The 1,075,867-nt window shown below is 44.9% G+C and overlaps 5 protein-coding genes across 15 annotated transcripts; 2 read left to right on the forward strand and 3 right to left on the reverse strand.

The window, feature by feature from the left end:
* The first annotated feature begins 59,305 nt into the window (after positions 1–59,305).
* Positions 59,306–317,524, forward strand: VPS4A (vacuolar protein sorting 4 homolog A). 3 transcript variants are annotated; one of them, XM_069216769.1, is made up of 11 exons: positions 59,306–59,445; positions 88,966–89,077; positions 98,352–98,496; positions 98,622–98,683; positions 134,795–134,914; positions 135,786–135,942; positions 138,568–138,716; positions 140,564–140,645; positions 148,720–148,939; positions 224,746–224,886; positions 317,181–317,524. In XM_069216769.1, the coding sequence occupies exons 1-11, from the start codon at positions 59,425–59,427 to the stop codon at positions 317,325–317,327; spliced, it is 1,356 nt and encodes a 451-aa protein (XP_069072870.1). In that variant the 5' UTR covers positions 59,306–59,424; the 3' UTR covers positions 317,328–317,524. The 3 variants fall into 3 exon arrangements, with proteins under 3 accessions (XP_069072870.1, XP_069072871.1, XP_069072872.1); XM_069216770.1 differs by lacking the exon at positions 317,181–317,524 and adding an exon at positions 289,724–290,043; XM_069216771.1 differs by lacking the exon at positions 317,181–317,524 and adding an exon at positions 245,727–247,635.
* Positions 266,895–471,295, reverse strand: COG8 (component of oligomeric golgi complex 8). Of its 4 annotated transcripts, none has more exons than XM_069216768.1 (5): positions 470,499–470,905; positions 455,257–455,464; positions 452,126–452,953; positions 445,010–445,178; positions 266,895–267,365 (listed from the first exon to the last, which is right to left on the reverse strand). In XM_069216768.1, the coding sequence occupies exons 1-5, from the start codon at positions 470,825–470,827 to the stop codon at positions 267,208–267,210; spliced, it is 1,692 nt and encodes a 563-aa protein (XP_069072869.1). In that variant the 5' UTR covers positions 470,828–470,905; the 3' UTR covers positions 266,895–267,207. The 4 variants fall into 4 exon arrangements, with proteins under 4 accessions (XP_069072869.1, XP_069072867.1, XP_069072868.1 ...); XM_069216766.1 differs by lacking the exons at positions 266,895–267,365; positions 470,499–470,905 and adding exons at positions 415,819–417,397; positions 471,250–471,295 and having other exon boundaries at positions 455,257–455,532; XM_069216767.1 differs by lacking the exon at positions 266,895–267,365 and adding an exon at positions 415,819–417,397 and having other exon boundaries at positions 470,499–470,899.
* A 59-nt stretch (positions 471,296–471,354) lies between these two features.
* On the forward strand, positions 471,355–494,263 carry NIP7 (nucleolar pre-rRNA processing protein NIP7). The gene is made up of 5 exons (XM_069216772.1): positions 471,355–471,518; positions 490,748–490,834; positions 491,447–491,585; positions 492,101–492,241; positions 493,443–494,263. The coding sequence occupies exons 1-5, from the start codon at positions 471,463–471,465 to the stop codon at positions 493,560–493,562; spliced, it is 543 nt and encodes a 180-aa protein (XP_069072873.1). The 5' UTR covers positions 471,355–471,462; the 3' UTR covers positions 493,563–494,263.
* Positions 494,264–495,926: 1,663 nt separating this feature from the next.
* Positions 495,927–578,197, reverse strand: TMED6 (transmembrane p24 trafficking protein 6). The gene is made up of 4 exons (XM_069217036.1): positions 577,916–578,197; positions 526,148–526,274; positions 524,265–524,416; positions 495,927–496,414 (listed from the first exon to the last, which is right to left on the reverse strand). The coding sequence occupies exons 1-4, from the start codon at positions 578,129–578,131 to the stop codon at positions 496,181–496,183; spliced, it is 729 nt and encodes a 242-aa protein (XP_069073137.1). The 5' UTR covers positions 578,132–578,197; the 3' UTR covers positions 495,927–496,180.
* A 47,895-nt stretch (positions 578,198–626,092) lies between these two features.
* Positions 626,093–897,778, reverse strand: TERF2 (telomeric repeat binding factor 2). 6 transcript variants are annotated; one of them, XM_069216854.1, is made up of 11 exons: positions 897,538–897,778; positions 886,978–887,073; positions 861,644–861,774; positions 837,743–837,829; positions 807,194–807,340; positions 764,250–764,341; positions 704,287–704,673; positions 650,220–650,305; positions 639,842–640,062; positions 628,799–628,854; positions 626,093–628,704 (listed from the first exon to the last, which is right to left on the reverse strand). In XM_069216854.1, exons 1-11 carry the CDS (start codon positions 897,692–897,694, stop codon positions 628,674–628,676), a joined length of 1,491 nt encoding a protein of 496 aa, XP_069072955.1. In that variant the 5' UTR covers positions 897,695–897,778; the 3' UTR covers positions 626,093–628,673. The 6 variants fall into 6 exon arrangements, with proteins under 6 accessions (XP_069072955.1, XP_069072954.1, XP_069072956.1 ...); XM_069216853.1 differs by having other exon boundaries at positions 628,799–628,857; XM_069216855.1 differs by lacking the exon at positions 837,743–837,829 and having other exon boundaries at positions 628,799–628,857.
* Between the last annotated feature and the right edge of the window lie 178,089 nt (positions 897,779–1,075,867).

Here is a 1,075,867-nt window from a genome sequence, read left to right on the forward strand (position 1 = left end):
CTGTGTCACCACTCCAACTAAAATGTACAACTGCCATGAGATGTTCCAACCCACTATCAACACTTACCACACATCTCCTCTCTATCCTTTGCAGCTGACCAAGGGTGCGGCATACAGCCATGGGTGATGACCCCATTTGCCAATCCCACAATGGTGGAACAGCGGGACTACAACGAGGGACACAGGAAAACTCGCGAAGTGATGGTGCCTGGCCCTGACAGGAGGAAGCCTCTTGTATGCTCCACCACGTGTTTGCAAGATCATCCTGGCATGTGTAATCCTGCACAATATTTGTGTCCAGCCAAATATCCCCTGGGATGAACAGGATGATGTACCCAGCAAGGACGAGGCTGACGATGGAGCAGATAATGTGGATAATTTCTACACATAATCACTATACTGTAAACATCACATTGTAAATACCACTAATAAATCACTTTGCACCTGAATCACCTTGGTCTACTCATTCTCGGCTACATACACCATTGGAATGTGACTCAAACCTCAGTGGCAGGTAGGTAACACAAAGGTGACCAGTATGGTAGGAACAACATTTGTGACTTAAGTGGGTCTACTGCCACCATGTCAAATATTAGTGACACACAATTTGCGGGCATGTGACTCCTGAAGGTCTAGATCCATGCACCACCACATATATTGACGCATCAAGTGGGCAAGGTGCTAATACCAGCCCATCCATCACAACAACAGCATGCATTACAGGATGAATGCAAGGGGGGCACACATGAGGTAGGGTCTGTCAACAAATGGATTTCAAGTTATGTAGGAACAGAACGCCGTCACAACTCATGGTGACAGTAGCATTGCCTGCATGGTACATGTGTGACAAGGGTGGAACACCATTGTGAACTGTGGTCCATCAGTAAGGGCCAGATGTATCAAAGGGTTTTACCCAATCTGTGTCTATAGGGAAATGTGTTCGTCCATATGGCCCTAGATGCCCAGGGATTGTAACTAATGTCCGAAGCTGACCCTGGACAGTGTATCCATGGGTTTGTGTCCAAGCACCGCCAATGTGCACAACCTTGGCACATGGTGGACTGTACCTCTGTAGAGTGCGCAATGGGTTGCCTTGACTACATAATCATCTGTGTGCAGAATCACTATCAAACACATGACCCATAGTCACTATCCATGGATTTTTTGGGACAATGCACCACCACATATTCAACTGGGTTGAATGTAGGCAGAGTTGCAAATATTCACTATGTACATAAGGTGCACACTTGATACACAAATCTGCTGTCTTGACACGTGGCTACAGCAAATCTAGGCAAACATGTGCAGACTGATGTATGGGTGTATGTTCTAGGCAGCAACAGGTTTGCCAGGATCAACAATGCTTGAAGTGTCAGCATGTATATCCAGTATGTTGTGTACAACTACATCACACAGCACAAAGCAAAACACACCACTCATTGTCACCCACATGACAGAACAAGTGCATGATAGCAACATTTACAAATAGTCCCATAAATGTTGTGGCCTCCAACATCGCAATCAGATGTCAGATGTGCTACTCTGTCCAGCATTGTTGAAATATGTCTGAGACACAACGCCAAACTGAGTGGTAATAGACCTATCCATATATGTTGCAACTGGCAAATGAACTCTCCAGCGCTGTGATGATGTGACACCTCAATATCAGTCAGTCATAATAAAAGTTACATAGGTTGTGCCATGCTGGAAGAATTGCAAACACGTGTACAATGGTCGTTCTGGATGGACTGCTTCCAGACACCCACAGATACTTGCAAATATAACACGGGAGGTGAAATGGAGACAACACAAGTGGTGTGGCAGGAGTGATGTTATGTGTGTGGAACTCATGACAACTCATGAATACCGTCAATGGAACCGTACCCATCAAGTAGGCAGGAGCAGGAGATGTAAACATCTTCCATGTACACAAGTCACGTTGCATTATGTCAATGTATGAATAGACAATGTTGCAGTAGAAGATATGCACAAAGTGCAAACAGACTAAACAATGGGGGCAATGTAGGTGACAATACATGCCTCACCAGTAGTGCAGGAATACATGGAGAAGGGAAACACATAGACCAATACTGACTGTACAACACATCAATGTCTACATGTCAACATTTCACACATGTACAGAGAGGGTGGCCAGGTCAGTACATCACCCAGTCATGTTGGCCACTAGCATACTATGGTATTTGCCCAGCCACCATGACAGGAGGCTGTGACAGACAACACCATCTGTACCCTGGCACTTTTCCAACATTGAAGTCACAACAGAGATACAAGCCCAAAAAGATGCCCAAGGAAACTGCTAAGGACATCAAACCATGTCGCATGTACCAAATGTGCAGGACCTGAGTGTTTTACATGAGAGGGGAAAGCTGCCATCAAGTACGGCAGAGGTAAATATTAGATCCTGGACTGTATGACCACAATTGTGCATGTGTCTGTCTGCTGGGGAGTGTGCATAGTACTGCTGAGTAGCAAACATGAAGCGGCTAGGTCCCTGCTGAATGAACCCACACACCACTGCTCTAGCCACATGAACCTTTCACATTGTCAGGGGCCTGATGAATGTGCACAGGGGGGGTGATTAAACTGGGGCTCCATTGACTTTCCCCTCCACATGCAACCATGGGTTTGTGTTGCTATAGAAACTCACACTGTTGTGATGATGAGTAGGCTGGCAGCTACACTGTAACACAATGGCATGCCTTTGCTTGTGACAGTCAATACAAACATGATGTGGACAAATATGGGTGCCTAGTTGATGGCATGCACACATATGCCACAAGTCAGCAAACATGTACCACTGTATTGGCTCAGGAATGGAAATGTGTAAGGATTGAGAGCACAAGGCAACCTTGCACAAAAGTAAGGGCATAGGTATCACTAGATTAGTGACTGTCCGAAATGAGCTTCACATGTGTTCTGACATACGGAAACATAGGTGGCACTGATGTGACAACACATACATTTGTCAAATGGCAACATGTGTCCATGCAGGAAGATAGTAATGTGAGGTTTCACATCCCATGAACACACCACTGTCATCATATGTGACAGAAATCACAAAACACATGTCCATACACACACACACGGCAGATACCAATCTTCCCCAACATGTGTACATTACATCTCCTGCACCTACGGTGCATGGGGACACAAATTGCACATGTGTAACAGAGCAACATGAAGGGAAATCCAACGACACACCACAGTGGACACACAGGCAAATTGGCAGGGTTAACTTGATGTCAATCCAGTACAAGTCCACTGAATGTGGTGTGTAGGAACTTTCATGACTGTCACATGCATTACCATGTGTTGGACATAGGCCACAAAACATGTTTGGTGTTGTAGGTATGTGTACATCTGTATCTCAGACATAACAATGTAGTCCATCCCCAAATTAGTTTACGTACACATATATACACACATAGCACACATGTGCCAACATGTCTGTGGGTGGACACAGTGTAGCTACACATGCACAAGTGCATTAGGTATTGAGTAATCGCATGCAGCAGACTCATAAACAAACCCATAGGTCCAACATAACCATTGCCACGTAAAGACAGTACTGGACATTCACCCACATGTTGCCATTCCACATATACACCATTGTTGCACACCCCATGTAACGTGAAGTCACTCAGGGTTCACTCAAAGCACACAATGCAAAAATCCACAAAATGTTGTCACGCGTGAAAAGAATTTCACGCTTTGGCATATGCCTTACAATACCCCTAAGCTAGACGCATAGCCCCTGTGCGTCTATAGCACATCGACAGGCCTTTTCACGCTAATGGTGAGAAAATACAATGCATAACCGTCATGCGTAAAAAAAAACCAAAAGAAGCATGACTGAAAAACGTGATTCATGCGCCCAGAAAGTGATGTACCAGGACATCTTGCCTGCAAACATGTTATAGTGAGTGTAGTTTCACTTTCACTTCACAGTCTGTTTCTCTGTGACTGTGTGAGGTCGTGTGGTTTAGGTGCTGGTGGATTTGTGGAGTGTTTGTAGTGTTCATTGTGCTGTGTCCTGTGTTTTTTGTATGTGAATTGTCTTATAACTTGTATTTTGTATAGTAAGTGTACTGTTTTTGTCTCTTTATTGTGGGGTGTTTGTCTGAGGCAGTTTAGTTGTTGGGGTAGTTTGTGTAATTGGGATAGGTGTAAGGGATTACGTTTTATTTGTTTTTTGGGTGAACTCCATTTACCACAGGTAATGTCTGGCAAAGGGAGGATGGCCCATAGTCTTCAGATGAGCTGGGGGGGTTCATCTGGCTTGTGGCACACTACCGGCCCATGATGCTGCAAAAGGGTGGCTGGGTGATACTTGGCTACCCCACTGAAGCAAGACGGCTGCGGTGGGGCAAGGTGCTCCACCACCTTACCCGGATATTTGCTACCGGAAGGAACAACCACCAAATAAAGCATCACTGGGCAGATCTGGTGTCAAGGGAGCAGGATCTGCTCAACCATTTGGGAATTCAGATTGGTGGAACAGTTGGTAAGTCTCCCATTGTCATACAATCTCCTTTTTTTTTTTGCATGTGCATGACAGTTGCAGATAAGTTTGAGTGCTGCATGCAATGGTTGTGGACATGTCGTATGCGACCTGTATGAAGAGTCCCTGCGCCACATTAGGGCTGCATTTCAAATGTACAACAATGAAGCAAATGCAGGACAGATGTATCATTTACCCTGCATAACCATCACAAAGTGTTGAGATGCATGCATAATATAACTTGGTAATGAGCAGATACAAATGAGGCCTGCGCCATGCAACATGCATGAAAGGGGGTCCCAAAACATTGTTGGGATCCCAAAGTATTATCCTCGGAGTCAAAAGATAATTCCCTATGTATAATTTTCAAGCACTCAGAACGGCTGCTGAGAGAAGGTCTGATATGTGGGCATATGAATGTATGAGAAGGGCCCCCATGTGCTCAGCAGAAGTTGTGATGATCTGTTGCATCTCCTGCTGAGTGCATCATTGACCTTCACATGAATAGATGATGTTGGACCATGCATCATGCTGTGACCTATTTTTGACTACGCACACACATGGTGGTGGGTAACGGGTGCACAGAGGGCCACAAGGACAGTATAGATGCAATTGGTGCTGCACCACTGTAGTTCTGTCGGCCCCTTTGTGTCATTAGCCAAGGCCATATAAGGGTGCTTGATCATGCACTGGTCCAGACTACTTGCAGCTTCATGTTCCAGATCATTGTGTATCACAGACAGCTTATTCAATGTCTATAACCAGACACGTGCAGAGTCAGTTTCACAGGCCTGCCGCTTCTCAATGACAGTATGGGGCTGCCCTGCATCAGCTCTGTCAGCATCAGAGGCAAATCACTTACTAACCTGCACCACCAGATGCATCCTTTGACCATTGAACAAGTGTGTCTGTGTTGAGCTGTAATTCTATGCCCATGTACTTATCCCTCACTGGACTAACAATGGTATACCATGGCAACAATAGCAGGCCATACACTACTGGCACTACATCCATGATTTAATTCAGTCAATGTGCAGGTAGGTACACCAGCTTCATATGAGTACACTTCCATAGCAATTTTGAAAGCCTGTGTGCCTTGTGATTCCACACACATATTACTTACTTCACTGAAGGATGTGTAATGCCATTCCTCAACACCATGTAATACCCACACAACCCCAGGGTAGTAGTTTGTCAATTTGTTGTGACAATTATGTAGATGTATACAACATCTGATGCAGGCTGAAATGCTATAGTTGTTACAATGGGCCAGGCACTGCAACAACCATTGCATGCCCTTCAGATGGAATATACATTATCAAGCAGTCCCATGTGGTCATGGAGGTATTGCGTTAACAGACAGCTACATGACAATGCCATGTATAAATGGTGCAGTGAGAAGCACCAGAGGAGCGTCCAGGACAGTGATGGTTTGTAGGTGCATGGGTCTACCTTATCTGAGAGTATGTGTGATTGAGTGATCATAGATGTTTGTCATGTACTTTGATCTACCACTAGGATGACTTCCTCACTCAGCCTAACAAGTTTACACTAAACAATGTTGTCCATTTACTGAAACTTAGCATTTACACTAAGCATTCATGTCTTGCAGGTGGACCAACACCCAACACCACAGGAGAGGTGGCGCATTTTCAAGACCCTGATGCATCCAGTAAGTGTCATATTGTGCGTCCTGTGAGCAAATCCAGGGTTTGGTGAGTCAGTCAGAAGTGTGGAATGCAATGACAAAAGGTTTTGCCTGACCAATGATCTGATGTCATAGGAGGATGGATGGTGACATCATGTATGTTGTAATGTTGTACAATGAGAATGGCTTGCATGTAGTTCAAGGGCTAACGTGCTGGCATGGAATTGTGTGCAATAGGAATAGTAATGGCTGACCACATATTCATTGCTGTCTACCATTATAGGTCACAGGGCAACTGTATATGTACATAGAATGCCTGCTGACAACCACTATGTCATAGCACCATTGTCAGCACTGTGTGCCACACATAGCATACACTTATTGAAAAGTTGGTACAGATGTGGGTTCTATCTGCAGAAGTCTCTAGGAGGATTATGTAAGAGAGACACACACACCACGGGTGCCTTAGTGACCTTCAGATATGAGTTAATAGTACTGCAAGGAGCCATAGTGTGCTCCACAACAGTCAGTAGTGTACACAGTTTGTGGACAACTCCACTACAGATGGTTGTGAGAAAAACCTATGATTCTCCCACACCAGATGTCTGCAATTTTCACAGCATAGTCCTGCCACCATGATAATTGTGACTGATGTAGGCTACATCACATATGCATATGATGTGAATTGTGTGTGTGTGTACCTAGTACTTTGATGATGTCTGAGATGCATGTGCTAATGATGTAACACGTTTCAGGATACAGTTGCAGCACCCAGTGCAGTTCACTGTGGGCTTAAGGGCATCCATACAGCCACCATGTGTGTGCTGTTTAACACATGTAGGACTACATAGCACAGGGTAGGGTGCTTCAGTTGTGTATTGTGTTGACAACTGTGGTTTGCAGCTCAGGCTTTGCCCAACCTTTCTTCTGCCAACATTGCACCAGTTGTACATGTGGGCACATCATGGGAAATGGCATGGCCCCTTGTAAGATATGCTCAGGCTAGGTCCTACATCAGGACACATGAATGTAGATTTACCGAACCTTATATAGCAGGTTGGTAGTTAGAAGCGCCACTATCATATGGGCCACACCTTGACACCTTGCAGAGGCACGTGATCCTCACAAGTTAGATTACATAAATGTTGATCAGGTTTTATTTGTTCCTATCAGCTCTGGGCCCTTTTGATTAACAATGGATTGCCGTTATCCCACTGACGTACATTATACTGGTGATGTCTGGTTTCAAATAGACATAGATGAGGAGGAAGTCATTGTTTAGGAATGTGTGTTGGACTGTATGAGGGCAGAGGACAGAACGTTACCGGCACATCCTTGAGGTGGAAGTGGGATACCGCAGGATGGGCTGGCGATTCCGTCATGAGAAAGCTTCAGGGGAATGGCATGCCTTTGCACATGGGGGACCGAGCAAGCAGGCACCAAAGGACACAGAAGCAAGCTTCTCAGGGATGCAGGGGGTCACAGCTGGATGGTCACCATACAGCCATAGGTACTGCCACCACAGCCGATGTTCCTGCACAACTTGAGCTAGACCTCAGAAGGGACCTAAATAACATCCACAACAGACTTGACAAATTGGGGTAGGAATCAGCAGACAACAGGAGGATGTTGAAGTACATTAAGAAAAATCAAAAAGCAGAAGAAATGGACAATTAAACTTGTGGACTACCTCCCAGTGCCTTCCCCTCCCTTTTAAAGTTTTAGTAAGTTTTAGGTTGGGTTTTAGATAGTTAGTCTTAGGTTAGTGTAGGGTAGGCATGTTGTGTAGCCATTTTAGTTATAGCTACATGCACATTATTTTAGCAGACTGGGCCTGCCACTGTGCACTTCACCCTAGGTGTATTTTATTCAGCTTCGCTTATTATTTTAACAATAACCCCATTTACAGTCTTGTTTTATTTCTCTCTATCTAGCTGTTCTTTGCCTAGGCCAGCACTGCGTTCTTAAGACATTTCATTCACTCTGTGCTTCTTTTAAGGCTGCAGTAAGATAGGTTGCCTGTAAACATGGTAACGCTTTGTCTCTGGTATTCATAGAAACATACACATCCTTACGTAGGGACACTGTCTTAGAACATCTGCTGTTTTATTATAAAAACACTTTTCTGTCCCATACACGTTAGAGGGAGATTCCAGCCAGATGACCACGACTGTATGCTGATTGCTAAATGCTTTGCTACAGCTGCTTATGCAGATTTCAGGCCTCTTGCTCAGGTTTGAGGGATGATGTCTTCCCATGGGATCCTGAAGGGCAGAACTAGAGCTTAACATGCTGTGCTCTAATATAGCCTAGGTAGGAATTAGTCTATTGACTCTAGTGACAATATGGTAGCGTTATTTCTATGCTTCACTCTCCTTGTCACTATTTTAATCCTGTCATGCTTTATCGTCCTGGGTATTGCAGTACATGCTTTATTATCTAAGATGCAGTTGCTTCATTAAAACCTTATTGAAACATTTACTGCCTCTGCTTGTCCTTGTACATGTGAGACTAATGTAACTGAGAGAAACTGATGCGATCTGAGTGACCATGATTTCCCTGAGGAGTCAATTGTGTCATGCGCTCGGCTGCCCAGTCATACAGCATCCATTTTAAGGCATCCTCATTCCTCACTCCTCATCCCTACTTCTCATCCCTGCTTCTCATCCATCATCCCTACTTCTCATCCATCATACATCATCCCTACTTCTCAACCATCATCCGTGCTTCTTTTCCATCATCCCTACTTCTCATCCATCATCTCTACTTCTCATCCATCATCCTTACTTCTCTTCCATCCTACATCATCCCTACTTCTCATCCATCATTCCTACTTCTCATCCATCATACTTTATCCTTACTTCTCATCCATCATCCCTACTTCTCATCCATCATACATCATCCCTATTTCTCATCCATCATCCTTACTTCTCACCCATCATCCCTACTTCTCTTCTATCATTCCTACTTCTCATCCATCGTACATCATCCCTACTTCTCATCCATCATACATCATCCCTACTTCTCATCCATCATACCTACTTCTCATCCCTCATCCCTGCTTTTCAGCCATCATCCCTACTTCTCATCCATCAGATATCATCCCTACTTCTCATCCATCAGATATCATCCCTACTTCTCATCCCTCATCCCTGCTTCTCATTCCTACTTCTCATCTATCTTCCATCATTCCTACTTCTCATGTCCCAGCCGTCATCCCTACTCCTTATCCATCCCTACTCCTCATTCCTCATCCCTCAGTCATACCAACACATTTTCAGTTTTGCGAAACACACCTTTGGTTGGCAACAGCCAATCAGAGTTATAAGAGAGGCCTGCATTCTATGTCACTGAAAAACAGCCTTCTCATTGCATGTGCTGGGTGAAGAGGGAGGACGGGAAATGAAACTATGTGTTTGTTTCCAGAGAATTCAAGGCTGTACAACATTTCATTTTATTTAACTGTTTTTCTGTTTACAGAGGCCTCTGGAGAAAGCTCTGCTGGTTTGGGAAATAGAAGGAGCCCACAGCTTGGGCCATATATCAGCTCTTGGAGAAAGTGGTACACATTTCATGTACAGTTCAACCGAAAACCAGTTTCAGTTTCATATGTAGAAAGAAAATGTTTAAAATGAACTCTGGTGACAGTGCAATCCAATTCATCCAAACCTTTTCTGGTTTCATTTTTATTTGTAACAAATAAAATGTTGAAATCTGAGGCTACTTTTATCTCTGAGAGATATTTTTTTCCTTTTCTGAAACCAGAAAGTTTTTAATTGAACTGTAGATGAACTGTATAACCCTTTCTACAAGAGCTGATTTATGGCCCAAGCTGTGGGTTCCTTGTATTTCCCAAATCAGCAGAACGTTCTGCAGAGGCCTGTATAAACAGAAAAACAGTTAAATAAAATGAAAAGTTGTACAACCTTGAATTCACTGGAAACAAACACACAGTTGTATTTCCTCTCCTTCGTCTTCACCCGGCACATGCAATAAGAAGGCTGTTTTTCAGTGAAATAGAATGCAGGCCTCTCCCATAACTCTGATTGGCTGTTGCCAGCCAATCAGTGTCAAGATGTGTTTCACTAAACTGAAACTGTATTGGTATGAATGAGGAGTAGGGATGATGGAAGAGATGCAGGGTTGATGAATGAGAAGTAGGGATGATGTACGATAGATAAGAAGCAGGGATGATAGAGGAGAAGTAGGGATGATGGATGAGAAGTAGGGCTGAGACACAGGGATGAGAAGCAGGGATGATGGATGAGAAGCAGGGAAGATGGAGGAGAAGTAGGGATGATGGATAAGAAGTAGGGATGATGGATGAGAAACAGGGATGAGAAGTAGGGATGATGGATGAGAAGTAGGGATGATGGAAGTGAAGCAAGGAATGTTGAATGAGAAGTAGGGATGATGTATGATGGATGAGAAGTAGGGATGAAGAGTGAAGAATGAGGATGTCCTAAAATGGATGCTGTACAATCATCCCTGCTCCTGGGTAAAGATGAGGCACTTCTAGTTAGCTGGAACAAGAAACCCGGATTAGCTGGAACAAGAAACCCGGATTAGGGCGACAGGTGTCACCTGTAGTGGGTTCAGACTCAGTCCCCCACACTGCAGGCGATTCTGCTGCTCAAATCCAGTAGTCTCATTAGAATAATGAGAGCCTACGCGACATGGCGCTGCCAATGTTTGGTCAGGCTCTAATTTTCAGGTCCTCCTGAGTATCTCTGTCTCACTACATACAAAGACACCTCAGTACTATATACGGAGATGTCCGTGGTATTGAGGACTTCCTCCTCTGCTAAGTATGGAGTACCTAACTAACGCTGTAGGTTGTTCAAGTTTAAAATCTAAAAGGATAATCCCCATTTGGTGTACTTATCTCTGAACAAAAAGTTACCATTCATTATGGCGAATCCACAACAGGTAGCAATTACAGTCAATATGCGACCACCGCTTACTGTACATTTACTGGCACATGGCCTAATGGCCCCGGGGGATCCAGTCACATTTGTTGTTGAGGCTCACCCAGCCTACAGAACATTTTTTTTAAATTCTTGGGTCACATTGCAAGCAGTTGATGGGAACACCCATTCATTTCATCACTAAGAACCTGCAAACGTACCTGCACAATACAGAGCATATGCATATCTATAATTACCTCTATCTTATCAAGAACATAATAATTGGCTTGATGGCGCCCTACCCCACACAATTTTACACATTGGGTTAGGTCCTCTAAATAATGATGGTCCTACCTGGCCTTTATTGGCCACTTATACACCTTACTCTGCTGCAGCGAACCTAACGGTAGCAGAAGTCCGTTGCTTATATGTTGATCTGACGGAAATATACAGACGATTAGTACAGTTTGTAATGCAAACATTAAATACAAACCCAGCATGTCCTGCTCCGGCGCATCCACATGCAGTAACGCCAGGCATTAATCCTGCGACTATACATTCAATCATGGGTTAAGTACCCACCAAATGAGAAGAAATTCCATTTTGGTCAGCTCAAAAAAATAAACGCACTGGAAGCAGTCTTTCCCCATACGGGACCTCAGGATAAACACAGGATATTAACTATGTGCTTGCCATTTGGGATGGTTCCCATTATAGATAACTGTAGTACATGGGTCATGGTATTTGCCACGCTCTATACTACCGCACACGGTACGCCGACACTTGCCAATTTACCAGAAGTGTTTAAACAAATTCAAGATGAATACGGGGTTGCCCCGGCCCTGGACTTGGGGATGCAACTAATGGGCAACTTTGCCACAGTATCCTCAATTATATTAAGTAACCTTAAAGGGGAAGCGGTCGCACTAGCAGTGTGCATGCAGCTACGGGATGTTCCTCCACAGGCTCAAGAACGTGAGCTCCCAGAGATTATCACAGAGACCTACTCTAGTATTGGTCGAGATAGTCTGGAGGCCAGACCTACAAAAACACAATTCCAGTGTAAATCTAATACAGATTCTACCAAGCAAGCTCCTGAGGGTACTAAGAAACGCTGGGATAAAAAACAACAAACACCTAAAAAGAAAGGGGGGAATTTCCGCATACGGAGACCCCACAAAATAGATATAAGCTCAGAAATAGAGATAATATAAAAACGCCTGTCAGATATCAATATACTGAAACACGCCAATCTCGTTCCATTCAGGACGCACCGGAAAACCACAGTGAGAGAGGTGGCCAGTCAGAGCGAAGAACTGAGTATGTGAAATTGTGACAGGAATCACAACGCTCAACAGACATTTCTGTTAATAAAGAAGAGAAACTTTCCCAACAAAAAACACAATTAAAAAAGAAAAAGGTGGCAGCAGCTGCAGTCCGACATGTCACTCAAGAAGAGGGCACTATTGAAGAATAAGAAGTGGGCATTAGCGCTATTAGACAGTGCGGCGGAGGTCACAATAGTTCGCCGGAATCTTCTAGAGCATCTGGAGGTGGAAGCAATTGATGACTTCCTACAAGTAGAAACTGCGGACATGCATGTCTCCATGCCTGATAGGGTGTACACAGTAACGCAATCTTTTGGGACCGCGTCATAAACATCTATGATATTTTACTGGCCGAAAGGGATTAGTCGCCTGAATTTGTCTGTACCTGCCCATATTGGGAAGATGTTTTCAAACCTTCTTTCTCGCCTCTTGTTCCAGAGGAGCTTGTAGAATCCTATGCCATTGATTGGGCATTGGCTTAGGCACCCATGTTGTATCGCAACCACGTAGGGTGGGATAAAGATTCCCCCTATCATGTAATCCCTATTAAAAATCAACCCCAACCAAAACCCCAATATCCAATAAAACACAATGCTAAAGCACCCGTGAGGGAAATCCTCACACAACTGGAGTACCAGGGCGTAATCGAACCCTGTATCTCACCCATGAATAATCCATTATTCCCAGTAGCTAAACCGGACCATTTGTACAGAATAGTCTTAGACTACAGACGTTTAAACCGTCATACACGCACATATGCTATACAAAACTCACATAGCACAGCACTCATGAACAACACAGTGTGCGCAAAAAATACAAAACAACACTGGACATTTCCAATGGTTTCTTCTGCCAAAATATAGCGCCTGAGAGTAGAGACTTAACAAGTTTCAGCGCACTAGGCTCTCAGAAAAAATTCTGTTGTTTACCCCAGGGTTACAAGAACAGTCCAGGACTGTTTGTGGCTCGTGTGACCTCAATATTGCACGACATTGACCCTGAAGCATTGTCCTATGTAGATGATATTCACCTCATGGATGATGAATTACTGCAACATTTAAGACGGTTAGCCTGCATTGTTGTGGGATTTGCTTAGTTCGGCTACAAATTCAATAAAAAAAATAAAAAACACAAAAATAGCCTTCCTTAGCGTCCTGTTTCTGGGATATGAGCTATCCAGAGAAGGAAAGAGCCTACCGCCACAATTCTTGGGAAAATGAGCACAGTTACAACCTCCAAATACAATAAAAAAAACCTCCAATCCCTTTTGGGTTTCCTGAATTTTGGCAGAACATACATTCCTGATTATGCATCACGCATAAAACCTTTATATGACTTAATACGTCCTGACTTTTCAAGTAAATTTTGGACAGTCTAACACACACGCATTCTCAGAGCTTTGCAAACAGACATGCTTGCAGCACAACATTTACATACAGGGGGCAACATAAAACATCTGGTCATCAGAGTAATTGCTGGTGCCATTGGTTTCACCTATGTAACTTTCAATGAGGGTGAGACAGTCCTGATTGCATACAAATCACATTTGTATTCAGCAGCAGAACAACGCTTTGCTCCCACTGAGAAAATTCTCACTGCTGTTCAGATGGCCGTCATTAAAGAAAGACCACTAGCCCAGGGGAAACGCATTATTATTGTCTCTCCAAATCCAGCCCTTGAGGCTGTTTCCAAAGCCAGAGTTCCTAACACTAAAACATTACATCCATGTTGGATTTAATGGGCAATGTCTTTGACAGCCACTGATGTAGACTACATATTTGACCCAAAATTACAAACTCAAGAATTTTTGCAATATGAGCTAGAATACCCAGCTCCAGCTAATACAATGCCTATTGATCAATATCAGAGTCATGTACACCGATGGCTCAGCACAACCTGCAATTGGTACAAAACATCAATACTCCGCTGCTTGCACAGTCGTAAGTGGCCATATGGAGGATAATACATTTTGGCCCCAACATACATACATGCAAACCCTAGGGGATTGCACAGCACAATTAGCAAAGCTAAAGGCTCTGATGATGGCACTGGAACACACGGATCCTGCACAGCTAAGTCTTAATTGTTTGTGATTCGTACTACTGTGTCCAGTCCTTTAATGAATACCTGCATTACTGGCGCCAGAATGGATTCAGATATTCTAAAGGCAACACCATTAAACACAGACTTCTGTGGGGGAAAATAGCAGATCTAAAGGAAAGGCCACCAAATGTCCATGTTGTACATACACTTGGACACCAGCGAGTTGGAATACACATTACTGGAAATATACTGGCTGATAAAGGTGCCAAATCAGCAGGAGCTACTGCTGCTGTTGCTGCAGTAACCCGCTCAGGATCGAAACTGGACAATGACATATGAGCTGCTATGAAAGCCAAGGCTGAAGGCACGCCCTATCTAAAAGCATTTCCTGCTAAATATTCCTACCGAATAGGAGGCTGCCTAGACCCCAAAGTATAAATACCAGGCGTAGGGGTTCAAGTAATTCCCATCAAAGATATAAGATCAGAGTTGATTAAAGCAGTGCATGAGGGGGTAGCATCTGCCCAGGCTGGTGTGGCGGCTGCAATATCATTGGTGCAAGCATATTATTGGTGGCCAGGTCTATACAAAAAGGCCAAGCAGTAGGTCCTTTGTTGTGACATCTGCCAACAAATTAAGGGTTCCACCGTCAAACACCCACCGCAGACACCCCTCCTAATTGCCAACAGACCATTACAATGTGTGTACTTGGACCATTGTGGTCCCCTAACACCGGATAGTGCATACAAATACATTTTAGTCGCTGTTGACTCTTGTTCCAGATTTCTATGGGTGTGGCCACAACGCTCGGCTGATGCGCGGACTGTTATTAAAGATTTGCAAGTTTTTATTGGTACATATGCAGTTGCGGCTTTCCACTTGGCCAAGGGCCCTGCTATTGCCTTAGGGGCATTCAGGGACGCCATGGCTTTGTTAGGGGGCCATCCCACGGGAAATAGTGTTGTGGAGCGACAAAACCGTGATTTAGAGCAGTCCTTAACAGTCAGAGTCATAGGTATGGGTCGTAGTTGGCTTAACCACCTGTATGGAGTCCAGAGAGAACTTAACAATCGGCCTAGAGGGTCCCTGAGGGGTTGTACTTCATACGAGTGCCTTTTCGGAACTCAAATGTATGTTCGGATCTTGATGGCCCTGGCGTGGAGGTGGCAGAAACACCTTTTGACATAAATGAACGTGTCACTGTCTTGCAGGAATTACAACAGTTCAGTGATGGCAACGCTTCTGCCAATGCTGCCTCCAGAGGAATTAAGGATGCACCAATAACACCCACCGGATGGATTCCTAAGGTTGGGGATCTAGTACGTGAAAAGGTTGCTGTGAAAAAGGAGTTTGGTCCTTCCTATCGTGCACCGGTCCCAGTCTTGGGAATACACGGTACCAGAAATGACATTCTACCACCGTTGGCTGGTGCTAAAGAAAACCACTTTGTATCTGTTGACAATGTTAAGTTACACCATGTGGCCGATCCTGCACGGGAAACATCCTGAACAACTAGGTATAAACCACTACTTGCCTGAACCACTACTGCTAAACTACTAAAAAGTCTCTACAACTAAGTACTGAACAACTACTGTCTAAACAACAATTGTGCATGAATAACAATTGCCTGAACAACTAATTTTAAGGTAAGGTTTTATTTTTTGGTTTTTATGGTTTATTAGTTGTTTAGAATATATATATATATATATATATATATATATATATATATATATATATATATATATATATATATATATTAGTAGTTCAGGCAATTGTTATTCAGGCACAATTGTTGTTTAGACAGTAGTTGTTCAGTACTTAGTTGTAGAGACTTTTTATTTGCTTAGCAGTAGTGGTTTAGGCTTTAGTTGTTTAGGACCTAGTTGTTCTGTCACATATTCATCCTGCACAGCAGACCAAGAGGAACAGCCAGTAGTTCCCGAATCCCTCTCACTACTGGTTAAGAAGTCCCGCTAAAAGTTTTAAGCAGCGACCCTGACACCTCTCCGTGCTTGGGGAGGGTGGAAAATGATCTTGCGTTAGTTCCACTAACATCTGTTACAACAAACAATACTGAAAGTACTGATCGATTTGACACAACTTCAACACAGACGGATGGTGTCATTTACTATGAACCCCTGCGGGAGACCCCTACCAGTTCTCCTCCTACAAATATGGCTCCAGCTTTTGCACAAACTGCTTCTGGATACTTCACAGACACCTTTTCAGACTAATTTGCCTCTTCTACATTTGAACTGCCAAAAACACATAAGCAGATAAACTGGCTCAAAACAAATTACTTTATTTTCCCATGGAACTATCTGTGGCTTTCCTTGACTGTATTAGCTTTCCTCCTGTGGATTGGCTTTGTCATAACATTTTTCCTATTAATACATGGTCATTTTCTTCCTGAAAGATCAACAGTTGAACTGGTGGATGAGGTCCTAAAACCCCAATTTTCTTCTCACAAGGTCCGCAGGGACTTGTCTTTCATGAACATTTTCGCTAAACCAATTACTGATGGGATTGTTTGGGATAAAGTAATATTTGATATATATGGTCCGACAGAGGTCATTCAAATACCATATGTGTTTAAACTTTCAATGAATGATGTAATAATACCAGGCGTTGTTTCGGATGACTGGGATGTGAAAACAGTTGATTCCCTGATGACTGAATTGCAGTATTGTACTGTATTTGAAAGTGATGATGTTTACCAGTCTAAAGAGAATTATGGTGATATGTTTTGCTATAATTATTATGGGCCCCATTTCATTCACAGAGCAAGTACCCCAAAGACTATTTTTAATTACACACAATGGGAACATTGTCCAACTCCACAAGGGAGTTTTAAAACATATTCTGAAAAGTTTGCATATTTTTCTGGGCACAGTGTTAGAAATGCTGAGTCATATTATTTTAAATTGCCATCAACGGAAAATGTAAACATATTATTAACAGATACGAAATTCATTTATTGGATTCCTTTGTTTCCCAGTTGGCTATTGAAGGCTAAGAATATTGGTTGAAGTCCATTGACTTAAAAAGTGTGTGGGGAACTAGAAATTGGCAAATAAGGGGGAATGATGCTTGATTCAGAGCATGCCTGATACCTGTTCAAATGATATTTTAAAATGAAACTGTACAACAAACTAGTTGTTTAGGCTTAGCAAACATTAAGGATTTGAATGCGCCCAGTATTCCTGTACCTGCAAAGTTTTACAAATGGCAAAAGTATATAAATGTAACAAAAGATAAGCTCGATGAATGGGTCCAGAATGGCACGTTTAATGCTTCACTGTCACGTCCTGGCGGGTTCTTATTGTGGCCAATAGATAAAAATGGGTATCATAAATGTTTTATAAACTCCACTGGGGTTTTAGAAGTAGTAGGCCGGTCCCTCACTATGTGTCATCCGTACATGCGGGTACAGTAACAACATACAGTGTAGGGAAACTATGCCAGCAATGGTTGAAGAGTTCCTCATTAGATGCCGTTAGAGAACACTTCAGTCTCCTGTCTAATAACACTGATTTACAGGACTTCCTGTTAGGTCCCAGAAAAGAATGCAGAAAGTGCTTCTTATAAGCAGTCTATAATTAAATTTGGAAGCTTTCCCAACAAGAGGCTGCTACCCGGTTAAGGCAAATAGATCAGGAAAGCTTACAGAAGGCATTAGCTGTTGTAGATAATGGGATGTATACCCTGTCCGACAGGGTATACACCTTAAACAACATTGTTTCCTCTGCAATAGACATAATACAAAGTGATATGGCTTCTCTACACCATGGACAGAGTCAACTAAGGTCCATCATGCAGTTGGGTTGGACACTTCAAACACTGAAAGCAGGTCTCATTCCCTGGCAACACGTTAGCGCAAGGGACATATTTTCTACATTTCATTTAATGTGATAACAAATAACAGTACAACAGTGGGTGGGTGAAGAGAGCACATTTCCAACTGTCACAACACTGGCATGATCTTAAGCCCAGAACTAAGTAGAAATTGTCCATGTGACAAAGACTGGTGCTACCAGGTACGTTTTCTACTGAAAGTTATTTCTTCCACATCTTCATTCTCTGATGTGTGTGGTGCCTCCTGTGCCATTGGTGGTGCTGTTGTAAAGGTAGAGGGGGCCACACACACTTCAGGGGACAAAGATGTGGAGTCCAAGTTCCCAGAAGCTGCCATTTGTGGTAAGACAGAAGGCATCACTGCAGCAAGGAGGAACTGCTGATTTTTCAATATAGCTGCAACATCACAGTGGTAGGCAGCCATGTCTTCCCTGAGGGAGGCCACTTCCTGCTGAATGGACTCCAGGCTGTTGTCTGCTATGCTGCTGCCAGTTTGCGAGGGCAATTGTTGTGCCTCTCCCTCATGACAGCAGCTATGTCTGCCAGGGACTCCTGGAGTCCATGCAGTGGGGGGGGGCGTGGGTGTGCCTCAGATGGCAGCTGTGTGTTCATTAGGTGTAATGAGGCACATCCACACTCTCTCAAGGCTTCCTGCCATGGTCTCCATCCCCACCTGCACCTGCTTGGCCAGCTCCCGCTGGACTCCTACCACTGTCCTCTGAAAGCTGGTCTCTGGGTCCTCGGAGTACAGGGCTATGTCAGTACTGGCAGATGGTATATTTTGGTTGTAGGTTGGTTCATGTGAAGACCCCGCAATGTGGTCTGTCCTCCTTGCAACTGGAGGTGGTGTTTCGAGGGATCTTAGGACATCTTAGAGAGTCGGTTCATTGATGGCTGTCAGGTCATCAGTGAAATCCAGGACAGGTAGGTCAGCAGGAGGAAAGCCATCATCCTCTGCAATGAGATAGTGTAAAATCAATCTTAGATTGTTGCGGCAGTTGGCATGGCACATCATTTATTTGGTAGTGGAGGCTCAGTGACAAGTTAAAGGCCCAAGGTTGTTACTGTATATTATGGGGCATATTTTTGAGCCCCTAGTGCCACCATAGTGTCACACAAAGGGACGTTCCGGGTGGTGCTATGGCATTAAGCGACTTATTGTGGCTTGACACCACCTAGTAAATACAGCCCCTTCCCATGCAGCACTTTGCGTGAAAGGGGCATGCAATGGCTGTTGCTGTGGTGGGCCATACCAACACCCATTGCATTTTGATGCTGCCCCAGATTTAATTGTTTTGCCAATATCTAACACCACTCCAGGGGTGGCAATAACAAGGCACAATTATGACGTATACTTTAATTCCTCCTCATGTTTTCCTTTGTATATGTGTGCTGCATTCCACAGCACACATGGACCAAGCAGATTGCCATTTCAGTTTATTGTGCAGGAAGGTGCTCCTTCCTACTCAACAATAATCACCCGCTCAATGTAGCCATCCTTGCACTATTGTGGAAAGGATGCGGCGTTGGGGCTCGACAGCTAATTTACCACTGGCACAGGGGTGGACACAGGGATGGCCTGTATGCTTATCATTTTTGGTCACAACTGCGTTTTGTAAATGATAGTGTGTGATCCAGCCCAATTTGGTACAGAGGCACCCACCTTCATTTCCATTTTGATCAGGGCCTCTATCTTGTTTGATGGTGAGATTGCAGCTACTTGTACAACTGCACACATGGGCCCTCATTACGAGACTGGTGGTCCTATGACCTCCAGACTTGCAGTGGCGATCAGACCACTGCCAACAGCTGCGGTCCAACCGGCACATTTGGACCATGGTGAAAGTGCCACGGTCCAGTAGCCTGGTAGTGCCAGGTTGCCGCCATGCGACAGGCTTGGAGTGCTGCCAGTTTTAATCCACCAGGCCAGCACTGCAAGCAGTGCTGCCCTCCAGATTATGATCCCACTTTCCTACCAGCCTTTGCATGGCGGTCCGACCGCCATGCAAAGGCTGGTGATAATGGGGTGTGGAGTGCCCCTAGGTGCCCCTGCATTGCCCATGCACTTGGCATGGGCAGTGCATGGGCCCCCATGGGCAGCCTCTTTGCGCTTACCACTGCCCAATTTAGGGGCAGTGAAAAGCGTACACCCAACATTGGCGCTGGCTATATTACGAGTCAGCGTCAATGTTGTGGTGAGTTTCCACAGAGCTGGCAGGTGGAAACACAGTTTCCACCCACTGTCCCTTGGGGGAAACTCATAATGCCTACTTCGGAGGGAAGACCACACTGGCAGTCTTTCCAACGCAGGACTTTGGTGGCATTATGGGCACCATAATGTTCACAGACATACATCATGTGTTGTATTTGTTTTATTGTTTGCCCATTCCCATGAGGGTAATATGTTTGTGTCTGAGTTGTTGTGGGTTCACCCTGTGTGTGTTGTGTTCCACATGCAAGGTTTAATGAAGACTTTGTCTTGTGGCACGGTTCAGGTCAGCACCAATATGTGTAGCTCAACACTGCAACAGGTTAGTTACGCAGGGAAGTGCCATGTTTTCTGGGATATGGGACATCCCTGCAATTCTCCTTGCGGCTGCGCAGCTTTGTTCTCCCTGCACTGAGACAGGCATTGTCACAGCATAATGAAGTGGCTGCCTTGAGGGGATGAATTGTTTATGTGCAGGGTGGTGTCCCTTCCTGCACATATACAAGTCATGTTAGCTAAGGTGGCATTTCAATGTGTGCTGCAAGATGAAGCACACATGTGTAACGGCAATGCAAGAAGGAGGTAGGGGAGCTTTTTTGCCAGATACACCACCCTGACCCCACTCAATGGTATTGACTTCCGTCCTAGTGTCAGATGTCTAAGTTGTGTAGGTACAGGAACTTTGACAATATGCAAGGGTTGTTGTGATGACACAGGCACAGTAATTACACCTCCCTCCCAGCCAATGTGCTGCATATTTACATGGTGGAGTATAGCCCTCGTGATAGGTATATGTCCACGTTGTGTAGATGTTGGAGTGCATAGCACAACCAAACGTGTGTACATGTGTTGCTTGTGTGGGGATGGGGCATCTTGATTCATGGCCAATGTGTCCCCATGCAATCCTTTAGCATCATTGAGTGTGTCCTAGCTACGTCCCCCTTCTGGCATTTGTAAGATTCCAGTTATTTTCGCTCATGCAACTTACCCTGTATTTGTGGTGGTGGTTGGAAGTCTGCGCTATCCTGTCCTTGGATTCCTGTGACCAGCTCTTCCGGGATGACCGCTGCAACCATCTCCTCCAGCTCATCCTGGTGCAGGACTTCCACCTCAAGTCTGCAGTGCTGCCTTTCTGTTCCTGGCCAATTTCTCCTTAGTTCTGCACTTGTAATCATGCCAGCGCTTCTTGCACTCAGTGACAGTTCTCTTCACCTCTCCCACACTGTTGATTTTGTCCACTATTTGCTGCCATATAGCCTCTATCTTACCAATTGACAATTTGGAGGTGATGAAGAGCTGGTGTTGGTGCTCCGTCACCTCTCTGACAAGGATGTTGTGCTCCTCCTCACTAAAGCGACACTTGAGCTTTTTCTTCTCCTTCTCCAGGGATTTCTGTGGATCTTCCTGACTGTTGTTTGGGCGATTGGGGTATGTCGGGGGTCTCTCCTGGCCTGATGATTCCATCTTCTCTTGCAATTGCACTCTTTCCTGCTTGTGCATTTAAATTTGACGCTAATGCGGGGTAAAAATGGCACTGACGCTTTGGTAACATATTTATGTGCCGCAAAACGGTCTTGCACCACTTTTGCAACATTAACGTCATTTTTCCTTACGACATGGAGCAGTGGTTACCGTCATTTTTTTAATGCTCACCACTCCTTAGTGCCATCGTGCGTCATACCATAAATATGACGCACAGCTGGCGCAATGGAATGGCACTAGCTTGCGCTAAATAAAATGACACAAAACAGCGTTAGCGCAGTTTTGCATCATTTAGTATAAATATGGGCCTAAATTGTTCAATGTAGTTGTTTTGTTGAATATGGACACATTTCTCAAGGAGCTTTGCCAGGGCTGTAATATTAGAGATTGAGAGGAAGTTGTTTAAGTCTGCAAGATGCGCCGTGGGTTTTTTCAAAATAGGGGTAACCTGCCCAGTTATACGGCAGTCCGGGATCGATCCTTGAAGTAATGAGGGATTAACTGTCTTGGTCCACAGAGGGAGTACGGATATTTTGATCTCACTGAAGACTTTCACTGGTAGGGGGTCGCTTTAGTGGTCTGAGGATTTTAGTGCTGTTAGGATTTTGAGAACTGCGGTTTCATCAAAGGTTTTGAATATGTGGCAAGAAACATTCTTTTTAAGGTTGTGAGCAACGAGACATGGAGGCTTAACAATCTGTGGTGCTAGTATTAAGTGTGAAAGGAAGGTGCTCCATAGTTCTCAGCAGGTCACATTAGATCTTTCTTGTTTGTTCTGTGAAGAAGGAGGCAAAATCCTTGCAGTTTTCAGTGAATTAGAACTTGTAGGGGACGGGTTGGGTTGCTTATTGGATAGTAGCTTGACAAGTTCGAACAGCTTTTTTAGATGATTTCAACCTTTGTCTAATTGGTTTCTAAAGAAATTTGCTTGTGAGCTTCTGATACTTTTGTTGTAAATGCTCCTCACTGATCTCAGGTATTTAAGGTGTTCAAGGAACTGTGAGAATCTCCACGATCATTCAGCTAGTCTAAGCTTATGTGTTTCTGCATTTAGGCTGCCACTGAACCATGGTTTGGATTCTTTGATGGACAATCTTTTTAGCTGTATGGGTGCAGTATAGTCTAGAATGTTCAGCACGGTCTTCTTGTTGTAGTGATCTGTGAGATCATGAACATCTTCCATATCTACGCGAGGTGGCAAGATGTTATTGCTGATGGATGTCAGATCATTCAAGTTTACAGTTTGCGTGCTCCTTTTCCATTGTTTGGGTTTCTTAGGTGAGACTTTTTATCCTTTAGGATTCTGTGATGAGGAAAGTGAGGTGGTGGTGATCTGTCCAGTCACAAGGGATAGATTCCATTTGGATGGTATTACTCTTGGCAATGATAAGGTCCTAGGTCGCACCTAAAGGTATGGGCAGGACTGTCACAGAATTGAGTTAGGTTGAGGTCAGCTAGAAAGGATTTAAGGCTGTTGACTGCTGGGTCATTAGGGTAATTCCAGTGGAGGTTGAAATCTCAGAGGAAAATCTGGGTGCAGTGTTGTCCTACATTGGTTAGGATGATTTCCATAATTTGGTATATAAATGTGATGTTATCGCCTAGTGGGTGGTAGATTGTGGGCAATTTGCACAATGGAGTGTTCTTGCTCGAAATATCAGTGCATAAGTATTTGCATGAGGATAGGGCAATGTTATGAGACTGTTCCACTGAGAGATTGTTTCGGGTATGCAGGCAATACCTCCGCCAGGTCTGCTGGGTCAATCTAATCTAATCTAATGATGTTGTGCTTAGGGGGAACTAGTAAGTCCAGAGTAGGTGTGGAGGCGTCATTAAGCCATCTTTCGGTCAGGATTAGTATGTCCAGCTTTTGTGCAAGGATGAGGTCCGCGATGTCAGCTGCATGTTTCACTGCCGATCTGCTGCTGAGTAGCATGCATTTCAGATGTAGTTTGGTGTCAGCAAAGGTTGACTGAGTGATGAGCACTTGCTTAAGGTTAGACTTGTTCTCGGGTCTGTGATTGAGCCTTGGTTCTCTATGTGGGTTTGTAAGAATTGTTTGGATTTGGTCTGAGGTAACTGTCACTGAGGTAAGCGGAATTATATGAGAGGAAGAGGGAGTGAATGCCACTATCGGAAAGAGGATCATTCAGTCTGATGGGCTAAGTGTAGGTGTTGGGGGTAGGGTATTGTTCTCCATCTCAGGTGGGGCGAAGCCAAGACAGTTAAGGTCTCTTTGGCTATGTGGTGTCATGGTGGTCTAGTGAGGTAATTGATGTCTAGGGTGTGGGTGTTTTTGTTCTTCACTGGAGTTTTGTTGTTTCATATAATGTTCGGCAACTCTGAGGTGATGCTTATTAGGTTTTGTAGATCTGCCCTGAGTAGTTGTAGGTTATGTGTAATCTTGCTAAATCTGGATTATGGTGATGTGTGAGGGCAGGTGATGGAGGTTTGGGTCAATAAGCCAGGAGATGGGGGTGCTTAAAGCTGTGTTGTTAGGGTGCTACTGGCCTGGGAGAACCAGTGGGGAGGGGGTCAGGTTGTAGATAGAGTGGGAAATGGGGAGAGGAGGTTGTCAGCTGGTTAGATAAGTGCACTTCGGTCTTATGGTGTATTATATTGTTTGGATTTGGGTCTTCAGGTGTCACGAAAGACTTGTTTGGGCCAAATGGAGTGCCTTGATCGCACTTGATGTATCCACAAAGGTGTGTTCAGCAGTCAGGGGGATAATCAAGGTGATATGGATATTTTTGTGGCTGTGCATCTCCAAGATCGCTATTTTAGAGGTGTAGTCTAGATTGGTGATTCATGGGTAGGGACTCAGATTCCACGTGTGCTGGTGGAGAGTTGGTGGTGTGTGGACGCTCCTTCTACCTGGCCACTACCGCCTGGAATGCCTACCCATCCACATCAGACGAACCACCTCCCTCCCCAGCTTCACGAAGGAACTGAAGACATGGCTTTTTTAATCCACTTCCGGTACACGCTACACCCCCCTAGCGCCTTGAGACCCTAACGGGTGAGTAGCTGTGCTTTATAAACTCTGATTGAATGATTGTGTGTTTTGCACACCATGGGAGGAAAAGGGTGGAACACTTAATGCAGTTAGGGTATGAGAGGACAATACTAGGGGTTCCTGAGAGACAACTGAAGAATCAGGACAACTTTGGAAGAGGGCATATTCAGTACTAGTTATAGAGTTTTTGATGATAGAGAAAGTTTCATCACAAATTTCTAGGTTGCAGTCTGAGGATTGGATGAGGATAATCCCGCTATTGTACAGGGAGATGGTTGAGTCAGCTCTGCAAGTCAGTGGGGGAGTGTGACGGGCTTGACTGGGTCAGCCCGCACAATTCCCCTAATGGTGCTGGCGCTTCCCATGATGATCCGGAAGTCATCGGAAATCCCACCAATCCGGGCGCCGTACGTAGGTCACGGCAGGAAGACGGAAGTTCAAGAAGCCCGGCATCTGGCTGTCAGAGGAGGGAGGCGAACAAGGAGAAAAATGGAGGAGCGGACGAGGACGTGAGCGGAAGAATCGGAGAGACCAAGGAGCAGTACGTCCCAATCGGGGACGGGAAAACTGCGGAAACCAAGGAGCCGTACGTTCCAATCGGGGACGAGAGGAGTGGAGAGAACAGGACGTCGGTTATCCCAATCGGGGACAGAAGGACCAGACTCCGGGAAGCGGAATGCGGCAGCCCGCCACGCTTCTGGAGAAGCGTGGCGTATTCAGGTGCGTGGAAGTAGCCTGGGCAGGGGTAGGGAGGACGGGTGGGGACCAATAAAAAGGGATTGACAGGGAATGCACTAAGAGTGGAAAAGACACGGGGAAGGTGAGGGGACTACAAGAAAGGGGTGTGTATGGTAACAAGAATTGCAGTAACGAATGGAAAAGGATAACGAGGAGTAACTAAACAAATAATTTGAGCTAGAAAGACAAAGGAGAGAACACTAAGGTGTAAAGAAAAGACAAGAAGACAGAGAGACAAAGTAAAGGCAACCTCCTAACAGAGAGGGAAAGGACAGGAGAGGTGTACACAGAGAGAGAGAGAAAGAAAAACAAGAGACAAGAAAGAGGCAACAGCTGAAAAGGGAAAGCCAGAAACAGTGAATCAAGGGGAAAAGCGTAAGCACTATTCTTCTTCTCGCCACATGTGCTTCCCGAGAGACCTGAAGGAACAGAAAGAAACAAGGAAAAGACTGTGAACCACTGCCTGGACAATACACACGGATACTGAAAGAACAACAACAAGAAAGCCATCCATTACAAACTAACACTATATTCAACCAATAAAATAACCCTTACCTGTGTACCAGACACTTCTTGCGTAGTTATTCGCGCCAACCCAGCAAGATGCAGAGATCTGGAGCAGAGAAAAAAGGCTTTCATACATTGTGCTTTTCTTTTAGTATAGAATATAGAATCACTTATTATAGCTCCTTTTTGGAGCAGAATAAGGGACAGAAATTGGCGTTTCTGGGAGAGATTTGAGAAATCTGTGTTTTAAGCTCTTTGATGCATTTTAAATTAGATTAGGATGATATATAAGTCTAAAAGAATTGCAGCCTACCTGCTCCAATATATTGTCGGGTGCTCTAAGGGGGTTAGTGTCCATGTCTGAGTGAACAGATTAAAAATCAACTAAATAGCAGGCATCAGTTGGGACAGACTTATAAATGTCAATATTGGCCTCTTTTGCTTTCCATAAGACTAAGAAGAGTCCACTTGATTAAGGGGTTCATAATGATTCAATGTCTACCTTGCCGCATCTAACTACTCTTGGTGGGGAAGATGCAGTAGCCATCCAAATACAATGCTGAGTTCTATGAGCAGATCTCATTTAAAACACTGCACAGTAGGATTATAAACATATGGGGGTAGATTTCCAGGCACAACAGTGTTGTTCCATGGCACATGCTCGCTTAACCACACAAAGAAGTGCAGGAACACCTTTTACAAGGAGAAAAGGAAGGCCAAGAGGGAATCTAAAAGCAAGATCATAGGCAGTAGTAGCCCATCATCAACACCCACAAAACCAGAATAACATCCCTTCCAGACAGTCACTACAGTGCAGTGGTGTAGGTGATGCTAACATGGGGTGGACTGGAATGTGATGTGTGTGTACAGTGCTGGCAGTACATTGGGCATATTGTGGTACTGTGTGCATGTTGCCAAGGTGCTTTTAAGAATCAGGACGTGCTGCACCGCTGTTGTATACATCCTATTTAGCCGGATCCATCAGACTGATTCTCCTGCCCTTGCTTCAAAATAATGTTACACACAAGGACACATCTTGGAAGAAAAATTTGAACTCAACATTGATCTGGTAATGACCAAAATACCACATGCACAGATGAGGAAATGAAACATCAGCACAGGCAAAACATTTACCTGGGTAATCACTGCTAAGGTTGGTTTCTGCTTCCCAGATGTGACTTGAATACTCACATGTAGAACTGGTAAGCCCCACAGCCAGGATGCATGCACCCACAAGTGGAAATCCCACAATGACATGCTAGTAAAGAAAAAACACAAACATGCTCTGTACTGGCACCATCTACAATGCCCTTAAGAAACAACAACTCTGCAAACTTGCTCAACCTAAGGTTTACTTAGAAGCTTCGGAAAATATTATGAGAACAGTACCATCATATGGAATGATAAAGAATGTGCATCACTTTGATGGTCTAGCAAACCATCATATATAGCTGTATCACCTATAAACCAGAGAAACAGCACACCTCGCTACCTAGATGAAGAATGTACAACCTTCAGAGGCCATGCCAATGTGAGAAGCTGAGGCATCGGCAAGCTTGAAATGAAGAAGTGGGAAAAAAAGAAAAGAACAAGACACAAGCCTTCAAAATCTATGTGCCATAAACTTTGAACATGATCTCTCTGCATATCAGGCTTGCGCCACACCCCTTACAATTCAGGGCAGCTAAAGACCCAACTCTTCAAGGAACATCTCCTACATCAAAGGTAAAGGGCTCCCACTGCCAAACTTAGCCCCACTGTAATGAAACCCATCCCCAAGCCTCACAATTATTGCATACAGTCTCTAATTGTCTCATAACTACTCTGCTGCGCTCCACTGCTCTCTAGCTAGGTTTGGACCTCACACATATCAATGTGCACACACATACATGCAGAGCTGAGTAAGCCACAAACGATGCTGCAAAGACAAGGAATCCTTCTTTGCTTTTCCTTTTTATACAGCTTTAGGACTGACTGCCTTTGGCTGGCTACTGTTCTGAGAAAAATGTAAGTTCACCATGTTGTATTGGGCACCCTTTAAACATATACCAAGAGGCATATGCCACCTGGCAGTGGTTTTCAGTAAGCTGAAGAGTAATACTAGGTTCTATTAATCTTACCTTTTGTAACACCTGCACTACTGGAGATCACCGCTGTACACCTGGTAATACAGTAGGGGTTATGGCTAACAGTCACACATGAACAACCTACGACTTAACAGCAGGCCCCTTCTCCTCCAGAGCAATGCTCCTTGGTGTTTTCAGGTCAATAGCAGATGATTCCTGTTGGAAATGGCCCTTTTTGCAGGGTTATCCCCAAACTTTTTGCCTTCTTCCTCCTATTTTTTTAGGTCTGTTTTTGCTGGTTTATTGTCTCTGCGCACTTTACCAGTGCTAAAGTGCAAGTGCTCCCTATAGAAATTGTACTTTGATTGGTTTATCCATGATTGGCATATTTGATTTACTAGTAAAGTGCACTAGAGGTGCCCAGGGCCTGTAAATCAAATGCTACTAGTGGGCCTGCAGCACTGGTTATGCCACCCACATTAGTAACCCTGTAAACATGGCTCAGACATGCCACTGCAGTGTCTGTGTGTGCAGTTTTAAGCTGCCAATTCGACTTGCCAAGTGTACCCACTTGCCAGGCCTCAACCTTCCCTTTTACTACATGTAAGGCCCCCCTACGTTAGGTCCTAGGTAGCCCCATGGGCAGGGTGCAGTGTATGTTTAAGGTAGGACATATACTAGTGTGTTTTATATGTCCTAACAGTGAAATACTGCCAAATTTGGTTTTCACTGTGCAAGGCCTATCTCTCTCAAGGGTTAACATGGGGGCTGCCTTTAAATATCCTTAAAGCGCAGATTTGATTTGAGAGCAGATAAAAATTTGGGGTTTAGGGTCTCTGAACTCACAATTTAAAAATACATATTTTAGTGAAGTTGGTTTTTAAATTGTCTGTTTGAAAATGCCACTTTTAGAAAGTATGCATTTTCTTGCTTATACCATTCTGTGACTCTGCCTGTTTGTGGATTGTCTGTCTGGGTCAGTTTGACAGTTGGGCTGTTCACACCTCTCCTCTAGACAGTGACACAAAGGGGGCTGGGGTGTAGCCTGCATATCTTGATTAGCCATCTGTGCTGGAGGGTAGGGGAGTAGTGGTCACTCACACCTGAAAGGTCTGTGCCTGCCCTCACAAAATGCTGTCTCCGACCCGCTGGTGAGTGTCTGGGGCCTGGCCTGGAGAAGGAAGGATCTTGCAAACACTTGAGACTTTGCTTTGATGTTTGCCAACTTCAAAGGCAGAACTGGGTGTAAGAAGAAGACCCCAAACCCCAGACTTTTAGAATCTTTATGGAATCAAGAGGAACCTCTGCTCAGGAGAAGAGCTGAAGAGCTGAAGGAGGAGTATTGTCCCTTTGCTTTGTTGCTTTGCTGGACTGGCCTGCATTTGCTGCTTCTGCCTGAAATGAGTGCAAAGGGTGAACTTTGCTGTGTGTCCTGCTTAGGAAAATTCTCCAAGGGTTTGGAGTAGAGCTTGCCTCCTGTTGGAAGTCTCAGGGACACCAAAGAATTCAGTTTCCTCGACTTGCAGAACTGGGAACTGCATGTTTTGTGCTGTTCAAGAGGAGAAACCACTGCGACTCTGCCAACGACGCCGCTGGCCTGCACCGTCACCTGCCGACACCACACGGAGTCGCATTGCCCCGCTTCGCACCGTGACCCTGGTCTCACCGACGCCGTCATCAGAGGACTTCACCGAGCTGCTGCTCGCACCCCGACCTGTGGGCCCCGCACTCTGGCATCGCCTGCTCACACCGCAGCCTGGGAATCCCCGACGACGGCGCTTCTGCTGACCGCGGCGCCACTGCCTGCACCGTGGCCTATGGACACCGCTTATGAGGGTCACGATGCACTGTCCCGTCCCGCAGAGCTGGCTTGGGCCTACTTACGGCAGCGCTTCAGCAACGACGTTGCCGCTGCCTGCACGTTCATGTGGACACCCCACGTCGCATCGCCCTGCTTCACACCGCAGCCCTAGTCTCAACAACACCGCCACCGAGCCTCTGCCTGCACCGTGACCTGTGGTCACCGCACGTTGCATCGTCCTGCTTCGCACCGCAGCCCCAATTCCATCCACGCCAGCGCACCTGACTTCATCAGCCTGGAGTTCGATCTGCAACGCATGTGACCTCAAGGGCCCGACGACTCCTGCACCAACTCCGGAACCGACACCGCGACGTCAGTGACACCGCTCTCCGGAGCTCACTGCAAGGATCACGATGCCCTGCAAATCCAAGGTACTGTTTGCGGGTCTTCCCGATACCGTAGCTGGCCCGCAACACTGCAGCCGGCCTGAACTGTTGGTTTTGTTGATCACAACGCCGTGATAGCCCCAGGAGGAGCTATCGACTTCAAGAAACCGTTGTTTTGAATACATCTTGCAGAATTCATATTTTTCTTACTGTATGTTGTATTTTTATCGACTTTGGTCTTGTTTTATATAGATAAATATTGGCTATTTTTCTAAAACTGGTTTGGAGTCCTTTTGTAGTGTTTTCACTTATTACTGTGTGTTATGTGCAAATGCTTTTCTGAGATAAGCCTGACTGCTCGTGCCAAGCTACCAAGTGGGTGAGCAGGGGTTATCTGAGCGGGTATCTCCCTCATCCTGACTAGAGTGAGGGTGCCTACTTGGGCAGGGTGCAAACCGACTGCCAACTAGAGACCCCATTTCTAACAATTCCCAAGTATGATCCTCAAGCCCACTCAAAGCCCATTCCAGTCCCAATCTACCAAGTAGTGCAGCAGACCCATTCTAAAAGTTTGGATAGGTTAAGTTCTTCATTTTGTTGTACCTGAAGGAGAGCTGGCTTCAACAGGACAGATATATTTTTTATCAAGGCCAACCCTTTTATGGCATTGAGGAGTGGGAAAATGTTGGGACAGTGTCAATCTTCTTAAAATTGAGGCAGAACAAGACCAATAAATTAAAGCTTAATTTTTCTGCAACCTTTATGTAACGAAGTCTTTTTGATAGGCAATCAAAGATGACCGCTATGCAAGTACACAGGCAAAGGTCTTCTATGTTGGTCTGAAGATGTCTTCATATGGGCATTGGCTTTAAGCATACTCAAATTAAGATGCATTACACAATCTGCATATGTCTGACTTGTGTAGCAGGCCTCTAGACTAGAGGCAATTCTTGTTTAACAGCATAGAGTGCATCCATATTAAACACTACTCACAAATTCTCAAACTTTCTTTCCTATTTTCATGCCCCGACCAGGACAATTGAGTGGTCCCAAAAATGATACCCTCTGGTTTTGAAATGTTGAGTTGAAAACAAATTAGCAGGCAGCCAAGCTTTTATGCCACTCAAGACCTCCAAACCTCTATGAGGGGATGGATCTGTACAGACTGATAAGAGGGCAGAAGTTGTGACATTACAAAAGGCCACAGACAGAGATAGTGGGGATCCATAGGGCACGCCATACCCAAGTAGTGCAATTTGTGAAGTATGACAAAAAAGCCTAACTTGGTGTTACTTGTGCCCTCTGAAACCCATGCTTTGGTGGCCAAGTACTCTATCAAGATGTGATTGCTTTACTAAATGCTGAGCATGGAGGCTGCACCCTTGTTAATAAACGTCTTGGCTTCATTCCAAAATCCAGCAGTGCTTTTTTGTGATCATGTGATGTATCTGTATGCCAGAATAGACCGGAGACAAAAGTCACTGGGGGTTCAAGAAAATACTACAATGGTTAGATTTTTTTACCCAAATGTTTGCCAAGACTGAAATGGGCTGAAAGGTGGCTGGATCACAGAGAGAGAGTTGCTTCTGTACTAATAGGAGTGACCCACAATTATTTTAAAGTATTTGCAACAGATGCATCTCCTAATGGAGAGATTCTTTCGGTTGAGAACAATGGAAGTGTAAAGGGTAGTTTATTGTCTAAGGAGCCAGCATGGCTCAGGGCCCTAAATGAGTATGCGGGTTTGAGATTATTGAGTAAATTCAAAAACTCTGTGCATTTGTGTCTGAACATTTCCATTCTATTAAAGACATCCAGAATACTGAAGTACGAAATATGTAATCCGATATGCAAATTTTGCCACTTCATGCTCCTAAAATGCTGACACAATGTTAACGCCTCCTTTCTTTGCTGTGAGGTAAAGTTAACAATTTCCCACTTGATCCACTTTTATACCATTCCAGGAGAAGTTCCACAATTCACAATCATGTGTGGGTAACAATATACCAATATGACCACTGTAAGTTCAACATCATTCACTAACACCACATTATTCGCTCAGTATCCAAATTACAATTAGGGTTGGAATAATCCTCACCTTTGTGTCCTTGATAGAACTAAAACTTTCAGATGCCAAAGGTAGGGAGTTTTCCATTCTACAACAGGACCAGAGGCAAGGATTGTGCTAGTTTAAAGATCTGATACCACCTGGAATGCCACTGAAGAAACTGGTTTGAATACAACTTCTTGAAACTTTTGGCCAGTCAGCCGCTTTCATTATCACATCCAAACTTCCTTCTGATAAAAACTGATTGATAGGAGCAGAAAACCTGTCAAAGTCAGTTTCCACTTGGGCCATTACCAACTTCACCCAACACACCAGGGTTCATTTTTGCTGTGGCAAAACGTGTTTCACATACAATTCAGAAGTTGCTTAGCACTCCTAGTTCTCCATTCACATATCCTGTCCTCATATTCTTTTAGACATGTGCAATACATAATTTTGAGTTGTATGGAAAGGCAGAGTATGAAACACACCTGGTTGTAGTTCTCTTTCCCTGAACCACAATAAAAGTCACCCCCTCTTGTGTGTAATGTCTGTGTTCCAAATATAACAACTTCACATCTGAGATCCTTTGAAATGGTAGTAAACAGAGAAGCATAGCCAATTTCACTGAACATTATTTGTGAGATAAGTCTGAGTTGGTTAGTCAGTTCCGGAAAAAATCTAGGGAACTGCGTGCTACCAAAATGTCCCTCTCCGCAAATGTGTTAAAAAAATGTTATATTATAGAAAGATTATTTTCAAGGTTCACTAGTTTCTGAGATGTAGTGCTCCGTAACTTTTTGAAGTTTCTTCCTGCTGATATTTTGTCCATCATCAGAAGCACACAGCACATTTATGTGTATGGATGCCAACAGTCTCAGAGACAAAGAATTACACTCAGTTCTTTATTTATATGTTTTTTTTATCGTTGGACTTGGAAGTAAAATAGTAACTGACTGGAAGTCTATCTGAAACCCTAAGAATTCCAATTGTTGACTGGGTGTTGGAAAGCAGTCTCTTTCTAGCTTGGTTACCCTCACTTTTTGGCCTGTTTGTCAGTGTGTTTGACTGTGTTCACTGGGATTCTGCTAACCAGAACCCCTCTGACTGTGCTCTCTCCTCTAAATTTCGTTGCTGGTAACTTTTTCTTCCCACACTTGGCATACTGGTCCCCCCATGTAAGTCCCTAGTATATGGTACCTAGGTACCCAGGGCATTGGGGTTCAAGGAGATCCCTAGGGGCTGCAGCAGTTACTCCACCACCCATAGGGATCCCATGCAAAGGGTTCTGCAGGCCTGCCATTGCAGCCAGCATGCAACGGGTACATGCACCTGTTTTCACACCAGGTCACTATAAGTTACCCCTATGGTAGTCTCTCTCAGCCCAGAGGGTGGGTTGCAGGTACCTCTGTGTGAGGTCACCCCAGCACTAGCAGAGGTGCCCCCACAAACTCCAGATACATTTTCCTGGCCTTTGTGAGTGCGGGGATGCCATTTTATGTGTGTACTGGATATAGGGCACTACCTATGTCCAACTACATAATGGTAACTCCAAACCTGGGCATGTTCGGTATCAAACATGTCGGAATCATACCCCAATACTCTTGCACGTATTGGAAGAATGGTTCCATGCACTCTGGGGGCTTCTTAGAGGACCCCCAGCATTGCTACCACCAGTCTTAGAGGGTTTTCCGGGCAGCCCAGCTGCTGCCACCCTCAGACAGGTGTCTGCCCTCTTGCTGCTTGATCTGATTAAGCCCAGGAAGGCAGAACAAAGGATTTCCTTTGGGATAGGGAGGTAACACCCTCTCCCTTTGGAAATAGGTGTGACTGGCTTGGGAGGGGTAGCCTTCCCAAGCCACTGCTTTGCTTTGAAGGGCACATTTGGTGCCCTCCATGCATTAACCAGTACACACCAGTTCAGGTATCCCCAGTCCCTGCTCTGGCGTGAAACTGGACAATGGAAAAGGGAGTGAACACTCCCCTGTCCATCAGCACTGCAGGGGCGGTGCCCAGAGCTCCTCCAGAGGCTCCCTGGGTTCTGCCATCTTGTTTCAAAGGTTGCCAGGGAACTCTAGGAGCATCTGAGTGGCCAGGCCAGGCAGGTGACGTCAGATCCCACACCTGATAGGTTCTTACCTGGTTAGGAGACCAATCCCTCTTTCAGGGCTATTTAGGGTCTCTCTCTTGGGTGGGGCCTCAGATTTGGCTTGCAAGATTTCCAGCAGGTCTCCTCTGCAACCTCTGCTTCGACTTCTGGCCTCCGGAACTGCGACTGGAACCTCCTGGACCCGACAAGCTGCCTCCAAGAAGAAATGACTCTTCAGCAACATTGTTTCAAGGGCTCCTGCCAGCTTTACAACATTCCCCTCGCCGCGCATCCTCAGAAGATTGCAACTATTCAGCCTTCACAAGAAAAAGAAGGAATCTCCCTTGGAGTGAAGGAGTCACTTCACTACAACCGCAGGCACCTACAACAAGCGACTACCGGCTGCGTAGATCCCCTCTCCTGCTGAGCTGCATGGATCCTGCATCACCAGTGGTGGTCGGAGGTAGTCTTCTTGGTCCTCTCTGCCAGCGGTCAAACTTTTGTGGAGGTAAGCCTTCGCCTTCTCACGCAGGACAGTACCCCCATGCCCTCTCTCTCTTGCAGCTGCCAAGACTTGTTTGCATCTCCATCCTGTAAAGCACAGCCTCCTGCGTGGTTCTCCTGCAGTGTGGGATCCCCTTTTGTAGTGCTGCATGGGCTTCTTCTGCGACTCCTGTGTCCCCATCCTGTGGGTGCTGCCTCTGCTCCTGTGGTCTCTCTGCAACACAAAGGGTCCCCTGTGACTCCCCCTTCTGGGTTGAGTCCTGCTCGGCCTTGCTGGTCCCTGGCAGCACCACTTTTCCACTAACCGCAAATTTGCCTTTGCTAAGGCTTGTTGGTGGAGTTCCTGCACAGGCACCCGTCTGCAATCTTCCTTCCAGCGTGGGGCTTCATCTGCATCCATCAGGAACTCTTCTCTGGCTCTAGGGCTGCAGTGCTGACCTGTTCTTCATCACGGTCGACCAACTTCTGCATCCTCAGCTGGGTGGGTAGTAGCTCCTGCTCCTCCTGGACTCCTCTGTGACTCTTGGACTTGGTCCTCTCTCTTTCCACAGGTCTTTGTTCTTCAGGAATCCACCACTGGTTTTCTTGCAGTCTTGTCTGTGTGTCTTATTTTTCTTCTTTTCCTCCTTTTGTGTGGTTTGGTGAAAATCCAGTGTTTTACTCCTGCATTCCTGGTCGCTGGGGGTACTGTGTTACTTACCTCTGTGGTTTTCTGATACCCCCAGCTCCCCTCTACACATTTTACATACTTAGGTGTGGGTACCTTGTCCGTATTCCATTTGTTAGTATATGGTTTGTGCTCCCCCTAGGGTCACTATTGGTTATTGCTATTTGCACTGTTTTTTAACCTTTTCTATGCCTATTTCTGAGTACTAATGTATATATTTAGTGTATTACTTACCTCCTAAGGGTGGGTCACCTTTTCTAGAATTTTGTGGTGATTGTTCCAAAAATAAAATACCTTTATTTTTGTACAACTGAGTATTTTCTTTCATGTGTGTAAGTGCTGTGTGACAACAGTGGTATTTCATGAGCTTTGCATGTCTCCTAGATAAGCCTTGGCTGCTCATCCACAGCTACCTCTGGAGAGCCTGGCTTCTAGACACTGCCTACACTTCACTAAGAGGGTATACCTGGACCTGGTATAAAGTGTAAGTACCTTAGGTACCACCACACACCAGGCCAGCTTCCTACATTGGTGGTGCAGCGGTGGGATAAGCACTTGCAATTGCCTTACCACTCTGTCACTTGGTACATTCCACAGGAAAGACCACTTACTAGCTAGGGATATACACATACACCTAGTTTCAGGACATAGGCCCTCATTATGGCATTGGTGGTAAATTCCACTTACCGCCACGCTGACTTCTGCCAACTTACCGCGGCGGTTATCTGTTCACCATATTATGACACACACATGACACACCAATCTGTCAGTATTCAGCCACATACACAAATCCCCCAGACCAAAGGTCAGTGATAAACTGGCGGTATCAAAACCCACACAGTTACGCCAACAGAACAACGCCCACCACATTATGACCCACGAATCACCACGGCGGACATTCACCGACGGTAAACCATTGGTGGTACATCCTGCCGCGCTCACAATGGACACCTACATACAAAACACCACCACATTGGACAATTCAAACAACACACACCTGACACCCATACACACACCACACCACTATAAAGCACACACCCACATTACCCACAACCCTTTACAATTACAAACCATTGCCAGCAGAGAGATACCAAGACCACTGACACAACTAGAGCCACACACTATTCACACCTATACACCACTCATGCACCCAAGATCACACACCCCAACACATTACCCAAATACCCTCACCAACACATGTTGCACAACACCCATGGCACCACAAAAACATCCCCGTTTCACAGAGGAGGAGTTAAGGGTCATGGTGTAGGAAATCGTCAGGGTAGAGCCACAGCTATTTGGAGCACAGGTGCAGCAGATATCCATAGCTAGGAAGATAAATAATTAACTATCCCACCATACACTAACATACACAAGTGAAAGCTGGCAGGCCAAATCCAACCACAGAGGGGAAGCCACAGATGTACAATATGTCAGACACAGAAACCATAACAAAACATTTACATCCCCACAGGTACCCCAGCCAATGTCAGCGGAGAGGAGGTGCCAGCACTATCCAGTCCCCCAACTGAAGAGGCCCACAGTGATGACAGCAGCTGTGGTCTTCAGGATCTGGATGACCTCCGTGGCCCATCAGGGACCACTGGACAGACGGTTACCCAGGCCCAGTCAAACACCACCACAGAGCCTTCCCCATCTGTATACACCACCACAGCACCCACCCAGCGTACCCATACCTCTGTCCCCAGGACACGTCAATCAGCAGTGTGTCCACCTCTACAGGGACCTCAGGGCACACCTCGCACACAAGACAATCAGGGACCTGGGGTCAGTGGCAGTGGCCACACGGTTCAGGGACAGAGGCACAAGCCAACAGCGACACTGGGAGGGACTGCTGTGCGCCAGGGGGAGGAGAGGACCAAGTAACCGACTCTCTAGGAGGCACTCACTGAGATCCTGGTAGCCTATCAACATCCCCAGGACACGATGGGACAGATCCTGGACAATGTGCAGGAGAACAGGCGGCTGCAGGAGGGACAGTACCAGGGGATCAGGGAGGACTTGCAGGCCATTAACAACACCTTGATCTCCATTGCAGGGGTGCTGGCAGACATGGCCATTATTATGAGGGAGGCAGTCTCACACCAGTGGGCCCCTGCCACTAGCCAGACATCTGAACAGCCTTCCACCTCTGCTGCCGCTAGTGGTCAGGTGGCCATGCCACAGGACCCACAGGCCACCAGCACCCCTCCCCCTGCAGAAGGTGAACCACCTCGCAAACGTTCCCTGCGAACCAGACAGAACCCAGAGACAATTGCCAAGACCCCGCCAGGAAATGATACTCTCCTGATTGTCACCCTTTTGTCCCACTCTGTCACCCTGTCCACCTTGAACTGCCATTGCTCCCCTTCCTACGTCCCCTTGGACAATGCACCCGTGCTACAAATAGACTGGAACAATACCCCGGACTTTCCTCCATCATCACCCCATCCCATTGCACTTGCCCCCCTATATATTAGCACTTAAATAAACATCCTTGAAAAAAAACATTTGCACGATGTCATGTATATCACATATGTATTCTTTGAAACAGGTACAAACATTGCAAATCAACTGTACATAGAATGAGCATAGTCACCAACATCTGCAAAATGAATTGCTAGAGGGAACAGTAAGTGGGCCTAGAAGTGGAAAATATCAGCATGCCATTGCCACAAAAATTACAACCAAAGTAATTGAAATGTAAAGTAACACTGTCCTACCTATGTGTCATTGGAAGTATTGTCGGATCTCATATGTTTTGTTGTCGTCATCCTCTGCCTCCTCATCCGCACTGTTCACAGGGTCTACTGCTGGCACACGGGCATCTCCAGCCTCCTCCTCCTGCAGGAATGGGACATGGTGTCTGAGGGCCAGGTTATGCAGCATGCAGCATGCCACCACTATCTGGCAGACCTTCTTTGGTGAGTAGCACAGGGATCCACCTGTTAGATGGAGGCACCGGAAACTGGCCTTCAGGAGGCCAAAGGTCCTTTCAATTATCCTTCTGGTTCGCCCATGTGCCTCGTTATAACGTTATTCTGCCCTTGTCCTGGCATTCCTCACAGGGTTCAGCAGCCACGATAGGTTTGGGTAACTAGAGTCACCTGCAAATATTGAGGGACAACATTTAGCCACACACTATCCGATATGGCCCACACCATACCCATACACCAACATCTGCTGGGTGGGAACCACGGCTCACCTATTAGCCACACCCTGTGCCCCTGTAGTTGGGACATCACATTTGGGATGCTGCTATTCCTTATGACAAAGGCATCATGCACCGACCCAGGATACTTAACACTGATGTGGGAGATATACTGGTCCACCAAACACACCATCTGAACATTCATGGAGTGGAAACTCTTACAATTCTTGAACACCTGTTCATTCTGCCGTGGGGGGACGAATGTAATATGTGTACCATCAATTGCCCCAATTATGTTGGGGATATGTCCCATTGCATAAAAGTCGGCCTTCACTGTGGCCAAATCCTTAACCTTGGGGAAAATAATGTAGCTGCACATGTGTTTTATCAGGGCAGACAACACTCTTGTCAGCACTATTGAGAACATTGGCTGTGATATTCCTGCTGCCAAACCCACTGTCACTTGGAACGAACCAGTTGCCAGGAAATGGAGTACTGATAGCACTTGCACAAGAGGGGGGAATCCCAGTTGGATGACGGATAGCAGATATCAGGTCAGGTTCCAACTGGGCACACAGCTCTGTGATTGTGGCCCTGTCAGGTCTGTAGGTGAGGGTAATGTGCCTGTCCTCCAGTGTTGCCAAGTCCACCAGGGGTCTGTACACAGGGGTATGTCTCCATCTCCTATTCATCCACAGTGGTAGGAATCTAGGGGACAAAAGAGTGAGGAGCCAGTCACAAACTGAGCAATGGAGCTACAAAAGTAGTTTGCATCCTGTAAACATGTAATGGGTCATTGTGATTTGTCCAGTATGTGCTAATATCTCCTGTGACGCAGCTTTATTCCAGGGCCTGCTCCCCCTTCCCTTCCTGAAATGGCGTCCACCTGTCCTGTGTGGAGGTGAGGTAATTCCGCTGACGTGTGCCGTCGCAGAAGGCGGTCAGGAACCGCCGTGCAACTCCTCATTGGTTAACATTGGGCCCTATGAGGTACAGTGGCCAATGGTGATCTATGCCGGCGGTGACTGCCGTGGACGTGACCGCCATTTTCTGTTCGATTCCTCACTTGCTACCTGACCTTCTGTAGGAGAGGACCTACACTGCATGTGCTGCTGTGACCTGTGTCTGGAACATACCATGGCCCGTGTGACCGGGGAAAGGGCCCCAGCCTTCACTTCGGAGGAGCTGGAGAGACTGGTGGATGGGGTCCCACCCCAGTATGGCCAGACCAACAGGTGAGTACACCGTGAGCATGATGCATGTGGCATGAATGCATGTAGTTGTGTGTGTGAAGGCCTTGTGTAAGGGGGGTGGGTGGATGTCCTCTTGGCGGCGTACAGGTTGTGTGCTGGGTCATTTGTGTGGCAATGGTGATGGGAACGGGTATGGTGGGTCATATGTGTAACAGGCAGGACAGTTTGTCTAATGGTATTTTCCTGTGTGTATTGCCTCTGCAGGTCAGCGCCCATCAAAAGAAGGGTATATGGCATGCCATCGCAAAGGAGATGCGGACCCTGGGGGTCTATGGCAGGCAGAGCACCTACTGTTGCAAACGGCAGGAGGACCTGAGACTCTGGGCACAGAAGACGGCGGAGGCCCAGCTGGGGATGGCCTCCCAACGAGGAAGGGGTGCCCGTCAAACCCTGACCCCCCCAATGGCCCGCATACTGGTGGTGGCCTATCCAGAGCTGGAAGGGCACTTGAGGGCATCACAGCAGCCACAAGGGGGTGAGTACAGTGCCCATCATTACAACTTACGCATGGTAGGGTGGTATCCGGGTGGGGGATGTGTGTCAGTGGGTGTCCTTAGGCCAGGCCTGACATTGCAGCGTAGGTCCCCTGGTGGCAAGGGTTCTGAAGGGATAATCCTGCTACCTAGCTCATAAGCATCCACTACTGGTCAGAGCTGGGTGGGTCCCATGTGTGCTGCAGTTGGCGGTGTGTGCCCCTCCCCATGCCTTGGTGGCAAGCTATTTCTCTGGAAGAGCAATGCATAGTGGGTAGGGCTGTTCCCTGTGTGTGAGTGTGCTGTGTACACCAACGGTGGTGTTGGTGCAGCCATTGACCCAGTGTATCCTTTGTTCCCCCCACCCTTTTTTTGTTTTGTCATCCTGTCCTTATGTGCATTAGCATCATCTGGCGGAGGAGCAGAGGCACCGGTGACGGAGGGAGCTGCATCCCACATGACCCAGGAGGCAGAATCCACCAACGGTGAGAGAACCAGTGGGACAGAGGGCAAGGGGAGCACCACGGCGGAGACTGGAGGGGATAGTTCAGGCACAGATACGTCCTCCGATGGAAGCTCCCTGATGGTGGTGGACACTTCTGTGTCCACACCAGCTACAGGTACAAACGCCATCCCCCGTACCAGCACCGCCCTCCCAGAAGCCCCTCATTGAGTTGCCTGTGCCCGCTCACCCAGGAGGGTGGGCATTTCCTTCGCCCCAGGCACCTCAGGCCCTGTCCCAGTAAGCCTTGCTGCCATCAGTGAGGAGGCTATTGACCTCTTGAGATCCATCTCTGTAGGGCAGTCAACCATTGTGAATGCCATCCAGGGGCTGGCAGCCCAGATGCAACAATCTAATGCATTCCTGGAGGGCATTCAGACTAGATTGGCGTCCCAACAGAGATCGAGCCAGGCGCTGGCCTCCTCTCTGATGGTAGCCATTGTCCCTGTTTCTACCGTCCACCCTCCAACTTCCACTGCCCAGTCCCATTCCCCTCAACCCCAACCTATTCCACCACACACCAGGCCAGCTTCCTACACTGGGCAAGAGAGATAATGAAACCCAAACTCTTCCGAAGATATATATATATAGTGAATGACACTTGGTATCAAGGGTCACATGTGTCCTGAGAAATCAGGATCATGTAGCCCAAGTATTTAATGAGGCAAATCCCTGTGCTCTGAGGGTTTCAACAACTGGTGTCATTACCTTGATACTACCAACAAGAGAGAAAAGAGGAGAATTGTGTACTTGTACAGGAGAAACCTCAATTAGAAAGGCACATATCTGCAGTGGGATGGAAAAATAGGCATGGCCATATAAACACCCTTGAGATCTAGACAGACCATCCTGTCCCCTTATCTCAGGATGTCTCTTAAGAGGTGAATACCCTCCATCTTGAAGTTCCCTCAAGTATATCACTAGTTGGAATCCTTTGTATTTTTTCTCAAACAGAAAGCTATTGTTGATAAATCCATTTGGCCATCGGTATCTCTGCAGTCACCAGCGTCCAGAAAAAAGTACGAATATTTGCTTCTTTTAAAGAGCCAGTCAAGACAAAAAATGGTCAGAGCAATTGGAATTTGGGGCTGCTGAACTTCAACTGGAACCCTAAAACTGCCTGGTGTACCACAGCATCCAATGTCAATTCTGACCAAAAATGAAAGAATCGTCGTTTAGCCTACTAAGGTGACCTCTTCCACTGAGATAAGACTCAACTGTAGAGCCTGGCTTGTAAAAGGGGGGGTCCTCCGTTGCTGCCTCTGGCAATACCCTACTCATGTGAGATCTTGAAGGGAAGACATTCAAGAACCTGCTCTGGTTCCTGCTCTAACATCTCCTGCCAGATGGCAGGCATTGAGGACCATATTGCTGTAAACCACATCTGACTGAGCATCCTCTGCCCAGACTGACCCCGCCGAAAAGGCTCTGAATAAATATTTTATTGAGAGAGCTTTGTGCTTTGTTTAAAGCAGAAAAGGTGGTGCCAAATCTTGTAAGCTCCTCAACAAGGAGTGTGCCAAATAGCATGCCTTCCGCTACTGGTCCTTCATTTAAAGATGCCAAATCACCTAACCGAATCAACATGATTCAGCACCTTTCTACCAAGATTGCGCAATTCACATTGCCCCTCATGTTGACAGGCCACTTGGCCCACACAGTACGAATGCCAGGGTCTACCACTGATAGATTGTCCTTAGCAGTGAGCACCAAATAAAAAATCATAGTAGGCCAGACATACCTACAACTTATTCTGACATCAATGTAAGGCAGGGTCTAGCCCCTTTTCACAATCCTTTGAGGACAAAAGGTGAGCATTTTATGGCAATCTCTGGCATCATGACCACTTTCCTGTCAAGGTAGCTCACAAGCATTCTGGCCATGGGTGATTGTGACTCTTTATGAGGCGGGGCAACATTGTATGGGGCCCAGCAGGAAGATCTCAGATGCACTTTTTCCATTAGGGAAGAACATTTCCTTAAGCTTACTTTTCAAAGTATCTGGATCAGTGGTAGACTGGTCCCTGGAAATATCCAGGCTGTTATCTCATTTCTTTTTTCCTCTAGAGTATGCAAAAAATCTTTGCTCTCCTCTTGTGAGTCATGAGATTCCTTGGAGATGATGTCTGACTCCTCATCATTTTGGTGATTAAATATCCTTTCATACCAGAGAAACCACATCATCCGTTTGTGGAAGGTCATCTAGGGAAAAGAATAAATTGCATGCCTTCATGTGTATTTCCTGAAGCTTGACTAAAAACACATCTTTAACTTTGCCCAGTGCCTCATGAACAGCGTTCCTAGTCTTCCTGCTGGGGACCCTTCTTTGGTAGACATGGACATGAACTGTTTTCTGGTCATGGCATTTATCACAGTCTTCCAATGGTGGGATCTTTGAGAGTATCTTTAGCTGCGATTACAGTAATTGAAGAACCCATCATCTCTCTCCATACCCTCTGAAACAATTACATAGGACAGATTACCTCCAAGTATAAATGTTGCTACTGCCTCATTGATAGAAGGAACTGCCCAATGTCTAGCTGCCATTTAGAGATACTAGGCAGATCTCTGAATAAAATTTGACTTTTTGCCTGGACAGGAGACAGCTTTAACCTTGAACAAACAACACCGCCGTAGGTGATGATAGGGTTTCACAGCCTTGCTTGCTGGGATTGAGCAGGGATAGCAGCTGTAGGTGCTGGTTAATATGAAAACATATACTCAAATTGTACAACCCCATGACGGGCACCAGCAATATGTGTTGCACACTCAGGCCCAAGGGTGTGATTCACCTTCGCTTGGAGCTTACAAGTGTAGCCACCACCAAGGACAAAGACATGGAGAGTGCTCCAGAGAGTGAAAGACAGCAGTGGCGGACACTGGGCTCGAAAGGTGAACTGCAGCACATGTATACACTCAAGGGACCCACATAGACCTCTCCTGGCAGAGCTTGGGCACTGGAAGAGGAATGTATCACTACTGAGCCAAAGCCCCACACTTATTTAAACCAGTCAAATCAATTTTTATAAGCTTCACAACTGATAGAGAATGAGAAACTTATCTGAGCTGCCAATCAACAAAATAGGAAGTGGTGACAACATGTTGCATTTAATGGCCATGGAGTGACAGGATGGATGTCATGTTTTCTAAATCAATGTTCATGATGTAGTTTTTTACTGTATTGTGGTACTGAGCTGCTGTATTAATAAAAGCATAATCTTCTCCTCCAGTCCTGTCATAGAATGAAAATGTATTCCAGAGCTGTCAACTCACCCATACATTTCAGGTGGCACCCACATTCAACACTGAACACCCAAAAATGTCTTGTTCAAACACATTTGTATGAGAATACCAGTAGGCTATTCATGTGCAGGGAGTGATTTAGCATGAGCATACTCCTGTTTTGGTGGAGTATTCACTAGATCTGTAGTAAAGGTATGATGGGGGGAAGCAGCAAAAGTGGCCATCCTTACAGCGTGTCGATCCAGAATGAGCACTGGTGGCAGGGTCAGGTGGCCATACACTCCAAGTGCTAAGCTGTTGCTCCCTGGCACCTGGTGCAGGCTGCGACCCCCCCCGTTCTCTGAGGTGAATCAGCACTACTACGCTAACAATGTAATTGCCTCCCTATTATTAGCAACATTTTCAGACACTATCATCATATGGAAATCATACACCATCACCAATGTGGGATGCTAAGACAACAGAGAGAGGAAGGCATGGAGCTGCTAGGGAAAGTGGAACTGGGCATTGAAAGAAGGAATGGGGGTGAACAGATTTGAGATGATGCAAAGAGGAGCTCTTCGTGGAGGAAAGAACAGTGAACATGAAGGCGAGCAAGGGTAGACTGTGAAGACATGAGTGGAGCTTAATTGGAGCTAAAGTAGTGAAAGAACAGAAATGGTAAAGAAGGGAGAGGGAATTTGTGGTGAAACAGGCAGAGGTGCATTCAAAGGAAGGCAATTACTGGGTGAGGAGTCAGAAGATCACACGGGGAGGAAGGGAGAGGTGAATTGGGATGCAGGAGGGAGAAGGGAGCAAAGGCAGAATGATGGTAAGAGCAGCTGGGAGCTGGAGTGATGGATGGAGAGTGTAATGGCTGCTTTTTTGGGTCTGTAGAGGGGAAAAGGCTTGGGTGTAGGAACACAAGAGCTGGCAGTGTTTTGGCAAAATAACCTTGGGCTCTAATGCAAGCGTAGAGCATGAGACTCCATGTCCATAGCCAAGTAGTAAAAAAAACAGCCATAATTAGGCTGCTGTGGAAATACGTGGGAGAGTCAATATTGATAACTGCCTTAGATGGTGTGGCCAAGAAGGCACTTTTCTATACGCTATGAAGCTGTCCTATGCTCCAGTCCCTTGACAGAGCACATATACGCTGCTATTAAAAATGACACAATCTAACTTTGTCCCAACAGAGAAGTTATGCATGCTGGGAATCAGGGAGATATATATTTGCCCTGGTACAAACCAATATTGTGAAATGTGGGCCTTATGGTGACAAGGACAAATGTGGTAAGGTAATGAGGAGCAATTGAACCACCACAGCTGAGAGGAGATTTGAGAGGCCTCTCCTGCCTTCCGCTGCCTTCACCTGCCTTCACCTGCATTGGGTGGCCAACACACACTACACAGGTTTGTCCTGCAATCGGGGCTCCTGTCCTGTTGTCTGCAGCGAAGTACTGTGAGACACCCATTGTCCTGCATTATGATGCCTCAACCCTTTTCACACTCTCAAACTTCAAACAATTCTCACTCTTTCAGCTTTTTATGAGCTGTAAAAGAGGTGCTCGTAGGTTTCTGGTAGTGAGAAGCTGCAGAGCAGGAGAATTTCTGCACAAAGCAGCATTAGAAGCACATTCAGGTTATGAGATGCAAACATCCTTGAATGTGTGAAAGAAAATCGAGCTGAAGCCATGCACTGGGAGTGTGGCCTTGGTGCCTATTTCCCCCATAAAGCCTAGTTCATAGTGCTGACAAATTGTAAGATCAATAGACAGAGGCATAGGGGGAGTTTATTTGCCCAGGATCAAGCAGTTTGTTAAATTAGTAGACCCGAAACTGCAGCACACTGTTACTTGCTGCCTGCAGAGGCTACACATTTACCACTGTACTGCATTTTAGTTACTATGCTATGTGAGTACTTCTCCCCTCTTACTGGTATAATGCAGTCCATTTTTTATCCTCGTGCTTACCAGGCACTTTTACAGTGAATCTAAATATTCCCATTCATGCCAAAATGGAAGTAGAGCAATAAGGTCAAATAAGTAATTGCCCAAGAGCACACCAATTGGCCAAATGATAGGATGGAATTAAAGAACTTGTCTCCTGGTTCCACACTTCAACCTAATCCATTAGATCACAAGTAGAGTGACAGTGATTCTGGTGGGAAGGGCAAGAGGCTGCCATTCTGAGGGAAAGGTCACTGAGCTGTGGGCCCTGTCTAGCTTTAGCAAACAGTGTTTACTTCCATTATATTTAGGTGAAGTGGTATAGCTGTGGTTAGATGTCAAATATCCTAGTTCAGTGGCTAAAATGTATCCAGTGGAGCAGGTCCTGTGGCACTGGATAGTTACTGGGCAGAATGTCTGGTAGATACTGATAAATGTACCACTGGTGTTTCAAAGCATAAGGCTATTTCGTTCCATTTGGATACCACTGTTGTTCATTTTCCAAACGTGTCTCTCAAACTTTGCAATAGTGAGAAGTAAAAGCTTACTCCAGGAGGTGGTAAAGGGATTAGAACCCAAATGCAGAGTGATTTGTAATCATTTTCGAAAAACGTAATCTCCACGAGTTATGTTTCAAGAAGGACCGATTTAGAGGAGTGGGATTTAGAATGAAACCCCCAAAAATATGTTATGTGAATCTTAGTCGACCTGCTCCCCAACATCTTCCTATGTGTCCACACTTACACTGTGTCTCCACACCTACAAAGTGTCCTGTAAAGTGATAATGGAATGTTGGCCACCCTACCTGGGCCGCGCAGTGCTAGACTTGGTGCTTAATTTGTACTTGTTGTTTCCGATGAGGGGCACTGGCACTTATTTTTGAGGGCCGGTACTTATTTTTCTGCCTCAAGCATTTACTGTGCGCAAAAGAGACACATATGGAAAGCCGGAGGAAGAGAAAAACGAAAAAGCGTCACAATGGGAGAAGGCAGAAAGCTGCAAGAGTGAGATGAAGGGGCAGGGAGTGGCTGTAAATGGACTAAAGAGGCCCGGGATAGCTCCAGGATTACGCTGCCTCAGTTTTCAGTTCTTGCACATTTAATTGCAGCAGACGCATGTTTAAGAGGAGGACTTTGGGCACCAGCATGTTTTTATTTACAAATTAGCACTGGCTAGACTATAACAGCAAGGTCCAAAGCCCGCTCCCATGGCTTTTCAGCACTGAGGCCCAAGCGATGGGACCACCTTCCCCTGGCCTCGAAGTGCTAGAACATGGCTGGGGGACACAGTGGAGGGGACACATGGATGTGGTGCCCCTCCCCTTAGCACTGCAGCGCTAGATCATAGATGTGAAGCCTAGGGGAAGCACCCCTTCCCTGCCTGCCCTGGGTCTTACAGCTCTAGATCACTGTGGTGAGGCCTAGGGAAAGAGACTCTTATCCCTTAGGGTTGCAATACTATAATACTGCTGTGAGGCCAACGGAAGAGGGCTCTCTACTCTGGGCCTCCTTCCCTTAGACTTTGCAGCACTAGACCCTGATTGCAAGGACTAGAGGAGTGGGGTCCTACACTAGGTCTCGTAGCACTGGAATAGCGCTACAAGGCCTGAAGGGTGGGGAGAGAAGGGTCCCCCCCCCCCAGGCACATTTGCAACTACCTCAGTGCTGTACCATAATTATATGCATGGGTCCATCTCAGGGGCATAATCATCAGTAGTACAGTAGATGCATGGCTCAGATGTCAGGGACCTAATGCACACAAATAATGGCTGGCAGCATAATTTGCTTGCCTCCAAGGCTATGACACTACTAGTAGGCCACTGGCTCCCTCTTCAGGGGTCATAGCAGACATGATCCAGAGCTGCAAGGCCCAAGGAAAGGACTCACCTCCCCTCCCATCGCAGCACTGGCCTTGGTTGCAAGGCTAGCAAGAGGAACGTAGCTGTCGATAGTGCAGCAGAACTTTGGTCATGTAGGTTATGGACCCAATGCACCAATATTATGGCTGTATTTATGAAGAGGAGAGGTGAGGAACATTTTACCATGCTTGCATGGGGCCCACTGCATGATTAATGTGCCAGTCACTCCTCTCTCCTGTACCTCATAGCTATGGTCCTCCACTGTGAGGCCTAAAGAAGTGGAATCCCTTTCCTGGGCCTCACAAGAGAAGGCCATGGCTGTGAGGCCCATGTAATGAGGCCCCTCACAGGTGTTGTAGCTATTAATAGCACAGGAGGTGCAGTGGCACTGGGGCCCAAGGGACCTAGGGGCCCAATGTGCCCATACTATGACTGTATGTTACAAGACCAAGGCTGCGTGGCCCAGGTAACGAGGGTCCACTCAGAAGCACAGCTATCAATTGTGCAGCAGGTGCAGTGGTACTGGCGCCCAGGGCTGATTCACATATGGTTGATCCGTGTCTGAAGCACACTAGACAAAACATAGATAGTCTGGAATGCTTACTACCATAATTACAAGGGCTGAAATTAGTTCAAACATCCTACCCTTCACCTTTTAATTAATTTCAGTGAAACTCCCTAAGTTCAATAGGGATATCCAGATGTTGGCTCTTTAATTCAGTGGGCCTTAGGACGCAAGCTGTTCCTCACTGTGGAAGCTTAACAAGGCTGAGACCAGTCTGCACTGGTTTGTGTTTCCATTAAGAAGTTATGTGACATAATATTGGTGGAATGTTCCTTTCTGAACATAACCAAGACTGATTTGCATAAGGATGGTCTCTGAACATAATAACACAGTGAACATAAAAGATGGACTGGAATTCTGCCCAAGTAATGAACAATATCTAGTTGAATTCAAACAATCCTCCATTCTTTTTTGTTTTTTTCTCAGCAGAGCAAAATTCCCCACAGAACTCCTTGGGTTTTAAGAATATAGAACAAAAAAATCCTTGGTTCTCAGATGAATTAAAAACTCTCAAATTGGAGGTGTGCAAAGTATAAAGACAATGGTGAAGAGACTACGGTACAAATCATTAGAAACATGTATATTGATTAATATTTATGAGGTTACCAGATGTTGCCATCTCATCAGCTACATTTTCCAGTTATTGCCTTTTATTTTAACAACCTAATGCATTCTGGGAATTGTAGTCCTGGTTCTATGGCTGCTTAAATTATGTTGAATTAGGGTACTCATTTAAACAATAACCCATGTCAGCTCATAAATCATATTTAAAATGACATTATGCTGTATAAATTAAAACTACAAAAATCTAGCCTCAAAACAAATATGACCTTTGTTGTTCCCAGAAAGAGAATATCGCACATTTGTAGATTCACTCGCTTAGATATGTTTACCCACTGAACTGAGAACCCCCAAAAGGAAAAACAAAACGAATACCTAGACCAACCAAAACATTTATGACCAGCAAATATGAAACACAAAAAAGGACTATTTTGAAAGTGATATAAGTGCATTCATTTGGATCTGAATTCTATATGAAATGTGTCCATCTAGCGATGGTATTTATATCACCTTCTGTGGTATCTCCACAGCTTATCTTTGCTGGGTTATCAAATAAACTAAAAAGCAAGAAACATGTCTGATGTTGTAGCTCTCTTTGCCTTTCTTCAAGACTATTGCCACAACTAGAATGGTAGGAATGGTTGGAGGGGGGGGGGGAGGCAAAAAATAAAATCTGTGCTTGGCATTCAGTGGCTGTCCCATCACTTCTTTGTCACAGAGACAGCTTAATTAATGGTGCACAGCAGGGTGAAAAACGCACTGGTTTGCACAATCAATCACATCAAAAAGCATTTGTACAGCACAGCACTATCACCCCTATGGGTATCTGGGAGCTGAGGGTGTGATGACTCGACTCAGTCAAAAAAAACATATCATGAGGTTATTTCTGAACTCCTGCAGGGAGGGTGCTGTTCGGAGATGAAGGGGCAGGTCATTTCAGGTCTTGGTGATGATGTAGGAGAAGGAACGCTATGAGTATAACGTAGTTTACTCTCCATTAACATAGCAAACATAGGAATGGAAATCTTAAATTCAAATATACAACATACAATATATTTCAATTTAGATATTTATTATAGCTAATTAAACATTCAGTTCGCACATAATATAATCAACATAGAATCAACCAAAAAAAAATATAATACAACCCCCTACCCTAAATGAAACATACATATATGAAAACATAAATAACATAACAGTAAATACGCAAAAATAAACAAATAACACAGAACCAACAAAATCACAAAATAGTATACATACAAAATTACAACCGCCTCATACATGAGAGGATATTTAAACAGCACAATAAAGTTACTGCTTTGATGCTACAATTATGCGTTGTAGTTTGGATTGTATAAAATTCAACATAACAGACAATTCTAGGTTATAATTTCCTGATTCAAATTCTCGTGTTACAGGCCTGATGGTAGCCAATCCTGGTCAGGGCTTCAAATTTGCCAATTTCAAACACTTCATGCCAATGTTCAAGACATGCCAATTTACAAGCCAGGCCTGATGGTAGCCAATCCTGGTCAGGGCTTCAAATTTGCCAATTTCAAACACTTCATGCCAATGTTCAAGACATGCCAATTTACAAGCCGACGCACGTTTCGGTGAGTGAAGAAAAATATAAATACACCTTCATCAGGACTTTATGATTCAGTATAATTGGCATACGTACATCTTGTAACCTGCCTATCAAAGAAACATCAAAATTATTCATTACAATTCTTTGCATAGGGGGAAGGCTCGAATCATGTCAGATTTGCAACCAGACCAACTCAAGTGACTTAATTAAGAAAAAACACCGATAAAGTGCCCAAGATCAAAGTCTATAAAACCAATGCTTAATAAAGGTAAATAAATCTAAAGATCCAAGGAAAGCACCATTAGTGTCCAGCAAAATACTAGATAAAGTGCAGAAATAGAATCACCTATAGCATAAAAGTGTTGGATTACCACCGAGAGAATCTAGTCAAGAATAGTAATAGACTAGTTTGTTTATATTAAAATAAGATAAAATACCTTAGATATGAAAGAACTTAGATATCCCTTACAGGCTGGATTAAACACTCTCCAACTTCAAATTTGTAGTCCAAAATGAAGGACTAACACATGGATATAGCTAAATGAAGCTATGCTTTCTCACTCTAAAAGAAAACATAATGAAATCATTAGCTTGCACAGGGCAGGAAAGTCCACAGGATAGAAAAGAAAAAATCTGCTCATATGTACAATCGCTAACTACAGACTTACCTACAAGTTCACATGGTTTAAAAAACGTAATCCACAGGGGAAATCCACAAGGATACCAAACTGGTAGGGAACAACTTGCTAACTGCAAGGGAACAGGGGGGAGTCCTGAGCCAGATAGAAATGACACAATCCAGACGGTATAAAATAATTCAATCCACAAAGGTTCAGCAAAGCTAGCCTACCAGTATCAGCAGGATCCAGGACATATGACCAGCACGATGATCTCTCGAGGAGCAATAACCCGTACTTCCCCAGCTGCCTCCTATTTAAACCAAATCACCACAGGTGATGCGATGAACATAGAAACAGGCCCGTAGGGGCCATCTAAGGAAATGGTCAAACATGCGCCATCTTAGAACCGTCAAAACAGCATGAAATATGCCAAAATCTACAGAGAATAAGAGGTACAATCAAACTGTAGAGTCATAGCCATATAGTAGTGGCAAAAGGAAATAACCAAAAATAAAAAATAATAAAAAATAATGGCCAATTCTAAATCAAACCAAAGAGTAGATATCACTTACCAGCACGCCCAAAACAGTGGGCGCCATCTTGGAACGTCAAAGTACAGGGTACTCAATGTCCCAAGGGTAGGCACAAAATGGGTTAGTAAAATACAATACGTATCGTGTAAATAATACAAATCGATAACATAAGGTTTTATAAGAAGGAACCGAAAACGGTTTTATCGTATAAAGTGAAGAATTCACTTCAAAGTAAGATAAAGGGCCACCACAGGAGAGCACAAAGCAACCCTGTGGTAGGCACCTGGAAAATTATTGACCCCTCAGGCAATCCTGTACATAAGTACTCAGATGGCATTGCTCCAAGGGAGATCTTCGTTCAGGCCATTCTCATATGTGTTTAAAGAAAAAATCCAAAACACTTCTTTCTTTTTCCTTTGTTTTTCAGGGTCCACATCGTTTCTTGTCAGTACTTTCTCAAGAATAATCCACCTGATATCTACCTCCTTGTGGTTTAAAGATAACCAATGAGCAACTAGGGGGGCGTTGATCTTTTGTGTCCTAATCGCAGATTTATGTTCCGATAGCCTAGTTCTAAATTCCCTGGAGGTCTCACCTATATATTCCAGGCTGCAGGGGCAAATAATCAAGTAAATTACATTTTTAGATCTACAATTAGTCATGTCCATAAATGGGATAGTCTTGTCATTGAATGTAAACTCTTTGGCAACAATGGCTGAGTCACAGGCGTGGCATTGGCCACATTTGTAATTGCACGTAACTGGATTAGATCCTGTTAGTGACTTTTGGCCAAAAGTAGATACAAAATTGGTAGCTGATTTCACCAAATGGTTCCGTAGGTTTTTGTTCCTCATGAAAGCGAACAATGGTTTTTCAAGTTTATCCGCTTCAGTATTGGAATTCAAAATGTGCCATTCTTTGTTAATAATACCCCTGATTTGATTATTCAGGGTAGAATGGTGAATCACACAGGCTAGCCGGTCACTGGTCTTGCATCATTGTTTTGAAAACAGGGCCTCACGGTTGTAAAACTTGGCTCTTTTTAAGGAATCTTTGATGGTTCTAATCGGATAACCTCTCTGCTCAAATTTGCACGTAAGATCTGCGGCATGTTTCAAAAAGTCTGCCATGCTGGTGCAATTTCTCCTGAGTCTCAGGAATTGTGAAAAAGGAATAGACTGCTTCTGGTTACGGGGATGGAAACTATCAAAGTGAAGCAGCGTATTCCTAGCCGTGGGTTTAGTGTATAGGGTCATAAGCAAGTGCCCTTGATAGTGTTTGATATACACATCCAGGAATTCAACCAAATGATGGTCGTATTTAATCGTAAATCTGAGGTTGCTGTCACACAGATTGAGCCAACTGTAAAATTCTAGTAGTTGGTCTTCACTGCCTTTCCAAATGAAGAAAACATCATCAATAAATCTACTCCAGGCCTGCACATTCTCATACAAAGGGGCCATTTCGTTGTAAATGAACTTGTCCTCGAATGCTCCCACATATAGGTTCGCCACACTAGGTGCACAGGCAGCACCCATACTGACTCCTTTGATTTGGTGATACATTTTGCCATTAAAATCAAAGTAGTTATTAAATAGTACAGTTTCCAAACATTTCAGAATGAAACTCAATGCTGGATCATCTCCCCGTCTGTTTAGATATAGTGCTACAACATCAATGGCTTCTTGCTGGGGTATATTCGTATATAAAGACTCAAGGTCCATGGTCACCAGATATTCCCCATCAGGTCTATATTGCAGGCCCTCGATCTTAGAAATGAAGTGGCCTGTGTCTCTGATGTAAGATGGTAAAAGGGCTACCATCGGTTTCAGAAAGGTATCAACGTACTTTGACAATGGCTCAATGGCCGAGCCTATGGTGGATACAATCGGACGCATAGGTGGATTACTGGCGTCCTTGTGAATCTTAGGTAGACCATAGATAATCGGGATTCTAGTATGGACTTGAGTCAAAAAATCAAATTCTTTCTTACAAATAACGCCCGCTTCTAATGCTTCTAGATTCGTAGTTTTGATTGATCTCTTCAATTTGATTTCTGGGTGGCCTGGTATAGATTTATAAAAAACCGGACACTGCAAAATGTTTTCCATATTGTCCATATACAAATTGGTGTCTAGAATAGCTATACCACCCCCTTTATCACATGGTTTAACAGTGATAGTCCTGGTATTTTTAAGACTTTTTAGGGCCATGCTTTCATCTTTGCTAAGATTGTACCTGGATCTTGGGGCATGTAGAAGCATTTTCTTAATTTTACTAGTCACTGTCCTCTCAAATATAGCTATTTCAGGACCCAAAGCTTCTAACGGGGGAGTAAACGTAGATGGCAATTTGAGTCCTGATCTGCTAACAGTGGTAGTAGGGGGAGACGATGAAAAAAACCTTTTTAGTCTCACTCGTCTGAAGAATGCCTGAAGGTTTCTCATCAATTCAAATTTATTTATGTCTGAATTCGGTACAAAGGACAAGCCTTTCGATAACAAGCTGATGCAATGGTCATCCAAGGTAATTTGACTAGGAGAAGGAACGGCCACCGCTGCAGCTGAGGCGGATATGGGGGGGGTCAGCGCACGTGCTAGCTGGGCGGAGTGTTGGTGTCTTGTGGGGCAATGGAAATTTTGTTGATGGTTGATGTAGGCCGATCCCAAGTTGTGTAGGGCTTTGAAGGCGTGAGTGAGGATCTTGAACTCGCATCTCTTCTGGATGGGGAGCCAGTGTAGGTGTCTGAGGTGGGGGGTGAAGTGGTTCCTTTTAGGAAGGTCGAAGATGAGTCTGGCTGCCGCATTCTGCATGATTTGGAGTTGTCTGAGGAGCTGGGTGGAGATGACAGTGTAGAGAGTGTTGTTGTAGTTGATGTGGCTGGTGAAGGTTTTCCTGGTGTTGGTTGGAATCCATCAGAAGATTCTGTGGAGAGTGCAGAGGGTGTAGAAGCCGGCGGAGGCGACTGATTTGATTTGCTGTTTCATGGTCAGTTGGCTGTCCAGGATGATACCTTGGTTGCATGCCTGGTCTGTTGGTGTGGATGTGGATGTGAGTCCGAGTTCAGTCGGCCACCCGCTGTGGTCCCATATGGAAGTGATCTTCCTGAAAATTAGTACTTCAGTCTTGTTGAGTTTAAGGCATTTGTCCCTCATCCAGTTGGCTATGTTGGTCATGACATTGCAGAAGTTGGTTCTGGTTGTGGACAGCGAGAGGATGAGTTGAGTGTAATCTTCGTATGTGATTATGTTGAGGCAGTGGGATCTGATGATGTCTGCGATAGGGGTCATGTAGCTGTTGACCAAGGTGGTGCTGAGGGATGATCCTTGGGGTATGCCACATATAATGTCCCTGGGTTCAGAGGTGAAGGGTGGCAGCCTAATACTCTGAGTGCAACCTGTCAGGAAGGAGACAATCCACTTGAGGGCATTGTGTTGCATGCTAATGCTGCAGAGTCTGTTGACGAGGTTGTGGAGGGACAAGGTGTTGAACGCTGCCGAGAGGTTGAGGAGGGTCAGGGCTGCAGTCTCTGCAGTCAAAGAGGATTCTGATGTCACCTGTAGCGGCGATCAGAGCGGTCTTGGTGTAATGGTTTGCACGGAATGCTGATTGGGAGGAATCCAGCAGGTGATTTTGTTCCAGGTATTCGGTGAGCTGTTTGTTGATGGCTTTCCCGGGTAGGGGAGCTGAGGGATAGGACAAGAAACAAGCACTGGTGTAGCCAACAAGTTTTGCCTATGCAAGAGCTATTGGCTTTGCCAATGTCTTTTGTACAGCAGCATGGAGTGGCATGTTATAGAGTTGTGTGGAGTGGAGTGGCACAGAGTGTGGAGTGCCCTAGAATGAAGTGGTGTATAGTGGAATGGCATAGCGTGAAGTGGCGCAGGGTGGTGTGGCATACAGTGGAATGGTGTAGAGTGGAGTGGCATACTGTAGCGTACAGTGGAATGGCGTGGAGTGGGATAGAGTGGAGTGGCATAGAGTAGAGTGTCATGGAGTACCAGTGTATGATTGAGTAGAGTAGAGTAGAGTGGAGTGGCATGGCATGGCGTAGAATGGTGTGGCGTAAAGTAGCATAGAGAAACGTTTCACAGAGAAGAGTAAAGTGGTTTGGCGTGACGTACAGTGGAGTGGGAATAGAGTGGCACTGTGTGGAGTCAAGCGGCATCAGAAGGAGTGGGGTAGCACAGAAGTGTGGCGCTGAGTAGAATGGACTAGTGTAGAATACAGTAGCACAGAGTGGTGCTGAGTACAGTACAGTGGTGTCAAGTGCAGAATGGAATGGTGCAAAGTAGAGAAGAGTGGCATAGAGTGCATTGGAATAGAGTAGAGTGGTGCAGAGCAGGCTAGTATAGAGTGCAGTGGGGTAGAGTAAAGTAGTGCAGAGTATAGTAGAGTGTTTAAATTGCATAGAGTAGAGTGGTGCAAAGTAGAGTGCAGTTTTGTAAAGTAGTGTAGAGTAAAGTACAGTGCAGTGCATAGTGTAAAGTAGTGCAGAGTAGAGCGTAATGGCATAAAGTGCAGTGGTGTAGATTTGTGCATAGTATAGTAGATTTGTGTAAAGTGCAGTGGCATAGAGTTGAGTGGTATAGAGAAGAGTAGAGCAACAGAGTGCAGTGATTTAGAGTACAGTGGTGCAGAGTAGAATGGTGTAAAGTGCAGTAGTGTAGAGTGGTGCAGAGAAGAGTGCAGTGGCATAGAGTGGTACAGAGTAGGAGTGCAGTAGCACAGAGTGGTGTAGAGTGGCATAGAGTGCAGTGCAGTGGTACAGAGTAGAGTGGCGATAGAGTACTGTGGAGTGGAGTGGTGAAGAGTAGAGTGTAGTAGCGTACAGAACAGTGGTAAAAAGTAGAGTGCAGTGGCGTAGAGAAGATTGGTGTGCAGTAGCGTAGGGTTCAGTGGAACAGAATTCAGGGAACAGGGGTGTCAGAGGGAAGAGAAGCCTCAGGGGAAGGGGCAGGTGGGAAGAAATAGAAGCTGCCTGTGCAGGGACGGACTGAAAACACAAGCATTCATATTTGCCTTAACCCCCCCAAAAAAACAGCTCCAAAAACAGGAGCAATGGATGTGTTATGCATTTTACATTTTGTTAATAGGATTGCAGCACTACCGAGTGTGGGAGACTGAGTGCAACCCACGCCACTTGGTAGCTGTTGGCCTAACTCCAGGCTACCTCACAATGCCTCACCCTGACCACAAAACCGGTTGGGTTAACAAGAGATTACAGCAACCTCAACATGACACTGACTTATCTGGAAAGTCGTGGAAACAGATCGTACCCCTTTAGCTCAGTTAATCATGCACACAAAGGTGAAATACAAGAAGTGAGATGGATTTAAACGTATTTATTGAAGTAACCACATTTGAGTAGAAAAAGCATGTGCTGTGATAATTGGGCAGATGAAACAGAGCACAGTAACCAACATGACAGCAAGAGTGAAGGAGATAAACAACTCCACCATATTGCCTGTTTCTAGCGAGTCAAGATGTTCCTACCAAAACCACATGTCTAAATCTGAGAGCATACTCGTTGTACCCCTCTGCCTGACCTGATTCAAAACATTAGCTGAGATATCAGCGCCAGCGAAGCTGTTAGTCAAAAGGAAAACATCCCAGAATGGTCATGATCCCAATGCCCTCTACACCCTTTGGGCCTAAGTGTAGTTTACATAATGACCCTGCCTCATTTCGGCAGCAGCTCTGATGTAATGCTGAGTCTCAGAGACAGAATCTGGCTCCTAGGCTGGCAGGTACAAAATAGCATATCATTTCTTGTGCATCCCAGCCTAGAACAAGGAATACAGAATATATGTAGTACAAGGCAGATTAAACGGTCAGCATAAACCCTGCCTTCCTGGAAGAAGAATCTAATAAAATACATAAAAGCAAATGCTAAAAGCAGGCTTGCTAAAATATGAATAAAAATGTGTATAAAGGTAACAATAAGCCGTGAAACTAAGCTAGGATAGGGGTGCAAACATGGGAGCAAAATGGATTTAAACAGATGATCCATATGCTAACAGGGGAGGGCCAAACAAAGAAGAGGACATGGCACCTGCATGCCTTCACAAACTGTAGCGAAGCAAATGAGTAAAACCAAAGCTAAGAAATGGTAAGATATGGCCGGCGGTATGGCCACTGTATGTACATAAAAGTCTCACAGAAACAGCACATGCGCTAACTAGGCAAAACCTACAAAAGTAAACTCTCCCTGAGGTGTTTATTTTTTCTTTATCTGATTTCGTTTTCTTTTACATACTTTGTGGTGCACACAGCCAATTGATAGCATGTTTAAAAAATGAAAACGCCAAGGGGGAGACAGTTTCTTTTTGCATGATTAGGTGGAAATTGCAGGCATTGCAAGCCTTTAACTATTTTGTTCCTAATTAGCAATTCAAGCAATTGCTAAAGCTGGAGGGTCTGCATGGCCCCAGTCCAGCTCCATTAGGAAATAGCTTACTACCTACCTCATTAAAGAAGGCTACATCATAATTCAGTAACAACCTATCATGTTTGCTGTGTCTTATTTTGACTCTATAGCTCTCTGCTGATTTGAGCTAGGTTCGTCCTACTTAAATACACCACATATATACACAGGAGCTAAACTAATTTAGAAACAATGTGTTAACGTTGAATTCAACATAGACTTTTTGGCGATACCTATGCCAAACGTTCCACTAATTTCAGAGTTTATCATCACCGAATACTACATTGTGAGGCTCTTCATTAAAGAAATACAAGATATTAATTTTGGGAGAAAGCCATTTTATAATCATAAGGTGGAAATCAGAAGAGGCACGCAAAATAAAGGGGCTGGCAAACGTGTACTATCATAAAACTAAGTTTGAAATCCATAGAAAGCCAAAATTTGAAGACACCCACTTTTGACAGAAGAGCTGCCATCTCTCAACATCTCATCTGTTACCTATATAACCTCATCTATAATCTCATCTGTTATCTATATAACCTATAAAACCCCATATGACTTTCTCTGTGCCGTCATCCCTGAGTTTGTAATCCGTAAATTTCATCACCCCAGGCGCCGTCTTTGTCTCAGTGAAGCAGAACCGCTCAGGCATCATTCTCAGCTATGTCGTGCTGCACTGCCCCTCACCCAAGATGGCGCCAGTAGCCTCCTTCTGCCAAATCAGTTGCACTCTAGTTCTCGCTAGTCCCCGTGCTCGGCCCTGTTTTCGCGTATCCCGTCTGCGGCTGTTGCTGCTGCTGTTGTTGCTGCAGCTGCTTCCGGTTCCGGCCCGCTTGTTCGGTGTTTGACACTGGAGGAAGGCTGTAGAGTACGGCGGGGGAAGCTCCGATCGTTGTCCAGGGGATGAGATGACAACGTCAACCCTGCAGGTGAGTTTGCCTTAGTTGGGGAAAGCAATGCTGCACGAATTAAAGTAAAACAATTCAAGAGGCGAGGAGACTCATAGGGTAGGGATGAATTTGGTAAAAGACCCGAATTAGAGTGGATATTAGAGGGTAGAAAGACGGGGAAGAGAAGAGGGAGGGTTTCAAATAATGGCCGATGACGAGTATCTATATGGGCATACCTTTTGACACCAAAGAGGCATAAGTCAGATGTTTGTAGCGTATGGCCCCAACTGAAGTCCTTGGAAGTTAACGTTTTTTTTGGGCGGGGAAGATCTGCAACTCGGGTGACCTCCATTAAAATCTTTGAGATGAATTGGGCTTGTTGAGTTGGAGCTAGACAGAGATTCAAGGAGGAAGTGTATCATATTAATGTATCGTTGTACTATACTGTCTTGTAGTATGTGGCAACCTGCTGAATTAATTCCTTTGGAATTATTTCATGTCACATTTTTGTAGTGTTAGTCAATCCATTACTGATAGTTATTTATGGGGTGTGTTAGATGGACCTGGTTGCCCAGGAATATTCAGGCAACTCACAATGATGCCAGGCATGGTGGTGCAGTCTAGCTAAAATGAATGGCCCATGTACGTGCATATTGTGTGTATTTGATGCTCTTTACCCATCCTAAATCCACAGACTGACAGATCCCTCAGCATATACTCTTGCACCTGCATGGTGAATGGTTGTGTTCTAGTTTTATTTGTAAAGCACAATGGGTCGAGGCTCTGAAATTTTATTTATAAAATATTTACTCTTCCAAAGGACTGGAAGCATCAGATATCTACTTGTCCTGTTAAAACTTCACGTGTACCTTTTGGTGCCCTTCAGCAAGGTGACAAATTACGGCGGAGTTCTCGTTATATCAGAGCCCTGTTAATAATCTCTCTGATTATTCCAGTACTCCTATTATGTTAGGGTTTGGATTCTTATAGTTGTGATTTTGCCACCTTTCCACAGAATACTTTTGGGGTTTGGAAGTAGACAGGCAACAGTAGTTCCAACACTGGAATGCCCTGTGAGTGCGTGCACAGTGCAAACTTACACGTTTAGGAGCATGTATCATTCCTTTTCAATCTTTTCCTACGTTGGGAAATGTTGATAATTTACTTCAGACGAGGGCAGGATCAAACATTTTCCCGAAGTGAAGGAAAAGGGAGGTGTAACAGTGAATTTGCACCAGGTTTTAGCATTAGCACAGGTGTCTTCAACCAGTCGATCATGAGCTACCAGTAGCTCCCAGACACCTTCAGAATAGCTCACAGCCTTGAATTGAGTTAAGGGAAGGATTTGTTTATTTTGCATTATTATTATCAGGCAGCAGATAGCCGAGCCTGCTAAAGAGCAGTGCTCTGTCAGATTTATGACCCAGGCTGAGGCTGGGGCTGGGATATAGAGGAGAACAACTGGAGCACTGAGGCATTTAGCTCTTGAACAAAAGTCCTTGTCAACTCAATATTAGAACTGTGAACAAAATTATTTTTCTGAATACTTTTAAATAGGAGAAAATTCAAATGAAAGGTTACTTTAATGACTGAGTTAACTCATCATTTTAATTTTCTCCCATTTCAAAGTTTTACAAATCACAGGCCTCTTGCTCCTAAACGGCAGTAGACACTGTGCCGTAACTATAACTGAAAATACAACCATTAAGTGCAGGAAAATGTTCCATATAATGAATATTATTTGCAGAATATATTTCTGCATTTTAAATTTCTCCCATTTAAAAACATGATTGTATGTCTGTGTTATACATGTAACTGTGCCATGTATGGTGAAAGGTATGCCCTGCGCTACAACTACATACGATGCAGGCTCTCAGTCATCCATGCAAATAAATTCCATTCATACACGCACATGGTCATCCATCCCCAAAGACCACACTCTCACTAACACACATGGCAGCCCTGTCATAGTGCCCTAAGTCAAAGTATTTTATTCAGACCATAGTATTTGACTATTTGGACATTATTAAGCTTATAGTCAGGTGAAGCTGGGAGTGGGAGTGTCTGGTAACTATGCACAAGTAGTTTAGCCTTCAGTAGCTCAGAATGATTTCCACTGATCAGAAGTTTCTCTTACAACAGAAAAAGGTAGGAGACCCCGGCATTAGCAAATGTACACATGTATATGTGCACATGTGAAAATGAAACTCGCAAACCTTTGCAAGGAGTACATTTTCTAAGCCTATGTATGTATATTCATCATTTCCTGAAAATCATAAATCTTCAATGCAAGGACATACACATGACGTTAAGAATTGAACCCCCAATTTATTTTCATGTTGCCCATAATAGGTTTATACAAATTCCCCATTGTTTATTTTTTTATTCATTCTTTACTACATGATGCCTTAGAGAAATGGTATTTGAAGCTAAACAATAGTTTATCGTATTTAATAAAACAGATTTGTTGCTTTTCCTTTTTGTGCATTTTATTTTCAAAGCAACCATTAATCTTCCTTTCATGCTTTTACATGTATCTGCATATAGTCAGGCAGCATTTTGGAAACACTATAAGTAGCCTTAAATTCTTAAACGCATACATGTGTTTATACTAAAACCACTGTCAATAATGCAACCTGAACTCACTTCTTACTGCTTTTCCATAGAGCACTAATCATAATATTAAAAACTTTAGCATTAATCTATATACAGGCTTGAATTCAAATGTTTCCTTTAGTGCCTGGCAATGCTGTTTGAAAAATGCACACACAATACATGTAAGCTAACAGCCAAAGGGCTTGTGCTGAAGGGAGTTGGGTCTACTTGCCCAGTGAACAAAATAAACATCGAAACCTGTTGTCCTTGGCCCCAAACAATATGTCCTAGGTGTCGGGTATAGGAATGCTACAGCCCTCAATATACACAACCAGGATTGTTTGTGCAATAGGGAGGTCAAATAATATAACAATAAAGCCTACTTTTGTGTGCACGAGCATGGCATGTTGCACGTTATGCTCACACTCATGCGCACGTGTTTACATTTGTATTGTGTCATGTTGTAAATGAAATAGTCACGAGCGGAACATGCTTATGTAACGCTCGTGCCTATTTCATATGATGCCTTCCTTGAAATGAATGAACTTAGTCTTGCGAAGTAGGTGTTTATTTGAAAGGCGATGGAGAGAATATATATGTGGGAGAAGCAGGGAGTAGGACACAGTTGCTTTTCTTATGGGCTTCCAAGTATGTTGTCATGCAATAAATGCTGTACTTAAGAATGGAGTCTTTACTTAGCCTGTAGTCTTATTCTGTTTGTGTGCCTCAGTGTTACTATTTATTACGTTGATGGTGAGCAGGCACAAATTTCACAGATAAAATACTTCCTTGTTTGCTGTGCAAAGCAGCCATGATTGTATATTCTTGGATATTTCTTTGACTCTGAATCCTCCAATTAGCGTTTGGAGGAAGGAACTTTGGTATTGGTATTTGTACAACCTACCGATTGGAATGGGAAGACATTGGATTTTTAGGGGGTGAGGAGGGGGTTGTCCCATGACTAAAGGCCAAGCGCTAGAGGGAAAAGAAGGGTACTGAATGTCTGGAGTTGTTAAAAGCACTTCAGTGTATAAGGTTTCATCTTCAAAAAGTTACTTTCAGTCCTGGATCTGATTATGTATAAGCCTTCTGTGGATTGGTGAAGAGTACCTATATTAAACAATATTTTAAATTTAGTAGTAGAATTATGTTGGAAGCTGAACATTAGCTAGATGTTGTCTGTGTATGTATAGAACCACAATCACACATGCTGTAATAGAGAGGGGAAAGGCTGCACATGAATGCTAGATTTGCTCCTGTACTTTGTTTATGGTGAAGTCTATAAAAGTTTCCCTACACTCCCAAACACGGGTGAAGATTGAGACGGATATGGCAGTAGTGGCTATTCTTGACCATTTCATCTAAATTCAGTGTTTTCTGCTCCCAACAGAAGAACCTGGATTACAGCAAAGGAAGTTTACACTGTCAAGAAAATTGACTTAGACTAGATGCTCATTCCTCCAAAATTGAACACTCTGAAATTGAGAAAGTATTCATGATTTTCAGCATTGGCAAGAAAACAAAGTATCACTCATATCCCAATTGTAGAGCTATGTCCTGAAACTGGATTATACATATTCTTAGATCTGTGAGGCTTATTAATGTGATTGCTGCGTTTGTGGTGCCTTGATGAAAATCCACTCCTAGGCGTATTGTGTCTGTGCACCTGGAAGATGTGTTAGAATTTACAGCCCACCACAGTGAATTGAAAGCGAAAGAACAAGATCTTGTGGCCAAGTTGGGAGAGGCAATCTCTTAATTTGCAGTATGTCAGAAAAGGCGCAGCCAGTTAATTTTGTAGTGGGTACCTTTGCATCAGACTGGAATACATTGTGCAGAAATTCCAGTTGCTGTCCAAAGTCATCGTCTGTGTGGCTGCAAATAGGGTTGTCTTTACAGTGACAAACCATTGTTTTGCAGCCTATGGTATCCCAAACAGGTGCATTCTGTTTCATATCTGCTGTAAAGTGAAAACCAAACAAAGCAGCTGGTGGCTGTTAACATCAAGGGAGGTTAAGGGTACAGTAGTTGGTTTCACCACATTGTTTCCATGAAAAATATCAGAATCAGTAGGAGCTTCCCGACCAGTTAGTTAGTAAAAGGAACATGTGAGTCCATAATAGATGACTTGTTGAATGAGTTACATGGTGCAGAACAGTTCCCCAACCAGACCTGAGTGTGGAAGACTATCATCTACACCTCCAAAAGAAGTTGCAATTATCTTTACTTTTAGTTTTTATGTAGGTGTGCAGAGACGCAACAGACTGACTTTTAGGAGGGCTTTCTCAGTGTTGAGATAAACGTCCTCTGGGTGGCTTGAAAAACCTCTTCTGTCCTGTCCATGGTTTTTGCTGTGCCCTAAAATTTTGATCCAACAATTTTAATAAGTGAGCACAATAGGAGGAGCTCCATAATGTTATGATGTGTTAGGTGGCCCCACAAAACACACACAGGCAGTGTAAATACTACACTCAAGCTATGAAGTGACTGGCAGTGATGAAAGCTCGTGACTTTTAGCCTTAACCCATCTAGTGAGGCTGAAATCATGGATGTCAGATTATCTGCAACTAGAAAGAAAGCAAGCCACCTGTGTGATTTGTTCATATGAGAACAATTTACCAGGGTAATATAGGTTGGTCGATAAGTCGGTCAATGAAATATAACATAATTTGCCTGTGTATCCTTTACAACCTTTTACAAGTACTGTGCATTTGCAAACCATTAAGAGGATGACATAAGTTGTATTTTGAGACCACACTTAAATGGGATATTCAAACGTGTCCGGATGCAGTGTAGTAGTGTAGTGAAGTTAATAAATGTTTTTTTAATTGTATTTTATCTAGTTTAATTAGTTATCTGACATTAGCCGAAGATGGCTCAAGTAAGGTCATCTTACTAGTGGTTTTGCAGTATTCATTAATCTTTGCTTTTTGATTTGTAGTATGTGTTAAGATTTTATTTTAACTAGTGTGATTGTTGCAACAGCCATACTTTGATTAATGTTGTCAGTTTTTTGTTTAGAATTTCTAATTGATAGGGTGGCTGGTGCCCTGCCTCACTTTGTCATGATATTAAATAATCACTCAATAAAGATACTTGTACTTGACTTCTTATAGGCGGGCCCTGGTAAAAGCCTTTCCACTCCCCACATCTGGTGTCGCTTGCCTATCATGATGAGTTTTACATTTTTTGTGTTTTATGTGTTGTAACCATGTGCAAAGTGACCAATTGGGAAGCTGCTTAAAGCACAAGTTGGTAGTTACCTTACAGGTTGTCTTTTGTCACTGTACTCTGAATCCCTTGCCAGAAAATGGTAAGGGGGTGGGGTGGAGGCGAGGTTGCTGTCTGGCTATGGTTTATAAAGGTTCCATTGCAACAGCAAGCTCTTTTCTCTCCCCCATCCCCTGTTGCTGTATGTAAAATATCAATAAAGGCTTTTTCCTGGGCTCCTGCTTGGTCATTCTAAACTGGTCTGACTTTGGACAACCTGTTCCAAGAGCAAGCAAAAATAAGATTCAGAGAAGGAAGATGTACTTCTCCTTAAATGTGAAAATAACTTGGAAGTTTAACAAAGCAGATCTTCATTGGAATGAGAGCACTCAATTGAGAGCATTGCTTGAGAAACCTCAGAGTAGCTTTGCCACCTACAAGGAGAAGTGCATATTTCTAAACCCTATCTTGATGTTTTTTGGGTACGTATTCACAGCTGGTGTGGTGACAGCTGATCCAAAGAAGGTGCAGGATATTGGTTCAGCTCCACCACTATGGGACAACTCAGAGGGGAGGAACTTATGAAGCACCGTAACATTTTGCTGGAAATTCGTCCCAAACTCTGACCTTCAAGAGACTGTTAATGACGTGAAACACCACAGAGTGGAGTTGGGGGAGATTTGTAAATGAAAGCCTTTAAATCCACAAGCGATTCTATTCTTGTGGACACAACCAGGTCCTACTTTGCACCAGGGCAGCAAACAAGTGGTCATGTACACCTATCCTTGTGATCTATGAGCAGTGCTATTGAAAAAGGGTCAACAAGATTGATTGTTAACAATTCTGCAAGGTAATCCGTGTGTCATAGCAGTGATGCTCCCAAGGAGTGAGGAACATAATTATGATTCTCTGGATGCCAGAATGTACTTCAAAGTTTGCATATACAGATATCTATTTTCTGGTGCTACGTTTCCACTGGTCATCATTGCACCAGTTTAATGTTGTATTCACCCTAGTTGTATTGGGGTCACACATGGTCGAGCACATTGGCCCCAAAACAAGGTGCACCCTTTTCAGACAAAGGAGGATCATTTTTCACTATTTTCCTATAACTCATGTTTATCAGAATGATCATTATAATAACAAACAGTGCACTAGATAATATGTGGATCAGGGTGCATATTAAATATGCCCTGACCATGTTTTAGAACACATCCCTAGCCTGATGGTCCTTTTTCTGTCATGAGTGCACTAACAGCCACCCAGTCGACAAGACTATATTAGTTTGTTAAACCTAAAATATGCAAAGCTGTGTATAGTTTCCCTGCATACCATCATGTTATCATTGAGTTAAGCAGTATGAATTTGATGCTTCAGCATCTTTGCTCAGCAACCAGATTGTTTTTTTCTTTTTCAACGACATTTTTATTGGTTTACAACACTGGATAAGTATTTTTCCACTCGTGTATGTCACAATTATTTGCCGGTAACTGTTTCCACTGAAACCAGTTTGTGTGTTTAACCCCATTCCTCACTTGTATCTTATGTACGTTTTATCACTAATGATGTCTTATGGATTGAGGGGGGGCACTTGTGCTAGGCATTGGTTTTGTTACTAAGATGTGGAAACAATGCCACTTTAAAGACCCGTTTGGAAGCTAATAATACTTTCCAGGTTTTCCTTCTAGAGAGATCTCTACAAAGTGGTCATCTCTTGCAGTCATGATTATAATATGCTCCAGAGAAGTGGGAAGTTTTTTTTCCTCTATCCTGTTAGGTTGAACAGTGCCAGAGGACATGGAGTTTCTAAGCTGAAAACATCAGAGATGGCGATCAAGTACACATCCTTTAGTATTACCTTTCAAACAGTGGTCTCGGCTCTGCACATATTCCCTAATATTAAATGCAGTCATGTTTACATGCTATCAGGCCTGTCTTGCTTGTATTATGGATTATTCTCAAACGAAAACCCTGCCACATATGAACCGTGCATGACTGAAGCTTCGATTGCTGCTATGTCTGCTATACCCTTTTTCTTTGTGTGCGCTTGTCTTGCACTGTTGCATATAATAGTGTGTGTGAGCTTGTGTTAACGCTGAAGTGCTGTACCGATGTTTTTGAAAAGGAAAATATCTGCTGGTGCTCTCTGTGTTGTACTTTAGTGTGTGAGGAAAGCTTGCACTACTGCTGCCTGCAATGCACCTGTTCTGTTGGTGAGAGAATGCTACTGTCTGCGTGGTGCTTTTTTTCAATGTGTTGCTTGCATTTGTGCATCTTTGCTGTAGTGTGTGTGTAATATGTTTGCACTTTGACCACCTTGCTTTTTATGGCTTACTGCTGAAATAAAGTTGAGATAGAGAGAATGTGAATTACTTCAGTGGACGAGTGAAGTTTGCATTAATACTGGGATTTCTGGGCCTGTTATATGTGCAAGATTATGCTTCTGCAGAACTTTTTATAATTGTCCTTTGTGAGTAAGGCCAGCTAGCACATTCATAGCCTGTATGTGTATTGGGCAGACTACAGTGCTAATATTTCCATTAGAAGAATAACAATACTCCTGAGAAGTGCTGATAGCTGCTCACACTCATCAGTAATGTGGATAACCCCTTCTTAGATGTGTGAGATTGAATAGAAACTCGACGGCTAATACATCCCTTCCTCATCTGCTAAGATTATTATCAAGTACCTTAATCTTTTTTCTAGAAGCACTATAACTAAGTAGTAAGTAAACCACATTTTCCTGTTGTACACAACAATGCTTTTTACTTCGAATAAGAGAGACATGTTGGCTACACCAATGCTTATTTTTTTATTTCTTTGTAAGCAGCATACATAGAAGAGTATGGGGCCAAAAATGTGTTCTGAAGGTACCAGTGTTCAAAACATCAAGGCTGAGTTTGAAGGCAAAAGCCACTTTATGTTAAGAAGTTGTCAGGGAACAAATGCCTTGATAGTAAAGTGTGGTGTTCATTTCGTGTAAGTTTCAAAGAGTCATGGAATTGAATCAGACTTATTTTAATCTTTGCAGGGATTTACTTTTACTGTGCCCCTCAGAAAGCAGCCCTTGGCCTAATGCCTTCTTTTGACATATTGTGCGCTGAATATGTTCATTTTTCGATTTGATTTGAATAGCAACATATACAAACTTATACGAACTTTGGTTACAGCAACTCCCCAGAGCCCCTCCATTTTCCCAAGTGTTCCTCCTCTTATGTCTCTAGGCAGGTCTCTTCTTAGGTCAGTAAGCCACTCTGTGAAAAGAATCATGGCTTAAGTGCACCTCAGTTCAGTTTAGTAGGACATGTGCTTAGTTTTGGGGGCGCAAGGGAGCTGGTAAGCAAGAAGGCCACAGGGATGTGAGGCTCCCACAGTCTGGGGCATAAGTCTGTCAAGATCCTGCCCCAGAAGCTTCCAACATGCATCCACCCCTAACTGCGTGGGACTTGGACACTGCAGGATGACATTTTCTCCTGCACACCGATCTACTAGTGATATGGAACTCACATGCCCAAGACAACAGCCCTGATGGGACCCAGGAGGCCCAGGGCTCGTGATGGCAGACTTGATGGAGAGCAGCCCGGTGCTTGATCCGCCAGGCACAGTGAACGACTGCCCCAGGAGCTGCACTGAATTAACCCAACTGAAAGCGGGGTTTTGCCTGGGGGCCTCCCTGTTGAGAGGAGGAACAACTGGAGGTTAGGACCCTGCATAGGTGAGGAGAGCATGTGTTGGTCGGCGAGGAGCAATGTGTGGCCTTTGAGATTTTCAACGTGGCAGAAACCTTGTTGCTGAACGCAGAGCAAATGTAACAAGAACATGATTTAAAGGCATCTTTTTCGCTTTCTGTCTGAGCATAACATCTGTTTTATGTCAACTTGCTAGAAGGGGCGAGTAGGTCCTAAAAATAACTCAACTTAATAAAAAAATGACTCACCATAGCGAGTGGTCTGCACCTTATTTCGAGACACCACAGACAAATAATGGGTGTTTGCAACATTTTATGCTAATCTGTACACCTCGACTAGAAGACAAGAGGTGGACATAGATGCCTATTGAGAAGACGTCGCACTGGGGTGGTTGAGTGATGAGCATAGAGAGTTTTTGGTACCTGATATTGAGGATAATGAGATAAGGGAGGCCATAATGCAGCTGCAATCATGTAAAGCACTGAGGCCGGACGGATTACCAGCGGATGTTTAAAAAACTTAAATCAGCGTTCTCATACCGACGCTGAAGGCAAATTACAATGGAGTAAAACAAGATGGTCTCCTCCTGCCCTCCATGAGGGAAGCCGTGCTTATCACCTTACTCAAACCTAAAAAAACTGGTGGATGCATTTGACTCGTATAGGCCCCTGTCCCACATCAACTGCGATGCCAAAATACTGGTGAAAGAGTTTGCAAATCTCGTTAGTCTCTTGATGACATTCATGGTCAGATTGGATCAATCTGGGTTTATCCCTGGGAGGGTTACTTCCCATAACCTGTGAACACTGTTTGCCTTGCTACAAAGCATTGATCCGGATCTATCTGCAGTTGCAGTCTTTCTTGGTGACCCTAAGACTTTTGAATAGTTGGAGTGGGACTACCTGATGGTTGTGCTCTGGCAGATGGGCTTCTCAAGGGCATTTCTGTTGTGGATTGCCCTCCTTCATTCTAACCCCACTACTCGAGTTAAAGTTAGTGGATTTGTGCTTGCTGCTTTTCAATATCGTTCGGGGCACACAACAGGGGTCCCTCTTATTGCCCCTGTTGTTTGCGCTTGCGATTGAGCCACTAGCTTCTGAGCTTCAACAGCGTCAATGACCATATGCAATCAGAACTCCTACCAGATACCTATTAGTATTGCTTTACGTGGATGATATCACACTCTACCTCCGGGACTCCAGGCACCCCTAAATGCAGTGCTATGCAAATTTGTTCACTTTGGTGGACTGTCAGGCATTCAGATCAGTTGGGAGAAATCTAATATTTCCCCCTTAACCACAGCCCCTCAAAGATTTCAGTCAGACTTCCTGCTGAAGTGGTGCGACTCAAGCCTCATATACTTGGGAATTGAGGTGTCCAGAGGTAGAGAGGAATTGATGCGCACAAACTATGGCACGCCAAAACAAATCTTTTGAAGAGATACTGAAAGGAGAAACAAGGTTTTAGGGTCGGAGGAATCACATTACCGATCTCAGTGGTCTATACGTAATTTTTGACCCAAATGATGTGCAGACATGATTATTGGCTTATTGGAGAACGACTGAAGTCAACTATGAATAACTACGAATAAGAATCAAATTGAAAGAAAATCTCACTGAAAAATAATTCGATTAGGGGGTACTATATATACATATAAAGACTATCAGTCCTGAGGATGACCCATTATCGATTTTGTTTTTATATGTTGGGTCGAAATGTTGACATAATCTGATGTGGATTAATGCTGAGACAAAAGGTGACTTCTAGACACCTGGATTGAAGGAGTCTTTTTGAAGATCACTGATATTTTTAACCACACCTTTGTATTTATTGTATATAACACTTTGGCCCTTTAAATAGCACACTATTCACTTACACTGCGCCATCACTGTAGGAACACCTAAATCTGTTTTTAATTGGTAATCAATGTGAAACTGTTAATTGAATAAAAGATATAAATTACTTAAAAACCTAATTTATGCAAAAAAGTATGTGTGTGTGTGTGTGTGTGTGTATATATATATATATTTTTTTTTTTTAATTACTTGAACTGCAGTAGAAGTCATGGCATACACTTCCCCCTTGGGGGACAATTTTTTCTTTTTTTTCTGCTTTATCTTGGGACCTAAGGCATACTCCGCAGCTCCTCCAGACTCCACCATTGTCTGCACAAATGCAGCGTGGGGTCAACTGACAAAAAGGGCTAGAAAGCCGCTAATGTACTTGCCTACCATTCCACTTCACTATCAAGCTGCCATACCAGCTACATGCGAGACAGAGTGCTGAAATATCCTGACGGGCGAGAGTCAACACTTGTGGGGACCTCTATAGAGACAGCTAGTTTGCTGATCATGACACACTGCTTGCTGCTGAGGCAGACACCGCTTGATGCCTTCCTATGCATCAGGTTGCGGTAGGACATAAAAACTGCCACCCCTGAATTCTCCCAGCCCCCTCCCCCCTCAATACACTACATATACATGCTCAATTTGGAAGGACCTCACCACCTGGTGTCTATCCTACACCATGTGGCACCACAAAAACAGACATATGCGGGGCCGAAAAGCCCGGAAGGGTTGAGACCTAGAATTATTCACCCCTCTCACTGATGCATAGTGGATTTATTGCTGTCAGCAGGCGGGGCGCATTGCTTCGAGTAGCAGACTGTACTTCATCCATTATAAACTCCTTCACAGGATGTATTACACGCCAGTAAGATTACACAAATATAATCTTCGCCTAGATGACAGATGTGCTAAATGCGGGGCAGAAGGGGCAGATTTCCTCCATTTTGCCTGATTATGTCCCCAAATTATGAGTTACTGGAGGAAGAGCGAGATTGCCCCCTCACGCATGGTTACTCAACCAATCACCCTCACGCCATTGGCGGCAATCTTGGGACACACTGGGGACATTGAGGCGGGATTCCTGAAGTATGTTTCACTCAGCCTTCTACTTGCTAAGAGACAAGTTGTGTACAAATGGGGCAGAGGCCAAGCGCTGAAATTTAAAGACAGGTTGCAGGAGTTGGTATATTGTAGGGATCAGCTCACTGTTTATGCTAAACTGCTGCCACCCAGCTCTAGACCCAGGGATATATGGGGGCAACTGGAGGTGTATCTTCTCACCCAGCCTTCCTATGCTGTGACGGATGCCAACTAATCTTCAGATATTGGATGCTTGCCAAAAAGTGGTAGATACAGATGCGCTGCATTAGTCATCTCTGTCCGGAGCGATATTCTCATTTTGAGGCCCATAATTGTCATTGAGGAATGAACACTTATAACACTTAATAACACTGACTGAACACCTGCCATTGACGAAATGGGCCCTCCACTTGATCTGAGCTTCCTAGGCATACCTGCTGATGTAATCTGCTCGCAGGGTGATTCCAGAGTGAGGTTTGGTTTGGCTAGCCAGTACTTGCGATGCACACTATAGTATAATATGATCATTCACAGGAATGTTACTGTTGTTGATTGTTATGCTTGTTTTTTCTGTATGGGATACCTGAATCCTCTCTAGGTTACATTAAGGACGTGTGCTTAGTTCAAAGCAGTCTCATTTTAGACAGACTTACCACATACATGTCTCTGTGTGTTGTCCACTGGCTGGAATCTGGCAAAACGTGTCTCCAATCTCACCAGGTATACAGTAGGATGGGGCAGCAGATGCTGCTGCCTGGAGGCCGTTGGCATCGGTAGGTAGTGAATAAACAGGAGCTCTTGACAGACATCGGACCTGCTTGAAGTTCTCTCTACAATGGACTGAAGGTGGAACACAATGCAGGCAGTGGGTCACAGCGCCATGGCAATGATGGTGACAACCACCACATGTATAGTTTTTGATTCTATTGACATTGTGCACTGCAGGCACATCTCTGGTTTTCATTGGTGATGTCCACCATGGGCACAAGTCCTAATGTAAGTGGCGTGAACAGCTGCAAGGTCAGCTGCTGATCTGTGATTTGTGCTCGGAACGTCACCCCTGGAGTGATTTCACCCACGCTCCTAAGGCTCACAGATTGCTCTCTGCTGGGGTCCTTGGCTTTACATGCCCAAAGTACGAGGATTTGGCTGCTTCTCACACTCCCTGGACATACACACCTCCTGCAGGTTTGGGAGGCTCCATCCTTCTCACACTAGGTAGGTTGGTATCTAGGCAGCTTCAGGTCATGTATGTAGTTCTTCAGCAAGGCAAGACTCCACATTATACCCCCTTACCTTTGGGAAGCTAGCTATCAGGTAGACACCAGCTCTGGTTGCACGGAAGTCATCGGAGTACAATACCAAGCACTAACTTCCTTGTCAAAGAGAACTTGGACCTCAAACATCAAGTGGATTAGAGGCTCCCACTGTTATACAGTTAAACCAGGCAGGAAATGTAGATTCTGTCTGCATTTTCAGAACCGATTTAGGGTGGTTCTTCTTTCCAGTGTCCTCTCCAGGCAACCCTCCTTATACATTCTTTGTGTAGAGTGTTTTTTTCTCATTCTCTAGCCTGGAACATTCACAACTAAGGCACAAAAATGTGTGCGCTATCTGCACCTAACTATCAACATCCACAATGAAGAGTGATCAGGGAAGAGGCACACAGATGGCTTCACCTAAATGGGTGCCTTTCACCTTAACAGCTGAGACTCCCGTCCCACACTTCTCCCTCACCATCTGCCGTATAGCAGTGCAACAGGAAGACTAAGCAGCTCCTCTCAACTAAATGTCTAATTGATTTTCTAAAGGAAACTCCGTCCACACTTTAGTGTCTATGTCCTTTCCCTCCAGCTTTAGTAAAGTCAGCAATCCACTTATAATGTCTCGGAAAATTACTTAATCTCCTTCTTGTGCATAGTAACAGGCCAGAGGCTTTCAAAATGGAACCCGCAGGCCTTCATTACTCTGATTAACCCATGTACACAATACACATACAACAAACACTCATAACACACACTTGGAATGTTAGTGCTAAGATCTGGGTTAGCACATGAAATTGGAACTTAAAATGAGTGGGCCAATAGGCCTCCACTCGAGAGATACCAATAAAAAAGGTTGAGAGTCACAAAGCAAGGTATGCTGACGCCACTACCCTGTATTCTAAATCCATGACCGGGGCCATAGTTCATAATCAAAAAAATGAGAGCATACTTGGTGTAGCACATGAGATTGCAGGGACGGTCAAGCTCCTCACTCATGTCAAAAGAGACAGGCCAAGGCCTCTGTGTGCTCACTAGATATGTGTGGGACTACGATCAAAATCAAAAACGAGGACACCACAAACTAGCTGTTGCGCACTTAGGGCATTGCAGCACGACTCCACATCATACAGGGGACGTTCCTTTTCCAACACCAGTGGTACACAAAGTGCCCCTCTTTTCCTCCAAACTAAATGTTTGTTTAAGTTATACCCTGCACACAGGAAGACATGCATGTATTTTTCTGAAAATAGTTGCTTTTTTTTTTTTTACTCCAAAGTCTTCCTTCATGATACACATGCTTTTTCTTGGCTTATACAGACTAATCCTCTCTTTTTCCTTATTCTCCCTCCCCTCACCATTTACCCCTAACGTCCATCAAGATTCATATCCTTTTTCTTCCTTAGCAGGGAAGGAACTTAGCTTATTTTTTATAGCAATAAAGAAACACTAATAAGCATAAGTATTTTGGGAACGAGGCACAGATACAGTCCACCCGGGCTCCAGCATGGTATCTAAAAAGGGGTAAGTTCACCACTGTAATATTGCAGGTAGATTTGCTCCTCTTGGCTTTATTCATACCACCCTTCTGGTCATGATTTACTTTAAATATGCACTAAATGTCCAAAAAATAGTACACATGGAGATGTCCAACGTGGGCATGCAGGTCATCTTGCACAAAGCATGTGAGCCAGAAGACAGTGGTAAATGCATTTCATGTGATAATGGTTGCACGCAGACACTGCTGGTGCTCATGCAACAAGTTTCACTAGGTAGTCATTCATAGTAACAACACAGACTCAACAGCAAACATGCACAAATGGCGTGCACACGGTAAGCTCAGTCACATGCTTCAGGTGATAGCTGAGGGAGGCACATAATGAGTCCAGGTGGCACAGACTGCTAATGGCATAAAGCAACTAGAGAGAAACAACAGCGTATTAGTGACCACTTAGCCTGATTGCAAGTACAGTTGAAGCTTAAGCAAGGAGATGGTGTGTGTTTCACTGATAGTTGCTGCAAGAGTGGTCATCCACCTGTCAAAAAGCCATCAGACTCAAAGCCTGACCTAATTTCTACAACACCATTCCCTCACGTCAATAGCTACCCCAAAGTTCCTCCAAGCAGTTCTTGGGCTTTTGTGCAGTTATTATAATGAACACCATCTTACAAATTCTACAAAACTGAGAATTTCTGACTCTGACCCTGAATGATTGTAGAGACTAGCCTACTCTCTTGGTTGTCATTGACCAATATAGTTCCAAGACTATAACAAGAAATGCTTACCCTACACATAGCCCCTAGCTGTTTGTAGAGTGGCTGCCCATGGTTCTCCTTTGGTTCTTGATCCTTGAAGTTTTCAATATAAAGCAGTTTAGTGAGCAACATGGATGTCTTAGTAGAAATAGCTTACGCTGCATCCTATTCTCTAGATATGCAGCATTCCATTTCTGCACCAGGAAGCCGTTGATTAAAACTGACATTAGCTTCAATACAGTTTGAGAGGACACCCATCTAACATATGCAGATTTCAGAATCCTGCGCTGAGGTGGCTTCACAGGACTCTTTAGCAATCTGTAGTAACTTAGAAGAAAGTTTTTGTTAAGGTTATCAAAGTTAACAAAATTAATCTCACACGTTTTGACCTTTTATGAACAAACGTCTTTTATTAGGATACTGTATAAAAGTCACAATCTGATTATACAGATTGTGATATTAATACTACGAGGTGGGTGGAAGGTAATGAAATCTAAGTTTTGGGCCAGAAGCAAAGGGTAAAATGGACGTCTAACCGTAAAAAGGTCCTTTCCCAATCTGCTTTATGTGAAATATGATTTGATCTTGTCAACCCTTCATTGAATTCTTATTTGTGTATTTTACTTTCTTTATGCTGATTTGCTCAACAATATAAACAGCAAACTCCAACAGTGCAAGCAGTTTATCTTGTTAAATAATTATATTTCATGTTTAAGCCTAAAAATAATAAGTCATCTTCTGAAATGAAAAAGGTGCTAACCTGCTGGCTGTCACTAGTGATCAGCAAGACCATCTGTTTTACTTAATATACAAATTACAGGCGGCAAAGAAATCAGATTTTTTTTCTTTATGTTCTTAAAGTCCTTGGTGATGCTACTTTTGATGTCCCAGGTAAAACAAAGCCCAGTCTGTTTCCTGCAGGCACGCTTGTATGTGTATACGATCACTGTTGAAGTGCAAAGCTAGATCGACAAGAACAAATGCATCAAGAGCAGGAGGATGTCATACTATAAAGAGAATTGTGCTCTTTGTTTTCCAGCAAAGAATCCAAGACGACAGTTCAGGGTTTGTTCATAACCTTTTTGAGGTATGATCTAATTTTCAACATGTCACTTAGTGTAAGAGCCTTTTGACATAAAGCTGCAGTTGAGCTAGGTTCCTGTTGTATTCATATTTGGGTTAGCCTGCGATCCTTCAGGTCTAGTCCCCTACTAACATAGTGTTTCTCTTCACATCTGCTTCCCTACCACTGTCTCTCCATATAACGAGTTGGACTCAGAGACACAACTGTGCACAGCTAGATATTAGGTGGATTGTGCATTGATAACAGTAGAGGTAATTTTTAGACTTCGTCATCCCCAAAGAGGGGAACATAAGCTTGTAAGGTTTCTGCCTTTAGGTTTCCTTGGAATTATTCAGGTGTAGAACTGTTTGCCCCCTCCTCATATCATTTAAACTTAATTACATTTTATGGAAATTGATTTTGTTGAGTTCTGTAGCTTCTCATAATATTCTTGTACTTCATTGCAGAGTTGAGTTGTTTCCTTCATGGTTGATTTTAGTCCTTCTGGTGGTTACCTTTTTGTTGACTAAAGAAGACAGAAAAGGGAACTACTGTGGATATCATTTATGCCATCAAGATAAGTGAGCTGCATTTACTCCCTTTTATTTAGTGAATAACATTGCGGTACTTGGCATCCTTGTGCCCTTTTGTTTTTCTGAGGTTTTGACTGGTTTCCATGTGTAACGGGCAGTTTTTCTTCCTTCCTATTTTGTAAAATAGCTCTTCCTTAACCACCTCCCCCCCAAATACCAGACTGGCATAAAGGCGGGAAATAACACTTTGCTATTTTGTAACTCTCTCCTTCGAACCACATATGATTACATATGAAACCTTAATGATTGAAGGAGACTCCAGTTCTGCCTGGATGCTCCTAGTTCCAGCAGTGATTATCTGCTCCTGATGGTATGGAGTTGCACCTAATAGGTATCTGGAGTTTTCCACCATAAAGTTGTCTTGATCATTATTTAGAATGTAGCCTCCTTTGTTGGCTGATCCTTGTACTTTGTCGATCTTAGGTTTTAATGGCTATCTGCTATTGATCAGGTGTTCAATTTAGCCAGGACCTATTGAGGAATATCTTTGTAATTGTGTGTCCTGCAGCTGCCTCTTCCTTGATACAAATAAGGGTTTTCGTAAAGCCGTTGAATAGAGAACTGGGTATAAGAGTACGTTTTGTTTTCCCAGATTCCATTATTTCACAGTCCTATCCTTCCTAAACACCAAGATCTTAGTCTTCTCTGTTCTTCAAAATTAGCCCCTTGTGAAAACTATTGGACTCTAGCATGTTTGTTTTGCTCTGTAATCCGATTGGTGTATAATCCAGAAAGGCAAAATACTATTTAAGAGATATCCTTTTTTTTCCCCCTCCAACAATTTTCTTTATTAATTTTGGTACTTTCAAGTTGATATACTTAACAACACCACGACAATTAACCATACTTATTGGGAAAACTCCTTAAGCTCAATGGCCCCATGATGTATCCAGGTCCTAAACAGATCTTAAAGCTTGTGGGCAGATCTACTCTCATTACCTCCTGACTTCACACATATTAGCTGTCAGGTGTTAGTGTTTGGAGTTGTGAGCTAATACTGCTGAGGTGTTATCCTGTATGGGTGTAGACTGTTGTGTGTTCCCCATCTAAACACCCTCTATATCCCCCCCCATCATGTACCCCTCCCCACGCCTTGTCAAATACGGTTAGCAACCCCTTCCCCAGTCTGCGCTGATGCCTCGCCCAACCCTCATGGCAGGATGATCTGGTGTGCCGCTTGTTTTGATCAATAATCGTCTCTGGTCCATTGGTGGCCTGTGCCCTGTCAATCAATGTATGTATGGGCTCATTCTATTTCTTCTGTTGGTATGGGGTCCGTCTCCTCCGGCATCTTAGCTAGAAGACGATCCCATGCCTCCTTCAATTCAGGGGACCGCTCCCACTCATCCTGAAGTCTGTGAATATGGCCATGCCCTCACACTCCGACCACCTTTGAAGTGCCCTCCTCCAACCAGAAAGGCGGGGTCCAGCCTCGCTCTTCCAGTTCTTTGTCAATTCCCGTTTGGCCAATATGAGTGCTAGATCTTGGAACCTACTAGTTGCCTGGTTCTTTGGGGTATGAGGGAACCAATGCAACAAGCAGTGCATGGCGTCGACAGGGATCTCTCGGTCAGTGACCGCTGCTACTTCATTCACCACTGAGCTCCAGTATGTCCCCAGCTTGGGGCAAGCCCAGAGCATATGGAAGAATTCAGCTGCCTCTACACCGCAGCGAGGACACTTCGCATCCAGGATCTGAAAGTGATCTCTGAGTCTTCGCGAGGTGAGATATGCTCTGTGTATGATGTAAAATTAGATGAGCTGAAACCGTGAATTTTTAGATATCTTCGGGACCCTCCCCAATACCCGCTCCCAGTCATCGTCTGCGATCTGGGTCTCAAGGTCGGCCTCCCATTTTTGCTTCAATTTCATTAGTGGCCCCTGCGTCCCAGCAGCGATTGTTCTATATAGAGTGGTAATCGCTCTGCATGTGCCATCTGATGTTATAATGTAGGTGCTCGGGCGAAGGAGATCTGGCTCGTTCGCTCCCATCTGCCAATACGCTCAAACCCCTTGAATGATCGCCCGATGTAATAAGAACTGGCCCTGCGATAATCCGTGCTCTTGTCGAAAGTCTTCAAAGGGCAATAGGGTGCCTTCTCTATAGAGGTCCCCCATCACCAGGGCTCCCGCCTCCTCCCATGCCAGTAGTCCTCTCCAGTCCCCAGCCTTAGGTAGCCAGCGAAGCCAGGCCATTGGAATCTCCAGCGCATATGGCACCGCCAGTCTGGAACGCTGGAGGCAGCGTCTCCAGCAGCGAGCCAGCACTTCGGCCTCAGGGGAGAGTCCAAGTCTCAGAGTAGTGTGACCCAAAAACATCCCCGCCACGAGGATTCAGGAGGCGCAAAGGTATCCCCTCCTCCCTCTTCCGTCCGTCTCACTGCTATCCATCGGGTCAGCCATTGCAGCTGAGCAGCCAGGTAATAGGATTCAAAACCTGGTACCGCCAAACCTCCTTCATCTCGAGATCGCTTAAGCTTAGCCAGCGACACCCTGCGTCTCCCCCTTCCCCAGATAAATGCCGAAAGCATGGAATCCAACTCCCTAAACATTGCCACGGGGATCCAGACCGGCAAAGACGCAAAATAATAGAGCAGGCGAGGAAGTGCCACCATCTTATGTGCAGCCACTCTCCCAGTTACAGAGATTGGGAGTGTGCTCCAGAAAGTCATGCTGGATCTCAAGGTCCTTATGGTAGTGCCGATGTTACCCTCCAAAAGATCAGATCTGGAGTGGTATATTTTAACACCCCAGGTATGCCATACATCGAGGCTCCCACGGCACGCTTCCCAGCCCTTCCGGTGGGTCATCTCCTGCAGTTAAGGGGAACAGGAATGATTTCTGCCAGTTGAATTTTAGTCCTGTCAATCGTCCAAATTATGTCAAATGGGACTGGGCTCCCTTCAATTCTCTACCGGCGTTCTGTAGGAAGAGCAATAGATCATCGGCATATAGTGCAATAGTATGTCTCCTTGTGCCCTGCTGCAGTCCTTGATACCAGGCCACAGTCCTAGCCTTGGCCGCCAGTGGCTCCATCGCCAACGCAAATAACAGCGGTGAGAGGGGACATCCCTGCCTAGTGCCCCTCTCCACTGGATATTGCTCCGATATAGTAGCCCCCGTTTTGACTCTCGCCTTTGGGTTGGTGTATAGTAGCCTCCTCCAGCGGGCAAAGCCCTCGCCCAGCCCCATGCAGATAAGAACCACATATAGGTAATCCCATTCAAGACTATCAAATGCCTTCTCAGTGTCCACTGTTAATACAGCAGACTCCGCCATTAGCAGGGCAATAGTATCCATAATAATGTGTATTACTCTCCTGATGTTTTGGGCTGTGTTTCTGGAAGGAATAAATCCCGCCTGATCCGGATGTACTATGCGGGTCATGTATGGTAGTAGTCTGGCCGCCAGAATTTTACTCAATATCTTGTAATCAGTGTTTAACATAGATAGGGGTCTATAGGCCCTGCTGTCAGTAGGGGCCTTACCGGGTTTGAGCAGCGGGACTATCAGGGCCTCGCCAGTAGACTGTGGGAAATACTTTGCTGCCCTCGCAGCCCTAAACAGTCGCTCCAGTCTGGGAGTCAGTTCTCGTTCATATGTGGCATAGAACCCAGCCGATAGGCCGTCTGTCCCGGGCGTTAAGGCCTCGCTGATTTCCAGGGCCTTTATTTCACCCCCCAGCACCCCTCTCTCTTCCTTGCTAACAGTTGGACACGGGAGCGCATCCAGAAAGGTCTCCAATTCCTCCCCCTCTCCTCTCAGAGTGCTAATATACAAAGAAGTATAGTACTCAAGGAAGTGATGGTTAATATTGTCTTGTCGATAAAGCCTAGTATCTCCCTGGGCGCTGATTTCAGTGATAAGGGATCCCCGCAGAGTCGGATTAGTTAACCACGCCAACAGAGCTCCTGCTTTGTCTCTTTCCGCATGGGCCCTGGCCATGTATCATTTATAATCGAAGCAGCGAAGCTTCTCCTAGTTCTCAGCTACCAACTCTCTAGTTACCCGGAGTTCGTTCCATATCCAGGGGGGCCCCGGGAACCTGCTTTTCCAACTTGTGTAGTTCGTCCTCAGCCCTCTCTACCTCCCTCAGTAGGGTTTTCCTAACCCCCATGGACTCAGCTATGCAACGCCCTCGTATCACTACCTTGAATGCCTCCCAAAGCGTGTGAGTTGATGGTGCCATTAATTCATTATTCTCAAAATATTGCGTGATGTGTTCTTTTATTTGTTCACGGTATGCCGGGTCTTCGAGTGAGTCTGGTTTAAGTCGCCAAGTTGGAATACTAGAGGTGGCCAGTGCCCATGTTATGTGCATCAGCGCAGGGCTATGGTCTGAGAGGGTCCTTCCCAGGTACTCTATGCTATGTATCTGAGCGTGTTTTTCTGGTGTACATAGTAAGGTGTCGAGTCTTACATGTAGGTTGGGTACTGCAGAGTAATAGGAGTATTCCCAGGACCGTGGGTGGAGGGTCCTCCAAGAATCTAATAACTGCCACCTTGTCTGCCACTCAGAGAACCTCTTAGCCAGAGTATTCACCAAAGAGTCCCTCAGCGGGGGTGCGATCTGTCCAGATCCAGAGCAGCTATACAATTAAAATCCCCCCTATCAGCACTGAGCCAGTCAAGTGAGGGGCCAAGGTGTTCGATAGCTGATCCAGAAAGACGCCATGTTCCACATTAGGTGCATATACATTTATCAGGGTAATATTGCGCCCTCCCAGCCTACCAGTGACCAATACATAGCGCCGGTCCGGGTCTACCAGTGTGCAAGTCCTCTGAAATTGAATTCCTGCATGTACCCAAATAAGTGTACCCCTGGCAAATGCCGAGTAGGCTGTGTAGTAAGTTTGGCCTCTCCACCGTTTCTGCAATGCCGCCACCTCCACAGCTGTAAGGTGAGTCTCCAGCAGGAGTGCTATGTGAGTCCCTCTTCTACATAAGTATGAATGAACTTTGTAATGTTTGGCCATAGTGTGCATGCCCCTCACATTCCATGAGATTATTCTATATTCTTGATGGTCACCCATTATGATATTGTCCAAGCAAACTGTCTCTGCGCCCTCTCCAGGGATGCTGAAGTGGCAAGGCAACAACGGGTAGGGGAGTGCTTGCTCTCATCGTTGGGCGCAGGGCAAAATCCCGAAACTCTAAATAAAACAAAAACTTCCCCAACCCCAGGACAGGTATCCAAACAGTCTCCTATCCAAACCTGGTCAAACCAAAAAAGTCAATGCCTGTGGGGTGGCTTTTCGAAAAGTACAAAGATTTCCACCGATTAAAGCCACCGATCCCGCGGGTTCCCAGTCTGATGTTATTCATGTTACCAGTTAATGTCTTGGCAGGTCACGATAGTTCTGTCTCCCCAGAGCCTTTATTCGTGTTCTTGTGGTAAAGCCCTGAGGTTGATTCATATGATGTCCTCAGAGGTACCTGGCGTCACCACTGGTAATTCAATGCTCGGGGCCGTCGAGCTTTCGGACCCTGCGTCAGTGTCAGACCCTTGGTCCTCTCTGCGTGGTCCCAAGGGTTCTTGGAGTTGCTTCCCCCCGCTCAGAGTCCCGACTGCCACTGTTGCGCACTGCCTTTCTGCTCTGATCTTGTGTGCTGTGGGAGCCGCTTTCCGTCTCCGCGATCTCCTCATCCGGTGCCGCTCAGTTCTGGACCGCGCATCCTAGGAGGCCACATCTCGTGCAGGGCCCCCTCGTACATCCAGCCAATCTCTGGCTTCCTGGGGCGTCTGAAAGAATCTGGTTCCTCCGTCCACCATCACTCGGAGCGTGGATGGAAATAGTATTGCGTACTGAATATTTTCGTAATTGTTTCTTGATTTCCAAGTATGATGCCCTTTGGTGCTGGACCTCACGTGAGAAATCCTGGAAGATTCGGACCAGGGCATTCTCTATTCTCAGTTCTCCAATTGTCCTGGCCTGCGCCAATATATGATCGCAGTCTTCAAAATGTAATAGTCTGGCCACTATCCGCCTCGGTGGTGCCCCTGGAGGGGGTCTCCTCGCCGGCACTCTGTGAGCCTTTTCAAATGTGTTTTGAATCGTGTGAGGCCTTCAGGGGCCACCTCCTCCCGAATCCATTTTTCCAGGTATTCTGGTAAATTCTGTTGTTCGAGTGTTTCGGTGTGGCCAATTATCCGGATATTGTTTCTCCGGGACCTGTTTTCAGCATCCTCAGCGCTGGCCATTAGGGTGCCCACTTGTTTCTCAAGGGTCGTCACCCGGTCATCAGACAACTTCATCTCAGGCTTCAGTTCTGCGACATTCTTTTCCATCGTTGTTACCTGTTCAGCAAGGCGGCGCTGCTTCTCCCGAAGCAAGCCCAGGTCCAGTGCAAGAGTATCTATTTGGAGTTCCAGGCTTTCCCTAGATAGCCTGCATTATGTCCCCGAGGGACGGGTCCTCTGCGTCTCCCACTGACCCTGTGGTCCTGTGAGCAGGAGCTGGATCCCCAGAGCGGTCTCCGACATCCTGGGCCATTTCTCTCCGCTTGGTGGATTTGCCCATCGCCCCCGGACCAGCCATAGGCCCTCCTGCTACCGCAGTCAGTCCGCCCCCTCCCCTCCCTCCCCCCCCCCCCCCCCCGGCCCGGATAAACATCAGGTTCAGGCCGTCTCTCCCGTGTTTCCAATCAGCCCAAGTAGTCCTCTGTCTCCTCCTCGCCCGTCCCCCTCACCCCCAGCGTCTAAGAGAGGAGGGAGCGGGCTGAAAGCGATGCCCAGCAGGTCCGCCGCGCCAGGCCCCTCAGCTCGCTCCGGTCAAGGGTCCCATTACAAGGAAGAGCGAGGGGCCCTATCGAGCTGGCCCACGTCAGGTTATGTATGTGGTCTCAGGTAGTTGCAGTGCAATGCCTTCCTCTAGACACTCCTCTCCTAGGCACAAGTTCAGTCTGGCGATCAGGGCGCCTCCCCCCCCAGCCCGCTTTATTCTCAGGACGCCCTAATTTCCTGGGCTTCAGTCACAAGTGCGACTGCCATTTTAGGGTCAGGCAGGCCCTACGATGTTCACCTCGAAGTCGGTTTCGCGGAGGCCTCGGAGCGGGTGTTGTGAGGAGGGTCGCCTCCCTCTGCGCTTTCCGGCTGCTCTGTACTCTTGGGCTCCTCTTGGCTGCCATTTTGGGGATAGGCAGTTCCGATCTGGTGCTCCCGGTAATCAGCCCTGTGTCTCCAGGTTGGCCCCCCCCCCGGTCTCAGTCAGGTGGCCCCCGGGCTCTCAACCCCTAGTCCAGGGGGAGAGGTCGGGGGGAGTCGATCTAACCCATCAGGATCATGAATTTCGGGGGCCCCGGGTCGGAGCTCTTCCTCGGCGCAGCTCACTCCATGAGCTCGTAGCCTATTTAAGAGAGATCCTATATGCTGATTCTCCACATTAGGTTAAAATAAGTGTGCATGTTAGTACAACAACTAAATCAGCATGGGATAGGGTGAACAAGGTCTGTTCTGGGACAGCCATGCGGAAGTCTTGAGTCCAGTTCCTTGGGAGGAGGAGTTGAAATTTGCAAGAAATCCACAAGCATCTTTCTTCATTTTAGCTTCTTAGACATAATGAAATGATCCAAGGTGTTGAGGATTGTGTAGAAGTCGACAAAACAATAATGCTGATGTCCTGCTTGCGCCAATGACCTCTGTGCCAAATTCTGTAAGGCGAATCATTGGTCAGGAGTCGTATGTCCTTGGCAGAAACCTCTGTTTATAAGTGATAATGTTACTCTTTTCAGCTTTTAACTTTGCCCAACATAGTAGCAACGTTATTGGTAAAGCTAGCTAACAGAAACATTACCTTGTAGGGGAGAACTTATTTAAAAAAAAAAAAAAAATCTTTTAACGCTGGGTTTCCAAATGTCTCCCCACCTAGAATCCGGGATGGAACCCATTTGTATAATCAGCTGAAAATGAAGTCCTGGAAGCACAAGTTGCACATTATAGTGTACCATGTGCTCTTCAATTTAGTATATTTTGTGTTCTTGGTCCTTTAGTTACCCTACACCCAGGAAGCCTACTCACCACTGCCGTAGCTATCCATTAGGCAGATACCAAGCGAGAATGACCTGAGGTTTAGGGGATTGGCAGGTGGAACTGAGGTATAGCCATTAATGTGAAGTTGACTCGATTATTTCATATTTTTATGTCCCGCAAAAACATTTCTCCTTCCCTCAGGTCAGGAAATCCCAACAATTTGGAGGTATGAGGTATAGGGACCTAAAGTAAAATAAGCACAATGGAGAAATACCTTGAATCTTTCCTAGTGTATTTCCCTGTTAAGCTTTTTGTAAAAGTAGGAAAAAATAGAATTGTCAATAATAAAGCCATTTATATGTGCCTTGAACTTAGTCTCTGAGCATAGTGTCCCTTCTGTACGTAATGTTAAAATAGTTTGTACAGTGTTTCTTGAAAATGCTAACAGCCCTACAGTAGGCAAGCTTTAATACTAAGCTTTTTGTTTAGAATGTTTGTGTTTTTCAAACACCCCTAGATGCACAGCCACTTATCTTCAGAATCTAATATTGCTCTCCTTACAAGGTTATGGGATTAAATAAATTAGGTTTTTGAAAACAATTTGCTGTACACTTTTAAGACTACAGTTAAACATGAGAAAACAGAGCACATCAGTCAGTTATGATATTCCCACCTGTAATCATATCACAGTTTTAAATAAAGGTATTGGCATTATTTCAGTTGCATTCTTCATTTAGCTATCTAAAACAGAATGGTTTGTTCAAAACATTGCTAAATCCAGATTATAGAGGCAATTTGTGAAGGAAACTACAGAATTTGCAATAGTTCTTTATTTAATATGCTTGACAGCAGAGTTAAAAAACAAACAACAACAAAAAAAACAAACTACATGTCCCACAGAACATTGGGCCATGATGTCATAATGTCTCTGCTTTCTACCAATCAGGAGAGACTATCCTATCTTAAGTTTGGTTCACTGGTCCATCTGGCTCTTTTTGTGTTATCCTGATGCCACTGTATAATGAAGAGATCAGTGAAGGTAATCAACTTGAATAGAACTGAATTCACCTAGTGAAGAACGTGCTTGTACAATGAAGAAATGGCCGTCCAGATGCGTCAGCCAAAACGTGCTGAAGGACAAAAGCTAGAGGTACTCATAGGCATGAACGTCGGGTTCTAGGTTACCCAGTTGACCATATTTGAACCAGAATTCAAGCTGATGGTACTCAACAGAGTTGATATTATGTAGTGAGGCACAAGAATTACATGGTCCTTTAATAAAAGTGATTGTTTTGTAGACAAGACCAGGTGTTATGTAAAACAGTAGTTTGGTGTTCTAGTACCACGCCATATGTGGGATATTCAATGTTCTATACTTGTTTATAGTTTTCAATTTACAGATTTGAAATAGGTAAAACAAACTTCACTTGCCAAATGGTATCCAAAGTTGAAAAATCAAATGCATATGTTTCATAAGCCAACCAACACGTAGCTAAAGTGAAAGCGGAAATCAAGAGATGAGACTTTAAAAACAATATTTTAAGATAGTACAATGCATAATATTTCAATTAGTCTACATAAGTTTTTGGAAGTAAAGGTCACCGGAATAAGTTAACTGGAAGAAAATCTGTCATAACCTTGTTAGAATTCACAATACTCAATTCTGGATTGAATCACTTTTTAATAATGAATGATGTAGGAAGCTGATTTTGTTCTGATACTGCTATTTGTTTTCTTATATCTTTTGTCCGAGGGGACATTTTGTGTGCTTTGGTCACCTGCAAATTCTGGTAGCTAAAAGTAAGCTTGTTCTTAAAAATGCATCACAAACTCCAATTCTTATACCACCTAATGCTCAACTGTGCTGTCTGCTTGCTGAGGGGGCATGAAAACCCTGTACGTCAAGTAGAATCCCTAGCACCCAGAGTTGCGGATAAGGATTTGTGAAGTTTTGTGAAGTACCAAAGGTCCAAGAGGGTCTAAACAGAAGGATAAAGAACGTATGTTTTTTTCTTTTTACGTAAAATGGTGGTAATTCTGCAGACATTGAAAACGTTTTCATTATAGAAAGGGCTTACCACAATGTAATTTTTTGAACCACTTGGTGGCCACATTTACTAGGCCTTTAATGTTCTCTTTTGCTTACTAGCACACTGGAAAGTAGTTCCCAGAAAAGGTGACAGGTAGCAGAAATCCTTTTTCCCATGTACTTAGAAGGACATGGACATAAACATGTACTTCACCTCTTGATGTCTGTGGTTTCCAAATACTTTTGAAACATCTACAATGTAAATAGAAATGTATTTAAAAAACAAATTCCTGTTCAGTATTGACTTCGGAGCCGCTGCTGTTGATCATTTGTATTCTCCGAAGACCATCTACTATCCTATCAAGACTTACTTTTTCAGATTGAGATTGACAGTTAATGTAGTGTTTTGATATTTATTGTGTTTTCACTTTCATAAAACTAATTAATTTTTTACCCCACTAAAATTCAGTGTAATTGACTTTGATTTCGCTCACACCTTCTGGGGCCTGCAAACAGCTATTTGCTGTGATGGAACACAACTCAGTGGGTCTCGTCATTCATAGACTATTCTAAATGCATTGTTAATTTTGATTAAGATGATAAACTAACACAATCTGTGCATAACCATCCTCAGTCATACAGCCCAGAGTTAAGTGTCCTCTAGTTGGAGTTTTGGGTGGTTTTCGAGCGTTTTTTTAAATAGTTGTTCCTCTGAGTACCTTTATAGTATGCAACTATAAATAAAAATCACGTATGATAATGTATAAAATCTGTTCATGTTCTAGCACCCTATTTTCTTGGAAGGAAATAAGACTGTAGCTCTTTTCTGATAGATTTTTCTTTGAGCTTGAGGGGAAATTTAGGGGGCACAAATGGATGTTACTCCCAAGCGTTTTGTAGTTTTCCCATCTAAATAGATATTTTCAGAATAATCTCTGTGTTTTTTACCAAGCTGCAACATTTATCAAGTCGATTTCATCTATCCCAGTGTCATCTACTGAAACATTTACCATGAAAATAACAGTCCCTAGGCTCCAGTCGTAGCATTGTACCGTCTATAACTTTAAACATATGGCACCTTATATTTTAATTAAAGATTTAATTTATTTTTACTAACAAAAGTAGAAAACACTGACGTTTTCAGAGTGCTGTTATAAAAACGATTCTCTGCTTACATTTAGAAATGCCTTAAAAGTAGTATCCATTTTGTTCTTTTATAACACACTAAAAGTAGGGTTAATTTCATTAAAGTTACAATAATAATCGTAAGTGTTGCTTTTTAGAGACATGCAGTTTTAATTATTTGCATATTTTATGGTGATAACTTGTTTTAATATAATACTGTATACTCCGTTTTTGAAATTTCTAAACACTGTAGATAAAAGAAGCTACTGCTCCTACTCCTACTATCACTGTGTTTAATGGTGCTCCTTAAATCAGTGTTAGAATGATGAAATACTGAGCTGGTCTTAAAAAGCTGTGAACCTCTACCTGGCACTTAGGGCCTGATTCTAACTTTGGAGGACGGTGTTAAACCGTCCCAAAAGTGGCGGATATACCACCTACCGTATTACGAGTCCATTATATCCTATGGAACTCGTAATACGGTAGGTGGTATATTAGCCACTTTTGGGACGGTTTAACACTGTCCTCCAAAGTTAGAATCAGGCCCTTAATGCCAAATGTCAGCTGCAAGTTTTTTGACTTAGCCATCATGCCAGCTATAAAAGTCAGTAAATCTAGCCATTGATTTATATAAATAAATTTACTGGCGAAAAACATAGTTTTAATCTTTCATATTTCTCATTTTTTGGAAGCCAAAAGGTGATTTGCTGAGGAGGTGGTGTGGTTGTGAATGTAGTAGTACAAGTGTATGACAACAGCTGATGTGTTTTAAGTGTATGAATTGACAGGTGTTGAGTGTGATTGCTTTAATAACACCCACCCTCTCTTTTTGTGTGTGCAGAAAGCCATTGATCTGGTAACGAAGGCCACAGAGGAGGACAAGGCCAAGAACTATGAGGAGGCACTCAGGCTGTATCAGCATGCTGTGGAATACTTTCTCCATGCCATAAAATGTGAGTACTGCAGTATATCTTCTGCCAGATGGATGCTTTTTCAGACAAATCGTACATTTTGGATCAGTGGCGTCTGGCCTTTTGAATGAAATAGTGAGTGTAGGAGGCTGACCTGGCTTGTAGTGGGTACCTTAGGTACTTACACCTTATACCAGGTCCAGTTTTCCCTTATTAGTGAAATGTAGTAGTAGTAGTAGTGTAGTGTTCTAGCAGCATAGGCTGTTGGAGCTAGCTGTAGCAGAGCAGCTTAGGCTGAACTAGGAGTCATGCAAAGCTCCTGCAATACCACTATAGTTACACAGTACTTATACACAATAAAAGACAATACTCAGTGTAACCAAAAATAAAGGTACTTCATTTTAGTGACACAAGGCCAAAAATATTTTAGAGGCAATACTCCTTCTGGAGGTAAGTATTATACACAATAAATACACTAGAGACCAAAATTAGGTAAGTAACTAGTCACAGAATAGCGCAAACAGTAGAAATTACGATAGAATGCAATAGGAAGAAATAGGCCTAGGGGCAACATAAACCATATACTAAGAAAGTGGAATGCAAATCACAAATTCCCCCTTAGGCAAGTGTAGTGTATATAGGGGCGCTGGGAGTGTCAGAAAACCACAAAGGTGAGTAAAATACCCCACCCCAGAGCCCAGAACTGTAAGTGTAAAGTACTGCAAGTTTCCTCAGGACACACTACAAGTCGTGATTAGAGTTATTGCAAGAACCAAGCAAGACTGCAAACAACAAATGGTGGATTCCTGGACCTGAAGCGCTGTAAAGAGAGGAGACCAAGTCCAGAAGTCGCAGAAGATTCCAGAAGGACAGGAGCCCTTGCCAACCTAGAAGATGGTGCAAAAGGGGATTCTCCAGTTGGAAGAAGTCCGCAGAAGAGCACCAAATAAGATGGCTACGGGTTCCTGCGTGATGCAAAGGCTGTCCCAAGCCTTGTTCAAGCAATGTCGTGGATTGCGTCCAAATGGCGTTGCCTGGACCCAGGGGAGACCTGGGGGCCTCAACTCAGACTGAGGAGGCAGAGGGGGCTCATAACACTGGAGGGAACCACAGGTGACCAGGCAGCATCCATGGAGGTCCCAGGACACTGGGACAAAGGAGGTGCAAATTGCGGTTGCTGCAGCACTACAAAAGAAGGTCCCACGCTGCCAGAGAACAACTCAGCGAGTTGAGCGTCGCAGGATAGACTGTTGGGGACCTGGGCCAGGCTGTGCACTAAGGATTCTTGCAAATAGCGCATAGAGGCCCCAGGAGGTAGAGATGAAGGGGTGCGCAGGGGTACTGTCGCAAACGGGTAAGGCAAGCTCTTACCTCTGCCAAATTTGGACATCTGGGTCGTAGGACAGTCTGTGTCGAAGGGGTCCACCACCCGTGTTCCAGGGAGCACGCTTGTCACCAGGAGAGGAGTCACAGAGAACCTGTTGTCGAGTTGGAAGGTGCCTGCTGGAGCAGGGAAGTGACTCCGTCACGCCACAGGAGCTTTTTTCGGTCCTTCTGGTGCAGGGGGAAGACAGGGAGTCCCCAGAGTGTGCACACCTTGGAAACTGTTGCAGTTGCTGGCTGCAGCTGAAGTTGCAGGGTCACAGTAGCCTTTCTGGATACTTTGTTGCAGTTACAGAGGTTCCTGGAGCAGCCTGCGGTTGATCCGAAGGTCAGAGGATGAAGCAGGAGTTGCAGAGGATAAAAAATTTCTAGCATTCGCGTTAAGAATTTTTCAGTTCTATTAAGGACACGGAGGCGAGGATTATGCTTCTCTTTCCATGCTTTATTTTTAACTGCAGCCAATGAAAATCATGGAAAAACAAAAACTACAAATCCCAACACTAGTAATGTCACGTGATGACCATAGAGGAGGAAGCCTATAAAGTGTTGCCTCACACCCAGCCACTCCTCTTTCTTTGTCCAAACTCGCAACAGATAAGTCAAAGTCTTAACTTGAAACTTGAAAACGAAATCCTGAAAAACAGAAGAACTGGAAGCCAACTTGACTGGAATTTGAACAATACCAGAATGGGCCGAAACTAGTTCTCGTCATTTCCTAGGAAAAAAGGAAAATTCAGGCCATAAAAACTGAATACCATAAAGTGATACTTATATCTACTACTAAACAGGGTGGGTTAGCACTGAAATACAGAAATTTGTACATGAACTTCAAGAAATAAAATGTACCACAATAAACTTATACAACAGTGCGGCGGGATAATCCTCGCCTCCGTGTCCTTAATAGAATTGAAAAATTCTTAACGCGAATGCTAGAATTTTTTGGATTCTATGTCCGGACCGGAGGCTCAGATTATGCTTGTTCAAAGCTGATTCACAACCACTGATGCAATATCCACAATAGGTTTACAATAGAAGGTTTTAAAAGTCGAAGGAGAAGACCAGTCTGCTGCCCTTAAAATGTCCTCTAAACGAGAACCCAAAGCCAAAGACTTTGAAGCCATGGCTCCTCTGGAAGAATGAGCACCAAATCTAGAAATCTCAATGGCTGCTTCATTCAGCAACCATCGCATCCATCTAGCGAGGGTGGCTGAAGAAACAGGATGATAAGGCTTAACTAAAGAAATTAGTAATTGACCCCCCATATCAGAACGAAACTCTTCTGTACTCACCTCGTAAGCTCTAAGGCACTGCACCACACATAGTTAGGGGTTGTCCACAAAACAGGGATAAGACACTTCCTTCAGATTGCATTTAGTTCTATGCGAAATAAAAAATGAAACCCCCTCTGGGGAAAAAACTCTCCCAGCCAAATCCAGAGCTCTAACATCCGAAACTCTCTTACAGGAAATTAAACATAACAACATAGAGAGTTTAGCTGACAGCTGTTTCCTAGACAAAATCTATTGGAAGGCCAAGATTCTAAAAAACGAAGGACAATATTCACATCCCAAAGGGAAGAATAGCGAGGACGAGGGGGATTGGCCAATCTGAGACCCCTCATAATCTTACAAACAACTGGAGATTCCCCAATGGGTATACCCTCCACTGGTAAATGCCCTGCCGAAATAGCAGACCGATAATTATTGATAGAGCGATAAGCTAGACATGATGCCGCTAAGGAGGAAAGGAAATTTAGGACCAGACAGCAATCTGCTGAAGAAGGATCCGCACTCCTAGAACTACACCAAGCACTCCTAGAACTACACCAAGCACTCCATCGCTTCCAAGCCGAAGCGTATCTCTTGTGAGTGCTGGAGGACCATGAACCTGCAATCAATTCGGAAGACTCTTGCGAAAGTCCTGGGATGCTCCATCTTTCCCTGAAAGACGCCAAGCCATCAGGGATAGCTGACCCGACAAGATTAATGGATGTAAAAGACCCAGAGGGTCCTGGAGAAGATTCTCCCTGAAGGGAAGAAGGGTCGGATGATCGCAACTCAACTCCATTGCCAACGGGAACCATGCCTGAGATCTCCAAAGAGGAGTCACCAGGACCAAGTCCGCTTGCTGCCGTCTGATCTGAACCAAAACCCTGGGAAACATGAGGAAGGGGGGAAAGGCGTAGCTCCGTTCCTGAGACCAGTTCTGAAGAAAGGCATCCGTCTTCGATGCTTCCGGATCTGGTCTCCAACTGAAGAAACTTTTGATATGTCTGTTGAGGCGAGACGCAAAAGGTCTATTGAAAAAGGGGCCCCACCGAGCAGAAAGAACTCTGAAGACTCTGGGATGTAACCTCCAATCGCTGAAGTCTCTCAGGTGGCGAGAGTTCCAGTCCACCACCCAGTTGCTGGTCCCAGGAAGGTATTCCGCAACAACTGAAATCCTGTGCTGAAGGCAAAAATGCCAGAACTCCTTGGCTATCTCCGCTAAGATGCAGGAACGAGTTCCCCCCCCCCCTCCCCCCCCCCCCCCCCAACTTGTTGACATATCTCACCGCCGAGATACTGTCTATGCGAAGTAGAACACAACAGTTCGCCCTGACAGGAGAGAGACTCTTTATAGCGAATGAGCCGACTAGGAGTTCCAAACAATTGATGTGTAGGTTCAACTCCGTGCAGGACCATCTGCCCCCCGTGGACACTGATCCGCACCGGGCTCCCCAGCCCCAACGGATATCTTCAAGCGTTGAAGGGCTCGGTAATGTAAAGGGTCCGGAAATATCGCCTGAATCGAAGAAGAAAGCAGGCCCACCATGCAGGCAATCGCCCTCAATGATACAGTCTGTTTGGATAATAGAGATCTCAACTCTCTCTTGACCGAATGAATCTTCCCGGGGGGAAGAATCAATTGAGACTGTATCGAGTCAATCTGGAAACCCAGAAAATCTATCCGTTGAGATGGGACCAGAATGGATTTCTGGGCATTGATTATAAAGCCCAGACTCTGAAGTAGAGACACTGAGCATCCCAGATGAGACAGCAGAAGGTCTCGATCCTGGGACATGATCAGAATGTTGTCTAGATAAATTATTAACCGGACCCCTTGGAAGCGAAGGAACTCCACGACCGGACGCATTACCTTCGTGAAACACCAGGGGGTGGAAGACAGACCAAAGGGGAGAACTTTGTATTCGTAATACTCGGTCTCCCAATGGAACTGGAGAAATCTCCGATGAGGAGGAAAAATAGGAATAGTCAGATAAGCGTCCTTTAGATCTAAGCGGACCAACCAGTCTCCCTCTTGGAGAACATCTCTCAGCAAATGGATGCCCTCCATTTTGAAATGACGATATAGTAAAAAAAAGTTGAAGTCTTTTAAGTATAGCACCAGACGGGAACCGCCACCTTTGTTGCCCACTAGAAACACTGGACTGACAAAACCTGAAGGGTGACGAGGAACCCTGACAATGGTGCCCTTCTTTACTAGAGCTGAAATTTCTGCGGAAATGAGATTGTGTTCTTGAAGGGAAAAATATATTGGCCTGGGAAGACCCTGTTGAGAAGGGACTCGTAAAAATCTAGCTTGAACCCCTGCACGGTCTCTAAGACCCACGCATCCGAAGAAATCAGTCGCCAAGTATCTAGAAAGCTCTGAGTTCTGCCCCCCAACATTACATCTGAACTTACAATCAAGCTCACCCGTGCCTCCCGACTCCTGGGAGAAAGATTGATGGCCTTTGGATAGATGTAGCGAGGTCTGCCAATTTGGGGTCTAGCTTCATCAACACCGATCTGCGACGTTCAGAAGATATGGCGCAATTGGCATTGCCCAAGAAGCAAAGAGCTCTCTGAGCCCAACCTGCTAGAATGTCCGGGTTGATAGGCTCACCGACTCCTTGGCCTGAAAGGCCAACTCTAAAATCTTAGATAAAGGACCGGAAACATCCAAAAGTTTATCCTGGCATCCGCGCCAGGCACGATCTATACCCTTCTTTGGGTCCTTCGCAGATTTTCTTTAGAAAAGTGACCAGGGTAGGATCTAATTCGGGGGTCTCTGTAGCCTTGGAGGGAAAATCTGGCCTGGGGCACTCAGACCTCAGCCTAGAGCGAATATCCTTATCGAAGCTGTGCCTAATGTGGGATTCCACATAATCCGCCACCTCAGGGGGTGGTAGCCAAAGCGAAGATCTGGGGTGCACGATGTCCTCTGGTTCGAATGTCAGACCCTTAGGGGTAGGTACTTCCTGATGATGAGCTTTTTTCTTGCACTTACGAGGGGGATCATCTCCCTGTTCGGAGGAGTGCTCAGAAGAAGAGGAATTCGGGTCACTAACTGCTTTCTTTTGTGATCCCACATTATAGTCATGCTCCCTGGCCATATTTCTTAGAAGGGTTTCAAAGTCCGCAGCATGCGGGTTAGTATTCAGCTTAGAAGCCTGCGTGCTCGTTGAAAGGGAAGATTCCCCAATGGGTTGGGCGTCTGTTGGGGCTACCCAGCCCTGTTGTTCCACCAAACCCAAGATGTGGTGTTTGATGGGTTGCATGGCTTGAACTAAAGTCTGATTAACCGAGTGACGCACTCCTGTGTCGAGAGCATATACCAAATCTTGGTCAAAAGAACCAGCCGGTTCATCCAGATAATACAAATCCTCGGCTTGGTCTTCGTAGCCAGCCATACTGTTAAAACAGCGGAAGGGCTCCAAAGGAGCAAGAATAACAATTGGAGGAAGCAGGGAAGAAGAACAAATCAATTGGGGTGTGGAGGGAGCTGCCCTGTGAGGAGTTTAATATATTCTTGCAAACAGGCCCAGCCTGAATAATAATTTATTTCAACCCCAGTGTACAAGCACTGGAGTGTAGGTGGGGAGCTGAGCCGGTGAGACTGAGGCAAAATAACAGAGGCATAGCCTTTTTTAGCTGATACTGTTCAAAAGAACAAGAAATTGCCCAAAAAGGGCTTAAAAGTTAATTATGTCAAGCTCCAGCAAGAGCGCTACAGTCAGGGACCCCCTGGGGCAAAGATAACAAATCAACTCGGCCCAGCTCACAAAGCGCTCGGGGCTTGAGTAGTTAACAGGCCCCCCGGGGCAAAGCAAACAACTCGCGGCAGAGCGCGAGTAAAACCTGTAATTATCTGGCCTCCCGGGGCAGAATAAACAACTCGCGGCTGGGAGCGAACGAGCCTGCAATTATCAGGTCTCCCGGGGCAGAAGGAACAACTCGCGTCTCAGCGCGAACACTTCACAATGAAGCTCCGGAGTGAGGCGTGCACATGGGCTGCACGGCTCCGGATAACGCAGAGCGCGCGCCATAAAATATATATAATAAAATAAATACAACACCAGCTATAAGAGAGGACTGCGCTAATGCGTGAGTTCTCGCTCCCCTGCTCCCACTCCACAAATAGCAAAGCGATCCAAACGGACGCTTTAAAGGGAGGGAAAACCGCTCCCAAACACAATTAAAATCACATACAATTTATCAGTAGAAAAGGGAAAAACCACTTAACTGGCTGCGAAGCAGCAAAGAAAGAGGAGTGGCTGGGTGTGAGGCAACACTTTATAGGCTTCCTCCTCTATGGTCATCACGTGACATTACTAGTGTTGGGATTTGTAGTTTTTGTTTTTCCATGATTTTCATTGGCTGCTGTTAAAAAATAAAGCATGGAAAGAGAAGCATAATCTGAGCCTCTGGTCCTGACATAGAATTCCTGGTGGAAACTTGCAAGCTGAATCTGAAGAGGTGCCCACAGGAGAGACCCTAAATAGGCCGGAGAGGGGGATTGGCTACCCAACCAGGTATGCACCTATCAGGAGGGGTCTATGACATCACCTGCTGGCACTGGCAACCCAGAGATCTCCAGAGTGTCCCCACACCTTGGAAAACAAGATGGCTAACGCCAGGGACACACTGGAGGAGCTCTGGGCACCACCCCTGGGGTGTTGATGGACAGGGGAGTGGTCACCCCCTTTCATTTGTCCAGTTTCGTGCCAGAGCAGGGACTGGGGTTCCCTGAACCGGTGTAGACTGGCTTATGCAAGGAGGGCACCATCTGTGCCCCTCAACGCATTTCCAAAGGCTCTGGTAGGCTACCCCTCCCAAGCCTGTAATACCTATTTCCAAAGGGAGAGGGGGTAACACCCTCCTCCCAAAGGAAATGCTTTGTTCTGCCTTCCTGGGACTGAGCTGCTCAGACCCCAGGAAGGCAGAACCCTGTCTGTGAGGTGGCAGCAGCTGTAGCTGCGGTCCAAGCCTCAGAGAGCTGGTTTAGCAGTACTATGAATCCACGGTGGGGCCCCCAGGATGTATGGGATTGCCCCCAATACCAGATTTGGAATGAGGAGACAATCCATGATCTTAGACACCTTACATGGCCATATTCGGAGTTACCATTCTGAATCTATATACAGGTATTGACCTATATTTAGTGCACATGTGTAATGGTGTCCCCGCACTCATGAAGTCTGGGGATTTGGCCCTGGACAGCGTGGGGGCACCTTTGCTAGTGCAAGGGTGCCCTCACACTTAGTAACTTTGCACCTAGCCTTCAGTAAATGAAGGTTATACATATAGGTGACTTATAAGTTGTGAAATAGCTGTGAAATAGTGTAGTGTCAGTCCTGTGAAAGTGTTTGTGTGAGCTCCTTATGGGTAGCAAAAGAAATGCTACAGCCCATAAGGATCTCCTGGAACCCCAATGCCCTGGGTACCTAGGTACCATATACTAGTGACTTATAAGTGGGGTCCAGTGTGACAATTGGAATTGGTAAATGAAGTCACTAAAATATAGTGACTAATTTGGAAGCAGAGCGAGCATAAACACTGAAGTTCTGGTTAGCAGAACTACAGTGACACAGTTAAGCACTACTGTCAACACACACATTAGGCCACAGACTATGAGCACCGGGGTCCTGGCTAGCAGGATCCCAGTGAAATAGGCAAAACACACTGACAAATAGGGTTTTCACTATGAGTACTGGGGTCCTGGCTAGCAGGATCCCAGTGAGACAGTAAAAACACACTGACACACACTCAGAAACAGGCCAAACGTGGGGATAACCATGCTAGAAAGATGCTACTTTCTCACAGTGAGTAATGTAACTCTGACTGGCTCGGTCATCCACATCCTAAATTCCTCCAGAAGGTAAGGTAAATTAGTTCACTCACACGCTGCTGGCTTTTCGTTGACCTGTGGCAGTATGCTCTTTGTAAAGTGCTATGAGACCGGATGGACATTTCTAACAGCACAGGTTTCTCTGCACCTATTATCTACAAAGAGTTGTTGCTACTTAGATATAACAGCGGCATAGCTTTGATTTGCTCTAAGAGAGCCAGATGGTTGTGTTAGCCTCGGGAGTGTCTGAGATATTCTTGATTAGTTAGAACATGGAATATTGAGGCCGTTTGTGGTACATGATGGTTGCATGGAACGTGGGTTGATGTTATGTGAGGCTTTAATCATTTTGTATACACTGCAAGTGCTCAGGTTTGTTTAATTTTTAGGAAGGCATGTGAAAACATTGGCATACGAACACATTTGCAGTACGTAGGCCTGTGTTTTAATCCACTATAAAATACTTATCCCAGATATGCTATGACTGGAATTAGAACATTAAAATATTACAAACCTGAAAATGTGAAAAGAGACCTTGCCCATATTTAGAAATTAAGTAAAGGTTGATATTATTTGTAAGGAAGTATTCGTGTAGGGTTGAGATTTTGGAAGTCAGTATTTGTGCAGTCTGTTTTCACAAATCTTCTTATCTTGTTTCCTAATTATTATTAGATAAGTTGTAGAATGGAAACCTTTGTTGTTTTTTTGTGCGTGGACACTTGAACAGGACTTTGTACATGACAGGGCTGAAATTATTGGTGCTAGAGCGAGATGGAAGGTATCCTGAAATATTGCCTTTGTTTTTCTGGGACTTTTACAGATGAAGCGCACAGTGACAAGGCGAAAGAAAGCATTCGTGGAAAGTGTGTGCAATATCTGGACCGTGCTGAGAAGCTGAAAGATTATTTAAAGAATAAAGATAAGCAGAGCAAAAAGCCAGTTAAAGAATCTCAGAATGATAAAGGGTAAGTGAGGGTGGTTTGAACACTGTTTTCCTTGATTTTTAAATTCTGTGGGCTGATGATCAAACATTGCACTTAATCTACACAGTGTAATTTGTTTCTTAGATTCCTGTGTTGTTGTTCCACAGGAGTGACAGTGACAGTGAAGGAGAAAATCCAGAGAGGAAGAAGTTGCAGGATCAGCTGATGGGTAAGTGTTTACACACCTGACCACAATCTGATTGCATTGTAGTGATCGTGTATGAAGTTTATTTGTGAAAAGATGCAGCCCTGGACAGTCAGATCATTTACCAAGTACTCTTTCACAGACCTATTTTTGTTATTTCTTACCTCACCACTATACTGGTCTTTCCAAATAGGGCCAAACCGTCTCCATAGAGTCATTGCAGTCTTGTCAACAATGTTGATGCCCATTCCCCGTCTCAGGAATCTATTTTTATCACTAAGTCTTCCATAGTTCTTGCAGTCTCTGCTTTTTCACCAAACCTTCCCCAAATACTCTCAGCTCTGCTTCATCACCAATAGTCTCCAGTACATGCTTCATCACCACATCTTCCGAAATCCTAACCATCTGTGCTTCATAACTAAATTTGTCCCAGGTTACAGCCCAGTTCATCACATAATCTCCCTAATTCCTTGTAATGCCTGCTTATGTCATCACCAAACATTTCCGAATTCCATGTAGACTCTGCTTCATCACCAAATCCTCACAACCAGATCTTCATTACAGAATCATCCCCTACTGCATTCAGCCTCTGTTTCATTACTAAATTGATCTAGATTCCTTGAAGACACTGCTTCATCACCAAAACCTCTCCATTTCCCTCCAGCCTCTGCATCATCAGTAAACCTTTTGGAGTTTGCTCAAGTTAATGCAGTTCATTAACAAATCTTCTGTTACTTAAAGTTGTGGCTTTATCATTTTTGTACTTACTCAGTTCTTTACTGTCCTTACTTAATCACAAACCTTCATCCAGTCAGTTGGGGGGGGGGGGGTGTTTAGGGTGTGAAATGTGAACAACCCACCTCCCCCCCACCCCTCCCAATATGTGTAGTTCGGTCCAGGTTTCTCTTTTCGGTCTAGTAGTGTCTGTGGCCAGGTTTCCACTCAGATTAGCAGCCCTCATAGCACACATAAACCACCTCCCCTCACCTTGGCAGTGGTGGTTGGGAAATCTGTTTCACACACCCCCGAATCAAACAGACTAAGCTACGTCCCTACATCCAGTCCCTGCCTACTCAGTGGACATGCTTCCCTTTTCTGCATTTTTTTTCTACATTTGCCGCCACCCCCTGCCGTTTCACAACTGTTCTTTTTCATTTCGTTCTCATTCATGTAGAACTCTTGCTCCTGCTGTCTCGGTTGCATTATGTGGTGTTTTGGTGTGCCTAGTGGAACAGGCTATTTAGCGAGGTCACAATTAGGATTCCTTGAGACTTGCTTATTGGTGGCCATGTCGTCGCAAGCCATGGTCACAGTAACTAGAAAGCAGTGGTGGAACACAGTGACAGTGGAGCAGCTGGGGCAAATGAAGTGTCAGGTGGAGGCCCAGTTGCTGTTGAGTGTGACTGTGAGACACACAGTGCCTGGACAAATGACGCGTGGGACATAGGGAAAGAGATGGTGAGGGGTGAAAACATTAGTGGGAATTGAATTAACATGGTAATAGATGATGAGTAGAGTTAGTGATAGGAAGCAAGTAAGATGCAGTAATTGAAAGGGGGTAGCAGGACATAGTAATCAGGAATAGACTGGCAGCAGGAAGAGTGTTTGGACAGAGAATGAGGATCAGGACAGTGTCGGGACGCAGTGGAAAGCATGCAGGGTAGTGGTTGAGCTCTTTGCACAGGTATGAGAAGGATTTATTGAGGGTCTTGCACACCTTGGTTTGTGTGAGTCAAGATTGATGATCAAACAGGTAAGGTAGAAAAAGACTCTAAAACTTTGAGCTACAGTTTTGGGATTAGTTTAGTTCTTGTGTAGTCCTTAGTACAATGCTTTTGAGGTTTCCTCCTTTAAGTCTATGCCCAGGGCTGCTAAAATATGAGAGAAGATGGTAGGAGTGAGCAGAGGACCGCTGGGAATGTGAATTCTTACAAAATCGGATTAAAAAGGTGTGTGAATGATTTTGGGCATCTCTGTAAAGTATTCCAGAGACTAGCACCACCTATTCTACACTCCTTCTTGTGAATGTCTATTGATAGATATAATCTAACTTGTCTTTAAGCTGTCATTTTCCTTATGGAGATGTGGCCAGAAGAGCTTAACATAGTATTTTATGTGAGGTCTTAGTATTGTGTCTTTAATTCAATACAGTATAACTTATTTTGAGTTTGTTAGATTCCCTGTACCAGATCTGCCAACCTGAAAATAAAATGTGTAAGAAGGTGGTATGACTGTGGAGGGGGCGGGGCTTTGTGCTGAGCTACCTTTGACGCCCGTCTTCCCCCATGCCTTGCCCCCATTGACCTCCTTCTCCCTCCTATGAAAAAACAAAAACACGAAGGTTGCTGGGGTGCAGTTGATGTCCTGGGGTATTTTCGCACCTCTTAACGGACAACAGCTGTTTACAGCCTTCAAAAAGGAGCTTGAAATCTATGCTTTTCAGTGGTTTCCAGCTCCTCTTGGCTGCCACTGTGTGATTTCGCCTCTTCACTGGGTGACTGTGTGAAGACAGCCGAGATCGTGTGACACACAGTGGCACTGTGAGAGTTGGCATGTCTGCTTTACTCAAGATACTGTACACTCTTCCCTATTGTCATACCATTATTTTCTTTGTTGATGTCATCTGTTACAATAACTCTTTAATCTCTCTTGGTGGTAGCCTCAGTACTTTACTATTTCACCCATAATATAACACATTATTTTGCCTTTCAAAGCACATTACTCTGTAAACGGTGAAGTTAAATATGTGCTTCCCCCGGCCTATCATCCAGCTTTTTTTATGACTTTATTTTTACTCAAATATGTCTCATTGTGACATAAACTGTTCGGAATCATCCTAGATACCCAGTGATTTATAAAAAGACACATTTTGATATTTTTGCCAGAAATATACTTTGCTCTTCATGTAGTTCTCTAGTTGCACTCTACATTGTTCTGAAAGTTGGAGTGGAGAAGACAAATGACCTTCATTACCCAGGGCCTGTAGAAATCACCATTATTCACTGCTCCCCTCCCCCCCCCCCCCCCCCCCCCCAAAAAAAACTATTTAATGTTACCTATGCTCCCATTAATTTCAGTGAGGGTTGGAAGTCGGGGATTAAGGGGATTGTTGTTTTTGGGGGAGTAAAAGTCAGAGATTGGACCTGCTGTGCAGATTTCTGCATGTTCTTCCCTGCTATCCACCAAGAAACATTGCCTGCTTGAAGCAGATAAGATCTCCAGGTGGAAAACCACTAACCAGTATTATGTTCTGGTGCACCCATGTTTCACATGGGCCATTTGTTATCAGGCACTTGCATAGTGTGGCTATATATGTCCCCTCCACCTTCAAGAAGATAGGGTGCCTGCCAACATCCCAGCCATGCTTCCTCTGGGCGATTGGACTTTCATTCAGTGGGTATTTTAAACTAAGGATGGCTAATTGGGCAAAAGGAGGGGTTGGAACTTGAGGTTTGGGGTCAACTAAAGCAGACAGGAGATGGGAATGGAAAAAAGGAGGAGGGAAGACCTCAGTGACAGTAGAGTTGTTCCTTGAGGATTGGTTCATTAATGTTTTGAAGTCTGTCCACGTTTTCAGTGGAAAGAAGCAATAGGGCTCCAGGCCAGGCCCCAGATTGGGGATGCATCAAGGGCTATCATTGCTACTGTGTTTAATTGACATTGACTGTGATGCAATACTCCAACGTCCAAGTAAAACAGTGCAGCAAAAGGAATGAACTTTGATGATCTTAGTGGATTATAGGCAAATTGTGCAGAAGCAGAGAAAACAATCTGAAGCATGTTAAATACAAGCTTGGAAAATGCCTGATCAAGAACATGCTCCTCTTTGGAGCAAAACTAAAGATGATTAAACAGAGCAAAACACTTTTTCATCTCACTCTAGGCATAATGGAAGTGGCTTCACACATTGGAAAAATACACAGAACAGGCAAACGTGTGGAGTAGAAGAATGGATCACAGACAAGACCCTGACAAATGCCTAGTACGCACAGTTCAGTTGGAGTTGAAGAAGGTTGGGTTCATCGTTTGAAGTGGATAGGGCACTGATAACAAAAGACTGAGCTGAGATGAAGAAATGCCTGAATGACAAGGAGCATTTGGTGATTTACTAAAGGGTGTAGGGATTTGGTTGATGTGCAGAGGGGTTGACAGGTTTGGTAAATGCTTGGTCCCTTTTCTCCTCCTCCTAGTAAACTCTGTTTTTGTCGGGGGCTGTGCTAGAATTGTCTCGCTATCCTTTGGTGAAGGCAGGCAGATAGATCAAAGACTAATGACTCCCTACTTAGAAATATTTTTCTTATTGTTCAATCTTTGTTTTTGCTGGTGTTAGGGCTCTATTATGAGCTGAAAATCAGTGAGAACGTCTAGTAGAGCGGGTATGGCTTGTGCGATTAATGGACGAAGATTGCTAGTGTTTGTACTCTGCTTAGGTAGTATTAGTTGTTCACTATTACTTGGTGCAGTGGGGTTCTAGGAGTGTGCTGGGAACCAAGCAGAGTGTGCATCATAACTTTATGGTAACATGCATGGTCTATTTTGGATATATTTAATAATTTGCGTGTTAAGGTGGTATAATCGCCACTGTATTGAATTGCTGTGGCAAAATACTACAACGCCCATGTAAAGTAGTGCAAAAGAAGGAAGGATCGTTGATGGTGGTCTTACTGGACTATAGGTGAATTGTGCACAAGCAGACGAGATAATTTGAAGCAGTAAAATGCAAGCTTGAAAAATGCCAGGTGAGGTGCACACTGCTGTTTTCATTATAACTAAAGATGATTAAAGACATCAGTACACACTTTTTCATCTCATCAGGGACATCATGGAACTGGCTTGAAGGATCGGAAAAAAATGCAAAGGACTGGCATACTTGTGAAGAAGAATGGATCACATGAGAATACCCTCATTGAACTATATGGTGTGTGCAGTTCAGCTGATTTTTGGAGAAGGAGGAGGATATCCAATGAGGGCATCCTTTTGAGGTGGATGGGACCTTGATACAAGAGAATGAGCACAGAGATGACTAGACATGGAACATGTGGTAATTAGCTGAGGGGCCTAGAGATTAGGTTGATGTACAGATGGGGTGATGGGTTGGGTGACTGCTTGATCCCCCTTTCTCCCTCTCTTATTAAACTCCTTAGTTTTTGTTGGAGGCTATGCTAGACCTGTGTGTCTGTCCTCTGTTGGAGGCAAGCAAATTGGTCGAGGTCTAATGACTTTCTACTACTGTATAATTTTCTTATGGTTTAATCTTTGTTTTTATTAATGTTGGGATTGAGTAATGAGCTGAAATTCTGTGAGAAGTTCTAGTAGATAGAGTATGCAGTTAATGGGTGAAGATTTCTACTGTTTGCACTGTGTCTAGTTAGCATTAGATATGCACTATGGTATGGGGTAGAGCGGCTCTGTTAGTTGCCCCGCTGCAAAGACAAAGCAAAGTGTGCTTCACAACTATATGGGAGCATGAATGGTGCCTTTTCAATATATTTAATAACTTTCAGTGTGACAGGACTTAAAAACTGCCCAAAAATACTGGGTGTACTCACGAATGAAAAGATATGGGGTGCGAGTGACGCTCTTCCAGGAGACATGTCTGGATGTGGATGATATTGTGGGACTGACAAAATGATGGAGAGACAGTTTTACACATCTCCCATATTCCACATGTGCATGGGAGTGGTGATATCGATGGTCCTGAGGTATCCTTTCGGCCATATAAGCTAGGGAAAGTTTAGAAGGATAAGTATATGTTTGTAGCAGGTGTGGCTGTAGATACACATGCTGTGCATACTACTGTGCTCTAGAGTTGGACTTTGACATTACAAGTTATTTTTCTTTTTAAAAGCTTTGAGTCACAGGATGCTATGTGATTCCGCAGTTAGTACACAATGAACTTGAACACCATCTCCATCGTTAGATTTTTTTATTTTTATTTTTCTGACATCAGGTTTGAACATGTTTAGCTGTGACTCTGAGGCTGACACGTTTTCCCATAGCGACGTCTGGCCCACCTTCAGTTGATTAGTTCTGAAAAAAAGAGAACAATCAGGTTTTTCTACCTAAACTTCAACACAGAAGAATGGTTTGATGACCGGTTCCATGGTGCCTGGTTATATCTCTTTTTTTGAGTAATGAGGACTTGGCCTTAGCTAATGCTAGCAGATGGAGCACACTCCTTTCCAATTCTGCCCAGATTGTATTGCGACGTATCCACGGGCCAATCATCATGATGTCTGTACTTTTTGTCTCTCTCCTGAGCACGGGGAGTAGACTTGCAATTTCCGTCTCACCTTTCAGTGCAAAAGGATATTGTACTAGCGGGAAAAACATTGCACATGCCTAAAGATATAGCATGGGTTATTATTGTACACTCTAGACGTTTCTGGAGAACAGGACCCCCTTGAATTAGGGGAAGAGGAGTGAGGACCGTCCGGTGCACTTGCAGCCCAACACACAGCAAGCCCTAAGACAGTGTCTTTGAGCACCTCCGAGGAAGAAGAGGTACACCCGTCGGCATCGGTGGGAGCATGCACCAAGAAAACCCGCGCTGTGTGAGTAAAGACTCACCTTCATAAACAGCCTTACCCTCAGGAAGAGCACTGCTCTAGAAAGAGCCTGGCATTGAACCCAGAACCCGTCAAGAAAAAAGGTTCTAGTCCGCTGCTGCCTTTGGTCTCTGGTCAGCACCAAAATAAAGCTTCAGTGTCAAGCCAGCTACCATGGTGCATAGAGCCATGCCCCACCCCAGCAACCTTTAGGTCCAAAGAGACTGAGCTTATGCATTCAAAGCTGGCATCCGAGATTGGTCTCAAAGCCGAAACCCCTCTCGGCACCAACCTCCAAGGCTCCAGTCCCAGAGAACCACAACAGCAAGCCAGTTGCAAATATACCAGCGACAGCAGTTGTGTTTTCGTGACCTCCAGTCTAGTAAGGGATACTAGAGAGGGAGTTACAGAAGCAGCACTGGCAAAGGTGTGAGTAGAGCTGGCTCCAGAAAAGGAGCCTCCACCCCCAGTCACTTACTCGCCCACATTTTGCTCCAATCACACAACACCAGTTTGGGTGGGGCAGGGAGGATTAAAATTGAATTTCACACCACAGTGCTTCACATACCAGCACATCAGCATGCTCGCAGCCAGCAGAACCTTGTTTTCTTACATTTGTCAGTTCAAGCACTCCTTCAAAAGGGATACAGCCAGTGCCCACACACCAGTAGAAGAAGGAATTTTATTCAAGGTACTTTCTTATCCCAAAGAAGGATAGAACCTTACCAACCATTTTGAATCTCATGCCCCTCAATCCATTCATCCTGTTGAAGCACTTTTATATAGCAATCTTGCATGAAGTATTCCTGTTGCTTTGATTGGGAGACTTTGTGACGGCGTTAGGACATCTGCTTCCACAAACCCATTTGTCCTGCTATCTCCAGTACCGCAGGTTTGTGGTACGGGACTGTACTGCCAGTTCAGAGTAGTGCTCTTCAGGGTCACTTCCTTATCTCGACGACTTGCTGGTCAAGAGCAGCAACAATTCATAGCAGAGTGCTCTAACCCTTTGTAGGAAGCCTGGCTTTTCGCAGGTTGTCCTCCCACGTTTTGCCCCCATTTGAACTGGATGCTGATTTTCGACTTTGACAGTGCGCTCGGTCCCTGCTAACCAGGTTCCAGTGCCAATGTTCTTTTTCCTAAAAGAGTAAAGTGGTCTGATTGTGTACATTTGGCACACACCTTAGTACTCCTCTACTTCCCTTGTAAATGGTAGCCCTGGTACCTAGGTATGGGTACTAAAGAGGGTCCCTAAGGGCTGCAGCATGTATTTTGCCACCATAGGGGACCCCATACTAACAGCATGCAGACTGCCATCACAGGCTGCTTGACATGGTGCAAACACCACATGGCACACTCACTGTGTGCCATTCCCAAGTCATTGCATATAATGGATGTGAGTCACCCCTACAGCAGGACTTATAGCCCTAAGGCAGGGTGCATTATATTATATGTGAGCAGATATGCCCCTGTACTGTCTAGTTCAATTACTAGATGGTACAAGTGAAGAGGGAAGCCATCTTACGTATATGTCCTGCGCACTGGTCATTACAAGTCCCCCAGCTACATGATGGCTTTACTGAAACCTGTGGTGTTTAGTATCAAACATCTCCTCTTAATAAATCCATACTGATGCCAGTATTGGATTTATTAGGACATGCACCCCTAAGGCACCTTCGAGATGCCCCCTGAAACCTGCTAGTCGGATCTGGACCAGCCTGCAGCCACAGACTACTTTCAGACCCCTTGCAGGTGACAACCAGCACTCTCTGATGTCAAGAAATGGTGCCTAACTCAGATAAGGTGTTATCACCTCCTCCAGCAGGATGGCTAGTGAATTTGCATACCAAGGCCAGGGGCTTCAAAGCCCTTGTCATCTTTGAAATGCGACCCATGTTTCAGCCAGTTCTGGAGAATGCCACCCCTTGCCCTCAGACCATTTGGCACCAGGGCAGGCGGGAAATTAGCTATGCAGTAGGTGTGTTGTACTTCCATGCTTGTCACCCCCTTAAGGTGGGTTGTCTGGTGTGCTCCATGAAAAAAAAGGGTTCCACCATCTTGGTATTGGTGGAACTATGCCCATTCCCCACAGGGCGTTGTCATCTGGGGCGTGTAGTAAATCCAGGGGTAAGTAGCCCATGGGCTATTACCCTACAATCCCCACAACACTCCTAAATTCAGTATTTAGGTGGCCCCTCTAATACCATTAACTTAGATTTGCATGATTACAAAAAGGAGGACAAAGAAGAGCTGAAGAAGCAAGAACTGTGGACTAGCTGTAGACTTGGCACAAAGCCCTGCCTGCCCATATCCCAACAATTGCAAAGACCCGACTCATCCTGCAGTTGTGCATCCGCCCAGAGCCTTGAAGGACTGCCAGAAATTCTCTCAGCAGCCAGCATCTCCCTTGGAGTGGAGGAGCCATGTAGGAAGCTGGCTCTGTATATACTATATCAAAGTGAGATATAGTGTGCACAGAGTTCAGGGGTTCCCCAGAGGCTTGACAGAGGCAAACATATATAATACTATTGCTCTATTTGTGGTAGTGTGGTCGAGCAATTAGGCTTATCAGAGGGTAGTGTTAAGCATTTGTTGTACACACACACAAGCAATAGAAGAAAAACACACTCAGTGACTTAACTCCAGACCAATAGGATTTTACATCAAAAAGTATCTTTAGTTAATTTATGTCTAGAACCACATGATTCAGTTTGCAGGTAAGTATATTAAATGAAAGGTACTTTGCTTAGGTAAGTTCAGGACTTTGAATCAAATCAACAGTACATACAGTTTTCTTTAAAATGGCAAAAAGCTATTTTATAAGTCGACACAGTGCAATTTTCAACAGTTCCTGGGGGAGGAAAATAAAGTACAGTTTTTGAGGTAAGTAACAAACTTACAGATCTAGTCTCCGGGGCATAGGTAGCCCACTGTTGATGGCTCAAGGTAACCCCAAACACCCAGCACCAGCAACACAGGGCTGGTTAGGTGCAGATGTCGAACAGGAGCCAAAAAGACGTGCGCCCTATGGAGACAGGGGGTACTCTGGTTCCGGTCTGCTTGCAGGTAAGTACCCGCATTGTCAGACGGCAGTCCAGGGGGGTTTTGAGGAGCACTGGCGGGGCACCAATCCCACACCCTCAGCGGCACAGGGGCGGCTGGGGGCAAGGTGCAAACAGGGTGGTGGGTTTCCAATGAAACTCTATGAGGTCACTTACGCTCTGCAGGCAAGGCACAGGGGGGCTCCTCGGGCAAGCACCAACTGGATAGAGAGGAGGTCCGCCTGCTGGTCTTTGCTGCACCGGTAGTTGGTTTCTCTCGAGTCTGGGGGCTGCGGGTGCAGTGCTTCTCCAGGCGTTGGATATCTTTGTCTCGGGCAGTCGCGGTCAGGGGGGTCCTCGGGATTCCCTCTGCAAGCGTCGTCGTGGAGGGGTGGAGAGGTCAGCCTAAGGTGGATACTCGGGCGGAATCGCCTGGGGATCCTCTCTAGATAGTTGGCCCACCTGGACACGGGCCATGGGGGTCAGGTGCAGAGTGGTTAGGACTCACATTTGGAGTAAGATGGAAGTCCTTAGAAGCAGAGTCCTCTGTTCTTCTTTTTTAAACAATGCCGCTGTCTTTGGGAGTTCTTTGTCCTTCTAGGTGCAAGGCAGTCCTCTGTATTCAGACAGGGGCTGCTGGTCCTGCTGGATGCGTCGCTGTTGGTTTGCAGGTTCTCTGAAGCAGGAGACAGGCCGGCAGGGTTGGGGCCAAAGCAGTTTTCGTCTCCTTTTCTTCTCTGCTGGGGTTTCAGCTTAGCAGTCCTTCTTCTTGTAGGTCGGCAGGAATCTGGTGAGCTGGGTTTAGGGAGGCCCTTAAATCCTAGATTTAGGGACGTGTTAGGGGTCAGAGGGCAGTAGCCAATGGCTACTGTCCCTGAGGGTGGCTACACCCTCCTGTGCCCACTCCCTTTGGGAAGGGGGACACAGTCCTGTCCCTATCCTTCAAAACAAGATGCAGGATTCTGTGTGTGTGGGGGGGGGGGGGGGGAGAGGGAAATCACCTCAGCTCTGAACACCTTAGGCGTGGTCCTGGCTGGGGTGGTCACTCCTCTTTGTTTTCCTTAATTTTCCTGCCGGACTTGCTGCCAAAAGTGGGGCTTTGTCCGGGGGACATTGTAACCCGAGGCTTGAGCCATTGAAGGCTCACTGCCAGGTGTTACAGTTCCTGCAGGGGGAGGGGTGAAGCACCTCCACCCAGGACAGGCTTTGTTTCTGACCACAGATTGCACAAAGGCACTCACCCCATGTGGTCAAACTCATCTGAAAGTGGCAGGCTGGCACAGACCGGTCAGTCCTACACTAGCAGTTGGGCTAACATACAGGGGGCATCTCTAAGGTGCTGTCTGTGCGCATTTTTCACTAAATCTCACACTGGCATCAGTGTGGGTTTATTGTGCTGAGAAGTTTGATACCAAACTTCCCAGTATTCAGTGAAGCCATTATGGTGCTGTGGAGTTCGTAATGACAAACTCCCAGACCATATACTCAATATGGCTACACTGCACTTACAGTGTCTAAGAATGGACTTAGACACTGTAGGGGCATATTGCTCATGCAGCTATGCACTTACCTATGGTATAGTGCACCCTGCCTTAGGGCTGTAAGGCCTGCTAGAGGGGTGACTTACCTATGTCACAGGCAGTGGTTTGTGTGCATGGCACCCTGATAGGGGTGCCATATCTCCTTTGTCTTTTTCTCCCCATCAGCACACACAAGCTGCCAGGCAGAGTGTATGTACTGAGTGAGAGGTCCCCTAGGGTGGCACAATATTTGCTGCAGCCCTTAGAAACCTTAACTGGCCACAGGGTCCTTAGTACCATGGGTACCTTTTACATGGGACTTAATCTGTGTGCTAGGGCTGTGCCAATTGTGGAAGCAAAGGTACAGTTTTAGGGAAAGAACACTGGTGCTGGGGCCTGGTTAGCAGGGTCCCAGCACACTTTCAATCAAAGTTGGCATCAGCACTAGGCAAAAAGTGTGTGGGGGGTAACCATGCCAACAGTGGCTCTTTCCTACAAGCCACTTCCCTGCACCAGCAGGCACCAACCATGACTGCCTGGTTCCCCTTTTTGCTGACCATCGGGTCCACCGAGGGAGCAACTCACCAGGAAAGAGGATCCCGAGTGTCCAGGAGTGCATCGTCGTTGACCCATCCTGTCTTTGAGAAGCTGAGCCTGCTTGGAGCCTCCCTACACCAATACCGGGGGCACCACAGCCAGCTGCAGGCACCAAGGCTTGTTTATGCTCAGCCGGAACACTATTGCTGCCACAACTTATCTGCACGTCGAGGGACTTCGAGAGAGGCCAGCTCCACACTGGAAGTCGCCTTGCTGTGTTTCTTTTCCCTCTGCAGGTGCACCAAGAACCGTGAGAGCCTGTAACTCTCTGACCCTGCGTGTAGGAAGTTGGCTCTGTATACACTATTTCAAAGTAAGGAATAGTATGCACAGAGTCCAAGGGTTCCCCTTAGAGGTAAGATAGTGGCAAAAAGAGATAATTCTAATGCTCTATTTTGTGGTAGTGTGGTCGAGCAGTAGGCTTATCAAAGGAGTAGTGTTAAGCATTTGTTGTACACACACAGGCAATAAATGAGGAACACACACTCGGAGACAATTCCAGGCCAATAGGTTTTTGTAAAGAAAAATATATTTTCTTAGTTTATTTTAAGAACCACAGGTTCAAGATTTACATGTAATACTTCAAATGAAAGGTATTGCAGGTAGGTACTTTAGGAATTTTGAATTAGCAAAATAGCATATACAGTTTTCACATAAATCACATATAGCTATTTTAAAACTAGACACTTTTTCAACAGTTCCTGGGGGGAGTAAGAGTTTGTTAGTTTTTGCAGGTAAGTAAACCACCTACGGGGTTCAAGTTTGGGTCCAAGGTAGCCCACCGTTGGGGGTTCAGAGCAACCCCAAAGTTACCACACCAGCAGCTCAGGGCCGGTCATGTGCAGAGGTCAAAGTGGTGCCCAAAACGCATAGGCTTCAATGGAGAAGGGGGTGCCCCGGTTCCAGTCTGCCAGCAGGTAAGTACCCGCGTCTTCGGAGGGCAGACCAGGGGGGTTTTGTAGGGCACCGGGGGGGACACAAGTCCACACAGAAAGTACACCCTCAGCAGCACAGGGGCAGCCGGGTGCAGTGTGCAAACACGGGTCGGGTTTTCAATAGGTTTCAATGGGAGACCAAGGGGTCTCTTCAGCGATGCAGGCAAGGGGGGGCTCCTCGGGGTAGCCACCACCTGGGCAAGGGAGAGGGCCACCTGGGGGTCACTCCTGCACTGGAGTTCGGATCCTTCCGGGCCTGGGGGCTGCGGGTGCAGAGTCTTTACCAGGCGCCGGATTTTAGAAGCTGGCAGTCGCGGTCAGGGGGAGCCTCGGGATTCCCTCTGCAGGTGTCGCTGTGGGGGTACAGGGGGGGCAACTCTGGCTACTCACGGTCTCGCAGTCGACGGGGAGTCCTCCCTGAAGTGATTGTTCTCCACAAGTCGAGCTGGGGGCGTCGGGTGCAGAGTGTCAAGTCTCACGCTTCCGGCGGGAAACGCAAGTTGTTTCAAAGTTGCTTCTTTGTTTCAAAGTTGCAGTCTTTGGTGAACAGGGCCGCTGTCCTCGGGAGTTCTTGGTCCTTCTAGATGCAGGGCAGTCCTCTGAGGATTCAGAGGTCGCTGGTCCCTGGGGAGAGCGTCGCTGGAGCAGTGTCTTTAGAAGTGGGGAGACAGGCCGGTAGAGCTGGGGCCAAAGCAGTTGGTGTCTCCGTCTTCTCTGCAGGGTTTTTCAGCTTAGCAGTCCTCTTCTTCTTAGGTTGCAGGAATCTGAGTTCCTAGGTTCTGGGGAGCCCTTAAATACTAAATTTAAGGGCGTGTTTAGGTCTGGGGGGTTAGTAGCCAATGGCTACTAGCCCTGAGGGTGGCAACACCCTCTTTGTGCCTCCTCCCTGAGGGGAGGGGGGCACATCCCTAATCCTATTGGGGGAATCCTCCATCTGCAAGATGGAGGATTTCTAAAAGTCAGAGTCACCTCAGCTCAGGACACCTTAGGGGCTGTCCTGACTGGCCAGTGACTCCTCCTTGTTTTTCTCATTATCTCCTCCCGCCTTGCCACCAAAAGTGGGGCTGTGGCCGGAGGGGGCGGGCAACTCCACTAGCTGGAGTGCCCTGGGGTGCTGTAACAAAGGGGGTGAGCCTTTGAGGCTCACCGCCAGGTGTTACAGTTCCTGCAGGGGGAGGTGTGAAGCACCTCCACCCAGTACAGGCTTTGTTACTAGCCATAGAGTGACAAAGGCACTCTCCCCATGTGGCCAGCAACATGTCTGGTGTGTGGCAGGCTGCTAAAACTAGTCAGCCTACACGGATAGTCGGTTAAGGTTTCAGGGGGCACCTCTAAGATGCCCTCTGGGGTGTATGTTACAATAAAATGTACACTGGCATCAGTGTGCATTTATTGTGCTGAGAAGTTTGATACCAAACTTCCCAGTTTTCAGTGTAGCTATTATGGTGCTGTGGAGTTCGTGCATGACAGACTCCCAGACCATATACTCTTATGGCTACCCTGCACTTACAATGTCTAAGGTTTTGCTTAGACACTGTAGGGGCATAGTGCTCATGCACTTATGCCCTCACCTATGGTATAGTGCACCCTGCCTTAGGGCTGTAAGGCCTGCTAGAGGGGTGACTTATCTATACTTCATAGGCAGTGTGAGGTTGGCATGGCACTTTGAGGGGAGTGCCATGTCGACTTAGTCTTTTTATCCCCACTAGCACACACAAGCTGGCAAGCAGTGTGTCTGTGCTGAGTGGGGGGTCCCCAGGGTGGCATAAGATATGCTTCAGCCCTTAGAGACCTTCCCTGGCATTAGGGCCCTTGGTACCAGTTACAAGGGACTTACCTGGATGCCAGGGTGTGCCAATTGTGGAAACAAAAGTACAGGTTAGGGAAAGAACACTGATGCTGGGGCCTGGTTAGCAGGCCTCAGCACACTTTCAAATCAAAACTTAGCATCAGCAAAGGCAAAAAGTCAGGGGGTAACCATGCCAAGGAGGCATTTCCTTACACCCCCCCCCCCCCCCCCAAACGAAAGAGGATGAGACTAGCCTTTCCCAAGAGAGTCTTCATTTTCTAAGTGGAAGCACCTGGAAAGGCCATCTGCATTGGCATGGGCAGTCCCAGGTCTGTGTTCCACTATAAAGTCCATTCCCTGTAGGGAGATGGACCACCTCAACAGTTTTGGATTTTCACCTTTCATTTGCATCAGCCATCTGAGAGGTTTGTGGTCAGTTTGAACTACAAAGTGAGTACCAAAGAGGTATGGTCTCAGCTTCTTCAGGGACCAAACCACAGCAAAGGCCTCCCTCTCAATGGCACTCCAACGCTGCTCCCTGGGGAGTAACCTCCTGCTAATGAAAGCAACAGGCTGGTCAAGGCCATCATCATTTGTTTGGGACAAAACTGCCCCTATCCCATGTTCAGAGGCATCTGTCTGCACAATGAACTGCTTGGAGTAATCTGGAGCTTTTAGAACTGGTGCTGTGCACATTGCCTGTTTCAGGGTGTAAAGGCCTGTTGGCATTCTACAGTCCAGTTTACTTTCTTGGGCATTTTCTTGGAGGTAAGTTCTGTGAGGGCTGTCACTATGGATCCATATCCCTTCACAAACCTCCTGTAGTACCCAGTCAAGCCAAGGAATGCCCTGACTTGAGTCTGGGTTTTTGGAGCTGCCCAGTCCAGAATAGTCTGGATCTTAGGCTGGTGTGGCTGAACTTGGCCTCCACCTACAAGGTGACCCAAGTAAACCACAGTTCCCTGCCCTATCTGGCATTTGGATGCCTTGATAGAGAGGCCTGCTGACTGCAGAGCCTTCAAAACCTTCTTCAGGTGGACCAGGTGATCCTGCCAGCTGGAGCTAAAGACAGCAATATCGTCAAGATAAGCTGCACTAAAGGACTCCAAGCCAGCAAGGACTTGATTCACCAACCTCTGGAAGGTGGCAGGGGCATTCTTCAAACCAAAGGGCATAACAGTAAACTGATAATGCCCATCAGGTGTGGAGAATGCTGTCTTTTCTTTTGCTCCTGGTGCCATTTTGATTTGCCAGTACCCTGCTGTTAAGTCAAAGGTACTTAAGAATTTGGCAGCACCTAATTTGTCAATCAGTTCATCAGCCCTTGGAATGGGATGGGCATCTGTCTTGGTGACAGAATTAAGTCCTCTGTAGTCCACACAGAACCTCATCTCTCTCTTTCCATCTTTGGTGTGAGGTTTGGGGACTAAGACCACTGGGCTAGCCCAGGGGCTGTCAGAGTGCTCAATGACTCCCAATTCCAGCATCTTGTGGACTTCCACTTTGATGCTTTCCTTAACTTGATCAGACTGTCTGAATATTTTGTTTTTGACAGGCATGCTGTCTCCTGTGTTCACATCATGGGTACACAGGTGTGTCTGACCAGGGGTTAGGGAAAAGAGCTCAGCAAACTGTTGCAGGACCTTCCTACAGTCAGATTGCTGTTGGCCAGAGAGGGTGTCTGAATAGATCACTCCATCTACTGAAGCATCTTTAGGGTCTGTGGAGAGGAGATCAGGGAGAGGTTCACTCTCAGCTTCCTGGTCCTCATCTGTTACCATCAACAGATTCACATCAGCCCTGTCATGGAAGAGCTTAAGGCGGTTCACATGGATCACCCTCTTGGGGGTCCTGCTAGTGCCTAGGTCCACCAGGTAGGTGACCTGACTCTTCTTTTCTAGTACTGGGTAAGGGCCACTCCATCTGTCCTGAAGTGCCCTGGGAGCCACAGGCTCCAAAACCCAGACTTTCTGCCCTGGTTGAAATTCAACCATTGCAGCCTTTTGGTCATACAAAAACTTCTGGAGCTGTTGGCTGGCCTCAAGGTTTTTGCTTGCCTTTTCCATGTACTCTGCCATCCTTGAACGTAGGCCAAGTACATAGTCCACTATATCTTGCTTAGGCTCATGAAGAGGTCTCTCCCAGCCTTCTTTCACAAGGGCTAGTGGTCCCCTTACAGGATGGCCAAACAGAAGTTCAAAGGGTGAAAACCCTACTCCCTTCTGAGGCACCTCTCTGTAAGCGAAAAGCAGACATGGCAAGAGGACATCCCATCTCCTTTTGAGTTTTTCAGGGAGCCCCATGATCATGCCTTTCAATGTTTTGTTGAATCTCTCAACAAGACCATTGGTTTGTGGATGGTATGGTGTGGTGAATTTGTAAATCACCCCACACTCATTCCACATGTGTTTGAGGTATGCTGACATAAAGTTGGTACCTCTGTCAGACATCACCTCCTTAGGAAAACCCACTCTGGTAAAAATACCAATGAGTGCTTTGGCTACTGCAGGGGCAGTAGTCGACCTAAGGGGAATTGCTTCAGGGTATCTAGTAGCATGATCCACTACTACTAGTATGTATAGGTTCCCTGAGGCTGTGGGAGTTTCAAGTGGACCCACTATGTCCACACCCACTCTTTCAAAGGGGACCCCCACCACTGGAAGTGGAATGAGGGGGGCCCTTGGGTGTCCACCTGTCTTACCACTGGCTTGACAGGTGGCACAGGAGACACAAAACTCCTTGACCTTCTGGGACATGTTGGGCCAATAGAAGTGGTTGACTAGTCTCTCCCACGTCTTGGTCTGTCCCAAATGCCCAGCAAGAGGAATATCATGGGCTAAGGTCAGTATGAACTCCCTAAACTCCTGAGGCACTACCACTCTCCTAGTGTCACCAGGTTAGGGATCTCATGCCTCAGTGTAAAGGAGTCCATCTTCCCAATAGACCCTATGTGTTCCTGTTTTCTTTCCATTGGACTCTTCAGCAGCTTGCTGCCTAAGGCCTTCAAGAGAGGGACAGGTTTTTTGTCCCTTACAGAACTGTTCCCTTGAGGGTCCCCCTGGGCCTAGGAGCTCAACCTGATAAGGTCCTAACTCCATAGGCTCAGTTCCCTCAGAGGGTAGAACTTCTTCCTGAGAAGAGAGGTTCTCTTTTTCTTGTTGTGTTGCAACTGGTTCCCCAGTTGTCTTTCCTTTTCTCTTGGTAGGTTGGGCCCTTCTTCCAGGCTCCAACACTACTTTTTCACCCTGAGCCTTGCACTGTGCCCTTGTCTTGACACACACCAGTTCAGGGATACCCAGCATGGCTGCATGGGTTTTCAGTTCTACCTCAGCCCATGCTGAGGACTCCAGGTCATTTCCAAGCAAACAGTCTACAGGGATATTTGAGGAGACCACCACCTGTTTCAGGCCATTGACCCCTCCCCACTCTAAAGTTACCATAGCCATGGGATGTACTTTAGTCTGATTGTCAGCGTTGGTGACTGGATAAGTTTGTCCAGCCAGGTATTGACCAGGGGAAACCAGTTTCTCTGTCACCATGGTGACACTGGCACCTGTATCCCTCAGGCCTTCTACACTTGTCCCATTAATTAAGAGCTGCTGCCTGTATTTTTGCATGTCAGGGGGCCAGGCAGCCAGTGTGGCTAAATCCACCCCACCCTCAGAGACTAATGTAGCTTCAGTGTGACACCTGATTTGCTCTGGGCACACTGTTGATCCCACTTGGAGACTAGCCATTCCAGTGTTAGCTGGAGTAGAGTTAGAAGTGGAACCTTTCTTGGGACAGGCCTTGTCTCCAGTTTGGTGTCCAGGCTGATTACAGCTACGACACCAGGCCTTTTTGGGATCAAAGTTTTTACCCTTGTACCCAAAATGGGATTGTGAAGAGGTTCTGGGCCCACCCACCTGTGCAGGTTTTTGGGGGCCTGTAGAAGACTCTTTACTATTTCTCCCTTTGGATGTCTCAACACTCTTCCCCTGGGGAGGCTTTGTGACCCCTTTCTTTTGGTCACCCCCTGTGGAAGTCTTGGTCACCCTAGTCTTGACCCAATGGTCCGCCTTCTTTCCCAATTCTTGGGGAGAAATTGGCCCTAGGTCTACCAGATGCTGATGCAGTTTATCATTTGAACAATTACTTAATAGGTGTTCTTTCACAAATAAATTGTACAGCCCATCATAATCATTTACACCACTGCCTTGAATCCAACCATCCAGTGTTTTCACTGAGTAGTCCATAAAATCAACCCAGGTCTGGCTCGAGGATTTTTGAGCCCCCCTGAACCTAATTCTATACTCCTCAGTGGAGAATCCAAAGCCCTCAATCAGGGTAGCCTTCATGAGGTCATAGGATTCTGCATCTTTTCCAGAGAGTGTGAGGAGTCTATCCCTACACTTTCCAGCGAACATTTCCCAAAGGAGAGCACCCCAGTGAGATCTGTTTACTTTTCTGGTTGCACAAGCCCTCTCAAAAGCTGTGAACCATTTGGTGATGTCATCACCATCTTCATATTTAGTTACAGTCCCTTTAGGGATTTTCAACATGTCAGGAGAATCTCTGACCCTATTTATGTTGCTGCCACCATGGATGGGACCAAAACCCATCTCTTGTCTTTCCCTTTCTATGGCTAGGAGCTGTCTCTCTAAAGCCAATCTTTTGGCCATCCTGGCTAGCAGGAGGTCATCTTCACTGAGGCTATCCTCAGTGATTACAGAGGTGCTGGACCCTCCTATGAGGGAAGCAGCATCTCTGACTATCACATTTGGAGACAGGGCTTGAGGGGCCCTGATCTCCCTAATTAGGACTGGAGGGGGGGAATTCTCCTCCAAGTCACTAGCTTCATCCTCTGGGAGGTCATCCTCAGAGGGGTTGGCTTTGGCAAACTCTGCCAGCAGCTCCTGGAGCTGTACTTTGGAAGGGTTTATGCCAGCTTTGATATTTTTTAATTTGCAGAGAGACCTTAGCTGCCTCATCCTAAGATGGAGGTAAGGCGTGAGGTCGAGTTCCATCACTCTCTCTTCTGCACTAGACATTATGTTTCTAAAAGTTGGAATACTTTTTAAGAATCTAAAACTATCTCTAGAACTTAATTCAAACTTTCACAAAACTTTTAAACTCTAAAAGAAATGCTAACAGGGACTAACACAAGGCCCTAGCAGGACTTTTAAAAATTTAGAAAAATAGCTCAAATTGCAAAAATCAGTTTCTAATGACAATTTTTGGAATTTAGTTGTGTGATCAGGTATTGGCTGAGTAGTCCAGCAAATGCAAAGTCTTGTACCCCACCGCTGATCCACCAATGAAGGAAGTTGGCTCTGTATGCACTATTTCAAAGTAAGGAATAGTATGCAGAGTCCAAGGGTTCCCCTTAGAGGTAAGATAGTGGCAAAAAGAGATAATACTAATGCTCTATTTTGTGGTAGTGTGGTCGAGCAGTAGGCTTATCAAAGGAGTAGTGTTAAGCATTTGTTGTACACACACAGGCAATAAATGAGGAACACACACTCAGAGACAATTCCAGGCCAATAGGTTTTTGTAAAGAAAAATATATTTTCTTAGTTTATTTTAAGAACCACAGGTTCAAGATTTACATGTAATACTTCAAATGAAAGGTATTGCAGGTAGGTACTTTAGGAATTTTGAATTAGCAAAATAGCATATACAGTTTTCACATAAATCACATATAGCTATTTTAAAACTAGACACTTTTTCAACAGTTCCTGGGGGGAGTAAGAGTTTGTTAGTTTTTGCAGGTAAGTAAACCACCTACGGGGTTCAAGTTTGGGTCCAAGGTAGCCCACCGTTGGGGGTTCAGAGCAACCCCAAAGTTACCACACCAGCAGCTCAGGACCGGTCAGGTGCAGAGGTCAAAGTGGTGCCCAAAACGCATAGGCTTCAATGGAGAAGGAGGTGCCCCGGTTCCAGTCTGCCAGCAGGTAAGTACCCACGTCTTCGGAGGGCAGACCAGGGGGTTTTTGTAGGGCACCGGGGGGGACACAAGTCCACACAGAAAGTACACCCTCAGCAGCACGGGGGCGGCCGGGTGCAGTGTGCAAACACGGGTCGGGTTTTCAATAGGTTTCAATGGGAGACCAAGGGGTCTCTTCAGCGATGCAGGCAAGGGGGGGGGGGGCTCCTCGGGGTAGCCACCACCTGGGCAAGGGAGAGGGCCTCCTGGGGGTCACTCCTGCACTGGAGTTCCGATCCTTCAGGTCCTGGGGGCTGCGGGTGCAGAGTCTTTTCCAGGCGTCGGGATCTGGGAGTCAGGCAGTCGCGGTCAGGGGGAGCCTCGGGATTCCCTCTGCAGGCGTCGCTGTGGGGGCTCGGAGGGGGCAACTCTGGCTACTCAGTCTCGTAGTCGCCGGGGAGTCCTCCCTGAAGTGTTGTTTCTCCACAAGTCGAGCCGGGGGCGTCGGGTGCAGAGTAGCAAGTCTCACGCTTCCGGCGGGAAACGCAGTTGTCTTGAAGTTGCTTCTTTGAAACAAAGTTGCAGTCTTGGGTGAACAGAGCCGCTGTCCTCTGGAGTTTCTTTGTCCTTCTAGAGCAGGGCAGTCCTCTGAGGATTCAGAGGTCGCTGGTCCTGGGGAAAGCGTCACTGGAGCAGTGTCTTTAGAAGTGGGGAGACAGGCCGGTAGAGCTGGGGCCAAAGCAGTTGGTGTCTCCGTCTTCTCTGCAGGGTTTTTCAGCTTAGCAGTCCTCTTCCTTTTAGGTTGCAGGAATCTGAGTTCCTAGGTTCTGTGGAGCCCTTAAATACTAAATTTAAGGGCGTGTTTAGGTCTGGCGGGTAAGTAGCCAATGGCTTCCTGAGGGGAGGGGGCACATCCATAATCCTATTGGGGGAATCCTCCATCTGCAAGATGGAGGATTTCTAAAAGTTAGTGTCACCTCAGCTCGGGACACCTTAGGGGCTGTCCTGACTGCCCAGTGACTCCTCCTTGTTTTTCTCATTATCTCCTCCGGCCTTGCCGCCAAAAGTGGGGCTGTGGCCGGAGGGGGCGGGCAACTCCACTAGCTGGAGTGCCCTGGGGTGCTGTAACAAAGGGGGTGAGCCTTTGAGGCTCACCGCCAGGTGTTACAGTTCCTGCAGGGGGAGGTGTGAAGCAGCTCCACCCAGTACAGGCTTTGTTACTAGCCACAGAGTGACAAAGGCACTCTCCCCATGTGGCCAGCAACATGTCTGGTGTGTGGCAGGCTGCTAAAACTAGTCAGCCTCTGGGGTGTATGTTACAATAAAATATACACTGGCAACAGTGTGCATTTATTGTGCTGAGAGATTTGATACCAAACTTCCCAGTTTTCAGTGTAGCCATCATGGTGCTGTGGAGTTCGTGCATGACAGACTCCCAGACCATATACTCTTATGGCTACCCTGCACTTACAATGTCTAAGGTTTTGCTTAGACACTGTAGGGGCATAGTGCTCATGCACTTATGCCCTCACCTATGGTATTGTGCACCCTGCCTTAGGGCTGTAAGGCCTGCTAGAGGGGTGACTTATCTATACTTCATAGGCAGTGTGAGGTTGGCATGGACCCTGAGGGGAGTGCCATGTCGACTTAGTCTTTTTATCCCCACTAGCACACACAAGCTGGCAAGCAGTGTGTCTGTGCTGAGTGAGGGGTCCCCAGGGTGGCATAAGATATGCTGCAGCCCTTAGAGACCTTCCCTGGCATCAGGGCCCTTGGTATCAGGGGTACCAGTTACAAGGGACTTACCTGGATGCCAGGGTGTGCCAATTGTGAAAACAAAAGTACAGGTTAGGGAAAGAACACTGGTGCTGGGGCCTGATTAGCAGGCCTCAGCACACTTTCAAATCAAAACTTAGCACCAGCAAAGGCAAAAAGTCAGGGGGTAACCATGCCAAGGAGGCATTTCCTTACACTGCGGAACAAAACACCTCTGCACCCGAGCTCCCCAGCCTGGGCTCAAGTAAATCAATGGTGTGTCTGTGGTTCTGAGACCCTCATTAGCCGAGCCCCCCCTTTGGGTTCTGGCAGATTAGACCCTCAGTCCCCACCTGTAGCCTCTTTCGTACACAGTTTTTCCCATTGACTTTAGCTTGAAGCGTCCGAGGTTATCACCGCTGGAAGGACCTCTGCACCTGGACACACCAGGGTAGATAAACCTGAACTGTAGATGGATTCTAGGACCTTGTCCCCTACTTACCTCAAGTGCAGATGAACAGTCTTATAAGTCGTTTGCAGGAGACCCCATGCAGTGTATGTTTCTCACGTAGGATAACATACCTGTGTTCGAGGCTCGTGCCTCTAATCTGACAGTTGTATTTTCTGTATTTCTAAAAATCGCTAACTCAAAAAGTACTTACCTGATCCTGAAGATTTTGGCGTAAAAAATATTATAAAAATGTTATTTTTGTAAATTGGTGTTAGATTTCCTTATTGAGTGTGTCTCAACTATTGGCTTTGTGAGTTCAGCAAATGCCCAACACTCCCCTCCGATAAGCCAAAGGTTGCTCAACCACACTACCACAAATAGAGCACCTTGAGATTGTTAAAGCAAGCCAGCATCTCTCTTGGAGTGGAGGAGCCACTTCCCCGCACCAACTGCAACTGTACGGTTCTCCTTTTTTCTGACCATCCGGTCCACTGAGGGAGCAACTCAACAGGAAAAGGATCACAAGTGTCATTGAGTGTAGCCCCAGCGACCTGTCTTGTCTTTGAGATGCTGAGCTTGCCCAGAGCCTTCCTGCACCAATTCCAGAGTACCACCCCCAGTTGCAAGCACCAAAGCTTGCTTGTGTTCATTTGGAACACCACAGCTGCCAAAATTAACCTGCACATCGAGGGACCTCGAGAGAGGCCAGCTCCATGCCAGAAGTCATCTTTCTGTGTTTCTTCTGCAGGTGCACCAAGAGTGCGAGCCTCTAACTCATCGACCTCGCAGGACAAAACACCTCTGCACCTGAGCTCCCCAGCCCGGGCCCAAGTAAATAGACAATGTCTCTGTGGTCCTAAGATCCTCAAGAGCTGAGCCCCCTTTTACTACTGTCTGGCTGGTCACCCAGTACCCACTGGCAGCTTCTTTCCTACAGGTACTTTTCCATATTAGCTTTCTCATGTAGAGTCTGAGACTACCATCACTGGAAACACCTCTACACCGTGACACATCAGGGCAGGTAAACCTGAACTGTTGGTGCTATTTAGGACCTTGGTCCCTACTTACCTCAAGTCCAAAATAACAGTCCTGTAAGTCATTTGCAAGTGACCCTGTGGAGTGTATGTTCTCACCAAAGGATAACATTACTGAGCTCGACGCTCATGCTTCAGAATTAACAATTATAGTTTCTATACCATGAAAAATTGCTAACTTGAAAAGTGTTTATCTGTTCCTGAAAGTTTGGTGTCTAAAATAATTTAAAAAATCTGTGTTATTTTTCTAAATTGGTGCCTGACTTCTTTGAGTGTGTGTCTCACTTAACGATTGGGTTCGGTAAATGCCCAACACTCCCCTCTGATAAGCCTAAGGCTGCTCGACCACACTACCACAAATAGAGCACCTTGGAATTGTTAAAGCAAGTCCGGTCCACTGATTTGGGTATAACTGGACTCTCTGCACAGTGCACCGCATTTTGGTACACTATAAAGAGCCAGCTTCCCGCACCCTTCTACACTGTTTACTGTAAACTCAAATAAATCCAGCCTACAGCTTTAGCAGATCCAACCATTCATAGGATCAATGCTAAACCCTGTCCAGGGAAAGCATACTCTGATCAGTATAGGGTAATGGAATTTCAACAGCTGCAGCCACTTTTTCAACCTACTCGCCTATTTAGCTATAAGAACTGCAATGAAGTTGCTCAGTATGATGGCATCTTGCATAGCAATTGAGTCTCAGTGGTCAAAAGTGGAGGGTTAGTGGAAAGATCTAGTTTTGATAAAGGTCAGCATTCTGAGCTCTCCCTACCAACACCACCAATCTGTTGCTACACTGGCCTATCTTGCACCATCAGCTGCAGATGACCATCACCACTGACTTGTCACTCAGGTTGGAGTGCACATCTTGACAACATGACTGTCCATGGCACTTGGACACTTCTTCAGCAGGAAAGGCGCATTCGCTACCTCGAGTTACTAGCTATTCACCTAGCACTCAAAGGGTTATATTCACTTTCTCTTGGCAAGGTAGTCTTTATGAAGACTGACAACATGACAGCGATGTATTTCATAGAAAAGCAAGGGGGCAGCCATTTCCCTCCGCTGTCTGCCCTAGCACAATGAATGTTGAATGAGCTATTCACCACAACATCCAGCTTCTGGCAGACACCTTACAAGGATATACAATAACTTTGTTGACCTGTTAAGCTTGGATACTTTTTTTTGGTCCAGTGAAGACCTGGCCTAGCAGTTCAGACTGGACCGTTCTCATGGAGAACAGAGTTAAGACTGATTTGCATATGGTTGGGTCCAAACTGGGGTGGCTTGGTGATGAATAATGGATTAAATCCAGATCTGTGACTAGGGATGAGTGTTTGAAAAGTTTCAGCACTCCGTCAATCATCCTATTATGTTGCTAAAGCTGGATGTGTCAACAAGCCCATGAGGTGGAACTCCAAATCCTACCACTGTACTTCCAGCGATGTGGGACCAATTTTTTCCATTACTTCATCTCAAAGCAACTAAACTCTTTCAGGGTTAGGATGCAGGACATAATTTTCCTCCTTTTACATCTCCATTTGGCAGGTCTAGTATACACTTTAAAACTACTTTAGTTAGCACTCATAGCCGCATATACATGCAGAACCGAGAACACTCATCTCTTTTTAGGATTCCCGTAGTAAAGGTCTTCATGGAGCGGCTACCACCAAGTGAACCTTCAACACCAGTCTAGAACCTTAATGTTGTACCAGATTTATGTGATGAGATACTCAGAGGTAGGTGCTGAGGGTGTTTGGCTTTTAGAACAATCTCAAAGGCTCAGATTCCAGCTCAGAATGCAGAAGCTTGGTGCCTTTAGGCCTAGAGGGCAGCAAAGTAGAGCGTGGCTCTATGCTTCTTGGTGGTTGGTGGCTTGCTCTGAAGCTTTGTTTTGGTGCTGGTCGGAGCTTAAAAGGCAGATGTGGGCCAGAAACCTTTTTCTTAACCAGTTGTGGGCTGTTTGCCAGACTTTCTCTGGAGCGGTGCTCTTCCTCGTTGTAAGGCCATTTATGAGGGTGGGCCTTTACCCCGGGCTGGTGTTAGTCACCAGCTGTGGGTTTTCTTGGTGCGTGGTCCTACTGATGTCAACAGGTGTACCTCTTCTTCCTCTGAGGTGCTCGAAGACGCTCTCTCAGGACTGGGTGTGTGTTGGGCTACCAGAGTGTTGCGTCTCCTCTTCTTCGAAATCGAGATCATGTTGTTCTCTGAAAATATCTGGAGTGTCCGATAACAACCCAAGCTAAATTTTTAAGCACGCCCAGCATCTTTCCCTCCAGTACCACCACCTCTTCTTTCACTGGAAGGTGAGACACAAATTGCACATAGGCTGCTCGTGCAGAGGATGGAGACAGAGATTACAGACATTATGGTGATCGGCCCATGAATACTTTGCATAACAGCGTAGGCAGAACCGGAAAGGAGTGCACTCCATCTGCTGACCTTTACTAAGGCCAAGTGCTCAGTACTCAAAAAGAGAGAGGACCAGGCACTGTGTAACCGGTCGTCAAAGTTTAAATAGCAAAACCTGATTGTTCTCTTTGGTGGATTTATGGGATCACATTTAGAACCTCTCTATTCCTGTGAAATACAGTTCCTTTCATGGAAGGCGGGTCCTTTTGTAGCTATAACTTCTCTCACATGCATAAGCGAGTCACAGACACTGACTATTCAGGGAATAGCCATTGGAGGGAAACATTGTTTACAACGATGCACTTACCATGAATATGCCTTTACCACGCATGGATTTACTATGAATATACCTTTACAACGAATTTCGTTCTAAAGGCATGAATGTGAAATGTATATGCATTGTAAAGATCTTAAAGGTAAGTATTACTTTTTTAATTTATTTTGTAAAGGCATGAATGATTAAGGTGAATGCGTGGTAAAGGTTTTGCAGGTAAGTACAGGTAAGCATTAAGTTGTTTAAATATATATATATATATATATGTTCGATGGCATGTGTAGCTGCAGATACACATGCTGTGCACAGTCCGCCGTCTGGTGTTGGGCTCGGAGTGTTACAAGTTGTTTTTCTTCGAAGAAGCCTTTTCGAGTCACGAGACCGAGGGACTCCTCCCACTTCGATTCCATTGCGCATGGGCGTCGACTCCATCTTAGATTGTTTTTTTTCCGCCATCGGGTTCGGACGTGTTCCTTTTCGCTCCGTGTTTCGGGTCGGAAAGTTAGTTAGAATCTCGGGAAAAAAACGTCGGTATTGTTTGCGTTCGGTATCGGGTTAGTTAGAACAAATCGACACCGAATTTTGAAGAGCTCCGGTGGCCCTTCGGGGTTTTTTCGATCCCCCGTCGGGGCATGGTCGGCCCGGCCACGTGCGACTTCAAGGCTCATGGAACGGACCCCATTCCGTTTCTGCCCAAAATGCCATCACAAGTATCCGTATACGGATCACCATCTGGTCTGTAACTTGTGCTTGTCCCCCGAGCACAAGGAGGATACTTGTGAAGCCTGTCGAGCGTTTCGGTCGAGGAAGACGCTGAGAGACCGAAGAGCCAGGAGACTACAAATGGCGTCCACGCCGACAGGTCAAGATCGTTTCGAGGAGGAAGAAGAAGCTTTCTCCGTCCGCGAGTCGGATTCGGAAGAACTCGACGCCGAAGAAACAACCAAAACCGTGAGTAAGACGTCGAAAATCAAGACTCATGAGAAGTCTACAAAAGCCCAGGGGACGCCACCGCCAACAGGCCATGGCTTAACCCGAAAAATAGGTGCCCCATCCAAGGCACCGAAAAAGGGCATGCTGTTGTCGAAGTCATCCGACTCCGGTCGAGATACCGCCACACAGCAATTTCGGCACAGAGACAGCAGCACCGAAGAATTTCGGCACCAAGACACGCCGAAAACAAAGAAGGTTTCTTCGGAGCCTAAAAAGACTTCCGAAAAGGTTTCGGTTCCGAAACAGCCAGCCTCGGAGCCGAAAACTAGTTCCTATACAGAGGAACAAGGACTAACCTCCCAATTACATCGATTTGGAGAGGAGCTTCAATCTGCAGAGCCTGACTACACACAAAGAAGGCTTCATATTCATGAGGACACAGGGAAGATAACCACTCTTCCCCCAATCAGAATAAAAATGAAACTTGCCTTTCAACAAAAGGACAAGCAACCACAGGCAAAGGTGGCAAAGACAACAACCCCACCACCGTCTCCACCACCATCAATACATGCATCACCAGCAACAACTCCACCACTGATGAACTCACCAGCTCATCCCACAATGAGTCAGGATGATCCCGATGCATGGGACCTCTACGATGCTCCAGTGTCTGACAATAGCCCAGACTCTTATCCTACAAAGCCGTCACCACCTGAGGACAGTACATCCTATACACAGGTGGTCGCAAGGGCAGCCGAGTTTCACAATGTGTCCTTACATTCAGAACCAATCGAGGATGACTTTCTCTTTAACACCCTTTCCTCCACCCATAGCCAATATCAAAGCCTTCCCATGCTCCCAGGAATGCTAAGACATTCAAAACAAATATTTCAGGATCCAGTTAAAGGCAGAGCCGTAACTCCAAGGGTGGAGAAAAAATATAAGCCACCGCCCACTGATCCAATATATATTACAACACAACTAACACCAGACTCAGTAGTTGTGGGGGCAGCTCGTAAGAGAGCCAACTCTCATACCTCAGCGACGCACCACCTCCAGACAAGGAGAGCCGCAAATTTGATGCTGCGGGAAAAAGGGTTGCAGCACAAGCAGCAAATCAGTGGCGTATCGCCAATTCACAAGCACTTTTGGCAAGATATGACAGGGCTCATTGGGATGAAATGCAACATTTCATCGAACACTTACCCAGGGAGTTCCAAAAAAGAGCGCAACAGGTGGTGGAGGAAGGACAAAGTATCTCAAATAATCAGATACGGTCTTACATGGATGCAGCAGATACAGCTGCAAGGACAATAAACACTGCAGTCACAATACGAAGGCACGCATGGCTGCGCACTTCTGGGTTCAAACCGGAAATCCAGCAGGCTGTGCTCAATATGCCGTTTAATGAACAGCAATTGTTTGGGCCGGAGGTAGACACTGCCATCGAAAAACTCAAGAAGGACACCGATACAGCCAAAGCCATGGGCACACTCTACTCCCCGCAGAGCAGAGGCACATTTCGGAAAACACCTTTTAGGGGAGGGTTTCGAGGTCAACCCACAGAAACCACAACCTCACAAACAAGACCTACCTACCAGGGTCAATATCAGAGGGGAGGTTTTCGGGGGCAGTTTCGAGGGGGCCAATTCCCAAAAAATCGAGGAAAATTCCAAGGCCCCAAAATCCCCTCAAAATAAGCAGTGACTCACAAGTCACACACCCCCATCACATAACGCCTGTGGGGGGAAGACTAAGCCAATTTTACAAACTTTGGGAGGAAATAACAACAGACACTTGGGTCTTAGCAATTATCCAGCATGGTTATTGCATAGAATTTCACCAATTCCCTCCAAACGTCCCACCGAAAACACACAATATGTCAAAACAACATATAGATCTTCTAGGACTAGAAGTTCAAGCATTACTACAAAAGGACGCAATAGAATTAGTACCAACTCAACAAAAAAACACAGGAGTTTACTCACTGTACTTTCTAATACCCAAAAAGGACAAAACTCTGAGACCAATACTAGATCTCAGAACACTAAATACCTACATAAAATCAGACCACTTTCACATGGTCACGTTACAAGACGTAATACCACTGCTCAAACAGCAAGACTACATGACAACATTAGATCTAAAAGATGAGTATTTCCATATACCAATACATCCTTCACACAGGAAATACCTAAGGTTCGTATTCCAAGGAATACATTACCAATTCAAAGTGTTGCCATTCGGAATAACAACTGCGCCAAGAGTTTTTACAAAATGCCTGGCAGTAGTAGCTGCACATATCAGAAGGCAGCAAATACATGTGTTCCCGTACTTAGACGACTGGCTAATCAAAACCAACACGCTAAAACAGTGTTCACAGCACACAAAATATGTCATACAAACCCTTCACAGGCTAGGTTTCTCCATCAACTACGCGAAGTCACACCTTCTGCCGTGTCAAACGCAGCAATACTTAGGAGCGACAATGAACACAGCAAAAGGGATTGCCACTCCAAGTCCACAACGGGTTCAAACATTTCACAAAGTAATACAGGCCATGTATCCAACACAAAAGATACAAGTCAGAATGGTAATGAAACTACTAGGCATGATGTCTTCATGCATAGCCATTGTCCCAAACGCAAGGTTGCACATGCGGCCCTTACAACAGTGCCTAGCATCACAATGGTCACAAGCACAGGGTCAACTTCTAGATCTGGTGTTGATAGACCGCCAAACATACATCTCGCTTCTATGGTGGAACAGTACAAATTTAAACCGAGGGCGGCCTTTCCAAGACCCAGTGCCACAATACGTCATAACAACAGATGCTTCCATGACAGGGTGGGGAGCACACCTCAATCGACACAGCATCCAAGGACAATGGGACATACATCAGATCAAATCAAATCAAATCAAATCAAATCATTAACATTTATAAAGCGCGCTACTCACCCGTGCGGGTCTCAAGGCGCTAGAGGGGAAAGGGGGGGTTATCGCTGCTCGAACAGCCAAGTCTTTAGGAGTCTCCGGAAAGCGGAGTGGTCCTGGGTGGTCCTGAGGCTGGTGGGGAGGGAGTTCCAAGTCTTGGCCGCCAGGAAGGAGAAGGATCTCCCACCCGCCGTGGAGCGGCGGGTGCGAGGGACGGCAGCAAGTGCGAGGCCAGCGGAGCGGAGGGGGCGGGTGGGGACGTAGAAGCTGAGGCGTCTGTTGAGGTATTCCGGTCCCTTGTTGTGGAGGGCTTTGTGTGCGTGGGTGAGAAGACGGAAGGTGATCCTTTTGCTGACTGGGAGCCAATGCAGGTGTCTCAGGTGTGCGGAGATGTGGCTGTTGCGGGGTACGTCGAGGATGAGGCGGGCCGAGGCGTTTTGGATGCGTTGCAGGCGGTTTTGGAGTTTGGCGGTGGTCCCGGCGTAGAGGGTGTTGCCGTAGTCCAGGCGACTTGTGACAAGGGCGTGGGTCACGGTTTTTCTGGTGTCGGCGGGGATCCAGCGGAAGATCTTGCGGAGCATGCGGAGAGTGAGGAAGCAGGCGGAGGACACGGCGTTGACTTGCTTGGTCATGGTGAGAAGAGGGTCCAAGATGAAGCCGAGGTTGCGGGCGTGGTCTGCGGGGGTCGGTGCGGTGCCGAGGGCCGTGGGCCACCAGGAGTCGTCCCAGGCGGACGGGGTGTTGCCGAGGATGAGGACTTCCGTTTTTTCAGAGTTCAGCTTTAGGCGGCTGAGCCTCATCCAATCTGCGACGTCCTTCATACCCTCTTGTAGGTTGGTCTTGGCGCTGGCGGGGTCCTTGGTGAGGGAGAGTACAAGTTGGGTGTCGTCGGCGTAGGAGGTGATGATGATGTCGTGCTTGCGTACGATGTCGGCGAGGGGGCTCATGTAGACATTGAAGAGTGTCGGGCTGAGCGATGAGCCTTGAGGTACGCCGCAGATGATCTTGGTGGGTTCTGAGCGAAACGGAGGGAGGTAAACTCTTTGGGAGCGGTTAGCGAGGAAGGAGGCGATCCAGTCCAGGGCCTGGCCTTGGATCCCGGTGGAGCGTAGGCGGGTGATTAGGGTGCGGTGACAGACGGTGTCAAAGGCAGCCGAGAGGTCGAGGAGAATGAGGGCGACTGTTTCACCGTTGTCCATCAGGGTTCTGATGTCGTCTGTGACTGAGATGAGGGCGGTTTCCGTGCTGTGGTTGGTTCGGAATCCGGTTTGTGAAGGGTCGAGCAGGTTGTTGTCTTCCAGGAAGGTGGTCAGCTGTTTGTTGACGGTCTTTTCTATTACCTTGGCTGGGAAAGGTAGAAGAGAGATGGGGCGGAAGTTTTTCAGGTCGCTTGGGTCAGCCGTAGGTTTCTTTAGTAGGGCGTTGACTTCAGCGTGCTTCCAGCATTCGGGGAAGGTAGCAGAAGAAAAAGAAGAGTTGATGACGGTCTGGAGGTGCGGGGCGATGATGTCGTCGGCTTTGTTAAAGATGAAGTGCGGGCAGGGGTCCGAAGGGGCGCCGGAGTGGATAGAGTTCATGATGGATTTGGTTTCTTCCGTGTTGATGTGGGTCCAGTTGTTGAGGGTGATGTCCGGGGAAGCGGGTTCAGTGGTGTATGGTTGGGTCTGGTGTCCGAAGCTGTCGTGGAGGTCGCTGATCTTGCGATGGAAGAAAGTGGCGAGGGATTCGCACAAATCCTGTGAGGGCGTGACGGCGTTGGCGCTGGCGCTGGGGTTGGAGAACTCTTTGACGATGCTGAAGAGTTCTCTGCTGTTGTGGCTGTTTTTGTCTAGTCTGTCGGTGAAAAAGTTCCTTTTGGCAGTGCGGATCAGGTGGTGGTGTTCGCGTGTAGCGTTCTTGAGGGCGGTCATGTTGTCAGCGGTGTGGTCCTTGCGCCAGGCCTTCTCAAGGGCACGACAAGTTTTCTTTGATTCTTTGAGGGTGTCAGAGAACCAGAGAGGTTTTTTGGTGTTGGCCTGTCGATGCGTGCGTTTGAGGGGAGCAAGGTTGTCAGCGCAGTTGGAGATCCAGTTTGTGAGGTTGAGAGCTGCGTCGTTGGGGTCGGTGGTGAGGGTTGGTTGGTTGGCGGCGAGAGCGGAGAAGAGTTGCTCTTCAGGGATCTTGTTCCACTGTCGATGAGGGATGGGTTGAGTGCGGAGGTGGGAGGTCTCGCGTCGGAATGTGAAGTGGACGCAGCTGTGGTCGGTCCAGTGTAGGGCAGAGGTGTGGCTGAAGAAGACGTGTTTGCTGGCGGAGAAGATAGGGTCGAGCGTGTGTCCGGCGATGTGGGTGGCGGTGTTCACCAGTTGTTTGAGGCCGAGGTTGGCGAGGTTGTCGAGCAGGGTGGTGGTGTTGGGGTCGTTGTTTTGTTCCAGATGGAAGTTGAGGTCGCCTAGGAGGATGTAGTCCGGTGAGGCGAGGGCGTGCGGGGAGATGAAGTCGGCGATGGCGTCGCTGAAAGAGGCGCGAGGTCCGGGAGGACGGTAGACGAGGGATCCTCTGAGGGTGGTCCTTGGGTCGGTGCATCAGAGACAGTTTCACATAAATCACTTGGAAATGTTAGCAGTATTTCTAGCGCTCAAAGCATTTCAACCCATAATAACCCAAAAATACATTCTTGTCAAAACAGACAACATGACAACAATGTATTATCTAAACAAACAAGGAGGGACACACTCGACACAGTTGTGTCTCCTAACACAGAAAATATGGCATTGGGCGATTCACAACCACATTCGCCTAATAGCACAATTTATTCCAGGGATTCAGAACCAGTTGGCAGACAATCTCTCTCGAGATCACCAACAAACCCACGAATGGGAAATTCACCCCCAAATACTACACAATTACTTTCAAATTTGGGGAACGCCTCAAATAGATCTATTTGCAACAAAGGAAAACTCAAAATGCCAAAACTTCGCATCCAGGTACCCACAAGATCAATCCCAAGGCAATGCTCTATGGATGAACTGGTCAGGGATCTTTGCATACGCTTTTCCCCCTCTCCCTCTCCTTCCATATGTAGTAAACAGGTTGAGTCAAAACAAACTCAAACTCATACTAATAGCACCAACATGGGCAAGGCAACCTTGGTACACAACACTACTAGACCTGTCAGCAGTACCTCATGTCAAACTACCCAACAAACAGATCTGTTAACACAACACAAACAATCCTGTGAGTGCCTCATCCTTAACCTGAGTGTTAAATTGGCAGAAAAAATAAAATATATATAGATATATAGATATGTGTGTGTATAGGGTTTTTATGTTGGATATGGGTTTTGGGGTGGTAAGGGTATTTTTAGGGTGGGTATGGGATTTAGGGTGGTAAGGGTATTTTTAGGGTTTAGGATGGGTATGGGTTTTGGGGTCATAAGGACATTTTTAGGTTTTAGGATGGGTATGGGTTTTGGGGTGGTAAGGGTATTTTTAGAGTTTATGTTGGGTATAGGTTTTGGGGTGGTAAGGGCATTTTTAGGTTTTAGGGTGGGTATGGTTTTTGGGGTGTTAAGGGCATGTGTAGGTGTGTATATGTTATACTTACCATTTTATTTTCTACCACGCATATTTCTTTACCAACCATGCCTTTACCACCAAATTCTTGTGGTAAAGGCATTTTTGTGGTAAAAAACATTCATAGTAAGTGCATTTGTTGTTTTAACGGATGTGTTGTAATAATCTCGTAAAGGCAGTTGTGGTAATTGCATTCGTGGCTCTGTCATACAACCGTCATTCGAGTACACAAGGACAGGTTAACCATTCAGTCCAGCCCCAAATCCTTACCAATGGTAGTCTTGTCTTTCTATTTGACTCAGACTATTGAGATGCCTATTTTTTTTTTTCTTCAGACAACCGGATTCTGTTGTGGAGAGAGCGTTACACAGGCTATGTGTTATACTGACCCTCGTGCTATATTGATGTGACTAAGCCTTTCTGTGAGACTTAACAACTTTGTATTGCATGTGCTAAACCACACAAGGTTCAGCCAATTTCTGAAGGTCATATTGCAAAGTGAATTGTGAACTGTATTAATAATTTTTTACGCTATTATGAAACAAGTGCTTTCTGTACCTCTTGGACCCACACACACACGCATGTAAAAATGGGGGTCACCATGGTTTTCTTAGCTAAAAGTCTATTAGCTGATATCTGCATACAGCAACTTGGTCAACACCACACACGTTCACAAAGCATTACTGTGTGGACATATTAGCTCATCAACAACCTGTAGTTGGCAAAACTGTTAAGATCTTTGTTTCAAACATCTGCCTCGTCTGTCCAATAGCCCACCTCTGGAGGGAAACTGCTTTACAGTTGATGCAAAGCATATTTATTTGCAGTGACACTTGGTACGGACAGAAAACCATACCCTATAAACATCTGTTCATAACATGTAGTGCTGTAGGTTCACATACACCTTTCTTCTTCCCCTGAAGCTGGCAGTGATTGCACATTTTCTTTTTATTCAACATAAATTTACAAATTACAGTGTATGGGGCAAATATAATTACTCTTACTATACACACCGCTTTCACCTTTCTCCCACTGTGTGAAAAACAATCTAACGGTGGAGGCAGTACCCATGTGCATTGTGGTCTAAGGGAGCAGTCAGTGTATCCCGTGACTTGGAGTTTCTTGAAGGAAACTATGTAATTTCCGAGCCCAATACTAGATGGCAGAAGTATGCAAAGCAAATAAGTCTAGTGCGCAACATGCTACGTGTAAATGCTTACAGAGTAAGTAACATTTTCCTTTGGTCTGTGGCTTTTAGACAGACAGTTTTGATTCCTAAATGTATATGCATCTACTGTGTTGGGGATCCGTAGTTTCCTCTGGAGTTCCGGATGCGATTCACCTGTATGTAACACCATGACCCATTTAGCGAGGGGACTTTAATTGTTGTGCTAAATCCTAATTTACAGGGGAAAATGCCATTTGGTACCATTTGAGGTGCAAATAAAGGGATGTCACTCAGGAACTTTATTACTTCTGTGGCTGCTCTTAGGACCTTGTGACTAATGTCCATCTTGCTAAAAAGATGGATGCTGATATGGGCCCCTGTCCATGTTGGTGGGAAATAAGAGGGCCCGATCACTGTCAGTGGGAGATAGGAGTGCCTGTTTCTGTTTCTGTTTACCACACACAGTTACTCAGTTTGGAGACTTACAGGCTTATGCCAGTATTCTAATGCTCCCTGCCTTCAGTGGGTCCCTAAGGTGTCCTTGTCATTTGTGTGTGCTCAACTGATTCGTAGGCCTCTTCTATCATGTTCACTGAAGGTCTCGTAATCAGGATTTCTCATTTTTCCACTTTTGATGGGAACCTCAACATGTTTTTGCCTGTTTTATTTGTTGCCTCCAGTTAGTTTGCTTTCTCTTAGTTTTGTGCAACCTCACTAGTTCTCTCTAATATGTTTGGCACATGTCATCTTCCCTACTTGGTGTTGCGGGATCAGACCTCTACCAGTAACTTTTCAAGTTTTTGTCACCCTCATCTACTCCAGCTTTACAGGCCAGACTTTGGTGCAATGCTTCTTATTTACAGTTCTGATCAATGGACCTCTAACAAACGCACAGAAAGAGAGCAACTGCCAGGTTTAGCATCTGGCAATACCTCAATTTTCTAGCTTTTGTTAGTCATTCTATGTTTATATTTCATCACTAGCATTTACTTTAGTCAAGATTGAATGATGTGTACAGGTTGGCATGCCATCCGTTTCTTGCCTTCCTCACTAACACAAATAAATTGGAGAAAAGACCTTGTTTGATTCTTGCTGCTCTTTGCTCCTCGCTCTTGTCGTCAGAGAACATTCCATTGATTAAAATGCTTCAGTTTGCCATTGCCACCCATGATCTGCCTTAATCATGTGTGTGAATTATTGCTAACATATACTGAATCTTGTTGTGTATACCCTAGACGTAAGTCAGTCCCATGTCTACATGATGATTTTCATCTTGTCCTAGGTGCGGTAGTAATGGAGAAGCCCAATGTGCGCTGGAATGATGTAGCCGGCCTCGAGGGAGCGAAGGAGGCACTGAAAGAAGCAGTTATCCTGCCAATTAAATTTCCTCACCTTTTTACAGGTCAACACTCTGTGGTTATAGCAAAATACTGGGTGGAAACAGGTGTTCACAAAGGGAAGAACCTGGCTATTTAGATCAGTCCAGAAGAATGTGTGTGTTTAGTCCACCCGGTAAAGAGAAATCTGAGTTTTAAGCCAAATAGGGAAAAGACTGAATAGTCCCTTCACAAAAGAGGAAGGAGGGTGGATATTTATACTCCCAAACAATGAGAAGCTGGTGGTTATTTTGCATAAAATGTTTGCCCTTGGGTATCTAAAGTGTAAGATATGCAATAGACATCCAGAGTGTGGGATAGATCTAGAATAGCTAACGTAAACTGTGCCTAATGCATATAAGGTGCACGACTGGCTGGAAACATCCAACGTGTTAAAAATGACTACAACCCTAGCAGTGTTTGCAGCAAAATTACCAAGGTTTGAGTTCACAAACCGATTCAGTAAGAATGCTACCACTAACTTGTTGCTATAGACCACTGCATGTGGTTTAGCTTGCTCCATCTTATTGTTCCCTCGATAATATTCACATTCTTCTCCACATGTTATTGTGCCTTAGTCTCCATCATGTTATTTCATGTAGTGCCTGCATTGAGGTGTGTTCTCTTCAGTGTCCTTACTTGTTCTATTCACTCATTTGGGTTTTTGTGCCTATAACCACTGCTGATAATCTGTGTTTACCACATCATCCTAAGAGCTCCGTTTTCATCCTTGGTGTGTTTTAACGTGTGAGATGTCAGCTGGAGTTATTTGGTGGCATGCATGTTTTTGGAAATATGCAGACACATTCTGCCTACATTTATGAAACGTCTTGGTCTTTGTATTGCTTCTAACGTTCCTTTCAATGTGATATTCACAGTACACAATTTGTATTTCAGGTAAGCGCACCCCTTGGCGAGGGATTCTACTCTTTGGGCCTCCAGGTACTGGGAAATCATACCTGGCTAAGGCAGTGGCAACAGAGGCCAACAACTCGACATTTTTTGCGGTCTCATCCTCTGACCTGATGTCCAAGTGGCTGGGGGAAAGTGAGAAGTAAGTAACATAGGGTAGGAAGAGTTTGGGGGGGGTAAAAGGAAGTACAGTGGGAGTTGGAAGTGACTTGTGTGTTTTGATTGAAAGCTACGAGCAGGTGATCATGTTTTTTGTGGCCTGCCCATAGTTGTGTCTGTGCTTCTGTGGTGCCATATGAGTCATTGGGTGATTGATCACAGAGGCTGTGAAGGATGTGCACAATATCTGAAAAAGTTTCTTTTGTAATAAGCAAATGGAACATTAGCTTGGTATTGGGTAATAATGTGGGCCTTGTTTGTTTTGGCTGGTGTGAGCTTGCATATATTGACTTGTTAATTAGTCTGCTAATTATAGTTCCAATTGTGTGTTCCTACAGATGAAGTGCAGGGACTGAGTTGGGCCAGCTTAGGCACCAGGTGAATAAGGGGCGGGTGTGCGATCCGTTTTTACAAACCACAGATGTGCAAATTGCACAATGTGAGTGGTTTGCAAAGGGATGTAAATTGCGATGCAGCTTATGCACAAACAGTGTGCACTGCAAATTGCCCACATGCAGAGGGTCACAAAAAAACCTGCCTAATGAATATTAATTTGGCAGGCTGCATTTTGTTATCCCAGTGAGTGTCTGAAATTGCAGAAGTGGTGAGCTTCAAGGGGCAGCAAACCACAATTTCTAGAATTGCTTTCCAAAACGGGAAAACGTTTTGTTAAAGTATTTCTGGTCCATCAAAGAGAAAGGTGCAGCTTAAAAAAAAAAAAAACAAAAAAAAAAAAATATTCCCATTCGGAGCACATTGAGGGCGCAGGCAGTGATGGCAATGAGTCACAGCAGCAAGGCTCAACATGAATGGCATGAGGCCTGGCACATGAATGGCATGAGGTCTGGCATTGTGTGATTTCTTTTTGTTGGTTGTTCGTGGCTGCACAAATATAAGTGGCTGTGTACTAATCAGGGGGTTGGAATTCCTGTAGCCCAACGCCCAGGACATATTGTTTCAGGTCAAGGGCAACCATTTTTCATATCTATTTTGTCCTTGGGACAAGTAGTCCCAAACCTCTGCAGCACAAACCCTTTGGCTGCCAGTTAACAGTACATTATGGATCAGTGAAGGGCATTGTCTGCTGTTAAGGTAATGTTTGTTTTCGTATGTTGATGCTATTCGAACTTGTATTTATGGTTCAGTAATGCAAAGCCTTTATTATTAGTGTGTGTGCTCTAAGGAAACATAGTAAGCCTCAAACTGCACTAATGACAGTGGTTCCTGTATAAAAATGTATGCATGCTTTTCCAAAGTTTAACAATATGAGGCTATGTATAATCCTCCCATAATGTTTTCTGATTAGATGCATATATTTGCAGAATCTTGAAAGCAAGATTGATGATTCTTTGCTTTCAAATAAATTAATTGTTCACAAAAAATGCAGCTAGGAACAAAATGTTATGCTAAACCACTTTACAATTTTCTATACCATTACTTTGAAGCATCTTCTAGTGAAATATGTTGATGCATGATAGTATTTCCAAAAGATATTCATAATGGAAAATCAGGGTAAGAAGTTTTAACAGGATCATGGAAAACATGAAAATAAACAAGCAATGGCAAAACTAAAAGGTCTGACATTGGTGGTCAGCCTTTTGGTTTTGTCAATGCGTGTCTTGTTTTGACATGGTTTTTGTACAACTTTATAGGTGTGGTAGCTTTTGGGCCCTAAAAAAAAATAGTGAACATGATCAACAATAAAAAATACTTTTGTTCTCAAAAAGCACACATTGCCACAATGTTCCTGGCACTGAATACAACTACTTTGTGTGCTGATAAGCTTTTTGTGAAAGAGCAAAATGCTGTCTCTCACAGTGAAGCCAGTCAATAGATAGAAATAGAGAAGGAGATAGAATTTCAATAAAAACAAAAGGTCGTGGTGAACGACAGACCTAATTAGGGGTCCAATTCTTAAAGAAAGTCACAAAAGTGCACTCATGTTATGTTTTTGCATTAGTGCAGATTTACAGCTTTCATGAATTCACAAGAATTTACAGAAGTAGGCCGGGAGATCTTACTCTTCAAAATATTTGTGAATTGCATTTTAGCACTGCAAATTTGCATGTGTAGATTTGCTCATGCGAAACTCTGTTGAGCTTTTACAAGTTAATTTTCCTTACAACCACTATTTCCCCCAGCCATGGAAGAAATTTTACTTCTGCCCTTGTCAGGAGTAAATTTCCAACCTTTCGCAGCATGGTAAAAAAAATTAGAGAAGAGCTGATGAAAACCCCTAAAACATGCAGGTTAGCTAGACTCAAAAAGGCATTCCAACTATGGAACTATTAGTTACTGCTACCCCCAGCCCCTGTGTGTAGATCTGCAGGAAGGTAGCAATATAAGGGAACTGCTAGTATTCAAATCCTATTATATTATGAGTCCGGGCATTATCCAAGAGGCTATAATCAGGGCTCTTATATAATGACATTTTCTTCCATAATTTGTTGTCGCATTGGATGGCGCCAACCGGACAAGTGGATTTTTTTTTTTTAACTACAGGGCAAGTAGATTTATGAAGCAACCTTTATGAAGCAACCTGTCCCATGGACAGGTAGATATGTTATTAAATTCCACACCCCTGACTAATGCTGGTCTTGTACCCCAGGCTTGTGAAGAATCTTTTTGAACTGGCGAGGCAGCATAAGCCCTCCATCATTTTCATTGATGAGGTAGATTCACTCTGTGGTTCTCGGAATGAGAATGAAAGCGAGGCAGCCCGTCGGATTAAAACAGAATTCCTGGTACAAATGCAAGGTAAGATGACACATTTCTCTATTGTGGGTTGTTTTGCTTTTTTGTTATGGATTGGGTTTAGAGTAATATGTTTTGTCTCTGAGACCGTGCCAGTACATTCCTTGGGTATGCCCATCTTCTTATAGTGCCTTTGCCCAGTTGAGGGCCACATTTACCAAAGGGCTTGTGCCAGAGATGCTTCTGCCAGAGAGCTACAGATGTATTTCTTTCCGCTATTACGTTGATGCATTTGACCTACATCTCACTTTTGCTTAATTGCTGAAGGTGACGAGTGTCAGCATGCTTAGAAAAACATAATGATAATGGATGGTGTGCTTGATAAGTCCAAACATAGCTGAAACTAGTTTGAGGTTGTTTGTTCCTATTCAGCAGTATTGTGCCTTGCAATGCAGTTTGAAGTGTTCCCTTTTCCTGGTGCCAATTTATAGAATATGGGTATATCCTGTAATGCTAGATTGCAACAGACTTCTCCTTTTGTTGTCTTTAGCGGTGGCAGGTAGCTTGTTTTTCTGATATACGTCATCCTTTGATATTAGGGTGCTGCAGCCATTGCTTCATGGCCAGAACCTACTTGCAGAAGAATACACCTCTTTCCTTTTACTCTTTTGTGCATCTTTTGCCTCTCACTGTTTGTCTGATGAAGGCAGAGCTTACCTTTCTCCCATTGCTGGCTTGCAGGAGAGACTTCCCCTTGCTAGTTGCAGATTTGCAAAAAATGCTGCCTTTCATTTGGTTGGGTCACACCAAGAAAGAGCTGGAGGTCTACCTGCCATACATCCACCATAATATAACACGTAACTCTCAACTTGTATAGCAGGTATCATTTCCCTGTGTTTTATCAGAGACACAAAAACAACTTATATACTACATGACAGCATGAAAAATATAGAGGAATTGATCGGAAAGGTCTCACCCGCCCTTTGGTGGCATTCTTCATCTGCCAGTCCGAAGCACTGTTAGGATTATACCAACTTGGTGGTCTCAAACTCGTGTGGGAGGGAGATCAGAAGATTACTGTTCTGATCAACAGTGGGGTCCAGTTAGTCTTAAAACAACCTAAGTGTAGTCCCAAGGATTTCCTTTATTATGTGATACACCTGGCTGGATTACAAAATTGTGGGGATCTTGTAGGGAGCCTATGTCTCAAGCATCACATCGATGTCTGATTGCCAATATGTTTCAGCCACAATCGGATCACTCAGTGGAAGGTCATAGGCCTTCGTCAGGGCAGTCCAGGACCCCTATAGTCATTCGTTTATGCACCTCAAGTGCATGTTAGGTAAAAGTAGGCCTTATCTGTCAGACTATCATGTTCACCATACATTACTTGAGTGTCGTGCCATGCAGACACACAGGGACAAACCTCTCCTTTATTCACACGTTTGTCAAGGTCCAGGTTTCTACCATCCACCTAGGTCAGCCACCGGTGCTTGCTGCTTTGGTACCTGTTTACAGCAAAGGTTGTCTCAAATGTTGATTTGCTTCTGAACATGTGCCGATTTTTAGCTAATCATGCCTTTCACTTGATTTCTTGTATGGGTCCTCCATCTGTTAACTTCATATAGTCAAAGTAGCCTTTCACGATTTCAGATTTTCACCAGTTTTAAGGCTGAGGTCATTTCTAGCTCGGTTCAAGGTTGCTGCAGAGTTTGCATCTTGTTCAGTGTTAGATTTGGTAAAGATGTCTGCTGAACCATGCTGGTTTAGTTTAAGATAAACTTTGGCCCAGTCATGTGCTGTGGTAAAGATTGCATGTTTCTTTCTGCTGGACTACATTCTTTACTTCTGTTGCCTGTCCTGTGACTACAATCGAACTAGTTTGATCCTTTTTTGTTGTTCGTGTACAGGTGTTGGCAATAACAATGATGGAATCCTTGTTCTTGGAGCCACAAATATCCCTTGGGTACTGGACTCTGCCATTAGGAGGAGGTGAGTTCAAAATAGCTACCCACCTGTTGTAAGACTTACCTTCATAGTTGTTACAGGCCTTCAATGTTCAAACTCTTTCATTAACTGCAATTGAATGACTGGTGTTGTAATTCACAGAATAGTAATCAGTATAGTCCACTTTGTCTGTTGTGGAGGTATATAGTTGGAAAAGTAGTCCACGTTTTGAACTAGAAATCACATATATGAAAGGTTTAAAGTCATAGGTGGTCATTTAGGATGTGGCAGAGATGGAGAATCTCAGTTAATCAGCATTTTTTCCACACCTCTGAATCTATGGTCCCATGCCTCATTTTGAGTCACTTTGTTTCCAGCAGGCAAGCATCCACTTGCTCAGTCAAAAACTTTTAGTTGTCAGCCCATCCACGCAAGAGCTGTAGGCTAATGAATATCAGAGAAACTTGCCATATTTAGGCCTTCTGATGTCCATATTGTTTTCCTGGGGCTGCTGTGCAAGATATGGTATTCGAGGTCCACAAGGGCAGAAAGAAAAACTACCTATGCATCAGGGACATTAATTGTTTTTTTTTAAAAACAGCTATTACCCCCACTTCACCCCTTGGAGAGGGCTGTGTCAAAAAAAATAAAGGCTTGCCAAATAGGCTAGTGTGACATGGTAGCCCACCGGGCAGGCATTTTTGCTGAAAGTGATCCTCTGTGTTTACTGCAGCTTTGGTTATATTTCTCTTCCAACACAGAGGGCAAATCTTAATACTGCCTAAAGAGGCCAAGCCTTTCCTTTCCCTCAAATGAGGTAAATGACATACTAAGTCTGTTACATGATTTGAACTGTAATACAACTTGAATGCAAGGCTTTTTTCAGGGATGTTAAAAACAACTCAGTACCTCCAAGGATTAATATTATTTTAGTTTATACCACCTTGCTTCATCTATCACTTCAAGCTTTACTCCCTCTAACCTCTTTTGTTTTCAACATCAGTGGACTGGCCATTTTCCTTAACTGTCTTACATTTACTGTCTGTCTGACTACACAGTGAAAGGCCTGAGGAGTTCCTTCACACCTCACCAAAGCATTGTGGGAGAAACCTTGGCTTTCTGTTATTTATGTGCCAATTTCTTAGATTGTACAGTGGACACGTGGGCTCCTAACATACATTCCAATGGTCCTTCACAAATATAAACTTCAGAGCAAATGTTGTACTGTACCAGGGAGGTGTTGGCTTTATTTAAGTCATGTCTGGGCTTTGGTAAGCTGTTGTCCTCTCGGCATCCTTTGCAGGATGGTCAGTTACAAGAATTGGCAGTGGAAAAGTGCTGGGTTAAAGAGGGAAGGATACATTGCTAATTCGGAGTATTAGCTCTTAATCCAGTATACTGACTTGTGTTGAGAGTGCTTGTTTAATGTTAACACTTTGAGAAAATGATTTATAAATTGAATGATAATCTGCAACATTTGATTATATATGGGGCCTTTTTCTTGAAACATAGTTTTTACATATGTTTCCATGTGTTATATTGTTAGATTTTCACTTCTCAAAGATATTCATACAAACTAATATTGACAGCTACTGCAATATTGAACTACGTTGAAGAAATTTGTATATTACGTATTTAAAACCAACTCTTCAGTCAAACATTATTTTTTCTTTTTCCTTTCTCTTTATACCTACTTATTATTGCTGTGTATTTTTTCTTTTTTACCATATATATTATGGTCACTTTAAGTATATTGAATAGCATATATATATATATATATATATTTTTAGTGGCATGTGTAGCTGCAGATACACATGCTATGCATTTCTTCCGCCATCTAGTGTTGGGCTCGGAGTGCTACAAGTTGTTTTTCTTCGAAGAAATCTTTTCGGAGTCATGGGATCGATTGACTCCTCCTCTGTCAGACTGCGCATGGGCATCGACTCTATTGTAAAGTTGTTTTCTTTCCGCTGTCGGGTTCGGACGTGTTTCTTCTCGGTCTGAGATTTTGAATCAGAAACTTTAGATCATTTTCTTTGACTGTCAGTATTGTTTCATTCACGTTTCCACCCATAGGCGAAGCAATAGTACAGTCGAAAACCGAATTTCGCCCTTCTGGGCGCGAGTGCCCAACTCGGGCCTGTTCAGGCCTACCATGTCAAAGCCTGATGGATCGGACTCCATTTTGATTTTGTTCCCGATGCCACGCAAAATTTCTATACCCAGACTAACAACTCGTATGTAATCTGTGTCTCTCGTCCGATCACCATGAAGAGGTTTGTGAAGCCTATCGATCGTTCCAATCCAAGAAGACCCTACGCGACTGGAGAGCCAGGAGACTGGAAATGGCGTTGAAGAGTACCCAGTATATCGACACCATGGAGGAAGAACAAGACACCAACTCAGAAGAAGACTCTGAGGAAGATACTCATCACTGCTGGTCAGCATGTGAGTACGACTGCCCCTACGCCCGCTCCTAAAAGATCCTTGAAGGCCTTGGGTGCACCACTGCCAGAGAGCCATTATTCGACCCACAAGAAAATATTCGTCGACTGACCTTTGGGTTCAGCACCGAAAAAGGCCACACCTCCTTCGATACCAGAGTCGAGCAAGTCCACCAAAAGCTCAACCTCTGAACTGAATCGGCATCCACACTCTTCGGACTCGAAGCCTCGACGTCCTGCCTCGGAGCCGAAACAACCGGCTGTATTTTCGGGCCGAAAAAATTGCCAACTTTGGAGCCGAAAAAGTCTTCTTATTCAGAAGAACAATGACTTTCGAGCCACCTTAAGCAGAGCTCCAAGCCATATGATGAACAGTCCTCTAAATCATCAAAACGATCAGAATATATTTCTGAGGACATGGGAATTCAACCCATTCTCGAAATCATGGATGAGCGACAATCAAGGACCCATATCCATAAAGAAACTTGCAGAATAATTACTTCACCTCCTCCACAGACTAAGAGAAAGTTGGCTTTTCAAGAACATCTAGATACTGCTCCACCACCAGCAAAGATTTTTAAACGGAAGGAGAAGCAATTACCTCTGCGTACTTCTCCCCCTCATTCATCACAACTTTCTTTTTCACCACCACCCACTAGCCCACCACCTTTGTCTTCACCAACTCACTCACAGACTTATTCTCATGGTGATACAGTTGATCCTTGGGATCTGTATGACCCAGATCCCATACCTGCTAATGACCCAGACTTATATCCTTCCAGACCTTTCCCACCAGAAGACACTACTGCATACACGCAGGTCATTTCTTGGGCAAGAGCATACCACTGGGTACTTATGCACAGTGAGCCTTTGCAAGAGTATTTCCTTTTTAATACCTTATCCTCCATGCACTCACGTTACCAGTGCCTCCCAATGCTACCTGGCATGATAAAACATGCAGATGAGATATTTAGCGAGGCGGTTAAATCTAGGGTTTTAACACCACGCTTTGATAAGAAATATAAGCCTGCACCTTCAGACCCTGCTTACATTACCCACCAGGTACCTCCAGACTCAGTGGTTGTCAGTGCCGCCAGAAAAAGGTCCAATAGTCCATCGCCAGGGAATACCCCACTCTCCCTGACAAAGGAAGTAGCATATTCGATGCTGCTGGCAAGAGGGTAGCTACACAAGCAGCTGGCCAATGGCGAATTGCAAACTCGCAAGCCTTGCTAGCAAGGTATGATAGAGCTCACTGGGACGAGATGCAGGAGCTATTACAACACCTGCCAAAAGAGCATCAAAAAAGGGCTCAACAAATTACTGAGGAAGGTCAGGCCATAAGTAATAACCAGATACTCTCTGCTCTTAATGCTGCGGATACAGCAGCTAGAAGCATGAATACTGCTGTCACCAAACGCAGACATGCATGGTTACGTTCCTCTGGATTCAAGCCAGAAATACAGCAGACAGTACTGAATATGCCTTTCGATTATATAAAAAATAAAAAAAAACACCTGTTTGGTCCTGAAGTTGACACCACAATAGAAAAACTCAGGAAGGACTCAGATACTGCTAAAGCAATGGGAGCCTTATATAAAACATCTTACAGATGTTCCTTTTGTAAGCAGCAATTTAGAGGAGGATTCATGCCACAATCTACAGAGTCTTCTATCTCCCAGCCTAAACAAGTGCAATAACAGCAGTACCAGAGAGGGGGATTTAGAGGCTCTTATAGAGGCCAACACTTTAGAGCCAGAGGCAAATTCCAGGCCTCAAAACATGTCACTACCCCATCAAAGCAGTGACTTACTAAGCGTGCCACAACCCCACACATCTCCTGTGTGGGGCAGTCTGCAGCAATTCCACTCCCAATGGCAAAATATCACCACAGACCAATGGGTACTTTCAATTATCCGCAATGGTTATTGCCTAGAATTGATTTCTACCCCTCCAAACATTCCTCCTTGTTATCACAGGTTGTCCCCAGAACACAATGTTCTGTTACAACAAGAAGTACAATCGCGACTACTAAAGAAGGCTATAGAATTAGTCCCAAAAATCTCAACAAGAAACAGGGGTATTCTTACTATACTTCCTCATTCCCAAAAAGGATGGCAGTCTCCGACCCATTCTAGATCTCAGACCACTACATTTATACATCCTGTCAGAAGACTTTCACATGGTAACTCTGCAGGACGTCATTCCACTACTACAAAAACAAGATTACATGACTGCATTAGATCTCAAAGATGTGTATTTCCATATACGCATCCATCCAGCTCACAGAAAATACCTAAGGTTTGTGATAGCGGGAAAACATTACCAATTCAAAGTTCTGCCATTCGGCATAACAACAGCTCCAAGAGTATTCACAAAATGTCTAGCGGTAGTAGCAGCTTACTTAAGAAGACAACATATACATGTCTTTCCTTATCTAGACGATTGACTAATAAAATCAAGCAATTTTATACAATGTCAACAGCACACTCAATACACAATAGAAACCCTACGTACATTAGGGTTCATCTCAACTACCAAAAATCCCTTCTTCAGCCATGCACAGGTACAACCTTACCTAGGTGCTATTCCCAATACGTAAAAAGCCTTAGCCTATCCAAATACACAAAGGATACAAGCTTTCCAAAATCTCATACCACAACTGCAGCCAAATCAACAATACACTGTGAGATTTGTCATGAAACTATTGGGAATGATTGCATCCTGCATAGCAATAGTACTGCATGCAAGACTAAACGAGAACACTACAACAGTGCCTCTCACAGCAATGGTCTCAAGCACAGGGTCAATTGCAAGATCTAGTGTTAGACCGCCAAACACACAGGTCCCTTCAATGGTGGAATCTCAGCAATTTAATGAAGGGGCGGTCAGTTCAAGACCCTGTGCCTTAGACCACAATAACAACAGATGCATCGATGATAGGTTGGGGAGCTCATCTCAACATTCTACCATTCAAGGGGAAAGGGATTCAAAACAGCTAAATTATCATGTAAACCATTTAGAATTATTAGCTGTGTTACTTGCCCCTAAAGCGTTTCAACCACTTCTCAAACACAAGCCTGTCTTGATAAGAACAGACAATATGACGGCCATGTATTACCTAAAGAAACGAGGCGGGACACATTCATCTCAACTGTCCCTTCTAGCCCAAACAATATGGAAATGGGCAATTCACAATCACATTCATCTACTAGCAGAATACATCCCAGGAATACACAATCAGCTAGCGGATCTCCTAAGCAGAACACACCAACAGATACACGAATGGGAGATTCACTCTGAGGTACTTCATCAATACTTTCGAAAGTGGGGGACACCAAAAATATACCTATTCACAACAAGCGAAAACGCAAAATGCCAAAACTTCTCATCCAGACACCCACACCCTCTGTCCAAGGACAATGCTCTGTGGATCAACTGGTCAGAGATATTTGCTTACGCTTTTCCCCCTCTTCCACTACTTCCATTTCTGGTCAACAAACTGCGTCCGACCTTTCTCACCATGATACTCATAGCCCCCATGTGGGCATGACAACATTGGTACACTACTCTCCTGTGCCTGTCAGTAGTACCTCACTACAAACTTCCAAACAGACCAGATTTGCTAACACAAAACAAAGGACCAATCAGACACCCAAATCCCAGTGCTCTCAACTTAGCGATTTGGCTCCTGAAGTCATAGAATTTGGATACTTGCAACTCCCATTAGAATGCATGGAAGTTCTCAAACAAGCACGCAAGCCTACAACTAGACAATGCTATGCTAACAAATGGAAACAATTTGTTTATTATTGTCAATCTAAAAATACTGACCTGCACACAGCATCAAAACAAGATATTGTATGCTACCTACTTCATTTACAGAAGTCAAATTTAGCTTTCTCATCTATTAAAATTAATCTTACTGCAATATCAGCATATTTGCAGACTATACAACATACCTCTTTCTTTAGAGTCCCAGTTATCAAAGCCGTCATCGTAGGACTACAATGTATTGTTCCACCTAGAACACCACCTGTTCCTGCTTGGAATCTGAATATTGTACTCACAAGACTAATGAGCCCACCTTTTGAACCCATGCATCCCTGTGAGATTCAATTTGTAACCTGGAAAGTTGCTTTCCTAGTAGCACTTACTTCATTAAGAAGAGTTAGTGAAATACAAGTATTCACTCTTGAAGAACCTTTTTTCCAAGTACACAAACATAAAGTTGTACTCAGAACTAATCCAAAATTTCTGCCAAAGGTTGTATCACCTTTTCACATAAACCAAACAGTGGAAGTGCCAGTCTTTTTCCCACAGCCAGATTCAACTGCAGAAGGAGCCCTTCGCACTCTTGACCTTAAAAGAGCTCTAATGTATTATGTGGATAGAACAAATGAATTTAGGAAAACTAAACAGCTTTTTGTTGCCTTTCAACAACCTCATAAAGATAATCCTATCTCTAAACAAGGATTAGCTAGATGGATTGTTGAATGTATTCCAACATGTTACATTAAGGCAAAAAGATAACCTTTAATCACACCTAAAGCTCATCCCACTAGGAAAAAAAGGTGCATCGATGGCATTTTTAGGACACATGCCAATGGCAGACATATGCAAAGCTGCCACATGGTCTACACCACATACATTTACAAAGCATTACTGTGTAGATGTATTTTCAAAGCAACAGGCCACTGTAGGCCAAGCTGTCATAAGGACATTATTTCAAACAACTCCAACTCCTACAGGCTAGCCACCACATTTTTTGGGGAGAGTAACTGCCTTTTAGTCTATGCATAGCATGCTACACATGCCATCGAACGGAAATCGTCACTTACCCAGTGTACATCTGTTCGTGGCATGTAGTGCTGCAGACTCACATGCACCCTCCCTCCTCCCCGGAAGCCTGTAGTCGTTGCAGTTTTCTTATTTGTACATATGTATATACATTTACATTTGCATGGACATCTGTTTTTACATACTATTTTTATAGAACGTTTATAATCTTACTTTCTATCACTCCTTCCTACACACTTTTGCGGGAAAACAATCTAACAACGGAGTCAGTGCCCATGTGCAGTATGACCAAGAGGAGGAGTCACTCGATCCTGTGACTCCGAAAAGACTTCTTTGAAGAAAAACAACTTGTAACACTCCGAGTCCAACACTAGATGGCAGAAGCAATGCATAGCATTGCATGTTAGCATGTGAATCTGCAGCACTACATGCCACGAACAGATGTACACTGGGTAAGTGACATTTTCCATATATATATATATATATATATATATATACACACACACATACATACATGACTCAATGTTTGTTCTTGGTATTTCCTTTTTCTCTTCGAAAACATAATAATTGATTGTATTAAAAAAACAGTGGTTAGCTGGCATCTGAATTGCACTACTCCCAGTATGAATTTTGCTTTCACCCATCTATCAGTATTTGAAAGTGTGGGGTGAGGGGCACAGACTAAGACCAGAGCTGGGCTGGATATATTCAAGAAGGTACATACTGTCTGTTTGCAGATTTTAAACTGTTACGACAGGTATTCCTATCTTGCAGCAAACTTCCAGACATTGCAAAGAGTTGGTGGGAGTGGATTTGAAACGTCTATCCGGTTTACCATCGGTTTTTAACTTTTCTAATACATTCCATCCTAATAGGTTTGAAAAAAGAATTTATATCCCACTGCCTGAGGAAGCTGCCAGAGCTCAGGTGTTTCGACTTCACTTAGGAAATACGCCACACTGCTTAAATGAAGCTGACATTCGGGAGCTGGCAAGAAAGACAGATGGCTATTCTGGTGCCGATATTAGTATAATTGTACGGGATGCTCTCATGCAGCCGGTCCGCAAGGTGCAGTCTGCAACACATTTTAAAAAGGTGAGATGAGTGGGAAATAATAATTACATTTCTCCACCATGGGAATGTATATAGATTTATATTCTCAACATGTTACATTTGTTAGGGAAGAATATTGTAATACCTCGTTTTTAGTTTTATGTACACTGTTGGATATATATGCATTCTGCAAGGCCTCCCCAACTTTGAAAGCTAAAATTTCCAGGATTGAATGCAAGTGTTGAATTCATAATTCACTTTTGTAGGAGAGTCTCCTGAGCAGTTCCTTAGTAGCAGATCACACTTTTTGTTTCATTTAGGACAGGTTTCTATGAATTTTAGGTTTATATTAGTGTCTTTTGACTGCACATCCTTATTAGCTTTTATGTTACAAATTCTAACATTCATGCATGCAAAATGTGTGAGGGGATACAAGAAATAAGGCACTCAGTGTGCACTATGTGCAAGCAGCTTTTCAGTTGGTAGTTAATCATGACAGACAATTGTCACACATTAGGATTGGAGTTTAGCTTTCTCATCAGAATAATGCTTTGTCCTGTTTTCATATGTGGTGCTGGTAAAGAGTAAGTTCTTTACAGCAGCTATTTCATGGCAGACATTTGTGTGTAATGTTGCGTGTGAAGCTTAAAATGTGCTTTGTCTGCAGCTGGTCCTTGATTTCGGCGCAGCTCAGTGTCTAGTATTTCTATCCCATCTTAAAAATGTAGTGCATGGGATCTGTTGCCTTAAGAAATAGGTAAACAGGGGCTAACACAAAGGCAGATGGACAAGTATGGTAGAACAACCCAGTGAAAATATTCACAAGAATGGTGGCTTTTTTCTATCCCTTTTGCTACAAAATCCCAAAACTAATTGCTTTAGAAGCAAGAAAATGGAATAAGTAATTTGCCAATATCATGGGTCTTAGGAGAAACATCTTTTGACTGAATGGGAGGCATCGAATAAGCAGAGAACATATGAAAGCACCAAAACAAAAATACGTCACATGGTCATCTTCGTAAATAAGAAATGTGTGACTTTTGTCGTCCATCCATCCATGTGCAGAGTTGCCGAGGGGCCCTAGGGAAAAAGAAAAGATGATGGATGAAATGCTGAGCAATGCAAACATTCACCCCAGTCACACGTCTGGGTTTAATCCATTGTTTTTTTGCTCACCACGCCACCCGAGTTTGGACCCGGACATATGCAAATCAGTCTTGACCCTGCTCCCCATGGAAACAGTCCAGCCTGAACTGCCAAACTGCCAGGCCTGGTCCTCTCTGGACTGAAAACAAGCATTCTGGGACGGGTTTTCTCGGTATCACCCCATATCAGCAAGGCTAGCTTGAGTCCAATGGCACGGGACCCACACCTGGGCATACCCTTCCCATTCAGGGCGACAAAAGCAAAAAGAACAAGTGATAACCTAAATGCTGCACAATGCAAACATTCACCCCCAGTCACAGATCTGGGTTTAATCCATCATTTTTTTGCTCACTACGGCAACCCAGTTTGGACCCAGCCATATGCAATCAGCTGGGTCCAAACTGGAATCATGGAAGGGAAGACTGGCACTTCCTGATCTATATTCCTTCTATTTTGCAGTAGGAATATGCCTCCTGTTGGGTAACAGATACTGCTAATTGGGAGAAGTGCCTCCTGTGGGCCTTGATTGGTAATTATACCCCCCCTGCATTCTAATGAGGAGGGGTGCACAAACGCAGCAGTAAAAAAGGTGACGCGTAGAGCCCTCTTTGACAGGGAAATTTATATCTGGGATTTTGAACTCTTCAGATCTATTGACAATAACATGTATGTGGCACTGTGTCGGGAGGTTGGGATGTTTACTGGCTGGGGGATCATTACCGAGTGGTGAATTTCCTCACTTTTCAAGAGACCCGTGAAACTTTCAGTGTGGGGAGGGGTCATTTTTTTTTTGCAATTCGCTGAGCTAGAAAATTCCGCAAAGGAACTCTGGAATACATATCCAGCAGCACCACCACCATTACAGATGTTGGGAGGATTGATCAAATGGGGGAGGGCAGGCACTTCATCTCCCTATTCTACACAGCAACCTGGGCAGACCTGATGAAAGCTGTATATAAAACTAAAAGTAGATTGGAGCGAGACCTTATTGATGATACCTGTTGGGAGCAAGCATGTGCCTTGGTGAAGACCGTATCCTGCAACAATCAGTTCAAATTGCTCCATTTTAATTTTTTACATCGCACATATCTGATGCCTGCTTGGCTTACTCGTATAAACTCCACCAGGTCATCAAGTTGCACATGCTGTGGAGCTGAGGAGGCCTCCTTTCTACATTTGGCACAGCAGTGCACAGAGGTGAAAAAGTTTTGAGAACGGGTGTCATCTTGCATAGAGGAGGCAGTGGGGGACTGAGGTACCGTCCATGCTAGAAGCATGCCTTCTGGGCATGATAAAAAAAATACAAAAAATTAGGGATGAAAGATCTCTTACAAACACCTCCAACTGGCACTATTACTTGTCAAATGGAGAATTGCTGTAGGATGGATGGAGACCAGAATCCAAGATGAGACACTGTGGGTTAAAGATGTGTTAGAATGGGGAGTAGCAGAGGAACCACACTAGACTATCCTACACAGATGATATGGTCACAGTTGATTTGGTGACTTGGCGGGCAATATTAGACTTTTTTAATGAATTTGACAAGATGAAATCAGATTTTGACTAGAGTAGCCAGAGATGAAACCTGTTGGAGCAAATGCATAAATAAGAGAAATTATATATTTGGTAGAGACAACTAGCTGCAGATTCTTAAAATTCTACCCAGGCACCCGACTGGATCTGGAAAATGTTTTCAGCAGTACCTCTATGCGTCAGTAGAAGACGTCGGCGTGACTCTGTATTGACATCAACCTCCCGATATGATGTCAGTGGAGTCCATACAGTCCCTCCCCCGATGTGCTGAGGTCAATTTCTTCTTTTCTGCGCAGCAACGCAGATCCGGAGAAGTGGTTACCTCTGGCCATTTGTTTGGCCTTTAATCTCAGCGATTTTCGTTGTTGGAACAGTGTTTATACCTTCTGGCTTTAAGCCTTGTGGGTCCTGTGCTTGACAAATGTTTGTCACAGACCCCTACTCTGTTTGTATGTGGTGCTTAGGCACCTACCACAACACAGATGACTGCGACGCCTGTTAACAGTTGAGCCCTAAGGAGTTACGAGAACGGCTGATGAAGTTTCTGGCGGCGCGGGTGTCTCAGTCTTCACAGGATTCCTGTAGGCGTCGTAGCCCTTCTTCTACGACTCATCCTAGCGACCGCTTCAGGAGTCACTCACGTATGGCTCCTTTGAAGTCTCCAGATCCTGCGGTGGCTCAAGGTAAGCGTCCCCCTCGGTCGAAGTCACATCCTCCTTCACTGCCCCTGTGCGGCTCCACCCGTTCCTCTGAGGACGAGCCTGCTCAGGAGTTGACCCCGTGACTCCCGTTGTGTCTCAGCACTGGGGAGACTCTGACCCAGATGTGGGACTATTACTCATCCTTGCATGCTATTTTTGGGCCTTCCCGTGTCTCTGGAGCACTTTCAGGCCCTAAGGAGGTGGCAGGTGCCCTGATGGGGTCCTCACTAGCAACTTTGTCCTTGGGGCCCTTTGGGCCGCTCGACTCCAAATCAGGAGTCAGATAGGCACCGATCCACAGCTTCCCATGGCTTCCATCTTCTGTGCCTGTCTCCTCTCTTACGACTCTGATTTTGGCATCCATTTCTACCTCACCTGCTTCGGCGGTGGTGGCGCCTGCAGCTTCCCTCGATGCCCCAATTATTGTATCCCCTGATGTCGAGGTGTCTCCATCCCAACGCCGACTCTGATGCCGGGAGCGGAGCCGTTGGAGCCGTCCACCCCTCTGTCTTCTGAGGCTCCCCCTCCAGTTCTTCCATTGGAGGGACCCGGTTTCCATTCTCAGCCTCCCAATTACGACACCATTCCTCTATCTCAGTCGGATTGGTTAGCCAATGTTAGCGGTCTGGACTCCTTGCCGGCTTCCAGCCTCCTATCATCGCCTGGGTTGGCCTCAGAGGCTATTTCTGCTTTTGCAGACATGTTAAAACGTGTGTCGGAAGTGTTACATTTACAGCTTCCTACTATGCAATTGTCCACGGAGCCTTTGCTTCCTGTCTTACATTCTGACCAGTCTTCTGTTGTGCTGGTTTTTCCTTATTGGAGGGCTCTTTATAATACCCTTTTGGGAGTTTGGACCCAGCCAATATATGGTCCCCCTGCGGAGCGCTCTATCTTTCATAGATACAGGCCAGCCCGGGGGATCCATTATGCTTCCAGCGGCATCCAACTACTCAAAGTTTTGTGGTGCAAATTGCTTTGGCTGCAGACAGTTTTATGCAAGTTCCTCCTGTCCCACCAGAGCAAGAAGCTAGACAGCTGAACGCTTCTGGTAGGTTATTTTCTCTTTGTCGAGTTCTGCCTTGTGTTCAACCAATATGTTCTGTTTCCTTGCTCGCTTCTCCCATGTTTTGCTAGACTCAGTGGTTCGCATTTTGCCTTCTCTGTCTGACAAGTCTAGACAAGCTCCTACGCCTTTTGTACATGATGGTCAGCAGGCTGTCAAGCTTAGTGTTAGATATGGTATGAATACCACAGATTCTGTTGGAAGGATTATGGCTTCTTCGGTAGCACTGGGATGAAGGGCATGGTCACGTTCTTCCAATTTCTCAGAAGCAGTGCAAGCATCTTTACAAGATATGCCTTTTGATGGCACCTCCCTTTTTGGCACACCAGCTGACTTGAGCGTATGCCGCTTTAAAGATGCTCATGGTGGGACTCAGTTGTAAGTCCTCTTCGTTTTCCAGAGTCGTCTTCTGGTTTGGTTCATTGTTCAAGGGCAGTTGCATTTTTTTCCTGTTGCACTTTTTCCTGCTGCAATTGCGGTGATATGCTTCTTGATTATGATGCGACACCCAGTGTGGTGTTCCTGCTCTTCTCAGGTGCTTTTCTTCTTATCTTGTTTTAGTACTCAGGGTGGTGCTCCTGCATTGCGAGTGTTCTGTTTGTTAACCCTACTATGGTGGACCGGTTTCGTTATTATTTTCTGGCCCGGTCTGGGTCTTATACCTCTTAAAGGGTTTTTTTTTGTTGAACTCTGCTGATAGGTGGTTTGCCTAAGAGATTGTGCTCTCTACGAGGTTCTGCCTCGTGTCGGAGTCGTTTCCAGTCCCTGCTCCTTGGATCAATTGGGGTAGGCTTTTGGCCATTCTTTTATAATTATCTATTCCCTACTTGGAACCTGCTCAGTGTTCCTTTTGGGAGTAGTGTAATAACCCTTGTTTCACTCAGGGTTCTACTGCTGTTTTTACCAGTGTCCTTTTCCATTGCTGTAGTGGGACTTGGTTTTCTGTCTCTTTTCCATGGTCTGCTTCCACTGAAGATGTTGATACCTCTTCATTTCTACCTACCCCTCTTCTGGCTATTATGTGCTACTAGTGGGGAGCCTAATCTGTCACCCTTTTTTCACCTTTGAATTGTTTTAATTTATTCTCTTGTATGGCCCTGTACCACATCCATCTTCTCGATCTTCTTCCTGGACATTTTTGCCCCTCTTCTGACCCTTGGGTCCAGTCATGGATATATCTATATCCCCATCTCCATGACTGGAGCCAAAGGTCAGAAGGGGGATGAAAATGTCCAGGAAGAAGATCAGGAAGTTCTCATTTTAGCCTTTTATTGTCGTTTCATGAAAAGTGCTTCCACCACCCAACGTGTTTCAACCTTAAACAGGTGCTAACCAGGCCCCAGCACCAGTGTTCTTTCCCTAAACTGTACCTTTGTCTCCACAATTGGCACAACCCTGGCACTCCGATAAGTCCCTTGTAACTGATACCCCTGGTACCAAGGGCCCTGATGCCAGGGAAGGTCTCTAAGGGCTGCAGCATGTCTTATGCCACCCTGGGGACCCCTCACTCAGCACATGCGCACTGCCTCACACCTTGTGTGTGCTGGTGGGGAGAAAATGACTAAGTCGACATGACACTCCCCTCAGAGTGCCATGCCAACCTCACACTGCCTGTGGCACATGTAAGTCACCCCTCTAGCAGGCCTTACAGCCCTAAGACAGGGTGCACTATACCACAGGTGAGGACATATGTGCATGAGCTCTATGCCCCTATAGTGTCTAAGCAAAACCTTAGACATTGTAAGTGCAGGGTAGCCATAAGAGTATATGGTCTGGGAGTTTGTCAAACACGAACTCTACAGTTCCATAATGACTACTCTAAAAACTGAGAAGTTTGGTATCAAACTTCTCAGTACAATAAATGCATACTGATGCCAGTGTGCAATTTATTGTAACATACACCCAGAGGGCACCTTAGAGATGCCCCCTGAATACCTGCCTGACTTCTAGTGTAGGCTGACCAGTTTCTGCCAGCCTGCCACACACCAGACATGTTGCTGGCCACATGGGGAGAGTGCCTTTGTCACTCTGTGGCCAGGAACAAAACCTGTACTGGGTGGAGGTGCTTCTCACCTCCCCATGCAGGAACTGTAACACCTGGCGGTGCGCCTCAAGGGCTCACCCCTTTTGTTACAGCGCCCCAGGGCATCCCAGCTAGTGGAGAGGCCCACCCTTCCGGCCACTGTCCCCTCTTTTGGCAGCAAGGCTGGAGGAGATAATGAGAAAAACAAGGAGGAGTCACCCACCAGTCAGGACAGCCCCTAAGGTGTCCTGAGCTGAGGTGACCCCTGTCTTGAGAAATCCTTCATCTTGAGTTTGGAGGATTTGCCCAATGGGATTAGGGATGTGTCCCCCTCCTCACAGGGAGGAGGCACAAAGAGGGTGGAGCCACCCTCAAGGACGCTCCCAGACCTAAACAGACCCCTAAATTCAGTATTTAGGGGCTCCCCAGATCCCAGGAAATCAGATTCCTGCAACCTGAAGAAAGAAGGACGACTGCTGACCTATAAGCCTGCAGAGAAGGAGGAAGACAACTGATTTGGCCCCAGCCCTACCGGCCTGTCTCCAACTTCGAAAACCTGCTCCAGCGACGCATCCGACAGGGAGCAGCGACCTCTGAAGCCTCAGAGGACTGCCCTGGACTACAGGACCAAGAAACTGCCGTGAACAGCGGCCCTGTTCAAAACCAGCTACTTCTTTGCAACAAAGAAGCAACTTCCAAGGACTTCACGTTTCCCCTGGAAGCGTGATACTCTACACTTTGCACCCGACGCCCCCAGCTCGACCTTCAGAAAACCAACACCTCAGGGAGGACTCCCCGGCGACTGCGAGCCTGTGGGTAACCAGAGACGACCCCCCTGAACCCTCTCAGCGACGCCTGCAGGGAGAATCCAGAGGCTCCCCCTGACCGCGACTGCCTGTACCAAGGGACCCGACGCCTGGAACCAACACTGCACCCACAGCCCCCAGGACCTGAAGGAACCAAACTTTGACGCAGGAGTGACCCCCAGGCCACCCTCTGCCTTGCCCAAGTGGTGCCTGTCCCGAGAAGACCCCCCTGTGCCTGCCTTCACCGCTAGAGTGACCCCTGGGTCACTCTATTGAAACCTATACAAAACCTGACGCCTGCTTTGCACACTGCACCCGTCCGCCCCTGGGCCGCTGAGGGTGTGTTTTGTGTGCCTACTTGTGTCCCCCCCAGTGCTCTACAAAATCACCCTGGTCTGCCCCCCGAGGACGCAGGTACTTACCTGCTGGCAGACTGGAACCAGAGCACCCCAGTTCTCCATAGGCACCTATGTGTTTTGGGCACCTCTTTGACCTCTGCACCTGACCGGCCCTGACCTGCTGGTGTGGTAACTTTGGGGTTGCCTTGAACCCCCAACGGTGGGCTGCCTATTCCCCAGGACTGAGACTTGTAAGTGTTTTACTTACCTCCTAATCTAACCTTTACTTACCTCCCCCCAGGAACTGTTGATTTTTGCACTGTGTCTGTAAGGAAAGGCCTCCTTGGCATGGTTACCCCCTGACTTTTTGCCTTTGCTGATGCTATGTTTTGAATTGAAAGTGTGCTGAGGCCTGCTAACCAGGCCCCAGCACCAGTGTTCTTTCCCTAACCTGTACTTTTGTTCCACAATTGGCACACCCTGCCATCCAGGTAAGTTCCTTGTAACTGGTACCCCTGGTACCAAGGGCCCTGGTGCCCGGGAAGGTCTCTAAGGGCTGCAGCATATCTTGTGCCACCCTGGGGACCCCTCACTCAGCACAGACACACTGCTTGCCAGCTTGTGTGTGCTGGTGAGGACAAAACGAGTAAGTCGACATGGCACTCCCCTCAGGGTGCCATGCCAACCTCACACTGCCTATGCAGTATAGATAAGTCACCCCTCTAGCAGGTCTTAAAGCCCTAAGGCAGGGTGCACTATACCATAGGGGAGGGCACCAGTGCATGAGCACTGTGCCCCTACAGTGTCTAAGCAAAACCTTAGACATTGTAAGTGCAGGGTAGCCATAAGAGTATATGGTCTGGGAGTCTGTCAAACACGAACTCCACAGCACCATAATGGCTACACTGAAAACTGGGAAGTTTGGTATCCAACTTCTCAGCACAATAAATGCACACTGATGCCAGTGTACAATTTATTGTAACATACACCCCAGAGGGCACCTTAGAGGTGCCCCCTGAAACCTTAACCAACTACCCGTGTAGGCTGACTGGTTTTAGCAGCCTGCCACACTCGAGACATGTTGCTGGCCACTTGGGGAGAGTGCCTTTGTCACTCTGTGGCTAGTAACAAAGCCTGTACTGGGTGGAGGTGCTTCACACCTCCCCCTGCAGGAACTGTAACACCTGGCGGTGAGCCTCAAAGGCTCACCCCCTTTGTTACAGCACCCAAGGGCACTCCAGCTAGTGGAGTTGCCCGCCCCCTCCGGCCACGGCCCCACTTTTGGCGGCAAGGCGGGAGGAAATAATGAGAATAACAAGGAGGAGTCACTGGCCAGTCAGGACAGCCCCTAAGGTGTCCTGAGCTGAGGTGACTCTAACTTTTAGAAATCCTCCATCTTGCAGATGGAGAATCCCCCCAATAGGGATAGGCATGTGACCCCCTCCCCTTGGGAGGAGGCACAAAGAGGGTGTACCCACCCTCAGGGCTAGTAGCCATTGGCTACTAACCCCCCAGACCTAAACACGCCTTTAAATTTAGTATTTAAGGGCTCCCCAGAACCTAGGAACTCAGATTCCTGCAACCTAAGAAGAAGAGGACTGCTGAGCTGAAAAACCCTGCAGAGAAGACGGGGACACCAACTGCTTTGGCCCTAGCTCTACCGGCCTGTCTCCCCCCTTCAGAAGAAAACTGCCCCAGCGACGCTTTCCCCAGGACCAGCGACCTCTGAATCCTCAGAGGATTGCCCTGCTCTAAAAGGACCAAGAAACTCCCGAGAACAGCGGCCCTGTTCCCCAAAGACTGCAACTTTGTTTCCAAAGAAGCAACTTTAAAATGACTGCGTTTCCCGCCAGAAGCGTGAGACTTGCAACTCTGCACCCGACGCCCCCGGCTCGACTTGTGGAGAAACAACAATTCAGGGAGGACTTCCGGCGACTACGAGACCGTGAGTAGCCAGAGTTGCCCCCCCTGAGCCCCCACAGCGACGCCTGCAGAGGGAATCCCGAGGCTCCCCCCTGAACGCGACTGCCTGACTCCCAGATCCCGACGCCTGGAAAAGACCCTGCACCCGCAGCCCCCAGGACCTGAAAGATCCGAACTCCAGTGCAGGAGTGACCCCCAGGAGGCCCTCTCCCTTGCCCAGGTGGTGGCTACCCCAAGGAGCCCCCCCCCTTGCCTGTCTGCATCGCTGAAGAGACCCCTTGGTCTCCCATTGAAACCTATTACAAACCTGACGCGTGTTTGCACACTGCACCCGGCCGCCCCGTGCTGCTGAGGGTGTACTTTCTGTGCTAATTTGTGTCCCCCCCCGGTGCCCTACAAAACCCCCCTGGTCTGCCCTCCGAAGACGCGGGTACTTACCTGCTGGCAGACTGGAACCTGGGCATCCCCTTCTCCATTGAAGCCTATGCGTTTTGGGCACCACTTTGAACTCTGCACCTGACCGGCCCTGAGCTGCTGGTGTGGTAACTTTGGGGTTGCTCTGAACCCCCAACAGTGGGCTACCTTGGACCCAAACTTGAACCCCGTAGGTGGTTTACTTACCTGCAAGACCTAACAATTACTTACCTCCCCTAGGAAATGTGAAAATTGCACTGTCTAGTTTTAAAATAGCTATATGTGTTTTATTTGAAAAGTATATATGCTATTGTGATTATTCAAAGTTCCTAAAGTACTTACCTGCAATACCTTTCATGCAAAGTATTACATGTAGAATTTGAACCTGTGGTTCTTAAAATAAACTAAGAAAAGATATTTTTTTATACAAAAACCTATTGGCCTGGAATTGTCTCTGAGTGTGTGTTCCTCATTTATTGCCTGTGTGTATGTACAACAAATGCTTAACACTACTCCTTTGATAAGCCTACTGCTCGACCACACTACCACAAAATAGAGCATTAGTATTATCTCTTTTTGCCACTATCTTACCTCTAAGGGGAACCCTTGGACTCTGTGCATACTATTCCTTACTTTGAAATAGTGCATACAGAGCCAACTTCCTACAGTGTCCACTTTGAAAATAGCTTATTGCTATTTTTACAAAGACTGTACATGGTATTGTTTTCATTCAAGGTTCCTAAAGTATCTAAGTGAAGTACCTTACATTTAAAGTATTAGCTGTAAATCTTGAACCTGTGGTTCTTAAAATAAATTAAGAAAATATATTTTTCAATATAAAAACCTATTGGCCTGGAGTAAGTCTTTGAGTGTGTGTTCCTCGTTTATTGCCTGTGTGTGTACAACAAATGCTTAACACTACCCTCTGATAAGCCTACTGCTCAACCACACTACCACAATATAGAGCATTAGAATTATCTACTTTTGCCACTATCTTACCTCTAAGGGGAACCCTTGGACTCGGTGCACACTATTTCTTACTTTGAAATAATTTATACAGAGCCAACTTCCTATATATAAAAGTAGCTGCAGATACACAATGCTGTGCATATTCCGCCTCTAGTGTTGGGCTCGGAGTGTTATAAGTTTTTCTTCGAAGAAGCTTTTTCGAGTCACAAGATCGAGTGACTCCTCCTCTCGGTGATAGCGCACGTGGGCATTTCTTTCTGCATCTGGTTTGGACGTGTTCCCTCTTGCTCCGGTAGATCTCGGTTCGGTACTATCTGAACCTGTCTATCTTTTTCTTCAACGTTGGTATCTTTTTTTGAATGCGTTTCTGACTACACTTGATCTGCTTGTAGCATCGGGATCAACTAAACACCCATTAGGGTGCCCGCGTCCTTATCTGGCCTTCTCGGGCCTACTGCGTCACAGGCTCATGGATCGGACTCCATTTTGATTCTGCCCTCGGTGCCATGTCGAGTCACCCTACACCGACCAGCCCTCTGTGTAACCTCTGCCTCTCTCCGGACCATAAAGAAGAGACATGCGAGGCGTGCCAATCCTTCCGAACCAAGAAGACCTTACAGGATCAAAGAGCAAGACGGCTAGAGATGGCATTGCAGTTGACCGAACAAATGCCCGACATCTTCGGTGAGGAACAGGCACAGAATGCAGTATACATCCCAGACTCCGACTCCGAACGTGACTCAGATGGGGATAGTCAAACTATTCCTGCGGCGCAGTACATGAGTACACCAGCCTCTTCCCATCAAAAACAGATTAAAAAGTCACAAAAGGCCTTGGGTCCACCTCTGCCTGCCAGCCATGGTCCAACCCCAAAACTATATATCGTCAACCGACCCTCAGGTTTGGCGCCGAAAAAGACCAAGACTCACTTCACCGAACAGACTACCACACCTGTTTCGGCACCAAGTCAAAAGATGGAGGCTTCCACTTTGGAACTGAGACGCCCTCATAGTACATCGGAGCTGAAACATCCAAGCTCCTCTTCGGAGCAAAAAAAACTTTAATCTACTGCAGAAACCACATTTGTGGCCCGTTTAAAGCATTCTATCACTGAGCTTTCGGAGCATTCATTGATGGGAAGCAAACAGGTTCCATCTCCAGAACAGGAAACACATTAGACCAATTCTTGAGGTCATGGACCATAAGCAAAGGAGAATACAGATCCAAAAGGATACAGGGAAGATTATTGCCTCTCCTCCTCCTATGACAAATCGGAAACTAACATTCTAACAAAGTTTGGAAACAAGTCCTTCACCAGCGAAGATATTTAAGCACAAGAAGAAGCCAAAGGCAGTGCATCAGCCTTCTTCACCGCATTCGCCTTTTCTTCCTTCTTCTCCAGCACCTCACACTCCATCACCACCGCCTTCACCCACACAGTTTTCCACACAATCTCCTGTCTCCTCACATGGGGATTGTATGGGTGACAATACTTATAACATGGACCCATGGGATTTGTACGATTCTGACCATTCCATCTAATGACCCTGATCTGTATCCCATAAGGCCGTCTCCACCTGAAGACACCATGGCTATGATCAGGTAATTTCCAGGGCAGCCACATATCAAAATGTACAGCACTCTGAGCCCATAGAGGAGGATTTCTTATTCAATGATCTTTCCTCTACACATAAGCAATACCAATGTTACCAGGTATGCTAAAACATGCAGATGACATTTTTAAAGAGCCCGCAAAGGCTAGGGTATTAACACCCAGGGTGGACAAAAAATATAAAGCTGCACCATCTGAACCAGTTTTTATACCACTATTTCCACCTGATTCCATCGTGGTCAGTGCAGCTATGGAAAGGGCAGTCGTCAGTCCACAGGGGATGCTCCTTGCCCTGATAAGGAAAGCCTCAAATTTGATGCAGCAGGCAAAAGTGTCAACTCAAGCAGAAAATCAGTGGAGAATTGCCAACTCCCAAGCTGTTAGCCAGGTATGATAGGGCACATTGGGACGAGATGCAGGAGTTACTTCAATACCTCCCTATGGAACACCAAAAAAGAGCACAGCAGGTAGTGGCAGAAGGACAAGCTATTGCCAGCGATCAGATCTGCACTAGACGCAGCTGACACCGCAGCTAGGGGAATAAGCACTAGTGTCTTGATTGGAAGGCATGCTTGGTTGCGGTCCTCAGGATTTAAACCTGAAATATGCCTTTAAATAAACAGCAACTATTTGGACCTGAGGTGGATACCACCATTGAGAAATTAAGAAAGGACTCCGATACAGCAAAGGCCATGGGTGACCTTTACACAACACCTTTTCGGGGCACTTTTTTAAGCCTCAATTCAGTCGAGGTTTTAAACCCCAAACATCAGAGGCCTCTACGTCCCAACAAAAACAGGGACAACAATATTATTCCATGGGATCTTTCAGGGGCTCCTATAGAGGACACAATTTCAGAACAAGGGACAAATCCACTGCCACAAGAGGTGCCTCCACCTCATCAGAGCAGTGACTTCCTCTGCATCCTCACAGCACACATCTCCTTTGGGAGGAAGACTGCAATATTTCCTCCGTTATTGGCAACAGATTACATCAGATCAATGGGTACTGTCAATTATCCACAATGGTTATTGCCTAGAACGCATCTCCACTCCTCCAAACATTTGCCCTCGTTCAGACAGGCTTCCTCCCGAACACATTATTCTTTTAAAACAAGAGGTAGAATCTCTTCTACTCAAAGGTGCAATAGAGGTAGTGCCCATCGACCAACAAGGGCAGGAGTATATTCGCTATACTTCCTCGTACCAAAAAAGATGGCGCTCTCAGACAAATCCTCAATCTCAGACCTCTCAATCAGTACATTCTCTCAGAGCATCTCCATATGGTAACTCTACATGATGTCATTCCCTTGTTACAAAAACAAGACTACATGACACCATTAGATCTAAAGGATGCTTACTTCCACATTCCTATCCATCCACCACACCGCAAATACTTGAGGTTTGTGATAACAGGCAAACACTACCAATTCAAAGTACTACCCTTTGAAGTAACAACAGCACCAAGGGTATTCACAAAATTCCTAGCAGTGGTGGCAGCATACCTCAGAAGACAGCACATACATGTCTTTCCCTATCTGGATGACTGGCTCATAAAAGCCAGCACCATTCAAACCATCAACAACACACACAATACACAATAGATACAACAATACGCAATAGATACACAAGCTAGGGTTTACAATCAATTACCAGAAATCTCACCTTCAGCCAGCACAAATTCAACCATATCTAGGAGCAATTCTGAACACTCAGTCAGCATTAGCCTACCTGAATCCACAACAAATTCAAGCGTTCCACACTCTCATATCCTAATTACAATTCAATCAAACTTACACAGTAAGGTTTATCATGAAGCTATTGGGAATGATGGCATCATGCACAGCAATAGTGCCCAATGCACGTCTAAACATGAGACCCCTCCAAAAGTGTCTTTCACAACAATGGTCTCAGGCACAGGGTCAACTTCATGATCTAGTGTTGTTGGACCACCAGACTTACAACTCTCTGTAATGGTGGAATCACACCAACTTATCAAAGGGGCGGCCATTTCAGGACCCAGTACTTCAGCCCATAATCACCACAGATGCATCAATGACAGGTTGGGTCTCAACAATCTTACAATTCAGGGAGAATGGGACTCAATCCAGCAGAATTACCACATAAATCACTTGGAATTGCTGGCTGTGTTCTTGGCAATCAAAGCATTCCAACCACAAATCACACATAAAACAGTGTTACAAAGGACAGACAATATGACAACAATGTATTATCTGCAGAAACATGGGGGCACACATTCATCTCAGTTGTCCCTTCTAGCACAAACAATTTGGAAATGGGCCATTAACAATCGCATTCAGATATTAGCAGAGTATATCCCAGGGCTGCACAACCAACTAGCGGACCTCTTAAGCAGGACGCAGCAACAAATACATGAGTGGGAGATTCACCCACAAGTAATTCAACAGTACTTTCACATGTGGGGAAGACCAAACATAGGCCTCTTCACAACAAGCGAAAACGCAAAATGCTCAAACTTCACGTCCGGGTACCCACACCCTCGATCCAAGGGCAATGCTCTGTGGATCAATTGGTCAGAGATATTTGCTTATGTTTTCCCCCCTCTCCCACTAATTCCAATTCTGGTCAACAAGAAACACCTCCCTCACTATGATACTCATAGCTCCCACCTGGGTATGTCAACACTGGTACACAACACTGTTGGATCTGTCTGTAGTATCACATTGCAAACTTCCAAACAGACCAGAGCTATTGACTCGGAACAAAGGTCAAATCAGGCATCCCAATCCCAGTGTGCTCAAACTTGTGATTTGGCTCCTGAAGTCATAGAATTTGGATATCTACAGCTTCCATTAGAATGTATGGACATTCTAAGAGAAGCACGCAAACCTACAACTAGACAATGCTATACAGCTAAATGGAAACCTTTTGTATACTACCGTCAACCTAAAAACATTGATCCACTTAAAGCATCAGCACAGGATATTGTTTATTTGCTTCACTTACAAAAAGCAAGTCTAGCATATTCATCTATTAAAATTAATTGAACAGCAATATCAGCTTACCTCCAAAACAGACAGCATACTTCTTGGTTTAAAATACCCGTCATAAAAGCTTTAATGGAAGGCCTTAAAATAATTATTCCACTTAGAGCTCTACCGGCTCCTGCCTGGAATCTTAACATTGTGCTCATAAGACTTATGGGTCCTCCATTTGAACCTATGCATTCTTGTGCTCTTCATTTTCTCTCATGGAAAGTTGCTTTCCTGGTAGCAATTAGTTCCTTAAGGAGAATAAGTGAAATTCAAGCATTCACTTTAGAAGAACCTTTTTTCCAAATTCGCAAACACAAAATAGTACTTAGGACAAATCCCAAATTTCTACCAAAAGTGGTTTCACCATTTCACATCAGTCAGTCAGTGGAATTGCCAGTCTTCTTTCCACAGCCAGATTCAGTTTCTGAAAGAGCTCTCCACACTCTTGATCTCAAAAGAGCTCTCGTCTATTATATAGACAGAACAAAAGCTTTTTAAAAATCTAAATAACTTTTTGTGGCTTTTCAACAGCCTCATAAAGGGAATCCTAGTTCCAAACAAGAATTAGCCAGATGGATAGTAAAGTGTATTCAAACCTGCTATCTTAAAGCTAAAAGGGCAACTAATAGTAACTCTTAAAGCACATTTCACTACAAAGAAAGCAGCATCAATGCCATTTTTAGGAAATATATCAATGGCAGATATATGTAAAGCAGCCACATGGTCCACACCACACACATTTACTAAACACTACTGTGTGGATGTGCTATCTCGCCAATATGCAAATGTTGGTCAATCAGCGCTTAAAACACTTTTTCAAACTACTCCAACTCCTACAGGCTAGCCACCGCTTACTTAGGAGGTCACTGCCTTTCAGTCTATGCACAGCATGTGTATCTGCAGCTACACATGCCATTGAACTGAAAATGTCACTTACTCAGTGTACATCTCTTTGTGGCATGTAGTGCTGCAGATTCACATGCCCTCCCTCCTCCCCGGAAGCCTGTAGCTGTTGTAGTACTTTCTTATGTAAATATGTATATACATTGCATGGACATCTTCTTTACTTACTATATATGTGTACATATGCAATTCTTCACTCCTTACTTTACCCTCCCGCGGGAAAACAATCGAACAAAGGACTCGATGCCCATGCGCACTATCACCAAGCGGAGGAGTCACTCGATCTTGTGAAGAAAAACAACTTGGAACACTCAGAGCCCAAAACTAGATGGCGGAATATGCACAGCATGTTACTCTGCAGCACTACATGCCACAAACAGATGTACAATGGGTAAGTGACATTTTCCATATATATACTTTGTCCTCACGATTTGGAGACAATCAAGGGATTAGTGCAGCCGTCTGGTGGATATCGTTCCATCTGTTGTGGATTATTATATTATATATATTTTATTTTTTATTTTTTTCTTCCTTCCGTCCGATAGTTCCTTCTTCCTACCTCATTTGTTTTTTATGTTTAGTTCTGTTGTCCACGGATATGGCATTCTATTGCCTTACGCTTCTGTATTTGGCTGCTACTCATGTGGCATTTTGTATTCCTCGTGTTGGTCTTTTTCGTGCGCTGTGAGGTTTCTGTTGATTTCTATCAGCAGATGGTTTTACCAACCTCTTTTTACTTTTAGTCTGCTAGCCCTGATTTTCCTGTTTGGCTGGCTTTTGTTTTCTTTAGGGTTGTACTTTCTCTCTCCCCTCTTTTCTTTTACTCTTGTGCTGTTACGCAACTCTTTTCTTTCTATGTTCTATATATATTATTATATACATATAGGCCTTTATACTTATGTCTTATTTCTGCTTAATAGGTCTATGTCTCTATTTTTTATATCAGCATCTGTGTTCACATGGCCCTCTGCTTATCTATAAATATCATATTTACGACAACATCCGTGTCTTTACATCTATCTCTGTGCATATTGGTGTCTCGGCATGTATCTTCCAGACCTCATCTTTTAACCATTGTATGTCAGGCATATGGCACACCTTTCATGCCTTTTGTCGACTACCTCTAGGTGTTTCCCAGTTCTATTCGACCTCTCCTCAGGTTTTCCCCTTGGGTGTGTCGGGGATGTGCCTATGCGTCCTGGTGGGAGCAGCCTACTTGCATTGTTTCCCTTTTTTCATATCCTCTAGGGTTACCCCTTGACCAGTGTATAACATTCCTATTGTCTCAGTGACCGTTAGGGACGTTTTTGCACCTTACTCCTTCAGCTTCTATTTTGGAGAGCTTCATGTTATTTCCCTGTTGTTGTTCTCTACCAACACTCATTTTCATTGCCATACTGTAAGGAAATGCCTCCTTGGCATGGTTGCCCCCTGACTTTTTGCCTTTGCTGATGCTATGTTTACAATTGAAAGTGTGCTGAGGCCTGCTAACCAGGCCCCAGCACCAGTGTTCTTTCCCTAACCTGTACTTTTGTATCCACAATTGGCAGACCCTGGCATCCAGATAAGTCCCTTGTAACTGGTACTTCTAGTACCAAGGGCCCTGATGCCAAGGAAGGTCTCTAAGGGCTGCAGCATGTCTTATGCCACCCTGGAGACCTCTCACTCAGCACAGACACACTGCTTGCCAGCTTGTGTGTGCTAGGGAGGACAAAACGAGTAAGTCGACATGGCACTCCCCTCAGGGTGCCATGCCAGCCTCTCACTGCCTATGCAGTATAGGTAAGACACCCCTCTAGCAGGCCTTACAGCCCTAAGGCAGGGTGCACTATACCATAGGTGAGGGTACCAGTGCATGAGCAGGGTACCCCTACAGTGTCTAAATAAAACCTTAGACATTGTAAGTGCAGGGTAGCCATAAGAGTATATGGTCTGGGAGTCTGTCAAACACGAACTCCACAGCACCATAATGGCTACACTGAAAACTGGGAAGTTTGGTATCAAACTTCTCAGCACAATAAATGCACACTGATGCCAGTGTACATTTTATTGTAAAATACACCACAGAGGGCACCTTAGAGGTGCCCCCTGAAACTTAACCGACTATCTGTGTAGGCTGACTAGTTTTAGCAGCCTGCCACAAACTGAGACATGTTGCTGGCCCCATGGGGAGAGTGCCTTTGTCACTCTGAGGCCAGTAACAAAGCCTGCACTGGGTGGAGATGCTAACACCTCTCCCAGGCAGGAATTGTCACACCTGGCGGTGAGCCTCAAAGGCTCACCTCCTTTGTGCCAACCCAGCAGGACACTCCAGCTAGTGGAGTTGCCCGCCCCCTCCGGCCAGGCCCCACTTTTGGCGGCAAGGCCGGAGAAAATAATGAGAATAACAAGGAGGAGTCACTGGCCAGTCAGGACAGCCCCTAAGGTGTCCTGAGCTGAGGTGACTCTAACTTTTAGAAATCCTCCATCTTGCAGATGGAGGATTCCCCCAATAGGGTTAGGATTGTGACCCCCTCCCCTTGGGAGGAGGCACAAAGAGGGTGTACCCACCCTCAGGGCTAGTAGCCATTGGCTACTAACCCCCCAGACCTAAAACCGCCCTTAAATTTAGTATTTAAGGGCTACCCTGAACCCTAGAAAATTAGATTCCTGCAAACTACAAGAAGAAGGACTGCCTAGCTGAAAACCCCTGCAGCGGAAGACCAGAAGACGACAACTGCCTTGGCTCCAGAAACTCACCGGCCTGTCTCCTGCCTTCCAAAGATCCTGCTCCAGCGACGCCTTCCGAAGGGACCAGCGACCTCGACATCCTCTGAGGACTGCCCCTGCTTCGAAAAGACAAGAAACTCCCGAGGACAGCGGACCTGCTCCAAGAAAAGCTGCAACTTTGTTTCCAGCAGCTTTAAAGAACCCTGCAAGCTCCCCGCAAGAAGCGTGAGACTTGCAACACTGCACCCGGCGACCCCGACTCGGCTGGTGGCGATCCAACACCTCAGGAGGGACCCCAGGACTACTCTAAGACTGTGAGTACAAAAACCTGTCCCCCCTGAGCCCCCACAGCGCCGCCTGCAGAGGGAATCCCGAGGCTTCCCCTGACCGCGACTCTTGGAACCTAAAGTCCCGACGCCTGGGAGAGACCCTGCACCCGCAGCCCCCAGGACCTGAAGGACCGGACTTTCACTGGAGAAGTGACCCCCAGGTGTCCCTCTCCCTTGCCCAAGTGGAGGTTTCCCCGAGGAATCCCCCCCTTGCCTGCCTGCAGCGCTGAAGAGATTCCGAGATCTCTCATAGTCTAACATTGAAAACCCGACGCTTGTTTCTACACTGCACCCGGCCGCCCCCGCGCTGCTGAGGGTGAAATCTCTGTGTGGACTTGTGTCCCCCCCGGTGCCCTACAAAACCCCCCTGGTCTGCCCTCCGAAGACGCGGGTACTTACCTGCAAGCAGACCGGAACCGGGGCACCCCCTTCTCTCCATTCTAGCCTATGTGTTTTGGGCACCACTTTGAACTCTGCACCTGACCGGCCCTGAGCTGCTGGTGTGGTGACTTTGGGGTTGCTCTGAACCCCCAACGGTGGGCTACCTTGGACCAAGAACTAAGCCCTGTAAGTGTCTTACTTACCTGGTAAAACTAACAAAAACTTACCTCCCCCAGGAACTGTGAAAATTGCACTAAGTGTCCACTTTTAAAACAGCTATTTGTCAATAACTTGAAAAGTATACATGCAATTTTTATGATTTGAAGTTCCTAAAGTACTTACCTGCAATACCTTTCGAATGAGATATTACATGTAGAATTTGAACCTGTGGTTCTTAAAATAAACTAAGAAAAGATATTTTTCTATATAAAAACCTATTGGCTGGATTTGTCTCTGAGTGTGTGTACCTCATTTATTGTCTATGTGTATGTACAACAAATGCTTAACACTACTCCTTGGATAAGCCTACTGCTCGACCACACTACCACAAAATAGAGCATTAGTATTATCTATTTTTACCACTATTTTACCTCTAAGGGGAACCCTTGGACTCTGTGCATGCTATTCCTTACTTTGAAATAGCACATACAGAGCCAACTTCCTACATTGGTGGATCAGCGGTGGGGTACAAGACTTTGCATTTGCTGGACTACTCAGCCAATACCTGATCACACGACAAATTCCAAAATTGTCATTAGAAATTGATTTTTGCAATTTGAAAAGTTTTCTAAATTCTTAAAAGACCTGCTAGGGCCTTGTGTTAGATCCTGTTTAGCATTTCTTTTAGAGTTTAAAAGTTTGTAAAAGTTTGAATTAGATTCTAGAACCAGTTGTAGATTCTTAAAAAGTATTCCAACTTTTAGAAGCAAAATGTCTAGCACAGATGTGACTGTGGTGGAACTCGACACCACACCTTACCTCCATCTTAAGATGAGGGAGCTAAGGTCACTCTGTAAAATAAAGAAAATAACAATGGGCCCCAAACCTACCAAAATACAGCTCCAGGAGCTTTTGGCAGAGTTTGAAAAGGCCAACCCCTCTGAGGGTGGCAACTCAGAGGAAGAGGATAGTGACTTGGAGGAAAATTCCCCCCTACCAGTCCTATCTAGGGAGAACAGGGTCCCTCAAACCTTGACTCCTAAAATAATAGTCAGAGATGCTGGTTCCCTCACAGGAGAGACCAACACCTCTGAAATCACTGAGGATAGCCCCAGTGAAGAGGACATCCAGTTAGCCAGGATGGCCAAAAGATTGGCTTTGGAAAGACAGATCCTAGCCATAGAGAGGGAAAGACAAGAGATGGGCCTAGGACCCATCAATGGTGGCAGCAACATAAATAGGGTCAGAGATTCTCCTGACATGTTGAAAATCCCTAAAGGGATTGTAACTAAATATGAAGATGGTGATGACATCACCAAATGGTTCACAGCTTTTGAGAGGGCTTGTGTAACCAGAAAAGTGAACAGATCTCACTGGGGTGCTCTCCTTTGGGAAATGTTCACAGGAAAGTGTAGGGATAGACTCCTCACACTCTCTGGACAAGATGCAGAATCTTATGACCTCATGAAGGGTACCCTGATTGAGGGCTTTGGATTCTCCACTGAGGAGTACAGGATTAGGTTCAGGGGGGCTCAAAAATCCTCGAGCCAGACCTGGGTTGACTTTGTTGACTACTCAGTGAAAACACTAGATGGTTGGATTCAAGGCAGTGGTGTAAGTAATTATGATGGGCTGTACAATTTATTTGTGAAAGAACACCTGTTAAGTAATTGTTTCAATGATAAACTGCATCAGCATCTGGTAGACCTAGGACCAATTTCTCCCCAAGAATTGGGAAAGAAGGCGGACCATTGGGTCAAGACAAGGGTGTCCAAGACTTCAACAGGGGGTGACCAAAAGAAAGGGGTCACAAAGACTCCCCAGGGGAAGGGTGATGAGACAACCAAAACTAAAAATAGTCAAGAGTCCTCTACAGGCCCCCAAAAACCTGCACAGGAGGGTGGGCCCAGAGCCTCTTCACAAAACAATGGGTACAAGGGTAAAAACTTTGATCCCAAAAAGGCCTGGTGTCACAGCTGTAAACAGCATGGACACCAAACTGGAGACAAGGCCTGTCCCAAGAAAGGTTCCACTCCAAACTCCCATCCAGGTAACACTGGTATGGCTAGTCTCCAAGTGGGATTAACAGTGTGCCCAGAGCAAATCAGGGTCCACACTGAAGCTACTCTAGTTTCTGAGGGTGGGGTGGATTTAGCCACACTAGCTGTCTGGCCGCCTAACATGCAAAAATACAGACAGCAACTCTTAATTAATGGGACTAGAATAGAGGGCCTGAGGGATACAGGTGCCGGTGTCACCATGGTGACAGAGAAACTGGTTTCCCCTGGCCAATACCTGACTGGAAAAACTTACACAGTCACCAACGCTGACAATCAGAGAAAAGTACATCCCATGGCAATGGTTACTTTAGAATGGGGAGGGGTCAATGGCCTGAAACAGGTGGTGGTCTCCTCAAATATCCCAGTGGACTGTCTGCTTGGAAATGACCTGGAGTCCTCAGCATGGGCTGAGGTAGAACTAAAAACCCATGCAGCAATGCTGGGTATCCCTGAACTGGTGTGTGTGAAAACAAGAGCACAGTGCAAGGCACAGGGTGAAAAAGTAGAGCTGGAGTCTGGAAAAATGGCCCAGCCTACCAAGAGAACAGGAAAGTCAGTTGGGAAACCAACTGCAACACAGCAAAAGAAAGGGAACCTCTCTTCTCAGGAAGAAGTTCTGCCCTCTGAGGGAACTGAGCCTTTGGAGCTTGAACCTTACCAGGTTGAGCTCTTAGGCCCAGGGGGACCCTCCAGGGAGGAGCTGTGTAAGGGACAAGAAACCTGTCCCTCTCTTGAAGGCCTTAGGCAGCAAGCTGCTGAAGAGTCCAAAGGCAAGAAAAATGGAACGCATAGGGTCTATTGGGAAGATGGACTCCTGTACACTGAGGCCAGAGACCCCAAACCTGGTGCCACTAGGAGAGTGGTAGTGCCTCAGCTGTTCAGAGAGTTCATCCTAACATTGGCCCATGACATTCCCCTTGCTGGACATTTGGGACAAACCAAGACGTGGGAGAGGTTAGTCAACCACTTCTACTGGCCCAATATGTCCAACATGGTTAAGGAGTTTTGCCTCTCCTGCCCCACCTGTCAAGCCAGTGGTAAGACAGGTGGGCATCCAAAGGCCCCCCTCATTCCACTTCCAGTGGTGGGGGTTCCCTTTGAAAGAGTGGGTGTGGACATAGTTGGTCCACTAGAACCTCCCACAGCCTCAGGAAATATGTATATCCTGGTAGTAGTGGATCATGCTACCAGGTATCCTGAAGCTATTCCCCTTAGGTCGACTACTGCCCCTGCAGTAGCCAAGGCCCTCATTGGTATCTTTACCAGAGTGGGTTTCCCTAAGGAGGTGGTGTCTGACAGAGGTACCAACTTCATGTCAGCATACCTAAAGCACATGTGGAATGAGTGTGGAGTGACTTATAAATTCACTACACCATACCATCCACAAACCAATGGCTTGGTTGAGAGATTCAACAAGACATTAAAAGGCATGATCATGGGGCTCCCAGAAAAGCTCAAAAGGAGATGGGATGTCCTCTTGCCATGTCTGCTTTTCGCTTACAGAGAGGTGCCACAGAAGGGAGTAGGATTCTCACCCTTTGAACTTCTGTTTGGTCATCCTGTAAGGGGACCACTTGCCCTTGTTAAAGAAGGCTGGGAGAGACCTCTCCATGAGCCTAAACAGGACATAGTGGACTATGTACTTGGCCTTCGCTCTAGAATGGCAGAGTACATGGAAAAGGCAACCAAAAACCTTGAGGCCAGCCAACAGCTCCAGAAGTTTTGGTATGACCAAAAGGCTGCACTGGTTGAGTTCCAACCAGGGCAGAAAGTCTGGGTTCTGGAGCCTGTGGCTCCCAGGGCACTCCAGGACAAATGGAGTGGCCCTTACCCAGTACTAGAGAGGAAGAGTCAGGTCACCTACTTGGTGGACCTGGGCACAAGCAGGAGCCCCAAGAGGGTGATCCATGTAAACCGCCTTAAGCTCTTCCACGACAGGGCTGATGTCAATCTGTTGATGGTAACAGATGAGGATCAGGAGGCAGAGAGTGAACCTCTCCCTGATCTTCTGTCATCAGACCCAAAAGATGGTACAGTAGATGGAGTGATCTACTCAGACACCCTCTCTGGCCAACAGCAAGCTGATTGTAGGAGAGTCCTACAACAGTTTCCTGAACTCTTCTCCTTAACCCCTGGTCAGACACACCTGTGTACCCATGATGTGGACACAGGAGACAGCATGCCTGTCAAGAACAAAATCTTTAGACAGTCTGACCATGTTAAGGAAAGCATCAAGGTGGAAGTCCACAAGATGCTGGAATTGGGAGTAATTGAGCGCTCTGACAGCCCCTGGGCTAGCCCAGTGGTCTTAGTCCCCAAACCTCACACCAAAGATGGAAAGAAAGAGATGAGGTTTTGTGTGGACTACAGAGGGCTCAATTCTGTCACCAAGACAGATGCCCATCCAATTCCAAGAGCTGATGAGCTCATTGATAAGTTAGGTGCTGCCAAATTTCTAAGTACCTTTGACTTGACAGCAGGGTACTGGCAAATAAAAATGGCACCTGGAGCAAAAGAAAAGACAGCATTCTCCACCCCTGATGGGCATTATCAGTTTACTGTTATGCCCTTTGGTTTAAAGAATGCCCCTGCCACCTTCCAAAGGTTGGTGAATCAAGTCCTTGCTGGCTTGGAGTCCTTTAGCACAGCTTATCTTGATGATATTGCTGTCTTTAGCTCCACCTGGCAGGATCACCTGGTCCACCTGAGGAAGGTTTTGAAGGCTCTGCAATCTGCAGGCCTCTCTATCAAGGCATCCAAATGCCAGATAGGGCAGGGAACTGTGGTTTACTTGGGACACCTTGTAGGTGGAGGCCAAGTTCAGCCACTCCAACCCAAGATCCAGACTATCCTGGACTGGGTAGCTCCAAAAACCCAGACTCAAGTCAGGGCATTCCTTGGCTTGACTGGGTATTACAGGAGGTTTGTGAAGGGATATGGATCCATTGTGACAGCCCTCACTGAACTCACCTCCAAGAAAATGCCCAAGAAAGTAAACTGGACTGTGGAATGCCAACAGGCCTTTGACACCCTGAAACAGGCAATGTGCTCAGCACCAGTTCTAAAAGCTCCAGATTATTCTAAGCAGTTCATTGTGCAGACTGATGCCTCTGAACATGGGATAGGGGCAGTTTTGTCCCAAACAAATGATGATGGCCTTGACCAGCCTGTTGCTTTCATTAGCAGGAGGTTACTCCCCAGGGAGCAGCGTTGGAGTGCCATTGAGAGGGAGGCCTTTGCTGTGGTTTGGTCCCTGAAGAAGCTGAGACCATACCTCTTTGGGACTCACTTCCTAGTTCAAACTGACCACAGACCTCTCAAATGGCTGATGCAAATGAAAGGTGAAAATCCTAAACTGTTGAGGTGGTCCATCTCCCTACAGGGAATGGACTTTATAGTGGAACACAGACCTGGGACTGCCCATGCCAATGCAGATGGCCTTTCCAGGTTCTTCCACTTAGAAAATGAAGACTCTCCTGGGAAAGGTTAGTCTCATCCTCTTTCGTTTGGGGGGGGGTTGTGTAAGGAAATGCCTCCTTGGCATGGTTGCCCCCTGACTTTTTGCCTTTGCTGATGCTATGTTTACAATTGAAAGTGTGCTGAGGCCTGCTAACCAGGCCCCAGCACCAGTGTTCTTTCCCTAACCTGTACTTTTGTATCCACAATTGGCAGACCCTGGCATCCAGATAAGTCCCTTGTAACTGGTACTTCTAGTACCAAGGGCCCTGATGCCAAGGAAGGTCTCTAAGGGCTGCAGCATGTCTTATGCCACCCTGGAGACCTCTCACTCAGCACAGACACACTGCTTGCCAGCTTGTGTGTGCTAGGGAGGACAAAACGAGTAAGTCGACATGGCACTCCCCTCAGGGTGCCATGCCAGCCTCTCACTGCCTATGCAGTATAGGTAAGACACCCCTCTAGCAGGCCTTACAGCCCTAAGGCAGGGTGCACTATACCATAGGTGAGGGTACCAGTGCATGAGCAGGGTACCCCTACAGTGTCTAAATAAAACCTTAGACATTGTAAGTGCAGGGTAGCCATAAGAGTATATGGTCTGGGAGTCTGTCAAACACGAACTCCACAGCACCATAATGGCTACACTGAAAACTGGGAAGTTTGGTATCAAACTTCTCAGCACAATAAATGCACACTGATGCCAGTGTACATTTTATTGTAAAATACACCACAGAGGGCACCTTAGAGGTGCCCCCTGAAACTTAACCGACTATCTGTGTAGGCTGACTAGTTTTAGCAGCCTGCCACAAACTGAGACATGTTGCTGGCCCCATGGGGAGAGTGCCTTTGTCACTCTGAGGCCAGTAACAAAGCCTGCACTGGGTGGAGATGCTAACACCTCTCCCAGGCAGGAATTGTCACACCTGGCGGTGAGCCTCAAAGGCTCACCTCCTTTGTGCCAACCCAGCAGGACACTCCAGCTAGTGGAGTTGCCCGCCCCCTCCGGCCAGGCCCCACTTTTGGCGGCAAGGCCGGAGAAAATAATGAGAATAACAAGGAGGAGTCACTGGCCAGTCAGGACAGCCCCTAAGGTGTCCTGAGCTGAGGTGACTCTAACTTTTAGAAATCCTCCATCTTGCAGATGGAGGATTCCCCCAATAGGGTTAGGATTGTGACCCCCTCCCCTTGGGAGGAGGCACAAAGAGGGTGTACCCACCCTCAGGGCTAGTAGCCATTGGCTACTAACCCCCCAGACCTAAAACCGCCCTTAAATTTAGTATTTAAGGGCTACCCTGAACCCTAGAAAATTAGATTCCTGCAAACTACAAGAAGAAGGACTGCCTAGCTGAAAACCCCTGCAGCGGAAGACCAGAAGACGACAACTGCCTTGGCTCCAGAAACTCACCGGCCTGTCTCCTGCCTTCCAAAGATCCTGCTCCAGCGACGCCTTCCGAAGGGACCAGCGACCTCGACATCCTCTGAGGACTGCCCCTGCTTCGAAAAGACAAGAAACTCCCGAGGACAGCGGACCTGCTCCAAGAAAAGCTGCAACTTTGTTTCCAGCAGCTTTAAAGAACCCTGCAAGCTCCCCGCAAGAAGCGTGAGACTTGCAACACTGCACCCGGCGACCCCGACTCGGCTGGTGGCGATCCAACACCTCAGGAGGGACCCCAGGACTACTCTAAGACTGTGAGTACAAAAACCTGTCCCCCCTGAGCCCCCACAGCGCCGCCTGCAGAGGGAATCCCGAGGCTTCCCCTGACCGCGACTCTTGGAACCTAAAGTCCCGACGCCTGGGAGAGACCCTGCACCCGCAGCCCCCAGGACCTGAAGGACCGGACTTTCACTGGAGAAGTGACCCCCAGGAGTCCCTCTCCCTTGCCCAAGTGGAGGTTTCCCCGAGGAATCCCCCCCTTGCCTGCCTGCAGCGCTGAAGAGATTCCGAGATCTCTCATAGTCTAACATTGAAAACCCGACGCTTGTTTCTACACTGCACCCGGCCGCCCCCGCGCTGCTGAGGGTGAAATCTCTGTGTGGACTTGTGTCCCCCCCGGTGCCCTACAAAACCCCCCTGGTCTGCCCTCCGAAGACGCGGGTACTTACCTGCAAGCAGACCGGAACCGGGGCACCCCCTTCTCTCCATTCTAGCCTATGTGTTTTGGGCACCACTTTGAACTCTGCACCTGACCGGCCCTGAGCTGCTGGTGTGGTGACTTTGGGGTTGCTCTGAACCCCCAACGGTGGGCTACCTTGGACCAAGAACTAAGCCCTGTAAGTGTCTTACTTACCTGGTAAAACTAACAAAAACTTACCTCCCCCAGGAACTGTGAAAATTGCACTAAGTGTCCACTTTTAAAACAGCTATTTGTCAATAACTTGAAAAGTATACATGCAATTTTTATGATTTGAAGTTCCTAAAGTACTTACCTGCAATACCTTTCGAATGAGATATTACATGTAGAATTTGAACCTGTGGTTCTTAAAATAAACTAAGAAAAGATATTTTTCTATATAAAAACCTATTGGCTGGATTTGTCTCTGAGTGTGTGTACCTCATTTATTGTCTATGTGTATGTACAACAAATGCTTAACACTACTCCTTGGATAAGCCTACTGCTCGACCACACTACCACAAAATAGAGCATTAGTATTATCTATTTTTACCACTATTTTACCTCTAAGGGGAACCCTTGGACTCTGTGCATGCTATTCCTTACTTTGAAATAGCACATACAGAGCCAACTTCCTACACATACTCTCTGCCCCCATGGTATTTCGTACTTTCTTACACTATTCTTCGAGTCCTCCATTCTCTTCGGGTGAGATGAATTCTTCTTCTCACTTTGTCTCGCTCTTGTCTGGCCTACTTTTCCTTTTGTTTGACCTGTTGTTTATTGCGAGACTTGGGTAGGATGGTTTGCAGACCCTCTCGTCGGTTGATACTGCTTTGTTATCTATTTCTAAGGTAAGAGATCTGCAGCTAGTTGTCTCTTTAAGCCATATATTATGAATACTTGCCTTCAGTAACGTCCTTAGCTGGTAGAGACATTGGCTAGCTGCAGATTCCTTACCGACCCACCCATCCTCCCCGCTCTGCGAACTGTTTTATCTTGCATCAGCCTCGCTTTCTTGGCAATCCTTTGCCATGCTTTTCAATAAGGTAGTTGTCATTTCATATTTTCATCTACCTCTCTTGTCATACAATGTTCCATTACCAGTTTCTAAAGTGGCTCCGCATTGTTGTGTGGATTCTAGTACAGAAGAAACTGACGTCAGTGTGTAGGGGGAGGGACTATATGGACTCCGTCGACACCATATCCGGAGGATGACGTCGCCGATACGGAGTCGCACAATGCCCTCTACCGACGCGCAAATGCACGGTAAGGTATCTACGGCGAGTCTATCTCTACCATAAAAAACATTACTAAAGATAAGTAATTAGTTTGTCAGGTGGGGACAACAAAACACAAAAAAAGATTGTTGGATGTAGTCTCTGTGTAGATGTGATTTGGCCTGCACTGAAGCAGCACTGCTAACCTCCAAGATGGGGGAAGGGGTTAAATGAATGCTCTCACTTCATACATCGTATCGGTTGATATGACTGTTCACCTTGTATTCATGAAAACAAATAAATAAAGGTATTAAAAAAAAGTGAAAATAAAAAGCCATAAGGTCTTGACTTAAGAAAGCCAATTGTTCTCCATTGGCAGCCAACCTCTTGCCTTTGAGAATGAAAGCAAGATAGAAGGGAAGAAAGATGGCAAGAAATGAAGAAAGATAGGAAGAAAGATGGAAAGATAAAAAGAAAGATGGATAGAAAAATGGAAAGAAAGAAAAAGTGAGAAATAAAAAAATGAAAGGAAGGAAGGCAGATGAAAAGGAAAGCCAAAAAGAAAGAAGCAAAGGAAGGAAGAAAGAAGGAAAGAAAGTAGGAAATTAAACCGTGTTAAAAGAGCTGCAAATTAAACATGATGAAAGCTATTTTTCTTCCTGAGCAGTTTTTATTAAACAACCATTGGTGAAAAGGAGTCAAGAATAAACGTATACTCAATAATTGTCCGCTTATTAATTTAAATGCATAACATTGAATCTTTTGGTATGTGTACTGCATTCATAGTAAAAGGAGAATACCTTCGTACAGGACTGGTTCCGAATGGATGCAGTATGTTATGCTGTGAAATAGGACACTTGAAACAGAATTTACAATAGCACTGGTAGGAAACAGGAACTGATAAAATGTGGCCTGTGCTCTTTCTGTAGAAAGCATCCTACTATCACCACAGGCTGTAAACACAAGGCCAATGCTATAGGAATTATAAAGTAAAAACTAAAACACTGGCACCGAAGGGAACTCCCTTGTGTGCGGATACACTAATTGTGAAAGAGCAAAATGCAGTTAATTAAAGTGAAGGTAACCGGTTGGTGAAGTAGGCTGGCCCATTGCCCCATGTTGTATGCTGCAGTGGGCGGAAGCAAAATGTGAATGACACAACAACAGTTCAATGGTTGAAGAGAGGTGGGTGAAAGCCTTTTTAAGTATACTGTAAATACAATTTTAGTAAAATCAAAAGGTCTTGGCTCACACAAGACTTAATAATAGGTTCAACAGCATCTGTTGTTGTAGATCACATTCTTTGCATTATCCAACCATCTAGTGCTGGGTTCAGAATATTACAAGCTGTTTACTTCAAGATTTAAGTTTCAATATAGAGAACAAGCTGTGCATACAACCCAAAACCCTACAATGCAATAGCATGAAGACTCCACCCTAGTTTGTTTTTTCACTATCTGGTTCAGAGCTAACATTGAGTGCTCTGTCTTTGAGATTGTGTTCAAATAGGAAAACAGAGTTTTCTTATTGCTGAAGCAAGGGAATACATGTTACTGAACTATACTAACTGCATCTGCAGAGCCTTAATGGTGGAAAGATTCATTATCAACTTATCCACAACTGTTCAGTCCTACACAACCCCATTCAAAGTTGTATGAGATTGACTCAGTGGAGGGTGGCAGATACAAAATACGCCATTTTGATTCGAGCCTCAACCTCCTACGAGTTGGCATAATTTGGTTGGCATCGGGTTTGTAATCACTGCCTTCCTTGGAATCATGTCAATGAAAACTGTATAATGTGTCAATTTCAAATTTAAATGGACTATCTTTAATCAAAGGTGACCATACTACCTGGCCATGCAGTCAGAATATCCAGACAATGTTTCTGCAGGGATTATGAGGACATTAATGCCGGTGATGACTTAATTTAGTTCTTCAGGTTTAATGAATGGTGGTGGAGGTACAATGTTTGGACGTTGAGGGGTCTGATCAAGAGGGTGCATCAAATTTAAGATTAAAACGCAGCGGTACCAAGACTACAATTCAGTTAACAAAACCGCTGCTCCTGAAAAGAGGGGAGCTTGCAATACAAGTTTCAAACAAAATGGATCAAACAGACTCCTAATGTCTTGCTGGCCACCTGAAAGTACCTGAAAGCCTACTTCCAAATACAGAGGTTCAGACATGAAAACCGTCTTCAACACTGAAAGGAGAGTGGCTACAAAAGGCTGTAACTGAAGGCACATCAACATGAGGTCCTTCTGTAGAACGACCAGAGCCTCAACACCAGAGTCCAAAGATATGTTAGACAGTGTTCGACAGTTACTTAAGATGGTAGCCCTACATGTCAGGATTTAAAGAAAAACAAATGCAGATCGACCTTAACAATGGCCATATAGTGGCAAAAGTCTGAGAAGGACTTCTTTGGGTCAATGGACACAGCCAAGTCGATGAGTATTTTATCGTAGAGCATTATGACCTTCTGGCAAGACTGATATAAAATGTTTGATTACAGTAATTACCGTGTTCCTAAGTGTACTAAACCCTCTGGTAGTGATTAGTTCCTCAAACCACACAGCACATAAGTCCCTAGTCTCCATGTATTCTGCCACTTCAAATGCACAAGGATAAAGTAGAATTTTAAGTCCACCAAATTGAGTTTTTTGTTCCACAGCCTGAAGATGCGGGGAACAAATATTTAGTGTAGTCTGGTAATGTAGACAGACTATAGCAGTACCCTATTAGAGCAAATCCTTGAGACATGACTTCTCAATATCATACCGTGATTCATCATGATGAATTGCAACATGATTCTACCATAACCGATAAATAAAAAGTGAACTATTTCTTAATTAAAGAACTGTTCCAAGACAGAGCAAACACTTCAATATTTACTAACGCTAAAAATAGTTTAAAAAAAAAAGTCCGCAAAATGTAAAAACTCAACACAAACATGCTGCGTTACACCTAGTGTATATTAGGAATACAGAGCTGCACCATAAGGCCTCCTTTAAGTTTGAGTCCACTTACCTCCTGATTATTTGGCTGTGTATCAGTAGAGGAGAGAAGACATCATGCCAGACTAACAGCTACCTCTTATTTCTTCATACATGGCTATGTATTTCCAGGTTCTTCTTTGGAGTACAACACTCGCTGAATTTGCCTTTTGGTAGGAATCATTTATTTGGTTCACATTTCCAATAAGTAGTTGAATAAATGAAAAAAGTTAATTGCCTGGGCCAAATCCAAGGTTCCCCTTCAACGGTTTTGGTCTTCCCAGTGGTACCAAGAAGTAAGATACAAAAGGGGTCCTGCAAGACCACTTTACAAGGGCACCCAATCTTTTCAAAATAGAGGACAGCTGCAGTAAACCCTGCAAAATCAAGAGGACGTTTTCAGGCACACAAAGGATTTTAGAGACTTCAATTTTCGATTGGCATTTGCTACATCAACGCAGTTACACTGTGTTCTTTTACCTCAGTCACATTAAAACACGTCTGGGAGAGCTCAGGGACTACTGTCACATGTAGAGGACAGCAATAACTGACTGGTGCAGAATGGCCACTCCATTGAGTTTATGCTCATCCGACCAAATATACTGCCACAAAAATACAAATTCAACAAAGAACACATCCAACTTCTACAAGATGGGCTGGAGAAGTCAACTTCATGTATTTCCTAATACAAAACAAGGAAGAACTTTCCATACTACATTGCATGTTTAGGTCCAAAATACTTTTTTTTTTTTAAAGGTAATCCATTTGGGAATAAAGGCAAGCTCCTCACAGCATTTGACTTCAAGGAGGCCTGATTTCATATCTCACTGTTTCCATGTCTTAGCAAGTATGTTAACTTAATAGGAGATGCAAAGAATTATCAATCCACATTTTTGCGTTTCACAGTAAGAACTGCTACATGATGGTTCTCAGAATATTTTGCTATGATAGTGGCTCACATGCATTGTCAAAGAGTGCATGTTTACCTTTATTTAGATGATTGACTGGTAATGGGGAACACAGCTGAGCAGTTCCTGTCCGATCTCAGAAAACAATAACTGAATCACTAGCATGGGATTTTCATTAGCTTTGAAAAATAACACCTGCAGCTGCTGTAGATGCAAGGTTATCTGGGTGTGGCAGTGAATACCTGCTTGGCTCTTGCTTTGCCAGCAAGGGGGACAGGGCAGGTTTTTCAGAGGCTGGTTCCAATTTTCAACTGCATTACACTTAATGTAATTCCTTTACACCCTTAAGGAGGCCTGGAGCCTTTAGTTCTATAAGGGTTCACTTGTCAGCAGTCGCAGACTGTTTTTGAGAATACGTGTCATGAATGCTTTCATCGAAGGGTTAAGAAGAGTTAATCCACCTGGGTCACCACAGGTCACCGCTCTTGAGATCTCAATAATGTACTAACGAATTATGGATCCACTTTCTGAACTTCTTCACTCATGCCCCTTCCAAGGGGGAACATGGGAAGTCGTTTTTCTGGTAGGAATCGCTTCCTTGTACAGAGTTGAGTGCCATCGGTAGAGGGGCCACTGATATAGGTGTACACACACAGAATTGTCATCCATACACATTCAAGATTTTTCTTAAAGGTGGTATCACCTTTTCACATCACTGAAACTATTAAAAATCAATCATTGTCACAAAGCACTTCAAGCAGGGCAGAAAGGCCATTGCAATTTAAAGGATGCCAAAGGAGCTCACGTACTATAGACAGAGGAATAGACCTTTAAGTAAAACAAAACAATTGTTAAAACCCATCTTGAAAGAGGGCATAGCAGGATGGATTGTGTGGTGCATTCAGGTTTGTTATGCATGTGCAAATATGGAAATTGTGAGCAGTTCAACACATACAAAAAAGTTGGGTTCTTTGGTGACCTGAAAATCACAGATTCACAAAACATTACTGTATAAAAAGCACATCTGGGTCAAACCTTGTTGAATACATTATTCGCTACAGCCACCCTTACTTTCTGTAAGCCTACACCTCATGGGTACGGGGTCCTGGTTTTAAGCTGTTAGAGAACAGTGCTCAACAACAAAACGTTCTGCAAATGGAAAATATTACTTAGAAGTAAAGTATTGGTTACAGTCCTGTCTGAGACAGATAGCTTAGGCTGACTTCAGCAAGACTGAAAAAAACAGCAGTGCCTGAAATACTCTTGCCTGGCATGAACAGCTTGTGACCCTTCTGGCCTCGCCCTGCGCCTTCTTTAGCACCTCACCCTGTGACTCCTATCATACATCACCCACTTCCTCTGCTACAGGCACTTTGCTCACCCCTGTTAAACATAGAGTATTTCCATTTGGGGAAGGGGGTGAGACGGGGCAAGAAGAGTTTTGAGGCAGCGTATCCAGGGGTCTTGGGTAAGGGGATCTTGAATATGCTGCAGTACGACTAAGCAACACAGCTGCGGTATGTAAGAAAACTGGGTTCTTTGGAGATGCCCCCTACTATTTGGCCCCATTTGGACTACTAGATGCTGACTTTTCAACTCTTACAGCACACTGGAACCTGCTAACCAGGTCCCATTGTTCTTTCCCTAAATTGATATAAGTGAATTGGTATCCCCAATTGGCATGTACTTTAACTATTTTATAAATCCCTAGTATATGGTACCAGGGGAACTCAGGGAATTGGTGTTAAAGGGGTCACCAGGGCCTGAAGTACTGGTTGTGCCACCCTGGGTGACCCAGGAAAACTACTGCTAGCAGACCTGCCATTGCAGACTACAAGAGCAGTGCAAACTGCTCAGTTACAACGGTGCCCTTACTATGGGTGGCCCAGTCAAATGCACTGCATTACATATGTCAGACAACCCTAAGGAAGACCTCTGCAGCCCAAGAGGCAGAGTGCATTATGTTTCAGGTGCAGGCATGTAAGCACAAGCTTATATGTCTCTATAGTGTCATAGTGTCTTTTCTATTAAAGTACGCTATAATTGATAGCCGGTCAATAGGATAACATGGGACTTCCACTCGGGCAGACCCGGGTGGCTAGCTCCATTAGGGTACTGCCTCGATATGTCACGTTTTGTATCAAACAACATGCCTTCTCTCCCCTGACACAAATCTAGTGTCGAGGGATGGCTGGCATGTTCCCAGGTGGCACCTTAGAGGTTACCCACCTGTCTGCCCCAACTTCTTTTGTGCTCTGGCTGGTCAGCCCGCCCTTTACCGCGGTCGCTGCTGCTAAGACGGGGTTTTGACTCCCTGGCAGCTTGTGTGGACACTCCCAGGAGTCCGAAACAAAGGTTGAGGCAGGAAGGAGGCCAATCCCCTGCTGCCCCGCCAGGCTAGTGAATAGCCTCTTCAGGGCGGTGAGCTTCAAAGGCTTCACCTCTCCTGATAGCCATCTGTGCTGTCCCCCAGTGGCAGAAACAACCCTCCCTTTGCTCCCAGGCACATTTGCTTGTGGTCAGGTGGAAAAGTAGATATGCAGGACAGTGCACATCCCCAGCAGGCTGACCACACCTCTAGGGTAAGCAGCCCGGTCTGTGCACTAAATTTGTATTCCTGCCATCTTAGGAGTGGTAGAATAGAGGGTACTGGGTAGCAAAAAAGTGACTCACTCCATTAGATGTGCTCAACAGATTAGCTGTAGGACCTAGCTGTCCATTGGCCAGTAGCTTCCACACCTCTAACTCTCCTAAATCCAGGATTGATGGACACCCCTGACACCAGAACCTCCGTTCTGATCGACCAACATCAAAGAAGGACCAAGAGGAGCCATGTGTCACCCACAACTGGACTTTTCCAACTGCAACAAAGTAAAAGAGGAATGTTCTGTCCTTGAGGCAACAAACTGGGAACTGTGTGAACGACCTCGTCCATGGCCAAAACTCAGCTCTCCTGACCAAGGCGACCCCAGTGGATTCCAAAAGCATCCTCAGTCTCCCTTGGACTAGTGACACTAGTCCCCTGCAAAGTACAGGTAAAAACACTTGCAGGATCCAAAGTTTCACCGGCCATCGGCCCCTCCTTGGGATTGCCCAAAATCAGGTGGTCCAGTGTCTTCTGGGAATTGTAGTCTCTCCTCCCCGACTTTTCAGGCTGCTACGTCACTCCCCCGGCCCTGTGAAGTTCCCAAAGCTTTTTGCCACCTTTACGGCTGCCAAGGCTTGTTGTTTGCCAATCTGGTAACTGACCCCCATACTCGATGCTACAACTGAAGGGCACACTGTGCAGCCTGCTCCGACAACTCTCCAATCCAGCGTCGGCTGAGATTTTGCATCTTCTTAACGGCACTGATGTGTAAGCGGTCAAATTAGCACCACCGCGAGTCATGCTCAGCACCACAGACAGCCAGGGCAACTCTGCATTCGGGTGCTGCGGGCTAGGTAAAACTGAACCGACTGTCATGGCCTGATCTTAAGACCCACACAATCTTAACGCTGCAAGGGTTCCATATAACTTGACCTCTAAGTGGTCTTTTGTCACAAGTGTTTTTTCCCCATTGACTTCAATGCAACGTTTAAATGCCATTTTAGCTGTGATTTAATTTTTCTTCACAAATCTATAACTCTGGTTATATTTATGAAATTCTGTTAGTTTTGGTGTCTAAATTATGATAGAAATAAGCTCAATTTTTATAACTTGGTGTCAGATGTTTTTCAAGCCGTGTCAATTACTTATCAACCATTTTGGTACACTGAAATGCTTAAAACATGTTCCTTTAAGTAAAGCCTGCATCTCTTTGCCTCACTATTAGGACTGAGTGAGGGATTTATTAGTGTGAATCCAAAGACCATCTTTGTGGTATTGTGAGAGTATTACATGACGAGGACTATCCCCCACACCACAAAATACTCCACTTTCCCACAAGATATATGCTTGGTTAAGTCAAGAAAGATGCATACAGGCCTTAGTGTTTGTAAGAGACCTTTTTAGCAAAGGGGAACACTAACAACCTGATTCGCAAACTGCAGTTTTGTAGTACGTTTTTTGTAGTACTGCAGAAAGTGCTACAAATTGCAATTCTCAAACTCTGTGCAGAGTTGTATGCCTTCGCATTACCTATATTTATCTGTATGGAGTTCTTTGCTCCAACTGTGAAGACTCCACTAAGATAGGTATAGGTTTTTAGTACTTAATGTGGGCAGACATAGTAGAGTGGCTTAAAGCTTGTGCAAACTTATTGCAAAAGGGGATGGGATTATGAAGGAGTAAGAGAGGTTTAGGGAGGTATGCCACACACCCACACAAGAGTAACCAAATTCCAGTATTAGGTGCTAGATACATGAAAGTTACACTTTTGTAGTAAGTTTACACTCTGTGTTGGTGAATACCTTAAGTAATATACCTACTCAATGGTATAAGTTACCTTTACAAATCCGGGCCTAAATCTTAAAGGTGAAGGATGATTATGGGCAGAAGGTTTCTAATATATGCAGATCAAGTCCTAGGTGTTGCTTGCATCAGTAAAGCCACTAGGAAATTACTCGATGATAGACGGTACTGCGGAGAAAGAAAGAATCCTCCCAAATTTGTAAAAATCCTGATTGCTTGCTAGGTGAAACGCAAATAGGGTTTCAGGAAGCTTTTGGGCCAGAATCAGGTGGGGTATTCACAACACCTGGTGAAATACCATTACACCCGAGTGAGGTATTTACCAGCTGTTGTAAATACCTCCTCTAAAAACTCCCCTTTTCTCAGTATTCCCTAGAAACTTGGTAACTACATATGGAAGTGATGCACTGAGCATCAAATGGCACATGTGCCGAAATAGAAACTATTTTTATACTGTAAATTTCGACAGGTTTGACCTGGCACCATTGACTCAAGGAAAATTTGCAGGAGCTGTGGTATGTGACAGATCTTAGTACTTTCACTCTTGCCTTGACACTTTTAAACTTCTATTGGGCAACCATAACAAAGTTCGCCTTTTAACATCTGTTGGTTACTGCATCCCAATCCCTCACTCTGGTTTAATTGTGTTTGGGTAGTGCACTGGCACCACCGCCTCTGTAGAACATGTCAGTTCTCATCGCCCACTGAATGTCTGTCATTTGCAGTTGACTGCTTATTCATCGGCCCAAATACACAGTCATTGAAAAGGGTTAGTGTGGAAGGATAGCAATTTGTGAGGAGAGCTTTTACTTCAGTCTAGAAGTTCCTGCAATGTTTTAACACCCTTGCTAATAGTTATTGTGAAGTGAAAGGCCAGAATGGATATGTTATTTGTTGTTCGTGGAGTGCTCAGTCAATCCTAAATTTTAGATATGTCAGTCCTAGAGAGGTGCTTGCTTTAACTTACACCATTTGTAGGAAGCTGGCTCTGTGTATACTATATTAAAATGAGACATAGTGTGTACAAAGTCCAAAGGCTCCCCAAGAGCCTTGACAGAGGCAATAATAAATAATGCTAATGCTTCATTTGTGGTAGTGTGGTCGAGCAGTAGGCTTATCAAAGGGTAGTTTTAAGCATTTGTTGTACACACGCAAGTAATAAGTGAAAATACACACTCAATGACTTAACTCCAGGCCAATAGGTTTTTATAGAGAAAAATATTTGTTTGTTAATTTATTTCTAAAACCATAAGATTCATTTAGCAGGTAAGTACATCAAATGAAAGGCACTTTGCATAGTAATACTTAGGACTTTGAATAGAATCAATATTGTACACCGTTTTCTATAAAATGGCAAAAAGGTATTTTAAAAGTGGACACTGCAATTTTCAGCAGTTCCTGCGGGAGGAAAGTAAAGTACAGTTTCTGAGGTAAGTACCACACTTACGAGTTCATTCTCTGGGGCATAGGCAGCCCACCGTTGGGGCTTCAAGGTAACCCCAAACACCCAGCAACACAGGGCCGCTCAGGAGCAGAGGTCAAACAGGAGCCAAAATAACGTGGGAACCTATGGAGACACAGGGTACTCCAGTTCCATTCTGCTTGCAGGTAAGTACCCGCGTTGCCAGAGGGCAGACCAGGGGGGTTTGGAGAAGTACTGGAGGGGCCCCAAGTAGGCACAAAAACCTCACCTTCTGCACACTGCACCTGGTCGCCCCCGTGTTGCTAACAGGGCGTTGGGTTCTCAATACAACTCTATGGAGGGACCTGGGGGTCACTTAGGTGCTGCAGGCATCCCACAGGGGGGCCTCATGGGCAAGCCACCGACTGGGCAAGGGTGAGGGCCGCCTGCTGGTAGTTTCTCACATGCCATGGGGCTGCGGGTGCAGTGCTTCTCCAGGTGTAGAATATCTTCAGCCGGGCAGTCGCGGTGAAGGGGCTTCTTGGGATTCCCTCTGCAGGCGTCGTTGTGTGGGTGCAGAGAGGTCAGCCCAATGTGGACACATCGTCGGAGTCGCCTGGGGGGTCCTCTCTGGATAGTTGGATTCTCTGACCACGGACCGGGGGCGTTGGGTGCAGAGTAGTTGGACTGAAGGTTCTAGAGTGAGGTGAGAGTCCCTTTAAAGTTGGTTCCTTGATCTTCTTTTTCGACAGATCCGCTGTCCACTGGAGTTTCTTGGTCCTCGGTGGTTCAGGCAGTCCCCTGGAGGCTTTTCAGGGGGGTCACTGGTCCTGCAGGACGTGTTGCTTCTTTTCTTGCAGCTTTTCGAAGCAGGAGACGGGCCGGTAGGGCTGGGGCCCGAGTCAGTTGTTGTCTCCTTCTTTTCTCTGCAGGGTTTTCAGCTCAGCAGTCCTTCTTCTTTCTTGAGGTCTTTAGGAATCTGAAGAGCTGGGTTCAGGGTCGCCCCTAAATACTAAATTAAGGGATGTGTTAGAGTCAGAAGTCAGTACCTTTCTTGTGCCCACTCCCTCTGGGGAGGGGGCACATTCCTATCCCTATTGGTCCTAACCCTCCAAAGTAAGATAGAGGATTTCTCAAGGAGGGGGGTCTCTTCAGCTCTGGACACCTTAGGGGTGGTCCTGGCTGAGGGGGTGACTCCTGCTTGTTTTTCTCATTATCCCTCCGGACTTGCCACCAAAAGTGGGGGGCTCATTCAGGGGGGCGGGCACCTCCACTAGCTGGAGGGCCCTGGGGCACTGTAACACCACGCTTGAGCCTTTGAGGCTCGCCGCCAGGCGTTGCAGTTCCTGCAAGGGGGGGCAGTGAAGCACCTTCACCCAGGACAGGCTCTGTTTCTGACCATAGAGTGCACAAAGGCAGTCCCCCCATGTGGTCAGAAGCTCGGAGATGCCTGCCCACGGGCAAAGCCCCACTTTTGGCAGCAAGTCCTGTGGGAAAATTAAGGAAAACAAGGAGGAGTGACCACTTCAGCTGTAACCACCCCTTCTTGCAAAATCCTCCATCTTGGGTTTGAGGATAGGGACCAATAGGGTTAGGTCTGTGTCCCCCCTCCCCAGAGGGAGTGGACACCGGAAGGGTGTAGTCTCCATCAGAGACAGTAGCCATTGGCTACTGACCCCTGTAATGCCCCTAAATCCAGGATTTAAGGATTCCCCTGAACCTAGCTCGTCAGATTCCTAGTGACCTTAAGAAGAAGAAAGAAGAAAAGAAAATGGACTGCAAGTGACTCCCAGCAGAGAAGCCTGAAGACACCAACTGACTTGGCCACAGCACTACAGGCCTGTCTCCAGCTTTTGAACCCCTGGAACCAAAAAGCGAAGCATCCTACAGGGCCAGCGACCTCTTAAAATTCTCAAGAGTACTGACTGCATCCCAGAGGACTAAGGGCCATATGTACGAAAGCTTTTTCCCATAGACACAGAATGGGTAAAATCCTTTCGTACATCTGGCCCTAAGATCTCCCGTGGACAGCAGCCCTGTCCAGGAAGAATACACTAGTGAAGGACTCCAGAACCGCCTCAGATCCGCAAATCCTGCCCACTCTGCACCTGACGCCCAAAGCCTATGTCCAGGTGGCCCAACTGACTAGAGCTGGTTCCCAGGTGATTGTGACCTAGTGTCTATCCTGGGTTGACCCCTCGTGTCCAACACAACAATGTCCGCAGCCTAAATCTGGAGGATCCCCTGACTGCGACAGAACCAGATGAAGATTCCCAATGCCAAAAGGTACCCCTGCACCCGCAGCCACCTGGCCTTGAGGAATTCAACCTTTTATGCCGCAATAACCAGCAAGCAGCCCTCCTCCTTGTCTAGCCTTTTGTTTACCGGAACCGGCACCCCTGGACGTCACCTGCAGCATCTGTGTGACCCCCGGAGTTTCCCTATAGGAAAGCATTGGGAGCCCAACACTGTTTGCGCACCTTGCACCCGACCGCCCCTGCGCCGTTGAGGGTGTGAGTTTGGTGCTGACCTATGCCAATTTGAAACAAAGTGGTATGGATAAATATGTTAGATGCTTACTTGCAAATGTACTTACCTGCAACTTGAATCTTGTGGTTCTCGAAATAAAGTAACAAACAAATTATATTTCTGCTACATGAAAACCATTGGCCTGGAGTTAGTCATTGAGAGTGTGCTTCATTTATTGCCTGTGCATGTACAACAAATGCTTTGCACTACTTTCTGATAAACCTAACTGCTCGACCACACTACCATAAAATAGAGCATTGGTATTATCTACTTTAGCCTCTGGGGAACCCCTGGACTCCGTGCACACTGTTCACTATTTCTCATTTTGATACAGTATATACATACAATATAGTTTCCTTCAGTGACGGACTAGTGTATTAATGTGTGCCTTTTCAGACTAAAAAATATGTTTTTGTAATTTGCAAGGACCCAGCAACACCGCCCCCACCCAACAATTCATTTTGTACGAAAACCTTGAAAAAAACAGAAAAAAAACATTATTGTCAAATCTTAAAGGTTGGTAATTGATGCCAGACCTATCAGACTTACCAATGCTTGTTGACCTATGGTTTCTTCCCTCCCAACTTGTTTGGAGGGCTGCTTCTTTCATGCTAATTTATAAACTACCTTGTATGTGGCAGGGTCCCGGTACCACCATCCTAACAACTTTTGGTAATCCTGACATCAACTCCAAACATTTTTTATTTTGAGCTGACACTCACTGCTTTTTAAACACAGTGTTTGAGAGCTGGTGTATGTTTAGAAACATACTCAGCCTTTATAGTTGGGTACCAATATTGTACTCTGAAAATTTCAAATCTTGATTTTTGAAATTGCCTAAAAAACACAATATCAACAAATTCTTTGTACTCAAAAGGCTGTTTTATTCTTTTGTGTGTGCCTCTGCTTTTCAGAGCGCATGTCGCTGTCACAGGTTGTAAGCATTGCATGAAATGTGCTTATTGGATAGCTGCATCTGGCCTTCATGAAGTTTGCATCCCTTCTGGTTCTTGTGCCGAATCTTCGTTATCAGTAGTACACAATGCTGCACTCTTTGAAACTGTTAGTGTTTCCACTAACATATCTAAACACAGTTCTAAGATGATGAGAGATGAAAATTCTGTACCGGATTAGGTATCTGAGAGTGACTCTCAATCACCTCCCTCTGAGAGACTTCACGAGAAGGTAATGTTCACGGAGAAACGAAGGTAAATGTCTTGCCTCATGGGAGTTACATCACTAACACCAGATTCAGCGCTAACCTCATTCCTGACTGTACTTTCTGCTGTTCCTGGTGCACAAGGGGCTTCTGCTGCCTGGGTCTTGGATGTGCCCTCGTTACTGGAACTACCTTCTTCCATTGTGATGCGACAGTCAAAACGATCTTCTGGCTTCTTTGACCAAGTGGTTTTCTGCAATGTCCTTTTGATTGTTTGCTGTGACAAACCCCTGTACTTGTTTTCTCCAGATTTTATTGCATCCCCTACTCCTTCTCCAGTCTAGTGGACTGGCTTCTTCGACTTGAAGTTTATTTTGCTAGAATGCCAGTGTTGCAGTTCTGTTATTTTGAAGTTGATGCTGACAGTAGCTCAGTCCTTTATGTTGCCAGTAGTTACAACTGACCACGCTCAACCTTGTTGGGATCAGTTTTTCTGAGACAGGGCTTCTCTCAAAATACATATCTTAAGTGGTATAGGTTCATCTGTTCCTCATCTCCCCCTTGCCTGCCCGCCCTCAGGTTCAAATTGGATAGGCATGAATACGTTGACACTTAGGGATCCTCTTACTGACTTTTGACTGGCATGAACCCTCTTAAAGGCATTATTGCCTCCAGCCTCTCCCCTATCCGAGGACCTGGCTCCCCCTATTCCTTTTCCTGACTGTAATGTTACACCACCTTACAAGCCTAGACACGTCTCTAGGGTTGCTTACGACAACACAATGCGTCTGATGAAGGGACAATGACATGCATCATAATAGTCTTTATGAGATGGTCATGGCAAAAGCAATGTTGGCTATGAAGCTCACTTCACCTGAGAAAATTGTTGTCTTTATTTTACTCCCGATAAGTATCTGAAGCTGCTTCTTTGCTACTCTTGTGAGTAAAAACGGCACGTTCGAGTGGACATTTAAAATAATCTTTTTTTGAGTCTTTCCTCAAAGCCTGATATTTAATAGCTTAGATAGCAGGCAGTAGCTGTTAAATAATTTATTGAAATTAATTGATTGGAAGAAGTGGCGAGAGCAAAATGAAGAAAAACACCACATTTAGCAAGTCAGCGTTACATAGGACAAAATGGCAATTTGGGTGAATAAAGATAAACGTTTGATGGTGAATATTGGCAAAATGATATTATGTTCATAAAATAAAATTTCTCATGACACATACTTAGATGTGGAAAGAAAGAAGTGAAGTCCAGGAGGTTGCTTGTCAGTCAAATCCATGGCTCATAGTAGAGGGCAGAAACATGTCGGACGTTTTTTAGATAGGCGACCGAGTGAGTCCTTATTCTAACCGAGGTGTCCTGTCCTTGTTTTTAATACACCAGCAGACACCACTATTAAAAGTGTAGATCACACACAGGTAACTGCCTAAGTGTTTTTATATTCCCTTAGCTTAGCTGGATCCCATTATCTCCAGATAAAAATATATTTACGCACTCCCTCCCGTTCTTTTAACGGTGAGGTCGAGTCCGCCCAGGTGGCACTTTCCTACCTTGGTGGGGCTAGGTGGTCAAATGATGAAGCATGACACTGTATAGTGTGTGAGACTACCTAGTCTGTAAAGGAAATACCCCCTTCCCTCACTCACCCTGCACAGCACCCACACTGCCCGTTCTCTACACCCAGCGAGGTCTAGGAGCCCACAGATAATTTCTCGTGACTGTAGCTCCATATCATTGGTGAACCCCATACTCTTCTGTGTTGACTAGTCAAATTTGTCTCCTTTTTCTGGAGGAGATGGGTGTTCAGAGTAGTCGTAACATATTTACAGAAGGTGTTACTCTTGCTTTATTGTGGAGTGAAAAATAGTGATGGAAACACTGAAAACTGAAGCGTCTAAATCAGTATGTAGTGCAGGATGGTTTGTAAACTATGCGGAGTGTGGTAGGTGCAGCACACATGTGAGGAACAAGTCACTGAAGAGGTGATGAGCAGGAGATTTTATGGATAGCCTTGAAAATCAGAGGGAAAGATTTGTAGATGCCCAGTTTCTGTCAAATAGACCTCTTACTGGCTGTCCAGCAAAATAATATATCAAAGTATGTAGTTGTGCCCAGTCTGAAGTGGTTTCTTTTGCTGGCAGACAACCGATTCCTTCATTTTCATCTATCTAGGATGAAGTGTTCAGAGCTAGATGTAACAAGGCAAACAGAATTGAATTATCTATAAGGAAGGGCAATGCAGCAACTGATATGTTCAGCTGCAGTCAAAGTACGCACATTGATGAGGATTTGGAGAGAGAGGCTAAGGTTCATCATTGGGAATCTTCAGATATTAAATGTATGCTTTATTTAGTCGGGAAAGATGCTTTGTAGTTGATTTATGTTTAAAAGTGAATTGAACCGTCGGATTCCTGTATGCCTTGCAAAATACACCCAGAGTACACCGAAATTCAATATGACCTTGTAGAAGGTGTGCTTTGCAAGTTAGTCTAGCAAGAAGACACCAGAGGTGTGGTGACTGACACGTTATTTAAGTCCACTTGGAAAGCATTCTTGCAACTTTCAGATGTCTACAAGAACCTACAGATCACTGTATCAAATAGTGGCAAATAAAGTAAAAGGGGAATCTTGCTGTGTGACTTAAAATGCAATGTAGGTGTGCAAGGGATTCACAACACCTTTTTGCGTGGGAGACATTTCCCTAAGTGACGGAGCTGGGAAGCGGGGGCTCAGGGAAGGAAAGTTGTGCTTTCCTTTACTTCAGCTTTTTGTCAGATATTTTTATTACATTTTGAAAGTATCCATAAACAACATCAGGAACCACACATCAGGACAACCTCAATCTGAAGTTCAGCGCCCTATTTCAAAGTGCTACTTATAACCTTTCCCCCATCCAACATCTCCAATGCAGGTCCTTCAGTGAAATGAAAAAGAATCCCTTTACTGTGAGGTACAGCTGCGTATGTCACCAAACATCTCATGGATGCTTCCTATATTTTAAGAGAACAGGCCCATTGCTGTACATGAATGAGGCTCAGCTATACAAAAAGACCCATCAACCTGTAGTCAAGCAGAAGTTTCCAAGCCCCATCAAATGGTAAACGTTCCATTGCAGGAATGTTCCAGAGTCCATAATGGACAAACCAGTTCCTTCCATTGAAAGGCAACCACTAGCTTTTCTGCCACTAGACATGGGTATAGTAGAATTCTATCACATTTTGACATACCCCTAAAATCTTCCAAACTCAGGCCCAGCAACAGTATTCCAGGATCCGGGCATAGAGTAGCCCAGAATCTCTCAGTGCCTTCAATATGTTCAATGAAAGAGCCTTTTTTTGGGGTCATGTCCACCTAATGTGCATGATGCCCCCCTCTCCTCCGCATCCCGTCCAACATTTATGATGTGGGGTAACCTAATAGCAGCATAAAGCCTTGCATAAAGGCCCTTGTAGTGAATCTTGCTGTTGCTTATGCAAGCTTAGCTTTTGTATATTTCATCCCTCTGGGTTTTCCATTCTCGCTCTGTGATTTGTATATTCAGATATTTCTCCCAGTTATGTATCTAGACCCAGGATGATGTGAGCAATGAATTTGACAGGCATGTCTAGATGGTTGTTCCAACCAGCCCTGTGATGGTGGTATCTGATAGAAACATATAGCTGAAGATTCCTTACCTTTGAATTTCCCCAGGCGTCAGGCTGAATCTGGAAGATTTTCTTGAGCAGTACCCCTGTGCCTTGGTAGGTGGCGTTGATCGGCTCCTCGCATCGGCTGCATCCATACCAGAAGTGACGCCTGCATCCCCTATATAGGCACCACCTCGGCACGCTGATGTCAGTCGTTTCCGCACCAGTCAGTGCAGTTCCAGGGAGAGCTACCCTTAGTCACTTTATGACAGACTTTTTTTAACGTTTTGTCTACCCCTTTTTTTTAGGTTTTTCCTCCTGTGTGTGGAGGATGTCTTCAAAAACCATGCAGCGCATGAAACAGCGCCATGTTGGTTACTGACCCACATCTTGTGTGCAAGTGGTGTCTGGAGCGCGGCGAGGACTAAGTCCTGTTCTGACTTCCAGGCCATGGCGCTGAAGGCTTCAAGGGAGCAGTCCCTAAAGCTGCTAGCAACATGGCTGGTGACTCCTTGGAGAGCTCGGTCCTGGCGAGAGAAGGTCCCAGGACTGGAGGAGCCCCAAGTCCTCTTATTCTCACTCAAAGTCTTCGATGATTCAGGAAAGAAGCACAGGAAGTCGAAGCGTGCTTAGACTTCTCTTTGTCAGCCAGCTGACGTGAATAAGGAGCATTGGCATCCGAGGCATGGTTCTGCAGAGCCAACTCCTGCGTCAACTTCGTGCCTCCCACCTTTTCCAGGACCGGAGTGACCCCCGCTCAGATCAAAGACTTTTATGAGGGCCAAACTGTATGGGCCACCTTTGGGCCCTGCAGGGTCAGAGTGGGCCCTGTATGATTCCGCAACAGCGGCCTCGGGCTCTGTTAGGGCCCTGTTGATTCAGATCACGGTTCTGCACAGACGCTGGTCATGCCAATGCAACCTTTCTTGACAGCAGCCCCGTTTGGATCCCTGAATCCCACACGGAGCCAGAGTGGAGTCGACCAACGCAGACTCTGGTGCGATCAGGACCTGTGTGTCCTATGTCAGTGTCTCAGTCCTATTCTGAAGGGCTAGACCTTTGGGAACAATGGGAGGAGTCACTGGACCAGGAAGAGGAGAGGGCAGGCATTTCAGAGGCTCGTTCTAGTTTTCAACTGCATTGCATATAATGTAATTTCTTTACACCCTTAAGGAGGTCATGTATAGCCTTTAGTTATATAAGGGTTCACTTAGTAGTGGCGGCCTGCTCTTGAGAATAAGTGTCATGAATGTTTTCATGGAAGGGTTCCAGGTCACCACTCTTGAGACCTCTATAATGTACTAACGAATTATGGATCCCCCTTTTGAGCTTCTTCACTCATGCCCCTTTCAAAGGGGGCATATGGGAAGTAGCTTTTCTGGTAGGAATCGCTTCCTTGTACAGGGTTAAGTGCTATCGGTAATGTGACCACTGTTGTAGGTACACACACACACAGAATTGTCATTCATATACATTCAAGATTTTTCCTAAAGTTGGTATCACATTTTCACATCAATAAAACTGTTAAACATCAAACATTGTTACAAAGCCCTTTAAGCAGGGGAGAAAGGTAATTACATTAATTAGCTGCCAAAGGAGCTCACATACTATATAGACAGAGAAATAGACCTTAAAGTATAACAAAACAGTTGTTAAAACCCGTCTCGAAAGATGGCATAGCAAGATGGATTGTGTGGTGCATTTAGGCTTGTTATGCATGTGCAAATATGCAAATTGTGGGCAGTGCAACACATACAAAAGAGTTGGATTCTTTGGAAGTGTGCAAGTAGCAATCTGAAAATCACAGATTCACATAACATTACTGTATAAAAAGCACAAGTGGGTCAACTCGTTTTGAACACATTATTCACCACAGCCAACATTACTTTCTATAAGCCTTACACCTCGGGGGTACAGGGTGCTGGTTTTAAGCTGGTCCAGAGCAGTGCTCTACAACAAAACATTCTGCAAATGGAAAATATTACTTAGAAGTAAAGTATTGGTTACACTGCTGTCTGAGGCAAATAGATTAGGCTGACTTCAGCAAGACTGAAAAAACACCAATGGTTAAAATACACTCGATTGGCATGAACAGCTTGTGACCCCTCTGGCATCACCCTGTGCCATCTTTAGCACCTCACCCTGTGACCCTATAATACTTCACCCACTTTCTCTGCTGCAGGCACTTTGCTCCCCTCTGTTAAACATGGGGTATTTTCATTTGGGGAGGGGGTGTGACAGGGTAAGAATAGTTTTGAGACCGCATATTCTTGGGTCTTGGGTAAGGGGATCTTGAAAATGCTGCAGTACGAGTAAGAAACATAGCTGAGAAATGCAAGAAAACTGGGCTTTTTGTAGATGCCTCCCACTCTTTGCCCCCATTTGGACTACTAGATGCTGGCTTTTCAACTCTGACTTTAGCTCCCTTATAAGTCCCTAGTATATGGTACCAGGGGAACTCAGGACATGAGTGTTAAAGGGGTCACCAGGGCCTGAAGCACTGGTACCACCCTGGGTGACCAAAGAAAACTATTGCTAACCGGCCTGCCATTGCAGACTACAACAGCAGTGCAAACTGCTCCATATCAACTGTGCCCTCACCATGGGTGGCCCAGTCAAATGCACTGTATTACATATACGTCAGACACCCCTAAGCAAGGCCTCTGCAGCCCAAGGGGCAGAGTGCATTATGTTTCAGGTGCAGGCATGCAAGCACAAGCTTATATGTCTTTATAGTGATCTTTTCTATTAAAGTACGCTATAAGTGAAAGCCGGTCAATAGTACAACGTGGGACCTCCACCCGGGCAGACCTGGGTTGCTAGCTCCATTATGGTACCGCCTAGATATGCTGAGTTTTGTGTCAAACAACAAGGTGCTTCCCCTGACACGAATCTGGTGTCAAGGGATGGCTGGCATGTACCCAGGTGGCTCCTTAGAGGTTACCCACCTGTTTACCCCAACTTCTTTTGTGCTCTGGCTGATCAGCCCACCCTTTCCCACGCTTCCTGCCACCAAGTTAGGTTGTTGACCCCTGGCAGCTAGTGTGGATACTCCCCAGGAGTCTGAGACTAAGGTTGAGGCAGGAAGGAGGTCAAACCTCCACCCCTGCCCCCCCCCCCCCCCCCCCACCACACCCCAACCAGGCAAGTGGCTTCACTGCCCCTGATAGCCATCTGTGCTGTCCCCCAGAGGGGGGAACTGCACTCCCTTTGCCCCCAGGCACATTTGCTTCTGGTCAGGTGGAAAATGATATATGCAGGACAGTATGCATCCCCAGCAGGCTGACCACACCTCTAGGGTGAGCTGCCTGGGCTGTGCACTAAATTTTGATTTCTGCCGTCTTAGGGGTGGCAGAATAGAGGGCTCTGGGTACCAAGAGGTGACCGACCCCACTAGATGTGGTCACCTCGGGGCAGATTAGCTGTAGGAGCTATGTGCCCATTGGCCAGTTGCCTTCACACCTCTAACTCCCCTAAATCTAGGATTTACGGGCACCCCTGACACCAGAACTTCCGATCTGATCAACCAACTTCGAAGAAGGATCAAGTGAAGCCCTATGTCACTCACAATCGGATTTTTCCCACTGCAACAAAGCAAAAGAGGGAAGCTTTATCCTTGAGGCAATAAACTGGGAACTGGGTGAACAACCCTTGTCCATGGCCAAAACCTGGCACTCCAGAACGAGGGTACCCCTGTGGATTCCAGAATCACCCTTAGTCTCCCTTGGACTTGTGACACTAGTCCCCTGCAAACTGCAGCTAAAAACACTCACATGATCCGAAGATTCACTTACCATCGGGCCCTCCTTGGGATCGCTCAAAATCAGGTGGTCCAGTGTCTTCTGGGAGTTGTAGTCTCTCCTACCCCGAAGTTTCAGGCTGGACCCAGTGAAGTTCTGTAAGCTTTTTTCACCTTTACGGCTGCCAAGGCTTGTTGGTTGCCAGCCCGGTAACCAGCCAGCATTGACCCCTACCCTGAATGCTAGAACTGCAGGGCACACTGTGCAGCCTGATCCAACAACTCTCCAACCTTGCCCCAGGTGAGGTCTTTAAACATTTTAACGCATTGTCATGTAAGCGGTAAAATTAGAACCTCTGAAGGTCCTGCTAAGCACCACAGACAACCAGGGCAACTCTGTATTCGGCTGCCATGGGCCAGGTAAAACTGAACTGACTGTCGTGGCCTGATCCTAGGACCCGCATAACCTTAACCCTGCAAGGGTTCCAATTACCCGACCTCTAAGTGGCCTTTTGTCACAAGTGGTTTTTCTCCATTGACTTCAATGCAACGTTTAAATGCCATTTTTGATGTGATTTAATTTTTCTTCAAAACTCTATAAATGTTTGTACTTGTGCAATTCTGTTCATTTTGGTGTCTAAATTAAGATAGACATAAGCTCTATTTCTGTAAATTGGTGTTGGATTTCTTTTGAGCCTTGTCTATTACTTATTGACCATGTTGGTACTCTGAAAAGCTTAACACTTGTTCCTCTAAGTAAAGCCTGTCAGCTTTGTCACACTACGAGGACTGAGCTAGGGATTTATTTGTGTGAATCCATGACCATCATTGAGGTATTGTGAGAGTATTACATGACAAGGACTACCCCCGACACACCACATAATACTCCACTTTCCCCCAAGGTATATGCTTGGTTGAGTCAGAAAAGATGCATACAGGGCTAGTGTTTGAGGTAAGAGACCTTTTTTTAGCAAAGGGGAACACTAACAGGCTGATTCACAAACTGCAATTTTGTAGTACGTTTTTTGTAGTACTGCAGAAAGTACTACAAATTGCAGTTCTCAAACTGCGTGCAGAGTTGTATACCTTGGCATTACCTATATTTATCTGTACAGAGTTCTTTGCTCCAACTACGTAGACTCCACTCATGTAAGTGTAGGGTTTTCGTTGTAAATGTGGGCGGACACAGTAGAGTGACTTGAAGCATGGTCAAACTTATTGCAAAAGGGGATGGGATTATGGAGAAGTAAGAGAGGTTTAGGGAAGTATGTCACCCACTCACAAAAGAGTATCCCAAATCCAGTATTAGTTGCGTGGAAACATGAAAGTTACACTTGTGTAGTAAGTTTACACTTTGTGTTTGTGAATACCTTAAGTAATATACCTACTCAATGGTGTAAGTTACCTTTATGAATCAGGGCCTAAATCTTTTTAAAAAGTGAAGCATGGTTATGGGCAGAAGGTTTCTAATATATGCATATCAAGTCCTGGGTGTAGCTTGCATCAATCAGTAAAGCCACTGGAAAATACTCCATGATATAAGGTACTGCGGAGAAAGAAAGAATCCTCCCAAATTTGTAAAAATCCTGATTGCTTGCCAGGTGAAATGCAATAAGGGTTTTCAGGAAGCTTGGGAAAAGAAGCTAAGAGCACCAAGGCCAGGATTATCAGTGGGCTGGAATCAGGTGGGGTATTTACACCCGAGTGAGGTAAATACCTCCTCTAAAATTCCCCTTTTCTCAATATTCCCTAGAAAATTGGTAACTATATATGGAAGAGTGTAGGAAAGTGCCCTCTTTCTTGGCATGGTTACCCCCATTTTCTGCCTGTTGGCAGTATGTTTGACTGTGTCTACTGTGTTCCTGCTAACCAGAACCCAGTAGTTTTGCTCACTCCTCTAAATTGTACTTTTTTCTTCCCACAATTAGCATACTGGTCCACCTATGTAAGTCCCTAGTATATGGTACCTAGGTACCCAGGGGATTGGGGTTCCAGGGGATCCCTATGGGCTGCAGCAGTTATTCTGCCACCCATAGGGAGCCCATGGAAAGGGTTCAGCAGGCCTGCCATTGCAGTCTGTGCACGCACCTGCTTTCACTACACAAGGTCACTGTAAGTCACCCTTATGCTAGGCCCTCTCAGCCCAAAAGGGAGAGTGCAGGTACCTGTGTGTGAGGGCACCCCTGCACTAGCAGAGGTGCCCCTATGAACTCCAGCACCATCTTTCAGGACTTCCTGAGTGCTGGGACTCCACTTTATATTTGTACTGGACATAGGTCACTACCTATGTCCAGCTACCTAATGGTAACTCAGAACCTGGACATGTTTGGTATCAAGTGTGTCGGAATCATACCCCAATACTATTGCAAGTATTGGAAGTACGATTCCATGCACTCTGGGGGCTCCTTAGAGGGCCCCCAGCATTGCTACCACCTGTCTTACAGGATTTCTCAGGCAGCCCAGCTGCTGCCACCCCTCAGACAGGTTTCTGCCCTCCTGCTTGATCTGATCAAGCCCAGGAAGGCAGAACAAAGGTTTTCCTTTGGGGAGGGAGGTAACACCCTCTCCCTTTGGAAATAAGTGTGACTGGCTTGGGAGGGGTAGCCTCCCCAAGCAAATGGTTTGCTTTGAAGGGCACATTTGGTGCACTCCGTGCATAAACCAGTCCACACCGGTTCTGGAACCCCCAGTCCCTACTCTGACACAAAACTGGACAATGGAAAGGGGAGTGACCACTACCCTGTCCATCACCACCCTAGGGGTGGTGCCCAGAACTCCTCCAGTGGGTCCCTGGGTTCTGCCACCTTGATACTAAGGTTGACAGGGAACTCTGGGAGCATCTGAGTGGCCAGGCCAAGCAGGTGACGTTGAACCCCCCTCCTGATAATTGCTTATCTGGTGAGGTGACCAATCCCCCTTTCAGGGCTATTTAGGGTCTCTCTCTTGGGTGGGACCTCAGATTCGTCTTGCAACATTCCAGCAGGACTCCTCTGTAACCTTTACTTCGACTTCTGGCTTCCGGAACCGCAACCGGACCCTCCAGAAACCTTCAAGCTGCAGATCCACGAGGAAGACTCTTCTGCAACATTGTATCCAGAGTTCCTGCCAGCTTTGCAACAGTTTCCTTGCCATGCATCCTCACAAGACTGCAACTCTTCATCCTGCATAAGAAGAAGAAGGAATCTCCTTTAGAGTGAAGGATTCACTTCCATGCAACTGCAGGCACCTACAACAAGCGACGACCAGCTGTGTGGATCCCCTCTCCTGCTGAGCTGCGTGGTTCCTGCATCACAGGTGGTGGTCCGGAGTAGTCCTCTTGGTCCTCTCTACAAGCTGTCCAACTTTGGTGGAGGTAAGCCTTTGCCTTCACACACAGGACAGTACCCCCGTGCACCGCGTCTCTTGCAGCTGCCAAGGCTTGTTTGTGTCTCCTCCAAGGGATCTTCAGGTGACGCCCAGCTCCAATCCCCAGCACTCCTTCCTGCGTGGTTCTCCTGCGAGGTGTGACTTTTGTAGTGCTGAGTGGTCTTCTTCTGTGGCTTCTGTGTCCCCGTCCTGTGGGTGCTGCCTCTGCTCCTGTGGACTCTCTGCGACTCTGAGGGTCCCCTGTGACTCCCCCTCCTGGGCTGAGTCCTCCTGGGCCTTGCTGGTCCCATGCAGCACCTCTTTTCCACTAACCGCAAGTTTGCCTTTGCCAGGGCTTGTCGGTGAAAATCGTGCACTGACACCCGTCTGCAATCTTCCTTCCTGCGTGGGACATCCTCTGCATCCATCTGTAACTCTTCACCGGCTCCTGGGCTGCAGTGCTGATCTGTTCTTCAAAACCATAGACCAACTCCTGCATCCACAGCTGAGTGGGTAGTACCTCGTACTCCTCCTGGACTCCACTGTGACTCTTGGACTTGGCCCTCTCACTCTCTCCACAGGTTTTCTTTCTTCAGAATCCAACCGCTGGTTTTCTTGCAGTCTTGTCTGAGTGTCTTCCTTTTCTTCTTTTCCTCCTTTTGGGTGGTTTGGGGGAAAATCCAGTGTTTTACTCCTGCACTCCTGGTCGCTGGGGGTACTGTGTTACTGACCTTTGTGGTATCCTAATAGCCCCATTTACCCTCTACACATTTTACTTACCAAGATGGGGGTACCTTATTCGCATTCAATTTTTTTAGTATATGTTTGTGCTCCCTTAGGGTCACTATTGGTTATTACTGTTTGCAGTGTTTTCTAACCTTTTCTATGCCTATTTCTGATTGCTAGTGTATATATTTTGTCTATTACTTACTTCCTAAGGGTGGGTCACCTGTCTAGTGATTTGTGATAATCTGTGCCAAAAATAAAGTACCTATATTTTTGTACAACTGAGTGTTTTCTTTCATGTGTGTACGTGCTGTGTGATTACAGTGGTATTGCATGAGCTTTGCACAGCTCCTAGATAAGCGCTTGGCTGCTCATCCACAGCTACCTCTAGAGAGCCTGGCTTCTAGACAGTGCCTACCGCCTAAGAGAGGATACCTGGACCTGGTATAAGGTGTAAGTACCTTGGGTACCCACCACACACCAGGCCAGCTTCCTACAAAGTGATACACTGTGCACCAAATGGCACATGTGCAGAAATATACAGACTCTTTTTCTACTGTAAATTTCGACAGGTTTGACCTGGCACCATTGACTCAAGGAAAATTGCAGGAGGTGTGGTATTTGCAATACAACTTAGTACTTTCACTCTTGCCTTGACACTTTTAAACTTCTTTTAGGCAACCACAACAGTTTGCCTTTTGACATCAGTTGGTTACTGCATCCCAATCCCTCACCCCGGTTTAATTGGGTTTGTGTAGTGCACTGGCACCACCACCTCCGTAGAACACGTTGTTAGTTCTCATCTCCCACTGAATGTCTGTCGATTATCAGTTGACTGTTCATACATAGGCACAAATACACAGTCATTGAAAAGGGTTAGTTGGGAAGGCTAGCAATATATGAGGAGAGCTTTTACTTCGGTCTAGTAGTTCCCGCAATGTTCTAACACACTTGCTAACAGTTATTGTGATGGGAAAGACCAGAATGAATATGTTATTTGTTTTTCATGAAGTGCTCATTAAATTCTTAATGTTAGATATGTCAGTCCTAGAGAGTTACTTGCTTTAACCTACACCATTGCTTATTAGTTATTATGCAAGAAAAGCTTATGGGCACCATGGAGTGCATTATGCTATTCCCAGCAGGATATCATATGAAACAGTGTAAGAACTGGATGAAATCTGCATCATCCAGTAGAAGTGATGTCTCCAGGGAATGGTGAAAGATTGCGCGGTAATTCATACTTCCTTTTTCTCGCCTGTGAATTTGATTTCCAGGGCAAAGATAAAAGGGACAGGAAGCCTACATTAGCCATCCGGCGATCTGTCTGAGTATCTGTCAATATTTCTGTGAGCTGTCTACTGTTTGTGTTTTGTGTGTATGTTTGCCTGCATGTGTGCTGCTCAGTGTGCATCAATGTCTTTATGGCTATTGGTTGTGTTGTTCATGGATGACGGCATGCCTGATGGTCTTACGGTTTTGTGCCTGTATAGCCAGTTGTCTGTGCACATGGGTGTCTAGGTGTGTTAGTCTGTTTTGTGCATGGAAAACTCTGGGTAGTTAATTTTTCCTGCCACATGTTTGTTTTTGAGGTTTATATCATGTTTGCAAAAGCCAAACCTTTTGATTCTTTTCCATGCTTCTTATTTCCTGTCTCAGGACTGTACATTTTAGGACTGGTGTTAGCCATAACTTTTTCATCCAAATAAATGTGTGTGTGGTATCATTTCTTTCCTATAGAGGCTTAAACCAGCCCTATTCATCCATTGGTCTGTTGTGTCATTCCCATTTTTCTTCCGCCCACTCTATCAGAAAGCATGGGGCAGTGCATTGGCCCACTTCAGCCACTGGCTAACCTCACCGTGAGCAGCTGCATTCTGCTCTTTTACAAGGAGAACATCCTCATACAATTTAGATCCCTTCAGTGACTGTCTACCATCAGAATGTATGTTTTTTCAGACAAAAAAATACATATTTTTTTAATTTGCAAGGGCCTAGCAATAATCACCCTCCCCAAAGAATGCAGTTTTATAAAACCCTTGCAAAACAACAAACAAAACCAGCACTGAGAAATCTAAAAGGTTGATAATTGATGCCAGGCCTTTCAGATTTGCCAATGCTTGTTCACCCATGCTTTCTTCCCTCCCAACTTGTTAAAAGTTGATAAAAGTTTATTTTTTGTGGCAAGGTCCCAGTACCACCATTTTAACAACTTCTGGTAATCCCCCACACCTACTCCAAACATTGCTAATTTTGGCTGACACTCACTGCTTATACACAGTTTTTGAGAGCTAGTGTATGTTTAGAAACATACTTGGCCTTTATAGTTGGGTACCAATATTGCACTCTGAAAATTTTAAATCTTGATTTTTGAAATTGCCTAAAAAACTTCATAGCAACTAATCCTTTGCACTCAAAAGGCTTTTTTATTCTTTTGTGTGTGCCTCTGCTTTTCAGAGCGCATGCCACTGTCACAGGTTGTAAGCATTACATGAAATGTGCTTATTGGATAGCTGCATCTGGCCTTCATGAAGCTTGCATCCCTTCTGGTTCTTGTGCCAAATCTTCGGTAGTTCCCAAAGCTGCACTCTTTGAAACTGTTAGTGTTTCCACTAAAATGTCTAAACGCAGTTAGATGAGAGGCAAGAAATCTGTATGGGATTAGGTATCTGAGATTGACTCTCAATCAGCTCCCTTTGAGAGACGTCACAAGAAGAAAATGTCCAAGGAGAAAAGAAGGGAAATGTCTTTCCTCGTGGGAGTTACACCACTAACATCAGATTCAGGGCTAACTTCATTCCTGACAGTACCTTCTGCTGTTCCTGGTGCAGAAGGAGCTTCTGCTGACTGGGTCTTGGAGGTGCCCTCATTACTGGAACTACCTTCTTCCATTGTGATATGACAGTCAAAATGATCTTCCGGCTTCTTTGAGCAAGTGGTTTTCTACAATGTCCTTATGATTCTTTGCAGAGACAGACTCCTTTACTTGCTTTCGCCAGATTTTATTGCATCCCCCTACTCCTTTTCTAGTCTAGTGGACTAGCTTCTTCGACTTCAAGTTTATTTTGGTAAAATGCCAGTGCCTGAATTCTGTTATTGTGAAGTTGATGCTGACAGTAGCTCAGTCCTTTATGTTGCCAGTAGTTGCAACTGACCACCCCCAACCTTGTTAGGATCAGTTTTCTGAGACAGGGCTTATCTCAAAACATATATCTTAGAAGGTACAGGTTAATCTGCTCCTCATCTCCTGTTGCCTGCCTGCCCTCGGGTTCAAATTGGATAGGCATGAAGACGCTGACACCTAGGGATCCTCTTACTGACTTTGGACTGGGATGAACCCTTCTAAAGGCATTATTGCCTCCAGCTTCTTCCCTCTCCGAGGACTCTTCCCCCCCCCCCCCCCGTCCTATTCCTTTCCCTGACTGTTATGTTACACCACCTTACAAGCCTAGACACGTCTCCAGGGTTGCTTAGGACAACACAATACTTCTGATGAAGGGACAGCGACATGCATCATAATAGTCTTTATGAGAGGGTTATGGCAAACCTATGAAGATCACTTCACCTGAGAAAATTGTTCTCTATTTTACTCCAGATTGGTATCTGAAGCTGCTTCTTAGCTACTATTGTGAGTGAAAACAGCATCTTCCAGTGGACATTTAGACTAATCTAATTTTGAGTCTTTCCTCAAAGCTTGATATTTAATAGCCTAAATAGGAGGCAAAAGCTGTCAAATAATTTATTGAAATGGATTGGAAGAAGTGGTGTGAGCAAAATGAAGAAAAACACCACATTTAGCAGGTCAGCGTTACATAGGACAAAATGGCAATTTAGGCGAATACAGATAAATGTTTGATAGTGAATGAGGCAAAAAGATATTATGTACATAAAATAAATATTCTCAAGATTAATACTTTGATGCAGACAGAAAGAAGTGCTGTCCAGGAGCTTGCTTGTCAAGTCAAATTTGTCTTCTTTTTCTGGAGGAGATGGGTGTTCAGAGCAGCTGTAACATATTTAAAGAAGGTGTTAATCTTTCTATGTCTTGGAGTGAAATTCAGTGATGGAAAAACTGAAAACTGAAGCTTCTGAATCAGTATGAAGTGCAGGATGGTTTGTAAACTATCTGTAGAGTGTGGTAGGTGCAGCTCACATGCGAGGAATATGTCACTGTGGAGGTAATAAGCAAGGTAGAGCACAAGATGTTATAGATAGCCTTGAAAATCAGAGAGAAATATTTGTAGATACCTTGTTTCTGTCAAACAGACCTCTCACTGGCTGGCCATCAAAATAATATGTCAAAGTATATAGTTCTGCCCAGTCTGGAGTGGTTTCTTTTGCTGGCAGACAACCGATTCCTTTATTTTCATCTATTTAGGATGAAGTGTTCAAAGAAAGGTGCAACAAGGCAAAACGCATTCAGTTATCTATGAGGAAGGGCAGTGCAGCAACTGACATATATGTACAGCAACAATCAAAGTATGAACATTTATGCTTTATTTTGTCAGGAAAACTGGCTTGTAGTTGATTTACATGTAAAAGTGTATTGGACCATTGCACCCATAGTACACCGAAATTCAAAATTGACCTTGTAGAAGATGAGCTGTGCAAGTTAGTCTAGCAAAAAGACACCAAAAGTGGGGTGACTGACACATTATTCAAGTCCACTTGGAAAGCAGTCTTGCAACTTTCTGATGGATACAAGAACCTACAGATCACTGCACCAAATAGTGGCAAATAAAGTAAAAGAGAAAACTTACTATGTAATTTGAAATGCAATGTAGGTGTGCAAGGAAATCACAACAGCTCTTTGCGTGGGAGGCATTTGCCTAAGTGATGGAGCTGGGAAGCTGGGGTTCAGGGAAGGAAAGTTGTGCTTTCCCTTGTTTCACCTTCTTGTGAGAGATATTTTTATTACATTTTCATAGTATCCATAAACAACATCAGCCACCACACATTAGGACAACCCCAATCCGAAGTTCAGTGCCATATTTCAAAGTGCTTCTCGTAACCTTTCCTCCCTTCCAACTTCTCCTATGCAGGTCTTTCAGTGAACTGCAAAATAATCCCTTGTACTCTGAGGTGCAGCTGCCTATATCACCAAACATCTCATGAATTCTTCTTATATTTTAAAAGAACAGACCCATTACTGTACATGGACGAGACTCAGCTATACAAAAAGACCCATCAACCTGTAGTCAAGCAGAAGTTTCCAAGCCCCATCAAATGGTAAACATTCCATTGCAGGAATGTATCAGAGTCTTTAATGGACAAACCAGTTTCTTCAATTGAAAGTCTATCGCTAGCTTTGCTGCCACTAGACATGGACATAGTAGATACCTGTCACACTTTGTCATACCACGAAAGTCTTACAACCTTGGGCCCAGCAACAGTACTTCAGTGTCAGGGGCACAGGGTAGCCCAAAATCTCTCAGTGCCTTCAATATGTTTACTAAAAAAGGCATTCATTTGGGGCATGTCAACCAAATGTTCATGATGCCCCCCCCTCTCCTCCACATCCCATCCAGCATTGATTATGTGGAGGAGCCTTATAGGAGCATAGAGCCATGTGTAAAAGCCCTTATAGTGAACCTTGCTGTTGCTAATGCAAGCTTAGCTTTTGTATATGTTTTACCTCGGTTTTCCATTCTCTCGGTGCGATTTGTATATTCTGATATTTCTCCCAGTTATTTATCTAGACCCGGGTTGATGTGAGTAATAAATTCACAAGGAGTGTATAGATCATGCACACAACACCAGATGTCACAACCAGCCCTGTGATGGTGGTGTCTGATAGAGACTTATAGCCACAGATTCCTTACCATTGAATTTGCCCAGGCGTCACACTAGATCTGGAAGATTTTCTTGAGCAGTACCCCTATGCCTTGCTTGGTGGCATCGATCGGCTCCTCGAATCGGCGGTGCCCATACCAGAAGTGATGCCCCATCCCTTATATAGGCACCACCTCGGCTCGCTGACGTCAGTTCTTTTCTTTCCGAACCAGTCAGCGCAGATCCGGAGAGAGATACCCTTTGTCACTCTTTCACAGACTTTTTTTTGACGTTTTGTGAACCCCTTTTTTAAGGTTTTGTCTCATGGTGTGGAGGATGTCTTCAGGCAAGACAGGCTTTAAACCGTGCAGCGCCTGTCACAGCGCCATGTCAGTTACGGACCCACAACGTGTGCCGGTGATGTCTGGAGCGCGACCACGACTCCAAGTCCTGTTCTGACTGCCAGGCTATGGCACCGAAGGCTTTGAGGTAGCATTCCCTAAAGGTTCTAGCAGCCCGGCGCACGACTCCTTGAAGAGCTTGGTCCCAGTCGAGAGTAGGTCCCGGGACTGCTCCAGGAACCCAAAGTCCTCATCGTCCCACTCAAAGTCTTCGGGTCATTCAGGTAAGAAGCACAGGAAGTTGAAGCGTGCTTAGACCTCTCTTCGTCTGCCGGATGACGCATCGAAGGAGCATTGGTGTTTGAGGCATGGTTCTGCAGAGCCAACGCCTGCCTCCCACCTTTTCTGCGTCCCGGTGTGGACCCTGCTCAGATCAAAGACTTTTATGAGGGCCAACCAGTCTGGACTACTTTTGGGCCTTGCAGGGTCAGAGTGGGCCCCATATGATTCTGCACTGGTGGCAAAGGCTGCGATGGGCCCCAGTGGATCCCATCAGGGATCCAGACTGATGCTGGTTGTGCCAACTAAACCTTCCCTGACAACAGCCCCATTTGGATCTCCAAATCCCACACGGAGCCAGAGTGGAGTCGACAGATGCAGACTCTGGCGCCAACAGGAATCGTGTGTCCTAGATCAGTGTCTCAACCCTATTCTGAAGGGCTAGACCTCGTGGAAGAATGGAAGGGGTCACTGGACCCTTTAGAATACCAGTCTGAAGGTCAGGACATCAACTGGGTGATGCCAGTGTTCTGGACATGTCTCCAGATACCTGCATGCTTTCTCCCCCTACTATGGCCATGGCGGAAGGAGCAACATGCGCTACGGTGGTGAAGAGGGCTGCTGCAGTCCTGGACCTTGAGTCGCACTCAGTGGCAGTCAAGACGAGCATCTTGACGGAAGTGCTACAGCCCGGAGCTTCATCTTCCGAACCCCTGCTCTCTTTCAATGAAGCACTAACTGATGTCCTACTGGGAACCTGGCCCAAGCCCAGCACAGGGGCTCCTGTGAACAGGACAATTGCCTGCCACCATCACCCCACCCCAGGGGACCCATTTTCCTCACCCAGCACCCCACCCCGGGAAGCTTAGTGGTCCAGGCTTCCACTTGCCATGGCCCATTCCCTACCACACCCATGACAGGGAATCCAAGAGGCTGGATAGCTTTAGAAATAAAATGTTTTTGTCCACTAGCCTTGCATTGAAGTCCGTGAACACTGCATGCTTATTGGGCCACTATTATCATACCCTGTGGGATACGGTTCATTCCACAGGTGCTGCCACAGGTCCTGGAGGAGGCCGGGGCCATTCTCTCCCAAGTGGTCAAAGACTGGAGAGAGACAACCAAGTTCACCATTTGCTGTGGTTTAGACATAACCAACTCATTTGGAGGAGCTCCGACGCGACACCTGGCTGAGAACATCTGGATTTTTGGTGGCTGTCCCAGCCACCCTCATGGCCTTGCCCTTTGATGGCAACCGTCTCTTCGTAGACCAAACCGACTCAGTGCTATAGCGCTTTAAGGACTCGCGGGTTACGGCCAAGTCCTTGAGCTCCTTAGCTGCCCTGCGTCCACCCCAGTCTGCCTTTCACCCCTTTCGTGGCTTTAGAAGAGGTGTTCAATCACAACAGCCCTACTCCAGCCACTGTCCCGCGCATGCTTCCCAGCCTGTGCTTGGGCAAGGTTATTCCCAATCCCGTGAAATGGGTAGCCAGAGGTCTGCTATAGCCAAACACCCCCCTCCCAGCAGGTGTTGCCCCATAGCCCTACTAATCTTGCCCTCCATGATCACGGGCACCCAGCCTGTAGCAGACTCCACCATCATTTCCACCACTGGCAGTCCATAACATCGGACAGGTGGGTCTTAGAAATCATTTGGAAGGGCTACTCCCTCCCCTTCCAGTCTACCCCTCCATCTATCGTACGACCAACTGATGGAGGATCATCTGTCTTTGTTCCATGAGAAAGTGAAGGATCTCTTGGCCAAGGGAGCAATAGAGAAGGTTCTAGGGCCAGAAGTAGGCTGTGGTTGCAATTCTTGCTACTTTCTGGTCCCTAAAAAAGGGCAAGGGACTTCACCCTATTTTAAACCTCTGAACCCTCAACTTCTTCCTCAAAAATGAGAAAGTCAAGGTACTCACTTTGGCTCAGGTTTTGTCTGCCCTGGACCCCGAAGTCTGGATGGTAGCATTGGACTTGCAGGATGCCTATTTTCACATCCCTGTGCTGCCCGCCCATCAACGCTATCTGTGGTTTACGGTAGGCCACAAACACTTTCAGTTCACTGTGCTTCCCTTCGGTCTTCCCAGCGCCCCTCACGTGTTCACCAGGGTGATGAGGGTCGCAGCTCATCTGCGCAGATCAGTGGTGTCAATCTTCCCCTATCTCGACGACTGGTGGGCTCGCCGCAGGCTGTCGTCTCTGTAGGAAGCTGACCCTTTATGTGGTATGTCAATACCATGTGAAAGGTTCAGAGGTTCCCCTTTGAGTGGGCAGGGCTTGCTATGCAAAACCAAAATGCTTTATTTGGAGGTTGTGTGGTCGAGCAGCCTTAGGCCTAACAGAGGAGTGCAAGACATCCACAATCAATAAATGAGACACATGATTAAAAAAGGAGAAACACACCATTTTATAAAAATAGCAGTTATCTTTATATATGTTCACGTATCAGAAAAAAATCGTTCAGGTAAGTATGTTTTTAAATAGGAATTCTTTTCACTTTAAAAAGTGGACACACTGCAAATTCTGAGTTCTGCAATGTTATCCTACGGGAAGCAAACAATTTCTGCAAACAGGTAGAGTATAGGGACTAACAAGACCAATATCCAGGAGTTAAGGTGAGTAGTTGGACAGGATCCAGGACAGCACCAGCTGTACACTACCAGCGCCACGAGGGCGGCTGTGTGCAGGGTGCAAAACACTGTCTGGTGCCCAATGTGTTTCAGTAGAGATCAGTCACTGCGAAAAGAGGCTGCAGACTCTGGCCAAGTCGGGCTGAACCAATAGGAGGTCTCAGGCCTCACAATGCTTGGGCACACTTAGGCACCTTTGGTCAGGGGCAACAGATGCAGAGGTGTCTTTAGGTTTCAGGTTTTTCCTTACCAGAGCGGTCATGGTAGTGGGAGGCTGTGGGTAGAAGCTGCAGGGTTGACGAGGAGTCCAGGAGGGGTGAAACCAAGACAGACTCGCATTCTGGAGGGCTGGGGATCCTTATTGGCACTGGTGGCCCTTTTCATTTAGGGTCAGCAACATCAGGTTCAGTGGTGACTTCAGGTGTTTGGTTTTGTGCGTTCCAGAGGCTTCAGAGTCCCCTCTTTGAAGTTTAGACCTGTGAACAGTAGACCTGTTCTCCAGCAGAGTCTTTTTCGAAGGGAAGCAGTCCTTCCAGGTTTCTGGAGACAGCTGCAGGGTGAATCGACTTTGGTGCAGATTTTTGATGAGGGATGCAGACAGACCAGCGAGTTGGTACCAAGTCAGCTACTTCTTTTCTCCTCTTCTGCTTTCGCGGAGCTTCTGGGTCCTTGGTCTTTTTAGGTCATCAAGATCTGCTTTTCTGGTGCCAGGAGCACCCCTAAATTCTGAATTTAGGGGCATTAGGGGTGTGTAGAATAATAGCCTATGGGCTACTGATCCTTGGGGTCACTACGCCTCCTATATGACCCCTTCCTGTGGGAAGTGGGCATAACCCTGCACCCAGAATTCCTAGGTATGCCACCTCATAGATGTCTGCCTCTGAAAAATCATGTTCACCTCAGCTGAGCCAACCTTGAGTGTGGTACTAGACTGAGGGGGGCATGCCTACCCGACTAGCTAAATTTCCTTCCTGTCCAGGTGCCAAGTTGCTCTGGACATGGGGGTCGGCTTCTTCTCCTGTGAGGAGGAGCCTAGATTTTCATTTCAAGGGCGCCCTTTGAGGCTGGCCGCCTTAGGAAGGCTAATGAGCAGGTCATCCTGTAGGAGGGGTCTCAAACCCTCTTCCCTGACATGCTTTTATTGTGGGCCTCCTGAGAGTAGAAGGCTCTCACCCTAGGGGGCCAGAACCGTGTCTCAGGTGGCAGGCTGGCAGAAACCAGTCAGCAAGCACAGCAGAAGTTGGTAGAGTTTCAGGTGCACCTGTAATATGCCCTTTGGTTGTATGTATTGATAAATCCATCTTGGAATCAGTGTGGGCTTATCAATACGAGTTGTTTGATACGAAACATCCCTATCTTCAGTAAAGCCATCATGTAGCTGGCAAACTCGTATTGAGCAGTGTCCAGCACATGGATTTAAAATTGCTTCCCTGGCCACTTACTATGTCTGAGAATTGACAAAGACCTTGCAGGGGCATATATGATCTTGCAGATATGCCCTCACATGTAATATAACACACCCTGCCTTAGGGCTATCAGACCTGCTGTAGGAGTGGCTTACATATATTGCATGCAGTGTTAGGGGACATGGCACACAGGGATGTGTGACGTAGTGTTTTCTGTTTTGCATGTACCAAGACATGTAGCCTGCAATGGCAACCTGTCATGCTTGGTGAGGGGTGCCTTAGGGTGGCACAATTCATGCTGCAGCCCTTGGGGACCCTCTTTAGTACCTCAGGCCCTAGGCACCAGGCATACCATTTACTTGGGACTTAGAGAGGGTGCTAAAAGATGTTGTCATTGGGGAAACAATTGTACAGTTTAGGGGACGAGATCTGGCACTGGGCACCTGATAAGCAGGAATCCAGTGCCTTTCCAGTTGCAATCACATCAGATACCAGGCAAAAAGTGGGGGGTAACCATGTAAAAAAGAGGCACTTTCCTACAGTCTCCCACCTCCAGACTACAGCAGACCTCCTGCGTTCACTGGGGTGCACAGTAAACGTGCTGAAGTCACACCTGACACCGTCTCAGATGCTCCCTTTCATCTGAGCAGTTCTAGACACAGTGCAGTCTTGGGCTTAACCTCCTGAGCAGCGAGTCTGGAATATTCAGGCTATGATACCAATGTTTCGGCCTCTATCCTGGGTTTCGGTGAGACTGATGGACTCCTGCATCCTGCCAGTGACACATCCCAGAAGGCATTTATGTCTCTTGGACATGGTTCAGATCTCAGAGGGAACCGCAGAGGACCTGCAGTGGTGGCTAACAAACTGCGATTGGGTCAGAGGTAGACCCCTCTCCCTTCCCAAACCAGATGTCACAGTAGTGATGGATGCGTCACTCCAGGGATGGGCCATCTGGGATGTGGAAATCAAAGGACTCTGGTCACTTGTGAAATCTGGATTCCACATCAACATGCAGGAACGCTGAGCGATCCACCTGGCATTGAAAGCCTTTCTGCGCTCCAGGCTAGTTTAGGTGTTTGCTGACACCACCACCACAATGTGGTACTGCAACAAACAGGTGGGGTGGGGGTGTGGACACTCCGTCAGGAGGTTGTGCGCCTCTGAACAACAGCAGAGAATATCGCTGGTGGTTCAATATCTGGCAGGTTCCCTGAATGGCAGAGTGGACAAACTCAGCCATTGATACCTAGCGGATCACAAATAGCATCTCCACCCGGAGGTCTCTTTCAGCAGTGGGAGAGCCTTGGTTAAATCTGTTTGCCTCCGTTGAGAGCAGTCAGCAGTTTTGCGTGCTGGAGTTTCCAAAGCAACTCTCTTTCTGAGATGCTTTTTGTCTCAAGTGGAGCTCAGACCGCCTGTACGCCTTTCCGCCCATACCACTTCTGCCTGCGTACTCAAAAAGATCAGGAATGACCGGGCCCAAGTCATCCTTGTGGGGGTCTGGACTGGCCACGGAGAGTCTGGTATCCTGACCTTTTGCACATGAGCATTGATACTCCGATCAGCTTGCCACTTCGGGAGGATCTTCTGTCGCAGCAGCAGGGGAGGGTCCAAAGGAGTCAAAAGTTTAAGGACCACTGGTGTAGAGTGCAGTGGTGTAGAGTGGCAAAGAGTGCATTGCTATAGAGTAGAGTGGTACAGGGTAGAGTTGAAAGGCATAGTGTAAATTGGCATAGAGTGGAGTGATGCAGAGTGTTGTGTTGTACAGTGGTGAAGAGTAGAGTGGTGTACAGTGGAGTATTGATTGTGTGATAGCACACTCCCATTACACACAACACATTTTCAATTGAAATGACCATTACATTTGCACAGCTATACAGTTTTACTGATAAAACTATACAGTACACAGACAAAAATGTGTAGAAATTGCATCACCTAGTTTATTGGTTTGATTTGTTCATATCAATATATTTGTTTCCAACACACTTCAGAAATAACAAAAAATGTGCTTCATTTTTGCGTTCATAATTCTGATATATTCTAAAATACTTACACAGTTCATTTAAATGTTGTCATATGCTAGAAACAAAACTCTTTCCTACTCCCAGTATTCAGCAAGACTTCCACGTAAATCCTCTCATTTTGAAGTTAGAGAAAGAAACGTAAACAAGCTCCCTTGAAAGACTACGCCTGAGAATTTGACCTCGGTCTTTGAATGCAAAGCAAATGTGATCAAATGAGAACAAGATTTAAACGCATTTTTATAAAAAATGTGTTTGTAGAAGAATACCTTAAACATGGTTTAAACAGTGGGAGGGACAAACTGAACCTGGAGACCCTAAAGCAAACAAAGCCAGCAAATGGAAAGCCAGAAAGTGTGAGTTACAAACTACAAAGCCAATGGTAATTAACAAGCAGAATGCATTCCTAGGTCAACTTTCTGAATGGCCCCAAGATGTCTTTAGCAAACCAGACAGTTGTGCTGTCTGGTAGACTGCAGTCTAATGAATACAAGTGAGCTAGGCAACAATATCCCAAAACTACAGGTTTCAAACCATGCCGTGAGTGCAGAAAACAGATGTTGGTTACGGAAGTACACAAAGTGTCTCTGGTGTCTGGGCTTGGGCCAAGGCTCGAAGTTGTCCAATAAATGTTCCCCCCATATACCTGAAGGTGATCTGGGACTGGGAGGTGAAGCACTGGGTTGCAGAACACAAGTTTCATGTAAGTCTCGCTCCAAATCACAGGTGCCGACTCAGTTCTGTTTTCCCAAGGCAATTCCTACAAGCCGTCAGCGTTGCACTCTAAGTCTCCCAGTGGGATTAACACCTCTCCTGAGGTAGGGTTTCGCTCCCCACTCCGACCACTACCTGAGGAAAGTCCCTCCTTTGCAGCGGTGGTCCAGAAGTCAGCTGAAGTTCTGGATTTACAGTTGCCTTCTGTCAAGAGTAAAACAAACGTCCTGACAGATTTTGCAGCCTGGGCCAGCTACCACTGGGCTCTTGCTCCTTTTTAACGAGGCTCTCACTGATACATTGATAGCTACTTGGTCAAAGCCTTGATCCTGTGCAGCAATAAATAGGCCAGTGGCCAGACATTAGAGACCCAGCACCTGGCGTTCTGATTTTCGCACCAAACATATCCTATTTCAGACTGCCTTGCCTCAACCAGTAAATAAACAAACATTTATTCTACACAGCTCCTCTGAATAAGGAATCATAATGGATTGAACCTTTTGGCAAGCGCATGTTTTCCTCCATCAGTGTGACATTGCAGTCTGTTAAAGCTGTTTGCTTACTGGGCCGTTACACACATGCCTATGGGACGTGGCCAGCAAGATCTTGCCAGCAGACCCAGAAGACCATAGGGCCCACTTGGTTCAAACAATTCCTGATGGAGAAGACACTGCCAAATAGGTTACCGTACTGGTCTTGAAACTACTCATTGCTTTCCCCTGCTTTTGGGCCTGCTGCGAGGCCAGCCTCATTGCAAACACTCTGCTACCTTGGGGGTAAAATTATGGTCGGAAACACGGAGCAGCAGCAGATACAAACATTTTGTTAAAGTAATATCGCATATGTTTCCTGATACAGTCTGTCTACAGTTATTTCTTATTAACGCTTTTTGTATGGTATCGACTACACAATGCGTATCATGCGATCTGGCTCTGGTTGTGGGTTGTGCTCTTGCTGCCAGACGCCGCCAGCTCCTTCTTTTATGCGCTACCCTCCTGTGCTTCTTTTCCCATCTTCCCTGTTGTCTTGCAGCCGCAGGGAGCAATCACAAGACGAGTCCCCAGAGGACCTTTGGCATCCTACATGCCCCTGATAATGGGGAGGTTCGTATTCCCCCACCTCCCCCCCGCCCCCAAATTTCATCTATCTCCACTCTCCAAATTGGAGAGATGCTCAGATATAGCATAAGTCATGGGATTTTAGTCTCATTCCGTGCTTCCCTAAGACCATCTTACTGTTCCTAGGCACTCCCTAGGCTGTGTTGTATGGCTACTCCACTTCTTGTAGTTCTGGGGCGCTTGACATGCCCCTCCTGCCCCCCCCCCCTTTTGAAGCCTCTGACAGTGGCTGTCATGTCTTTCATGATCCCCGAGACAGATCCCGTTGGCGATGCTGGCCCTGGCATGGGGTAGCATGGACTTCACCCTTTCTATATGCTTAGGTGGGTGCTACTTCACAATTACCTGTCTGAGTGGTTGGCTGGATTGTACTCTACTCTTCTCCTCTACACTTTTTTTATTTTTATTTTATTTTTTTAGCAATGCCCTCCGTCATATTTCGTTATATTCCGCCTTTTCATACTCCAAGCTCCGCGCCCAACGCCTTACCGCCTAGTGTTACCTGTCAATGGGGCTCTTTGGCAGTCCTATCAGGTAGCATGCCAATCCCTTTGCTCCCCTCCTCTCCCCTGACGCCCACCTGGTGCACAGGTCTTTAGGTCCCGACCTGCAGTTTTGCAGGGCTTTTGGTGGCGAGATACTTCTTGTTCACTGTAGTTTTCATCCTCTCTCCCTTCCCCTATATTCATTCATTTTCTTTCCCTCTTCCTTCGTTCTCCACACCCCCTCTCTCTCTTCTGAGCTTATCCGTTTGTACACTCCTTCCCTCTACCTTGGTGATTATTATTTCTTTCTATCTATTTCTTTCCCCACCTCTCTTACATCTCTCTCCTCCCCGCCTTGCTCTTCCGTCTGTTCGACTGTCTTACATTCCGTGACCGAGGGTACCCCCACATTTTCCTCTTTACCTATTTGTTCCTTCCCAGAACATGAGTGCTTGGAGCTTCCCTACTCCTAGCCCATCCTTTCATTAATTGTATCAACGAACACAAAGTCCTCCGCTCCCCTTCGAATAGGTTCCTACTACGCTCCATCATGGGGTCGATGACCCCGCTCACTGTTCTCTCTTGGAATGTACACGGTATGACGCACTACATCAAGCAGCAGAAGGTCCTACCTTATCTCAGGTCAAAAAGAACCGAAATTGCCCTATTACAAGAAACACAACCTCTCCCCATCAGAATCAGAAAAACTCCATAGAGACTGGGTGGGCAAGGTGCTTTTCAGCAGAACACCATCTGTGCACAGTGAGATGCAGGGTTTGGGGTGGAAATGGGGTGTGGCGATACTCATTCATCGATCCCTGCAGTTCAGGCTTCTTAAGATATGGTGCGACCCGGGGGGGCGTTACGTCCTCGCCAAGCTCACCCTGGGCTCTCCTACAATTTGTATTGGTTTCTATCTATGCTCCCACAGGCTTCAAACGTTCTTTTTTCCATTCTCTTAATCGACTATTGACAGAGATTGGCACCTCCCAATACCTGCTGGGCGGGGACTGGAACTTAGTTCAGGATGTCATCTTGGATCGATCAAGTGGTCTTGATGCGGGCAACAATGCGGACCAGGCCCTCCTACGTGACGTCCTATTGGACCATGGTCTGTTGGACCACTGGCACCTTTCCCATCCATCCGACAGAGAATATACCTTTGTTTCCTCGGTACATGGGACTCAATCCCAGCTAGACTATTTTCTGATCAACCATTGGTTATTACAGTCGATTAAAATGTCTGAAATTCTTCTGGCTGCATTGTCTGACCATTCTCAGGTTTTATTGTCCTTGGAGCTGGGGGTGGCCTCACCCGGTCGTAAGCCTTGGCGTCTCCCAAACCCCAGATGCCGAACCCCGAAGGGACAGGAACAACTTAGGTTCCACATTGCCACATATCTTCAGAACAATAAGGGCTCGGTCTCCTCGCCCCAGCTACTATCGGCGGCGGCGAAGGCAACGATTAGAGGACAGCTCATGAGAGATGCGGCCATCTCCAATGCTCAAAGGAGGGATCAACAGAGCAAACTGGAAGACTGCATTACCGAGACCACCCGGGAGTACACCCAAACACCCACTCCGTCCGTCCGTCGCCACCTGGAACTAGCCAAAATGGAGCTCAACTCCCTTTATACATCACGGGGGGAATATGCCTTACAGTGGCTGAGAGGTCACCACTATGAGCACAGGGAGAAGGCGGGTCCCTGTTAGCCGCTCAACTCTGTCAAAGGCACGTGGCATTGGCCATACCAGCCTTACGCAGACATGACGGCACGTTCATTACGCACCCACAAGCAATCGTGGAGGAGTTTGGTTGTTTTACCAAACCCTATACACCCCAGAAACAACTGAGAACACTGGTCGCTTGGACTCCTTCCTCGAGAGGGTGAATATACCATGCCTTTCGGATGAGGATAGAGCACTCCTGGAGGGTGACATCAGCAAGGAGGAGATACAGTAGGCGATAGCCAACCTTCCATATCATAAGGCGCCCAGGGAGGATGGGTTCACGTCAGAATTCTATAAATGGATGGAGCAGATACCGTAGTTGCCTTATATGAGGCATTTCGGGGGGGGGGTGACAAGACTGGCTCTTTACACCCTCTCTCCAACAAAGCCTCCATCACAGTTCTACCCAAGCTGGGTGAGGACCCTCTCCTATGCGGTAGCTATCGTCCCATATCTCTCCTCAATGGAGAAATCAAGATACTGGCAGGGATCTTGGCATCCCGCTTCAAGGAGGTCATCCCCTCCCTTGTTCACCATATTAAAGTTGGTTTCATACCGGGCGGCTCATCAAGAAATCCCCTCCGCACGCTACTTCACGCCATCTGGACAGCGCGGGATTCACAGGAGGAAGCCCTTGCCCTCTCACTGGATGCGAGAAGGTGTTGTAACGAACAGAGTGGTGGTACCCCTTTGAAATACTAAAACGTTTTGGTCTAGGGACTAGTTTTTTCAACAGAGAGCGTTTGCTGTATGACTCCCCCGATAGCCCAGGTAAACTGTGGTGGGTTTCTATCAGACGCCTTCCCGGTCAACAAAGGGACGCGTCAAGGCTGCCCGCTATCCCCGTTATTATTTCTATTAGCCGTAGAACCCTTAGCGGTGGCAATTCGCAGTTCCAATCTTATATCCAGAATTTCGGTCCCAGGCGGCAGTTCCGTCATTTACTTATATGCTGATGATATTTTACTCACTCTCAACGACCTGTCCAACTCCCTTCCTGCCCTCAGAGCTATCCTAACAGAATTTGAACATCTTTCGGGCTATCGAATCAACTGGGATAAGAGTGAGGCACTACCATTATCCCCTGTAACAGTAAGTGTTTTACTTCAGGGATTTTCAGTCAAATGGAAACAATTACGTCTTCGTTATCTGGGCATTGACATTAACAGAGGTTCGGATAAAATGGTGACTGACAACCTGGATCCATTGCTTTGCAGTATGAAACGGGATTTTGAGAAATTGACCCATTTGGGCCTTTCTATGTGGGGCAGAGTGCAGGCGGTAAGAATGGTGACCTTACCGCAAGTTTTATACGTCCTGGGAATGCTACTCTTGCAAATACCCTTGTCTCTCCTCCGAGAGATAGATTGTTGCATCCAGGCTTTCGTCTGGGGGTCCGTGCGTCCACGGCTACCTAGAGCCGCTTTGCTTGCCAGACGTGAGTTTGGGGGTTTGAGTCTCCCTCAGTGGAACACTACGCCTTAGCATTACATCTCTCACAGATGGTCTTTTTACTACCGGGAGTACAGGACCCACCGCTTTGGGTGGAAGTAGAACGGACGCTTTCGCGTTCCGCATCAGGACTCCAGGTACTCTATAATGCAGGTCTGGTATCCCATCAAACCACCGATCCCATGATTGGAGCCAATGCGAGATGCATGGCGGCAGGCACACCGCTTAGTGAAAGTGGACCCCCAAATACATGACAGGGCACCAATATGGGGGAATAAAGGTTTTCGGATTGGGGGAAAGACTATTTTTTGGAGGGAGTGGTGTTTGAAAGGTCTCACGTGGGTGGATCAACTCTTAACGGGGGACAGATGGAAGTCGTTCCCGGAACTCAAGGAGGAATTCGATCACCCCGAACATCACTCTTGACGCTTTATACTGCTTAGACATTGTCTGGTGAGACGTCTAGGGAACCCCCCGACTTACTCAATCCCCGATACTTCAATATCTGGAAACCTGTGGTCAACTGAGGGGGGGCTGTATCAGGGCTTCAGGCATTGTTGAACTGACACCTCTTCTCACTCCCCCGCCTCATTTCTCACAAGAATAAATTGCAGACACGCTTGCAGGTCGAATACGTACTAGAGAATTGGGCAGACTTAATCGAGGCCAGAGACCGCGGAGCACGGGAGGCATGCTTGAAATTCAGTCTTTTTAAAACGTTACATGATTGGTACTGGACTCCCCAGAAACTGCGTACTGCAGGCTTACGGTCTCACGCCTCCTGCTGGAGATGCCCTCACACCCGTTGTGATTTGCCATATATTTTACATGACTGCCCAGCCATTCAGCCTTTTTGATGATCAGTGGGGGACACCCTTAGAGAAGTGCTACCCTTACCGTCTTCCCTCACCACTCCCCTTCTACTGCTGCATGATACCGGAGAGCTTTATGATCTCTCCCGTCCGCAACATCGTTTATTGCACACCGCACTGGCCAGAGCAAAGGTATGTATCCTCAGGCATTGGCGCGCGGCAACCGCCCCTCTCATGGGAATGGATCACTGCAATGTACCTGGCAGCCTCCCACGAATGACTCCTATATGACTTGCAGGATAAAGCACACGTGTTTCTACAAACGTGGTCAACCTTTCTCTCTGGGCCAGTGAGCTGAATATTCACTACAGGGGTCGAAACGCAACAGACCAAGTGGGGCTACACTTATCTGGTAAGTTTACTACCACACACCAGTGCGTTATTACCCCTTTCTGTTTTGTATCGGCCTCAGTTGAGTGCAACCACACACCTTCACCTGCTCTCCGTTCGGTCCTATCAAGAATGCACCAACCACTTACCCCCATCTTTCCCCTTCCCCCTTCACTTCTCCATCCCCCGCTATTTTCATTATTCTCCATGCTACCGTCAGCCCTCCTCCCATTTGCCTCCTGTCCTCCTCCCATTTGTGTTGTTCTCCCCCCCCCTCGGTCCACACCATTATCATCCCCAATCTCTTTCTCACTCCCATCCCCATCTACGTCTTTGCCCCCTTTATTCTTATTCTTACTCCCCGTCTCACTCCCTCCTCCCCTGTTCCTCTCACTGGCACCCTCTCCTTTCCCCACCTCTTTTGTCTCCTCTCATTGTCAACCCATAGTTATGCTCCTCTCTATTTGTTTTCCTAGCTTTGTATATACCTTCTTCAGAAATCCCCTCCTCAATCGTGACCTCACCCATGCCAATTCCTGCCGGCATCCAGGGACACTTACTCTTCTTACCTGCATTGCTATCACCGGGGCGTTATTCCATCTCTGTTCCCCCCCTTTTATGCCCCCTTTCAGGTCCTTCCTTCCCCATTCCAAGAGAAGGAGGCCGCCCCTCCTAGCAAATCACTTGGGCCACCGCCTTCAGCTCGTGTCTTTTGTCTGGAGGTCCTACAGCGCTGTCTTTTATCCATAATTTGTCATACTCATACTCATTAATCCAGTCGTCGGGTACTGGAGCTCTATGACACTTAGTGATGGGGCGGCTAGAGATGGCAGGTTTGTTAGTTCCGTTAGGAATATCTATATCCATGCCCTTTATTGGGGCCTGAGGTGGGACAGAGGGGGAGTGTTATTATAGCATTGCGGTACTGTATTATTATTACATTATTGTGTTATTGTTTTCCTGCAGTATTGTATTAGGGTAAGGTACTACTGTATTATTGTGTTACTCCGCTATGGTTATTCTATTTACTCGATTTTAGTAATAGTTGTATGCCTTAGAAATAGACATGAATGAGGACCTATAGAAAGTTGTTGTGTGTTTTTTGCTTTGGAGAAGAAAAGTATACATACAAGAAACACTATTAGCTTTATTCTTGGTGTCTGTTCCTCCAGTTATTGTAGGGAAGTTGTCAATGATGATAAAGTGAGCACGTTGGCAAGTAATAACCAACTGGCTCATTGTGATCACTTATGTGAGGCGCTTCCTATATTTTCATATAACTTTTGTGAACTGTTTGATTTGTATGTTCCCTGTCACTGGTCCTGATGAAAGTATCATACCTGGGCATAGGATCTGTCTCTAAATGGGTATTGGAGCTTGACCTTCCCCTACTTAAGACTCAGGTGCTAGGGGTTGCCCACTAATCCCTCTTTATCTCCTTTTGCATATGGATCCATTGGCTGGACCCCAAAAAAGAACTTTGAGACTTTACATTGATCATACCTAGGAACATAGTGTGGGTAATCAGCTTTTTGTAGGGTTCTCGGGGGCAAAGAAAGGGAAGGCAGCGTAGAAGGATATCTTTTTGAGGTGGATACGCCTCTGCATTAATATCTTCTCCGTACTACCCAAGAAGCAGATCCCAAAGGCCAGAGAGCCCATTCCTTCAGGGCTAGGACTGCTACCACGGCATTGGATTGTAGAGTGCCTAGGCTTGACATCTGCCATGTTACGAGGTGGTTGTCAATGCATATGTTCACCAAGCATTATTGTCTTGACAGCCAGGTCTGATGAGAAGGGCATTTGGCCCACTCAGTCCTGCAGGATATTTTGATCTCAGTCCACTCCACAGATGCTATACTTTGGAGGTAATGCTTTGGTATCTGTTCTAAGGTAAGATGTGGTTAGAAGTATCCATAAAAAAAAGTTATTTGCCTTCGAGAACAATTTATGTGGTGGGTACTATATCTAACCGCAGACTTCTCACTGCCCTCCTACATTCCCATGCTGTGGGGTGGGCTCACTGTAACATCTAAAAAGGCCCCTAGTTAATATTCAGCAACCTGTCACCGACAATTGTTCACACTCCTCGCGTGATGGACAGAAAGGGAAAAAAACTGAAACTAACATCAGCGCCTGGGGCATGCTTATATGCAGCTCCACCTTGTCGCTTCTGGAGCATGCGCAGCAAACACGGAGGTACGAGGTGCCACCTGGTAGCACACAAGAGCACTGTTAAGAAATGTAGGACCTAGTCTTGTGCCTGGGGAGTATTTTAAGGTGAGGAATCTGCAGTTAGAGTGTCCACCAAAAAGAGTATTATCAAAGGTAAGTAACTTGTTCCTTATGGCTACAAAAGTTTAACAGCATGTTTTGACATAACCACCCCTCAAAATAGAATATTTCTTAAGCTTGTGGTTATGTAAAAGATACCTTTTATTAGATTTGGACTTTGCTCTCCTGGTTGATGTGGTGGCTTTGATAAGTGGGTGAAAGAGCCACAGGAGTAAGAAGGCAGAAGTCAATTGGAAAAGGTTGCAGTCATTAACGTTTAGGGCACTTAGATTAGATGATCAAGGAGGCAGCCATCAGAAGGAATGTAAAAAGCAGTCAATGGTGTGAGGGCATGACTGGTATTTCAGGATGTGTACAGGCAAAGCCACAAATGTGTCTTAGATGGAACCAGGCTTTGCCGCATAAGGAGTCTGGTGTCCGGCACAGTGGATGAGGAGTATGTCTGGATGCAGCTGAGGAGTTGGTATGCAGCTTAGTGTAGAAACAACAGCTATAGGAACAGAAATGTGGCTCACGCCATCTGCCACAAAAAAGCATGTGTTGCTAGACAAGAGACTGCTTATAAAACTAGAAAAGTAATTTAGAAAAGCTGGATGAAGATTACAGGTGTTAATAAATAAATTACATCTAGCTTGTTGGTTTACTTCATTTTTAGTAGATGAAGAGATGAAGTTGACATCTTTATCTTATTTCAGAGCAAAGGCCCTTGTCGCACAAATCCTAATGTGATTGTTGATGACCTTTTGACTCCATGTTCGCCTGGGGATCCAGGGGCAATCGAAATGACCTGGATGGATGTGCCCAGTGACAAACTTCTCGAGCCTGTTGTGTGCATGGTAAGTTAAGGATGGCTGATCCGCAAAAAAATGGCAAGGTGGTGTGCTAACTAACTTATGTATTAGACTGCCTATTATGTAATGAGTTATTGAGTCGGTGTTTCTGTTACTTTTTTCCACAAGAAACCTATAGCTCTCTTTTTTTATTCATTGTGTAAGCTACTGTAGGAAAGTTCCTCTTTCTGGCACGGTTACTTAACTTTTTGCCTGTTGTCAGTGTGCTTAGACTGTTTTAACTGAGATCCTGCTAACCAGGACCCCAGTGATTGTGCTCTATCCTCTAAATTTGGTTGTGTTGGTACTCTTTACATCCTACAATTGGCATACTGTTGTAGCCCTGTAAGTTCCTAGTATATGATACCTAGATACCTAGGGCATTGGTACACCAGGGGTCCCCCATGGGCTGCAGCATGTATTATGCCACCCAAGGGAGCCCATGCAAACTGTGTCTGCAGGCCTGCCATTTGCAGCCTGCATGAAAAGGTGCATACACCCTTTCACCGCTGGTCACTACACCAGGTCACTGTAAGTCACCCCTGTGGTAGGCCCTTCCAGCCCCAAGGGCAGGGTCCAGGTCCCTGAGTGTGTGGGTGCCCCTGCAGTAGCAGAGGTGCCCCTACGAACTCCAGTTCCAACTCTCTGGACTTTGTAAGTGCGGGGAAGCCACTTTAGCTATGTACTGGCCATAGGTCACTACTTATGGTCCAGCTACATAATTGTAACTCTGAACCTAGGCATGTTTGGTATCAAACCCCACTGATGCCAGTATTGGTGACATGATCCCATGCACTTTAGGGGCTCCTGAGAGGGTGTCCCCCCCCCCCCCCCTCACCCAGTACTGCTCCTACATGTCTTTTAGGGTCTGCGAGCAGCCCTCGCTACTGCAGTCCCTCAGACAGGATTCTGCTCTCCTGCTGCTTGACTAGCTCAAGCAGGGGAAGGCAGAACAAATGATTTTCTGTGTGAGAGGAGTGCAACCCCCTCTTCTTTGGAAATAGGTGCTACAAAGCTGGGGAGGGGGAGCCTCCCCGCGCCACCAGTTTGCTTTGAAGGGCACATTTGGTGCCCTCCTTGCATAATCTGGTTTGCACCAGTCCAGGGACCCTCGGTCCCTGCACTGGCGTGAAACTGCTCAGAGGAAAGGGGAGTGACCACCCCCCTGTCCATCAAACTCCTCCGGGTGGCCACTTGATTCTGCCATCTTGAAAACAAGATGGGCAGAGGCCTTGAGGAGCCTCAGGTTAGACAGATGACGTCAGTGACCCCATCTGATAGGTGGTCGTCTCCCAGAATGACTAAGCCCCTATTTGACCTTTTTAGGGACTCCCTTACAGGTGGGTCCCGAGATTCAGCGTGCAAGACTCCACCAGGACTCCTCTGCAACAACTTCTTCTGCTCCTGGCCACCGGAACCGCTGCTGGACTTCACAGGAACTGAACAAGACTGCAACACCGAGAAGACCTCTCCTTGCAACATTGTTTCCACAGCTCCTGTCAGCAACATGCAACATTTCCACAGCTGTGCATCCTCTGGGGTCGACAAGACTTCAGCTGCACCAAAGAAGCAAGAAAGAATCTCCCTTGGAGTGAAGGAGTCACTCCCCTGCATCTGCAGGCACCTAAGGCAACAACGTCCAGCTGCTGGGATTTCCTGTCATCTGAACCGGCAAAGATTCTCCAACACAGGTGGTGGTTCTGAGGGGTCCCCTGGACCCTCTCTGCCTTCTTTCCAACTTGGGAGACAGTGAGTCCTTGCCTTTTCCCCAAAGACAGAACCCCTGTTCACCGCAACTGTTACAGCAACCAAGGCCTGTTGACTCCTGGCTAACTACTACATATCCACTGGTGGTGGACCCGTTCTCGCATTCCACTTTTTTAATATATGGTTTGCCCCATCCCCCCATAGGGCCCTTGCCTTCATATGCCATTTCCTAATACTTACTTGTGTATATTTTGTGTGTACTTGCCTCCAGTGCTTAATTTGTAAATAAAGAGGTGCCGGTGCTCAAAGCCTTTCTCTTAAACACGAGGCTGCTGTAATTAAATCTGCCAGCACTGAATACCGAGGCAGCGTAATCCTGAAGCCATCTCAGGCCTCTTCAATCCATTTACGACCACCCCTGCCCTTTCAGCTCATCCTGCAACCTTCTACTTTCTCCCTTTATGACGCTTTTTAGTTTTTCCTTCTTCCGTCTTTCGCAATTGTGTCTTTTGCTCGCAGCAAATGCTTGAGGCAGAAGAATAAGCCCCGGCCCTCACAAATAAGTGCCGGTGCTCAGCACCGGAAACAACAAGCACAAATTAAGCACTGCTTACCTCCAGAAGGGGGTTTGCCTATGGTAATCTAGTTTGATGTTCCTGTAATAAAGTACCTTTATTTTTGCAACACTGTGTGGTTCCTTTCATGTGTGATACGTTACTGTGTAACTACTGTGGTATTGCAAGTGCTTCACACTCCTCCTAGATAGGAGTTGGCTGCTCCCCACAGCTACCACGAGAGAGCCATGGCTACCTAGAGACTGTAACACTATCTAATAAGTGTTGCCTGTACCCGGTATATGGTGTAACACCATAAGTGTCCACCACACACTGGGCCAGTCTCCTACACCTATGATAAGTTCACTTTCTGTAAAAGGCAAGCCAACTGCTGACAAGTACGTTTTATCCACTTGCATGGGGAGATGCCTGGTCAAGGGACCTCAGCCTCATACTTTTTAAAATAATTCACCCTATCCCTTTTCATCAGCTGTGTTTGCAACTCGTGGTAGGCAAAAAACCCTGAAGCCCTCCTTTATCCTGCCACGTTTACATCCATGGTAACGGTTGTAGAGTTTTCTTTTAATTTTAATATCAATAAACAGGAGAGAGTCACACTATGTTTACTACCAGCAGCTCTATCTCTTATTGGAAAATCATCTCTTATGACGTGCAGGCTAAGAGCCAACCAACTTCATGTACAGAAAGCCAGTGCTACTCCTTATGCTTATCCAGCACGATTGAATTATTACAGACTAAAGAGGTCTTTTGTGGCATTTTTCTGTATGTTGCAGCCTAGCAGTAGATTTAGCTGGGAGGACTAAATAGGCTAATGACAAAAATGACTGACATAAATCAGAGTTGATGGAGACCTCCAAGAACTTCTATTTTTGTATTTTATTTTTTACCTATTTTCATTCGATTTCACCAATTAAGTTATTTAAGAAAACCATGGGCGATCTACATAAATTATCCCTTGATGAATTCAGATTTTTGTCTACGTTTAGGAAATGTCTAGTGTTCTGGGAACGCCTATAGATTTCACACCTGTTTCCACCACAGACTGCAAGTTGGTAGAAACCACAGAGAAATAGAGCAAATAGACTTCCACATAAAAATGCATGACTATGGTTAAAAAGTGGATTATATTTGCTACACTGATTGTTCTTTCAAGCCGGGAATATGGTAGATCACTACTGAAGAGGCTAATGAGTTAGAAGTTCTAATGAGCTCCAGCAGAATGTTTTCTAGGAGCAGTGTTGTTCACGCATTATTTATCTAGACACAGCAAAGAGTAAAGGATCCCACATGAATTACTCATAAGCAAGAAAAGTTTTTGATAAATGATAACTGTAAATAAATAAAGAAATGGTAGGAGTCACTTCTCTTGTATAACTGACAAACAAATGCTGCTCTATTTAAACTGTTTTATTACAATGTACACACTTTCAAGGTCTTGGTTGGAGTTTGCTAAATTTTGATGTAAATTTCGCTGAAGGCAAGATCTTAATGTTATTTTGGAAAGAGGATTTTGGCCATTATCTGTTCAAATCTGTAATGCTCAACTGCCCAACCTCCTTTTACACTACAGTATTGTTATGTCAGTGAGCCTAAATTAGATCAAGTAAGGCTTTTTTTATGGAACCCAAATGTAATTATCGCTCCCAATGCAAAATGAGCTTTCTCAAGGGCCTATGGATGCTGCTGCACCTCACAATGGTTGATACTCACTGAGGTATCTCTTGCATGTCTGAAGCATGGTAATTTCAAGGCATCAAATTGATGGAGTACATTGTTTAGAGCCACTTTATAATTTCTTAGTTAATCAAAAGCCACTGTATCAAGCCAAAGTGCCACACTGTGAAAATTGGCCTCACAGCCAGTGCCCTCAAACCCTGATTCATAGTCTAATGATACAGAAAACGCCTTTGCTTGGAAGGTGCATAAGATACTATCAAAAAAGCTCCAACCTCTTTTTGTAAACAATACTGTCTCTTTAAGCAAGAAGAGCGCATGTGCTACGGCATGGCTCACGTAGGCTCAACTAAATATATATATATATATATATATATATATATATATATATATATATTTTGGGGAGTGTAGAAGGCTGGGTCAGTTTATGGTGTACACCTATGGTGTGGCACCCTATACTGAGTCAAGGCAACACTTAGTGATAGTGTTTAGGTGTCCAGATAGCAAAAGCTTTCTAGGGGTAGCCATGGTGAGCAGCTAAAGCTTATCTAGGAGTAGTGTAACGCACTTGCAATACCACAATAGTCAGTCAGTAACTGTTCACAAGAAAGAACCACACCAGGTGTTGCAAAAATTAAGTTTTCTTTGACAACACTGAAGTTACTCTAACATTGACATATCTCCACCTGGTGATAGACACACACAAAAATATACATTTAGTAATCATCAGGAAAAGCATAAAAATGCATCCCAACCATATACAAAGAAAGTGGCATAGGAATGGAAGTGTCCAACCAAAGTAAGTGTGTTAGGATCCCAGGGGCTGGGGGAGTAGGAAACTACCAGAGGTAAGTACTAGAAATCCCACAGGCGCCCAGGTGCAGAGTTGTTGTCTAGCTGAGTGTCCCATAGGCTAACACAGGCCCGTCGCAATTGGATTTTAGGGATTCAAGACACTTCCCAGAGGAAACGAGTGGGCACACAGAAGGTTGGAGAGTGCCCCACCCATGAATACCCAGAAGACCGAAGTACCTACACCAGGGAGCCCAGGTGTATAGGGGTGAAGTGGCATCGGAAACCCTTGTGGAAGTCAGTGGATGCCTCGGTTGTACAGCTGCTGTCGTAACCTGTGGAACCAGGAAGTGGATTCCGGACGTGGAGAGACTGAAAAAGAAGGGGACCGTGTATAGACAACTCAGAGATTTCCAGGTGGTGCAGGTAGGCAATGCCCACCCTCTTGGAGCTGAAGTTCCTGCAGGACAGTGAAGGAAGAAGTCCAGCTGCGGGGTCCAGGGGGATTCTGGAAGTCCTTGGAGTCACCCACAAGTGGTCCCACATTGGTCGCCAGTTTGTAGGAGGGTCAGTGGCCAGCAGGACACCCAACAAGCCTTGGCAAATGCTGATAGCTGATGCAAGGAAGACTGCGGGTTTTGGAGGATGAGCAAGGTCTTAGTGACTCGATTCTTGGAGGGGAGTCAGGGCAGGCCTTCCATCAGCGAGGAAAGCCAGCTGGAGGAGCCCCCACAAGAGACCCTCTGGCAGCAGCCACAGGGAGACTCAGGGAGACCTCGGCAGCACAACAAAACAGGAGTCCCATGTCTCAGGAGCTGCAGGAGAGACTGGGGCTTCTAGGTGCTCGAAGGTTTCGTGGAGGAAGAGCCAACAAGCTTTGGCAAGAACAACAGTCACGATGCACAAAGGTTCTGTTCCAGTGGCTGAAGCAAGGGCCCACCGTCTCCCAAGTTGATCAGAAGACAAGTGGCATCCGAGTGGACCACAGAACCACCACCTGTGAGCAGAGCCTTTATGTTGTCCGTGGGACAGCAGGATCCACCAACCAGTCGTCGTCATCTTGAGGTGCCTGCAGATGCATGGGAGTGACTTCTTCACTCCAAGGGAGATTCCTTCTTGCTTCTTGAATGCAGGCAGAGTCCTTGTGACCCTGGAGGATGCACAGCCATGGTTGTTGCAGAAATCTTGCAGGAGATGGATAAGCATTGTTGCAATGGGAGCCTTCCCAACCGGATACAGTCTTGTTTCATTCCAAAAGCAGCCCAGCAACGGTTACGGAGGGCAGGAACAGAAGATGTATTGAAGAGAGTTCCTTATAGAGTCTTGATGTGGAATCTGAGGACCCAGCCTCGGGGGAGTCCTTAAATAACCCTAACAGGGGGTTGGTCACTCACTGAAGTGACCCACCTATCAGAGGGGATCAGGGACATCATCTGCATGGCCTAACTGGTCAGATGCTCCCAGGGGCCTCTGCACATCTTATTTTCTAGATGGCAGAATCAAGCGGCCACCTAGCAGAGCTCTGTGCATCTCCCTAGGGGAGGAGCTGGACAGAGGGGTGGTCACTCCCCTGTTCTTTGTGTGGTTTCGCACCAGAGCGGGTACCAGGGGTTCCTGAACTGGTGCAAACCAGATTATGCAAGGGAAGCACCAAATGTGCTCTTCAGAGCAGTCTGGTGCCGCTCAGAGGCCACCCCACCCCACCCCGCCCTAGAGAAACCTATTTCAAAAGGGAGAGGTGGTCATACCGCTCCCTTGCAGGAAATTCTTTGTTCTGCCTTCCGCTGCTTGATTTGCCTCAACAGCAGGGGAGCAGAACAGTGTAAGAGGTTGGCCGCAGCGTAGGCTGGCAGCCAGACCCAGTAAGGCTGCACAGGCGGAACTGGGGGAATCCTCAAATAACCCCCAGAGTACATGGGGTCATGCAACTAGCACTGGAATCGGTGTAGTTGCATGACTCCAACGTGTTTGATACCAAACATGCCTAGGTTCGGAGAAGCCATTATGTAGTTGAACTACTTGAGTTGATCAATGTCCATTACATACCTTAAGGTGGCATCACCGCACTTACAAATCCAAGGGAATGGAGTCTAGGGTTTGTAAGAGCACCCTGCTCATGCAGGGATTCCTTCACACTTAGGGACATGCACCCTCCCCTTGGGCTGAAGGGCCTGCTAGAGGAGTGACTTAGTGTCCATGTGCAATGACCGCGATAGAAGGTAAGCCTTATATCTGGAGTGAAAGGTGCATGCACCATTTTGCGCAGGCTGCAATGGCAGGCCTTCAGACAGTCTGATTGGTCTCCCATGGGTGGCATAATACATGCTGCAGCCCATGGGAGACCCCTGGTTTACCAAAACTTTGGGTACCTAAGTACCACATACTAGGGTCTTACATGGGTGCACCAGTATGCCAATTGTGGGTGTAAAAAGTTTACCAGCAACCAAATTTAGAGGCGAGATCACAGACAAAGGAGTCCTGATTAGCAGGATCCCAGTGTACTACAGTCTAGACACGCTGACACCAGGCAAAAAGTGGGGGTAACTATGTCGGGAGATGCTACTTCCTACAGTCAGTTGATTTAAATGTATGTAACCCCTGATTTTGCCATGTATGCATTAAGTCTTGGTGATACAAATCTCCCTCCAGATTTCCCATTTAGTCTTTTGAAAGGACTGAAACAGTTAAGACAGTGGTCCTTTTGGGCTGATCAACTAACTTTTTACACTAAAAGGAACACCCATATAATCACGTAACAGAATTGTATTTAATGATTGTCAGTCATACAGTCTCTTATGAGTCAGGGAGTTATTTGCCTAATAGACCAAGGTCTTTGTTTTTGTTTGATTGAGTCAGTTCATGGTCCTGTCACAATGCAAAAAAGCAGATTGTTTAGGTCCATAGGTCTCCAATAAAAGGGCGATATAATCCAGAAATAACATATAACAAAATAGTTCATTATTTGTGTGCTATTGTGAGGGTGCCTGCTGTAAGTTGCTTCCAATAATCAATTGCCCTATTTATAAAAAAAAAAAATAAGGCATCCTGTAAAGCCCTGTGGTACCACATGATTACTGTAGTCTGTTTCTGTTTCCCCCAGACGTCAGCCTGGATCCTGAGAATTTTATTTGAGCACTACTCTTGCACGCTGTTAGGTGGCGTAGGTTAACTCCGGTGTTAGCAGCATGGTCGCCGAATATGAAGTCTTGGGTCATATATAAGCACCACCCAAGCGCGCTGGCAGTTCTTTTCTTTCCGTGCCAGCCTATGCACAGATCTGGATAAGAGCTACCCTCCAGTTGCTTTCTGACTGACCTTTTGTCGACATTTTTTTTTTACTGCTGGTGCGTCAAGATGTCATCCCGCGAGACTGGCTTGGAGCCCTGCGTCTCCTGTCACCGCATGATGTCGGTGACTGGTCCGCACCTGGTCTGTTTGTGGTGCTTGTAGCTCGACCACAATCCAAAGTTGTGCTGTGACTGCTGGGCTATAAACCCAAAGTCTTTGAGGGAGCTGTCTCTAAAGCTGGTCGTGGTCAACTAGGCATCGCTCCTGGTCTCTGTCGAGAGGAAGGACTTGAGACCGCTCGCGAAGCCATCACCACCACTCCCCACTCCTCGTCCCACTCAAAATTTTTGAGTCACTCAGGTAAGAAGTCAGAAAAGCACAAGCGTTCTTCGACTTCATCCCGTCGGTCAGTCGGATGGATGATGCAACGCGGGAAGAGCGTCCTCGCTCTGGGCCTTTGTCTTCAAAAGGTGTTTCTGGGTCATCTCCACGCCTCCCTGAGTTTCCGGGAGCTGGAACAACCCCTGCCCAGTTACAAGAATTTTACGGGGCCATTCACCCCATCTTTGGGCAGTCCGGCCCTGGTGGGGTGCTTTTGGGCTCTGCAGTGTCAGAAGGTGCCCCTTCTGGTTCCAGGCCGGTGGCTTTGGCCTCGGCTCCGAGGGGCACCGAAGGACTTGCTTCCAGATCTGGACCGACGTTGGTTGTACCCTTGTGACCTGCCCCGATGACGGTTCCGACGCTTCAGGCATCTCCTGGACCAGCGGGCGGCATCAATCCCATACTCCTCGCCAATTCCAACTTTTATGGGGACCCTGGTCACCAGAACGGATATTGACACTTTTTCCTATGGGTACGACTTTGGTGAGGGTATGGAGGGTCACTGGACCCTTTAGAATACCAGCTAGAAGGCACTATGGACTGGACTCAGGAACTGGGTGAAGCTAGCGGTCTGGTTACCTCCCCTGATGCTGGTATGCGGCTGCGGAGGAGAGGGCCATGTTACTCCATGGTGGTGTGGAGAGTGGCCTGCGGTCTTGGGCCTCAAGCTGCCTTCTGTGGCTATCAGGACTAACTTCCTGACTGAGGTGCTTCAGCCTGCGGCTTACACATCAGAACCCCTTTTGCCCTTCAACGAAGCCCTCACGGATGTCCTGCTGGGGACCTGGTCTAAACCCAGCACAGGGACTCCTGTGCCTAACGACCTTGCTTCCTTGACCCAGCACCCCACCCCGAGAGCTTGGTTATCCAAACCTCAATGTCCTATAGGCGCATTCCCTTCCTCTCCCCCAGATAGGGAATCAAAAGGCTGTACCATCTTGGGAAGAAATTGTTCTCTTCCTCTAACCTGCCATTGCAGTCTGTGAAAACTACATGTCTTTTGGGCCATTACAGGGAGTGCAGAATTATTAGGCAAATGAGTATTTTGACCACATCATCCTCTTTATGCATGTTGTCTTACTCCAAGCTGTATAGGCTCGAAAGCCTACTACCAATTAAGCATATTAGGTGATGTGCATCTCTGTAATGAGAAGGGGTGTGGTCTAATGACATCAACACCCTATATCAGGTGTGCATAATTATTAGGCAACTTCCTTTCCTTTGGCAAAATGGGTCAAAAGAAGGACTTGACAGGCTCAGAAAAGTAAAAAATAGTGAGATATCTTGCAGAGGGATGCAGCACTCTTAAAATTGCAAAGCTTCTGAAGCGTGATCATCGAACAATCAAGCGTTTCATTCAAAATAGTCAACAGGGTCGCAAGAAGCGTGTGGAAAAACCAAGGCACAAAATAACTGCCCATGAACTGAGAAAAGTCAAGCGTGCAGCTGCCACGATGCCACTTGCCACCAGTTTGGCCATATTTCAGAGCTGCAACATCACTGGAGTGCCCAAAAGCACAAGGTGTGCAATACTCAGAGACATGGCCAAGGTAAGAAAGGCTGAAAGACGACCACCACTGAACAAGACACACAAGCTGAAACGTCAAGACTGGGCCAAGAAATATCTCAAGACTTATTTTTCTAAGGTTTTATGGACTGATGAAATGAGAGTGAGTCTTGATGGGCCAGATGGATGGGCCCGTGGCTGGATTGGTAAAGGGCAGAGAGCTCCAGTCCGACTCAGACGCCAGCAAGGTGGAGGTGGAGTACTGGTTTGGGCTGGTATCATCAAAGATGAGCTTGTGGGGCCTTTTCGGGTTGAGGATGGAGTCAAGCTCAACTCCCAGTCCTACTGCCAGTTCCTGGAAGACACCTTCTTCAAGCAGTGGTACAGGAAGAAGTCTGCATCCTTCAAGAAAAACATGATTTTCATGCAGGACAATTCTCCATCACACGCGTCCAAGTACTCCACAGCGTGGCTGGCAAGAAAGGGTATAAAAGAAGGAAATCTAATGACATGGCCTCCTTGTTCACCTGATCTGAACCCCATTGAGAACCTGTGGTCCATCATCAAATGTGAGATTTACAAGGAGGGAAAACAGTACACCTCTCTGAACAGTGTCTGGGAGGCTGTGGTTGCTGCTGCACGCAATGTTGATGGTGAACAGATCAAAAGACTGACAGCATCCATGGATGGCAGGCTTTTGAGTGTCCTTGCAAAGAAAGGTGGCTATATTGGTCACTGATTTGTTTTTGTTTTGTTTTTGAATGTCAGAAATGTATATTTGTGAATGTTGAGATGTTATATTGGTTTCACTGGTAATAATAAATAATTGAAATGGGTATATATTTTTTTTTTGTTAAGTTGCCTAATAATTATGCACAGTAATAGTCACCTGCACACACAGATATCCCCCTAACATAGCTAAAACTAAAAACAAACTAAAAACTACTTCCAAAAATATTCAGCTTTGATATTAATGAGTTTTTTGGGTTCATTGAGAACATGGTTGTTGTTCAATAATAAAATTAATCCTCAAAAATACAACTTGCCTAATAATTCTGCACTCCCTGTATACCCATACTTTATGGGACACAGTTGCAGTAGTGCTGCTACCGGTCCCGGTAGAGGCCTGGGCCATTCTCTCCCAAGTTGTTGCTGATGGAAGAGATGCAGCCAAGTTCACAATGACATGTGGGCTGGATATTATAAACTCTGGGTAGATCGGTTGCTTTGACAGTGGCCTTGAGGTGCCACGCTGGGTTATGGACATCTGTCTTTTCAGGGGATGTTCAATCTACTTTGATGGACGTGATATTTTGATGGCACCCATGTCTTCAGGCACAAAGCAAACTTGGCACTCAAGGATTTTAAGGAGTCCTGGGCTAAGTCGCGGTCCCTTGGCCTCGCTGCTGCCACTCTCCCCCCTCAGTCTACTTTTCGTGGCTACGGAAGGGGTGCCCAACCACGTCCGTTCCCTACCAGCTACCGCGCCACCCATGCTGCTCAGCTTCTGCGTGGCCGGGGATGTGGGATCCAGTGTTCACGTGGATCTGGGAGCCGGCGGTCTAGCCAGTCAACCGCCCCTCTCTCTGCCGCAGTCTCCAAGCCTTCCTGATCTGGCGCTTCCCCAGTAAAGACCAGTCGGTGGCAGGATTCACCATCACCTGCCCCGCTGTAATACCATCACGTCAGACAGGTGGGTTTTGCAAATAGTCTGAAGGGGCTACTCCCTCCCCTTCGAGACTACCCCTCCTGCCATTCCAACAACGGATGACAGGCGATCACCTGGCACTTCTCCACGAGGAGATTATGACTCTGTTGGTCAAGGGAGCCATAGAGAGGGTCCCTTGTGCCAGAAGTAGGACAGGGTTGTTATTCCCACTACTTTCTGGTGTCAAAAAGGACAAGGGCCTCCACCCTATCCTCGACCTCTGGTCCCTCACTCTGTCCCTCTCAGATTCTCCCTTTCATCTGAGCTGTTCTGGATGCAGTGCAGTTTCGGGCTTATCCTCCCGATCGGCGAGTCCGGGATATTCAGGCTATGATGTTTCAGCCTCTATCCTGGATTTCGGTGAGAATGACTCTGAGGCTGCTGGGCCTCATGGCAACCTGCGTCCTGCTAGTGACTCATGCCAGATGGCCTATGCTTACTCGGCAGTGGGACCTGAAGTTCCAGTGGGCGCAGCATCAGGGGAATCTCTCCAACAGGGTTCAGATCTCAGAGGGGACTGCGCAAGATCTGCAGCGGTGGCTTTTGAACCGCATTGGGTCAGAGGCAGATCCCTCTCTCAACCAGATGCATCTGTAGTGATGTATGCGTCACACCTGGGATGAGGCGGCCACATGGAGAAGCGGAGCTCAGAAGCGCCTGGTCTCCGGTGGAGTCCGAGCTCCATATCAACCTTTTGGAGCTCAGGGTGATCAGACTAGCATTGAAGGTATTCCTTACCTCTCTCACAGGGAACGTGGTGCAGGTGTTCACGGACTGCACAAAAATGGTGGGGTTGTGGACCCTTTGTCAGAAGGCTCTCCGCTTCTGGACATGACTGGAACATCAGGGCAATTCCCTGGTGGTTCAACATCTGGCATGCTTTCTGAACATCAGAGTGGACAAACTCAGCCGTCAACGCCTGGTCGATCACAAATTGTGTCTCCAACAGGGGTCTCTTTCAGCAGTGGTGAGAGCCTTGGTTAGATCTGTTCGCCTCCGCAGAGAGCGTGCAATGTCATCTGTTTTGTACGTTGGAGTCTCCAAGGCATTCCTCGGTCAGCAGTGATTTTCGTCTCGAGTGGAAATCAAGCCTCCTTTCCGCTAATACCACTTCTGCCCAGAGACCCAAGTCATTCTTGTGGCTCCAGACTGGGCATGAAGAGTATGGTATCCTGAGCTCTTGAGTATGGCCATTGATTCTCAAATCAGACTGTCCCTTCGGGAGGATCTTCTGTCGCAGCAACAGGGCTCAGTTCTCCACCTGAACAGCCTCTGCCTTCTTGCGTGGAGATTGAGCAGTGGCAGTTGACAGCTTTTGACCTTCTGACCGAAGTTCTGCAATGTTTTCTTGGCAGCCAAGCGTCCCTCCACCAAAATGATGTACGCCTGTAGATGGAACACATATGTGGGATGGTGCACAGACAAGTCTTTTGACCCTCCCCCTCACCCCCCCTTCCCGATCCTCTTTCTGACGTTCTTTTGTTTGTCCTTTCTCTGGACCAGCAGGGCTTTGCTCTTGGCCTCCTCAAGGGTTATTTTTCTGCCAACTCAGCATTCCTCTGATTACCAAAGGTAAGTAACTTGTTCGTTACCAATTTAACTTTTTTTGCATGTTGCATGTATTTGCAAAAAAAAATTAAAATAATCACACATGTGCCAAGTCCAGACCTATTTCCTCTGCCAGTGCTAGTTATGAATTGAGACAAGCCCAGCCTCTAACATCATAATAGTACTTTTTTTACCTGTCAAAATTACATTTACCTGTATAGGAAAATAAGGTCCCAGGATCTCCATTCTCTACCACTAGAGGTTGGCACTCTACCATTCGTGGATACTCTCACAAGGTTTTGTATTAAAAAAGTCCTATTAACCAGAGAGATTAGAGAGAAACTCGGATCAGATCTATGTGGTATATCAACAACATATTTTCCAAAGGGGGAACTTAAACACCAGTGTCTCATGTATGCCAGTAGAGTGTAGCAAAGTGTGAGTCCATTGTTGTTTTGTACTGTTCACTTCCGATATAAGTATGGATTCCCTGCTTTTATGTGTCACCTTAGATGATCTATTGTCCCCTGATTATGTAATATCCAGCAGTATCTTTCAATTAAAAAATCCCTGCTTTGCTTTTTATCTCACACAATTTTGCACAATATTGTTGTTTTCATACTTAATTCTCCTAAAGAGATCACATTTGAGTTTCCAATATTCTTTGTTATGACAGGATGAACACTCTTATCCATTTGGAATTTAAAGTACAGAGTTTAGTGGTTAAATACATTACAGTATGAGTGATTCTTCTATGGGTTCTAGTTAAATATATTTTGTCTCTGGGCCTTTAAGACGACTTTGAAGAGGGGAAGAATATCAGGAAACACTTGTAGTAGTATATTTTAATTATTGGTGTTTCCCCATCATAGAGCTCTTCTACTCTTTGGCATTGACACTTGATTTTCTCTGACAGGACAGGGATCTAAGCTTCGTCAGGGCTCTCCAAGCAGAAATGTTTCTTTAGCAATACAAAGGGTTGTGATGTGTTGAATTAAAACTGCATCTAACATTGCAATATGTCAAGTGCAACATTATCAATTAAACTTTGACAACCTCTACATTTATAGGTATGTGATAGGGGGCGTTTGATATCGCTCTAATATCCCCACTACTTGTGAGTTGAAGTTTTGGCTTAGTAGATTGTGTATTACATTTAGAAGATAAGTCTTCAACCGAAGAAACTCGCCACTATTCATGCTCCAAGGCTCTTCTACCCTGGTCCAATCTAGACGGCTCATGTTGACAATTAAAGTTCTCAGTAATGATTATCGATGTTAATTTTTTCTCCTACCTGTTTAAAGCCCATGTGAACAACTATGGATTGGAACAATAGTAGTTTGTGATTCCAATGAATGATTTGTTCTACAATTAATTAATTAGCATGTGCAAACAATGGCTGTTAGAAAATGTTTTCTAATAACTGGTGTATATAATTTCTTGAAATTTGATTTGAACCTGCAAGGTAGCTGCAAATCGGTCTTTATCCAAATGGTCATACAACTCAATAGATGTCCTGTAACTGTAATAAAAGCCTCAATAGAAGAGTGTATACATCCAAATTTAAACAAAGGTGCAATAAACCAGGTCTCTTAAAATACGTAAATATCTGTGTCCGTATAAAAGTTCTGTTGTCCTCATGTGATAATTTTGGCTGTAGTGTAGCTATACACCATAAAATATATTGAGCATTTTTCTGATAAATTAATTCTGGCACTACACCAGTAAAGATTGTTGCATTGAACTTGTCATAAAAAGGCATTCTACTTCTCATTCCTGATAACTTCAAAAAAGATCTAGCTCATTTTGATGTTCTTGACATAAACTGGCAGTGGCTCGTCCCAAGAGAGAGTACAGACTATCAGAAAGGCAATAAGTCTGTTCCTGAAGAACAATGCCATGTTGGCATGCTAGTTCCATAGTCTTCTGGGAATAAAGTCTTCATGAATTGGGATGTGCAGTCTGTAGTCCCTCCTTGCAGGGGATTGGGATCAGCTGCTGGATATGCAGCCCAAAACATTTCAGTCCATCTATCCCACTTTAGTTGGTTTGACAATTCTCTCAATGAGGGTTGTGACAGACTCAAATTCAGGTGAGGGGCCTACTGTAGGGATCTCTCCACATGTGTCTTTATGACAAATTGTTGTGTCTCCACATTACTGATGACCACTGCACTGCTTTTGTCCTGGAAAATCTTCCCTTAAATGGTCGAGATCCAGCTGGTCAACACTATGGCCATCTGCTATTTGTAAAATTAGGAAATCCTCGCTTCTAGCAGCTTTGTTTGCTGGCAGATAAAGGGGCATTGAATAAGGCATGCTTATGATAGTGTTCCACATCTGAGTGTAAAAGCTCTGAAGTCTGAAGGCATACGTATTGCAAAAATAAGAGTTTATGGGCAACAGCTCAGTTTGGCCTGGAAGTTGTTGGCGACTGGTTTTCCTATGTATACCCTGCCCCATAAACCCTTGAGCCCTCTCTGTTTCATTACAAACAGCTGTGGAATTACCCACATTTTGAAAGGGTAGAAGAGGTAGGATGCAAGAGTAGAATAAAGTAACCTTTATGGTCACTGTGATACTCCTATTTTGTAGACACCTTAAAAGTATCAACACATTGCACCAATCCTTGAGACATCAGCAAAAAACACACCTATAAAGCTCCCTTTATAAAAAGGGTAGGATGCGTATGCCTATTGTGAGGGGCATGCAAGGTATACCACTGCGTTTAGCTCTCCTTTAAACCGTTTCTGACAATAGTAGATACTGCCATGAAGTTGCATAGCACCTACACATTGATAATGGGAACAAGCATAAGAAAGAGACTCCTGGAGTTTGGTGGAAGAAATCCTTGATAAGTGTAGTCACACACCACTGATGTCCAAGAGTCTGAGGTCAATTGGATAACAAAGAGCGAGCAGCCATTACTGCAGGAAGTCGTAGCAGAGTTCATACGCAAATAATAAATGGTTGTGTCATTAACTTACATAAATTCAGTGTCCAGAAGGTTCTGTATCTTTGAAAATAAGTTCATATTTTTCACATGTAGGTCAAAATAAAGCCCAAATCCAATCTAAAGCATTTACTCATCAGTGTACTAGACTGCATACACATGGGGCCTTATAACCAATGTTATGATCAGCAAGGAAGGCATGGGTGTCCTCTACATACCTTGTGAACTATCATGTTTACTATATGCTTTGTTTACAAAAGCCAGGTATTCGGGTGTAAAATAACTAGAAAAAGCTATAATGTGGCAAACTTTCTAATATATGCCTGCTGTGAGTCCTGGTTTCTCAGCAGCCTTTGGGTGTTATGCCCTTTTTAAGCTCTGTGGCGTTTTCTTGCAGATCTCTTCCAGACTCCCTAGTTACCCCCAAACCCCCACCCAGCTACAAACCGAGGTCTCATAGAAAGTCCAAGAGGATGTCTGAAGTGCCATTGACCCACTTAATGTTTATTCCTTGTTAATAGATACAGGAATCCAGGGATTGTGGGTCCGAGGCATGGGAATGTTCAAGCCAGACTCAGTAGGGTTCAAACTAGCCTCACTGTAAAAGGCAATGCAGATGGAATTGGGAAAGCACCTGAATGTGCCTTTTGATGATAACAAATGTGGAGGCCGTATCTTGGAATTGTTTTTTGTGGGCCAAGTTTTCAATTGGCATGTACACCCATGGGGGCTGGGGACTTCTACTGGCACCTCAGAGAAGTAGGGTCTTGGTCCAACCATGAATTTATTATTCTTTAGGGCTCGCCTATTTTTAGTATTTCTTTTTTAGCATTTTAGCCATTTTTCTCCACAAGTACATTTTGCTTATCTTAACAGTATTTATCCATATTTATTTTTAGTTCTGTGAGAGTTGTAACTAATATATTTCCAAAGTTATTTTAGGATAAATGTTAACTTACACACCTTTTGTATTCTAGCACGAGGAGTCGTATTATTAAACTGACTCCTGTGAAAACATTAGCATCACATTACAAACACATGTGCAAGCTTGCACATAATTAAGAATATCTCATCCCTTTCTTAACTGCTGTTATCAGTCTGCACAGAAAGGAATAATTGATGCACTCAAATTAAGTCCTACTTATTGCATTCCTGTCTTTTGTGTGCATGTCTAAAAAAAAAAAAAAAACAGTAAAAATGGTAAAGTAATAGCCTAAATTACGGTATACAGGGGGCTGTAAAGTCTAATAACACAATTCGGATCTGTAGTCAGGGTAACTAACTGCAGCCAAGACTGTTGTTAGGGGGGAAACTGTCTGACCCCCTTGGGCAAGAATTGACCTGAGTTTGTTCTGTGCAATTACGCTGCTAACTTCTTTGAGTTCACCTCCTTGCAAGAATTTATCAGCAGGTTCTCGGTCTTTGTACACCTGGCCACAGACCTGCTCCTCTTTACACCGTGAACAGTGAAGCTTTGACTTTTTAAAGTTAGCTTGCAGCACCAGTGTCTCTCTTGAGTCCTAGGCCTAGTTCCTAGCTTAGAGGGAAACAGCATAAGACCATTCATGCCAGATCTCTCCGTGGGCTGGTGCATTGTATTTTTGCAAAGTTCAGTTGACCTACAACTATTGGCTGTATGTGGCCAGCTTTTATCTTGCTTTAGAAGGCCCTTCCAAGTAGCCAGAGTGTAAGGTATCTTCAAAACGTAAACTCTTCTCTGATCCAGAGAGAGTGGCTCTTCCTGGGCTTTTCTGGAAGGATGGTGTAGGAAAGTGCCCCTTCTGGAAATGGTCCCCCCCAACTTTGTGTGATTGAACACCAGACAGTCTGGAGAAGTACCACCTTTAAAGGGTGACCGTCTACAGCTTTTGAATAAGTATTAATAAGGATAATGACCTGGTAGCTAGGCCCGAGCAATGAGTACATACTCAGGAGTCTTGGACATCCGAGTGTTATGGGATAATATTATGGGATAACAAAGTATAAGACTTGCATCACATGTACAGCGAGCTATGTAAACATGGAATGTTAACTGCACTGCCATGAGTCCCCCGAACAGTGTGTGACTGCAGGGTGACACTCCCACCACTACCCCAGTTTTGGAGAATATATATTGTGAAGCTCTGGTAAGAATCTGGATGATAACAAATTTCTCACGCTGGGTGAAAGGTCTCATCTAGATCCACAAGACATATTTTCCTTGCAGCAATTACCAAGGTGTTACTGAAAATGCACAGACATTGCCAGAGTTAAAAGATCCACCCCCAGATAATAGGTAAAAGGTAGGGGGGGGGGGGGGGGGCACTGAAAGACTAAGGTAAGGGATCTTATATCCTGATGAATAAAGGCCCTTTGACCCTGAGGCGAGGGTGTTTAAGAAGGGGGTTGAAAAATGTTGATGGTAGCAGAGAGGGGATCAGGGCAGTCATTTCCCAATGTTGACCCCTCATATGAGTTTTTAACCCTGCCTAGAGGAGCCCACAAATAAACTCAAGAAGGGTACCCTTAGACAGTTTTAACAAAAGCTTCACGTTAGATCCAGTCAAAGGATAGGGTATCAACCCTCACCAACCCTTGCTCCACTCTGGATGTTGGCCTGCACCAGAATGTTGTAGCATGCCCTATGATGAAGCATACCACTATGTAGTGGGTGAGGGCACTTTTAACACACTGCTCGGGATCACTGACGAAAAGGTTGGAAGGATTACTTCTAAAATTGACTCTTTCCCGTTTTGTATGTTGATCTTGTAGTTAAGAGGTAGGACAAGGGAAGAGAGATGCCGCTCACCCTTACTTTAGCAAGTGGATAGGTGTGGTGCATTACCAGGCTTTTAGCACCCCTAAAGTGGGCAGCCTTATGTGCTCCACGTAGGAAGAGTTCCACAATCTTGTTTTTGGTGGAACTAGAATCTCTGGGACAGGCTTATGCCCACTGCCTATGGGAAGTGGTTTTATAGGGGGTCTAGACACCAGAAGAACAGATTTGTCTGACTGAATAAAGAAGACCTGAAGAAGTGAGAACTGTGGACTGTTGGTGGACATTGGAGCAAAACCCTGCCTGCTTACCTGCTCCTGTCCCAACAGTTGCCACAATTCAACTGTTCTGCAGCTTTGCATTCTCCAAAAGCCTTGGAGGACCTCCAGCACTTCACCAAGGTGTCATCATCTTCCTAGAAGTGGAGGAGCCACTTTCCTTCTCCCTACAGACAAAAACCTCAATGTCCGGTTCACGTTCTGCTGACCACAGGGTCCAACGGAGAAGCAGCCACCCAGGAGGAGGTCACCAAGCTGCAGCAGAACCACCAGTCTCCCCAGCAAGACCCCAGGACCTACCAGGGTTGTTCTGTACAATATCCAGGGTACCGGACCCCTAGCAGCAACCAATGCTTGTTTGAGTCCAGACCGGACTCCAATGCCGCAAACAGAGACAAGCCATCAAGGGACGTCAGCATCGCAGAGGCATCACCAAGAGTGGACAGGCTGCCCTGTTTGGGTCCCCTCCTTGCAGGTCCACCCAAAAATTGCGGGGGCCTTGACTCAGGAGCACTCAACGATCGAAACTCACTGCACCCGAGCTCCACAGCCCAGGTCCATGACAAACAATGGTGTTCCTTTGCTCCCAGGGCCTCCACCAACTGAGCCCCAGGTTGAAATCTCCCATACTTGTTCCCAGGTGCCCCCCGATGTCTGTTTCCATGCTGCCACCCTATAAGACAACTGTGCAGTGCGCAAGGCACCCGACCCATCCAGCACCTCTGCACCCGAATTACATAGGGCTGGTAAAACTGAACTGCTGGTGTTTCTTGTGACCTAGTCCCCTAGCACCCCTCGACCCAAAGGGTTGAGAATCGACTGCAAAGACCCCTATGCAATAAAAGTACTTTACTCAAAGGTAGTCCCTTTATGCGTAAAAGTGCAGTTGAGTGCATTGTTATTTGCAAAAGTAGATACACTGCAACAGTACTTACCAGTTTTTCTGAAGTTGAGACATCATATAAAATTAAATATATTTTTCTAAACATTGGTCTTGAGTTTCTTCTTGTCTATGTGTCACATTTATTGACTATTTGTTCAACAGATGCTTAGCACTACCCTTTGATAAACCTAAACTACTCACGCTCGCTACCACAAATGAGAGCATCTGGAATTATTATTTTGACCCCTGTAAACCAATAAGGGTCGTCTAGACTATCTGCATAGTGTCCCCTTCTTACATTCGGTACATTACATAGATAGTCAGCTTCCTACAGACAGAAAGAGGGTGGTGACAACTGGTCGCCTGTGTATTTAAGTGTAAAGTTTCTCTCTAGTGTGTTACGCAGGTGTGTTGCAGCTGGTGGTGCAACTTCGAATGCACTCTCTAACCAAGAGAGTCCAAAGCTCTGTTGTTTAACATCAGAAAAGTCTAAAGGACAATCCAGTCGACTTACACGTTGTCAAGGTCACTATTTCGGTGGGGGAGGGAAGAGGATCAGTTGGTAGGCCATAAATATCAAGCTTGAAGAAGGTGTGAAGCCTGTTTAGCTAGTCCAATGACTTTTATGCCTACAGTCTTTTTATGATTATTATACTGTATGTTGTCCTGTAAGAAGCGTAGAAGGTCACTCTATATTGATATTATGTATATATTCTCTTGATTGTTGGGTTTGTCATTTTTTTAAATATATACTACCTGCCCTCATCCAGGGCTCTCACTGTCTCTCTTATCTTCCAGTCTGACATGCTGAGGTCGCTTGCTACCACCAGACCTACAGTGAACACAGAAGATCTGCTGAAAGTGAAGAAATTCACAGAGGACTTTGGGCAGGAGGGTTAAGATATCTATCATAGGGTAGTGGGTGGGAGGGGCATGCCTTGCAGAAGTAGAGTGTTTACTTGCCAAGACCGCAGCGCCCAGTTGTATGGTGCCATGGCTTGGGTTATTTTAAGCTCACTACTAAACCCATCTCAATGAGAGATGAAATGTCCTCTTCTGTCAGGACCTTAAATGAACGTGAAGAGAGAGGCGGATATGTTTCTCCCTGCTGGCATCATGGGGGAGGCAGACAAAGCTCGCTTCCAGGACCTTACTGACCCATGCTGTCTGCTCCAACCTCCGGGCCTATTTGTGAGGATGGCATCAACCAGTGAAACAGGAGCTTTATCCTGACCAGTATCCCACAGCCGTATACTGAACAGGACTGTGCTCTGGACTTCCTCTCAACCTTCTCTTGTTTACATACTTGCTTTAAAAAACAAAAAAAATGTTGCCACATTTTCTCTTTATCAAAAATATTTATTTAAACGACATCCTCAGAAGGAATGTTTTTCAGAAACTGAAGTGAGCTATAGCTACACAGATTTAACTTTGTGAGACATGTCAAAAGATAAGTTGATAGCTCTGCAAGGCATTCTCAAAGTTTGATGTTCCGAACCCCAGGTTTGCATTGCTATCCTTGCACATACAGTCACTACAGGGTTTTTGTTTTTTTGGGCTCAGTGCACTGCCTCCAACTCTAATTGTGCTTCGGAACCTGTTCATTGTGGATTCGCAGATGCTTGTTATTTGGTTATGAACCTCTTCTATCCTACCTCTTCAAGAAAATGTTATACCCTGTCACCATGCACCTCTGAAGGCCCTATTTCATCCCTCTTTCCCAAAACGCCATTCTATGCTCTTTTGGAAGGGTTTTGAAACAATGACTTGATCAATTTGGAGCTGCACGTCTCCATTCCCTGAACTTAAAGGCCTCTTTTTTTTGTCTGATTGGATGGGTTCTCCTAAATTTTAAAACCATACCAATTATGTTTATTCCCTTCTCTATTCTTTCATGTGTGTTTTTCTCCAGGAATCCGTCCTCTCTCAAGCTGACATGATTTTTACAGTGCTTCCTGCTTCCTTTTATGTTTTTACGTAGATGCCAATCAGTATTCTTGCCTGAAAGCCTATGCACATCTCAATGCTTGCCCTTCCATGACCCGGAGGTCTAGCATGTCACATCATGTCATCAGTTTGTGCCTTCATTAGATGAAGCTTTCATCGGTGTAACAGTCTTCACCCCTCTCTGTTTATAAACACAATCCCATTTTTATTCAATATATGGCTCAAAGCATGGGTGGATACGTCCCTTGATCTTGGAACAGTACACATCCAGACAACTAAGATTTTCTTGTGTGCTTTCTCAGTAGTCTTGATTGATACTGATGGAAGGTGGGTGGTATAACTTTGTGCATCACTGCCTGGTCCGGTGGTATTAGCGAACTGTTCGTGCCCCAGACATTAGCACCTGGCTTTGTTATATGCATCTTACTCCATCTAAGCCCTACTGGCCTTTCGGAGGCAAAGTGGGTTGAGAAATCTTCTGATTTCCCAACTGGCTTATCTGCCTCGATTATGAACCCATTGATTTGGGTGGTTATGGTTGTGTCAAGGGTGGAATAGTGTGTATGCTTGAGGATTCCTCTATGTCCCGTGATTGCTGAGCCATGGACTGAATGGATTGACTGCACCATATTCAAAACCACCTCTTGCCAATTTCATCTAGAGCTGCAGCCCGTGTAAATTTCCTTTTCATGCACTAAGAAAGTGTTAGTTTAGGTATGAAAGGTTGATATAAATATATTTAAATAAAATCAAAATGAAAGCTTGGTTTATATTTATTGATACACGCAGTTTGATTTGTTATTTTGAAAGTCTTAAACACACTGACACATGAGTAAAATGTGGGACACAGGGACTAAAGAGATTCATAATAATATAATGTGCACCTGATTCTGCTGTCTTGGAGTTCATCTTTTCTGTTTAACCTTAGTTCAAAACTTAGGCTAGGGCGAGGTCATTGTCCTGCGGTTCCTCCCAAGGATCCCACTTCTCTTGCTTCTTAATCAACATTTACGTGTGTTCATAGCCAAGCTACTCAACCAGGTGTTTGCAGATGACACACAAATGGACTAGACATCTTTCATATAATCCCACTGTAACGTCATGCTTAAACAATTCCCTCCTCTGGATAAAGAAGAGCGTCCTTTTGCATGAATGGTGACGATACTGGGAACCTTGTAACGAGACGAACGGATCCTGACCCTCTTTTTTTAAAGTGTCCTATGTCAAGGAACCTGAAGCCCTAGAAATCACTCACTGAAAAAGGTAGGAGGCTTGGGGTACATTTTTTTATTTGAACTCTAATTCGCTTCCCCAGTTCATCACATTGGTCAAAAGTACCAATCTCCGGCTCTCTCTGCTCTCACTCCTTCAAAATGATCACTGGGTGGAGGTAGACAGAACTGTTGCCATGGCATGTGTGGATTACTGCAACATAATATGAAAGGTTTTACCCAAGAAACTCTTCAACCTCTACAAACCTGTCTACTTTAAGCCCACTCTGAAAGCATTTCACTGGCTTCCAGTAGGATATACACTCAATTTTATGGGTCAAAGGCCCAGAGTCACTGTGGAAAAGTGCCTAACACTCGAGCACAGCCAGAAACCTCCACTCAACTTCCATCCATGTAATTCATCAACAATCATTCAAAAGCAGGCAGATCACTGGAAATGTAGGGCACCAGATTGTGGAATGCCCACAATCCCTATCTGAGATCTAAAAGGTAGTGTGTACTGTTATGTACAATTCACTATAAATAAGTAGGTAATGATATCAGAGCACTAATGAACAAGTTACTTCATGTAATGCACTTTCTGGTGGATTCCCTATCTAACTGCAGATTCCTGGGCCTGTGAATATTCCTCGAGGAATCAGATTGCCTTCATCAACTTAAAAGCCATACTCCTGCATGCCTGTAGGTGGTGGTGTGCAGCTCCGTGCCAACGCTGTTCCACTCCAAAAGTGACAACCGAAGCCGCATAAAGGGCCTCCCATGCAGGCTATCAGTTGCTTTCAAGGCTGTGTGCACCTTGGACACTGTGGTCATTGGCAAACTGGTATGAACAATGTGCAGATCGCTAGATTGGAACCGTTTTAGATGAGAAGGAGTCCAGGCCACAGAATAGGCAAGTGGGAGAGTTAGTGAGGAATCTGCGGTTAGTGTACCCACCTGAAAGATTGTTACTGAAGATAAGTAACTTGTTGTTCTGATGGGTACTTCTAACTGCAGCTTCCTCACCTCGTGAATAGATACGACAGAAGTACCTAACAAAGATGGTGGGTCTGTGAACAGGGTCAGACCAAAAAAGTCCTGCAGAACCAACAGGCAAAATGCCCCTCGATTGCATTCACTGTAGAGGTAGTAGTGCTTCGTAAATATGTTTGCTGAAGACCATGTAGCCACTTGACCAATGTCTGAGACAGGCACTCCGCATACTAATGCAGTGGTAGCAGGTTTGACCTTCTGGGAATGAGCAGCAAGCCTTCAGTGAGTTGCTTTTTGACAATGCTTAGCAGATCTTTATGCAGTGAACAATCCATCGGGAGATGGTCAGTTTTTGCACTGCTTTATCCTTCTTTCCTCTAGTAAAACCCTACAAAGAGCTAATCGTCAACCTGATGTTCCTTGGTACAATTGATACATAAAGTCAATACTTTTTTTGGGTCCAACCGATGGAGTCTCTCTCCCTCCTCAAGTTATGAAGAGCAAAGACCGCTGGGAGGATGATGGCCTGGCCGACAAGGAAAGGAGTAACCACTTTCGGTAGAAAGGAAGCTTGAATCCTCAAAACCAACTTATTAGGGGAAAAAAAGGTGGTTTAAGATGGATTTACATAGAGAGCCTTCAGTTTACTTGCACATCTAGCTATTGTTATGGTGATAAGAAAGGTTGTCCTTAAGGTCAGAAGTCTCAAAGAAAAACTGCAATGGCTCAAAAGGGGTGCACATCAAGAAACTGTAATGCCCAAGTTGAACTTAAGCTTAATGTTCAGAGTTTTAGTGGAAACAAATGTTGCAAACCTTTAAAAAAAAAAAAAAAAAAAAAAAAACCTCATCACAACAAGTTATTTGAATAATGAAGGCTGATCGGGCAAACTGCAAGGAAGCTGAAAGAACTGATAAGTATCCTTAACAATGCCCAAGGAAAGTCCAGAGACAGAAGAAACAGTAAAACTTCAGATACCTTTGCCTGTATAGGGTCAGTTTGTTGGGTGCTGTACCAATCCACGAAATTTGTCCCAACGGCTGGCGTACTCTAATTTTTAGTATAGGGACGCCTCGTCGCCAAGATGACACATCGACCTCGAGGTGCAGGTTGAATGAGGTCAGCTGTTGCCGCTCAATCTCCAAGCATGGAGTGTGAAAGCCTGAGTGCAAAACCCTGTCCGGCTGCTGCGACAGAATATCCTCCCAAAGTGGCAACTTGATCAGAGGACAAATGTTTAGGCCTAGATGTGTAGGTACCACATTCTCCAGGCCGAATCTTGTACCACTAGGATGATTAGGCCCTGGTCGTCTTTGATCTTCTTCAGAACTCAGGGCAGGGGAGACAGTGGCAGCAAGGCATACAGACGTACTGAGCTGCTCTCCAGATGGAAGGTATCTCCAAGTAAGAGCTGCTTTGAAAACTCCAGTACACAGAAGTGCTGACATAATTATTTCTCTGCAGTGGTGATGAGAACAAGCCAGGGCTAACTCCATAGCTGGAAGTGGGTCCATGCCACCTCTGGGTGCAACTAACATTCGTGAGCCATTAGGCCCCTGCAACTCAGTTCATCCGCTGTTGCATTTAAAGATGCCGCCAAGAGGTTCACCACCAGAGAAAACCCTTGGAGGTCCAGCCAATTGCATTTGTACAGTGCCTCATACAGGGCCCAAGACCCCACCCCACCCCACCCTTCTCCTTCCAGTACCCCATGACAATGAAAATGTCTGTGAGCACCTGCAACAGTCTCTCTTTAATGCTGGGCAGGATGGTCTTCACTCTAAGTAAATCACCCTCAACTCACAGGAGTTTCCAGAGGTCTCTGATCTCCATGTAAGCTTGGCAAACCCAACAGTGATGCATTCGTAACTGTGGGTTCTGGGTGGGGTAAGGAGAGTGACCTGACACTGACCCAATCTTAGTTCAGTAGCCACCACTGCAGATCTTTTGCAGTCTACTCCAAAATTTGGATACAGTCTAACAGATTTCATTGATGAGCCTACTGAGATTGTAGGTCCTACTGCAGAGGTGGCACATGCTACCTGGCATACATCACCAGCAGGAGGCCAGCAACCCCAGCAGCTTCAATCACCTGCACCGAAATCCAGGACAGAGGCTGAAACATCCAGGATCATAGACAGAATGTCCTGGACTCGCCATTTCTGAGGAAAGGTACCAAATCCTACCATATCCAGAATGGCTGAGATGAAAACGAGCATCTGAAAAGGAGTCAGGTGTGCCTTTCATATGTTGATAGCAAATTCCAACGATCTTAGGAGGTTTGCTGTTGTTTGGAGGTGGTTTATGACTGGCAATTGAAGACTGGCTCACTCAAGGCTGTTGTCCATTTAAGGGACCTCCGTAGATTTATTGCGACCACTACTATCACTTTTGTTAATACACAAGAAACGGCTAAGGAGACAGCTGGCATTGATCATTCTCAGAGCTAGTGGAGGAAAAAATTCTCTTGACAAAAGTTTCTATTCATATGGACACACGGTCAGGAGAAGTGTTAGGGAAAGCATTTGGTTTGACCCTGCTGGTGGGCGTCCGTACTACTAGACTCTCCACTGCGGGATGTTGTGTTAGGAAGGCAGGCTCACTAGGTGTGGGGTGGTGACGCCAGGCAGCCTCAGTACCTACAAGTATGTCTGGAAGTGCCTCTTTGAATGGCTACAGTGGCTCATTTGGAGCCAGACCAGGCAGTGGCACCACCATTAAGAAGTTAGTTTTCACTTCCATGGTTGGTAAATGTAAATCTAGCACCTCTGCTCCCGCCCTGCGCATCCCTAAAGGAAATGATGCGCTTTCTTCTGTTGGACCCAAGGGACACACTAGGCAAATATCTTAGGAAGTATTAAGTCCACTGGCATCTTGAACTGGTTATAATTTGTCATGTTGGGGAACATAATCACCCTTTCATCATAATAATAATTTTCTGAATCTGTGCCAAAAAGATTATGTAGAGTCTGTGCACTACCATGTGGCTTGGGAAAGATTTCAGAATCAGAAAGTAGTTTCGTGCCAGGTGTGACTTTGGTCAAGGAGAATTTAGTTTGGAATCTGATAGCATTGTAGTCTTATATCCTTCTCTGTTGTTGCTATTGGTTCAGGCAGCACCAGTGAGGCAGATAGTGCTGGAGCTGAAACATCCACCGGAGTAAACCCAGTGTTGGTCCTGCAGATTCTTGCGGCCAGAGAAAGCTGGGAAAGTGCAGAAGATCCACATCATAGCCTCCCTGAAAGCTCTTCTATTTGGTGCACCGTCACCAACAGACCTGGAAATTTAGGGTGCATCGAGATAAAACTCTGAATCAGCTCCGATGGCGATGGGACTGAGATAGAGAGGCACTAGACGCACTTGCGCCCTCTCTGGAGTTTGAAAGTAGCAGAAAGGGGCTGTTTCCCACTTGAATTTCTTTGGCTCACTCGAAATCTTCGATCACAATTAAGATCTGCCACGTGAAGGACTTCGACAACAGGACCCTCCTTTTTGTCACTGCAGTCTCATCTTGTGCTTGACAACAGAGTTTGGTCTCACATTGCTGTGTGGCCTTCGAGTTCATCTTGGCGCAGTCTCCACAGGCACTGGAGCTGTGGTCCAACCCTAGGCACCACAAACAAACTTTGTGAGGGTCTATCACAGACATGTTAGTGACAGTCCATGCACCACTTGAACCCTCTGGTTTTAGGGGGTGGCATTTCCCTTGCTTGCTGGGTGCATTTTGAAGAAATCTCTAGTTAGGGACTAGGGTGAGACCCTGAATCCAGGTCTGAAAGCCCAGAAAGATAGGAGCTGATGTCAGCAAACTGGTTGCTTTTATAGGCAGCCCTGCTCCTCACTTCTGGAGCACATCAACTTTGGCGTGGAGCTGCACAATGCCACTTGGTGGCGTGCAGAAGAACTACTCTGAAAGTTTCTGGATTCAGTCTGATGCCTGAGGATTATTCACAGAGAAAGGAATCTACAGTTAGAAAAACATTCTTCTTTGAAGGTTTTTTCTATCTTGTATGAGCAGTGGAAATGCATCTGACATGCAGGTGACCAGGTTTATTCAGAGTAGGACTAACACAGCCTTTTATCTAGGGTCATAGCTATCTAAAGTTAATACAGTAGTTGTGATGGCAATAAAACCCTGGATGTGAAGGACTTACTGCACCCCTAATTGTAGCTCTCTTTAGCATCCCAGCCAAGAAGCAGAGGGACCTACTTTCTTTGTTTGCAGTTGCTCAAAAAATGCCTCAAAGTAATCTTTCGTATTCTTTGGGGTACCTCCTATTCTAATGTTCTGGTGCCTTGAGTGATTTTCAAAGTCCTCAAGGTGTGGTTTTTACTTTCGGAGTGCAGGAAGTTCATGTCTCAAGGAATCAATTTTATCTTCTCGGGCATCTCAAGCTGCTTCTAGATCGACCACTATTTGCCCTGTGGTTGATATGTCCTGCTCAATATCTTGTAGCTCATTGGCAACAGCTCCTCTTAGGTTGGTAATATCCTTACTTATTCCCCTGGCTTAGACATCTATAAAGGATCGGGTGAGCGGAGGCTTAGAAGCCATATCCCCTTTTTGTTCTGTCCCTGTGGTGTTCCAACGACGGGCCAAACTTCGCACGTGGGTCTATCTTTTGGGACCCCCACTCTCGTCACGGTTTCTTGAAACTGTGGCCCATATTTATACTCTTTTTGCGCCGCATTTTGATGCAAAATCGGCGCAAACTTACAAAATGCCATTGTATTTTGTAAGTTTGCGCCGATTTTGCGTCAAAAAGCGGTGCAAATGCGGCGCTAAAAAAATATAAATATGGGCCTGTGTTTCTTATTCCCACCTTGCTGGTTGCCATTATATCTTGAGCTCCCAGGAAAGTGGTTACTCGAACCACGTAGCTAGAAGCTGCTCCCTTCCCAGTGTTAAGGTAACGCTGCATCCAAGCCCATCTTCTCAATGCGTGACCCAGAGGCCTTTTTACCTGGACCCCAGGCCTCAATCCTTATGCTTTTTACTGTTTGGGACACGCAATGCAGACACTATTATTTAGTGTGTGGGTGCGACAGTGGGGTAACAGATCATCTTGGCGGTCTCGCAGCCCTGCAAACCTAGTGTAGCACTCCTGCAACGGCAACAAGTAAGGGAGAATACAGACTGCACCTTACCCAGCTCCTCGCAATAGTTGGTCCACTACTACCCGAGCTGCGCCTCCTCTCTCAGCCCTTGGGCAGAGTTCAGGACCGCTGAAATCTTACCCTCTTTTTCCCGGCACTGTTGTGTGCTCAGTGGCTGACGCTGCTCCTTATGCTGAAGTCAGATGGTTGCCATCAACGTCTCTCCTACTCTCCGTGCCAGACACTGCCTGTCAGTGGGTCTAGAAGCTCACTTTTAGCGCCTCACTAATGGCAGCCGCCATCTTGGACCCCACCGCGGCACTTTGCACAGGTGCAACCCTCCGCCTCGCTACATTTCTGTTTTCCTAGTTCCACAGCCATCTGGAGTGTGTGCGAGAGCCCAGATCGATGCTCTGTGGAGAAAAGGGGGCTCCACACCTTCCTATAGGGCAGCTTTATACCGAGGGTACGGGCGGAGAGGAGAGACACACCTTATTAGTCAGCGGCTATCTTGACTCAGCCCCTTCATCGATTTTAAAGTCTTTTTTCTTTTCCTCCTCTTTAGCTAAAGCAGCCTATGCTTCAAGCTCTATCTGGCTGTATAACGCTAAAGTACAAGTTACTTACCTTCAGTAATGAAATATCTGGTAGAGACATATTCTAATTGCAGATTCCTTACCTTAGAATTTCCCCCAGGCGTCAGACTGGATCCGGAGATTTTTCTTCGAGCAATACCCTTGCGCGTCGGGCGTCGTAATGACTTTAGGCGTAGTTTTCAGATGCCACCTTCACGCAGTGATGTCAGTTTCTTTTAATTACTTTCCACGCCAAAGCGCAGAGCCGCTAAGGACACTGAAATTGGTGCGTCAGAGCTAAGGACCTGAAAGGGGAATCCCTGTCCCTAGTAATCAGTTTGCAAGCGAGGAGGATGGGTTGGCGGTATGGAATCTGCAACTAGAATATGTCTCTGCCAGATATTTTGTTACTGAAGGTAAATAACGTGTTCATCTGATAGAGACTTCTAGTTGCAGATTCCTTACCTTAGAATAGATACCCAAGCAATGCCATCCTCGGTGGTGGGCTGCGAACCAAGATCATACTAGAAAGTCCTGCAGGATCGAACGACCAAAGTAGCCGTCCCGTCAGACCTGACTGTCCAGGCAGTAATGGTTAGCAAACATGTGCAGGGATGCCCACATAGCTGCTCGGCAGATATCCAGGACAGGAACTCCGCTTGCTAATGCAGTGGAAGCAGCAGTTGCTCAGGTGGAATGAGCACGCAAGCCCTCAGGGGGTCGCTTCTTGGCCAACGTGTAGCACATTTTGATGCAAAGAAGCACCCATTGAGAGATGGTACGTTTTTGCACTGCGTTCCCTTTTTCGCACCCACATACCCAACAAAGAGTTGATCGTCCACCCGGAAATCTTTAATACGATTAAGATAGAATGCCAACGCTCTTTTTGAGTCCAGACAATGGAGTCTTTCCTCCTCATGGATAGGATGTGGCGATGCGTAGAAAGTAGGTAGGTTGATGGAATGGCCTACATGAAAAGGCGTACACATCTTAGGAAGAAAGGAAGCCTTAGTGCACAACACCACTTTCTCAGGGTGCACAGACAAGTATGGAGGTTTAGATGAAAGGGCTTGAAGCTCACTCACCCTGCGAGCAGAGGTGATAGCAACAAGAAAGACAGTTTTGAAGGCGAGGAGCTGCAGTGGACAATTATACATTGGCTCAAAGGGAGTGCACATCAAATAAGTAAGGACAAGATTGAGGTCCCACTGAGGCATGATAAATGGCGTGGTAGGAAATAAATGGGTGAGGCCTTTTAGGAGTCTACTCACAATAGGTGATCTAAAAAGTGAGGGCTGATCAGGTAACCTAAGGAAGGCCGAAATGGCAGATAAATACCCTTTAAGGGTGCCCAAAGCAGAGCCCTGCTGGGCCAAAGAAAGAATGAACAGAAGAACCTCAGACAGAGGGGATCAACAGGTTTGTTGGTACACCATGCCACACATTTATTCCAATGACAGGCATATACAGTTTTGGTTGAGGGATGCGTGACTGCCACGATAACATCACAGACTTCGGGTGGAAGATCAAAAGTCGTCAACTGTCGCTGCTCAATCTCTATGCATGAAGGCGGAGCTTGGACAGGTTCAGGTGAAGAACCGTCCCCTGTTGCTGCAACAGAAGATCCGCCCGAATAGGCAGTCTGAGTGGAGGATCGATGGATATGCTCAATAGCTCTGGATACCAGACGATCCGTGCCCTGTCCAGAGCCACCAAGATGACTTGGGCCCAGTCATTCCTGATCTTCTTGAGAACTCTGGGCAGAAGTGCTAAAGGCAGAAAGGAGGCCGGAGTCCCACTTGAGATGAAAAGTGTCTCCGAGCGAGTACCGCCTGGAAACTCCAACACGCAAAACAGCTGACATTGCGCGTTCTCTGCGGAGGTGAACAGATCTAGCCAAGGCTCTCCCTACTGCTGAAAGAAACCTTGCACCACCTCCGGATGGAGACGCCATTCGTGATCGGCAGCATCGATGGCCGAGTTTGTCCGCTCTGGTGTTGAGGGAACACGCCAGATGTTGAGCCATAAGGGTAATGCCCTGATGTTCCAGCCATGTCCAGAAGCATAGAGCCTACTGACAGAGGTTCCAGGACCCTACTCCGCCCTGTTTGTTGCATTACCACATGGCGGTAGCATTGTCCGTGAACACCTGCACTACTTTCCCTTTGAGAGAGCGAAGAAATGTTTTCAACGCAAGCCTGATTGCCCGGAGCTCCAGAACATTGATATGAAGCCCAGACTCTGCTGGGGACCAGAGGTCTCTGATCCCCGCCTCTCCCATGTGGCGGCCCCAACCAAGAAGTGACGCATCTGTCACTATAGAGAGATCTGGTTGGGGAAGGGGGAGGGGATCTGCCGTGGACCCAATGCGCCTTCGAAAGCCACCACTGCAGGTCTTTTGCAGTCCCCTCTGAGATCTGGACCATGTCGGAGAGATTCCCCTGATGTTGCGCCCACTGGAACGTCAAGTCCCACTGCAGAGCCCGCATATGCCATCTGGCATGTGTTACTAGCACGATGCAGGAGGCCATGAGTCCCAGCGGCCTCAGTCAGTCTCACCGAAACGCAAGACCGAGGCCAAAAGATCGGAATCATAGCCTGAATGTCTTGGACTCGCTATTCGGGAGGATAAGCCCGAAACTGCACTGTGTCCAGAACAGCTCAGATGAAAGGGAGCGTCTGAGAGGGAGTCAGGTGTGACTTCGGCAAGTTTATAGTGAACCCCAGTGTGTGCAGGAGGTTCGCCGTAATCTGAAGTTGGGAGCCGACTTTCTGGTGCGAGTCCGCCTTCACCTGCCAGTCGTCAAGGTAGGGGAAGACTGAAACCCCTAACCTGCGCAGATGAGCTGCAACCTCCGCCATCACTTTCGTGAACACCCGAGGGGGCGCTGGTAAGGTTGAAGGGGAGCACTTTAAACCGAAAGTGCTTGTGACCTACCTCGAATCATAGGTAACGTCTGTGAGCAGGCAGGATGGGAATGTGGAAATAAGCTACCATCCAGTCTTATGTGTCCAAGGCAGACAACCCTGAGCCAGGGTGAGCATTTTGAATGTCTCCTTCTTGAGAAAGTAGTTCAGGTCCCGAAGGTCTAGGATAGGACGTAAGCCCTTGTCCTTTTTCGGCACCAGAAAGTAGCGGGAATAACAACCACGACCTACTTCGGGCATAGGGATGTTTTCTATAGCTCCCTTGGACAAGAGAGCTGCGACTTCATGGTGGAGAAGTGCCAAATGATCCTTTGGAAGGTGACTGAAGGATGGAGGCATGGCTGGAGGAGCAGATTCGAAAGGGAGGGAGTAACCCTTTTGAACAATCTGCAAAACCCACCTGTCCGTAGGGATGGATCGACAGTGGGGCAGGTGATGAATCCTGCTGTCAACTGGATGGGAGTGAGGGGACGGACTAGGAGGGTTTGGAGGCTGCAGCGGGGGCAGAGGTGGACTGGGCACACATCTGGGTCCCTGTCCCACTCTGACGTAGGATTCCGTGTCCCCGGCCACGCAGAGGCTGGACAGCATGGGTGGCATGGTGGCTGGGAGGATGACGTGACAGAGAGCCCCTTCTGTGGACACGAAAGGGGTGAAAAGCTGACTATTTGGGGGGGGGGGGGGGGCGAGGGGCAGAGGAAAGGCCAAGGGACCAAGCTGTAGCCTGGGAATCCTTGAATCTCTCCAAGGTCGGGTCCGCTTTGTATCCGAAGAGGCGGGAGCCATCAAAGGGCATGTCCATGAGTGACTGTTGGACATCCCCAGAAAACCCAGAAGTACACAACCAGGCGAGGGGTCGTAAGGCTACTGTCAATGCAACTGATCTGCCCAGAGAGTCAGTCGAGTCCAGCCCACAACGGATGGTGAACTTTGCCACATCTCTCCCATCCTTCACAGCTTGGGAGACAATAGCACAGGCCGCCTCTGGTATCTGCGGCAGGAATTGCGCAATCGTATCCCACAAAGAGTGGGTACAGCAGGCCAAAAGGCATGCGGTGTTCACAGACCGCAGCGCAAGACTGGAGGAAGAAAACAACAACTTCTTACCAAACTGTTCCAGTCTTTTTGATTTCGTGTCCGGGGGTGCGGAAGGGAATGCACCTGAAGAAGAGGAAGCCTGGATGACAAGGCTCTCAGGAGTGGGGTTTTGGGACAGGTATTTAGGGTCGTTCGGAGCAGGCCGATGGCGGTGTGCGATAGTCAGTTCCTGAGCGCAGTCCATAGATGGGTCATCCTGGTTTTCATAAGGGTCCAAGGACCCCTCCAATCCCTCCCAAAATTCATACCCATAGGAAAAAGGATCCAAATCTGACCTGGGGCGAATAGGCCCCATTGAAGACAAAGGTGGCGTCAGCCGACGCCGTTCCGAGACTGAGTTGTCGAGGATAAGGATTGATTCAACGTCGATAGTGGGCACTACCGACGGGAGCGTCGACAATCGACCCGGCGCCAGGGAAGGTCTCAAAGGTGCGACCGGCGCCAGTGCGGATCCGGAGGTGACCTCGGTGGCCAGAGCCAAAGCCGCCGGCACGGAACCCGAAGGCCCCTCAACCGAACCCCTTGGGCCCGAAGGTGCTGTAATGGGGTGGGTCCGCCCAAAGATGAGGCGCATAGACTCATAAAATTCTTTAAGTTGGGCGGGGGTCGCTCTGGCTCTGGAAACTTGGGGAAGCGCGGAGCCGACCCAGATGCAGGCTCCACAGACATACCTTGAGCGTCGATGCTCTTCCTGCATCGCGTCAGCCGAGCAATGGGGCAAAGTCGGAGAGCAACGGGATCTCTTTGACTTCTTCTTGCCTTGACCCGAGGATTTTGAAGAAGACGAGTGGTGATGGCTCCGCGAACGGTCTCGAGATCTTCCTCTTGAACGAGACTAAGACTTACGTGGAGTCGAGTGCCGGGCCGCCATTAGCTTTAGGGACCGCTCCCTCAAAGCCTTTGGGTGCGTGGCCTGGCACTCGGAGCACAACTTCGGATCATGGTCGCGCCCGAGACACCAAAGACAAACCCAATAAGGATCCGTCATTGACTTCGTGCGGTGACAGTCCTCGCACGGCTTAAATCCAGTCTTCGGGGACATCATTGATGCACCAAATATCTCACTGGAAAACTCGACAAAACGGTCGAATTCGGTCAAAAACAGACCAGGGTATCTCTTCTCCGGATCAGCGTGTGGCGTGGAAAGAAAAGAACTGACGTCACTGCGCGAAGGCAGCGTCTACATACTACTCCCAACGTCATCACGGTGACTGACGCCCGCGCAGTCGACCGACACCACCTACTGACGTGCAAGGGTATTGCTCGACGAAAAATCTCCGGATCCAGCCGGACGCTTGGGGGAAATTCTAAGGTAAGGAATCTGCAACTAGAAGTCTTTATCAGAGACACGTTATAGCAGCTGGAACCAATCACCCCGGACTCTCCTGCGATCTTGTATGCCACTTTTAGGACAAGATCTCTTAGGAATCTTCTGAAGTATATGTATATACACAGAGTAGAAATTACCATGACTTCCAGGGGTGCTGGATTTTATATTTGAGAAGAGGAGTTTTGAGGTTAGTACTTGTGCTTGGAAACTAAGTGCAATACTCTCTTCAGTGAGTGAGGCAGCAAGGTACTCCACTTACACACAGAAGCCATTTCCCTACACATATTCCGAAAGAATATTAGCATCACTTTTGTATTGGCCCCTACACTTACTTCCTTTCCTAGACTTGCCAGCTTTAAAACTTGGGATTCTGAAAACCTGCATACTGTCTTCTTCCAGCCAGCAGTCTTCTAAATAAATTACTCTGCTGTCACCCGACTAAGTCTAGCCATTACCAGCTCACTGATTAAAAGGACTCTGCACTAGGAGCACGCTAATGAAAGTACCTCCAGCATGCTTTGTAAAACTAGCATGGAAATTCAATCCTATCAGGGACTGCCATGTTGGATCCATCCCACACAGTTAAGGTCCATACTTTTTCTCCCAGCATTGGCCACAAGTGTTAAGGGCACTAGCCTTGCAACAGGCCAAGACCTTGACCTACTGGCCAAGAAAGTCAGTTTGAGAAAAAAATATACCTTCCAGTGATGCCGTCTGAGGCAGTCCTGGGGCATTCAGGGGTTACTGCCCAGAGTTTTATTTCAATACAATAATTTCCCACTGGTGTGGTGCCCTTTAACTGGATATTAGGCGCCCAACCTTTTTTGCTGGCATCAAGGTGGAGCAAGTGAGGCTTCCTTTAGGAGGTATTAGGTGTTAGAGATTCAGATGCAGAATACCACAGTAAATAAGTTAGTAAACCCCAGCCTGTAATGGGTAAGTATAAACAAACATGTTAACTATTTTACACAAAATAAAATGTGATGTGATATTATCACAGATGTTTTTATAATGCACTCTGTCCTATATTTTTATGTCACATTGACCTTGTTGGGTCTTCTACCATAGTGTTTCTAAATAGTTCCTGGATTTTGCAGCCCATGGCCTAACAGAAATGATCAAATATTGCAATAATGCTATGATATGGCTGGCTAGCTCCTTCCATGGCTTTGTTTCTGGGTGCAAGACTAGGCTAGTGTTACTTCTCCTCTACCTATTTGCAGCATTCAACACTGTTCACCATGATATGCTAAGCATTAGATTGAAAAAGATAGCATTGAGTGAACAATTCTAAACTGATCATTCTAATTCCTGGGCTATGTATCAACTCTGTACCATCATTCAGTGCCACATCTTACAGGAACAACGAAGTAGTTCCTCATGGCTCAGTCATCTTCCCACTACTCTTTAACTTTTACATTAGGCTCCTCCTAGAAGTAATCAAAAATGCACAATCCACTTGTAAGTAGATGAATGATAATGACACTCAGTTAATCCTTAAAGTGCAGAACCCTCTAAACCAACACCTTCAAAATCAAGGGGCATGTCTATCAAGACTTTGAGTCACTCTTGTGCCATGCAAGGGTGCCCAAGGTCGACCAAAGCTTAAATGAGATTTATCAAGTCACGCCTTTCGTGGTCCTGCATGATTTGCTAAACCTTGAGTAACGCATGGCAGCACAAGTCGCTGTCTTGTGCTACCCAGTGGAAGGGAGGTGTTCTATGAATAGAGCATGGATGTTCCCACGCATCCACCCATGGATTCTGACACATTCCCATTTTTACCAACACTGATAGGTCTTGGAGTGCGTCAGAATTCTACTCTTCCCCACCAGAGAAGCAACAAGGAGAATGTATCTTAATTTCTCCTTTTTCTAAATGTGCTGTATTCTGCAGCACACATAGAAAGAGGAAAATGCCTCAAAGGATTATTTTTGTGCAGGAAGGTGTCCCTTCCTGCACAAAAATAATCCTGCCTGCAATGCGGGCACCCTTGCAACATGACGCAGGGGTGCCTGCGCTGGTGCTAGGCAGCCTAAAGTGCGCCAGTGCTAGGAAAGGACAGGAATGTAATGGTTATTATGACACAGTCCTGCCCTTTCATGCAGCAAGGTCGCTTGTTATCCTAAAGTGAGGAAGCTGGAGCCCTTTCACCCAATAAAAAACATGGTATAAGGAATTATGAACACCAGCAACAACCTCGAAGGAAACTAAACAAAATCTAGAGATTTTAGTTAACTGAGCCTTAATCTATGATCCTGCAGGTATATCAGTGATAAAATCGACAGTCCTTATCATGAGAATTCTACTATGTACTTTCCAATTCTAGGATTCCCTAAGAAGGTATAATGAACTACTTCACCTGTGGTGTCACAATTGGACTATGTCAATGGCTTATGCCGTGGAGTATCAGTTTGAGGTATGAAACGCTGACAAAGATTTTAGAATGCAACAGTAAGTCAATTCCTTCAGGTAGCCCTTTGAAACCACCCCTCTCCTAAATGTACCCATACACTGGCTACTGACCCCCCCCCCGATGAACTACCCTCAAATTCTCTGTATTAAATATATAGCAAGGCAGACCGTTTTGTGAAAACGAAACTTGAAAGATACTCTGAAAAAAGGGTGCTATATTCTAAGTTAGCACTGAACCTCATCATACACAAATACAAGCAAAACATGATGTAAGGCTCTTCTGCCTCAGTCCAAGCAGCTAAATTATGGAATTCACTTTCAGTAATGATACAAGACGTTGTGAGTCACTCAGAATTCAGGAGGATGACGTCTTGACTTGTTCCTACTTTAATACATCAGAGGCATCTGACCAGTCTCTCAAACAGTCCAGAAACACAAGAACGTCCATGGTGTACCTGATGAGTTAGAGGATGCTTATGTTTAAATCACAAATAAAAACTTGCAAAAAAATTAAATTACTTATTCATCATTGCTCAGTATACACCAGCATTACTATTGCACGTCGGATAGAAATGATAACCTGCTAATAGATTATACCGTACATGGTAATTAAGTAATCACAGCGGACATGACAGTATTCCTGACTATAAATTGGAACAACACACAAATGCCCTCATTATGAACACAGCGGTGTTAACTGCCGTGTTCAGGCCGGCAGTCATTTCATTGACCACAAGCCCCCCCCTGGGACCCTGCAGGCCGCATAATGGACATTTTGCTAGGCCGGCGGGCGATAACCGCTGGCCCAGCAGAATGCCTGGCCGGGACTTTGCCGGCGGCTCCACATGGAGCCGCTGTCAATGCCTCTATGTGGCAGGTGCACCTGCGCGATGGGGCACTGCACAGGGGCCCCTGCACTGCCCATGCCAAGTGCAGGGGCCCCCTGGAGCACCCCTTCCCGCCAGCCTTTCCCTGTCGGGGGAACCGGCCAGAGAAAGGCTGGGGGCAGTAGGGATCATCATCCGACAGGGCAGCAGCGCTGCCCTGTCGGATATTGATTCCTTCCACTGTCAAGCTGCCTTGTGCCAAGTGCATGGGCAGTGCAGGGGCCCCCTGGAGCACCCCTTCCGCCAGCCTTGGGAAAGGCTGGGGGCAGTAGGGATCATTATCTGACAGGGCAGCAGTGTCGGATAATGATTCCTTCCACCGTCAGGCTGCCTGTCGGAGGCAGCCTGGTGGTGGAGGAGGGCCGCCTATGGCAGCCCTCCTTGTGCCCATTATATGGCAGTTCAGTCCGCCATGCCGGTGGCAGGCTTTTCACCTGCCGCCTGCGTGGCGGGCTGAACCGCCGGGGTTCATAATGACCCCCATAATCTGTATTTACCCAATAACAAACATATATGCTAATGAGTAGTGCGCCAATTCTACAGAAAGCACTTGTCAATAAAATGTCAGTGGACCAGTTTTCAGCAACAAAAAGTGTGATCGCCCTGAACGTCAAAAGCCCATTGCCCAGGTATCAGGTGTCCAGATGGGAGTGACAAGCTTCTGCTTTTTTTCATAAACCGGTAAAGGAACCAAGAGGTTTTTAGTCTCTAAACCTGGAATGATATAATATTGAATCAGCATGTATTAAGAAGTGACCCAGAGGAACCTACCTTTGAGAATCTACCGCTTGCAGTCAACATTTACCAGTAGTTGGGAACTTAGGGCAACTATTAGACCTCCAATGTTTGACAGTTTCCAACTCAAAACCTGATGTTATCACTAGGAACCAAGTATAACTCTGGGACCTTAAGGGCTACAGAGACAGCTAAACTGTTCCAGAACCAGGATGGCCTCTAAGCTATAGGAAGGATACTGCCCACTGGAGTTATAAAGGCATATGATATGGTCCCTCTGGGGGCTCAGAAAGGGGTGACATAGACCCTAGTTTACTGTGCATGTTTGGAATTATTTGGGTTAATCAATTCAGTAAAGATAGGTAATTCTGCAGCTCCAAGATCCAGACGATGCTTGTCTTGATTAATTCTGGTTTTGTTTAGCCAGCTAAACTGCAGGGATCGTATAGCGCAAGGGTTTTCTTGGTCTGAGAACTACTCAAGCCAGCGGGACTTATGGAGATTTTCCTGGGATCACAGCAACTTCTACCTTTGCAGATGCAGTACACAGCAGCTCGGTTTCTTTTCTCGCTTCATGCCACTTTAGGGGTAGAAGCCTAAGCAACCCATACTGTTGCCTTTTTAAAAAGACAAATAGGGAAAGCACCAAAAAGTTTATTTTTCGGCAGAAGGGAGACATGAAGGTTCCCAGGGAAGGAGAGTACAGTTTCTTACATCCCTGCCTACTTGCACAATAGGAACACCCTGTACCATTCAATTTTTGTGAAACACACAGAACAGAAATATACTCGCTAAAACACAAAGATTGAGCAAGGCCAAGACTGATTTGCAACAGCTGGTCTCTGCCTAGAGTGTCAAACTGAGTGAAAAACGTTGGGTTTGAATGCAGCCCAAGCAATCATCAGTGAATTAAAGCCCTCAAGCCTTCTTTCTACCCTTAGGGCCTTATTTACAAGAAACTCACACATTGATGTGTCAGATTTCTTGCACCTGCTGCACATCTGTCAATGACACCATGGATGCGCTGTATTTAGAATACAGAGCTCCATTACATGGGGTTTCACAGCAGCATCAGAAATTATGACATCTATTGGCGGTAAAGAGAACGCATTGCTGGAGTTGCATTGTTAAACTAACGCAACTCTAGCAATGAGAGAAAAGTCCTATTTTATGCCTAGCCTGAGCAGGCGGTAACATTTTGAAGCAGTGAAGTCATAGAATGACGCAGTGAAAAATAGAAAATTTCACTGCGTTAGGTCTACGTGGCTTTTTCCGTGGGAATGCCTAGCCTGCATACATTATACCTGGCACAGGTATAATGTGACGCCGGGCTTTCCAAACTGAGGTATTGGTACCAATGCGCCAGTTTGTAAATATGAAGCAGTGTAGTGCACTTCTAGCGCCACCGCTGCATCAAAAATAAATGAGACAGCAGCAGTGCAAACAGCTTGTAAATGAGGCCCTTCAGTTTTTTTTATCCAAGTCTTCAATGAGTGATCAGTAGCACCTCCAAAGAAACTGCAGACTTTCTGATGGATTTTGTCTCCCTCAGGTTCCTTATATGACCCTTCTTCCCAGGTGCCAGGTTGTATCTGGACACGTTTACTACAATTTAGTGTCACTGGTACAAGGTGGTGCTGTTTAGTGAAGTTAGTGGAATAGTGGCACCACAAGAAAAGAGCACATATACCACACAAAGAGCCAGTGATGTAATTTTCTGTGCCTTTCCAAACATGCAATCTAGGTAAAGATTTTTTTCTCAAAACGTTTCCTTTTAGGACATTGTTTTCCCACCAGATCTGATCAAGATATCATTTGCCTAAACATAGCTTCAGGATTCAAGCCTTTTACAGTAGGTGCTTGAAGCAAACAAATAATTAGTTCCAGTGCTTAGCATGTTGCCAATGTTTCAGAACCATCCTACTCAACTTATTTTTGAGCCAAAGTGAAATGATCATATAACCTGAACTCTCAGATATTTGCTCCATAAGAAAGAGAGATTTATATTCAAAGCTGTACATAGTCAACACGATTCTTCCAACTTTGCCTCTCCACCAAACCATCTGAGAAAGGCTACTCTGAAGCATTTGGGCATTCATCCACCTCAGCTCAATATTTTCAGTGACAGATCCCTTAACATCTTGGGCTACATCCTCTGAAGTGCTCTCGTACTCTATCTGAGTACGACTTCTCAAAATTCCTGAGAGCCTTGAAGACATGCCTCTTACATTCAGGATGACTACTTATTTATAGACATCACAAACTTGCCCTCAACATTTAAGCCTATTTGTAGGCACTACCAAACCTGCCAGATAATCAGACCTACTTTTAAGACTGACACCTATACACGTTCTCCCCATTAAGGCAACTCCATCTTTTTATGTATTTTCAAGTCCCCTATTAAGACTGCATAGTCTTGCATGCATTCCCAAGGGTCTCCATCCAAGGATCCTGTTTTGCACAGAATAACAAACTTCAACAGGGACATGCTTTGTAGATCCAGTATAGGGACAGAGGGTGTCAAAAAATCACAACTGAGTTTATTTTATTCCTAGGTGTAGGGCCTTTGTGGTTGTCCTTTTGAAGAGAAAGTTGGCAACCAACAACACAGTGGTTGAAGGAGACGTTGTTTTCACTGGTATCTGACAGGTCACCAGCAAGCTTCTTCAACATTTAAGAGAATCATAATGGTATGGTAAAAGGGGTGAGGTCCCAATGCTAATGTCAAATGAAAGACGCTACTTCTAAAGAGGTTTTACTTTAATTTAATGGCCATTAAGCAATCATGTTTTCTGCAGTTGATAGAAAAGGAAGATTACAAAGTAGACATTTCAGAAGCCCACATGTACAGGTAGCATTTCTGATTTTGTTCGTACCTTGCGGTGGTCATGTTTTTTCTGTTAAATATCAGTGATTTTGAATAAGACATTTCACAGCATCTTACAGGGTCTGTGCGTTATAGGAAAGAACACTGTCTCAAGCATCCTTAGGTTTTTTCTCCATGTTAGACTTGGTTGCATTTTTCTCCATGTTAGACTTTTTTTGCACCATTATCTACTGGATTACTCGTTGAGTTCCATCCATCGCGTGTTCACAAAGCTCCTGCTATCCATTTTATCGATATACAAATGTCCTTGTAGATGATCCATTTCATGTTGTATGATTCGGGCTGGCCAGCCACGTGCCTGCCAAGAAGTGTTTTCACCGTTCTCATTAATACCTGTAAATGTAACACATTTGAATAAGGCACAACCAAATCCGCACTTAAGTCACTGTATTACATCAGCACACATATATAACTAGATACCTTTGCTACTGCCTTATCTGGTAGAGACTATTTAGCCACAGATTCCTTACCTTAGAATATTCCACAGGCATCAGAAGTGATCTGGAAACTTTTGACGAGCAATACCCCTGTATGCTGGTAGGTGGCATAGGTCCGCCGTGCATGGTGTCATCGTCACCGGAAATGATGTGCGCAGTGTCTACATAGGTGCCACCCCAGTGCACTGACGTCAGTTTCTTTTTGCAACTTTCAGAAGTGCGGAGCCAAAATGAACAGTGACCACTGGTGTGCAAAGCTAGGGCCCTTAGAAGAGGTGAACCCTTCACACTATAATCTGTTTGCAGAGTAGGTAGGGTGGGAGGGTCGATAAAGAATCTGCGTCTAGATAAAGTCTCAACTATATAAGGCGTTACTCAAGGTAACTATTTTGTTCCTCTGCTAGAAACTTCTAGTCACAGATTCCCAACCTTAAGAGTACACACCTAAGCAGTACCCCCCCCCCCCCCCCCCCCCCCCCCCCAAAAGATGGAGCTGTGATATGATTAGACTAATAAATCCTGCAGGACTGAATGAGCAAAGTGACTATCACACCAGACCTGACTGTCAAGGCAGTAATGCTTTGCAAAGGTATGCAAAGAAGCTCACGTTGCTACCTGACAGCTATTCAGGACAGGATCTCTGCGAGCTGGGAAACCGCATTAGCAAGGCAGATTGAACCACGCTGTGCCTTTACAAAGAGGCACGGACCACGAATGTGTCTCTACAATGCATTCCATTACCACACAAGTCATTACAATGACTTGCCTTGGGGAAAGCGTTGTTGGACTGATGTTAGATTTGAAGTCCAATACTTTCCCTTCTGTGGCGCAGACTGGAGTTAGAATAGTAAATTATAGTATTCCAAAGTCCAGCGCTTTGAAAGGCAGATTGGGGTTTGGCGAGGGCCATGGAAAGGCCCAAGGACCGTAGCCCTTCTATCCTTAAAACGTTCCAGAGCTGAGTCCGCCTTCTCTCCATATGGACATGAGCGATTAAAGGGCATGTCTGTGAGCGGAGTCTGGATATCCCCCAAAAAGCCAGTGCTTCTTAACCAGGCGGGGCAACTAAGGGTCACTGACGAAGCAGAAGAGAACATCCTCTTCCTGAAGGCATGCAGCCTCTTGGATTCCCTATCCAGAGGAGTGGTAGGGAATGTGCCAGGGTTCATTTTGGAGGTGAAGGCCTGGATCACCAAGCTCTCTCGGGTAGGGTGCTGGGCGAGGAAACTGGGTGCGGGGCACAGCAATGGCAGCAGGCAATTGTCCTGTGCAAAGGAGACAGTTTCTGTTCAGGGCCTGGACCAGGCCCTGAGCAGGACGTCATTAAGGGCTTCATTGAAGGGAAGAAGTGGTTTTGATGGATTAACTCCCTGTTGAAGCACCTTGTCAAGATATTTGTCTTTCCTGCCACCCAGGGCAAATGAAGCCCTTAGACCTCAGCTACCCTCCTCACCACCATAACGAATAAGGCATCCTCCTCCATAGCCACAGTAGCTGGAGATACCAGGCTAGTGTCTAGGGAGGTGTCCAGGTCACTGGCATCCATTGGATCCTCAAACCAGGAGTCCTCAGGATCTTCTAAGGGCTTGTAACCATAAGGGTCCACAGACCATCACCCAGTGCAGGTCTATGCTAGGAATAAGGCACTGGCTCTGGGATGGGGAGTCAGCCCCCAGTCGGTGCTCGAACCAGCCTTGGACAAAACCCATCCGGCTCCGTGTGGGAGTTGGGAATGATGATGGGTATGGCACCACTGCTGGACATCAGCACTGGAGCGGGCGTCGGGGAAAGTCACGGCCACTTGACCGGTGCCGCTTAAGATCTGTCACTGTATCCCTGGGGCCTGACTGGTGCCTAAAGCAAGCCCATCTGCATAAAACCAGTAGGGGGCCCTCACAGGCCAGTGAGGCCTGAGGATGCTCCAAAGGGGTCAGGCTGCCCAAAGATGAAGTTCATAGCCTCATATTTTTTATTTTATTTTTAGCTGGGCAGAGGTCGCTCCTACTCCCTGAAACTCAGGTAGGCGCAGAGATGGCCCAGGTGCAGGCTCCACCACAAAGCTAGGCCTCGAGTGCTGAGGGCCCTGCAACTCATCTGAAGAATTAGGCGTGAAGTCAAAGACCTCTTCGACGACTTCTTTTTCTAGTGGGACTTACTTGATTTGTCCGATGTTATCGCCAAGTGTGCCTCTGCAAGTGATCTTTGGACCTTCCTTGTGACTGAGATCTAGAAGGTTGTGGGGATGGTTGGAATGAGGCAGCAAGGAGCTTGAAGGACTGCTCCCTCAGTGCCTTTGGGTGCATGGCACGGCAATCCTCACTCGTCCTGGCGTTGTCATTGCACTCCAAACATCAAAGGCAAACCAAATGGATGTCTGTCACCAACATCTGACAGAATAGGCACCGTATGGTTTAAAACCTCCCTTTTTAGTGGATATCCTCACACCGCAAAACAAAGTCTTGGAAAATATCTGACAAAAGGTCGAAAAAATTTAGCCAAAAAGTAACTGGGGGTATTTCTCTCTAGATCTGCAGTGACTGGTGCGGAAAAAAAGAACAGATGTCTGTGCCCGCTAGGGTGGCACCATGCACGTCATTTCCAACAGGTATGATGCCACACAAAACTAAGCAATGCCACCTACTGGTGCGCAGGGTTACTGCTAGTCAAAAGTTTCTGGATCCAGTCTGACGCCTGGGAAAACAATGTAAGGTAAGGAATCTGGGCTAGAAGTCTCTATCAGATAAGAATTTATGCAAACTACACATTTTCACAGCACAGGAACACCATAAACTCAAATTTAAAAAAAACATGTTTATTATATATATGGAAAATGTCACTTACCCAGTGTACATCTGTTTGTGGCATGAGACGCTGCAGATTCACATGCTGTGCATTATCCTGCCATCTAGTGTTGGGCTCGGAGTGTTACAAGTTGTTTTTCTTCGAAGAAGTCTTTTCGAGTCACAAGACCGAGGGACTCCTCCCTTTCGGCTTTATTGCGCATGGGCGTCGACTCCATCTTAGATTGTTTTCCCCGCAGAGGGTGAGGTAGGAGTTGTGAATATACTAAAAGTGCCCATGCAATGGAGTAAGTTTGTATGTACATAATGTGTATTAAAATAGTATTTATTTACAAATTTACAATTTTCATTCAACTTATAACGGCTACAGGCTCCCGGGGAGGTGGGAGGGCACATGTGAATCTGCAGCGTCTCATGCCACGAACAGATGTACACTGGGTAAGTGACATTTTCCATTCAATAGCATGTGTAGCTGCAGATACACATGCTGTACATAGACTAATAAGCAGTAATCTCCCCAAAAGCGGTGGCTTAGCCTGTAGGAGTTGAAGTTGTTTGAAATAATGTTCGTAATACAGCCTGTCCTACTGTGGCTTGTTGTGTTGTTAACACATCTACACAGTAATGTTTTGTGAATGTATGAGGCGTAGACCATGTGGCTGCCTTGCAAATTTCTGTCATAGGTATATTTCCTAGAAAAGCCATTGTGGCGCCTTTTTTTCCTAGTGGAATGCGCTCTTGGTGTAATAGGTAGATCTCTTTTTGCTTTAATATAGCAAGTTTGAATACATTTCACAATCCATCTGGCAATGCCTTGCTTGGATATAGGATTTCCTGCATGAGGTTTTTGGAAGGCTACAAACAATTGTTTTGTTTTGCGAAACTGTTTTGTTCTGTCAATATAATACATTAGTGCTCTTTTTATGTCTAATGTGTGTAAGGCTCTTTCGGCTACTGAGTCTGGTTGTGGAAAAAGACTGGGAGTTCCACTGTTTGGTTTAGGTGGAACGGCGATATGACTTTTGGTAAGAATTTGGGATTTGTACGGAGAACCACTTTATGTTTATGTATTTGTATAAAGGGTTCTTGTATAGTAAATGCTTGTATCTCACTTACTCTTTTAAGTGATGTGATAGCTATTGGAAAGGCCACTTTCCAAGTTAAGTATTGCATCTCACAAGAGTGCATGGGTTCGAATGGTGGTCCCATGAGTTGTGTTAATACAATATTAAGGTTCCACGCAGGTACTGGTGGTGTTCTTGGGGGTATGATTCTTTTTAGTCCCTCCATAAATGCTTTGATGACTGGGATTCTAAAAAGCGATGTTGAATGTGTAATCTGCAGATATTGCTGTGAGATGTATTTTAATTGAAGAGAATGCTAACTTAGACTTTTGTAAGTGTAATAAGTAGCCTACAATGTCCTTTGCGGAAGCATGTACTGGTTGAATTTGATTAGTATGGCAGTAGTAAACAATCTTTTCCATTTGTTTGCGTAACAATGTCTTGTAGTGGGTTTTCTAGCCTGTTTAATGACCTCCATACATTCTTGTGTAAGGTCTAAATGTCCAAATTCTAAGACTTCAGGAGCCAGATTGCTAGATTGAGCGATGCTGGATTCGGGTGTCTGATCTGTTGTTTGTGTTGCGTTAACAGATCTGGTCCGTTTGGTAATTTGATGTGAGGTACTACTGATAAGTCTAGCAGTGTTGTGTACCATGGTTGGCGAGCCCAGGTTGGTGCTATAAGTATTAGTTTGAGTTTGTTTTCACTTTGTTTGTTTACCAGATAAGGAAGGAGTGGGAGAGGGGGAAAAGCGTAAGCAAATATCCCTGACCAACTGATCCATAACGCATTGCCCTTGGACTGAGGGTGTGGGTACCTGGACGCGAAGATTTGGCATTTTGCGTTTTCTTTTGTTGCGAATAGGTCTATTTGTGGTGTTCCCCAGCGTAGAAAGTAATCTTGTAGGATCTGGGGATGAATTTCCCATTCGTGTGTTTGTTGGTGATCTCGACTGAGATTGTCGGCCAACTGGTTCTGAATGCCTGGGATGTATTGTGCTATTAGGCGAATGTGATTGTGAATTGCCCAATGCCAAATTTTCTGGGCTAAGAGACACAGTTGTGACAAGTGTGTCCCTCCTTGTTTGTTGAGGTGATACATTGTCTGATTGTCACGAGACCGAGGGACTCCTCCCTTTCGGCCCCATTGTGCATGGGAGTCGTCTCCATCTTAGATTGTTTTCCCCGCTGAGGGTGAGGTAGGAGTTGAGAGTATACTAGATGTGCCCATGCAATGGAGTAGGTGTGTATGTACATAATGTGTATTAAAATAATATTTATTTACACATTTACAATTCTTATTCAACTAACAACGGCTACAGGCTCCCGGGGAGGTGGGAGGGCGCATGTGAATCTGCAGCACCTCATGCTACGAACAGATGTATACTGGGTAAGTGCCATTTTCCGTTCGGTGGCATGTGTAGCTGCAGATACACATGCTGTGCATAGACTAATAAGCAGTAATCTCCCCTAAAAAGCGGTGGCTTAGCCTGTAGGAGTTGAAGTTGTTGGAAATAATGTTCTTAATACAGCCTGTCCTACTGTGGCTTGTTGTGGGAGGAGGAGGAAAGAATATCCATCCAGGAAACGGACTCAGACGACTCCGAAAGTGAGCGAACGGGGACAATGCAGAAAACTGAGTAAAACTGCAAGACTCACTCCAAGATCATAAAGGCCAAGGGGATGCCACCGCCAACAGGCCATGGCTTAACCCATCGAAAACACGGTGACCAACCATCGGCACCGAAAAAGGCCACACAACTGCCGAAGGCATCTGACTCCGGTTGAGATTCAGGTCCGAACGATCTCGGCACCGAGAGTTCGACACACCCAAGGTGAAAAAAGTTACCTCGGAACCGAAAAAGACTGTTTCAAAACCTTCGGTACCGAAAAAAGCAGCCTCTGTGACGAAATTAGGCTCTTACACGGAAGAGCAAGGACTTTCCGGCCAAATGCGTGAACATAGATTTGAGCAGGAAATAAGTATGGGAGAACCAGACCATACCCAAAGGAGGCTGCATATCCAGAAAGAGACTGGTAAAATACAAACTCTTCCAATTAAAATCAAAAGAAAGCTGGCATTTCAGGAGTCAGAAATGCAGCCAAAGGCAAAGGTGGCACGAGATAAAACACCACCACCAAGGTTTTCGCCACAGCTTTCTCCACTACGTTCACCACAGCTGTCCCCGGGAACAACACCCCCAATGCAGTCACCGACACATACGGGGATAACACAGGATAACCCGGATGCATGGGACTTATATGATGCACCGGTCTCCGACAACAGTCCAGATTGTTACCCGACAAGGCGGTCACCTCCAGAGGACAGCACTGCATACACGCAGGTATTATCAAGGGCAGCTACATTCCACAATGTAGCTATGCATTCGGAGCTAATAAAGGATGACTTCCTATTTAACACTTTGGCATCCACCCACAGTTCCTACCAAAGTCTGCCAATGCTCCCAGGCATGCTCAAGCACACAAAACAAGTCTTCCAGGAGCCAGTGAAAGGAAGGGCTATCACGCCTAGGGTGGAGAAAAAATACAAACCTCCCCCAACGGACCCTGTGTTTATAACACAGCAGCTGACACCAGATTCGGTGGTCGTGGGAGCAGCAAGAAAGAGGGCAAACTCTCAATCGTCAGGAGACGCACCACCGCCTGACAAAGAGAGTAGGAAGTTCGATGCAGCGGGCACACGAGTGGCAGCACAGGCAGCCAATCAATGGCACATCTCAAACTCGCAAGCCCTACTGGCTCGCTACGACAGGGCACACTGGGACGAGATGCAACACATTATACAGCACTTGCCCAAGGAACACCAGAAACTTGCCCAACAGGTTGTTGAAGAAGGACAAGCTATTTCCAACAACCAAATAAGGTCCGCATTGGATTCGGCAGACACAGCAGCACGGACAGTCAACACTGCGGTCACCATTCGCAGGCATGCATGGTTACGGAGCTCAGGATTTAAACCGGAAATCCATCAAGCTGGGTTAAACATGCCTTTTAACCAGGAGCAATTGTTTGGGCCGGAGGTGGACACGGCAATTGAGAAATTAAAGAAGGACACAGACACGGCCAAAGCCATGGGCGCGCTCTACTCCCCACAAAGCAGAGGCACATTTAGAAAGCCACAATTTAGAGGGGGGTTTCGTACGCAAACAACCGAGCCTTCCACCTCACCTGGACAATTCCCAAGAGCACGGGGAAAATTCCAAAACCCTAAAACAAGTCAAACCAAACAGTGACTTCAAGGTCACAAAACCCCAACACTTAACACCAGTGGGGGGGAGACTTACTGCATACTACCAAAACTGGACACACATAACTACGGACGCATGGGTCCTAGCGATTATCCAACATGGTTATTGCACAGAAGTCATACATTTCCCACCAGATGTGCCCCCAAGAGCACACAATATGTCCAAACAACACTTAGACCTGTTACAACTAGAAGTCCAAGCATTGTTACAAAAACAAGCAATAGAATTAGTACCCAACCATCAAAAAGGAACAGGTGTCTACTCACTATATTTCCTAATTCCAAAGAAAGACAAAACGTTGAGACCCATATTAGAGACCTCAGAACACTGAATCTCTACATCAAATCAGATCACTTCCATATGGTAACACTTCAAGATGTGATTCCCTTGCTCAAAAAAACAGGACTACATGTCAACATTAGATCTCAAAGATGCATATTTCCACATACCCATACATCTTTCGCACAGGAAATAATTAAGGTTTGTAATCCACGGCGTGCACTATCAATTCAAGGTGCTACCGTTCGGGATAACAACAGCCCCAAGGGTATTCACAAAATGCCTTGCAAAAGAAGCCGCTCATATAAGGAGACAGCAAATGCACGTATTCCCATACTTAGACGATTGGTTAATAAAAACCAGCACTCAGCAACAGTGTCTTCTTCACACGCAATACGTTATAGAAACTCTACAGAAACTAGGGTTTTCTATAAATTACCAAAAATCACATCTGTAGCCATCCCAAATACAACAATACTTGGGAGCAACACTCAACACACAAAGTGATTGCCACTCCAAGTCCACAAAGGGTACAAGCGTTCCAAAATATAACATTAAACATACAGCCAAACCAACACTACCAAGTAAGGTTTGTAATTAAACTTCTAGGCATGATGTCTTCATGCATAGCCATTGTCCCAAACGCGAGATTACACATGCGGCCCTTACAACAGTGCCTAGCAAAACAATGGACACAAGCACAGGGTCAACTCCAAGATCTAGTGTTGGTAGACTGCCAGACACACTTCTCGCTTCAATGGTAGAACCCTATAAATTTAAACCAAGGGCGGCCATTCCAGGACCCAGTGCCTCAAGACGTGATCACAACAGATGCTTCCATGATGGGGTGGGGAACACACCTCAACCAGCACAGCATACAGGGACAATGGGACAATCAACAAAAACAACTGCACCTGAATCATTTAGAACTGTTGGCAGTGTTTCTAGCATTAAAAGCATTTCAACCACTGATAGCCCACAAACACATTCTTGTCAAAACCGACAACATGATTGGTGATAAAAGTCATGTTTAACACAGCTTGTTGGACTTCTGGCTTGAATCCTGAGCTTCGTAACCATGCATGCCTGCGAATGGTTACCGCAGTGTTGACTGTTCATGCTGCTGTGTCTGCAGAGTCTAATGCGGACCTTATTTGGTTGTTGGATATTGCTTGTCTTTCTTCCACAACCTGTTGGGCACGTTTCTGGTGTTCTTTGGGCAAGTGCTGTATAATATGTTGCATCTCGTCCCAGTGTGCCCTATCGTAGCGAGCCAGTAGGGCTTGTGAGTTTGCGATCCGCCATTGATTGACTGCCTGTGCTGCCACTCGTTTGCCCGCTGCATCAAACTTCCTACTCTCTTTGTCAGGCGGTGGAGCGTCTCCTGACGATTGAGAGTTTGCCCTCTTTCTTGCTGCTCCTACAACCACCGAGTCTGGTGTAAGTTGTTGTGTTATAAACACAGGGTCCGTTGAGGGAGGCTTGTATTTTTTCTCCATCCTAGGCATGATGCCCTTCCTTTAATTGGAATACCTGTTTTGCGTGCTTGAGCATGCCCGGGAGCATTGGCAGACTCTGGTAGGAAGTGTGGGTGGATGCCAAGGTGTTGAACAGGAAATCATCCTCTATTGGCTCTGAATGCATCGCTACATTGTGGAACGTAGCTGCCCTTGATAGTACCTGCCTATATGCAGTACTGTCCTCTGGAGATGACGGCATTGTTGGGTAACAATTTGGGCTGTTGTCTGATACTGGAGCATCATATAAGTCCCATGCATACGGATCATCCTGTGTTATCCCTGTATGCGTAGGTGACTGCATTGGAGGTGTTGTTACCGGGGACAGCTGTGGTGAGTGTAGTGGGGAAGGTTGTGGCGAAAACCTTGGTGGTGGGGTTTTATCTCTGGCCACTTTCACCTTTGGCTGCATTTCTGACTCTTGAAATGCCAGCTTTCTTTTGGTTTTGAGTGGAGGAAGAGTTTGTATTTTTCCAGTCTCTTTCTGGATATGCAACCTCCTTTGCGTATGGTCTGGTTCCCCCATACTTATTTCCTGCTCAAATCTGTGTTTTTCATGCATTTGGCTGGAAAGTCCTTGCTCTTCTGTGTAAGAGCTTCTTTTCGGCTCCGAAGCCGCTTTTTTCGGTACCGATGCTTCCGAGAAAGTATTTTTCGGTTCCGACATTACTTCTTTCACCTTGGGTGAGTCGAACTCTTGGTGCCGAGATCGTTCGGTGCCTGAATCTCGACCGGAGTCAGATGTCTTCGGCAATTCTTTGGCCTTTTTCAGTGCTGATGTTTGGTCACCTTCTTTTCGATGGGTTAAGCCATGACCTGCTGGCGGTGGCATCCCCTTGGCCTTTACGATCTTTGTGTGAGTTTTGGATGGGGCAGTTTTACTCACTGTTTTCTGCACCGTCGTGGGTCGTTCGCTTTCGGATTCGTCAGAGTTCATCCCCTGGATGGAAATTCTTTCCTCCTCTTTGACATCAAGTTGTTCTCTCGGTGTCGACGCCATTTGAAGGCTTCTCGCTCTTCGATCACGTAGGGTCTTTTTTGATCGAAACGCCCGACAGGCCTCACAAGTATTCTCCCTGTGTTTCGGTGATAAACACAGATTACAGACCAAGTGTTGGTCTGTATAGGGATACTTCGAGTGGCACTTCGGACAGAAGCAGAAGGGGGTCCGGTCCATTAGTTTCGGCGATGGAAGCGGTCAGGCTGACCAGGCCCTGCTGAAGAGCGGAAGCCCCGAAGGGCCGCCGGAGCGCTTCTACTATCGGTGTCGATACGCTAACACTAAACCGGTACCGAGCGCGAACAATACTGTCAAATTTTCGATATTTAGCTAACTTTCCCGATACGAAATACGGAGCGAAGAGGAACACGTCCGAACCCGATGGCGGAAAGAAAACAATCTAAGATGGAGTCGACGCCCATGCGCAATAGAGCCGAAAGGGAGGAGTCCCTCAGTCTCGTGACTCGAAAAGACTTCTTCGAAGAAAAACAACTTGTAACACTCCGAGCCCATTACTAGATGACAGGATAATGCACAGTATGTGTATCTGCAGCTAACATACTACTGCATAGCTCCATGCGTCCTTAATAATGAAGTGGGTTTTGTTTTCTCACACGGGTAGCTGCAAGGCTGAGTCCTCAAGGACTGTTGTTCCTGCTGATATTGGCACTGATTTCGAGTGGTTGTAACATGATAAAGCCATTAGTTTACCTAGGGCTGGCATTAGCACTGGTGGCACCCAGTGCAACAGTGATCATAGGTGCCTCCCAAAGACCACCTCCACCATGGATTTCCTCACTACCACCATTTAACAGCGCCATTTAAGTATCCATAACGACTGTCTCTTAGATGCATTTAATTTGTTTTATAGCATCACTCATACCAGTGTGGGGTAGGGTGTCATACACAGATACAATCAATCCTACATGTGTAAATCAGTGTATAGAAAATGTTTTGTAAGACTGAGGACTACAACGTGTAGGAGTAACAGGTCATTCATACAGGTAGTAAGTATAGCTTAAGAGTGCTTGTTCTGGAGAAGCACAAACCCAGAATTTAAAATGTAACACCATGGTTGGAGGTTCTCTTTAATAAGAACTGATTTCTAACCAAATGAACCATTTTTGCAACATTAGGATAATGAAACACATGAAAAAAATCACAACACTCTAATCTATACCTTGATGTTTGCATGCAGCTCTTTGATGACAGTTAATAGCTTCCTGTTCTAAATTAGGATTTTAACTTATAAACTGCAAGTAACGAAAGGATCACGCTAACAAAAGCAGTAAGTCTGACCTTTTTAGGTCGAGCCTAGACTGTAGGAAAATCACTCTATTTGGCATGGTTACCCCCACTTGTTGCCTGCTATCAGTATGCCTAGACTGTCTTCACTGGGATCCTGCTTACCAGGACCCCAGTGATTGTGCTCTTTCCCTCTAAATTTGGTTGTCTAGTGTCACATAGGTTCTCATTATCCTAATGAGACTACTGGAGTCGGACGGCAGAATCACCTGTACTGCCGGGGACTGAATCTGATCCCGCACAAGTGACACCTTTTGCCCAAATCGGGATTTATTCCGGCTAACTAGCAGTGCCTCATCTCCACCCAAGAGCACGGATGATTGGGCAACCGGGCGCATGACATACATGACTCCTCAGGGGAATCGTGGTCACTCAGATCTCATCCGTTTTTCTCAGTTACATTAGTCTCACGTATGCAAGGACAATCAGAGGCAGAGTAAAGTTCAATGCGGTGTTATTGAAGTAACTGCATCTTAGATAATAAAGCATGCATCGTTATAACTAGGACGATGAAGCACAATATGATTAACATTGTGACAAGGACAGTAAAACACAAGAAAAACGCTACCATATTCTCACTAAGGTTTTTAGGGATAGTTCATCCCTAAGCTATGTTAGAGGACAGCATGTTAAGCTCTAATTCAGGCCTTCGGGTTCCCCCTGGGAAGACACCATCCCTCATACCTGAGCAAGAGGCCTGTAGTCTACATAAACCCCCGTAGCGAAGCAATCAGCATACAGTCGTGGTCATCTGGCTGGAATCTCCCTCGAACATACATGGGTCAAAGTTGTGTTTTTATAATAGAACAGTTGATGTTCCAAGAAAGGATCCTCACGTAAGAGTGTATATATTTTTCATGAACATTGGAGACAAAGCATACCACTTTTGCCTGCAACCTATGTTACTGCAGCCTTGAGAAAAGCACAGAGTGAAAGAAATGTCTTGTTTAAGAACGCAGTACTGACCTCGGCGAAGAACAGCTAGATAGAAAAAATAAAACAAGACCTCAAATGTGGCTAATGTTAAAATAATAAAACAAAGCAGAAAAAAAATTATCTAGGTTGAAGTGCACAGCGGCACATCTAGTTTTCTGAAATAACGTGTACAATTATAGCTAAAATGGCTACACAACACTAGGACTTTGCACGCCCCACAATTGGCATACCTTTATAATTCCCTAATATATGATACTTAGGTACCCAGGACATTTGGGCACCAGGGGCTCCCCATTGGCAACAGCATGTATTGTACCACCCATGGGAGCCCATGCAAAATGTGTCTGCAGGCCTCCCACGCCAGCCTGCTTGAAAACGTGCATGCACCCTTTTAAACACAGGTCACCGTAAGTCACCCCTTTAGTAGGCCCTCCTAGCTCAGAGAGCAGGGTGCATGTACCTGTGTGTTAGGGCACCCCTGCATGGGCAGAGGTGCCCCTAGGAACTCCAGTTCCATTGCACTGGAGTGCGGGGAAGCCATTTTACCTGTGTACTGGACACAGGTTACTTCCTATGTCCAGCTACACAATGGTAACTCCGAACCTGGGCCTTTTTCAGTATCAAACATGTCGGAATCATACCCCAATACTGTTGCCAGTATTGGTTGTATGATTGCATGCGCTCTGGGTGCTCCTTAGTATTGCTCTGTTGGACTTTTCCCCTTATGCAGGGTCATCCCCAATCTTTTTGCCTCCTGCCTCCTATTTTTCCTGACCTGTTGTTGTTGGATTTTGAACTCTGAGCACTTTCACTGCTCACCAGTGCTAAAGTGCATATGCTCTCTGTGTAAATTGTACTGTTGATTGGTTTTTCCATGATTGTCATATTTGATTTACTGGTAAGTCCCTAGTACAGTGCACTAGAGGTGCCCAGGGCCAGTAAATCAAATGCTACTGTGTGTGCAGTTTTAAGCTGCCTATTCGACTTGGCAAGTGTACTCACTTGCCAGGCCTAAACCTTCCCTTTTCTTACATGTAAGACACCCCTAAGGAAGGCCCTATGTAGCCCCATGGGCAGGGTGCAGTGTATGTTTGAGGTAGGACATGTACTAATGTGTTTTATATGTCCTAAAAGGGAAATACTGCCCAATGTGGTTTTCACTGTAGCAAGGCCTATCCCTCCCATAGGTTAAAATGGGGGCTGCCTTTAAATATGATTAAAGTGTAGATTCCCTTTGGGAGTGGATAGACATGCGAAGTTTGGGGTCTCTGAGTTCACAATTTAAAAAGACATATTTTAGTAAAGTTGATTTTAAAACTGTGTGTTTGAAAATGCCACTTTTAGAAAGTGAGCATTTTCTTTCTTAAACCATTCTGTGACTCTGCCTGTTTGTGGATTCCCTATCTGGGTCAGTTTGACAGTTGGGCTGTTTGCACCTCTCTCTAGACAGTGACACAAAGGGAGCTGGGGTGTAGCCTGCATATACTGATGAGCCATCTGTGCTAAGAGGGAGCGGAGGAGTGACCACCTGAAAGGGCTGTGCCTGCTGCTTCCACAATGCAGTCTCCAATCCCCTGGTGTGTGTCTGGGGCCTGGCTTGGGCAATGCAGAACAAGAGAGACTTTCCTTTGAAGTAGGTCAAAGGCCAAATGGGTATAAGAAGGGCACCCAAAACCACAGACTTTAGATCACTTCTGGAAATCAAGAGGAACCTCTGCCTGGAGAAGAGCTGAAGAGAAGTGCTGCCCTGCCTGTGACTGTGCTTTGTGGAGCTATCCTGCAGTTGCTGCTTCTGCCTGGTGAAAGGGGACAAAGCCTGGACTTTGTTGTGCATTCCTGCTTGTGAAGAAATCTCCAAGGGCTTGTCCTGAGCTTGCCTCCTGTTGTTGAAGTCTTAGGGCCATCAAAGACTTCCCTTGCCAGCACCTGGACTCTCTGCTGAGACTCCTGCCCAGCCAAGTGGTGCCCTATCCAGATGCTGGGGCCTTGACAGATCAAGCTGGCAGACCAAGCTTGAAAATCCACGCACAGACCACAGTGCGAGGAAATTTTCAACTCAACCTCCTGAGTGTGGCTGAGAAATGACGAACTGCCAGCTTTGTGGCTGAAATTGATGCTCTGCTTGCAGCGCGGCTGGAGAAACGACGCAGAACACCGCTGACAGGTTGCAACCCACACTGCATGTGTTTTTTTGATACCGTGCGGACGGATTTTCGATGCAAACCTTGCTGGGTGCAGAAAAATGACGCAATGTCTGCCCGGACCCGAGTGCTGCCCGGATAAACGCATCACTCTACTGCAGAGAGAAAAAACAACGCACGCCAACCCGACCGGAGAAGGAGAAACGACGCACGATCTTGCTTGCGGGTGAGAAATCAACGCACCGCTTACCTGTTTTGACGCACACTCACCCGTGCCTGTTATTTTGACATTGCCCAGGTACTTTTCAACGCTAACAGTGTTTTACTGGTTTACAAAAAGATTAAAGACTCTTTTGCTTTTAAAATGAATATCTTGACTGGTGTATGCTGGATTTTTGTCATTTTGGTCTTGTTTTGTTTAGATAAATATTTTGTATTTTTCTAAACCTGTGTTGTGTAATTTTGCAGTGTTTTCATTAAGTTACTGTGTGTGTTGGTACAAATACTTTACACCTAGATCTCTGAAGTTAAGCCCGCCTGCTCATGCCAAGCTACCAAGGGGGTGAGCGGGGGTTAGCTGAGGGTCATTCTCCTTTACCCTAACTACAGTGAGGGTCCTTGCTTGGACAGGGGGTAACCTGACTGACAACCATTTCTAACATGCTCCTACCAGTCTTCTGGGGTTTTATGGGAAGCTTGCGCTGCTGTCACCACTCAGACAGCTTTCTGCCCTCCTGCTGCTTGACCAGCTCAGGCAGGGGAAGGCAGAACAAAGGATTTTCTGTTGGAGAGGGAGGCAACACTCTCTTCCCTTGGAAATAACTGTTACAAAGCGTGGTAGGGATAGTCTCCCCAAGCCACCGGTTTGCCTTGAAGGGCACGTTTGGTTCCCTTCTTACATAAGTGGGTTGCCTCAGGGGGCTGCAACTGCTTCTGTTGGCTCTCGACTGCTGATGGTCACCTCAGACTTCCCTTCTGGGGTTGAGTCCCCAGGGCCTTACTGGTCCTCTTCAGCCTTGCAATTCTTCTTTTGCTCCTCTTGCATTTGCCAAGGCGTTTTGGTGGTTCTTCTACAGTACTGACCATCTGTGACCTGACGGCTTATGTGGGACATTATCTGCACCGCTCCAAGGACTCCTCTTCAGCTCCTGGACTCTGCAGTTGGTCTTCTTCTCCCCTCGTCAACCAGGTTCTGCATCCACAGAAGGGTGGATAGTAGCTCCTGCCCCCACTGGACACTCCATCGCAGACTGGACTCTGCCCCCTTCTTTTGCAGGTCTTCTTTTACTGGAATCCACCTCTGGTTTCTTCTTGTCTGGTCCTGTTCTCGTACAGTCCTTTAGCTAAGTCCTGCTGCTAGTCCTTGGGAAAACCAGGTACTTTAATCTGCTCTCCTGGTCGCTGGGGGGTCACTCTGGTACTCACCTCTTGGGGTTCCTACTTCCTCCAGCTACCCTCTAACAACTCCACATCCTAGGGTAGGGGACTATATCTTGCATTCTACTTTCTTGGTATATTGTTTGCCTCCCCCCCACCCCCCGGGCCCTTGCTACTTTTACTAAGTATTGCCAATGTTTGTTGTTTCTGTGCTATCTATTTATTGCTATTGTGTATATAATTAGTGTGTACTTTCCTCCAGTTGGGGGGAACTGCCTATAAGTATTCCAGTGTTGTGTTACCATAATAAAGTACCTTTAGTTTTGTAACACAGTGGTTCTTTCATGTGTGTTAGGTTCCTGTGTGTCTATAGTGGTTTTGCAGAAGCTTTGCATGTCTCCTAGGTAAGTATTGGCTGCTCATCCACAGTTACCTCTAGAGAGCCCCGGCTTCCTAGACACTGCCTACACTTCACTCATAGGGTAGCCCTGGAAATTGTAAAAGATAACACCATAGGTGCTCCCCACACACCAGGCCAGCTTCCTACATTGACATGATGTAATCTTTCTGGGCTTTGACCACGCCCGTCGCTTATCATTGTTTCAATCATTTGCCTTTCGAAATTCCTATTGTTTCTTTGGTGCTTAGCTTACATTTGTCTGGCCTTCTGGCTGTTTTGTTCTGTACTGGAGACTACCCCAGCTACATGAATTATTTTGCTACTGGCCATATGTTTTAGTTTTGGTGCATTCGTTTTTTCTTTTTGCTCTCTCCTTGCCACTCGCAGAATGTTCCTCTGAATTTGTGTTTCACTTGAGTTGATCCAAATGAACTGACACACTTAAAAATAATTAGTTGTAAGTGAAAACATAGAGAATACATACATTCTCCCGATTATTTTTTAAAACTCTCCCACTTTCCATCTCTAAAATGTTGGAATGTAGCTATAAATCAGAACAATGATACTGAGAAAGTTGCATAATTACTTGCGACACACGCATCATACCACTCATGAGCTCACTTTAAAAAGGAACTCACCCACATCTTACTAATACTGCGCACGCACCGATGCTCAATTAATGTGATTCGCCTCCCATGCTGGTGCCTGCTGTTCAAAACCTTGACACCAGCCACTACGTATGATAGGCAGGACAGAAGCAGTTGAAGCACCCAATCAGCACACGCTACCTCGCGCTTCTCACCTGAGCCCGTGAATTCCACTGGCCGTGAATAGGAGGAGCTCAATGTTACACATTGACTGGGAAAAGCTGGCAGGACCATCGTTTGGAGCGGTTTTTCGATTTTGGCACATATGCCCCAGTCTACAGGCTGACAAAGCCACTGGGGGGAGGGCTCAGTTTAGTCTGCAAGAGCCCCCTCAGGTTTCGTTACATCACTGTCAGCTAGCTGTGTATTCTACTCATCAGCTCAAACTGACGTTATCCGGTAGGATGCACCTGGCTTCTGAATTCTATGTCAGGACCGGAGGCTCAGATTATGCTTCTCTTTTTGTGCTTTATTAAACACAGCAGCCACTCAAAAGAGAGTATAACAAAGAAAACATATCCCAACATTCAATGTACATTGTCATCACCATAGAGACTGTAAACCATATATAATCAGGCGAGGATAAGGAACTTCCTCTTTCTTTGCCAGCTAAGTGCTTTTCTCATTCTTCTATCTCGCACTGCCTTGTTTGTTTAGCGCGCGCTCAGCATATTGTTTTGGGCACATTATTGTGGAGCGGGAGCTTTGCCCGTAGATATTTTCGGTCCCTCGGGACCTTGCGTACTGGCTCTCTCTCTCTCTCGCATTTGCGCGCACGATCGTTCCTGCTCGTAACCGCCCATTACCTTCCATTCAAAGGTTTTGTTTTTTTTTGTCGGCAGAACGATCGCGCGCTAGAGGCTCCTCGCCTCTTCCCCGTTCTTTCACTGTCGCTGTTCAAAATCCTGAGCTGAGTACTCCTTCATTTTAAATACATTTTAAATATTAAAGCTCCATTATGCCCTGGAGCCTTCTGATTGGCCCAGGGTTGGAAAATTATCATAGGCTCTGCCTAGAGTGCTGCAGGCTGCTCCCTCCACGCTATATAGATATGTTGGTGCCCTCTAGCCTGCCGGGGCTTTTTGCACTCCACCTGACTGTAGTCTTTGACTACCTTTGATTTCAGTTCCTCAGACTGATTACTGTAATAATGGCTCACTCATTTGCATATGAGGAGGAGGAATATTTTGGGGAAGACGCCCCATCTTTTGAAGAAAATCTGGTGGGTGCCCTGGACAATAGCGTTCAGCTATCTGTGAATAAGGCTCTAGCAAAAGCCTTGGGACACCTTACCCAACACTTTGAGAGCTTTGCTCGCCATAAGGGATGGCTTCCTCCTATTACGCCTGCTGAAGATGCCCAAATGAGCCAACCCTCAACCTCCAAGGGCAAATCTAAGTCCAAAAAATGGGCACATTTAGAACCTTTTGAAAAGTTAACTGCCTCCATACAGAAAGAACATGGTTATAGCTCTTCCAAGTTACAGAAGGCTCAGGAGACAGACCAGTCATCTGATCAATCCTCTCCTAAGGTCTCTTCAGACTCCAAATCTGACTCTGCTCGGAGCGAGCGTCCTGGCCCTAGTAAACATAAGAGGTCAGACAAGGCTAAGAACCCTTCTCCTAAGATACCCTGAGTACTTACCTTTAATCCAGAAGACATTGTCCCCCCTCGATCCTCCAACTGGACCCCTCCCCCAGAAGTAGCTCTATACATGCAGGAACACATCAGGGCAAGCTTCGACAAGGATGTCAGAGCAAGACTTCGAGCTGAATGCCCTAGACTGGATCTGGAGGGTAAGGTCACTGACACACCTGATATTGACCCTACTATAGTTACTTTCATGAAAAAGTGGGCCAAGGACCCCAAGAAAGGTCTGGACCGAGCGTGGAGATCTTGTCAAGACAAACTTCTCAATCTCTCTGGTCCCCTAGCAAAACATTTGGAATTGGCATACATATCTAAAGAATCTAACACGGCCATTGACCCAGATGTCCTCGTGGGTTGGGCTCAGCGAGCAATTTGCCTTCTAGGTAATGCTAACGTAGCGATATCTACAGAAAGACGACGCTCTATGTTGATGCACATTGATCCCCAGCTAAATGAACTCGCATCCTCTGAAGCAGATCAGGTAGCCCAAGGTCTCCTCTTTGGTGCACCTTTCATTAAAGATTTATCTAAATTTGCAGCTACCTTCAATTCAATGGACAAGGCACAATTATACGTAAAAAAGGTTTTCAGAGAAACTCTTTTTCGGAGGGCCGGACGTATGCGGGCCGTTCCTACTATCAAGGCCCCAGACGCAAATCCTTTGCCCGTGGTCGCGGGTACTACAGAGACCAGCAAGCGGAATCCACTTTCTACCCCTCGCTTCCCCGCGGAGGGAGATCTAGTTTCTGCAAGAACTACTACAAAGGACAACAGGTGTCCTCCCAAGATGCCTCCAATTCGGGTGAGACTCATTCCTTTCTCAGAAGTAATTCTTGGGGGCAGGGTCCAGACATGTATTTTAGAATGGGAGAAATTAACCAGGGACCCTTGGGTATTAGAGACCATTCAGGGTTTCAAGTTGGAGTTTTATCAATCCCCCGTCCAACGGTTTCACCCTCCCCCCTCACCATTTTTCCCGTCTCGACCAAGAGGTAATAGGTTCAGAGATTCATTCTCTCCTCCAAAAAGAAGCTATTTGCCCTTTGGATCCCCATCCAAAAGGGTTTATCAGTCCCATCTTCCTTGTAGACAAGAAAGGCGGCGGTTCAAGACTAGTCCTCAACCTCAAATATTTCAATTCCTGGATAGTCTACAGGCATTTCAAAATGGAGGGAATTCATCTCCTAAGAGACATACTTCAAGAAGGAGGTTGGATGGTTCGCCTAGATTTAAAAGATGCATACCTAAGCATTCCTATTTATCCCCCCCCCATTGGCGTTTTCTTCAATTGTTTGGGATGAACCAATGCTTAGAGTTTCAGGTTCTCCCCTTTGGTCTTTCCTCCGCTCCTTGGTACTTTACCAAGGTGATGAGACCAGTAGTGGAATCCATACGCGCCAGGGGGGTACGCCTGATTGTTTACCTCGACGATCCGATAATTATGGCCCAAGATCCTTTAGTCCTTCAAGATCACTTGACTTGGACAATCAGTCTTTTTCAGAATCTGGGTTTCTTGATCAACCAACCCAAATTTTGCCTCCTTCCCTCTCAACAGATGGAATTCTTGGGATTCCAAATAGATTCTGTGAAGACCCAATTTATTCTTCCACCCCAGAAGATTTTCAATATAAAGAAAGAGTTGCATCTTCTTTTATCCAAACAGAGTGTGTCCTTGAGGAGCTTAGCCCGGATGGTAGGTCTTTTATCCTCCTCGATTCAGGCTATATTCCCAGGTCCCCTTCACCACAGAGCTCTTGAGGGTCTCAAGATCTTGATTCTTCAGAAAGTAATCTCTCATTCAGACACGGTTCCTCTCTCAGCGGAGGCCCAATCGGAGATAATTTGGTGGCTGGATCATATGGAAGCCTGGAATGGCCGGGCAATATTCGGCTCCTCGCCGATGTGATTCTGGAGTCGGATGCCAGCACGCTGCGGTTCTCTGACCACGGGAGGTCGTTGGTCGGAAGAGGAACTTCACCTCCACATCAACTCTCTGGAACTGCTAGATGGTTCCTTTGCGATACGAATTTTATCGCCCCTGAGGTCGGATTGTTGCATTCTTTTGAGAATGAACAACATATCTGCGGTCAGGTATGTGGACAGGTTGGGTGGTACGAGGTCTCGGACTCTTGCGGCAATTCTGTCTTCAGCACCGCATCTTAGTAATCGCGGAACATCTTCCAGGGGTGAACAACACAGTGGCAGACTGGAACTCCAGATTCCTGCGGGATGGCATCGATTAGAGACTCGTTCCAGAAGTGTTTCTGCATCTGAACCAGTTGTGGGGTCCGTTTTCCATAGACCTGTTCGCCTCGAGACCGAACCATCAACTTCCCCTATTTTTCAGTTGGAGACCAGATCCGGAAGCAGTGGCCTCGGATGCTTTTCTTCAGGACTGGTCCCTTCATTGGGGATATGCCTTTCCCCTGTTCAGCATGATCCCGTGAGTTCTATCCCAGGTTCGCCGCCAGAGATCGGGTATCACCCTTGTGACTCCCCTTTGGAGAGCTCAGGCCTGGTTTCCCCTAGCTCTGGAGTTAGTATGCAATTTTCCCCTTTTGATTCCACTGCAATACAATCTGTTGCTGGAACCTCTCGGGAATCCTCATCCTCTGATTGTGTCGGGCAAGTTACAGTTGGTAGCTTGGGAAATGTCCAGAGACAATGGCTCCTGCCAGGCATTTCTGAACAAGCTTCAAACTTCATTCATCAGGCATGGTCATCCAGCACACATAAACGTTATGCCTCTGGCTGGAAGCAATGGGTTCATTGGTGTGCGGAACGGGATTCAGATCCCTTTAGTGCTGATGTCAATCTCGTAGTTAATTTTCTAGCTTCACTAGCAGCTTCAGGCATGGCTTACAGATCTGTAAATAATTAAAGATCCTCTATTTCGGCTGGCCACATTCCAGTCTCAGGTAAACCGATTGGTGAGCACTTTGTAGTTTGCAAATTGATGAGAGGTATTCGGCTTGCCAAACCTCCTCTTCCTCGTTACTCGTCGCTTTGGGATGTTAACATAGCTCTTTCGTTTATTTCTTCCTGGCCTGATAATAGATTTTTGTCACGTAAACAACTTTCGGCCAAGCTTACCTTTTTTTTGTGTCTAATCTCTTGAAAAAGAGTATCAGATTTTAGAGCTCTGGATCTAGCAGGAAGGATTTTTTCTCCTTCCGGAGTTTCCTTTTCTATTTTCAGACCTAATAAAACCGGTACTTCTTCAGTTTCCTATCCAACCTTTCCATATAACCCCAACCTATGTGTAGTACAGTGCTTAAAAGCTTATGAGGCGGCTATAGAAGAGATCAGGAGAGACCCCGGGGGTCAACTTTTGATTGCTCAACAGAAGCCTTTCAACCCTGTTTCGTCTGCTACTTTAGCAAGATGGATCAGATGGATTCTGGCTGAAGCAGGCATTGATGTTTCCATCTTCGGAGCTCATTCTGTTCACGGGGCTATGGCTTCGAAATCCTTCAATTTGGGAGTTACGTTAGAAGATATTATGAGAGCAGCGGACTGGTCTGCAGAGTCGACATTCAAGACCTTCTATTACAAACCCATATTGGATATAGCATCAGTGATGGTAAATCAGCTTTGAACTAGCAATCTGAGCCTCCGGTCCTGACATAGAATTAAAAAAAATCTAGCTGTTGCATCAAGAATTTTCAATTCTTTTAAGGACACGGAGGTGAGGATTATCCCACCCGGACTACAGGAATAAATTATAATTTAAGAGTTGAGTATCTCAATTTATTTATATTTATAGTCCTGTTTTATTGCATTTCCCTCCCATTACATATGTTTAGCTATGATGTTGATCGCTATGATCTTACCGTAGTCTATGACTGGTTATGTTTATTTTTTCTTAGGATTCGACCAGAAACAATGATGATCTGGACATTCGCTGGATTTCTGAGATGTTTTTCTTCTGGAATTCTTGTACTTATTTAATCACTTGGACCTTTGGAGATTACTTCTTTGGATCCGTTTCTTTATAGACTTTACTTGTTGACTTTGTTGGTTCAGCATTAGCAAAGAAAGAGGAAGTTCCTTATCCTCGCCTGATAATATATGGTTTACAGTCTCTATGGTGCTAAAGATATACCTTGAATGTTGGGATATGTTTTCTTTGTTATACTCTCTTTTGATTGGCTGCTGTGTTGAATAAAGCATAGAAAGAGAAGCATAATCCTCGCCTCCGTGTCCATAATAGAATCGAAAATTCTTGACGCGACAGCTAGAATTTTTTTTTGTGTCCTGGATTTTGTCCTTGAACTCTTGGGAGGGCGTTTGGTTCAAACATATCTGAGTTTATGCTGCAGCGTTTCTTCTAAACTTTGGGTGAGGGCTGTGGAAACTAGCTCTTGACGCAGTTTGTAGCTGATTCAGGACGACTCTGGTTGAAAGCACGAGTAACAATGAGGCATGCTTAAAATGCACTACTTGCAGGACAACACTTTCAAGGTGAGAGCAAATGGGAAAGACAAACCGTTCAGTGCATTGATTAAGCTGCCACCAACTTTGCCCCGAAATACTGGAGAGTAGTCATTAGTCGCCTGCTAAGTGAATAATTAAGCAAGAGGAATCAAGCGATTTCCAACCATTGTGTGGTAGTGGTTGGAAAATAAACGAAGAGAAGCTTCCTTTTAAGATACTGGCATCTTTACTTTGATAAAAAAGTAAGATATTTTATCTCTTTAAGCAATAAGCAACTCTTCCACCAACTCCAAACACATAGTGCTCGGGTGTAGCTACAACAAGAGGGATTCTAACATTTTAAAGTGGCGCCTGATCGCGTGGAATGGGTGGTACGGTCTGTCTGTGGGGTACTTACTGGTTTTCTATATCTTGGTTTGTTACATAGATTCTCCTCCTCCGCCTATCGGCCTCTTTGCGTTGAGGTGCTGTTTAGCTTGTGTTCACCTTTAGACTCCTAACCGCTAAAGCTATAATTATTGGACTAACAGATTCATTTTTATGGGGGGTGTAATGCTGCATGCCACATTTCTAAGTATTTCAGTATGGCTGTAAACAATTTTAAGGGTACTGTTTATCGACCTTAAAAAGATGAAATGCTAATTCAGCCTGTTGGTTTTGGAACTTCTGAGAACTTCTGATGGAGTTTGCCTGATGTGCTTAATCCATGGAGCTTTTTCTGCCTGTAGTGTCCGTTGAGCGGGCCGCAGGCAGTGAGGGTACAATAGTGCTAATAAAAACTGGTTACATTACACAAGAGTACATACATTTTTAGGTCGAGCCCAGTGCAATATAATGCCTATTAGTGTCAAAGCTTCTACTTTAAACAACAGTAAATGTTGAAGCACCCAGAATAATGTGTTGCATGGCTAAATACTTACAAGGTCCCAAAGGTGAGACCTTTTGACTATACCAATGCTTCTTTACTATATACATGCATGGTACACGTTCTTTGTGGCAGACATAACAACCCTCTGTTACCTTATGATGCGTCAAAACTTCCCCTAGACAGAACTTCAAACTCTCTCCAGGAAGAACATTAATCATGGAGTTATCTTGACATTGTTATTGTTGGCTGAAAATAAAGGGAGGCAAGGAATGCCAGCAGCAGGTGCTTTTAAAATCATAATACACTTGCAAACATGGCGCCCCCACCCGAAGTCAGCAGCCGGTGCGGTGGCACCAGTTGCACCACCCTAGAGCCGGACCTGAGTATGCTAGTGGACATATGCTTGATTTGATTTTCACAGTGAATTCAGTAGCCCATTTTCTTCATCTGTCTCACCTAAAATGTAACTTGTCTGACAACTCAGAATCAAACACTGATGAACACAAAGAGTTCACTCCAACGATCACAAACACCAAGTGCCTTATACATTTTAAATCCATTTGTGCATGCACCTTAATTTGTCAGCATAGCGCCACTTACTCTTGCAATCAATTGCATGGAAAGATAATATAGAATGCATTTTTGTGTGCCTACCTTGCTGTCCTGTCATTAGGGCTTTCAAAAAATCAAAAACATTGCTGCCTCTTGCCTCTCCTATCATTCCTGAGAGGCGGCAAGACAGCCCTGGGGCTCGCTGGAGAATATCATCGGTGAAAGAGACGGACGCATACAGAAACCTGGGAAACCAGCAGAACGGAACGCAGGCCAGACAGCGGTGCGGTGAGTGCCATCCCTCACAGCCCGAACCCCATGGACACCCCCAGGGAGTGAGAAGGGGGTAGATCCGCCATGTGACAGCTAGGGCATACAGAGCAGGGAGCAAGGCACCGGACAAAGGAAGTAAAATAGAGAAGGCCCCAGGGTCACGAAAGAAGACTCACGTGCCTGCAAGGAAATCCGGCGCCCATACAGCTAAGAGAGGGAAACAAATAGGGGAAAGAGCGAGCTGGCGGAAGCAACATCTTGAGAGCTTGATCAGCGAGGCATTTCAAGGAGGGCCGCACTGAGGCACACAGCCTTGACGTGTGCCCACACAAAGTGAGGAATAGAAGACTGAGACCATGGTTAAAGCCACACTCCCAAGCAGCTACAAACAAACAGCCTGGATAGGTATGCAGGGGATGCGACGGGGGTTAATTCCAAGGAGAGGAAGGCAGACCCTCCAGCGAAGATCTGAACTTAGGAAGGGAGCCCTGGCTGGGCACAATCATGGGAGCCATATAGGACCTTGGGGGCTCCACTGCCCCGCTGGAGCCGGAGCTGGATGCAGTGCAGATTGATGTAAATCTCCTCAGGGTGGATATGTTCAAGATCTCTGCAAAAGTAGCATCTTTAGAAATTCACATAGATGGTCTACTGGCTACAACAAAACGATTGGAGGAGCAGGTTCGGTCACTCACCAAAAAGAGTTCAATAATGGAAGCCAGGCTGGAGGACCAGGAGGTACGATCCAGGAGGAATAATGGTGGGGGTAGTGGGTGTTCCGGAGCGCATGGAGGGCCAGAGTACAGACTCACTTGTGGAGGACTTTGCCCCAAACAAGCTCAAACCGAAACGCCTGTCTAACTTCTTTTCGGTGGACAGGGCATACCCGGCCCCCCCACCGAAACCAGGAGCACTGCCGTGCACAACAGTTGCCTGGATTCTTAACTATAGAGACAGAATTGCCATATTACAGGTGGCTAGAACCTTCGGGGACCTGCGGCAAGACACCGCTGTCTTGCGCTTTTTTCCTGATTTTACCCTCCAGGTACAGCGCCAATGAAAGTGTTTTAAGGAAGTTAAAAGAGCGCTGAGGGCCAAGGAACTGAGATACATGATGCTATTCCCAGCTAAACTGAGAGTGGAAGCTGAAGGAAAGACTTGGTATTTTGGCACCCCAAGAAGCGTGGGACTGGCTGGAGGGCTGGAGACCAGGAAATAGGCAGGGAAATGGAAGGAGAGGTCGATCAGACGGTCCATCGGGAATGAAAAAACCTGGACCAGAAGGGAAGAATGGAAAGCGCTCAATGCAAGAAGAGGACTGAGAACAGCCAGAATATGTAGACACTGAAGTGACCAAATTCTCTTGTGCAAGGGGAGTCAATCAGGGACACTTGGGTTCGCCCTGGTACATAGCGACCAGGGAAACAACAATTAACCAACGCAAATGGGGAAGACACTAGGTGCTTTCAGACCCCCAGCAAAGTATAGTTTGTTTAGGGCCACAGACGCTCTGCAAGTTGGGGGGGGGGGGGGGGGAACAGTTCTGAGCTCACAGAGCAGAGTAGCAGGGTGGGGAGAATTGGGGAAACAAGTGGTTTCATGTAAGAAATGAGGCATAGTTATGTATTTAGTACCACATTTGTGGGGCAATTGGGGTTCAAACAATACAGTCAAAAGGGAGGGAGACAACTGGCAGGTAGCAGGAAGCAGGAAGATGAATCAAGAGGCAGGAGGGTCAGGCCCGTTACAGAATCAATGTTGCAAAATAGGTAGTCCAGTACACAACCTGACTATATGGTCCTGGAATGTAATTGGACTGGGGAGCAGGTTAAAGCGCACCTACGTTCTACAACACATAAAACGCCACCCCCTGGACATGGTCCTGCACCAGGGAACGCATCTTAGAGGCAACCACTACAAGGCCCTGGACAGATTTGGCTACATGCTTAATGCACAAGCAGGGTACACCACAGACTCCAGGGGAGTGTGCATCCTTGTGAAGAAAACTATACCCCTTACCATCCACCGGCTGTGGCATGATCATACTGGCCGTTATGTGGCTCTCTCGGGGACTTGGGAGGGTACCACGCTCAACCTGTGCTCAATATACCTCCCCCCTTGATTGCAGGCAGCAACCCTCGCAGAGGTGGGGGGGGATCTGCTGCTACACCTACCCTCAGGGATACTTATCCTGGGTGGCAACCTCAATCAGACCATGAACATGGAGTTAGATAGATTTGGGACTTCAGGAGAGGGAGTGGGCTTGGGGACACTTTCCCAATTCGCAGGAGTGCTGGGCCTGACTGACCTCTGGAGGGAAGAGAACCCACACACAAAACAATTCACTTCTCAGCAGCCCATAGGAGTTTCTCCAGATTGGATTACATTTTCACTCTGTGTGCTCATGCCTACCGGTTCGGCAACGCGATTATCCATGCAAGAGATGTCTCAGATCACTCCCCGGTTGGGGTGAAACTGATGGTCTCATAACGGAACTAAACGTTGCCGGGCCAGCTGCACGTTTAGGGCCTGGGGGACCAAAGAGAGCCTGCTGGAGGGGGCAGCCCTTTACTTCATGGAGAATTGGGGCTCCGTGCTTTCAGCTGGAACGTTATTGGAGGTCTTCAAGACAGTTCTGCGGGGACAGTTGCAGGCATTACTGGGGGGTGGCAAAGAAGGAGACGCGACTAGCATGCGCTACCGTAGAGAAAGACATAGCCTGGAAGCAGCAGTTCTGGCTTCCAACGATCCAGAAGATCGAGAGAAATTGAGACTGAGACAGCTGGAGCTGAGAGCTTTGGCAGAGAATCAAGCCAGGCAATACGCCATATCGGTTCAGTGCAGGCTATACGACGTGGGCAACAAGGCGGGCAAGCTGTTAGCATGGCTTGAGCAGAGGGATAGAAAACGTGCATGGGTGCTATGGGTAGAAAACTCAGAGCGGGCCATACAAACGAGTGGGGCAGCTATACCAGAGACCTTCGCAGGTTACTATGAAAACTTGTATGCCTCTAGGACAGATATGTCTGCTGAGGATTGCAAGGATTCCCTCCGAGACATCCAACTACAGGAACAGAGACACACTGGAAGCCGAGATGACAGAAGAATAGGTGACCCTTGCACTGCGAGACTTACAGACTGGGAAGGCTGCGGTTCCGAATGGGATCCAGTTGAACTGTATATAAGAATGGCCACTGTAATTGCCAGTCCATTACTGGAGATATTTAAGTAAGTCAGGGACAAGGCCTGCCTACCAGCAGACCAAAGAGAAGGAACGATTACGGTGATCCACAAGGATGGTAAGGCCTCTGGAGGTGTGCAGTTCGTATAGGCCAATATCTCTACTAAATATGGAGGCTAAGGAACTAGCCAAAAGGTTAGCCAATAGACTGCAGGAAGTAATAGGAACCCTGATGCATCCAGACCAGTTGGGATTCATGCCGGATAGAAGCACAAGACTCAATCTTCTGCGCTTGTTCAGTGTGCTGCACCTGACTCTGTGGCCTGAGGCAGACCAGGTGGCCCTGATGGCGCTGGATGCCAAAATGGCGCTTGACTCTCTGGAGATGAACTATATGTTTGCAGTCCTGGAGGGACCGGGGTTTGGACTGCAGTTTCATACGTGGACCAGGCTGCTATAGCCTCCCCCATGGCACGTGTGAGGGTCAAGTGGGGTGGTGTCACAATAATTCGAGCTGGGGAAGGGCACCAGGTAGGGTTATCCACTGTCCCCCTGCTCTTTGCCATAGGCCTAGAGGCACTGGCAGCATGGATCCCCCAGGATCCCTTAGTGAAGGAAGTCCAAGCTTCAGAGGGCTGGGAGGAATGTGTATCCTTATACCCGGATGATATTCTTCTTTATGTCTCACGGCCCTCACCGACGATAGGCAGGCTCATGCAAATATTTAGAATATTTGGCAACCCCTCTGGATATGCTATAAATTGGTCCAAATCGGTGGTGTATCCCCTTGCAGGTGGGAAGCCCAGCCTTCCAACAGATTGTGGGGCCCCAATGGCGATGGAGGGCTTTCGCTACCTAGGAATATATGTAACCAGAGATCCCGGAGACTTTCTGAGGGATAACCTGACCATCCAACTGGAGAAACTTAAGGGGGATGCGACTCACTGGCACGATCTCCCTCTGACCTTGATGGGAAAGGCTGCTCTCTATAAGATGATGAGCCTGCCCTGCCTTCTCTATATCCTTCAAAGAAGAAGAGGAGTGGGGGGAGGCCATTGGCAGCGCCAAGGACATAGCCATCAGGGCCAGATTCAGGCTGGTAAAATAAAAAATCCTACATAGAATATATTACCTGCGTACTCGGCTATTTAAGATTGGCAGGGCAGAGAATCCGCGCTGTCTGAGGAACTGTGACAAAGATGGCACATTTACACATATATATTGGGAATGTCCCCAAATAAGGGACTATTGGGCAGGAGTAGTCAGAGAAATGTCCTGCATCACTGCAATTGAAATTCCATTAGATCCTAAATGGTTAATCCTGGGAATTTCAGGGGAACAAACCTGGCTCAGGTAGCAGAAATATTGTTGAGGCTGGCAGCCGGAGTGGTTAAACATAGCATTGCAAGAGCCTGGGGGAGCGCGGTTATCCTTCATATATTAGACTGGCAACATGATGTGGACTGGTGTCAGGAGATTGGGAAGGCTATATATGAGGGCAGAGGTTGCCCCAAGAAATTGGAAAAGGTATGGGGGGGGTGGGCAACTGCTTTGGGCTCAGGCCTAGAACGTGGCCCATAGGAGGGTAGGGAGGGCAGGCAATGAGGAAAGGAAAGCAATCCTTTGCGCTGACAGCGAGATGACTGTTAAAGCGCCATGAAGGACTGGACGCTAAATTCTTTCATAATGTTGTAAGATGCTATGTAACTCATGTATGTACCCTCTATGCATTGCTCGATATGACAATGTGAACCCTGTTTATGGTTTAAAAAAACAATAAAAAGAGTTGATTAAAAAAAAAAGAGAGAATCCCTCCCTTCATCAAGAGAGACGACAGTCTCCTTTCCAGATTGTGACTTACATTTTCATTGGTGATAACGCTGGTAGCTTTAGAGATGCATGTATTTCGCTGTAACCTGGTGTGGACAACAGCTTACTAGTATTTCTTCAAAATTGACAAAGAGTGTCGAGAGTGAGAGGGCCTCACTTCCTCCCTGAATACTAGACGTATGTGGGATGCTTACTTTCTATACATGAGGAAAAGGGATACCCCCTACCTTGCAGTTTGGGGTGCGTTGCATGTACATGCAGCCTGAATATGGAAGTTCGACAAGAGAGACAGCTGAAGACCTTGCTTGTGTCTCCCCGCTGTGCCCTTTCTGAGCAGAGTGGTGTAGCTCAGTTTGTTCTGCGTCTGGGCTGGATTCCCTCACTCTACATAGACTACAGATGATACATTTATCTGTTAGCCCACCGGTTTTAGCCATATCCAGCAGATAGGCCTGTGGCATGCGAGTAGTGTATCTCAAACTATGGAAGGTCTGGGGTCTAGCCATATCCTCTTACCTGAAGGCAGAAGGGTTTGCTCTATGTATGGCCCTCCTCCACGTGTTCTTGTCCAGCTCAGAAAGATAATTTTCAGTGACAACTAACTGCCTCTGACTAACAGGCCTACCTGGAGTGAATCCGCACCCCTTACCTGCATTATGCAATGTGTCTTGTCAGAATGACTTCAGATAAACTTCATAAATTATGGTATGCTTAAATCATGGGGCTGTATTCTATACAAAAAGATGAATTTAAGTTTGGTTGGCTAACTTCAAGTATGGCACAACAACTGGGTGTCTTGGTGGCCTTGTGCTAACTGCCTCTACTTTGGGGTACAATCTGCCCCAATGTTTAGAGTCTGAGTTCACCTTTTCACTCAACAAAAGCTTTACACACACCAGCACCGAAGAAAGGACTGAACCAGGGACAGGACTCTACATTGCAGCCCTCCTTTGAGAATCAATGGTAGGTTTTTGAATATTGAAAAGAAAATTGATGTTGCTGTGACATAAGGTGGAGGCTCATCTTATTACAGCTCCACCATGAACACATGCTGCCTGTGGGTGCGGACTGCACAATATTAGTTTGCTACTTGTGTTGCATGGTCCATCCAAAATGAAATGCATCAACACAGAGACTGATTCTCCAATCCTCTCTTCTCGTCTTTCGAGTCAGAACTGTTTTTTTCACCTTTCGAGTACCAAGACTGTGACCGATGACAACCTTTGAGGCAACTGGGTGTCCTTCTGTGGCTTGCCCGAGGTTCTCCCCCTCCCTTTTGACCCTGCTTTCACGCGTCTTCATGGCTGTGTGGACCTTACATGCACCTTTTGCTGGATCATTCTTAGTAGGTTGACAGCAATGGTCAACTCAACCAGAAATACCCTGTAATTGTTACCCCATGGTCGCTGTTGTCTCCTAACCCTTTTTGTTGTGCCAGTGGTTGGGCCCAGAGGCTGAGGCCCATTCCACTGGTCATTTCAACACTCCTTATGATGCTCAAACCATGAGCGCCTGTCAGTGCAAACAAGCAGTTTACCACCTGCTCAGCTTGTGGTGCTGCGGTTTCTGCATGTCCAACCCCGAAGTGAGAGGATAAAAAAATTCAACATGGCCAAAGCCCAACCAGACGTGCAGCAAATAGCCACTGAAGCATTACAAACAAGTAGTGGCTCCTAAGCTACCAAGCAAGCAGATCTTTACAATCAGTGAAAGCCCTTTTTCTCACAACTCCTCAAATCAAATTTGATCAGAGGGAAAGAACATAATTTATTTCCTTCCCCCAATGTTATGGCATAGTATTCCTTATACCTTAGAGCTGAAAGTAACCACTGGAGGTTTCCTAGGGGTTTGAAAACTTGGTTGTTTCAACAGACACACATTGTTCCAGTTGCAGAGTGTCAAAACACCCTTATAGTGTAGAAGCTGCCCTTTAGAAAGGGATATAGTATGATGATTAAGTGTATTTATAGAGTGCATGCATTCAGGACTGAATGGTTACCTCCTAAAAAGCAAATCAGGATTATTCCCCTGACTGGAGGTAAACTTTATTATTTGTGAGCCACCACATTTTTAGTGCATTATGAAATCCTATTTTCTTTGAAAGGTTATAGTATACACTGGACATGCCCTGCTTTTGTGCGTTATTTCAGCGCTAATTCTCTGTGCTCCTGAATCTACACTGCTTATCACTGCTGTCCCTTGAGAGCAAAAAAACAAAAATAAAGTTCCTAGATTTCAATGACCTGTGCAATAGTTTTTAGTCTTGGGATGAGGTTATTTGCAAAGTCTGTAAAAGTTGTGCCGCCCTGACCAATTATTTATTGCTTCAATGAGCTTGGTGGTCTATGAATGCATCGAAGTATCATATTTTGATGGTACTGTCCATCAAAACAGCTAAGCTTTGCTATATGGGCATGGTGTGGTTCCCCAGTGTGAATTTTAACCTAAATGAGGGCAGCTACTGCCTTCATCTCAGGCTATAATGTGGCTGACATGGTAGCACTGTAGTTACAGTCCAGGAGCACAGGCCTCTTTACCAGCACCTTTGTGGTGAGATAACCTATTTGCACTCACTTTACAAGGTCCATTAATTCTCCAAAAAAGGAGTCCATCATCTGCTCTCATGGGTGGGACATATATGAGTGACATTTGTTTTATATGTGAGCGATTCACATTTACTGAGTGAAAAGAAGGTATCCATCTCGTAAATTGTGTGCACTGGCGCAAAAGATGATAGTCTCGCTGCAGGTTGTCCATGGCCCACATGAAAGTCAGCCCTCAAGACCATCTCCCCAGAACCAGTATACACTTTTTGGTTGGGGGTGGATGCCTTTCTATGTTAAGTGTAGGTTTTAACTGCTACCACAAAACCGAGCCATCCTTTTCTTTTGCTTGCTGAAACCTAGGTATTGTGGCTTTCTTTAGGGCTCTGCCTGAAGAGGATCTACTTGACTTGAGAACTTCCAGTTCTAAATGCACTGACCATTGACTCCTTGGTCCGGAATCCCACAAAACACAAGACAAAGAAGGAATATACAAAGCAGGACTTTTGTTATAATCAGGCTTCCTGTCTGTGCCTCTAAAGTTAGATAAATATTGGTCCCCTGTAGCCAGTAACTAATACATTATTATATGGCAATAGAGGAGACCATTACCATCAGTGTTGGGCAGACACATTAACTGAAGCTGAAAATTTGATGGTGAAAGCTTCTAACCATCTCACCCCCTTAGAAGGATCTGATCACTCTGGCTGGGACGGATTTGTTTTATTAGCTCCTGTTCTAGAGATACCATCATTGAAACTCTTGGCCAGTAACTAACTTAAGCAGATTAATTTGCGCAGGTCTCAAATTCAGGGATGTTTCCCCACTTGCACAACATCACAGCAATACACATTGCAGCTGGTGCAGACAGGGAAAACAATAAAAAAATGCAGATTCACTGCGGGTTGACGAAAAAACTAAAGCAAGCAAGAGCACAGGGAGTGCCACAAAACAAAAGTTATCAGAACAAACAACAGGCAGCCACTTACCTTTTGTGACTGTGGAAGCCAATCACCGCTTTGTTTCTGGGTTGTAGACTGTTCACATATAACGCTCCTTTTACAAAAGTTGCTCTTCCCGAAAAAACTGAAGCGGTCTGGGGAAGGGCAGCACTTGTTCAAAAGGCTAGACGGTGTGCAGGACAGGAAATGGTCCATTGCAAAAGAGAAAAATATCAGGTGTAATTTTACCACAGGAAGGACACTGGCGTGTTTTGCGCGACGGTCAAGTTCCTGTAGTGAAAAGTCCTAGAAACAGTAAACCTAAAGTCCAGTTATCAGCATGAATGGGTGAGGACTTGGATGCCCCAGTCACATCAGTATAATATTTTGACTGCGAACACGCACTTCAAGATATATGCCATCTGAAGTTTGCATCAGGGGGAGACTTCTACTTCTTCCCATCTTGAAAAAGCAGTGTACCAATGTAAGGGGACACTGTGCAAATAGTCCAGGACGACCCTTATTGCTGACAGGGGTTAAAATAATAACTTTGAAAGCTATCTTTTCTGGTAATGTGGGCGAGCAGATAGGCTTATTAGAGGAGAGTGTTAAGCATTTATTGCACACACAGAGCCAATAAGCTAGAGACCTTCAATAAAGAAATCCAACACCAATTTATAAAACTAACACACACTTTTATATGAATTTAGGGACCATGATCATCAGAAAAGGGTGACTACTTTTCGAGATATCAATTTTTACAGTTTTCAAAAGTTGACAGTGCAATTTCTGGGTGTGGTAATCTTGTCCTATGGGGGAAAAGATGTTCTCAATTCTGGCACTTAACAACGATTTACTGGACTGTTCTCCAGAGCTTAAGGTGAAGCTGGAGCAAGGCCCAATGCCACACCAACAGGTCTCCTCAGGAGGCTCTGGGGCACCTAGGTACAGAGGTGTGTTATGGCATTGGGTGTCTCATTCACTTCAATGGGGGAACGGTCCGGTCACAAAGTGGATGCAAGTTGGAACTGGGGGGTAGTCTAGGTGAACCCACAGTGGGGGGCTCAGTCATTGAGATGCTCAGGAAGGTAGGGACACCTATGGTCCTCTTCTCCTGGAGCCGGTGCAATTGGTTGCAGAGGTGTCCTGAGGTATCTGGTTTCTGTCACAAGGACACTCACAGTAGATGGGGGCCTGCAGAAAGAGGCTGCAGGCTGCGAATGAGAGTCCGGTGTTGCCAAACCCAAGGGTGGGCTCAGGTTAAGAGGGTCTCAGGACTCCATGGGCAACATTGACTCTCTTGGACTCCAGCTGTGGGGCTTGGGTGCACAGATGCTTTGAGGCTTCGGGTTGCAGTGATCAGAGACAGTCTCTGGGTCTTGGTGACCTGGTGAAGAGGGGAAACAGGGCAGTGGGGCCACTCTCTTGAATAGCTTTGTGGTTCTGGATGTCCCTCAATGGTATGTTTGCTTTGGTACTGTTGGAGTCCGGTTTGGACCACCAACAAGCCTTATTTTCTGCAAGGGGTCCAGTACTGCAGGTAAAGGTGCAGGGACCCTCCAGGAGGGGTCAGTTTCTCCGGACTTCGGTGACGTGGTGGTGGCTGACTTTCTGGGTTCCAAACAGTCTTCTCCTGGATATTTGGTGCAGATCTTCAGTTCTCCCTCTCCTCGGTTCGTCTTCAGTCTTCCTTGGTTCCCAGTAGTCGAGTCTTGACCTGGTCTTGATATCAGACTTGCTCTGATTTCCTGGTGTCAGGGGGCCACCTAAGTACTCAATTTAGGGGCGTTAAAGGGAGTGAAGGGTAGTAGCCAATGGACCAGTTACCCTTTGGGTCACTACACCCCTTAGATGACCACTTCCTGTGGGGAGCAGGCATCGCCATGTCCCAGAATTCCTAATTTCACCACACACAAGATGGTGGAATTCCTAACTATGTGTTCACTTCAGACTGCTCCCTATCTAGCGGTGTGTCCAGCCTGCAAGTGCAATACTCCACCTGACTAATTTCCCGCCTGTCCTGGTGCCAGATGGGCCTCAGGGCAAGGGGTCACCTCTCCCTGGCCTGCGGAAGCTGGGGGTCGCATACCAAAGGTGGCAGGGCCTTTGAAGTCTCCAGCCTTGGTATGCAGATCTGCTAGCCATCCTGTTGACGGAGGTGGTAACACCTTTTGCCAAAGTAGGCATTTGTCTAACTTCGGAGAGCAGAGGCTCTATCCTCCAGGGGGTCATAAACTCGTCTGTGGTGGCAGGCTGGTCGTAACCAGTCAGCTAGCACACCAGAGGACTAGTAGGTTTCTGGGGAAACGTCTAGGGTTACCTTTGGGTGCATGTCATAATAAATCCAATAACGGCATCAGTATAGATTTATTAAGACGAGGTGTTTGATTCCAAACACCACTATTTTCTATGCAGCCATCATGTAGCTGGGTCACTCGTACTAACCAGTGTCCAGTACATGCTTTAAGATGGCTGCCCGGTCTCTTGCAATAACTAGTAATAGAACTAGACATCACAGGGGCTTATCTGCTCATGCAGACATCCCTCACATGTATCATAATGCACCCTGCCTTAGGGCTCTCAAGGCATGCTGTAGGGGTGACTTTCCTATAATACATACAGAGACTTTGGCATGGCACACAATGTATGTGCCATGTTGTGTTCTCACTCAGGGTCTGCACCCTGACATGTAGTTTGGGATGGCAGGTTGAGTGCAATTTGTGTGTAGATCCCTTAAAGTGGCATAAGATGTGCTGCAGCCCTTAGGGACTGTCTTCAGAACCCATGCCCTAGGTACCAGGGGTACCATTTACTAGGGACTTACAAGGGTGCTAAAGTCCTGCGCCAATTGTAAACAATTAGACATACTTTACTTTTAAGGATGGAGTGTTGGCATTGAGGTCTGATTGACAGTGCACCGAGGCCTCTTTGAGTCTAAAATCAGCATCTAGTAGTTCCAGAAGGGAGCAAAATGCCCACAATGGACAAGAGGAAGTTCTAAAAAGGAGCATATGCTCCTAGTGGAAGGCATCTGAAAAGAATCCTAGTTCCTACAGGTCCGGAACTGACGTTTGAAACAATTGTGTACTGGTTAGATGCCAGTCACAAGGTGCCCCATAGCCAGTGAACTTCATGTCAAGACTTTTGGCACCTCAAAACTTCACCATTGTCAATCCTGAGGTACGAGTCTTATTTTGTGGGTCATGAGTAGCTGAAATGAAGGGAATTTCTACTATTTTTAAACTGGAAACTCATCAAATGTAGCTTCAGGATACTGTGCTGTCCAGTCCTGAGGTCAGTGCAAGAGATCATTAAAGCAGACTCAGCCGCATTCTAGTACAGTAGCAATGCTATGCTGTATTATTTGTGCCTTACATCTCTGCCACATTTACTAGGACTTTAAAACTAAAGAGTAGAAGAACAAGAGTCCTAAACTCCTGATATTTGACCACAATATAATCCTATTGGCAGTGCAGTGTTTAATGTGTAAAATAATAAGTGCTGGTGCCCATTGTTTTTCTCAGAAACCTGCAACAGTGTTATCAAAGGTCTGGTTGCAAATACCAAGGCTGCACAACCTTAGTTCCACTTGATACCTCTTTAATCCACCAACAGACACTCGCTTCCTTGTTATCTCACTCTTGCAGGTTGGTTTCCATCACTGGTTTCTTTCTCCTCTGTAACTGTTTTTCTGTCTTTTTACTCCTCTTTTCCCCCTTTTGTGTTTTTCTCCATCTTGGTCTGGATCAAAGCTTGTTGAGAAAAAATAAGTGCCGGTCCCCAAAACCGAGGGCCAGTGGGCCCAACCTGCAATCACTGACTTAAATTAAGCACTAACTATAGGGCAGTTTTGCAGAAAATCTAGGACGTAAACACTATAAAAACATTTACGGCTGTACCTCAGCCCTAAGAGGCAATAACCCCAACTATTGTTTCCTGTATACTTGTAATTGCTTTTCTTACTTGCCTGCAAATAACTTTTGTATTGCTCTTCAAAGACATTGTACTTTCTGATAGAGCCTTCTAGCTGCAGATTCCTCACCTTTTAAATATTTCCCCAGGCATCAGACTGGATCTGGAAACTTCAGCAGTGTATCTATGTGCCACCAGATGGCACCATACAGCTTCGCACTGACATCGTTGCACTTCAGAAAGGACGTTCAAGGCCTACAAAGGCGTCACTCCTGCACGCTAATGTCAGTTCCTTTCTTTTTGTGCCGCCAATGAGGATCTGGATCTCTGTCTCCCTGGACAGTTACCTAAGAAATGTTGATTACGTTTTACAGTGTGCAAGGGAATTTCGCCCACAAAAACGACAGGTTGTATACCCTTTAGGGACTGTCGCAAACAAACGTCTGTGACAGAGCCCCATCAGGTTTGCCTACGGTGCCTGGGGTTGAGTCACAACTCTAAGGTCTACAGCAAATGTACATTGATTAACACAGGCCATTCAAGATTGCAAGGCAAAACTTTAAACGCCAAACACAAGAAAGCTTTCTGACAAAACTGGTCCAAGTCGAATGTCGAAAGCCAGTCCTACTCTCGACCCAGGAGTTGACTGAGCTGTTCCAGAGGCCGGTGTTTGCTGAGATCTAAATTGTCCAATAACATTTAAAATCGAAGCAGTACTCAGCCCCCTGTCGTTAACCTGAAAAGGCACAGGGATGGCACCATGGCTCTAGATCTCACTCCCAGTTAGTTGACTTTGGAGCTGATTACTGCAACTGGTTGCAGCACAACCTGTAGGGCTGCTGCCACTCCCAAAAAATCAAAGAATTCCGCGAGGCAATAATCTGACTCAACAGATCTTTGCCAACTCCCTCTGGTGCGACTTCAGGCCCCAAGGAGCAGAGAAGTCTTCTATCTGCAGTACCGCAAAGCTGGTTCTTGCTGTTCGTTGGACGCACCAAACCTGTCATGACGCCTCTGCTGCCACAGTCCACACGGGTTCCTGGAACTTCGATGCCGGTGCCTAATCCATCGACACCGGACAAGGAGGTAGCTATAGTAAACTGTGACTGATTCGGCACCTCTCCTACCTCAGCTGAGGCTGCATCCAAACACTCTTGAGGCAATGTTTCCTCCACTTGATCTGCTGCATCCACAAGGGAGAACACACACCCTACACTCCCTTTTTGGCACAGACTCAGACAACGTTTATGAAGCAGGTGTTGAGTTCGCTCAGCCCTATCAAGGTGACATTTTGTACGATGACTTGCAAGAGGACAATAGCCTCAATACCTCTCTTGAAATGGGCCTTCTTTCATCCTCTGGCCCAGCCACCGGAGAATCTGCCTCCTATGCCATGGTGATGTGTAGGGCAGCCAAAGTCCTCGACATACAGCTCCCCACCTTGGAGGGTAAAACTAATGGAGCTGACCGAAGTACTCCAGCCGGGCAAACATCTTCTGAGCCCATTCTGGCATTCAGTGATGCATTAACAGACAACTTGTTGTGTGCCTGGGTACAAAATTAACAACAAATAGCGAAAGTTCATTGCCGTGCCTTGATGACTCTGCGTTCCTCTCTCAGCAACCCTCCACCAAAAGTTTCGTGGCACAGGCGTCCACAAACAGATCTTTTCCGACTACTCGCCACAATAATAACCCCAAATGGCTGGTAACTTTTGGAAAGCAAGTTTTCTCTACCACCAGCCTGGCTTTCCATTTGGTTAATTCCCGCTGCCTTCTGGGACGCTTTCCCATGCCCTTTGGGGCCCCCGTGGCTTAAGTCCTCCCTGGTGTCCCCATGAATCTCTAAACTCTCCTGGCTCATGCCATTCAAAGTAGTTGTGATGCAACCATGTTCACAATTTGTTGTGGCTTTGACACTACTGATTCTATTGAGTGAGTCATTGGCCTCAATGTTGCCAATCGCTGCCATGCATGGCTGTGATCAACCAGGTTCTCAGCAATGTCCAATCCCCTTTTGGACATTCTGTTTGACGGAACGTTCTTGTTTGAGGACAAGGGTGATTCCGCTCTAGAGTGATTTTAAGAGAGCAGGGTGCCTGCATGCTCTCTGGCCTTATCTGCCTTCGCGGCCTTGGTAGCGCTGTCCCAAGGGGTCAGTTTGCCCAGCCTCAGCAAGGAACCCAGCAGTTTTGCAGTTAAAGCTGTGGTGCCAACCGTCCCTGTTGTCAGGGCCAACAGCCCACTGACTTCCATCTGCAAAACTCTTTTAGCGTGGCGTTAGCGAAGCACAGAAATCCACTTAGAGGCAGGATCCAAGGAGTCTTACCAGGTTGGCAAGCCAAACTTCAGACAGGTGGGTCCTGCAGATAGTTCACAAAGGCTATGCCTTACTTTTCCTTCCCTCTCTGCCCCACCTTCCACCGTCTCAGCAAAAACTGACAGAGGCAGAAAGTACAAGCCCTTTGGACAAATGGGCTATATAGAGGGGTCCTGCACATGAAGTAGGTAGGACATGGTTGCCATTCCCGCTATTTTCTGGTCCTCAAGAAGGATGGTCGGTATTTATCCTGTTCTAGACCTGCATCATTTCAACTTCTTTCTCCATCAGGATAAATTCAAAATATCACACTGGCCCTGGTCTTTTATGCACTCAACCCTCGAGACTGGATGGTGGTGCTGGACTTGAAGGATGCTTATTTCCATTTACGCGGTCTGCAGGCCCATCGATGCTACCCGAGGTTTGTGATGAGACAGGAGCATTTTCAGTTCACTGTGCTCCCCTTTGGTCTCTCGAACACTCCTCAGGTGTTTCACAAAAGTGATGGTGACGGTAGCAGCGCACCTTTGGAGGTCAGGGGTGCTAGTCTTTCCCTACTTTCATGACTGACTGTTGAAGGAGGGCTCACCCCCGGCAGTCATCACCCACCTCTAAAGTATGCCAGATCCCATGTTATCTTTGAGGTTCACTATCAATGTGGCAAACATCACACTTGACTCCCTCTCAGAAGCTCCCCTTTGTCAGAGCCATTGTTGAATCAGACCAATTTCATGCCTTTTCCCCAGGCCACAGAGTCCAGGAAATTCTGGCTATGACCCTGATCTTTCAGTCTCGGTCCTGGATTTCAAAGAGGTGGACTTTGAGGCTACTGAGCAGGGGTGTGGAATTCCTATCGCCTGACGCCCGGGACATATTGTTTGGGGTCAAGTCCAACAAGTTTACATATTTATTTTGTCCTTAGGACAAGTAGGCCTAACCCCCTGCAGCACAAACCCTTTGGCTGCCAGTTTACAAAGAAGGGAACTGTCTGCAATTGAGGTAATGTGTGTCCATATGTTAATGCTGTTCGAACTTGTATTTGTGGTTCATTAATGAAAAACCTTCATAATTAGGGTGAGCGCTGTAAATAAATGTTTTATGGTCACAATGCACTATTGATAGTAGTTACAGTAAAAAAATAAAAAGCGTGCATAGATGTTTGAAAAGTTTAACAATACGTAGCTAAGTATAATGCTCCCAAAATGCTCTCTGAGTAGATGCAAACGTTTGCAGAAGCTTGTAAGCAAGAGTGATGATTAGTTGCTTTCAAAATAAAATGTTCAGAAAAAAGTGCAAGTAGGAAAAACATTTTGCTACTATGAAATTTTATGTGCTATTTCTTTGAAGTGTGATGTGTTGATGCATGCTAGTATTTCCAAAAAATATTCCTAATGGAAAATCAGCTTAACCATTTTCAACAAGAATGTGGGAAGCATGAAAATAAACAAGCACTGGCAAAACCAACAGATCCAACGTTTTTTGTGAGTCTTTTGGTTTCATCAATGAGTGTCTTATTTTGACATGGCTTTTGTAACTCTTTGTTGTTGTGGGAACTGCCAAGCCCTCACCATTGAAACAGATGTTGGCAAAAATAAAAATTAAAAGTTTATAGTCTCAGAAAGCCCACATTGCCACTAGTGGCGTAAGAAATGCCCCGCAGCCCACCCCCAGGGGGCTCCCTCAGCACAGCACCAGCGCTGAGGGAGTCTGGCTGGGGAGGTGCCCTCCATGTTATTTACAGGGGGTGGCCACCTCCAGTTTCATTACACCACTGATTGCCACAGTAGTGCATAGCACTGAACAAAACTAATTTGTGTGCCGATATGCTCCTTGTGGAAAAGCAGAATGAGATCACTCACAGTAAAGCTAGTCGATAGATAGAGGGAGAAATAGAAGTTTAATAAAAACAAAATGTCTTGTTAATGCCAGGCCTAAATAGAAACCCAATTCTTAAAGAAAGTCACAAAAGTGCACCCATGGTATACATCTTTGAATTAGTGGCTTTTATGATTCACACAAACATACAGAAGTAGATCAGGAAATCGTACTCCTACAAAATATTTGTGAATTGTATTTTAGCACGAGTGAATATGTATGTGTAGATTTGCTCATGTGAAAATCTATTGAGCCTTTACAAGTTCACTTTCCCTCCAACCACTTTTTTCACAGTCCTGGACGAACGTCTACTTCTGCCGTTGGCAGGAGTAAATTTCCAACCTTTCTCATTATGAGAAAAGGTTAGAAAAGAGCTGGTGAAAATCCTTAAAACATGCAAGTTAGTAGGTTTACAGACTCAATAGAAATCCAGCACTGGAACTATTGCTTACTGCCGCCTCCAGCCCGACTATGTAGATCTGCAGACAAGTAGATTTGTTTTAGAGGACAAGTAGATTTAAGAAGCAACCTGTCCCATTGACAAGTAGATATTTTATTAAATTCCCCACTGCTGCTACTGGGACTGACTGCCTCCTGCTAGTGACTCACACCATTTGACATATGCAAGCTATGCAGTGGGATCTGAAGTCTCACTGGGCCCAACATCAAGGGAACCTCTCAGACTATGTCCAGGTCTCAGGTGAGACTGCAAAAGATCTGCAGTGGTGGTTACTAGACCACAACTGGATTTGCAGCAGACACCTCTCCCTTCCCCCACCCCAGAGCTGACAGGGGTGACCAATGCATTGCTTCTTGGTTGGGATGGCCATCTAGGAGAGGGGGAGATCAGAAGAGTCTGGTATCCAGTGAGTTATGACTCTAAATCAACCTTCTGGAGCTGAGGGCCATTCGCTTGGTGTTAAAAGCCTACCTTTCATCCTTCAGTGGGAGGCTGGCACAACACCGCTGACATGTGGTACTACAACAAACAGGGCGGGGTGGGGTCATGAATATTGTGCGAGGAGGTCCTGCGTCTCTGGAAATGGTTGGACCACCAGGGAATTTTCCTGGCAGTGAACCACCTGGCAGGGTGGACAAACACAGTAACCGACATCTAGTGGACCACGATTGGCAGTTACACTCAAAAGTGGTGCAAGGTCTCTTAAATGAATGGGGAGAACCTTGGCTCAATCTATTCACCACCATCAAGAACGCACGTCAGTGCTTCTTTGCGTTGGAGTTTCCAATGTGTCTCTTACTAGGAGACATGGTCTGCCTCGATGGTCCTTGTATGCTTTTCCACCAAAACCATTCCTGCTTCAAATTCTCAGGAGGATCATGATAGTTGGAGCCAAATTATCCTAGAATGCCCAAATTAGTCATGTAGAGTATGGTATTCAGAACTCATGGGCATGAGCAATTTGTCCTCTGATCTGTCTGCCCCTCCGGAAGGATCTGCTTTCACAACAACAGGGCAGTGTTTATGCATGGAGATCGTGCAGCAACAACTTAACACCTTTGACCTTCATGCGGAGGTGGCTGACATGATCTTGGCAGCCAGGCATCCCTCAACAAAATCTGTATACACCAGTTGTTCAGACAGATTTGTGGATTGGTGCAGTATACAGTGGATTGACCTCCTACAGGCAAAGCTGCCTGATGTTTTGTTGTTTCTCTTGTCCCCTAGCCTGGCAAAGCTTTGCAATGGGCACGGTTAAAGGGTACCTTTTTACCGTGTGGGCCAGCCTTCTTTGTTTGAATCTCCAGTTATGCATGTTTTTGAAAGGTTTACAACATTTGTTTATGCTCTCTTCCATTGTCTTGTCACAGTGGGACCTTAATGTGGTCCTTACACTTCTAATGAGCACTCCATTCCAACTGCTTCACAGCTGTCCCTTGCACCTTTTCACCCTCAAGACGGTATTTCTCAGCACCATCACCTTGACATGGCCAGGGAGTAAGATTAAAGCTCTGTGTCAACCCACCGTACACCACCTTTTTTCTAGACAAGCTGGTTTTGCAGACAGGGCATCTTTCTTGCCTAAAGTTGTGACGTCCTTTCACATTGGTCAGAACATCACCTTGCCGGCCTCCTATGTTCTGTCTCACCCCTCTAAGGAGGAGGAGAGACTTTATTATTAGGACTGCAAGAGAGTGCTGAGTTTTAACACTGATCATACCAAAGAACAACGGGTGGACAATCAGCTCTGTGTGGGGTTCTCTGGAGTGAAAGAAGGGCAAGGCTCTGCAGAAAAACACAATGTCCTGCTGGATTGTGTCCTCTGAATTAAGATTTTCTACTCATTGGCTAAAAAGCAGCCTCCAGAAGGACTGCATGATCATTCTTCCAAGGCCAAAGCTGTACCACTATTAACATGCAGAGCACTTGCCCTGGACATCAGCCAAACATGGACATCCCTCCATAAGTTCACTAAACACTATTTTCTGAACATTCAGGTCGGCAAAGAGGGACATTTTGCCAGCTGGGCACTCAGGACTTTCTGATTTGAGTCCATTCACACCCACCTCCACATAAGTACTGTTATGGTATCCATTCAAAAGGTGAGGAATCTGCACCTAGAAATCTCTATCACAAGAACAATTTACTCACTTTTGGTAATGCTTTTTCTGGCACAGACTTTGTCTAGCCACAGATTCCTCACGACCCTCCCTATCCTCCCCGTTCTGTGAATGGACTATGGGCCTCATTATGACCCTGGCGGTCCACAAAGCGCCAGGGTCACAGTCGGGGTTGGACCGCCGCCAAAGTGGCAGTCTGACCACGACATTACGACTGTTGTGAAAGCACCCCGGTCGGACCGCCAGTACCGCCAAGTTACCGCCAGTCGACAGCCTACGGTCTTGTGGTTGTAATCTGCCATGCAAAGGCTGGCGGAAAGGGTGTGCCAGGGGTCCCATGGGGGCCTCTGCATTGCCCATGCACTTGGCATGGGCAGTGCATGGGCCCCCATGGACTGACCCGTCGCGCTTTACATTGCCCGAATCACAGGCAGTGGAAAGCACAACAGGTGCTCTGCACCCGCCGCACCACCACATTGGCGCCAGCTCGATTCTGAGCCAGCGTCAATGTTAAGGCCCTGTTCACCGCAGGGCTGGCGGTGTTCTGGCTGCACAGGCGGCCTGATGACAGTACGAGTTTTCAGTTGTCTTTTATTAAGATCCTGTCTCGGACTCTGCACATTGATCGCATCAGTTTGCTTTTAGGGCCGTGCGTCCGGGAGTGCAAACAGCCTTGAAAGCAACTGACATCAACTTTGTAGGAGTGGAGCCTATGTAGGTTCTGCATGACATTTCCAGAGCAGAACGGCATCAGTGCAGAGCTACACGGCACCATCTACCGGTACACAGAAGTAATGCTGAAAGGTTTACGAATCCTGTCCAACGCCTATGGAAATATTCGAAAGGTAAGAAGCCTGCAGCTAGCTAGTGACTACCAGAAAGGGAGTTTCCAAAGGTAAGTAACATGTTCTTCTTGACATTGAGTTTATTGAGTGTTACATTTTTGATTAGCTGTGTTGTTACCACGCACCTGATTATCCAATTGATTTCTCTTACTGACTCTGGGCACAAGTGGTGAAAGACAGTACCCACACAGGGTACTTACCATTAATAACAGACTCTCCCAAGGACCCCAAGAACAGGCCCCATGCCTAGGCTTAGGTTCAAGTGATCAGAGGCAATACTTGTCTTAGAGACTATTAAGTAGCCTGGAGTCCCTTAGGTCCTGCAGAATTTGCCAGTCAGGGAACGTGATCATGTTATTTACAGGGCATTTGTGTTGAAAAGTAAGGCAGAGTCCATGGTTGTCTATAGTCACTCGTGGTCATTTCTGGTACAACAAAAGTCTTAGGAAAGCACTTAAGAAACAAACTGGGAAATTAATGCCTAAGTAGAGGAACAGGAAGATAGCGTGCACTGGAGCAGAATGAAACCGGACAGGGAGTCAGGGAAATATGGACACAATGACTGCGGCAGAGAGACACAAGACCAGAAAAGACCCATCCACTGACAAAGCGGTGTGCAGTTCAGAAAAATAAAGTAACAAAATACAGACAACCCTAAGCAACAAAAAACCAAGGCATTGGCAAACATGCTTTATATATACACGAGTTAACATACATAAAATGAGCTAAAGATTGCTGATCCACATTGCAATGGTCCCATTCTTTTAGTAACTCACCTGCGATTGCTACTGCCTGGTACCTGGGAACGACTGCAGAGAAGCCAGAGATGCTCTCACAACCTTCCGGGAAGGAGACAATGCTGGAGTCCAGCACACGCATCGTGGGATTTATGAATACCTTGAGGGAAAAGGGTGCAAGCTCCCTAACCTCTCTCACACTTGGATCATTCTGGTTGTACATAGACTCTGTGAACTCCATCACCAGCACTTGCAGGGGCACCCCAACCTGAGGTGCACTCAGCCCCACACACTCCATACGCCTCATCACTTTAACCAAGGTCCGAATGAGGGTTTGAATCTCTGTTGTTGTGATATGAGCTGGGTCGACAAGCGCTGCCTGGGAACGAAGCATGGGATCCCCAACTTGGCACACATGGTGGTAAGGGGGTGTGGGTGGCTTCAGGACCTTGCGCTTCAAGTAATGCCAATAACTGCGTGTCTTTTCCTGGGAGGAATAACTACAGCTCCTCCAAGAGGTGAGGGTGCTGCAGATTTTTGGCAAATGCAGAATGGTGCTCGCAGGAATTCCATTAGAAACTAAAAATACTCCTTTCTTCTCGTACTTGGCCAAGAGACGGCTTGTTAAATTTCCAATCCTTGCTGCTCCCATTGATACTGAGCTTCAATCGAAGAAACCTGAAAAAAACACAAATGAAAGGCATATGTTTCAGTGACAAATTTACCATACAATAAACACAAGTTCAAATTCAATTGCAACCTGATCATTCACTCAAAGGCATTTAGTTTTTGATATGCTGTTTTGCAACTGTGCATATCTGTTCCATTTCCACCAGATGCAGATAATACAAACATTCTTGAATCCATATAGCTTTTATATAGTGCATTGCTGCAAAATGACCCCTTTTTGGTTGGTCACCATCATTTTTCTGGGACTTGCCTGCTGGTAATCTTGAACTCTAACACCGATACCCATTGCCCAGTATATGTGCTTTGACACCTAAAACATGTCAAAAGTGGCTTAAACCAGATTAGCAAATTCAACATTCTCATAAGGCCATAGTATATAGTGAAAAAGTACACCCATGATAAGGAAAGGTAAATGCCACTTGTGGACTGCAGTACTTATTATGCCATCTACTACAGTAGCAGTGAAATATAGCTTTAGACATACCCTGTGTAGCCTGACAACAGTAGCTTGAACCCTGCTGTACAGACCTGTCAAAACAGCTCTTTTGACAGGTAGCAAAATTAGATTTAAAATATGGAATTAGCCACCCTAAGCGCACCTTGCAGCCCTCAATGGGCGGTGCATAATATTTAAGAGTGGAACGTGTGATATTAGAAATTGCATTTTCCCACAGTGACTAGGCCCAAAACAACATTGTATAATGCATACTTTGCTTTTTTTCTTATTTGCAAGTTACCCCCTGATCAGTGAAACAACATAGTTTGGACCTGCAGCAACTATAGATTCCATTCAGACTTATTGTGATATAAAAAATCTAATCTAATGATAAAGTTGGATTTTTATTTCATATATTTGAAATGTAACTTTAAAAAGTTTCCTTTAGACTGCCTGAAACTGCAGGAGGCTAATTTGCATTAGATCTGTAGCAACTGCCCAACCTGTCCTTGGTCAGTATTAGTTGTGAAAGAGGTGTCAAAACAGCCCTGAGAGCAGAGAAAATAGTCTGAGAAGGGGATAGGTGTTTTCTTCCCCTAGCAGGAAGACTAGCTTGGGTGGGCCTAAGAAAGTAATTATCTTCATAGTGGCCTGCTTTGTCACAAGCAAATGTTAGGTGACACGTAGAAAGGTCCCAGCTTTTGTCCCCCATTTTTTGTCAGGCTTGCACCAAACCCTACATATGGAAGGCTATGCTCAGAACTGTTTTTGAATGACTACAGAGGAAAGGATTGCTCATTACCCTGTTTATACCCCTGGGTATACACACAGGCTGTGCACAAGGGAGAACAGTTGCCCCATCTTGGCTTTTGAGAATGAAGGGCATTAGGGACTTGTTTGCAAAATGGCAAACAGAAATTGCTGAAAAATTGGGTAGGGGTACCCAAGAAAATGTTAAAACAATTGAGTCTCACCAACCCACAGGCTGGAAAACGCCTCAAAGGTGGAACCTCACCCAGCCTTCCTCAGAACAGTTGCAGAACCTGAAGAAGAACAGAAGAGGACATGACCTACCGTTTGTTACCTGTGACGAGCTTTGAAAGACTGAACCTGCTTCCCCTTGTACCCAGGACAAAAAAGTACACTCCAGTTAGTTGACTTCCTGTGTGGCTTAGGGGACACAAAAAGCTGCAAGATACATTTTTCCTACAGTTCTCTGAGGACCAGTGGCAACTAAAACTTGGACTGAATTTTGCTGTTGGCCTCTGCCTGGCACCCTGAGTCTCCAGGTGCTCCCTGAAGGTCTAGGGGGTTTAGAAGTGTGCTCCTGTGGTTCCTTCGGCACGAGGAAAAAGTCTGGAACCTTCATAAAACCTTTGCTCCTCAGCTTCAGAGCTAAGGGGACTTACAGTGAAAAGTACCAGGCAGGCTGTTACACAGAATCTGATGGCATTTCAGATTTATTCCACTGAAAAGCTCCAGCATCTCTGAAAGAACAATGTTCCTTTTTAGGTCAAAGCCTACAAGACAGCGCATGCGCTGCCTGTTGCGGCTCATCAAGCACATACCGGATTTGGAGCCCGTCCATTGGTTGGTTTCTATTGTTACTGGCATTTGTCTCTTCTTATTTGTGTCCTAGCTTGTCAATCTGTCTGTCCCTGCCATGGAGCATTGCCTCTTTACATCTGTTTTGATTGATTGCCTTTGCTGCTTCCACTGCTCACTTTCAATAACTTGTTTCTATTGCGTTAAGCACTCCATGAAAGTGCATGTGTTTCTACACTGCCTTCGTTGTGTACTTCTCTCCCCCTGCACTCTGAGATGTAATGGCTTTGCCAATGCTTGTCCTTTTTTTTTACTTTGTTTTGCTATGTGGGAGCTCATTTTGAGTCACCGATAAACGTAATATTTACATTTCTAACCGAACATACATCAATGATATGCTTGTTATTTATTTTACAATGCAGTAGTGTTTGTTTTTCTCCACTCTTGCTTTTAAATTGCATTTTACCAGACGTTATACCTTGCTGTTTAATGCCATTCTAGCCCATGTCTGAGGTTGTTCTCCAGCATTTGCTCATAATAGATACAGAAAAAGCACTGCCATGTGACGAAGGAAGCCTTCAAAGTCACAAGACAGAATTTGTTTAAACAACGTTCCGTGTATGAGAGGGCTTATTATTTTGTATTGCTTTACATTTGGCAAACACTCCCACATAACAAAAAAGGTTGCTTTTCAGTTGAGTTGCGTAAAACGTGCAGCGACCTGAATGTAACTCCAGCCGCCCACAGAGGTCGCTCCTCAATCATTCGCTAATAGAAGTTGCTATAACACCGCTATCTCACGAACGGAGCCATCACTCTGAGTGAATCGAAGTTTCGTGAAAGCAAAACGTTCTCAAATGACAGTAGTGCTAGTGCCACTGATGGGTCCCTTGTGTCTAAAGCTTCAGCACCGTGAGCTGTAAAATGTCAATGTCTTAAACGCTACCACTGGCTGCCCAATAGTGTGAATTCGGAACCACTCAGACAGTAAAGCACCATCATTTGCTGAGAAACGTCACTAGAGTAAGGGAGTTTTGTTTTACAAGCCACCCTGTGCTTCCGAAGGGATCGAACATGTTTCTTCTAAAACGTTATCAGATAGCAATGCAGTTGTTACTTGTGAGCAGACCACGTGAATGTGTTACACTTGTTAATACCGAGCTTATAACACTTAACTAACAACATTTACTAACACACTGTCAAATGCACATTTTTTTGAAGTTTTTAATAGCGCCAACCTATGTTATGCCACTGGGAGATTGATTTGTCAGAATCCCAGGATGTTGAGCTGAGTGACTCGACCAAGTCACCCGTGTTCTAAAGTCAACAGCTCTAGCCATTATCCCTACATCTTTTCCTCTACGTGTATAACTTCATAAAACTTTAATGTAAAATGAAACTACAAAATTATATGTTGTTTACAATACGTTTCATAAAAGGCTAGACCTGTCGCTATGACATCAAGGTATTATATTGAACAACATTTTTTCTACTATTAATACCATGCTAATGCGAAATTGCAGTTTTGTATAAGTCCATAATAAGTTGTTATTAGACAATAGAAAAATAAATAACTTACTACAACTGTACATATACTGCTGTACCACATTGGTCAGAATTCTTCAAATGCTTTTTCACATACAGTTTGAAACCAAACCGAAATTATAAAAACCAGTAGCTAGCACTGTGGCTGTGTATTAAAGGTGAGACCCACTGGCTTTGCCAACACTTGGATTAATGACTGAAATGTTTTTACTTCCAGACTTTCACGAAGACCATTAAACTTACTGCGTCTGACCAAGGCTTCATCGCAGTTGGCTTCAAATTGTGCCTAAGTCCAGATCTACTGCGGCCACAGACCATCATTGGCACTTTGTGCTTTTTAGCCTATTTTCACTTAAGTCTTTAAACATTCATTCTCTGGTTCCCTTATTGTTTTTTGTTGTTGTTTTAGTCTTACTCATACAAAAATTCTCTTTATTTTAAAATTGGTTGTGGAAGTTTATTGTAGTTTGTGTGACTTTTTCTATTGTTTATGCACTGCTTGAATAATTTACACATTGCCTCTCATTAAAGCCGGAGGGCCTTGTGCCATATTGCCAGTAATTGAGCACAGATTTATTTTATTTAATTTGTATGATATCCAGCAGGCCTTATTCTTTGAGGTGGACGCTTTCCCTTGGTGAACATGGAGGGTGATCTGACAGACATGGATGGCCTTACTGTGGGAGAGATGCAGGCCGTGTGTATGGGAGGAAGCTGAAGCTGGGCCACTAAGCCAAGAGGGATGACTACCTGAAATTTCTCCAGGTTTGGGAAGAGGCCAGCCAAGCACAGATCACTCCAAAGGTAGATGAAAGAGAGAATGAAAGTGCTTCAGACAAAGAGAAGACAGTTCACAGCCTGCTCCAACACGAAGTCACCATTCCATATTTCAGCACTGGGAGCAGTGTGAGCTCTCCCAGCAGCTGAGCCACTTGAAGCAGGTACTCCACAAGCTGGAGTTCAAGAACAAGCAGGCAAAAGGAGAGCATAAAGCCCAGCTGGAGAAGTAGATGCTGGGCTTTGAAAAAAAGAAGCTTGTCATGACCCATGAGAAGGAACGGCGGGCTTTTGACTGATTGCATAATTTGTAGAGTGCATAGCTACAAACAAGGTTTCCCAGTGCTAGCATGAATTATAGATCACAGTACACCAGACACCTTCCAAAATAAGGATTTATGAACCTGAGCATTGGAACGGCCAGGTTTTCAACAATTTTCGAAAATCCAACAGAGAATTATATTTCATCATGGTTCCAGGAAGATCAATCCAGAGTTTAGGTCCCAGAAAACAAAAGGAGCGACCTCCTTGGAGAACTTTCCTTATTCTAGGGTTGACAGCTAAATTCTGATGACTTGACCTAAGAGAACGCCTTGGCGAGTAACTGGCAACTAGAGCTCTCAAATACGGAGGTGCGGTGTTATAAAGGCATTTGTGCATACAGCAAAGAGCCTTAAATTACACCAGCCAATGAAGAGATGTTAACAGGCTTACGGTGCTAGTGAATTGCTACAGATGAAGCAAGAGGCGTGCAGCAGCATTTTGTACCATTTGAAGACGTTTGAGTAAGAATTTTGTCACCTCTACATATAAAACATTCCCGTAGTCCAGCCTGGACTTAACTAAGGCTTGTACTACGGTACGCTGAACAGAGAAAGAGATATAATAAAGGATTTTCTTAAGCCATTTCAATAAACCAAAACAGGTGGCTGCCACCCTGGTGATCTTTTGCTTCATAGTAAGCTCCTGGTCCAACAAGACACAGTATTATTTTTTTTTATTACAAAAGGGACAGGATATCAGGCCACAACTGTGAGCCCCAGGATATAGAAGAATTTCTCAATGATAGAACCTCAGTCTTATCTCCGTTAAGCTTCAAGGAATTAACACTCATCCATTCTGACACTTGTAAGAGACTGGAGAGTAAGGTGCAGTAGTCTGGTTGTCCTTGGATGACAGAGATACAACAATTTGTGTATCATCCGCATGTAAAAAAAAAAAAAAAAAAAAAGAGTGAGGCCACAGCTCTCAACAATATCTGCCAGGGGTCTTACGTAGAGATTACAAAGTAAAGGGCGCAAAATAGAACCCTGAGGCACACCAGATGTTAGAGTGCAATTTTGACCTACATTGATTAGAATACACTTGTAAAGAGAAGCTGTTTAGGTAATATTTAATCCAAGCTAAAACCTTGCCCTGTATTCCCATTTCCTCAAGTCTATGGAGGGGCATATTATGGTTAACGGTATCAAATGCTGCACTCAGATCTAATGAGAGAAGTTCAGCTGCCCCGCCTTCATCCAATTTGTGTTTCAGGTATTCTATAATACCCAGGAGCACGGATTCAGTGCTGTGACCAGCACAAAATCCAGAATGAGAAGGATGGAGCAGTTCATTCTGTTTAGTATAACTTGTAATTTGCAGGTTCACATGTCTATTATGAAAGAACAGGGCAAAGATAGAGGCACTTCCGTTTGAGCAGTGTTAAGATTTGTAAAAATTGGATACAATAAATGACCTGCTTTATGAATGGGGAAGTGGTTATTTACATTCAAATGTAAGGCCAATAAGTCCTCAATTAGGGACAAAGCCAGCATGTTTATTTTATCCTCTAGATGTAAATTCAGATCACCAAGCACGGTGAAGTTAGCACATTGAAAGATCACTGACGCCAGCCCCTCTCATAGATCATAACACCAGTTACTGACCATAACCGGAAGGTGGTAAATAAAAAATCCTGACATTGCTATTTTCTATGGCTCTGACAGAGAAATTTACTGTGTGTCACAGACAGGGATATCAAGCTTGTCTATTTTACAAGGAATTTTATATATATCTATGATAGCAATACCACCCCATTTCCCGTCCTTCCGATCTAAATGCAAAATGCAATAACCACTCGGTATGGCTGCTACCATATCCAGGTCAGAGGCCTCATTTAACTAAGTTTCCGTATGTAACAAGGCATCTGGATTCTGATCAATTAAGAATTCACCAAGGAACGACAGTTTAAATAAAAAAAAATTATAGATGCCAGAGGGAGCAACCTTTTTAAATCTCTCATGAAAAACAGGAGCACTATAAGCATTCCCCCTAAAACAACTAGCTATGTTAGTGGGGGTAGAAGGGTTTGGATCTAAGGTGATGAGCTGATAGGGACAGTGAAGACAACCCTTGCCACCATTTGAGGCATCAAACAAATGCCTGCAAGCTTTCAGTATAGAGGAATGTAAAGCAAGCAATGCTGAGGCCGAATAAACATATTTACCTACTAATTGAGGGGCCGTTCAGGCACGGACGGCGCAGGCGGGCTTGATTTAGGCACGCCAGCGGCACACCCATTGCACGCCATTACACAGGCAGGCAAGTGACAAAAGAAATACAGGCAAAGAAACTAGAATGCTAACCGCTCATTAAAGCAAAAATGCCTGCAGAAAGCAAATTCCTAAAAAAAAAAAAAACCTCAACTTAGTTCCCACCTCCCAACCAAAGACCAGAAGGATGGCGGAATTCTAGCTATGGTCATGGCGGCGGACAACGGTAAGATGGCACTGCAGCCAGCAGCAGCGCCCCATCCCGTCTCCTGCCGGAGGACCCCCTGACTACAGGTAAGTCGGGTGCTCCGACAGGGTAGGGGACGGGGGTGTTTGTGTGTGGGTGTGTGTGTGTGTGTGTATGTTTGTGTGTGCGTGAATGCGGGTGTGCGATGCATGTGTGGATGTGTGAGTGTGTGTATGCAGTGTTGTGTGAATGCGCGTGTGCGTGTTTGTAGGTCAGTGTGTTTGGATGTGTGTGTGTGAATGGATGAACACATGTATGGGTGCACGTGGGTATGAGTATGTGTGAAGGTGCGTGTATGTTGAGGGTGGGTCTGGAGAGGGAGGGGTGCGGGGAAAACCCCTATCAGTGACAGGGAAGGAATTCCCTGTCACTGATAGTGCCTACTGCCATGGTTTTCGTGGCAGTAAGGAGGCCACGAAAACCATGGTGGGGTCATAATCCCGCGGACAGGCTAGTGACGCCCGCTGGCGGCTGTTACCGATGTGGCGGATGGAGTAGTACATTGACGGTTTAGCTAGAGCCAAACCGCCAATGTCATATTAAGGAGAGAAGTACCGCCAGCCTGTTGGCAGTACTTTTCTCCATAATATCGCCGTCCGCCAAGGTCCTGATGAGGGCCAAAATATTTAAAAATCAGGCACAGTCTTAAACATTTAAAAAAAAGAACTCTGCAGATTAGAACAATAGACTGGGTGTATGGGCCACAAAAACAGTAATTCAAGCTGTTTCTGCCTGCACCATGGCTGCCATTAAATAGGCAGGCCAGTGCTGAAAGAAATGCAGGCGAATTTAACTTTGTTCCCACCACCCATGAGAAGGAGCTTGGCCATGGTCCTGGAAGAAAATAAGCTAGCTTTGGAGATGCAGAAATTGGCCTTGCAGCAGCAAAAGGCAGGGCCGGGTTCTGCAGTCTGAAGCAGAAGCTGGCAGTGAGGGTGAGGTGTGCTCAAGGGAGTCTCACAGCCTTATTTACCCAAAGATGTGGTTCCTAGTTATGTGGGGTAGGAGGGCACAACATTGACAAGTGTTTCCTTGCTTATGAGACAGTATTAGAGGAGCGCACGGTCGAGCAAGAACACTGGGAGTGCTGTTGTGGGGGTTGGTACTTAGAGAGGGGAGGGATGTCATTCCTTACTATGGCTGAAGATATAGCACACATTAAGGGTGCTGTAGTGCATATATTTGGTCTCAAACTTAAGCAGTACAGAAAGAAATTCCAGGCTCTGTGCAAAACAAAACACAACAAACCTGGGTGGGTTTTCACACTTTTCTTAAAGCACTTGCCGGCTGGTTGAAAGAAAGTAATGTGAGTACATATGATGAACTACATGATTTAGTTATGTGTGAGAACATCTGGAATAACTGTCCTTTAGAGTTGGACCAGCAGCTTTTGGATGCTAAGCTAGAAAAAAAAGGGGGTGTAATAACAGGGGATTAATGGCGCTCAGGAAATCACTCGGCCAAATATATCATCAGGGGTTGCCTACACAAGGGAAAACACCCATCCCTCAGAGGTTTTGAATAAACCCAACAATAATTGACACAATGTGAGGTCCCCCTGGCCCAAGTTATACATTCACAAGTAAAATAAATCAAAAATCAAGTGAGTAATGTTGTAACACAAGTAAGTCAAATTCAAGTGAGTTAAGTTCAAAGGAATGCAGTCCAAAGTTTCACATCAATCAATAAACAGTCCAATCTAATCCAGAGATTTATTAGATCATATCTTCTACTTTACAGCATCGTCCATGGAAAAACACTCCGAGCCAACACATGTTTCGTCATGGGGAAGTTCTCTAGTTCCCAACGACTTCTTCAGGGCTCTATATTATGAGTAAAGATTAATATTAGAAACCAAAATGCTCAAACTGTTTGTTGCAAAATATAATATATAACAGACCCTTGTGTAAAGGAAAGGAAAATCCCAATAGTGATAGCAGAGAGGTGATTCTATTAGTTGTGATAACTCCAATATAAAAGAGCCAAGCCTACCAATAGTCCACTAAGTCACCACGTAAAAAAATATATAATACAAAGTGATACCAGCCACCAGGTAAATTGTAAATTCACACACATTTACATATGTGACCCACTTGTTTGTTAACTAATAAGAAAAATTTGATGCCAAAGTCCACACCCGACGACCACTGACTAAACAACAAATGAAGTCAAAAGTTAAAAAAATAAAGTAATATAATATATATATATATATATATATATATATATATATATAAAATCAAAGCTACAATGTGCTAGCACATAATCGTACCTTATATAATTCCCCATTCTGAGTAATAGTATGTAGCTTCAAGAAGTAGGTAATGTTCCTACCCAAACACCTAAATGGACAGAGAAAAGCACCACATTCTATTGAATACATAGCAAGTAATCCATAATCCTAATACATGCCAATAAGTTGCAATAATGTATCTTACGTCAATTTCCTTAACTGTCGAATATCCAATGCTTGAAAAAACGTTTTATTCAATGCTAGAAGATAATAAATAAAAGCGTCGGGTTTGTGGTTAATATCACCAGCTCTCTGAAATTCCAAAGCCAGAATCAATTAAGCAAGGTCCGCTGCGTCCTTACCTATTGTTTAACAAAACGCTCCAGGTACGGCGTCTACAAGTTGAAAGAATGCCATGTTGCGAGTACGCACAGGCGCGCCCCGTAACACCGGAAATTAAATACATTTCCGGGAGTATGCGAGCGTTTTGCATGGTCGAAATAGAAGACGGACTACAGTCCGTTACTACAAATCATTCCAAACGCGAGGCGCAATGCCACCTCGTAAATCAATGAATCACCACTCAACAATTCCAAAGACTACATGAAGACCAGCGAAATGCCTCATATCTATATCTTATAGTAAAAAGACTAACAATCATTGGTTGAATAGGAACAAAGTCGAATATTGTTAACATGTCCGAAACCACCGTTTTTTGAATAAAACTAATTTATGAATAATAAGCTCTTTTTAATGATATCATACCTATCCAAATCTATATAGACCTAGTATTAAAACTACTTAGCGTTCAGTGAAAAAGTTAGCAATTATTTATCAATTTAATGGGAAGCAGCTATTCACAGTCAACCCCTATTATAACATCCACTGTTGTAGATTAAATTACCAAAAAGTTCCAAATCAACTCTAAATATCCACAAGTGTAATTAACCTAATTATAATCAGGGCACTCCTGTTAAACCCTAGTCTTCAAATGCTAAGCTGACTGACCCCAGGAAGCTTGATAAGTCAGCTTATGAGTGGGTAAGCACACATCGGTTTAAGACGTCCCAGGAGGAGTCTAAACTTTCCCAAACAAAGAATGAGAGCAACAAAGATATGAAGAAGGAGTTCTCTGAAGTAACTCAAAAGGGAGACTATGCTAGTGTTGGAATTGGGATGGAGGTAGGCCCAGGGGAAACCAGGGGTTACACTAAAGCCACTTTAGTTTCCGGGGTAGTTGAAGCCCTGTTTCTCTTACATCCTGACCTCAGGCAGTACAGGCAATGGCATGTCATCAACGCAACCCATGTAGAGGCTTTAAGAAACACTGGGATTACTACTACCATAGTGGCTATCAACTTGGTACGCTCAGAGAAGATCAACTTAGATACGTTCTATAAAATGACCAACACTAACAATAAGGGAATTATCATTTTATGGCTATGGTCACCTTGGATTGCAGATAGATTACTGGCCCTTTAACCGTAGCTATTTTCCCTGCCATGCCAGTGAAGTGTCTGTGAGGTAATGATTTAGAAACCTCTGTCTGGTCAGAGGTAGAAATTAGAAGTAATTCTGGTTCTGGCCGAGTAGGTTTGTGTGGCCACAAGGACACAAACAGCCCATCAAGGAATTCAGTAGGGGGGGGGGGGAAATCTAGCAGGGCCAAGATGGTGGACGCGTCCTAGGGAGGCTCCGCACTATTACCTATGTATCTGCCAATAATCCCTGATACTGCCACCCACCCGGAGCTTTTCTGCATATCATCCTTTGCTACAATATTAGACAGCAGCGAGCGGAGCGTTGTGTTGGGCCTGGTCGTGGCCTGCAATCATGAGACGGTGGACTGAGGAGGCGGCCGCTGTGCAACACCTGGCAGGTGAGTCTGTGGGCCCCGACCGTTGCCTTGCCAAACCATAGAGAACCACGCTGACTGCTGCTGAGGCGTGGGGAGGGTGGGGCTCCGTGGTGAAGTGTTCCGTCGCTGCCTGGGCGCTGTAGAGGCCCTTGCCTTTGATTTGATGCACTGAGCGCAGACCGCAAGGTGTGAGTGGGGCTGCCAGTGCTGCTTGCTGTGCCCCGCGGGGGCTCTAATGAGTCGCTGTAGGAAGCCGGCTCTGTATATACTATATCAAAATGAGATATAGTGTGCACAGAGTCCAAGGGTTCCCCAGATGCTTAACAGAGGCTAAAGTAGATAATACTAATGCTCTCTTTTGTGATAGCGTGGCGAGCAGTTAGACCTATCAGAGGGTAGTGCAAAGCATTTGTTGTACACAAACAAACAATAGAAGAAGCACACACTCAATGACTTAACTCCAGACCAATGGTTTTTATATGGCAAACATATATTTAAAGCTAGATCATTTCACAGGTAAGTACAACACTTACAGTTTCAGTCTCTGGGTGTTAGGAAGTCTAAGATTGGGGTTAAATTTAACCCCAAACACCCACCACCAGCAACACGGGGCCAGCCGGGTGCAGAGGTCAAAGTGTAGGCAAAATTAACATGGGCTCCTATGGAGACTGGGGGCACTCGGTTTCAGATCTGCAGGCAGGTAAGTACCTGCGACTTCGGAGTGCAGACCTGGGGGGTTTGGAGGAGCACTGGGGGAGGGGGCACAAGTAGGCACCAAACACACATCCTCAGCGGCACTAGGGCAGCCAAGGGCAGGGTACAAACGAGATGTCGGGTCGTTCCGGGTACACACCTGCTGGACAGGGAGGAGGGCCACCTGCTGAACGTTGCTGCACCGGGTGTCTGTTTCTCCAAGGCGTGAGGGCTGCGGGTGCAGTGGGTCCTTAGGCATCGGATACCTTTGTCTGGAACTTTCGAAGTCAGGATTCCCTCTGCAGGCATCGTTGTGGAGGGGTCAATCCAGGGTGGGCACTTGCTCAGAATCGCCTGGGGATACTCTCTAGCTGGTTGGGTCACCTGGACACGGGCTGTGGGCGTCGGGTGCAGAGTGGTTAGGACTCACGCATTCGGAGTGAGGTGGGAGTCCCTAGTCATTGGTTTCTTTTTGGACAGGGCTGCTGTCCACTGGAGTTCTTGGTCCTTTTGGCTGCAGGGCAGTCCTCTGGAGCTGGATGCGTTGCTGTTCTTGTGCAGGTTCTTTGAAGTAGGAGACGGGCCGGTAGGGCTGGGGCCAAGTCAGTTGTCGTCTTTCTTCTTCTCTGCTGGGGGTTTCAGCTATGCAGTTCTTGTTGTCAGGTCGCCCTAGAATCTGGTGAGCTGGGTTCAGGGAGGCCCTTAAATCCTAGATTTAGGGGTCGGAGGGAAGTAGCCAGTGGCTACTGTCTCGGAGGATGGCTAAACCCTCGTTGTGCCCTCTCCCTTTGGGGAGGGGGGCACAAACCTAATCCTATTGGTCCCTGTCCTCCAAATGTAGATAGAAGATTCTGCAGGAAGGACATCACCTTAGCTCTAGACACCTTAGCGGCGGTCCTGGCTGGGGTGGTCACTCCTCCCTGTTTTCCCTATTTTTCTTGCCAAATTTGCTGCCAAAAGTGGGGCTTTGTCCGGGGGAGGCGAGCAGCTCCACTAGCTGGGTGCCCTGGTACACTGTAATCCAAGGTGTGTGCCTTTGAGGCTCACCGCCAGGTGTTACAGTTCCAGTAGGGGGGAGGTGTGAAGCACCTCCACCCAGGACAGGCTTTGTTTCTGACCACAGAGTGCACCCCATGTGGTCAGAAACTTGAATGAAAGTGGCAGGCTGGTACAGACCAGTCAGTACTACACTAGCAGTTTGGCTAACAAAGAGGGGGCATCTCTAAGATGCCATCCGTGTGCACTTTTCAATACATCCCACACTGGCATCAGTGTGAGTTTACTGTGCTGAGAAGTTTGATACCAAACTTTCCAGTATTCAGTGAAGCCATTATGGAGCGTGGAGTTCGTAATGACAAACTCCCAGACCATATATTCAAAATGGCTACATTACACTTACAATGTCTAAGAATGGACTTTGACACTGTAGGGGCATATGCTCTCACCTGTGGTATGGTGCACTTGGTACCATGGGTACCTTTTACAAGGGACTTAACTGTGTGCCAGAGTTGTGGCAATTGTGGAAACAAAGGTACAGATTTTGGGAAAGAACACTTGTGCTGGGGCCTGGTTAGCAGGATCCCAGCACACATTCAATCAAAGTTGGCATCAACACTAGGCAAAACGTGTGGGGGCGGGGGTAGCCATGCCAACAGTGGCACTTTCCTACAGTCCCACAGTGCAATCGCAGTGTTGAGGTGGTGATACCCATTTTTCCTTCTCCTCCTGTAATCACGTTAGCCATGGGGACTTGAGGGCTTCTTTAGGCCTGTAATATCTGAACCTTGGGCCCAGACGCAGACATTAACAGTGGCATCACAATCCCACTGGGGGCTCCTACTGTTGGGGGGGATCAGTTGGAATAATGAGTATGCAGCAACCTTATTGAAAAACACCTAATCTTGCTGCCATTTAGCTGCTACACTGAATTCGGACTACGCTGCCCACTTCAGCACCATTAGCAGCACAGATAGCAGACACTGGTCCTTATTGGCTGATCCTATTATGATCTCCCCTCCTGCTGGATTGGCATTCCATGCACCAATATTTGCGATGGGGAGTGGGGCCAGATGGTCAGATTGACTCTAGGCCAGTTCATTGTGGTTGATACAGAGTTGGTTGTGCCTCCCGTGCAGGTGACTGTCTTGAGATGTATGTGTAGCCCTTCCACAGACGTCCGTAAATAGGCCCTGGTGTTGGTAACAGCAGTGGCTGGGCCATTGCACCATCTAGACTCATTGACGACACTGTTAACCCACGCTCCACAGTTGTAGCTGACTGCTGTCCTGGAGCTGCTCGTGCTGCGATGCTGTTATTCCACATTTAGCAATTGCAAGCAGGCTCCATGCTCTGCCACATTACCTGTGCTCCTTCGTGTATGCATCTTCTAGGCACCTTTCTTGGCTGCTCGTGCTGCAGTGCCCCTTCGCTCACCAAGGCACACACAAAGGGGCCCTCCCTAGTGGTACTCACATCTAGATCTCAAACCCTTTGGTGAACACAAAGTGAGTCCTTGTTTGACACTGCCTCTAGCACTTATGCAACTACAAGCATCACACTGCCAGCACCCCTTCTACATGCTAAAGAGCTAGGGGTAGCAGAGAACTTCCCAAGTGTACTATGCCGGACCCAGTTTCTCTAATGCTCAACACCCACCAATTAACCATGGTTCACCTACTTTCAGGTAACCAACCTGCGACATCGCGTCTGACATCAACTATGACACCCATAACTGAAGAACGCATGACACCGGAGCTATCTGACTCAGCTGCCCCCCTTAGCACTAACCAGGACACTGTATTATAAGCCATGGAGAAGATTGGTGCAAGCCTTGAACAGATATGCACATCACTTGAAAGCAAATTTGATAAAGTGACATCGGACATTACCCTGTTACATATTGATCACCGTAAACTGGTAGACAAAGTGCACCGCCTGCAACACATGCTGGCAGAACTTCAACCGACAACCTGTGAATCTGCATCCTTGGTGCAGGCTCTAATCGAGCTTGTACACATGCTGGAAAACAGAGAGGAAGACCGGTCTAGATGAAACAACATACGGGTGGTTAGTCTTCCAGAAGGTGTGGAAGGTCTGGATGCTGTGGCCCATACCAAGACATGGATCCGTATCCTACTCCCCAATGTGGTGCTCTCCCCTTTTTCTGTTGAACGGGCTCATTGTGTGCCAGCTTGCTGGCCACCACCCGGCGCTAATCCTAGGCCTTTTCTGTTATAACTCCTTAATTACAGGGATCGGGACTTCATCCTACGTGAGACACGTAAGCTGCAAGTAATAAAAAAAAAAGACAACACTTCAGTTATGATTTTTCCCAATTATACTATGGTGGTGCACCATCAGAGGAGCTCCTTCCTAGCTGTCAAGAGACATCTCCCTGAGCTGGATGTATGCTATTCACTCTTGTTCCCCGCCCGACACCGAATGCTGGTAAATGTGTCTACGCACTTCTTTGACTCTGCTGAAGAAGCATGGAGCTGTATGGAGTCCTCTGGGCTCTCGGACACATGCCCCTCCACTGAAAGGGTGAAACTTGGGAGTGTGGGGGGGGAGGATGTGTGGAGGAGCTACCATGGACGTCGCAAAAGAGATCATCACCACTCTCAGCCAGTCTCCACACCAATTCTGGAGCAAGTAACTTCCGAGAGACGGCAGGCCATACAGATGGCATCCATGATGCCAGAGCGTGCTCAGAATCCAGACCCTGATAAAAGATCAGTGAAATCTATCAGTGATGATGACTACTCCAACATGTGGCCCTCTAAAGCAGACTGGTTGGCCTCACCTGATGTTATCAACAGTTTGGGGGGGGGGGGAGGGGGGTTACATCATATGATTCACTAACTGCTGTCATTCTTAATGAATTGCCTCATTCCTTATTATCTATTTCTCCCCTGCATCACGGTGTTAACCATTTTTCTGTTGCAGTAGGTGGTAGCGTAGCTCAGGGGAGATGCCCTATCTAGTTGTCATGAACGTAGTCTCTATAATGACATAAATCACTGTTGTATACATACATATTGCTACCGGTGGTATTTCTACATTCTCTACAGGAGGGGCAACGCATCATTGGCCTCTGCAGCATGCCCCAGCGCCTTCTTTATCTAGCCTACAAGACTGGTAGTTTGTCAGTTTGGGTGGATAACTTTTGTCCCTCTGCTCTAACAATGTTACATGTTTTATGTTCTTTATCTTTCCCAGTTACCACCACTTCCTTCGAGATGTGTCCCCACCCTGTTCCTCCCCCCCACCCCGCCCCCTTTGATGGCCCTCGCCCACCTTTACCACTAAGCACTGCAGAACCCCTTAGTTACAGGGCCCGCCCATAGACAAGACTGGAATGCACTTCCCTCATGACCCACACTAACTTTGTTACTTGGAATGTGAGGGCATGCACACACCCACACAACGCTATTCTGACTACTCCTACCTCAAGCATAGATTTGCACACATAGCACTATTACAGGAGACACATTTGACATAGACGGAAGCCTGCAGACTCCAACAGTGATGGCATGTTTTAAGTGTTCACTACTGACTACTCCTGCTAAGCTAGAGGAGTACTGATTTGGAAAAAAACAAGGACTGCCTTTGTAGCTGATGAGGTCATGGTAGACACTGGTGGTCGGTATGTACTAATACAAGTTTACATAGATGGCCAACTTCTGTTAGGGGCGATATATGTCCCCAACACTGACCAGACCTTGTTCCTGTATACATTGTCAAACAAACTGTCTGGCTGGAGTGAAATCCCATGGCTCCTCCCAGGGAGACTTTAACTCTATCCTAGGTACAGCCTTAGACCGTTCCTTTCCCCCATTACCGCGCACATTAGTTGTATCCAGTGCCCAAGTGCTAAGCGAGTAGTTCCTACACTGGCAACTTGTGTACATATGGCACATGCGCAAACCCGCTCTGCGCATATATTCCTTCTACTCCTCATAAACTGTATGTTCGACTTGAAAAAAAATCATCCAACCTCCTCCCAGTTATCCAACTCAGAGGCGTGGAATTCATATAGCCTGACTCCCAGGACATATTGTTTGGGGTCAAGGGCAACATGTTTTCATGCTTATTTTGTCCTTGGAACAAGTAGGCCCAACCCCCTGCAGCACAAACCCTTTGGTTGCCAGTTTACAGTACTGAATTATGGATCAGGCAAGGGCATTGTCTGCAGTTAAGGTAATCTTTGTGTCCATATGTTATTGCGGTTTGAACTTGTATTTTAGGTTTATTAATACAAAGCCTTTATTATTAGGGTGAGCGCTCTAAGGAAATGTTGTGAGCTCGGACTGCACTGCTGACGGTGGTCCTTGTATAAAAATTTGAACACACTATGCAAAGATTAGCAATATGAGGTTATGTATAATGCTCCCAAAATGCTCTCTGATTAGATGCAAATAATTACAGAAGCTTGAAAGCCCTCACCTCTATAGAAAACATTGGCAAAAAGCAATAATATTTTTGGTCTCAAAAAGCAAACATTGTCATAGTAGTCTCTGGAACTGAACAAAACTACTTTGTGTGTTGATATGCTCCTTGTGAAACAACAGAATGCTGTCACTCACCGTGAACCCAATCTTTAGAGAGAGAGATTTTCAATACAAACAAAAAGGTCTTTGTTCACTCAAGACCTAATTAGGGGCTCAATCCTTAAATAAAGTCACACAAGTGCACCTATGACATATGCCATTACATTAGTGCAGATTTACAGCTTCCATGAATTCACAATAATTTACAGAAGTAGGCCAGTAAATAGTACTCCTAGAAAATATTTGTGAACTGCTTTTTAGCATGAGCAAATATACATGTATAAATTTGCTCATGTGAAAATCGGCTGAGCGTTTCAAGTTCACTTTCGCTCCCACCACTTTTTTACCCAACCGTGGAAGAAGTTTTATTTCTGCCCTTGTCAGGAGTAAATTTCTAACCTTTCTCGGTACGGGAAAAGATTTGAGAAAAGCTGGTGAAAACCCTTAAATCATGCAAGTTAGTACATTTGCACAGACTCCAAAGCACATTTCCACCCTGGAACTATTGCTTAACACTACCTCCAACCCCAATATGTTGATCTGTGGAAAGGTGGCAAAATGTGGAACTTGCTAAAATTCAAACCCTACTATAGTATGAGCAATGGCTTAATCAGAAAGGCTATCATCAGAGCTCGTATATAATGAGAGTGCTGCCATAATTTATCTGTGCACTACGTGGCACCAAAGGGACAAGTTGATTTTTTGCAGGACAAGTCAATTTGTGAAGCAACCTGTCCCACGGACAAGTAGATATTTTATTAAATTCCACACCCCTGCCAAAACATTATTTAGGGCACACACATTTGGACCACAACCCTTACTTTCTGCAACTTGCATGGGAAGTTGGCATACCTGACATAGCAACCTGGTAACTCCAACCCGCACCCCCTGGAAGTCTCTGTCTTTTGGTACTCCCTTTGTACCGCCACAACAGAGTACTTCGAGCTAAACAACAATTCTGTCACTGATACATTAATAGAATGGGATGCCTTTAATGTAGCCATCATGGGGCAGTGCTTGGGGTTGAATTGGAACATTCACAAACAATTATAAGATGAGGCCACATGCATTGAACGCAAGCTCTTGAGATGCTCTCAATCACTGATCCGACATACGTCTCATAATTAGCAGACACACGTCGCAAACACTCCTTACGTGGCTGTGCTGTCTGAATTATATCGCACACTCATCTGCCACCCATGCAGCCTCAGATCCTGCGGGTCGCCTTCTAGCATGTTTGATGTGCCAAGACCAGCAGAGTCAACCCATTCTTCTGTTGCGATCTTCAATGGGACACCTCCTACATACCCAACACAAAATACCTGTGGAATTAACCCGACATTACACTTCACTTTATCAATCAGACAGGGAAATCAGTTCAGACCACCTTGAGGTATTTCACTATGATCCATCTACCTGCCATCACCCTACCTAAACACGATAAAGACTCCACTGCTCTGGGCTTTTACCACCCCTAGCCCTACTCAACACAGACTATAAAATATTTGCTAAAATATTAAATGACCACCTGGTGCCCTTGGTTCCATCTCTGATCCATGCTAACCAGAATCTATTTGTCCCAGCACTTGCAACGCTTCTACCGGGTCTCAAAATACTCTGCACTTCATAGGTCTGGTACTAGAACTTGAAAAGGCTTTTAATTTGCTAGAATGGGATTACTTGTTTGATGTCTTACCTAGATACGGTAGTGGGACTCGTTTTCTTTGCTTGATCCAGCTGTTGTAGACAACTCTGTTGGCAAGAGTGAAGACAGGTTCCTACATATCAGACTCAATATCGATTTGCAGAGGCACCTGTCAAGGATGGCAGCTATCTCCACTACTTTTCTCTTTAGCTATAGAACCCCTAGCTGCAGCTATTCAGGCCCAAAGTGAGACTGGGGTATTCCCATGGGAGATGAAACATATGCGATATACGATCATTCCCGGGTACACTAGCCCAGAGACTTACTGACTTTGATGCCATTTCTGTTCTACATGTGAATTGGGGTAAGTCATGCCTCTACCCATGTGACCCTTCATATCTCGATCCAAACCTTGTACTCAGCGGTGTCCCTGTATTATGGCAACCTACCACGTTTTGCTACCTAGGGGTTAGAGTGTACCACCAGCCAACTGACTTGCTAGAAGTTAATCTAATGAGAGCAACTGCAGCTGTACGATCCCAGATGTCCTTATGGCATACACTCCCGCTGTCAGACATGGGTCGCATAGCGCTTCTTAGAATGGTGGTCCTCCCTCGGTTACTCTTTTAAAAAAAAATAAAAAATTACTTCTATACATTTTTTGAGGGAACCATTTCAGAGTTTATTTGGAACAAATCTCATTTTAGAGTGGCACTATCCAAATTATACTTACCTACAAATCAGGATGGGCCTGTGGTGACGAACATGGAACAATATTACCTCGCTGCCCAGCTTCAATGGGTGGCCAGATGGATGATAGGGTTGCAACTCGCAGATACTGCCGCACTGATTCCGGCCTCGCCCATCTGGGCCTTACTTAAGCTCTTTCACCCCATTCTCAAGAAGAAAAAAAAACACCAGAGCCGCTACTCCTCGGTGTTGCATATTGGTGCTGTTGTCGCAGCCTCAATCTCACATGCACCACTATTTATTATGCACCAGCACTACCCCTGTTGGATAAACCCAGAGGTAGCAATACCACTTTGTCCATGGAGCTCTCAGCCTGGCTTGGTTCCGGCTTCGATACCCTAGGGGACTTCTACTGTGAAGGTGCATTAACGCCCTATGACACATTAATAGAGGAGGAAGGCCTACCTGCGAGAAACTTTCTTCTACACTCTTCATTAATTGCTGCACTGGACGGTAAGTAGGGAGACATGGCAAGGGAACACCCAACGCACCCTACTGTCCAATATTTGCACATTATGGGGGATGAGCAGACACTTCAAAGTGGTTGCAGCATCATTGCGTCAGCACACAGCAGTATCACTCGCACCCTTGAGGCAATTTGGGAAGGCAATTTGTCTCGACGATGCCCAGACAAAGAATGGGCCGCCATATTGGAAAGCCCTATGTGCATCCCCGACAAAACTCGCTTCTGCCTCATTCATGCCCAATGCCCCAAATGGCATTTATTAAATGTCGACCTCCTTCACGTGCACTTCTAACTCCTTATTGGTGTGGGTTCACAACAGTTGACAGTTTGCACAGGACGCACATTATTAATGACTTGGGAAGCATGCATTTTAGGGCTCTTTCACAGGAGCAAGAGACAAAGTCACTTCCCACTTTACCGAACTGGGTCTGCTAATGGCTAAAAGATTAATCACAAGCCCCTGGAAGGCACCTGTGCCTCCCTCCCCAGGAGCCTGGAAACAATCTCTACTAATATAGGTCCAAGCTCTTTAGGTCTCTGCAAATTGCCTGCGGCTGCGACGCCATTTTACACGATTTCCAACATGAGCCATGCCCAGATTCAGAGCACTCGATTGTTGTCTGCACCAATACATAATAGCAATGCTTTGTGGGAGTGGGGGTTTAAGGCAGGGGTGGGGACACACAAGTTGGGCCGGTTTCCCCCTTGTCTGTTTAATGCCCTGTGTTATTTGGCAATGCCAAGGTGCCCTCACACTAAGTAACTTTGCACCTAACCTTTACCAGGTAAAGGTTAGACACATAGGTGACTTATAAGTTACTTAAGTGCAGTGTAAAATGGCTGTGAAATAACGTGGACGTTATTTCACTCAGGCTGCAGTGGCAGGCCTGTGTAAGAATTGTCAGAGCTCTCTATGGGTGGCAAAAGAAATGCTGCAGCCCATAGGGATCTCCTGGAACCCCAATACCCTGGGTACCTCAGTACCATATACTAGGGAATTATAAGGGTGTTCCAGTAAGCCAATGTAAATTGGTAAAATTAGTCACTAGCCTGTTAGTGACAATTTGGAAAGAAATGAGAGAGCATAACCACTGAGGTTCTGATTAGCAGAGCCTCAGTGAAACAGTTAGTCACTACACAGGTAACACATTCAGGCACACTTATGAGCACTGGGGCCCTGGTGAACAGGGTCCCAGTGACACATACAACTAAAACAACATATATACAGTGAAAAATGGGGGTAACATGCCAGGCAAGATGGTACTTTCCTACATCTTGTGACGAGTATGTGGTGGGAGACTGTGCCAAAGGCAGCTGTGAGGTCAAGGAGGATGAGAGCTGCTACCTCTCCTTGGTAGAATGTGGTCTGGATGTCATCTGTGGCTGCGATAAGGGCTGTCTCAGTGCTATGTGGTTGCTGCGAAATCTGGATTGTGAGCTTTCCAAGAGTTGGTGGAGTTCTAAGTGGCTGGTGAGTTGATGCTTAATAACTTTCTCCAGGACCTTACCTGAGAAAGGTAGTAGTGAGATACACTAGTAATTGCTCAGCATGCTGGGATTGGCTGTTTTTTTTTTATTTATTTTTTAGAAGTGTTGACTTCTATGTTTTTCCATCTTTCTGGGTAGGTTGTGGTTTGTATCGAGTTGTTGATGATCAGGGTGAGTCTAACTAGAAAAAGTGGAGGGGGCATAGATCGGTGGGGGCCCCTGAGTGGATCGTCTTTATGATTGAGCTTGTGTCCACATTGATGAGAGGGTTCCAGATTGTAAGGTGTATGTTTCCAGTGTAGGTGGGGGTGCTTTAGGTGATAAGGTCAGTCAGTTGGGGGGGAAGTTACTTAAGTTGTTGTAATTTTGTTATGGTAGAAGTCTGAGAGGTTACTGCAGAGTTCTTGCAAAGGGATTATATTGTTGGTTGAGGCAGTGGTGTTGCAGAATTCTTTGATGATTGTGAACAGTTCCTTGCAGTTGTTGGAGCTGGTTTTGATACTTGCCGCTAAGGCTCTCTTCTTTACTGAGGATGGTATTGTTTGAGTTGGTCCTTGCAGGTGGTTCTGTTGGTGGTTTCCTGGCTACTGCTCCATCTCTTTTCTAAATGTTTCCAGTGGTGTTTGGAGTTCCTCAGGTTTTCTGTGTACCTGCTGGCCTGTTTGTTGGTCCTTCTTTGGTTAGAGTTTTTGATCGGAGTGAGGGTGTTGGTATAGTCTGAAATCCAGTTGCTGAATTCTCCGGCGTTGAGGCCAAAGTTGTTGGTGGTCTCTGATTGATTGGTTGGGAGCGTGTTGAGCCGCTCTGATTCTGCCACTTCGTTCAAGCTGCAGTCTGGTGCACTGGGCAGGTCTGGGGTGGGTGGCTAGTGCTGCAGTGATGTTGAAGTGCAAAATGGAGTGGTCAGTACAAGTGATGGGGGTGGCATGGCTGAAGTTGTCTTTGTTGCTGGATGTGAACATGGGGTCGAGTGTGTAGCTTTCTGAGTGTGTTGGTTCTTGGAATAGTTGGTTGAGTCCGATGGTGTTTAGGCTGTTCAGTAGGTCTGTGGAGTTGGGGTCCAAGTGGTCATCTGAGTGGAAAATAAGGATGCCGAAGAGAATGAAGTCTTTGGAGTTGATGGTTAGGGGTGCAATGAGGTTGCTGAAGTCTGTCCACAGTCCTGGGGTCGGAATGTGAGGTCCCTTTGATTGTTGTTCTGTTGCCTGTTTGGAGTTTGAAATGCATGTGTTCCATAGGGAGAAAAGCATTGTCTGTAAATGTGGTGCAGCTGATGGCGTCCATATGGATGACAAGTCTTCCTCCTAGTCTGTTGAGTGAGTCATGGCATGTGATTTTGTAGCTTAGTGGGATGGCCGTGACTATGTTGGGTGCTGAAGTAAGGTTGAGCCAGGTCTCTGTGAGGAAGAGGATGTCCGGTGCAAGCTAGTCAATGAGGTCCTGGACCTCTCTGTGGCATGTCTGCAGAGTAAGTGTGTGGTGAGGAGTATACATGCAAGAAGTTGTTGCAGTGCTGATGTTTTGCAGAGTGTTGAATGGGGGATGGGTGGTTGGTATTGGAGTGCAGATGCTGTGGAAAGTGAAGTGATAGTGGGTGCAGGTGATATGTCCTACCGTACTGTGTGGTGCGGCATGGCAAGAGCAGTCATGTGGGTGTCTGGCGTCACAAGTGCGGAAATCGGCGGTGGTGTAGCTGCAGTGGGTTGTTTGACCAGGGCCTGTGGCGCTGGGCACAGTCTAGACGTAGACTAGCCCAGAATGATTGGCCCAGTCTGCTGCACCCAGCTGCGCTGCTGCCACCATTAGGTAGGTTCTGGGAGGTCGGTAGGACAAGGGGGGGGCATGAAGGTAGGAGGAAGAGCGAGAAGACGCCGGAGATCAGGTAAGGAGCATGAGGGAGAGGGTAGACTGTGGCAGGAGCACCAAAAGAGGGTAAAAGGGTGGTGGATGGACTGAAAAAGCACTGAGCAGAAAGAAAAGGTGCAAAGGATGTAAGGTCACAAATGAGAAATGAGAAAAGGGGACAAAGATGCAAATGGGCAGGTGTGAAGTGTGAGAAAAGAGGACAAAAGACGCAGAATGGCAGGGGTGAAGAGTGTGAGAAGAGGACAGGTGAGGTAGAGATGCAAAATTGTATGACCTTAAAGATGTACAAAGACACGAGTGAAAAATAAGAGAGACAACAGATGCAGACTTGCAAAAGGGCATGAGTAGAAAGTGAGAAAGAAAACAGATTGAAAAAGAGCTGAAAAGGAAAGGTAATGTGCTTGGATGAGAGCTCAGATGAAAGTGGGATGTCTTGTTTTTTTGTTGTCATGTTGGTTTGTCTACAGGGAAGTGACACAGAACAGATTGGACTTCAACTCCTTTGCGCTTCTGTATATACACTGTGAGAGTGTTTTTGAGCCTGGTCTGTGAGGGTTAGGAGAAACCTTTAAAGGAGACCAAACCGGACATGTGGATTATGTGTAAGGCTCCCTGTTTTCCGTTTTCACTGATTTTTACAGATAAATAGAGACAGAAAAGAAAGTATTTCCTGTCCGTATTTATTTTTAAAAGCAGTAAAATACTGAACATTGTGGTTCTTGAGAGTGACTCACCATGCTATCTTTTGTGAATTGCAGGCCAACAGCTGAGCAAATAGTCAGTATGGGAAATTAAAAACAGGATGAGATTTCCTTAAATATAAGGATATGTTAACATATACATGAAGAATAATGGTAATATTTATCTGTGGATGCAATATATTGTTATATATGGTCGCTTAATTTGCTAAAACGCAACAGGCATCAAAGTATGAGTGCGTGTTCATTAATTAAATAAATGTGAAAATTTACAATTCTATCACTCCATTTATTCTCAAAACACAAAATAAATATGGATAAATACCAATAAGATGGCAACAAAATAAATATGGATAAATACAGACAAAAATGTAAAAAAAAAAAAAAAAGAAATACCATAAAACCACGATCCCTGATTATGTTCTAGGCCTCCACTCCCAGATGGCTGACTACATGAAGAAAGCAAACAAAAAACTGGAGGCCAATTGGGAGCTAGCAAAATAGCAGTATGACCAAAAGAAAGCCCTGGTCAGAAAGTGTGCATAGTTGAGCCTGCGGCTCCCAGGGTTCTCCATGACACGTGGACCAGGTCATTTCGTATACCTGAAAAGGTGGGAGAGGTCAGCTACTTGGTAGACGGGACCATTGAAATGAGGTTTTGTGTGGACTACAGAAGCCTCAATGTTATCACTAAAAGAGATGTGCACCACAACGCCAGAAAAAGAAAGCTCATTGATTGACAGTGGGCTGCCAAGTATCGGAGTACTTCTGACTTGACGTGAGGGTACTGGCAGATTGCCCAAACTGAGAGGGCCAATGAGAGGTCAGCATTCTCCACCACAGAAGGACACTTTAAATTCACTGTGATGCCTTTTGACCTAAATAATATCCTTACCATCTTCCAAAGGTTGATCAATCGTGTCCTGCCAAGTCTCGTGAACGTTAGTGCATATATTAGTGCATGGTATTGTTGTCTTTAGTACCACGTGGCAGGAACACCTGACTCATCAGGTGGAAAATCACGTCTTGAGACCCTATGGGTGATTAGCCACGCTCTACAAATCCTTGATTGATTGATTGACTCATCTGTGTGCAGTGCTTTAGGGACTGCAGCAGGCAGGCCTATCAAGATAAGTAGATGCCAGATAGGGCAAGGCTCTGCTGTTTATTTGGGCCAAAGAGTTGGTAGGGGACGAGTATAAACTCTTCAGCCCAAAATCTAACCATTATAGCCTGTGAGCCTCCACAGACTAATGTGACAGCCTGTTCAGGCCTCTCAGGATACTATAGGAGGTTTGCCAAGGGGTGTGCCCCCAACTGAGCTAGTTGTATAGCAATTTTAGCCATGTTTTAGACATGTTGTCTTAAGCTAACCAGGCCTGCCGCTGTGCACGTTAACCCTGTTACATTTTAGTCAGCATTGCTTTGTTTTTCTAGCAATAGCAATATTTGCGGCGCTGTTTTATTTTCTTTATCTCATTTTACTTTCGCCTAGGACAGCATCAAGTTCTTAGTAGAACATTTATTTTGCTTTGTGCTTTCTCCAAAGCTATAATCGGATAGGGTTGGCCACAAATGTGGTATGCTGTGTCTCCAACACACTCATACATGGGGACCTTTTCTTAGAATGTCAGCTGTTTCATTATAAAAATTTTTTTAAAAACCTTGGCCCAGACACAGTAGAGAGAGATTCCAGCCAGATGACCACAAGTGTATGCTGATTGCTTCGCTGCAGGTACTTGCCTAGACGACCGAACCTCTGATCCACACGGGGACGGTGTCTCTCTAGACTACAGGCTTCTTCCTCCATGTATGAGGGATGGTGTACACCCAGGGGGAAAACCCGAAGGGCAGATTAGGCTTATTACACTGTGCACAGACATAGTGTAGGTAGGAGAAATATATGCATCACTCCTAGTGACAGTATGGTAGGATTATTCTTGTGTTTTACTCTTAGTTACCTGTTTGCTTTTATTGTGTTTCATCATCCTAGTTATTGCAATACACGCCTTTTTATCAAAGATGCAGTTACTTCAATAAATTCTTATTGAACTATACTCTGCCTCCGTTGTCCTTGCCTGCATGAGACTTTTGGTAACTGAGAGAAAGGAATGGGATCTGATCGACCATGATTACCCTGAAGAGTCATATTGTCATGCGCCAAGTTGCCACAATCATCTCGGTTTCAGATGAGGTGCTGCTAGTTAGCCATAGAACCCGGATTCGGCCAACAGGCATCATGTGGTGTGGAATTCTTCTTAGTAGACACAATCCACATGATCCTGTTTCCCAAATCCAGTAGCCTAATTGGCATAATGAGAACCTACGCGACAAGCTGACTTCCAAGAAGTAGCCCAAAAAGGTTATATGGACCGCAAAGTGACTGAATGCCTTTGATGCCCTAAAAGATGTGCTATGCAAGGCACCTGTAGTCAAGGCACTAGATTTCAGCAGAGTTCCTAGTCCAAACAGATGTTTCAGTCAATAGCAGAGGGGCTGTTCCGTCACAGTTGGACAAAGAGTGTTAGGACCAACCAGTCACATTTACCGGCAGATGCCTCATTCCCAGAGAGCAAAGTTAAAGTGCCATTGATAGGGAGGCCTTTTCAGTGTTTTGGCCATTGAAGAAACTGATTCCCTGCTTGTTGTGTTGAGACTGATCACAGACCACTCAGGTGGCTAATGAAGATGAGAGGGGAATCCCACTTTTTTTTTTTAGGTGATCCATTTCCATATAGGATACAGACTTCACAGTGGAACGTACACCTGGGACTGACCATGCCAATGCAGATGGCCGTTCTAGGATTTTCCACTTGCATGAAGAGATCCTCCACGGGGTAGATTGGTTGCTCCTCATCTTTAATCTGTAGTGGGGGGGAGTGTTGCAAAGCGAACCACATATGAGTGGCTGCTATCTAGTGCCCAGTGTATGCGCTCTGCCCCTGAAACATGTTGATATTGGCTTACAACCTGATTAGCACATTTAACTGTCCTATAAGGCCATAGTATATGGTGCAGAAGTACACCGTCATGAAAAGTTAAATACCAATTGTGTAATGCTGCACGTTCTGTGCCAACCTCTACTGTTGCAGTGAAAACACTGCTGCAGGCCTACCCAGGCCTGACAGCAGGAGCTTGAATCCAGCTGCACAGGCTGGTCAGAAACACTTTTGAAATGTAGGAAAACCACATTTTACATATAAATACATCACTTCTAAGCGCACCTTGCTGCCCACAAGGTAGGGTGCATAATATTTAGACGTGGAATATATGTGACATTAGAAACTGCATGTTGCCCAGTGACTAAGCCCAAAACAACATTGTCACTGGTCAGGATGCAGCTGGCACATAGGAAAACTCAAAGGATAGATTATACACTTTAATTATTCAAACTTTCTTATTCTGTGTAGCATGTCATGTGATCAAGACCCGTGAGGGTCAAATCGTGTCAGTTTCTCTGCTACACAGAATAAACTATTAAAGCAGTAACTGTGGCTCGTGTTTTCTGTCCCTCAGAACAGAGGAAGAAAGTTTGAGTAATTGATATGTGGATTAACGAGATTCAAACTTTTACAAAATTATACACTTTAATTTATAACTTTTTACCTGTACCAGCTACAGACTCTATTCAAAGACTTATGTTTATATTTAACAAAAATCCAATCTAAAGGAAAAGCCAGTTTTTATTAAATATATCAGAACTGTAACTTTTAGAAAGCTGCATTTACCCTGCCTGAAACTGCTGGTGGCTAATTTGCATTAGCCTTCCAGCAACTGTCCAGCCTGTCCTTGGCCAGAATTAGGTGTGAAAAGTGCTCCTATTGCAGAGATAATGGCCTAGAAGTGCTGAGGTGTTTTTTTTACGCTGGCAGGAGACCTGCTGTGATGCGCCCAGGAACTTAATGAACTTTATAGGGAACTGCCCTGTTGCAGTACATTTTAGGTGATACTTGCAAAGGCCCCAACTTTTGTCCTCATAGTCAGACTGGCACCAACCCAGTGGGAGGAAGACTGCCCCTAGAACTGGTGTGGAGTGACCACAGAGGGGGGTATTGCCCAATACTCTGGCAATACCTTTTGTGGGCACACAGGCTCTGTACAAGGGGAAAAGGGTTTCCCCATCTTTTGAGAGTGTGGGGCACTGCAGGATTGTTTGAAATAGGACAAACAGGAACTGCTGAAAAGGTGGGTAGGGTTGCCCCTCTGAACCTTTAACCAATTAGATAAGGAAAGCCCAGAGGTCTCTCCTACCCATAGGCTGGTGAATCCTACAAAGCTGAACCCTCACCTTGCCTTCTTCAGAACACGTTAAGGTTCTGCAGAAGAGCACTGGACCTGTTGTCTGTGACCCATGAGGCGCTTTGAAGAACTGGACCTGCTCCCCCTGGCACCCCAGACAAAGAAGTGTCAGCTGGCTAACCTTCTATGTGGCAACAGGGACACAAATGATGCAATTTCCCCACCATTTCCAACTAAGCAGTGGAAATCGGAACTTGGACTGGACTTTGCTGGTAGCCTCTGTCTAGCACCATGAGAGTCTGTTCCTCCTGAAGGTTCAGGGGGCTTAGACATGTACTCCTGCTGTTGCCTGGGCACCGTGAAAAAAAACTTTTGCTCCAAGCTCCAGAGACTAGGGGTCCTACTGGGAAAAGTTTCCAACTGGCAGTTCCACGCCAGCAGGTTAAATATCAGATTTGTCAATCATATCTGAAAAACAACACAGACCCTTTCTGTTTTGGGACTTGGAAACATTTTCAAGCAAAAACTTCAAAAGCTCCAGAGCCTTAGCAGGACCAACCTGACAGTTGCATGACTGTGGGTACAATTTCAGTTCCCACAGGGAAATAATGTTTTCTTCAGAAAAATTACAAAGTAGCTTTTGGATTAGGACTTGAAAACTTTTTTTTAAATTTTGTGAGTTCTAGACTTTCACTAGGCTCAACCCACTTGGTATATCTGACCAGGGCTCCATCACGTCAGCCTCAAATCACGTCTCTGTCCTGGTCTAATGTGGCCATGGACCATCATTGTCGCTTTGTGCTTATTTCACGAAAAACGTGGAGAATTCATATCTCTGTTTCCCCTTACTGTATTTTTGTTGTTTCGGTCTCAATTCACTCATAAAATGTTCTCGTTGTGGAATTTCATTGTGTTTTGAGGGATTTTTTTCTACTATGTATGCACTGATTAAATACGCATCACATTTGATTTAAGCCTGACTGCTTTGTGTCACGTTACAAGGGATTGAGAATAGTTTTGTTTCATTTAATTTGTGTGACATACAGCAAGTGGTGGCATTGTCCTTTGACATGGATACTTGTCCACCCAAAATAATAATCTGCTTTCCGACGTGCATGTTTTGTTATAAATCTGTTTATTCGTTTTCAAGAACATAAAAACATCAGTTTATGATAATAACACAGATCACAGAGCAGCACTATGTGCGATTCCCAACATAGCAAAAGGCTTACATAAGTACCTCTGGTATCTCACTGACAGCTAAAAGGGGGGAGAGCCCAACAGGGGACTCTGAACAGGGGTAATAAGCAACATGCAAGGTTAACCAAATGCTCGATTTTATTGTTGTATAAACAATAATTTTGTCATAAACTGTGTTAAAGAACTGTTAATCCTTAACTCAATACTAGATTGTTAATGTCTACTTGTATCACAGGGTACAAACAGCTCCTTGCTCCAGTGATGGGTTTTGTTTGCAAGAAGCTTCAAGTGCTAATTAGGGGCATGTAAAATAGAGAGGAGTTTTTTTTGCAACATTTGTAATTGTTGTATGCCAAAGTAACCAATTTTGTAAAGGTTCCAAGGTGTTACACTACATAACAACTGCATGAAAAGTTTGACTTTTGCAACAGTTTATGATGGAAAAGATTAACTTGCAGAGAAAAGTCTGCATACTTTCGCTACTGTGCATAGAGAAGCTCTTCACAAGTAAAACTTGCAGACAAAACGCTTTCTCAGAGTGACATTGATCTTGCTATTGTTTTTTAAAGCTTCATGTTTCCATTTAGTGCTGTCAAGCAGCAGAGACCGAAAAGTAAACAAAAATAACATACAACACCTTGGCATTACACGTAGCCTCCATGGCAAACAGAAAGATAATTTCACTTACAGCACAGAGGCTCTGCATTTGATAGTCCAGTATCCACAAATGGGTAATTTTAAGGCCCTCACTAGGTACATACACAGAAACAGAGCCATCCCCTTGATATCTACTAACTTCTCCTCCTGCCCTCTGTGGTTGCTGCTGCGCTGACTCAACCCAACCCAGCCCAGCTGCTTCCCTCCAATGCCCATTTGGTCATCTGTGGTCGTTGAGATGGAGATCCAGATACGTCCGAGCCTCCACCTTCCCCATCTGCGAATCACACATAACATGTGCTAAGCCTATGAATCCTTACTGTCCATCACTCTGTGTTCTCCATTGCATTACCATCAGTTCTGAAAGCATTCAGTGTGAAGCCACTCTTACCAAGGTCTAATGGATGGCAATGCGCCTCTTCCTTAACACCAACACCAAGGTGGCAAACTTATACAACATTTTTGACTTCTTGGGCCTTGGGAGGAGCCTCAGTAGGCAGTGATTCACGTCAAGGGTAAGAGTCATTCCTGTCGCTCTACACAAGATCTCCCCTATCGCCTCCCAGTAGCCTTGCAAGGGTCTACACTCCCAAAATATGTGCATGAGAACGGCACTGTCTGTGTTGCATTTAGGACAGGCTGGAGATCGCTGAGAGAAGATTTTATGCAGCCTTATTGGCGACAGGTAGGTCTGATGCAGTACGTGAAAGTGCAACAACTTAACAGGGGTGTTGCTAGCTATTGCATGCAAATGTGCAAAAGTGGCTTCTCATTTCTTATCCAAAAGGGGTTCAGCCAATACTTCATTCCATTTGAAATGGACCGCCACAGGGGGCTCCACTCTGCCCTCCTTCAGTGATTTATAAAATCTAGAGATCTAGGTGTCAGCCACCCTCTTAGTATGCCTTTGTTCCAACATGGAGACTCAGTTGGCAGCAGGATTCGCCATCTCCTGCCCCACTGGCAGTCCATAACCTGAGACAGGTGGGTTTTGCAGATCGACTCAAGGGGCTACTCTCTCCGCTTCGAGACTACCCTTTCCTCCATGCCACCATCTCACAACCGAATGACTGAGGATCATCTGTTCCTTCTTCGCAAGGAAGTTGTGGCTCTCGTGGCCAAGGCAGCCATAGAGAGGGTTCTGGTGCCAGAAGTATGCTGTGGTTGTTATTCCCACTACATTCTGGTTCCCCAGAATGTAGAATGCAGAATGATGAGGTGGTTGCACATCATCTGTGGGAATAAGGGGTGTCAGTCTTCCCCTATCTCGATGACTGGCTGTTGAAGGTGAGCTCGCCCCAGTCGTCTCCAACCTCCAGACTACGGGGAACCTCCTGTATTTACAGGGTTTCACTATAAACGTGCCAAAGTCACATCAGAGTCCCTTTCAGATGCTCCCTTTCACCAGAGGTGTTCTGGACATGGTGCAGTTTCAGACCTATCCTCCCAAGCGGCAAGTCCAGGATATTCAGGCTGTGATAGCCTCTATCCTGGATTTCGGTGAGGCCGACTCTGAGGCTGTTGGGACTCATGGCCTCCTGCATCCTGCTAGTGACACATCAGATGGCATGAGCAGGCATTGCAGTGTGACCTGAAGTTCCAGTGGGCAGAGCATCAGGGGAATTTCTTTGACATGGTCCAGATCTCGGCGGGAACTGCAAAAGATCTGCAGTGGTGAGTAACGAATCACGATTGATTCAGAGGCAGATCCCTCTCCCTTCCCTAACCAGATCTCAAAGTAGTGACAGAATTGTCACTCCTGGGATGGGGCGGCCATCTGGGAGAGGTGGAGATCAGAGGACTCTGGTCTCTGGTGGAATCTGGACTCCACATCGATCTGCTGGAAGTTCAGGTGATCTGACAGGCATTGGAAGCATTTCTACCCTCCATCAAGGGAAGGCTATGGTGTTCATGGACAACACCGCTATCATGTGGTACTACAATGTGGTACTACAATAAACAGGGCAGATGAAATCGTGGACCCTTTGTCAAGCAGCTCTGCGTCTCTATACATGGCTTGAACACGAGGGTATATCCCTGGTGGTTCAATAATCCGGCGGACTCTCTGAACACCAGAGTGGACGAACTCAGCTGAAGATGTATATTGGATCACAAATGGAGTCTCCATCCAGATGTGGCATAAGGTCTCTTTCAGCAGCGTGAGGACCCTTGGATAGATGTGTTCGCCTTAGCCGAGAACATACAATGTCAGCAGTTTTGCGTCCTGGAGTTTCCAAAGCGGCTCTTACTCAGAGATGCTTTTCATCTTGAGTGAAACTCATGCCTCCTGTATTCCTTTCCGCCCATACCACTCCTGCTCAGAGTTCTCAAGAAGATCAGGAACAACCAGGAACAAGTCATCCTTGTGGCCCCGGACTGGGCACAGAGTGTCTGGTATTCCAGGCTACAGAGCATTCTATCAATCCTCCAATCAGACTGCCCCTTTGGTAGTGTCTTCTGTTGCAGCAGCGGGGGGGAGGGTTAATCACCCAAACCTGACCACTCTCCACCTTTTGCGCGGAGATTGAGCGACGGCAGTTGACAGCTTTGACCTTCCTCCCGAGGTCTGTAATGTCATCTTGGCAGCCAGTGTCTCTCTACCAAGGCGATATACGCCTGCCATTGTATGCAATTTGTGGCCTGGTGTGCATTTCTGACCCTCTGTCTGAGGTGTTAATTTTCATTCTTTGCCTTGCCCGTCAGGGCTCTGCTTTGGGGACTCTAAGGGCTATTTATCTGCAATTTCTGCTTTCTTGAGGTTGCCTGATCAACCATCCTTGTTTAAGTCTCTTATTGTAAATAGGATCCTCAAAAGTCTTACTAAAATGTTCCCTGCCTCTCTGTTCATTATGTCCCAATGGGATCTTAATTTGGTTCTGACTTTCTTGATGTGAACTCCTTTTGAGTCCCTCCACAATTGTCCACTCAGGTTTCTCACATTGAAAACAGCCTTCCTTGTGGCAATGACCTCAGCCTGCAGAGTGAGTAAGCTGCAGGCCTCATCATCTAAGCTGTCCTACCTCTATATATATCCTGACAAAGCGATGCTTAGTGCAAGAGCTTCTTTTCTACCAAAAGAGGTCACACCTTTTCATGTAGGCCAATCTATCACTCTGCCTACTTTTACGCACCCTTCTAAGGAAGAGGAGAGACTCCAACGCTTTGACCAAAAAAAAAGCGTTGACATTCTACTGTGCTCATACCCGTAAGTTCCCGGTGCATGACCAACTCTTCATGAGGTTTGTGGGTGCAAAGAAAGGTCGGGAGGTGCAGAAGCAAACCATCTCTCACTGTGTCGTGCTCTGCATCAAGATCTGCTATGCACTGGCCAAAATGCAACCTCCTTAAGTTTTGCATGCTTATTCCAAAAGAGCTACAGCCGCGACCACTGCGTAAGCATATGGAGTTCCAGTCCTGGACATTTGCAGGCAGGAACATACGCATCTGCACACTTTAACCAAACATTACTGAGGAAAAGTCAGGGCTGTAGGGATGGGAACTTTGCCTGTTTGGTCCTGCAGGACCTTCTCGTTTGAAATTGGTTTGCAGACCCTCCTCCGGAGATGGTATTGCTTGGGTCCCTATTCCCAGGAAGGGAATCTGCAGCTAAAAGTCTTGATCAGATGGACAAGTTACTTACCTTTGGTAACGCCTTATCTGGTAGAGACTATGGCCCTCATTCTGACCCTGGCGGTTTCAGAGGGCCGCGGAAGCACTGCCAACAGGCTGGCGGTGCTTCATGGGCAATTCTGACCGCGGCGGTAAAGCCGCGGTCAGAAAAGGGGAACCGGCGGTTTCCCGCCGGTTTACCCCTGGCCCAGTGAATCCTCCATGGCGGCGCTGCTTGCAGCGCCGCCATGGGGATTCCGACCCCCATCCCGCCAGCCTGTTTCTGGCGGTTTTCACCACCAGAACCAGGCTGGCGGGAACGGGTGTCGTGGGGCCCATGCACTGCCCATGCCACTGGCATGGGCAGTGCAGGGGCCCCCTAACAGGGCCCCACAAAGATTTTCAGTGTCTGCTTTGCAGACACTGAAAATCGTGACGGGTGCCACTGCACCCGTCGCACCCCTGCAAATCCGCCGGCTCCATTCGGAGCCGGCTTCCTCTTTGCAGGGGCTTTCCCGCTGGGCCGGCGGGCGATCTTTTGAAGATCGCCTGCCGGCCCAGCGGGAAAGTTGTTATGACCCCCACGGTCATTTGACCGCGGTGCGGTCTTTTGGAGGTTTCCGCCCGCCGGGGTCGGAATGACCCCCTATATCTAGCAGCAGATTCCTTACCGACCCACCCATCCTCCCCACTCTGTGAACAGATTTCCTGGGACAGGAATGACCCCTTTCAGGACCCCAGTTTTTCCACACCATGATCAGTGTTCTTCATGGCTCCGAACTGCTAGCGTGGAAAGTCATGAAAAGAAACGAACGTTGGTGCGCCTGGGTGGTGCCTGTATAGCACCACTCAACTCCTGGAACTGGCATCGGCAGAAAGTCAGAATGACAGCTGCCATTTTGGACCTTGCCTCTACATCGCAAGATGTGAAAGAGGTTGTGACCAGAGTGATCTGCTCAGCCGAGGGAGGAAGCATCTGGTGAGCAGATTAAAACTCGCTCTGGTGATCCTCAGGTATGCTGCACTCTCAGCCTGAAAGCAGAAAGCATAACTCCCAGTGGAGATAAACTTTGTGCTCCTGGGGCCACATGTCATTATGAATCAGGGCCCGGGACTCTAACCATAACTTGTAGAGAATTGCATGAGGACTACCCAGCCCTCATGACTCTTCATTCCCTAGGCTGGACACAGTACAGCATTTGTTTCAGTCTTTGTCAGCCCCTCTCTGTGAGACACACCAATTCCCAGGAGGGGCAGGGGAGGTGGACAAAATACCGTTTATCTGAAAAACCCCAAGCTACCAGGGAATAACTCCCTCCAGTGGATACATCCGTGTCTAAGAGGCTAAAATGGTAGCAAGCACTCAGAGATTGCTGGGGGAATATTTTCTGTGAGAAAGCACCTTAATCCTTATCCAGAAGTGACTTATCTCTATTATGGCTGCCAAAAAAGAGGAGAGCTGTGTCCCAATCATGAAGAAGGACTACCAGACTGGTTTAATAGACCTTCACGACAAAAAAGCCAATATGGTGACTACGCCAATGCAAGCATTAAAAGCTGACCTCGCCTCTGGCCTCTCAGAGGTCACAACAAAATCCAGTCACTGGCTGAGAGAGTGGCAACCAACGAGGATGACATTGTGACGATGGGTCAGTAGCTACAGGAAACGAGTAGCACAGCAGCTAACGAGATACATATTCTGTGGGAAAAATGCTCAGTTCTCAAGAACATATTGTGATGCGCTAACATTTGCATATGCCTTGTAGAGGGAAATGGGTATTGTGATGACATGGTTCAATACTGCAAAAACTGGTTCAGTTTTATTCTTCTAGGAGACTCCCTCAATGAGATTCTGATTCTCTGAGCACACAGTGTTGTGGCCCCCAACGCCAGCCCCCGGCTCCACACCAAGGGATATCATTGCTAAAGTGGGCTACTCCCAGCTGAAGGACAAGATAACACAAGAGGTTAAAAAAGCTGCCCAACTTGTTTTCTGGGAACAACACATTGAGATATATGATGACCTCCCTCAGGTCACATTGAATAAGAGATGCACCTTAGCCCCAGTAATGGCAGAACTGCAACAGCAGCAGATTCAATACTGTTGGGCCTTCCCATATGCTCTGTGGTTTCAATTGAAATCTAAATTTCACATAATACGCATCCCAGAAGAGGCCCAGGAGATTTTGGGGTCCTCGCAAGAGAGTCCAGAATCCCTGATGGAGGGAAGTGAGCAACAAGTGACATCTAGGGAACCGTGGGAGAAACCAACTACGTCACACAGAAGAACCTGCAAGTAATCGGTTACCCACTGCAAAAGAGATTTTGGTTGCAAGATTGAGGCAGAAGGCCAGGGGCCATATGATGGCCATGACTGATTAGTTGCTCTTTGAAGCTTGTTAGTTCATGCACCGCCGGTAAGGGGGACTGGATGTTATATACTACTACAGGTTGTTCTTATATTGTTATTGAAAGGTTATGGTATAATGGATCTGATGTGCTCAAAGGCAAGAGCCCACATAGGTTGGTCAATAAGCACTCTCGTGGTAATGTGTTTGGCTGAACTTCACTGGCGCACATGAGACGGCTGTGGGAAAGATTAGAGTGGAGCTGGTTGCAGTGTGACTCATCATCACACACAGGGGATGTTTCTGTTTCCTTCATCTTTGAATGGGCAAAGGGGTTGGACATTTACAGAGGTTTGAGGGGATGGGATCAGTGCTTAATTTGTGCTTGTTGTTTCCGGTGCTGAGCACCGGCACTTATTTTTGAGGGCCGGGGCTTATTCTTCTGCCTCAAGCATTTGCAGTGGGCAAACGAAACGAATGGGAAAGACGGAGAAAGGGAAAAACGAAAAAGCGTCACAAAGGGAGAAAGTAGAAAGCTGCTAGAGTAAGCAGGAGGGGCAGGGATTGGCTTTATAAGGGGTTAAAGTGTCCCGAGATGGCTTCAGGATTACACCGCCTCAGTATTCCGTGTTCCCGCATTTAATTGCAGCAGCTACGTGATTAAGAGGAGGTCTTTGGGCACTGGCACGTTTTCATTTACAAATTAAGCACTGGATGGGATGTGTGGGTATTGTGGGTGTGGGGGAGGGAGGGGGTTCAGATAGCAATTGCCATGTTTGACCTTTGCAGAGGATGTCAAATGCTCTCTAGCTGGCAGATGTGGGACCCTCTCTCAGGGGTTGTTTAGCACAGTTTGAAGCTACACTTAGCCATGCTTACTTCCCATTAAGATGAGAGGGTTAATAAACTGGAATGTAAATGTCCAGAACTCCCAAACCAAACAACACAAATTATGGCGGGCGGTGTAAGAAGCTTGCTTAGACATAGTTTATCTACAAGAGACTTATTTGAGATGTGCATACACACCTATGATAAAGCAAAGTCTATTTCCCACACAATAGTCCACCTCTAAAAAGAATAAGAAAGAGGTATTATGATTCTCTACACAAAGACTTTTCATATGAAGTAGTGTGTGTGTGTGTGTGTGATAAAGGATAAAGACAAGTAGAGGGGTCTATACCCGGAGGGACACCACCTGGAGCGGCCATATAATTTCTTAGATGTCTATGCCACTAATCTGAATCAAGACTCGTATCTTATCAGTCTGTTGCATAACCTTGTGGTCTGGAGCCCCATTAGAGTGTTTTGGGTAGGGGACTTTAACTTGGATCCAGATGGGACACTCAATAGGCACCCTCAACATAGAATCTTCTGGGGCTCCATGTCTATGGAGTTGCTACGCGGCCTTAAAGACTATGGCTTGGTGGACGTCTGGCGAATCTTGCACTTAAGTGAACAGGAATTCATGTTCTTCTCCCATGCACACAGGTAGTAGTCCCGTTTGGACCAGTTACTGGAAGCACAGGACTTACGGAAATCTACAAAATCTATTGCGCATAGCACAATAACGACAACGGACCATGCCATGGTCACTTGGGAGGTAACCAACCAGGCAGGACATTTGTGGAGCTTTACTTGGGGATTCGATAAATGCCTTCTAAAAGACAGGGTCGCAAGAGAGGAGCTTAGTTCGTTGATCACACATTTTCTTTCAGAAAACCAATAGAGGGAAAGTCTCTGCTAATATACTTTGGGACGCTTCAAAGCATTTTTTAGGAGATGGTGCATACCCGAGAGGGTGTGGCTGCGACACATAAATCTTACCCATAAAACCACATTAGATGCCAAGCTTTAACAAGCCGAAAACGTCATATGGAATCAGACTCCGTTAGGGATCTATGGGCGATGATCTCCCGTAAAGGCAAATTAGATTTATGGACAATGGAAAAGTAGGACAAAGCTCTACTGTGTATACATCAAGTCTTAGAAGAGGGCCAAAAAGTTAGGTTATTAGCCCATCAATTTTGTTCGCGGTCAGCCTCCAGGAGAATTTTGACTTTGCATGAACTGTGGTTGCAGCCCTAGACAAAAACTGTGATAAATGACAAGCATTCTGGGATTTCTATGCCTCGCTCTGTATAGCAGATCCAGTGTCCATTAGAGATGTAGAGACTTTTCTTGCAGAGACCCAGCTCCCTATACTTGCGAAAGCTAATAGTGACCATACTGAAGACTTAGTAGGAGAAGAGAAGGTTGCCAAGGCCATCTCAGACCTGCTCCCAGACAAGGTGATGGGCCCCATGACCTCACATACTGCTTTTAGAAACACTATAGGTCTATGTGCTTCCACACTTAGTGGCCCTTTTTAATTCCTTCTTATCCTCCTGGACAGTCTCTCCCTCAACGACTAGCCACTATCATGTCGATCCACAAACCTGGGAAACTGGCTGAGGAATGCAAGGCCTACTGACCTATAGCTTTATTAAACTCAGACATAACAATATTTACAAGCTATGACTGGCAGCATGATATCCCCCTTCGCCGTAATAGTTTCCTGTATCTTGGTATACACGTAGCGATCTTGCCTGAGTTAGCTTGGTCCCTTAATGTGGCACCCTTGACTCAGAGAGTTAAGGAGGACCTCCAGCGCTGGCGGTATCTACCCCTCAATATTCTGGGTTGAATTGCATTGTATAAAATGATGGTTCTTCCTCGGCTCCTCTATATGCTTCAAAACTTTCCGCACCATATTCCTAAGAAGTGGTTTAATGAGATGGAGGCAGTGGCACGGCGGTTCCGCTGGCACAGTTTGCGCCCCCGAATGGCACTCCGTACCTGTCAGGGAGATGTCTACGAAGGGGGATTGGGGATGTCCAACCTCTACTTTTATCTCTTAGCTATGCACCTATGGTCATTCACAACTGGTTGGGGGAGGGGTCTGGTCGGATCCTGCGTACCAGTTAGAACTCTTGACGATAGGCTTCCCTGGTTTGCTGGGGATGTTGTATGGTGACCCCCGCCGCGTAATGTTCCGGAAGTGACTAGGGTGGTGTTGGCAGGGTGGAGGGTCGCGCTGCGGACGACGGGTGGTGGCGCAGTCTCACCCAGCAGACACCGCTGGGGCAGGGACTGTGGCTGGGGGAAGTCTCACCACTTCAGGGGTTCCACAAATGGGACCTCATAGCTATCTCCCAGCTGGGTGATGTTTGGACTGGCTCCCACATGAGATCGCTTCAGGAGCGATTTGAGCGTAATAAATCCCAATTTCACAAATATCTGCAGCTTAGGCCTGCATTACAGACGCATATTCAGGTGGGGACAGATCTCCCAGAATTCAGCCCCATAGAGGGCAAAGTTATGATGGGCGCTCTGGGTAAAGGGAGGGGGGGGGTGTCACGCATCTATCGCTCATTGGTCACTAACACAACCCAAACACTTGACAAGCTCCGGGAGCAATGGGAGTAGTGTGTGAGCCCGATCGATGATGGAGAATGGAGAGAGGCATTGATGGCCCTGCAGTCCCTGACCATGGCCTCCCGACTCAGAGTGGTGCAGACATACTTTCTACATGCGGCATACCTCACACCCGACAAGTTGCATAAAGCGGGCCTATGGCCCCAGGCGGATTGTCCCCGTTGTGCAGGCCCCAGTGCCGACTTCTTTCACATGGTGTGGTCCTGTCCTCAGATAGCCAGTTGCTGGAGAGCAGTGCTCAGAGAGATCTCAGGAGTTATACAGGTGGAGGTCGAGGTTGCTCCGTTGCCAGTTCTCCCAGGGGTACTCGATGGGGTGGGACCCAGGAGAGCACTCCGGACATTCGTGCGGGTGGCCTGCTTGGTGGCCAAGAGAGACACTGCAGCAAACTGGAAGGCAAAGACCTCCCCTGCAATTGCCAAGTGGCGTCGTGGGGTGGACTGGTGTGCTCAGCAGGAGAAACTGGTCTATGAAGCACGGGGCGTCCAGCCAAATATACAAAAGGTGTGGGGAAGCTGGGACGGGGCAAGGAATCTAGTTTTATCATAAGGAGGGGGGTTGTATAGCCCAGCAATTGGGGCGGTGGTTCCAATGTGTGCTTCAGCCTGTTCTGTCTTGGACCTACTTGATGTGTTATTGTAACTGTGCCAACTGTACCTGTGACCTGTCGGGTTTTGTTTATGCTGTTCTATATAAAACTAATAAAAAAGTTTTAGCAAAAACAAAACCAAAAAAAACTATTTACAAAAGTACTTGCAAACAGAATTTTACCTCATTTACTATATTTTATTGACCCAAATAAATGTGGCTTTGCCCCCCCCCCCATACCCTCACCCCACAAAACAGGCCACCAACAACATCAGAAGACTAAGTAATGTGAAGTATCAATGCTGATGCTGTCATTTGATGCTGAAAACGTGCTTGACAGGGTCAGCTGGCCTTTTCTAACTAAGGTGTTGGAGGCAGTGTGTTTTGGACCCCGAATGCGGACATGGGTAAATGCTAACTATCAGACCCCAACTCTGAGTGTTCTAGTTAATGGAGAAACCTCAGAAGAGATCCCCCAATGAAAGTGACCAGAGAGAGCTGCCTGCTTTCACAGCTCCTATTTCTCTTGGTGATTGAAGCTCTTGTAGCCTCCATTAGGTGAAGCACCAGGGAAGTGAAGACTGGCTCCAGGGAGTCCGAACGCCGAGGACTCCCAGACATACGGAGGTACTACGAAGTGGCTCAATGCCCCCATTTTCTTTGAATGGTCACTCTACGAACCTGAATGTCACTGGGTCCACATGGATGCAGCGGTTATGGGATGGGCTCCTTGGGCTGTAGCCCTGGCTCCCCAAACGTGACAGACACACAGTATGTTATTTTTCAGAGATCCTTAAAGCCACTTTTAAAATAGGGGATAAACTCACCAAAGGCAGCAAGCTAACAACCTTCCCATCCCTCTTTACACCCCTGTTGGTACTACCAACTTCTCCACAGGGACTAAAAAGGGGATGTTTACACAATGGGACAAGGTGAGGGTGCAGAATACTTAGGGACCTTTTTGGGGATAGGGGTATAAAAGTATTTCTTATATGTAAGCAGGATTAGCAACTACAAGAAAATGAAAGTTTAAGTTAATTGCAACTCTGACACTGGGCCCTTTACCCAGTCAATGAAATGGCAGCCACCGCTCATTAAAGGCTTGGGAGACACTATTCACCACACATTATGGCATAAAAGGCCTAATTTCTAACATTTAATGTCTTAACTAAGACGCCACCTGATCAAGATTGGCCCTATATGAAACGGTGGTTAAGGACACTTAGTCACTCCATCCTTAGGGCAGTCTGGTCGGAACTTTGGACCAATATTCCTTCACTTTGTAAAAATGTACAAAACAGAGAAACAAGGTATACAATCATGATCGTGTGGTATGTTTTGCGTGTTAAATAGAAACGGATGTAGGGGTCAACAGATGGAATGTGTTGATGGGCGACCACACACATGTGGGTGTCCTGTTCCAAACTGATAAGCTACTGGAAAGAGATCCTTAGTCATATAAGAGGGCTGATGGGATACCCACTGAAGCCCAATACCTCCATCAGAAGTTTGAGTCTTCAACTAGCCTTTAAGGTCAACCTTAAATAAGGTGGACCAGAGAATATGAATCAATATGCTATTTGCCACAAAACAACTCCTGGTACTGCGCTGAACGACCAAGTCTGTTCCCCCTATACAGGACTGGACAAGCAAACTATGGGCAGTGATAGCCATGGATAAACCAATGTGGAGCCTCACTGATATGGACCATAAATCTGATACAAAATGGCAACCCCGGGTGACATTAAACGACTGTCCCAGATCCCTGAGATCACTTTGCTTGGTAGAATAAGCGGAGAATCTCTTTTGTCACCCTTGTCATTATATGAATCTAACAAGTAATGGGGTAAACTACTTGGTCCATATTTAATTTGTGATGCTTTCTTATGCCAATCCCTGTTTCAATCCGCTTGAGAAACTGTTATATGTTACATGGTGGGGAGAGGTGGGAATTTTTCTTCTCTGTTTTGCCGTTTTTGTAAACTATAATACAAAATTCAATAAAGCTTTTTTTCTGAAAAAGAAATGCCCTGTTACATACTTTTTTTGTTTTCACATGTATAATGAACTAACAAAATAGCATTTGAAACTAGTTTCAAAAGATGTGTGAAAATATTTATATCATAGTGCTTTATTTAAGTCACATTCTCATGAAAAAAGCCTTTTAGACAAGATGGATGCCATCTCAGTCACTCACTCCTGCTCCCCCCACACGCATTTTCTCGCCACAGACTTTGCAGAGCACACAGCTAAGCTGATGACATAAGGGCTATTTTGACTGCTGTAGCTGTCTTGTTAGTGTTGAGCTTGCTATGGTGTGAATGTTAGATTGCAGAAAATGTTATAACTTGTTTGTTTTTACACTGGATCCATTCATTTAGAGAAGATTCTTTTGTGAATGTTTCATATTAGTTAGACCATCTCGGAACTCAGCAAAAAGGGAGTTGACTGAAAACTGGGGTGGTACTTCTGTGTTAATACCTTAACATATTTTCCTTGTATTCCTATTTGCTAAAGAAAATGTGCTTTTGTTCACACCACAATATTTTTGCTATTTCTCTAATGTGCTATGCAAGAATTGTGTATAAGATCTCATTCGTTTTGCTTGTGAACCAGAAGACTTTCCTGTTTTATTATGAATGCTTCCAGAGATCCCTCTGATTTTTCACGTCATTTGGGACTCAGAATAATTTACTGATTCTGCATTCTCTGTATAACTTGCATTTGAGAGCTTTTATGGCATTTACTCTGTATTGCTAAATGTTGAATATTTGTGATAAAATCTTTTAACTTTTCATTGATATAGAACTCAATTATTTAGTGGACCCCATTACATATTGAACTGTTTTACTCTGCTAATTGATATTTGGAGAGATGCCTTAATATGAGCACACATTGCCTCATGAAACTGAGGTTCAACAACGTCTCAGATCAATTAAATAGTGAGAGAACCAAATGAGGTAAATTTTGAGGTATCCATATTTTAGGGTATGGCTTTGCTCCCCAACAAATCTCGGTAGCAGAGGACCGTTGCATGTTAAAGAGCACTTCCTTTTGCTAAGATCCTGTATAGATTCTTTTTATCCCTTATGTCTAGTCCTGGGAGATAGTGGAATTTCCCAGGGTTAAGATTTTCCTGAGAAGTCTGACTTGCAGTGCTGTTCCTAAACAATTTGGGGTGCAAGTATGAACATGGCAGAATGATTCTGTAGCCAAGTGTTTTGGGGTGTTCATGATGTACTACTGAAGTTCTACGTTTGTGAGCTGGATTGCTATGCTGTATGTGAAGTGTTTGGTTTGCAGTGTTGTTTCTGGGCTAAGTTGATGGTTTGATCACTGTCGTGCTGATATTTATGAATCTTGTCTTATAAAGACTTTGTTTTAGCATTGTTGATTTATTTATCTGATTCGTCGAAATCCAAGACCTGAGATATTGTGGTTTATTTGCCTGCATAAGGTAGTGTGTATGACGAGGTGCCGCATGTACACAGATCGGGGTTTCTGAATTAACTAGTTTTCCTTTTCAGAGTTGCATGTTTAATACAAGCTTATGTAAGTGCAAAGGAGTAAGTGCATTAGCCAGGGAGGGTTAAGCCTGGACGGGGGTCCGCCTTGTCTGGGTTGGGATTGAAAACAGTAATGCGAAGAGTGCTGTTCTTGTTGCTCTTGAATCTATTGATGGCGAAGTTTGTCTTACCTTGATTTGCCGATTTTCTTCTTATTTAATTTGAGCAGACAAGGTTTGTTTTGTGTACATTGAGTGAGAAAATATTTGCAAATGTTCTTCTCATTCACAGAGAACTTGTGCTTTGATTGATTAGTCAGTGGTAAAGCCATGCTAGGATTGGTGAGACTTCACCACAAAGCCACACTGTCACTGACCGGTTGCTGACAGATATATGCTGTGATTGGTTGACCTTTGACAAAGCCACACAGACTGGTTGTTGTTCACTAAGTTGTTTGGAGAGAGGATATGATGGGTGCTAGAGTTGTGCCTGCAATAATAAATAAAATAAAAAAAATAAAATACAAAAAAAGATGACAAAAAGAGTACAAGGAACAGAAAAGAATAGGATCACAATACAGATGAGGAGGATAATTTAATTCATGATCATTTGAATTTGAGACCCCTAAGTATACTGACAGGGCACCAGAAACTGCTGTTGTTCCTGGTAGAGTACTTGTTATGAGTGCAGGAGCGGGCAGTACAGATACATAGTTCAGATGTAACTGTGGATGTTAGCACACTACTATGTACCCCACCTACACTTGCAATTACAGCAGTGGCAATTACTAGCAGAGATACACCGGCTGTTTCTCAAACTCAAAATGATCCACCTGTTACTATAGTTGTGGTTTCAGAGACTCCTAAAGGAAGAACTATTAATGTTGGCCTTTTGAACATTTAATTTGGAGAAATGCTACAAAGGACAAATTAATTAAATATACTGTTGTCCCACAACGTCGATAAAATTAGGCATTTGATCAAAGAAGCAGCTAGATGTGCAAATGAATTACATGATAAATTAAGAGAAATTAACTGAGGAGAGTGAGGTCGACATCAGTAAGATGAAGAATGCAAGGAACATTTATAAAATGGATTTTACTCATGGTGAACAAAAGGAATTGGGTATGACTTTAAGAGCTCACATTAAAGATTTAATTGAGAAAACTAGGAAATGGAGTGATTTAAAGAAATGTATGAAAAAATGGAAGTGGTGAACAGCAAGCAAAAAGACGGCTAAAGAATCAGAGATTAAGCTGAGGGGATCAATTAGTATTTCAGAAGGGAGATCAGGAATGATTTTCAAGTTTCTATTGATAATAGTACATGGGGAAATCTAGTGCATGTGGCATGGGTAAGTGTTGATCTTTACGTTTTTACTACAAATCTGCCAAAACTGAGAGAGGGGCCTAAGAGATAGTACAAGGAGGTCCATGGCCTGACAAGGATTTCACAGATGCTGTGGATTGAGCTGAAATCATTGTTCGAGATTGTAATCCCTACTGATCTGTCGACTGGTTGTAACCCTGCTGTTACTTGGCCAACTGAAGAACCAGTTAGAGTTGCTCTAATAATGCTCCTTAAGAGGAGGTGGATAATAAATATAGACTGGTGACTGAACATTTGAAAAAGAAGGTGCATGAAAGGTTATTATTTGCGAAAAGATTTTGAGAACTCGTCTGGAGCCGACAGAATCAGTACATGCTTATTATGAGAGGCCCATGTAGATTTTCAAAATACACAGGAGTGTTGATGATCCCGAGAAAGATGTCATATATAGCAAAGTGAAATGTGTTGGCAGACAACGAGTACAGAGATTTTGAAACTGGCCAAATACAGTAGTTATTGGTTTGATGTGAAACAGAAAAAACTCAAAGACAAACTGATGGTTCCCCAGGCAAAGCAGTTTGAGAGGAGTGCCGAAAATCAGTTGATGGGTTCAGACATGGGTTATGTTTAGTCTGGAAATGTTGGAGTGAATAATGAATCGTATACAAAGCTAAAAACGGGAAAAGGGCAAATGCAAATGAAAGGTGGTGGAAAAGGGATGATGAACAACTCTGAAGAGGAATACTGGCTGCCACATCTGTGGTAAAATTGGGCACTAGAAGCAGGAATGCAGACAAAATCCAGATAGAATCCAGAATGAATTTGTTTCCCAGATGCAGAAAAATATTTTGTCAGTGGCATTAACTCATTCAGCTTCTGTGCAGAGTATGCCTGATAAGAAACAGTTTTGTATGATGATGCTTTCGGCCCCGGTGGTGCAGCAAACATTAAGAAAAAAGTTCTATATAGTGCAGGGTACCAATAGAATCCACTGATTCGGAGTAATGATTCTTCTCAGTATTCGTTTGGAAATAATTCACGACCATGGGGACGAGCAGCCCAAGTTGTAAGGATCAGTAATAAACAAACTGTTAATCAGATTACAGCAGATGTCCCAGTTGAAACAGGACAAATGGCGTACAAGCATTGGTTCATCTCGTGTGATGTGACTCAAGTCCCGTGAACCTGTTGGACAGAGACTGGCTCTGTACAATTAATTGTGTGATTTACTCAGGAGTGTGGAATTTTTAAATGCCCCAAGGGACAAAATGTTACTGAAATCTACTTGTCCTGTAAAGGAGGCTACTTGTCCAACATACTACCTACATCAGTTAGCTGGTCTGAAAAAATTAATACTTTGCAACTGGTAATATGTGTTTGCAGTTTGGGGAGGTGATTTGGGTGTGATATTTGTACATTTTGAAAATAAATGTTTTAATCTGAAAAATTTTCTTAAGTTTTCACCCCAGAATATTACTGTTGTGAAGATCATATTGTCAGTGCTTTTCCGACATGGAGGTGCTTCCCTAAATTTTGAATCCATGGTATAAAGGTCACATAAAGATACATGCAGTAGGGGGCGTGGACAAGATGGTGGTGAAGTCGGACGCTCTGTGACGAGCTCTGCCACGAGCCCCAAATGAATTCTGCATAATTCTATATCCTAATGGTGAGCGCGCTGTGCCCTCTACAAAAATGAACAGTGAAACCTACAGCAAGCTGACATTCTGTGTGGGAAAGCCCTAATCTGATACCACTCGTGCTTGGAAGGAGGATGGCTCGAGGTGGATGTAGCCTGCTGTGTGGTGAGAATGACAGCCCTCCGACTGCAGCCTTGCGTGAGCCACACCCGCACCAGTGGTGGTGCTCGGGGAGAGAAGAGTCACGGAGCAGTAATTATCGCTGGAGCTCCACCACAATACCCAAGTCTCCATTGCATCCCCCAAAGGTGTCTTGGGCATCTGCCAGCCCCGAATCGACAAGAAGGGGGCGCATGGCAGTGGGCCATGGGGTGTGCAATCGGGCCTCGTCTGCGCGACCCTGCAACATAGGATTAGCAGAAGACAGGGAGTGAAGCCATACCTCCATGATAAGGTGCAGCGACCCACCCAGCAAGACACCAACTTGCATAGACAAGATGACCCTGATCCAGCACACACTCCTCCTGGAGGGAAGAGTGGCTGACGTGAGGGGCCGTGCCACGAGGTGGGAGCGGCCATTACGTGAGCTCCTTGTGCAACAATGGTGGCGCCTGGGGGGGGAGGGGAGAAGAGACATGGAGTGCCCATTATTGTTGGAATACCACCACTGTGTCTACGTTCCTGTGTCTCCCCAAGGACAAACTGTGCATTTGCCGGCACTGAACCAGTGAGAGACGTGTGAGGCGGTAGGCCACACAGAGCATGAGCAGGCTTCCCCTGTAAGTTCCTGAGGCCAGGCCTGTTCCATGGGCCTAATGGACAGGGACCAGGGGAGAAGGGCAAGCAATGCACTGAGCCCTAAAGAGAGGTAATGTGAGGCTACGAGGGAAGCTCAGGAGGTAGGCGATGGGTACAGGTGGCCCCTGCACCCACAAGAGCCTGGTTCCTCCTCATAGTGCCCCTTGCTTAAGACCTAAGTAAGGAAAGAGGCAGAGGCAGCCAGCGACCCCAGGCATGTGTGTACAAGGCCCCCCGGTGACCCCTTGAAAAAGCATCTAGTGCAGCGGTGCAGACCCCAGCCTGGTACCCGTAGTTCCATGTGCAAAAGTGGTGGCCAGACACTTCATGGAAGCCCACTATTCAAGGTAACCTATGGTAGGATAACGAAGGGCTAGTGGAACTGCCTGTAATCGACTGCACCCCCTCACTTGAGGTAGAGACTTGCAAATCCAGAGGGACTACAGGGGAAATTGGTGCCAGCGCAAACAACTGGGAATGGTCCCCTCCTCTCAGCCTTGATCGAGGGAGGCACCCAATACCCATCCCAACCATGTTAACTCCTTTCTATAGGTTTTAAGCCCTGAGCCACAACAGAAAATAAATCAAAGGTGCGGTTCTAGAATCCTCAGAGACATATCACCGGACCGCCTCACTGAGCCCTAGACAGCAAGGGACAGCCGTCCAGACCTGTATATACAGAGGGCTCCATCTGATCAGGGTCGGAAAACCAGACTGCATAGACATACTGCTGTGAAACGACTTGCCCGCTGAGGCCCATCTGAGTGTTTTTCCGTGTACCCAGTCGCTATGACAAAGGGTAAGAAACAACTAGCCCCCGCAAGGGGAAACTTGATAAGTATGCTAGAGCAGTCTCCTCAAGCGCAGGTGAAGATGGGCAGCCGCAGGTGCAGACAGGTACAGACAATGCTGCACTGATGCAAGCTATGCACCCTTCGACAAGACCCGAGGAACATAGTAGAAAGATTGACAAAAGCTAAAACAAGGATATCAGATCCAGAGAACGCTGTACACACCCTCAGAAAAGAGGTCACAAAAGTTTGAGCAGTCAATAAAAATGTAGTGTGGTGCCTCGAAAATGCAGAAAACAGGGCATGGAAAAACAACTTATGTTTCGTGGGGTTCCAGAAGGGGCAACAGAAGGCTCACCCAAGTGTTCCCCAAACAGAGATTTTCACCTTATTTTGTGCTAGAACGCGTCCACCCTGCGCTGAGAAAAAAAATGCCACCCAGCACCCCACTGAGACCAGTGTAGCGCAGTTTTTAAATTACCCAGACCAGGACTTAATACTATCTGAAGCCAGGAGGCTGAAGGATTTGCACTACGAGAACTTATTGATACAAATTTTCCCCAACTACATGAGGGAAGTTCGGCACCAGCGGTACACCTTTGATGCAGTAAAAACCAAACTGCGCACTCTCCAACTGCAATACATGCTCCTTTTCCCAGCCAAGCTGAAAGTCCTTTTCCAAGGCAAGGCTCATTTCTTCCAAACTCCAGAAGAGACCTGGGAGTGGCTTGAAGAGAGACCAAAATTAACCACAGACGAAGAGCGGAAGAAAGCGAACTCCCCGCCAGCCCGAGTAAGAGGTACTTACTACAGATCACAGCAGTCATCCTATAATAAGGAACACAACTCTACCAGATGGCATAGGCCTGCCGGACGTCAAAAGTCCAGGTCCGTGACATGAACAACCATGCAATCCTTGGAAGAAGTAAAGTGAGTTGCCAATATACAGCTCGGACAAGTGATACATCCAGAGCCAAAGAAGATGAGGTCCCTGACTCGAGACACCTGTTGGTGTCAGACATAGCCCGGCTGGAAGAAGAGGTAATGGACGGGAAGCCCCAACACCCACCCATGACACCCTTCCTTAAAGGGGGTCAGTGCTGATGACGGACTAACACTTAATTCTGGGGTGCAGAGCTCCCACTAACCGTCCCCCGCCAACCAACAGCACCTGCTTAACCCATAGACACAAACCTGTACCTGCTGCATCAAGCATTAGGCAACTGCCCTTTGGTGGTTTAAGGTTTTGGAGCATACATACGCCTTAAATAGTGGTAATCTAATATGAGTAGGGTGGGAACACAGACCTCTCCAGTCTCTCTGCGGAACAGTTCTTTAGTTGAGGATGACAAAATCTGCAGAGAACAGTGTGGGTGGTGTAAGGAGTGTTGGGAGTTTGTTTACTTGATGACTGCATTATGTTTAGAGATATGGGGGCAATGATTGATTGACAAATACTACACTGTAATAGTAGGTCACAATGGTAAGGTCTGTCATGCAGAGCAGATTTCAACACACTAAGGTGACAGGTGTTAGAATGAAATTCACCCCTACACTTAGTAGGGGGGATTTCAATGACGTCCTTAGCCCTGAACAGGACCAATCACAACACACAGTAACCCCATCATGGGGAACCCAACTATCCAACTTGTGACCTCCCTAGGTTTGACTGATCTCTGGCATCGCCGCCACCTTAGAGACAAGCAATTCTCATACTTCTCAGGGGCGCATAGAGTCTTCTCAAGACTGGATTATGTCTTGGACCCGGCAGGTGAAGTGGCCATGGTAGAAGAGGCAGACTATTTAGCGAGAGAGCTGTCAAACCACTCCCCTCTATGGCTTGTGATTGGGACCCAACACAATACGGAGAGGGGTATCTGAAGGATGAATGCCTGCGACTGAAAAGATGAGGAGATAGCACTGGCAGTGAGGGTTGACATCTGGTTATACTTTAAGGAAAATAAAGATTCAGTGGCTTATGCAATTACGCTCTGAGAGGCATATAAGATGGTTCTCAGAGACAGGGCCGAAAATATCTTAACACGAAAACGAGAGCCAAGTCATGGAGAACATGGAACAACAATTACTAGACTTAGAAAGAGATCCCAGGGCTATAATGGATCCGCACACCCAGCGCAAAATCACACTCCTGAAGAAAGAGCATTGCGCATTAGCACATCAAGAAGCAAAATCCCAATATTTAGCGATATGACACTGCCTCTGTGGAGCGGGGGCTAGAGCAGGCAAACTTCTAGCTTGGTTGGGGAGGCATGAAGCGGAAACCCGTTGGGTACCTATCACTGAAGGGGGCAACAGAACTACTTACAATATCGATCTGGAGATTGCCAAATAAGGAACTCTACAATATGCACACATCCACAGACACGTCCCTAATTGAGAACTACACCTTGATGAGATATCTCTGCCACATTTACCAGCAGAGGATAGGGCCTCCGTAGACAACAATATACAGAACTGTCAGAAATCAAGGCGGCCATAGTCGCAATGCAACCTGGTAAGACACCCGGACCAAACGGCCTTCCAGTAGTGCTCTTCAAGAAAAAAAACAGATATTCTTTGCCCCTATCTTCTCAAGATCTTTCAAGAAGCCAGAGAGATAGGAATGCTCCCATAGGATTTACGTAAGGCTACAAAAGTGGTGATTCCTATGGAGGGAAAATCTCTCAGGGACTGTAATTCCTACCACCCGATCTCACTCTTGAATACAGAGACGAAAATTCTTGTTAAAGTACTCGCCACACGGCTAATGGCAGTCGTATCACCTTTGATTCATTCAGATCAGTCGGGCTTTATGCCTAAGAGATCGATGAGGTTTAATCTCCGTAGGCTTCGTCCCTGGATTGACGCAGTAAGACATCATAAGGATCCCCATTTACTGCTAGGTCTAGGCGCCCAGAAGGCATTTGACACGGTCCATTGGCCATTCATGATGAAAATGCTGGAGAAGGTTAGGCTTGGACCCATGTTTTGGGAATGGGTCACACTGCTGTATACAAATCAGATAGCGGTAGTCAGTGTGAACGGGCGTCAGTCAGGGGAGTTTCCGGTTGCAAGAAGCACATGGCAGGGGTGATTACTCTCAGTTGCTGTTCACCCTAACGATTGAGCCCCTGGCCTCTATTATTCACACATACTCAGATATTTTGGGCTTCCATATGCACGAGAGTAGGGGGGACTGCTGAAAAGATTTCATTATATGCGGATGACATCTTCCTTTATGTCACCTGCCCAAGAACACTACTACCCCAGATTCTAGCTACATTCTAGAAATATGGGTCCTACTCAGGATATAGGATTAACTGGACTAAATCGTGCCTCTACCAAGTGGGTGGCCACAATGAACAGAAAGAACCTCCAGACAACCTAGACTACCTGGGGATTTATGTGACACTTAATCAAGATAAGTGGTGAGAACTAAATGCTATGAGGGTCTTGAATGAGCTCCGTAAAGACATGGACTGGTGGGGGAAGCTCCCCTTAACATTGTTCTATAGAGCAGCGATGCACAAAATGATATCCCTCCCTAATCTATTATATTATCTTCAAAATAGTTATGTCACCTGCCCGAGGACATCTTAAATAAGTTAGAACAGATGGTTCGTGCATTCCTTTGGGGTGGGGATACATTCCGGACTACCCTTGCAAACACTTCAGCTTAACTCCTACAATGGAGAGATTGCACTACCCGATAATAGCGCATGCGACTGGGCAACGCATTTCATAGCGCTTAACGAGTGGAAGCATGCTGCCGTAGATCACCCAACATACCTATTAGAGAGGAGTCGATACACGTGTAAGTTGCACTTACATTTCCTATATGTTGGGAGGGGGCACAAGCACTCTTACTGCCCATAAAGCTAACAATAGAAGCGTGGACTAAAGCGGTGAGAAAGATAGGTTGGCACACAAAACTTACAGGGGAAACCCTGCTATGGGAGGACACTTACCTGAAAAAACTGGGGAAGCCTTGGGGATTCCAAACATGGGACATAATAGGCATTTCCAAACTGGGAGACCTCATCAATGACGGAACGCTAAAGACCTTCACAGCCCTAAGGGAAGAATAACACTTCTCACAGACACAGCGATACCAATATATCCAGTTAGCACATACCTGGCAGGAACTTCCCGGACTACGCCCCATTAGAGGGAAGACTACTTTTGGGTCAAATAGAGGAGAATGCATTATCATGGACATCCACAATCCTGAATAATAACATGCCTGATACGCTACGACGCTTGAGAGAGAGGTGGTAGGATGATCTAGGACCCCCTAGATGGCATCAACTGGGAGGCAGTTCTTATGCACCCAGGCGAAGTGGCCATATGCAGCCAGCTACGACTAATATAGTTTAAAATTCTGCATAGAATCTACTATGACAGAGCAAGAACAGCCCAGTTCTCGACTTGCCTCCGCTGTGGGGGGGGGACAGGGGCACCTTACTGCACAAATTATTATGGTTATGCCTGCATACCCAGAAATATTGGCCTTGCATTCTAAGAGAAATCGGGGAGGTGCTGGACGTGCAGATCCCGGTTGATCCGAGTTATGTATTTCTGGGTATCACATCAGGTGTCGACTTGCCACGTGCTAAACTCCTCTTTACTAACCTAGCCCAGGTGGTGGCTAAGAGGGACATGGCAAAACACTGGGGATCCCCGGAGACCCCCCCACAGTGACGGAGAAGAGGGCAGGAATGGATCTCTAACTAATGGCAGAAAAAGTGACTTACCAAGCCTGTGGCTGACCAAGGAAATGTAGGACGATGTGGGGTACCTGGATGGAATATCATAACTTGCTCCACATGCAACAAGGAGGCGGTAGAGACACTTTGCATGAATACTAATATGTTGAACGTTTGGGACGATGCATGCGAATGCCCTGCTAACACCACCCTCGGTTTACATGACAGATGACTACGTTCTAATTGTAAGACATTCCTATGTTTTCATTTGAATGGTCAATGCCTTTCCTGCCTCCTTGCCCGTTGGGGCGTGTTGATATGTTTGTTTAAAATGCAAATGAAAACATCTGGAAAAAAGAAAAATGCAGTAGGCACCTTAACCCACTTATTAATACAATGATTGCAATCAGTGATCAAAAAATGACAAGCAATTTCTCACTAAGTGTATTAACTTACTGAGCTATCACTATAGTATTGTATTATGTGATCTTTAGAAATACACAACGATCTGTGTATAGCTCAGCGATTAAGACTCATCACTTGCAAACTAAATGTGCATCTGTGCAGCCCTTTATGAATACACTCACTGGTCTGAGTAGGTTCTCTCGAGGGTTGGTATCAGTAAAAGAGATAACAGAAGAACAGAAGTAATTGAAAAGAACCAGCAAAAAAGAACAATGTCAACCAGAGCAAGATGGGAGGCTAAAGCCAATCAATGAAAGTTCTGAAGTAATTGAAGTAGACTCAGAAAATAGTGGAAGTGAATCACCTGTGACTTAGAGACCAGCCAGAAAGAGAACACCAAACAGAAAGTATGTGTAGGAAGTTGGCTCTGTATGTGCTATTTCAAAGTAAGGAATAGCATGCACAGAGTCCAAGGGTTCCCCTTAGAGGTAAAATAGTGGTAAAAATAGATAATACTAATGCTCTATTTTGTGGTAGTGTGGTCGAGCAGTAGGCTTATCCAAGGAGTAGTGTTAAGCATTTGTTGTACGTACACATAGACAATAAATGAGGTACACACACTCAGAGACAAATCCAGCCAATAGGTTTTTGTATAGAAAAATATCTTTTCTTAGTTTATTTTAAGAACCACAGGTTCAAATTCTACATGTAATATCTCATTCGAAAGGTATTGCAGGTAAGTACTTTAGGAACTTCAAATCATCAAAATTGCATGTATACTTTTCAAGTTATTGACAAATAGCTGTTTTAAAAGTGGACACTTAGTGCAATTTTCACAGTTCCTAGGGGAGGTAAGTATTTGTTAGGTTAACCAGGTAAGTAAGACACTTACAGGGCTCAGTTCTTGGTCCAAGGTAGCCCACCGTTGGGGGTTCAGAGCAACCCCAAAGTCACCACACCAGCAGCTCAGGGCCGGTCAGGTGCAGAGTTCAAAGTGGTGCCCAAAACACATAGGCTAGAATGGAGAGAAGGGGGTGCCCCGGTTCCGGTCTGCTTGCAGGTAAGTACCCGCGTCTTCGGAGGGCAGACCAGGGGGGTTTTGTAGGGCACCGGGGGGGACACAAGCCCACACAGAAATTTCACCCTCAGCAGCGCGGGGGCGGCCGGGTGCAGTGTAGAAACAGGCGTCGGGTTCGCAATGTTAGTCTATGAGAGATCTCGGGATCTCTTCAGCGCTGCAGGCAGGCAAGGGGGGGATTCCTCAGGGAAACCTCCACTTGGGCAAGGGAGAGGGACTCCTGGGGGTCACTTCTCCAGTGAAAGTCCGGTCCTTCAGGTCCTGGGGGCTGCGGGTGCAGGGTCTCTCCCAGGCGTCGGGACTTTAGGTTCAAAGAGTCGCGGTCAGGGGAAGCCTCGGGATTCCCTCTGCAGGCGGCGCTGTGGGGGCTCAGGGGGGACAGGTTTTGGTACTCACAGTATCAGAGTAGTCCTGGGGTCCCTCCTGAGGTGTCGGATCTCCACCAGCCGAGTCGGGGTCACCGGGTGCAGTGTTGCAAGTCTCACGCTTCTTGCGGGGAGCTTGCAGGGTTCTTTAAAGCTGCTGGAAACAAAGTTGCAGCTTTTCTTGGAGCAGGTCCGCTGTCCTCGGGAGTTTCTTGTCTTTTCGAAGCAGGGGCAGTCCTCAGAGGATGTCGAGGTCGCTGGTCCCTTTGGAAGGCGTCGCTGGAGCAGGATCTTTGGAAGGCAGGAGACAGGCCGGTGAGTTTCTGGAGCCAAGGCAGTTGTCGTCTTCTGGTCTTCCGCTGCAGGGGTTTTCAGCTAGGCAGTCCTTCTTCTTGTAGTTGCAGGAATCTAATTTTCTAGGGTTCAGGGTAGCCCTTAAATACTAAATTTAAGGGCGTGTTTAGGTCTGGGGGGTTAGTAGCCAATGGCTACTAGCCCTGAGGGTGGGTACACCCTCTTTGTGCCTCCTCCCAAGGGGAGGGGGTCACAATCCTAACCCTATTGGGGGAATCCTCCATCTGCAAGATGGAGGATTTCTAAAAGTTAGAGTCACTTCAGCTCAGGACACCTTAGGGGCTGTCCTGACTGGCCAGTGACTCCTCCTTGTTGCTTTCTTTGTTCCCTCCAGCCTTGCCGCCAAAAGTGGGGGCCGTGGCCGGAGGGGGCGGGCAACTCCACTAAGCTGGAGTGCCCTGCTGGGCTGTGACAAAGGGGTGAGCCTTTGAGGCTCACCGCCAGGTGTCACAGCTCCTGCCTGGGGGAGGTGTTAGCATCTCCACCCAGTGCAGGCTTTGTTACTGGCCTCAGAGTGACAAAGGCACTCTCCCCATGGGGCCAGCAACATGTCTCTGGTGTGGCAGGCTGCTGGAACTAGTCAGCCTACACAGACAGTCGGTTAAGTTTCAGGGGGCACCTCTAAGGTGCCCTCTGTAGTGTATTTTACAATAAAATGTACACTGGCATCAGTGTGCATTTATTGTGCTGAGAAGTTTGATACCAAACTTCCCAGTTTTCAGTGTAGCCATTATGGTGCTGTGGAGTTCGTGTAAAACAGACTCCCAGACCATATACTCTTATGGCTACCCTGCACTTACAATGTCTAAGGTTTTGCTTAGACACTGTAGGGGCACAGTGCTCATGCACTGGTACCCTCACCTATGGTATAGTGCACCCTGCCTTAGGGCTGTAAGGCCTGCTAGAGGGGTGTCTTACCTATACTGCATAGGCAGTGAGAGGCTGGCATGGCACCCTGAGGGGAGTGCCATGTCGACTTACTCATTTTGTTCTCACTAGCACACACAGGCTTGTAAGCAGTGTGTCTGTGCTGAGTGAGGGGTCTCTAGGGTGGCATAAGACATGCTGCAGCCCTTAGAGACCTTTCTTGGCATCAGGGCCCTTGGTACTAGAAGTACCAGTTACAAGGGACTTATCTGAATGCCAGGGTGTGCCAATTGTGGATACAATGGTACATTTTAGGTGAAGGAACACTGGTGCTGGGGCCTGGTTAGCAGGGTCCCAGCACACTTCTCAGTCAAGTCAGCATCAGTATCAGGCAAAAAGTGGGGGGTAACTGCAACAGGGAGCCATTTCTTTACACAAGCCCCCCCCAGCCCACAGGCCAGGAGACTCAGCCCAAGCTGGGAGAGTCTTCCTAGTCTGTCAGGCGAGGAAGAGTAGGAGAAATAGGCTGGTTAGTTGCAGGGCCTACTCTGCCTTACATCCTTCTGTTCAGGTCATTCCCTTTGGGGAACTGACCTACTTCCACAGTGATAGGACCTAGTCTGAATTGCCTCTTGTCTGCCTCTTCAATGTCTCCACCCATTCTTTCTATTTTGGTCTTAGAGGTATCCACCTCTGCTAACCTTATCTTGGCCAGGGTTACCCCTAGCTTACCCAGAGAGGTTACCCAGAGCTGGAGTAACCCCACCATGACCAATAGGGTCAGGGGGCCTAACTTGCTATTTGGCATGGGGTCAGACCACCATGCTAAGGATAGTGCAGCCATAAAGGCTAACACCCAGCAGAGGCCACTGACAGCTGTCAGTGCCCAGAACCACACCTTTAGCTCTTCACCTAAAAGGGAAGGGGCTAAGTTACAGGCTTCTTTGGGTTCAGGTTGCCTGTCTGCTGTATTGGAGTGGGGGGTTACCACATCTTGTAGTAAACACCCTTCTTCCACTCTTTCTTCTGTTAGCTGAGGAGCCACCCACTCAGGTTTAACAGTTGCCTGACTAGCCAGGACTTCTTGTGGGTCAGGTTGGACTTTATCAGGGCCATTTTTGGAGTTCTCCCCTACTGGAGCAGAATCTCCTTGGCTTGCTGTAACCTTGGCTAAAGGTTGTCCACCCTTCCTACTCTGTTTTCTTTTCTTCTTCTTCTGGGGCCTGCTTGCATTTACTGCAGAGGCAGGACTTCCAGAATCCTTGGGAGAGGACTGGCACTGGACCAGTTCCTCTCTTGGGCTCTGACTAACCTCTGGGTAGTCATTTCCAAGGAGACAATCAAGGGGGAGGTCTGTACTGACTACTACCCTTCTCCAGCTAAGAGTGCCACCCACTTCTATGGGTACTAAAGCCACAGGCCTCTTAGTGACCCTGTCTAGGCTAACTCTTACCCTGGCAGTCTCACCTGGGATGTACTGGTTTGAGAGCACCAGCCTGTCATGCACAATAGTGTGACTGGCACAAGTGTCTCTCAGGGCAGTGGTTGGGATTCCATTCACCAGTAGGTGGTGGAAGTGTCTACTTCCCTCTGGAATCTCCAACTCACCTGTTGGGCCCTGTTTCCAGTTGAAGGCTATGAAGACCTCCTCATCTGAGGAGTCATCTCCCATGGCTACACTGGTTACCCCTGGAATTTTGTTCTGGGGTTTGTTTTTGGGACAAGAAGTGTCCTTGGTGTGGTGCCCAGACTGTTTACAGTTGTGGCACCATGCCTTAGTGGCATCCCAGTTCTTACCCTGGTACCCACCTTTGTTTTGGGTTGTGTCTTGGGGCCCACCCACCTGTTCTGGTTTTTGGGGGCCTACAGAGGACTCTTTTTCTTTGTTTCTAGTGTCACCCACTTTCTCCTGGGGAGTTTTTGTAACCCCTTTCTTTTGGTCACCCCCAGTGGAAGTTTTGGTTACCCTAGTCTTGACCCAGTGGTCTGCCTTCTTTCCCAATTCGTGGGGAGAAATTGGACCTAGGTCTACCAGATACTGATGCAACTTTTCATTGAAGCAGTTACTTAAAATGTGTTCTTTCATAAACAAATTATAAAGCCCAACATAGTCACACACTTCATTTCCAGTTAACCAACCATCTAGTGTTTTTACTGAGTAGTCTACAAAATCAACCCAGGTCTGGCTCGAGGATTTTTGAGCCCCCCTGAACCTAATTCTATACTCCTCAGTGGAGAATCCAAAGCCCTCAATCAGGGTACCCTTCATGAGGTCATAAGATTCTGCATCTTTTCCAGAGAGTGTGAGGAGTCTATCCCTACACTTTCCAGTGAACATTTCCCAAAGGAGAGCACCCCAGTGAGATCTGTTTACTTTTCTGGTTACACAAGCCCTCTCAAAAGCTGTGAACCATTTGGTGATGTCATCACCATCTTCATATTTTGTTACAATCCCTTTGGGGATTTTTAGGATGTCAGGAGAATCTCTGACCCTATTTAAGTTGCTGCCACCATCGATGGGACCTAGGCCCATCTCTTTTCTTTCCCTTTCTATGGCTAGGAGCTGCTTTTCCAAAGCCAATCTTTTGACCATCCTGGCTAACAGGGGGTCATCTTCACTGGAGTTATCCTCAGTGATTTCAGAGGTGTTGGTCTCTCCTGTGAGGGAACCAGCATCTCTGACTATTATTTTTGGAGTCAGGGTTTGAGGGACCCTGTTCTCCCTAGATAGGGCTGGTAGGGGGGAATTTTCCTCCAAGTCACTATCCTCTTCCTCTGAGTTGCTACCCTCAGAGGGGTTGGCCTTTTCAAACTCTGCCAAAAGCTCCTGGAGCTGTATTTTGGTAGGTTTGGGGCCCATTGTTATTTTCTTTATTTTACAGAGTGACCTTAGCTCCCTCATCTTAAGATGGAGGTAAGGTGTGGTGTCGAGTTCCACCACAGTCACATCTGTGCTAGACATTTTGCTTCTAAAAGTTGGAATACTTTTTAAGAATCTACAACTGGTTCTAGAATCTAATTCAAACTTTTACAAACCTTTAAACTCTAAAAGAAATGCTAAACAGGGACTTAACACACAAGGCCCTAGCAGGACTTTTAAGAATTTAGAAAACTTTTCAAATTGCAAAAATCAATTTCTAATGACAATTTTGGAATTTGTCGTGTGATCAGGTATTGGCTGAGTAGTCCAGCAAATGCAAAGTCTTGTACCCCACCGCTGATCCACCAATGTAGGAAGTTGGCTCTGTATGTGCTATTTCAAAGTAAGGAATAGCATGCACAGAGTCCAAGGGTTCCCCTTAGAGGTAAAATAGTGGTAAAAATAGATAATACTAATGCTCTATTTTGTGGTAGTGTGGTCGAGCAGTAGGCTTATCCAAGGAGTAGTGTTAAGCATTTGTTGTACGTACACATAGACAATAAATGAGGTACACACACTCAGAGACAAATCCAGCCAATAGGTTTTTGTATAGAAAAATATCTTTTCTTAGTTTATTTTAAGAACCACAGGTTCAAATTCTACATGTAATATCTCATTCGAAAGGTATTGCAGGTAAGTACTTTAGGAACTTCAAATCATCAAAATTGCATGTATACTTTTCAAGTTATTGACAAATAGCTGTTTTAAAAGTGGACACTTAGTGCAATTTTCACAGTTCCTAGGGGAGGTAAGTATTTGTTAGGTTAACCAGGTAAGTACTTTAGGAACTTCAAATCATCAAAATTGCATGTATACTTTTCAAGTTATTGACAAATAGCTGTTTTAAAAGTGGACACTTAGTGCAATTTTCACAGTTCCTAGGGGAGGTAAGTATTTGTTAGGTTAACCAGGTAAGTAAGACACTTACAGGGCTCAGTTCTTGGTCCAAGGTAGCCCACCGTTGGGGGTTCAGAGCAACCCCAAAGTCACCACACCAGCAGCTCAGGGCCGGTCAGGTGCAGAGTTCAAAGTGGTGCCCAAAACACATAGGCTAGAATGGAGAGAAGGGGGTGCCCCGGTTCCGGTCTGCTTGCAGGTAAGTACCCGCGTCTTCGGAGGGCAGACCAGGGGGGTTTTGTAGGGCACCGGGGGGGACACAAGCCCACACAGAAATTTCACCCTCAGCAGCGCGGGGGCGGCCGGGTGCAGTGTAGAAACAGGCGTCGGGTTCGCAATGTTAGTCTATGAGAGATCTCGGGATCTCTTCAGCGCTGCAGGCAGGCAAGGGGGGGATTCCTCGGGGAAACCTCCACTTGGGCAAGGGAGAGGGACTCCTGGGGGTCACTTCTCCAGTGAAAGTCCGGTCCTTCAGGTCCTGGGGGCTGCGGGTGCAGGGTCTCTCCCAGGCGTCGGGACTTTAGGTCCAAAGAGTCGCGGTCAGGGGAAGCCTCGGGATTCCCTCTGCAGGCGGCGCTGTGGGGGCTCAGGGGGGACAGGTTTTGGTACTCACAGTATCAGAGTAGTCCTGGGGTCCCTCCTGAGGTGTCGGATCTCCACCAGCCGAGTCGGGGTCACCGGGTGCAGTGTTGCAAGTCTCACGCTTCTTGCGGGGAGCTTGCAGGGTTCTTTAAAGCTGCTGGAAACAAAGTTGCAGCTTTTCTTGGAGCAGGTCCGCTGTCCTCGGGAGTTTCTTGTCTTTTCGAAGCAGGGGCAGTCCTCAGAGGATGTCGAGGTCGCTGGTCCCTTTGGAAGGCGTCGCTGGAGCAGGATCTTTGGAAGGCAGGAGACAGGCCGGTGAGTTTCTGGAGCCAAGGCAGTTGTCGTCTTCTGGTCTTCCGCTGCAGGGGTTTTCAGCTAGGCAGTCCTTCTTCTTGTAGTTGCAGGAATCTAATTTTCTAGGGTTCAGGGTAGCCCTTAAATACTAAATTTAAGGGCGTGTTTAGGTCTGGGGGGTTAGTAGCCAATGGCTACTAGCCCTGAGGGTGGGTACACCCTCTTTGTGCCTCCTCCCAAGGGGAGGGGGTCACAATCCTAACCCTATTGGGGGAATCCTCCATCTGCAAGATGGAGGATTTCTAAAAGTTAGAGTCACTTCAGCTCAGGACACCTTAGGGGCTGTCCTGACTGGCCAGTGACTCCTCCTTGTTGCTTTCTTTGTTCCCTCCAGCCTTGCCGCCAAAAGTGGGGGCCGTGGCCGGAGGGGGCGGGCAACTCCACTAAGCTGGAGTGCCCTGCTGGGCTGTGACAAAGGGGTGAGCCTTTGAGGCTCACCGCCAGGTGTCACAGCTCCTGCCTGGGGGAGGTGTTAGCATCTCCACCCAGTGCAGGCTTTGTTACTGGCCTCAGAGTGACAAAGGCACTCTCCCCATGGGGCCAGCAACATGTCTCTGGTGTGGCAGGCTGCTGGAACTAGTCAGCCTACACAGACAGTCGGTTAAGTTTCAGGGGGCACCTCTAAGGTGCCCTCTGTGGTGTATTTTACAATAAAATGTACACTGGCATCAGTGTGCATTTATTGTGCTGAGAAGTTTGATACCAAACTTCCCAGTTTTCAGTGTAGCCATTATGGTGCTGTGGAGTTCGTGTAAAACAGACTCCCAGACCATATACTCTTATGGCTACCCTGCACTTACAATGTCTAAGGTTTTGCTTAGACACTGTAGGGGCACAGTGCTCATGCACTGGTACCCTCACCTATGGTATAGTGCACCCTGCCTTAGGGCTGTAAGGCCTGCTAGAGGGGTGTCTTACCTATACTGCATAGGCAGTGAGAGGCTGGCATGGCACCCTGAGGGGAGTGCCATGTCGACTTACTCATTTTGTTCTCACTAGCACACACAGGCTTGTAAGCAGTGTGTCTGTGCTGAGTGAGGGGTCTCTAGGGTGGCATAAGACATGCTGCAGCCCTTAGAGACCTTTCTTGGCATCAGGGCCCTTGGTACTAGAAGTACCAGTTACAAGGGACTTATCTGAATGCCAGGGTGTGCCAATTGTGGATACAATGGTACATTTTAGGTGAAGGAACACTGGTGCTGGGGCCTGGTTAGCAGGGTCCCAGCACACTTCTCAGTCAAGTCAGCATCAGTATCAGGCAAAAAGTGGGGGGTAACTGCAACAGGGAGCCATTTCTTTACAGTATGCATGACCTGAATGGATATATCTAGCTACAGTTTTAGAAGAAGAATGGGAGTCAGGTTTACAATCCAATAAATTATTGCCAATACAAGTTCAAACCTAGTTGAAACAAAAATTGGCAGAGAATTTCTAAGAGCATGAAAAAGAAAGAACGTTTCAGAAAAAAAGAAGGAGACTAGCTTGAAGTTTTGTTTTTGATTATTGTTTTGAAAGAAGTAAGAAAAGAAGACATCTATTCCTGTTTTGAAGAACATTTGTATTAACTTTTAAATTGTTTAGCTGTATTGGGGAAAAAATAGTCTCAAGAGAAGATGGAGTACAGCAGTGCTGTAAAATTATTGATTGTAATGTTTTAATAACAATATTAATAGTTGTGGTTGGCCTGTTGTACTTACTATCTAGAAACATAGCACATTTAAACATAGGGAAAGTTTAGTTAGTGAATTTCAATATATATTTTTGTACTAAAATGATACAAGAGTATTCTGACATTATGAAGGTGAGGAATAGCTTTACTTGCACTTTCCTTCCTTCTTCCCTACATGATGGTGTTAGATATACATAACTTAGCTTTCACTATCCTGGGGTTGTCATGTACAGTTTTTGTTAGTATATTTAATGATAATTAATTGTTATCTCCTTTACTTGTCGGATTTCAATGTGTGGTTGGAGGAATTACCTTTCTCGGAGTATGAGGAACCTAACAATGGTATTAAATCTGTTAAATGTGTTTAAATGACTTCACAACTTAAACATGAAACTCAAATTATTAAACAGGGTATGTGTGTGGTATCAGTGAGGAAGAATGTGAATGTATTTAAGAATATAATAAAAGCGGAGCAAAGATAGTGAGAGATTGGTGAGATGCAGCGGTTATAAAAAAAACAAATTAAGGAAGAGGAAGAATTTCGATTTTTGAATTTACATCCTCGACTGAGAATGGAACAGGAATGAAAAGGTGAAATGTGTATGGGGTGCCAAGAGCCTCTTAAAGGTATCAAGGCTGAAGATGTGAGAAAGACTGAGTGTGAAAGGAGTTATCAAATAAATAGTGATTATTTGGATGGTAGAGAGCCGGTTTTGAAAGGAATCTATTATGTGTGTGGTGAGACTACTTATTTTAATTTGCAGAGAAATTGGGCTGAATCGTGTTATCTTGCTTTAGTGTTCCCAGATTGTATCATATGAGTCAAATAGATGATGTATTTGGTATGAAGAAAGAGAAACAAGGATATGGACAGGTAATTTTAGATATACTGGGTTCTACCATTCCTCCATTATGTGTGGCAATAAATGATGTGAAATTTAGATGTTTATCTTCTCTGGTGGATAGACTTGCTTTAAGTACATCTGGAGCACTAACTCAAACAAATTCTGAATTAATTGATATTAGAACTATGGTTATCCAAAACGACTTAGCAATAGATATCCTTCTTGCAAAGGAAGTAGGTGTTTGCTAAGTAATAACAGTTAATAGGTGCTGCTCATTTAGCCCTGATAACAGTCCTATTATTAGCTCTTAGCACACAAGCTTAACTACATCTTCTCGCAGACTTTAATCCATGAAAAAGCATGGCTTTTGGGAAGCTGTAGAATCAAGTATTAGTGAGATAAGAAAGACTTTTAGTAAGTTTGGTGAATGAATCGGTAATTTTGGAGGGGGGGGACATTGCACCTCATATTTACATTACCAATAATTTTAATTATTTGTGCGATTATGTTGTTTTTTTTTGTTAACATTTTCTGGGTGTCTGGTTAAAAATTGCAAATGCAAGAATAAAGAGTTTGTTAAAAAGAAAATGGCCTGAAAACTATGAGCTGAATAATATTAAGCGCTGCATCTACAACAAGTTAAAGATGATAGAGGTAAGGTCCAGAAAAAAGCAGAAAGTGATGCAAACTGAATTAATTTTTGATATTTAAAGTTTTATCAATTGTTTAAGTGATAATAATCAGAGGGCGAATTTGTTAAATTGTTTTTCGGGTTTCTATTTTTTGCATCAATAATGATAATTAACATGTCTTTTTACACATTATTTCATATATACTGACTGAATTAAGATAATTTCAACTGAAACTAGTGTCAAATGATTAATAAAAATGGGTTTACTTGATGTGTTTAAGGTATGCCACATTTTCATGTAAAACACCATTTCAGACAAAATGTATGCCATCTGTGTCACTCACTCTTGCTCCTCCCCCACTTCTTCCATCTGCTCCCCACAGAATGTGCAAAGCACACAGCTAAGCTGAGGACATAATGGTTATTTCCACTGCTGTAATTGTCTTGTTAGTGTTGAGCTTGCCATGGTGCGAATGTCAAATTGCAGCAAATGTTATAACTTGTTTTTACAGTGGATCCATTAAATGGCAAAAGGATCTTGGGATGCTGCTTAAATGTTAAGAAAATGATGTGTATTTCCCTTGTGTTCTGATCTGCTAAAGAAATTGTAAGTGTGCTCACACCACAATGATTTTGCGGTTTCTCTAATTTGCGCTACAAGAATCGTGAAAAAGAACCCCTGGATTTTCGGTGCGAGTCAGAAGACTTTCCTGTTCTACTTCAGATGCTGAGAGTTCTTTCTGATTTTGCTGCTCATTTGGTTATTATGTGATGGCCCCTCTCACAACAGATGAAAGCATGAAATATATGTTGTTTTGCAGGGGTATTTTTCCATTTTTGTTCTATGGGAGTATCAATGGGACAGCTGATGTAGATTGTGCAAACTTGGAAGACCAAGGCCTCTATTTCCATTGCCTGTAAACTAGCGGCTTGTGGATTGCTTGTTCAAGGAATTCACTCCATGGCGCTTGAGCTTCCTTTCATTCTAATGAAACTAAATTTTGAGTACCTACAGTTGCTCATAAGAGTGAAAGAGGTCATCTTACCAAAAAGGGTGTTTGATGACTGCTTGAAACTCGTGAAGGGGCCATGAAGCAGGTGTTACTGAGAAACAACTGTTATGAAGGAGGCCAGTTTCAGCATAATTTCTATTTGTTTGCTCTAGTAATTACCTTTTGAATGTGTGTTTTCGTTGATGACTGCAGTTATTTTTTCACATAAATTATTTCACCTTACTAATCTAAGTCTTTGTTTTTCTAATAAAACCAATATAATATTTCAAGTTGAGAGACTTTGATCCCCCATCTACCCTCAATGGGCACCCTCCTCACGTAATTCCAACAGGAGGTAACATCCGATGATCTTCCTCCATGACTGCATCACACCACCCTCAAGCACATCTTGACTGCTGCCTTAGTAGTGGGATCTCCCACCAATATCCTCTCACACAACCCAATTGCCCGCACTCAAACAGTTACTGTGACTCCCTTACGCCCACCTGCCTGCCCCTACCACTCAGCCTGCCTCCCACCGGCATGTGAAACTCAAAACCCCTGCCCACCCCCCTTGCCCAAGTTCACTGCCTCTTCCCAGTTACACCTCTGTAATGACATACCACCATTCTTGCTTAAATGTACAATGTGTATGCTGCTAACCGGCTAGTATCCCTGTTGTCCTGCTTAATACATATGCACAACCATATTGATTTTATTTTTTGCCTGGTATCATATTTATATGCACCCCTTTGTCACATCATTGTTGTTTAATTATAAAAACCCAAGAAAAATATTAATCAAATAAAGAGTCTCTTTAATCCATACAGTTGATCAATGAAGGGGTGAAACGCCAAATGTCAATAAAAACTGCTATTCACACCTATGTTTATGTAATGGTTGGGTTAATCAAGGTTAAGTGAGGAGCAACCAGTTATCAATGTACTTTGCAGAACCCAGATACAGTTTGTGGGCAAGTAAGCTCAGACTACATCAGTTATGCCTCTTCTTGCAGACAAGTTATTTGTGTCATAGGTTCAGCCTCAGTTTTTGAGAACATGTCCTTAAGGATGCTAATGTGTTATTTGTGTGGGAGTCTGTGTTGTGGGTTCATTTTAGTACCTTGCTAGGGGACATATATATTAGCTTAGGCCTGTGGCCTGTGCCATTTTGCCCAGATAATATGCTACATTCTCATTTATTCATTTTAGAATAGCTTGTTTTTTTGGTAGAGATGTTTTATTTTTTCCTAATTAGCTGTTTTTCTGCGAGACCGTTGTTATTATTTTTATTATGCATGGCATTTCTCATCATATTCCAGACCCAAGGTTGACAAGGAACAGTATGAGACCAACACAAGATAATGTTTGGCATTGCTGCCACAAGAGCATGCATACAGTCTAACACTTAGGCACATGCCCATGTCAGGCCTATTTCTCAGAACAAAACACGCTTTTCTATAAAACACCATGTAGGCTAAATGTAAAGGTCTCCTGAATATCTCTTTCTCACACACACTAACAGTACCCTAGGTACCATTTTACAGAGCCATCCATCGTGTTAGGGAAAATCCTCCTCAGGTGAATAGGAAATACCTATCCAGACACTAGGTCGTTCAAGCTTGAACCTCAAAAGGATTCCCCCACTGGTGTTTCCGTCTCTAATACCTAGTGTTTAACATATTACAACCAGCAAATATCTGAGAAAACTGTAGACAACTAGTCACACAGTTTCTTTTAGCTAATGGCATAACAAATGGGGGTGGGGCGGTTACATCTGTGGTAGAAGCTCACAACGCATACAGAACAGACATATTTTATTCTTGGGTCACCGTTCCTGAAGTAAATGCAGACTCCAACATATTCCACACATACAGAATTGCAAATGTACCACAACAGTACAGAGTATCTCAATATTTAGAAATGCCTCTCAATTATCAAGGACACCACAATTGGTTTGATGTTGCCCTCACACTTGTAGTACTACCTGTTAGATTAGGTACCCTGAGTAATGATAAACCCACGTGGCCTACATTTGCCACTTATACACCACATCCTAATGCGCAGGCCATGCAAACAGCTGATGTACGCACATTATACAATGAGCTAGTAGCAATATATAGACGCTTAGTACAATTCGTAATGTGGATTTTAAATACCACCCCAGTGAGGGCTGCTCCAGCCATTACCCAATTGGCCATTACAAAAATAAATTGACAAAACAGTTCACTCCATTATGGGTAAAGCACCGACTGAGCGGGAGAAGATTCCATTCTGGGTTGCATAAAAAAGGAACCAGCTGTAAGCAGTGTTTCCCCATATGGGACACCAAGATAACCATAGAATTCTCACAATGTGCTTGCCATTTGGAATGGTTCATTCAACAGAGGATTGTGCCACTTGAGGCTCAGGCTTCACCGCAATATATACCACCACACACGGTACCCCAACACTTGCAAACTTACCTGAAGTGTTAAAAGAAATTCAAAACGAACATGGGGAGATGCGGCCCTGGTTTTTGGGGATGAAACTGATGCAGAACTTTGAGTGTCCTCAATAGTATTAAGCAACATTAGAGGGGAAGCAGCAGCACTTGCGATTGCCAGCGGCTCCGGGAGGTTCCTCAGCAGGCTCAGGAGCATGAGCTGCCAAAGATTATTTCCAAAACCCTATACCAGTATAGGCTGGGATAGTCTGGGGGCCAGACCAACTAAACCTCAAATATAGAGTACTTCCACTAAGGAACATATTAAGCAAGCACAAGAGGGCTCTAAAAAAAAAATGCTGGAATAAACAAGAACAAAATAAAGACAGAAGACAAAGAGGAGAATCTCTGCAACCAAAGACATCAGAAAAAAGATATATTCTCAGAAATAGAGACACTATAAAAACACCCGATAAATACCAATATAAAGACAATTGCCCATCTCATTCCTTGGACATACCGGATAAATGGAGTGACAGAGTCAGACAGTCAGAACACCAAGGTGACTATGTGAAGCCGAAAAAGGACTCACAACTTTCTTCAGAAACTTACAATAAAAAGGAGGAAAAAGGTCCTCAACAAAAGCCCACGTTTAAAAAGAATCAATTAAAGATGCTACACACTTTGAGAACGTTGCAGAAGAAAAGGACGTGGGCAGTGACTCTGCTAAACAGCAAAAGCAGAGGTCACAATATGTTGCCAGAACTAAGTCCAGACAGCGGACAGGCGCGTCTCCCTACCCGACAGGGTCTATAGATTAAACATTGAAATTGAGGGAGACATAGAGCACACTATTAAAGTAATCTTCTGGAGGAGATTAACACTAAATTATAACATACTCTTGACAAAAAAAGATAGGCTACCTGAATTAATGCCCAAGCTCCCACAAGGGGAAGATGTAATTTTGCCTTCTTTCTCAGTCCTAGTTCAATACCGAGTTGTCATGTATACTGATGGTTCAGCACAGCCAGCTGGTGGCACCAAACGCCAATACTTCGCTACTTTCGCAGCTGTTAGCAGGGTAATGAGGGATGGTACATTTCACCCTCAAAATATCTACACACAGACCCTAGGCGACTGCACGGCTCAGCTTGCAGAGCTTAAAGCTCTGGTCCTGGCACTGGAACATATGGATCCTGAGCATCCAATACTGATTGTGTGTGATTCATATTATTGTGTACCGCCCTACAATGATTACTCACATCATTAGCGAAGGAACTGTTGCAGGGATTCCAAAGGGAACATCATCAAACACAAAAACCTGTTGGGGTGGGTAGCTGATCTTAAGAACAGACTACCCGGAGCTCATTTGGTACATACATTGGGCCATCAACGTGTAGTATACCTTGTAGGAAACACTCTGGCTGTAGGAGCTGCCAAATCTGCAGTGGCCACAGCTTATGTTGCTGTAATTACTCGTTCTCATATGAGATTGGATTATGAGACGCTGGCTGCTGTGAAAGCTTTGGCTGGCAGGCAAGCTTTTATCAAAAGAATACCCAGCGAAATATTACCGCCATCAAAAACATTGCATCTGCAACAATTCCAAGGGTGGGAGATTGAGTGATCACCTACCAAACCCAAAGATTACATCTCATTAGAGCAGAGCATGAGGGTGTTGCATCTGCCCATGCAGGTGTGACAGCCACCATTTCCTTGCTACAAAAACGCTATTGGTGGCCAGGTCTAGACAAGCAGACCAAACAGTATGTCCTTTGCTGTGACATTTGCCAACACATAAAAGGATCCACCATCAAAAGCCCACTGCAGACACCCCTCCTAGTCTCCCAACAAACCACTACAATGTATGTACCTGGATCATTGTGGTCCCTTACAACCGGATGGTGCATACAAATATATTTTAGTTGCTGTTGACTCATGTTCTAGATTCCTGTGGGTATGGCCACCAAGGTCGGCTGATCCTGATCTGTTATTCAAGATTTGCAAGTCTTTATCAGAACATATGCAGCTGCAGAATTCCACTCAGACGAGGGTCCTGCTTCTGTCTCAAGGGCATTCAGGGACATCTTGGGAATGATGGGCGTTCAACTCCATTTTTCCTCATCCTAACATCCTAAAGGAAAATCTGTTTTGAAGAGGAAGAACCAAGTCTTAAAGCGATCCTTAACAGTAAAAGTATTAGGTTCCACCCGTAGTTGGCTTCATTACCTATATGGGGTTCATAAGCATTCAATAATTTGCCCAGAAGGTCCTTGGAAGGATGCACCCCTTATGAGGTCCTATTTGGGATTCTTATGTTTTCCCAGATCTTGATGGCCTTTGCCGCACAAACACTGTTTGACATAAATGAACGTGCCACTATTTTACAGGAAATACAGCGATTCCGTGATGAAAACCCATCTGCCTATGCCGCCATCTTGGGAATGAGGGATTTGCCAACAACATCAACGGGCTAGATGTCTAAAGTTGGGGAGCTGGGGAGAAAAGATTGCTGTCAAAAAGGAGTTTGGCCCATCCTATACAGCAACGGTTCCAGTCCTGGGAATACACAGTACCAGAACTGCAATTTTACCAATGTTGCCTGGTTCCAAAGAAACCATCTTTGTTTCAATTGACAATGTCAAAATGCATCATGTGGCCGATCCTGCACAGTAGACTATGAGGATTCCTGGGTAGTTCCCCTTCCCCACTCACTACCCCACAGGAAATACCTCTTCAAGCACTCAACAATGCTTCTGCAAGTAGCAATGCTACAGTTGTCTCCCCAAACTTGGGGAGGTGCAGAGAATGAGCTTCTGTTAATTCCTGTCACCACTTCGTTGACAAGAAATGTCCAAACTATGGATCTATACTATTTCAGTTCAACACAAACAGATGACATTGCTTATTATGAACCACCAGCATTGCGTCCTTCTACCAGTTCTGCACCGGCTCCTGTTTGTGCACAGACTGCTTCTGGGTACTTTGTCGACAGAGATGACTTTTCATCAAATTCCTCTGCTTCTGCAACTGCACTGGTATCAAAGATATGTAAGCTGTATGACTGCCTTTAAAAATAACTATTTGGTTAATCCGTGGTACTATCTATGTATATTACTGACATTGCTTGCCTTTCTGCTCTGGATTGGTTTTGTCATTGTTTTCTTTATATTGATAAATGGTCAGTATCTTCCTGAACACTCTGCTGTTGAACTGGTGGATGAGGGTCTGCCAATTTACCTTTCTTCCCCTAAGGTCCGAAAAGACTTGTCCCTCGTGAACATTTCAGCTGTTCCGATTCCAGATGGCATTGTTTGGGATAAAGTTCCATTCAGTATATTTGGACCGACTGAGGTCATTCAAAGTCCATGAGGTTAAAACTTTCTCTGAGTTATGTAATTACACCTGGGGTTGTTTGTGATGATTGGGATGTTAAAGCAGTCAATTATATGCTTTCTGATTTTGAATATTATACTTTATTTGAAAGTGAAGATGCTTATGTGAACACAGCAAATTATGGGGAAATGCTCTGTTATCACCATTACGGACATTACTTTCTGCACTGAGCTCGCGCCCCTAGATCAGTTTTTAATTTTACACAATGGGAGCATCGTTCGACTCCACCACTGGGGAGTTACAAAACATATGTAGAAAAGTTTGCATATTTTACTGGTAACAATGCTAAAAATGCAAGATCTTAATATTGTATATTGCCTCCCTGGAAAGTGAGAAAGATATTGCTAACTGATACAAAATTGCTGTATTCCGATTCCTTTGTTTCCTAGCTTTCTGTTGAAGGTTATGAGTTTTGGAAAAACAAGGTTGATTTAAAAATTGTATGGGGAACAAAAGATTGGCAAATACGGTGAAGGGAAGCTTTATTTCTGCGCAAATTATATATTTGAATTAAACTGTCCAGCAAACGACTTGCTTGGGGTTAGCAAGGATGAAAGAATTATATGTGCCCAGTATCCCCACACCAGCTAAATTTAACAACTGGCAAACATTTTTAAATGTCAATGAAGAACAGTTCGCTACTTAGGTTCAGAATGGTATCTTTAATTCCTCTCTTTCACGTCCCGGTGGGTGGTTTTTGTGGCCAATGGACACAAATGGTTGTCAGGCACACTTTGTTAATTCCTCAGGGGGTTTCAGAGCAAGCCGAATGGACCCTCGCTATGTGAAGGCTCAGCACTCTGGTATCATAACAAAATATAGTGTGGGTCCTTTTTACATCATGGACAGAGTCAACTAAGGTCCATTATGCAGTTAGGTTGGATGTTACTGGTTCTTAAAGGTGGCCGCGTGCCCTGGCAGCACGTTAATTTTACTGAGTTATTTGCCACGTTTAACCTGGCCAGGCAACAACAGCTAATGGCTAAAAAAATAAGCAAGCTACATCATGCACAATATCGAGAAGTTGGAAAAGTCACCTTTCACTGTAGCAGAAATTCCCTCTGCAGTATGGCTCATAAATGAATTCATAAAATAGTACATTTCATTTTACAGGCTGCTTAAAACATTTTGCAGTTGGCAGATTTGAGGGGTTAGGGGACAGTTATATCCACAGGGTGTAGGAGTTGCCTTTTGATTACATATGTCTGAACGGCGAAACAGAGGTCTTTCTTAGCGGAAGCAAATGTGAGACTACTGTTAGTCATTCTATGATGTGTAAGCTGGTGTCGTTGCACGGCATTTACAATGTGGCTGTTTTGAATTTGGCCTGCTATCTGAAGGGCATTCCATTCTCTTTGATTCACCCAGAGTTTCAGATACTTTACAATGGAAGTTATGTTATGCAGAATGATCAAAGCTGCTGCAGAATGAAACTTGGAATTACCTATGTAATTTTGTTTCCCAAACTGTAACTTGTTGCTGCCATGTGTTATTTCCCCCCACACAAGAGATAAAACTATCTGAATTGTGGCCGCGCATTGCTACTTCCAATGTACATTTTGATAAGCTGAGCAGACTAAAGGCATTATTGTTTCAAAAAGATGTGGCTATATCAGCCAGAGAGACCTATGACCTGCATTTAGCAAGGTCATCAGTGAAGACACATTCCCTATTAAATACCAACTTCCCGAACTCTTTGGAGAATTGGTGAGCATGATTTGCACGCATCTAATACTGCGGGAACACATCTAATACTGCGGGGATTGTACACTTTTTTAAGGCTGTTGGGTCTGGATTTGTCAGCATGTTCCAGACAATATTTGGAGGCATTCCTTCAGCCATTCATTCACTCTTTTTGAGTGTCTTTGGTGGATTCCCAATAACTTTGGCATTGATTGGTGGTATTCTCTTGCTGCTGTTTTTAATATGCAGTGGCTGCTCCAACCAGCCCAGCTGTGTCGTGATCGCATGATGCAGTACTTCGGAGCTTCCTTGTTGGATGAACTGAAGCTGAATTGGTCACTGACATTCCAACTGGTTCTGACTTGTGTGCAACCCATTTTCCATTACCTATGGTGCTTCTTCGAGTGTGCACTGACAGTGTGTTTTGCAGTACAGCCTGTGCCTTCTTTGGACACAGATCTGTTAATGTTCTTGATGAGGGTTCATTCACGGACATGACAACTGAGACTGCAGTTGATCCACAAGGCATTTTATGAACGGCCACTTGTAGATTTGCTTGCTCCATCAACATCTGGTGCAATGAGGGATGTTGCCTCCTCATCATAGTCTGGGACTGAGCTTCTGCACACTATTGCTCTGTGGATCCTTCGACTAATGTGCTGGCCAACTTATCGCCTGCCGAAATTAAGTGTTTCCAGGCTTTCATCTCTATTGCCGACATTGAAAGTTTTCTGCAGGATCACAATTATTGTTGAAATTCGACCACTGGCATTTTTTCAAAATCACAAAACATGTTAGCAATTTTTTTTTTTATTATTTGGTTTGTCTGTTGGCCTATCTGGCTTGTCAAATTTGACATTTTCTCTCTTTTATGTATATTTTGAAATGCTTTAATTATGTTTTAGTTTAGAGCATTTTTTGTTAGGTCTTTGTACTGGCACTCTTGTTCCAGCAATGGGGAGGGTGTTATGGATTAATTTTAGTACCTTACTCTTGCACATATATTTTAGCTTAGCTTAGGCCTGCGGCCTGTTCCCTTTCACCCAGATAATATGCTCTATTCTCATTCAGGCGTTTTAGAATAGCTTTCTTTTCTAGTAGTGATGTTTTATTTTTCCTAATCAGCTCTGCTATTCTGTGAAAGCGTTGTTATTATTACTATGTACAACATTTCTCATCATGTTTCTGACCCAACGTTGACAAGGAACAGTACGAGACCAACACGACATAGTGTTTGGCATTGCCATCACAACAGCAGACATACAGTCTAACACTTAGGCACATGCCCACGTCAGGCCTATTTCTCCAAATAAAGCATGCTTTTCTATAAAACACCATGTAGACCAAAAGGGGATTGAGAGGGGTCCTTCCAAACAGGATTTCCATCTATGCTGCATGCCATTCTCCAGAAAGACCTCAGCAAGCCAGCTAAAGAGACGAAGAGCAGACCTTCATTCTAAAGTAATGAGAGTGGGGGGCTCCTCTCATGGACTGAGTATGGACAGATTGGGCTATCACTGCTGTGCTTTCACTAGAATTTAGACATTAGGTGGGAATTCTAAATAAATGTTCATTGTAATATGTTGAGATTATTAATCTTTTTCTCACTAACCGTCACAATCCTAATTTTGTTATGCCTCATTTTCCTAATAACCGCAGCTCATATGTTATCGTAGATTGCAGTATTTTCAATAAATCTATTGAAAATCACCTTGGATCTTTTTCATTTACGTGTGTGTGTGTGTGTATGAGACCTTTTGCTAGCAAGAGAAGGGGGTGAGGTCTGTTCACTGCGACTTCCCTGAGAAGTCACTAGAGTGTCATATGCTAGGCTGCCACAAGTCACCTTCTCCTTCTCAGGTTTGGTGAGGTGCTGCTAGCAAGCCAGTGTGATTGGCCCGTCAGTCGTCAACTGGTGTGGGAATGACTCAGTCACCCACAGGCGGTGGTGCTGCCCCCCGAATTCAGCAGTCTTGGTCGAACAATGAGAGTCCTACGACATCTGTCTCCCCTTTATTTGTTTCTCCTCCTGGCAATGTACCTGACATAGTTAACATGCACACATGCTAAGAACCAGCTAAACTATTTGGTTGCCCTTAGGAGGCTTGCGTGGCAATGCACCACAGGTTTCTCTGGTAAAGTCCAGAACACTCTTCTGAACATGCCATTCGATGGTAAGCATGTTTGGACAAAATGGAGATGCTGTATTGGAGGGCTTCAGGGAGGGTAGAGCCAATGTCAGGTCACTAGGTCTGCAGTCCTCAATAAAAGACTTTCATTACTTTTGGAAGCCTAAAGAATTTTCAAGTGGCTTCCAGTAAAGACAAAGCCACCCCAGCCATACTGAAACAATAGCATAATTCCTTTGTGGGTCAGTAGAGGTCAGGACAGCTGACAGGTCTAGCCTTCCTCAACCCCAATACTACTGAGGAAGCTGCAGTAGTTCATCCATTAGGGAGCATACGGGAAGACATATCCTCTTTTCTGCAGACTTGGAATGCCACAACATCATACCAACAGTTTTTACAAAATGTAGAAAATGAGTATTCCCTATCCTTTCTACAGCAATCCCACCATGGAGAGGACTAGCTAAGGATATTGCAGCAGGAGGTAGTAACCCTACTGCAGAAGGGTGCAGCAAAGTTGGTCCTAGAGCAGGAAAATAGGAAGGGGTGTTATTATCAGTTTTTCCTAATAACTAAAGAAAGACAGTGGTCCTTGTCTAATCATAGATATCAGGCTTATTTTTTTTTTCTTGCACACAGAAGAGTTCAGGGTGTCCTTCCTTTGCCCAAGTTTTACTGCTACTAGATACATAAGACTCGATGGCGTCCCTTAACCAGAATGACATGTACTTTCATACACTGATCCAACAGTCACACGGGAAGCATCTGTGATCTGTTGTTTACTACCAATCTTTAGTTATTCCCTTTGTGTAGAACATCAGCACCCAGAGTCTTCACCAAGGTGATGGAAGAAGTTGTAACCCATCTCAGGAATTTTGAAATAGCTGTGCTGCTGTACCCGAGTGACTGGCTGCTCAAAGTTGGTTTACCTTAGATGGTGTCACTTCACTTGCAGACGAAAGCAACCCTGCTGCTTGACTTGGGGTTTTATATCAACGTATATAACCACTACTGTATCTATAATTTCGGTTTGGAAGGTTATTTTTTGGGCAGACAGTTTTAAAGTCTAGTGTGTCATAATTTTGTTAGAGAGCTCTGTTTGACGAAAATGTTGTTTTTAGAATGTTAATAAATGAATTCCTTGCAATATTATCAAGTGTCTATGAAGAATATCTCAGGCCAGAGAGATCTGGTATCCCTCATAAGCAACGAAGGGGGTGAGGATGATGGATCTAGAGATAATGACTGTGAGAAGGACGATAAGGACTAAGGAGAAAAGCGTATTATTGTCTGATGAACTGGAATAACATGGAGACACTGCTATCAGCCATCTTGTTCACAAGAACAGCGTCTGACTCCGAAATAGAATCAATATATGAATCGCATAATATGAAGCAGGCTGAAAGTACCATAAAACTGAGTCACCATCAAGCCTTAAACCCATCATATGAACATGAAATAATAACGAATCCTCTACTGCCTCCTCATCCCCAATTCATAACTAAATATAGACCTTGGTCAGACTATCGTACGGAAGTAGAGCCAGTCAAAACCACTAGGGCAACTTGTTGGCCCAAGCCATATGCAAGTTGACATAAGGCAGGTGAGAAGAAATTAGCAACTTTATGGACTGATTGCAAGATCCGCAACACTATTGCATCATGAACGCGCCATCCATCACTGGGAGTATGCACCTAAAAAACACTAAGGGAAACATATCGATTTCCAAAATAAAGATTTTTTTAAATGCCAAGTACGTTTTCTAAGCAGTAGAAAGTTATTAGTTAAGAGATACGCTTCGTCAGCGGTAGTAAGCGCTATATAAATACAACTACAATAATCGCTCCCGCTGTCGGAAGAGAAGTTTGTAACCCCCCACGCCCCCCAACACACACACAATAACTCCCAAAAAGTCAAGACTCTCTATCTCTAACGCCCTCCCAGCACTAAAGGATGACTTTGACACAATCGCAGACAAGTGTCTGACGAATCTCGCAGCAAATCTCCCAATTTTCTAGATTCACAAGCGCTTAGTTCATTCCACCCGTATAATAAGAGCGAGAAGGAGAGGACTCCAAATACCAGAACGCAGCGAAAAAAAACATAACGCTGGACTCGTTACTCAAGTACAGAACAATGAAATGTGGACGTTTTGCGGCAGAACAGTGGGCGCGGAGCTTGGAAGTTATCTTACTCCCATCACCATTATAGCAGCAGGCACGGGACTCAAGGGGAGCCAAAGGACAGGCATGGGTCAGCAACCAGGGGACGCTCTCTCACCGGTCGCGCCTGGGGTGACGCGTACTGACGCACTTACAGACCGGGTGGCTCGCGGCCTCTGGCCAAACTATTGTGGGCGCCGTGAGGCGTGCATACCCTACCTAAAAGACGAGTCAACTCACAGGCACTGATATGCTTCACACTGGTTACCGCGGTCTTCCCCCTGCCTCAGGACCAGGTGCCTATATTCCACTTCCGGTCCATGATGCTATTTCTCTGGTCAACCAGTAATTCTCCCTCCAGTGCGCACGCGCATTTGCCTCCACGTGTTTGAAATGTAAGCGCAAGTTTCTACAAACAGCTTGAAGCTCTCAATCTTACTGTGCGCTGACTGGAGCAGGTAGAAAGGGAGATGGCATAAGGTTGAACAGGAAAGGCTGGTTGATAAATTTTATTTCAGGACCGGAGGCTCTGATTATGCTATCTCCTTCTTTACTGACCCAAATACAGCAGCCAATTAAAACACAGGAAAAACATTAACTACACATCCCATGATGCTCAGTCTTGGTAGCACATGTACCAATCGCCTCCTGTGCCCTCTGTCCATAAATGCTTTGACCCCCAATGTCACTTCCTCTTTCTTTGCTGCTCCGCAGCAGATTAGTGACTTTATATTTCTTCTACAGTGCTTGTATATGAATTCTTTGTGTATTAGTGGTTTTATGTTACCGTAATAGCGACGCGATTTCGCGCGCTTTGGTGAATATTGAGGAACGCCTTACGCGTTCATAGAATTCGGCTCCGTGCCGATTTTTCTGTTTTCAGCCCCTGTGGAGCGGGAGCGATCTACACGTACTCGTGTAGTCCTTTCTTGATTTTTACCACTCGCGCTTCGCGCGCTGGTTCCGAGCCGATCTTGTCGGTTTCTTTAAATTGACGGATCGGCTTGGTAGCAGACGCGCGTGGCATCAGTGCTCCCTAACTTCTGTTTGTACATCATACAGTGGCTCCCTGACGCCCAGTTTATGAACAGAGAACTTGGGCTTTAAAATATTTGAGGCTCTGCCTAGAGTGCCATTTACAGGCTGCTCGCTCCACATTTTAATGGGCTTTCATTGCCTGTCAGGGGTTTTGCACTCCCCCTATTGATCCATATATTAAATTACTTTAATCCAGCAATCTGATGGGTCAGTGGAGTGAAAATGAAACAGGGTTCTACCCTGAGGAGCTGGGTAATCAGATTGAGGTGAACTTGGTGGAAGCCCTTGACAATAGGTCCAACAATCGGTAAATAATGCCCTGGTAAGAGCTCTAGGACCCTTTTCAGGGCAACTCTTTGACTACGCCAAGTCCCAGGGTTGGCTTCATGAACAACAGCCACCTCTTAATGAGAAAAAATCGAAATGCAAATCCAAGACTAAAAACCCAGAGGGAAGCGAAGAGATTACTGGTGGATTGCATGCAGACGCATTTAATAAATTGCGTAAGAAACACACAGCTGAGCACAACTACAGTTCTAAAAAGGATGTAGTGAGTTCCCAATCCTCTACTGATTCTGACTCCAATTCCAGTGACTCAGATGACCCGGATACTCCGGGCCCCAGTAAAAAACCTAGGAAACAGACATCCACTCCTAGAGTCCTGGATTTCGATCCAACGGAAATTATACACCCTAGGGCTTCCAATTAAGTTCCGTCCTTAGAAGTGGCGCAATATGTCCACGACAATATCAGGAGGAGTTTTGACAAAGAAGTCCGGTCACGCCTTAGAGCGGAATGTCCTAGACTGGATGTAGAAGAGAAGGTAACAGATACTCCGGACATTGACCATACGATAGTCACCTTTATGAGAAAGTTTGGCAAAGGCCCCAAGAAAGGTTTGGACAGATCTTGGCGCATATGCCAGGATAAATTACTTGACGTCACAGGCCCCTTGACGAAAATCCTGGACATGGCATTCCTTGCTAAAGAGTCGGATACTCCTGTGGACACAGACGTCCTGATTGGTTGGGCCCAGAGGTCCCTGTGCCTGTTAGGTAATGCAAATTGTGCAATTTCATCAAAACGACGAAAATCAATCCTCATGAGGATTGATCCTAAGTTACCGGACCTGGCCAGGTCTGAAGCAGGACCTGCTGTGGATGGCCTCCTATTTGGTTCGTCCTTTATTAAAGAGTTGGCCAAGTTTTGCTCTACATTCACATCCCTAGATAAAGCGCAAATGTCACTTAAAAAAGTGTTTAAAAGAAACCTTTTTGCCAGGGCCGGACGTTTCAGAGGACGTATGCCCGGCCGAGGAACCTTCCAAAGTCCTCAAAACTATTACCCAAGAGGGAGAGGAGGTTGGTATAATGACCAAGCGGACTCCACCTTCTACCCCACTCGCAATAGAGGAGGCCGCCCCAGATTTCAAAGAGGATCCCGCAGGGGACAGCAGGGAGCAATCCAGGAACACAGTTATTCAGGTGAGCATTATTCAATATTCTCAAGTGCGTCTTGGAGACAGAGTGAGTTTGTTTCTGGAAAACTGGAAAAAGATTTCAGGGGACCCCTGGATTCTTCAAACAGTTTTGGGGTTTCATCTGGAGTTCATCGGGACTCCGACTCAACTAACCCCTCCAATTCAAATGTCTTTTTCCCTTGCAGATCAGACATTTATAGACATAGAGGTTCAGGCTTTGCTACACAAAGGGGCAGTGAGTTTTTCGTCTCCTCATCCTTCCGGATTCCTCAGCCCCATATTTGTTGTAGACAAAAAAGGTGGGGGTCATCGTCTGGTATTGATGTTAAAGGATTTCAACTACTGGATATTATACAGACATTTCAAGATGGAAGGAATCCATCTGTTACGAGATGTCCAATTAGAGAGAGATTGGATGGTCCGTCTAGATCTGAAGGATGCTTATCTTTCGGTCCCCATTTACCCCCCCTCACAGGAGGTTCCTACAGTTCCTATGGAACAAAACTGTTGAGACCAGTGATGGAATGGCTGAGGACCAAAGGAGTCTGATTGATAATCTATTTGGACGACATCTTGTTGATGGCTCAGGACCCTCAAACACTCAGGTCTCATCTGGAATGGACCATCAGTATTCTGCAGGATCTGGGTTTCCTTATCAATGTGCAGAAGTCGTTATTGGAACCCACTAAGGTGATAGAATTCCTGGGGTTCAAGATAGATTCAATCTGCTCGCAACTGATTCTCCCGTCTCAGAAAATTCGAAGTATCAAGAGAGAATTGAGATCTGCTTTATCCAATCCGATGATATCTTTGAGGAGTTAGTTGGCCTTTTGGCCTCTTCGATTCAGGCAATCTTCCCAGCCCCCCTGCATTATCGGGCTTCACAGGGACTCAAGATCAGGCATTTGCATCAGGGCCTGAGTTATTCGGAGATGATTCCCCTGACCAACTAAGTAAAGTCAGAGATTCATTGGTGGCTCCAACACATGGAAGCTTGGAACGGCAGAGCGATATTCGGTTCCCTTCCGGAAATAGTGATCGAATCCGACGCCAGCCGTTGGGGGTGGGGAGCTCACTGCGGCTCCTTAGCAACCGGAGTTCGATGGTCGACTTGGGAACAGACTCTGAATATCAATTGTCTAGAGCTTCTAGCGGGCTCGTTTGCCATAAGAAGCCTTTCTCCTCAGAAGACGGACTGCTGCATCCTTTTATGGATGGACATAATCTCGGCAGTGAAGTATGTCAACAAATTAGGGGGGACGAAATCCAGAATCCTGGCGGAGATAGCCAAGGAGTTCTGGCATTATTGTCTCAGTCATCGCCTGATTGTCCTAGCAGAATATCTCCCAGGCGATCAGAACCCAGTAGCGGACTGGAACTCCAGGTATCTAACGGATCTCAGCGACTGGAGACTAGATCCGTAAATTTTCCTGCAGATAATCAAGGTGTGGGGCCCATGCGAAGTGGATCTATTTGCCACTCGGCTCAATACCCAAATTCCTAAATTCTTCAGCTGGCGCCCAGATCCTCTGGCACTGGCGACAGATGCCTTCCTTCAGGATTGGTCAAGGTTTCGGGGATATGCATTCCCTCCATTTCTAATGATCTACAGAGTCCTCTCTCAGATAAGAAGACAGAAAGCAGGGATCATATTAGTGACTCCTTTTTGGAGAGCTCAACCTTGGTTCTCACTTGCTCTGCAGTTAGCTTGTGCTGTCCCGCTTCTCATTCCTCCACGTCCGGATCTTCTCTTGAATCCGGAGAACCATCAACATCCAATGATCATTTCAGGAAAACTAACATTGATGGCTTGGAGGGTTTCAGGGCAAGATGGAATTCCCCAGGAATTTCGCAACAGGCTGCTGATTTCATCAAGCAAGTTTGGGCGTCAGGCACTCATAAAAGATATGTCTCTGCAAGGCGCAGATGGAGTGGTTGGTGTGATAGACGGGGTATCAATCCTGTGGAATCAGGTGTTGAAATGATAGTAAACGTTCTAGCAGAATTGGCAGGCTCAGGTTCAGTTTATAGAACCATCAATAATTTTAGATCGGCCATTTCAGCGGGTCATGTTCATATTGAGGGCAAACCTGTTGGTGAACATCCTCTTATCTGTAAGTTAATTAGAGGCATTCGCTTATCTAATCCTCCTCAAACCAGATATTCAGTGATGTGAACATTATATTGAGATTTTTAGATTCCTGGCCAACCAATAGATATTTGTCTCGTAAGCAGATTTCAGCTAAATTGACAATGTTATTATGCCTGGTTTCTTGTTAAAGAGTATCGGATGTCAAAGCCTTGGACTTGGCTGGTAGGGTTTACACTCCTGAAGGTGTTACGTTTACAATTACCAGACGGACAAAAACAAATTGAGGTCAGTAACATACCCAAGGTTTCTGGATAATTTGAAACTCTGTGTAGTTCAATGTTTGAAGGACTATGAGGTGGTTACAGACGAGTTCAGACAAGATGCTAATGGTCAGTTGCTTATAACTTTACAAAAACCTTTCAAACCAGTCTCGTCAGCCACATTATCTCCATGGATTAAATGGTTAGTGAATGAAGCAGGGTTAGATACCAATCACTTTAGAACCCATTCAGTTAGAGGGGCTATGGCCTCCAAGACGTATGCATTAGGTTCACATCTGGAGGACATTATGAAGGCAGCTGATTGGTCTTCTGATTCTAAATTTAGCAAATTTTATCATAAACCTGTGGTAGATGTTGCTTCTGTAGTTATTAGTCAGCTTTAAATGAGCATAATCAGAGCCTCCGGTCCTGAAATAGAATAACAAAGTTTCTAGCTTACGCGTCAATGATTTTCAATTCTATTAAGGACACGGAGGCGAGGATTATCCCTCCCATTAAATTAGTACTATTTTTAGTAAAATGTTTTCATAATATCTTGGATATATATCAATGTTATATTTACCCACCCTGAGATATATGTATGGACTTAAAGTATTATTGATATACTAAATTACATGATATTACCTTTGGTTATTTTATATTTCCTAGGCTTTGATCAGAAGACTACATGAATTATTTGTGGTATTCCTTTGATGACATCGTTATTCGGATCTGTTGTCCGATACAGTTTGAAAGACTTGGTTCCAGTTGAACACGGGTTGTGTTACACTTATGAGTCTGAGGAACGATGTCTCTTCGACTATGTAAGAAGTTCAGTTTCAGAAGTTTAAAATTGTCAGACGTGGACAAGAAAGAGGAAGTGACATTGGGGGTCAAAGCATTTATGGACAGAGGGCACGGGAGGTGATTGGTACATGTGATACCAAGACTGAGCATCATGGGATGTGTAGTTAATGTTTTTTCTGTGTTTTAATTGGCTGCTGTATTTGGGTCAGTAAAGAAGGAGATAGCATAATCCTCGTCTCCGTGTCCTTTATAGAATTGAAAATTCTTGACGCGTAAGCTAGAATTTTTTTGTGGAGAGGAGAGAAAACAGGACTAATTTTGTAGGACTGTTGAACTCTGGATTTTATTGTATTGCAATATTTTTATAACGTTTCCTAACCCAATGTGGGTTTCTGAGGTGCTTTCCTGCGTGCTTAGCATACTAAACTGTGTCGTGTGTGGTTGGGATAGGGTTGGGTTTGTTTTGATCCATTGTGGAGTGTTGCCATGTCAGGCATGATGACCACTGAGGCGCGATTATCGTGTTATGGGCTGCAGCCCTTAGAAATTTTTAATTGTATTTATATAGCGCTTACTACCACTGATGAGGCGTTGAAGCATTTTTTGGCGAGTAGCACCGTTCTCAGAACCCAAGGTGAATTATTGGTGGGTTAATAGAGGCAAAATACGAATTGTTATTAGGAGTGGTGGACATGTGTAAGTGTTAGTTGGATGAATAGAATAAAGGAGGGATACATGAGGAAATAGTTGGGAAAGGATTATTTGTTAGTGCAAAATAGTATGAGGGGGTTTGGGAGGAATATATAGATACATATTCACACATAACAGGTATACATATGTGAAGATGTTTACATATTATGTATGAACAAGATTATAGAACTATAAATGTGTACTATATAAAGACCCATATGTACATGCATGGATACATATTTACAAAGTCAGGCATTACATTTGTTGCTGTTGATAAAGTTTACATTTCCTATATTTACACATAGTGACAAATGTGCTTTAGAAAAATAAACCCATAAGTATTCGCTCCTCACCTTATGTTATTGATATATGGATCTGCATATATTTGCAGATATCTGCTATAGAATGATCTGCGCTTGCAAAAAAACATACATTTGGAATTCCAAAAATGGTACTACAACAGTGCATTCAGTAACATTATTGCAACATTCATCAAGGCAAACAACAACATTTGATGGTGGAACACATCCAAAAGCACCATTTGCTTAATAAAATCTTTAATCTAAATTAAATTTAAAAAAGACACTTTAAACAAAGAGGTAACAGTGGAGTTCATCCAATGGGAACGTTCCTGGACTCTGTAGCTACCATCAATAATGGACTTGAAAGTAAAACAGAGATGCAGTATTGGCTGATGGATTGGGAAACTTTACTAAGGTTATAATTTGCTTTTACCCTGACTGGAAAACATTATGTTCAATTATTCTTTGACATTAGGGCTGTGCCTTTCTTCTCCATCCTCAACCTTATCATTCAGCCAGTTGGACCACTTTCAGTCCATTCCAAGCTGACTAACTACAAGTTGCATTTCTTTCAACAAGGCACCTGTCTCCAGTTATAAGCTGTACATAGGTCAGTGCTGTAATGCAAAGAAGGGTATTTCCAATTAGCGATTTAACAGGGGTTCCCACCAGTTTTCCGTACAACAATTTAATCCGTGCTGCACTGTACTCCATTGTCATGACACTGCATACCAGCCTGATATTCAACAGGCTGCCACCCATATCTTGCCTTGTTACTTAGGACATCCCCAACATCGTAGTTGCACATTACGACAGCGCCAAACTCAGTCAGAACTCTAGGGCTTTCCTGCCCCAACTATGTAGGAAATATACAAAAAACATCTTATTTTTACCAGTATTTTGAGGCCTTCTCATGGGCCACCTTGGACAAGACTTTACAAGGACAAAACCAATTCTTTCCTGCTCAGACCAAACATGGTAAGACACACGGCAGTCATGGACGGATGCCAGTACATCTGGCTAAGGTAAGCACCACCAGCCAGTCATGCCATCTGCCACCTTTTCTCATATTTTTTTTCTCATTCCCTTGGTCTACTTCCATACAGACCACAATTTATGAATTCTGTGAGCTCATCTTCTTCGGCATCACCACCATGAGTCAAGAGATTACCTCTCTGGGAGAAATGTTCTGCAGGATCATCCTGACAGTAGATGGTGATCTTACCAATTCTTACAGTTACTTCTGTTGCTTTGCATCTTGATAGAGAAGTGTCAATATCAGGGCAGTGCGCGCTCTACGGGCGACTAGAATGCAAAAACCTAACAATTTCAAGCTAACATAATTTATGCATTGTGCTGATATGATGTTGTTTAACCTTTTGCATTGCAGAGTTTAATCTTGAAGACTTATGTTCAGCATGCATATAAATACTGTTCACATGTAATGTACTGCTGCAGGCTTTCAGACTGTGTCAGGGTGTGGTCCCCTTCCAGGGCCTTCTAGAAGCTTTCCCTGCAGCATGCCTGGGTGTGGTTTGTGGGTTGGGCCAAGACTCTATATAAGGGAGCCAGCCCAGCTCCACGTGCTCACTATTCAGAGGTCCCGGTGCAGGGCAGCAGCAACTTCCTGAGCTCCTGTTCCGGTGGCCTACTTTGATCCTCCAGGCCTTGCCCTTTTCACTTAGTTGGTGATCCTTGATCAGGGCTGTAAGACGGAGGTCGGGCTGGGCCCCCGATCCCGTTATCGAAGACTTTCGAGTTCTTGGGCCTAATTTTGCATGATAAACAACTTTACTCTTGTGCGTGTGAATGTGCGCTTCATGGCATTTACATACTGATACTCAAATTGGCAAGACGCGCGATTGTTTGCTTGTGTGTAACTCTTGATATTCATTGTGTGCTACCATTTTATGGCATTTATAAGGTAGCATTCGAATCGGCAAGACGCGCAATTCTTTTTCTCGTGCTTTAACCCTTGATATTCATTGTGCACTACCATTTCTTGGCAGTTACATGGTGGTATTCGAATCGGCAAGACGCGCGATTCGTTTCTCGTGCTTTAACCCTTGATACTCATTGTTCCCTACCATTTCTTGGCAGTTACATGGTGGCATTCAAATAGGCAAGACGCGTGATTCGTTTCTCGTGCTTTAATCCTTGATATTCATTGTGCGCTACCATTTCTTGACAATTACATGGTGGCATTCGAATCGGCAAGACGCGCGATTAATTTCCTGTGTGTAATTCATGTTATTCATTGTACGCTACCATTTCCTGACATTCATATGGTGACATTCGAATCGGCAAGCCGCGCAATTCCTTTTCTGTGTTTAAAATCACGGTGTTCATTATGCGCTACCATTTTAAGGCATTTACTTGGTGGCTTTCGAGTTGGCAAGACGCGTGATTTATTTCTCGAGTTTAATTTGTGTTATTCATGGTGCACGGTCATTCTATGGTATTTACAACCCATGTAAAAATCTGCAATGTGCGCAATTCATGTTCCGGCAATTTGAGAGAATAAAAAAGCTAGAGTTCTAGATGTAATGTTGTGTTGTACATAATGTTTCTTAAACACGATTCATGTGATGGTTTAGAGATCATTCAGATTGTTTCCTGATCCTCATACAAAGGATAATACTTTAAAAGTTGCATTTAACCTTTCTTGATTCCCTCACAAGTATCCAGTCATCTTGAAGCCCAGTCATTTTAAGTCTATGCTTGGGTTGTCCATGTTTTTAGAATGATAATGCTTAGAGTCATAGCCTAGTATTGATTCATATGATTATAATCTTGATATTGTGTGTTTTAACCTTTTTGCTTCCTACAGGTCTCCTTCCCTTCCTAATCCCCACTTGGACTCTCTTAGACTCTGTGACAATTCTAATCAGAGTATTCGAGCTGTCTTGTGGTGGAAGTGTTGGGAATGTGCACAGACCCCGAGGATCTGGTGACTCGGACAGAGAAGTGTAACCTGCCTTGTCAGATGTCCTGTATGACACCCTTTGTGGGGCTGAGCTGTCATGCTCTGTCAGCATGTTTGTATTTGTTTATGAAATACCCGACTTTGCACATTAAAGGCACTTGCCATCAGTTGCTGGACACATGGCAGCATGGGGAAGGCTGCAGCTGCAACATACACAAGTCTTCTAACGGATCACTTTGCCATGCCTCTGGAATACAGCATACTATGCTGCCTGAACGATGTTCCTTCCTGCAATGAGCCATCATTTCAACTTGAAATTCAGCACTGTGAGCAGCTATTCTCATGTTGAGGATGTTTAGGGCTTGGGCGGCTTGTGTATGGGTTTCGTTTTGAATGACACCCTGTGAGAATCTGATATTTTAAAGCTTATTAATTGTAATTTTCAAATGCCTTCATGAAAGAGTCGATTAACTCATCTGATTGTTAATGGGCGGAATGCAACATGCTGCTCATAATCAGTTTTGTTCCTAAGCATGAAATTGGTCATGAGACATTTTAGAGAACTGCACACGTTTCTATAGCATCGGCCTAATTTCGAATATAAAGTCCTCTGCCAGGCTGCACTCAGGACATCAACAAAACTCTCCAGTACTTTACAGTATAAATACCCAGGGTATCAGCTTGGATGTCAAAATCCTTAAATCAATAGCACCAATGCCAGCCAAAGGTTTTGCAGTAATTGAGATCAAAAGGCGGAACATGCAAGAATTTAAGAGAAGCACAGAGCGCCAGGTGGCTAACAGACAGATCAGCAGTAGCCTTGCCTTGAGAACCTGACCCCCAACATGCCAAAATAAACTATTTCTGAACATCACACACCAAGATTTTGCATCAAAATGTGAACAGAACGAACCAGAGAAGTGGAAAACCTCACACAAACAGCAAGCAGCAGGAGTCGCTGGGAAGGTCACAGGAGATGTGAACAGCTTGCACACCATGCACAGGGAATGTCTCATTGCCAGCTTATTGTCTAGAGCACAATGGTGGTGGAACACAGCATTAGTTCCATAGACGAGGTTTGTCTGCTGCTTGTGCTGTGTTAGAGAGACAGACTTTGTTGAGGTGGGTGTTAGCGTGTATACCAGGCACTTGAAAGGCATCAGTAGGTGCTTTAAAGCATTGTCAGATACAGGACGTACAGGTAATTTCTATGCACTTTACACATAATTTTGAACATGCGGCACGAGTTAATAATATCAGGGTAAAAGTTGATTGCCTTTCCAGAAACAAACTTTAATTTCCTAAGTGTGTTTTAGGTACCAAGTTTTACAGGGCCTTGGGGGTTTGGGGGCTTAAAGGGCAGGCCCATACCAACAAAATGGTGAGTGCCATTTAATTTTTAGTAATCTTGGCCTCACCAGCCAGGGGCACAGGGAGGAGTAAGGAAGTAAAGAAACCTGTCATCTCCACTTGTGATGAACCACCACCGGGGTACCTTTTTATGAAAGAGTATATAAAGGTGTTAATATTCTGATTAGCAAAGAATGCAGATTTGACACATGTATGATTCCCAGTGAAAATCACCCCTCACAGTTATCAGATTACCACCGAAGTGTTACCTCTTTTAAAAAAAATATACCAGACACTGATGTATTTATGCCCTCCACGCTTACTTCCTATTTTTTCAAAATGTTGTCACTTTGAGTTATTTGTAAGCTCATTTAACCATTCATGGGTGGAATGATATATGCAATTTGCAAATGGTAAAATGACATTTAAAAATGTAATCTGTAATTTTTGTTTGTTTGCTTTGTATTTTTCTCACAAAGAAAAACGACTTCAGAACATTAATAAAAACATAACGAGTAAAAACTTCAAATATACCTGTTCGGAACGCTGCACTCGTGTCCAGTGGTGTCTTGTATTTAATGCATCACACGTAACTGTCTTGCTACGACATAACTGATACTAACTGAATCAGATTCAGATATAAAAGACAATAATATGTGTTGGCAGCCAATCAGATGACTGGAGGTGAGTGTTTGAAAAATTTCAGCACTCCGTCATCATCCTTGTGTGTTGCTAAGTTCACCCTAGGTGGTCAGGGTATGCCCAGACGTGAGCACCTCGCTCACTCACAGTGCCACTGGGTTCAAGCTAGCCTGTCTGATAAGAGGTGATACCCCAAAACCAGTCCCAGAATGCTTGTTTCCCGTCCAGGCAGGATCTGGCCTGGCAGTTTGGGCTGGACTGTTCCCACGAGGAGCAGGGTCAAGACTGATTTGCATATGGCTGGGTCCACACTGGGGTGGCACAGTGAGCAAAAGAACGATCGTGTAACCCAGATCTGTGACGGAGGGTCTGTGTTAGAAAACTTTCAGCACTCCATCCATCATCCTTTTGTGTTGACAATCAGATCTCAGCATGAGATCTGTCAGATCTGTGGAGGATCCGCTTCCCTACATATACACATTTCTTTTTCCTTTAATAACTCCTAAACTACTTAACAGATTTGCACCAGATAACAAAAAGGGCTCTTTCTGGACCAAGAGCTAGCTCTCTGCCAAATGTGGTGTAATTCCGCCAAGCGGTTTGGGCTGTAGTCCTGTCTAAACTTCCTATGGGAAATTGCATGGAGAAAACATGTTTTGGGACCCTCCCATATTTTGGTCCCCGCTTGACAAATCATCCGAAACTTTCCATACAGCAGCTTAAGTAACTGGCGTACTAGTTTTGAAAATTTCGTTAAGGTTAATCAAACAGCACCAAAGTTCTAAGTAGCACAAGGAATGCTTTCACATGGAAACTAGGTCCCAACTATAACTACCTACTGGCTATTGTCAGTAGGTGATATAATCAATTTCAGTAAATGTTTTTCCAGATTACAGAGTATGAAGTAAACCATGTGGGATTAAGTCAAATGAATGACGCGTAGGTTTGTTAACCATGATTCAGTAATAAAGCTATGCCTCCAATAGACTGTCTTTACTCATACAAATTAGGTGCACAATGGAATTTGGGCTACCTGTACCACAGAAAGTAGCCATGTGGGGCATGTCTGAACGTAGAACACCTGCTCAGTCAATGCATGAAATAACTAGGGCTCCCACCACAGTATTCCAGAAATTACATAGTATAACTGCAATAATCTTTCTTACCAAGGCCAGATGAAATACTTTTAGTGAGCTACGTGACTTGAGATGTCATTGTTAATACCCCATGTAGTATAACTTCTACTTTCCAGTGGGTAAACAGCTCTGGCAGATGGCTGCATAGACGTCGGATTCTCCAGTTGCACACCAGTTTTGTTTAAGATCCACTGAAACCATCTTTCTTTCATCCATTCCTTTAATTTCATCAGACACCCTTGTAAAGCCCTTCTATGCAAACCACTGGACTCCCAATACAGTACTTCTGCACCTGCAACCCCTGATTTACATGACTGACTATGAGAAATTGGGGAGGGGGGGGGGGGGGACACAGGAATTAGTGTTTTCACATCAATACAAACACGTTTTTTTCAACGCCAGGCTGTTTGTCGCACACATTGTTATAGGTTTTTCCTGATGAAATGTTTGTGGGGAAAATAGTTCAGGAGGGAGTTGTTAACATAACTTGCAATCTTGGTTCAGAAATTAACTCCTATTCTTAACTGAATCAGGAATTGCGCAATTTTCATAATGAGGGCTTAAGTAGTCATATTGGGAGTTCCAACCATCAATTTCCAGCAGTATCAGAGTATCATCTGCCTGGAACAGGAATTTTAGATTCCACTTCCAGATCTTCAGTAGTGGTCTCACATATATGCTGATGAGGCACAGGGAAAGCAGAGACCCCGGATGGGCGTCAGATTCCAAAATCATGACTCAAGAGTACTGACATCTTAGCTGCACCAGAGCTTGTGGGCTGTGGAAAAGATGTAATTTGCAATACATTCCACCCATTTAACACTGCAGTATTATTTAATCTGCTGAGAAGGTAGAGATGGCCCACCATATCAAATGATATCAAAATCACTTGACCTAGCAGGAATGAATGGGCAAGATATGTAATAAGCTTCTGGATGTCCACTACTCCCAGCAATGCTACGATTGCTTAAAAAGTTGGCATTTTGAAATATATATCAGTTTTCTCTGTTCAATGGGCATGCACCAATTTGTTCACAAGCCAAGATCAATAATATTAGGCTTGAATATTCACCCCACAGAGAATCATCATCCCCCTTTGTCCGCTAAGGAATGCTCTCCAATAGTCACATATGAACAATAAGAAGAAACACATGATCATGCCTCAGTTGGTACTGGGTCATGATTTTGGGGAGTGCATTTGTAAGACTGTCTGGTAACTGTGTGGAGCTGTATGTGGATGTCTCACGCCATTTCTTCAGGAATGCAACGGAGGTGCGCTACTGCAAAATGGTAGACTTAAACAGCAAACTTCTTTACTCCAAATCAGGATCTTTCTTGTAATGTTCATTTACTATGTTAGGCGAGTTCTCACCTGTGAGACAGGCATCTACTGCTTTTACATCTACAGTTGTTTAACAAAAGTTTTCTTTATTGAAATAAAGAAAATAATCCTCTTATTGTGTCTTTACTGATAACAACTATGAAAACAACACCTACTCTTAGTGCTCAGACAAAGCACAGAAAGCATTGGCAGGGAGAGATGTGCTATGAGGTACCCACCTTTGTTCCCTTTCACATTTATCATTCAGAGAATGTATTTACCAGAGCATAACACCACTTCTGAAAATTCACCATCTAGAGAATACATCCAGTTGATAGTGATGCACAAATATGTAGGAGTTAACCCAAGTTGCTGCTCACCATATTTCTGATACTGATATACCGTACAAGCCAACCGTTTGAAAATGGAAACGTTTGAAAATATATATCTTGGGAATACATTTCCCCCATTGGCATATATTGAAGCAGAAACAATTTTAGGCGGCACCCAAACAATAAAGCAATTTTTGGCTTAAAAAACTGAGTCTACTGCGTGAATCAGGTCTGTTGGCATGTTTGAGATATCCTTAGCCCAGGAAAATGCATTTTTTTGGTTTTTATCCATTATCTTTAACGGAATGGGCAAACCAGCACTTTTGTAAGTTGACAAAATAGCTGATATCTCTTAGTGACCTATTGTAGAAGTTAAAAGGTTTGTGTCTCTTACCATTTGCCCGGAAAGTTACACATAAGGAGTGACAAGAATGAAAAGATTCTGTATGACTCAGATGACCAAATAACGCCATTCTAACATCCTAAGAATTTAATTTGTTCTCTCCTGAAATTGAGTGGCATGGGGAAAGAAACTGGAAGAACCTCTTCCTCCAACTAAAATGTAGTACCCCGGGTCTGAACCAAGGCTGTGTCGAAGAATAATCTTGTTTAGAAAGATTCTGTAATACAATTCTTCTTTAAGGAGTGCCCATAGTTCTAGTTGTCTTTCCAAAGTATTTGCTAATAAAAAGCCTTCCGTAGGCTATACAAAAGTGAAAGCTAAGATTAGTAATGGCTCAAAAGAAGGACTCAGTAAACTCCACAACACTAGAGGGCGGTCACAGGATGGCATTGGGGAATGAATGATCGGTCCACAATGGTCAAAGCTACAAAACAGTGACCTGCCATGGTTTTAACTTTTGATACCGAGTTGCCTCTTATAGTCGCTGCTCACTATATTCTGTGAGAAGATATTGACATACTAAGTGAAAAACATTCCTGAGAACTTTGAAAGGATTATACAAACTTGGATTAAAAGCCTGTGTTTAATATTGTTATAACAAATGTTGCCAATGCCTTTCATATGAAACTATTGTAGATGTTTTCTATAGTATTGATTACACTCAGCTACTTCTTGTGAACACCCCATTTGCTGCAAATTTACCATCTTGAATTTCAAGCTGTTAAGCTGGCTGCTGACTTGGATAGATAGGGAGATGAACTGGTGTTCCCTTCTATAATCTGAGTAGCAGTGGAGCTTCTCATGCTGAATCCTCTTGAGCATGCTCTATAGGAGGGCAGTCTGAGGAGATGCAAGTAGCGGACCCTTCAGCCTCTGGAATGACAGGACATCCATCACCAAGATTCCTGACAATGGGTCTTGGCACAGAGAGTTAGTAGTAGAGTATTCGCATTGGATACAAATAGATTCCCTATCTGATGAAGAAGAGACTGAAACACTTACTGTGCTTAGTTGGTCTGTTTTGATATTGTCCATCAGGCTATGTAATATGCTGTGAAAAATGTTAGATTGTCTAAGCCCACAATCCAAGGGTATGAAACATTTTGTCTAAGACCTGGCAGCATGTGCCCCCTTGAAAATATATATATGGGTTCTGGCCACTTGTTTGGGTCTTCTGACTAATTCTGCCTGTCCTAGAACTAGTGGTTTAAATATTTAAAGGACCTATAGGTCTAGCATCAATTCTTGCCAAATGGAACTGTGATTCAGTTCTTTTAGAGACCAACAACACTTATCTAGTAAGACTTCCAATGTTGCTCCCCAACACCTGGCACTAGCATCTATGGTTATTACTTCAGGTAAATGAGGAGAGTTCCCACATAAAGAAGATTACAGTAGACAACAGCTAATTCCTCTCATATTTGGGACAACACTAGCACCTTCATCCTCGAATCCAAACTGACTAAATACCAATGTGACAGAAGATGACATTTATGTTTTCAAATAGAGCTGAGCCCATATAACCATTGCTGTTGTGGATGACATGAAGCCTTGTACTTAAAGCCACGTTTCCACTGGAGCTCAATCTGTGGTAAGAAGTGCTCATAGGTGATGTTGAAGCATGCTCATTCGATCTTGGGGAAGAAATACTCTGGCCAGATTATGTCCTGAATCTTGCATTGATGAATAACTGATTTAAAGATGGTATCAAATGCGATTTGTCATGGTTTAGACAAAAGTTAAAATGTTATAACATTTGGTTCACCATCTTGGTGTTCTTTTGAAACTTAAAGAAAATGAAAGAACTTAATTAAAATATCAAGGTGAGGCAATAACTAAATTCATTTGATTTGTAATAAGGCCACTATTACAAACAAGAATGATTAGGACATAATGGGGTTTTCTCGTCAATAACCTGACTGTGCTGGGTAGTTTATTTCTCACTTCAGCACCTTATTGATTATGCACTGTCCTGCTTTAAACTGTTAACTAGCATGATCTTTTTTGCATCAACTGATACCTTCATATGTATATGTGAAATAATACCAACTCAAGTTAGCCATATTTGGGAAGACAACATGTTTAGTAGTCACTTGAATGCTCTTCAATATTTTCAACATTTAGGGTCTCTTTAAGAGTCTGAAGAGAACTGAAAAGCTACATGGAGAAAACTCTACTGGTTGATTTTCCCCACCGTAGGGAGATTGTGGAGAAAATGTATCCAGAGGATTCTATACCATATTTTCTTTCCTCCAGAAAATGAAGGATGATTTAAATTGTGTTACACTTAATTTGTGAGTATGTTTTCTGAGTGCTGCCTTTGGTGTTTGGGTGGAGGCTCAGTCAGAATTTGTACTGTTTTGAGCAGGACCAAATTCCTTTTAGGAGCCACACCTTTTGTGGTTTTCTCATATCAGCTTTTAGCGGTTGAACAGCACTATGCACCGCATGGTCTCCTAGCCAGCTAATCTGGGAAAGAGTGGTTTACCAGATACTGTTAGAAACCATCTATGTTTCAATTCTGCACACTAGAAGAAATCTATCACAAATCAGGCAGTAAAGCTAATGGGAGAGAGCTAAGCGCGTTGATGACAGTTGGGATTGTGTTCCTGCACTATCCACACATTTACACCCACGGATATAAATGGAGTAAAAAGAAAAAGCCTTGTCGCAGATTGTGTTGTTTGGGCTAGGCAGCAAGATAGTGCTAAAAAATGCATACGCTTTGTATAAACCAGTTAAACAAACATTTTAGTTAGAAAGAAAAGAACTTAAAAATGGCCGAACCAAATTAGGATACATCACAAAAAAGGAGTATAGGGTTAAACGCAAATAAAGGGGGGTGATCATCCATGAGCTCAGTGAGGCAAGCACTTAAAGTACAGTTCGAATTATTTCAGTTGTTGATGCAAATTACATTAGTAGATTGTGGTCCAGCCACACTTTCTACTAATCCAATCAGAATCAGACCCTAAAGTGATGATTCGAAGACTTGGTGAATCAGACACACTAATGCCGTGGCCGTGGCTGGAGGTAGAGGTGCACCTTCAGATGCAGGTTGAGTATGAAGATGGTCAGGTTCTCCTTATCAAACACGCTGAGTCACTTTGAAAACCAATTAAGTGGCTTAATTGTGTTAATCCTCTGCCGAAGTGTTAAGCAGCGTGTCTGGCAAGACAACAGAGGGGGAACCCAGGAGCCGATGGCATGCATTCCCATGGATCAAAGCCTTACAATGACAGAAGTCTCCAACCAGGTCTATGTACCTCCTGAGACCGCAGATCAATAGAGATTTGACAAGTACAATAATGAATCGTACACAGGCTCGATGAGGATAATTAGAGAGATCCAAAAATGCGAAATGATTACAGGCAGTTCTGTGTGATACAATAATGTTGCAATCTTCATGGCTAGTTACATCACGCTTGGTCCACTTATATCAGTTTCTCTCTGGTCAGCCATTCTGTGTTTTTTCCTAGACACCCCCAAATCCACCCCTAAGCTGCCCCCTCCCTCATGTTTCTATGCCCAGGTTCGGCCAGCAAGCAAACTCTTCCAAGCAGAAAGAAGTGGAGCTCTGACGGATCTTTTCATGAAGTCTGTGATAAAGCCTCCTCAGAAAGTGGATTCTCCAAGAGACCTTTCAGTTCATCTATATTTACTGGTCAGAAATATGTACAGAATCTCGTGGTCCAAGGGATTTCAGATCTTGCTGAGAAGTCCTGTGCGTTTCCCACAGGGTGATGGCCGTCCCTCAGGGATCTCTGTTGCGGCAAGGATCTACCAATCAGCACGAGTATGAGAATTACGTGGACAGAGCATCCATATTCTTTGTTCTACAATGGAAAGTATAAACTTGCTGACAAAGTCGAGAATAGTGTGTCCTGTCCAGATATCTGACAGTGTTACACTTCAGGCATGACATTTGATTCTCACGTTTCTTGAGAAAAGTAGTTTGAATGGTTTTTGATACGTTGGGAACAAGTGTCACTGTTCAGCTGTCGCAGAGCCCCTCTCTCCACTCCATTGGAGGTCGTAACACTGTCTATTTTAGATGGAATGATATCTGGAGATCCTGGGGAATATCTGTTCACGATGTATAGAGGACTAATGCTAAGTTCTCCATCGGGGGGCTTCTTGGAGAATAACTATAATTCCTGTTTTGGAGTGTGATCTTCCTTGTGACAACATCTTCTTATATGTAACCATGTTCCATGCATCTTTCCACTTGACTGATGTGCTTCATCTAGGATAAAATTCATATAGTAAAAATCTCAGTAGATCTGTAATTGATATGTAGGGTATGAACTACACCAATATTTATTTTTCTATTGTTTTTGCAAGTGAGTGATACTTGGCAAAAAAGTTATATGACCTGGAAGGTCTATGAGATCCAGGACATGCTTTTTAAGTAGAGGTGTGGATTTGGCATGTTTTTTTTGTGATGAACCAAATTTGCTTTCTTCCAGTTAGATATTATTTTGAGGGTCACGGCATCGATGTTAAAGGCATAAGATTTTACTAGGTTCTCTGGAATGGAGTTACCATAAGGAAGGGTATTTAGTAGAGGCTATGGTTTGGGGTAAAGGATGAGAGTCCAGTACTTAAAAGGACGGGAATCTGGTGGTATTTAGATATGTACATTGGATGATTTACTGGTTTAAGCTCTTTTGTAGCTCTTTGTATATCTTTAGAATGTTCTCAGAGTGGAAGTTGACAACACTGGTAGCATTTTTCAGTTTTCTAAGAATGGTAAATTTTTGTGCTTAAACAGTGTTTGATTTGGATGATACGATTCACTGGGTGAGTTAACAGGTTTTTTTTCACCTGATTTTTAAAGACTTTTTCTGTATAGAGAATAAAGTGTATTTTTATTCTTTTATAGCAGGTTTGTAGTCTTGCGAGCAGGGTCTCCCAATTCTTCCCACCTCCCCAAAACATGAGACTGTTTATTGTTTTTTTGTTTCTCCAACCTTTTTATTAATTGATGGCAGCAGATCATCTTTAATAATCACACAACACAAGTTAAAGTGTTACAAGACTAAGGTCTTAACTTTCACGTAATACTGACATCCTTTACTACTAGTCAGGTGAGTCTTCCAATAGCCAAGGCCACCACTTCAGAATTGCACGGTTTTTCGTAGCTCTCAAAAAAGAACATTTAAATTATATGCAACAGATATAATTCACTGGACAAAGGTCAGACTAATCAATGCATGTTGCAGCAGAATAGGGATGGCCCTTTCAAAAGACAGAGGTTCACAAACCTATAGATAAGCATTGTCCTGTATCACTGGTAGAGTATTGCACTTCCTCAGTAGTGGACCTGACCTGCTGGATTCATAGACCCAGCAGCGTAGTAAGGAACCGTTGCCACATCACTTCCCCTGCAACTGTAAGGAACTGATGCCTCACCTCCCCTGCCTAGCAGTAAGGAAATGACACCTTCCTTCTCCCCCCCCTTTTCTCCCCCACTAGCAGTAATGATCCAGCGATGCCTCACCTCCCTGATTCTGTACAACCTTTTTGTTTCCCTGTTTTCCTAGGTACCGTACCTGGGGTTGATGCAACTCCATGACCGCTGAGGACCTGGTTGTCAGCCAGGAAAGCTGGTGAGCACACAGAGGATGGGAATGATGTTGCGGAGGAACAAAGTCAGCACCTGGGATGGCTGGAGGAACCAGCATCACCTTTGAGGCGGGGCAGCCAGAATAGTGAAAGGGCTCCCCCCCCAGAGCAGCCAGAAGTGTTTCCTCTCCAGGTCTGTCTCCAGAGGAGCGGAAGATGGGGCGGAGAGCTAGGAAGCTCCAGTTATTAGCCAAGCTCAAAACAGAAGCAGTGAAAGAAAAACTTGCCATGGAGGAAAGAGAAATGATGTTAGCTTATGAGCTGAAATTGAGAAAGCTGGATCAGAACGATGGTGGCAGCGGAAGTACCATGTCCAGTACTAAAGAAAAGGTCCACATAGCCAGAGACTTCTAAGGAGGGGGTGCCATACACCAGTGGACTCAGGCACATGAGGTAGCTCCGCAGGTACGCAGAGTCCCTCAAGTAGATTGGGGAACTGGCACAGGGAGTAATATTCCTGCTGGTGGGAAGGACACTCTACTGGGTCTAGGAGGGAGTGACAGGGAGAAGTGTACCCCCCATGAAGGAAGCCCTGTTATGGGAGTATAGAGTCATCCCCAGAAGAGGGTAGTTTGAGTTTGAAGGGCAGTCAGATGCAGTCTCACCAGAAAGGGGTTGATGTAGGGTTCTTTTTTAAGGCACTGGATGGTTGGGAGAAGGGTAGTATGGTTAACACATGTGAGGGGCTGTGCAATTTGATTCCTGGAGAGCATATGTTCATTCACAGTTGTCCAGAGCTACGACAACACCCGGAGCAGTGCGAGGTCTCTGACCCCAGGGAACCTGCACTGGGGCCAGACCTCTGGGAGAGTGCCTGAGGGTCTTAGAGGCACTGGGGAGTAATCCTAAGGGGAGTGGTTCAGGTTTTCCCCCCATCAGAGTGAGGGGGGAGGGTTGCAGTGTCCCAGGCAGCTCCCTGTGTAGTTGTGTAGTAAAAGGGAGAAGGGCCCCATGTCCTTTCAAGGAGTAGGAGAAGGGATGAGAGTGGGCAGAGGTCTAGGGTGCCCTTTCTTCAGCCCCAGTGCTTGGAGTGCTCTCAGAGTGGGCACAGGCAGGGGGACCTGGTCTGTACAAGGAGATAATCCACTGATGGGAGTACCATAGTGTCGGGGGAACTTAGGGGAGGGCAGAGGTGATTGCCACAAGCATCTCACCATTTCTAGTGTCTGGCAGCACCACTTCAGAGAGGAGGGTGCAGAAGCCCAGATGGATGGGTGAGAGGGGAAGACAGTCCACAGTGGGAGGACCAGCGGGTCTGGGTTTGACCTCTCAGAGGTGAGAGCCTTGCAGGAGTGACCCTGATGACGCCACTTTTGGCCCGGAAGGACTTGATACTCTGTCAGATGGACAAGTGCTGGGAGACCTGCGCCAGGCAGATTCTCACACAACACATGAGAGATGTGTTCCCCTTGGGGGGTGGGGGTGGTTGTTCTCATAAGGAAATCCTGGCGTGTAAGGTGTAAGGCACCTGCTCAGCCTAAGGGTACAGACCCCGGGTTGGGGGACCAGCTGCAGGTTAGCACCTCTGAACTGGTGGGAGGGAGAGGACAAAGGGTACCAGTCATTTGGGGCCTACCCATACCCAACTCTGAGAAACCACAGAGGCTAGAGAGCACTGGAAGGACAAAGGCCTGGCTCTCAAAACAGACAGCTGTCAGTGGCCACTGTGGTTTGCTGTCCTTGTGGATAGGGTTGTACCTGGGTTGGGACAGGAGTCAAACCCTGAGGGTGGAATGGGCCAAACCACTACGTTGGTCATATTGGTACTGCCTGCCTACTGGGATACATCTGTAAGCAAAGTGAGGTTTGGTGCTGCACAGACGGGGCCTCAGGTGAGGAGGATTACCCCATGGGTTAGCTTACTGGGCCCTGAGATTATGGACAGAGGGATCCAACTGGGTTCAGAAAGGCGTAGAATTGGAACACACCCCTGCCGTTGCGGGCCTGGGTCCATGTTCTATTACCCTAAGCACGGAGGTCTGTCAAGGTATTGATTGGTCTACCCTAGCCTTAGGTCGCGAGGAGTTTGTATTGGTACTGGCCCTTTTTCCAGGGTTATCCCCAATCTTTTTGCCTTCTTCCCACTATGTTTTCTGACTTGTTTTTGTTGGCTTTATGACTCAGGGGACTTTACCACAAGCTCTTTACTAAGATGTAATCTTTGAAAATGTTTATCTTTACTTGTGTATGGTGGACGTATGTTGTTTTGGTCTCTTTTTACTCAGTTAATTATTGGCATTTTTTTTTTTTTAAACTGGTGGGGAGTACTTTTGTGGTGTCTTCACTGTGTTACTGTTTGTGTGTACAAATACGTTACACATTGCCTCCGAGATAAGCCTGACCGCCCGTGCCAAGCTACCAAGGTGGTGACAGCAGGGCTATCTTAGCTGTGTGGCTTCCTTACCCTGACTAGAGTAAAGGTCCCTACTTGGACAGGGTGCAAACCACTGCCAACTAGAGACCCCATTTCCAATAATGGACATGCTCTTCGTGGCAATCTGGGTGCTTCTTTCTGAGACACCTGCGGCAAAGGTAACAGCAGTGGCTTCTAAAATCAGAGTCCCTGCTGATTGGCAGGTGAAAGATATAAGCTGTCTGAATCATTCATGGGAGGTGAATAGTTGAAGAGATGAATGAGATTTTCCTGGGGCTCATCCATGTTATCCTGTAGGGGCATGTCCTACTAATACTCCACTATGCCACTTCTGTAAGAGACATCCAGCACCTCAATATTCTATTTTCAGCAACTGCTAGACGTTTTACTTTACTATTCAAACACCATCTTCGAAATCCGTACCAGCTGGTACGTTCAACTTTAACCTTGTTTCCATGTTACCACAATAATCACTGTCATTCACAGTACACCTACTTCTCGCACATTTTTAAAGAGGGGGTTTCAACTCATGGTATTAGTTCACCTCACTTTCACAGAATTGCTTTCTTTTACTTTTTTCAACCTAAATTCCTTCAAATCTAGTGTAGTTTCTACTGCTCTTTTGCACCTGCTAAAAAAGTACTACAAACTCGAAGAATATGTACTGGGTGTCTGAAACTGAGCATATTGCACATGATTTGCTGTATTTGGAAAGCGTGTTTTAATGGGGAAAAAGTCTGCATGTCTGCATAAGTGACTTTCATTAATGCATTAGTTAATTAGGTGTACAGAGCAGCAGAAGTAGCCAATCTGTTGCAGAGTATCCGGCAAAATCTGGGCCTGAATGTCCACAGAATTTGTGCGATACAAATACAGGCCTCTCAAATATATACAGTGACTCTTTACAACTCTTTATGCTGTCAGCACTCAATTGTTGTTCTGCAATATTACTTCATGCAATATTTACGTGTAATACTCAAACTCTTGGACTAGCCAAGAGAAAATCAAGGAACAGGTTAATTAATCGATTTTGGGCTCGATACCTATGTGTTTCCAAAAGCCAAGAACCCCAGAATCAAAGGAGAGGAAGAAGTGTGTACATAAAAGAAGCAGTCCGCAACTCCTACGCAATCAGCGTTCTTTCCTTACTACTATTCGTTCGCCCATGCGGCAAAGAGATGCGTTGGGAGAGCGAGGGAGTGAAGAGTCTGTTTTAAACTTTGTGTGGGCTACCTACTTATCCTGGGCAATCACCGTTAGGCCGTTTTGGCCATGTTGCTCGACTACTCACTGCTGAACTCAGATTTATTTCACTGTATCAAATACACTCAAGCCTGTGCGCCTCTTCAAGTGTGGTAGCAGCATATCTTGCGTCTTAAATGCCACATCCATCAAAATGCTAATCTGCGGTATCAGATGCCATAGTCCTAGCCTTTGTAAATGGCTGCAATTTGATGGTTGTAGGTTAGTTGTAATATTAAGACTTAAAATATGCAAGCCAAACACCCTGCACAACTTCAAAGGCCACCTTAAATCTAACACAGAAGACCACATGCAGCCAACGAAGATCACGAAAGATGATGCTCATTCCAAGATCTGCACAAAATGAGATACAAGTGGTGTTGGTGCCCAATTTTGGATTCAGAATCGAGCACAATTTGTGGTCTGATCTGTAGTATTTCCCAGCGTGAATCCATTCAAATTTTATCTTGAGGAACGTTAAGAGGAAAAACAGCCATAAATGGGACAACCTGTTTTAATGTGCACTAAAACTGCAGACATGTTATTCCAAATTGTGACGTTAAAAACATGGGGTGCACAGAGAAGGGCTGCGGGACAACAGTTTTTCCTTATTCAAAAATGTTGGCTTCAGAATGAGCCAGTCCGTATTCTGCACTAAGTGGGACCACCAAAACGGCAAAAGGGCACATTAGATCTAGAGTTCGAACCAGAATATTCAAAGTACACAAAGGAATAGATGGATTATGGTGAAAACATCAAAAGTAAGGTAGGAAAGAAGGAATGTCATATAAACTAAGAAAAACACACCCCCAACTTCCAGGTGTATCAAGGCCACGAGCACATACATGTGTTACACATGTATGTCAGAGGACATAAGAATTGTACACATAGGCGCCCCTGGAATAGGTGTACACCATTAGCAAAATGCACTGTACACTCCCCTGACATAATCTCATTAAATTGCCATATAATGTACAAGCAGTACTGACTGAAATACCACGATTTTGAAGGATCTGTGACACAGCTTTGATTGCAGATAGTGGCAGATGAGCGTAACAGTCTGTGATGCCACAGACACTGAAGGATGCATGTTAGTCCCACAACGAAAATGTGTGGCCATACCTGCAAAGCAAGGATATTAAAGGATATCTAATACTCTGCCTGCTCCTAAATCTCGGATGCCAAGACAGTGAAAAACGTGTGTATTTGTATGCGATCTCAGGAAAATGGAGGGTTTGTGCAACCCCACCTATAATGCCAGGATACTGAGGGTTGTATAAATCTGCCTGCCAGGGATGACAAGTTATTGAAGAATATGTGCCCGAGATGCCACCTTCTGACAATCCATCTGTTGAGGAATCCTAAACCATCATATGAAAAAAACACTAGCATTTAAATCTTTCCAAAATGTGTTTTAATTCAAATAGTATAAATAAACAGTACTACTTATACTTAATGTTACCCATTGTATTTATCGTGTATGGTTGAAAGTCAGACATCTCAGACAGTAATTTAGCTTGTGAAAGTCAGATTGCATATTAATCTATGCAGAAAGCAACTTTACCTAGCTCGGTTTGTAAATTTAAGTTATGAGACCCTAGGAAGATGAAACCTTCAATTTTCTCCACAGGTTGACTACAGCTGGGGTTGTGGTGGTCCAGATTACATAGTACAAGCATTCTCCAGAGAATAAAATTATATTTTAAGGGTCTATCAATATGTGCCCTCTTGAGTCTTGCAACAAATTAATTATTGAGACATCAAAAACCTGCACGGTGTGGACACGCCCCATTGACAAGTGAACTCAATCCCTACTAGGCACAAAATGTAACTTTATCGGATTTGCTTTTAATCACCATGAACTGGTGTAGATAACAATAATCTAAAGAGGAAAGTATGTTAAAGCGAGAAAACACAGCTGTTAATGTATGAGAATTTTCCTTAGAGCTCAAGCTCTTAATTTATTTATATATGAATAGGCTTGGCAATGCAAGAGCCTATGTAAGGTATGCATAAGAACAGCAACAAACAAGTGTTAGAGCACAGTAAGGTGAATAATCACAATAAGACCAAATTCTAACCGTAGATTGATGGAAACGGAAGTTGCACAAAACCCTCATACAATTAAGCAAATGTACAAAGTCAGTTTATTACAGTGACAAGCATATGGCATAACAAGTGCCACCTCCCCCTTAAACAGGGGGCTGAAATGTTCTTCGGTTTGATTCTTTTTGTGAAAGGTATTTTTTTTTCTTCCATAATTCCATTGCAGATTTACAGGTAGGCACAAGAAAACAAAAAGGTATTCTCCTCAAATATTTTGGCATGGTTAACGAGCTGTTGCTAACAGAGTAGTAGATTAAGTATTCCCTCACTTATCGTAGGTTGGCACCTCAGAGGCTGTTCATCCATGCTGCATGTGGTCAAACACTGAAGCAAGGACCCAGCAGATCACCCTTCACCAATCCCAGGATTTGCACTTAATTAAGTTTGAAAGTGTGTCATAAGAGAAGAGCCTTTGCTAGCAACATTGGAACTCTTACAAAGATCATTCATCTTATACGCACAAGAAAAAAAGAACTCTTGTCATAAACCACTGGTCCTGGCCTTACGTTGTAGGGACTGTGGGGGTGGACTCCACAGGTTCCTCTGCGTCCTCTCCCACTGATTCTTTCTGATCCTCAAGAGTCAAAATGGGCTCACACGGTAGCACCTGAGCTGCTGTTTCCACTAAGTTGTTTCCAGATGCCACGTCCAGACTTTCCTGAGGGACAGAACTCGGATCTTTTCCAGCTTGCTTGGTGCTCTCCTCAAGTGGGAACGTCACATCTCCTCCCACCGCCATAGTATTGGTGTTCGTCTCAGTAAGAAACAAGGACTCCTTTTTCGGGAGAATAGGAGCCAGTGCTTCTTGAATCACAGTGACATTGATGGTGCCCAGGTTGCCGTGCCGATGCAGCTGCGTGGGTGGCACACCTGTTAGGAACAAGTGCAAACAAGCTCAGTCCCTAAAAGTATTTGTTAACAGCAAAATTATAAATTTTCCTGCAAAATAATGGCAATTCTTCAAGAAATGCTGTCCAGATAAAAACAAGCAGTATACAAGAACAATGTCGATGGGGTTTCATAGAAATGTTAAGTGAAAGTACTGTAGATGCTGTACATACAATAATATGGAAAGACATTAAAGACATGGATGGCAGACGGGGCGATGAGTGGAGCAGTGAGAGCAGGGATGGTACAGTAGCGCATTCATGTTGACAGTTAATATGTCTCACGTTTAAAGAGACAACGTGTATTTTTAAAGGCTAAACGGAAAGAATATTCCTGAGGATGAGCAGCAGATAAAGCTGCAAGGAACTGAAGTGAGCAAAAGTGAATTAATGTATGAACAGCAATGGCGTTTGAGACAGTGAGGGGGAGAGTGAGCAAGTCTGGTGAGTACTGAAAGCAGTGGGTGTGAGAGTGAAAAAGGAACACTGCACTTCTGAGGTAGCAGACAGCTTCACTGGCACACAATGCTCCCCCAAAGCAGTCTACCCCTTAGTTCATTCTGACAAGAGGACAGGCTCTTGACCCTTCAGCAGCTACCATCCTAAGGTTACCACACGCTGAAGAGGGCGCGGCGGACTGTTAAGGACTTCAGTGAAGTTCCGGGGGGGGGGGGGGAGTATGATTACATATAATAACATTTTCTTTTCTCGGTATCCCTGACGCAGTGTTAACACTGCTCATAACAAGCTCATCCCAATGGAAAAGTGGCAAAAAGGGCAAGAAGTTGGCAATGTGTATAACAGGACGAATCCGCCAAATGGGATTTGTAAAAAGGTTTCAACTTCTGAGGCATCTGCCAAGTAGTCTGAATCTATACAATATTGACTGCTAAACATTCAGACATCTAGAAAGAAAATGTGCAGATGTAAGCAACGGGGACTTTTCATTTTAAGGTTTTAGTGCAGTTGGCCAAGTCTTACATTTACGGAATGAGCTTATGATTCCTGAGAAGGGGGTCCCTGTTAGCCTACAAGTGTACAGAAGACCATGCATGTTTGGTAAAAGAAAAAGCTAATTTCTCAAAGTTGCTTGGATTTTCAGATTTACTTTGCCTTTTCTAAGTAATAGCATAGGTCATATTCTACATCAAGTATGTGAGAAGTTCTCCCTACCTGTCAGGCTGAGCTTCAAAAGCAGATGATCCCAGGTATGGGATGATTTGCATGAAATGTCAGACAACTTAAGGAACAAGCATTTGCAATGCAATAGGTTCTCACATTTACTTGAGTTGGAGCTACTGGTATTGTAAATGCATTCCTGGACTTTTTTGTCACATTAATTAGTCAAACCTGCTGCATATTTTGGTCCTTTCTGCCACATAATTCCAGTGGCCCTGCATATAAATAAAGGGCTAGTAAGCCTAATTATTATTATTATTATTTTTTTTAAACAAGGCCCTTAAAAACACCAACTACTACCAGGTGCAAAGGAAAATGTCACTTACCCAGTGTACATCTGTTTGTGGCATTAGTCGCTGCAGATTTACATGCTGTGCATAGTCCGCCGTCTGGTGTTGGGTCGGAGTGTTACAAGTTGTTTTTCTTCGAAGAAGTCTTCTCGAGTCACGAGACCGAGGGACTCCTCCCACGTCGGTTCCATTGCGCATGGGCGTCGACTCCATCTTAGATTGTTTTCCCCGCAGAGGGTGAGGTAGGAGTTGGGTATGCTAATAATAGTGCCCATGCAATGGAATAAATACGTATGTACAAAATGAAGGTTTAATGTAATATATTTACAAATGTACAAATGTTCAAGATCTACTTCTAAACGGCTACAGGCTCCCGGGGAGGAGGGTGGGCGCATGTGAATCTGCAGCGACTAACGTCACGAACAGATGTACACTGGGTAAGTGACATTTTCCGTTCGGTGGCATGTGTAGCTGCAGATACACATGCTGTGCATAGACTAGTAAGCAGTTATCTCCCCAAAAGCGGTGGTTCAGCCTGTAGGAGTGGAAGTAGTTTGAAATAAAGTTCTTAGTACGGCTTGACCTACTGTGGTCTGTTGTGCAGATAACACATCTACACAGTAGTGTTTAGTAAATGTATGAGGCGTAGACCATGTTGCTGCCTTACATATTTCGGTCATTGGAATATTTCCTAGAAAGGCCATAGTAGCACCTTTCTTTCTGGTTGAGTGTGCCTTTGGTGTAATAGGCAGTTCTCTCTTTGCTTTAAGATAGCAGGTTTGGATGCACTTTACTATCCATCTGGCGATACCTTGTTTTGAAATTGGATTTCCTGTATGAGGTTTTTGGAAGGCAATAAATAGTTGTTTTGTCTTCCTAATTTCTTTTGTCCTGTCAATGTAGTACATTAGCGCTCTCTTGATGTCTAATGTATGTAGTGCTCTTTCAGCTATTGAATCTGGCTGTGGGAAGAACACTGGTAATTCCACTGTTTGGTTTAAGTGGAACGGTGAGATAACCTTTGGTAAGAATTTTGGATTTATTCTTAGAACGACCTTATTTTTGTGTATTTGAATAAATGGTTCTTGTATGGTAAACGCCTGTATTTCACTTACTCTTCTTAGAGATGTGATGGCAATGAGAAATGCAACTTTCCACGTTAAGTATTGCATTTCACAAGAATGCATGGGTTCGAAAGGTGGACCCATGAGCCTTGTCAAGACAATGTTGAGGTTCCATGAAGGAACAGGTGGTGTCCTTGGTGGTATAATTCTCTTTGGGCCCTCCATAAACGCTTTAATGACAGGTATTCTAAATAGGGAAGTTGAATGAGTAATCTGCAGGTAAGCAGATATTGCTGCGAGATGTATCTTTATGGAAGAGAAAGCTAGATTTGATTTTTGTAAATGTAGTAAATATCCTACTACATCTTTTGGAGATGCATGCAATTGTTGGACTTGATTATTATGGCAGTAACAAACAAATCTTTTCCATTTACTTGCATAGCAGTGTCTAGTGGATAGTCTTCTAGCTTGTTTTATGACCTCCATACACTCTTGTGTGAGGTTCAAGTGTCCAAATTCTAGGATTTCAGGAGCCAAATTGCTAGATTCAGCGATGCTGGGTTTGGATGCCTGATCTGTTGTTTGTGTTGTGTTAACAGATCTGGCCTGTTGGGTAGTTTGACATGAGGTACTACTGACAGGTCTAGTAGTGTGGTATACCAAGGTTGTCTTGCCCATGTTGGTGCTATTAGTATGAGTTTGAGTTTGTTTTGACTCAATCTGTTTACTAGATATGGAAGGAGAGGGAGAGGGGGAAAAGCGTACGCAAATATCCCTGACCAATTCATCCATAGAGCATTGCCTTGAGATTGCCGGTGTGGGTACCTGGATGCGAAGTTTTGGCATTTTGCGTTTTCTTTTGTTGCAAATAGATCTATTTGAGGTGTTCCCCAAATTTGGAAGTAAGTGTTCAGGATTTGGGGGTGAATTTCCCATTCGTGGACCTGTTGGTAATCCCGAGAGAGATTGTCTGCTAGCTGGTTCTGGATCCCTGGAATAAACTGTGCTATTAGGCGAATGTGGTTGTGAATTGCCCAATGCCATATTTTTTGTGTTAGGAGACACAACTGTGTCGAGTGTGTTCCCCCCCGTTTGTTTAAATAATACATTGTCGTCATGTTGTCTGTTTTGACAAGAATGTATTTGTGGGTTATCATTGGTTGAAATGCTTTCAAAGCTAGAAATACTGCTAACAATTCTAGGTGATTTATATGAAACTTTCTTTGATGTATGTCCCATTGTCCTTGGATGCTGTGTTGATTGAGGTGTGCTCCCCACCCTGTCATGGAAGCATCTGTTATCACGTATTGTGGCACTGGGTCTTGGAAAGGCCGCCCTTTGTTTAAATTTGTACTGTTCCACCATAGAAGCGAGATGTATGTTTGGCGGTCTATCAACACCAGATCTAGAAGTTGACACTGTGCATGTGACCATTGTGATGCTAGGCACTGTTGTAAGGGCCGCATGTGCAATCTTGCGTTTGGGACAATGGCTACGCATGAGGACATCATGCCTAGGAGTTTTAATACCATCTTTGCGTGTATCTTTTGTGTTGGATACATAGCTTGTATCACCTTGTGAACATTTTGAACCCTTTGTGGACTTGGAGTGGCTATCCCTTTTGTTGTGTTGATTGTCGCTCCTAAGTATTGCTGTGTTTGACACGGCAAAAGGTGTGACTTTGCATAGTTGATGGAGAAACCCAGTTTGTAAAGGGTTTGTATAACATAATCTGTGTGGTGTGAACACTTTGTTAGCGAGTTGGTTTTGATTAACCAATCGTCTAGGTACGGGAACACGTGTATTTGCTGCCTCCTGATATGTGCAGCTACTACTGCTAGACATTTTGTAAAGACTCTTGGTGCTGTTGTTATTCCGAATGGCAACACTTTGAATTGGTAATGTATTCCTTTGAATACGAACCTTAGGTATTTCCTGTGCAAGGGATGTATCGGTATATGGAAATACGCGTCTTTTAGATCTAACGTTGTCATGTAGTCTTGCTGTTTCAGTAGTGGTATTACGTCTTGTAACGTGACCATGTGAAAGTGGTCTGATTTGATGTAGGTGTTTAGTGTTCTGAGATCTAATATTGGTCTCAGACTTTTGTCCTTTTTCGGTATTAGAAAGTACAGTGAGTAAACTCCTGTGTTCTTTTGTGTATTTGGTACTAATTCTATTGCGTCTTTTTGCAGTAATGCTTGAACTTCTAGTCCTAGAAGGTCTATATGCTGTTTTGACATATTGTGTGTTTTCGGTGGGACGTTTGGAGGGAGTTGGAGAAATTCTATGCAATAAACATGTTGGATAATTGCTAAGACCCAAGTGTCTGTTGTTATTTCCTCCCATGATTTGTGGAACTGGCTTAGTCTTCCCCCCACTGGTGTTGTGTGAAGGGGTTGTGTGACCTGTGAGTCACTGTTTATTTTGAGGGGTTTTGGGACCCTGAAACTTTCCCCGGTTTCTTGGGAATTGGCCCCCTCTGTATTGGCCTCGAAAGCCACCCCTTTGATATTGCCCCTGGTAGGTAGGTGGTCTTGTTTGTGAGGTGCTGGCTTCTGTGGCTTGACCTCAAAACCCTCCTCTGAAAGTTGTTTTGCGAAATGTGCCAAATGTGCCTCTGCCCTGCGGGGAATAGAGTGCGCCATGGCTTTGGCTGTGTCTGTCCTTCTTTAATTTTTCAATTGCAGTGTCCACTTCTGGGCCAAATAATTGCTGTTCATTGAACAGCATATTGAGCACTGCCTGTTGTATCTCAGATTTGAAGCCAGATGTGCGCAGCCATGCGTGCCTCCTTATTATCACAGCAGTATTTATTGTTCTTGCAGCTGTATCTGCTGCATCCATAGAAGAACGTATTTGGTTGTTGGAGATATTTTGCCCCTCTTCAACCACTTGTTTCGCTCGTTTCTGGAATTCGTTGGGGAGGTGCTCGATGAGATGCTGCATCTCGTCCCAATGGGCCCTGTCGTATCGCGCTAGGAGTGCTTGCGAGTTGGCGATGCGCCACTGATTTGCAGCTTGTGCTGCAACCCTTTTCCCCGCTGCATCAAACTTGCGGCTCTCCTTGTCCGGAGGTGGTGCGTCGCCTGATGTCTGCGAGTTGGCTCTTTTACGAGCTGCTCCTACGACTACTGAATCTGGTGTCAGTTGTGATGTAATAAAAGCAGGGTCTGTGGGCGGTGCCTTGTATTTTTTCTCCACCCTTGGAGTTATTGCTCTGCTTTTAACAGGCTCCTTGAAAATCTGTTTAGCGTGCCTTAGCATTCCCGGGAGCATGGGAAGGCTTTGATAATGGCTGTGGGTGGAGGACAGGGTGTTAAAGAGGAAGTCATCCTCAACAGGCTCCGAATGTAGAGATACATTATGAAATTCGGCTGCCCTAGCTACCACCTGTGCATATGCTGTACTGTCCTCAGGTGGTGAGGGTTTAGTTGGGTACGACTCTGGACTATTGTTCGATACTGGAGCATCATAGAGGTCCCATGCTGCCTGATCATCCTGGCTCATGGTGGTATGAGCTGGTGATTGTGGTGGAGTCTGTGCCGGTGATACATGAGTTGACTGTGGTGGAGAGGGTGGTGGAGTTACCCTCTTTACCACCTTTGCTTGTGGTGTCTTGTCTTGTTGCTGGAAGTCAAGTTTCCTTTTCCTTCTGATTGGGGGAAGAGTGCTGATTTTCCCTGTACCCCTTTGGATAAAGATCCGCTTTTGCGTGTGATCTACCTCTGTAGTTTGTAATTCCTCCTCAAATCTGTGTCTTTTTAGTTGGGAGGACACTGATTGTTCCTCTGAGTAGGAACTGGTTTTTGGTTCGGTTGCCGGGTGTTTTGGCACCGAAACCGTGTCTTTAGTTGTTTTCGGCTCCGACGAGAACTTTCTCTTTTTCGGTGTCTTGGCCTCTCGGTGCCGACCATCTTCGGTGCCGCTATCTCTGTGCCGAGCAGCTTCGGTGCCGCTGTCTCTGTGTCGAGTAGCTTCGGTGCCGCTATCTCGGTGTCGAGCCTTTTCTGCACCACTCTCTCGGTCCCGAGAGTGTTGCATGCCTGTGTCTCGACCTGAGTCGGACGACTTCAGCACCAGCTCGCCCTTTTTCGGTGCTGATGGACGGTCACCTACTTTATGGGTTATGCCATGGCCTGTTGGCAGTGGCGTCCCCTGGGCTTTGTCTGTTTTCTCGTGTGATCTTTCTTTTGACGTCTTACTCACGGTTGGTTGCTCGTCGACGTCGAATTCTTCAGAATCAGAGTCGCGGATGGAGAAAGTTTCTTCTTCTTCCTCCTCCTCGAACCCTTGTTGTCCTGTCGGCGTGGAAGCCATCTGCAACCTCCTGGCTCTTCGGTCCCTGAGCGTTTTTCTCGACCGAAACGCGCGACAGGCCTCACACGACTCTTCCTTGTGCTCGGGGGACAGGCACAAGTTACAGACCAAATGTTGGTCTCTATAAGGATATTTACTGTGGCATTTAGGACAGAATCGGAACGGGGTCCGTTCCATCAGTGTCGATGTTGCAGGCGGTCGGGCCGACCAGGCCCCGACGGGGGATCGAAAATACCCCGAAGGGTTACCGGAGCTCTTTAAGGCTCGGTGTCGATTTGCCCTAACTATCCCGGTCCCGAACGAAACAATACCAACGAATTTTCCGTTGATTCTGACTAACTTTCCGACCCGAAACACGGAGCGAAAAGGAACACGTCTGAACCCGATGGCGGAAAAAAACCAATCTAAGATGGAGTCGACGCCCATGCGCAATGGAACTGAAGTGGGAGGAGTCCCTCGGTCTCGTGACTCGAAAAGACTTCTTCGAAGAAAAACAACTTGTAACACTCCGACCCAACACCAGACGGCGGACTATGCACAGCATGTGTATCTGCAGCTACACATGCCACCGAACACATATTTACTTGGCATTTGGTAAAGGTGACATTGCCCGCAGGGCAATGAATAAATAATTGTACGCCAAGAATGCTTGCTTACTGGATCACTGTCCCTTTATTGCAGTCTGAGGAGTCAAACAGAATTGTCCATGACTTTTCACACGCTTGAGGAGAGCCATCTCACATATTAATGTACCGCAGTTAGTCTTGAACTGAAATATTTGTTATAAAATATTTACTATTGTACAGCATAATCAACTGTGAGCTCTCCACAAGGTTAGTTTTATAAATACACACACACACACACCTCAAGTTTCAGACTGAAACGTGTGTAGTTTATCTAGTCAGATTTCTGTTTTGTATTCCCAGCTTGTATCACTTTATAAAAATAAAACTACAAGTCCCAGAACGTAAGGCAGAAACAAATTAAATAAGTGAATCACGCTTCGAATTAGAGAGCTGGACAACTCGATGAATACTACTCCAAGGGGTGGTTTCCAGCTTGTCTGACGTTCTAAAAATAAAACTACAAGTCCCAGAATGCAAAGGAGAAACAAACTAAATGAGTGAAACGAGTTTTGAACTAGGGAGCTGGACAACTCTATGAATACTACTTCAAGGGCTGGCTTCCAACTTTACGATATATGACAGTTGGAATGCCCTCTTGAATAGTAGTGTACCCTAGTAAAAACATGGCAAAGGCAGGATTTCAGCAACTTACCTGGCTGTTTTTATCACGGAGCTGGGGGTTGGCTGCATGCACAGGGTTTGGAAGGGGATATAGTGCGCAAATTTCAAAGGTATTTGTTAAGGAGTTCAATAAAGTTGTAATATTGCGCTCAAACAAATAACTCATTATTGCTGGAGGCCCAAAAAAAAAAAAAAAAAAAAAAAAACATCTTCAAAGCAGAAAATAGCTTTAAAGCGCTATGCAGTAACACGCTGCTGCATATAAATGCACTAAATAATGAGGCAACGTAATTTTAAATCTATATCTGGCCTATATATTCCATGTCCAGCCACTCCCGGCCCCTTCAGCTCACTGTTACAGCAGGTTTTTTTCCCATTTGTGACGTTTTTCTGTTTATAGTGCATCTAATGTAAACATGTCAAAATAACTCTGGTGATTAATGTTCTTTCTGGAGAGAGAACCTACTTTTGTCTAGTGGAAGCTTGGAGTTGTCATAACGTAGCACAGGGAGTTAATGTGCCTGCTTCAAAGAACGTGTACTAGGCAGATCACAGTGCATATAATGTAAAAATAACTCTGGTGATTAATGTTCTTTCTAGAGAATAAACGGCTTTGTATTTCCGCCTCCCGGTCAAATCTTGACTAAGTCACTCGAGGTCTCTGCCATGTGTCCTGGTGACCCTTTATTTTGTCCATGGTCTCTACCCCCTGCTTCTACTTCACAGAGGCCTCATTTCCCCACACTGGACACAGTGACACCTACCTACAGCTTGCCCGGGCATGACAAGCAAGGGTGCTTTCAACACCCCTCAGGACCTGGAATGAAAGTGCTTTCCGGTGTGCCTGGAAGCGCTAGCACTAATAAAAACCAAATAAATATTTACCATGCATTATCCGAGAACGTTATTCGGTAACCTACAGATCACACAAATGCCAACAGCAAACATTAAATGACACATATTAGGTAACAGTGTAAACAATTCAAGCAGCGCTCCAATACTGCTGATCGGGTTTGCGCCATAAGTGCCATGACAGCCACGGAGCGCAGACAAAAGAGAAAAATGCTTTCCGATGTGCCAGGAAGCGCTAGCGCTAATAAAAAACACATACATACATATTTACCATGCATTACCTGAGAAGGTAATCCAGTAACCTACAGATCACGAGACAAAGTCAAAAGCAAAATGAAATGACTCATATTAAGCAACAGTGTAAACAGTGTGAGCAGTGCTCTAAAACTGCTGATTGAGTTCGGGCTCTGAGCGCTATGAGCACCATGGCAGCCACGGGCACAGACAAAAGAAAAAAAGTAGTTCGCCCATGCTGAAGTATATTGGCAATCGTGCAATAATCCATGTAGCAGGGTCAGTCTGCAAGGAGGTAACAAAACGGCACCAAGGCGGGACAAACGTAAAGCATTTACCAATTACATCAAGTGATTTTTGAAAGGCAATCCCACTAACTAATGAAAGTGATGGGCGTGAGGTCGGCGTGGTTAAAAGCCCACAATACTTACAACAGGTCAAAGCGCTTGTGCGCTCAACCTAAAAAGGTCAGATGAGTTCTTATTATCTTATCAAATACTGTATAATATTTTTGTGAACATACTGCTTTTGCATTATTGAGCTCTCAAAGGGCTTTATTTGGAAGACATACTTTCTTAATTCAGCAACACCTACTTTGACAAGGATGAATACAATCCTATTTTGCTACATAAGAGGAACTACAGCAAGACTGACTTCATCCTGGCATGTGGTTGCGATTTTACAGTTGTGTAAACACCAGATATGGAATCTCTCCCTCTGGCAGGTGTGTGGTGACCTGGTGAAAAGATAGTTTGTCTCAACAGCTGTATCAGTGCAGTTTGATGCCAAATTTAAATGCCAATACTAGAAGAATTCAGAAGGCAGACCACCAAGCTCAAGGATGATAGTCTGTAGTGGAGAATCAGTCGTACCTTCAACGTTAAAATGAAGCTGTGGCCTTCCTGGTAGCTTTATGTGCGGTTTCTGATTGGATTGGAAAACAACAATTGCAAGGGGCACCTGAGTGCAATTATAATTATTCTGGACTTGGATGATCATACCAGGATCAGGGCTGTGGCAATTAGAGGCATGATGAAAAGCTAACGTTTGAACAATTAATCAAAAGGACATTGCATCCATTAAATTGGTTCCAGGTGCTTGGATGCAATAATTGTGCAAACAAGCACTGCCAAGCCAATAGGTCTGTGCAGGAAAGTACCATCTTGCCTGGCATGTTACCCCCATATTTCACTGTATATTTGTTGTTGTTTTAGTGTATGTGTCACTGGGACCCTGCCAGCCAGGGCCCCAGTGCTCATAAGTGTGCCCTGTATGTGTTCCCTGTGTGATGACTAACTGTTTCACTGAGGCTCTGCTAACCAGAACCTCAGTGGTTATGCTCTCTCTGCTTTCTAAATTGTCACTAACAGGCTAGTGACCAATTTCACCAATTCACATTGGCATACTGGAATACCCTTATAATGCCCTAGTATATGGTACCGAGGTACCCAGGGTATTGGGGTTCCAGGAGATCCCTATGGGATGCAGCATTTCTTTTGCCTCCCATAGGGAGCTCTGACAATTCTTACTCAGGCCTGCCACTGCAGCCTGAGTGAAATAACGTCCATGTTATTTCACAGCCATTTACCACTGCACTTAAGTAACTTATAAGTCACCTATATGTCTAACCTTCACCTGGTGAAGGTTCGGTGCAAAGTTATTTCGTGTGTGGGCACCCTGGCACTAGCCAAGGTGCCCCCACATCGTTCATGGCAAATTCCCCGGACTTTGAGTGCGGGGACACCATTTCACGTGTGCACTATACATAGGTCACTACCTATGTATAGCGTCACAATGGTAACTCCGAACATGGCCATGTAACATGTCTAAGATCATGGAATTGTCACCCCAATGCCATTCTGGCATTGGGGAGACAATTCCATGATCCCCCAGAGTCTCTAGCACAGACCCGGGTACTGCCAAACTGCCTTTCCCAGGGTTTCACTCCAGCTGCTGCTGCCAACCCCTCAGACAGGTTTCTGCCCTCCTGGGGTCCAACCAGGCCTGGCCCAGGAAGGCAGAACAAAGGACTTCCTCAGAGAGAGGGTGTTACACCCTCTCCCTTTGGAAAAAGGTGTCAGGGCTGGGGAGGAGTAGCCTCCCCCAGCCTCTGGAAATGCTTTGATGGGCACAGATGGTGCCCATCTCTGCATAAGCCAGTCTACACCGGTTCAGGGATCCCTCAGCCCTGCTCTGGCGCAAAACTGGACAAAGGAAAGGGGAGTGACCACTCCCCTGACCTGCACCTCCCAGGGGAGGTGCCCAGAGCTCCTCCAGCGTGCCCCAGACCTCTGCCATCTTGGATTCAGAGGTGTGCTGGCACACTGGACTGCTCGGAGTGGCCAGGGCCAGCAGGTGACGTCAGAGACTCCTTCTGATAGGCTCTTACCTGTGTTACTAGCCTATCCTCCTTCCTTTTCTGGCTATTTAGGGTCTCTGCTTTGGGGAATTCTTCAGATACCGAAAGCATGAGCTCACCAGAGTTCCTCTGCACTTCTCTCTTCACCTTCTGCCAAAGGATCGACCGCTGACTGCTCAGGACGCCTGCAAAACCGCAACAAAGTAGCAAAGACGACTACCGCAACCTTGTATCGCTTCATCCTGCTGGCTTTCTCGCCTGTTTCCTGGTGGTGCATGCTCTGGGGGTAGCCTGCCTCCTTCTTGCACCAGGAGCTCTGAAGAAATCTCCTGTGGGTCGACGGAATCTTCCCCCTGCAACCGCAGGCAACAAAAGACTGCATCACCGGTCCTCTGGATCCCCTCTCAGCACAACGAGCGTGGTCCCTGGAACTCAGCAACTCTGTCCAAGTGACTCCCACAGTCCAGTGGCTCTTCAGTCCAAGTTTGGTGGAGGTAAGTCCTTGCCTCCCCACGCTAGACTGCATTGCTGGGTACCGCGTGATTTGCAGCTGCTCCGGCTCCTGTGCACTCTTCCAGGATTTCCTTCATGCACAGCCAAGCCTGGGTCCCCGACACTCTAACCTGCAGCGCACAACCTTCGGAGTTGTCCTCCGGCGTCGTGGGACTCCCTTTTCTGACTTCGGGTGGACTCCGGTTCACTCCTCTTCTAAGTGCCTGTTCCGGTACTTCTGCGGGTGCTGCCTGCTTCTGTGAGGGCTCCCTGACTTGCTGGGCACCCCCTCTGTCTCCTCATCCAAGTGGCGACATCCTGGTCCCTCCTGGGCCACCGCAGCATCCAAAAACCCTAACCGCGACCCTTGCAGCTAGCAAGGCTTGTTAGCGGTCTTTCTGCGTGGGAACACCTCTGCAAGCTTCTTCACGACGTGGGACATCCATCCTCGAAAGGGGAAGTTCCTAGTCCTCTTCGTTCTTGCAGAAACCAAAGCTTCTTCCATCCGGTGGCAGCTTCTTTGCAACCTCAGCTGGCATTTCCTGGGCATCTGCCCCATCGCGATATTGTCGCGACTCTTGGACTTGGTCCCCTTGTTTCACAGGTACTCAGGTCCGGAAATCCAGTGTTGTTGCTTTGCTGGTTTTGGTCTTCCTTGCAGAAACCCCCTATCACAACTTCTGTGCTCTCTGGGGGTTATAGGTGCACTTTACACCTACTTTTCAGGGTCTTGGGGTGGGCTATTTTTCTAACCCTCACTGTTTTCTTACAGTCCCAGCGACCCTCTACAAGCTCACATAGGTTTGGGGTCCATTCGTGGTTCGCATTCCACTTTTGGAGTATATGGTTTGTGTTGCCCCTATACCTATGTGCTCCTTTTGCAATCTACTGTAACTTTACATTGCTTGCATTACTTCCTTTTGCTATTACTGCATATTTTTGGTATTGTGTACATATATCTTGTGTATATTTGGCATCCTCATACTGAGGGTACTCACTGAGATACTTTTGGCATATTGTTATAAAAATAAAGTACCTTTATTTTTAGTAGATCTGTGTATTGTGTTTTCTTATGATATTGTGCATGTGACACCAGTGGTATAGTAGGGGCTTTGCCTGTCTCCAAGTTCAGCCTAAGCTGCTCTGCTATAGCTACCTTCTATCAGCCTAAGCTGCTAGAAACACCTCTCCTACACTAATAAGGGATAACTGGACCTGGTACAGAGTGTAAGTATCCCTTGGTACCCACTACAAGCCAGGCCAGCCTCCTACAGTCTAGACTTGGTTGCCAACCTTTTGGCTTGTCAGTGCTGGTTTTGATTTGTCATGTTTTTTGTAAACCTTTATTATGGGGGGGGGGGGGGAAGGGGTGAGTTACCAGATCCTACCCAATATTTAAAAAAAACACATGGCTAAAAGTCCAACTATTTTTTGTTCTCAGGAAGCAGACGTTACCTTAGCATCGTCTGCCACTGGAAGCAACCAGTTTATGTGGATGTGCTCCTCTTGAAAGAGCAGAATGTTGTCATTAACAGTGAAGTTAGCCAAAGGTTGAAGTGGCTGCCCCACTGCCCTATGAAGAATGGTGTAATGGGTGGAAGAACAATGTGAATAACAACTATCGACCAATGGAAGAAAAGGGTTGAATGAATGCCCCATAAGGTATTTTGTGGGGAATAAGTAAGAGCATAGACCATAGATCCTGAGGGTGGATGACTATCACAGATGCAACGTCTAGTGTGGGGTGGGAGAAAGTAACGTATAATGCATGAACGGGTGGCATATGTGATGGATCAGATGTACGCTACTACCTTATGTGCCATTTTGGGATATACATAAACGTGTGGGTTTCCGGTAGCATTAGATTATCACAGCCTTGTATATGAAAATCATGGTGAATTATGCAGGGGGTGTGTGTGTGGGGGGGGGGGGGGGGGAGCAATACATACTGAAGATTTAAAACCAGGAGTGGCGGAATTTGCCTTAAGTTTGTGTTATCGATTATAGGACCATGTCATGGAGCACTGCATTAATTGTCACTTTATTTAATGAGAGGTGGGTGAAATACACCACGCTTAGATATTGTTATCTACCTTCAATCAGGATGCTCGTTTTACCTATGAAAATTAAAAATAAACTTTAAAAAAGTAAGGACATTATGTGTATAATTTTAGTAAAATCAAAAGGCCTCGGCTATCTGCCGACCTACAAATGTCACGCGGCCTTCATCGTTCAGATTCAGTTTCACTTAATGTTAAATGCTTAATGTGTTAACTGTCATTCACCGGAGTTCCTGGAGACTATAATGTTTGTGTATATTTTCTGGAGATAATGTGTTGTGAATCTGGAGAGGTTTCTCATTTTGTTAGGAAAGCAGCAGCCGTCACAAATATTCGATTGTAGCTGCTGGTGAGAGGGAACCACCCATCATCTGGTTCTTAGCAGCCCTGCATCTTTCCAAGTACTAGTGGCAGCCCAGAAGGGAGGGCGGGTGTGTACGGTAGAATGAGGAGACTCATTTAGAATAAGATTTCTCTTGAATAGCAACTGATCTGCTTCAAAGAAAATAATTCCTTTTTGTGTGTCCAGAGTGGCTTTTAGATGGTGGATAACCTGCATCAAGGTTGGGATAAACTGCATCAAGGATGGGATAAACTATTTTGGTTTATCTGGTGCCCCAAGTCATTGGAGCAGCAAAGCTGTCATTTGGAAGTCTTGCTGCAACTCCTGGAAAGAGTAAGCTTTGATTAGCCAGCTTTATCCAGGTGAGCATAAATGGCAATGTGCCACTTTACGAGATGCACCATAAACACATCCATGCTCCTGAAAATAGCATGAAGTGTCTTTGTTCGGGTCATAGTGGTTTAGACTTTTCCCAAACTAAATGCACAAGAATGTCCGAAGCTTCTTCCGAAGGTGAAGGTAAGTATCTTAGGGAGCAATAGCATTTATTAATTATCCTTCTGGGGTAGGGTATAGATCTAATACTGGTCTAGCATCTTGAATGTTTTGTGCTGGTTCCTTTTCCATTTGCTCCGTTTGTTAAGTCTTTAGGTCATTAGTCTTGTTTTGGACACTTACTTTGTACCAGAAAATGGTGTGAAAAAAATTCCACTTACTTACATTTCTGTCATAAAAAACAGGTCTCACTGCCTGCATCTGAAACGGAAGACTTAAATTTCAGAATGATGTAATGACCAGACTTGTCCACTCTGAATGAGGCAGTCGTACCTTAGCTGAGGCCCCCGTCCCCCGAGTGCAGAGTCCCTTTTTAGTGATCTGGGTTAGTTCACGCTTAGGGCTCCTTAACTTTTTTCTCCACATAAAGTATCCACTTCATATTTGCAGTTTTGTTATTCAGCATCCTAGGGATTCCTAAATTTTTTATTAATTAAAGGTTTGCTGCACTAAAGTCACCATCTCCCAACTTTCAGGAACATACAGAGCTGAATCTAAGAAACAATTTTTCATCACAGTTTCGGAATTTTTCAAAGAGGCAGCCAATTTTTCCTAATTTATGGGCTTTCAAACTACTTCAGGTATGTGGTGGAAACCAGTGTGAACCCATGGGTGACCCAGGAAAGCCATACAGTTCTGTAAAGTAGATAAAATTCCGAGTTCAGTAATGGGTCATTTGTGTAGATCCTTCAAGGTTTTCTTACAGAAACTGTTAATATTAAAAATTAAAAAAAATAAAAAATTAAAAATTAAAATGAGTAGGAAAAACAGACATTTGTGACGTTTTCATAAGTAACTTGTCACGGTGGCAGATTTACAAAAGCAATATATAACACTACGTCTGCTCGGCCCTTCTGTTCACTATACTGTACAGGGTTTGTTGGTTGAGGTACCCAGAGTTAACAACTGAGCTGAACCTTACAATGGTTTATCATTGTGTACTGAGTATACAGCAATTCATATGGTAAAACCTAAAGAATGGAAAATTGGTATCAAGGAAACCTATGTATTTCTAAAATTGACACCAGATACAGAGTTTGTGAGCAGTGGTTATGTGTACACCTCTGATTTTGTTGGCACCTATACTAACATCCAGAAGGTATTTTTTTAATGTTTCATTTCTTGCACACTGGCTTACATTTGGAAGGAACAAATGCAGAGAAATCAAATAGATAGTAACACATGTTCTTCTATTCTGTGCTGCCACATGTCTCCTGATAGGTCTAGTAACCCGGACAGGAAAAGGCCCAAAAAGCAACACGGAAACATCACATTTTTCATCTGAAAACTGACTATTTTTTTTTTGCAATGGGGGTTTTGAGCCCTATCTTAGCAGGCACTTCGAGAAACCTAGCAAACCGGTACATTTTTAAAAACTAGACACCTGGGGAGACACCGGATTTTCTCATCTAGAAGCCCTTGCAAACCTTCCAACTTCACCTAAAAAAAAACACACATTATACTTATATCTGTGCAGGAAAGTTCCAGAATCTGTGGGGATCCACAGATGCCATACCACCAAGAGTTCCCATACCTCTCCGGATAACAATGGTACCCGTGTGGGCAGGCCAAGGTAAAGTGCTACCTGGAGAGATCAGCAAGAGGGGTAGCTGCTGTATTTGTGGTCCGTGCTGGGCCATCACTCCTGGAAACCTGCCAGCCACAGACATTTATGAAAACTAAACACCCAGGGGATTCCACGCTGGTGTGCTTTGTGCGAATCCCACAAGGTTTTCTTACCCACAAAGCCCTGCAAACCTCAAAGTTTGGCTAAAACCACACATTTTCCTTACATTACTGTCATGAAAACTTCAGTAATCTGGTGGAATCCACACAATTCCTAAAAGCGTTCCCCCCCACTTGTCCCAATAAAAACACTGCCCCACTTATGTAGCTGGGCTTAGTGCCCGTGGTTGAAACAGATCAAACCACAGTCAATGGGAGTTCCACTGTGGAACTCCCAATGATCCGGGTTTGACCCGTTCTTGTTGCAGTCACTAGGTTCAGCCACAAAAGAGGGGCAGCGTTTTTCCCGGGACAAGTAGGGGAATGCTGGGTGGTAAGATTCGTTGGGATCCCTGTGGATTACGTCACAGAAATGCAATAAAATTGTGATTTTAGGCAAAAGTTTGAAGATTGCAGGGTTTTGTTGGTAAGGAAACACAAAGGGATCCATGCAAGGCATACCAACGTGGACTCCCCTCCATGTGTAGGTTTCAGAACTTTCTGGGTCTGATAGTTTCCCCAGGTGGCGGCCAACCCAAGCTCAAAAATCGCAGCCATTCGCTATAGCAAGTGGGACGATACTGGGATTTAGCCCCACTCCCCTGGCCCATATGTACTGGTCTGTCCCTTTTGGGGTGGGAATATGGCCTAATGTCAGAGTGCGGCACCTGAGCTGCTTTCTTCTGCCTCACACGCAACATCCCGGTGTCTAGTGGGCTGTCTACCCCCCTTCTGACTGACTAGGGGCAATCTCCCCAACTTAGAAATCCTTCTATCTTTCCCAACACCAGTGGAGGTATGGCTCAATGCCAAGTTATGCCATCCCAATCTTTTCTTTGTTTTGGTACTGTGGGCTTTCTGAACTTACCCCAACACCAACTTGCCCCGGCACCCCCTTGTCTGCCCCAATAAGGAGGGTACAGAAAGCAGAAAGACTTGTTTGTCCCTTTTGGGATAGAGATACATGGCCATTGCCAGAGTGCAACACCCGCACCCCTTTCTTTTGTCCCGAATGCAAAATCCTTAGTGCCTAGCAGGCTTTCTGCACCCCCAGGCAACAGATTTGGAGCAACATCCACAGTTGGGACAAGGACAGAAAGATTATTGCTCCTACTAGGGGGCTGTTCAGAGAGAGTGTTTGCGCCTTTCTGTGATAGGGCAGGAAAATGCCCATGGTGAGCAGCCCAGAACTTTCTGCCTCCGTGGGGGGCATATTGGGGATAATAAATGCCATTCACAGGGTGGGGTTTGGTTTAATTTTTGCAGGAGACGGGTTGAAAAAACAAGCCCTGGATTAAGCAGTCACTCCCCTAAGTCCATGGTGCCTAGTAGGTGGATTCCTGCTTGGGGGAAATCACTCTCAAGCAGGGATCCACTGGGCAGTGATACCATTGGAAATGGGGGCGGATTCTCCCCTTTCCAACAATACCTTTTCCAAAGCAATTGGTGTTCGAGGCTGAGATGCTGCGAAGGCAAAACAAGCCCATCAGCTCATTTTGGTTTCAAATTTACAGTAATGACATCAGATCACCCTGCATGCTGTATTCAGTACAGTTAGAACGCAAAAGGATCAGGCTGCTCCGTGAGCTCTTGCCAAGCAAAAAACATGAAATAAAAGGAATTCACCAGAGGGGGCTTTATACCCATTCCTAGTGTTGGCCCATGGCCAACCGATGCACTGGGGAGGGAGTGCCAATAGCGGACACCCGCATTTAACTGGTTAAACTTCAAGGCTTAGTAATTTTTCACAACATTCAGCAAATACCCATTGTTTGTTAGGTGGTGCCACTTTGCTAGATGATCCTATGGGACCCTTTCCCCTCTGTGAATAATAATAAAAAAATAACGTTGAGAGCAGCGAGTTGTACAGGAGACCACTGCCAACTTATAACCCTTTCTCTTATAAGTTCCCCCCCCCCCCCCCCCCAGCTCCAACTCCCAAGCCTTTTTTTTTGGCTATTTGGGGTACTTCGCAGCTAGGCCAACACAACATTTTGTCCACATAGTGACTAGTCTATCCAAGCCAAATCTGGGTTCATTTTTTTTACCAACATCCTGGTGGTTCTCAAGGTATCCAGGGTTTGTGGATTCTCCTGGACTGAGAAAATAGCAAACATCCAGCAAAAGTTTGAGTTTTTGGGGGGAAAAATAGGGAAAACGTTCTATTGATACAAGTGTCGGTTTTCTTTTCATAAAAATGTCATCAACAAATGGTTTGATGTGCTAAAGTCACAATCGTTCCAGCTTTCAGGAACATGCAGAACTGAATCAAAAAACCTAATACTTTACTGATGTTTTGGCATTTTTCAGAGAGTTAGCTCAGTTTTAGGGTCATGCCTGCGAGTGACGCGCTATCATGCAAGACTATTGTGTACAGTAAAGGGCTTAAAGCTTGCATGTCGCTCACCACTTGTTGGCTTGCGTGGCACTCTGCTTTACAGCATCGTACTTCAGGCCCGGCATAATTTCAGTCCCTCTCTGTGGCGCAGGGACCAAGCAATACTTGCTTCACCTTAATCAGTGCCCGTCGGCTACTCCTGACGTGATCATGGTACTATTTTGTTCTTTTTAACTTCTAGTGCCCTGCAAACGGAAGACTTCTGACTGGCAAAAACATGCCCTGCAGGACAAACAATTGCAAAGCTTTTTTTTTTTTTTTTTAAATAGCTAACTATGTTTTATTTGGCCAAGGCATTTTTTTCTCTCTTTCCCCTCATGTTTTTAATTTTGTTTTTGCTTGTGGGCACTGTTCTCAAAATAGGACGATTATCTTGTTCTAAATATTGCGACAGTTTTTTTTATTAGGTGTAATTTCTGAAATTATGCTTTAACTCAATTGTGTAATGCACCCCAATCCACCACACTACAATCCACGCTACCTCACCCCACACCAATCCACCCCACACCAATCCTCCCACCCCACTCCAATCTAATCTGACACACTCCAGTTTGCCCCACTCCTGCTTCAAAGCAATGTACACCGCTCCAAAACAATCCGCCCCATTCCAAACCGCCTCACTCCAATCCAAAACAACTTGTCCCACTTGACTCTGACTCACTCATATTCAAAACAATCGCTCCACTCCAATCCAATGCATCTCACCCCAATCCAGTCCACCCTAGTCCATCTCAATTTACTCCACTCCAATCAACACCAATCCCATCCAATCGAATCAACCTCACTCCAGTCCACCCCACTCCAATCCACCCTAATACAAATCAGCCCCACTCCAATCCAAAACAATCGGCCCCACTCCAAACATCCCCACTCCAATCTGCCCTACTCAAATCCATTTTAATCTGCCCCACCTAGATCCAAAACAAACTGCCCCACTCCAATCCCAAACAGTCTGCCCCACTGCAATTCGCCCCACTCCAATCCAGTCCACCCCACTCCATCTCAATTTACCCCACTTCAATCCACCCCACTACAATCTAGCCCACCCCACACCAATCAATCTAGCCCAGTCCAATCTACCCCAATCCAATAAACCTCACCCTAATCCAATGCACCCCACTATGGTCTGATCCGCCCCACTGCAGTCCGCCCAAATCAAACCCAGCCCACCCCACTCCACTCCACTCCACTCCAACCCAAACCACCCCACTCCAATACAACCCAAGCCACCCCAATCCAGCCAGTCTACCCGCTCCAATCAAGCCAACTCCTACCCACCCCACTCCAAATCAAATACACCCCAATCCCATCCACCGACCCCAATCCAACCCATCTCACTCAAGTCCACCACTACCCAATTCACCTCATTCCAATCCAATCACATCACCCCAGTCCATCCCACTCCAATACAATCCACTTTAATCCACCCCACTGCAATCCATCTCACCCCACTCCAGCTCAACCCACCCTACTCCAAAACAACCCATGCCACCCCAATCCAACCAGTCCACCTGCTCAAATCAAGTCAACTCCTACCCAATCTACCCCACTCCAATTCAATCCACCCCAATCCCATCCAACCCACCCCACTCAAGACCACCAATACCCAATTCACCTCACTCCAATCACATCACCTCAGTCACTCCAATACACTTTAATCCACCCCACGCCAATCCAGCTCACATTAATCCACCCTACTCCAGTCTAATCCAATCCACTCTAAACCACCTTAATCTACCCTGCTCTAATCCAGTGTACCCCTCTCCAATTAGTCCTCCCTACACCAATGCAATCCCACTCCAGTCCAATCCAGCCCAGTATACTCAAATCCAAATCACCCCGCCCCTATTCAAGCCTCCCACACCTATCCAATCCACCCCACCCAACCCAATCCACCCCACCCCAATCCAATCAAATCCACCCAAACCCAATTCACTTGCCCCTTCCGTCCAGCCCATTTCAATCTACTCCACCCCACTCCAATTCAACCCAACCCACTCTAGTCTACTCCAATCCGCAGCACTCTACCCCAATACACCCCACTCCACCTGACTTCAATGCAATACACCCCACTCCAATCCACCCTACTTCAATGCAATCCACCCCACTCCAATACATCCTGCTCGAGTCCACCCCAATTCAACACACCCCACTCCATTCTATTCCATTCCAATCCACCCACCCACTGCAATCCAATCCATCCCACTGCAGCCCACCACGCCCCAATCCAATCTATCCACCCCATTTCAATCTCAATCAAATTCACCCCACCCCACTCCAATCCATTCAGTCCCCCCCACTCCAATCCATTCAGTCCACCTCACTGCAATTCAATCCATTCAGTCCACCCCACTCTAATCCATTCAGTCCACCTCACTGCAATTCAATCCATTCAGTCCACCCCACTCCAATCCAGTCCAGTCCACCCATGCCAATCCAACCTACCCATGCTAATCCAACCCACCCCACTCCCGTAAATTCAATCCACCCCACGTCAATCCAATCCATCCCACTCCAGTCCAACCTAATCCACCCCACTCCAATCCATCATTCCAAGCCAAGCCAAACCAAACCAACCCTAATCTAATCTAATCCACCCCACTCGATTGCACTCAGTCCAATCCACCCCACCCCACTCCCTCAATCCACTCCACCCTATTACACCCCACTCCATGACACTGTCTGTCACTGAACTCTACTCTCCTCAACTCTATGGCGTTCTACTTCTCCCACTCCACTCTATGAACCTCCAACAAATCCACTCTACAACACTGTACTCCCCCATTCCACTAACTTTTAGCCATGCTGAACAGCAGCCACACTGGTATACAAATTGGCAAAACACATTGCCAAAGCCAATAGGTCTTATATAGGCGAGACCTATTGGCTTGCCAATGCTCGTTCCTATTTTTTGTGTTTTCAACCTACTTCCAGTTTATGGTGCAAACCAGTGTGAAACCAATGGGTGATCCAGAAAAGCTATATATTTCAGAAAACTTGACAAAATTCCTAAGTCAGCAAGTGTAGATCGCGCAAGGCTTTCCCAAATAAACTAAGTGTTGAATTGAAGAAATATTGAAAATAAGTAGAAACAAACCAGCCATTTGTGACAATGTTTTCGTCTGTAACTTTTTGTCATGATGGCCGATTTACAAAAGCAATGTACCATTATGTTGTCAACACCTTTTTGGTTGTGGTGATATATAGAGTTGTAGGTTCTCCAAGAACCGGAGGTACCCAGAGCCAACAACAGATCTGCACCGCTCATTGTATTTTCATTGTGTACAGAGTATAGACCAATTCATATGGTGTAATAGGTAGAGTGAAAAATAGGCATCAATGTACCCTATGTATTTCTGAAAATGGCTAATAATATGGCGTTTAGGAGCAGTGGCTATCTGTACCCGTAGGGGCATATGAATTAAAGGGTATTTTTCAAAAGGTCTTCTTTCTTACAAACTGCCTTACACTTGGAAGGCACAGATGCAGAAAAATCCAATTGGTAATAATACATTTCTTAGTATTCTTTTCTCCCACGTCTTCTGATAAAGTGGTACCTCACTTTTGCAGGTACACCTAGTGTCTGCAACACAAAACAACCCAAAACGCAATTTGGATAGATCACATTTTTTCCACTCAAAACTCACCCACTTTTTGCAAAGTGGGTAGCTGTGAATTTTTGGCCCTAGCTCAGCCCACACCTAAGAAAACCTAGCAAACCTGTACATTTTTTAAACCAAGACACTGAGGGTAATCCAGGATGGGGTGACTTGCGTGTCTCTCCCCAGGTTGTTTTACCCAGAACTGCATGCAAAACTTAAGCTCTGACTAAAAGAAAAAGGGAGAAAAATGTTTTTTTCCTCACATTTATGTGATGGAAGGTTCTGCAGTCTGCATGGAGCCAAACTTTCTTCCACCCAGCATTCCCTTAAGTCCTCGGATAACAAGCATTTACAGATAGCTCAGTAAACAGAGTGCCTGCCAGTGCCCGCAGACCATGAACAAATAAATAGGCTAAGCACAACTCTAAAGTTCACTGTAAATGTTCTACAGGTTGCTAGCTACCTGTAGTTGGAAATATTAATTAAGATATTTGCTAGTTATTAAGTCTCACGGCATTGAGTAAAATAACTTGTATCCATATAAAGAGCTCCAAAACCCTTGGGTTCGCACTTTGAAAAATTTGATTATATTGCAATCTTGTTACTGAAACCTATTAAATAATGTTTCTATTGTGTGAAAAGTAAGCAGCATTCACATAAAATCTTTCCTACAAATAATCCGTGTATATAGAGGGGCCGAAATCTATAATCAAACAAAGGTCTGTATTTTTTTTTCCACACCCATGATCTTAAAGGAAAGGTGTGCTTTAGTAGAAGATACGCATGCATGTACACTGCACCACCACTGAGTGACATAGCTCAGTGGTTGAAGCTCCTGCCACTGAGCAGGACATGAATACACGAAATGGCTCAAAAGCATCACTAAAGCTCACTGTAAATGTTCTACAGGTGGCTAACTACCTGCAGTTGTAAATATTTAAGAGGTTTGTAAGTTATTAAGTCTAACACTATTGAGTAAAGTTAACTATCAACAATGTAAAGTGCTCTAAAGGCCTCGGCCGTGATTGCAATTACATTTTTGGGGGGGTTTTAACGCCCATGTTTGAAAAAAAATGTTTTTTAAAAAAAGCTGTGCTTTCTAAAGAGATAAACATATATCTACACTGCGCCACCACTGAATTAAATAGCTGAATGGTTGTGGGTCTGCTGCTGTGTGCAGGCCTTAGCCACGTGTAAAGAGCCCAAACTCTTTAATTAAATGAGAGCCTAATGCCCACAATCTTAAAGCAAAAGTGGCCTTTCTGTGCATATACATTGCACCAATAGTGAGTGAGGTAGCCGAGTGTGTAGAGCTCCTACTGCTGAGAGTGTGTCATGACAAAGAAATATCCCAAGTGCAACTCTGATGTGCACCATGAATGTAGTAGAGATAAATATTATTTTAGAGGTTTCTAAGGTTTCACAGCATGCGCCACCACTGGGTAAGATAGCTGAAAGGCTGTGCATATGCTGCTTTGAGCAGGCTATAGTCAAGTGTAAAGAGGGCTTAAAGTATTCAATAAAACGAGAACATAACACCTACAATGTTAGAGGATATATGTGCATTCGAAAAAGATAAACATACATATACCTTGCACCACCAGTGTGTAGAACACCTGCTGCTGAGAGTGTGCATGAATGAAAGAAATATCCCAAAGGCAACAATGAGGTGCACCATAAATGTTGCACAGATAATTATTAATTTAAATGTTTGTAAGTTATGAGGTCTCACAGCATACACCACCGCTGACTGAGATCAACGTGTAAGGATTTTCCTCTTCGAACATGCTTCTCACTACATACAATTTTCATGAGGTTTTCCTCTCACATAAATTGCCAAGCACTTCTTGTTCAATATGGCTTGAAAAATGAGCACCTCATGCTTGACTGTATCAGGCGGCGAGGGCTCAAATGTGGTTAAATCGATGTGTCTGGGCCTGGTTTAACTCATGTGCTGCTACTCAAAGGAAGAATCAGCAGATAATGCTGTGCATTTTTCCAGGAGGTACGTAATTGTCCAGATGGTAGTAGCGAAAGGTCAGAAATGTCCTAAATGCAGGTTCAGTTAAACTAGGAAACCAAGAGAATGATGTGGCTTGGAAGGCACTCCAATGTTGCAATATCTTGACTATAAGAATGATTTCCTGTTTTCGGTGTTTATATTTTGTGAATTCCAGAGTGTCTTTCTATTTTTTCCAAATGTTTGAGCTAACTAAAAAAACGAAATGAGGGATTCAGGATTTCCATTGCTTAAAAACAGCGATGTGCTTAAAAGAGTGAAGGAAGGAAGGTGTTCACCCTTCTATCATTAAAACTAACTTCTATCCACAAACTGGACCATGATGTGTAGTTTCCATCCCTGCATTGTTAAATGGTCAACTTTCATTCCATGCATTCAAGGCTCAAATCCTGAAACTTTTGTCTATATTTGACAGAGTCTCCAAACCTCTCTGTGGTAGGAGGACGGTCTAATCCTCTGTAGAACCTTTTTGAGTGCCTCCTCTTCATACAAACTCCCACAAGGGGAGCTTTCTATGATCGAGGGGTGATTAAATGAGTTCTGCTCCTCAAGACAGATACTATGCCTCCCCCAAAGAAGTAGTGTCTTAATCTCCAGGAACAGCAAGCCTTAAAACGTCCCAGATCAAAGCACCGGCTTCCACATTCCACCCACTTATAAGGATTAAATTTGTTCAAGAGAAGAAACGTGTGTAGCTTTAAAAACTTTATTTTCTTATGGGACAGAATTTGTGGAAGAACAGTGAAGTTGAAATTCAAAGGATATCGCTCTCAAGAGCAATACACCAAGCCACTTGAACAAAATGGCAGCCAAGCCAGTGTGTGATATTTCCATAATCACAATGCCTTGTAACTGGACTGAACAGTATGCTGACTTTTATCTGGACAGTTTTGACTCTTTACAAGGTGGATCCGGCTTAGCTGGTAGACCAAGACTTGCAGCCAGACCTAAGTTTAGAATCCGTCCCAAAACAGTCCTCATACATCAGCTTTTCCTTCATTTACATTGTCCTACACCATTCTCTAGGGTACCTTAAGTTCTGGCTCAACCGGAAATTTGTTTTTTTACCCGTTTGTTTTTTGTAGATTTTTTAGTGTTCGAGAAAAGCTATGTGTGTCAGTATCTGTTTGGCAGTACACTGAAGGTTCGCCTTGCAATTTTAGATACTTTTGACCCTTTGGTGTTGCAGATTCTTCAAAGACCCTTTCAAAACAAAACAAGTATCGTATACACATCCCATTTGAGTCCTTAGGAGGCACACCAATGTTTGTGTGTTCTTGATACTGAAGGTGGTTGCAGCGGTCTACGCCTTGTTATTATATGGGTCCTAAGTGTCATACATTGAGAACCAATGGCAGGATCAGTGGTCCTCCAAACTGTGGCAACTGTTTCCAGACTTTGAGAAGGAGTGCTTAGAAGGAAAAGGGCATAACCCACCTCCCACGAAAAGGAAAGAAAAGAGAAATCTTGTATTCAATGCCAGTGTTGAGTGCCAGATGCAATACTCTTTTACCACTCTCAGCGGCTGATAAAACTGGCGATTCCTTTTAAAAGAGAAACTGAAGTGGAACGTGCGCAGAGGCCACATTGACTCTACCAGGTGTGGGAAAATTTAATGGCAAATTCTCCTCCTGATGGGGAGCCACGGAACGTACACATGAGACATAAAACCTGCAAGCAAGAGCACTCCTCAGGTTAGATGGTGACTTGGGTAGAACATTAAAAGGAAAAAAAAAAACACAAAGGGACAAAAATACAGGTTGAATGGGCATTTAATCTGCCGACATACAGAAGCGGGAAGCACCAGCTTCCTGTATGTACTCATTTATATATTACACTATCAACATCCCAACCAAACACCAAGTCTTGGCCCTTAGGGTTCAGCAAATAAAAGAAAGCCGCTACAGCCTCTACAATCTGCAAAAATGCTAGGTACCCTGCAAGGATTGGCACTGGGTGTAAAGTGGACATACAATTGTTGCGAGAAGAAGCCAAAGGACTTCCCTGGCTGCTAAGTGGGGAGATGGCAGCACAAACTACTCATGTCAGCATGTCACAAGTAGATTGGCATACAAGAGGTGGCCAGGCAGAAATGCCCCATGGCTACAAACTTGTAACATCTGCTTGCTGGGGGCTCCATGAAATGCAGTAAAACATTGTAGAGCAATGGAACGGCAATCCAACTTAGATAGGTATTGTTCATTTCCAGCTTTATGAACAGGTTGACAACGTAGCACCATTTTCTTTCACTGCTTTTTAAAAGGAAAAAACAAATTAACTTAAGTGTGGTCTGTCAGTAAAGAAGGGTGTATACATATTAACATGTTTTAAAAACACTACCCCTTATTGAATTGCTACAGAGCTAACTAATGGCCAGGACTAGTCACTACTTATGTTTATCAACTAATATTCGACCAAGGAGAATAGTAATTCATAAGGACCTACTTAATACCGTGTATTTGTCTGACTGCACAGGCCTTCAATGAAGGTGAAAAATAGATTGTACACTTGATTAGTTGGGCAGAAAGTCAGGAAAGTGGGTTAGAGATTTTTTTAGAAAGTATAAGCCAGTATCAAAAGCCAACATAAAGATAACTGAGAGGTGGTTATGTAAAACAAAAGCAAGGGAGGTTAATATGTGTTTTTATTTGGATGAAGGACGTAAAGAAGGCAAAGGAAAAAGAGAAAGAAGTAAAGACCTGTATAACCTAAAAAGAGAAGACATTTTCCACTTAATGACTCTTTCACATATGAAAAGAAATCTGCATTGCAGCTGTGTGTGCAGAAAACGCAAACAGGAGAAAGGAGAGGACTGAAGACATGCACAATGAGCTTAATTCTTTCATTTCACTTACCAAGTATTTGGGCAATCTGAGCAGGCGGAAAGAGGACTTGCAAACAGCGATTCAGATATGGTACAAGGTCTTCCAGAAAGACTGTGCAGAACTGTACAAACAGCTCTTGCTCGCGGATGCTGAAGGCTGCTTCTTCAGCCCGGTGAAACGCCAGAATCACCTTGGTTACCTGAATATGGAAGGAAGGCAGCACAGTCATGTAGAGTAATGTTATAAAACTTGTGAAATCTTAGTTATCTGTCAGACCTAATAAAATGCTATCTAGAATTTAATGCTGGAGCTTCAAAGTGGGAATGCAGTATCACAGGACGGTTGGATCTGGAACAGCTCACTGATTGATCTGAAGAAAATATCAGGATTCCTTACGGTCGGTTAGCATAAAGGAAATGAGAATGTGAACGTCAGTATATAACTTTTCCTAAGCATACATAGTTCTCATTTGTATTTTAATAGTATTAAATTATTTATTTCTAACTATTTTCGGATACAAATACATATTTATTTAAAAAATATCATCAAAACATTTTGTTACAGGTTTTCGAACAAAACCAGACTATGGAGTACAATTGTAATTACCAAGGGATAAAATAAATCCTCCAACTGCTATATCTAACATGGTCTTTAAAAAATCATTTAAAATACCGACAAACTGACCAATCCTAAAAGCCACAATAACAGTCTGAATTAATTTAACATAAAAAGACATCCTGGAGTCACAATAGCATTCTTAATTTCATTATTGCACATAAACAGACTTCCTCTAAATTACCTTAATGTATCTAGCAATGGCCACGGTGATATCAAACTTTTCCTATTGAGAACAGAACTAGGGATGCACAATGTGTGATTTTAACAGATCTCTTAAAAATGGGATGGTATATTTTTTTCTCTCCTCCAGAAATAGTAAACAGACCAGGAGAAGATGGATTATGCCATCGCTGACTCCCAAGTCACTAATACAGTGTTTGTTGCTGGCAGGGCATAGATCAAGTAATTGACTGCAACGTTAAAGAGTGTTTTCGGGAACAAACCTTCCATCTCTGCCAAATTCACCTGCTCATTTAAAAACACCTGCTTGGCTCCTTAAAGGGCAAGCAGGATTAATTTACCCAGTAATAATTCTGGGTCCTGGCTGTAACCATTAAATAAGTTTGTACTGTACAGTATAGTCTTGTATTGTAAATTAATTTATATAGTGCTTACTACCACTGAAAAGCCACAGAAGTGTTTTATTGCAGCTAGTACGCTACTGTGGGATCCCAGGTTAATGGTCAATTCAGTGAATGCATGTAATTGGTGATTACCGAGATTAGGTTTGTGCTCTCAAGGAAACCACTGCATGCATTTACTCCAGCTCTTTCTGAGTAGGTTGAATTAACAGCCTTAGAGGTGATTATTAGTGCTAGTTCATGCAAATGGTTGGTGGGATGAAAAGACAGGCTACAGAAGATAAAGTATTATTAGGATGAAGGATATGGTTTCCAAGAAGAGGAGGTTGTGATTTATGAGGTGACGTTTGGGCAATTGTTAGAAATACAATACTAGAGAGAGTAAGGCAGACAGATATACGGTAGAAATTAGGCTACACTCAGAGAGAGAGTAAGGCATGGTGAACAATCACTAGTTTTATTTCGAGGTCAATTTTCTATACCCACTACCCCCATTTGGGATGTCGAAGGGCCCACATCCACACAGACAGCATGCTACCCCGAGGTATGTTAAATTATGTAGACAAATGCCTGTCTAGCAACAAAGATTTAAATGTACTTTTGGACAAAGCATAGATGTGTGGGATAAAAAAATAAAAACCCAATGTATAACTGAAAAACTCTGCTTGATGTCATTAAGGAAAGACACACAAATAATGCACTTGGCATGTAGTTAAAACGCTCCCATCTTCAAATAAGGTGAAATATATTATGAGACATCGCAAATGGAGGACTAAAAGGATTTACCCAGATATGCATTTCGCAAAGTGCCGCTCAACCAAAAAAACAGGTTCTGTATACCAAGCAGTACAAATAAAGGACATTTTCTCCATATTCAATTATGTAATGTAAAAAGGTGTTTTGGACAATAAATGTTTAGTACATGAAATTAATATTGTCTAGACTCATGGCCTACAACAAACAACAGCAGATGTGTCCAGTCTGGGATACACTGTGTAAGCCTTTCTGTCCATTTGCATGTTTGCTAAATTGTGTCTTTCTAAATTAATAACATCCCTGCTGAGAACGTATTTTACCAGCCAGTTGTTATTTAAATGCCAAAGAAATATAGAAGCACAGGAGAACAAATGGTACAAGTCAGGGAAGATCGTTTTCTTTGGTCCAGCAACAAAGCCCTCACTTTGAAGTATGCATTGACTGTAAAGATACTAATATGCTGTGGCAGGCTGAAAAGAGGGGTAGAAAAGGGCCTCAAAGGAGGTTACAGGGGGATCACAAGGGATGAAGGCAGTGGCTGCAGCAGGACTCAAATGAGGGAGACAAGATTCAAGTAGAGGCTCAAAGAGGGTTGGGGAGGGAGAGCACTTCATGCACGACTGTTCTGTGGAGAGGTCTAGCATGTTCACACTGGAGCAGTCCACCAGTCCCTATGGCAAACAGTGTGTCTTTTGCTAAGCGACTGGTATAACAGTGATCCACGTTAAGAAGTGTCTTTCATGGTACAGGTCAGGTTATACTTATGAACAACAATGCTTGAATGACGTAAACATACAAAAAGCTCCATCTTTGAACTGAAACAGTTCAGCATTAAGGACAAATTGCACTTCGTTGAACAATGGCACAGGAAACGTATTAGACATTTTTAAAAGAGGGACATATCTTTTAAAAGTAAGATTAACTGTGTAGAACCGTATGTTTATAACACTGGCAGGTACATTATCTAAAACCCCAAAATTTAGACTATAGGGATTTATAATAGTGAGAGTATTTTTTTTTTTTTTTAAATCAGAAATGGTTTATTGAGTTATTTATCTTGAAGACCAGAGCAGCAAAGTATAACTTGCAACACTACAGAGTTGTGTATAGGGGAGTCATGATGGCAGACTTCCATCAGAACAGCCCGTTATAGGTATCTAGTCCTCAGCAGGTATGAATTTATATCAAAATGTCTGTAACTGTCTGTGGATAAGCATGCATGTGGAACAAAATTGTCTGAGATCAATCACTAAAGTCGATGGGACCAAGAATCAGCATAGCAGGGAAGACAAAGGTCATTAATATTCTAGGCAACAGTAGATTAGGGATACAATTTCTTGCTAAACGTCACATCACTAATACCCCATAGTTAGTGTCTTCAAGCTGAACTTTTGGCTCCTGAATCCAAGCTGACCTCCTACATTTATTCAACTGATGGAAGACCGTTTCATTCTTATTCTACAATGATGTTCAGACTGATGTTTAGAGCTTATCTTTCCTTGTATGGGAAAACCCTAAAACAGTTTTTCTTGTTAAATGGAAATAATACTGTTGAATACTGTCCATGCAGGGTATACAATGTAAAAACACTGACATCTTTGTTGGAAAAATGTGTCAAAAATACTGTTTACAAAAGTGCTCGTGAAAACGTTTAGTGTCCTTGTGAATTTGCTTATGTTGGGATAAACATGTGTTTATTTCATTTACTATGTTTTATTTTCGTTTGTGTGTTAAAGGCCTCAGTGTAGCTAGTAGCATTCCCACTCGCACCTAAACAAACATGTTCTAAAACGTAGGTCATAGGGAGGAGAAAGTAATTTTTGACATAGTGGCAAGCAGAACCGCACAGGGGCCATATCTGGTCCTCTAACATCACCTCAGTTGGTCGAAGCCATAGCGCATGCCATTGGTAGGTGTAGGTGGGACGGGAACAATGCACCAGAAAGCGCTTTCCCCCTCGCCGCTCCTCCCAATATACTGGCTGGTTTCTGTGGCAAGTTTCTCCTCTTCTATACCTTACTCTCTTAATAAAGAAGAGCCCTAGGAAGTAGCTAGGTTGGGGTATAGAGAAGGGAGCAGGAAGGGAATTTAGGCTTCTGGAAACAGTTAATTGTAAGAGGAACAACAAAACGAAAGGCTATCTATTCAAGTGTAAATAGAATAGTAAGCGATGAAATTAGCTACAACTTTGCTTACAGGCATTCTCGTGTGAACCACAATACTGCAGAGAGATTTTAGTTTCTCAACTGTGAGGGAAGTAATCTACAACTTTTTAGATAACTTAGACCCTGGAGACAGGACAATGCCATGATTGTGAAGCTACGGATTCTGGTTTCAGCAGACTAAAGAATTGACCGTGTTTGCTAGATTAGCCCCATAGCAGAAGATGCAATACAGCGAGCAAGATCAATGCTATGGATGTGATCCTCTAGCTGACCAGGAGTTCTGGTCATCCCAGATTTTTAACCATGGTTACTGCAGTGCAGGGATTCAGGTAATTCCTCTTTCAAAAGACTAAAAAGCAAAACGCAAAGGGATCTTGCACCCTATATTACTGTTCAGTGTAATCTGCCTCCCTCTCATGGATAATTATGAAATAAATATGAGACGATACCAATGCAGTTGGTGTTGTCCATTTTAGGATGCCTTTGTGTGAATAGTAACTCAATATGAAGGAGGAGTGGGATTGCTCAGGTCTTTATTGACCTGGCAGTACGCCCAAAAACATTCTTCTCATAGAAATGTCAATGCAGCTGCCCTTCAGCATCTAGTTGGCAATGGTGACATAGCCCCTATTTTGTAGTTTTTTCATCCTGAAGCCTGCCAGGTCAGTTCTAACTCTGCCCACTTTTCCACCTGCAGAACGTTAACAATAAATGTACCTAGACTGTCTGCCCAAACAAGCAAGAAATGAAATGTCTGAAACACGCCCACGCTGGAATTATGCACCAATCATGCAGGGGGACTTGCAAGGCTACAACTAAAGAAGTCCCTGAAAATTAGAAGATTGCAAGGGCCTGCATTGTCAACCTGTAAATAAATACCGTGCAGCTGCCCTGCTCAGGGTGGCAGAAATTCTCACTGACCAGTGCAAGGATTTAAGCATGCGTATAAATAAGGATAGTAATGAGCTTCAAGCTTGGAATCTCTGATTGGCAACTCCTTCTGCCTGGTTGGGAACCAACCATGAAGTCTTGCATTCTCTTAGATGGGCTGCCTCGAACTCTCTCAAAAGGAAGGGGCCCCTCTTGCTTTGGAAGTGAAGCCCTATAGCCCATCTGCCTGGAGAAGGTGGTGTCCAGAAAAGACTTGAAAGAACCATCCACCAAAACAATGTGTGGCGCAGGGGAAAGACAGCGCTGCAAAGATCTCTTTCATGAGCCCTTTTGTATCTGACCTGTAGTTTGTCCCTGGTGGCCCCAACATTTTTTCGAGATTACTAGGTTGTTCCTCTTGCCCTGGAGATGAATTAAAAGAACTCCTAATAACAGTCCACTCTCGCTCTTAGAAAACAGCTACCCCTGCAATCAGACACGGACCGTATCTTTGTCTTTGAACATAAAAAAGGGTCCAATAGCTTTTGGCCAGGTTTGTACTACACAAGCACCATTCGTATACACATATGCAAGGCAAAGCTGTACTGAATAATTTACCACAAAACACACTGAGATGTGTGCTGAGGTTGCAGAGACATTCCACTTTGAAGACCCAACTTTTGTGAGTTCCTTGCATCTCCCCTCATGGCGACTTTGGTGCAAAAAAGTTAACTTTGATCATTAGGAGAGCAGTATGAATAGATAAAAATGCTAATTTACAGTATTTAGCAGTTACTTTACTTAAAAGGTACAGACCTAGAAGAAGAAGTGCATATTCCAATATCAAACAAACGAAGAAGGGCATCTTAACAATTCAAGGCAGTATAAAGATTTGTAGAGGTGGGGCAAGCTAGAAATATCTTGGCTTGGTAGCGTGGCATGCATAAAAATTAACTTTTTACCACATCTCCTGCATATAACATGAACCCTTCCTTTATACTTCACAAAGTCCTCCATTAAAATTATACAGTGTAAACTAATTAATTTCACTTGAAAAAATAAGTCTCCCAGGACAGCTAAAAAGACCTTCCATAAGGCACCACTGCGAGGAGGTGGGGTAATAGATTTGTAAATTTCGGGATACTTACTGCTGAAATTGGCCCTGAAATGGTTGAGCTGACCATACAATAAACTCTACATATGACTTGGTGACCTATTTGACAATGGTGAAATAAGGAAGTGTGAAACATGTGTTCACGATTCTGAGCTCTTCCCTATGGATACCTTTCAGCTGGTGTTTCTCTTGCACTGGGGCAGATTTTTATATGTAGGTGTTGGAAGGGCCAAAATCCCATTGAATCTATGTTGACACATAGCCAGATCAGGAGCAGGGAATCTTAAATCTCTATGGGGAGCGCCAAAACACTAGACCGAAGGTAACCAAATTCATGGCGCAAAGTAAAGAGGAGTTAGGAGTGGAGATGAAGGAAGAAAATGGTCCATCATACAGCTGTCCTTGATAGACTTGCAGCATTAAGAGACATTAGGGGAGATGTTTGGCGTTCCAACAAGTTGCTAGAGGGGATGTGAGGAATGAGGGAGCACATTCCATATCTGGTGACATTGCATTCAGGTGTAGGATTATTGGGCAATTGTCACTCAATTGATCAAAGATATCTATGGGCCCGATGATATGACACCTCAGACATATGGAGGGGGGAGGGGGACATTTAATGCCCTTTGAAAACACTTGTAGGCAAACTAATTTCACACCTGTGGCTGTCTGTTGGATTACTGACAGCCCAATTATGAAAGCTTCCCAACCTCCCCTCAATGAATATATGGTGATCTAAGATGTAGAATATTTATGCTATGGAAACATAAATGGGCATGGTTCATTTAGTTTCATGACCGGATAAACAAATGTGAATGAACGTGGGCACCATTCACCATCTAGGTTAAACAAGTTATGGTTCACTTCAAGGGTGATCATGCCCGATGTCAGACGGTTGGATCTGATAAATAGTTTCCATATTATAACACAAGTTGTTTTTTCATTTCTCCTATGCAAAGATGTAAGTACATTACTAGGACATGCATACAGTAGCAAAAAAAAAAAAAAAAAAAAAAACATTAAAGCATCACTAGTATTGTACCTTCTCCAGGGCACCTTCCAAGTACGTTGTTACGTCCTGGGTTAGGGCGATGGGGCAGCACAGGCGAAGGTCATTGAACGCTGTGAGAAAATTGTTGAGGAAACATGCAAGAGGTGGAAAGTCCAAAAGAACCATTGGTGGTTGCAGGGTGCCAGGCTGGTTAGTGGGGACTATTGTGTTAGGTAAGGTACTACCCAGAACAGCTGGTGCTGAAGTCAGTGTATACAAATTCATCTCTTCCTGGAACTTATCAACTGCTTCGTTGGTCGCCCGTGCAAAGCTCTGAAGGGCAACTCGCTGGAAGATTGGTGCTAACTGCCCACGAAAGTCAGCACCAACCCGGCTGAAAGAAAGCCCAAAGTACATACACTGGCCAAGCAGTGAGTCCAACCGAGCGCCCACACCTCGCTGCAGATCCCTCTCCAGGCTCTGCAGAAATTCTGAGACCTTTTGAAGTACCCAGCCATGGAAGATAGCACTCTCATTGACAGCGTGATCACTGGAAGGAGGCAGCATCAAAGAGTCCTCATCAGAGAAGATAGCTCGGTACTGGGTGATTATGTCAAACAGATGCACACGGCATGTCTCGATGGTCTTGGTGATGTGAAAGTAAGGATCATCCTCAGCAATGGAACTCTGGATGGAACGGAGCCAGGCATCCCGGCACTGCAAGAACTTGATGCGCAGCTCGGCTTCAGTAAAGACATCCATCCTGCGCAAGTAGCCAATGACACGCAGGCAGGCTGGCAGCTGAATATTGGTGCGTAGCTGCTGCACAAGTTGGTTCAGCATGAGCTGTGCTGACTGACGTACCTCGTTGACAATTCCCTGCAACCAACGGCAAAAGGAAGGTTGTATTAAAAAAAAAACATTGGCACAGACACCACATACACAAGAAGCAGATTTGTTAATGCTGGTGTATTGTACAGCTGGCTCAATACAACACACAATGAAAAACATGTTTGTAGTACAGTGTTTCAACTAACATTGGAACTGGTCAGACCACGTAAGGGAGCACTTAAGAGGCATAGAGAAATGTAAGGGTCAGTCGTGGCTGCTAATCTGAGCCATTACCTAAGCGGAGGGCCTTAACTAAGGCCAGTGGTTTACCCAATTGCTCCTTTAGACAAGTTCTCTCTATATAGCTGGATGGTAGCAAATCAAAAGCCTTCCTTGTATAAGGGAAGCATATGCAAAGCCAGCACATTGATTTACCAGAGTAAGCACCAGCTCTTCTTGCCCAGGCAAAGATCGCCACACATCCCCGCTGCTCATGAGATGAATAACACAGCTGTTAATCATGACAGATTTCACCTTTGCCACCACTGTGCTGTTCTGGCTTGTCATGCTCCATGATAGAGTCAGTAAATGACTGCCTACAGTACTAAAAGATATGAACTGGAAGGGCCTGCATGTGCATGTTTGTGTGTATCCAAGAATGTGTACGTGAATGGATGTCTACAGACAGGTGTATGATTTTGGGGAGCAGTGGAGGACATACGGCACACATCTTATGAGCTCTTCTTGACATAATCTGGCATACTAATGGCCCATCCATGTCATAATGTGACCATTCTTAGGAACATCCTGCATAGTGGCTTAATATCCCATTCTGGAGACATATTTTACACACTGAAAGTTGCTGATGACATTCTGTTATCTCTAGCATAATAGCACATATCCTTGAAAAACTGTGGCCATTCTTAAGGACATTCTCTCTATCCCTGGCATAGCAAAGGCCCATCCTTGACATATTGTGATATTTCTTGACAACTTTATGGCTACCCTGGCATATTACTCATTCGTTAGTGACATACCGTAACTGATATCTTCAACATATTGCTTATCCCAAGCGGAACCGTGTCCATCTTTCACATATCATGGGTATTAAACATAAACGTGGCTATCCATTGAAAATTAGGGGTTATGGGACGATTATGTCAATACTTGATTAACCGAGATCATTCTTGACATAGTTCTTACTAACCACCAACAATAATGGTGGTGAGATTCCTTGCTATACCATGGGCGTGCCTGGTATTTGTTTATGATGATGAAATGTATAGGAAAGGCAGAATCTGTTCATGTCTGAGTAGCGTATGTGACATTTGATAAAAACTATAAGCTGATGTCTGGAACCCAAACGTGTATTTAATAGAAGTGAAAATCTTGTGTCTCAATGAAGCAAATACAGTCTATTACCAGGACAATTGCAATCATATGTTAGATGAAATTCAGCTTTTTTATTATTTTTTTTAATCAGACAGATATTTTACCGGAAGAAAAAAAAAAAATCTATATTCATTTTTAAGAACATTCAAGTTTATGAGGCAGACAAAAATATTGCATTGTTTAAATATATCTACATGTTAATCTGTGCCAAGGTTGAAGGGTTTAATACCGTTTTTGGTTCTTTAACATCAAAGAGCCTCACTAATACAGCAGTTATTTCATGACTTAAATTTCATAATCTACTGATAAATCATTTATATGATCACAACTAATGTAAGAGGCCTGACCATATAAGAATGGTGTAACCGGTTTGATCCTGTGAACTCTACGTAGCTGTGCAGTAAGATTTCCGAAACAGAATGTAAGACTTGTAAGATGTTTAATTCCTTTCGGGTTGATTCACAGTCATAAAATAAACCTGGGACTCTACCCAAAAAAAAGCTGGATTAAAAGAAAGAAATGAATAAAGATTACATTATTTTTGAAAAATCTTAGGCCATGTAACATGTCAGGACAAACACGCACTCCCTTTTCCTCCCTAGCCCCGGCCTAACAACAAACTGACCTATCCACGCAGGTGATTGTGATGATAACCACAGGAGGAGAGATAAACTGGCACAACAGCACAGAGTGCAAAAGACTGGCTGCCAGGACGAGTCAATAGTTTTTTTTGCAGTATAGCTTTAAGGTGACATCCTGCCTGTGAAATCATTCATGCAAATTAATATGAAAAGCTGTTTAAAATAAAGGGTTAACTAAAAGTGGACAAAATATAGGACTTTAGTGTTCTCACTATTGAGCCGGTACTACAACAGGGATGACTGACTACAAGAGAAAAGAGACACAAACACAAGTTACAAGCAAGACAGGAGGCAAGAGAATTTGCTGGCTGTGCTTGCCTGTATCACTGGAATGGTGGAATGCTTCTTTTCCAGCCTACGAACATATGCAGCGAGCTCCAATGCCTCCTCGTAGTAGCCATTCCGGACGCACGTGTCCATGAGCTGAGGGATCTCCAAGATCTCAAGTATCTCTGTGTGCCTGTTCAGGGTGAGGGTGTTCATCCGCCTGCTCGAGCCAATCTCCTCCGCTCGCTTCACAAACGTCCTGCAGACAATTGGACAAGCAAAATATGCTAGGCCTCGTCTTCTTTAAGCAATGAAGAGCGAATGCACCTAAAAATGTATATACACATGCAAAAGGGAATCTGAATCATTTTCTTATCATACATCCTCATACTACCTAATTCTTATGAGAATTGTCCAGGACATAGCCAATGTGCAAAATCAGTGTTTATTTGGCTTTTGCCTTTCTATATTTGTAAATATCATCAGTGTTAAAATAATGAAAAAAGTACTGGCTGCTGTCGACCAGCACATACACGCAAGGCACTGTTTTATAAATATGAAGCATATTTAATTCCTAACAATTGAGCATAGTGAGCCATCATTTGCTGTGCTACAGCTCAAAGAAAATTGAATTTGAAGCTATATAGTATGAGTAGAATTAATCATTTAAACAAAACCACACATTCATTGTGCTATTCCCCTCTTTTCTTTGCCTGCCCATCACTGCTCTAGTTGTATAGTTTATGTCTTTAATAGCTAAAGTGCGTTGGATGAATTAACATTTGCACATGTGAATTGGGTCTCACAGTTCAAAGACATATGGTGTGTTTTGCCTTTAATTTGAGGAAAAGTGCATACATTGTTTCCTTTGATCGGAAGGAAGGCTAGTAACGGGAGAGTTTTCAGCTGGTCTTTTCAATAGATAGCCTTAATGGGGGTGTTGAAAACTTTCTACTGTCATGAAGCCATCACATACTTTTATTCACCAAGAACACAGTCTATTTTACAGAGATATCGACTCTCCTCATCCCATCCAGTTGTTTCATTACCCTCAGTTTAGAAAGAGCAATATGTGGTCTGTTATTTGTCTGAATAAATGTGGTTGCCAAACAGTCAAAATCCTAATGCGAGATTGCAGGAAAACTCACCTGGAGCATAGTTGATGTATATTTTAGAACTGGATTAAGAAACATTTAGTTGCTTGCATCCAACATCACACAGTTGGGACCATGGAAGAAATGTAAAACCATGAGTCCACGGTCTGTAATTGTCGGCATGTACAGCGATAGCATCTTGCATATTATTAGTAAATTCTAGTGCAAGATATGTAAGAGGGTCTTTCTGCCATTTTAGACCCGATTTCTCTAAAAATTGTGTTGGGTAGTTATATCATGGGGTGTTATCGCTAGAAACGTGTTCATTCATATTAGGACATGCACCTTTTCAGATATATGTTACACTTCGTATTTAGAGGGTGATCACTGGCTTCTTTATGTTTTAGAGGATTAGAACGAAGGAAGTCTGAGTGTGTGTACATGTAATTGGACCTCATTCCAGGGGGAAGGAGATGTACTAGAGGGAGAGGATAGACTAAAATCTATTATAAAATGAGTAAGGGAAACAGTACAGGGCCCTTGACATCCGGCTAAGCTTCAATAACCATATTAATCTCTTGCTCTGTTATTGGAGAATTTAATTGAGATCATTGTTCCTTAGACAGTTTTGGAAGTTTGAGGCTTATTGGGTAATGATCTGTACTCCATTTTTTAGGGACTGGATCACGTCTGTGCAGCTTTTTGTACAAATTGTTGAAAGTAAAGAAGGAATGAAACTATCAACCTAACTGTCACTCTTATCCATCCTAACGGAATTAACTACTGCTGTAGAGGTTTTCACCTTCAAATAACTGGCCAGCATTGTCCGAGTTTTGTAGCCATCTAAACAGTATTACTTTTTTTTTTTTAGATCGAACCACACACCAGCAATTTTGTTCATTATTTTGATAGAGTCATACTTTAAACCTTTGTGTGTATTTTAAGTTACACTTCTATTATTCTCCTGAAGACAAAACTTTATTGTCTTAATTTCTTGTTCCGGGTGCAGCAACCTTTGTTTCTTACTTTTGTTCAGTTCTGCCAATATACTATTTATCCAGCAACAGATTGTGGCTTTCATAACATTGCAAAATATCATTGGATCTGTGTCATTATGGTAATTGTCAAGAAAGTAATTTGAGATGCCCTTTTGAATCCTATACACATGTTCTGAGTCATCTTAGCAGACATTTCCCCTTTTCCTCTCTCCCCAAAGTGTGATACAAAATACATTTTGGCTCTTTGGTCACTTTGTCAAAAGTATGAACATGTTTTGCACTGTGCAGGAGATCGCCTATATGCGAGTAGATTGGGGAAAGGAAAAAAACATAAAAACTTCTGTCTGGTTCATTTTAACAGCCTACACATGTCTTGCAGAGTGCAACCTGCTGACATATAGAATGCTGCAGCACTTTTGAAGAATTTGCAGTTTTTTTTTTTTCGTTTTTTTTTTTCTAGGATCAGGAGAATCCATTTGGTCTTAAATATTCCCCATCCATAGTTATTCTGGGCCATCATGAGAGTGAAAAGTGACTACCTATTTGCCATCCAAGTCACAATCTGAGAAAATATTTTCATATGAGACCTCTTTACTACCAAGATTAACTCACTATTCATTTTTTCGTAGGACTACGATAATAGAACATCCTCCACCTAGCCTGTTTTTAAGTATTTGAATCTGCTTTATTTTTTTTCATCTTCTGCAAGACAATTATATTCCCTTTAAATCTGCTGCACTAATCAACGATTAGGGGCCTGATTTTGAGCGTAGGGGATGGGATACTCCATCAAAAACGTGACAGATATCACGCCCACCGTTTTACAAGTTCCATAGGATATAATGGAACTTGTAATATGGCTGACGGGATATCCATCACGTTTGTGACAGAGTATCCCATCCGCCAAGGTTGTAATCAGACCCTAAATGTCTTTTCAACACATGGTTATGTCCTTTAACATTATGAATAACATTCTGATTCTATTCAATAGGATTCATGGAAATATCATCCAGGACATGTCAAATTAGGGGTAGGGTTTTCTTTTTTTTTTTTTAATCTGCAGACATTTAATCTTGGGACACACACCGACATGTTTGATGCTGGTCTCTGATCAGCGATGAAATGTCCTTATGCATGACCACCTCGCTACATATTCCTTTTTTTTTTTTATTGAAGGTGCAGCAATAACTTTTCTACTTTCTCCTCTGTTTTGACAGGAGGACGCAATTATGCAGTGCTTTCATTTTAAGATGGCAGACTACAACCCAGAATTGTTTGTTTGTGCTTCCTTTGTAACCCCACTCACCGTTTTTTTTTTTTCTTTTTTTCTTTCCAGGAGTGTCCCTCTCTCATCTCCCGACTTAAATTTTTACAGGTGGATCCATCCTGCCCCGACCTGTTCCTTTACAAGGCACTCCCCAGTACTCTGGGAGCTCCCTTTCTTTCAAGGTCGCACTCACAAGCTCGTTCAAGGGCTTGCCTTTCAAAAATCCTTTGTTATTACTGGTAAATGCTTTATGTTTGCCCCTCCGCGGAGCAGTTTTGTTTCTGCCTTGGCCATCGACCCTGTTACATGGATAACTGCATGTTTGCTGATACGTTTGACTGCACACTCACTTTCACATTAGTTGGTTTGCTCATGCGTTAGCACAGCTGATAACCATGCACACCGAGTAGAGGATTTCACTTATAACAATGCCTCCTCCTTTACACAGCGACAGCTCGGTGTGCTCGTGCCCTCTTTTGGTGCACCTTCCAGCTATCGAACGATTGGTTGCTAGCACTTGTTGGTACTGCTAGTCTGTGCTCCCCCACAGTTGTGAAGTCGAGAAGTGAGGAGAGTGAGCAGCAGGATGAAGAGCAGGCAGCACCCAGGCCATGCCAAACCACCTAGAAAGAAGGCTGCGGCCTGTGTGTTGTTAGATACTTGCATCCTCACACTGATATGCGCCGATACAGATTGGAAGCTGGAAAATACTAATATTATTGCAATTGGACTAAATGTTTCAAGGAAGAAGGGAGGAAGCTGTACAAGGTGAGTAAGGTGAGGTTCAGCAAGGTGGATTATTGAAGTAGCAAAAACAACGAGCAAGCCTTTTTGAACACTGGGAAAACTACCCCTGGAAGACATTCTTGCCAAGTACCTCCCTAGTAATCAACAAGGGATACAGAGGGGATGCATATGGTTATGATTCTAGTTGTGTTTAATTGGTATAAAAGCTCTGTGGAGAGACGGCATTAATAAATGCATTTCTATTAATTTAATATATGAAATAAATGTGTAGGGAAATTTAATGGATCTCTCATTGCATTGACCGTCTGTCTACACCTACTCTGATATAAAGTGAAAGCAATATCCATGCTAGTGAGTGACTGGGTGCCTGCATATTAAGGCGGATATAGCTGATTATTAAAGATTATGTGAAAGGATTTCATGAGCTAGAGCTACACCCGGTGCAGTGTAAAGAGATCTGAATTATTAGCACTGATTTAGAGATCTTGCCTGTGGGGTGACCATTGCATGCAACTTAGTAGACATTAGAAATAGCAAATATTGCACTGTCAAACAGTTTTGGTGTGGAAAGTAGTCAAAAGAAATAAGGTGCACTCAATAAGAAAATCAGGTCCAAGGACAAGGAATGCAAAAAGAGACCAGATGGCTAGGATAAATAAAAATGTGGCAAATGACTGAGGAATTAAGCTCAAGTGGGAGGCAGTATGAAATAAATTACTGAGATCTGTTTGACATGGAATTAAACAAGAGGAAAAGAGCTCAGTTCACTTTAGAAAAGTCAATAAAGTTAAAAAGAAACTAATAGGAAGTGAACTAAGAAAATGGTCCATAATGGATAGATGAATGTCGGTAGACAGAATAAACAAGAGGAGACATGAGAAAGTGATCAATAAACAACACTGCCACAATCAGTACATCAATCGCTGTCTACTGCAACGAACAAAGACCCTATAGTACAGACATAAATCCTAAAGAAAACGTCCAGTAAAAGCACAATACTAGTTTCTTTTTCAAAACAGGCAATGAGGAGATGTTGTATGTCAGGTTCAAAGATGAAGGCCGGTGCAAAAGGAAACCAGAATTAGATCATACTGGAAGAAAGAAAAGCATGTGGTAACAAACTCAAAATCAGCACCCCTGATAAAGCCTGAACTTCATTCACGTAAGACTGACATGCTACTACGTTCAATGTAATTGCCAAATGTGAAACCTGGGGACAATGCAACAAATTTTCCTGTAACCAAAGGTATTAGTTGAGGAGGGGCTCAACAACGAAATTGGCTCTCACTCCCATTATCTGGAGTATCATTCTCACTGGATGAAACAATGAAAATTAAGTAGATAATTGTTCAATTCAAAGGGATCATCATGAGATATCTATATTGCAAATTAATTATGCCCATCCTTTTACCGACCAAATGCTAGCCTCAACTATGCTGGGGTCAATTCAGAAAATCATGGAATCAATTTAAACCTTTTGGGGAAAATTAAAGGTGGACTTCAACCACCAAGGAGATGTTTCATCTCAGATCCTACAAGTGTTACTAAATAAATACAAGCTGGATATGTGTGGGACAGCCAAACCTCTGACAGCACCTCTGTAAAAAGACACTGTGGGTGCAGTCCTAAATGATGCCCGGAAAGAAGCAATGATGTAGTCTGTAATAGAACAGGTAGAACAAACAGAACCAATGGGGGACATACAAAAAAGATGGGAGCTATAGAAGAATAGTCACAGGAAAAATGAAATTAGTGACATACAATTAGCATTAATTCTGAATAATGTGGAGGACGGTGGGATTAGAAATTTGAAGTTGGCTCCAACGATCAAAGTAATAGACCTAGCCATCAAAGAAAGCAACAAAAAACAAAGGATCTCTAGAAAAGGAAAAAGACAATTAAATTCAGAGTAGAAACTAGTACAGATATACCTATAAGAGAACGAAGGTGAGTACAAATAAGATTGTGCTTATCCACTTCAGTGAATTATGAACCAACTATAACATTAATAGAGGAGAACCACCATTTAACAGAGGAGACATAGCATGAAGTCCCAAGGAGGATGTTTGGAGTAGGGGCAGATTTAGGGGATATTGTGAGAGCAAAGGCTTTGGCTTCTGTGTTTTTCCCCCTCAAAGTACCTGTCCGGTTTATCCCATCTTCCTGCTGTGATCTGGGGTGCTTGCAGGGTTTCACGTTTATGGTAGTGGTGGTTTTCAAAAATCCCTTGATGTCACTGGTAAATGCTTTACATTTGTCCCGCCTTGGGGCAGTTTTGTTACCACCTTGCAGACTAACCCTGTTACATAGATTATTGCATGATTTCCGATATACTTCAGCATGGGCAAACTATTTTGTTCTTGGGTCTCTCCCTTTCATGCTCCATGGCGCTCATAGTGCAGAACAGCAGCACGAACGCCATCAGGGAAATTGAAGGTCTTTTCACACTGTTACCTAATCAGAGTTGTTTCTTTTGGTTCTCCCCTTCATGCATCATAGCTTTCACAAAAACATTTGTAATTGATAAATGGTTTACATTTAAAAAAAATGAGAAGTCCTCAAAACTGCTCTTCTGACACAGCGGGAGAGCCAATACTACAATATTCACTGCACTCTGGAAACTCACCCCATAATGCTTTGCAAGCATTCTTGTACAAAGTATTTTTGTCCATAATTCAGCCTGTGGTGGTCCTGGGATAATGGGACCACCACCAAAACGTTCAACACAACGTACTCTCTGTCTGGATCATCTCTGGGTCCCCACACTAGGTTAGTGGGGACACCAAAATAATAACCCCTCCCACTGTTCAGTGTCTTTTTAAGCTCTCTCATGGCTAGAACTTTTGTTTCACAACTGAGAGTAGTTAATGTTTTAAAAGGCATTGTTTGTTTGTAATATCATTGCAGTAGGCCTGCCAGCCCTGAAAACGTGTAATGTACTATTCTCTCTAGAGGCTACATATATGCTTACACTTCATTATTTTCTGTCATTCTGTTTTATATGCCCTCCAGGGTCTCACTATATGGTTACATGACCATGTTTCTGAGAAATGCTATTTTTTATGTGGTGTCCTCTAAGGGCTGCTCTGAGCATTATAGTAAACATACTACAATATTTGCAGCACTCAAACTCGCCCCATACTGTTTTGCAGGGCATTCTTTTGCAAAACATTTTTTACCATAACTCAGTTTGTGGTGGTCCTAGGACAACTGGCCCACCACCAAGAACTCCAGCATGACACACTTTTCTCAACTCTGTGTCCCCACACTAGGTTAGTGGGGGCCACAAAATAACGATCACTCACACCATTCTCTCACGTTGTAATATCGTTGCAGTAGGCCTGCAAATGTGTAATGCATTATGCCCTCTAGGGGCTAAATATATGGTTGCACTGCATTACTTTCTGCTATTCTGTTTTTATGTGGTAATGTGCTCTAGGGGCTAACTATATGGTTACATGACCGTGTTTCTTAAAAATGCTATTTTTGTTGTGGTGTCCTCTAGGAGTTCTTCTGAGCATTACAGTCGACATACTACAATGTTCGCAGCACTCGGAAACTCACCCCATAACGCTTTGCAAGGCATTCCTTTTACAAAACATTTTTGCTCATAACTAAGCCTACAGTGGTCCTAGGGCATTTGGACCACCTCCAAATGTGTTCACCACAATGTGCTCTGTCTAGATCATCTCTGGATACCCACACTAAGTTAGTGGGGACCCCAAAATAATAACCCATCCCATCATTCAGTGCATTTGTAAGCTCTCTTACGGCTGTACCATTTGTTTTCCACCTGGGAGTAGCCTGTGTTTTAAGGGCCTTGTTTGAAACAATATTCTCGTAGGCCTACTAGCCCTTTAGTTACATAGAGGGTCATTGGAATTGTGGCAGAAAGGACCACAATATGCAGCAGAATTGACCAATTAATGTGGCAATAGAAGTCCAGTTATAAATGTACAATGCCAATAGCTCCAACTCAAATACATTTGAGACCTACTGCATTGCAAATGCTGGTTTATGTTTTGCAAGTCTTCACCTTCAGCAACCACTCCTCAGTACCTGCGGTAATGCGTATGCACGGACGGATGAGCACCTAGTAAAGGTAGCATCCCAGTGTGAAATTGTGGCATTCACACCTCCTCCCTTGGAGACAAAGCCTGTCCAGGATCCACATTAGTCTGTAAGCTATGCAACAAGAGAGGGCAAGTGCTGTCAGAGTGGGAATGTTAAGAGGAGACAGTGAGGTACCTGGTGATAGTGAATCCTCCATGCTGTAGGTTGGCAAACAGACGTGGTAAATCCAATGACAGTACAAAGATGGCGTGAGTGTAGAGATGTTATTTGACTTTGGTGCTTGGTTGACTATTACAACTGAATGTTTTAAAGGAAAATCTAAAATTGAAGGCAGCAGATATCTTGCCTCTCGGTTATTGTGTTAAACCATCAAACTTAAAGGTTGCTTTGATGCATCAATTGCATGTATAAAGAAGAATATCAAGATTGGAGTGTATGTGGCAAAAGTGGGTGATGGTCGAGCTAGCTGCACCAGAAGTTGTTAGGCGTAATTCTAAATTCAAATGTTCGTACTCACATACAACTCAATGAGGTTGTATGTCAAAATGCTGAATTTTGTTATTGAATTTTTAAAAAGTATTGTTACAAGGACTCAGCGGTCTACTAGTCTGTGTCCATGAAAGTAAACTCAGGCATGATGGCAATCTTGTGCTTCACAAAATAAGAACTATACCCTTGGGTGTCAAGGAGAAGGTTAAGACAGAAATTAAGAGTGTGCTGGAGGGGGACTAATCTAGCCAGTTGGAGCCAATGAATGGCTTGCTCCAGTAGTCATGGCTCACAAGACTGGTGGCTTATAAGGCAAGTAATCTTCTGTTAGCTCATCTGTCCTTAACCCAGTCTTTCATGTTAATCAAAATAGTATCCGACTTAATTTAATTTGCCCAGTCCTCCTGAATGACGCAGCCTGTCGTAATTTCACAGATTACATACCACAGTCAGTCACCCACTTCTGCCACACCTACAGATCCCAACCTACTCAGGCTGCCAGTGATTACATTCCTAATTCCACGAAGACAAACAACTTAAAAAGATTTAGTGCTTTGCCCATTTAATGTACTGTTAGTGTATCGTCCCCTTTATCACCAATCCCTTCTGTCACCGAGTTATAGAACCGTTCTGTTGTCCATGACGTAGCATTCCGCCTTATTGTGTGCGTTTCAGGAAAATAATGTGCTTACTAAAATGGAAACATAAAGCCACACCCACAGAAATCTAAAAATTCCTCCTCTGTTTTCTCCAACAATACACCCTTACGCCCCTTCATTCACCATCTAGCAGCTACCTATAGTTCCCTTTCCATACAAGCATGATGCCTGTTATGTTTAGTCATGGGTCCGCCCATGACACTCATTACTGCAGGGAGAGGATACTAATCTCCCCTGCTGTAATGTTAGCTAATGGTTCATGCCGGTGACCTAACCGGTTTAAATAAAAAGGACCTGGGAAGGTTCCTGCGTGTCCAGTATCCAACAAACCAGTGTCTGATTCTTTATGCACTGCTGCCCTATTCATGTTAACTGCGTTCGGAGCAACCTTGCTCACAACGCAACAAATTGGCGACGAGGGCGGGTTGTCCGCTGTGTCGGAGCCCCTCGCGCTCTTACCTGTCGGCGCACACCACCACTGCTACGCGCCGTGGTCTTTCCTGTTCCTGCTGCCACCGGCCCGTGTGGCTGTCTCTGTGTTTTTTCGGCTGGCTGTGCGGCCTCTCTGTAGTGGGGGCGTGGTAATTTGCTGATCCGACCACACGCGCCTAGGCGACTCGTTAAACGGTTGCAGGAGCAACCAGGCAGTGAAATAATTCTTCATTTCTGAAGCGGGCTACGGCAACGGTGGGTGTGGCACCCCCCAATCCCCCACCTCTGGTGTTCTTTTCGGCACACGTTTCGGTGTGCTTGGGGGCAGGACGGTTTTGGGAGGCTTTTCTTTTTCTTTTTCCTGGATGAAGGAAGCGTGCAGTTTCATTTCTTCTTTCCTGCTCACTGCAGGCTGCTCGTGATTCCTCTGTGGTATTTCCAGCTTCGGACGAAATGTGCTAGGTGGTGCATTCACTGTGAGTAACAAAGAACACTGTGGGCAAGAGACACCCAAGGCGCTCCATATTTGAACTTACACAGAGTGTCTATGCGGATACTGTCCCTGAGTCATGCACACAAATTTTTTTTTTTTCGCAATTGCACGACGCCTGGAGCGGTATAGAGCATTTATGAGCTCACTGTTTTGCATAGGAGCGGACTCTGCAGTGGTGTGGGTGTCACAGACTATTCCCCAACAACACGACGAAGACGCCTAAGCCATTTGGTCACGTGCATATCACAGGTGGAGGTGCGGTAAAGCATAGCAAGTTCGTGTTGAAGTCATGTCGTCAGTCCCAGCGCTGGAACCTTTTGTCATCGAAGGTCCTCCTTCCACTCAAGCAGCTCGCTGGAAAGAGTGGGTAGACAGGTTGGAAACCTACTTTTCGGCAACGGCATTGGACAATGAGGGGCACCGTCCCATGCTCCTACACTTGGGAGGTGCAGCCATTCATAAACTTGGACGATCAGTGGCAGAAGAGGGTCCGCCTTTCACCTACCAATCACTAAAACAGGCGCTAACAGCTCATTTCGAATCTTTGGCGAATCCCGACTACGAGCGGTTCCTGTTACAACAGGCCAGTCGACTCCCAAACAAATCAGTTGACACTTTTTATGCCAGATTAATAGAACTAGCGAGCACCTGCACGTTGTTGGATGTGGAAGATGAAGTCCGTGCGCAATTTATACAGGGATGTGCCTCTGTGAAATTGAGGGAGAACATATTACAGGTACATGGCATGTCCATGGCAAACATTCTCACGTTGTGAAGATCCAAAGAACTGTCTAAAGTACGTGCGGCTCATATAGAGGCAGTGTTGCAAACTCAAGTCAAAGTGGAACCAGTGAATGCTGTCACTTCAGCTGCTGTGGACAGAAAGAAAACCCGGCCGAAAGGTACCACGTCGTTGCAAACCTGTTTTTTCTGTGGCGGTCCATTCCCCAATCAAGAAGTGTGTCCTGCGCAAGGCAAGAAATGCTTGAGTTGTAATAAATTGAATCATTTTGCCAAAGTATGCAGGTCAACTGCCTGCTCAAAGTCACAGAAGTCCAAAGCTGTTAACCTTGTGCAACCGTCTATGGTAACAGGAGAAGATGATGAGCTAGACAACGATGAGGAAGCTGAAGGAACTGTCCACGCGATACATGCTTTGTAGCCTAGTGGGTGCCCTCGGAAGCGGGTACCAAGGTGCCCTTGTTTTTCTGGCAGGACAAAAGATTGATGCGCTGATTGACACTAGGGCCTCCATCAACATACTAGCCCAATCTTTATTGAAAAGTCTTCCTATTCAACCCAAGTTGCAACCTACGATGACTCAGGTGAAAGCGTTTGGGTCATTGCAGCCACTGCCTTTGGCAGGTGTTTTCACCACAACAATGTCTCATGAGGAGAATGCAGTGCACACCAAAGTATTTGTCACAAAGCCTGGCTCTGACATGCTACTAAGTTGCCAGACGGCAGTGCAGCTAAATCTCATTTCATTTGCTTTCAATGTTCACCTCGAAACTGTAGAGAGCCTTTTAACTGAGTTTGGAGCGTTATTCAAAGGTATAGGCTGCCTGAAGGACCGCATGCTACGTCTGCACATTGACAAGTCCTTACAGACGGTCGCATTAAAGCATCGCCGCGTTGCTTTCCATCTGCGACCAAAAGTGGAGGCAGAGCGGAGGAAGCTTGAACAAGCAGACGTGATAGAGAAGGTCGATGGTCCCACTCCGTGGGTATCACCCATTGTGATTGCTAGGAAACCCAAAAAACCGGGAGAGGCTAGGATTTGTGTCGATATGCGCCTGCCAAACATTGCCATTAAGCGGGAACGACATTTAACACCTACAGTGGATGACATTGTTGCAGAGGTTGCAGGGTCAAGGTGGTTCTCGAAGATGGACCTGCAGGCTGGATACCACCAGCTCATGTTACATCCTGACTCCAGAGGCATAACAACTTTTTCCACTCATGTAGGCCTCAGAAGGTATAAGCGTTTGAGCTCTGGAATCTCTAGCGCTGCAGAGTTGTTTCAAGTCACCATTCGGGGGTTACTTGCTGGCCTGCCCGGAGTCATCAATGTCAGCGATGACATACTTGTGCATGCTCCTACCATGGAATCACATCTTTGTCGGCTCAGAGCAACTTTCCAAAGGCTTCAAGAAAATGGCTTAACTCTTCACAGAGACAAATGCTTCTTTTTACAGACGGAAGTGGCATTCTTTACCGTTTCTCTGGGGAAGGAGTAATGCCAGATCCAGTCAATGTCAAAGACATTCAATCTGCCACGCCCCTCATCAATGTATCCGGTGTTCGCAGCTATTTAGGCATGCTGAATTACTGTGGGGGTTTTATCAAAAACCTAACAGCTCTTCTCAGAGATCTCACCAAGGCCAATGCAGTGTGGGAGTGGGGACCTGATCAAGATGCTGCGTTTGAAGCAACCAAGTCTGCGTTATCGGAACACACTACTCTGGTCTATTTTAATCCTTGGAAGGAATCTGAGATATCCGTGGATGCTACCCCCACTGGATTGGGGGCAGTGTTGGCACAAAAACAACTGGATGGGGAATGGGCTCCTGTGGCCTATGCCAGCCGTGCTCTGACAGAGACTGAGCAACATTACTCCCAGATTGAAAATGAGGCCATTGCAGTGCACTGGGGCTGCAGGCATTTTCATCTTTACCTATATGGCCAGACGTTTATAGCGCACACTGATCACAAACCCCTGATACCTTTATTTAATGGATCCTCCTCCAAACCGCCGCCACGAATAGAAAAGCGGATTTTGCAGTTGCAAGACTATCGTTTTCAGGTGGTATATCGACCCGGCTCGTTGAATCCTGCTGATTACCTCTCACGACATGCCCGGCCTGCTACCCCTCGAGAAGTCGCAGATGCGGATGAAGTAGAGGAGTATGTAAGACTGATTGTAGAGAGATCTCGGCCACTGCCTCTTTCACTTGAGGAAATTAAGGTAGCCACAGATAGTGATGAGTGTTTGCAGTTGGTAATAGTGGCCGTAGGATCCGGAAAATGGCATTCTGTACTTAAAAATGTGACTCTCAGAACGACAGAGGCCCGCACCATGCTGTCGTCATTGCACAAGGTTAGACAGGAGCTGGCTATATCTCCTGAAGGATGTCTGCTCAGAGGACACCGGCTGGTGATTCCTTTGTCGTTGCAACAGTCTGTAGTGGAGCTCGCCCACGCTTTATATCAAGGGATGGTTAAGACAAAGTCCAGGCTGAGAAGTAAGGTGTGGTTTCCAGGACATGATGACCACGTTGAACGAGCGGTACGTCAGTGTATGATGTGTCAAGCGGTTGGACCAGCTGAACATCCCTCACCAATTCAGACCGGGCCTATCCATCCTGACCTGTGGTTTTGAGCCAGTGCTGATTTTGAGAGTCTGCCCGATGGACGTCCCATGTTCGTAGTGATAGACGACTTCTCAAAGTATCCGGAGGTTGAGATTGTGGAATCGACTACAGCATCTCAGATCATTCCTCGCCTCGAAAAAATTATGGCCACCCATGGTCTATTGCATGAGATTCGCACTGACAATGGGCCCCCGTCCTCAAGCCAAGAGTTTGCTGAATACCTTCGGTCTAGAGGAATTGTCCATTAAAAAAATAAAAAAATAAATCACCCCTCATTGGCCTCAGGCTAATGGAGAGGTGGGACGTTTCATGAGGACTCTCAACAAAGTGCTACGAATCGCCCTGGCTGGTGGTCACAATGTGGACTGTGCTGTTTATGCTTTCTTGCGGGAGTACCGACTTACTCATTATGTCACCACAGGAGAGACACCTAGTACTTTATGCAAAAACCGAAACGCATGGGATACCATTCCTCAGATTCAGGAACCGTCTAAACTCCATAGTCGTGTGGGGAAGGCCCTGTCACAGAGAAAGGACAAAAATGACAAGATGTCAAGGAAAAGGAGAGCCAAGAAATGTGTTGTTCACATAGGAGATCTGGTTCTTGTAAGAAGCAGGAGAGGAGGAAGCATATTTGTACTACCTTTTGAAAAGGATCCGTGACCACTGCCCAGAGAGGCCAGGAGACAGTCACGAGAAACATTTAGTTTTTCAAAGTGGTGAGTGTTCCAGACTGTGAGGTAACAAGGGTTGGAGGGATGTCAACAGTTGTTACAGACAATGGGAGCATTGTAAGACATGGTGAGGGTGAATCCACATCTCAAAGTCAAACAGCCGACAGCTTTTTAATCTGGTGGCATGCAGAGCCCTGAAGTGCATAACTCTGAGGGTCAGCCAATCTTAGAGACTGAAGTACCTAGAGTGGAGCCAGGTGGCTCACTTACGTTAAGGCAAGGTTTGGGTCGTTATAGTTTGCGGCCACATCCATCCCGTTCTACAAGACTAAAAGAGTTTGTGGTAGGCTGATCAGTTATAGGATGTATTCTGTATGTGTAAATCAGAATTTAACACTGTGTTTGTTCTCATGATTCATTTGTGGAAATGGGCATGAAGTTTTGGTGTTATATGTTTTTTTATTTTGGGGTAAAGGAGGAATGTTATGTTTAGTCATGGGTCCGCCTGTGACACTCATTACTGCAGGAAGATGATACTAATCTCCCCTGCTGTAATGTTAGCTAATGGTTCATGCCCGTGACGTAACCGGATTAAATAAAAAGGACCCCGGAAGGCTCCCGCGTGTCCAGTATCCAACAAACCGGTGTCCGAGTCTTTATGAACGGCTGCACTGTTCATGTTAACTGCGATCGGAGCGGCCTTGCTCACAACACAACAATGCCCTTACTTCACTCATCTTCTTTCTTACCCCTACAACTTTCTCAACCACTTCACCCCTCGTCATGACTGTCAGGTAAAGGACCTGTCAGGTTTACCAGTTCAGTCAGCAGTGGTGTTTTAGCCAATGGCTGTTTGCACACTTGGTCGTGAAGATCAAGACTTAGAACTGCAATGTGAAACTACAAGTCACAGAGTGCACAGCTTTGCAGATTAAAAATCCACCCATGGGTGAATTTGTGGAAAATTACATGAAGAGCGAGTGCCCACGCACCTGCATCCTTCCTGGAAACTAGGCAACTTCCCCAATAGGCTCGAAACGCCTGTCTCCACCAACCCGAAGCGGCGGTAAATGTCCTCTGTGCATTCAGCCGTACGGATAAAAGTCTTATAATTGCGGAAAGCCAGCTCTCGTGTCTGCTGAAGAATTTGCGCCCGTTCTTCACGCAGCCTCTCTGGCTCCCGGCTCAGCCGCTCCACTCCGCAACCGCTAAGCTCAAGGAGATAGGTCGCGAAGTCCGGCTGATCTCGCCAGCTTTCCGGGAAGCTTTCCCGAAAAATTGAAGCCAGTATGCTCTCATCTTCCACGTCCACCGCCGACATCTTGGAAGTGTCACTGCTGCAACAGTTTAGGGAACTAGGAAGTACAGCCTCAGCCAATAGCAGAGGCGGAGAGGAGCGGCCATCTTGACCGTGTCAAAACACAACTGTGTGTTAGTTGTACAGCAATACTCGCGTCCGTATCGGTGCGTACCGAGTAAAGCAAGGCGCCATTTCGGAGATAAACTGAAAAGGCGGTGGTGCCTACTCTGGCATTTTTACGGAAGCCGTGGAGCCGATAAGCAGCAGAAGAAACGAAGAAGGCAATTAAAGACATAAGAGTAAAGTACACGTTTCCTTCCCTACAAGACAATATTTTTTTATTTAGGACTTAAATGATAAATAATTAAAACGAACGAAGCCGTGTCTAGGTGCATATGGTATTTTATAAACGTTTTTATAAAATCAAGGCTATATCTCCTTACATTGGAGTAAATGCTTAAATATTCGCCTCTGTTATGCAGTTCTCAGTGCTCCGAGGTCCCTCTTACAATCTTTCCTCTTCATTCCCAGACTGACGTGTTTTGTTTCCGGCGCCGACGCAAATACGTAGGCTTTGGGGCGGGGTTTAGTACTGGTTACACACGCGGGCATCTGCTGGAACTTTAGCACTGTTTTTTACCAATTCAGCGTTAAACATGAGACCGTTGACAGAAGAGGAGACCAAGACCATGTTCGAGAAACTGTCGAGATAGTAAGTAAAGGAAAGTGTGGTTACTATTTGGGTGTAGGTGTAGGACAGTGCACTGCGAGAAAGATAGACAGGAAAGCAGTGTACTTACGAGAGAGTTTCTGTGAGAAAAAAAATGGTATTAGATGCCAGGATACCTCGCCAGACAATATAAAACGACGCATGGCAGCAATATGATAGGCACCGCAAGTAAATCCTTCTCTTTCCGAGGATGGAACTGGTTGGGTCATTTTTAAGAGAGTGATTGATGATTGGTTGGCATTGCTTGAGCTTCACTTGTTAAGCGCATGGGTAGCTTTCATTCAATTATTTTTAGCTTCTCACGGCCATAGCGTTATCCAAATATGTCGTTGTTCTCTGGGCCTTGGGTAAAGGGCAGCAATCTTAAGCAACTCTGTCGTGGCCCAGCGCCTGGAGATAACCCACAATCCACCTTGCATGTCCCCTCTGCACTTGAATACAAATAACACAAGACTAGTATTGGTGTAGTTTGAGTTCCTAATCCTTGAGAGATCGGGACGCAAACACTCTTAATGGAGTTAGACAAAGCCCCTTTGTTAAGATAGGATTCCATGCCATTGTTTTTCAGTTTGTCTAAGCCTGAAAGGGACCCAACTTAACACAAGTCATTTTTAGTATTCCCCAAAAGAGATCATTAATACTGAGGGAACAAGAGAAGATTTTTTCAAGAAGTCTCACTGCTTCCTCATTGAAGAAGTGAACACAGAATTAAAACAGTTTCGGCTGCTCGCGTAGGGAAGCCAATCAACCCCAAACCACTTCAGGGTCTTTAGGTTTAAATTAAACTCGTGGCTCTGGCCAACTGTATATATTTTTTAAAAGGAATGCAACACCCCTGACCTACACTAGATGACATTCTTCATCGTTGATGTGCCCCTTCGCCAGCAATAATTGTTGCTCTGCGTGCTTATGATCAGTTATTTTGGATATATGAAGGGTTGTTAAAATTGTAAAGATTGAACAAGTGACATTGCTTTAGTAAGCATCTGTCCAGGTGCGGCCATCCTTTAGGGCAGAGGGGCCACTGCCCCACACCCTTTATCCCTCATGAAGAGTGTCTATCAGGCTGAACAAAGGTCAGCCTGACACACTCTTCATGTTTAGGTCAGGCAGCCAGGAGCAGACATGCACGATTTGTGCAGATTCCTGGCTGCCTGTGTTGAACTTTGCTGGACTGAGGAGGTCACAGCTCCTATGGGCGTGACCGCCTCTGCTCAGCAAAGGTGCCTCAAGGCCATCCCCTGGGTGACCAGGAAAACGTCACCCATTGACTTTGACCTGGGCGCTTCAGGTTTAAGCCCTGAAGCGCCCAGGGCGAATGTTAATCAGTGATGTATGGGATCAGCAGTCTCACTGACCCCATCCCACTCTGTGACGAGGCTGGGGCTGCTGCCTTTCCTCTTTGGCTGACCTGAGGTCAGCCAGTGAGGGAAGGCAGCAGTCCCGACCCTCCTGGGACCTCTGAGGCTGAAGGTGAGTGTGTGTGATCGATCTTTTAAAATGAATGTTTGGTGCGTGCGTGCATGTTTGAATGTTATGAGTGTTGTTAATGGATGTGCATGCATGTGTGTGTGAAAGAATGAGTGTGTGTGTGATCTTTTAAAATGAATGTTTGGTGCGTGCATGCATGTTTGAATGTTATGAGTGTTGTTAATGGATGTGCGTGCATGTGTGGAAAAAATGTGTGTGTGTGTGTGCTTCCCGCCCCCCTCCATCCTAAAGCTGCCGGCCACCACTGCATCTGCTCTTGCTCATACAAGATTAAACAAACTTGAAGATAGGATGTAAGGTGATTTAAGGTTCCTTTCTCATCTTACTTATGGCCAAGTTTAACAAGTTTCTCCTGTATCATATTGTCTTGGAAAGTCGCAAGGATTTCCCCAGAACCAAACAAGGAATGACAGAACCCTTCAATTTGCTACTTTTTCTGTCTAACCCTATTAGGAAAGATATAGATAATATGAAAGTGTAACCTGTTACTTGGTGCTCAGGTTTGCTAAGGACAGTCTCCCATAGAATTAATCAACACATAAGTAATATAAAAATTAACACCAACAAACATATATTCATGTTTGAGTTCTTTTATCATATCAGGTAATGGAGCAATTACTGTAATCTTCCCCAATACAAATGAGGCCACCAATGCATAACACTACACAGGTTTACTGCAAACCACTCTGTGAAATGGACATAACACACTACTTTCTTGTTAAGAATTGGTCACCTAAACAAACTCTTTTTATATTTAGTCAAGCTGGGAGTGGGAGCCACAGGTCTTGTATCTATGATGTATAGAAAGAAAAGAGGCAGACAGACAATTAGAACTGTGACATTTATTTAGAGTCTGGGTCGCTGGTTAGTTACTCGTGCCTTTAAATATGTGTTTTTAAAAAAAAGTATCAGCAGAATTAAAATTGTAACATATTTACAGTCGGGACTACTGAGATCTGTCCCTTCCTATTTTGCACGCTATGTAGTTTTAATAAGTATCTGTTTTGTGCTGCTCATCCTCTTAACGGCAGGAAACCTTTCAGCATCTGTAAAGCAGTCACAGCCTGCGACCTCATCTCACCCATACGTGTATACATTACCACGTTCGCCAGTGTGTGCCTTCAATGTGTTCATACAGTAATCTGTGCTGGTTGTGAATACTTAAATTGTGGTAGTGCCGTGGTCAGTAGTATGTAACCAAGTAAGTTGTGTAGCAATTTAGATACATATTTCACAAATGGTCGGTGTTGTTCTCAATGCTTGTTTTGGAGAAACTGTGGATTATTGTGTTAGCAAAGGTCAACCCATGTCATCATGTGGTCCGAATTCATCTGTGGATAGTTTGAACATACAATTCTGTTCTTAAAAAAATAATTTCAGCTTCAAATTGGTCTGTTTTTTTTCCATCCAACCTCTGCTACGATTGTGCATGGGAGGTTCATTTGCAGTGTGGTGTGCAATACAGAAGTAAGTAACCAGTTTGGCAGTGAGGTCTGCATATTCTATATTTTTTGGTCGAGCATAAGCGTTCAACCTCATGTATACTTATAGTATACTTCTTATGGCTTAAAGCGATTTCATTTGTTGGTTTCAGTGTCCTTTAGAAATCCTTGCTTGCTAGTGGTCAGTTCTGCCTTTTTCTCCCTCCTTTTTCATTTTCAGAGCAGTGTCCAACTACTGTATTATTCCACTTTGGTTTGTTGATCTGTTGCTGTGACGGACTCATTTTTGTAATTTCTTTGTTGCTGTCTTTTCATTGTGTGAGTTTTAGGCTGGTAACTGCCTACGTTTTTATTACAGCATTCCGTTCCTCACATGTCGCTGACTTGTTTGTTTTGGCTTTATTCCAATCCTGTCCTTGTTTACCTCTGGTTCCGAAAATAAGCTTATATTACAAAAGAAACACCTGGTGCCTAAATATTTAGCCCATTGCTCACAAAAAACATTTTATGCCCTTTCTGGAAGAATATAGCTAAACCTACAAGCAATGATGTGAAACTTGTAGAATCTGGAGTCTCTCTCCAGGCCTCCTCCATGCCAGGCCTCGGAAACATCCATACAGAGGGCATTGTTTATCTCCCCTGCTGGGGCCATAAATCTTCCCAGGCTGCTCTGGTATTGTTAACTTCATTAGAGCTTTGTTGAAATGTGAGGCAAAAATGCTTGTCTCAATTTGGTGTGTTTACCCTTCAGAAGTGGACTCCGGGCTCTCGCACAATTGTCAAACAGCATTTCCACTGGATGTCTTGGGTCGCATTCCTTTTAGTTCGTGGACCAACAATGTCAGAAAGTGAATACATCAATACCTAAGACTTAATTTGTGTTTTAAAATAGTTTTTCACTCTCTGAATCTTTTTCACCAGTCCAGTTTCCAAACCTCTTTACTATTTTGCCTTGGTGTTCACTGCACCATAGCAGATGTCTTCTCCTTCACTGTCCCTTTAATGTGATTAATGTCTGCAGCCCAGTTGTCCTTGGAATAGCAAGGGGCTGCAAAGTTTATTCATTGATGTGCTGATTTCTTATACAAGAAGTATGATTCCTTTTTAGGCTCCCTTCACTTTGCCTCTCTATAGAGGCCATGCATTGTTAAGATATTCCTGTTCGCTCTAAGTGCTTGCATTAGGCTTGTAATATGCCGTTTGTCTTCAGCCTGAACTCCAAAGTCATTTGAACACATTGAAAGAATGGCCAGAATCCACTCATCTAAATGTCTCTGAACTTGGAAGGATGCCTAGCTATACTCTGCTTTACATAAATATTAATTTGATTATTTAGCTCTGCACCAGACCACTTGATCTGTAGTTGCAGTTTATTTTCAGCTGGTGGTGGTAGAACATTTTTATTTAAAAAAAAAAAAAATCAGACCCACACATCTATTTGTAGTCCTCTTAAATATTTTGGGGTAAAAATAACTTGTTCTTGTCTTGGTCAATGACATAGAAATGCTGTAATTTTACTTGGAACCGTACATTTAGTTATGCTTGGATATTAAAGAGACTTATTTCGAGTTTTGCAGACAGCACAGTCTGCTGAAATATGGTGTATTCCTATCACCCGTAGTTGAAGTGCTGTTGACTATATTGCACTTGTAAAGTTGCAGACTATAAATTCGCTATGTTTTTGACGGTGTACCCTGTCCATCAAACCCTGAATAAAGCCTTAACTTTTTTGCCTGTATATCTATGTGAGAACTGCAACAGGCAAAGTCTGCACTGCTGGCATTCAAAGCTGCGACATGCCAGTCACAGAGATTTCAGCAGCATGTGGATGAAAACACTGAGCTGTGTAACACACTGAGTCATGTTATTTGTTAAATCTGCCAGTCTTCTGGAAATATGTCTTAAGATGTTGGCACATTTTCTTTTCTCTGAGTCATTCATTGTATGCACAGGTGCAAATCTGTACCTTTCTCTGTTTGCTGCTTTTAAATTGGCAGACAGTTTCAAGAAGCTTCGTTTGTGATTTTCCAGAAGATGGTTGTATGATGCTGCTATTTCAAATACATATTAGAAGCATTTTGATAAGTCCATTGGCATTTTAGTGCTGCTTTTAAATCCAAAACCATGCTCATGACCTTCTGAGAGTCGACCTTAGCAATCATGTTTGGTGTTTCTGTTAGTCCAGTTTGTAAGGGTGTGGCTTTTTAAGTCCACTTTACGTTCCAACCAATGCTAGTGTAATAGACTATTGGTAAAGAGGCCTCTTGTTGGTTCCAATAAGGATACAGTTTAGTGGCTACGTTCTCGATAGTGGAAGTAGTTTGAAAATTGTCTTCACAGTGTTGCCCATACTGAGTGGGGTGGTTAAATGAATGCACCTTTCTGTGCCTCACATACATTATCTGCTAAAAAATTGGGCATTAGTATTCAAGACGTTAGGATGATTTTAGACATGATCATTAGACTGTTTTGTAAGTTAAACATTCCCAGAAGAAGCTAGAACATCACAAGGACAGTAGGTTTAGGACTGCATCTGTTATACGACAGTCTGCATGTAGTATGATGACTGATTTTATCCCCGCCCTTGCAGAACTTAAAGGCAATAAGTGACCTGTCATAAAATTACCAATTGCCCTGGCACACTATCTGCCTCTGACCTTTCATCAGTGGTGTTTGTTGCTGCATGTCCTGGCAGCTGGACTGATTTCTGTTGCTATCCTGCTGGACTGTCCTTCATTTAAGTTAGCGGCGAGGTCCGTGTTTTCAGCGATTGGATGATGTAAGGAAGCAGCATAAAGACGTCGTTCACAGCTGCGTAGCAAAACCCCCTGGAACTGGTAATCTGCTTTGTTGGCGAAAGCAGGAGAAGTATCTTGTTGTAAGACTGGGACCAATGGGTGTGGAAAAATGAGTTGAGTGCAGAGCAACGGGATTGGGGAACTGTAAAGAACCACTTAAGATCACCATGCCACACTCATCAGTTTGTGTCACTCGACTCACTTGATAAAAAAAAAAAAGCGTTCTGATGGATTAGATTACACAAATGCTGATTAAAATTGGAATGGTCCCTTCAGTCTAATTCAAAGCAGTATGGCAACACCAGCTGCGTTGTACTGATGTTTACATAGAGCTTTCCTTTTCCTTGCAAGATCCAATTAGCTTTCTGTGTTGTCGATGTAGGTGCTGCTAATGGATCATGTATGACTTTGGCTTTTTGACATGCTCTACTTTCTTTTCACACATTTCCATCGGCGATATACTTTTAGTTTTTGTTAAAATACTTTTTTTTTTTTTTTTTTAAGTTTAATCTGAATGCTGGCTAGCTTTCTATATAGGCTTGGCCGCCATGCTGTTTTTTCTAGTTATGTTTTGGACACCTGCTTTCGTGTCCTCAAGGTATTAGAAGCCTGTTTAGTGGGGAGATCAGTTGGTTGAGCCACTTGCTTCAGCAATCTTTGTGGAGCCTGAAGATTACAGATTCAAATTCAGAAGGGCTGACTAGGCTTTCCTTCCTTCTGAAATCAATTAAACTAGGTACCATTACGTTGGAGAATACTGATTTAGATCTGTAGGTGGAGAGAGCTGTTTGTTAGCTGTGCGTACTGGAGAAATGCACATTTTATTTATACTTCTACATTTTTGCAAGATTCCAATAAGCTTCAACACCAGAAAAGTATATAGTTACTTTTCAACTTGGTACTTGCTGTTTCTGCTTGGGGCAGTCATCTCAGACGAGTCCTTTTTTCCTTGTATGACATTGCTACTTAATGATAAAGGCGATGTGATCTAGTAGCCAAGTTGCAAAAGTTAGAATCTGAGTATCTCGATCAACATTTCGGCTTTTGTGCCCACGTGTTTCTATCTAGAGTTGCGCAGTGTTACTGTACTGCATGCGTTATAGTGCTGCACCAGTCAGGTTCTCATCTAATTCCCATCATAGGCAGACTTTTTAAATCCGGTCTCAAATGTACCTAAAAAATACGCTATAACTTACTGAAACTCGTGTTCAGAGACTCCTGCAACTATAAAATATGTAACACAATCTACAGCTTCTTGGAGCTTAGTCTGCACAATATTGGAGCGCTAACAAGAAACTAAGATCATATTTGCATAGTCCACCAAGATATTGTTCTATAGCTCAGCATGTGCCACTTTTGCGGTTATTGAAAAGTAAATTGACTATGTTGTTATATAAGGCCCAACAAAGCAGTAGCACTACTTTGCTGTGGTTGTGCTATTCTGCAGCTCCCATGGTTTAAGGAGCTGTAGTGTAGGACAGCAACATGGTGACGACGGAAAGCAGATTTTTTTGCCCGCTTGAAAGCTTCTCCTCCCTGGTACCAACATAAAAAAAAGATGCCTCAAAAAACCCTCAAGAATAAAACAAAACATGCCAATCCATAAATGTGGCCGCCCTATGCTTGCAATAAATGTTAAATTAATGAAACAGTCACTCCTGTGGCTATTTTACTAGTTATGCTTTTGAACTAAAAAAAAAAAAGTTGTGCCTTGTATTTTATAATAATTGTTTGTGAAGAAGACACGGTTAAATCATGACCTAAGCAAGCACTCATATTGTAGACAGCTACAATGTTGTAATGTTATTAAAACATTTTAGAACAACAACTATAAAAAGATGAAAATTAAATCTCCATCTAACTGGCATCCGAAGTGCAAGCAAAATAATTAACTGGTTCTTAAAGTCAAAATAATAAAAAGAAGCACACTTTGAACCAACTGTCACTCAAGGGAACATAATTATTTTTAGACATTTGAACAATTTGCACAGGCTTTGGGCAGCCATTCTAATTGAAGGGAGCCAGTGGCAATGGGCAGACAGATTACCTCATGCTGTAGTGGTCAGAATCAAAATGTGAATGACAGTTTAACAGACCGATTGATGAAGCCCGCTGACAAAAAGCCACTCTGTGTTCTGGAAAGACAATAGTTTGGCGAGAAGATTTAAGCCTTCTAAAATGTTAGACATAAAAAAGTACCAGAAGACTATACCTTCTAAATGTCTTTAAGAAATAAAAAAAACATATTCGATCATAGTACGTTTTAAATCACTAGCAAAATAGTAATGTGTCAGACTGGTGTTAAAAACTAAAATGTATTGGACAGCAGTTTTTTTCCTGTGTAACAAACAATATTCTCTCTTTCCATGTTATATAAGTATGTATTTTCTATACATATTATACAGACGAACACAAATGATTCTAGGTCTGTGTGTTTTCCTATCTTTCTCTTGCTCTCTGCTTCCTTCTCCAAAATAGCTTTATGTATGAGTTTTTAAATCGCTTCGAAAGCCTAAAAACATTTTTTTAATCGATAGACTCCTCTAAAAAAAAAAAAAACCTTCCCATATATCATGTGGCTCGTATAATGCTACTTTAGGAGCTGTAGACAGTAGCAACCTTTCCAGTCACTACACACCCGTTTGCAGAAATGACAACTGAATAACCTCCCAGAAAGTATAAAATCCAGCTGGGTGTCTCATTAGAAGCAATTAAAACTGATCAGACGCAGTGGTCTGGTGACCTCAGTAAGCCACCATCCCTCTGATGGCCATCAATCATAGTAAGTTGTAATTGGCAACGTATGTCATGAAAGTTGATGAGGTAGGTTTAAGTGCAACCCATTTTTTTATTTTTTATTTTTTTTATTCAGAATTTTATGAACTGACCTATTGGTACATAGGTTTGTTAGCAAAATTCCACATTGATTGCCACTTGCGACCAGTGTTTCATACATCAAACCCTTAGTTCTTACAGTGCATAGACCAAATTAATGTATGAATGAAAAAGCGCATCCTATCTCTACATTCACAGCCACACACCAGAAAAGAGTACCCTGCGCAGTCATTACTTTTTCAATTGGGGACAGTGACAGCCCTGTGAACTCCAATTTTTCACTCCATTCTAACCTCTGGTGAGAAACACCTACCACTTTTTGCCATCCATCTTTCAGAAGAAGCCTCTGTTCTGCAGTGCTGCGGGTGACAAGTCGCGCTCTAGAAGTCGGTTATTGATTGATTGTGCCAGTGCATCCTAACTCAGGTCAGAGGAAAATCCCTTGTTGAAGCCTGTCTCCTTATAGCACTATGTCTTAAAGTACTCTGAATAACGGAGTTGTCCTCTTTGGGGCACACTGTTATTTAAGGTAAGAACCCTCGCCAATCCACATCCGTTAATATGCAGTCAGAGCTATCCTTTCAGTCACTGATTGAGTCAGTACTCTAGCCGTGAACACTTCAATTCTAGAACCTGCCAACCTCATCCCCAAACAATAACTAATACGAGTTCCACCACATAGCTAAGTGATGCACATTGAGGAGTTTTCATAATTTTGGCAGTCATACATTTTTAGGTCGAGCGCAAGCGCTTTGACCTGTTATAAGTATTGTGGGCTTTTAACCAAGCCCACCTCACGCCCATCACTTTAACTCATTCATGGGCTTGTCTTTCAAAACCCACTTGATGTTATGGGTAGCCGCTTTACCTTTGTCCGGCCTTCAGGCTGTTTTTGTCACGCCTTGCAGACTGCCATTCTTACATGAATTATTGCAAGATTGCCGATATACTTCAGCGTGGGAGAACTATTTCTTGTCTCTTCCCTTCGTGCTGCATGGCAGCCATGGCACAGCGCGAACAGGCACAGCTGTGTGAACTCGCTCAGCAGTATTAGAGCGCTGGTCATATTGTTCAGTTACCTAATCCGAGTCTTATCATGTGGCTGGCCCCTTAATACACCTGAAGTTGGTGAATGCTTTACATAAAACAGAAATCTTCAAAGAGAAAGCGGCTTTCCAGGCGCAGCAAGAGAGCCAATACTACAATATTCACTGCACTCAGTAAGCTCGTCCCATAATGCTTTACAAGCATTCTTTTGGAAAACATTTTTGTTCATAACTCAACCTGTGGTGGTCCTAGGACAATGGGACCACGACCAAAACATTCACAATGCGTTGTTTCTGTCTGCATCGTCTTTGGGTCCACAATCTAGGTTAGTGGGAACCACAAAATAATAACCTCTCCCATTCAGTGTCTGTTTAACCTTTCTAATGGCTAGAACTTTTGTATTACAGCTGAGTTCATGTTTTAAGGGCCTTTTTTGTAATATCATCGTTATAGGCTGCTAGCCCTGAATATGTGTAATGCACTATGCTCTGTAGGGGCTAAATACATGGTTTCACTGCATTGTTTTCTGCTGTTTTTTTGTGTGGTTATGTCCTCTAGGGCTTAACTATACAGTTACATGACCATGTTTCTTACAAATGCTATTTCCATTGTGGTGTCATCTAGGGGCTGTTCTAAGCATTACAGTCATATCAACATATTAAAATATTCATGTCATGGAAATTGTGCCATAATGCTTTGCAGGGCATTACTTTTACAAAACATTTGTGCTCATGACTCAAGCTGTGGTGGTCCTAGGTCAATGGGACCACCACCAAAACTTTCACAACAAAACACTCTTTATGTTTACTTCATCTTTAGGTCTCTACACTGTGTTAGTGGGGACCCCAAAATAATAACTAGTTTCACCATTCAGCATCTGCTTAACATTTCTTATGGCTGAAACGTTTGATTTACAGCTGAGTAGAATGTATGTTTTATGGACCTTGTTTGTAATATCATAGTTCTGCCAGCCTTGAAAATGTGTAATGCACTATGTTCTCTAGGGGATAAATATATATTTATACTCTGTTACTTTCTCCCATTCTTTTTTCGTGTGGTTATGCTCTCTGATGGCTGATTGCATGGTTACATTACCATCTTTCTCCCAAATGCTATTTTTATTGTCCTGTCCTCTAGAGGCTGTTCTGGCCATTGCAGTCAACATACGATATTATTTGCGGCACAAAAACCTTCTTCACAATGCTTTGCAGGGCATTATTTTTACAAAACATTTTTGCACATAACTCAGTCTGTGGTTGTCCTAGGACAATGAGACCACCTTCAAACTACTTTCTGTCTAAATCATCTCTGGGTCCCCACACTAGGTTAGTGGAGACCACCAAAATAATAACCCCTTCCACCATTCACTGTGTTTCTAGCTTTCTCATGGCTACAACTTTTGTTTTACAGCTAGGAGAAGTTTTGTTTTAACGGCCTTGTTTGTAATATCATTGCAGTAGGCCTGCTACCCCTAAAAATGCCCTCCAGGGGCTAAGTATATGGTTACACTGCATTACTTTCTCCTATATTTTTTCGTGGGGTTATCCCCTCTTGGAGCTAACAATATGGTTACATGACCATGTTTCTTACAAATTATATTTTTGTTGTGGTGCCCTCTAGGGCCTGTTTTGGGCATTGCTGTCTAATGCCAACATTTCTGATAAAGGTTTATATGATAATTGTATATGTTTTAATAATCTCTTTATTACAACTATGACCATACTTTAGGCCAACTTAACATCCTTTTATTACACCATGACTGTTTGAACACTCTTGACATGTTTTGGTGACCCTTCTAGTTTATTTCTCTTGTTACTCCTACATAGCTGTCTTGTTTATTTTTTTTTTAGCCTGCCGGCAACGCTGATTGCGGGGTGGTGAGAGTGGTTTTCTATTGGAATTAGCGTGGCAGACTTAAATTAGGATGCCAAATGGCAACATTTTCATTTTTTGCTGTAGAAAGAGGAAGAAGATAAATGGAAGTGCTTTAGTTATATGCAGGGCCACTGGAATTACATGGCTGGAAAAAACGAAATTATGAGGCAGGGTTGACCAATTTATGTGGCAAGAAAAGTCCAGTTACGAATTTACAGTGCCAATATCTCTAACTCAAGCAAATGCAAGACCTATTGCATTGCAAATGCTTGTTCAAATGTGTCCTTGATTTGAATATTAACTTTGATTGTTGTCATACATGTATATCCTTATGAACAGGTGTAAACCACTGTATAGCTATTGCAGCTGGAAATTGTAACTGGACTTGGTGCTCTAACCAGGCAATTTATAGCTGCTGTCACCACAAGGGAGAAGCTAGGCTGCCACTTCTCAACTGGACACTGATAACTCCAGAGCCATGGATGGAGCAGTGTGTGGTTGATGGAGGCTCAGTTTGCCTGAAGACAGTGCAGCGGAACGTGTGCCGTTTACTGCTTAATGTTGGCTTCACTGACCTGCAGATCTCCTTTTATGGAAGAACACTCCAGCCAGCAATGTGTCAATACATTGTTGTGAGGAGGCTGCATCAAGTGTAAGCATTCTGCTGCCCATACTGCCCTCTCACCCATCTGCCCACCCGTTCATCAACCCAGCTATGCACACACTCAGCCTTCCCCCCCCCCCACCCCCCCCCCCCCCAGACAATTCTACACATGACCTTGCTACCCAGAACCAGGCACAATAATCCAAAGGTGCTCTCCGGACACTGATACAGTTTGCTTGGGGTTACTTCCTGATAAAGACAGCATTCCAAAGCAGCATCAGGAAAGGAACACAACTTGGCATTCATGGTCTCCATAATTAGTAGCAGATCTTGTGATATTGGTCTCACGTTTCCAATAAACGACAATCAAAATGTTCAAGAATAAAACGCTGTACCTGTGCGCATACACTACAGCTGCCTAGTTATATACGCTTATTCTGTGTGTTTCTGAGCTTACAGTACTTCTCCCAATGCTGTACCTCTGCGCTGTGCAAAATGAAGATCTTTTCACTGAAAAGTCAAAGCAATTCTGGTTTGGTTTTGTTGATCAATGTTTGTTTGGTGTAATCATGCTGTTTCTTACGTGCTGAAATCATAAATTCGAAGACAGTTGCTGGTTACAGTGCTTCATTCTTTTCATACTAATTGGGCAGCCATGCATTCGAATAAGATTATTGTACCATCTGAAAACCCTTGTAAAATGATGGCCTTAGTCCACTCTGAGGTTTATGTTGGGTAGGAAAAGTTATTGTGGTAAGAGATCAGGAAGTCTGTTGGTACCATCACATTTGGAATTTCGTGCTTACAGTTGTTACAACAATAAAAAAAAAATCTAAAGAAAATTCAGACATGATCAAGAACATTTAATAAAGAAACTAAAAGTTGCTAAAAATTTCAGACGTTAAACATCAAGGCTAAAAAGTGCATGTTTTTATTTAAGTGGGTGTAATCAAGAAAGGATGGTATATTTATGTATTTTGGGTAAGTTACAAAACAGACCTAGCTGCAAAGCATCACTCTACATACAAACCTGTGGCAAAGGGGAGCGAATGGAGGTATGCTGGGGATGATTTCTTAATTGATTATACAAAATCATTGGTAAAGCTTATTGGTTTCACCTATGATTTATTGGCTTTGCCAATGTCTTTTACCCATGTTGTATAGCAGTGTGGCGTGGCTAAATGTTAGTGGCATAGGTTACAGTAGAGTGGCAGAGCAGAGTCGTGGGAGAAGATTTGCATGGATTTGTGGTGTAGTAGTGTACACACCTCAAAAATCAGTAAAATGTTACCAGACCTCTAGGTCTAGTGGCTTAAATGATCTCAACTTAACTGTAAGGTGCTTGACCCATCCTAGGAAAATATTTTATTTCACCGGGCCACCTTTTTCTTCATTATCACATATGACCGTACTTTCAAATATATGAGTTCAGCATTTCTGCTGTACAAAAACTTTTGTTTGATTCAATAGACTAAACTTTTGGTCCATTTGTAATAAAAATCTAACCCATGTATAGGGAACACATGATCCCTGACTTGTATCGTAGTGACATTGTAATCCGGATGGGAGGAGGAGGAATGTTTCTCAGGTCATATTTTAAAATGCTCAATTTTAATATATTTCTAAAGCATGATGTGGTAGCACACTGTATTTTACAGACTGACATTTTCCATTGAAATGGGCACAATCTTTCCTACTGACATGCAGCTCTGCTGATAAAACTATAGAGCTTATAAGCAACAGTGTGTGGAAATCAGGTTTCAGCAAATATTTATAATTTGCTAATCACAAAGAATTCTGATTTGTTTTGATCCTATTAAATCTTTGTTCCCATCTCACTTCAGAATTACAAAAATTTGCTTTATAAACTACAGAAAATATATACACACTGAAATACCTGTACAGGGCATTTATGTTATTTAATTGTTGTATACCCAGCACGATCGTCAGACAGTTCATGTTACAAAAACCTATAATTTTGTAGCCAGTAAAAAACTAAACACCAATCTCCAGGATAAAATAAGCAGAACTTTTTAAGAAGACATATGCTGACATTTGACCTCTGTCTTTGAACACACAGGAAATGTGACAATAACAACAAGATTTAAAGGCATGTTTTCTGGTCATTCACTTTCTGACAGGACAGAACATCTGTTCTGTGGCAGTTCCAGCTCTACCTCCATATTGGACCTGTAGGCCCCAAAAAATAGCTCACCCTAATTAAATCTGTCTCGCCATAGCAAAGGGGAGAGTAGATTTTTCGAGGCCTGGTACAGCAGAGTTGTGAAAAGTGGGATGGAGCAGCATTAAGTATAGTGGCTCAGAGTAAAGTGATGTAGGGTGGAGTGGTGTAGAGAGGTGTGAAGTGGCGCAGAACAAGTTACTTACCTTTGATAATGATTATCTGGTAGAGACATGTTCTAGTTGCAGATTCCTTACTTTAGAATTTCCCTTGGGCATCAGACTGGAGCCACAGATTTTTCTTTGTGCAGTACCCTTGCGCACCGTTAGGTGGCGTCGATCGACTTCATGTCCATTGTTGGCATCGTGGTTGCCATGATGATGCTGCAGTCGTACATAGGCGCCACCGTGATCTAACCAAGGCTCTCCCCACTGCTGAAAGAGGCCTTGCGCCACCTATGGATGGAGATTCCATTCGTGATCGACTATGCATCGATAGCTGAGTTCATCTGCTCTTGTGTTCAGAGAGCCCACTAGATGTTGAACTGTCCAGATTATGCCCTGATGTTCCAGCCAAGTCCAGAGGCACAGAGCCTGTTGACATAGTCCACGACCCCACTCCGCCCTGCTTGTTGAAGTACCACACGGCAGTAGTGATGTCCGTGAACACTTGCACCACTTTCCCTTTTAGAGAGGAAAGGAATGCTTTTCAATGCAAGCCTGATCACCCGGAGCTCCAAAAGATTGATGTGCAGTCCGGACTCCACCGGAGACCAGAGATCTCAGATCTCCGCCTCTCCCATGTGGCTGCCCAATCCCAGGAGTGACACATCTGTCACTACTGTAAGATCTGGATGGGGAAGGAAGAGGGATCTGCTGTTGACCCAGTCGTGATTCGGAAGCCACCACTGCAGGTCTTTCGCAGTTCCCTCTGAGATCTGGACCATGTTGATGAGATTCCCCTGATGCTGCGCCCACTAGAACTTCAGGTCCCACTGCAGAGCCTGCATATGCCACCTGGCATGTATCACCAGAAGGCCCTCAACAGCCTCAGAGTCATTCTCACCGAAATTCAGGATAGAGGCTGAAACATTGGAATCATAGCCTGAATATCCTGGACTTTTTCTTTTCTTTTCCAGAAGGACAGGCCCAAAAGTGCACTGTGTCCAGAACAGCTCAGATAAATGGAAACGTCTGACAAGGAGTCAAGTGTGACTTCGGCAAGTTTGTATTATACCCCAGCGAGTGCAGAAGGTTTGCCATAGTCTGAAGGTGGGAGGTGACTTTCTGGGGCGTGTTCATCTTCAACAGCCAGTCGTCGAGGTAGGGGAAGACTGAAAGTTCTAACCTGCGCAGGTGAGTTGCAACCACTGCCATCACTTTTGTGAACAACCGAGGGGCGCTGGTAAGGCTGAAGGGGAGCACGGTAAATTGAAAGTGCTCGTGACCTACCACGAATCGCAAGTAGCACCTGTGGGCAGGCAAGACGGGTATATGGAAATAAGCGTCCTGGAAGTCCAACACTGCCATCCCGTCTCCTGGGTCCAAGGCAGACAAGGCCTGAGCCAGAGTGAGCATTTTGAAATTCTCCTTCTTGCAGAAGAGTTTGAGGGCCTGAAGGTCTAAGATAGGACCTAGCCCCTTGTCCTTTTTGGGCACCAGAAAGTAGCAGGAATAACAACCACAGCCTACTTATGGCGCAGGGACCCTCTTTATGGCTGCCTTGGCCAAGAGAGCTGCAACTTCCTTACGGAGAAGTGCCAGATGATCCTCCGGTAAGTGGCTGTAGCATGGAGGCATGGCCGTAGGGGCAGTCTAGAAAGGGGGGGGGGAGTAGCCCCTTCAGACTAGTTGCAAAACCCACCTGTCCGTCGTGATGGATTACCAGTGGGACAGGTGATGTCAGATTCTGCCCCGAACAGATCTGAGATGGTGGAACGGACTAGGAGGGTTTGGTAGCTATGGCAGGGGTGACTGGACAGACCTGGTACCCTGTCCCATGAGCCCATGGTATTCTGCACCCCCGGCCGTCCAGTGACCAAGTAGCATTCGCGGTTTGGTGGCTGGCAGGGAAAGGATATGATGGGGAGCCCCTTCCATGACCACGAAAGGGGTGAAAAGCAGACTGTGTTGGGGGAGGGGGAGGGGTAAGTCCAAGGGACGGAGCCATAGTTCGGGACTCCTTTAACCTCTTGAGTGCAGAGTCGGCTTTTGTCTCTGATGAGATGGGTGCCATCGAAAGCATGTCCATGAGAGACTGTTGGCCATCCCCTGAAAAAAAAACAGATGTCCGCAACCAGCCGTGGTGCCTCAAGGCCACTGTCGATTCAACCGATCTGCCCATTGAGTCAGTCGTGTCAAGGCCACAACGTATGGAAACTTAGCCGCATCCCTCCCATCAGCAGCTGTTTGGAAGATGATAGCCTAGGCCTCCTCCTGGGTCGTGGGGCAATACGTGCTTGACCGTATCCCACAATGAATGGATGTAGTGGCCCAAAAGGCATGCAGTCTTCAGGGACTGCAATGCCAGACTGGAGGAAGAAAACATTTCCACTCTTTTTGATTCCCTATCACTGGGAGGTGATGTGAATGCACTAGAGGAAGAAGAAGCCTAGATGACAAGGCTCTCAGACATGGGGGGGTTGGGACAGGAATTTAGGGTAATTCTGGGTGTGCCAATGGTGGCGTGCAGGTGTCCTATTCGCAGGAGCCCCTGTGCAGGATCTGGACCAAATACCCAGAAGGACATTTGTGAGGGCTTCATTAAATGGAAGAAGAGGCTCCGAAGTGGAAGCCCCAGGCTGAAGTACCTCTATCAGGAGGTTGGTCTTGACTGCCACAGAGGGAAGCTTAAGGCCAAGGACCTCAGCCACCCTCCTGACCCCCATGGAGTAAGACGCTCCCTCCGCCGTAGCCACAGCAGGCGGAGAAGCAGTGCCAGTGTCTCGAAGTATCCAGATCACTAGCCTCGCCCAATTCTTGTGCCCAGTCCAAGTCTGGGTTGTCAAGCTGGTATTCTAACAGGTACAGTGTCCTCTCCAATCTTACCTCATATTTGTACCCACACGAATAGAAATCAGAAGCCAACCTGGGTGAGTAGGCCCTGTCAAAGTCAGAAGCGGTGTCAATCAACACCGTTCCAGGTCGTCAGGGATGAGGGTTTGGTCAATTGTGGGCCCAACTGACGTCAAGAGTGTCAATGTCTTAGTTGGTGCCGATGAAGGTCACGTTGGCACGACCAGCATTGGCGTGGATCCGGAGGGTCCCTCGGAGACTGGGACTGGAGCCGCTGGCGTGGAACCTAAAGGGCTCACAACCGATGCCCTAAAGGCACCGAAGGGGGTTCGGTCTGCCCAAAGATGAGGCCCATTGCCTCATAAAAGACCTGAGCTGGGCAGAGGTGGCTCCGGCTTGCGGAAACTCGGAGAGGCGCAGAGCGGACCTAGAAGAAAGCTCTGTGGATGGAGGCCTCGAGCGTCAACACTCTTCCCGTATCACATCAGCCGAGGACGGGGTGAAGTTGAAGGACGTTCGCTTTCTTCTTCTTATTTTTCTTGTGACCTGAAGATTTGGAATGGGACGAGGGGAAGGAGTGGTGATGACTCCATGAGTGGTCTTTACCTTCCTCTTGAGCAAGACTGGGAGTGCAACTGAGTCGAGCCCCGGGTCGCCATAAGCTTTCGGGACCGCGCCCTCAGAACCTTAGGGTTCATGGCCTGACACTCGGAGTACGACTTTGGGTCGTGGTTGCACTCCAGACACCACAAACACACCAGGTACGGGTCTGTCACCAACATTATGTGGTGGCAGGCATCACAAGATTTGAAGCCAGCCTTTCGAGACATTCCTTGACGCACCAAAGTCAAAAAGACCACAAAAAGGTTGAATGCGGTCAAAAAATGACCAGGGAAGCTCTCTGGATCTGCGCAGGGGGAAAAAAAGAACTGACACCAGCATGCCTGGGTGGTGCCTATGTACGACCGCAAGTCATCCTGATGCCAACGACTGATGTGGAGTTGACCAACGCAACTTAACAGCGTGCAAGGAATCTGATATTAGAAGTCTCTATCAGATAAGTAGATTGGTATACAGTGGAGTGTCGTGGAGTGGTGTAGAATAGTATAGTTGGGGATGTAAGTAACTAAAGCATCTATAGAGACAGCAGATGGGGTGAAAGCAACATAAACAGGAAACTGTATGCCTGTGTTGAAAGTAGAAAAATCACATTGCATTTCCAGGAATAATATCGAAACACATAAAAGAAATAAGTGTTGCAGAAAGAAGAGGAAGAACAGATGTACTTAGTTCACGCTCCATGGAGGAGCTAACACAAGAAATTAAGGGAAGCCTACGGGTACTAAACAATTGAAAGCCTGCAAACAAGTCGCAATGAACATAATTAATGGCATGATGTGGGCTGATTGTGAGTCCACTGAATAGTAAACAATACCTCTCGCAGAGCATGCTCTGTGTAAGCGAGACTTAAAAATATGGAAATAACTTGGAGAGGGGGTGCTGGAGAGGGTGGGGCTTTCAGTTCCTTGTGAACAGCCCTCCTTGTCCCATAACACATAGTGAATTTGTAACATCTACTCCCTTCCCCAGGCATAGCTATCGGAGGTGCCAAAAGTGTCCTGTAGTATTTTGTATAAAGCTGAAGATATATGGTTCGTAAATACATATGGAGCAGAGACTATCTTTATCACTGTGTGTGCCTGATAGAATTGCCTTCTATGTGTGGATCGAAGAAGGTCATCACTTTCAAGGCCTCAAACCCAAGTAGTTAATGCATGGAGTCCATTAGTATAGCGATGTACAATACATGGGTGTGGAGTAAAATTGTCCATGGAGTGATTCTGCGACTCTTGCGAAGACCAGTATGGTTTTAAATAGTATGTCCTACTAACGAAGGGCTACTTTATTTTTTATTTTTTGCAGCATTGGAGAGAATATCAAGTTACTATTGGACAGACCAGATGGGGTGTACTGTTTTCGTTTACATAATGACCGTGTCTACTATGTCAGGTGAGTTGTTAGCTATCAGTGTTGGGACCTTTTCACTAATGCTCTTCTAAAGGTTGCTAAGGTGACAACTCTTTTACTAGGCTTTTTAATTTTCAGATGTAAAAGTTATGTGTAATTCCCACTTTTTTTGTTGAAGGGTACTGTGTGAAAATATGTTCCCTTTGCATCACTAACTTTACAATTTGTAAAGGCATGCAGACTTCTAGATTAAAGAATTATTAGAAGTATGTATTATTGCAAAGTAGGTCTATTAGATAACAATAAAACCAGCCATTAAGTGTACCTTTCTCGATAAGTATTGTTTGTGCCACAGCCGGCCCTCGTTTGAGAGACTCTTGGAGCATAGAGGGCATATACTACCTTTTCACTCTGTCTTCAGTTTGCATCTCTTTCACGGGAATTTATCTGTAGTTTTTTTTTATTTTTATAATTGTGACCACTTATTTCAGGCTTCTAGTGTGGCTTTGTGTTTTCCTGGTTCACTGCAGTTGCCTCTCCAGTGTAATGACCCTTGCTTTTGGCATCGTTGATGATGTAGGTTATACGTTTCATTGCCAGCATTTGTTATCTTGCTGTTGAAAGAATAAGAGTGTTTATTTACATTTTTTTCAGTGAAAAAATCCTAAAGTTGGCTACAAACATTGCTAGAGACAAATTAGTGTCATTGGGGACCTGCTTTGGGAAGTTCACCAAGACGCAGAAATTTCGTCTTCATATCACAGCGCTGGATTATCTTGCTCCTTATGCCAAGGTAGGGTGATCTATGAGCAGCACAACACGCTGTTTTTTTCATAAAATACTGTCTTAAAACTCGTACAAAATCCCAACAGTTTTAGGCACACTGGAGCATTAAATACAGCTGTTTGTGACTTAATAGTGCTTGGCTGGCTTTTTAAATTAGGAAAACATACATGGTTGCTACTTAGACTTATCTGTGCATGACTATATTATGGCGAGGGGAACATTTTATTTTCTCTAATATTCCCCTACTGCTTACCCACATTTCAGTGTATTCTTAAGATGTCTGCTCCTACTTTCTGCAGTTACTGGGTCCATTAAATATTTAATCTGTCACCAGAATCACCCTCTACATGTTACTTCTTGTCTCTGTGCTGCCATTGTGTACTTTTGTGCTATTTCCAAGTCTGTCGAAATATTCTTTGTGAAATATCCACCTTCTGCATATTATGACTGTCATCAATGTTTTGTTTATGCTAATAATGCTCTAAATTCATCACCATTGCTGATTTTTGTTTTTGTATTTAGTACAAGGTGTGGGTGAAACCAGGAGCAGAGCAGTCATTCCTCTATGGAAACCATGTGCTTAAGTCTGGATTGGGTCGAATTACTGAGAACACCTCTCAATACCAGGGTGTGGTGGTTTATTCAATGGCAGACATTCCACTGGTAGGTACTAGCCATGTGTTGTGGAGTGCATGGGTGATGCAGAGGTCCACTGTGGACAGTTACTCGGTTTGTTGAGTCCAGAATGGCTACTGCGTCAATCTTCATTCATGTTGAAGTTAATCATGGCTGTGGTTTCCTTCATCTGCATCTAAGCTTGAATCCAGGAGCGTGACTCGTATGTACCAACTTGAGTGTCGGGGCCATCTGCTTTCCTATCTGATGGTGTGTAATGCATTGTTGCTCCTGCTTCCCTATCTTTAAAGGAGGTCAACTCCACTTAATAGCTTGTCCATGTAGTAGGGTGATGGGTCAACATGCTGATTTTGCCAACAGCACAGTGGCATTGCAATGCTATTTTTGGAAGCCTGGAAGTCTGACCCCTTAACCTTTTGGTATTCTAACATGCCTTGCTCTCTAGATTTGTGTTTGGCTGGTGGATGTGGCATATTTGTCCTAGTCCATTTAGGCCTCCCTTTAGATGCCTAGTCGTTCAGGCATCTCACTGCCTATCAGTGGGGGGGGGTGTCTTGTGAACCAACCTCACCACTGTCCCCATGTGAAGTTACGCTAGTCCTTGCATATCTAAATTCCTGTCCTGTTTGTGCAGTCTGGTGGGCTCTGTGAACCGGCCTTCCTTTCTCTGTGACACTCTGCTCTCTTTATCCAAGTAGCAGTCTGGTTGGCTTACCATATCTTGTCGTCCCCAGTGCTCCATGTACATCTGTAGTAGCCATGTGGCAGTCTGGTGGTTGTATGTCGGAATATCATGCACCAAACTGTTGTGCTACCAAAACGTTGTAGCCTGAATGTCAAAATATTATGAAGGTAAGTTTATGTAGGCAACTGTAGGTTTGCTATTCTTAGCTCCATATCTACCTACCTCTAATATAAATATCTTCAAAATACCAAGATGTGGGATTAACAATTTTGTGTGTGTGTGTGTGTGTGTGTGTGTGTGTGTGTGTGTGTGTGTGTGTGTACATGAAGACCATCTTGTTAACTTTTTTAATTAAATAGTTATGAATGTTGACCTTGTCCGATGTGTAGAGGGTTCTGGAATCTGTGGAAATATGGAAGGGCATAGAAAACAAGTTAATTGCTAATAAAAATGCTAAGTCAATACTCGAAAATATTTTTGTTTATGATGGTCAGAAATCAGAACTTTGCCATTGTTTTGAATATCTTGTTTTAAACTACCTAGGGATTCGGCGTAGCTGCAAAATCAACCCTGGAGTGCAGGAAGGTGGACCCGATGGCGATTGTAGTATTTCACCAGGCTGACATTGGCGAGTACGTGCGCCATGAGGAGAGCCTAACGTAGTGGAAGACTGAGGTCGTCGATGCATGCTACCAAGCCAGAAAGGATGGACAGTCAGGACTCTGGGTGCAGAGACTGCGTGGATTGTGAACACCATATCACGTGGAACAAAGCAGTGTGTGCTTCAACACATCGAGTTTTTGAAACATCTTTGTAACTATGTTGGAGAAAATTGGGATTTTACTTTCCAATCAGAATTCTACATATAGTACATTTTTGATGCACCCTACATTGACTGAGCTATTTAAACAAGTCTTCTAAGTACTTTGTTTAGGTTGGTGATGTGTTTTACGTCTACTGTACAGCTACTCAATCGTTTGTTAAAAGGCACCACTTAAGATACCATCTCCGTTACAAGACAGTCTTCGCCACAACAGCCCTCATACATGTACCTCCAATCTGATGTTTTTTTTTTGCTTCAGACATCGGTTTATCTCATTATAGTCCATTCATTCGCTGTGGCAAGGAATATTCTACTTTTTTGGGGGTATAACCACAACTCTGATGTGTGGCAAGGGGCACATATCTTTTAAGGCACACACAACTACTTAGCAATTCTGGACCTCAAAAATATGGACAATTTTCAGCTGGGTAGTGATCTGCTGGGAGTTTGTAATCTGTGTCTCAGTTAGACACCCGTACTTAGAAGTGAAAACAACTGCACAGCCTACTTTTATATTCAATAAAGGTTTTCTTTTCTTGTACTGTTTTGTGTTCTGGTCGTTTATATTTCTTGTTCCCAGATTTTGGATATATGTGTGTGTGTGTGTGTGTGTTCTCTCACATTTTTCCTGTGAAGCACTTTGTTGTGTTTTTGTAAGAATCCAGTCTGGTTGCACTGTTTCTTTACAAATGTAAACAGTAAAACAGGATTCCCGTTTAAAATTAATGTTTATTTTTCTGATTGAACAGTTTGTAACTATGGCTATAGGTGACTTCAGTGATGGCTTCGTATTTTTTTATTTTTTTAAGATGAAAAGCTGTTTTTTTTGTCATGGTGTTAAGCAGGTGTAGGGCTAGATGTAGCAGGTCAGCTGGGCAGTTGCTGGGAAGCCTCTGGGGCTTGCGGTTTCCCTATATTCAAGTTGTCGTTTAACAAGGGCTGTTTTACCAGTTCCGAATGTTAGCAAATATCTTAGGTTCTCGTTATTTGTATCTCACTTATTTTGCCATTGCTGTGGCACTTTAAATTTCTTGCGTGGTTCCGGACTTACACTTGCAAACTGGAGTCTGATTCATCTTCTGATGATTCATTTATTTTACTTTGTTCTGGTAGTTTCTCAGATGACTGCGCCTTAGTTGTATACTTACGTCTTGGTTTTAACAGCACAAACGTTAAACAGCTCTATTATTAATAGATAAAGAATGGGTTTTGGGACGTACTCTTTTAACCGCTGGCTTTTTTCAACCAGCCTCATTCAGCCAGTGGCTTGAGTCTTTGCCAGTACATCTTGGCCCAGCCTAGTGCAGTATTCACCTCTAACCTTTGTCTCTGAATCTGTAGATGTTTGCTTCCGCAGATAAATGATGGATTGCTTTGACAGTTCAAGATCTTCTAGACTGACTGCTACTGCCCCAAACATGATCGTGTGTGGAGTTTTTTGGCAGTGAGTGCTGTGATGGCAGATTATATGGTGTATTTTGGACCTTTTCAATGTAAGTTAGGAATTGTCTTGTGTGTTGGCATCTGGCTTGGCATGGTGGAAAGTTTTGGTATGAACACAGTGCCCATCAACTTTATCACATATCTGTGCGGTATTGGTTTTTGCAGGTTGATGATGTTCTGCTGGAGGTTTGGCTGTTTACTGCCGCCTGTGCTGTAGTTTTCATTAGTTTGGTGGGTCTTGCCGTTGCATATAAACACCTGTATATTGCTGACATTGCCAGGGGGCAGCGGAGCGCCGTGTGCTTTTTCCATAAGTGGGCAGTCACGGGAGGGCGGTAATGCTGATGGGGACATGCGCATTGTGGTTATATGATTAAGTTGCAGCCGAGGGACTGGATTTTGGACACAGTATAAATGCTTCAGCCATAGGAACTGTGACACAGTACACATGTTTGAAGCGGGAAGGGAACCACTGGACACAAGTCCCACATCATTTGTGAAGTGTCATTCTAGCAGGCCAGAGGAGCCACGGGGGATTCGGGAAGGTGATTCTGTTCGTTGTGAAAAACGTATCTGAAAGTATTTGTGGAAGGAAATGTGTTCATAGAGTGCTTGGCCCATCTAACTACAAGGAAGTCCTTTCTAAGAGACCTTTTTCCCCCCAGGCTGATCAATCTTAGATTAAGGTTGCTTGCAAGTCAGATATTTGTACATCGCCAGTCATGCACAGCACCACAAAACAAGAACACGTTGGTCGTGAGCACTATATAAAATACTTTATTGCAGTCCTGAATTTCTGTTCTACACCAGTGTAAGTGTTCAATGTGTCTTTCCAGAAAAAAAAATGTCCTAACAAGAAAAATTCAGTTTTAATTTCATTAAAACAAATGCATGTATCTAAGGCAGAACATAAGCTTTGAAATATTTTTCAACAAAGGAAATCAGAAGTAGTATTGAATACTGTCGGGCTGTGCGACATTCCTCTGAGGAATCTGGGATCGGGGCCACAGTGATCTCAACAGCGAGGCTTCTGAGTGTCGGTAGTGGTTCGGACATTAAAGAGGCGCTTTAGGAAGTAGAGCTGCAGAAACCCCGAGAGGACAATGACCACACTCTGCACTGCTGACCACCAGTTCACGTAGCTGTAGTTTAACAGGAGGGTGAAGTAATCTGCTCCTTTCCGCATCCGGGCGAAGTTGTAGAAGCGCCACATGTGAAAGACGTGGGTCTGGAGCTGCCGGGTGCTCTCCTAGAGTGGTAGGGATGAGAAGAGGGGTAGTAGTAAGCCACGTGCCTGGTCTCTCAGGGGTAAGGTCATGCTTACAAATCAGGCATCCTTCACTCCCTAACCTGGAACGAGCAGATGTTACACTAGGCAATTACTGGACAATCTGAATCACATATATATATTTTTTTAATCTGTTATATTAATTTCAGTATGTATTAACGGTCACAATGATACATTTGAGTGAGTCAAAGTGCATTCCAACAATCTAGTGTCTAACGCAGGTATTAAATCAAACATTTCCCATTTAGATCTGGGCTATATTAGCATACGACTACATCTTTTTCTTGCAACAATATCATACCTTGGCAATTCTATTGCAATGCTTATATTACACAATCTCCATTTTTGCCTCTCAATAACCAAAAGTACAATGCAAGTCTAATTTGGAAGGGAATTGAGATTAGGATAAGAGGTCTGCAGTCCCCACATGTGTACCTCCAACACTGTCTAACCCCGGATAAGGCCAAGAAATTGCTATTGTGTGCAATGTTTCCATGGGCGTGGTGCTAAATAATATTCCAAAAACTACTACATTTCGTCAACAACAGTGCTCCACTAGTAGCGAGTATTTAATTAGGAAGATAGTCAACATTGGGACCCTATAGCAAGCAGAGGAAAGCCAACACCTGAGTTGATCCTCCGTATGTTCTTAAAAGGAATCACGGAGGACGGTCATCATTCTTGGCCTCCATATTGGCCACCAGCGTTTCCCATGTGTCATATCCTGTGAGTGCCTGTCTCTCAGGGTTCGCAGGACACATATCTCCAAACGCGCCCATTTTAATGTCATAGCACGCCAGCTAGCCAGTTCCGGTGATCGAGAGGACTTCCACCCCATGGCTATCATTCGCTTGTACATAATAAATGCCAGGTCTGCAAATTTATGGATGTAGATATTTTTCTTAGCTCTGGGGCGTAAATACAAGAGACAAGACTCCGGTGTTGGCGTGAAAGTGTGTCCAGTAATAACCGTGACATCCGCTACAATGTTCAGCCAGGCCCTCTGTATTGGATCACACTCCCACACCATATGGAAAAAACTAGCTGCAAGAAGCCCACAGCGGGGACATACTGCAGTCGCTGTTGGGTACAATCGTTGTATACGGCATGGGGACAGATACGTCTGGACATAATGAAACTGTGTATATCTAAATCTGGGATTGATTACGGGACACTCTGCACCTGTTGAAGGGCCTCAATCCACTTCATGACTGATAGGGGGGCCGGAAGAATCGAGTACCATCTGTGGAGGGGTACCTTATGTTGCGTAATGTGCACTTCAGTCAGTGCCCTATATAAATTAGTGATAACCACCTTTGGCCCGTTGTCCACTAGCATAGCGTGCAGGGCCGAGGAGGTCGGAGGTTCAAGATCCCCATAATCCCAGGTCGTCTTAATCAAGTAACAAAGAGCATGATATGAAAGAAAGTGTCCCAGTGAGGCAAGGTCCGTAATTGCCTCAAAAGACATTAGATTGTTTTGAAAATGGCAATCTCCCAACGTTTCCATCCCAGCATTCGTCCATGGGGCCATGGAATGAGTACGGAATAACGTCGCGCCACCTGGTATTTGACACAGCGTAATAAGAGGTGAGTATGGGGGGTTAGACCTCCCACCCCGTATGTATCTACACCAGCTATTGTGTGCTGCTGTCAACAGCGGGTTGTCGTCACAGTGTCTTTGTGGATTTTCAGATAGCCATGTGTAGAGGGGAGTTATCATCTATCCGCGCATGTACCCACTTGGCCTTGAAGGAGTCGGGCTCCCTCAACCAGCGCAGTGGCCACTGCAGCTGGGCAGCCGCATACTAATATTCAAAGTTCGGGGCACCCAGGCCCAATCCCCCCCCCCCCCCCCCCCCCCCCCCCCCCCCCCTTCGCACCAGTCGTTGCTAAGTGGTGAGCGCGACAGGTATCTATCCTGCCCCCAAATTAGTGTTAGCAGCATACTGTCCAATTCGCGGAAGAAGAGCTTAGGGATCGCAATGGGCAAGGCCGCAAAATAATATAAAAGCCTTGGTAGGATCAACATGTGTTCTATGGTCACCCTGCCCAGTGGAGACAGCGGCAGCGAGCACCAAAATGAGAGCGAGACCCTCATGGAGCGAAGCATGCAGACCAAGTTACCATCCCGTAAGTCGTCCACTCCATGATATATCTGTATGCCCAGGTATCTAAAAGTGTTGAAGCACCATGTAGGAGGCTGGACTGGCTTGTAGTGAGTACCAAGGGGTACTTGCACCTTGCACCAGGCCCAGTTATCCCTTATTAGTGTATAGGGTGTCTAGCAGCTTAGGCTGATAGATAATGGTAGCTTAGCAGAGCAGCTTAGGCTGAACTAGGAGACGAGTGAAGCTCCTACAGTACCACAAGTGTCACTTGCACAATATCATAAGAAAACACAATACACCGTTATACTAAAAATAAAGGTACTTTATTTTTATGACAATATGCCAAAGTATCTTAGAGTGTACCCTCAGTGAGAGGATAGGAAATATACACAAGATATATGTACACAATACCAAAAATATGCAGTATAGTCTTAGAAAACAGTGCAAACAATGTATAGTTACAATAGGATGCAATGGGGACACATAGGGATAGGGGCAACACAAACCATATACTCCAAAAGTGGAATGCGAACCACAAATGGACCCCAAACCTATGTGACCTTGTAGAGGGTCGCTGGGACTATTAGAAAATAGTGAGAGTTAGAAAAATAGCCCTCCCCAAGACCCTGAAAAGTGAGTGCAAAGTGCACTGAAGTTCCCCAAAAGACAAAGAACTCGTGATAGAGGAATAATGCAGGAAAGACACAAACCAACAATGCAACAACGATGGATTTCCAATCTAGGGTACCTGTGGAACAAGGGAACCAAGTCCAAAAGTCACAAGCAAGTCGGAGATGGTCAGATGCCCAGGAAATGCCAGCTGTGGGTGCAAAGAAGCTTCTACTGGACAGAAGAAGCTGAGGTTTCTGCAGGAACAAAAAGGGCTAGAGACTTCCCCTTTGGTGGACGGATCCCTCTCGCCGTGGAGAGTCGTGCAGAAGTGTTTTCCCGCCGAAAGAACGCCAACAAGCCTTGCTAGCTGCAAATCGTGCGGTTAGCGTTTTTGGACGCTGTTGTGGCCCAGGAGGGACCAGGTCGCAAATTGGACCAGGAGGTAGAGGGAACGTCGAGCAAGACAAGGAGCCCTCTCAGCAGCAGGTAGCACCCGGAGAAGTGCCAGAAACAGGCACTACGAGGATGCGTGAAACGGTGCTCACCCTAAGGTACACAAAGGAGTCCCACGTCGCCGGAGACCAACTTAGAAAGTCGTGCAATGCAGGTTAGAGTGCCGTGGACCCAGGCTTGGCTGTGCACAAAGGATTTCCGCCGGAAGTGCACAGGGGCCGGAGTAGCTGCAAAAGTCGCGGTTCCCAGCAATGCAGTCTAGCGAGGTGAGGCAAGGACTTACCTCCACCAAACTTGGACTGAAAAGTCACTGGACTGTGGGGGTCACTTGGACAGAGTTGCTGGATTCGAGGGACCTCGCTCGTCGTGCTGAGAGGAGACCCAAGGGACCGGTAGTGCAGCTTTTTGGTGCCTGCGGTTGCAGGGGGAAGATTCCGTCGACCCACGGGAGATTTCTTCGGAGCTTCTAGTGCAGGGAGGAGGCAGACTACCCCCACAGCATGCACCACCAGGAAAACAGTCGAGAAGGCGGCAGGATCAGCGTTACAGAGTTGTAGTAGTCGTCTTAGCTACTTTGTTGCAGTTTTGCAGGCTTCCAGCGCGGTCAGCAGTCGATTCCTTGGCAGAAGGTGAAGAGAGAGATGCAGAGGAACTCTGATGAGCTCTTGCATTCGTTATCTAAAGTTTCCCCAGAGACAGAGACCCTAAATAGCCAGAAAAGAGGGTTTGGCTACCTAGGAGAGAGGATAGGCTAGCAACACCTGAAGGAGCCTATCAGAAGGAGTCTCTGACGTCACCTGGTGGCACTGGCCACTCCGAGCAGTCCAGTGTGCCAGCAGCACCTCTGTTTCCAAGATGGCAGAGGTCTGGAGCACACTGGAGGAGCTCTGGACACCTCCCAGGGGAGGTGCAGGTCAGGGGAGTGGTCACTCCCCTTTCCTTTGTCCAGTTTCGCGCTAGAGCAGGGCTAAGGGGTCCCCTGAACCGGTGTAGACTGGCTTATGCAGAATTGGGCACATCTGTGCCCAAGAAAGCATTTCCAGAGGCTGGGGGAGACTACTCCTCCCCTGCCTTCACACCATTTTCCAAAGGGAGAGGGTGTAACACCCTCTCTCAGAGGAAGTCCTTTGTTCTGCCATCCTGGGCCAGGCCTGGATGGACCCCAGGAGGGCAGAAGCCTGTCTGAGGGGTTGGCAGCAGCTGCAGTGAAACCCCAGGAAAGGCAGTTTGGCAGTACCAGGGTCTGTGCTACAGACCACTGGGATCATGGGATTGTGCCAACTATGCCAGGATGGCATAGAGGGGGCAATTCCATGATCATAGACATGTTACATGGCCATATTCGGAGTTACCATTGTGAAGCTGCATATAGGTAGTGACCTATATGTAGTGCACGCGTGTAATGGTGTCCCCGCACTCACAAAGTCCGGGGAATTGGCCCTGAACAATGTGGGGGCACCTTGGCTAGTGCCAGGGTGCCCTCACACTAAGTAACTTTGCACCTAACCTTTACCAGGTAAAGGTTAGACATATAGGTGACTTATAAGTTACTTAAGTGCAGTGTAAAATGGCTGTGAAATAACGTGGACGTTATTTCACTCAGGCTGCAGTGGCAGGCCTGTGTAAGAATAGTCAGAGCTCCCTATGGGTGGCAAAAGAAATGCTGCAGCCCATAGGGATCTCCTGGAACCCCAATACCCTGGGTACCTCAGTACCATATACTAGGGAATTATAAGGGTGTTCCAGTAAGCCAATGTAAATTGGTAAAATTGGTCACTAGCCTGTTAGTGACAATTTGAAAGAAATGAGAGAGCATAACCACTGAGGTTCTGATTAGCAGAGCCTCAGTGAGACAGTTAGTCACTACACAGGTAACACATTAAGGCACACTTATGAGCACTGGGGCCCTGGATGACAGGGTCCCAGTGACACATACAACATATATACAGTGAAAATGGGGGTAACATGCCAGGCAAGATGGTACTTTCCTACACAAACCCCCCCCCCCCCCCCCCCCCCCAAACGAAGGACAATAAGACTAGCCATGACCTGATGAGTCTTCATTGTCTAAGTGGAAATATCTGGAGAGTCCATCTGCATTGGAGTGGCTACTCCCAGGTCTATGTTCCACTGTATAGTCCATTCCCTGTAGGGATATGGACCACCTCAACAATTGAGGATTTTCACCTTTCATTTGTTTTAGCCAAAGTAGAGGTTTGTGGTCTGTCTGAACAATGAAGTGAGTGCCAAACAGGTATGGCCTCAACTTCTTCAGAGCCCAGACCACAGCAAAGGCCTCCCTCTCTATGGCAGACCAACGCTTTTCTCTAGGGGTCAACCTCCTACTAATAAAAGCAACAGGTTGATCCTGGCCCTCAGAATTAAGTTGTGATAGGACTGCCCCTACTCCTAATTCAGATGCATCAGTTTGGACATAGAATCTTTTAGAGTAACAAGGGCTTTTCAGGACAGGTGCAGAGCACATGGCCTGCTTCAGCTCCTCAAAAGCTTTCTGACAGTTTGCTGTCCATAATACCTTTTTAGGCATTTTCTTGGATGTGAGGTCATTAAGAGGGGCTGCAATGGAGCCATAGTTCTTAATGAACCTCCTGTAATACCCAGTGAGGCCTAGGAAGGCTCTCACCTGAGTCTGAGTAGTAGGGGGAACCCAATCAATAATTGTTTGGATTTTCCCCTGTAGTGGTGCAATCTGTTCCCCACCAACAAGGTGTCCCAGATAAACCACCTTACCCTGCCCTATCTGGCACTTTGAAGCCTTGATAGTGAGGCCTGCCTTTTGCAGGGCCTCCAAAACTTTCCATAGGTGGACCAGGTGATCATCCCAGCTGGAGCTAAAGACAGCTATATCGTCCAAATATGCTGCACTGAAAGCCTCCAGCCCATGCAGGACTGTGTTCACCAACCTTTGAAAAGTGGCAGGTGCATTTTTCAAACTAAAAGGCATTACTGTAAATTGGTAATGGCCTCCAATGGTTGAAAATGCAGTTTTAGGTTTAGCATCTTCTGACAATTTGATCTGCCAATACCCTGCAGTCAAATCAAAAGTGCTTAGATACTTGGCAGATGCCAGTGTATCTATGAGCTCATCTGCCCTGGGTATAGGGTGAGCATCAGTTTTGGTTACCAGGTTGAGACCTCTATAGTCTACACAAAACCGCATTTCCTTCTTTCCATCTTTGGAAAGGGGTTTTGGTACAAGTACCACAGGAGAAGCCCATGGACTTTCAGAGTGCTCAACCACTCCTAGTTCTAACATTTTCTGCACCTCTTGCTTTATGCAGTCCCTGACATGGTCAGGTTGCCTATAGATCTTACTTTTGACAGGTAAACTGTCTCCAGTATCTATAGTGTGCTCACACCAAGAAGTGGTACCTGGCACAGTAGGGAAGAGTTCAGAAAATTGATCTAGGAGATTTATGCAATGGTCTTTCTGCTCAGCAGTAAGACAATCAGCCAAAACTACACCTTCCACAAGAGCATCTTGTTCTGTGGAAGAGAAGAGATCAGGTAGAGGATCACTGTCTTCTTCCTGTCCCTCATCAGTTGCCATGAGCAGGGTGAGATCAGCCCTGTCATAGTAGGGTTTCAGGCGGTTTACATGGAGTACCCTAAGGGGACTCCTTGCAGTGCCTAAGTCAACTAAATAGGTGACTTCACCCTTTTTCTCAACAATTGTGTGGGGACCACTCCATTTATCTTGGAGTGCTCTTGGGGCCACAGGCTCCAAGACCCACACTTTCTGCCCTGGTTTGTACTGAACCAAAACAGCCTTCTGATCATGCCATTGCTTCTGGAGCTCTTGGCTGGCCTGAAGGTTTTTACTGGCCTTTTTCATATACTCAGCCATCCTTGATCTGAGGCCAAGTACATAATCCACAGTATCTTGTTTTGGAGCTTTTAAAGGTTGTTCCCAACCCTCCTTGACAAGTGTGAGTGGACCCCTAACAGGGTGTCCAAAAAGAAGTTCAAAGGGGCTGAAGCCCACTCCTTTCTGGGGTACCTCCCTGTAGGCAAAAAGGAGGCATGGTAGAAGGATATCCCATCTCCTGCGGAGTTTTTCAGGGAGACCCATAATCATGCCTTTGAGAGTTTTGTTAAATCTCTCCACCAGTCCATTTGTTTGTGGATGATAGGGTGTAGTGAACTTATAAGTCACACCACACTCCTTCCACATGGCCTTTAAGTATGCAGACATGAAATTGCTTCCCCTGTCTGATACTACTTCCTTTGGGAAGCCCACCCTGGAAAATATTCCCAGGAGGGCCTTTGCCACTGCAGGAGCTGTAGTGGTCCTTAAAGGAATAGCTTCAGGATATCTTGTGGCATGGTCCACTACCACCAAGATAAACCTATTGCCTGAAGCAGTAGGAGGGTCAAGGGGGCCAACTATGTCTACCCCTACCCTTTCAAAGGGAACCCCAACCACAGGCAGTGGAATAAGGGGTGCCTTTGGAGTGCCACCTGTCTTGCCACTGGCTTGACAGGTTTCACAGGACTTACAAAAATCTTTTGTGTCCTCAGACATTCTAGGCCAATGAAACAAGGGAACAAGCCTGTCCCAAGTTTTCATTTGTCCCAGATGCCCAGCTAGGGGAATGTCGTGGGCAAGAGTTAGGAGGAACTTTCTGTACTCCTGAGGAATCACTAATCTCCTGGCAGCTCCAGGTTTAGGATCCCTTGCCTCAGTGTACAAGAGATTGTCCTCCCAGTAAACTCTGTGAGAGTCACTGACATCCCCATTAGCCTGTTTGACAGCTTGCTGTCTTAGACCCTCTAATGTGGGACAGGTTTGCTGTGCCACACTCAGCTCCTCCCTGGCAGGCCCCCCTTCACCCAAAAGCTCAGCAGTGTCTGCTTCGAGCTCCTCTGGTGTAGGTTCTGCACAGGGAGGGAATTCTTCTTCCTCTGAAGTTGAATCCACTGTAGAGGGAGGGATAGTAGGAAGTGGTTTGCTTCTACTAGCCCTAGCTTTAGGGAGCACTTGGTCCATTGTTCCAGGATCCAAGCTTCCCTGTACTTTTTGCTTTTTGGCCTGAGCCCTGGTTAAAGCAAAAATATGCCCTGGGATGCCCAGCATTGCTGCATGGGCCTCCAACTCCACATCTGACCAAGCTGGTGTCTCCAAATCATTTCCTAGTAGACAGTCTACAGGTAAATCTGTGGCTACCACAACTTTCTTTGGACCAGTAACCCCCCCCCAGTTGAGATTTACAACAGCCATGGGGTGGCTAAGTGTGTTGTTGTGAGCATCGGTTACTTGGTACTGGTGACCAAGTAGGTGTTGTTCAGGGTGGACCAGTTTCTCTATGACCATAGTCACACTGGCACCAGTGTCCCTGTAGGCCTGAACCTCAACACCATTTATTAGGGGTAGCTGCTTGTACTTATCCATATTAAGGGGACAAGCAACTAAGGTGGCTAAATCAATAGCCCCCTCAGAGACTAATATAGCCTCTGTGGTCTCCCTAACAAGACCAACCCCAACTAAGTTACCAATAGTGAGCCCAGCTACTCCCTTGGATTGGCTATTAGTAGGTTTGCTCCCACCACCACTGATATTAGTAGGGACACTAGGTGTAGCAGTAGGGGTTGTAGTGGTAGGAGGCTTGGTGCTTTTCTTTGGACAACTGGGATCTGTTGTCCAATGGCCTTTTACTTGACATAAATAGCACCATGGTTTATTTTCTTTGTTTTGATTAAAGGAGGATTTGGAGAGTGTTTTTGTGGGCCTGATGAAGACTAATTTTTAGATTTGTCCCCACCCTTGTCAGAAGACTTACCATCCTTCTTTTTGTTGCCATCTTTGTCACCCCCTGTATGAACTTTTCTGTTCACCCTTGTTCTGACCCATTTGTCTGCCTTCTTTCCCAATTCTTGGGGAGAGGTCAGATCAGAGTCCACCAAGTACTGGTGCAACAAATCAGACACACAATTATTAAGAATATGCTCTCTCAGGATCAAGTTATACAGGCTGTCATAATCAGTAACTTTACTGCCATGTAACCACCCCTCCAAGGCCTTCACTGAATGGTCAATGAAATCAACCCATTCTTGTGAAGACTCCTTTTTGGTCTCTCTGAACTTTATCCTGTATTGTTCAGTGGTTAAGCCATAACCATCCAGGAGTGCATTCTTAAGTACTGTAAAATTATTGGCATCACTTTCTTTCACAGTAAGGAGCCTATCCCTACCTTTTCCACTAAATGATAGCCATAGGATAGCAGCCCACTGCCTTTGAGGGACATCCTGTACAACACAGGCCCTCTCAAGTGCAGCAAACCACTTGTTAATGTCATCCCCCTCCTTATAAGGGGGAACTATCTTGTGCAGATTCCTGGAATCATGCTCTTTTGCAGGATGACTATGGGGAATACTGCTGCTGCCACCATGGGTTTCTAAACCCAACTTCTGTCTTTCCTTCTCTAATTCTAAAGACTGTCTATCCAAATCCAGCTGTTGCTTTTTAAGCTTCAGTCTGGTTTGTTCCACCCTCAACTTATTGAGTTCCCTTTCTAACAATCTGTCATCAGGGTTGGTGGGAGGGACATTTCTAGATACAGAGGTATGATGGGAATGAACAGAAGGGGCCCTGTCCCTTACAGAGGGCACCCTAACAGCTTGGCTGACAGTGTAATGTGAGAGCACATCATCTGTATGATGTGACTCCACCTCAGTACCAACTATGCTAGACTGTCTTGTAATGGGAAGGCTAAGAAGTTTCTTTCCTGAACCTTTACCTGGGGGAGTCCCTGGATCAGATTGGGAACCATTAGCTACTTTTTCAACAGATGGGGCACTTTTAGCCTTATCTTGTTCTCTAAGCATGTTAAGTAACAATTCCAAGGAAGGATTCTTCCCTACACTCAAACCTCTCTCTATGGAGAGACTCCTTGCTCCTTTCCAGCTAAGGTGATCATATGCAATTTTGGACAGATCAACATTTTGGCCTGTGCCAGACATTTTTAGAGAGAGTTAAAAGTGATAGAAAAAGAGAAAAAAAAAATTGTCAGAGCTTTTTTGAAAGACAGAAAAAAACTTTTAAAACTTTTAAGAACTTTTTGAAAGTTTAGAAGTACTTTTCAGCACTTTAGAAAAGAGTGAAAAGAGGAAATGCAAAACTTTTTAGCTATGTGTACACACACTGAACTTGTTTTGTATATTTTTCTCTTATGAAAAGTACAATGACAAGAGTGGTAAGTAGTCTCAAAGCACTTATCCCACCGCTGCACAACCAATGTAGGAGGCTGGACTGGCTTGTAGTGAGTACCAAGGGGTACTTGCACCTTGCACCAGGCCCAGTTATCCCTTATTAGTGTATAGGGTGTCTAGCAGCTTAGGCTGATAGATAATGGTAGCTTAGCAGTGCAGCTTAGGCTGAACTAGGAGACGAGTGAAGCTCCTACAGTACCACAAGTGTCACTTGCACAATATCATAAGAAAACACAATACACAGTTATACTAAAAATAAAGGTACTTTATTTTTATGACAATATGCCAAAGTATCTTAGAGTGTACCCTCAGTGAGAGGATAGGAAATATACACAAGATATATGTACACAATACCAAAAATATGCAGTATAGTCTTAGAAAACAGTGCAAACAATGTATAGTTACAATAGGATGCAATGGGGACACATAGGGATAGGGGCAACACAAACCATATACTCCAAAAGTGGAATGCGAACCACGAATGGACCCCAAACCTATGTGACCTTGTAGAGGGTCGCTGGGACTATTAGAAAATAGTGAGAGTTAGAAAAATAGCCCTCCCCAAGACCCTGAAAAGTGAGTGCAAAGTGCACTGAAGTTCCCCAAAAGACAAAGAAGTCGTGATAGAGGAATAATGCAGGAAAGACACAAACCAACAATGCAACAACGATGGATTTCCAATCTAGGGTACCTGTGGAACAAGGGGACCAAGTCCAAAAGTCACAAGCAAGTCGGAGATGGGCAGATGCCCAGGAAATGCCAGCTGTGGGTGCAAAGAAGCTTCTACTGGACAGAAGAAGCTGAGGTTTCTGCAGGAACAAAAAGGGCTAGAGACTTCCCCTTTGGTGGACGGATCCCTCTCGCCGTGGAGAGTCTTGCAGAAGTGTTTTCCCGCCGAAAGAACGCCAACAAGCCTTGCTAGCTGCAAATCGTGCGGTTAGCGTTTTTGGACGCTGCTGTGGCCCAGGAGGGACCAGGAGGTCGCAAATTGGACCAGGAGGTAGAGGGAACGTCGAGCAAGACAAGGAGCCCTCTCAGCAGCAGGTAGCACCTGGAGAAGTGCCAGAAACGGGCACTACGAGGATGCGTGAAACGGTGCTCACCCGAAGTTACACAAAGGAGTCCCACGTCGTCGGAGACCAACTTAGAAAGTCGTGCAATGCAGATTAGAGTGCCGTGGACCCAGGCTTGGCTGTGCACAAAGGATTTCCGCCGGAAGTGCACAGGGGCCGGAGTAGCTGCAAAAGTCGCGATTCCCAGCAATGCAGTCTAGCGAGGTGAGGCAAGGACTTACCTCCACCAAACTTGGACTGAAGAGTCACTGGACTGTGGGGGTCACTTGGACAGAGTTGCTGGATTCGAGGGACCTCGCTCGTCATGCTGAGAGGAGACCCAAGGGACCGGTAATGCAGCTTTTTGGTGCCTGCGGTTGCAGGGGGAAGATTCCGTCGACCCACGGGAGATTTCTTCGGAGCTTCTAGTGCAGGGAGGAGGCAGACTACCCCCACAGCATGCACCACCAAGAAAACAGTCGAGAAGGCGGCAGGATCAGCGTTACAGAGTTGCAGTAGTCGTCTTAGCTACTTTGTTGCAGTTTTGCAGGCTTCCAGCGCGGTCAGCAGTCGATTCCTTGGCAGAAGGTGAAGAGAGAGATGCAGAGGAACTCTGATGAGCTCTTGCATTCGTTATCTAAAGTTTCCCCAGAGACAGAGACCCTAAATAGCCAGAAAAGAGGATTTGGCTACCTAGGAGAGAGGATAGACTAGCAACACCTGAAGGAGCCTATCAGAAGGAGTCTCTGACGTCACCTGGTGGCACTGGCCACTCAGAGCAGTCCAGTGTGCCAGCAGCACCTCTGTTTCCAAGATGGCAGAGGTCTGGAGCACACTGGAGGAGCTCTGGACACCTCCCAGGGGAGGTGCAGGTCAGGGGAGTGGTCACTCCCCTTTCCTTTGTCCAGTTTCGCGCCAGAGCAGGGCTAAGGGGTCCCCTGAACCGGTGTAGACTGGCTTATGCAGAATTGGGCACATCTGTGCCCAAGAAAGCATTTCCAGAGGCTGGGGGAGGCTACTCCTCCCCTGCCTTCACACCATTTTCCAAAGGGAGAGGGTGTAACACCCTCTCTCAGAGGAAGTTCTTTGTTCTGCCATCCTGGGCCAGGCCTGGCTGGACCCCAGGAGGGCAGATGCCTGTCTGAGGGGTTGGCAGCAGCAGCAGCTGCAGTGAAACCCCAGGAAAGGCAGTTTGGCAGTACCAGGGTCTGTGCTACAGACCACTGGGATCATGGGATTGTGCCAACTATGCCAGGATGGCATAGAGGGGGCAATTCCATGATCATAGACATGTTACATGGCCATATTCGGAGTTACCATTGTGAAGCTACATATAGGTAGTGACCTATATGTAGTGCACGCGTGTAATGGTGTCCCCGCACTCACAAAGTCCGGGGAATTGGCCCTGAACAATGTGGGGGCACCTTGGCTAGTGCCAGGGTGCCCTCACACTAAGTAACTTTGCACCTAACCTTTACCAGGTAAAGGTTAGACATATAGGTGACTTATAAGTTACTTAAGTGCAGTGTAAAATGGCTGTGAAATAACGTGGACGTTATTTCACTCAGGCTGCAGTGGCAGGCCTGTGTAAGAATAGTCAGAGCTCCCTATGGGTGGCAAAAGAAATGCTGCAGCCCATAGGGATCTCCTGGAACCTCAATACCCTGGGTACCTCAGTACCATATACTAGGGAATTATAAGGGTGTTCCAGTAAGCCAATGTAAATTGGTAAAATTGGTCACTAGCCTGTTAGTGACAATTTGAAAGAAATGAGAGAGCATAACCACTGAGGTTCTGATTAGCAGAGCCTCAGTGAGACAGTTAGTCACTACACAGGTAACACATTCAGGCACACTTATGTGCACTGGGGCCCTGGATGACAGGGTCCCAGTGACACATACAACATATATACAGTGAAAATGGGGGTAACATGCCAGGCAAGATGGTACTTTCCTACACAACCCCCCCCCCCGTCTCCCCCAAACGAAGGACAATAAGACTAGCCATGTCCTGATGAGTCTTCATTGTCTAAGTGGAAATATCTGGAGAGTCCATCTGCATTGGAGTGGCTACTCCCAGGTCTATGTTCCACTGTATAGTCCATTCCCTGTAGGGATATGGACCACCTCAACAATTGAGGATTTTCACCTTTCATTTGTTTTAGCCAAAGTAGAGGTTTGTGGTCTGTCTGAACAATGAAGTGAGTGCCAAACAGGTATGGCCTCAACTTCTTCAGAGCCCAGACCACAGCAAAGGCCTCCCTCTCTATGGCAGACCAACGCTTTTCTCTAGGGGTCAACCTCCTACTAATAAAAGCAACAGGTTGATCCTGGCCCTCAGAATTAAGTTGTGATAGGACTGCCCCTACTCCTAATTCAGATGCATCAGTTTGGACATAGAATTTTTTAGAGTAACAAGGGCTTTTCAGGACAGGTGCAGAGCACATGGCCTGCTTCAGCTCCTCAAAAGATTTCTGACAGTTTGCTGTCCATAATACCTTTTTAGGCATTTTCTTGGATGTGAGGTCATTAAGAGGGGCTGCAATGGAGCCATAGTTCTTAATGAACCTCCTGTAATACCCAGTGAGGCCTAGGAAGGCTCTCACCTGAGTCTGAGTAGTAGGGGGAACCCAATCAATAATTGTTTGGATTTTCCCCTGTAGTGGTGCAATCTGTTCCCCACCAACAAGGTGTCCCAGATAAACCACCTTACCCTGCCCTATCTGGCACTTTGAAGCCTTGATAGTGAGGCCTGCCTTTTGCAGGGCCTCCAAAACTTTCCATAGGTGGACCAGGTGATCATCCCAGCTGGAGCTAAAGACAGCTATATCGTCCAAATATGCTGCACTGAAAGCCTCCAGCCCATGCAGGACTGTGTTCACCAACCTTTGAAAAGTGGCAGGTGCATTTTTCAAACTAAAAGGCATTACTGTAAATTGGTAATGGCCTCCAATGGTTGAAAATGCAGTTTTAGGTTTAGCATCTTCTGACAATTTGATCTGCCAATACCCTGCAGTCAAATCAAAAGTGCTTAGATACTTGGCAGATGCCAGTGTATCTATGAGCTCATCTGCCCTGGGTATAGGGTGAGCATCAGTTTTGGTTACCAGGTTGAGACCTCTATAGTCTACACAAAACCGCATTTCCTTCTTTCCATCTTTGGAAAGGGGTTTTGGTACAAGTACCACAGGAGAAGCCCATGGACTTTCAGAGTGCTCAACCACTCCTAGTTCTAACATTTTCTGCACCTCTTGCTTTATGCAGTCCCTGACATGGTCAGGTTGCCTATAGATCTTACTTTTGACAGGTAAACTGTCTCCAGTATCTATAGTGTGCTCACACCAAGAAGTGGTACCTGGCACAGTAGGGAAGAGTTCAGAAAATTGATCTAGGAGATTTATGCAATGGTCTTTCTGCTCAGCAGTAAGACAATCAGCCAAAACTACACCTTCCACAAGAGCATCTTGTTCTGTGGAAGAGAAGAGATCAGGTAGAGGATCACTGTCTTCTTCCTGTCCCTCATCAGTTGCCATGAGCAGGGTGAGATCAGCCCTGTCATAGTAGGGTTTCAGGCGGTTTACATGGAGTACCCTAAGGGGACTCCTTGCAGTGCCTAAGTCAACTAAATAGGTGACTTCACCCTTTTTCTCAACAATTGTGTGGGGACCACTCCATTTATCTTGGAGTGCTCTTGGGGCCACAGGCTCCAAGACCCACACTTTCTGCCCTGGTTTGTACTGAACCAAAACAGCCTTCTGATCATGCCATTGCTTCTGGAGCTCTTGGCTGGCCTGAAGGTTTTTACTGGCCTTTTTCATATACTCAGCCATCCTTGATCTGAGGCCAAGTACATAATCCACAATATCTTGTTTTGGAGCTTTTAAAGGTTGTTCCCAACCCTCCTTGACAAGTGTGAGTGGACCCCTAACAGGGTGTCCAAAAAGAAGTTCAAAGGGGCTGAAGCCCACTCCTTTCTGGGGTACCTCCCTGTAGGCAAAAAGGAGGCATGGTAGAAGGATATCCCATCTCCTGCGGAGTTTTTCAGGGAGACCCATAATCATGCCTTTGAGAGTTTTGTTAAATCTCTCCACCAGTCCATTTGTTTGTGGATGATACGGTGTAGTGAACTTATAAGTCACACCACACTCCTTCCACATGGCCTTTAAGTATGCAGACATGAAATTGCTTCCCCTGTCTGATACTACTTCCTTTGGGAAGCCCACCCTGGAAAATATTCCCAGGAGGGCCTTTGCCACTGCAGGAGCTGTAGTGGTCCTTAAAGGAATAGCTTCAGGATATCTTGTGGCATGGTCCACTACCACCAAGATAAACCTATTGCCTGAAGCAGTAGGAGGGTCAAGGGGGCCAACTATGTCTACCCCTACCCTTTCAAAGGGAACCCCAACCACAGGCAGTGGAATAAGGGGTGCCTTTGGAGTGCCACCTGTCTTGCCACTGGCTTGACAGGTTTCACAGGACTTACAAAAATCTTTTGTGTCCTCAGACATTCTAGGCCAATGAAACAAGGGAACAAGCCTGTCCCAAGTTTTCATTTGTCCCAGATGCCCAGCTAGGGGAATGTCGTGGGCAAGAGTTAGGAGGAACTTTCTGTACTCCTGAGGAATCACTAATCTCCTGGCAGCTCCAGGTTTAGGATCCCTTGCCTCAGTGTACAAGAAATTGTCCTCCCAGTAAACTCTGTGAGAGTCACTGACATCCCCATTAGCCTGTTTGACAGCTTGCTGTCTTAGACCCTCTAATGTGGGACAGGTTTGCTGTGCCACACTCAGCTCCTCCCTGGCAGGCCCCCCTTCACCCAAAAGCTCAGCAGTGTCTGCTTCGAGCTCCTCTGGTGTAGGTTCTGCACAGGGAGGGAATTCTTCTTCCTCTGAAGTTGAATCCACTGTAGAGGGAGGGATAGTAGGAAGTGGTTTGCTTCTACTAGCCCTAGCTTTAGGGAGCACTTGGTCCATTGTTCCAGGATCCAAGCTTCCCTGTCCTTTTTGCTTTTTGGCCTGAGCCCTGGTTAAAGCAAAAATATGCCCTGGGATGCCCACCATTGCTGCATGGGCCTCCAACTCCACATCTGACCAAGCTGGTGTCTCCAAATCATTTCCTAGTAGACAGTCTACAGGTAAATCTGTGGCTACCACAACTTTCTTTGGACCAGTAACCCCCCCCCAGTTGAGATTTACAACAGCCATGGGGTGGCTAAGTGTGTTGTTGTGAGCATCGGTTACTTGGTACTGGTGACCAAGTAGGTGTTGTTCAGGGTGGACCAGTTTCTCTATGACCATAGTCACACTGGCACCAGTGTCCCTGTAGGCCTGAACCTCAACACCATTTATTAGGGGTAGCTGCTTGTACTTATCCATATTAAGGGGACAAGCAACTAAGGTGGCTAAATCAATAGCCCCCTCAGAGACTAATATAGCCTCTGTGGTCTCCCTAACAAGACCAACCCCAACTAAGTTACCAATAGTGAGCCCAGCTACTCCCTTGGATTGGCTATTAGTAGGTTTGCTCCCACCACCACTGATATTAGTAGGGACACTAGGTGTAGCAGTAGGGGTTGTAGTGGTAGGAGGCTTGGTGCTTTTCTTTGGACAACTGGGATCTGTTGTCCAATGGCCTTTTACTTGACATAAATAGCACCATGGTTTATTTTCTTTGTTTTGATTAAAGGAGGATTTGGAGAGTGTTTTTGTGGGCCTGATGAAGACTAATTTTTAGATTGGTCCCCACCCTTGTCAGAAGACTTACCATCCTTCTTTTTGTTGCCATCTTTGTCACCCCCTGTATGAACTTTTCTGTTCACCCTTGTTCTGACCCATTTGTCTGCCTTCTTTCCCAATTCTTGGGGAGAGGTCAGATCAGAGTCCACCAAGTACTGGTGCAACAAATCAGACACACAATTATTAAGAATATGCTCTCTCAGGATCAAGTTATACAGGCTGTCATAATCAGTAACTGTACTGCCATGTAACCACCCCTCCAAGGCCTTCACTGAATGGTCAATGAAATCAACCCATTCTTGTGAAGACTCCTTTTTGGTCTCTCTGAACTTTATCCTGTATTGTTCAGTGGTTAAGCCATAACCATCCAGGAGTGCATTCTTAAGTACTGTAAAATTATTGGCATCACTTTCTTTCACAGTAAGGAGCCTATCCCTACCTTTTCCACTAAATGATAGCCATAGGATAGCAGCCCACTGCCTTTGAGGGACATCCTGTACAACACAGGCCCTCTCAAGTGCAGCAAACCACTTGTTAATGTCATCCCCCTCCTTATAAGGGGGAACTATCTTGTGCAGATTCCTGGAATCATGCTCTTTTGCAGGATGACTATGGGGAATACTGCTGCTGCCACCATGGGTTTCTAAACCCAACTTCTGTCTTTCCTTCTCTAATTCTAAAGACTGTCTATCCAAATCCAGCTGTTGCTTTTTAAGCTTCAGTCTGGTTTGTTCCACCCTCAACTTATTGAGTTCCCTTTCTAACAATCTGTCATCAGGGTTGGTGGGAGGGACATTTCTAGATACAGAGGTATGATGGGAATGAACAGAAGGGGCCCTGTCCCTTACAGAGGGCACCCTAACAGCTTGGCTGACAGTGTAATGTGAGAGCACATCATCTGTATGATGTGACTCCACCTCAGTACCAACTATGCTAGACTGTCTTGTAATGGGAAGGCTAAGAAGTTTCTTTCCTGAACCTTTACCTGGGGGAGTCCCTGGATCAGATTGGGAACCATTAGCTACTTTTTCAACAGATGGGGCACTTTTAGCCTTATCTTGTTCTCTAAGCATGTTAAGTAACAATTCCAAGGAAGGATTCTTCCCTACACTCAAACCTCTCTCTATGCAGAGACTCCTTGCTCCTTTCCAGCTAAGGTGATCATATGCAATTTTGGACAGATCAACATTTTGGCCTGTGCCAGACATTTTTAGAGAGAGTTAAAAGTGATAGAAAAAGAGAAAAAAAAAATTGTCAGAGCTTTTTTGAAAGACAGAAAAAAACTTTTAAAACTTTTAAGAACTTTTTGAAAGTTTAGAAGTACTTTTCAGCACTTTAGAAAAGAGTGAAAAGAGGAAATGCAAAACTTTTTAGCTATGTGTACACACACTGAACTTGTTTTGTATATTTTTCTCTTATGAAAAGTACAATGACAAGAGTGGTAAGTAGTCTCAAAGCACTTATCCCACCGCTGCACAACCAATGTAGGAGGCTGGACTGGCTTGTAGTGAGTACCAAGGGGTACTTGCACCTTGCACCAGGCCCAGTTATCCCTTATTAGTGTATAGGGTGTCTAGCAGCTTAGGCTGATAGATAATGGTAGCTTAGCAGTGCAGCTTAGGCTGAACTAGGAGACGAGTGAAGCTCCTACAGTACCACAAGTGTCACTTGCACAATATCATAAGAAAACACAATACACAGTTATACTAAAAATAAAGGTACTTTATTTTTATGACAATATGCCAAAGTATCTTAGAGTGTACCCTCAGTGAGAGGATAGGAAATATACACAAGATATATGTACACAATACCAAAAATATGCAGTATAGTCTTAGAAAACAGTGCAAACAATGTATAGTTACAATAGGATGCAATGGGGACACATAGGGATAGGGGCAACACAAACCATATACTCCAAAAGTGGAATGCGAACCACGAATGGACCCCAAACCTATGTGACCTTGTAGAGGGTCGCTGGGACTATTAGAAAATAGTGAGAGTTAGAAAAATAGCCCTCCCCAAGACCCTGAAAAGTGAGTGCAAAGTGCACTGAAGTTCCCCAAAAGACAAAGAAGTCGTGATAGAGGAATAATGCAGGAAAGACACAAACCAACAATGCAACAACGATGGATTTCCAATCTAGGGTACCTGTGGAACAAGGGGACCAAGTCCAAAAGTCACAAGCAAGTCGGAGATGGGCAGATGCCCAGGAAATGCCAGCTGTGGGTGCAAAGAAGCTTCTACTGGACAGAAGAAGCTGAGGTTTCTGCAGGAACAAAAAGGGCTAGAGACTTCCCCTTTGGTGGACGGATCCCTCTCGCCGTGGAGAGTCGTGCAGAAGTGTTTTCCCGCCGAAAGAACGCCAACAAGCCTTGCTAGCTGCAAATCGTGCGGTTAGCGTTTTTGGACGCTGCTGTGGCCCAGGAGGGACCAGGAGGTCGCAAATTGGACCAGGAGGTAGAGGGAACGTCGAGCAAGACAAGGAGCCCTCTCAGCAGCAGGTAGCACCCGGAGAAGTGCCAGAAACGGGCACTACGAGGATGCGTGAAACAGTGCTCACCCGAAGTTACACAAAGGAGTCCCACGTCGTCGGAGACCAACTTAGAAAGTCGTGCAATGCAGGTTAGAGTGCTGTGGACCCAGGCTTGGCTGTGCACAAAGGATTTCCGCCGGAAGTGCACAGGGGCCGGAGTAGCTGCAAAAGTCGCGATTCCCAGCAATGCAGTCTAGCGAGGTGAGGCAAGGACTTACCTCCACCAAACTTGGACTGAAGAGTCACTGGACTGTGGGGGTCACTTGGACAGAGTTGCTGGATTCGAGGGACCTCGCTCGTCATGCTGAGAGGAGACCCAAGGGACCGGTAATGCAGCTTTTTGGTGCCTGCGGTTGCAGGGGGAAGATTCTGTCGACCCACGGGAGATTTCTTCGGAGCTTCTAGTGCAGGGAGGAGGCAGACTACCCCCACAGCATGCACCACCAAGAAAACAGTCGAGAAGGCGGCAGGATCAGCGTTACAGAGTTGCAGTAGTCGTCTTAGCTACTTTGTTGCAGTTTTGCAGGCTTCCAGCGCGGTCAGCAGTCGATTCCTTGGCAGAAGGTGAAGAGAGAGATGCAGAGGAACTCTGATGAGCTCTTGCATTCGTTATCTAAAGTTTCCCCAGAGACAGAGACCCTAAATAGCCAGAAAAGAGGGTTTGGCTACCTAGGAGAGAGGATAGACTAGCAACACCTGAAGGAGCCTATCAGAAGGAGTCTCTGACGTCACCTGGTGGCACTGGCCACTCAGAGCAGTCCAGTGTGCCAGCAGCACCTCTGTTTCCAAGATGGCAGAGGTCTGGAGCACACTGGAGGAGCTCTGGACACCTCCCAGGGGAGGTGCAGGTCAGGGGAGTGGTCACTCCCCTTTCCTTTGTCCAGTTTCGCGCCAGAGCAGGGCTAAGGGGTCCCCTGAACCGGTGTAGACTGGCTTATGCAGAATTGGGCACATCTGTGCCCAAGAAAGCATTTCCAGAGGCTGGGGGAGGCTACTCCTCCCCTGCCTTCACACCATTTTCCAAAGGGAGAGGGTGTAACACCCTCTCTCAGAGGAAGTTCTTTGTTCTGCCATCCTGGGCCAGGCCTGGCTGGAACCCAGGAGGGCAGATGCCTGTCTGAGGGGTTGGCAGCAGCAGCAGCTGCAGTGAAACCCCAGGAAAGGCAGTTTGGCAGTACCAGGGTCTGTGCTACAGACCACTGGGATCATGGGATTGTGCCAACTATGCCAGGATGGCATAGAGGGGGCATTTCCATGATCATAGACATGTTACATGGCCATATTCGGAGTTACCATTGTGAAGCTACATATAGGTAGTGACCTATATGTAGTGCACGCGTGTAATGGTGTCCCCGCACTCACAAAGTCCGGGGAATTGGCCCTGAACAGTGTGGGGGCACCTTGGCTAGTGCCAGGGTGCCCTCACACTAAGTAACTTTGCACCTAACCTTTACCAGGTAAAGGTTAGACATATAGGTGACTTATAAGTTACTTAAGTGCAGTGTAAAATGGCTGTGAAATAACGTGGACGTTATTTCACTCAGGCTGCAGTGGCAGGCCTGTGTAAGAATAGTCAGAGCTCCCTATGGGTGGCAAAAGAAATGCTGCAGCCCATAGGGATCTCCTGGAACCCCAATACCCTGGGTACCTCAGTACCATATACTAGGGAATTATAAGGGTGTTCCAGTAAGCCAATGTAAATTGGTAAAATTGGTCACTAGCCTGTTAGTGACAATTTGAAAGAAATGAGAGAGCATAACCACTGAGGTTCTGATTAGCAGAGCCTCAGTGAGACAGTTAGTCACTACACAGGTAACACATTCAGGCACACTTATGAGCACTGGGGCCCTGGGTGACAGGGTCCCAGTGACACATACAACTAAAACAACATATATACAGTGAAAAATGGGGGTAACATACCAGGCAAGATGGTACTTTCCTACACACCACTTCAGCCTGCTTGGGGGGAGTGCTTCCTTCACCTCCATGGAGAGTTCTACCAGTGGGAATAATGGCATAACCACAGGCAAGGTGGACCCCACATCTTTCAAATAGATCAGGGCATCATCTGCGTATAATGATATAACGTGGTGTCTCTCCATCCTGTATAGCCCCCACTGCTCAGCCTTCATTCGAAGTCGGGCAGCCAGAGGTTCCATAGCAATGGCAAACAGTAGGGGAGACAGTGGGAATCTCTGCCTGGTCCCTCTACCGATGGGGAAACTGTCAGATATCACTCCAGTTTTCACCCTAGCAGTAGGGTTAGCATACAATGTCTACACCCACTTTACAAAACCCTGGCCGAAACCCATACAGTGCGGCAAATAGAAAGTCACAATCTAGGGTATTGAATGCTTTCTCTGTGTCTAAAGAGACGGCTGCATTGACAAATGCCTCAGCTGGCGTCTCACTAATGATGCTGAGCAGCCTGCGTATATTCAGAAACGTGTTACGTGTGGGTATAACGCCGTTTTGATCCTCATGTGAGGGTGTGTATGACAAGGGCAAGCCTATTTGCCAGTACTTTACCCAGAATCTTACAATCCTAATTAAGAAGGGACAGCGGTCGATAAGCTCTCATGTCTGCGGGATCTTGTCCCGGTTTAGGAAGCACCACTATCAGCGCCTCCCGCTGAGAGATCGGAAGCATGCCTGAGTCCATGCTTCTTCGTACACAGACAACAAGAGATGGAATAAATGTTGCGAGTAGGTAGCATAATATTTGATTGGTAAGTCATCTGTTCCTGGGGTTTTGCCTCGGGTTATCTGCGCCATGGCCACATGGAGTTCCTCAAGCCTTAAGGGTTCATCAAGAGCTGCCTTGTCACTGGCCGTTAACTGTGCAAGCGGTGTCGCTGACAAAAAAGGTTCTAGTTTCTGACTATCTAATATCTCCCGTCTGCGATAGAGTTCCATATAATAATCCCTAAAGGCATCATATTAATGGCCGCCTACATGGAGACCACTGTCCCACATTCCATGCGGATGGCCCTTATGGGAGCATGCTGCCGCTCCTCGCGGAGCAGCCACACCAAAAGTCGTCCCGAACGGACACCCTCTGCATGCAATCACCTTAGATGTTAGTTGTAATCGTGTTGGCGGAGTCTTCGATCCGCTTCACCGTATACCTGTCGCTTATCATGAAGGAGTGAGTAGGGAGCCCTGCACTGCGCCACTGCTATTTATAGTTCGCATACTTCTTTTCCTAGAGAGACTACCTCTTGATGCAGGGAGTGGTGAGCTCCCCATGAGGCCAATAGGCAGTGACCACGCACCACAACCTTGTGTGCGTCCCATTCTGTGGCACTCAAAGTAATAGATTCAGCGTTAAATTCCCAGTACTGTTTACTACATGTAGCCAATTCTTCTCTAAATGGGGCATCCAGTAGCGCCTCACTCTGTAAGCACCAGGTGGGTATAGTAGTACGCACCTGACCCCACCTGATAGCTAGCAGTAATGGAGAATGATCAGATACCAATCTGGCTAGATAGACCGAATGAGATATCATGGCGCATACTGCCGGAGTTCCCCATGCCAGATCTATCCGTGTGTGTGTGTCATGTACCAGGGAGTAGAAAGAATACTCTTTATGTTGCGGGTGACCCATTAGCCATATGTTGTGTATCCCATTGTCTCTGGCCCATTCTGCCAAGAGGGTGGAGTGCTGCCTGCTATTTGCTCCCTCCATGGGGTTGGACGAGCGATCTAGAAGCACATTAGGAACACAATTAAAATCCCCTACCCAGACAGTGGGTACTATGGGATCTGACAGTAATGCAGGAGTAAGGGTCTTGAGGAAGTCTCCTTGTGCACAGTTAGGAACATACACCCCCCACCATAGCAAATGGTTTACCATCTAAGTGACCCTCCAACACCACATATCTACCCCCATTGTCCGCTCGTTGCCTACTGTGTGTAAATGGTACTGCCGGCGCCACCCATATCAGTACCCCACTTGCATATACAGATGAAGATGTGCCGTACACCTGACCCCTCCAGCGTTTTCATAATGACTGTAACTCATTGGCCAGAAGATGTTACTTGTAATATTGCAAAGTGTACCTTTTGTCGTTTAAGAAAAGTATAAATAAAATGCCGTTTGACAGGCATGGCCATTCCTCGAACGTTCCAAGTTAGAATAGTATAATCGTGGAAAGAGTGCGATTTGCGTGAACCCATAGTATAATAGGTAGTGCTGTATCGTGTGTCTTGTCATATGCCCAGACCCAGTAATAAATGCGTGCCTGCAGGACTAGTGGATATGACTGCCTGACCTTTACTTTGAAATGCAGTGTGACCCACTGATGCGCACCAAAAACCTCCCCCCACCCATAAACCCCCATATCAGGTGGCCAAGGGGCACACCTATAAAGATTCCTAATGATGACAAGATAACATGTCTAGAACAATCACAACTAAGGGCTGTCCTTGTGTAAACCAACCAGGGGTGTGTGAAAACCGACATGGGGAAGCTATGAGCGGCCCCAAAAGAAGAAGGATGACTGGTAGCCATCCTAACGCCTTCCGCAGCCACATCGGTGCTAGAAAGCAGCTATTCATATGACGTAGAGAACTCTCTGTTCAAAGCTGGACGAAACATCAGGTCATTCCTTGCAGGTCTCGACTAACATACTCCACCTTCCACCGATGACGTGCAAATCACTTAGTTCATATTGTCCGCAGGTTGCCCTTGCCACATCAAGAGCAATAGATGCATTACCTCAAGTCCCCATGTACCTGGATGGGATAACCCTGTTTTTCAGTAGTCATTTGCTGACTGGGGAGTGATATCCGGGCCCCTGAGCATGTCAGTGACCTTTGAATCAGTGCTGTCTGAGTCCGTGTGCATCTTCATGCTATTTGGAAGTCACTTAGTTCATATTGTCCGCAGGTTGCCCTTGCCACATCAAGAGCAATAGATGCATTACCTCAAGTCCCCATGTACCTGAATGGGATAACCCTGTTTTTCAGTAGTCATTTGCTGACTGGGGAGTATTATCCGGGCCCCTGAGCATGTCTGTGACCTTTGAATCAGTGCTGTCTGAGTCCGTGTGCATCTTCATGCTATTTGGAAGCAACTGAAAAGAATTCTGAGTATGGATCAGCGTATCTTTGAGTACTGGTGCTCGCTCAGCAGCCGCCTGTATTTTCGTAGGTCGTGCCTTCAGTTTTCTCCTGGGCCTCCGATGAGACGCCGGTGTGATCCATTCCCCCGCCTCCCCGTCCCCCTCCGTCGCTTGGGCGATACCCTTTGCGTGCATCCATGTCCAGGCGTCCACAGGTGTAGAGAAGATGTTGGTGCTGTCATCTGCAATCACTCGAGGTTTGGCCGGGAACATCAAAGCATATTTAATATTGTGCTCTCTAAGGCACTGCTTAATTTTCACATAAGAGTACCTTTGGCGCTGTACCTCTGCCGTGAAGTCCGGGTAAGCCATTATTGAAGCACCCTTGCAGTGTTCTGGGCCACTGTTGCGGAAGTGTTGTAATATCCCTATAATTAAGTAAGCGCGCTATGAGTGGGCGAGATGGCAGTCCGGGGGCCGGCATCCTGGCAGGTATTCAGTGCGCCCGATCCACCGAAAAGAACTTTGGTATTGATCCTTTTAGCACCTCTGTTAGAAGCCAATTCTCAAGGAATAATTGAGCGCCGTGGCCCTCTACTTTTTCGGGAAAGCCTATGAACCTTACATTGTTGTGGCGGGATCTACCCTCGGCATCCTCCGCACGTCGCTGGAGTCCTTTCACTTCCAGATCCAGTTTTTGTACATTCTTTTGCAGATCTAACAACAGGATCCATGGCCTGGAAGCTAGATTCTGGTTTGAAAAACTGTCACAGGTTATGGTATGAAAACTGCACACATTCAGGCCATGTCATGTAACGCATCACATAGTTGTCAGCATACCTTTAAGAAGAGAGGCAGGTTACACTGGAGGCAAAGGAGAACAGGGAGATGGAAGAAAACAGAAGCTTTTGGGAACTAGACCACTAACCTCTACATTGTAAGAATTTGCTTCAGGGTTTAGCAATCCTTTCCAAAGCACTTAAGGCCACTGCAGCCCAGAAGGCTATTTCACCATGTGTTCACTCCTTGCCTGGTAGTGTGTTGCATAGTTGCAGTGGTGTTCCTCTCTCGCTACAGTGCACACCGAGTCTCGTATCTCATCCATCTTTGTTTCAGTTCTCCTGGTTGGGGCCCTTCTTCCTTTTGTACTTGCTTTCCCGCCCTTTATTTTCCTTCTGCTTTGTACTTCCTCCTTCAGTTGCTACCAGTCTACAACTGCCATGCGGAAGCTAAAAAGTCTCCAGGTATTTTCAGAGTTTATCAGCTAGCCACTTTATTTAGAGACTGGAAAGTGGTATTTCAACTTCTTTATGAATGTTTTCTCAAAGTTCCAATGTCTTACAACAACCACAAACTCCTGTTTTCTCTACCGTCCATCATCCCCATTTCTTCCAGGTTGCTTCTTACAGTAGCAGTTGGGCCTCCTGAGTGAGGAAACATATCAGTTTCACTGCTTTAGTTCTCAGAAACTGATATCCTACTTATCTGAGAGACATACCTTGAATAGGAGTACTGAAGTTTAGTTCTGCTGGATCAGGTGAATGAGAGGGTGCAGTGGTCCCTGTTTGATTGAACACCTGTATTAGTGTGTTTGTATTACTAGAAGTGAGAATGTTCAAGTAAATTCTGATTGTCAGGAGTGCTGAGGGGAATGCCAGTTAAACCAAGGGCACTGGGCACCACCCCAGTTACCCAGCATGAGATGGTGGTCTGTCAAGAGATCATGCCATAGGTTTTCAGGTCTATGGGACCCAAGAGTATGAAAGGTCAATGGTAGGCTGACGCTAATCTACTGAAAGGTAGATTCTTTTGATCCCGCATCCCCAACTTGACTCTTGAGTGGTGGCTTTACCTGGGTGTCAAATGAGAACCTGAGTGGTACCTGGATTTTCAAGAAGATCCGCTGACCAGTAAGTGGTGACAGTTCAGCTTACCACTTCGGTTACCCACCTGTGGATAGCTAGTCTATTTTATGCCTGTGTACCTGTAGCAGGCCATGGGCAATTACCTTGCACTTAGCCTGTTTCTGTAGCATAGTTCTCACTTCAGAGAATCAAACCTGCAACATAAATTGGTGTCCCTATTTGGGAACAGTCCCTAGCACCAACTCATCTACAAGAGTTTGCCCCACTTCTTCGCACACCCATGTCAAGGTGCCTTGAGACCCATATGGTATGGTAATGTTGTACCCCCACACAAGGAAAGGGTGTGCTCTTTAGGGGACAGATTAAAATGAGAGGGATCGATTGAGTCCCTTGGAGTGTGCTGTCAACGGACGCTGTCATTAAATGCTGTCTAGCTCTCTGGATGTCTGTTGCCCACTTATTTTATCAATTTGTTCTAAGTGACTAAAGACGAGGCCCTTGTAGGCTCCCTCTGTATCTGCGAAGCTGCCTAAATAATAAACACACTGAGCAGTGCACACAGCCATTGAAGTAAATGTCTCTACCTTGGGTGGTAAGTAGCAATCACTCTTGGGAAAAGCAATCCAAGTGAAGGCACTGTTTTTAATGTTTTTGTCCCGATTAATTGCAATGTTAAAGGATGCAATCATCTTTGGAACATCCACCGTTTCCCTGAACCACACATTATATCCCATTTTCCCCCAAGTTCTGGTAAACGTTTATAACCTTCCCCCTTGCAACCTCCACCTCCGTCTGACTCACAAACAGTTTAGTACAAAACTGCTTGAAGTTATCCTTCAAAAGTGGCCATGGAAAAATGGGGCATCATAGGTGTAATATTCAGTTTGGCATTTTATTTCCTAAATATATGGCCATGCACATATATTTAGTATAGCCTTCTGAAAAGCCCAGACATTTTTCTCTGAGCCAGACCAAAATATCAAAAGCAAATAAAAAAAATGGTTGTTTAAGAAATTTTGAATAGCTCAATCTCTTTCTGAATTATACACCTGGGGAAGGGCTTTGCTGATGAGCTAAAGGTTTAAAGCAGTTTGCTGTCTTCATACACAGCACCTGGAAGCAAAAGAAAAAGCGAGTTGATGCCACAGTTATTACCTCAATGGTTGCAAGGGTGTCGTTCAGCTGGTGCCTTTCGGACTTTTGTTCATGTTCCTCCCCAAATCCATCATAGAAGACACCAAAGTTGAGATAGACCTGCACAGAACCAAAGGAGTTCTGCCAGTTATTCAAGCAAAGCTGGTAGAAACCTGCAGGGAGAGAAAAAATGGGTCATTCATCTGTGCGCATAAAGAATCATTCCTAGTTTGTATTATTGATAGCTGTTGGGGGATCTGTCTTTGAAACGCAAAAAGCAGTATCTTTTATGTGCTGAGATTTTTGTTGTGAGGGCATAGAGAGACATGAGGTGGTCCTTGACATGAAATCCTTCAAGGAAGGCCACAAGGCATATTCTCCTGGCTGCCTTTGTAGAACTTCACAGATCTCTGGTCCCATAATACTCCAATGGATCCCTGAATACATAGAAATTACACATACATCATCCATGTGCTAGATGGGTGGAGTGAAGGACCAGGCTTCAGGGTACCTGCAGCTAATTTAAAAGTATAGGAGAGACAAGAAGGCGATGCTGCCCGGCAAGTGACAGATATAAAGGCCTGTCCTACAATCAATGTCAGTCCGCAGCAGCCCGATGAGCTGACAGCAGCTGTGTACCCTTTCAGACCACTGAGTCTCCTTCCATGCTGCAGGAAGCCTTCGGGGCACACATGATGTGTGCTGAGATGAAATGTCACAAACTCTACAAAAATTGCCATGGTGAACTTGTGGCGGGGGTGCTTGCTCTCTAGAGCCATGCAGGGGGCAGTTCCGTCCTAGCACAGGGAATACCCAAGCTGATCAAACTAAATGTTAAAACATAGGCATTCCCAAAGTAATCCACACCGCTACCATAATCTAATGTGCATCTTATTTTCCTATTTAAAATCACCATCAGAATAAAACACACTCCACTGTAACACAGGCTTTGAGACAAGAAATCCCAATATGTACAGCCATTCGGTCTACCATCAGGAGCCTGGAATGTGTTATGAAACTAGATTGGGAAGCCCAGATCTAAAGCCTACACATATCTAGGATAAGCAAACTTCGTACAGCTGCCTCTACCACAGTTCTGCTAAAGGCCACTCGACCTCTGCCAGTGCATGATCCTTGATATTAAAATAAGCAGCCATATACAACCACCCCATAGCTTATGCTGTTTCCAAGTCCCCACAGGTTCGTAGATTCACTGTCTTCAGTGATTTATGGATTGACGTGGGAAGTTGAACGCCTGTCATAATTGCTGAATAGTTCATTTTTATCCTGTGTCTCTAGCTCTTTTGCAGGAAAGGCCATGTTTGTCCTTTTATGGACCAGTGCCACCTATATGTTGTCATTTATATAAAGCAACCCAGGGATCTTGTCCTTCTCAATTCCCTCCTCTGACACTGACACAGGGGAACGAGTGTTGGCTTGCCTCACAGTGCCCCCTTCTCAGCGCTCCCTCTGGTGCCACCCCTCTCAATCATAGCTTGCAAAAAACCCAGAGGCAGATGAGCCTGGCTGGCATCTGCGTGAGACACGCTTCCCACATTTACCAAGTGTTGATCTACCTGCTATCACAGTCAGACATAAAGGTTCAAAGTATACCTCCCATCAGGGGTCTGGAAGCTGTCCGACATCTGTGTTCTCCATGCTTGCTGGCACCTACTAATGGCTTATCCATGACCAGAACTGTTGCTTGGAAAGGCCGGTATTTCTAACCACCTGCACTCCGTCACTGCACTGTGCGTGAGCACTCTTGTATCCCTAAGCGGTCTAGTGACTTAAGAATCTTCCTTGGTGACGTCACTGCCATCTGGCAAACCGACAAACCCACCCCACCCACAAGCCCAGCTGACCATGCAATACAACACCCTGAGAAGAGGACCAAACCTAACCTGTTTCCCTTGTTTTGAAGTTGATCTGGCCTCGGATGTCCTTGGAGGTGTCGATGAGGAAGCCCTGCGGGTCGTGTGCTGTGGCAGTGATGTGCTTGTCACGCATGATTCCGGACGACCACTGAACCTGTCAATACATTGGAATATCCCATTACTTGCTACAAGAACATGCAAGAAACTCCTGAAAAAAAACAAATGCAACCAGCACCGTCTAGAATAAGTTCACTCTCTTTGTGCTTATCCTCATCGCTTATAAGATGGCTCTGGTCTTGCAGGATTCCAGCAATATCTTAACACAACTTGTGTGGTACACTTTACAGGCACCTGAATAATTTCCAACATTCCTTATGAGGGTTACTTTCTTTTACAGAGAAAAATAATGTCTGTTTGTCCATGTCTGAGATTCTTCTGCAAGAGCAAGAAGATATTCCTTAAATATAATTCTGAGTAAAATCCTCTGTTTTCATTATTAACTGGTAATTGTGTTTCTGTTTTCTTTAACAAACATTTATGAGTAGTTTACAATCCTCTAAAAAAAGATTGATGCAATTCTTTTTATTGTATTTGTTGTTTTTAGTTTAGAATGCGAAAAAATCCAAGCTTTGCAGATTATCTCATTTGTTTTATTGGACTCCACATAACATTAGTAATGCCAATAAAATACTCATAAGGTGGCAACCATAATCCTTCAACATCATTATAGATCCCATTTTACTCTATTCACCCACACAGCTATGTATTAATATGTAAATTAAATCTAATTCCTAATATTATTATTCTTATAAGCTTTATTTCGGCTATAGCCATAAAAGCGTGATACACACAAAAAATTACAAAATAAATATCATAAAAAGCAGCATATTTAACAGTACGTAAAACCTTAAATAAGTAGATCACAGTTAATAAAATAGCTAATACAAAGTTTAAAAGGAAAAAAAATACCCGATGGGGGTAGACACTGGCAGTTCATTTTGTAATTTTGGGTTCCTAGCAATAGTAACCATTCTGTCATAAGCTGATCCCTCATCTATGTACCAGCGTGATGATTTGATGCGTACTGTTGGAATGGAGGCTACAGTTTTAATAAAAAGGTAGCATAGACACTATTGCAATCTCAACTTTCAATCGGTTACCACGATACAGGAATTTCGATCTATGTGATTGAGAATTTCCCTAGATCTCGCAATCCACGCGCATCGTAAAAAGCTGGCAACTGCGAACACTAGCTTTTCGCTTGTGTCACTTATTAGTATGCAGAGCTTCTCCTGGTGTTTCAGGAAATGGAGGGACCTACATAGAGGAATTATCCACTTCCTTCTGGACTTTAAATATCTTGGGCAAAAGAACATAAAATGAGCTAAGGATTCTATTTCCATCAGACAAATAGGGCAAAAACTAGTCGCACCATTATCTTTTTTCCAGTTAGAGGTGATGGAATTCAGTGGTAGGGTCCCTAGTCTAAATTTGATAAACAGGTTTTTAGCCTGAGTTGGATATATGCTGTCCATGTAGTGTTCGAATATAGGTGAGCACTTGTGCTGTAGGAATTGCTCCGTTCTCTTGCCTATTGTCTGGTCTTGCCAGATCTGAGTTAATACCGCCTCTCAGTAGAGATAGTTTACACACTGTACCACACTTCTCATTATACCCTGTGGGCACCTCCATTTCTCCTCCATTTTAATCTAATGGCACAAATCCTTGATGTATTTTAGCCAGGGGGTTGATGCCTTTTTGTCAATGGATAATAGCTCTGATATAGCTTCTCTATAGGAACCCAAGTACTCAGAGGACCATAAACGCCCCAAATATAGAAGTGGTTTTAGCGCAATTACACGGTGTATTTGGTTTAGAGCCAGGTTAATCTAAGTGGAATAAGGGGTGTACTGACAGGTAAATGTAACAATGAGCGTAAGAACTTTTTTTCAGTCAGGGCTAGTGTGTACGAGTCGCAGTGACCCCAAAGTTCCGCACCATAAGTTGCAGCTGTCACTGCTGCCGCCTTATATACCGTAAGGGCTGGAGAGAGGGGCCCTTACGTTGAATTCATGATTTTCCTTCCCATTGCCATTGACTCTGGTAAAGGATAACAGAATCTTTTTCTATTTGTGGGATCCACGATAAATTATCTGTTAATCTTATGCCTAGGTAATCAAATTGCCTGACTTGCTCTTTGGGGGCATCTCCTATGGTCATTTTCACCCTAAAAGATTTGTGTGGGCTAAAGGTCATGAACTTTGATTTACCTGGATTAATTTCGAGCCCCCTTGTTTTGAAGAACGCTGCAAATGAGTCTAGTTCATTTTGTAATCCGATCGGGGTTCTTGATATCAGCAGAGTGGCATCGGCAAACATAAGAATTAGTACAGACTTTCCCTCTAATTTGGGGGGTCCATGATTACCTTCGGCCAACTGGTCCACTACGCCATTTATATAAAGACTAAACAATGTGGGGGCCAGAACGCACCCCTGCCTGACCCCTCTTGTAATGGGAATTGGCCTGGTAAAGTCACCCCCCTGGGTCCACCTAACTCTTGCGAAAGTGCCTTTGTGTATGTAACTTATTAACCTTAAAAGGTCGCTATCCAGACCATAACCATCTAGAACTCTCCACAGGAGCTCCCCTGGGACTAGATCGAATGCCAACTTCAAATCAATGAAGGTTTTTAGATCAAATACTTCCAGCATAGTAATTTGAACCTTAACATTTGGTCCACTGTGCTCACCCCTTTTTTTAATCCTGCCTGCCAGTCAACAAGAATCCGACTGTCATTAATCCACAAATGTAACCTGGTTAAAACTTGTTAGCAAAAGACCCTTTTGACTGATGTCAATTAAGCTTATCGGCATGTAATTCCCTGGGGAATCTCTGTCCCCCTTTTTGTAAATTGGAACTATTTTTGCTTCCCGCCACGATGGAGGAATACCCTCTCTCCTCAAGATAGCATTACTTTGAGTGTGACAAATATATGTATCTGGGAATGCCATCTGGGCCCGGGGCTTTTCCCTTGTGTAGCGTTTTCAAGGCTCAGGAGGTTTCTTCCATGGTGAAGCCAGCCAGATCAAACCTAGAACAGCCACATTTGTTGCCCGATTGGCCGTTGATGGCACCCTCAGATGGTAGTTGAAGTGCCTTGAGACTATGCCTTCCCCTGTTGAGATCTTCAAAATGGGTTACCCATTGTTCAGGTTGGATTGTGGGGCTGCTCTCAGGATTGGGGGAATATCCCACTTGCCACTCTCCCACCTTTTTTAGTATCTCAATGTTTTTTGTAGGAGCCTCTAGCAACCTTTATTTCTGTTGTAGTCCCCCTTTTCAGTGCACCCAGAAGCGGAACCTTCACCAGCCAACATTCCTTTGAAAACCATCTCAATGGTTTGGAGGTGGCGGTCCCTCTGCGTCTTACCACCGGAAAAATAGATTTCAAGCAATTCATCAGACTGCATTGTAACTGGGCAAAGTTGACCATTGCAGGATAAGTAGAAACCAAGGATGACAAACTCTCACTAACCCATTGATAAATTTTTGTCTGGACCATCATGTCATTTGCCACCGCTTCCCACTTTAGATTCTTCTTGTTAGTTGTCTTGAATTGCCCATTACCCAGGTGGGCAAGTCATTATTTGTTAAAAAAAAAAAAAAAAAAAGGAGAGGAGAGGCTGAAAAGACTGCAGTAAGGGCTTGGTGGTCGCTATCGGCTCTTGGAATCACTACCATATCAATAAAGGAAGGCCAGAGCATTTGGCCCAGAAAAATATAATCAAGGTGGCTTGTGAAGGTTCCTCTTTTAAACGTGGGTGCAGCCAGAGTGTCTGGTCTTGTGTTCCCATTAACCTGCCTTAGCCCCATGCTGCTAATTAAGTTCTCCAATTGGGCTCCCACCCACATAGAGCTTTGGGTCTCCAGCTGCACAGGTCCCGATCTATCCAGAGGTTCAGCGTAGCTAGGGGTCGGCTGAGGAAGATCTATATTAGATCTCAGACGGATATTACAGTCCCCTGCACTATTACCCTTGTTCCCCCAGGCAACAGGGTTAGCATGTCCGCTACATGAGCTACCGTAAGAATTTGAGTGATTAAAGAAGTTGGTCTGATATAAATGTTTACGATAGCTATGTAGTTAGTCCCTCTACAATTTGTGATCTTAAGTTCGACAGCCAGGATATCTCTGCTAATGCAGGTAATTACCTTTACTTTGGGGAATAACTGCTGCCTAAGCCAGATTCCTAGCCCTCCTGAGGCACAACCTGACGCTGAGGGGAGTGCTGGCTTATAAAAAGTCAGGTACCCCACTTACTGAAGTGCCCAGGTTTCCTGCATCAGGATTATAAGGTGCAGTTCTATAACACTGCACCATTCGGAGTCACTTAGCTTTGATCTTAAGCCTGCTACGTTCCACGAAAGGAACTTAATTATGTCACCCTCATAGGTGTCCATTCCCATCCCTTTATATAAGTTAGTACTATATAACGTTTTCTACAGACACCCAGGATTCATCACAGTTTGATTTCCCTTCCCTCCTTTATATTCACTATAGACCAATCAGGAATAGAATCAAAAGTTGCCAACTTGCTACGACTGGCAAGAAGATTTTCCACCCTAGGTAGCTGTTGCACCTCCTGTCAATCGATATCTGATGTATCCCCGGTGGACTCCTGGTTATCATGATTGAGCAATTGAAGGAGAGGGATAATGGGCCTGTCTTCACAATCTGTGGACGCTACAGAGCTGTCTAGTCTAATTTTAATCTGTGACACTAATAATAACCTAGATGTTTTCTTGAGAGATAGTAGACGGTCTACTATCTCTTGGTTTGGCAATTTCAGCCCTATACAGTCCTGTCCTGGATCAATACCTTGGATCCTTGTTACATACCTTATATCCTCCCTTATCATTGATCTGCATTTTTCTAACCCAGTGAATTACTTTGTTTGTAAGTGAGTCACAAGATTCTCTGTTGCCTGGGGTTAGTTTCAGGACATTTATCAAATACAAATCATACTGCCTATCCACTTTATTAGGCTGGAAGAGTCTCTCTACTGTTTCATGTGACTCTAGAGCCCCACTTCTTATACTGCCTAGGGCAGACAGTTCTGGCCTTCATACTCGGTTAAAACCTGGGCGTTTTGACACTGCTGATTTTGAACGTCCTACAGGGAGCCATTCTCCTAATGTGCTGGCAGTAGATGTACTTGTATACCCCTTTCCACTTTCTATATTACCGTGGTTAGTAGGGAGTTGAGTGGACAACACGGAAATCTGCGCATGGTCTGACAAGGGATGAGAGGTTTCTGACTTAACGACGAAGGGCTAGCTGAACTCCAATAGGGGCTTCTCTCATTTCCCCCTCCTTCAATGTTAGCCTCTCTCTGTTTAAAAGATTTACAAGGGCCACTCCTAGGACTTACTAGTGGAGCAAACTGATTGGTGCACTCAACGGCAACCTCAGTTGAAAATTATGGGCTTTCCTGGACAAACTGAGGAAGGGTCGAGGTGATAACTGGAGCGGGTCCCTCCTCTATGCAGCACCCCGACTGGTTCCTCTTAACATCTTTAAGAATTGGGCATCGCTCATCAGCTGTTTTAAAATAAGACTTAGGCCCTCATTCTGACCCTGGCGGTCGGTGATAAAGCGGCGGCCAAGCCGCCAACAGGCCGGCGGTCTAAAATATGAAATTCTGACCCTGGCGGGAACCGCCAACACAGCCCGCCAACTTAACACTCCGCCCGCCACGGCGGTACAAACAAACAGCGCGGCGGTTCCCGCCAACAGCCAGGCGGCAGACAATGTACCGCCCACCCTATTACGACCCACCAATCCGCCACCTTTTCCGGGGCGGGAGCACCGCCGATAAGAACACGGCGGAAACAGACTACGAACGGGAAAACGCTCACCTCTACGCACTCCACGCGAGATTCCGGCAGTATGGAACCAGAGTTGCAGGTCATCCCCGCACTCCTATACCTGCTCATATACCAGGAGCACACCCGGCGGCGCGGAAGACATCGGTGAGTACTGCACCTACGACACAGGGGAGGGAAAAGATTACCGGCACACACCCACCCACCCACACCCACTACAACACACACATCAATGCATTCCCACAGATCACTGTCACAACCCACAAACCACCCCCCTCCGAAATAATGCAAAGACCAAAAGAAGAGATCATAAACGGGCAGATATATTGAAATATGTACACCAGTAATCCCAATAAATAAATAAACTATGTACAAAATATATACAGCTACTAAATGTAGTCCAACCACTGTCCGTGGATCACAGGGGTCCTGTGCAAAGGGGCAAGGCCCAGTCCCACGACAAGAACTCCACGGAGAGAACACTGCAGGGGCATCAGAAAGAAAATAGGACAGGCACCTCAGGGGGAAGGGAAGGGGGGCACCTCAGCCACTTGAGTACACGACGCCAGATCCACGAGGGGACTCCATGACCACTGGCCCATCCTGGGGAGAGCAAAGCCACAGTCCAAACAGTCCATACAGTGGGTGGCCTGCCCACTGGGCCATCCTGGGGAGAGCAAAGCCACAGTCCATACAGTCCATACAGTGGGTGGCCTGCCCACTGGGCCATCCTGGGGAGAGCAAAGCCACAGTCCATACAGTCCATACAGTGGGTGGCCTGCCCACTGGGCCATCCTGGGGAGAGCAAAGCCACAGTCCAAACAGTCCATACAGTGGGTGGCCTGCCCACTGGGCCATCCTGGGGAGAGCAAAGCCACAGTCCAAACAGTCCATACAGTGGGTGGCCTGCCCACTGGGCCATCCTGGGGAGAGCAAAGCCACAGTCCAAACAGTCCATACAGTGGGTGGCCTGCCCACTGGGCCATCCTGGGGAGAGCAAAGCCACAGTCCAAACAGTCCATACAGTGGGTGGCCTGCCCACTGGGCCATCCTGGGGAGAGCAAAGCCACAGTCCATACAGTCCATAACAGACCCCACTGCCACTGGAGGAGGCAAGTTGGCCAGAGGACATCCTGCAGCCCTGCCCGAGATAGATCCTGCCCTGCCACGTCTGCCAAAGGGCCAGCGGTTCTTGCCTTGAAGGGCCCAGTTCAGCGCTCCTTGCCTTGAAGGGCCCAGTTCAGCGGTTCTTGAGACGGCGGGGCCCAGCGGAGCGGTTCTTGAGACGGCGGGGCCCAGTTCAGCGGTTCTTGAGACGGCGGGGCCCAGGTCAGCGCTCCTTGCCTTGAAGGGCCCAGTTCAGCGCTCCTTGCCTTGAAGGGCCCAGTTCAGCGGTTCTTGAGACGGCGGGGCCCAGCGGAGCGGTTCTTGAGACGGCGGGGCCCAGTTCAGCGGTTCTTGAGACGGCGGGGCCCAGCGGAGCGGTTCTTGAGACGGCGGGGCCCAGTTCAGCGGTTCTTGAGATGGCGGGGCCCAGGTCAGCGGTTCTGGAGACGGCGGGGCCCAGGTCAGCGCTACTTGCCTTGAAGGGCCCAGTTCAGCGGTTCTGGAGACGGCGGGGCCCAGCGGAGCGGTTCTTGAGACGGCGGGGCCCAGTTCAGCGGTTCTTGAGACGGCGGGGCCCAGTTCAGCGGTTCTTGAGACGGCGGGGCCCAGTTCAGCGGTTCTTGAGACGGCGGGGCCCAGGTCAGCGCTCCTTGCCTTGAAGGGCCCAGTTCAGCGGTTCTGGAGACGGCGGGGCCCGGCGGGGCCCAGCGGAGCGGTTCTCGAGACGGCGGGGCCCAGTTCAGCGGTTCTTGAGACGGCGGGGCCCAGTTCAGCGGTTCTTGAGACGGCGGGGCCCAGTTCAGCGGTTCTTGAGACGGCGGGGCCCAGTTCAGCGGTTCTTGAGACGGCGGGGCCCAGGTCAGCGCTCCTTGCCTTGAAGGGCCCAGTTCAGCGGTTCTGGAGACGGCGGGGCCCAGCGGAGCAGTTCTTGAGACGGCGGGCCCAGTTCAGCGGTTCTTGAGACGGCGGCCGGTCTATGGCCAACTGCTAATTGCCTGGTGGTGCCCTCCTGAGCAGCGGGGATGGTGCTCCTTCAATGCCCACCTGGGCTGTGGGTGGTGGGGCCCTCCTGGCCAGCTGGGCTGGGTCCTCCCTGGGCAGCGGCTATGGGGGTGGTGGGCTCTCCCGGGGCAGCTGTGCCGGTTCCTCCCGGGGCAGCGGCTATGGGGGTTGTGGGCTCCTCCTGGGCAGCAGGCCTGCTGCCTGACCTCTCCGACTTGCTGCCCTTGCCCTCCTTAGTCGTGGGCCTGTGGCCCTTTCCTCCCTTTGGAGCTGTGGCTGGTGACTGTCTCTGGGTGGTGTCCGGGGGGGATGTAGAAGGCGGGCTCCTGCGGCGCCCCTTCCGCCTTCTGCTCCTCTTCCCAGGGGGTGGGCTGCCTGTCCCCTTGCTGCTGGGCGAAGATCCAGACATGCGGGCTGGCGGGCTCCAATACCCCTGCACCCTTGTCAAGGGGGCTGCAGGGCTGGTGGTGGCTGAGGTGCTCTTCTTACCCCGACGAGAAGGAGGGGGGGGCTCAGGGTCAGGAAAGAAGTTAGTAGTGGCAAGGAAGAGCTTCTTGGGACAATAGAGAGTGGTAGGTACAGTGGGAATGGGAGTGGAGGGAGAGGATGTGGTTGTAGGTGAGTCACGTTTGCTGTCTTTGGGTGCAGGTGCAGGAGGGATAGGCTGTTGTGAGGTGGATGGCTGTTGGGTGGGTGGGTGGCTGCGTTTGTGTGGTGTGGAAGAGGGGGTGACAGACACAGTGGGAGAGGACACAGGGGACGTGTAAATGGCAGTGGGGGTGGTGACTGCACGTGTGCGGACTGGAGTGGAGGGTGTGCTGGTGATGGAAACACTGGCTGATGGTGAGGTGAATGGAGGTGTGAGTGTAGACGTCACAGGGAGGGAGGAGGGAGACGAGGAGGTGGGGGTCACAGAGGTGGTAGTGACTGTTGGCATGTCTGCATCGGAATGTTGCGTGTGTGAATGTCTGCGTGATCTGTGGTGCTTATGTTTGGATGAGCTTCTCTTGGGTGTTGAGGTGTGTGCAGGCTGGTCTGATGGTGTGGGTGGGACAGGCAGAGGAACAGGAGACTGGGAGGAGGGAGTTAGTAGAGGCAGGCAGGAGACAGGGACAATGGCTGCCGTCAGTGCTGAGGCCAGAGCCTGGAACGATCGCTGATGGGCAGCCTGACCCGAATGAATGCCCTCCAGGTACGCATTGCTGCGATGAACCTCCCTCTCCACCCCCTGGATGGCATTCAAAAGGGTAGTCTGCCCAACAATGAGCGTTCGGAGGAGGTCAATGACCTCCTCACTGAGGGCAGCGGGGGTAACAGGGGCAGGGCCTGAGGTGCCTGGGGCGAAGGAGATGCCCGGCTTCCTGGCAGAGCGGGCACGGGGCGAACGCTGAGGGGCTGCTGGGAGGGCGGAGATGGTGCGCTGGGTGGCGGCTGTACCTGTAATGGCGGGGGGCACGGATGGTGCCACCCCCGCAAGGGAGCCCCCTTCCGAGGACGTGTCCGTGTCGCTGCAGGGTCCAGTCGTCCCCGTCGTGGAGCTCCCCTCGCCCTCCGTCTCACTGGTCCAGTCTGACTCTGTGGCATGGCCCTCCTGGGCCATGTGAGATGCAGCTCCCTCCTGCCCCGATGCCACTTCTCCTCCGCCTGATGATGCTGATGCACACAAGCACAGAAAGACAAACAAAAAGGGGGGGGGAGAGAGAAATAAAGGGATATTGATTACATGGATCTCGGGTACAGTTAGCGGACATGACAGACACAGATGCCCCCTGCACTAAGTTGCGCACTTGGGGTCCGCTACGCATTCCGTGGAACATGCCCTACACGCCTAGAGTTGACAACTGCACCCATGGATGACACGGCCCAGGGATGGCTGTACTGACAAACTACTGAGGGAGGTGGCTGGGGACACAGGGGCTTACGGGGGTGCCCAGCCTACAGATATCGCCCTGGCCTAGGGGGACCCCCAGCCCTCCTCCCCCACCCAGACACCTCCACTGCGCGGCAACAGAGTAGATAATGCTTGTACTCACCCCCTTGTGTCTGCTGTGCTGCCCTCACGCGCCCATCCAAATCAGGGTAGGCCACCGCCAGGATCCGGAACATCAGGGGGCTCAGTTGACGGCAGGCACCCCGCCTACGTTGGGAGGCCATCCCCAGCAGAGACTCTGCGGTCTTCTTGGTCCCGCGGCGGATGTCCTCCCACCTCTTGCGGCAGTGGGTGCCCCGTCGATGGTGGACCCCCAGGGTCCGGACTTCCTTGGCGATGGCACGCCAAATCCCGATCTTCTCATGGGCGCGGACTTATGTGACACGTACAGGGAGGGAGAAATACCACGTTCAAGTTTGTCAGCATTTTCCTTGCCAGTGGCCCAACGCCCCCCATCCCCGCCAGGCCCCCCGCCAGGCCCAACATGCCCCCCATCCCCGCCAGGCCCCCCGCCATGCCCCCCGCCAGGCCCAACATGCCCCCCATCCCCGCCATGCCCCCCGCCAGGCTCAACATGCCCCCCATCCCCGCCAGGCCCCCCGCCATGCCCCCCGCCAGGCCCAACATGCCCCCCATCCCCGCCATGCCCAACATGCCCCCCATCCCCGCCAGGCCCCCCGCCAGGCCCCCAAGCCAGCCAGTGGCCCCAAATCCAGATTGAATTAAACTCACTTGTTGGTCTGGAGGACTGTAGAGTAGCGCATACTGGGGGAGGACCCCATCCACAAGTTTCTCCAACTCCTCTCCAGTGAAGGCAGGGGCCCTTTCCCCAGGTGCAGCAGCCATTGTCCCTTCCAGACCGAGGTCACAGCAACACTTGCAGTATAGGTCCTCTCCTGTGAAAGTTCAAGTCGCAAGTGGATAAGTAGATAGAAAATGGCGGTCACGTCCGCGGCGGTGCGTACCGCGGCGGTGCGTCCCGCCACCGCCGGCGCCCTTCGCCATTGGCTCCTGAAACCCATAGGCTTCAATGTTAACCAATGCGGCTTGGCGCCGCGGTCTTCGCCCGCCGCCCGCCGCGGTGTGCCACGCCAGCGCATTGACCTCACATCCCATTGTCACACTTCACAGGTCAGGCAGCCACCATTTCCAGGGCCCACATGGCTCAATTTCAACTGCGTCACACAGGCCTAGGCCTTGCATAGCCACTCAGACACGCCATTCACTGCATAGAGAATGGTTTACTGTGCTAGCTGTGAGTACGTACCTGTGGGTTGCTTGACTGTGTGCTCCATGTTGTCCTTCCTAGGCACCGTCCGCTGGGTTGGGCGAGGAGACGGATGAATCCTCCCGTGTACCGACCGCTGGTGGACCTGTCGACAATGGAAGAACGCCACATTATCCTGACCTACCGTCTTAACCGTGCCACTATCCATGAACTGTGTGCCCAGCTGGAGCCCGACCTGATGTCCCCCATCCGCCAACCCACAGGGATTCCCCCTCTGGTGCAGGTCATGTCAGTACTCCATTTCTTGGCAAGTGGGTCATTTCAGACAACCGTGGGAATTGCTTCTGGGATGTCTCAGCCCATGTTTTCGAAGGTGTTATCCAGAGTGTTGTCTGCCCTGATGAAATCCGTGAGGAGCTACATCATTTTCCCAGAGGTGGGCGAATTGGCTACAGTGAAGGGTGATTTCTACGCCCTTGGACATATTCCCAACGTAATTGGTGCCATTGATGGGACCCATGTGGCTTTGGTTCCCCCAAGAGACAGGGAGCAGGTGTACAGGAACAGAAAAAATTACCATTCAATGAACATCCAGGTGGTGTGTTTGGCTGACCAGTACATCTCGCATGTAAATGCCAAATTCCCAGGGTCAGTGCATGACGCCTACATCCTGAGGAATAGCAGCATCCCTTACGTGATGGAACAGCTAGAGAGACACCGTGTATGGCTATTGGGGGACTCTGGGTACCCCAACCTGTCGTGGCTACTGACCCCAGTAAGGAATCCCCGGACCAGGGCAGAGGAACGGTACAATGAGGCCCATGGGCGTACTAGGAGGGTGATCGAACGCACCTTTGGCCTCCTAAAGGCCAGGTTTAGGTGCCTGCATATGACAGGTGGATCCCTAATGTACTCACCTAAGAAGGTGTGTCACATCATCGTGGCCTGCTGCATGCTTCACAACCTGGCTTTGCGCCGCCAGGTGCCTTTCCTGCAGGAGGATGGTCGAGACGGTGGTGTTGTGGCAGCGGTGGAACCTGAGGAGAGTGACGAGGAGGAAGACGACGGGGCTGAAACAGACAACAGGGACAGAATCATTGAACAGTACTTCCAATAGGACACAGGTAACATTTCAAAGATAATTTAGTAAATGTTAACTACTCTCCTGCATCTCTGCTGCCTGTCTATTTGCCCCAGTGTATGATGACTGAGTTTTGGCTTTTCCCTCCCTATTTCAGATCTGGGGTCCCCACTACGAGTCCTGTGCTTCGTTTCCCCATGGACTACAGCTTTGTGGCAGCTGTTTGTTGACTTCACCATGTACAAGGACATATTTGCACTGTCATGTCAATTACAATATATTGAAATCACAGCCAGACTCCAGATATTTTGGTGCAAAATAGGTGTTTATTTAAGTGCTCAAAATGGGATGGGTGGTTTCAAGTGGGTGGGGGCTATGGTGAAGGAATGTCCATGGCAGAGTCCAGAGTAACAGTCACACAGGTGCATTGTCCAGAGGCCTGTGGAGAGATGGAGCATGGGCAGTTCAAGGATGGACAGGGTGACAATGTGGGACAGTGGGATGACATCAGGTGGTATCCATTGCTGGCGGGGGTCTTGACATCCTACTCTGTCTTCTTGCGAGATCTCAGGGCCCTCTTGCGGGGTGGTTCTTCTCCTGCAGGAGATGGGGGTCTGGTGGGCTGCTGCTGTGCGGGGGCCTCCTGTCCACTAGCGCCGGCGGAGGTGGTTGGCTGTTCTTGGTCCAGGCTAGTGGCAGGGGCCCTTGGGTGTTGTTGAGTGTCCGCCCTGGTGTTGACGAGGTCCTGCAGCAGCCCTACCATGGTAACCAGGGTGGTGTTGATGGCTCTGATGTCCTCCCTGTACCCCCGATAGTGTTCCTCCTGCAGTACCTGGATCTCCTGGAACCGGGCCAGTACCGTCGCCATCGTCTCCTGGGAGCGGTTGTATGCTCCCATGATGGTGGTGAGGACCTCGTGGAGAGTGGGTTCCCTGGGCCTCTCTTCCCCCCCCTGTCGCACAGCTGCCCTCCGAGTTGCCCTGTTTCCCTGGGCCTCTGCCCCCTGGCCGGTGTGCCCACTACCACTGCCCCCAGGTCCCTGTTGTTGTTGGGGTGGTGGGTTATCCTGGGTGCCCTGTAGTGGTAGACACACCGCAGATTGACGCGCCCTGGAGACAGAGGCATGGGCCCGCTGGGTGGGAGCTGTGCTGGTGTTCCCAGAGGGGTTTGGGTCTGTAGTGGCCTGGGCCTGTGTGAGGGGAACCGACTGTCCAGAGGTCCCTGATGGTCCGGGCTGGTCATCGGTGTCCAGGTCGACAGAGCTGCTGTCATCGCTGACGGCCTCTTGGGTGGGGGGTGTGGAGAATTCTGGCCCCTCCGCCGCGGTGTGTTGACGGTCGGGTCCTGCAGGGGTATAGAGGTATGGTTATAGTTTCAATGTGTGGCATATGGGTGTATCTATGGGTTCTCGTGTCCCCAAGTGCTGGCATTCGTGTGTGGGGGCTTTGGTGAGGGTGGCTTGTGGGGGGGATGTGTATATGCATTGGGCATGCTTTGGTGATGGGTGTCCATGCTTAGTGGACGCATGCAGGCCTAGGTTTTGGGATGTGTGGGTGGTGATGGTGAGACATTGGCGGGGAATAGGTGTGCTGGGGGTGGGGGTGAGGATGGTGGTGGGGGTGAGGATGGTGGTGGGGGTGGGGGTGAGGGTGGGGTTCGAGGATGGGGGTGAGGGTTGGGGTATGATTTGGCATGCAGGTGGGGGGGAAGCAGTATTGAAGCTTCAACTTACCAGTATCCATTCCTCCGCCGACTCCTGCGAGGCCGTCAGGATGCAGGATGTTCAAGACTTCCTCCTCCCATGATGTGAATTGTGGGGGTTGAGGTGGGGGTCCTCCGCCAGTCTTCTGCACGGCGATGTTGTGCCTGGATACCATAGAACGCACCTTCCCCCGTAGGTCGTTCCATCGCTTCCTGATGTCTTCCCGATTTCTGGGGTGCTGTCCCACTGCGTTGACCCTGTCGACAATCCTCTGCCATAGCTCCGTCCTCCGGGCAATGCTGGTGTATTGTATCTGTGTGCCGAACAGCTGGGGCTCTACCCGAACGATTTCCTCCACCATGACCCTGAGTTCTTCGTCTGTGAAGCGGGGTTGTCTTTGGGGTGCCATGGGGTGGTGTGTATGATGTGTGGGGTGGAGTATGTGTATTTAAGTGAGTTGAGTGTGGTGGTGTGTGTTGTTTTGTGTGTGAATAGTGTGTGGGTGATGGTGTTGAGTGGCTGTGGCTGTTAGTTTGTGGATGCTGGTGTCTCGCTCTGGCCTTCGTTCAGAATTTTTTAGCGTAGGGGTTTGTGGGTGATGTGGGTGGGTGTTTTATATTGTATTGTGTGTGTGGGAGTGGTGTGTGTATGTGTATCAGGTGTGTGGGATTCAAATCGTCCAATGTGGCTGAGTTTTGTTCGTTTGTGTGTATTCTGACCGCGGCGGTGTGTCCCGCCAATGGAATACCGCGTTTGAATGACCGCCGCGTGGATTCGTGGGTCGTAATGGCATGGGCGTATTTCTGTTGGCGTGACGGTGGAGGTTTTGTCACCTCCACTTTTCCGCCGACCGCTGGTCTGGCGGTCTGTTGTGGCGGTCGGATTTTCGGAGGTTTGCCTTCTGCGGGTCAGAATGACCGTGGCGGGTTTCCGCGACCGCGGCGGGATTATGGAGGATTTCTGACCGGCGGTAGGCGCCTTTTACCGCCGAGGTCAGAATGACCACCTTAATGTCTTTGCCAGGTACCCCACTCCCCTTCCCACCAATATATTTGGTCTTTAGAGCTAACAAACTTTCTACTTCCTCAATTAAGTGATCAGTTTGGGCCATAGTGCAATTCTCCGCGGAATGTCTGTGGAGTTTTCTAGCCCCACCCAGAATTGGGGCTTTGTCACCAGCTTTCCTCTTTCCCATTACTTTTAAATTTTGCCCAAGGCCCAACTGTTTCTGAGGGTTTCTACCCGTAAAAACCCCTGAGGGTAACTGATAGCACAGAGAATGTTAATAAAAGGAAAAAGAACAAAAACGAATTAATAATATCTGCGTGTCCTACACCTCAAACTCTTACACCTTGTTGTATCATTTCATAATAATATTTATTTTCGAAAGGTTCGTCGTACAGAGCAGATCTGAAAGTATTTGTCAAGTAATCTGTAGCAGACTTGCATCTGCTGACCTCATATCACTGGACGCTCTCAGTGTATCCGATTCCTCCCTTTAGGACCATGAACATCATTCAGGCATGCTCGGGGGTTAAAGGTAATTTTCTTTCTCTTCCCATGAACTCAGTATACACGCGATGGCACTTACGTTAACTTTAGGATGTTGGTGACATTATGGCAGTGTCCAAGATAGAAACTATTGATTTACTGTATAGTAGTGTCCACTGTAAATCTGTATCAGAAAGCTTTACAAAATAAAGCACCCCCTGCCATACATTGTAAGGCTATGGCAAGTCTCCAAGAAGTTCTATAACCATATAGATGAACTAGGCCGAGTTACTTTCCACGGTCGTGGAACTCCAAGGTGACTTGTGACCAGGGGCAATGGATTTATGTGACTGTGCGGCCACTGAGTCGTTCCCATAATTATTGGCTTGCTTCACTTGCCACATAATCCATAATCTGCAGCATAATCTGCAGATTTTAAAGATAAAATATTTCTAGCTCAAACAGTTCAAATGTTACAAAACATTTTGTGCAGCGGAAGACCCTTTGCAGAGGTTGACTGGTCACCCTTCTGTTGCTTATTGCTATATTTGGGTGTTAAACTAGTACTGCAAAGATGCAACTAATGTCATTGACATTATTTATAAGCGTAAAAAATGTTTTGTAATATCACAAAATGTGCTGCATTACACCACACAGTTTACATTTTCTTGCTGCACAGACTAGGCAACCCTGCCACATAATTTGGCCCTCTCCTGTCGCATAATTTTTTGTGGCCCTGTTTACAGTATCCTTATCATGTAAGCCTGGGGCTACTGCATCCCATATAATACATGGTCACACCATCACCCTTCTCACAAACTTTGGTGCAAAACACTTTTATATGACAAAGCAAGTATGTTTGGAAGCATGAAAACTAAAAATAAAACCTCTAGTGCAAAATTCAACACATCAAAAACCTGTTATAGATTTGAAACAGTTCCAATACAAGTCAGTAAAAAAAAAAGCTGCAGTAGCTCGGAATGTATAGAAATCTACAGAAAGAGTCTAGCTTTTCTCAATCTAAAGAGTAAAAAAAAAAAACATTTTTCTTGTCATTCTAAGATTTTAAAATAGAGCAGAATAAATAAAAACAACATTGTGTTTGTTGCTTTAAATGGCTGCTTTAATTGTGCTCTGTGACCTGTCCTGCCTTTCATCTTCACTGCTAGCAGCAGGCATTGTGACATCAAAACGCAACTGTAATAACCTTAAAATAGTCACCTTATGACATATTTTCTTTGTTAATGTCGACTTGGTGCATCACAACTCCTGAGGTAATAAAAATTCCTATCAACAGGACCTCAAATGGATGCTCATTTTTCCAGCCACTATATGTTTTAAACGGTTTTGAATGTTGCTTGGTCTGGGTTGTGTTCACAGTCATAACTCTTCATGTAACACTGTGAGGGACACTTGATCATGGCAGGATCCAAGGTCACAGCCCCACAAGACTTCTCTTGAGAGAATTAGTCAAAAAGCTGGAGGGCTCTCAGCTTCGTTGGATGGAAGGAGGTAAATTCTATTTAAGTGAGATATTCAATCAGCGGGCAACAAGTAGTTTGGAACTTAGAGTCTGTTTTAGTTAGGTTATGGGAGAGCTGTTCTATCGCCATCTTGTGCCAGAGGCGGAAGAACCACATTGCTACCAAGGTGTGGGTCTTCTTTTTCCATGCCATAGTCACAAGCTGAGGTGCTGCCAGAAGCATGTAGCTAATCAACCTCCATCCAGCATGGGTCATCACTTTTACTGCCTCAGAACCAACAGCAAGAATAACTGAGATAGGAAGTAGGAAGGGGATAACCCACAACAGTTTTAGTATGACCCTGGATTTCCTTCCAGTAGACAATGGTGCAGCCACAAGACCACCATATATGGTAGAAGTCATCAGTTGCTAGTTGGCATCTCTAACACTGAGGGGAGATGTTGTGGGGTTGGATGGTAGAGTGGCAGGCCGGTGTGTAGTACCACTGAAACATAAGTTTGTATGCTGTTTACCGAAGGAAGATGCTGCGGTACGTTGTGAATATGTCCCGCCACAAGGTTTCCCACTGTTTAGGTGAAATATCCTCTTAGGCAGTTGTTTGCCGGGTTTACCGGTAAGCATGTGTACGAGGGGTAGAAGAGTGTTGGATAGGTTTTGGAGTTCTGTCTTCACTAGCCTTAACATGCTCGCACCAGTTTCTGAAAGGGATTATATGGACGGATGAACCCAGGGTATACTGAGAGGTGGAATGCCCAATGCTGCAGTTAGCAAAATTGGTGTCTTGCCGCATCTGGGAGATGATATGCAGTCTTGCATTGATCGAAGAGGGGTGCCCATCTACAAGTGTCTCAAGCAGCATGGTAGGCACCTCTTCCCAAGTGTACAAGGCTTGAGTTTGTCCTGCTCAGCGATTGTCTACACCGCTTCCCTGAGTCGTAGTTTTGCGATGTGTGATTTAGCCTGTGCCTGACGTAGCTGGTGGGCCAAAGCGTGCCCACCTTGTTACCCCTCCTTCATAATATCACTGTTGCAGTCCCATGAACACATGGTTGGTTCTATGTGCCTGGAGTTGGACAGGTAGAGTAACTAATTGCCTTATATTGCGGCGGGATGGAGCTCCTTTGTCCTGTTGCTTCATATTCTTGATCTCCGTTAAATTATTTTCCACCAAACAGCTTTCCCTCTCCCACACTACAGCGATAGATTTAATCACTCCCCTGATAGTGGCTTTGCACCGGTCCCAAAGCATATGGAGCGGGGTATCCGGGAGGGCATCAAGTGTGAAATATTCTGTGATCTCCTTACGGATCATGGCAACGTCCACGGAACCAGAGAAGCTGTGGAGGCAATCACCAGCATGGTGTGCCATTGTGACTGGCAGTGGAGCCAGACCAGGTGAGTTCTACATGGGCATGATCAGAGATGGATATGTAAGAGATCTCCGTTGAGTCAAGGTTGCTGAGAAAGGAATGGGTGACTAGAACGTAATCAATGGGGCAGTACGATGCATGTTCATGGGAGTAAAATGAGTAATCTTGTACACCAAGCTGTACCACCATGCGTCCATAAGCCCCAGTTTTTCAATGTCTCCCTTAAGCTGGGCCGACATAGCCCTAGTGCCTTGGTAAGAGTTGCACTTCTGTCCAGAGTCGGGTCCCACACATTGTTGAAGTTGCCGCACAAAAGTCGCCCTCCAGCCCAGTCAACTGCTACCACAAGATGTGGCAGAGGTAGGAGTCTTGTGCAGTGTTCAGTGCATAGATGTTGAGTGTGAGGTACCACCCACCCGGCATATGTAGTGTCAAGAATCGACTCTCCCTGGCTCTCAGCACCATAAAGTGATTTAGGGCCATATGTACGAACACTTTTTCCCATAGACACAGAATGGGTAAAAACCTTTGCTACATCTGGCCCTAAGTCTTAGAGGGGGCTTTACTATCGAGTGACACCATGGTCCTCCATGGTGGTTTCTCAGAGTGAAAGGGGGAGGAGACATGGTGGGCAATTCCCACCCGGCTCAAAGGAGGTGACATGAGGTGGCATGTAAAAAAAAAAAAAGTATAACCAAACATAAGAGACGGGCCAACAAGGCTTAACAGTTACATCCGTGTCCCACAGAGACTGCCAACAGCATGCCTGCATCACGCTGTAGAAGTCAATGCCCTGGGGTGCGAATTGCGTGGGCTGGTCATCAGATGTATGTCAGCATCAAGAGTGGTGGGCCAGGCTCCCGTCCCCTGTGGTCCAGCAACCCCAATATTCTCTAGAGCAGAGGGCTTTTTTATTGCCATCTTGAAGGAGGTGAGAGGAGCAAACAAGCATAATAGCTTAATTTCAGTCATAGAGAGCCTAAGGGGGAGGGAGTCGGCGTGGTGTCTTTCCCAAGGTTCAGGAGGTGTTGGATAATGTCACGTTTAACCTCTTGTACTGACACCTCAGTTTGGCACTTGGTGGAACGATGAGCCTTCACTGTGGTCCAGACAGGTCGTAGAGAGTCTTTGGCAGGGGCACGGGAGGGAGAGGTGTCCCCGACCCAGGCGGTTAACTGGGAGGCCCAACAACTGCTGCACTTCAGCCAGAGAGCAAATGAACTGTCATATGCCCTCCCAAGTGAACAGGAGGACAAAGGTAAAACCCCATTGGTATTGTATCTCCCGCTCCCCTAATGTGTTGGTGTCTAGCTTAAAGTCGGCCCTGATAGAGTTGGATAGTGTGTCCCCGGAACACCAGATAATCTTTGCCCTTGGAGGCCTTCAGGGATGGCCTCCTTCTCTGTGAAAAAGTGGACCTGTGTCAGTATTTTTGGTATCTCACCTGCGCATCCTGGGGACAAGGCTACACGATGAGCCCTAATCAGGACTGGGAGGGCAGCATTTCCATCTCCACTAACTGGTTGTAGGGAGCTCAGCAGTGAATGTCAAGATGTCGCTGCCATCCGCAACCTTAGGTATTCCTCTGATGAGGATATTGTTACTGTGGCTTCAATTTTTCAAGTTCTTTTGTTCGGATTACAATTTGATTTGCTGGTCTTCGAGTGTTGCTACCTGTTGCCATAACAGCTCCTAATCTTGAGATCTGGCATACATAATACATTCCAGGTCGTCTACATGCCACCCTATCTCTGAGACATCTCTCTTAAGGGTGCGGATGCAGGTGTTGAAGTCTTCTTTGAGGGAGCCAATTTCAGAACAGATTTCTTGCTGGAAATGGGCCCTATAGTCTTGTGAGATCAGCACTGAGGTTGTGGGTTTGGGTGTCAGTGGCTGGGAAAGGTCCAGTGACCCCAGGCCCGCAGGTAGAGGCTTTTGCCACAGTGAGGTCACTGGATTATCCTTTGTGGATTTAGATTGTGGCATAGTTGTAAGGAGTAGCAGGGCACGTGCAAGGAAGCTAAATTCGCCTAACTTTCCGCCCTTGGTCCACAGGGAGGCAGTCTGCAGTGTGATCGGTCAGCTGGTTATGGCAAGGGGGTAAAGCTGTACCTTGCCCATGGAGAGCCTGGCGGCCGGTTACGGGCAGAAGTTCAATGGCCCCTAGGGTGAGATTTAGTATCCAGGTGCATGATACCACTTGCCCCTCTACTCAGGTCCCAAAAGCTTACAGGGGATTCTAGCGAAGCAGAAAGAACAGTGCCAGGTTCAAGCAGAAATAGAGTGCTAAGTGGTCCAACTTAAACTATGCAGCATTCAAAAAGCCAGAGAGAGGCCCACAATATCCCATCTCGGAGTAATGTGGAGGGTTTGTAGGAAAGTGCCTTTTTTGGCTTGGCTACCCCTGCCACTTTTTGCCTGATATTGATGCTGACTTTACTGAGAGTGTGCTGGGATCCTGCTATCTAGGCCCCAGCACCAGTGTTCTTTCCCTAAACTGTACCATTTTTTCCACAATTGGCACACTCCTGGCACATACATGGCTCTACAAGCCCCCAGAGAACTGCCTGCCCAGCAGAGGACCAAGAACTCCCAAGGACAGCAGCCCTTTCCAGAAGAAATCACCAAGACGACTACAGAACCGCCCCAGATCCGCAAGTCCTGCCCACTTCGCACCCATGGCCCAAGTCCAGGTGGCCCACCAGTCCAGAGAAGATCACCAGGCCATTCCGACCTTGAGTCCATCCTGGGTTGACCCCTCCTGGCACCCACAACGACTCCTGCAGCCTGAATCCAGTCCCCCTGACCAAGATTCCTGAAGCCTAAAGATATCCGTGCACCCGCAACTCCCTGGCCCTGGAGAATCTGACTGATGGTCCAGCAACATCCAGCGGGTGCCTTTCCTTCCTGTCCAGCCTTTGGTTTTACAGAATAGACCCCCAGGACCCAGGACCCAGTCTGCAGCCTCTTTGTGGCCCCTGGGTTTTCTCCATTGAAAAGCATTGGGCGCCCAGCGCTGTGCTTGCACCCAGTCACTTCTGTGTCGCTGAGGGTGTGTGTTTGGTGCTGCCCTGTGTCTCCCCCCCTCTCCTCACCCAGTGCTGACCTAAACTCCCCAGGCCTGTGTCCTGAAACCGTGGGTACTTACCTGCAATCTCTTCTCCACTAAGTCCTCCCAGTCCTCATAGGATTCTATTGCAAACCGGACACCAAATTTGACCTCTGCACCCGGCTGGCCCCGTGTTGATGGTCGTGTGCTTTTGGGGTTGACTAGAACTTTGATCTGTGGACATCCTAACCCCTAGAGACTGAAATCATAAATCATGTACTTACCTGTTTTCTGTGTTAACATTCCCCCCTTTCTTCCCCCCACGGGCACGCGCAACGGACTGTGTGCCCACCATACCTCATTTTGGTATAGTATTTGAAGAGCCAGCTTCCTACAGGGTTTGCCCTGAATCAGTGTAGTCTTAGGAACGGAGACCAGCCGCACAGGAGGGATATGGTTGCCTGAACAAGGTTTACAAGTATAGAGGAAGAGGGCATTCATCACAACCCCGGAAGCTACACGCCCTCAAGTGTGAACACAGTCCAAGTGGCTGGGGCTGGAAATCAAATGTATGAATAACACACGACTCCCTCCCCACAAAAGGCAGCAGTTGTAGGGGCCGCAAATGAAGCACCACTAACCATGAGAGTTGTCCCGCGCCCCTCGCTGGGCAATAGTAAAGTCAGTGGGCCCTGGAGAGCACTGGGCCACAGCAACATGTAGTGATCAGGGTCCGTGCAGCAGTTGTGGTGTGATTATGTCACATGTCTACTGTTGTAATCTGTCTCGCAGTATGTCTCGAGGATCCTACGTGTTGCAGGCCTCGAGACAACATAATGGAATGTTTTGATACGTGAGTTCGGCAGTGTTCTCTCCGCGGCAGTTACTTGCTGACCTTGGGAGAGAGAGCACTGCGTCGGAGTTGTTCGTGAATAAAGGTGATTGCTTTATATTTTTATTGTTGTATGGAGCATCATTACTTCATTTTGGCGACGAGGAGGTCAGCAGGATCACTCACCTTATTACAACCCGTCGTGGATGCTCAGGACTCACGCATAACGGAGTTGTGAATTTCAAGTCCTGATCGGAGCTGCATTCAATTCTATGTCTGCTATCCGGGTATCCTGGACTTCATTATACTCTTTGGTACTGACGTTTTGTATTTTCTTCGTTTTATAGTGGCTGTTTGAGCCCCTTACGTGCTAGTCGCGTTACCTAGCAACGTGGGAATGCGTGTTTTTTTTTTTACAACATGCGTAGTCTATCACACTTTGGTTACAGCGCAACTTCTGTTTTCTGCACGTCTACATCATCGACCCTGCGCGTCTGCCATTTTTGGTGATGCAAGGATTGTGACATCATTACTAGTTTTTACTAGTTGGCTATACTGGATATACTGTACACAGACTTCTTGATTCAATTGAATATTGGAAATTTTGTGCTGTTTCACATATTGACTATGGTCTTCAACGGTGATTGACATACTTTATTCTTACTTATGAACATGGAGAATTCAGCTGCAGCTATCAACTCTCCTCCATTATTTTTGATGCATCCTGGCGCTCCATCATTCGAATGGGAGGAGTGGGTCGAGATTTTTGACAATTATTTGGAAGCGCTAGATGGGTCTGGGTTTTCTTCTAACAGAAAAAAAGCGATTTTGCTTAGTTTTTTGGGCAATGAGGGTCACCGAGTGTTTAAATATCTACCTAAGGCTTGTGATCAATCTGGGCAACCTATAGATGATGTGTTCCTTGAGGCAAGACATAGATTAGAACTGAGATTTGCTAAGATTGAAAATGTGGTTATGCGCAGATTTAAATTTTACACGCAGTCTCAAAAAGAGGGCGAATCAGTAGACGAGTTTGTTACTCGTTTGAGGGAATTATCCATTAAGTGCAAATTTGGCCCCATGACAGAAGAGTTAACTAGGGACCAACTTATAGTACAATGTAGAAGCAGAAAAATGCAAGAAAGATTGTGGGCTGCAAGAGATCCAAAGTTGAAAGATGCTATTGAGATTGCTAAAGTAGTCGAAGAGTCTGAGTCGTGTATGAAGTTGATGGATAAGAGGGAGGTTAAATATTCTGATGATGTGACATGTGTGGAGAGTGAGGTTGCCGTTACCTCCAGAATGTGGGGTGGAAAGTCAAGTAAAGGGATGCCAGGCGGTAGTACAAGCAGTAGTGCTTTTGGCAATAAGTCGTGTTCTAAATGTGGTAGTAGATATCACACTTCTGATTTTAAGAATTGTTTTGCCATTGGGAAAGAGTGTAGACGATGTGGGCGTAAAGGGCATTTTGCCAGAGTGTGCAAGGGGAAGGATGTATTCAAAGGGAAAGTGGCTGTGGTTGTGGACGAGGATGAAAAACCGTATGCAAGTGATGTGGTTGACCGTGTACTATATGTATCTGGGTCTGACACTAGTCTAGTAGGCGTAAGAAGAATGCAAAGGCCCAGAGCCACGTTCACCATTAGGAATGTGCCTGTTGAATTAATGGTGGACTCTGGCTCTTTGTACACCATTATTCCTAGGGAATTGTTTCTTTGCAAGTGGCCGTTCACTAGATTATTGCCCAAAGACATTAACCCGGGGGGGGTACCAAGGAGAACAAATAGATATTATAGGATACATGCTTGCAGAAATAGCGTTTAAGGGGAGGATGGTCATGGGCAAAGTGTACATATCTGAGTCAGGTCCTCCTATTTTGGGTTGGCAACATCAGTTTGATCTGTGTATTACTATTGATCCATGTGCTCCCACTCAAGTTATGGTTATTGGTGACTCTACTCTAGAAAATATTTTGTCTTGTGCTAAAAATGTGTTCAAAGAAGAAATGGGTGTACTAAAAGGTTATGTTCACGAGATTAAATTAAAGCAAGGAGCTGTTCCTGTGCAGTACAAAGTCAGGAAGGTGCCAGTATCAGTTAGAGGTGAAGTCAACACACTTTTAAGTGAAATGCTAGACAGTGGGGTTATAGAACCGGTGGAAGCCTCTGAATGGCTTTCGCCTATTGTGATTTAAAAAAAAAAGGATGGAAAGTTAAGATTTTGTGTGGACTTGAGGGGTTTAAATCAGAACATTGTGACTGACAACTTTCCTTTACCCAATATTAGTGAATTGGTTTTGCTATGCAAAGGTGCTAGGTATTTTTCCAAGTTGGATCTTAAACATGCTTATCATCAAATAAAACTTCATCCAGCATCTAAAGCTCTCACAGCCTTTGTTACCATGGAGGGGACATTTCAATTTACCCGGATGCCTTTTGGTTTAGCATCGGCTGCGAGTGTTTTCCAAAGGATGATGAGCAATGTCTTCAACGGACTGCAGAATGTCTTGTTCTTCCAAGATGATATACTTGTTTTCGGTGATTCCATTGCTAACCATAATGTAACTTTGAGAATGTTGTTAGACAGACTGTCGGAGTGTGGCTTGACATTGCGGAAGGAGAAATGTAAATTTCTTGTGAAGGAAGTTGAATACTTGGGCCACACTCTATCCGAATTTGGAGTCAAGCCTAAGAGAGATCTCTTGGAGGCCATTAGATCTGCACCGGCACCTAAGGACAAGGATCAGCTCAGATCTTTTTTAGGCTTAGTGGAATACTATTCTAAATTTGTAAAAAATGTTGCAAGCAAAACCGAAGATCTAAAGACTCTTCTACGCAAAGGAGCGAGTTTTGTGTGGGACAAGGTGCAACAACATGCTTTTCTTTCTATAAAACAAGCTGTGTGTGGTGCTGGCATTTTGACGCCGTTCGACACTAAGAAGGATACCATCATTACCGTTGATGCCAGTGCCACGGGAATAGGCGCAGTCATGTCACAAATGCATGACTCTATTGAAAAGACAGTTGCTTTTGCTTCACGGACTTTGACGACCACTGAAAGACATTATGCTGTTATTGAACGTGAGGCTTTGGCTGCAGCATGTGGTGTGGAGTATTTTCGTACATACATTTGGGGTACTAGGATCACTCTACGCACAGATCATAAGCCTTTGTTGAAGATTTTGTTGCCTGGTGGTACTGGCAAAGGTTCAGCGAGATTAGCCAGACTGGCTTCACGTCTGCAGGAATATAATTATAATATTGAGTATATTCCTGGCTGGAAGAATGCTCAGGCAGATTGCCTGTCACTTGATTGGCATATGGTGGATGAGCATGGTGTTTTGAAGAGTGAGCGCGAAGGTGCTGTTGCTTCTGTATGTGAAGTTACTCATTGGAGTGGTGGAATTGTCAATGAGCAACAGTGGTTTACAGCAATGGACGAGGACAATGTGTTGAAGTGTGTGATTGATCTTATAAGGAAAGGTGGTAGAAGAGAAAGTATTCTTCCTCCTTTAGTGCGGCCATATAGCAAAGTGCTGGATGAACTTTCAGAGGTAAATGGTAAAATGGTTCTACGTGGAGACAAGATAGTTCCACCCATGGGTGTCAGGAAAAAATTGTTTGATATAGCTCATGAAGGGCATCTGGGGGCAGACATTTACTAAAAAAAAGGCTCAGAATGGAGTTTTGGTGGCCAGGCATGGACAGTGATGTTGTAGGCTGGGTAGAAAGGTGTAGTGAGTGTATTCAGAGTGAAAAACGTCTGAAAGTTGGGGCACAAGTGCTGGGTGGTAGTAGAAGCGATCCTGGAAGACCTTGGCACAGTGTGTGTTTGGACTTTATTGGACCTTTGTCAGGGGGTCAGTAGAAGTAAAAGCTTTGCTCTTGTTCTGATTGATGTTCATTCAAAATGGTTGGTGGTCAAATTCATGGCTGAGGTTACTACCTTAGCTACCATTGGTGTATTGCGTGATATTTTCACAGAGGAAGGGTTTCCGAAGGTGTTAATCACAGACAATGGTACTCAGTTGACCTCCAGGGTAATGAGAGAATACTTGGATTCGTGTGGGATCAGACATGCTCGCACAGCTTTGTATAATCCTCGTGCTAATTGTGAGAAGGTAGCCTCTTTCTAGCCTTGTTACCCCCACTTTTGGCCTGTTTGTGAGTGTATGTCAGGGTGTTTGTCACTGTTTTCACTGTCTCACTGGGATCCTGATAGCCAGGCCTCAGTGCTCATAGTGAAAACACTAGGTTTTCAGTATGTTTGTTATGTGTCACTGGGGTCCTGCTGGTCAGGACCCCAGTGCTCATAGGTTTGTGGCCTATATGTATGTGTCACTGGGACCCTGTCACACAGGGCCCCAGTGCTCATAGGTGTGCATGTATATGTTCCCTGTGTGGTGCCTAACTGTCTCACTGAGGCTCTGCTAACCAGAACCTCAGTGGTTATGCTCTCTCATTACTTTCAAATTGTCACTAACAGGCTAGTGACCATTTTTACCAATTTACATTGGCTTACTGGAACACCCTTATAATTCCCTAGTATATGGTACTGAGGTACCCAGGGTATTGGGGTTCCAGGAGATCCCTATGGGCTGCAGCATTTCTTTTGCCACCCATAGGGAGCTCTGACAATTCTTACACAGGCCTGCCACTGCAGCCTGAGTGAAATAACGTCCACGTTATTTCACAGCCATTTTACACTGCACTTAAGTAACTTATAAGTCACCTATATGTCTAACCTTTACCTGGTAAATGTTAGGTGCAAAGTTACTTAGTGTGAGGGCACCCTGGCACTAGCCAAGGTGCCCCCACATTGTTCAGAGCCAATTCCCTGAACTTTGTGAGTGCGGGGACACCATTACACGCGTGCACTACATATAGGTCACTACCTATATGTAGCTTCACAATGGTAACTCCGAATATGGCCATGTAACATGTCTATGATCATGGAATTGCCCCCTCTATGCCATCCTGGCATAGTTGGCACAATCCCATGATCCCAGTGGTCTGTAGCACAGACCCTGGTACTGCCAAACTGCCCTTCCTGGGGTTTCACTGCAGCTGCTGCTGCTGCCAACCCCTCAGACAGGCATCTGCCCTCCTGGGGTCCAGCCAGGCCTGGCCCAGGATGGCAGAACAAAGAACTTCCTCTGAGAGAGGGTGTGACACCCTCTCCCTTTGGAAAATGGTGTGAAGGCAGGGGAGGAGTAGCCTCCCCCAGCCTCTGGAAATGCTTTGTTGGGCACAGAGGTGCCCAATTCTGCATAAGCCAGTCTACACCGGTTCAGGGACCCCTTAGCCCCTGCTCTGGCGCGAAACTGGACAAAGGAAAGGGGAGTGACCACTCCCCTGACCTGCACCTCCCCTGGGAGGTGTCCAGAGCTCCTCCAGTGTGCTCCAGACCTCTGCCATCTTGGAAACAGAGGTGCTGCTGGCACACTGGACTGCTCTGAGTGGCCAGTGCCACCAGGTGACGTCAGAGACTCCTGCTGATAGGCTCCTTCAGGTGTTAGTAGCCTATCCTCTCTCCTAGGTAGCCAAACCCTCTTTTCTGGCTATTTAGGGTCTCTGTCTCTGGGGAAACTCTAGATAACGAATGCATGAGCTCAGCCGAGTTCCTCTGCATCTCCCTCTTCACCTTCTGATAAGGAATCGACCGCTGACCGCGCTGGAAGCCTGCAAACCTGCAACATAGTAGCAAAGATGACTACTGCAACTCTGTAACGCTGATCCTGCCGCCTTCTCGACTGTTTTCCTGCTTGTGCATGCTGTGGGGGTAGTCTGCCTCCTCTCTGCACCAGAAGCTCCGAAGAAATCTCCCGTGGGTCGACGGAATCTTCCCCCTGCAACCGCAGGCACCAAAAAGCTGCATTTCCGGTCCCTTGGGTCTCCTCTCAGCACGACGAGCGAGGTCCCTCGAATCCAGCGACACCGTCCAAGTGACCCCCACAGTCCAGTGACTCTTCAGCCCAAGTTTGGTGGAGGTAAGTCCTTGCCTCACCTCGCTGGGCTGCATTGCTGGGAACCGCGACTTTGCAAGCTACTCCGGCCCCTGTGCACTTCCGGCGGAAATCCTTCGTGCACAGCCAAGCCTGGGTCCACGGCACTCTAACCTGCATTGCACGACTTTCTAAGTTGGTCTCCGGCGACGTGGGACTCCTTTGTGCAACTTCGGCGAGCACCGTTTCACGCATCCTCGTAGTGCCTGTTTCTGGCACTTCTCCGGGTGCTACCTGCTTCAGTGAGGGCTCTTTGTCTTGCTCGACGTCCCCTCTCTCTTCAGGTCCAATTTGCGACCTCCTGGTCCCTCCTGGGCCCCAGCAGCGTCCAAAAACGCCAAACGCACGATTTGCGTGTAGCAAGGCTTGTTGGCGTCCATCCGGCGGGAAAACACTTCTGCACGACTCTCCAAGGCGTGGGGGATCCATCCTCCAAAGGGGAAGTCTCTAGCCCTTGTCGTTCCTGCAGTATTCACAGTTCTTCAGCCTAGTAAGAGCTTCTTTGCACCAACCGCTGGCATTTCTTGGGCATCTGCCCATCTCCGAGTTGCTTGTGACTTTTGGACTTGGTCCCCTTGTTCCACAGGTACCCTCAGTCAGGAATCCATCGTTGTTGCATTGTTGATTTGTGTTTTCCTTGCATTTTTCCTCTAACACGACTATTTTGTCCTTAGGGGAACTTTAGTGCACTTTGCACTCACTTTTCAGGGTCTTGGGGAGGGTTATTTTTCTAACTCTCACTATTTTCTAATAGTCCCAGCGACCCTCTACAAGGTCACATAGGTTTGGGGTCCATTCGTGGTTCGCATTCCACTTCTGGAGTATATGGTTTGTGTTGCCCCTATCCCTATGTTTCCCCATTGCATCCTATTGTAACTATACATTGTTTGCACTGTTTTCTAAGACTATACTGCATATTTTTGCTATTGTGTATATATATCTTGTGTATATTTCCTATCCTCTCACTGAGGGTACACTCTAAGATACTTTGGCATATTGTCATAAAAATAAAGTACCTTTATTTTTAGTATAACTGTGTATTGTGTTTTCTTATGATATTGTGCATATGACACTAAGTGGTACTGTAGTAGCTTCACACGTCTCCTAGTTCAGCCTGAGCTGCTCTGCTAAGCTACCATTATCTATCAGCCTAAGCTGCTAGACACCCTATACACTAATAAGGGATAACTGGGCCTGGTGCAAGGTGCAAGTACCCCTTGGTACTCACTACAAGCCAGTCCAGCCTCCTACATTGGTTGTGCAGCGGTGGGATAAGTGCTTTGAGACTACTTACCACTCTTGTCATTGTACTTTTCATAAGAGAAAAATATACAAAACAAGGTCAGTGTATATACACATAGCCAAAAAGTTTTGCATTTCCTCTTTTCACTCTTTTCTAAGTGCTGAAAAGTACTTCTAAACTTTCAAAAAGTTCTTAAAAGTTTAAAAAGTTTTTTTCTGTCTTTCCAAAAAGTTCTGAAAACTTTTTTCTCTTTTGCTATCACTTTAACTCTCTCTAAAAAATGTCTGGCACAGGCCAAAAAGTTGAACTGTCCAAACTTGCATATGATCACCTTAGCTGGAAAGGAGCAAGGAGTCTCTGCATAGAGAGAGGTTTGAGTGTAGGGAAGAATCCTTCCTTAGAACTGTTAATTAATATGCTTAGAGTACAGGATAAGGCCATAAGTGCCCAATCTGTAGAAAAAGTAGCTAATGGTTCTCAATCTGATCCAGGGACTCCCCCAGGAAAAGGTTCAGGAAAGAAACTTCTCAGTCTGCCCATTACTAGACAGTCTAGCATAGTTGGTACAGAGGTTGAATCACATCATACTGATGATGTGCTCTCACATTATGCTGGTAGCCAAGCTGTTAGGGTGCCCTTGGTAAGGGACAGGTCTCCTTCTGTTCATTCCCATCATACCTCTGTATCTAGAAATGTCCCTCCCACCCACCCTGATGACAGATTGTTAGAAAGGGAGCTCAATAGATTGAGAGTGGAACAAACCAGACTGAAGCTCAAGAAGCAACAGCTGGATTTGGATAGACAGTCTTTAGAATTAGAGAAGGAAAGACAGAAGTTGGGTTTAGATACCCATGGTGGCAGCAGCAGTATTCCCCATAGTCATCCTGCAAAAGAGCATGATTCCAGGAATCTGCACAAGATAGTTCCCCCTTATAAGGAGGGGGATGACATTAACAAGTGGTTTGCTGCACTTGAGAGGGCCTGTGCTGTACAGGATGTCCCTCAAAAGCAGTGGGCTGCTATCCTATGGCTATCATTTAGTGGAAAAGGTAGGGATAGGCTCCTTACTGTGAAAGAAAATGATGCCAATAATTTTACAGTTCTTAAGAATGCACTCCTGGATGGTTATGGCTTAACCACTGAACAGTACAGGATAAAGTTCAGAGAGACCAAAAAGGAGTCTTCACAAGACTGGGTTGATTTCATTGACCAGGCAGTGAAGGCCTTGGAGGGGTGGTTACATGGCAGTAAAGTTACTGATTATGAAAGCCTGTATAACACAATCCTGAGAGAGCATATACTTAATAATTGTGTGTCTGATTTGTTGCACCAGTACCTGGTAGACTCTGATCTGACCTCTCCCCAAGAACTGGGAAAGAAGGCAGACAAATGGGTCAGAACAAGGGTGAACAGAAAAGTTCATACAGGGGGTGACAAAGATGGCAATAAGAAGAAAGATGGTGAAAAATCTCAAGATAAGCATGGGGATAAGGGTAAAACCAAAGATCCCACTTCAAATCTTAAACACTCTTCAGAGGGTGGGGATAAAACAAATTCTTCCTCTTCTTCCCAACCTGCACACATTAAAAAGCCTTGGTGCTTTGTGTGTAAAAATAGAGGCCATAGGCCAGGGGATAAGTCCTGTCCAGGTAAACCCCCTGAGCCTACCACCACTAATACATCAAGCTCTAGTGCCCCTAGCAGTAGTGGTACTAGTGGTGGGACTGCTGGCAACAGTCAAGCAAAGGGTGTAGTTGGGTTCACTTATGGGTCCATAGTGGAAACTGATGTAATCAGTCCCAAGACAGTTTCTGTCACACCTAGTGGCATTGGCCTTGCCACACTGGCTGCTTGTCCCCTTACAATGGATAAGTACAGGCAGACAGTTTCAATAAATGGTGTTGAGGCCTTGGCCTACAGGGACACAGGTGCCAGTTTCACTTTGGTGACTGAAAACCTAGTGCCTCCTGAACAACACATCATTGGACAACAGTATAAGATTATTGATGTCCATAACTCCACTAAGTTTCTTCCCTTAGCTATAATTCAGTTTAGTTGGGGTGGAGTTACTGGCCCTAAGCAGGTGGTGGTATCACCTAGCTTACCTGTAGACTGTCTCTTAGGTAATGACCTAGAGGCCTCAGGTTGGGCTGATGTAGAGTTTTATGCCCATGCAGCCATGCTGGGCATCCCTGAGGAATTGTTCCCTCTCATTTCAAGTGAAATGAAAAAGCAAAGGAGAGAAGGCCTGAAAACTCAGGATCCCTCTCCATCAACAGGTAAAAAGGGTATCACAGTATCCCCTAACCACCCTACCATTCAGGATACTATTCTTGTGGTGGGAGAAACCTCTCCTGGGGTGGCACCTGTTCCAAGGGAATCATCAGCTGGCAAAGCTGGACTCCCTGAGGTGGAAGTACCTCTCTGTGGGATAACTAACATTGGTGAGAAAAAGAGCACCATTTTAGTTAACATGGAGCATCCCTCCAACCCTCCCAGAGAAACTTTAGTGCAGAAACTCTGCACTGCCTCACAACACTTAGGACAGCATCCCTGCCCTAGTGTGGAGCTGATAGGACAGCATCCCTGCCCTGCTCCAACTCAAGAGAAACAGCATCCCTGTTCTCTCTTCCAGCCAGATGGACAAAGTTTTTGCCCAGCTATGGCTTTTCTGAGACAGCATCCCTGTCTGGCATTTCCATCACTACAAATAGGTTCAGTGGACAATTCCCACTGCTCTAAACTAAAACTTACTGATAGAAACTCTGAAAATACATCTTCACATTGTTGCTTAGCTAAAAAACTTCAAACAGGGTGGTTTACATCCCCACAGGGAAGTAACCATATAGTGGATGATAAAGGGAGTAACCAGTCTATTTCAGAGCTACTCTCTACTTATCACCACTTAGACAATAAAGTCTCAACTGGCCAAGGTTAGCCTTATTGTCCTTCATTTGGGGGGGGGGTTGTGTGAGAAGGTAGCCTCTTTCTAGCCTTGTTACCCCCACTTTTGGCCTGTTTGTGAGTGTATGTCAGGGTGTTTGTCACTGTTTTCACTGTCTCACTGGGATCCTGATAGCCAGGCCTCAGTGCTCATAGTGAAAACACTAGGTTTTCAGTATGTTTGTTATGTGTCACTGGGGTCCTGCTGGTCAGGACCCCAGTGCTCATAGGTTTGTGGCCTATATGTATGTGTCACTGGGACCCTGTCACACAGGGCCCCAGTGCTCATAGGTGTGCATGTATATGTTCCCTGTGTGGTGCCTAACTGTCTCACTGAGGCTCTGCTAACCAGAACCTCAGTGGTTATGCTCTCTCATTACTTTCAAATTGTCACTAACAGGCTAGTGACCATTTTTACCAATTTACATTGGCTTACTGGAACACCCTTATAATTCCCTAGTATATGGTACTGAGGTACCCAGGGTATTGGGGTTCCAGGAGATCCCTATGGGCTGCAGCATTTCTTTTGCCACCCATAGGGAGCTCTGACAATTCTTACACAGGCCTGCCACTGCAGCCTGAGTGAAATAACGTCCACGTTATTTCACAGCCATTTTACACTGCACTTAAGTAACTTATAAGTCACCTATATGTCTAACCTTTACCTGGTAAATGTTAGGTGCAAAGTTACTTAGTGTGAGGGCACCCTGGCACTAGCCAAGGTGCCCCCACATTGTTCAGAGCCAATTCCCTGAACTTTGTGAGTGCGGGGACACCATTACACGCGTGCACTACATATAGGTCACTACCTATATGTAGCTTCACAATGGTAACTCCGAATATGGCCATGTAACATGTCTATGATCATGGAATTGCCCCCTCTATGCCATCCTGGCATAGTTGGCACAATCCCATGATCCCAGTGGTCTGTAGCACAGACCCTGGTACTGCCAAACTGCCCTTCCTGGGGTTTCACTGCAGCTGCTGCTGCTGCCAACCCCTCAGACAGGCATCTGCCCTCCTGGGGTCCAGCCAGGCCTGGCCCAGGATGGCAGAACAAAGAACTTCCTCTGAGAGAGGGTGTGACACCCTCTCCCTTTGGAAAATGGTGTGAAGGCAGGGGAGGAGTAGCCTCCCCCAGCCTCTGGAAATGCTTTGTTGGGCACAGAGGTGCCCAATTCTGCATAAGCCAGTCTACACCGGTTCAGGGACCCCTTAGCCCCTGCTCTGGCGCGAAACTGGACAAAGGAAAGGGGAGTGACCACTCCCCTGACCTGCACCTCCCCTGGGAGGTGTCCAGAGCTCCTCCAGTGTGCTCCAGACCTCTGCCATCTTGGAAACAGAGGTGCTGCTGGCACACTGGACTGCTCTGAGTGGCCAGTGCCACCAGGTGACGTCAGAGACTCCTGCTGATAGGCTCCTTCAGGTGTTAGTAGCCTATCCTCTCTCCTAGGTAGCCAAACCCTCTTTTCTGGCTATTTAGGGTCTCTGTCTCTGGGGAAACTCTAGATAACGAATGCATGAGCTCAGCCGAGTTCCTCTGCATCTCCCTCTTCACCTTCTGATAAGGAATCGACCGCTGACCGCGCTGGAAGCCTGCAAACCTGCAACATAGTAGCAAAGATGACTACTGCAACTCTGTAACGCTGATCCTGCCGCCTTCTCGACTGTTTTCCTGCTTGTGCATGCTGTGGGGGTAGTCTGCCTCCTCTCTGCACCAGAAGCTCCGAAGAAATCTCCCGTGGGTCGACGGAATCTTCCCCCTGCAACCGCAGGCACCAAAAAGCTGCATTTCCGGTCCCTTGGGTCTCCTCTCAGCACGACGAGCGAGGTCCCTCGAATCCAGCGACACCGTCCAAGTGACCCCCACAGTCCAGTGACTCTTCAGCCCAAGTTTGGTGGAGGTAAGTCCTTGCCTCACCTCGCTGGGCTGCATTGCTGGGAACCGCGACTTTGCAAGCTACTCCGGCCCCTGTGCACTTCCGGCGGAAATCCTTCGTGCACAGCCAAGCCTGGGTCCACGGCACTCTAACCTGCATTGCACGACTTTCTAAGTTGGTCTCCGGCGACGTGGGACTCCTTTGTGCAACTTCGGCGAGCACCGTTTCACGCATCCTCGTAGTGCCTGTTTCTGGCACTTCTCCGGGTGCTACCTGCTTCAGTGAGGGCTCTTTGTCTTGCTCGACGTCCCCTCTCTCTTCAGGTCCAATTTGCGACCTCCTGGTCCCTCCTGGGCCCCAGCAGCGTCCAAAAACGCCAAACGCACGATTTGCGTGTAGCAAGGCTTGTTGGCGTCCATCCGGCGGGAAAACACTTCTGCACGACTCTCCAAGGCGTGGGGGATCCATCCTCCAAAGGGGAAGTCTCTAGCCCTTGTCGTTCCTGCAGTATTCACAGTTCTTCAGCCTAGTAAGAGCTTCTTTGCACCAACCGCTGGCATTTCTTGGGCATCTGCCCATCTCCGAGTTGCTTGTGACTTTTGGACTTGGTCCCCTTGTTCCACAGGTACCCTCAGTCAGGAATCCATCGTTGTTGCATTGTTGATTTGTGTTTTCCTTGCATTTTTCCTCTAACACGACTATTTTGTCCTTAGGGGAACTTTAGTGCACTTTGCACTCACTTTTCAGGGTCTTGGGGAGGGTTATTTTTCTAACTCTCACTATTTTCTAATAGTCCCAGCGACCCTCTACAAGGTCACATAGGTTTGGGGTCCATTCGTGGTTCGCATTCCACTTCTGGAGTATATGGTTTGTGTTGCCCCTATCCCTATGTTTCCCCATTGCATCCTATTGTAACTATACATTGTTTGCACTGTTTTCTAAGACTATACTGCATATTTTTGCTATTGTGTATATATATCTTGTGTATATTTCCTATCCTCTCACTGAGGGTACACTCTAAGATACTTTGGCATATTGTCATAAAAATAAAGTACCTTTATTTTTAGTATAACTGTGTATTGTGTTTTCTTATGATATTGTGCATATGACACTAAGTGGTACTGTAGTAGCTTCACACGTCTCCTAGTTCAGCCTGAGCTGCTCTGCTAAGCTACCATTATCTATCAGCCTAAGCTGCTAGACACCCTATACACTAATAAGGGATAACTGGGCCTGGTGCAAGGTGCAAGTACCCCTTGGTACTCACTACAAGCCAGTCCAGCCTCCTACACTAATGGTATTGTGGAGCGTGCTAATCGTATGATTAAAGGAGGGATACGATTAGCTAAAGTCAATAAATTGGATGTAGAGAGTGCCATTTCTGAACTGATATGGGCATATCGCACCACTGAACATGTGAGTACTGGAAGGATTCCATTCGAGGTCATGAGGGGCAGGAAACCTTTGGGTAGAATTAAACCATTGTGGATGCAAGAGTTAATTTCTGGTAGTCAATATTATTGTGGCAAGTCTAATAACACATTTGATTGTTTAGACAAAGCTGAGCGAGTTTATCTCAGAATCAAACCTGGCGATTGGGTAAAGGTTAAATCCGGAAGAGTAAGGGGTGGTACTTCAAAATTCTTAGGGCCATTCAAGGTACTTGAAGTGCATAAATGGCATGTTGTTCTCTCTAATGGACAACGATGGAATAAGAGGAGGGTGGCTAAATTTGCATCAAATTGGGATAATAGGGAGTATGAAGAAAGTTGTACAGGTTACATGTTGATGGAGGATGGTGAGGTCGTGAATGATCAGTTTGAAGGTCAGGTCTTGGATGCTGGTGGTGGTGACGGTGTTTTGATGCCTGAGCGTCGATTTATGAACGAGAATATGAGGACTACACACACCAGTGGTGTTAGTTCAAGGTTGTTCGGTCTTAGGCCTATTAGGTCTAGGAGACCACCTGTTTTTCTTAAAGATTTTGTGCCTTGAGTTTTCTTTTCTTTTCTTGGCTCTTATTAGTTTCACCTCTGTTATGTTTATGTTTTTACATGTTTTATTTTTCTTTGTAATATTAACGGGAAGAGATGTGTTGTAATCTGTCTCGCAGTATGTCTCGAGGATCCTACGTGTTGCAGGCCTCGAGACAACATAATGGAATGTTTTGATGCGTGAGTTCGGCAGTGTTCTCTCCACGGCAGTTACTTGCTGACCTTGGGAGAGAGAGCACTGCGTCGGAGTTGTTCGTGAATAAAGGTGATTGCTTTATATTTTTATTGTTGTATGGAGCATCATTACTTCATCTACCCAGGGCGTATGCACTCACAGCCTACGCTTGTAGTTCCAGGGTGCGCTGTGTGTAAAACAGAGCATGTCTCCATGGCCCGTTTGTAATTGTCCAAGGTGTCATTTGCAGGTCCCAAATCAGGAGTCCCTCTCTCTGGTGCCATGCTGCTAGGTGGCCGCTGCTGGGTCCTCCTTGATCACCGCCAAAATCAGGCGAGGACATGAGTGCGCGGATACTGTGTGCTCTGACTGCTGGGCACTCGCGGAAGGTTCCGCTCCCAGCCGATAACGCATCGGGGCCTCCTGTTCCAAGGGCAGGTCGTGGGGCAGGAGTCAGGGCATCAGGCCGCCACTGCTGCTCCTCCAGCTGAGGCAGGCATCCAAAGCGGCAGTGGCCAGGCCGATGCGTCACCCCGCAAGGGCCTCCACAGACGCTGCAGATAGGGGGGGCATCAGTCACGAAGCAGCAGTATTTCCCGAGTCTGCTGTAGCAGTTTCCGCCGAAGCCCCAATATGTGGAGGCATGACTCACCAGTCTGCCCCATGGGGCTCAAACTGGTGCTCCCAGGCCCACGTACCGGCAACCCGACTGGGACCGGCTGCTCCGGCGGGCCCTGCTGTGACAACGTCAGATTTACCGCAGATTGCAGGGGAGCACAGAGTTGGGACGCCCCATCTGCCAGGTGCGCTTCCAGCACTAGGTCTGCAGGCAGGTGCCTGGACAGTGCACGCCCCAGTCCCTCTTGATCTTTGCAGAGCAGGGCATGGGTTGAGGAAATGGTGGAGAGGTGCAAAGTAGGCAACGACGGGCCTCTGCTTGAATATTGCTGGAGCCACACCAGCAGAACAAAACGACCCCCCTCCCAGGTTGTACAGGGGGTGCACCAAACCTCTGCTAGCCTTGGAGAGGGTGGATAGTGGCCCCATGACTGTGGATGTTGCTGGGAAAGCCACGAATGATCGAAGGGCAGGCAAGGCATGTCCTACGCCATTCCCTGCTAGGCCACACACCTCCAAAGTGCTTGAACCCCTAGAAGCTAAAATTATATAGCTCCTAAAGTTCATATTGAAGAGAAACTTCTTTGATTCTTCCCATTTAAAAAAATATTTTGATTTAAGAATAAAACAAGAATCTCCTTATCAAAATGATACAGATTAAGTTGGCTCTAGAATACAAATAGATGTTTAGCTCATAAATGATAGGTAAATTTGAGAAGCACTGACTTTATGATGATGGAGCAAAGGCTGAGTAAGAAAGGAGGAAATAAAGAATTGAAAGGTAGCAAAAAGAGAGACCATGCATAGGGTCATAGAAGAGGATGATTGACCCTTTAATCAAAAGCCATTTAATAAATTAATTTCCAGGGCTAGTTTAATACCACCTGTAATTGTATTGCCATCTTCAGATCTGTCACAATCTACAGGCACACTACTTAGTCAGCCGCAATACAGGTCCAGATCTGGATAGAGGCCGGGATGTTGATGGAGACACTAATGGACAGAGAGGTCTCCAAAATATGATACGCTTCTCGGTAATAAGCAAGATGTCCTGATGAGCCCGACGGGAAAGTGGATAAATTACCTAGGACCGATCAATGAGGAGAAGTAGGTTAGGGCCCCTTTGCACGATAAAGAGGTTGCTGTTCAATCCAACTTGAGGGACATATGACTGAAGATCTTACGGAGGATATAAATTCAAAGAGCTGCACTATTTGCCTGGGCTTGGTTAGGAGTCCTACTTGTATTTGCTACAATCGAAGATAATTTCGTCCAGACTCTGGGGCAGAACAGTAATTCAGTCATTTTGGGATAAAGTCAACAGTGAATTGTTAAAGGCTGTGAGAATGTTTATATTGCTGAACCTACAATACAACAAAAATACCTTCTAAGAATAAACCATCCCAACCTCTACAGTCCTTCAAATAAATATCCCAGGATGAATTTATGGATTTGGTGAAAGCAAGCAGACCTTCTGGTTGCCCTTCTGACCCTTGCCCACCACAAATCTTCAAGAACATCCTGCTATCTACTTCTACTGCCACACCTGTAAGAAGAATCATCAACAACTCTTTAACTTCAGGAACTTTTCCTGCAGACCTGAAAAAGGCATACATACGACCATTATTAAAGAAAACAAACCTAGACCCGCAAGACCCCAACAACTACAGACCTATCACAAATTGACCTTTCCTGGGCAAATTGATAGAAAGAGCAGCATTCGCCCAGATGTCACAATTCATTGAAGACAATTCTATACTTTCAGACTTCCAAACTGGATTCCGCCCAGGAAGAAGCACTGAATCGGCACTCATGGCCATCTGGGACGATCTTAAAAACACAGTCGACTGAAATGGAGTTGCTGCACTACTTCTCTTGGACCTCTCAGCTGCCTTTGATACCGTTGACCATGACACCCTAACTCAGACTCCACAAAGCCGGCATACAAGGGATTGCTCTCAACTGGATTACTTCCTATCTCCAAAAAAGAGCGAATATCATCCACTCGCCCCCCTTCTCGTCCGAACCCTACCTCACAAAAGCAGGGGTCCCCAAAGGGTCAATCATCTCACATTTGCTTTTCAACATCTACATGATATCTTTACCAGAACTGATCAATGATTTCCATCTCACATGCTACAACTATGCAGATGACACACAAATACTACTTAAATTAGAAGACCCCAAAAACATTGAAAACTCACAAATCTTCAGTTGCCTCAGAGCCGTTGATCAGTGGATGACCTGGAGCCATCTCAAACTAAATACCTCCAAAACAGAAATACTCATATGTGGTGACTGGAAACATTATGGCACTCTGTGCGTCTGGCCTGACGATCTCGGACCACCTCCTCAATTATCCAAGGAAGTGAAAAACCTAGGAATCACCATGGATTCCAAGCTAACTATGAATGCCCAAGTAGACAAATTAGCACGCACAAGCTTCATCACCTTAAAGACTTTACGAAGCATCTTCCCCCACCTCGGATTTCCACACAAAGTGCAAGCTACTATCTCGCTTGTACTATCCAAACTGGATTATGCCAATAGCCTCAAACATGAATCATCTCTATCTGTTATGAAAAAACTACAACGTATCCAGAATTCCGCAGCCAGGCTACTACTACATATAAAGCCGCAAGCCCACATCTCCCCTGCCTTGAGAGCACTACACTGGTTACCCGTTGCCAGACGATGCACTTTCAAGCTGCTTTGTATCACCCACAAAGCTATACATGGAACAGGACCGCTTTTTATCAGAAAGAAAATTACCAAATACATCCAACAAAGAACCCTTCGCTCAAAACTGGCACCCCGCCTTAGAACACCACGATACAAGAAAAAGACTATAGGTGGTACATCCTTCTCCGTCCAAGCAGCCAAACTATGGAATTCATTACCCCCAACTATAAGAGCCACAGATAACTTTCTTGTCTTCAGAAAACTACTCAAGAGTTGGCTCTTTCCTTCATAACCACCTTTTTCAAACAACTATGAACTGCATATGTCTATGTGGATAAATATTTTTTCAGATTATTTGTATATTTCTATTTATTTATAGTTTCTTTGGAAAATATGTATTGCTACTGTCATAACAATAAAATACACACACACTCTTTAAACCTGTCTGACTAAGTATTTTTTACCCATGATTCTAATTATGTTTTGTATGTGCATATGTGTGTGTGTTCATGTGTGTGTGTGGGTATATGTATATATATATATATAAATGTGTATGTATGTGTATATGTTGTCTCTGTGCTTGGCATGTTCGTGGATCATTGCATGGCTCCTGGTTTTTGGGTTGTTATACTAGATATCTATGAATTCCTGCTCTCATCTTATCACACTTATCTACTCATCACTCTTATATCATGTCTCTATCAAACTATCCTCCATTCTCACTCTGACTCACCCCTTCTACCACTTTCATCTCCTAAATATCTCTGCCTAAGCTCTTCCCTCCACCTCCACATCTAACTCACCAAACCTCACTCTACCTCTGTGACCTCCCACACAACCCTACTAAATTCCCCTGCATTCATCTCACCCTGCTACTATGCTCTCCCTCCTAACCCTTCCACATACTCTTCCTCCTCCGCCCCCCTTTATTCATCCCAAGCCTTTGGGTTTAGTAAATGAAGGATATACTCCCAATTAACACTTCTGGATTTCTTTCCTCCTCCACCCCTCTATTACTCCAGTCAATCTAACTAACAAACTCTCATATCCGCAGCTCAAATTAACTCATAATAATATTAAAACTGTACTCATTATTAAACTATACTAATCCATCACTAATTCTTGTTGGGTTCCAGAGTAGCGTGCTACTCATCGAAAAGCGCTTCGACGCCTCGTCAGGGGTAGTAAGCGCTATATAAATACGATTACAGTACAGTACAGTACAAGGGGCTATGGGGTAAAGGCGACCTGCCCAAGAACAAATTCACTCTCTGTGCTGTGAATTAATACTGGACCATAGGGATATAGCACGTGAATAAGGCAATGATAAAATCCCTAACATAGAAACATGGAGGAGGGGTGCATGTAAGTAAAGAACTCTCTATATAATTGTCCTATGTAATGGGAGAAGAATTTGCCCCTTAAGAGAGATGCATGAGCAATTCAGTCTTGGTGCACTTACTGTTGAACATACCTGAGAGATGGGCATAGCCTGATGGGGATCTCTGTTCTGAAAACGCATGGTCTTTTCTGATTGGTGTGGAACACATATCCACTCTCAGTTACAGTACTCCTCACAGTGAAATCCAGCTGATGACAAACGTTCATACTCCTGCTCACCCTTTGCTTTGTGTATTGTGGAAAAATATATACATATTTTTAGTTCACAAACTTGTACTGATCTTTAAAGAGAGCAAGGGTAGTTGCGTATATGCAATATTCTTATATGGTGAGTGTACATGTTAAAGTGTTGAACGATTCTTGTAAAGCAACTATACATATTTGAGGTTTTCTCCCGCCCCTTATTTCACGTCTCCAAAATAGGGATACCGTGCCTGTGCTACGCAGGTAATACACCCCGTTCTTTTAACATATGACAGTGCGAAATTCTTTCCTCGTGAATGTTTAAAACTGAAGAGCAGGCATTGGCCGCTCACATGTCGCAGCTTCCTGGACCAGTAGGCCACAGTGAGCCTGTGAAATGTTTTCAGCCATTTTACTTCACCTTGGAGCTGGCTGTTTTAATTGCTTAGGTAGCAATGGTGTATAATTTACAAATGCTGTGCTTGTACAAAAAAAAAAAACTACGCGCACTCGGTTAGGAGCCAGTCTAACATGAAGGTCACACACCACAGGCAGAGAACTTGGGAGCCTTTTTGTGCTTAGCAGGTGTCGGTGGTAGAGTGTGTTTTGTTTGTTCACTGTTAAAAGCATTGATTGATTGTGGAAGGCGTTGATAACAGCTGCTGAATATGCCAACTATCTAATGTACTTCATAAGTAAACACCGTTTGGTAAGCAGCATGGAAATAACATGACCACAGAACTTTATTCTGTTCAAGGAGAGAATTCCAACCAGGAGAACGGAAAACTAGAGTGGCCAGCAAAGACAGCCTGGCCGAAATCAATCTCAACGGTCATACCACCTTTGAACGTGCTATGAATGGAAAATGTCCATTTAAATCATCTTCAGCCAAGACAGAAACCTCTGAGAGACATTCTCATACCCAGCCACTTACTGATCTTTTTTTTTTTAAATACTCCCAGTGCCACTTTGCAGGAAAAAATCCAAATCAAACGTTTTCCTTCCTTTTTTGCTATTAACACACTTCATCATTAAAAATATATATTTCTCGCACATGGAATGAGCTATGTAAAGATTCATTAACAGGTGAAGTTATGATGAAAAGTTTGGTTTTGCAACGCCTAGAAGCTGGCAAGCGCAAGTTTGCAATTCTTTTAGTGAAGTTGTCAAACGCATCATGGTGTATTATTCATTTGTAACATGAACCATACAAAGTCAATCTTCACCTGTCATTGATTGCCCCTGAATGTTGGTCATTGACTGTGTCCTTTTAGGACAACAGGTAGTAGGTGTGAATTCCTATTTGGAAGTTTTCACTGGATCAATATCCTCTTGAGCAATAGTCACTAACTGTGTCTGGATGGGGACCCAAAGTGTACAGGTGTTTGGTGAGATACGTGAATGCGCTTTACATGTTGATGGTCAAGTGCATTTAACTTTTTGACAGTGAACGTGTTGTGGCCACTCCCGAATGCAGTCCCTGAAGAGTGGTCTTTCTTTTTGCTTCATTAATGAGCATTGAAGGGGATTTGCTTCTGTGAATGGTTGATGACGGTATCTCATCCAGGTTGGGATAGTCAAGAAATGCCTTCCGATTACAAAGTGGCCACTGTGCATGTCTTCCATTCAACAATAGCACTTGTGGTAGCGTTGTTACTGATTGTTATGGTATTGCATATCAGGCAACACAAACACCACATGGAGTAAATGTCTGTGGACAACAAATCCTGAACACAACTACAAAGTGAAATTTGACTACAGCAAGTGCACCAAATGTAGAAGCTCAACTAGTTTTAAGAATGTCACTGTGTATTATTGGAAAGTGGTTAGTTTCACGCCTGCCACCACGCCATCCCCCCAAAAATGTTTAAGACTGCCATGAGACACTGAAAGGGATTAAATCATTTCATCTGGTTAGGACCCTGTTTGTTTGCTCCTTACCTTATAGAACAACGACCTACCATGCATTCACATTATCAAGCAATATAGGTGATACCTCATAGTCCTATGGAAATTGCCCTTCCTACGTTCCTGGCATTGACAGGCCGAAATGCTCCCGATGCTCAGTATTGTATAGACATGACCTAAGCGGGCAATCCTACCATTAAGAGATGCTGGTGGTACTCCAGAATCTATTGGAAGCTGAGCGTACTTTTCTAGCTTTGAGCACTAAGGTCGGGGGTCCTTATTCTACTAGCAACAGAGTCTGAGGCTACATTCCTGTCTTTGAGGTCTGCTGTTAATGTTCAGTATTCTCAGGGCAGCAATGCCAGAGTCTGCTTTTACAGCTCTGAGAACAGGATTTGATGGTCCATATTTTCTTTCACAGCAGAGCCGGAGTCCATATTCTCTTGGACACAAAGACTTGACCTTCTTTTCTGACATTGTGGGCTGCTGTTAATTGGCCGCATTCTATTTGCAGCAGAACCTGAGCCTGCATTACTAGCACTGGAGGCTGCGACTAGTGGTCCTTATTCCCTGGACAGAAGGTCCTGCATATCAGGCACTGACTGATGCTGTTGGTTCTCCGTATTATCTTAAGAAGCAGACCACAGTCATGCAGTTCTATTTTAAAAGGCTGCTGGTGGTGATTCTTACTCTCTCGGACAATGGTCCTTAACCTGTGGTCCGAGGAGCCCTAGGGTTCTGCGACTGTTTTACAACATCAAATAACATTAAAATGAATCAATTAAAATTAATAAAGTATATACAAATATAGAAACAAAATTAAAATGTGAAAACGTTCTATATTTGATTGTGAGTCACACAAAATATTTCAATATTTGAGCATTTGTTTGGTGTGTACTTGTTTTTGTATTTTTGTGTACTATTGTGAGGTCCAAATCTCAGAACTGGCTTAGGACGGAAATCCCTGCTCCCAATAATGATTCAGAAGGGGGTCCCTGGACTCCTATAATGTTTCAGTAGGAGTCCTCAGAAGTCAAAAGGTACAGATACGCTGTAGAAAACGGACCTGCAGTCCCAGCGGTGAGGGCTGCAGTTATTATTATTTTGCATGATATATAAAGCGCATAGCTATCAAAAAGGTTTCTCAGTGCAAGCAAGATTACAGGTAACAGTACTCCAAGCAACTCAAGGACAATGATTTATAAACCAGATCGTTGGAACAGCCGCCAGGTTTTCAACAATTTCCGGAATGGCAGGAGAGAGTCATATTTTCTCAGAGCTCCAGGGAAATCATTCCAGAATCAAGGTCACAGGTAGGAGCAGGCACAACCTCCTTGGCGAGATCTCCTTATTCTGGGGATCACAGCTAGTTTCTCATAACTTGTCAGGGGGCAATTTGGCGAAAATCGAGTGACCAAAGCTCTCAAGTAAGCAGATGCAGTATTATAGAGGCATTTGTGCATACAGCACAGCACCTTAAATTGCACCCTCCACTTACTGGGCAACCAATAAAGAGATTTTAACAGGCTGGCAGAGCTGGTGAACTTCGGAGGACAAAGCAGGAGGCGTGAAGCATCATGGATTTTGCCACCCCTAGATATAAGACATTCCCATAATCCAGCTTTGAGGTAACTAAGGCTTGAATTACGGTATGCTAAGCAGCGGTGGGGAGCCAAAAAATGATCTTCTTAACCCATTTCAGAATACCAAAACAGGTGTTGCTCCCTTGGTAATCAGATGGTTCATAGTAAGTTCCTGGTTAACCAGACACCCAAATGTTTTACAGCAGGAATGGGATTAGTGGTGTGACCCACGGAGTCAGGCCATAAATGTGCGGCCCAGGGTATAGAGGGGTTATCCACCAGCAGAACCTCCATCTTGTCACCATTTAACCTCAAGGAGTTCGCACTCATCCATTCTGACACTTGTAAGAGACAAGAGGGCAAGGCAGCAGCTTCCTGATTATCTTTGGAAAACAGAGATACCACAATTTGTGTACCATCAGCATATGAAGAAAGTGTAATGCCACAGTTCTCCACAATGTCTGCCAGAGGTCCCACGTATAAGTTAAGAAGTAGAGGACCCAAGATGGAACCCTGAGGCACATCTGACATTAGAGGGTGTAATTTTGACCTATATTGATTGGTGTACCATTGAAAGGAACTGTTATCTAGAAAAGATTTAATCCAGGCTAACGCATTGCCCTGAATTCTCATTCCTGCAAGTCTTTGGTGTAGCGTACTGTGAATAATAATGTCAAATGCTGCACTGAGATCTAATAGGAGGAGTGTAGCCACCCAGCCTTTGTCCAATGTATGCCTTACATACTCCAGCACCCAGAGGCAAGCTGATTCTGTGCGGTAACCAGCATAAAATCCAGATTGGGAAGGATGGAGCAATTCATTCTGTTCTATGTGACTTGTAATTTGCAAGTTTACATGTTTTTCCAGTACTTTAGAAAGAGTAAATAAAAAGGATATTGGCCTATAATTGTACCATACAAGGGAGTCGGCATTAGCCTTTTTCAGCAATAGGATGACAAGTGCTATTTTCCAATTTTTTGGGACTACCCCCTCTGTCAATGACTGATTTAATATGCTCCACATGTTGCTGGGAGAGCCTACCCAAAATATCAGGGGGGAAGTGTCCAGTAGGGAACCAGACTTGATAGTTGAGAGAAGGAGTTTAACAGATGATATATTTAAAGGCTGAGAAGTCCCCAGGATGGTATTAACTTTAGGGATGTTTGTTTGGTCATTAACCTTAACTGTGTTAGAGAAGGTAGCCTAAATGTCATCAACTTTTTTGAATAAATAAGTCGACAATTTCAACACATTGAATCTGGGAGAGTAAAATGGTTGGAATCAATTTTGTATGATCTGAAAGTGAAATCACAACTTTAAAAAGAGTCTTAGGGCAGTTTTGGGTTTCGGTAATTTTATTTGTAAAATAGGAGACTTCAGCTCTACAACAGTTTTTATGGTAAAACTTTAAGGCATTCTTGCAATGTGTTTTATCTACATTATGATAGTATTCACGCCAAGCTCTCTGTAACTGTTTACATATATATATTTTTTTCAATATAAAGAGCGTCAGTGAACCATGGTGCCAGAGGTAAAGATCAATGATGCCTCTTAATGGTAGTCGGTAAAAGAATGTCCCAAGAAGATCTTAACCAACTGTCAATCTCAAAAGCGTTTGATACCACTGAATTACATAAAACAGGAGGAGTCTCTTCCAGAATAGCATTCCACTTAGGAATATCTAGTTTTGCCCAGCTTCTGCTAGAAGAAGCATGCTGCTTATCTTGACAATGTGGCAGGGGAGCTATTGTCAAGGAGCAGGGCACTGCAAAATGGTCAGACCATGTCAAAGGTAAAGGCAAATCAGCCTTAAGCGTATCCAGATTTGTAAAAATTGGATCTAGTTGATGGCCGGCCATATGAGTAGAAGTGGTTTATTAGTTTCAAATTTAAGGCCACAAAATAATTGAATACGGATATAGCCAAAGTGTTAGATTTATACTCTAAATGTATATTAAAGTCACCAAGCACAGTGAAATTAGCACGTTTTAGGATAACTGAGGTCAGCCCCTCTATCAGATCAGAGCACCAATTACCGACCATACCCAGAGGGCGGTACCTTAAGGCTCTCAACATAGTCAATTTCTTTGCCAGAGCAATAGAAAACATCAGGGCTTCGCATTCCGGAATTTCTAGCTTCTCAATTTTACAGGGAGTTGTATCCTTAAATATAATAGCAATTACGCCATCTTTCCTGTCCTTACGATCTACATCACTAATACAATAGCTGGTGAAGCTGGTACCATGTCAGGGCCTGAAGCATCGTTTAACCAGGTTTCTTGGGGGAACAAGGCATCTGTGTTCGGATCAGTTAAAAAATAAATAAAACAATTCTAACAAATCTTGTTGTTGATTTTTCACCAGTGAGCAACAGGCTTAAACTAAAAACGTTTTATCCGGCCATATGTGCTTCATTCTTTATTCTCATAGAGTATCAGAGGCACGATCAATGCCTCTTCTATAACACCCCGTTGTACTGACTAAGGTCACAGGATCGAACATGAGGCAATAAGTGCTAACCATTTGAGGAAAAATGGCTGCCTACCAACAAACTCTCTGCAAGTCTTGACATTTGTTTCCTACGCCCGTCCAAAAAATCCCACAACCACATAAAACACAATTTTTAAAAACATGTAGAAGGAAGGCAAATATCTGGCACAAAATTAAAAAACAATCTAGGGTAACACCAAAAGGAGGTGTGCGGGCACAGAAAATACTGTAATCACTGTTGATAATCCTTGTTCCCTTGGTAAAGAGCCTGAGCCTGCATTTCTAGCACCGAGGGCTGATGTCGATGATCCTTATTCTCTAGGAAACAGAACACTGACGTGTAGTTTAAGCCTTGAGGCTGGGATACCTTTGATTGTACTTATTCTTTTGTTAGAAGACCCTGACTTTCTAGTGTTGATTGCTCCTGCTGACGCCCCATATTCTCGTTGAAGTGGGTCCAGGGCTGTGACTGAAGCAGTCCCACACGCTCTAAGAAGCAGAACATGGACCTGCAGTTCTAGCACCGGGGGCTGCATCTGATGATTTGTATTCTCAACAACATGGTCCTGTAGTTTTAGTCCTGAGGCTGAGGTACCTGTGATGGTACTTATACCCTTGTTAGAAGAGAATGAATTTCTATTGTTGATGGATCCTGTTGATGCCACATTTCTCTTGGAAGTGGGACCAGAGACTATGTGTCTGGCACTGGCTGCTGCTGCCCCACATTCTCTAGGAAGCAGAACACGGACCTGCAATTCTAGTGCGGAGGGCTACCATTGAAGGACTTTATTCTCTAGGCAGCAGATGTGCCTGTATTTCTAAGGGTGAGGGCTTTTCCTGATACCACATTTTCTCCTGCAAGAAGAACCTGGGGCTGAATTTCTGTTGTTGAAGGCTCCTGATGTTTATGTTTTATAACATCTTGCATGCAGAGCATAAGCCTGCATTTTTAGCATTGATTTCTCATCTCCACCAGAATTAGATCAAGGGCCTAGGTTTCTTTAACGTGTGGCTCTAGTTGGTTCTCATTCCGGTCCTGAGCTGCATCCTTGGCACTGAGGCTTTGTTTTGGTTCTCTACATCCTCTCAATGCTTCCCACTACATATCTGCCTTTAAGCCCTAGTCTATGCTTTCCAAAATCTCTTGGAACCATGCCCTGCCATTGCTTTATATCTACTTAGACCTGGATTAGAGCTCGCCCACCTCTGGGATCAAGGCTCAACAGTAACCTCTTGACATTAGAAGCTTTGCAGGTTTTTATCCTCTGCATGTGTGCCCTTAACATAGCTATTAAAAGTGCATCTTATACCTTGACCTGGGGTTGGTTCAAGTTTCTCTTGGAACTAGTGTACTTTCCTAGTTTTCTCCTTTCCGACTTGTGATAATTTACTATGGCTGATAAAAATATTCTACAAATGTTTTCAGCGTAAACACTATATTTGTTTTGACCTTTGGTTGCAAGATATATGCTGACAGTCTTGTGATTCAGAAATGTACGGTCAGTCTTTCTGATGCTCCAGCTGACAATCTTTTTGTCTACCTGAAAGGCCCCGGCGTGGTAATTTGTTTTCAATTGAAAAGTTATGCTTCAATGTATACTACGTGATACTGAAGTCCATGGGTCCTTGTATAAATATAGTGCAAATTATGGATCTACTGAATTGGGAAAGGAGACTGAAAGTCTGCTGAGTGACTATGCATCAGTGGATAAAGACACAGAAGATACACTCTCGAGGCAACCTAAGCAGAAAGTAAATGTTGTGAGGGGCCGGTGGAAAGAGCTGGACCAGGGACAGGAACTGGTGTTTAGTCGAGTACTTGTGCCAACCTGCTGTGTGCAAGTGCTCCTAAGGAAAGCATTTGCATTCTGCTGCTCTGGAAGTTGCTGTGTAGTCTGTGTCCACCAGTCCAGGAGGACGAACATGCTGAATGAAAGAGCAGAAGCACAAGACTAGCAGAGAAAGTAGTACCCATCACAGTTTTTGAGGTGGTTGGTTGCACTCTCACTTTGGGTCACTTAAGCAATTCATTGGTGGTGGCACTAATGCGATCCTGGTGCATTCTTGTACATGTACACTTCAAATCTGAAATCTTCCTGGATGGGAAGGGACATGCATCAGGAAAGTGGGTGGTGAGGGGAAAAGGGTGTATTACCGAAATAAAAGGAACACTGGTAAAAAAAAAAAAAAAATCTGTGGTGATGGTTATTGGAGTTGTGGTAATGGAATTCTAGGAGACAGTTTCATCATTTTCACATGGACCTTTATTTTTGACCCGTCGAAATTCTTTCACAGGCAAAGACCAACTGTATGGTTCAAGCATACAGTGTGTCTGGCCTGTGATTGTAGGTGAGTGTGCGGCAGGAAGCCAAGCAACCCAGCACTGAAAAGACACAGTACCACACACTCACCTGTCATTAACAATGTTACAGAGTACTGATATGGGGCCGTAGGCCAATTTAAACCCATCTTTGTTGCTGGCTAATGGGCCTGTGACTACCTGCATGAAGCAGTAATCAATAGAAAAGATCCTCTTGTGTGTAAAGTCTACGGTTCTGTAAGGGAATGAGTTTCTATTATTTTTGCCTTTGATAAAAAGATTGTCCTCCTGGAAAATTAAGCAGGAGGTGGGCACCAGCAGTGAAGGAGTATACAAAGTACCCCACCTCCTCTAGGAGACTTAGGGCGTGATTTAGAGTTTAGCGAATTGAATACTCTGTCACAAATGTGATGGATATGTTATCTTCCATATACCAAGTGTGTTATTTCTTATAGCCAAACTCTAAATCTCGTTCTGTCTTCGAGGGAACAACACTCAGTCCTTCTCCAGAAAGGTCATCTACTGAAGCTATCACTGTTGGAGCTATTTAAGGCGCTCAATAAAAACTGCATGTCATGCGTGCTGTTCACCCATAGTGGAATGGCCCAGTTACATTGCCCTGCCCTGCCCCCATAAGTGGTCAATATGTTCCACTCTAAAGCTTTCCAGGATTCCAGAGTCTGGGTCACATCAGATTTTGATTTAATTTACCAGATCCACAGAGCTCCTCACTATACATAAATATTAATACTTACACCGAAGATTTATTAGCTAGGAAAAGCCAGGCAACTGTTCCCATTGTACATTGGTAACAGTAAACAGGAGGTCCCCATCACCCTGTTTTCCTCAATACGTTCTATATTCATTAAATATATTTCATGGTGGTAAGGGGGACACGTGTTCACTCTTCAGAAAGGTGTGCTAGCTTTGCAGGAGGCGGCACAAAGACTGAGGCTTAACTTGGTTATGATATAAATAGTAAGTGCAAAAAATTTCTTAAGTCCACTCAGAAAAGTAAACGTGATAACAGCTCTAGCAAGCTTCAAACTGCATTGTCAAGGTGGTTGGTGATGGGGGTGAGGGGTATGGGACAAATACAAGTCCTGATCCCTCTGAGAACTAGTGGGTCATTAGCATGTGGGGGGCTTGATAATTCCATATGTGGCAACCAGAAATTCATGGCAACACTTGAAGCTTCCAATAATACAAGCCAAGTTTGTAAACAAAGAAAAGGAGCCAAAATGAAGTTGAAGTGACCTTTATCAGTCAATGGAAAATTCTATCATTTATCCAATATAGGACGTTTCTTTCAATTAAAATATGGTTTACATTTTGCAGAAATAACAGCGAGAAACAAGATCAATGTATCATTCATTAGAGGATTATTGTTGAGCATTACACACAGATTCACCCTGTCCACAAACCTTTTTTCATGTTTTTTCTGCATAACTTCAGAGAATACTTTAGCACAAATTGCCAGTTTTGTCTTTGTGAAAATCACGTTAAGTCTCCAACACTGCGCCCAACTGCTCCAAGAGGGCCCTGACCTCAGTGCAGATGCTTTACAAAGGGGCTTTTGAGGGGAGGGGTGGTGGAAAGCCGCCAGTGGCTCCCACCCCCGTGCTTTGGGGATTTTTAGTGAGTGATGCCGTCTATGGAATACCATCAACTGATTCGCCGATTATAGGGATGGGGCATCTTCTTTCAAAAGGGTGCAGGATCTGGAGATTGCTCTACTTGTTGGAGATCACTCAAGTCCTATAAGGTTCAATCAACACAAGGTCACATGGAGGGAGAAGGCAGGGAAACACCAAGGTTTGGGTCTCCGGAATGGTGGTTGAAGTAGTTTGAGGAACTAGTGAGAGAGGAGTAGGGAGTCCACATGTGGGCGTTTTCCCAGCTCGGAGGGGTGTGGTGGGTGCCAAGGGGGAGTTGAAGAGAAGTAGTGAAGGCAGTAGGGTTACTAGGTGGCAAAGGGCATGGTCGAGGTGCAAGGCTTTGGTCTGGTTCAGAAGAAAGGTGAAGGGAAGGTTGTTGTTTTGGTGATGTTGGGGAGTTGAATGGGGGAGGAGTATTGGGGTGATACAGGGTGGTTCAAGAACGGCACCCACCTTAATCCTCCTGCTGCTTCAAGCTGATCCCTGAACAACGTTTGCGTGTTGGCTGCCTGTAATAAAACACCCAGGTGTACGGACTCGATGGCGCTTACCTCGTAGCTGAAGTAAAAGTACCCACTCTGATGGGCAAACTGATGAAAGCACTCGGCGCCCGCCGGCTGTACGAGGATTGCAAAGTCATAGCGGTCCGCACCACGAAAAAGCGGCTGATCCCCACCTTGTCCTGCCAAGGGCTCCGACTTGGGACACCCTGCCGGGGGCAGCAGGCCGAGCATTCCCAACAAGAGCGCTGCAGCCGATGGGAACATGCTGACTTCAGGGTACACTGCAACCAAGTACCTACTCTGATCTCCACGTCAACTCAGTATGCACGTGCGATAGTCTGGCTGCGCCGCTCCAGTGCCCCTCCCACCCCCAGCCCATGCGTCCCGGGCCCCCACCCCTGCAGCACGGCGGGAACGGTGCAGAAAGACACCGGCGTGTGACCGACGCCTCAGCTAGGGCTTCTACCTTTTATTACCTGTATGTTTTATAGAGCGCTGCGAGGCGAGTACGATGTAAATAGTCCATCGAAAACCATACAAACAAAAACGACACCTGAACGCTTGTTTTCTCGACATTCACTTATACCTCCCAAAAGATCATTCGCATTTTAAATTCAGTTAATTCAATATTTTGTAACAGATAAAAAGATGAATGCCGACCCAGTGAAAATAAACGTAGTCAAATAAGCATATTATTTGGAATCAGGACACCAATAAGCAAATTTTCAAACATGTATTCCTGTTATTATTCTAATACAAGCCACATAACTTGAGGAAAAATTTGCTTACAGAGTCTCAGATTTCAAGTTAGTCACCCTACAGAGGAAGCCTGCAAGACCATGCCCACAAGACCTTTTTAACAAGATTGTATTTTGCTGTATGGATTTAACTCATCATACACCACTCCTGGCTAATGTACAAGTTACTTACCGTCTGTATCGAAATATCTGGTAGAGACATATTCTAGTTGCAGAATCCTTACCTTAGAATTTTCCCCCAGGAGTCAGACTGGATCCAGAGATTTTTTCTTCGAGCAATACCCTTGCGCGTCGGTCGACTCCGCAGGCGTCATGGTCGCCGTGATGATGTCGGGAGTAGTACATAGACGCTGCCCTCGCGCAGTGACGTCAGTTTCTTTTAACGACTTTCCACGCCAGAGCGCAGAGCCACCAAGAACACTGATATTGGTGCGCCAGAGCTAAGGACCTGAAAGGGGGGAATTCCTGTCCCTAGAAATCAGTTCGCAAGAGGGGAGGATGGGTGGGCGGTAAGGAATCTGCAACTAGAATATGTCTCTACCATATATTTCGTTACCAAAGGTAATTAACTTGTACATCTGACAAAGAGACTTCTAGTTGCAGATTCCTTACCTTAGAATAGATACCAAAGCAATGCCATCCCCGGTGGTGGGCTGCGAACTAAGATCATACTAGAAAGTCCTGCAGGACCGGACAACCAAAGTAGCCGCCCCAACGGACCTGACTGTCCAGGCAGTAATGCTTAGCAAACGTGTGCAGAGACGCCCAAGTAGCTGCCTGACAGATATCCAGGACAGGAACTCCGCGTGCTAACACAGTGGATGCAGCAGTGGCCCTGGTAGAATGAGCCCGCAAGCCGTCAGGAGGTTGCTTTTTTGCCAAAGCGCAGCACATTTTGATGCAAAGAAGCACCCATCGAGAGATGGTACGTTTCTGCACCGCCTTCCCTTTTTTCGCACCCACATAGCCAACAAAGAGTTGATCGTCCACCCGGAAGTCTTTAGTACGATTGAGATAAAACGCCAATGCTCTTTTTGGGTCCAGACGGTGGAGTCCCTTGCCCTCATGGGAAGGATGTGGGGGTGTGTAGAAGGTAGGCAAAGTGATGGACTGGCCTGCATGAAACGGTGTAACTACCTTAGGATGGAAGGAAGCTCTAGTGCGTAACACCACTTTGTCGGGGTGTACGGGCAAGTACGGAGGCTTTGAAGAAAGGGCCAGAAGCTCACTCACCCTGCAAGCAGAGGTGATGGCGATGAGAAAGACAGTTTTAAATGTGAGGAGCCGTAAGGGACAATTATGCATAGGCTCAAAGGGAGTACACATCAAGAAAGTAAGCACAAGATTAAGATCCCACTGAGGCATGATTAAGGGAGTGGGAGGAAATATGTGGGTGAGCCCCTTTGGGAACCTACTCACAAGAGGAGATTTAAAGAGTGAGGGTTGATCAGGAAGCCTAAGAAAGGTGGATATGGTAGACAGACACCCCTTAAGGGTACCCAATGGAGAGCCCTGCTGCGCCAAGGAAAGAATGAAAAGAAGGACCTCTGAAAGAGGGGCAGATAGGGGGTCAACAGAATTGTTGGTGCACCATGCCACAAATTTATTCCAACGACAGGCATATACAGTTTTAGTCGAGGGATGCCTGGCTGCCAAGATAACATTGCAGACTTTGGGTAGAAGGGCACATGCCATCAACTGTGGCCACTCAATCTCCACGCATGAAGGCGGAGGTTGGACAGGTTCGGGTGGAGGACCGTCTCCTGCTGCTGCGACAGAAGATCCGCCCGAAGAGGCAGTCTGAGTGGAGGATCGATGGACATGCTCAATAGATCTGGATACCACACTCTTCGAGCCCAGTCCGGAGCCACCAAGATAACTTGGGCCCGGTCGCTCTTGATCTTCTTGAGAACTCTGGGCAGAAGAGGGGTAGGCAGGAAGGCGTAAAGGAGGCCGGAGTTCCACTCGAGACGAAAAGAGTCTCCGAGCAAGTGCCGCCTTGGAAACTCCAACACGCAAAATAACTGACATTGCGCGTTCTCTGCGGAGGCGAACAGATCTAACCAAGGCTCGCCCCACTTGAGAAAGATCCACCTCTGGATGGAGACGCCATTCGTGATCGACAGTGCGTCGGCGGCTCAGTTTGTCTGCTCTGGCGTTGAGAGAGCCCGCCAGATGTTGGACCATCAGGGTAATGCCCTGATGTTCCAGCCATGTCCAGAGGCGTAGTGCCTCCTGACATAGGGTTCAGGACCCTACCCTGCCTTGTTTGTTGGAGTACCACATGGCAGTAGTGTTGTCCGTGAACACCTGCACCATTTTCCCTTTGAGAGATGGAAGGAATGCTTTCAACGCAAGTCTGATCGCTCGGAGCTCCAGCATGTATATGTGGAGTCCCGACTCCGCCGGAGACCAGAGGCCTCTGATCTCCGCCTCTCCCATGTGGCCGCCCCAACCAACGCATCTGTCACTATTGAGAGATCTGGTTGGGGAAGGGAGAGGGATCTGCCATTGACCCAATTGGGATTCGAAAGCCACCACTGCAGGTCTTTCGCAGTCCCCTCCGAGATCTGGACCATGTTGGAGAGATTCCCCTGATGCTGCGCCCACTGGAACTTCAAGTCCCACTGCAGAGCCCGCATATGCCACCTGGCATGTGTTATTAGCAGGATGCAGGAGGCCAAGAGGCCCAGCAGCCTCAGAGTCGGTCTCACCGAAACCCAAGACCAAGGCTGAAAGATCAGAATCATAGCCTGAAAGTCTTGGACTCACTTTTGGGGAGGATAAGCCCGAAACCGCACTGTGTCCAGAACTGCCCTGATGAAAGGGAGCATCTGAGAGGGAGTCAGGTGTTACTTCGGCACATTGATAGTGAACCCCAGCTGGTGCAGGAGGTTCGCCATAGTCTGGAGGTGTGAGACCACAGTCTGGGGCAAAGGCTCCTTCAACAGCCAGTCGTCTAGGTAGGGGAAGACTGAGACCCCTAACCGGCGCAGATGAGCTGCAACCTCCGCCATCACTTTCGTGAACACCCGAGGGGCACTGGTAAGGCCGAAAGGTAGCACGGTAAACCAAAAGTGCTCGTGACCTACCACGAATCGTAGGTAACGTCTGTGGGCAGGCAGGATGGGCATGTGGAAATAAGCGTTTTGCAAGTCCAACGCTACCATCCAGTCTCTGGGTCCAAGGCAGACAGAACCTGAGCCAGGGTGAGCATTTTGAACTTCTGCTTCTTGAGGAAGTAGTTCAGGTCCCGAAGATCTAGGATAGGGTGCAAGCCTTTGTCCTTCTTTGGTATCAGAAAGTAGTGGGAATAACAACCATGACCTACTTTTGGCACAGGGACCCTTTCTATAGCTCCTTTGGCCAAGAGAGCAGGGACTTCCTGGCGGAGAAGAACCAAATGATCCTCCGAAAGGGGATGGAAGCATGGTGGCATGTGTGGTAGTGCGGATTGGAAAAGGAGGGAGTAGCCCTTCCGAATTATTTGCAAAACCCACCCGTCCGTGGTGATATGTTCCCAGTAGGGCAGGTGATGGCGGATTCTGCCACCTACTGGGTGGGAGTGAGGGAATGGACTAGGAAGGTTTGGAGGATGCTGCGGGGTCAAGGGTGGACTGGACAGACCTATGGTTGCCTGTCCCACAACCACGTGGGATTCCACGCCCCCTGGCCACGCATAGGCTGTCCAGCGCATATGGCCCGGTGGCTGGGTTGACGACGCTACAGGGCGCCTCTTCCGTGGCCATGAAAGGGACGAAAAGCAGAGTGTGGGGGGCGTGTGGCGGCAGAAAGGCCAAGGGACCGAGCCGTAGCCCTGGACTCCTTGAACCTCTCCAAGGCCGAGTCGGCTTTGTCTCCAAAGAGACGGGTGCCATTAAAGGGCATGTCCATGAGTGACTGTTGGACATCCCCCGAGAAACCAGAAGTACGTAACCAGGCATGGCGCCGTAAGGCCACTGTCGTAGCAACCGATCTGCCCAGAGAGTCGGTCGTATCCAGCCCACAACGGATTGTGAACTTCGCCGCACCTCTCCCATCTTTGACTGCTTGGGAGACGATAGCACGGGCCTCCTCCGGTATCTGCGGCAGGACTTGCGCAACCGTATCCCACAGGGAGTGAGAATAACGGCTCAAAAGGCATGCAGGTGTTCACGGACCGCAGCGTGAGGCTGGAGGAAGAAAATAACTTCTTACCAAATTGTTCCAGCCTTTTGGATTCCCTATCCGGGGGTGCGGAAGGGAACGCGCCAGAAGAAGAGGACGCCTGGATAACAAGACTCTCATGCGTAGGATGTTGGGACAGGAACTTCAGGTCGTTCGGCGAAGGCCGATGGCGGCGAGCGATCGACCAGTTCACAGGAGCCCGTGTTGGGTTTGGACCAGGTACCCAAAAGGACGTCAGTGAGGGCTTCATTAAATGGGAGAATGGGTTCAGACGTAGAAGCCCCGGGCTGAAGTACCTCCGTTAGGAGGTTAGACCTGACTTCGACAGTAGGTAGCTCAAGGCCAAGGACCTCAGCCACCCTACTAACCACCATAGCATACGTAGCTCCCTCCACCGTAGCCGCGGTAGGCGGAGACAGCATGCCAGAGTCAGGAGAAGTATCAAGACTACTGGCTTCGCCCAAGTCCTGTGCCCAGTCCATAGTTGGGTCTTCCTGGTATTCATAAGGGTCCAGGGACCCCTCCAATTCCTCCCCGTATTCATACCCATAGGAAAATGGGTCAGAATCCAACCTCGGGCGAATGGGGCCCACCGAAGCCAATGGCGGCGTCGGGCGACGCCTCTCCGACTCCGAGTCGTCGGGAATGAGAATCGGGTCAACGTCGATAGTGGGCAATACCAACGTCGGGACCGTCGCTGAACGACCCGGCGCCGGGGAAGGTCTCGACTGTGCGACCGGCGTCAGTGCCGAACCGTGCACGGATCCGGAGGCGACTTCGGTGGCCGGGCCGAAGCCGCCGGCGCAGAACCCGAAGGCCCCTCAGCCAAGCCCCTTGGGCCCGAAGGCGCCGTATCGGGGTCGGCACGCCCAAAGATGAGGCGACGGGGTGAAGTCGGAGAACAATGGGTCTTCTTCGACTTCTTCTTCTTCTTCTTACCTGGACCCGAAGATTTCGAAGAAGACGAGTGGTGGTGGCTCCACGACCGTTCTCGAGAACTTCCTCTCGAGCGAGATCAGGATCTACACGAGTCGAGTGCCGGGCCACCTTCAGCTTTAGGGACTGCTCCCTCAAAGCCATCGGATGCATTGCCAGGCACTTGGAGCACGACTTCGGGTCGTGGTTGCGCTCGAGGCACCACAGTTAGACACGATGAGGGTCCGTCACCGACATCATGCGGTGGCAAGTCCTCGCACATCTTGAACCCGGTCTTCGGGGACATCCTTGACGCACCAAAAAATATCGTCAAAACGGTCGAATTCGGCCCAAAAACAGCCGAGGGTAGCTCTCTCTCGGATCAGCGCATGGCGCGGAAAGAACTGATGCCACTGCGCGAGGGCGGCGTCTATGTACTACTCCCGACGTCATCACGGCGACCACGACGCCTATGGAGTCGACTGACGCCACCTACCGACACGCAAGGGTATTGCTTGATGAAAAAATCTACGGATCCAGTCTGACACCTGGGGGAAAATTCTAAGGTAAGTAATCTGCAACTAGAAGTCTCTATCAGATATTCTTGTTTTAACCTCCTTACACTTGAAAAAACAGAATGGCATAAACCATACAAGCAGATCCATCAAAGTAATATGCTTGACGAGAGGGGGCATCATGGCCCATTGGTGGCTTCACATCTCGGGTGTCATGCTTTCTCCCTACATTAAACAATGATGCTACATTGCATATTGCATTTGGACCATTCGCATATTTCTATATACCTATTGGAGGCTTTCAATGACATGATCTCACCATCCATCTTCACAGGAAATGGCATAACTCGTTCCCCACCAAAACCATCTTTAAAAGAAGCAGCCAGGCAAGAGGCCTTCATTTGCCACCCTCACTGCACTTTCCATCTTTCAACTGCACAGGAAGTGACATAACTGGTTTTCCACCAAAACAATCTTTAAAAGAAGAAGCCAGGAACGAGGACATCATTTCCCATCATCCATCTGCACAGCAATTAACAACACTGATTTCTAGCCAAAAAACACCTTAAAAAGAAGCCAGGCAAGAAGACTTAAATTTCCCATCATTCATCTGCTTAGGAAGTGACATTAATTCCAGCCTTCTCCCCGCTACAATCAACTCTTCAGCGCATCCCATCGCCTGAGCGTCCTGGACAATGGACAGAAACAGACAAGGGCAATGCCTGTTCAGGTGTGTTAGAGCCAGGAAGAACCTTGAGCCAGAATGCATGTTCCAATGAAACTGATAATGTAAAATATAATCATGTACCTCACCCAGCGGCTCATACTGCCAATCCCCACAAACACACAGGCTTAGGGCCAAACACTCACACAGCATTCGCACAACATAATAGAACTAACCTTGTACTACCCCCTCCCCCCCAAACTACAGAACACACATTCTAACTTATGCTCATTAACGCTCGCTTTGCTGGACTCCATGCATCAGACATCGATGACCTTATCACCTATCACAAGTGTGACGTCCTCCTCACAGAAACATGGTTTACCCACGCATCCTCACACATCCTTCTTCCCAAAGGCTACAGCATCCATTATGTGGACTGTGCATATAGGCTGGGACAAGGCCTCTCTGTTATCCATAAGTCCTCCTGGTACTGCAGACTGGGCAATCAAATAACACTAACCACACAGTTCTATTAACCCATTGTCTGTTATTCAGACCACAAGCTTCCAAGAGATCTGCAGGCCTCTAAGGCAGAAAAAGGACTTAATTGATTAATTGTCACAGCTCCTCTCCACCCTGCCATCCAACATGCCCACATCACTTGAAGTCTTGGGTGACTTCAACCTCTCAGACACCAAAAGCTCAAAAAATACAATAGACACACTCCTTAAAATACTCAACTTGGTACAGCCTGCATATCACACAACCGAAACACTCAAAAGACCACATCCTCAACCTTGTCTCCTCAACACCACCAACAATCCACTGTAAACCACCCATAACCTTAGACTGGACCGATCACTTTGCCCTCCCTATCTCCCCACTCATCATCCTTCCAACAAATCGAGACCAATCCTCAAGAGCAGACCAAATCTTCAGATAGTTCAAAGACGTCTCTATTGACAACGCAATGCCAAATCTAATCTCTCATCTCATGAATTGCACGTCCCGACACCAACACCCTTCTTAACAACTTTGGCACTTTTTGGGAAAACTGTGAACATCCACACCCAATTAAAACACACAAGTGCAAGCCAAAGCCAACACCGGCACTCTAAAGGCCTTGCTGACAATAAAATAACTTTCTGTACTCAGGAAAGAAGAAGGAAGAAAAACAAAACTTATGATGAGCCTATAATACTGAAGTCCCTCCATACAAACTGCAGACAGCCTAAAATATCAGCCAAAACAACGAGTTACTTACCTTCGGTAACGACTTTTCTGGTGGATACATTAGCTACCTGTGGATTCCTCACCTAATAAATACTCCCATTGCGCCAGCATTCGACGGAAATCTTCTTCCTAGCTTCTGCACGTCGACGAGGACGTCACAACTGCCCACGCGACGCCATCTGACGTCATAAAGGCAATAAGAGGTCCTCGCCGACGTCAGTACCAACATTTTTTACGTGCCTGAGAATAATAGGCCATTGAGATAAATGAACAAATAGCAATATTTAATGACACTCAAAATAAATACATCATTTCAAGAACTTAATTCTTTTTGCTTTTTTTTTTATTTATTTTTTAAAACAAGTAAATGAATATACGAACAATTCTATTCAAAACCAAGAGGAGCACACTCAAGAAAAACTTGGTTAGACCAGACAGGCAACGGGGAGGCGGGTGGGACCGTGAGGAATCCACAGATAGCTAATGTATCCACCAGAAAAGTCATTACCAAAGGTAAGTAACTCGTTCTTCTGATGGATACAACTACCTGTGGATTCCTCACCTAATGAATAGAGTCCCAAAGCAGTACCGCACTCGGTGGAGGGTGCCTGAATGGTCAAACCAAGAAATCCTGCAGTACTGACTGTGCAAAATGGCCATCCCTCCTAACCTCAGAGTCTAAGCAGTAATGCTTTGCAAAAGTATGGAGGGATGACCAGGTTGCGGCCTTGCAGATGTCAACCACAGGAACACCCCTAGCCAAGGCCGAAGAGGCCGACTTAGCTCTGGTGGAATGAGCTCTTATACCATCAGGGGGTTCTTTCTTTGCTAAAGAGTAACACATTTTAATGCAAAGAACAACCCACCTGGAGTGTTCTCTTGTGGACTGCCTTTCCTCTCCTCTTTCCCACGTACCCGATGAAGAGCTGATCCTCCAGCCTGAAATCCTTCGTGCTATCCACATAAAAGCTTAGCGCTCTCCTCGGGTCTAAGCAGTGAAGTCTCTCTTCTTCCTTCGAAGGATGAGGCGGAGGATAAAACGAGGAAAGAGTAATTGTTTGGGCCATATGAAAGGGTGAAACAACCTTCGGTAGGAAAGCAGCCTTGGTCCTCAACACCACCTTATCCCCATAAAAAGATGTATAAGGGGGTTTCACAGATAGAGCTTGCAACTCACTCACTCTCCTTGCAGAAGTAATTGCAACCAGGAAAACCGTCTTTAGGACCAATAACCTTAAGGGGCAAGAATGCATAGGCTCAAACGGGGACCCCATAAGAAAAGTTAGAACCAAGTTTAAATCCCACTGAGGCATACTGAAAGGAGTAGGAGGGAATTTGTTAATAAGACCCTTCAAGAATCTAAGTACTATAGGGGACTTGAATAAAAAAGGCTGGTCTGGAAGACATAGAAAGGCTGACAGGGCAGACAAGTATCCCTTAACCGTAGCCACTGCACAACCCCTCTGCGCCAGAGACAAGGCAAAAGATAAAATATCTGATAAGTGAGCACATAAGGGATCAATTTGCCTCTCTCCACACCAAATCACAAATTTAGCCCACCTATTAGCGTAGATAGATTTAGTGGAGTGTCGCCTGGCCGATAAGATAACATCCACTACATCAGGCGGGAGAGAAAAGGAACTCAGGTTGCCCCATTCAATCTCCAGGCATGAAGGTGCAGGCTCTGGAGGTGGGGGTGTAAAACCTGCCCCTGCGACTGCGAGAGGAGGTCTGCCCTCAAAGGGAGACAGAGCGGAGGGCACAGTGAGAGTTGGAGAAGGTTCGTGTACCATACCCTCCTCGGCCAATCCGGAGCTATTAAGATGACTTGGGCCCGATCTTGGCAAATTTCCCTCAAAACTCGAGGAATCAAGGGTATGGGGGGAAACGCGTAAAGCAACTGGTTGCACCAGGTCAACTGAAATGCGTCCCCCAATGCTCCTTGTCCCGGATACTGGAGGCTGCAGAATAACGGGCAGTGTGAGTTCTCCAGAGTGGCAAACAGATCTATCCGAGGAAACCCCCACATCTGGAAGATTAGAAGGACTTGATCCGGATGGAGACGCCACTCGTGATCGGCCGAGAAATGGCGACTGAGACTGTCCGCACGTACGTTCAAGACTCCGGCCAGATGATTTGCTACCAAGCAAATATGATGGTCCTTTGCCCAGGACCAAAGCCGTAGAGCTTCTCTGCAGAGAAGGTACGACCCTACTCCTCCCTGCTTGTTTATATACCATATCGCAGTAGTATTGTCTGTCAGGACCTGAACTGACTGACCGCGAAGGGAGGGGAGGAAGGCTTTGAGAGCCAGACGTACAGCCCGCAATTCCAACAGATTTATATGAAACTTCTGTTCTACTGGAGTCCAAAGACCTTTGATCTCCAGGTCCCCCAGATGAGCTCCCCACCCTAGAGTGGAAGCATCCATTATTACTGTGGCCACAGGCGGAGCTTGCGAGAACGGCCTTCCTCGGGAAAGATTGCCGTCCACAATCCACCATTTCAAATCCGTGGCAGCATCTCTGGAGATCCTCACCGAACCTTCGAGATCTCCTTTGTGTTGAGACCACTGCCTTCAGAGGCACCACTGAAGAGCCCTCATGTGCCAGCGAGCGTGACCAGTAGTATGCAAGAAGCAAACAGACCGAGCAGGCGCAGGACCTGAAGGATCGGAATAATCGCTCCACTTCGAAACATTGGAACCAACGCCTGAATGTCCGGAATCCGCTGAAGCGGAGAGAAGGCTCGATTCAATGTTGTATCCAGATCTGCCCCTATGAACAGGAGGCGCTGAGAGGGCTCTAGGTGAGATTTGGGCACGTTCACTGAAAAACCCAGGTCGAACAACAACTGAGTTGTCGACTGAAGGTGATGCAACACGAGCTCCGGAGACTTGGCTTTGATCAACCAGTCGTCCAGATAAGGAAATACTGCTATCCCCTTCCTTCTGAGCTCTGCCGCAACCACCGACATCACCTTCGTGAAGACTCGAGGTGCTGAAGTAAGACAAAACGGGAAGACCGCAAAATGATAGTGCTGCGACCCCACCCCAAACCGGAGATACTTCATGTGCAACTTGAGTATCGGGATATGAAAATAAGCATCCTGCAAGTCGACAGACACCATCCAATCTCCATTGTTCAGCGCCAAAAGCACCTGAGCTAGGGTCAGCATCTTGAACTTTTCCTGTTTGAGGAACCAACTCAAGATCCTCAGGTCCAGAATTGGCCTCAACCGACCATCCTTCTTGGGGATCAGGAAGTATCTTGAGTAACAACCCTGACCCCTTTTCTGCTCTGGAACCAACTCCACTGCGCCCTTTGAAAGGAGGACTTGAACCTCCTGTTCTAGCAACAGGAGGTGTTCTTCTGAACAGTAAGAAGGACGGGGCGGGATGGGGGGCGGAAACTCCCGAAAGGGTAGGGTATAGCCTTTTCTCACAATGCTGGTAACCCAGGAGTCTGATGTTCTGACCTCCCACTTGTGGAGAAAATTCAGTAACCTCCCCCCTACAGGAGTGGAGTGAAAAGGAATTGGCGGAAGCCTAAGGCTGCTTCCCATGCTGCACCCCTCCAGAGGATGAGGAAGAGGCAGAGTGCTGCTGAGTGGCTCCCCTGGTACGGACCCTACCCCTCCCTCTGAAAGATCTATAGGAGAGAGCAGAGGTGGGTTGCTGGAATTTCCTCGAGAGGAGGAGGAGGAACCACGACCAAATCCTCGAAACCTCCTAAAAAATCTGGAGGAAACAGAAGAAGAGGCTTGCAAGCCCAACGACTTGGCAGTGGCCCTACTCTCCTTGAACCTCTCCAAGGCCGAATCCTCCTTGGTGCCAATAACTTGTCACCATCAAAAGGAAGGTCCAAGAGGGTCGATTGCACATCAGAGGAAAAACCAGAGCTACGAAGCCAGGCCTGCCTCCTCGTAGCCACAGCAGTACCCATAGCTCTAGCAACAGAGTCAGATGTATCCAACCCAGATTGAATAACCTGGGTTGCTGCTGCCTGAGCATCAGAGACCAGGCTCAATAATTTGTGAGGAACCTCCGTGTGCGTCGACTTAATCTCGTCCATCAGGGCGTAAATGTATCTCCCTAAGATGCACGTAGCATTGGTGGATTTCAAAGCCATGCTACATGACGAGAAAACCTTCTTCGATGACATGTCCATCTTTTTAGAGTCTCTATCAGAGGGCACAGCTGGAAAGGACCCAGGAGCAGATCAAGCTGAGCACGAAGCCTGAACCACCAGGCTTTCAGGTGGTGGATGCCTGGAAAAAAGCCTGGGTCAGCTGGTGCAACCCGATATCTCCGAGCCACAGATCTATTCACGGCCGAAGAAGACATCGGCTTTTTCCGGACTTCCATAATGGGGTCCAGTAGTGCCTCATTGAAAGGCAAAAGTGGCTCCGCAGATGTTGAGGCAGGATGCAACACTTCCGTAAAGATGTTCGGCTTGGTGTCAGTCACTGGCAAAGGAAGGTCCAAAAAGTCAGCCGCCTTTCTAATGACTGAATGAAAAGAGGCTGCCTCCTCTGTGTACTCCCCAGGTGATGACAAGTCCCATTCAGGAGAGGTGTCCAGGCCACTAGCAGTGTCCAAGCCATGGAGACCTTCACGAGAGTCCTCAATCTCCCCTTCCTCCAGTGCCTGTCTCCGGTATTCCTGTTCTTCAAGGAGGCGAAGAGCAAGCCTCCTCGAATGCAGTCTCTCCTCTATCCTCGGCGTCAACATGGCGTCAGCAGACGTCGAAGCTTGACGCCGATCCTCGGATCCGTCAGACGCCGGATCTAACGGCGCCATGGTTTTCTTCGGCACCGAACGTGGAGCAGGACGGACTGAAGACTGTTCCGGAGTCGGAGGAGGTCTAGTCGGCGTCGCTGGCTGAGACGCCGAAGCCACAGGAGCCGATACTGGCGCCGAGCCCACGTTTCCCAAGGGAAGAAAGGGCATAAAGGGTGCCGGTCGAAGTGGAGCCGGAGCACCCATGTTGAAGGCCAAAGGGCCTGAAGGACCAGCCGGTCCACCACCTGGAGCCATCTATTGGAAGATGGAGAACATCGCATTTAAGAATGTGGTACTATCTGCTCCAGGGGCCGGGAAAGCCAGGTATTGAGGTGCCTGGTTCAAAGGCGACAACGACGCCGGTCTCGACATCTGCATAGACAGAGAAAACACCTGAGGCTGTGGAACGTCGAACACCAAAGGAGGATTAACCGATGACATGGGTGAAGTCGGAGAAGGTAACGGCGTTGTCGGCTGGGGAGAGACAGTGGGACTAACTTCCCAAGTCTTTCGACGTTGAGTCGATAGTGACCTCGATCGAGACTTCTCCCTACTCGACCGGCGCCGAGATTCTCGACGACGCCGGGAGTCCCGATGACGCCGATGTGACTTCGGTGAAGACGACTTCCGGTGATGTCTTTTCTCCTTCTTCTTTGACTTCGCAAGAAAAAGTTTGGCCTCACATTCTTTCAAGGCCTTTGGATTCATACGTTGACAAGAATCGCACTTGTCAACGTCGTGGTCGGAACTAAGACACCACAAACAGTCAGAATGTGGGTCCGTTACCGACATTTTGCCTCCACACTCTCGGCAGGGCTTGAATCCTGACTTTCTTTGCAACATTGTAATGTCTCAAAGTAAAAATAGCCAAAAACACACTGTAACTGTCGAGCAGCAACAGTTGCTCCCTCGAAGACAACCGTTTCGAATGGCACGGAAAAAAGGGAACTGACGTCGGCGAGGACCTCTTATTGCCTGTATGACGTCAGACGGCGTTGCGTGGGCAATTGTGATGTCCTCGTCGACGTGCAGAAGCTAGGAAGAAGATTTCTGTCGAATGCTGGCGCAATGGGAGAACTCATTAGGTGAGGAATCCACAGGTAGTTGTATCCATCAGAACAAAGTACTATACCCAATACCATAAATGGAGCCACCAGTAGAATTAGAACACTTTTCAAGACAATCAAGCACTGCATCTATCCCATCAAACCCACCAATATTTCACTCCACAAAACAGTGCAATGCCTTCAACCACTTCTTCAGAGAAAAAACACAGAAGATAGTATAGCACATCAACAACACCAAACACTCCAACAGAATCTGACAATGGACATCTTTCAAAGCTCTATCTCTTGCAGTTCTTATCAACATACTAAACTCCCTCAAAGCCACTTCCAATGAAGATGATGTCTTACCCTCATTCGTCATCAAATCTCTCTCTGGGGGGCGATCGTTCACCCCTACACACAGCTGTCAATGTCTCCACTGGCAACTGGTGTATATGGTGCATGGTCCCACGTTCATGGAGAGAGAGAATATACAAGCAGCTCAGTAGCGCAAGTGCAGGTTGCTCCATTTTTAAATTAGTCTCAAGAATTGTATGTTTTGTTTTTGGTGCGGCAGTGCAACTATGCATGTGGCAGATGAAGGTCTCCAATGCCTTTTAGACAGAAGCCATGCTAGTTACATCAGGTGTGTGTCTTGGGCTAGTTTTAAAGAATATTGTCTTCTCTGGGGCCCTCACTGATGTGGCCCAGAGTCAAGACCCTCTAAACCACTTATTTGGTGTCCGTAATGGGTATATGTTAAGGCATTTAAGAGTGCTCCATAGGTACACGGAGGAGAGGCATGCCTGTTGTCACACAGACTCCAAGGTCCCGCCTGACCTGTTCGCCAAAAATACCTCAGTTCACAGGTGTGCTTGACGTTATATGTGGTAAATTCACTAGGTATGTCAGCATTATGGAATAGACGTGGAACTGTAGCTGTATTTGTGGAATATCAGAAGAGAATTCTTCAAGAATAAACTCAAGAACGAAAAATGCCTGAAGAATTTGAAGAAAATTGCATTGACTTTGTATTACTTTGAGCACGTGCTTTGGATTTCAGATCAGAATAGAATGGTGTTGAGTTCAGTGGCGGAGAGTGCAATCTTGCAGAGTACCGTGTTGCAGAGTGCAGTGGCGCACAGCAGAATGGCGTACAGCATAGTGGTGCAGAGTGCCACTGAGTGCTGTGACAGAGTGCAATGGTGTACAGTGGCGTAGCTTGCAGTGGCATAGCATGGAGTGGGGTAGATTGGCATTGAGTTTAGTGGCCAAGAGTGCAGTCTTGCAGTGTAGAATGGTGAAGAGTGCAGGGATGTAGAGTGGTGTAGAATACAGTGGCGCAGAGTAGAATGCAGTGGTGCAGCATGCAGTGGTGTAGAGAGGAGTATGGTGGTGTAGAGTACAGTAGTTCATAGAAGGACAGAGTGGCATAGAGTGCAGTGGCATAGCGTGCACTGGTTTTGAGTAAAGTGGTGTTGATTGCATTGGCATGGAGTGCACTGGTTTAGAGTGGAGTGGTGTAGAGGGCAGTGGCATAGAGTGGTGCAGCACAGAGTGCAGTATCATAGGGTGCATTGGCATAGAGTGGGGTAGTGGGATGTAGAGTGCAGTGGCTCAAAGTAGATTGTTTCAGAGTAGTGTGAAGTGGTGTAGAGTGGAGTGGTGCAGGGTAGAGTGCATTAGCATAGAGTAGTCGCCTAAAGCTCAGTGGCGAAGAGTGGGACAAAGTGGAGTGGTGAAGAGTGGTGTAGAGTGTAGGGACGTAGAGCCGATTGTTTCAGAGAAGAGGGAAGTGGAGTGGTGGAGGGTAGAGTTCAGTGGTGGAGGGTAGAGTGCAGTGTTGTACATTGGAGCTGCATAGAGTGGAGTGGTGCAGAATAGAGTGGAATGTCCTAGACTGGACTGGTGTATAGTGCAGTGGCAAAGTGTGCAGTGGTGCACAGTAGAGTGAGGTAGAATGCATTGGCATAGAGTATAGTGGTGTAGAGTAGAAGCACAGAGTGAAGTGGCAAATAGTACTGCACCAGTTACCAGCAGTGCTAAAGCCAGCCTTGATAGCAGCCCATTGTTTCTTCAGTGGAACATGTTCACTTATTTCATTGTTGACAACACATGCATCTACCAAACGGGAATAAAAACTAATTTTTGACATAGGCATTATGTTTATAGCTGTAGTGTAAATAAAGTAGTTGGTTTCCAGACTTTTGTTTGTAGTTTTCTGGAAAGCAATAACCTGTGTTGTCTAGTTTTTTTATGGCATAGGGCTACTTCACTTGATGCACATGCAGAGGGTATTGCTCATTAAATGTAGTAGTGTAGTGTACACCTTTTGGTTTGCCAATGTGTGTTATTAAGTTTTGAAACTAGTTCTGGTTTACATTTTGGACAAAAGTTAGGTTGCACAGCCTTACATATTACATTTTTAAATGGAACTAATTACACTAAAGAGATCAGAACTCGGCTGAGTTTTGAAAGCTATTATTTGTAGAACAGCCATACAGAATTCCTGAGGATCTATATATTCAATGATAGAAAGGTGATCAGCACCTTTACAGATATCGATCATATCTCTAATGCCACTTGTAGAGTGACAAATGTAATTGTCTGATATAATTTGTTGACAAAGATTTGTCAAAGCCTTGCAGAAAGGTTGATGTACATATCGCTGTATTAGTTCTTCCACTGAGGGCAAGTATAAGGTCAGATTAACAATACTACCATAGCAATTGATACCATTTTGATTTTTAAATTGATGTCCTGTAGTTTCCATGTGTTTCCACTTTTCAAGACAATCAAGCACTGCATCTATCCCATCAAACCCACCAATATTTCACTCCACAAAACAGTGCAATGCCTTCAACCACTTCTTCAGAGAAAAAACACAGAAGATAGTATAGCACATCAACAACACCAAACACTCCAACAGAATCTGACAATGGACATCTTTCAAAGCTCTATCTCTTGCAGTTCTTATCAACATACTAAACTCCCTCAAAGCCACTTCCAATGAAGATGATGTCTTACCCTCATTCGTCATCAAATCTCTCCCTGGGGGGCGATCGTTCACCCCTACACACAGCTGTCAATGTCTCCACTGGCAACTGGTGTATATGGTGCATGGTCCCACGTTCATGGAGAGAGAGAATATACAAGCAGCTCAGTAGCGCAAGTGCAGGTTGCTCCATTTTTAAATTAGTCTCAAGAATTGTATGTTTTGTTTTTGGTGCGGCAGTGCAACTATGCATGTGGCAGATGAAGGTCTCCAATGCCTTTTAGACAGAAGCCATGCTAGTTACATCAGGTGTGTGTCTTGGGCTAGTTTTAAAGAATATTGTCTTCTCTGGGGCCCTCACTGATGTGGCCCAGAGTCAAGACCCTCTAAACCACTTATTTGGTGTCCGTAATGGGTATATGTTAAGGCATTTAAGAGTGCTCCATAGGTACACGGAGGAGAGGCATGCCTGTTGTCACACAGACTCCAAGGTCCCGCCTGACCTGTTCGCCTAAAATACCTCAGTTCACAGGTGTGCTTGACGTTATATGTGGTAAATTCACTAGGTATGTCAGCATTATGGAATAGACGTGGAACTGTAGCTGTATTTGTGGAATATCAGAAGAGAATTCTTCAAGAATAAACTCAAGAACGAAAAATGCCTGAAGAATTTGAAGAAAATTGCATTGACTTTGTATTACTTTGAGCACGTGCTTTGGATTTCAGATCAGAATAGAATGGTGTTGAGTTCAGTGGCGGAGAGTGCAATCTTGCAGAGTACCGTGTTGCAGAGTGCAGTGGCGAACAGCAGAATGGCGTACAGCATAGTGGTGCAGAGTGCCATTGAGTGCTGTGACAGAGTGCAATGGTGTACAGTGGCGTAGCTTGCAGTGGCATAGCATGGAGTGGGGTAGATTGGCATTGAGTTTAGTGGCCAAGAGTGCAGTCTTGCAGTGTAGAATGGTGAAGAGTGCAGGGATGTAGAGTGGCCTAGAGTGGTGTAGAATACAGTGGCGCAGAGTAGAATGCAGTGGTGCAGCATGCAGTGGTGTAGAGAGGAGTATAGTGGTGTAGAGTACAGTAGTTCATAGAAGGACAGAGTGGCATAGAGTGCAGTGGCATAGCGTGCACTGGTTTTGAGTAAAGTGGTGTTGATTGCATTGGCATGGAGTGCACTGGTTTAGAGTGGAGTGGTGTAGAGGGCAGTGGCATAGAGTGGTGCAGCACAGAGTGCAGTATCATAGGGTGCATTGGCATAGAGTGGGGTAGTGTGCTGTAGAGTGCAGTGGCTCAAAGTAGATTGTTTCAGAGTAGTGTGAAGTGGTGTAGAGTGGAGTGGTGCAGGGTAGAGTGCATTAGCATAGAGTAGTCGCCTAAAGCTCAGTGGCGAAGAGTGGGACAAAGTGGAGTGGTGAAGAGTGGTGTAGAGTGTAGGGACGTAGAGCCGAATGTTTCAGAGAAGAGGGAAGTGGAGTGGTGGAGGGTAGAGTTCAGTGGTGGAGGGTAGAGTGCAGTGTTGTACATTGGAGCTGCATAGAGTGGAGTGGTGCAGAATAGAGTGGAATGTCCTAGACTGGACTGGTGTATAGTGCAGTGGCAAAGTGTGCAGTGGTGCACAGTAGAGTGAGGTAGAATGCATTGGCATAGAGTATAGTGGTGTAGAGTAGAAGCACAGAGTGAAGTGGCAAATAGTACTGCACCAGTTACCAGCAGTGCTAAAGCCAGCCTTGATAGCAGCCCATTGTTTCTTCAGTGGAACATGTTCACTTATTTCATTGTTGACAACCCATGCATCTACCAAACGGGAATAAAAACTAATTTTTGACATAGGCATTATGTTTATAGCTGTAGTGTAAATAAAGTAGTTGGTTTCCAGACTTTTGTTTGTAGTTTTCTGGAAAGCAATAACCTGTGTTGTCTAGTTTTTTTATGGCATAGGGCTACTTCACTTGATGCACATGCAGAGGGTATTGCTCATTAAATGTAGTAGTGTAGTGTACACCTTTTGGTTTGCCAATGTGTGTTATTAAGTTTTGAAACTAGTTCTGGTTTACATTTTGGACAAAAGTTAGGTTGCACAGCCTTACATATTACATTTTTAAATGGAACTAATTACACTAAAGAGATCAGAACTCTGCTGAGTTTTGAAAGCTATTATTTGTAGAACAGCCATACAGAATTCCTGAGGATCTATATATTCAATGATAGAAAGGTGATCAGCACCTTTACAGATATCGATCATATCTCTAATGCCACTTGTAGAGTGACAAATGTAATTGTCTGATATAATTTGTTGACAAAGATTTGTCAAAGCCTTGCAGAAAGGTTGATGTACATATCGCTGTATTAGTTCTTCCACTGAGGGCAAGTATAAGGTCAGATTAACAATACTACCATAGCAATTGATACCATTTTGATTTTTAAATTGATGTCCTGTAGTTTCCATGTGTTTATGTTTTTTCTTTTTGGTTGTTCCAAATCTTGTTCAGAATTGTAGTTTGATGTAATTTGCGTTTTGAAAATCAGTTTTGGTTTTGATAAAATTGCGATATTCACCAAGATGAGGAGTGTATTTCTTGCGCAAACAATTGTATTCATTCACTCAGCTGACTGCATTAATTCTTTTGTCATCCAAATGGATAATATATAGTCTGTTTAATTTCTTAACATGAGACAGAGCAACATATGACATTCCATCTTTGAATACTGTAGCGGCAAATCTAATTATTGCATAATCTAAATTTAGTCCTTGAGATTTGTTTATAGTAACCTCGTAAGTCTTAATAAGTAAGAAGCTTGCAGCACAGTGAGATTATTTTTTACTCTTCAATGTGGTCTAATTCGAGGATAAAAAATTCAATCTCTTCATCCTTAGCACAAATTATAAAGTCCTCTTCAAATTCAATTTCTTCATTTAGGAGTTCTTCTCCTACATGAAAATTGCGACATAAAATAATGACAACTTTTACACAGATGTAAATCTTTCACCAATCCTACTGTACATGACAGATTATTCTATATTTTGTAATTGTAAACATTTTCTAAAAGGGATGTTCAGTCCATGAGTCAATATTATACTTGCAAGATATACACTTTCTTGTTTTTCCAGATGTAGCATTGTATTTTTTTTTATTTCAGCACATTCTTAAAGAGATGGCACTAAACAAATCATGGGTTGTAATTGTTAAAAAAAGAAAATCCATTAATTCAGCGGGTGAGTGAAGATTAGGAAACAATATACTTGTACTTCATTCCTTTAGCATAATCTTTGCTTCTTTTTTGAGAATGCCAAGGCAAATGTCTTGTAGTATCTTGGCATATTCTTCTTCATTAGCTTGCCTCATATTATGTGTTAGTTATTTGTATGTAAAATGCAACTATATGTTCACATTCCATATACTTCCTAAAGTATTCCGAGTTGGCTCTTGCAAATGCTTTTTGAAAATCGGTTCCACTTTTACAGGTGTAGGTTGTAATAAGTTTCCAAAACCAATGACATGTTTTCCTCCAAAGACGACTTCATAAGATGTCTGCAGTACTTATTGCATTAGCAAATGAAAAAATTCAAATTTTAAGTCTGAAACCATGCTGACTTAATCTATGATTACAATTTTGACTTTTTTAAAAATTCTTCCAAGTTTTTTACATGTATCTATATTTAATCTTAAGTATTCCAATTTGTTATCAAGATCTACAGGTAGTAACAGTAGATGATGTAGAGTTGTTTCTTTGATATTATGTGCAGGTCATCCAATAGGAGCGGTAACAACACAATATACATTTGAATTGGTAGCCTTATGCACTTGAGCACTAATTATTACTTTAATAAGAAAGCTTTTCCCAGTTCCAGCCTGGCCACTAACATATTGTAATGTAGGTTCAAAACTACTCCATTCACATAATACTTTTCATGTTGATGTCCATCATTTACAGCCTGCTTTATGTCTTTGTATATTTGTAGTTGGTTTGGTCAGAATTTAGTAGCCATACTTAGTAATACAAATTCACAATATTTTTTTTTTACTTTGTCCACTGCATCTTCAACCTTGTCCACTGCAACCACAGCTTCAGTATCAATCATTAGTTCTCTAAGTGGGCCAGCAGTTCTGGAGTGGAAGGATTATTCCTTGCTGCAGTATTGCATGGTATTTCTGCATTAATGTTATTCTCTTCCGCTATTTTTTGTTCAAGCATTTCTAAATATGTGTGAAATTAAGGTACTGCAATGTCATTTTTATATACATTAAATGCATCTTCACAGTATTCAAAGAGGCCTTTAATTGTTTTTCTGCCATGGTTTGAATAGTTGCAGAAGTATTAAATAGTAGAATTCTTTTGTTTTCTCCTGTGGCACAACTGTTTCCGATGATCAATATGAGTAGGTTTAGAATGACGTATTAAACATTCGCTGGTCACTTGAACTAGAAATCTTCCAGTGTTGATATCTTCTGCTTCATGTATTTAAATATGAGAAGAACTTATCACCTTCACAGAGAGACAAGTTTTCTTTAAAAAAAAAAAAAATTAAAAAAAAAGACTTCTGTTTGGGTAATATTAGTCCAACATGTCTGTTTCAAAATTTCTTAGGTATGTGGATAAACATTTGCAAGGTATTCCAGGCTCTTCGGGACTCTTTGGAGTGATGATGTTAATGCCAAGCTAAGCTACATACTCAAATGGTCACATGCTTCATAGCTGCCGATCTCACTGGGAAATAGCATTTGGAGGCTAAATCAGTATAATCTTTTACTCATCTATGGATGACAACACCTTGCCATGGTTTGACACATGGATGCCAGCAGAGCTAAGCACTCTCCTGGCCCCAACAGACCATGCCCGCAACCTCATCATCATCCTGGATAGAAGAAACAAGACAACACAGTCTCATCCGCTTGCTTCCACACACTTTGCATGCAACACAAGATCTTCAGGTGGCTCACAGCAGACACCAGAAGGACTAGCACGCAGGTCCGCATCACCAGCCGACTGGGCTACGGAAACACTCACGCCTCCTGAAGAGACTGTAGACAATGCAGAACTCAGCATCAATACTCGTAGTCAAACTCCCCAGAAGGACCCTGATCACACCCCATCTCAAAAAACTACATTGGCTCCCAATTCAGAAGAGATGCCAGATCAAGATGCTGACCCACGCCTACAAGGCCCTGCACAACGAAGGACCAGCACACATAACCAAACTCCTGACCTTCCACCAACCGACCAGACACCTACAATCAGTTTCCCTCTGCCTCACAGACACCTGTCGAGCCAACAACAGGGGACGCTCCTTCTAGCACCTGGCAGCCAAGGCTTGCAACAACCTCCCGCTGTACTTCAGGACCACACATCACTCCAGCAATTTAGAAGAGAACTAAAGACTTGGATGTTCGAATGATCATTCCTCCAAGCAGCAGCAGCATACAGCTTCAGTGCCTTGAGACCCTCACAGGTGATTTGCCGTGCTCTATAAATGTTTGATTGATTGACTGACTTAAAGATTGCTCAGTAGATATTTCTACCCATACTTCCTTCATATCCGATTTTTCAGTCTTTGTGATATAGAAATTAACAAAGTGCAACCACTGTAGAGTTATCTGCAACAATTTGTATAGCTACATTAGCATCCCATATATGTAGAATTAAAGGGTTGTAGTTGTTCATCCATTGTGATGTTTGGGTTCTTCTTAGATTGTAAGATTTTTTTTATGCAAGTTGGCAGTAACGGCGTGTCTTATAGATGACATTAAATTGTTCACTCTTCCTCACTGTAAAATTGGTCTTGGAAATCCAAAGCAACATTAAGAGTAATGTTTAGATTTGTTCCGATATTTTGTTGGGCAGTATTTATCACATATATGTTATTGTAAGCATAAACCTGTGCAAATAGTTTCTTGTTTTACTTTTTATTTCAAACGTCACAAGTGACATACCATTCCATGAAATGTAAAAGAGATTCATCAGTGCCATATCCAAACTTAGGTGTACCTTTAATCCACAAAAACATACAACTGTGTGGTGCACCTCTTGCTTGATCCGCTTTTCTCCAAAAGAAATCAAGTATCTCTCCAAAGGTTTTTTTTCTTTTTGGTTGGTTAAGTACTGAAGAACAGTTTGAAATGCATGATTAAAATATCTGCAAACATTAGCAGGATCCAAATAACATAATTCAGCTGGTGATTTAAAGGTCATGTCTGCAATATTAACATTAGCTTCAAGTAGAAATTGAAATGTGATCTCCATTAGGTACTCAGTACAGCTTAAAGTAATAAAACAAGTAGGTTGTCCTAAATATCTGAGACTACATTTAAATTCTACATGTCTTCGAAACCAATATTCATAGGTCCCTCACTGACATGCCATAATGTTGATCAAGTTGTATTCTAGATTCTCACCTTTGACATGCATCCTTCGAACAAAAATTGTGTGCTGTTATATTAGAAAAGCCAGTTCCCATCACATGTGCAATGTCAAGACTCCACTCACCTGAAGCCTCGGAAATGCAGGAGTGCAACTATTTCTCCCAATACCTTCAAGGAACAATCCTCAGCATGGAGTATAGTAAGTGCCAGTGTTTGTGCCAAAGGGGAACAGGGTGATAAGGAAATGGAAAAGGGAAAGGGGGACTAGAGGATAACACTCTCAGGTTCGATACCACAGCAGGCAAGCAACTCAGTTTGAAGTCCCAATAGCCTTACGCCTTTACAAAGAAAAACATGAACACCATTAGAGGTGGTGTACAGGAAAAAGTGTTTTTAACACCTGACCCCCCTTTCCCTCAGACCACAACTCACCTATGAGTGAAACAGTAGCCTAAGTAATCTGCGCACTACAAGTTGAAGGCACTTGTAATGCAAACACAAAGGAGGTAGGATAGATTGTTCTCAATAGATCCCAATACTGGGACGGTAAGGTATAAGTCCATAGTCTGCGTTCAGGTCTAGTATACTTTTTCACATGTTATTGCATTCATAACAATTGAGTATCTTGTTGTAGACTTAGATGTGAATAATTGGAGCCGGAGGCCCAGTGTATTGACCTCACAGATAATGAATGTTTCTTTCTCTCCTAGGCGGAGTTACAATACAGTTGATGCAATACTAATGGGGTCCAGATGATGATAGCAGAAGCCATCTGATGTGCTGATGTACTGGCAGGTAAGTAATTGTGGTAGGGAAAAGGCTTGCCAGAACAAGAACAATCTGGGAGGGAAATAGGACCTTGGAGCTTGGGAATGCGATTTAATGAGCCGGGAAGTATCCAGGAAAACAGACTGACTGTAGCAATATAACAGGATGCAGGGAGCAGGACCTAGGAATCTCTAGATGCAAAGACAAGGACAGAGAGCTGAGTACCCAGCTGAAGCTTGAAGTAAAACACAGCTTCTAATCAGGATGCAGCATTTCAAGAGTGCCCGTCCAACATGCAGGGCAAATCATGCATGAGTACATCATCTTACAATGTCCAGCGTGTGATCTCGGCCACTGTGCAGTGTTGGAAGTAGGGTGACGTGTATCCAGGAGATACGAGGATTCACATACTGGTATGCAGGATCGGGAGCAGTGAAGGGGAACAGGGTCAAGACTGATTTGCATATGGCTGGGTCCAAACTAGGGGGGCATGGTGAGCAAAAGAACAATGGATTTAACCCAGATTTGTGAATGGGGGTGAGTGTTCGAAAAGTTACAGCACTCCATCCTTTATCTTGTTGTGTTGCTCCCTTACGTTTGTCAGCTCAGGGAATATTTCCTAAAGAGGTCAAGGTTGCTCCCTTTTTGCGAGTAGAGTGTGATGTGGGAGGAATAGGTGAAGGTCTTTTGGCCTTAGCATAGTAAGTCTGGATGCATTTTACTATGCCTGACTTGCATATAAGAGTTGCCTTTGTGAGGTGGTGAAAAGGTAACAAACAGTTGGTTATACTTTCTAAAGGTTTTAGTTCTATCAAAGCAGAACATAAGTGGTTGTTTAACATCTAGGGTATGAAGAGCTCTTTCCGCAACCGAGTGTGTTTGAGGGTAAAAAACTGGCAATTAGATTGATTGGTTGGTTGAAATGAAATTGAAATACAAGTTCCAAGTTAGCTTTATTTCGGTAAAAATAAATACCATAAAAGCACACCACAAATTCACAATTTTACAAGAAAACAGGCTATATGTAAAAATCCTCAAATATAAAACATTAAACTATATGTAAAAATCCTTGAATATAAAACATTCTCCCTATAAAAAAATCATACCATATTATAAAATCGTGCAAAAATGCAAAGTTTTTCGTGATAAATATCATAGATCAAGTATGTTAAAAACAATGAATAGGATAAAAATAAAAAACGTTTCCATTTAAGACATATAAGAATATAAAACATGGAAAATTCATTAGACGGTAGAGAATTGGTGTATGCATATATTAAAGTTCACAAGTCAGTTTATCAATGACTACTCCCATCATCTGTTGTTGGATTTTTTCCTGTTTTTTTTAACATATTCAGTCTGCAGTGCCAAATAGATTCTAAAACTTTTGCCAAACAACAAGCCACTAAAACAGATGGATCAGACTTAAAAACTCTCAGAGCCAATGGGCAATTCCTAAAACCCATTTTTTTACATAATGGAATAATCCAAGAAGCCCTCTGTTTATGGTATGCAAAACACTGGAAGAGGACGTGGGTTATGGATTCTTCCCTGGCGCAACCCATCGAGCACATCTTAGAGCTACAGCTTGCATTAGACCATTTGTAAGTTAAGGTGCGCAAAGGAAGAGAGCCTATCCTAAATCTGATATACAATGCACGTGCATGTGGGGAAAGTAATGTGTCCATGTATATGGCATAATGGCATTTGGTTTGTAGAAAGCTGCCAGTCATGGATGATGATGAGACTGCAGTCAATTGTGTAAGTTGAGCATTAAGCCAAAATGCATCCTTCAGAATCTGCATTGCGTTTTTTGGAATAGATAACGGATCCTTCCAGTATGTCCCCAAGCCAAGTGATACAAAGGTCCATTCCACATAAGCACACCACTTGATTTTTGAGCTGGTGTTCGTATCCATCAGGTTAATTAGCCCGCATCTATAGGGGATAAGAGAATCTAGTGACCATAGGCGAATCCAAAATAACAGAGGCCTAAGAGCGGCAATCTGATTGATTGGAGGCAAATTTAAATCCATTCGAATAGGAAGTGTTGGGGTACTGGAGGGAACTCTTAACAGCATCTTTAAGAAAGAGTTTTCCTCCCTTACCAGATCATCTAAATTGCAATTGCCCCACAATTCAGCTCCATATAGAGCCCCCCCCCCAATTGCTTGTGATTTATATATTTCTATGGCGGGCGTCGTGGCAAAACTGGGGGATCTAGCTGCAAATCTTACAATGCCACTCGCCCGTTGTTTCAAGCGCAAGGTTGCTTTCTGGAGATGGGAGTGCCATTTATGCATATCTTCTAATTTCAGACCTAAATAGTCAAAGTCACCGACTCTTTCCAGTGTGGCACCCTCTAGATAGATGGGTCTCCTCATCCTGCTTTTTTTGCCCCCAAACACCATGCATTTAGTTTTAAGTCGGTTGATTTCCAGGCCATGGTCGTTACAAAAGTCCATAAACCTCGAGAGCAGGGTTGAAAGACCTGTGGCTGTTTGGGATATCAACAAAGTGTCATCAGCGAATAGGAGGCAAGGAATCTTCTGCCCTCCTATTTTAGGGGCGTCATTGGAACACTCCATGAGATAGGGGATACATGCTTTTATGAATAGGAGGAATAATGTGGGGGCGAGTACACAACCTTGTCTCACACCGCGGGCAGTGGGAAACTCTTCAGTTAGTTCACCTTGCGGACCCCATCCAATTCTGGCAAAATTGCCAGTTTAATGATTGAAATACAACCTTAGGTAGGAATTTAGGATTGGTATGAAGAACCACCTTATCTCTGTGTATTTCGAAGAAAGGTTCTTCTAAGTTTATAACCTGGAGCTAACTAACATGCCTAAATGAAGTGATGGCGACTAAGAATGCCACTTTCCAAGATAAAAATTGAAGAGGGCATGAATATAGAGGTTCAAATGGGGACCCATGAGTCTTGTATGCACTATATTAAGATTCCAAGAAGGTGCACAAGTAGTCCTAGTTAGAATAACTAATTGAAGCTTTGTCATGACAGCTTTGAAGATCCAAATGTTGAAAAGATAAGGATGCTGCTTATTTTGTAGGTGAGCAGCTATTGCAGCAAGATTCAACCGAATAGAAGTGTATGCTAAGTTTGCTTTCTGTAAATGAAGTAGGTAGCAGACAATATCTTGCGCTGTGGCTTTGAAGGGGCATTTTGTTTTGAATGACAATAGCAAAGAAAAAGTTTCCATCTTGCTGCATAACATGGTGGTGCTGTAGTGGTGGATTTGCATGCTCCCTTTAGAATGTTCATACATTCCAAACTCTATGACCTCAGGAGCCAAATTTCTAGGTTGAGAGTTTTAGGTTCTGGGTACCTTATTTGTCCTTGATTCTGAGTGAGAAGGTCCGGCTTGTTGGGAAACTACTCGTGTGGAGCTAACAGTGTTGTAAACCAGGGCTGACAAGTCCAAGTGGGAGCTACCAGTATCACTGTGAGAGATGTTTGCCTGAGCTTCCAAACCAGAAATGGAAGGAGAGATGGAAAAGCAAGGGCAAATACCTGTGACCAACTCATCTATAGTGTGTTGCCCTTGGCTAGCGGTTGTGGAAACATGGAGGCAAAGTTTAAGCATTTTAGTGTTTTCTGCTGCGACAGAAAGGTAAATTTGAGGGAACCTCCACTTTTGGAAATAAGACTGAAGGACTTGCGGGGGGAGTTCCCACTCGTTGACTTGTTGCTGCATCCTGCTGAGCAGGTCTGCAAAGTCGATGTCTGTTTCTGCAAGGTATTCTGCTAACAGGTGAATGCTGTAATGTAGAGCCCACTTCCTCATTGGCTGGGAGAGGAGAAATAGTTGTGGAGACCATGACACCCTTGTTTCTGTAAGTAATACATACCTGTCATATTGTCCATCAGGACTAATACAACCTTGCGTGCGAGGGAGGAATGCTCTCAATACCAGGTGATTAGTTTGTTTAGCTAAGTAAATGATGTGGAGATTCTGGTGTTTGGCATCCCAAAGACCCTGAACTGTTAGGTCTAGTAGGAGTGCTCCCCATCCCATCTCTGATGTGTCCATTGTGAGAGTTATGTTGGGGACAGGGTTGAGAAATGGCCACCCTTTCAACATATTGTTAGTGTTCCACCATTGCAGAGAATGGTGAGTGTGGAGTTCTATCTGACCTTCTTGGAACCTGATCCTCTAGCTGACCCTGTGACTGAGATCACTGATGGGACAAACATTCCTGTAGCGGACGCCTGTGTAGTATTGCATGGGGGAACTATGGCAATGCAGAAGGTCATTATCCCTAGTAGACGCATACCCATCCTGATGGCTTGTCTGAAACTGGGGCAGTATTGCCTGAAAGTTTTGAATTTGTGCAGGATTGGGGTAGGCCAATCCTAAATATGTGTTTAGGATTGTCCCTAAGTATGGTTGAACTTATTGTGGCTGTAGGGGAGACTTGGGGATTTTGATAGTAAAACCTAATCTGTGAAGATCTATTGTCATCTGTGTGTATTGTTGGCACTGATGATGAATGCTGGCTTTGATAAGCCAGTTGCTTAAGCAAGGGAACAAATGGACATTTTGTCTGCGTAGATGAGCAGCAACTACTGCTAGGTATTTGGTGAACACTCAAGATGCGGTGGTCACCCCGAATGGAAGTAGCCTGAATAGGTACTGTTTGCCCACTTCGACAAATCTCACATATTTGCGATGGGCTGTATGTACTGGTATGTGGAAGTAAGCGTCTTTGAGGTTTAGTGTTACAATGAAGTCATCTTGTTGGAGCAGTGGGATGACATCCTGCAAGGTGACCATGTGGAAACTCTCTGAAAGGAAGCATTTGTTTTAAGGCCGGATATTTAAGATTGGCCTTAATGACCCGTCCTTTTTTGGGATTAGGAAGTACAGAGAGTAGTCCCCTGATGTTGAAGAGGAACGGGTTCTGTGACCCCTTTGAGAAGGGCTTGGACTTCCTGCTTCAGTATTGTTTGATGTTCGTTAATCTGTGTGTGCAAGGTGGAACGTTGGGCGGTGTGGTAATGAGCTCCACACAATAGCCATGTTGGCAAATGGCTAGCACCCATTTGTCTGTGGTGACAGTATCCCAGACTGGGCTGAAAAACTTTAGTCTGCCCTTTAAAGGTGTTGTGTGGTCAGTTGGAAGGATAGGGCATTGGGATCTGTGTAGTACATGTCCCATGGGTCGGGATCCCGTTCTGGCCCACTAGCCCACAAGTGTCAGACGATGGTGACACCTGAGGCGAAATGTCCACGGGGTTATAGGGTGGTGACAATGGTTAAGGAGAATGAGAGGCGATGGATGTGTTGCTGAAAGTAGTGGAGGGGGAGTTGTGGCAGGAACTGGAAGAAAGGCAGGGCTAGTGGCCTTGTCCTTGATTTCCTTCCTGGGAGGAAGGTGTATATCCAGTGCCTCCTCAAATGTTAATTTCGTCTTTAGAGGTGGAGGAGAGAAAGGCGTAGCAATAATTCAACCAGTTTCCAGTTGGATTTTTCGCTTCCGAATGTCCAGCTTTTCTAAATTAGGCTTGATGGGAGTTGTCAAAGCTTTAGAGCCTTTCTGCTCTGAAGGTTTCAGAACCGAGGCAAGGGGGAGGGGAGTCAACTACCAAAATGGCACCGAAGGTCGAGTCAGTGCCAAGGACTTAGGTCAATGCCGAAAGCTTGGCCTTGATATGGCTTTTCGGCTCCAAGCCTAAGGGTGGGGTATCCGAAGTAGTTTTCCGGATCCGACCTTATCTGTGGAGCAGCGGTGGATTGGTGACCTCAGGGGGAACTGTTGGTGTCAAAGGTTTTCTGGTCACCTTGGATGGATGTACGTGGGCAGGGGCTGCAGTGCTCACGCGCTGCGCGGATGGAACTTCCTGCATCTCAAGGCATACCTCTATGTTGGAGCCGAGTGTCTTAGAGAGAGAAGGCCTCCTCTTCTTCGACAGTTGGCTGCTCTTTTATTATATGATATCAGGAGTGTCGTCTGTGGCCCCCTGAGACATTTTGAGCCAATGAGCCCTGCTTTCCTGGAAACTCTTCTTTGATCTGAAGGCCTTCCAGGCCTCACAATCGGCTTCTCTGTGGTCCAGGGAAAGGCACAAATTGCACTAAGTGTGCTGATCTGTGAGTGGGTATTTCCTGTGGCAATGAAAGCAAAACCGAAATGGTGTGCGTTCCATTACCAGCAGTGCATTTTCAAAGAGGCTGGGTGAACGTTGAAGGGAGGCCCCAAAGGGCTCTCAGTCAAACAATGTCGATCCGGCTGAGTTTTCGATGGGGCGCTGAGATGGAAAAACATGAACAAGAACAATACCGTCGAAGACAGAACAGAAAGAGGTAGAATTAAACCGAAACAGAGTTGAAGCACTGAGCGAAGGCATACACGTCTGAACCTGATGGCAGAGAGAAAACAATCTAACAATGGAGTCGATGCCCATGCGTATTATCACTGAGAGGAGGCGTCACTGGACCTCATGACTAAAAGACTTCTTTGAAGTAAAACAACTTGCACAACTCCGGACTCAACTCTACAAAGCAGGAGTGTAGGAAGTTGGCTCTGTATGCACTATTTCAAAGTAAGGAATAGTATGCACAGAGTCCAAGGGTTCCCCTTAGAGGTAAGATAGTGGCAAAAAGAGATAATACTAATGCTCTATTTTGTGGTAGTGTGGTCGAGCAGTAGGCTTATCAAAGAAGTAGTGTTAAGCATTTGTTGTACATACAAACAGGCAATAAATGAGGAACATACACTCAGAGACAATTCCAGGCCAATAGGTTTTTGTATAGAAAAATATATTTTCTTAGTTTATTTTAAGAACCACAGGTTCAAATTCTACATGTAATACTTTGCATGAAAGGTATTGCAGGTAAGTACTTTAGGAACTTTGAATAATCACAATAGCATATATACTTTTCAAATAAAACACATATAGCTATTTTAAAACTAGACAGTGCAATTTTCACAGTCCCTAGGGGAGGTAAGTATTTGTTAGTTTTTGTAGTTAAGTAAACCACCTACGGGGTTCAAGTTTGGGTCCAAGGTAGCCCACCGTTGGGGGTTCAGAGCAACCCCAAAATTACCACACCAGCAGCTCAGGGCCAGTCAGGTGCAGAGTTCAAAGTGGTGCCCAAAACGCATAGGCTTCAATGGAGAAGGGGGTGCCCCGGTTCCAGTCTGCCATCAGGTAAGTACCCGCGTCTTCGGAGGGCAGACCAGGGGGGTTTTGTAGGGCACCGGGGGGGACTCAAGTTAGCACAGAAAGTACACCCTCAGCAGCACAGGGCGGCCGGGTGCAGTGTGCAAACACACGTCGGGTTTTCAATTGGAATCAATGGGAGACCAAGGGGTCCCTTCAGCGATGCAGGCAGGCAAGGAGGGGGCTCCTCGGGGTAGCCACCACCTGGGCAAGGGAGAGGGCCTCCTGGGGGTCACTCCTGCACTGGAGTTCCGATCTTTCAGGTCCTGGGGGCTGCGGGTGCAGAGTCTTTACCAGGTGTCGGGATCTGGGAAGCAGGCAGTCGCGGTCAGGGGGAGCCTCGGGATTCCCTCTGCAGGCGTCGCTGTGGGGGCTCAGGGGGGGCAACTCTGGCTACTCAGTCTCGTAGTCGCCGGGGAGTCCTACCTGAATTGTTTGTTCTCCCCAAGTCGAGCCGGGGGCGTCGGGTGCAGAGTTGCAAGTCTCACGCTTCTGGCGGGAAATGCAGTTGTCTTGAAGTTGCTTCTTTGGAAACAAAGTTGCAGTCTTTGGTGAACAGGGCTGCTGTTCTCAGGAGTTTCTTGGTCCTTCTAGAGCAGGGCATTCCTCTGAGGATTTAGAGGTCGCTGGTCCCTGGGGAGAGCATCGCTGGAGCAGTTTCTTCAGAAGGGGGGAGACAGGCCGGTAGAGCTGGGGCCAAAGCAGTTGGTGTCTCCGTCTTCTCTGCAGGGTTTTTCAGCTTAGCAGTCCTCTTCTTCTTAGGTTGCAGGAATCTAGTTTCCTAGGTTCTGGGGAGCCCTTAAATACTAAATTTAAGCGCGTGTTTAGGTCTGGGGGGTTAGTAGCCAATGGCTACTATTCTTGAGGGTGGGTACACCCTCTTTGTGCCTCCTCCCTGAGGGGAGGGGGGCACATCCCTATTCCTATTGGGGGAATCCTCCTTCTACAAGATGGAGGATTTCTAAAAGTCAGAGTCACCTCAGCTCAGGACACCTTAGGGGCTGTCCTGACTGGCCAGTGACTCCTCCTTGTTTTTCTCATTATCTCTCCTGGACTTGCCGCCAAAAGCGGGGGCTGGGTCCAGGGGGCGGGCATCTCCACTAGCTGGAGTGCCCTGGGGCATTGTAACACAAAGCTTGAGCCTTTGAAGCTCAATGCTAGGTGTTACAGTTCCTGCAGGGGGGAGGTGTGAAGCACCTCCACCCAGAGCAGGCTTTGTTTCTGTCCTCAGAGAGCACAAAGGCTCTCACCGCATGGGGTCAGAAACTCGCCTTTCAGCAGCAGGCTGGCACAGACCAGTCAGTTCTGCACTGAACAATTGGGTAAAATACAGGGGGGCTCTCTAAGATGCCCTCTGTGTGCATTTTTTAATAAATCCAACACTGGCATCAGTGTGGGTTTATTATTCTGAGAAGTTTGATACTAAACTTCCCAGTATTCAGTGTAGCCATTATGGAGCTGTGGAGTTCGTTTTTGACAGACTCCCAGACCATATAATCTTATGGCTACCCTGCACTTACAATGTCTAAGGTTTAGCTTAGACACTGTAGGGGCATAGTGCTCATGCACCTATGCCCTCACCTGTGGTATAGTGCACCCTGCCTTAGGGCTGTAAGGCCTGCTAGAGGGGTGACTTACCTATGCCACAGGCAGTGTGAGGTTGACATGGCACCCTGAGGGGAGTACCATGTCGACTTAGTCATTTTCTCCCCACCAGCACACACAAGCTGGCAAGCAGTGTGTCTGTGCTGAGTGAGGGGTCCCTAGGGTGGCATAAGACATTCTGCAGCCCTTAGAGACCTTCCCTGGCATCAGGGCCCTTGGTACCAGAGGTACCAGTTACAAGGGACTTACCTAGGTGCCAGGGTTGTGCCAATTGTGGAGACAATGGTACATTTTAGGTGAAAGAACACTGGTGCTGGGTCCTGGTTAGCAGGGTCCCAGCACACTTCTCAGTCAAGTCAGCATCAGTATCAGGCAAAAAGTGGGGGGTAACTGCAACAGGGAGCCATTTCTTTACAAGGAGTATGCGAGCATGTGTATCAACAGCACTACATGCCATCTAATATGGGTGTTTCACATAACTATCTACTACATATCAAAATCCCCCCCTGGAGCCTACTTGATGTATTGATGTCCTTTATTTATTTGGTAGTATTTTGCTACATTTGTAACCCAATATGAATCTAAACAAATCACTGCTCTCCTTTTAAAATATGTCAATGTTAAGTACTTTCCTACAGGCTAATCTTCTAAACCTGCATATACCTGTTTCCTATCTAGCTCATCATCATTATTGCATGTGGCTGCAGGAGCAAGATGGCTTCTATTTGGCTTGTCGGGCACAGTTTAATTTTTGGCCAGAGCCAAGAGAGTATGCCAAGAAAGATGATTTTAAAACTAATTTGGGTTTAAGAGGAATAAACATTACATGGATTAGAGAAAGAGTTTTGAGATGGCATCAGTTACTCCCTTCTACTTTCTTCTGTTATTGCATTTGGACATTCGCACTTTACGATTATCCACTGTGGTTGGAATGACATTGGCCAATTAATGGGAGTTAGACCAGAAATTGAGATGAAGGAGACATTTTCCACCTAAATCTCTGTTTCCAAGCACACATTTTGTGTTCTCCAGTACTGTAAGTGCTAGAAAGTTTGAAAAAACTCAAAGACATACTAAGACATTAACAAGACAGCGTCAACATTCCTTAGAGGTCATGGAATATCTTCCGTTTTTTTAATCTGGAAATCAAATATTCCAATGCAGCACAGTATCATCTAAATACGGTCCATTTTACAGTCTATGGAAGCCAAAGTTTCCAACTTAAAATACTGGCTTTTCCAACATATTAAGGTATGTTAACATTGGAAAACAGCAACTAAAGGCTCTTTTAGGAGCCACCCTATGTTATGTATAACAGATTTAGTCATATTTTTTAAGTACCGCAGTACTTCTTAGATAATAAAGTGGTAGTACCACGATACTCTGTAAATTGATTTAAAAACATGTAAATGTATAAAACTGACTTTCTCCACCACTATAGAGTTTTCTGCAGTGGCTTCTTTATTCCTGTAATGTACATCTTAAGTAATTACTTACATTTTTTATTCAAACACACAACATGGTAAAACTGTGCTGTAATCAACAACTACTGAACCTATTTAGGTAAAATACCCAAAAGGATCATCTACACACTATAATCTATATTCCTGCCAAACTTAATTAAAATCCATTCAGCCTTTTTTTCTGTGCAACACCGTAACAAATCACCATAAAAAAAGCATAAAAAAGCAAGGCAGAAAAAGAAATAGGCCTGGAAAGTTTTGTGGAGATTTGTCCAACAGGGGCAACGTTATTTGCTAGCATAAATCTGAGGAATTTCTACCTTTGGCAATCCTAACTTTAGCTATAGAGTGGCTCATGCCACTCTGTAAGAAAATAAATACACACACTTGTGTTGTCTTGTTAGAAATTGTGTCTCTAGTTGGCAGCCATATGCACCCTGGCCAAGTAGGGACCACAATCCTAGTCAGGGTAAGTCCAATACATGACTTAAATTAACCTGTGCTCACCCTCTGGCAGATTGGCACAGAGCAGGCAGGCTTAACTCAGAAGGCAATGTGTAAATTATTTGTCCAACACTCATGCAGCAATCACAATGAAGACACCACCAAATTACTACACACAGGTGTATGAAAAATAAAGATTATTTATCTGTGTAAATCAAGACTGAAAAGGCAAAAATCCAACCAGTAAGTTATGAGATATTCACTCTTTAAAGTTATTATATCAGTGCTTTTAGCAAGATATGTGTCTCGACACAATGTGAAGAACCCTGCGATGGGAAGGCGCTTCTTTTAGCAGTAATATGGTAAAAGGTTCTCACTTGCTCTTCTGCCCAGAGAGCGGGCTAGTGCCGTGTGTTTAGATGTGAGCGGCACAGAGAAATGTCGTCCAGCTCCCGGCTGGTGCTGTCGCAGAGTTTAGTGAGTGCCCGGTAGTTATTGGCGTTCCACAAGCACATTGAGGGGGGAAAGCCTGCCGTGGTCATGGTGCTGCTGTCTTGGCTGGTAGCACAGCCCGCTCCTGACCTGCGAGATAATCAATATACAAGTGTGGCAAGGGGTGGGGGACTGACTCCGTCGCAAAGACACGATCACTGCTAACACGCAGCGCACTCCTGTCTGGCAGGGAAATCCGGCCCCCCACACCTCCCTGGGCCCTTGCTACCGCTGGGGGTTCTCTTCATGGTCCTTTGTCCCTCTGGCAACTGGACGACCCTATGGCGGTTTTCAGTCAAATGCGCTTTGGATACAGCTGCGTAGTGCCTTTCAGCTGGCAAGCAGGAAGTTCTCCTACTCTCTGGTTGGGTCGCGCCCTGGCAGGTACACACGTGCGGCACTCCAGTGCGCTCCAGCAGGGAGATGCTTGTTACTCCAGCTGAGCCAGTGCGTAACGGCTGATGTGAGAGGTGCACGGGGCAAGGTCTTTAATGTCTCCGGGGCCTTGCAAGAGCAGGGAGCAAGCCGACAAGCCCTTAGGCTAGAGATAGTCTGGTAGACCTTTAGCAAGGCAGTTCCTGTGAGCATTCAGTCCTGGCAGCATGGCAATCCTTACAGCACAGCAGTTTTTACTCCCAGAGGGAGTGATCCAGTAGTGTACTGATTTTAGCGGGTCAAAGTCCAGTACTTACACTAAAAAGTGCCTTTGAAGTGGGGGATGACTTCAAAAGGTTTCTCTGAAGTGCACTGGTTCCCCTTTCTGCCCAACCCCGGCTCCAGACTCTCCATGGGAGAGGTTATTCAGCCCCTTTGTGTTGGCTCAGGCCACTATACTTTTAAGTGAAACTACACATGATGGAGCTACCCCTTGCGGATCAGGAAGTTCAGCGGAAAAGTATTTTAAAGAATTCCGAATGCTGGCCTATGAGAAGGGGAGGCTACACAGTAAGGAAAAACAACTTTGGGTGTTTTTTCATTACCAGGACATGTAAAACTTAAAATGTACATGTCCTGCCTTTTACTTACATAACTAAATAATTTATTTACATAGTTAAATAAAACCAGTGCAATATAACCAAGTTTAAAAATCAAGCTAAAATGCACCATAAGGATTGTAGTTAATAGAAACATAAGAAGACAACTGTTCTGTAACAGTTAAAATTGCATCAACGAGTCAGTGATGAACCTGAGCCTTTTACTTACATGGCACCCTGCCCTTTGGGCTACTTAGGGCCTACCTTAGGGGTGACATATATAAGAAAAGGGGTGTTTACGGCTTAGCAAGAGGTGTTCACTGCCAAGTGAAACTGCACACGCAGGCTCTGCACTGGTAGGCATGAGACATGTTTATATGGCTACTTCTGTGGGTGGCACAACTAGTGCTGCAGCCCCACTAGTAGCAGTTAATTTATAGGCCCTGGGTATATGCTATACCATTTTATAAGGGACTTAAAGGTAAATTAAATATGCCAATTGTGGATACACCAATGTCACCCTGTTTAGGGCAGAAGCACATGCACTGATTAGCAGTGGTAAGGTGCTCAGAGTCCTAAGACCAACAAAAAGATACAGCAACAAAAGATGAGGTAAAAGGCAAAATGTCTGAGGTAAGACCACCCTAAGGATACCAGGTCTAACACATAATATCCCAAGTGTTGTAGCGACATTCAGTGTATGGTGGAAAAAATTAAATTACTCTCACTACAGACTCTGTGTGGTAAATACTTCCAAGGTGCAGCCCTCCTTGCAATAGGGCTGCACTGTTCTAATCCGGTTCAATGCTTCTCTAGGCCTATCAATGGAGATCATATCTGATCTAACTTTATATCTGTTTACAATCCCCACACATATGGACTGGTAGAACAGCACAACTAAACCTCAAGCAGATGCTACAAAAAAGTATAGGGGTATCACGGCAAAGGCTGGGATCAAGCACTGCCATTAGTGCTATTTTTTCTACACAAGAACCTCAATAGTCAGTTACACCAATAGTCAGTTACACCAATTTAAGTTCTTTGTTGTAGAAGATTGTGATCTATTCTAGAAATGGCTCATGAACAATGGGAGTTACAACTGCAAAATGAACAAACCTTTGTGGGTTACATTCCTGACATCACAAAAACAAGCATTTGCAATGCAATAGGTCTTGCAGTTGTTTGAGTTAGAGCTATTGGCATTTTAAATAGATAATGGGACTTTTTTGCCACATAAATTGGTCAACCCTGCCTCATAATTTCATCTTTTCCTGCCATATAATTCCAGTGGTTTAGCATATAACTGAAGCACTTCCATTTACCTTTTCCTCTATCTGCAGCAAAAATGAAAATGTTGCCATTTAGCATCCTAAGTTAAATCTGCCATGCTAATTCCAATAGAATACCACTTTCACCACCCCAACATCAGAGTTGCTGGCTGGCTTACAAAATTTCCCCAAAAAAGACACAAGACAGCCATAGAGGAGAAATAAACTAGAAGAGTCACCCAAACATTTCAAGATTGTTCAAACACTAATAGTCTGTTGAGGATGTTAAGTTGGCCTGAATCATGGTCATAATTGTAATAATGAGAGAGTATTAAAACATAAACAATTATCATATAAACCTTTATCAGAAATAACATTTTGGCTTTAGAGTGTAATGCACAAAACACCATTACAAAAATATAATTTGGGATGGATTGGAGGGTGAAAGGAAAGAGGGAGTAAGGATGGAGAGAAGTGGCATAGTAACGGTGTCATGGGCCCTGGAGTAAGAAAGGAAAACAGTTGACTGCAATTTTGGTCAGAAAATAGAACAGTAATTAAAAATGAGTGAGTTCCATAGGTCTCTGGGCCCCAGTGCCACTGCACCTATTGCTCCACTGATAACTAGGCCTCAGGAGAGAAAGCGGATGGGGCAGAAAAAGAGAAACGAAGGGAATACCACAGACAAAAGGAAGAAAAAGAAGAAGGGGTCACAAAGAAATAAAAGAAAGGATGGAAAGAGAGTAAGAAAATGAAAATACAATTAAGAGAAGAAATACAGCAAACGCGTGAGGCAAAAAAAAAGGGAAGGAAGCTATCGAACGAAAGATGAAGAGGAAAAAATAATGAAGGAAGTGTGAAAAGAAAAAGAAAAATGAACATTAGAGAAAAAAAGAGAGATAGTAAGAGAAACAAGCAGAGAAAGAACCAGGGCATGTATGTACTGACACATTTCTCACAGACACAGAATGGGAAAACCACTTTGACACTTCGGTCCCGACAAGTAACTTGTGGCTTCCACATACAGACGGGAAAAAGAGGGATTTATAGTAAAAAAGTGAATTTGCAGATAAAGATAAGAAAAACACCAGAGAAAGGAAGGAAGAAAGATCTAAAAAAACAAAATGAAAGGACGTATACTGAGTCAAAAGAAAGACCAAATAAAAAAAAGACAAATGAAGAATGAAGGAAAGAGAAACAAATAGTGAAAGAATAAACGCACAATAAAAAAAAAGAGAGGAACGAAACAAGGAAAGAAATAACCAAGTTTTTGCAAGTTTGAAAGAGGAGGTAGCACACAAGGTCAGAAGTGAGGTATGTTAATGGAGCTATTTAAGGAACCTAGTAGTGGAGTGCCAGTGTTGCAGAGTGTTAGCCTGGAGGTGCCCTGGTGAAGCTGTGAGCGGGACCCAGTATGGGAATAGCACTGCCTCTGAACGACAGAAGCGAGGAGTCGTGAAGGGTGTGTGTATGAGCCCTAGTAACAATAAGAAATGTGCACTGGGTGTTGGAATTGATGGATTCTGGCGGAGCTGTGGTGGTTCACATCAACAGTGGCATTGGATGTTAGACTAGCGAGTACTGGCTGAGCTGTTTTTCTGCTCTTTTGGGTCCAGTATTGGCTTGGCAGTGGGACTGAATATTAGAATTGATCTGCTGTAATGGAACTGTATGTAAGCAGGATCCCAGATTTGAAAAGGAATTGACCTCGCCGGGGTGGAAATGAGGTATACTGATGGAGCTGTGCCCAAAGGTCCTGGTACTGGAACACCAGTGTGTACTGACTGTAAGAACGGAGGTGCTCTGGCAGACAGCGTGTGTGGGGTTCTTGGCACAGGCATGGCCGAGGGCTTGGAGTGTGTGAACTGCGGTGCACTGATGGAGTTGCGGCCGAGGTCCCAGTACTGGAGAAGCAGAGTGTACTAACTGCAAGAACTGAGGTGCTCAGGCAGACAGCGTGTGTGGGCTTCCTGGTACGGCTGAGGGCTTGGAGTTGTGAACTGTGGTGCATTGATGGAGCTGATCCTGATGTCCTAGTACTGGAGAAGCAGAGTGTACTGACTGCAAGAACTGAGGTGCTCAGGCAGACAGCGTGTGTGGGGTTCCTACTGGCATGGCTGAGGGTTTGGACTGATAGAGCTGCGAGTGGCATCCCAGTTTGGAGCAGAAGTGAGCGCTGTCTCTAAGGATTGCGGACCCCTGGGAGAGCTGGGTGCCTAGGCTATAAGGAATTACAAGCTCTCAGCACACAGGCAGGTGCACTTGGTAAAGAAAATCCAAGCTAAGGAAGGGCAGGAGCCAGACAGCTGAGAGAGGGTGCAGAGAGCCCATAAAGACCAAATGTGACCAAGACAACAGCCTGATTTATAGCCTTTTTTACAGCTAAGATCGAGAAAAAATGCTCCTCAAAGGAAAAGGGAAGCGTCTCTGGACAGGAGCAGGAAATAAAGCAAAAAATGTCCCCTACAGACCAGATAAATAGGACAAAGCGTAATTATACAGTAGTTGGTCCCTGCTCCCACACAGAAGATGGAGGGACAAAGTGGCATGACTGACCACTAACAAACAAGGATTTTTAAATGACACTGAAAGTAACAAATGAAATAACTGGAAGCCCACAGAACAAGTATACTTAAAAGTATGCAAGAGGTCGTACGCTTACGTTCGATCTAAGGACTACAAATTCTACACAAGTCATGAAAATATTTAAGTGGCCAACAATCCAGAAAAAGGAACAAGAGGACAGAGATGCCATCCTAAGGAATTTAGGGCCAGATGTAAGAAGGGCTTTGCGACTCGCAAATGGCGAAAAACGCCGTTTGCGAGGCGCAAAAGCCTCTCCGGTATGCAGAAATGCATTTTGTGAGTTGGATCCGACTCGCAAAATGCATTTCCGACTCGCAAATAGGAAGGGGTGTTCCCTTCCTATTTGCGACTCGCAATGCTATGCAATTTCATTTGCGACTGCGAAAGCGGTTGCAAATGAAATCGCAGTTACCATCCACTTGAAGTGGATGGTAACCCAGTCGCAAACGGGAAGGGGTCTCCATGGGACCCCTTCCCCTTTGTGAACGGAAACAAAAATAATTTTTCAGAGCAGGTAGTGGTCCTATGGACCACTGCCTGCTCTGAAAAATACCGGAACAAAAGGTTGCGTTTTTTTTTCTAAGTGCAGCTCGTTTTCCTTTAAGGAAAACGGGCTGCAGATAGGAAAAAAAAAAACCTGCTTTATTAAAAAGCAGTCACGGACATGGAGGTCTGCTGTCTCCAGCAGGCCACCATCCCCGTGAGTGCCCATACTCGCAATGGGGTCGCAAACTGCGACCCACCTCATTAATATTAATGAGGTGGGTCTTTGCAACCCCATTGCGAGTTGCAGAAGGTGTCTAAGACACCTTTCTGCATAGCAAATTTCGACTTGCAATTTGCGAGTCACACGGACTCGCAAATTGCAAGTCGCAATTTGCTTTTTTGCTACATCTGGCCCTTAGTACCAACAATCGATTACACAATCCATGACCGGTGGCATATTTTATTTAAACTGATGAAAAACTGTCATTAATGCAATGCATGCTTTGCCTTTGTGTGGTTAGGGCAAATGGAACTATGCTGCAATGGAGGACTGAATTATCCAGCACCGAAAGGCAAATTATGTGGCATTATGCTGCCCATCCTGTTGCTTTACTGTTTTACCATTTTAACACACATTGATACAAAACAAATCCATCAGTACAGCAAATACAGTGTTTTTTTAAGGAAAGAAAGGCATACATTTTTAGTAGATCCAATTAAAAATGTGCTTAACTTTTTATCTTGCAAAGAAGGAAATGAGTTACTTACCTCTAACTTTAGTTATCCAGTATTGGTAACATTCATAGATTCCCATGCTTCAATCATTCCCCGTCTTCGACATGGGAGTCCCACGGTACCAATACATAGCAGCACGCATTAATATCATGGGCCTTAATGGCAATTAACAATGTCTTTAACAACATATCCATGTCCTTTTGTAAAAGGGACCAAACAGGCAACAGCACTTTCTAGAACAATCCCCAGAGAGGCTGTTTCCCTCAGCTTTTCGAACACAAGTGTAAAATGGGTATAAGAAATGTAAGGGGAGCCTCTTAGTGGAGGAGAGTTGGTCGCACGTGAATCTATGGAAGATACCGATACTGGATAACTGAAGTTACAGGTAAGCAACTCATTTTCTTATCCAGTATTGCATTTTTCATAGATTCACATGCTTGAATCAGAATAGCAAGCAGTTTCCTACATTTTGTTAAGAAACAATACAACTATTTGCAGATGGTGGGCAGTCAAACCAATGCATTAAAGAAAAAACTGTATCTTATATTTAGAGTAAATTGAAAATAGAACAAAAGTCATAACAACAATATTTTGCAATAACTATGACATAGGCAATGTTGTAACGAATTGTTCCTCTATAATAGAGGCTCACATTACTGGAACAAATGCCGTAACACAGCTCGACCTACGACTGCATCCTCTTGAAGCGCTGACTGCAGTCAGTAGTGCTGCGTAAACGTAGAACATTTCTCAATGTTGCAGCACAGCAGATCTCCAAAGGCACACCTGCAAAAATAGCAGCTGAGAAGGACACTGTCCTAGTTGAATGTCCACTGGCTTTGGTTGTAAGCGGTTTCCCTGCTTTTGAATGACAACACTGGATTGTCATGGAAATCCATCTTGAAATTGTGTCTTTAGTGATTGCAGACCCCTGACGTGCCTGACTGTATAATATGAATAGTTGTATGGATTTGCATAAGTACTTTGTACGATGTAAATAGAATTTAAGGCATCTCTTAACATTCAGAGTATGAATCGCTTGCACAGTTGGGTTAGCTGGTTTTGGGAAAAAGATGCGCAGAATGACTGGTTCATTCAGGCGGAAGCGAGTTGGAACTTTTGGAATGAACCGAGGATTTATAGTCATCAGGGAAATGTAAGAAAGGCTCTTGAGTAGTGAAGGCTCATATCACACTGGCTCGTCTTGCAGAGGTAAGTGCTAATAATAATGCTACATTCCAGGTAAGAAATTTTAAGTCTGCTTTATGACCTGTGTCAAATGGCGGTTTCATGAACTGTGAAAGCACTATGTGGAGATGCCATTCTGGTGGTGGGGCTCTTACTGGAGGGAAAGCCCTGAACAAAACCTTCATAAAATGTTTGATGATCCTCTCCGAGCAAAGGGGTGGAGAGGTAAAAATCTTCTGTGTCTTGATATAGCTGCAAGGTGGACCTTGATGGAAGCATGCACTAGTCCAGATTTTGCTACAAATAAGAGATATGGTAGTATCTGTTCAGGTGTTGCTTTTAAAGGATGCAAGGTAGTTTGTTGACAAAATATACATATCCTTTTCTATTTTAGCCTGTATGTTTTGTTGGTGGAGTTAGCTTTTGCTTTAGCCAGTATATCCTTGCAGTCCTGAGGAATATCTAGGTCCTTGTATTCACTGAATTCAGGAGCCAGGCACACAAGTGGAGAGGTGTTGGGTCCTGATGGAGAACCTGGCCCTTGTCGCTGGTCAATAATGTTGCAATTGGAGTTAGGCGAATGGGTTTGCACTCCGATCTCAAGATGAAGTTCCGTATACCAGTGTTGCCTGGGCCATCTGAGGACGATCAGGATCAGGCGACAATACTCCTTTTTCATATTCCTTAGAACTGTTGGTATGAGAGGGTATGGGGGAAAAGCATAAGCATAAATCCCTGACCATCTCATCAAAAGGGCATTTCCCCCACGACCAACAGAGCTGGTATCTATTGGCATAGAACCGGCATTTGGTGTTGATGTTCATCGCAAAAAGGTCCAATGCTGGCCTGCACCAACGTGAGAATATCTTGTTTGTGTGAATCTGATTGAGCTCTCACTCGTGACAATTCTCTGTTGTCCTGCTGAGTGTCTGCTAGAGTGTTGTTGACTCCTGATACATGCTCCGCCCTTAGTGATATATTGTGAACCGTGAGCCTATTCCAGAGATCCTCAGCCTCCTCGGAGAGTGATAGGGATCGTGTTCCTCCTTGCTTGTTTATATAATGCATGCTGGACATGTTGTCTGTATGGACCAGCACTGAGGAGCCTTGTATCCTTGGAAGAAAGGCTTGAAGAGTGAGAAATATGGCCTTCAATTCCAGACTATTTATATGCAATGTTCTTTGTTATTGTGACCATCACCTCTGAATTTGTAAATCCTGTAGATGGCCGCCCCATCCCTAGAGGTTGGCCTCTGTTGTTATCATAAACTCTGGCACGTGAGGAAGGAATGTGATGCCTTGAGATAAATAGGAAGTCAGGGTCCACAACTCTAGGGCGTATTCATGTTCAGAGTGATGGTTATCATACTGTCAAACGACCCTTCTTTGTGTATCCATTGGTTCTGTAGTTCTTCCTAAAGTGGTCTCATCTTAAGTCTTGCAAGAGGAACTAGATTTATAGAAGACAACATCATGCCTAGCATGGACTTGTACAGATGTACTGAAATAGACTTTTTTCTTGAAAGCTTGATCGTTAGCTGTCTTAACTTGTTTTGCCTGTCCTGGGATAAAAACGCTTGGTTGTGCATGGTGTCCAGAAGAGCCACTAGAAACATTATGTTCTGCTTCGGGATGATATCTGATTTCTGCAAGTTGATCGTTGGCCCCAGTTTGAGTAAGAGGCGAGACGAGCTTGCATTGTTTTTCATGCCTGTTTTGCTGTTGGGGCTTTGAGGAACCAGTCATCCAAGAAGGGAAATACTTGATGACCTTGGTTCCTGACACTTTGTAAATATGCGAGGTGCCGATTTTAGTCCAAAGGGAAGAACCTTGAATTGGCAATGGGTACCAGCCACTGTGAAGCAAAGATATTTTCTGTGTTTGGGGTGGATGGGGATATGGAAGTATGCATCTTCGAGCTAGAGAGATGTCATAAAATCTCCACTGTTGCGTAAGTTCAGGATGTCGGAAAGAGTGACCATCCAAAATTACTGTTTGCATGGAAATTTGTTCAGTCTTCTCAAGTCCAGGACGGGCCTCCATTCGCCTGATTTCTTTTTTATCAGGAAAAATCTGGAATAGCCTATGCCTCTTTGAGAAAACGGTACTCTCTTGATTTGCTCCTTTTGCCAGCATGATGAGGGCAGCTTTTAATAATAAGTGAAGATGATGGGAGGGGTGCTCCCCTTGGGGGGTAATCTGGGGGTGTTCCTGTAAATTCCAAAGTACGGCCATACTCTATTAGTTCTATGACCCATCTGTACGATATTGTTTCCATTGATGTAGATGTCTAGTAATCTTCGCATCCCCTGGATGGAGAGATGTTGTTGTAGCTGATACCTGATGGAGGTCACTATTTGCGACCTGTGTCTCTAGTCTGGGAGGGCTGTTTTCTGCGGGGTCCCTATTTCATGTAGGTAGTTGTAGTAGGTTGTCAGTATCGCTGTTGGTAGGGAAGCCTATATTGTGACTGAAAGGGCTGATATTGTGGTCTTTGGTAGGCCCCTCTGTAGGATGAAAATCCTTTTCCGCGCACGCCTCGACAGGGAGCTTTTTTATATTGGAGACTGCCCAAGGATCTTGCTGTATCCGTGTCCGTTTTAATGGCTAAGAGGGCATATGGGTGATCTTCCTCATAAAGTTCATCTTTGTCATCATCCTAACATTTAACCAGAAACTCAGATGGACTATGCGCAGTTCTGAATGGTCCTTCGTCGTCATCATCAGAGTCCTCCAGATCAAAGAGATGTGATGGACAATCGGGAGAGACTTACTAGGTGAAATAACTTCTGGAACAATTGTCTTTTTTGAGACTTTTAATATCATCATTGACAGGCCCATCGAAGAAGAAGTCGTCTGTTCAGTCATCACCGATGTCGTCGACGGTGGCGTCTTCATCGATGGTGCCGTAGACTGGTGTTGCTAGAGGAGTAGTTGTCGACTGTGGTGTCTTAGTTGATGGTATCATCGGCAGTGAGAAATTCTCATTGACAGAATGGGCGCGTAGACAGCTGTTATCGTTGTGGTGCCCGCCGAAGATGGTCTCATCGATGAGACAGGAGTAAGCGTCTTCGTAGTAGTCGCCCACGGTGATTTAGTTGACAGATTTTTTGATAGATATGGAAGTGTCTACAGTTTTGTGAGACCGTGTACTAGGCTAAGAGGAAGCTTTGACTGAGGAGGCCTTCTTATCGCCTTCAGAAGGTCTGTCAGAGGATCTCACTCTTCCTGGATCTTTCAGAAGTGTCGCTTTTGTCGTCAGAAGTGTGACTCTTGGACTTCTGCAGCCTGCCTACTCTGTTCTTTAGCGTTTTTGTAGAAAAAGTTCTAAAAGTTTTGCAATCCTTCACCTGATGACTTGGGTAAAGGCAGTAAAGGCACTCCTCATTTGGATCATCACCGTGCAGACACTTCTTGCCACAGGATTTGAAAGCTCTAAATAAACTCTTTTTAGAGGTGACCGGCATTTTGAAGATAAAGTAAGCTCAGGAAATGTGAAAAACTGAGCCGACTTCCTTCACATTACGTGTGGTAGAAAATCTGAGGGAAACAGCCTCTCTGGGAAGTTTTCAAGAGGGTTCTGTCACCTGATTGGTCATAGTTCAAGCTTGGTCCCTTTTACAACAGGACATGGTTATGTTGTTAAAGACATTGTTCATTGCCTTTAAGGCCTATGATAATGATGCATACTGCTATGCTATGGTACTGTGGGACTCCCATGTCGACGACGGGGAATGATTCAAGCATGTGACTCTATGAAAGATCCAAGGCTGGATAGGTACAGAAGCATCCTTGCATTTGTACGGTCACATCTCACTTCTAATTTAACTGTTGAAATAAAACATACAACACTGCATTTTACATTCAGCAGAAAAAAACATACATTTCACAACTGTAGAGAATGGTGCACCTCTTATTTTGCACATTCCAAAAGTTTTAAACGTTAGTACGAGGCACTGTGAGATTCAAGAGGGAAGTAAAATGTCAGAGATTTTCTGACACACCGTGTGCCACGTTAAAATAACTGCTACTTTGGGACAATGTCTGTGGAGTAGCAAGAATCTGCAGTGAAAGTTAATCAATAATTTTCATGACAAAGGAGTCCTCATTTTCACCCCGTCTGAATTGCATTTGAGGGATTGATTGGTGTAGACAAAACTCCTTTTTCATCCAGTCCATCAATTGAGGCACTGATACTATGCGGACTTCACTTTCATCTCTTCAGTACCTATTAAATACTGGAATAAAATGATTAAACACCGAAATGCACCCAAGATAAATTTTCCAAAGTGCTGCCATCATGTTGGACCAGGTGTCATATTGATTTGGCAATTTCTCATTAATTTGAGCCAGATAAATTATTTTAGTCTGCAAATTATGCAGGAGTGGGTGGACTGTGCGGCAAGTGAGGCGAATCCCTAGTTGTGTAAAATTCACCAGCAACGAAATCCCACAATTCTAGTGGCCCTGATACAATTGCCGTGACTTTTGACCTTTTGACTTCCCACTGAAAGTTTGAAGCTTACATTTTGTTTAAGCCTAGGTTGAGTCACTCAGCTTATTTGGAGTTTTTTCTTTTCCTCTGTAAAACAATGGAGGCAGATTTATATAGTGCTTCTTTTAAAAAAATATATATAATCTTTTTTAGGACTTTGACACTGGAGGATCTCTCTTCTTTTGATCATGTGCTTGAATGGGGTTTACTTTCTTTCTCAGAAAAATCTCCCTCCACTGGACACCAGCTAGACTTTGTAGTATGTCCCAAAATCATTTCCTTCACCATCATTCTTGCTAAGTGACTTGGCTTGTATGCAAGCAATAAAACATTGTGACCAGGTGACAATACCAGTAAAGAAGGGAAAACTATGACAATCCCTGGTACACACCCAAGGAGATGGGAATGGTCCTCGAGGTTAACTTCAGGAGGGTGGATAAGGAAAGATGCCCCCCTTTGCCCTTGGGTGCAAAGTATGGGGGGGGGGGCATGTCAGTGCTAGTGCATTATAAGGTGCAAATGGTTTATCTGGTTGGGTTGGATGGTGAATGCCACTTTTCTCCTCAAAAGGAGAGCAATGATCAAACCCAAGGGGTGTGGATGCATGGATTTTGCCAGTCAGCACCTATTTCTACCCTAGTGTACTCAAGAACCTTCTACGTTTGATAAAATGTCTTAGGGCCTGATATAGATCTTGACAGAGGGGAATACTGCGTCACAAATGTGGCTGATATCCCATACGCCCTATTACGATCCCAATTATTCCCTATGCAGCTCATCATACGGCAGACAGGTTAGCCGTCGTTTCTGTGGCAGAGTATTCCATCCGCCGAGATCTGATTCAGGCCCTAAGATATTACATGTCTCTCCTACAGATATCATATTTGTGACAATGGTTTTGTAGTTAGGTGCCACTATATGTTAGGCTTTGCATCACTGTACTACACAAACTACAAAGAAATGAACTGTAAATGCTATTAGTGGTAAATGAACTGTGCAATTTAGCTAGTGTAAAAGAATTAATACCTATAAATATGAAACTAATCTATCCATGTTAGGATGATTTTATGCTCCCATAAAAACACACTCTCAAAGTATTGTAGGAACATAATAAATCCAGCTCTTTTAATTATTTAATAACAAACAATTGTTAAAATGTTTGCAGTGATCTTTGGAACAGATTTCTGTGGTTATTGCCACACAGTTAAACATAGCCAGAAAATTAAAAAAAGTGAAAGAAACCAGGGAGTTAACGTAAACTTAATATCAAGTGATTCATACTAAATAGCAATTATTTTTAAAAAAGTACTAAATGTAATGAAACCTACTAGCAGATATCTACACTCATCTTGGATCATAGGCTTTAACACTGTGCTCCATTCTGGTCACACACAACAAAGTATAACACCTGGCAGATAAAGATTTATATATCTTGTTTTTCTGTTTTTACATTTAGTATTTCTTAGTCTGCATCAGTAAGTCATCCAGTTGTCGGAGATTTAAACTTTTTTTGAAAAGCTGTACAAATTACATCTCATAAAATGGAAATACTACAAAATAACATTCTATAAATGGGTCATGAATTGTGTTTTTCTCCCAATATAGGAATGTGTAAAAGAGCTAAGGGAAAGCAAAGCAAACATACAGAATGGTTCTTTAAAATACACGCATCTAAATAGAATGTGTGAAACTCTATGTGTACAATCACATACATAATATACATTTTCATATACAGAAACTCACAAGACTGTCAGATGTGCAAGGATGAATACTTTAAAAATTATTATGCACCTTACCCACCCTCTAAATTAATCCTGATTGAGAGCTAACTGACCCTTCCTCACATATCATGAAGATCAAATCTTATTCGTACCTAAAATCCTTGTTGCAAAGAAAAAGTATCACAGTCACATCAAAATAAAATCTTCACATTGTTTTTCTAAACATCTGTGATTGAGTGGTTAGAAAGTGTCTGACACTGGTTCTCAGGTGATTTCTTCTTCATGGGATTATGCAATCCTCAATAATGCACAGCACAATATTAGGCCAAAGCGCTCGCCTGGCAGCTTCTACTCTGAGATAAAACGATTCCGTAATTTGCCCCTTGAAAATATACTTAAATGGCTAAACAGTACTTACAAAGTTCAACCTTGATATCAAAGGATCACATTAGATGTGTGCTGTTTCTGGTAGCAGTGGAACTGGCCAACCCAAGGATTCTGCATTTGTAATGGCAGGGTGATTTGAATCATCCATGAACCACCTCTGTTACGCTCACCCGCCTTGGATAAATTACAACAATATGTCAAAAGCAAATTCTTAAAATAAAGCATTATGTATAATTCTTGATATCCACAGCTATCCGTGTCAGATTAAAAAATAAACGTCCTTCCTCCTATAAAATTTATGTTAATATTGCAAATGAAAAGATAATGTATTACATGGGAAGTGTGATGTGCTCTCGTAATCCTTTCACTCACACATGAGGCTGCGTTAAAGAGTGCATTGGTGTCCCGCACATCTGAACAACACTACTCTACATCTCTGGATTCCAGTACGCTACTGTAGCATTTCAGCATGAGGATTGAGCTAGCAGTACTAGGTTATTCATTTCAAAAGATGTAGCAGAGCAGATCTGAATCTTTGCTTCCGAAGGAGCATCCCTTAAACATTTAATGTAGCTGTCCAATGAGATTATTAACAAGTAAAATAACATTAAACACAAATGACCTTACATTTTGTCTGCTGACTTGACTACCTAAACAAATAGCGATAAACTTCAAGCCAAGATGCAGAAACTAAGAAAACAAAGACTAAAATCACCTAAGACGTAATAAATGCTCAATGATCATCATGTGCCTTTTTTTTCTAGAAACATTAAGTACGTTACATGCTTGGGGAAGAGGAAGGGAAAAAACAAGGTAAAATGCTGCAAGGGAGCAGGGTTGCAATACTCACCAAGGAATAAATAACAAAGGACATTCACGAAGAAGGTCATTGGAAGTATTGTCAGCCTAGGCTTTACTTTCATCTTTCAGGGGAATGCTGGAGAACATACTCCTGTGGACATGGATGCATATGAGGATGGAACCTGATCATTAATGCAAGCAGGATATGCAAACTCTGCAGAAAGGTTATTAACTAGAGAATAAAGCTGCTGTCAAGAGCAAATGTGGCTCCTTCTTCCTTGCCACAGAAGATCCTTTCCCTACACAGTGACTGTTAACTAACTGTAGCCAATCTCAAAAAAGTACATGGGTCCAGACCACTTTCAGTATAGCGACACACGGAAAATCAATGCACATAATCCAAATGGACTGTCAGCAGTGAGGTGAAAGGCTCTGAAACCTGTTTTTGTCCTCACGGAGACACACACTGGAAGATTCAATTGGACCTAACCAGAATCCCTATTTCCAACACGCAGAATCAGTTCCTTTATGTAACAGAAACATCAAAATACAAGTGGAAAACTGGGAAGATTGTTTTCTAATATGTGGTCCCATTAATGGTAATGGTTTCACTCAGTTCTCCATAGTTCTCTAGTGGACATTCACACCAGTCCTAATCTCTTCATAGTCCTCCAACGGTCTTTAAGCATGACAGAGGTACGGTTGGTGAAAGGGTATCTTCTAAGAATGTTTTTCCACTTTCCTTCGCCAAACTTCTTCACACCTCTCTTTAGCCACTCACTCTCTTCCACTGTCCACTTCTGCAAGAGAAAGAATGCCTAGACATCTTTAGTTGCTGTTCTTAATAATCAAAAATAATGTTTAAACAAGAACAAGCCTGCAGACCAAACTTACATTCCTCTTCGTATTATAGTTTGTAATGTTCCCTTTACTCGATGATGCGTCGTCATCTGCTGAACAAACAAAAGAGGAACAGTGAGTGCACTACTGCTTCCAAGGACAGTATTTACAGATTACCTACTTGCAGGGGCAGATACATATTGGGTTCAATATCATTTTAAACTATCTTGACAAGACTAAGTTATGAGTACAAATCTCCTATACAATACTAACTCTATCTTTTCTCCTAATTCTTTTTGTGCACCCCGCAGCAACCATTAGGCAGTTGAGATGGGGCAGCTTCACAAAATGTAAAAGAACCCATGAACCATAAGAACCAGAGTTAATCATCTTCTTTTATGCGAAGTTGATTGTCATATCAATCTTGATCATAAAATATCACCAACTAAAGGGAACCTTTGGATTCGTAGCAGCTTAGGTCAATGGCAGATGTCAAGCCACAAGGCTGCTGGCTTGTCCTATTCAATACTGATCTAACATTAATCATAGATGTAATAATACATATAGAACGCTAATGGATATGAATCAATCTATAACATAAGGGCCTCTAATTGCAGGCTCACCTAGGTGATACACCACACTGAAACAGCAGAGGCCCCAGAAGGCAGCATAGGGTACGTATGCTGAAAATCAGAAGCTGCCTGCCCAAAGACTACATAGGTGACAATGGTTCACACACAGAACAACAGCACAGTGGGGTCTGTCATCATGGTCAAAAAGGTCAATGCAGTGCAATCTGAAGTCCCAAACTCTACTGTGAAAGACTCAGCCACTACATCTGTTCAAATAATGACAGACGGCCTATCAGGAAGAAAGCAACTAAAAGGGACAGAGAATGAAAAGTAAGAACAGAAAAGGAGCAAAAGCAGCCCACAGCACCCCAGCCCAGTTTCAATTGTTCAATGACCATCACAAACAAATCTTACTTGTAACACTAAGTTTATTGCCTTCAGTGTTGGACATCACATTCTGTACATTCTCCTTTTAACTAGTGTAGACTACAGGACATTACAAAATGTTTTTGCTTGAACAATGATTTTGGTTTCTAGAATGCATCGAGTGACTTGTGATCACATGCCGGAAACCCACAGTGCATTAGGAAACAAACTCCAGGTTAGATTTTAATTCCCTTAGGAAGTGTGTCTCCATGTGAGTCTCAGAGTAAAAGAGTAACTAATACTGTGAAGTACAGACCATCCTCAAATTCTCTGCATCTGGGGAGGCTCATTTGAATCTACAACTCCATTAGTGCAAAGCCAAGTACTACATAACGGCTTCTGTTTGCAGCATGTATTGTTGTAGATCACGTTATGCATAGACTGTAAAATAGCGTAACTTCCCTATAAAGCAGAGTTGTGGATGAAGTAAAGGAGGCTGTTTAAATTTCTTTAGAACTATGAGCCCAAACTGAACTTCTTTCCTTGCCTGTATGCCTACACAACAGTGTTGTCTTGGAAAGATGTATACTGCTCACCAAGTTGTGGCTGTGTAAATTTCAGCTGCTAATTTACTCACAGAAATGCCTGGACAGCCCCCTTCTTGTAAAGTGAGTTCTTGGCACACCAATTACTTCAGCATAGCAGACATGGAAACATTTTTGCCAGCCACCTTGCAGTTCATTCTCTGGAAACAGCACTTCCTACGTGTGGTTGCAAAGAACAGGCTACTTACCTTCGGTAACGTCTTATCCGGTAGAAACTCTATCTAACACAGATTCATTACTTTAGAATTATCCCCGGGTATCAGACTGGATCCAGAAATGTTTTTGTGAGCAGTACCCCTGAATGCCAGTCAATGGCAGCTCCGCATGGCATCGTCAGCTGTTCCAGAGGTGACATGTGACATTCGTATAAAGGCACCACCCCAGTGTGCTGACATTGGTTCCTTTTCGCGACTTTCCACGCCAGGAGCACAAAGCCACAAGGAACCCTGAACACTAGTGTGGAAACCCAGGGCCCTGAAAGGGTTACAGAGCTGTCCCTAGCAATCTGTTCAAAGAGCGAGGAGTGTGGGTGGGTCACTACAGAATCTGCAGCTAGGCAGAGTCTCTACCAGATAAGGCATTACAGAAGATAAATAACTGGTTCATCTGTTGGAGACTTCTAGCCACGGATTCCTTACCTTAGCACAGATACCCAAGCAATACCTCCCGGAGCCAGGCCTGGGGACCAACTTCATATAAGGATGTCCTGCAGGACCGAACAGGCAAAGTGCATCCTGACACGTAGTAGTGTTTTGTGAACATATTTAAGAAACCCCATGATGCTAACTGGCAGATGTCCAGGACAGTAACTCCACGTGCTAACGCAGTGGCTGCAGCTTTAGGTCTGGTGGAGTGAGCACGCAAACCCTCAGGGGCTGCTTCTTGGCCAGTGTGTAGTAGATTTTGATACAGAGCACAATCCATCGGGAGATGGTCCGCTTCTGCACGGCCTGTCCTTTCTTCGCTCCAACATTCCCCACGAAGAGTTGGTTATCCACCCAGAACTTTCACGTGTGGTCAAGATACAAGGACAAAGCCATTTTTGGGTCCAGACGTGAGGTCGCCCCTTTTCCTTGGAGGGATGAGGTGGATCACTAAAAGCAGGCAGAGTGATGGAGTTGCCTATGTGAAAGGGAGTGACCACTTTCGGTATAAGGGAAGCTCTTGTACAAAGCACCAGTTTGTCTGGATAGATGTTCAAGTATGGAAGCTTGGATGACAAAGCTCACTGAGGTTCTGGACAGATGTTATAGCCATGAGAAAGGCCGACTTGATGGTAAGGAGCCTGAGAGGACAATTGAACAAAGTCTCAAAATGAGTACACATGAGGAAAGTGAGGACAAGATTAAGATCCCACTGAGGCATAATGAAAGGAGAAGGTGGGAACAGAAGACTGCAAACGTTTCAAGAATCTATGTACAATAGGGGATTTAAAGTGGGATGGCTGGTTAGGCAACCACAGAAATTCTGAAATAGCAGAAAGATAGTCATTGCGAGTGCACAGAGCAGAACCCTGCTGGACAAAAGAAAGAATTGAGAGAAGAACCTGAGAAGGGAGGGAGAACAGAAAGGGGATCGATCTGCCTTTCTGTGCACCATGCCACACATTTTCTCCAATGGCAGGCATATATCATCTTGGTGGAGGGATGCCTGGCTGATAATATTGCAGTCTTCAGACGGAAGGTCGAAAGCTGTAAACTGTCACGCTCAATCTCACTGCAAGAAGGCGAAGACTTGATAGGTTCGGTTTGAGAACCCTCCCTGCAGCTGTGACAGTTGATCCTCCTGAAGGGGCAGCCTGATTGGAGGACCGATGGTCATGCTCAACAGGTCAGGATACCAAACTCTCTGTGCCAAGCCTGGAGCCACAAGGGTGATTTGGGCCCAGTTGTTCCTAATATTCTTGAGTACTCTGGGCAACCACTGCTATCACCTTGATGAACACCCAGGGGGAGCTGGTTAAGGCCAAAGGGGAGGAAAAGGCCAACCGAAAATGCTTGTGACCTACTGTGAACTGCAGGTAACATCTAAAGTGGAAGTATGTGCCCTGCAAGTCCAAAGCTACCATCCAGTCTCATGAGTACAGGGCAGAAAGGACCTTAGCAAGCATTAACATTTTGAATTCCTCCTTCTTGAGGAAGTAATTAAGAAGGTGCAAGTCTAGGATAGGATAAAGGCCTCCATCCTTACTGGACACCAGGAAGTAGCGGGAATAGCAATCACAACCTCCTTCTGCAATTGGTACCCTCTCTATGGCTCTCTTAGCCAAGAGAGCAATCACTTCCTCGCGGAGAAAGGATAGGCGGTCCTTTGTCATAAGTAGGTAGCATGGAAGGAGGAGTAGTCACAAAGGGGAAGGAGTAGCTCCTTTGGACCACCTGCAGAACCTACCATTCTGATGCTAAAGGCTGCCTTGCGGGCAGGTGAAGGTGGATCCTGTGCCCCCCCCTCCCCACACATGCCTGTAATTGTAACCAATGTTCCCTGTAAGGCGCGCACGCGCACCTTTCCTTCCCCCATCGCGCAGGCCCCTTCGGCAAGCCCGCACGTTAATAAATAAGCCTTTTAGAGCGATATACGTGCTCCCCTAAGGCAGATAATGCTCATATTTGAATCTGGATTGAAGTGAATGAAAACAGCGTTTAAATGCCACGGGGAGTGTTTTAAACATCATCTGGCGTACTTTAGCATACAAGCGAGCAAGTGATATTTATGTTGAAAATTAATGGTTAATGAGCTAGGAAATGCTTCAGAACAGTAGGAAATGTGCTGTTATCAACTTTTCCATCATTGTCATACTTCATAGTTGCTTATATGCATTATCACTTTCTCAGATCAAATAAGCCTTTTAGAGCAATAGTCGTGCTCTCCTATTGCAGAAAATGCTCATATTTGAATCTGGATTGAAGTCAATGAAAACAGCGTTTAAAGGCCGCAGGCAATGTTCCTCTGTTTTCTCTAACTGGGGTGTAGGTGGCACTTAACAGGTCATGTCCTTGGGGTGTGCAACCAGGTCACAAAACTGCCTTGATGCCCTATTGCATGGAGCAATGATATCCCTTTTTTTGCTTTAGTGGTATGGAGAGGCTAATGCCAAAGATCTTGGCTAGTTATGCGCTGCACGCGCGTGAATGGTCAATTTCTTGGCGCACGTATCCTTGGCTGCAGTGCACAGAGACCGCACACTGCCGCACACAGTGGAAAAAAATTAGAGGGAACATTGATTGTAACTAAAGGGGTTTAGAGGCTGCGGCTGCTGGGCTAGTGGTGGACTGGCCTGACCTTTGTCTGTCATATCCGCAGGGTCTGTGGATACTGCGTTCTAGGCCACACAGAGGTTGGGAAGCCTGCGCACCACTGTGGCTAGGAGGGTATAGTTATGGCTAGAAACCCCTACCTTTGCTAAAAAAGGAACAAAAGCAGATGGAGGGTGAGGAGGTGCAATGGAAAGGCCCAAAGACCTTGCCATAGCCCTGCTGTCCTTAAAAAGCACCAGCGCTGAATAAACCGGGTCTCTGAAGAGACGGGTGCCATCAAGCGGCATGTCCATAAGCAATGCTTGAACATCCTCAGAAAAGCCAGGTGTCCTCAACCCGGTGTGTGGCACCATAAGGCCACTGCCGATGGAAGCCGCTCTACCCAGTGAGTCTGTGGTGTCCAGTCCACATCTTATCATAAACTTAGCTGCATCTCTCCTGTCAGCAACAGCCTGGGAGAGTATGGCCCGGGCCTCCACCAGGAACCATTGGCACCACCTGCGCAACTGTATTTCACAGAATGTGGGAATAGCAGCCCAAAAGGCACGTGGTGTACACATAGGGCAGTGCCAGGGTGATGGAAGAAAACATCTTCTTCCCTTAGTTACCCAGCCTCGGATTCCCGATCCAATGGTGCGGTTGGGAATGCGCCAGGAGTTACATGGAAGGTAGAGGATTTAACCACTAAGCTCTCCAGGGTAGGGCGCTGTGTGAGGAAGTTGGGGTGCTCTGAGGTGGGGAAGTAGCGGCAGGCAATCGTCCTACACAAGGAGCCCCTGTGTTGGGTTTGGACCAGGTCTCAAGCAGGATGTCAGTAAGAGATTCATTAACTGGGAGAAGTGGTTCTGAGTGGGACACTCACGGTTTAAGCACTCCTGTCAAGACGTTTGTCTTGACTGCCTCTGAGAGCAAGCTAAGATCTAGGAACTCGACCACCCTCTTCACCAGCAGTGCAAATGAAGGTCCTTCCTCCGTGGACAAGGAAGGGAGAGAAAGCATGCCAGTATCTAGAGAGGTATCCAGACCGCTAGCATCTGCCAAATTCTCATACCAGTCCATGTTTCTGCCATAAGGAGGGTATTTTTCAGGATCCCACAACCTCTGCCAATCCTCCAAGTCCCATCCGATAAGTATAGGGCTCAGGCTAAGAACTGGAAGGCACGGGCCGGAGTCAGAATCTGACAGCGTCTCTCTGGCTCTGTGTGAGGGATCAAAATAAGGATGGCTTCGCCAATGAGTGTCGGGAGCATTAGCATTAGGATCGGCACTGGGGAAGGTTGAGGTGGCATAACCGGTGCCATTCCGGATCCATCTGTGGATCCAAGGGGGCCCCGTCAAACCCACGGGGCCCGAAGGCTCACCAAAGGAAATGGGCTGTACAAATATATGGTGGATGGCCTCAAAAAATACTTTTTGTTGGACGAGGCTTGCTCCGGCTCCTGGGAAACTTAGGGAGGCACGGAACCAGGCCTCAAATGTCAACACTTTCTAATCTTCTTAGCGGACGGACGAGGTAAAGTCTAAGATCTCTTTGTCTTCTTCTTGTGGTGGGACTTACCCGAATGACATGACAATTTCAAGTGCGACGAGGATCTCAGACTCTAGGACAGCTCCTAGGACCTTCCTCTCAACTGGGATCTAGATTGTTGCGGTGTTGCACGTTGAACCGCCAGAAGCTTGAGGGATCTCTTTCTCAAAGTCTTTCGGTTCATGGTGTGGTCATTCAGAGCAGGACTTAGGATCATGGTCTTGCTTAAGACACCAAAAGCATACAAGATGGAGGTCTGTCTCTGAGATCGATGGTGACAGGCACTGCAGGGCTTGAAGCCAGCCTTCCAAGATGACATCCCTGTCACACCAGAAGGAAAACCTCATAAAGACGGTGACAAAAAGATGAAAAAAGTTAGTCAAAAATTGACTAAGAGGTGGCTCTTTTCCAGATCTGTGTTGACTGGCGCGGAAAGAAAAGAACTGATGTCAGCATGCTGCGGTGGTGCCTATATAGGCACTGTGCATGTCACTCCCAGTGCGGAAGATACAGACAAGGTCATGTGGAGCTGAATGACGCCACCTACTGCTTGCAAATGTCTGGGGATAATTCTAAGGGAAGGAATCTGCGACTAGAAGTCTATCAGGTAAAAGGCAATAACAATTTCTTAGTCTTTCATAGTATACAAGTTTGGTCAACGTTGTAAATAAGAGCTCTTACATCAAACTATATAAAGATCATTCAGAAAATGTAATTTATGTAATTTTATTTAAAAAAAGATGGAACTTGAATTGACTGATTTGTACGCAATTGTTAAACATCCGGCATGAATATGTGCGTTGAGCGCATAAGACAATTCTGCCCTAATACACATGAAAATATCTTTTTTCATAAAGCTTGTAACTAACTCTGTGTAAAGAAAACCGCCTTTGATGAGAGAAGCAAACTATAATAGAATGCAGAAGTTCAAAAGGTGGGGCTCATGAGGAGACAGGCCCACATATCAATCTAAAAGCTTGCAGGGATTATTCAAGGTGGTATTTTTTTTGTTTTATCTCCCATAAAATCTTTCTGACTGGACTGTAATTAAATTTTGCAAGTAAACAGTAACTGACACCAATTCTACCAAATTCCACATTTATTTCAAACGGTGCATAGTTAACTAATTGTACCTATATCCCGCCATGTTTAAGGGCTGATTTTTGACAGAGTAAAACTGCATTTTAGAATATCTTGTACTACCACTTTAAAAAGATCTGTGTGTATAGCTGTGCATCAGTGCACAAAAAGTGTCCACTTGGGAGCATTGCATTCTCTGGTTGTAGGTCAATGAGACTCCTTCAGAACTGCCACATACTCAGCAGAAATGTGAAGGTACCAAAACTCTAAGATTTCAGGAGTCAAATTACTGGATTTATGGATTCCAACACAGCAATCCTTTCTTGTTGTAGTATAAGATTTTGAAAGGACTGTATAGAAATGTGTAGTACTAAATTCCATAACTGATTGGCTAACATCGGAGCACAGAGGACCATTGATACCCACGTCATTTTGTAGGCAATTTCCAGGTTAGAGGCAACTGGAGAAAAGCGCAAGCAAAACTCCTAAGCAAGTTATCCACAGAGCAGGCGTTATGGGAATCTTGAGGCCTAGGTAGGTCAGGTGTTCTTGGAGTGTGTCACAAACAGGTCGACAGAGTCCATCACTTTTGAACATAATTTTCTAGCACCATCAAATTGGTCTCCTTTTGTGCACTGTCTAAAGGTCTCAGTGTATGAGCTCTGAAAAATCACAGATTTTCCCTGGGAGATGTTCTGCCAGTAAATGGATATGGAGGGTGTGAACTCATACCATAATGTCCTGTGTTATCTGCGACAACTGTGATGAATGTATGCCCCCTTGTGTCTGTAACTAATGCACAGCAGTCAGTCATGTTGTCAGTTAAAATTAGAACCTTCTTACTGTAAAGTTTCTACTGAAATGACTGGAATTTACTTTTACATGTATAAAGCCCAACAGCTCACTCCCAGAGGAGTATCCTGGCACTAGGCTTCCACCAGACGGACATTCTGACTAATATCTTAGAACAACCAGTTTTTTTTAAAGTTTTGAAATTCTGGCAAGTGCGAATTTGAAGAGGTAGCAAGTCCCAATGACAAAGAGCCAGATAGGAGAAGGACCGACCTCCCCTTCGAGTTGCTTGGCACGGTAAGGGCATAGCAGATGTTTCAGATCTAAGACTCCTAGGTGGATGGTGAAACATTATACTAGAGTGCAGCTAGGCCAGCACTTTCCTATGCAGGGCTCCTATATGGGCATAGCAGAAAAGCTTAAAGATACAGTGCTTTTCTATGGGAAGCCAGTGTAGAGAGCTTACGATTGGACCTTAAGATGTCTGGGGAGGAATACCACAGATTAACCTGGCTGCCGCATTCTGAATCACCTGGAGTCTGGCTAAGAGTGACTCATTGATCGTTCCCAGAAGAGCATTACCATAGTCTAATTTACCAGTTATAAGTGCCTGTAGGGTGGACTTTTGGCATTCGATAGGGAGCCATGTTACGACTTTCTTGACCATATGGAGAATTCCAAAACGTGCCAGAGGGGGGTTGAACTAACCTGGTTTACCATTCTGAGTTCGTCATCCAGAAGGATACCAAGATTCTTTATTGCAGTTTTATGATAGGGAGCTGTTCCACATTCAGAAGGCCACCAGTCTTCCATCAAAAAATTATTGGATTTGTCAAACAGCATAATCTCGGTCTTGCTTTCATTAAATTGTAAACAATTTAGTTTCATCCAGGATGCTACTTCCTGCATGCATTCCTAGAAACTAACTTTGGTTATTTCAAGGTCCTGTCCTATTGATACTACAAGCTGGGTATCATCGGCATAACACAGGATCTTAAATCCAAAGGATTCCACTCGCTTAGTCAACGGGATTACATAGATATTAAAAAGCGTAGGACTCAGTGAAGATCCTTCAGGTACCCTTACAGGGATTATTCTTATTCCTAGACCTAAATAGAGGAAATATGCCAACATAGCTTCTACAAATCAAAGTGGTTCCAATGTTCTCTGTTCGTCCACTGTTCATGAATTGGTATCCCTTTAGTATGCAACCTTTGACGGATGCATCATTTTTTATGGTCCCTTGTGGCTAGCAGGGCCATGTAAATGTTGAAAAGGGTGGGTTCTTTCGGTAAGGTAGGAGGTCAGCCAGTCAAGGGCCTTGTGTCGAATACCTGCGTTGTGGAGGCGTGTGCCAAGTGTTTGGTGGCAGACAGTGTCCAAGGCAGCGGAGAGGTCCAAAAGGATGAGTGCGACGGTCTCGCCCTTGTCAACTCTGGTTCTGATGTTGTCAGTACATGCGATGAGGGCGGTCTCAGTATTTGTGGTTCTTGCGGAATCCAGACGGGGAGGTGTTGAGTGCGTTGCTTTCCTCTAGGTAGTGAGACAGGCGGGTATTCACTAGTTTTTCAGCGACCTTGGCGGGAAGTAACTTGTCCTTCTGTAGCAATGTGCTGGCTTCGCTGATGGACATGCCCTTTGATGGGTCCCGCTGTAGGAAGCTCGCCTGGTGTGTAGTGAGCACCTATGGTGTTATCACCTTATACCAGGTCCAGGTATCCCCTATTAGTGAAGTGTAGGCAGTGTCTAGGAAGCCATAGCTCTCTAGAAGTAGCTGTGGCTGAGCAGCCAAGACTTACCTAAGAGACATGCAAAGCTTATGCAATACCACTATAGTCACACAGCACTTACACACATAAAAGAACCACACATCGTTAAAAACATAAAAATCCTTTATTATAGCAACACAAATACTAAAATACTGTATAGGCAATTCCCTAACTGGAGGTACGTAAGCATACTTTTACATACACATTAGCAATCAGTAAATACTATAGAAAGCAATAGGCATTGGTAAAAGCACTAGCAAATAGTGAGGGCCCTAGGGGAGGGATAAACCATATAGTAAAAAAGTGGAATGTGAAAGGCAGTCCCCCACCCACGGAAGTGGAATCGGTAGAGGGGAGGTGGAGGAACTAGGAACCCCAAGAGGTGAGTACCAGAGTGACGTCCAGCAACCAGGAGAGCAGAGGTAAGTACCTGGTTTTCCCCGAAACCAACATGAGGACTTGGAATAGGAAGATGAAAGAGCCAACCAGGACTAGAAGAACCCAAAGGTGGATCCTGGCAGAAGAGGACCTGCAAAGGAAGGGGGCCAGGTCCAGTTCGAGTTGGAGTGTCTGGTTGTGGCAGGATCTACTACCCACCCTTCTGTGGATGCGGAACCAGGCAGACAGTGGACATAAGTCAGCAGTGCAGCACAGGAGCAGAAGAGGAGTTCAAAAAGTGATGCAAGTGATGTCCCATGTCGGCAGTGATGATGCAGTCTGACAGTGGTGTTGGAAGACCACTAACAAGCCTTGGCAAATGAAAGAGTCGGAGAAAGAGGTTTTGCAAGACTGAAGGGCACCAGCAAGGTCCAGATGACTCGACCCAAGGAGGAGAGCCTAGGGTGACCCTCAGCAGCTGGGAGAGTCACAAGAAGAGGAGACAGCCCCCACAGGCGACCCATGGGCATCAGGCACAGGAGTCGCAGTGAGGACCACTCAGCACACCTGAACAAGTGTCCTATGTCGCTGGAGCAGCAGGCAGGAAACTGTGCATTGAAGGTAGAAGTGCTGGGGGCTGGGGCTACACGGAGCCTGAAGATCCCTTGGAGGAGGCACAAACAAGCCGTGGTATCTGCAAGAGTCATAGTGCACAGGGGTAGTGTCCTGCAAGAAGAGGCAATGACTTACCATCTCCCAAGTTGGACCAAGGGAACCACTCCAGACCACCACTTGTGATGCAGGGTCCACGCAGCTCCGGGAGAGAAAATCCATGCAGCCAGTCGTTGCAGTTGGTGCTTGCAGATGCAGGAGAGTGACTCCTTCACTCGAAGGGAGATTCTTTCTTACTTCTTGTGCAGGCTGAAGGCTCGCCGCCCTCAGAGGATGCAGCTGGGGAAATGTTGCAGTTGCTGGAAGGAGCCAGAGAAAATGTTGCAGCGTGGTGAGTTCCAAGTAACAACCACCTCATGGGTAGGTTTTAAAAAGGGGTCTTAGTAGCTTAATCCTAAACCTGGGCTATGTGGTTGATAGGGGCCATTGAAGCACATGCCTCTAATTAATGTAGAAGAGAATATACTGGCTTAGGTACTGGTGAACCATCTAAAGGGGATAAATAAATCTGTAATTCATCAAGACAAAAGCCGCTTTATGCCAGAAAACTCATCCTGACAAAATAATAAACGCTTCAGAACATATAAGTGCTAGCAGAGGACAACACTAGTGATCCTGCAGTAGACTTCGAAAAGACATGGGATTACTTATTTTTAGTGGCTCAGATGAATATTGGCCAGAAGTTTGTAAGGTTTATGTGTTTTCTGTACAGAGTACCCAGGGCAGAAGTGAAAGTGAATGGATCACTCTTGAAACCATTTGCTATTGGACACGCCACTAAATAGAGATGGTTGCACTTCTGCTACTTGCTGTGGCAATGGGGCAGAGACGAAGGAGTTGTGGGCTAATGGTGGGCCTCTAACGTGCTAAAGTGTCTTTTTACTAAGATGACTTGTTTATTTAGGCAGTCCAAATAACTTGGGTCAATAAATGGAAAATATTCTGAAGAATCTGGTGGACACCCAGACCTAAAGGTGAATTGGACCAAATCTTGTATACTCCCAAGAATTAAAAGAGTCTGGGGACTGGTAATCAATATGTTTTCTATTTAGGTCATTCCAACTGATTAACTCCAAGCAATAAGGGGGCTAATGTATTGATGGTCAGATGTAGTAAAAAAACATGTACAAAGGAGCCCTGGTGTTGGCGGATATGTGCAGGGCCGGACTTGGAAAAAACACACACAGACACACACACACAAACACAAACACAGATGCTAAAGACGAGAGAGTGGATTATGCTGGATTGCTGCTTTTGTTACGGGGGGCTGATATTGCAACACCACTGCAAATCCGGCACCCGAGTAAAAAAAAAAAAAAAAAAAAAAAAAAAAAAAAAAAGTTCCCCCACCACTCCATCCTCCCAGGGATACGTCCGACGCCCGTCACTGCCAATCTGGCCCTGGATATGCCATCTTACTGTAGAGCCTGCCAGTTGTTGGTTGAAATGACTGGATGCATGCCTGAGTCCTGTGCCAGCTTACATGAATACACTGTGGGTGAAAGGGAATGCAATGCATGCTAGTAATTAACATGCTTGCTGTGTACACAGGTTCAGTAGAACACAACAAACAGTGATAACATGCCACTTCAGTCACACTTAGTTCAGTTTATTACATTTGGTGTACTTCAGGAGATGTAGGCTGTGGCAGAAGGGGAGGGGCTCTTTCCTAACGTGTCATTGGTGCAAGGCAGCTGCGGAACAATGTCTCCTCTCTTTGAGATTCAAGGTACCATTGAAAGATTCTGAGAAAGAGTAAGTAGGAGACTATCAGAGGCATTGAAATAATGTTGGCCCTATAAAAATATTGCTAAAAAATATACTAGATAACAAAGAAACAGATTTTATTTGCAGACTATTTTGGGATCAGGTTTAGTCCTAGCTAAACAACATTGTGCAGTAGTGCTTATCAATAGAGGCACCCAGTCTCACAAAATTGAATACAGGACTAGGCTACTGTAGCATGTTTGAAATGCTACTATGGGAAGCGAGGGGGTGCCTACCTAAACATCCAAAAGTGTGGGAAGCATGGATAATGTAACTTGGGATCATACGATTGTGTTAGCATTTTTGATTGCTTGCAAACATGTCTTGGCTTGGAGCCGGTGGTTGAATGTTTTTTTTACAGACTGTGTTTTACAACAGTGTTTACAAGTGACTTGCACTGAGGTTGCAATGAATTGTCCAAAACAGTGCATTGTTGTTGAGTGACGTTTTGTGAGGGGGGTGGGGTTAAGGTTCTGAAACATTGAATAAAATATATATTTTTTAAAAGGGTGGCTGTGGCAGGAAAAAGGGTAGAGATGAGTGCAGCCTCTCAGTGGTTCATAGCAGATTAATTTTCAAAGTAAACCTGCCATGACAGTGAATAATAATTGTAGGAGTTAGAACAGGATCTTCTGCATCTCCCATAGAAAGACCATAGTAGAGGTCAAGAAATTGTTCAGGAAGGAAAGCTATCTTCAAAACCAGCATCTTTTATGTCTTTGAGGCAATACTTACTTCTGCATCAGAAGCTTTTAAGCTCTAAGGACATCTGTTAAGAAACACCGACTCCTTCATATTTCCCTTGAACATCATCTTGGTAAGACTGAGATTTTTTTTCCACAAGAATAGCACTCCAGTAAATGGGTGTTAACCAAAAATGTCCATGAATATACAGTGCCCAAACATCAGTCAACAACAAAGTACAAGACAAATCAACACCTACCATTATTTCTAGAAATTGCTACTGCTACCTGCTAACTGCTACATCTGTGGGATTACATGACCATGCAGGTGTCAAGGATGTGTATTTTCACAAACCTATGCATCCAACTCACTACACGTATCTATGGTTTTCAGTAGGTTGAAAAGATTTTCAACTGAAAGTCAGAACCAAAGGTATTTACCAAATGTCTCTAGGTGGTGGTAGTACACCTTGTTGTCGGGGAATACATATTTACTCATACTTTAGATGAGTAGCTGGTAATGGATTTGTTTTACAACAAGTTGAACTCAACCAATTGGTAGCCATGATCAGTGCCACGAAGCTGCACTTGCAAACTAAAATCTTCCTGGAAGTCACAGTGAATTCGGCCTTGGCAAAGGCTTACCCTGCCCTGAAGAGTTTTGGCATTTCGAGATTACTTCCAGTTTATCAGAGTTCGCATCCCTCTAGAGTGTGGAAAGTGATCTAAATCCCAAATGCACACTTGCAAATGAGTGTTTAGCTCAACAATGGTCACAGGTGGCTGCAGCATGGGAAGATCTCATTTTGGTAGACCCCAAAGTTCAGCCCCAAGGGTCCTCCCTAAGCCCCACCCTTTTCAACATTTACATGGCCCCGCTCGCCAACATCCTCCGACCACACGGAATCACCATCATATCCTACGTAGAGGACACCCAGCTCATCATCCCCCTCACCCGAAACCCCACCACCGCCAAAACCAACCTCCACGCTGGTCTCCTTGACACCGCCAAATGAATGAAAGTAAACCACCTCAAGCTCAAAACCGAAATCATAATTTTCAGCCCCAACAAAACCACATGGGACGACTCCTGGTAGCCCACCGCCCTAGGTTCCCCACCAAGACCCTCAAACCACGCACGCAACCTCAGCATCATCCTGGACCCTTCCCTCTCCATGACCTAGCAAATCAACGCCATCACCTCCTCCTGTTTCAACACCCTCCGCATACTGCGAAAAACCTTCAAATGGATTCCCATAGATACCAGAAAGACCGTCACCCATGAACTCATCAGCAGCAGGCGTAGACTACGGAAACGCCCTCTATGCTGGCACCGCACTCAAAGCTCAAACGAAAACTCCAGAGGATCCAGAACGCAGCCGCCCGCCTCATCCTGGACCTCCCACGCCATGAACACATCTCCTCACACCTCAGATCCCTTCACTGGTTTCCAATCGACAAGAGGATCACCTTCAAAATCCTCATCCACGCACACAAATCCCTCCACAACACTGGACCAACCTACCTCAACGAAAGAGTGAACTTCCACACCCCCACTCGCCACCTCCGCTCCGCCGACCTCACGCTCGCCACAGTCCCCCGCATCCAAAGCGCCACCACCGGCGGCAGATCATTCTCCTACCTCGCCCCCAAGGCCTGGAATTCCCTCCCCACCAACCTCTGCAAGACTCAGAACCTCCTGCTCTTCAGAAAAAACCTCAAGACGTGGCTTTTCAAACAGTATTCAGCCTCCCCCCTGTCCCCCCCAAGCGCCTTGAGACCCTTACGGGTGAGTAGGGCGCTCTATAAATGTTTTTGATTGATTGATTGATTGATTGATTGACTTACCTTCAGTAACGCTTTTATATATTTACAGATTCCTTACCTTATAGTTTCCCCAGGCATCAGTCTGGATCTGGAGATTTGTCTCAATCAGTACCCCTGCACGCAGTTAGGTGGTGTTGATCAGCTCTGCATCCATCATCAGCATCATCAGCGCCAGAAAAGAGGCTGCAGGTCCTATATTGGTGCCACCTGGAGCGCTAATGTCAGTTTCTTTTCACGAATTTCCACACCAAGAGTGCAGAGCCATGAAGAACTATGACCACTGCTGCATCAAAACTTGGGCCCTGAAAGGGGAGTCCCAGTCCCTAGAAATCAGTTTGTAGAGCGGGGAGGATGGGTTGGTCGGTAAGGAATCGTCAACTAAATATTGTCTCTACCAGATAAGGCATTACCGAAGTTATGTAACTTGTACATCTGATAGAGGCATCTTGTTGCAGATTCCTTACCTTAGAATAGATATCCAAGCAATACCATCCCCAGAGGAGGGTCTGCGAACTAATAGGAAGTCCTGCAGGACCGAACGGGCAAAGTCCCCATCTCTATGGACCCGACTGTCCAGACAGTAGTGTTTGTTAAACATGTGCAGAGGAGATGTCCATGGTGCTGCCTGACAGATATCCCAGACCAGAACTCCACGTGCTAATGCAGTGGTTGCAGCATTAGCTCTGGTAGAATGAACACACAAGCCCTAGGGGACGGGGAGGGTTGCTTACTAGCTAATGCATAGCACATTTTCATGCATAGTATGCTCCATCTGGAGATGGTTCTCATCTGCACTGCACGACCATTCTTCACACTCACATAACCAACAAAGAGTTGATCATCCACCTGGAACTCTTTGGTATGATCAAGGTAGAACGCTAGCACTCTTTTTGGATCCAGGCAGTGTAGTCTCTCCTCTTCCTTAGGAGGATGTGGGGGTACATAAAAATTAGACAAGGTGACGGATTGGCTAAAATAGAAGGGTGTAACCACTGTCAGAAGAAAGGAGGCCCGTGCGCAAAGCACCACTTTGTCAGGATAAATGGAAAGGTAGGGGGCTTAGATGACAATGCCTGCAGCTCACTCATGTTGTGGGCAGATGTAATGGCCACAAGGAAGGCTGTTTTCACAAGGAGAAGCCCTAGTGGACAATTGTGGAAAGGCTCGAAAGGAGCACCATAAGGAATGTCGGAACCAAATTCAAATCTCACAGGGGCATAATGAATGGGTGAAGGAGGAAACACACTTTAGGGAACCTATGTACAATAGGAGATTTAAACAAAGAACGCTGATCAGGCAGCCGCAAGAAAGAAGAGATTAAAGACAAATAACCTTTGAGAGCACCCAAAGCAGAGCCCTGCTGGGCCAACAAAAGTATAAACAATAGAACCTCAGAGAGAGGGGTATCTGTACACCATGCCACAAACGTCTTCAAATGACAGACGTATACTATTTTGGTGCAGGGACGCCTGGCTGCCAAGATGAGGTTACCGTCAACTGCAGCCGCTCAATCTCCATGCAAGAAGGAGGAGACTGGACAGGTTTGAGTGGAGAACCCTCCCCTGCTGCTGCGACAGAAGATCCTCCCGAAGGGGAAGTCTGATCGGATGATCGATGGCCATGCTCAATAGCTCGGTGTACCAGACTCTTCATGCCCAGTCTGGAGCTACAAGCATTACTTGGGCCCAGTCGTTCTTGATCTTCTTGAGAGCTCTGAGCAGAGGTGGTATGGGCAGAAAGCGATACAAGAGGCCTGAGCTCCACTCGGGCCGAAAAGCATCACAAGCGAGTGCCGCCTTGGAAACTCCAATGCGCAATACTGCTGACACTGCACGTTCTCTGTGGAGGAGAACAGATCTAACCAAGGCTCTCCTGACTGCTGAGAGAGACCTTGCCCCACCTCCGGATGCAGATGCCATTTGTAATCATCCAAGCATTGTCGGCTGGGTTTGTTCGCTCTGACATTCAGAGAGCCTGCAAGATGTTGAACCACCAGGGGATATGCCCTGCTGTTCCATCCATGTCCAGAGGCAGTGTGCCTCTTGAGAAAGGGTTCATGACCTCACCCTGCCCTGCTTGTTGCAGTACCACATGGCGGTGGTGTTGTCCTTGAACACCTGCACTACTTTCCCTTTGAGAGAGGCAAGAAATGCTTTCAATGCTAGTCTGATCGTCCTGGACTCCAACAGGTTGATGTGAAGCCCGGACTCTGCTGGAGACTAGATGCCTCTGATCTCCGCCTCTTCGAGGTGGCCATCCCATCCCATGAGTGATGCATCTGTCACTGCTGTCAGATCTAGTTGGGGAAGGAAGAAGGATCTGCTCCTGACCTAACTGTGGTTCATTAGCCACCACTGCAGATCTTGCACAGTTCCTGCCGAGATCTGGACCATGTCGGAGGGATTCCCCTAATGCCTCGCCCACTGGAACTTCAGGTCCCACTGCAGAGCCTGTATATGCCATTTGGCATGCATCACCAGCAGGATGCAGGCCATGAGGCCCAGCAGCTTCACAGCCATTACCACTGAAATTCAGGATAAAGGCTGAAACATCAGTATCATAGCTTGAGTATCCTGGGCTCACTACTCTGGAGGATAAGCCCGAAACTGCATTGTGTCTAGAACAGCTCAGGTGAAAGGGAACATCTGACAGGGAGTCAGATGTGAGTTTGGCACGTCTATAATGAACCCCAGTGAATGCAGAAGGTCCACTGTACTCTGGATCTAGGAAACAACAGTCTGGGGCAGGCCCACCTTTAACAGCCAGTCATCAAGACAGGGGAAGACTAAAACCCCTGATCTGCACAGATGAACCGCAACCACTGCCATTACCTGGGAGAACACCTGAGGGGAGCTGGAAAGGCCATAGGGGAGCACGGTGAACTGAAAGAGCTCGTTGCCTACCATGAACTGCAAGTCCAACACTACCATCCTGTCTCCTGGGTCCAGGGCAGATAGAACCCGAGCCAGACTGAGCATTCTGAACTTCTCCATCATGAGGAAGAGATTAAGGGACCGAAGGTCTAGGATAGGAATAAGGCCCTTGTCTTTTTGGGCACCAGAAAGTAATAGGAATAACAACTATGACCTATTTCTGGCATAGGGACACTTTCTATGGCTCCCTTGACCAATGGAGCCATAACCTCCTTGCGGAGAAGTGCCAAGTGTTCCTCCATCATCCAATCATAGGATGGTGGCATGGATGGAGGAGTAGTCCCGAAGGGAAGGGAGTAGCCCCTTTGGACTATCCGCAAAACCGACCTGTCTGACGTGATGGACTGCCGGAGGAGCAGGTGATGGCGTATGCTGCCTCTGACAGGTCCCTGGTTGTGAACAGTCAGACTAGGACAGTTTGGACACAGACTGGGAGAGGAGGAGGGGGGTTTGGGGGTTTAAGGGGTGGACTGGCTGGACCGCTGGCTCCCTCATCCATTAATCCATTAGGACAGTGGATCCGGTGTCCCTGGCCAGATAGAGGCCAGGCGGCATGCATGGCATGGTGGCTGAAGGTGAACGGACATGGTAGGACCCACAAAAGGGGCGAAAAGCAAACTGAGGGGGCCAAGGGGTAGCCTCGAGGCCCAAGGACCTGGCCACAGCATGAGAATCCTTGAAGCGTTCGAGCGCAGAGTCTATTTTTCCAAAGAGACAGGTGCCATCAAAGGGCATGTCCATATGGTTGGATTGGACATCCCCCGAAAAGCCAGATTTCCTCAACCAGGCATGGTGCCTCAGGACTACCATCGAAGCAAACGCTCTTCAGTGAGTCGGTGGTGTCCAGTCCACATCTGATATTGAATTTTGCAGCATCCCTCCTATCAGCAACAGCTTGAAGGAGTACAGCCCGGACCTCCTCTGGGACCTGTGGCACCACTTGTACAATCGTATCCCAGAGTGTGGGATTAACAGCCCAAAAGGCATGCAGTGTTCACGAACCACAATGCCAGGCTGGAGGAAGAAAACATCTTCCCAAGTTGGTCCAGCCTCTTGGATTCCCTATCCATGGATGAGAAAGGGAACTCTCCCTGGCATGTAGAGGCTTGGGTAACCAAGCTCTAGGGGTGGGGATGCTGCACCTGTAATGCGGGGTCAGTTGAAGCAGGTTGATGGCGGCGGGCAATAGTACTGTCCACAGGAGCGCCTGTGCTGGGTTTGAACCAGGTACCCAGCAGGACATCGTTAAGGGCTTCATTTAAGGATAATAGGGGTTTAGAGAATGAAGTCCCAGGCTGAAGCACCTCTGTAAGGAGGTTAGTCCTGACTGCCACCCAAGGCAGCGAGAGGCCCAGGACCTCGGCCTCTATTCGCACCACTGTAGAATAGGACAGCCCCTTCTCTGTAGCCACGGTAGGGGGAGAAATAATGCCACTGTCTGGGGAAGTATCCATACCACTGGCTTCACAAAGGTCCATCCGCCATTCCAAAGGGTCTTGTAGCTGGTAATCTAGTGGGTCCAGGGACTCCTCCCATTCTTCCAGGTCAGGATCCAACATAGGGGGCAAGGCCCCTGTCCAAGTTGGAATCAGCATCGCACAACACCAATCCGGCTCAGTGTCGGAGTCGGCAATAAGGGTTTGGTCGATGCCCTCCAGGGGCACAGGCGGCTTTGTGAGTGTCAACCTCAGAACCAGCGCCGGGGAAGGTCTAGGTGGTACGACAGATGCTGGTTCGGACCCAGGAATGGATCCATGGGGGCCCTTTGGAGCCAAGGCCGAAGCCACCGGCGTGAAAAACCATTCCGACCCTGCAGAAGCCGAGGGCACTCCAGCAGGGTCAAACTGCTAAAAAATTCTAAGGAAAGGAATCTGCAACTAGATGCCTCTATCAGATTCCAGTGATCCTCATCCAGGCATGTTGACAAAGGACCGCAACGGTAACAACAGCCCTAGCAAGGCAATCTGAGGATTAAAGTCTAAGTGGACAAAATATTTTTCATTGTCCTGCCCGCCTTGCATCATTTGGGCCAAAGATGCACTCTAATCCTACGGGCCTGTCTGCAAGATCTATCTGGCTATGTCCCAAAGGGCATGGGAATAATGGTCCAACAGACATACTGCACTGACAGACTGCAATGCCAGACTATCTTAAGAAACCATATGTTTCCCAAAAGCGTCAAGCCTTTTAGATTCTCTATCAGGAGGAAAGGTGAGAATAAATTATTATTCATTTTACTGGGCAACACCTGCACAATAAGGCTTTATGGAGTGGGATACTTCATGAGAAAATTGAGGTCCCCAGGAGCCATCCTGGGATGTTTGGCCACCTGACTCCTCACAGGCAGGCAACAACATGGTTTTAACCATGTAGACCTCAGAGTATCTGGAAGATCATCACTGAACGGAAGCAAAGGCTCAGGTACTGCATGACCAGGCTGTAGAGTTTCTGTAAAAAAATAAAAAAGTGTTTTATTCTCAGTGGAGGGCAGCTGTAACTCTACCACCTCGGCTGGCCTCTAACCACCACAGTGAAAGAGGGACTGTCAACCTTGCAAGAGAGCAAGCAAGTAACACATATGCTGTAATAAGACTAGACCAAATGTCAGGATCTGGTGCATCTCACCCAACTCTTCTCACACAGGTCATACTAAATTTACATACTTCTGCAACCAAATGTGTACCTTTGCCTGATTACACACTAGGGGTTATTGTGAGCTATACAAATGCCAGATAACGTAAAATAAATCAGTAATAATTTAACCCTTTTAGCTGCAGCTTGTCTGCTTCCTGCTAGCTATTTGCCTGCCATATAGAAGGTGGCTGGGAATCTGCTCCAAAAGGCCATCTCTGATTTGTTTTCGTCTCATTAGTATAAATGAGTTCCCACGAAGTTCACATGTGCTGTGTCATCAACACCTTTTCGAGTCTGTTTACAAGAAGATCTCCAAAAGTGTAGCAAATAAGCGTGGCAGCTCTTCAGCAAGAAGATCTCATATGATGAACACATCATCGTCATCATCAGGACATATATGCCAGTATTCAACATTAGTACCACCAACGACGGACCCTGTGCTGCAGTCTTTACGAAAATAGTAATACAAATAACTATGCATGCTTTTCCAAGTCTTCACCACTAGAGCAAGTGTGAGTATCCATATCACAAACCATGTGCCTTTTATGCATGCCCTCATGCCCAATCACATCAATCCACCATACCCAAAATGACAAATTTTGAGCTGCTTACTTTTTATCGGAAACATATCCTCTTCATCACTCCAGTTGTCCTTCTCTTCCTTACTTTTACAGCTGTTCCACTTCGAACGAAATGACCTACAAAAAATATAGATATTTTTACATACACCTATTGTACTTACTTTTTCAATTATGACATCAATCTCCTCGTACATTAAAGGTAAAATAGTGGTTAAAAAAGGCGTGCAAAATAAATCATTATTTTGAAGACGTGTGACCATAAATAAACTACTTTAGTAGACCTGACTAAAGAAAAAGACACAAGCAAACATTCAAATTCGTATCTGCGCCCATCACTCTTGTAATCAGAGGATGCATGTCAATCAGCGCACCAATGTGGGATCCAATTGTGTGCCGCTAAATTCTAAATGTGGTGATTATTACTCATCATATATAACATGTTCTCATACATTTTGATTTTCTCCAATTGCTACTTTTGGATATACTGTCATCTACAAGCAGCACCAAATTCGGATTATCAAATCTGTTAAGAGTGAGCTTTGCACAGCTGTTGTTTTGCATGGCTGAGTAGGTATAGATGGCCATGCCCTTTACACTATGACTTGGGCACCCTCATGGGTTCAATGTTTTTTCCATTTGGTGCCTCTTGCCAGAACCTTCTGGCCTTGCCATGATTTATATTTGGATTTGCTCACTAACAGCAGGGGGAGCATGGCAGATTAAATGCCATAGAAATGGTATGTTAGATTTGAAAAGAGGCTTTAGGAGGACAAAACAGGCACTTCAAAACCAGGAGTGACGCCGAGCACCTTCTTTGGGACTGAGGTACCCTATCTAAAGGCCCTAACCCATCTGTGACCTTCACCAGCTAGGCATATTGGGTATTGGGTAAACGAATAGAAGGGTAAGCATTGGCCCAAAGCAAATTGAAGCAATGGGGACTATACTACCTTGAGAGAGAGTTTGTGATTCTTCCTGGTTTCTGATTCCTTATCATAATCCTTTAATGCCAACCTACAGAACATACATTCAGCCATGCTCTTTTTTGAATCGCAGGGAATATCACTGGTACCTATATAGATCACTCCAGGAGTGGTGTAATTTCTAAGTCCCAATGGTGCTCGTTCTAGTGAATTTGAGATGAACAGAGGTGCTTCAGGAATTTATCCTTGCATCCTGTTCCGACTCCAGTGTCTGTTGCCTAGGAGCCTCCGCTAGCTGTCTCAGCCAATTCAACATCTAATCCAACTTCATGCAAAAAGCCAAGAATGGTTGACCAAAATCAAGAAATAGACATGTACTTTGATGCTTGTTTTGTTGATATCATTTATATTATCACATGAGTAGAGACTTCAATAATCTTGTATCTTGTGTTACTTTTTTTGCTAATATTTTTATAGGCATTTTATTCCTTCTGAGATTGCCCTCAACCAGATCCACCCTTTTGTAATATATATGGATGGCTAGATATTTAAAAATGAGGGGGGCCCATGAAATAGTACTATTGCCCTCCTAAACAGGTTAGCACTGGGAGACTTTCCTGACCTGTACATTGATGGCACCTGTAAGCATAGCCACATCTACAAATAAGTACTTCTCAGTTGTAGTGAAAGTACTCCAAATGCCATCAATTGATGCAGTAGAACATAGGCATGTAGGCTCTGTTAGCCACCACAGTTCCCCTACGAAAGGCTCTGATTCTAGTGAAGCAACACGTCAAATTGGCCAAGGGATTTTGGAAGAAAAATGGTTTGAGCCTGCGATCACAAAGCCTCCCTATTTCTTAGTCTCCAACACAACAAGGACTATAAGCCTCCCTTTATTTCTTTTTCTTTAATCAAACATTTTATTTATTTTCATGTTTAACACTGCAACAATATCACAGCGGAACAGGACTTTCTCATTTATATAGCTTTGAACCAAAGTAGGTAAGTACATTGCACATCCATAACAGTTTATTGACTATGGAGGCAGGCCTGACCTTTGCTGGGATCAGGCAGATAATTTAGCCTTCAGAAGATGATAACTCAGTCGAAGACAACTCATCCACTCAAGAGTGATGGAGGACTGTGGGTCTACCCATTAGGCTTCCTTCATAACGTTTACCTCCTTTCATAGATGTTATGAAGGATGCACAGATTGTTTTTTAACTTGCTTATACTGTTGTGTACTAATTGTAGGAAGCTGGCTCTGTATACACTATAACAAAGTAAGTTATGGTGTGCACAGAGTCCAGTGGATCCCCAGAGACTTTACAGAGGCCAAAGTAGATAATACTAATGCTCTTTTTTGTGGTAGTGTGGTCGAGCAGTTACGCTTCTCAGAGAGTAGTGCTAAGCATTTGATTTACACACACAAAGCCAAGAAATGTGGAACACACTCGATGACAAAATCCAGGCCAACCTTTATGTATCAAGATATATACTTTATTTCTAGAACCAAAGGGATATTTGTTGCAGGTAAGTACAGTTTCAAGAATGTATCACTTTCAAGTATCAAATGCACTTTGTTTAGATTTCACAGATAAAACAGTTTTCAGGTAAGTAATATTTTTTAATTTCAGAAGTAGACAGTGTAATTTCTCATAGAAAGCAATGCAGTCCTAGGGGCGAAAAAAGTAACACAGTTTGCTGGTAAGTATTTGACTTACGATCCCAGTCTTCAGGCGTTAGGGTGACCACAGGTCAAAGTTTAGGAAGACACCAAGGGTGCACTACCAGCAACATGGGGCCAGCTGGGAGCAGAGGGCAAAGTTGGTGCCGGGTGCTTAGTGGAATCCTATGGAGTTTGGGGGCACTTAGAAAGAAACAGCTTGCAGGTAAGTACCCACGGCTTCAGGGCACAAACCTGGGGAGTTTAGATCAGCATTGGGGGGTCACAGGTCAGAACCAAACACACACCCTTAGCGGCACAGGGGCAGTCGGGTGCAGGGTGCAAACACAGCGTTGGGCCCCAATGCTTTTCAATGGAGGAACCGCAGGGGACACAAAGATGCTGCAGGCTTGGTCCAGGGAGTCGGCTGAAGAAGACCAATGGCTGGACAGGTAGGTAGAGAGCCCACTAACCGTTGCTGGACCGTTGGTCGGGTTCCCCAAGGCCAGGGGGCTGCAGGTGCAGGGGTACCTTCAGGCATCGAGAAATCTTCACCGGAGCCATTCGCAGTCAGGGGGGTCCTCTGGGTTTCGACTGCAGGTGTCATTGTGTTGGTCAGGTGGGGTCAACCCAGGGTGGACTCAAAGTCAGAGTCGCCTGGGGACCTTCCCTGGACCGGTAGGCCACCTGGACTCGTGCCCTACGGCGTTGGGTGCAGAGTGGGCAGGACTCGCGGATCCGAGAGTCTGGAGTCCTTCCTGGAGGTTTCTTTGTGGACAGGGCTGCTGTCTACAGACGATCTTGGTGCTTGGGTAGGAAGGCAGTCCTCTGGGGGTTTGCAGAGGTCGCTGGTCCTGCAGTAGGCGTCACCTTTTTGTAGCAGGAATCTTGAAGCTGCAAACAGGCCTGTAAGGCTGAGGCCAAGTCAGTTGTCGTCTGGAGTCTTCTCTGCTGGTGCAGCTCTTCAGTTCTTCTTTGTTAAGGTTGCCAGGACTCTGAAGAACAAAGTTCAGGGGTACCCCTAATTACTAGATTTAGGGGTGTTACAGAGGTCAGAGGGCAGTAGTCAATGACTACTGACCCTGAGGGTGGCTACACCCTTCCTGTGCCCACTCCCTTTGGGGAGGGGGGCACATTCTTAACCCTATTGGCTATCATTCTCCAAAAGAAGATGGTGGATTCTGCAAGGCGGGGTTCATTTCAGCTCTGGGCACCCTAGGGGTGGTCCCAGCTGGGGTGGACACTCCTCTTGGTGTTAATTTTCCCGCTAGACCTGCCCCCACAAGTGGAGCATGGTCAAGGGAACAGTATCTCCACTAGCTGGAGTGCCCTGAGGCAGCAAAACAACAGGCAGAAGCCTTTGAGGCTTACCCCCAAGTGTTGCTGTTCCTGCAGGGGGAAGGTGTGAAGAACCTCGACCCAGAGCAGGAGTTGTCCCTGACGCCTGCGAGCACAAAGGCTATCACCCCATGGGGTCAGAAACTTGTCTGGTAGTGACAGGCTGCCATAGACCGGTCAGCCACACACTACAGAGTTGGCTGAATTTCAAGGGGCATCTCTATAATGCCTTCTGTGTGCATTTTAAAATAAATCCAACACTGGCATCAGTGTGGGTTTAATGGGCTGAGAAATCTGATACAAAACTTCCCAGCATTCAGTGAAGCCATCATGGAGCTGCGGAGTTTGTCAGGACAAACTCCTAGCCCATGTACTCAATATGGCTATACTGCACTTACAATGTCTAAGAATGGACTTACCCGCTGAAGGGGCATATTGCTCATGCAGCTATGCCCTCACCTGTGGTATAGTGCACCCTGCCTTATGGCTATGAGGCCTGCTAGAGGGGTGACTTACCTATGCCACAGTCAGTGTATTGCAGGCATGGCACCCTGGGATGGGTGTCATGTTGACTTTACCTTTTTCTCCCCACCAGCACACACAATGGCAGTGTGCATGTGTTTGGTGAGGGGGTCACTTAGGGTGGCATAATACATGCTGCAGCCCTTAGGGACCCTCCCTGGTCACAGGGCCCTTGGTACCACTGTTACCTTTTTACAAAGGACTTACCTGGGTGCCAGAGGTGTGCCGATTGTGGAAACAATGATACAGTTTTAGGGAAAGAACACAGGGGCCTAGTTAGCAGGATCCCAGCACATCCAGTCAAGTTAGCAGCAAATATCAGGCAAAAGCTGTATGTGTTACTGTAACAAGGGGCCAATTTCCAACACCAATGCAATTATTTTTTCATCTGCGTAAACAGACCATAATTTTGCCCACCAGATATGAAGGGGAGGAGCTAGCTCCGGTTTAAAACTAAGCCAGGGATAAATCAATGTGTAAGTCCTAACTTTCCTGTTCCTATGCACCATCTTCCAATTTCTTTAATTTTTGAACTGTTCAAGGTTCTGCTGCCTTTAAGGCTTTTTAACAGCATGCAGATCAAAGATTAAATACCACTTCTCTTACTCAGGACTGTAACTTCTTCGAAGATGTATTCCCAGTTGATCTACAAGGAATCCAATCTATTTTAGTCTTGCAAAAAGACATTTAGATGCTTGAGGCACATAATATATTACCCACTTGGATGAGCAGGTCTCCTAGGCATAACTCCCTTCCCGAAACAGTGTCTCAAAATTGATCTTTGTAGTCTATGACTCAAACACCTTTCTGGGAGGTGAATTGTTCCTACAAGTGTCCTGATGGAAAGCATCTTGCACTTATCATTATTAGTACTCCCCAGTAAAAGTATCTATGCATAGTACCACTGAAGAGTACTGGTAAATCACAGGTGCTATGCAGACTGAGGGAAATATGATTTTTGTCTTGAGGGTTAGCTGCTTTTAAATAACAGTAGCTTTAGCCACTGGCTCCTGATTCTCTTGCTTATTCTCCCAGACTATCCAGAATATCCACTGGTGTGCTTGACATCTCACCAGGACACCCACTCAACTCACAACATGGCAGAACTTCCCTCTGCTTAATTCGTCCAGCGCAACTGATAAATGCAGCATGTGCAGAACACCAAAGGCTGCCCAGTCCTCCATCTTTCTTCCACCCCCTTACACTTCCTGTCTGTATATCTTCACTTCAGAAGGTTTCTAGCCATCAGGTTTCTCCCTTTGTCACAGTGTTCTTAGCTTTTTCTTCAACCTCCTTCATCCCTTTCCTGTTTCTCTCTTGCCCTAGGGCACAGTCTGATGATAAAACAAAATTGGTCACAGTCCCCAAAAAGAGTGTCAGTGCCCAACACCTGCAACTATGGGCATACATTATGAACTGACTGCTTTAAAATATGTGACTTGTGGGTTTGTACCAACTGTCTTGCTCCTCCAATGTAGTGAAGCACATTTTAGATCAGTTTCTAAAATTTCTTGGCACAAACCTGCAACAGTAAATTGCAGACTGCCACCTGGGATCAAAGCAAAAGGCTTTTACATGATATTCTAGAATGTCCTAAATTATACTTATTTGTGTTGGCAAGGTAGTCTCACATGTGTAGACTATCCCAGCCTCTACTAGTTTTCAGCTCCAAGATGACTTTTGAGGAGAATGAGTTAATGCTTCTCTATTTTAATCTATTTGTGTGATGGAAAGACAGCTTTGGTTCACCAAGGAGGAAAGTAATGTGATAATAAATGGGAAGTAAAAACCAAATCTTTACAAAAAATTACTAACACACCCTACAGAGTTGCAGTCTGGGTTAAGGACAGTAAAAGGAGGTCAGCAATGTCAGGAACAGCAAAGGGAGATTTGACTATTCAGGCATGTCATGGAGAGAAACATGGAGTGAGCACATTTCAGACAGTAAAGCGACACAAAATCTCTTTTTGATTTATAATGTGTCCTAGAGATGACCACAAAACAGTCATTTTTACAGACTGTAAAAGGGAGCTCTCTTTCAAGGGAAATTTCTAAGACTAATCCATAATAACTGTGAAGGAAAGCAGAACTGTTGCTGGAGACACAATTTCCTAATTCATAAGTCACGACAAAGGGGCAAACTTGAATCTAGTCTCCAGAGTTCCCACATAGCCAAGTTCTGACTGAGTTTGAGCCCATTTTGTCATCTTAAAAATAGATGCAATCTAAAATGATGCAGATGTGCACTCTGAATTTGTCCATTGAAGACAATGTTATGATTCTGAATGTCACCATTGGTCACACTATTTCACTAAGAAGTCATGTAAATCAGTTTTCCTCACCAGTCAGTTATTAGAAGAAAATGCTCAACACTATGACTGTTTAGGTTGAGTGCACAAGTGCTTTGATCTGTTGTAAGCATTGTGGGCTTTTAACCATGCACAACACTCGTTTGAGAGCTTGTCTATTGATGTCATTGGTAATTGCTTTACATTTGTCCCGCCTTGGGGCGGTTTTGTTACCACCCTGCAGACTGACCCTGTTATATGGATACCTGCACAAATGCTGATATACTTCAGCGTGAGTGAATTACTCTTTTCTTGTGACTCTCCCCTTCTGCTCCATGGCAGCCATGGCCCTCGCAGTGTGAACAGCACCAACAGCGCAAACTGCAACGGCGGTATTGGAGCGCGGGACACATTGTTCACACTGTTACTTAATCAGAGTATTTCTTTTGCCTCTCCCCCTCAGGTGCTATAGCTTTCCCCAAAACACATAATTGATAAATGGTTCATGTAAAAAACACAGAAATCCACAACAGGGCTCTCCCGGCACAGAGGGAGAGCCATACTACAATATTCACTGCATTTGGGAAAACTCGACCCATAACGTTTTGCAAGCATTCTTTTTCAAAACATGTTTGCCCATAACTCAGCCTGTGGTGGTCCTAGGACAATGGGACCACCACCAAAACATCGAGCACAACACACTCTTTCTGTTTAGGTCATCTTTGGGTCCCCACACTAGGTTAGTGGGGACACCAAAATAATAACCCCTCCCACCATGCAGTCCCTTTTTAAGCTCTCATATGGTTGGGAACATTTGTTTTACAGCTTGGATTAGTTTGCATTCCAAGGGCCTTAGTAATGCAGTAGGCCTGAAAATGTACCAGGCACTATGCCTTCTAGGGACTAAATGTATGTTTGCACTACATTACTTTAATGCCATTTTATTTGCATGTGGTTTTGCCCTCTAGGGGTTAATTATATGGTTACATGCCAATGTTTCTTACAAATGATATTTTTATTGTGGTGTCCTCTAAGGGCTGTTTTGAGCATTACAGTCAACATACTACAATATTTGCTTCACTCAGTCGTCCCATAATGCTTAGCAGCGCATTCTTTTACAAAACATTTTTCCTCATAACTCAGCCTGTGGTGGTCCTAGGGCAATGGGATCACCTTCAAAAAGTTAATCACAACCTGCTCTGTCTAGATAATTTCTGGGTCCTCACACTCGGTTAATGGGGACCCCAAAATAATAACCCCCTTTTAACTTCTCTCATGGCTGGAACTTTTGTTTTACAGCTGGGAGTATTTGTGTTTTAATGGTCTTGTTTGTAATATCATTGCAGTGGCCCTGCTAGCCCTAAAAATGTATAATGTACTATGCCCTCTAGGGGCTAAATATATGGTTACACTGCAATACTTTTCATTGTGGTGCCCTTCTGGGGCTGTTCTGAGCATTACAGTCTAATGCCAAATGTTTATTTCTGGTAAAGGTTTTTATTGGGTTTATTTGATAATTGTATGTGTTTTATTGATCTCTCCTTATTGTAGTTTTGACCATGATTCAGGCCAACTTAACATGCTTGTTACACTATGACTGTTTGGACACTGATATGTTTCGGTGACCCTTCTAGTTTATTTCTCGTTACTTCTCCGTAGCAGTCTTGTTTTGGGAACTGTGCCAGCCGGCAACTCTGATGGTGGGACGGTGAAAGTGGTATTTTACTGGAATTAGCATGGCATATTTAAACTAGGGCACTAAATGGCAACATTTTCATTTTTGGCTGCACACAGAGGAAGAATCTAAATGGAAGTGCTTTATTTATATGCAGGGCCACTGGAATTATGTGACAGGAAAAGACCAAATTATGAGGCAGGGTTGACCAATTTATGTGGCAAGAAAAGTCCAGTTATGAATTTACAATACCAATAGATCCAACTCAAGCAAATGCAGGACCCATTGCATTGCAAGTGCTTGTTTTGCAAGGGAAACACTGAACAACAATAGAAAGAACGGTACAAATATAGACTACTGCAGGGCAGCTTACAATAGTTAAAAAGCTTGCAGAATCAAATGCCCACATTGTTATTTGAGTTGCCAGTACTTGATTTGTAAAGAAAACAGTTGAAGGTGCAAAGACTTGCTTAGGAGCTTTATTTCAGCACTTCTGCATGAAGGATTTGCATTTATTTCTTCCACTACACTACTCTTCCCATCTGCTCATTTAATTCTTGCAGGTTCTTTTTCACCCCTGCTTTGGTATCTTTATCATCCTTCTCCTTTCCCCCTGTTCTGCCTTGCTCTCTCCTGCTCTCCTGCCCTGTATAAGGGTCTGAGGATGTAATATAAGGCACATAACCTACAACCATAAGCACAGATTAACCACCTTACATTCTTGGTCACCATACTTCATCTTGTTCTTTTGAACAAGAGGGCAAATTAAGCCTAAATCCCATCTCTAGTGCTATATCCCTCGCCCATCATCCCCTCACCCCAGAGACCTTTCCGCAACCTCCAGTAGCTCTTCTTCCTGCAGGTCCCCTGTCTCTTTTCAAACAATGGGGCCTCACATGTTCTCCTGGACCTTTCCTTTTTCAGTGCAGATGGCAGTGCTTGCCCTACAGCATACCAAAATGCATGTGCTTTTTCACTTTTGGGAACTCTTGCTGGCCCAGCTCAGTGTCTGCTGCCAGTCATTTCACCTCTTTGTTAAACCCATGTTCTACGTTTCAGCCTGGACCAAACCCAGGATCCTCCCTTTCCCCTTTCTCTTTGCTCATGGTTTGTAGGGTTTGATTTTCAGGGGAAGCAGCATGTCTGCCATTCAATGCTGATCCTGTGTCTATGTTTGTAAGAGTGAGCATTTTCAGTTCCATATCTGGTGGACGAAAGAAAAGTTATTTACCTTGGATAATAGTTTTTCTGTTGGATACTCTAACTGCAGATTCCATACATTCTGAATACTACTCAGGCTCCAGAAAGGAGCCAGATAAATAGGAGAAGCGCTCCCATGGGTCAGCAGGTGGCACTGTGTAGCCCTACACCACTCACAAGTTATACCCAGATTTTGGATACTTAGGTCAGCAAATCATTCTATCACTTTGCTTATTTCATCATCCTTAAATTTCACATCATGTTTCTTGCTAACAGTCGCCTATTTGCAGTTCTACTGGCACTCTACAAAAGAACCCAGGATTTTTTAACTTCCTTACGAGGATCCTCTCTGCTTGATCACCTCCATTCATCCAAAGCTCTCTTCTTAACTTCTTATGTCATTTTAGTGACTTTACATGAGAAACTTGTCTTTCCTAGAATATTATTTTATTATGTGCGCCGCTGCTTTGTTTTCAACATGCATAGACTTCCTTGCGTTGTAATACATTTGTTTGTTAAAGCTCATTTTAGCAATATGTTTTGTGGTTTGCTCAGTTAACACAGTATATAATTTTATTTAAAAAATACTGTTGCAGATGGTGTGATATTATGTACTGTATGTGCACTGCACACTCTGCTTTACCTCCTCTCCCTGCATAATAATACTGTCATTGGAACATCTGCACTCAAGTTTTACTTGGATACCTGTTTTATCGGGAGAGCACATCACTGTAAACCTCTGCATATATCCTCCTCTGGCGAGATCACAGTCTATTCTTGTCTTCAAGAAATAAATCTACAGCATCCATGGCCTTCAAATAAACATCCAAAGAAAGATCCTCCTTTTCCAGTAAAACCGCCTCCTATATCTAAGGAATTAATACTAAAAGCAATATGAGCATTGAAACCTTTCATGTATGATACTGCTTAGATACTTCACAACCTTGAAGATAAATGGTCATTTATGGACAAACATGTCTCTGAATTAGAGCAAAGGGTCAGTGAAATCAAAGATTCTGCATACACAATTCACAAGATGCAATCGGAAATAAACAACTTAAAAAGACACACTGAAGATCTTGAAAACAGGAACAGTAGATATAATCTCTGAATTTATGATTTAAAGGAAAATCTGGAGGGCAATGAACCCCTACAAGTATTTGAAGCATTCATTCTGAAAGTTCTAGATGTTCTAGATCTTCCTTTGTCTACTTCTCTCAACATCCAATGTGCTCATAAATTGGGACTCCGATCTAAACCTAGAGGTGTCATCATCTTGTTTTTGGAACATACTGACCTCATCAAGGTTCTCAATGTATCAAAAATGAAGAAGCAAATAACATGGTACACACACAAACTATATTTCTCTTAGTACATTGCAAAGATTACAACAGACAAATGCAAAACAATTCTAGATCTTCGCCCACAGCTCAGAGCTATCAACGCTAGATATTACCTCATTCATCCTTGCTATTTCAAAGTGACCTATAAAGATAACGCAGCGACGTATGCTAATCCTGGGAAATTAAAATCTTTTCTTCATCAATGTAGAGAAGATTTAATGGAATAGCTAAAAAAGTTGATTACTCTTCTCTACCTCTATAGGATATCTGCTTATATGTTGTTCCTTATCCCTACTTACCCTGGTTAATAATTTATTTTCTTTACAGCATCTCTCCATACCATGATATTCTGATAGTCTGGAGATTCCCTGTGTCGGTCTTGTCTTTCGTTTTTTCCCCCGCACCCTGTGCTCACATGGATATTCTACCCTTAGGTATGTCTTACAGTCAGTTTTATGACCTGCACTATCTTTTTCTTCTTGCTTATTATCTGTTTAGTCTATTCTTTTCTTTTATCCTTCTTCTACCTTTCTGCACGGTCTCTACCTTTTCTTTTTGCAATTTCTATTTTACAGAAGACTCTTTTTTCTTTTCAAATACTGCATTTAATTTCCCAATTTACTGTTTATTCATTGTAAGCACTGTTTTATCCAACCATTTTCTTATTGTGATCTTTCAGAGTAGCCTCGTCGGATGTTAAAGGTTTAAATAACCCAATTAAAAGACAGAGTTCTCTCACATTTATCCAGATTACACACAGACATTGCTCTTCTTCAAGAAACACATTTAACTGATATTGAAGCTGTAAAATTAAAGACAAATTGGGTTTGTCATTTATTTTTCTCTCATGCTGTACATAAGAAAAAATGTACTATAATTCTCTTTCACAAGAAACTGAATGTGGCCACCATTTCCTACTCCACAGACACAGAGGGAAGTTGGAATACAGTTGATCTATTAATTGACAAAATCCCTGTTTCAATCCTTAATGTGCATAGTTCACCTGTGGTAAATAATTCCTTTTGGTCCGATCTCACTAAACAAATCTTGAATATTACTGGTGAATATTTTACTAAGAGAGATGATTGTAATCACATTGCTGACCCAATTTTAGATAGACTATCCAAAGTCAAATTTATTCCCTCTAAAATGCACAAAGCCTTTTTGCTCAACCACACTGCAAAAATCATTGATTGACTCATGGAAAATTGCTAACCCCACTACAAGACAATATAACTTCTTTCCCCCAGAACACAGTACTCAATGTAGAATTGTTATATTTTCACCTCCAAAGCACTAGCTCAAAATCTTATAAATGCAGAAATTGGTTCTATTTTGATTTCTGATCACCCTCCCACTATTGCCGATTTTGATTTATTACCAAATTCAACATCACCCAAAAAGATGATGATTCAAAGACTCCCTCCTTTTAAATCCTGCATTTAACACACAATGCATACATTTCATGAGTGAATTATATACATAGTATATATTATGGGACTCTTTTAAAGCCTCTGTAAGAGGTTTTACTCTTCTATAAATTGTATTGTTGGTATTCCTTATGGCTATTATTTCAATAAAGCATGTTAAAACTAAAATAAATAGCATATAAGAGCCACCACTCAGCACTGATGTCAACGTTGTCGAAACAGCGTTGGCTCAAGGGCACTGAGCCCTCAGGCCCTCTGCGGTTTGTTTCTTGGACAGGGCATAGCAGATTTTGTTATAAAGGAATATCTACCTTGACAAAGTTCTTTTCTGGACTGCCTTGATGTTGTTTGCCACATAGAACCCGATAAACAACTTATTGTCGAACCAACGGTCTTTCATGCAATTCAAGTAAAAACTTAACACTTTCTTTGGGTCAAGGCAATGGACTCCCCTTCTCTTTCAAGGAGTGAGGTACCACAAAGAAAGCCAGCAATGTGATAGACTGTCCAACATGGAAAGATGTCACAATTGTCACAAGAATGGCAGTCCTTGTTCTCAACATCAATTTGTCTGCAACAAATGTAGTATAAGGAGCATAGGCTGACAACACCTGTAAATCAAGGTCATGTCAATGCTATCATCTCCTGCATGACTACCAGTCTGGCTTCCGGTCAGGCCGCAGCACGGTAACCACTACCTTATACATCCACAGACGACCTCTTGACCACAGGTGAAGATGACCCCTTCTTTCAGATATTGCTGGACCTCTTAGCTGCCTTTCCTACAGTCCCACTATCATATGCACTAGTCAGCAGATACCAGTTTCTCCACACAGGCACTTCCAGATCGCAAAAGATCCCCATCACTTGCAGGGTACCCTAAGGTTCCATACGGTCTCCTGTTATTTTCAACCTCTACGTGGAGAAACTCTGTGCTCTACTCATAGGTAATAGCATCAAGATTCACCAATATGTCAATGATGCACAACTTGAACATTTCCCCTGCTTCAAACATTCAACACCTCAAACACTGCCCGTGCAACATCAAGACTTGGATATCCAGTGCCTATCTGAACCTCAACCCAAACAAGACATAATACCTGCCATATGCCAAGAACAACAAGAAACAGTACAAACCTGGCTCACTACCCTTAACCTTGACAGCTTTGAATCACAACTTCCACTGAATGCTAAGTCACTTGGACTCATAGTGGACATCAGCCTGATCCTCAAGAAACACATTGCCAAAAAATAAAATGGTCTGGTACTTGTTTGATCTTCTAACGAAAAAAAAAAAAAGATAATTTTTTTCTTTAGAACTGCAGTCTAAATCCTTGTACTCTCCCATCTGGATGGAGGTAATGCCCTCCTTCATGGCCTACCAGACTCCAAACTGGCACCCCTTAGGAGTATCTACAGGCTGCAGCACGTTTCATCCAGTGCCTGAAGAAATATCACATCACCCCCATCCTAATGAAACTCCATTAGTTTCTCTTGCTGGCCCACACAATCTTCAAAACCATCTGCATCATTGACGAAACCACCACGACCAGCACCTCTATTTATCTCGCAGAGAAGTTCACCATCCCAGGAGGTTCTTGGCACAACTGCAGCCAAGACACCATTAGACTACATACTAATAATTGTGAGAAAAAAAAGAAGGCAGCAGGCCTTTTCCACCTCTGCTCCCAGGATCTAGAAAAAGTTCCTGTATCCATCAGGACCAGGTCTGCTATAGGGTGGTGCAACTGGTGAAGCCGCAAGTTGTCCTGACTTTGGTGGGGGTGCTGTGGTTAAATATAACTTATGGGTTCAAACCACGTCAACTTCTCTATGCATCCAGCACTTTTCAGGCAACAATAAAAATGTCAAGATGGCTGGTGATAAATGTTACTGCTGGTGAAAGTTCAGACATTTGTCTAGTGGCAGTTTTTACTCATCATAAAGTAGCACACAGGGATAATGAGCCTACTGCAAATAACAGTACCATACAGATCACAAAACTGAGCGAGCAAGCTATAAGAAGCTCTTTAAAAAAAAAAAGAAATGCATGTCAGAGAGGGGCTTTGGAGACGTGTCACTGCGGGAGAGTGGTAGTGAGGGAATTGGTGTAGAAGGAGATCATTTGGAGTAAGGGGCAGAAAAGCATGTCGCACCAAGAGCCACCAGCGCTAAAGCTGGCCCTGGTCAGGACCACCCCAAAGCTACTTCAATTTATGAAAGAGCTGAAGACTCACCTCTTTTAAATAAATTAAAAGAAAAGAAATTCCATTACAATGCATTAACTGCCCACAACCCAGCCACCTCTCCTATCACTCATTGGCTTCATGCTTGTCTTTAGGCCTGTGTAGAATTCCCTCTGCCTTTTGGCTAGGCTCACGCAATAGAAATACCATTTATGGAAAATGTCACTTACCCAGTGTACATCTGTACATCCACACAGTAATGCTTTGTAAATGTATGTGGAGCGGAAAATGTGGCAGCCGTGCAAATGTCTGCCATTCGTATGTTCCCAGAAAAGCCATGGAAGCACCTTTTTTCCTAGTGGAATGTGCTTTAGGGGCAATTAACAGTTGTCTTTTTGCTTTAATGTAACATGTTTGGATGCATTTTACAATCCATCTAGCTAATCCTTGTTTAGAGATAGGATTTCCTTTATGTGGCTGTTGAAAGGCTACAAAAAGCTGTTTAGTTTTTCTAAACTCTTTTGTTCTATCAACATAGTACATTAGAGCTCTTTTAAGGTCAAGAGTATGAAGAGCTCTTTCAGCAGCTGAGTCTGGTTGTGGGAAGAAGACTGTTTAGTTAATGTGAAAAGGAGAAACTACTTTTGGCAAGAATTTTGGATTTGTCCTAGGTACTACTTGATGTTTGTGTACTTGGAAAAATGGTTCCTCCAGAGTGAATGCTTGTATTTCATTAACTCTTCTTAATGAAGTAATTGCGAGTAAGAAAGCAACTTTCCAAGTGAGAAACTGAATATCACATGAATGTATGGGCTTGAATGGTGGTCCCATTAATCTTGTGAATACAATATTGAGATTCCATGCAGGAACTGGTGGGGTGCTTGGTGGAATAATACGCTTAAGTCCTTCCATAAAGGCTTTTATGACAGGGACTCTGAAGAGAGCAGTATGCTGTATGGCTTCTAAGTATGCTGATATAGCAGTAAGATTAATTTTAATGGAGGAGAAAGCTAATTTTGCTTTTTGTAAATTTAGCAGGCCGCATACAATATCTTGTATTGATGCTTTAAGTAGGTCTATATTTTTGGACTGACAGTAGAAAACAAAACTTTTCCACTTGTTAGCATAGCATTATCTAGTTGTAGGTTTGTGTGCTTGTTTTAGAACTTCCATACATCCTAATGGAAGGTGTAAATATCCAAATTCTATGACTTCAGGAGCCAAATCGCTAAGTTGAGAACACTGGGATTAGGATGCCTGATTTGACCTCTGTTCTGTGTTAACAGATCTGGTCTGTTTGGAAGTTTGCGATGTGGTACTACTGACAGATCTAGGAGTATGTGTAGCAATGTTGTCATGCCCACGTGGATGCTATGAGCATCATGGTGAGAGAGATGTGACACAGTTTGTTGACCAGAAAGGGAATTAACAGGAGAGGGAGGAAAAGCGTAAGCAAATATCCCTAACCAGTTTATCCATAGAGCATTGCCTTTCAACAGAGGGTGTGGGTGTCTGGATGCAAAGTTTTGGCATTTTGCTTGTTGCTAAAAGGTCTATGTTTGGTGTTCCCCACATTTGAAAGTACTGTTGAAGTACCTGAGAGTGAATTTCCCATTTGTGTATTTGTTGCTGCGTGCTGCTTAGTAGGTCTGCTAGCTGATTGTACATCCCTGGGATGTATTCTGCTAGCAAGTAAATGTGATTGTGAATTGCCCATTTCTATATTGTTTGGGCTAGAAGGGACAGTTGAGATGAATGTGTTCCTCCTTGTTTCTTCAGGTAATACACTGTTGTCACATTGTCTGTTTTTATTAAGACTGTTTTGTGCCCGAGAAGAGGTTGAAAAGCTTTTAGGGCAAGAAACACAGCTAACAATTCTAAATGGTTTATGTGATAAGTTAACTGTGTTGAATTCCATTCCCCTTGTATGGTAAGGTTGTTGAGGTGAGCGGTCACTGATGCGTCTGTTATTGTGGTCTGAGGCACAGGGTCCTGAAATGACCGCCGCTGTATTAAATTGAGGTGATTCCACCATTGAAGAGATTTGTGAGTTTGGCGGTCTAACAATACTAGATCCTGCAATTGACCCTGTGCTTGAGACCATTTTTGTGAGAGACACTGTTGTAGTGTTCTCATGATTAGATTTGCATGCAGTACTATTGCTATGCATGATGCCATCATTCCCAATAGTTTCATGATAAACCTTATAGTGTAACATTGATTGGGCTGTATCTGTGATGTCAGGTTTTGAAAACCGTTTATCCTTTGTGGATTTGGATAGGCTAAGGCTTTTGGGGTATTGAGAATAGCACCTAGGTAAGGTTGAACCTGTGCTGGTTGAAGATGTGATTTTTGGTATTTGATTGTGAACCCTAATGTGTGTAGGGTATCTATTGTGTATTGAGTGTGTTGCTAACCTTGTATAATATTGCTTGATTTTATTAGCCAATCGTCTAGATAAGGAAAGACATGTACGTCTTGTCTTCTTAGGTGAGAGGCTACTACAGCTAGGGATTTTGTGAAAACCCTTGGAGCTGTTGTTATGTTAAAGGGAAGAACCTTGAATTGGTAGTGCTTTCCTGCTATTACAAACCTTAGGTATTTTCGATGAGCTGGATGTATGGGGATATGAAAGTAGGCATCTTTGAGATCTAAGGCAGTCATATAATCTTGTTTTTGCAGTAGGGGAATTATGTCCTGCAGTTACCATGTGAAGATGTTCTGACAGGATATATAGATTTAGAGGTCTGAGATCCAGAATGGGTCTGAGAGTACCATCCTTTTTGGTTATGAGGAAATATACCGAATATACTCCTGTTCCCTGTTGAGATTGTGGGACTGTTTCTATTGCATCTTTTTGTAATAAAGATTTCACTTCTTGTTGTAACATAATGTTGTGTTCTGGGGACAGTCTGTGAGAGCAAAGGGGAATGTTTGGAGGAGTAGAAATGAGTTCTAGGCAGTAACCATTGCGGCAAATTAAAAGCTCCCACTGGTCTGTGGTGATGTTTTGCCATTGAGAGTGGAATTGCTGCAGTCTGCCCCCCACAGGAGAAGTGTGGGGTTGTGGTATGTTGAGGAAGTCATTGTTTTGGGGGAGTGGTGACACTCTGAGACTTGAAATTTGCCTCTGAAGTGTTGGCCTCTGTAAGAGCATCTAAATGATCCTCTTTGATAGTACTGCTGGCTTTATTTATACTGTGAGGTGGAAGCCTCTGTAGACTAGGGCTTGAAACCTCCTCTAAACTGCTGTTTACGAAAGGAACCTCAGTAAGATGTAGTGTATAGGACTCCCATGGCTTTTGCAGTATCAGAGTCTTTCCTGAGTTTCTCAATAGTTGTGTCAACCTCAGGTCCAAATAGATGTTCTCTATCAAAGGGCATATTGAGCACTGCCTTTTGAATTTCTGGTTTGAACCCTGAAGATCTTAACCATGCATGCCTACGGATTGTTATTCTAGTGTTTATGCTTCTAGCTGCGGTATCGGCTGCGTCAAGAGCAGATCTTATTTGATTACTGGTGCTTGCTTGTCCCTCCCTCAACAATTTGTTGCACTATCTTTAGATGTTCTTTTGGCAAGTATTGCACGAATTCCTGCATTTTATCCCAGTGTGCCCTGTCATGTCTTGCTAACAGGGCTTGGGAATTGGCAATAAGCCATTGGTTAGCTGCTTGTGTAGCTACCATTTTACCAGCTTCATCAAACATTCTGCTTTCCTTGTCAGGTGGAGGGGTATCCCCTAAAGACTGGCTATTGGCCATTTTCTTACAGCGCTGACTACAACAGAGTCTGGTGGTACCTGTTGTGTGATATAAACTGGGTCTTCTGGCGCAGGCTTTTATTTTTTGTCTATTCTGAGGGTAAAAGCCTTAGCAGGTTCTTTAAATATGTCACCTGTATGTCTAAGCATACCAGGCAGCCTTGTCGAGCACTGGTAGCGTGAGTGGGTGGAGGACAATGTGTTGAAAAGAAAATCCTCCTCCAAAGGCTCAGCATGCATCTGAACTCCATGGTATGCAGCTGCTCTCTAAATGACCTGTGTATAAGCCGTACTATCCTATGGTGGTGAAGGTTTGGACGGATCGAGGTCTGGAGCATTCAGTGGTATGGGATCGGGGTCATACAAGTCCCAGGGGTCAACTGTATCTCCATGTGAATACGTATGACAATGTGTTGGTGAGGGCAATGGTGGTGGGGTAGTTGGTGGTTGGAGAGAAAGAAAGTTGTGGTGAATCTGGTGGAGAAATCTGTAAAGGGGATGGTTTCTCTTTCCTTTTAAGTATCTTTGCTGGTGGTGAAGCAGTGTCAAGAGTCTCTTAAAACGCCAGCTTTCTCTTGGTTTGTGGAGGGAGTGAAGCAATGATTTTCCCTGTCTCCTTTTGGATATGTGTCCTTCTTTGTTTGGTGTCCATGATTTCAAGGATTGGCTGAATATCAGGGTCCTCAGAAAGATATTCTGATGTTCTAACTATTTTAGAGGATTGATCATCAATTGTCTTTGAGCTGTGTTTCAATCGGCTCTAAAGTCCTTGTTCCTCTGTATAAACGTTTTTTGGGCTCTGAAGTGGTGGCTAATTTTTTCGGTCCTGAAGATACAGCCTGTGGTTTTGGCTCCGAAGCTGTATGTCGAGTTTTAGACTCCAAAGAGCGTGGATGTCGGCTCAGCTTGGATGTAGAGCTTTTAATGGACTTGCTCGACACCAGTATCAAAACAGGTGTGGCCTTTTTTGGCGCCAAACCCGAAGGTCGGTCGCTGACAATTTTCTTTCGGGTGGAATCATGGCTCTCTGGCAGTGGTGCACCCAAGGCTTTAAAAGGTCTCTTGGAAGTGGGCGTAGAGGCAGGTGTACTCACATGCTCAGCCGCAGTGATCGTTTGGCTGTCTTTATCCGAGTCTGCTTCGGATTCGATGTCCTGAATCGAAACAGCTTTTGTGCCAGTTCTTCTTCTAAGGTGTCTGTGTACTCTGTATGCTTCAACACCATTTCGAGTCTCCTTGCTCTCCGGTTACGCAGTGTCTTTTTCGACCAGAATGACTGACATGCTTCACATTCTTCTTCTCGATGTTTGGGAGAGAGACAGAGATTACATACCACGTGTTGATCAGTGTAAGGGAATTTCGCTGGCATCGAGGACAGAATCGGAATGGAGTCTGATCCATCAGGCTATGGCATGGTATGCCTGAACAGGCCAGAGTAGGGTGTGAGCGTCCAAAAGTTTTTTTTCTGGTTTCCGATGGTACTATCGGCTCGATTACAGATGGAAATGCGATCGAAACGCAATCAAAACAATACCGAAGGTAGAATAAAGTTAGTATAAAGTTTCCGAATCGAAAGTCTCGGAGCGAGAGGAAACACGTCCGAAACAGACAGCAGAAAGAAAAAAATCTAACAAAGGAGTCGATGCCCATGCGCACTATGACCGAGGAGTCACTCGATCCCGTGACTCCAGAAAAGACTTCTTTGAAGAAAAACAACTTGTAACACCTAGGGCCCAACACTAGATGGCGGACCTAATGCATAGCATGTGCATCTGCAGCTACACATGCCATCGAACATACATATATAGATACAGACTTACATATGATTTAGTCTTGCAACCCAATGAAGTAATGGCAATGAGGAACCCAGTTTTTAGTATCAACTGTGAATAGGCTTGAAGACATGCACATCAAGAAAGTCAAAAGCAGGCTGAGGTCCCACTGAGGCATTATAAATGGCTTGGAGGGGGGACACATGATTCAAACCTTCTAAAAAAACAAATCACAACTGGTGATTTGAACAAAAATGGTCAGTCTAGCAAAACACTGAGAAGCTGACAATTGACCTTTTACTGTTGAAAACGTAAGGCCATCCTGGGCCAATTAAAGTGCAAACAAAAGGATTTCAGAAAGTCCAGCCTGCAAAGGAACAGTCTTTCAGGTACCACACTAGGCAACAAACTTTTCCCAGCACTAAGCGGCGATCGACTTTGTCGAAAGGCGTCTGGAGGCAAGGATGCACCCTTCACTTAGGTTAGCAGGTTGAACACATTTACCTGCAGCATCTCAATATCCAACCACAGTGGAGTAAGTTGTGAAGATTCAGATGCACGTTCTCAGTGTTGGAGATCAGATCCACAGAGTGCTCTTCCCATTATTTGAAGAAGACCTGCGTCAACTCGGGGTTAAGACGCCACTTGTGGCCGCCTAATGAAACCTGCTCAGATTTTCCACTTCAGCATTAAAGAGACCTGCTAGGTGGTTGGTTGGTGACCAGGAAGATGTTCTATTGCTCCAGCCACTTCTAGAGACATAAAGCCTCGTGGCATAAGGCCCAGGACACAACTCTGCCATGCCTGTTGCAGTACTACATGGTTGTGGTGTTGTTCATGAAGACCTATACCAGCGGACTCTGGTGTAGGTCTTCATGAACAACACCACAACCTTGGTGGATCGTAGGAAGGCTTTCAGGGTTAAACAGATCACCTGCAGTTCCAAGAGAATTATGTGGAGCAAGCTTTCCCCAGGTGACTAGAGGGCTCGGATCTCCACATCCCCTGGTTGAACCTCCTGCTCCCCCCAAGCACAGCAGTGATGCAACTGTCACGGCCATGAGCTACAGGTGGGGGAGGGACAGCTGTCTGACACAGGTGAGATGGAGGTCTATCAGACACCACTGCAGATCCCAAGATGTCTCCTATGAGATCAGCATGGAGTCAGAGAGTTTGCCCTGATGCTGGGTTCACAGGGATGTGATGGTCAACTAAGGGGCCCACAGATGCCATCTGGAGTATGGGAAAAGAAGGATGCATGAGGACAGGAGACCAAAAAGCCTCAGAGCCAGACTTGCAGCTATCCATGACTGGGATCATATTTCAAACATCATGGACTTGGTGTGGTGAATTAAGGTTTTGAATGCCACAATGTCCAATGCCACACCAATAAATGAGATACTGTGCACAGGGCCAGATGTACTTCAGCTCGTTGATGGAAAACCCCAAATGATATCAAGAGGCTGGCCACTTTTAGGAGGCGGTTCACTACTGACTGTAGTGAGCCGGTCTTCAGCAGCCAGTAACAGAGGCACAGAAACATATTTACTCCAGACTCTTGCTGGGGCCTACTGACATCATTTTCATAAACATCCGAGAGGTCGAGGTAAGGCTGAAGGGGAGCACAGCAAAGTAAGTTATTTGCTCAAACTGAACCACAGGTAACCCGAGTGCGACTGGAGGATATTTGTGTCCTGCAAGCCCAAGGATACCATCCAGTCTGTTGGATCCGCAGCAGATAAAAAAAAAGAAAAACAGAGCCAACATGAGTATCTTCAATTTGTCCTTCCATATGAAGGCATTTACCAGGCAAAGCTCCATAATGAGCCTGAGAACCCCATCCTTTTTGGGGACGAGGAAATATAGGAAATACCATCTTTCGCATTTCTCCAAGTTCGGTAATGGGTCAATGGCACCTTTCGAGAACAGAAGAAATATGTCCTACATCAGGATTTGCAAGTATTTCTCCAAAGTGTGTTATGTTGCGGGAGGTAAATGAGTGGGGAAGAAAAGGACTTAGCCCCTTTCCTCAATGTACTAGACCTATTTACCTGATGTATATGGATAGAAAATGAAATCCTGCCCTCCAACAGACTAGCATGAGTCATGTATTGAGGACAGCTTGAAGCTGCTTGGTAGCTGCAGCAGCTAGGGAGAAGAAGTTGGTCGACTGTTGCCCCTGCTGCCTTTCATCGTGTCTGCATCCCAGAAAGGATGAACTGGTTGCTGCACTATTGGTTAGGATGGCTGCTACTGTGTCTAGGTCAAACCCCTTGAGTAACCTCTGCACTTATTGACCTGGTATGAAAATTGGTATGCTGGTGTCAACTGTCCTAAGGATCATGCATTCACTGAGCTGTAATTCAACCTCTATAGAGCAGAGTTTGCCTTTTCACCTAAAACCTACACCCATCACAGGGCACGTCTCTGAAGGACGACTGTACAATGCCCAAATATCCAACAGATGTTTTCCATGTGCGTCTTCTCAAAACCATACTGGTACCAATTGCTTTGTCAATGTAATCTGTAGTATCCAGGCCAGCACATATTACAAACTTTTCTGCAGACGGTTTGTCATGTTTTGTTTGTTTCAAAGAGATTCTGAGAGCCACAGGAATTGCTGGCAAGATCTTGCTGGCCGTGCCCCAGAAAGAATGTGCGTATCTTCTTAGCAAGCAAACAGCTTTTCAGGACCTCACGATCAAACTCACAGATGAATTTTTTTTTTTGCTGGATGTGTCAATTGATTTGCATCCCCTATCCATGGGACTGGCTGGAAAAGAGTTATGATTAACCTTGCTAATGGACGCCTGTACAATAAGGCACCCAGATGCAGAATGTCAAAAACTCGGGGTCACCAGGAGCTGGTCTCAAGCAGAGCTATTACTTGTGGGCAAGAACGGGGGTTTGACCATGTAACCATTAAAGCGTCAGTAAGGACCACATTAAAAGCTAACAATGGCTCAGAGGTCGTAGGCCCTGGCTGAAGAATCTCTGTGAGGACATTAATCTTGGTTTGATGAACAACTATTGCAATTCTAGCACGTAAACTGCCCTTTGGGCTACTTTTGCAAACAAAGCACTTTCCTCTGTTGCTGGTTCATGTGGTGAGCTAAGCCGAGTTTGAGGGCATCTGCCCAATCAATTGGCATTGTGTAGTTTTAGTTATAATGCATCATAAGTATAATAAGGATGGAGCAGAGTATCTCCCTCCTCTTTATTATCAGTATCATCATGTGCCTATCTGGATCCTGGACACAGACAGAGGGAAAAGCGAACGGAGACTCTGTTGGTAGATGTGCTGAACTAGAGATGTGGAGTTAAAATAAGGCAGAATGGCAATCAGTTGGGCTTTTGTAATCTCGTAGCACAGCGTCGGCATGACTTCGGCTGAGGTTGGTTTGCGATCTGACAAGAGTTTTACCACAGGGTCGCCAATCGGACCTGTCAGGGGTGCTGCAGCAGGAACCAACGTATTCTTCGAGCCGCTGTAGATGACTATACTAGAAAGGGTAAAGGAACATGTTCCAGAGGAGCAGATGCCAATAGGGGAGGACCCACCATCTGACTGGTCCCCTGTGATCCCTTGAGAGCACGGAAACCCTACAAAGGGGGCTGGTACTGCAACGGAAATTTGCAGCATGGCCTCCAATTGGGCTCTGGAGAATTTGGGGCATGACAGGAACAATTGAGGAATTGGCTCTAAAGCAAAGAAAATTGAACAGGTACAATGTTCATCTTGATGCTTTTTGCGCCATCTCTTTAGAACTAGAGTGGCAGGATGGGGTCGAGTCCTGCTTCATCTGTTTATGTTTGGGTTTGAACTTAAGACTTCAGCTTATCCAGGGACTTAAAGCGGGAAGGAAGCCAGCAATTTGGAGCAGAAGTGGGATTTATGTTCTGGCAGCATCCACCTTTTGTGCTCGGTGACGTAGAGCATTGCTGGATTGCCTTCAGGTACATAGCCACACATTAATTGCTTTGAGTCATGGCTTGAGACCAGGCAGCCCAAGCACCAAAGGCACACCACACATTGTGCAGGTCCATGAACGACAGCTGCTTTCTGCAGTCATGGGAAGGAGTGAAGCCTGTAGGTATTGGACAAGACAGTTTTCTAGCACACTGGAAAAACGTTTTGGGGTTGTTGGAAGACAAGGAAAAGTGGGTAACAAAACTTCGGTACACCTTTTAAGGTACAGAAAAAAAAAAAAACGGACACCATCATGCAGGGGTGGAAATTATATGTGACTGCTTTATCACTTCTGGGGCACTGAGGAGCCAACACAGAGCAGCACGGTGCCATCAGTCATATGTGTGTTTACAAGTGTGAAGTTTTCCAGGTCTAGTCTGGTGCCTGGGAAATATTCAAAAGGTGAGAATCTAGTGTTAGAAGTAAAAGAAGAATGCGTGCTCATTAAAGCATCTTGGGTCAGAAAACAAAAAATGTTTCCTGGAGAGCGGGACATGACAGTTATAATGTGAAATGTAAGACGAATATCAATATGAAATAGACAGAATTTCCAACTATGGAATGAGGATTCAGTGGGGGAAGAAAGACTTCATTGAAACAACGTTAGCTGTAAAGCTGCAAAAAGACAAGGGTATATTAAAAAATGTTTAGCAATAGCTATGCCAAATACTGCAAAATCACCATACTTGTACTACTTACAATTACCTAAAAAAGTGACTAAAGAAAAACAAGATTATGTGACAAGTCAATTAAAAACTCTCTCACTGAAAACTGAAACTGAGAGATGAGGTATACATGACATGGAAATGGGCTGCGTAGGAGACATTCACAAGCATTTCTGTCGTCATTGCTACAAATACCATCTGTTACACAATAACGCTCCTACATGTTAGAAACGGAGGAAGCTTGGTGCAAGAGTAACTTCCTTGTATGCCCACCCCGAAACACTGTAAATGTGTCTAGTGGCTACTTAAAAGAAAACAGGAGGACAACAAAAATGACAGACACTGGCTCGGGAAAAGAGGTTTTAGAATTCTGGCTATCGAAACTGTCCATTATGAAATTAGTGTCCAAAGCATACTGCTTGTAATATACATGTGGGAATTAAAACTGGTTGATTCACATTTCCTCAATGCATACTCCTTTGAAGCTGTGTTGGTGGGATGGATTGACTGTTGACATCAGAATCTCGATTTGAATCCGAATCTGCAATGGGGACGGCTACGTGGTGCCCTACTTCTTCTTGCGCGTGTTCTTCTCCAAAGATGATGGGTGTGTGTTCTGACGACTTGGACGTCATCTCCAGTCGTCATGCACTTCGCCCCGGAGGGTCTTTTTGGATCGAAACAATCTACAAGCGTCGCAGGTCTCTTCTCTGTGTTCGGGGGACAGGCACAGATTGCACACCAAATGTTGATTGGTGTAGGGAAATTTGGCGTGACACTGAGGACAGAAGCGAAATGGAGTCTATTACATCAGCCTAACATCGTTCAACTACAATGTGTCGAAGCAGGCCCAAGAAGGGCAAGGTCACCCCTAAGGGTGTGAAATCGACCCAGACGATCAAAATTGGATCTAATATAAAGAGTGGAAAACGCAATCAAAGCTGTACTGACGTGTATACAAAGTTAGAATAAAGTTCAGAAGATACTGAACTCGAGATGTACCGGAGCAGGAGGAAACATGTCCGAACCCGACCGCTGAAATAAAACAATCTAACAAAGGACTCCAGGCCCATGAGCACTATCACCAAGATGTTGTGACTCAAAAATATTCTTCAAAGAAAAACAACTTGTAACACTCCAAGCCAAACAGTAGATGGTGGACTTATGCAAAGCATGTTTATCTACAGCTACACATGGCATATACATAATATTTGTAAAGAAAAATACAATACACAATATACAAATAGCTTTGTTTTTGGCACATGCAGACAAGCAACTGGGAAGCGGGTGGGTCAGTGAGGAATCCACAGGTAGATACTGTGTCCACCAGAATACATCTGTGGATTCCTCTCCTTTCCAATACAATCCACAACCTGCCCAGGCAGTCCCACACTCAGAGGTTGGTGCCTGTCTGCCTATACCAAAACATCTTGCAAAATAGAAGGGGCAAAGGGACCGTCCCTTCTTACTTCAGAGTCTAAGCAATAGTGCTTCGCAAAGGTGTGGAGGGAGGCTCCAAGTTGCCACCTTACAAATGTCAACTACAGGGACACTTCTAGCTAAAGCAGAAGTAGAATGACTTAGCTCTAGAAGAATGAGCTCTAATACCTTCGGGTAGTTATTTGTTAGCCATGGCGTAGCAGCTCTATATGCACAGGATGACCCATCTGGACAATGTCTTCTTATGCACTGCTTTTCCTTTCATTTTGCACACATAGCCAACCAACAGCTGATCATCCAACCAAAGAGTACGAGTTCTGTCCACATTAAAGCTCACAACCCTTTTAGTGTCCAAACGATTTAGTCTTTCTTCATCTTCAGATGGCTGTGGAGGATAGAATGTAGGAAGGGGAAAGACTGTCCCAAGTGGAAGGGAGTAACCACCTTTGGTAGGAAAGCAGCCATGGTTCTCAATAACAACTTATCTGCATAGAACGTCGTGAAGGGGGGGGGTTTCACCCTTAATGCCTGCATTTCACTAACCTGTCTAGCAAACGTTATGGTGACCAGAAAAATTATTTTGTAAGTAGTCTTAAAGGACAACTATGTAAGTGTTCAATCAGAGTACCCATAAGGTAAGTTAGTACCAAATTAAGATCCCATTGATGCTTAATAAAAAGGGTGGGAGGGTACTTGATTTGTTAATAAGTCCCTCAATTAGCCCATCTGCCAGCATAAACCAACTTGGTGGAGAGCCTACTGGCTGAAAAAATAACATCCACCAAATCAGGGGAAGGAGAAAAAACAAAACTCAGGTTGCTCCGTTCAATCTACAGGCACGTATGTGAAGGCATTAGAGGTGGGGGTGTAGAACCTGCGAGTGGAGGTTTGCCCTGTGAGGCAGATGGAGCAGAAGGCACAATGAGAGGTGAAGGTGGTCTATGTACCACAGAATTTGAGACCAATCTGGGGCTATTAATATGAACTGGGTCTGGTCTTGGAAAATCTTCCTCAGAACTCGAGGAATCAAGGATATGGGGGAAATGCATAAACAGCTGGGAGGCCCAGTTCAATTGAAACGGGCCCCTAAAAGCTCCCTGCATCAGATACTGGAGGCTGCAGAATGATGGGCAGTGCATGTTCACGTAAGTGGCAAGAAGGTCTATCTGAGGGCCCACCCCATAACCAGAAAATATGAAGTACCACTTCTGGTTGGAGATGCCACTCATGATCGGCTAAAGAATGCTGAACGAGGCCAAGTGATTTGCCATGATGCAAAATCAGATGGTCTGAGCTCAGGGCCAGAGTTGTAGGGCTTCTCTGCAGAGAAGATACTACCCTGCTCCTCCCTCTTTGTTTATGTACCACATTGTGGTAGTATTTTCAGTTAAGACCTGCACTGACTGACCCCCAAATGTAAGGGAAGAACGTCTTGAGAGCCAGACGTATCCCCTGTAATTCCAGGAGATTGATATGAAGCAATCTTTCTTTTGGAAACCATAGTCCTTTTATCTCCAGATCTCCCTAGGTATGCTCCACACCGTAGAGTGGAGGCATCCAATATCACTGTGGCCTCCGAAGGTGGAGGACAAAACAATTTCCTGTGAGACGGATTGTCAGACACTTCACCATCGAAGATGCGCTGCAGTGTTTCTGGAGATCCTAACAGACTCTGAGATCCCCATTGTGTAGAAACCATTGCCTGCGGAGACAACACTGGAGGGCCCTCATATGCCTAGTTGACCAACAAAATGCAAGAAGCCATCAGACATAGCAGGCGCTAGGACCTTCATGACTGGAATCACACCTCCACTGCAAAACTTTGGAATCATAGCCTGAATATCCAGAATCCTCTGAGAAGCACGATGGGCTCTGTACACCTTAGTGTCCAGTATTGCCGCTATGAACTGGGTGCGCTGAGAGGGCTCTAGGTCAGACTTGTGCACAATGATGGAAAAGCCTTGTTGAACAACTGCACTGTCAACTGCAGGTGGTGGAACTCCAATTCTTGGCTTTGATCAGACAATCGTCCAGTTAAGGGAATACTGGTATTCCCCACCTTCTGAGATGCGCTGCAAGTACCACCATCATGTAAGTAAGACCATATGGAGGGACAACAAACTGATGATTTTGAGAGTCCACCGTGAAACAGAGATACTTCCTGTGCGATTGCCGAATGGAGATGTGAAAATATACATCATGAACATCGATTGAGCCCATCCAGTCTTCCTTCTCCAGTGCAAGAAGCACCTGAGCAAGGGTCAGTATCTTCAGCTTTTCGTGTTTGAGGAGCCAGTTCAAAATTCCGAGGCTGAGGATGGGCTACAAATGACGTTCCTTCTTGGGAATCAGGAAAAGCCAGGAATAGCATCCCTGACACCATTCCTTTTCTAAAATTAACACTACTGTGCCCTTTTGAAGTACGATTTGAACCTCCTGTTTGAAGAGCAGAGGATGTTCTTCTGACAAAAACCCTGTTGGGGAGGTAACGGTGCAGGAAACTCCTGGAGGGTAGGGCATACCCATTTTCCAAAATATCCAAAACCCAGAGATGTGTTCTAACAGATCTCCATTGCAGTAGAAAATAGACAAACCACCCCTGCACTGGACAAGCATGCCCCAAGATGACAGAACTAAGGCTGCTTTCCTGTGACGCTGGCTGGGGAGGAAAAGGAGAAAGACAGCTGATGGGCAGCTCTATGTTGTCTACATTTGCCCAACCCTCTATAAATCCTATAGAGGGGATTGGAGGGGTGTGTTGATTCATTTGGTGTCAGTTGGTGTTCTGCTGGCAGCAGGAAGGTACATCCTTGGAAGGCTGGCAATAAAACAATTTAAGAACAAGCAGTGTCCACAAACCTTTATTTACCACAATCTCATGACGAGCTGCCATCTCCCAGACTGCTGGGTGAATGAGTGGCTATGAACTCACGTGAGCCATTAAGGATAACAGATCTGGAGACTTAGTAGTATTGTATGAAGCTGCGCCAGCTTTGTAGTTAACCTGCATGCATATCAGAACATTTACAAGAGGCCCTGTCAATTCTATGCCATATTGGAAGTAATTTTGGGTCTTAACTTAGCATCATCGTCTAAAGCGCAAGAACTTCAAGCATATTTTCACTTTACCTACAGTTCTCATCACAGGTAGAGGTTTGGCACTCCATCATTCAGCTCATGTGCTACGGCGAACACCGAGACTTGGATCTTTATTGTGGTAGTAGTGGTGTGATAACACACACATGCGTGAGAAAACAAGGGCAATCCAATTGGAAAGCTTCGCAAAGCGACTCTATGGCAGCCATTTTAGTGAAATGGTTTCGGAAGAATAGATTTTGATGCAACTTGCGTTACACAGCATCAGGCACACTTAGCATCAATTTTGCCTGTGTGAATACAGCGACAGGCACGCTTTAAGTCAGGAGAGAGCAGCAATTTACATGAAACACGCAATGCTTACACAGCAACAGGCACTTTTAGCAGTTTATGCCTGCCTGAGTGTGTACAGTGATAGGCACGCTTGCAACTGAGGAGTACTTATAAAGCTGCGTACATTTACTGTATGAACATACTGTGTGGTGCATGTTTTCAGGTATATAACAACAAACACCATATTTGAACATCTGTAAAAAATGTTTAACAACTTTTGAAAAACTAATTTGTGTCATGGAAACACATTCTATGTTAACACCTGTATTTCTGGCTCATCAAGTATCACCTCCTATACCATGGGAAGACTGGAATGTTATTTTTGAAAACTATGTATTTGCATTGGATGGTCACAATTTTAGAGCGAGCAGAAAAAGAGCTCTATTGTTAGGTGTGTTGTGGAATGCAGGACAACATATATTTAAATACTTACCTGTGGTGTTAGATGCTGAAAATCACCCCTCAGAAGATGTGTACAAAGAAGCAAAGCTATGTTTAGAGCGTAGATTTGAAAAGTAAACTAATATTGCTGTGTTGAGATTTAAATGTTATACGCATCCTCAGAAAGCAGAAGAATCTATAGATTACTTTGTTTCAAGGTTATGTGAATAGCCTATGAAGTGTCAGGTTGGTCAAATGACCAATTAAATTAATTAGACATCATACATTACTACATTCATAGTACAATGCAGAAGTAAAAAAATCCAGAAAAGATTGTGGGCAGCACAAAAATCCCTCACTGAAGGATGCTATTCGAATAGCTAAAATTGTGGAAGAGTCAAGTTTTGCATGTGAGAAATGGGGAAAAAGGGATAAAGCCGAAAGAGGGAAAGTTTCTAGTATCCAGAAAAACACATTTGTGAGGTTGTTTTGAACAAGTAATGAAAAAATGTTAAGAGATTCAAAAGAAAAGTATTGATCAAAAACAAGTACAAAGATCCTGTTTCAAGTGTAGGAGCAACTTTAATTTAGGAGATTCTAAATCTTGTTTTGCCAAAAATAAAGAGTGCATTAAGTGTGGGCTTAGGGGACATTATGCTTGTGTGTTAAGAGGGGATTGTGAATAAAGACCAGCTGTAACAGAAATGGAAAAAATAGTGGAAGCAAGTAAAGATCACGTTCTGATGGTAAACCACAATAGAGATATTGAAGGCAGGAAAACTCATCCTGTGGCTACAATTTTGGTCATGGGCAGGAGTATAGGTTTGATGGTGAATTCAGGATCTATGTTTACGATCATCCCTAAGTCAGTGTTTTATGAGAAGTGGCCAGACGTTGTTCTGTCCTCCAAAGATAATAATCCAATAGGGTACCAAAGACAGACTGTTGACATATTGGGTTATTTTGAAGCACTTATCCTATTTGTGTCACATGAAATAATAAGTAAGTTATATGTGAAAGAGAGGGGCTCCTCAATTTTGGAGTGGGTACATCAATTTGACTTGCATATTATCTTGAATCCCATGGCACATAACCATGTGATGGTAATGGAGGAGATGACTTTTGAAAACATTCTTGAAGAGGCTATGGAGGTTTTCAGAATTTAACTGGGGCAACTGAAGAAAAATGTACACGAGATTAACAAGCATTGGCATGGTTAATAGGTCTTGCTTTTGGGACCTTATCAGTTATTTGGCCATGCAGCACATTATCCTGGGTGCTACAACATTAATTGCTACTTTACGTGCCACTGGTGAACAGCCACACACATCCAACAACCCAAGCACTGGCAAAGCCAATCGGTCTTGGCAATTCAAGAGCTATTTGAATCGTCAATGTTCATTTTTATTTTAGCTATGTGTTATGAAGTGGAGTTAATCTGGGTTGTATTTGAATTGTTTGTTGTGGAATTGTGTAGTGTTGAGGAGGATTATGTGGACTGTAATTATGTGGTACTGACTGTACTGGAAGTAGATGCAGTGTGATTGTGTGACATGGAGTGTAATTATGTGAAATGGTATTGTGTGTCAGAGTGGCATGTTGTGGAGCGAAATTATGTGGTGTTCAATTTTGTGGCATGATGTGGAATTCTGTGTTATGGATTGGATATGTGTAGTGTGGGATGGAATTGTGTTGTGGAGTGGAATTATGTGGTTTGTGTCTGAGAAACTAGTAGCGAGTCAAAGGCATGCAAAGGACACATTGGGTCCCATGCGTTGCAGGCGGTAAGTGGGTTTGCACATGGCTCCTATGGATTGTTGTTTTATCGTTGAATTTAATATTCAGCATATCTAATGTGTAGCAATAGCTAATACAACCCAAACTGTACACCTTGCACGTGTACAGGTTTATGAGCTTAGTAGTTAACCCCCTTCATTCGTTTACAGGGAAGGGTCTATATGGTCTCTGCATCCGCATCTGCATCTGCCTTCTATTAGCAGACATATTCTTTGGGGTAGCCCTGGACACCTTATTAAGTGAGTTCATGCCTCAGGATAGTGGAGTGTACGGCATTCTGCAACAGCCATTCCCTAGACGTGACCAGGGCCAAAATGACGTTATTTTATATCTGCTGCACGTTCTAATGGTCAAAGTGGGTGCTCTTAGTTATGTGCATTAGATATCACAGGACTTCTGCACATGACGGCTAAAAGTGAAGGGGCTTGTTTCAACCTCTCTTTAATGAGAAAGGGCACCTTCCCTCACCGAGCTTCAGGGCACCCCCGTCACAGCAGCTCCGGATGGAGCACAACAGAGGTTTTTTTTCGTTTGAGAGGTGATGGGAGAAATAACAAATGTCAAATGATTTGTAATAGGGACTTTTGCATTACTGGAACATCGGAGTCCATAAACACTTCTGAAGATAAAAGATCGTGAACTATAGGCCTAACATAAGAACACATCAACATATATAAGTGAAGTAAATGATCATTTGTATTCTTTGTTCAATGCCGCACATAACTGCTGAGATTAGATTACACCATCCACTACTGTCTTTACAAGGTCAGCCCCAGGCCCCACAAATAGATTTACCATAAATACATAGGGCAGCTATGAGACACGCAACCATTCTGCCGATAAGTGGGCCAAGGCAGGCTCTTAGTCACAAATCTACCAAAACAGGGTCAGAGCAGGCTCACATTACACTGTACACAACAGCAAATTTACAAATCATCCACGCAGGTTCATATGAGATGCCACTAAACACACAGGCAACATCAGACTGTGCGTGCCTTCTAAAGTATCATTCACAGACACAGAGACGCCCCTCCCCCCCCACCCCAATCAAAAAGAACTCATACAAAAGGGCACTCCAGATCTCAATTCTACCCAAATGAACACTAAAGAAATTGCTATTTGTTTCTCTAGTGAACGTGCTGTGGACGTTGCTATGGTAAAGGCAGTGTATCCCAGAAAGCAGCACGCCACTGAAAACCCATTTCTCCCCCATGTAGTGAGGGATTAGGCACAATCAATGGGCCTCAGTTACATCATCATAATTTGCCATGCGCAGAGGCCCGGCGCAGCCTGTTCAGGGCCCAAACTAAAATCTCTGTAGTGTATTTAGAGTTGGGCAATGATCCCCCCCACCCCCCCTCGCTCAACCAACAGTCCACTTACTCCGGAGGGAAGAGCCGCAACCTCTTGATCTGTCCCAGGAACCCAAAGGTCAGCACCTGCTCAGAGCTGGCGCTAGGTGATACATTGGTCACCTGGATTACGTCAGAACTCATGGCACGTCTCCTGCTTTAACACATCTAATAAAAAAGAGCGATTAGTAGTGGGCGCAGCTACCACATAGGGTCTGCACCAAGGCCTCGGCCAAACACCGTCACTGAACACACCAGAGCCCCACCACCATCAGCCAACGACCAAGCAGTGGCACTAGCGTCGACAGTGAGATGTACGGCACTCCGCAACAGCTGTTCCACCATGCCTAAATTGACTATATTTTGTATTCACTGAGCGTCCTTGTGGTCAAAGTCGGTGTTTTTAGTCACGTGCATTAGATGTCACAGGACTTCTTCCCAACATGGCGGATAAAAGAGAAGGCAGTAGGGACTCGTTTCCACCTCTCTTTAAAGAGAGCCCCCATCACAGCAGTTCCAATCAGAGCACAACAGATGGTCTTTTCTGACTTGGGAGGAGGTGGGAGGAAGAATGCTACAATAAAATTCAAACAGCCACAGCCAGAAGCACGAGCAAGAAAGAAAAAATAAAGCAAGCCCGGAAACCAAGAAATAAACAACCATGGCGCAAATATACTGTGTTTAGTTCCTGCTCCATTGGAAAAATGAAAGAGAAAAAGGAGGGTCAAACAGACAGAACTAACTACTAGCAAGCAAGGATTTTTAAAGGAGACTGAAACAAACAAATGAAATGGCTTTAGGCCACAAAAGAAGTATAATAAAGTATACAAGAAGTTGTATGCTTATGCTCAACCTTAAAAAAAGTAGAAATACCAATAAAAATAAAGTGAAAAGAGTGAAGTAAAAAAAAAAGAAACAGTTAAATAAAATGCTTATTGACGGTGTTATTGAACCAGTAACTTTGAGATAACAACAGACAATTTTCCACTGCAAAGTATAAATGAGATATTTCTGTTGCTAAAGGGAGCAAATTTGTTCTCCAAACTTGATCTTAAAAATGCTTATCATCAGATTTGATTACATGAAAACTAAAAAAATCTCATAGCTTTCATAACAATGGAAGGAACATTTCAATTCACCAGTGTGTTCCAACGTATGATGTTGCAGGTTTCTAAGGTGCAAAAAACTTAATTTAGTTACAAGATTATATTCTTGTATTTGGGAAGACAGAGGAAGAACACAATATGGTTCTCAAACAAACTTTAAGAAGATTGCCCAAGACTGGGCTTTTAATTAAGTACCCTCTTTTTGGCATATCAACCCCAATTTCTGTCTGATGTCAGTGTGTTTGACTGTGTCACTGGGATCCTGCTAACCAGGACCCCAGTGCTTATGCTCTCTCTCCTCTAAATGTTGTCACTGCATTCTGGTAACCCAGTATTTCATCTTAAATTGGCATACTGGTCACCCCTTATAAGTCCGTAGTATAAATTACTTAGGTACCCAGGGCCTTGGAGTTCCAGGGGATCACTATGGGCTGCAGCATTTCTTTTGCCACCCATAGGGAGCCCATACCAAGGCTTCTACAGGACTGCCATTGCAGCCTGTGTGAAAATGGAGCATGCACCCTTTTCACTGCTATTTACACTGCACCAGGTCACTTATAAGTCACCCATATACCAGGCCTTCCAACTCTGACTGTTGAATGCAGTGCACTAGCAGAGGTGCCCCCACGTCGCCCAGGACCATTTTCCCAGACTTCATGAGTGCGGGACTCCATTTTACGCGTGCATTGTACATAGGTCACTACCTATGTACAGCTTCACAATGGTAACTTCGAATATGGCCCTGTTTGGTATCGAACATGTTGGAATCATACCCCAAGACTTTTGCAAGCATTGGTTGTATGATTCCATGCACTCTGGGGCCTCCTTTGAGGACCCCCAGTACTGCTATACCAGCCTTCTGACGTTATCCAGGAAGCCCCGGCTGCTACGACCTCACAGACAGGTCTCTGCCCTCCTGTTGCTCAAGCAGCTCAAGCCCAGGAAGGCAGAACAAAAATGTCCTCTGGGAGAGGGGTTTTCTACCCTCTCCCCTTTTAAATACGTGTTACAGGCATGGGAGGGGTAGCCTCCCAGAGCCTCTGGAAATGCTTTGAAGGGCACAGATTGTGCCCTCCTTGCATAATACAGTCTACACTGGTTCAGGGACCCCCAGTCCCTGCTCTGGCGCAAAACTCCCCTGTCCATCACCACCCCAGGATTAGTGCCAGAGCTCCTCCAGAGTGTCCCTGGGTTTTGCCATCTTGGTTTCTAAGGTGGTGGGGCACTCTGGGAGCATCTGAGTGGCCAGTGCCAGCAGGTGACGTCAAAGCCCTCCCCTGATAAGTGCTTATCTGTGTAGCTGACCAATCCCCCTTTCAGGGCTATTTAGTGTCTCTCTCTTGAGTGGTTCTTCAGATTTGGATTGCAAGACTCCATCAGGAATTCTCTGCATCCTTTACTTCACCTTCTTACCGAAGAAACTGCATCTAGACCCTCCAGGAACTCTGCAATTGCAACAAAGAAGCAAAGACGACTTCTGCAACATTCTATCTTCAGCTCCTACCAGAAAATGCAACTGTTTCCCGATCGTGCACCCTCAGAGGACAGCCAGTCTTCAGCCTGGACCAGAAGAACTAAGGAATCTCCCTTGAAGTGAAGGAGTCACTTCCCTGCTTCAGCAGGCACCCGTCTGCAGCGACGACCAGTGGCTTGGGTCCCCTCTCCTCAAGAATTGTGTGGATCCAGCAACACGGTGGTGGACTTAAGTGGTCCCGATGATCCTGAAGTCCAATTGTACAACTTTGGTGGAGGTAAGAGCTTGCCTTCCCTACGCAAGACAGTATCCCCATGCGCCACGAGTTTTGTAGTTGCCAAGGCTTATTGGCATCCTTCCACAAGTTCTTCATGCACCGTGCAGCTCTGGCCTCCAGTACTCATACCTGCGACGCACAGCCTCCTGGGTGGTTCCCCGGCGGTGTGGGATCCCTTTGTGTAGCGCTGCGTGGGCTTCCTTTTGCATCTTCTTTGTCCCTGTATTGTGGGACTCTTGCGCGCGCTGCCTGGTTTTGTGAGTGCTCTCTGAGTTGCTGAGAGCCCCATCTGATTCCCCCTCTTGGGTAGAGGCCACCAGGTCCCTCCTTGTCCCGGACAGCACCATTTTCCACTATTCGTGAGCTTTGTGTGTGCTAAGGCTTGTTGGGGGAATCCAGCGACGAAAACCAGACTGCAATCATCCATCCAGCTTGGGACATCATCTGCAACAACCAGGAACCCGTATCAGTCTTCTTGGGTGCAGTAATGACTGCTCTCCTTCACCAGTGGTTCTTCTTTTGCACCTTTATCCAGGTTAGCAGGGGCTCCTGTTCTCCCTGGACTCTGCAGTGCTTCCTGGACTTGGCCCCCTTCTTCCACAGGTCTTCAGGTCTAGGAATCCATTGTTGGTGTCTTGCAATCTCTTCTGGTTCTTGCAAAATCTTTATCACATGTTCTTAGAAAGTTCCTGTGATTTACTCCTGCTTTCCTGGGCTCTGGGGTGGGTTCTATTACTTACCTTTGGTGTTTTCTAATACTCCCAGCGCCCCTCTACACACTACACTTGCCTAGGTGGTAAATCGGCTTTCACATTCCACTATTTTAGTATATGGTTTGTGCTCCCCCAGGCCCATTTCTAACTACTGTGATTTTCACTATTTGCACTGTTTTCTAACTGTTTTTACAGCTATTTCTGCATTGTAGTGTATATGCTGTATATATTACTTGCCTCCTAATGAAGTATAGTCTCTAAAGTATTTTTGGCATTTGTGTCACCAAAATAAAGTACCTTTATTTTTGTAACACTGAGTATTTTCTTTCATGTGTGTGAATACTGTGTGACTAGTGGTATTGCATGAGCTTTGCATGTCTCCTAGTTAGGCCTTGCCTGCTCGTCCACACTACCCCTAGAGAGCCTGGCTTCTAGACACTGACTACATTTCACTAATAAGGGACAACTGGGCCTGGTATAAGGTGTATTTACCTTAGGTACTCACTACAAACCAGGCCAGCCTCCTACAGGGCTCACATCATTAAAGGATAAGTGCAAATTTTGAGTTAACGAAATTGAATGTCTTAAGACACTTCATTAATAGTGAAGGAGTTTGTCCAAAGGCTAATTTACTTAAAGCAATAGTTAAGCCCCTATTCCACTTGACAAAGATCAACTGTACTTGTTCATGAATCTTCTGGAATACTATGCTAAATTTGTTAACAGATTTGCTGAAAAGATTGAATGTTTATGGAGCCTTTTGAGGAAAGGATGTAACTTAGAATGGGGAAGGGAACAAAAGTATGCTTTTGATGGTATCGAAAAAGAAATTTGTAGCACTGGGATTTTGGTACCATTTGACACCTTGTTAAAAAACAATTTTAATAGTGGATGCCAATGCTACAGGTTTTGGAGCCATAATGTCAACTACATGATAAAAGCAAAAAAACTATAGCTTTTGCTTCCCGTTCCTTAACTGAAACAGAATGGCATTACTCTGTTATAGAACGGGAGCCGTTGGCTAGAGCTTGGACTGTGGAATATTTCAACATAATATCTCTGGGGCCTGGAGTTTGTGCTCCACACAGATCACAAACCTTTAGTCATGGTGTTGGCTTCGGCTACAGCGGGTAAAGACTCAGCAAGATTAGATAGTGACATGGTTGGTAACAAGCAGGAGTTGGGCAAGGGTGTTGTAGCAGGAGGTGGAAGACGTGAACATAGGAGTCAGAGAATTCCCATAACACCCAAATTTCTGAAAGATTATGTAACCAAGTGAAATACTGTCTGACCAAGTGAAGTCTGTTTTGTATTACTGTAGTAATGACACTTGCATGCTCGCTATTTGCAAATTGGCCTTCATTACAGTTTAAAATGAGTGGTTAGTATTCTTGATCAATTATTCATATATTATGTATTATTGTTTGTTTAATGATAGAAGTTTTCTTCTGTTACAATTAATGTTAGTTTTATTTAAGGGCGGGAGATGTGTTATACCTTTAATTATTCCCGCTGTGCAGGAACTAATATTATGTCATTAAGAATGGTATGGATGTGTGGATTCCTTTGGTGTCAGTTTGTGTAATGCTAGCAGCAAAGAAGCCAGTTCTTGGCAGGCTGGCAAAGAAGCCAGTTCTTGGCAGGCTGGCAAAAAATGAATTTAGGAAGAACAAGAAGCATCCACAAACATTTATTTAACACTCGTTGTTGCTTTTATTGGCACCTTCTACGAAGGGAGCTGTTCTAGCCAAACCAATGAAACCTACAAAACGTCCTATAATTTTTAGGCAGTGTTTGAAGACCCAAAGATCTCGCCGTCGCTTGAATGTCCTTAAATCTCTCCAAAGCAGAATCTACTTTAGCGCCAGTCATGGACCATCAAGGTAGCTTGCACATTCAATGGGAAACCAGAACCCCTCAGCTATGCGTGTCTCCTTGAGGCAAATGAAGACCTCATCACCCTCACTATTGCATCAGCCGTATCTAGACCTGACTAAATGACTTGGCAGGCAGATGCTGACTGTCATCCAGCAATTCTGAAAAATGCCTCTGAACTTCGTCAGTTAACTTTGGGACCACTGCTTTGGCTGATTCCATCAATGCATGGATGTATCGCCCTAATTAACAGGTTGCATTGGTTGACTTCAGGGCCATGCTACCAGAAGTAAAAACCTTGTTTGCGGACTGCTCCATCCTCTTTCGCTCTCTATGAGCTTGATTTGCCAGAAAATACCCAGAGTTAACTTTGAGGAACAGAATGCTTGCACCACCAAACTTTCAGGTGTAGGATGGGTGGACAAGAATAACGGATCACCTGGATCAAGCTTGTACCTCCTTGCAATGGGTCTATACACTACTGCAGATGACATAGGTTTCTGCCCAATCTCAAGAATAGGCTCAGTGAGAGCCTCATTAAAAAGCTCTGATGAAGATGAAGAATGCAGTACCTCTGCCAGCAAATTAAATATGAGTTAAGTAGATTGCAGAGGCAACTCCAGCATCTCTGCGGCCTTCCTTATCACCAAATGGTACGAAGTGACTTCAGGCAGAGGAATCCCTTATGGGGTTAACAACTCCTGTTCTAGGAAAGTATATAAACCACTCGCCACTTCCAAACCTTCAAACTTCATATCCAAAGACACTATTTCCCCTTCTACTAAATTGGGATTATTTCCAAAACAGTACTGGTCTTCCTCAGGAAGCCTCTGTGCTTCTCTTCGAGATCTATGTTTCACCACCGGCGTCTGTGAAGGCAGTACCAACGTAGGCAACAGCGCCAGAGTCTCTTGCCACACTGCTTCTACTGGTTATGGGGTTGCCTTCCTTGGCGCTGGAACAGGGTCAAAAAACCTGGGCCATGGGCATAAACAGCAGGTACGGCACCTGCTGATACTGCGCCAGAAAATCCCCCAATAAGAAAGTGGACTCATGGGGCTCTCAGGCACACCTGATGGAGTCATCTCACTACTGAAAATGTTATAGGCAAAGGCAGAGGTGTAACTGGAGGGAGAACTGGTTCAGACACCTGCTCCAGATCAGGGAGTCCAGGTGGAATCAAGGCCCTTGGACTTCAGGGTGATGCCGGAGCGAACCTTGGAGATGGGGTCTGAGACACCTCTCTCTTATTGAGTCTTCGGACCCAGTTACACTGACCTTGGAGGGTCATCCCTTGAAGAACGATAACAGTAACCATGACGCCACTTCTTATTCTTTCTCTTTGATGACTTCAAAGAATGGGGAGATGGCGATTTTGATCGAGAACTAGAATTCAGACATTCTCTTTTCTCCTTTCTTGCCTTGGCCATGAAGAGCATTGCCTCTCTCTCCTTTAACACCTTGGGATTCATCTTCTGGCATGAAGAACAGGCGTCAACGTTGTGGTCTGAGCTCAGGAACCAAAGACAGTTATTGTGAGGATCAGTGATCGACATCTGACCTTCATATTCTCTGCAGGGCTTGAACCACGACTTCCTCGGAGGAGAAATTTTTTCTCCAACAACTTTATGATTTCCTGGAAAAAATGTTGCAAGACTCCTAACACTATGGAGAGCCTAGGGAAAAACCATTATGGATTGAAGGCGCAAAAACAAGGTAACTGACGTCAGCATGTCTACGAGGATTTCTTAAGGCTCCAATGACATCACACGGAGTCGCGTGTGGAGCCGTAGCATTATGACGTCCTCAACGACGTCCTCAACGAAAATAAAAGTTTCTGTGGAATGCTGACACATTGGTATATTCAAAAGGTGAGGAATCTGCAGGCAGATGTATCCATCAGAATCAGTTTTAGCCCAGCGCCTCTGGCACACTCTCATATATAACTTTACTCCTAAGTAATAAATGAAGCAATAACCAGGTTGAGGCACCAGTGGCAAAAGTAGTGCTATAATGTATTAAAGCTCATTATGCAGCATTTTATTTGTAGTTCAAAAGCTTTCAAAATATTCCAACTTGATTAAAATTAACAAATTAATTTAGCCATCACAATAAGGCCAACAGAACTGCTGAAAGGAGGAACGAAATTTAGATCCAACTAGTAAGGTGATAAACAGCCTTATTAGTATTACAGGTTGTTTATGTCAAATTACACAGTTCTTGACCAATCAACTCTGGCCTTGATAAAGTGATCAAGGAGATTGTGAAACGTGTTGGCGGAACTGCTTGAATTAGTTTAATTCAGTTGAAATATTTGGAATGGATTCGAACTACAAATAATATACGGGATAACAAACTTCAAAAACATGTTGAGAGCTTATTTTATCACTGGTGCTTCCATTCTGTGTTTATTCTGTACCTACATACAAAACATCACCCTACAAAAAAGCGCTCCCCTTGGTATGTAAATCCCTCATCATCACTGAAGTTAATTTATACTAGATATACATCAACAATGAATCTAGGAGAAACAAAGCAAACTTCGATTTGATGCTGTCAGGTATTGCATTAATCAACTTCCAGATCCTACAATCCCTTAATCAGGTAATACCATAAATTAGTACATCACAGAAAAAATCAATTAACTCATAATCCATATCAGTAACAAGTAGACTCCCTCCAATCTCTCATCACCCCATCCTGAGAGGACATCCTTTAATATTATTTTGCAAGCTGGACTCACCAACATACTTTACTCACTGTGGACAACTTCCTGCAAAGGAGATTGATGCTACACCAGCCATCAGCCTTTTTGAAATTGTTTCAAGGAGACACTCTCACATCTTTCCCAACCATTGTTAAAGCCTTCATCAGGCAAGGACCCTTTCAGGAATGCATTAAAATAGGACAAGCCCTCCTCCCCCTGTTGAAAAAACATTTAAGGCCTCATGAACAAATATTCTAAATAAGAAATTGCGAGTTGTGACTAACAACAATTCGCAACTGGCGAATCCTTACTTGGAATGTCCTAAAATGAATTTGGTAAAAGTGGCTGCAATTTACGTATGAAGTTCTAAAGAATCAATTTGTATTTTGTCAACTAATTTATGTACTGATTGGGTTAGTTCACAAAATTCAGAATCCCAGTGGCTCACAATTCAATCTATAACACAGAAATATGACTGCTCCAGGGAAGTCACTTTCCCAATTTCTTCGTATATGAACAACTCATAAGGTCAATTCCTGCGCTCATATGGCCTCACTAGAGTCATTTCCATTTATGGAAGTAGAAGCCTCACACACCCAATAGTGTCATGCTTCATCATTGGCTCCTCCTCCCCACCCTGGTAGGATCAATACCACCAGGGCAGACTCAACCGTCTGTCTCCTCTGAGCAGATGGGAGTTCTTGTAAATATTTACTGGATAAAAAGACTTGATAATACCTTGTGTTTACCCGTGGTAATTCCATTATTAGTGGGGAACACAAGTATTGTTAAAAACATACGGTGAGAACACAATTGTGATGATTCGAGTCATCTATTTAAGCCAACATGTTTCTGCCCATTCTTACAAGCCCCTAAGAGTCTCGGGTATTCATCAGGGCCAAGGATCCCTATTCACCAAATATTTAAAAAAATCTCTAGTGCACTCTATGTTATAAGTGTTTTTTTTTGTTTAAAGCCCATGGCTAACCGTAGGCCTCCCAGCGCTGAAAGCAAAACTCTGAGAAGTAGACTGAGGGGTTATGCCCTGAATAGCCAAGTTTTTAGAGCTCTCCAGAAGGAAAGTTCATGGCTAGTAAGACAAAGGCTGAGAGGTAAGGAATTCCATAACTTGGCCCCATGGTAAGCCAGAGAGCTTCCACCCCATCTGGACTTCTTTACTCTAGGGAGAAGAGCAAAGGCAGCTGTCGAGGACCTAAGCTCTCTAGCAGGTATGTAGAAGGAAGCTAATGTACTAAGTAGGGAAGGACCTCTATTATACAGGGCTCTGTGAATACAGCATAAGGTTTTAACCTCTATGCCATGTTCAACTGGGAGCCAGTGGAGTTAGGAAATAGCTGATTTGGCCGATTCCTGCCTCTGTATATTTAGAAGCAAACGGGTCGAGGCATTCTGCACCACCTGCATCTTTCTGATCACATATTTAGGGGATCCAATGTACAAAGCATTAACATAATCTAAACGCGAGATGATAAGGGCCTGGACAATAAGTCTTTTGGCGACAAACTCTACAAAACATTATGTAGAGAGTCAGCAAAGAGTCCTACCTTTCATAAGGTTACAGTTTAATAGGGCACTCTGAATAAGAGGGCCTCTCATTTCATGGTGCATGATCAGGGAGACGCCCTTGTAGTCACACCTTCGTCAGAAGAAGCGCCTGCTTGACACACCTATCTCATCCCCACATCAGGCCGGACTAGTCCAATTCAATCTATCTCATCAATAATAATGAGGTAAAACAAAAATTACAACCCACTACGATGTCTCACAAACAAAAGGACGATGGCCTGCAGAGGTCTGCATACCACTATCTCTGCAATTGCGTTTAAATAAAGCAATCCTTTAAAAACAATTTTTTTTAAAGCATCCCGTTTTCCTTAATGGAAAACGGAACGGGTTAAAAAAAAAAAAAAAAGTAAAAATAAAAGTTTCATAAAACTTTTTAGGAGTGCGCAGTGCTCCCATGGACCACTGCCTACTCCTAAAAGGAATTTGGCAACATCCACAAGAACCCTTCCTGTTTGTGAATGGGTTATCAATTCTTTTGAGTTGTTTGTAAAATATTAATGGTTTGCAACCGCATTTGGATCCTAAAATATTAATACAAGCTATAAGGAATCAGTATTTTGGAAAGGATGCCCCAAACGGTCTCCTTTTAAATACAGATTGCTTATTATCTAAACCCACTTAAATATTCAGAAACCCTTTTCCAAATTGTTACTCAGGTATACTACATTTCAAAAAGAGTTTTAGCTGTCTCAGACCCTGAGATTTACCAAACCTGATGGTCTGGCACTGTTGAAACAACATGTACATGAGGTCCTTATCCTGGACTCTGATGACCTCACCAACTGCCACAACATTACCTCAATGTCTTTAGCAGATAAATCATTGAGAAAGCTGTTTCCACTCACGTCCAGGACCATGCACTGATCATTACCCTAAAGACATTCATGGGTTTGTCCAACAGAGTCCTGCAATAGTTCACCTCTTATTTCACCAACTTCTACCAGCTTGTATTGACTGAAACATCAATATCCTAGATATCTGCATCTTTTGCAAAGATCCACTTTGATCCATTCTTTTCCTTGTTATCTTCCACCTTTACAGGGAACACATCAAATTAGTACTAACAGGCAACATCCATATTGACCAATACATACGCTGGTGACACTTCACTCTACCACACAACCTCCTGAAAGACAACATTCAGCGACTCAAAACCAGCCTTGAGTTGATTCACAATCAAATATCAAGCAGCCTCTTAAGCTAAGCCCTTCAAAAGCTCAAAGTAAAAACCGATCTAAGCAGGTCTAGCTGGCATGAAAGATAAATTACTTCCCTGTAACTCCGGGTCTCCAGCATTGCTATTATTCATAGATTCACATGCTAGAATAATCCCCCTGTCGTCAGACTGGGAACCCCCTTTTTTCTTTTTTTTCAACAGCAGTACATACTTAACCTATAACATACTATAGAACAACAACAGGCATCTTTCACAACCCATCATCATCTTTTTAGGACCCAAACTTCAGCCAGTTATAATGCTCTGCCTCCAGCTGATCACCCACTGAACCTTCCAACTGTTAGATTTTCGGAACTGCAGTTTCTACCTTTTTCTTGTGATGTTTAAAAGCTTAATTTAAAGGGAGGATAGAGGGCTGCATGTGTATCAATGGAAGATATCAATGGTGGAGAACCGGAGTTACAGGTAGGTAACATTTCTTTCTCCAGCATTGGATCTTTCATAGATTCACATGCTAGAATAAGAGGTTAACATAGCAATGCACAATTGACAACATTTACATTTGGATGGTGAGATGAAGAAAACAATGAGGCGTACTTTACACAAATGAATTTCGTACAACCGCTTGCACCATCGCTGCTTCCTTGCAAATCCACACAATAATGCCTTGTAAAAGCATGAGTTGTCTTCCAAGTTGCTGCCTTACAAATGCCCTCCAGGGATATTCTTGCTAAGTAAGCTGCAGAAGCTGCCATTGCTCTTGTGGAATGTGCCCTGACTCTCCTTGTCAGTAGCCTCTTCATCAGTATATGAATTGTACTAAAACATGAACCAATCCACCTCACTATTGTCGGTTTAGATAATTCCTTTATTTCCTATCGGTAATGCAACAAATAACTGTTCAGTTTGTCATATGTCCTTGATAGCTTGCAAATACCATTTTAGATACTTTTTAATGTCCCAGGAATGTAATGCCTTTTCTACTGCTGATACCGGATTTAAAAAAAACATTGACATCATCATCATCATCTGTTTTAAATGAAATTCAGTTGACACCATAGGTATCAATTTTGGATTTGTCATGAGTGTCATATAATTTTTAGTGAACTTTAAATGTGGCTCTCTGCATTTCTCCTATTCTACTTGCAGATGTCACTGGCAAAAGAAAAACGATATTCCCTTTTAAATGTTTTAATGATTCTCTTTGTACTGTCTCAAACGGAGCATTCCACAATCCTGCTAACACTGCATTAAGCTCCCACTCGGGCATAAATCTTTGAATTGGTGGAAATTCTCTGACTATCCACTGAGAATATAGTGAAGTTGTATTCGGTATCCTAAGATAATGTGAGATCGCTGCAAGATGAACCTTCACTGATCCGTACATTAACCAAGACTTAACTACATGCAATAAATAAGGCAAAAGTTCATGTGCCTCCATGCATCTTAGGTCTAACTTATGTCCTAACTTATGTTCTTGTGCAATGCACAAAATGCTTCCTCTTCATATCATAGGTTTCTACTGTCAAACACGCCCTTGCCTTCTTCAGTATCTCTCTACAGTGTTCTGGCAAATTCAAGTATCTGAACTACAAGTCTTGATGAGCCATGCCTTCAAGTGTAACAAGACTGGATTGGTGTGAAACACTTGGCCCTTGTCCTTGATCAGCATGCTTGCATTCACTCTGAACTGTACTGGCTTACTTATGGACACTACTAGCAGATCTGCATACTCATGTTATCATGCCCAGGCATGTGCCACAAGAATCACCATGCAACTATTCTGTTTGATCTGCCACAAAAAACTCTCCCTATCAACGGTATCGGTGAAAATGCATAAACAAATTTACCTTTCAAATTGACTGTGAACACAATGCCTTAAGATCCTGGACAATACCATCTGCTTGCAAACTTCCTGCATTTATTGTTTTGATTTGTGGCGAACATACCCCGAATGGGTTTTCCCCATCTCTGGAACGTCTCACTCAGTTGTTTTGTGTCTATTTCCTATTCGTAAGTATTGCAAAGCTGCCTGCTGAGACGATCTGCCTTCTTGTAGTCCATCCCAGGCACACGCTCTGCCATCAGTGACACACTTTTGGCAATGGCCCATTCCCAAAGCTTCTGTGCTTCCTTCTATAGAACCAACAATTTAGTTCCTCCTTGTTTCTGTATGTAATACATTGTGGTTGTGTTGTCCATACTTACCATCACATGACTGTTATATACTAGCTGCAGAAAAGCTGCCAGTGCCAATCGCACAGCTCTGATCTCCAGCTACAGGTGCTCCTAAACCTATCACTGAGGCATCGGTAATCAGATATTTCTGCAATCTCTTTTTCTGTAAATCTTGTCCCTTGAAAATATTGCTTCTCGTCCACCACTGAAGCATCTCCTTCATACTTCCAGTAATTGCAACCATGTCGCCCCTATTTCCATCTTTTTGTTGCCAGTGCCTGGCCAACTCCTCCTGAATGACTCTCATTTGCAATCTGCATTAGGGGATCAATAGGATACATGGTGACCGTGTTCCCCATACTGCCTTTACTAGCCTTAACGTCATTTTAAATTTTTCTGCCATTGCCTTCACTTGACATTAATTTTCTTTCTCTTTCTTGTGACGCATACACCATTTCCTTCTCTGTTTTCAACCGTGCTCCTAGATACACCAAATCTTGGGTTGATTCCATCTTTGACATCTTTACGTTTATAGCAAGTCGTAAAAACATAGGAACCTTGTGAGTAATCTCCGTTATCTCCTTGCTTTGGTTCTGTGTTGCAGCTTTTACCAGCCAAATCATCCAGTTATGGATATACTATACACCCTTTCCTTCTTATAAAAGCTGCCACTGGAACCATACATTTTGTGAAGATTTTGGGGCTGACCTCAATTGGAAGGGCAGGGCTTGGAAAAGATAGTATTGCCCTGCAGCCATGAAACAGAGTTACGTCCTGTGATTCCTGTGAATTAGTATACGGAAATATGCATGCTCCAAATCTATGGAGCTGAGGAAAACTCCTTCTTTAAAAAGAAAAAAAAAGGCAAAATCTCCTGCAATGGAACCATGTGTAAGATCTGTTGCTTTATATACTTGTTTAATTTTCTTAGACCTAATATCGGACGCGATTCTCCTGATTTTTTTTCAAAATGTGAAAGAACCATGAATAAAATCCTTCACAAATCTCCTTCACAGGCACTCTCTCTATTACTCCTTTATGAAAGAGTTTTAATATTTCTTTCCGTAACTCTCAAATGTTTATGTTTTTTTTATTCTGGTGGAATAGTTAGTTGGTGGCTCCTCCACAATCTCCAAGAGATGCCCCTGCCTGGCAATATCTTACACCCACTTGCCTGTTGTTAGCTGCTGCCATTCCTTGTACTGAAATGCATTCTTCCCCCAAGTGGCAGCTGGATGTCAGGGACTGCGTTCTTTAAGAACTCATGACCTTCTGCTTTGTTTTCATATCTTGAAGGCTGATTTCATTTTCTTGCTCTACATTAACCCTGTCTGTAGTCTTGTTCCCTTTTCTTTGTTGTCTATATTGCTGACTGTAGGAACTGCATTTTCCATACTGTCCGTAGGTTTCATTTTGTGTGTAGGGATGAAAATAGGATCCCTGTTGCCTGCGTCTAAAAAAAATACAAAAAAATGCTTTTTGTAACCACTGTATGGCTGTCTTCCTTGCAGCACACCAAGGGGGCAAGTTGTTTCTGTATCTACTTTGATCTCTATAAGTGCCTCATCCACTTTATTGCCAAATACATTATTTCCATCAAAAGGCATATCATGACCCGTGCCTGTACCTCTGGTCTGAATGTGGTTCTTTTCGGACACCCATACCTTTGCATGACTGTTGCATTACTGTCTTGCCAGAATGCACATGTTGACTTGTCCGTAGACACATCTATCAATGATGCAAATGCCAGTTCCCCATCCTTTAATATCGCTTTTACCTTTTCCTTATCTTCTTCAGGCAACTTCTCTGGGAGCGGACCACGTCACTTCATCACTGCCTGTTATAGGGGGTTATTACTGCCGTAGAGTTTGCTAATTTAATTGCATCAGCTGCCAGCATGATGTCTCAACCTACTTTGTGCAGAAGCAGTCGCTGGAGTCTGCGTCATCAATAAACCTTCTTCCCACAGGTGCTGTAATATGGGCATTGACTTTGTGCATCTTCTCTCTAAAATGAAACAAAAACCCAATATTTCTGCCAACGAAACTGGCAGACTAAAACTTTCCAAGACCTTCTCTATTAGGGAATGAAATCTCCCTTTGTCATGTTGGGGTAAAATACTTTTAATGTCTTCTGAACTAGCATCCTTAGGTATGTTGAATCGATTTCATTCTGACGGGCGGAGGAGCGTTGTTAGCCCCCCATCCTCCACCAGCAGCGGCAGCTGCAAAATCTTTGAAATAAAAGGATAATAAACTTTGTCTATTATCCTTTTCTTTTAAAAGGGCATAGCCACGGGGGGGGGGGTGCTCAGCACTCCCCCTCACTGCGTATGTATGTTTGGCCGGCCATCTTGGGCTGTCCAAACATACATACGCAGTAGGCTTTCTCAAGCCCAGCAACACAGTTGGCAGGCTTGAGAGAGCCTGCACAGGCTCCCAGTGTACATGGGAGCACCCTGACTGGGCACTACCAGCCAATCATGGCGCTGCGTTGAGCAGCTTCATGACTGGCCGCAGGACAGGCTGGGAGCCTGTGCCTGCAGCAGCGACGAGGGACAGAGGAGTGGTGCACGGCAGAGGAGGTAAGTGTTTTTATTTTTTCTTTAATTTTTATTTACAGAATCTACCCCCTCCGTCCAGCCTCCTCCAGGCACGCGTGCAGCCCATTACTGGTGTCACGAGCTGAGACTGCATTCTGAAACATTGTCTGGTGTCTCTGAGCAGCTTCGCTTCTCCTTATCATCATCTCCATCTTCATCTGCATCTATGCTATTGAAGGATGTATCAAACTGGCTCTCCTGATCATTACTGATTTCATTACCCAGTATTTTCTCCTCTGGACTCTCATTCATAGAATATTGCTGTTTCTTCTGGCATTTTATCCGCAGCACAATTGGTGGCTGCGTGTTGCATTATTGTCCATTTCCCTCTGTTCCTGCGAGCTTGCAGCATATTGTAAATATCAGCCACCATATTCTATAATTACGTAACCATTTGGTAAGGCACTTGTATCAATCTGTCTGACATTTGCTCTTGACCTTGTCTCAGCTGATAACTTACATATTCCTCATCTTCCTCATAAATGTACTGTTTGTCTGCCTCTTCCTCATTAACACTGTCATTACTTAAAAATGCCTCAATGTCATCCAAATCAGAGACTACAGCTCCCTGAGGCCTTTCTTGTTTTGGTGATGGTTAACTGTCTTGCAATAATTTGAGTGGCGTTTTTAATGGCACAGGTGACATCAAAATTGTCTCTTGTATTTCCTCAAAACTGTCATGCAATTCACTTGTTGTTGTCAATGTTCACCTGTTTGTCATAGCAAATGCTTTTTTGTCACTTATTCTATTCCTAACTACATCTGCCAATGCTTGTTTTTTTAAAAAAAAATTATTGGACTTGACTAAAGGCTCGGTGTTATTAAACCCTTTTGCGTTTGTCAGTGCTTTTTTTCTTTTTTTCTCCTGTCAACGATAACAGTAGTTTACTGCTCCTCAACTGCATTTCTGTCTTCATGGAAATAAGCTCTGAACTTTGCCTCTTCCCCTACGGCATTTTCCTCATCAATGAAGACAATGTTGTATCCTGTATGTCCTTCTCCAACAGATTTTCTCTCTTCGTGGGAGGAGGCAACATTGTTTCAAGCCTCTCTTTCACCAACGTAATGTTTTTGCTTGTCGGCAAACAAAACAGAGCAATGTTCCTCCACCTCGTCGATGGAGTCTCCTTTCTCGTAGAAAGCAACATTTAATTCACTGCTGAAGTGCTTTCTCTCGTCGTTGTCAGTGACATTTGCCTTTTATTTTTTGCTAATTTAACAGTGCTTGACTTCAAGGTTTGGAGTCATTTATAAAACATTTTTCTGGCATTTCTGTAACTTTTCAAAGTCAGAAACACCACGTTTGACCTTATGATCTACTGTCTGACTCTTAATGGCAGAAGCAGAGGATCGTTTGTCATTTTTAGGGTCGGGCCTGCGCTTGCGAGACGCTTTAGTAGTCAGAAAAGAGCTCAGAGCCCGTCCATGTCACGTCAGCGTCTTTCACTGGTTCGTGGGCTTGTTCTCTTTTGTCTTCTCTTTAGTTTATCCACGAGTGTAACAGCCAGTCTCCTCTCTCTATCTTCTAATATTTTTACTGTGAAAGTTTGACATATTTAACGGTCATCTGGCTTAGGGTATAGACGCTTCGTATGTGGATCTTCAGCATATATCTTTTTACCACGACACACGTCCTAAAAAGAGATTTCTTCAATATTGCCTCTACCATAATTAAAAAATCCTTCTTGTGAATCACTGTCAGATAGGGTTCCTGTACACTGTATGTGTGGTAAAACAAAATCTGACAGCTTGAAGGTTCAGTGGGAGATCAGTTGAGGCAGAGGTTATAACTGGCTGAATTTTGGGTCAGAAAAAGACGACGATGGGTTGCAAAATATGCCTATAGGTTTTCTATGGTATGTTATAAGTTAAGTACGTCCTGCTGTTGAAAAAAACAAGGGTTCCCAGTCTGACAACAGGGGAATTATTCTAGCATATGAATCTATAAAAGATCCAATGCTGGAGAAACAGTCAACTTCCCCTGTTAACTAACACCTAATGAAAAATCTATTGGATTCTAAATTGACCTAGAACGCTCAGTGAAATACCACATCGGCCTGGTAGCAGCTGTATCTAGCGATAAAGGAACACCCTTTTCTCAGAAGTCAACTCTTAACAATAGCACTAGCCATGGTCGTCTCCCATTTGAGTGGAGGCAACACTATGCTAAACGGTCAGCTCAACTATTCATTAGTACCCATGAAGGGCATCCAATACACTGCGGTACGTAACATAAAAGCCTGAATAATTTGAAAAAACATCCAATGCAAAAGGAAATACACTGGCTCCCCCTAAAGGTCTACGTCAGTGGTTCCCAACCTTTTGTGGACCCCCTCTTTATAAATACTGGAACCCAGGGACCCCCTCTGCATCATTATTGGAATCAGAGAGGACTCCCCTTTTCCCCCCCCACCCCACTGAGTCATTACTGAAAACTGGGGATCTAATCTGTTAATATTACTGAATTGTGAAGACAGTCGCGGACCCCCTGAGGGGGCTTCGCAGACCCCCACGGGTCCCCAGACCACAGATTGAGAACCTCTTCTCTACGTCATCATCACTGCCAGAAAGCAATGACTTATAAGGCAATCACAGACAATTCCCCTACATTTTAGGCGAAGAAACTAACCAACTCAGGTAATCATCTCAACACCAGGGGACAGGTCATCACCTGACTAGAAATACAGAAATGCAAGAAGGGAAATACTGCAAGACAGGCCTTCTCCATACATGTAGTCAGGAACTGAACATAATCTCCACTGACATCAGAACTGCTCCGAGCCTCTTGCAATTCAAAAAGAAACTGAAGATACTTCTTCTTAGAAAGTAGTGCCATCCAAAACAGAAGCTACTCATCACCAGCCTTTTTTCTTTAATGATCTTGTAAGCCTAAATAAGGCTTCGATCTCATCAGCCTTCAGTTGCTTCCAAGCTAGGTTTACACTTAGAAATGCAATCACATACTGTAGGAAGCTGTCTCTGTATATACTATCTCAAAATGAGATATAGTGTGCACAGAGTCCAGGGGTTCCCCAAGAGGCTTGACAGAGGCAATAATAGATAATACTAATGCTCTACTTGTGGTAGTGTGGTCGAGCAGTTAGGCTTATCAGATGGTAGTGTTAAGCATTTGTTGTACACACTCAAGCAATAAATGAGAACACACACTCAATGACTTAACTCCAGGCCAATAGGTTTTACTATAGAAAATATTCTTTTGTTAATTTATTTTAGAACCACAAGATTCAGATTTGAGGTAAGTACATTAAATGTAAGGTACTTTGCATAGGTATAGTTAGAACTTTGAATCAAAACAGTAATGTACACAGTTTTTCATAAAATGGCAATAAGCTATTTTAAAAGTGGACACAGTGCCAAATTCAACAGTTCCAGGGGGAGGTAAGTACAGTTTGATTAATACGGTAAGTAAAGCACTTACAAGTTCAGTCTCCGTGGCATAGGTAGTCCACCATTGGAGGTTCAAGTCAACCCCAAACACACAGCACCAATAACACAGGGACGGTCAGGTGCACAGGTCAAACAGGAGGCAAAATAGCATGGGGGCCTATGGAGACAGGGGGTGCTCTGGTTCCGGTCTGATGGCAGGTAAGTACCCGCGTCCTCGGGTGCAGACCAGGGGCGTTTAGAAGAACAAGGGGGTGGTGGCACACAAAACACACCCTCAGCGGCACAGATACAGCCGGGTGCAGTGGGCAAACAGGGCGTCGGGTTTGCAATACGATTCAATGGAGGGACCCGGGGGTCCCTCAGATGTTGCAGGTAGGGCACAGGGGAGCTTCTCGAGCTAGCCACCAACTGGGCAAGGGTGAGGGCTGCCTGCTGGTCACTGCTGCACCGGTGGTCTTTGTTTCTGGCCCCAGAGAGCACAAAGGCTGTCACCCGAGGGGGCTCAAAAACTCGTCTCTCAGTGGCAGGCTGGCACAGACCAGTCAGTCCTGCACTGAGGGATTGGGTAAAATACAGGGGGCATCTCTAAGATGCCCTCTGTGCATTTTTTAATAAATCAAACACTGGCATCAGTGTGGGTTTATTATTCTGAGAAGTTTGATACCAAACTTCCCAGTATTCAGTGTAGCCATTATGGAACTATGGAGTTTTTTTTTACAAACCCCCAGACCATATATTTAATATGGCCACACTGTACTTACAATGTCTAAGAAAGGACTTCGACACTGTAGGGACATACTGCTCATGCAGCTATGCCCTCACCTGTGGTATAGTGCACCCTGCCTTAGGGCTTTAAGGGGTGCTAGAGAGGTGAGTCACCTATGCCATAGGCAGTATTTGTGTGCATGGCATCCTGAGGGGGATGCCATGTCGACTTTGCCTTTTTCTCCCCACCAACATACACAACCTGCAATGGCAGTTGCATGTGTTAGGTGAGGGTTCCCTTAGGGTGGCACAACACATGCTGTAGCCCTTAGGGACCTTCCCTGGTCACAGGGCCCTTCGTACCACTGATACCTTTTACAAGGGACTTATCTGTGTGCCAGGGGTGTGCCAACTGTGGAAACAATGGTCAATTTTTTGTGAAAGAACACTGGTGCTGGGGCCTGGTTAGCTGGGACCCATCACACTCTGTCAAGTCAGCATCAATATCAGGCAAAAAGTTGGGGGGTAACTTCAACAAGGAGCCATTTTTCTCCACATACATACAGCTGACTCAAATGACAAGCTGAGGTGAGCCTAACTAAATTTGCTTCTAAATAACACATTTGGTGCTAATAACTGCCATGATTTTAAACTGAGATTTTTTTTTTTTTAAGCAAGGATAACCAGCACAAAACCCAAAGATGAGATGCAAATAAAACAATTTCAACATTCAAGTTAATTACCAGGTTGCCATTTCACATAAGGTAGCTATTTTCCACCGTTTAAACCAGAAGTCAGCCGAGACAAACTCAAATGTTTGCACTGCATTTTTTGGTCCTCTACCTTGCTGATGCCAAACAGTAGTTTGTGGCAGTGAAGCTCTTGTTCATTATTACTAATCAAGACTTGAAAAATTATAACAGATTAGGGGACTGGACTTCAATTCTGCTATTGTGCAGCGATCAACAATAAAGTTATCATGCAAATATGACTTTTCAAATGGTTTTGTCTTTAGCGCTTTCTTTACTTACACACTGAAGAGAACATGAACTTACTACTGTTGGGTTGTTTGGTCTTCTATAAAAACACGGTCTAAAAGAAAAATAGAACCAAAAAAAAAGTAAATACAAAAGTAAAGAATACTTACCTGCCAGGTTTCGAGGGAGATGAAGTTTTGATATGCAATGTTGAGGTGGATGATGTGGCAGCTGTGGATGTGGCAACGGAGGTCTCTATCAGTCTCTGAGGTGGTTCCGGACTCTCGTTTAAGTCACTAACTTGACTGTCTCTCTCGGTTACAAGTTTCCCTATTGACACAGTATGTTTTATCCTCGTTCTGGAGTCCAATGCAGAACAACCCTTGTTCCTTGATTGATTTCTGTATGAAAAGATAGGGTACTTTGACTTCTGGTATGAAAGGTCTGTCTCACACAGTTCAGAAAAGGCAGCATCAGAGTCCTGTGCATCAGATAGCTTCTTGAAGGCGGCTTTCAGAGCACTAAGACTATAGGTCTCCAGGCTGTCAACCTCTAGTCTAAAATGAAAAACAAACAATGTATAAGCAAATGCAATAAGACAATTAGTAAATGGGAAATCAACTTACAAGACACAAAATATATCTTATCCAGGAGAAGGTCATATGCTATAAAGGTGAAAAAGAGTATATGAAAAAAGCATGCCTGTGTAACCTATAAACTATTTCACACAAACAAGTTCAGTACTCTGATACCAACTGGCAATTAGTACTGTGGTGAGTGAGGGTTGTCCTTCTCTGGCTGCTACCGCTATCCACCCATCCAATCACCCGAAGAAGACCTAGCATACAACCACCCTTCAACCAAAGACCTTCATTCACAAATTTAAGCAACTGGTACAGTGGTGTAACAAAGGCCCCCGCAGCCCTCTCGGTGCAGGAGAGTCCCCGAATTTCTGGGGGGCTCCCCTCAGCACTGTACACTGTGCACTGGCGGCAAGCCCCTGATTGGGTCCAGGGGTGAGGGGGGCCCCCATCAAGGTACTTTGCAGGGGCTCCTCATCAAGTTTCGTTACACCGTCGAACAGGTACTTCCTAAAGTACTGTTCCTGCCATCCCCACACAACCATCATTCTTTTCTTTTGCATTAGCATCAGATTTTCATAGTGCCGTAGAACCTTAACAGTCCTTCATCAGAGAAAATTATATGTTTTAATACTTGATGAACTAGTGGTTTACAGCTGTTGAATGATGTCGGAATGACACATTAGGAGTTCTTGCAAGTCAGGTATTTGACACACATGGTTACTACATAGATACAATGGTTTCATTACTTGTCCCAAGTGCAAGACTTGCAAATAAAAGCCATGGATTATAAAAACCAGATAAGAAGGAAACTATGCAAAATTAAAAATGTGATGACATGAAAGCACCCTTTATTGGTAATGCTATTCCGTGCCTACATAGTAAGTCTCATCTGCAGAGCACTAGAAGATCAGTAAAAGCACATTTTCAAGAACATGGTATGCTATGGTAGAGTATATGAGGGTCTGTCATTGCCTTGTATTTTATGGTATGGTATGGCCATTCATTGTATAGTATGGCAAGCTATAAATGACCTGTCATCGTATACTTCAGTATGGTCTATCACAGTATAGTATGGTATGCCCTGACACTGTATAGTATGGTATGGTTTGTCGTTGTACAGTATGCTACACTATGGTCTGTCATTGTATAGTTAGGTATGGCATCGGCCTGTTGTTGCATAGTATTGTAAAAGCCAAGTTAACTTTATATTTCTAAAACTTCATTTATGCCCCCTGAGTCTGCATGGTAGGCAGACTCCTTCTTTCCCAGATAGAGACTGAAATTTTAGATGGCATTACCTCACCTAAGGGAGGCTGGTTGTGAGGCATACACCAGCTCTGGTTGCAAAGCAGGCCTCCGTTCCTTGGTCAAAGAGGACTTGGAACTGAATAAAGTGGGTTGGCTTGGGCCCAATGGAGGGCATTTTCTGGGGCTTCAACAATAAGCCAGGGGTAAATGAAGTCTGCGATCTGTTGGTATGTATCCTTTCCATAGCCAGTAGACACTGCGCAATATTTAATTACCCACAGGTTATGCTTGATATTAGACAATATATGCAAACAAGTCATCAAATTAGAAGTTATGAATTTACATACAAGTCGTTGATATTTTGAGTTACAAATGCATACAAATCTAAGTGGATCACTACATACACGTGCAAATGAAGTGCTGCATTTACTTTTGCAAAATCAGCGGTATCAAATTCCTTCTAACGGGCTGAATCAATCTATTCAAGCTACTTTCTGCAGAATCTAGCTGCTGGGCCCTCCGTATTCCCCTCCCCCGCTTCCTATTACACACTCAATCACAAGTAAAGGGTTCTCATCTGTTTCTTAGAGTTGGGAGGTAGTGATGGGGTCATAGGAATCCAGTCCCAGAAGAAAATGTGTAAAATATGTTAAAATAGAAGTCATATACGCACACACATGCCTAGTGCCAAAAAAGCAGAGGAACGCTTTCAGATAATACTTTTTCATTGCAGCAGAAGCCTCTGTAACACACAACGCAGGAACATTTTGGGATATGGTTGACGTAATGCACCAAACTAAGTTAGGTAAATGGCATGCCATTTCTCCCTCACTTGTCAAATAAAGACACTCAAGCATTGGATATGTGTATGGTGCGAGTCTTACACGCCCATTAAAGAGCCATTTTGTTGATCTGGCTAAGTTGTAAAAGAGTAGGAGTGACTGCAGGACATGACGTTATGGTCAGGGCTGCTGACTTTGGAACCGGGGAACCAGGTTTGAGCCCCATCACCTGTTCAACATGCTGTGACCCTCGGCTCGTCACTTACCGGTTCTTACAGAAAGCACTCCAATGCTCTTGGGTAGAGTTTGTGAGGAATATACATATATACATACGCACACATACATATATATACATACACACACACACATACACAGAGATATACACACACATATGTATATATACATATATATCAGCAGCACACTGTGCTTGAGGGAGACATGGGAGTAGAGAAGCATTCAAGGGAGCCTGCTTGATAAAAGATGCCCTCTTATGGAGTGCTTCAGGAAAAAGAAACAAGTGACAGAAATAGGGACGATGGCAACAAGCATCAGAGCAGGATGGAGAGAAAAAAAGGTTTCTCAATACGAGCTTGACCAGCAGAAGAGCACCTATAAAGAAATCAATCAGTACTTGGCCCATGGTTCACTGGAGGGAAGAGGCACACAAAGAGAAAGTGAAACAGAATGCACTGACCAAGGAAAAGCAAGGAAATGAGTGACGATGAAGCCAATCAATGGCAAGCAATGAGTGGGCTTAAAGCCCCTTTTAAAAGTTTTTTTTTTTTAAAGAAACATCCGATTGTCGCAGTTGCAGCACATGCCCCGTCTGAAGCAAGACCTAAACAACCCTTAAAGACTGCATAAAAACTTTTTGGGAAAGACCAAAAGGACTGGCTAAAAAGAACTACATAATTTACAAAAGTATATAAGATTGGGGTTCTTCTTCAGTAAAATCAATGCTGAAATAAAAAGATTTATTTTCTGCTTTCATTCTTTATAACGTTTTATATTTCGCAAACAACCACATTGAAATAAAGTGAGAGCAGAACAGCAGCCAGGAAGTGTTTTGCGACATGAATAATATTCACTTCATTAGAGCACACTATTAGTACACAGATTCCATTACCTAGGTCAGAAGCCAATCATGCAGCACCTTTTGAATTACGAAGATCATTTTTTATTATTCAATATCTTATTTATTAATGCAGCTTAGGCATGATAACCTCCATAGTGTTGGCTCAGATGCGTGCCGAAGTGAAGAGGTCTTGGGTGCCTCTATTGGTATATGACATACACAAAAGATGTGCAGGAATCAGCAGCAGTTTTGTCACTTGATGCTGTCAAAGAATCTGATACTTCTGAATAGTCCAGTGTTCAGTATGCCAACTAAAACTGGATTTGGATCGAACTACATGGCATGGTTAAGAGTGCCATATACGCAAGCTGTGACTACACTACTGGTGAAAGGGACACAATCTAACCCCTTTCGATCAGACAGGGGGATAAGGTAAGGCTGTTCTCTGTCCCCTATGGACTTTGCACTGGTATTGTAAAACATGGTAGGCTGGCTCCTTGGGAGTACTCATAAGGGGCCTGAGATGCTAGAATGCATGGGACATATAGATTTTATATGCTGATAATAGCCTCTATGTAGCAGAACCAGAAATAAGTAGATCAGCTACTCCAGATTTAAACAACATTTGGCAGGTAAAGTACTGAGGTTACCACATAAATTGGGGAATATCACATTTATATCCCTGTCAGAACAGTCACCATGAGAACTGTCTTAATGCTCATTAACCAGATGCACAGAGGGCTTTCAACACTTGCATCTACATAACGCTCAGATGAATTCTTAAGTTGCAACATATACATCCTAACAAATACGTTTAAGGGGGATGTGAAGCACTGGAGGTCACTGCCATTGACACTTCTAGACTGGGTGTCTGTGTTCAATATATAACTTATCCCCACCCACACAATCACTATTTAAAGCATGGAAGAAAACAAACAAGTACTTGTGGTGGGGAACAATCTTGACAAGAGAGACACCATTATAGAAGACTAATTTATTACGAGAGGTTGGGGCCAAGAGACGCCAACAGGGGACTACTTGCCCAGGGAGGGACTACAAGAAGTGGAACCTTTTAACTGACCTAACCTTTGGCAAAATAAAGTGCATTTTGGACTCCTCTGCCGAGGGACACAAGACGCCAAGAGAGGACTACTATCCTCAGGATATGCTTTGCTCCTGGGAGGAGCTACTGGGGCAGGGCCCTCTCCCTGACATTTGGAGTCATAAAGTGCGCTTTGGACACCCGAAGCGCAGGATGTGTACAGGCCACAACTGGGCAAAGCTGACTGCAGAGCTTTTGGTGGAAATGGGAGTTGTTCATAGCGTGTTTTTAACCTGGGGTGGGCAGCATGGGGAAGAGGATAGCTGCTGAACCACTGCAGGGTGTTAGCAAACCTCCTAAAGGGTCAAACCATGGAGCAGAAAATTACACACTGCAACAAATAGATGGCTTAATTGAAGAGGATGAGACTATCTTCAGCTATAATGGTGTTCGCACCCCTAGTAAAAAGTCAGTTTCGAAACTGATGCATTACTACAGGACAAAACTCCATCTCTGCAATACTAGCGACCAGCCGAGTATTGTTTCTTCAGGTCCTCTGGTGCCCAATCAAGGCTTGGCCAATGCACCTGTAAATCATTCACAATCACAGCCTCTATCCAATAGGAAATCTATGCAGGATATATGCAGCAATGGGCAGCACAAGGTGGAAATGTCTATCCCATGAAGCAATAGATTTGCTCCTCTGATGACCCCCAGATAGGGATAGTCAATGTTTTACCAGATGTGATTCAATTGCAAGAGGAATCTAATGAGACTTATGTGAATACAAGAATTGACTAATTGAGTGAAGTAAAATTTATGGTGGCCAAACTTAACCATAGGCTACAGGCAGTGCAGGATGGAGGCTTACCTCTGGCCCCTGGAGCCTTGTCTGAACTCCAGGAGGGCCCGTGATTAACACACCAGATACTTTAGCCTGAAATGTACAAACAAATAAGGGACATTATATAGAAATATACAATATCTACAATCCAACCTCACCAAGTAGTAGAATGTCCCCAACTTAACCTATTTTGGAAAAAACATTTATCTTGTGTCAATCATAGACCATCTATTAGACTTGCTGGGGACATTAATGTCCCCTAAAAAGCTTGTGAATGTTTAAAGGACGTTACAAGCTATGAAGGTAAAATCTTGGAAATTCATATCCTTAACGAAGCCCCATGAAACCTCCCTGTGGTAGCATATCAACCTGCCTTTTTAACTCTTTCTTACTGCGTTAGGTCTTGTAACTGCCATTCCCTATCAGACAAGTAGATGTCGTACACATTCACCATAAACTCTTACAGGAAGAGGTTAGATTATTTAATTTTGGATACAAAGCTTTGGTAATACTTTGTTGATTTAAAAATCTTATTAAGCAATAGCAATAGTGAACATAATACACTGCAACTTATCTTGATTGATGATGTGATCTGCGATTTGTCAAAAACATCAGTAGCCCCATTCGTTGGAAATAATCGAAGGACAGTGAAATGAAACATATTACAAAGTAAGCAAGGGATGCTTGAGCAAATATATAAGTCCTTCAGTATAAGTATAAATCCATATCCTGAGCTCCCTATTTGTGATATTCCTGTTAGTGAGATCCATAATTCACTGTTTCACAAACTAAAGGAATTATGCTGTTTGTCCCAGTCACAAACTAAAGGAATTAAGCACAAAGACATCGGAAACTATCTACACCGCCTCACGGACATCCCCCACTTGGTATACTGGTCAGTGTAGGAAGGTTAAAACTGCTCTTATCTTAGCCATAAAATCATGTAAGACTTCAGCTATTAGAGTAGCAAGAACTAATTATATGCACCTCTGACATCACAAGAAGAAGAATTGGGACAAAGCCAACTGGGCGGACCTCTCTGAACAGTAGAGCCAGCACAATCAAGGCTTTATATTTCTTATGATCTGTTGGAAGCATTTTAAGTTAAAAAAGGTGTGCCCTTTGCGGACCTGAGGGCTGATTTATCTGGTGCAGAGGAAAAAGTTGTAGGATACTCTTATGTCATTGGGAATCCCAGAGTACATCTTAGATATTCAATTAGGCTCCACACAGTCAACTATGCTCAAGTGCAATGAGGAATGAATGGGGAGCTAACTAAGCATAGCCCCGTAGAACGTGGTTTGAGAAAGCGGTCTGTTTAAGCACCAACGTTGCTCTCCCTTTATATTAACAAGGCTATTCATTTTCTTAACCTTTATGCTCAAAATCAATGGTAAGCTTGTACCAGCATTACTATTTGCAGATGATACCCTTGTTACTTCACGTACCCCACTGGGTTTGAAGAATTTATAGAATACATTTAATGAGTTCTGTATTCTGAAGGCTTTAGAGATAAATCACACTAAAACAATATATATTATTATAGAGGCTTGTAAGTCATCTAAGAGGGGAGTGAGGATGGATGGTCATCTGCTGGGCAGGGTCAAAAGTTTTGACTATCTGGGGGTCAGGACTGAAAATTTACTCTTTGAGAAAAGTTCTAGTTATGAGTAAAGCATGTTTGCTTAATAAAGGGTCTGCTGTTCATAAATGTACAGAGCAAGAACCTCTTGGTCAATATCAACCATTATCAAGGTGTGTATCAAGCCAAAGCACTAGTTGCTGCACTCTTCAGTGCAGTAATAAGGGGAATGGCAAATACCTCAAAGTTAGTTTGGTACGAAAGTGGCATTATAACATCATTGTTGAACCTATCCCAAGGTACACCAATTGTACCACTGACTATGGAATGTAGGGGATAGGGGATTTGGCAGCACTCCAACTCTTATTTGGTCAACTCCTGAGTTGTCCTCCTACAAGAGAGGGCTTGAAGAGATTTTGATTTTGGATAAGGATCTTACACCGCGGGTTCAGGTAAAGTTTTGAGTAATAACATTGGGTATGGATGCAACCTGAAAGGAACCATCTTCAATCACTAGAGAAACAAGAGGAATCATAATTTCTGCCTTTTAGATTTATGTAGAACATTGTTGCTACGCTCTGCTGGAACTGGTTGTTTAACAAATATGTTTTTGGCATTTAAAGCAATCCAAGGCTTTGAAAGATATTCAGATGATATTTTCCCACAACAGGCTAGAACCTTCTATGTTAAATTTAGGTATAGAATCATATTAACCAATAGCTTCATATCTAAATGAAGGGGCGGGGGTCTGACGCTAAAGGTACTTGCGGGTTTTGTAAAAAATACTGTAGAAAACGTTGACCATACTTTTTTTCTTTTGCCCAGTTTACAAATACACCAGGAAAAAGTGAATAAGACCACTTTGTCTAAACCTGTGATTTAGACAGTATTCCATAGCTTTTAGAGATTTCCATAATGGAGTGAGTGAGTCCACTGTTTTTAGTATTAGTATATTTTTATATGCTATCTGGATTAGGAAGAAGTATCAGGGGTTTTCTTTATAGTAACTTATGCAATACTGAATGTTTTATATTGTCTATTTAAGTTTATTTTTATATACTATTACATTGTGTTTTAGGGGGAATTTCCCCGAATAAACATTGTTGACGATAAGATGTTAGTCATCATCCACAATGATTCCATACAGTTCCAGAAATGGGATCTAATTGGGATATCTGGGACTTGGAAGAGTGTACCCACTTAGAAACGCTCAAGGAGGAGTATGAACTAGCTTACAATGAAACATATAAATACCTACAACTCAGACATGTACACACACTTCCCAACTAGAAGACAGAGTTCTTTCTGAACCTCATCCTCCGAAGGCAATTTCTTTGATGTACAAGAAGAGAAATAACTTGATAGATCTATAAACGTTTCTAAGGGAAAGATGAACGGGGGACATGAGAGATCTTCAGGATGATTAATGGGAGGAGGACCTCTAATCGCAGAGAGAAGTGGCAAACAGAGCAGTATTTAAGCTAGTAGAATTAAAACATTCTGAACATTTCACAGCTCACCAAGAAACACCTAGCTAAGATCAGGAGAGCCAAAACAAGTGCTTTAGACCTTGTAGGCAATTAACTACGTTCACAACTACAATATGGCTGTGCACTGACCAAAGCATTTCTGGAAGGGTGTAGGGGATTGCTTGACACAGCTTGAAGAGGTTCTCAGACAGCCTAAAGCTAAATTGTTCCTTCCTACTAGAAATATGGGAGAAGATTACCTCTACAAAGTACCAGAAGATATTATACATCTTAGGTTTAATGGAGAGGAAACAAAGCATAACTAGACAGTGGGGTGCAACTGCCACCCTCAAAGGAGAAGCGTGGAAAAAGACTATGGATTGATTCATTGTTGCGGAAAAGTTATTTTATGAACGGAAAATGGAAAAAATATGGCTGCAGTAAAACATGTAGAAAGGTATATCATAAGATCTCCCAATAATGAACTGAGGTATAGACTGTTGTGATATGCAAAAGCCAAATCCCCTTCCAGACTCAGGAAAAAATGTTGACAATGTAAAACATTTCTCTTTCTACTGTAGTGTTGAATACATATAGAAACTGTAAAAAATGGTTATCATTTCTGCATAATTTCAACAAAAAAATGTAAACAAAAAAAAACTCAATGGTACAGAGGTATAGACTGGCTGCAAAGATGAATCCTTGAACCAAAATGAACCAAATTGTCAAGGTCTGGGTTTTATACTTAATTTATTGTGGAAATATACAGGACACCTGAAGATATATTTTTCCCGTGAGTTACAACTACCACAGTAAATATAAATGGTATAATTTAAGGTAGTGATTTACGAATATATAAAACGTGCAGTAAACAAATAAAGAAAACAGTTCACTAACTTGATTAATCTGTGCTGACCAATAGGCAATTCCACACATCTTCTGCAAGATTACTGATGCTAAATGATTAATGTGTGTTCTGACATTGGTTAAAAATAAGTCAATCACTTGATCCTATCCAGGCATTACCTTCTAGACATATTATTTGAAGTACAAGCAAGCTATCAGCTTCATGATAATACATGCATGGATAGCAATGCACAGCATGACAAATCACATCTTGAAATATTCGTAAAATTACATGGAATTTATTTTAGGTTCTTACAAAACCACAAGTACTTGCTGCATGTCCTATGGAGGTCATTTAATTTACCCATATGGCCATACCGCATCAACAGCATAAAAGGAGAAGTATCAGCAAAATGAGCAAACATTATAACAAAAAGTCTGTTTGTGATGAATGCAGTAAAACAATGTTTTGTCTAAGACTCCACACAAACAGGAACCTTGTGCAAGTTAAGAACACTATATATTTATGTCTGCAACTGCAATACAAGGATTCCTTGGATTAATATAAACTTTAATGGTTTTTCATAAACAATGGACAGCTATATAATAATAAAGCTACAAGAGGAACAAGTTACTTAACTTCAGTAACGTTTTATCTGGTAAAGGCATATTCAAGTTGTATACTCCTTACCATAGAATTTCCCCTTCAGGCGTCAGTCTGGATCCGGAGATTTTTCTAGAGCAGTATCCCTGGGTGCCGTTAGGTGGCGTTGGTCGGCTCTGTGTCCGTCGCCGGCATCGCACATGCCAGATATGATGTTGCGGGACCTATCTAGGCGCCACACTGGCGCTGACATCAGTTTCTTTTCAAGACTTTCCCGCCAGAAGAGCAGAGCCATTAAGAAAACTGACCACTGGTGTGTCATAACTAGGGCCCTGAAAGGGAAGTCCTTGTCCCTAGAAATCAGCTCGGATAGTGGGGAGGAAGGGTGGGTCAGTAAGGAAACTGCAACTGGAATATGTCTATACCAGATTAGGAGTTACAGAAGGTAAATAACTTGTTTATCTGATAAAGACTTCTAGTTGCAGATTCCTTAACTTAGAATAGATACCCAAGCAATAACGTCCCCGGAGGGTTTGCAAACCAAGATCATACTAGGAAGTCCTGCAGAACCAAACGGGCAAGGTAACCGTCCCTACAGACCTGACTATCCAGGCAGTAGTGTTTGGTAAACATGAGCAGGTATGCCTACTTTGCTGCCTGGCAGATGTCCAGGACTGGAACTCTGCATGCTATTGCAGTAGTTGCAGGTGTCGCTCTGGTAAAATGAGCAAGCAAACCATTGTTGCTTTTTAGCCAATGCATAGCACATTTGAATGCAGAGAACAAACCATCTAGAGATTGTTCACTTCTGCACTGCCAGACCTTTTTTTCCCACCCACATACCCAACAAAGAGTTGATCATGCAACCTCTACTCTTTAGTATGATCACGGTAGAACGCCAATGCTTTTTTTGGGTCCAGGCTGTGGAGTCTCTCTTTTTCCTAAGAAGGATGAGAGGGTGAGTAAAAAGAAGGCAAAGTGAGGGATTGGCCTACATCAAAGGGGTGTGGCTATTTTTGTTGAAAATGAAGCCTGGTGCGAAGCACCACTTTTTGTCAGGATAGGTGGAAAGGTAGGGTGGCTTAGACAACAATGCCTACAGCTCACTCACCCAACATGTAGATGTAATAACCACAAGGAAGGCTGTTTTTATCCTCAGAAGCCTGAGAGGACAGTTATGAAGCGGCTCGAAGGGAGCGCACATGAAATAAGTATGAACCAGATTCAAATACCAGTGAGGCATGAATGGTGATGGAGGAAACATATAGGTAAGACCCTTAAGGAACCTACTAACTATAGGAAACTTAAGGAGGGTTGATCAGGTAATTATCTCAGAAAGGCAGAGACAGTAGACAAATTGCATTTGAAGGTGCCCAAGTAGAGCCCTATTGGGCCAAAGACAGTATAAATAGGAGGACCTCGGAAAGAGGCATGGGTGGGGGGAGGACACGGACTGACCTGTGCACCATGCTACAAATCTGTTCCATCGACAGGCGTGTACCGTTTTGGCGGAGGGACGCCTGGCTGTCACAAGAAACTCTTGGGCCCGTTAATTCTTTATCTTCTTGAGAAATCTGGGCAGAAGTGGTATGGGCGGAAAGGTGTACAGGAGGCCTTAATTCCACTCAAGACAAAAAGCATCACCAAGCGAGTTCCGCCTTGGAAACTCCAATGCGCAAAACTGCTGACATGCACATTATCGATGGGGAGCCCAGATTTCACTGAAGACCAGATGCCTCTGATCTCTGCCTCTCCCATACCAGAAGTGACACATCTGTCACTTCTGTCAGATCTGGTTGGGGAAGGGAGAGGGTTCTGCCTCTGACCCAATCACAGTTCAAAAGCCATCACTGCAGATCTTGTGCAGTTCCCAACGAGATCTGGACCATGTCGGAGAGATCCCCCTGATGCTGCTCCCACTGGAACTTCAGGTCCCACTACAGAGCCCGCATATGCAATCTGGCATATGCCACCCTGAGGATGCAGGAGGCCATGAAGCCCAGCAGTCTGAGTCATTCTCACCAAAATCCAGGATAGAGGCTGAAACATCGTTATCCTAGCCTGAATATCCTGGGCTCGCTGCTCGGGGGGATAAGCCCGAAACAGTACCGTGTCCAGAACAGCTCCAATGAAGGGGAGCATCTGAGAGGGAGTCAAGTGCGACTTTAGCACATTTATAGTGAACCCTAGTGAATGCAGGAGGTCCACTGTAGTCTGGAGGTGGGAGACAACAGCCTGGGATGGGCCTGTCTTTAAATGGCCAGTTGTCGAGGTATGGGAAGACTTAAACCCCTGACCTGCGCAGATGAGCTGTGACCACTCCCATAACTGTGGTGAACACCCAAGGGGCACTGCTAAGGCCAAAGGGGAGCACAGTAAACTGAAAATGCTTGTGGCCTACTGTGAACCGCAAGTATTCTCTGTGGGCAGGCAGGATGGGAATATGTAAATAAGTGCCCTGCAAGTCCAACTCTACCACCCAGTCTCCTGGGTCCACGGCAGATAGAACCTGAGCCAGAGTGAGCATTTTGAACTTGTCCTTCCTGAGGGAGACTGAGGGACCAGAGGTCTGGGATAGGGCAGAGGCCCTTGTCCTTTTTGGCCATCAGAAAGTAGCAGGAATAACAACCATGATCCACTTTTGGCACAGGAACCCTCTCTACGGCTCCCTTGTCAAGAGAGTCGTAACCTCCCCGTGGAGAAGAGCCAAGTGATCATCTGTCATCTCATCGTAGGAGAGTGGCCTGGATGGAGGGGAAGTATCGAAAGGGAGGGAGTAGCCCCTTTGGACTACTTGCAAAACCCAGCTGTCTGACGTGATGGCCTGAAACGGGGCAGGTGATGGCCAATCCTCCGCTGACAGGCCCCTGGTGGGGAAGTGCCAGACTAGGAAGGTTTGGAGGCTGCATAGGGGGGAGGGTGAGCGTGTGTGGACTAGATAGAACGCTGGCTTCCTGACCCACAAGGACATTGGATCCCACATCCCTGGTATGTGCGGCATGGTGGCTAGACGGGAACGGATGTGGTGGGATGCCCCTTCTGTAGCTACGAAAGGGGCAAAAAGCAGACTGAGGGGGGTGAGGGGTGGCTACAAGGCCTAAGGACCTGGCCGTAGCCCTGGACTCCTTAAAGCGCTTGAGCACCAAGTCTGCTTTGTCAATGAAGAGACAGGTGCCAAAGGCCAAGTCCATAAGAGTGGACTGGACATCCCCTGAAAAGCCATACGTTCTGGGCCAAGCATGGTGTCTTAAGGCCACCATTGATGCTTCTGATCTGCTTAGTGAATCGGTTGTATTGAGCCCACATCACATTGTGAGCTGTGTCCCACCAGTCAGCAACAGCTTGGAAGAGAAAGGCCTGGGATTCCTCTGGGACCTGTGGCAGCACCTGTGCACCCTGTCCGTAAGGAATGGGTGTAACAGTTCAAAAGGTATGTGGTGTTCACAGACCGCAATCCCAGGCTGGAGGAAAAAAACATCTTCTTCCTAAGCTGACCCAACCTCTTGGATGCCCTATGCAGGGGTGCGGAAGGCAATGCGCCTAGGGATATGGAGGCTTGGATAACCAAGCTCTCAGGGGTCGGGTGTTATGTCAGAAGACTGGGTCATTTGGAGCAGGTCTATGATGGCAGGCGACTGTCCTGTTTACAGGAGTCCCTGTGCTGGTTTTGGACCAAGTCTCTAACAGGATATCAGTTACAGTCTCATTAAAGGGGAAAAGAGGTTCAGAAGAAGAAGCACCAGGCTGAAGCACCTCTGTCAGGAGGTTAGTCCTGACTGCCACGGAAGGCAGCTTGAAGCCCAGCACCTTGGCTGCTCTCCTTATCACCATGGAGTAGGACACTCACTCCTCCGTAGCCACGGTAGGGAGAGAAAGCATGCCAGCATCAGGAGAAGTGTCCACACCACTAGCCTCACACAGATCTGTCCAACAGTTCATGAGCTCTTCAAGCTGGTATTCCAAAGAGTCCAGCAAACCCTCCCAACCCTCACCATAACCGAACCAAAGGGAATAAGGGTCAGGATCCGACCTAGGGAGCAAGGTCCCAGTCAAAGTCGAAATCAGTGTCACGCAACGCTGCTCCGGCTCTCTGTCAGAGTCGGCAATGAGGATGGGGGTCAATGCAGACTGTGGGCACAGGTGACATCAGAAGCACTGACTTCGGAACCGTCATCAGGGAAGGCCGAGGTGATACAACTGATGCTGGTTCAGACCTGGGAATAGATCTATGGATGCCCTCTGGATCCTAGGCCGAAGCTGCCAGCGCGCAACCTTAGGGGGCTCCTACCAACTCTGCGGGCCTGAAGGTGCTTCAGCGGAGTTGAACTGACCAAATATGAGATGTATGGCCTCATAGAACTCACACAGTTGAGCAGGGAACCTCTGGCTCTCGGAAACTCGGGGACTCGCATAGCTGACCAAAAAGCAAGCTCCGAGCATGGACGCCTGGAGTGATAACGTTCCTTTTCCCTCATCACACTGGCCGACAGTCGGGATGAAGTAGACGGATGTTTGCTCTTCTTCTACTTCTCAATTGTCCTGAGAACATGTAGTGGGACGACGAAGATTGGGGGCTCCACAACCTTCCTCTCAACCAAGATCAGGAGCGGAGTGCAGGGCCGCAAGCAGCTTTATGGACCGCACCCTCAAAGCTTTTGGATTATTGGCCCCGCACTCTGAGCATGCCTTTGGGTTGTGGTGATGTTCCAAACACCACAAGCACATGAGGTGCAGATCCATCACGGTCATGATCCGATGACAGGATTTGTAAGGCTTGAACCAGGTCTTGTGTGATAACATCCAGACACACTGAGAATGAAAACATTCAAAACTTTGACAAAAAGTAAAAAAAGATCTGTCAAAAAGTGACTGGGCGTAGCTCTTCTTCAGATCTGTGCTTGGCTGGCATGAAAAGAAAAGACCTGACATCAGCGCACAAGGGTGGCGCCTATATAGGTTCTGTGACGTCATATGCGGCACGCACGACAGCAATGACGGTTGCAGAGACAGCCAAAACCACCTAATGGCAAGAGGTACTGCTTGAGAAAAATCTCCGGATCCAGACTGACGCCAGGGGGAAATTCTGAGGTAAGTAACCTGCAACTAAAAGTCTCTATCAGACTGATTAATTCAAAACCATTCTTAGAGGCATCAACGAAGTTCAGGTTAGCATGTATAATGATTAGTTAATAGATCCCCAAGACCAATACTGAAGGAAGCTGGCCTGGTGTGTGGTGGTACCTAAGGTATTACACCTCATACTATGTCTAGGTATCCCCTCTTAGTGAAGTGTAGGCAGTGTCTAGAAACTAGGCTCTCTAGAAGTAGCTGTGGATAAGCACTAAAGGTACTTTATTTTTGGATCCACAATACCACAAAAATACTAGAAGGGCAACCGTCCAATAGGAGGTAGGTAATACATCAATTCTAGTGGCAGAAGTCGAAGTGGAGGTGGCAGAGGAATCCTGCTGGATCCTTGCAAGTCAAATGTGAGGTCCCACCCAAGTGAGAGACCCCAAATAGGATTGGTCACCTAGCCAGGTAAGCACCTATCAGGAGGGGGCTTGATGTCACCTGCCTACACAACTTACTCAGAGTTCCCTGCCAACCTTGGAAACAAGATGGCAGAACCCAGGGACCCTCTGTAGGAGCTCTGAACACCACCCTGGGGTGGTGATGGACAGGGAAGTAGTCACTCCCCTTTCCATTGTCCAGTTTCGTGCCAGAGCAGGGACTGGGGGGTCCGTGAACTGGTATGGACTGGTTTATGCACTGAGGGCACTTAATGTGCCCTTCAAAGCATTCCAGTGGAGCTACCCCTCCCAAGCCAGTCACACCTATTTCCAAAGGGAGAGGGTGTTACCTCCCTCTCCCAAAGGAAATTCTTTGTTCTGTCTTCCTGGGCTTGATCAGATCTGCCCGGAATACCCTGTAAGACTGGTGGACGCAATGCTGGGGGTCCTCTAAGGAGCCCCCAGAGTGCATGGAATCATACTTCCAATACTTGCAACAGTATTGTGGTATGATTTCGACATGTTTGATACTAATCATGCCCAGGTTAAGAGTTACCATTATGTGGTTGGGCATAGGTAGTGACCTATGTCCAGTAAACACGTAAAATGTGTCCCCGCACTGACGAAGTACAGGGAAGTGGAGTTTGTGGAGCACCTCTGCTAGAGCAGGGGTGACTTCACACACAGGTGCCTGCACCTTGCTTCCTGGGCTGAGAAGGGTTACCACCGCAGGGGTGACTTACAGTGACCTGTAGTGAAAACGGGTGTATGCACCCGTTTCACGCAGACTGCAATGGCAGGCCTGCAGAACCCTTTGCATGGGCTCCCTATGGATGGCCAAATACCTGTTGCAGCCCATAGAAATCCCCTGGCACTCCCAATGCCCTGGGTAACTAGGTACCATATACTAGGTACTTATAAGGGGGGACCAGAATGCAAATTGTGGGGAGAAAAAAAAGGTACAGTTACCAAGTTGGAAGGAGAGAGCATATTCATTGGGGTCCTGGTTAGCAGGATCACAGTGAAGACAGTCAAACACACTGACAACAGGCAGAAAATGGGGGTAACCATGCCAAGAAAGAGGCTACTTTCCTACAAATACCTTTGTGTTATGTGATAAGCCCAGGTTCTTAAGGGGTTATTGAGCAAACCCATATGTTACAGCAGAGGTTGGATAAGAAATAAGTCACTTACCTGTAACTGTAGTTCCCCAGTATTGGACACTTTCATAGAATCACATGCTTGAATCCTTCCCCGTCGTCGAGATGGGAGTCCCCGGTGTAATAAAGAAGCTATGCTCAAGGGCTTATTCAGATTAAGTGCTTTGGCCTTAAAATTAGAAACCTATCACAGTCGTTTTGTAAAAAAGGACCAAACTCCAATGTCAACCAATCAGATCACACCACCCTCTAGAACCCTCCTGTGAGGAGCTGGCTTCCCCCAGACTTTCCAAGCACTAGTGCTGCAATAGATACTACTGAGAGAATGAAGGTGAGCTCCCCAGGGGAGGTGGATGGACCATATGTTAATCTATGAAAGTGTCCAATACTGGAGAACTACAGTTACAGGTAAGTAACTTATTTATTACTCCAGTATTCGAACTTTCATAGATTCACATGCTTGAATCAGAATAGTAAGCAGTGAATAACACCTTTTCTACATGTTCAATAGCAACATAGTATTCTATATGTGAAAGAGCGTGACAAAATTCTCATAAGCTTTTCTTGCGGTCTATAGCCTGGAGAACATAAAGGTATTACTTTTATATAAAATGTGACATAATACAAAACAAGCAGATGGAGGGACGAATAAATGGCTTTCTTTCATTGGAATAGATGTCTGAGGACTGCTTCCCCAACTGCTGAATCTTGAAGCGACTCCGTATCCAGGAAATAGTGCTGCGTGGAAGTATGAACTGTCTTCCATGTTGCAGCACGACAGATGTCCTGTATTGAAACACCTGCGAACAGTGCACAGGATGTGGATATTTCTCTGGTGGAATGTGCTTGCACACTCGTGTGCAATGGTCTACCTGCCTTCTGATGACAGAAAATGATTGTGTCCTTAATCCATCGAGAAATAGTCTGTTTAGTTACAGGGTGCCCTTTTCTAGAGGTACTGAAGGCTCTGAATAGCTGGTTAGTCTTTCTAAAGTACTTAATTCTGTCCAAATAAAGTTAGATACATCTTTTAAGATGGAGTGAATGCAGGGAACGTTCCGCAGCAGTTTGGGGGTTCAGGAAAAATGACTTTAGCACTACTGGCTCATTAATATGAAAATCCGAAGGCACCTTAGGGATGAATTTGGGATTGGTGCGTAGAATAACTATAATTTTTGAATTCCAAGAAACGTTCCTGTATTGTGAAAGCCTGGATTTTGCTGACCCTTTGTGCCGAAGTAAGGGCGCGGAGGAGAGCCACCTTCCATGTGAGGTACTTGATGCCTGCCCTGTGAATGGGTTCAAAGGGCTCCTTCATGAGCTGCCCGAGGGCGATGTTAAGTTGCAATGCTGGAGGTGGGGCTTTCACCGGAGGAAAGGATCTGAAGAGACTCTTCAAGAATTGTTACATTAATCTCAGAGAACGTAAGGATGGTTTCCCTAGTATTCTCATATGTCGGGATAGCTGCTAGATGGACCCTGATGCAGGCATGGGCAAGCCCTGAGCGTGCTCGCTGTAAGAAGTATGGTAACACTTTTTCTGGGGCGGAGGAGAGAGGGTGTATGTTCCTGGCTTCACACCACAAACAAAACTGTTTCCACTTCAGGTGGTACGTTTTATTTGTGCTATCTGCTCGTGCTTTAGCTAGTATGCCCCTGCAATCGATTGGTATATCTAAGCGGCCGAATTTGTTGAATTCATGAGCCATGCCGATAAGCTCAGAGTCTTGGGATCCAGATGTCTTACTTGTCCATGGTTGATGGTGAGCAGCTCCAGAATTGGTTTCATTCTGATGGGTGGACATGAGGATAGTAGAAGTAACTCAGTGTACCAAGGTTGACGTGGCCACGCTGGAGCTAGCAGAATTATTTGGCAGGGGTCCGACTTTATTTTCCTGATTACCCTTGTGAAGAGAGGAATTGGAGAAAAGGCTTATGCATAAATCCCTGACCATGCGATCGAAAATGCATCCCCCCACGATCCCGGTTGGTGATGCCAACTTGCATAATATTGGCATTTGGTGTTCTGGGAAGTTACGCACAGATCCAGATTCAGTTTTCCCCCCTGGTCAGATATTCCATCCAGTGTCCGCTGGTCTAATTCCCACTCGTGAGGAGATGTTGTCAACCTGCTCAATGAATCCGCGATGGTATTTTGTAAGCCTGGGACATGCTCCGCTGTTATGTGCACTGAGTGCTGGATACACCAACTCCAAATGGTCTGCGCTTCTCGAGATAGTAGGTGGAAACGCATTCCTCCTTGCTTGTTGGGATAGTGCATTGTGATGCTATTGTCCGTTCTGACAAGCACCGTTGATCCTCGAATTCTCTGGAGGAAGTCTTGCAAAGCAAAATACACTGCTCTCAGCTCTAGAAGGTTGATGTGAAAGAGATGGTAAGAAGGGGACTCCATTTGCCGCTCACTTGAAGGTCCTACAGGCATGCACCCCATCCGGTCAGTGTTGCATCTGTCGATACAGTCAGTGCAGGAACCCGCCGTAAGAAGTGCAGACCTCGTGAAATGTTTTCAGGAACTGTCCACCAATCGAGAGAAGCTATCATAAGTGGCATTATGTGGATCCTGTCCTTGAAGGATCCTTGTGCTTGCTTCCATTGTTTGTCCAGCTCCTCTTGAATTGGATGCATGTGAATTAGACAGTGAGGATTGAGGCTTATACATGATATCATCCCTAGTAAGGATTTGTACTGACAAACTGAAAAAAACTTTTTTCTTTGGATTTGCTTCGCTAGGGAAATTCACTTGTTTTGCCTGTCCAGTGTTGGATAGGCTTTGGTCTGTTGCGTGTCCAATCTAGTCCCTAGGAAGGCTAACAGAGTTGTAGGATTGGAGCAATGATTTTTCCCGTTTCAGAGCAAGGCCCAAGTCCTTGAAAAGGCGTAGAGTCGCCTTGACGGACTTGTGTGCTGACTGGACATTGGAAGCTTTCACTAGCCAGTCTTCTAGATAAGAAAAAATCTGGTGCTTCTTTCTTCTCAGATAGGCTGCACCTGGAGCCAGTCATTTGGTGAAGATTCCTGGTGCCGATCGTAGCCCAAAGGGAAGGACCTTGAATTGGAAGTGTCTGCCGTTCACCACAAATCTTAGGAACTTCCTGTCTAAAGGATGAATGGAAATATGAAAGTATGCGTCCTGAAGGTCCAAGGACGCCATATATACTCTGCTCTGTTTAGAAGTTGTAGGACGTTTTGTAGGGTGACCATCCAGAATGTTTGTTTTTCGAGGTATTTGTTTAGTTCCCGCAAGTCTAGGATTGGTCTCCATAAGCGAGATCTTTTCCGAATGAGAAAAAAGCAGGAGTAGAAACCCTTCCCTCTCTGGGAATATGGTACAACTTGTATGGCTCCTTTGCTGAGCATGGTTTCCACTTCTAAGCTGAGCTGACGAAGATGTCTTTGTCGAGCCTGGGGTGGAGGCATTAATGGGGGAATCTGAATGAACTCTAAGAGGTGTCGAAATTGAATTACATCATTGCTGGTTATTTGCTGCCAGCGCTGGATAGGATGTTTCAATATTCCATGGGAGACTGTAGGGGAGGAGTGGGGAAGAACTGCCTGGAGACAGTCACTGTCTACGGGCAGTTTCTTTAGAGTGTTGTACAGGCTTCCTTTTGTGATAGGGTCTGGTGTAAGCTGCTGGGGGCGGCTGTCTCTGCCGATACTGTGGTCTAGAAGCCTGGAAAGTGGTTGAGTATGATGGAGATCTATAGTGCTGATGTCCTCCACAAAATGAAGGCTGTCCTCTGCCCCTGGCTCCACGAGAAGGCACTTTCCTATACTGCAGAGTGCCTAACGATCTGGCTGTCTCAGTATCTGACTTTATAACCTGAAGCGCATCATCGACATGCTTCCCAAAGAGCACCTTCTCCATCGTAGGGAAGATCTACAATTTTTCATTCGAACTTTGGGCAGAAAATTAGTGGCTTTGAGCCAGCCCTGACATCTTAAAACATCTGATCCAGCAAGCAGCCTAAAGCCCATGGCGGCGATATCAAATGCACAATATAAGATTTCTGCCGAAGAACGTTGTGCCTCCATGAGCATCTTTTTTGCCTCCATCTTGGAACTCTCTGCAAGTTCCTCCAAACAGGGAGATATGTCTGACCAGAGCTGTCTATCGTATCTACCAAGGAGCGCTAGAGAATTGGCAGCTCTTGCCACAATGGCAGACATTGAGGAAATACGCTTCCCAGTGTTATCCAGGCGTCTCCCCTCTATCTGATGGTGTGGTTAACGGTGTAGAAGGATTCCTCGAACACCGTTGCGCTGCCTGTTAGATTAATCGGGTGGCCTGTGAGGCAAGCAGGGGCATTATCTGTGTACTTATATTTTTTATCTAATCTAGGCAGCACTGCAGGTACCATTGCAGGGTTTTGCATTATCTTCAAACCTTGGCTCCAAACATGGTCAATTATTGGGATAGTCCTAACTGTTTTCCTGTAAGGTTCTTTGAAATCGTACAGGAACCAATCCTGCTGAGTCGCAGCCATTAGTAGATCATATCACGTGGCTGCTCTTTCTAGCAGGTTATGAAAGCCACCGATATCCTCCGGCGGACACTCCACAACAGGTGTCGCAGGAGTGGCAGGTTTTGGAATTATATAGTCATCCCATTCATCATTCATTGTATCAATCTCTCCTTTCTCACCATCTTCATCTGAAGAGGTTTGCCCCTGCGCAGGTGTAGATTGAGGAGAAGCTTGAGGCCTAGGAAGAGTTATAAGTTGCAGTTGTTGAAACTGCTGAGGGGTTGGGGGTATAGCAGGAATTGTCGGCTGATGCACCGATGTAGGCATTGGCGGAAAACGCTCCCTATAATCTGCTAACATTGCTTCCAAATCCAATACCAAGCCAGGAGGGAGACCTACCAGCCCCTGTTGTTGCTGTTTGTAATAGTGCTGGTCATAGTAAGAGTCATCATCATCCAAATACTGCTGACATTTGACCCGTAATTGAGAGGGACTGCTGGCCACCCCATAGAGGCCATCCTCCTGAGTCGTCTCCATCCAACAGATGCCAAGGTAGTAGGCTCAAGACTTTACTAGGCGATGTAACAGAGGGGGTCATGTGATGCTTTTTACTTTTTTTTTTTTACTAGCCTGGTCCGTAGACAAGAACAGAGCTAAGGTAGATGGTCTCTGTGTCTTTGCTGTTATCTTGATCGTCGACGAGAGGTGAGATGTCATTGATAATGGCGGTGTCGACAAAGTGATCGTTGACGAAAGTGCTGACGGAACAAGCATCGATTGTGGGAGCGTCGACAGTTGAGACGTCGACGAGGCCGTCGTCGGTTGAAGTGTTGTCGACGAGGCCGTCGTCGGTAAGGTCGCCACCGTCGGTGGAAGCGCCAACTGTTCCATCGACGGAAGCGTCAACGAAGACTGCTGTGACGGCGAAGAGATGGGGCGCGTCGTCGAGGAGGCTGACCAGACTGTCGATGAGGATTCCGTAGTTGCCATTGACATAGAGATTGTGACGACGGTAGATGTCGTCATTAAGGCATGGGCCGTCGATGGAGTTACCTCTGATGATGGTCCTGTCGACGGTGCAGCAGCTGGCATTTGAAGGTATGTTTTAGCCTGAAAGGTGGAGTTGGGGGCTCAAAGATAGTTTTCTTTCCAGATTTCAAGTAATCTGAAGTCTTAGGATTTCCCCCTTTATGATGGGCTACATACGCCTCAGATTATTTCTCTGAAGCTTTTTCAGGTGGTTCCTGGGTGCCTGACATTTCCTCAGCCTGTCTCTTCACAGGTGTCTTGACGACAGGCACAGAAGAGGAGGCACTGTCCTCATCTGAAACCGGATTGTCTCTGGATTTAAATTTTTGTATCCAAATGAGAAAACAACCCTCTCTATCCTTTAGGGTTTTAGTAGAAAATGTCCTACATATCTTGCAGTCTCTAGTTTTATGGATAGGATAGAGACAGTATATGCAGTCCTTATGCTGTTCATCCACATGTAGCCTCTTCTTCATGCAGGTAGCACAGGCTCTAAAAAGCCCTTTCTTAGGTGTCTCTGACATAGTTGTCAGGTTGAAGCACCCACTTGGAAGAACTTCTGAAGAGAAAAATAATCCAAATCTCCTTAGAAAAGAATATCTGAGAGAAAAACTGAGCAGAGCTCAGAGAAGACACCTAAGCACGACGTGCAGTGGAAAATCTGAGGGAAGTCAGCTTTTCACAGGAGGGTTCTATAGGGTGGTGTGAACCGAATGATTGACATTGGAGTTTGGTCTTTTAAGGCCTAATGCACTTAATCTGTATATGCCCTTGAGCATGGCTTCTATATTACACCTGGGACTCCCATCTCGACGAGGGGGAAGGATTCATGCATGTGAATATATGAAAGTTCCAATAATAATAAGGCAACCTTTGGGCGTGTAGTCCAATGTCCATGCCCTGTGACATATTGCAGAGACACAATTACCCACATGCTGTCAGATGCTTCTTTAACTTTCCATTCAGAGTTGTGCAGTGCCCTGCAACAAGCTGCAGAAAACATATTTCCTGCATAGCACCAGATGGGTAGTATCGCTGTGTGGAGCACTGATGGAGCCTAGATTCAGCTTCTATTTGGAAGGTCATACAAGCAACTATCACTATCTTATAACCTTATTACCTATAGATTAAAAAAAAGAGTTTGGAATATGGAAAAGACGTCTGTCAAACCCTGTTTAGGGAGGGTTAGAGTATAAGGGAGCAGGCCAGGGCTACTATGCCTCAACTGTAGGCGTTGAGGTAATTTATCTCTGATGTCCTGGGGCGGGGACCACTATTTCTCTGCAAAACTGGCCAATTACAATTCTTTTGACACTTGACTCTCAGGGTAGCAAGGGGTTAGCAGTCACAGACTTTTCAGGTAGGTACTGTGGAGGTGCTCGAGCTAAAGCTCAACAATCCACCTACAGATCCAATAAAGTGAATGTCCAGTGCAGAGAATTTCTTTACAAGAAAAAAGTACTATACTGACATTGAAATGATAAGGGAAGTATTCAATGAGTCTATTGGTGCCTCCTACCCTTAATTCAAGATGTGACTAGCTCTGGAGGTGCACTGGTCAGGGTGAATACCTCCAAAGAACCCTGTAAATCAGCAGAAATTAACTGGTAGACATAAATTTAATGTTTGCGAGGCACTCATCCAACTAGTCACTAACAATTAGTAAGTTACACAGTAAATTGTCAATATTACATCACTTAATAGCGTGTTTATTATTCTTCCTTTCCAATACAAATATGTGTCTAATTAGCATCCACCATGATCCTGTGTGTTCAAACAAAGTCCAACAAGTTCCATTAGTTGCTTGTACAATTCCAGATTAAAACTCCATCATAATAACAGTTTGATATTCGTCAATCCAGCCAACACGTGTTTCGGCTGGGATATCTCCCACTAGACTTCATCAGGGCTGTGATGATATATAACAAACAATTGTTTAGTAGAGTAAACCACACGTTCTGTTGATGGTATAACTAGCCATGCGGTGATGAGTGGGTATTAAAGTAATATAATCGAAGAACGTTTTGTTGCAGTCATGTGAGTTTTGAAAAAATATTATATACAACTAAATGCAATGAAGTAATTATGTGCCCAATATCTCAATATAATAAATGTGAGTTGCGCTGATAGTCAGGCTAATGTGCCCTCTCTTAGCAAAACAGTGGACTTCCTTTATTCACACCAACCCAAGTGACTAGTGTCAATTTATAAAATAGACTAACCTGTAAATCTCAAATAATTACTTGTTCCTAAGTAAAATCTCCTCTGATAGTCATAAGTTCCTAGTTCATAAATAGTTGGCCCATAGAGTACATCTTTATTTGATGTCCATCTGTCTGAAGTATCAAAGAAATTAAATTAAATTATCATGACAATTATTTCCATTGTCTCACCGACCTTACTAACTAAAAATTAGTCAAACTAGACATTTAAAAAATATATATATTCACTTATCACTGATCAGACTAATCATAGCACCTTTATTGTATATACCAAAATCGTTCCAGAAATCAAGGCTGAAGTGCACGGTCATATCACCCATGTGCAAGAGTAAAAATGGTTAGCACCAATCATATTGCCATACTGATCATTGTTGAGTTGTTAGTTATTGATTCATTACTTAACCAATATTGGCACCGTTATGGTAATTAAAACCACTTTACGTATCCACTGCCCCGAAAACCCTCTCTAAACTGCTCAGTGTAATTATGAGCCCGTTCTCGTCAAAATTTTGTACTCATATAAAGCCATTACCGCTTACCTTCATATGGCCACTAACATGTTTCTCTCTCTGGTCCTGTCCAATGGTATGATAACATACTGGGGTAGCAACTGCACACCTTTTACTGCCTCTTTTGTGGGTGCTCCAGAATGGAGACACTTCTGCTTTAAGAAGCAGCACTCTACACAAAGTCTGTAACAGGACACATGAAAGGCAGACCATCCCAAACCAGCGCTCCAGCATAAGACCACATCTCCTGCCTGGTAGTTGGACCCAAACCATCCCACTTTATTCCAGTTCGCAGTTTTCTTGGCTACACAAAGGGCTGCTTTGCAACCAGGACTGGTGTTTATCTGAGAGCCAGCCTTCCCTTTGGAGAAGACTGGATGAGTGTTTTATGTGTATCTGCATGTCTGACGGCCTCCTGGACCCTCCTCACATTTCCTTGTGGGAACTATGACTCAGCAGTGTGATGGGCAGAAGCTTGGTCAGGGCTCTAATTGCATGGTGCTGAATGGGTCATTGTAGGAAAGTAGCCTCTTTCTAGCCTTGTTACTCCCACATTTGGCCTGTTTGTGAGTATATGTCAGGGCGTTTTTCACTCTCACTGGGATCCTGCTAGCCAGGGCCCAGTGCTCACAGTGAAAACCCTATGTTGTAAGTGTGTTTGTTATGTGTCACTGGGATCCTGCTAGCCAGGACCCCAGTGCTCATAAGTTTGTGGCCTGTGTGGTGCCTAACTGTCTCACAGAGGCTCTGCTAACCAGAACCTCAGTGGTTATGCTCTCTCTGCTTTCCAAATTTGTCACTGCAGGCTAGTGACTACATTTACCAATTCACATTGGCATACTGGTACACCCATATAATTCCCTTGTATATGGTACTAAGGTAACCAGGGTATTAGGGTTCCAGGAGATCCCTATGGGCTGCAGCATTTCTTTTGCCACCCATAGGGAGCTCTGACAATTCTTACACAGGCCTGCCACTGCAGCCTGCGTGAAATAACGTCCACGTTATTTCACAGCCATTTACCACTGCACATAAGTAACTTATAAGTCACCTATATGTCTAACCTTCACTTAGTGAAGGTTGGGTGCCAAGTTGCTTAGTGTGTGGGCACACTGGCACTAGCCAAGGTGCCCCCACATCGTTCAGGACAAATTCCCCGGACTTTGTGAGTGCAGGGACACCATTACACGCGTGCACTATACATAGGTCACTACCTATGTATAGCGTCACAATGGTAACTCCGAGCATGGCCATGTAACATGTCTAAGATCATGGAATTGTCCCCCCAATACCATTCTGGTATTGGGGGGACAATTCAATGATCCCCTGGGTCTCTAGCACAGAACCCGGGTACTGCCAAACTACCTTTCCGGGGTCTCCACTGCAGCAGTTGCTGCTGCCAACCCCTCAGACATGTTTCTGCCCTCTTGGGGTCCAGGAAGTCCTGGCCCAGGAAGGCAGAACAAAGGATTTCCTCTGAGATAGGGTGTTACACCCTCTCTCTTTGGAAATAAGTGTGAAGGGCTGGGGAGGAGTAGCCTCCCCCAGCCTCTGGAAATGCTTTGATGGGCACAGATGGTGCCCATCTCTGCATAAGCCAGTCTACACCGGTTCAGGAATCCCCCAGCTCTGCTCTGGTGCGAAACTGGACAAAGGAAAGGGGAGTGACCACTCCCCTGACCAGTACCTCCGAGGGGAGGTGCCCAGAGCTCCTCCAGTGTGTCCCAGACCTTTGCCATCTTGGAAACAGAGGTGTTGGGGGCACACTGGACTGCTCTGATTGGCCAGTGGCAGCAGGTGACGTCAGCGGCTCCTTCTGATAGGCTCTTACCTCTCCCAATCCTCCTAACTTGGTAGCCGAACCTCCTTTTCTGGCTATTTAGGTTCTCTGCTTTGGGGAATTCTTCAGATAACAAATGCAAGAGCTCACCAGAGTTCCTCTGCATCTCCCTCTTCACCTTCTACCAAGGATCGACCGCTGACTGCTCCAGGACACCTGCAAAACCGCAACAAAGTAGCAAGACGACTCCCAGCAACATTGTAGCGCCCAATCCTGCCGGCTTTCCCGACTGTTTCCAGGTGGTGCATGCTCTGGGGGTAGCCTGCCTTCACCCTGCACCAGAAGCTCTGAAGAAATCTCCTGTGGGTCGACGGAATCTTCCCCCTGCTAACGCAGGCACCAAAAGACTGCATCACTGGTCCTCTGGGTCCCCTCTCATCCTGACGAGCGCGGTCCCTGGAACACAGCAACTCTGTCCAAGTGACTCCCACAGTCCAGTGACTCTTCAGTCCAAGTTTGGTGGAGGTAAGTCCTTGCCTCCCCACGTTAGACTGCAAAGCTGTGTACCGCGTGATTTGCAGCTGCTCCGGCTCCTGTGCACTCTTCCAGGATTTCCTTCGTGCACAGCCTAGCCTGGGTCCCCAGCACTCCGTCCTGCAGTGCACAACCCTCTGAGTTGGCCTCCGACGTCGTGGGACCCCCTTTTGTAACTTTGTGTGGACTCCGGTTCACTATTCTTCTAAATGCTTGTTGGGGTACTTCTGCGGGTGCTGCCTGCTTCCGTGAGGGCTCTCTGAGTTTCTGAGCGCCCCCTCTGTCTCCTCCTCCAAAAGGCGACATCCTGGTCCTTCCTAGTCCTCAGCAGCACCCAAAAACCTCTACCGGGACTCTTGCAGCAAGCAAGGCTTGTTTGCGGTATTTCTGCGTGGGAACACATCTGCAAGCTTCATCGCGACGTGGGACATCTGTCTTCCAAAGGAGAAGTTCCTAGTCCTCTTCTTTCTTGCAGAACTCCAAGCTTCTTCCAACCAGAGGCAGCTTCCTTGCACCTTCATCCGGGGTTTCCTGGGCTCCTGCCCCCCCGGACACTGTCGAGACTATTGGACTTGGTCCCCTTGCCTTGCAGGTCCTCAGGTCCGAAAATACGTTGTCAGTGCACTGCTGGTGTTTGTTGTTCTTGCAGAATCCCCCCTATCACGACTATTGTGCTCTCTGGGGATAGTAGGTGCACTTTACTACTACTTCTCAGGGTCTTGTGGTGGGGTATCTTGGACACCCTGACTGTTTTCTTACAGTCCCGGCGACCATCTACAAGCTCCCATAGGTCTGGGGTCCAATCGTGATTCGCATTCCACTTTTGGAGTATATGGTTTGTGTTGCCCCTATACCTATGGTTGCCTATTGCAACCTATTGTAATTCTACACTGTTTGCATTTCTTTTCTGACTCTTACTTACCTAATTTTGGTTTGTGTACATATAACTTGTGTATATTACTTACCTTCTTACTGAGGGTACTCACTGAGATACTTGTGGCATATTGTCATAAAAATAAAGTACCTTTATTTTTAGTAACTCTGTATTGTGTTTTCTTATGATATTGTGCATATGATATAAGTGGTATAGTAGGAGCTTTGCATGTCTCATAGTTCAGCCGAAGCTGCTTTGCCATAGCTACCTTCTATCAGCCTAAGCTGCTAGAAACACAACTATTCTACTATTAAGGGATAACTGGACCTGGCACAAGGTGTAAGCACCTTTGGTACCCACTACAAGCCAGGCCAGCCTCCTACACACACTGTATCATAAGAAGCATTAGGCCTGTTGGTACGGCTGAAATAAACTTTTATTAATAATTTAAAATTATACACAACTAGATAGAAGACAACAAGTGTAAATGGGAGGTGTCATTACAATGATTGAGAAAAAAAAGAACATTGTTAGAAGTACCAGTCGTCCAAAAACAAGGTTTTTATGGTTTTGCCTGCATGGTGCGTGCTTGCATGTCGTGTTTGCAAAGTCGTTTGTTAATAAATAAAAAAATGTAAAGGGGTTTAGAACCCACCCCTTATTTACCTGAAGTAAATTAGTTAATGACCTGTAACCATAGTTTTTCCAGTAACAGATTCACATGCTTGAACCATTCACCGTCGTTGAGATAGGAGTTCCCCGGTACATTATAATAGCAATGTAATGATAACTATAGTGTATGAAGGCCTAAGGCCTCCCACTTTAGTAATCTATCCTTGTCAATTTGAGAAAAGAGACCAAACCTGGGTTTCACCCATTTAAGCTGCCCTTTCCTCTAGAACACTCATGTGAGAAGCTCCAGTCCCTCAGATTTTCCAAACCACGAGTGCTGAAGCACCTGAGGCAGACAACATGTAATGGTGAGCTTCTCAGGGGAGGAGGAAGGGTCGCATGTGAATCTATGAAAGATTCCAATACTGGAGAACTACAGTTACCAATAAGCAACTAATTTTCTTACTCCACTATTTGAACTTTCATAGATTCACATGCTTGAATCAGAATAGCAAGCGGTAGTGAAGCACATTGTATGATAAACATTACCATATTAACTGATAGAAGTAATAGTATGAATAGAAAAAGAAAGCTTTAAATGATCAATTGTTATGCAAACAAACGATTACTACCCTGTGCTAAACAAGAAACAGTCCACTGTCAAGGGAAGAAGACATTATTATACAATGTGCAAAATCTATACTAGTTTAGAGGGAAAAAGGAGAATACAACAGCTCACCGTTACTGGAACAAATGCCACAGCACCACATGTCCCACTGCTACATCCCCGTGTGATGTTGCCTCCAAGCAATAGTGCTTGGCAAAAGTGTGCGTGCACTTCCAGGTGGCTGCTCTGCAAATGTCCTGGATCAGCAGACCAGCGAAGAGCACCATGGATGCTGCAACTGCCCTTGTAGAATTTGGGTCTGCACAGGGGTTTTAATGCAGCCTTGTCACAATAATCAATTGCACTAGATATCCATCTTGCAATCCCCTGTTTGGAAAGCAGCTGGCCTTTCCTAGGAGTGCTGAACGCCACAAACAATTGATTTGATTTTCTAAAGTCTTTCGTTTAATCCAAATAAAGTTTGAGACATCTTTTGACATCCAAGGAATGAAGAGCCTGTCCCTCCAGTGTTGAAGGGTTTGGGAAATACGACTTTAGCACTACCAGCTGATTGATGTGAAAATCCAAAGGAGCTTTAGGTATGAACTTTGGATTTCTTCTCAGGGTTACCCCATTCTCCTTAAACTGCAAGAAACGGTCTTGAATAGTGAAGGCTTGGATTTCGCTAATCCTGCTAGCCCAGGTCGGGGCAAGAAGAAGTGCGACTTTCCATGACCGGAATTTTAAGTCCACCCTGTGTATACGCTCGAATTGATGTTTCTTTAACTGGGACACAACAACGTTAAGTTGCCAATACAGCGGTGGTGGTCTGACTGGCGGAAAAGAACAAAAAAGTCCTTTAAGAAATTGCTTGATAACCCTTGTCGACCACAAAGACGGCGAGTTCTTCGACCGCCTATAACGGGAAATAGCAGCCAAGTGGACTCTAATTGAAGCATTCGCCAAACCTGTTTTAGCTAAATGGACAAGATAAGGTAGTATCTGCTCTGGCGATGAACAGAACTGGTGCACTTGAGCCGGTCTGCACCGTATGCAAAACCTTTTCAATCAATCAATCAATAATTTATAAAGAGCGCTATGTACCCTTTAGGGTTTCGAGGTGCTGGGGGGGGGGGGGTGCTGCTATCATTCGAAGAGCCATGTCTTGAGGAGTCTCCTGAAGGTGAGGAGGTCCTGGTTCTGGCGTAGTGAGGTCGGGAGTGAGTTCCAGGTCTTGGCGGCGAGGTAGGAGAAGGATCTGCCGCCAGAGGTCTTGCGCTGGATTCAGGGGACGATGGCGAGGGCAAGGTTGGCAGAGCGTAGTTGACATGAGGGAACGTAGAAGTTGAGTTTGGTGTTCAGGTAGGTGGGTCCGGTGTCGTGTAGTGCCTTGTGTGCGTGGGTGAGGAGTTTAAAGGTGATCCTCTTGTCCACGGGGAGCCAGTGGAGGTCCTTAAGGTGAGGGGAGATGTGACATCGGCGGGGTATGTCGAGGATCAGGCGGGCGGATGCGTTGGAGTCGTTTGATGTCTTTTGTTGGGATGCCTGTGTAGAGTGCGTTGCCGTAGTCGAGTCTGCTACTGACGAGGGCTTGGGTCACCGTCTTTCTGGTTCCTGTTGGAATCCACTTGAAGATCCTGCGGAGCATTCGGAGGGTGTTAAAACAGGAGGATGAGACTGCGTTGACCTGTTTGGACATGGTGAGGGCAGAGTCGAGGATGAAGCCGAGATTTCGTGCGTGGCTGGCTGGGGTGGGTGGGGGGCCCAGGGCGGTGGGCCACCACGAGTCGTTCCAGGCCGAGGGGGTGCGCCCGAGGATGAGGACTTCCGTCTTGTCGGAGTTGAGTTTCAGGCGGCTGTTGCTCATCCATTTGGCGATGGATTTCAGTCCCTCATGAAGGTTGGCTTTGGCGGTGAGAGGATCTTTGGTCAGGGAGAGGACGAGTTGGATGTCGTCGGCGTAGGAGAGGATGCTGAGGTTGTGCTGGCGGGCCAGTTGTGCGAGGGGGGCCATGTAGACGTTGAACAGCGCTGGGCTTAGTGAGGAGCCTTGGGGGACGCCGCAGATGAGGTCGGTGGCTTTGGAGCGGAAAGGTGAGAGTCGGACCCTCTGGGTTCTGCCGGAGAGAAAGGAGGAGATCCAGTTGAGGGCCTTGTCTTGGATGCCGGCTTCGAGTAAGCGGGTTAGTAGGGTGCGGTGGCAGACTGTATCGAAGGCGGCCGATGGGTCTAAGAGGATCAGGGCTGAGGTTTCTCCGTTGTCCATTTGTAGTCTGATGTCATCTGTGGCAGCGAGGAGTGCAGTCTCTGTGCTGTGGTTTCGTCTGAAGCCAGATTGGGAGGGGTCAAGGATGGAGTTAGGTAGTGGGCGAGCTGTGCGTTGACGATCTTCTCGATGACTTTCGCTGGGAAAGGGAGGAAGGAGATCGGTCGGAAGTTTTTGAGATCGTTGATGTCAGCCTTAGGTTTCTTGAGGAGGGGTTGGATTTCTGCGTGCTTCCAGCCGTCCGGGAAGGTAGCGTGTTAAAGGAAAGGTTGATGATCTTGTGGAGTGTGGGGGCGATGGTGAGGTCAGCTTTGTTGAAAACGTGATGTGGGCAGGGGTCAGAGGGAGATCCTGAGTGGATGGAGTTCATGGTCTTTAGGGTTTCGGCGTCGTCTACTTGGGTCCAGGTGGTGATGTGGTCGGCGTGGGAGGAGTTGTTGGGGGTGGGGTCTGGCGGAGGTGAGGTGTTGAAGCTGTCGTGGATGGCTGCGGTTTTCTGGTAGAAGAAGGTGGAGAGATCGTCGCAGAGTTTTGAGGATGGAGGGATGTCGTTGACGATGGCGTTGGGGTTGGAGAGTTCCTTCACGATGCCAAAGAGTTGCTTGCAGTGGTGAGCGGCGTTGTTAAGGCATTCTGTGAAGTGGGAGCGCTTCGCGAGTCGGATCCGTTGGTGGTGTTCACGGTTGGCTTCCTTGAGGGTAGCAAGGTTCTCGGGTGTGCGCTCGAGGATCCATTTTTTCTTGAGTTTCTGGCAGGTGCGTTTGGAGGTGGTCAGTTCGTCTGTGAACCAGGCTGTTTTTTTCTTTTCTTGGTTGGCGGTGGGTCTCTTGAGTGGGGGTAGGATGTTGGCGCAGTCGAGGATCCATTGTTGGAGGTTGATGGCGGCGGAGTCCGGGTCGGTGGGGTCGGGTGGTGGGTTTTTGGCGAGGGTGTTGGTTAGTTGATCTTCGGTGACTTTTCCCCAGCGGCGGTGAGGCGGTAGAGGGGTGCGGTGGTGTTCGGTGTTTTTCTTGAAGGAGAAATGGACGCAGTGATGGTCGGTCCAGTGGAGTTCGGAGGTGTGGCTGAAAGAGATGTGATTGCTTGAAGTGAAGAGTGGGTCAAGGGTGTGGCCGGCGATGTGGGTGGGAGTGTTGACCAGCTGACGGAGTCCGAGGTTGGAGAGGTTGGTGGTCAGTGATGCAGTGTTGACGTCGTTGTTGTTCTCCAGGTGGAAGTTTAGGTCTCCCAGGAGGATGTAGTCTGAAGAGGCGAGGGCGTGGGTGCTTGCGAGGTCGGAGACGGTGTCGCTGAAGAGGGCTCTAGGTCCTGGAGGACGGTATATGAGGGTTCCTCTGAGGGTAGTGTTGGGGTCCGTGTGAATCTGGAAGTGGAGGTGTTCGGCTGTCTTGAGGGTGTCGTCCGTGTGGGTGTGGATCTTGAGGGTAGATTTGTGGGTGATGGCTATTCCTCCGCCGATTCCGTTGGTGCAATCTCTTCTGGTGATCTTGTAGCCGTCAGGGATGGCGATGTCAGGGGCTGAGGAGTCGTTCCACCAGGTTTCGGTCAGGAAGGCTACGTCTGGGGCGGTGGTGTCGAGCAGGTCCCAGAGTTTGATGGCGTGCCTTCGTGCGGAGCGTGTTGAGGAGGATGCAGTGCAGGTGGTTTGTGTTGGTTGTTGCTGGTTTCGTTGTTCTGTTGCAGGTGAAGTTGCAGGTGCGGCAGGAAAAAGGTCCTTTTGTGTGCTTCGGGGTGGCCAGGAAGCACTCTGAGGAGGGGCCAGGGTTGAGGGTGAGGAGTTCGCTGGCCGAGTATCGAAGGCATGGGGCGCGGGGGCATGAGGACCAGGGGTGGTGGCGCTGGGCGCGGTCCAGGGGCGGACGGGCGCGGTCCAGGGGCGGAGGGGCACGCCTCTGGCACGCCTCCGGCGCGGACGCGCAGCGCCAGCCATTAAGAAGGGAGGGGGGAGGGAGGAGCAGCTGGGAGGCAAGAGGGAGCGGCGAATGGGGGCGCGAGGGGGGCGGGGCCGCAGGGAGGCAGCGGCAAGGGGAGATCGGCGAGGGGGAGCGCCCAAGGGGCGAAAAAACAGGAGAAATACAAGGCACAATCAGAAAAAACTTCCAAAAACAGTCACAAAATACAGTGAGGGCACAAAATACAATCGGGTAACAGCAATCAGAAGGGCACAAAGGGGTCAGAAGCGCAAGGGAGCGAGGCGCTTAAACAGTGGGCAAAAAACACTTACAGAGGCGGTGAAAAGCATCACACGGGTCTGATGAGGCTTACCGGGGCCTCGAACACGCTAGCAGCAGCGTGGGCGGGGGTCAGAGGCAGGAGACAGCAGGTTGGTGCTGCGGACGTGGGGGGCGAGCTCTAGACCTAAATCAGGTCATTTCCATTTAAGGCGATAAGATCTGTTGGCACTATCAGCTGCAGCTCTGGCAAGTATGACTCTATAGTCTGAAGGAATGTTTAAGTGCGCAAATTCATGGGTTTCAGGCAATTTGTAAGACCTGGCAGAACTCCAAGAAGCAAGTGGACCCTCCAGAGGGTACTTGAGCTAGGGGCAAAAGGCTTGCCCCACTATTGCAGGCCTGAGGAAGCTGGCTGTCAAACAGGAGGACAGAGATGTCACTGGCGGCTACGAAGTGTACTGGGAAGAGGAAGTCCTGTACAGTGAAGCAATGGACCCCATAACAGGGAGAGTGGTGGTCCACCAACAGCACAGAGAGTTTCTTCCTAATCTGGCCACTGGCAACCCCTAAGCTGGACATCTAAGACAGATGCCTGGGAAAGGCTGGGCAATCACGTCTACTGGTCTCAGATATGAGAAAAGTTGAAGGACTCCTGCTGCTCCTATGTCACCTGGCTCCCCCTATAACACTTTGTGGGGAGGGAAATCTATTTGAGGGTGGGGAATTATATTTTTGGTTCCCCAGACTCACCTACTTCCTCTGGCAAAATATTAATTCTGGTGATAGTGCTTCATGCCCTACAACAGGCAGGGCTGACTATCAAGGCAAGTGCCAGATAAGGGGAGATTCAGCTGTTTATGTGGGCCACCAAATAGGTAGAGGATAGGTACAACCGCTCCAGCCTAAAACCCAGACAATTCTGTCCTACAAAGCTCTTAAGACACAAATCCAAGCCAGAGCCTTCCTTGATCTGACTGGGTTTTACACTGGCACCTTTGACACAGCTACTTCCAAGAAAGCCCAGAAAAGTAATCTCAACTGACCAGTGTCAAAATGTCTTCAACCCCCTGAAGGACGCTTTGTGTTCATTGCCTGTCTTAAAGGCACTTGATTTTAGCAATGAATGTGTCGTCCAGACTGATGCTTCAGAACATGCGATTGGGGCAGTGTTGTCACAGCTAAATGCCCAGGGTCAGGATCAACCAATTGCCTTTATCAGTAGGGGACGGCTCCCCAGAGAGCAGCATTGGAGTGCTGTTGCACGGAAAGCCTTTGCTACTGTTTGGTCCATGAAGAAGCAGAGACCCTACCTGTTTGGCAACCACTTCAGATTTCAAACTGACCAAAGAGTCCCTCAGGTGGTTGATGTAGATAAGAGGAGAGAACTGCAAACCGCTAAGGTTTTAACTGACCTTAACAATATGGAAGTCTCTCCTAAGGAAGGTCTATGGAGATCTAAGGCAGGGAGCTGTGTATTGTTAAATGAGACATATACTTAATATGCCCCAACATTAAAACTTCCCAATTGTTAATCTCACTGGAGAAATGTTACACATTCCATTGGCTAACACAGACTTACAGGCTGGCATCTAAGTCCTGCCAACTTCTGAATGGGACTATTAAAATGGGCACTTTGAGGTGTAGGAAAGTACCCTCTTTTTGGCCTTTTGGCATGTTATCCCCAATTTCTGCCTGATGTCAGTGTGTTTTGACTGTGTCACTGGGATCCTGGTAGTCAGGACCCAAGTGCTTATGGTTTATGGCCTGCTTGTCAGTATGTTTCACTGTTTTTGAAAGTATGCTTGACTTTGTCACTGGAGGTCTGCTAACCAGGAATCCAGTGCTCATGCTCTCACTGTTTCTAAATTGATCACTTCAAACTGGTAACCCAGTATTTCACTCCAAATTGGCATACTGGTAACCCCATATATGTCCTTAGTACATGGTACCTAGGTACCCAGGGCACTAGGATTCCAGGGGATGCTTATGGGCTTCAGAATTACTTTTGCCACCCATAGGGAGCCCATGCAAAGGCTTCTGTAGGGCTGCCATTGAGGCATGTGTGAAATGATGCATGCTCCCTTTCACAGCCATTTTCACTCCACCCGGTCACTTATAAGTCACCTAAATGTCAGGTCTTCCAACCCTGAAGGCTGGGTGCAAAGTATCTATGTGTGAGGGCACCTCTACACTAGCAGTGTCGTAGTCTGACTCTTGCTCTAGGCAAGACTGCTGGTTTAAAAATGACAGTACTTATGTTTGTAGGCGAGAATGCCAGTCCTACAACAAAATTCAACTGTCGTCCCAACCCTCCCGTCTCACAAGCAGCACCTCACCATAAATCCAAACAGTAAAAGGTCATTTGTGGCAGCCTTTATGCATGGACTCAAGAGTGTGCCATCTCAGGGAGTGTCGTCGTTAAACGGAGATTAGCCCTTTCTCACATAAATTAAGAAGATGCAGTAAAGTTTCAATAGGTTTTATTTAGCAAAACTGCAATCTGCAATAAGTTTTATGGGTATTAGGATAACGAACAGTGCAAGAAACCGAATGGTAAAGACAAGAGTCATTAATACAAATACCCCTCCCCCATCTTGCAATGGCATGAAGTGGCATGAGATATGATATATGCCCTAATACGCCAATAATGTGAACCTAACCTCTAACCTAAAGGAGAGCTAGGTGTGTTAAACCTAATCTGCCAATGTCATGTCCATGAAAAGAGCCCCCAACCCTTGTTACCTTGGAATGAGGTCTCTAGCTCAGACTCCGTAGGGACACGAAGACTGGGTCAGCGTCAAGGGGACGTGCAGCATCGATAGCAGCAACAGCATCTGGTCGGAATCCCTCCGACTATCTGTTTAAGTGAGGAGTATTTATTCAGATCTACTTGAACCGCTGACGTAGGCCTGTTCCCAAACAATAGATAACAAGACATGCTTGGGCCGGTAATTTAAGTAAACAATTCCTTCGAAAGCGTCAAGAGGGAAAGAACTTAATGTGAACAACTACAGTTTGTTTATCTTTGTTGCTTGATATTGACGACTTAGCGCAATGGCATTGATAATGCAAAACTAAAACATGGGCCTAACTAAAAACAAGACAGCAATCTTAAAAGATTTAATTAAATTAATGAACTAAAATAGAGCAAGGTAAGTAGGGTAAAAGTCACTAGGTGACGGGGGCACAAGTCTGCATGCCAAAGGCTGAGCTAACTCCTGTATCTCATTAAAACAAACTAGGTTTCAATACAGCAGAGGTGCCCCCACGTCATCCAGGACCATTTTTCCAGACTTTGTGAGTGTGGGGACGCCATTTTACGCGTGCACTGGACATAGGTCAATACCTATGTCCAGCTGCACAATGGTAACTCCAAATGTGGCCATGTAAGGTGTCTAAAAACTGGGAATTGTACACCAATACTGATTCTAGTTATTGGTTGTACAATCCCATGCACCCTGGGGGCTCCACTATGTACCCCCAGTACTGCCTTACCAGCCTTCTGAGGTTTTCAAGGCAGCCCCAGCGGCTGTCACCTCACAGACAGGTTTCTGCCCTCCTGTTGCTTGAGCAGCTCAAGCCCAGGAAGGCAGAACAAAGGATTTCCTCTGGAAGAGGGGTGTTACACCCTCTCGCTTTGGAAATAGGTGTTACAGGCATGGGAGGGGTAGCCTCAGATGGTGCCCTCCTTGCATAATCCCCTCAACACCAGTTCAGGGACCCCAAGTCCCTGCTCTAGTGTGATACTGTACAAAGGAAAGGGGAGTGACCAATCCCCTGTTCACCACCACCCCAGGATTGGTGCCCGGAGCTCCTCCAGAGTGTCCCTGGGTTTTGCCATCTTGGATTCCAAGGTGGTGGGGCGCTCTGGGGGCATCTAAGTGGCCAGTGCCAGCAGGTGACATCAGAGCCCTCCCCTGTTAGGTGGTTACCTAGTTAGGTGACCAATCCCCCTTTCAGGGCCATTTAGCACCTCTCCTCCGGGTGTTTCTTCAAATTCAGATTGCAAAACTCCAGCAGCAATCCTCTGCATCCTTTACTTCATATTCTACCCATGGAACAGCAGCTTAACCCTCCAGGAACTCTACAAACTGCAACTAAGAAGCAAAGACGACTTCTGCAACATTGTAACCTTAGCTCCTGCCAGCAACTGCAACAGTTTCCAGGTCGTGCATCCTCTAAGGACTGCCCGTCTTCAGCCTGCACCAGAGGAACCAAAGTAATCTACTGTGGAGTGAACAAGTCACTTCCCTGCTTCAGCAGGCACCTCTGTGCAGCGATGACCGGTGGCGTGGGTCCCCTCTCCAGACGAGGAGCATGGATCCAGCAACACAAGTAGTGGACTAAAGTGACCCAGACAGTCCAAGTGTCCAGGTGTCCAACTTTGGTGGAGGTAAGAGCTTGCCTCCCCACGCAAGACAGTACCCCTGTGACTTGCAGTTGCCAAGGCCTGTGTGCGACCTTCCACAAAGTTCTTGGTGCACAGCACAGCTTAGGCCCCCAGCACTCCATCCTGCGACGCACAGATTCCTGAGTGGTTCTCAGGCGGCGTGGGATCCCTTTGTGTCATGCTACATGGGCCTCTATTTGCACCTTCTTTGTCCCCGGGCTGTTGGACTCCTGACCGAGCTGCCTGGTCTCCTGTGGGCTCACTGAGTTGCTGAGAACCCCCTCAGCCCCCCCCTCCTGGGTAGAGGCCACCAGATCCTTCCTGGCCCCAGGCAGCACCATTTTCCTCCAACCACGAGCTTTGCGTGTGCCAAGGCTTGCTGGCGGAATCCAGCGACGCCAACCAGACTGCAATCATTCATCCATCCAGCATGGGACATCTTCTGCACCAACAAGGAACCCGCATCTGTCTTCTTGGGTGCATAACTGACTTTGTCTTCTCACCAGTGGTTCCTCTTTTGCACCTTCTTTCGGGTTAGCAGGGGCTCCTGTTCTCCCTGTACTCTTTTCTTTCATGTGTGTGAGTACTGTGTGACTACAGTGGTATTGCAAGAGCTTTGCATGTCTCCTGGTTCAGCCTTGGCTGCTCTGCTACAAGCTACCTTTAGACACCCTAGCTGCTAGACACTGACTGCATTTCACTAATAAGGGATAAATGGACCTGGTATAAGGTCTAAGGGCCAGATGCACGAAAGGATTTTACCCATTATGTGTCTACGGGGAAAAAGCTTTCGTACATATGGCCCTAAGTACCTTTGGTACCCACTACAAGCCAGGTCAGGCTCCTACATAAGGTATCAAATTAATTGAGACATTAAACCTGATTTGATGCCCAAGTAGAGTTTAATGTCACATTTATGGAGAGACAACTTTTAGATAGCTGCAACTCTGTTGCATTGTTTATCCGGTGGCCTTGCACAGTTGCTGGCCATCAAACAGCCTTCAGCCACCCCTGAGGAGTATTGTGAGCAACTCTCAGGCTTAGGAACATTAAAGGTCTGCTGCACAGAGAGATATTACCTTACCCTTGCAGGAAGCAACACAGGGTGTTGGCCCAAAAGGCATGTTTTAAAGAAGCCGCATTTGGTGGGCAAATGACAATCACACTTGGGTTGGGATGCCCCTTTGTTCAGGTAAATGGGCTGGCGGAAGAGAAAGGGGAACCAGTTGCCAAACCATTTGGTTTCCGTGGGAGAGTAGCCCGCAGGTAGCCACGCCTCTAGGGGGACGACTAACAAGCTCCTAACATCAAAGGATGGGTTCAGACATCTTGAGAAGCAGCAGAATAGCGCACTCTAGGATTGCTGGATGCCATACAAAGTTGCAATTCGTTGTGGGGCAGGAGGGTTCCCAGTAGCACATTGGCTAGTGAACACATCATCCCCTAGGGCACGTTCTGGGCATAAACAATGCACCTCTGGCACCTTGAACCTCAATTCATATCTGGACTGGAGAGAGGACCAAAGACAGACTGTCCTACTGCCCACTACAACTGGTAAGAGGGGTTGCACCAGCTGCTGCACCTGCTCCTTGGGCTAGGAAAGAGAGGACTCTGCCTGGGGTACTTGGCTCAAGGAAATGTTGTTACTGAGCACCAGGCCGAAATTGTGACTCCAAGTCAGTCAGCTAACCCTCTGGTCCAGCAACAGGGCCACAAAACCTGACATCATCTGTCCTGGCCAGTCAGTAGCCACTCACAAGGAACTGCTGCTGACCACTGACATGCAGCCAAGAAGACCTCTACTCTGAACTCCAAGGTTGCACACATGTCTGCTGAACTCATAAGAGATGCCAGAGTGTGGATTGGTAGCTAAAGATGGACTCTAGCCCTCATCAAAGAATACATCTTGTCCTGCTGTGAGCAGATTAGTAGCCCAGCCGCTTCTGGGCTTCTGCTGGCTCCAACCCCAATGGCCAAAGTCACCCCATCTTACCAGTGGACCAAGAAACAACCCTGTTAATTGCACAGCACCCAGGGCACCTAGCATCCTTACCATCCTGCATCCCCAAGCATCAGGACAGCTCCAAAATGTCTATGGCAGTCTTGCTATAAAGTGTGAAACTGCACTTGGGACTACTTTGGTGACCCCTATGGAAATAGTCCTTTTTGGCCAGCTTGCCCTTCTGCCTGTTGGAATTGATCGCACAGTCCGGGCCTGATAAGCCGAACACCAGCCTTTTAAACTTTTTAACCCATTACAAACTTTAGTTACCTATTCTTGTTTGTGCTTTGGAATAAAAAGTTGAGATCTTCTTTTTCTTTAAAAATTCTTATCTCTGTAACACTCAGTGGATTTTGCTCATCTTGGTGTCTAAACATTCATTAAAATATTTTTTTTTTTAAATAAACTGATGAATGTAGAGGTTTTACAAATCAGCCTGACTGGACTCAACATGGTTTTGTGGGTGTATTACACAGTAAGGTTGCACAACCATACCATATAATAAACCATAATGCTCTTACTTATTAAATCCATTAAGAAATTGATAACAACTACACTGTAACCATCACTGCCTTCAATCCTGCATGTTAAAATGTTTTTCTTCCTTCTGAGGATCAAGAAATTTCGAATATTTTTCTCTTTGTTTTAACAATTGTAAATTTGTTTTTACACCTTCCTAAAGAGCATAAAAGGCTTAGCCTAATGGTACATTTATTTGCACATATTGTAAGTGCACTGCCGTTTTTTTTTTTTGCTGCGTTGTACAATGTACATTTAGCCTATCTGTGTGAAACTGTAGCCTCGTTCTGAAGTTGAAACAACAAACAGAAAATTGCAGATTTAGTTAAGTCAGCCTTTTTCCTCTTGCTTACTGTAACTCCTTCAAGATGTTCTTACATTTTTCTCACAAGAGCACAGCACCTGTTCCTTAGTGCCTATCTGTAGTTTCAGATGTACCACATGTTCTTTCCTTCATTTTACTGCATTGAGAAAATGAGTATAAATGTAGCTCAAATATATGAAACATAGCATTTCCCTGTGTCACCTGTATGGGGGGTAGGAGGGAGTATGGTGCTCAGATTCTTTCACATGGCAATCCAAACTTGAAATATTTGTTATTTTTTATGCTTGTTGGTTATTTGTGCATCAAACATTGGTATAATTTCTATGAGCTTTCTTGAGGTTCTGTTTTCTTCTACAGTATGCATGTGCAGTTATGCAGTCTTACCTACTTTACAGAACAACAGTCCATCTTATGAGGTGCCACCTGTGGGCCACACATATTGTCCATTTGGATGAGATAGTAGCCCTGTTCACCTTGATTGCCTGACTTTGTAAAACGGGGAGCACCTAGAGGAATTCCATTTCTATTTCAGGTAAGAACACCAAATATATGGGAAGACAAGCCAAACTTTTTCTAAGTAGTTTGGAGGTGGCTTCCTCTTCAAGAAAATTTAGAAAAGAGTGAAACTTTTATCTGACCAACGTAGTTTAAATAGAAATTAGCTAGTATTTGGGAATTGCAAATTGTCTCAAAGGGCACACCAATAGTACTGGTTTCACCAGAAGCAAATCTGTGCATGTCAGAAAAATGTGTGCCTATTAAACATACATGAAGCACAAAAGACATATTTGTGCCACAGAGCGCACGGTGAATGACAGTGTCTGGCCATCATTGTTTACTTGCAAGTTATTAGGTCATCATAATGTGTAACAACAAGATACGACCCAGAGCAGGATCCTGTAATTAATCAAATCAAGCAAGTAGCACCAGAAAAATAAAATCCAGACTTGGGGGCTCAGTGGGCGAATATGCCTTTTAATCCAAGATGAACAAGCAGCTGGTACGTGTTTCATCTATGAGAACTTTTTCAAGGCTGCAAAAAGATATAAAGGTATATGCAAGTGGAAACATAAATACTGTCAAAGTCAAAATGAGCAGGACAGATGTGGTCACTGCACAAACGGTGACCGTGTCACATTTATACAGAATTGAGAAAGAGCAACCAACTTCAAATAAAATTCCAGGACACCTAGTGTGATGTGTGCACAGTGAAAAAAATATAATAGATAAAATAGCCAACACCACACTCGCTTATGAGATCAAATGTGGAAAAGCAAGAAGAGTATTGTTTGTGAAAAAGCAAGTCAAAATAAAAAAGGGCCAATAGTAATGTTTATCTATGGCACTGTAAGCTGATCGAGATTCAATAACCATGAATGATTCCCCCTTTGACAAAGACACTCAGGCTTATTGATATTGTGTCCCCTCATGGACCCCCCTCAATTGGTTGACCCGATTTTCTCAAATAAGAGTTTTCTAGCATTGTTTGTAAACAAGTACTCATTTAAAAAAAAATGTATGTATTTCACCTTATTTGCAAGTTAACAGGATATGTGAGAAAATTTTAGTTTGAACTAGGTTCCATTCAGAGGTTGGGCAAAAAGAGAGTCCCTTGTTCAATATCTCAATCCTGGATCTTCAAAGTACTTTATCGGATAAATTTAGAATTAATTCCTCATTCAGATTTTGTTCCTGGCCGCCTTGCTGCGGGCTCTTGTCTGTATACCCGATGTACTGGATTCTTGAGTTATAGAACTTGGTGGTCTTGTGCGATTGTCTTGTGCTTTACCTAAATAATGTCTTCATGCTTCCTCGTAAACAATTACTCCTGGTCTCATGAAAAGTGGAATATTGGGGTCGTATTTCAGGCTCACCAGCTGATTCCACATCAGATGACGGTATTGGTCAGAACAGCCGTGTACTTCAGTTGTAGGTTTAGATATGTTAATATTGTCATATTTCTTCCCAAAGGTATACACTCTGCCCAGATGATAATCTGTAAGGTCTCTTCTGAATTTTCTGTTTTTTTCGTTGGATTATATCTTCCTCATATTCATCAATCAGTTTATTAAGGATATCATAGTTCTTTTTAGAAATGTTGCCCCAGTTTGCTTCCTCAATCCATTTGTATCTACCTCCTCTCGATGAGATTCATATTCTTCTTGTGCTATCTTCACCAGCAATCGTAACATATTGTTAGAAGCTGTATGTAGGTTCGCTTCCCATTGTTTCAGTCTCGCCTGAGATGGTGTCTCTGGGAATAAGATCATGTTCAATATATTTTTTAAGGGGGCAGCTTCCCGCCATTTCGATGTTTCTTTTTTTACTGTTCTTTCTAAAGCCTGAAAAGTATTTTTGGCAGGAATGGGATTGTAAGCATTAGAGCGACTTTTACTAACACCCAATGTATCAAAAATTTGGTTCAATTTGCTGTCTATTAATTCACAACGTTTCTGGTAGTCCGCCACTGATAAAACTCTTAAAAATTCTCATGAATTATTAAGGGCTTATGAAGAGAGAATATATAACATAAACGCATACACCCCAGAAGGGTCCAACACTCTCTTTCTAAATGCCCATATATTATTTTTAGAAAGGGTATGGGTTACCAAGGAGGTGTGGACCCCTTATACTGGCCTAAGTGAGTATATTTCAACGACAAGATACTGGTAAACCCAGTTTCGACTAGTTAATCCATGTCTTCACATCAAGATTCTGTTTTAAATTAGCATATCCAGCCAAATCAGTAAGTCAAGTGAAGATTTACAAGAGTATGATGTGCAGAGATGAGAAACAAACGCCGACATGTGTTTCGCCCCTTAATGGTACGTAAACCTGGGGCTTTCTCAAGACTATTCAAATATTCCTAAGATAAGTTCTTTGTCATATTGAGGTGATCAAGGAACATATCTGCATCAATAGAAAATATACAGAGTACATACATTGTTTAAATCCCTATATTATCATTCACTGGACAAATCCTATATAAATGAATTTCAATATGACATTATCTCCATGCAATTGGAATATCAAGTATAAACAGTAATCCCAAATGCCATCAAATTAGAATGCCTCCAATACATAGCATAAGTGCTGAGAGGCAGCAATAGACTGAAAAATGGGTATGTGTTATTGTGTCCAGGAATTACAAACATTAATCCATCCTTTCTTTTGTTATGAATAATATAAACAAAAACTAAACATGTCCATTGTAAAGAATATGCTAACCATGACCAGTATTGGCTAAATTATGAATTGTTTTTTTACTATTGCAATACCAATTTAAGTAGAGGAATAGTACATTATACATACCGAGCCCTCATTGCAGAATACTGCCAATGTGCAAGTAAGGAGTGCAATAGCCAAGGTTGCCGAAAACATAATCAGCGAACCGAAAGACAAGGGAAGTTATAATTGTTGTAAAGAAATAGGAAAATGTAAAATCAAGTCTATTTTTTGAAAAAGTTAAGCGTCAATGGATGAGCACCATATTCTCTGAAATCACAGGATAAATCCCTTATTCAAAACTAACAATCCTTAGGCCGGACTTTCTGGTTCGGCGCCATATTTATTCACGATGAAAAAATAGTCCTCCTTTGATTGTAACTATCCAATGTTGAAAACTGAACCCAGCAGTGGCCATCTTAAGGACAAGACAACATACTGATATGAAACGAAAAGATGATCCTACTTTAGTTTTAACTAACCTGAGTTAGGGAATAAAGTCCAAAGAACAAAGGGCGGCCATCTAAAAAAAGAGGCAAAGTATTAACATAAGAGGAAAAAATTTGAACAGTAAAATGGCCATACTCTATTTCTGACTAACCGATCATTAAAGAATAGAAATCCAGGGGCGGCCATCTTACAAAGGGGCAAAATTCAAACAGACAGTAAAACAGTCAATATTATGGCATATCCTCGTCAAATTAATTCAGTATAATGGAGTGGTCCTATTTTTATTAGATTATCCAAGATTTAAGAAAAAGGAAACCTTAAGCGACCAACTTAATAAATAAACAGAAATTGAAAGAAACAAAAAGATAGTCCTACTTTGGTTTTGGCTATTCAATATAGGATATGTGTGCCCTGTTACGGTAAACAAAAAAAAACTGTGCCTAAGACAATTACCTTTACTGTGTTGATTACAGTTAGGGCTTTGCTAACATTTGACTTTCTGTTGGCAAAATTATGTTGTCTATGATTGAATGGAATGCCATAGGTTGCTATTGATCAGAATTATCAACCGTTTTGTAACAGGTTATTTCCCTTGAAACCATCAGTGACTGTTAAACATGCCATATCTTGAAACTAGGAAACTTTAAGAATTAGGATTAATTTATCCTGTTTGCAAAAGTATTTTTTGTTGTTCCTAATTTCACAAATAAGACTGATTAATTCTTGTGAATTTGGGATCACTGTACATCATGGGTTGTTTTTGCCTCTGGGACCCAGGTTTTATAATAATATTTAGTGGTATCGTGCACACCACACATCATAACATTATAAACAAAGAATGCTTATACAATTGTATAATTATATGAACTACCACTGGTATTTATGTTACTTAAAGATCTCCAGCTCAAAGTGTTTCGTATAAAGATTGAGCAAATAGATGATAAAACTGTACAGTGGATTTGTCTTTTTTTCTCCTTAAGTCTCATGACAGGTTTATGCTTTACTTACAGGGTATACAATTTATGAAAAGTTGGCACCATAAGTACCTAGACGTGCCACTCTTTATGTGACACAGTTTGACCATAGTTGATTAACTTGCCCAGGCCCACCACTGCTGCACACTGGGAGCTATCCATTTTCCTTCTTGGGGAGGAGCCAACCATGTGTACCCAGTCTCTAGGTTGGTCATATTTAGTTGGTGTACTGCACCAAAGGCAGCCTTGCCTATTTCTACTCCAAACCGGTGCAGCACCACCATGTTCACTTCTGTCCCACTTCTAATCCAGGCCTGCATTTATGTGTGTCCTTACTGTGTCTGTCCCATTTCACAGGACAGCAGTAGGCTGTACATGACTGGTGGTGGCATGTAGTTCATGCTTGTTTTAATAGGGAGCCAATGCAGGTTCTTGAAGTGCGTTGAGATCAAGGCCCATTTAGGTAATTTGAGGACCAGACAGGCCGCTGCGTTCTGGACGGTTTGTAGTTTCTGAAGCAGGTATTGTGGAAGACTCACATAAAGAGGATTGGCATAGTCCAGTCTTGACACATTCAAGGCCAAGATATCGGTTATCCTCATGGGCAAGGAGAGGATCTGCAGGAATTTTTTAGCCATTCGATTCAGACCGAAACACATGCCAGCTGCTGTGTTAATTTAATTTTGTAGCGTTAGCTGTTTGTCAAAATTGACTCCCAAGCTTTTCACTACTTCTGCTTGGATGATAGGTCAAGGGCCCCAACCAGCCAGTGAACTTGCAGGTTAAGAGTGAAATTATGCCCCAATCTAAGGACCTCTGTCTCATTAGGGTTGCATCTGAGCCGATTAGTACCCATCCATTGGAATACCGCTGATAGACAGGGTTTAATGGCATCATGGTCAACTGGCTCACCTTTCTTGAAAGAAAACAGTAGCGAAGTGTTGTTGGCGCAGGAGAATATCTTAGCCCAAAAAGATTCAATTTATATTGCCAAGGTGGTCATATAGATGTTGAACATAGTTGGGCTAAGGGCCAAGCCCTGCAGCACTCCTACAAAGACACTGCTCTTACCCGACGAAAAAGGTACCAACCAGACCTCTTGGTATCTATTTTAATGGAAGGATTTCAACCACTTCAGCACAGTGTTCCTGCTGCCTATTTCATGAAGATAGGCAAGCAGCCTGGAGTGTGGGACAATATCAAAAGCAGCAGATAGGTCTAACAGTACCAGGGCTGCTTTGCCACCTGCATTTAAAGTGCTCACTTCAGAAACTTCCCTGAGTGCATTTTCTGTGATAAATTTAGGCCTAAATTCTGACTGTTGGACTCTATGTAGTTGGAAAGCTGCTGATCTGCTGATTCATGAACTTGTCCACAGTTTTAGGCAAATTTTGCTCTGGTGGCATGCTAACAAATCAATAATTATTCTTACTATCTTGAAGATTTCTGTTGGCTTGTTGTCCGCCTTATCAATTTTTCCCTTATAAAATTTCTTTTTTTTGTAGAATTAATTAGACTGGAATAGTTTTTGAGTGCTAACTTATATCAGGTTTTATCCTCCAACCTATAACGGCTGTGTCAAGTTCTTTCGGCCTTCTTACACATTTTTTTTTGTTGCATGCCGAAACACGTGCAACCTACTGTGTTAATTTAATTTAGCAGAGTTAGCTGTTTGTCAAACTTGACAGCCAGAGGAAAGAAAGCTTGGCACTGGCTGTCATGGGTCTAGGGAGGGTTGTTCCACAGAGGACCAAACCCAATTATCAAAAACCTGAATATCCGACTCGAGTGGCCCAGAGAAGGCTGACACCGTGTTTTCCAGAGTGTTTAGAAAGATATCCTGGGAAGTCCTGGAAAAGGACAAAATGTATCTATAGTGGAGGAGATTTTCCGACTTCAATGTGAGGTGACCTGCCAAACGAAGTGGATTAGACAGTCATCAGTCCATGGAAGAGGTCAGACATGTTTAGATTCTTATTTGCGAATACCAGGTCAATAGTATGCCGTCCGGCATGCATGGGATAGGCCACTGATTGAGGGAGGCCACGAGGAGACAAAATATCAATAAAACGTAGTGACTTTGTAAGAGGGGGCATCCCAGTGGATATTAAAATCACAAAGTATGATGCAATGCGACAAATGTAGTAAGATTCCCAAAACAGCTTCAAAGAGGGAACTGAGAAAAGGGTCAGCTTGACCCAGAGGTTGGTAAATCAGAAGGCCCCTGACAGACTGTTGGGCATTCAGTACTAGGCAGAAACCAAAGGCTTCAGTCTCTCGTAGGTCATTGGCCATGAAGCTTGTGCACAAAAAATGTTCTCAACAAGGATGGCTATACTTCCTCCTCTACGATGGACATGGTCAAGATTCTTAATCTTGTATCCGGTCACAATGGCGGTTTCCAGAGAAGGACGACAGCCAGGTTTCTGTGATAAAAAGGGTGTCGGGAACCCCATCACAGAGGTCAAGAATAGACTGCGTGCTTTAGCAGGGACTGTGCATCGGGAGTTTATTAGGATTGGTGGAGGTGCTGCCACATGTAACTCCTGAAGGGAATGACTTAAGCTCCCAGCCACATAGTTTGCAGACAGAGGCAATAGCTGCATCAAAAGGGAGTGGTTAGCTGGGACAGGAAGTATGTTTGTTGAGGGCAAAAAGCTTTCAAATACTTAAAAGTTACTCTAGAGTTTTGCAGGAGAAGAGCACAGTGGCTGGCACTGGCCGCTTTCAGGATGCTGATGAATGCAAAAAGAACAGATGATGGAAGGAATGCAGAACAAAGCAAATATTCACTGGATTCAATCTCGGCTGGTTGACGAGGGGTTGATACCCTGAAACCGGTCCCAGGAAGCTTATTTCCAGTCCAGAGAGGACATGGCCTGCCAGTTTGGACTGGACTGTTCCCATGGGGAGCAGGTTCAAAGACTGATGTGCATGTGGCTGGGTCCAAACTAGGGGTGGCGTGATGAGCAAAAACGCGATGGATTAAATCCAGTTCTGTGACTGGAGGGTGAATGTTTGCATTATTCAACATTCCATCCATCATCTGTTCTTTTTGTTTCGAGGCAGAAATGGGCTTGCCTTAAGCACACCTTTAGCGTGCCTGATGCAAGCATCTGCCGAAGGCTCATTTTAAGTACTGTAGTGAGCATCGAGCGGAGAGCAAGCTGCCCCGAACACAGTCAAATGCTGGTGAGGGAAACAGTGGACTTACACCATGGCAATAAACGTACAACGCAAGGAAGCACTGTACCGGTTACACATTGATTAAAAAAAGATTGAACAGCACCCGATATTCAATAGAATTTAACAATCGTCCCCAAAACACAAACATTACTTAAACAATTCCCCCCTACCAAGAAATTCCCCAGTGCAAAAAGAAAAATTTTAATCAGATTATTTAAAAAAACAATTGAGGCTTTAAAAATTGTTCAACGTATCATGAGCCCAAAAGGTGCCTCATACTTTCTGCTGCACGTCACCACATGCTTGTGGTAAGTACAATAGGGAGCGCTGAGCAGACACCAAACTGCCCTACCCACAGTCAAACACTAAAGCGGGTAAACAATGTAAGCCTATACTACACAACAAAGACAGCATATACAATAGCTGTGCACAACAAGTGGGGCTTTTAAAGGAACATTCGCACACGCAATTTCAAGGCCATCCATCTCAGACGATGGCTTTGCAAGACTATCAGGCAAAGTAGTAGAGAAAGTCAGACAGATTCTGCAGCAGTGAAGGGATAGTTTTGCACAGTTACAAAATTGCACCATGTCAAGTGTGACAGCTCCAGCAAGTTTTAGATTGGTATTGTTGTTATTTGACATTCAAGCCTACAATCTATCCAAAAGCACTGTGCAAACAGAGACTTCTAATCTAAAAAGACATGATTGGCTTACTGTGCACTTTATGACATGAGGCTACTTAAGAGATGTGTGTGATGTGGCATGTGTGCGTCTGTGTATGTCACAAAATTCTAGAGCAGGTGCTAATCCTCAACTAAACTGCAACATAATTCACAGTTAACACCAGCGTGGCACAAGAGGCGCGTGGCCAACCATGCACAAAGATTGCCACACTTCTGTGAGAGCACTGCCAATCGCCTCCAGCTTGGCGGCATCCTGAAGTACACCAGGACCCAAGGTGGTGACAGGGAGATTCCATATGGCCATGGAATTCATAAAGACCCCTGGGGACTCTCACCAGACCCTGCTGACAGCCGGGCAGACACTGAACAGGTAAAGAACTTTCCTGATACCTTGCTTCGAAAAAATGGCGCCCGTCAGCCACGAACACCGAACACAACTGTGGTGAGTTCATGAGGGTGCTGGGGAGAGTGGACAGCCAGAGAGCCAGCGCATCCGATACCAATCACAGCACTTTTTCTCAGTGAGGGATGCAGCACTGGGATGCTGGGGCAGAGAACAGCAAGCTGATTCTTGTGGTGAAGGGAACCCACTGGGAGTTGGCAAAGGTTTCTTCTGCCAACCCTACATGAAAAACTGTTGCCCCCTTTTGGCTCTGGAGAACCGTCTGCGGGCCATCTGGACAGGTTCTCTGCAATGCAGAGCAGAGGAGTGGTACACTATGGGCTGCTACCATCTGATCCCTAGGGAGGGGAGGAGAGGTCCTGGGGCACCTATGGGTGCCTGGGCACCACATGGGACACCTTGTACTTGGGGAAGGACCCTCTGAACCCCAACCCTGCAGCCACTAGCCATGACAGGGTGTGCAAGTTGTGTGGGACAGCAGCCGCCTGCAGTCTTTGAAAGCAGGAACCATGATTAAATTGTGGTGAATTGGACAAAGCGGCTTGCTAAAAGAGGCTTATAGGAGCTGGTGAGAAGCCAGGAGGAGCTGGGACCTAGACTATGGAGAATCAGCAGAGGAAAAAAAACACAGCCCTCTCCCCCACACCCTTGGCCTAATTGAGGTGTGATTGGTTGGCAATGGCCAGAATGCTCTAGGTTGAATGCTACCTGCCAGTTCAGGAGAGAACAGGACTTCACCGGAGGCGCTAGAACTATGAGAGACACCCATGCCCCCTCGGACTAGCAGGTGCCTGTGCTCAGAGGGGTGACACCACACTAAGGCTACACCAAGAAGAATTAAGTGCTTGCTCAGAGCTCTGGAGGCCATGGGCATGACTCCAGCTTCCTGACCGCTCCCAAGGCTGATGGCACACCCCGTGGCCAATTCTGCCTCCAGACAGTTAGCACAGGCAGTAGGTGAAGGTTACTGACCACTCTTCAGAGACACCTGAGGTATGAGCCACACACAGAGGCGAAGGATACTCAGGTGAGGGATTGTATGTACGTGGAAACTACACCTTCAAGGCAGAGAGGCATGCTGGATGACTTTCCAATACTTGAAGAAAAGGGACAAGCGGACATGGTGACAAACTTGACCAGGTGCTCAATGCTGCAACTCCTCCAGAGATGCCCCAGAACACTAAATTGACCAGGTCTCTCTGGATAGTGGCATCCTGTGGGATGACCACCGCAAACTTGCATATAAAGTCAAGCTCAACAAGGAATCCCTAAAGGAAATGGACCCTCAAGTGACCAACTGCAGGCATCTGTCCAAGCTAGCTAAAGATGAAGAGGTTCTATCCCAAGAGACGAAGATGCAAAGGGATTGAAGCCCCCGTTACAATATCAGAGTGGTAGGTATGCCAACACCTAGAAGAACACAACCTCCTGGAACCCTCCCAGTCTGTATTTCAAACTAACCACAGTACAGAGACAGCCCTGACTGCAGCCATAGATGGCATCAGAGCTCTCCTGGGGGAAACAGCAGCCCTCCTCCTTCTGCACCTGTCCGCAGGGTTTGACACTGTCTCCCACCACATCAACAGACTCAGGATTCAAGGAAATGCCCTTAAATTGATGGTCTCATACCTCACCAGCAGAACTCAAAGGATCAGTCTCCTACCATTCACCACGGCACCCAAAAAGGTCCTCATTGGGACTTAAAAATGCACCAGAGAGAGCCAGAAATGTACCATACAACTGCACCATGGCCCAGTAACTCGGGACCAGCAGAGGGATCCACTCCATGTGACCAGAGACCTTGAGGGAGAAAAGCGTAATTTTTTTAAAACATTTCTTTATTGCAGTTTTAAACACGTTTATTTCAAGTACACAGCATATCACCGGAACCAGAACTCAGCTGATGACACCAAGTTGAACCATATGAAGATGCATGCAAGTCAAGGAATTTAAATAATATTTTGCAGCTACATCATCAGACAAGCATGTCCACTTGCTGCTGACTGGTCCGTCTTTTAATTTGGTGGAAAATAAGAACAATAAAACAATCATGAGAACTAACCAACTACGTTAGAATATGAATAGCAGGTCAGACATAAAATAACTATCTATTCAGAAACTAACAAACAGATGCGTAGAAGCATGCAAGAGAGATGAGGGAGGGAGGGAGAGAATCTCCTACTTGTTTGAGAACGAGTAACCAAAGCTTAATGTCTTACCAGTAGCAGGGAGGGGTGGAGGCGTTCATCTCATGAGATAGGGCATGAAAATAGTACAAAAACACCTCCAGGTATTGCAAATATCAAGTGAGCTAAGGCTTGCGAAAGCAAAAGGGCACATTACGAGTGTGAATGATTTACATAATGATGGCCACCCCCTCTCTTTTTAGGTTCAGAGGAGCAGGATAGGATTGAGTCCCACTTCATTATGCTTTCTCTTTGATTTAGACTTGAACTTACTGAAGGACTTTCGGCGTGAAGCTGACCACTCACAGAAAAAGACTCTGGTGTGCAGCCAAGTCCACATTGTTCACCAGCACATGGAATTTGATTTTAGAGACATCAGAAAACTGACAAGTTTGGAAGTGGAGCTCTGGATCCACATTGAAAAACGTGGAAAGAATGGAACGGATGTCAGTACAGATGGAGCTTGTATGCACCTCTACTCCATCACTTTTGGGGGTAGTAGTACAGAACTAACGTGGAGCCACACAGCAGCACCTCAGTTAAGTCCAAGTCAGCACACAGGAGCTCTGCTGAATAAAAAATACAGACCCAGTCTAGCCCCTGTCTAAAGTATCTAAGATGATTGTTGGACCTGGCCCTTTTTGGAATCATCCACAAACTTTTTGCCTTTCTCCTCCTATTTTTTTTCTGACTTCTTGTTGTTGGTTCTAGGACTCTGGGTGCTTTATCACTGCTGATCAGTGCTAAAGTGTAGGTGCTCTCCCTTCTAAAGTTGGTATGATTGGCTTACACCTAATTTACCTGCAAGTCCCTTGTACAGTGGTAGCTCTATATCCAGGGCCTGTAAATTAAATACTACTAATAGGCCTGCAGTACAGCTTGCGCCACCCGCAGAGGTAGACTTTCAAACCTGTCTCAGGCCTGCTAGCGCAGGGCCTGCATTCACAGTTTGCTGCCACAGGGATCTGGCATCTAAATGTTCTTGCCAGGCCTGGAACTCCCTTTTTACTGCATGTAAGTCACCCCCTAAGGTCGGCACTAGCTAGCCCTATGGGCAGAGTGCCATGTATGTTCAAGGCAGGACACGTGCCTGGTTCTGTGGCCTGCCTAGTAGTGACAAACAGCCTATTTGGTTTCCCACTGCTGTGAGTGTTACCTTTCTCATAGGATTGCATTGAAAATGCCCGACCTCTTATCTAGGTGGTATTGTCTGATCTAGGAGGGGTAGCGTAGTCATGTCTGGTATGGTTCTGATGGTAGTGAGAAAATGCTGCTTACTGGTGTAGGTGGACTTGGTATTACCATTATAGAAATGCCACTTCTAGAAAGTGAGCATTTCTTCTCTGTGCTTATGACTCTGGTGTTTTGCAGCCTGACTCCAATCCACGTCTGGGGCTGGGCTTTGTGCATACTTTTCAGACAGCCTGTACACAGGGAGGGTGGAGGTGTCATAGAGGTGCATCTACATATTGAACAGTCTTCCTGGGCTGAGAGAAGGAGAGGCGGGACACACCTGCATTTGCAAAGGATCTGTCCTGGCCTCACACAAAGGGCTTGTTTACACCCCACTGATGTCTGGAGCCTGTGCTGCAGGAGAGAGAGGACACTCCTAGAACCAGTTAGAACTGTTTGGAAACCCTTCTCCCCAGTTTGTAAAGCTAATGCAAAACTGAGGATAAGTAGAAGGGGTTTTCCCCCAGGTTGAAGAGACACTAATGGACTGACCTGGACACAGGACACTGATGGAGGGACTCGCCAGGAACCACCATTGGACTGCTGCTGTTGTGCTGACCAGTGACCTGCTAGGTCACTAGGAGGAACTGCCACTGACTGCAGCTCTTTGTGCTGGCCTCCTTGTTTGGGCTCTGCCACCCTGTGCTCCCTTTTGATGTCTCCAGGTGCTGAGGCCCCTGTCCCCTGCATCGGAGCGCTTTTCTCTCTGCTTCCCCAGCGTGAGAGAAGCATTGCATTCCAACTTATTTTAAGCACAGGACGAGTGCTTTGCCCTGTTTTCCCAATTTATTTTAATTGCAGGAAGAGTGCTTTGCCCTGTTGTTTACCCAATTTATTTTAAGAGCAGGAAGCACGCTTCCCTGGTGTCCCCCGACTGTGGAACCACCACCGCGACCCAAGTGGGTCGCAAGGAGCGAGCGCAAAGCAAACGCGCCGTAATTAGTGCCCCCAGGGCGAGAGCCACTGAATAAGGAGCCCCTGGGGCACAGGCAGGCACCTGCTTAAGTGTATTCAATGCCACAGCCCAGGACGGCTATCATGAGAGCTTGAGCACAGGGTCAGGTGCGGGTGTTCTGGGCGGCGGAGGAGTAGCTAAGCCCCAGTGTTCCAAGAGCGGACGAGGTCCTGACCCAGGAGGCTCGTCCTGCTGGGGCCCCTGCCTGGAGTTGCGGCTCACGGGCGGAAGGGAAGCTTCATTGGAGGTCCCCTGTTCCAGCCGGGCCCCCTACCTGTTGCGGTTCGCAGGAGGGAAACCTCATCGGAGGATCGCCATTCTCACCAGGCCCCCTACCTGTTGTTGTGGTGGGTCATGTAGCAGGCCGGGGTGGTGGCCCTTGACGGAGGTCCCCGGTCCTTCCAATGGTAATCCTGCATCATCGCAGGTGCAGGAATCAGAGCACAGAAGCTCTGAGACACGGACGCGCTGGTTTTGCCCTCATTATTCCTTGTTGTGGCACCTTGTGTGTGTAGCAGATCCTACTCGCAGGTTCCGGTGAGTCTTGTGACCTATGTCACATAGGAATGTTTCATTTAGTGGGCATTCATTATGTTATTATGACATTTATGATATGTATTTTACCATGATAAGAGCATCTTTGTTATAATGACAACCTGACTACTGGTTATGTTGTAGGATAACCAGTAACCCAAGTGTTTTTGTGACTACTGCTGGTTTTTTGCAGAGTACTAGTAACTGAGTAATGTTCTGATAACTGCTTTTGTCGCAGGGTATTACTGACATGTGTTTGGTCTAATGATGTTGTGTACAGTACAGTTTATTTTTATATAATTTGGTGTTGTGTTTCCTTTGTGGTGTACATATTGCGTCATATGTGCTGTGCAACTTCTTTACACATTGCCTCCGGGTTAGGCCTGACTGCTCATGACAAGCTGTCAAAGGGGTGTTCAGAGGCTATCCTGGGTGTGTAACTCCCTCGCCCTAACTAGAATGGGTGGGTTCTGCCAGGCTTAGTTGCATAGCCTAACCAACCAGAAACCCAATTTTTAACAATGAAGAATATGCGATTAGAAGTATCCATTAGAAAAGTGCGAATTGCACCTGTGCAGCACAAAAGCACAATTTAAGGTCCGAGGAAGAAATGCCTGCAACATCATCTAGTAAGTTTAAAATATCCCATTTGACTGTCAGCTGCTTGCTCACCCGCTCAGTTTTAGCTTAAAGGACCTTATTATATCAAAGAATACATAATGGTACAATGGAAATATTAACAAAGTGCAAAAGGACTCTAGGAAGGACAATCATCTTTATACTGGATGTGCAAACAGTCAATGATAGGAAGCCTGATCTAATGGTCTACCCACTATGTCAACTGCAACTCTGAAGTTGACCATGAACAATACTAAAGCGTCACTGTGCACCCCGACTCCTCAGTCCACTGCAAAGGAAATTGTGTCACATGGTGAGTTGAACCCTTAGTCAGATGGAATATAAAGGCTTAGCCCCGCTGACTGAATCCTGATAGGCAATCGAAGTCCAGGATCTTGCACAGAATGGAGGAGAGATTAATCAACGGATCACATAAACATAGTAGAAAGCAATCTGCATACAAGTAGATTAAAATCTGTTTACCTACAAATATTATAATTCTATGGGAATTGTGATCCTGTACTGCACACACAAGAGCTATGCTGCCAAAGAATACACCAACAGGGAAAGCGGGCACTCTTGGCAGATGACCAGCATGATGATGAATCGATGAGAAATGCAACCATTGTTGCTAACCCTGGCAGTGGGATTTGAGTAGAGAAAGGATATAAAGGAAAACAACATGTCATCCATTCCTATATCTGCAAAATGGCTTGCATAAACCTCCACAGAAAGGAGTCAAAAGGCTTTTCTGCATCCAGAAAGACTGCAACAGCTATGACCTTAGGGTGTAGCTGTTGCAAAAGGGGTACTCAGATTAAGCACTGTCGAGCGACCCAGCTCCTTGCTTAGGATCCAGGATTTGAAGAGCATGGCAAATCACGTGAGAGTCTCAAAGCGCTGAATTGTAGGCATGGGGAAATTAAGTGATTTGTCCAGAAAAACAGGATGTTGAGCCGACCAGAGTCTTGACCAAGGATTCCCCAAGCTCCAAAGTCGGCAGCTCAAGTTGTAAAGCCACATTCTCTCCCTCCACTCTTTCTCAACCCCCACATAAATAGGAGATGGATGGCATTCATTTTGGCCTGCACCAAAGTGCTTGTATTGTATAGTGATAGTGGTCTATATAACATACAGGAGATTGCCAATTTGCCAAGTTTCAGAAGTGTGACAATCACCGCTTCCCAGAGAGTTGGTGGGAACCAAGCTAGGTATGCCCATCTATACTCACTGTAAGTATGTGCGGGCCCAACCATCTACGTGCTCTTCAGCCTACATTTAATAACCTCATTAATTTCTTGCCACAGTGGTTAGCTGTTTCACAACGTCCCTGTAAGTGTTCTCATGCCATGCAAGACTCAGCCTTTTGGATCCTGACACCTTCGCCTCTGCAATCATAATTTGTGAAGCATATAACTGCTTCTATTAATTGCTAAGCCAGGCAAAAATGCTGGGGCAGTCTTATAGTTTACTGTTATTGTTGAGTCTATAACAATGATGTCACCAGAAGATGTCATATAGAGATTTTTTTTTCTTTAGAATCAGTACCACCTTCTTTAATAGGCCAGTAACTAGCTACCAGTTTGTGACCACTATTGCTGCTGCAAAGCAATAATTTGGTGCTGTTAATTGGAAGGCCCTTATCAAGTATACTCCACTTACCAATGCGCAGCGAGTCATAATGTGTACTTTGTGAGTAAGAAAGCCTCTTAAGACCTGCAAAATACCTTTTGTGCAGTGAAAATGCTGTTTTGTAGTCACAAAGTCTAATTTTTTAACTGCAGGCTTTGCAACCCTTCTAAACTCTTAACCTAAGGAAGAACACTTTGCAGTCACTCCAGGTTATGTAAGAACACAGCATCGGCAATCCTGCATCCAGAATTACCAACAATACCGAGAACAGATAGTCAGGGATGCGATCAGGGACATCTTAAGGACTTTGGGAGCCCTTGTCCAAATGTATTTCAGGGGCCCCTGTTCGGAACAGCTTTGAATTTCTGATACAATTTCATCTTTTTCATGCCTTCTATGGCAAGGTCACTGACAGTGCACAGACATACTCATCCAAATTCTAAATGTGTTTATATCGAACATTCACGGATAGTGAAATGTGTTTTAAATATTCTAACACAGCAGCAACTCACTAATATTACTACAATATTCTCTGTGATACTCTCCCATTTCTCTTATGGGAGGTCTTGTTTTGATCTAAAAAGAACCTTTTTTATGGATGCTGCATGTAACAAACAATACTTAAAACAATCCGTTTAAGATTTATTCACGGTGATCAGGTCAAAACTCTCTGCATAACAGAGCTGGCTAGGGTCCAAGCCGGAGCCCACTTTGCCCATGCCTTAGAATGTATTGGATGCGGTATTACTCCGGGTTTACAAGTGTTCCAACTGAGGAATGGGTAACAGCTGCAGGATTCAGGTGTTCCATGCCTATTACATCATGTTTTTCCTCAATTCCAGGCCGTATTACGCACACAGATTTGGATAGGCTTTTTTCTGAAGAAAAGTACATGCAGGAAAACCCACAGCAGCACTGCGACCACACAACCAGTAATCCGTCAGGGCCTCAAACACTGTATATGCCCCAGGTAAATCAAGGACCCCGGGCCGGAGGTCTGACCACCCCCACCATGTAAATCAATGTTTGCCCAAGGGAGGTGGCGGCCCCTGGGGCTGCGCAGATAGGGCTATAGAAGGGGTAGCGGGGTGGGTTCAGCAGGGTCCCCCATTCCCCACATATAATAAAATATTAACCATGTGGGGGTGGTGGTCCCTGGGGTGCAGGGGGTGCTGCGCAGCTCCCAGCATAATTAACCAAAGATGGGACCCTGTGTTCCCCCACTCCTTATTTTTGACATGCTCCCAGGACCTTTCCCACTCAGGGGCTTTAGTAAAACAAGCACTGTAGACCCCAGCACCAGAGCTAAGGGGTCAAGTTGTCCCCACCCTGGCCAATTTCTTATTTTTCATCCTTTTTTTCAGGGACTTGGCTGAAGTTGAAGTGTTGGTAGCCAATCAGATCTCAACACGAGGAGGGTTCGCGAAGCCTTCGCGTCCCTATATATATATATACAAATTTGGCTTTATTTTAATATTTTAAAAACTATTGAACAGATTTACACAAGATCACAAAAAGGTCGCTTTTTGGACCAAGAGTTTTCTGCCTAATTTGGTGTAAATCCATCCAGTGGTTTGGCTGCTATTCCTGTTCAAAATCCCTATGGAAATTAACATGGAGAAAACACGCTTTGGGACTCCCCACCCACCTTTTCTCAGCCCACACTTAACAGATCACTAAAAAACTTTCTGGATGAGCAGCTGACATGAGCATTGTATTTTTGGGAACATTTTCAGCAAAGCACCCTCAAGCGGATTGCTTCCTTCCTCACAGGACGCTCACAGAGCATACGACTGCCTCCTATCCCCTTTGAACCCAGGGACATCTTAAGTGGCATACCCCAAGGATCATCCCTTAGCCTTTGTTCAACACCTACATGACGACTCCACCTCCTCCCCCAGCCCTTCGCAGACATCCTTAGATCCCATGGCCTCAACATAATTTTGCGCAGACGCCACACAACTCATCCGCTGACTCACTAAAGAGCCCTCCCCACCAGAATCAACTTCTGCAATGCCATGACCAACGTAGCCAACTGGATGAGAGAGACCTGCCTTAAACTCAACTCCCACAAAACAGAAGTTCTGATCTTTGGGAAGAATACCTCAGTTTAGAACCACAGGTAGTGGTCAGCAGAACTCAGACTAACACCCACACCCACATCCCATGAACATATCCTAGGCATCATCCCAGTAAGTGAAATGACAAATAAACAACCAATCCCCCTGCTTCCACACCCTTCACACGCTCAACAGAATCTTTAGGTGGATCCCAGTTACCTCCAGAAAGACTGTCACTCAGACCCCATCACTAGCCACCTCGACTACAGTAATGTTCTCTACGCCCGCATCTCCATCCACATCCACATCCTCAAAAGACTCCAGACCATACAGAAAGCTGCAGCCAGACTCATCCTGGCCCTCCCCAAACGAAGCCACATCACCCCCCCACCTCAAAACCTTCCCATCCAAAAAAGAGGACATTTCAAGATCCTCATGCATGCCTACAAAGCTGTGCATGATCAAGGACTGGCCTACATCAAACAGGGGCTGAACTACCAATGATCTGCAAAACACCAGAACTCTGCCTCACATAGCCCATGCATGCACACTCATCATCCATCGCATCCGTAGCAGGGGTCGCTCCTTCTCCTACATCGTGGCCAAAACCTGGAACAATCTACACCTCTATCTTCGAAAAGCACCCTCCCTTGAGGATTTCAGGAAGAAAGTATAGACCTGGCTCTTTGACAAAGACGTTGCACTTATAGCGCCCAGATATCCCCAGAAATGACAGTGCAGTGCTATACAAATACTGATTGAAATATATATATATATATAGATAGATATATTTATATATATATATATATATATATATATATATATATATATATAGTATAAAGGATGGGAATTGCAAGGAATATGCATACCCACAGCTTAAGAGATAAAGTTATGTTAAAAAAGAGATACAGACCTTTGAGGCTCACCAGGTTGTTCTTCCAAATCACTTTGTTCAGGTTCCAGGGCAAATGTCTGTTCTTTAGCAAGCACAACCTTTTCGGCATGCTGCAAAGAGTTAAAAAGAAAGAACTGAAAAGTGAGTGAAATTTTAATACAAGTTAATCTATAATTTTAAATGGAAATACTCAAATTGAGAAGTCTGTAATATCAAGCATCTTTGGGAGAAGAAAAAAGTGGTTAGTTAGCAGGCTGTGCCTGGTGTTGAAGTGTTTATTTACAAAGACATGCCATCTTTTCTAGTTTTTACTGCTCTCGTAAAATGCATCCATTAAAAGAATAGCTCACAATATTGTAGCTACTTTATCCAGAATCACTTAAGAGTTCATTGTTTTTTAGCTGCTTACAGTTTAGAAATCTGACCAAGTAGACAAAATTTAGCAAACAAACATCCATTTAAGGCAACCTAATACTATCAATAGTTATAAAAAATGTGCTACAGACTTTCATTTCTTAAGTGCCTTGTACGAAATGACAATGTGGTATCTGCAGCTCTGTCCAAGAACCCCTCTCAAATTCCTATCATAGGGCCTATTCACAAACCGCTTTTAAAGCGCCTTCAGTAGTACTACAATAGTACTAATAAAGTACAGCAAACTGCTGTTAACAAACGTACAAGTGTAAATCTTCACCTCCACCTCTCCTATCTTCTATTTGGGGAGATCCTCACACATGTAAGTTTACTACTTAGTAGTAAACATGGTAGGGACCGGGGAGGTGGCTGAAAAGAACAAGTTACTTGCCTTCGGTAACGCTTTTTCTGGTGGCTACAATAGCTACCTGTGGATTCCTAACCTGATGAATTCACCCTTGAGCCAGCACCTGAGGGAAAATCTTCTTCCCAGCTCTCCACGTCAACGAGGATGTCGCAATTGCACGGATCCACGCGACTCCGTCTGACGTCACCGTGCCAATAAGAGGTCCTCGTTGGCGTGCTGACGTCAGTTTCACCCATTTTTTACGTGCCTTTGAGGTGAACAAGTGAAAAACGACTCCAAAACAACTCCAATAAATACATATATACACAAAACATTCATGATCCAACATAATCAAAAACATCATTTATATATATGTTGGAAAATGGGTTATTGGTAGGGCAGGTAGGTGCCTACACCTAGCAACAAGCCACTAACCTCCACATAGGTACAGTTAGGTCTCAGTAAATTAATCCCAGCTCAACCCTTGGTAGCTTGGCAACGAGCGTCAAGGCTTAACTTAGGAGACAAAGTGTAAAGCATTCAAATATCACAAAACAGTAATTAAATAAAACACAGGAAACAGTTTAAAAATCCAAAACCAATTCATAAAAATAGTTTATATTTTTATCTTTAAAATGACACAAAAACGATTAAAATCGGTTCAGGGGAACCGGAGATATGAATTTTTAAAGAATTATTACTTTTCTAGCGCTTAGAAACAAAAAGCGCCAATCGGGTCATCTGGTTGCACCTCGACCGGGGCAAAGTCAAACTTTCAGGCCGACCGCGATGGAGCCCTGCTCGGCTACAGGTCGCGGGAGGCCTCGGTTAAAAAGTTACCTTCTGACTTAGTCTTTATTTTGAAGTTTTTCTTCACCGGGACGAACCTGCCAGTTGAATCCGACCTCCTGGAGCCCTTGTCCGGATACGCGATGTGGGTTTCCTCGGTGGAGACTTTTACCTTCGGACTTAGTCGTTTTTTCGAGATGAAAATCCTTCGACCGGGGTAAACCTGGATCTTGATCCGACGTCCATGGAGCCCTTCTCGGATACGATGGCTGGGAGGTCCCGGTCAACTTTTTACGTTCGGACTTAGTCTCTTTTTTGGATGTTTTTCTTTACCGGGACGAACCACGAAGTCAGGCCGGGTCGCGGTTGAGGCAAGCCGGCCAGAATTTCCGCGGCGGGTCGGTCCCTCTCTTGAGCTTTTTTCCAAAAATTCTCAAATCTTTTCCAAACTTCTGGGGTTTCACCCAGATGTTCTTTTAAGGTTCTTTTGGGGTCCACAGCTCACCCCAAGGGTCCAGAAGTTCTGTGATGGTCCTTGGGGGGTGCGGACTTCAACTCCCAGAATGCACCTGGCGCAAACTCCTTTTTGGCCACTGGACAGTGGTCAGCTGGTCGCTTTCTTCAGGAGTTGGTGCAGGGGACTCTGGTTTAGCAATTTTTCACCTGTAGCAAACAGGGAGTCCCTCCTTGAACCAGTTGAAGCCAGGCAAAGTCCTTCTTGTGGTGAAGCCCAAGTGTGTAGCTGGTGCAGTCCTTCTGAGTGCAGGGTCCAGGTGCAGGCCAGGGGTCCAGCAGGGCAGTCCTTCTTCTTCTTTAGTTCCTTTCTTGTTGAATTCTGGAGGGGATCTGAGGCGTGGGTGCAGGTCTGCCAGTTTTATCCTTGCTCCTGGGTGAAAAGCAGGGGGGCCCTGGTTCTCCAATCAGGGACAGGGTCGTCCCCCTGTGATGACCACTTCCTGGGAAGTGTGGCAAAAATCCATCCCAGAAGGCAACAGTCTCTAAAAATCCAACATGGATGAATCTGATTTTTGGAGGTTACATCTGGCTGAGCCCACCCACTGGTGTGGCTAAAAATCATAAACACACCCCTCTCCTGCCCTCTCCTAATCTAATCAAGGGGGCACCTAATTGTCTGGGGTTGCAGGATGTGGGGGTGTTGCTGGGTGCTCCAAATGTCCTTCTCTGCCTTTGAAGACCAGTTTGGCAGCCCTCCCCCTTCCTGCCTCACCATCTGCTGAGGGGAGATTCTCTCCCCCAAGCACATTCCTTTGTGTGAAGCTAGGCCACTTCACACCTCATCAAGGCAGCCTGGCAGAAGCTGCTGCAGGCTGGCCAATCAGAGCACAGCAGCAAAAACAATGCAGAGCTGAAATTGGCAACTTTTTAGGTAAAGTCTAAACTTTTTACCTGGACAAGTTATATTAAATCCAACAACTGGAAGTTGTGGGATTTATTACAACAATCAATTTGATACCAAATTCTTGGTATGTAACATTTAAGGAGACTTTAAAATTTAAAATAAAGTCTGCCCATTCTAGCCTATGAAGGCCATTTACTTCAATGAGGGAAAAACGAATTTGGCTGTTTTTACCTCACCAGGGCTTATAAATCTATTTTTATAAAGTCCCTGCTTATAGTTACATGGCACCCAGCCCTAGGGGCACATAGGGCACACCTTAGGGGTGACTTATATGTAAAAATAAGGTAGTTTAAGACTTTGGAAGTACCTTTAATTCCAAAGTCGAATTTGCATATAACTTTAATTTAAAAGCAGCCAGCAAGGCAGGCTTGCTTTTAAAATGACACTGGGCACCTCAGCAATGCACCTAGGTGTGCACCACCTATGCTGTGGTCCCTAAACCTACATGCCCTACCATATACTAGGGACTTATAGGTAGGTTAACTTAGCCAATTATAATTAGCCTAATCTGCATATCCATTTTACACAGAGCACAGGCCCTGGGACTGGTTAGCAGTACCCAGGGCACCTTTAAAGTCAGGAAAACACCAGCAAAAAGTGGAAAATGGGGGCAAAAAGTTATGGGGCCTCTGCAATCAGCCCTGTTTTCTCACAATATATAAATAATAAAAATATCAATATATATATGTATATACACATCTATACAACCACATATCCTAGTGCAGTCAGAGAGGCAACGGGGAGGTGGGTGGGACTGTGAGGAATCCACAGGTAGCTATTGTATCCACCAGAAAAAGCGTAAGTAAGCGAAGGTAAGTAACTTGTTCTTCTGATCGATCCTCACCTTATGAATAGAGTCCCAAAGCAGTACCGCACTGGAGGTGGGTGCCCATCTGACTACACCAAGAAATCCTGCAACACAGATCGTGCAAAATGGCCGTCCCTCCGAACCTCAGAGTCCAAGCAATAATGCTTTGCGAAGGTGTGGAGGGACGCCCAAGTTGCTGCCTTACAAATATCCACCACCGGAACCCCCTTCCTAGGGCCAAAGTAGCAGACTTAGCCCTGGTGGAATGGGCTCTTATACCCTCAGGGGAAACCTTTTTCACCAATGAGTAGCAGATCTTGATACAAAGGATAACCCATCTGGAGATTGTTCTTTTATGGACTGCTCTGCCTTTCCTCTGTCAAATATACCCTACGAACAGCTGATCTTCCAGGCGAAAGTCCTTCGTCCTCTCAGTGTAATAACTAAGCGAGCTTTTAGGGTCCAAGCGGTGAAGCCTTTCTTTCTCCTTCGAGGGGTGAGGAGGAGGGTAGAAAGATGGAAGGATAATGATGGAAGGGTAATAGCCTGCTCTATGTAAAAAAGAGAGACAACTTTTGGCAGGAAAGCCACCCTGGTTTTCAACACCACTTTATCTGGGAAAAACAAGGTAAAGGGGGGTTTAACAGAAAGAGCTTGAAGCTCACTAACCCGCCTAGCTGAGGTTACTGCAACAAGAAAAACTGTTTTAAGCACTAAAAACCTTAATGGGCAAGAATGCATGGGCTCAAATGGTGACCCCATTAAAAAGGTTAAAACAAGATTTAGGTCCCACTGAGGCACATGAAAGGGAGTGGGAGGAAACTAATTAAGCAAACCCTTAAGAAACGTAACCACATTAGGTGATTTAAACAATAAGGGCTGATCCAGGAGGCAAAGAAAGGCTGACAGAGCAGCTAAATAACCCTTAACCGTAGCCACTGCATAAACCTTCTTTGCTAAGTCCAAAGCAAATATCAGAAAGGTGGGCCTTCAAACGATCAATTTGCTTTTCTCCACACCAAGCCACAAATTGTGCCCACCTGCTGGCATAAACTGACTTAGTGGATTGTCGCCTGGCCGATAAAATAACATCCACTACATCTGATGAGAGAGAAAAGGAACTCAGGTTGCCCCGTTCAATCTCCAGGGATGAAGGTGCAGGCTCTGGAGGTGGGGGTGTAGAACCTGCCCCTGCAACTGCGAGAGGAGGTCTGCCCTGAGAAGGAGACGGAACGGAGGGCACAGCGAGAGTTGGAGAAGGTCTGTGTATCACACCCTGTTTGGCCAATCCGGGGATATTAAAATAACCTGAGCCAGATCTTGGCGAATCTTCCTCAGAACCAGAGGAATCAAGGGTATGGGGGGAAACGCGTAAAGCAACTGGTTGTACCAAGAGATCTGAAACGCATTCCCCAAAGCTCCTTGCACCGGATCCTGGAGGCTGCAGAATGACGGGCAGTGCGCGTTCTCCCGAGAGGCAAACAGATCTATCACTGGAGAACCCCACATCTGAAAGATGTGCAGGACAGATCCGGATGGAGAAGCCACTCGTGATCGGCCAAAAGATGCCGACTAAGAGTCTGCACGCACGTTGAGCACCCCAGCCAGATGATTTGCTATCAAGCAAATCCGATGGTCCTGAAGCCAGGACCAGAGACGCAGAGTTTCTCTGCAGAGAAGGTACAACCCTACTCCTCCCTGCTTGTTTATATACCACATTGCAGTAGTTTTGACCGTCAGGACCTGAACTGACTGACTGCAAAGGGATGGCAGGAAGGCCTTGAGAGACAGACGTATTGCCCGCAATTCCAACAGATTGATATGGAAAGTCTGTTCCACTGTTCCACCAACGACCCTTGATCTCCAGGTCCCCCAAATGAGCTCCCCACCCTAGAGTGGAAGCATCCGTCATGACCGTGGCCACCAGAGGCGGCAGTGAAAACGGCCTTCCTTGAGAAAGGTTGCTGTCCACAGCCCACCATCGTAAATCCGCTGCTGCGTCTCTGGAGATCGTTATCGACTCCTCGAGATCCCCTTTGTGCTGAAACCACTGCCTGCGGAGGCACCATTAGAGAGCCCTGATGTGCCAACGTGCATGAGTGACCAACAGAATGCAAGAAGCGAACAGACCGAGCAGGTGTAAAACCTTGGGGACTGGAACAACTGCTCCATTTTGAAACATTTGAATCAACGCCTGAATATCCTGGATCCGCTGAGGCGGAGGATAGGCCTGATTCAATGTTGTATCTAGTACTGCCCCTATGAACAGTATGCGTTGAGAGGGCTCCAGGTGAGATTTGGGTACATTTATCGAAACACCCAGCCTGAACAACAACTGAGTTGTTACCTGCAAGTGACTCGACACAAGCTCCGGAGACTTGGCTTTGATCAACCAATCGTCCAGGTAAGGGAATACCGATATCCCCTTCCTTCTGAGATTTGGTGCCACCACTGCCATCACCTTTGCGAAAACTCGAGGTGCTGAAGTAAGACCAAACGGAAGGACCACAAACTGGTAGTGTTGCGACCCCACCACAAACCGGAGATACTTTCTGTACGACTTGAGTATAGTGATATGAAAGTTTGCATCCTGCAAGTCGACAGACACCATCCAATCCTCCTTGTTCCACGCCAGAAGTACCTGCGCTAGAGTCAGCATCTTGAATTTCTCCTGTTTGAGGAACCAATTCAAAATCCTTCAGGTCTAGGATTGGTCTCAAACGACCGTCCTTCTTGGGGATCAGGAAGTATCTTGAATAACATCCCTGACCTCATTCCTGCTCTGGAACCAACTCCACCGGACCTTTTGACAACAGGATCTGAACCTCCTGCTGTAACAACAGGAGATGGTCTTCTGAACAAAATGTGGGACAGGGAGGGATGGGATGAGGAAACTCCTGAAAAAGGAGAGCATATCCTTTTCTCACAATATTTAGAACCCATGAGTCTTATGTAACTAACTCCCACTTGTGGAGAAAAAGACGTAATCTTCCTCCTACAGGAGAAGTATGGTCAATAAAGGGGACAAAACTAGTGCTGCTGCCCTTGCTGTTGTCCTCCAGAGGAAGAGGATGACGTAGGGTGCTGCTGGATGGCCCCTCTTGTCCTAACCCTCCTCGGCCCTCAAAAGGACAGATATGGGAGGCTGGTAGGCTTCTGGACCGAGGACTGGGGTCTCCCTCGATCAACTGCTCCACACCCAAACCCCCTGAACCTCGGAAAGGACCTAGAAGGGGTAGCAGAGGAGGCTTGCAATCCCAAAGACTTCACCGTGGCCCGGCTATCTTTGAAGCGCTCTAGGGCAGAGTCTGCTTTATCTCCACACAGCTCATCCCCATCAAAAGGCAAATCCAACAAAGTGGTCTGTACATCTGAAGAAAACCCACAGGACTTCAACCAAGCGTGACTCCTGGTAGGAATAGATGTACCAATTGCCCTGACCACCTAGTACGTAGAGTCCAGGCCAAACTGGATTATTTATTTCGCCTCAGCGTGCGCATCAGACAGGAGTTCCCCAAATGGTCTCTGTACATCCTGCGGCAGGTCAGGAACCATGGCATTCGCAGAGTCCATGAGAGCATGGACATATCTACCCAGCACACAGGTAGCGTTTGCATCCTTGAGAGCCATGCTGCAAGGCGTGGAATCTTCTTTGCGGATTGTTCCATCCGCTTAGATTCCCTGTCTGATGGAATCACAGGGAAGGAGCCTGGAGCAGACCGTGTTGAGCAAGGGGCCTGAACCACCAAACTCTCCAGGGTAGGGTGTCGTGATAAAAACCCGGATCACCAGGCACCACTCTGTATCTCCTTGCCACAGCTCTATTCACAGCAGGTGACGATACAGGCTTCCTCCAAAGTTCTAACATTGGCTCCGTAAGAGCCTCGTTGAATGGAAGCAAAGAGTCTGCAGAAGTTGAAGAAGAAAACAGGAACTCCGTTAAAATGTTCGTCTTTACTTCTGCAGCAGGCAATGGAAGTTCCCAAAAATTTGCTGCCTTCCTGATCACTGTGTGAAAAGAAGCTGCTTCCTCTGTAAATTGCCCAGTGAAGACAAGTCCCATTCCGGGGAAGTATCCAGGCCTTGATACTCTCCTAAGGGCTGGACAATCTCTCTTTCCTCCAACAACTGCCTTTGATACTCTTCCTCCTATAAGAGTTGCAAGGCCTTCCTGCGTGACCTCAACGAGTCTCCAACCTCGGTGTTTACATGGAATTTGCCGACGTCAAAGACACCAGCTTCAACACCTGATGTGGAACAGGAGAGGAAGGTTGACTCCGTTCGAATCCATCACTCGGATTCGTCACCGGCATGGATTCTAATGGCGCCGAGGATGCTCATGGCTCCACCATCGGCGCTGGCTGGGGTAATTAAATCGGCGCCATAGATCTAGAAGGCGAGGTCATGGGATCCACAGGGCCTCGAGGCAATGTCATCGGCTCCGGTCCCGTACCCTCAGCTGGATAGAATGGCATAAACGGCGCCACCTTGTACGGAGCAGGGGAGTCCAACGAAAATGCCAATGGACCTGTGGGACCAGCCGGTGCACCAGAAGGGGCCATTGCATTGAACATAGAGAACATGGCATTCAAAAATGCCGCCGAATCCGCTCCCAGGGCCGGGAAGGCAGGATACCACTGGTCTCCCTGTTGCACCTGTGCTAGCTGAACATAGGACTCCTGAGCAGCAGGTGAAAATCGACGATTGTGCGGAGATGCCACAACCTCAAAGACAGACGGTGCCGGAGAAGCCTCAGGGGTTGAGGAGTCACCATCGGACTCACCTCCCACGTCGCACGGCTCTGACGAGATGGAGACCTCAATCTTGACGGGCTCTGAGTCGAACGGCGCCGAGAGCCATGACGGTGCCGTTTCTTATGCTTCTTCGGAGAAGCACCAGAAGAGGATCTACGATGGCTCCTATGACCCTTCTTCGCCTTGGCCAAAAAGAGTTTGGCCTCCTTTTCCTTTAACACCTTTGGATTCATCCTCTGGCAAGACGCACACTCCTCGACATCATGCTCAGAGCTAAGGCACCAAAGACAATCGTCATGAGGGTCAGTGACCGACATGCGACCCCGCACTCTCTGCATGGCTTGAAACCGGATTTTCTAGGGGGAGACATTGTAACTACAATGAGCAACAAGATGAAACCTCCAACAGAAGCGATAGCTATGAGAAAACCATTAGCGTCGAAGGCACGGAAAAAAGGGAACTGACGTCAGCACGCCGGCGAGAACCTCTTATTGGCACAGTGACATCAGACAGAGTCACGTGAAACCGTGCAATTGTGAAGTCCTTGTCGACGTGGAGAGCTGGAAAGAAGACTTTCCGTTGGATGCTGGTGCAAGGGTGAATTCATAAGATGAGGAATCCACAGGTAGTTGTATCCATCAGAAAAGGGCCATACTAATACTAAATGAAAGGTTTTAAGGAGGAGTAAGGAGCGGTTTAGGGAGGCACATGCACCCACCCACAAAACAGTAATCACATGGCTATCCACAAACTGCACTTCTGAAGTTGCTACAGCCAGAAAGTGACCCAAAACCGTGGTAAACTACTCCAGTTCACAAGCTCAGAGCTGGAATAACTCCAGCACAACACACAATCAACCCTAGTACAGCAACACCCTCCTGTAGAAAAAAATGGAAATAGGGATTTAACATTAAATTCGAATAGGAAATATTATTAATTAAATTAATATAAAAATATTTAAAATAATTAAAAATAGAGAAATTTAATGTAAACAAATTCACAAATATATCATTATTAATTTATAACAAATTATAACAACCTTTTATAAATATATACAATAAAGTAACTGTGTACTAAAATATAATCAAATTAGTTTGACTTAATTGTAGATATAATTTTTAATATTTATTAATGCATAATATTTTTGTTTTACTTTAGTTGGGATTTTTTTATTTATTTAAATGTCAGAACAATTATTTGTATTTGATTTAATATATTTACATTGATTGGATTTACATCAAAATTAAGTTACTCGTGATGCAGCATTTGGTGTTTTGTTGCACATTTAAAATAAAATACATACAATAATTTACCTTAATATTTACCAATTGAGATTTTAAGATAAAGTCTATTTTTTTCCAGCAGAGAATACAAGGGAGGGATGGCCTCTATTTTACATGAAGTGCTCCTGATGAGGGCTGACTTAGAGGAAGGTTCCTCTTCTGCAATATTAATTCTAAGAAAGAGTTTAAGCAAAATAAGCCTGCAAAGCTTATGACGCCAGCAATGATAGCATTCATAAAGAAATATTGTGAAAATAACAAATTATTGAATAAGCTTCTGCTGAGAATAGGTGCTATCTTTCCTATGAATTCTGCCCACGTGTTGAGGAAACACTTCTTGACATGCAAAGTTCAGTATTCCAAAGGCAGGGGATTGCTTGACACAATTCGTCAGTAAATAGAGAAGTGTAAAATCAGATACCTGAGTAGTTCATGCAGAATTTGTTTACAAAATATAACTTACTTAAATCTCACAGGTTATATCCTGCTAATTTATTTATTTTCCCTTCATAATGGGAGAGGATAAAAACAAGATTTTAGACAAAGAAAAGAAAGGCTCCACGGAGAAGCTTTTCACATTTAATTTTCTGGATCACTTTCTCTAGTCTAACAAAGAATACGGTATAAAAGGAAAAGGGATTATACCAATGATAAAAGAGATAACACTCAAATAGAGGACTGTCCATTAGAATTGCAAAATGGAAGGATTATCTTTGCTCAGTGGCAGGTTGATTGGGGAAAACTAGATCTAGATGGCATATTTAGATCCCTTCTCCTTTGGCTCACTATGTCTCAAGATTCTAAGGCCTCTACTGAGGGGTTTGTTTATTTTCCCAAAGGGGAGGACGAAGCCTCATATAACAAGACAACATTCTTTTAAAGTCTCTAAACAGACTGATTTTGTAGGAACAATTTGAATTGGGATTCCCTATTCAACTTAACAATAAGACCTGAGCAGGCGAGTAAGAGTACCTGCAAGTACAATGAACAGTTGGCAACTGCCCAGAGCCAATCCAATACAGGAGAACTATGATCGATCCTGTGTCTCCAGAGTCCCCTAAGGAGGACTCTACACTAGCAAATCAGTGATTTGGGGTATGGAACCTTGAGGAAGAAGCAGCCTAATGAATTTAGAGTAGTGAGTCATGAAGGGGGAGAAAGCAGTCCATTCAGAGAGGAGAAGGTCTATTCCTTTTTTTGGGGAGTGTGCATCAGCGCTCATCGGTGCATTGGAATCCTAAGCAGCGGTACTGATGGGGAGTTCCCTGCCACATTACGAGTTAACAGGTTCAGGGGGTGATACAGCCTCATCAAAAGCCCCATGGTTGATTGTTACGGTAAGGACCTGTATAGCATAAAGAGTGGAGATTCATGATTCTTGACCAGGGCAACTGGACTTATGCGATTGTGCGGCTGCGGTGATTTTCGCATAATTACAGATTTGCTGCATTTGCCACATAATCCATCATCTGCTGCATAATATGCTGATTTTACCTAAATTGTTTCTAGCTCAAATGGTTCAACGGTTACTAAAATTGCAGCGACACGTATTGTCGTGTAGTGAAAGGCCCTTTGCAAAACTGGATTGTCACCTTTTTGCTGCTATGTCTGGGTATTAAAATGGTACTAACGAGGCACAACAACTGTCAGACAGTATTATGAAGTTTAAAAATGTTGAAATAATGAAGTAATATTATACAATGTGCTGCACTGTGCCGCATAATTTGCCTTTTCCTGGCACATAATTTACTAAACCCTGCCGCATATTTTGGCACCCTCATGCGGCATAATTTCAGTGACCCTGCCCCTAACCGACTAACCATAGACAACATACTACAAATGGGATAACTCCAATACACAATTCCAACACATAGTGGAATTCTTCTCATGACATAGTCTAATATATGTCTGACTGAAGACTCACCCAAAAAGGTTTGCAGTACTTCTGACACTGTCATTTAAACCTGCTGGCAGGCAAGCACAGTGAGGGGAGTCCGGTTGTGTTCTAGTCCCATGAAAGCTGCCAATCACAACATCCTGAAGATGATCTAGAAAGTCTAGCCCTTATGAAGAGATTGACAATCCCCTGACATACAGCAACGATACAGACCAACTTCCATATGAAATAAGATGATAGCCATTGGCCCTGAAAACTCTGAGAAACAGATAAGCATTTGAGACATACAACTAAAAATGTAGAGCTGAAACAAGTACTACTGAACCAACTCAAATAAATATAACAAAAGTGAACACTATGACTGGAAGAGTACTACACACCACAGACAGCATGATAGGAGTGCTACATAAAAGTGACTCAAACATTAAAAACCTTCTCTAGCAAAATACAAAACAGAAAAAGAAGAGCAAAATGGATGGTCAAGGACCTATAAGAAGAGCAAGTCCTGAAAACCGAGAGGACCCTGCTCAAGCTGCCATAAAAGACTTCACGCATTTTAAGAACTTAAAGATGAAATCAGGGGTGTCAAAATTATGTACATAAAGTTCTTCGAGAGATAAAGAGGGATGTTGTGTGTGGAGTCAATGACCTTGACAAACAAGTCACTTACCTTCGATAATGCTTTTTCTGGTGGATACATTATCTACCTGTGGATTCCTCACCATTTGAATATCTCCAATGCACCAGAATTCCACAGCAACTTTTATTCATAGCTCTCCCACGTCTATGAGAACGTCACAATGCCAGGGCTCCGTACACAACTCTGTGTGAAGTCAAAGTCATATGAAGCCCCTGTTGGCGTGCTGACGTCAGTTTCCACCCACTTTTTTCATGCGCACAGGTGAAACCAACATCACAAATGTAACAATGTGTCACAATCCACATACATATATACAAACAAATATTTATATGAAATAAGAAACAAATAAATATTATACAAAATAGGTTTCTTTTTTGGCATATACAGACAAGCATTAAATAGGGAGGCGGGTGGGTTAGTGATGAATCCACAGGTAGATACTGAATCCACCAGAAAAAGTGTCACCAAAGGTGAGTAAACTTGTTCCTCCGATGGATACAGCTACCTGCGGATTCCTCACCTTTTAAATAAAATCTCCCAAGCAGACCTGCACCAAGAGGTGAGTGCTTGTTTGCCTATACCAAAAAATCTTGCACAGCAGAAGGGGAAAAGCAACCACCCTTCTCACCTCAGGATCTAAACAATAGTGCTTCGCAAAAGTGTGGAGGGAGGGCCAAATTGCCGCTTTGCAAATGTCAACTACTGGTACACCTCTAGTTAAAGGGAAAGTGGAAGATTTGGCTCTAGTGGAGTGAGCTCTAATACCTTAAGGTGGTTCTTTGTTAGCCATGGCATTTCAGAACTTTATGCACATGAAGGTCCATCTGGACATTGTCCTCTTATACACAGCCTGTTCTTTCGTTTTGCCCATGTAGCCAATAAATAGTTTATCATCCTGCCGGAGATTACGTGTCCTGTCTATATAAAAGCTGACAGCCCTTTTAGGGTCCAAGCGATGAAGCCTTTCTTCCTCCTTAGATGGATGGGGCCCTGATAAAAAATGTATACCTTGCATTTAGGAAGCTGGAAGGATCTGTTCTAGGAGCAGGGAAAGCTGGATACTCTTATTGCTGTCGAAGAGGTGGAGGAATAATTGGAGGCAGATGAACCTCTTCTGGATCAGGACACAAAGGTGAAGTTGGTGGTCTGACTGGACTTGAAAGCAATACCGGACAAGCTACAGGAGATAGAGCCAGAGAGCCTTTGAGCAACCTCACCCAGGTGGACACTGGCGATAGAGACAAACCTCTTGATGATCGACGTTGAGAACTGTGACAGCACTTTTTCTTGTGTTTCCTATTGGAAGAATTTGAGGAGTGAGGAGATGGCAAGTCTGAATGAGGTTGAGACTTTTGACAACCTCTCTTCTCCTTCCTCGCCTTGGCCAAGAAAAGCTTTGCCTCTCTTTCCTTTAAAGCTTTCGGGTTAATCTTCTGGCACGAAGAACAGGCATCAACATCCTGGTCCCAGCTGAGACACCATAGACAGTCGTTGTGGGGGTCTGTGATTGACAACGGACCTCACACTCCCGGAAGGGCTTGAAACCGGATTTCCTTGGTGGAGACACTATCACTAAATAGCTTCTACTGCTTTTTACTTTGAAACAATGTCACCAAACAGAAAACCTAAAGGAGAGATGAAAAAAAAAACGTTATACATCGAAAGCAGGGGAAAAAAGGGAACTGACATCGGCATGTAGATGAAGGCTTCTTATGACTTCTATGACGTCATGCAGAGTCACATGTGGGGCAGTAGCATTGTGTTGTCGACATCGGAGAGCTGTGAAGTAAAGTTTCTGTGAAATGGTGGCGCATTAGGACTAATTAGAAGGTGAGGAATCCACTGGTAGATGTAGCCATCAGAACCTCATTGAGCAAAATGATGACTGCAGGAAGTTATGACGGCTGCTAGAGCTTGAGGAACACACATTCCTCCAAGAAAAATGTAAAGACTATGAAAGCCAGTCACAACGTAGAAATACTATATGCATCAGCAGTATCCCAAAGAACATCACCAATAAAGATTCACCCAAATACCTGACAGAAAGTGGGAGGAGAGCCAATTAAAATAGAGCACATAAAGTCACCCTCTGGCAAAAACAGGCCATCCAAACTCAGACATACCAGGCTACAAGTATTAATATACAGACAAGGAAGAAATCATGTCAAAGGCATGGCAGAGGGGTCCAAAGGTGGCCCAATGTTCTTCAATGGGTCATAACTTCACCAATTTCAAGATCCTTCCCCAATATATTTGGCAAAGAGGGAGACCAGAGTTACCAACTTCCTAAACGTCAAATATATGTTATGTATGGGCATCTATATATTTATATACTTTTCTCCCACTGCCAAAAAATACTACTCTCCTCAAACCACTACACTGACTCATCCTATACCTCTTTCTAACTATACCCTACCTCCAATCTATAACTCATGCCAAACCTCTATTTGTACCATGGATTCCCAAATCTTCCCTCCTTAAGCCACCCTTTATCCTATTCTTCCAACCAAGAGGCTCACATGTCCACCACTCCCAACAACAACTTATATTTCCCTCTAGTAATCCACCTTCGGTGCCGGAGTAGTGTCTCTCTTATTTGGACTCTCGCTCCTAAGCAAGACTGCTGGTTTAGAGGTGACAGCACTTTTGTTTGTAGGCGACTGAGTCACTCCTACAACAACTCGCAACTGTCGGCCCAACCCTCCTGACTCACAAGCAGTACCTCACCAAAACTCAGAAAGCAAAGGTGATTTCTGGCAGCCGTAAGCATGGAATCTAGATGAGACCTCTTGGGGAACTCGTGGTGGAACAGAAGTTACCCATTTCTCTTGTTAGCAACATGTCTTATACACACAAAGGCAATGAAAGAGATGCAGGGGAGTTTTCAATATATTTACTGAAAAGACTGCAATGTATGATAAAATGCATGTGCTGCAATTATTAGGATACTGAACAGAAAATTAAGCAGAATTGTGAAGATTGGAGTTGTTGCATATGAAAACCCCCACCATCTCACAATAAACCGGAGATATAAAATTCCTAACCGAGAAAGCCTAATTCTCTACCCTCGTGAGAGCTAGGTATGATAAACCTAATCTGTCAGCATCAAGTCCATTAGATGTGCCCCCCCCACCCTCGTATCTTGGAATGAGGTCTCTAGGTCAGACTCAATGGTGACACAAAGGCTGAGTTCTACAGCAACGTGACGTGCAGCACAGATGGCATCTAGAAGGAACCCCTATAATGACCTTGCCAGTGTGAGGTGTATTTATACAGATCATGGAGGATCCCTGATGCAGATATGTTCCTAAAACAACTGATAATGTGGCAGACGTGTTGTCGGCAATTGCATAAACAATCCCTAACAAGTGTGCATGATGTTCCCATCACACGTAAGTGGGAAAGGAACATGATGACAATATCTATGTGTATCACTGATAGCGACACCGATAATGACGTCTTCTCCGAATGCACTGATGATGAAAATCAAAACATTTCTTGTAAAATGTAAGCCCATGGCGAAAGCTAAAAGAAATAATAAAATAAATGAAATAAAACAGAGCAAGCTAAATAGATAAAAGGTCACTAGGTGACGGGGCATAGGTCTGCAAGCCAAAGACTAAGCTGACTCCTGTATCCCAAGAAGAAACTAAAATGAATTCACCACACCCTCCTCATTGTCGAAACAAGGATGCTAACTCACTAGCCAGGGTGCATGAGTGCAAACCTAAAATGCTCTGACCTAAAAGTCTAAAATCTAATTACAAACTATGATTAAAACGTACCAAGAGATATAGGGGGTCATTCCGACCCCGGCGGTCGCCGCCCGCCTGGCGGGAACCGCCATATGGCCGCTCCGCGGTCGAAAGACCGCTGGGGCCATTCTGACTTTCCTGCTGGGCCGGCGGGCGCTAGCCAATATAGCGCCCGCCGGCCCAGCGGGAAAGAGGCCTGCAACACTGAAGCCGGCTCCGAATGGAGCCGGCGGTGTTGCAGGTGTGCGACGGGTGCAGTTGCACCCGTCGCGCTTTTCACTGTCTGCTAGGCAGACAGTGAAAAGCATACTGGGGCCCTGTTAGGGGGCCCCTGCACTGCCCATGCCAGTGGCATGGGCAGTGCAGGGGCCCCAGGACACCCGTTCCCGCCAGCCTGTTCCTGGCGGTAAAAACTGCCAGAAACAGGCTGGCGGGAAGGGGTTCAGAATCCCCAGGCCGGCGCTGCTTGCAGCGCCGCCATGGAGGATTTGCCCAGCCGGGGGAAATCCGGCGGGAAACCGCCGGACCCGGTTTTCCGACCGCGGCTTTACAGCTGCGGTCGGAATGGGCTATGAAGCACCGCCAGCCTGTTGGCGGTGCTTCAGTCATCCGTGTCCCTGGCGGTCTTGGACCGCCAGGGTCAGAATGACCCCCATAATGTCAACCATGACAAGCAAGGAAGACCAAATACAACCCAAATCTCTAAAAAGGCAATTTGGTGTTACGTTTTATACTTCTGAAAAAACCAATGATCGAATTCATTCAACAATAGGTATGATTGTGTAGAAGGTCTCTGAAGTCATCAAATGGGAATGCGTCCAGGAAGAACTCTACATCGGCAGATGTCAGATCAATCACAGGATTGGCAGAAGGATCCATGGAGCAAAAGTGCGCAGATGCCTCAGGCGCAGGATCACCCGCGTAGGCAGCACCACCATTAGTCCCAGATGTCGTTGGAGCCAAGTAGTTCACAATTGGTGGCTCATAAGTGGCTTCGTGAAACAACCTCAGTCTTATGAGGCACAACCGTGAATTAACCCTCATCAGGAACATCAGCAGTTCCTTGTCCACAGGAGGCACTGGCAGTATAGCAAGATACATCGGAGGTAGACACTCAAAGAGGCACCAATTGCAATGAAAGACTGGTTGCAAGCACAACGGGACTAGCCGGAATGAAAAAGACCAATCATGCTCCAATTCTGCTAGCAACGAAGCACCAAAGAACGGCATCATCTGTTCACGACACAGTTGCTAGTAGCTCCACCACTCCACTTAGCTGAGAAAGCACAACCACTGCATATTAGAAATTGCAGCAGCAGTACATTCTGCCATTCAGTGCCAAAGTTACAGGAAATCGGCCAAACACACTTGAAAAGAATTAATGGATCGCTGAAGGAATTACTCCCAAGACGGTCCGGAAGGTCGAAACAAATCCAGACCCAACATCCTTAAAGAACTGTACAATCCCTGCAGTGCTTGAGGCGTTGAAAATTCTGCAGACCAGCTCTCCAAAGTGCTTGGGGAAGTTGGTATTTAATAAGGATTGTATCTCTGCTGATGATCTTGCTACCTGGAGAGCATAAGTCGCCATGGCTGATGTCAATGCCACTTGTTTTTGGAACAATAGCACCTTAAGTCTGCTCAGCTTGTTAAAATGTATATTAGTAGCATTAATGTGAGGCCTCATTCCTACTACTCTTATCTCTTGTGTTGGGGGGGGGTAAAGAATGTCCACAACAAGTTACAATTTGAAAAACTGAAATTGCGTAGACAATTACTAGTCTCATTCTGCAGCAACTCTTATCGTTCAGGACCACGTAACTTCCATATGAAAGTACATGAAATGCTGGACGAATCAAAGGTACGGGAGTACCATTCAGAAAGCATGCTGAGTTCGTGACCTCCGCATTGCAAAAAAGCGTGAAGTGGCACCTGCTTACAAATCACTGAATGACTAACAGTAGTCTCACATTCGCTTTCGCTGAGAAAGACCTCTGTTTCGCCGTTCAGACATCTGAACTCAAAAGGTAACACCAACTCTTCTTTTATATAGCTATCTCCTAGCCGTTCGTATCTGCCCACAGTAAAATGTTTCAAACATATTGTGAAACGAAAGGTAGAAATTGGCAGATTTATAACCCCATGTACTAACCATACTGCTGATAGTGTCTCTTCTCCGGTAAAAGGCAGCTTTTCTAACTTTCCCATGTTAAGCAACATGTAGCTTGTTCCCTTTTTAGCCATTATCTGTTGCTCCCTTCACAAATTAAAAGCAGCAAACAAGTCACTACTGTTTATGTGTTTCCACGAGACACAACCATTTTTCAGACTCTGCAATGTCCAATCCAACTGCATGATGGCACACAGCTGATTTTGCCCATGTTGTAACAGGAATATGTCATTCTGAATTATGTAAATCGCAGAAGGCACAATATTATTAAGTGTGTATATTCTGATGGTCTGAGTATTCATGCCATTATCAACAACAACTAAAGCCTTTTCCATATTTTCCTCATCCATCTGTCTTAAAAGTGCAGACGCTTCCATTTGAGAAAGCTTCCAGATCTCACTGTATATGGCATACAGGAATTGTTTAGAGCGGGGCTTTCTTCGATCTACAAGAAATCCTGAAAGGCTACTTCCTCAGAGACTAAGATGTTCCTTAACTGCTGCTAAGGTGTTTGTGTGTAACCACTGTTGGCACAGTTTTTCCTAACTCTATGTAGTAACTATAGCAGATGTTTGAGCCGAGACATAGCAAGGGTCTGGCTGGCTAATCTTGAAACCCCCTGAGGAATTAACAAAACTCCAATTTGTGTCCAAAGGCCACAATAACCACCCGTCAGGACTTGAAAGTGTGGAATTAAAGGTACCATTCTGAACCCTAGCATTTAGTTCTTTCTCAGTGACATTTAGGAATGTTTGCCAATCAGTGAATTTGGCTGGTATGGGGATACTGGAGGCGTTCATTTCCTTTATTTTTGCTAACCCTAAACAGGATGTTTGTTGAACTGTGTCATTTAAAAATATAATTTGGACAGGAATAAGGCATGCTCTGAACAAAGCTTCACAACCCTGAATTTGCCAATCTTGTGTTCCCCGTACACTTTTCACATCAATAGTGCTCTTCCAGTATTCATAACCTTAAACAGCAAGCCAGCAAACAAAAGAATCTGAATTGATTAATTTTGTATTGGTTAGCAAAATCTTCCGCATTTTAGAAGATGGTAATTTAAAATAATATGACACTGCATTTGTAGTTTCATGCCCAGAAAAATATACAAATTTGTCTACATATTATTTGGGGCTCCCCACAAGTGGAGTCGAAGAGTGCTCCCATTGTGTGTAATTAATTACTGCTCTATGTCTAGTTGCTTGGTGCAGAAAGTAAAGTCCCCAATTATGATACTAGAACATTTCCCCATAATTCACTGTGTTCATATACACACCTTCACTTTCAAACTTTTAAAATAATATGACACAGCATTTGTAGTGTCATGCCCAGAAAAATATACAAATTTGTCTACATATTATTTGGGGCTCCCCACAAGTGGAGTTGAAGAGTGCTCCCACTGTGTGTAATTAATTACTGCTCTATGTCTAGTTGCTTGGTGCAGAAAGTAAAGTCCCCAATTATGATACTAGAACATTTCCCCATAATTCACTGTGTTCATATACACACCTTCACTTTCAAACACAGTGTAATCCTGCAGTTCAGACAGCATAGACTCAACTGTTTTAACATCCCCATCATCAGAAACAACAACAGGTGTAATTACATCAGTCATTGAAATTTTAAGCACATAAGGAATTTGGATAACCTCATTAGGCCCATATATATCAAATGGTAATTTATCCCAAACAATCCCATCAGGAATTGGTACTGCTGAAATGTTCACAAGGGACAAGTCTCTTCGGACCTTATGTGAGGAAAGGTATGGTGTTAGAACTTCATCCATTGGCTCGACAGTAGAGAATTCAGGAAGATAATGACCATTTATCAAGAAAAAGAAAACACTCACATAACCAATCCATAACAGAAAAGTAAGCAGTGTCAATAGTAGCTACAGATAATGCTATGAATAAATCAAATAGTTATTTTTAAGCCATATGTACAGCTTACGTGTCTTTGAAACAGTTTCAGTAGCAGATGTAGATGTATTCGTAGAAAAGTCATATTGGTTGATGAAGTAACCAGAAGCAGTCTATGCAAACACAGAGTTGGTGCATTGCTGGTGGATGGATCCACTTTGCGTGGAGGTTCATAGTATACAAAGTCGTCAGTTTGTGTTGCACTGGAGTAATAAACAGCCACGACTTGGACAGTTCTTTTCAGTGAAGTGGTAACAGGAATCAGCAGAAGCTCATTCCCTACCCTCCCTAAGCTCGAGGAGGCATCTGTAGCATTGTTGTACATGCTGGTGTATTAGAACTGTTGTTTATTCTTTGAAGAGGTATTTCCTGTTGAGGAGTGAGAGGGGACTGAGAACTACCCAATGGACCTCGGGGTCTACTGTGTAGGATCAGCCACACAGTGCAATTTGATGTTGTCAATAGAGACAAATTTGTTCCCTTTGTAATCCGACAGCGGTGGTAGAATGGCAGTTCTGGTGCCTTGAATCTCCAGGACTAGAACAGGTGCTCTGTAAGATGGGCTGAATTCATTCTTCACAGCAATCTTCTCTCGAACCAGATTCTCAACTGTAGGAATCCAACCTGTACAAGTTGTTGGCAAATCCCTTATTCCTAAGGTGGTAGCACTGTCAGATGAATTATCACAAAATTGTTGAAGCTCCTGCATGACAGTGAGACGTTCATTTATGTCAAAAGGTGTCTCTGCCAGCACCATACCAGGTAACAGGGCCATCTAGATCTGGGACGTAGAAAGGTATCCCAAAGAGGACCTCATTAGGAGTGCAACCCCACCAAGGACCATCTTGGCAGATTATTCAGTGCTCTCTGGAACAAATATAGGTGGTGAAGCCAACTGCGGCCTGAACCTAACACTCTTGCTGTTAAGGACTGCTTTAGGTCACAATTTCTCCTCTCCACAACAGAATCACCCTCTGGGTGATATGGGGGAAGAGTAATGGAGTTCAATGCCAATCGTCCTCATGCCCTGAATGCCCTGAAGGCAAAAGCAGGGCCCTGGCCTGAGTGGAATGTTGCAACTGCAACCTCCTACATACCAATAAAGACCAGCAAGTCTTTTATAACTGTTTGAGCATCAGCCGACCACTGTGGCCATTCCCCCAGGAATCTAGAACAAGAATCAACAGCGACTAAGATGTATTTGTATGCGCCATCAGGTTGTAAGGGACCAAAATAGTCCAGGTACACACATTGTAGTAGCCTATTGGACACAGAGACAGATGTCTGTGGGTGGTGGGCATTTGATGTTGGAGCCCTTCATTTGCTGGCAAATGCAACAACAAAGGGCATATTGCTTGGTCTGTCTGTATAGACCCAGCCACCACTACTGTTTCTGTAGAAGGGATATTATGGCCGTGACACCAGCATGAGCAGATGCAACATTCTCATCCACTGCTTCGATGAGATCTAATTTCTGATCTTGGTTGGGGATCACGTGATCTCACACCCCAACAACTGTCGCAAAGGCAACATTCTGTGCACTGATATGTTAGGAATACTTTGTAGGGTATGCTTTTTGCATTGCCCTCAGTCAAAGCTTTCACGGCAGCCTGAATCACATTATGCAACCTCATGTGAGAACCAGTCACTGCAGCAACAGAAACCGTAGCTACTGCAAATTTGGCCACTTCATCAGTCAAACTGTTTCCTACAAAGTGTGTTTCATGGTGTTCCCCTTTGAGTCTCTGAATCCGTTCAACCGCCAATGATAGAGATAATCATTGTAGGGCTGGACACAGTAGTACGAATCATACACAATCAATGTGAGCTGTTCTGGATCTGTATGTTCCAGAGCCAAGATTAGAGCTTTAAGCTCAGTCAACTGCAAACTCATTACTCTTCTTTTTTTTCTTTTAAAGCATTCTTCCTTTTTTAATAATATTTTTATATAAAAACATATCACCCATCTTTACCTTGCCCACATCTTTACCCCTTCTGGCTATTCCCATTCCCTTCCACTCACCATAAAAATTCTTTTTAGGGTCAAGCCTGTGTCGCATGCGCTCGCTCATGCGTATCGCTCACGATACGGTTTAGGTATTAGAAAAGGGCTCGGAGCCCTGTCGACATCACGTCAGTGATTTTCATTGGTTCGTGGGCTTGCCTATCAAAATCTGCTTGCTTTCATTAGTCGTAAGCATGCCTTTTCCAGGGGCTACCCTCCCCGAGCACATCGACCAAGTACAGAAAACATACGAGGCTCGCTGTTTTCTGTCTGGCTCGTGGACTACTTTTTCTCTATTTTCCTAGTGTGATTTCGCTTGGCAGAAGTCAAGCGCTTTACACAGTTAACTGCACTATTTCAGGTTATGTACATAAATGCACTTTTGCCGATAGGTGAAAAGTCGGGTTAGGAGTTTACAACCCTATCAGCTCTAACACGAGCAAACGCGAGACCCGTTGCATTGCAAATGCTTGTTTCTTTTATAACCAGCAAAAATACAGCATCATTTACACTCTCAATTCCCTCCCACGTGAAATCTAAGTAGCTAGTCTATTAATGCCCTTTAGATTTTAGAACAATCTTATTTACTAAACGTATTTCATCCAATCATTATTGTTCTGTTATCACTGGCGTAGTATCCCACAGCATTGATGTATAACTTAACCTAAATAATTATATTTTACATTCTCCAATTAATAACTCCTGCAATGTGCCTTTAACATGATGTATGCATAATCTGGGAACACCTCTAAGCCCAAATTCTTCTTCATATCACACCAGATCCTTATCCTAATAACCACATCAATACACAGAACCACTCTGGGTCTCAATGTTCTCTCTCATATATTATTTATTCAATAATGCATCCGTAAACATCCAAATTAATACTAGGACTTCAATTTCCATAATCACGCATTATGTCCCTCACCCTGCATTTCATCTGAATACTTTGATTTACAATTCCCAAAGCAAAGCAACTATTCAGTGTAAAAAGCCATACTACAGTCCTCATAAATCCATCTGGAATGATGTAGTGACTACTACAAATCAGCTATCCCGCATAAAACTCACTTATAATACTCCTTGTAATACTCATCCTGTCATACAATTCTCATAAATCCATCTAAAATCACGTAGTCACCACTATAAATCAACCATCCCTCATCAAGACACACTTCTAAGAATCTTATGTACTCAGGAGTGCGAGCACCGTCCTATATCACGCCAGAAAATCAGCCAACCTGCATCAAAACTCACTTGTAATACTCATCCCATCATACAGCCCTCTTAGATTCATATGAAATCACATACTCACTACTATAAATCAACCATTTTGCATCAAAACTCACTTGTAAGAGTCAGTATCATCCGCTCAAGTGTGCAAGTATCATCCTGTATCATGCCAACAGCAAGAAAGGGGTTTAAAGTGCCATTCATTTTTAAATACTGTAGTTAATTACAAATATATTAAAAACACCTGAGCCATGCATATCTGAATGCATGTGCTTGTCAGCGCCATCTTTGACTACTCTTACGTATATTGCAGGTAACCTCACTTAATTCCCATGAAGGGCAAACAACTGCAATTACCATACCCATATTATTCAATTCGAAAAACTACTCACTTACTCTTAAACCCAGCAAAATGTAATTATCTATATCATCACACATCGTACCCTTGCGACTCAAATCACTGCACTCTATGAATTATGTACGTCCCATATTCTATGGTTAGCAAGCATCCAATGAAAATCCATGATGGAACTGACAACCAGGAAGCCATTCCAAGCCTGTGGCCTTTTTCTATTTTTGCCCCTACATTAATAATTACATTCCATCCAGTGCCATTTTAGGAGTCTGTATGTACATTAATTCCCTGCAATTGGATTACACATGCCGAGCATGACTCTATGATGGAAACGTCAATTAGGATGCCATTACTGATCCATATCAATTATATTGAAATCATATATATAACTCCACTACTGTCTCCCTGTGTCACGTTAATCAATATAAATTCCTGCTATTCCAAATTATATCCTTTTTCCATCTTTAGTCATTAATGGGTATTAGTCAAACACCCTCCAGCACCATCTTAGTAGTATCTTGTGTATTTCTAGTATTAAAAACTGAACTACTTTATAATTATCCTCCAAAATTCTTAAAATCATATATCCAAGCTTATCTAAGACTAGACATTCCTGCGGCCACTTTTTATTCATGGCTTTGTTCTCATGTTCCGGAAAACACAACTCCTGCAATAACTGAAGATCTAAAGGAAGTAATGAAAATAATTTTCAGAATTCAAACCTTCTTCTAATGTCTTCAAACGAGCGATCCATTTAGCCTCTCTTCGTCATGATAATAACTCTTGGTCACCCCCTCTAGGATTACACTGTAAACTGCATACAACATGAAACTGAAAAGTGAGGTTATTGGGATGCATTTCTTTCATGTACTGGAAGAGTGGGCTTCTAACATCACCATTCTTTACTGATTTATAATGTTCCTGTATTCTCAATTTTAACATCCTGATTGCACTCCCCACACATACCTGCTTACAGTTACAAATCACTGCATACACCACAAAAGTGCTATTATAATTGATGAAACTGCTCACATGATCTATTCAAGGGGAATCATAACTGAAATTCTTCAGTTTATTTACTCAAGGGTTACACATATTGCAATCCGAGCACACAAAAAAACCCATCATTTTTTGGGTAACCTATTCCTTAAAACATCCTCCTCCATTCGTTTAGAAGTTATCAAGTTACGCACTACAGTATAGTACCTCTTCTATAGGCAACCAATGGCTTCTCAGGGACCAGGCCATCAAGACCTGGTACTCCTGTTAGTTGTCCCCACTGCTGTCTCAGTATCTTATAAATCTCATTGTGTTCAGCACTGCAAGATGACACAAAAGTAGCCCTCCTATTGCTAGCTGTTCTAGATATTTTTTAATCAGCGTAGTTTTCCTGTTTAATTTCAAATACTGTCCTCTGTTTGTTACAATACAGGTTTCTTGTAGCCCTTATTCTCAATCTCTCCTTCAGACACTTCCAATACGGCACCAAATCCTAATAATTTATTACAAAACTAGGATACTCACTGTCAGCTCTAAGGACACTATTTGTAGGTGTGGCTTTACAAAATAATCTGCTTCTTATCCAATTGCCAAATATAATAAGCTCCAGATCCAATAAGGTTACCCTGTGTCGGCGGAAATTCATGGTGAAGCAGACTTTAAATACATTTTTGTTCAGCTAATGAAAAAATACGATTCATTGCATTTAAGAACCGGTCCAAATGATTAAAATGTTGTCTATAAACCTGCCCCAGAAAAAGACATATGGGGTCCATTATTTGGCTGATGATGCCCAGGCATGCACACTCTCAAACCAGCCCACTGATAGCTTGGCATAAGAGAGAGCACATCTGGACCCCATTGCAATACCCTGCTGGAACCGCTACCCATTGAACAAAAAATAGTTATTTAACAAAATGAAAAGTGCCATTTGTGTTAACATTCCAGAGTGACCCATAAAACTAGCACTTTTTCAGCCTAAGTATTCCATGGCTTGAATGACAAATTTGTTAACAATAAATGTATATAATCCTATTACATCTAGAGAAATGAAAGCAATAGTCTCATCCCAAACAACATCCTCGAGTTTATCATGGATATCCATTGTGTCTCTCACACAAGAGGTTAAATTCATCACCAGGGGTTTAAGATATTGGTCAACATATTCTGAAAGTTTTTCAGTATGTCTCCCGATCCCCAAAATTATAGGTCTTCCCGGGGGAAAATCACCATCCTTATGTACTTTCAGTAAAATGTAGTTAAAGGGTGGGATGGGGTGGCATTGAAAAGGTAACTCAGGAATAAAAGGATACCAAGAGGTCTTAGAATTCGAATTTTCCAACCTTTGATGAATTAGATGCTGATATGTTAGATGAACGGGAGGAATACTTATTAGTGGCATCATCTAGTCTATCTTAAAAAAAACAAAATACATCCCTGGGATGCTCCTGTAGGGATCGCCAAGCAGGGATCCACTGGGCAGAGGTACCATTGGAAAAGGGAGATGCTCCCCTTTCCAATTATAGCTCTCCCATAAGAATCGGTGCCTGGAGGCTGAGAGATCCACCCTCAGGTACTGATCCAGTGAAAGCTTGTTTTACTTTCACTTTTGTATGAAATGACACCAGCGTGCTTTGCAAACTGAAAGTCATTTAAAAAAAAAAAAAAGAAAAATCTAAGGCTGCTCTGGAAGCTCTTCCTGAGCAGCCCAAGCCTGGGTGGAATAAAGGAAACCTCTCTAGTGCAAAGCACCAGGTGGGCCCTTCTACCTCTCTCCAGTTTTGGCCAATGCCGACAGACGCAATGAGGAGGGTGTGTGTGTGTTGCCCGAAACACTTAAGAGGTTAAATAGTTAACCTCCTTGATTTCTTATTTCCTTCATCAGGAATTTAGCAAAATCTTTCACAATGACCTTTAACTCTACATTTATGTACATATTTGTACTAATGATTACAGACACCACCGCACTCAAGAAGTACATGGATAAATCAGTCCTTCACCTAAGAATAGTTACGAAATGTTCCTTTCTTAGAAGGCATCCGCATAGGTCCATCCAGTGATCAATGTTTCTTAACCACAGCCATCATATTCAGTTGGATGAACGTCACTGCATAAGCAAGCAAACACATGTTTTGTCACACCAAGTGACTTTTTCAAGGCTGCAAGGTATATACAACAGTTATGGTAATAAATCCATTTCAAGGAACGTTCGAGGATGATAGCATGTTAAAATGGAGTGTGCGGGTACAAATGCTGAAGCATGCGTCAACAAAGGAGAAAAAGTGGTGAGTTGTCTGTAAACCTATAAGAAAGGAAGCAGTGAGAGAAATGGTTGTGAAAGCACACCTATTATATAAGTAGGAAAGTCAGAGCACCCTGTGTCAGCATATCTTAAGTACCATAGCATAGTAATGATGGCGTTGGAAATATGTTGTGAATAGAATGTTGCATTAAACCCCCATCACCAACATTTGTGCTCATTATGTACTGAGAATGTACAAGGAGTTATCTAGGAATGGTGATAGAGTATCATAAAAGAAAAATGGAGAAAAGTATACCTCAAAGCGAAGGTGTGGCCTGGAAAGTGCCAAATGGATGAAGAAAGGAGACAGAATATGCCTCAGAAATATAATTTTGAGTAACTCGTTCATATTAGTCTCAACAAAGAATGGAAGTTGTATGAGACCATCATAAGCCTCGAGTCTGTGAGAAAACAAAATTCTAGGTAAGATTTGAGAATGTTGATTATCTAGAAAAAAAATTAAAAAGGTGGAAAAGGTGTGGACTATATGTGGACTGATTACTATAGATAAATGGCAAATGTTATAAAAATGGTAAGCACAAGCATCTTAAAGTGCAAAAAGGGGTGGTAAACCTAGTAAACGGATGCCAGCTATTATGTATGGTATGAGTTTATAGTATGCAATATAGCCAAATGAAGTTAGAGCAGGCGGTGCAAAGAAAAAATGTAGAAAACAAACCGAAGGCAAAAGTAGGCGCATTATTAGGTAAATGAAACCGAGATGGCAAAGAAAAAGCGGGTAGTAAATCAGGTAAGGAACTACCAGATTAAACATGACTAAGGCACGATCCCAAAGCTGTGCATAAAGTCTGCCGTGATGCCGGTATACATTGTGAGCGGCAGTAGCTGAGTGCTTTGTTTTGAAACGAAAAACCAACGGGGAAATCAAAGATGATCTGTATATATAGATTAACTTACCGCGGAGTACATGCCGAGGAAGGTGCTGGTGTGGAGATGTGTAATAAAACGTCGGCCATGTTAGTGAGCCATTTAAGGGCTCCGTAGACATAGACTTAGAAAAGGGAGAGGTGAGAGGGGAGGGAACAGCGCGAGGGAAAACAAATGTGGCAGTCATTTTAGAGTTTGGTTAAAATCTATATTAAAACTAAACAAACAACGAGGGGACCAAAGGTGATTAATGATTTATGTCAAATAACTGGCATTCCCTGGAGCTAAATTTTGATGAAAGTGCTAGCGTAAAGACATGTACTAAAATGTCAGCATGTCAGTGAGCCACTAACCCCTACGCTGCCAGGCCTTTTCCCCTCAGGTGCCAGGCCTTTTTTTGCATATTTGGGGCAGTTTGCGCTTAGGCCCGCATACATTTTTGTCCACATAAGCTTACCATGCAAAATTTACATCCTTTTTTTCAAACATCCTAGGGATTCTAGAGGTACCCAGAGTTTGTGAGTTCCCCTGAAGGAGACCAAGGAATTAGCCAAAATACAGCGAAAATTTTGTTTTGTTTTTTTAAAAAAAGGGAAAAAAGGGCTGCAGATAAAGGTTTTTTTCCCTGAAAATGGCATCAACAAAGGGTTTGCGGTGCTAATATCACCATCTTCCCAGCTTTCAGAGACAGGCAGACTTGAATGAAAACCCCATGCCTCATTGGCATTTTACTGGGACATACCCCATTTTTACTATTTTTTCTGCTTTCAGCCTCCTTCCAGTAAGTGACAGAAATGGGTGTGAAACCAATGCCGGATCTCAAAAAGCTAAACACTTCTAAAAAGTAGACAAAATTCTGAATTCAGCAAGGGGTATTTTGTGTAGATCATACAAGGGTTTCCTACAGAAAATAACAGCTGAAATGAAAAAATATTGAAATTGAGGTAACAAAAAAACTGCCATTTGTCTCCAAGTTTTACTCTGTAACTTTTTCCTGCAATGTCAGATTTTTTTTAAAGCAATAAACCATTACATCTGCTGGACTCTTCTGATTGCGGGGATATATAGGGCTTGTGGGTTCATCAAGAACCCTAGGTACCCACAGCCAATAAATGAGCTGCACCTTGCAATGGGTTTTCATTCCATGCAGGGTATACAGCAATTCATTTGCTGAAATATAAAGAGTGAAAAATAGGTATTAAGAAAACCTTTGTATTTCCAAAATGGGCACAAGATAAGGTGTTGAGAAGCAATGGTTATTTGCATATCTATGAATTCCAGGGTGCCCATGCTAGCATGTGAATTACAGGGTATTTCTCAAATAGAAGTATTTTTTACACACTGTCTTACATTTGGAAGGAAAAAATGTAGAGAAACACAAGGGGCAATAACACTTGTTTTGCTATTTTGTGTTTCCCCAAGTCTCCCGCTAAAAATGGTACCTCACTTGAGTGGGTAGGCCTAATGCTCGCGACAGGAAACGCAACATGGACACATCCCATTTTTACAATGAAATCTGACGTGTTTTTTGCAAAGTGCCTAGCTGTAGATTTTGTCCTCTAGTTCAGCCGGCACCTATGGAAACCTACCAAACCTGCACATTTTTTAAAACTAGACACCTAGGGGAATCCAAGATGGGGTGACTTGTGGGGCTCTCACCAGGTTCTGTTACCCAGAATCCTTTGCAAACATCACAATTTGGCCAAAGAAAACACTTTTTCCTCACATTTCAGTGACAAAGTTCTGGAATCTGAGAGGAGCCACAAATATCCTTCTACCCAACGTTCCCCAAGTCTCCTGATAAAAATGGCACCTCATTTGTGTGGGTAGCCCTAGTGCTCGTGACAGGAAATGCCCCAAAACACTATCTGGACACATCAAAATGATCAAACACAAAACTACCAGTTTTTGTGGGGGTGGGGGAAGGGGGGAGGTGGGAGGGGGGCACATGCGTTTTTGGTCCTGGGCTCAGCAGCCATCTAGGGAAACCTACCAAACAAAGACATTTCTGAAAACTAGACACCCAAGGGAGTCCAGGGAGGTGTGACTTGCGTGGCTACCCCAATGTTTTCTTTCCCAGAATCCACAGCAAACCTCAAATTTAGGTAAAAAAAAAAAAAAAAGTACATTTTCCCACATTTCTGTGTGGAATCACCGCACCGGGACAAATGTCCTACCACCCAATGTTCCCCTCAGTCTCCTGGTAAAAACGATACCTCACTTGTGTAGGTGGGCCAAGTGCCTGTGACAGGGAAGAGCCAAAAACATGTCGAAATTGAGGGGGAACCAAAGCGGGTCCAAAAGGCTAGTTTGGGGAAAATGCAGCAGAATTTCTATCGGTATAGATGGGACTATGTTGGATGGTAGGAATTGTATGGATTTCTGCAGATTTCGGAAGGTTCCATCACAAAAATGTGGGAAAAATGTGTGATTTCCAGCAAAGTTGGAGGTTTGCAGGGCACTGTGGGTAAGAAAATGGTGCGGGGTGAATGTGAAGCACACCACCCTGGACTCAACCAGATGTTTAGTTTTCAGATGTGTCTAGGTCTTGTAGATTGTTCTACAGCGTCCAAAAGTCAAATATGTGCGGCCCTCACTCACCATTCCAAGTGGGATGATTTTTAGAGTTACCAAGCTCTCATGGCCCAAATGTAAAACCAAAACCAAAAATAATCTAATGTCCTCTTGCTTGCCGTGGGATAAGATGTTTTAGTGTGCGGGGGAGAGCTGAAAGACTGTTACCCCCTTCAGTTGGGGTGGGGGAATAACCAGGCCCATATTGGCTGGTAGCCACCATCCACAATTTATTTTCTTTTTTTTTTTAATTCCCTGGCGTCTAATAGACTTTCTGCAGCCCCCGTGGGTGTGGATCGGGGGTAATTGCCCAATCTGCCTGCTGGAGGGCAGAACAACTTTGGCCCCAATTATTTGGGGTGGGTGTATGGCCATACCCCCATCCTCTTATTTTAAAAAAAAGGCAGAAGGGCCTTCCAAAAATATGTCGATCTTCCCCCAAGGGGCGCCCCTCCCCCCCAAACAAAACACATACACTCACACACCAATCACTGGTGTGTAACAAAAATAGGCCGATCTGACCCCAAGGGGGGCGGAAATGGCCTAAATACAATTTCCCCCCCATGGGAGCGACCCTTGCCTAAGGGGTCACTCCCCATACATAAAAACAAGGGAATTCGGGGGTGGTGAGGTCAGGTGTTGAAGGGGAAGCGATTCCCCTCCCAGCCCAGCTTGGGGGGGGGGGGGGATGCATGACGTAATGGTTACTTCCTAGGCACACGAGCGGAGGAGAGAGACACAGATATAGTGGCTATATAGTGTAATGAGGCATGCTTGTTATACTGGTGATAATGGTAAGGTGTATAGAGAAGGGGAGATAAAGGGGAAGATAGAAAGTAAAGTGAAACACAACAGTGGTACCAATAAAGAGAAAAACACGTAGTATGATTCCATAACAACCTAGGTAATCTGAAAATCGAAAGCGCTATACAAGGTAAGCATAGTGACAGCAATATGAAGCAAGTTTACAAATATAAGGAGCAAAGTATATAAATAAAAATATCAAGATATAGTAAGACATGTATATTACCACAATTATATACTTTAGTATATGAAAAAATATGCTATAAACATTATGTACAATGCAACAGAGAGCTGTGAGTAACATATCTAAATACAAGTACCAATAGAGAACAAAGTAACTTGAATGTGGTGATGTAGTAACAACCTCCAATATGATTACTGAAAAGTTAGTGGAGGAATGAAGAAATCATTATACAATCGGATAGTGTCCCTAAAAGAGTTCTGAGAATCATGTATATATATTCAAACCAGCACAACAAACATTAATTGTAACGTATACTAGAGGAAAATATGTAGTTCCCTATCCACGTTTAGACCCAGATCAACTGCATGCAGTTTAATGATCCATTTGGCTTCACATTTTCTGAGCCTGCAGACCAAATCGCCCCGTCTAGCATCACTAGTGATGCGTGTGATGCCATGGAATCTGATCCCTATGACCTTAGATTTCTTATGTACTGAATTGTAATGGACAGCCAAAGGGTAGTTAGGGTGATTGTCCCTAATGGCTCTGATGTGCTCTTGAATTTGTTCTTTAAGAGGACGAATGGTACTTCCCAAATAGATAAGTCCATATAGGCAAATGATGCAGTATACTGTGAATTTACTGTTACAATTAATAAACTGTTGTATCTCATACATATGTGTAGAGTTACATGAAAAAGTAGTTTATTCATGGCAAATTGACAGACAATGCAACATGAGCATCTAAAAAAGCCACAAGGTTGGGGCAGTAGCCAATTAGAAATTAGTTATGAGCTGGTTACATTGAGATGTACACATATAATCAATCCTCTAAGTGTCTGTCCACAACTGTAGGTGATTTGGGGTCTCTTATTAATGTATTTATGTAATGTCTTATCTACTAGCAGAAGATGCCAATGTTGTTTAAAAATGCGATATACTACATGACTTTGTTGGTTAAATGCAGAAAAAGGCACTTGGTGTGATAAAACATGTGTTTGCTTGCTTATGCAATGATGTTCATCCAACTGAATACAATGGCTGTGGTTAAGCAACGTTGATCAGTCGATGGACCTATGCTGATGCCTTCTAATAAAGGAACATTTTGCAACTATTCTTAACTGAAGGACTGATTTATCCATGTACTTCTTAAGTGCGGTGGTGTCTGTAATCAATCTTGTTAGGTGTTTGTTTGAACACTAAAATACGCTCTACAGTAGTGGAGCGCAGTCAAATGCACTGCACCACAGCTTTCTTCCTAATACACTACATTCATACTTATACCACATTTGGGAAGTGCACCTTACTCACCACCACTACCCGGCTTGCTTTGTGTATATATGTACCAATGAAGGACACAATTTCTGTTGTCACGTCCACTCAACCTGCATCTGAAATATGCCTGTATTCTACTCCCTCCTGTTTCTTCATCTTGTCTGCATTTTTGGCCTTTTAACTTTTGGACATTATTCCTGTGCTCTCCTGCTCTAATTGTCTGACGTCTTGGACTTTTCCAACATTAGACATTACCACAAGTTCTTTAACACCATCATCTATTGCTTCAAATTGGAAGGCTTTTTGTTTGTTTTGTCTAATGTAAGTTTCTTTGTCATTAATAGCTTTTCTTGAATTCTCATATTGTTGGTCGTTTGTACTATTTAATCTCTCATCATATCACCTTGGAACATTCCATAAGTACCAGTGTTAACTAAAACTCTTAGGTCTGCTACATAGTTGTTAATAGTCTCTCCTGGTAGCAGGCCACATACCAGGAATTTGTATCTGCCCATTATTTCATTTACTATCTTCCCATGGTTGGCAACAAATTTCTTTACGGCTACTTCTGTTTCAGCCAGGTCATTTTCTATTCTTGCTTATCTTCTGACAGTGGACTCAGTAAATGTTTGGACACTCTCCCCCCCAACTAAACAGTGCTTCAGCAGGAATAACTTCTATTTTGCTGGATACCCATCCACTGCCTAAATATATGCTTCAAAACCCACATCCCATTGTTCCCACTTGAGACCATGATCTCAAGGTGTTTATAAAAACAAAGTATGTTCACACATTGCTTCTATTATGTAAACCTTGTGTGATAGTATAACGTCTATTCATAAAAATAGTTTTTTATTCAGGACTTAATGGGCAATCAAAATAGTTTACAGAAGTCAATGAAACAAATGTGCAGTAAAATTATTATTTACCCTTAACTTGGAACATCATTAAATAAAAAACAGAATTATTGTAAATTTTCTAACAGTTAAATCATTCAATATCTGGATGACACACATGCATTAAAGAATGTGCAGCTCAAATTCCAACTGTAAAAACGAGGCGGTCAGGCCAAACATAATTAATGTGACATAAACAGGGGCGCAGCGCATCATCCTTCTTGGTGCGCTCTGCCAAACCCTTCTTTCAGGTGGCGTTCAGGTCTAACATGTGCTGTGACCTCCGTGCAGATGACAGTATTCTCAAAGCAAATAACACACTGCGACAATATCCCTGCTAGACAACATGTGCTTCACCAGTGTCAGCGGAAGCACAACAAATGTAACATCCGCAGGGACACACACAAGCCTTAGTACTCAAACTTAATTTAATCTCAAATGCTGATTCATTTAATGTCACAGCGTTGTAAAGAAAAATAATGTAATCCAGCAATGTAATAATAAATAAATAAATCTGGCTCCTCTCTACTTCTCTCAGCAGGTATGGCTGTAACAATGGTTAAGATCTGAAAGATAAGTAGCATCCATCAACCAAGGCAACATGAAGAAAACAATGGTGCAAATATGGAGTATCCTATTCATTTCAGCACACTTTTTTATATGGCTGTGCCTCCCTCCCCTGAAGACCACTTGTCACCAGTATTAAATTCCATAATGTGTTATAAGTAATACATACAATTCAATACATGCTACATCTAATACAGGCGAGGGAACCTTTTGAACTGAACGCAGTAGGATCCTCAACAATGGCTGATCTCCTCTGAAAATTTTCATTACAGTACTGTCTACAATAAACATCAAATATAGATTATTTGCAATACCATAGTAACCCTCATTTTTTTTTTTTTTTTTTTTTACAAAAGCAACCAAGCATGTCGTCACATGGTAAAAGAATATTTAGCCGTGTAACACCACTTTTTCCTCTTACTTCCTAGTCCCAATTTGACATTTACTTCAAATCTTGCTCAGGATCTAAAGGAAATTTGCCTCTTTCAAACGGCAAGCATTTTTGTTAAAAAAAATACTTTTAAGATGAAAAAACATCATTTGGAATGTGTGATCAAGAGTGAAATCTCAAAAGACAATGGTAAGAATAAATGTAAAAGGACCTGTTAAAACAAGAAACAGTTCTTGAGAAGAGAAAAAGTACTTTCAGTCATATGAGGGGTAAAAGAAGTAGATGCAGAAAACTGACAAAATACCCTCTCAATTCTTGAACAAAGCTATACTCTAGATATTGTCTGAGATTATAAGAACTTCTGTGTTTTTTTTTGTCTTAAGACACCAAGGCCCTCATCATGACATTGGCAGTGAGTGGTAAAGTGGCAGAAATACTGCCAAAAGGCCGGCTGTAATTACCGCCAAATTATGACCATGGCTGTGATAACTTCCATAGACAGCCAATGTACAACACCATCCACCAGGGCGTTAACCCCACGCACCACGGCAGTAGCCATCAACAGCCAGGCGGAAGACAAAGTACCCCCCATTATATTATGACACAGCACACCGCCAATTTCTGGAGCCATGCCAACGGCATCAAAAGCCTGGCGGAAACCAAACACAGAAAACGAAAGACTCAAACAAGTACACAGAGGACTCCGCCGCCGGCATGGAACCGGAAATGCAAGTCTTCCTGATGCTCTTATGCCATGCTCCACCTGGAACACCAACTCCGACTAAGACTGTGAGTACAGCCGCCTAGCACAAAAGGGAGGGAGGAAAACAAGAGTGACACACATACACACACAGACACACAACAGACACAAACCATACACACAACCAGAAGCAGACGTAAACCAATCGCACATGACACACGGCACAATAGAACATGGACCAGATTATGTAAATACTGAAAATGTATTAGCAAGGGAAAAGCCACCACATGAACATTATGGCGGTCATTCTGACCCTGGCGGTCAAAGACCGCCAGGGCGGAGGACCGCGGGAGCACCGCCGACAGGCCGGCGGTGCTCCAATGGGGATTCCGACCGCGGCGGTAAAGCCGCGGTCGGACCGGCAGTGTACCGCCGCCCCATTGAATCCTCCACGGCGGCGCAGCTTGCTGCACCGCCACGGGGATTCCGACCCCCCCTACCGCCATCCAGATCCCGGCGGTCCGACCGCCGGGATCCGGATGGCGGTAGGGGGGGTCGCGGGGCATGGGCATTGCAGGGGCCCCCGTAAGAGGGCCCCTACATGTATTTCACTGTCTGCTGCGCAGACAGTGAAATACGCGACGGGTGCAACTGCACCCGTCGCACAGCTTCCACTCCGCCGGCTCGATTCCGAGCCGGCTTCATCGTGGAAGCCTCTTTCCCGCTGGGCTGGCGGGCGGTCTGAAGGCGACCGCCCGCCAGCCCAGCGGGAAAGTCAGAATTACCGCCGCGGTCTTTCGACCGCGGAACGGTAACCTGACGGCGGGACTTTGGCGGGCGGCCTCCGCCGCCCGCCAAGGTCAGAATGACCGCCTATATGTACAATTGTCCACAAAGGGCCAATGCCCAGTCCAAAGTACAAAGGGCCCACATAGCCACAGTCCATGGCCCAACTTGTCTCCTGACATCAACTGCACAGACCTCTGCAGGGGCATCATGTTGTAAGTGGGCAGGCACCTCAAGGGGAAGGGGGGTGGTGGGCACCTCAGCTGAGTTGGGGCACTTGCCCACTGGTTCTAGAGGGGGCTCCATGCCCATTTTTCTGTGCTGGGGAGTGCAAGGCCACAGTCTCTGGAGTGGGTGACTTTCCCACTGGTTCTAGAGGGGGCTCCATTCCCATTTCTCTGTGCTGGGGAGTGCAAGGCCACAGTCGCTCAGGTGAAGGTGACTCCTGGGCAGCCTCTGCTAGAGATGAGGGCTGCACTGTCAGCAGGTGAAGGTGCCTCCTAGGCAGCCTCTGCTGGAGGTGAGGGCTGCACTGTCTCAGCGGGTGAAGGTGCAGCCTCTGCAGGAGGAGTGGGCTGCACTGCCTCAGCTGGAGGTGAGGGCTCCGTGACCACTGGTGGTGATGGTGGTGTCACCCTGCCAGCCTCTGCTGGAGTCAAGGATTTCTTACTCTTCATGGCAGATGTCGAGGGCTTCTTCCCTTTCATGGTAGGAGGTGTGGCCTCCTTCCCCTTCATGGCAGGAGTCGAGGGCTTTTTCCCCCTTCATGGTGGTGGCTGTGGGATCCTTACCCTTCCTGGCTGTTGGGGTGGGAACCACCACTGTCTTGCTTCCACGACTAGGAGGCGCCTCCACTGTCCGTGTGGACTGTTTGGCAGAGGTGCTGGGCTGGTTAGTTGGGATCCTGCTCTTACGGGCAGGACAGGGGCAGGGGAGGGAAGAGGTCAAGGAAAAGCTTTTTAGGGACGGTGGGGCGGGAGGAGGAATGGAAGTGGAGGTTGAGGGAGTTGCTCTTGGAGGAGTACATCTGCTGGACTTGGGTGCAGGTGCATGGGGAGTGTGCTGGTGTGAGGTGGATGGCTGTTGGGTTTCTGGGTGTTTGTGTGCTTTAGGAGGAGGGAGGACAGACAGGGTTGGAGAGGAAACAGGGGATGTGTGCATGTATGTTATGGAGGTGTCTGCTAGTGAGGTGTGTGTGCTGCTTGGTGTGGTGATGCTGGTAGTGGTTGTTGAAGCAGTGCATGCAGGTGTGAGTGTGGATGTAACGGTGAGGGAGGTGGAGGAGGAGGAGGGGGAGACAGTGGATGTGGTTGTGTTTGCAAATGTCTGGTGTTCGCATGAGTGCTTGTGTGTTGAAATGTGGTGCCTGTGTTTGACTGTGCTACTCTTGTGTGTTGTCTCGTGTGCATGCTCGTCTGTATGTTTGCATGGGATGGGTTGGGGCTGAGGAGACTGGGAAGTGGTAGTTGGAGGGGGGGAACGGTAGGGACAGGGACAATGGCTGCCATCAGAGAGGAGGCCAGAGCCTGAATCGATCTCTGTTGGGTCGCCAATCCACTGTGGATGCCCTCCAGGAATGCATCTCCATGCATCCTTCCCACACGTATTGTGCCCAAGGTGTACTCACCTGTTGGTCTGGAGGCCCATACAGCAGTCCGTACTTGGGTAGGACCCCATCCACCAATCGCTCCAACTCCTCCGAAGTGAAGGCAGGGGCCCTTTCGCCGGTCACGCTGGCCATGGTAGGTATCAGAAACAGCTCATGCAGTGTAGGTGTTCTCCTGCTGAAGGTTAGGAAACCAGTGAGGAATCAGATAGAAAATGGCGGTCACACCCGCGGCGATGTACACCATCACTGCCGGCGCTGATCCCCATTGGCTGTGTACACCATAGAGCACCCATATTATCCAATGAGGAATTGCACGGCGGTGCAAAACCGCCTTCCGCCACGACACACACAAGGTCAGCGGAGTTACCTCACTTCCACCTGTCCTTACATAAAGGACAGGTGGACGCCATGTCATGGAGATGGACAATCATCAGATTAACCTTTACTGCGTCACTGCCTAGTACCTGTCATAACCACTGTCCCATCACGGAAATGCAGCATGTACACTGAGGTTGTGGTTCCATTGTTCAAATTGTGACAGCCTACTCACTCTTGTGACCCTTAGATACCTACTGCCGCAGATAAATGGGAAGAGAAGACGAACTCCCGTGTACAGACCCCTGGTGGACTTAGCTACACTGGAGGACAAGCACATTATACTCACCTATAGACTGGACAGGGCCACAATCACAGAGCTGTGTGCCCAATTGGAGCCTGACCTGATATCAGCTATCCGTCATCCCACTGGAATCCCCCTTCTTGTGCAAGTGCTATCAGTGTTCCATTTCCGGGCAACTGGTTCTTTCCAAGTGACAGTGGGCTCGGCAGCTGGAAAGTCACAGCCAATGTTTTCTATTGTGCTGGCAAGGGTCTTGTCTGCCCTGGTGAAACACATGTGCAGCTACACTGCTTTCCCACAGGTGGAAGATTTGGCCACTGAAAAGGCAGGATTCTATGCAATGGGCCATATCTCCAATATAATTGGTGCGATTGATGGTACACATATTGCGTTAGTCCCCCCCACCAGAATGAACAGGTGTTCAGGAATCTTAAGAGTTTCCACTCGCTGAATGTGCAAATGTGTGCCTGGCGGACCAGTACATCTCCCACGCCACTGCCAAGTATCCTGGGTCAGTGCATGACGCCTTCGTCCTGAGGAATAGCAGCATCCCAAATGTGATGGGCCAACTACAGAGGCACAGGTTGGGGCTAATAGGTGAGCAAGATCCCGCACCCACTGTATGTCAGTGTATGCCTTCAGGTGTTCTCTCCATAGGATTGTGTAAGGATAAATGTTGTCCCTCAATACTTGCAGGTGACTCTGGCTACCCAAACCTATTGTGGCTGCTGACCCCTGCGAGGAATGCCAGAACAGGGGCTGAGGAATGTTATAATGAGGCACATGGGCGAACCAGCAGAATTAATGAAAGGACCTTTGGTCTCCTGGAGGCCAGGTTCAGGTGCCTCCATCTGACAGGTGATACCTGTACTACTCAACCGGAAAGGTCTGCCAGATAGTAATGGCATGCTGCATGTTGCATAACCAGGCCCTCAGACGACATGTGCCTTTTCTGCAGGAGGAGGGGACTGGAGATGACCCTGTGGCAGCAGTGGACCCTGAGGACAGTGAGGATGAGGAGGCAGAAGATGAGGACGAGGACACAGAACATCAGTTAGACAACAATACTTCCAATGACACATAGGTGAGACAGTGGAACTGACAATTACTCTGACTATTGATTTATCTGTGTGCCTGTGGCATGATGGCATTCACTTCCTTTGCATCTCAACTTACTGTCACCTATGGCTTCTCATTTTCCAGATGCTGGTGATATTACAACATTGTCCTGATGTGATCACTACAGACTATTCCAGGTCATTATTTGTTAGTTATCACAGTGTTCAGATCATTTGCACTCGATGTGACTGTTCCCACAAATGCACATTTAAGACACATAAAACAGTGTTACTCAAATTGTGTTCAAGAGTGTTTATTGTAGTGCTATAAAATTGAGGGTAAAGTGCAATGGAATGGGGTGATGGTGGAAGAAAGTTCAGGGTATTGTTCCAGTCTGTATGTAGCACAGGTCCATTGTCCAAGGGGCTATAGGAAGGTGAGCAATGGCAGTTCAAAGTGGACAAGGTGACAGGGTGGGACACAAGGGGGACAATCAGGGGAGTCTCATTTCCTGGCGGTGGTCTTGGCAAGGGTCTCTGGCTTCTGTCTGGTTCACACGGAACATTTGCGGGGTGGTTCACCTTTTGCAGGGGGAAGGGTGCTGGTGGCCTGTGGGGGGGCCTCCTGTCCACTAGCTACAGCAGATGTGCTGGGCTGGTCAATCACTGGCTAGTGATAGGGGCCCGCTGGTGTGCTGTCCATTCCCTCATGATGTTGGCCATATCTGCCAGCACCCCTGCTATGGAGATCATGGTGGGGTTGAGTGCCTGCAAGTCCTTCCTGATCTCCGGATGGTGTTCCTCCTGCAGCTGCTTGCTCTCCTGCATGATGTTCAGGATCTGGCCCATCATGTCCTGGGATTGTTGGTAGGCACCCAGGACATTGGTGAGTGCCTCGTGGAAAGTGGGTTCCCTGGGCCTGACCTCCCGCAGGCGCACGGCGGTCCTACCAGTGTCCCTGTTGCCCTGTGCTCCTGTACCCTGAACGGTGTGCCCACTGCCTCTGACCCCAGGTCCGTGATTGTCTTGGGTAGGAGGTGTGGACTGGGGTCCTTGTACAGGTGGGTACACTGCTGATTGACGTGTCCTAGGGACAGAGGTGTGGGGGCGCTGGGTGGGTGCTGTGGTGTTGGTAACTGATGGGGGAGGCTCTGTGGTGGACTGGGAGTGGGCTGGGGTGACCGACTGTCCAGTGGTCCCCGATGGGCCAGGTTGTTGATCCAGATCTGGAGTCCAGAGTTACTGTCATCACTGGGGACATCTTCTGTTGGGGGACTGGATAGCCGTGGCACCGCCTCTCCACTGAGATTGGCTGGGGCACCTGTGGGTATGTAAGAGATGTATTATGCTTAATGGCTGTGACATGTTGTACATCCCTATCTTCCCCTCTATGGTTGCTTTTGCCCTGCCACCATTGATTGTGTATGGTGATGTATTGTGGGATTTTTAGTTCTCCTATGCTGTGCATGCTTTGGTGATGGGTGTCCATGATGGGAGGGCTGTCCATGCATTGGTATGGCATGTAGGGCTTGGCATTGGGGTTAGTCATCTGGCATTGGTGCAGTGTGTAGGATGGCGTGGAGTGATGGGAGTGACAGTGAGGGTGTGAGATGGCATGCAGGTATGGGGGTGATAAGTGGTAAATGTTGACTTACTAGTGTCCAGTCATCCGGCTACTCCAGATGTCCCTCGGGGTGCAGTAATGCCAAGATTTGCTCCTCCCACGCTGTGGGGGAGGAGGTGGGGGTTCACCGCCAGTCCTCTGTATAGCGAGGTGGTGCCTTGCTGCCACGTAACGTACCTTCCCCCGTAGGTCGTTCCACCTCTTCCTGATGTTGTCCCTTGTTCTTGGATGTTGTCCCACGGCATTCACGCAGTCCACGATTCTCCACCATAGCTCCATCTTCCTTGCAATGGATATCTGCTGGACCTGTGCTCCAAACAGCTGTGGCTCTACCCTATTTCCTCCACCATGCCCCTCAACTCCTCATCTGTGAAGCGGGGGTGCCTTTGTGGGGACATGGGTGTTGTGTGATGTGTGTTGGGTGGTGTGATTGGGTGTGTGCAGTGGAGTGCATAAGGGATGTATGGGTGTGTGTATATTTGTCGCAGTGGTCTTGATGTCTGTCTGGTGGCAAGGATTTGTATACGTAAAGGATTGTGGGTAATGTGGTTGTGTGTTTTATAGTGGGGTGAGTGGGTGTGTGTGTATGGGTCTCAGGTAAGTGTTGTTTGAATTGGCCAATGTTTTGTAGTTTAGTTTTTGGGTGTCCATTCTGAGCGCGGCGATGTGTACCACCAATGGTTTACCGCAGCTGAATGTCCGACATGGTGATTCGTGGCTCATGATGTGTTAGGCGTTGTTCTATTTTGCATAACGTTATGGGTGTTGGGACAGCCACTCTATCACTGACCTTTGGGCTGGCAGATTTGTGTATGTGGCTGTATTCTGTCAGTTTGGTGTGTGTGTCGTAATATGCAGAACGGTTATCTGCCACCGCGGGGGCATGTTAGCGGCCGTCAGCGTGGCAGTAAGCGGGATTTACCGCCAATGTCATGATGAGGGCCTAAGGCTCTTAGACGGCAAAAGTGGCTCCTTCCATTGGTAGGTGGAGATACAGCTGTGTAGGACACACTCTAATATGCAAACTGCATCTATAGCAAGTGGGATCTCCCACAAATAGGTCCCCACCCAATATCACTGATGGTTTCTGTAGCTGCATGATAGCATCGGTTCTAGGACCTACCTCTATCACCATTGACCACTAACGCTGAATTGGCATTACATAACCAGCAGTGGCAGGGCATAAACTAACCATAATTAGATTAGCTTTTCGATTACATCTTGGGCACTGATGTCTAGAGGCACCAGTGGATTACAATAAGAACCTCCTTCCCCCCCCACTGGTATGTGGGAGGGTTCACCAAATGGAGGACCCCAAAAGTTTCTTCCAGAACGGTGGGGATTTGGTCCACAATGGGCACGTCCATGGAGCTTAGCTGCTTCTGATGTGTTCTCCTCTGAATTTCTAATAGGAATTCACTGGTAAGCTGGAGAACTGGCTACATCACATGTTTTCCAGTCAACTGAATAAACAAGTGTATGCTTCATGCAATGGCCATCAAGTCTGGCTTCCTCATCTCATGAGGAAATTCAGGACCAAAACAGAAGGCATGTTGGAAAAGAAATGAAAAGGATGGTTGGTGGGGATTATTGGTTCATCAAATGTTCTGAGATATCTCTGCTCACCCTTCCCCCTCCACAAAACCAAGATGAACACCATAATTGTTTATAGTTGGGCAGGACATTAAAGTTTACATTAAAGGCATATGAAAGCAGAATCATGTGGAAAAGAAAACTAATATCACCATTTAAAGTCCAAGGACAATCTCAGTGCTGTCCGAGGCAAGTTTTCATATCAATCTTCTATACCCATAATACACGACAAAAATGTTAAAAGGTTTGGGACTGTACAGGTTGCACAATAAAAGAATGTTGAGTAGTCATAAAAATACATACCCCCTTTAGGAAGTTATCTGAATCATCAATCATACTTTCAAAAAGCTGCAGAATCTGTTCTTTAATCATCTCGTAGCTGAAGTTTTGTATCATTGGATGCATCAAGTTCTTCTGGCAGATAATATCAGAGAGTTCGTTTGTTAAAGCCTGGGAAGATAAAGAATGACATGAATAGACCTGAAAAAGCCACGAAAAACAGTTTCACCCAAACACTTACCATCCCACAGCAGGCAAATTGCTTGCGAGAATATGAATGTGTCTCTTCTGGCCAGAGAGAAGAATGAAAATGAGATCAGAATGTTCAACTGCTGTCTTCTCTATTTACTTAGGTATGACCAGCTTCTTAATGGCGTCACAATCAAAAGTGGATATTGCCAGCATGAAGTTAAATCAATTATTTTTCTCAGTGAAACAGAAAGAGAATAATGCCTCTTTAAATAAACTACTGAAATAACAGAACAGAAGGACCACCACCTTACATTTTGTTATATCAGATCCAATGCGGTCTATTCTATTCTATACACCAAACGTATAAATCGGATGGTTCCCGATTCTGGGCTTCCAAGCGCTCAAAGAAAAAGTGAGGGAAGAATACAAAATGCATTATGGAAAAATATAGGTTTTTTACTGTTTCCTGCAAAGAATTCTAGAGCTGAAATGCAAGATATGAGAATGAAGCTCCTCCAAATCTGGCTCTGATTATTCTGGGCAAAGCCAAAAGATCAAGATTGTTAGATCTGAGGACCCTATTGGGTTGATAAGGTGTAATCAACTGATTAAGACCTTTAGGGCCCATCTCATATTTGGACCGATGTACAAGACAAAGTGCCTTAAACTGTACTCTGCGGCTGATGGGCAGGCAATGCAAGATTTTTAATGCTGCCAGAGCAGACTGTGATTTTGGAATGCAAAGTAATGTCCGGGGTGCACCATTCTGAATAATTTGAAGTTTTTCTATCACCGCCTTAGGACTGCCCAGAATCAGCCCTTTGACCACTGTCTTTTGTGGCTTGACCGGGAGCCATCTCAGAGTTTTCCCATAGGCTTTCAGGAGACCAAAGCAGCTTCCGGCTACCTTGTTAACCTGCAAGGTCACGAAGAGATGATTATCTAAGGTGAAGCCTAAACTCTTCACCTCCTGTTTGGACAATGGGCGTTCCCTTAACAGAGGGGAACAGCTAATCTGCTGCCAGAGGGATGGGACGTTGCCTACCACCATCACCTCCATTTTCTCCCCATTTAATTTTAGGCAGGTGGCTGCCATACATTCGGACACCTTCTCTAAGCAGCCATTGAGTCTTGTGTCTGGAAGAGGTATTATTATCGGGAGACAGCAAGACAATGAGCTGTGTATCATCAGCATACAACACCATTGTGAACCCACAAGAGCAGATAATGTCAGATAGTAGACAGACATATGTTAAAAAGTGTAGGGCTCAATGACAAACCATGAGGAACTACACACTTCAGCTGATGAGTGGTAGAATAAAAAGATCCCTCACTAATTTGGAAGCCTTGTTTGTCTAGGAATGAAGCAAACCATTTCCGGACACTTCCCGTGATGTCAATTTCTTCCAAACGCTGCAGTTAAATAGTGTAGGAAACTCTATCACAAACAGCACTTAGGTCTAGAAGAATTAGTGCTGCTGAGCCACCCTGATCAAGAACTAACTTAAGATCTTCTGTGGCCTTTAAAAGTGCAGTTTCTGTACTAAGGCCGACACAAAATTCTGTTTATGGGTAGGCTGGAGGATATTACTGGTTTCCGGGTAATCTGTTATAATCCTATTTATGACCTTCCCCAGGATTTTACTAGGGCCAGGAAGTAGAGATATGGGCCTATAATTTTCAACTACCTCTGGGACTAGCATAGACTTCATGAGTAGAGAGCAGATAATAGCATGCTTCCATTCCTCCTGGACACAGTCGGTCTTCAGGTACTAGTTGTATAAATCTGTCAGAGCGGAAAGTATTGCATCTCCACCATTCAGGAGAATATCTATTTGAGCAGGATCAAGTGGTGAACCTGATGTAACCGATCCTACCACACATACAACCTCTTCTTTGCTCACTTGGGGGGAAGTTTGAAAATTCAGTTTCAGTGCTCTTAATTCTGGTTCCTCTTTCTGACTTGTCTCTAAGTCCTGACGCTAGGGAGTCATTGATGCTATTCACCTTCCCAAGAAAGTGATCCGCCAATAATTCACATTGCTCCTTAGAAGGGGATAGGCCAGCATCGGCTAGGTTCAGCTTTAAAAAGGAATTTACAATATTTTACGTTTCTTTTTCAGAATTTGAAGAAAAATGTATCCTGTATTCAAAATCATTTAGCCGAGCTCTCCTGATGGCGTACTGATATTGTTTTCAAGGAAGCTTTATAAATCTGTTTACATGCCACATCATAGTTAACGCTCGACTTCCTTTCAGTGATCTTACATTCTTTTTTTTTTAATTCCCTTGGTCTGCAAATTTACTGGACCTTAATCAGGATGATTTTTTTTATACCTGGATTACAAGATAATTAAGTTAGAAGAAAGCTAGTTAGTGATACTTTTGTTTGCATTTGACCACTGAGAAAAATACATTTGTACAGTGTTGATTGTGTAAAACTATTTTCACCTAAACTGGTTAACAAAAATATCCAAGATAAATGGCATTCACCATGTCAAAAACTAATTCATTAAATGCCTTTTTTTTAAACTGCCTTTTAGAAGTTTTGTGAACTTTCACATAATGCCTGATTTTCCCTTGTTTCTATCCACTTTCCTCACCCGTCACATTAAATTTGTTTAATTCCTCCCTCAGGTATTGATGCTACAGGCTTCGCCATCAAATTCACCTTCTTCTTTCTACCTTGCTACTCGTTTTTATTTTTCCCTCCACTTTTTCCTCCCATTCTCCCATCTCTTCTTATAATAACTTGGACACCTTTCCTGTACATGGCTTGATTGCCCCCTCCCTTTTCTGTTTTTTTGCCACTCTCTTTCCCTGCCCCTTTTCTTTATTGTTTTTCGTTTACAGTCCCATGCCAAGTGTGGTGCTGCATTTTTTCAGGGTTGCAGCTGAAACTGAAAAAGGACTAAAGCATCCATAAACTTTCCCATTCTCACTTGTCAAGACTTTTTTTACAAATGGATTTTCTCAATAATGGTATTCCCGCAAAACAATTTTCATTGTTTTTTCAATTAGATTTCAGATTTATACTAAACCACATACTATCCTTAATCCTTTGAGAAGTCATCAAAACTCTTAAAAAGTACTGGCGACCACAAAAGCATGACAAGCTGAGATTTGTGCAAAAACACTTGTGGGAATCATTTGAAGTAGTTGAGAATGTTTTACCTTGCAATACTGTCAGGTTCCATGTAATTTTTTTTTTTTTACACTTGTTTTTTGGCAGCCAAGAGATAATTAATGAGACGCAAATTCAAAGATTATTCTCCACCGTTATGCTGAAAGATATAGACACCGTGAAGGCTCTTCAAAATGAGCCTGGGGACTGGATTACAAAGTGGTAACAGCAGTGAAGGCCATATTATTGAATTAGAAAATTACAAGAACAGTGAGCATTGAAATGTGGATATGAGAGGAACAAACAAGCATCCTTTGAGAGGATATTTGGTCTGCACTGCTGGAATTAAAGTATGATTATGTTTTTAAATCTTTTTCAACATATAGGCTTTCTGCATCCAAAACTGCAAACTACATTGACTATTGCCATTTCACATCCCCTCTCTTACTTATGTCTTGCCACTTTAGGGTGCTATGTTCAAATAGTAAATAACTAGTAAAATGTGTGGTTATCTAGATTATATAATACATCATTTTATTTCTGTACAATAAAAAACTGAAATGACAAAAATGAAACAAGAACACTTTTTACCAATGTTTCATTAGGCTGATAAAATTAACAGATCCAACTCAAGTTAACCCGGATATCATGAATTGAACATATTAAACAGCACAATCAACATAACCCATTCAAATATACATCACAATGTATTAACTGTTCACAGTCAAGGTACCGCATCACTCGTTGAATTTATCCTTGTCTTTGACCCAGTACAACACTCTGCTGCCTTTTAGCTAGGTTTGTGCTAGTAGAAATACCATTCATATATAGGCATACAACAACTTACGTGTGATGTGAAATTGTCAAAAGTGAGTTTTAGAAAGGATATTTAATAGTACTAAGACTCACATGCTTCCTCACATGTAGTGTCAGGCCTGTAAAAAAGCTACTATTGGGAAGGTACATAACATACTTATATTTGATATGCAAACAAAAGACAGGAGTACTAAACATTTTCACAGTCTCAAACAGTCCAAATCACTGTTTGCGACTGCGAAATGTTTTTCACAATGTACTAAAGGCATTGGAGGAATAAGTATATTTTTACTAACTCCTAAAATGGGTTTGCGACTGCATAGCGAATTGCCATTTTGGAAGGGGCATGTTTTAGGCATCCTTTGCAAATAGTAATTTGGTATGAGATTTATCAATGATTTGAGACTAAAATTCTGGCTGCAAACCATTGAAAAGTTACTGATCCCCAAGATGTGATGGCTACCCATTCGCAAAAGGAAAGCGGTCCCATTTGGCCCCTCCCATTAACCACCTCTCCTTTATGGACGTTTTGAGTATGCAGTACTCCTTGGGACCAAGGACAACACTCAGTGATATTTTTTTATAAAATAAAAAACTCTTTTTAAAATACATTTTTGCTTCCTTTAAAGAAAACTGGCTGCATTCAAAAATGTTTCTTTATTTAAACACAATCTGGTCATGGTGGTTTGCTAAACCTTGCAGATGCCATACCTGTGACTGCAGACAAATAGAGTTTGATTGTGGTCACAGATAGGGAGTCGCGATTTGCAGCCTGCTTCATGAGTATTATTGAGTTAGGTCTTATCAAGACCCACTCTGATTTGGAATTTTGGGAACCCACCTATTGCCACACAGATTCTACATTGCACCCAAGACATGAAATCTCCCTCAACACATCAGGGACTCCTCCACACTTATTTAGTGCTGCAAGAAGACTAAGACCTGGCCTTCCATAGAAAAACCTTGGAACAACACACCTTGCCCAAGCGCATGGATAACCTCTCGGGTGATTAGTGTGCTATACACATCAATATAACATCAAAGGTTGTTTGAAAAATTCAACACTGGTCTCAAATCTGGCCAGCAGATCTGGCGCAATATTCTTAGAGTATTTCTGACTAGGGAAATGATTGGCTCAAACAGGTTGCAAATGTGCTGCAAAAGTACAGATGTAGCAATTATAAATAATGTCTCAACTCTGTAACATGATATGCATGGATTTAGGCACAAGACAAGACCTTTAATCACACTCAACATGTGCATTATAAATCAGAGGTTTGGCAATTTCATCTCTCTTGATTTTAGAAAGAATCATTGAAATCCCTGTAAGACCTACTCCGGGCACATTGCCTGTTGGAAATGCAATGATTGTGTTGGTAAAAGTTTTCAATCCTTGTATATAGTAAGCATGATTATAGACAGCGACTGAAATTTGTTATAAAGCACACTCTACAAAATAAATTGCCTCTTTTTACCTTGGTGACCACAAATGTATGGATGTGGGGCTTGGGAAGAAGGCCCCTCAGTCTAAAAAGATTTCCTCAGCTTCTCACATTCCTCAGCACTGTGTATCAAATCAGCTCAGATAGATGAGAAGCAAGACAAGACTTTATAAAAATTCAATCACTGAGCTCTCTGGAGGCCAACACAATACACATACAAATACATCATTATTATATGTAGTGATTGAGAATAATGAGAACTAGCAATTGGACAGAAGGAGAGTCCCTGCCAGAGACCCATCCCGTGTCCTTGGTTGCAACACGGACAAAGCTTGGATGCCGAGCTGTCACCTTGACTTTCTTTTTGGCACCTTTTCCACGTCACAGGTTCAGACCGGTGAAAGGTTTCTGGAAGTTTGCCATTAGCAATATGGTGCTAAATTGTTCCAGGCTGAAAAGACATGTAATTGTTCTAAATACAAAATGCTGGTAGCATAACTGTAGAGGCAGGACAGAAGGAGACCTGAAGGTGAAGAAATGGAGAAAAGCAGAGAAACAAAAAAAATGAGTGGCAAAACTGTAGCCACAGAAGCTGACAAAGTGATGGACAGATCAACAGACTGGATGTACTGCACCACTGTTCATAACCTTCATAGAGCAGGACAATGTAGTACACCTGACCTTAGAGACCGTTTTTAAAAAAAAGGCCCTGATGGATTGGGATTACTGTGCTTTAGACATGTCTTGAAGAACCTCATGCATTATCAACTTCTGTAGCAGACTATGAAGACAGAGGACTCTAGAGCCGCAAGCTGCAGTAGGTCTTTTATCGCCGAATGATATGGCAATTTGTCAAATACAACATTATGGTCATTCATCCTCTTGATACCCATAGTTATACAGGGAAGTCAATGGGTAAGTTATATTCCAGTTCTGAGAAAATGTAGGTTGGGCACATGTTGAACAAGCACTAACAGACGTTGTGCCAACACAATGCGGGATGGACAACAGTAGGAACACAGAGTGAACTCAACGCTAAAACATGCATATGACTTGCTATCATAAACTACTGCACAATTAAATGACTTATTAAACAAGGTTTTTGCATGTCATGTACCATGCATTTATCTTGAAGAAAATATTAACTCTTATTACATCCTTTGTTACTGTAGACATAAATGTTGGTTAGGATGGAGGAGTGTGACGTCTTCAAACGTGTCAGACAGTACCCAAGTCCTGTAATCTGGTTTAGACATCAGGGGTGTTGATCAGGTGGCATGTATGGGTACCTAGTCTATCAGTGTGGTAAGTTGTCAGCGGCATCAATACTGGATATTTTGATGGTTCTGATGATTAATTCATATTGGGAAGGAAAATTGGTTCAATGAGACGGACATACTGAAACACTGCATTTGACAAATCATGTTTCTAGCGGCTGCCATACATCTGAAAAGAGGAGAGCCAACATTTGATGATTTCTATATTTAGAGTAAACCGCTTTCATGGAGATATGGTACCTGTATCTCCAGATGGAGAAAAAAAAAATCATACCCCAATACTGTGATAGCCAAAATATTGCAGGACATATTATTAAACGTCAGCATGTTGTTTTTCTATGGTTGTTAATAATATTGCTGAAATATTGTTTAGTAAAACAATGTTGCATTTAATAAAGCTAGCATGAGTATTTATTTAGCTTATTATTTATGGTATAGATTTCTATTTCTTTTTTTTTTTTTTTATGGAATGTAGGTCATTGTGGGGTTTTAGATGTTGTGTTTTACTTATAAAATAATAATTAAACCTTTGCATTAGGTTTTTCTTTTTTAAAATTATGTATTTACTTTAGTTTCACACATTTAGTATGTTCACACATTTAGTATTTCTATTTTCTGTAAAGACAATATGGGGTTAATGTACTAGTACTTTGGGGTGTATACATTGGAAATATTTCATTTATTACAGGTTATGGATTCATTATGGGATTGGGGGAGTTTTAGTTTGTTGCTAGTAGCTTTTTAAAAAAATCAGAGGGTGTTCTTAATCAATTGTTTGTATGAAAAATGTCTTTTTTGCTAGGTTGTGCATTTATATGTGGTTTGGGGCGGATGGTGGTTTTGATGTATGCATTTCATTAGTACAAAATGTTTGGGCCACTAACTTTTTTACGGAAAATTGTATGTATTACATTTATATTTACGTGTTTTTGTTGAGAAGTATTATATTTAATATTAAAGTTTCATAAAGTAAAAATATTGAATATGATTTTAAGGAAAACTGGGCATTTGTCATACCACTATGTATTCACCTTCCCCAAGGTTTGTTGGACTGGAGCTAGAAGAGCAAATCAAACCCATCTAAGGTATGGACTTTATTTTGTTTTGGAGTGCAGAATGAGAATAACACATATGCATGCCTTCCAATTATACGTTTTTCCAAATGTATGATGCACTGGAGCTATAAGAGTATATTTAACACCTCTAAATTAAGCACCCTCTAATATGCTAGAGGGTTTGGAGTTAGAATAGTGCTTTGTCTACAATCCTCTCCCCAAAAATTACTATTCTTTCCCCAAATGTTGTTGGAATAAAGTTAAAATAAATAGTGAATACAATTCAAAGAATGTTCTTTAATTCAGAGAAAGGTCACAAGGAAGGGCTCTGGGCACATCTCAGGGAAGAAATGGGGCTGATAAGATGATAAGATGATAATATAGAATAGGGCTGAAGCCCTAGGCTAACCTTTTAATACACATATCATTGTGGCTAGCACCCAAGTGTCAACTCTAGTCATTACCATGGCCTATATTGTGGGGCGGTCAGCTTTGGAGAGACTCCTGCTGTGACAGACTGCTAAAAGGAGCATAGGCCAGAGGAGTGGGTACATAAAAAGACACAGACCATTACCATAAACATTAAAGACTTAGACCCTAAATCACATTCGGTGTCTGGAAATGTGCTATAAAAGGGGGAGCTTGAGACCCCAAAAACTGAACTATCAAGCAGCCAGCTGGGCTGTGCGAGGAGGAGAAGCTCTGCAAGACATCTGCCTGTGGCCAGGACTGGGGCCAAGGTCTGCTTGTCTTCCCTCTAGGTGAAGGGACATCACCCAGAGAATCCAAAACCACCTGCCCTGGAGCCAAGGACACTAGTGTCTGCCTGCTTGCAAAGACCAATGTGACCAGTGTGTCCTGTGAGGAAGAAGAGAGCATTGGAGGGAGCGAGATCCAGCGGGTAATCCTGTGGAATGGATTCTCTGAGCTACGTTTCATGAGATGGCTGCTGCACTGTTTGGGTCGTTGTCCATATGTAAAACAAATTTGGTGACCCCTCGCCTCCACCCCATGATAGAGCCATGGATATCACTACGATGAGCCCATCTGCAGTAAGGCTTTGTTGACCCCATATGCCAGAAAGTGAGCTGTAACTAAAGCTGTGCAGATCAGATTGGAGCTAGTGTGCAGTGAAGGATCGATGGCCTGGTATGCCAGGAGAAGCTGCTGTGGAAGGATTGGTGTGGGAAATTAGCTGCAGCCCTTGCATAGTGAAGTGTTGGCAATCCCACGACAGGAGGGGACGGAATCTGGTGTGCCAACTAGGCCAGTGCCATGTACAGTGGAGATATGCTGGGGAGTGGGTTGCCATTGGGACCAGCAAGAAGTGTGACCTGACCTCAAATGTCACCAGTGAGTGAGGCCATTGTGGGAACTGCTGCACACCTACACCAGAATGCAGGATCTGCACCTGGAACTTAGCATCACTTTCCCCACCCTACCGTGGGATGGAACAGAGCAGTGATACTTAAGTACGGCACGGGCCGCATGTGGCCATCCTGACCTTTACATGCTGCCCCCTGGTCAATAGCAGGACTGGGCTGCTGTTTATTCAACTCTGCACAATGATTAAAAAGATGTTAAATAAAAGACAAGCCTTTATTTACACGTTAATTGGAGGTAAAGAAAGAAAGTAACTAGGTTTTCCTTACGAACACCTTCATTTTTAAAGACATATTGCAGCAAAAGTGTAAAAATATAATAAGGTCTCTTCAAAATTCAAAAACTCTCTTTCATTAGCATGCAGAGTTGTTTCAACGTAATACATGCGATTATATCAGTGTATTGAGAAATATTTTCTTTTTAAGTGATAGTTTTCAAACATAATTTAGAAACATTCATTCTTCCCCATCCTGAAAACAATGCCAATAGTTAACTAAGAGGCAAGTCAGTTATTATGCGCACTCTTTGGGCGGCCCAGCTTCCTATTATACGTGAGCAACATTATAGTTTATTAAATCAAACACAGGAGAGGGTGTTGTACAGCACACATCCTAAAGTCATATACTTTGAGGTTCTCTTATATGCAATGAGAAGAAAAAGGAAGAAACGTTAAATAAAATAATTGCCTAGGATCACACATTTGGTAAGGTGGGGAACCCAGGACTCATTGCAGCTTTTCTGGTTTCACATTATGCAGTTTGGTCATTATTATCAGATATATATGCTTCACTTCTCCTACACCCACCATACTGCAACCCCTCACCCCACCTCTGCAGACTGTCACCTTGCTAGCATCAATGCGGCCCTCGGTCACATTACAAACCAAAATTTGTGGCCCCTTGGAAAATGTTTGTGAGTACTCATGGATCAGAGACACCCTTCAAGGACACGCCACAAGGAGCCTATGGTCGCTGCGGCTGCGCGACCTTGTGTGAGAACCTCAGGGATCGTCGAGGGCAGCCCACCTGGGCTTCTGCTCCAGCACCCTAGAGAGGGCACACTTAGGAACTCCGGATGCTCGGATCCTGCAAGAGAGGGTAAGACTGAATTTAGACAAAGTCGCCCCGAAGGGACTTGCTTGCCAGGTAGCGCTTCCGTGCTGGGGCACTTTTGACTTTACACTAAAGTAGGAGTGGACTCTTGAGACTCGGATTGCTAGTGGGGCTTACCCTGGGATGCTGCCTATAGTCAATGGAGAATATCCACTAAGTATAGGGCAAAGAGGAACCGATAGCCTGTATGCTAAGGGGGAAACAGTACCGCCCAAACCGAACATACTGGTATCCACAGCCCTGGTGGGATGGCGTAGAGCCTTTCAGAGAACAAATACAATGAATCCCTATGCGCCTCCACTACTGTGGGCGACTGCTACTGGGGAGCGGGTGTTGATCCCCTTCAGGGACCTGGCAGACCAAAAGGGTCTGCTGCTCGGCCAATTCTTGACTCACGAGGCTCTAGTGCAGGCCATGAAAACACTGTGGGGAGACGGTAGTGACAAACCACCCATGGCTGCAGCCCTTCAGACTCTGCTGGTTGTGGGGGGAGGCACGCACTTAGTAACCTGGATATATAAGGCTGTAAATGGAATGCTTGAGAGGACACTGGATGGACTGTAACTCAAATGGGATGCCGACATAGATAAGACCATGACGGATGCCGAATGGCATAGGACTTTAACCTTGGCATGTAAGATTTCGCATAATACACGTCTACAGTTTATACAATATAACTATGTCCATAGGACCTATCTCACCCCACACAGAATTAACCAGATTTACGGGGGTTGGCAGGAGCGTGCCCCCGATGCCGGCTCGTTTACGCGGACCTTTGCCATATGACAAGGGGCTGCCCACTGCTAAGACCCTTTTGGAGCGGGGTGACTGCCTGACTCAATACAGTTTTACAAAGTCAACAAAGACAACTGCGGTGTGCCTGGTGGGCCTTTTTGGCAAGCCCCTAGCTAAAAAAAAAGTGGGGAATAGGTTTGCAGACTTGGCACTGGTGCTTGCGCGCAGGAGAGTGGTGATGGGCTGGAAAAGCAAGTGTGGACCCCATCTTGCCACATGGCTGATGGATGTTACTCCTTGGGTGAGGGTGGAGGATAGGGCGCTCCAGAGTGAGGAGATGAGGGGACTGAGGCACCGGCCGATTACCCCTTTGTGGGCGGAAGTGGTGGATGCATGGGAGACACTAGACATCGAGGCAGATGATAACATGGGTGGAGCCCTGGCCTTGAACGCCGCAGGGGCGATTGAGCCCTGATATTGACTGGGACGCTGTTGGGCAGAGACCTGGGAGGGACTCCCACGTGGACCTCCCCTATGTGCCCCGCCTCTCGCATGTTCCTTCCTCCTTCCCTCCTTTCCTCCTTTCCCCCCCTGGCCCCCTTTCCCCATTTCCCCCTTTTCCCTCCCCTTCCTTCCCAGCCCCTGGGAATGGGGGCTGGCACAGACAACCACATACATGACTTCCAAAACGCTGGGCAAGTTACTGGGTTAATTAAGTGGGATGTTCTGGATTTTTTTCCACTTTGTTTTTGGCTTCTATACACAGGAAAGACAGGTATGTATCTCTGGAATGTTGTGCGGAGCAATCACCAGCTCCCAGCCTCGCAAACATGTACCTGAGACTTTGAGAGAGACCAAGAGGTTGTTACTGTGACTCTCTCTGCCAGGGATTGACTAAGGTACTGGACACTTTACACCTATGGTTTTACAAAAAAGGTGATGGTTAACCACACGCCGTATACCAATGTGACGAGGTGCCTTGGGCGGTCTAACATGGCAATATGAATGAACCAAACTGTACTATTTGAAATGCCAATAAAAAGAATTGAAAAAAGTCTAGGGCGAAGAGGGACTGGGACACAATGAACTGCCTAGGAAACACTAGAGGCCCGTCCTCAAGGGGAATGACTAGTAGTTTGTGGATGGTGCAGTGCTAGCGATAAAAATAAAATAAGTCTTGCCTGTTGACAGCAGCCCATGTGTGCCATCACTTGCAAGAGTATTGTTTACAAAAAGGGCTTGAGGACCGCCCGTTGCTTTCCATTCTCACTCTTCTTTGCTGCCTCATGATGGGTAAGTGCAGGCAGGCATCACTTCCTGCTTCGACTCTGGAGCACTGACCACGTACAAATTGATTCCTGCTGATTAGTGTCCATCCGCTTCTCGAGCGATCATTGAGGTACTATTTGTTTTACTACTGTGTTCCTTCATCTATTCCGTATTGCTGCCCCTCCCCTCTCTGCATTCCATCCCCTCCCGAATCACCCATCCGTCATCACTGCTTGCCCCAGCAGCTATGCTGTTTATATTATTTCCAATTCAAGGAAACTGACTATAGTTATGCATTCTGCTTATCTCTCTGCGGCTTGTTTTTCACTTTAAATTTTACACATATTTCTTGAAGTAACACTTTCAATGATATCTACACCTGGGAGATCTGAAGTGTTGACAGTGTGAGAACCAGGCTGCTCTGTGCCGAGATCTTTTCTAATTTAATTGTTCATTAATGGAAAACTGCTTGGATTTCTGTCTCTGTTGTCTAATCTCTCATCTGATCATCCAGATTTGGTGCTTTTTGTGTCTCTCCTTCGCGCTCACGGCAGCCGTGGCGCTTTGAATTGGCTCGCTTATGTCAACTGTTTTACTTTTCATTTTCAATTTATGTGGCAAGCAAAGTCCAGTTAGGAATTTACAACGCTAATAGCTCTAACTTGAGGAAATGCGAGACCCATTGCACTGCAAATGCCTTGTTAATATTGTCAAAAATAGAGCAAGTTCTATTTTGTAAGGTTTAGCTGCTTGATTGCTACCAGATAGATTAAAAAAGGTCTCTTTCGGTATGTTAACAAAATATTTTTGTTGCACTACTGCAAACCATGTGCAAGAGATCTTTAAAGCAAAATCATTTTACACAGTTTTTGTGGAAGCAGCATAAACAGAACAAAATCAATTTACTTGTAATGATTTTCAAGGCTAAGGATTTTTCCTCCGTCTTGCAAATATATTTATGTAGTATGGACAGAAACAAACTTTGTGGTGAATTTCCTAGAAATTAAGCACCAAACCCAATACAAAAGTCCTTGTTTTTGTATTGTAGTGCTCAGTACCCTACGATCCCATTTACATGTTGTGTGATCTTTAGCAAAAGCTCACACATCTCCCATGCATCAGGTTTCTGGTAAAAAAAGAAAGATTCTACAAAATTACTGATTGACACCCTGTGTGCCACATATTTAGAGAATTTAGTGAATTACCCACAGTGAAATTGCAGCATATCTAGCTGCTGCAAATCCTTAGACCTGAAATGTCTGCGGAACTATGAAAATGACATATATAGAGGAAAATGTGATCAAAAAAAAAAAAAGGACATAACCCTGTGAATCCCTACGGCTGATGTTCTGCAGCATTAAACCAACAGCCCCATCAGAAATTGTAGCATATCTAGCTGCTGAAAATCCTTAGACCTGAAATGTCTGCTGAACTATGAAAATGACATATATAGAGGAAAAGAAAAAAAAAAAAAAAAGACATAACCCTGTAAATTCCTACGGCTGATGTTCTGCAACATTAAACCAACAGCCCCATCGGATAAAATGGTTTATAGTGATGGAAGAAAAACAATACTAATAACTAATTTGTGTGTGCTTTTTTGTACAATAAGCTATAAATCACACAATTGTTTTTATTTTGAGAGAGGGTAGAGTGCCACATTTGAAATGGGAAACAAACGTTTCGTACATGGTTCGTCGCATTCTTTCAACATCTACATTAATCAAATGAGTAGTCTAACAGGGAAAGATGTAGCGTATATGCAGATACAAATGGTTTAATAGGATTTTTAGTTACTGCCTACCGTGTACCGCTGTCTAGTTGCAAAAGACCTAAGAACTTACAGAGGTTAATAGCCAGCCCATTATTATTATTTGTTGGTTTTATTGTTACTTTAATTTGCTTGCTTCTTATTCAATGACTTTCCTAGTCCCAGCTCGTTTCTCTTGTGTTTGTCCCTCTCCTACAGCATGACTTGTTTACCATCTTTCTGACTGGCTGGCTTCTGTCCCACTGCTCACTTTTAGAGAACATTTTGTTTCAGTTTTGGTTGAGAGTGCTTTGATTTCAAGCTGTCCCCTTCTCTATTCAGCTTCCTCCCCATCAAATGATCACCGCCTGCTCTCTGTATTTTTCTCTCATGTACTTCTCTCGTGTGGTTCTACCCTGTATTTGGTGGTGTTCTCTACTCACCCCTAAGTCTGTGTTCTTCTCTCCATGTGTGCTTTTACCCCGTATTTCCACTAAAAGCAGTCACATTATTGCGCCTTTGAGAAACAGTAGGCCTGGAATAGAAGGCTGTTCACCAGAAAATGTAACTGCCATTGAATCAGTTGTACAGCAATGACTCCTTGGGCACCTGTTTACTCCACAAATTCTTGCGAGGGTGACCATGCATGATTGTGGATGTCAGAGATGCATCAGATATTGTCCTGGATAGAAACATATGATAGGACACTCACGAAGGACCACAACATCAAAACCATAATGTGGCACAACAAACCTGAAAAACAAAAATTTGAACAAAATGCTTGCGATCATCCACCCACCCCAAAACTACAAAAGAGATTCCACCAGCTGATGGCATGAATTTTCACAATACTCATGGCTTCATGGAATAACAAAACTTAAAGAAGAAATTTTATCTGTCACAATAAAAACAGCAAAATGAGGTCAAGGAGATCCAGTAGGATGTGTATGTGTATCGTGCAAGAGCTAATACGCTGGAGGATGGGGAGGTTGAATCAAATCATGGACGCAAAACTGTTTAGAGCTTGAATAATTGCCACAGAAGGACAAAATGGCACGCTTCAGGAAAAAAAACAAGACCTGGAGAACAGTTCCAGAATTAACAATGTCAAGATTCAAGGGGTTCTAAGAAAACAATGATAGAACAAGGCGTACATTCAGAAACCAGAGGAGCCCAATGGCACTTCATATCAACACAGTAAAAGGTTGGATCAATTTCCCCTGATAACACACAGAGATTTCACCACTGTAGGAAAGTGCCTCTTTTGACAACGTCAACACCTACTTTTTGTCTGGTTTCTGGTGTAATTTTGACTGAAAGTGCACTGGGTTCCTGCTAACCAGGACCCCGTGCCAGATATCTCTTTCCACACAAAATAGCACAATTGTTTTTTCCCCAATTGTCAAAAGCTTTAGCACCCACTGTAAGTCCCTAGTAAATGATACCGCTTGTACCTAGGGTCTGGGCTACTAAGGAGGGTCCCTAAGGGCTGCTGCACAAATTGTGCCACCCTAAGGGACCCCTCACCAAGCACATGACAGGCTGCCACTGCCGGGTGTGTGTCACGGTGCAGACAAAAGTGAAAACACAACACGGCACACAGCCTGTGTGCATGCCACTAAACACTGCATTCAGTATATGTAAGTCACCCCCTAGCAGACCTTACAGTTCTAAGGCAGGGTGCATTATATTACATGTGAGGGCCTATCTGCAAGAGCAGCTATGCCCCTGCTATGTCTTTGTCGATTCTCAGACAAAGGAAGTGACCAGGGAAGCCATTATATATGCATGTGTTGCACAATGGTCACTACGAGTTTGCGAGCTACAGGATGGCTTCACTGTATACAGGGACGTTTGGCATCAAACATCTCAGATTAATAAGCCGTTACTGATGCAGTGAGGAATTTATTAATAACTACATCTAGAGGCTGCCTTAGAGGTGCCCCTGAAAACCTACCAGTAAGTAGTGGGTTGACTGACTGGTCATGACCAATTCAGCCACCATAGATGCGTTTCTAGCCCCCCAACGTGAGAGTTAGCACTCCTGAGGGTTGGAGACAAAAGCCTGTATTGGGCGGAGGTGTTATCACCTCACCCAGACAGGATGGACATTCCAGGGCCGGAAGCTTCAAAGGCCTAGCCACCTTTGTAATATGACCCAGGTCCAGCCAGATGGTGAAGATGACTGACCCCCCCCACACCACCCTGCCCTGACCCCACTTTTGGCAGCAGCAAAGGCAGGAAAATTAGGCAAATTAGGAGGTGGATGAGATCAAGTGGACACCACTTTCCTCCATCTTGTTTTGAAGGAATTAGGCCACAAGGGTTAGGGTTATGCCCACTCGCCAGCGAAAGTGGTCACAGAAAGGGTGTTTTCAACCAAATGTGGGCAACCCATTGGCTACCTCCTTGCGCTCCTTGTAAAACCCCTAAATTGAGTATTTAGGTGGCACCCCTGAACCCTAGAACTTAGATCCTGATGACTCACAAGGCAAAGGACAAAGAGGAGTCGTACCTGCAGAAGAGGAAAAGAAGCAGCAGCTGACTAGGTACCAGCCCCACCGGCCTGCCTACTGACCTCGACGGACTCTGCCCAAAAAGACGACTCGTCCTGCAGATGAGCCTCAAAGAAACCCAGAAGGACTTCCTGCCTTCCATAAAGACTCAAGACTCCCAAGAACTGCGAATTTGCTCTGCAACAATGTTTTAAGAAAGGACATTCCAGAACTGCAAAGCCCTGACACCAGAAGTGACCTCTGCACTCGACATCCACAACCTGAGGTTAAGCCAACCAACAGTGGCAGCAAGGTTCCACAGCTGTCTAGAGTCCAAGTCCACTCAGGTTCCACCTCTCTTGGACTCCCCCCAAGTTGCCTGCAGCCTCTACATGCAGGCCTTCTCTCTTGCTGCCTTGTGCTGAGAGAAAAACCAACACCTCCAGCAACCAGTGCACCTGTCACCCCGACCCCATCTGAGGTGAGTCATTGGTGCCAATGACGTCCCCTGGCTCCTCTGAGCTCAAGTCCACCCTTGGTCCCCCATTCCCAAAGGACCCCTGCAGTCTCAACACGCAGGACCCCCTGACCGCGAGTACTCCCGGACGATGAAACCCAAAGCCTATAGACACCCCTGCATCAGTCGGCTCTGGAGAAAAAGACCAAATAAGCACCTATGACCCCAAGCACCCCAAGTGTGCAACCTACTTGCTTGCTGTCCCTGCCTGGCTTTCTAGCCAGAGCCTGAAGCCGGTTTGTCCCGAGGACCAACTCCCACTGTAAACTATTGGGCACCAAACACCTTACTGTACCAGGTGCCAATGCTGCTGGAGTGACCTACTGGTGTGGTCCTGACCACTATTTAACTTAACTCTGAGATTGTCCTTGTACGTCACTGTTAACCCTTTGTTTGCAGATCATTGTTTTCCTACATAGGTTAACACTAAAGAACTCTGAGAATTGCACAAAGTGCAGATTATTTTAATCTGAAAAGTATTTATGCTTGAAAAAATACTTACCTGCTTACAAAGTTCTTCGGCTTGAAACATATATAAAAAGAAGAATATTTTTCTAATTTGGTCTCAGATTTATTCTTTGAGTGTGTGTCTCATTTATGGTCTCTGTGAGTACAACAAATGCTTAGCACTACCCTCTGATAAGCCTAACTGCTCGCCCACACTACCACAAAATACAGAATTAGTCCTATCTGCCTTTGCCTCTGCAAAACAATTGGGGATCCACAGGACTCTTTACACAGTGTACTTCTTTTTAGCACACCAAATAAGAGAGCCAACTTCCTACAACCACTATGAAGACAGAGCGTTAAAGTCCAAAAAAATTGTGATGTCTCTCACATCAGAACTCCAATACAACTGTACCAGAACTTATTCACTATGAAACTTAAACAATGTACATACATAATAAGTACTAGTTTAGAGTGTCTGGTTAGTTTACTGTTGGTTTTGTGGTTTGGATAGATAAGGGGCATAGGCTACTGATTGTAAAAACTGTATGCCTGGATGTTTTTAAATAGCAGCATTTTGTTTATCATCATGTACTTTGTTTCAATATTTCAGGGCGGAGAGTTCTACTAGGGTCTGCACTTTTATCTGAGTTTGCAATAATTTTAGCATTTAAAAAAAAAGCATAAACAATGGTTAAGGTAGTGTGGCAGCTTTACAACATGCACTGGGAAAGCTTTGTGCCACCCTTCAGTAGCACGGATTATTTTGGCACCTTTGTTTACGGCTTTCTCGTAGGTGCTTCACCACTGGGTGTGGAACCTGAGTTGGCTGCTGTGACCTGCACAATGTATTCAGCCAATCTTTGAAATAGTTTAGGAAATGGGAAAGCTTGTTTTCATTAGTTTTGTAGTATGGAGACGTATTAGTAGATCACAGTGTTTAACTAAGTGAGTGTGAATGACAGAAGCTGGGACAATTATTGTTTAACTCAAAAGAAAATCTGTTACTTGTGAAGTCTTTCACACTTGGTGTTGATTTGAATAATCAAATAGTTGGATATTTTTAGTAAGCTGAAGGCGGTCCCTCACTACATTCATGCGTGGAAATGCTACAAGTGGCAGAGGCAACCACCACAAGGATTTCCACATTATCATAAAGATCGGCTAAGTCTGCTGCATACAGCCCCATCGCACGCTCCTCTTCCGAAGTCTTTCAATGAATCAAGCCAGTCAAAGAAACACTCCAGCAGCTTCATCATCTTGTAGGTCGAAAATCCCTAGGACAATGATGTGCTGAATCTTTAGGGATGGGAGGTTGCAGCTCTTTTTACTTAGGGTCTGTCACATGCATATCTGTGGGACCTTACAACACTCAGGGCTGATGGGCTGAGACATGTTGGCCTCTTGATGATAAAAATGGTGCTGAACTGTACAAACATACATGAAATATTAATTCATAAATATATAATGACAATAATGGTGATTTGCAACTTTCTTAACTGATGTGCCTTTGTTATGTTTCCTCAGATTATGTTTTTATATTATCTAATTTGTGTTTTCATGTTCAGTACTGTTCGGTATGCATATACATTTAAATACATATTGTGTATACCTGAGTTTCGTACTTTTTTTGCACAGAATTATATTATTACATTTGTTTATTGTGCATCATTACTAGTTCTTGCACACACGCCTGTCCTTCTATAAATAGCCTGGGGTGAGTCAACTGGATTTTGGTTTAAGTTTACCCTATTCCCTTGGTTGTGAAGGGTTACTCTACTCTCTTTTTGGCTCTGTCCTTGATCACCTCCAACATCCTCTTGATGCAGGGTCAGGCCAAAAAACAGGTAGGTTTCTGTTAAGGTCCCTGAGGCTGATCCCTGCAACTCAACGATGATGTGGAAATGATGACCCTACGTGTATTGCCTTTGCTTTAAAAAACTGACATGACTGGCTGGAAGGTTCTCATTTTTTGAAGGATTACAGAAAAGAGGGCATGAAATATTTGCAGTTCTGTAACTTTGATATGTGGCCCCAATTTCTGACCACTTCTATGAACCTCTTTTTGTTTTCAATGTGGTGGAGACAAGCCAAAATACCTAGAGGACCTCTAGCCACTGCTCATTTATCCTTTGCCCTATGGGCCCGGTTAATGCAAATGGGGTCCACTGTCAGACGTTTCCAGGATGGCTTCCAATAAATCCTGCACATGTGCCTTCACATTGCTGTCTTTAGAACCCTTAGGTATGCCTTCAAAGTGAAGGCTTCAATGAGGCGGCCTGTTTTCAAGAGCTTCTTGCCTCTCCTTAAAGATGATCGTCTGGATAATTATTTGCAATAGCTGAACCCTGTAGTCCTATAGATCCACAGCCCTCATATTGTAAGTACGCTCCTGCAAGTCCATTTGCCTGCCAAGTTCTTCCACTGCATTTCTTACCTCGTTTAAGCTTTGCCTCAGATCTGTGCAGACCCTGGTGATTGCACTTTTGATGTACATGAAAGAACTGATGCCTAAATAACCCTGGGACTGTTTCATGTTGGTTGGCGCCCAGATCATTAGCATTGTGGGAGTCTCTGTTCTGTTGTCTGGTTTGGGGATGAGAAGCATCTGCTTTTTTGTTAATATTCTGCTGAAGTATATCTATAATTGTCCTTTCACATTTATTTTTGGCCACTGCCATGGTGGATCAGGGGCACAGGACACCTGCAATCTGTCAAAGAGCGACCCAGTCACGTGCAGAGATGAACCACCACAGGGGAAGTCAACCTAGATGTCTCAAGATAGTTGGGGCCAAGTCAGTGCGAGATCCCCCACAGAAAGAGGGAGGACACCCATGCAGTCACAGAGCACCCCAGTAGTGGGTGTAGTGAGTGTCTGGATCAGCGCCTGGATGCCTGACCTGGCTGCTTCCTAGTCAGAACAGCCCAATCTAATTCTTCCCAAAAGGTCTCTGTATTTAGACCCTAATGCATGAACAGTATCTAGGTATAAAGGTATGAACAGTAGATTTCTGCAGATCTTCTGTCAGCACGAGGTCTTTGTCACCAGTAGATGTTTCAGTCCATTGTGGCAAGTGTTCCTTCACGGGCCCCCATGTACCCACAGGAGCTCACATAGTGCAGCAGTGAGCTTCTCATCATCTGTGCCCCATGTTACGTGGTGGCACTGCACCTGTCCATATTCACACTCTGTGAAGCCCAAGTGTGCCCTGCTCTTACTCTCCGCTGCCCCCGGCCACAGAAACCTTGCCAGTGATCTGGGCGCTCCGACTCAGGTGGCTCAGTAGGACCTCCTGGACTCTGCTGGGGCACAGCAGCCTCCTGATTTCACCACACTGACTACTATGCTTGCCGGAGCTCAGAACTGTCATATTTCAGCTCAGGCAGGGACATGCAGCGATTCACTCAGATAATCACCTCGAGGCCCAGGATTTGTACTGGAGGGGAAATGGAGCCCCGGCCTGGTCCGATATCTCCTTGCAGAGGGGAGAACTAAAGGATCTTACATCTGACGCCATCTTGGCGCATGCTGTGTCCCCCTCAGTCTTCCATTTAAACCTGTCACTGTGTTCTTTTTGTTTGTTAACCACTGAGGTTTTGGACATGACTGGTTTTGTAATTATTGGTGCTTTTAAGTCTGATATATAAATATTAATTTTATTAGGGTTATACATTTATGTTTTTTTTTTTTTAAGATTAGCATAATTTTGTTTATAACATTTATGATGTTGATATTCTGTCTCACAACATAATTCTGTTTTAGGTAATACAATATTTGTATATTCTACAATTTTTTGAATAGATATTAATACTTTACCAATATTCTCTTTGATGATACAATGGTATTGTACATAGGATGGGCAGAAAATAAATCTTGATGCACTCTATTAAGACAACAATATTTTTGTGGTTGATACAGTGGCATGCAACCCTCGATGAGTACAACTATTCCAGTCAATTAACGTTATTTTAGGAAAACGTTTTTAGAGATAGAAAAGATGTAGAATGTTCTAAAAGAAAGCCATGGTGCACTTGTATACATGAGTCTAGGGTATCTCTGAGGCATTGGTGTCATTTATCAAATTACTTAGTTTATTTGGAATTTCTATCACATGTTTGCCCCAACTGAACCCTTACTGCAGGTGCTTCTTTTTAAGCAGGCAGATTATGTGTGCCGAATAATGAGGATAAGCATTAGTTAGTTACTTATAAAAAGTAAAACATTGAGCATTTAACTGACAAACTATCAGAGTGGCTATTTTGAACAGATTCTAAATACCAATATCCTGATATTTATCAATAGGAAACCCCATTGTTCTCACTTTTTTCTTCAGTATATAAAATAGTTCATCACAGAGGTGCTAATAAAGAGAAATAATAAAAACAAGTCTGTAAATATTGTGAAAAAACAAATCTATGAGTATGGTGATCAATTAAACCGATTCAAGAGTTTGAATAAGTTGAACTATGCTTTCAAAGTCAGCATAAACTTAGGGAAATTACTTACCAGTTGAATATCACAACTGTTAAAACAACCCAGAACTGTAGCTGAAGCTGAACAGATGTGGAGACTCAATGAACATACTGACAGAAGTAAGAACAGTCTACGTTTTTCTTTTAATACTATATGGTAGCACAAAAAATCCAAACGAAGTCAATCTTTGATCCTGCACAGAGCCCACTTCTCCCCTGCAACTGTCAACAAATGTTTCCTGCTGCTCTTCTGACTCTGCAGACTTTTCCTTACATGCTTTGGTCCTGTCCTTCCCTAAGACCATACTGGACAAACTCCCAAATCATCATCACAGCAAAGGCTATGCCCCATGTCTGTCCCTCAATTGACCTGGGAGTTAACAAATGATTCAAGAAAGATAGGGCCGCAACAAAGCTAGCTGGGGTACTCTGTTGGAAAGCTTTAAAACAAATATGTTTAAAAACGTATCCCTTAAATAGAATGCACTTAACATACCAGTATAATTCACCATCCAACCTGTCTCCCCGGCCACCCAATTAGGCCCTGATCATTTACAGACATTCCCATGACGTTTTTATGAATGCAATTCTTCACCCATGCACCCCTCTTCCTTACTTGTACCTTCTTCCTTCTCCCCCCCAGTTTGTATGTGTTAACTTAAATATTACATTGATTACTGTATGTGATGGGAGGTAAATAGATGTCATCCTACAGATTTAAATGATGTGCCCATCACAAAAATAAGCTATACACAGGGACTCCACTGGCCAGTTCCATAATTTATGTCATTACAGCATTAAATATGTAATTTCTAAATCTCAAAAACGCAAATAAAGGGTGCGTTTAACAAGGAAAAAAAATAGACCACAACCAAGTGTTAGATTGCATATTTTCAATCACCAAGTGACGGTGCTTGCTAGATACCAAGTTATTTGCCCAGAGTGGTATGCAGTCAACATCAAACTTCTGTGACTCCTTCCATTTTTTTTTCTTCTTATTCTCATAATTTCTCCTCTAGGACTTGATATTCTTTGTTGGATTATTATCACTCACTTGAGAGGATTTATGTATAAAGTCAAGCGCTCCTGTTTACTATATTGGTCTATGTTTCAAAGTTGGTGATTCTTAAGTAGTGGATCCCTGGGCGGTAGAGCCCGGAAAAATAAATTTGGACTTGACTCACACTGGTGGGAGCAGTATTGGCCCACACAGCTTATTATTTGTGTTGTATAGGTTGGTAGGTCCTTTTTTAAATGGCTGTTTGGGTGGTCATCAACTTAATATGCTGACTACAGGATGTATGGTGGACATTACAGGAATGGCTAGGAATGACTGTGCAAAAGTAAAATCAATGAAGAAAGTGGATAGTTAGAATAATGAGAAGATGGCCAGAAAATACCTCATATTCCATAGAGCATACGTTGTTTCTTGTATGAAGACAATACCATGCCTCAAAAAAAAGTGAGTGCATCCAGGTCTCTCATTAACCTTTCCCAACCACGCATATTCCATAAACAGAATGTGATGTACTTCCTATCTGAGGCCATGACAAGGGCACTACACCATACTCATAAATTAAATTAAACAGTGTACTGAACGCCATCTTCCACTTATAACCCACTTAGTGAGCAACAAGAGATGGGCTCTTGGTAGATACACGTTTGTGAATATTTATGACCCTCCAATGAATTTGAATATGTGGAAATAAATAGTAGTAGATACTAATCCTTGACTGCCAATTCCTGTAGTCAGTGCATAAATTGGACTTGGACACTAAGGGGCTGATTTAGAGTCTTGTAAAGAGGGTACATTGTCGCCACAGAAACAGAGTACCCTCTGTGCCAAACTCACAGTTCATCCACCCACCCTGATTTAGAGGCAGGCGGACCTACTCCAGCTCAGTCGCCAACATACTCCTCTGAAGGCACATACTTCATTGGGCCAGGAAAGGCTAAAACATAACATCGCCCACCCTATTTTAAGTGTATGGCATTATGTGTTTTGGGGTTTTCTTTTTTTGCTCTCCACCATGTAAAAACTGGTAGTGACAGACAGTAAACAAACACAAACAAAAAAAAAGACACAAAAAAAAACTCCACACCACGGGGAGAAAATTCCCAAGGTGTGAGGGCCAGAAAGTTTACAGTTTTCAATAACAAACTCCCATTTTGAGAGTTTGATTTAGAAAAATGTAAAACCGTGCAAAAGTCTGATGAGGGCAGTCATGTTTGACGGAGTTGTGCGTCAAACTTTCATTACATTGAAAGAAACTATTATGACTGAGGTTCCTGTCAATGTTAAGAGTTGTATGTGGGGCTGGTGGACAATTCTAGATTTGGCAGGCAAAGGCCCTTTGGATGGTGAGAGCAATGTCCTTAGCCATCTTTCTGTAAAAACGTTCACTCGCCACTTCTACATGAAGAGGTCAAGTCTGGCCCCACCCTCTCCCTTCTATGTCTTTTCCCAGCAACTCTGACTTTAGCCTCTACAGCCCTTTCAGAAAGGACTCCTCACCAAAATGACCTGGTCCTATTCATCTGAATGAGCCAGCCAGTTGCCCTCGCACTGGGTGTGCCGAGGTAGCAGCCATTTAACAAGAGATTCAAGAGAACAACAAGCACTTATATCCCATTTCGCAAGTATGGGAAGATGAGCGAGGTACTGGTCGCAGCAGAAGCCAAGGGCAAGAGTCAGGCAGAAAAATAGTGAGGCACAGGTTGGTGCCATAAATGCTTTAAGAATGGATATGTGGCTTTTCAGCCTCAACGAAACACCAGAGAGATTTTTAACCCATTCAGTGGGCAACACAGCCTTTGTATGTTTTTCACAACATGACGAAACAGGCTATTGTCTATGCTTCAGGATTACCAACCATAAGTACAAAAGAGGAGTTCTTGTGCTAAATGAAGTGTTGGTGGTGCTCACTAGCAAAAAATAAGTATACATTAAACAGATTCTTGCTGAGATGTTACATTTAGATTTCTTTCTCAGGTCTCAACGTAATGCATTACACAAACCTCTGAACACACAACTGCTCACAACTTAATTTTCTATTCCCACATATGTAAGAGTGTAAATCACACTTCAAGTTTTTGTGGTGAACATTTAAACAAAGCATGAAACATTTAGTCCATTGCATCTCCTTCATACTTATTTTATGATTGCTGGTGTCTTAATAACTAGCCCAATCCTAAACTCTATTTCATCTAATTCTGGCTCCCACCTTACACAAGACATCTGGAAGCCTCACTTGAGAAAACAGTGCTGAAACCTACATGTATGCACAAAATGTAACCGTTCTTCTCAAAAGAGAACTCCGGTAGCAAATAAATCTCTTTGACAGTACTAATGAAAGCACTGCTCCTTGCACTGCTGTGGATGCCAAGCCTAATTATGTAGTTTAAATCTGTTTAACATTTTAACATTTCTCATATTTCTTACATACAGTTTTCATAATGGTCGCCTGAGTACATCATAATAAAACAAAACAGACAACTGACATGTTCAGCAGCATAAAACGTAAATCACAAATCAACTGCTGTATGCCTGTGGATAATAGGCCACGTGATTTGATGAATAGATGCATAATAAAGGGGAAGTACATAACATAACCAATGGATCAATCTTGCAACATGCATTATTTGGTCTTTTCCCCAGTACGGATTCAGGCATGTCAAAATATTATTGCACTATCAAATCTGATAAACATGTAAACTGAACTATGCTGCATCCAGCCTGTGCAATCAATGTGCAATTGTCTAACACCTATAGCGTAGCATGGCGAGTGGATGCCAAATCCAATAAGTTAGACATCAATCAAGAAACATCTGCACTTATGTTCTCTTTCTTGTAGAAATATCCATTTTGTACAGGAGCTGAGATGCCTTCCTCTTCGGGTTCATCCTCTGGGGTGGGCATCTGTGTACCTCTTTTCTGAGTCTGTTCAAATACTCTATGAACGTTTGCCATCAAATGAAACATGGTACACTCACTACAAGCCATGTCTCCAATTTCTGTTCAGCACCATCCACTTATAAACTCCTGTGTCAAGAGGTTATGGCTTAAGCAGAGATACTTGTTAATCTCCCCTAACAATGCTAAATGAGAATCGAGGGAAACCAATGAGCTCACCACATCTGCAGCTCACATCAGACTTCCTAGTGTGGGGACATCAAAGGACCAGTCCCTCCAGGCTTGCTTCTAATCTGAAGTAGTCTGCATGTCTGTTCCTTGGACACCATACTGTTGGTAGCCACTGCCGTCCCTTGGATTTGGTTCTGCTGGTTCCTTGAAGGAATACTAGCCAGAACCAATTCTAGTTTTCTTCTGTTCAACTGTGTGGCAGGAGGTCCTTAAAGGCCAAATCTAAGTGGCTAAGTCTTATCTCTATGATCCAGGTCTCCTCAGTCTTGGTGCCTCTGTAATGCAGTAAAAAGAGCAGGTGAATAATGATGTCTTTCTCACCCCTACTCAATACTTCTGGAACATCCATGATGTCACTGTTGCTTTCTCTTTTGTGTTAAACCTGCACAGGGGCAGTCTCATGAAAGCCTCCTTTGGAGGAACACCTAGAGGACACATTTGTCGCCTTGCTGGGTTAGCTGTGCTCCTCCCATCCATCGCTACTTAATCATAGCAATAAACACGTTGGCCCAGGTTTGGCCAAATTACATGCCTTAGGCCCTTGCATCCAAGAGTGCAGGAGGTTATAAAATGTACTCTGTCTCAAGTCGGAATGGGACTTTCAACAAACCTTAATTTTATAAACATGTGTCACTGTTGCAATCTTGGCAAGTAATTGTTTGGTAAGAAACTGTTCAATTACAACTCTTTTCATTCTGAAAAATGTCTGCTTCATTTCCTGCATTTCTATGCAATCTTACAGGACACAAATTAATGATGTGACATCTCTTGATGCAGTACCAACGAAGCCCCCTTCTTCCAACATAGGATTCTCTGTGGTTTCTGACAGTATCAGTCACTTTGTGGCTGCTCCAAGAGAGCCTAAATAGTAGAGGACCTGAGTTTCCAGACTCGAAAGTCTCAGACATCCTACAACTCTCCTTTAGTGTCATCTCTCCTTTCCAGACTAAACATGAATAGAATGGAGAACTGGAGTCCATAAGACAGGAACTAAATGAGTGGAGCTACAAAAGTGAATAACTGGACATCTCACAGAGCCTGCCAGGAGGGTTGTGAGGCAATGCCTCACTGTCCATCACTCTAATATAGCAGGAAGACTACATCCTCGTAACTGGTAGAAAGGGCAGTCTTAAAGAATCCCACAGAGGATTGTGAATGTTCCTTTAGAAAATGAAGGCTGACGTCTATACTGTAATTACATAGCCCAGTGGCCAACTTAGAGAACCTGCATAATGGGAGTGACAATCTTTAACTATCTCTCAGAAAACCATGTGGTCACTGAACATGCTGGGCCACACTCTTTCTGGAACAGAACCAGACCCAGTCGCACCGTCACACCCACCCCACACACACAAGTTAGTCCAAATGAGGCTGAATCCCCAGCATCAATCCTCAAAAGGTACCACAAGCTGCAATCTCCAGTCTGCTTTCCAGGCTTACAGTCTTAGCCAATGCCTCCTCAAGTGAAGGATGAGCAGTGGTCGAAGCATTCATAATTCTTGCAGACCAAATGCTACACAATCTCACATTTTGACTGCCTACCTTGACAACTTCAATGGTATTGTATTCTTCCTCCAGGTGACCTATTATAGCACCTGACATAACCCATAATAGACTTCTTTCCTACTACCAACAACTTCACCACAACCTAGTTTCTCCTTCGGAAGGACTAATATTCTCCCATTTGTTAGAAAGTTGCTGCCACGTTTTTCAGTCACCTACGTCTTCTATGGCTGCCTACCTCTTCCGGCAAAAAGCTATGCACAATTTAAGCAATCACCCACTAAGCACTCGAAACACTAAGAAAACAAGGTGGACCGCGTTATGAGATTCATCCAGTGCTTCAGCATTGTAGAGTTACAATTTCTACGTTTTTTGGGAAGAACTGACTAAAACAGCACTTATCACTAAATATATTGTCAACAACTAAAGACAAGCTTCTGCACTTGGAACTAATAATTAATATTTATACAGGCTGTGCGAGTTGTCAGTGTGTCTCCTGGCACCTATGTGCAATATCTATGCCCAATGGAACACTAGCTTTACAAGTAGGAGCAGGGAACACATTTCTTTAAACCCACGAATAATCATTGGATGTCAATAAGACAGTTTCAGCCCTACATTTGTTATCCGCTATGGGATGCATAAGGTTTAGCTCTTAGCAGCTAGATATTGTCTCTACCAGATAATGTGTTACCGAAGGTAAGCAATTTGTTAATCTAATAGTTATCGAGCTGTAGATTCCTTACCTTTCAATAGATACCCAAGCAATCCGGTTCCCTGTGGTGGGCTGCGGACACATTTTCTAAACTAAACAAGGCTGCAGGACCGAACTGACAAAATGCCCATCCCTACGGATTGACTGTCCAGCCAGTAGTGCTTAGTAAACATGTGCAGGGAGGCCCATTTTTCTGCCTGGCAGATGTCCAGGCAAGGGAGTCCACGTGCTAACGCCATGGTTGCAGCTTTTCCCTTGGTGGAATGGACCCTCAGGAGGCTGCTTTTGGCCAAGCGCAGCAGATCTTAATACAGAGAACAACCCAGTGCAAAATGGTTTACTTCTGTACTGCTGACCTATCTTTGCTCCAACATACACCACAAAGAGTTGGTTGTTCACCCAGAGCTCCTTCGTGCGGTCAAGGTAGAAAGACAATGTTCTTTTTGGGTCCAGACCGTGGAGTCATTCATCTTCTTTACAGAGATGTGGAGATTTGTAAGAGGTGGGACAGGGTGTCTGACTGGTCCATATGAAATGGAGTAGCCACTTTCGGAAGGAATGAGGCCCTACTGCGAAGCACATGTTTGTCTGGGAATAGAGACAAGAATTGAGGCTTGTATGAAAAAGCATGCAGCTCACTCACTCTCCGGGCAGATGTTATTACAACTAGAAAGCAGTAAGCAGCATGAGGGGGACAACTGTGCAGTGGCTCGAAGTGAGCACACATTAGGTAGGTGAGACCCAAATTGAGGTCCAGTCCCACTGAAGCATAATGAAGGGCAAAGGGGGAAACATATGTACAAGTCCTTTCAGGAACCTATATACAATAGGGGACTTAAAAAGAGATGATTGGTCAGGCAGCCGCCGAAAGGCAAGAAGAGCAGAAAGGTAACCCTCAAGAGTACTCAGAGCAGAGTCCTGTTCGGCAAGGCTGAGAATGAAGAGAAGAATATCAGAAAGAGAGGTAGAAAAAGGGTCAATAGACATTTCTGTAAAATAATTTACAAATGTTTGCCACTGGCAGGCATACACTGTCTTGGTGGACGGGGACCAGGCTGCCAGAATTACATTACAGACTTCGGGAGGAAGGTTCACTGCTGTCAACTGTCAAGGCTCAATATCCATGCAACGCAAGAAGGTGGAGAGTTGACAGGTTCAGGTGAAGAACCCTCCTCTGTTGCTGTGACAGACGATCGTCCCAAAGGGCTACTGCTCACGCAACAAAAATCTGCAGGATCCAGCCTGACACCTGGGAAAATTAAATGTTAAGGAATCTGCGGCTAGATGTCTCTATTAGATCAAAACAACTACTTACAGGGTATGGGGGAGAGCAGAAGAAAAATTACTTGTGATAGAAACATTAGCCAACTTAAGTAGAGAGGAATGGGTATAGCCTATTTCAACATCAGTCACATGGCACAATACAAATGCAGCCTGTTCAGTCTGAGCGCAAAAGACACAACAGAAATTGTATACCGATTAATCCATGGAGGTAAAATGACTGGAGAAATGCAGAGGGATATTAATAATGAGAAGAACAAGCAGATGTAGCCAGTCTTACGGTGCTTTATTCAAAATAAGCAAAGTCATTGGGACATTACTGGGCACAAGCAAACCAATAGGAAATAATCTTAGAAAGACATTACACAGCAGGAACAAGTTCTACAGAACGAAAAATAATTTTACAGAAACACAAACAGCAATCACACAAATATAATAAATTAAAACATACCTATAAAGCAGCACTTTTGGTCATTTTCGCATAATCTTTAAGAGAAAAGTACCTTCTAAGCATGACACTATAGTACAAGCATAAAATGACAAGGAAAGCAGTTGTGGCTTTAACCAGGGTGCACAGAGAGGGATCTGGCATTCCAAGCTAACAAATTACCGGGAGCTACCTTGATATAAGTAGGAAATAATGAGAGGAGGCAACTGTTAAGAAAGTGTGTAATATTCAACATTGAAGGCTTTGGGGAATATGCAATTTTCCAGTTGACACTCAAGGAGTGGAATGAAGATTAGTACTGATGAATGTAAAGAACAGTGCTAACAACTGACACTTTACAATCTCACCTCCCTGCATAATGCAGATAAAACAGCAAGGAAAATATAATCACCTACCTCTGTGCTGAATCCATGCACAGTGTACTTCTTCAGAATTTTAGAAGCTCTTTCAAACTGCCTATTTTTAATACAGATCACGACCGCCTAAAAGACAGAACAGAGAAAAATGTAATTATTAAACAGTGTTTTATCTGTAAACTACTAAATGCCGGTGTCCTACGATTTTTTCAGAGGTCGCAGAAACGCTGACGAATGTCGGGACTTCCAAACACCACGACTGCATGGTCTGCTTGCCAACTCATGCCTTTTCTTCCACCACCCTACAGTCCCTCCCCTTTTATGTCCCTCATGCAGGTTATTTTTTCCATCCCTTCTCTCTCCCTTTGTCACAGTTTTCCTCTCTCCGTCTTACTCTTCCTTGCCTCCTTTTGTGTTTTTTTATTCTTGAAACGGGAGTGAGCCTGGTGAGGAAGAAAAGGGCTGGTCTCTCAAAAAAAACAGTCCGGATTGGTCCCCTTTGCCACTACGGACTCCAATTAAGCACTTTAATTAAAGTTTACTTGCTTGTTTCTTATAAATTTCAAAGTATGGTAAGTAAAAAAAAAACATTAAGCATATTAGAGGACCTAATTAAGGTGGAAACGTGGTTTTCATAGGGAAGGCTTTGTTTTTAACAGGTAAATACATTCACCCCCACTGCGCTGATCTAACACCAACAAACCTTTCAGAAAAAACAACCACTAGCATAGCCAAAAGGTTTTGCTTTTGGGACCTTATAAGTGTTTAGCCAGAGCTATTGGCTCTGCCAACTTGAGCCAAGTTCAAGTCCCAGCGGCACTGAACAACCTGTGGTTCTGAACAAGATGCGTCATCCCCTTGTGCCTAAACCAAAAAAAAAAAAAAATGAATGTAACGTCCCAGTGCCTAAATAAACATAGATGTAATGCCATGTGCCTAAATTGTAAAAAAATCAATGTTATGGTGGTCTTTTTTATTTGCGGCTATAGCAAGTGAAACCAGTCAGCACATCTCCCGGCATGACAAAAACAGATGGCTGCAAATTCACACTCACACAGCACTCTGGAATGTATGACCGAGTAGATTGCATGTGTGAACCAGTGCAGTTTGTTTCATGTACAGTGTCACGCAAGTTCCAAATCTGCACCCAGAATGGGCACATGGTTAAACAATGAAGAGCTGACTGGGAGGCCAGGTTCGAGTCCTGGCAGTGCTGAACAATCTATGATTCTGAGCAAATTGCTCATTCGTCCAATGCCAATCAAAAAAAGGAATTTAATGTAACCGTGCCTACTTAAACATGAATGTAATGTCCCTCAGTTAAAAAAAAATATATAAATATATATTATGGTGGTATTTTATTTGTGACTATCGCAAATTAAACTGGTTAATGCACCTTCCAGCATGACACAAAACAGATAGCTGCAGCTTCTCGCTCACACAGCACTTTGGAATTTATGACCCAGAAGACTGTGTGAGCTAACTGGTGCAGTTTGTTACATTAACAGTGCCACATGAGTTCTAAATTTGCACCGAGAATGGGCACACGGGGTATACAATCGAGAGACAGATGACTGAAGCCAGGCTGAAACCCCGGCGGCACTGAACAACTTGTGATTCTGAGCACAATTGCTTCATTGCCTCATGCCTAAACCAAAATAGTTTTTCTTTGTTTTTTAAATCAACGTAATGTCCTGTGCCTAAAAAAAAAAGTGAATAAACAATGTGCAATTATTTGTGGCACTGTGGCCCCTTCTAGTAAGAAAGTTGAATTTATGTATGTGGGGCCCATGTGAACTGCCTTAAAAACAGACACTCTGCTTCCCCAGAACTTGGCGCCGGGTCCAAAGAACAAGCACAAAACCCGCTTGTATTTCATTTACCTCCCATCAATGCCTCCGAAAACCTGCCAGCTGCATCAGTACATTAATTTTTTTGTAAATAAAATATATCCTCTGCTGCACCTCACCCGTGACCTACAGCAGAGAGGGGGGTTTCACAGCAACGACAGGGGGAAATCTAGGTTTACTTTATACTCTTTACCGGTCTCTCAGTCCTGCAGGTATTAATGGAGATGATAAATTCTTCAGCCTGGAAGCAGCGCATTCTCTGGATCTGCCGGACAATATTATAAAGGAAATCCAGCAAATTAATGCTTTCAAATGTCTCAAGTAAAACTCCTGTTAACAAGCAGGTGGGGGAGGAGGGGAAGAAAAAAACCCACATGAGGAGGGGTGGAACAGGGACAGAGTGGTAGATGAAACAGAGATTAAGGAGAGGTATGAGGGTTAAAGCCAGCTGCACGTATATGGTGATCAATTGGAAACAAAGCTTTCACAAACATATGCTCACATTACGCTGTAATCAAATAAAAAAATACAAAGACGATTCAACATGTCTTTAAGCTGACACAGTGGAAAAATTCACCGCAAATGAGCGTGATAGTCACATCACGCGGATGTTGAAAAATATCTATCTCAGGGAGGCTTTGTGTATGATGAGCTGGCTTCTGAAACCCGACCCTTACCTCCTGAAATCTAACAGAACATTTAAAGCCCCCTTCCAACTGCAGAGCTGGTACGGAAAGAGACAGGAAGAGAAGAGACTTGAAAGTCACAGAGTAGTTGTAAACAGAAACAAGAAGAAAAAAATTAGAGCTCGTGTACAACTTCCCCTGAAAGCGCAAATGCTGCATGTTACAAAAAAAGGAAGAAAACAATGAGGTAGGTAGAATGGCTACAGATGCACTCTGAAAACAGCGTCTAACATTTGATCTGGTCTTCGGATGCTCAGCAAATGTGACGAGATAAGGAATAACAAACACAGACAAGTACTGATGAGTGGTGAGGCAGGGACAATGCAGATATAGACAACCACGGTCAGGAAACAAAGGAAAAAAGCAGACCAAGCACCCACAGTTTAACACGAACAGGAAAGGAGTAATAACATAGTCCCCCAACTTAGCAGATAAACAAGCAAAGCATAAGAATACAGTACTTGGCCGGTGCTCCATGGGAGGAAACAAAAGACAAAAAGGAAAGACAAAGAGGAAGGATTGATCATTAGCAAGTAATTATTTTTAAAAGACACTTACAAACAACTGAAAAGCCATGGGTGGGCTTGAAGCCCACAAAGTATATACAACAGGTCTCGAAGCTCGACCTTAAAACTACTGTGCGTTCACTTTGTTTTGGTTTAATATATAGAAAGCAGGGGTCGCTATTGTGCACAGTATCCTCATGTAAGTAACTTTTTTGGGGAAAAACTCCAAAGCGGCTGAATGAAATGGAATACAATTTGGCAGGTATGTCGCACATACATTCAGTTTTCTGATTTGCTGTATGTTTATACAAATGTCTTGGCGACACTAATGAAAATGCCACTGCCTAATGTGCATGCACACAACAGGTTGTCATCAGGATACAAAAATATAAATCTTTTTTTCCGGCTGTTATAATGCAATGTGTAGTTGACCACCAACTCCATCTTGACTACTGACTCTATTCTGTGCTTAGCTTCAGGTGCAGTCACAGTGGCGCGCATGAGTTTTCCACACTGAGCTTGTTTTACATACAGAACGTGTTTGCGCTTTTCTCACCACCACAGGGTTACACTGTGTTGGAACAAAACATGGGGATATGGAAGGTAGTGATAAGAGACTAAGGGGGTCATTACAACCCTGGCGGACGGTGTAAAAGGTGGGGTAATACCGTAAACAGGCCGGCGGAAAAAAAGGGAATTACGACCCTGGCGGTAACCGCCAACAAAGACAGCCACTTTAACACATCGCCCGCCACGGCGGTACAGACAAACAGCGTGGGGGTCACAGCCAACAGACAGGCGGGAGACAAAGTAGCGCCCACACTATTACAACACACCAATCCGCCACCTTTTCCGGGGCGGATTCACCGTGGATAAAAACTGGGCGGAAACAGCCTTTGCTATGGGAAAACGCTCACCTCAACACACTCCACGAGGAACGACGACTCCATGGAGCCGGAACTCCAAATCCTACCAGCCCTTGTCTTTCTGCTCCTGTACGAACAGCGACGTAGGCGCAGAACATACCGGTGAGTACTGCATCTACGAGATAGGGGAGGGGGGAGGCAAAAGTTAGGGGGACACCCACCAAACACCCCCACCCTCGCATATTACAACATACACACCAATGCAGTCAAAAATATCACATTAACAACCCACAATCCCCCTAGAAGAATGCAAAGACAAAGCGAGATCCGTTCAAATATTGTAATTTGCCAATATACATGTCATATAAAATATACTGAATCATATCTCGAAATCTGTCATATTTATATATACAATACAAGAAGTAGTGCAGATATGTACACAACAATGTCCGTGCACCAACAGTCCAAAAATGCATGGGCGAGGCCCACAATAGATACCTGATCAAAATCCGAGAGAACACTGCCGGGGCATCAGATTGAAACACTACAGGCACCTCAGGGGGAAGGGAAGGGGGGCACCTCAGCCACATGACTGCAAAGCCAGATCCACGACGGGGCTCCATGCCCATTGATGTATCCTGGGGAGTGCACAGCCACAGTCTCTCAAGTCTCTACAGTGGGTGGGTTGACCACTGTTCAATCCTGGGGAGTGCAAAGCCACAGTCTCTCAAGTCTCTACAGTGGGTGGGTTGACCACTGTTCAATCCTGGGGAGTGCAAAGCCACTGTCTCTCAAGTCTCTACAGTGGGTGGGTTGCCCACTGGACCATCCTGGGGAGTGCAAAGCCACATTGCCGCAAGTAGATGCAGTTCTCAACTGGTACTGGGTGGGACTGGTGGCCAGACTGGATGAGTGTCCCCGTGAAAGTTCCTGTCCTGTCACTGTCCCAGCTGCACATGGGAGAAGGATGCCTGATGTTGCGGCATATTCATACCCACACGGTGTTTGCCCTGATCAGCGGTCTTCACCATGGCGGTCTTGGCCTTGTTCAGCGGTGCTTTGCCATGGCTGGCTATGGACTGTTCAGCGGTAGCTTGAGATGGCGGTTCAGATACTGACATTGGGGTGTGGCATGACGAACTCCACACTGGACATTGGGGTGTGGCATGACGTTCCATCATCGCCCAGCGGGGCTGTGGGATCCTGGTCCCTCCTGGGCACTGACTCTGGCGGTGGTCTCCTGACCAGTAACGATACTCGGGCCCTCCTGGGCACTGACTCTGGCGGTGGTCTCCTGACCAGTAACGATACTCGGGCCCTCCTGGGCACTGACTCTGGCGGTGGTCTCCTGACCAGTAACGACAGTGCTGGCGGTTGTGTCTGGACCGCCGGAAATGATGGCGCACTTCTCCGCCGTGACACTCACAACAGGCTGGGCAGACTTCCTCGGAACCTTCCCCACCTTCTTTGGAGTGACAGCTGACTCACCAATCGCCTTGGATCCCATTTCACTTGTTGTCCCACCAGGAGTCTTGACACGGTCCCGTCGTCCACTCTCCAATTTCGGTGCTTTTACAGGGGTTGGGCTGACAGTGCCTTGGCTCCGGGTCCTACTGCCTGCCCTGGTGGACGGTGCACACCAAAAGCCTGGAACACGCACCACTGGTACTGGAGGCTTTTTGGCTGAGGCGCTACGATGGGACTGATGAACTGGAGGGGGGGGGGGGGGGCAAACAGGTCAGTTTGACAGAGGGACAGTTTCTGACAGACACTGGGATGGGTAGTTGGAGGGGGTCTGGGAGTGGAGGTAGAGGAGGTGGTTGTAGGAGGTGTCACTTTAGGTGTTTTGGGTGCAGGTGCAGGTACTGGAGGCTGTCGTGAGGTGGATGGATGTTGGGTGAGGGATTGCCGGCGTTTGTGTACTTTGGGAGGGGGCGTCACAGACACACTGGGAGAGGACACAGGGGACGTGTAAATGGCAGTGGAGGTGGTGAGTGCAGGTGAGCGGCTTGTGGTGCTGGGTGTCCTGGTGCGAGTCCTAGTGCCTGTAGATGTGGTGCATGCAGGTGTGTGTGTAGATGAGACTGGGAGGGAGGAGGGAGAAGAGGAGGAGGGAGACACAGTGGATGTTGCTGTGTCTGTATGGGTGTGATGCTTGTGTGAGTGCCTGTGGTGTGTGTGGTGCCTATGTTTGCTTGAGCTACTTGTGTGTGTTGACTTGTGTGCCTGCTGGTCTGTAGGTGTGCTTGGGATGGGCTGGGGTACAGGGGATTGGGTCTGGGTGGAGGAGGCTAGACACAGGGACAATGGCTGCCATCAGTGCTGAAGCCAGAGATTGCAGGGTTCGCTGAAGGACAGCCTGACCAGAATGAATGCCTTCCAGGAATGCATTACTGTGTTTCAACTCTCGTTCTACACCCTGGATGGCATTCACAATGGTAGACTGCCCAACAGTGAGTGACCTGAGGAGGTCAATGGCCTCCTCACTGAGGGCAGCAGGGGTGACTGGGGCAGGGCCTGAGGTGCCTGGGGTGAAGGTGATGCCCACCCTTCTGGGTGAGCGGGCACGGGACACACGCTGAGGGGCTGCTGGGAGGGCAGTGCTGGAAGGGGAGGTGGCGGCTGTACCTGTAGAAGTGGGGCGCACAGATGGTGCCGCCACCACAGGGGAGCTCCCATCGGCGGACGAGTCCGTGTCGCTGGATGGTGATCTGGTGGCCGAGGTGAAGCTCCCCTCGCCCTCCGTCCCACTGGTGAATTCAGAGTCTGTGGTGTGGCCCTCCATGGCCATGTGGGATGCAGCTCCCTCGTGCTCCGGTGCCACTGTACCTCCCGCCTGTTGATGCTGATGTACAAAAGGACAGAGAGAGCACGAAAAGGGGGGAGACAGAAGAAAGAGAGTTTTAGTGCATGGCATACCGCTACCGTTGGCGGACAAGACAGACGCAGCAGCCCCATGCATTACGCCGTGCTCCTGACCTCTGCACATGCTATTTCTGGGAAATGGCCTACATGGCAATGGTAGTAATATGCCCACATGGATGGCAAAGGGGCAACTATACATCAACTTCCCTCTGTTTTGAGCTGGGGTAGAGATGCTACATGGCCTACATAACGGAGGGGCCTTGCCTACCTAACTCGCCCTGGCCTAGGGACAGCCACAACCCACCACCCCCACCCAGACACCTCCAATGCACGCAAAGTCCATATGATGAGGTAGTACTCACCCCCTTGTGTCTGCTGTGATGTCCTTAAGGGGGGTCATGGTGCGACGGGCACCCCTCCCACGTTGGGAGGCCATCCCCAGCTGAGCCTCCGCCGTCGTCTTGCTGCAGCGGCGAATGTCCTCCCATCTCTTACGGCAGTGGGTGCCCCGTCTCTGGTGGGCCCCCAGGGTCCGGACTTCCTTGGCGATGGCACGCCAAATGTCCCTCTTCTGGTGGGCACTGACCTACATGACATGCACAAGGAAAGAGGACAGTCATTACCTACTGCACCGTCGTTGTGATTGGCCCCCTCCCAACTCTATCCCTGTGGCCCATTCATCCCCATGCATAACTGTTCTATGTACTCTGCCCCCTTCCCTCATCCACCCAGCCCTCTCCACCCAAGCCTAGACCATCCAACGTGCTCCCTGTGTACTAACCTGTTGGTCTGGAGGACCGTAGAGTAGCGGGTACTGGGGGAGGACCCCGTCCACAAGTTTCTCCAACTCCTGTGCAGTGAAGGCAGGGGCCCTTTCCCCAGACGCAGCAGCCATCGTTGCTTCCAGACCGAGGTCACAGCAGCACTAGCAGTGTAGGTCCTCTCCTGTCGAAGGTCAGGTATCTAGTGATTGAAGAGATAGAAAATGGTGGGGACGTCCGTGGCGGTGATGTCCGCGGCGGTGCGCATCATCACTGGCAGCGCACCTGTTCATTGGCTCCTGGGACCCATAGGGTCCAATGTTAACCAATGCAGCATTGCGCCGCGCTCTACGACCACCTACCGCGACGGTGTCCAACGCCAGCACAGTTACCCCACAATCCCATTGTCCCAGTTTAGAGGTCAGGCAGCCGCCATTTCAGGGGCCCACATGGCTTCAATTACTACTGCGTCACACATACCGAGGCCTACACTCAAAACCTTTCCCGGATGGGTTAATTGTTTGTTGTAGTCTTGTGTGTGACTTTGGGTACATACCTGGAGGAATGCTGACAGTTTCTTTGCTGTTGTCCTTCTTAGGCACCGTCAGTTGGGACATATTGGAAGATGGCGGAATCCGCCGGTGTACCGACCGCTGGTGGACCTGTTGACAATGGAAGAGCGACATGTCATCGTGACCTACCGGTTTGACCGTGCCACAATCCAGGAACTATGTACCCAGTTGGAGCCAGACCTGATGTCACCAATCCGCCATCCGACTGGAATCCCCCCTAACGTGCAGGTGCTGTCAGTGCTGCATTTCCTTGCAAGTGGGTCTTTTCAGACAACAGTGGCCATGGCATCAGGGATGTCCCAGCCTATGTTTTCCAACGTCTTGTCCAGAGTGTTGTCTGCCCTGCTGAAACATGTAAGGAGATACATCATTTTCCCTGAGGTGGAGGATTTGCCTACAGTGAAAGGTGATTTCTATGCCCTTGGACATATACCCAACGTCATAGGTGCCATTGATGGGACCCATGTAGCTCTGGTCCCCCCCTCCTCCCCTGCAGGAATGAACAGGTGTACAGGAACAGGAAGAGTTATCATTCTATGAATGTACAGATGGTCTGTTTGGCAGACCAGTACATCTCGCAGGTAAATGCTATGTTCCCTGGCTCTGTGCATGACGCCTACATCCTGCGGAATAGCAGCATCCCTGATATGATGGGTCAACTCCAGAGGCACCGTGTATGGCTATTGGAGGACTCTGGTTACCCCAACCTGTCCTGGCTATTGACCCCAGTGAGGAATCCCAGGACCAGGGCAGAGGAACGGTACAATGATGCCCATGGGCGGACTAGGAGGGTAATCGAACGCACCTTCGGCCTTCTTAAAGCCAGGTTCAGGTGCCTCCATATGACTGGTGGATCCCTATTCTACTCACCGAAGAAGGTGTGCGACATCATCATCGCCTGCTTCATGCTCCATAACTTGGCATTGCGACGCCAGGTGCCTTTTCTGCAGGAGGATGATCCAGATGGCGGTGTTGTTGCAGCGGGGGAGCCTGTGGACAGTGATGAGGATGAAGCTGATGAAGATGAAAACGACAACAGGGAGTCAGTCATACAGCAATATTTTCAGTGAGACACAGGTGAGTAAATTTTCATGTTTCACATATTAATAACTTTCACACGTCTACCTCTATCCTGTACCTACATTTCGCTCCCTATCTGTTAACTGAGTTGTCCCCTTCCATTTCAGTTTCACTATTGTGGTAACCTACGTGTCAACAGCTTGCACCCTTGAAAGACTTGTGATGTGTGACATTGGTATGTTGGCCTTCCAATGGGTAACCTTTTTTAACATTGTAATTGACATTACAAAGTTCACAATCATTGACTGACTCCAGTTTTATTAGTGTTTCAAGAGTGTTTATTTAAGTACATAACAATGAAGGGGGGTTGTGAAATGGGGATGGGTGATGGCGGAGGAATGTCCATGGCAGAGTCCAGTCTATTAGTCTCACAGGTACATTGCACATCTGGCCATTGGAAGTGGAGCTGGGGCAGTTCCGATTTGGACAGGGTAACAAAGTGGGACAGTGGGAGGACGATCAGGGTGGTCTTATTTCCTGACGGGGGTCTTGCCATCTTGCTCTGTCCTGTTCCTGGATCTCAGGGCCCGCTTGCGTGGTGGTGGTCCGTCTGCAGGGGATGGGGTGCTGGTGTGTTGGTCCTGTGGCGGTGCCTCCTGTCCACTAGCGTCAGCGGAGGTGGTGGGCATTTCATCATCGTGGCTAGTGTCAGGGGCCCCTGGGAGTGCCACAGTGTCCCTCAAGGTCTTTTGAATGTCCGTCAGCACCCCTACAATGGTGCCCAGGGCGGAGCCGATGGTCCTGAGCTCCTCCCTGAACCCCAAATACTGTTCCTCCTGCAGACGCAGGGTCTCCTGCAACTTGGCCAGTACCGTTGCCATCGTCTCCTGGGAGTGGTGGTATGCTCCCATGATGGAGGAGAGGGCCTCGTTGAGAGTAGGTTCCCTTGGCCTGTCCTCCCTCTGTTGCACAGCAGCCCTCCCAGTTCCCCTGTGTTCCTGTGCCTCCGTCCCCTGGACCGTGTGCTCACTACCACTGCCCCCAGGTCCCTGTTGTTGTTGGGGTGGTGGGTTAGCCTGGGTGCCCTGTAGTGGTGGACACACCGCTGATTGACCTGTCCTGGGTAGGGAGGTTTGGGCCCGCTGGGTGGGTGCTGTGCTGGTGTTCCCAGAGGGTGGCAGTTCGGTGTTGGGCTGTGGCTGGGTAAGGGGAACCGACTGTCCTGAGGCCCACGATGGTCCGGGCTGGTCATCAAGATCCAGTGGGGCAGAGCTGCTGTCGTCACTGTGGGCCTATTCTGGGGGTGGAGTGGTGTTGTCTGGACCCTCTGGTGTGGTGACGTTCCTTCGGGTTCCTGCGGGGGTATGAGTACATGATTATTGCATGTGTGTGTTTCATGATGTGCAATGTTTGGGTGTGCGTGTACCCCAGTGCAGGCATTCCTGTGTGGGGGCTTGTGTGGTGATAGTTGGGGGGTGTTGTGGGTCTGTGCAGTGGACATGCTTTAGTGATGGGTATCCATGCTTAGTTAGGTCATGCAGGTTTTGGGGTTGGGATGGGTGGTTGCTGTCATGGGTAGATAGGTGAGGATTTGGAGTGATAGGGGAGGGTGTGAGGGTGGGGGTGTGTGATAGCATGCAGGTAGGGTGGGGGATATGATAGTTGAAATTTGACTTACCAGTGTCCGTTCCTCCAACGACTCCTGCGAGGTCCTCAGGATGCAAGATGGACAAGACTTGCTCCTCCCATGTTGTTAGTTGTGGGGGAGGAGGTGGGGGTCCGCCGCCAGTCCGCTGTACCGCGATGTTGTGCCTGGATACCGTGGAACGCACCTTCCCCCGTAGGTCGTTCCACCTCTTCCTGATGTCCTCCCTATTTCTTGGGTGCTGTTCCACAGCGTTGACCCTGTCGACTATTCTTTGCCATAGCTCCATCTTCCTGGCTATTGATGTGTGCTGTACCTGTGAGCCAAATAGCTGTGGCTCTACCCAGACGATTTCCTCGACCATGACCCTGAGCTCCTCCTCGGAGAAGCGGGGGTGTCTTTGGCGTGCCATGGGGTGGTGTGTGTGATGTGTTGGGTTGTGTGTGTGATGTGTGGGGTGGTGTCAGTGTTGATGAGTGTAGTGGTATGTGGTGTTTTGTGCGTGGGTGTTGTGTGGGTGATGGTGTAGTGTGCCTCTGTGTGATGGGGTTCTCTATTCTGTGCTGTCTCTCTCTGGCCTTCTCTCATAAATTGTGGTTGTAAGGGTTTGTGTGTGATGTGGGTGTGTGTTTTATATAGTATTGGGTGTGTGGGAGTGGTGTTTGTATGTGTATCAGGTGTGTGTATTTGTAATTGTCCAATGTGGCGGTGTTTTGTATATGTGTGTGTATTTTGAGTGGGCGGTGTGTACCGCCAATGGAATACCGTGGTTGAAAGACCGCCACGTGGATTCGTGGGTCGTAATAGCATGGGCGTGTTTTTGTTGGCGTGGAGGTGGAGGATTTGTTTCCGCATGTTTATCGCTGACCTTTGGTGTGGCGGTGTTGTGTGGGTGTCTGAATTTCGGCGGATTCCGAGATGTGTGTCATAATAGCTGTGGCGGTCTACCGCGGCCGCGGCGGTGTATTGGCGGTCTTCTGCACGGCGGTAAGCGCCTTATACCGCCAAGGTCATAATGACCACCTAAGTCTAGGAATGTTTTCATCAAAGAAAAGTAAAACTTCTCTGTGTCTGGAATGCGCATTTGGGCAGAGCACGTTCCTTTGTGTGTTTTTAACACAGACCGAGTACAGGTAGCGCTTTAATTTCATAACAGAAGGGAGGGGGAGATTACTAGAATCTTCCTCTTAAGTGTGTTTAATGTATATAAACTTGGTACTGAGGTTGAAGGTGCTTGACTGAACGTGGGTGCAAGGTTCAGTAAAAATTCCCATGTTGGGAAGACGTCCTGCCTCAGCCTTCCAGGGTTCCTCGGCTTTATTGCTGGCAAGGATGAAGAGTCCAACACCCATAGTGATGAATTTTAATTCTTAATTATTTAGCGGGTGTGTATATAGATATATATTCACTGAATATATTCATTGTTGATGCATTACACATTTTCTGTCTGTCATTGTTTAACTGATGTGAGCATTTTGGCATCTACACGTGTTTCACTGCATTCAAGTTAAATGCTCATGTTCGTGTGCTTTTATTTGATATCTTGCAAGTGCCTTAAACTCATCATTACGACTAAGACTGTTGCATTCTTTGGCACTGTTTCCTCTTAGCTTAAAGTAGAGCAACGCAGTTGTTTTTTTTTTTGTTTTTTTTTTAAACACAGACTTGTGACTGGTTAATGCAATTGAACAATTTTTCAAATGTCACTTATTAAAAGCTGTGGGAAGATTTTACAAACTGCAGATACAGCAATACCCTGTGCAGTTGCCCAACAGAAAGCCTTGTTATTTATATATTCGGAACATAAACAACCATATACAGTGAAATGTTAGCCACACTGTGCTTCTACGCATCTATTTAATAAAAAATATAAATAAAGCCTGGTAATTAAGGCATCAGGTATATAATCACTCTTGCCATATTAGTGCTATTTTCAATTCTGCAATCAATTATAGGAATGATTTCTATAAATAGTTAAAACAGACAATGAACTTTGCTTTTCAACATAAATATAAATTAATATACACAGACTTGTTAATGAAATGCTTCTAATATAATGATGGCAATTACAGTAGTTTCACTATCCTAAGCGTAAATAGGATTTCTAAAACAATGATTGTGATCACTATACTGCTGCCATTTCGAACAAGCATTGGCAAAGCCAATGAGTCTCACATTGTCAATTCTTGTTCGATCGTGATAATGGCTTTGCCAATGGGAAATTAAGTAAAACCCTTGTGTGCCCTATAACACATTATCATTGCCTCTATTAGTGTGGCAGGAGTACAGTGCTACACATAGGACACCCAAAAAATAAATAAATAAAAATCAAAGCAGCCATCTCATTGGCTACACGGGGTTTACTAACCATAAAAGCCTCCAGGCTTCAGAAATAAGCAGGAAGTTATTTCTTGGTTACCATTTATCTATTAGTATTTCATGGAGATACTGATTTAAATTGCAGTCCATCTACATTGTAGATTCAGGAGATGGTGGGGTGAACTATAGGATAGAGCCGTGCGAGCACAAGAAGGCCTGACGCCTGGGTCGAGGCCGGGGTGATCCAGCTTACACCCCACCCCCCCCCCGGTCCCATGGCCGGCTTGAGCTGGAACAGAGGAGTGGCGTGGCAAGCCTGAAATAGGGGTGCCGCGCGGGCCCTGAGAGGCCTGGAAGGCCCCCACACAGAGGAAATAGGATTGCGAGCCGGAGTGGGGCAATGGATGTTGGAGAAGGAACCACGACACCGCAATTGCCATGATCATGGGCCCCCTGGAGCCTAGCACAGACTGTGAGCAAGTGAAGAGCCTCTGAGTGGAGGTGGATGCACAGCTGAAACATTGGAGGTAGAGGTGACCATTGTGACACAAGGTGTGGTGCAGAGAAGAGAGTCAAGTGAAAAGAGTGAGGGGCAACGGCGGGAGAGCCAGTGTGGAACACAACGTGAGGCCCGATTCGCTCCCTAGATCCATGGGGGCCCGTTGCCTGTCATCCCTTCTTTCCCCCCGCTGATCCCTAATGACTATGTGGTTCCTCGTGACTGGGCCCTAAAACACCTCCCCGGCGGTGAGGGACCATCACCCAAGACCTACAGAGATAAGCTGTGGTGGGTGATCCAATTCAAATACATGGGGGGGGAGGGGTCAAAGCACTAAGAGCCAATACATCTACCATGGGGAAAGACAGAACTAATAAACAGCCACCAGCGTCCCAGCAGAGTATTGACCAGTTTACCATACAAACATCCCCCCACGGGAGGGGGGGCACGTCACCAGAGACCCCTGTCATGGAGGGTGTGGGCAGGATCCTGCAAGCCATTCAATCCTCGCAATTAGCAGTTGAAACAAAAATTGGAAAAGTATGGGAAGATGTGGGCCTACTGCAACAAGATCTGCGGACAGCGGTGGGCCACATCAAAGAAGTGGAAGATAGAGTCTCCCTAGCAGAAGATGAAATCACATATCTTAAAACCAAATTCGCCCAACTGCTGACCCGTACTGGCAAACTTCACCATAGAGCTGAGGATACTGAAAATCGCTCCAGACGCAATAACTTGCTCTTTATCGGCTTCCCAGAAGGAGCAGAAGAAACCCAATCGATCAAGTTTCTGGAGCACTGGATCAGGTCCTGGGTCCCAGAGCAACGACTGTCCCCTTGGTTTGCCATTGAGCATGCCCACAGGGCACTGACACCAAGACCCTCACAGGGAGGACATAGACGACCAATGATTGCTAGATTTCTCAATTTTAAAGACCGCAATGCTATCCTCAGAGAGCAAGAGTGCACCCGGATCTCTGCTGGGATAACCACAAGTTCCTTATCTTCCCAGATTATACCCGAGGTGTGCAGGCTAAATGTCGCTCTTATGAGGGAGTCAACATAACTAAGGGCAATGCAGCTGTCATACATGCTCCTTTTCCCTGTGCACCTTAAAGTGCTTATGGATGGGAAATCCTCCTTCTTTGACTTGCCCGAAGTTGTATGGGACTGGCTCACTGAAGAGCACTGTGTTGCCCGGAAGGACCCCTCCCGTCAAGAAAGAAATCCCCCGGGACCATGTTGTATTGAATCGCCAGGGTTACGGGGCGGACGCAGATGTACCCGGTCCCGCCGTAAGAAGCGGAGCAGACCGACTCAATCACCTAAGGAGAAAGAACCCACGAATCCTGATCACCCGAGGAGAATGACTGCATCGGATGGACTGAAGAGAAGAGACCTATGCCAAACCACGAGGACGATCGCCTTAGCCAAACTCCCTCGCTGCCATAGGACACAAGAATAAATTTACCATATGTCACTATAACGGAGGTGAGAGGGAGGCCTTGTGACTGACAATGGATGCGAGACATAGGGCAGCAATACTGAAGAACTCTGACTATATGGAGGGGTCCACCACTCCACCTCTATAACAGACACCTTGTTTTTGAGGTTTTAGTTGTGATGAGGGGCGACAGATGCTTCAGGGATGGAAGTATGGGGTGGGGGGACGTTGGGGGGATGGGATGAAGTAACCATGGAACACTCTGTCATGTTATGGTTGAATATTGTTTGGACTAACATTTTTCTTTCAAGTGGCACATTGCGGCCCTAAGGCCAAAACCTTACATACATCAACACTAATTCCCCACATGCACTGGAACTCCCTAAACAGGTTCTTTCCTGGAATGTTAATGGGCTCCTAGATAAAATCAAGCGCTCTGTGGCCTTCAACACTCTCTGCCGCTTTGTCCATTCTATAGCCCTACTCCAGGAGACACACTGGCTTGGCACCAATTGCCCTATGCTTGCACGAGGTGGATATGACAGAGCTTCTCCAGAGGCTCTAGGTGGGTTGCTATCCTTCTGCACCACTCACTACCCATAGTGATTACTGCATCCCAGTTAGACCCGCACAGGCACTATGCAGCCGTGTCCAGCACAGGACGATTGATTAACCTCCTGAGTGCCTACGCCCCGAGCTTTTGAGTGATTCTTGGAGACTCTCCAAGAGGTGGTGGCACTGCTCCCTCTGGGATTGACAATCCTGGGGGGGGGACTTCAACTCCATCATGAATCTGGAGATTGATACCACCGGATCCCCCTATGTGAGCCGTGCAGCTCGGGCCACAAGACTGGGCGGTTGGGCAAAAGGCCTGGGCCTTTGTGATGTGTGGCAGATTTGGCACTCCAGAGTGCAGCAATACACACATACGTCGGCAGCGCACCATACACATGCAAGAATCGACCTCCTCTTCATGCCGGCCCTAGACGTCTCTCAGGTCACGGGGACAGAGATACTGCTGCACAGTGTCTCTGACCACGCACCACTTCTTGTCCAATTGGATAACACCGACGTAACCCACGCACGATGTGGCTATTGAATGCCTGGCACCTCCAGGATAGCGACTACATCCAAGCCCTAAGAGACCAACTTAACCAACACTTTGCGAACAACCTGGGATCTGTGCCGTCACGAGGCATAATATGGGCCACTTGTTAGGCCACACTCAGGGGGCAGGCCAAACATCTCCTCTGGGTAAGAGAACGAGTGAAGAACCAACAAGTGACAGACCTCGAGGCCCGGGCACTACCACCTAAGTGTCAGCTCTCCTCCACCACACACACATCTGTTACGAGACAGCTAAGCCTAATTAGAGAAGAACTTGGGCATCTCACTCTTCAAACTGCGAAGCACATGTGGCGAGCCTTGACGGCCCGCATATACGGTTGGGGAGAGAAAAACGGAAAGCTGTTGCACTGCCTGGGGACCCGGCCCCTGGCAAGCAGAGTAGTCCCCGAAATTGTTGACGGACTGGGTGCCACCTCCTGGACACCCCACAATATCGAGCAAAAGTTTGCCACTTACTACACAAGACTTTACGAGGAACGCCCCAGACCCCAAATGGAGAGGGAGGCCCCCTTGCTGGGAGACATGTCCTTCCCTAGAATCTCAACAGTGGAGAGACAAGACCTCGACGAACCCATAGTACTAGAAGACGTCAAGACCGCTATTTCGGCTCTGGCCTCGGGTAAGACCCCAGACCTTGATGGATTTCCGGCAGAGCTTTACAGCAAATGTAGTGATATCCTGCCACCCCCCACCAAATGAGCATGTATGAGGAGTCTGAACGGACGGGTGGTTTTCCCCCGTGTCTCGATCAAGCCACCATTGTGGTGAGCCCAAAGACCGATCCTCCGTCGCAGCATTGTTCTACCTACCGCCCTATCTTACTCCTTAACATCGAAGTTAAGATTCTATCTACGATATTAGCCACCAGGCTGAAGAGGGTGTTACCCTCACTGATACACCTGGATCAATGTGGCTTTATGCTGACTAGGAGTACTAGGCATTACATTAAATGACTACATGCAGCAATGGCTTATTGGGACTCATTGACCCCTTCTCTGGCGCTCCTTGTCATAAAAGCATTCGTTACAGTGGACTGGACATATCTTTCCCTAGTGCTTCTAAGCGCTGGGATTGGTCCCAAATATCGGGGACTGGTGAAGTTCCTTTATTCCAATCCAACTGTTCGGGTGCAGGTGAATGGGGTAGTATCGGATCCTTTTCCTATTCGCCGGCGAGCCCGCCAATGGTGCCCCTTGCCCCTGCTTCTCTTCGCACTAGCGATGGAATTGCTTGCGAAGATTATAAGGGAAGACCCATTGATTGACGGGTGGTCTTGGCCCACATGGCGCGAAGACCGCATAGCATTGTACGCGGATGATGTACTCCTGTACCTGGCTAACCCAGCCAGTAGCGGGCCCCAATCTTTGCAAATACTGAGACTGTTTTCTGAGGCCTCTGGCTTGACACACAACCCCAGCAAATCCATGCAAGTCCCCTTGCATCCTGCAAGGGATTGCTATGACTGGCAGAATAGTATTCCTATCCAGGGTAACAGCTTCTGGTATCTGAGAGTGAATGTTGCCCTTCTGCCTGAATTGGCCTGATCGCTCAATGTCTCGCCACTCACTCAGAGGATCAGAGAAGACCTCCAGAGATTGCAGACCCTGCCCCTTAATGTCTTGGGAAGAACAGCGCTATATAAAGTATTGGTTCTACCCCGGTTCCTCTATCTTCTCCAGAATTTCCGTTACCAGATACCTAAGAGATGGTTTAAAGAAATGGATGCAGTAGCATGACAATTCCTATGGTACAATTCTTGCCCTCGGCTTGCATTCCGCACTTGTCAAGGGGATGTGTATGCAGGGGGGTTGGGAAATTCCAATCTCTATCTCTATTACTTAGCCATGCACTTGCTTGTGATTAATGACTGGCTGGGAGGTGGTTGGTCGGATCCAACGTACCAGCTCGAACTCCTGGCAATGGGCTTTCCCAGACTGCTTGAGATGCAGCATGGTAACCCCCTGCCACGCACGATTCCAGAGGTGACGAGGGTGGTGCTGCCGGGGCGGAGGGCGGCACAGGGAGCAACGGGATGGTGACAGAGGCTCACCCAATAGACCCTGCTATGGCAGGGGGCGGGGCTTGGCAAGGTCTCGGCCCTGGGGTGGTTCCAGAAATGGGAGGATATAGGCATTTCACTTTTGGGAGACATCTGGGTGGACTCCCATATGCGGTCCTTTCAGGAGCTTCAGCGGTAGTACTAGGTCACTAAGACCCAGTTTCATAAATAGCTACAACTCAGGCATGCACTGAGCGTACATATTCAGGTTTGCACGACCCTCCCTGAGTTTAGTCCTGTGGAAGCAAAAATCCTGATGAGTGGTTTAGGCACGGTAGGGGTGTCTCATATATACTGCACCCTGGTCACCAACACAGCAGAACTGTTTGATAAGCTTTGAGAGAGGTGGGAGGGCTGGCTGGGCCGAATAGAGGACGAGGAATGGCGGGATGCCTTGAAGACCCCAAGGATCTTAACTATGACCACCTGCCTTCGTGTCGTACAAACATATTATCTACATACAGCATACCTCACGCCTGATAAAATGCACAAAGCGGGTCTCCAACCTCACGCGGACTGCCCCCGCTGTGCGGGCCCCGAGGCAGTCTTCTACCATATGGTGTGGGTCTGCCAACACATAGCAACCTACTGGCAAGCGGTCACAGCCAAAATCTCCAGAATCCTGCAGGTGGAGGTTGAGGCTGCCCCGCTGCAGATCCTGTTGGGTGTCCTGGAGGGAGTGGGGACTAGCAGGCCTTCTTGGGGGTGGAAAAAGAGATAATGCAACCGGCTGGAAAGCAGAGATGGCACCGGCAATTGCTCAATGGCGGTGAGGGGAGGACTGGTGTGCCCAGCAAGAAAAATTGGTACATGAAGCAAGAGGGTGCCCAGCTAAGTATAACAGGGTATGGGGGAGGTGGACAGGGACATGGGATATCTGATCAAATGCTATGCCTTAGGTGTAAAGACAATTGAGTGACATGCTCCTGAACATCACAATCAGTGGTGATTATGTACCCAAGCAAACTAAATGGGATGTGTACACTAATATGCCTATGAGGTGCAGATGTGACCTACTGTTAAGTTGTCATGCAAAATTAATAACATTTTTATTTAAAAAAAAAAAAAAAAACTCACTTAGAGAAAGATTTCCTTGACATTACTGTGGCCAGCAGGCTAGCAGAATCACCTTCTGACCAAGCCATCTCCAAACATCTTTAAAGAGATCTGTAAAAATGGATTATTATTTGGAGTGGGTGCCAGTCCACTTCAAGGAATAATCACAACCCTTTGTTAGGATAAACCCTCCAAGTCACTACATTTTCTGCTACCAAAAAGGCTTACTTTGACAGGCTGACCTGAAGGGTTTACACTGTAGCAGTCAGCCGACACCTGGTAGGCCTGAAGCTATGTCTGCCCTGTCATTGCAGTGGATGTCACAATAGGTGCTGTAGTTCACTCATAATTTGTTTCCAGGCCTTGGGTGCACTTTCTACACTATGTACTAGAGATTCATGGGCAAGTTAAATGTGCCAATTAAGACTAAAACAAACGAATCATGTTCAATTGGGTGGCACAGGCACTTTACCACTGACTAGCAAGGATAAAGTGCACACAATTCTAAAACCGTCAAAAAGACAGGGGCCAGCAAAAGGTGAAAAACCTGGGATGACCACACAGAAAAGGCAGATTTTCAACCTTTGCACAACCTGTGTAGGGGAGGCAGCTAGATACTTACTCAACAGAACCCAGGAACTGGGTACCTCCTATGTTAGGCCAATCTGCAAAAAAAAAAAACATCAACCCATCTGGCCCAGCACAACAGGCTATGTAAGATGGACCATTCTTCAGAAAAATATTTGGGAGATCAGTTCTTAATTAACCTTCAAATTTTACAGAAGAAAATAACTTAATGTCAGTCCAACAGTCCAGCTTCAGACCAAGGAAAGGCACAGTATCGGCCACCATCTACATTTGGGATGAATTAAAACTCACAGTGGACATGAGTAGAGTGGCTGCACTACTGCTTCTGGGTTTATTAGCAGCATTTGACACTGTCCAGCTTCATATGCTACTACCAAAACTCCATCAACGCAGAGTAAGTGAAAATGCTTTAAAATTGATTACTTTTTATCTCAGAGACAAGGTGTAGTTTTACCATGTAACTAAACCCCTTACTAAACCTGATTAAATCAGCCAACCTCACCCTGTTACAGCTATGCAGATGACACCCAAATCATTCTATAAACGGATGGCCTGGACGACCTCTACAACTCAAAACATGGGACTGCCTTACATTATAAACACTTGAATGATGAATAACCATCTAAAGTTAAACACCACGAGAGAGATCATGACTGTAAGAAATCTAAGGGTAACCATTGATTCAAACCAATCCTTGATACCCCAAATTACCAATGTCACAAAGAGTACCAACTACACAATGAAAACACTGCGTTCCATCTGCAATTGCAAGACTTCTCTGTCTTGAACCAAGAGGATGCATGATTACAGTCTTTCAATCATTCAACTGGCTACCTACTGCTTGGAGGAAAGTGTTGAAAGCACTCTGCATTGTCCACAAAACCTCCCAAGAAAAAGGCCTACTATACGTAAATGTTAAATTCAAACAGTACAGGACACTGAGCTTCAGGCCTGCACCACTTATTATCATACCACCTTGCCATAAGAAAGCCATAGGAGGCACCGCACTGTCCGTACAAGCCATCAGGCTCCAGAACTCTAGACCAATGAACATTCAAAGCATCCAGGAGTGTATATACACTTCATAAGACAATTGAAATTATGCACGTTTCCAAGGTATAGAGATGATCCTACATCTCGGGGCTGGAAAGCAGAAAGACAATCACACCTTGAATTTCAATCTTCAGCTTACAATGCACAAATAGGGAACAGCCCAACCAGCAAACAACTTTCTACATGTAGGTAAGCGAACATGGGCTGACCCATGATTCACCTAGATATTATATAGTTACGTCATTCATATATAACATTTCTGGTCCACATTAATACTAATGCCGTAACATTCAGCAATCCGCAGCCAGCTGTAACTTAGCGCTCTCACACTCATAAGACATATGTACTAAAGGACATGCCCATCATCAGTACTCTACCAGCCAATAAGCCATCTGTCACCAAATGAACAGGCATCGAACAACTGTACAGATCTCCCACATACTGCTGGTCAGTTGGAGGACTTTAATCCTGTCCGCCACAGCAGGTCCCAAATACCTATACACGGTTACTGCTTCTTTTCATCTGACTATGACACTCAGATGTGGGATGGTTGTAATAAAGCCCTTTCCAGCAGCTCTCTCCACTTTTTTCTGCCATGCCAGCTCATGACCAGGGGTATAAACAAAATGTCAGGTTGGACAACTCAGTGCAGTAACCCACTAACTGGTCTATGAGCATAACCAATACAATAATGGAACCTGCAGAGCTGCTTAGAACTGTCAGCTTACTGAATACATAAGCTGTGTATCTACCTCGCACACCTCATCATCCACAACACTCCTCATCTCTTTGGTCCAGAACACAATAACAGCACCTTAGTGGTGGTCACCACATAACACGGAAACACTTCCCACATAGGTTTACAAAACAAATATAACAACTTTCCAACCATACACCCTACATGGTGTAGCTTGCTGCCCATGGGGGTAGAAAACTCTCTGTAAATGCTGCAATATAATACAATGCCTGTACGTTTGCTTCCCAAGCATTCACAAGATGAGGAGTACAAAGACTTGAAGTATGGACTGCAGTAGAGCAATAGAGATTATTAGAGACAAAGAGAGTACTAGACAGAGTGGTGAGCTCGTGAGAACAAGACAGTTGTAAAGGTTTATGAGAGAGAGGGGAGTTAGCCACAGTTGAGGCAGATAGAGACTTGAGATAGGGGATATCTAGATAGAGATGTCTAAAGAGAAAGAAACAGGTAAAAGAGAAGGGTGAGTTAGAAACAGCAAGATTAAATAAGGAGAGATTGACATGAGACGGCAAGATATCCAATAACAACTTAAGGTTAGGCAGGGTGGGTATGCACACTAAGCTTCTAAGAAGCCTGCATGCCCAGTAGTCAAGTTAAAAGAGAATATTTTTTAAGCAGACTGTTATTATGGTGTGACTTCTAATTATCACAATCAATTTACTTAGCAGGCCTTTTGGAAGATGGGGGCCATGGTCAATTGTCCCCTTTGGCTGTGACTTAAGAGTCTCTGATAACATGTAACATCAACAATGACATCTGCTATTAATACAAGTAAATACTAGTCCAGCACCCTAACAATTTTTTTTTTAGGGGAATTGTACTTTGTTGGGAAAAACAAGCGGAAAATGGCTTAAAATATAAAACCAAGGTGTAGTGCACTATATAAATCAATAAACTCAGCCATTTGAGCACTCAATTACTCACATGCTTTCTCTCATATTAAGTTGATCTTTGAGACCTGTTGGCAGGCTAGTACCTCAACTGGAGATCTTTAAATGTTTTTAGTTTTTTTGTCAAAGCAATCATGTCCACTGAAACTAAGTCACCTGGATGCTTCCCCTACAACATTATATACTTTACGCATATTTTCTATATGTGTACTTTATACACACTTTTTTTTATTGTAGAATAACCGTACACAGGGCAGAAGTCACTACAGTAACAAAATACACAGAGGTTGCTTGGGTGTACTGTACAACACCTTATGATGGTCGATTAATGTAAATATCAAACAAGTAACACTATACGAAAATTATTAATTACTTTCAGGGAAGAGCTCCGGGTAGGGAAACTGTAAAAGCCAATAGCTGCACTGCAGCAGAATATATACATTTTCTATATCATGAGAGGACGTATGAAAGTCTAAATTCGTATAAGATCCATTTAAGAAACTTTACATTATCTTGTACTTGAATGCTTTGTTTTTAACAATAGATTGAAATACTGAACAACATATCTCACATTTTATTAGAAGGGCACATGGTCAAATTCCTTTACACTGATATTTAAGCAATCTTCAGTATTGCTGTATCCTTCATGTTCAACGGATTACTGAATCTATATAGAAAGATGTTTTACAGATGCATACCCATGCATAATTAGATGTATACCTACAAAAATACATATACATTTATAGCTAGAAGAAAATAATCACCTGAACATATAAAATTAAGGACTAGTACTTCAGAATAGAATATGAACTTGTCTTTCAAAGTTCTTACACTGGGTCAAACAGGATCAAAATCAGGAAATAATCATTACTTTGAAGGTGAAGCACTTGGGACAGAAGGCACAAACAACGAAAATTATACTTATTGGTTTCATTCTCCCTCTAACGAGATAGTGCTTAAATGGTATCTGCTAAAAGTGCACTTTAAGACTTCAACTAGTGAGTTATACAGACACATTACTGGATCAGTTACAAGTTAGACTGTAGAAATAGACAGGTCCAAATTCTGGCTTCAAACGATAAGAACAGTGGAGCAATAAGGTCACAGCAGGTGGCAAAGCAAAATCATAAGGACAACAACTTTAAACTTAATTCACAGTAGAGGATGTAGGATCAGAGAAGCAATTCTGAAAGAGTAACCAGGGAGAGAAACAAAGGAGAGAAGCGTACGCAGCAACATTGTGTTACGGAGTAAACCCCAGAACAAAATGAATAGTTTAAGTACTGCAATGGTTCAAGAAAATCTTAAGTCGGGCACAACAGAAAGGAGACAACACACTGTAATCATAATATTAAACAAAACAAAACACAAACTTACAGCCTCCTTAAGCATCTGTTTATTGGAATACATCAAATCTTCGTCAACAAAGAACTCATCCTCGATCACTCCAAGCACATTAACAGCAGATTCTAGCGGTGATTCACCATTTTCATTCCTGAATAAACAATCTAAAAGTAAAAGAAATAACATTTATAAATGCAATACGTTTGGCTTTGTGTCTAGCCAATGGACACCAGGAATTCACTCACTGCCAGAATATATATGTCCATGTCGTGGTAGTGGTCTCAGTACTGTTGTATTGTGGGTCATACGTCATACTTTAGGAGTGGTTGAATTAGCTTTAGTGATCTTGAATATTCTAGCTGAAGTGTTGCAGCAACTGTACTGCAGTTGCTTTATTTCTGAAGCACTGTAGAATGATAATTAATAATGTTGTAGGTTTTCAGCAGCACTATCAGGATGGTATTGTCTGTTTGCTGACCAAGAAATAGTGTCAGCAGGGTCTGGAGGACAACATGGGCCAGATCGAGCAAACCTGTGAAGAATCACCAGGAATGACAGATCAGAAAATCTCTGAAAGCACTGATGGAAAGATAACTTCACATTAAGCAAACATAGAGGGAATAGAGGAATACATTATGAGCTCTGAAACAGAATGATTACTGCTGTGATTATCAGCACGTTTGCATGCCCACGCAAATTCAATGAGGCCACCCAAAAAAAACGGTGACATACTGCATCAATACCTGAACCACATAACGGCAGAGACTGAACAACCAGCAGGATCAAAATTGTGCCACTGTCAAATTTACTGGATAAACTCGCCTGGAAACACAACACATGAAGTGATTTGCAGGTAAAAATGACTAATCACAGAAAATGTGCAAAGTAAAGTGCTTAGTCTTGGCAAATCATGAAGCTATATAAAAGGAAGAAACAAATAAACAATTGAATAATTAATAAGACTACACCATTTCAAAGGAAACATCCGTGATATTATAAATACATCCTACAAGTCCAGCCTGTATACCACCTGAACACACACACACACACACCTCCAACTCCTATACCAATGAAATATGCCAGCAGTTCCCAAATAAACAGAGAAAGCTGATGCTATGGACCACACTGCAGCAATGCTGACAGCCTGCCAGAAGACCAGATACTTCCTAGAAACATAACTTAGTGCTTAATTTAGAGTTTAGCGGAAGGGTTACTCCATCACAAACGTGATGGATATCCTGTCCGCTGTACTACGATCCCATTATATCCTATGGGAATCGTAATATTGTGGACGGAATATCTATCATGTTTGTGACGGAGTAACCCGTCTGTCAAACTCTAAATCAGGCCCCTAGCCTGGGACATAAACTTAAAAGAGATATTAGGAGGAGGAGGAGAAATCATAGGACAGAAAAATTCCAACAAAAGAGAACAGAGTAAAACTTCATAGACTAGGAATGCATAATGAGTTTCCACCTGACCAAAGGCATCCTCAACAATGGAAATAGCAAATATCACACTTAAAACAAAAAATGTCTCATGCCGTATAAGAAATGACAATTGTGCTCTTCCCCCTCACCCCCCCCCCCCCCTTAAAGTGGATGTCACATGTTCCCTCCACGTTGGTCATCGGAAAAATCAATTGCCACTCTACAACCATTGGTCAGTTAGGATGCGTGGCATGTCATATTTACACTCAGCCCGTGTGGCACAGCACATCACACTTTCCAGCATTTCACAGGTCATTATAGAAGCTCAGAGTAATATGGCTTATGCCTTGAGTGGCATGTCCCTTGTTATAGGGGCCATTAACTGCACACTTTTTGTTCTAATTACAAAGCCTCCCAGATGCCCCCATACATACTACAGCCTCTAATTTATATGGGATGTTTACCATAAGTCACTGCTTCCTACAAACACTTCAATAGGTTGTAGCATGAGGAAACAAGTGAAGATGTCGAATAATTTGGCTCATTATACATCATGATGTAAACAAATCGGTTAAAGAATCAAATAGTGAGAACCAATTAGAATAGACTAAGGCCCTCATTACATTGGCGGTAACTACCGCCTACCGCCACGGTGACGGCCGCCAACATACCGCCGCCGTGGCTACCAGCCGTCTACACGTATCATGACCGCCGATGGTATACCGCCAGAATGGTGGCGGAACACCGCCAACGGTCATGGCAGCGTATGGTGGTAAGGCGGTGCTGCTGACAGCAGCACAGCCACACCAGCAAAACACAGCCGACTGTATCATGAGCAATGATACGGCCTGGCGGTGTTTTGCTTGCGGATGCTGCTGCTGAGAGCAGCGCCGCGGACTGTCTCCAGCCGGAGGTTCCCTGCAAGCAGGTAAGTCGGGTTCTCCAACAGGAGAGGGAGGTGGGGAGTGTTGTATGTTTTGCAATGCGTTCATGTGGGTGTGAGTCGCGTTGAATGCGTGACGGAATGAGTGACTGAGTGTTGTGAATGCATGTGTGTGACAAGGTATGTTGGTGTGGGTATGTATGTGTGCATGCGTGGGTGGTGGGTATGCGTGTGTGCATGTGCGTAAATGGGTGCATGTGTGGGTGTGTATATGTGCGGGGGGAAGGATGGGGAGAACACTGGAGAGGGGGGGGGGGGCGGGGGAGACCCCTATCAGTCCCACGAAAGGGATTCCCTAGCACTGATAGTGCCTACCGCCATGGTTTTCGTGGCGGTAAGTTTAAGCCCAAAAACCATGGCAGTATGCCGAGTCGTAATCCCGAGGGTGGGATTGTGACGACCGCCCACAACAACCGAAGTCTACAGCCCAGCGGCCGCTACCACCCTGGCGGTCGTGTGTTAAAGTGGCGGTCTTTGATGGTGGTTAACGTCAGGGACAAAATCCCTTTTTTTTTTTACCACCAGCCTGTTGGCGGTATTAATGTTGCTTTAACACCGACCACCAGGGTTGTAATGAGGGCCTAAGCTCGAAAAAGGCAAGCAGATAGGCTTGCTGTTTTGCATGAGACTTAGGGCCAGATGTACAAAAAATCTGGATTGAGACTCGCAATTTGCGAGTCGCAATCCAGAATGTAGGATGGTGTCCCTGACACCATCTGCGACTCGCAAGGTGGTCGCAAAGGACGACCTCATTAATATTAATGAGGTGGGACGCAATTTGCGACCCTCCTTGCAAATGGCAGCACTACCAGGGATGGTGGCCTGGTGGAGACAGCAGACCACCATGTCTTTTTTTTGTAATGCAGGCCGTTTTCCTTAACGGAAAACGAGATGCATTACAAAACGAAAAAAAAAAATTCATGCCATTCACAAAGGGGAAGGGGTCCCATGGGGTCCCCTTCCCTTTTGCGAATGGGTTACCACCAGTTTGACACTGGTGGTAACTGCGATTCCTTTGTGACCGCGGTCACAAAACAATACAGCATTGCGCTGTGACTCGCAATTAGGAAGGGGGAACACCCCTTCCTAATTGCGACTCCCAGTCCAGTTTTGCGAGTCAGTAACCAGGTTACTGACTCACAAAATGGGGATTGGGCATCGCAATGTGCTTTTTACATGTGGCAAACAGCAACATTCGCTGTTTGCGACGTTCAAAAGGTTTTGTACATCTGGCCCTTAAGTCTTAGGGTTAGGATGCAAATTAGATTAGATTGAGGGTTAGGGTGGGGGTGTACAGTGTGTGTTAGGCTCAGAGTGGCAGAAACAGGAAGGTTTAGAATATTGTTTAATGTTTGGGTGAAGGATAGGGGGCAAGATCAGGAATTTGTTTTAAAAATCTCATTAGTCCAGTGGACTAGTCATATGGAATCGTGGTTTGGCACTGCCAGTATGGACGCCTATAATAACTCAAGACTGATGTAAAGATATAAATAAAGGAACTGACCACTTCTAAAGTCACATACCCATCCACACAAACACAATCACAAAAGACAGAGTACCTAATCAATGCTGCATATGCCTGAATCAAGGGATCTGCAGGAACTAAGAACACTCAATAAAAGGTATAGCCTTATTCTTGTGCCATTCATGCTCTAGAAGCTGTCAATGTCCATGTCTCATAAGTGGTAGTGATCTGAAAAAGCCAGCACTTGACAATAGAATGAGTGCTGAGACATATACAGTTTAGAAGCATATAGACACCTGTTATATTTCACAAAATAGCATGAAATGTTAGAACTACTCTCAGAAATACAATAGTTTTTAGTTCTAGTTGAATAGGCACTCTTGGGCATTCTCACAGGAACCGTGGACTTGAAAAGCAATTTACTATATACCCTTAAAACCACTGTGAACTGCATATGGATCAAAGGGACAACAGTGGCAGATGCAGTAGAATAGGACAGGTTCACTGTTAGTGAAAGATGGAGGAAACTGGATTGGCATGAGCACACTACAAGAGGAGCCCGACCCAATCCTGATGTCAGGACAGTCACAAGCCAGATTTGCATAAAAACAAGTGTGTATTTGTGATATCACTATCAGTGAGGGGGGCTGGCCGAGAACAAGGAGATCTTTAGGCAGCCTGACAATATGTAAACTTCACTTGTTAATTGGCATGTCCCCCATGCAGCGTTGCATATTCACTTCCATCACAAAAAACGTACATGAGGGTCATTAACAAACATACTACCTGTAACTTTGAGTGATTTACCTCATAACCTCCCACAGTGGATTAAGATATGTGCGGATGGCAATTAGGAAAATAAGAACTCACATCAGTGAACAATGCAAAACCAAAAGATGTAGAAAATCAGCCTCAAGGTTCAATAACCATTGACAAGCGGCTAACAACTTGAAAAACGACCTTCACTGGATAATCATTGATAAGCCCTGGATTCCAGTTAAAAAAAACAACACCAATGCCCCAAGAGAAAGGGACGAAATCTAGATTTATAAACTTAAAAACATACAAGAAAAGGCTCAATTATTACATTTCTTGACATCTTAAAAATAGATTAAATTGACTTTCAAGACATTCAGGGGTGTTACACATACACAATGAAATATTTAATGTTGTTCTGTTTTCCTTTTTGACAAAAACAAAAATAAAAACAATGGTGAGGTTAATTTCTAGACATCACAGACCAGGTGCACCGTGATGGTAGAAGGACCGTAATAACAATAAGCACTCTTTTGGTACACACTGCTGAGAGACACTCCTGGGAGTAATTAACAGACCATATAATTTCACCAGTATACAAACTTTCAAACAGTACGATATGCCATAGAAACTTCACTGACTAGCCAATATTATGCAACAATGGAGATCGTACTGTGATTAGACCCCTCCAAATCCAACATGGAACCTAAGAGTGGCCACAAAGTTACACACTATGCAAGTACATTCAATTCACAGGGTTAAAGGGCCGGTTAAACACATTAACCCTCTTATGAGGAGTTCTAAGGGATGCTACCTTAAGCTAACAGAGTATAAATTGTCCTTACAGAATACATATCCACTGTAGGCTGTACAGGGAGTGCAGAATTATTAGGCAAGTTGTATTTTTGAGGATTAATTTTATTATTGAACAACAACCATGTTCTCAATGAACCCAAAAAACTCATTAATATCAAAACTGAATATTTTTGGAAGTAGTTTTTAGTTTGTTTTTAGTTTTAGCTATGTTAGGGGGATATCTGTGTGTGCAGGTGACTATCACTGTGCATAATTATTAGGCAACTTAACAAAAAAAAAAATATACCCATTTCAATTATTTATTATTACCAGTGAAACCAATATAACATCTCAACATTCACAAATATACATTTCTGACATTCAAAAACAAAACAAAAACAAATCAGTGACCAATATAGCCACCTTTCTTTGCAAGGACACTCAAAAGCCTGCCATCCATGGATTCTGTCAGTGTTTTGATCTGTTCACCATCAACATTGCGTGCAGCAGCAACCACAGCCTCCCAGACACTGTTCAGAGAGGTGTACTGTTTTCCCTCCTTGTAAATCTCACATTTGATGATGGACCACAGGTTCTCAATGGGGTTCAGATCAGGTGAACAAGGAGGCCATGTCATTAGATTTCCTTCTTTTATACCCTTTCTTGCCAGCCACGCTGTGGAGTACTTGGACGCGTGTGATGGAGCATTGTCCTGCATGAAAATCATGTTTTTCTTGAAGGATGCAGACTTCTTCCTGTACCACTGCTTGAAGAAGGTGTCTTCCAGGAACTGGCAGTAGGACTGGGAGTTGAGCTTGACTCCATCCTCAACCCGAAAAGGCCCCACAAGCTCATCTTTGATGATACCAGCCCAAACCAGTACTCCACCTCCACCTTGCTGGCGTCTGAGTCGGACTGGAGCTCTCTGCCCTTTACCAATCCAGCCACGGGCCCATCCATCTGGCCCATCAACACTCACTCTCATTTCATCAGTCCATAAAACCTTAGAAAAATCAGTCTTGAGATATTTCTTGGCCCAGTCTTGACGTTTCAGCTTGTGTGTCTTGTTCAGTGGTGGTCGTCTTTCAGCCTTTCTTACCTTGGCCATGTCTCTGAGTATTGCACACCTTGTGCTTTTGGGCACTCCAGTGATGTTGCAGCTCTGAAATATGGCCAAACTGGTGGCAAGTGGCATCGTGGCAGCTGCACGCTTGACTTTTCTCAGTTCATGGGCAGTTATTTTGCGCCTTGGTTTTTCCACACGCTTCTTGCGACCCTGTTGACTATTTTGAATGAAACGCTTGATTGTTCGATGATCACGCTTCAGAAGCTTTGCAATTTTAAGAGTGCTGCATCCCTCTGCAAGATATCTCACTATTTTTGACTTTTCTGAGCCTGTCAAGTCCTTCTTTTGACCCATTTTGCCAAAGGAAAGGAAGTTGCCTAATAATTATGCACACCTGATATAGGGTGTTGATGTCATTAGACCACACCCCTTCTCATTACAGAGATGCACATCACCTAATATGCTTAATTGGTAGTAGGCTTTCGAGCCTATACAGCTTGGAGTAAGACAACATGCATAAAGAGGATGATGTGGTCAAAATACTCATTTGCCTAATAATTCTGCACTCCCTGTATAATAGACTCAATTCCATTCAAAATCGAATATCATGTGATAAGGGAGATCACATTGACATGTTAGTCATTTTCCTACTCCTATGTGACTGCTATAAATGACCACGAAGTTGTGCAGTACATAAGAACGTCCATATGTCACATGCCACTGTATGCATATACGACTTTTGCCCAGGAAAGGGATACAGACTGGGTTAAACAGAATGCCAGTCAGCCCATCCGTTCACCGGTGAAAGGTTTGCAGGGCACTTGACAAAGTAAATGGCATCCCATCTGATGCACAGAATTTTCAGGCACCAATGATGTATTCTTGCAATATAGAACCGTGTTGATCACTACCTTATACTAGGGGACAAGATCCATTAAAACCCGGAGTACAGCCCCATTTTAATAATGAATGCAAATGATCTGAACTGGGATCTTGACAAAAAATAGCTTTCCAATACCTTAAATCTAAGCCATCCAAAGCCTAATCATGATAAGGCTCTCAATTTTCAGTGTGTGACTACGGAAAAAGGCTCCTCTGAATCCCCAGGATGAGAAATGTTTCCTCAATGATTCGGTAGGGGTGCAATATCTGCAGCTTTTGCTCGAGAAACACGCGTTAGTACACACTGTGTGCTGTGCTTCACCCAATACTGTGTCACAATACAAGGTTTCGTGTGAATGAATTATAGCGCACTATGGGTATGTTGAAACTCTGTTGCGAAGTGGCTTGTTATATTCACTCAACCGCATAAAATTCCAATGACAAGAGAACATAACAAATATGAGTAATCCTATCAGGACCAGAGGCGAGGGTTATGCTCATAACTTTCAATCCTTTAATACTTCCAGCAGCATTCAATGATAAAACCACCTTTCTCAAGAATCCACAGGAAAGGACTTCACCATATTTAGCCAATCAGAAACCAAAAGCCAGAGTCCATTTAAACAGACAGCTCCTTGGGCGCGTCCTCTTTCTTTCCTGTTTCCAGTGAAAGATAAGTGCCTTTTCTCTTTATTCGCATTTGTTACATGCAAAGCAGAAGGTTGAGTCTGGGATGGATCTCACTGCCTTTGACAGGCTGAAGGCTTTTCTACAGCCCTACCTCTTCAGGCCTAGTGACCTTGGTGGAAGCCTTATGCACCCTGGGGGATCTCCCTGTCCTCCTTCCCTCGACTGAAGCGGATGACAACAATTCCAATGGGGATTCCAATGATGAGGCGAGTTCCTCCAGGCCTTGAATCCCCTCTCCGGTCTCAATCCCTCCAGGCCCCTCTGACTCCTAGGAGACATGCTAGGCCCTGAAGACCTATTTCATCCCCAGTCAGCAGAATGGTTTCTTTCAGAGAAAGTGGGCAAGTATGTAGCGATCCACCATAGGAAGCCTTTAGAGGAGGAAGTTCAAGCTAGACTCCGATAGGGTTTCCTCACCCCTCCCTGGCAGGCATAGTGTCAAGTACCCCCGAGATTGATACCAGTACGGCCATTTTCCTACAGAAGTTAATCTGTGATGCTAAAAAAACAGTTACTGACAGGTCAGGAAATCCTCTCAGTACAAGCAACTCAAAGTCATCAGGCCTCTGACAAAAATATTGAAATTGGCTGAGGAAGGATAATCCTCAGGCGCCACGCTATCCCCTAAGGTCATATTGGTTTGGGCACAACGAGCAGTGATATTCTTCAGCAATGCTAAATGGGCACTCTCCACAGTGCGGCACCTTTCTCTCCTGATCAAGGTTGAACCCAAATTGGGAGACTTCATTTTCATTGAAGCTTGAGTGGTGGCATGGGGGGGACTGTTCCAGGAATCCTATGTGAAGGAATTAGGCAAGTTTGTGGCAACCTTCACTTTGTTAGCTAAAGCACAGACTTCCATCAAAAAGGGGTATTCCATCCCAGCATTTTTGTCGGGCCGGTAATGGCAGAGAGCGCTCGACCGGTCACTTCTATGTACAAGGCCCTCCAAGGAGACAGGTCTCTTGTATAGGCTATGAAGAGTCTCACTCCACAGAACTGTTCTCCACCAGAAGGGGTCAGCAAGCACAAAGCACCAGACGCTCCTTCAATAGCCAGTTCCAGGGATCTCAGTCCAGTGAGTGTTCTCCATTTGCAACTAAAAGGTGTGTGTGTTGGGGGAGGGTCGTTAGCTTTAGTTCTACACAAATAGGAAGCCATTACCTTAGACACTTAGGTACTCAAAACAGTACAAGTTTTTAAATAGAATTCTATGATTCTTCTGTTCAACACTCGCAACCACAGCTTCTGTTTTTTTTTCAGAGGTACAGGCAGCTTTAATAGACCAAGAAGTGGAAGATTTGCTTCGCAAAGCGACTACTGTCCCGTCTCAACTACATCCTTGCAGCATTCTAAGCAACCTGTTTTTGGTGGAGCAAGGGGACGGAGGACAGAGACCAGTCATCAACCTGAGGGACTTCAATGGTTGGCTAGTCTAGTGCCATTTCAAAATGAAGGGGATATATCTCCTATGCGACTTGTTGTGGCCAGACAACTGTATGGCACGTTTGGACCTCAAGGATGCGTATTTAGCAGTCCCAATCTTCCCTCCTCATCGAAGATTCTTACAATTTCAATGCTGCGGTTTGGTCTATGAGTTCAAGACCCAGCCTTTTGGCCTCTCTTCGGCCCCCCTCACTTGAAACAGGTGGTAGAATCCTTGAGGGCTAAAGGATATTGCCTAATAATCTATCTCTACGATCTCCTATTCATGGAACAATGCCGGTTCAGACTGTGAGATCATTTCAAGAAAACACTCCACCTCCTCGAGAATTTGGGCTTCGTCATCAATGTCAAAAAATCTTTCTTGACGCCATCCAAATAGACTACATTTCTAGGCTTTGTCATCAACTCATTAGACAAGAGTCTCAGCCTGCCTACCAGGAAAGTGGCAAAAATCCACATAGAATTGAAGAAGACATTGTCCAGACCCTAGGCCTCCTTGTGCCAGGTGGGTCGAACAGTGGGCCTTCTATCCTCCTCTATACAAGCGATTTTTCCAGGCCCATTACATTAATAGGGTCCTGCAGAGATTCAAGGCTTTCCAATTATAGGTTCCTCTGACTGACTTAATTGGTGGTGACCCACAAGGAGGCCTGCACCATAATCAGATCAGGCTGGGATCTAATTATCGAGTCCGATGCAAAACAAGTCTGGTTGGGGAGCCTGGTGAGGAGGATCTTTCACAGGAGGAAAATGGTCTGCAGAGGAGAAAAATCTTTATATCAACCGCCTGGAGCTCATGGCACGCTAATTTGTGGTTAAATGCTGGACCAAGGAGAAGGTAAGATGCTGTGTTCTATTAAAAATGGCCCTTTCTCAGCAGCCCTCTTTGCTTCCCGTCTGGACCACCAGACCCAGATACTTACGTTGAAAGCCAGATCCACAGGCAATGGCAGTGGACGCTTTCCTGCAAGACTGGTCAAAGAAGAAGGGTTAGGCATTTCCCCACTTTGCTACGTTCATGAGACTATTGACCCCAGTGAGGAGGCCGCAGGTGAATACGATTTTGATCACACCAGTGTGGAGATCTCAAGTTTGGTTTCCAGTTCTTCTGGAACTTTTTTGGGGTTTTCCAATCCCTCTTCCCCATGCTCCAGATATTCTTCAGAATCCCCTAGGCCAGAGTTACCCACTAGTCCTCCAGGGTCACGTGCCACTCATGGCATGGAGGATTACGGGGAAAGATGGAGAGTCCCGGGCCTTTTACAAGAAGCTGAACAAATGATGGCCACAATATGGGAAGATGGGACCACAAAGCAATATAAATCTGCATGGTCCAAATGGGTGTGTTGGTGTTCAACACAGTGAAGGGACCATGGTGTGAGACGTTGTCCCAATTCTGAATTTCTTTGCGTCCTTAGCCCCGCAGGCTCACTAGACAGTCAATTCTTACTGACTGGCTATATCTGCGGGTCACTTGCCAATACAAGGGCTTCCTGTAGAAGAACACCCATTACTTTGAAAGTTGTTGAGGGGAATTTGCCTGTCTTTACCTTGGGAACCCAGGTACTTCACCCTTTGGGACGTCAACTTGGTATTGAAACTCTTCCAGTCTTGGCGGCAGAATGAACATCTTTTATTCAAACAGTTATCAGCTAAATTGGCAATGCTTCTCTGTTTGATCTCTTGGCTGTAGAATCTCAGATGTTAGAGCTCTGGATGTATCAGGTCGTGTTTTTACTCAACAAGGTGTTACGTTCCATATTACTAGGCAAACTAAAACATGTTATACAACTATATCCTACCCAGCTTTCGACAAATACCCCAAACTATGTGTAGTCCAATGTCTTAATATATATGAACTAGGGGGTCAGGTCACCAAGAGAACAGCAGTTATTGACATCCCTGAAAAAGTCTTTCACAGCAGTCATCTCCCCCACCATTGCTCAATGGGTAATGCACGAAGCGGGCACTGACTTGTTGTATTTGGAGCTCACTCCATCAGAGGGGAAATGGCCTCAAAAGCCTTTTCTCTCTGGGGCAGATTAGAGGATATTATTGATGTGGCTGACTGTTGTTCAGACTATGTTTAAATGGTTGTACTTTAAACAGGTAATTAATATGGCATCTGTGGTGGAGGACGGGCTCTGAACGACCATAATCTTTACCTCTGGTCCTGTCATAAAGTGAAAATGTTCCTATCTCTCGTAATGGAAAGTTTCAATTCTATTAGGGACACAGAGCCAAGGGTTATTCCTTCCCAGTTATTAACAATCTCTCAACCCAAGAAGTTTCTGGAGCTAAAACATTTCCTGCTAAAATCCTTTCCATGAGGCTTCGTTAAGTGTAGGTATGCTCAATCTATGCTATTAATTTTAAGTACAAGTACTGCAGTTATTCTTTTTTTATTTTGTTTATTTCGATTATAAAAAATAATCACAAAAGCACACGCAAAAAAAAAAAAATCTTCAGTAGTCATATAATAAAGTACAAGCATTAAAAAACATTAAAAAGCCACAAACGTTAAAAACGTTGTTATATCAGTGACGTGAATTCTAAACAGAGATAATATTGTTTGAAAGACCTAAAAAAATTTAAGGCCCAAAATTCATGATCTTATTCCAGCGTAATGCATTTCTTTTTAAATTGAAGACTGCCAATGCAACAATGGATTCATGCAACAAAAATATAAAAGCAGGCTGATATTGATAAAATTATTTGGCTTTAAGGACAGACAGAAGAAATCTTCTTCTAAATGAGTCATAATAACTACAGAACACCACCAAATGTTCTAAAGTGTGGGGCGAAACATTATCACAGGGACAGATCCTAATTGCAGAGGGCTCATATTGTCCAGGCTGGAAACATAAGTTACATCGGACAGAACCTAATTTGAACCTAGTAAGAAGTCTCTGACATGGGCTTCTGACAAAGGAAAGATAAGGTTTCGACCAGGTGTGGTATTTAAAATAATCTACCCAGGGCCAAGTTTACTCTATTTTCACTAATTTGCTCCAGTAACATCTCCTTCACAAGCTTTTTATCTGTACGTTTTAGCGATTCTGGATTGTAACACAGTTCATAGCGGCCCAGTGATAGAGCTAGATCTGATAAATTAAGCCATGGGATTTTATAGCTTAATTCACAACCTAGGCAATCCTCAATGTCTTCCCTGTTAAAAGCAGTCGATTTCCCACTCCAGGTTGTTATCCACAGCATCATTGGGGCAATTTTTGCATGATATTCTACAAGATCCAAACCCAGTTTCTCATGCATAAACAAACTCGGGCTGGCAGGGCACATCTCTAATAACCTTCTCCAGAAGTGATTTTCTTCACGTTGAATAGACTTTCAATTTGAATACCTCCAAATTCCTGTGCCATATAATAGCACAGGTAAACATTTCATTTTATAAATCAGCAGCAGCAGTAAGGCAGGTTTACTCCCAGCCATCCAAGCAAATCTGAAAAGGGCCCCACAGGACTGGTTAAAACGCAAACATTGATTTGCGAGACATTGAATCCAAGCACAGTGCTCATCAAATGTAACCCCCAGAAGGAGGGCACCCTTGATATCATCTGACCCTTAATTGTAATCGGTCTAAGTTTCGGATTCTGCTTCCCATATATCATAAAATGCATTTTAGAAGTATTTATGTCCAGTTCCAGGTCACCCATAAAACCAACTAACAGATCCACCAGAACTTTGAGGCAGTTCAGCATGAGGGAGAGAATGACTGCATCATCCGCATGCAATAGTGAGGGGACTGGGATGTTTTTGAGTTTCAAGACATCTTTGCAGTGAGAAACAAGGTGCGAGTTCAAGCCATTAGTATATAGTAAAAATAAAAGTGGTGCCAGGACACACCCCTGCCTAACACCCCTTGACAGTTTGAAAACATCAAAACACTCCCCTGCCATCCCAGATCTTACTGAGGCATTAACATCAAGTTGTGGGGCCCAGAGAAAGTTTACCAAGGGTTGGGGCACCCCAAGGCCCTCCAGAAGTGACCATAGCTTCGATCAGTTGACCCTATCAAAAGCATAGCTAAGGTCCACAAATGCAAGATATACAGCTCCTTTCTTGGCCACCACATATTTGCCCAACAGTAGGTTGAGGTTAAGACACTGTTCCATTGTCCCTTTGCTCTCTCTGAATCCGAACTTAGCCGGGCAGATGATATTATTTGCTTGAATCCAATCTTCAATAGGAAGAAGAAGAAGAATACGCCACACTATCCTGACAGTGGAATCCAGCAAAGAAATAGGGTGATAACTTGGGTCTTGCCCGCAACCTTTTTTTAAAACCGTCACTATTACTGCGAACATCCAAGAATTAGGGATACCAGTTCGCATGGCAACATTAAGTACATTAGTCAGCAACGGGTCCACATGGTGAAATTCTTTTGTATAGATCCATAGGAACACCGTGTGGGCCAGGGCTTTGTTAGAGGAGCTACCCATAATGCCGTGCTGAACCTCCTCCAATTAAAGTTTAGACCCAAAAGGAAGGAAACTACTTTGTCCACCTTTACCGGTTGTTCAGCACTATCCAGAGAGTAAACCCTCTAAAACGGGCAACCCATTTTTGGGCTGATATGTTAGTCCCTACATTGTCAGGGGACACTTGATTAGCTGGCTTACCATTCACAATGTTCCAAAAGGTCCTTGCATCCCCAAGCTTACACGCACCTACTAACTGCTCACATCTCTCTTCTTTGAGGCATTGCTTTCTTTTTCTAATTGCCTCTTTATAAGCAGCCCTAGCTAAACTGATAGACTGGGAGTCCCTAGGCTTATCATTAAGGTCTTTATGCAAGCGCTTTGGCAGTTTTTAATCAAACCACCCCTCGTTTTGGTCCCCTACAGATCCTTGCAAATTCAACATAATGGATCTAAGGGTACTATTCAAAAGCCGAAAGTGTGCCACAATGACAGCTGGAGGAGCCTCATACAATAGGAGGGAGCCAAAAAGCATGTTCCTGTATCACTTAACCTATACCAGTAAAGTGGGAATCAGAATTCAGGGGTGTCAAATTTAATAAAATATCTACTTGTCCATGGGACAGGTTGCTTCTTAAATTTACTTGTCCTGTAAAAACATCTACTTGTTCTTTTGGTGCCATGTAGCGCAGCAACAAATTATGGCAGCACTCTCATTTTGCAAGAGCTCTGATAATAGCCTCTCTGATAATGCCATGACTAATTCTATAGTAGAGCTTGAATACCTGCAATTTCAATCCCTACTATAGCAATTTACTTATTTAGCTACCTTTCCGCAGATCTACGTGCCGGGGCTGGAGAAAGCAGTAAGCATTAGTTTCAGGGCTGTAATACCTTTGAGTCTGCAAACCTACTAACTTGCATGTTTTTATGATGTTCACTAAGTCTTCTTTAATCTTTGCTATAAACTGAGAAAGGTCAGAAATGTATTCCTGACAGTGGCAGAAGTAGAGGTTCTTCCAAGATTGGGAAAAAAGTGGTTGGAGTCAACATGAACTTGTAAACGTTCAACAGATTTTTGCATGAGCACATCCACACATGCATATTTGCTCGTGCTAAAATACAGTTCACAGATATTGTCTAGGAGTACAGTATCCTGGTCTATTTCTGTAAGTTACTGTGAATTCATGAAAGCCACTAATTCAAAGACATATAGCATGGGTGCATTTTTGTGACATTTTTAAGAATTGGGTGCTGGCTTTACTATGACTGGTTGCATTCTGCTGTTCCTCAAGAAGAAAATTGGCACACAAAGTAGTTTTACTCAGTGGAAGGAACTACTGTGGCAATCAATGGCGTAACAAAACTGGAGGGGTGCCCCTCTGCAAAGAACATGGAGCGGCTCCCCTCTCCAGACTCACTCCAGGCAGGTGCTGTGCTGAAGAGGCCCTTGGAGGGGTCCCCCGCACTGCAGGGGCTGCGGGGCCATTGTTACAGCACTGGTGGCAATGTGTGCTTTTTCAGACCCAAAAACATGTTTTGGCTTTTTGCCAGTGTTCGTTACAATGGTGAGGTCCTGGCAGCTAACACAACAATAAAGTGTTACAAAAGTCATGTCAAAACAAGGCATGCATTGACGAAACCAAAACCATCTATGGAATGGGGAAGTACAGCAAGTACAGACACATGAATCATGTTGGTGTGGAGGCATGAGATGTACTGTGCCCCTTTTGAAAGTTTGCTTGGACCTATTCCCCTAGGAGAGAGAAGTAGTATTGGCTGAGGCTTTATCAGCATGGTAGTATTTTCTTTTTTTTGAGGGGGGTTAAGTGGAATTCTAAGCAATAGCCCTGCTGAACTACTACTAACACAAACTGATCACAGCTGGTTTCCTCCCACCAAGGGTGAAAATCTTTTAGTCTCTGTCAGACCGAGGTTGTACAATAAAGGGGAGGGGTAACGTGGGAAAGTCAGTGTTTGGGACTAGTGGCTCCTTTACTGGAACCATCATTGTCCCTGCTCTTGCTGCTGTTAACCCTGTAACCGATCCTGGGGTATCCTCTACCTGGCAGGGACTCATGAAAGACCTGTTTATGGCTCTGCAAGATTTGCATTTGTCCAGAGGATGTGGTTTTGTTTCCACCCCTGGATAGCAGTCTATGTGGAGTTCCCCCTGGAGTGGCAGACTACAAGGCGCCCATGGACTTCGCAATCCTGGTGTCCTTTTATACTTGTTCAACATCTCATCCACTGGGGATCAAAAAACGATGTTCCCCTTTAAGTGGGATGTTGTGAAGGTGTTGTTGGACCTCCGGACTGAACCCAGAGACACAAAGGTCATGCATGACAGCTGATCAGGATACTCCTGCCTAAGATTCCACCATTTATGATGCAGGAAGCCACAAAGTCAAGTGCACATCTGGTGTTCGCATGTGAATTAATCTTTACTTCTGCAACTAGCTCATCCCCCTCTATATGTAGTTCTAATGGGGGTGCTTTTTCAGAGCCCCAATCTCTTCCCAACAAAACCTGACGTATCTCAATAGCAAGCCAAGAGAATTGGCAATACGGTAGCGGGTGGTTGCACCAACTACTAAACTCTTGCCAGGGGGATGGAGGCACATGCTTTCCATATAGGTGGGTCCCTATTGCCTGGTAATATGGGGGAACCAGGCAGTGGATATAGAGGGTCACCAGGAGAAGCCTTAAATTTCTTCTTGATTCATGGTGAGGCAATCTCTGCCTGACAGGATCATGAAACTGTCTGAGGCTGAATTCAGAATGCCCTCCAAAATAGACAGGAACTGGATAGACTGCCCAGTCTTTGAGGTCTCCACCAAAATGTCGGCCACATACTGTAGGATATGCATGTCAAATTCATATTGGTGGGTCACTCTCTGACTGGCACCATGATATCCAGTGGTATTCTCTGGCAGTGGTGGCTTGGCCGGGTACAGTTCTAGGTCTGGATCATCCATAGAGTCAAGGCTGTGATCATATTAGTGGTGGTCTCCATCCCCTCTCCCATTAGGTTGATTGCGAGGGTCTCAATAACTTGTCAGGAGATTCTGATGGGGGGGATGATGGGTTTGGGCATGGTGGTGGTGGTAGAGGAGGAGTAGGTGGCAGCAGTTTTGATTGCTGGGTGTGGAGGTTGGGTGGGAGAGCTTGTGGCCTTGTCTGTCCGCCTCTTAGACAACAGGTTTCATGGTGCATCAAAGGCACGTTCCTCATTGAATGTTAGCTTTGTTTCTTTGGAGTTGGGGGTCAGCATGGCTGATAGCTTCCCTCAACGCACCTTAGCAGAAATGTTGCTGGTTTCTAGACATATGACTAGTTGTTTCTGTCTGGCTTTGAGTTCTTCGGCCAGTCTCTCCAGCATGGGGGCCTCAGATTCCTCAGATCTTGGTGGTAAAAGAGTCCAATCCATCAACTTAGCATCTGGTCTCAGTGGCGCGCTCTCTGCACAGTTTTGGCTCTAAAAGGGAGGGTCGGTACCATCTGGGCAAGGAGGGGAGGGGGTTTGATGAGTGTCAAGGCTCAATTCCCTTTGCTGGAAGCTTGTTGAGCTCTGAAGTCTTCTCTTGCTGCAGGTGGAAATAGCATGGAAGCGTAGGTTTTCTTTCTGTCATGCTCGAGACATGACACCCAACTCCGGCAAAACTGCATAAGGGTGCTTAATTGAGGAAGGTTTTGGCCTGTCTTGGTTCTGGAGTGGTACTCCACTCCCCTCAGTGTTTTCAAAGACATCATTTTGGGGCAGTGAGTCAGTTGAGCCTTTAGGATTCCAAAGGGAACCTCCTATTCCTCTGGGATGCTGAACAGGTTGTGTCCAGTGAAAATATTGAGTATCAGGACTGCTGCTGCATTTGAATGAGCCCAACACCTTTCCCTTCTGTAGTTCAAGGTTTCTTGCACTGAAAGGCAAGGCAGCGCTCTCAGGAGGTCTACTGTGATCGTCGGAAGAGGCAGAAGTTGTAAACATTGTTGGTCTGCCCATGGGCACTTTGCATTTCTCCTTGGACAAAATTGGAAGGGTGCGAGTTACATCTCCCTATTCCTGTCAGCATTCTCTGGGGCAAGCTCTGTAGAGACCAAAGACTCAGACAAGTCCAAGACAGAGGCACCAGCTGTCAGAGCACCTAAAAGAAGCAATCATGGACTAAGCGACGAGGGGTAGAGTGATACACCCCCTGGAAGAAAAGAGCAAATAGAGTGAGATGTCAGTCCCGAAGAGTGGAGAGTTAGCCCTAAAAACAGGCAAGAAACACGTTGTTCTCAGAGCTATTGCTGAACACATCCGAACAACATCACGAAAAAAAAATAAGCTAAGGGGGAAATCAGTACCCATGTGCACTGTGGACTAAGGAAGAAGTCACAGGGCTTCAAAGCTTCTTCAAATGAAAACAAGTTGTAATGTCCAAGCCCAACCCTAGATGACAGGAGTATGCAGAGCAGGTGTATCTATACCCATATATGTTACAAACGCATGTTTATGCACATATGAAGTAAGCTACAAGCTTACTGTCAACAGCTTAATACATTTGTAGCCTTTAATACTAAAAGCATATGCATAGGCAAACATAACAAGCAAAATGCAATTGTGGTTTCATTTTCCTATGCAACAGTTGGAGGGGCCTTCAACAGCAGACAGCTTAAATCAACTCCCTGTACACATCAAACAAATAGTTTGATAATCTCTCATTGGCAATAATGCACTCATAAAGTCAAACATAAGAAGACAAAAATGCAAGTAACTTTTAAGGATTCAAAAAACAAATGGGAAAAAGGTCTTGTTGTTTGGTCTGAGCCCAAAGCACTAAGACTAAGGACCTCAGGGGTGTGGTCGAGACCTCAAGATGGCGGTCGCACTTTAGAAAAGCTTCCGACCCTCCGTCATTTGTCCACACTAATGCCCAGATCACCGTCACTGTATCAAGGTGGACGTTGCATTGCTGCGCCAAGACCTCCGTAACGTCACGGCCAAATTCACAGAGGCTGAAACCAGTCTTTCTGTGGTTGAGGAAGACGTGAAGACCCTTAAGACTCAAGTAACAACTCTCCTGACACATACCTCAGAGCTACACCGCCGAGCCGAAAATGCGGAGAACCACTCTAAACGTAACACTGTATGCAGAAAACAAAGGTGGCCATCTGATGGTGGAATTCCTTCAGCACTGGTTCCGATCCTGGATGTCAGAGGCCAGACTGTCATCATGGTTCGCAATCAAAAGGGCCGACCGCACACTGTCGGCGAGACCTCCCCCAGTGCCCCACCTCAGCTGGTGATAGCACAGTTCCTTAACTTTAGGGGCAGAGACGAAGTTCTTCAAGAAGCCCGAGCTCACACAGAGTTGAGATGCAAAGATGCCAAGATCCTCCTGTTTCTAGACTTTACAAAAGAGGTCCAGCGGCAGCATAGGTCCTTCTTTGAAGTCAAACAAAAACTCAGAGCGATGGGGGTACCTTACTGTCTCCTCTTCCCGGCCTGGCTCCGGGTGACCTATAATGCAAAAATGTGGTTCTTTGAGCCACCGACCTCAGCTTGGACATGGCTTACCGGGGAGCAGCTGTTGTCCCACTCTGGGCGCAGTCCTCTGCCAGAATCAGTACATGCTAACTACCATTGCACAGATGACAGACCTAAGACGCAGCAGAAACGTCAGCGCTCACAGAGCCGGGGGCATTCCACAGAGCTGGATTCGAATCTCTGGGACTGGAGCACCAGGGAGTCTTGTAAAGTGGTTGTCGGGACTGCTTCAGCAGTAACACAGACCTTTGAGCCCAAGGCGCTATCTGAAGGACCCACCTTAAGGGGACCAACTCAAGCAGCAATACTAACCTGTCCCAAAGCCCAATCATTTAACATTAGACATGGTGCGGCTGCCTTGGGCCTACACTTCACTAACAGTAGCTATGCCATGTATTGGTGATCTGGTGCTGATGATGATCCTATACCATAGGGGGGTTGCCCACGACCTGATAGCCTTTCCTCTTTTCTTTTTCTGTTGAGTTCTTACCGAGTTGTGCTTATATGGGTGACAGATGCTTCTGGGGTGAAAGTATTGGAAGGGGTGGGAGTTGGGGGAGGGAATGTAAGATGTTAAGCAATTTGTTCCTGTTGTTTGTGTTAGTAGATGTTCGACACATTTACTCTGGCAGGCAAGCAACTGGGAACACGCACCGTCAACAGACAGACATGCTCTTATGGCTACAGATGCCACTACAGGGCCTTGCAGACTTAACAATGAGTGAAGCACTGACCATGTCACCGGCCCCCCCCCCCTCCAGTAGCAGGTTATTTAACAAGCTACCTGCAATGACCCAACCATTTCAGATTATGTCCTGGAATGGTCTCCTGGACAAGATAAAACATGCCGTGGTCTTCACATTTGTCCACTGACATGGCTCAGATGTACTGATGTTGCACGAGACACACCTGGTGGGAGAGCGCTGCCCTTTCCTGACCCGGTGAGAATACAACAGTGTTTATCACACTGGTTTCACTAGGGGACCCAGTGGGGTGGCTGTCTTATTGCGATGCTCCTTTCTGATGGTGGTTGACAAGGTCATCAGGGACAACCAAGAGACGGTAGAGGGGCACACAATTAATTTGGTGAGTGTGTATGCCCCTCCACTGGCAGTACAGACTTGCTTATGGGATCTCCCAAAAATACTTTTAGAACTCCCCCACGGGCAGACACTGATAGGGGGTGACTTTAATACAGTCCTTGACCCTGAGAGGGACACATCAGGTGCACCATCTACTTCCCGACGCGCAGCACCACGACACATATCAGACTAGCTCACATCTCTATGATTGAGTGATGTATGGAGAATGTGGCATCCACGAGCCCAACAATTTACACGTACCTCAGCGGCTCACAGCACAGAGTAGAATACATTTTATCGTAGCTCCAGCTGGAGAGTGTAGTTCCATTGCAGATATCCAAATCCTGCTGAGAGGCATATCTGATTGTGCCCGCTTTGTGGCATGCACAGCGTCTGCTGAGAGAGAGGCCCGTCCCCTGTGATGTCTTAACGCCTGGCATCTGCAAAGCAAAGCCTGCACTCGCTATCTGTAAACTGAATTCCAGACATATTTTAATATTAACAATGGCACCATCTTGTCACCAGGAACTCTCTCTGTGGCCAGTAAGGGAGTGATCTGAGGTTTTGCCAAAGGATTTGTGTGCTCGCAGGATTATTCCCGAAATTGAAGACCTATGGGGCAACATGGCATCTACCCTCTCGAAATATCTGGAGCATTTCTTGAGTACTGTTGACCCCTCTATACTGCCTCACCGGCGGATTACCCTGAATACTAGGGTCAGTTTCTCAAAGACATCTCCCTTCCCAGGCTGCCTCTTGTTGAGAAAGAAATTTGGGATGAACCCGTTTCCGATATGGAAATCCAGAAGGCTATCACAGCTTTAGCCCCCGGGAAAACTCCAAGACCCGACGGCCTTCCAGCCAAATACTATACAAAATCCTGCACCATCCTGACACCCAGACTTCTCGCCTTGTATGGAGAGGCGGGCGGCACGGGTGCATTTCCCCCTGGAGATGGACATGGCCACTAAAGTAGTAATCCCTAAGACCCAGCCTCCATCCCGGACAAGCCGGACTATTGTCCCATTTTGCTTATAAAAGGAGAAGTTAAAAACCTTGCCACTATCTTGGCTGCCAGTTTCGATCGAGTCTTATCTCTCCTGGTACACCCAGACCAATGTGGGTTTATGGAGCCCTGCAGCATGAGCCATTGTATCTGCCGGCTCCCGGTGGCCCTGACTCACCGTTTACCTTGGAATCTTGCCTTATTTTTGGTGGACTTCAAGAAGGCATTCGACTCTGTGGGTTTGAGCTACCTATATCTGGTGTTAAAGTGAGCTGGGCTGGGTCCACGTTTCAGCAGGCTGGTACAGGCACTATACGTTGGCCCCAGGGCATGGGTGCTGATTAATGGTACTCTGTCACAGGCCTTTCCCATATGCCATGGCACACACCAAGGTTGTCCACTGCACCCCACCCCACCCCCAATTCGCCCTGGCACCTAGTTAGGGCGGATCCTCTGTTTCGGGGCTGGAGTTGGAACAGTGACCATGACGATCGCATAGCGCTTTATGTGGACGATGTTCTCATCTACTTGGCAAACCTTGTGTACAGTGGCCAATGCAGACTACACCTATTGTAGTGCTTCGAGGATGCCTCAGGCCTCCGAGTGAACCCTTTGAAATCTGTAATAGTGCCCCTGTCGTCATCACAAGACTGCTTTGCCTGGCAGGACATAATGCCCATGAGGCGACTATGTTTTAAATATCTTGGCATTTGGGTGACACTGCTTTCTGACCTGGGCACTGAATCTGCAACCAATAACACTATATGAGACTACGGTTTTGATGAAATAGCGCTCTCTTCCGTTGAGCGTTTTAGGTCGCAGAGCACTTTTTAAAATAATGATCCCCCACGTATATCCTACAGAACCTATTGTTTTCACTGCCGCGCTCATGGTTCCGTTATATTGATATGACAATAACATCCTTTCTTTGGCAGGGAGTGAGACATAACATAGCATAGCATTACTGCAATGCTAGTGAGGCCCCATACGATGGAGGGCTGGGCATGACCAACCTCTATCTGTACTACTTAGCAACTCAACTACTAGTCATAAATGATTGGTTCATAAGGGGGTGGTCGGACCCAGCATACAAGCTAGAGCTTAACACTCTGGACTTCTCTAAAATACTGGACACACTGTATGGATCACCGATCCTCAAAGATTTAGACCCGGGGACCAAAATTGTGTTTTTGGCATGGCGGGCAGCTTTGCGAGACACTCGGTGGGCGAGCACTCTGGCCTAGCAAACCTGTCTCTGGAGAGGTACCTGGTTATGAGAGACAGCGGCGAGGGTTCAATAGATGGGATCAACTGGGAATTTCACACCTGGGAGATGTATGGCAGGGGCACATCTGTGTTCCTTCGGAGACCTACCAACCTACCACCTTGCACGCTCACAATTCTATAAATAGCTACAACGTTGCCATGCGCTTAGAGGCACATATCACAGATAGTACTCTAATACCAGAACATAGCCAGCAAGAGCCTAAATTACTCAAGGGGACAATGAGGAAGGGTGGAGTGTCCCAGATATATAGAATGCTATGGGACCTGGCCCATGTAAGGGTCAGATGGGAGGGTTGGGTGAGACCACTGGAGGAGGAAGACTTGCGAGACGCCTTAAAGGCACCGCAGCTTATCTCTATATCTTCCCGCTTGCGATTCATACAAACATATACTATCTATATAGAGTGTGCCTCCCCCCACGAGACTGCACTGAGCGGGACTTCTGGCAAGCCCAGCATGCCCCAAATGTGATGCAACACCAGCAGATTTTTACCGTATGGTATGATCATGTCTCATATAAAGAGTTAGTTTACTAAGTTATTGACAAAGCTTTCAGAGTATTCAATGCCTTCAAATTAATAAAAAATGTTTATCAAAACATAAGACTAAGGACCTCACTAAGAGTTTCTGGCATATCCAAAAGCTGCCCAAACACAGATTATGAGGTGTGCATAACGTCCACACTCTTTATGACTTTCTAGCACATGTTACTCTAGGGATACCCTTTAGCTATTTGTGTGGGCAAAAGCTGTACGTAATGGGGAAAAAGTGCAAATTTGGAGTGTGATATATGACACCTGTATGTTATTTCCCATTACGATCTCATTATGGATCTATTTCAAAATGTGGTATCGCCATTGGGTAATACAAAATGGTGCATTACTGATGCCAACATTGTTGGGAAACTGGATTGGACAGCTCTGCGGTCTAGCCTCTCACATTTTGGAATAGGAATTTCATGTGCACAAATCTACCCACATTAACTGAAGTTCATCACCCAATATACCTAACATTATTTTAAGATCACTGGCAGTAGCAGAGATCACAAGACTAACTGCTTACTGCATGCCTAAAAAGTGAGATATGGGACCTGGCGTCAAAAGAGAGACAACAAAGCCTCACTAGCTACAATAAACTGCCTTTGTATGGCTCGGTTACACAAATTACATAATTAACATCCAGCATCACCAGATTAAGATCTAAAAACAGGATGACAACTGAGTAAAAGGACGTGGGAGCGCACACCAAATTGCAATAGCAAAGCGAAAACTGAAAATATGTAACTCAAATGGTGTAACTCCCTTTATGCATAGGATGTGAAACTGCTATTGATGAATTTGAATTTAGAAACAATTGTATCTATGTCCTGCTGCACAAAAATACGGGACTAAGCACACCAATGCAAAATATCTAAACTACCTAGAATGCTTTAAAAGCGTCATAGTTTGACTTATGAAGAAAAAAAAAAACATACCTTTCTTATCCTCTCATCTACTGCCATGTATTCAACTCAACTGTTCAAAAACAGTTGAGGACATGTTTTTCTTACCAGCTTGCTGTTTGTTTATCCTTTAACTAGTTCAACCCATTGCAATATGGTATTACCCAACTCCACTTCACAAAGATGTCCCTAATGCATGCAACCTCCAAACCTCTAAATCACAATCATCTCTTCCATTGTTACCCTCTTCAATTTCACTAGTGTCTTCAACACTATGACCAAGTATACTAGTGCAGCACTTGAAAGATTCTCAGCTCATCTCTCCAACCACTTGTTATGTTTCCAGGCTTTTACATAATGGACATCCTACAACTGTATCAGTATGTCCTCCCCTACACGACTGGGTGCTCTTGTTTTCACATCCACACTACGCCTCCTTAGTTGGTATTTGAATTTCAACACGAGGACCTTCGAGAGGTACTACCAACATCATTCCACCTTCATCAAGCAGAAAGGCACTTTGCCAAACACAGTGCCTAATATAAACCAATCCCCCTAGAGTTCAAATCAATAAATTATCATACAGCCAGACTGAGCTACTGGCACATCACACCCTAGCTTTCTCTTTACATTCAAGTCACATCACTCTTTTTGGGGCTGTCAAAATCTTCCATACTCACTCAATGTTTTTTAAATATTCCCATGGAGCGGCCTTCTCAGCCAAGGCTGACCAGACTTTCACCGTCCACAGTTTATGAGCGCCCCTATGTCCACGGCTTCATTATGAAAAACACAGCCGGTTGTTTCCTCCTTGACTTAGTTCTATCCGGCTTATTCTCCTTAAATAGTAACTTGCTTGTGTACTAGCAGAAATATGTATTTTTCAATACGTTTCTCTTTGTGTTCTGAACAGTTTATTTCATTCTAATTCTTTATCAGCATTTATCTACATATAAATTACACCTGAAAATGTTTATGCTCTTCTGTACAGCATTTTTTAATGGTTCAATACACAAACTGTAAAACAAAAAGGAATGAACTGAAAAGAAAATATGCTATATTTATCACCTTTGTGCTTCCGAACGTACATAGAACGGCATATGACTCACCTGGGTTTTCTCCTTCCTCAACTCTGGAGAGACATTGCATTATTCGCATCTGCTTGGAGACTTGTGGCAAGGAGTCACAAGGGCGTTCAATCACAGCTGACAAAAGATGAAATCATACAAATATATAAATGTAAAGTTTATTTATTCATCAGCTATAAATTAATAGGTAGACATGCAAATTAACATCCCCTAGTGAAACTGGGCTACATCTTCCCTGAAAGGCAATTTTTAATAAATCACATCTCACTGATGAATCATTGTTTCAGAGCCCGCTATCTTCCAATGTTAAAAAAAAAAAAAAAAAATCAGAGAACCTCATTTGGAACTCCAAATTCTGAAATGGAGCAGCCACACCTGAATCTCTTACAATATTGGAATTCCATTCAGATCAACCATTACTCACTTCCCTGTGAGGAACAATTGTATGTTTTAAGTCGGAGCAGAGAAACTGAACTCTACCCTGGAACCAATGTACTCACAGCTTTGTTGTGGCTTACATGCAACATGCAGAGAATTATAAAGCCCTCAAAAATATATCTGTGTCAGCACTTGCGGGAAAATATGTTCTCATTCAAAATGTGATAGGCCTCTAGGACTCTCACGTCCCTGCAGAAATTTGTCAGTGCATGCAGGCCATCTATTCCTATTACCTCATTTACCAGATGTGAGGAATTCCTTTTGGAATGCTCAACCCTCAGATGATATCTAAGGGAGCAATGCACTGCAGAGATGTTTCAAGAAATGGAAAAGTAGGCATGGAAGAAAAAAGTGTCTACTATTGGAAGCATGGAACAGGATATTTCACTATGTAGTACGATTGCTTATGATGGTCTAGAGGTTGCGACCTGTTACAAGTCTCACAGCCCCAGTGCCTGATTTATAAAATAAGACACCCTGGATGCTCCTAGTGCTGTACAACCACAGAAAACAGCCACTCAAACATCACCTTGATTAATAAACCAGTGAAGGTCTGCCTCAAGCATGAATTGTGTAACATCAGACACTCAGAATCTTAATAACAGACTAACAGCATCGCCTCTCTCAACCAACCATAAGGTAGTAAGGACATGAGTCAACAAAACTAGAAGTTAATCCATCACAAAGATACTCGACTCTGGAACTAGTACAGCTTGTGTAGCCGCCAGAATACAGCAATTCACTCCATTGCACTACACACTAACCGCAATTGACCCATCTGAACAAAAATTTGGCAATTTGATCAAAGACCATGACTCCCCCTGTGAACCAACTTGCAGAAACGACCTAGTGCACACTTAGATGTGCAAGACCCATCCTCTGCCCTGTTTGTAATATATGCATACAAATAAAAAACAAATTACAAATGAGGACCGCATGTGGTTTAGGCATAAATTTCACACAGGGGCAAATCTCTGATGCATTAATCATAACTGTTGGTCAAAGTCTCCTAAAGCATTCTAAAGCACCAAAAGGCCAAGTAATTTGCAAACAATGACCCATCAACATAACATATGACCTGCCAAGTATTTATATGCGTAAGTGTTGTCTGGAAGAGAGGAATTTGAAGGGGAGACTGCAGTCTTTGTGTAAGGTGAAATAGGAGTTGTCTTCTGATGATGAAGTTTTAGTGAAAGAAGATCAAGTCCTTTCTCTTGTTGCAGCAACACATAAAAATTGGTAACCCGAGTCATGACAGACACTTTAGAATTTCTAGAACATGTGCAAACATTTCCGGTGGATAGCTATCCAAATGCAAGGGAACAGATTTGCCCAAGAAGGGAGGGACAGGAGTATCAGTAAGAAGCCAGTCATATCAGTGGTAGTATCTTAAACGTCTGAGAAGCTCTTGCCTGGTAAGTTAGCCATTGATTGCATGAGGCCATTTATGATGTTGGTAGGAAATTTCAGTTAGGATATTGACCTGGCGAACCATATTTTTCTTCCTGCCACTATCCTCACCAGGAGCGGCAAGTGGCCTGACATACCCCTAGCCACGTATTCCCCTGATTCTTTGCATGGGAACTCCAGTGAGGGAATAAAGAGACCATGTAATTTGGAGAAGGGTCATCGAAAGGGGAAAATTAAGAATAATGTTTGTCTGTATCATGACTAAACTGCAAAATGTCAGCAAGCAGAAGGGACATTGCAAATCATGCCAGGTTCATTACAATCCCTTTACTGTTCTGCCCCTCCATCCATTGCACTAGATAGAACACAGCTGAAGTCCCCCCCCATTTTGTGGGTAGAGGTTGGGCTTCCAGATTCTCTCACTAATCCTATGGAGTGTTTTTAGGATTGTACATTCCTGACTGCCCCACTTTCCAATGACTCACAGCACCCATTCTGATCTGTCCTACCCTTATACACAATATCTTTTTTTTTTTTCACCAAGTATAGCCATCCTTCATGCACCTAAAGCATAGCCTGCATTTTCAACGTTAAGTACTTTCCTCCCCCCAGGACCCAAAACGCATCTACATCAAGTGTGTTTTCTAGAGGAGGGCCTAGAGTGGACCTTACCTCATGGGGGACTGGGAGATTCCCCCTCCCTCTTTAATCCTGTATCCCAGGCTGTTTGCATTTTAGAAGATTTAATTCCCAATCTCTTAAACTATGACCTCTATTGGCATTGTGAGCTTGTAGCCTGGTCCCTCTAGTCACCTTTTCCCCTACCACAATAACTGGCCTGATCAGAACACCATACAGTGTACACCCTCACTCCCATTTTTCATGCTAGACCCCTGTAACTTTAACAGACGTAAGTGAAAAACAATTAACTATTTCCCTCCACATCTGTGACTGCAACTTTCGCACACAATACTCTTCAATAATGCTGGTACCTCAAAGAAGGAAGGGCCTGTTGCACCACCATTTCTCCACTAACTTAGCGTTAAGACTACATGCAACATACTCATCCCCCAACTAGTAAAGTTAATTAGGCAGAGGTGGATACTCAAACTCCACCACTCTCTTTCCACTAGTCCATTTCTCATTAAACACACTGAGAGGAACAATGCCTAGACCTGTGCCTATTGACCCCCTCCCACCCCCACCTTAGTGGTCAAATGGGGAAAAAGTGGTGAGGAAGAAGAGCTCCCTGGGGCCTCCCTTTATCAGTATTTCCAACATCCCTCTTCCAGTTCAGTATTCACCAGGTTTCTATGCAGCTGTTCTGGATCCAAAGCATTCCCTTTAGTCTCTATGTTTTTTCTAGTTCTCCTCCAGGGGTCTTCCCAGGCCACATCCAGATTGCTATCTTCTCGTAGACCTTTGCTAGCTTTACTTTGGTTGAAACTCCTGCATCTCACTTTACCCTACCCCCAGTGATTCTCTGGGCTCTAGGCTCTTGTCCTGCGATCTGTTTGAGGCTCATCAAGAGTCTTGCACTCTCGCTACTCCTGCTTGCCCGCGACCCCAACTTCTTGCCGCGCGTTGGAAGTGTTGTGGAGTGTGCGGACGCCTGAGAGGCTGATCACTAAGCTGTATGGCAGTACGCAGGGGCAAGGAGAGGGGACGGGGCTGTCTGTAAGGATTAAATGGGTGTAGGATGTGGGTGAGAACATCGCAGAAGATGTTTGGAGGATGTGCTGGACGCATATGAAGGAGTTGTCACCAAACTATAGATTACGCCTTAAACATTTTAAGTTTTTGCACCGTCTGTACTACACCCTCAGAAGTTTATGTGCTATGGGGCTGCGAACGGATGATACCTGTGCAAGATGCCGGGCCCCTGCTGCTGATTTTATGCACTTGGCGTGGACCTGTCCGGCAGTATGTGCCTATTGGGGAAAGGTCTTTCGTGTTCTTTCTGAGATGATTGGGCTGGAGATTCCTCCATCTCCCCTGATGGCGCTGCTGGGAGGGGTGAATGAGGTGCAAACTACAGTGTGGCGCCTGGTTGGCATGATGTTATTGTTAGCTAAGCGCAGGGTGGCAATCTGTTGGGGCCGGGCTCGGTCCCCCCAGATATCGGATTGGCTGCGAGATGCCACTTTTTGCCAGGAACAATTAATAAATTACTGGGAGCTGACTCCGGTTGGCTCCAGGCCGCGAGACATCTGGGCACCGCCTCAATCCTATCTTGAATCTGCGTCTGTCTGAAGAGCCTGCTGCGGATGGGTATGTTGAGGTGATGAGTGCCGCTCACTCTACAGTGGGATAAGGTTGTACAGAATGGTTGCAGAGAATTGTGCTTGCTCCTCCCAGCCTTCTCTCTCCTTTTATTTTTGAAGTTTCTGTTTTCTTTTTTCTCCGAAGATAGATTAAAGTAGCTGACTGATCTATTACTGTAAGGACCAAGGTGGCATTTCATTTTATGTTGTATGTTGTTTACATAAAACTATAAACAAATAAATAAAAAAAGAGTCTTGCACTCTCACCTCCCTGTCCAACAGTGCTTATGGTCCTCCAAAGAAGTAGGTTTTCTACTGAAAAATCACTTTCAATTCAGCTAAGAAGTCTATATTCCATGAGCATGCCTCAGCTTTTTCTTTAGGTCATCAATTGTTTACAGCTACGTGTGTAGCCACTTGATGTAGTCTAGGAGTAACATCACATGAAAGGATTTATGTTGCATTTGTCCCACTCGTCTTTCCATTGTTCGAACCACATCTCTGTGCCTGCAGTTGAAGAGTTTGGTGAAGTCAGGGTTGGGTGGTGCTCCTTCAGGAGGGCTAGCTGTCAGCACTCTGAGCGCCCTCAAAATCACATCTCAGGCAGAGATGTCTTCAGCCAACGCAACATGCAGAGCGAGGGCTACGGGAACAATTTGGGTTGATTTACCTTTGCCCCTTCCTTCAGGCATGTTCCTATGCATCCTCTAATAACTCTTACAGCATTCTAAATGTACTCCACAGTTGCAAAACTGAGGTCATTGGGCCATTCATTGTATTATCCAGATCTGAGACTCTCCCTTCCTTCTCTATTACCCTGACAAACACAATGCGGAGGTCAGGCTCAACAGCACCAAGTTTACTCCCACCAAATCTATTTTGGCTTTAGGTTTGTGCATGGTATGTTTATCGCTTGAAAATATCTCCACTGTTGATGAGCCCATCTCTGCCATCTATGGGTTCCCTCAGGTTGATGCACCCCCTTTTACAAGTTGTTTCTTCATATTGAGTGTTCAATATTTGCTTTGCTTTCGTTGGACAAAAGGGCTGCCCCCAGCCCTTAACCATTGTTTCTTTTCAAGTGGTTGGTTCCTTTGCCCCTCAAAGAAGTGAATACCAATGAAGGATGCCCTACTCCTGAACATTGCCCCTATCAATCCAGTTCAACCCAGAGTGCACATCCCTGCTAACCTCAAGGCGCCCTTTGCGTGCAAGCTGGACCTATCCTTCCTGCGATGTCCCAGGGCAGTTACTCAGTGATTTATCTATCAACTTATCTTGCAGCTACTCAAACTCACCCTTTGATGCTAACTCGTGTAATCCTACAAGACACTAGTTCACGCTCTAATTTGTTTGTCTTTTGACTCTCAGATTAGAATGTATGCCCCTCTGTCACATGTTAACAGTCTTACCAAAATGTGACTCCAACCTTTTGAATGCCTTTCTATAGACATTACCAAACAGACTGCTTGGTCCTTAGTCAAAAGCAGCCTTCGGAAAGACATGTAGACCTCTGTGCCCAATACATTTATCAACAATGTCCCTATTCTACTCACCCTAAAACCCACACCACATAAAAGGCACTAGAAAAGTTTCAAAATCCTTGAAACGTTACTCACACTGTATTAAAACAGCCCTGTGGCAAGTCAGAAAATCTGTAAGAGCTGTGACAAACTGTACCGTGCTACCCAATGCTTTACTCCAGCGCTACCAAAACAAGGGTAAAATTGTACATGAGCTCCCAACGGTCCCACAGTAATGGTATGTGGTACAGAGTGCACACACAAAAAGTATGCAAGAATTCTCTTACAAAAAATACATTTCCTAAGAGAATAAAATACAAAATCAGAACTATCATGCCCATCTGTAAAAATAGTTCTGCATTTCAATATTCAAACATCTCCACCCCTAAGCCCCCCTAATCAAAGAGTAATGGACTGATTTAGATTTTGGCGGACGGGTTTCTCTGTCACAACGGGGATGGATATCCTGTCCGCCAAAATCTAAATCCCATAGAATATAATGAGATTTCAATTTTGGATGATGGGAAATCTGTCCTCGTTGTGACAAAGTAACCAGTCCACCAATTTCAAAATCAGGCCCTAAGTCAAAAGGCAACTGATGCAGGAAGGAGTATAATGGCATTATAGAACCTTTCATCCAATGTCCCCAGAGAACTCAGCAACATACCCATATCAACGCAAAGGTACAGGATGTAGGTCTTCCAGACACAGTGAAAAGCATTGTTCAGAGTAGGATGTAGGTGCAACATTGTCCAGGTCTAAAGGTAAATTCTCTAAACACAGTATTAAGTGCATTTCAGAGGGGTATGTGGGTCCAACTGGCACACACATCACACTGCCAAAGTAACCACTGGCATGGAGTCCTACCTGAATGCAGATCTATTGTATGCCTAGATCGCCCTGTTTGTCCAACCATGCCTTAAACCAAAGAAGATACTCTAAACATCAAATGAAAGCTTCAATCGTGATGTGTTTCGGGCAGTGTTGCCCTCCAACAATTAATGCAACCACAGGACTGAGAATGTAAGCCCAATAAAGCCCCCCACAAATCAGGCAGGAATGTGCATGCCCTAAGCAAACTGTAGGTTCATACAGTGACCCTCTACTCTATGTACAAATTTCACCAAGCCTCCGCATTAGCAAGCAAAACATAGCAACATTCCTGAGAGGAACAACGTTATTTGTGGACACATATAATAGTGCAGGGATGCAGGTACAAGTGCATTTTGGAACTATACAGAAGGGGCGGTGTACACTAAACCCCAAAGTAAAAATAAATAAATTACTGTCATAAATCCTGACTCCCATTGTGACATGGTTCAAAGGTTCTGCCACTGTGTTGTACAACCCAGCACTGTATGAGACAGAAATTCCTTGTTAAACACATTATTTAATGTAGGAGAGATGATCTACAAAAAGCTAGTAACAGAGGTGGTTTAACTTGTAGCTGAGGTGTTTATGTAGAAATAAACTACATGCATTATAACTCAGGTATGGAATCTGTTATTGGATGTTAGCATTCATTCCACATTTGCAACAAGCAAATAAATGTGCAGTGTGTAAAACTTTCTTCGTAGCCACATCTTTTAAAGCTTGACACATCCAATGGCAGACTTCACATAAGCAGAAGGCATGTGCTCTCTTCATCCTTTGTGCTCAGTGCATCGCATGGAAAAGTTTATCCATGCTTCTAACAGCAATGAGCATGTTCCTTATCCTATGTCAGCAACAAGCACGATCCTCATCCTGTCTCCACTGCATGCAAAAAGGTGAGCCCTCACTTCTTTACTTGCTGGAAGTAAGTGGCCAAAATCTGTTGTCACTCAGGGGGTCACATTATGGGGCATTTGAGGAAGGGTTTCTGATGCCAATAAACATGACTGCTTCAGCAGCTCTCAGCACAACTTGTACAGGACGATGTACTGGCAACTGCAGAGGTACCTTTTTCATATTAATCAAGTGAGATAGAAAAGGGAAACTATAGCAAGTACTCTAGTTTGACCATATTAAGCAACTGAAAAGAAACAAAACGTCTAACCTACAGTGATTGTGACCCTTGTTATATGAATAGATCAGCAAGACTGACAACATAGATGACCTGCAAGACACATACTAATATGCTTTGATAACTGAACTGGTACTTGAGACCAGAGCCGAAGAGACAAATACATACCTTCGGTAACATTCTTTCTGCTGGATAGTCTATCTAATTATCAATGCATCACCTTTAGAACACTCCCAAGAGACAGACTGGATTTGAAGAGTTTTCTCAACAATGCTCCTGCACGACAGTAGATGCTGCCTATGGTTACACTGATGCCAGGCCACACCGGAAGCTACCGAGCAGAGTTGCATATAAGCGCTACCTCTGAGTGCTGACAGATTCTTTATACTTCATCTTACTACACTTTCAAACATGGATCGCTTCTACAAATTGTTAAGGAGTGTAAAGATCGCCAACATGGAACCTTATTAATTAATACAGATTATGGGACCTTATTTATTGAGATAGATGTGTGTAGCACAGGACCACAACCGGCAGAGTTCTATACAAGATTGTCAGGAATAAGAGATTAAATACAATGATGTATCCAGCATGGGTGAATGGATGTACAGATATGAAGGGAACCTCTAAGGACAATGTCTAGTGAATTAGAGAGAAAATTAAAATTAAAAACGGGAAATAAATCTAGGACAGTAGAAGGGAAATAGAAGTAAAAGACTTGGTGAGTATAAGATAAACAGAGTCATAGAGATCAATCAACATATATTCTGTTTCTCTGCGAGTAATTATATTGTTCACCAATAGAATCAAAATGAAAGATTTAAAACTTTGGAACTTAAATACAGTAAAATTGTGGATGTTGTTAATTAATAATTCATATTTGAAAGATTACGTATAGTGTAAGATTTGTTGGTTGTAGTTTTTACCCCTAGTCCAACTTATGTAAAGCTTAGTAACATGTAGTGGTGGAAAACAGGAGTCAGATTTTATTAAATTTACCAAATTATTTCCAAGGCAACACACGCTTTAAAAATCACATCGGGGTTATTAGGCAGAAGGTGTCTGGTATTTCAACATAGATAATAGACGTTACAGCACCTTAAGAGTGTTCTGTGGAAGGTAGAATGTCTTGAGATAAACATGAGGTTACATGGAGTGTGGAGGAGAGGATCTTGACGCGTCAGATCAGGCATGTTTGTAAGGCTTTCCATGACAATCAGACGATTTTTATGAGGCATATCAGGCGATACCGATAGAGGAGTTATAGAACCTACATTTCCTTCAGTGGTGATAAGTATATGAAAAGCAACATATCACTAAGAAAGACTAGGTAACTATTCAGGTAAGCTACTGGGCCAGCACAGATTCACAAAAGGTGTTCCTGACAGATACTGGCCCAAAGCTATTGCCAGAAGCCTCTACACTTTGATCTACAGACCGTTTCCATAGCCAGACACAGAGGTGCACCAGAGAGTAGCATGAGGGGTTCACCTCCTAATTAACCTCTCACCAGTGCTCAGATTACATTTGCGGATTTGCTGATCCACTTACTACCAATAGCATGTGTCATCTTCTGGGAAAGCTTGCCAAAATTAGAGAGTTGCAATGTCCCTAACCGTGGATGAGAGGTTACGTCACAGGTGTAGGGACACCAATCATGCCAAGGGTGAGCAAGAAAACGAGTGTTCAAGTACCTTGAGTGTTATGCGTTTGCCATGCTGGATCAGGGATTGTAAATAAACTTTTCTAAATATGGGGCACATTAAGCAGTTGATTCTTCCCTGTAAGACGCACAGAGTTAGTTTTCGCTGCATGAAACCAAAATGGTGGTGCTAGGTTCACATATGTCAAGAATACACGATACACTGCTTATACTTAACATATATACAAAGAGTTTTTACCTTCCCTGGACGGGTTAGCAAAAACTACACCCATATTCACCGACCAAGGCAGGTTCAGATGCACTTTTGTTTGGATGGACAGATCACAACAGTTATGGCACACACGTTCAGGCATAAGTGACATCGCAGGCGGAGTCACGGGAGAAAATTAAAATCTCAAAGTATGTCTAATTAAAAAATAAAAATAAATAACAAGACCAAATAAAACAAGCATATGACCTACAGTGTAGAGCTCTCTTGTGTGCAGTAGTTGCACCCCTTGACTGGAGAGGCTACAACAGAGCTTCAATGGAGTAGCGTTGCCACCTTCCCCAGAGACAAATACCGGCCATTTGTTCACCTTTTTGAAAACTCTACCAAGGCCGAGATATGACAGCTAAACGTAGCTTCGTGTAATATTGCCTGTATTCGTTTTTTAGCATGATATTTCTGTATTTATTTACTTTAAATATGACTCGGATCTTTAAAGCAGCACTAGAAAAGGGTTTAAAGCGCTTTCTTTTTACATTCACTGCTCTAAATATTTACTGATAAGAGGAATATACCGGTGTTCATTAACTTGGGTGGTCTGGGACACTAAACACTGGTTAAATACACACACAAAAAACTAGCCCGGTGCCAACAAGATTACTGCGTTCAGGTCAAGTTCAATGTCACCGGATTGGGTGCGAGAGCCCAAAGCAACCTACAAATGCTGGAGATTAAGGAGACTAGGTTTTAGGAAAAGTGCAACCACGTGTTACATACCACGCCTTCACCAGTTTAAACACTGCCCTCATTTGTCAAACCGTTCAGTGCGGTGACGAGGGTGCAACATACCGTAGCAAGTTTTTCCTAAAGAAATATTATATTGCCCTGCAGCACTAAACCCTTTCTTGCTGCTTTTCTATCTTATAATTCTCATTTTTCGTGCAACCCTTTCAGTCCTAAATTCAACTTTTTTCTGTAACCAGTTTAATTAAATGGCTACTCTGCTGTGTTTTCTCAACACTTTCCCTCCACTAACAGACCACGCCTTCTAAATTAACTCCGCCCCTCACCGGAAAGGACGTTGCGCAGTTGGTGGAAATCCCGGTGTCTCCCTGTTTTGAAGGCGTCTAGCGCACAATGGAAGTAGTACTGTATCAGCCAGCCGTTCACCACCCTTTCTTCCAAGTTTGTCCGCTGTTCCCGTGCAGCCTCCTGACTCCCCGCCATGTCAGAACTACAAAAACCCGCGCAGGGCACTGGGAGAGGAAGTGACGTCACCTGAAAACATAACGTCTATGCGAACGTAGGCACGCCGAAGTACACACAGTTCAATAAACCGAATAGCTGGGTGTATTTGAAGGAGCCGATAAAAAGAAAGATAAAATAGATGTATTTTTGGTTGGGAAAAAAACTGGAGTCTTCTGTTGAAAACGGATGGGTTGGCATCAAATAAATTAGTGTAAACCGGAAATTGTAACTAATGGTTAGGTGGCGGTTTTATAAACAAAACGTGACGAAGTACACAACTGCATGCTGTGGTTTTAGATATATGATATTTACATTTCATACCTGTCCAATTTTTAAAATCACTCAAGGGTGATGGTAAAAAAGCACTTCCACGCAGGTAATTGAGTATCCAATATCCTTTATTTAGAAGCTGCGGGTAACTAAGGAGCCGTGCAGACATCTTCAGCAATCACCAAAGAACCCCCCGACCCCCCTCACTCACAGAATGCTACTCCCCCCTTCCATTCCGCATTGGGGAGGGGGTTTATCAAATATATACTTGTCCCCGGGACATGCTGTCTCATAAATGTATTTGTCGTTTAAAAAAAAAAAATCGACTTGTCCCTTTGGTGCCGTGTAGTGCAGCAACACATTATTGCAGCAATCTCATCATATAAGTGCTCTGATAGCCTCTCTAATTATGTCAGGGTTCATACTATAGTAGGGTTTGAATACTTGCAATTCCCTTTTTTGCACCTTTCAGCAGCTCTGCATCCCGACACTAGAAATAGGGTTAAGCAACAGTCAAAAATTTTCTAGCTTTCGCGTCAAGAATTTTCAATTCTATTAAGGACACGGAGGCGAGGATTATGCTTCTCTCTCAATGCTTTATTTTTCCAGCAGCCAATCACAAGAGAGTAATTAAAACAAAACATATCCCAACATTCAAGGGAAGACGTCATAACCATAGAGATCAGTACTGTATATAAACTACCGAGGATAAAGCACTTCCTCTTTCTTTGCGGATGCTGAACAAAATTCAACAAAACAGTCAATAACCGGATCCAAATGAAATCCAAGAACCACGTAGAAAAAAGGGACCAGGAATCCAACGGAAAACAGCCCGAGACTCCCACGAATGTCCAGGTCCTCATTGTTTCTGTTCAAAACCTAGAGGACACAAACAAAACTAGTCATAGACCACGGAAAAAAGATTATAAACTCTTATACAAAGGGAGGGCATACATTCAAATCACAGTGAAAGTAAAACATAAAAAATACTTAACTCTTAAGTATGTTAATCTCTGTAATCCGGGTGGGATAATCCTCGCCTCCGTGTCCTTAATAGAATTGAAAATTCTTGACGCGAAAGCTAGAAATTTTTTGATTCTATGTCAGGACCGGAGGCTTCGTATTATGCTAGCTCAAAGCTGACTAACCACAATTGACGCAATATCCACAATGGGTTTATAATAGAAAGTCTTAAAAGTAGACTCAGCGGACCAGTCTGCCGCTCTCATAATGTCTTCTAGTCTGGCTCCAAGAGAAAAAGCCTTCGAAGCCATAGCTCCACGGACCGAATGGGCTCCAAAAACGGAGACGTCAATGCCCGCTTCAGACAAAATCCACCTAATCCATCTCGCTAGAGTAGCAGAGGAAACGGGATTAAAAGGTTTATTAAGAGCAATCAAAAGTTGACCCCCGGGGTCTCTCCGGAATCCCTCTGTAGATGCTTCATAAGCCTTCAGGCACTGAACTAAACAAAGTTTAGTATTATGAGGAAAAGAGGGATAGGAGATCGAAGAAGTACCTGTCTTAGTACGACGGGAAATCGAAAAGGAAACTCCAGAAGGAGTAAAACTCCTTCCCGATAGATCCAGAGCTTTAATGTCAGATACTCTTTTACATGAAACAAGACATAGAAGTAAAGTAAGTTTGGCCGACAATTGTTTACAAGATAAGAATTCATTGTCAGGCCAAGAAGAAATAAAAGACAGGACTGCGTTAACATCCCAAAGGGAGGAGTAACGCGGGAGGGGAGGATTAGTAAGCCGGATACCTCTCATCAGTTTACAAACCACAAAGTGTTCTCCTATAGGTTTACCTGACACCGGAACATGGCCCGCCGATATGGCAGATCGATAATTGTTAATAGATCTGTACGCGAGGCCTGCAGCTGCCAAAGAGGCCAGAAAGTTGACTACTAGATTGACATCTGCTTTAATGGGATCGGAATCCCGTTCCGAACACCAAGTAACCCAACGCTTCCATGCAGAGGCATATCGTTTGTGTGTACCAGAGGACCATGCCTGGAGGATAAGCTTTGAAGCTTGTTCTGAAATACCTGGCAAAAGCCATTGTCTCCGGAAAGTTTCCATGCCACTAGTTGTAGCTGGCCTGACAACATCAGAGGATGAGGATTCCCCAGAGGGTCCTGCAACAGGTTGAGCTGGTGCGGAATCAAAAGCGGAAAGTCGCACAACAGCTCGAGAGCTAGAGGAAACCATGCCTGAGCTCTCCAAAGGGGGGTCACCAGAGCAATCCCTACACGCTGGCGTCGAACCTGGGATAGAACTCGAGGAATCATGTTGAAAGGAGGAAACGCATATCCCAGATGGAGAGACCAGTCCTGAAGGAAGGCATCCGTGGCTGTCGCCTCCGGATCCGGCCTCCAACTGAAGAACAACGGAAGTTGTCGGTTCAGGCGTGAGGCAAAGAGGTCGATGGAAAAGGGACCCCACAACTGGTGGAGGTGACAAAACACCTGAGGAAGGAGCCTCCAGTCGCTGCCATCCCGCAGAAACCTGGAGTTCCAATCCGCCACTGTGTTGTCCACTCCTGGGAGATGTTCCGCAATCACTGAAATGCGGTGCTGAAGACAGAACTGCCAAAACTCTTTGGCAATCTGAGCAAGAATCGGAGATCTCGTACCACCCAGTTTGTTCACATATCTGACCGCAGATATGTTGTCCATCCTCAAAAGGATGCAACAGTCTGATTTCAGGGGAGACAGACTCCGAATTGCAAAAGAACCGGCCAGAAGTTCCAGACAATTGATGTGGAGGCGGAGTTCCTCCTGGGACCAACGACCGCCCGTGGACAGAGCACCGCAGCGTGCTCCCCAGCCCCACCTGCTGGCGTCCGCCTCTAGTATCACATCTGGCGAAGAGCCGAATATCGCCCGACCATTCCAAGCGTCCATGTGGTCCAGCCACCATTGGATCTCCGATCGGGCTTCCTCCGACAGAGGAATCTTGTCTGAGTACGATAGGCCCTTCTGAAGGTGGGAAATTTTGAGACGTTGAAGGGCCCGGTAATGAAGAGGGCCCGGGAAGATGGCCTGAATCGAGGATGACAAAAGACCTACCATCCGGGCTAAGCTCCTCAAAGACACATACTGTTTCGACAACAGAAGACGCAACTCCTTCTTGATGTTGCGGATCTTCTGGGCCGGAAGGATCAGAAGGGAACGAATAGAGTCTATTTGGAACCCCAAGAATTCCATCTGCTGGGATGGGACAAGGCAAGATTTGGGCTGATTGATGAGAAATCCCAGACTCTGAAGAAGATTGATTGCCCAGGACAAGTGTTCCCGGAGAATCAACAGGTCTTGAGCCATAATGATCAGATCGTCGAGATAGACGATCAGGCGAACTCCTTTGGCCCGTAGGGATTCGACTACTGGACGCATCATCTTGGTAAAGCACCAAGGTGCGGAGGAAAGCCCAAAGGGGAGAACCTGAAACTCGAAACATTGGTTCATCCAGAAGAACTGGAGAAAGCGTCGATGAGGAGGAAAGATTGGTATGCTTAGATAAGCGTCTTTTAAATCTAAACGAACCATCCAATCTGATTCCTGAAGAACATCTCTCAGGAGGTGGATTCCCCCCATCTTGAAATGCCTGTAAACTATCCAGGCGTTGAAATCTTTGAGGTTTAGAACTAATCTTGAACCGCCGCCCTTCTTTTCCACCAGAAAAATGGGGCTGATGAACCCTCGCGGATGAGGGTCTGCCCGACAAATAGCTCCTTTTTTGAGAAGAGCAAGAATTTCCGAATTCATGATTTCTTGGTCGGGACGGGAAAAACGGTGAGGGGGAGGGATAAAACGTTGCTCCGGGGAGCGATAGAACTCCAGTTTGAAACCTCGAGTGGTTTCCAACACCCAAGGGTCCTTGGTTATTCTCTGCCATTCCCCCAGACATGTTTGGACCCTGCCCCCCAGCAGTACCTCCGAAAAAGGAATAAGTCTCACCTGCAGAGGAGGCATCCTGGGAGTTTCCTTGCTGACCCTTGTAGGCGTTTCTACGGAACGAGATCTCCCTGCGCGGGGGCGTGTGGGGTAAAAGGTGTTGTCTGCCTGCTGATCCCTGTAGAAACCCCTGCCACGGGAGAACGAGTCTCTTCTGGGGCCTTGATAGAAGGAACGGCCTGACGAGCGGCCCGACCGCGTCCGGCCCTACGAAAAAGAGTCTCCCTGAATACCTTCTTAAGGGAAAGCTGCGCCTTATCCATGGAGCTAAATGTAGCCGCAAATCTGGATAAATCCTTGAGGAAGGGAGCTCCGAAAAGGAGGCCTTGTGCGGCTTGCCCCACTTCCGAAGAAGCTAGTTCGTTGAGTTGGGGATCGACACACATCAGAATAGAACGGCGTCGTTCAGATGAAATCGCCACATTGGCATTCCCCAAAAGGCAGATGGAGCGTTGTGCCCAACCCATGAGAATGTCAGGATCAATAGGGGCATTCGATTCTTTAGAGACATAAGCCAACTCCAGGATTTTTGCTAGTGGGCCGGTGAGGTCTAGAAGTTTATCCTGGCATGATCTCCATGCCCGATCCAAGCCCTTCTTAGGGTCTTTAGCCCACTTCTTTAGGAAAGTCACCATAGTGGGGTCTACATCAGGGGTATCAGTGACTTTGCCTTCCAGCTCTGGTCTGGGGCATTCTGCCTTTAATCTCGCTCGAACTTCCTTATCGAAGCCGGCTCTAACATGCTCCTGCATGTACAACGCTACTTCTGGAGGGGGAGTCCAGCTGGAGGAACGAGGATGAACAATGTCCTCAGGTTTAAAATTAAGAAGACGAGGGTTCTTGGGGGCCTGATGTTTGGACTTAGAACGCTTCTTGCGCTTAGTAGGTGCTGAATGGACACTATGCGTAGAATCGGAGTCAGAATCTGATGAGGCATTTGGCAAAATATTAGAAGAGGAGACTGAATCCTGGACCTCTTGCAAATTGAGTGAGCTATAACCATGCTCTGAATGAATAGTGGCGGCCAGCTTGTCAAACAGCTCTGAATGTGCCCATTTCTGCTTTTTTGACTTGCCCTTGGAGGTGGAAGGGAGATTTTCAGGGGCGTCTTTATGGGCATCTTGGGTCGGTGGGTTGGAGGGAACCCAACCTTTCTGGCGCGCAAAATTTTCAAAATGGTGAGTCAGGGGACCCAAAGCCTTGGCCAAGGCTTTGTTGACAGATAGCTGAACGCTATTATCCAGGGCACCCACAAGGGACTCTTCTAAAGAAGGGGCGTCTTCGCCATAATAATCTTCCTCGTCATAGGCGAAGGATTGCGCCATGTTCAGGGCAGTATGGGTAACTGCAGTCAGAGTAGTCAAGGACTACAATCAGGGGGAGTGCGGAACCCCAGCAGGCTATAAGGCACCAAAATATAATTGAGCGTGGAGGGAGCAGCCTGCTGCACTCTAGGCAAAGCCTATGCAAAATTGTTTCAACCCTGGGCCGACCAGATGGCCCCAGGGCGTCAGGGAGTATCACCAAGCCTGGAATCAGAGCAAGGTGGGAGTTACCGGCTAGGTGGAGAGCGCTAGCGTTGTTCAGAATGGGCCAAAACGGAAAAGAACTCTGCCCGCGATCACCGCGCCGAATTGCTGTCAGGCTCCGAATTTCTGAATGAGCCGATCGGCAATTCAAAGCGGAATGAACGCGCGCCAAAGCGTGCGTGCGCGCGCGCGTGTGTGTGCGCGATGAAAATGCTGCCGGTACTCCTGATCGGAATTCCGATCCTCGCCAGGGGGGGGAACCCCTCTAGCGAAACTCCCGCTCCACAGTGCCACAACACTATGAACGCGCGCAAACTACAATTGCCACAAATGCGATCAAAATTGAAAACACTTAACTGGCTGCGGCAGCAGCAAAGAAAGAGGAAGTGCTTTATCCTCGGTAGTTTATATACAGTACTGATCTCTATGGTTATGACGTCTTCCCTTGAATGTTGGGATATGTTTTGTTTTAATTACTCTCTTGTGATTGGCTGCTGGAAAAATAAAGCATTGAGAGAGAAGCATAATACGAAGCCTCCGGTCCTGACATAGAATTTTAGGGTTTGAATGCCTTTTTAAGTCTGTGCAAACCTATTAACTTGCATGTTTTATGGTTTTTCATCAGCTCTCCTGTTATCTTTTCCTACACAGAGAAAAGTTGGAAATGAATTCCTGACAAGGGCAGAAGTAAAAACTCTTCTAGGTTTGAGAAAAAAAGGTTGGAAGGAAAGTGAGCTTGTAAACGCTCAACAGATTTTTGCATGAGCAAATCTACACATGCATATTTGCTTGTGCTAAAATGCAGTTCAAATTTTTCTAGGAGTACGATTTCCTGGCCTATTTCTGTAAATTCTTGTGAATTAATTAAAGTCTTAAATCTGCACGTTCATAAACTTAAACTTAACACAGACATCTGACTTTAGTGACACGAGAGGCAGAGCTAAAATTTACACTCTACCAGTCCCTCCTTTAATGGCAAAATACGCTATCACAAAAGGGCCAAATTCTCATTTCAATGAGACAATTCAGAATTTCAACGGTTTATTTCAACGAGTTCTGCTGTGATTCTCCCTTTTCTTGAGATTACAATAAGAAATGCTTCTCATTTTCTCCATTTCTATCTCCTCTCTCATCTGCCTAGTCTTTGCTTTTTTCTCTTTCATTATCTAGTAGAGTTTGTGAAATCCAAGTGCACCTCCAATAGACAAGGCCACAATCAACAAGGGTCTCATGGTAGTTCCTACTATCCCATTTCCCATGTCTCCAAACCATTTTCCAGTGGCTGAAAAAAAACACTTCCATTAGCTTCCCATGTGCCAGTGGCTGTCAGACTTTTCAGGTCTCTTTTCAGGTCAGTTATGTTTACAATGTACTTTCGTATCTCCTTACTATTGGCAGGTATGTATGTACACCAATGTTGCACATGTAATGTTTTACAGACTCTGCCCCCCATTTGCGAGTAATGTGTCTAATGCAAGACAATTTTGCAACTCCATTGATCTCACAGCAACCATCTCTGTGCCCATGAATAACATAGCTCCTGCAGTGTCAGTAGATGACATATCTACTATTGTTTAAACCTTCCTAATCTTGAGATCATTCAAGATAACTCTGACTGATGAAATGATGGTACGAGATGTATCTCCCACTATCTCTGAGGCACTTGCTCCTCTTTTACTCTGGAGTTTGATGACTGGTTCATTTATGTTGTCTACATGGTACATTTTCGGAAAACTACTCCCAGATAACAACTTCCATACCAGCCTTTTAGCAGCCTGTAATACGGTTTTTCCCTCTCAAATAAAATAAACATCTGGTATCGCAGGATCCTACCCATTTAACATAAAGGACCATATGCCTTTAAAAACAAAAACATGTCTACATTCACTAGTTCCTACAAACTGTGTCTCTGTCTTTGACTTTGGTCTAAATATAATTTCCCTACACATTGCAAATCTAAAGCTAAGAATCATTGACACTGAATGTGTCACATCTTCTCCTCAATATTGCAAAGCTGCTCTTTTTTTCTATTTTGGGTTTCTTTGCCCTCCTCTGTCATCAACTTGTCCAATTAATTATTTTTCTGCTGAGCTAATTATGCAGGTCAAGTTATTCTTGTGGACGTATGCAGTTCCAAATGTCAGGTTAGGCTGAAAGAATCCTCCCACAATGTCAATGTTTTTCGCTTTAGCAATACTACTCAGGTGTTTCATGATGGACACGAAAGAAAACATTAGATCATAGTCTGTATAGAAGTATTGATAATATGTCTGCTCATACAACTGTGTAACAGACTTCCAGCAATTCCATATGTTAGTTGCAAGCTATGATAAGTGATTTCTTCCTGTACTGATGACTGAATTTTTGTGCAGACAGCAGTTTTGCACCTCTGTGGTTTCAATGTACTCCTATAATATTTTGTAATATACATTCTATGTCAAATCTCCATTAGAACTATCTGCATGTAAAAGTTTCTCATCTTTACATAGGGGACCTTGGTTTGTGAGTTAACCTTTTCAATTCGGGGCACTTGTGACTGACGTTTTCTCACTTCCATTCATAACATGGAAACTCACAGTCACACATGATACTGCTAAACCTACGCACACATACCTACATTTACTCTTCTTACTCCGATCAGAATTCATGGCTTATCTAGATTCAGACCACAATATATTTCAAATAAAAAATAAAAAATGCAAAAGCAGCTTTCAATTATTTCCCTGTCTCTCAGTCTTTTTCTTATATGAGCAAAGCAAATTCAAATAAAGTCTCTTAAAAAAATTAAATTCAAACGTTCATCCAGAGTTTCTTATCTACAGAAATTCAAAAGTTTCTTCTAAAAGTTCGAATATTTCTAATAATAATCTGATAATCACTAATAAGCACATCCAGCAAATAGTGTCTCTGTTCATCAAGCGGCAGTGAGATTTCAAAGTTCAGTTCCAAAGCAATCTCAAGTTCCAAAATGTTCAGTTGGATTAAAATTGTTAACACAAAAAGCAATGAGCTCCTTGTTCCATTCATCAGTAGTGAAATAGGTCCATTCAGAAGCAGAGTATCTGTGACTTCGCACTCATTTTCTCTTTGACCTGCTTATCATACAACCTTCTGTTTCACTGTCACTTTGCTCTGATTCTTTAGTTAGTTCAGCTATAGTAGGAGACACTTATCACTGGCTCTGTGCTTTTCTCAGACCACTGATCTCCATTAATAACTCTCTTCTCTTGCAGTACTGGCATCCCAACATTTTTTGAGCTAGCGGGAGTCGCCTGACACTGTCACGACCCTTCTGTAGCTTCAACTGCTGTTGATGTGCTCAGATTTTCACCAGACCATGCATGCTCTACATTAGCCACTTGTCTTATCCCCACAGCTTGGCTAACCTGGACCCTTTCTCTCACTGTAGCTGACCCTTCGGGAACAGGCACTGTTTTATCAGGAGGACTTGGAACTTTGACTGTGTGACTCGCATGAATCCAGTTCGGAAGACCAGCTCACTTCACAGCTGTCATTGTTACTTTGAACAATCTAGTACGGGCCTTTTGTACGGCTCCAAGCATGACTTTCTCACATGCTTCTCCACCAGCACCCAGGTGCCAAGAGTCAGGTTGTGACATAGTTCTTTTTGCGGTTGCACAGTTGCTTCTCAAACCTGGCAAGACAAAGAACGAACCACATGAGCTAGTCTTTTGCAATAATCCAGAACCAAGTCATCTGTAATGTTTACAAGAGCATCTGCAGGCACTTTTGGCAGTCTCATAGCTCACCCCATGATGATCTCATATGGCAACAAGCCTTTCTGTCGGGTGTGCTGTGCATGCTGAGCAGGGCAATAGGCAATGCATCTGGCCACTTTAGTGTTGTGGATGCACATACTTTCGGCAGTCAAGACCACAATAACCACAATGCAATTTTGCTCAACTTGTAATGCAGCACACAACAATTTTTTGGATAGGTGATGGAGAAGAGGTCATGAAGCTAATCTGGGACCACAACTGTCAAAAGTCATGAACAATACCAAACCCATATCGACTGTCAATGAATATGGTCACTTTGAGCTGTTCAGAAACACAGCATGCTCTAGTAAGAACAATCAATTCCGCTACTTGGGCAGAAAAGACTCCTTGAAGCCAAGAAGCTTCTATTATGTCCAAGACTGTGCAAACTGCATAACCAGCTCTCAGGGCACCTTCGATATCTATTAAAATGCAGCCATCAACAAAAAGCACATAGTCATTTTCATCCAAGGGAACATCTTGAATGCCGGGTCTTGGGTTGGTGCACAATTCAGTCACATCAAGACGGTCACGCTTAACCTCATCTTCACAGTTGCTTGCATTTTCAAAAGGATCTGGCAAAAGATTTGCCACATTCAGAACATTACATCTTTTAAGATTTACATTACAAGAACTGTGAATTACTTGCTCATAGTGGGTCAAACAATCACTTGTTAAGTGTTGGGTCTCGGTACAGGTAAGCTAAATTTCTACTGAATGGAGGATAAGAACGTTCACTGGGTGGCCCATAACAATGCCTTTGCACTGCTGAATGCTGACGCTGAATGCAGCGACAGCTCTTAAACAGTCAGGCAATGCAGGAGCTACAGGCTCAAGTGTGGCTGAAAAATATGCCAAAAGCTTGCTGGCATTTCCATGTAACTGTGTCAAAACAGAGAGAGCACATCCATCCCTCTCACTACAAAACAAAGAAAACCATTTGTTGTAATCAGGCATTCCCAGAAGTGGAGCTCTGGACAAGCTTCCTCTTAGCTTAAGGAAGGCCTTTATGCATTCATCATCCAATAGTACCGGATCAGCCACATCCTTATGTGCCAATCTTTGCAAAGACTTGGCCAACAGGGAAAAATTCGGAATTCATTCCTAGGGACATTCTTATTTACATAAGAGAAACTGGGGATTAATCTGCCTCTTCCTCATTTGTTTGTATTTCTATTCCTTTGAGTGTACAGCTAATGGAACAATTTAGCTTACACAACAGGTCACGTCCTAACAGATTTACTGGACTTGATTCATAAACCATAAGTTGGTGCTTGTCTTCAAATGAACCTATTTTTACTGGGACATGTTCCGTCACAGTATTTGTCAATTGCTTATTTCCTAATACCATAACCTGATTCCTCCTTCCTTACAGGGGCAAGTCTGGCACTTCTGATCTTCTGACAGTAGAACGTGTAACTTCAGTGTCGACCAAGAATGACACGTCATGTCCCATAACGTTTGCGTTTACATAGGGACCATGTTGATCTACTTTTAAGGATGTGGCCAACATGTAATCCTCATCATCAGAACTATCACTGTGAATTGTTTCTAAGAATTCCTCATCGCTCAAATCAATTAAGGGAAATTGTGAAGCTACCTGATTCACATTTGCATTTGCCAATTGATTTGTGTTGACTTTTGTCATCTGATTCATGTTATGCTGATGAACAATCACCTGCTGCTGTGTCAACTGGGCTTGTGGAATCAGCAACTGTTGTATTAGGGGCATTTGTACATTCAGAATTCAGGGTCTTTGGACTCTCTGAATTTAAACCTGATTGTTACCTTGAGTTTGAGCACCTCCAGCATTCTGTGCCAATTTTTTCACATTATTATAGGGACATTCCCTCCACCAATGACCATCATTTCTGCAAGCATGACATGGTCGGGCCGAACATTAACCAAATGACTGAACATTAAACAAAATTCCATGCTGATCTACATGAACAACACGTCCTCTACTTCTAGACTGAAGCACATTGCTAACTTGCTGTTGCACTCCTTGCATTCCATTTGTATTCACCATCAGTGGATTCTGACGTCCTTTACTTGCAGCCTTCAGTTGCATCACCATCAACTTCTCTCTCAACTTTTTCTGCTTCATTTCAGTTTCATCACTACAGTACCTTACATATTGCAGGATCTCATCAATGGGTTTGTTCTGCCAACAAATGCTGCTGAATCACTGCACTAATGTCTGGCTTAAATCCTTGTACAAATCGAAATAAAAAATGGCCCATCCCTCTCGGCTCAGTGTTTTCAGTACCACTGTGCTGTTTAAAAGCTTGCAGCAATCTCTCATAAGAGGGATATATAGACTTGTTTCCTGTGCTGTCCTGTCAATCTTCTGCCAATCAGTATCTTTCGGGGACATTTTGTTCTTCAGAAATTATAGTTCTTTTTAATCACCTCTCCAGACTGCACACCTGTTACTGGATCTCTCGGGGGTTCACAACATGCTGACTTCTCCTAAGTCAGTCCTGCACGTTGGGTAAGATCTTTACACACAAATCACAATTCATCTTCTGTGTACGTTGCCAATCTGGGAACATTCGCTGTTCTGTCTTTCTCTCGTGTCTCTTCTAATCTAATGTTACCATTTGTTGCACCTGTTGCTCCTTGTGGGCTCAGATTGTTTAACCAATCAGTTAACTGTTGTGCTAAAAGACCTTGCAAACTAATATTATTTCCCTGGGGTACATTTTGAGGGGTACTGAAATATCCACTCGTAATCTGATCTGGGCATGCAAGGAAGTGGGGTTCCCTGAGGTAATCTCGCATCAAGAACTGTCCCTTCTTGATTTAACATCCAGTTAGGTTCTGCAATTAGTGTAGGGGTCAGAGGTGGGACAAAATAAGCTATTCTTTTTATCTCCAAGTTGTTTGCATAGTCTGATCTCTGCATCCTAATTGGTGATATCCCTGCAGATGCAGCTGGCGTTTCAGGAACTGCTGAAACATTAATCGACTGGGCATTACTTCCAGGGTTACCTGAAGCATACAATGGAGCAAATGGACCTATAGTTACAGGAGCTGTTAGTGCATCAGGACCCATCAAATTTGTCTGACTCTGTGGAAATGTCATACCATTACTTTGACCTGTTAAGACAGTACTGAAAGTCTGTCCTGTTTGATTTGTCTGTACTGGTGTATACGTAAGCATAATCTGATTCTGATTACACTTCTGCACTGGCATAGTCACATTAGGTGTTTGCATCCTCTGATTCAAATTAGGGCTTGGCATAACCTGGTTCACAGCTGGACTTGTAATGGACTGTACTGAATTAATAGTCAGAACTGGTCACGCCTGCCCGCCTCAACAAGATTGACCAAACAAAGGTGGTTGGATGTCCTAGATGTGGGCAGATGGGAGCATCCTTTTTCCCATGGCTTGGTACTGTAGTGAGGTGCTACACTTCTGGTGGGAGGTGGTCCGGATAATGGATAGGGTCACAGGATTGGGGCTCAAGGCAAATTCACTTTTCTGTCTTTTAGGTGTAACGCGTAGATCCAAAGGCAAGCATATTCCACATAGACTCGCACAGCTCGCATTGGTGCTGGCTAGACGCAGAGTGGCTATCAGCTGGATGAGTGTTTTGTGTCCTACTATTCCTCTCGGGACCCGTGATGTACTGGAATGGGGTGCTGCTGAAGAGCAGAATATGAGAATGACACGCAGGGAGGAGGGTGCCCTAAGAGATATAGGGCCTGATTCTAACTTTGGAGGACGGTGTTAAACCGTCCCAAAAGTGGCGGATATACCACCTACCGTATTACGAGTCCATTATATCCTATGGAACTCGTAATACGGTAGGTGGTATATCCGCCACTTTTGGGACGGTTTAACACCGTCCTCCAAAGTTAGAATCAGGCCCATAATGGCTTGGGGGACATTACTGGAGCGCTTCCTGAGTTCAAAGGAGTCCAGTTCTGATTGTAGCACTGAAAATGGTGGTTGAAGTGTGGGTTGATGTGTGAGTCGGAAGGTGGGACAACCAACTGTGGATTATTATGCTGTTGTTTCTATGGTATTATGAGGAATGAAACATTTTCAATTCTATTAAGGACACGGAGGCGAGGATTATGCTTCTCTTTCTATGCTTTAATAAACTCAACAGCCAATTAGAAAGTGCTTAAACAAAAAACTACAAATCTCATGAACCCACCATAGCACCATAACAACCATAGAGTCCAACCCTATAAAACCTTCCTGACACGAAGACTCTTCCTCTTTCTTTGCACAAAGTCAGATAAGCAGCACTAATGCCGAAAAGTCACAAAAGAACCTTGAGTCCAGAACCGAAGAATAAGGAACTTCTGAACCATAAGGATGAACAACCCATCCACACGTGGAAGGAGGAGAAAATCTTCATAGGAAAACCGAACACAGACTCTGAATCATTTATCTTCTTGACTTAGGATAAGGAAAAGGGATAACAAGCCATAAACACTGTTTCAAATACGATAGAAAAGAAAAACTATTTTTGCACAAATTCGATTAACCACAATGATTTTCAGTCAAATCAGGATGAAAATTCAAACCCACAATCGTTTTCGTAAGCTGTTCTCAACCAATAGCAACATAGTCCTTACTGTCCACCAATACCAGCAGGGCTTCACACTAACTAACCTATACCGGCGTGCACAGAATGACGTCGCACTCACTTCCCTCAGCAGCTGCAATCACTTTGCAATGTGTCTCATATCGTCACTCATGCACACCTAATGCAAAATATTGCGAACAACCTGTCTGCACACTATAGGTAGGAAATCAAACACTTTGAAAGCTGTATGGGCTACACCTCTGACTGTGGCTTTCACAATTACACGACTGGTGAAACTAGACTAGGAATTCTTACTTCTGTTGACATAGATCCTCAGTGTGCACTCAGGAATCACTAACTACCAACCACAAATCACACTCACTCAAGGGAAACTACTGATACTGTCAATGGAGCCTCATGGCAAGTACTTCACTATAGACAATACATTAACCAAGTGTCTTCTACACTTGTGCATTATCCCGGGATCTTAAGCCTCGACGGACCGGCCAACAACAACCACAGACATTTTTCAGTACAAAGCGCCACAATCACTATGAGTACGATAACTCTGTAAAGCACTTCCCAACATCACACTTCACTGCAATCTGCAAGTCAAAATCATCGTAAGCACAAAACCCCATTTATACTCATGCAACAAGTCACTTGTAGTCAATCAGTCTCTGGAACAGGCCATGGGGCGAATTACAGGGTGGGCAAATCTTGGACAGGGCAGTAACATGAAGGCAATCCTTACTCCCTAACTATGAACAAAAATATGGTTCCACCTCTTATGGGACAAAACCATGACTCTGCTACCAGAACTGTGGAGGGATTTTTAATCCTTTGAAGGAATCAAATGCACAAGGTTGATGTACCTTTGGACCCAGAAAGATGTGTGGTGAACCATCAACAATTACATCAACACCACACTAATAATTGAGACACCATGACCAATGTGGTCACAGAAGGAAAACTCCAATCCAGAATATAGTTCAAAGCTTTACTATAAACACAAGCTCAAAGTCATGTAGACAGTGTGCAAAACCAACTTACAGAGATACATAAGCACCAAGGGTTGCCCAAGGTGACAAAATAGATTCAGGCATACTAACATCAATAAAACTAAGCATTCAAGAAGTATGATGCAGAAAGTCAACAGAAATATAAGAGACACAGAAATCATGTGGTGATCAGATTGCTTAATCATTTAGTCAATTCAAATTCAGTTAAAAAAATAATCTTTGGCTGGACACAGGTCAAATCGTCACCTAACTAAATTAGGGAGGTACATGTGTGGGTAGAATCACATACAGGTAAAATATAAAAATACAAAAAGGACAAAAAATAATTTGGAAAATAACCCCTTTGCTGCCAGGCCTTTTCCCCCTCCTGTGCCGAGCCTTTTTTGAGCTATTTGGGGCAGTTGGCGCTTAGGCCCTCATAACGTTTTGTTCACATAAGCTACCCAAGCCAAATTTGCCTCCCTTTTTTCCAACATCCTAGGGATTCTAAAGGTACCCAGACTTTGTGGGTTCCTCTGAAGGAGACCAAGAAATTAGCCAAAATACAGTGTAAATTTGTTTTCTTTTTTAAAAATGGGAAAAAGGGCTGCAGAAAGCAGCTTGTGGTTTTTTCCCTAAAAATGGCATCAACAAAGGGTTTGCGGTGGCAAGATCACCATCTTCCCAGCTTTCAGGAATAGGCAGACTTGAACTGGAAAACCCCATTTTTCAATACAATTTTGACATTTTACTGGGACATAACCCATTTTTACTATTTTTTGTGCTTTCAGCCTCCTTTCAGTTAGTGACCAAAATGGGTGAGAAACCAATGCTGGATCCCAGAAAGCTAAACATTTCTGAAAAGTAGACAACATTCTGAATTCAGCAAGGGGTCATTTGTGTAGATCCTACAAGTGTTTCCTACAGAAAATAACAGCTGAAATAAAAGATATTGAAATTGAGGTGAACAAAACAGCCATTTTTCTCCACGTTTTACTCTGTAACTTTTTCCTGCGATGTCAGATTTTTGAAAGCAATATACCGTTACGTCAGCGGGACTCTTCTGGTTGCGGGGATATTTAGGGCTTGTAGGTTCATCAAGAAGTCTAGGTACCCAGAGCCAATAAATGAGCTGCACCTTGCAATGGGTTTTTATTCTATACCGGGTATACAGCAGGTAATTTGCTGAAATATAAAAAGTGAAAAATAGGTATCAAGAAAACCTTTGAATTTCCAAAATGGCCACAAGATAAGGTGTTGAGAAGCAGTGGTTATTTGCACATCTCTGAATTCCATTGTGCCCATACCAGCATGTGAATTACAGGGCATTTCTCAAATAGACGTCTTTTTTACACACTGCCTCACATTTGGAAGGAAAAAATTTAGAGAAAGACAAGGGGCAATAACACTTGTTTTGCTATTCTGTGTTCCCCCACGTCTCCCATTAAAAATGGTATCTCACTTGCGTGGGTAGGCCTAGCGCTCACGAAAGGAAATGGCCCAAAACACAACGTGGACACATAAAAAATGTTCACAGAAAACTGAGGTGTTTTTTACAAAGTGCCTACCTGTGGATTTTGTTCTTTAGCTCAGCCGGCACCTGGGGAAACCTAGCAAACCAGAGCATTTTTGAAAACTAGACACCTAGTGGAATCCAAGATAGTGTGACTTGTGGGGCTCTGACTAGGTTATGTTACCCAAAATCCTTTGCAAACCTCAACATTTGGCCAAAAAAACACTTTTCCCTCAAATTTCGGCGACAGAAAGTTCTGGAATCTGACAGGAGCCACAAATTTCCTTCCACCCAGCGTTCCCCCAAGTCTCCCGATAAAAATGGTACCTCACTTGTGTGGGTAGGCCTAGCGCCCACGAAAGGAAATGGCCCAAAACACAACGTGGACACATCACATTTTTTCACAGAAAACAGAGGTGTTATTTACAAAGTGCCTTCCTGTGGATTTTGGCCTCTAGCTCAGCCGGCACCTGGGGAAACCTAGCAAACCAGCACATTTCTGAAAACTAGACACCTAGGGGAATCCAAGATGGGCTGACTTGTGGGGCTCTGACCAGGTTCTGTTATCCAGAATACTTTGCAAACCTCAAAATGTGGCCCAAAAAACACTTTCTCCTCACATTTCGGTGACAGAAAGTTCTGGAATCTGACAGGAGCCACAAATTTCCTTCCACCCATCGTTCCCCCAAGTCTCCCGATAAAAATGGTACCTCACTTGTGTGGGTAGGCCTAGCGCCCACGAAAGGAAATGGCCCAAAACACAACGTGGACACATCACATTTTTTCACAGAAAACAGAGGTGTTTTTTACAAAGTGCCTACCTGTGGATTTTGTTCTATAGCTCAGCCGGCACCTGGGGAAACCTAGCAAACCAGCGCATTTCTGAAAACTAGACACCTAGGGGAATCCAAGATGGGGTGACTTGTGTGGCTCTGGCCTGGTTCTGTTACACAGAATCCTTTGCAAACCTCAAAATGTGGCCAAAAAAACACTTTTTCCTCACATTTCGGCGACAGAAAGTTCTAGAATCTGACAGGAGCCACAAATTTCCTTCCGCCCAGCGTTCCCCCAAGTCTCCCGATAAAAATGGTACCTCACTTGTGTGGGTGGGCCAGATGCCTGCAACAGAAAAATGCCAAAAACCTGTAGAGATTGAGGGGATAGCACAGCGAGTTGATAAGCACATATTTTTGTTTTATACATCTTTTAGACTCTGCTTTGGGGTCCCATGCAAGTGAGGTATCATTTTACTTGGGGGACTGAGGGGAACGCTGGGTGGTAGGAAATTTGTGCGGCAGTGGTGATCCTACAAAGAAAAGTGAGGAAAATATGATTTTTTATGCAAATTTTGAGGTTTGCCGAGGAGTCTGGGTAAGAAAATGTTGGGGGATCCAGGCAACCCACAACTCCTTGGACTCCTTGGGGTGTCTATTTTTAAAACATATCTGGATTTGGTAGATTTCCCTAAATGAAGGCCGCACCCGGGACCAAAACCATTGGTGGCCCCTCCCCCCCAAACACAGGTAGTTTTACAATAGATCATTTTGGTGTGTCCACATACTTATGTGATGTTCCAAACACTAAAATTGTGAAAAGAAACGCACTTAGGTTATGTTAAAAAGACCCCTCACCCACCAACCAAGTTGGTGGCATGCTTCATCATCGGGGTCCCACCTGTGGCACCTAGCATGTCACAGGTGTGCTGCGACGCCTGATTACAGCGGAGCAGGTTTGGTCATTTTGTCCACACATACTGGTTGGATTTGGCACGAGGGTGAGTGATGGTTCAGTGGATCAAATTTTATTAACAAGAGACTTCACAAAAATGAAATGCACTGTTAATAACTGAAAGGCCAAAAAACTGAACCAATGACTCACAGCTCGTGAGCTGTAAAGCCACGGCAAGGCACCAACCGATTTACAGTCCATTCACACACTTTTCATACATGACATGCACAAGACCATTCACGCCGCCAGCCACAGGCCCAGCACATTACAACACTCGCATCGAAAGACAGCGCCACTCAAGGGCCCATCACTTACATACGCCCACATGCCTGATACAGCAATCACACTAGCTGATGGGAGTGTGTGGACTAGTGTTTGGCTGGCAGTGTGTTGCAGTAGCCAACAGCAAGTCAATATGTACACTATGTACACCCTCAGGCAAGCCCCACTCCACACACAATGGCATCACTTTTTTTTTTTTTTTTTTTAAACAAAGAAACCACTAACTAATTAGAAATAATTACAAAACTACAAACACAAAAGCTCTAACAAAGTACATGACAGAAATGCTAACCATGAAACTGAACACATGAAAATACAAAACAGACAGTTTACACTCATGGTTGTTCCTAGTAATTCTTCTGGGTGTGGTAATTCTTAAAACAACCACCCACACACAGCCCAGGCTTTAAAGGACAATCTGGGCAGTACATTCGAGTCTCCCTCCGGATACCTTTTCGAAAACACACTCTCCATTTCTTAGCTGGAAAGTCTTTTTTGGGTGTGGGAGGAATGTGCTCAGCAAAGTGGCGATCTTTTAATCTAGCCACATCCTCCACCACTGCTTCTCTAGGAACTCTGGCCTGTTCCACCACAATAAGGCTCTCTATCACTGACTCCTGAAATTTCACAAATGTCATCTTTGACTCTGGAGACCTATCCTTAAACACAATAAAAGCATTAAAAGTTGCTAAGTGGAAGAGGTGAATTGCTAACTTCTTATACCAAACGTAAGACTTACGAGTAGCAGTATAAAGTTCCAACCTTTGATCAACTCTATCTACACCTCCCATGTGCTTATTATAATCTAAAATGCACACAGGTTTGCGCACTTCAGCAACCTGGCCCCAAACAGTCACGGGGGAAGTACTCTCATCATGGATGGTACTTAGCATGTAGACATCCCTCCTGTCTGAAAACCTCAAAGCTAGCAGCTCATCATTCCACAAGGCACTGCACTGTCCCCTCTGAAGTTTTTTACAGACAAGCTCCCTTGGGTAGCCTTTCCGGGTACAACGAATTGTGCCACAAGCAGCAGTGTCCACTCTAAACAATTCCTTGAACAACTGCACTCCAGTGTAAAAGTTATCTACATACAAATGGTGACCTTTGTTGAACAGTCGTCTACCAAGTTCCCACACAATTTTCTCAGTAACTCCAAAAGTGGGAGGACAACCAGGGGGGTCAATACTGGAATCCCTACCAGTGTAGACACAGAAATTATACACATATCCTCTACTACTTTCAGACAGCATATACAATTTAATTCCACATCGTGCCCTCTTGCTAGGAATGTACTGCCTAAAAATCAAACGACCCTTGAAGAGGACCAAAGACTCGTCCACAGCTATTTCTTTGCCTGGAACATAGTCCTCTGAAAACCGATCTATAAAATGATCAAGGACAGGCCTAATCTTAAAAAGATGGTCAGAATCAGGGTGATCTTGTGGCAAGGCTAATGCATTGTCAGTAAAATGCAGCATCCTAAGAAGAAGCAAATACTGATTACGACTCATTGTTGCAGGAAATATAGCTGTTGCCATCAAGGGACTAGTAGACCAATAAGAAGCCAGTGACGGCTTCCTTATCAACCCCATCAAAAGAGTCAAACCTAAAAACCTTTTCATCTCCTCCAAATTTGTGGGAATCCACTGGGCAGCTCTAGAGTGCGGCCTAAGTCTAGCAGCGTTGTCCCTCAAATACTGCTCTGCATACAAATTAGTCTGCTCAACAATCTCTTCCAAAAACACATCATCCACAAATAACTCAAAGAAATTGACAGGCAAAAAGTTATCTGTATTGACTCTACACCCTGGGACACCAGTAAAGGCAGGCAACTCCGGCTGCTCCATGTTTTGGGGCAATCCAGAGTTCAGGTTTTCTAACGGGAAACCTTTCAGCCCCAGATTGCTGCACTAATGGCACATCGGTGTCCTCCTCTGAAACAGGCCCTTCATCTGCACTGAGTGTGGCTTCCTCATCAGAAGATTCCTCTCCGACAGAAACTTCACTGCCAGAACTTCTCACTTCCTCCTCTGCCTCAGATGCAGAGTCTGTCTCATAATGATGATCAGACAATGACTCAAAAAGCATACCAACCACCTGCTGAGCGGTCATCCTGCGGCTAGCCATGATCTTTCCTATGAAAATTAACTGGACAAATGCACCACCAACAACCAGCACTGTGTAAGATAAGTAATAAAGGGTAGCTTTATTAGTAAGAGTTATAAACTCAAAAACTATACCGCTCACTTGCCTGAAAAAACTTGAATCACCAGCAACTACTCTACAGACACAGCAATCACCAATGATATCCCACTAAAAAGAAAGAAAGAAAAGCAAATTAGAAATAAGACAACACAAATATCATTGTGCACAAATCTAAGGACAATTTCACACAAACCTGCATTTAGTACACCACCTACAAACATGTCATTCATGCATGGCAACGATACTCCTTTGGAGTAAAATGTTTTTACTTACCTAAAACATGATACTATGCAAACCGCAGGTCAACCACCGCCAAAACCGCAAGGAGCCACAGCAGAGAAAGCAAAAGCTTTGAACTAGGACAAAAAGGAGGAATAAAAATATCACAAATGCAAATACTTCATCAGTTGACAAACATCCCACCATCAAGCATTTAGAAATTGGTGCCTAAGTGGATTCTGCCATAGGGGCAGAGGGGCCTACTAAAAAATAGGCCTATCTGCCCCAAGGATGGCAGAAAATACCTTTAGTAGTGTGTCCCCAGGGGGAGCGACTCTTGCCCAAGGGGCCACCCCCAAACTAAAAAAAACACACACACACACACTATCCCTGGTGCCTACGTGGCTTATGCCCCCAAGGGAGGCACAAATGGCCAACAGTTCAATGCCCCCCTTGGGGGGTGCCCGTTGCCCAAGGGGACGCCCTCTACATAAATAAACATATTTAAAAAATCCCTGGCGTTCTAGTGGTTTCTGCCCCCCTTGGGGGCAGATGAGCCTAAAAATAATAGGCCGATCTGTCCCCAAGGGGGGCAGAAATGGACTTGGTACACATGCCTCCAAAGGGGGGCGACCCTTGCCCAAGGGGTTGCCCCCCCTCCACTAACACACACACACTATCCCTGGTGTCTAACTGGCTTCTGCCCCCCTTGGGGGCAGATGCGCCTAAAAAAATAGGCCCATCTGCCCCCAAGGGGGGCATAAATGGCCAACAGTTCAATGCCCCCCTTGGGGAGGGCACCCCTTGCCCAAGGGACCCCCCCCACAAAAATAAACATATTAAAAATCCCTGGCGTTCTAGTGGTTTCTGCCTCCCTTGGGGCAGATCAGCCCAAAAATATAAGGCAGATCTGCCCCCAAGGGGGGCAGAAAAGGCCACAGAAAACATGGCCCCCAAATGGGAGCGACCCTTGCCCAAGGGGCAGCTCCCCAGCACAAAAAAAAACATAAATAATACAAAAATGAAAATCCCTGGCGTCTAGTGGTTTCTGCCCCCCTTGGGGGCAGATCGGCCTAAAAATATTAGGCCAATCTGCCCCCAAGGGGGGCAGAAATGGCCACACAAACATCCCCTCCAAATGGGAGCGACCTTTGCCCAAGGGGCCGCTCCCGACACACACATCACTATACAATAAATAAAAAAAGAAAATCCCTGGCGTCGCAATGCGATCGGGCAGCAGGAATGCTCAAAGAGACCCCGGGGGAAAGGAAAAGCCTTTCCTTTCCCCCGGTACCTCTTTGTCCCAAACCCCCCCACCCGCCGGAGGAGAAACTCACCTGTTTCTCCGTACTTGCACTGGAAGCAAATGACTTCCAGTGCGACCGGCAGTGTGTAATGATGTCAGCGCGCGATCGAGTGCTGACGTCATTACTGGGGGGTGGGGGAATGATGGGGGGGGTAGGGGGGGGCGGGGTGGAAGGGGAAGGTCTTCCCCTTCCATCCCAGCTTTGGGGGGGTCAGGGGGGAACCCCACGGAGGGAGCGCTAGTGCTCCCTCCGGGCCGAGGACATAATGGTTACATCCTCGGCACAGGAGCACTGTGCCACAGGACGTAACCGCTATGTCCGGGGCACAGAAGGGGATAATAACTTGGGCTACAGGACACTAGTAGTAGTAGCAGTAGTACAAAATCTTTATTCGACTTTCACCAAGTCATAAAAGACATAACAGTCATAAAAAAGATCTCTGGTTATGATACATGTGTTTCAATAAGGAATAAAAGTCAAAGAGATAAAACGATAAAAATTTAGTAAAAATTGAGTTAAAAAAAACACAACAATGAAAAAAACCTATGACAGTAGATTATATTTTGAACACCTCCCCCTTGGATTTTCTTATCTTTAATACTGAACATAAAAAATTTGCTAAAATTCCACACGTCTCTAAGGAGGATAGTGACTGGAGACAAGCGTAGGCTGTGCGACATTGGGGGAGATTAATTTTCCTTAAAAGTGGAACAACTAGGCGTTTCCTCTGGTAGGCGTAAAAATTACAAAATAGAACCACGTGAATTGTGGATTGCGGTGTTTTTGCATCACAGGGGCATGGTTTTAACAAGATGGACCAATCATTCATAGTTGGAAATGAAACTAGGCGATGAAACGTATCTAGCCTAAGTCTAGTAAGGACATAACGGTGGCGAGGGAGTACCATATTTGCCAAGTAAGGCTGCATGCCCTCCGCCGTCAAAATTATTTGGTTATGAATGACTGAAGTTTTTTTTGATTCCACACCCCAGCGTATGTCTTCTAGGTGTTTTAATGCCAGTTTACTCAGGTCCTTCCTAGATATCTTCTGCAACGAGGCTGGATTTGAGTAGTAGTCTTTGTTGCCCAATTTTTCAAAAAAGGTCATGATGTATTTTAACCATGGTACCCTTGATGTGTATAGTGACTTCGTACAGTCGGTAAGAATGGCCTTATTAAAACTAGTGTGCTCCGAGGTCCAGACTTTATGCCATAATAGCAATGGCTGTATCTTTATCAGGTCTGCAATGAAAGGAACCCCAAGTTCCGAGTGCGTAACGTACGATGAAGTGCCTTTTGGTACCCTCAACAGATGTCGTAGGAAATCATTCTCCACAGTCTGAACTAGATCACAGTTTGTATGACCCCAAATTCCTGCCCCGTACGTAACAGCTGGAATACACTTGGCTTTGTAGATCTTTACCATGTTAGGTGGTGTAATCCCCCCCAGCCTTTTGGAGAAGAGTCGTAGTGCCATTGTTGTTTTGATCAAGTGCAGTCTCTTCATCTTCCTGCAGTTGGCCCAGGAACCCAGCTTATCAAGTGTTATGCCCAGGTATGAAAAAAATTGCACGGTTTCGACCTTTCTATCTGCAATAGTGATGTTACAAGACTTACCGCGCTTCCCACTGCAGTTCATGATAAAAGTTTTGGAGCGGTTGACAGTAAGACCCAGCTGTGTCATGTATGTAATGCAGGTTGTTAAGAGTTTCTGGAGAGCTATTGGGGTCCTGGCCATTAGTACTGCGTCGTCTGCATAAAGTAATGCCGGGACAGGTCGATTATCTATTTGGGGTAGATCCTTACATTTAGTGGCCAGTTCTTTGTCTATGTTGTTTATGTACATTGAGAACAGGAACGGAGCAAGAACGCAGCCTTGGCGCACTCCTCTGTATAGACCAAAGGGGCAAGTGCATTCCCCTTTTAGGCCGTACCTCAGGTCACTAACTAACAGAAAAATAAAATAAAAAGCGTCAGCATGGTGAAAGTTTTGATCTAAAAGAGCCTTTCAAGGGGAAAGGGCATATGGTAGAGAGGAAGATACCTCTCCAAGAGATACAATATTCAGGGAATCTTCGTCAGCAAAGCATCTGGTCAGCCAGACAGCTGCAAGCATCAGGAAAGTGTCTGTCTCAGAGGAAGACAGGACAAGGGCTACTTCTGCTCTCCCTTCAGCAAAGTTTGATCACCAACATTATATTAATCCACATGAAATGTTCCAGTTGGTCATCAGTGTCAGCTCATGTTATGTTGAGGGGGCATTATCCAATCTTAAATTATCACCAGACTTCAGGTTGCAACAGTTTAACATTTTCCCAAGTCTGTCATTGGAACATCTCTTTTTCCGTGTGACTTTAATGGGTTGTAACAAATGTATACAATTTCAACCCATGTTCCTGAATTACAAGACTTTCCAAGGCCAAATGGGTGGGTATGGTTCTTCTGCAATTAAACAACAGACGTTTTACAAATGGAACTTTGCTTCTCATGGGAATGAAATCTGAAAGAAGACTTCACTTTATGAAAAAATAATTCAACACTTTTACATGACTGCAAAAATTTAAGCTCTGTAGGCCTCAGCTATGCCCACACAAGAAAATGTAAAAGGCAATTGGATAATGCTTGTTAATAAAACACATATGCAAACTTATACATTTCTAATTAATAGTGTATCATCAGTGTAAGTAAAACATTTCATTATCGATTGAAAAAGCTTTGTTGTTGCATTACATTAAGTATAAAAGTGAAGTGCATTTTCTCACTTGCACATATTTTCAAAATCATTAATATTTCATCAAACACAAGAAATCTAAATATGTTTCTATACTGGTTATTCATTTAGAGTAAGGGCCCTATGTACCAAAGCATTTTCCCATTGACACAGAAAGGGTAAAACCTTTTCATATATCCGGCCCTATATTACATTTTAACATCAACTTTAACATTCTAGCATGTGATTTAATTGAAAAGGTACGTAGGTCCAACTGTGAAATACAAACAAACTGCCCATTTAAAATGTTTCAGTTCAGCTTTCTATGTTAGTTTTTCTCTCATATACATTCATGAACTTAAACTTGTCACAGTCCGCTGACCTTAGTGACACCACGGGCAGAGCTAAAATTTAAGCTATATCAGGATGTCAAATAAACCGGAAAACATTTATTTACAGGTTCATATAAGTTAAAGGAAATAGATAGGATACCCTGCACCCCTTAAATTTAAAACCACCTTCACTTTTAAAGGTATCTTGTAGCAAAAGTGTAAAAGGATGATAAACACTGATCAAAATTCAAAAAGTAAATTTTATTAACATGCACAACCATTTCACCTTAGTACGTCAGATTATATCAGTGCATTGAGATTTTTTTTTTTTAAGTGCTAGGTTTCAAACATGAATTTAGAAAGTTTCATTACCACCCCACCCCTGACAGCAATGCTAATAGTGAACTAAGAGTCAAGTCAGTTGCTATGCTTGCTCTTTGGGTGGCCTGTGATCCCATTATAATGAACAACATTATAGTTTATTAAATGAAAGACAGGAGACGGTTTTGTACAGCACACATTCTGAAGGCATGTATTTCGAGATCCTCATATGTGATAATGAAGAAAAAAGAGGGAAAATGATATAAAACAAACGCCTAGGATCACACAATTTAGTTAAGTGGAGAAGCCAGGATTCATCCCATGTTTTTGGCTTTACATTGTGCAATTCAGACACTAGCAGTATATTCTTTGCTTCCCCTACACCCACCTTACCGCCAATACCCCCAACAACCCTAGATCTCCATCCTGCTGGCATCATTGCAGCCCTCTGTCACATCACAGACCAAACTTTGTGTCCACTAGGAAAATGTGAGCAAGTACCTACGATGTAAGACAACTGCATGTCTTGAAGACACGTCTTGCATGACAGACCAGATTTTAGGGACAATTGAATGGGTCATTTTAGAACTTGGTTAAAGTCTTCTACCTGACCATTGCTCTTTGGGTGTGTTGGACCTGGCCCTTTTTGCAGGGTCATCCCCAAACATTTTGCCTTCCTCCTCCTATTTTTCTGACCTTTTTGTTGGATTTAGGACTCTGAACACTTTATCACTGCTGATCAGTGCTAAAGTGCATGTGCTGTCCCTTCTAAACTTGGTTTGATTGGCTTACACCTGATTGGCACATTTAGTTTACCTTTAAGTCCCTTGTACAATGATATCCCATATACCCAGGGCCTGTAAACTAAATGCTACTGGTGGGCCTGCAGCGCAGCTTGCGCCACCCACAGAAGTAGCCTTTTAAACCTGTCTCTGGTCTGCCACTGCAGAGCTTGCGTGTGCAGTTTACTGCCACCCTGAATTGGCAAGTCAAACTACTTGCCAAAGCCTAAACTCCCTTTTTGCTACACCTAAGTCACCCCTAATGTAGGCCCTAGATAGCTCTATGGGCAGGGTGCTGTCTATGCACAAGGTAGGACATATGTCACTGTGAGCACTGCTCCTCACAGGGAGCGTATTGGAAATGCCCTGACATATGTCTAAGTAGTATATTTTGATCTATACGGAATAGTGTGGGCATGTTTAGTATGTTTGGAATGGTAGTGAGATATGCTGCTTACTGTTGTAGGTGGATTTTGTATTACCATTATAGAAATGCCACTTTTAGAAGGTGAGCATTTCTCTGTGCTTATAACTCTAGTGCTTTTGCAGCCTGACTCCATTATACATCTGGGGCAGAGTGACAGCTCCACTTGGTGCATACTTTCCAGACCGCCATCACACAGGAGGACTTAGTGTGACAGAAGAGGTATCTGCATACAGATAGTCTTCTTGGGCTGGGGAGAGGGAGGGTCATTCACACCTTTCATGTCAATACGTTGTGGCCTGCCTTCACACAATGGATTAATTACCCCCTACTGATGTCTGGAGACAGGGCTGGGTTGAGAGGGTGTTGTGCTTGACTTTGAAGTTACCCCCTGAACAAAGGCATTTTCTGAGTATAAGAAGAATGGGCCAGTCTGCCCCTGAGAGGGGAGCACTTTTGGAACTGAACCTCTGCCAGAGGGACTACTGGACGGCACAAATAACCCATCTGGACTACTCTTCTGGTTGTTGCCCTGCTGCCTGGTGACTGCTGGGTGGCACAAAGGACTCATCAGGAGTGTTTTCTGCTTGTTGCCCTACTGGCCAGCTGTCCCTCCTAGACTGGGACTGGACTGGCACTGCTGGACTGGTTATAGAGGTCGCCCCTACTCCTTGTAGGGTGCTGGTCATCCCGTCCGCTAATGTCTGCCTTTGTGTCCCCTTGATTGTCTCTGTGGAACCCAGTATGCGGGGATCACTGTCTCCTGCTCCATTACAGCTTTACAGTTTTAGCACCTGGAGAGCGATTTCTTGGGCAGCTGTGCGTGAAGAGTGTTGTAATTCTTTTTATTTATCGCCCATGAAGAGTTCTGCTGTGTCCGTCAGCTTGTGTGCAGGGAGCGCCCTGTGGATACCGTGGCTGTGAGCCCCCTCCCCCTGGAAGCAAGAGACACGGACAGGAGCCCACCAGCAACATCTCATCCAGCGCGGATGAGGCGCGCTCTCCTAAATGCCCCCGGGGCACAAACAGACACCTTCTGTCCCAGATCACCACGCAGCGCAGGCGGGCCCTGCTGCCAGAGACTGGGCTGACCATGAGGACCACAGTTTCTGTCCCTGAGCCCAGAAAGACTCGGGACACACTCCAGGAAGAGCGCGCAGCTAGAGAGGATGCTGCTGGAGTAAGCAGTTGCCCACAGGTAGGCAGAGGGCTGGCCGGCAGTCTCTTCTCTCACGAGGGACCCAGGGAGGGAGGCCCGCTGTCCGGGAAAGCCCCGTGTGCCCCTCTCTCTTCTCCCTTACCTCAAGGGAGGGGCCCGTGGCTACACAGACTTACTGGTGCCAGTAGCAGGAAGGGTGGTGACCCTCAACGGAGGTCCCTGGTCCTGCCAGTACCACTCGAGCATTGCTGCAGGTTTTATACGCTGAGGATCTCGTAGAGTGGGACATGTCCATCCCTGATTACCACACTTCCTGTAATAGGAGAGGGGATCTGGGATCGGGAAGGGTGTGTCCCTGTCGGCCTCATACCATCTAAAGGAAGCACACATGCGCTCTGACCCTCAAGGAAAAAGTGGGTAGCAGTGATTCTGGGGAACGCTACGTTCACTGTGATGTTTTTGCTCTCAGGGTATATGTTGTATTCCCCTGTGCTTCCTGAGCTGGTCATGTGATTTGTCATGCTAGCTCTGTTGGGGGGTGGGCAAGATGTTTTCAGGATATGTCTGTTATACAGTGGGAGATGTTTCCACTTGTGTGCCTACTGGCATATGCCATATAGGAATGTGTCCATAACATGTGCATTTATGCTGGAGATAATGATGACCTACCAGACAGAAATGTTTCCATAATGTGTGGTGTGACTGGTGCATTTATTTTCATAATAATGCTGATATGACAACTGCTGGCTTTTGCAGAATATTGGTAACCTACGTGATAATCTAACAACTGCTTCTTTAGCAGGGTATTATTACTGATACAAGTCAATTTTGGATCTAATTATGTTTTGTGCAATACAGTATATATTTATATAACTTGTTGTGGAGTCTCCTTTGTGGTGTGCTTATTGTGTCACATGTGTTGTGTGTGTTGTGCAAATGCTTTACACTTTGCCTCTGGGATAAGCTTGTCTGCTCCTGCCAAGCTACCAAGGGGGTGAGCAGGGGTTATCTTGGGTGTGTAGCTGACTAGAGCGGTTGTCCCTTCCTGGCTGAGGTGCCTACCTTAGCCAGCCAGGAATGCCAGCACAAAGGCACTCTCACATTTAATTCCATAACTTTCCCAAAAATGATTGCATCTTATCTGATGTAATTTTTACCCCATTATCAGACAGCAAAACTTCCAGAATACCATTCCTTGAAAAAATATCCTGAAAGAATTAAATTATCATATCAGTAGTAACATTGCTTATCAAGCACACTTCTGTCCATTTCGAATAATAATAAGTACTGTGGCATATGTTTCTCTAGATTAAAATTTCAAGAAGGCCCCATAGAGTCTATTGCTTACATGCACCATGGTCCATCCGGTAACTCCACCATTGACAAGTCTACACATAAAGGTTTGGCAACTTTATCAGCTACACTACATGATTTACAATTCCTTACCCAGCGGTCAACCATGGCATTTAGCCTGGGCACCAAAAAATTATCTTTTATTTTTCTTCTTGTGCTCAACATTCCTCCATGTCCCTCATGACCTAGTCTGCTAATACTCTCACCTACACCATAAGGAGGTACAGTCTTGTTCCCTCTCAATGCAATACTTTTGCAAATGGACAACTCACCTCTTACTCTCCAAAATGCACTACATTCCCCTCGTAATTGACATTCCCTAGGCCAACCACTAGAAATATACTCCTTTACCCTCTTCAAAGTCACATCCTTTTCCATTTCCTGCATCCACACTACTTCAGATAACTCATGCTTATCTCCATATTCCTCACCCTTACTCATCACAACATCCTCATACTTAAAAGTGTCCATCAGCTATGCTGTTATTCTTTCCTAGCGCATACATAATTTCATAGAAAAAATTAGCAATTTTGAATCTAACCTTGCTAGCCTTGGAGTGAGATTTTTTCACTCACCAGATCATAAAATGTTTGTCAGTGGTTTATGGTCTATACAAATTTTGAATTGCCTTCCCCACACATAACGTGAAATGTTCCACTGCCCCCAGGGCTGCCCAGTAGCTCCTTCTCAATGACAGAATAATTATGCTCCATTGGAGACAACATACGGGAAGCATATGGGAGTATCCATCTTACATCATTTTTTTAAGGCAAGATTCCATGAACTCCATACCATTGGCATCCAGAGATACTATGCAGTACACTCCCATTACAAATGATTTTAGGCAAGTTGCATGCAATATTTTATTCTAAATTACGGTAAAACTTTTTGTTTGATCTAAGGACCAACAAAAGTTTGCTTTTTCTTCAATAAATATTGTAGATGTTCTTCCTTAGTAGCATAGTTCTCCTTAACCAGCTAATAGAATTCAGTTAGCCCAAAAAAAGACATTAGTTGCTCTTTGGTTTTCGGTTCTGGCGCATTTACAGTCGCTTCAACATGGCTCACTTTAGGACAGTTTCCCTCACTGGATATTAAGTAATCAACTTGCTGCTTCCCAAATATACATTTTTATTTTTTCACAGCCAAACCATTCTCCATAAGTGCAGACAATACTTGTCTTATGAATATATCATGTTCAGTTTGGTCTTTACCAAATATTAAAATGTTGTCCTGAAACCCCTTTGCACCTTTTACACATTGACAAATTGTAGACATTTCATGCTAGAAAACAGCAGAGGCACTCATGAGACTGAACACCATCAATTTGTACTGGAATATTACTTCTGGTAGAATGAAAGCTGTGCAGTGCTTAGAGTCATCTTCCAATTCAGTTTGGTGATATGCACCCATGAGATTGTTTGTAGAAAAAAAATGTTGCCTCATTAATTAAAGACATCAGCTCTTGAAATTGGCAGAGGAAAAGTTTCCACCCAAATAGATTAATTTAAGCACCATAAATCTACCCAAAGTCTTAACTCTTCATTAGCATTGAACGAAATTACAACTGGAGAAAGCCAATCAGAATTTTCGTCAGGTTCTGTTATCCCTTTTTTTAAATAGAAATCGTGCAGTATTCCTTTCAATTTCCATCTATAATTCAAGGGTACATTCCTCATTTTGTCTAATCAGTACATCATTATCACACAAAATAATTATGTTTGAATCCTTTCATTTTACCCAAATCAATTGAGTGAATACACATGAATACTCAACCTTTACAACCCATAAATTCTTCTGCTACATCTGCTACTTGCACTGCATCACAGACAGAATACACCGGAGAGTTCTCACCAGGATCTATTTTATGCCCAACTGCATTATGTGAAGCCAACCCAAGATCATGACACCTTTGGTAGCCACACAAACCTTGTCATGACACTTTAGAACCAAATTCTAGACTAGTTCACATAAACCCTTGTATGGTAATCCTAAGACCTGACACACAAAAAACAGTTAATTGAAATCAAGTGAAACACACAAGTATTGTTTGTTATCCTAAATGCATAGGAAGCATAACTACTTATTTGTTTTGGATCTATTTTTTGTGGAAACAACGAATGGTACCCTCTCTGGATGAGCTGACAAAGGGGCAAAGGATATATGGTGTAGTCTAGTAATGTCAGGTCTATAAAGCATACAACTACCCGGTGCATTTTTGTGGAATCCATGCATACCCAATGTGAATTAGAAACAAGCATTGTAACAATTGATGGGAAGCAATCTGAGGCAGAAAGGTAACTGGCTTTGCTGTTTGATTCAGTGGGTGCTGAAGGTCAAACATTATTGACTACCAGAAAGTGAGCCTACGTTGTTAGGTGGGATAAATACACTGAAGTGGTGAAGTGACCAGAGTTGCACTTTAATGAAGAACCAAGTGTGGTGTCAAACAGCACAATATTTATTCAAGGAGAGAAGGGAGTCCAGAAATAATCAACAAATATATGGCCGCTTTGAGGAGTCCAGCTGCCATGTGAATTTGGAAACGGTAGTAGCTGATATTTAAGGGATGCAATTGTGATTGTTATTCTAAAAAAAGTACCTCATATATTATAATACTGCAGAAATACACTATTCCAACAGCCAAATGGATTGAGAGATTATTGTTATAGGCAAGGGCTTTAGTTGGACAGGTGCATAATCAAATGCATTCCAGTGTGAATGTGTGGGTAAAAAGGTAAGACTGGAAAGGATGGGATAGGGTTGGCAGTTTGTGTTTTACCTATGATTCAAGGAAATATGTAAGAATCAATCATACAATCATACTTTTACAGCAGTGGTAAAGCAATGCAAAAAGGTTGGCCATTTTCCCAGGCTTGTAAGGCACAGGGTCATTTGTTGAGTTTAAGTAGCATAAAGGAAGATCACATTATAGTAGGAATCACATTGATGCCAGGAACAGATACCCTTGTGATTGTAATTGAAAATTGTAGTCATATAGTGCTTATTACCCTGACGATGCATTGAAGCATTGTGCAGCGAGTTGCAGGCTACTGTGGAATTCAAAATTGAAGGTTGAAAGTAAGTAGATTAGTATATAACAAAAAACAACTTATCTTTGTGTTTTAGTTGTGTTAGGTTTATGCTCTTGATTTCATGTGTGTTTAGTAGAGTTTAAAGTAGGGATAGAATGATGGGAATGGATCTGAGCTAGGAAGTAGTATGTTGTGTTGTAAGTAGTGTGTGTGTGTGCCTGTTAGTTAAGTGATATAGCTGAAAATAAGAGGTGAAAGTTTGAGAGGGATGTTTGGGGTTTCATAGTAGTCTGAAAGGTTTAAGATGAGTCAGAGAGAGGGGGGTGGGACAAATAATGAAATGAGGATTTGTAATACAAAAAACAGCTGAAAGTAACTTATACATGCACATATGCACATGACACCTAAGGTTTACTGTCTGGCCAGAACTCCGCTATACAAAAAACCCTGATGTGGCCAGAAGCAGTAATATTTACATGGTCTGATGTTCACATTTATCTTGTTGTGAAATATGGAGTGTTTTTCATGACATTCCTTAAAGTTTTATTAGCAGGTATAAGCTTTCTATACATGCACCTATATGTATGTAGAAGCAGCAATCATGACATTGTCTGAAAATACACATATTTTGTGAAATGCTAGACCCATGTTTTTTTCTTGTATGTAGGAGCGTTGACACGGGGAGTCATTCTTAAACAGAGGTTTCTTTGTTGTATGTGGTGATTTTCTTCCTAATGAAGAGCAGTCCTTTGCCATGTATTGCTTTATATGTGATACAAAGTAGCTTGAAGGTAAATCTTCTGACAACTGGCAGCCAGTATTGTGCCCTTAAGGCAGGCTAGATGTGTGCTTGTGGCTTTACATGTAGAGGAGTAGTCTAGTGGCAGAATTGTGAATTTTCTGTAATCTTCTCATAGTTGACAGAAGTGAGCCGTGATACAGACCATTAGCATAATGCTATTTTGATCGGACAAGAGTGATGGTAGCACAAACCTTGTGAGAGAATACTAGTTGCGGGAAAATGTGTCCCAGTGTGTTCTTTGTGAGAAAGCTTGATTTTGCTACCTTTTCTACTTGTGCATTCATTGACAGCTTGGCATCCGTGGTAAATCTCAGATTTCTTACTTCCTTAAAATTTTTTGGAGGTGGTCCTAGAACATCATATTTGTTCTGTTGTGTTAGTTTGATGTGTTCTAAGCAAGAGCTGTGCCCTTTATTCCGCCTTCTTCAAGTATTTGGATTAGTGTGTTATGATCCATTGTGTCAAAGGCTGCCGTAAGGTCCAAGAGAAGAAAAGCAGCAACCCTGTTCTGGTCTACTGTGTTTTTAAGGTCATCCCAGATACAATAAGGGTCGTTTCAGTGCCTCTTCCTGACGGAATCCAATTTGGAAGTCAGAAAGTATTGAGTTCTCTTCAATTAATGGTGCAAAAGCTGCTTGTTCTGTACATTTACCCAGGAGTGGTCTGTTTGCAGTAGGTCTGTAGATATCTGGGGTCATGACTGCCCAGGGTAGATTGTTTTTTAAAAACAGGAGTTTGTATCCCTTCACTAAGTCTTCTGAGAAAACTCCTGTTGTTAAGAAGTTGTTAAGTGTTATGACTGGCATGAGTGGACAAATGGATGTCTATATAAATTAAATTGTGAACCATTTAGATGATGCTTTTTTTTAAAATCGGATGTGTGAAAGGGTTTGAGCACACAATATTCTTAAAACAAATGCCATTCCTGTCACAGAGACTGTGAAAAATGTGCCCTCCAGTGTCAGAGGTCAATTGAGAGCACTGTTGGTTGATTTGTTTGCAATTATTAAGTCTGTTAATGCAATAGAGTAGACGTCTGTGATCATTATTGTAAGGAAAAAGAGGGCAAATAGGAATGTGTGCTAATTTGCGCTAACTAAACAAGAATATGGTTCCAGACTGTCATTTGCTTCCCAAAATACAGGAAATGCCAGCCACGCTGGGTAAATCCAAGTATTTAATGTGTGTTGGGTATGAAACAGCACAAAAACATTCCAACAAGTGAAGGATTTGATTGTGGCTGCACCAGCATGTAAACCTATATGTACCTAGACATGAGTGTGTGGTAAAAGGCTATGCTTGTCTGTGGGAATTGGGGTTATACTGAGCCAATATGTAAATAGAAGGGCATCAAGGTCTTTAAATGATGCTGAGAAGAATTCCTGCAGACCCTTCAATGCTAGCTAGCTAATGAATGACCTCCCTGCTAATGTACCAGGCCAACATCTTAGAGAAACTTATCAATGCATACCACACCAACCGTCTGAAACCAATAGCAACTCCACAAACATCACACAGTTCAACTTCAGACCCAATCAAAGCATGAAACAACCTTTATCGCTGCCACAGATAAAATCCTCATGTTCCTGGACAAAGACACGGCGGCTCTTTTCCTCCTGGACCCCTCCACCACTTCCTACTTGGCATCCTACCCCATCCTCATCTGAAGCCTGAGATTGGAATCCAAGAACTTGCCCTCTGCTAGATCAGCTCCTTGCTGAATGGATGGACCCAGTTAGTCTGTCCGGCCCCCTACACCTCCGGCACCCACAACCTCATCTGTGGAACACTGCAAGGATCCTCATTAAGCCTGTCCCTCTTCACAGCATATGTGATTCCTCTTGCTATCATCATCCGCTCCCATTCCATCATCACTTTCCTACACTGACACCCAGTTCACACTGTCCCTCTTAGATAAGCCCCCAATTGCGGCCACGTTTGGTTGAGTTCGATTGTTGCCCATTGCTGAAGAGTCAGGAAGTTTCAGGTGAGACCCATGGAGTGTACCGCAGTTGATGGGACTTGCTATGCTTGCGAGTATACCAGTCAATAATGCATGTGCAAATTACTACATGGAAAGTGAGGGGGTCTAAACTCACTGAGTAAGTGCTATAATGTATTGACATACCTCAAACACACCTGACTAGAGCGGAGGTTCAAGCCTTGCAGAAACATTGGAGACGCAAAGTGTATTATACTAGTCTGCATTTGTGATGGGGGTTTTATTATGAATCTGCCCAGGGTGCCCCCTCAAGCTTCAAATGGGTGTGGTGGACAAGGAAGGCCAATACATATTAGTAACAGTAAAACTGGACGGGAGGGATTTGGCATTCCTTAATACATATGCTCCAAATGCAGATCAGTCCACCTCCCTGGACACCCTACCCTTGGTATTGACAAGGATATTTAATTACCCCTGAGTAGTGGGGGGCATTTTAATTGAATTCCAAACACAGCACTAGATAGATCACAAAGCTCCTTTGCGTAGTGCAGCACCACATAAGATTGCTGGGGGGGTTTCATGAGTGGATATCAAGATGGGATCTGTAAGACGCATGCAAGTGCTCTAACTCCTCCAACAGGAGTATTCCTACTACTTGCGGGTGCACTCTTTACAAGTGTGACTGGATAACTACATTTGCAGTGCACAATAGCAAGAAAAGGACTGGTGGTAGATTATCCAGGTTGCACTCTGATACTCCCTTATTGATGACCCGTAAGTGGGACACACTCAGATCCCTAATTCCAAGTTGGAAACTTAACACTGTTTATTGGAGGACTCAGTTTTCCGAGGCACATAGGGAGAGACCATAGATAATTACCTTAAGGAGAATAAGGAAATGACGACTCCCTGGTTGCTGGAATGAGAAACATTTAAGGTGACACTGCAGGAACAGTGTAGCGAAAACAATCAGGGTCAGAGCACAGCTGAACATGGACATACTGAAGCAGGAAGATCTGCTCCACCTGTTATAGAAATCTCTGGGGGAACACCCTACTTGCAGGACTACACTGCGCAAACAGCTAGAGTCCCTACTGGCCCTAATTAAGCAATTGCAAGGTTGCGACCACCGCACATATCTAGCTAAGGCCCATGATGAATGGGACAAAACTGGCAGGCTCCTTCTGTTGCAGGCTAACCCATTAAAAAGGGCTTCCCCAATTTTCAGCATCAAGAATGCAAGACATGAGTGGTCCATTCATAGGTGGAAATCAATCTCACATTTCTGGAATATTATAAAATGCTGTATGCATGGGGCATAGCATGTAAAGCACAATTGATCCATGAATATGTTCTCAACGCACAGTACAAGCGCCTCCTGGTACCAGAGGTGAACTCACTGGGGCAGACCATCACTGAACATAAGGTTAGAAGTGCGATGAAGGCAGTGCTTAATTTGTAGAGTAATAGGTGCCAGTGCTCAAAGCGCTGTTCAGAAACCGGGGTCACCGGCGCACCAAGTACCAAGCTGCATGGTCTTAAATTTACCTGAGACCGATTTGATCCACCGCCAGACAAAGGAGGACACAGCAAACTGAAAGTGTTCTGACCATGAAATGCGGACAATGTCTGTGGGTTGCAGATAGGTATATGAACCGAAGGAGGAGAACAGGACAGGTAGGTACATTTATTTTTAATAAGTACTGGGCCCATCGCACCTGGGAGAAAAACTTGATAGCCCTGGCCCTGTTAAATAAGAGCCAGTGCTAAGCACCCGAAACCACCAGCACAAATTAATCACTGGATAAAGGCCATGACTGGGGGAAGGTGCCGAGCACAGATGAGCTCCCTATTGAATTTAATGCAACTTATACACACTAACTGGTTCCCGCCTTGTGTTGCTGTTCAACGCGGCTAGGAAGACCAGGGAGCCACCATGTTCCATGTGTGAGGTGCTGGTAGCAGCACTACCCAAACCTGGGAGGGACAGTGAAATGGTTGAATAATACAGGCTCCTCTCCCTACTGAATGTAAACTACAAGATTCTCAGTCGGATCTTGACCAACAAACTACTTCACTGAATATAGAGGTTAATTCAGCCTGACCTATCAGGTTGTATCACCACGTGTAGCACCTTCCAAAATGTAACCACTCATTTGCCCTCCCCACAATGGCCTTGGCAATAGACACTGAAAAGGCCTTTGACCCCCTTGCCCTGGTACTTCCTGTAAGTAACAATGGCTGCCATGGCTCTGGGCAGTGAGTTTATCAGCTAGACTAAAGGCCTTATGTATATAATGGCGGGTGACCCACCATTCCCCCGTGAGTATGGAGTGAATTACTCCGTCCCCGTGGCTGACAGACCACCCACCAAATATATACATGACCGCCAAGACAGGTGGTCATTTGTAAAGGCATTGGCAGGCATTACCTTCATGGCGGTTCATGTCAATGCATTTACTCTTTGCTACAGGGCAGCGTCAGAAGGAAGAAGCCCTGTAGGAAACAGTATTTTTTTCTTTTGAAAAAGAAAATCCCAAATCTGGATTTTCTTTTGGAAACAAAAATATATGCTGCTTCCCTCGCCATGGGAGTTTTCTCCCCTGGCTGAAGGTTGGGGGTGTGTGATGCGGAGGGGATGCGGTGTGCATTATAACGATTTTACTGTTCCTTACTGCCAGGTTTTACCCAGCTGTATGTAAAAAATGACTACACATACTACGTGCAACTAAATTGGGTGGGCGGACATGTAGCCATTTCTCCAATGGCCCTTACTCTCTAGGGCTGTCAGAGAAGTTTAGCCACAGAAGAGAGAGCAGTCTCCGCAGTGGTTAAACGCAAGGCAAAAAGATGAAAGTGGCCCTGTGGAGTTTCCCTATCTGGCTTAAAATTTCAAAGTCTTATACTAAATTTGTTGGGCACATAAACAATAAAGTCAAAGATTTTTACTTTCAGTTTTTCCTTTTATTTCTAACAAATAATAGTATAAATATTTTCACATATGAGGTCAGACTATTGTCTTGAGTATTTCCATGAGGTCATGTCAATATAAAGCAAATACCCAACTAAATATCATTTTATTCTGAAATAATAGCTTAATAATTTTCAGCCAACACATGTTTCATAGCATATTACGCCGCTTCTTCAGGGTTGAAAAGGAATAATCAATTGAATAACAGCTTCATTTTGTATAAACCAATAAGAAAAGGGGACAAAAAAACAAAAAGAGAAAAAGGGCAGCCAAAAGTCACTTCAATACTATAGCTAGCAGTTGTCAAAATGTCATAATTCAGTCATGCATTCTCAACTATATATACTGATTTTAATCACTTTGGCTAATAAAATGTGCATTTTTCAAGGAATTACTTCTTTGTTAAAGAAAACTAACCATATGACACATCTATAATACATAAAACCAACAGGTACTCTCATATTCATCAAAATATCCATCCATACGGCCACATCCCTATGATTAATGTTAGGTGTAGATATACTCACAATTAGAGTAATCTGTAATGAATCATATAAAGGAAATTCCCCCAAGTGGGCTATGTGATCAATTTGGTTTCCCTGGCAGTATACATAAAGCTGAAATCTGATACTTGATGTAATTATCTTAAGTAGTGACTCTTGCAATAAATCTATATATATCTAACTCGTTTTGTGTTCCGCTTACCTTCTAGATACCAAATTAAAAGCATAGATCAGTGGTAGGACCATGTGAGTCATCAAACCTAATCTTCATCAGTAGAACCAGCGAACTGAAAAATATACATAGTTATTAGCAACAAACCAATTGAATAGTGCAACCTTATCTATAATGTCATAATCACACTAGAGTAACCACATAGTATCTCCCAAAAGACTCAAATGTTCAATTCGAAATAAATAGAAAAACTGCCACAATCATCACCTCTACAATACATTTGGTCCACAATTGTTGACTAATCCTAGTTAAATCTGCTAGGATCATTCTATATAGAAAGTATATTTTGGCACTATGGCTTTTAAGCCCTGAAAAAGCGTCATCAAACATGTGCTGCTGAAAGTTACCAAGCTATTATTTTAGAATACCATAATGTTTAGTTTGTTTTTTGCTTTATATTGACATGATCTCATGAAAATACTCAAGACAATCCTCTGACTGTATAGATGAAAATATTTGCATTATGGTATGTTAGAAGTAAAAGGAAAAACTTAAAGTAAAATGTTATGACTTTAAGGTTTATGCGCCAAACAAATTTAGTATGACAGTCTTCGCAGTGGCCAAACTGAGGGTCTACCCACAATTAAATCAAAAAGGCGGACATTTAGCTTGCCGGTATGCATATTGCAATGGAAAATACATACCGCCAATATATAAACCAGGCTCTAGGTTACTATATACAAATCTAATGACCCACGTGAGAACAGGCAGCATCATATCTGAAACATACCTAGTGGATAGAGGCACACAGTAGGGTTGCCTGCTGTCACCAGTGTTATTTGTTATGGCCCTATAACTACAACCCGACCTCATCTGTGAGACCACTCATTATCAAGACTTTTGATCAATGGTGCAACTATCTATATATGCTGATGATATGTTGCCATATATACAAGGCACGGCTGAAGATATACTGGGGTGGGGGGGTTCAGAGCCTTAGAGCAGTATGGCATGCTGTATGGAATGAGGATGAACTGGGAGAAGCCCTGTGCACACCCTTTTGCAGACCCAGGGGAGGGTAACAAGCCTGCAGCACTAGGGGACTCCCTGCTGTGGGAACCAGTCACAATCAAATACCCAGGGGTCCGCATTGACTGCATGGAAGATCTTGTTGTTCTGGCTACTGTGGTCTCTTTGCAATAGTGTGCCAGATTCTGGCAAATGGTGCCGCTATCAGTAGTGGGCAAGGTGGCCCTGACAATTATCCTCCTCCTCCCTAGGCTGTTGTACCACTTCACACCCTCCAAACAGTGGTGCCCAGGAAAGTGTTCTGGGGTGTAAGTGCCACAATCCTGCAGCTTATCTGGGATATCTGCACAAAGAGAATAGCGCTTGCAAAACTGAAATTACCCTGGGGGGAGGGCGGGGGGTGGTATTGTGGTTCAGTACCTTGAGCTTTATTATTTTGCAGCGCAGTTGCGTGGCCAGCATGCTGGCTAAACCATGTTTGGGGAGATTACTGCAGGGACAATCCTGACTCACCTCAACCCCCAACCCCCTCTGGACCGACTGCTGCATGATCCTCAGGATGAGGGGATCCTAATAGCAACTCTCTGCTACATGCAATGGACAAGGGCTCCCTATGCCCGGGATCTTCCATCTTTCCTCGCCCTGCCACATAGGTGCAGTTGGAGTGGCCTTCGAGACTGGATGGCACGGGGGTCACCAAAGTAGGTGATCGCTATATCAGGGGTCTCCAGCCTTTTCTGTAAGAGCAACTTATGTTTAATGAAAATGTTCATAAGCTATTAATAATATTAAAGATGTAACAGTTACCACATCAAAGAAGATTACAGTAGTGACTTGCATATGCAAAAAGTACCAGCAGTGATTAGTTCAGTGCATCAGGCACAGTTGCTAGCAGTAATGAAAAAATGCTTGGTCAATGTGGACTGCCTTTCGATGGGTTTTACATAACCGCCATAGCTGCAATGCCCCTAGCACCAATTTAATACTATTAGTAATGTTTCCCCAACACCAGTTGATTTTTATCACTTAAATATGAGCTTTAAATATATTTTGGAAAATTCAACAATTTTTCTGTCTGCAAACATCGTCTCACGAGTTCTGAGAAAAATGCCCCTATGTTCATCTTGAATACCATTTTTTTTTCAATTTTAACCTACATATAATATTTCAACCAAGAAAAGCCTGCTAATTAAGTTGACTAGGCTGCACACATGAGATTGCTTATAGGTAGCTGGAGACCTACCAGTAGCTCACAAGCTACTCACTGGAGAAGCCTGCTCTACATAAATAACACACCCGCAGATTTTGCAAACCTAAGAGAACAATATAAGATACTGGTGCAGTTTTAGGTGCTATACGGGACACTAGCCACTGCATTGCCCCTGTAGGTGAGCAATGAGGTGGCCGAACCCTCAATTTGCATGGGTCTGCAACAGATATGTGAGATCTCTGGACTGCAATGGATCTGTGAGATCTCTGGACTCCGGCACGCAACCTTATTGCTTTAAAGATTGCACTGGATCAATCGAAAAGTAACTAGGAGCCACTTTGAGGGCACTGGGCACTAGAACTGGAATCCCACATCATCAACTCTGATTGGACTAAGATACTAGCACACACTCCCAAAGTATGACGTAATGCGAGATTCAAGCTTATACAGAATTACTTCCTCCATAAGGTATACATCACAGCCAAATGTGTGAGCTTGATGTTCATGAATGTGCAGGTGGGTTGCCCCAGGTGTAGGGAGGATATACTGCTGAGTTCTTCCACATGGTTTGGTTGTACCCAACACTATTTGTATCTTGTGAAAGGATGATGGAAATAATATAAGTGGCGACTGACAGGTCACTGGCCAGAACACCAGAAGTCTGCCTGTTGGGCTGGTTCACTAGAACAAAAGTGACTGTTGTCACATCTGGGTTATGAGGACCCCTGAGGGTCCTAGGGTAAAGCACTGGTTGTAGAAACTCAACATGTGGGCCAGGTTTGCTGACGAGGGAGGTTAATAGAGGAATAAGCCCCAGGGATCGGATAGAGGCCTGGAATCAAATAACACTAGATATACCATTACTAGGGTATCAAGGGCAGTTATTGCACCTTGAAGTTGAAGAGGGCGCACCATGAATTAGGGCCAGTGTGTAGAGTGCCCACAAAGCAGGGTGTCACCTAGCAACGACCAGTACAAACCCCTGTCCTCTGCCATGGCAGGCGAGAAGGCAAACACTGATACATCAACAGTGAGCAGTCATAGTAACAGATCCCAGTGGCAGCTCCTCCGCTACGGCGGAGGAGTGTCACCCCTCCCAACGAGCAGCTGCAATCCTTTAACAACGAAACACTAATAAACTGTGTTTTATTATCATTTTGTTGTAAAAGGGGCAGGGACATGGGGGATGATGGGGACGAGGGGAATGCACTGTGCACTCCGCTCAGTGTGCATGTGTGGTTGGCCTGCCATCTCAGGCTGGCCAAACACACATGCACACTGTGCTCTCTCCAACCTGGCACTTTGTTGCTGGGCTGAAGAGAGCAGCACAGGCTCCCAGTCTGCCTGGAAGCACCCTGGCTGGGCGCTCCGGTCAATCATAATGCTGCTTTCATGCATCGTTATGATTAGCCGCAGGGTAGGCTGGGAGCATGTGCCTGCCTGCAGTGATCAGAAAAGAGGAGCGGCGCAGTGGCGGAGCAGGTACGTTTAAAAAAAAAATTAAATGTGTTTGCCCCCCCTCCGTCTGCCCCTTCACCACGCAGCGAGCCGCGATTGACAGATTCAGTATAGTAGCAACTTACACACACTGTACTACCGCTCTCAATGGAAGGTTGTTTTGCTTGTCTGGGCGTTACATTTAATACCTAATTGTAACATTTTCAGAAACATATACTGTTAACGACTAGGTATGCCAGTCTGTGCGATTTCGGAACAAGCACATGGGCAGGGTGGGGGAAATGCATAAGATGTACGCCTGATGTAAAACTCATTCAAATGTATTTAGAAAATCTGCTCGGGGCCTTTTCTTCTATTCTGGCACTCTTAGTCCTGTTTATCCCAAGTAATAAATACAGACCTATAAGTACAAGAATGGAAAGACACACTCTGAATAGGGTGAGCCACTCGAAGATGGATTTGGAAATTTTGAAAGTTGTAGAGTAAACACCAGGAAGCATAGAAAATCAAACATTTGTCAAAGGAAAAGAAGGCAACTTTTAAACCAGAAAAATACATCCAACAGTATATATGCGAGCATGAATGACTTCTGGATTCAGGGACTTAATTAATGTATGACACTGCCTGTCGTTCTGATTACAAGCACAAGCCTTGTTTCTTCAATATTATCTATCAGGCAAGCATAAATTGATTGCTTGATTTTTAACTTCAGTTAAGAAGAGATTTTCCACCAGTAAAAACAAGGTCTGATGTTGGAAATTGGGCTTCACATATCAGTATCACAATTTTGCGCTCAAATTGCACGGCCCTGGGCCAAACACCTATCAATCTGCACTGCCTTTCCCACATGCCCGAGCTCACCTTCCGCTTGTAAATTAAGCCGCACCATGGAAACCATCAGGGAATTCCCTGGTTGTCATGGTTTCTGCAACCTTAAGAGTAAACTTCTAAAAGCCCCCTGCTCACTGTTCATTTGCAGCTGAGATTTGTGAGAAATGTGTCTTTTGTTGTGTGATCAGTGTTTGCATGAATTTGCTTAATTTATTTGACACTTTCTAGGTTTAATGTGCGCTTCTCATCCCCATTGAAATGGTCGTGTGTGTGGCAGCCCCAAGAAGGCAGTTGACAAGGGGCTCAAGCTGCAGCAAATGGCACACATCCTTATAGTTCTGCACCCTGTTGATTATTGTTTCCTAAATGTCAATACATGTGTGTATATAAAACTAGGGATTCAAGGGGGGCAGACAAACAACATGTTAGTGTGCAACAAGCATGATGTTGCTCACAACATACCCATTGGCTACCACTGATGTTGATATATATATATATATATATATATATATATGCAACGCCTATGTCCTGACACTAGTAGATTTTTCAGTTTATCTGAATATCTTTTGGCTGGCATCAGCAATATTTCAGAGAATTATGAAAAACTCAAAGAGAAGAAGGGATTTTTCATTTTCCAAAACGATATCCATACATTTACCACGGCAAGGTCAAAACATTATACACATGTGAAAGAAGTTTTGCACATCTTGAGGAACAATAGATTGATGTTGAAGTGAGACAAATGTATTTTTACTACACTACAAATTTAATATTTGGGGCACATTTTGACGACAGAGGACAGACGGAAAGAAACTCAAAGATAGTTTGATCAAAGCAGTAAAGAGAAGGTGATGCCCTTTTTAGAATATTATTCTAACTTTATTCACTATTTTGCATACAAGGTTGTACCTATTTCTAAGTTATGAGAAAAAAGTGGGATTTTTTGTTTTTCATCTTTTTATTAGATGTTTATATTAACATAAAATGGTTACACTGTTACGATAGGGAATGGAATCACAGTTTCAACCATTCTCCGTATCCTGTTGTCCACCGTATCCACATTATTTAGGTCTAAGCAAGCTCTCCCCTACCCTTACAAATGGCCAACTACCAGAAAGCCTGTCCAGGCATCTCCCATCCCACCTCTGCTTCCTGTAAAGAAAGTGGGATTTAATTTGAATAAAGAACAGGATCAAGCTTTCACCTGTGTGAAGGAAGAACTGTGTAAAGCTCTTATTCTTAGTAGATTTGATGCCAAGAAGAAGAGTTGCATGACTGTGGATACTAGCATTATGAGCATTAGTTACTCACAATAGTGAGGGTGCAGTGAGTCCACCGTAGTTTTTGACTCAAAAGTACTGAAGGATGTGGAAAAAATCCTACTCTGTTATTGCAAAAGAGGTACTCGCTTGTGCTTGGTTTATGAACAGGTTGAAGAATTGTGTGCGGGGTAAAACGTTTACATTGAGGACAGATTAGAGACCTCTTCTAATCATCCTAAGTGGTTCTAATCTTCATTTATCCAGGCCTACAGATAGAATTCTCAGACTTAGCACAAGCTTATTATAATATGATTTCAGTGTTGAGTATGTGCTAGGGTAATAGTAATATGATGGCAGATTGTATTACCTCTGATTGAATGAGTGTATTGATGAGAAGGAGAAGTGGGAGTGCTTCGTGAGAATATTTCAGACTATATTAACAGTTGTATAAAGAAGACGTTTGGGATGAGGAGCTAGTAAGGCGGTATTCACCATATCTGGCTGTCTTGGTGAAAGGAGTCTAACAGGTAAGTTCTATGCCTTTACTAAAGTAAGACCTGATGTTTCACTGGAGAATCGATTGTTGCATAGAGCAGATACATTGGTTCCACCAAACATGGTGAATTAATGGTACATTTACTGCATGTGGCACTGAAGGGGCATTTAGGGGTAACAAGGTGCAAAAATAGGTTGAGAGAGACATTTTGGTGGCTGGGCATGGAACGTGATATTTAGATAAATGTAAGTAAGTGCTTTGAAGTGTGTTGCAGAAGAGGAATGGTACATATGCAGGGATAGGCGAGAGGTGAATGCTTAGGTACTTGATCAACCTTGGGAAAAACTAGCTATAGATTTTTTAAGCCTGTTTGCAGAGTTGAAAATGCACTTATTTGCCATTGTTATTTTTGATTATTTTTTTAGATAGATTGATGTAGAGTTTGTGGAAGAAACTCCCACCCAAACTGTGTCGAAGTAAGCCTCAGCAAGGCCTACTAGTGCAAGGGGTTCGCCCTTCTCTGCACAAAGTCCTCAGACCATATAGGAAGAAGTTGGCACAGAAACTGAAATAAAAGACAAAGTTTATTAAACCTCATGAGGTGGTACTACAGTTCAAAGAGCACCCTTCGGTAATGTTTCAAGTAGCACACTGAACTAAGAGAGCATGGTCCTTTTATACCCACGCAGGGGCTAAAAGAAGGTGGTACAATTATAGAAGCAAGACTTACATACATATAAGGTCATATGGAAATGCAAAGTCGACAGGTAGGAGGGGCTAACAGTTTTCAAGGACTAGTTGGCACATTACTGTCTGTTACTGATTACTAACAGCTGCAGATCTTACTGGGCATGTGCGAAAGTGGGAGATGCTAAATATAACTTGTCACTAGACAGATTTTCAAGAGTAGTTAACAGAAAGGTAGGACAGAGCACATGGCGAGCACATGGCAGCATGTGGCAGAGAAAATGGCTGCCATGAATACAAAATGGATTCTGCGAAATGTTCACAATAGTTGCTAAATACAAGATGTCTTCTGCTAATGCTTAATCTAATCGCTACTGACTTACAACAACTGTGGTGAAATGTATTGAGAGACTAATAGTGAGAGAGGTATTAATTTTAGACAGTGGAGTCCAGTTTATTTTTTGTGAGGTCAAACGGTTTCTTCAGGAACATGGTATCCAGCATAAAATGTTTAGGCTAAAATTCCAGGGAAATTCTTTAGCAGGAGGGCCAACAGACTGGTAGACACTTGAGTGAGCGTGGCTGTGAAAAACATGCATGTATATTTCTGACTGTATTAGGGAAATGTTTCTGACGCTCCTCAGCGCTCTGCACAATGACGATCAACCTTTTAGTGCACTAAGGGACTTTAAATTGTTTGTCAAAGACAGTGAAAGTCAACTCAAAAAATGCACGAGGCAAGTAAAATGTGGTATACGTTAAAGTGAGTGAAGGATTTGGATGTGAGATGCAAAAAATCAAAGAATAAAGTTACCAGATGCAATGCGAGTTAAGGGTGGGCCTAAGTTTGGTTTACCAGAGCGAGTGAAGGAGGGTTCTCCTTTGGCTATCAAGGTAGAATCCAACATGTGGTGGAAGATACGTAATGACACGGATCAAAGACAAAAAGCATTTTGACAGATGGGATGTGGGAAACTGGCAAGATAAGTCATCAAGATGAAGCAGAACCATGAAATTGCTCTGGAGGAAGAGGTTTTGAATTGGTTGACTCTAACAGTTTGATTTTATTCACAGGGCCAGAGGAGGTGCAGCATTTGAACTTGGACGGGATGCAGAACCACAGTGATATGCCAGCTTTGGTACACAGCAGCTTGCACTGGGTGGGTGCACTACTTCACCACCTTGTGTGAGGGTATCCCTTAGTTCTCCTTTGGTTGTTATAGGTGTGCTGGACCATGTGTGGTTGGTTTCTACTTGCAGTAGTAGGGTCTAAGAGAAGGGGAGTGGAGGGTGGGGCTTGGAAGTGGTAAGAGCACAATTGGCACCATATTAAACAGGAAGGAATCCTGGTCAAAGGGAATTAATTCACAAATATCCATCCCTGATTTTTCTATGACACAAATCACCAGGCCTTCAGTCACTATCATTGCCTAGCCCTACCTAAGATGGAAGGATATTACTTCCTGCTGCTACTCCTTCTTGTTCAAGTTTATATAGTATACAATAAGACTGAAAAAACTGCTCACCCTCGGACTCTTCTTTTGAATTTCTTCACTCCTGCACTTTCTGTTGCCTACTTGGCTTTCTGTTTCATTGGATTTTTTTCTGGACTTGTGTTGTGTCCAGCCTGCATCTTGGTACACTCCTCAACGTGATTCATTCCGGTAGCTGCAGTGGCAAAACTTAGCAGCAGGCCCTTCCAGTGAAAAAGAAGTTACTGATTGCGCCATCATCAAGATTTTCCCATGACAGGTTTATTATCAAGGTTTTCAAAGTAATTTTAGATTGTTTGTGTTTTTAAAACAGTTTACAGTTAGGTACAAGCTAAGGTCTCTGTAATTTTGTAAGCATAGAAATGCCATTTCATACTTTGAGATGGTTTTATGAGACATGTCAGTTTCTTCCTTACAATTACTTGTGTCTACATTTTGTTCCCCACCTGGCCTTAAATGTCTGGCCATAAGAATCAAAAGTTTTTATTTCCATGGTGTTAGAAACTGAGTCTCTAGTTGGCAGTGATTTGCACCCTGTCCAAGTAGGAACCCTCACTCCAGTCAGGGCAAGGGAGTCACATAGCTAAGATAACCCCTGCTCACCCCCTTGGTAGCTTGGTTCAAGAAGTGTGGCTTATCTCAGAGGCAATGTGTAAAGTATTTGTACACACACCCACGGTAACCCAGTGAAAACACTCCAAAAGGACTCTACACCAGTTTGGAAAAATAACCAATATTTATCTGAATAAAACAAGACCAAAACGACAAATATCCAACAAAAACAAGTAAAGATATCACTTTTTAAAGGTTTCAGTGAGTCTTTATCCATAGGAATCAATTGTTGTATACCTTTATTACAAAGTACCTGGGATGTGTTAAAAACAAAGACTATGCAGGCCGCATAGGAGGTGAGGTGGCGAAAAGCAGAGCGATGCACTGGTTCTTTACTGGCAGGGGAGGTGATGCGTCTATTTTTTCCTTGCAGGAGAGGCAATGCTTTGAATTCCGGACACACAGCCTCAGTTCCTCACGGTGGTGCAGGGTCGATGAGAAATTGACACCCTGGGGACAATGCGTAGAAAATCCAGGCGCGCTGTGTTGATGGTGCTGCCGGGAAACAGGTGCTGCATCAATTCTGAAGCTACGAGACAGGCGCTGTGTCAATTCTCCAGCCACAGAACAGGCAGTGCATGGATTTTCTCCTTCAGGCCACCATCTTACACTTCCAAGGGCCTGGGAACTGTATTTAGCACCACTTGGAAAGTCAGGACTCTCAGCAGAAGAGCCCTGGCACTAGCAGGTGATGTCCTGAGACGTCTTAACAGTAGGCAAGCTCAGTTCAAGCCCTTGGAGACCCTTGGAAAGCAGGAAGTAGAAAGCAAAGCCCAGTCCTTTCAATCCCAGGACAGAAGCAGCAAGCAGCAGGCCAACACAACAAAGCAACAGGCAGAGTGGCAGTCCCTCGTACTGCATCTAGCTCTTCTTCTTGGCAGAATGTCTTCAGTCCAGAAGTGTTCTAACTTTGTGGTGTCTGGGGTCAAGTACTTATACCCCTTTCTGTCTTTGAAGTAAGCAAACTTCAAAGAGAAGTCTTTGTAGTGCACAGTACCCTGCCTTTCCCTGTCCTGGCCCCAGACACACTCTAAGGGGTTTGAGACTGCTTTGTGTAAGGAAAGACACAGCCCTATTCAGGTACAAGTGTCAGGTCCTCCCACTACTGTAGCCCAGGAAGACCCATCAGAATATGCAGGACACACCTCAACTCCCTTTGAGTGACGGTCTAGACTAGAGGGAATTCACAAACAGCCCAACTGTCATCCTGACCCAGAAGTGTATTCCACAGACAGGCAGAGGCACAAAATAGTTAAGCAATAAAATGCCCACTTTCTAAAAATGGAGATTTTAAACTTACAATCTAAAAGTCAACTTTGCCAAAAGATGTATTTTTAAATTGTGAGTTCAGAGACCCCAAACTCCAAATCTCTATTTCCTCTCAATGGGAAATTACACATAAAAGATATTTCAAGGCAATCCATGTTACCCTATGGGAGAGATAGGCCTTGCAATAGTGACAACCGAGTTTAGCAGTATTTCACTATCAGTGCATGTCCTACCTCTTAAATACACTGGGCCCTGCCCATGAGGTTGCCTTAGGCCTCCCTTATGGGTGACTTACATTTAGTAAAAGAGAAGGTTTGGGCCTAACAAATGAGTCCATTTGCCAGGTTGAAATGGCAGTTTAAAGCTGCACACACAGACAATGCAGTGGCAGGTCTGAGGCATGTTTACAGGGCTACTCATGAGGGTGGCACAATTATTGCTGCAGGCTCACTAGTATAATTTGATTTACAGGCCCTGGGCACACACAGTGCCCTATACTATGGACCTACTAGTAAATCAAGATATTCCAATCATGGCTTAATCAATTACCCATACAATTTAGAAAGAGAGCACTTGCACTTTAGCACTGATCAGCAGGTTGCTAAAGCCAGCAAAAATGAAATGTAGCACATCGTCAAAACATGTACAAATAAAAAGGTTCATTTCCAACACATGGTAAAATGTTAAGACCAGTTTTTCTCCTCATTCCCCTCCATGTTGTCTGTAGTAGTCAACCTTTAAGCTTAATATTTTACTTGATACCTCTGAATAATTTGTCTTTCTCCAGATATTTTGTCGATGAAACAATGTGGGGGTAATTATTGTTTTCAGTCTCTTTAAACTTCAGAGGCCAGTATAAGTTATGAGCTGCTTTCCTTTTTCCAATAACACAAATGTTATTTAGTACTGCCTTGTGTGATAGGGATAGAGAGCTAGAGACTCATTACCTAGGCAGAGGGTCACTCTTTCTTTACATATCGGGAATGCTAGGTGTAAGGACAATTCATTCATATAAACACATTGCCACCTACACAGTGGTGAGTAATGCATGTTCAATAGGTTCCTTCAGGAAAGATCATGAAGAGGAAAAAAATCATTAGGCTGAATGGTTCCTAAGTGTGAGTAGGAAAAGGAGAAGTCCAGCTCAGAAGAATATGAGAAAATTGCAAGGTGAAAATCAAGATACCAGTCTACCCAGAACTGAGTAGAGAAGAATCCGTAAATTTGCAGATTCTTTAATTTGAGGAAAGAACTACTCAGTAAAATAAAACTCTAGCATTAGAGGTGAAGAATGGAATGAAAAAATACTATTTCCTGTAATGCAGCACTCTCTTAGAACTCTGCATTCTTAGACACTGTAGAAATATGAAATTAGAAGAAAAAGCCATCTTGGATAGGCATACAGTATTTGGAATCTGCTTCACATGCCACGTTTAATTGGGAAACAGATATATGCTGGCTTTTCCTCTTCCTGGCTTCAGTTGAAATAGGGAATGCAACATGGTGGTTTCTGAATGTAAATGCATAGTTTTTAGCAGTGTCCATCATATAGGGATTTTCCCTAAACAGCACCTTCCTTGACAGTATTCCATGGAGAAACAGAATCGTCCAGGAAGAATTATTGTGCAGGTCCATTGGCCATGGTTACATGGTCCCGCCAAGCAGTTCAGTGGACCTGAAACACCATTATGGCATCTTTGAGGTTTCCAGGGTGCCAAAGGTGTGATAGTGTGAGCCTGGAATGATAAATAAATTACAAACTTTAATGCAGAGAATATTGTCTTTGGTGTTGGAAGTGCACCTCCAGTGTAAGGCTTAACATCTCAACACTGATGAAAAAAGGATCAGCCAACCTACTTTGACATAATTCTGTTGTATGCATCCGAAAACATGGCAGAATAATTTTATCAGTGCTAGTACCTTTAGAAAACACACACATTGGCAAAACCTATACATGTGGTTTGAGCTTGTCTGTCTTTTAGCATTGTCAATGCTTGTTTGATTTTATCATGGTTTTTGTAAAATGTCATAGTTGGTCAAGCTAATGGGCCCTTGTCAATCTAAAAAAAAATGGCAAAAAGCAAAAATAGATTTTGGTGGCAAAAGCACACATTGCAGTGGTAGTGGCTGGTACTGAAGGGAACTGCAAGGTAGATGGATGTGACCTTGTGAAAATGCAGAATGCTGTCACTGACAGTGAAGTAGGCCAGCGGCTGAAGGTGCCTTAACCATTATCGCATACCATATGCTGTAGTTTCAGTAGAAAAAAGAAAAACGTGACTGGCACAGTATTAGACCAATGGTGGAAGAAAAATGTGAATGAGAAACCAGAACAAACCATGGAGAGTGCTGGTTTAAAAGTAATCATATTATACATATCATTTTAATAAAATCAAAAGGTCTTGGTTAATGTCAGACTTAAAGCTGTCAAAGATGAGTTAGCAAAGCTGGTATCAGACCCTCTTATGTAATATCCCAAAAAAGGATGTGTCTGTTGAGACACTTTTAAAATGAATGAGATTGATGTTATAAATATTTAGAAGGGGTGCGATCTCTATTTCCTCATGTTATATTACTCACATCCCACCTTCTCTTCCCTTAGAACTATTGACTCTTTATTTTTATTTAAGTGCGTCGCATACTACTGTGACTAAATCGCTGCCCAAAATAGTGGTATTGGCTTCCTTGAAACCACTACTATCCCATGCATGTTTGAGTCTAGGTCATATGCATAGTTTTGGTTAGGGTTAAAATATAAATACCCACAATTTACTGAGTCATCACTCTGTGTAATTTTGTTGGTCCAGTATATTTTATTTTTCACTCTAGAGACGTTTATATAGTGCTAAGGGATTTTCTCCTGTCTTGCCTTCTACCTCACTGAATGGTGCTTTTTGAAGGCTGGCCCATAATAAATTTACTCTGGTGTTTTTAGTTAGGATGCTGATTGGAGGGCTCTGCTGTCCTCCTAGTTCCTCAGGGTAATAGTAGAATGTACAAAACTATCATAAGCAATGATAATTAAAGTACAGTGCTACCTTCTAATAACTTTACACACTGAGGGCTGATTCACAAAGGTAAACTTAGACCAAAAGTCTACATTTAGACCAAAAGTGTAGGTTTGGACCTAAAGTATAACTTTACTCGTAGTAAAGTTAGACTTTTGGTCTAAATTTATCTTTGTGAATCAGGCCCTGATTTAGCAAATAGTGATTTTTTTTCTAACCGAGGGCAACATGACCTAAATCACTTCTTGGTTGGGTAAGCCACAGCACTAGTGTTCTGGGTGCAGAGGTTAAGGTGCAATTAATCTCACAGTGCTCCAGCCTGTCACAGGCAAATCACAGCAGTGGAGTGGTTTGGAGGAGAGAGCTTCCTTCACCCCACAGTGGAACTCAGATTGCTTGTATCAACCCTCCTACTAATGCTTACTCAGGATTTGTTTGCTTAGTTACCGAACACAGTGTAGTTTACATACTTATGCAAAGCAGCAGTTAATTTCATCCATGCAATTTTCCTGGTGTGGGCCTGCTTGGGTGGACAAATGTCCCATATTTCTATGGGGTTATCTTGAATTAGGAATATTTGCCTTGTATCGTGCACCCATCTTGTGTGAAATACGAAATATCCCATTTCTTCTGCCTCACCACGGACCCATTATGACAGTAGCCTCAGTCAACAGCCCACAAGCGCCTCCTGCAGGGTTGCATTGCCCATCTAGACTAACACGTGATTCTATGTCCGGGGCCAGCAACAAATATTTTGCGTGTCTTAAAATAGCAGTTGTTTCTGAGTTAATTTATTTAATACTAACAGAACTGCATTTCCCAAGAATCTCGATAGACCAAATTTGTTGTGTCTTGCGCCCTAGGCCCTCATACTAGACAGAGTGACAACAAGGACACGTAGGTATGTTGTCTGGAACTGGCTACAAGCATGTACACTCAGGCTCTTTTATTTGCAGGATCACCTGACCGTTGACACCTGTGATGGATGAGTGGTGGATGGGTATAAGTTTCAGCCCTCAAGGAGTGGCTGTGGGACACGCACTAGAATGTGTCCAGTAGGACACTACATTCCTCCCAAACTTAATTAAAAATAGAAACAAGTCCAACATGTGTGAATAACACAAAAACACTCTAGATGCCAGTGAGTCTCTCAGCCTCAAGAGGTGGTCAGCAAGACGGGAATGGACAGGTGTAGCTGGGAGCAATCCATGGTTTAGCCAGCTACAACTGGGCATGAACATGAGCAGGTGGAGTCCGGATTCTTCAGCAGGTGGCTGGTTGGGTCAGTGTCCATTCTCTCACTGTTGGTTGGTCCTGTGTGCTCTTGTGGTAACTTGGTGCATCAGGAGTATTGGTGGAGTCCGCTGCAAAGGTTTCCAGTGAGGCCTTCTGACTCTATGAAGGCCAGTCCTTCAAAGACTGGGAAGACAGGGGTGATGCTTGGATGTCTTCCTTTGAAGCCTCGGTGCTTCTTTGTACCTTGTTGGTAGAGCAGCTTCCAGACCACCTCTCCTGTAGGGATTCCCTTGAGGCCCTTTCTTTTCCATGGGTCGCCACAGGACCCCAAGGACTGTGCTGGGCTGCATATGGACCACCTGCGGGCTGCTGCAGGCTCTCAGACAGGAGCTACGCCAAGTCATTTGTGCAACCGCAAGGGTGGATGATACCTGGTTGATGTGCTTCACAATAGGAACCAGGTGCTGGTGGTCTCTCTGATGGTCTCTAGACTATTGGTCTCACCTGTTGCCCAGAGTGCCTCGTTTGTCTCTTGATGTTTTATGGGGTAAGGCTGCACTCGGATGATGACATGCTCCTTTGGTAGATTGGGTGATACACATGGCAATGATGGTGTGTTTGCTATTAGATGACCTGGACAACAGATGGTGATGTCTTGCTGGAATGAGGGTGACTGGAGGGACTTTGCAGCGACATGACTTGTTGCATAGTTAGTGCAGTCTTTTTTCTTCGGCATGTGGAGTTGCTGGCAGGGATGCCATCTACTTTAAGCAGCCAGTGACAGGTAGCTGGAAGGTTGCACTGTGAAGTATAGGGCAGGTACGCTGTTCGAGCATGGAAACGGTTTATATTTGGTACCCCTGCTGGGTTGTCTCCAGTAACGTCACAGCACCCCTGATGGTTGACTTGTGTTGATAGGTACCCTCTCAGTTAGTGTTATGAGTCCTCCATCTGTACACCCTGTGATCTTTTACTCATTGCTCAATCTGTGGTTGTCTGGTCTTTCAGTGTGACAGGTCTGGTCACACCAGAGGAGGGTTGCCCCCCTGCTGCCAGTGCAGCAAACATGAAAAATATAATGGTAATAAAATGACTTACTATTTTATTCTTCACTGCTCCCGGCCCGAGCAGTGTTTGGGGACGGGGCATTGCTGCTGACTGGTAGCCGGGGAGTGCATGGCAGTTTAGCCGGCTGTCTTGAGCCAGCCAGCCTCACATGCGCAGTGTAAACCTCTCCACTCTGCTGTCTGTGACGGATGGAGAGCAGGCACAGGCCCCCTGTGCCTGCTGGAGCGTTAAGGCAGCCCGCTCCAGCCAGTCCTGACACTGCTCTCATGCTGCTTATTTGCAGCATGAAAGCAGCATTGGGATTTGGAGAGGGGAACTGCCTGAGGCTCCAGGAAGTGCTGTTGCGCTAACTGCACGAAGATGAAGATCAGGACAAGGAACAGGAGAGTAGGTAAGTAAGTTTTTCTGTTTTTTTGGCCCACTGACAAGCACTGTGAGAAACTCACATTGTCTTCAGCTTTAATTCCAGAGCTCTCTATCATGGCCCTTTATAATAACGAGCCATGATTAATAGCTTTGGGATTTGAGCATAAAGGCATTGTGATTTTGTTTTTACCTTGCCTGCCACTGGACTGCAGCTTAACAACACTCTATTCTTTCTTCTATAACTCTTACTTGTAGTGTGGTGTCCTGCCACGTGTCGCACACGTTTTGCTCTTCAGTTTGTGCGAGGTGGCGTCAGTCAATGTTTCCACAGTTCTGCTCACTTGGACCCCCTTCCATCCCCATCCTGTCCATAGAACTGAGCATATTCTCCTGTTTTGGACTACTCGGAGGTCCTGTCCTTTCAGTGTAAGACTGGGTGTATACTCGCATGTGCAGCAGCCATTCTATTGACAGCAGTGCAGGTCGGTTTGCTTTGATGGATCCTTTCTGCACTCTCTTCCATACCTTTCTTCTTCTGGACATGGCATTCAGGGTGCAACTCAGAATCGCGATGGGAGACAAGGTTCTCCTTTCATTTGCGGTGGTGGTAGCTTGCCACTAGGGAGTGTGCAACTCTCTTAATGCCAGTAATGGGTCGGCAAGTGACTCAAGTCTTAAGGCAGTGTGGGGAAGGACTCTCCTTGAACAGTCTCTGGCCCACTGCGGGGCAGTGCTAGTGCAGTTAGGGTGTACACAATCTCCTTCCTGTATTTGGGCCACAGGGGGTCCTTATTCCGGGATCTCCTTGGTGCTTCACTCCGTGGTTTGAGGGTCACCTTCCTTCCATCTTCTCTTCATTTGGGGGCATAGTGCTTGCGTCTTGAGGATGCGCCTTTGTGGTACTTGGTCCTACCTAAGTGCAGGCGTGCTTGGCAGGGTCGGTCACTCTGTGTGACATGCTCCATGACAGAACAACGGTGGCCATTCAGTGCTGGGGTGGCTGGCTGGTGCTGCCTCTTCCGTGCAACATTACTTCTTGTTCTCTGAGGGCTCTCCCTCTCTCCAGGCCTCCTGCCCTTGCTGTCAGATTTCTAGGTGCAGCCCTCTACACACCTCTGATCTTGTGTTCTCGGTCTCTCACCTTTGCAGGGTGCATTCTTGTAACCTAATACCAGCCAGGCAGTGATGGGGCTGATAGACAGTGTCACTGGGGCACCCTCTTCTGGCGCTTTGCGTGGCCATTCCTCTTTCTTGCCATGGTGGCAATTCACCTCTAGGGACATGTTTTGCTGTTTTCTCGCTTGCAGTAGTGGCAGAGGGCTGCTAGGAGGCACACGCAAAGCGCATAGTGCTCCTTGTGGCTTGCTAGCTGTCTAGGTGCCTTGCTACTTGGGGCTTTGCTGCATTGGGTCTCATCGCCGTGGCTACGCAGCTGACATGGCTCACTTGACTAGTCTCTTTTATGGTCTGTGTGTGACTTACAGCTCTGGGAAGGTCTTGGGCCAGTGTCACTTCTTATCACAGGAGGCTGTCTCCGTTGGCAGGCCTAGGCATTGTGGGGAATTATCAGTTTCCTCTTGCCCAGCCGCTATGCTGGACACTTGTCTTTCCCTTTCTTGCTGTCATAAAAAGACACCAGTGCTGCTGCTGCGGGCGATCATAACACTCTTCTCCCTTTAAATGTGGCCGGTTTCCAAACCGGAGATCTGGCAGGTTCTATACCCGTGTTGCGGATACACCACTAGAGGGCACTGTGGCAATCATTCTCGGGCCTTCAGCTGACAATGTGTTCGTCCAAGTGAAAAGGACGCTTTGACAGACGCATCTATCCTCCTTAGTGCACAGACAGCTGCCCGTCTCTACTCTCCTCTGCTCACAGAACACACCCAGGCGATAAGATTACCCTGCCAGGGCACTTTACGAGCATTCACTATTGCACCAGTGAGCTGTGTTGCTCATTGAGATTCAGGGCACATTCTAGGTGGTGCAGCATCCCTCATATAAATAGAGTAAATAAATACTTTAGTGAATAAAGCTTGTATATACTGTGAGATTGAGATATAAAACCACATGCAATACTTTCAGGGTCACAAATACACACACTACTATGGGGTGGGGAGGCCTCCCAGATGACCAAACAAGCACTCTACTAAGCAGATATACGGAGGGCATTAATATTAACAAAACTATATTGACCAAGAACCGCAAGAGGTCAATTTGTAACAAAATAACCATGTAGTTCACTGGCCACATCCATCAGTCCTGTATATTGTCCTTTGTTCACATCATAGCTTCCTTTTTCTTCACTGTACGGAAGCAAGGCAAGTGACCGTCAGCCTCTCACTTTAAATTGTCTATATTCTTCCTATTTTTTGCTACCAAGCCACCCTTGAAGATCTTACCTCATTAAAGGCCACATGTAGCAAGCTTTTGGCACGTCGCGAACAGCAAATTGCAAAAAGCACATCGCAGTGCACAAACCCCGTTTTTGCGATTCGGTAACCTAGTTACCGAATCGCAAAACGGGTTTGCGACTTGCAATTAGGAACGGGTGTTCCCTTCCTAATTGCGAGTCGCAGTGCAATGTAGGATTGGAAAGTTCTTTAAGAAAAACGGTCTGCATTAAAAAAAAAACTGCTTTATTGAAAAGCAGTCACAGACATGGTGGTCTGCTGTCCAGCAGCAGGCCACCATCCCTGTAAGGGCCACAACAGATGACAAGGCACTCGTGAACAAATAATAAAGGGTCAGTAGTCCATGTACTTATATTATCAAGTCCTCTTCCAAACAATCAGGAACAAGGTAGACGTGAAAGGTTAGCATGACTCCAATTTATTCTTGAGATTGAATATTCATGTATTGTTAAAACAGACCACAGCCAACACGTGTTTCGTCTTAGGAGAAAATGATCTCCGTGACTTCCTCAGGGCTGTAAAAAACACAATTGTAACTAAATACACAAATATAAACTTTGATTCATGTATCAAGAAATATGTACAACAAAATGGTACCTTAACAGAAAAAACCTACACCAATAACCACGTGACCTTGTGAAAACACGCCACAAAAAAAAAAAGGTTATAGCTTGTGACAACTCGTGAATAACAAACAGATTAGAAGCCACATATGAGAATACCTATTAATTATATAAAGTAATATGGGAATCAATGAAACATTCCATTACTACAGTCCAGATTGAAAGTACCATGAAAGTCATGACACCAGCGTGAAAATAAACCAAATAGGAGCAGTAGGCCCCAAACCCCTACAGTCCAGAACCAATAAGAAGTGAAAAAGAATACCCCAAAATTAAGTGAAAGGAAGTTGTGCATTGTTAAGAAACACCTCTAGAAAAGAGGATCATACCTCAACACGATATTTAGAACAAAAAAGGACGAATCACAAAAGCTATAGTAGCTCATATGACGTCTCAAATGTTAATGATCTGCGAAAAAACAAAGAAGGTATGCAAAGTAGCAAGAAAAAAGATCTAATCCAAGGAATGGCGTCTCTAATTAAATAGAATGAAAATTGTCCACAGGGACACCTACCCAATATGTGGCACTGTGTATTAAATTCCGTGTAAACTCGTAAAGAGTGTGTGTGTATATGTAGGAGGCTGGACTGGCTTGTAGTGAGTACCAAGGGGTACTTGCACCTTGCAACAGGCCCAGTTATCCCTTATTAGTGTATAGGGTGTCTAGCAGCTTAGGCTGATAGATAATGGTAGCTTAGCAGAGCAGCTTAGGCTGAACTAGGAGACGTGTGAAGCTACTACAGTACCACTTAGTGTCATATGCACAATATCATAAGAAAACACAATACACAGTTATACTAAAAATAAAGGTACTTTATTTTTATGACAATATGCCAAAGTATCTTAGAGTGTACCCTCAGTGAGAGGATAGGAAATATACACAAGATATATATACACAATAGCAAAAATATGCAGTATAGTCTTAGAAAACAGTGCAAACAATGTATAGTTACAATAGGATGCAATGGGGAAACATAGGGATAGGGGCAACACAAACCATATACTCCAAAAGTGGAATGCGAACCACGAATGGACCCCAAACCTATGTGACCTTGTAGAGGGTCGCTGGGACTATTAGAAAATAGTGAGAGTTAGAAAAATAACCCTCCCCAAGACCCTGAAAAGTGAGTGCAAAGTGCACTAAAGTTCCCCTAAGGACAAAGAAGTCGTGTTAGAGGAATAATGCAGGAAAGACACAAACCAGCAATGCAACAACTGTGGATTTCCAATCTAGGGTACCTGTGGAACAAGGGGACCAAGTCCAAAAGTCACAAGCAAGTCGGAGATGGGCAGATGCCCAGGAAATGCCAGCTGCGGGTGCAAAGAAGCTTCGACTGGACAGAAGAAGCTGAGGTTTCTGCAGGAACGAAAAGGGCTAGAGACTTCCCCTTTGGTGGACGGATCCCTCTCGCCGTGGAGAGTCGTGCAGAAGTGTTTTCCCGCCAAAAGGACGCTAACAAGCCTTGCTAGCTGCAAATCGTGCGGTTAACGTTTTTGGAAGCTGCTGGGGCCCAGGAGGGACCAGGAGGTCGCAAATTGGACCTGAAGAGAGAGGGGACGTCGAGCAAGATAAAGAGCCTTCTCAGCAGCAGGTAGCACCCGGAGAAGTGCCAGAAACAGGCACTACGAGGATGCGTGAAACGGTGCTCACCCGAAGTCGCACAAAGGAGTCCCACGTCGCCGGAGACCAACTTAGAAAGTCGTGCAATGCAGGTTAGAGTGCCGTGGACCCAGGCTTGGCTGTGCACAAAGGATTTCTGCCGGAAGTGCACAGGGGCCGGAGTAGCTGCAAAGTTGCGGTTCCCAGCAATGCAGCCCAGCGAGGTGAGGCAAGGACTTACCTCCACCAAACTTGGGCTGAAGAGTCACTGGACTGTGGGGGTCACTTGGACTGAGTCGCTGGATTCGAGGGACCTCGCTCGTCGTGCTGAGAGGAGACCCAAGGGACCGGTAATGCAGCTTTTTGGTGCCTGCGGTTGCAGGGGGAAGATTCCGTCGACCCACAGGAGATTTCTTCGGAGCTTCTGGTGCAGAGAGGAGGCAGGCTACCCCCACAGCATGCACAAGCAGGAAAACAGTCGAGAAGGCGGCAGGATCAGCGTTACAGAGTTGCAGTAGTCGTCTTTGCTACTATGTTGCAGGTTTGCAGGCTTCCAGCGCGGTCAGCAGTCGATTCCTTATCAGAAGGTGAAGAGGGAGATGCAGAGGAACTCGGCTGAGCTCATGCATTCGTTATCTGAAGTTTCCCCAGAGACAGAGACCCTAAATAGCCAGAAAAGAGGGTTTGGCTACCTAGGAGAGAGGATAGGCTACTAACACCTGAAGGAGCCTATCAGCAGGAGTCTCTGACGTCACCTGGTGGCACTGGCCACTCAGAGCAGTCCAGTGTGCCAGCAGCACCTCTGTTTCCAAGATGGCAGAGGTCTGGAGCACACTGGAGGAGCTCTGGACACCTCCCAGGGGAGGTGCAGGTCAGGGGAGTGGTCACTCCCCTTTCCTTTGTCCAGTTTCGCGCCAGAGCAGGGGCTAAGGGGTCCCTGAACCGGTGTAGACTGGCTTATGCAGAATTGGGCACATCTGTGCCCAAGAAAGCATTTCCAGAGGCTGGGGGAGGCTACTCCTCCCCTGCCTTCACACCATTTTCCAAAGGGAGAGGGTGTCACACCCTCTCTCAGAGGAAGTTCTTTGTTCTGCCATCCTGGGCCAGGCCTGGCTGGACCCCAGGAGGGCAGCTGCCTGTCTGTGGGGTTGGCAGCAGCAGCAGCTGCAGTGAAACCCCAGGAAGGGCAGTTTGGCAGTACCAGGGTCTGTGCTACAGACCACTGGGATCATGGGATTGTGCCAACTATGCCAGGGTGGCATAGAGGGGGCAATTCCATGATCATAGACATGTTACATGGCCATATTCGGAGTTACCATTGTGAAGCTACATATAGGTAGTGACCTATATGTAGTGCACGCGTGTAATGGTGTCCCGCACTCACAAAGTTCAGGGAATTGGCTCTGAACAATGTGGGGGCACCTTGGCTAGTGCCAGGGTGCCCTCACACTAAGTAACTTTGCACCTAACCTTTACCAGGTAAAGGTTAGACATATAGGTGACTTATAAGTTACTTAAGTGCAGTGTAAAATGGCTGTGAAATAACGTGGACGTTATTTCACTCAGGCTGCAGTGGCAGGCCTGTGTAAGAATTGTCAGAGCTCCCTATGGGTGGCAAAAGAAATGCTGCAGCCCATAGGGATCTCCTGGAACCCCAATACCCTGGGTACCTCAGTACCATATACTAGGGAATTATAAGGGTGTTCCAGTAAGCCAATGTAAATTGGTAAAAATGGTCACTAGCCTGTCAGTGACAATTTGGAAAGAAATGAGAGAGCATAACCACTGAGGTTCTGGTTAGCAGAGCCTCAGTGAGACAGTTAGTCACTACACAGGTAACACATTCAGGCACACTTATGAGCACTGGGGCCCTGGGTTACCAGGGTCCCAGTGACACATACAACTAAAACAACATATATACAGTGAAAAATGGGGGTAACATGCCAGGCAAGATGGTACTTTCCTACACAACCCCCCTCCAAACGAAGGACAATAAGACTAGCCATGACCTGATGAGTCTTCATTGTCTAAGTGGAAATATCTGGAGAGTCCATCTGCATTGGAGTGGCTACTCCCAGGTCTATGTTCCACTGTATAGTCCATTCCCTGTAGGGATATGGACCACCTCAACAATTTAGGATTTTCACCTTTCATTTGTTTTAGCCAAAGTAGAGGTTTGTGGTCTGTCTGAACAATGAAGTGAGTGCCAAACAGGTATGGCCTCAACTTCTTCAGAGCCCAGACCACAGCAAAGGCCTCCCTCTCAATGGCAGACCAACGCTTTTCTCTAGGGGTCAACCTTCTACTAATAAAAGCAACAGGTTGATCCTGGCCCTCAGAATTAAGTTGTGATAGGACTGCCCCTACTCCTAATTCAGATGCATCAGTTTGGACATAGAATTTTTTAGAGTAACAAGGGCTTTTCAGGACAGGTGCAGAGCACATGGCCTGCTTCAGCTCCTCAAAAGCTTTCTGACAGTTTGCTGTCCATAATACCTTTTTAGGCATTTTTTTGGATGTGAGGTCATTAAGAGGGGCTGCAATGGAGCCATAGTTCTTAATGAACCTCCTGTAATACCCAGTGAGGCCTAGGAAGGCTCTCACCTGAGTCTGAGTGGTAGGGGGAACCCAATCAATAATAGTTTGGATTTTCCCCTGAAGTGGTGCAATCTGTTCCCCACCAACAAGGTGTCCCAGATAAACCACCTTACCCTGCCCTATCTGGCACTTTGAAGCCTTGATAGTGAGGCCTGCCTTTTGCAGGGCCTCCAAAACTTTCCATAGGTGGACCAGGTGATCATCCCAGCTGGAGCTAAAGACAGCTATATCGTCCAAATATGCTGCACTGAAAGCTTCCAGCCCTTGTAGGACTGTGTTCACCAACCTCTGAAAAGTGGCAGGTGCATTTTTCAAACCAAAAGGCATTACAGTAAACTGGTAATGTCCTCCAATGGTAGAAAATGCAGTCTTAGGTTTAGCATCTTCTGACAATTTGATCTGCCAATACCCTGCAGTCAAATCAAAAGTGCTTAGATACTTGGCAGATGCCAGTGTATCTATGAGCTCATCTGCCCTGGGTATAGGGTGAGCATCAGTTTTGGTTACCAAGTTGAGACCTCTATAGTCTACACAAAACCGCATTTCCTTCTTTCCATCTTTAGAATTGGGTTTTGGTACCAGTACCACAGGAGAAGCCCATGGACTGTCAGAGTGCTCAACCACTCCTAGTTCCAACATTTTCTGAACCTCATGCTTTATGCAGTCCCTGACATGGTCATGCTGCCTATAGATCTTACTTTTGACAGGTAAACTGTCTCCAGTATCTATAGTGTGCTCACACCAAGAAGTGGTGCCTGGCACAGTAGAGAAGAGTTCTGAAAATTGTCCTAGGAGATTTATGCAATGGTCTTTCTGCTCAGCAGTAAGACAATCTGCCAAAACTACACCTTCCACAAGAGCATCTTGTTCTGTGGAAGAGAAGAGATCAGGTAGAGGATCACTGTCTTCTTCCTGTCCCTCATCAGTTGCCATGAGCAGGGTGAGATCAGCCCTGTCATAGTAGGGTTTCAGGCGGTTGACATGGAGCACCCTAAGGGGACTCCTGGCAGTGCCTAAGTCAACCAAGTAGGTGACTTCACCCTTCTTTTCAACAATTGTGTGGGGTCCACTCCATTTATCTTGGAGTGCTCTTGGGGCCACAGGCTCCAAGACCCACACTTTCTGCCCTGGTTGGTACTGAACCAAAACAGCATTCTGATCATGCCATTGCTTCTGCAGCTCTTGGCTGGCCTGAAGGTTTTTACTGGCCTTTTTCATGTACTCAGCCATCCTTGATCTGAGGCCAAGTACATAATCCACAATATCCTGCTTAGGAGCTTTTAAAGGTTGTTCCCAACCCTCCTTTACAAGTGTGAGTGGACCCCTAACAGGGTGTCCAAAAAGAAGTTCAAAGGGGCTGAAGCCCACTCCTTTCTGGGGTACCTCCCTGTAGGCAAAAAGGAGGCATGGTAGAAGGATATCCCATCTCCTGCGGAGTTTTTCAGGGAGACCCATAATCATGCCTTTGAGAGTTTTATTAAATCTCTCCACCAGTCCATTTGTTTGTGGATGATAGGGTGTTGTGAACTTGTACGTTACACCACACTCCTTCCACATGGCCTTTAAGTATGCAGACATGAAATTGCTTCCTCTGTCTGATACTACTTCCTTTGGGAAGCCCACCCTGGAAAATATTCCCAGGAGGGCCTTTGCCACTGCAGGAGCTGTAGTGGTCCTTAAAGGAATTGCTTCAGGATATCTTGTGGCATGGTCCACTACCACCAAGATAAACCTATTGCCTGAAGCAGTAGGAGGGTCAAGGGGGCCAACTATGTCAACCCCTACCCTCTCAAAGGGAACCCCAACCACAGGCAGTGGGATAAGGGGTGCCTTTGGGGTGCCACCTGTCTTGCCACTGGCTTGACAGGTTTCACAGGACTTACAAAATTCCTTTGTGTCCTCAGACATCCTAGGCCAATGAAACAATGGAACCAATCTGTCCCAAGTTTTTATTTGACCCAGGTGTCCAGCTAGGGGAATGTCATGTGCCAGTGTTAGGAGGAACTTTCTGTACTCCTGAGGAATCACTAATCTCCTGGCAGCTCCAGGTTTAGGATCCCTATGCTCAGTGTACAAGAGGTTGTCCTCCCAGTAAACTCTGTGAGAGTCACTGACATCCCCATTAGCCTGTTTGACAGCTTGCTGTCTGAGACCCTCTAATGTGGGACAGGTTTGCTGTGCCACACTCAGCTCCTCTCTGGCAGGCCCCCCTTCACCCAAAAGCTCAGCAGTGTCTGCTTCCAGCTCCTCTGGTGTAGGTTCTGCACAGGGAGGGAATTCTTCTTCCTCAGAAGTAGAATCCACTGTAGAGGGAGGGATAGTAGGAAGTGGTTTGCTTCTACTACCCCTAGCTTTAGGGAGCACTTGGTCCATTGTTCCAGGATCCAAGCTTCCCTGTCCTTTTTGCTTTTTGGCCTGAGCCCTTGTCAAAGCAAAAATATGCCCTGGGATGCCCAGCATTGCTGCATGGGCCTCCAACTCCACATCTGACCAAGCTGATGTCTCCAAATCATTCCGTAATAGACAGTCTACAGGTAAATCTGAAGCTACCACAACTTTCTTTGGACCAGTTACCCCCCTCCCCAGTTGAGATTTACAACAGCCATGGGGTGGCTTTGTGTTATGTTGTGAGCATCGGTTACTTGGTACTGGTGTCCAAGTATGTGTTGTTCAGGGTGCACCAGTTTCTCAATCACCATTGTGACACTGGCACCTGTGTCCCTGTAGGCCTGGACCTCAACACCATTTATTAGGGTTAGTTGCTTGTACTTCTCCAAGTTATGGGGGCAAGCAACCAAAGTGGCTAAATCAATAGCCCCTTCAGAGACTAAAGTAGCCTCTGTGGTCTCCCTAATCAGACCAACCCCAACTAAGTTACCAAAAGTGAGCCCAGCTACTCCCTTGGATTGGCTATTAGTAGGTTTGCTCCCACCACCACTGCTATTAGTAGGGACACTAGGTGTAGCAGTAGGGGTTGTAGTGGTAGGAGCAGTGGTGCCTTTCTTTGAACAACTGGGATCTGTTGTCCAATGGCCTTTTATTTTACATAAATAGCACCATGGTTTCTTTTCCTTGTTCTGAGTAAAGGAGGATTTGGACCCACCACCCCCACCAGAGTGTTTTTGTGGGCCTGATGAAGACTCATTTTTAGATTTGTCCCCACCCTTGTCTGAAGACTTACCATCCTTCTTTTTGTTGCCATCTTTGTCACCCCCTGTATGAACTTTTCTGTTCACTCTTGTTCTGACCCATTTGTCTGCCTTCTTTCCCAATTCTTGGGGAGAGGTCAGATCAGAGTCCACCAAGTACTGGTGCAACAAATCAGACACACAATTATTAAGAATATGCTCTCTCAGGATCAAGTTATACAGGCTGTCATAATCAGTAACTTTACTGCCATGTAACCACCCCTCCAAGGCCTTCACTGCCTGGTCAATGAAATCAACCCAGTCTTGTGAAGACTCCTTTTTGGTCTCTCTGAACTTTATCCTGTACTGTTCAGTGGTTAAGCCATAACCATCCAGGAGTGCATTCTTAAGAACTTGGAAATTATTAGCATCATTTTCTTTCACAGTAAGGAGCCTATTCCTACCTTTTCCACTAAATGATAGCCATAGGATAGCAGCCCACCGCCTTTGAGGGACATCCTGTACAACACAGGCCCTCTCAAGTGCAGCAAACCACTTGTTAATGTCATCCCCCTCCTTATAAGGGGGAACTATCTTGTGCAGATTCCTGGAATCATGCTCTTTTGCAGGATGACTATGGGGAATACTGCTGCTGCCACCATGGGTATCTAAACCCAACTTCTGTCTTTCCTTCTCTAATTCAAAAGACTGTCTATCCAAATCCAGCTGTTGCTTTTTAAGCTTCAGTCTGGTTTGTTCCACCCTCAACTTATTGAGTTCCCTCTCTAACATTCTGTCATCAGGGTTGGTGGGAGGGACATTTCTAGAAACAGAGCTGTGATGGGAATGAACAGAAGGAGACCTCTCCCTTACAGAAGCCACCCTAACAGCTTGGTTTACAGAAACATTACTACCAGTATGGTGAGAATAAATGCTTTTGCTATGATGTGAGACAACACTATTTATATGGTGTGGCTCATCATCATTACCATCTATGCTAGATTGTCTAGTAATGGGCAGGCTAGGAAGTTTCTTTCCTGAATCTTTTCCTGGGGGAGTCCCTGAATCAGATTGAGAACTATTAGGTACTTTTTCAACAGATGAGGCACCTATGGCCTTATCCTGTTCTCTAAGCATGTTAAGTAACAGTTCCAAGGAAGGATTCTTCCCTACACTCAAACCTCTCTCTATACAGAGACTCCTTGCTCTTTTCCAGCTAAGGTTGTCATATGCAAGTTTGGACAGATCAACATTTTGGCCTGTGCCAGACATTTTTTAGAGAGAGTTAAAGTGATGGTAAAAGATAAAAAGTTTGTCAGAGCTTTTAGAAAGACAGAGAAAAAAACTTTTAAAACTTTTTAGAACTTTTTAGAAAGTTAGAAGTACTTTTCAGCACTTAGAAAAGAGTGAAAAGAGGAAATGCAAAACTTTTTGGCTATGTGTATATACACTGACCTTGTTTTGTATATTTTTCTCTTATGAAAAGTACAATGACAAGAGTGGTAAGTAGTCTCAAAGCACTTATCCCACCGCTGCACAACCAATGTAGGAGGCTGGACTGGCTTGTAGTGAGTACCAAGGGGTACTTGCACCTTGCACCAGGCCCAGTTATCCCTTATTAGTGTATAGGGTGTCTAGCAGCTTAGGCTGATAGATAATGGTAGCTTAGCAGAGCAGCTTAGGCTGAACTAGGAGACGTGTGAAGCTACTACAGTACCACTTAGTGTCATATGCACAAAATCATAAGAAAACACAATACACAGTTATACTAAAAATAAAGATACTTTATTTTTATGACAATATGCCAAAGTATCTTAGAGTGTACCCTCAGTGAGAGGATAGGAAATATACACAAGATATATATACACAATAGCAAAAATATGCAGTATAGTCTTAGAAAACAGTGCAAACAATGTATAGTTACAATAGGATGCAATGGGGAAACATAGGGATAGGGGCAACACAAACCATATACTCCAAAAGTGGAATGCGAACCACGAATGGACCCCAAACCTATGTGACCTTGTAGAGGGTCGCTGGGACTATTAGAAAATAGTGAGAGTTAGAAAAATAACCCTCCCCAAGACCCTGAAAAGTGAGTGCAAAGTGCACTAAAGTTCCCCTAAGGACAAAGAAGTCGTGTTAGAGGAATAATGCAGGAAAGACACAAACCAGCAATGCAACAACTGTGGATTTCCAATCTAGGGTACCTGTGGAACAAGGGGACCAAGTCCAAAAGTCACAAGCAAGTCGGAGATGGGCAGATGCCCAGGAAATGCCAGCTGCGGGTGCAAAGAAGCTTCGACTGGACAGAAGAAGCTGAGGTTTCTGCAGGAACGAAAAGGGCTAGAGACTTTCCCTTTGGTGGACCGATCCCTCTCGCCGTGGAGAGTCGTGCAGAAGTGTTTTCCCGCCGAAAGGACGCTAACAAGCCTTGCTAGCTGCAAATCATGCGGTTAGCGTTTTTGGACGCTGCTGGGGCCCAGGAGGGACCAGGAGGTCGCAAATTGGACCTGAAGAGAGTGGGGACGTCGAGCAAGACAAAGAGCCCTCTCAGCAGCAGGTAGCACCCGGAGAAGTGCCAGAAACAGGCACTACGAGGATGCGTGAAACAGTGCTCACCCGAAGTCGCACAAAGGAGTCCCACGTCGCCGGAGACCAACTTAGAAAGTCGTGCAATGCAGGTTAGAGTGCCGTGGACCCAGGCTTGGCTGTGCACAAAGGATTTCCGCCGGAAGTGCACAGGGGCCGGAGTAGCTGCAAAGTCGCGGTTCCCAACAATGCAGCCCAGCGAGGTGAGGCAAGGACTTACCTCCACCAAACTTGGGCTGAAGAGTCACTGGACTGTGGGGGTCACTTGGACTGAGTCGCTGGATTCGAGGGACCTCGCTCGTCGTGCTGAGAGGAGACCCAAGGGACCGGTAATGCAGATTTTTGGTGCCTGCGGTTGCAGGGGGAAGATTCCGTCGACCCACGGGAGATTTCTTCGGAGCTTCTGGTGCAGAGAGGAGGCAGGCTACCCCCACAGCATGCACAAGCAGGAAAACAGTCGAGAAGACGGCAGGATCAGCGTTACAGAGTTGCAGTAGTCGTCTTTGCTACTATGTTGCAGGTTTGCAGGCTTCCAGCGCGGTCAGCAGTCGATTCCTTATCAGAAGGTGAAGAGGGAGATGCAGAGGAACTCGGCTGAGCTCATGCATTCGTTATCTGACGTTTCCCCAGAGACAGAGACCCTAAATAGCCAGAAAAGAGGGTTTGGCTACCTAGGAGAGAGGATAGGCTACTAACACCTGAAGGAGCCTATCAGCAGGAGTCTCTGACGTCACCTGGTGGCACTGGCCACTCAGAGCAGTCCAGTGTGCCAGCAGCACCTCTGTTTCCAAGATGGCAGAGGTCTGGAGCACACTGGAGGAGCTCTGGACACCTCCCAGGGGAGGTGCAGGTCAGGGGAGTGGTCACTCCCCTTTCCTTTGTCCAGTTTCGCGCCAGAGCAGGGGCTAAGGGGTCCCTGAACCGGTGTAGACTGGCTTATGCAGAATTGGGCACATCTGTGCCCAAGAAAGCATTTCCAGAGGCTGGGGGAGGCTACTCCTCCCCTGCCTTCACACCATTTTCCAAAGGGAGAGGGTGTCACACCCTCTCTCAGAGGAAGTTCTTTGTTCTGCCATCCTGGGCCAGGCCTGGCTGGACCCCAGGAGGGCAGCTGCCTGTCTGAGGGGTTGGCAGCAGCAGCAGCTGCAGTGAAACCCCAGGAAGGGCAGTTTGGCAGTACCAGGGTCTGTGCTACAGACCACTGGGATCATGGGATTGTGCCAACTATGCCAGGATGGCATAGAGGGGGCAATTCCATGATCATAGACATGTTACATGGCCATATTCGGAGTTACCATTGTGAAGCTACATATAGGTAGTGACCTATATGTAGTGCACGCGTGTAATGGTGTCCCCGCACTCACAAAGTTCAGGGAATTGGCTCTGAACAATGTGGGGGCACCTTGGCTAGTGCCAGGGTGCCCTCACACTAAGTAACTTTGCACCTAACCTTTACCAGGTAAAAGTTAGACATATAGGTGACTTATAAGTTACTTAAGTGCAGTGTAAAATGGCTGTGAAATAACGTGGACGTTATTTCACTCAGGCTGCAGTGGCAGGCCTGTGTAAGAATTGTCAGAGCTCCCTATGGGTGGCAAAAGAAATGCTGCAGCCCATAGGGATCTCCTGGAACCCCAATACCCTGGGTACCTCAGTACCATATACTAGGGAATTATAAGGGTGTTCCAGTAAGCCAATGTAAATTGGTAAAAATGGTCACTAGCCTGTCAGTGACAATTTGGAAAGAAATGAGAGAGCATAACCACTGAGGTTCTGGTTAGCAGAGCCTCAGTGAGACAGTTAGTCACTACACAGGTAACACATTCAGGCACACTTATGAGCACTGGGGCCCTGGGTTACTAGGGTCCCAGTGACACATACAACTAAAACAACATATATACAGTGAAAAATGGGGGTAACATGCCAGGCAAGATGGTACTTTCCTACAGTATACACCCCCATAACTGAAAACAGAGAGCACAAAAATTAAGGGAGAACCTTAAAAAAATGATAATCACACCACCGCGGTTGACCACGAACCGCTATTGTTAGAACAACACACTCGCTCACCTGTCGTTATCAAGAGGTCACAAAGTAAAGTGTCCTGGGAGTAGAGTATCTCCTCCGGTCAGAATATCCGCACGCCGGCACTAAGAGGAGTCCCATATTTAAAGCTAGCTAATTGGTGGAATTAAAACCAACAAAGGACTGGGCAACCTCCTCGCGGGCGCCATCTTCAGCACAATAACCGATTCATAAAGCCTCCCTCGCGGGCGCCATCTTATACAAGTTTATAAATTCTCAATCGATAATAAAAAATAGACAAAATCAATGAGGGCCATTCAGAAAAATGTACAAAACAAACAAATTTAAATATAATGACTTATATCATCGTATCCACTTCGAGAATGTAGACTAAACATGCATATGCCAATAAACCACAATAAAGGCCAACAAATTTGAATACGAGTGCAGAAAGAGAAGGAGGGGGAGATAGACTACTAAACATAACTCTACCCATCAACCATCTTTATGAATATAGTAAATGGTATGCTAACACAAACCCAATTACTTGTGTTACTGAAGGTTGCCCCTATTAACGCTGTAAAACACCATCGCCTATTCTGACTTGAAATGCATTACACTTGTACCAAGTACTGTTATAAACTAAAAGAATCACGTTTGTGTCATGACAATCATAATAAGTTCCAAATCTGAACCACTCCACAGAATAAACAATTCTTCCCACAGCATAATAAGTGCATAATAAGTGCACACACATCATTGGCTGGGAATTGGTCCCAATAATATTACAAAACATAGTTAGAGTAAATTACATTAGCATACAATACATTCTCCTATTATAGTTGTGCCCTTCTCCTGCCAGAACTGAATGAGGCCAAAAAGTTACAGAACTGATTACATAGCTCCTTCACAGTAAAATACGTACTCGATATAGGAAACAAATTGCCCAGTATGGTCAAATTATTGCCCCAGAAAGTACTCCATTTTGTGATTCCTCCACAGCCTTCAATTTAAGAATCCAAAAGCATTTTCACTTTCTGAGTGCTAATTCTCTATTACCTGCCCGGGGATCTCTATATACGTGCTCAAAGCCAAAAAATTCAAAGCTCTTAGTTTGACCCTGTTTGGGGCACTGACTCATGTGTGTTACAATGGGATACCGATCATTCCCCTGTCTAAGAGCCCTATAGTGCTCACTCACTCTCGTTCTTAGTGATCTGATTGTACTGCCCACATAATAGAGTCTGCATTTGCAGACAATCATGTATATAACATAGCTGTTATTGCATGTAATATTCGAAATGATGCGGAATTGGTCACCCGCCTGACTGCTGAAGGTAGAAATTCCAGATCTGGTCCATTTGCACATACCGCAGTGTCCACATTTGTAGAACCCTTTGTTGCGACTAGTCAGCCAATCCTCATGTTGGTGTGCAACAGGGTAACTGGGGCACAATATATTCTTAAGAGTCCGTCCCCTGCGATATGTGAAGATCGGGGTATCTGAAATTAATCCTTTAAGGGTTGCATCTGCTGTTAACACATGCCAGTGTACAATGCAAATTGGTGTTAGTTGGTCTGGCTTTATGTCTAAGAGTATCCTCTCTAGTCAAGCGCATGACTCTACTACGTGCTTTCTCAAGAATACGTGGCGGATAGCCCCGTGATTTAAATGTGACTTCCGTGTCCTCAATACATTTTTAAAAATCCATGTCCAAGCTACAATTCCTTCTTGCCCGCACCATTTCACCAAATGGGATCGAGTTGATCTGGTGTCTAGGATATGAACTCGTTGCATGCAATATGGAATTGCAAGCTGTACTCTTTCTGAAAAGACGACTCTTGATCCTATCATTATGAATGAAGAGTTCCACGTCTAAAAAAGTAATGTTAGTTGTGCTCTGTTCCCAAGTGAATCTAATATTAAGATCATTGGAATTCAGATAGATTATGAAGTTGTTAAGTTTGTTTATATCACCCGTCCATATCATTATGCAGTCATCAATATATCTACCCCAGAAAAGTATATCCATATTCCAAGTATTTCCTTCCATGCTCCAAATCACCTTCTGCTCAAAGTACCCCATAAAGAGGTTCGCATATGCCTGTGAAAATCTGGAACCCATGGCAACCCCTTGTTTCTGGCGGTATCACTCTTTTTTAAAAAGGAAAAAATTATTCTCCATAATCATTTCAACCATGTCAAGTAACATATTGGTATGTCCGTACAAGCTAGCTGATTTATTGTGTAGGAAATGGAGTAAGGCAATCATTCCCAAGCTATGATTAATGCTTGTATAGAGAGAAGTCACGTCAAGGGTTACTAAAGTCATCCCTGGTTCCCAATTGATGTCAGTTAGAACACTCAAAATATGCTTAGTGTCCTTAATGAAAGAGGGAAGTTTAACCACAAAGGGCTGTAAAAAAATATCAACGTATTCAGAAAGTCTCTCAGTCGGGCCCCCGAAACTATGGGCCTGCCTTGTGGAGAAATTGGGGTTTTATGGATTTTAGGTAAAGTATATGTACACGGGTATCTAGGTCTGAAGGCTCGAAGGTACATATACTCATCCTCTTTTAGTAGATGTCGATCAAGCCACTGTTTTAGGAATTTATTAATCTTATTTGTAAGTCCTGGTATTGGATCTGATTCAATCTTCTCATAACATGACGAATCACCCAGCTGTCTACTGATCTCCATTTCATAGTCCTGGGTATTCATGACTACAATATTGCCACCCTTGTCAGCCTCCTTGATGGTAATGTCATTGCATGTTTGTAAGTGTCTTAAAGTCACAAGTTCCTCATGGCTCAAGTTGCTGCAACAGATATGATGATGGGTCCTATTCTTGTATTCCAAACTATTTAGATCTTGCCATACCAATTTAAAGAAAGTGTCTATACAGTTTCCACTGCTAAGAGTAGGTATCCACCTCGATTTGGATTTGAGTCCACAATATACTGTATCAGATGGAATATCTAAATCAGCCAAAATCTGTGAGACAGTGGTGGGATCCTGTTCATAGTCTGTAATAGATAACAGTGTCACTGTATCATGAACATCCTTAATAGAAAGAGGATGGTAATCTCTATTAAAGTCATGAAGAATATCATTGTCCCTGTTATTAGTGTGAAGAATACAATTTGTTTTGAGTTTCAATCGTCTGATGTACTTAAAGAAATCAATTTTATTTTTTTGAAAGTCACCAAAATCTCCCAGACAAAACCCGAGGCCCTTGCTCAATAATGACACCCCATGTGTTGTGAGTTCTAAGTTAGAAAGGTTTACAATGGCAATTGATTTCTCATTCGTGTCCCTTACTTCTGCTTGTTCCATGACCTGGTTTTGCATTCCCTTTCTTACTTCTGTGTGAGCCTCCTCTCTTGCCCCTCCTTGTTTTGCGGGGTCTTCCTTGCGTCGATTTGTTTCCCATTGACCCTGTCTGATCCTTTGAACCTCTGCTAAAAAAGACGGGGTGCCCTGTTGAACCGTAACATCCTGTCTTGAGGGATTGGAAATACTGCTTGATTCACTATTACTGGCAGAGACAGTGCTAAGTGACGATAGGGAACCAGTATCCTGAGTACGTAGAGAATCTCCCCCTTTGATTAAATGATCATACTTTTGGGAGAATGTAAAAATTCTACCATTTCTATAGTCTTGTTCGTCACGTTTAAGTTTACGTGCTTTTCTTCGTGTGATCTCATTTTGATGTTGGTTAATGACCTCATTCAATATCGCATAGTTTTTGGCGATTGCTTCCTCCAAGTTTAAACTCTTAATCTCAGTCTCTAAGCTAGATATCTCTGACTGTAGTTTGGTTACTTTCCTGTCCGAATTCTCTATCAAAATATTCATCAATCTCATAGAACTTAAAACCAGTTCCTGTTCCCAACTATCTAACAAGTCTGGGTCTAAATCATCAAAAGTAGGGAAAATATGAGATCTTAGTCCCCTGGGTATCCTATTCCGTATAACATAATGCTTCAATGTGGCTCCATCCCACCATTTCGAGACCTCTTGTTTTAAAAAAATTTCAAGTTTGATTAATTCATCCCGTAAGCCTGCCGTAACCTGGCGGGTGCCAGAAGAGTTAGATGTCTGCATGTGCCCTATTAGTTCAAGATTACTAAATAGATCTGCTGCTAACTTGTCACGATCCATATTAGACAATGTGTAGATAAGTATAAGAGCAAAATTTAAGGTGTTTGGAGCTGCCAGCCCATACAGAGAACATACACAAACGAAAGAACAGCAATGGGAAGAAGGTTATAGGACAAAGCGCTCACAATGAATCCCTAAGTTAGTGCATAATACATACAATCACAGGCACGGTGCTCTTGGCAAGAGGATCCTCCCCCCTCCTCCAATGTTTCTCAAAGAAAAACATAGCATACACAACAGATGACAAGGCACTCGTGAACAAATAATAAAGGGTCAGTAGTCCATGTACGTATATTATCAAGTCCTCTTCCAAACAATCAGGAACAAGGTAGACCGTGAAAGGTTAGTATGACTCCAATGTATGTAATCATAAATTTTTGTAATAATGCTGAGGTTCCCTATTGCACAAGTAATGAGATTCAGGGGGAATAAAACATTTTCTAGCACTCGCAATAAGAATTTTCAATTCCGTTAAGGGCACGGAGGCGAGAATTATGCTTCTCTTTCTTTACTTTCAAATTGGCAGCAGCCAATCAAAACATTAAACTTTAAAACCTACATCTCCCATGAGTATCAATAATAGAGCCCTCAGTCCTATATAGTCACCAAAACAGCATCTTGTATCGTTTTTGCTTTCCCCCACAAACGTGGGAAGAACAGTTCAACAGTTGCGAAACTGGAAGATTGTTCACAGCGAACAGGAAGAAACATAGGACTTAACAGGAGCCCAACTCCACGACCCTTGCGCTAGGACATCTACAATCTCACATGTAACAAACAGCCGTCGTCTGGAACCAGAACAAAAGGAAGTCCAAAACCTGAAAGACTCCAACCAGACAGTGGTTACTTCTCATCCTTGCCTTTGAGAAAAGGAAAACAAAGAAGCCATAATCACTGGCCCATATAAGGAAACAGCTAAAACATATGCCATAGCTCGGGACGGGAACTCAGATCGTTATCAGATATAATATCACTAGCTGAAATGCATAAAATTATACATCTTGTTGTGGGATAATCCTCGCCTTCGTGTCTTTAATAGAACTGAATATTATTTTCACGAATGCTAGAATTGTTTTTTATTCTGTGTAAGGATCAGAGGCTCCGACTGTGCTTGTTTAAAGGTTAGCTACCACCACAGAAGCCACATGGATTTGGACGACCAGTCCACTGCTTTAAAGATATCATCCAGTTTGGATCCTAAGATAAAAGATTTTAAGACCATGGCCCCTCTAGCTGAATGAGCCCCAGATATGGAGGTATGATTGCCAGCTCCAGACAATAACCAGTGCACCCATCTAGCTAAAGTGGCCTCCGTCACAGGGTGGAAAGGCTTTTGTAAATTGATCAACAATTGACCCCCCCCCCCCATGTCAGAGCAAAACTCACAGGTACTTACGTTACGTTACACAATTTATAGAGCGCATGGCTACCCTCGGGTTTCCCAGCGCTACTAAACCCTAACCACAGAGGGGATAAGAGTGATATGCAACAAAAAAGGAATAAAAACAACTGGACCTAGAATAACCAAGTTTTCAAGGCCTTTCAAAATTCCAGTTCTTGCTCCATCAGCCGAAGATTAAGAGGCAGCGTGTTCCACAATTTGGCTCCTAAAAACATCAGGGAGGACCCACCCCATCTTGCTTTCTTTATTTTCGGTACGGTTACTAAAGCAAGAGTAGTGGATCTCAAATCTCTATTCGGCCTATAAAAAGTGGCCAAGTTCCTAAGGAGCATAGGTCCTCTATCATGCAAAGACCTGTGGATATGACATAGAGCCTTAAATTTGATCTGCTGTACAACAGGCAACCAGTGCAAGGAGGCCATCCCCAGCTTTCACAGAAGACCTTCTCTGGATGTTCAGTAATAAACGAGCTGGAGCATTTCGAACTCTTTGTAATTTCTTTTTAACATATACTGGGGAGCCTAGGAAACAGGCCATTCCCGTAGTCTAGCCTTGAAATAATAACAGCTTGCACAATGAGTCTTCTAGCCAGTGCTGGAAGAATAACAAAAATCTTCCTAAAAGTCTCTGTAAGGCAAAGCAAGTAGTAGATATGTTCGTAGCCTGCAGGTCTAGTGTCAGAAGGGGATCCAGACTGATCCCAAGGCTCTTAACATGCTTTTTGGGAGGAGGGAACTCACTATGTGCCGAAGGATAGGTGCGAGAAATTCCAGGCCTTGGTTCAGGGCCCAGTATCATGACTTCCGTCTTTTCCTCATTTAGTTGCAATTTACTCTGAGTCATCCAGCTTGAGACCTCTTGCATACAAGTAAGGAAAGCGGCTCCTTCTGAGGTCTCATTAGCAGTAAAGGAAACCACCAGTTGGGTGTCATCAGCATAGGACACTAATGCTAACCCAAATGATTCCACCAAAGAGGCCATGTGCCTCATGTGCTTTTAAACATTGTACCACACATAGCTTGCTGTTATCAGGGAAAGCAGGATAGGACACAGACCGCAAATTTGATTTACAGAAACAGATCTATAGGCCATCTCGCCGACGCCAAAGAAAAAAAATGAATACTCAAACAGCAATCTGCTCCAACAGGATCTGAATCCCATTAATAGCACCAAGAGCCCCAACGTCGCCAAATAGAGGCGTATCGCTTTTGTATCCCTGTGGACCAAGCCTGATCAATGAAGGCCGCAGTGTCTTGCAAAATACCTGGGAGACTCCAGCGTTCCTGGAAACCTTCCAAGCCAGCAACGACAGGTGTCCCGAGAGGATCAGAGGATGAGGTTGACCAGCTAAGTCCAGTAACAGGTTCCAGGGGAATAGGAGCAATAACGGGCAAGCGCACCCTAGTTCAAGGAGTACAGGGAACCATGCTTGGGCTTTCCAAAGCTGAGTCACTAGAATATCTCTGTTCTCTGATACCTCACCTGGGAAAGAACCCTGGGAATCATTATAAAAGGGGAAAGAGCGTAGTTCAGGGAGCGGGACCAGTCCTGAAGGAAGGCATCTGTGGCCTACACGTCCATATTTGATCAGCAACTTAAAAAGGTTGGAAGTTGTCCATTTTGTCCACGAAGAGACTCCAAATTGCAAAAGACCCTGCAATTGATGTGAAGAGATAGTTTGACTTAGACCTTTGGATACCATGCCGTAATGCACTCCCCAGCCCCATCTGCTGGCATCTGTCTCTATAATAATCTCTGGCACCGAGACAAAAATCCCTGTGCTGTTCCAGGCCTCCATGAGATCCAGCCACCATGACATTTCTGTCCTGGACTACTCTGACAAATTTACCAGCTCCGACTACCCTACTCCCTTGTGGTGGCATTGGAGCTTTAGCCACTAGAGAGCTCAGTAATGGAGGAGACACAGAAAAATGGCTTGAATTGAAGCTAGAAGATCTACAATCCGAGTTACTGACCTCAATGATATTTTCTGTTTGCACAATGCAGACCTCAACTCCTTCTCAATTTTCCTGACTTTCTGCAGTAGCAGGACTAGTTAAGTCAAGACCGAATCTACCTGAAAACCTAAGAATTCTAGGTGTTGAGATGGGACTAGGATCGATTTCTGAATGTTGATAATGAAACCCAGCTCTTGAAGAAGAAGAATTGTCCACTCTAAGTGAGACAAGACTGTTTGAGGACTCTGGACCATAATAATGATGTCATCCAGACTGATTATCATACAAACCACCCTTGCCTGAAGGGACACTACCACCGGTCTCATGATCTTTGTGAAACACCACAGAGTGGAAGAAAGGCCAAAAGGGAGGACTTTGAACTTGTAACAACTGTCTAGCCACGGAATTGTAAAAATCAACAGTGAGGGGCAAAAATCAAAACGGTCAAATATGCATCCTTTAAGTCTAAACAAATCATCCAATCCCCCTCTATAAGGATGTCCCGTAAAATATGGATGCCCTCCATCTTGAAGTGCAGGTAGACTAACCATGTATTGAAGTCCATAAGGTTGAGTACTAGATGAGATCTGCCTCCCCTTCTTCTCCACTAGAAAGACAGGCCTGGGGAACCCGGTCGTGTGGTGAGAAGACTACTATAGCTCCCTTCTCTAAGAGAGTCTTCATCTTTGAGGAAATGAAATCTCATTTTTGTTGGGAAAAATACATCTTTCTAGGCTACAGATCTTGGAAGGGGGTAGTCATAAAAGCCTAACCTGAACCATTACACTGCTTATAGAACCCATACATCCTGATTTATTTTTTGCCAGTTGTGCAGAAATAGACCAATCCTGCCCGCTAAAAGAACCTCTGAAAGAGAAATAGGGCCAGATGTAGCAAGCAGTTTCCATGGCGCAAACTGCGAAAAACGCAGTTTGCGCCATGCAAACAGCCTCCCGCGATGCTCATTCCCAAATTGCGAGTCGGTACCGACTCGCAATTTGGGAATGCGACTCGCAAATATGAAGGGGTGTTCCTTTCCTATTTGTGACTCGCATCGCAATTCAGAGTTGCTTTGTGACCGCGAATGCGGTCGCAAACCAACTCGCAGTTACCACCAGTGTCACACTGGTGGTAACACATTCGCAAAAGGGAAGGGGTCCCCATGGGACTCCTTCCCCTTTGTGAATGTCGACATAAATATTTTTTCAGAGCAGGCAGTGGTCCTATGGACCACTGCCTACTCTGAAAAAAACGAAACCAAATGGTTTCGGTTTGTTTTTCATTTTGCAACTCGTTTTCCTTTAAGGAAAACGGGCTGCAAAATGAAAAAAAAAACTGCTTTATTGAAAAATCAGTCACAGACATGGAGGTCTGCTGACTACAGCAGGCCACCATCCCTGTGAGTGCAGGGACTCGCCATGGGGTCGCAAATGCGACCCACCTCATGAATATTGATGAGGTGGGTCTTTGCGACCCCATAGCGAGTCACAGAAGGTGTCTGAGACACCGTTCTGCATCCTGAATTGCGACTTGCAAATTGCGAGTCCCTCTGACTCGCAATTTGCGAGTCGCAATTCATGGATTTCCTACATCTGGCCCATAATTCTCACCTGCATCTCCAGACGCCTGGGAGGCTCCTTGCATACCTCTGTAGCTCTCTCTCCTAAAGTGATTGCTGCCACCCCGGGTTTTGGGAAGGATAGAATGTGGAGGAATAGGAGGAGTCCTGACCACTTCTACTGTTGTGTTGGTAACAGCCTCTCTGCGGGCCTTGGTGATAACCTCGGCTAAACGCTCACCTCAAAAAACATCCATCCCTGCCAGAAAGGTCTTGGCACAACACTTTCCTTAGACACCCCTGGGTCTTGTCCAGAGAACTCATGGTGGTGATGAATTTGGAAAGTTCTTTAAGGAAGGGGTCCCAAACAAGAGACCTTATGCCACAGTTCCTGCCTTAGAAGAGGCTAACTCGTTCAGTTTAGGATTGATTTTGATAAAGCTAGAGCGTCTATGTTCTTTGGAGATCGTACAGTTTGCAGTGCCAAATTGGCGTACAGCCCTTTGAGTCCAACCCACCAAGAAAACTGGATCAATGGGGTACTCGGAATCCTTAGCCTAGAAGGCCAATTTCAGGATCTTTGTTAGAAGGCCAGAGATGTCAAGCAACTTATCCTGGCAGCTGTGCCAGGCTCTATCCAGTCAATTTTTGGGACCTTTGGAATATTTCTTAAGGAAAGTAATCATAGTGGACTCGACCTCTGGGTTTCAGTCATGTTACCAGGAAGATCTGGTCTGGAGCATTCTGACCAAAGTAGTGCCCTGACGTCCTTGTGGAAACCCTGGCAAATACAGCAATGGACATAGTCCGCCACTTCTAGTGGAAGAAGCTAGGAGGTGGAGCCAGGATGAATAATTTCCAAAGACTCAAAATCCAATACTCTCAGATGTTTTGGTGACTGCGCGTGGTGCGTTATGCACTTACATTTCCTGAGATCAGGCTTGTCGTCATAATCAGAGCTATCTGAGTTAGCTAAATCTGTATCCTCAATATTCTGCAAAGGAGAGGAGGCTGTATCAGGTGGGGTGCTATTTGAGTGATCTCCTGCCAGGCAATCTGCAAGCTTTTCAAAAGTGGTCAAATGGGTACCTTTGGAGGCCTTTCTTTTGGACTTGGTTCACTTACTGGCAGCCATATTATTTATGGCGAGGGAGGGGGGGGGCAGCCTTGTTGGCTACCAAAGCCACGTCGATGTTGAGTAAAAGGGCCCAGAGCTCTAACTAGATCTTTATTAACAGACTGCTGAACACCAGCATTGAATGCCTCCACCAGGTCTTGTTTTAAGGACCTTTGAGGGTCATCGCAGAAATCATCCATGTCTCCTTTACTAGGATCTTGCATTCCTGAGACTGCCACGCAGATGAAGCGCAGTTTAGAAGATAAAAGTATATGAGGCTTGTTAAAGGAAACAATGCAAGGGGTAACGCAGAATAATAACCTTCCAACCCCAGTGTAGGAAAGTGCCACTGTTGGCATGGTTACCCCCCACTTTTTGTCTGATACTGATGCCAGCTTTGATTGAATGTGTGCTGGGATCCTGCTAACCAGGCCCCAGCACAAGTGTTCTTTCCCCAAATCTGTACCTTTGTTTCCACAATTGACACACCCATGGCACTCAGTTAAGTCCCTTGTAAAAGGTACCCATGGTACCAAGGGCCCTTTGGCCAGGGAAGATCCCTAAGGGCTGCAGCATGTATTATGCCACCCTGGGGGACCCCTCGCCAAGCCCATGCACACTGCCTTTGGAGCTTGTGTGTGCTGGTGGGGAGAAAAAGGCAAAGTCGACATGGCACCCCTCTCAGGGTACCATCCCCACAACCCTGCCTGTGGCATAGGTAAGACACCCCTCTAGCAGGCCTTACAGCCCTAAGGCAGGGTGCACTATACCACAGATGAGGTCATAGCTGCATGAGCAATATGCCCCTACAGTGTCTAAGTCCATTCTTAGACATTGTAAGTGCAGTGTAGCCTTATTGAGTATATGGTCTGGTCATCACAAACTCCACAGCTCTATAATGGCTTCATTGAATACTAGGACGTTTGGTACCAAATGTCTCAGCACAATAAACCCACACTGATGCCAGTATGGGATTTATTGCAAAATGCACCCAGAGGGCATCTTAAAGATGTTAGCAAACTGCTAGTGCAGGACTGACCAGTCTGTGCCAGCCTGCCACTTTGAGACAAGTTTCTGACCACATGGGGAGAGAGCCTTTGTGCTCTCTGTGGCCAGAAACAAAGCCTGCCCTGGGTGGAGGTGCTTCACACCTCTCCCCTGCAGGAACTGTAACTCCTAGCGGTGAGCCTCAAAGACTCAAGCCTTGGGTTACACTGCCCAAGGGCACTCCAGCTAGTGGAGTTGCCTGCCCCTCGGACAAAGCCCCTCTTTTGGCAGCAAGTCCGGCTGGAAAATTAGGGAAAACAGGCAGGAGTGACCACCCCAGCTATGACCACCCCTAAGGTGTCAGGAGCTGAGGTGACCCCCATCCCTGCAGAATCCTCCATCTTGGTTTGGAGGATAGTGACTAATGGGGTTAGGTTTTTGTCCCCCTCCCCAAAGGGAGTGGACACAAGAAGGGTGTAGCCACACTGGGGGACAGTAGCCATTCGCTACTGGCCTCTCACCCCTGAAATGCCCCTAAATCCAGGATGTAAGGGCCTCTCTGAACCCAGCTCACTAGATTCCTAGCAACCTGACAAAAAAGAAGAAGGACTGCTAAGCTGATCTCCCAGCAGAGAAGAAGGAAGACGCAAACTGACTTGGCCCCTAGCCCTACCGACCTGTCTCCTGCTTCAAAGAACCTACAACAAGAAGACGACGCATCCTGTGGGACCAGTGACCTCTGCCCTGCATCCCAAAGGACCAAGAACTTCCAAGGCCAGCGGTCTTGTCCAAGAAGTAACTACTACCAAGGGACTCCAGAGCCTCCCCAGATCCATGAGTCCTGACCACCCTGCACCTGATGCCCTTGGCCAGTGTCCAGGTGGCCCAACCAGCTAGAGAGAGTCCCCAGGCGATTGGGAGCAAGTACCCACCTTGGGTTGACCTCACCACCCCTCCACACAATGCCTGCAGAGGGAACCCCAAGAACCCCCTGACTGCGAAAGCTCCAGACGAAGATATCCAACGCCTAAAAGACCACTGCACCTGCAGCCCTCAGGCCTTGGAGAACCCGACCTACGGTGCAGCTACCTTCAGCAGACGGCCCTCCTCCCTGTCCAGACTGTGGTTTGTCCAAGTCGACTCCCTGGATCTCGCCTGCAGCATCTGTGTGACCCCCGGGTCCCCTCATACCCCAGCATTTGAAACCCGATGCCTTGTTTACACCCTGCACCCATCCACCCCAGTGCCGCTGAGAGTGTGTGTTTGATACCTACTTGTGGTCCCCCAGTGCTCCTATAAACCCCCCAGGTCTGCCCTCTGAAGTCATGCTACTTACCAGCAGGCAGGCCTGACTCCGAGTACCCACAGTCTCCATTGGAGCCCATGTTAAGTTTGCCTCAACTTTGACCTCTGCACACGGCCTGCCCGGTGTTGTTGGTGGTGGGTGTTTGTGGACATCGGAGAAAGGAACTGTAAGTTGAATACTTACCTGTAAATCATACTAACTTTTCTTCCCCCAAGGACTGTTTCTGAAAATTGCAGTGTCAACTTTTAAAACAGATAATTGCCAATATTTCAAAAACTGTTTAACCTATCGATTTCCAAAAAAGTACTACTGATATATGTGTGAATTACGAATCTATTGAAGTACTTACCTGCAACTTGAATCTTGTTGTTCTAAAAATAAAGAAAATATGTTTTTGCTCTATAAAGACCATTGGTCTGAAGTTAAGTCATTGAGTGTGTGCTTCTTCTATTGACTGTGTGTGTACAAGTGCTTTGCACTACCCTCTGATAAGCCTAACTGCTCGACCACACTACCACAAAAGAGAGCGTTAGCATTATCTACTTTAGCCTCTGTTAAGCCTCTGAGGAACCCCTGGTCTCTGTGCACACTATGGGCCAGATGTAGGAAACTGTTTGCGACTCGCAAACGGCAAAATTTGCCGTTTGCGAGTCGCAAAACGCAGTTTCCTATGCAGAAATGCATTTTGCGAGTCGGAACTGACTCGCAAAATGCATTTCCGACTCGCAAATAGGAAGGGGTGTTCCCTTCCTATTTGGACTCGCAGTGGGATGCAATACCATTTGCGACCGCGTACGGGGTCGCAAATGGCATCGCAGTTACCATCCACTTCAAGTGGATGGTAACCCACTCGCAAATTGGAAGGGGTCCCCATGGGACCCCTTCCAGTTTGTGACTGGACCCAGAAATATTTTTTCAGGGCAGGGAGTGGTCCAAGGGACCACTCCCTGCCCTGAAAAAATACCGAAACTAAAGGTTTCGTTTTTTTTTTTTAAGTGCAACTCGTTTTCCTTTAAGGAAAACGGGCTACACTTAAAAAAAAAAAAAAATGCTTTATTGAAAGCAGTCACGAACATGGAGGTCTGCTGACGACAGCAGGTCTCCATGTTTGCGAGTGCCTATACTCGCTATGGGGCCGCAATTTGCGACCCACCTCATGAATATTGATGAGGTGGGTCATTGCGACCCCATAGCGAGTTGCAGTCGGTGTCTGAGACACCGTACTGCATACCAATTTGCGACTTGCAAATTGCGAGTCGCAGGGACTCGCAATTTGCAAGTCGCAAATTTGCATTTTGCTACATCTGGCCCTATATCTCATTTGATATAGTATATACAGAGCCAGCTTCCTACACCCAGGTAGGCAGAAAATCAATTAAAAAGCAGAGAGGGAGCCGGCCTGCAGCAGCACTCTAGGTCGTAAGACCTTGTAAATATCCCAGCCCCAATCCTTCTATGCTGTCAGGCCGTCTCAGGGAAGCTACACAGTGCAGACTGCAAGACGATGTTAAACGTGCCTCCTACGCATTAAACAGCCATGGAGAATTAATCCAGCTGCTGGGGGAGACAGTGGGCCTGCGCTTGTGCTTATGCCGGTGTAAAATAAAGAGAGCACTGCCGCTGACTCGGCTGCTCGTTACCCCTACCACATCAAGGGGCATGCACGGGAAGACGGCACCGTCAGGAGGCCGAAGTGGTCCGTTGGGAGAAACACAAAATCGGCAAACACGAAAGCAGGCAATCAAGTAACAACTTAAATGCAAAACAAAAGCACACAGTATAGAAGCAAGTGATAAAGGCAATGCAAAGTGCGGCCGCCAAACATACAATTCTGGTGACACGCAGCACTCGTACTCATAAAAGGTTATAATTGCGAAAAAAACAACAACAACAAAAAAAAAATATATATATATATATATATATATATATATATATCACAGAAAAAAAGAACCATGTACTAAACTGTCAGTGCACTGTGTAGCAGCAAAGAAAGAGGATATAAGATGGTATTTTGGTGACTATATAAGGCTGAGGGGTCTATGATTGATACATTTGACAGTATGGGGTCATGGGAGAGAGTTTTTCAAACTTAATGTTTTGATTGTCAGTTTTAAAGTAGAGAAAGAGAGGCATAGTTGGAGCCTCCGGTCCTGACATAGATTCCAAGTTGTGCAGCATCCCTCACATAAATAGAGTAATAAATACTTTAGTAAATGAAGAATTTTGAATTTATATACTGTGAGATTGAGTTATAAGATCGCATGCAAAACTTTCAGGATCAGAAATACACACTACTTGGGGGTAAAATGTCCCTCTTCAAGTCAAGGCCTCCCAGATGACTTTGAATGAGCACTCTCCTAAGTAATTACAGAGGCATTCAAACCTATAAATACCCAGCTCCTCATGCGGGCAGCTAGACTGCAAGAAACCTTGGTGGGTACCTGGAGAATCCTGGGTGTAGTGACATACAGCACTCATCCAGGGCAATGAGGAAAAGGGACGTGGGGCCCCTAGAGGGGTTCATCAGGTTAAGAGAATATTTTTGTACATGTGCATGAACATTGAAGCATGTATGATGCTGGGAGACTACTACTCATGGCAACTTGTAACAGTGTCATCCCAGAATTCGACCCTAACAACAGGTTGCGCTCAAATGGTGAGGGAGGCCCAGGCAATGATGAAGTTACGTCCAATGGTCAGCTGTGGGGCAGCAGACCCTGGCGACTGAACCAGGGTCGGCTTTAGTGCTGGTGGCACCCCGTGCAACATTGTCTGTTGGTCGCTGCCCATTGACCACCTCCGCCATGGATTCCCTCACCACCACCCTTTAACAGTGCCCCTCAAGGCTCCATCACCACTCTCTCTCACATGCATTTCTTTTGTTTTATAGCGCCACTCAAGTGTAGGTTGTCAGAGAACTTTATAAAGAGACAACAAATTGTATGTGCGTAAGTCAGTGTATAGGAATTGTTACATAAGACAAAGGACTACAAGCTGTAGGAGTCACATGTCATCCATACTGGTAGGCAGTATAGTTCAAGAGTGCTTGGTCTGGAGAAGCATAAACTCGGGTTTTAAAACGTAACACTGTGGTTGGGGGTTTTGTTTACTAATAACAATTGATTTCTACCTAAATTAACCCTTTTTGCAACATTGGGCTAAGGAAAGGCTGGGGAAAAATCATAATGCTCTATACCTTGTAGTATGCATACAGCTCTTTGATGACAGTTAACAGCTCATTGTTTTATGTAAGAATTTAAACCTATATATTGCAAGCATCAAAAGGATCTATCTGACAAAAACAGTAACCCACTAAACGATTTACATTAGATGTACTTTGTGATCTGCCTGGTGCCCGTGCTTTGCAGCACGCATACTAACACTCCACACTACTTTATGATGAATTAAAAGCTCCACAAGACAAAACTCTGATCTTAATCCAGCAGGACCATTAAGCACCAGAGTTATCTTGACATTTTTATTGCTGCTGAAAAATTGCTGGAGGAAAGGAACGAGGCAGCACGTTCTTTTAAAACCATAATATACTTGATAACAAAGTCAGCACCCTGTGCGGTGGCACCGTTAGCACTGCCCTAAAGCCGACCCTGGACTGAACCCTCCTTTGGAAGGGGCAGATGATGAAACCAACATCTCAGACATATTTGAGGCTGTGTCGCTAAAACAATTAGACAGTGTGAGTGATAAAGTGGCACTAATACCGCCACCAGGCTGGCGGGAAGTACAGCCAAATTATGACCATGGCAGTGAGAATTCCCATAGACAGCCAATGTACCACACCAACCGCCACGGCAGACACAACAGTCACCATGGCGGTAGCCGTCAACAGCCAGGCGGGAGACAAAGTACGGCTCACCATATTATGATACAGGAAACCACCACCTTTTCCGGGGTGGTACCAACGCCATCAAAAGCCTGGTAGAAACAGCTCAGAAGTGAAAGGACTCACCATTGGAGACACAAGGAAGAACCACGCCGCCATGGAACCCGAACTGCAAGTCTTCCGGATAATCTTCTACGTCATGCTCCACCTGGAACACCAACGAAGACGCCAATGGTGAGTCCAGCCGCCTAGCACACAAGGGAGGGTGGGAGGAAAATGACAGTGACACACAAATGCACAATACACACCCCACACACACACACCATACACACAACCAGCTGCACACGTAAACCAATGGCACACGACACACGGCATAATAAAACACGGAGCATAATGCTGGATTAATGACAATGTATTAGCATAGCAAAATCTATGGCACGAACCAAATATATACAAATGTCCATGAAGGACCAATGCCCAGTCCAATGTCATGAGGGCACACGAGGCCACAGGGCACAGTCCAAGGCCTAATCTGTTTACTGACACAGCCGGAGAGAGCACTGCAGGGGCATCATTTTACAAGTGGGTAGGCACCTCAGGCGGATGGGAGGGGGCACCTCAGCTGAATACGGGAACGTCCCCACTGGTTCTGGATGGGGCAACATGCCCATTGCTTTGTCCTGGGGAGTGCAAGGCCACAGTCATTCAAGTGGGTGACTTGCCCACTGGTTCTGGAGGGGGCAACATGCCCATTGCTTTGTCCTGGGGAGTGCAAGACCACACTCTCTCAAGTGGGTGACTTGCCCACTGGTTCTGGAGGGGGCAACATGCCCATTGCTTTGTCCTGGGGAGTGCAAGGCCACAGTCTCTCAAGTGGGTGACTTGCCCACTGGTTCTGGATGCGGCAACATGCCCATTGCTTTGTCCTGGGGAGTGCAAGGCCACAGTCTCTCTAGTGGGTGACTTGCCCACTAGGTCTCGAGGGGGCAACATGCCCATTGATTTGTCCTGGGGAGTGCAAGGCCAAAGTCACTCAAGAGAGTGACTTGCCCACTGGTTCTGGATGTGGCAACATGCCCATTGCTTGGTCTTGGGGAGTGCAAGGCCACAGTCTCTCAAGTGGGTGACTTACCCACTGGTTCTGGACGGGGCAAGCCACACAGCAGCCCCTGGAGGGTGGCCTACATGGCGTCCGCTGGCGGTGATGGCTGCACTGTGGTAGTGGTTGGCGGAGCCTCTTGGGCAGCCCCTGCACTCCCTGATGGCTGCATTGTGGTGGTGGTTGGAGGTGCCTCCTGGGCAGCCCCTGCACTGTCCAATAGCTGCATTGTGGTGGTGTTTGGAGGAGCCTCCTGTGCAGACCCTGCATTGTCCGATAGCTGCATTGTGGTGGTGGTTGGAGGAGCCTCCTGGGCAGACTCTGCACTCCCTGATGGCTGCACTTCCACAGCTGGCGGTAGGGCCCTGTGACATCTGGTGGTGGTGGTGGTGTTAGCCTGACAGCTTCCGCTGGCATGGAGTGCCTCGTCTCTTCCTGTCCATGGGATGTGTATCCCTTACCCTTCCTGGCAGGGGGGGATGGGCTCTTCCCCCCTCTGCCTGGTGGTGCAGACTCCTTCCCCTTTTTCTCAGCTGGTGCAGACCCCTTTCCCTTCTTCACAGCTGGTGCAGGCCCCTTCACACTCTTCCCTGGTGGTGCAACACTCTTCACACGCTTCCCTGGTGGTGCAGGCCCCTTCCCCTTCTTTACCGGATGGTGCTGGCTCCTTCCCCTTCTGTGTTGTAGGTCTGGTATCCTTACCACCACAAGTAGGTGGTGCTACCACTGTCCCTGTGGACTGTTTGGCTGAGGTGCTGGGCTGTGTCCTTGGTACCCTGCCCATATGTACAGGATGGGGGGAAGGGGTAGAGAAGAGGTCAATTTGGGAAAGGAAACGTTGGGGCAGGAGGAGGGAGGAATAATGGGAGTGGAGTATGAGCGAGTGGTTGTTGGAGGTGTATGTCTGCTGGATTTGGGTGCAGGTGCATGGGCTGTATGCTGATGTGAGGTGGATGGCTGTTGGGTGTGTGCATGCTTGCATTTGTGTCCCTTAGGAGGTGGGGGACAGACACGGTGGGAGAGGACACAGGGGATGCATGCATGGTTGTTGTGGAAGTGTCTGCCAGTGAGGCGTGTGTTCTGCTTGGTGTGGTGATGCTGATAGTGGATGTAGATGTAGTGCATGCAGGTGGAGTGTGGACGTGACTGGGAGTGGAGGAGGAGGAGGTGGGGGAGACAGTGGTTGTTGGAGTGTCTGCAACTGTATGGTGTTTGTGTGAGTGCCTTTGGGATGAAGTGTGCTGCTTGTGTTTGCCTGTGCCACTGTTTGTGTGTTGCCATGTGTGTATGCTCATGTGCCTGAGATGGGTTGAGGTTGAGGGGAGAGGGACTTGGAAGTGGTAGTTAGAGGGGGACGATAGAAACAGGGACAATGGCTGCCATCAGAGAGGAGGCCAGAGCCTAAATCGATCTGTGTTGGGCCGCCAATCCACAGAGATGGATCTCAGGCGGTCAATAGCCTCCTCACTCAGGGCAGCAGGGCTCACTGGGGCAGGGCCTGAGGTGCCTGGGGCGAAGGAGATGCCCACCCCCCTAAGTGAGTTGGCACGGGCAACTCGCTGAGCGGCTACTGGTTGGGTGGTGCTGGTACGGGGCATGGCTGCTGTACCTGCAGCTGGGATGGTTCACAGAGGTGTCCGCCACCACCAGGGAGCTCCCATTGGAGGAGATATCAGAGTCTGTGTTGTCCCCTCTCTGCCGTGGTGCTCCCCTCACCCTCCGTCCCACTGGTTCCCTCGGCGTTGGTGGACTCTGCCTCCAGGGTCATGTGAGATGCAGCTCTCTCTGTCACCGGTGCCCCTGCTCCTCCACCAGATAATGCTAATGCACACAAGGACAGGATGACAAAACAAGAAAGGGGAGAGAGAGACAAAGGATACACTGGGTCAATGACTGCACCAACACCACCGTTGGCGTACACAGCACCATCACACACAGGGAACAGGCCTATGCAATACGCATTGCACTACCAGTGATATGGCTAGTCACCAAGGCATGATGAGGAGCACACAACGCCAACTGCAGCACACCTGGGACCCACGATGCCCTGTCTGGAAGTGACTACTAACAAGCTAGGTTACCTGTATTTGCCATGCAACCATTACCCTTCAGTGGACCCACAATGCAATGTCTGGAATGGCCTAAGGGACACCCACTAACACACAACCACCACCCGGATACCACTCCACGAGCCACAATTTGTAATGATACCCACTGTACTCACCCCCTTGTGGCTGCTGTGATTCCCTCAAGCGCCCGTCCAGCTCAGGGTATGCCACCACCAGTATGTAGGCAATCAGGGGGGTCAGGGTCCGACAGGCAGCCCTTCCTCGTTGCGAGGCCATCCCCAGCTGGGCCTCCACGGTCTTCCGTGCCCAGTGTCTGAGGTCCTCCCACAGTGGGTGCTCCGACTGCCATAGACCCTCAGGGTCCACACCTCCTCTGTGATGGTACGCCATATTCTCTTCTTTTGATGGGCGCTGACCTGCAGAGGCAATAAAGACAGGAGAACACCATTAAACTAACAGTCCAGGCTTTCACACTCATGGCCCACCATACCCGTTTCCATCACCATTGGCACACACATTGTCCAGCGCACGAAATGTACACCACCAACTGATAATCCCCCCCTTACACAATGCCTTCAAACACATCTCCATGTATCCATGCCACATGCATCGTGCCCACAGTGTACTCACCTGTTGGTCTGGAGGCCCATACAGCAGTCCGTACTGGGGTAGGACCCCATCCACCAGTCGCTCATACTCCTCCGAAGTGAAGGCTGGGGCCCTTTCCCTGGTCACACAGGCCATGGTAGGTTCCAGACACAGGTCATAGCAGCACATGCAATGTAGGTCTTCTCCTGGTGAAGGTCAGGAAAGAAGTGAGGAATGATGTAGAAAATTGTGGTCATGTCTGCAGCGGTGTACACCCCCATTGGCTACTGTAATCCACAGGGCCCAATATTATCCAATGAGGAATTGCACGGTGGTTCACGACCGCCGACCGCCATGACGCCCAACATTGGCAGAATTACCTCACTTCCCCCTGTCCCTCCACCCAGGACAGGCGGTTGCCATTTCAGGGGGGGTGAACAGGCCTATCGATAATTGCTGCGTCACAGGATAAATAGGCACATACTTTGAAATTTACACTGTCCCAATACCTAATTGCACGATGTGGACTGCTGTTGTGCTTTAGTTGTTCAAATTGTGACAGCATACTCACTCTTCTGTCCCTTAGATACCTACCGCTGCGGATGAATAGGAGATGGAGACATACCCCCGTGTACAGACCCGTGGTGGACTTAGCTACACTGGAGGACAGGTACATTATACTCACCTATAGACTGGACAGGGCCACGATCACAGAGCTGAGTGCCCAGTTGGAGCCGGACCTGATATCAGCTATCCATCATCCCACTGGGATCCCCCCTCTTGTGCAAGTTCTATCAGTGCTCCATTTCCTGGCAACTGGTTCTTTCCAAGTGACAGTGGGCTTGGCAGCAGGAATGTCACAGCCAATGTTCTCAATTGTGCTGGCAAGAGTCTTGTCTGCCCTGGTAAAACACATGTGCAGCTACATTGCTTTCCCTCGGGTGGAAGATTTGGCCACAGTGAAGGCGGATTGTATGCAATGGGACATATCCCCGATATTTTTGGTGCGATTGACGGGACATAGATTGTGTTTGTCCCCCCTCTGCCAGAACGAACTGGTGTACAGGAATCTTAAAAGTTTCCACTCTATGAATGTGCAGATGGTGTGCCTGGCGGACCAGTACATCTCCCACGTTAATGCTAAATATCCTTGGTCGGTGCATGATGCCTTTATCCTGAGGAATAGCAGCATCCCAAATGTGATGGGCCAACTACAGAGGCACAGGGTTTGGCTTATAGGTGAGCCTTGGTCCCAACCGGTGTATGTTAGTGTATGCCTCTGATGTTAACCTAATATGATAGTGTGTGGCTAAATGTTGTCCCTCAATGCCTGCAGGTGACTCAGGCTACCCATACCTATTGTGGCTGCTGACCCCTGTGAGGAATGCCAGTACAAGGGCTGAAGAACTTTATAATGAAGCACATGGGTGAACCAGAAGGATCACTGAGAGGACCTTTGGCCTCCTGAAGGCCAGGTTCAAGTGCCTCTATCTGACAGGTGGAACCCTGTGCTACTCACCCGAGAAGGTCTGCCAGATAGTAGTGGCATGCTGCATGTTGCATAACCTGGCCCTCAGACGCCATGTACCTTTTCTGCAGGAGGAGGTGACTGGAAATGCCCCTGTGGCAGCAGTCGACCGAGGACAGTGAGGATGAGGAGGCCGAGGATGAGGATGTGGACAACAGAACATAAGTTATCCGTCAGTACTTCCAATGACACACAGATGAGACAATGCAACTTCACATTTCTATGACTATTGGTGTGTTCTGTGTAGCAGAGGCATGCTGGCATTACCCACTTGTTACCTCTACTTACAGTCACCTATGGATTATCATTTTACAGATGTTGGTGATATAACAACAATGTCCTGATGTGATCACTGCAGCTAGCTACAGGTCATTCTTTCTATGCTCTCACTATGTACAGTTAATTTACAATGGACGTAGCTGTTTTCATTAATAGAAATTTTCAATACATGAAATACTAGTAGTCGGGTTTTTTCCAAGGGTGTTGATTCTAGTGCTAAGAAATAGAGGGGAAAGTGCAATGGAATGGGGTGATGATGAAGGAAAGTCCAGGGTATTGTTCCAGTTTGTTTGTAGCACAGGTGCAGTATCCAAGGGGCCATCGGAAGGGGAGCAATGGAAGTTCAAGGTGGACAAGGTGACTGAGTGGGACACAAGGGGAACAATCAGGAGAGTCTCATTTCCTGGCGGTGGTCTTGGCAAGTGTCCTGGCTTCTCTCTGGGTTGCAGGGAACGTTTGCAGGGTGGTTCATCTTCTGCAGAGGGAGGGGTGCTGGTGGCCTGTGGGCCCTGTGGCGGGTCCACCTGCCCACTAGGTGCAGTGGAAGTGGAGGGCTGGTCCATGGACTAGCTAGTTGTAGGGGCCCACTGGTGTGCTGTTGCCTCCCTCATGATGTTGGCCATGTCTGCCAGTACCCCTGCTATCGAGATCAGGGTGTTGTTAATGGCCTGCAAGTCCTCCCTGATCCCCTAAAACTGTCCCTCCTGCAGCCGCCTGTTCTCCTGCACGGTGTCTAGGATCTGGCCCATCGTGTCCTGGGAATGTTGGTAGGCTCCCAGGATCTCGGAGAGTGCCTCCTGGAGAGTCGGTTCCCTGGTCCTGTCCTCCCCCTGGTGCACAGCAGTCCTCCTAGTTTCCATGTTGGCCTGTGCCCCTGTCCCCTGAACGGTGTGCCCACTGCCACTGACCCCAGGTTCCTTATTGTCTTGGGGGCGAGGTGTGGCCTGGGGTCCCTGTACAGGTGGGCACACTGCTGATTGATGTGTCCTGGGGACAGAGGTTTGGGTATCCTGGGTGGGTGCTGTGGTGTTGGATCCTGATGGGGGAGGCTGTGTAGTGGTTTGTGAGTGGGCTTGGGTAACCGGCTGTCCAGTGGTCCCTGATGGGCCAGGTAGGTCTTCCAGATCCAGAAGTCCAGAGTTACTGTCATCACTAGGGGCCTCTTTTGTTGGGGGACTGGATAGTGGTGGCACCTCCTCTCCATTGACATTGGCTGGGGTTCCTGTGGGGATGTAAGTGATGTATTATGCTTCAAGTGTATGCCATTTGTACTTCCCATCTATGGTTGGTGTTGCCCTTCCAGCTTTTGCTTGTATATGGTGATGTATTGTGGTATTGTTAGTTCCCCTATGCTGTACATTCTTTAGTGATGAGTGCCCACGCAGGGCTGGAAGGGGTGTCCATGCATTGGTATGGCATGCAGGGCTTGGCATTGGGGTTAGTGAGATGTCTAGGTGCAGTGTGTGGGATGGAGTGGAGTGATGGGAGTGAGAGTGTGGGTGTGAGATGGCATGCAGGTATTGGGGGGGGGTGATAGGTAGTAAATATTGACTTACCAGTGTCCAGTCCTCCGGCTACTCCAGCGAGTTCCTCAGGAGTCAGTATTGCCAGTACCTGCTCTTCCCATGCTGTTTGCTGTGGGGAAGGAGGTTGGAGTCCACTGCCAGTCCTCTGTATGGCAAGCTGGTGTCTTGCTGCTATGGAATGTACCTTCCCCCGTAGGTCGTTCCACCTCTTCCTGATGTCGTCCCTTGTTCTTGGATGCTGTCCCACGGCGTTGACCCTGTCCATGATTCTCCGCCATAGCTCCATTTTCCTTGCCATGGATATCTGCTTTACCTGCGCTCCAAAGAGCTGTGGCTCCACCCTGAAAATTTCCTCCACCATGACCCTTAACTCCTCCTCAGTGAAACAGGGGTGCCTTTGTGGTGCCATGGGTTTTGTGTGATGTGTGTTGGTGAGGGTGTGTTGGGTAATGTGGTGGGGTGTGTGATGTTGAGTGTGTGAGAGGTGCATGGGTGTAAGTGGTGTGTGTGTCTAGTTGTCTCTGTGCTCTTCTTCGCAGTCTCCTGGTGGCAATTGTTGGTCGTAAGGGGTTGTGGGTAATGTGGGTGTTTTATAGTGGTGTGGGTGTGGGGTGTGTGTATGGGCGTCAGGTGTGTGTATTTGGTATTGGCCAATGTTGTGTTGTTTCGTATGTGGGTGTTCATTCTGTGCGCGGCGGTATGTACCGCCAATGGTTTACCGCCTTTGAAAGTCCACTGTGGTGATTTGTGGGTCATAATGTGATGGGTGCTGTTTTGTTGGTGTAACGGTATGGGTTTTGGGACTGCCACTTTATCACTGACCTTTGGTCGTCTGGCGGTTTTGTGTATGTGGCTGTATTATGTCAGATTGGTGTGTGTGTGTGTCATAATATGGGGAACGGATATCTGCCACCACAGCGGTATGTTGGCGGCCATCAGCGTGGCGGTAAGCGGCATTTACCGCCAATGTCATAAAGAGGGCCATAGTCTTAGATGTAGCATGCCCTCACAACAAAATGTTAAAGTTGTCAGACAGGGTCAAAGCTTCTGGCAATCCTATGTCTGCTCAGGTGATTTCTGGAGTGGCTCAGTGGGTAGTGTGTATGTTAAGTAAGACAAACTGCACACTGCCTGCAGAGAGGCGCTGATCCTTCCTTAATAAAATTGACCTTAAACTTGGACACCTGGCCGCTTTGGAAGCAGGATTCATAGCCCTAAGGAAAACTCTTGGGGGATCCCTTAGTCAAGGAGCTAGAGAAATTCATCACAACTTTTTCTGGGGAAAACATTTTGGGGAAAGTTAATCTCTGACTGCTCTTTTAACCCGGGTCTCCTCATAGGTCAGAACAATGGCTGGCATAGCACTTGCCAGCATGAACTTTTTTTCCCTCAAAGGGGATCTTCAAAAAGTAGTGGTGGCAGAGGAATCTTCAGGGTAGGAGCCAGTGCCCCAGATGGGTTCTCCACTAGGGATTATCCACTTTCCCCACTAAGAGTAGGGGAGCAGTTAAGGTGGTTCAAGAACATGTGTCAGCATTTGATGAACAACCTATAATTTCTGTAAACAATATCAAGTTTCCACACAGAGTTTTGGAGAGCCCCAGTCTAGAACTTTCACCCTCAGTCTCTAAGAATCTTGACTCAAGAGATTAGCCTCATACACAAGGATGGGAAGGAGAGGAAGATCAAAGGTAGAGGTTTTCTAACCAATAACGTACTGGTCAAACAAAAGGACAAAGGATTGCAATCAGTGTTAAACCTCCAGGAATTCAAGAGTTTTTTATTTTACACCACTACAAAATGAAGGGCCTCCATCTTCTGAGGGATTGTGCTAATTATGGGGGACTGGATGGTCAGACTCGACTGAAAGACACCTCCCTGACAGTCCCTATTTTTCCTCTAAAGAAGATATTTTAACATTTCTGGTGGAGGGATCAAGCGTACACATTTCGAACACTATGGGGGTCATTATGAACACGGCGGGATTCCCCACCATGTTCATGCTGGCAGTCTAAACATAGACCGCCAGCCCGTCGTAGACCCCGCCGGCCCTATAATAAACAATCCTCTGGGCCGGCTGGCGGAAACACTGCAGAATGCTGGTCCAGGGCATTGCCGACGGCTCCACATGGAGCCTTCGTCAATGCCGCAGTGCGGCGGGTGCAGCAGCACCCGTTGTGCATATCACTGCCCATAAATCGGGCAGTGACCTGCGTGACGGGGCTTTGCATGGGGGTCCCGGAGCACCCCTTCTGCCAGCCTTTTTCTGGTGGGTGAAACCACCAGGGAAAGGCGGGAGGAACAAGGGTTCTTTATCGGATAGAGAAATCTACCATCGTCAGGCTGCCTGTCGGCGGTAGCGGCAGTGGCGGAAGGCCGTCTGTAGCGGTCTTTCCTTGTTTATAATATGGTGGTCCAGAATGCCATGCCGGTGATTTCTGCCACCACCGGCATGGCGGTCTGGACCGCCATGTTCATAATGAGCCCCTATATTATTTGCATATCCTCAGCCCCCTGATGCTTTACCAAATACTATGACCAGTGGTGTAATACTTGAGAACAAGGGATGCCAGACTGATTATATAGCTAGACAAAATACTGTCCTTAAAAGAAGTGAAATTTTCGGTTTCAATAGCTACAACATTTTACATTCAGTATTACTATATTGCAAGTCCTTCTTTTATTTCTCGTATACCTTCAAGTGCACTGAGCATGCACAACATGTTCTGGCTGCCATGTTGGAAGGTCCGGTGAGTTCAGTTATGCATTACCAGCTTAAATAGGGTATGCTGGTGTCCATGCCGTGAATTCTCAACACAGATGGTGACTAATTCCTCCTTTTGAGCTCATAGTTTTTTGGTAAGTTTCTTACTGTGATTGCAAAATTTAAATTAATAAAATTGTGTGTTCAATTAAAATGGATCAATGGCAAATCAATCAATCAATCAATCAGGGATTTGTAAAAGCGCACTACTCACCCTTGAGGGTCTCAAGGCGTTGAGGAGGGGAGTGGGGGAAGCAGGTGGGTAGAGGTGTTGCTACTTCTTGAACAGCCAGGTCTTGAGAAGTTTCCTGAAGGTAAGGAGGTCTTTGGTCTTGGTCTGGAGCAGGTGGGTGGGAAGAGTTTACCCCGTTTTGGCAGCAAGGTGCGAGAATGATCTACCACCGGTTGTAGTTCTGCGGACACGTGGGACAGTTGTGAAGGCAAGGTCGGTGGAGCAGAGATGCCGGGTTGGGGTGTGGAGAGTCGTCTGTTGAGGTTTCTTGTTGACTGGGAGCCAGTGCAGATTTTTCAGGTGGTCTGTGATGTGACAATGGCGAAGGATGTCCAGGATGAGGCGTGCGGAGGCGTTCTGGATGTGTTGCAGCCTCTTCTGGAGCTTGCCCATGGTTTCTGTGTAGAGGGCATTGCTGTAGTCTAGTTTGCTGCTTACGAGGACTTGGGTGACTGCTCTTCTGGTTTCGGTGGGTATCCATTTGTAGATCTTTCGGAGCATTCGGAGGGTGTTGAAGCAGGAGGAGGAGATGACGTTGACTTGCTAGGTCATGGATATTGAGGGGTCCAAGATGAAACCTAGGTTGCGTGCGCAGCGGTTCTGAGAGTGGCAGGCCACCAGCAGTCATCCCATGCGGAGGGGGTGGAGCTGAAGATGAGGTCTTCCGTCTTGTCAGAATTGAGTTTGAGGCAGCTGCTCTTCATCCATTCGGTGATGGCCTTCATTCCTTCGTGGAGGTAGGTCTTGGGGAAGTCCTTGGTTAGTACACACATTGTGTTTTTACATGTGTTGTCCAGTGCACATTTTAAAAGTGCCTTATTTTTTCTGTCTGTGCATCTAATGTTAAAAAAATGTCCTTCATTATTTGTAAAATCACTCATACTTCAGTAGATTTACTGTCTTGCCTTGCCGTAATATTTATTTTAGTTGTAACTATTTATGAGCTCACTGTCTCCTACTGGAGGAACACACATTCATATTTCAAGGAGCTAGGTATATAGGTTAAAAGTCCTAATTGTTTATTTAGTTAAGGTGGATTTCTAGAGTGAGTCTGTTTCATGTAATGTTACTTCTAAATGATGATTGGTTTACTTAAATATATCTTATTTAGTACCACGGTCCATGGTGGTACTTCACACATGCTTAGACCTGGGTCTCTGCTACTGAAATGTTAAAACAAACTGTTGTATATGGGAAGTGGTCGAACCCTTGTTTTCCTTGAAGGCAGAGTTCATGTCAGTCTTCTTATTGAATCAGTGCTTAAAGATTTTACTGATTCTCGCCTACCTTTAAGTGGAGCAGTCGCTAGGACTAATTCCTCTTGAAATAATTATTTGTCTTGTGCTAGATTGTATTTGGTTCTGGCTTTTGACTAGAATAGGAATTAGCTTCTCTGGCCTACGCTAAATCACATCTGTTTGCATTTTGACTATTTCAAATAAATCTGCATGTTTTGGTTTGTACTTGAATCTTGACCATGTCGATTTTCCATTGTAACTTATCTATGTGGATTTTCCTATTTAGGTTCTCTAGGTTTCCATATAATTTATGATTAGGGCTCATTTCCTTTGGACTTAAACACAACCCTGATCCATCTTATTTGCCCTTTTAATGGTAAAAAGCACTAACACTTACATATCTTTTGAATGACTGAAGTTTATTGAATAAAATTTCCTTTTATTAGCCACTCACTTGCTTTGTACAATTTCCACCTGAACTGAGCCTTCTTGAATAAAACATGCAAGTACTTTTGGGGGGTTGCGATTGCATGATTTTTCACTTTTAACACTTTTCCCTGTATGTTTGGATTCATTCCCCATTATCTGATTTTTTTCCAGTTTGAGGCATATAGTATTACTGCAATTGAGTAATTCTTGCACTCTCATGCCTTCTGCACTTTAACCAGAACCTTAGCCTACTGTATTGTATTGTAGCATCTATATAGCTCTTACTACTCCTCGGTGGGGTGCTGAAGCACTTGCCTAAATGAGTAGCATGCTACAACATGTTGGGTGTGTGGTTGGAAGGATGTTATTTTTTATCCTATGTGGGGAAGTGTTTTCAAGTTGTGCGTAATGACCACAGGGTGCTGTTATTGTGTTATGGTACGTAATGCGTAGCAGTATCTTGGTTGATGAAGTATAAGAGATGCTCGCAGTTTTATGGTTTTAACTATATGCTGTTAGGTTTGAACACCTCTGCAGTTCCCTTTATATTATTTCATGTTATCTGCTTAGCTACATACTCCACTGGGTTGTCCGATCTGATATTTTGTGTAGTTGTGTTCCTGAGTTGCCATGGTTGGAGGAAGAGACAAGAAAAGAGATCTGCTGAGATGTACATTTTTATTATCATCTTATATCTGATAGTCTATGTGAGATGTAAATAAGCTGGCAGATTGTATAGGTATCTGAGACCTGCACGTGTCTAGATACCCTCTAGGGTGATACAAATCAATACAACATAACATAACTATATGAACGTCCTCCAAAATTGTCCAGTAATGTGTGACAGGTTTCTTCAGTTGTTCCATGCCTATTCATTAAGTGATGTTTGGTTTGTTGGCTGTACAGGGCTGGTTGAGTTGTTTGCAATTCGTGGGTTGTAAACTGAGGATTGCACTTGAGGATGAGATTGTTTTCTGGCCTCTGTTCCTGGGATGCAGGTGGTACAGTTTTCCAGGATATAGCAATGTTTTCAACTGTTTTCTGAAGTGTATTTACTCCTGGGTGCTTCTAATGCTGGTAGTGAGTTCCAGAACTTGGTGGCTTTCACTGAGAAGGAAGTGCCTCCTACAGATTGCTAATGGTAAGTGTAAGAAATTGAGTTACTGGTTGGGCCGGGGATCAAACCCTACCCAAGCAGCAACTACAATCCTTGTCAGGGTGAGGCACAAGCAAACCCCAAATTAAATGGTGCTCAGCACTCTAGTAGCCTGGCACAGAGCAGTCAGGCTTAACTTAGAGACAATGTGTAAATTATTCATGCAGCAATTCAAGCAGTAATAAAGTAAAAACGCAACACAAGAAAAATCCCATGGAAAAATTTAGTAAATTTTAATCAATAAAGCAAGACCAAACAACAGAAATTCAATCAGTAGATCTGAAAATATGCAGGTTTCAAGTTTTCATTGAAAATAGCACCACAAAGCACAAAGCTCCAATTGTGGCAATCTGGTTGCACCAGACCGGGTCAAAGTCACATGTTCAGATTGACCGCGATTGAGCATGGGGCTGCTACCAGGACCCAGTTAGGCCTGGTGATCACGAGTACCTTAAATCCTGGTTTGCAGAACATTCAAGATGCATCTGTTACAGGGAGTGGTGAAGCTGGGATGCAAGGTTCTGCATCAGCATCGAATACATTAAATATGCCAAGTGGGTGAAAGCCAATACTACCCTATTTTAATGGGAGAGCCCAAGCACTTTATCACTGATTATTAGTAGTAAAGTGCATATAGTCCTAAAGCCAGCAAAACAAAGTCAGCAAACAGAAGGGTTGAAGTCAAAACATTAGGGGGAAATCCACGCCAAGGTTGCCATGTGTAACACATGTTACCCTAGCTGAAAGTGGGGAGAACTACCCAACCCCTTGGGAGTTCTCTTCACTAAGGTGGAAAACACGGAGAGACCATCAGCACTGGCTTGGTCTGTCCCAGGATGGTATTCCATCGAGACTTCCATTGCCTTTAAGGAGTTGGACCACCTCAACAGTTTGGAATTCTCACCCCTCATCTGCATTAGCCATCTGAGGGGTCTGTTGTCTGTCTAGATCCGTAAGTGAGCACCAAACAGGTATGGTCTTTGCTTCTTCAGCGCCCAGACCTTTGCAAAGGGTTTCCTTTCTATTGCACTCAACCTCTTTTCCTGGGGAAGTAACCTCCTCCTAATGAATACCACAGGTTGATCCCGGCCCTGTTCTTTCAGTTGTGAGGGCACGCCCCTATGCCATGCTCTGAGGCGCGTATCTGTACAGTGACAATTAATTCCTTGGAGAAGTCAGGGGCCTTGAACACGGGTGCTGTGCACATGGCCTTCTTCATGGTGTCAAAAGTGTTCTGGCACACCTCCATCCAGATCACCTGTCTGTGTTGCTTCTTAGAATTCAGCTCTGTCAAGGAAGCAACAATTGTGCCATACCCCTTGACAAACCTCCTGTAGTATCTGGTGAGGCCTAGGAAGGCTCTCACCTCTGTCTGGGTCTTGGGTTTCGAAGCCTGGAACTGAAGACCGCAATGTCATTTAGGTAGACAGCACTGAAGTTCTCCAACCCAGGCAGGACCTGGTAAATCAACCTCTGGAAGGTGGCATTAGTGTCCTTCAACCTGAAGGGCATTACCCAGAACTGGAAATGTCCTTCTGGGCTAGAGGACAGGGAGCTCTCTTCGTCCCCGTCAGTCAAAGCAATCTGCCAGTAACCAGACCTTGAGTCAAATGTGCTGAGGAACTTAAAAGCTCCTCCTAGATCTATGAGCTCATCAGCTCGGGAAATTTGGTGTGCGTCAATCTTGGTGATGGCATTGAGCCCCCAGTAATCCATGCAGAACCGACGTTCTGGAGTCGAACCTGAAGAGGCAGTTTTGGGGACCAGCACCACTGGCCTGGAACAAAGACTGTTTGAGAGCTCAATGAGCCCTAACTCTAGCATTTTGGAAACTTCCTTCTTTATGCTGTCTCACCTTATCAGATAACCTGTAGATTTTTCTCTTGACAGGCATACTGTCCCTGGTATCAATATCATGGGTGCCCCATGTAGTGAGCCATGGGGTAAGGGAGAGGATAGAGGCAAACTGCCCCAACAACTGGCTGCAGTCACTCTGTTGTCCAGGGTCATGTTGGGGGAGAGGCTGACACCTTCCACTGACCCATTCTGCTTCTTGGAAGAAAGGAAGTCAGGGGGAGGTTTACTGTCCTCCGTGACCAGGAGCATGGTTACCTCAGACCTCTGAAAGTGGGGTTTGAGGCAAATGACATGCAGAATACTCTAAGGGTTCTAGGAGCTTGGAGATCCACCAAGTAGGTGACCTCACTCTTGCGCTCTTTCATGTCATAGAGCACAGCCCAGCAGTCTTGCAGGGCAATAGGCTCTACAGGATCCATAATCCAAACTTTTTGGCCAGGCTGAAACTCGACAGGGTGGTCTTCTTAACGTACACCAATTTCAAGACCTACTGGCTGGCTTCTAAATTCGTATTGACCTTCTTCCAGATGCAGTCCATCTGGGTATGGAGTTTTAGTATGTAGCTGACCACATCCTGGGGGAGCCCTACAAGAGTTTAAAGGGGTTGAACCCAACACCCCTCTGCAGAACCTCCCTGTATGCAAACAACAGGCATATAGGATGTGCCATTTCCCTCTCAAAGGCTCTTACAGGCTCATGACCAATACTATTAGGGTCTTGTTGAACTGTTCAACAAGTCCATTAGTTTGGGGATGGTAAGGTTTGGAGAACCTATAGGTTACTCCACACTCCTTTCACATGGACTTCATGTACGCGGACATGAATTTGATGCCTCGGTCAGACACGACCTCCTTGCAGAATCCCACATGGATAAAGATCCCCATCAGTGACATGGCCACTGTGGGCATGGTCACTGACCTCAGACGTAGGGCCTCCGGGTACCGGGTGGCATGGTTCACCAAGATCGAAATGAGCCTGTTGCCAAGAGCTGTCTTGGGGTCTAGAAGCCCAACAATGTTGATGCCCATCAGTTCAGAGGGAGACGACAGCGAATGGCTGTAGGGGAGCTTTCCTCTTCCCTCTTGAATTGCCACTGGCCAAGCAGTAAGGACATGGCCTGCAGAACGCATCTGAGGCCATCCTCATCTGGGAAGAGTAATAAAATCTCGTGCAAGCCTTTCAAAGGTCTTGTCTTGCCCTTGATGACCTGTCAGGAAAACATCATGAGTCAGATCTAGTAGGAAGGCCCTGTAACACAGGAGAATCATCAACACGTGTCACATCAGGTACCTTAGGCTTGCTATTCCGGAGATCACTCTCCCAACATATCAGGTGATCACCAGAGATGTCACCAGCTGCCTGGGCCTTGGCCTGCTGCTGTAGGCCCCCAAGAGTACGGTACTCCATTTGCACTTTGCAGAACTCTTCCCTGGTGGGACCTTCTTCTTTCTTCCAGTTGGTCAGTTCAGGTAGGTTCCCTAGGGCGGCAATGTCCTCCACTGTAGCTCTGGGGCATTGCCCTCGGACTCAACCTCCTCCCAGATCGTGGAAGTTTCAGAACTGATATTTCCATGCTCCTTGCCCTTCCTCTTTTTGACAGGCACCCAGGCCATTATTCCAGTCCCCAGGTCCTCTTGACAATAATTTTGTGCGGCCATGGACCGCGTGGTCAGGCAACCCTAACATCTCCAAGTGCGACTTGAGGTCCACCTCCTTCCAGATGGAGGTCATTTCCAAGCATTACATCTATGGGCATGACTGGACTAACAACTACCCTCAAGAAACCCAATACTACCCCCCACTCAAAGGGAATCAGAGCCCTTGGATAATGACTCTCATGGCTGTCGGCTGCAGGAGCCTGGTGGAATGCATTAGGGATTATCTGCTCTGAGGTCGCCAGATGACATCTGCCAGTTGTTATGATGTCTCCAGTTTCTTTCAGAGACTCCACCCTCTGCCCATTGATGGTTCCCCACTGCCTGTATTTCCTAGTGTTACTGGGCATGTGAGTTCTCTGCACTATCTCTTTGTCACCCAGGGACAGCAGGGTAAATTCTACGCTATCCTCCACACTATCTCGGGCAATCTTCTCCCTAGGTGCTACACTAACCAACCCCAGTTCCTGCCCACCAGTGGGGGCTCTATGCCCGCTTGGGACACTTGGCATTCCCGTTGTAGTGCCCAACCTGGTGTCACTCATAGCACTCAGGGGACGGCTTCCTTGAGGACTTACTACCAGGGAGCCTCTTCTTTTTCCATCCAGGCGGGGACGGGGAGCCCTGACCCTTAGAACTAGTTTGAGGACCTTTAGAGAAGTCCTTATTTTTATGTTTGTCTCCCTGCTCCTTCTTCTGCTAGGGACCCTCCCCACCTTTGTGATAATGCCCCCAGATGCCTTCTTGTCGAACCTGGGGCTGAGCCAGTGGTCCACCTCCTTAGCAAGCTCCCTGGGGTCAGTGAACTTACTATCAATAAGGTACTGGTGCAAGTTTGCAAAACAAAGACTGAACATGTGCTCTCTTGCAATCAAACTGTACAGCCCTTGGTGATCCTTTACTTCACTGCCCTTCACCCAACCATCCAGTGCCTCACAAAAGGAATTCACACTATCCAGTCAGGACTGCTGGTGCAGCTTCTGGCTGTCCCTAAACATCTGCATATACTTCTCAGGGGTGTGGCAATATTTTTGTTTGAGGGTTTCCTTCATGGGGAGATTAGCTCATCCTGTCTCCCTTCTCTCCCCTCACAAGGGATATGCTTCCAGAGGCTAGCCATCAATCATCCACAGGGATCCTATGCATCTATAAAGCTACCTCATAACCTTCAAATAACTTGTCAGTGTCATCCTCCACAACAAAGTCAGACACCAGACCTTTAGGAATGTGGACCACCTTGTCTCCATAGGGTACTTCAGGTATGCTGCCACCAAGATTGTTGGACTCTGCTTGCCTAGCTCTTATGTCCCACTCTCTGAGGCTCTTCTTGTGAGCCATTTTCCTTTCCTCTGCCTCCACGGCCAACTTCTTATCCTGTACGCTCAACTGGGCCATCTGCAGCCTAAATTCCCTCTTCGCCTTTCTCTCCTCCAGCTCCTCTGGGGATAGGCCTTGAAAGTACACATTGCTCTCTTCTCAGGCGGGGAGTTCTAACTTGAGCTCAATGCTGCATATGAGGAAGGTCTTCTTCTTGTCTTTCTATCTCACCATCTCCTTCTGTGGCTGTAACCAATGACTAGTGGACTATCGCCCAGCACCTTTTAGAGCTCCACTTTCCTAGTGTTGCCCCTCTCCTTGCAGAACCCTTTGAGCTGAGCCACAACATAGACATCCATGTTGGCCAGCTCCAACTTCATCCTTGCAGGTGTAGTTTCAGACACAACAGTCAGAGAATTTGGAGAAAACTAAAAGGATCTAAAAGGATAATCAAGGAAAAGTTTAAAACTCAAATTGATTTCAAATTATTTATCTGGGATTTTTAGTGTAACACAAAATCACTGCATGGCACTGTACAAACACAAGATCTAATCCTCACTTCTGATCACCAATGGGCTACTGGTTGAGGAGGTGAAACCCTACTCAAGCAGCAACCACAACCCTTGTTAGGATGAGGCACAAGCAAACCCTGAATTAAGCTATGCACAACCTCCTGGTAGCTTGGCACAGAGTTGTCAGGTTTATCTTAGAGTCAATGTGTAAAGTATCTATCAAGCACTTCAGACAGTAAAAAGTGAAAACACAGCAGAAGAGAAATCCCACACCAATTCAGAAAAATAGAGTACATTTTAATAAATAAAACAAGACCAAATGACAAAAATGCAATCATTAGAACTGTAGGTATGCAAGTTTGAAATTTTAAGTGAAAATAGCATCAAAAACACAAAGCACCAAATGTGAATATCTGGTTGTACAAGACCGGGACAAAGTCACACAAGTTCATCTGACCGTGATAAAGTGCAGGCTAGCTACAGGGACCCATTTAAACCAACTGAACAAGAGTATCTTAAATCCTGGGTTTGCAGAGTGTTGCGAGGTCCTGTGTCGAGGATGCGCCTTGCAGCCAAAGCGGTGTGTCAGTTCCAGGGAGTTGTGAAGCTGCAATGAGAGGTTCTGCATCGTTGTCGAGGATCCCATCGATGAGCATTTGTGGTGTGAAGTCCAGCATTGAGGATGAGTTTGCTCAGTTGAGGTGATTTATCGGTTCCCAAGAGCTTTGAGGCTGTAACGTGAGAACCTGTGTTCTCGTCAAGACTGAAGTCGACAAGAGATTTGCAATGCGAGGGCCTGTATCGGGAAAGCTTCACCAGGACAGTTCCAATTCGGGCTGGGGGGTCAACAGGGAGTCCTTGCATCTAAAGAACCCTTGAAGCAAAGGCGACTTGTCAGTTTTGCTCGGGACTGCGCCCCTCAGAAGAGGAGATGCATTTTTCGGTCCGGGATTGCACTTCTGAACAGAGAAGATGCAATAGTTTTGCAGTACTTTGTGTGGAGGCAGGGCACAGCTTATTCAAGTGTAAGGACGGTTGTGTCCAACTCTGCCCTACTTTTTCTGCTAGTGATCACCCATCCAGGCATACCTAATCCCTCTGTTGTATGTTTCTGTAAAGGAGGAATTCACAAAGCCCACCTGTCAGCTACACCCAGCCATGTAACACAGAGACAGGCTGCAGGTACTAAATGGTTAAGGCAGGAAAATGACAACTTTTCAAAAAAGGTATTTTAAGAATTGTAATTTAAAATCTGCCATTGGCATGAGAGGGGATTTTTCATTGCAATTTCAAGGACACCAAACACCTGCCTCTATTTGGAAATGATCACTTATTAAATACAGTAAGGTAACTCCAGTGTATTTTGAGAGAGATGCAGGCCTTACAGTAGTGAAAAACACATCTAAGAGTGTTTTACTACCAGAACATGTAAAACTTAAAAGTACATGTCCAACCTTCTTGATACATTGCACCCTGCCCTCTGAGTTGTCCAGGGACTACTGTAGGGGTGATTTACATGTATTATAAAGGAAGGCTTGGGGATGGCAAAAGGTTTATTTTACCAGGTTGAAATGGCAGTTTAACACTGCACACACAAGCTGCAATGGCAGACCTGAGACATGCTTAAAGTGCTACTTAAGTGGGTGCAGCAGGTCAACTAGCAGCATTTAATTTACAGGCCCTGGGCACTGGTAGTACCACTTGACTAAAAGTAGATTAAATATGCCAATTGGGTATAAGCCAATTCCACCATGTATTAAGGAGAGAGCATACATACTTTAGCACTGGTTAGTAGTGGTAAAGGGCGCAGAATCCTAAAGCAAGCAAAACAAAGTTAGCAAACAGGATGCCTGGTCTAAGAGCAAGATGGTGCAAGCCTGGATCGCAGTGTTCTGTTTGATTTGTAGTGCTTGAACCTAACTGTAGGTATAGTGGTCCTTCTCCTTGGGAACCTTGGTGGACATTGCCCTTCTAGCTATAGGTAGCCAGTGGAGCTACTGCAGGACTGGAGTCATGCATTCTTTTGGGTGAAGGCACAGAAGAACCCTCGCAGCAGCATTTTGGATAGGTTGTATTTTGCGTATAATGAATGCGGGTGTATAGGGTGCTGGCATAATCAAGCATGGAGATTATGAGGCTAAGGATGGCTTGCAGTTTATGTTGGTTTGCAAGGTATGGGAAGATGTGACATAGTGTTTTCATTATGTAAAAGGCCCTCTTTGCGACATTGCTTGCATGAGGTATTAAGGATAGGTCTGTATCCATGGTTACTTCTAGGTTTCAAACGTCCCTTGATGTTGTCACAGGGGCTCGAAATTCCTTAGGCCATTTGGTGGTAGGCCGGTGGTTTTGCCATTGTCTGCATGTCATAATCCCTGTCTATGCAGTATTGAGCATTAGATGGTTATTCATCATCCAGGTGTTTATGGACTAAAGACAGTCATCAAGGTTTGAATTGTAGCAGCCTTTGGGGCTATACATGTTTCATTTTGATTTTATCTGCATAGTTGTAATGTGAGGTGGTATGATTTCAATCAATCAATCAATCAACAAAAATGTATAGAGCGCGCTACTCACCCTTGAGGGTCTCAAGGCGCTTGTGGGGAGGGGGGTGAGGGGGGTTTACTGTTCGAACAGCCATGTCTTGAGTTTTTTTCTGAAGAGTAGGAGGTCTTTGGTTTTGCGGAGGTTGGTGGGGAGGGAGTTCCAGGTTGTGGGGGCAAGGTAGGAAAAGGCCCTGCCTCCTGTGGTGGTTCGTTGGATGCGGGGGACTGTAGCTAGTGCGAGGTCTGCTGATCGGAAGTTGCGGGTGGGAGTGTGGAAGTTCACTCTTTCGTTGAGGTAGGTCAGGCCGGTGTTGTGGAGGGATTTGTGTGCGTGGATGAGGATCTTGAAAATGATTCTCTTGTCTATGGGGAGCCAGTGAAGGGATTTGAGGTGTGGTGAGATTTGTTTGTGGCGGGGGAGGCCAAGGACGTGGCATATGGCTGTGTTCTGGATTCTCTTGAGTTTGCGTTTGAGTTTGAGTGTGGTGCCGGCGAATAGGGCGTTACCGTAGTCTAGTCTGCTGCTGATGAGTGCATGGGTGACTGTCTTCTTGGTCTCTGGGGGAATCCATTTGAAGGATTTCTTTAGAGTGCGGAGTGTGTGGAAGCAGGAGGACGTTAGTGCATTGATTTGCTGTGTCATGGTGAGGGAGGGGTCCAGGATGATGCCGAGGTTGCGTGCGTGGTTTGCAGGGGTGGGTAAGGGGCCTAGGGCGGTGGGCCACCAGGAGTCGTCCCATATGGTTTTGTTGGGGCCGAAGATGATGAAATCGGTTTTGTTGGAGTTAAGCTTGAGGTGGTTAGTTGTCATCCAGTTGGCTGGGTCGAGGAGAGCAGTGTGTAGGTTGGTTCTGGCGGTGGTAGGGTTGCGGGTGAGGGAGAGGATGAGTTGGGTGTCATCTGCGTAGGAGAGGATGGTGATTCCGTGTGGTCGGAGAATGTTGGCTAGGGGGATCATGTAAATGTTGAAGAGTGTGGGTCGACGGTCCTGATGTCGTCAGTGCATGTGATGAGGGCGGTTTCCGTGCTGTGGTTCTTGCCGAACCCTGATTGTGGGGGGTCAAGAGTGTTGTTTTCTTCGAGGAAGTGGGATAGGCGGGCGTTGACTAATTTCTCGGCAACCTTGGCGGGGAAAGAGAGGAGGGAGATGGGGCGATAGTTGGAGAGGATCTCCGGGTCGGCTTTTTTTTTTAGGAGAGCGGTGATTTCCGCATGCTTCCATGGGTCTGGGTAGGTGGCAGAGTCGAAAGAGGAGTTGATTATGTCACGGAGTATGGGGGCGATGGTTGGGCTGGCTTTGTTGTAGATGCGATGTGGACAGGGGTCGGAGGGGGATCCGGAGTGGATAGAGTTCATGTTTTTTTCGGTTTCTTCGTGTGTGGTGGGGGCCCCGGTGGTGAGTGTGATGGGGGGTCGTGAGTGGGGGTTGAGTTCGGTGAGTGAGGGGTGTGTGTGGTGGGTGGGTGTGGTATAAAGCTGTTGTGGATGTCCAGGATTTTGTGGTGGAAGTGGTTGGAGAGGGCATCACATAGGGGCTGTGTGTGTGTGGGGTCTATGTTGCTGGCTTTGGGTTTGGCTAGCTCTTTAATGATGGTGAAGAGTTCTTTGCTGTTTTGAGAGTTGTTGTCAAGGCGTGTCTCAGGCATCTCTTTTGGCGGTGCGTATGAGTTGGTGATAGGTGCGAATGGTGGATTCGAGGGTGGAGAAGTTGGTTGTAGAGGGTTCTTGTCGCCATATTTTCTCCGCTTGGCGGCATTTGTGCTTGGAGTCTTGGAGTTTGGGAGTGAACCATGGGGCGTTCTTGATGTTCTGGGTGGCAATGTGTTTTCTGAGGGGGGCTAGTGTGTCTGCGCAGGTAGTGATCCATTTAGAGAGGTTGTGTGCGACTGTGTTGGGGTCGTTGGTGTGGGGGGGTTTGTGAGCCAGTTGGGAGTTCAGGCGTTCTGTGGGGATCTTGTCCCACATGCGGTAGAGTGTGGTGTGTTGATGGTGTTGTGTGGGGGGTTTGGTGAAGGAGAAGTGGACGCAGTGGTGGTCAGTCCAGAGGAGTTCGGTGGTGTGGGAGTAGGCTATGTGTTGGCTTGAGGCGAAAATTGCATCGAGCGTGTGTCCTGCTAAGTGCGGTGACCAGTTGTTTGAGTTCGAGGTTGGTGAGGTTGTCTATGAGGGAGGTAGAGTTGTGGTCTTGAAGGTTCTCCAAGTGAAAGTTGAAATCACCGAGGAGGATGTAGTCTGTGGAGGTGAGGGTGTGCGAGCTGATGGTGTCGGCGATGGTGTTGCAGAAGGTGGGGCCTGGTCCTGATGGTCCGTAGATTAGTGTACCTCTGAGGGTGGAGTTGTTAATGTGGATTAGGAAGTGCATGTGTTCTGTATTGTTGATAGTGTCTTGGGAGCTGGTGGTGATTTTGATGGTGTCCCTGTGTAGGATGGCGCCACCACCTGGCCTGTTGAGGCGGTCTTTGCGTTGGAGTTTGTATCCCTTGGGGGTGGCGATGGCTATGTCGGGTTCCGAGGAGGGGTTGGTCCAGGTTTCCGTGAGGAAGGCGATGTCAGGTGAGTGTGATATGATGAGGTTCCAGAGTTCTATGGCATGTTTGTGGAGGGAGCGGGTGTTGAGGAGCATGCAGTTGAGGTGGTTGTGGTGGGTGGTGTTGGTGTGGTGCGTGAGGGTGTTGTTGCGGGGTGTGTGCTGGCTGTGGGGTGGTGTGCTGCGGAGCTGGTTGGTGGGGGTAGAGCAGGTGTGTATTGCGTTGGGGGTGTTGTGTTTGTTGTCGGGGTGTCGCTATGGTTGGTGTGTGGTGTGAGGGATGAGGAGCAGGAGAAATGACAGGTGTGGCAGGTGAAGGGGCCATGAGTGTGTGTGGGGCTAGAAAGGGTGCAGGAGGGGCGAGGGCCTGGGTTGAGTGAGTGTAGGGTGAGGGGGTAGTAGATTTGTCTGAGGGGGCCAGGGGGACTGGCGCTGGGCGCGGTCTTGGCATGGACGGGCACAGGCGGGCTTGCCTTTGGCGGGCCAGCGGCCCATCCGCTGCGTGTCCGCACCGTGGCTGCCATAAATGGGGAGGAGGGAGGGAGTGGCAGCTGGGAGGAGGGTGGTCTGGGCGAATGGGAAGGCTGGGGGGTGTGGGGCCGCAGGGATTAGCAGCGGCGGGAAAAAACAAAAGTAAAACGGACGGTGAGGAGGTGGGGGGAGGTGGGAGGGACCGCGGGGACGCAGCGGCAAGGGAAAAGAGAAAGATGGAAAACAGACAGTGAGGAGGTGGGGGGAGGCGGGAGGGGCCGTGGGGATGCAGAGGCAAGGGAAAAGAGAAAGATGGAAAACGGACGGTGAGGAAGTGGGGGAAGGCGGGAGGGGCAGCAGGGACACAGCGACAAGGGAAAAGAGAAAGATGGAAAACGGACGGTGAGGAGGTGGGGGGAGGCGGGAGGGGCCGTGGGGACGCAGCGGCAAGGGAAAAGAGAAAGATGGAAAATGGACAGTGAAGAGGTGGGGGGAGGCGGGAGGGGCCGCGGGGACGCAGCGGCATGGGAAAAGAGAAAGATGGAAAACGGATGGAGAGGGAGGCGGCGCGGGGCGGCGGCACGAGGACGACCTGCCTGCTGAAAGCAGGGACAAGGGTTGCCTTGATTTATTAAGGTTTTGTAAGGGGGCTAGTAAAATGTTGAATTAAAGAGGGGATATGATGGACCTCTGAGGAATGCCACAGTGTAGTGTGTGGGGATGTGATGTGAAAGCGGGTAGGCAGACTACACTTTGTCTGTGATATAAAAAGCAATCAATTTTAAAGCATTTTCACAACATCAAATATTGTGAGGTCTTTGCAGTAGCATGTGGTGTTGGACACATGTACAGCACAGCTGCCAAATCCAGCAGTAATACAATAGCTACTCCATTTTTGTTCACTGTGAGTTTGAGATCATCCGAGATAGATATGATGGCAGTATGCTTCTGCCTGGCCTGAAACTGACTGCTAGTCTGACAGTATAATGTTCTGTAGAATTAGAGAGCCTAATAAACACTGCTTTCTCAAACATTTTTCCTGAGAATGCTCCTTTTGATATGGCCCTGTAGTTTGCTGGATCAAATAGGTTGAGTTATTATTTATGAGGAGAAGTTTAATGTAGGAGGGTGTGAGATCAGGTAGGAATTAACCTAGTTACAGGGACTGTTGAGTAGGCATGTGGCTATTTCTCCTGCACTGGTTGAGAAAAAGATACGTTTAAAGATTGTTGTCGGTGCTGGGTCTGATGGTGATCCTGATGGTCTGGCTGCAATAATAATATTGAAGAAATCTTTTTGCGATAGGGTATTTACGGTGTGCTTTTATGGATAGTTATTGGTGTCTTTCTGTGGTGGTTAGGTCATGAATTGTTGTCGCTTTGTCCGCATTCTTCTTCAGATAATATTCAATCTTTGCAATTTTTCAGGTCAATTCATTGGTGATTTTCTCACACAAGTTTTGTGATAGTGGTGTTTCTATGTTTAGGCACTCTGGAGTTCTTTGGAATAGCAGTCTGCTTTAGTGATGAACGCAGAGTAGTGTTTTTTGGTGGTTCCAATGACTTTGACGTAGAAAACGTTCTGACACTACTGTGTGCGGTAAGTGTTTTTCCCTGTTGGTCATATATACTGTTGATGTTGGTGGACTAACTTGTCACCACAAATCCTGATTAGCTACTGTTTTTCACCCAAGGACATTGCAGTGCTCCTTTTGGCATATTAAGTTGAAACACTGTTGGGACATGCAAGCAAATTCACTACTGGCTGCTTTAATTCTCACTGAGGCTGCGTGATCCGATGTGTGATATTCTACCTCCTGGTAGCTCTTCACTTGTGTCACTTGGAATAATGCAAAATCTATATTAGACTAAGATTTATATGGAGGTGATTAAAAAGAGTTCTCTCTGTTGTTACCCTGTGCCATATGCCATACCTCCACTAGGTCTCATCTGTGCATTACATCTAACACTTATGAAAAATGACCCAGTGTTCTGGGAACCGATCTTGAGTTGTAAAGGACTTTCGAATATACAGTTCTCTTTCAGGGGATCCCCATCAATAGTCAGAAGCACTGCACAGTCCTGCCAAGACTGAGGATCCTAGAACACTTTAAAAATATATGCATATGTATATCTAACTTTGTACAGTAGTACATTATGTACATTACACACGGTCGCAGCCAAAAGAAAGGGTTGAAAAAATGTCCAGATTATATTTAATTTTCATTTTAAAAAGAAACCAATTACGTGAAAATGAGTACCTGAAATAAGATTGATCATAGAAAATCTTTCACAAACAAGGGAAAGGGAATGTGAGACATTGTTAGCCAATAAGCTACAATGCAAATCATAGGCAAGAAAAATTGTCACTGTGCCTTTAGGAACTTTACATCATCCCCTGCAACCCATTATGGTTCACATATGACAGTTGGATCAGTCCACGTTTCCAGCTTCTACAGCCAGAATCCTAGGGTTCTAAGCTCTGACTTTTTGGCTTAAAAATATTGAAAAACCTTTCTTTTGACATTAATTCGATGTCTTTCAGCACCTAAAGGGCAGTTACATCTTTTCTTTTTACAGTAAATGTTTTCTGGTCAAAAATGACTTCAGTTTATGTGAGATGCCCTACCAGTGGAAAGACGAAGGCTGAGACAGATCCAAACTCTGTCTGCATTATTTGTCTTCTGGATGACCATCATCTAGAGACATGTACCAACTGTCAGAAGCTTTTCCAGAAGGACCCTCAAGGATGGAGAAAACATCAGGCTGCCTGTTCTCCAAGAGAGAAGGCAAGAAACAATAGTTACGTCATCAAAAGGCCTTGAGGGAAGTTCATCCTTCTTCCAAAGCACCCTTCTCCCTCTCCAAGGACTGTCATTGAGAGAAATATGGGGAGAAACATTATTAGAGGAAGAGAAGGCATTCCAGAACGACGCCGAGAAGCATAACGTTGAGGATGGAAAAGCTACTGCGTATTGCAGTTGATAATTACGCTGTTGTGACACCACTGGATGTCAAAGCACTCTCATCATTTGCCGTCCGAGCAACTTTTGACATCAGAGTCACCTTCGAAAGCCCAATGACGCTTGCTGTTGACACATATGGAAAGACACAAGCCCCTCCATGTCAAAGCATACAACACAGTCCTTAGCCGTAAAACCAGCATCTTCCACAGAATTTAGACCTCATTCTACATCAAAAGCTAGATCTCAGTCTACCTTAAACATCTGGCCACGCTAGTTTCAGAGTTTACAACAAAAAATGTGCCACATACACCAGAGTCAATGTACTCCTGCACTTATTCTCCACAGAGGGTCACACCTGAGATTACGAGATTACTCCATGTCCTAGTAGATCAGTGTCTGTTCATTTCTCTCTGGGCACAATGCCTAATACTACTTCACAAACTCCCCTTACTCCTCCTGCAAAGCCTGTAAGAAGCCCACGAGTGACTACTTTGCCACATAGACCTTCTCAAAGATCTAGATGACCAAGAAGATGCCATCACTCCAGATCTAGAATTAGATCCAGGAGAACATCAAAAAACAGTTTGACATTCTAGAAAATCAAGCAGGAGACCAATCTTGACACAGAAGATGTTCTCCATCTAGAATGACTACTTCTTGCTCATTGGTCAGAGATTATTCACTTACTCTGACAGATACACCTCCAGCAAGAGTCTCTCCAATAGATGATCTGCTCACCTTTAAAGAGGTATTAATAAGGGAAGCAGCAAAGTTAAATATTGACATAGCTACTCCATCATCATCTTTTATCTTTGAGATCTTACATTACAGAGCGACAACAAGGCCCTGACTTCCTCCACTCCCTTGCTTATTGGAACCTGCGATGCAATTATTTCTTACACATTCATCAGAGAAGCCTGCTTTTTATAGATTTCTTAAAAATGTAAGTCACTTAAGCAAGACCCTCTGTTCCATAGAACAGACCCTCCTCCAAATTCGATGTCCGTACCATCATAGATATGTGGATTCACTAGGAACAAAGATGTGAAGAACATCAGCACCTACGATGCAAGCTGCAAGTACTACCACCTTGCTGGGGAGATATGATAGATCTCTGTAGGATTCACTACAAAGATTTACAGAAAAGCTCCCAAAAAAGAACAGACAATTCTTTCAAGAGATTCTAAAGGAGGGCAGCCTGGTATCAAACAGCATAATAGGAGCAGCAGCTGACACACCAGCTCTGGCTGCTCATGGATATTGTCCTGGAATCTGTGCACAAAGAACATCTTGGCTCAGACTGACTGGACTCAAACCAGAAGCACAACATTCCATTCTGCATTTGCCATTTTCAGTAAATACACTTTTTTGGATCTCATGCAGTCAGAGAAATGTCTTGTTTAAAGATCGAAATGGTACTTTGAAGGCTGTTGATCTAGGTAAATGAAAAAAAATCCATAGGATGTACAAGCCCTAGGACAGAAGATATTACCCTCAGGGGGTTCAAACTTCTCACTGGTCTGATCAACACAACAATAGAGACAGCCTAGAATTCTAGTAAATCCTCCAGAGGTAGCAGAAGTCAACAACAACAACCTGCGTCTGCAGGAAAACCTCTGGCAAAACAATTATATGCAACTTCCATCTCCCCTGTCAGTTACTCCGGTGCAGGGAAGTATTGTCAGGCATCTGGAAGAGTGGAATTTGATAACAACAGACAGATGGGTCTTGAATATTAGAATGAATACTCTCTTTCTTTCAGGTCCCCTCCTCATTCTGTTCTACCAACCAAACTAAAGGCATAGCAGAAAGATCTACTGCAGAAGGAGGTCAACAATGTATTGCAGACACATATTGTGGAGGAGGTTACTTACCACCAAAGAGGATTTGGAATTTATTCTCAGTATTTTCTGGTGCCAAGAAAAGGACCAAAAGAATAATTCAGACCCATTCTCAATTTTTGAGTACTAAAAAAGTACATAAGGAAAGAAAAATTCAGGAGTTGGCATCACACCAGATCTATTCTGAACTACATCAAGGAGATTGGATGTGTTCAATAGACCTCCAGGATGCTTTCTTCCATATTCCGAATAAAACATTGAAAGTTTCTTCTAGTCATAATAGGCAAAGAACTACCAATACAAAGTCCTACCTTTTGGGCTAAAATCAGCTCCTCCACCATTTGTGAAAAGTACTGCTGTCATCACAGCCTAGCTAAGGAAACAAAAAATCTTACCTGTTACAAAAAATACAACACGTTGGAGCAATACTGGATAGACAGTTTGCAAAAGTGTATTGTTGGGAGCAGAGGTTATCATCAGTCAGTGGCGTAACAAAGGCCCTGCAGCCCCCACAGTGTGGGGGTCCCCCAGCACAGTACTCCGGCCTTAGAGCAGAGAGATCCTGACCGAGTCCGGAGGGGGCCCCTCCATGTTCTTTGCAGGAGTATAGGCTTGAAAAGGTGTTAAGTGCATTAGCATGTCAACAGACTCTGGGGAAACACACATATGGCTGCTATTAAAATCCCTTTTACTAGTCCTGTCACTTTAAACAACTGCACTTTAAACAAATGCAGCATGCATGTTTTAGTGAAGTAGATCTTTTCAGATGTACCAAACCTGATTTACTTTCACTTCCATTTTAGTAAATCACTCTGACACTTAGGGGGCCACCGCCAACAAGCTGGCGAAGAAGACTGCCAAATTATGACCATGGCGGTATTCCCAACAGAATACAGCCAATCCACTGCCTGCACCGCCAGTGCGGTCAGGCCGTCACAGACGACAGAAGCCAACTGCAGGCCGGCGGGGACCATGTTCCTGCTGGACAGATTACGAAGCTGCACACAGCCAAACCTGGCAGAAACCAACTCTATAAAAGGAGACACTCACATTCAGGATGCCATACTTGTCTGGAGCCGCCATGGAATCTGAACTACACATCTTCCCGCTGCTCTTGCTCGCCCAAATACTCCGGAACCACCGACGCCGACAGTAACCGTGAGTACACACACTTACCTGTCACTGTTGAAAAATGCCAATGTACATATGCACACAAACATACACATCCAGAAGGGGGAGTGAGGGCAGCACACACACGTAACTTCACACTGACACGCACATTCACACACAGCCACATACACACACACATACATAGTACACACACTACAGCCAACACACACACACATCAAAAACACACACCAACCCCCATATACACAGCACAGTCACACGCAACACTACCAAATGACACAACTACACCACAACTGCAACACCTCAAAAGCACCATTAAGCATCCACAGTACACACCTCCACTTGACAAATCATTCATAAAACACAACGTAACAACACCAGAAAACAAATTCACACAAACACACATCCATACAACGAGGCATACGTCATACCCTGCAAATACACTTCACAACGGATTTGACATACCAATCACCACACACACTCATGCACAAAGTACAACCACACAAGGTCACACGTAACTGCAAATAACATGTTAACACTATCACAACACACAATACCAATACAAAACCATGTCCCCAACTCATACATGTCCATCACAAAATACACACCCATCATTGCGGGACAAATGCAATGCACACACCCACACATGCTGCTGAGACACAACTGGTTGCACAACCACCACACACTTAAACCTTACTCACACACAAACAAAAGTAGCCAAGACCAAAACCCTAAGAAAAGAATGGCAGGACAAAGATGTAACCTTCGAACCAACAACAGGCTGGCCCAGATATATGTTAATACATATATATACAGAACTATGTACAAACATTAAGGCCATAGGCCAGTCCAAGCACATATGAGCAACATGCACATATGCACTTCCAAGTGCCCCAACTTGACTCCCGACTGCCATATAACCTCCACAGGCATCAAGGGGGCAGGTAGGCACCTCAGGGATTAGAGGGGTGGAGGGGGGGTTGGGCTTTGGATTGGTAGAGGGACCTTTGGGTTTTGGCTTGGGAGGGGAGGCTTAGGTCGAGGCTTAGGGGAGGGCTGGGAACTCTTGGGAGGGGTCGACTTCTTGGCGGGGGGCATGACTACTTGCAGGGGGCCAGGGGAGGTCTTGGAGGTGGAAGGGCTGGACTTGGGGAGGGACACAGAGCATTTGGGGGTCACATGGGGCGGATAGGAGTAGGGAAAAGGCACAACTCCGATAGGAAACATTTCTTAGAATATGGGGATGGTCATGGCAAAATGGTTTGGGAGTGGAGGCAGAGGGAGTGGTTGTAAAAGGGTTTTTGTGGGAGTTGTTCTACCGTTGTGTTCACAGGTGACTCAGGCTATCCAAACCTTCCTTAGCTGTTAACACCAGTGAGGTACCAAGCCACACCAGGGGAACTCTGCTACAATGAGGCCCATGGGAGGACAAGGCATGTAATCGAGCGAACATTCAGGCTCCTGAAGGCAAGATTCAGGTGCCTGGACCTATCTCTCCTCTTCTTGCCACAGAAGGTATGCCAAATAATTGTTGCCTGCTGCATGCTCCACGATCTAGCCCTGAGATGTCAGATACCTGAAAATGCTGATATGGAAAGTGATGAAGAGTCAGAGGAAGAAGGAGCAGGTGATTCTAGGGCAGTTCTCATCAATCAGTACTTCCACTGACATACAGGTATATGAAGTGGACCTTTTGAAGTGTTGAATGTGCACAATTTGAAGTAGATGGCTGCCATTACACCTCCTGACTTGATTCATCAGTGGGAGTGTAATGAGCTCCAATGCCAATGTGTGAGTTGTGGATGCAGGCCGATAGATTGTAATATGTACAGTAAAAATGGTCTGCACTATCATGTATTGTTACATCTGATTCTAAGGTACGCTTCTGTTATGGACCCCAATAGCTCTCCAGAAACTCCTAAGAACCTGCATTACATACATGACACAGCTGGGACTCACCGTCAATCGCTCCAAAACTCTTATCATGAACTGCGGAGGGAAGCGCGGCAAGTTTTATAACATCACTATTGCAGATAGCAAGGTCGAAATCGTGAAAACTTTTTCATACTTGGGCATAACACTTGATAAGCTGGGTTCCTGGGCCAGCTGCAGGAAGACGAAGAGAGTGCACTTGATCAAAACAACGATGGCACTACGACTCTTCTCCAAAAGGCTTGCGGGGATCACACCACCTAATATGGTAAAGATCTATAAAGCCAAGTGTATTCCAGCTGTTACGTACGGGGCAGGAATTTGGGGTCATACAAACTGCGATCTAGTCCACACTGTGGAAAATGATTTCCTACGACATCTGTTGAGGGTACCAAAAGGCACTTCATCGTACGTCACACACTCGGAACTTGGGGTTCCCTTTATTGCAGACTTGATAAAGATACAGCCATTGTTATTATGGCATAAAGTCTGGACCTCGGAACACACCAGTTTTAATAAGGCCATTTTGACCGACTGTACGAAGTCATTATATACATCAAGGGTACCATGGTTAAAATACATCACAACCTTTTTTGAAAAATTGGGCAATAAAGACTACTATACAAACCCAGTCTCGTTGCAGAAGATATCTAGGAAGGACCTGAGTAAACTGGCATTAAAATATCTAGAAGACATACTTTGGGGTGTGGAATCAAAAAAAACTTCAGTCATTCATAACCAAATAATTTTGACGGCTGAGGGCATGCAGCCTTACTTGGCAAATATGGTACTCCCTCGCCACCGTTATGTTCTTACTAGACTTAGGCTAGATACGTTTCATCGCCTAGTTTCATTTCCAACTATGAACGATTGGTCCACCTTGTTAAAACCATGCCCCTGTGATGCAAAAACACCGCAATCCACAATCCATGTGGTTTTATTTTGTAATTTCTACGCCTACCAGAGGAAGCGCCTAGTTGTTCCGCTTTTAAGGAAAATCAATCTCCCCCAATGTCGCACAGCCTACGCCGGTCTCCAGTCACTATCTTCTTTAGAGATATGTGGAATCCTAGCTAATTTTTTATGTTCTGTATTAAAGATAAGGAAATCCATGGGGGAGGCGATTGAAATATAATCTACTGTGATAGGTTTCTTTCATTGTTGTGTGTTTTTATTACATTTTTATTGTTTTACCTACTTGACTTTTTATTGTATATTGAAATGTATGTATCATAACTGGAGATCTTTTTATGACTGTTATGTCTTTTATGACTTGGTGAAAGTCGAATAAAGATTTTGTACTACTACTACTACTGACTACTCAGTATTGAGGTATGTTTCTTACATTCTCCTATCCTCTTTTCCTTCCAGTCACTGAAATTGCTATTTCGTGTTTGGCTCTGCAACCTAAGACTTTAGGTATTCATTTTCGGTAGCCAATGGTAATTGCTGACAGACATAAGAGGTGCACATGACAGATAGCTGGTAAAATGGATATAGTTACAGTTAGATGGTACCTTGTTTGTACTACCTTCATACAAGTGGAGGTGTGACTGCTTAGCCCTTTCCCATTACCAGAGGGGCTGGGGGAATGTGATATGGTGTATTACTTGTCAGTTGAAGTTTATGGCCCATGTGTGAGGATTGGATCATGGCCTCTGGCGACACAATGGGTGGGGTACTTTGTGATGACCATGGGACCTAGCTGTGTTTGTATTCTGACGTTGTTGTCCAAGGTACAGGTAACTGTATAGTGACAAAAGTGAGTAACAATCCTACAGGTATGGGCCCTATGTTTGTGTATGGTTAAAGTTCTGGCTTCCACAGTGCTGTTCTATTTGTGTTTCATGGGATATGTGATCATGTGGCTATGGTATGGGTATGTGAAAAGCCTGTACCTGGTGATATATAGAGGTCAATGTGGGTGCCCCTGCTTTGTAGATGGTTTTCCATGGGCATGACTTCCATTATCTGTATTGTGCATTGTATGCCACCGTGCCTTCCATCCTGATAGTACTCTCTGCTGTCATTTTTCAGATTGAAATATTGATTATTCTATGGTGTTGCCCTGGATTTCAACCTCTCTGACATCTGTCCTGTGACATTTCTGTTGTCATGTGTCTCCTGCTTGGGGAGCCCCTGTCTGATGACCATTACACTGGCTGTTTCACGCAGGGGGGCATGACCAGACCACAGTTGGCAAGCATGGCAATTGTTGATGTATTATAAACAACACATATACAGTAGCTGTGTTCAGTTGTGATTTATTGTGCATATTAGTATGTCAAAGATCAAAATAAAAGTGCTTAAATGGAAAATAAGGTGATGAGTGAGGTCATGGTAGATTGATTCATCAGAGTAGCAGCTACACCAGTTGGTTACACATGGCCAGTGTCCTTATACCATGGGAAAATGGAGTCATGTCTCAGAACAGTCTACAGGGTGTCTCAGTAGCACACAAGGGTGACATATTAGGAGATGTTCACTTCCTGGTAGTGGGTCTGGTCTTGGCATCTGCTCCAGTCGAATGTCTAGGTGGACATCCACATTTGCAGGGTGTTCTCCAGCTACAGAGGGAGGGGTGTCTGAGGCATGTGGTTCCCATGGCAGGGCCTTCATTCCACTAGCTGCCGCAGATGTAGATGGGACAGATGTTACGTTGCTAGTGAAAGGTGCCTGATGGTGTGTTGAGAAACCAATGAGGGTGGTATTGATGAACCTCAGCACCCCTGCAATGGTAGTCATGGTGGCATTTTGTGCTTGACACTGCTGCATTACTTCCTGGTGGTATTCTGTCTCCAGCTTTTGATTCTCCCCCAACATGGTGATTATTTGGGCCATCCTGTCCTGGGAACTATGGTATGCTCCCATGATTGGGAGATGGTTTCCTGGTCAGTTGAGTCCCTTTGAGGCCTCATCCTCTGGCCCACAGCATCCCTCCAACACACCCTATCCCCAGGTGCCTGTGTCCCTGACATGGTGTGTCCACTCCCAGTGGTAGCAGGGCCTTATTTTCAGGGATGTCAAGGTTAGACTCAGGTCCCTGTACTGTGGAGCACACAATTGATTGAACAGTCCTTAGACACAGGTTTGGGGGCAAATGGTTGATTGTGATGTGGATGCACCAGGGGTGAGGAGTGTTGATGTGGGCAGAATAAGGCAGGGAGTCGTTGACTAACCAGGTGTCCCAGGTGAGCCAGGTAGTTTGTCATTGTCCAGACATCAAGGCATGTTGTTCTCACTAGGGCCTTAATCCTGAGGGAGACTGTCAGTCTCGGGTATCCTCTCCATGGTGGCAATGGCAGGGTTACCTGTAGAGTGAGTGAGACACAGAGTTCAGGTTAGAATGTGTGTTTGGTTAACTCTTTGTGAGATGCAGACAGTGGCTTTACATGATTTCCTGCAATGGCATTGACAGATGCTGCACAGCATACCTTTGCTGTACATACATACTGACTTGATTTCCATACTCCATGTTGGGAGCTGTCATACAAGTTTGGTACAGAGTGCACTGCAGATGGGTTCTGTTTTTAACTGATAATTGACATGACTGTTCACCTCTGTTACCTAGTGAATAGTCAGGCATGCCAGATGTCACACATTGAAGCTGAACCAGGTCAGTCAATTTCTGGCTTGAGATATTTCATCTGTGGCCATTAGGAATGGTCACTCAGCTGTATTTGTGTTTTGCTTTGTTTGCTATTGTGAGTGTGCCATTGCATTGCTGTCATTTCCATGTACTGGTCCTCACTAGGACAATCTAGATGGTGTAGCTAGTACTTTAGTTGTACATGCATGAAATGTGATGTGTTGTGCACATTCCTGGTTTTCACAATAATGGGTTAGTGCATTCTGGGAGTCTTAATGATATGAGTAGCCTGCAGTTAACGTCCTATTGCCAAGAGCTGTGAGGGCAGTTGGGCTGAGTGGAGTGGTGGCATGCAGGAGAGGGGCATTAGGTGATTAGATGGGAGTAGTGGGACATTTAGTTAATTAGGGAGTATTTGTGTGGTGAGGAAGCATGCAGGACGATACAGATGTGTTACATGACTTTTGTGGGGACTTACCAGACTCCAGTCCCCCAGGTATTCCAGTCAGGCCCTCAAGATGCAGTATGTGACCTTCTCCTCCCATGATGTGAACTGCGGGGGCCCACCTCCAGTCTTCTGCACGGAGATCTGGTGGCGTGATGCCATGGAATGCACCTTCCCCTGTAGGTCGTTCCAACACTTCCTGATGTCCTCCCTTGTGCGTGGATGGCTGCCTACTGAGTTGACCCTGTCGACTATCCTTTGCCACAACTTCATTTTCCTGGCAATCGATATTTGTTGGACCTGTGCTCCAAACAGTTGTGGCTCTACTCTGAAATTTTATCCACCATAACCCTCAACTCATCATCAGTGAAACGTGGGTGTTTTTGTGGGGACCTGGTAGTGGTTGCGTAGACGGTGTGCGGGGTGCTGTGAATGTAAGGGTGCAGTGTTGGGTAATTGGTGAGGTGTGGCTGCTGCGTTGTGATGGTGAGACAGTTGTTGGGAGCTATGTGTGCTAGTGATGTATGTATTGTAATCGTTGTGCTGATGTTGGGTGTTTGCTGAGTGTGACGTGTATGTGCGCCTATTGAGTAAAGGTGCTATATCTATAATTTTCTCCTACTCTCTGGTTATCTGAATGGCGTTTTTGTTGCAAAGGATTGTGGGTTGAGTAGGGGTGTGTTATATAGTCCAGTGAGTAGGTGTGTCGGATGTATGGATGTGTGTCAGGTGTGGGCTATTCAAACTATCCACTGTGGTGTGGTGTTCTGACTGATGTGAGTTCTGACCGCAGCGGTTCGCACCGCCAATGGTTTAATTTGTGGCTCATAATCTGGTGGGTGGATTTGTTTTAAGCTGGCAGTCCTGGTGGTGGGACCGCCTGTTTCCAACTCTCCAGTGTCCTGTCGGTTTCAGATTTTTGGCTGAATATTGGCAGTCTTCACAGTGTAACTCCTTTTTTTTTTAATATGTTTTTATTATTATATCGCACACCGAATAAACATAAAGAAAAAATACAGGTGATCATGATACAATGCAAGTAATGGCATATTCTGCACGGCCCTCGCCCTCAGCCCCAACATCTCCGAGCAGGAGTAGTCGCTAGCGCCCGCCCATGTAACTGCGGCAGTGTTCTGCTTTCCTTCTTATCTCGTAATCAGAGCTTACAGAACATATCAAGAATGCACTTCTGAGTTCAAAGAAGACCTATATTGTTGTTAATTCTTCCCCACCCACAAGTTCGTGAGAGACGAATTAATAGATTTCAAGCACAAAAGTAGTCACAGCATTAAAACAAAATATATCTCAGTTGCAATATACACAGCAGGGTATATTTATAAGATATTGAATGCAAAGCAAAACAAATACTTTACCGTGTGAGAAACTATTTACAGCTTCATCTTTCTGGGGTCTGCAAGTTGATGACTCCGGTCAACTGCGAGAAAGAGATTATCTACCCACAAGGGAGACTGGCAACTGGCACCAAGTTCCAGCCTGAAGTCAGGCAGATTCGAATCTAATTCTCTGAAGCCTGTGTCATCCGTTACATAAGCGTGCCCCCTCCTCTCAGACTCGGGAAAACTACGCAAGCCTTTGGAGACTGGCCAGATCTCCTAGACTGCTCCTCCTCCCAAGCTTGAGCAGAAAGGTAAACACCAAATGTACTCTCTCTTATCAGGTCTAGTCTAGTGTGAGAAGAAAACATCTTGGTTCATCTTGTGGAAAAACACAGGTTGGAAAAATACAGCTTGGATTCTCAACTGCAATGTCTAACTCCACGTTAAAGGCAATAGGCAGCTAACCTAAATATCAAATGCAATGTCTAATGTCATGTCAAAGCTAATAGGCAGCTGAGCTGAATACAAAATGTAATGTCTAATATCATGTCAAAGCCAATAGGCAGCTAAGCTGAATACAAAATGCAATGTCTAATATCATGTCAAAGCCAATAGGCTACTGAGCTGAATATAAAATGCAATGTCTAATATCATGCCAAAGCCAATAGGCAGCTAAACTGAATACAGCATGTCAAAGCCAATAGGCAGAATACAGAATGTAATGGCTAATGCAATGTCAAAGCCAATAGGCGGCTAGGCTGAACAAAACATATAGGCCCTCATTCTGACTTCGGCGGGCACCGCCCGCCTGTCGTAAACCACCGAAAGACCGCACCGCGGTCATAAGACCGCGGGGGTCATTTTGACTTTCCTGCTGGGCCGGCGGGCGACCGCCAGAAGATCGCCCGCCGGCCCAGCGGGCAACCGCCAGAAGATCGCCCGCCGGCCCAGCGGGAAAGTCCCTGCAACAATGAAGCCGGCTCTGAATGGAGCCGGCGGAGTTGCAGGGGTGCGACGGGTGCAGTAGCACCCGTCGCGATTTTCACTGTCTGCAAAGCAGACAGTGAAAATCTTTGTGGGGCCCTGTTAGGGGGCCCCTGCACTGCCCATGCCAGTGGCATGGGCAGTGCAGGGGCCCCCAGGGGCCCCACGACACCCGTTCCCGCCATCCTGTTCCTGGCAGGTTTTACCACCAGGAACAGGATGGCGGGAAGGGGGTCGGAATCCCCATGGCATGGAGGATTCTCCGGGCCAGGGGAAATCCGGCGGGAAACCACCGGATCCCCTTTTCTGACCGCGGCTTTACCGCCGCGGTCAGAATGGCCCTGGAAGCACCGCCAGCCTGTTGGCGGTGCTTCCGTGGTCCCCGGCCCTGGCGGTTTTTACCGCCAGGGTCGGAATGACCACCATAATGTGCTACTGGTGAACATTAAGCAACTAATATGCGCAGTGGTGAAACACAAAGTCATTGGTCAAACAAAACTAATAGCATCACAGGCAGCATTCCCACGGGTGCATGCCGGGCCGGAGGGACAGGGTCCGGGAGAGCATTAGTCTAATCAGCCTTGAAAGAGTGAAAATCTACGAACAGGGGGGGTTTAGGGGGACCCAGGGTGAGGGACGGAAGAGCGGGGACCCAGATAGCGCGAGCGGGGGAGAGGGGAAGGGGCAAGCAGGGGAGCACAGAGGAAAATAGGCCTCAGACCCCCGTCACCTCCCCTACGGCCGGCCCCGGGGACAGCGGACGCGCTACACGGCACGCCGTCTCGGGACCAGCAGGGAACCAAAGGGGGGAGCTCGTCTGTCGGGGTGCGTCCTTGTAGTTCATGTGTTGGTGTTAAGCTATGTTAACTTAATTGTTGTCAGTTACGCTCGGGGGGTTAACGTTTCGTGAGATATTCATGGTGGTCGCACGTCATCTTTGCTTTCTATGGTTTTCACAAAGGAGTTCCAAGTGTTTAAACCCTTAGCTGGGATCCCCTTGTCCACCAGGAGCTGCAGCGTCTGCGCCTCGGCCTTGGCCCACCGCACCAGCTCAGCACGCCACAGGTCAATCCCGGGGGCAGCCGGGGCTTTCCAGTGCATTGCTATGAGGCGTCTGTACATGACCAGTGCCAATGCTATGCATCTGAATGTATGCTTCTGGTTTTTAGGACAGGGGCCTATGCCCAGTAGGCACATTTCAGGTGTAGTGGGGAGCGCGACGGCGGTCCATTCCGTCAGCAGTGTTATTATGTCATTCCATATCGTTCGGATTGGGGGGGGCAGTCCCAGGTCATGTGGAAAAAGTTGGCATCGGGAATTGATCATCTTGGGCATGCCTGCGTCGATTGAGGGATTATGCGCGTGATGCGGTGAGGTGAGAGATATGTTTGGTGCAAATAATTAAACTGGGTGAAGCGGAAACGCGGGTTTCGTGACACTGATTTGATCATATTCATGGCCTGAGTCCATGCTTGCTGTGACAGGGGTGCTGCCAACACGCTATCCCACCTGTTTTTAGCTTGCTCTTGACTGTGTTCAAGGTGGGAAGCAAGAATCGTGTATGTGCTAGATACATTTAGTGGGGCTGTAATGTTACCTAGTATGTTGTGAAGCGTAGGTGAGACGTTGGGCTCCAAGTTGCCACTATTCCAGCAAGAGCGTATTACCTGTTGCACAATTCCAAATGCTATGAAGCCACCCTGCCCCAAATTATGTCTGTCGGAAAGAGCGTCGAATGTAATGGGGTAACCTTCGTTGTATATATCGCCGATTGTACGTATGCCCTTATCGTACCACCCGCCTAGACCCACTATGGGAGCTATATTGGCAAGTTTCGAGTTGGCCAGGAGTGGAATCCTGGGGGAGTACTGTGTCTTTTGGTCACCGGTTAGGACATAGCGGCCCCATATCCAATGCACGATTTTCAGTAGTATGTTTCGTGGGTGTTTGGGGTGCTCGCGATTCATAAGGTAATGTAGCACTTCCTCATTTCCCAGAGTTGACAGGATCGATTTTGATTCCGCATTGTCAGGGCATCCTAGCCAGGTAGATATCCATTGGATTTGGGTGGCTGCATAATATAGTTTGAATCTGGGAGCACCCAGCCCCCCCATGTTTAGTGGTTGGTATATTTTAGCCAGTGCCACGCGCCAGCGACCGTTGCCCCATATTAGAGCTGTTAAGAGGTTATTTAGTGGTCCAAAGAAGGAAGCCGGCAAGGTCAGTGGGAGGCCCATGAAGAAGTATAACAGACGAGGAAGAATTATCATTTTTGCTATGGCCACTCTGCCCAGAGGCGAGAGAGGGAGTGAGCACCAGAAGGGCAGGGATCCTCTAATGGATCTGATCAACTGCCCTAGGTTACCGTCTCTGAGATCACGTGTATCGTGATATATGTTTATGCCCAAATATTTAAAAGTGGTGTGGCACCACTTCAGATCGCCCGGGTTGGAGGGTGTCCTATGTGCTTCAGGGACAGGGCGCATGGGAAATATACCCGATTTTGCCCAGTTCACCTTTAATCCAGCTAAAGAGCCAAATTCACGGAGAAGTTTCAATAAGTCAGGCAGAGATACATTATGATTACGGAGACAAAAACAAAACAAACAGACCAACACACTGGCTTTCTAAAGACCTGGACCAGGGGAGGCAACTCTCCGAACAACTGAACAAATCTGTTATCAAAACCCATCCTTGGAGAACCCAACACAACTTTTTAGTGGACAGAAGTAAATCTAAAACAATATTTTGAAGCAAAGTCCAGCCACATGAAAAGTGAAGATTGACCAAGCAAGAAATCAGCAAATAACTATTTGAGATTGTAAGAGAACGCACCATAATTTGCAAAGTAATATGTGAGACATTCTCTAACTTTTTTTTGAACAGTGAAGAATTTTTAGCTCTCCCAACCTCATGCTTTGAAAACTGAAAGAATGTAAACTCACTTCACAAAAATCCAGGACCGATTTGTCCTTTTTTGGTAGATGTCCACAAAAATACTGATAAAACGAAACAATCATTACATTTCACTTAGCCCATTTCTATTAAGCTTCTTGAGAAAATAAGCCCTTCTGTCACGCCCCACTCTTTCCACCCAATGAATATATATTCAGCCCAAGGAACAGGCCAAAACTGTTCAGAATATGTCAGAAATTGCCTTTACTACAAAAAACAGAGTGCAACCCACTGTCCTGAATAGCTTATAATCTGGTCTCAAATTTTCATTTCCTACCAAAAGAACAACATAATTTTTTCATTGTAAATCATGGCCTTATAGACCAGATCCTGACTGGCTTCAGGTCAAATTGCAGCACTAAGAATCCAATTTCAAAATGTTGTAGATTATGATTTTTGCATCCTAGGTAATGGTGACTTCTGTCTCCTCATCATTGACCTATCATCAGCCTTTATCATGATGAACTATGACCTTCCTGTAAAAATATTCCAAGAACAAAATGGGGATCAATGGCACATCTCTCAGTTAATACATACCATACTTAGCCATTGTCAAAACATAAACATTACTAATTGCCTCTTTAACCCGGCCACAATAAAAGGAATGTCTCAAAGCTCCATTCTCTCTTCTTAGCTCTTTTCAGAGTTTACACAGAGCCTCTAACCTGAACTCACAACCACACTAACATCTCATATCATTAATAATGACTCTAAGTTATGTCTGAAAATTCCCTCCTCTAAAGATGTTGCATTCCTGGCCAAAGTTTAGGAAGCCATTCAAGATTGTGTCATAACACTCTCGTCAAGGAGACGAGACTGCTGGTTTTGGGCAGCAGCACCACCACGTGTGGGGAACTGGGTCCATCCCACACTGCATAGCAGCTGTTGAATTTGCCCTGCTGGCTAGCTAGCAGCACCTCACCCAAACTCAAAAGTAAAGGTGATTTGTGGCAGCCTGATGCATGACACTCAGACTCCTCAGGGAAGTCATGGTAGAAAAGATCTTACCCCTTTCTCTCAGCTACATAAGTCTTATACATGCAAAGACAAACAAAAGCAGGACTTGGTTCAATACATTTATTGAAGCAACTATGTTCTACGTAAAGAGGCATGAATTGCGATTATTAGAGAGATGAAACATAATTATCATTGCGATACGGAACATGAAACAGATAAAAAGTCCTAGCATCCTGTCACACTAGTGAAGCTAAAATCCCCACCTGCACTACTAAAAATCTACATGAGAGATTTAGTAGTGCTATCCCTAAACTCCCCATACTAGCCTCCGCAAGCAAGCCCCATCCCCATACCTGAGTAATTAAAAGAGGTTAGCCTGTTGGTCTCCTGGCAGTCCTCCAGGTGGATGGACCGACGAGGCCAAGTTCAGCAGAGCTGGTACGATATGGTACAGCATGGGATGGCTGGCTGGAATGTCCCCTCTAACATGGTTTGTGGCAGCAAGTTGTTTTATAATAAAACGTGTTGTTGTTCTGAGAGCTGCCCTGACGTGATAATAATTCTTTTCTGTGTAAGGTAGACATCGTACTCTTGGACAAGCAATACTCTGTAAATCCTCACTTACAGCCTTGGGCAGAGCACAAGGTGAAACGTCATGCAAAATAACTAATAACGGATTCTGCATGGAATGGCAACTGATAAAAATTATAAAACATTTCCTCTAAAATTAAGCCATGCTAAAATATTAACAAGGAATAAATTATATGAACTAGGTAAAAGGACACAGGCCACAGACTCAGAGCTAAAATGAATGTGTCCAAGTAAAGTGCTAAAATAACCCCACAACACTTGGATGCCCCATCACAACTTAAGGCTTAATCTGATTAAAACAGAATTCGTCCTGCAACCTCAACCATCCCCTATACTCTAATTCAACAAGCTTTGGCAAAACCAATAGGTTTTGCCTACGCAAGAGCTAGTGGTTTGCCAATGTCTTTTAGCCATTTTGTACAGCAGCGTGTAGGTGGAGTGGAGTGGCATTGCGTAGAGTGGTGTGAAGTAGCTTAGAGTGGAGTGGAGTGGCATAGAATGGAATGGCTTGGAGTGGTGTAGAGTAGAGTGAAGTGGCGTAGTGTAGAGTGGAATGGCAGACAGTGGAGTGGCGTAGATTGGAGTGGCATACAGTAGAGTGGAGTGAACTTGTGTACAGTTGAGTGCAGTGGCATAGAGTGGGTTTTATTGTGAACAAAAATCTTTAACCTGCAAGCACACATAAATGCAGTGTCAAAAAGAGCTCAATTGCAACTCAGATTCTTGTGTGATATAAAACCTTTTAGCCTGAAACCAGCCTTAGGCTCAGACCTGCCAACTTCAACAAAAATCTCACAGTGTGAGGAAGGGGACTGGTCTTATGCAAACAAGCACGTAGGAGGCACTTTTGCCCCACCTCTGAAAAGAAAAACTTGTTGAGGCTGTTGGCGATGTTCTGGGGTGTTTACACACCCATTAATGGACATCGGCAGTTAAATGCCTACAAAAACGAGCTGAAGACCACTGTTTATGGTGGTTTTCAGCTTGTTTTCCCTGCTACCATGTGATATTGGCTCCTCACTGGGTGACACTCTGATGGGAGCCAATATTGTGTGTCACACGGTGGCACAGTGTGAGTTGGCAGGTCTGCTTAGGCTAGTTATCTACAGACAGACATACTAAAAGATAGGTTGCACAAAGTTGTAGCAAATTGCATACTGACATTTTGTAATCTATCTCTGATTTTCAGGTATGACCTAAGTTGTATTAGGTTGCATCAAAAGAAATTCCAGTTGCAGGGGGTTGCTGACCTACTGACTGTTAAATAAGTAGGTTGCTATCTGCCACTCCCTGTATTTGACTTGAAATACAGAGATCGTGGCCTGCAAGGAACTGCAGACCACTATCCCTGTGTTTGCATTCCCAAACTGGAAACTTTATTTTTTTATAAGCAACCCATGTTCTTTAAAGGAATCAGTGCTCATTTTTTAATCCCATTAGAGAAACCTTTGGGCAGAGCATGCAGTCGTCCTCTGGACCACTGCATATTCCCCCTAAGATCAGAGGAAGGAACACCTTCCCCTTTGCAAATCAGTTACCACCACCTTGAAGGGGATGCCCCTTCATGAATGTGTTTTTGTATGGATTGTTAAATCCATTTTGTGAGTTGCAACGGCTTTTCTGACTCGTCAATGTGTTTAATACATACCTAAAAATCTTTTGCTACTGCAGACTTGTGATTTTTCAGTTTTTGAAATCATGAAAAGGCTTTGTACATCTGGCCTATGATCTCTTGTTTTGTCTAGACTAGACTATGACAAATCCCTAGTCACAGGTACTCCTAAACTGCATCTAGCTCCCTTTGAAACACTTCTCCATGCTGGTGCTAGGCTGACACTGGACCAAAAATAACCATGTCTCACCTATTCTATTATCTTTCCCTATGGAATCTAGGAACATCTATGAAGTTGCTAGCATCAAGAACATTTATAACATATGCATGGTTCTTTTTCATTATATACAATACTACATATCAGGTTACTTTTTACTATTTCATTATATATTATATAATGTTATAAAACCTGTGTTACTTGTATGAAACTAGTCTAATATAAAGCGGTGCATCATCCACTCGGTCTTCTTGCTTTGTAAAACTGCTAATAAATACACAAATAATGCTCCACTTCCACTGTTACTTTGGCACTGTCTACCTTCCATCCTAATGTATCCTTACTGTAGCAGTATTTGTGATTACCAGGAGATGGAGTTGGGTTTGTCCATTTGGTCTTATCATTCTTGTCAACGCATCACCACGTTAAAGTCTACATAGAATAGCTTATCCTTCATATGGCTGTTTCACTTGACAAGTATGCTAACATCTAGCCAGAAGTCCTCGATACATACTAGCTAACACCTATCATACACCCCGAAGGTCAATGTAGTAAAGATCAAATAAACCAAATTGGTGCATCTTGCAACCCCTTCCAGGAACCCTAGCACTTCCCTGTAAAGTGGGATATAATAAAGATCCATGGAGCTTGGTTAGGAGAAGTGGGAGCCATTATGAACAGTATGAAGGGTTTATGGAAATTTAGTAAGCTGACTATTAGGATCATTAAAGCACAATACATTGGAACAAAGCATTGCAACAGCTGCTGTATAGCGCTGGCCTGGCCAATGCTGCTGTTAGCGGGCTAAGCTACTACCTGCTTCATTTGATACTTGCTGATGGAGGAAACGAGACGGACAGCAATGTATAAGGAGCCGTATCAAAGGTCAGAAAGTATTTTCATTATCTTTGAACTCTTTAGTAAAGTTTGTTAGTTGAGAAGCAGAACTATATATGACAATTATACTATTCCAAATTGCTTACAGGTGAATCCCCCACTGGCATAACCTGCCACCTGCATAAAGATGAGGTCTGCAAACAGAAGCACGTGAGGACTAACAAGGCCAAAGAATAGAGAGGAGCTTCAACATGAAAAGATACCACTGGCAGCACAGCAAAAAGATGTGTCTACTCAGAGATCAAACTTGGGGACCCAGGCTGCAGATTAGAGTTCCAAAGCCTTTGTGAGGGGGTCCCCTCTATCTGAAGGATACCTGCATCAGTGCAAGTCTTGTTTCTCAGCATCTTGACCAGAGCTCTTCCTTGACAGTGAGCTTCCCTAGTGTCAGGCAGATGGATATCAAGATGAGTTAATGGGTCCATCTTGTCTGTCTATAACTTTTCCACCTTAATGCCACTGTTGCAGAAGACAATGGCTAACCAAGCCCTCTCTACCCTACCAGAGAGGAGAGCAAAGGGGTTAATAACTCAGTTTGAGAAAGCAAGGAAATGCTACACCCCCTATTTAGTTGGAGGTTGGTGATAGTATAGTGGTCTAGCCTTCCCATTCTGGAGAGCAGTTAGGACCCTCACCTGGCACCCTGCCCTGCCTGGGAAACAACAGATCCATATAAGTGAGACTACAGTTTACATCAAGAGCATGCTTGATTCATCATGGTCTGCTTCTTCCTCCTCTTTTCTCAGATATGACTTGCTCAATCAAACAGGTTGCCTGAGCTTAGTATAAGGAAATGCTTCTTTCTGCATGATCACTCTCAGGTTTTGGACTGACACTGCAAATTTATCGACTCTGAAGATGCAGGGAGGCCTGCTTTATAGATCCCTGTGCCATTCCTCTGACCCTTAAAGCGTATATATACGATTGGTTCTCTCACAATTGGCTTCAGTTAACTTACTTATAAGTTTATAGTATATGGTACAAGGGATACCAATGGCCTATAGGTTATAGTGTCTCTCATTGACTGCAGTACTTATTGTGCCACCACAAGTGTGACAAAGCAAAGTATGTCTCCCAGCCCACCATCGCTGGCTGGATGAGCAGTTTTCGACTGCTAACTCAAATCTGGCCTTTAAAGCAATGAAAATTGCATCATGTTGTAATATTTCTAAGTCACCCCTAAGGAAGGCCTACTAAGCCCTAACGGCAGGGTGCATTATATTACAAGGTAGAACGTGTGTTTCTGGACTTTAAATGTCCTGGCAGTAAAAACTCTGCATTTACATTTTTACTGTGGAAATACTAGGAGTCCCATTGGTGAGTACAGAGTTACAAACTGACCACCCAGCAGTGATAATTTCTGAATAGAACTACTATAAGTGATACTTTAATGTATCAAAGGAATTGTTGCATTAAACCAAACTTGATGGTCAAGTCGTATGTAATGTAACTTTTACACAAATGGCAACTTTAGTAAGTAGTTAGTTAGTTTTGTGACCAAGGTTTCAGTTGATTGTTTACTATTGCTGGCCATGGGACAGCCTTCTGCCCTCCCGGGGGGGAGGTGTGAATGACTCTCAGGAAACAACACAAAGGGGCCAACTGTTGGAAGAGGTGTGACCTCCCCATTGAAGAACGACCAAAAAGGGTGTGAGCCCAAGCGTTGAGCCTCAAAAGAAAGCTGCCTTTAAGGGGCAAATGGTGGTCACACACAAGAGGGGCTGCTCTTTTGTTCTGCCAGACAGGTTGGCATCAAGTACAGAGAAGGGGAAACCACTGTCAAATTGTTTTTTCCTTGGCCGTGAGGCTCCCAGATGTCCACATCTATTGGGCTCAATTCACCAAGAAAAGGATTCTGCCATATTGGGATTGGGACGAATAGTGCACTCTGTGATAGCTAGATGCAATACGTCACAGGAAGTCATCAATAGGAGGGGGAAGACATGTTAGCCCATTGGCTAGTACGTCACCATATGCCTGAGGGCACATCCTGGGCATAAAAGGGGCACCTCTGACACCCAGACCTCAGATCACGTCTGTAATGAAGAGTGGACCGAAGAACGACTGGCCTGCTGTTCCCTGGAACCAGTAAAAAAAGGCTCTGCCTGTGGTGCCCTACTCAAGGAAAAGTTGACCCGAGCCTCAGACAGAAGGAGTGACTCCAAGAGTGAGTTGGCTGACATCATGTTACAGCTACAGGGACACAAAAGCTGACACTGCCTACCTTGGCGATTTAGTAGCCAAAAATGCTTGACTGTTGAACTGCAGCCTGGAGACCGAATCCCAACCCTCAAAAGTTGCACCCAAGTCTGCTTGGTCTGGGAGAGTCATCAGATTGCAGTTTGGTCACCCAACAAAGAAGGTACAGCAATCTATTTCTGTCATCTATCATCTGCTGGAAGCACTATACAGATGACATTTTTGTCATGTGGGGTGACTCATCCTATCTCCTATATGAAATTCCAGATTTACCTTTCTTTTCTTGTTAGCTGATCCTCTGCATTTTCTCTTGAGCCTTTTGAAGACTAGTGGCTAGATCAAGACAAACTTGTCTTAAGATGGGAAAAAGATCAGTTAATGCACGTACCAATTTATCATCAACGAAATCTCCGAAGCAATAGTTAATCCTGGTCCTGGCTAAAATATACCACCTTCGTTCATATATTCACTAGTACCATCATCACAGTGCACCCATCATATGTGGAAGTTCCACAGTAAAGTCTGTGGCTATACAAGACCAGGGTTCAACTGTAATTGCTAAAAGCTGTAATAACCCAGCTTGTAGTTCATGTGAGCTCTTCGTTTGTGCACATACAGTGGAAGGATGCTACAAAATGCTTTATATCTTTTTGAAGGGAAGACAACCAAAAATATCTCATAACACACTCAATAGCTGTGCTCACTCCGCAGTGACCTGCAGTAGGTAAATCATGATATGACTTCATAACCTGAATTTGTAATTAAGTAGATATTACCCAAATTCTTAGGTTAACCAAAGGAAATCAATTCATTACTTCTAGCTGATCAGGCAAAGTTATAGTATATCTTTGTAATGCAATAAATGCTTCTCTTATTGGGTTAAGGAAAAAATAATTCTGTATCAATCATAAAGCAGCGAATTGGAAAAATAGGAGATCCATTCTCGTCTAAATGATTAATGTCAGGGTATCACCAATAGAGAGCATAAGGAAGTGAATTATGTGAATCAGGAATAGAAGTGATGTGTAGATCAAACTGTGAGAAAATGTAAGCCCAGAGACTCTGTCTACTATTATGGCAAGTCATATTATGAAGCACCTGTACATTTCTGTGTTCAATATTACCACTACAGAATATCTAGCACCTAACAATAAGTGACACCATTGTATGCAAGTCTTCTTCATAGCTAATATTTCTGTCTCTAACATAGAACAGGTAAATTGCTGATTCTCCTAGCCAGTTGTTAAGGAGGGTCCTGATTTTATTAAAGGCAACTGAAACAAGTATATCTGTAGTCCCAATAGGAAGTGACATAAACCAACACACAGTACAGAAGGATCCAATTAAATCTTGGAGCCCTCTTTTCCTGATGTGTCCAGAGGCAGCTCCTCAAAGTCCAGGTGCAAATAAAAAAAAATGAAAATTAAAAATAACAAAAGAAAGCCCAGGAACAAACACATTACATCCTCCTGTCCTTTGGAAATTCTATTCTGAATCCAGAAATCAGCATCCGCTTGTGCAAGATGCTTGGACTCAGGCATCTTCCAATTTTCAGATCACCATCTGATTTGACTATCCAAAGGCTGCAGAGAATCACAGAAACAACAGACCATTATTGGGTGGGAAAATGACAGTGGTGGGATAATACTCACCTCTCTTGTCTTTAGTAAATGTAGGACTCTCCTTTACAGCTGGCTAGGAAACTGCAATTTTGTCACAAGACACAGAGACTCCTATTATGCATGTTCAAAGCACAATAACTACAGACATTGCCACATGATCAGTAGGCTTGCGATAAAAAGTAATGTGTTTCCCTCATTCGGTGTTCTTTCTGTTAAGTCTATCTTCATAATGTTTTATTGTCAAGCCTAGAAAACCTATTTGCTGCTTCTCACAACAGGTGAAGTACAGGTTCTTCTGTGTGTGATGAAGAAACATTACAAAGTCCATGAATGTGGCTTGAATTACTTTCATATCAAAGCTTCCAGCCACAAGCTCTCAGTGGTAGGTTACCCAATGGGCAATTTCTCAGGATACAGCAAAACTGTAGAGAGGGCAGACTACCGGATACGGGCAGACATCATAAGAACAGAACTCCTGCCAAGCTCTGGTTGTCCAGCAATGGCCTGTGTCCTATGCGCTGTATCTACAAAATTGTCGTTGTTGGAGCTTATTGTGTGTGCACTGTTTTCAATTTACCGAAAATAATAAAAATGTGGTTCTCAAAAAATAAAGAACACAACTCCTAGCGAGAGGTTATCCTGGAGAGATTGTGAAACAAGCATATAAAAGAGCTTTGTTTAATCCCAGAGATGAGCTCCTCAAAACGCAACCTAAAACAGGATGTTTTTTGTAATTTCCTTTAGTCCCACCACAAACAGGATAACCCCTGTGATAAATAAACATTGGCACATCATACAAGGTATGGCTAGACCAATGGAGATGCCTCTGTCTACTTTCAAAAGAGGAACCAATATTAAGGTTCACTTTGACAGATTGTCTGGGAATTGCAAAAAGAAGAGTTGGACTCTAGAGAATTCCTGGGGTTTGAAGCCTCCAACAGGTCACTATCAATGCAGGAACTGTGTAACTTGGAAAGATACCAATACCACAAAGTAGTGTGAGCACAAATACATTATTGATGTAGAGCTGGAACATCTTTCAAATTGTAATACCAGTAACGTGGTTATTGTATTTGGTGTCCAAGCAAGCACCTTTATATTGGCCAGATAGCAAAACAGGTAAAAGCAAGTGTGAGGCAGTATCGCAGCAGAACGAGATGTGGAATAGACAATGCTCGCCAGGTGGCACATTATCAGGAGAAAGGCCAAAGTGTTTATAATCTGAAGTGGTAGGTCATCGATGTTGCCCATCTTCTAGAAAGAGGAGGCAACCTCTCACACATTCTATAATGTCTTGAATGTAAATGGATCGCCAAATGCAATTCTGTGGATCATGGCTTGGATAGAGCAGAGGAATGGGATGGCTATGTAGCCTCGCTCAATGACTGAGGATTCTGCAATCAGCTAGCAGAAATCAGCCCTAACTTTAAACTTGAACTTTGTGTTGCATCTAGAAGGTAGCTACTGTGGACAGCACCTATGGAGAGGTACTACCTTTGATTGTATTCCATGCTACCGACATTAAGAAATGTGATAATGTTATTGTGTGAAATTCATTAGCTAGATAATATCATATACTGCACTATACGTGTCAACAAGAGGCACATATGTTTCCATAATTGTTTAACTAAAGTGTAGATCTAGTCCAGTCATATTCGCTATTTGGCATGTATTTAAAGATTGTGCAATGAAACTGAACTAGACAATGCTATATAATAAACTACATGCGCCAACATGAGGCACAGTTGTTATCCAGTATGATATAAGTAATTTGGGGTATTTACTCCAGTCATATATATTCATTATTTTGCAAGTTGTTTAAAATTGTGTAGTGAAACCTTCCGCTGTGCACTACCCTGTTTGATTCATGACACACACTAACATGCACATTGAAATAGTTTAAAACACATCTTTTGCTTCTTATTTTTCCATGAGTGCATCATGGGCATTAAGGATAATTACAAGAAACTGATGCTTAAAAAACATGTTGTGCTCCAAGTTTTGTTTTCACAATAGGCCCCTTCATAGAGAATGCAGCGCGCTCAGTGCGCAAAAACGACATAGTGACAGCCATACTACTGTGCTGCTGTGTAAATATAGTTAAATCAAGGCCGATCGGGGCTCAAGTATCTGTATTTGGGGCCGGCTTTCACAGAAATTGATGGCAGGCACACCGCCATTCTGCCTCCAAAAGGATATAGGCTGCGTTCATGGGCAACTACCGTAAGGGCTGTACATCGAGACACCCTACCACCAAAGATTGTAATGCAGATTTTCCTAGCAAGCTATGCAGAAAAGTCTTAATTTTATTAAAGACACGGAGGCGAGTATTATGCTTTCTTTTCTTGCCTGCATTTTTATTAACAGCAGTCAAGAGAACATAAAAAACTACAAATCTCATGAGGCGAAGGTTACATGGCCAATGGGAAGAAAAACATAGTCCATAGTAACCCACCAGTCACAGTCATATAAACCCTATAACACTTAACTGGACTGTGAACAGTCCTCTTTTCTTGTGCAAGAAGTTAATACTGTAAGTATTGAACATTGGTAAAATAGAAAGCATAATGCCATAATAAGAGAAAAAAGTTATTGACAAAAGTTCACAAATCCAGGGTACCTAAGGCTGTAGGCAGAAACGTCAGCAACAGGCAGTTTGTGGAGATCTGAAGGAGATGAAGAAACGAGTCCATATCCTGGTGATCGAGAAGAATCATTAGGAAGAAGATTTTATAGTAGCTGGAGTGGCTGTCAGGGAGAGATCGAAACAAAGTTAAAATAATGTTGCGGTGGGATAATACTCGCCTCCGTGTCTTTCATAAAATTAAGACTTTCCTTCATAATTTACTAGAAAAATCTACATTTTATTTCAAGACTGAAGGCTCCTATTATGTTTGTTTAAAGCATAGTAATAACAGTTGAAGAAGCATGATGTACAGGTTTACAATGAAACACTTTAAACACATTGGGGGTTATTACAACTTTGGAGGAGGTGTTAATCCGTCCCAAAAGTGACGGTAAAGTGACAGATATACCACCAGCCGTATTACGAGTCCATTATATCCTATGGAACTCGTAATACGGCTGGTGGTATATCCGTCACATTTGGGACGGATTAACACCTCCTCCAAAGTTGTAATAACCCCCATTGTCATTTGACCAATCAGCTGATCTGAGAATGCCCTAGAGACAGGAACCTGCTCAAAAATCTTTTGAAACCATAGCTCCTGTGGAAGATTGGGTGCCAAAAATGGAGGTATCAGTGCCTGCTAAAGACATAATTCATTTGACCCAATGGGCGACAGTAGGAGATGAGACTAGATTTTAGGTTTTTCTGAAAGAAATCAGGAGTTGTGACGCTAAGGACATTCTTAGATCATCCGTTTTTTGGTCTTAAACCTTCAGACATTGTCCAACACAAAGTTTGGACTAGTCTGGAAAATAAGGTTAAAACACTGTAGTTAAGTTAGTTTTTGCATGTCTATGAACTGTGAGTAAAACACCTTTTGGAGTGAATTGACAAGATGAAATAACTAAAACTCTAGCATCTGAAAGTCTTTTAAAAGAAATTAGACACAACAACATAGCAAGTTTAGCAGATAACATTTTTAGAGAAAGAAGGTCATTGTCAGGCCAAGCTAGAAATAAATTTAATCCAAAATTCACGTCCCATAGAAAACTGTATTTAGAAAGAGGGGGATTACAAACGTTTACTCCCTCCAAAAGACAGCAGACAAGCGGGTGTTCCCCCACAGGTTTTCCATTAATGTATGGATGGTAGGTTGATGTAGCTGACCTACATAAATTTATTGTGCGATAAGTCTTACCTTTGCTAGCCCTTGCTGCTAGAAAATTTATTTAAAAAGTCACATCCGCTGAAAACTGATTGATGTCTTTTCCCACACACCAGCCAACCCATAAAGACTAAGCTGATTTATAAGCTTTTGTAGTTCTTGGTGCCCAGGACTGTTTGATATAGTTTCAAGCTTTTGACAAAATGAGTGAAACTGGTTGAGAATTCCCGAAATTTTCCATGCGGAAAGGGTAACTAGAATGTCTATGATTAAGTTGTGAGGGACACCCAAAGGGTCCGATAGAAGGTTCGGGAATGAAGGAATAAGAATGGGAAAGTCTATACTCAACTCTAGTAGGGGTGAGAACCACACTTCGGATTGCCAGAAAGGAGCTATGAGTACTAGGACTGCTTGTTGTCATCTTACCTGTGCTAACAATCTGTTGATCATTATTAACAGAGGAAAGTTGTAATTCATTAAAGTTGACCAATTCTGTAATGCCAAGGGTTTGGGGCACCAGCTGTAAAATCGAGGAAACTGAGGCGAGAAGCAAGGAGATTCATTTGGAATGGACCCCATTTATGTTAGAGGGACTTGAATACAGAGGGATGACGTTTCCAATCGCTGGAATCATGAAGATGATGAGCATGCCAGTCTGCTACGTAGTTTAAATTGCCTGGTAAATATTCTGCATGTAAAGAAATTCTTTACAAAAGTTCCAAAACCCTTTTGTTAGTTCCACTAGCAGTTTGGATTGTGTGCCTCCTAGATGGTTGATCTAGCGTACTGCTGAGATGTCTATTCTGAGAAGACTAGAGCAACAAACTCTGGTTTTTGTTTTGCAAGGCTTCTGATCACAACAGAGCCTGCAAGCATCTCTAAACAATTGATGTGCAATTTGGACTCCTCTAGTGACCATGTACCTACAGTTGAGACTGATCCTCAACGAGCGCCCCCAACCAGTGCGGCTTACATCTGATTCTAACACAAGATCTGGGGCTGATGCAAAGATGGGCTTGCCGTTCCAAGCGTCTAAATGGTCTATCCACCATTGCAGCTCTATGCAAGATTCTTCATCTAAAGAGATGTTGTCTGTGTAAGTGAGGGCTTTCTATAAGTGTCAGATTTTTAATCTTTGAAGGGCTTGATAATGTAAGGGTCCTGGAAATATGGCTTGGATAGAAGAAGATAGAAGGTCTACTATCCTTGCTAGGGATCTGACAGAAATCAGAGAACTGCGTAATGTTTGAAGAATCACAGATTTTATGGACTTTACTTTTGCTGATGGAAGACGAGTTTACCAGGAACCCTAAAAACTCTATCTGTTGAGAAGGAATCAGAAGGAATTTTTATCAGTTGGTTAGAAAATCGAGATCGGACGACAGAGAAGTTTGTTGAACCTGAGATTGTAGAGAGGGAAGATTTTGGCTCATGAGAAGGATGTTGTCTAGCTAGATAATCAGACTTATGCCTTGTGCTCCCAGGAAGGATACCACCAGTTTCATGAGTTTGGTAAACCACCATGGTGCTGAGGAAAGACTGAAAGGGACGTAGGATAAATGGAAGGCTTGATTTAGCCATTGAAATTGTAAGTACTTCCGGAAGTCTGGATGTGAGGTACACGTCCTGCAGATACAAATGAACCATCCAGTCATTTTGGAGTAAAGAGTCTCCGAGATGGATAATGGTCTCCATCTTGAAATGTTGGTAAATTATGAAATGATTGAAGTGTTTTATATTGACGACTGGTTGCATCTTTTTGTTTTTCTTTTGCACAAGAAAGATGAAGCTGAGGAAACCTGGAAGATCAAGATGACAAAGGACAATTGCCTGTTTCTGAAGGAGCCTGAATTTCCATTGAAATGAAATGGGACATTTCTGTGGAAAACTGTGGAAGATGAGGGAAGACCAAGCGAAAAGGTTTTGAGTAAAGATCGATAGCATAACCTTGCACAGTGTATAACACCCATGGGTCTGAGGTTATTGAACACCATTTCGGGAGAAAGAATCAACGACAGCCTCCTACAGGAGGAAGGACACAAGGCAGACTTACCTGGTTGTGTGATATATCTGGAACTCTTGCTTCCTCTGTTATGGAAACCTCTCCCTCTTTATGGGTAAAATTATGGTCTGTATACCTGGTACAAGGAATTGAAGGAACTGCAGGAACCTTGATTGTTGTAGCTTTGGTCAGCAAAGAGGCTCCTGCCTTTGCCGACCCTGGTGAAAACCTGATTGGAAAATATATTTTTTAAAGACTGTTGGGCCTTACCAAGCGAAGCAAACATGGCTATGTATTTTCTGAGCTCCTTTATGAAGGTGTCGCCAAACAGATGGCCTTTAGCCTTGATTCCTGGATCGGCCACTGCTAAATGTACCAGTTTTGGGTGTTAATTTAGTAGGAGACCTTTCCTGCACTTGTGGGCTAGAGCTGAATTGGCATTGGCAAGTAAACAGAAGGCACGATGGACCCATAAAGGTAGTTCATCTGGATTAAGTGGAGTATTCTTCAAGTCTGGCTGCTTCGGCATCAAAGATGCCGGTTAATGGCAGTACTATGTTCAATAATTTACCTTGACATGTGGACCATGCCTTGTCGACACCCTTTATGGGATTCTTTCCAAATTTAGAGAAGGTTAGGAGGGATGGATCTATTGTTGAGGGAATACTGATTTTTGAAGGACGAGACGGGTGTGGTTATTCAGACTTAAGCTTGGCTCTAGTCTATTTCTCTAGTGGGATGCATAACCTAGATGAAACATACTCTCCCATGTGCTCCACAGGCAGCCACTCTGTGGAGTTAGGATGATAAATATCATTAGGGTCAAACATTGGAACCCTCTCTGAATCTGTGACCAAAACAGCTTTTGAGACCGCCTGTGGAGTACTTTTGGGATTTTTGTGGGGTGGAGGGACAAAGAGGTCTTCATTCCCATTATCAGGTTTATCATTGTCTGAATTAATATCAGCCATGTCATCGTTAGAGTCTGGAATATTAGATATTATTATGGGTGAAGAAATATGTTTTATTTTTGCTTTACATTTGAGAGACAATTTATTTGGAATATTCCCCTCCTTTAAAGGAGGCCTATGAGAAGCCACATTCTCTGTCTTGTGTGAGGGAGCCTCACCAATCAACAGTGCCATTTTATGAGATTTTTTAGGTTTAGGGAACGGCGCTTTCTGCTATTCCCCCGCAGAATGGGCCAAAATTGACTTAGAAACAATATTTATCACATAATTTTCCAAATTCTTAGTTAATTTATCCATGGAGGCAGAGACTGACTGTTCAACAGAGACTTTAATAAAGTCATTTAAATTGTCTTTACAGACTTCTCATCTTCATTAATATCCTGCATGAGAGGAGAACTATCAATCTCCATGGCATGCAATATATAATAGGAGCCAAACACAATAATAAATATATTTTGGCCAAAAAAGGGGTTACTTTGAGGAAAAGGAGCAGGAGAAGAGTAAACTCCACCTACGGCGGTAATAGAGACAGTATTAGGCAAGACAAGAAGGCGGAGACTGAGGAAGGGGACGGCACTCTGACGAGCACAAGGCAGAACTTGGGAGGCTGCCGAGTGAGACAGAAGGCACCTGTACTTGAAAGACAGGCAAAATAGTGGAGCGGGGAAAGAAAAACCTGATATCTTAGTCTGGAAGCAGAATGGTGAAAGTGGTGAGGTTTGACACGATGTTCCCAACCGAAATGGTAAAAATGGTGAGATTTGTCATGATCTTCCTCCAGACCGGTATAAAATGTCTACGGTGGTCTAAGGAGAACGTGGGAGTTAGAGCGCGAGAGATGCGGTGCTCGCGGGCAATGCGGCAATGTGCTGACTGGTAGAAAAAACAGATGAGAAACCAGTAAAGCACATCAATAAACAATAGATATATGCAGCAAACAAATGTTATAAACAGTATTGTACAATGCTAAGATTATGAAATGAGATACTTAGCTTGACTGCAAGCAGCAAGAAAAGAGGGCTGTTCTCAGTCAAGTTAAGTGTTATAGGGTTTATATGTCTGTGATTGGTGGGTTACTATGGACTACGTTTTTCTTCCCATTGGCTATGTAACCTTCGCCTCATGAGATTTGTAGTCTTTTTACGTTCTCTTGACTGCTGCTATTAAAAATCCATTAGGAAAAGAAAACATAATAGGAGCCTCCAGTCTTGAAATAAAATTGAAAATTGTATTTATATAGCTCATACCTAGATACATACATATAAGTGTAACTCAAATGATTCCTATCCGTCCGTCATATAGGTTCATCACTAATGGCTGCCTTTCGATATTTTAGATACATGGTTACCTCTGTGTGAGATTTATTTATTACCTTGCACCGGTGGGGTCTTCATTTTTTGGGACCATCTGTACCTTGGCCACTAGTTGCACATGAAGTTATGGCAGGTAATTGCAGCACAATCAGATATTAGTTTAAATCATTACATTACACCATTCTCTTATACTATGAGTTATACATTCATTAACTATATCAGATGCCCCAGTTATTCTCCTGTCCTGATGAGATCCACATATGCGAACGGGGGTTAAAACGTCAACAACAACAAAACAAACTACATGATATTAAAGAATAATTTGAAATCAAAATTGTTGTTGAAAGAAACACACATGGAAAACTGTATTTTATTGTCATGTCTTGCGCACACTCTATTGTTGTAGTTTTACACTCTCTGTACAGAGGTCGCATATCACTAAGTAAACTGGGAACTTATATACTGTATGGATACTTATAAATCTAAATATTGAATATATTTTTCTTACAAAAGCAGAATGATGGACATTTGTGTTGCTCCAATTATGAATTGCATTATGTGCCTGCAGAGACTGAGTTGATTATCCTGAAACTTTGCACTAAATTTTAGCTATAAGAACCACTGGTTTCTATAATCAGAAAGCTTGGTAAACCTAACCCCCCTGACTGAAAGAGCCCCAAAAGACGATGTATCTGTCCCTGCTTTAGCTGTCACCCATCTACTCAGAGGTATGTACATAATTGGATCAGAAGGTTTCCTTAAAGCTATAAGCAAATGAGGCGCGTAAGTCCTCATACCATTTATTACCTGAAATTACTACTTAATACGCCTTACAACTCACAGTTTGGGTGAGTAGAAAAAGTGGGCATTCCACACAAGAGGGCACATTTTAGTCCTCCAGGAAATGTGGAAATGAATGCCCATAGGTGTGAATTGCATAGCAGTGATATCCAGAGCCGTAATGTATGAGACCCTTTTAGAAAAGACTAAACAAAACTATGACCCAGGTTACCCAACAACTATTTGATTGATGAGTCATTATCACCCCAGGATTTAAATACACGTAAAACCAGGTTGATATTTTACATGACCGTATACCTTGTTTTAGAAAGATTCATATATCTAATACCTTTTAATAATCTATATATTAGTGGGTGTTCTCCTATTGGTTTACAATCAAGGTTCAACTGCCCTGTCGAAACAGCAGACCTTTAACAATAAATGGTCCAATAGGATTTCTGTCTTGCCGCTAGGGATGCAAAGAAGCTTGACAACCCCACAACATCTGCACCACAGCTACTCCACAGCTCCTAGCCTGATAAGCCTGATATGTAAGCCTTGGCAGTGGTCCAGGAGCTGAGTGTATTCTAAAGCCTCATCCAAATGTCCTGGAACATTTGCAAGCATCCTGAAATGTTCCATGCTACCAAGACTAGTTTTTTTTTATGTACTAAATTGTGTGTGGCCATATGGGCTCCTCAACATCTGCAGGAAGACTGGTAAGTGTTTCTGGCAGTCCGCAAAGAGCTCTAATAGATTGGGAAAGCCAGGTTGACTCTTTCAAAAGGGAGTCACTTTCACCACTCATACCATTTGTTTGCAAATTTGTGCCAAAGTTCTTGCTATCACGAAAAAAGGAGGACAGGCATAATGCATTCTTCCCAACCCATTTTGGCAGAATGCATCCATAGCTAAAGCCTCTAGATCACTTCTCCACCTGAAAAATTTGTCCAGCTGAACTGTTAGTCTTGACACAAACAGATCTATGCAGATAGGCCCCCAAGGATTCTCCAAAATCTTGACACATGGGAATCTAACTTCCATTCATTGCTGTCTGACATATTCTTTGAATACCAATCCACTACCAGATTTGAAGACCCCAGCATGTATTACGCCCCTACTATATCTCCTGCTTAAGAAAGAACTTCCACAGTGCCTTTGCCCAGTCTACTAATGGTTTTGACCTTGGTCTTCCCAATTTGTTGAGGTACCTGACAGTTACCAGACTGTTAATAAGAAGAATCACACATTTCACCCTGCCTTTCACCAGTCTTTGAATGGCAAAGGAGCCTTCAAGAACCTCTAAACAGTTTATGTGCATTGATGATTCCCCCCTGAACCATCTTCCTCCAGTACAAAAGGTGCCACACCTTGTGTCATCATCCCCATCGAATTGCATCTGATGCCAAAACAACATCTGGGGAAAAGGGAAAACTGCTCAGCCATTCCAAACGTCCATGTAAGCAATACACCAAGACAATTCTGATATTACTTCCTCGTTGAATGGAACCATCTGAGAATATTTAAGCTCCCTTTGAACGCGCCTTACCTTTAGCATTTAAAGGGCCCTGTAAAGGGGGTCCTAGAAATATTGACCTGAAGATGCCAGCAGGCCCACTATTCTTGCCAGATGCCTTGAAAAAAATTAAGCTTGATATAACACTGATCTGAGCTCTTTCCTGATCCTCTTTAACTTTGGTGACATTAACATACTCTTTTCTGATTCCACCAGAAAGCAGAAAGTCCATCCTTCGGGAAAGGAGCAAAAACCGATTTTAATTTTTTTAATGAAGTCCAATCTCAGAATAAGATCAACTGCCATCTGTACCTGCTCCACTTAGAGATTCCGCAAATGACAGAAGAAAATCATGTTGTTCAGGTACACAATCATTTTTAGACCTGGAAAATGCTGAACCCCATTTTCAGCAGTTTGGTGATACACTAAGGTGCTGAAGACAGGCCAACAGGAAGGGATTTGCAGCTGTACAGATTTCCCTACCAAAAGAACTGAAGATACTTCCTGTGAAGCTGAAATATAGGGACTGCTAATTAGGCATCTTTCAGATCCAAGCGTACCATCCAGGCTCCGAACACCAATATGTATCTAAAGCAATCCACTGTCTCTATTTGGAAATGGCAATATAATACAAACTTACTCACCTCCTTTAGATTTATCACCAGACTGAACATTTTGTACTGAAAGAGTACTGCAAAAAATCTATCTGAAACCCACTCACAGTCTGCAAAATCCATGGATCTTTGACAACCATTTCCAAAAAGTGCTAACTGTCCCCCAGCTTTAATCAAAGGGACAGAGTCTACTCTTACCTTTCATTCCCTGTCCCCTATACTGATTCCTAAAGTTTTCAAATTCAAAATGACCATCCTTCCTCCTCTGGGAAAAGAACATGGCTCTGGTGTACTTGAATTAGTGGTTGACAAAGTAGGGTCTGAAAGGGAACTAGGGAACTCACGGCCAGTGAAACAACCCCTGAATCCACTGGCCCTCGGAGAAACCCACCCAAAAACTTTCATTAACGATAAGTGCTCCCTGTAAAGGAAGGAAAATGCTTGTACTTAATGTCATATTTCCCTTATAAAATTGTCACCAAACAAGACCCCTTGGGTATTTTAATACATGTTAAAACTGGTCAGGTTCACAAGTTTAGGGTACATTTTTAAGAGCAGACCTTTTCTCTTCTCAAATCAGAGGCCGGTGGTTGCGATCCACAGGACATACAATGCTCTCTAAGCCATACAGACACTATCTCTGGGTCCAACACCTTCCCTGATAGTTTGGAATGTTCTGTTGCACACACAAGTCTGGACTAGAATATTAAGTACCTTGTCTTGACAAGAGGCCCATGCTTTGCCCATTCCCTTTTTTGCGTCTTCCCCCCTTTACCAAGGAATGTGAAAATTGTAGCATCTATCATAGGGGTTATGCCATCTTGCCTGAGATGGTACGCCTCGTGCACTCTGCTCTCATTTTTGTCTTAGAGGCACAGTACATTGAGGTTTTTATTTTAGATATAATATATCCCTCAATGAATGAAGGAGAAAACCATTCCGCTGAATGGGAATGCTGCATCAAATTGGAGTTAAACATAGGATTTCCTCTAGAGTCTAAAATCCTGAGATTTATCCAATTTAGCTTTCTTAGGTGTGTCACATATGTCCTGTTCATTATACACCACATCATCATAGTAGAGGCCATCTAAACACAGGTCATCAATATCATCATAAGGTTTCTTGAATTGGCCACTATCCTTACCTAGGGAAGGGTAAAACCAATTAGACACATAAGCCCTCATTACGAACCTGGTGGTCTCATGACTGCCAGGTTTGCGGCGGCGGTCGGTTTGCCGCCAATGCGGCGGTCCAAAGTCATATTACAACTGCGGTGGTCGTGCCGCGGTCGGACCACCAGCACTGCCAGGATTAGTTGTCCCGGTGGTCATGGCGGTCCTAAACTGCCAGCGCCCTGGGTATTACAACTTCGTTCTCCACCAGAGATTTCATGGCGGCAGCACTGCCATGAAAAGGCTGGTGGAGAACGGGTGCAGGGTGCCCAAGGGGGGCCTGTGCACTTGGCATGGGCAGTGCAGGGCCCCCACTGACCAACACCCTTCAATGATCACTGTCTGCCTTACAAACTTTGAACATTGTGAGGGTGCTTGGGCACCCTGCGCACTACAGTATTGCCGCCGGCTCTATTATGAGCCAAAGACAATGCTGTAGGCCATTTCCCGCTAGGCCAGCAGGTGGAAACTGAGGTTTCTGCCAGCTGATCCAGTGGGAAACTCGTAATGGGCCTGTCGGGGTGGCAGCCACAATGGCGGCAACCTCCCTGTCGGAATTTCGGTGGACGGGCTCTTCAGTCCACCGAAATTGTAATGAGGCCCATAGTCAGAAATTCCTTGCAATGTTGATTCACCACCAAAAGTATCATCAACATGCATCACCAGGTGCTTAGTTTTAAGTAATTTCTTGCCCCCATGGGCTTATTCAGAGATTCATTGATGGCTGTGGTCACTGAATTGCAGATATCGAAGGCAACTTTTTAAAAGTGGAAGGCACAGTCTTATTGATAGAACTTGAGAATGAATTATCCAGGAACTCCCTCAGGTTTGGGGGTTGGGCCCTGGTAGATATGTGTTAGACACCTCCTTGGTGGTGGGTTGAGCACTGAGTAGTGCACAAGGTACTCCCCGGTTTCATCTCCTCACCCACAGGGCACCTGGAGGGCCTCCTTGTTATGGCACCAGCCACTCGCTTACCTGACAGGGCATGTTGAGGAAGACAAGGTGTCTTACCGCCCCTCTTTTGCCCATGGAAGTTGTGCTGTTGTGGGAGAGGTAACTCAACATACTACAGCTTTGCTGGTACATTCAGCATCCTACCATTTAAGCTTAATGAAGCAGCCAGAGGCCTGCACAAAACAACAAGGCTGGTGGTCAGCAGCCACCGCTGCATAACTCAAGGGGAGAGGTGAGGGGGGCATTGGGACGGACACAAGGTAAAAATAAAAAAATAAAAAAGCACTTACCTTGCCTCCATCCCTGCCGCCTCACGCTCCTGTTCTTCTGATGTCCCAGCATTCACTGCTGGGTCACCAGCACAGGCAAAACCTTGCATGAAAGCAGCACCAGGATTGGTCTGAGCAGCAGTGACTGGGGTCTGTGCAGTTTCTCCAGCCCAGCTGTCCAACACAGCCGGGCTGGAGAAACCTAAGTGCGCATGTGTGTTTGGCCAGCCTCAGACTTAGGTGCACTCTCCCCTCCACCCACCTCCCGTGGCCCAGCCCCACCCATCCCTGCACTGCTGGCTGTGCCAGAAGCAGAAAAATACAACAGTAGTAAACTATTGTTTTATTTTTCTGCTTCTGGCACAGTCAGTGGGGTGACGCTCCTTTGCCATAGCAAAGGAGCCATCACTGCTCTTGGTGCCCCCCAGGAGGAGCCAGTGGGGGCCATCAAAAGAAGCACATAAATCACAGCAAATCGAGAGCTAAGAAGATATGTGGCATAATTAAATTTCGTTTTCATCATTTTAATCGCTCCTCACACACACAAGGGTCAGTTCCGCTGGACACTCTGACAGCTGCAAAGGTGTAAAGAATATGGCTGATAAAACACACAATAGGCAGAAGAGGCCCACAAACTTACAGTTGGGAATTACATGCAAGGAACTTTTTCTTATTGTGTCCAGAGCCTTTGAGGCCCGAATATTCCTAGAATTCCTAGAACTATCCATTCATAAAAGTTGGAGGAGAACCCTCCATTAAAGAGTGAAACTTGCCTAAAAGTGTGGTGAGGGAGATTATGTATTTAACACTGCCACAATTAAAAACCACCATTAAACACTAGCAGCCCCAACAAGATGTTAGCCTTTACTCTGTACAGCAATTAGAAAATGAGACCATGGAGACAAAGAGTCTGGAGCTGACGCTCAGAGAAAAAAAAATACCTGGCCCATTTAAGTCCAACAAAAGCTCTGAACTGAGCCCAAGGCTCCCAAGCCCTTCAAAGAAATTATCAAAGCAGCTAGATCTGGATGCCAACAATAAAAAAAAAAAATCTAAATCAAAGAAAATTATGTTTTAGAAACCATAGAATCTACAGAACCGATATCCAGCAAAGATGGCCAACAAGAGCACAGCCCCCTTGGAAGCTTCAGCCGCTAAGAGAGAGGAGTAATAGAGGACCAATTACCAAAACTAGGGTCAGTAACTAAGGGCCAGATGTAGCAAAGGTTTTTTACCTATTCTGTGTCTATGGGAAAAAGTGTTTTTACATATGGCCCTAAATTAGTAATACCAAAGTGGCCCCTGAACACAAGCCTTAAGTATAATGCGGCTATCCACGGACCCCATCCAGAAAAGGCCTACACCAAAACCCAGGAAAAGATAAAGGAAACAAAAGCCCTTTGGCATTTGGGTGTTGACTGGACATATGGACTTATCTTCAATGAAGTAGATTTGGGTGATAACAGGGGAACGTAAAAATGGAAAGTGAAGGAATGTTAAGCTCCAAGGATGACAAGTGCTGGCTGATACTACTGTCCAATTTCCAAATTATGGTGAACTCATTAAAATTCCATTTGAAGAAATTTGAGTTCCAAGTTGATCTACTAAATGCCCTATCAGTATTTATGTTGCAATTGATTCCAAGCTAGAAGCATTAAATAACTTGATTCTTCGAGTTCAAGCAACTTACATGGACGATGCAGGCTCAAGAAGCCTTGGAACTGGCTTCTATGTCTGTTCCCTCATACTAAACAAACTCAGTACACTGTCTAAAGCATTGGCAAAGATTGTCACAGACTTACAAAGTCAAATTGCTGCTCATCCTTCTCTTAGAGGTCACTCTCAAGGGTCAATGATGGCCCTACCATTGTTACAATTGCCACCTGACACACTTTTTGTGTCGTAAGATGCTAGGATCAATGCTCACATTGGGGATCCCTCCAAGTGTGCTACATGCCAAAATAATATACCCTTTAAATCACAAACTGCACTACAGAGATGCATATGCAAAACATATTTGAAACACTTCCAAATTTAAAAAGTCCAAAAAGTACAAATTAACCATTAAGTGAACAATAGGAACCCATGCAACCAACAGCAGAAATATTACTAACAGTCCGTAATTGCACAATAGTGGTGAGCAATCTGAAGGCGCCTTCAAGTTTGAAAAACCTCTCCCAAAACATGAGTAAAAGAGGCAAAGAAAAGTGAAAAACAAACAATTAAACAACCAAGTGCAGTGGACATCAGACCGGTCAAAAATCTATTCCATTTTTAAATCAAGGAAGGATCAGTCAGCGACAACAGCAAACTCCAAAAATTCCCCCAAAATCCAGCCCATAGTTGGCTACCCGACATATGAAAACCTGGGGAAAAAACAGTGCCAGCAGATATTCTGGACGGATTCCTCACATCAATAGCGACTACAACAGATGCACACCCCAGAATTATGACTGGCAGGATTCTTGGCACTAGGGACAAAAACAGAGGAGCAATCCAGCCAGTGTTCATCAGAAGGGCAGAACAAAGAGCAATTTAGACAATAAAGACTTAATCAGGACTATCTATCTGGCCAAAATTGGAGATACAAATCCTGTACACACTAGCCAACCATCCGTAAATTTAGCAGAAAATTCCACTTGGTCCAGTTTGCAAACAAAGGATGAACACCGCTACAATTGACCTGGAGCTTACAATTGCAATATGAATGTCTCCAGCCACCTTACACCAAGTGTTGAAATAATAAAGCATAACAGAACCCAAGACCTTATTGACTAAAGAGTCATTAAAAGAGTCTCTACAAATTGAATTAGTATGTGAAGCCCCACTCGAGATAAAAAGTTGTTGTTCTACACTGAGTAGGTCCCCAAAAGGTCAACAAGACTACCTAAAGAGGGGCAACATTGTAAAGTTACTAGATATGCACCACTGAAAAACCTATCTAGTGTGGACATAGAAGCAATTGAGTTCCTTCCACTTAGGGGTATGCAGATGAATGTGCCAATGCTTATAACATGGTCCAGTGCTGAGAAGGCAATCTAAGTAATCCAGGAAAAGGTCCTGTTCTGAAGGCACATAATAAAGATTACAAAGTACCCCAAATGGATACCGTGCTCAATTATATGATGGCTCCCATGCTGAGCATCATTGTAAAAGCCTCGCCAAGAGAACATATTCTATACAGAAACATCCTACTGAAGGAAGTGTAAATCACCACTTAGCCATGATCAGGTCTAACCCAATTATTCATCAAGAATGCCAAGAGTGCCAGATCGGTAAAAACCATCAAGTTGACTCCTAGGTCGACTGGACATGGTTGACATACGTATTACCAACTAGGTCAGGAAACTCATCATCAAGGAAGCTCATATCTGGACCATACACGGCTGGTTTAAAAAAAAATCATGGAATGTGGGTGGCATAAGTCATGTAATGGCCTATTGGCAACAATTTAACATAAATATCCTGCAAGAAACTTGGATTTTGACCTTGATCCTGCTAATTGGATATTGAATTTATTACCCTGGCACAAAAATCAAAGACAGATCTAGCCATAAAAATCAATTGTATTGTTTTTGAAGAGCCAGGCAAATCAGCAATACAACTGGAAAATTGATCACAAGGTTATCAAGAAGCTGTTATCTTAGTAAACATCTACATTCCAATCAAGTGCCACCAGTCACAAAACGAAGGGACTCATTAGGTGAAAGGATACTGAGCATATGCACTCCAGCGGGTCTACGTGTTATAAACGGAAGGGCACAAGAGGATCAACCAATATGCTGCACACGCATCTCAAGGAAATCTTAAACTATCTTAGACTACACTTTACTCAGTCCCCCCATTTACAAATATATGAAGGTGTTCAAGATTGAACAACTTGTCGAAAGTGATCATTTCCCACAACACTTGGAGTTAGTTTATAAAGAAACTATGCCTGCAAAGGCAGCAGACCAGAAGATACAACTAACACCCTGTTCTGTTTTGCTTCAAACTAAGAGGGAACAAGGCTAAAGAATGCAAAGAATGAAGCACTCTTAGCCTGAGTAATGAATTTATGAAGGCACTTCCCAGGGTTCAAACAAAAATATACACAAATATTAATGTGGGCACTTAATTTGAATGCCGCAAAGCACGTGCAGCTACTAAAATAATCACAGTAGTTGAATAATAATAATCAGAAAGAATGCAATATATCAACAATTAATACGTATGCAGTGACTATTTATATATTTGTGCATGCACACAGTAAAGATAGATAATTAAGAATTAAAAATGTATTACCATGGGGATCGAATCCAACACCATCCTTGTTTCTGCCAACATCAAACTGTGGAACCCTGGACAGCTGAGACAGGAGAAATTTTCCCCAATGGGACTCTGATTTTTATGAGCAATGCGTCCACCCTAAGAAATTAGTTCCTTCTGTCTCAGTGCCAAGTTTCCCCACCTTATATACTTTAAACAAACTTAAGAGGAAGGTTCTGGTAACCTCTCTTACTTCTAGTAAGTTGTGAAATTCAAGCGTGGGCTGTACTTGGTCAGTGTTGAAAACACATGCAAAGGATTGGCCAAATTGCAGAGTGTATTTCCAAGACAGAGCGGTACCCTTCTCTGCTATAAACATTCTCATCCTTGTACACTCTTATCAGCGTTGCATCCCCCATTTTATGTTCCCTTCCCTGATTAGAGATGCAAAAACATGTTACAAAGCTGTGCATGAAAAAATACTTGGGCCCCAGTGTGATGGCATCTGAAGCTAAGCTAAGCACAAAATGAAGTCAGTGGTCAAGATGGAATCGGTGGTTAAAAACAGATAGCATTACACTCCACCCTATGACCAGTGACTCTCATAACATACTTGTCTAAAAGTAACCCTTTTTCGTTTAAAATTGTAAGTAGATTAGGTATGCACTGTACACAGCAACATAGCATTCTTATAATACAAATCACTATGAGTATTCCGCCTAAAATATTACGTAATTGCCCAAAATCGGGTAACCAGTTAAATAACCAGTCTCGCCACCATTTGTCAACATTTTGTCTTACTCCTTTAACCAATTCATTTAAAGAGTCAATATGAGACTGGATAGATTTAGAGTGGTCTGAAAAATTGAAGCAGCACATTCCCTCAAAACTTGAGCAGCCACGGTCATGCTTCAAGAGTAAGCAGTCAACAGTGGCCCTGTTCTGCAATGCACCTTTACTACTGCCTCTTATATCCATGAGACGTTTGCTTAAGGTGATGGATGTGTGCTTAAACATGCTAACTTGTCAATAACTTGAGTATTATAAACAGTAAATCCTGGAGCTCCTACTATAGAAATGCTTAAACTCACATATTCTGATTTAGTCAATAACTGAATAATAACTGAGTAACTGGACGGTTTCCTTTGGATAGCAAGTATGTACAGTGTGAAATGGAAACATCATCAGTCTTAACCGCGTAAAAGCACACGGTCCACCAGTTATATTGCCAGGAATGTAGTTATAAGTTGTATTTCCACAAGAGAACAACCACCCCACTGGTTGTTTGACATGGTTGATGTGGCTAGCAGCAGTCACAATATGTTGGCAAAACATGTCATTGTCCATATTCTTACAAGTTTGATCGTTTCTATGCCGACACAGTACTCGTTATTCCCACGGGATCTCTTGAGGAGACCCTTTTGTTTTCTCCAGGCGCATTTGAGCTAATTTTCCGATTTTGTAAGAATCACAAGTTAAGTTGTAGCAGACATCACCGATAGTAATATTGTAAGTAATCACATGGGTTAGGTTATCCCATTTCTCATCCGTTACCTCTTGGCAAAACCTGCAGTACTCATATGGAGAAAAGTGCGATAACATGTCACTCCTTTGAACTCTTCCATCTTTGTTGATGGCATTAAAGATTTGCAGCAAAACACTGGCAGGAGTTGGTATGGTGACTAAACAAGTAGAAATGACATCAACAGTACTTTGCATGTATACATACAAAAGTCAACACAACTTGTGCCAGATGAGTCCAAACATTTTCAGTCAAGTGCAGTAAAGGTGTCGCTCGCCGTGGTCGGTCAATCATTTCATAGCTGGGGGTTTTCGGTCCCTCCCGACCCCACACGTACATGTCCGAAGGGAGACCACGTAGAACAGCTAGCACAAAGACACCTCATAGTATGATCTATAAAAGAGACAAGTATTATCATTGTCACTAATAACATTTATCCACTGGTATGTATTCCCATATTTCACTTCTTGGTTTAATTACTAACAAGACAATGGGCCTGATTACAACTTTGGAGGACGGTGTTAAACCGTCCCAAAAGTGGCGGATATACCACCTACCGTATTACGAGTCCATTATATCCTATGGAACTCGTAATACGGTAGGTGGTATATCCGTCACTTTTGGGACGGTTTAACACCGTCCTCCAAAGTTAGAATCAGGCCCAATGTCTTTGCCCTTTGCTATGATTTTTGCTGGTTCTGGAGGACGATTTGGGGATTCTACCAACACCTCAGCACCAGGGTTTTTGTCAGTTGAGCCAAAACCTCCCTCCGCACGCACTGTAAGAAGGGCTGGGGCAATCCCCTTTTCACTATTCCTCCATACACTGGGATAATTACTAGTTGAGGAAATTCTATCTCCAGGTTTTATTATCAAGTCAGTGTCTCCACAATTCAGAAGAATATTTTTTAATTCTCCTTGGTAGTCTGCATCAACCACTCCCCCCTAAGACCTGAATACCTTTGATTGCAAACCCAGATATGGGACCAATCAATCCGAAATGTTCCAGGGGAATCTGTATTCCAACGCCTGTTTCAAGACGTGCCATGTCTCTTGGTTTCAATAGGAGGGTTTTTAAGGCATGTAGATCAAGGCCTGCTGATTCTGGTGTGGCTTGGTAAGGAGCTAAGGCTCCTAGTTTTATTTCCCAGTACATGATGGTGTTGGTTGCTACATGGGATTGTATCTGTAAAGCTGGGGTCAACATTCACATTAAAGGGGTCTCTGCATTTGTCAATGGTCTGTTATTAAAAATTTGGAGGGCTTTATTTAAATGCTCTCTCCAGTTTCTCGAAGTTCCATCTGATAGTTTTCGTAATTGGGCTTTCAGCAAGCCATTCATTCTCTCAATCAGTCCTGCAGCTTGTGGATAATACAGAATATGATGAATCTACTCAATATTGTGTTGTGAGCAATAATCTTGCACCAGTTTTCCTTTGAAATAAGATCCATTGTCATTAACAAGTCCAAGTCCAGAGTTTTAATGTTATTATACTGAGTGGCACGTATAGAAGGGATGGCAATCAGGTAACCAGAATAAGTGCCCACTATTGTGCAAGCATATTGACACCCGCGACTAGTTGGTAGTGGCCCAATGTAATCAATTTGCCATATCTGCCCCGGCAACTTCCCAGTCCCCAACTGACCTTTGACCATTTGCGGGACAGATGTCTGTGTGTGTGTTGACAAATAGGACACTGCACGGTCATGGTTTTTATCAAATCTAGGGGAATGTGCATCCCTCTAATCTCCGCCTGCCTGTTAGTGGCCTTCTCTCCCAGATGTCCACATTTTTGATGCGCTCACCTAGCTACCCCCGCCAAGTCAGAATCCTGTGTCGTCACTTCTGCCTCTGAGATTTTGGCTTTGTCGTCCGCAAGGGAATTAAGCCATTGTTCTGATAAGTCAGTGGGACAGTGGGCATCGACATGATACACAGTAACTGTAGTTTGCTGTAGCATTTCCCAAATTTCTTGCCACAACTCTTTGCCCCACACCTCCTTAGAATGTATTTGCCAGTTATGTGTATGGCATGTGGACATCCAGGTAGCTAACCCATTGGCGGTGGACCAAGAATAAGAATAAATGTGACAAGTCCCAAGCAATTCTTGTTTCAGTGCCTGATGTACAGCATACAATTCTGCATATTGACTTCTCTTCTCTTCTCCTATAGTGGATAACAACCTCTTGATGACTGGGTTATATGACACTGACTTCCAATGTCTTTTGGCCCCCACATACGTGGCTGAACCATCGGTAAACCATACATGCTACCTATTCCTCAGGGGACAAGGATTCAAATGGCTCACCCCACCTCACTGGTGACTATTTCATTTCTAGTATCTCCTGCACCCTCTCATGATCCTGAACAGGGGCTTGTGCACCTGTTCTGGCAGGGCTGCTGTCCCTGCTGGTCCCATTTGGGCCCTATCCTATATGTACCACTTCCATCGGATTATACTGGCCTCTTGTGCATGTCCTATGAGGTGAGTTTTAGACAAACTCATCACCCACTGCATTATTGGAATCTCAGGTCTCAGAATCACATTATGACCTAGGGTCATTTGCTGAGTATCCACTAGAGCCCAGCAACAAGCAAGTAACTGTTTCTCAAAGGGAATATATTGTTCTCCAGGATCAGGTAGCTTTTTAGTCCAGAAACCCAGGGGCACCCTCTTTCTCCCCTGTTTTTGCCACATGCTCCAGTTTGCATATTGCCCGTGAACGGTTACATGTAACTCAATCTCTTCTTCCTCTACTGGCCATATGTCTAAAGCCTATTGAATCGCCTCCTTTGCCAAGTCAAATGCACACTGCTGCTGCTCTCCCCATTCAAACTCATGCTTCTTTCTTTTCAGTTTGTACAAAGGGGCCAAAATCTGACTCAAGTGAGGGATATGCTGTTCCCAAAAACCAAACAATCCAATTAATTGCTGAGTCTCCTGCTTAGTACGGGTAGTGGCAAATTCTAAGATCTTTTGTTTTGCCTGTGGCAACACCTATCTATGCCCCTGATTCCACTGAATTCCTAGAACCTTCACATTTTGAGAGGGTCCTTGTGTCTTATCTAGATTAATCATCCACCATTTGCTCTGCAAGAGTTCCACAACCCTGTCCCACTGAGTCTGCATCTATTTTTGTGTCTCTCCCTGAATCATCAAATCATCAATATAATGGGACAATTGCACCTCTGGAATGACAGATACTTCAGCCAGGTGTTCTGCCATTAGCCGGTGACAGATGGTGGAGCTATGTACATATCCTTGGGGGAGCATTAACATTCGGTATTGTCTCCCATTCCATGAGAAACTGAATTACTCCTGACTTTCAGGGACAAATGGTATAGAAAAGAAAGCATTGGAAATTTCAATGGTTGCATACCAGGTCCCTTTATGCTTTTGTATTCTCTCAATCAAAGTGATGGTGTCGGGGACCGCAGCAGTCAAGGGGGACATATATTTGTTCAATTTGCAGTAATCAATAGTCATTCTATAGCGCCCATCCGGTCTGCACACGGCCCACAGAGGATTGTTCCACTCAGTGGTGACTGGAGCCACCACACTTGCCTCCATAAACTCCTGTACAGTCTCATGTATTTCCTCATGTCCTCCTGGAATTTGAGATTGTTTCAAATGAACCACCTTGGTTGCTGGGGGCACCTTTACTGGGGGTATCTTCAGATGACCCACTCTCACTGCTGCCACTGACATTTATCTATTTGATTCAAACTGGTAACAACCATCATCCAAGTATAAAGTCATCCCCTTCAGAAAATAAAATCCCAGAATATACTCTAGGAGGGGCACAATCAAAACAGTATATTTTCTTTTTGGTTTTCTCCTTATTTTCATTTGAATAGTAGTCTGCACGGCGGGGTTTGTTTTCCACCCAACCCTGTGATGGTGTAGTGCTGACCTGTAAATGTTTCTGGATTTCCATAAGTTAAAGAGGCCACCGCTATGGTGTCGTATAAGGCCCAGACCCTTTGAACATTTTTGTGCTTTCAGTGAATTTCTATATCAACATGGAGTCTGTTATCTTTACGAGCCCATTCCTCTACCGGAGCTTGGCTTGTTTCCTAATCTGATTTAAACCTGTCAACTTTTGCCCAAGTCAGGTCTGGATATATGCTTTCATATCTGTGAGGAATTTCCTCTCCTTCCCTGTTCTCAGCAGTTAACCAATCGCCGTCCAACTTTTCCTCCTCTTTTCCTTGTGAAGAAACATTTTTCTCCCTCTCTTTTCCTTCCTCCTGCATCTGTGGCTCGCCCCGATTCACTTGTTTATTATCTTGCTTGTTCACTTTCCTGCTGCCCTCCTTTCTGTCCAGCCCTCACTTACGGTACATCTCTCATAAGCTTTTGGTATCTATCCCATCAATCTGCTCCTTGTTGACACCATGCTTCAGTAATGTCATAAACATGTCTCTCCTAGATACTCTGTTATTATCTGTGTGACCCTCAGACCTTGAGACTCTCTCAGGTTTTGTCCAGTCTCCCCTAACTTGAGAACTGGCTCTAGTACATCTTTCAATGCCTGCCCTGTCAGATTAATTAGGAGAGTTAGTATTACCTGCTTGTAAGCTGGAGTACCAAGGCAAATAAGTTTATTTTCCACTGACACAGAGTGCGGCCCATCTAACAGACGGTGAGCATCCCCCAGGGAAATAGCAGTTTCATTCCCTCCTCCTTAATTCTCTGCATTGCATCTCTTAAAGTGTAAAAAAGCTTGTCATTTTGTGGCCAATATGATTCTGTAGGATACTTATGATTACACCCCACGACTGCTAGCTGCAGTAGGGTGATCTGTTGATTACCCTGAGAACCCCTAAACTGCTCCTGTATTACAGGGTCAGTGCTAAGAGTACAAAATGTAGGAGCATCTCACATCTAACATTACTCCAGAGGCTACTGTGTCTAATAATCGCACCATCCATGTAAGTAATGTTTCTCCAGATCTCTGCTTGAATCCGTCTATAATATCATTAACTTCCTGCTGGGTGTAATCTTCTTGGGAGTGCATCGCAATCCCTCCCGGTTTTGTGGAGTGCCCTGTATTTTCCATCTAAATATTGGCTCTGAACTAACCACTTTCTGTTCGTCTGGCTCAAGCTGGCCCCCATCTTTTTTAACTGACTCATCGCTTGAATCTGAAAAAATCAATGGAGTCCCAGATATTTGCATCCCACATTTCTGGATCCCAATTTAACCCTGCTTTAGCAATAGCTAAATGAACCTTCTTTTGATTGACTCTACTCCTCCATTTCCGATACCTGTATTGGGCAACTCGAACAGCTGCCTTCTCAGTGACAGATTGATAAGTATCCGCTTTATCTTGCAATAACTTATTCTGACAAGAAAGCATGGTTACATTACATTAGATTCAACTAGCTGTCTCTCTAATTGCTGGTTTTCTTGTTCCAACTGCATATATCTTTTGTGCATTTTTCTATAAGCAGATAATAGGATCCAGCCTTGTCTGCCTAAAATAGATAAATTGCATCCTTGTTGCAGAGGTACTTTCTGCAAACAGAGTAAAACTGTTTTTGGCTCAGCATCACTAAGATATCTGTCCCAACTCTCGCATAATCCTGCTCCACAAGACCATTTATTTGCAAAAACATTATAGGGTTTTGTTTCCCACCCTGGTACGTCATTTGGAACCTGAGAAACTGCCTTTGACTTTTTGCCAAACATTTTCACTTTTAAATCTTTCACTTCGTATCCTGCTGACTATGCCAAATTGTTTTACCTTACTTCAAACTAAGAGGGAGCAAGGCTAAAGAATGCAGCACTCAGTCTGTGTAATGAATTTATTAAGGCACTTCTCAGAGTTCAAACAAAAGTATAGAAAAATATTAACAATTTAATTTGAATGCAGCAGAACATGTGTAGCTACTGAAATAATCACAGCAGTTGAACAATAATGATCAGAAAGAATGCAATATATCAACAATCAATATGTATGCAGTGGATATATATATATATATATATATATATATATATATATATATATATATATATATGTGTATATATATATATATATATATATATATATAATTAATGCATGCACACAGTAAAGCTAGATAAATAAGAATAAAAAATGCATCACCATGGGGACTGACTCTAACATCATCCTTTCCTTTGCCAACGTCAAGCTGTGAAACACTGGACAACTGAGACAGGAGATATTTTCCCCAATGGGACTCTGATTTTTCTGAGCAATGCGTCCACCCTCGGAAATTAGTTCCTTCTGCTTCAGCGCCAAGTTTCCCCACCTTATATGCTTTAAAAAAACTTAAGAGGAAGGTTCTGGTAACCTCCCTCCCTTCGAGTAAGTTGTGAAATTCAAGCGCTGGCTGTACTTGCGTAGTGTTGAAAACACACGCAAGGGATTGGGCAGATCCCAAGATGTACTTCCAAGACAGAGCCGTACCCTTCTCTGCTATAAACATTCTCATCCTTGTACACTCTTATCAGCGTTGCATCCCCCATGTTATGTTCTCTTGCCTGGTGAGAAAAGCGAAAACACGTTAACAAGCTGTGCATGAAAAAATACTTGTGCCACCGATGTGATGGCATTTGAAGCTAAGCTAAGCACAAAATGGAGTCAGTGGTCAATTGGAATGGATCTTTAGCAAACAACATTATGGAGAACTGTTAACTTTTGATAGAAAACCTCTCCAAATCTTTTGTCTGCCCAATAACAGTGTGGGAGGTAGTAGCAGAAAAACTGGTAAACAAATTCAAGTTCAAACCAAAGAGAGCCCACATGTTCACCGCCTCAGTTTCCCTAGTTAGCTTAACTTGGTAATTAGATAAACCAAGAAGGAAATAAATAGGCTGCTTATAACCCTTAGATGTACTCTGAAAGATATTGGCATCTTACAGGCATTTAAAAACCTACAGAAAAAAGAAAAATACATAATAGGAGTGGGCTGCAAGGGCAGATAAAATGACAACTTTTGGGCATGATTGCTCCAGGCAGGCAGCTCCAGGAATATGAAAGCTTTTTGGAGCACTGCAAGTAAGTACGAAAAGGGGAGCATTGCCGCAAATAACGCTAACACTACAGACAACAAATGGGTTGTCTTTGTAGCGGCTGTGTAAGAAAGGCATGAGAAAGTCCTGAGGGAATCCTTAGTCATGAAGGAAATTCTCCCAAGAAGCACAGTTGGTACTTAATGCATGCCTACAACCCAAAGGGGATGAGATTGGCTACACAAAACAGCAAGTATGTGAGATTATTTAATAAGGAAATTGTGATGGAGCACTGGGTCCCAACGGCTTGCCCTACTCATTATTCAAATATAACCCTGAATTCTGGGCAGATGTCCTAACTTCAATTTTCAGTCATTGGATGGCAACTCAAAACATTCCAGACTAATGGCAGGATGTCATAATCTATCTCATCTACAAAGGGTGAAAATCTGTCAACGCATCTAACTATCAACTAATCTGTATCTTAAACAACAAGGCAAAATAATTTGTGGGCTCATCCAGACAATATTTGGAGACAAATGAGCCCCAGATAGTCCCACTTCACCAAACTGGCTTCAGAGAGGGAATTGGAGCAGCAGCAAACTTCCTATCACTTTCAATCTTCACGGATCAAGCAGTTGCAGCCACATCCATTCTGTATTTCTGCTTTGTGGATTTTAAAGCAGTGTTCGATTCTGTCCCCATAAGCATTCTATGGCAGAAAATAGTTCATGGGGTCTACCATCTAATCTGCTAAAATGTCATATGTTATTATACACAAGCACCTGGCTTCAAATTAAAATCAGAGATGGTGGCACAGTCCCACAAAAAATCTATACAAGGCCTGGCCTAAAACAGGGTTGTGTATTGCAGCCAACTCTGTTTCACATCTTTATCGCAGATCTACCTACGGTCTTGGAGAATGTAAATGCACATACACCTAAACTCAGTGGAAATTGGAGTGCATGCCTTCTCTATGCAGATGATGCTATTCTGATATCCTGAACTAGGATCTGGTTTCAATGGATCTTAAATAAACTGCACAAATACATTGAATTAAATGGGCTAACCATTTACTTAAAAAAATCAAATTCATGATTATGCGAAGAAAAGGGGATTGTGACATGTGAATTGTTTATCAATTAAGAGCGTAAGAGAGTACAAATATATGGGGGTCATGACTGACATCCGAGGAACGTTCCTCCCCTATAAACATTTCATAAAAGCAAATACTTTCTCCCTCCTTCATTCCTTTTTAAGTCTCCATAAAATACACCCTGGGGCCCTGATCCTGATCCAGTTGTGAAAGTCATATATGCCAGATTTCTATCAAACATTGCATGTGGGTGTGCAGCAATGCTCGGAAGCGAGTCCACGCTCCTGTATTAACTCTTAACCAACATCTACCGACAGGTATTTTGGCTCCTGAAGCATAGCGCTCGTGCAAAGATCTGGCTAGAATTTGGTCTAATAAAGCAAACACTGGAAAGGCAAGGGCAGTTTGGAAAAATATGTTTCAATTGAAAAGCAGCTAAAGAAAACACATTAGAGCATCAGCTGTGGATTGAAATTTCAAACCTGAGGACGAAGACAGCAGCACATGCTTTTATTGAAGTTTTGTTGCACATAATTCAGATAGAGAATGTACGGACAGCCTCTGTCTCCTTCATCCCCTTTAAAAGATTGCAATAAAAAACTATTCAACTACAATCTTGGGTGTAAAATAAGCAGAAATTGGCAAAGCGTGTGCACACTTGGCTGATAAACAATTATGTGAAGTTTGGTTCACGACCAATCTTGAGCCTCAGTTTTTCTAAAACTTTAAACGCAAACTGCCGCAATACGAGCTGGGAGGTCAGCCAACACATGAGTGCATCCTGAAGGGGTTAAAAGAAACATCCCCCATAAACTGTGAGCACGTAAAAATTACAAGGAAATTATCACCCCCGTAGTCTGCATATCCCCGGTGCTACTAAACGAGAGACAATTGTTTAAAAAAACCTTTTATAGGTGGCAGACTACCAGCCAGCGGATCATCTAGTTTGCTAAAGACATTTTGGGGGCATTCAGAAAGTTGACCCAGTAATGCATTCCGCCCGTTGCTTACCATTGGCTTTGTGGTTTGTAGCTCACATTTTCTGGCTATTTGCTGGCTTTATTGGCTTTAGGCTGTCCAGCTTGCGCTTGTCCCTCCCACTGCCTAAACCTTGTTTACTGTATTCTTCCACAAACTTGCTTTCTGTAAACAGGCCTTTAAATCTTGTTTTTATTTTGTCTCATTTGTTGGGCAGTCAAACGCCGGAGGTCAAATGTCAAGCTGTGTCTTCTGGGGGAGCTTGGTGTTTACTTTCATCGACTTCAAAGTGAGAGCATTTACAGGAATGAGACATGCAGATTACTCTCCCCATGGAGCACATTTGTCCCCCTCCTATGCTTCCGTTTAGAATGCTGTAACATAACCCTCAAATAGCACATCATGTAACATGTAGATGACAGATTTTTATTTTAGCTAGATACTTAAGTGGGTTACTGCTTTTAGCACACAGATCAATTTGTTACTTTCAGTTAATAAATTGCAATCCTTCTAATATAGCACAGGGAGCTATGAAGGACATGTGACTCCTACACCTTATAACCCTCGCTGTTTTATGCAACAAACACCTTGTACGTACTTACATGATTTATTGTATATATATGCTATGTATGTTTTGTAAAGCGCTCTGACATCCTGCAATGGGATGAGTACACTATAAAATAAAAAAAATAGTGGTATTTACATTGTTATTTGTGCAAATACTGGGACAGACAAACACATCTGACATTCTTACAGTGCATGCATTTCTCTTATAAACAGGGGCTGAACAAAATCAAAAGTATGCATCTCTGGAGCATCTGTCAAGTGATAAGATACTTGTATATGTTTTAAGATAGAGGAAGAAGGTTAACAGAAGTGCTTTAGTTAAATGCTGGGCCACTGGAATTATATGGCAGGAAAAGCTGAAATTATGAGGTAGGGTTGATAAATATATGTGGCAAGAAAAGACCAGTTATGAATTGACAATGCCAATAGCTCTAACTGAAGAATATGTGAGACCTATTGCATTGCAAATGCTTGTTTAACTTTCAACCGTGCTGCACAGCAGCCACACAGCTGTACAGCATGCCTTAAAAATGTAAAATTGCACGTAGTAGAGAGATTTGAAATGTTTTTTAAACTTTCAGCCATTCTGCACAGCAGCCACATAGCAGTACAACATGGCTTAAAACATTATGAATCCAAATAGTAGAGAGATTTGAAATGTTTTCTTTGCCATGTTGTGCAGCTGCATGGCTGCTGTGCTGCGAGGTTACAAGCAAACAAAATATATAAAGCTAACTGTATCTGGCGCTTGAAAACAAAGGCAGTGCTGCACTGCAGCTGTGCAACATGGGTAAAACAATTTAACCAACCATATAGATCTCGCATACGCAAGACCCATTGGCTTTTCCAATGCTTGTTAATCTGTAGGGACTCCGTTTTTGCAGGCAGACGATAATGGCATGCAATCAGGTGATGTATCTGCCTGCCCCTGTAATGACATTAAGTATGTTTGACCACTGACTTTGTGTTTCCTTACTGTGCATATTAGTTGTTCAATGTTCACCAGTAGCACATTACATTTTGTATTCGGTTTAGCTGCCTATTGGCTTTAACATGGCATTAGACATTACATTCTGTATTCAGTTTAGCTGCCTATTGGCTTTAATGTGGCATTAGACATTACATTCTGTATTCAGTTTAGCTGCCTATTGGCTTTAACGTGGCATTAGACATTTTGTATTCAGTTTAGCTGCCTATTGGCTTTGTCGTGGCGTTAGACATTGCAGTTGAGACATTGCAGATGAGCTGTGTTTTTCCACATGGTAAACCAAGCTTGTGTTTTCATATTTTGCTCTCACCGAACACTAATCATGATAAGGAAGCGCATATTTTGTGTTTTTCTTTAGTGCAGCCTTGGGAGAGACAGCCTTGAAGGCCTGGCCAACCTTCGACGCATGTTTCTTCCAACTCTGACCTACAGTAGCCAGCATGTTTTGACTATTAGGGGGAAGGGATAAAAGGTGTCCCTGGGCAGCAGCGAGGGGAATTTTCCGAGACTTCAGTCAGGAGCGGACATCAGCTGCCTGACCTGTCCCATACGGGTGGAAAATCTCTTTCTCGTAGTTGATCAGGAGTCATCATCTTGCAGGCATGAGAAAGATGATGAGCAGTGATAGGCTCTACGGTGATTAATTTTGACTTTTATTCTTTGCTTTGAAGTTATGCTATAATATAATCACATATATTTGCTGTGTACATTGCAATTGAGAATCACTTTGATATATTTTCCTTTCATTGCTGTGACTATTTTTAATTGTGTGCCTCCAACCTACTAATCTCTTCTCTCAAGAATCTTGTGGTGAAGTAATAATAAATGTCTTCTTTAATCTAGGAAGTGCATTCCAGAGATTGTTTTCAGCTCGGTCATTATTAAAAGCAAAACATTTTGGCGTAGTCGGTAGTCTGGGTGTGGAATTGGAGAGTGGAAGTGCACGATTTAAAAGTATAATTGTTTTTTTTGTTGTTTAGAGATGTAAAGGAAGCACGGCAGACCATGTTTGAAAATGCATGTGAAGTTAAACTCCCTTATGATGCTGTGAGAAACATGTTTTCTTGTTTATCAGGACTTTCTAAGTCTTGGGATGAGTGCTTGGATAAAACAAAAGTGTTTTCATATTTAGAAAATGTGATTTTTGAACGAAATGATGTTCCTTTTGTTCTTGACAGAAGATACTTTTGTCTACTTACAGAAAAATGCATGAAAGATGTAAGCAGTTAGAACATGAAAATAAGAATTTATGTGAGCAAATTATCCAGAACACATTGTTGCAAGATAAAACTGAAATCTACAAAGTTGTTGAAGGAGAACCTGGCTTTTCACACTCCAGTAATGAGGAGGTTAGAAAAGGTGGGGCCAGTGTGAGCCTCATGAGCAGAGCATAGTTCTCCGTGCGCAGAGCAGCCAACAGTTTTTGGCAGGAGTTGAAGTGCATTCTTTAAAAGATTACACTGAGCACAAAGTTGACGATGTTATATTCAGACCACTTTTGCAAAGTACGATGTGTAAAATTAATTCAGACAAGGCAGAGGTACTGTCTCAAAACGTGCAGTTTCTGGGAAATCAGTGGAATCCAGAAAATAGACAGATGTTGTCACAGGTAAAACAAAAGAATTTAGAGTTTCTTACTATTTGGACTAAGCAAGAAACACCGAGTTTCATAAGCTTGTTTGATTTTTGAAAACAGTATAGGCCTCATCTGAGTAAAATCTTAACACATTGGTACAAAGTAACTAGGAAAAAATATGAGTGTGAATGTAGTGAGAAACAGCTGTGTGCTTTTGATTTGGCAAATGAAATAATTCAACAGACTTTAGATTTGTGCGCAGTTCAAGAGGGAAACACTGATGTAAACTTGAGTATGTGGCAGAAACAGGGAAGGACAAGGGTGCCCCTGGGGCTTTGGATTAGAAAACTATCTGACTTTGTGGAGCGCTGTACTACTTTTGAAAAACAGCTTTTGACTTGTTACTGGGCTCTATTGAATACTGAGCAAATGACAATAAATTATAATGTAATTCTGAAACCTGAAATATCAATCATGCAGTGGGTGATGAGTTCACCTAAATCTCACAGTATAGGACAGGTACAAGAGGCTAGTATCATACTTTGGATTTGGAACATACAAACCAGGGCTCAAGTAGGACCTACAGGCACTGCAGCCCTACATGAACAGGTGCCACAAGCCCCTTTGCAGGATGAGGAGAGAGTTCAGGGAGTACCACAGGTAAAAGAGTTACCAGTGAAATTGAGTGCACCATTTGAATTCTTTTCCCCTGAGGATAGAAAGCGTGTTTGTTTGACTAATGATTCATTGAAATACGTAAGTACTAAAAGACAATGGAAAGCAGTGTTATACAATCCAGTTACTGAAATGTTGTTGTCTACCACAGGAGAAGGATAAAGTAACCAATATGCAGAGCTGTACAATGTGTGTCAGACTTTAAAGCATGAGCTGCTTGAGGCGTGTCATTTTTACACCGATTCTTGGTTCACTGCCAGTGGATTAGCTGTTTGGTTTTCCACATGGCTTGTACATAACTGGTTCATTAATTCAAAGGAGATGTGGAGCAAAGAGTTGTGGCAGGAAGTTTGGGAAATGTTAAAACAGAGCATAGTCTTAGATGGTCATTGTCACATTGACTCATTAGAACGCTGGTTCAATTCCCTTGCAGATGTTAAAGGGAAAAGTTCAGAGACAGAAGTGTCAACCCAGAATTCTGAATTGGTGGGGATGGCTAAGTGGGCGCACCACAAATGTGGACATCTGGGAGAAAAAGCCACTTACAGGTGGGCAGAGATTAGAGAGAAACACATTTCCCTAGATTTGATAAAAACTGTGATTTTGCAATGTCCTATTTGTCAGCACACACAACAGAGATCTGTCCTACAAACAGTCAAAGATCAGTTCGGGAGAGGAAAGTTACCAGGACAGATATGGCAAATTCATCAGGTTTTAGGGGGAGTGATTGATACAGATTACCAAGGAGAAATCAAAGTTATTCTGATAACTAGAAGAGAATCTGATTTATTCATACAGATTGGAGACAGAATTGCCCAACTTGTCATAAGTGCAGTGAATGGAGGTTTGGTAAGGAAGGAGTCTACCCCAGCCCTTTTGACAGTGCAAGGAAAGGGAAGCTGTGGTGCAGCAGATAAAAACCTCAGTGCTAAGGTGTGGGTTGAATCCCCAAATGACCCTCCAAAACCTGCAGAAATCCTAACAAAGGGCCCCGATAACGTCCTGCTGATTATAAAACAAGGAAAAGAGAAAGGAGGGCACATTTCAGATGACAAATGTTATTTGCAAGAAAAGTCATACTTTTTTCTTTTGCAGATCCTACTACGAATCGCCACTGACCATGAGTGTGCTGTGTGGTCTCCCTTTGGGTGTTTGCATGTGGGGTCGGGGGACGGACCGCACTCCCAACCTGAACCTGATTGATTAAAGTACAAACCCCATGGATCCATTTTGCACAACTGGCGCCTTCAGTTCAAGTTCTACATGGGATCAATACAGAGTACCATTGCAACTTGTTTGATTACATTCTTCCACTTGAACTAAGCAACATTGCCAGTTAGCTGTCTGTTTTTCGTGTGGAAACCTGACTTTTACTTACATTCCAGCACACCTTTCAGGTGGACCGTGTACCTTTACATGAGTAGAACTCATGTTACATCAACTTGCTATTTTAGAGACACTATTCAATCAGTTATTATCCCAATCAGAGTATAGAAGCTTCAGTCTTTTCATTGTAGGTGTATCTGATTTGAAAGGTTATGAGATCAATACATTAATCCACGTCCATTGCTTTACAGTGATTGCTTTTATCTTTCCAACCTGATTTGCTTATAATGTTTTTTTTTTTTTTTTTTTTTTCTTTGAAATAAAAGAAAAGTAAACAAAAGTCATTGGTCAGAGAGTGGAGATGTAATGACATTAAGTATGTTTGACCACTGACTTTGTGTTTCACCACTGAGCATATTAGTTGTTCAGTGTTCACCAGTAGCACATTACATTTTGTATTCGGTTTAGTTGCCTATTGGCTTTAACATGGCATTAGACATTACATTCTGTAATCAGTTTGCTGCCTATTGGCTTTAACGTGGAATTAGAAATGACATTCTGTATTCAGTTTAGCTGCCTATTGGCTTTAAAGTGGCATTAGACATTTTGTGTTCAGTTTAGCTGCCTATTGGCTTTATCGTGGCGTTATACATTGCAGTTGAGACATTGCAGACGAGCTGTGTTTTTCCCCATGGTAAACCAAGCTTGTGTTTTCGTATTTTGCTCTCACCGAACACTAATCATGATAAGGAAGCGCATATTTTGTGTTTTTCTCTAGTGCAGCCTTGGGAGAGACAGCCTTGAAGGCCTGGCCAACCTTCGACGCTTGTTTCTTCCAACTCTGACCTACAGTAGCCAGCATGTTTTGACTATTAGGGGGAAGGGATAAAAGGTGTCCCTGGGCAGCTGCGAGGGGAATTTTCCGAGACTTCAGTCAGGAGTGGACGTCAGCTGCCTGACCTGTCCCGTATGGGAGGAAAATCTCTTTCTCGTAGTTGAACAGGAGTCATCAACTTGCAGGCATGAGAAAGATGACAAGCAGTGATAGGCCCTACGGTGATGGATGTTTACTTTTACTCTTTGCTTTGAAGTTATGCTATAATATAATCACATATATTTGCTGTGTGCATTGCAATTGAGAATCACTTTGATATATTTTCCTTTCATTGCTGTGACTATTTTTAATCGTGTGCCTCCAACCTACTAATCTCCTCTCTCAGGAACCTCATGGTGAAGTAATAATAAATGTCTTCTTTTAACTAAGAAGTGCATTCCAGAGATTGTTTTCAGCTCGGTCATTAGTGAAGGCAAAACAACCCCCTGTACGGTTTATTAAATTTATGGGCATTGCAGAAAGGAAGTTCAGGGTGGCATCTCTTGCTAAATGACATTTGACCCACCAAAGGGCTTGGGAATTAGCATCAGGGGAGAACAATAGCTACTTATCACCTTTGAAGAGACATGTTAGATGCTCTATGAGACCCCCATAATTTATTTTTCTTAAAAATGCCACTTTGCACTTTACCCACACCGCCTGTTAGCGTCTGCACTTTCTCACGGTTGAAGAAACGTGTTAGAAGCTGTATTGGAGCCTCGCAAACTACTGTGCTTAAAAATCGCATTTTGCACTTTACTGATGCTCCTTTAATGCATTTGCACGTTGCTACTGTGTGCCTGTCAAACTGCACCAGCGTTTTATTATAGTTTGCTAGCAGTATCCTAATTTGTATAACAATTATGATAATTAGAATATTTAACTAAATGTCTGGTAATTCATATATAGTTTTAATAAACTGAGTCATGAAATAAATAAAGATGGAACTACAAATGTTGTGAGGAAACAACTTTAGACCAACTCAGGTGAAAATGTGCCATTGTGCAAGATGTATGATTAATGAAAGTGGCAGTTATTAAATAAATCCTTTTAATGCAGCTTCAATAAATCATGAAGAGTGCATTTATTTTGGGAGGGTACTGCAGTGTGGAGGGAGGGTCTGGGGTGTGCACGCATGGCTGTGTTGCAAAACTAACAGCAGCACTACGATACACGGTGTGTGTTTCTTACAAATGCTGTTTATTTTTGCCACTGCGAAGAGTGTCCAGGACATGGCATCCCCTTGACACAGACAGGACAGTCATCCCTGGCAAATTGTCCTTTTATTCTGGAGGCGCAATTAAGGAGTTCTTGCACCAGTTTGCTGGGGGGCTATCAATATGGAGATCTTTCTGAGGCAGTGTTACTAAATGGAGACTTGCTGTGGAGCTTTCCTTTTAGCGACGTATTATATAACTAGGGACTTAGAAGGGATACCAGCCTTTGCTTCTAGGACTTCCAAGAGAACCGAGGTCTGCTTGCCATACCTGTGTTAACGCAAAAGTCTTAATTAAGAAAGCTATTAATTAATGTTTATGTATTTCGAATAATGAAATTGGTAGAAAGTGATTGACATGGAAAAATAATGTGCACATTTGAAATTGTGACCTCGGAGAATGGCCACCAGAATTCACGAATTGTATTAAATGAATGATTAACATATATGAAATATTGAAAATGTTTTAGATTAATGTAGTAATATGTCATATTGAGAGATATAGCCTATGTTTTGCAATAATTGTAGGCCTGAACTTAGCAAGTGTCTTGGCCTAGTCTTGCCAGGCCTCATGCAGAAGCTGTATTACTTAAACGTTCAATGGAAAAGTGCTGACAAAATGAACTAACCATGAACTGCTCATTGTTTAATAAAATCTGCTTAGCTGAAGCTTCCATGTGAACCGAAGGACTGGAGATGATGGAACTAGAATTGTATCAATTGGTGTGTAAAGCGCACTGGGTGTACTTTCCCAGGACGCGAACAATGAAGACACTGACTGGAGAAGATGCAACATTTTCGATACCTGACAAGCCAGATGATGAGGACACCGTAAAGTGGACCAATCAACGACATGTGAACTGTGAAACATTAGAATTCATAGATTTGGTACATAGACATTGTTGGTTAGGGTAAACATGTACAATTAGTTGACCAATTAGAAATTGGGGGATAGTCTGGGTGACTTTGATATAACAACATGACAGAGGGAAGAGAATTCAGATGATGGTGTTAGGGGAGCGAAACTGCAAGATCGAAGTGGTGATTTGAGATTCTGTCATTGGGCTCATACACTCTGACTGAGAGCCTGATGTGATGCTGATCGACTGATGACCTGAGGGCGAAGACCGACTCTGTTGCTGACCCATACTGAGGATAGGTAGATATGACAATGTGACTAAATTATATTTTTGTGTTTTTCCTTTCTAGGTACCAACTGCGCTGTCTAAATAGTATTCTTAGCTAGATGTTTTCTAAATTCTTGTTTCTAAATTGTTTTGCATGAAGTCCCACATGCTGATGCTAATCTGGGTTAGGTGAGGGTTTTCCTACCATGACAATTGACAGATTACAGAGACAAATGATTGACGGACTAAATTGCTGAACTCCATGACACAAAATGACTTATTGACTTTGATTCATTTGTTGATCTATGCTAATGCTTTAGAATGTACTCTGATGCAAGTTATGATTAGGTTATGTTTTTGGTGCCTTCTAATGAATTAATGTCTGATTTTGCTTGAATTGAATTGAGTTTGAACTAATCACATTACTTAGTATTGTAACTAATAGGGAAATAAAATTACTAAAACGTATACCGAGGTGTGGTTATTCATGACTGAAAGGTCATGGTGTGATGAGTATTGATTATTGATTAATGTCTTGTCTAATGGTTATTGAATTTTGTGTACTGATTAATGGGAAACATTGGTCATACCATAGCTCGGATACTCCATGCGAATCAAAAGGTTTATCGACCTATGCGCGTCCCCTTGTAAGTTTACTTATTAAGGACTGGCGCGCCAACAGTTTTTGGTAGCAGCTTGATGGTTAGTTTCCTTGGAGAACTAGTTATGTGGTGACCAATGGTTATGGTGGTAGTTTAAGATAGGTCAGCTATTCATCATTATTGAGATTTAGATTTTTTTTTTATGGCAAATGTAGCAAGAATGATGTCCCCTTAAGCCTAGAAATGCCTTTCCCAGATCCTGGATCCAGCTAAGTAGAGTTGGGTATGTTCTCAGCATTCTAGTGATAGTGTGAGAGGGATAGGTTGCGCTCGCACAGCTGCAAACGGCAGGTGAATTGTGACATATGTGAGGGAAATTAGGGAGTCTGCGTACTCCAGATGAAGTATTAGTAGAAGTGTGCGTACTCCGCAGTATGAGAGTAGGGAAGTCATTGAACTTCACATTTGTGTGGCGCTTTGTGCTCAAAAATTGTCCATGTGGTTGTTGATGTACGGACCGTGCGTGGTGTAAGACTCCGGAGTATATTGACAAGTGTAGGAGACACTTGGTTATATGGTGTAATCTGTCTGGTTTATTAGGTTGATCGGGCGTGGTCAACAAGTCGGTGTGTGAGTTAAAGTGGGCAAGAGAAAATTTCGACTGAGAATTTGGTGAGTTCTATGTACGCCAGGACAGACCTACTGATCAGTTGAGAGTAAAATTTGCGGGACAAATTTTGCTTGCGAATCTGGAAAACTGAGAAAGAGGAATGGCTGCATGAGCGAAAGGGCCATCAATGAAAATCCGTAAGGTCTCTGAAGCAGTGGGTGTTACCATCCTGTAGAAAACCAGCAGATTTGTTTTTGTTTTTTGGATTTTGGTTAGTGCTCGCAATATTTGCATTAGTTGTGGGGTTCAGAGTTCTAGGAGGACGAGCCGCAAGACTTTGTCAGCCGCAGTACGTGTGAGTGTGACTTCACTGGAGCCGCGCTGGGATAGGTTGATTAGTGAGAAGGGTCGCGCACAGATTAGCTGCCGTACATGAAAGGCAATTGGTTGAGTACGTGAGTGAAAGGAATCTTGGGAGTAAAAGTAATTTCCTGATTTGATTTGAATACACAAAAAGTAGAGAAGATTACATTTTTCAAAGTGTTTAAGAGTGCCCTGAAGGGAGATACATACATTAAGGCGACTGTGGGGGATCCTTGCTCCCAGGAAAATTCTCTGGCTTACATTGTGATGGAAGAGCGAGGTGTCGCGCCAGGTCTTTGGTTAAAGCAATGGTGCAAGTTGACAGAGAAACAGGGAGGTTTAGCGTTTCCTGAGCATGGAACGTTTAATTTGAGAATTTTGGATCAGATGCGAATGGAGCTGTATCAAACAAGGCCCCTCCCGAGGCCAGCACAGTTTGAGGCGTTAGCAGTTTGGGAGCTGATAGCGAGACAGCAGCAGGAAATAAAGTTCCAAAAGAGAATAAGAAAGGTAGAGAAGTCTCTAGCGGAAGCGAGATGGGATTGGAACAGAAGTGGAGATCAGTGACATTACGGGATGTTAAGTTGTTTCCTGCTATCACAGAGGAAGATGAGACGGAAGGGAAAAAAGAGACTAGCAAAAGTGATAAGAGTTTGTCTGGGGGTAAGGAGGCAAAAAAGGCTTCCATAGCAGAAGAAGACTCAGATGACGAGGATCTTATTACTCAGATACTGAGGGACCAACCTCCACCATATGAGGTGCATGAGAGGGGCCTGAGTAATAGTTCTGATCCAACTGCCCTGGCACAGGCCATGGGGACAGTGGGTCCAGTACAGGTTGACAATGGACAGGTGCAAGTTGTGGTACTGAGTACTCCTAATGTATTAAATGCTTCGGTGGTCCAGGCTCAGATGCATCTGCCACCGATACGGAGAATTTATCCTGAAGTGCCTATTCTCGAGACAACTTCGAACTTAGTGATACCTTCGGAGCAAGTAGTCCAGAGACCCTTGTTGGTCCAGACTCTGACTCCAATATTGATGCCCCAGGCACAACCACAGGGAATGCTGAGGTTTATACCACTGACAGGGACAGATTCAGATTTGACTCCGGTAATGAATCAGAATATGAGAGTAACTCTTCCACAGAATGCAGGAGCTAGAGCAACCCCAGATGCAATATCGCTGCCGATTACTGTTGGTCCAGCGGTACCATTGTTTGTGCAGAAGAAATCAATCACAGGAGAACAGGGTGAGATGTCGCAGAGCCTCGTAAAGAGGGGGGTGAGAGAGCATGTGCAGGTAGTCTCTTCCATGGGTCAGACCTTTGATGGATAGCGGTCACTAATGGATCTCAGTCCACTTGTTGCACTTCCCGATGCTGTGAAGGGCCCGAGTGTAAGTCAGAGCTTGAAGCGCTTGACATTGCAACCTCCAGGTGCAGTAGTACAACAGGTGCCATAACCAAATGCAAGTAACCTTACTTTACAAGGATTGACAGCACAGCAGCTGAATGAGTGGTTAGATAGTTTGAACACTCCACAGAATATGTTTAAAAGTGAGGAGCCGAATGATTGTGTTAGGCTGAGTACGGAAATAATTGAAGTAGCTGAAGGATCAATGGGGGTGAATAGGTTAGAATCCTATACGGAAGAGGAGCTGAGATACTTATGTCTGAGAATCACGAGAGAAGTGGGCAAGATACATCAGAGATTGGCAGACTTAGCAGAAAAACATGATATAGATTGCATCCAAAACAAGGGGCGAGTGTAAGCACGACTCGATTGCCCTACTGAATCACTTGGGAAAGTTTGGTCATAAAGTATCACCATTGAAGTTGCAGTATTGCCAGAAGGTAGTGAAGTATTTGGGTCACAAAACTGAGAAAGGGTCAAGAAGGATTTCCAGAGAAAGAATTACAATGATATTGCAGAGAAGTCCCCCAACTTTCAGGATGTTTCTGGGAATGGTAGGTTATTGTCGTCAGTGGATTCCAAATTTTGCTGGGATTTCAAAGCCATTGCAGCAGCTGACAAATAAGGATGTCACCAATCCCATAATAGTAGATCAGGAACAGATGAAAGCGTTCACTGAGTTGAGAGAGTTTGTGCAGAGCTCCAGCGTTGGGTATGCCTGATTACACGAAACCTTTCACATTGTTTTGTCATGAACGTCATGCATATTCTTTGTCTGTATTGACATGGGTCCATGGAGGTGCTTATCGCCCAGTAGCATATTTTTCAGCTACCTTGGACCCAGTTGCAGCAGCTTTACAGGGTTGTTTGCATGCAGTTGCTGCAATTAGTCAAAGTCTTTCACAATGTGAAGGAGTAGTGATGGGATATCCCGACAGTAATGGTACCTCACTCAGTTGAGATTTTACTGACAAGGACGAAAAGTCAATATTTGACTAGTGCCAGACTGACAAGGTATGAGACGAGCATTTTAAGTGCTCCAAATGTAACATGTACAGTGCTGAACCCTGCAACTTTACTTTCAAATTGAAATTGAAAGAGAGAAAGACATTGAGCATGATTGTTTTGAAGTCACTGAGTTGTGCACAAAACCGAGACCTGATATCAGAGATAGTCGATTGGAAGAGAATGACCAAATTGTCTTTGTTAATGGTTCATGTCTCAGAGATGGTAAAGGAACATTGAGAGCAGGCTATGCCATGTGCACAATTACCTTGGAAGCTTTTTGGCTTCGAGGAGTATATTCTGCACATGTAGCAGAATTGGTTGCTCTTACTAGGGCATGCCATGTGTCTGCTAGACTGAGAGTCACTATCTATACAGATAGCAAATACGGATTTGGGAATGTTCATGATTTTGGTCAATTGTGGTCCCAAAGAGGTTTCCTGACCTCTAGTGGTTCACCAGTGAGAAATGGGGAAATAATAAAAGAGTAGCTGAATGCAATACAAGTGCCTGAAGAAATTGCTGTGGTGAAAAGCAGTGCACATCTAAAGTCACAGGACTATGTGTCATTGGGAAATGGATATGCGGATCAAGTTGCAAGGTTTTGCGCATTGAACTGTATATCGTTCAAAGACGAGTGGGAATTGATGTCTGAAGAGGACACTACACGTACAACTTTTGCATTAAAAGTGATTGACACAATAGAAGAATTGAAAACTTTGCAAAGCAATGTTGACAAGGAGAAAAAATTTTCATGGCTTAAAATAAAGTGTGTTCAGAGGCAGGATGAGCTATGGGTATCAGAAGAAGGTCAAATGGTTTTTCCAAATCGTTTGCTGTCACAAATGGCAAGGTACTATTGTGTTCAGGCACACACTGGGAAGGATGCCATGGTTAATTTGTTCAAACCTGATTGGTTTAATCCAAAGTTTAGACAAGCAGCAGAAGCAGTATGCCATTGCTGTGTTATCTGTCAGCAATTAAATACGGGGAAAGGGACTGTGGTGAACTTGAGCCACATTGGGAGAGCAGGAGGTCCATTCAGCAGAATGCAATTAGATTTCATTAAGATGCCTGCGTGTGGAGGTTTGAAATATGTGTTGGTGATTGTGTGTATTTTTAGTCACTGGGTTGAAGTGTACCCTATAAGAAGGAATGATATCCTCACAGTAGCAAAGCTGTTGCTTAGAGAGTTGATACCACGTTTCAGATTTCCGTTCTCTTTAGAATCAGAGAGGGGAACGCACTTCAATAACGAAGTGATTAAACTTTTGTGTGCAGCACTAAACATTGAGCAGATGTTGAATTGTAGTTACCGTCCTGAAGCATAAGGACTAGTGGAGCAGATGAATGGTACTTTGAAATCAAGAATTGCCAAGATGTGTGCAGCTACGAATCTGAAATGGCCATATACATTGCATTTGGTGTTAATGTCAATGAGAAATACACCTGACAGGAAGACAGGACTGTCGCCCCACGAGATTCTTATGGGCAGAGCAATGAGGTTGCCGGCAGTTCCAGCCAATGCACTTGTCAATATTACAGATGATATGGTGTTGGACTACTGCAAGGGTCTGGCTCATGTGGTTTGCTCTTTCTCACAGCAGGTGGAGGCCACCACACTGCCACCAATTCATGATCCAGGGCACAACGTGAGGGCTGGCGACTGAGTTGTTGTCCGAAAACATGTTCGCAAGACGTGTTTGGAGCCAGGTTGGAGAGGTCCGTATTAGTTGATCTTGACAACTTGACAACACCTGTGAAGTGTGCAGGAATCCCAAACTGGATTCACGCGAGTCACACGAAGAATGTGGCATGTCCACTGGATCATGAAGAAGCGTTGTTGAGAGCACCAACAACTGCGAAGCAAGTTGCAGCACCTGAACCAAAAAAGGAACAAGGAGAGCCTGAAATTGAACAAGAGCTTGTGGAAGATGGTTCTATCACCCCTGTAAGAGACTAAAGTGAGGAATTACAGGAGGGTGCTGGAGAATCAATCTCGACGGATGCAGCAGGAGAGCCTAGCACAGCAGGGGGTTCTCCTAGAAGTAGACGATTATGAGAGACAAACAGAGCAGGTGCAAGACCAAGAAGGGGAGGGAGTAGAGCTGGATCAAAGTCAAAGTGATCTGACTCCTCCTGAGCCTGTTGCAGGTCCATCAAGAGAAAACACCAGAGAAAAAGAGGAGACAAGTCCAATCCTGAAGAAAGTATTGACAGAAGCATCAAGAAAATGGAATAATTGGCCTGAGTCACAAGTAGAGAAAAGGAAGGAAGTTATTGTCGACCAAACAATAGAGGAAGAAGTAGATATTACGAGAAAAGAAGAATTAAGTGAAGGAGA

The sequence above is a fragment of the Pleurodeles waltl genome, chromosome 12 (genome assembly GCF_031143425.1).
Source record: "Pleurodeles waltl isolate 20211129_DDA chromosome 12, aPleWal1.hap1.20221129, whole genome shotgun sequence".
NCBI classification, from domain to species: Eukaryota; Metazoa; Chordata; class Amphibia; order Caudata; family Salamandridae; genus Pleurodeles; species Pleurodeles waltl.

Bases quoted from the DNA above. Each gene is read 5' to 3' on its own strand.
- VPS4A (XM_069216769.1), top strand. From the start codon at position 59,425: ATGACAACGTCAACCCTGCAG. The intron at 135,943-138,567 runs GTAAGTAACATA...CTTGTACCCCAG, and splicing joins TGGCTGGGGGAAAGTGAGAA to GCTTGTGAAGAATCTTTTTG. The intron at 140,646-148,719 runs GTGAGTTCAAAA...CCATCCTAATAG, and splicing joins GACTCTGCCATTAGGAGGAG to GTTTGAAAAAAGAATTTATA.
- COG8 (XM_069216767.1), bottom strand. From the start codon at position 470,827: ATGTCGGCGGTGGACGTGGAAGATGAGAGCATACTGGCTTCAATTTTT. The intron at 455,465-470,498 runs GTGCGTGGGCAC...AATTGTCTGCAG, and splicing joins AGTTTCCAGGAAGGATGCAG to GACGTTTGTGAAGCGAGCGG. The intron at 417,398-445,009 runs GTAAGTGAAATG...TGTTCCTAACAG, and splicing joins TCAGATTGCCCAAATACTTG to GTGTGCCACCCACGCAGCTG.
- NIP7 (XM_069216772.1), top strand. From the start codon at position 471,463: ATGAGACCGTTGACAGAAGAGGAGACCAAGACCATGTTCGAGAAACTG. The intron at 490,835-491,446 runs GTGAGTTGTTAG...CATTTTTTTCAG, and splicing joins GACCGTGTCTACTATGTCAG to TGAAAAAATCCTAAAGTTGG. The intron at 491,586-492,100 runs GTAGGGTGATCT...TTTTGTATTTAG, and splicing joins ATCTTGCTCCTTATGCCAAG to TACAAGGTGTGGGTGAAACC.
- TMED6 (XM_069217036.1), bottom strand. From the start codon at position 578,131: ATGTTCCCATCGGCTGCAGCGCTCTTGTTGGGAATGCTCGGCCTGCTG. The intron at 524,417-526,147 runs GTTAGGTTTGGT...CTCTCCCTGCAG, and splicing joins CTTCAAAACAAGGGAAACAG to GTTTCTACCAGCTTTGCTTG. The intron at 496,415-524,264 runs GTAATAACTGTG...CTACCACTCTAG, and splicing joins ACACCCTTGCAACCATTGAG to GAGAGCACCCGGCAGCTCCA.
- TERF2 (XM_069216853.1), bottom strand. From the start codon at position 897,694: ATGGCGGGGAGTCAGGAGGCTGCACGGGAACAGCGGACAAACTTGGAA. The intron at 807,341-837,742 runs GTAGGTGATTAT...TTATCTTCCCAG, and splicing joins TGCATGGATTCAGCACAGAG to GCTTTAACAAACGAACTCTC. The intron at 628,705-628,798 runs GTAAGTTTGGTC...TTTCTCTTGCAG, and splicing joins ACTATAATACGAAGAGGAAT to AAGTGGACAGTGGAAGAGAG.